At 37.3% G+C, this 1,073,997-nt stretch overlaps 41 protein-coding genes, 4 long non-coding RNA genes and 2 pseudogenes across 84 annotated transcripts; 32 read left to right on the forward strand and 15 right to left on the reverse strand.

The window, feature by feature from the left end:
* Positions 1-1,788: 1,788 nt before the first annotated feature.
* Positions 1,789-6,766, forward strand: LOC105207267 (annotated as a pseudogene).
* Positions 6,767-12,996: 6,230 nt separating this feature from the next.
* LOC105206121 lies at positions 12,997-27,115 on the forward strand (annotated as a pseudogene).
* A 4,338-nt stretch (positions 27,116-31,453) lies between these two features.
* Positions 31,454-33,211, forward strand: LOC105203343 (ER membrane protein complex subunit 8/9 homolog). The gene is made up of 6 exons (XM_011172124.2): positions 31,454-31,480; positions 31,528-31,761; positions 32,041-32,117; positions 32,191-32,260; positions 32,334-32,428; positions 32,869-33,211. Exons 1-6 carry the CDS (start codon positions 31,469-31,471, stop codon positions 33,038-33,040), a joined length of 660 nt encoding a protein of 219 aa, XP_011170426.1. The 5' UTR covers positions 31,454-31,468; the 3' UTR covers positions 33,041-33,211.
* A 358-nt stretch (positions 33,212-33,569) lies between these two features.
* On the forward strand, positions 33,570-35,245 carry LOC105203345 (PITH domain-containing protein 1). Of its 3 annotated transcripts, none has more exons than XM_011172127.3 (6): positions 33,570-33,727; positions 34,105-34,284; positions 34,376-34,419; positions 34,488-34,562; positions 34,656-34,760; positions 34,898-35,245. In XM_011172127.3, exons 2-6 carry the CDS (start codon positions 34,117-34,119, stop codon positions 35,097-35,099), a joined length of 594 nt encoding a protein of 197 aa, XP_011170429.1. In that variant the 5' UTR covers positions 33,570-33,727; positions 34,105-34,116; the 3' UTR covers positions 35,100-35,245. The 3 variants fall into 3 exon arrangements, with proteins under 3 accessions (XP_011170429.1, XP_011170428.1, XP_011170430.1); XM_011172126.3 differs by having other exon boundaries at positions 33,576-33,732; XM_011172128.3 differs by having other exon boundaries at positions 33,586-33,823.
* Positions 35,243-37,797, reverse strand: LOC105203344 (thioredoxin reductase-like selenoprotein T homolog CG3887). The gene is made up of 4 exons (XM_011172125.3): positions 37,280-37,797; positions 36,888-37,017; positions 36,627-36,807; positions 35,243-35,581 (listed from the first exon to the last, which is right to left on the reverse strand). Exons 1-4 carry the CDS (start codon positions 37,405-37,407, stop codon positions 35,451-35,453), a joined length of 570 nt encoding a protein of 189 aa, XP_011170427.1. The 5' UTR covers positions 37,408-37,797; the 3' UTR covers positions 35,243-35,450.
* Positions 37,798-37,928: 131 nt separating this feature from the next.
* LOC105203346 (conserved oligomeric Golgi complex subunit 6) lies at positions 37,929-41,038 on the forward strand. 2 transcript variants are annotated; one of them, XR_003269512.2, is made up of 9 exons: positions 37,929-38,174; positions 38,281-38,555; positions 38,633-38,777; positions 38,862-39,073; positions 39,152-39,375; positions 39,445-39,836; positions 39,914-40,082; positions 40,380-40,541; positions 40,617-41,035. XR_003269512.2 is itself a non-coding variant. In XM_011172129.3 (9 exons), the coding sequence occupies exons 1-9, from the start codon at positions 38,100-38,102 to the stop codon at positions 40,848-40,850; spliced, it is 1,881 nt and encodes a 626-aa protein (XP_011170431.1). In that variant the 5' UTR covers positions 37,929-38,099; the 3' UTR covers positions 40,851-41,038. The 2 variants fall into 2 exon arrangements, 1 of the variants encoding a protein (XP_011170431.1); XM_011172129.3 differs by having other exon boundaries at positions 39,914-40,075; positions 40,617-41,038.
* Positions 41,039-41,516: 478 nt separating this feature from the next.
* Positions 41,517-84,254, forward strand: LOC105203347 (serine/threonine-protein kinase N). 3 transcript variants are annotated; one of them, XM_026141165.2, is made up of 18 exons: positions 41,517-42,165; positions 52,916-53,044; positions 55,826-56,027; positions 69,332-69,435; positions 70,103-70,310; positions 71,436-71,590; positions 76,541-76,792; positions 76,865-77,015; positions 77,085-77,172; positions 77,247-77,602; positions 77,681-77,919; positions 78,863-78,991; positions 79,491-79,808; positions 80,309-80,460; positions 80,536-80,755; positions 80,843-80,950; positions 81,028-81,168; positions 81,325-84,254. In XM_026141165.2, the coding sequence occupies exons 1-18, from the start codon at positions 42,142-42,144 to the stop codon at positions 81,466-81,468; spliced, it is 3,120 nt and encodes a 1,039-aa protein (XP_025996950.1). In that variant the 5' UTR covers positions 41,517-42,141; the 3' UTR covers positions 81,469-84,254. The 3 variants fall into 3 exon arrangements, with proteins under 3 accessions (XP_025996950.1, XP_025996949.1, XP_025996951.1); XM_026141164.2 differs by having other exon boundaries at positions 41,518-42,165; positions 78,824-78,991; XM_026141166.2 differs by lacking the exon at positions 78,863-78,991 and having other exon boundaries at positions 41,521-42,165.
* On the forward strand, positions 71,597-76,431 carry LOC105203348 (uncharacterized protein PB18E9.04c). The gene is made up of 2 exons (XM_011172134.3): positions 71,597-74,670; positions 74,765-76,431. Exons 1-2 carry the CDS (start codon positions 73,741-73,743, stop codon positions 76,061-76,063), a joined length of 2,229 nt encoding a protein of 742 aa, XP_011170436.1. The 5' UTR covers positions 71,597-73,740; the 3' UTR covers positions 76,064-76,431.
* A 1,748-nt stretch (positions 84,255-86,002) lies between the features above and the next one.
* Positions 86,003-87,698, reverse strand: LOC105203349 (tRNA-splicing endonuclease subunit Sen15). Its single transcript, XM_011172135.3, has 4 exons — positions 87,454-87,698; positions 87,071-87,152; positions 86,839-87,010; positions 86,003-86,488 (listed from the first exon to the last, which is right to left on the reverse strand). Exons 1-4 carry the CDS (start codon positions 87,475-87,477, stop codon positions 86,212-86,214), a joined length of 555 nt encoding a protein of 184 aa, XP_011170437.1. The 5' UTR covers positions 87,478-87,698; the 3' UTR covers positions 86,003-86,211.
* A 120,989-nt stretch (positions 87,699-208,687) lies between these two features.
* On the reverse strand, positions 208,688-487,579 carry LOC105196166 (ankyrin repeat domain-containing protein SOWAHB). 2 transcript variants are annotated; one of them, XM_011161939.3, is made up of 18 exons: positions 487,484-487,579; positions 432,019-432,057; positions 349,517-349,703; positions 333,684-333,864; positions 333,469-333,530; positions 329,729-330,112; positions 328,417-328,569; positions 314,462-314,497; positions 314,087-314,191; positions 255,523-255,535; positions 229,741-229,745; positions 226,112-226,210; positions 225,876-225,881; positions 215,915-215,987; positions 214,451-214,543; positions 210,674-210,700; positions 210,174-210,331; positions 208,688-209,262 (listed from the first exon to the last, which is right to left on the reverse strand). In XM_011161939.3, the coding sequence occupies exons 4-18, from the start codon at positions 333,808-333,810 to the stop codon at positions 208,963-208,965; spliced, it is 1,641 nt and encodes a 546-aa protein (XP_011160241.1). In that variant the 5' UTR covers positions 333,811-333,864; positions 349,517-349,703; positions 432,019-432,057; positions 487,484-487,579; the 3' UTR covers positions 208,688-208,962. The 2 variants fall into 2 exon arrangements, 1 of the variants encoding a protein (XP_011160241.1); XR_850740.3 differs by lacking the exons at positions 349,517-349,703; positions 432,019-432,057; positions 487,484-487,579 and adding an exon at positions 212,879-212,903 and having other exon boundaries at positions 209,038-209,262; positions 333,684-333,810.
* LOC105196167 (homeobox protein araucan) lies at positions 347,217-421,306 on the forward strand. Its single transcript, XM_011161942.3, is given in 8 exon segments — positions 347,217-347,327; positions 386,710-387,102; positions 396,014-396,147; positions 403,630-403,988; positions 407,935-408,116; positions 408,119-408,966; positions 409,146-409,232; positions 417,897-421,306. Coding segments are annotated over 7 exon segments (2,067 nt in total). The 3' UTR covers positions 409,186-409,232; positions 417,897-421,306.
* On the forward strand, positions 479,795-505,054 carry LOC105196164 (iroquois-class homeodomain protein IRX-3). Its single transcript, XM_039453807.1, is given in 7 exon segments — positions 479,795-480,286; positions 480,411-480,902; positions 487,529-487,641; positions 502,223-502,527; positions 502,929-503,348; positions 503,351-503,743; positions 503,746-505,054. Coding segments are annotated over 7 exon segments (2,103 nt in total). The 5' UTR covers positions 479,795-480,067; the 3' UTR covers positions 503,907-505,054.
* On the reverse strand, positions 487,525-743,449 carry LOC120358716. 3 transcript variants are annotated; one of them, XM_039453809.1, is made up of 6 exons: positions 742,804-743,449; positions 742,305-742,353; positions 711,033-711,083; positions 645,518-652,596; positions 521,822-521,947; positions 487,525-487,648 (listed from the first exon to the last, which is right to left on the reverse strand). In XM_039453809.1, the coding sequence occupies exon 4, from the start codon at positions 651,653-651,655 to the stop codon at positions 650,279-650,281; it is 1,377 nt and encodes a 458-aa protein (XP_039309743.1). In that variant the 5' UTR covers positions 651,656-652,596; positions 711,033-711,083; positions 742,305-742,353; positions 742,804-743,449; the 3' UTR covers positions 487,525-487,648; positions 521,822-521,947; positions 645,518-650,278. The 3 variants fall into 3 exon arrangements, with proteins under 3 accessions (XP_039309743.1, XP_039309744.1, XP_039309742.1); XM_039453810.1 differs by lacking the exons at positions 742,305-742,353; positions 742,804-743,449 and adding an exon at positions 711,708-712,160; XM_039453808.1 differs by lacking the exons at positions 742,305-742,353; positions 742,804-743,449 and adding an exon at positions 711,258-712,160.
* On the forward strand, positions 665,769-705,361 carry LOC120358717. Its single transcript, XR_005575599.1, has 3 exons — positions 665,769-666,431; positions 696,427-696,561; positions 703,310-705,361. It is a non-coding gene; the product is annotated as an uncharacterized LOC120358717 (long non-coding RNA).
* LOC105196163 (ras-related protein RabJ) lies at positions 708,693-715,500 on the forward strand. Its single transcript, XM_011161937.3, has 3 exons — positions 708,693-708,986; positions 713,504-713,625; positions 713,939-715,500. The coding sequence occupies exons 1-3, from the start codon at positions 708,944-708,946 to the stop codon at positions 714,431-714,433; spliced, it is 660 nt and encodes a 219-aa protein (XP_011160239.1). The 5' UTR covers positions 708,693-708,943; the 3' UTR covers positions 714,434-715,500.
* LOC105196162 lies at positions 716,521-733,121 on the forward strand. Of its 2 annotated transcripts, XM_039453804.1 has the most exons (16): positions 716,521-718,682; positions 718,863-718,976; positions 719,047-719,182; positions 719,360-719,608; positions 719,949-720,685; positions 723,930-724,068; positions 725,227-725,454; positions 726,361-726,752; positions 727,236-727,662; positions 727,785-727,960; positions 728,294-728,432; positions 728,504-728,703; positions 728,798-728,945; positions 729,815-730,227; positions 730,309-730,498; positions 731,061-733,121. In XM_039453804.1, exons 2-16 carry the CDS (start codon positions 718,865-718,867, stop codon positions 731,716-731,718), a joined length of 4,344 nt encoding a protein of 1,447 aa, XP_039309738.1. In that variant the 5' UTR covers positions 716,521-718,682; positions 718,863-718,864; the 3' UTR covers positions 731,719-733,121. The 2 variants fall into 2 exon arrangements, with proteins under 2 accessions (XP_039309738.1, XP_011160238.2); XM_011161936.3 differs by having other exon boundaries at positions 716,521-718,976.
* LOC105193781 (pyridoxine/pyridoxamine 5'-phosphate oxidase) lies at positions 733,320-737,453 on the forward strand. Its single transcript, XM_026137091.2, has 6 exons — positions 733,320-733,461; positions 735,421-735,577; positions 735,839-735,938; positions 736,021-736,074; positions 736,390-736,589; positions 736,956-737,453. Exons 1-6 carry the CDS (start codon positions 733,422-733,424, stop codon positions 737,119-737,121), a joined length of 717 nt encoding a protein of 238 aa, XP_025992876.1. The 5' UTR covers positions 733,320-733,421; the 3' UTR covers positions 737,122-737,453.
* Positions 737,124-738,995, reverse strand: LOC105193780 (histidine protein methyltransferase 1 homolog). 2 transcript variants are annotated; one of them, XM_011158360.3, is made up of 6 exons: positions 738,814-738,995; positions 738,410-738,646; positions 737,963-738,123; positions 737,661-737,896; positions 737,470-737,585; positions 737,124-737,351 (listed from the first exon to the last, which is right to left on the reverse strand). In XM_011158360.3, exons 1-6 carry the CDS (start codon positions 738,857-738,859, stop codon positions 737,281-737,283), a joined length of 867 nt encoding a protein of 288 aa, XP_011156662.1. In that variant the 5' UTR covers positions 738,860-738,995; the 3' UTR covers positions 737,124-737,280. The 2 variants fall into 2 exon arrangements, with proteins under 2 accessions (XP_011156662.1, XP_011156661.1); XM_011158359.3 differs by having other exon boundaries at positions 738,410-738,649; positions 738,814-738,994.
* Positions 743,450-743,817: 368 nt separating the features above from the next.
* On the forward strand, positions 743,818-781,937 carry LOC105196161. 5 transcript variants are annotated; one of them, XM_026137077.2, is made up of 23 exons: positions 743,818-744,222; positions 744,697-744,745; positions 765,173-765,339; positions 765,452-765,661; positions 766,314-766,515; positions 769,392-769,552; positions 769,679-769,810; positions 769,896-770,075; positions 770,180-770,407; positions 770,772-771,164; positions 771,651-771,863; positions 771,959-772,122; positions 772,446-772,593; positions 772,836-772,950; positions 773,972-774,004; positions 779,310-779,366; positions 779,434-779,552; positions 779,658-779,792; positions 780,138-780,342; positions 780,409-780,557; positions 780,648-780,863; positions 781,229-781,330; positions 781,395-781,937. In XM_026137077.2, exons 1-23 carry the CDS (start codon positions 744,148-744,150, stop codon positions 781,476-781,478), a joined length of 3,537 nt encoding a protein of 1,178 aa, XP_025992862.1. In that variant the 5' UTR covers positions 743,818-744,147; the 3' UTR covers positions 781,479-781,937. The 5 variants fall into 5 exon arrangements, with proteins under 5 accessions (XP_025992862.1, XP_039309739.1, XP_039309740.1 ...); XM_039453805.1 differs by lacking the exon at positions 773,972-774,004 and having other exon boundaries at positions 743,821-744,222; XM_039453806.1 differs by lacking the exon at positions 773,972-774,004 and having other exon boundaries at positions 743,834-744,222; positions 770,814-771,164.
* On the forward strand, positions 744,753-749,485 carry LOC120358718. Its single transcript, XR_005575600.1, has 3 exons — positions 744,753-745,984; positions 746,062-746,307; positions 748,693-749,485. It is a non-coding gene; the product is annotated as an uncharacterized LOC120358718 (long non-coding RNA).
* LOC105196159 (peptidoglycan-recognition protein SC2) lies at positions 749,862-757,974 on the forward strand. Of its 5 annotated transcripts, none has more exons than XR_005575596.1 (5): positions 749,883-750,564; positions 751,601-751,830; positions 751,923-752,327; positions 752,663-753,017; positions 756,913-757,051. XR_005575596.1 is itself a non-coding variant. In XM_011161933.3 (4 exons), exons 1-4 carry the CDS (start codon positions 755,689-755,691, stop codon positions 757,725-757,727), a joined length of 585 nt encoding a protein of 194 aa, XP_011160235.1. In that variant the 5' UTR covers positions 755,617-755,688; the 3' UTR covers positions 757,728-757,974. The 5 variants fall into 5 exon arrangements, 1 of the variants encoding a protein (XP_011160235.1); XR_005575597.1 differs by lacking the exon at positions 749,883-750,564 and adding an exon at positions 750,590-751,406; XR_005575595.1 differs by lacking the exon at positions 751,601-751,830 and having other exon boundaries at positions 749,862-750,564; positions 752,001-752,327.
* Positions 757,963-759,642, reverse strand: LOC105196160. The gene is made up of 4 exons (XM_011161934.3): positions 759,489-759,642; positions 758,593-758,735; positions 758,375-758,500; positions 757,963-758,244 (listed from the first exon to the last, which is right to left on the reverse strand). Exons 1-4 carry the CDS (start codon positions 759,535-759,537, stop codon positions 758,116-758,118), a joined length of 447 nt encoding a protein of 148 aa, XP_011160236.1. The 5' UTR covers positions 759,538-759,642; the 3' UTR covers positions 757,963-758,115.
* Positions 775,881-777,914, forward strand: LOC113004255 (arginine kinase Lit v 2.0101). The gene has a single exon (XM_026137080.2). The coding sequence runs from the start codon at positions 775,940-775,942 to the stop codon at positions 777,140-777,142; it is 1,203 nt and encodes a 400-aa protein (XP_025992865.1). The 5' UTR covers positions 775,881-775,939; the 3' UTR covers positions 777,143-777,914.
* A 123-nt stretch (positions 781,938-782,060) lies between the features above and the next one.
* On the reverse strand, positions 782,061-783,871 carry LOC105196157. The gene is made up of 4 exons (XM_011161927.3): positions 783,392-783,871; positions 782,949-783,311; positions 782,568-782,871; positions 782,061-782,428 (listed from the first exon to the last, which is right to left on the reverse strand). The coding sequence occupies exons 1-4, from the start codon at positions 783,524-783,526 to the stop codon at positions 782,172-782,174; spliced, it is 1,059 nt and encodes a 352-aa protein (XP_011160229.1). The 5' UTR covers positions 783,527-783,871; the 3' UTR covers positions 782,061-782,171.
* A 4,028-nt stretch (positions 783,872-787,899) lies between these two features.
* On the forward strand, positions 787,900-789,778 carry LOC105196156 (ejaculatory bulb-specific protein 3). Its single transcript, XM_011161926.3, has 2 exons — positions 787,900-788,154; positions 789,422-789,778. The coding sequence occupies exons 1-2, from the start codon at positions 787,959-787,961 to the stop codon at positions 789,580-789,582; spliced, it is 357 nt and encodes a 118-aa protein (XP_011160228.1). The 5' UTR covers positions 787,900-787,958; the 3' UTR covers positions 789,583-789,778.
* Positions 789,779-796,081: 6,303 nt separating this feature from the next.
* LOC105196153 (putative odorant-binding protein A10) lies at positions 796,082-797,902 on the forward strand. Its single transcript, XM_011161922.3, has 2 exons — positions 796,082-796,337; positions 797,295-797,902. Exons 1-2 carry the CDS (start codon positions 796,139-796,141, stop codon positions 797,456-797,458), a joined length of 363 nt encoding a protein of 120 aa, XP_011160224.1. The 5' UTR covers positions 796,082-796,138; the 3' UTR covers positions 797,459-797,902.
* Positions 797,903-798,024: 122 nt separating this feature from the next.
* Positions 798,025-810,497, reverse strand: LOC113004260. The gene is made up of 4 exons (XR_003268936.2): positions 810,094-810,497; positions 799,123-799,191; positions 798,705-798,874; positions 798,025-798,581 (listed from the first exon to the last, which is right to left on the reverse strand). It is a non-coding gene; the product is annotated as an uncharacterized LOC113004260 (long non-coding RNA).
* On the forward strand, positions 801,992-808,389 carry LOC105196155 (ejaculatory bulb-specific protein 3). Of its 2 annotated transcripts, XR_005575622.1 has the most exons (3): positions 801,992-802,249; positions 802,981-803,207; positions 808,025-808,111. XR_005575622.1 is itself a non-coding variant. In XM_011161924.3 (2 exons), the coding sequence occupies exons 1-2, from the start codon at positions 806,569-806,571 to the stop codon at positions 808,189-808,191; spliced, it is 366 nt and encodes a 121-aa protein (XP_011160226.1). In that variant the 5' UTR covers positions 806,502-806,568; the 3' UTR covers positions 808,192-808,389. The 2 variants fall into 2 exon arrangements, 1 of the variants encoding a protein (XP_011160226.1); XM_011161924.3 differs by lacking the exons at positions 801,992-802,249; positions 802,981-803,207 and adding an exon at positions 806,502-806,767 and having other exon boundaries at positions 808,025-808,389.
* Positions 810,498-811,506: 1,009 nt separating the features above from the next.
* Positions 811,507-815,759, forward strand: LOC105196152 (peroxisomal targeting signal 1 receptor). Of its 2 annotated transcripts, none has more exons than XM_011161919.3 (8): positions 811,507-811,953; positions 812,402-812,762; positions 812,855-813,278; positions 813,367-813,913; positions 813,972-814,140; positions 814,215-814,372; positions 814,464-814,631; positions 814,730-815,759. In XM_011161919.3, exons 2-8 carry the CDS (start codon positions 812,415-812,417, stop codon positions 814,767-814,769), a joined length of 1,854 nt encoding a protein of 617 aa, XP_011160221.1. In that variant the 5' UTR covers positions 811,507-811,953; positions 812,402-812,414; the 3' UTR covers positions 814,770-815,759. The 2 variants fall into 2 exon arrangements, with proteins under 2 accessions (XP_011160221.1, XP_011160222.1); XM_011161920.3 differs by having other exon boundaries at positions 811,952-812,059.
* A 285-nt stretch (positions 815,760-816,044) lies between these two features.
* Positions 816,045-821,674, reverse strand: LOC105196151 (Hermansky-Pudlak syndrome 3 protein homolog). Of its 2 annotated transcripts, XM_039453951.1 has the most exons (5): positions 821,320-821,674; positions 820,673-821,246; positions 817,319-820,574; positions 817,116-817,230; positions 816,045-817,033 (listed from the first exon to the last, which is right to left on the reverse strand). In XM_039453951.1, exons 3-5 carry the CDS (start codon positions 820,541-820,543, stop codon positions 816,852-816,854), a joined length of 3,522 nt encoding a protein of 1,173 aa, XP_039309885.1. In that variant the 5' UTR covers positions 820,544-820,574; positions 820,673-821,246; positions 821,320-821,674; the 3' UTR covers positions 816,045-816,851. The 2 variants fall into 2 exon arrangements, with proteins under 2 accessions (XP_039309885.1, XP_011160220.2); XM_011161918.3 differs by having other exon boundaries at positions 820,673-821,674.
* An 806-nt stretch (positions 821,675-822,480) lies between these two features.
* LOC105196148 (cytosolic non-specific dipeptidase) lies at positions 822,481-825,597 on the forward strand. 3 transcript variants are annotated; one of them, XM_039453952.1, is made up of 6 exons: positions 822,481-822,497; positions 823,296-823,514; positions 823,702-824,152; positions 824,247-824,675; positions 824,763-825,236; positions 825,335-825,597. In XM_039453952.1, exons 2-6 carry the CDS (start codon positions 823,480-823,482, stop codon positions 825,377-825,379), a joined length of 1,434 nt encoding a protein of 477 aa, XP_039309886.1. In that variant the 5' UTR covers positions 822,481-822,497; positions 823,296-823,479; the 3' UTR covers positions 825,380-825,597. The 3 variants fall into 3 exon arrangements, with proteins under 3 accessions (XP_039309886.1, XP_039309888.1, XP_011160217.1); XM_039453954.1 differs by lacking the exon at positions 822,481-822,497 and adding an exon at positions 822,560-822,576; XM_011161915.3 differs by lacking the exon at positions 822,481-822,497 and adding an exon at positions 822,784-822,918.
* LOC105196149 (alpha-L-fucosidase) lies at positions 825,456-828,204 on the reverse strand. Its single transcript, XM_011161917.3, has 6 exons — positions 827,191-828,204; positions 826,846-827,103; positions 826,401-826,763; positions 826,078-826,296; positions 825,755-825,978; positions 825,456-825,682 (listed from the first exon to the last, which is right to left on the reverse strand). Exons 1-6 carry the CDS (start codon positions 827,456-827,458, stop codon positions 825,572-825,574), a joined length of 1,443 nt encoding a protein of 480 aa, XP_011160219.1. The 5' UTR covers positions 827,459-828,204; the 3' UTR covers positions 825,456-825,571.
* Positions 828,205-828,571: 367 nt separating this feature from the next.
* LOC105196147 (alpha-L-fucosidase) lies at positions 828,572-831,500 on the reverse strand. 3 transcript variants are annotated; one of them, XM_011161914.3, is made up of 7 exons: positions 831,344-831,500; positions 830,369-830,722; positions 830,037-830,288; positions 829,586-829,948; positions 829,219-829,437; positions 828,892-829,115; positions 828,572-828,823 (listed from the first exon to the last, which is right to left on the reverse strand). In XM_011161914.3, the coding sequence occupies exons 2-7, from the start codon at positions 830,622-830,624 to the stop codon at positions 828,728-828,730; spliced, it is 1,410 nt and encodes a 469-aa protein (XP_011160216.1). In that variant the 5' UTR covers positions 830,625-830,722; positions 831,344-831,500; the 3' UTR covers positions 828,572-828,727. The 3 variants fall into 3 exon arrangements, with proteins under 3 accessions (XP_011160216.1, XP_039309889.1, XP_039309890.1); XM_039453955.1 differs by having other exon boundaries at positions 831,318-831,500; XM_039453956.1 differs by having other exon boundaries at positions 831,339-831,499.
* Positions 831,501-831,628: 128 nt separating this feature from the next.
* LOC105196146 (ubiquitin carboxyl-terminal hydrolase isozyme L3) lies at positions 831,629-835,169 on the forward strand. Its single transcript, XM_011161913.3, has 7 exons — positions 831,629-831,809; positions 831,885-831,896; positions 832,836-832,964; positions 833,901-834,034; positions 834,103-834,244; positions 834,317-834,392; positions 834,677-835,169. Exons 1-7 carry the CDS (start codon positions 831,777-831,779, stop codon positions 834,823-834,825), a joined length of 675 nt encoding a protein of 224 aa, XP_011160215.1. The 5' UTR covers positions 831,629-831,776; the 3' UTR covers positions 834,826-835,169.
* Positions 835,170-836,293: 1,124 nt separating this feature from the next.
* Positions 836,294-838,071, reverse strand: LOC120358727. The gene is made up of 2 exons (XR_005575623.1): positions 837,536-838,071; positions 836,294-837,292 (listed from the first exon to the last, which is right to left on the reverse strand). It is a non-coding gene; the product is annotated as an uncharacterized LOC120358727 (long non-coding RNA).
* A 2,127-nt stretch (positions 838,072-840,198) lies between these two features.
* LOC105196145 (proton-coupled amino acid transporter 1) lies at positions 840,199-860,217 on the forward strand. 3 transcript variants are annotated; one of them, XM_011161910.3, is made up of 11 exons: positions 840,199-840,567; positions 851,315-851,403; positions 852,502-852,618; positions 854,799-854,949; positions 855,122-855,249; positions 855,496-855,580; positions 855,870-856,142; positions 856,238-856,416; positions 856,530-856,562; positions 856,770-856,942; positions 857,562-860,217. In XM_011161910.3, the coding sequence occupies exons 2-11, from the start codon at positions 851,315-851,317 to the stop codon at positions 857,801-857,803; spliced, it is 1,470 nt and encodes a 489-aa protein (XP_011160212.1). In that variant the 5' UTR covers positions 840,199-840,567; the 3' UTR covers positions 857,804-860,217. The 3 variants fall into 3 exon arrangements, with proteins under 3 accessions (XP_011160212.1, XP_011160214.1, XP_011160213.1); XM_011161911.3 differs by lacking the exon at positions 840,199-840,567 and adding an exon at positions 843,703-844,585; XM_011161912.2 differs by lacking the exon at positions 856,530-856,562 and having other exon boundaries at positions 840,209-840,567.
* Positions 860,218-862,889: 2,672 nt separating this feature from the next.
* LOC105196169 lies at positions 862,890-879,212 on the forward strand. The gene is made up of 18 exons (XM_026137086.2): positions 862,890-862,919; positions 863,028-863,156; positions 864,031-864,244; positions 864,527-865,011; positions 865,297-865,480; positions 865,629-865,853; positions 866,151-866,383; positions 866,459-866,620; positions 871,611-871,693; positions 872,994-873,081; positions 873,474-873,584; positions 873,668-873,787; positions 875,086-875,293; positions 875,538-876,013; positions 876,497-876,674; positions 876,765-876,986; positions 877,432-877,661; positions 878,535-879,212. Exons 1-18 carry the CDS (start codon positions 862,905-862,907, stop codon positions 878,694-878,696), a joined length of 3,525 nt encoding a protein of 1,174 aa, XP_025992871.2. The 5' UTR covers positions 862,890-862,904; the 3' UTR covers positions 878,697-879,212.
* Positions 879,213-880,369: 1,157 nt separating this feature from the next.
* On the forward strand, positions 880,370-886,279 carry LOC113004257 (4-coumarate--CoA ligase-like 7). Of its 2 annotated transcripts, XM_026137083.2 has the most exons (9): positions 880,397-881,350; positions 881,878-881,997; positions 882,664-882,871; positions 883,082-883,557; positions 884,114-884,291; positions 884,383-884,604; positions 885,045-885,274; positions 885,547-885,707; positions 885,993-886,279. In XM_026137083.2, coding segments are annotated over exons 1-9 (1,827 nt in total). In that variant the 5' UTR covers positions 880,397-881,119; the 3' UTR covers positions 885,994-886,279. The 2 variants fall into 2 exon arrangements, with proteins under 2 accessions (XP_039309755.1, XP_025992868.2); XM_039453821.1 differs by lacking the exon at positions 885,993-886,279 and having other exon boundaries at positions 880,370-881,350; positions 884,114-884,285; positions 885,547-885,925.
* A 157-nt stretch (positions 886,280-886,436) lies between these two features.
* On the forward strand, positions 886,437-915,567 carry LOC113004258. The gene is made up of 24 exons (XM_039453264.1): positions 886,437-886,630; positions 889,712-889,799; positions 889,970-890,092; positions 891,221-891,428; positions 891,586-892,061; positions 893,474-893,651; positions 893,738-893,959; positions 894,381-894,610; positions 903,470-903,559; positions 903,726-903,845; positions 904,897-905,104; positions 905,301-905,776; positions 906,061-906,238; positions 906,328-906,549; positions 906,709-906,938; positions 907,448-907,610; positions 910,973-911,004; positions 911,135-911,254; positions 911,670-911,877; positions 912,109-912,584; positions 913,325-913,502; positions 914,004-914,225; positions 914,466-914,695; positions 915,246-915,567. The coding sequence occupies exons 1-24, from the start codon at positions 886,575-886,577 to the stop codon at positions 915,411-915,413; spliced, it is 4,902 nt and encodes a 1,633-aa protein (XP_039309198.1). The 5' UTR covers positions 886,437-886,574; the 3' UTR covers positions 915,414-915,567.
* A 951-nt stretch (positions 915,568-916,518) lies between these two features.
* On the forward strand, positions 916,519-921,787 carry LOC105196142 (4-coumarate--CoA ligase 1). Of its 4 annotated transcripts, none has more exons than XM_039453827.1 (9): positions 916,519-916,661; positions 916,978-917,061; positions 917,201-917,320; positions 917,775-917,982; positions 918,226-918,701; positions 919,443-919,620; positions 920,123-920,344; positions 920,585-920,814; positions 921,363-921,787. In XM_039453827.1, the coding sequence occupies exons 2-9, from the start codon at positions 917,041-917,043 to the stop codon at positions 921,528-921,530; spliced, it is 1,623 nt and encodes a 540-aa protein (XP_039309761.1). In that variant the 5' UTR covers positions 916,519-916,661; positions 916,978-917,040; the 3' UTR covers positions 921,531-921,787. The 4 variants fall into 4 exon arrangements, with proteins under 4 accessions (XP_039309761.1, XP_039309762.1, XP_039309760.1 ...); XM_039453828.1 differs by having other exon boundaries at positions 916,521-916,661; positions 916,975-917,061; XM_039453826.1 differs by having other exon boundaries at positions 916,523-916,661; positions 916,884-917,061.
* A 149-nt stretch (positions 921,788-921,936) lies between these two features.
* Positions 921,937-937,434, forward strand: LOC105196622 (acetyl-coenzyme A synthetase). Its single transcript, XM_039453265.1, has 17 exons — positions 921,937-922,789; positions 923,595-923,679; positions 923,818-923,937; positions 924,361-924,568; positions 924,795-925,270; positions 926,026-926,203; positions 926,412-926,633; positions 926,849-927,078; positions 928,949-929,107; positions 932,743-932,772; positions 932,912-933,031; positions 933,487-933,694; positions 933,923-934,398; positions 935,161-935,338; positions 935,852-936,073; positions 936,288-936,517; positions 937,000-937,434. Exons 2-17 carry the CDS (start codon positions 923,632-923,634, stop codon positions 937,165-937,167), a joined length of 3,273 nt encoding a protein of 1,090 aa, XP_039309199.1. The 5' UTR covers positions 921,937-922,789; positions 923,595-923,631; the 3' UTR covers positions 937,168-937,434.
* LOC105196620 (4-coumarate--CoA ligase 1) lies at positions 937,277-946,006 on the forward strand. Of its 3 annotated transcripts, none has more exons than XM_039453831.1 (9): positions 937,277-937,416; positions 940,787-940,872; positions 941,009-941,128; positions 941,579-941,786; positions 942,014-942,489; positions 943,248-943,425; positions 943,880-944,101; positions 944,360-944,589; positions 945,060-946,006. In XM_039453831.1, the coding sequence occupies exons 2-9, from the start codon at positions 940,852-940,854 to the stop codon at positions 945,213-945,215; spliced, it is 1,611 nt and encodes a 536-aa protein (XP_039309765.1). In that variant the 5' UTR covers positions 937,277-937,416; positions 940,787-940,851; the 3' UTR covers positions 945,216-946,006. The 3 variants fall into 3 exon arrangements, with proteins under 3 accessions (XP_039309765.1, XP_011160940.2, XP_039309764.1); XM_011162638.3 differs by lacking the exon at positions 937,277-937,416 and adding an exon at positions 937,904-938,585; XM_039453830.1 differs by lacking the exon at positions 937,277-937,416 and having other exon boundaries at positions 940,078-940,872.
* Positions 946,007-946,788: 782 nt separating this feature from the next.
* On the forward strand, positions 946,789-954,302 carry LOC105195940 (luciferin 4-monooxygenase). Of its 4 annotated transcripts, none has more exons than XM_039453825.1 (9): positions 946,789-947,145; positions 947,447-947,587; positions 947,719-947,838; positions 948,292-948,499; positions 948,722-949,197; positions 951,931-952,108; positions 952,620-952,841; positions 953,059-953,304; positions 953,770-953,959. In XM_039453825.1, the coding sequence occupies exons 2-9, from the start codon at positions 947,537-947,539 to the stop codon at positions 953,817-953,819; spliced, it is 1,551 nt and encodes a 516-aa protein (XP_039309759.1). In that variant the 5' UTR covers positions 946,789-947,145; positions 947,447-947,536; the 3' UTR covers positions 953,820-953,959. The 4 variants fall into 4 exon arrangements, with proteins under 4 accessions (XP_039309759.1, XP_039309756.1, XP_039309758.1 ...); XM_039453822.1 differs by having other exon boundaries at positions 946,790-947,145; positions 953,059-953,288; positions 953,770-954,302; XM_039453824.1 differs by having other exon boundaries at positions 946,790-947,145; positions 947,486-947,587; positions 953,059-953,288; positions 953,770-954,302.
* Positions 954,303-954,555: 253 nt separating this feature from the next.
* LOC105196619 (4-coumarate--CoA ligase 1) lies at positions 954,556-960,587 on the forward strand. Of its 2 annotated transcripts, none has more exons than XM_039453833.1 (9): positions 954,556-955,097; positions 955,857-956,007; positions 956,115-956,234; positions 956,652-956,859; positions 957,073-957,548; positions 958,268-958,445; positions 958,967-959,188; positions 959,424-959,653; positions 960,122-960,587. In XM_039453833.1, the coding sequence occupies exons 2-9, from the start codon at positions 955,987-955,989 to the stop codon at positions 960,287-960,289; spliced, it is 1,623 nt and encodes a 540-aa protein (XP_039309767.1). In that variant the 5' UTR covers positions 954,556-955,097; positions 955,857-955,986; the 3' UTR covers positions 960,290-960,587. The 2 variants fall into 2 exon arrangements, with proteins under 2 accessions (XP_039309767.1, XP_011160938.2); XM_011162636.3 differs by having other exon boundaries at positions 954,557-955,097; positions 955,945-956,007.
* A 334-nt stretch (positions 960,588-960,921) lies between these two features.
* LOC105196621 (zinc carboxypeptidase) lies at positions 960,922-964,637 on the reverse strand. 3 transcript variants are annotated; one of them, XM_039453836.1, is made up of 7 exons: positions 963,982-964,637; positions 963,635-963,788; positions 962,571-963,086; positions 962,376-962,460; positions 962,022-962,224; positions 961,490-961,574; positions 960,922-961,210 (listed from the first exon to the last, which is right to left on the reverse strand). In XM_039453836.1, exons 2-7 carry the CDS (start codon positions 963,779-963,781, stop codon positions 961,008-961,010), a joined length of 1,239 nt encoding a protein of 412 aa, XP_039309770.1. In that variant the 5' UTR covers positions 963,782-963,788; positions 963,982-964,637; the 3' UTR covers positions 960,922-961,007. The 3 variants fall into 3 exon arrangements, with proteins under 3 accessions (XP_039309770.1, XP_039309768.1, XP_011160941.1); XM_039453834.1 differs by having other exon boundaries at positions 963,935-964,637; XM_011162639.3 differs by lacking the exon at positions 963,982-964,637 and having other exon boundaries at positions 963,635-963,879.
* Positions 964,638-964,902: 265 nt separating this feature from the next.
* LOC105196618 (zinc carboxypeptidase) lies at positions 964,903-969,157 on the reverse strand. Its single transcript, XM_011162635.2, has 7 exons — positions 969,037-969,157; positions 968,638-968,799; positions 967,803-968,318; positions 967,640-967,727; positions 967,152-967,363; positions 966,723-966,807; positions 964,903-965,265 (listed from the first exon to the last, which is right to left on the reverse strand). Exons 2-7 carry the CDS (start codon positions 968,782-968,784, stop codon positions 965,063-965,065), a joined length of 1,251 nt encoding a protein of 416 aa, XP_011160937.1. The 5' UTR covers positions 968,785-968,799; positions 969,037-969,157; the 3' UTR covers positions 964,903-965,062.
* Positions 969,158-969,687: 530 nt separating this feature from the next.
* On the reverse strand, positions 969,688-973,115 carry LOC105196617 (zinc carboxypeptidase). Its single transcript, XM_011162634.3, has 7 exons — positions 973,019-973,115; positions 972,600-972,761; positions 971,752-972,264; positions 971,585-971,672; positions 971,210-971,412; positions 970,727-970,811; positions 969,688-970,387 (listed from the first exon to the last, which is right to left on the reverse strand). The coding sequence occupies exons 2-7, from the start codon at positions 972,744-972,746 to the stop codon at positions 970,188-970,190; spliced, it is 1,236 nt and encodes a 411-aa protein (XP_011160936.1). The 5' UTR covers positions 972,747-972,761; positions 973,019-973,115; the 3' UTR covers positions 969,688-970,187.
* Positions 973,116-1,073,997: the final 100,882 nt, after the last annotated feature.

A 1,073,997-nucleotide genomic window follows, 5' to 3' on the forward strand; every position in this document is an offset into this window, starting at 1 on the left:
AAAAATAAATGTTATCGGTAAAAAACAGTAAGGACTTATTTAATTGCTAATTTGTGCTGTAGTTATAAAATAATTCCCAACTGTTTTTTAAAAGTTGATAACGTTCTTATTTTTAAACTGTAAACAAAAATTCTTGAACTACAAACAAATACAAACGATATCAGATTAAAAATTGATGCCATTTGGGCCGTAGCTATTAAATAATTCTTTACTGTTTTTCAAAAACCAATAACGTATTGATTTTTCAACTGCAAACAAGAATTCTTGAACTACAATCAATTACGAACAAAACTCTTAAACTACAAACAACTACAAACGATTTTTAATGACAATATGATGTAATTTTTTTTTATTATAATTTAATACCTAGCTGTTATTTAAAAGTCAATTATTAACATATTTTTTAACTACAAACATAAATTGTGATACTACAAACAACTACAAACAATTTTATATCGAAGTGTGATGCCATTTGTGCTGTAGTTATAACATAATTACCAACTGTTTGTTAAAAATTGATAACGTTCTTAGTTTTAAACTATAAACAAAAATTCTTGAACTACAAACAACTACAAACGATTTCAGATTCAAATCTGATGCCATTTGAGCTGTAGCTATTAAATAATTTTTTACTGTTCTTTTAAAACCAATAACATATTTATTTTTTAACTACAAACAAAATAATGTGTACTACAATAATCTATAGACAAAATCTTATAAGTAACACACTGCTGGCTGCCGCGGGACAAGCGTTGTCGCCTCTCGGGTAAAACCATAGATTTAAATATAAGAGATGAGACGTTCTTATTTTATGATTGTCTTAGACCTTAAACACAGTAAAGAAATATTAGATAATAAAAAAAAGAGTTATAATTTTAGAATGAGATTTCTCAATAAACACAATAGATGAATAATAAGTTATATTGTGTCTAGCACGATACATATATGTCGTACATCTTATGTTACGTATCCACAATCAGAGATATTAATTACTAAGTGCCTACTAAATTATTTTCTTTACTAAACGCATTCATTAAGACTTAAAAACAACATATACAAAAATATTTTAATAGAAGAAAAAGAACTTGTAGATAAAAAGTGCCTTGTAAAAGTAAAAAAATACATTACCTGAAAATTGTTTTGTTTTTTATTGGATATATTAACCTTTATTCAAATTTACGTTCTCTCAAAGTAACAAATTGTTTTTACAAAATATTTATTTTTTTAAATAAAATATTTATTAATTTATAACTTTGGAAACCTAAATTTAAGCAAATATTTACTAAAACGTTACTCTTAAAATTAAAAAATCTGAATTTAATATTTTAAAAATTTATTTACCAGATTTCAACAGATTGTATCGTAATTTAGTAAATCTGACTTAGATTTAAATAAATATTTCTACAAAAAATCATTTTTCTGTTTCAATGAAACGATTTACTCTAATTAAGAAAAAATTTAAAATCTAAAAATTGTTTTCTTTAATTAAGTAAATTAATACACAAACTAATATATACTGAGAAAACAATTTTTTTAATTTTAGTAAATACATTTACTAAAATTAAAAAGTTTTTTCTCAGTGCATAGTTTTTTCTTCTTAATAGTGAGTTTCCTATTTTATATAAAAATAAGAAAATGTTTATTTGATAATTTTATTTTTTTATACAAGCAACATATTTGCAAATTAAAAACATTTTTAATTAACGTTTCAATATTTAGTTAAAAATTTTAAAAATTCTCTTAGATTTTGTTTTTCATTATAATTAAAATCATTTATGATGAAAACATAAATAATTTTAAATAAAAAAGTATATTTTGAATTAAAAACAAATTTTTCTTCTACTTAAATACATTTTTTGGAGAAAATTTATCCTTAACTAATTGTAAATTATCGAATCTCGACAGAATGTCGCGCGAATGAGAATTCAACATCTCGAATGCTCGAGATTCGAAATCCGTCCCACCGTGCCGATAACGTGAGCCAGTCATTCCACATAAGACAGTAACAACACGCGGCGACGCTAGTAAACAGCATCTTGATTATCCAAGCCGACCGCAAACGCGTTGCAACTGAAGGCATAAGTATGCCAGGATTATTGGAGAACAAAAACGAGTCGCGCTTGACGAACCCTTCTTTGCCGTCCTTGGCACAGTGTTCGCTAGTCTCTTGTTAGTGGCGGCATGGTGGCACTTCAAGAAGACAAAACGGGAGGATTTCACACCAGCGACAAAATCCACCTCTATCCAACCGACGTCATTTGCCGCGATGTCAACATCTGAGAATTCCTTCATTAAGAAATTAAAGGCTTCCGGGCAAAAACTGGTAATATTCTATGGCAGCCAGACGGGTACTGCTGAAAGATTCGCAGGTTGCCTTGCCAAGGAGAGCATCAGATACAAGATGAAGGGCATGGTGGTCGATCCCAAGGAGTGCAACATGAAAGAGCTGGCACGCCTGAAAACTATCCCCGACAGTTTGGCAGTGTTCAGTATGGCTACTTATTGCGAGGTCGATCCCACTAATAATGCGATGGAGTTCATTAATTGGCTCAAGAACGTTGATAGCGATCTCACAGGACTAAATTACGCGGTATTCGGACTGGGTAACAAGACCTACGAGCACTATAATGAGATAAGCATATATGTGGATAATAGATTGAAGCAACTGGATGCTACGCGCGTTATCGAGCTGGGTCTTGGGGATGACAACGCAAACATAGAGTATGATTTTATCTCGTGAAAAGATAAATTTTGGCCGGCCATTTGTGAGTTCTTTGGCATCGAGGGAACTGATAAGGATGTTAGCATTCGACAGTATAAGTTCACAGAGCACGTGGATCTGTCGACCGATTGCATCTACACCGGAGAAATCAAGCGTCTTTATTCCTTTACGAATCAGAAACCGCCGTATGATGCAAGAAACCCATTTTTGGCTCCTATAAAAATAAATCGCGAATTGCACGGTCCGGCGTCCAACAGATTGTGCAGGCATATAGAGTTCGACATTGACGGCTCAAGGATGCGTTACCAGACTGGTGATCACTTGGCCGTCTATCCTATGAACTACCCAGAGCTAGTAAACAAAATTGGCAAACACTGCGGCGTGAATCTGAATACTGTTTTCACCCTTACAAATACAGATGAGGAATCTATGAAGAAGCATCCATTCCCTTGCCCTTGTAGCTACAGGACTGCTTTGACACATTATTTAGACATTACAAGTAATCCGCGCATTCACGTTCCTAAAGAGTTGGCAAAGTACGCGGCTAATCCCGCAGAAAAGGAGAAGCTGAAGCTAATGGCGTTGACCAGAGTGCAGGGCAAAGCGGCCTATCAACAATGGATAATTCAAGAGAATCGCAACATTGTGCATATACTGGAAGATATTTACAGTTTGAAGCCACCATTAGATCATTTGTGCGAATTTTGCCACGGTTACAGTGTCGATACTATTCAATATTCTCGTCTCCAAAGGTTTATCCAACTTCAGTTCATATTACCGCAGTGGTGGTGAAATACGAAACTCTAACCGGCAGAATTAACAACGGTGTGACGACCACCTATTTGAAAGAGAAACATTCGTCCGATCCGCTCTGTCTTATACCAATTTTTGTAAGAAAGTCCCAGTTCCGTTTGCCAACACGCCCGAGTACTCCTATTGTCATGATTGGTCCGGGAACCGGTCTAGCGCCGTTCAAAGGTTTTATACAAGAATGGGATTTTGCGAGAAAGGAAGGTAAAAAGGTGGGCGTCACGATATTGTATTTCTGATGTAGAAAAAGTCAAGAGGACTTTATTTATTGTGATGTATTAGAGGAATATGTGAAGAGTGGCTTATTAACGTTACACTCTGCGTTCAGCCGAGAGCAAGAGCAAAAAGTCTACGTTACACACTTGCTTGAGAACAACAAGAAAGAATTGTGGCGTGTCATCGGCGAGCAAAATGGACAAGTTTACGTTTGCGGAAATGAGAAAAATATGGCTCGCGACGTGCACAATATATTACTCAAAATGGTTGAGGAACATGGCAATATGTCGGAAGTCGATGCCGCAAATTACATCAAGAAGATTGAGTCGCAGAAGCGATACTCTAGTAATTTTTTGAATTGAGCCATATTAATGATATCATAAGGAAAGATATCCCGTGGTAGCGGATAGATACTTCTTGCGAACTCGGCAGAGAATAGATATACCTCAAGATGTAGCGCTCCTGCTCACGTCAGCTCCTGACCTTCCTCCACTCTAAAATCGAACAAAGCAGGTCCTCCAACCTAGATTTTACCCATTCCTAAAATATCCTCTTACATTTCTTTACACAGATGGAGGGCAGCAGTAGCCATTAGTACTGGTCGAGAGCAACAAAGAAGGACTTTGTCAATGGCCTTGAAAGTGGTTTATAAATTAATACTTTCTCTGTGATTTGTAATTGCTGCAATTTATCCCGTTCCTTGCACATGGACGGTATTGAATCAGAGTTTTCTTCCGGTGCGTTCACGTCAGACAACAGATCTTCGATTTCCTCATTGTTTGAAAGGTAAAGTTTAAAATCGTCGTCTTCCTCTTCTTCTTCATCTTTAGACTTTTCTAATATTTTAGAAATGGTTTTCGCACTTTTTGGATTGGCGAGGTTGAAAAATTTATTATGAGTAATGATTTTGCAATCGATTTCCTTCATATTTACGGAGTTTCGAGACAAGGCATATGCGTTTACATTAATTTTTCCTACTTTATATACAACATCGTATTCGTATTCCAATAATTTTAATCTCTAGCAAAGTATTCTCATATTCCCATCCTGGGCGTTTTTAAACCAAAGTAGAGGTTTATGATTGGTATAAATTTTTCGTGCAAATAAGATTCAAGATTTACACAATATACGATAGCTAAAGCCTTTTTATTGTAAATGTAGTACTTAATTTCATTATCTGTTAGGGTTCTCAATGCGCATGCTATTGCTCAGTCTTTGTTTACTTCACTTTGTGATAGACTATCCCCTACTGCTATACCGGATGCGTCGGTAGTTAAAACGAATGATTTAGAGAAGTCGGGGTATTGAGGCACCGGTTCTTCGCACAATTTCTCTTTTAGTGCTTTAAAAGAGTCTTCTTGAACCGATGTCCATTTGAAACAAACATCATTCTTTAAGAGATTTGTTAAAAGTTTAGTCAATTTTTAAAAGTTCTATATGAATCGCCTGTAATATCCTGCCAATTCTAGAAATTACTTAATATTCTTCGGTGTCTTTGATCCGGGAAATTGTCAAACAGCTTCTAATTTCTTGGGATTGTGTCTGATACCATCTTTGTTTTTATATGCCCCAAATAAGTCACCTCTGTTTTTAAAAATTCGCGGGTTGCAATTTTAAATTGGCTCTTTGGAGTCAATCCATCAATAGATTGTATTTTCTTTCATGTTCCTCCAGGGAGGTAGCATAAATAACAATATCATCCACATAGACGAACAATTCCTTGCCTTGTAATCCAGATAATACTAAATCCATCAGACGCTGGAAGGCTGAAACGTTTTTTAATCCAAAGGGCATTTATTCGAATTTATAATGGCCAAAGCGTGTCGTGAAGACAGTCTTGTGGCTATCAGTAGAATCCATTGTTATCTGGTAAAATCCAAAGCTAAATTGCACATCAAAAAGTATTGTGCTCCATTTAATTAATCTATGATGTCGACAATGTTGTATAATGGATAAGCGTCACCAATGATCTTTTCATTTAAGGCTCGGAAATCTAAGACCATTCTCCAACGTTTGTTTCCTTTCGAGTCCTTCTTCTTGAGTACTAACCATATGGGTGTGTTGTATGGTGATTGAGACGGTTTTACTAAGCCTCCTTCCAACAATTCCTCGACTTGTCTATTTATTTCTTCCTTATGAATTTGTGGAAATCGATACTGTCTAATAATTATTTATCGCAGCTCTAATAGAATATTTTGCTTTATCATAAATTATTTTATTTTTCTTATAATAATGTAATAAATTACATTTAATGACATTACTTATATTTACAGTATTAATGTGCTATATTATTACGTAAATATTTTTAATAAAAACTGTCGCTAGAATTAGGATAAATTATAATCAGCGTGATACTATTTATCCGAGTGTCTTACCGTGATTAATATAAAAAGTGTAAAGAAATGGTAATAGTTCAAATTTTTTTCTTGAAATTACACATAATGGTGAGATTCAAATAGTATTAGTTATGATAGTTGTTTAAAGAGGTAATATTTACTGTGTTCTTGTACTTTAGAGAGAAAGAGAGATGTAATGCTATATTCGCCAAGTTACATTATTTATCTTTTGGTTTTTGGCTATAAGAAATGCTATACATATTACAAAAAACAAAATACTTAAGTATTATCGTGATTGCGAGTGTATAGCGTTGACGCGAGCCTCGGCGCATTGCGGTGGCAAGCTATCCTTCCCCTCGCCTCGCGCCACTAACCGTCAGGGAACCGGACCGGACAGGAAACCAAAACCGATAACCGGAACATAACCATTATTTTAGTCACATCGTAATCGATACCGAAACCAAAATAATATGCAGGCTAATGGACCGTAACTGTAACCAGACCGAAAACATTGTTCCGGTTTTTTTGCTCAGATTTTTGGTCAAATTTTTTAAAATGCTGTTAAAGATTATACGGAAGATCAGATAAAAAAGAAAAAGTGCATGCTGTGTAAACTCTTCTCTCTACGAGATAAGAATAAAAGTAAAAAATACAAGGTATCTATATTTCATCTTTTTTTTAATATTTTTAACGCTCCATAAATATGCAGTTGATTTTAAGGTTAATTTTTCCTTCAATTTGTAAACATAAATTAAATGCAAAACAATAAGATCTTTGTAATGTTAAAACTAAATTTTTAAAGATAAAATTATATTTTAATTTTTCCGGCTCTTTTAAAACATCGAAAAAATTTGACGATTTTAATTGAATTTTTAAGACTGTAGATATTTACTTCTAAGTTCTCAATAAATAGCGATATTACAGGGTGTCTACAGAGGGTTACATTTTTATTTCTTTTTTTTTTATTATAGTAATTTGATTAAGATTAATATGTTATTTTATAGAGAAAAACTAACATTAATAACATTAATACCAATAAAAAAATGACCATTAACGCTACAAGTTGCTGAGAATGTTGAAATAAAACAAAAACAAAAAAGAGAGATTTTATATATATATATATATATTTATTGTACCATTCAGCTTTCGCCAAGAAGCGGGACTTGGTTTACATAAAATCCTTAAATCCATTCATCCTTCCACACTTTCCCTACTCTCTCTCTACCCTACTTCATACATTTCTTCCGCCATATTTTTAGAGACATAATCTCTTTATGCGCATGTGTCTACTTTATATAAATTCTCTTATATATATATACGCGCCTCTCTATTCGAATACTGTACACAAAAAAACAAAATAACAGGTAGCATAGAATACATATTGAACTAACAAATAGATAACAAATACATAACATAACAATTACATAAATACATAGAACATGTCACAAACATAACACCCATCCAATATACCTATCGACACCCCTCCCCTTACTTCTCCCTTTCCTCTTCTGCCTTTCTACTTTTATACTTTTCCTTTTCCCTCCAAAATTTAACTAACACCTTCTCTTTCTTTTCATCTAAACTATCGCTTTCTAACTTACTTATCCTTTCCTCTACACTTTCTCCTAACTCCTTAAACCAGTCTTTTGTTATTTCGCATTCTCCCGTAAAATGCGCTAAACTATCTTTCCCTATCTCGCAGAATACGCAATTTCTTTCTTCCTCTTTTAACCAATATTTATTCTCTACCTCCATATTCCCACATCTCAATCTCATCAACGCTCTTATTCCTTCCCCATTTTTCCTTTTTCTCACTTCGCTTTCTTCCAAGTAACAAGGTATCCTGCTCCTATCCATGAATATTTTATATCTCTTATTATATTTAGCCTCTCTAATTCTACGCTCCTCCTCCTGTCGTTGTACATCCCTTTCTCTTTCCCTTAGTTCCTTAATTAAATCCCTCTCTATCCCTGGCATACCATCTATCGCTACAATCCTCCAGCCATTTCTATTATAATATTTTTCCCTCTCTCTTCCATATAAATCTTTCCATCCATCCTTCTTTTTTTCCAACCAGCACACTTTTACCCATCTCTCCTCTCCCATCTCTTCAATCTTTTCTTCATATTTTCTCGCTCTAATACCCCATTCTACTTTTCGCTTGTCCAACCCTAATTCTCGCGTAATCAAATATCTTGGTGTACAGAAATCTATTTTGAACATCCATCTTATATAATCTAGTGAAATCTTCTCTAGTTCCTTTCTTTCCTCCCAACTCTATAATTCTACCCCATAGGACATTACACTCTCTACCAAATACTTAAACAACATCCATCTCCTTATGAAATCCTCCCTACAGATCCTTTCTCCTAATCCTCATACCATATTAGCTGCCAATCTTCCTTTTCTCCTTAATTCCTTTATATGATAATCATAATCTCCTCTCCTATTAAAATTGAAACCAAGATATTTGAATGTTTGCACCTCCTCGATTTCTTTCTTTCCCCATTCCCATTTCCTTTTCTTTTCCCTTCCATCTTTATTGAACACCATCATTTTCGATTTATTTGTATTTAGCTTTAAATTCCTCTCTTTTAAAAACCCTCCTAAAGTTCCCATCATGTCACACATAGCCTCCCTATTTTTCGCTAGTAATACTAAATCGTCCGCATACGCCAACATCCATACTCTATCTTTCCCTAGCTTCAGTCCCCCTATTCCTCTTTTCTCGAAACATTAATCCAAATCCGCAATATACAAATTAAAAAGCGTCGGACTCAGAACACACCCCTGCCATACACCTTTCTTTGTCTTGAACTCCTCCGATAATCCTTCCTTCGTCCTAATTGCTGCTCTTGTGTCTCTATAAATTTCCTTCAACCTCTCTATTAGCCCTCCATTGATGTTTTTCTTCTCCTTTTCTTTCCCATAGTTTCTTTCTGTTCACATTATCAAAAGCCGAGCTCAGATTGGCAAAAAAGGCATACACCTTTTTCCCTTTTTCCCCTGCTTTTCTCTCTCTCTGGATCAGGTGACTGAGAACAAAAATATTGTCCGTGGTCCTTCTACCCTTCCTAAAGCCACCTTGGCTCTCAGGCACTAAGGTCTCACGCTCAATCTCCTCCTCCAGTCTTTTCCTCAGAACTTCCGCGTAAATCTTATACGCCGTACATAGCAACGATATCCTTCTATAATTCTCCATTTTCTCAGTGTCTTCTTTCTTATATATCGTTGCTATGACACTTTTCTTCCAGTTTTGTGGTGACACTTTTCTTCCTCCGGAATTCCGCTGCCTTTCCATATACACGTCAGCAAATCCGCTAACCTTCTCTTCACTTTTCCTCCTCCATATTTCCACGCCTCCATTGGAATTCCGTCGAACCCTGCTTTCCTTTCTTCAATCTCTTTACTGCTCTCTCTATCTCCTCTATCTTCAGTCCCTGTTCTGCTTGTTCCATCTCCTCAAACTTCCTCACCTCGCTTTCCCTCTCCTCTTCTACTTCTTCTCCTCCGAGCAGTTCTTTGAAATGCTCCTTCCAGCTATCCTTACTTATCGTGTTTTCCATCCAGTTGCTCTTCCCTCTCTTCTTATTGATCACCTTCCACACTTCAGCCTCATTTTTCAATTTCTTGAGCTCCTTTTCTTCTCTCTCCTTCCATTTCTTCTTCCTCTCCTCCATATGCTCCTTAAATCTCCTTCTCTCTTCCAAGAATCTTTCTCTACTCGACTTCCCTAATCTCCAGCCTTTGTATAGTCTATGTACTGTCCTTTTCTTCCTCGTGCAGCTCCTATCCCACCATTCCTTGTATCCTAGTTTCCTTTTTCTTCTTCTTCTTCTTACTCTTATCATTGCATTTTTTACCAAATCTTTTAACGCCTTCCATTTTTCTTCTATTGTGTTTTCATTTATCTCCTCTGCGTCTTCTCCTTCTGTCCTTTCCTTATATAAAACTATGTCCTCCTCCTTCCATCTGTAGCTCCATTCCTCTTCTTCTCTCCTCTCTTCTCCTCCTTCATACATCTCTCTTTCTCTGTCTTCCAGTATTTCCAACACCAGAGGCATGTGATCCGAGTCTGGCCGCCCTACAACCTTAAAACTATTTACAATTTCCATACAATAATCGTTCGCAATTACATAATCAATCGTAGAGCTGCCCTTTTCTCCTATATAAGTGTATTCGCCTTCCCTATCTCCTATCATTGTCCCATTCATAATATGCCCACCTATTTCCCCCACTAAATCTACTAGTTCTCTGCCCCTGCTGTTAATTACCTTATCTTTACTTTTCCTTACGACATTCCATCCTTCTTCGTCATTACCTCCTTCTAAACCAATTCTTGCGTTAAAATCCCCTCTTGCCACTATATACTCCTCTTTATTCTCTTCTACCACTTTTTCTATTATCCTTCTTATCGTTTCCCAATTTCTTGTGACATAAACTGCTACTATTATATAACCTTTCTCACCTTCCTCCCCCTTGATTTTTATTACAATTACCCCATCCTTCTCCTCCCATTCTAAATTTAATTTATCTTTTTTCCAGTCTTTCCTTATCCCTACAATAAATCCCCCCATTGCTCTACCTTTCTTTTTTACCCTTTTTGCGTAACTACACATCCACCTGTGCGTCGTCGGTAACTTTCCCTTAATTTTCTCCCACCCCTTTTCTTCTACCCAGGTTTCAATTAAACAGACATACTCCATGTCCCCTACAAATTTCCAAAATTCCATATCTTGCCTCCATATTCCTGCTATGTTCCAAAACATAAAACTTTTGATTTCCCTTTTATTCCTCTCTGCTTTCCCCTCTTCCTCTTCTTGGCTTACTCGAAATTTGTACTATTTTCCCTCTCCCATTCCCCCCTTCCTCTCTCGCTACCCTATCCTTATCTATCTCTTCCTCTATCTCACCCCAGCTTCTCCAAGTATTTCCTATTTTGACTCTCCCCGTTCCTACCTTCACCTCCACCCCCTTCACTCTTTGTTCCCTTTTCCATTTATGTATTCTTTCCTGTATCTTTCTCTCTTCCCACGATAAATCATTTTCTATATATATCTTTCCTCCTCTTAGCTTACTCTTATTTGCCATAATTTCCCACTTTTTATCCTCCCCCTCTACCTTTGCTATTACTACTGCCTTGTTAATTCTACACATCTTTATCTTACACTCTATTCCTAGTTCTTTCTCTATAAACTTTTCCACCCATGTTACCTTGTTCCCCTCCACCTCTTTTATCTTATCTCCTAAACCTTTAATTACGAAGTTATTCCGCCTTTCCTCTCTCTCCTTCTCAGTCACCCATTTCCTTACTTTACTAACCTCTCTTTCGCTTAGCTTACTACATTCGCTTCCCCGCGTCCTCCAGCTTCCTCCGCTCCTAGAATTTTCCTCCTCCCCTTCACCGCTCCTCGAACCGTTCAACTCCCTCTCATTCATCGACTCCTTTATATTTGCCGTCTGTCTCTCTACGCTATCTAATCTTTCCTTCATATTCTTAAACCTTTCTTCCCATTCCCTTTCTCTAACTCTAGCTCTTTCCACCGACTCACGTAATTTCTTCACCTCTTCCTTTAATTCTTTAACCTCTTTTAGCTATACTCCTTTAAATTCTTTTCAATCGCTCTTCGCCTCCTCTGCCCCCGTCATCTTAAAAGTAACCTTCTTACCGCTCGCGTTATCCTCCTAACTTTCTTTGTCTTAAGTCCTTACTTCCTACCTTACCGGCCTCATTTCCAGCTCCCGCCTTTCCCGGTGCCATAACCTCAACTCTGAACCTTCCTACAATTCGCTGTATCTCCTCTAAACTATACTTATCCACTCTCCCTCCAATTTCCCTTCCTCCTTCTATTCACCTCTCCACGTACTCACTCCCCTACCTTTCCCCTCACGCTTATTCTACTAATTGCTCTATGCTAAATCACACGCTCACGCTTCTCCGTCCATTCACTCATGCGCCCTCTAACCAAGTCTAAAAAAAGAGAGATTTTGGAAAACCCAGAACTTCCAATAATATTTAAACATTTTTATATTAAACAAGTGTTGTTTACAATAAACAGAAATTTTTTATAATATATTTATACTTGTATTACTTTTATACATTAACATTATTAAATTTTACAATAGGTAATTGTACATTTGTAACCGTAACCATAACCGAAAAAGATCGAAATCCAAATGGTTACGGTTACCGTTATCAGTAACAAGACCGAAATCAAAATTGAAACCAAAAATTGAATAAAATCTCTGACCGTAATCGTAACTGGACCGAAATTTTATTTTGGCAGGCTTATCGTAACTTACAGTCGAGCCGCGGTGAGCGACCGCTTGTCTCTCTGCGCGCTCTTTTTTGGCTGACTAATATTTTATTACTAAAAAATTATTGCATATGTATGTATATATATATATATATATATAAGTTAAGCAGAAAATCTTTATAAAAATAGGAATAAGATATAACAGATAAATATTACATAATAATTACATTAACATCATTTGTACATTTATAGGTTAAAAATATAACAAAAAAAGTTTTCTTATTAACTGTTTTTGTCAACAACTGTTTCTGTTGATAAATTTTGTTGACATGAAATATATTCTCCGATATACATCCTATCGACTGTATCGCAATTGAAAGTATCTTTGAGCAACATTTCAAAGCAATATTGGAGATAGAGTAACGGCGAAAGCAGTGTAGTGTTTTGATATAATGTTAATATAGTTTTCCTTTATTCTATCTAATTAAATTATTTATTTACTAATTTACTAATAAAATTTATTTATTTACTAACTTAAATTATTTAAAAGTTTACAGGTTCAGTAAAATTATTTTTGATAAATGATACTAGTAGTCATAAAAATATATTATACGTTTTTGTATAAATATCAAATTATATCCCTTTTAATCATTTATAGCATATATTAAGCTGCACCATAAATATTACAAAAGGGTCGCGTTATGATTTGCTTGAATCCTGGTTCGGCAAGGGACTTGTAACGTCTACAGGTGAGTAAATAATGAAATTATATGAATCATTTATTATATACATATTTCTTATAATCTTAGAATTTTATTAAATATTAAAGCTTATTTGCTATGCTCTACTAAGCTATGCTTAAGTAGTCATTCATGAAAATATTTAGATAAGCTGTAAAGAACAAGTTTTATTTTCTGTTCAATACAGATATATGTACATGTATTCATACTCTAACGTAACAACACGTTTTAGTCCTTGTAATTTATTAAACATATTCGTATACTTCTTGAGAATATGAAAAACATTTATTGAATATCATTAAATGACCACATTTGAAAATTCACTGATTGTTTTATAAATGGACTCAAACTATTTTCATGTAGCAATAAGAATTGCGCATTCTGTCATACAAATTTATTAGTAATTGTGAATAATTTAACATTTATTATTCGAATTTCGCAAATTAATTATATTTTATATTCTATTTGACATTTTGATGTAACTTTTTATATGATTAGACACATCTGCTTTATTTATTTATTTGTTTATTTATATTTATTTTAACATATACGTCTAAATTTGTTTATTTTTAACGTTACTTATTAATACTGCTAAGTCCTGGTCCATGACTGGGGGGGCTCCGGGAACGCGTGCAGCATACTTCCGGAGCCCCCCGGACCCGGTCGGCCGTGGGCCGATTCGTCGCGCCGGGAGCGTCCACGTGGGCACTCCCGGCAGGGCTCTTGGGCCTGGCAGCCCTAGGTCGGGGGAGGGGGACACCAGCCCCCCGCCTCTTCCCCTGTTGGTTTGGCGGTAGAGCCCGGGGTATCCGGCCCCCGCCGTAACCCCGGGCCTCTTCGCGCCGCCCTGTGCGGCGGCGCGGCCCTCCTGACTACCCTAGGGGGGAGGGGGAGAATCCTCCCACTCCCCCCTCCCCGGCGAGGCAGGGGGGGTACGGCTCCGCGTTACGTCACGGAGTCGACCCCCCCGGACCGTCAGGTCGGGTCTGCCTCGCCGGGTTCACTAATACGGTGGGGGGCCCTCCTCCCACGGCTGCGCGTCCCAAAAGCTGGGCCGGCAGCCGAAGGGGAGGGGGGTCGCTCCCTTTCATCATCATTTCCGTGGCGGTCGCCGTCGTCCCTCTCCTCCTCGATAGTGGGGAGGGAGGGGGCGACCGCCACGGCTCTTCTGCCCCTCCGCCTCCGTACAGCAGGGCCACTAGGGCCCGGAGGACGGGGGGCAGTTTTTCTTCTTCGCCTAGGCGGCCGGGGCGGGAGCCAAGTTGGGTCATGGCTCTCGTCCCTGCCGCCCCTGCCACTGTTGGCGTTGCCAGGGGGCATTCGTCCCCCCGGCCGCCTCTCTCTCACCTTCTCGGCCTCCTCCTTCTGCAGCATTACTTGCTCGCAGAAGGAGGAGACCGCTTTCCAGGCACTCTCCCTGCCGACCATCTGACCAATGATGGCCGGCAGGGTGAGGTCATCTCCCACTTCGGCCCTCAGGATTCCGCGCAGCCCTTCCCACGCTGGACACTCTTCCAGCGTGTGCTGCGCGGAGTCCCGGGCGGCGCCACAGTGATGGCACCGTGTCGTCGGTTCCTTCCTTATCCTGCACAGGTACTCACCGAAGCAGCCATGCCCGATGAGCACCTGTGTCGTCCTGTAGGACAAACCGCCAAACGGGCGGCCCACCCAATCGTCCAGGTGTGGTAGGACGGCCTCCAAGATCCGAGATCCGGCCGCCGGCGGGTTGTCGATGAGGCTCCTTTTCCATGCCCTCATCACCCGCCGACGGGCCCTCTCCCGTAGCAACGCAGCGGCCCTGGGGGTAACTACCCCCCCCTCGAGGCGGATGGCTTTTGCCCTGGCGTAAGTCCACGCCAGGGCATCGGCCGTATACTCCGCCGGGGGGAGCCCCGCCAGGGCCATGATTGCCGCGTTGGGAGCGGTGCTAAACGCGCGCGTTATCCTTCTCGCCAGCAGCCGCTGCACGTCGTGCAGCACCTTTTTGATGCGGCGGCTGGCCAGCGCCTCGCGGAACCACACCGGGGCGCCATACAGCGCCTCGGACATGACCGCGAGGGCGTACGCGCGTCTAGCACCCATCCTCGGACCCCGGAGGTTGGGCATCAACCCATTGAGGGCGTCTACCCTCCTGCCCAACCGCTGGGCCAGCTGATCAAAATGATCAGTGAAGGCCCAGCGACCGTCCAGGTGCAACCCAAGGTACTTCAGGGTTGCACCCACCTGGACACGGGTGTTGTCCACCAGGACGAAGGCCTGGGGCGGTACCCCGGAGGAGCCATCATGAAAGAAGATGGCCTCTGTCTTCTCCGGGGCCACCCTCAGGCCCAGGCCTTTAATGGCACCGACGACACAGGCCACAGCCCAGTCGCCATTGGCGACTGCTCTTCCCCAGGAGGTCCCCCCCGCTACTATGAACGTGTCGTCGGCGTAGCCGACGACGTAGCAGCGAGGGGGGAGGGCCGTGCGGAGCACTCTGTCATATGCGGCGTTCCATAGCAGGGGGCCCAGCACAGACCCCTGTGGAACGCCGCAGGACACGTCCCTCCGCTGCTGGAGTCCGTCTTTATCGCGGAACTCCAGCTCCCTCTCCCGGAAATAGTCCTGAACGATGGCGACGAGGTAGGGCGGCAAGCGAAAGTGCTCGCTCAGCGCCGCCACTACCTCGCCCCAGGGGAGGCTATTAAAGGCGTTGGCGATATCCAATGATATCGCCAACGCCACCATCCCGTCCCCCGTTAGGGATTCCGAGAGGGACCGAACTTGACGTATCGCGTCGATTGTCGATCGCGCCTCTCGGAACCCGTATTGTTCGGGGGACAGCTCAGGACCGTTCCGGGCCATATGCCGGATGATGCGGTTAGCGATTATTCGCTCGAAAATCTTGCCCGCATCATCCAGCATACAGAGGGGCCTGAACGCGGAGGGACTCTCCGCGGGCTTGCCCTGCTTTTTGAGGAGGACAAGCCGAGCCCTCTTCCACCTCCTGGGGAAGGTACCTTCTCGGAGGCACTTCGTGTACGTGGCACGAAGTGCCTCCCCTACGATGGGCGACGCCCTGGCCCAGACCTTGGCATAAATGCCATCTGGCCCGGGCGCCTTCGCTTTGCCCCTGATGCGGGCGAAGGCCGCGACCATTTCGTGCCTGGACACCTCCAGTTCCTCCGTCCATTCTGGGGGAGGGCCGGACTTTTCCGGGATGTCCCTCCCCCGGGTGGGGAACAGTGTGTCCACCACCCTTTGGAGGAACTGGGGGTCCAGCGTCTCCGAGACTGGAGGCGCCCATGGGCGAAGCCTTTTCGTCACGATGCGGTATGGCCTGCCCCACGGGTCGCGATCCAGCTCGGAGAGCGTGTCCTGCCAGGCCGCGGCCTTCGCCCGAGCTATGGCGGTCCTCAGGGCCTTTCTGGCATCCCTGAGGACCGCCGTGGCGTTTGTCAGCACTTCCTCCATGCCCCGCCGCTTGGCGCGCGTGTGCGCCCGCCTGGCGGCCACGGTGGCTCGTCTGAGTTCAGCGAGCTCCGCGGACCACCAGTAGACGGCGCGGCGCGCCATTGGTCGGCTGCGGGGCATGGAGGCGTCGCATGCGCGCGACATCATGTCGCATAGGCGCTCCGCCTCCTCCTCGGCTCCAAGGTCAGCCTCTCTTCCCGGCCAGGTAGATGCCAGGAGGCTGACCTCGAGGGCTTCCGGGTCGAGCTTCCTCAGAACCCATCGACGTCCATCGCGTTTGCGGCGGCGTGACTCGCGCGTCTCCGCGGGGGGGGAGACGAGCTCCATGGAGATTAGCCTATGATCAGACAGCTCTCCCAAGGAGCCCGTCTCCACGCGCCATCCCTTCACCCTGTTAAGGGCGTTGGGGGAAGCCCACGTCACGTCAACGATTGACTCCCCCCTTGCCCCCACGAAGGTGCTGACCCGGCCCCTGTTCAACAGGACCAGGCCGAGCCCCGCCGCAAACTCCAGGGCGAGGCGGCCCCTAAGGTCTGTGCGAGGGGAGCCCCAAGCCACAGCGTGGGCGTTGAGGTCTCCCCCCACGACGACCGGCCTAGGAGAGCGAGCTATAATCTCGCTCTCCATGGCATCCAGGGCCGCCTCGTATTCCCCCCTGTTAAGGCTAGGGGGGAAGTAACATCCCATAACGTCGATGGGTCCGTACTCGACCATCACGAAGCCCTCTCCGGCCGATATCGGAATCATCGGCGGAGCGCCCGGCACGTGATGGCTGACCATCGCCACCTTCCCCGAGGGATCTCCAACCCAGTTGGGGTTGCCCTCGGGTATCCTGTAAGGATCGGCGACGATGGCCAGCCCGCCACCTCCCTCCGCCAGGCACTGCGCAAGCATGTCCTGCGCAGCCCTGGCGTGGTTGAGGTTGGCCTGGAGGAGCCTAGGGGGCATTTTCGGATGTCCCCTGAGGCTCCTCCACCTCCATCTCTGTTACGCGCGTTTCCGCGCACGCATTTCTCATGCTCCTCTCCCTTTGCGGGAGAGGGGCTTCCTCCTCGACTACCATGGGGGCCGGAGCTGGGGGCGGGGTTGGTGTTAAACTTGTAGATGACCCCGCCTCATTCCGGCCCTCGGCGCTCAGGGGTGCCCGTTGCGGCTTATTCGCCAGGCACCCCTTCGCGCCGATCCTATGCTCGGCGGGCTTGCCCGCGTCGCGACAGACCGGGCAGCCCGCCTTGGCAATGCATGCCTTGGCCAGATGGCCAAGGCCTCCGCACCTGTAGCAGCAGCCGGATCTATCGATCCGGCTGCTGCATTTGGCCTGGACATGGCCTTGGGCCAGGCACTTGTGGCACTGCAGCCCCCGAGGGGGAAGCAGCACCACTCGGCAGCTCGACCAGCCCACCCTGACGCGGGGGGCGGCCAGAGCTGCCTTGCCAGCCTTGGCTGGGATACGTACCCAGCAGGTGCCTAGCCCGTTGGGAGCCGTTCGGATCTCTCCCACTTTGATGTCGTGGGGGGAGCATCCTCCTATGGCTCCCAAGGCATCGGCCACCTCACTCGAGGTGACCGAATCGTCCAGGCCACTCAACCGTAGCTCGACCGTCTTGCACGGTCGAGCTACTTTAACGTCATCTCTGACTCCGAGGGCCTCCCTGATCCCTTCGGCCAGGGCGTCGGCCTTGGTGCCGTTTTCTACGCCCCTGACCTCTAGGATCAGGGCCCCCGTAACGGCTCGTCTCGGGCGCAGGTCCTCAATCCCGAGGGAGGAGAGATCTACCTTCTCCCTCGCGGTCTTGAGGACCTGCGCGTATGCTCCCGGGTCGGCGCAAGTGACCGTTACGGCCGCCGTGGTCGGCGGCCTGATCTTGGTTACCTTGGCCGGACCCTGGGAGCCGGCTCCTCCTGGGGTTTGCCCCCCTGGTCCCCCCTGGCCCCCTCTACGTCCACCCCTCTTCTTCTTCTTCTTCTTCGAAGAAGTAGAAGGTTGTTGGGGGGTGGGTTTCGGGGGCGGGATCGGGAGGACCCTAGTCGGCCTCGCCGCCGGGGGTGGGGCCGTCTTTGTCGCCCTTTCGGCGGCTTTGACGGCCTTTTTCCTGGTCTTTTTGGAGACCACCTCCGTCCATAGCTCTAGTATGGACGGGGTGGCCTCCTTCTGCGTCGTCGGAGCGGGCCTAGCGGCCACTGCGACCGCGTTGTCCGCTCCTTTCTGGGGGGCTATCCCGGACTGCCTGGCGATCTTGCCCGCAGTCGGGGGTGCCTTGGGCCTTTCCGCCCCCCTGGGGGCGGGGAGAAGTCCCATCTCAGCGAGGACGGCCGGGAGGACTCTAGAGAGAGCCTCCTTTAGGCCGTCCTCGGTCAGGGCTTTCGCCCTCTTCCTTTCTTTCTTCCCACTCTCCCCGACCCTGGCCCATCCCGATGTCTCCAAAGAACTGGACGGAGGGGGGAGGGCAGGGAAGGAGGAGCGGGAAGCGGGAGCCGCTATCCGGTCCGCCACTTTAGACAGGGGGTTCAGCTGCTTGCTGACCCCCTTTAGCGGCGGACGGAAGTACGGCTCCTTTAATATCTCCGTGGAGACCACTACCGGCAACTTTCTGTGTCGGGTGGTCTCCACGTGGGCAGAGGGCTCCTCAACGGGGGGCTCCTCCCTGTCCGTCTCTACTGACGGTCCCTGTTGAGTTCCTCCAGTCAGGGCGCCTAGTACCGTGTCATCGAGGTCCAGGTCTGTCTGGACCTCGACATCGGTACCGTACTCCCTGGTAGCTTGCATCGAGGAGGCTTGCTCGAGTAGGGCAATGCGGACCCGCATTTGCCCCAACTCGGCTTCCAGCCTCCTCTTTTCTACCACCCATTTGGCCTTAGCCTTGGCCAGGGCCGCTCTCTCCTCCCTATGCGCTTGTTCAGCGGGGCTCTCCTCTTGCCTTGTTAGGATGGCGGTCAGTCCCGCCGTGAGGTCCGCGTATGCGTTCCAGAGGTCCTTTCTAATAGGACCCTGGATGTTCGTGGACCTCTCGACGGATTTAGCCAGCATCCCGAGGCTCTGCGTCATTACGGCCGCAACGGCCGCAATCGGTTGTTGTTCCAACTCTTCGGCTCGTTCAAGAGCCATCTCCTGCGCTTTGACCGCTCTGGCTGAGGAGGGTTGGACGTCAGGGTTAACGATATCCCTGTGGTCCTTTTTAATCCTCCTCGCCATGTTGGCTTCAGCCTTCTTAGCGAGGGCCTCCGCTGTGAATTGGCCAGCGTGGGAGGGATCCTTGGCTGGCCTTCCTCGTCCCTTCTTTTTCGGTCCCTCGTCCGACTCCGAAGAGGACGATATGTAGTAAGCAGGTGTTGACTTCTTACTATGCGCTCTCTTTTTTCCCCGTCCCACCGACTCTGCGTCCGAGTCCACATCCATATGGATGGGCACTCCGGCAGAGATCGGGGAGGGTGGCAGGGAGGGTCTTTCCTTACTTCCCAGGCCAGATGGCCCGGGAGTACTGCTCGGGTCGAGGCGGGTTTCGTCCGACCCACAGCTATCGGGTTTAACACCCTTGCTGCAGGCCGGGCCCGGCCTCGAGCCAGTGGGACGTGCCTTCCCACCCTTGGGGAGGAAGTCCTCCAACGTGACTTGGAGCCTCCTGGTCTCCTTTTTGGGGGGGTTCCCCGGAGAGCTGGACGGGCTGAAAAGCTCCAGCCCGCCAGCCCCCATGGAGGGTCCCCTCGCGTGTTTGGTCGTATCTCTCCCTTCTGCGGGAGAGATATCCCCTTTCGCTAGGTTGGGAGAGGACAAGGACCTCGTCCCTCCCAATCCGTTGCCCGAGCGGGCGCCCTTAGGCGTGCCGCTTTTCCCTGCCTCATTTTTAATATTTAATATCATTTTGTGATTGATCCCACTCCCCGTGACAGCTGGACCGACCGGCGTATCTCCCACCCCGCCGAAACATGACCGGTACGGGTGCCCCCGGTACTCCGGGGGGGTCGGCTTATGGCGCAGGCCCTGGGGATGTGACATCCAGGGCACGGGCCTCCAGCCCCCTACACACCCATACGGAGGAGCCATCAAGGGCTCGCCCCGTATGGGCTTTCAGGGGTCCCCCGCCTCCGACAGCGGGGGCACCGTCACGGGTGGCGCCACCCGGGGGGCCCCACGGACGGGTTGGGCAACGGAAGCGACGCCCCTTCCGCACCCTAGCCGCCGTGGCGACCAGCACGTCCACCCAGGGGGGTGACAACTCCCCTGGGGGGACAAGACTCCGGCCCGGCACCCGCTTCGGAAGGGACGCCGTCGCGGAATGCCGGGCCAGCCAACACCGCCCCGGGCCCTGCAACGGAATACTTCCGAGCGGCCCCGGAGCCAGTCCAGCCCGCAACCTCGGGGAGGGTTTCCCACGAGGAACGCGCTGGACCGTCCTCCACCGCTCCGACCCTGCCCCGGAATAAGTCCGGGCGGCCCGGAGACGGCCCAGCCCGCTGGGTCCGGTAAACCGGGGTCCCAGCGGCCCGTCTCATCCGATTGGGGGCGGCGAGGAGTTCCGTTCCGGGACAAGTCCCTTCACAGAGACCCTTCGCCGCTGTCCGCACTCGCCCTCGGCCCTGCCTCGGATAGGTCCGAGCGGCCCGAGGGCCGCCCCGACCCGATGCATCGGGGAGAGTTTCCCACGATGCACGCGCCGGGACACCCCCACCGCTCCGACCCTGCCCTGGAATAAGCCCAGGCGGCCCGGAACGGCCCAGCCCGACGGGATTGGCCGCGCCAAACCCGCCGGCTCGTCCTTCCCGGAGGGACTGGCTTTCCCCGTGCCAGGACGCGAGCCGTGAAAACGACACCGTCCCCAGACACAGGGATTACCAGCCCCTCTTCTTCCCGTGCCCGCCGCGCCGGGAGGCGCCTTGGGCAAGGCATTTGCCTTCGATCTGAAGACAAATGCCTTTCACGTGACCTCTTGGCCCCCATCCACGAAGACATTCGGGGATGGAGTTCACCCTCTCACCACGTTGAGGTGGGTCACATCGAGAGGGTACCGATTTAACCCTGCTGATCTGTTTGGGTCTATTTGACCCAAAATGATTTTTGTTTCTCTGTAACATTTTTATGTGACAAGCGAGCGGTTTGACCTTTCATGACTTTGTTTTATATCTTAAAAACTTTACTGTGATTAAGAAAGTTTAAAAAAATTTTTTCTTTTTTTTATAAAATTTTTAGTTGTTATGTACGTTACGTTTGGGTCAATATGACCCCAAAAAAATAAATAATATTTTAATAATGCTAATTAAAATTTAACAGTGTTTTATGACAAAAAGGAATATTAGATTTAGATTTAGTTATTATTATTGTATTATAAACCAATGTTTGGCAACAAATTTATTGTCTTCAGGAATATTATCAAATATTGTGAGAAAAGGGAACAAATTTCATTGCTTTATTATTTATATATATTATTATCCGAAATAGCATAAAACATTTACTAAATATTTATAATATTTATTTTAATATTTTATAAACATATATCATAAACATTTAATAAATATATTTATAAATTTAGATTTGACAAATCATAAATGTTTATCATAAACGTTTCAAAAATATTTACGATAAATGTTATCATAATTATTTTGAAAATGTTTATTAATTGTTATGACAAAAATATATCTGAAAAAGTGCATTGCATCGATACTCGATTTCTCGAAGTTTATTGTCATCACTTTTCCGATATGTTGGTTCTCATTCAGTGCTTACTTCGTGGCGGCTGTTATCGTGGAGATCGCGTATTTTGACTATGTGTATTGAGAGATTAATAGTGTAACATTAAATTTGTAATGTATATAAGAAATTATGTAATATTAAAAGCTTTGTTACACAGTCCTGTTTTGTCTTGTCTTTACAAAATTTATACAAAATTTTTTAGTAAAAAGGAAACAAAGCGTTGCTGGCCATTGATTGTGTTTTACAACATAAATGCAAATTTTTTTAATCAAGCAATGACAACAAAACAAATATTGTATGTAGTAATTGCCAAAAACACATTTATAAGTCACACACAAGTTATTTTTGTCCAAATTGTATCAACTTATAAAATATGTTTTCCTTTATTTTTTGATGTATTATTTATTTTTTTGTTATTTATCTTTGAATTTTTAGTAATAAAGGTTTTTAGCTGTTTGTTTTGTTTTTATATTTTCGCAAATATATAAAATAATGAGTCGGGTTATATTGAGCCGAATAGATCAACTGTATAGTAAATTCGAACAGATCAGCAGGGTTAATGATGAACAATCAGTTTAATGATTATGCGGATATATTTATGTTTATTATGATAAATAAGTACATCTCTTTTTGCTTTCTGATCTTCTATTTTTTCTTTGATTGTTTGAACAAATGTTGTAGTTTTTTATCTTTGCGATATTCTAACAACATGAATATATAACATTTTAATGCTGATTTAGGAAAACAATGGCGCCACGATAGAAACCTCATCCAGATACCATTTAATTCTAATACATTTGCTGTGGTTATGACAGAAAAAGCAAAACTTTTAACCGAGTGTCTCCAAAGAAAAATGGACGAAAATCCAAGAAATGCCATTAATATTTTTCCTTTTCTTATGAATGCGGCTCTTGATATTATCTGCGGTAATGTATTATTTCTTATGATACACAGTACATAATTACAATATTTTTCTCAAAAAAAGCATATTCAACATAATACATTATATTCGTTACAATTAATATTATTAATCATTTTATGAAAAGTAAGAAGAATATATTTAAAGTCGAGATCAAACCGCCGGTGTGTTGAGATCATACATAATGTTATTGTGGTGCCTCGATTCTGTTCAACATTCTTATAATTTTATTGCATTAATAACGTAATCTGACGGCACAATAGACTAAAAAAAATGACCGCTAATAAGATCGAGATACTGCTCAAATTGTGTTTCCTACCTTTGACTGTTTAATCATGTACTCGGGTCATCACCCTACATTTTTATACTGAATCATTATATTTATGTCAACGACACATTTTAAATTATAACATATTAAAGAAGAACTGAAATAAGTCTGAAACATGTTTATGTAGTAAATTTATGTATTAAATTTTGCTTCTTAAATATATCATAAATTTAATTTATTATTGATTAGATCTAATAATTGCTCGACCTGATCTTGTTTACCGTTCAAATCTGCAGATCTTTAAATTTATTAATATTAATTTTATTAAATTTGCAAATTATTTTGCTGTATTAGTAAAGAAATTCACAAATACATAAAAGCACTAAAATCCAACTATGACCGAGAAAAGCCTTCTTGTTTAGATTTGAAAGAAATTCTTATTATATTACTAAAGTAGTAGTAGCAATATAACGTCAGAGATTTATGTTAGACTACTATAATTCGTGTAAATTCTTGTTCTCACGAGCAAATTTTTATTTAGCAAAATTTTCTAATTATGAAAGCAGACCTTATTGTTATAAACGACGTAGCAAAGAAAACAAAAATATCAATTATTATTTTGCAGAAACGGCAATGGGTATGGATTTACATGTTCAAGGAAGATTTCAATCCCCATATATAACCGCAATACAGAAGTCAGTTCCAAAATTTTTATATTGCTATTGTTAATGAAACACTTAGTATTTTAATACTTAATAATGTTAAGAATCAATTTTAGCGGATTTTCCGAAAGTGTGAAAACCCTTTAATATTTCAGAAAATAAGCATTTTTGAAAGAATTGTTTTGAAAGAATTTTAGACAATAGTTGTAGGGTTTAAAAAGATCTATTTACTGATTCTATTATTTTGACTTTAGGTGGTATTGCCATGGTCAAATCAAGGTTACAATGATTACTTTAAACAAAACGTTTTATTTTTTCTATCTAATAGCTGGTGTCAATAACCTTTCGACACACTATAATAAAGTTACTATTCATTAAGTACTTATCAAGTTATGAGACTTATAAGTATATAATGACTTTCAAGCCGCATAACTCGGCAAGTACAAAATAAAAATCAAATTTGTTATAATGTTTTGTAAAGCTCTTGACGTCAGTTAATAGATTCTGGACTCAAAAGTAGAAATATCAATTAAAAAAAATATATGTGATTTTTATTTGAAGTAACACCATACACGATTAGAATGATAGGATCAGTAAATAGATCGTTTTAAATCCTGCAACTTTTATCTAAATCAATTCTTTCGAAATTGCTTATAGCAAATTTGATTGGATGTACTAGTGAGCACTGGTGCACATTAAAACCGACGTACACTAATCGATGAACGATATGTATTAACATAAATATATAAACAGATTAAATTGTGAAATACTTATTCGATATTTTATTATGCTATTTGATAAAATATATATTTTATCATTCAAGATACTTATATTTTATTTTTAAATGAGATTAGATCAGCTTACAGCGGCTTTAATATGCACCAGTGCGCACTAGTGCAGTCCAACTAAATTCGCTATTAGTTTTCGAAATATTTAATGGTTTCTACACTTTTAGAAGATCCTGTATATAATTTCAATTTTTGCAAGCACAACATTGGTATATTACGGTGCTCATAATGTAAAAAGAAAGGTAAACCGTTGCACATAATGGCGGAGATCTATGAATAACAACCGATCAGAAATTGAACTAATTTGTAGAGCGAACTATTGCACTATTATGCTCTGGCGACTATATTGAATTTTGGAAATAATCTTAAAATTTGAATGACTAACGAGATTCCTACTATCTCCAACCCACTGCACATCTATCGGAATAGTTCACCTTTCTTTTTCTGCTATGATGATATTCTTCAAAAACGACGTACTTCTGTTAATTTTTATTTCTAACTCGATAAAATGCCACTCGTATTTTGATACTTTTAGAGTAGCCAAATTAATAACAATTCGAATGTTTCAACCGTGGCTTTGGATTGATTGGCTATATTATTTAACGCCTGCAGGAAGACAATATACATCAACACTTAAAATAGTGCATGAATTTGCGGATGAGGTAAAAGAAATAACAGATTTAAAACAGTATCAGTGTTTAAATTTTTTACATATTGTTTAAGAATTCACACATTTATAATAAACATGGTCAATTCTAGGTGATAAAAAAAAAGAAGCTGGAACAACATTCAAAAACTGACCTAACAGAACTTGAAAATAAGACTAATGACATAGGTATTACTGTAAATTATAATTATGCATATTTTACTTTTTTTTTTCTTTTTCTTTATTTAATAAAATGTGTTGTTTTAGGTAAGAAGAAGAAGACAACGTTTCTAGATGTATTAGTAGAAGAAAATACAAAAGACGACACTCCTATGAGTGATAATGAGTTGAGAGCGCATGTCGATACGATTATGAGTGCGGTAAAATCCAAAATTAAAATTAAAATTTTTCAATTATCTTAATATAAAATTTTCTCTTATATCACTCAATAATGTATTTATACAATTCTAAAATAATATGAAAATAATAACAGGGACACGGCACAACTGCAGTAGCTGTATGTTGGGCACTCTTTCTCTTAGGCAATAATCCCGATCACCAGGAAAAAGTTCACAAAGAACTCGAAGAGGTTTTCAGAGATTCGGAGACACCAGCCACTAAAGAGCAGCTGGATGACTTAAAGTATCTCAGCAGAGTTATAGACGAGACGCTTCGAATATTTCCGAGTGCACCTACAATCTCGAGGAAACTAACAGAAGAAGTAAAATTAGGTAAGACATTTAACTTACCAGCTAAAAAGAAAATTTTAAAGAATTTGTTTTGTAAACGTTTAAATTTGTTTGTAAATCAATTAAATGTAATAATCTTTTCAAAGGTTATCTTTTAAGGTTTGGTACTTATAAAACTTTGTAAATAATGTTCTTATTTTTTTTTTGTTAAAAAAAATTAAAGTAATTTCTCTAAAAATACTTGTAGATAATCTTTCAAATTAACAACTAAACTTGAATTATACTATTGCAAGATTGTTAAATTAACATTATAATCTCACATAATAGTTTAATTTTCAGATCACAAAAGCGATTATATCAATACAAAAAATCAATGTATTTTATTATGTATTTTGTGTATTATTAATCGAGGCAAACGCAATCCGTAGTTAATTTATTTCTTTTATTTTAGATGACCATATTATCCTTCCGAAAGATCATGAGGTCGTAGTGCCAATAGCGCTTGTACATCGAAACCCAGAGGTTTGGCCGGATCCATTAAAGTTTGATCCAGATCGCTTCCTTCCAGAGAACAAGAATAAAAAAGAGTATGCCTACATTCCGTTCAGCTTTGGACCGAGAAACTGTATAGGAAAGAAATTCGCTCTAACCGAACTGAAAATCTTAGTGGTTGCTATTCTCAGAAAATGGAAAGTAAAGAGTGAAAAAACAATGGACACGATCAAATACGGTGAAGTCATCGTTTTGGTACCCTGCGAGAAATTACTTATACATTTCATACCCAAGAAATGATATCAATTTGCCAGCAAATAAGTATATGCTTTTTATAATTTGATTTTTATAACTTCTTTTATTACTCTTTTACGTGTATGTATTTTATACATACATTTTTGCTTTTGTGGTGAATAACTAACTGCTATAATAATTAAATATTAATATAAAAATTTTCTGATTAATTGTGTGATGTCTTGCAATTTAATTATATATAAATTATAAACATTACAATGCCATTATTATACACACACACACATTATGATAATGTCTATGCGTTTGTTTGTTTCGTGTATAAAAAGAAATGTAATTAAGTTCGATAAAACAATAAATGAGACCCAAATTAAAAAAATTTTATTTTGAACTGATTATCATTTTTCGATAAAATAATGTTGGGAAAGTTAACAAAAAATGAGTAATTTGAGTAAAAAACTTAAAATTTTTTCACTTTAACTTAAAGCAAGAACTGGTGAGATTTATTTTAATTGATCTTTTGGACTAATAAAAAAAATAGTTTAATATTAATCATTCCAAGAAATTTAATTATTTGAAGTATCAAAAATTCATATTTTTGGAAAATCGGTAAATTATAATTTTACACTAATGACTAAAATTTTATTATTTGAATAACATAAAAAGATAGATAAAGGGATGTAATAAATAAATATTATTATTGTATATATAATTAATAAGTATGAATCTCGAGAATAGTCTAAAAAGTTTTATAGTGTTTGCGCGCGATCGATGCAAAAGGCAAAAGAATATTATGTACAAATGCACATAATAATGCGTATACACCATATTAAAATAATTTTTTTTAATTTTGTAATTTTACTTATTATTTTTATACTGTTTGAAAATTAATAAACGTATACTTAATCCAAAATAAAGGAGGATTCAGAATGAAAAAATTTACAAGTTATCCACACAAAGATACAATAGTTTCTTCAAACTTTCGTGCATTCTTATACAAAGAATAATAAAAAGAAATATGTTTATCGTATCTATGGATAGTTAAATTTTTTTTTCACCTCAATCCTAATCTTCAAATTGCATTATAAAAAAGTTACAGCAATGTAAAAAATCGCATAGGGTACATCCTATTCATATGTAAAGACTAGAATTAAAATAGTAACTAAAATAAAATTCTATATATGGTATGTTATAGTCTTTTATCTCTGGATTTGTTGGATTGCAAAAGCTAATTGATAGTGGTGGTACTCAGCATTACAATATTGCTTAACTGAAAATAATGTATCTGACAGTAAGTTATTGTATAAAGATTTTTACACAATGTTCGTTTATTCTTATTTTATAAAGTATAGAAAGATATTTTACGTTTACAGGTAACTTTAAATAAGTGTCTTTATAACAAAAAATTTATTACTTAATTCCATTACTTTCTGTTATATACTATTATATATTTAATTTAAAATGTTTTAATAATTTATAAAAGATTTTTATTGAAGATTACTTAAAATCAAAGCTAAATAAAAAATGTTTCTTTATCTTTTAATTATTTTTTTAATTTATATAAACAATTGTAACAATTATTTTAAAAATTTTTATACATAATCACAAAAAACAATATTTAATCCGTAATGAGCATACTTCCAAATAATAACATAACGGTCATATATATGGAGTCCAATGGACCCTCCTGCACAAAATCAGTCGCCATTTGCCAACTTTTTGATATTTCGCAAAAATTTTCCTGGTTATACCTTGAGGTCGGTTCTTTATTATCCATTAATTTTTTTCTAAATTAGAATTTAACATAATGTTTACATAATGAAAAAATTTAAATAAAAAATTGATAAATTTGACTGTTTATAAAAATATTAATAAAATTTTTAATTTTTGAGACAATTCAACAAAAATTTAGAGGTGTATTCTCAAGACAGTATACTTTCAGATAAAAATTTTATAGAAGGTTGTTTGATTTTGAATAGTTTGTGTACTGTTAAAGTTAGAGTAGGGTCCAAAAGATCGCGGATGACCATTACGGGTTAATAAATATATATATATATATAGATAGATAGATAAATAGATAGATGGATAGACCCAGCAAACATAGTAAATAATAGTTATATAACTTGTGTGTGTCACGTTATATAACGAATTTTTACATTCTAGCAATATTGTAGTTATGTAAAATTGAATTGTTGATATTACAACACAATAACTTATAACAGTCATATAACTGCCGTTTATCAGGTTTGTATAACAAACATTTCATTTTAATAATATAACTGTTATAAAACTGAATTATTAATACGACTCCTCCCTGCCAAAAATGTGCGATTAAAACCGATTAAAACGGAATCCTTTTTAATTGATTTTAATCTGTTTTAATCGATTCAATCCACGAGCGGATTAAAAAATAATCGGTTTTAACTATATACGAATCGTAATTGATTTTAATATCGCTTTCGTGAATTATTTAAGTGTAATGCATAATATATAAATTTTTTAAAATTTTAATTCATTTGCATTAAGACTCCTAAATACTCTCAGTGACCACGTTTCAAAATCCTGACATTAGTAGCGAGAAATGATATGCTGAAACGCTAAAAATTCTTGTGTGCTATTTTTTAAATAAAAAGCTATTTTGATAAAATAACATTGTACATTATTTTTACTAATTTGTAAAATTGTTCGGAAACTATTTTTTTCTTGATGGTTGTCAAGAATTATTAATTGCCAAAAAAAAACATAGCTTTCGGACAATTTTACAAATTTGTTAACGTGATTTATAGTATTATCATCAAAATATCTATTTAAAAATGGTACATAAGAATTGTTAGCGTCTCAACGTGTCACATTGCATTAAAATTTGATTTAATTATAATTTATGAAATTCTGTAATTTTGAATTAAAATGGATTTAACAAATGAGTTCTGGCGCCACCACTAGGTGGCCACGCCGTGGGAGATTTTCTCGTGAGTCGAATGGGGGTGCGCACGATTGAACACCGCACGGCAACGTGTTTGCTGGGATATATTATTATACGCGAATATTCTGCTTTGGCTCTTTATTGCCACTACTTTATTAAAAATTTTTGATATTGCAATGTTTCCGAAATATTACTGACATATGCCATGCGATGTTGCAGGCTTATTGTTAATTTATATTTCTGCAATGTCTCCGTAATATTGCATTGCAATCTGCAACATTAAACGTTGCTGCAATGTTGCTGGAATTTTATGTACTGTACGGGAAGCAGAATATTCGCATATAATAATAATATATTAATTTAACTCATCCATAATTATTCATCCGCATTTAGCAAACTTAGGTTGGGCAATGTTACTAAATTTTCTGATGAATCTCTACGTTGATTTATTGGTTTTAAAAGTAAGAGCCAATCACGCGCGATTGCTACAAAGCGAGTTGGTCGATTCGATCAGTCAGTGCGTCATTGTGATTGTTTAAAAATTGTAGTATATTTTTTTTATTATATTATATTAGAGATTAAGGATATAGATTGTATCCAATGTTGAACTTTATATTATTTTAAAGTAATGTAACTTATAACAGTTGCTACTCTTATTTAATAACATCTTTAAAATATAGCGTGCACATTATTTAAGATATAGTACGAACACACACACACACACGAACACACACACACACACAGTAAAGAAGGTTTGGAGGGTTTGGAGTCAGTAAATACTACGGAAATGACAAACCATGAGGTCTTTATCTCTGCTGACACAACACATGCGCGCGCGCACCCGCGCACAAGCAGTCATTAGGCCTGTTCGTGTTGCTGCCCTTTTTGAATTAATTTCTTTGTCGTCTTTCTCTTTCTTACGATCAAATATATATTTATCTCATCTCGAGTGCAAAAATTTTTGGGGATTTCAAGCAACTCGAACAAACCCATTAACTGCTGGAGATTCGTTCATAATTGGAGATTCATACATACCGATATACAGTCGCTAAAAGGTTGCAACACATTTTCTTCGATTGTTTTTGGAATGTAGACTTGCTCATCGAATGGCGAACGTCATTGGTTCTTATCTGTGGATCCAACCAATTAAAAATCGAATCATCTAACCATCAAAGAAAACGTGTTGCAACCTTTTAGCTCACGACTGTACATTTGTGAGCTAAAAGATTACAACACATTTTCTTTGATGTCATCAATCGGCGAACGTAATTGGTTGGATCCATAGATAAGAACCAATTACGTTTGCCGATCGATGAACAAGTCTACATTCCAAAAACCATCAAAGAAATTGTGTTGCAACTTTTTAGCTACGATTGTACAGTCGTGAGCTAAAAGGTTGCAACACATTTTCTTCGATAGTTAGATGGTTCGATGCTTAATTGGTTGGATTCATAGGTAAGAACCAACGACGTTCGCCGTTCGATGAGCAAGTCTACATTCCAAAAACAATCGAAGAAAATGTGTTGCAACCTTTTAGCTCACGACTGTACCAGCATTAGTGGCGCCTCTTGGATCATATTCAAACATAAGTGGGAACTAAATAGTATATATGTCGATAAGAGTGAGTATTTGCTCGCCATGTTCGTATGGTAACATTGTTCTCTCCAGTCTGCTTGCGTTTACAGTGCACCTTTGACGATGACGAATGTTTTCTTTTCGACCCGCGCGTACTGCAAAATCATTTTACACGCTGCCAAGTACCCGCATTGTGCAATAAACGGCCTGCTGCTTGGCAAACAAAAGAATAAGGACGGCAAGGCCGATCTATACATCGAGGATGCGATACCTTTATTCCATATATGCCTACACGTTTCCCCAATGGCGGAAATAGCACTTACTTTGGTAAATATTTGACGGGCGTTTACTGCCGCGATGAAACATTCCGCGAAATTGCGCGTGCTGTCGCATTTCCTCAAGCAAGTACTTTAGCACGTATGAAAATCAGTGCGTTACGTGGTCATCTGCATCTCAACCTAACCTGTATCGCAAGGACAAAATGTCACTAAATTCATCACGAATTCCACTTGTTCTTTATTGCAAAATTTTTTGTCCGCAACGTTAGCGCATAACAGCAATTATGATGTCACAATGTTCTGTTACATTAATTTGACATTACAACAGGTGGACCAGTTAGCTGCAAGCAAAGGCCTTATACTAGCGGGTTACTATCTGGCCAATGAGAACATAAATGACTTAAGGTACCTTGATATTCTTACGTTTCTTTTTTCACGTTTTATTGAGTACTAACTCGTCTCTGTATTCTCTATATAGTACAGATAGACCAGCCCATAGAATAGCAGACAAAATTGCGGACAATTTTAATAATGCGTTGCTGGTAGTGGTAGGTTTGCTAGTTTCTCTATTAAAATATTTTACATCTATTTCGATACTACATTGGCTTTTGCTGTTGTCAGGTGGATAATCGAGAAGTGACTCTAAGTATGGGATCAAGTCCATTGAGAATTTCACAATCTGTAGAGGGAAAATGGAAACCAAAGGACATTGCAAAGTAATTATATTTTTATAATTATATTTTAAGATTTTTTGGAAAAGCCTTTTTGAGCCGTGAAAAAACTTTTTTGAGCTTTGGAAAAGCTTTTTTGAGCCTTGGAAAAGCCTTTTTATCGTTTTATTGTACTGGATTGTACTAAAACTTTCTTCTTTTCTCATTTTTGCCAAATTTGAAATATATATTTATGTTATTTTAAATATAAGTATACATTAATTTTTTTTTACAAAGAACAGGACCTCGATTCTCTAACTTATTCGTAAGAGAAACGTATACGAAAGTGGCAAAATAGCTAATAGGAGAATGTCATCGAATAATTTCATTGGCTATTCTGCCACTTTCGTATACGTTTCTCTTATGAGTGAATTAGATTAATCGCTCAGATCTCTAGACTTAGAATTTTTTTGCTTGGTCATTAAATATAATTCTTTTTGTTGCAGTATAATTTACGAGGACAACATTGCACATACAGATGCAATGTATTCTTTACTGAAGGCAGAGGAGTATAGGAATCTGATCGACTTTGACAACCATCTCGATAACATCGCTCTCGATTGGCAGAATCAGAAATTGAATAAAATAATTGACGAGGCTGTCGACAAACACACATAAAAGATGACAATGCAATACATTCCACACACACATATATATACACACAGATCATACAAAAATTGTTTTATTTATACGTTATGTTGCACTCTATCTATATTTCATTCACTATATGCGAAGTAACAAATGTACATACGCTATAGAATTTATAAATGAATATCACTTGTTTTTAAATCTCAGAGCTTTACTTTGACCTGTTATCCTGCAATCTCTATAAATAAACCTTGTAATACTTTATTTAAGAGGAAGATCTTGCTTGGATATAACTGGTTTTGTAAATTTAATGTATATTTTATAATATTGAATTTAAACATGTGTCTATGACCTTCTATACAAATTCAAAGTATTCTTTATATTATACATATATTTTTTAATTCCTGAAAAAATCCTGACAGCTTTCATGAACCAGATTTTTAAAATCGTATAAACGATAAATTTTATACTGAATTTATAATTGAATAAGAAAATAATAAAAGAAAAGTTACAACGGAATAATTCGAAATCAGAATACATATACATATGTATAGATTCTAAACTCTAAACATTATTTACCGACCGGATGAGTAAACAGGATGATGAAGGAGGGGGAGCTTCAATGTAAATAGATTCTTCGGATAGTTTAAGTCTCATCGTTCCTATATTTCTCCTCGTCTTTATTCGATTTTCAACGGCTGACGAAGATTCCAACACGTGAAGTATTATTTTATTGCAATTATTATGACAATTATTAAGATTATTTGCTGAAAGCTTAACCTTAGCTTGATAACGTCTTACAATAAAATATAGGTATTTTCTTCGCAAACAGCATACAATATTTTAAATATAATATTATGAAATAGGAGGCCGTTATTTATCTATAATTTGTGTACTTTTTGAAAAAATAATACGAATATACGAAGATATATTCTAATTCATATAATTTATATCAATGCAGTAGGCACTATGTTATATGGTAGATTTTGCCACATATATAAATATATTTGAGTAAATATATTTATTTTAATTGTAACGAATTTTTCTTTTAAATGATTTTGTTCATTTAGTTCATGTCCTTTTATCATTAACAGGATCCATAAATAATGGAAGGCTGTGCTTGTGGCGCTTCACATGATACATCAGAATTAGGATTCAATTATAATTTATATGAAAAAATAGATAAAGATAGTGTACAATGTTTAAATGAGCTTGTGGAAGGTACCGGTGCCACAGTCTTCAAACCATGGGAAGAAAGATTAGACAGATCACATGTAAGTCCCATAAAATTTTTGTTTTATAAATATTAACCTCTTAATATATTTCTTATGAAGTTTATAAAATCTTGTTTGTATCTCATTTCAGTTTGTTGAATGTGATACTGATCCTGAACTTCTGTTTAACATTCCGTAAGTATTCCATAAAGATATAATTTTTTATAAAAATGAATCAATGAATTTTTTATGGTATTTTGCAGTTTTACGGGAGATGTGAAGTTAAAGGGCCTTATTGTGGTTAGCGATGAAGATGGTTTTCCCGAGCAAGTAAAACTGTAAGTTACATTTTTTTCAAAAATAAATAATTATATGTTGATATTCCAAATATACAAAAATGATTTAATAAACATATGCATATATACAAATAGGTATAAAAACCGGCCACACATGCTTTTTGATAACAGACCTATGACTGGGGACCAGGAAATAGATTTAGTTATAGATACATTTGGAATACATGAATATCCTCTAAGGTAATTACATTCCTATCTTTTTTGTTTATATTTATGTTTCAAACAATCTTCGTAACACAATTGTAATTACATCTGAACTGTTTATACAAGATATTAAGAACTGAATACAAAAACTGGATGCTATATGAATATTACAGGCCAGTCAAATTTTCGTCAGTGCAGCATTTGAGTCTTTACTTCTCTGGTAATATGCATGATATGAAAATTTATTACATTGGTCTTAAAGGAGAATGGACACCATCTCACAGGCATGGTGTAACTATTTGTACATACGAAGCACGTCCTCTAATTAGCGATCATCCAACAGATATTAACGAAATCAGCAGAATAATTAAATGATGTGTCTGAGCTTGTTTTTTTGTGAAGTTGGTTTGATACAGGAAATGAATATTGAGGATATTGAGTTATAAAATAATGTATATTGTATTATGAAAATTCAATATAACTGCATAATATTTTTGAATAAAGAGCATATAATAATAAATTTTGGTAACAGTTTTATTTCAATTACATTTATATGTTCGTAGTCTTATTGGAATTATGTTCTATGATAAGATGTACATTAAGAACCTTATTTACTTAAGAAATATATTGTACATATTTTCATCACATTACACATTAGCAAACTTCCTGGCATGGTACACACGGTTTGAAATTTATCAATTTCAGAATGTGAAGAAACATTATATTTTACGTTTGAAACTTGATCTTTCCTACATCCATTTCTGAGAATTGCATATCTAAATGAAAGTCAATTATTTGAAACAATTCCAATGGTTGTGGTATCCTACCGGTTTCGAGTTTTGACCAAACAGGAACATCTGAAACATATCAGCATCCGACAATCAACTATCTCGCTTGACATTTGCATTAACAACAAAATGAATGTACAGCAATACTTTAAACTAAAGATGCATTCGGGAAGATGTTATTAACGTTATTAGCATCATTTTCTTCTTCTATATTTAATAAATAATAAACATAGAATGGCACAAATAGTACTAATGCTATCTTCCCAAACACACCTTATATCATTTAAGTATAATAATATGACAAAAGACGCTTTTTTACTTATTTGTGTGATCACTTAAGCAATGTAATTATTTATTACATGGTTGTCTTTCAAAATTTTAGTGCTTAATAATTTTCTAGGTGAACAGTTTCTGAGATAGGGGAGAGGGGGAATTGTACAGATGCTTGTAAGCATCAAAATCATTAAATTGATTAGTAATTTAATTTTTATATTATATTTCTCTTCTGAAAAGTTGTTTTAAGTACTACAAGTATGCAGTGCTCAGTTTAGGGAGTCTTATAAATTATTTTTAAATTCACCTAGAAAATTATTATTGAGCACTTTGAGATTTGCTTCTGACCAATACAGCTATTCTCATTATTTAAATGTATTGATACACTTCCAAATCCTGTTAGGATTTCGTTTATATTATTAACAGTGTTTTAATTTTTTGCAAGCCATGTGGGGTTTTCTGGATCCCAGGTATAATTAAAAATACAAAATCTTTTCACAAAATGCAGTGCTTATTTCGGTGAATAATAAAAAGAGAAAAAATATAGTTATACTGAATATAGAGGGATTTTATTTCAGGGTCTCATGGATCCCACATGTCTAAACTTTTATCCCTGTGTCTTGAAAAAGGTTAGGATACTTGTAGCATCATTACTAAATTGATAATCAATTTGTAACATTTCTAGTTTTAGCTCATACATTTTAACACAGGCTGTGTTCAATGCCCAATTTATAAAAATTGAAAATGTATTTAAAATATAAGATAATATTAAGCACCAGCCTTGATCACAGTCTCGATCAATTGATGCTTCTTTACTCATTTATATGATGAATACACTTACCATTGAAATGTATTTCAAACGCACCCGATGAAATTAATTGACTTTCTATGGCATTGCCAAGCAGAAAAATCAATATACAGGAATAAAAACGATTATTTATACACCACTGCCACACTGATGGTAACAGGCCAAAGTCGACGCCGCTCACAATGAGAATAATTATCAGGATTTTCAACGTTCCCTAAATGCAAATATACAAATAAATTAGATGTGTACATGAGTAGAGACCATAGAAAGATATCAGGCAATGAATTTAATTACCAGCGCCTTTGCGATTAACATATTATAACCCGGTGGGTTGAAGTTCTCGCCCTCAACATGAAGCTCCGGGTACTTCTGTTTGAGAATACTCACGTATTGCTCAAAGGCTTTTCTATAGCCGCACGAGTAACTGCAACAGAGAACGACAAACCTCTATTTAATGGCAATCCTTATTTAATGACAAAGCCTAAAGCTTGATGATAACGATTCAAAAGAGGCGACTATTCAACGTCTTTAGATTTATGTGAGAAGCCTGGCAAATATCGTTTAAAGTGCACCGCCGTATACAATTTAACGATGTGGACGACTGTTGCGCGCGTCCATTATCTTATAGCACGGGGATGCCTCCGGTCATCTTCGCGAAAATCAACAAAAGGATCGTTAAATCTTACCAATAGAAGAACCTCAGGGTTGGCCCGGTTTTTGCGCCGAGTTTGGTTAACGGCGCCTCATCGCTGTTCACCGCTATGCTGTGCACCAGCAGGATTGCAAGGGTACACAGACGTATTAACCAGCGCATACTTGGCTCTTTATCTTTATCAATTCATTGAAGAAGATAGCCCCACACGTTCACGCGACGATCAAATGCAACGAATGCAATGAATTACTGCATGGTGCCAGTATCCAACCTGAGTGCGCTCCCTCTCCCTCTTTCTCTCTCTTTCCCTCTTTAACACTATTGGGGGGTGTGGGGTGCGAACGTACGTGTGTGCGCGCGCGTACATACGTCGTTTAGTTTACCGAGTAACCGAAATTTATCGTAACTCCCACCCGCATCTTTTTCAATTATCCAAGGACGCTGTTATTACGACCGATAGATACTGTCAAGCTTCAACGCGATCACCGTCGACAAGCGGATTTTCATCGTCATTGATGAGAATGCAAATTTAACTCATTCGGACAGGTTACCCATACGCATGCCTCGTTCGCAACGCGACGCCAACGATGAGATGATACGTAGGTCAACTTCCCGCTCTCTACAGCATCAGCGTTCCGAAATTCATCGAAAAACTGCCTCAATTATCCTGGACCTCTCGGATGACGTGTACCATTTGACATACCTTCGTTGACATTCCTGCATAGGTTATGTGCCACTAATAAACTCAGATAAACTTCAAGACTCAAGTCTGCGATGAATTGTAAAGCTTGGTACTGGGACCTTAATTGAATAAGGTCGGAAATCAAAAATTGGAGTAAGAGGAAGAGTTCGTGATGAGTGAGAAAAACATTAATTCTGCTCTGGTGCGGAGGGTCAACAAATTGCTGGAGTCCAGGGTGGAGCATAAGGTACAAATTATGATGAACGAGCCGATCATTCGGTGGAAATCTCATTCTGCGAACGTCCGCGAATCGTTCTTCATTGCTGAATAATTAATCAGATCTTATATTTTAGGACACGCTGGAAGCTTTGAAGGAGTTGTCAACATTTTTTACCGAAAACACGTTGAATTCCCGTCGAAATTTGCGTAGCAAGATAGAGAGAAGGAGCCTGGCGATAAACGAAGAATTTCTGGCAACCTTCAAGGAGGTAAAGGATTCCTTGGACGACGTTTATCAAAATGTTCTAGCAATGAACACAGCTGTACAGTCTATGACTAATCGCTTGCAAGTTACAAAGGCTCAAACATCACAACTGATTGAGCAGACTACAAAGCTTCAAAGTGAAAGGTAAAGATATTTATAAATTTGTTTGATGATAAATAGTTGTAATTTCTAAGAAACTTATCATTTATTTTTATCTCCAGTCAAGTATTATCCATGCAGCAGGAAGTAGCAAGTGCATTTATCAAAAATTTTCAATTGACACCATCTGAATTGACAGTTTTACATGGATCAGCCAGGGAGTCGCCTATAACAGAGGAATTTTTTTTTACAATTAATAAAGTGCAGGTAAGTACATTAAAAGCTTTTTATATTTGCTAATATAATGATACTTCTGCTGTTATATATTATTATAACTTTGTCAAAATATAGGATATTCATGGTAAATGCAGAGTACTGATGCAGTCTGGTTATCAGACGTTGGCTCTGGATATCATGCAAAGAATGACACTTTTGCAAGAATCTGCACTTGAACGGTTATATCGATGGACGCAAACACAATGTAAAAACATAGAAAATGAACGTCTGGCGCCATTGCTCATTAAGGCCATGAATAAACTACAAGATAGGCCAGTGTTATTTAAGTAAGTTGATTAATATACAGGTATTACTTTTTTGAAACTGTTATTTTTATATAATCAACATATACCGAATGTTGCTAGGTATATTCTGGATGAATATTGTGTAGCTAGAAGAACTGCTTTGGTCGGATCCTTCATAGATGCACTGACGTTAGGTGAAAGTTTTGGTGGAACACCTAATCCTATAGAAATGCACGCCAATGATCCCAAGCGATATGTTGGTGATATGCTTGCATGGCTGCATCAAGTGATTCCTGTGGAGAAAGAGAATATTCTTATTTTAGTGAAAGGCTGTGATAAGACAGGTAAAATACATTCTTTTCTTTATCTTGAGTTTTATTTTTATTTAAATACAATCTGAATCTCTATCACAGATGTGTCGGATCAGGTGAAACAGGCGTTAAGTAACATTACGGAAGGATTATGTCATCCTTTAAAATCAAGAATAGAGCATGTTATATCTACAGAGGCACCAGCGACAGTATTATACTCAGTTACAACATTAATCAGATTTTATCGCGCTATTACTGAACAGGTCATACCTGACAGTGTTTTGGATCAGACATTATCAGATTTATTAACTTTGAGCGAAAAGAGTTTTCTAAGCAGGCTGCAGAGAGAAACGAGAATCGCTCTCGGAGAGCGCGCGGAGCCTCCTGGAAATGATTTGGTCCCTGCTCCATCAGTCTCTAGATTATTGTCACTTCTAAATGAAATATTGTCCGTCGCCAGTATAGCTGAAGACAGGGAAAAAGATATGTTACAGGTATATTTAGCAACAAATTATTTCATGTTTGTATTGGAAAAAAATTATTTTATTTTATTTTGTTTTATAATTGACAGATTGTGTCATGTATCATTGATCCATTACTTCAAGAAGTTAATGAAACAGCATCCAGATTGCCAACGGTAGATATGGCCGTTTATCTTCTTAATTGTATGCATCAGATACAATCGACGCTGGCATTGTACGAGTACATGGATCAGAGATTAGAAAGGTTACAGGTGATTGGTTAGTTTATATGCATTAGAGTTGGATGTAATGAACTTTAATTAAACATATATGGAATAATGCTTATATTTGCAAATTAGTATTAAAAAAAGAATTAAGCCAATTAACGAACAAGAATGTAGGTTAAAATAAAATTATTTCTTTAGAAAAATTTGAGGAAAAAGTAAATTTGAAGAAATAAATTTTAAACCTACAATTCTTTGCTTATTAATTGGCTGATTCTCTTTATATTGAAATAAAATTATTTACTGTATCATTTTACTTTTAAATTTTAATATTATAATTGTAATAATCTAGGCACAATCGGACGCACAAATCGACACGCTTACATCGGAGCAGGCTAGTTCTTTGGTAGCGCATTTAAATCTTGGGTCAATTTACACTATTCTGCAAGGACGCGATCAGGGCCCACTCTCATCCATACCCGGCATGGATGCCCTTAGCGTGAAAGAGTTCACTGTAAGTGATTCTGTTGCAAATATAAAATAATATATGATTACTGACCGATGTGACACGCTTATTTTTTTTTTACAGAATAAACTGGAAGCATTTCTAGTGATGCCGGACGTCCTGCTGCTACCGCAAATAAGTTTGTTGCAGAGCAACAATCATCGGGTGATTACCCAAAAACGATCGTTCCAAGTGATCGGGGCTATATATAGGCAGTTGTACGATGCCTGTCACGACCCGAAGAATTTATATCAAAACCCCAGCGGTCTCTTTTCTAGAACACCCGAGGATCTTCTTCAAACACTAATTTCTCAATAATTTTATCTATAGACTTTCAAAGACATCGTATATATATTTATAAATATACATATTATATGTACATATTTAACAGATAATGAAGTATACAAAAATGAGCATACTTGATTCTTTATAAACATAAAATATGTTGAACTTAAATGTTTTCAACTCGTGGAATGTGATTTATTAAACGGTAGATTTATATAGAACATTTTGTGTGAAATTCCAAAAAAAAAAAAAACAGTCGAATTTTATAGAAGTGTTTAATATTAAAATGTTTTGTTTCTCCGCGTTTGTTAAATATCTAAAATATTTCAAATAGTGTTTAGATTTAAAACCTTTAAAATTGTAGTATTTTTAATAACTTTAAACTCTTTAAATTTTTAATTGTTTAAAACTAAAATATTTTCAAGTACTTATAAAATGGAAAAATAAATAGGGCCTGGCGCATAATGGAATTATTAAATATTAGGAATAGAAATTGGAGTTCCAAAACCTCAACTACAGATAAATAATAAATTATGTTGTGTTTCGTATATATTGATATATCTTATTAATATACATTATGCGTTACGTTCAATATTTATTGAGAAAACATTCTAAAATTTTATTTCTTATTCCTAATATCTAATCATTTCTCCATTGTGCGCATAGTCTAAAACATTTTCATATTTCAAAATAAATCATTCTGTTTACAAGTGGCGTCCCGCCAATATTCGTGATTGGCGCGTGATTCTGGAGCGCAGGTAACAACGAGCGGCGATTGGCCGCGCGGGTCGCGTCGGTCGCGAGGACGGTGAGTCGGCGCATGCGCCTCGCGCGGCGATTGGCCCGGCGTTTTCAGTCATTCTCAGTCAGTCGCTGGTCTGGTGCGGTGGAATGTGGTCGCGTCCACATTTTGTGCTCGCGAGCGCCGCGCGTCTCTCATTCATCCATCCGTGTGGTGGTGCGTGACTCGCTGTGTGCGGCGGCGGCGGAGAAGCTTCATCGACTGGATCGTTCGGTCTGGTCCACGCGCGCGGGGTTCGAGATCCGGGATATTCGGTGCGTCCTACGGGTCGTTTACGAGTGGTGTCCGTGTCGTTTCACGGAGCGGCAGGCGAGAGACGTGAGATGCGGCGCCGTACGGCGGCGGACACGGCGCCGACGCGACACGACGCACGCACCGCGATATAATTCCGGCTGCGGGATTAAACGCGTTATGGACATCTCGTCCCAACTCGGCCCAACGACGTGCACAAAGGACGGATGGAAAGCGGCGGTGGTAGTGAGTGAGTGAGAGTGCAACAGCGTTATTGAGTGCGGGAGCAAGATGGCGGAATCGAGCTATTATCAGGTGAGTCTCTCGCCAAGCTGCGAGTCACTCCATCCGAGCGCTCTCCATCTCGGCGCTCTCTCTCTCTCTCTCTCTCTCTCTCTCTCTCTTTTTCTCTCTCTTTGCGAACTTTCTGTACGTGCGCGTGCCCCTATCCGTACGTTACCCGGACGCCATAATCGTACACCTTTCCCGAGGAACACGACTCTCGAGGTCGGGACTCCCGTGTTTCCCACCTCTCTTTCTCTTCGTTCTCGCTCATCCGTGATCGCGATGCACATGCACTTGTACCCTGGGGCACAACGGGCTTTCCCATCAATGTCGGGGGACCGTCGCTCTTTTCGTGTGGATCGCGACGAAACTCTCTCGGTGGTAAACCAGGCGTAACGGGCCGCGCGCATATACACATGCATACACACACACACACACACACACACACACACACACACACACACACACACACACACATCCGATATGCATCTGATATGCATCCGATTTCCTCGTTCGGGCCAGCCCCCTCGCTCCTTCGCCGTTGACCGTCTGGGTTAATTGACTCTGTTCGCTCTGCTCCCTTCGAGATTACTACCTGCGCGAAGGTTACACGTAGACGCGTAAGGAGAAAATCCAATTAACGGAGGATTTACTAACACTCACCACCCAGTCGGGAAGTCGCGGTTTTCGGCTTGGCCAATTCCGCTTGGCGACTATCATTCCGTTATTTCCTGGATCCGCATATATTACTTGTTCTTACCATGATGAAAGGAGATTAAGCGCAACTGACCTAGGTCCATCTAATCGTCACTGAATCGTACGGTCTCGGAGGTGAATTTCACCGTATCGGATTTCACAACAATATTTCGCCGCTCAGCAATACGGCGAGACGAGCTTCAGCTTTCGATTCGCCGAGCACTTTCGCACGTCCGCAGTAGCAGCGGAGGGATTCCGGATCGTGATGGTGCCGGTCTCCGCTCCCGCGATCGTTATCGTTCTACCTGACGAAGACGACGAGACGAAGGTGGTCGGTGTCCGCGCTGAACGTCGGCGTAACCGGTCCCGACTGACTTTTCGCGCCGATCGCTTCCTCCTTTTGCGAGTAACACCTGCTCCTCCTGCGAGGAAGTACTACGAGAGATGCGGGAACGGAACGAGAAGCGCGTTCGGTCGCTCACAAATGGAGCGCCGAGGTTTGCGCACAATCGAGCACGTTTGACGGTGAAGGCTTTTTTTTACGAATCTTAAATTCGCTCGATCCGGTCGTCATCGGGAGATCGTGGAGTCGGCACGCCGATACTCGTTCTGAAAACTTTCACACATAATCGCGAGTTATACTCGTGTCCATTTCTACCAGTATAGATTAATCTTGATTCTTAGAATTCATTTTGTTTTGCCACGTACACTCGGAAAAAAATTTGTAGAAACATGATGTCTGAGCCGAATAAGGTCTACCTAATTTATTTTATTTTTTATAAAGTCTGGAGTATTATAGAATATTTATAAAAACGGCTTATTTATCTATTGTACTTCGTCGGAAGTTTTTGTTGCTTTAAAAACATGTTGCCAGTTTTAATTCCTTAGCTTCTTTTTATCTACTTTCTATAATATACACCTTTTAAGCATTCTAGATATAAAGCTCGTTTTTAAATTATAAATTTAAAAGTGAGAGCTTTTTTTAATGCTGGGTCTTAGTCGGCTTAAATATCTTACTAAAACATTTACAATTAGTTCAATACGTTCAAGTAAACATTAGCTACGTTCAGCAGAAAAAGCAGCTTTGCAACTGGTGTAAGATTCTCTCATATGATTGGTTTATATATTCAGATTCCTCAGAAAAGAGGAAGAAACAATCCGTATTAAAGAATGTTACAACAGTTGCAAAGTTGCTTTTTCTGCAGAATGCAGTTATTAGGTTGATTCAGCAATTATTTAGTTGTACGAATAAATTTTTTTAATAAAAAAAGTAACTAAACCATTTCAATATTTAATTGAACGTATCAGACTATTTTAATTTTTCGACAAATTTTTTTCCAGTGTATACATCTCACCAATACCCAAGCCAACTTTGATTGTTAGAACAATCATAAAAAAGAATATATTTTAACAATTTTTTTTAATCAAAGAGTCAGACAGTAAGGAATATAATAGCATCAAGTAAATGTATGTATCTTAATAAAAAAAGTTATAAGCAATAAAGTAAATAATGGTTTTAAAGAAAACCATTTTTTGTTTAAAAAAGAAATTCTGTTAAACCATCTTCAATGATTTTAAGAGTTTACCTTTCGCAGACTAATCTAGTTATATTCTAGATGATTTTTCATTTTTTGCTCATTTTACTTCAAATTTGAGTATGTACGAAAAAAAAGTAAAAAACGGATCATATTATTGTACAATCATTTACTAAATGTTAAAAGAGTATGTACCAGAAATTTTTCAGAATTTCTAGAGCCCAAAATTTCTTCGAAAAATACAACTGTTTATCAGATAGACTACGGTAAACTGACTAAGCAGTGAAAAACAGAATAGCCTGCGGAGGGTTAATATCGAGATTTAACCTTTTCTTATCTTCTTATAGTTCTAAGAATTAGGAAAAGTAAAGAATAAGTTAAAGGCGATTAGATAAGAAAGGTTCGAATGAACGAAAGATCGATGAATTTTGACTCGTTAATATAGGCATAGGAATGAATTGAATATAAAATCTTTTTGCGACCAATTTATACTAACAAACTAAAAACCTATTTACAAAGTTACAAAAATTATATGAAGCTATTAGATGACTACTAGATATAAAGCTATAGAATTTTTTTTTTTTTTTAAGACTTTTAAAGAGAGTGGAGATCGTGACTCTCTTTAAACTCTGCCAGAGATTTAGGTTCAAAGATCCATTCAGAACATATCAGATTTTTAATTGATCACCATGTCTCGCATGGAAAGCAATGGTAAACCACCGAAGACACTGAAAAAAATGGTGTTGCGAGTGGGAGCATAATTTTTTAGCTGCAAAAAATTAATTAAGATAGATAAATGATAAGCGAATATTGCGATATCACATATAGTAAGTACTTAATCAATCTTAATAAATATAACAAGAGACAGAATTTATATCTGAATTATTTGTGAAACTTAGAAAGAAAATTTTTCTGTAGCGCTTATTCATGTTAAGCCAATCATATTTCATACTTGTTATACAATTTGACTGTATAATTGGCAATGAGATCTAAATTTTCTAATTTAGGTCTCAATGAAATTTGCAAGGAAGGTTGTCTGGAGTGAAAGAAGAAAAATATTTATGACAAACTGTTAAATAATGATGCTCGCAACTGAATACATTGCCATAAGTGTGAATCTAGCTCCGAATAATAGGAGCAATAATTCATGACCTAATCATTATGATCATTTTTTTCTGTCATCCTAGATCGATCTTTTGTACAAATTTCATAAAAATCCATTAAACCGTTCTCTATTTTTCAGCATAATTTTTGGCATTTTTACAATCTAACTATAGTCAACTTATATTGTTATCTATTTTATACCAATAAAAAACACTTTTGATTAAAAAAAAAATTTTTTTTTGTTTTTTTGTATCAATTTTGATCGAATATTTAATTCTAATTCTTATGATGGAAAACTTCTGAAATATAATGCCGTTAAATATGTCAACTATATACTTGCAACTTCTGCAAAGCCACAATTTATATTGCGTAATGAATCAGACTAAAACCGCTTCGTATATTAATGTTTTGTAACTTTAAAAATACAGTTTTTACATAGTTCAAATAGTCCACAAAAGAATTTTGTTCAGTTCATTTTAATGCTTATACTGACTAGTCAAAGTTCATCTAGTTTTTGTGTTTTATTTTGAACCATTCAAACCTTTCTAGTTCCCTTTAAACCGAAATAACCTACATTAGTAGAAATGGGCCGTAAAAATCTCCGATCTCTCTCTCTCTTTCTCTTTCTCTTTCTCTTTTTCTCTCTTTCCTCTTCTCGAAAAAAGTCGTTTCTAGTTTTAAATCATCGTCACTTTCACTTGTCTTGAATTTTGCGAATAGAATGTCAGAATATCGGACGATAATATTTTTAAAAATATCAATTCCATTCTTTTTTCTTAACATTCAATTTTAACGATAAAACGAAAAATATGAAGTTGATGAGGAAAATTCGTCGTTTTTCTTCGTCGAGCTTTGTACTAAATAAAACTTTGGAAATCTAAACAAATAAAATAAAAATAAATCTCAAGTTCTTTGAAAAGGGGATTGGAAAAAGTTCTATCTAGAGGAAAAAAAATGTTCTCTGTGGTAACTCTGAAAAACTCGTAGTGATAAAACGTTGTTTCGTGCTTTTTGCTGAAATTTTGTTTTTTGCTCTGTTTGATAAACCTTTGAAAATCAATCTATTATAATAACGTCTTAATCAGACTGGAAATCGAGATTGAATTGCAGTTTAACTAATCAGAAAAAAGCAAATCAATCTCAGGTTTGGTAAACTTTGCATTAATTAATTATCAAATTCCAATTTAATTTAAACTTTAATCTCTGATCACTTAATAAATTCATTATATATATATATATATATATATATATATCGATTTTACAACTATTTACATTTCAGACTAAAATTACGGTCTCGATCGAAATACGTCGTCAATGGATTAATACCGAAATCATCGGTAATTTAACGCTATTGCGAACGGTAACATTTTCTAAATTTGGCGTTACATGATGATGATTCGCCCGGGAGGTTTGCAGCACCGGTGAAAACGAAGTTCTCGCGCTGCTTTCACAATTTTCCCAATCACCTCGAGCGAAACGTTTGCCCGGTCGAAAAGGCGACGTCTGTTGACCTTCCGAGGGTTATCGTATAGCGACACAAATATTGGCGGAATGAATGAAAATAGATCGTGCGTCAGAATGTCGGCCGTGCACACACGTCGAAAACCAAATTGACAACCAGATGTACTTTCATTATTTTGGAAGGCAGACCCGCGGGAGTCTTCGTCGTCCACTTGGCGACGTCTTAGCGCGAAGAAAATATTTGCGTAACTTGTACGAACAGAATATGAATGGAGATGAAAATAACTGAAAATAACTATTAGAAATTACTTGAATAGATATTTTTTTGATATTTAATATGCTGTATTACTTTTCTAGATTTTAGTTTTTTCATTCATCCAAAAGCAAGCAAGGCTATTAAAGTTTTACTCAGTCCAGTTAAACTCACTCGATTGAAATCGATTTTAATTAAAGAGAAAATTTCAAAACCAAACAAAGGGATTTTAGTTTACTATTCTCTACACAAGAAAAACTTAGTATCAAATTATCAATTTATTGTTTCATATATAAGCAAGAATATAAAATCTTCTTAAAAGAATTTGTAATCTTAAACTCTTCCAAGATTTTATATTCTTGCTTATAGAAAACAATGAATTATGAATTCGATGCTAATTTTTTTTTGTGTATTATAAAATCTAAGAAAACGTAAATATATAGGGTGTTTATTAATGATTGCACCCACTTTTTACCATAGGAGCATGATTTATCCCCCGACGGATATGTATTTCTAGCATATTATTATATTAGAAACAACAAATGCGTGCTCCTATGGTAAAACGTGGGGACAACCCAGGTTCATTAATGAACACCATGTATAATATTATAAATTACAGAGAACAAAAGTTGTTTGTTTATATTAATTATATTTAATATTTTTTAATACAAAAATATGATATTTTGTAACGTTATACATTAATATACATAAAATCAAATTAAAATGATATTGTTCAAAATTTAATTAACAAAATAAAATATTGTCGTACCTGAATTAAACTTAACCCTCCGTCATACGGATGTGATCTCACAGATTCATGGTAAACATACGAGGTGTGTTCAAAAAGTATCGCGAATTTTGAATTTTCGCGGGTTACGTATATTCGAATTTCGATCTTTTTGTGGCGTTATGTTGGTACTCATGTCTCTCACTTATGCCGACAAGCTCGGCCATTTTGAATGTTCACTTAATTGTTGACAGCTGCTTTGCTTGCACGTGTTTTGGATCGTCTTCGATTTTTACCTATTCAAAAAAATGGATCAAAGAACCTGTATCAAATTTTGTGTGAAAAACGAAATTAAGTGCGCGGATGCATTCCGAATGTTGACTGTGGCATACGGAGAAGCTACCTTGGACCGAAGCAACGTTTATCGGTGGTACAAAATGTTCTCAGAAGGCCGAGAAGATGTGAACGACGAAGAGCGTGCCGGACGCCCGAGCACTTCAACAACAGACGAAAAAATTAATGAAGTGGAGAAAATGGTATTGGCCAATCGTCGAATCACCGTTAGAGAAGTTGCTGAGGACCTAAACATATCGATTGGCTCGTGCCATTCGATTTTTATCAATGATTTGGGCATGAGACGGGTCGCCGCGAAATTCGTACCAAAATTGCTCAATTGCGACCAAAAACAGCATCGCATGAACATTGCTAATGAGATGTTGGACTCTGTCCGCGACGACCCAAATTTGCTCCAGAGGGTCATAACTGGTGACGAATCGTGGGTTTATGGTTATGACGTGGAAACCAAAGCTCAATCATCTCAATGGAAGCTGCCGCACGAACCAAGACCGAAAAAAGCGCGCCAAGTTCGGTCGAATGTGAAAGTTTTGCTGACAGTTTTCTTCGATTGCAGGGGCGTGGTGCATCATGAGTTCTTGCCACAGGGTAGAACGGTCAATAAGGAATATTACCTGCAAGTTATGCGCAATTTGCGCGAAGCAATCCGCCAGAAACGCCCGGATTTGTGGAAGAACAAAAATTGGCTTTTGCACCACGATAACGCCCCTGCTCACACATCGTTGCTTGTGCGCGACTTTTTGGCCAAAAACAACACACTAATGATGCCGCAGCCACCGTATTCCCCAGATCTGGCTCCCTGTGACTTTTTCTTGTTCCCTAAACTGAAGAGGCCCATGAAAGGACGACGTTACGCTACGCTTGACGAGATAAAGACGGCATCGAAGGAGGAGCTGAACAAGATAAAAAAAAATGATTTTTTGAAGTGCTTCGAAGATTGGAAAAACCGTTGGCACAAGTGTATAATATCTCATGGGGATTACTTTGAAGGGGACAAAATAGATATTCATGAATAAATAAATAATTTTTGAAAAAACACAAAATTCGCGATACTTTTTGAACACACCTCGTATGTTCAAATATCTAAAGGCCATCATACGTAAAAAAATTTTTGTCGTAATCATAAGGCCGTAAGCAAATCGACCAATCATTATCAAAATTACGATCTTACATTTTAAAATACTCGATTGATCGATATGTTTACAACCTTATGATTACGACTAAAACTTTTTTACCTGTGGCCTAAAGTTTTTAATTCGTCTCGGAGACTGCGTTCTCGTGCATCTTGTCCACTATCTTTAGCTATGTTTATGCCTTTGCAGTGGGTAGTCGTTTTCCATAATAGCGTATTTTATTCTGACTGATTCTTTACGCTGCTTAGTTTCGACATTTTTTTTTGTCCAAAAGATTATTTTGTGCAGTATATTGGAATAATAAAACTTATAGCAATCAGCTGTATTATTTAAAAATAAATCTGTTAGATTTATTGCGCCTGCTCATGCTGTTGCTTTTTTGGTATATTGTTACGCTTAGAAATGGATCAAATAAAACTTTATTTTTAATAAAATACATTCATATAAAAGAGGATTTTCCTTTATTCACAATCAGTTAAAAATGTGTGCGTCATGAATTTGTGAGATAGATGTGCTCGAAAGAATATTAGAATCTAGTATAGATGCATTGCGTCCGACTCGTTATTTTAGGCACCGAGCAGGGTTAAACGCAAGTTATTTTTTGGTATTATGTATAGTATATATTAAAAAAAATAATACTTCAAAATAAAATGTCAACATTCAACACGACACTATCATTAAGATTAAAAAAACTATCTAGAAGCTTACTGATGCATCGTTATGCACATGTATGATCATTTATTAAAAAATATGTATACCGTAAGACAGTCGGATGGCACCGAGTAACGAGTTTGGTTGGTGCTTGACGATTGGCTGCTTTTCTTTTTTAAGGTACCTCGTTCGTATTCGTATAGCATCGTAAGGAAACGATAACGTTCACGTTTTACAGTTGAGTAACGCTCTTATCAGCGCAGCTGAGATAAGAGATAACGGCGTCGACGCTGTCTTCTTCTTGGTCAGTTTTGCTTCTTAAATTCGAGGACAGTGTCGCGCGCGCTCCGGATACGAACGAGTTTTACAGTTACGCCGCTGTCGCCGTGTAACAGCGACAGTGTGCGGAATCGCGGAAATACGGCGTGCGGACGTGATATCGTAGATTTTCGCTGCAACAGGTGGCTGACGTTTACCTGGCCGCGCGATTGCAGTCTTTCCTCCTCCCCCTTGCCATCGAGATTATCTCTCCAGTGACAGTGATTCAGCAGTGATTAATCGCGATGGGAACTCGTTTGTTTCTTGCTCAGCGCGAACCTTAATGACGAGCCATTAAACGTTCGCCGATGTTAAGTCTTGCATGACGGAACAGGAGAAGCACATACGCGACTATATAGAAGACAAAAGTAACTTGGCCGTTTCGGCGCGGGGCTGTTTCTCGACGGAATAAGAAGGATGTCGTTTATCGTAATGGACAAAAAGAAGAAGTGCTCGGTTGCGTGCATCCCATTAATCAGAGTAACCAGCTCTAGGTGCCTTCGGACTTGCGTGGCGCCGTGTACGGTGGTATGTTTCCGCTGACATTGTCGGCTAGATCACGTTCAGCGCAAAGTCGAGTTATACTCGCGTGGCTCCCGATTTACGCTTGCGATTCGCGCGTTGCATGCTACCACGCGCTGCTCGAAGTAGGTCACTAACACATCCGTTAGAAGTTTGATCGAATACCCTTGGATACGTTTCCATGGGCGAAGGCAATTGTATCGCTACGCGAATTGACAACTCAACCGACGTTCCATTCATCACAATGGATGATGCTGTTTCGATGCGAGACTGCGGGAGACCGATACTTTCTCCTTTCTGCGTGCGTTGTGTTTGCCTAGCGTCTATATCCGTATCTCACGGAGTAGACCATGGTGTACGTTTATACGCGTCAGATGATTTCCTGCAAGGGATGTATTCCGCGATGTTTTCTCTCGATGATAGAGGAAGACTCCGGTATATACGCCGCACCTAACGATAATTTAATTTTTCAAGTATTTTTTTTATTATGTTTAAGGAAAATGAATTATACTAATAAAACTTTACACTTTCTACTATAAAAAAATTTGAAATATGAAATATTTCTTTTATATTTCTTTTATATTTGAAAAAAAAAAAACTTTTGTTTCCTATATATATGCGAAGTATCTATTATTAATTTAATAATGCGCGAAAAGCAAGAAAATAATAAAGAATTCTCTAACCAAACTCATAATTATAGAATGAAAGAAAAGAATATATTTTTTTGGACAATGTAAACTAACCAATAACCGTTATATTGGACTGATGAAATTAAAACACAAAACTAGAAGGCGTGTGTCAGTCGTAGCGGTTCTTGGTACCGAATAATAATTTTTTAGTAATTAAAAATTTTAAATAATGATTCGGCACCAAGAACCGCTATAACTGACACAGGTCTTTTAGCTTTGTGTTTTATATATTTTTTGTATATCACACGTACCATCGCTCTTTTTTAACATTTAATACGGATTAAATATTGCAAACACTTGTTATCCGATTAATTCAAAAATTATTTTATTTGTTTTCAATAATCAAAAATTTACTATACAAACCAAAAATATTGTTTTGAAGATATCATCACTTAATGTATCTGAAAAACAGGTTCAGATATTTATCTCTATAGATATGTCTAAATATTCACTACAGTACAATGAAGTTTTCTTATAAATGCTTTAAAAATGCGTTAAAAATATGAAAAAGTTTATTATATTTTATATTCTTATTTTTGATATTTTTTACAAAATTTTCTTTATAATTAACAAAAAATTTCAATACTTTTTTCTTGGTAAAGTGCTTTTTTTAACACTACCTTCGCCACACATAGAATTTTTCCAAAAATAATCTAAAAATCTAGAAAGAAAAATTATCGGATATTTTTTCTGTTTTGTTAACAACCCTAATCTAACCAACGAGTTTTATTAATATTAACGGTAAAAAGGTAACATAACACAATACAATATAACATAAAGAATGGTTTGCGGACTAATTACTCCTACTCTTTCTTATTCTTTCTGACTTCTGCGGCGTAAATACCATAAATTACTCTACCTTCTCCGATCATCGATATTTACGATGCAATTTCCGCCCGGTGTTATCTTAATCCTGGCGAACGTTAAAAACGTGAGAGAGATCGTATTACATTTATTATTATTATTATTATTAGTATGAAGATTAACGCGGGTTCGCGCGTAATACCGAAAAATTATATGCCCTTCGATGCGTAGAAACGAGCACAGTGCGGTACGATATCGATTATTAATTGATACGAATCTTGGCGCAAGGATGAAAAAAAAAGTGATTAAATACAGATATAGACGGGCTTCGCCCGTCTATATAAAAGTGGAAATTACTGCCGGACGTAAAAGGAAGAACTCTCGTTTTAATTAGAAAGAGAGAGTTTAATTAGAGAGTGATTAATCGTCTCCGACGAACTGCCCGTCCTTATTGCGCGCTCTCTGCGCCCCAAGCCCCTCCGATCGCTACGTCGGCCGTCAATAATCAGGATCGAACTTCGTATCTGTTTCAGGGCGATTACATCAGGTACCCGGCTCTTCACGAACTGTCGAGCAAGTATGGAGTGGCTGGCAGTGACCAGGTGCCCTTGCCGGCTCGTCTCGACGAGCTGCGGGAGCACATTCGCCGAGAAATACGCAAGGTATGTCGAGTTTCGCTTATCCTTCGACAACCGCTGAGCTTCGTAGAAGCTCTCTTTTTCTTCTGTCTATGTGTACACACGGTAGCACGGTCAGCACTCTGCGCCTCCTTTGTTATCTCCCCCCGCTGTCCTGTGCCACTCTTTCCTCCTCCTCCTCAGCAATAATCAGCCTAATGCGCCCTTCTTTTATTCTCATAGAAATTAATCTCTCCTTGCTGCCTCGATGTTCTCCGGCTGCCTCTTTTTGTCTCTAGCAATAAATATTCTGCGATAGACGTGGATATTTACCGCAGTAGTGCAAGGATTAAATGTATCCCTGTACGGGGCTGATTTAAACCGAATCCATAATCTCGATGCAGATTTGCAATTGCATCTTTTACGGAGTGTATTTACGGATCGTGTGCGGTTACATTTTTTATCATGTATACCTATATGTACTTTAATTAATATCCGACGTACGTCTCGGTAATAAGCGATCGATGATCTATGGCTTCCGGATGCCGCCGAACGCCGCGTTCTAAATCACGTTGCGAATGGAAACTTGAGGGTGGTCCGTGCATTTCTGCAACTCGCGTAGAAACAAGTTTTGCTATTATGGCAACGCGTCTTCTCTTTCTTCCCTCTCCTTTCCTTTTGTCTTCCTCTTGTTTTATCTTGCTCGGTACTTACTAAGCGCCTTTACAAGACGCTCGTCTAACGTTCCCCGACTGCTGCCTACCGCTAATAGATGCACTGCGAAACAGAGCCGCGTATAATAGTATATAATGCGATAGGTTTCTTAACGCGGCACATTTTCATAAACGCTTGTTACCAGAGCATTTGCTGCAAATGGTGAGTCAACTGCACCGCGGAATAGATGCGTACATAGCGTCACGGAAGCCGAGGCCATTCATTTCAAATCAACTATTATTCCTTAATTCCTCGTTAAAGTAGTTTCTTCTTTTGAAGAGTACCAACATGCTCTAGATCGAAAAGTACAAATTATGTCCAGGGTTAAATAATAACTATTATAGTTAAAAAGTTAAAAGTTAAAAAATAAAATTAAGAAGTTAATAACTTTAACTTAACTTAGTTAATTTTAAATGATTTAGTTTTTAACTTTAACTAGTTATTTTTGAAACACATAAATTTTTATTTTTATTTTCAAGTTAAAAATTTATTTATGTAAAATGTAAAAAAAAATGTTATAAAAGAAAAAGTACATTTTTACAAGCAATGTTTCTTTGTTATTGCATATAAACTTAATTTACAAATAAAATATTAAAAATTTGTTCAATGATCTGTTATTACAATTGTTTTGAGTAATCTAACTTAAAAAAATTACGAATTTCTAATTTAATATAAATAATATTTTTTTAAATCAATTTTTAATTTAAATTAATCTAGTCTTCGTTTTCTTTTAATTAAATTTTTTGTTTATATAATTTTTAGCGTAATTAAATTAATTTTATAAGCCATTAACTTTGACTTAATTAAATAAATTAACTTATCCAATTCTGATTATGTCTGATGACTCATTGCGCAAATTCGCGGCGACTATGCAGTAATGTTCTATAATAGAATACCAAAGTATATGTCGAAAGATATCATTCGGCACGTGCATGATTTTACGTCTCATTTGCCGTATGGAGGAGCGGCCCGATCAAGCGATAAATGTGCTTCAACCCTTTGTTGCATTGTGCTATGTCCTGTGCATTTTTCTCGTTTATTATATATTTTTAGTGTGTATTTTAGTTAATAATTGATTTATATTTGCTATCATTATATTTTTAAAACTTGTGTGCATACATGAATAACAAGAATATGTAATTATTTTGCATTAAGTATAAGTTAGAAATAAGATTAACAAAAATAAGAATAGTCAAAATTAGCAGGATAAAAATGATAATAAGTATACTTTTCTTTCAAAATTTCTATATTAATGTTTTTGAGGTCGCTGATTTTAAATTTACATTAATAACTGGCATATTTTTAAAGGCAGATTCATAATAACGGCCAAAATAATTATTAAGACATGTTGAATTTTTTTCTTTGGTAATTTATTTTATTTTTTTTAATGTTGACTTTAGATTTGTAATCAGTGATCTCTAAAATTCCCGTATGTTAAAATTTAATGAAATACGTTGAATAGGAAAATTTGTGCAGCAAAGCAGTCATTCAGACTTGTAAGAAGAATATACAGAAAAGTACTTAAATGAAAGAAAAAATAGCTTGTAGATAAAATAATGCTCTTTAAAATTAAAAAGAAATGTGTTTCCTACAAATGAAAAATTGTTTTTGTCGGATATGTTATCTTTATTCAAGTTTACGTTTTCTCAAATATAACAAATTGTTTTTTTAAAAGTATTTATTTTTTCCAAGTAAACTATTTATTAATTTTCATAACTTTAAAAAACTACAATTAAACAAGTATTTATTAAAGTGTTAATTTTAAAATTAAAATATCCTTATTTAAAATTTAAAAAATCATTTACTAGATTTCAACAAATACTTTACTGTAGTTTAATAAATCTGATCTAAATTTTAATAAATCTTTCAATAAGAATTTATTTTTTAATTTGAATGAAACCAACAATTTATAAAAATTAAGAAAAAAATTAAATAAATGTATAATTTCAATAAATACATTTGCTAAAATTAAGTATTTTTCTCAGTATATAAATTATATGCATTTAAATTCGTCGGGAATAGAACGCTATATTCGTCAGAAATGGTATAAGAGCTCGGTGGTGATGACCGTTCCAACGCGTGATTATGAATTTAGTGCTTTTTCGTTTGCAGGAGCTGAAGATAAAGGCCGGCGCGGAGAAGCTTAGGGAGGTCGCGACCGATCGCAAGTCGCTTTCGGACGTCGCGACGATCGTGAAGAAGTCAAACAGCAAGCTGAACGAGCTTCAGGCGGAGCTCCAGCAGCTCGAGAGTCAAATTATCCTGACGCAGGGCCAGCCTCCATCGCCGCAGCAGAATCACTCCAACGGTCAAGGTTGGTAAAGCGAAGCCGCATGCGAAGGCGCGGTGCGATACCATCTTCGTGTTCGCCGTATAATTCTCCGCGTAGCATTGACCGAGCGAGAGAATAAAGCGGTCCGCTACGCGCGCCTAAACGGGTTTTATGTAACGAACGTCGCGCGTCAGATGCAATAATCGAGGCAGGCAGGCAGGCAGGCAGTAAAGATCTTCGATACCGGGACACTCGTGGAAAACGGGTTAACATATACGTACAAGCGGGAAGAAATTGACGTATCTCTCATCCGCCGTTGCACGATAGTTTAACAAGCATTATTACGTGAGTCATCGTAGAAGATAGGCGATTACAAGCAATTAAAGCGCGCGGGATATTAATAACCGAAGCCGTGTGCGTCGATGAGCATCGAGCATCGAGAGTCGTTCGAGGAACTTTTTCACGAGAAAGCCTCGCGAAAGCCGTTTCCCGTTAAATTTCACGACAATTTTACGTTCGTTTGCACGCGGCGATTATTGCCGCCCGCTTGTGTTCATTGGTTTTACGTATCGATGCATTGCGATAATGGTTAATGTTCCGGCATGCCAGCTCCCTGCCGCGTTAACGACCGTTCCGTGTCGTTAACGAGGGGGCACTTAATAACTCCACCCGCTAACGAGGCGTCGAGACGATGTCTTCGACTTTATAAAGCTCGTCTCGGCATTCCGGGCTAGCTGCCGCTAGCCTCACGTCGCCATTAGCGCTGACAAATCGAGCGTATCTCTTTAACGCAGTGACGTTTCTGACTCATCGATTGATATACATATCACCGTGCGTTAGATATGTATCCAAACGATCATGTTGAAAAGATAACACTCGGTGAAATAAATAGAGCGAGACATGTATCAATATTGAATCTAAACTATGTAATTTAAAAAGACAGCCTGATAAATGCAGTGTACACCGAGGAAGGAAAGTTACTAAATTGATTAGTTGTTAAATATTTTGACTTGATTTCTTTAGTTCAAATATTTATGTATTTAAAATTTTAATATTTATGTATAACTCAAATACATAAAATATTAGAACTTTAATTAGAGCATTCATATATTTAACTGAAATATATGAATACTTGAATTGAAGAAATTTAATCAAAACAATAATCCGTTATATCGGACTGACGAAAACACGTTCTTTCCAAATAATACAATAATTTTTTTAATTTTTAATTTTTACAATTTTCAACTCAAACTGTGCGCCGCATATTCGTTGGACTTGAAACACAGTCATGAAGCTGGAACATTTAGTAATATCAATGCTATAAAAAGCATATATAATATGCCTTCTTCCCGAAAATTGTAGAAATTAAAAATTAAAAAATTATTATTTGACACCAAGAACCGCTATGACTGACACAGGCCTTCTAGTGTATTTTAAATTTAATCAAGTTGAAGAATTTTGTCAAGTTAACAACTTTTTTCTTTAGTGCACACTTTCTCTATTGCTAATCGATTGATGAGTAATGGAAAACAATATGTTCCAAAATAACGGGCTATTAATATCGCGTTAACACTGCCGTTCTTCCGTGACGTTGGATCTATGTGGCTATAGCTGCACACAAACTTCGTTTCATGTGCGGTTCGATTTAGCATTCTATGAATGCGATGTTTAAAACTGCATTCAATTCACGAGTTACTGCCAGTTTTGACGAGACCACAAAGGGACGGCGATTATCATCTGCCTTTGCATCTTCGTGTCGAAGCTTTTTTTTCTTTTTTTTTCTGTCTCTCGATTCGAAATCTCTTCGTTCATGCCGCGGGATATAAATTAGGAACGATTAACAGAATTTTTTATCAGAGGTCGTGATCTTCTTTTGGTATTGTCAGTATCGCGTTTCATGTTCTCCAAGTTTGCCACTTGAAACTAGACTGTACTAGATTTTACTATCGAGGAAAACCTGGAATTTTTTAATTAATTCTTTATCCCTGAAAATAATAGATGGGATTTTATAAGGGCACTCGGGGAAAATCTTGGAATTTTACTTTTAAATTTAAATCTCTCTCTCTCTCTCTCTCTCTTTCTTTGATAAAACTGCTTCTTTGATCATTTTTTTTGTGATAATGCAAAATTGATTAGCAATAAATATACTATCTACGTACATTATCGTGTGAGTTGCGAGTTGTTATAAATAAAAATCAGTGACAATAAAGAAGAGATTATTTTAAGTTGGCGTTCTGTGTTCGAATTCCGTACTTCCGTTGAGTTAGATCCATATATTATATTATAAATAGATTGTTATATATCATATTTAGTTCACATTATACAGAAAAATTATTTTTCTAAATTTCACAAACAGTTCAAATATTAATTCTGTCTCCATTATTTAGATCGATTAAGTATAAAACTTATATTAAGTATAAAACAATATTTGCTAATCATTTAAGTCCTTTAGTTAATTTTTTATAGCAAAAAAATTTTAGCTGTACTTCAAGATCATTTTTGTAGTGTTTTTAGAAAATCCGGGAATTTTTAGGAAATTCTTTTACAAAATTTAAGTAAACACATTTTGATAACTAAAATTCAATCGTTGCATTGTTTTTTTTTTAACGCTATTGCGTTTGGGAACGAATGCTCGATGTTAACTTTTCTGATTATTCTCAGACGTAGGAATTGCTTCGAAAGAGAAAAATTGTGACGTCAAGTCCGTAACTGGTATGGTGGACTTTTATACGATCGTATAACACGATTATTAGGCTAATCTAGTACGTTACTCCCGGGCAAAACATCGTTTGGCTCTTGAAGAGCGTTTTTTCGCCGTGTTACGAGTGGCCACTTCGTTATGCGCTGCGTGATGCGTTGTACAGAGGAACTACAGTCTTACGCTCGCTCTGAATTGATGGTAAGTGGTAGCGGCTATTTATACCTTGGACCGCGAGACGCTCTCTATCCACTCCAGTTAAGTCAGTCATCATCATACTTGGTCTCGAGTCCAGCAACCTGCCTCGGGGGTGCCTCATTCAGCTTCCCCTGATACGATAGGGACTCGCCATTCAGTGTATGATTCCGACACTTCTACAGCATTTCTAGTTACTATTATTGACGCTAATAAAGCTCAACAATTGTGAAAAACGATGAAGAGAAGATTGTCATCCTACAAGGAATAAAATCCTTCGAGCGCATTATTGTCTGCGAAAAAATAATGATTCTTCGAAGTTTGCTCGAAAAACGACTCTATCCGATCGATTCAGCGCGTGGCGGTATAGTTTCGGAATCGAGGAGAAAGTCCACACGCTCTTCTCTCCTCGCGAGGAGGATGGCGAGCGGTGCGAGGAGGCAAACGCTAACGACGACAACGCTCGTTCACTTTCCAGCTTCACCGAGACACGCGCTCTCCCGCTGCGTGCAACGGCGAAAACGGCGTGTACAGGCACGAACATACTACACGCGCGTACGAGACGCGAGACGATCGAGAGCGCATTACGAGAGAGAAGGCGATCGCGATCGAGGAGTGTACCGTTACACGTGCGTACATAGGTCCCGAAGTCTCTCCCTGGGTCCCCTCAACCATCTCGCCGCTCTCTCTATATATCGAGATCGCGTTACGGCCAAACCGAACCCACGCTTTCGCATTCCATCGTCGGCGCTCTCGGGGGAAGCCCTCTCCGATCCTCCTCTTCCTTCGCCTGTCTGCTTGCCCGCCTGCCTGCCTGCCTGCCTGCCTGCCTGCCTGCCTGCCTACCTGCCCGCCTGCCTGCCTGCCTGCCTGACCGGCCGGTCAGCCGGACCCGATCTTTGTGGACTACCTGTCCAGGTCCCCTTTCCCTCCTCCCCTCCCTCGGGCCCGATTTAAGATCCCGCGACAGCCGAAAAATCGCGACCGCGCGCCAGAGGCATAACATTCTGCGAAATTCCCTGAATAAATGATCCTAACGGAGATTATTTCAAAAGACTGTAGTTGTAAGCTGTGAAGCTTATTCTTATGTAAAAATTGTAACGGGCTGACGAACCGCTAAGAAATGTGTGAAAGTATATATTTTAAGAACGTGTTTTACAATCGCGCAGTAACAATTGGTACATACATATAATATATGGGGTCTGCTCTAATTATCGGTTATCCTCCCGATGGGGAAATCCCCGATGAATCACGATATGCTTGGCGCTGTTCGGTCACGGAAATTCCGCTAGATTTTATGAGGCGAGCCGATTGTGAAGCTTATTGACCGCAGGATATATATCACGCATGAATTTATGAAGTGCACTTTATCGAACGTGCATGTTCGTAACACAGTAACGGTATAGGGGCCAGGCATTTACGAGTTAATAAATTTTAAGTGGCCGCGCGGCCGTTCGTAACTAAATAAGTCACTCAGGTTGCCGTTCGAAGCGCCGGAAATAATGCCCGTAAGACGTATCACGCAACGTTAAAATTTTTACAACTTTTGCAACTGAAATATTTGTAGTTTCCGAGAAGTCGTACTCCCGAGCTGTCCGTCAGTGACGTAACAATAACGCAAGCATCGTTGAACATGTTTTATTTATAAGAATATGTTATACATATGCATGAAGTGTACTCGTACCGTTAAAATTGGACGTTCCGTATGTAGCTACCCAGAGAAAAATTATTGATGTAATCGTTTCTTTAACTAGATTTTTTTTTAACTTGAAGTGAAAATACCTCTGCGAAAAATAAAAATTTATTTGATTTCAAAAAATAACTTATTAGCTCTTGTAAAAGTAAATAAATTATTCAATTTATTCGTTTAATTTAAACAAATAATTATTTAATTCAAAGGAAGTACTGACAAAAATGTAAGAAATAATTTAATTGTTCTGGTTTTAAAAATATATGTATTTTATTTAAAAAAGAATTTGCGTTTCACAACCAAACTCTTTGCTTAATTCTAATAAAAGAAACGACCAAAAAATTTCTTTAAATTACAGAAACTTTTCTTTAACTATACTAATACAAATTTCTTTGAGTCATACAAATGTTTTTTGAGATCTCTCTTTGGGTGTATACACCTACACGGAAAGAACGGTTTTGCTAAAATATCTAAAAATTTAGCTGGACACACAATTGTAATTAAATTTAATATATCGTCTCATGTTCCAAGCAGTCCATTCAAATTTTTGTGTTAATTTAATACAAACTGAATATGTTAAAAAGTATCATAAATATTATGTAAAAAATTAACACAAAAAATATATATTTCTTCAGTAAAATTAGCGTTTATAATTTGTTGACACATACATTTTATTTATGTATCTTAAACTTTATATTTTAAAACCATGTTATTTTTATATGTTATTTATTTATTTTCTCATAAATTGTTTTTTTAACGCTGAGAAATGTTAAATATCAATTTAACACAAAATGTTAAAATAACATAATTGCATTATGTAACATTAAAACTTGGAAATTTGTTAAAAATTTAACACACAAATATTTGACCAAGGACCGGTTTTAACAGAACTACAAAATCTTTTCTCCTGTTTACAGATCTAAAAATACTTTTGTTAGGCTATCAAAATTATGCTAGACTCTCAAACTGATTGCTAGAATGTCAAAATTTTTTACAGCATTACTCACCATGCTTGAACATCCGTCATAATTATTTTAATGGTCCAATAAAATTATTTTTAGATCAGTATCCAGCTAAATGTTTAGATACTTTAGCAAAATCACTCTTTCCGTGTTATATATTTCCCTAACATGACATACCTGTCCCCCCCGGACGCGCGTAATATTGCACGGTATTGCGCTTCCGTATAACTGGAGCGAACGTATCGAGCTCGTTATCAGACTTCATCAGCGCTCGTAAAACTTCTTAATCGAGCCGAGCGGGTGTTCCCTTTTCGCCGAACGGCTCTCTCAGCACACCTTTCGCGATCTTTATTACATGCAAACGTTGCATTTACGATCTCAATGTTTGTTCGACGTGCGAGGACCCCACCCGCGACACGTTCTGTTTAATTATTTCGTATCACCGAGATATATTGGCCTTAGAAAGTTGCAATATCGCGCACTGAAATCTAAAAACATCTCAGAATTTTATTTTCTCCGACTTACGTAATACCGTGATTCCTAGAGAGAGAGAGAGAGAGAGAGAGACGTTATCGCTTCAAATCTGGCGATATATCTACCGCGGGAACTGACGCTCGAGATTATAGGCAAGTCGATAAACCTCGAGAGCAAGATACAAACAATCTTGTAACTCGTCCCATCCGTTGTATAATGCACGCTGTCTAACGCAGGCTCTTCCTCTCATCTGCGCTCGCGTGCGATACGCTCGCCAGGGATGGCAATTGACGCCTACGATCATTCAATGATTGCGGATAACCGATAGGTTCCGGTAGCTCGTGTCAAGGGTTATGATGCACTCGCGACGAGCGGAGACTTGTTCTCGCAAATAATTATCTAATTCATCCTCCGTACAGTCTCTCGCGGAAATTGTGCGTCGCGGGTGTGCGTGTGCGTCGTCGCAGCGCAATGTTACCCGAACTCGATTTTGAGTGATTTTCACTGGCATAACTGCCGCTATATTATTGCTTTTTTAACGCTGCACTTTCTATCGGACCGGTCCTGCGATTTTCTCGATCGGCGCAACCAACCGGTGGCTCTATGCTAATAACTTAACTGCTACTTTGCCGAACGCCCGGGGTTACTCGCCGTAGGTTTTTCGAGGCGTATGCTAATTTCTCGGTACGCTTTTGCCGTTTATGCTAATTCGACGCCTCAAGCGTGTTTATGGAAAAGTTTGCCTGATACGCGATAAAAAATTGCTTGCACCAAAAGTTATCTGGTCATCCAAGTATTTTTTTTTTTTTCAGACATTACAAGGTGTTAAATCCTGCAGTCTGCCTACACCGTACACTATTTTGAAATATGATTGTCAAGGTTCGAGTCTTCAACTCGAAAGTTATTTAGAAAAGAAGAGAAACATTATCAATTTTCGATGAATAATAACAGAGTTTAACACTTTTGATACCTGAATAGATGAAGTATTTTTCGATGGATTTTTGATCACTGAAAATAAATCCGTCAACCAAAGTTGGCTATCACAATTTTGATAAAAATGGTGCTAAAGAGATTAAAAACGATTTTTAAAATTTTTAGAACGTTGTCGCGTACTTGTCGCGTTTTTTCCTAAATTTTATCACTTTACACTGACAATGAGGAAAAATTACTTAAGTTTTACTGAATAACTATTTATTTAGTATCAGAACCACTAATTTAACTATTTTTTTTTATTCAATAAGTATTTATGCATCGTAAGTAAATATTTTATTGCAATTTTATTCAAACAAATATTTATTAAAGTTTATTTTTTTCTTTCAGTATATGACTCATTATCAATTATGAAATTTTTTTCGCTCATATCTACTCATTACCAATGAACTAGTTGTGATATGATAGGCAAATTTAACGGATTTGTGTTTAGTGCAGTAAAAAATATTTCTATTTGCAGAAGAAATTACTATTTGCACTCATTGCAAGAAAATAATGCTGAACGTAATATAATATTATTGAGCTCACATGATCAGTGTCCTTTATTTTAACTGTATCTCAGAAACAAAGAATCAAATCGAAATGGGACAAAAATACATATTAAAGCTAAAGGTTGATACTTTCGCATAACATTAACGAAATTTGAAAAAAAATTGGTGCCGTTGCTACAATATTCTGAAAATTCTAAAAATTATCATTTTTTTTACTTCTTTGATGCCGTTTTCCTCAAAACTGTGGTAGCCATTTTGGCCATCAGATTCGTTTTCAGCGACTAAAAATCCATCGGGAAACACTTTGTTTATGTCTAAAAAAATGTCTATTTTTGTATAATTGCAGCTTGAATCTTAAGAAACAATTTATCATCTCCGAAAAGTCAGCACCTTATCTTAGCAATTTCAATATAATTAACAGAGTTCTAATTAACAGAGTTTTAATTAACTTTCTTCCTGAGAAGTCTTAGAATTCATGATATGTTTTCGAGAAGTTCCAATGAATTAATTTAAGATATAAAAATCCGAAGATACGGAGTATCAATGTCGTTATTGATTTCATTACGCAGAAATTGATAACGGTTCTTTCAATTGAGATCGAATCATGATACTCTTTAACAAAGCTATCGAGACGTTTATCCGGAACTCTCTTGAGAGACTGTCAGATATCCGAGAAAAATGTTGTAGTCCATGGGAACTTGGCGAAGATCGCGTTACGTCCACTTGACGCAAGCGTTTGTTACATGACGAGGCGCTACGAGAGAGCGCATATATGCATACGGCTCGATGACGATGCTGGGATGCTTAGATATATAAATAAAGCGCCTCGCACTCTCGCCTCTCGCCAAGTTACAGTAATTATTTTAATCAGTGCCGTAATAAGGATGTTGCCGGCAACCATCGCACACGAACAATTGCTTCTTACATGCATTAACGAACTGTACAAGACTCTCCCTGCCTAATGCGTTCATGCTTTATGAACGTATCGCTAACTCACGCTCGTGTAGATGGAACAGCTTTGACGCGAGTTAGAGTTATGAATGGAATGGAGGAGACGACGAAACCGGCACGCATCGCGCGATAGCATTACTGCATATTGCGGTTGCGTGTATATAACCGCCGAGGAATTACCGTGCACAATTCCTGTGCCCATTCTCAAAAGATTATTACACGAATTTTCCGTCTGCGGTTTATCCGTATTAAGGTTAAAAGGAAAAGAAAGAAATTTCACCATGCTTTCTAACGTATTTTCGAGTTTCGAAGGATATTAAATGTCTCTTGATCTAAGCAGCAACAAGACCAACTTGATATCACCGTTTTGCATAACCATCTCGCGCGGTCGCTGTCCTTTTCTCCTTTCGCTGCGAGCAAAAGGCAGAGAGCAATTATCCGCTTCTCCGAGAGCGCACGCACTCTCCCTACCGAAAGGGTTGCGTGCGCCGCGCCGCGCCCGCCCGACGAGTTCATTGAACCGGCGAGAGTGGCCGCGAATAACTGCAGCCACCTTGCGCACTTGCACCCTTCCGTTTCTCTTTTTTTTTTCTTCTCTTTTCCTCCGAAACGCTCACGTACGTCAATAATCTCTCGGTTTGTTTCTCGGCATGGGGAAGAAGGCGAAGGAGGCGGTTCGAGGGACAGGATCGAGCACACACAGGCGGAAGGGTGGTGGGTGGGCAGATGCAGTTGGCAGTATCAAAAACAAGGAAAGCCTTTGTCGCCGGGTCTCCATGCTCGTGTCCCGTGGTGCGGCGGGCAAGGGCAGAAGCGCGGAATATAATAGGGCACGTGTTCGGTCGAGCTGCGCTAATGACATGGTTTCGCGAAGCACTCGATGCCGCATTGTTCCCGCAAACTCTTTTATACCGCCTCCGTCGTTTTTCGCCGCATTGTAAAGCCTGGTACGTGTTTGCATTCGCGCGGAGAGACTCGACTCCCTGTTTTCTCTCGATTTTCTCGTTACATTTGCCTGCGCGCGATCCCGAGGAATAATAATAGCCGTCTCGCGATTGTCCGAAGTCTATCGATGGAGTCACCCGGACTCGATAAGATCTACCTCATGCCAGAAAGATTTATCTTATGAGAATTAATTAAATTCTTCACGGTTGAGTATAAAATTAAATTCTATAATTTTTTTTTGTAACAAAGTGTGCTTTATTAAAAAAAATCTGCTAAATAAAGAGTGCCGAAATAGTACACTGAGAAAAAAATCTTACAACGGAAAAATTTTACTTAATACAAAAAAAAATTATTTAGTTGATGGATCCAAATAGCTTATTTACTTGCAGTCACGTTAACAATTTTCTAATTAAAATATGCAAATAAAATGAAATCATTTTTATTTAATAATTTTTTCTTACAGTTCTAGAAAATGTTTACTCTCTGTTAGACTATTATTATATTCAAGGCAATTAGATTTTTTAATCCAAGTTTAATTAAGTTATACAAAATTGTATATTCAAGATAATATGTCTATTTACTTAAAAGTAAATATTTTTACTTAAACAGAATAAAATACTTGCATCAAAATATATGGTTTTAAGAAAATGTATTTTTTTCATTAAAAAAATTTTTTCTCTCAGTGATATATGTATTGGAGATGCATTATATGTGTATATTGGAAACGAATCTCTCGTGCAACCGGTTTCAGTTCTGTCTAATTTAATACATATTTGCAAAACTTCCCGGGATATTTGCGGTCCTTACGTTTCGTGCTGAAGAATCATAAATAACATAGCAAACATTAAACAGATGTTTAGCGTTTTCGTACCGACCGTTCCGGCACTCACTGCGATTTTTGAGCTCTAAGGCGACGATTAGCATACATTTTCGGCGGTACGATGTATTTGAAGTATCGCGTGAAAAATCACGCATCTGCTTGCTCCCTCGCATCGCCTTATTCGGACACGTCGAACATGCTCGACGGTATGCATAGACGGTGTGCGAGCGTGTCCGTCCGCGTTCGCCCATTCGCGTCGAACGGGCACTACGCGTCGTTTATCGCGACGTGAGTGAGTGCGTATGTGCATACGTGTGTATGTGCGTGTCACATGTGTGCATGCACAGGGAAATCGCGGAATCGTGGAACCGTGCACGTGTTTACGGTAGCTTCCCGCGCGCGCCCAGCCACGGATGTATAATGGGCATATTTCGATGGGGGAGAAGGTGCCCCACTTTACGGCACTAACGAGCTGTAATTCATGCACCGGTCAAACACGATGCAACGGTCGAACAACGACCGACGTGAACCGTTTCCTCAAAAATCTCACGATTGGCCTTGAAATAATGTCCAAAGTAAAATATATTTTAGAAAATTGACGTTTCTTTTATGAAATTTACTGAAAGTCTATTAACTCTTCTTGGTTCGACTCGAGATTTGAAGACTCAGGCGAATTTTCAATTATGAATTAGGAGAGAGTTGCTAAATGCGTACGACTTAAGCTATTTTTTTATTATATATTGCATTTGATCTTATTTTGAATGCAAGTCAAAGTTCGAAATTATAGCTTTTTTTAATCATCTATTATTACATGTTAAACTTTTCAGTAGTAACAAATTAGTGTGTTATAACTTTTCTGTAACTGCTGCGAAAGGTATGATTTAGAAAACCGGTCGCTTAAAGTATATCTGTGATTTAAATCGTATCGTCTTCGTAAATATCGAATTTATGAATTAAAGTAATTGAAAGTAACCGTTAACTAATATTTATTTTATTAATAATTTATTGAAACAGCTATCAAATATTTAATAATTAATAAATTATAATAATGAAATAAACACCGAAATAAAAGAATTGACTTGAATTAATTAACGCATTTTTATTTATAGCAATTACTTGCTTTATTATCACTTAAGATTCTGATTCTTATACATTAGTATCATTTTGTTATAGTAAAATTTGTGCTACTATGAATTAGGAACTTGATAGCTTATAAAAATATCAATTTAATTTTTATAATAATTATAAGTATGCATATATAATTTATGTAAAATATTCTACAGCTTTCTTTTATGAAAATATAACAATTTAAAATAAAATTGCATAATTACATTATTATCGGCTATATAAGTTGATGAAAACTGTATTGAAATGTACTTGATCTTCTAAAATGCTAATGGCAAGTACATGACAAAATAGAATTTTGTTTAATTTTTATCTATATTACTTATTTCTTATTTACCTTTTATTTTTGTTACTAAATGTTACTTATATAAAGTAAAAATGTTAAATATTGAATAGATGATACGCTTTAGGAGATTGATACGTATTGAACAACTTTCCCATAAAACTTTCTGTTTTAAATTCGGACAAAAAAGATAAAAAAACGTTTCGAGTGAAATAATTGTGAAATCTTGAAAGAGAAATTTTGTTGAATTTTTAGAACCTAGAAACTTTTCGAAAACACTATCAGACACCAGTTGAACTTAGGAAAGCACGAAAAAAACGTTGGCCCACGGAGGATTTACATCTCAAGCGGATGCATTTGTACATACTTAAACGTTTTGCGTAAGCGATTATTTATATATTCCTGAGGAAATTGGCAATTAGGCAAACGTCAGACCGCGTCAGCGTCATTAAAAAAAATGTACGAAATATGACAAAGAGAATAACGCGATATGGTTACGTAAGGTACATTGATTAATGTAATTGTTGAAAGTTCCGGCGGGCACGGAAATAACGCTCGTAATTATGACTTGCGTTTCCCACACCGTTCCGGTACGAATTACATGTACGCAGTATTTTATTCGTACGAACATCATAATATTGCTACATTGTGTTACATTGCATTATTATATGCGTTATATTATATTATTCGTATAAATTGTGGCCGCGAGTTTATATTCCCGTACGCGTATATATAGCGCCGTTTTGCGCGAAAGAGCGTCTGACGCAATTGTCAGATAATCCCCCGTTTGTATCTCAAAGACGTTTATGATAGACAGGTAGAATGAAACGCGGTGAAAAGGAAGCGATGGGAAATTCATAACGGCGCGTTCTTGAAACAAAGCGGGACATCACCTTTTTTTTCCACACTCCCCCGTATATCCTCGGCTTGAATACGTGGGAGTCTGGGCGTTTTCAGCACTGGGTGATGGAAAGTAGGATCGTGCTATACGATCTCGCTTGTCAAATCATGGAGATTGCCAGACATGAAAAAAACGTTAACGTGTAAGGCGGCGGTTGCTCATGTTACATGGAAAATCTAAACGTGACACGAAGAAAGATACCCGCGAGCTAAAGAAAGCGGTTTCGAATCGCACATCGAACGTTTCAAGAACATTATATATATATATATATATATATATATATACACTATTAAAAATCGACAGCAGAATTTAATGTAGTGTAACGGGAGCAAATTGCAAGCAAGCACATTAAAAGCATGTAATGTAAATTTAATGTTGCTAAAAGTGCTAATTTTCATGCACATACTTTTCAGTTACAGATACATTATATATAATATATTTAATGTGTAAATTAAAAATATATTTAGTTTCATGACATTTTTAACAGTGTACATACACTATTAAAAATGTAAAATTCAATATATTTTTAAGTTACACATTAAATGTTTTTAGTACATTAATTTGCATTTTTAATAACATTAAATGTTGTATATTAAATGTTTTTAATGTACCTGCTTGAAATTATATATTATATATATTGTATATGTAGTACATATAGATATAATTTTTTTTTAACGACACATTTGATCTCGCTCGGTACAGTGCTCCGTTTCATCGAGAGATATCTCGCATTCGCCATTTAACGTTGTCAGTATCGATACCGATACATTATTAGGTCATATCGAATTCTTTCATTTCGTGAACGTCTATTTTTGTTTCAGACACGCCTCTATCACCGATGGGGCCTTCGTCGCCGAGTCAGGAAGGTCTATTCACGGATCTTCGGCTTCTGTCCTTGGAGAAGCAACTCAATATCGAACTGAAGGTAGAATCCGCGTCTGCTGAAGAGACACTATTGAATCACTTGCATTTCAAAATCAAGTAGACAATTGCGATATCCACGAACACAGATGACACCATGTGATATCGAAACTGTCACGTTATCGAGATTTTTGCAAGCAATTGTTGCAACATTGGAAAACACCGATAACGAAATAACGATAATGTCTCCCCTTCGGTAATAATTACATTGCATATCGACACTTTTTGATAATATATTATTCGGAATAATAAATCTCACAGAGTCGTTATGTACAACTCTTTCCGAGTGATTACGCAGAACTTCGTTGGTTCTCTTTCACTTTTCTTGTATCAGCCTCGCGTGAGTCAGCGCGGTGAGTCGCTTGCAGTTTTTCTCCTACTAAAAATAATCTCTCGTTACATCACGCGGGGATTTGAAATAATTAGACTAACGCGCCTGGACTCTTTGCTAGTTATTACTTGCTAATGCAGGAGCATTAATTATCTGCAATTACACTTTCCTCCTTCTTTCTCTTTTTGACAAAATGGTTTTACGCACACCGGATGTGTGAAATTGAAAAAAGAATTTTCATTGCCGATTTTAATGCTCGTGTAATGGAATCTGAATAAAATATATACATGTAAAATGTAAAATGTATACATGTACATCCCATTTGTTTTATGCTCGGCAGGTCAAGCAGGGTGCTGAAAACATGATACAAAGTTTAACGAGTGGCCATCGCGACAAAAAATTGCTACAGGAGGCTCAACAAATGCTAGATGATTCCCGCGCCAAAATCGAGTTCCTACGTATGCGGATTATGAAGGTGCGCCAGGCACGGCAACAGCAACAGCGAGGCGATGCGCCGCCACCGAATGGCGAAACAGCTAGCAACAAAGGTACTTATCAACTATTATTGCCAACAATTTGTGTATACAAAGTCTGAATGAGAGAGCTTCAGAGAAAAAAGATAATTGAAAGAACGTGTTTCAAAAGATTTTTTTGCACTGAAAAATGAATTTGGTAATAGCTACAAAATGTTGAAATAACCAATTAAATATTTCATTAATTTAATCAAAAATAATTTTACTTTTCTAAATATTTAGTAAGTATAATAAAATTTAGTAATATACAAAATATTTAGAAAAGTAAAATTATTTTTGGTTATATTAAATATTTCATCGACATTATTTTATTCAACATTTGATAATCATTTCTAAACTGTTTTCAGTACACACTGAAAGAAATAAAAGAGCGATTTTGTTGAAAATAGAGACATGAAAATAATTATGTTGGAATTACCAAATTTGGTAATGGTTAGCAAATCCTTTTTTCAGCACAATTATTTTAATGATCCAACATAATTATTTTCATATTTGTATTTTCATCAAAATCGTTTTTTTAGTGCAAATAAACATTGTAATAAACTTGAAGATGAGTTACGCCAGCGTAAATTTGCGTTACCGTATAGGTCAGGGCTCTGTGGTTACATGTGAAATGCCATATTTATTTAAATACTGATATACGCTATCAGGAGCTCTGCTAAACTCTGTCGAACATTCATGCGTATCGCCAGTTTTATCGTTCTAATTGTTTGAACGACCACAGTTAAGCTGTGTACATTTCATTGTGAACATATGAAGTTTACGGAATGAAGACAGTAAGCTGACAGTTACTGCGGTAATGAAACTGTTTCAGAACGCGGTATACATTCGTATTTCACTCAGGAATTTCTGCCGTGTATTCAGTATAAAAGTACAATGTTGCGTGGTTCGTTATTGTAGTAAATGGCCATTTCTTGGAAGGAAGCGCTTTGTTCGCCGAAGGATACGTTTGTTACGCGTGTAATGGCTCACTTTTTTCCCCGCTGTAAAGCGTGGGTGGATGTACGTTACGTAAGCAGATAATCGTAATCGCCGTTGATAAATAAAAGTATTTCGTATGAGTAATAACAGGCTGTTGCAAGTACAACTTGCATCTTTTTATCAAATGTAACTTGAGTAATAAGTGTAATGCTTTTATAGACAGGTACGAGCCCAGCTTGGAGCTCGCGTTGGAGGAAAGGGTGGAGGAGCTGCGGCATCGATTACGAATAGAGGCAGCTGTCGTGGAAGGTGCCAAGAACGTGATACGTCTTCTGCAAAGTGCCAAAGTCGCTGATAAGAAGGCTTTAACTGAGGTACGTTGTCATTTTCTTTTTTTTCTATTTTTTTAATTCGCTATCTATCAACGTGGAAAACGGAAGCGAGAGTCTGCGCGTGGCACGCAATCTGCGAGAGCTGTATTTGTATGTAGCATTAAAGGAAGCCATTTACGTCACTTCGTCGACAGAGCTGTTTCGAAATGATAATAACATGGAAATTATGCGACTTCATCTTTCTTTCTCAGTGAAAATGTACAATGCGCGGACAATTTCCGTTTTCTAGCGCAAGAGAGACGAAGTCTGTTTTAATCACAGCAAACGCAATATATGAGAATATTCCAGTGCCTCATTTGCCAGATCAAAGCTATCTCCTTTTTTTTCTTTTCTTTTTTATTTTTTTTTAAATGTGGATCGCATAAAATTATTAGACCGTTATAAATTGATTAGGAAAACGTTTTCTGTAATTCGGTCAATTTATAATAGTTCTCAGGAATTAGCGTTGGGGCAGCTCTCGTGCGAGCGGTGATGTGATTTCAGCGAGGGCGTTTGTCGGTATGCGCCGGTACGAAAACGACTTCTTGTCGACAGCCGGATCGCGCGGGCGACGTCGGCGGCGTAATGCATGTCGACGTGGACCCCGGAGGGCGGCGTATACGCGCTTCTCTCAAAATAGCTCTTCGTATACCCGCGCCACCCCGCCGTTTCTCGTGACGCCTTTTCGGGTCGCGCTTAGTTACCATCTCTCGAGGAGAACTGGCATCACCCAGTATCGTAAGCACCGCGATAAACCGACGACATGTGCACCGGCCGACTGCGAAGGAGGCGCCCGTGGAATGTATACCGTCCGTCAAGTGGACTCCCAAGAGGATATCGACCACGCGTTCGAATAATCGTGGCCGTTTAATTATGATCTGTACCCCGAAGACTGACACGAAGCCGCCCAATGGTCGCGTAGCCCGTTCGGAATCGCCCCCGCCGCTCTCTTCTCGAACGCCGCGCTCCAAAGAAGACTGACGTCCGCTTCAGAATCGATTTAAGCTGTCAGGATACTTGTATACTAACTGGACGCTCAAACGTCTCTGATCGAGCCATAAACAATCCGTTACTTCGCGGAAGTTTGAGTCTTCGTTTGATCCTTGGATGCTTGGATGTGTGTAAAACGTATGCGAGTCACTCAGAGATAATTGATCCGTTGCCTTTTAGATCGTATGTGCTAAATAATTTCACGCTCACGTAAGATACCCCGAATACTCTCGACTGCTGGAGATTACCGAGACTGAATGGCTTATAACTGAAATTTTTGGGCCCCTCGGTACACCGATTTTTGTACCGTGACAATATACCATTTCGCCTGACCGTGCACTATTATTGCGCACAATTATTGCACTGGTGACCGTCGAGCGTATGAAAAATACTATCTTATTCCACAAATAATATTCTTAGTGCGACCGTACGTTGCTCCAAATTTATATCGTGCTAATTTTACACATCGTCGCTCTATATTGCTCACTTTGTTGCCTTACGAGAGATGAAAACCGCGGTGATTGCAACAATCGCACAAGTATTGTGTAACACGCAATGATGCGCTGACACATAGATAATCGTTTCGCACAAGAAAAATATCTAATACGCAGAGAACAATTGAAAAGGAACGTTTACTATGTCACGTCGAAGTTGACGAAGTCTCCTTTAGGTATCGGCGCTAAAATTTTGCGACGTTAAGGCGGAAAGAAATTCACTCGGATAGTTCTCGAACATACGGGAACCCGAAAATAGATCGGTGGCGATGCAATGCCGCAGTATTACCATCCTTCCCGGAAAAACTACGCCACGGACGAGATTGTGAAGCACGAGTGGCTCAACTCTTAAATAGACATCATTATATAAGATTTCTTTTCAATATATTGCGGAATCGAACGGGGCAGGCGGATGAACGGTCACTACGGGTGTTGCACGTAATCGCCGGCATTTTGTGTACGTTCGAGAAGCGAGAGAGACTTGAAATCCATGAACAGAAGAAGGGTACGGACGAAGAGAGAATCATCGCATCATCGTCTCCTTGGTAGGGACGAGGAGAGGGCAGATCGCTCGGACGTGTTCTCCTGGCAGCAGAGCCGATTGGATAACAATAATGTCGTGCGGTGGACGAAGGCACGGCGGAGGCTGAGGGGGCAGAGGGGCGCGAGATGTACGGACGTCAGGATAAAACGGGCGACGGTAGCTCGAGCCAGGTGCCACCGTGGCTCGTGCGCGCCGAAGTCACGATCCGCCACGGCGACGCGGTGACCTCCGAGACCGTGCAAATGCCTCCGGGTACCACCACTACCACTGACGCGGGCGGCATCCGCATGATATGCCGCTGGAACACGAGCGAACCGAGCTCGACGTCAACGCCGACATCAGCCGCCGCCGCCACCAACGCGTCCAACGCGTTTCTGTCATCGGGTAGCAGTACCGCCGGCGGCTTCGGCTTTCAACGGGGCAATATACTCTTTACGTCTACGCCGCCCGAGAGGCCATCTCAGATATCGTCAAGCAGATCTTATACTCTGCCGCGCTCAGGCTCGTCTAATAACGATGACTCTATCTCGTCCAGAGGCCGAGCGAATGTTTCCGACTCCGGCTACAACAGCGAACAGTTCTCGCCGCACACGTACTCGTCCTTGCCCGTGCGACGCCCGTCCCAACAGTACAATCGTCGATGTAAGAGCACGTGCAATATCGTGCTTTCCACCGCGGGTGCAAATAAGCCGAATTTCGAAGAGGGCCTTAAGAAGGCCACGTCCACCGAATCCTCCAAGGCTCCCCCTTCCGTCGACCAGTGGCACCATCGATCCTCGCATCAACACGTTTTTTCGCGTCATCAGTTCAGCACGGTTCCGGAGGTTTGCGAGGACTGTGCGGAGGGAAGCGCGTCGAGTGCCTTCACCACGCACTTTTGTACTCGCGTCGCGGAAAAGACGGCGAACAGCAGCAGAACCACTGCGGTAAGCAAAGACGCTGCATCGCAAACCACCGACATCGAATCGGTGCGCTCGTCGTCGACTGTGAGGAGCAGCAGAACTGGGAGGAAGACTGGCACTGGTGCTTACCAGCTTAGCGAGCAGAAAAAGGAGGTGAGTCATCATTTACGGATTCTGCAATATGCAGTAAACGTGTGCAATAGAGTGTTCACTACGAGTCTCGAATGCGGTCGTCTTCTTTCAACAGGATATACGATCGCCCCCGGCGTCAGTTGGGAATGCCAGTACCGGTCCCCCGGCCGATCCAGACAAATCGGATTCATCTGCGAAAGAGGATAGCAGCAAGCGCAAATCGCGGACGGTACATATCGACGTGTACTGCACAGGATCCGAGGATGACGCCAGCACAGATACGATTAGCGAGGACGAGCGCAGCACGCCCATGACCGTCTTTGAGAATGAGGACGTCAAAGTTACTCATACACAAGCAACGGACGACTTGCCGCGAGGATTTCGAGATACAAACGCGTTTCTGAAGAGCAGCATCGAGCGACGATGCGCGAGTTTCAGAAACGCGCCGATGAGGATGCCCTCGTTGGCCAGCTCGAAGGGCTACGACAGCGACGAGGTTTTGAGTTCCCTTTACCCTTCGCGATTCAGCTCGTACAGCGGGATACGGGACCTTGATTCCGTTCCGTGGTCCACAGTATCGTCCAGTACGGGTCTTTCAGCATGCGATTACGATTCGACGACCATGACATCGTCGAAGGACACATTCTCCGACATCGAATCCCTGATCAATAATAAATCTGGCTTGACGCCTTGTGACAGCTTTGAGTACGCCAATACTGCGGATCGCGATAGAATACAAAAAATGGATATTCTGGCAAAAGCTAGTAAAGAGAAAAACAGAACCTGGCGATCGCCGCAAATTGAACGAAAGCATTTGCTACAGAACCGAAAAATGAGGGAGTATTTTAAGAAACACGAGTTAAATTGGTCGTCTGGAGAAAGTGCCGAGGATTCTGACGAGAGCGGTGCAGTCGGTTGGAGTTTCGTGTCCGGCGATGACAAATCACGATTTGTTAAAAGAGATTCGGTCGGTCGCCGTACGAACAAGGGTCAACTGGAGGAATCTTATGCGACTAATTTAAGCTCGGAGCATAGAAATGCTCAAGAGGAGCGCTCTCAGTTTGCAGCACACAGAGATTACGTTCCGTATACGAATGTTTTACGCGATCGTATCGGTCCTTTTGGATCAAAGAGCCCATCTCCCCTTCCTTCTACCATACCTTCCCGTGTAACGTCTCCCTTCACTACGCCTTATGGAGAAAGAACTGATCATATCATAAAAGCCTCAAGATTTGGAGCGGTAATCAGCGCGTTTCGAAAGCCTGGACATCATATAGGTCCCTCGAAGAATCCGACGTGTTCGTGCGAGCATTGCCGCAGATACTTTGAAGACCAAGCGAGAGAACGGTCCTGTTCGCTGAGCGAACTTGAACGTCATCCGCGTTTCAAATCGCGAAAAAAGAGTGACATCTGATTTCATTAGCTTCTGAGGATTTTTAACATATTGATACTTTAGGTTTTACAAAACGACAAATGCTTTCCACTTGGTTTATTTATGTTGTAAGATTTGTATGCATAAAACAAAATGAACTGCGTTCCATTGCGTTCATGGCGATTGAGGACATTGTAAACTTGTATATTGTGATATTTGTGTGTGCTTAATTTATATTATATTTATACTTATATTAAAGTATTCCATGTACTCTATACATAGCCTTTTTTATCTAAATTATTACAAGGGCTGCTAAAAAACACATTCTGCTGAAAATTGAGCATTTATAAAAAATTAATAAAGATGTATTATATTGATTGCATCGTTAATAAATATTATGTCAGACATCATTTGTGTGTTTTACATGTATATAATTTCCTGTTTACATTAAACTAGTAATACATAAAATATCCTATTTTTTTAATGGTATATTATTATATAAATTATGAATCACTACAGGCTCAAGCAAGCCTCTTGGAATCCAGTAAAAAATTGGACTTACTCAGATTATCCCTCGAGCTCAGAAGACAAGAGCTACCTCCCGACAGTGGTACCGCAGCTCAGTTAAAAAGAGAATTAGCTAGCGTGCAGTCAGCTAGTCCAGTTCCTGTTACATATACATCATTGCAACCATTTCGCGGTCCTTTGGAGGGTAAAGCCACTGTACCAACTTCAGTATCGAGATGTGCAGCTGTTACAGGACAATTAGAGGTATATCGAAGATTATACAATTAAATGACCAACGGTATTGTTTCTTTATATTACACGTCACAATGTGTTTAGGTAAGATTAATGGGATGTCAAGATTTAGCAGAAGAAGTGCCTGGGCGTACGAGAAGGGAACACCCTGCTAGTCCTGATTTACGTAGCTTCGTTAAAGGTGTCACAGGGCGCAGCTCAAGCAAATCATATAGCGTGAAAGACGAAACGAGTAGTAAGTTTTCGATATTTTAAGAATAATCTTAAAATCTTTGAAACCATTACTAATTATTATTGTTTTCAGATGATATCATGGCAGTTATAAAATTGGATAACCAAACCGTAGGGCAAACTAGTTGGCGTCCATGTTCCCAACAAGCTTGGGACCAAAGGTAATAATACTAATTGATTAATTAATGCATAACTTAATTCTTCATATTGTCATATGTCTAATAAAAATTTCTAGGTTTTCTATTGAGCTTGATAAATCAAGAGAACTTGAAATAGGCATTTATTGGAAAGATTGGAGATCTCTTTGTGCACTCAAGTTTTTACGTTTAGAAGAATTCATTGACGACGTTCGACATGGCATGGCTCTACAATTGGAACCGCAAGGCCTCTTGTTTGCAGAAATAAAATTCCTTAATCCAATGATATCGCGAAAGCCTAAATTGCAACGTCAACGCAAGATCTTTAAGCAGCAAGTGAAAAATTTCCCAAGAGCAAATCAAATGAACATAAATGTTGCGACTTGGGGTAGATTGCTTAAGCGTTCGGCGCCTTCATTGCACAATTCCAGAAACTCAGAGAGTCCGCCGTCAGGTAAAGATTCAAATTCGTTTAAAATATCTAAATGTCTAAAATGTCTTGCAAAGATATTTTATTTATTTTGATATACAGGTGTACAACCGGTGCAACTTGTGTTTGATACCTCAGTAGAAGATAAGCCTGAAACTCCCGGTGAAGTGCCCGATCCGGAAAAAGGTGGATTGGGTGGTGCACGTCCTTTAGGTATGTCAACATCGAGTAGTAGTCCAACTCTGCCACGTCCTCCAGAGCATCCTCCTCCTCCGCCACCAACTGTGACAAAGAAACCTTCTACGCCTGCACCTCCACCACCTTCCAAATTGGATCAAGAAGTAAGTTTTCGTATGTGCATGTTTTTTATATATCAATATTTTTTTCATGAAAAAGCTCACGTATTGATATGCGATAATATTATTTATTATAAATGCTGTTTATTGCATTATACGTATTTGTTAATCTTTGTTTTTGATGTAAAGATATAAAATTGCTAATGTCGCAAATCGTTACGTAATCGTTATAAATTTGCTATGCTATTATATATGATATGTACGAAGTGTTTTCATTATGCTACAAATATATATATATATATATATATATATATATATATATATAAAATGTATTATACTTATAATTTATTATATCTACTTTTAACTATTCAAGAAGATTGTAGCATTATAGATTAGAATCACAAGGCTGGGCATTTTGGTTATGGGACAAAATAATTTATAAAATAAATGTATGATATGATAAATAGACACATTTTCTATAAAGTTATAATTTTAATGGATGTATATATATCTTGATGCGGCATGTTATCAGATATCTTAGGTATTTCTGCAATTATAAAAAAAGTAGTTTTAATTTAATTTGCAACACTTGCTTTAAAAAGATATTTTGTAGTCGTTCCACATAATTTTTTTTATTAAGTGGAAATACGTTTCCTGATTTCTTGGCAGCTATGTTAATTATTTTGCAATGAATATAATTTTATTTTCTTGCATAGCTGATTGAAATTATATGTATACCTATATGTTACACTATCCTTTCAATTTTTTAAACGCAACAAGTCCAAACTCCCTGTGATAATAAATCATAAATATTTATAGAATATATACTTCAAAATTCAAATTATATATTAGCTGCATAGCACGAGTTCAATTTAAAAAATTTTAGCGCGCAGTCTAAAATTTACTGCAGCTTCAATCGAGCATTAGAGCTAAAGAGGTAGCAATGTAGTTACAGAGCGCATTAAGGGAGTTTGATTTTCTGCATAAGGAGGAAAAGGGCGGGCCTCAGGGTGCAAATTTGAGACCTCTTGTGACAGAGCCCCGCCCTGTGCTGATTGCACCACCCTCTCCACGCACACCCTCGCCCCAACCTGTCGTCGAGTTTCCTGAGGATGAGGTACATACCCTCCACATACACACAGCATTGCTTTGCTTGCTTTAGCATTGTATGTTGCATGTAAATACTGAAAAAAAAAACAAATTCTTTGTAATGCTTTTATCTTATACTTTAAGCAATTCCATTTTTATCTGTGTGAATTATCTTATATTAATCTTTATTCTCTTTCTTTTCGAATCTTTCATCTTTGTATTGCATGTTATAATGGATGTTACATATACATAAAAGAAAAACCACATTAAAATTTTAATAATTAAAATATTGCAGCACAACTCGCCATTGTCTAAAATCCAGAATAATGTGTTATTTTTAATATACTAATATACTTATTTGATATACTAACAAATAATTCTCTTATACATTTCTTAGGTGTATAATAAAGATGTATAATAATATACTGTGTATATATAAATAAATTTAATATATCTAACTTTATAATAATGCATTAAAACAAGCATTTGTGCACAACTGATTGTAACTCAAACTTTCTGCTTTTTAGGTTGTATACGAAATGCCAATTAGACCTCTCCAATATAGAGATAGTGCCTATGAGTCAAGAAGGCATTCTCAGCTCACTGGTATGACTCTGGAGAATTTTAGACTGCTGTCCGTACTCGGCCGTGGACATTTCGGCAAAGTAATACTGTCGCAATATAGGAATACAGGAGAGTACTTCGCAATTAAGGCTTTAAAGAAGGGAGATATTATAGCTCGAGATGAAGTGGAGTCACTGCTTTCTGAAAAGAGAATATTTGAAGTAGCGAACACGACGCGTCATCCTTTCCTCGTTAATTTATTTGCGTGCTTTCAAACTGAGGTAATCATTTATAATAATTCCAATAACTTTTTTTAAGTATGTTTAATACAATTCGGTTGTAATCGAATTTTTTAAAAATATTTATGTTTGTTTTAATTTATCGAGTAAATAAATTCATTTGTTCAATTCAAAAAAAGAAAAAAATTTTTAATGCCAATCTGACAACGCGTTTTATTGGCCATGATATCATATCTTATATAAGACAGGATAGGGTGCAGTAATATGGTCCTTTGAGTATAATTAGTGTAGGAGTTATAGCAAGTATTCAGATTATTCAACTAATCAGACGAAAAATATAAGCTATGACGTTATAGGGTTTGCGCGCATTATGCAAATAAGAATTAAAATAATATTTTATATTAAATAAAGATTTTGTGCTGATACAAATAATAATTAGATACTATAAGTCATGTAAACTGTTTAATAACTGTTGTTTCAAAATTTATGTTACAACCGAATTTATAGGACAAAAAAGAATAAGAAAGATAAATTCTTTTTAGGCACATGTATGTTTTGTAATGGAATATGCAGCTGGCGGTGATCTTATGATGCATATACATGCTGATGTTTTCGGGGAGCCACGCGCTGTATTCTATTCCGCTTGTGTGGTACTCGGATTACAATATTTGCATGAAAATCGTATTATTTACAGGTATATAATGTGCGCTAAATAATCCAGTAATATATTTATATATTTAATTTATTTAATGGTACGCTTTATTTACAGAGATTTAAAATTAGATAATCTGCTATTAGATACGGAAGGTTATGTAAAAATCGCAGATTTTGGTTTATGTAAAGAAGGTATGGGATTTGGAGACAGAACAGGTACTTTCTGCGGTACTCCTGAATTCTTAGCGCCCGAAGTGCTGACAGAGACTTCTTATACACGAGCTGTAGATTGGTGGGGACTTGGAGTCTTAATATTTGAAATGCTGGTTGGAGAGGTAATTTTATTACTTAGAAATATTATATAATTTGTTTTAAATATATTATTATGAATAGTAAAATTGTAAAAATGTAATGTGTTTTAGTCCCCTTTCCCGGGTGATGACGAAGAAGAAGTGTTTGATTCCATTGTAAACGACGAAGTACGATATCCAAGATTCCTTTCTTTGGAAGCAATTGCAATCATGAGAAGAGTATGTATCTTTTTTCTATTTTTCTATTTTTCTGTTTCTTTAACGTAAAACTTATTCACATGTATTCCCTATAATAGTTACTTAGGAAGAATCCAGACAGGAGACTAGGTAGTAGCGAAAGAGACGCTGAAGATGTTAAGAAACAAGCATTTTTCAGACACATAGCTTGGGATGATTTACTCCTAAGACGCGTAAAACCACCTTTCGTACCAGTAATCGTAAGTATCAGTTTAATTTTTCGCATAAAATTTGTAAGAAAAATAAAGAGATTACATCTGTTAATACGAATAAACTTTAAGTATCAATTAGAGATCCGAATTAGATCTTTTTTAAATGTGATACTTTCTTGCACGGAAATGTTTCTCTGTTATTAGCATTCGGTGGAAGATGTAAGTAATTTCGATGAAGAATTCACATCAGAGAAGCCACAACTAACTCCTCCAAAAGATCCTCGACCTCTCAGCGACCTAGAACAGAGTTTGTTCAAGGATTTTACTTATATGGCTGATTGGTGCTAGCTATAACAATTGATATCTTTCAATGGAAAAATATCAGCATAATTGAAGAAAAAGGTGTTTCATAATATGGAATTTGCGCAACTCTGGTGGTATTTACATGCGCGTTCGTTTATTTGAGCAATATATATCACATGTCATTATACATCATGTATAGATTTTTTATTTTGGATACTATTATGATCACTGTAGGCACATTTATGAGAGAAATTTTTCAACCAAAGTTGTGGAGTGTACGTATATGAACTCCACAGATCGAGAGTTATTTGTTAGTAAGATCAATATCTCGTCTAACTTTTCGAGTATAACCAGATGAGCTGGAATTGTTGGTAGTCGTTGGATAATCATTTATATAATCAATTTTCCCTCAAACATCTTGAAATTAATCTAAGAGTGTGTCTTTGATTAATTTATCTTAATTGACGAGAGACATTTTAAATATCTTCGATTTGGACAATTGATATAACAAGAATAAAATTTATATTTATCTCTATTTAGATATTCTAGAAAAACATCTAGAATTATGCTATTTTTGAATGTTGATTTTTTCGTTTTGTCATGACGACTACTAAGAAGACCACAAACTTAAAACATTTTTGAATTTGATATCATGTTCTCAACTTGTAATGCGAACGAATTTAATCCTGGTGCTCGATTGCTCACTGTCTGGCGAACGGCTTTGCTAAGAACCCCAAGGTATCTTTTCATATAGGTTGTAAGTCTCTATATTAAACGATCTGTAGTATACATCATCAATAAACTCGGTTAGCTGGGAGAGCTAAAAAAGTTGGAAACAGATGCTCTCTTGTCCATGAATTATCCCCAGCACTTTTAGTTGCATGTACAGAATTTAGGAAATAATATAAAATATTTTCCAGCAATAAAAGGTTTTTCTCTTTCTTTTTTTATTATTGCCTGAGTTTGAGGTTCAAAGGTAATCTTAAACCAAAGCGTGACAGTGGAATAATTAATTATAAAACTCAGGAAACGTAGCTTAACAACATCGGATAAAAAATTCACTAAATCCATTCACTTCAATCTTACCGATGATATAAATGTTCAGATACAATAAACATTCCAGTTACAATACTAAATCCTGGATCGTTGTTTTGAAGAACCATCTGATAAATGTAGCTTAATTTGTTCATCATTAAAAACCTGTCTTCTGGTTCTCCAGTTGACCTTTTCGATTTAGTTTTGGCAGTTGTTCTTCAGACATTACAATTGCATCAGGATTTTTATAATTTTCTCAAAAATGCTTTCTTCTGTTTGACTTTTGTAATAAATCGGAATAGTTTGAAAACATAAGATGCTATGAATTGTATGGTATTAGTTATTTATAGGGGAACAATGAAAAATATATAGTAAAGTTTTCAGAGAATAATATTCACCAAAATTCATATACATTCGTTTAGAAATTTCTTTTATCAAATCTCAAGTTTTCCATTAATGTATGAAATGTATATTTTTAGCACATAGTATATAGATATACATGAAGTTACAATCTTTGGTTTGATATAAAATCATATTGTAAATGAAGTCATGATCAACATATTTCTAAAAGTTCTGATCAATTTCTGTCAAGCGAAGGAGAAAGCGATGAAATCTATTGATCTTTGGTCAAAGAATTTTTTTCGCATATAAATGAGAATACTTTTAGATTACATTTTTTTGCAGAAGTGATCTCCAAACACTGTCCTGTTGCTAGTATTATGGATGTTTCTCCTTTTGCGTGAAGATATATTATTTTTAACGTTATCTCTATACTGCTATTTGTACAGTAACACATGCAATTACTCAAAGATTTTATATATCCTTATAGAACTTAAAGGATAATAATAAAAACAATATTAACATTCATTAAGGAAGCATAAAATAAATCAAAATATAGCTATACTTGCTCATGCTCATGTGATAAAGAATTGAAATTGAAATGGCGCTATGTATGTGCAACAATAATGACCATACTAACATTAACATTCAGCGCTTTAATTAAACTATTCATATATCGTCTGTTATAGTAATTGGAAATTTAATCCATTTATATATAGCTAATTTTGCAAGATTATGGTGACGTTTGACCATATGAGCCTTATGACATCGTGTGAAGCAGCACATTAATATCATATATCAAAGTCCTTTAAATTCGTTTAATGTGTATTGCAATTATTTGCTATATTTCATCATTTAACTATGTACATTCATATTCTAGTTTGTAAGATACTTTTACTAGTTCATGTGCTTCTCATATCATGTATATATAAATATATAACCAAATGTGTCGAGAGAATAATAATGAATGATATTTTTCTGTTTAATAGCTGTTGGTGTAATGTTGTACGCGCAATCAATTTTAATTAGCTATTATAAGATGTTTCACCATGAACATACTTGAACATCTTTTAAGATTTGGTTTTAATCTTACAGAGCATGATCTGAAAGCTGCGTAATATTGGAGTTAGCTGTTAATATTGGAGTTAGATTTTACTTTACTTGAAAAGCTTTTAAATTAATTTTTTTTAATTATTGCGGAGCTCTTTACTGATACTATTCTCTACCTATTGTAATCTTAGTATTTAATAATTAATCCTTTAGAGGATTTGGTTCTAGAACTTCCACACATACGCAATCTAAATGTAACTCATGGTACACTTGACTCATTTCAAAAGGTGCCTATGATAATCGAACAACTTTTGATATGTAATACGCAGTAGAACTATAAAATTTTCTGGCTATTAGTAAGAAACGTAATAACCCGATATTGTATATAATCTTTTTGACCTCTCATTTATTTCTCTCTCTCTCTCTCTCTCTCTCTCTCTCTATATATATATATATATATACACATATATATATATATATATATATATATATATATATATATATATATATATATATATATATATGCTTGGAATTCAAATTGAAGTTTAAATTACGGACCTTATAACGATGCAAATGAGGAAAGATTTCAAATAGAATTTGGTAAATTTTATATGAATTAATTATAATATAGTTCATTTAAACTTGTTTCAGATTTTCGTTTAACTTATCGCATTATAAAACATTTAAAATATAGTTAAATAAGATTTTATTAAGTGCAAATATTGATTGCTGAAATTTTATTGTATCAGACATCTATCAAGTTTTATTTATAATATCGCTCTGTCAATATTAATAAGACATAAATATGTAATGATCAGAATTATTTGTGGAACTTTTTAATATAAAGCATTATTGTGAAAAGTTAACTGTGTCATTAGTGATAGATTCGAGTATCTCGAGATCTAGTTGCCTTACTGCAATTATAAATTGATATATGTATATAACCATTTTGGTAATCTATTTTATATATAGTTCTTATACAAGCAGGATGGTTCTTGGATCTGTGGAAAAATATTTTTATTGTTCCTAAAATATTTTCAGATCTTGAATATACAAAACAGTGGAAGATAATTTGATAGATGTGGATAATTTTTAATGTGCCTGTTTTCTATTAATATATATAAATTGTTTAATCTGATCTTTTTATATGATATTATACGACTTCAAAATACAATACAAATTCGTTAAAATTTATGACGCATTTAGTAGTAAACAGGCAGAAGGAAATATAGCGTTGATATGATTTATAAAGCAATATGAAACGGAATCTTGCGCGCGGGGAGAAGACCTAAACTTTTCATTATAATTTAATATTATTTATATTTCATAAAAGAACATTCTAAGTTCTATATACCCATTGACACGTGTATGTTATTTTTATATTTTATATCTTTGCATAGCGAAAAAAAGCTATGCAATATCATTTTTTACGCTACTTTTAACTGCCGATCAAATCTACAATATTTGAAAATTGTATAAATTGTATAAAATAAGACGATTTTGAATGATGATAAAAAATATTGTTACGTCAAACAATACCAGGTTTTGTATTTTGCGTTTTACAATGTACGTATAAATTGATATGCATTATAAGATAGCATCGTGTGTGAACAAATTATTTTTTCACTGATATTAAACGCAGCTCTTTACAGAAAAAATCAAATTGTTTAATGACTTTGGAATATATGTATTGTCCAAAATGCGATAATTTAAAAGTTTTTTGTACATATATACAAATATCTTATATGGTATTTTGTAGATAGACCTTCTCTTGATTCATAAAGATTTTTATTAGATTATCATTTCGTTACACGTATTTTTTATATATAATAACATAATTACACAACTAGATGTAAGTTTGGTTAAAATGTTCGCTATATTTATCATTAGTTTTATAATAAGGAAATTTATGTGCCTCGTATTTTGTAGTGTTTACTAATAATACATGGCTAGAGATGAAGATTTTTAAAAATTAATAATTTATTTAATTCATATATATTTGCAGTGGCAGCTTATCACATATCACTTTAAATAATTACGCAATCCTTAGAAGTATTCCCAAAATCCGCATTATATGTGAATTACTTTAAAAAATAAATATTAAAAATATACATCTCTCTCCATATTTTTTAAATGCACCTCCAATCAACACATCTTATTTATGCCATTAAAAATTATTTTATTACGGTTAACAGAAATTACAATATATTGGTTTACATGTAGTGTATCAGTATTTTTTATATGTTTAACCGTTGTGTGTTTCATACATAAGTTGCAAAGTGTGTAACAAAAACAGATAAATACCGATATACAGACAACAGACATATATTTGATCAAAATTATATATTAAGTACAAGAAAAGTATCATAATATCTCCAAACTGTTATCGATATTCGAAGATTCAATAGTATTTAAATCAGGATTACAATTTTGACTGCTAGATTCGTGAGTAGAATCTAAAGTTTTTGCTAGTTCATATAAGTTTGATGTGTTCCTCCGAATTTCACTTTCCAAGTTAAGTATCTTTTCCGCTTTTTCTTTTCGTTGCTTGCTCACTTCTGGTGCCACTGGTTTTGAGAGGCCTGCACTTACTGTATAGATAACACTGCTACTATCTTCGGATTTAAATACAAATGTCAATCTGTTGGATATAAAATTTGTGACTTATAAATATGTACATTCAATTAATAAAATCATAGAAATATCAAAAGATTTAGACACATTATGAAACTTTTTGGAATAGTTTCTAAAATTAGTCAATTATTTTCTAGATTTCTATTATGTTTTTAGAGAAAAAAGGAATAATTCTGATCAGAAACCAAGAACCTATTCTATAATATGTATACCCTGTTCTTTTCAGCTGAATTTCTTGCACTGTTCATCTTCTCTTTACATTAGAGAGAAAAAGAAAATTGGTCCAAGAAATTAAAAAGAAAACAGACTTAAAGTTATGGATTAGGAATTAAAAATGGAGTAAAACTGTAGAATTACCGTTCATTCTGCAATAATTGTTGCATTTTCTCAATTTTATCGAGGCAAATGCTATACTTGGTTGGCCAAGGTATGTAAATCTCCAACTGAGAATGTTCCCTTTTTTTTACCTCAAAATAGATCACGTCAAGTTCCTCATTATACCTGTATTCGACATCCCAATACCGTCTCACTGAAAACCATAATGAGAGTGGATTGCGCATTTATCGCTTAATTAAACTTGATACAATACCTTCACATAGCTCAATGTAGACATAAAAGGCGGTGCTCGTTTTTACCGGATCATTACAGCCGAGTTTGCACAGATGATAATACTGTAAGCGTACACATTGAAGAAGGATAGCAAAATAATCTCAAGTATCAAATATTCATACATAGAGGAGGAGGCATGCTCATTCTCAGGACAAGCGACTCCTAAAGCACTCAATATTATTGTACAATATTTAAATATTGCGCGATATCATTGATCGTCTGGAGGCTATATTGTGTTTGTTTTGAATTATCTAGAAGAATACTGTTATTGTACCGTATACAACATTATTGAGCGTCTGTCTATAGGAGACGCTTAAGATATCGCACACGTCTTCTTGATTATCGAATAAAACGGTTACTCACACTGGGGTGGCATATATCGTACATCTTTCTCGTGTACGCGAGATACAGGCGTAAAATGCCCTGTTTTTTTGGCGAGAATCTACTCGCCGTAAATTGTCATCACAACTTGGGGAGAAGACATTAGTGGGAACTGGCACATGTGTTCAACTGTTCACTGACAGCTCTAAGCTCCAAGCAGAGAGGAACCTGAGAGCGGCCACGGCGGCCTTTTTCCTATAACGCTTCGAAACTCCCGTACACTAGTGACGCACATCTATTCTGGTCAGAACGGGAACTACGTGTCACATCCATTTTGCAACCCGCCGTTAAAAACAGTGTGGATGTTAGCACGGACAACAACCCACATCCATCTCTCGAGAAATGGATGTAGGTTGTTGTCTGTGCTAACATCCATTTTGCTGCAAATAAAATCTGACGCGTATCGCGTATGTTGCATCCAGAACAGGGGTCGAGAATGTGCACAAATGATTAATTACGTCTACTTTCGCGTAATTTTTTATTTATTATAGTCTGAATTATTTACATTAACATTGATATTAATACATATCAATACGTTTATGCCCATATTTTGCACAATCATATTTTTACTTAAAAAAGATGTTTAAGTAACAGAGAGAATTTGGTTCTTTAATAAAGAAACATTCATTTTACGCAGTACTTAAAAAATAATTGTAATTAACATCGCATCATATGATGAAGAAGAAATAAATGTCTTTCTACGAATAAATATACCATCTTTTTATATTTACATAATTCTTTATTATTTAAATGTCTTCAAATTATGCTTTTGAAAAAATTAGCTTTTTTAATTTTTTTAAATCTTGACGCAACTCTCTCTCTCTCTCTCTTTATCTCTTTCTCTCTTTCTCTTTTAACGTGATTGTTCTTTAATTGTTTAGGCTGATTATGATAAAAGTTAGAACTCTTCGGGGGGCTATCAGAACACAGAGATTATGGAGAAATTTGCAAAAAAAGTTTTACTCAAAAATTTCGAACTTTGACTGATATAATTCTTTCGTTTTAACTTTAGCGATTCGTTCCATTATGATAAAAGTTAGAACTATTCCAGGGGTTATCAGAACACAGAGATATTGGAGAAAGTCGCAAAAAAAATTATATTCAAAAATATCGAACTTTGACTGATATAAGTCTTTCGTTTTTCACTTTAGCGATTCGATCCATTATCATAAAAATTAGAATTCTTCTGGGGACTATCAGAACACAGAGATATTGGAGAAAATCGCAAAAAAAATTTTACTCAAAAATTTGGAACTTTGACTGATATAACTCTTTCGTTTTCACTTTAGCGATTCGATCCATTATCATAAAAGCTAGAACTCTTCGGGGGGCTATCAGAACACAGAGATATTGGAGGAATTCGCAAAAAAAATTTTACTCATAAATTACGAACTTTGACTGATATATCTCTTTCGTTTTTCACTTTAGCGATTCGATCCATTATGATAAAAGTTAGAACTATTCTGGGGGGTATCAGAACACAGAGATATTGGAGAAAGTCGCAAAAAAAATTTTATTCAAAAATATCGAACTTTGAATGATATAACTCTTTTGTTTTTTACTTTAGCAATTCGATCCATTATCATAAAAGTTAGAACTTTTCTGGTGGCTATCAGAACACAGAAATATTGGAGAAATACGCAAAAAAAATTTTACTCAAAAATTTGGAACTTTGAATGATATAACTCTTTCATTTTTCACTTTAGCGATTCGATCCATTATGATAAAAGTTAGAACTATTCTGGGGGCTATCAGAACACAAAGATATTGGAGAAAGTAGCAAAAAAAATTTTACTCAAAAATTTCGAACTTTAACTGATGTGACGAACCAAAATCCGCCACCAACATACGCGCGCGCGCGAGCGCGCAGGCAAAGCCGCGGGCGCCAGCGTGGACGTGAGCGCCGGCGCTAGTTCAGGCGCCGCCGCTAGGCGGCCGCTTTCTCGGGAATCAAATGCATCCACCGAGCGCATATAATACGCGACCGCAACCCGTCAAGCACGCATCCTCCGATCGAGGCTGAGCTCCTTTTGGGCCCTTCGATCTCGAGAATCGTCACCTGAGGTGCGCTCCTTTACGGGCCCTCTCTCTTGGTGTATCCAGAGGTGCGCTCCTTTCCGGGCCCTCTCCCTTGGTATAAACCGAGGTGCGCTCCTGCACGGGCTCTCACTCTTGGTGTAACACGAGGTGCGCTCCCTCCAGGGCCCTCAGTTTTTTGGTCGAAGAGCTTTGTGGCACACCAAACTGCCTCGTTGACGTCTTTGACGGGACCGTCCCGGTCCTTACCCGCACCCGGACTGCCCGCGGTACATCTGTCCTGACGGGTGCCAGGGTGCTCCCATACCCGACCAAGGCGTAGCGTTCCTTCCCTGGAAGCTAGTGGGAGTAGAGCTACCACGGCAAGATGATCCCCGACGCCGGTGCACCGTGACGAGGAATCAAAGGACACAAACGTCTCCACCCGCTTCGACTACGTCCAGTGGTATCCAGACATCCCCTACGCCTGCCACGAGCACTCCGCCGAGGCCCAGAAGCGTCGTCGTCGTCCCGGTCGCTCCATTGCCGCGTTCTCCGCGCCCTAACACGCCAGGGCGATCTCTCCCCGCAGAAAAGCGGAAGAAAAAGAAGAGGAAGAAGGATAAATTAATACGCAATTTATTCGGCAACTGACCGACTTTTTTAGACGCCTCCGGGCGCCGCCTAAGCCACTACCAAAGAGAAAGGTCACACTTACACAAAACACATCTGTAACAAAGAGCTATTCTATTAAAGAACACGTGAACATATAACGTTCATTTATTTGTGGAACCTTCTGATACCATAACCTAACCCACAATTGATGTAACCCTTATGTTTTTCACTCTAGCGATTCGATCCATCATGATAAAAATTAGAACTCTTCTGGGGGCAATCAGAACACAGAAATATTGGAGAAATTCGCCAAAAAAATTTTTCTCAAAAATTTAGATCCTATATAAGTCTTTCGTTTACCACTTTAGCGATTCGATCCATCATGAAAAAAGTCAATACTCTTCTGGGGGCTATCAGAACACAGAAATATTGGAGAAAATCGCAAAAAAAGTTTTTCTCAAAAATTTTGGTCTGATATAAGTCTTTTGTTTTTCACTTTAGCGATTCGATCCATCATGATAAAGGTTAGAACTCTTCTGGGGGCTATCAGAACACCCCAGTTCCTCCAAAGGGTGGTGAACACACTGTTCCCCACCCGGGGGAGGGATATCCCGGAAAAGTCCGGCCCTCCCCCAGGATGGTCGGAGGAACTGGAGGTGTCCAGGCACGAAATGGTCGCGGCCTTCGCCCGAATAACTGGCGAAAAAGCAAAGGCGCACGGGCCGGATGGCATCTATGCCAAAATCTGGGCCCGGGCATCGCCTATCATAGGGGAGGCACTTCGTGCCACGTACACGAAGTGCCTCCGGGAAGGTACCTTCCCCAGGAGGTGGAAGAGGGCCCGGCTTGTCCTCCTTAAAAAGGAGGGCAAGCCCGCGGAGAGTCCCTCCGCGTACAGGCCCCTCTGTATGTTGGATGATGCGGGTAAGATCTTCGAGCAAATAATCGCTAACCGCATCATCCGGCATATGGCCCGGAATGGTCCTGAACTGTCCCCCAAACAATACGGGTTCCGAGAGGCGCGATCGACAATTGACGCGATACGTCAGGTTCGGTCCCTCTCGGAATCCCTAACGGGGGACGGGATGGTGGCGTTGGCGATATCCCTGGATATCGCCAATGCCTTTAATAGTCTCCCCTGGGGCGAGGTGGTGGCGGCGCTGAGCGAGTACTTTCGCCTGCCGCCCTACCTCGTCGCCATCGTTCAGGGCTATTTCCGGGATAGGGAGCTGGAGTTCCGCGACAAAGACGGACTCCAACAGCGGAGGGACGTGTCATGTGGCGTTCCACAGGGGTCCGTGTTGGGCCCCCTGCTATGGAACGCCGCATACGACAAAGTGCTTCGCACGGCCCTCCAACCCCGCTGCTACGTCGTCGGCTACGCTGACGACACGTTCATAGTGGTGGGGGAAACCTCCTGGGGAAGAGCAGTCGCCAAGGGCGACTGGGCAGTGGCCTGTGTCGTCGGTGCCATAAAAGGCCTGGGCCTGAGGGTGGCCCCGGAGAAGACAGAAGCCGTATTCTTTCACGATGGCTCCTCCGGGGTACCGCCCCAGGCCTTCGTCCTGGTGGACAACACTCGTGTTCAGGTGGGTGCAACCCTGAAGTACCTTGGGTTACACCTGGACGGTCGCTGGGCCTTCGCTGATCACTTTGACCAGCTGGCCCAGCGGTTGGGCAGGAGATTGAACGCCCTCAATGGGTTGATGCCCAACCTCCGGGGTCCGAGGGTGGATGCTAGACGCGCGTACGCCCTCGCGATCATGTCCGGGGCCCTGTACGGAGGCATTCAAATAAACCCGGCCAAGTGCACTTTTGGAGCCACAGAGGTCAAGTTTTTGGGATACATGTTGTCCGCAGAGGGCACTCAACCATTGCCAGAGAAAGTCCAAGCAATCAAGGACTACAAAAGACCTGAGAACATCAAACAAATGAGGCAATTCTTAGGCACCTTAAACTTCTACAGAAGGTTTATCCCAGGAGCAGCAAACGAGCAGGCAAAACTGCACGACGTACTGCAAGGACCAAAACAAAAAGGGAAAACTCCGATAGAATGGACTCCTCAGCTGGAACAAGCGTTTCAACTTTGCAAAGATAGTCTAGCAAAGGCAACGCTATTGGCCCATCCGAAGCAGAAGCAACAATCACATTAACCACCGATGCCTCAGACACAGCATTAGGAGCGGTGGTGCACCAGGAAGTCGACGGCAACTGACAACCGTTAGCATTCATGAGCAAGAAACTCAACCAAGCTCAAGTGAAATACAGTCCGTACGACAGGAAACTTTTGGCAATCTACGCAGCGGTGAAGTACTTTCGACACTTGTTGGAAGGCCGGAAGTTCACCATCTTCACGGCTCACAAACCGCTGGTATACGCATTCCAGCAAGATCCATTGCGCAGTTCACACTTGGATTTCATCGGTCAATTTTCAACAGACATCCGACACGTGGCCGGCAAGGACAACGTAGTCGCTGACGCATTGTCTCGAGTAGAGGCTATACAGAAAGCGCGTGACTTCGAAGAAATGGCAAAATCACAGAAAGAAGATCCCGAACTCCAACAGTTGCTAGACGGCAGCATGCAGTCGTCACTCAAACTAACAAAAATTCCGATACCCGGGACTGAAATCAAACTGTATTGCGACACATCAACACAAACAGCGCGTCCCTACGTAACGGAACCATTTAGAAAGCAAGTATTCCAAGCACTGCATGGACTATCGCACCCCGGCATTAGAGCAACGGAGAGATTGGTCAGACAAAAATACATATGGCCTAACATCCAACGGGACTGCCGAGCGTGGGCACGTACATGTCTGCAATGCCAAAAAGCCAAGGTACACAGACACACAGTCACGCCAACGGGGAATTTTCTAGGGCCGACGAAAAGATTCCAGCACATACACATGGACCTGATCGGACCCATGCCAACATCGCTTGGGTACAAGTATTGCTTGAAAATCATAGACCGCTTCACGAGATGGCCGGAAGCAATTCCTGTTCCCGACATTACGGCCGAAACAGTAGCCAGACAGCTTTTCACAAATTGGATAGCAAGATTCGGAACACCAACAAGGATCACTACAGATCAAGAACGACAATTCCAGTCCGAACTATTCAAGAAGCTAACAAAACTAACTGGATCTACTCATCTCCATAGCGTACCACCCAGCAGCCAATGGGATGATAGAGAGGCTCCACCGGCAATTAAAAGCAGCCATAAAGGGTCACCAAACCGAAGCATGTGCAGAAACACTCCCAGTCGTTTTAATGGGCATCAGGGCCGCGTGGAAAGAGGACCTACAAGCAACACCGGCGGAAATAGTCTACGGAGAACCAATTCGGTTAACAGGACAGTTTCTCAACGAAGCCGACAGCGAAACAGACACTTCAGAAGGATTCGTAAAGGACCTGAAGAAAACAATGAAAAGCCTGCAACCAAGAGTAAGAAGGCACGGACAAAAAGCCACGTTTGTATTTAAAGACTTAGCCACGACACAACAAGTTTTCTTACGACATGACGCGCCGACGAAAACGCTACAGCCGCCGTACGACGAACCATACAAGGTCCTAAACAGAGGAAAAAAAACGTTTAAAATCCTCATCAACGGGCGAGCCATCAATGTGAAAATCGATAGACTAAACCAGCTTACATTTTGGAACCAGAAGAAACGGAACAAAATCAGAGCACAACAGAACAGACACCCAAGGTACCCAACGAGCCCCGGTGTGGTTCCGCGAGGCGCTGGCCAGCCGCCGCATCAAGAAGGTGTTGCACGATGTGCAGCGGCGGCTGGCGCGAAGGATAACGCGCGCGTTTCGCACCGCTCCCAACGCGGCAATCATGGCCCTGGCGGGGCTCCCCCCGGCGGAGTACACGGCCGATGCCCTGGCGTGGACCTACGCCAGGACAAAAGCCATCCGCCTTGAGGGGGGGGTAGTCACCCCCAGGGCCGCCGCGTTGCTACGGGAGAGGGCCCGTCGGCGGGTGATGAGGTCATGGAAGAGGAACCTCATCGACAATCCGCCGGCGGCCGGATCTCGGATCTTGGAGGCCGTCCTACCACACCTGGACGAGTGGGTGGGCCGCCCGTTTGGCGGCTTGTCCTACAGGATGACACAGGTGCTCACCGGGCATGGTTGTTTCGGTGAGTACCTGTGCAGGATAAGGAGGGAGCCGACGACACAGTGCCACCACTGTGGCGCCGCCCGGGACTCCGCGCGGCACACGCTGGAAGAGTGTCCAGCGTGGGAAGAGCTGCGCGGAATCTTGAGGGCCGAAGTGGGAGATGACCTCTCCCTGCCGGCCATCATCAGTCAGATGGTCGGCAGGGAGAGCGCCTGGAAGGCGGTCTCCTCCTTCTGCGAGAGAGTCATGCTGCAGAAGGAGGAGGCCGAATAGGTGCGGGAGCGTCAGCCTGGGGATCGTATGCCCCCAGGCGACGCGAGGAACAGAAGGGGCGGCGGAGACAGGGGTCACGCTTCGTCTCGGCACCCGCCCCGTCCGCCCCGACCGAGAAGAAGCGGCCCCCGCCCCCGGAGTTCCACCGGGCGGCGGCGGGGCAGAAGAGCCGTGGCGGTCGCCCCCTCGCTCCCCACTATTGCGGAGGAGAGGGACGACGGCGACCGCCACAGGAATGATGAAATGGAGCGACCCTCCTCCCCTGCGGCTGCCGGCCCAGCTTTCGGGACGCGCAGCCGTGGGAGGAGGGCAGCTCCCCATGTAAGTGAGCCCGGCGAGGCAAACCTGACTTAACGGTCCGGGGGAGCGATCGCGCGTCACAATGCGCCATCGCTCCCCCTTTAGTCGCCTGCCGGGGTGCTGGTGGGGGAGGGGAAGGAATTCCTTCCTACCTCCTCCCCCCAACACGGAGAAGAGTATGCCGCCGCGCCGGGCTAGTCCGGCGCGTAGGGGCCCGGGACATTCGGGCGGGGGGCCGGACTCCCGGGCTTTACCTCCGTAAACATCACAAGGGGAAGAGGCGAGGGAGGGCTGGTGTCCCTCTCCCCCGACCTTAGGCCGGCTTGGCCTCACGGCCCTACCGGAGGACCCGCACCAGGGTGCTCCCCGGCGTGCTGAGACGGCCTCGGCCGACCTGGTCCGGGGGGCTCCGGAAGCATGCTGTACGCGTTCCCGGAGTCCCCCCCAGTCAAGGACCTGAGCTGGACACCCGGAGAGGTTTTAGTGGGTATGTCCTCGCCGACACGATGTCGGCGGGGAAGAGCCCCACATAACCGCCAGGCCTCCCCCGGGGCCTGGGGTATGCGGTAACGCATTTCCTCTCCGTTAACAAAAAAAAAAAAAAAAAAGGCTACCAGAACACAGAGATATTAGAGAAAGTCGAAAAAAAATTTTTTTCAAAAATTTTGGTCTGATATAAGTCTTTCGTTTTTCATTTTAGCGATTCGATCCATCATGAAAAAAGTTAATACTCTTCTGTGGGCTATCAGAACACAGAGATATTGGAGAAATTCGGAAAAAAATCAATTTTACTAAAAAATTCGAACTTTGACTGATATAACACTTTCGTCTGGCACTTTAGCGATTCGATCTATTATGATAAAAGTTAGAACTCTTCTCGGGACTGTCAGAACACAGAGATGTTGGAGAAATTCGCAAAAAAGTTTTACTCAAAAATTTCGTACTTTGATTGATATAACTCTTTCGTTTTTCACTTTAACGATTTGATCCATAATGATAAAAGTTAGAACTCTTCTCGGGGCTATGAAAACACAGAGTAATTAAAGAAATTCGCAAAAAAAATTTTACTCAAAAATTTCGAAATTTGACTGATATAAGTCTTCCCTTTTTCACTTCAACAATTCGATACATCGTGATAAAAGTTACAACTCTTCTATGGGCTATCAGAACACAGAGATATTGGAGAAATTCGGAAAAAAACCAATTTTACTCAAAAATTTCGAACTTTGACTGATATAATGCTTTCGTCTTGCACTTTAGCGATTCGATCTATTATGATAAAAGTTAGAACTCTTTTCGGGGCTATCAGAACACAGAGATGTTTAAGAAATTCGCAAAAAAGTTTTACTCAAAAATTTCGTACTTTGATTGGTATAGCACTTTCGTTTTTCACTTTAACGATTTGATCCATAATGATAAAAGTTAGAACTCTTCTCGGGGCTATCAGAACACATAGATAATAAAGAAATTCGCAAAAAAAATTATACTCAACAATTTCGAAATTTGACTGATATAAGTCTTCCCTTTTTCCTTCAACAATTCGATATATCGTGATAAAAGTTACAACTCTTCTATGGGCTATCAGAACACAGAGATATTGGAGAAATTCGGAAAAAGATCAATTTAACTAAAAAATTCGAACTTTGACTGATATAAATCCTTCGTCTTGCACTTTAGCGATTCGATATATTATGATAAAAGTTAGAACTCTTCTGGGGGCTATAAAAACACAGAGATATTTGAGAAATTCGCAAAAAAGTTTTACTCAAAAATTTCGTACTTTGATTGATATAACTCTTTCGTTTTTAACTTCAACGATTTGATCCATAATGATAAAAGTTAGAACTCTTCTCGGGGCTATCAGAACACAGAGATATTAAAGAAAGTCGCAAAAAAAATTTTACTCAAAAATTTCGAAATTTAACTGATATAAGTCTTCCCTTTTTCACTTCAACAATTCGATATATCGTGATAAAATTTACAACTCTTCTATGGGCTATCAGAACACAGAGATATTGGAGAAATTCGGAAAGAAATCAATTTTACTAAAAAATTCGAACTTTGACTGATATAACTCTTTCGTCTGGCACTTTAGCGATTCGATCTATTATGATAAAAGTTAGAACTCTTCTCGGGACTGTCAGAGCACAGAGATGTTGGAGAAATTCGCAAAAAAGTTTTACTCAAAAATTTCGTACTTTGATTGATATAACTCTTTCGTTTTTCACTTTAACGATATGATCCATAATGACAAAAGTTAGAACTCTTCTCGGGGCTATCAGAACAGAGAGATATTAAAGAAATTGGCAAAAAAAATTTTACTCAACAATTTCGAAATTTGATTGATATAAGTCTTCCCTTTTTCCTTCAACAATTCGATACATCGTGATAAAAGTTACAACTCTTCTATGGGCTATCAGAACACAGATATATTGGAAAAATTCGGAAAAAAATCAATTTTACTAAAAAATTCGAACTTTGACTGATGTAACTCCTTCGTCTTGCATTTTAGCGATTCGATCTGTTATGATAAAAGTTAGAACTCTTCTGGGGGCTATAAAAACACAGAGATATTTGAGAAATTCGCAAAAAAGTTTTACTCAAAAATTTCGTATTTTGATTGATATAACTCTTTCGTTTTTCACTTTAACGATATGATCCATAATGATAAAAGTTAGAACTCTTCTCGGGGCTATCAGAATACAGAGTAATTAAAGAAATTCGCAAAAAAAATTTTACTCAACAATTTCAAAATTTGACTGATATAAGTCTTCCCTTTTTCCTTCAACAATTCGATACATCGAGATAAAAGTTACAACTCTTCTGTGGGCTATCAGAACACAGAGATATTGAAGAAATTCGGAAAAAAATCAATTTTACTAAAAAATTCGAATTTTGACTGATATAACTCTTTCGTCTGGCACTTTAGCGATTCGATCTATTATGATAAAATTTAGAACTCTTCTGGGGGCTATAAAAACACAGAGATATTTGAGAAATTCGCAAAAAAGTTTTACTCAAAAATTTCGTACTTTGATTGATATAACTCTTTCGTTTTTAACTTTAACGATTTGATCCATAATGATAAAAGTTAGAACTCTTTTCGGGGCTATCAGAACACAGAGATATTTGAGAAATAAGCAAAGAAGTTTTACTCAAAAATTTCGTACTTTGATTGATATAACTCTTTCGTTTTTCACTTTAACGATTTGATCCATAATGGTAAAAGTTAGAACTCTTCTCGGGGCTATGAAAACACAGAGTAATTAAAGAAATTCGCAAAAAACGTTTTACTCAAAAATTTCGAAATTTGACTGATATAAGTCTTCCCTTTTTCACTTCAACAATTCGATATATTGTGATAAAAGTTACAACTCTTCTGTGGGCTATCAGAACACAGAGATATTGGAGATATTCGGAAAAAAATCAATTTTATTAAAAAATTCGAACTTTGACTGATATAACTCTTTCGTCTGGCACTTTAGCGATTCGATCTATTATGATAAAAGTTAGAACTCTTCTGGGGGCTATAAAAACACAGAGATATTTGAGAAATTCGCAAAAAAGTTTTACTCAATAATTTCGTACTTTGATTGATATAACTCTTTCGTTTTTCACTTTAACGATATGATCCATAATGATAAAAGTTAGAACTCTTCTCGGGGCTATCAGAACACAGAGATATTAAAGAAATTCGCAAAAAAAATTTTACTCAACAATTACGAAATTTGACTGATATAAGTCTTCCCTTTTTTCCTTCAAAAATTCGATACATCGTGATAAAAGTTACAACTCTTCTGTGGGCTATCAGAACACAGAGATATTGGAAAAATTCGGAAAAAAACCAGTTTTACTCAAAAATTTCGAACTTTGACTGATATAACTCTTTCGTCTTGCACTTTAGCCATTCGATCTATTATGATAAAATTTAGAACTCTTCTGGGGGCTATAAAAACGCAGAGATATTTGAGAATTTCGCAAAAAAGTTTTACTCAAAAATTTCGAACTTTGACTGATATAACTCTTTCGTCTTGCACTTTAGCGATTCGATCTATTATGATAAAATTTACAACTCTTCTGGGGGCTATAAAAACACAGAGATACTTGAGAAATTCGCAAAAAAGTTTTACTCAAAAATTTCGTACTTTGATTGATATAACTCTTTCGTTTTTCACTTTAATGATTTGATCCATAATGATAAAAGTTAGAACTCTTCTCGGGGCTATCAGAACACAGTGATATTAAAGAAATTCCCAAAAAAAATTTTACTCAACAATTTCGAAATTTGACTGATATAAGTCTTCCCTTTTTCCTTCAACAATTCGATACATCGAGATAAAAGTTACAACTCTTCTGTGGGCTATCAGACACAGAGATATTGGAGAAATTCGGAAAAAAACCAATTTTACTAAAAAATTCGAACTTTGACTGATATAACTCTTTCGTCTGGCACTTTAGCGATTCGATCTATTATGATAAAATTTAGAAATCTTCTGGGGGCTATAAAAACACAGAGATATTTGAGAAATTCACAAAAAAGTTTTACTCAAAAATTTCGTACTTTGATTGATATAACTCTTTCGTTTTTCAGTTTAACGATTTGATCCATAATGATAAAAGTTAGAACTCTTCTCCGGGCTATGAAAACACAGAGTAATTAAAGAAATTCGCAAAAAACATTTTACTCAAAAATTTCGAAATTTGACTTATATAAGTCTTCCCTTTTTCACTTCAATAATTCGATATATTGTGATAAAAGTTACAACTCTTCTGTGGGCTATCAGAACACAGAGATATTGGAGAAATTCGGAAAAAAATGAATTTTATTAAAAAATTCGAACTTTGACTGATATAACTCTTTCGTCTGGCACTTTAGCGATTCGATCTATTATGATAAAAGTTAGAACTCTTTTCGGGGCTATCAGAACACATAGATAATAAAGAAATTCGCAAAATAAATTTTACTCAACCATTTCGAAATTTGACTGATATAAGTCTTCCCTTTTTCCTTCAACAATTCGATACATCGTGATAAAAGTTACAACTCTTCTATGGGCTATCAGAACACAGATATATTGGAAAAATTCGGAAAAAAATCAATTTTACTAAAAAATTCGAACTTTGACTGATGTAACTCCTTCGTCTTGCATTTTAGCGATTCGATCTGTTATGATAAAAGTTAGAACTCTTCTGGGGGCTATAAAAACACAGAGATATTTGAGAAATTCGCAAAAAAGTTTTACTCAAAAATTTCGTACTTTGATTGATATAACTCTTTCGTTTTTCACTTTAACGATATGATCCATAATGATAAAAGTTAGAACTCTTCTCGGGGCTATCAGAACACAGAGATATTAAAGAAATTCGCAAAAAAAATTTTACTCAACAATTTCGAAATTTGACTGATATAAGTCTTCCCTTTTTTCCTTCAACAATTCGATACATCGTGATAAAAGTTACAACTCTTCTGTGGGCTATCAGAACACAGAGATATTGGAAAAATTCGGAAAAAAACCATTTTACTCAAAAATTTCGAACTTTGACTGATATAACTCTTTCGTCTTGCACTTTAGCCATTCGATCTATTATGATAAAATTTAGAACTCTTCTGGGGGCTATAAAAACACAGAGATATTTGAGAAATTCGCAAAAAAGTTTTACTCAAAAATTTCGTACTTTGATTGATATAACTCTTTCGTTTTTAACTTTAACGATTTGATCCATAATGATAAAAGTTAGAACTTTTCTCGGGGCTATCAGAACACAGAGATGTTTGAGATCTAAGCAAAAAAGTTTTACTCAAAAGTTTCGTACTTTGATTGATATAACTCTTTCGTTTTTCACTTTAACGATTTGATCCATAATGATAAAATTTAGAACTCTTCTCGGGGCTATCAGAACACATAGATAATAAAGAAATTCGCAAAAAAAATTTTACTCAACAATTTCGAAATTTGACTGATATAAGTCTTCCCTTTTTTCCTTCAAAAATTCGATACATCGTGATAAAAGTTACAACTCTTCTGTGGGCTATCAGAACACAGAGATATTGGAAAAATTCGGAAAAAACCAATTTTACTCAAAAATTTCGAACTTTGACTGATATAACTCTTTCGTCTTGCACTTTAGCGATTCGATCTATTATGATAAAATTTAGAACTCTTCTGGGGTCTATAAAAACACAGAGATACTTGAGAAATTCGCAAAAAAGTTTTACTCAAAAATTTCGTACTTTGATTGATATAACTCTTTCGTTTTTCAATTTAACGATTTGATCCATAATGATAAAAGTTAGAACTCTTCTCGGGGCTATGAAAACACAGAGTAATTAAAGAAATTCGCAAAAAACATTTTACTCAAAGTTTCGAAATTTGACTGATATAAGTCTTCCCTTTTTCACTTCAACAATTCGATATATTGTGATAAAAGTTACAACTCTTCTGTGGGCTATCAGAACACAGAGATATTGGAGAAAATCGGAAAAAATCAATTTTATTAAAAAATTCGAACTTTGACTGATATAACTCTTTCGTCTGGCACTTTAGCGATTCGATCTATTATGATAAAAGTTAGAACTCTTCTCGGGGCTATCAGAACACAGTGATATTAAAGAAATTCCCAAAAAAAATTTTACTCAACAATTTCGAAATTTGACTGATATAAGTCTTCCCTTTTTCCTTCAACAATTCGATACATCGAGATAAAAGTTACAACTCTTCTGTGGGCTATCAGACACAGAGATATTGGAGAAATTCGGAAAAAAATCAATTTTACTAAAAAATTCGAACTTTGACTGATATAACTCTTTCGTCTGGCACTTTAGCGATTCGATCTATTATGATAAAATTTAGAAATCTTCTGGGGGCTATAAAAACACAGAGATATTTGAGAAATTCACAAAAAAGTTTTACTCAAAAATTTCGTACTTTGATTGATATAACTCTTTCGTTTTTCAGTTTAACGATTTGATCCATAATGATAAAAGTTAGAACTCTTCTCCGGGCTATGAAAACACAGAGTAATTAAAGAAATTCGCAAAAAACATTTTACTCAAAAATTTCGAAATTTGACTTATATAAGTCTTCCCTTTTTCACTTCAATAATTCGATATATTGTGATAAAAGTTACAACTCTTCTGTGGGCTATCAGAACACAGAGATATTGGAGAAATTCGGAAAAAAATCAATTTTACTAAAAAATTCGAACTTTGACTGATGTAACTCCTTCGTCTTGCATTTTAGCGATTCGATCTGTTATGATAAAAGTTAGAACTCTTCTGGGGGCTATAAAAACACAGAGATATTTGAGAAATTCGCAAAAAAGTTTTACTCAAAAATTTCGTACTTTGATTGATATAACTCTTTCGTTTTTCACTTTAACGATATGATCCATAATGATAAAAGTTAGAACTCTTCTCGGGGCTATCAGAACACAGAGATATTAAAGAAATTCGCAAAAAAAATTTTACTCAACAATTTCGAAATTTGACTGATATAAGTCTTCCCTTTTTTCCTTCAAAAATTCGATACATCGTGATAAAAGTTACAACTCTTCTGTGGGCTATCAGAACACAGAGATATTGGAAAAATTCGGAAAAAAACCAGTTTTACTCAAAAATTTCGAACTTTGACTGATATAACTCTTTCGTCTTGCACTTTAGCCATTCGATCTATTATGATAAAATTTAGAACTCTTCTGGGGGCTATAAAAACGCAGAGATATTTGAGAAATTCGCAAAAAAGTTTTACTCAAAAATTTCGTACTTTGATTGATATAACTCTTTCGTTTTTAACTTTAACGATTTGATCCATAATGATAAAAGTTAGAACTTTTCTCGGGGCTATCAGAACACAGAGATGTTTGAGATCTAAGCAAAAAAGTTTTACTCAAAAGTTTCGTACTTTGATTGATATAACTCTTTCGTTTTTCACTTTAACGATTTGATCCATAATGATAAAATTTAGAACTCTTCTCGGGGCTATCAGAACACATAGATAATAAAGAAATTCGCAAAAAAAATTTTACTCAACAATTTCGAAATTTGACTGATATAATCTTCCCTTTTTTCCTTCAAAAATTCGATACATCGTGATAAAAGTTACAACTCTTCTGTGGGCTATCAGAACACAGAGATATTGGAAAAATTCGGAAAAAAACCAATTTTACTCAAAAATTTCGAACTTTGACTGATATAACTCTTTCGTCTTGCACTTTAGCGATTCGATCTATTATGATAAAATGTAGAACTCTTCTGGGGTCTATAAAAACACAGAGATACTTGAGAAATTCGCAAAAAAGTTTTACTCAAAAATTTCGTACTTTGATTGATATAACTCTTTCGTTTTTCAATTTAACGATTTGATCCATAATGATAAAAGTTAGAAATCTTCTCGGGGCTATGAAAACACAGAGTAATTAAAGAAATTCGCAAAAAACATTTTACTCAAAGTTTCGAAATTTGACTGATATAAGTCTTCCCTTTTTCACTTCAACAATTCGATATATTGTGATAAAAGTTACAACTCTTCTGTGGGCTATCAGAACACAGAGATATTGGAGAAAATCGGAAAAAATCAATTTTATTAAAAAATTCGAACTTTGACTGATATAACTCTTTCGTCTGGCACTTTAGCGATTCGATCTATTATGATAAAAGTTAGAACTATTTTCGAGGCTATCAGAACACATAGATAATAAAGAAATTCGCAAAAAAAATTTTACTCAACAATTTCGAAATTTGACTGATATAAGTCTTCCCTTTTTTCCTTCAAAAATTCGATACATCGTGATAAAAGTTACAACTCTTCTGTGGGCTATCAGAACACAGAGATATTGGAAAAATTCGGAAAAAAACCAATTTTACTCAAAAATTTCGAACTTTGACTGATATAACCCTTTCGTCTTGCACTTTAGCGATTCGATCTATTATGATAAAATTTAGAACTCTTCTGGGGGCTATAAAAACACAGAGATATTTGAGAGATTCGCAAAAAAGTTTTACTCAAAAATTTCGTAATTTGATTGATATAACTCTTTCGTTTTTCAATTTAACGATTTGATCCATAATGATAAAAGTTAGAACTCTTCTCGGGGCTATGAAAACACAGAGTAATTAAAGAAATTCGCAAAAAACATTTTACTCAAAAATTTCGAAATTTGACTGATATAAGTCTTCCCTTTTTCACTTCAACAATTCGATACATTGTGATAAAAGTTACAACTCTTCTGTGGGCTATCAGAACACAGAGATATTGGAGAAATTCGGAAAAAAATCAATTTTATTAAAAAATTCGAACTTTGACTGATATAACTCTTTCGTCTGGCACTTTAGCGATTCGATCTATTATGATAAAAGTTAGAACTCTTCTGGGGGCTATAAAAACACAGAGATATTTGAGAAATTCGCAAAAAAGTTTTACTCAAAAATTTCGTACTTTGATTGATATAACTCTTTCGTTTTTCACTTTAACGATATGATCCATAATGATAAAAGGTAGAACTCTTCTCGGGGCTATCCGAACACATAGATAATAAAGAAATTCGCAAAAAAAAATTTACTCAACAATTTCGAAATTTGACTGATATAAGTCTTCCCTTTTTTCCTTCAAAAATTCGATACATCGTGATAAAAGTTACAACTCTTCTGTGGGCTATCAGAACACAGAGATATTGGAAAAATTCGGAAAAAAACCAATTTTACTCAAATCTTCGAACTTTGACTGATATAACTCTTTCGTCTTGCACTTTAGCGATTCGATCTATTATGATAAAATTTAGAACTCTTCTGGGGGCTATAAAAACACAGAGATATTTGAGAAATTCGCAAAAAAATTTTACTCAAAAATTTCGTACTTTGATTGATATAACTATTTCGTTTTTCATTTTAACGATTTGATCCATAATGATAAAAGTTAGTACTCTTCTCGGGGCTATGAAAACACAGAGTAATTATAGAAATACGCAACAAAAATTTTACTCAAAAATTTCGAAATTTGACTGATATAAGTCTTCCCTTTATCCTTCAACAATTCGATATATCGTGATAAAAGTTACAACTCTTCTATGGGCTATCAGAACACAGAGATATTGGAGAAATTCGGAAAAAAACCAATTTTACTCAAAGATTTCGAACTTTGACTGATATAATGCTTTCGTCTTGTACTTTAGCGATTCGATCTATTATGATAAAATTTAGAACTCTTCTGGGGGCTATAAAAACGCAGAGATATTTGAGAAATTCGCAAAAAAGTTTTACTCAAAAATTTCGTACTTTGATTGATATAACTCTTTCGTTTTTAACTTTAACGATTTGATCCATAATGATAAAAGTTAAAACTTTTCTCGGGGCTATCAGAACACAGAGATGTTTGAGAAATAAGCAAAAAAGTTTTACTCAAAAATTTCGTACTTTGATTGATATAACACTTTCGTATTTCACTTTAACGATTTGATCCATAATGATAAAATTTAGAACTCTTCTCGGGGCTATCAGAACACATAGATAATAAAGAAATTCGCCAAAAAAAATTTTACTCAACAATTTCGAAATTTGACTGATATAAGTCTTCCCTTTTTTCCTTCAAAAATTCGATACATCGTGATAAAAGTTACAACTCTTCTGTGGGCTATCAGAACACTGAGATATTGGAAAAATTCGGAAAAAAACCAATTTTACTCAAAAATTTCGAACTTTGACTGATATAACTCTTTCGTCTTTCACTTTAGCGATTCGATCTATTATGATAAAATTTAGAACTCTTCTGGGTGCTATAAAAACACAGAGATATTTGAGAAATTCGCAAAAAAGTTTTACTCAAAAATTTCGTACTTTGATTGATATAACTCTTTCGTTTTTCACTTTAAGGATTTGATCCATAATGATAAAAGTTAGAACTCTTCTCGGGGCTATCAGAACACATAGATAATAAAGATATTCGCAAAAAAAATTTTACTCAACCATTTCGAAATTTGACTGATATAAGTCTTCCCTTTTTTCCTTCAAAAATTCGATACATCGTGATAAAAGTTACAACTCTTCTGTGGGCTATCAGAACACAGAGATATTGGAAAAATTCGGAAAAAAACCAATTTTACTCTAAAATTTCGAACTTTGACTGATATAACTCTTTCGTCTTGCACTTTAGCGATTCGATCTATTATGATAAAATTTAGAACTCTTCTGGGGGCTATAAAAACACAGAGATACTTGAGAAATTCGCAAAAAAGTTTTACTCAAAAATTTCGTACTTTGATTGATATAACTCTTTCGTTTTTCAATTTAACGATTTGATCCATAATGATAAAAGTTAGAACTCTTCTCGGGGATATCAGAACACATAGATAATAAAGAAATTCGCAAAAAAAATTTTATTCAACAATTTCGAAGTTTGACTGATATAAGTCTTCCCTTTTTTCCTTGAAAAATTCGATACATCGTGATAAAAGTTACAACTCTTCTGTGGGCTATCAGAACACAGAGATATTGGAAAAATTCGGAAAAAAACCAATTTTACACAAAAATTTTGAACTTTGACTGATATAACTCTTTCGTCTTGCACTTTAGCGATTCGATCTATTATGATAAAATTTAGAACTCTTCTGGGGGCTATAAAAACACAGAGATATTTGAGAAATTCGCAAAAAAGTTTTACTCAAAAATTTCGTACTTTGATTGATATAACTCTTTCGTTTTTAACTTTAACGATTTGATCCATAATGATAAAAGTTAGAACTTTTCTCGGGGCTATCAGAACACAGAGATGTTTGAGAAATAAGCAAAAAAGTTTTACTCAAAAATTTCGTACTTTGATTGATATAACTCTTTCGTTTTTCACTTTAACGATATGATCCATAATGATAAAAGTTAGAACTCTTCTCGGGCCTATCAGAACACAGAGATATTAAAGATATTCGCAAAAAAAATTTTACTCAACAATTTCGAAATTTGACTGATATAAGTCTTCCCTTTTTTCCTTGAAAAATTCGATACATCGTGATAAAAGTTACAACTCTTCTGTGGGCTATCAGAACACAGAGATATTGGAAAAATTCGGAAAAAAACCAATTTTACACAAAAATTTCGAACTTTGACTTATATAACTCTTTCGTCTTGCACTTTAGCGATTCGATCTATTATGATAAAATTTAGAAATCTTCTGGAGGCTATAAAAACACAGAGATATTTGAGAAATTCGCAAAAAAGTTTTACTCAAAAATTTCGTACTTTGATTGATGTAACTCTTTCGTTTTTAACTTTAACGATTTGATCCATAATGATAAAAGTTAGAACTCTTTTCGGGGCTAACAGAACACAGATATGTTTGAGAAATAAGGAAAAAAGTTTTACTCAAAGATTTCGTACTTTGATTGATATAACTCTTTCGTTTTTCACTTTAACGATTTGATCCATAATGATAAAAGTTAGAACTCTTCTCGGGGCTATCCGAACACATAGATAATAAAGAAATTCGCAAAAAAAATTTAACTCAACAATTTCGAAATTTGACTGATATAAGTCTTCCCTTGTTTCCTTCAAAAATTCGATACATCGTGATAAAAGTTACAACTCTTCTGTGGGCTATCAGATCACAGAGATATTGCAAAAATTCGGAAAAAAACCAGTTTTACTCTAAAATTTCGAACTTTGACTGATATAACTCTTTCGTCTTGCACTTTAGCGATTCGATCTATTATGATAAAATTTAGAACTCTTCTGGGGGCTATAAAAACGCAGAGATATTTGAGAAATTCGCAAAAAAGTTTTACTCAAAAATTTCGTACTTTGATTCATATAACTCTTTCGTTTTTCACTTTAACGATTTGATCCATAATGATAAAAGTTAGAACTCTTCTCGGGGCTATGAAAACACAGAGTAATTAAAGAAATTCGCAAAAAAAATTTTACTCAACAATTTCGAAATTTGACTGATATAAGTCTTCCCTTTCTTCCTTCAAAAATTCGATACATCGTGATAAAAGTTACAACTCTTCTGTGGGCTATCAGAACACAGAGATATTGGAAAAATTCGAAAAAAAACCAATTTTACTCAAAAATTTCGAACTTTGACTGATATAACTCTTTCGTCTTGCACTTTAGCGATTCGATCTATTATGATAAAATTTAGAACTCTTCTGGGGGCTATAAAAACACAGAGATACTTGAGAAATTCGCAAAAAAGTTTTACTCAAAAATTTCGTACTTTGATTGATATAACTCTTTCGTTTTTCAATTTAACGATTTGATCCATAATGATAAAAGTTAGAACTCCTCTGGGGGCTATAAAAACACAGAGATATTTGAGAAATTCGCAAAAAAGTTTTACTCAAAAATTTCGTACTTTGATTGATATAACTCTTTCGTTTTTCAATTTAACGATTTGATCCATAATGATAAAAGTTAGAACTCTTCTCGGGGCTATGAAAACACAGAGTAATTAAAGAAATTCGCAAAAAACATTTTACTCAAAAATTTCGAAATTTGACTGATATAAGTCTTCCCTTTTTCACTTCAACAAATCGATATATTGTGATAAAAGTTACAACTCTTCTGTGGGCTATCAGAACACAGAGATATTGGAGAAATTCGGAAAAAAATCAATTTTATTAAAAAATTCGAACTTTGACTGATATAACTCTTTCGTCTGGCACTTTAGCGATTCGATCTATTATGATAAAAGTTAGAACTCTTCTGGGGGCTATAAAAACACAGAGATATTTGAGAAATTCGCAAAAAAATTTTACTCAAAAATTTCGTACTTTGATTGATATAACTCTTTCGTTTTTCACTTTAACGATTTGATCCATAATGATAAAAGTTAGAACTCTTCTCGGGGCTATCAGAACACATAGATAATAAAGAAATTCGCAAAAAAAATTTTACTCAACAATTTCGAAGTTTGACTGATATAAGTCTTCCCTTTTTTCCTAGAAAAATTCGATACATCGTGATAAAAGTTACAACTCTTCTGTGGGCTATCAGAACACAGAGATACTGGAAAAATTCGAAAAAAAACCAGTTTTACTCAAAAATTTCGAACTTTGACTGATATAACTCTTTCGTCTTGCACTTTAGCGATTCGATCTATTATGATAAAATTTAGAACTCTTCTGGGGGCTATAAAAACACAGAGATATTTGAGAAATTCACAAAAAAGTTTTACTCAAAAATTTCGTACTTTGATTGATATAACTCTTTCGTTTTTCACTTTAACGATATGATCCATAATGATAAAAGTTAGAACTCTTCTCGGGGCTATCAGAACACATAGATAATAAAGAAATTCGCAAAAAAAATTTTACTCAACAATTTCGAAGTTTGACTGATATAAGTCTTCCCTTTTTTCCTTGAAAAATTCGATACATCGTGATAAAAGTTACAACTCTTCTGTGGGCTATCAGAACACAGAGATATTGGAAAAATTCGGAAAAAAACCAGTTTTACTCAAAAATTTCGAACTTTGACTGATATAACTCTATCGTCTTGCACTTTAGCGATTCGATCTATTATGATAAAATTTAGAACTCTTCTGGGGGCTATAAAAACGTAGAGATATTTGAGAAATTCGCAAAAAAGTTTTACTCAAAAATTTCGTACTTTGATTGATATAACTCTTTCGTTTTTAACTTTAACGATTTGATCCATAATGATAAAAGTTAGAACTTTTCTCGGGGCTATCAGAACACAGAGATGTTTGAGAAATAAGCAAAAAAGTTTTACTCAAAAATTTCGTACTTTGATTGATATAACTCTTTCGTTTTTCACTTTAACGATATGATCCATAATGATAAAAGTTAGAACTCTTCTCGGGGCTATCAGAATACAGAGATATTAAAGAAATTCGCAACAAAAATTTTACTCAACAATTTCAAAATTTGACTGATATAAGTCTTCCCTTTTTCCTTCAACAAATCGATACATCGAGATAAAAGTTACAACTCTTCTGTGGGCTATCAGAACACAGAGATATTGAAGAAATTCGGAAAAAAATCAATTTTACTAAAAAATTCGAATTTTGACTGATATAACTCTTTCGTCTGGCACTTTAGCGATTCGATCTATTATGATAAAAGTTAGAACTCTTCTGGGGGCTATAAAAACACAGAGATATTTGAGAAATTCGCAAAAAAGTTTTACTCAAAAATTTCGTACTTTGATTGATATAACTCTTTCGTTTTTCACTTTAACGATATGATCCATAATGATAAAAGTTAGAACTCTTCTCGGGGCTATCAGAACACAGAGATATTAAAAAATTCGCAAAAAAAATTTTACTCAACAATTTCGAAATTTGACTGATATAAGTCTTCCCCTTTTCCTTCAACAATTCGATACATCGAGATAAAAGTTACAACTCTTCTGTGGGCTATCAGAACACAGAGATGTTGGAGAAATTCGGAAAAAAATCAATTTTACTAAAAAATTCGAACTTTGACTGATATAACTCTTTCGTCTGGCACTTTAGCGATTCGATCTATTATGATAAAAGTTAGAACTCTTTTCGGGGCTTTCAGAACACATAGATAATAAAGAAATTCGCAAAAAAAATTTTACTCAACAATTTCGAAATTTGACTGATATAAGTCTTCCCTTTTTCCTTCAACAATTCGATACATCGTGATAAAAGTTGCAACTCTTCTATGGGCTATCAGAACACAGAGATATTGGAGAAATTCGGAAAAAAATCAATTTTACTAAAAAATTCGAACTTTGACTGATATAACTCCTTCGTCTTGCATTTTAGCGATTCGATCTATTATGATAAAAGTTAGAACTCATCTGGGGGTTATACAAACACAGAGATATTTGAGAAATTCGCAAAAAAGTTTTACTCAAAAATTTCGTACTTTGATTGATGTAACTCTTTCGTTTTTAACTTTAACGATTTGATCCCTAATGATAAAAGTTAGAACTCTTTTCGGGGCTAACAGAACACAGATATGTTTGAGAAATAAGGAAAAAAGTTTTACTCAAAGATTTCGTACTTTGATTGATATAACTCTTTCGTTTTTCACTTTAACGATTTGATCCATAATGATAAAAGTTAGAACTTTTCTCCGGGCTATCAGAACACATAGATAATAAAGAAATTCGCAAAAATAATTTTACTCAAAAATTTAGAAATTTGACTGATATAAGTCTTCCTTTTTTCACTTCAACAATTCGATATATCGTGATAAAGGTTACAAGTCTTCTATGGGCTATCAGAACACAGAGATATTGGAGAAATTCGGAAAAAAACCAATTTTACTCAAAAATTTCGAACTTTGACTGATATAATGCTTTCGTCTTGCCCTTTAGCGATTCGATCTATTATGATAAAAGTTAGAACTCTTTTCGGGGCTATCAGAATACATAGATAATAAAGAAATTCGCAAAAAAAATTTTACTCAACAATTTCGACATTTGACTGATATAAGTCTTCCCTTTTTTCCTTTAAAAATTTGATACATCGTGGTAAAAGTTACAACTCTTCTGTGGGCTATCAGAACACAGAGATATTGGAAAAATTCGGAAAAAAACCAATTTTACTCAAAAATTTCAAACTTTGACTGATATAACTCTTTCGTCTTGCACTTTAGCGATTCGATCTATTATGATAAAATTTAGAACTCTTCTGGGGGCTATAAAAACACAGAGATATTTGAGAAATTCGCAAAAAGGTTTTACTCAAAGATTTCGTACTTTGATTGATATAACTCTTTCGTTTTTCACTTTAACGATTTGATCCATAATGATAAAAGTTAGAACTCTTCTCGGGGCTATGAAAACACAGAGTAATTAAAGAAATTCGCAAAAAACATTTTACTCAAAAATTTCGAAATTTGACTGATATAAGTCTTCCCTTTTTCACTTCAACAATTCGATATATTGTGATAAAAGTTACAACTCTTCTGTGGGCTATCAGAACACAGAGATATTGGAGAAATTCGGAAAAAAATCAATTTTATTAAAAAATTCGAACTTTGACTGATATAACTCTTTCGTCTGGCACTCTAGCGATTCGATCTTTTATGATAAAAGTTAGAACTCTTCTGGGGGCTATAAAAACACAGAGATATTTGAGAAATTCGCAAAAAAGTTTTACTCAAAAATTACGTACTTTGATTGATATATGTCTTTCGTTTTTAACTTTAACGATTTGATCCATAATGATAAAAGTTAGAAATTTCTCGGGACTATCAGAACACAGAGATGTTTGAGAAATAAGCAAAAAAGTTTTACTCAAAAATTTCGTACTTTGATTGATATAACTCTTTCGTTTTTCACTTTAACGATATGATCCATAATGATAAAAGTTAGAACTCTTCTCGGGGCTATCAGAATACAGAGATATTAAAAAAATTCGCAACAAAAATTTTACTCAACAATTTCAAAATTTGACTGATATAAGTCTTCCCTTTTTCCTTCAACAAATCGATACATCGAGATAAAAGTTACAACTCTTCTGTGGGCTATCAGAACACAGAGATATTGAAGAAATTCGGAAAAAAATCAATTTTACTAAAAAATTCGAATTTTGACTGATATAACTCTTTCGTCTGGCACTTTAGCGATTCGATCTATTATGATAAAATTTAGAACTCTTCTGGGGGCTATAAAAACACAGAGATATTTGAGAAATTCGCAAAAAAATTTTACTCAAAAATTTCGTACTTTGATTGATATAACTCTTTCGTTTTTCACTTTAACGATTTGATCCATAATGATAAAAGTTAGAACTCTTCTCGGGGCTATCAGAACACATAGATAATAAAGAAATTCGCAAAAAAAATTTTACTCAACAATTTCGAAGTTTGACTGATATAAGTCTTCCCTTTTTTCCTTGAAAAATTCGATACATCGTGATAAAAGTTACAACTCTTCTGTGGGCTATCAGAACACAGAGATATTGGAAAAATTCGGAAAAAAACCAGTTTTACTCAAAAATTTCGAACTTTGACTGATATAACTCTTTCGTCTTGCACTTTAGCGATTCGATCTATTATGATAAAATTTAGAACTCTTCTGGGGGCTATAAAAACACAGAGATATTTGAGAAATTCGCAAAAAAGTTTTACTCAAAAATTTCGTACTTTGATTGATATAACTCTTTCGTTTATAACTTTAACTATTTGATCCATAATGATAAAAGTTAGAACTTTTCTCGGGGCTATCAGAACACAGAGATGTTTGAGAAATAAGCAAAAAAGTTTTACTCAAAAATTTCGTACTTTGATTGATATAATTCTTTCGTTTTTCACTTTAACGATTTGATCCATAATGATAAAAGTTAGAACTCTTCTCGGGGCTATGAAAACACAGAGTAATTAAAGAAATTCGCAAAAAACATTTTACTCAAAATTTCGAAATTTGACTGATATAAGTCTTCCCTTTTTCACTTCAACAATTCGATATATTGTGATAAAAGTTACAACTCTTCTGTGGGCTATCAGAACACAGAGATATTGGAGAAATTCGGAAAAAAATCAATTTTACTAAAAAATTCGAAATTTGACTGATATAACTCCTTCGTCTTGCATTTTAGCGATTCGATCTATTATGATAAAAGTTAGAACTCTTCTGGGGGCTATAAAAACACAGAGATATTTGAGAAATTCGCAAAAAAGTTTTACTCAAAAATTTCGTACTTTGATTGATATAACTCTTTCGTTTTTCACTTTAACGATATGATCCATAATGATAAAAGTTAGAACTCTTCTCGGGGCTATCAGAACACAGAGATATTAAAAAATACGCAAAAAAAATTTTACTCAACAATTTCGAAATTTGACTGATATAAGTCTTCCCCTTTTCCTTCAACAATTCGATACATCGAGATAAAAGTTACAACTCTTCTGTGGGCTATCAGAACACAGAGATGTTGGAGAAATTCGGAAAAAAATCAATTTTACTAAAAAATTCGAACTTTGACTGATATAACTCTTTCGTCTGGCACTTTAGCGATTCGATTTATTATGATGGAATTTAGAACTCTTCTGGGGGCTATAAAAACACAGAGATATTTGAGAAATTCGCAAAAAAGTTTTACTCAAAAATTTCGTACTTTGATTGATATAACTCTTTCGTTTTTAACTTTAACGATTTGATCCCTAATGATAAAAGTTAGAACTCTTTTCGGGGCTATCAGAATACATAGATAATAAAGAAATTCGCAACAAAAATTTTACTCAACAATTTCAAAATTTGACTGATATAAGTCTTCCCTTTTTCCTTCAACAAATCGATACATCGAGATAAAAGTTACAACTCTTCTGTGGGCTATCAGAACACAGAGATATTGAAGAAATTCGGAAAAAAACAATTTTACTAAAAAATTCGAATTTTGACTGATATAACTCTTTCGTCTGGCACTTTAGCGATTCGATCTATTATGATAAAATTTAGAACTCTTCTGGGGGCTATAAAAACACAGAGATATTTGAGAAATTCGCAAAAAAATTTTACTCAAAAATTTCGTACTTTGATTGATATAATTCTTTCGTTTTTCACTTTAACGATTTGATCCATAATGATAAATTTAGAACTCTTCTCGGGGCTATCAGAACACATAGATAATAAAGAAATTCGCAAAAAAAATTTTACTCAACAATTTCGAAATTTGACTGATATAAGTCTTCCCTTTTTTTCTTCAAAAATTCGATACATCGTGATAAAAGTTACAACTCTTATGTGGGCTATCAGGACACAGAGGTATTGGAAAAATTCGGAAAAAAACCAGTTTATACTCAAAAATTTCGAACTTTGACTGATATAACTCTATCGTCTTGCACTTTAGCGATTCGATCTATTATGATAAAATTTAGAACTCTTCTGGGGGCTATAAAAACGTAGAGATATTTGAGAAATTCGCAAAAAAGTTTTACTCAAAAATTTCGTACTTTGATTGATATAACTCTTTCGTTTTTAACTTTAACGATTTGATCCATAATGATAAAAGTTAGAACTTTTCTCGGGGCTATCAGAACACAGAGATGTTTGAGAACTAAGCAAAAAAGTTTTACTCAAAAATTTCGTACTTTGATTGATATAACTCTTTCGTTTTTCACTTTAACTATTTGATCCATAATGATAAAATTTGGAACTCTTCTCGGGGCTATCAGAACACATAGATAATAAAGAAATCCGCAAAAAAAATTTTACTCAACAATTTCGAAATTTGACTGATATAAGCCGTCCCTTTTTTCCTTCAAAAATTCGATACATCGTGATAAAAGTTACAACTCTTATGTGGGCTATCAGGACACAGAGGTATTGGAAAAATTCGGAAAAAAACCAGTTTATACTCAAAAATTTCGAACTTTGACTGATATAACTCTATCGTCTTGCACTTTAGCGATTCGATCTATTATGATAAAATATAGAACTCTTCTGGGGGCTATAAAAACGCAGAGATATTTGAGAAATTCGCAAAAAAGTTTTACTCAAAAATTTCGTACTTTGATTGATATAACTCTTTCGTTTTTCACTTTAACGATTTGATCCATAATGATAAAAGTTAGTACTCTTCTCGGGGCTATGAAAACACAGAGTAATTAAAGAAATTCGCAAAAAACATTTTACTCAAAAATTTCGAAATTTGACTGATATAAGTCTTCCCTTTTTCACTTCAACAATTCGATATATTGTGATAAAAGTTACAACTCTTCTGTGGACTATCAGAACACAGAGATATTGGAGAAATTCGGAAAAAAATCCATTTTATTAAAAAATTCGAACTTTGACTGATATAACTCTTTCGTCTGGCACTTTAGCGATTCGATCTATTATGATAAAAGTTAGAACTCTTCTGGGGGCTATAAAAACACAGAGATATTTGAGAAATTCGCAAAAAAGTTTTACTCAAAAATTTCGTACTTTGATTGATATAACTCTTTCGTTTTTCACTTTAACGATATGATCCATAATGATAAAAGTTAGAACTCTTCTCGGGGCTATCAGAACACAGAGATAATAAAGAAATTCGCAAAAAAAATTTTACTCAACAATTTCAAAATTTGACTGATATAAGTCTTCCCTTTTTCCTTCAACAATTCGATACATCGAGATAAAAGTTACAACTCTTCTGTGGGCTATCAGAACACAGAGATATTGGAGAAATTCGGAAAAAAATCAATTTTACTAAAAAATTCGAACTTTGACTGATATAACTCTTTCGTCTGGCACTTTAGCCATTAGATCTATTATGATAAAATTTAGAACTCTTCTGGGGGCTATAAAAACACAGAGATATTTGAGAAATTCGCAAAAAAGTTTTACTCAGAAATTACGTACTTTGATTGATATATGTCTTTCGTTTTTAACTTTAACGATTTGATCCATAATGATAAAAGTTAGAAATTTCTCGGGACTATCAGAACACAGAGATGTTTGAGAAATAAGCAAAAAAGTTTTACTCAAAAATTTCGTACTTTGATTGATATAACTCTTTCGTTTTTCACTTTAACGATATGATCCATAATGATAAAAGTTAGAACTCTTCTCGGGGCTATCAGAATACAGAGATATTAAAGAAATTCGCAACAAAAATTTTACTCAACAATTTCAAAATTTGACTGATATAAGTCTTCCCTTTTTCCTTCAACAAATCGATACATCGAGATAAAAGTTACAACTCTTCTGTGGGCTATCAGAACACAGAGATATTGAAGAAATTCGGAAAAAAATCAATTTTACTAAAAAATTCGAATTTTGACTGATATAACTCTTTCGTCTGGCACTTTAGCGATTCGATCTATTATGATAAAATTTAGAACTCTTCTGGGGGCTATAAAAACACAGAGATATTTGAGAAATTCGCAAAAAAATTTTACTCAAAAATTTCGTACTTTGATTGATATAACTCTTTCGTTTTTCACTTTAACGATTTGATCCATAATGATAAAAGTTAGAACTCTTCTCGGGGCTATCAGAACACATAGATAATAAAGAAATTCGCAAAAAAAATTTTACTCAACAATTTCGAAATTTGACTGATATAAGTCTTCCCTTTTTTCCTTGAAAAATTCGATACATCGTGATAAAAGTTACAACTCTTCTGTGGGCTATCAGAACACAGAGATATTGGAAAAATTCGGAAAAAAACCAATTTTACACAAAAATTTCGAACTTTGACTTATATAACTCTTTCGTCTTGCACTTTAGCGATTCGATCTATTATGATAAAATTTAGAAATCTTCTGGGGGCTATAAAAACACAGAGATATTTGAGAAATTCGCAAAAAAGTTTTACTCAAAAATTTCGTACTTTGATTGATGTAACTCTTTCGTTTTTCACTTTAACGATTTGATCCATAATGATAAAAGTTAGAACTCTTCTCGGGGATATGAAAACACAGAGTAATTAAAGAAATTCGCAAAAAACATTTTACTCAAAAATTTCGAAATTTGACTGATATAAGTCTCCCCTTTTTCACTTCAACAATTCGATATATTGTGATAAAAGTTACAACTCTTCTGTGGGCTATCAGAACACAGAGATATTGGAGAAATTCGGAAAAAAATCAATTTTATTAAAAAATTCGAACTTTGACTGATATAACTCTTTCGTCTGGCACTTTAGCGATTCGATCTATTATGATAAAAGTTAGAACTCTTCTGGGGGCTATAAAAACACAGAGATATTTGAGAAATTCGCAAAAAAGTTTTACTCAAAAATTACGTACTCTGATTGATATATATCTTTCGTTTTTAACTTTAACGATTTGATCCATAATGATAAAAGTTAGAAATTTCTCGGGACTATCAGAACACAGAGATGTTTGAGAAATAAGCAAAAAAGTTTTACTCAAAAATTTCGTACTTTGATTGATATAACTCTTTCGTTTTTCACTTTAACGATATGATCCATAATGATAAAAGTTAGAACTCTTCTCGGGGCTATCAGAATACAGAGATATTAAAGAAATTCGCAACAAAAATTTTACACAACAATTTCAAAATTTGACTGATATAAGTCTTCCCTTTTTCCTTCAACAAATCGATACATCGAGATAAAAGTTACAACTCTTCTGTGGGCTATCAGAACACAGAGATATTGAAGAAATTCGGAAAAAAACAATTTTACTAAAAAATTCGAATTTTGACTGATATAACTCTTTCGTCTGGCACTTTAGCGATTCGATCTATTATGATAAAATTTAGAACTCTTCTGGGGGCTACAAAAACACAGAGATACTTGAGAAATTCGCAAAAAGTTTTACTCAAAAATTTCGCACTTTGATTGATATAACTCTTTCGTTTTTCAATTTAACGATTTGATCCATAATGATAAAAGTTAGAACTCTTCTCGGGGATATCAGAACACATAGATAATAAAGAAATTCGCAAAAAAAATTTTACTCAACAATTTCGAAGTTTGACTGATATAAGTCTTCCCTTTTTTCCTTGAAAAATTCGATACATCGTGATAAAAGTTACAACTCTTCTGTGGGCTAACAGAACACAGAGATATTGGAAAAATTCGGAAAAAAACCAATTTTACACAAAAATTTTGAACTTTGACTGATATAACTCTTTCGTCTTGCACTTTAGCGATTCGATCTATTATGATAAAATTTAGAACTCTTCTGGGGGCTATAAAAACACAGAGATATTTGAGAAATTCGCAAAAAAGTTTTACTCAAAAATTTCGTACTTTGATTGATATAACTCTTTCGTTTTTAACTTTAACGATTTGATCCATAATGATAAAAGTTAGAACTTTTCTCGGGGCTATCAGAACACAGAGATGTTTGAGAAATAAGCAAAAAAGTTTTACTCAAAAATTTCGTACTTTGATTGATATAACTCTTTCGTTTTTCACTTTAACGATATGATCCATAATGATAAAAGTTAGAACTCTTCTCGGGCCTATCAGAACACAGAGATATTAAAGATATTCGCAAAAAAAATTTTACTTAACAATTTCGAAATTTGACTGATATAAGTCTTCCCTTTTTTCCTTGAAAAATTCGATACATCGTGATAAAAGTTACAACTCTTCTGTGGGCTATCAGAACACAGAGATATTGGAAAAATTCGGAAAAAAACCAATTTTACACAAAAATTTCGAACTTTGACTTATATAACTCTTTCGTCTTGCACTTTAGCGATTCGATCTATTATGATAAAATTTAGAAATCTTCTGGGGGCTATAAAAACACAGAGATATTTGAGAAATTCGCAAAAAAGTTTTACTCAAAAATTTCGTACTTTGATTAATGTAACTCTTTCGTTTTTAACTTTAACGATTTGATCCATAATGATAAAAGTTAGAACTCTTTTCGGGGCTAACAGAACACAGATATGTTTGAGAAATAAGGAAAAAAGTTTTACTCAAAGATTTCGTACTTTGATTGATATAACTCTTTCGTTTTTCACTTTAACGATTTGATCCATAATGATAAAAGTTAGAACTCTTCTCGGGGCTATCCGAACACATAGATAATAAAGAAATTCGCAAAAAAAATTTTACTCAACAATTTCGAAATTTGACTGATATAAGTCTTCCCTTGTTTCCTTCAAAAATTCGATACATCGTGATAAAAGTTACAACTCTTCTGTGGGCTATCAGAACACAGAGATATTGCAAAAATTCGGAAAAAAACCAGTTTTACTCAAAAATTTCGAACTTTGACTGATATAACTCTTTCGTCTTGCACTTTAGCGATTCGATCTATTATGATAAAATTTAGAACTCTTCTGGGGGCTATAAAAACGCATTGATATTTGAGAAATTCGCAAAAAAGTTTTACTCAAAAATTTCGTACTTTGATTGATATAACTCTTTCGTTTTTCACTTTAACGATTTGATCCATAATGATAAAAGTTAGAACTCTTCTCGGGGCTATGAAAACACAGAGTAATTAAAGAAATTCCCAAAAAAAATTTTACTCAACAATTTCGCAATTTGACTGATATAAGTCTCCCCTTTTTCCTTCAACAATTCGATACATCGAGATAAAAGTTACAACTCTTCTGTGGGCTATCAGAACACAGAGATATTGGAGAAATTCGGAAAAAAACCAATTTTACTCAAAAATTTCGAACTTTGACTGATATAACTCTTTCGTCTTGCACTTTAGCGATTCGATCTATTATGATAAAATTTAGAACTCTTCTGGGGGCTATAAAAACGTAGAGATATTTGAGAAATTCGCAAAAAAGTTTTACTCAAAAATTTCGTACTTTGATTGATATAACTCTTTCGTTTTTAACTTTAACGATTTGATCCATAATGATAAAAGTTAGAACTTTTCTCGGGGCTATCAGAACACAGAGATGTTTGAGAACTAAGCAAAAAAGTTTTACTCAAAAATTTCGTACTTTGATTGATATAACTCTTTCGTTTTTCACTTTAACTATTTGATCCATAATGATAAAATTTGGAACTCTTCTCGGGGCTATCAGAACACATAGATAATAAAGAAATCCGCAAAAAAAATTTTACTCAACAATTTCGAAATTTGACTGATATAAGTCTTCCCTTTTTTCCTTCAAAAATTCGATACATCGTGATAAAAGTTACAACTCTTCTGTGGGCTATCAGAACACAGAGATGTTGGAAAAATTCGGATAAAAACCAATTTTACTCAAAAATTTCGAACTTTGACTGATATAACTCTTTCGTCTTGCACTTTAGCGATTCGATCTATTATGATAAAATTTAGAACTCTTCTGGGGACTATAAAAACACAGAGATATTTGAGAAATTCGCAAAAAAGTTTTACTCAAAAATTTCGTACTTTGATTGATATAACTCTTTCGTTTTTCACTTTAACGATTTGATCCATAATGATAAAAGTTAGAACTCTTCTCGGGGCTATGAAAACACAGAGTAATTAAAGAAATTCGCAAAAAACATTTTACTCAAAGTTTCGAAATTTGACTGATATAAGTCTTCCCTTTTTCACTTCAACAATTCGATATATTGTGATAAAAGTTACAACTCTTCTGTGGGCTATCAGAACACAGAGATATTGGAGAAATTCGGAAAAAAATCAATTTTATTAAAAAATTCGAACTTTGACTGATATAACTCTTTCGTCTGGCACTTTAGCGATTCGATCTATTATGATAAAAGTTAGAACTCTTCTGGGGGCTATAAAAACACAGAGATATTTGAGAAATTCGCAAAAAAGTTTTACTCAAAAATTACGTACTCTGATTGATATATATCTTTCGTTTTTAACTTTAACGATTTGATCCATAATGATAAAAGTTAGAAATTTCTCGGGACTATCAGAACACAGAGATGTTTGAGAAATAAGCAAAAAAGTTTTACTCAAAAATTTCGTACTTTGATTGATATAACTCTTTCGTTTTTCACTTTAACGATATGATCCATAATGATAAAAGTTAGAACTCTTCTCGGGGCTATCAGAATACAGAGATATTAAAGAAATTCGCAACAAAAATTTTACACAACAATTTCAAAATTTGACTGATATAAGTCTACCCTTTTTCCTTCAACAAATCGATACATCGAGATAAAAGTTACAACTCTTCTGTGGGCTATCAGAACACAGAGATATTGAAGAAATTCGGAAAAAAACAATTTTACTAAAAAATTCGAATTTTGACTGATATAACTCTTTCGTCTGGCACTTTAGCGATTCGATCTATTATGATAAAATTTAGAACTCTTCTGGGGGCTACAAAAACACAGAGATACTTGAGAAATTCGCAAAAAGTTTTACTCAAAAATTTCGTACTTTGATTGATATAACTCTTTCGTTTTTCAATTTAACGATTTGATCCATAATGATAAAAGTTAGAACTCTTCTCGGGGATATCAGAACACATAGATAATAAAGAAATTCGCAAAAAAAATTTTACTCAACAATTTCGAAGTTTGACTGATATAAGTCTTCCCTTTTTTCCTTGAAAAATTCGATACATCGTGATAAAAGTTACAACTCTTCTGTGGGCTATCAGAACACAGAAATATTGCAAAAATTCGGAAAAAAACCAGTTTTACTCAAAAATTTCGAACTTTGACTGATATAACTCTTTCGTCTTGCACTTTAGCGATTCGATCTATTATGATAAAATTTAGAACTCTTCTGGGGGCTATAAAAACGCAGAGATATTTGAGAAATTCGCAAAAAAGTTTTACTCAAAAATTTCGTACTTTGATTGATATAACTCTTTCGTTTTTCACTTTAACGATTTGATCCATAATGATAAAATTTAGAACTCTTCTCGGGGCTATCAGAACACATAGATAATAAAGAAATTCGCAAAAAAAATTTTACTCAACAATTTCGAAATTTGACTGATATAAGTCTTCCCTTTTTTCCTTCAAAAATTCGATACATCGTGATGAAAGTTACAACTCTTCTGTGGGCTATCAGAACACAGAGATATTGGAAAAATTCGGAAAAAAACCAATTTTACTCAAAAATTTCGAACTTTGACTGATATAACTCTTTCGTCTTGCACTTTAGCGATTCGATCTATTATGATAAAATTTAGAACTCTTCTGGGGGCTACAAAAACACAGAGATACTTGAGAAATTCGCAAAAAGTTTTACTCAAAAATTTCGTACTTTGATTGATATAACTCTTTCGTTTTTCACTTTAACGATTTGATCCATAATGATAAAAGTTAGAACTCTTCTCGGGGCTATGAAAACACAGAGTAATTAAAGAAATTCCCAAAAAAAATTTTACTCAACAATTTCGCAATTTGACTGATATAAGTCTCCCCTTTTTCCTTCAACAATTCGATACATCGAGATAAAAGTTACAACTCTTCTGTGGGCTATCAGAACACAGAGATATTGGAGAAATTCGGAAAAAAACCAATTTTACTCAAAAATTTCGAACTTTGACTGATATAACTCTTTCGTCTTGCACTTTAGCGATTCGATCTATTATGATAAAATTTAGAACTCTTCTGGGGGCTATAAAAACGTAGAGATATTTGAGAAATTCGCAAAAAAGTTTTACTCAAAAATTTCGTACTTTGATTGATATAACTCTTTCGTTTTTAACTTTAACGATTTGATCCATAATGATAAAAGTTAGAACTTTTCTCGGGGCTATCAGAACACAGAGATGTTTGAGAACTTAGCAAAAAAGTTTTACTCAAAAATTTCGTACTTTGATTGATATAACTCTTTCGTTTTTCACTTTAACTATTTGATCCATAATGATAAAATTTGGAACTCTTCTCGGGGCTATCAGAACACATAGATAATAAAGAAATCCGCAAAAAAAATTTTACTCAACAATTTCGAAATTTGACTGATATAAGTCTTCCCTTTTTTCCTTCAAAAATTCGATACATCGTGATAAAAGTTACAACTCTTCCGTGGGCTATCAGAACACAGAGATGTTGGAAAAATTCGGATAAAAACCAATTTTACTCAAAAATTTCGAACTTTGACTGATATAACTCTTTCGTCTTGCACTTTAGCGATTCGATCTATTATGATAAAATTTAGAACTCTTCTGGGGACTATAAAAACACAGAGATATTTGAGAAATTCGCAAAAAAGTTTTACTCAAAAATTTCGTACTTTGATTGATATAACTCTTTCGTTTTTCACTTTAACGATTTGATCCATAATGATAAAAGTTAGAACTCTTCTCGGGGCTATGAAAACACAGAGTAATTAAAGAAATTCGCAAAAAACATTTTACTCAAAGTTTCGAAATTTGACTGATATAAGTCTTCCCTTTTTCACTTCAACAATTCGATATATTGTGATAAAAGGTACAACTCTTCTGTGGGCTATCAGAACACAGAGATATTGGAGAAATTCGGAAAAAAATCAATTTTACTAAAAAATTCGAACTTTGACTGATATAACTCTTTCGTCTGGCACTTTAGCGATTCGATTTCTTATGATAAAATTTAGAACTCTTCTGGGGGCTATAAAAACACAGAGATATTTCAGAAATTCGCAAAAAAATTTTACTCAAAAATTTCGTACTTTGATTGATATAACTCTTTCGTTTTTCACTTTAAGGATTTGATCCATAATGATAAAAGTTAGAACTCTTCTCGGGGCTATCAGAACACATAGATAATAAAGAAATTCGCAAAAAAAATTTTACTCAACAATTTCGAAATTTGATTGATATAAGTCTTCCCTTTTTTCCTTCAAAAATTCGATACATCGTGATAAAAGTTACAACTCTTCTGTGGGCTATCAGAACACAGAAATATTGCAAAAATTCGGAAAAAAACCAGTTTTACTCAAAAATTTCGTACTTTGATTGATATAACTCTTTCGTTTTTCACTTTAACGATTTGATCCATAATGATAAAAGTTAGAACTTTTCTCGGGGCTATCAGAACACAGAGATGTTTGATAAATTAGCAAAAAAGTTTTACTAAAAAATTTCGTACTTTGATTGATATAACTCTTTCGTTTTTCACTTTAACGATATGATCCATAATGATAAAAGTTAGAACTCTTCTCGGGCCTATCAGAACACAGAGATATTAAAGATATTCGCAAAAAAAATTTTACTCAACAATTTCGAAATTTGACTGATATAAGTCTTCCCTTTTTTCCTTGAAAAATTCGATACATCGTGATAAAAGTTACAACTCTTCTGTGGGCTATCAGAACACAGAGATATTGGAAAAATTCGGAAAAAAACCAATTTTACACAAAAATTTCGAACTTTGACTTATATAACTCTTTCGTCTTGCACTTTAGCGATTCGATCTATTATGATAAAATTTAGAAATCTTCTGGGGGCTATAAAAACACAGAGATATTTGAGAAATTCGCAAAAAAGTTTTACTCAAAAATTTCGTACTTTGATTGATGTAACTCTTTCGTTTTTAACTTTAACGATTTGATCCATAATGATAAAAGTTAGAACTCTTTTCGGGGCTAACAGAACACAGATATGTTTGAGAAATAAGGAAAAAAGTTTTACTCAAAGATTTCGTACTTTGATTGATATAACTCTTTCGTTTTTCACTTTAACGATTTGATCCATAATGATAAAAGTTAGAACTCTTCTCGGGGCTATCCGAACACATAGATAATAAAGAAATTCGCAAAAAAAATTTTACTCAACAATTTCGAAATTTGACTGATATAAGTCTTCCCTTGTTTCCTTCAAAAATTCGATACATCGTGATAAAAGTTACAACTCTTCTGTGGGCTATCAGAACACAGAGATATTGCAAAAATTCGGAAAAAAACCAGTTTTACTCAAAAATTTCGAACTTTGACTGATATAACTCTTTCGTCTTGCACTTTAGCGATTCGATCTATTATGATAAAATTTAGAACTCTTCTGGGGGCTATAAAAACGCAGAGATATTTGAGAAATTCGCAAAAAAGTTTTACTCAAAAATTTCGTACTTTGATTGATATAACTCTTTCGTTTTTCACTTTAACGATTTGATCCATAATGATAAAAGTTAGAACTCTTCTCGGGGCTATGAAAATACAGAGTAATTAAAGAAATTCGCAAAAAAAATTTTACTCAACAATTTCGAAATTTGACTGATATAAGTCTTCCCTTTTTTCCTTCAAAAATTCGATACATCGTGATAAAAGTTACAACTCTTCTGTGGGCTATCAGAACACAGAGATATTGGAAAAATTCGAAAAAAAACCAATTTTACTCAAAAATGTCGAACTTTGACTGATATAACTCTTTCGTCTTGCACTTTAGCGATTCGATCTATTATGATAAAATTTAGAACTCTTCTGGGGGCTATAAAAACACAGAGATACTTGAGAAATTCGCAAAAAAGTTTTACTCAAAAATTTCGTACTTTGATTGATATAACTGTTTCGTTTTTCAATTTAACGATTTGATCCATAATGATAAAAGTTAGAACTCTTCTGGGGGCTATAAAAACACAGAGATATTTGAGAAATTCGCAAAAAAGTTTTACTCAAATATGTCGTACTTTGATTGATATAACTCTTTCGTTTTTCACTTTAACGATATGATCCATAATGATAAAAGTTAGAACTTCTCTCGGGGCTATCCGAACACATAGATAATAAAGAAATTCGCAAAAATAATTTTACTCAATAATTTCGAAATTTGACTGATATAAGTCTTCCCTTTTTTCCTTCAAAAATTCGATACATCGTGATAAAATTACAACTCTTCTGTGGGCTATCAGAACACAGAGATATTGGAAAAATTCGGAAAAAAACCAATTTTACTCAAAAACTTCGAACTTTGACTGATATAACTCTTTCGTCTTGCACTTTAGCGATTCGATCTATTATGATAAAATTTAGAACTCTTCTCGGGGCTATCAGAACACAGAGATATTAAAGAAATTCGCAAAAAAGTTTTACTCAAAAATTTCGTACTTTGATTGATGTAACTCTTTCGTTTTTAACTTTAACGATTTGATCCATAATGATAAAAGTTAGAACTCTTTTCGGGGCTAACAGAACACAGATATGTTTGAGAAATAAGGAAAAAAGTTTTACTCAAAGATTTCGTACTTTGATTGATATAACACTTTCGTTTTTCACTTTAACGATTTGATCCATAATGATAAAAGTTAGAACTCTTCTCGGGGCTATCCGAACACATAGATAATAAAGAAATTCGCAAAAAAAATTTTACTCAACAATTTCGAAATTTGACTGATATAAGTCTTCCCTTGTTTCCTTCAAAAATTCGATACATCGTGATAAAAGTTACAACTCTTCTGTGGGCTATCAGAACACAGAGATATTGCAAAAATTCGGAAAAAAACCAGTTTTACTCAAAAATTTCGAACTTTGACTGATATAACTCTTTCGTCTTGCACTTTAGCGATTCGATCTATTATGATAAAATTTAGAACTCTTCTGGGGACTATAAAAACACAGAGATATTTGAGAAATTCGCAAAAAAGTTTTACTCAAAAATTTCGTACTTTGATTGATATAACTCTTTCGTTTTTCACTTTAACGATTTGATCCATAATGATAAAAGTTAGAACTTTTCTCGGGGCTATCAGAACACAAGGATGTTTGATAAATTAGCAAAAAAGTTTTACTAAAAAATTTCGTACTTTGATTGATATAACTCTTTCGTTTTTCACTTTAACGATATGATCCATAATGATAAAAGTTAGAACTCTTCTCGGGCCTATCAGAACACAGAGATATTAAAGATATTCGCAAAAAAAATTTTACTCAACAATTTCGAAATTTGACTGATATAAGTCTTCCCTTTTTTCCTTGAAAAATTCGATACATCGTGATAAAAGTTACAACTCTTCTGTGGGCTATCAGAACACAGAGATATTGGAAAAATTCGGAAAAAAACCAATTTTACACAAAAATTTCGAACTTTGACTTATATAACTCTTTCGTCTTGCACTTTAGCGATTCGATCTATTATGATAAAATTTAGAAATCTTCTGGGGGCTATAAAAACACAGAGATATTTGAGAAATTCGCAAAAAAGTTTTACTCAAAAATTTCGTACTTTGATTGATGTAACTCTTTCGTTTTTAACTTTAACGATTTGATCCATAATGATAAAAGTTAGAACTCTTTTCGGGGCTAACAGAACACAGATATGTTTGAGAAATAAGGAAAAAAGTTTTACTCAAAGATTTCGTACTTTGATTGATATAACTCTTTCGTTTTTCACTTTAACGATTTGATCCATAATGATAAAAGTTAGAACTCTTCTCGGGGCTATCCGAACACATAGATAATAAAGAAATTCGCAAAAAAAATTTTACTCAACAATTTCGAAATTTGACTGATATAAGTCTTCCCTTGTTTCCTTCAAAAATTCGATACATCGTGATAAAAGTTACAACTCTTCTGTGGGCTATCAGAACACAGAGATATTGCAAAAATTCGGAAAAAAACCAGTTTTACTCAAAAATTTCGAACTTTGACTGATATAACTCTTTCGTCTTGCACTTTAGCGATTCGATCTATTATGATAAAATTTAGAACTCTTCTGGGGGCTATAAAAACGCAGAGATATTTGAGAAATTCGCAAAAAAGTTTTACTCAAAAATTTCGTACTTTGATTGATATAACTCTTTCGTTTTTCACTTTAACGATTTGATCCATAATGATAAAAGTTAGAACTCTTCTCGGGGCTATGAAAACACAGAGTAATTAAAGAAATTCGCAAAAAAAATTTTACTCAACAATTTCAAAATTTGACTGATATAAGTCTTCCCTTTTTTCCTTCAAAAATTCGATACATCGTGATAAAAGTTACAACTCTTCTGTGGGCTATCAGAACACAGACATATTGGAAAAATTCGAAAAAAAACCAATTTTACTCAAAAATTTCGAACTTTGACTGATATAACTCTTTCGTCTTGCACTTTAGCGATTCGATCTATTATGATAAAATTTAGAACTCTTCTGGGGGCTATAAAAACACAGAGATACTTGAGAAATTCGCAAAAAAGTTTTACTCAAAAATTTCGTACTTTGATTGATGTAACTCTTTCGTTTTTAACTTTAACGATTTGATCCATAATGATAAAAGTTAGAACTCTTTTCGGGGCTAACAGAACACAGATATGTTTGAGAAATAAGGAAAAAAGTTTTACTCAAAGATTTCGTACTTTGATTGATATAACTCTTTCGTTTTTCACTTTAACGATTTGATCCATAATGATAAAAGTTAGAACTCTTCTCGGGGCTATCCGAACACATAGATAATAAAGAAATTCGCAAAAAAAATTTTACTCAACTATTTCGAAATTTGACTGATATAAGTCTTCCCTTGTTTCCTTCAAAAATTCGATACATCGTGATAAAAGTTACAACTCTTCTGTGGGCTATCAGAACACAGAGATATTGCAAAAATTCGGAAAAAAACCAGTATTACTCAAAAATTTCGAACTTTGACTGATATAACTCTTTCGTCTTGCACTTTAGCGATTCGATCTATTATGATAAAATTTAGAACTCTTCTGGGGGCTATAAAAACGCAGAGATATTTGAGAAATTCGCAAAAAAGTTTTACTCAAAAATTTCGTACTTTGATTGATATAACTCTTTCGTTTTTCACTTTAACGATTTGATCCATAATGATAAAAGTTAGAACTCTTCTCGGGGCTATGAAAACACAGAGTAATTAAAGAAATTCGCAAAAAAAATTTTACTCAACAATTTCGAAATTTGACTGATATAAGTCTTCCCTTTTTTCCTTCAAAAATTCGATACATCGTGATAAAAGTTACAACTCTTCTGTGGGCTATCAGAACACAGAGATATTGGAAAAATTCGGAAAAAAACCAATTTTACTCAAAAACTTCGAACTTTGACTGATATAACTCTTTCGTCTTGCACTTTAGCGATTCGATCTATTATGATAAAATTTAGAACTCTTCTGGGGGCTATAAAAACACAGAGATACTTGAGAAATTCGCAAAAAAGTTTTACTCAAAAATTTCGTACTTTGATTGATATAACTGTTTCGTTTTTCAATTTAACGATTTGATCCATAATGATAAAAGTTAGAACTCTTCTGGGGGCTATAAAAACACAGAGATATTTGAGAAATTCGCAAAAAAGTTTTACTCAAAAATTTCGTACTTTGATTGATATAACTCTTTCGTTTTTCACTTTAACGATATGATCAATAATGATAAAAGTTAGAACTTCTCTCGGGGCTATCCGAACACATAGATAATAAAGAAATTCGCAAAAATAATTTTACTCAACAATTTCGAAATTTGACTGATATAAGTCTTCCCTTTTTTCCTTCAAAAATTCGATACATCGTGATAAAAGTTACAACTCTTCTGTGGGCTATCAGAACACAGAGATATTGGAAAAATTCGGAAAAAAACCAATTTTACTCAAAAACTTCGAACTTTGACTGATATAACTCTTTCGTCTTGCACTTTAGCGATTCGATCTATTATGATAAAATTTAGAACTCTTCTGGGGGCTATAAAAACACAGAGATACTTGAGAAATACGCAAAAAAGTTTTACTCAAAAATTTCGTACTTTGATTGATATAAGTCTTTCGTTTTTCACTTTAACGATTTGATCCATAATGATAAAAGTTAGAACTCTTCTCGGGGCTATCAGAACACAGAGATATTAAAGAAATTCCCAAAAAAAATTTTACTCAACAATTTCGCAATTTGACTGATATAAGTCTCCCCTTTTTCCTTCAACAATTCGATACATCGAGATAAAAGTTACAACTCTTCTGTGGGCTATCAGAACACAGAGATATTGGAGAAATTCGGAAAAAAACCAATTTTACTCAAAAATTTCGAACTTTGACTGATATAACTCTTTCGTCTTGCACTTTAGCGATTCGATCTATTATGATAAAATTTAGAACTCTTCTGGGGGCTATAAAAACACAGAGATACTTGAGAAATTCGCAAAAAAGTTTTACTCAAAAATTTCGTACTTTGATTGATATAACTGTTTCGTTTTTCAATTTAACGATTTGATCCATAATGATAAAAGTTAGAACTCTTCTGGGGGCTATAAAAACACAGAGATATTTGAGAAATTCGCAAAAAAGTTTTACTCAAAAATTTCGTACTTTGATTGATATAACTCTTTCGTTTTTCACTTTAACGATATGATCCATAATGATAAAAGTTAGAACTTCTCTCGGGGCTATCCGAACACATAGATAATAAAGAAATTCGCAAAAATAATTTTACTCAACAATTTCGAAATTTGACTGATATAAGTCTTCCCTTTTTTCCTTCAAAAATTCGATACATCGTGATAAAAGTTACAACTCTTCTGTGGGCTATCAGAACACAGAGATATTGGAAAAATTCGGAAAAAAACCAATTTTACTCAAAAACTTCGAACTTTGACTGATATAACTCTTTCGTCTTGCACTTTAGCGATTCGATCTATTATGATAAAATTTAGAACTCTTCTGGGGGCTATAAAAACACAGAGATACTTGAGAAATACGCAAAAAAGTTTTACTCAAAAATTTCGTACTTTGATTGATATAAGTCTTTCGTTTTTCACTTTAACGATTTGATCCATAATGATAAAAGTTAGAACTCTTCTCGGGGCTATCAGAACACAGAGATATTAAAGAAATTCCCAAAAAAAATTTTACTCAACAATTTCGCAATTTGACTGATATAAGTCTCCCCTTTTTCCTTCAACAATTCGATACATCGAGATAAAAGTTACAACTCTTCTGTGGGCTATCAGAACACAGAGATATTGGAGAAATTCGGAAAAAAACCAATTTTACTCAAAAATTTCGAACTTTGACTGATATAACTCTTTCGTCTTGCACTTTAGCGATTCGATCTATTATGATAAAATTTAGAACTCTTCTGGGGGCTATAAAAACACAGAGATATTTGAGAAATTCGCAAAAAAATTTTACTCAAAAATTTCGTACTTTGATTGATATAACTCTTTCGTTTTTCACTTTAACGATTTGATCCATAATGATAAAAGTTAGTACTCTTCTCGGGGCTATGAAAACACAGAGTAATTAAAGAAATTCGCAAAAAACATTTTACTCAAAAATTTCGAAATTTGACTGATATAAGTCTTCCCTTTTTCACTTCAACAATTCGATATATTGTGATAAAAGTTACAACTCTTCTGTGGACTATCAGAACACAGAGATATTGGAGAAATTCGGAAAAAAATCAATTTTATTAAAAAATTCGAACTTTGACTGATATAACTCTTTCGTCTGGCACTTTAGCGATTCGATCTATTATGATAAAAGTTAGAACTCTTCTGGGGGCTATAAAAACACAGAGATATTTGAGAAATTCGCAAAAAAGTTTTACTCAAAAATTTCGTACTTTGATTGATGTAACTCTTTCGTTTTTAACTTTAACGATTTGATCCATGATGATAAAAGTTAGAACTCTTTTCGGGGCTAACAGAACACAGATATGTTTGAGAAATAAGGAAAAAAGTTTTACTCAAAGATTTCGTACTTTGATTGATATAACTCTTTCGTTTTTCACTTTAACGATTTGATCCATAATGATAAAAGTTAGAACTCTTCTCGGGGCTATCCGAACACATAGATAATAAAGAAATTCGCAAAAAAAATTTTACTCAACAATTTCGAAATTTGACTGATATAAGTCTTCCCTTGTTTCCTTCAAAAATTCGATACATCGTGATAAAAGTTACAACTCTTCTGTGGGCTATCAGAACACAGAGATATTGCAAAAATTCGGAAAAAAACCAGTTTTACTCAAAAATTTCGAACTTTGACTGATATAACTCTTTCGTCTTGCACTTTAGCGGTTCGATCTATTATGATAAAATTTAGAACTCTTCTGGGGGCTACAAAAACACAGAGATACTTGAGAAATTCGCAAAAAGTTTTACTCAAAAATTTCGTACTTTGATTGATATAACTCTTTCGTTTTTCAATTTAACGATTTGATCCATAATGATAAAAGTTAGAACTCTTCTCGGGGATATCAGAACACATAGATAATAAAGAAATTCGCAAAAAAAATTTTACTCAACAATTTCGAAGTTTGACTGATATAAGTCTTCCCTTTTTTCCTTGAAAAATTCGATACATCGTGATAAAAGTTACAACTCTTCTGTGGGCTAACAGAACACAGAGATATTGGAAAAATTCGGAAAAAAACCAATTTTACACAAAAATTTTGAACTTTGACTGATATAACTCTTTCGTCTTGCACTTTAGCGATTCGATCTATTATGATAAAATTTAGAACTCTTCTGGGGGCTATAAAAACACAGAGATATTTGAGAAATTCGCAAAAAAGTTTTACTCAAAAATTTCGTACTTTGATTGATATAACTCTTTCGTTTTTAACTTTAACGATTTGATCCATAATGATAAAAGTTAGAACTTTTCTCGGGGCTATCAGAACACAGAGATGTTTGATAAATTAGCAAAAAAGTTTTACTAAAAAATTTCGTACTTTGATTGATATAACTCTTTCGTTTTTCACTTTAACGATATGATCCATAATGATAAAAGTTAGAACTCTTCTCGGGCCTATCAGAACACAGAGATATTAAAGATATTCGCAAAAAAAATTTTACTCAACAATTTCGAAATTTGACTGATATAAGTCTTCCCTTTTTTTCCTTCAAAAATTCGATACATCGTGATAAAAGTTACAACTCTTCTGTGGGCTATCAGAACACAGAGATATTGGAAAAATTCGAAAAAAAACCAATTTTACTCAAAAATTTCGAACTTTGACTGATATAACTCTTTCGTCTTGCACTTTAGCGATTCGATCTATTATGATAAAATTTAGAACTCTTCTGGGGGCTATAAAAACACAGAGATACTTGAGAAATTCGCAAAAAAGTTTTACTCAAAAATTTCGTACTTTGATTGATATAACTGTTTCGTTTTTCAATTTAACGATTTGATCCATAATGATAAAAGTTAGAACTCTTCTGGGGGCTATAAAAACACAGAGATATTTGAGAAATTCGCAAAAAAGTTTTACTCAAAAATTTCGTACTTTGATTGATATAACTCTTTCGTTTTTCACTTTAACGATATGATCCATAATGATAAAAGTTAGAACTTCTCTCGGGGCTATCCGAACACATAGATAATAAAGAAATTCGCAAAAATAATTTTACTCAACAATTTCGAAATTTGACTGATATAAGTCTTCCCTTTTTTCCTTCAAAAATTCGATACATCGTGATAAAAGTTACAACTCTTCTGTGGGCTATCAGAACACAGAGATATTGGAAAAATTCGGAAAAAAACCAATTTTACTCAAAAACTTCGTACTTTGACTGATATAACACTTTCGTCTTGCACTTTAGCGATTCGATCTATTATGATAAAATTTAGAACTCTTCTGGGGGCTATAAAAACACAGAGATACTTGAGAAATACGCAAAAAAGTTTTACTCAAAAATTTCGTACTTTGATTGATATAAGTCTTTCGTTTTTCACTTTAACGATTTGATCCATAATGATAAAAGTTAGAACTCTTCTCGGGGCTATCAGAACACAGAGATATTAAAGAAATTCCCAAAAAAAATTTTACTCAACAATTTCGCAATTTGACTGATATAAGTCTCCCCTTTTTCCTTCAACAATTCGATACATCGAGATAAAAGTTACAACTCTTCTGTGGGCTATCAGAACACAGAGATATTGGAGAAATTCGGAAAAAAACCAATTTTACTCAAAAATTTCGAACTTTGACTGATATAACTCTTTCGTCTTGCACTTTAGCGATTCGATCTATTATGATAAAAGTTAGAACTCTTCTGGGGGCTATAAAAACACAGAGATATTTGAGAAATTCGCAAAAAAGTTTTACTCAAAAATTTCGAACTTTGACTGATATAACTCTTTCGTCTTGCACTTTAGCGATTCGATCTATTATGATAAAATTTAGAACTCTTCTGGGGGCTATAAAAACACAGAGATACTTGAGAAATTCGCAAAAAAGTTTTACTCAAAAATTTCGTACTTTGATTGATATAACTGTTTCGTTTTTCAATTTAACGATTTGATCCATAATGATAAAAGTTAGAACTCTTCTGGGGGCTATAAAAACACAGAGATATTTGAGAAATTCGCAAAAAAGTTTTACTCAAAAATTTCGTACTTTGATTGATATAACTCTTTCGTTTTTCACTTTAACGATTTGATCCATAATGATAAAAGTTAGAACTTCTCTCGGGGCTATCCGAACACATAGATAATAAAGAAATTCGCAAAAAAAATTTTACTCAACAATTTCGAAATTTGACTGATATAAGTCTTCCCTTTTTTCCTTCAAAAATTCGATACATCGTGATAAAAGTTACAACTCTTCTGTGGGCTATCAGAACACAGAGATATTGGAAAAATTCGGAAAAAAACCAATTTTACTCAAAAACTTCGAACTTTGACTGATATAACTCTTTCGTCTTGCACTTTAGCGATTCGATCTATTATGATAAAATTTAGAACTCTTCTGGGGGCTATAAAAACACAGAGATACTTGAGAAATACGCAAAAAAGTTTTACTCAAAAATTTCGTACTTTGATTGATATAACTCTTTCGTCTTTAACTTTAACGATTTGATCCATAATGATAAAAGTTAGAACTTTTCTCGGGGCTATCAGAACACAGAGATGTTTGAGAAATAAGCAAAAAAGTTTTACTCAAAAATTTCGTACTTTGATTGATATAACTCTTTCGTTTTTCACTTTAACGATTTGATCCATAATGATAAAATTTAGAACTCTTCTCGGGGCTATCAGAACACATAGATAATAAAGAAATTCGCAAAAAAAATTTTACTCAACAATTTCGAAATTTGACTGATATAAGTCTTCCCTTTTTTCCTTCAAAAATTCGATACATCGTGTTAAAAGTTACAACTCTTCTGTGGGCTATCAGAACACAGAGATATTGGAAAAATTCGGAAAAAAACCAATTTTACTCAAAAATTTCGAACTTTGACTGATATAACTCTTTCGTCTTGCACTTTAGCGATTCGATCTATTATGATAAAATTTAGAACTCTTCTGGGGGCTATAAAAACACAGAGATACTTGAGAAATACGCAAAAAGTTTTACTCAAAAATTTCGTACTTTGATTGATACAATTCTTTCGTTTTTCACTTTAACGATTTGATCCATAATGATAAAAGTTAGAACTCTTCTCGGGGCTATCAGAACACAGAGATATTAAAGAAATTCCCCAAAAAAATTTTACTCAACTATTTCGCAATTTGACTGATATAAGTCTTCCCCCCTCTCGATGTGACCCACCTCAACGTGGTGAGAGGGTGAACTCCATCCCCGAATGTCTTCGGGGATGGGGGCCAAGAGGTCACGTGGAAGGCATTTGTCTTCAAACCGAAGACAAATGCCTTGCCCAAGGCGTCTCCGGGCGCGGCGGGCACGGGAAGGAGAGGGGCTGGTAATCCCTGTGTCTGGGGACGGTGTCGTTCTCACGGCTCGCGTCCTGGCACGGGGAGAGCCAGTCCCTCCGGGAAGGACGGGCCGGCGGGTTTTGGCGCTGCCAATCCCGTCGGGCTGGGCCGTTCCGGGCCGCCTGGACGTATTCCAGGGCAGGGTCGGAGCGGCGGGGGTGTCCCGGCGCGTGCATCGTGGGAAACTCTCCCCGATGCATCGGGTCGGGGCGGCCCTCGGGCCGCTCGGACTTTTCCGAGGCAGGGCCGAGGGCGCGTGCGGACAGCGGCGAGGAGTCTCTGTGAAGGGACTTGTCCCGGAACGGAACTCCCCGCCGCCACCAATCGGACGAGACGGGCCGCTGGGACCCCGGTTCACCGGACCCAGCGGGCTGGGCCGTCTCCGGGCCGCCCGGATTTATTCCGGGTCAGGGTCGGAGCGGTGGAGGACGGTCCAGCGCGTTCCTCGTGGGAAACCCTCCCCGAGGTTGCGGGCTGGACTGGCTCCGGGGCCGCTCGGAAGTATTCCGAGGCGGGGCCCGGGGCGGTGTTGGCTGGCCCGGCATTCCGCGACGGCGTCCCTTCCGAAGCGTGTGCCGGGCCGGAGTCTTGTCCCCCCAGGGGAGTTGTCACCCCCCTGGGTGGACGTGCTGGTCGCCACGGCGGCTAGGGTGCGGAAGGGGCGTCGCTTCCGTTGCCCGACCCGTCCGTGGGGCCCCCCGGGTGGCGCCACCCGTGACGGTGCCCCCGCTGTCGGAGGCGGGGGACCCCTGAAAGCCCATACGGGGCGAGCCCTTGATGGCTCCTCCGTATGGGTGTGTAGGGGGCTGGAGGCCCGTGCCCTGGATGTCACATCCCCAGGGCCTGCGCCATAAGCCGACCCCCCCGGAGTACCGGGGGCACCCGTACCGGTCATGTTTCGGCGGGGTGGGAGATACGCCGGTCGGTCCAGCCGTAACGGGGAGTGGGATCAAACAAAAATGAATTATGAAATTAAAAACGAGGCAGGAAAAAGCGGTACGCCCAAAGGCGCCCGCTTGTGTGCTGGATCGGGAGGGACGAGATCTTCGTCCTCTCCTGACCTATTGAAAGGAGACATCTCTCCCGCAGAAGGGAGAGATGCCACTAAACACGCGAGGGGACCCTCTATGGGGACTGGAGGGCTGGAGCTTTCAGCCCGTCCAGTTCCCCGGGGAACCCCCCCCCACAAAAAGGAGGAGACCAGGAAGCTCCAAGTTACACTGGAGGACTTCCTCCCCAAGGGGGAGAAGGCACGCCTCACTGGCTCGAGGCCGGGCCCGGCCTGCAGTAAGGGCGCTAAACCCGATAACTGCCGGCCGGATGAAACCCGCCTCGAGCCGAGAAGTACTCCCGGGCCAAGCCAGGGAAACAGGGAAAGACCCTCCCTGCCGCCCTCACCGACACCTGCCGGGGCGCCCATCCATATGGATGTGGACTCCGATGTAGAGTCGGTGGGACGGGGAACTAAGAGGGCACATAAGAAGACGGTTCCCGCATATTACATCTCTTCGTCGACCGAGTCGGATGAAGGTCCGACGAAGAGAGGACGCGGGAGACCCGCCAAAGACCCCTCCCATAAGGGGCAATTTACGGCCCAGGCCCTGGCACAGAAGGCGGAAGCCGAAAAGGCCAAACAATTAAAGAAAGACCACAGGGCAATCACAAACCCTGAGGTCAAGCCCACCTCTGGGCGCGCCACGAGGGCGCAAAATGAAGCCCTCGAGCGCGCAGAGGAACTGGAGGCACAGCCCCTGGCTGCGGTGGCGGCTGTCATGTCCAATAGTTTGGGCATGATAGCCAAGTCCGTGGAGCGGTCCGGCAACATCCAAGGTCCCATCAAGAGGGACCTATGGACCGCTTACACGGAACTGACGGCTGGCCTGACCGCCATCGTGGCCAGGCAAGGGGAGAGTAATGAAGCGCGACTCCAACGGGAGGAAAGTGCGGCCCTAAAGAAAGCCAGGGCCAAATGGGCCAAGGAAAAGGCTAAGCTGGAGGCAGAGCTCGGCCAACTGAGAGTCCGCGTCGAGCGCCTCCAGTGCCCTTCCATGGCCCAAGGTGGTGAATACACCGACGCCGAGGTCCAGACGGACCTCGACGAAGAGGTCCTGGGGGCCCTGGTGGGACCGCCCTCCCACGTGCCAGATCCAAATGAGGATTTGGACACGGGAGCAGAGGAGCTTCCCGCCCCGGAACCCCCTCAGCTGGTGGGCGGCGCGACCATGCGACCCAAAAAAGGGCCGATGGTCGTGTCCGTGGAGAAGTTAAAAGAGCCCCTGGTCATATCAGCCAGGGACTTCAAAAAGCCCTATTACCGTCCGCCGCTGCAGGGGGTCAGCAAACAGCTGAACCCCCTGTCGAAAGCGGCGGACCGGGTAGCGGCTCCCGCCTCCCGCACCTCCTTCCCCTCCCTTCCCCCTCCCTCCAGTTCTCTGGAGACGTCGGGATGGGCCAGGGTGGAGGATGGCGGGAGAAAAGAGAAGAAGAGGGCGAAAGCCCTGACCGAGGACGGCCTCAAGGAGGCTCTTTCCAGAGTTCTCCCGGCCGTCCTCGCTGAGATGGGGCTCCTTCCCGCCCCTAGGGTGCCAGAGAGGCCCAGGGCGCCCCCGACTGCGGGCAAGACTGCCAGGCAGTCCGGGGCTGCCCCCCAGAAGGGAGCGGGCAACGCGGTCGCAACGACCGCGAAGCCCGCCCCGACGCAGAAGACGACCACCCCGTCCATACTGGAGTTATGGACGGAGGTGGTCTCCAAAAAGTCGAGACGGAAGGCCGCTAGAGCCGTCGAGGAGGCGGCAAAGACGGCCCCCACGGTGAAGAGGCCGACAAGGGTCCTTCCGGTCCCGCCCCAAAAAACCCCCCCCAACAATCTTCTTCGAAGAAGAAGAAGAAGAAAAGGGGCGGGCGTGGAGGGGGCCAAGGGGGTCCCGGGGGGCCACCCCCACCGAGCGGTGTCAGCTCCCAGGGCCCGGCTAGGGTGACCAGAATCAAGCCGCCGACTACAGCGGCAGTCACGGTCACCTGTGCCGACCCGGGAGCATATGCGCAGGTCCTCAAGACCGCGAGGGAGAGAGTTGATCTCTCCTCCCTCGGAATCGAGGACCTGCGCCCCCGCAGAGCGGTCACGGGAGCCCTGATTCTCGAGGTTAGGGGCGTCGATAATGGTACAAAAGCCGATGCCCTGGCCGAGGGGATCAGAGCTGCCCTGACGGGACGGGACGACGTCAAGGTAGCTCGACCGTGCAAGACGGTCGAGCTACGCTTGACCGGCCTGGACGATTCGGTCACCTCCAGCGAGGTGGCCGAGGTCCTGGGAGCCATGGGAGGATGCTCCCCCCACGATTTGAAAGTGGGGGATATCCGTATGGCTCCCAATGGGCTGGGCACCTGCTGGGTGCGCTGCCCAGCGAAGGCGGGCAAGGCAGTCTTGGCCGCCCCCCGGGTTAGGGTGGGCTGGTCAAGCTGCCGAGTGGCGCTGCTCCCTTCGCGGGGACTCCAGTGCCACCGGTGCCTGGCCACGGGCCACGTCCAGGCCAAGTGCAGCAGCCGGATCGACAGATCCGGCTGCTGCTACAGATGCGGAGGCATTGGCCATCTGGCCAATGCCTGCAAGGAGAAAGCGGGCTGCCCGGTCTGTAAAGACGCGGGCAAGCCCGCCGAACATCGGATTGGTGCGAAGGGGTGCCTGGCGAACAAGCCTCAAAAGGCACCCCCGAGCGCCGGGGGCCGCAGCGAGGCGGGGTCGACAGCAACGCCAACCCCGCCGCAGATCGCGGCCCCCCCGGAGATAGAAGCTCCTCTCCCGCAAAGGGAGAGGAGAGTCAGAGAGGAGGAAGCAGCAACAGACTGCGTAGAGATGCAGGAGGTGGAGGAGCCTCGGGAGCAAGCCAACGATGCCCCCTAGGCTCCTCCAGGCCAACCTCAACCACGCCAGGGCTGCGCAGGACATGCTTGCGCAGTGCCTGGCGGAGGGAGGTGGCGGGCTGGCCATCGTCGCCGATCCTTATAGGATACCCGAGGGCAACCCCAACTGGGTTGGAGATCCCTCGGGGAAGGTGGCGATGGTCAGCCATCACGTGCCGGGCGCTCCGCCGATGATTCCGATATCGGCTCGGAGAGGGCTTCGTGATGGTCGAGTATGGACCCATCGACGTTATGGGATGTTACTTCCCCCTAGCCTTAACAGGGGGGAATACGAGGCGGCCCTGGATGCCATGGAGAGCGAGATTATAGCTCGCTCTCCTAGGCCGGTCGTCGTGGGGGGAGACCTCAACGCCCACGCTGTGGCTTGGGGCTCCCCTCGCACAGACCTTAGGGGCCGCCTCACCCTGGAGTTTGCGGCGGGGCTCGGCCTGGTCCTGTTGAACAGGGGCCGGGTCAGCACCTTCGTGGGGGCAAGGGGGGAGTCCATCGTTGACGTGACGTGGGCTTCCCCCAACGCCCTTAACAGGGTGAAGGGATGGCGCGTGGAGACGGGCTCCTTGGGAGAGCTGTCTGATCATAGACTAATCTCCATGGAGCTCGTCTCCCCCCCCGCGGAGACGCGCGAGTCACGCCGCCGCAAACGCGATGGACGTCGATGGGTTCTGAGGAAGCTCGACCCGGAAGCCCTCGAGGTCAGCCTCCTGGCATCTACCTGGCCGGGAAGAGAGGCTGACCTCGGAGCCGAGGAGGAGGCGGAGCGCCTATGCGACATGATGTCGCGCGCATGCGACGCCTCCATGCCCCGCAGCCGACCAATGGCGCGCCGCGCCGTCTACTGGTGGTCCGCGGAGCTCGCTGAACTCAGACGAGCCACCGTGGCCGCCAGGCGGGCGCACACGCGCGCCAAGCGGCGGGGCATGGAGGAAGTGCTGACAAACGCCACGGCGGTCCTCAGGGATGCCAGAAAGGCCCTGAGGACCGCCATAGCTCGGGCGAAGGCCACGGCCTGGCAGGACATGCTCTCCGAGCTGGATCGCGACCCGTGGGGCAGGCCATACCGCATCGTGACGAAAAGGCTTCGCCCATGGGCGCCTCCAGTCTCGGAGACGCTGGACCCCCAGTTCCTCCAAAGGGTGGTGGACACACTGTTCCCCACCCGGGGGAGGGACATCCCGGAAAAGTCCGGCCCTCCCCCAGAATGGACGGAGGAACTGGAGGTGTCCAGGCACGAAATGGTCGCGGCCTTCGCCCGCATCAGGGGCAAAGCGAAGGCGCCCGGGCCAGATGGCATTTATGCCAAGGTCTGGGCCAGGGCGTCGCCCATCGTAGGGGAGGCACTTCGTGCCACGTACACGAAGTGCCTCCGAGAAGGTACCTTCCCCAGGAGGTGGAAGAGGGCCCGGCTTGTCCTCTCAAAAAGGAGGGCAAGCCCGCGGAGAGTCCCTCCGCGTTCAGGCCCCTCTGTATGCTGGATGATGCGGGCAAGATTTTCGAGCGAATAATCGCTAACCGCATCATCCGGCATATGGCCCGGAACGGTCCTGAGCTGTCCCCCGAACAATACGGGTTCCGAGAGGCGCGATCGACAATCGACGCGATACGTCAAGTTCGGTCCCTCTCGGAATCCCTAACGGGGGACGGGATGGTGGCGTTGGCGATATCATTGGATATCGCCAACGCCTTTAATAGCCTCCCCTGGGGCGAGGTAGTGGCGGCGCTGAGCGAGCACTTTCGCTTGCCGCCCTACCTCGTCGCCATCGTTCAGGACTATTTCCGGGAGAGGGAGCTGGAGTTCCGCGATAAAGACGGACTCCAGCAGCGGAGGGACGTGTCCTGCGGCGTTCCACAGGGGTCTGTGCTGGGCCCCCTGCTATGGAACGCCGCATATGACAGAGTGCTCCGCACGGCCCTCCCCCCTCGCTGCTACGTCGTCGGCTACGCCGACGACACGTTCATAGTAGCGGGGGGGACCTCCTGGGGAAGAGCAATCGCCAATGGCGACTGGGCTGTGGCCTGTGTCGTCGGTGCCATTAAAGGCCTGGGCCTGAGGGTGGCCCCGGAGAAGACAGAGGCCATCTTCTTTCATGATGGCTCCTCCGGGGTACCGCCCCAGGCCTTCGTCCTGGTGGACAACACCCGTGTCCAGGTGGGTGCAACCCTGAAGTACCTTGGGTTGCACCTGGACGGTCGCTGGGCCTTCGCTGATCATTTTGATCAGCTGGCCCAGCGGTTGGGCAGGAGGGTAGACGCCCTCAATGGGTTGATGCCCAACCTCCGGGGTCCGAGGGTGGGTGCTAGACGCGCGTACGCCCTCGCGGTCATGTCCGGGGCGCTGTATGGCGCCCCGGTGTGGTTCCGCGAGGCGCTGGCCAGCCGCCGCATCAAAAAGGTGCTGCACGACGTGCAGCGGCGGCTGGCGAGAAGGATAACGCGCGCGTTTAGTACCGCTCCCAACGCGGCAATCATGGCCCTGGCGGGGCTCCCCCCGGCGGAGTATACGGCCGATGCCCTGGCGTGGACTTACGCCAGGGCAAAAGCCATCCGCCTCGAGGGGGGGGTAGTTACCCCCAGGGCCGCTGCGTTGCTACGGGAGAGGGCCCGTCGGCGGGTGATGAGGGCATGGAAAAGGAGCCTCATCGACAACCCGCCGGCGGCCGGATCTCGGATCTTGGAGGCCGTCCTACCACACCTGGACGGTTGGGTGGGCCGCCCGTTTGGCGGTTTGTCCTACAGGACGACACAGGTGCTCATCGGGCATGGCTGCTTCGGTGAGTACCTGTGCAGGATAAGGAAGGAACCGACGACACGGTGCCATCACTGTGGCGCCGCCCGGGACTCCGCGCAGCACACGCTGGAAGAGTGTCCAGCGTGGGAAGGGCTGCGCGGAGTCCTGAGGGCCGAAGTGGGAGATGACCTCACCCTGCCGGCCATCATTGGTCAGATGGTCGGCAGGGAGAGTGCCTGGAAAGCGGTCTCCTCCTTCTGCGAGCAAGTAATGCTGCAGAAGGAGGAGGGCGAGAAGGTGAGAGAGAGGCGGCCGGGGAGACGAATGCCCCCTGGCAACGCCAACAGTGAGAGGGGCGGCAGGGACGAGAGCCATGACCCAACTTGGCTCCCGCCCCGGCCGCCTAGGCGAAGAAAAACTGCCCCCCGTCCTCCGGGCCGTAGTGGCCCTGCTGTACGGAGGCGGAGGGGCAGAAGAGCCGTGGCGGTCGCCCCCTCCCTCCCCACTATCGAGGAGGAGAGGGACGACGGCGACCGCCACGGAAATGATGATGAAAGGGAGCGACCCCCCTCCCCTACGGCTGCCGGCCCAGCTTTTGGGACGCGCAGCCGTGGGAGGAGGGCCCCCCACCGTATTAGTGAACCCGGCGAGGTAGACCCGACCTGACGGTCCGGGGGGGTCGACTCCGTGACGTAACGCGGAGCCGTACCCCCCCTGCCACGCCGGGGAGGGGGGAGTGGGAGGATTCTCCCCCTCCCCCCCTAGGGTAGTCAGGAGGGCCGCGCCGCCGCACAGGGCGGCGCGAAGAGGCCCGGGGTTACGGCGGGGGCCGGATACCCCGGGCTCTACCACCAAACCAACAGGGGAAGAGGCGGGGGGGGCTGGTGTCCCCCCTTCCCCCGACCTAGGGCTGCCAGGCCCAAGAGCCCTGCCGGGTGTGCCCAGAGCGCACCCGGCGTGACGAATCGGCCCATGGCCGATCGGGTCCGGGGGGCTCCGGAAGTATGCTGCACGCGTTCCCGGAGCCCCCCAGTCATGGACCAGGGCAGGACACCCGGAGAGGTTTTAGTGGGTATGTCCCCGCCGACACGTCGTCGGCGGGGAAGAGCCCCACATAACCACCAGGCCTCCCCCGAGGCCTGGGGTATGCGGTAACGCATTTCCTCTCCGTTATCAAAAAAAAAAAAAAAAAAAAAATGATATAAGTCTTCCCTTTTTCCTTCAACAATTCGATACATCGAGATAAAAGTTACAACTCTTCTGTGGGCTATCAGAACACAGAGATATTGGAAAAATTCGGAAAAAAACCAGTTTTACTCAAAAATTTCGAACTTTGACTGATATAACTCTTTCGTCTTGCACTTTAGCGATTCGATCTATTATGATAAAATTTAGAACTCTTCTGGGGGCTATAAAAACGCAGAGATATTTGAGAAATTCGCAAAAAAGTTTTACTCAAAACTTTCGTACTTTTATTGATATAACTCTTTCGTTTTTAACTTTAACGATTTGATCCATAATGATAAAAGTTAGAACTTTTCTCGGGGCTATCAGAACACAGAGATGTTTGAGAAATAAGCAAAAAAGTTTTACTCAAAAATTTCGTACTTTGATTGATATAACACTTTCGTATTTCACTTTAACGATTTGATCCATAATGATAAAAGTTAGAACTCTTCTCGGGGCTATGAAAACACAGAGTAATTAAAGAAATTCGCAAAAAACATTTTACTCAAAGTTTCGAAATTTGACTGATATAAGTCTTCCCTTTTTCACTTCAACAATTCGATATATTGTGATAAAAGTTACAACTCTTCTGTGGGCTATCAGAACACAGAGATATTGGAGAAATTCAGAAAAAAATCAATTTTATTAAAAAATTCGAACTTTGACTGATATAACTCTTTCGTCTGGCACTTTAGCGATTCGATCTATTATGATAAAAGTTAGAACTCTTTTCGGGGCTATCAGAACACATAGATAATAAAGAAATTCGCAAAAAAAATTTTACTCAACAATTTCGAAATTTGACTGATATAAGTCTTCCCTTTTTTCCTTGAAAAATTCGATACATCGTGATAAAAGTTACAACTCTTCTGTGGGCTATCAGAACACAGAGATATTGGAAAAATTCGGAAAAAAACCAATTTTACACAAAAATTTCGAACTTTGACTGATATAACTCTTTCGTCTTGCACTTTAGCGATTCGATCTATTATGATAAAATTTAGAACTCTTCTGGGGGCTATAAAAACGCAGAGATATTTGAGAAATTCGCAAAAAAGTTTTACTCAAAAATTTCGTACTTTGATTGAAATAACTCTTTCGTCTTTAACTTTAACGATTTGATCCATAATGATAAAAGTTAGAACTTTTCTCGGGGCTATCAGAACACAGAGATGTTTGAGAAATAAGCAAAAAAGTTTTACTCAAAAATTTCGTACTTTGATTGATATAACTCTTTCGTTTTTCACTTTAACGATTTGATCCATAATGATAAAATTTAGAACTCTTCTCGGGGCTATCAGAACACATAGATAATAAAGAAATTCGCAAAAAAAATTTTACTCAACAATTTCGAAATTTGACTGATATAAGTCTTCCCTTTTTTCCTTCAAAAATTCGATACATCGTGTTAAAAGTTACAACTCTTCTGTGGGCTATCAGAACACAGAGATATTGGAAAAATTCGGAAAAAAACCAATTTTACACAAAAATTTCGAACTTTGACTGATATAACTCTTTCGTCTTGCACTTTAGCGATTCGATCTATTATGATAAAATTTAGAACTCTTCTGGGGGCTATAAAAACACAGAGATATTTGAGAAATTCGCAAAAAAGTTTTACTCAAAAATTTCGTACTCTGATTGATGTAACTCTTTCGTTTTTAACTTTAACGATTTGATCCATAATGATAAAAGTTAGAACTCTTTTCGGGGCTAACAGAACACAGATATGTTTGAGAAATAAGGAAAAAAGTTTTACTCAAAGATTTCGTACTTTGATTGATATAACTCTTTCGTTTTTCACTTTAACGATTTGATCCATAATGATAAAAGTTAGAACTCTTCTCGGGGCTATCCGAACACATAGATAATAAAGAAATTCGCAAAAAAAATTTTACTCAACAATTTCGAAATTTGACTGATATAAGTCTTCCCATGTTTCCTTCAAAAATTCGATACATCGTGATAAAAGTTACAACTCTTCTGTGGGCTATCAGAACACAGAGATATTGCAAAAATTCGGAAAAAAACCAGTTTTACTCAAAAATTTCGAACTTTGACTGATATAACACTTTCGTCTTGCACTTTAGCGATTCGATCTATTATGATAAAATTTAGAACTCTTCTGGGGGCTATAAAAACGCAGAGATATTTGAGAAATTCGCAAAAAAGTTTTACTCAAAAATTTCGTACTTTGATTGATATAACTCTTTCGTTTTTCACTTTAACGATTTGATCCATAATGATAAAAGTTAGAACACTTCTCGGGGCTATGAAAACACAGAGTAATTAAAGAAATTCGCAAAAAAAATTTTACTCAACAATTTCGAAATTTGACTGATATAAGTCTTCCCTTTTTTCCTTCAAAAATTCGATACATCGTGATAAAAGTTACAACTCTTCTGTGGGCTATCAGAACACAGAGATATTGGAAAAATTCGGAAAAAAACCAATTTTACTCAAAAACTTCGAACTTTGACTGATATAACTCTTTCGTCTTGCACTTTAGCGATTCGATCTATTATGATAAAATTTAGAACTCTTCTGGGGGCTATAAAAACACAGAGATACTTGAGAAATACGCAAAAAAGTTTTACTCAAAAATTTTGTACTTTGATTGATATAAGTCTTTCGTTTTTCACTTTAACGATTTGATCCATAATGATAAAAGTTAGAACTCTTCTCGGGGCTATCAGAACACAGAGATATTAAAGAAATTCCCAAAAAAAATTTTACTCAACAATTTCGCAATTTGACTGATATAAGTCTCCCCTTTTTCCTTCAACAATTCGATACATCGAGATAAAAGTTACAACTCTTCTGTGGGCTATCAGAACACAGAGATATTGGAGAAATTCGGAAAAAAACCAATATTACTCAAAAATTTCGAACTTTGACTGATATAACTCTTTCGTCTTGCACTTTAGCGATTCGATCTATTATGATAAAATTTAGAACTCTTCTGGGGGCTATAAAAACACAGAGATATTTGAGAAATTCGCAAAAAAGTTTTACTCAAAAATTACGTACTTTGATTGATATATGTCTTTCGTTTTTAACTTTAACGATTTGATCCATAATGATAAAAGTTAGAAATTTCTCGGGACTATCAGAACACAGAGATGTTTGAGAAATAAGCAAAAAAGTTTTACTCAAAAATTTCGTACTTTGATTGATATAACTCTTTCGTTTTTCACTTTAACGATATGATCCATAATGATAAAAGTTAGAACTCTTCTCGGGGCTATCAGAATACAGAGATATTAAAGAAATTCGCAACAAAAATTTTACTCAACAATTTCAAAATTTGACTGATATAAGTCTTCCCTTTTTCCTTCAACAAATCGATACATCGAGATAAAAGTTACAACTCTTCTGTGGGCTATCAGAACACAGAGATATTGAAGAAATTCGGAAAAAAACAATTTTACTAAAAAATTCGAATTTTGACTGATATAACTCTTTCGTCTGGCACTTTAGCGATTCGATCTATTATGATAAAATTTAGAACTCTTCTGGGGGCTATAAAAACACAGAGATATTTGAGAAATTCGCAAAAAAATTTTACTCAAAAATTTCGTACTTTGATTGATATAACTCTTTCGTTTTTCACTTTAACGATTTGATCCATAATGATAAAAGTTAGAACTCTTCTCGGGGCTATCAGAACACATAGATAATAAAGAAATTCGCAAAAAAAATTTTACTCAACAATTTCGAAATTTGACTGATATAAGTCTTCCCTTTTTTTCTTCAAAAATTCGATACATCGTGATAAAAGTTACAACTCTTATGTGGGCTATCAGGACACAGAGGTATTGGAAAAATTCGGAAAAAAACCAGTTTATACTCAAAAATTTCGAACTTTCACTGATATAACTCTATCGTCTTGCACTTTAGCGATTCGATCTATTATGATAAAATTTAGAACTCTTCTGGGGGCTATAAAAACGTAGAGATATTTGAGAAATTCGCAAAAAAGTTTTACTCAAAAATTTCGTACTTTGATTGATATAACTCTTTCGTTTTTAACTTTAACGATTTGATCCATAATGATAAAAGTTAGAACTTTTCTCGGGGCTATCAGAACACAGAGATGTTTGAGAACTAAGCAAAAAAGTTTTACTCAAAAATTTCGTACTTTGATTGATATAACTCTTTCGTTTTTCACTTTAACTATTTGATCCATAATGATAAAATTTGGAACTCTTCTCGGGGCTATCAGAACACATAGATAATAAAGAAATCCGCAAAAAAAATTTTACTCAACAATTTCGAAATTTGACTGATATAAGTCTTCCCTTTTTTCCTTCAAAAATTCGATACATCGTGATAAAAGTTACAACTCTTCTGTGGGCTATCAGAACACAGAGATATTGGAAAAATTCGGATAAAAACCAATTTTACTCAAAAATTTCGAACTTTGACTGATATAACTCTTTCGTCTTGCACTTTAGCGATTCGATCTATTATGATAAAATTTAGAACACTTCTGGGGGCTATAAAAACACAGAGATACTTGAGAAATACGCAAAAAAGTTTTACTCAAAAATTTCGTACTTTGATTGATATAAGTCTTTCGTTTTTCACTTTAACGATTTGATCCATAATGATAAAAGTTAGAACTCTTCTCGGGGCTATCAGAACACAGAGATATTAAAGAAATTCCCAAAAAAAATTTTACTCAACAATTTCGCAATTTGACTGATATAAGTCTCCCCTTTTTCCTTCAACAATTCGATACATCGAGATAAAAGTTACAACTCTTCTGTGGGCTATCAGAACACAGAGATATTGGAGAAATTCGGAAAAAAACAATTTTACTCAAAAATTTCGAACTTTGACTGATATAACTCTTTCGTCTTGCACTTTAGCGATTCGATCTATTATGATAAAATTTAGAACTCTACTGGGGGCTATAAAAACACAGAGATATTTGAGAAATTCGCAAAAAAGTTTTACTCAAAAATTTCGTACTTTGATTGATATAACTCTTTCGTTTTTCACTTTAACGATATGATCCATAATGATAAAAGTTAGAACTCTTCTCGGGGCTATCAGAACACAGAGATAATAAAGAAATTCGCAAAAAAAATTTTACTCAACAATTTCGAAGTTTGACTGATATAAGTCTTCCCTTTTTTCCTTGAAAAATTCGATACATCGTGATAAAAGTTACAACTCTTCTGTGGGCTATCAGAACACAGAGATATTGGAAAAATTCGGAAAAAACCAGTTTTACTCAAAAATTTCGAACTTTGACTGATATAACTCTTTCGTCTTGCACTTTAGCGATTCGATCTATTATGATAAAATTTAGAACTCTTCTGGGGGCTATAAAAACACAGAGATATTTGAGAAATTCGCAAAAAAGTTTTACTCAAAAATTTCGTACTTTGATTGATATAACTCTTTCGTTTTTAACTTTAACGATTTGATCCATAATGATAAAAGTTAGAACTTTTCTCGGGGCTATCAGAACACAGAGATGTTTGAGAAATAAGCAAAAAAGTTTTACTCAAAAATTTCGTACTTTGATTGATATAACTCTTTCGTTTTTCACTTTAACGATTTGATCCATAATGATAAAAGTTAGAACTCTTCTCGGGGCTATGAAAACACAGAGTAATTAAAGAAATTCGCAAAAAACATTTTACTCAAAATTTCGAAATTTGACTGATATAAGTCTTCCCTTTTTCACTTCAACAATTCGATATATTGTGATAAAAGTTACAACTCTTCTGTGGGCTATCAGAACACAGAGATATTGGAGAAATTCGGAAAAAAATCAATTTTATTAAAAAATTCGAACTTTGACTGATATAACTCTTTCGTCTGGCACTTTAGCGATTCGATCTATTATGATAAAAGTTAGAACTCTTTTCGGGGCTATCAGAACACATAGATAATAAAGAAATTCGCAAAAAAAATTTTACTCAGCAATTTCGAAATTTGACTGATATAAGTCTTCCCTTTTTCCTTCAACAATTCGATACATCGTGATAAAAGTTGCAACTCTTCTATGGGCTATCAGAACACAGAGATATTGGAGAAATTCGGAAAAAAATCAATTTTACTAAAAAATTCGAACTTTGACTGATATAACTCCTTCGTCTTGCATTTTAGCGATTCGATCTATTATGATAAAAGTTAGAACTCTTCTGGGGGCTATAAAAACACAGAGATATTTGAGAAATTCGCAAAAAAGTTATACTCAAAAATTTCGTACTTTGATTGATATAACTCTTTCGTTTTTCACTTTAACGATATGATCCATAATGATAAAAGTTAGAACTCTTCTCGGGGCTATCAGAACACAGAGATAATAAAGAAATTCGCAAAAAAAATTTTACTCAACAATTTCGAAGTTTGACTGATATAAGTCTTCCCTTTTTTCCTTGAAAAATTCGATACATCGTGATAAAAGTTACAACTCTTCTGTGGGCTATCAGAACACAGAGATATTGGAAAAATTCGGAAAAAACCAGTTTTACTCAAAAATTTCGAACTTTGACTGATATAACTCTTTCGTCTTGCACTTTAGCGATTCGATCTATTATGATAAAATTTAGAACTCTTCTGGGGGCTATAAAAACACAGAGATATTTGAGAAATTCGCAAAAAAGTTTTACTCAAAAATTTCGTACTTTGATTGATATAACTCTTTCGTTTTTAACTTTAACGATTTGATCCATAATGATAAAAGTTAGAACTTTTCTCGGGGCTATCAGAACACAGAGATGTTTGAGAAATAAGCAAAAAAGTTTTACTCAAAAATTTCGTACTTTGATTGATATAACTCTTTCGTTTTTCACTTTAACGATTTGATCCATAATGATAAAAGTTAGAACTCTTCTCGGGGCTATGAAAACACAGAGTAATTAAAGAAATTCGCAAAAAACATTTTACTCAAAATTTCGAAATTTGACTGATATAAGTCTTCCCTTTTTCACTTCAACAATTCGATATATTGTGATAAAAGTTACAACTCTTCTGTGGGCTATCAGAACACAGAGATATTGGAGAAATTCGGAAAAAAATCAATTTTATTAAAAAATTCGAACTTTGACTGATATAACTCTTTCGTCTGGCACTTTAGCGATTCGATCTATTATGATAAAAGTTAGAACTCTTTTCGGGGCTATCAGAACACATAGATAATAAAGAAATTCGCAAAAAAAATTTTACTCAGCAATTTCGAAATTTGACTGATATAAGTCTTCCCTTTTTCCTTCAACAATTCGATACATCGTGATAAAAGTTGCAACTCTTCTATGGGCTATCAGAACACAGAGATATTGGAGAAATTCGGAAAAAAATCAATTTTACTAAAAAATTCGAACTTTGACTGATATAACTCCTTCGTCTTGCATTTTAGCGATTCGATCTATTATGATAAAAGTTAGAACTCTTCTGGGGGCTATAAAAACACAGAGATATTTGAGAAATTCGCAAAAAAGTTTTACTCAAAAATTTCGTACTTTGATTGATATAACTCTTTCGTTTTTCACTTTAACGATATGATCCATAATGATAAAAGTTAGAACTCTTCTCGGGGCTATCAGAACACAGAGATATTAAAGAAATTCGCAAAAAAAATTTTACTCAACAATTTCGAAGTTTGACTGATATAAGTCTTCCCTTTTTTCCTTGAAAAATTCGATACATCGTGATAAAAGTTACAACTCTTCTGTGGGCTATCAGAACACAGAGATATTGGAAAAATTCGGAAAAAACCAGTTTTACTCAAAAATTTCGAACTTTGACTGATATAACTCTTTCGTCTTGCACTTTAGCGATTCGATCTATTATGATAAAATTTAGAACTCTTCTGGGGGCTATAAAAACACAGAGATATTTGAGAAATTCGCAAAAAAGTTTTACTCAAAAATTTCGTACTTTGATTGATATAACTCTTTCGTTTTTAACTTTAACGATTTGATCCATAATGATAAAAGTTAGAACTTTTCTCGGGGCTATCAGAACACAGAGATGTTTGAGAAATAAGCAAAAAAGTTTTACTCAAAAATTTCGTACTTTGATTGATATAACTCTTTCGTTTTTCACTTTAACGATTTGATCCATAATGATAAAAGTTAGAACTCTTCTCGGGGCTATGAAAACACAGAGTAATTAAAGAAATTCGCAAAAAACATTTTACTCAAAATTTCGAAATTTGACTGATATAAGTCTTCCCTTTTTCACTTCAACAATTCGATATATTGTGATAAAAGTTACAACTCTTCTGTGGGCTATCAGAACACAGAGATATTGGAGAAATTCGGAAAAAAATCAATTTTATTAAAAAATTCGAACTTTGACTGATATAACTCTTTCGTGTGGCACTTTAGCGATTCGATCTATTATGATAAAAGTTAGAACTCTTTTCGGGGCTATCAGAACACATAGATAATAAAGAAATCCGCAAAAAAAATTTTACTCAGCAATTTCGAAATTTGACTGATATAAGTCTTCCCTTTTTCCTTCAACAATTCGATACATCGTGATAAAAGTTGCAACTCTTCTATGGGCTATCAGAACACAGAGATATTGGAGAAATTCGGAAAAAAATCAATTTTACTAAAAAATTCGAACTTTGACTGATATAACTCCTTCGTCTTGCATTTTAGCGATTCGATCTATTATGATAAAAGTTAGAACTCTTCTGGGGGCTATAAAAACACAGAGATATTTGAGAAATTCGCAAAAAAGTTTTACTCAAAAATTTCGTACTTTGATTGATATAACTCTTTCGTTTTTCACTTTAACGATTTGATCCATAATGATAAAAGTTAGAAATTTCTCGGGACTATCAGAACACAGAGATGTTTGAGAAATAAGCAAAAAAGTTTTACTCAAAAATTTCGTACTTTGATTGATATAACTCTTTCGTTTTTCACTTTAACGATATGATCCATAATGATAAAAGTTAGAACTCTTCTCGGGGCTATCAGAATACAGAGATATTAAAGAAATTCGCAACAAAAATTTTACTCAACAATTTCAAAATTTGACTGATATAAGTCTACCCTTTTTCCTTCAACAAATCGATACATCGAGATAAAAGTTACAACTCTTCTGTGGGCTATCAGAACACAGAGATATTGAAGAAATTCGGAAAAAAATCAATTTTACTAAAAAATTCGAATTTTGACTGATATAACTCTTTCGTCTGGGACTTTAGCGATTCGATCTATTATGATAAAATTTAGAACTCTTCTGGGGGCTATAAAAACACAGAGATATTTGAGAAATTCGCAAAAAAATTTTACTCAAAAATTTCGTACTTTGATTGATATAACTCTTTCGTTTTTCACTTTAACGATTTGATCCATAATGATAAAAGTTAGAACTCTTCTCGGGGCTATCAGAACACATAGATAATAAAGAAATTCGCAAAAAAAATTTTACTCAACAATTTCGAAGTTTGACTGATATAAGTCTTCCCTTTTTTCCTTGAAAAATTCGATACATCGTGATAAAAGTTACAACTCTTCTGTGGGCTATCAGAACACAGAGATATTGGAGAAATTCGGAAAAAAATCAATTTTATTAAAAAATTCGAACTTTGACTGATATAACTCTTTCGTCTGGCACTTTAGCGATTCGATCTATTATGATAAAAGATAGAACTCTTTTCGGGGCTATCAGAACACATAGATAATAAAGAAATTCGCAAAAAAAATTTTACTCAACAATTTCGAAATTTGACTGATATAAGTCTTCCCTTTTTCCTTCAACAATTCGATACATCGTGATAAAAGTTGCAACTCTTCTATGGGCTATCAGAACACAGAGATATTGGAGAAATTCGGAAAAAAATCAATTTTACTAAAAAATTCGAACTTTGACTGATATAACTCCTTCGTCTTGCATTTTAGCGATTCGATCTATTATGATAAAAGTTAAAACTCTTCTGGGCGCTATAAAAACACAGAGATATTTGAGAAATTCGCAAAAAAGTTTTACTCAAAAATTTCGTACTTTGATTGATATAACTCTTTCGTTTTTCACTTTAACGATATGATCCATAATGATAAAAGTTAGAACTCTTCTCGGGGCTATCAGAACACAGAGATATTAAAAAATTCGCAAAAAAAATTTTACTCAACAATTTCGAAATTTGACTGATATAATACTTCCCCTTTTCCTTCAACAATTCGATACATCGAGATAAAAGTTACAACTCTTCTGTGGGCTATCAGAACACAGAGATGTTGGAGAAATTCGGAAAAAAATCAATTTTACTAAAAAATTCGAACTTTGACTGATATAACTCTTTCGTCTTGCACTTTAGCGATTCGATCTATTATGATAAAATTTAGAACTCTTCTGGGGGCTATAAAAACACAGAGATATTTGAGAAATTCGCAAAAAAGTTTTACTCAAAAATTTCGTACTTTGATTGATATAACTCTTTCGTTTTTAACTTTAACGATTTGATCCATAATGATAAAAGTTAGAACTTTTCTCGGGGCTATCAGAACACAGAGATGTTTGAGAAATAAGCAAAAAAGTTTTACTCAAAAATTTCGTACTTTGATTGATATAACTCTTTCGTTTTTCACTTTAACGATATGATCCATAATGATAAAAGTTAGAACTCTTCTCGGGCCTATCAGAACACAGAGATATTAAAGATATTCGCAAAAAAAATTTTACTCAACAATTTCGAAATTTGACTGATATAAGTCTTCCCTTTTTTCCTTGAAAAATTCGATACATCGTGATAAAAGTTACAACTCTTCTGTGGGCTATCAGAACACAGAGATATTGGAAAAATTCGGAAAAAAACCAATTTTACACAAAAATTTCGAACTTTGACTTATATAACTCTTTCGTCTTGCACTTTAGCGATTCGATCTATTATGATAAAATTTAGAAATCTTCTGGGGGCTATAAAAACACAGATATTTGAGAAATTCGCAAAAAAGTATTACTCAAAAATTTCGTACTTTGATTGATGTAACTCTTTCGTTTTTAACTTTAACGATTTGATCCATAATGATAAAAGTTAGAACTCTTTTCGGGGCTAACAGAACACAGATATGTTTGAGAAATAAGGAAAAAAGTTTTACTCAAAGATTTCGTACTTTGATTGATATAACCCTTTCGTTTTTCACTTTAGCGATTTGATCCATAATGATAAAAGTTAGAACTCTTCTCGGGGCTATCCGAACACATAGATAATAAAGAAATTCGCAAAAAAAATTTTACTCAACAATTTCGAAATTTGACTGATATAAGTCTTCCCTTGTTTCCTTCAAAAATTCGATACATCGTGATAAAAGTTACAACTCTTCTGTGGGCTATCAGAACACAGAGATATTGCAAAAATTCGGAAAAAAACCAGTTTTACTCAAAAATTTCGAACTTTGACTGATATAACTCTTTCGTCTTGCACTTTAGCGATTCGATCTATTATGATAAAATTTAGAACTCTTCTGGGGGCTATAAAAACGCAGAGATATTTGAGAAAATCGCAAAAAAGTTTTACTCAAAAATTTCGTACTTTGATTGATATAACTCTTTCGTTTTTCACTTTAACGATTTGATCCATAATGATAAAAGTTAGAACTCTTCTCGGGGCTATGAAAACACAGAGTAATTAAAGAAATTCGCAAAAAAAATTTTACTCAACAATTTCGAAATTTGACTTATATAAGTCTTCCCTTTTTTCCTTCAAAAATTCGATACATCGTGATAAAAGTTACAACTCTTCTGTGGGCTATCAGAACACAGAGATATTGGAAAAATTCGAAAAAAAACCAATTTTACTCAAAAATTTCGAACTTTGACTGATATAACTCTTTCGTCTTGCACTTTAGCGATTCGATCTATTATGATAAAATTTAGAACTCTTCTGGGGGCTATAAAAACACAGAGATACTTGAGAAATTCGCAAAAAAGTTTTACTCAAAAATTTCGTACTTTGATTGATATAACTCTTTCGTTTTTCAATTTAACGATTTGATCCATAATGATAAAAGTTAGAACTCTTCTGGGGGCTATAAAAACACAGAGATATTTGAGAAATTCGCAAAAAGTTTTACTCAAAAATTTCGTACTTTGATTGATATAACTCTTTCGTTTTTCACTTTAACGATATGATCCATAATGATAAAAGTTAGAACTTCTCTCGGGGCTATCCGAACACATAGATAATAAAGAAATTCGCAAAAAAAATTTTACTCAACAATTTCGAAATTTGACTGATATAAGTCTTCCCTTTTTTCCTTCAAAAATTCGATACATCGTGATAAAAGTTACAACTCTTCTGTGGGCTATCAGAACACAGAGATATTGGAAAAATTCGGAAAAAAACCAATTTTACTCAAAAACTTCGAACTTTGACTGATATAACTCTTTCGTCTTGCACTTTAGCGATTCGATCTATTATGATAAAATTTAGAACTCTTCTGGGGGCTAAAAAACACAGAGATACTTGAGAAATACGCAAAAAAGTTTTACTCAAAAATTTCGTACTTTGATTGATATAAGTCTTTCGTTTTTCACTTTAACGATTTGATCCATAATGATAAAAGTTAGAACTCTTCTCGGGGCTATCAGAACACAGAGATATTAAAGAAATTCCACAAAAAAATTTTACTCAACAATTTCGAAATTTGACTGATATAAGTCTTCCCTTTTTTCCTTGAAAAATTCGATACATCGTGATAAAAGTTACAACTCTTCTGTGGGCTATCAGTACACAGAGATATTGGAAAAATTCGGAAAAAACCAGTTTTACTCAAAAATTTCGAACTTTGACTGATATAACTCTTTCGTCTTGCACTTTAGCGATTCGATCTATTATGATAAAATTTAGAACTCTTCTGGGGGCTATAAAAACACAGAGATATTTGAGAAATTCGCAAAAAAGTTTTACTCAAAAATTTCGTACTTTGATTGATATAACTCTTTCGTTTTTAACTTTAACGATTTGATCCATAATGATAAAAGTTAGAACTTTTCTCGGGGCTATCAGAACACAGAGATGTTTGAGAAATAAGCAAAAAAGTTTTACTCAAAAATTTCGTACTTTGATTGATATAACTCTTTCGTTTTTCACTTTAACGATTTGATCCATAATGATAAAAGTTAGAACTCTTCTCGGGGCTATGAAAACACAGAGTAATTAAAGAAATTCGCAAAAAACATTTTACTCAAAATTTCGAAATTTGACTGATATAAGTCTTCCCTTTTTCACTTCAACAATTCGATATATTGTGATAAAAGTTACAACTCTTCTGTGGGCTATCAGAACACAGAGATATTGGAGAAATTCGGAAAAAAATCAATTTTATTAAAAAATTCGAACTTTGACTGATATAACTCTTTCGTCTGGCACTTTAGCGATTCGATCTATTATGATAAAAGTTAGAACTCTTTTCGGGGCTATCAGAACACATAGATAATAAAGAAATTCGCAAAAAAAATTTTACTCAGCAATTTCGAAATTTGACTGATATAAGTCTTCCCTTTTTCCTTCAACAATTCGATACATCGTGATAAAAGTTGCAACTCTTCTATGGGCTATCAGAACACAGAGATATTGGAGAAATTCGGAAAAAAATCAATTTTACTAAAAAATTCGAACTTTGACTGATATAACTCCTTCGTCTTGCATTTTAGCGATTCGATCTATTATGATAAAAGTTAGAACTCTTCTGGGGGCTATAAAAACACAGAGATATTTGAGAAATTCGCAAAAAAGTTTTACTCAAAAATTTCGTACTTTGATTGATATAACTCTTTCGTTTTTCACTTTAACGATATGATCCATAATGATAAAAGTTAGAACTCTTCTCGGGGCTATCAGAACACAGAGATAATAAAGAAATTCGCAAAAAAAATTTTACTCAACAATTTCGAAGTTTGACTGATATAAGTCTTCCCTTTTTTCCTTGAAAAATTCGATACATCGTGATAAAAGTTACAACTCTTCTGTGGGCTATCAGAACACAGAGATATTGGAAAAATTCGGAAAAAAACCAGTTTTACTCAAAAATTTCGAACTTTGACTGATATAACTCTTTCGTCTTGCACTTTAGCGATTCGATCTATTATGATAAAATTTAGAACTCTTCTGGGGGCTATAAAAACACAGAGATATTTGAGAAATTCGCAAAAAAGTTTTACTCAAAAATTTCGTACTTTGATTGATATAACTCTTTCGTTTTTAACTTTAACGATTTGATCCATAATGATAAAAGTTAGAACTTTTCTCGGGGCTATCAGAACACAGAGATGTTTGAGAAATAAGCAAAAAAGTTTTACTCAAAAATTTCGTACTTTGATTGATATAACTCTTTCGTTTTTCACTTTAACGATTTGATCCATAATGATAAAAGTTAGAACTCTTCTCGGGGCTATGAAAACACAGAGTAATTAAAGAAATTCGCAAAAAACATTTTACTCAAAATTTCGAAATTTGACTGATATAAGTCTTCCCTTTTTCACTTCAACAATTCGATATATTGTGATAAAAGTTACAACTCTTCTGTGGGCTATCAGAACACAGAGATATTGGAGAAATTCGGAAAAAAATCAATTTTATTAAAAAATTCGAACTTTGACTGATATAACTCTTTCGTCTGGCACTTTAGCGATTCGATCTATTATGATAAAAGTTAGAACTCTTTTCGGGGCTATCAGAACACATAGATAATAAAGAAATTCGCAAAAAAAATTTTACTCAGCAATTTCGAAATTTGACTGATATAAGTCTTCCCTTTTTCCTTCAACAATTCGATACATCGTGATAAAAGTTGCAACTCTTCTATGGGCTATCAGAACACAGAGATATTGGAGAAATTCGGAAAAAAATCAATTTTACTAAAAAATTCGAACTTTGACTGATATAACTCCTTCGTCTTGCATTTTAGCGATTCGATCTATTATGATAAAAGTTAGAACTCTTCTGGGGGCTATAAAAACACAGAGATATTTGAGAAATTCGCAAAAAAGTTTTACTCAAAAATTTCGTACTTTGATTGATATAACTCTTTCGTTTTTCACTTTAACGATATGATCCATAATGATAAAAGTTAGAACTCTTCTCGGGGCTATCAGAACACAGAGATAATAAAGAAATTCGCAAAAAAAATTTTACTCAACAATTTCGAAGTTTGACTGATATAAGTCTTCCCTTTTTTCCTTGAAAAATTCGATACATCGTGATAAAAGTTACAACTCTTCTGTGGGCTATCAGAACACAGAGATATTGGAAAAATTCGGAAAAAACCAGTTTTACTCAAAAATTTCGAACTTTGACTGATATAACTCTTTCGTCTTGCACTTTAGCGATTCGATCTATTATGATAAAATTTAGAACTCTTCTGGGGGCTATAAAAACACAGAGATATTTGAGAAATTCGCAAAAAAGTTTTACTCAAAAATTTCGTACTTTGATTGATATAACTCTTTCGTTTTTAACTTTAACGATTTGATCCATAATGATAAAAGTTAGAACTTTTCTCGGGGCTATCAGAACACAGAGATGTTTGAGAAATAAGCAAAAAAGTTTTACTCAAAAATTTCGTACTTTGATTGATATAACTCTTTCGTTTTTCACTTTAACGATTTGATCCATAATGATAAAAGTTAGAACTCTTCTCGGGGCTATGAAAACACAGAGTAATTAAAGAAATTCGCAAAAAACATTTTACTCAAAATTTCGAAATTTGACTGATATAAGTCTTCCCTTTTTCACTTCAACAATTCGATATATTGTGATAAAAGTTACAACTCTTCTGTGGGCTATCAGAACACAGAGATATTGGAGAAATTCGGAAAAAAATCAATTTTATTAAAAAATTCGAACTTTGACTGATATAACTCTTTCGTGTGGCACTTTAGCGATTCGATCTATTATGATAAAAGTTAGAACTCTTTTCGGGGCTATCAGAACACATAGATAATAAAGAAATCCGCAAAAAAAATTTTACTCAGCAATTTCGAAATTTGACTGATATAAGTCTTCCCTTTTTCCTTCAACAATTCGATACATCGTGATAAAAGTTGCAACTCTTCTATGGGCTATCAGAACACAGAGATATTGGAGAAATTCGGAAAAAAATCAATTTTACTAAAAAATTCGAACTTTGACTGATATAACTCCTTCGTCTTGCATTTTAGCGATTCGATCTATTATGATAAAAGTTAGAACTCTTCTGGGGGCTATAAAAACACAGAGATATTTGAGAAATTCGCAAAAAAGTTTTACTCAAAAATTTCGTACTTTGATTGATATAACTCTTTCGTTTTTCACTTTAACGATTTGATCCATAATGATAAAAGTTAGAAATTTCTCGGGACTATCAGAACACAGAGATGTTTGAGAAATAAGCAAAAAAGTTTTACTCAAATATTTCGTACTTTGATTGATATAACTCTTTCGTTTTTCACTTTAACGATATGATCCATAATGATAAAAGTTAGAACTCTTCTCGGGGCTATCAGAATACAGAGATATTAAAGAAATTCGCAACAAAAATTTTACTCAACAATTTCAAAATTTGACTGATATAAGTCTACCCTTTTTCCTTCAACAAATCGATACATCGAGATAAAAGTTACAACTCTTCTGTGGGCTATCAGAACACAGAGATATTGAAGAAATTCGGAAAAAAATCAATTTTACTAAAAAATTCGAATTTTGACTCATATAACTCTTTCGTCTGGGACTTTAGCGATTCGATCTATTATGATAAAATTTAGAACTCTTCTGGGGGCTATAAAAACACAGAGATATTTGAGAAATTCGCAAAAAAGTTTTACTCAAAAATTTCGTACTTTGATTGATATAACTCTTTCGTTTTTCACTTTAACGATTTGATCCATAATGATAAAAGTTAGAACTCTTCTCGGGGCTATCAGAACACATAGATAATAAAGAAATTCGCAAAAAAAATTTTACTCAACAATTTCGAAGTTTGACTGATATAAGTCTTCCCTTTTTTCCTTGAAAAATTCGATACATCGTGATAAAAGTTACAACTCTTCTGTGGGCTATCAGAACACAGAGATATTGGAGAAATTCGGAAAAAAATCAATTTTATTAAAAAATTCGAACTTTGACTGATATAACTCTTTCGTCTGGCACTTTAGCGATTCGATCTATTATGATAAAAGATAGAACTCTTTTCGGGGCTATCAGAACACATAGATAATAAAGAAATTCGCAAAAAAAATTTTACTCAACAATTTCGAAATTTGACTGATATAAGTCTTCCCTTTTTCCTTCAACAATTCGATACATCGTGATAAAAGTTGCAACTCTTCTATGGGCTATCAGAACACAGAGATATTGGAGAAATTCGGAAAAAAATCAATTTTACTAAAAAATTCGAACTTTGACTGATATAACTCCTTCGTCTTGCATTTTAGCGATTCGATCTATTATGATAAAAGTTAAAACTCTTCTGGGCGCTATAAAAACACAGAGATATTTGAGAAATTCGCAAAAAAGTTTTACTCAAAAATTTCGTACTTTGATTGATATAACTCTTTCGTTTTTCATTTTAACGATATGATCCATAATGATAAAAGTTAGAACTCTTCTCGGGGCTATCAGAACACAGAGATATTAAAGAAATTCCCCAAAAAAATTTTACTCAACAATTTCGAAATTTGACTGATATAAGTCTTCCCTTTTTTCCTTGAAAAATTCGATACATCGTGATAAAAGTTACAACTCTTCTGTGGGCTATCAGAACACAGAGATATTGGAAAAATTCGGAAAAAACCAGTTTTACTCAAAAATTTCGAACTTTGACTGATATAACTCTTTCGTCTTGCACTTTAGCGATTCGATCTATTATGATAAAATTTAGAACTCTTCTGGGGGCTATAAAAACACAGAGATATTTGAGAAATTCGCAAAAAAGTTTTACTCAAAAATTTCGTACTTTGATTGATATAACTCTTTCGTTTTTAACTTTAACGATTTGATCCATAATGATAAAAGTTAGAACTTTTCTCGGGGCTATCAGAACACAGAGATGTTTGAGAAATAAGCAAAAAAGTTTTACTCAAAAATTTCGTACTTTGATTGATATAACTCTTTCGTTTTTCACTTTAACGATTTGATCCATAATGATAAAAGTTAGAACTCTTCTCGGGGCTATGAAAACACAGAGTAATTAAAGAAATTCGCAAAAAACATTTTACTCAAAATTTCGAAATTTGACTGATATAAGTCTTCCCTTTTTCACTTCAACAATTCGATATATTGTGATAAAAGTTACAACTCTTCTGTGGGCTATCAGAACACAGAGATATTGGAGAAATTCGGAAAAAAATCAATTTTATTAAAAAATTCGAACTTTGACTGATATAACTCTTTCGTCTGGCACTTTAGCGATTCGATCTATTATGATAAAAGTTAGAACTCTTTTCGGGGCTATCAGAACACATAGATAATAAAGAAATTCGCAAAAAAAATTTTACTCAGCAATTTCGAAATTTGACTGATATAAGTCTTCCCTTTTTCCTTCAACAATTCGATACATCGTGATAAAAGTTGCAACTCTTCTATGGGCTATCAGAACACAGAGATATTGGAGAAATTCGGAAAAAAATCAATTTTACTAAAAAATTCGAACTTTGACTGATATAACTCCTTCGTCTTGCATTTTAGCGATTCGATCTATTATGATAAAAGTTAGAACTCTTCTGGGGGCTATAAAAACACAGAGATATTTGAGAAATTCGCAAAAAAGTTTTACTCAAAAATTTCGTACTTTGATTGATATAACTCTTTCGTTTTTCACTTTAACGATTTGATCCATAATGATAAAAGTTAGAAATTTCTCGGGACTATCAGAACACAGAGATGTTTGAGAAATAAGCAAAAAAGTTTTACTCAAAAATTTCGTACTTTGATTGATATAACTCTTTCGTTTTTCACTTTAACGATATGATCCATAATGATAAAAGTTAGAACTCTTCTCGGGGCTATCAGAATACAGAGATATTAAAGAAATTCGCAACAAAAATTTTACTCAACAATTTCAAAATTTGACTGATATAAGTCTACCCTTTTTCCTTCAACAAATCGATACATCGAGATAAAAGTTACAACTCTTCTGTGGGCTATCAGAACACAGAGATATTGAAGAAATTCGGAAAAAAATCAATTTTACTAAAAAATTCGAATTTTGACTGATATAACTCTTTCGTCTGGGACTTTAGCGATTCGATCTATTATGATAAAATTTAGAACTCTTCTGGGGGCTATAAAAACACAGAGATATTTGAGAAATTCGCAAAAAAGTTTTACTCAAAAATTTCGTACTTTGATTGATATAACTCTTTCGTTTTTCACTTTAACGATTTGATCCATAATGATAAAAGTTAGAACTCTTCTCGGGGCTATCAGAACACATAGATAATAAAGAAATTCGCAAAAAAAATTTTACTCAACAATTTCGAAGTTTGACTGATATAAGTCTTCCCTTTTTTCCTTGAAAAATTCGATACATCGTGATAAAAGTTACAACTCTTCTGTGGGCTATCAGAACACAGAGATATTGGAGAAATTCGGAAAAAAATCAATTTTATTAAAAAATTCGAACTTTGACTGATATAACTCTTTCGTCTGGCACTTTAGCGATTCGATCTATTATGATAAAAGATAGAACTCTTTTCGGGGCTATCAGAACACATAGATAATAAAGAAATTCGCAAAAAAAATTTTACTCAACAATTTCGAAATTTGACTGATATAAGTCTTCCCTTTTTCCTTCAACAATTCGATACATCGTGATAAAAGTTGCAACTCTTCTATGGGCTATCAGAACACAGAGATATTGGAGAAATTCGGAAAAAAATCAATTTTACTAAAAAATTCGAACTTTGACTGATATAACTCCTTCGTCTTGCATTTTAGCGATTCGATCTATTATGATAAAAGTTAAAACTCTTCTGGGCGCTATAAAAACACAGAGATATTTGAGAAATTCGCAAAAAAGTTTTACTCAAAAATTTCGTACTTTGATTGATATAACTCTTTCGTTTTTCACTTTAACGATATGATCCATAATGATAAAAGTTAGAACTCTTCTCGGGGCTATCAGAACACAGAGATATTAAAAAATTCGCAAAAAAAATTTTACTCAACAATTTCGAAATTTGACTGATATAATACTTCCCCTTTTCCTTCAACAATTCGATACATCGAGATAAAAGTTACAACTCTTCTGTGGGCTATCAGAACACAGAGATGTTGGAGAAATTCGGAAAAAAATCAATTTTACTAAAAAATTCGAACTTTGACTGATATAACTCTTTCGTCTTGCACTTTAGCGATTCGATCTATTATGATAAAATTTAGAACTCTTCTGGGGGCTATAAAAACACAGAGATATTTGAGAAATTCGCAAAAAAGTTTTACTCAAAAATTTCGTACTTTGATTGATATAACTCTTTCGTTTTTAACTTTAACGATTTGATCCATAATGATAAAAGTTAGAACTTTTCTCGGGGCTATCAGAACACAGAGATGTTTGAGAAATAAGCAAAAAAGTTTTACTCAAAAATTTCGTACTTTGATTGATATAACTCTTTCGTTTTTCACTTTAACGATATGATCCATAATGATAAAAGTTAGAACTCTTCTCGGGCCTATCAGAACACAGAGATATTAAAGATATTCGCAAAAAAAATTTTACTCAACAATTTCGAAATTTGACTGATATAAGTCTTCCCTTTTTTCCTTGAAAAATTCGATACATCGTGATAAAAGTTACAACTCTTCTGTGGGCTATCAGAACACAGAGATATTGGAAAAATTCGGAAAAAAACCAATTTTACACAAAAATTTCGAACTTTGACTTATATAACTCTTTCGTCTTGCACTTTAGCGATTCGATCTATTATGATAAAATTTAGAAATCTTCTGGGGGCTATAAAAACACAGATATTTGAGAAATTCGCAAAAAAGTATTACTCAAAAATTTCGTACTTTGATTGATGTAACTCTTTCGTTTTTAACTTTAACGATTTGATCCATAATGATAAAAGTTAGAACTCTTTTCGGGGCTAACAGAACACAGATATGTTTGAGAAATAAGGAAAAAAGTTTTACTCAAAGATTTCGTACTTTGATTGATATAACCCTTTCGTTTTTCACTTTAGCGATTTGATCCATAATGATAAAAGTTAGAACTCTTCTCGGGGCTATCCGAACACATAGATAATAAAGAAATTCGCAAAAAAAATTTTACTCAACAATTTCGAAATTTGACTGATATAAGTCTTCCCTTGTTTCCTTCAAAAATTCGATACATCGTGATAAAAGTTACAACTCTTCTGTGGGCTATCAGAACACAGAGATATTGCAAAAATTCGGAAAAAAACCAGTTTTACTCAAAAATTTCGAACTTTGACTGATATAACTCTTTCGTCTTGCACTTTAGCGATTCGATCTATTATGATAAAATTTAGAACTCTTCTGGGGGCTATAAAAACGCAGAGATATTTGAGAAAATCGCAAAAAAGTTTTACTCAAAAATTTCGTACTTTGATTGATATAACTCTTTCGTTTTTCACTTTAACGATTTGATCCATAATGATAAAAGTTAGAACTCTTCTCGGGGCTATGAAAACACAGAGTAATTAAAGAAATTCGCAAAAAAAATTTTACTCAACAATTTCGAAATTTGACTTATATAAGTCTTCCCTTTTTTCCTTCAAAAATTCGATACATCGTGATAAAAGTTACAACTCTTCTGTGGGCTATCAGAACACAGAGATATTGGAAAAATTCGAAAAAAAACCAATTTTACTCAAAAATTTCGAACTTTGACTGATATAACTCTTTCGTCTTGCACTTTAGCGATTCGATCTATTATGATAAAATTTAGAACTCTTCTGGGGGCTATAAAAACACAGAGATACTTGAGAAATTCGCAAAAAAGTTTTACTCAAAAATTTCGTACTTTGATTGATATAACTCTTTCGTTTTTCAATTTAACGATTTGATCCATAATGATAAAAGTTAGAACTCTTCTGGGGGCTATAAAAACACAGAGATATTTGAGAAATTCGCAAAAAAGTTTTACTCAAAAATTTCGTACTTTGATTGATATAACTCTTTCGTTTTTCACTTTAACGATATGATCCATAATGATAAAAGTTAGAACTTCTCTCGGGGCTATCCGAACACATAGATAATAAAGAAATTCGCAAAAAAAATTTTACTCAACAATTTCGAAATTTGACTGATATAAGTCTTCCCTTTTTTCCTTGAAAAATTCGATACATCGTGATAAAAGTTACAACTCTTCTGTGGGCTATCAGTACACAGAGATATTGGAAAAATTCGGAAAAAACCAGTTTTACTCAAAAATTTCGAACTTTGACTGATATAACTCTTTCGTCTTGCACTTTAGCGATTCGATCTATTATGATAAAATTTAGAACTCTTCTGGGGGCTATAAAAACACAGAGATATTTGAGAAATTCGCAAAAAAGTTTTACTCAAAAATTTCGTACTTTGATTGATATAACTCTTTCGTTTTTAACTTTAACGATTTGATCCATAATGATAAAAGTTAGAACTTTTCTCGGGGCTATCAGAACACAGAGATGTTTGAGAAATAAGCAAAAAAGTTTTACTCAAAAATTTCGTACTTTGATTGATATAACTCTTTCGTTTTTCACTTTAACGATTTGATCCATAATGATAAAAGTTAGAACTCTACTCGGGGCTATGAAAACACAGAGTAATTAAAGAAATTCGCAAAAAACATTTTACTCAAAATTTCGAAATTTGACTGATATAAGTCTTCCCTTTTTCACTTCAACAATTCGATATATTGTAATAAAAGTTACAACTCTTCTGTGGGCTATCAGAACACAGAGATATTGGAGAAATTCGGAAAAAAATCAATTTTATTAAAAAATTCGAACTTTGACTGATATAACTCTTTCGTCTGGCACTTTAGCGATTCGATCTATTATGATAAAAGTTAGAACTCTTTTCGGGGCTATCAGAACACATAGATAATAAAGAAATTCGCAAAAAAAATTTTACTCAGCAATTTCGAAATTTGACTGATATAAGTCTTCCCTTTTTCCTTCAACAATTCGATACATCGTGATAAAAGTTGCAACTCTTCTATGGGCTATCAGAACACAGAGATATTGGAGAAATTCGGAAAAAAATCAATTTTACTAAAAAATTCGAATTTTGACTGATATAACTCTTTCGTCTGGGACTTTAGCGATTCGATCTATTATGATAAAATTTAGAACTCTTCTGGGGGCTATAAAAACACAGAGATATTTGAGAAATTCGCAAAAAAATTTTACTCAAAAATTTCGTACTTTGATTGATATAACTCTTTCGTTTTTCACTTTAACGATTTGATCCATAATGATAAAAGTTAGAACTCTTCTCGGGGCTATCAGAACACATAGATAATAAAGAAATTCGCAAAAAAAATTTTACTCAACAATTTCGAAGTTTGACTGATATAAGTCTTCCCTTTTTTCCTTGAAAAATTCGATACATCGTGATAAAAGTTACAACTCTTCTGTGGGCTATCAGAACACAGAGATATTGGAGAAATTCGGAAAAAAATAAATTTTATTAAAAAATTCGAACTTTGACTGATATAACTCTTTCGTCTGGCACTTTAGCGATTCGATCTATTATGATAAAAGATAGAACTCTTTTCGGGGCTATCAGAACACATAGATAATAAAGAAATTCGCAAAAAAAATTTTACTCAACAATTTCGAAATTTGACTGATATAAGTCTTCCCTTTTTCCTTCAACAATTCGATACATCGTGATAAAAGTTACAACTCTTCTGTGGGCTATCAGAACACAGAGATATTGGAAAAATTCGGAAAAAAACCAATTTTACTCAAAAACATCGAACTTTGACTGATATAACTCTTTCGTCTTGCACTTTAGCGATTCGATCTATTATGATAAAATTTAGAACTCTTCTGGGGGCTATAAAAACACAGAGATACTTGAGAAATACGCAAAAAAGTTTTACTCAAAAATTTCGTACTTTGATTGATATAAGTCTTTCGTTTTTCACTTTAACGATTTGATCCATAATGATAAAAGTTAGAACTCTTCTCGGGGCTATCAGAACACAGAGATATTAAAGAAATTCCCCAAAAAAATTTTACTCAACAATTTCGCAATTTGACTGATATAAGTCTCCCCTTTTTCCTTCAACAATTCGATACATCGAGATAAAAGTTACAACTCTTCTGTGGGCTATCAGAACACAGAGATATTGGAGAAATTCGGAAAAAAACCAATTTTACTCAAAAATTTCGAACTTTGACTGATATAACTCCTTCGTCTTTCATTTTAGCGATTCGATCTATTATGATAAAAGTTAGAACTCTTCTGGGGGCTATAAAAACGCAGAGATATTTGAGAAATTCGCAAAAAAGTTTTACTCAAAAATTTCGTACTTTGATTGATATAACTCTTTCGTTTTTCACTTTAACGATTTGATCCATAATGATAAAAGTTAGAACTCTTCTCGGGGCTATCAGAACACAGAGATATTAAAGAAATTCCCAAAAAAAATTTTACTCAACAATTTCGAAATTTGACTGATATAAGTCTTCCCTTTTTCCTTCAACAATTCGATACATCGTGATAAAAGTTGCAACTCTTCTATGGGCTATCAGAACACAGAGATATTGGAGAAATTCGGAAAAAAATCAATTTTACTAAAAAATTCGAACTTTGACTGATATAACTCCTTCGTCTTGCATTTTAGCGATTCGATCTATTATGATAAAAGTTAAAACTCTTCTGGGCGCTATAAAAACACAGAGATATTTGAGAAATTCGCAAAAAAGTTTTACTCAAAAATTTCGTACTTTGATTGATATAACTCTTTCGTTTTTCACTTTAACGATATGATCCATAATGATAAAAGTTAGAACTCTTCTCGGGGCTATCAGAACACAGAGATATTAAAAAATTCGCAAAAAAAATTTTACTCAACAATTTCGAAATTTGACTGATATAATACTTCCCCTTTTCCTTCAACAATTCGATACATCGAGATAAAAGTTACAACTCTTCTGTGGGCTATCAGAACACAGAGATGTTGGAGAAATTCGGAAAAAAATCAATTTTACTAAAAAATTCGAACTTTGACTGATATAACTCTTTCGTCTTGCACTTTAGCGATTCGATCTATTATGATAAAATTTAGAACTCTTCTGGGGGCTATAAAAACACAGAGATATTTGAGAAATTCGCAAAAAAGTTTTACTCAAAAATTTCGTACTTTGATTGATATAACTCTTTCGTTTTTAACTTTAACGATTTGATCCATAATGATAAAAGTTAGAACTTTTCTCGGGGCTATCAGAACACAGAGATGTTTGAGAAATAAGCAAAAAAGTTTTACTCAAAAATTTCGTACTTTGATTGATATAACTCTTTCGTTTTTCACTTTAACGATATGATCCATAATGATAAAAGTTAGAACTCTTCTCGGGGCTATCAGAACACAGAGATATTAAAAAATTCGCAAAAAAAATTTTACTCAACAATTTCGAAATTTGACTGATATAATACTTCCCCTTTTCCTTCAACAATTCGATACATCGAGATAAAAGTTACAACTCTTCTGTGGGCTATCAGAACACAGAGATGTTGGAGAAATTCGGAAAAAAATCAATTTTACTAAAAAATTCGAACTTTGACTGATATAACTCTTTCGTCTTGCACTTTAGCGATTCGATCTATTATGATAAAATTTAGAACTCTTCTGGGGGCTATAAAAACACAGAGATATTTGAGAAATTCGCAAAAAAGTTTTACTCAAAAATTTCGTACTTTGATTGATATAACTCTTTCGTTTTTCACTTTAACGATATGATCCATAATGATAAAAGTTAGAACTCTTCTCGGGGCTATCAGAACACAGAGATAATAAAGAAATTCGCAAAAAAAATTTTACTCAACTATTTCGAAGTTTGACTGATATAAGTCTTCCCTTTTTTCCTTGAAAAATTCGATACATCGTGATAAAAGTTACAACTCTTCTGTGGGCTATCAGAACACAGAGATATTGGAAAAATTCGGAAAAAACCAGTTTTACTCAAAAATTTCGAACTTTGACTGATATAACTCTTTCGTCTTGCACTTTAGCGATTCGATCTATTATGATAAAATTTAGAACTCTTCTGGGGGCTATAAAAACACAGAGATATTTGAGAAATTCGCAAAAAAGTTTTACTCAAAAATTTCGTACTTTGATTGATATAACTCTTTCGTTTTTAACTTTAACGATTTGATCCATAATGATAAAAGTTAGAACTTTTCTCGGGGCTATCAGAACACAGAGATGTTTGAGAAATAAGCAAAAAAGTTTTACTCAAAAATTTCGTACTTTGATTGATATAACTCTTTCGTTTTTCACTTTAACGATTTGATCCATAATGATAAAAGTTAGAACTCTTCTCGGGGCTATGAAAACACAGAGTAATTAAAGAAATTCGCAAAAAACATTTTACTCAAAATTTCGAAATTTGACTGATATAAGTCTTCCCTTTTTCACTTCAACAATTCGATATATTGTGATAAAAGTTACAACTCTTCTGTGGGCTATCAGAACACAGAGATATTGGAGAAATTCGGAAAAAAATCAATTTTATTAAAAAATTCGAACTTTGACTGATATAACTCTTTCGTCTGGCACTTTAGCGATTCGATCTATTATGATAAAAGTTAGAACTCTTTTCGGGGCTATCAGAACACATAGATAATAAAGAAATTCGCAAAAAAAATTTTACTCAGCAATTTCGAAATTTGACTGATATAAGTCTTCCCTTTTTCCTTCAACAATTCGATACATCGTGATAAAAGTTGCAACTCTTCTATGGGCTATCAGAACACAGAGATATTGGAGAAATTCGGAAAAAAATCAATTTTACTAAAAAATTCGAACTTTGACTGATATAACTCCTTCGTCTTGCATTTTAGCGATTCGATCTATTATGATAAAAGTTAGAACTCTTCTGGGGGCTATAAAAACACAGAGATATTTGAGAAATTCGCAAAAAAGTTTTACTCAAAAATTTCGTACTTTGATTGATATAACTCTTTCGTTTTTCACTTTAACGATTTGATCCATAATGATAAAAGTTAGAAATTTCTCGGGACTATCAGAACACAGAGATGTTTGAGAAATAAGCAAAAAAGTTTTACTCAAAAATTTCGTACTTTGATTGATATAACTCTTTCGTTTTTCACTTTAACGATATGATCCATAATGATAAAAGTTAGAACTCTTCTCGGGGCTATCAGAATACAGAGATATTAAAGAAATTCGCAACAAAAATTTTACTCAACAATTTCAAAATTTGACTGATATAAGTCTACCCTTTTTCCTTCAACAAATCGATACATCGAGATAAAAGTTACAACTCTTCTGTGGGCTATCAGAACACAGAGATATTGCAAAAATTCGGAAAAAAACCAGTTTTACTCAAAAATTTCGAACTTTGACTGATATAACTCTTTCGTCTTGCACTTTAGCGATTCGATCTATTATGATAAAATTTAGAACTCTTCTGGGGGCTACAAAAACGCAGAGATATTTGAGAAAATCGCAAAAAAGTTTTACTCAAAAATTTCGTACTTTGATTGATATAACTCTTTCGTTTTTCACTTTAACGATTTGATCCATAATGATAAAAGTTAGAACTCTTCTCGGGGCTATGAAAACACAGAGTAATTAAAGAAATTCGCAAAAAAAATTTTACTCAACAATTGCGAAATTTGACTTATATAAGTCTTCCCTTTTTTCCTTCAAAAATTCGATACATCGTGATAAAAGTTACAACTCTTCTGTGGGCTATCAGAACACAGAGATATTGGAAAAATTCGAAAAAAAACCAATTTTACTCAAAAATTTCGAACTTTGACTGATATAACTCTTTCGTCTTGCACTTTAGCGATTCGATCTATTATGATAAAATTTAGAACTCTTCTGGGGGCTATAAAAACACAGAGATACTTGAGAAATTCGCAAAAAGTTTTACTCAAAAATTTCGTACTTTGATTGATATAACTCTTTCGTTTTTCAATTTAACGATTTGATCCATAATGATAAAAGTTAGAACTCTTCTGGGGGCTATAAAAACACAGAGATATTTGAGAAATTCGCAAAAAAGTTTTACTCATAAATTTCGTACTTTGATTGATATAACTCTTTCGTTTTTCACTTTAACGATATGATCCATAATGATAAAAGTTAGAACTTCTCTCGGGGCTATCCGAACACATAGATAATAAAGAAATTCGCAAAAAAAATTTTACTTAACAATTTCGAAATTTGACTGATATAAGTCTTCCCTTTTTTCCTTCAAAAATTCGATACATCGTGATAAAAGTTACAACTCTTCTGTGGGCTATCAGAACACAGAGATATTGGAAAAATTCGGAAAAAAACCAATTTTACTCAAAAACTTCGAACTTTGACTGATATAACTCTTTCGTCTTGCACTTTAGCGATTCGATCTATTATGATAAAATTTAGAACTCTTCTGGGGGCTAAAAAACACAGAGATACTTGAGAAATACGCAAAAAAGTTTTACTCAAAAATTTCGTACTTTGATTGATATAACTCTTTCGTTTTTCACTTTAACGATTTGATCCATAATGATAAAAGTTAGAACTCTTCTCGGGGCTATGAAAACACAGAGTAATTAAAGAAATTCGCAAAAAACATTTTACTCAAAATTTCGAAATTTGACTGATATAAGTCTTCCCTTTTTCACTTCAACAATTCGATATATTGTAATAAAAGTTACAACTCTTCTGTGGGCTATCAGAACACAGAGATATTGGAGAAATTCGGAAAAAAATCAATTTTATTAAAAAATTCGAACTTTGACTGATATAACTCTTTCGTCTGGCACTTTAGCGATTCGATCTATTATGATAAAAGATAGAACTCTTTTCGGGGCTATCAGAACACATAGATAATAAAGAAATTCGCAAAAAAGATTTTACTCAGCAATTTCGAAATTTGACTGATATAAGTCTTCCCTTTTTCCTTCAACAATTCGATACATCGTGATAAAAGTTGCAACTCTTCTATGGGCTATCAGAACACAGAGATATTGGAGAAATTCGGAAAAAAATCAATTTTACTAAAAAATTCGAACTTTGACTGATATAACTCCTTCGTCTTGCATTTTAGCGATTCGATCTATTATGATAAAAGTTAGAACTCTTCTGGGGGCTATAAAAACACAGAGATATTTGAGAAATTCGCAAAAAAGTTTTACTCAAAAATTTCGTACTTTGATTGATATAACTCTTTCGTTTTTCACTTTAACGATTTGATCCATAATGATAAAAGTTAGAAATTTCTCGGGACTATCAGAACACAGAGATGTTTGAGAAATAAGCAAAAAAGTTTTACTCAAAAATTTCGTACTTTGATTGATATAACTCTTTCGTTTTTCACTTTAACGATATGATCCATAATGATAAAAGTTAGAACTCTTCTCGGGGCTATCAGAATACAGAGATATTAAAGAAATTCGCAACAAAAATTTTACTCAACAATTTCAAAATTTGACTGATATAAGTCTACCCTTTTTCCTTCAACAAATCGATACATCGAGATAAAAGTTACAACTCTTCTGTGGGCTATCAGAACACAGAGATATTGAAGAAATTCGGAAAAAAATCAATTTTACTAAAAAATTCGAATTTTGACTGATATAACTCTTTCGTCTGGGACTTTAGCGATTCGATCTATTATGATAAAATTTAGAACTCTTCTGGGGGCTATAAAAACACAGAGATATTTGAGAAATTCGCAAAAAATTTTACTCAAAAATTTCGTACTTTGATTGATATAACTCTTTCGTTTTTCACTTTAACGATTTGATCCATAATGATAAAAGTTAGAACTCTTCTCGGGGCTATCAGAACACATAGATAATAAAGAAATTCGCAAAAAAAATTTTACTCAACAATTTCGAAGTTTGACTGATATAAGTCTTCCCTTTTTTCCTTGAAAAATTCGATACATCGTGATAAAAGTTACAACTCTTCTGTGGGCTATCAGAACACAGAGATATTGGAGAAATTCGGAAAAAAATCAATTTTATTAAAAAATTCGAACTTTGACTGATATAACTCTTTCGTCTGGCACTTTAGCGATTCGATCTATTATGATAAAAGATAGAACTCTTTTCGGGGCTATCAGAACACATAGATAATAAAGAAATTCGCAAAAAAAATTTTACTCAACAATTTCGAAATTTGACTGATATAAGTCTTCCCTTTTTCCTTCAACAATTCGATACATCGTGATAAAAGTTACAACTCTTCTGTGGGCTATCAGAACACAGAGATATTGGAAAAATTCGGAAAAAAACCAATTTTACTCAAAAACTTCGAACTTTGACTGATATAACTCTTTCGTCTTGCACTTTAGCGATTCGATCTATTATGATAAAATTTAGAACTCTTCTGGGGGCTAAAAAACACAGAGATACTTGAGAAATACGCAAAAAAGTTTTACTCAAAAATTTCGTACTTTGATTGATATAAGTCTTTCGTTTTTCACTTTAACGATTTGATCCATAATGATAAAAGTTAGAACTCTTCTCGGGGCTATCAGAACACAGAGATATTAAAGAAATTCCCCAAAAAAATTTTACTCAACAATTTCGCAATTTGACTGATATAAGTCTCCCCTTTTTCCTTCAACAATTCGATACATCGAGATAAAAGTTACAACTCTTCTGTGGGCTATCAGAACACAGAGATATTGGAGAAATTCGGAAAAAAACCAATTTTACTCAAAAATTTCGAACTTTGACTGATATAACTCCTTCGTCTTGCATTTTAGCGATTCGATCTATTATGATAAAAGTTAGAACTCTTCTGGGGGCTATAAAAACGCAGAGATATTTGAGAAATTCGCAAAAAAGTTTTACACAAAAATTTCGTACTTTGATTGATATAACTCTTTCGTTTTTCACTTTAACGATTTGATCCATAATGATAAAAGTTAGAACTCTTCTCGGGGCTATCAGAACACAGAGATATTAAAGAAATTCCCAAAAAAAATTTTACTCAACAATTTCGAAATTTGACTGATATAAGTCTTCCCTTTTTCCTTCAACAATTCGATACATCGTGATAAAAGTTGCAACTCTTCTATGGGCTATCAGAACACAGAGATATTGGAGAAATTCGGAAAAAAATCAATTTTACTAAAAAATTCGAACTTTGACTGATATAACTCCTTCGTCTTGCATTTTAGCGATTCGATCTATTATGATAAAAGTTAAAACTCTTCTGGGCGCTATAAAAACACAGAGATATTTGAGAAATTCGCAAAAAAGTTTTACTCAAAAATTGCGTACTTTGATTGATATAACTCTTTCGTTTTTAACTTTAACGATTTGATCCATAATGATAAAAGTTAGAACTTTTCTCGGGGCTATCAGAACACAGAGATGTTTGAGAAATAAGCAAAAAAGTTTTACTCAAAAATTTCGTACTTTGATTGATATAACTCTTTCGTTTTTCACTTTAACGATTTGATCCATAATGATAAAAGTTAGAACTCTTCTCGGGGCTATGAAAACACAGAGTAATTAAAGAAATTCGCAAAAAACATTTTACTCAAAATTTCGAAATTTGACTGATATAAGTCTTCCCTTTTTCACTTCAACAATTCGATACATCGTGATAAAAGTTACAACTCTTCTGTGGGCTATCAGAACACAGAGATATTGGAAAAATTCGGAAAAAAACCAATTTTACTCAAAAACTTCGAACTTTGACTGATATAACTCTTTCGTCTTGCACTTTAGCGATTCGATCTATTATGATAAAATTTAGAACTCTTCTGGGGGCTAAAAAACACAGAGATACTTGAGAAATACGCAAAAAAGTTTTACTCAAAAATTTCGTACTTTGATTGATATAAGTCTTTCGTTTTTCACTTTAACGATTTGATCCATAATGATAAAAGTTAGAACTCTTCTCGGGGCTATCAGAACACAGAGATATTAAAGAAATTCCCCAAAAAAATTTTACTCAACAATTTCGCAATTTGACTGATATAAGTCTCCCCTTTTTCCTTCAACAATTCGATACATCGAGATAAAAGTTACAACTCTTCTGTGGGCTATCAGAACACAGAGATATTGGAGAAATTCGGAAAAAAACCAATTTTACTCAAAAATTTCGAACTTTGACTGATATAACTCCTTCGTCTTGCATTTTAGCGATTCGATCTATTATGATAAAAGTTAGAACTCTTCTGGGGGCTATAAAAACGCAGAGATATTTGAGAAATTCGCAAAAAAGTTTTACTCAAAAATTTCGTACTTTGATTGATATAACTCTTTCGTTTTTCACTTTAACGATTTGATCCATAATGATAAAAGTTAGAACTCTTCTCGGGGCTATCAGAACACAGAGATATTAAAGAAATTCCCAAAAAAAATTTTACTCAACAATTTCGAAATTTGACTGATATAAGTCTTCCCTTTTTCCTTCAACAATTCGATACATCGTGATAAAAGTTGCAACTCTTCTATGGGCTATCAGAACACAGAGATATTGGAGAAATTCGGAAAAAAATCAATTTTACTAAAAAATTCGAACTTTGACTGATATAACTCCTTCGTCTTGCATTTTAGCGATTCGATCTATTATGATAAAAGTTAAAACTCTTCTGGGCGCTATAAAAACACAGAGATATTTGAGAAATTCGCAAAAAAGTTTTACTCAAAAATTTCGTACTTTGATTGATATAACTCTTTCGTTTTTCACTTTAACGATATGATCCATAATGATAAAAGTTAGAACTCTTCTCGGGGCTATCAGAACACAGAGATATTAAAAAATTCGCAAAAAAAATTTTACTCAACAATTTCGAAATTTGACTGATATAATACTTCCCCTTTTCCTTCAACAATTCGATACATCGAGATAAAAGTTACAACTCTTCTGTGGGCTATCAGAACACAGAGATGTTGGAGAAATTCGGAAAAAAATCAATTTTACTAAAAAATTCGAACTTTGACTGATATAACTCTTTCGTCTTGCACTTTAGCGATTCGATCTATTATGATAAAATTTAGAACTCTTCTGGGGGCTATAAAAACACAGAGATATTTGAGAAATTCGCAAAAAAGTTTTACTCAAAAATTTCGTACTTTGATTGATATAACTCTTTCGTTTTTAACTTTAACGATTTGATCCATAATGATAAAAGTTAGAACTTTTCTCGGGGCTATCAGAACACAGAGATGTTTGAGAAATAAGCAAAAAAGTTTTACTCAAAAATTTCGTACTTTGATTGATATAACTCTTTCGTTTTTCACTTTAACGATATGATCCATAATGATAAAAGTTAGAACTCTTCTCGGGGCTATCAGAACACAGAGATATTAAAAAATTCGCAAAAAAAATTTTACTCAACAATTTCGAAATTTGACTGATATAATACTTCCCCTTTTCCTTCAACAATTCGATACATCGAGATAAAAGTTACAACTCTTCTGTTGGCTATCAGAACACAGAGATGTTGGAGAAATTCGGAAAAAAATCAATTTTACTAAAAAATTCGAACTTTGACTGATATAACTCTTTCGTCTTGCACTTTAGCGATTCGATCTATTATGATAAAATTTAGAACTCTTCTGGGGGCTATAAAAACACAGAGATATTTGAGAAATTCGCAAAAAAGTTTTACTCAAAAATTTCGTACTTTGATTGATATAACTCTTTCGTTTTTCACTTTAACGATATGATCCATAATGATAAAAGTTAGAACTCTTCTCGGGGCTATCAGAACACAGAGATAATAAAGAAATTCGCAAAAAAAATTTTACTCAACAATTTCGAAGTTTGACTGATATAAGTCTTCCCTTTTTTCCTTGAAAAATTCGATACATCGTGATAAAAGTTACAACTCTTCTGTGGGCTATCAGAACACAGAGATATTGGAAAAATTCGGAAAAAACCAGTTTTACTCAAAAATTTCGAACTTTGACTGATATAACTCTTTCGTCTTGCACTTTAGCGATTCGATCTATTATGATAAAATTTAGAACTCTTCTGGGGGCTATAAAAACACAGAGATATTTGAGAAATTCGCAAAAAAGTTTTACTCAAAAATTTCGTACTTTGATTGATATAACTCTTTCGTTTTTAACTTTAACGATTTGATCCATAATGATAAAAGTTAGAACTTTTCTCGGGGCTATCAGAACACAGAGATGTTTGAGAAATAAGCAAAAAAGTTTTACTCAAAAATTTCGTACTTTGATTGATATAACTCTTTCGTTTTTCACTTTAACGATTTGATCCATAATGATAAAAGTTAGAACTCTTCTCGGGGCTATGAAAACACAGAGTAATTAAAGAAATTCGCAAAAAACATTTTACTCAAAATTTCGAAATTTGACTGATATAAGTCTTCCCTTTTTCACTTCAACAATTCGATATATTGTGATAAAAGTTACAACTCTTCTGTGGGCTATCAGAACACAGAGATATTGGAGAAATTCGGAAAAAAATCAATTTTATTAAAAAATTCGAACTTTGACTGATATAACTCTTTCGTCTGGCACTTTAGCGATTCGATCTATTATGATAAAAGATAGAACTCTTTTCGGAGCTATCAGAACACATAGATAATAAAGAAATTCGCAAAAAAAATTTTACTCAACAATTTCGAAATTTGACTGATATAAGTCTTCCCTTTTTCCTTCAACAATTCGATACATCGTGATAAAAGTTACAACTCTTCTGTGGGCTATCAGAACACAGAGATATTGGAAAAATTCGGAAAAAAACCAATTTTACTCAAAAACTTCGAACTTTGACTGATATAACTCTTTCGTCTTGCACTTTAGCGATTCGATCTATTATGATAAAATTTAGAACTCTTCTGGGGGCTAAAAAACACAGAGATACTTGAGAAATACGCAAAAAAGTTTTACTCAAAAATTTCGTACTTTGATTGATATAAGTCTTTCGTTTTTCACTTTAACGATTTGATCCATAATGATAAAAGTTAGAACTCTTCTCGGGGCTATCAGAACACAGAGATATTAAAGAAATTCCCCAAAAAAATTTTACTCAACAATTTCGCAATTTGACTGATATAAGTCTCCCCTTTTTCCTTCAACAATTCGATACATCGAGATAAAAGTTACAACTCTTCTGTGGGCTATCAGAACACAGAGATATTGGAGAAATTCGGAAAAAAACCAATTTTACTCAAAAATTTCGAACTTTGACTGATATAACTCCTTCGTCTTGCATTTTAGCGATTCGATCTATTATGATAAAAGTTAGAACTCTTCTGGGGGCTATAAAAACGCAGAGATATTTGAGAAATTCGCAAAAAAGTTTTACTCAAAAATTTCGTACTTTGATTGATATAACTCTTTCGTTTTCACTTTAACGATTTGATCCATAATGATAAAAGTTAGAACTCTTCTCGGGGCTATCAGAACACAGAGATATTAAAGAAATTCCCAAAAAAAATTTTACTCAACAATTTCGAAATTTGACTGATATAAGTCTTCCCTTTTTCCTTCAACAATTCGATACATCGTGATAAAAGTTGCAACTCTTCTATGGGCTATCAGAACACAGAGATATTGGAGAAATTCGGAAAAAAATCAATTTTACTAAAAAATTCGAACTTTGACTGATATAACTCCTTCGTCTTGCATTTTAGCGATTCGATCTATTATGATAAAAGTTAAAACTCTTCTGGGCGCTATAAAAACACAGAGATATTTGAGAAATTCGCAAAAAAGTTTTACTCAAAAATTTCGTACTTTGATTGATATAACTCTTTCGTTTTTCACTTTAACGATATGATCCATAATGATAAAAGTTAGAACTCTTCTCGGGGCTATCAGAACACAGAGATATTAAAAAATTCGCAAAAAAAATTTTACTCAACAATTTCGAAATTTGACTGATATAATACTTCCCCTTTTCCTTCAACAATTCGATACATCGAGATAAAAGTTACAACTCTTCTGTGGGCTATCAGAACACAGAGATGTTGGAGAAATTCGGAAAAAAATCAATTTTACTAAAAAATTCGAACTTTGACTGATATAACTCTTTCGTCTTGCACTTTAGCGATTCGATCTATTATGATAAAATTTAGAACTCTTCTGGGGGCTATAAAAACACAGAGATATTTGAGAAATTCGCAAAAAAGTTTTACTCAAAAATTTCGTACTTTGATTGATATAACTCTTTCGTTTTTAACTTTAACGATTTGATCCATAATGATAAAAGTTAGAACTTTTCTCGGGGCTATCAGAACACAGAGATGTTTGAGAAATAAGCAAAAAAGTTTTACTCAAAAATTTCGTACTTTGATTGATATAACTCTTTCGTTTTTCACTTTAACGATATGATCCATAATGATAAAAGTTAGAACTCTTCTCGGGCCTATCAGAACACAGAGATATTAAAGATATTCGCAAAAAAAATTTTACTCAACAATTTCGAAATTTGACTGATATAAGTCTTCCCTTTTTTCCTTGAAAAATTCGATACATCGTGATAAAAGTTACAACTCTTCTGTGGGCTATCAGAACACAGAGATATTGGAAAAATTCGGAAAAAAACCAATTTTACACAAAAATTTCGAACTTTGACTTATATAACTCTTTCGTCTTGCACTTTAGCGATTCGATCTATTATGATAAAATTTAGAAATCTTCTGGGGGCTATAAAAACACAGATATTTGAGAAATTCGCAAAAAAGTATTACTCAAAAATTTCGTACTTTGATTGATGTAACTCTTTCGTTTTTAACTTTAACGATTTGATCCATAATGATAAAAGTTAGAACTCTTTTCGGGGCTAACAGAACACAGATATGTTTGAGAAATAAGGAAAAAAGTTTTACTCAAAAATTTCGTACTTTGATTGATATAAGTCTTTCGTTTTTCACTTTAACGATTTGATCCATAATGATAAAAGTTAGAACTCTTCTCGGGGCTATCAGAACACAGAGATATTAAAGAAATTCCCCAAAAAAATTTTACTCAACAATTTCGCAATTTGACTGATATAAGTCTTCCCTTTTTCCTTCAACAATTCGATACATCGAGATAAAAGTTACAACTCTTCTGTGGGCTATCAGAACACAGAGATATTGGAAAAATTCGGAAAAAAACCAGTTTTACTCAAAAATTTCGAACTTTGACTGATATAACTCTTTCGTCTTGCACTTTAGCGATTCGATCTATTATGATAAAATTTAGAACTCTTCTGGGGGCTATAAAAACGCAGAGATATTTGAGAAATTCGCAAAAAAGTTTTACTCAAAAATTTCGTACTTTGATTGATATAACTCTTTCGTTTTTCACTTTAACGATTTGATCCATAATGATAAAAGTTAGAACTCTTCTCGGGGCTATCAGAACACAGAGATATTAAAGAAATTCCCAAAAAAAATTTTACTCAACAATTTCGAAATTTGACTGATATAAGTCTTCCCTTTTTTCCTTCAAAAATTCGATACATCGTGATAAAAGTTACAACTCTTCTGTGGGCTATCAGAACACAGAGATATTGGAAAAATTCGGAAAAAAACCAATTTTACTCAAAAATTTCGAACTTTGACTGATATAACTCTTTCGTCTGGCACTTTAGCGATTCGATCTATTATGATAAAATTTAGAACTCTTCTGGGGGCTATAAAAACACAGAGATATTTGAGAAATTCGCAAAAAAATTTTACTCAAAAATTTCGTACTTTGATTGATATAACTCTTTCGTTTTTCACTTTAACGATTTGATCCATAATGATAAAAGTTAGAACTCTTTTCGGGGCTATCAGAACACAGAGATGTTTGAGAAATAAGCAAAAAAGTTTTACTCAAAAATTTCGTACTTTGATTGATATAACTCTTTCGTTTTTCACTTTAACGATTTGATCCATAATGATAAAAGTTAGAACTCTTCTTGGGGCTATCAGAACACATAGATATTAAAAAAATTCGCAAAAAAAAAAAAAAAAATTTTACTCAACAATTTCGAAATTTGACTGATATAAGTCTTCCCTTTTTTCCTTCAACAATTCGATACATCGAGATAAAAGTTACAACTCTTCTGTGGGCTATCAGAACACAGAGATATTGGAAAAATTCGGAAAAAAACCTATTTTACACAAAAATTTCGAACTTTGACTGATATAACTCTTTCGTCTTGCACTTTAGCGATTCGATCTATTATGATAAAATTTAGAACTCTTCTGGGGGCTATAAAAACACAGAGATATTTGAGAAATTCGCAAAAAAGTTTTACTCAAAAATTTCGTACTTTGATTGATATAACTCTTTCGTTTTTCACTTTAACGATTTGATCCATAATGATAAAAGTTAGAACTCTTTTCGGGGCTATCAGAACACAGAGATGTTTGAGAAATAAGCAAAAAAGTTTTACTCAAAAATTTCGTACTTTGATTGATATAACTCTTTCGTTTTTCACTTTAACGATTTGATCCATAATGATAAAAGTTAGAAATCTCCTTGGGGCTATCAGAACACATAGATAATAAAGAAATTCGCAAAAAAAATTTTACTCAACAATTTCGAAATTTGACTGATATAAGTCTTCCCTTTTTTCCTTCAAAAATTCGATACATCGTGATAAAAGTTACAACTCTTCTGTGGGCTATCAGAACACAGAGATATTGGAAAAATTCGGAAAAAAACCAGTTTTACTCAAAAATTTCGAACTTTGACTGATATAACTCTTTCGTCTTGCACTTTAGCGATTCGATCTATTATGATAAAATTTAGAACTCTTCTGGGGGCTATAAAAACACAGAGATATTTGAGAAATTCGCAAAAAAGTTTTACTCAAAAATTTCGTACTTTGATTGATATAACTCTTTCGTTTTTAACTTTAACGATTTGATCCATAATGATAAAAGTTAGAACTTTTCTCGGGGCTATCAGAACACAGAGATGTTTGAGAAATAAGCAAAAAAGTTTTACTCAAAAATTTCGTACTTTGATTGATATAACTCTTTCGTTTTTAACTTTAACGATTTGATCCATAATGATAAAAGTTAGAACTTTTCTCGGGGCTATCAGAACACAGAGATGTTTGAGAAATAAGCAAAAAAGTTTTACTCAAAAATTTCGTACATTGATTGATATAACTCTTTCGTTTTTCACTTTAACGATTTGATCCATAATGATAAAATTTAGAACTCTTCTCTGGGCTATCAAAACACATAGATAATAAAGAAATTCGCAAAAAAAATTTTACTCAACAATTTCGAAATTTGACTGATATCAGTCTTCCCTTTTTTCCTTCAAAAATTCGATACATCGTGATAAAAGTTACAACTCTTCTGTGGGCTATCAGAATACAGAGATATTGGAAAAATTCGGAAAAAAACCAATTTTACTCAAAAATTTCGAACTTTGACTGATATAACTCCTTCGTCTTGCATTTTAGCGATTCGATCTATTATGATAAAAGTTAGAACTCTTCTGGGGGTTATACAAACACAGAGATATTTGAGAAATTCGCAAAAAAATTTTACTCAAAAATTTCGTATTTTGATTGATATAACTCTTTCGTTTTTCACTTTAACGATTTGATCCATAATGATAAAAGTTAGAACTCTTCTCGGGGCTATCAGAACTCATAGATAATAAAGAAATTCGCAAAAAAAATTTTACTCAACAATTTCGAAATTTGACTGATATAAGTCTTCCCTTTTTTCCTTCAAAAATTCGATACATCGTGATAAAAGTTACAACTCTTCTGTGGGCTATCAGAACACAGAGATATTGGAAAAATTCGAAAAAAACCAGTTTTACTCAAAAATTTCGAACTTTGACTGATATAACTCCTTCGTCTTGCATTTTAGCGATTCGATCTGTTATGATAAAATTTAGAAATCTTCTGGGGGCTATAAAAACACAGATATTTGAGAAATTCGCAAAAAAGTATTACTCAAAAATTTCGTACTTTGATTGATGTAACTCTTTCGTTTTTAACTTTAACGATTTGATCCATAATGATAAAAGTTAGAACTCTTTTCGGGGCTAACAGAACACAGATATGTTTGAGAAATAAGGAAAAAAGTTTTACTCAAAGATTTCGTACTTTGATTGATATAACTCTTTCGTTTTTCACTTTAGCGATTTGATCCATAATGATAAAAGTTAGAACTCTTCTCGGGGCTATCCGAACACATAGATAATAAAGAAATTCGCAAAAAAAATTTTACTCAACAATTTCGAAATTTGACTGATATAAGTCTTCCCTTGTTTCCTTCAAAAATTCGATACATCGTGATAAAAGTTACAACTCTTCTGTGGGGTATCAGAACACAGAGATATTGCAAAAATTCGGAAAAAAACCAGTTTTACTCAAAAATTTCGAACTTTGACTGATATAACTCTTTCGTCTTGCACTTTACCGATTCGATCTATTATGATAAAATTTAGAACTCTTCTGGGGGCTATAAAAACGCAGAGATATTTGAGAAATTCGCAAAAAAGTTTTACTCAAAAATTTCGTACTTTGATTGATATAACTCTTTCGTTTTTAACTTTAACGATTTGATCCATAATGATAAAAGTTAGAACTTTTCTCGGGGCTATCAGAACACAGAGATGTTTGAGAAATAAGCAAAAAAGTTTTACTCAAAAATTTCGTACTTTGATTGATATAACACTTTCGTATTTCACTTTAACGATTTGATCCATAATGATAAAATTTAGAACTCTTCTCGGGGCTATCAGAACACATAGATAATAAAGAAATTCGCCAAAAAAAATTTTACTCAACAATTTCGAAATTTGACTGATATAAGTCTTCCCTTTTTTCCTTCAAAAATTCGATACATCGTGATAAAAGTTACAACTCTTCTGTGGGCTATCAGAACACAGAGATATTGGAAAAATTCGGAAAAAAACCAGTTTTACTCAAAAATTTCGAACTTTGACTGATATAACTCTTTCGTCTTGCACTTTAGCGATTCGATCTATTATGATAAAATTTAGAACTCTTCTGGGGGCTATAAAAACACAGAGATATTTGAGAAATTCGCAAAAAAGTTTTACTCAAAAATTTCGTACTTTGATTGATATAACTCTTTCGTTTTTAACTTTAACGATTTGATCCATAATGATAAAAGTTAGAACTTTTCTCGGGGCTATCAGAACACAGAGATGTTTGAGAAATAAGCAAAAAAGTTTTACTCAAAAATTTCGTACTTTGATTGATATAACTCTTTCGTTTTTAACTTTAACGATTTGATCCATAATGATAAAAGTTAGAACTTTTCTCGGGGCTATCAGAACACAGAGATGTTTGAGAAATAAGCAAAAAAGTTTTACTCAAAAATTTCGTACATTGATTGATATAACTCTTTCGTTTTTCACTTTAACGATTTGATCCATAATGATAAAATTTAGAACTCTTCTCTGGGCTATCAAAACACATAGATAATAAAGAAATTCGCAAAAAAAATTTTACTCAACAATTTCGAAATTTGACTGATATCAGTCTTCCCTTTTTTCCTTCAAAAATTCGATACATCGTGATAAAAGTTACAACTCTTCTGTGGGCTATCAGAACACAGAGATATTGGAAAAATTCGGAAAAAAACCAATTTTACTCAAAAATTTCGAACTTTGACTGATATAACTCCTTCGTCTTGCATTTTAGCGATTCGATCTATTATGATAAAAGTTAGAACTCTTCTGGGGGTTATACAAACACAGAGATATTTGAGAAATTCGCAAAAAAATTTTACTCAAAAATTTCGTATTTTGATTGATATAACTCTTTCGTTTTTCACTTTAACGATTTGATCCATAATGATAAAAGTTAGAACTCTTCTCGGGGCTATCAGAACTCATAGATAATAAAGAAATTCGCAAAAAAAATTTTACTCAACAATTTCGAAATTTGACTGATATAAGTCTTCCCTTTTTTCCTTCAAAAATTCGATACATCGTGATAAAAGTTACAACTCTTCTGTGGGCTATCAGAACACAGAGATATTGGAAAAATTCGAAAAAAACCAGTTTTACTCAAAAATTTCGAACTTTGACTGATATAACTCCTTCGTCTTGCATTTTAGCGATTCGATCTGTTATGATAAAATTTAGAAATCTTCTGGGGGCTATAAAAACACAGATATTTGAGAAATTCGCAAAAAAGTATTACTCAAAAATTTCGTACTTTGATTGATGTAACTCTTTCGTTTTTAACTTTAACGATTTGATCCATAATGATAAAAGTTAGAACTCTTTTCGGGGCTAACAGAACACAGATATGTTTGAGAAATAAGGAAAAAAGTTTTACTCAAAGATTTCGTACTTTGATTGATATAACTCTTTCGTTTTTCACTTTAACGATTTGATCCATAATGATAAAAGTTAGAACTCTTCTCGGGGCTATCCGAACACATAGATAATAAAGAAATTCGCAAAAAAAATTTTACTCAACAATTTCGAAATTTGACTGATATAAGTCTTCCCTTGTTTCCTTCAAAAATTCGATACATCGTGATAAAAGTTACAACTCTTCTGTGGGGTATCAGAACACAGAGATATTGCAAAAATTCGGAAAAAAACCAGTTTTACTCAAAAATTTCGAACTTTGACTGATATAACTCTTTCGTCTTGCACTTTAGCGATTCGATCTATTATGATAAAATTTAGAACTCTTCTGGGGGCTATAAAAACGCAGAGATATTTGAGAAATTCGCAAAAAAGTTTTACTCAAAAATTTCGTACTTTGATTGATATAACTCTTTCGTTTTTAACTTTAACGATTTGATCCATAATGATAAAAGTTAGAACTTTTCTCGGGGCTATCAGAACACAGAGATGTTTGAGAAATAAGCAAAAAAGTTTTACTCAAAAATTTCGTACTTTGATTGATATAACACTTTCGTATTTCACTTTAACGATTTGATCCATAATGATAAAATTTAGAACTCTTCTCGGGGCTATCAGAACACATAGATAATAAAGAAATTCGCCAAAAAAAATTTTACTCAACAATTTCGAAATTTGACTGATATAAGTCTTCCCTTTTTTCCTTCAAAAATTCGATACATCGTGATAAAAGTTACAACTCTTCTGTGGGCTATCAGAACACTGAGATATTGGAAAAATTCGGAAAAAAACCAATTTTACTCAAAAATTTCGAACTTTGACTGATATAACTCTTTCGTCTTTCACTTTAGCGATTCGATCTATTATGATAAAATTTAGAACTCTTCTGGGGGCTATAAAAACACAGAGATATTTGAGAAATTCGCAAAAAAGTTTTACTCAAAAATTTCGTACTTTGATTGATATAACTCTTTCGTTTTTAACTTTAACGATTTGATCCATAATGATAAAAGTTAGAACTTTTCTCGGGGCTATCAGAACACAGAGATGTTTGAGAAATAAGCAAAAAAGTTTTACTCAAAAATTTCGTACTTTTATTGATATAACTCTTTCGTTTTTCATTTTAACGATTTGATCCATAATGATAAAAGTTAGAACTCTTCTCGGGGCTATGAAAACACAGAGTAATTAAAGAAATTCGCAAAAAACATTTTACTCAAAGTTTCGAAATTTTACTGATATAAGTCTTCCCTTTTTCACTTCAACAATTCGATATATTGTGATAAAGGTTACAACTCTTCTGTGGGCTATCAGAACACAGAGATATTGGAGAAATTCAGAAAAAAATCAATTTTATTAAAAAATTCGAACTTTGACTGATATAACTCTTTCGTCTGGCACTTTAGCGATTCGATCTATTATGATAAAAGTTAGAACTATTTCGGGGCTATCAGAACACATAGATAATAAAGAAATTCGCAAAAAAAATTTTACTCAACAATTTCGAAATTTGACTGATATAAGTCTTCCCTTTTTCCTTCAACAATTCGATACATCGTGATAAAAGTTGCAACTCTTCTATGGGCTTTCAGAACACAGAGATATTGGAGAAATTCGGAAAAAAATCAATTTTACTAAAAAATTCGAACTTTGACTGATATAACTCCTTCGTCTTGCATTTTAGCGATTCGATTTATTATGTTAAAATTTAGAACTCTTCTGGGGGCTATAAAAACACAGAGATATTTGAGAAATTCGCAAAAAAATTTTACTCAAAAATTTCGTACTTTGATTGATATAACTCTTTTGTTTTTCACTTTAACGATTTGATCCATAATGATAAAAGTTAGAACTCTTCTCGGGGCTATCAGAACACATAGATAATAAAGAAATTCGCAAAAAAAATTTTACTCAACAATTTCGAAATTTGACTGATATAACTCTTTCGTCTGGCACTTTAGCGATTAGATCTATTATGATAAAATTTAGAACTCTTCTGGGGGCTATAAAAACACAGAGATATTTGAGAAATTCGCAAAAAAGTTTTACTCAAAAATTACGTTCTTTGATTGATATATGTCCTTCGTTTTTAACTTTAACGATTTGATCCATAATGATAAAAGTTAGAAATTTCTCGGGACTATCAGAACACAGAGATGTTTGAGAAATAAGCAAAAAAGTTTTACTCAAAAATTTCGTACTTTGATTGATATAACTCTTTCGTTTTTCACTTTAACGATATGATCCATAATGATAAAAGTTAGAACTCTTCTCGCGGCTATCAGAATACAGAGATATTAAAGAAATTCGCAACAAAAATTTTACTCAACAATTTCAAAATTTGACTGATATAAGTCTTCCCTTTTTCCTTCAACAAATCGATACATCGAGATAAAAGTTACAACTCTTCTGTGGGCTATCAGAACACAGAGATATTGAAGAAATTCGGAAAAAAATCAATTATACTAAAAAATTCGAATTTTGACTGATATAACTCTTTCGTCTGGGACTTTAGCGATTCGATCTATTATGATAAAATTTAGAACTCTTCTGGGGGCTATAAAAACACAGAGATATTTGAGAAATTCGCAAAAAATTTTACTCAAAAATTTCGTACTTTGATTGATATAACTCTTTCGTTTTTCACTTTAACGATTTGATCCATAATGATAAAAGTTAGAACTCTTCTCGGGGCTATCAGAACACATAGATAATAAAGAAATTCGCAAAAAAAATTTTACTCAACAATTTCGAAGTTTGACTGATATAAGTCTTCCCTTTTTTCCTTGAAAAATTCGATACATCGTGATAAAAGTTACAACTCTTCTGTGGGCTATCAGAACACAGAGATATTGGAGAAATTCGGAAAAAAATCAATTTTATTAAAAAATTCGAACTTTGACTGATATAACTCTTTCGTCTGGCACTTTATCGATTCGATCTATTATGATAAAAGATAGAACTCTTTTCGGGGCTATCAGAACACATAGATAATAAAGAAATTCGCAAAAAAAATTTTACTCAACAATTTCGAAATTTGACTGATATAAGTCTTCCCTTTTTCCTTCAACAATTCGATACATCGTGATAAAAGTTGCAACTCTTCTATGGGCTATCAGAACACAGAGATATTGGAGAAATTCGGAAAAAAATCAATTTTACTAAAAAATTCGAACTTTGACTGATATAACTCCTTCGTCTTGCATTTTAGCGATTCGATCTATTATGATAAAAGTTAAAACTCTTCTGGGCGCTATAAAAACACAGAGATATTTGAGAAATTCGCAAAAAAGTTTTACTCAAAAATTTCGTACTTTGATTGATATAACTCTTTCGTTTTTCACTTTAACGATATGATCCATAATGATAAAAGTTAGAACTCTTCTCGGGGCTATCAGAACACAGAGATATTAAAAAATTCGCAAAAAAAATTTTACTCAACAATTTCGAAATTTGACTGATATAATACTTCCCCTTTTCCTTCAACAATTCGATACATCGAGATAAAAGTTACAACTCTTCTGTGGGCTATCAGAACACAGAGATGTTGGAGAAATTCGGAAAAAAATCAATTTTACTAAAAAATTCGAACTTTGACTGATATAACTCTTTCGTCTTGCACTTTAGCGATTCGATCTATTATGATAAAATTTAGAACTCTTCTGGGGGCTATAAAAACACAGAGATATTTGAGAAATTCGCAAAAAAGTTTTACTCAAAAATTTCGTACTTTGATTGATATAACTCTTTCGTTTTTAACTTTAACGATTTGATCCATAATGATAAAAGTTAGAACTTTTCTCGGGGCTATCAGAACACAGAGATGTTTGAGAAATAAGCAAAAAAGTTTTACTCAAAAATTTCGTACTTTGATTGATATAACTCTTTCGTTTTTCACTTTAACGATATGATCCATAATGATAAAAGTTAGAACTCTTCTCGGGCCTATCAGAACACAGAGATATTAAAGATATTCGCAAAAAAAATTTTACTCAACAATTTCGAAATTTGACTGATATAAGTCTTCCCTTTTTTCCTTGAAAAATTCGATACATCGTGATAAAAGTTACAACTCTTCTGTGGGCTATCAGAACACAGAGATATTGGAAAAATTCGGAAAAAAACCAATTTTACACAAAAATTTCGAACTTTGACTTATATAACTCTTTCGTCTTGCACTTTAGCGATTCGATCTATTATGATAAAATTTAGAAATCTTCTGGGGGCTATAAAAACACAGATATTTGAGAAATTCGCAAAAAAGTATTACTCAAAAATTTCGTACTTTGATTGATGTAACTCTTTCGTTTTTAACTTTAACGATTTGATCCATAATGATAAAAGTTAGAACTCTTTTCGGGGCTAACAGAACACAGATATGTTTGAGAAATAAGGAAAAAAGTTTTACTCAAAGATTTCGTACTTTGATTGATATAACTCTTTCGTCTTTCACTTTACCGATTTGATCTATTATGATAAAATTTAGAACTCTTCTGGGGGCTATAAAAACGCAGAGATATTTGAGAAATTCGCAAAAAAGTTTTACTCAAAAATTTCGTACTTTGATTGATATAACTCTTTCGTTTTTCACTTTAACGATTTGATCCATAATGATAAAAGTTAGAACTCTTCTCGGGGCTATCAGAACACAGAGATATTAAAGAAATTCCCCAAAAAAATTTTACTCAACAATTTCGCAATTTGACTGATATAAGTCTCCCCTTTTTCCTTCAACAATTCGATACATCGAGATAAAAGTTACAACTCTTCTGTGGGCTATCAGAACACAGAGATATTGGAGAAATTCGGAAAAAAACCAATTTTACTCAAAAATTTCGAACTTTGACTGATATAACTCCTTCGTCTTGCATTTTAGCGATTCGATCTATTATGATAAAAGTTAGAACTCTTCTGGGGGTTATACAAACACAGAGATATTTGAGAAATTCGCAAAAAAATTTTACTCAAAAATTTCGTATTTTGATTGATATAACTCTTTCGTTTTTCACTTTAACGATTTGATCCATAATGATAAAAGTTAGAACTCTTCTCGGGGCTATCAGAACTCATAGATAATAAAGAAATTCGCAAAAAAAATTTTACTCAACAATTTCGAAATTTGACTGATATAAGTCTTCCCTTTTTTCCTTCAAAAATTCGATACATCGTGATAAAAGTTACAACTCTTCTGTGGGCTATCAGAACACAGAGATATTGGAAAAATTCGAAAAAAACCAGTTTTACTCAAAAATTTCGAACTTTGACTGATATAACTCTTTCGTCTTGCACTTTAGCGATTCGATCTATTATGATAAAATTTAGAACTCTTCTGGGGGCTATAAAAACGCAGAGATATTTGAGAAATTCGCAAAAAAGTTTTACTCAAAAATTTCGTAGTTTGATTGATATAACTCTTTCGTTTTTCACTTTAACGATTTGATCCATAATGATAAAAGTTAGAACTCTTCTCGGGGCTATCAGAACACAGAGATATTAAAGAAATTCCCAAAAAAAATTTTACTCAACAATTTCGAAATTTGACTGATATAAGTCTTCCCTTTTTTCCTTCAAAAATTCGATACATCGTGATAAAAGTTACAACTCTTCTGTGGGCTATCAGAACACAGAGATATTGGAAAAATTCGGAAAAAAACCAATTTTACTCAAAAATTTCGAACTTTGACTGATATAACTCTTTCGTCTGGCACTTTAGCGATTCGATCTATTATGATAAAATTTAGAACTCTTCTGGGGGCTATAAAAACACAGAGATATTTGAGAAATTCGCAAAAAAATTTTACTCAAAAATTTCGTACTTTGATTGATATAACTCTTTCGTTTTTCACTTTAACGATTTGATCCATAATGATAAAAGTTAGAACTCTTTTCGGGGCTATCAGAACACAGAGATGTTTGAGAAATAAGCAAAAAAGTTTTACTCAAAAATTTCGTACTTTGATTGATATAACTCTTTCGTTTTTCACTTTAACGATTTGATCCATAATGATAAAAGTTAGAACTCTTCTTGGGGCTATCAGAACACATAGATATTAAAAAAATTCGCAAAAAAAAAAAAAAAAAAGTTTTACTCAACAATTTCGAAATTTGACTGATATAAGTCTTCCCTTTTTTCCTTCAAAAATTCGATACATCGTGATAAAAGTTACAACTCTTCTGTGGGCTATCAGAACTCAGAGATATTGGAAAAATTCGGAAAAAAACCAGTTTTACTCAAAAATTTCGAACTTTGACTGATATAACTCTTTCGTCTTGCACTTTAGCGATTCGATCTATTATGATAAAATTTAGAACTCTTCTGGGGGCTATAAAAACACAGAGATACTTGAGAAATACGCAAAAAAGTTTTACTCAAAAATTTCGTACTTTGATTGATACAATTCTTTCGTTTTTCACTTTAACGATTTGATCCATAATGATAAAAGTTAGAACTCTTCTCGGGGCTATCAGAACACAGAGATATTAAAGAAATTCCCAAAAAAAATTTTACTCAACAATTTCGCAATTTGACTGATATAAGTCTTCCCTTTTTCCTTCAACAATTCGATACATCGAGATAAAAGTTACAACTCTTCTGTGGGCTATCAGAACACAGAGATATTGGAAAAATTCGGAAAAAAACCAATTTTACACAAAAATTTCGAACTTTGACTGATATAACTCTTTCGTCTTGCACTTTAGCGATTCGATCTATTATGATAAAATTTAGAACTCTTCTGGGGGCTATAAAAACACAGAGATATTTGAGAAATTCGCAAAAAAGTTTTACTCAAAAATTTCGTACTTTGATTGATATAACTCTTTCGTTTTTCACTTTAACGATTTGATCCATAATGATAAAAGTTAGAACTCTTTTCGGGGCTATCAGAACACAGAGATGTTTGAGAAATAAGCAAAAAAGTTTTACTCAAAAATTTCGTACTTTGATTGATATAACTCTTTCGTTTTTCACTTTAACGATTTGATCCATAATGATAAAAGTTAGAAATCTCCTTTGGGCTATCAGAACACATAGATAATAAAGAAATTCGCAAAAAAAATTTTACTCAACAATTTCGAAATTTGACTGATATAAGTCTTCCCTTTTTTCCTTCAAAAATTCGATACATCGTGATAAAAGTTACAACTCTTCTGTGGGCTATCAGAACACAGAGATATTGGAAAAATTCGGAAAAAAACCAGTTTTACTCAAAAATTTCGAACTTTGACTGATATAACTCTTTCGTCTTGCACTTTAGCGATTCGATCTATTATGATAAAATTTAGAACTCTTCTGGGGGCTATAAAAACACAGAGATATTTGAGAAATTCGCAAAAAAGTTTTACTCAAAAATTTCGTACTTTGATTGATATAACTCTTTCGTTTTTAACTTTAACGATTTGATCCATAATGATAAAAGTTAGAACTTTTCTCGGGGCTATCAGAACACAGAGATGTTTGAGAAATAAGCAAAAAAGTTTTACTCAAAAATTTCGTACTTTGATTGATATAACTCTTTCGTTTTTAACTTTAACGATTTGATCCATAATGATAAAAGTTAGAACTTTTCTCGGGGCTATCAGAACACAGAGATGTTTGAGAAATAAGCAAAAAAGTTTTACTCAAAAATTTCGTACTTTGATTGATATAACTCTTTCGTTTTTCACTTTAACGATATGATCCATAATGATAAAAGTTAGAACTCTTCTCGGGCCTATCAGAACACAGAGATATTAAAGATATTCGCAAAAAAAATTTTACTCAACAATTTCGAAATTTGACTGATATAAGTCTTCCCTTTTTTCCTTGAAAAATTCGATACATCGTGATAAAAGTTACAACTCTTCTGTGGGCTATCAGAACACAGAGATATTGGAAAAATTCGGAAAAAAACCAATTTTACACAAAAATTTCGAACTTTGACTTATATAACTCTTTCGTCTTGCACTTTAGCGATTCGATCTATTATGATAAAATTTAGAAATCTTCTGGGGGCTATAAAAACACAGATATTTGAGAAATTCGCAAAAAAGTATTACTCAAAAATTTCGTACTTTGATTGATGTAACTCTTTCGTTTTTAACTTTAACGATTTGATCCATAATGATAAAAGTTAGAACTCTTTTCGGGGCTAACAGAACACAGATATGTTTGAGAAATAAGGAAAAAAGTTTTACTCAAAGATTTCGTACTTTGATTGATATAACTCTTTCGTTTTTCACTTTAGCGATTTGATCCATAATGATAAAAGTTAGAACTCTTCTCGGGGCTATCAGAACACAGAGATATTAAAGAAATTCCCCAAAAAAATTTTACTCAACAATTTCGCAATTTGACTGATATAAGTCTCCCCTTTTTCCTTCAACAATTCGATACATCGAGATAAAAGTTACAACTCTTCTGTGGGCTATCAGAACACAGAGATATTGGAGAAATTCGGAAAAAAACCAATTTTACTCAAAAATTTCGAACTTTGACTGATATAACTCCTTCGTCTTGCATTTTAGCGATTCGATCTATTATGATAAAAGTTAGAACTCTTCTGGGGGTTATACAAACACAGAGATATTTGAGAAATTCGCAAAAAAATTTTACTCAAAAATTTCGTATTTTGATTGATATAACTCTTTCGTTTTTCACTTTAACGATTTGATCCATAATGATAAAAGTTAGAACTCTTCTCGGGGCTATCAGAACTCATAGATAATAAAGAAATTCGCAAAAAAAATTTTACTCAACAATTTCGAAATTTGACTGATATAAGTCTTCCCTTTTTTCCTTCAAAAATTCGATACATCGTGATAAAAGTTACAACTCTTCTGTGGGCTATCAGAACACAGAGATATTGGAAAAATTCGAAAAAAACCAGTTTTACTCAAAAATTTCGAACTTTGACTGATATAACTCTTTCGTCTTGCACTTTAGCGATTCGATCTATTATGATAAAATTTAGAACTCTTCTGGGGGCTATAAAAACGCAGAGATATTTGAGAAATTCGCAAAAAAGTTTTACTCAAAAATTTCGTACTTTGATTGATATAACTCTTTCGTTTTTCACTTTAACGATTTGATCCATAATGATAAAAGTTAGAACTCTTCTCGGGGCTATCAGAACACAGAGATATTAAAGAAATTCCCAAAAAAAATTTTACTCAACAATTTCGAAATTTGACTGATATAAGTCTTCCCTTTTTTCCTTCAAAAATTCGATACATCGTGATAAAAGTTACAACTCTTCTGTGGGCTATCAGAACACAGAGATATTGGAAAAATTCGGAAAAAAACCAATTTTACTCAAAAATTTCGAACTTTGACTGATATAACTCTTTCGTCTGGCACTTTAGCGATTCGATCTATTATGATAAAATTTAGAACTCTTCTGGGGGCTATAAAAACACAGAGATATTTGAGAAATTCGCAAAAAAGTTTTACTCAAAAATTTCGTACTTTGATTGATATAACTCTTTCGTTTTTCACTTTAACGATTTGATCCATAATGATAAAAGTTAGAACTCTTTTCGGGGCTATCAGAACACAGAGATGTTTGAGAAATAAGCAAAAAAGTTTTACTCAAAAATTTCGTACTTTGATTGATATAACTCTTTCGTTTTTCACTTTAACGATTTGATCCATAATGATAAAAGTTAGAAATCTCCTTTGGGCTATCAGAACACATAGATAATAAAGAAATTCGCAAAAAAAATTTTACTCAACAATTTCGAAATTTGACTGATATAAGTCTTCCCTTTTTTCCTTCAAAAATTCGATACATCGTGATAAAAGTTACAACTCTTCTGTGGGCTATCAGAACACAGAGATATTGGAAAAATTCGGAAAAAAACCAGTTTTACTCAAAAATTTCGAACTTTGACTGATATAACTCTTTCGTCTTGCACTTTAGCGATTCGATCTATTATGATAAAATTTAGAACTCTTCTGGGGGCTATAAAAACACAGAGATATTTGAGAAATTCGCAAAAAAGTTTTACTCAAAAATTTCGTACTTTGATTGATATAACTCTTTCGTTTTTAACTTTAACGATTTGATCCATAATGATAAAAGTTAGAACTTTTCTCGGGGCTATCAGAACACAGAGATGTTTGAGAAATAAGCAAAAAAGTTTTACTCAAAAATTTCGTACTTTGATTGATATAACTCTTTCGTTTTTAACTTTAACGATTTGATCCATAATGATAAAAGTTAGAACTTTTCTCGGGGCTATCAGAACACAGAGATGTTTGAGAAATAAGCAAAAAAGTTTTACTCAAAAATTTCGTACATTGATTGATATAACTCTTTCGTTTTTCACTTTAACGATTTGATCCATAATGATAAAATATAGAACTCTTCTCTGGGCTATCAAAACACATAGATAATAAAGAAATTCGGAAAAAAAATTTTACTCAACAATTTCGAAATTTGACTGATATAAGTCTTCCCTTTTTTCCTTCAAAAATTCGATACATCGTGATAAAAGTTACAACTCTTCTGTGGGCTATCAGAACACAGAGATATTGGAAAAATTCGGAAAAAAACCAATTTTACTCAAAAATTTCGAACTTTGACTGATATAACTCTTTCGTCTTGCACTTTAGCGATTCGATCTATTATGATAAAATTTAGAACTCTTCTGGGGGCTATAAAAACACAGAGATACTTGAGAAATACGCAAAAAGTTTTACTCAAAAATTTCGTACTTTGATTGATACAATTCTTTCGTTTTTCACTTTAACGATTTGATCCATAATGATAAAAGTTAGAACTCTTCTCGGGGCTATCAGAACACAGAGATATTAAAGAAATTCCCAAAAAAAATTTTACTCAACAATTTCGCAATTTGACTGATATAAGTCTTCCCTTTTTCCTTCAACAATTCGATACATCGAGATAAAAGTTACAACTCTTCTGTGGGCTATCAGAACACAGAGATATTGGAAAAATTCGGAAAAAAACCAATTTTACACAAAAATTTCGAACTTTGACTGATATAACTCTTTCGTCTTGCACTTTAGCGATTCGATCTATTATGATAAAATTTAGAACTCTTCTGGGGGCTATAAAAACACAGAGATATTTGAGAAATTCGCAAAAAAGTTTTACTCAAAAATTTCGTACTTTGATTGATATAACTCTTTCGTTTTTCACTTTAACGATTTGATCCATAATGATAAAAGTTAGAACTCTTTTCGGGGCTATCAGAACACAGAGATGTTTGAGAAATAAGCAAAAAAGTTTTACTCAAAAATTTCGTACTTTGATTGATATAACTCTTTCGTTTTTCACTTTAACGATTTGATCCATAATGATAAAAGTTAGAACTTTTCTCGGGGCTATCAGAACACAGAGATGTTTGAGAAATAAGCAAAAAAGTTTTACTCAAAAATTTCGTACATTGATTGATATAACTCTTTCGTTTTTCACTTTAACGATTTGATCCATAATGATAAAATTTAGAACTCTTCTCTGGGCTATCAAAACACATAGATAATAAAGAAATTCGCAAAAAAAATTTTACTCAACAATTTCGAAATTTGACTGATATAAGTCTTCCCTTTTTTCCTTCAAAAATTCGATACATCGTGATAAAAGTTACAACTCTTCTGTGGGCTATCAGAACACAGAGATATTGGAAAAATTCGAAAAAAACCAGTTTTACTCAAAAATTTCGAACTTTGACTGATATAACTCTTTCGTCTTGCACTTTAGCGATTCGATCTATTATGATAAAATTTAGAACTCTTCTGGGGGCTATAAAAACACAGAGATATTTGAGAAATTCGCAAAAAAGTTTTACTCAAAAATTTCGTACTTTGATTGATATAACTCTTTCGTTTTTCACTTTAACGATTTGATCCATAATGATAAAAGTTAGAACTCTTCTTGGGGCTATCAGAACACATAGATAATAAAGAAATTCGCAAAAAAAATTTTACTCAACAATTTCGAAATTTGACTGATATAAGTCTTCCCTTTTTTCCTTCAAAAATTCGATACATCGTGATAAAAGTTACAACTCTTCTGTGGGCTATCAGAACACAGAGATATTGGAAAAATTCGGAAAAAAACCAGTTTTACTCAAAAATTTCGAACTTTGACTGATATAACTCTTTCGTCTTGCACTTTAGCGATTCGATCTATTATGATAAAATTTAGAACTCTTCTGGGGGATATAAAAACACAGAGATATTTGAGAAATTCGCAAAAAAGTTTTACTCAAAAATTTCGTACTTTGATTGATATAACTCTTTCGTTTTTAACTTTAACGATTTGATCCATAATGATAAAAGTTAGAACTTTTCTCGGGGCTATCAGAACACAGAGATGTTTGAGAAATAAGCAAAAAAGTTTTACTCAAAAATTTCGTACATTGATTGATATAACTCTTTCGTTTTTCACTTTAACGATTTGATCCATAATGATAAAATTTAGAACTCTTCTCTGGGCTATCAAAACACATAGATAATAAAGAAATTCGCAAAAAAAATTTTACTCAACAATTTCGAAATTTGACTGATATAAGTCTTCCCTTTTTTCCTTCAAAAATTCGATACATCGTGATAAAAGTTACAACTCTTCTGTGGGCTATCAGAACACAGAGATATTGGAAAAATTCGGAAAAAAACCAATTTTACTCAAAAATTTCGAACTTTGACTGATATAACTCTTTCGTCTTGCACTTTAGCGATTCGATCTATTATGATAAAATTTAGAACTCTTCTGGGGGCTATAAAAACACAGAGATACTTGAGAAATACGCAAAAAGTTTTACTCAAAAATTTCGTACTTTGATTGATACAATTCTTTCGTTTTTCACTTTAACGATTTGATCCATAATGATAAAAGTTAGAACTCTTCTCGGGGCTATCAGAACACAGAGATATTAAAGAAATTCCCAAAAAAAATTTTACTCAACAATTTCGCAATTTGACTGATATAAGTCTTCCCTTTTTCCTTCAACAATTCGATACATCGAGATAAAAGTTACAACTCTTCTGTGGGCTATCAGAACACAGAGATATTGGAAAAATTCGGAAAAAAACCAATTTTACACAAAAATTTCGAACTTTGACTGATATAACTCTTTCGTCTTGCACTTTAGCGATTCGATCTATTATGATAAAAGTTAGAACTTTTCTCGGGGCTATCAGAACACAGAGATGTTTGAGAAATAAGCAAAAAAGTTTTACTCAAAAATTTCGTACATTGATTGATATAACTCTTTCGTTTTTCACTTTAACGATTTGATCCATAATGATAAAATTTAGAACTCTTCTCTGGGCTATCAAAACACATAGATAATAAAGAAATTCGCAAAAAAAATTTTACTCAACAATTTCGAAATTTGACTGATATAAGTCTTCCCTTTTTTCCTTCAAAAATTCGATACATCGTGAAAAAAGTTACAACTCTTCTGTGGGCTATCAGAACACAGAGATATTGGAAAAATTCGGAAAAAAACCAATTTTACTCAAAAATTTCGAACTTTGACTGATATAACTCTTTCGTCTGGCACTTTAGCGATTCGATCTATTATGATAAAATTTAGAACTCTTCTGGGGGCTATAAAAACACAGAGATATTTGAGAAATTCGCAAAAAAATTTTACTCAAAAATTTCGTACTTTGATTGATATAACTCTTTCGTTTTTCACTTTAACGATTTGATCCATAATGATAAAAGTTAGTACTCTTCTCGGGGCTATGAAAACACAGAGTAATTATAGAAATACGCAACAAAAATTTTACTCAAAAATTTCGAAATTTGACTGATATAAGTCTTCCCTTTATCCTTCAACAATTCGATATATCGTGATAAAAGTTACAACTCTTCTATGGGCTATCAGAACACAGAGATATTGGAGAAATTCGGAAAAAAACCAATTTTACTCAAAAATTTCGAACTTTGACTGATATAATGCTTTCGTCTTGTACTTTAGCGATTCGATCTATTATGATATAAGTTAGAACTCTTTTCGGGGCTATCAGAACACAGAGATGTTTAAGAAATTCGCAAAAAAGTTTTACTCAAAAATTTCGTACTTTGATTGGTATAGCACTTTTGTTTTTCACTTTAACGATTTGATCCATAATGATAAAAGTTAGAACTTTTCTCGGGGCTATCAGAACACAGAGATGTTTGAGAAATAAGCAAAAAAGTTTTACTCAAAAATTTCGTACTTTGATTGATATAACTCTTTCGTTTTTCACTTTAACGATTTGATCCATAATGATAAAATTTAGAACTCTTCTCGGGGCTATCAGAACACATAGATAATAAAGGAATTCGCAAAAAAAATTTTACTCAACAATTTCGAAATTTGACTGATATAAGTCTTCCCTTTTTTCCTTCAAAAATTCGATACATCGTGTTAAAAGTTACAACTCTTCTGTGGGCTATCAGAACACAGAGATATTGGAAAAATTCGGAAAAAAACCAATTTTACTCAAAAATTTCGAACTTTGACTGATATAACTCTTTCGTCTTGCACTTTAGCGATTCGATCTATTATGATAAAATTTAGAACTCTTCTGGGGGCTATAAAAACACAGAGATACTTGAGAAATACGCAAAAAGTTTTACTCAAAAATTTCGTACTTTGATTGATACAATTCTTTCGTTTTTCACTTTAACGATTTGATCCATAATGATATAAGTTAGAACTCTTCTCGGGGCTATCAGAACACAGAGATATTAAAGAAATTCCCAAAAAAAATTTTACTCAACAATTTCGCAATTTGACTGATATAAGTCTTCCCTTTTTCCTTCAACAATTCGATACATCGAGATAAAAGTTACAACTTTTCTGTGGGCTATCAGAACACAGAGATATTGGAAAAATTCGGAAAAAAACCAGTTTTACTCAAAAATTTCGAACTTTGACTGATATAACTCTTTCGTCTTGCACTTTAGCGATTCGATCTATTATGATAAAATTTAGAACTCTTCTGGGGGCTATAAAAACACAGAGATATTTGAGAAATTCGCAAAAAAGTTTTACTCAAAAATTTCGTACTTTGATTGATATAACTCTTTCGTTTTTAACTTTAACGATTTGATCCATAATGATAAAAGTTAGAACTTTTCTCGGGGCTATCAGAACACAGAGATGTTTGAGAAATAAGCAAAAAAGTTTTACTCAAAAATTTCGTACATTGATTGATATAACTCTTTCGTTTTTCACTTTAACGATTTGATCCATAATGATAAAATTTAGAACTCTTCTCTGGGCTATCAAAACACATAGATAATAAAGAAATTCGCAAAAAAAATTTTACTCAACAATTTCGAAATTTGACTGATATAAGTCTTCCCTTTTTTCCTTCAAAAATTCGATACATCGTGATAAAAGTTACAACTCTTCTGTGGGCTATCAGAACACAGAGATATTGGAAAAATTCGGAAAAAAACCAATTTTACTCAAAAATTTCGAACTTTGACTGATATAACTCTTTCGTCTGGCACTTTAGCGATTCGATCTATTATGATAAAATTTAGAACTCTTCTGGGGGCTATAAAAACACAGAGATATTTGAGAAATTCGCAAAAAAATTTTACTCAAAAATTTCGTACTTTGATTGATATAACTCTTTCGTTTTTCACTTTAACGATTTGATCCATAATGATAAAAGTTAGTACTCTTCTCGGGGCTATGAAAACACAGAGTAATTATAGAAATACGCAACAAAAATTTTACTCAAAAATTTCGAAATTTGACTGATATAAGTCTTTCAACAATTCGATATATCGTGATAAAAGTTACAACTCTTCTATGGGCTATCAGAACACAGAGATATTGGAGAAATTCGGAAAAAAACCAATTTTACTCAAAAATTTCGAACTTTGACTGATATAATGCTTTCGTCTTGTACTTTAGCGATTCGATCTATTATGATATAAGTTAGAACTCTTTTCGGGGCTATCAGAACACAGAGATGTTTAAGAAATTCGCAAAAAAGTTTTACTCAAAAATTTCGTACTTTGATTGGTATAGCACTTTTGTTTTTCACTTTAACGATTTGATCCATAATGATAAAAGTTAGAACTTTTCTCGGGGCTATCAGAACACAGAGATGTTTGAGAAATAAGCAAAAAAGTTTTACTCAAAAATTTCGTACTTTGATTGATATAACTCTTTCGTTTTTCACTTTAACGATTTGATCCATAATGATAAAATTTAGAACTCTTCTCGGGGCTATCAGAACACATAGATAATAAAGGAATTCGCAAAAAAAATTTTACTCAACAATTTCGAAATTTGACTGATATAAGTCTTCCCTTTTTTCCTTCAAAAATTCGATACATCGTGTTAAAAGTTACAACTCTTCTGTGGGCTATCAGAACACAGAGATATTGGAAAAATTCGGAAAAAAACCAATTTTACTCAAAAATTTCGAACTTTGACTGATATAACTCTTTCGTCTTGCACTTTAGCGATTCGATCTATTATGATAAAATTTAGAACTCTTCTGGGGGCTATAAAAACACAGAGATACTTGAGAAATACGCAAAAAGTTTTACTCAAAAATTTCGTACTTTGATTGATACAATTCTTTCGTTTTTCACTTTAACGATTTGATCCATAATGATATAAGTTAGAACTCTTCTCGGGGCTATCAGAACACAGAGATATTAAAGAAATTCCCAAAAAAAATTTTACTCAACAATTTCGCAATTTGACTGATATAAGTCTTCCCTTTTTCCTTCAACAATTCGATACATCGAGATAAAAGTTACAACTTTTCTGTGGGCTATCAGAACACAGAGATATTGGAAAAATTCGGAAAAAAACCAGTTTTACTCAAAAATTTCGAACTTTGACTGATATAACTCTTTCGTCTTGCACTTTAGCGATTCGATCTATTATGATAAAATTTAGAACTCTTCTGGGGGCTATAAAAACACAGAGATATTTGAGAAATTCGCAAAAAAGTTTTACTCAAAAATTTCGTACTTTGATTGATATAACTCTTTCGTTTTTAACTTTAACGATTTGATCCATAATGATAAAAGTTAGAACTTTTCTCGGGGCTATCAGAACACAGAGATGTTTGAGAAATAAGCAAAAAAGTTTTACTCAAAAATTTCGTACATTGATTGATATAACTCTTTCGTTTTTCACTTTAACGATTTGATCCATAATGATAAAATTTAGAACTCTTCTCTGGGCTATCAAAACACATAGATAATAAAGAAATTCGCAAAAAAAATTTTACTCAACAATTTCGAAATTTGACTGATATAAGTCTTCCCTTTTTTCCTTCAAAAATTCGATACATCGTGATAAAAGTTACAACTCTTCTGTGGGCTATCAGAACACAGAGATATTGGAAAAATTCGGAAAAAAACCAATTTTACTCAAAAATTTCGAACTTTGACTGATATAACTCTTTCGTCTGGCACTTTAGCGATTCGATCTATTATGATAAAATTTAGAACTCTTCTGGGGGCTATAAAAACACAGAGATATTTGAGAAATTCGCAAAAAAATTTTACTCAAAAATTTCGTACTTTGATTGATATAACTCTTTCGTTTTTCACTTTAACGATTTGATCCATAATGATAAAAGTTAGTACTCTTCTCGGGGCTATGAAAACACAGAGTAATTATAGAAATACGCAACAAAAATTTTACTCAAAAATTTCGAAATTTGACTGATATAAGTCTTCCCTTTATCCTTCAACAATTCGATATATCGTGATAAAAGTTACAACTCTTCTATGGGCTATCAGAACACAGAGATATTGGAGAAATTCGGAAAAAAACCAATTTTACTCAAAAATTTCGAACTTTGACTGATATAATGCTTTCGTCTTGTACTTTAGCGATTCGATCTATTATGATATAAGTTAGAACTCTTTTCGGGGCTATCAGAACACAGAGATGTTTAAGAAATTCGCAAAAAAGTTTTACTCAAAAATTTCGTACTTTGATTGGTATAGCACTTTTGTTTTTCACTTTAACGATTTGATCCATAATGATAAAAGTTAGAACTCTTCTCGGGGCTATCAGAACACATAGATAATAAAGAAATTCGCAAAAAAAATTTTACTCAACAATTTCGAAATTTGACTGATACTCGTATAAGTCTTCCCTTTTTCCTTCAACAATTCGATACATCGTGATAAAAGTTACAACTCTTCTGTGGGCTATCAGAACACAGAGATATTGGAGAAATTCGGAAAAAAATCAATTTTACTAAAAAATTCGAACTTTGACTGATATAACTCCTTCGTCTTGCACTTTAGCGATTCGATCTATTATGATAAAAGTTAGAACTCTTCTGGGGGCTATAAAAACACAGAGATATTTGAGAAATTCGCAAAAAAGTTTTACTCAAAAATTTCGTACTTCGATTGATATAACTCTTTCGTTTTTAACTTTAACGATTTGATCCATAATGATAAAAGTTAGAACTTTTCTCGGGGCTATCCGAACACAGAGATTTTGGAGAAATTCGCAAAGAAAGTTTTATTCAAAAATTTCGAATTTTGACTGATATAACTCTTTTGTCGATAATGGCAATGATAGCGATAATGATGGCGATGATGGTGGTGATGATGGCGATGATGGCGATTATGGCGGTGATGGCGATGATGGCAATAATGACGATGATGACGATGATGGTGATGATGGCGATGATGGCGATGATGGAGATGATGATGATAATGGCAATGATGGCGATGATGGTGGCGATGATGTCGATGATGGCAATGATGGCGATGATGGCGATGATGGCGATGATGGCGATGATGGCGATGATGGCGATGATGGCGATGATGGCGATGATGATCGGGCAATCGTATTGTCACTATTATGACGGCAATGGAAATGGCAATGATAGAAATGATAACAATAGTGGGAATAATGTCAATTGTGGCGTTAGTGATAGTCCACTGAATTTCTGCAAAATTAAAAAGAACTTGAAAAAGGATTCACTTCTGACATCTATTCTTGTCAAAAAATTGACCAAAGTTGGACTATCTTTCACCGTTTTTCCGCTAGAAATTCATGTCATTATAGTGGCAAAATATCGGTCACGACGTATGCATGACTTACGAGCGTTGAATGGGTATCGGAAAATCTCGAGCAAGCCTACCAAAAACAAGTTATGTATTATAATCAGCGTTGGCGTGGTACAGTTTTTGTAGCGGGAGCTCGTTTTGAAGAGATACCACGTCCTATCGTCCGCGGCTCAAAGCATTACGGCAAAATTGTTACCGAAATTTTATGGACCATTCCGCGTTTTAATAGCCCTTTCGCCTGTCGTATTCGAAATGTCAGAAGTTAATTTTTTCCAAGTTTTTTCTTAATTTTGAAAAAATTCATCATTTTTCGTCAAGTTTTTGTCAAAAAATCGACTAAAGGTGTCTGGTGTCTTATTATTATATAATTCTTAATTAATTTTTTTTTTAAAGTTTTGATTAATCTTTACGTGATATTTCGTAAAAACTGTTGAAAGGTTGTATTAAAATCAGATCAATAATCTTCACGTTTGTAAGTTAGAGAATAAAAATAATACTCAAGTATCCATATATTTCATTGATTTTTATTACATTATTATTATTATTATTATTATTATTATTATTATTATTATTATTTATTGTGCCATATTAATCGCGCGTATTGTCATTTGTAAATCATGCGTATGCATGTATATGCCATTGTAACATATTAAAAAAAGAGTGGGCGCTTTCTAGTCTCTCCACGTCCCTGCGCAGAAATCGTCCGAAATCCTCTTTCTGAATTTTACGGCCTAAACGTAGCACGGAAAACGTGATAGGTCGAGAGTGGAGTGAAGAGGAGGGTATCCATAGAGATAACATCGCCGCTTGCTCCATGTCTATCACCGCGATGCTTTCTCTCTCTAACTGAAGGCTTAAAGCTTAAACTCTTAAAGAACAATCACGTTAAAATAGAAAGAGAGTAAGAGAGAGAGAGAGAGAGAGAGAGAGAAAGAGTTGCGTCAAGATTTAAAAAAATTAAAAAAGCTAATTTTTTCAAAAGCATAATTTGAAGACATTTAAATAATAAAGAATTATGTAAAAATAAAAAGATGGTATATTTATTCGTGGAAAGACATTTATTTCTTCTTCATCATATGATGCGATGTTAATTACAATTATTTTTTACGTACTGCGTAAAATGAATGTTTCTTTATTAAAGAACCAAATTCTCTCTGTTACTATTAAACATCTTTTTTAAGTAAAAATATGATTGTGCAAAATATGGGCATAAACGTATTGATATGTATTAATATCAATGTTAATGTAAATAATTCAGACTATAATAAATAAAAAATTACGCGAAAGTAGACGTAATTAATCATTTGTGCACATTCTCGACCCCTGTTCTGGATGCATCATACGCGATACGCGTCAGATTTTATTTGCAGCAAAATGGATGTTAGCACGGACAACAACCTACATCCATTTCTCGAGAGATGGATGTGGGTTGTTGTTCGTGCTAACATCCATGCTGTTTTTAACGGCGGGTTGAAAAATAGATGTGACACGTAGTTCCTGTTCTGACCAGAATAGATGTGCGTCACTAGTGTACGGGAGTTTCGAAGCGTTATAGGAAAAAGGCTGCCGTGGCCGCTCTCAGGTTCCTCTCTGCTCCAAGTCACCCTAAATAATACGTGCGACCGAGTGACCATGCCGGCCGATGCCTACGATTTTTCGAGACGCCATACGCCATCTCTATAACGTGGACATATACTACGTGCCAATGCATGTTGGCACACCTGGTGTAGAAAACCCCGCGCGCGCGTATACAAATATATCAACTTCAATCGTTCCTAATCGGCAACTATCGTTGCCACTACGCAGCAGTCGGTCGGTTAGGGAGCATGGCGGAAGGTCGTGGCGCGTCGCGGCGCATTTCAACTTGCATCCTCGTTGTAGTTTATGATGCGTACGAGTTTATGATGCGAGTGAGTGTTTCGAGAGTGCCGTGGAGTGTCGAAAGTGAAGTGGTGTCGGACCGTCGGACCGTGAGGCGTTCGTGCCAACATCCATCGTGTCGTGTCGACTTGTGTCGGATATGATGCATCGAGCGAAGTCGTGTCGCGTTTAACCGTGTTTCGTATCTTCTCCGTTGCCTCGTATACCGAGTTTTCGATGCGCGTGAATACCGGGAGTGTTTCGAGAGTGCCGAAAACGAGGGGTCGCGTGTTCGGGCCAAGTGAATCGAGATGAATCATCGTGAGGAGGACTGCGGCCGAGACGGAGCGACCAGTGATGAACGGTGAGTCAATTTATTTGTATCTACTGTTTATTTGCCCCCCATGTTTGTGTTTGCGCCTTGTTCCAATTGCGCTCATATAAATCGCGACAAGACGAATCAATGAATCGCGCAAAAGCCGTTAGAATAGGAAAAATTTAAAGTTTGTGTACGCGCAGTCGGCGCTCCTTTTGTCAGGTGTGCCAATAGTTGGGCCGAATACGTGTGCTTCCATGCCGCGAGACGATCGTCCATCTAGCGTTAGAGACGGAAAGAAGTTAAAATACATGACGAAAACGTTATCCGAGGAGAACACGACTTGCTTACCTTTTGAGGTAAAATAAAGTTTCCCTTGATCGCGCAAGGATGTCGCTACAACATACATCCAAGAAATAAATCAGGATTGGACGTTTAATCGTAAAATATAAATAATCAGGATTGATTTAATTAATATATTTTTAAATTAAAGTTAGTGGTTTATAAAATTAATTTAGTTATGTTAAAAGTTGTAATAATAAACTTTGGAATAAAAGTTTGAATAAAAAACTAACCAGTTAAAAATTACAATTAAAAATTAAAAGCATTTAAAAAGCATTTTATTCATGTTAAATTAGAAATTTGTATGATTTGTATGAAGACAATAATAGACCATAGAAGATTCAGATTTCATGAGAAATAGTATGGTTGTGTGCTATGCATTTCAAGATTATGTCTATAGGGATTATTGAAGTTATATTTACACGGAATTTCTTTTCATATCGACAATGAAAGTAATGTAAATTATAATAAATTAGATAACGCAATGCGAAAAATAAGTAGGTTATAAAATTGACAATATATATGACTTTAATATTAGCAAAGTAAAAATATATAATATTAAAAAATGAAATATAACTTCCTCTGACAGAAATCCTGGAGATTGAAGATAAAATAGTCAGTGTAATCTCAAATATGATATTTATTGTTTAAATTATACAAAGAACAATATAAATAATAATAATAATAATAATTGCAACCCTATATGCTTACTAACGATACAATGATTAACATTTCTTATTATTAAGTATTCATCAAAAAATTCATCCCTTCCTTAATAAAACACTTCTTGATTATCATGTAATGAGCACCGAATTGTCTAAAGATTTTACATAAAATGTGCTAAAATAAAGACAGCGTAATATATACAATATATGAACGTAAAGTTAGAAACTGCGTACATATCCTGAGACATATAAAAAATTTGTTCTACATATGTAAAACCTACTTCGCAATATATATTTTGCAATAGGCAAACGCAATATTACACATTCTTAAATTACGCTTTGCAGTTTCGATATGTAAATATAAGTAAACAAATTATGTATTTAATTTTATATACAAAATATATTGAAAATCAAACTTGCGTATTTCGAAATAAGAAAGAGTGACAATATCACATACAACATCAATATAATTTATTTAAATACCAAAAAATAAAATATATTTAATAAACTTGTTAAAAAAAATTGAGATATGAATCGTATAATAAAATTTTCATGAGGGAACCATGTCTGAAGTATCCGCAATCTTTATTATTCGATTTTTTTGATTATTAACAATTAAATCCTGCCAAATAAAACAATCTGCGAATTCCGTGTATTAAAAAACATTGACGTGGAGACAATTGCTGCGAGCAACATGTACGTATGTCCCCACTTTCGCCATTATTTTTAAAGAATTGCCAAGAGGTACTATCAGTCCCTGAAGCTTTTCGGGATCGAAGCTCTTCATCATGTGCAGTCTTATAAGCGTGATTGGTGTTTAGAGTGATGAAATGGGCTAATTATAGCTGAGCCGATCCTCGCCACGCGGAATCGAAACCGCATGCTGTATCGGAGTCGGAATCGCCATTCTGCTGGACGCTGCCGGATCCGGGTGCGATAGAGTTGGTGCTGACCGATGTCGTGGACGTCGGTCGACGCTGCACAGCTCGATTCGGTCTGATCTTGCTTTGCAGCAACGGCGTAGTCGGCTGACTGGCAACCTGCTGCTGCTCCTGCAACGAATTGAAGTCCTGCGTCCGTCTGCTCCTGCGCTTCTTGATGGGTGCGTACTTCGGCGGTGGCATCAGCTTCTGATCCAGCTTGCGACGAGAAACATCACAGCGAAACACGTGAAAAATTAAAATGGATAGTAATTTCGAATGCTATTATTAATCGATGATTCTATTAATCAGAGTGTGTCCATTGGCGAAAATACGATTTTATTTACATGCAAAGAACAATTTTGCTGAAATACAGATTTATAATAATTATGTTAAACGATTAAAAAAATTGTATCCGATGTTTAACTTGGTTACTAAAATGTCAAAACTTGCAGCAACATTATCAAGCGTTCTATATATTATAATTATTTTGTTGGTCCAATATAAAATTATTTTCTGATTTGTATATCTAACCAAATTTTTAGATGCCGTAATGAAGATGTTCTTTCCATGTATATGATTCCATTAAATTTTGTATAATTTTATTATATCTCTTATTAGATTTGTATAATTATGAATGGGTCAGCGATGCATGCATTCAAGATATTATTGTTATTCTTGTACTTTATACATACTTTATACATACGAATTTTTTTTATTTATTTTTTAGAATTTACCATTCAAATCATGGCAGTTATGGAATAACATAAAGAGAATTTTAATAGAATTTCAATAAAGTTTAATCTCAAATATATATATATATATATAATATAAAACATATATATTAATTGATATATGTTTTATATTATATAACTATAATAAAAATTAAATATTTAACCAAATTTTACTAAAAGTATATAATAAAATTCTTCAAAGTCTATGCTGACTACCTATAACTGCCACATTTTGAAGACAAGTTCCAAGAGAAAATTCTCTCCATGTAGAATGGTAATGTTTAAGAAAGACGTTTAGTCGAGGAAACTGGACGTCTTTGTCGTTATGGAATTCATGCATTATCCTAATGTGCAACGCGTTCGATTCTATTCGAGACGCGCTGAAGAGAATAATACCTGAACATTATCCGCGGATCCCCATGACTTATGAATCTTCTCGTTGTTGTTGTTAGCCGTACTGCTGGTTGCCACACCCAGGAATTGACTGAAGGCTTCCGTCGTACGTTTCACGCGAACGTTCAATGAGCCAATTCGTAGGAAACCAAGATCTTTCTCTGTATATTCAATCAATTGCTCTGTTACGGTGCTCACAGTTCTCTTATTACAATGTAACTTTTACAGCGGAAGAATACAGCCGATTGATAGACTCGCGTATATCTCTGGCTATCCATATTTTGCTACGTTAATTAATTCTACTACAGAAATAAAATACTCTTCAAATATTATAGAATTATTGAAACTGATACTATACGATTGTAAGCGGGGGTTATTGAAACCATAAGTTTAACGAAAAAGGAGACTAATGCTCTCGTGTTAATGTCTATTTAGCTTGTTTCTCATGCGCTAAGTTAGTCTCTACTAAAAAACACTCGGACACCAAAGGAATTATTTCTTACCTGCATGCTTTTTCCTTGCTTTTATTTCTGAAATAAAATAGAAAATCATTTGAAACTGTGTTTCATACAGCGGGAAAATGGGAAGATTGACGAATAACGAAAGAAAAGTCGCAAGTGAGTTAGAACTGAATAGAAAGAAAAAAGATAAATTTGTTTCAAAAATACGATATTATTAGGAAACATATTAATTATTGTTGATGTACTTAATAAAGCCTAAAGAGAAGCAGTTTTATGCTGGGTGTTTTGTTCTGTTAATAACAAATTTGAATCTACAATGAAAAAATAATCTCCTTAATGAAAATGTTATTTCTTATTTTGTTAATCAACAAAAGTATGATTCGTGTCACGGGGAATTAGACAGAAGGAAGAGATTCAAAAAAGAAGTTAATACAGTTAACAAATTAGTACAAAAATTAAGTCTACTTTCCCTTTCGAGAATTACACGTCCTGTCTTTGTTATCAGATATAATAATTATCTAGTGCGAATAAAACGTGATGCTGAGAATCGGTCGACGTGATATACATGTGCTTCTCATGCTTACGTGTACATGCCTTACTCACGTTATAACAACGTATCACACATAGATGCCCACGTAAAAACAATAACAAATAACAGCAGCGGCAATGTGAAACGAAATGTCTTATATAACAGATAAATTAAGGCTCAGGGCTGGAGAGCCTTATTATTTTTTAATTGAAAATGTATCATCAGCGCTTCATCGCTCATGATATAAAAAAAATTGCGTCTCAAGATTCATTCACTTCACATTGCCAGTTGCATAACATAAATTTTCTACCAGTTTGATATACTACTGCCACTTTAATAGTTCATTTCAATAACATTTTAACCGTATGGTCAATGTTTTGTCGATAAAGAGACAATAACGTATAAGTTACGCACGAAAAAAGTTGTTTCATTATCGATTATTGATTATATAGGATAAATTAATAACTAAATTAAAATAATAAGTGTCAAATATTCTAGAGACGTATCGATCAAACATTTAAAAAAGTTAGAACATTGGTTTAGAAACGCTTGGTTTTTGCGATAAAAAGAATTTTACTGCGAAACAATGGAATACTTTAAAAATGAAGTAATAAACAATAAATGTGTCAGACAAAAATTATGTGGTCTAGAGGAAGATAAATAATAAATATGGAAAAAACGATTTTGCAGAAATACAGATCAAAATTATATTTACCGCTTAATTTACTATTTATTACAAAAATATGTTTACCATTTAAAAACCATTTAAAAAATTGTATCGAATATTCAACTTGGTTGCTAGAATATCAAAATTGCAGTAATATTGTTATGCGTAGGCTTTTACATATTTATTAATTATTTTAACGGACCAACATAACATTTTCCGATCTAGCTAAATTTTTAGATGATGCAGTGCAATTATTCTTACCGTGTAAAATCGATTTTCGAAAGAATTAATTTTTCAAGATTATACAAGTTACATTTTTTTTTTAATGAAATTGAGATTTTTAAAATATGATTCGTGTACTTATTTTACATATAAAACCAGTAAAATAAAATTACCAAAAAATCATTAGTTTACTAAATATTTTATACTTTACTCTGGCGTATTTAGATATAAAGTCAACTGATTCGTTTTCAAAATATTCCACTGTTTCTTAATATTTTTCTTATCTCAGAAACTAAGAGTTTCTGATTTTTGAGCGAGTTTCTAGCCCATGTTTATATGATTCTTTTCTAATGTTTAGTCGAAAAAAATATTATACGTCCCCAAAATATTTAACCCTTACTTATTCACATTTTGTATATTAAGTAGGTATTAATTCATAAAGTTCGTATAAATATATCTTATGCAGATCAATTACATAGAGTTATTACTCTCGAAATAAGTACGTCAAAGCTTTAGCACATTTTCGACATTTCAGACGTTTAGCAGAGAGACAATGACGGACGAAACATTTCCTGAATACTCGTAAAGCGCCAGAAGCAATACGGGTTCGTATTCAACGCTCGCTTCTTTCGGCGAACGATATCCTCGGGGGGCGAGGGAATCTCCGGAGCGTACATTCGCGCAGCGAGGCACGTGAAACTTCGAGATACTCACGTCAGAAGTGCAGAAAAGTGACAGTCATACGTTACTCTAAGGTGCGCCTACGTACTTTAATCTGGCGACACACAAGCGCTTTACTACTTTAGCGGAGGTGTGCTTCTGAACTTGCCTGAGTGTAGCGGCAGCAGTAATCCCTACAACAGAAGAATACTTCCAGAGCCCCGGAGTACTCACCGAAGAGCGAGCCCGTAACCCATTCTCCGTTTCCAACTACTTCCGAATATCGTGTCCACGTCATGCCTGACCTACATCTACACACCTTAAACCTAAAGAGGCATCTAAAGCGACAAAGAGGTGTCCTGAAGCTCGAGGATGCATTATTACTTGCGTAGTTACTATTGGTAATCGGTGTGCTGAGAATTAATCAGTAGTGGATTACCATGGGTGCTAATAGACATGCGAAGTTTACTGATACGCAGAAGTACAAGAGCTATTAAGATAACCCGCCGAGACGAAATTTTAATCCCATTTTCAACCTAAATTAGATCTATCGAGCTTCTACATTGAGCCTCAAAATGGTTATCGGAAAATTTCCCACATTGAGATATTTATTTTCGATCTCTTTAAATCTCTTTAAACCCTCCACAAAAATCGCAATAGATTCAATAGGTTTAAAAAAGATCCATTTGAGAGTTTAAAGTATCAAAAGAGGTCTATTTGAGGGTTTAAAGTATCAAAATAGGCGTAAAAGGTCGAATTGAGGTCGAAAATAGGTCCAAAATTTCAACTCGGAAAGATCCAAAAGACGTGAGCATATGTGGGATAACTAGTAATCTTGGAATACTAGCTCGTAAAGTACTGACAAATAGATCGCTGTGCCCGCATGCAATCTTTGGGGATTAGGCGGAATCGGCTGTTAACGGACCGTGCTGGAGCGTGACAGGCAAACGTCACGAAAACGAGCGGGAGAACGGGGAACAATGATCGACACGGGATACACGGCGGGAAGCAACGGAACTTTGACGGGACTCACACTGACAAGCGGTGTAAATTACAGTGTACTACGGAACGTAATTGGTTTTACGGCGGCTACGCGAGAGCGGTGTGGTCGGGGCGCGTTTGGCACGGGATCGGAGAACTCCTTTAAGCAACTTTTCCAGGCGGCGATTATGTCTTTTGTATTCGCGTTATGCAAACCGCTTTCTTTCTACGGCCCGTTTCCATAGCGTGAGACGAACAATGTCTCACTTGATAATAACACGTGGAAAAAAAGAGCAAATATTTTTTTATAATACGTGAAAAAAAGAATTTAATATCCCACGGTCGAACTTTCGCCGCAATTTCGTCGCGAATGCGAGCCGCAGGGAGAAAGGGATATGATATGAATAATTTATAGAACATCTTCGAGAGCTTGTTCATCAACACATTCGGGCTGTGTTTTTTTCTTAAATCGGGAAACAAACGAAAATGGCGCGTGTGTGTGCTACATTCTCGAAGGTGGGCGAGAAGATCGCTTTGTACAGCTTGCCGTTAAAGTTTCCAACATAGGCTTGCGGATCGTATTTACAGAAAAGACGCCACTGATTCGTAATATGCGAGAAATAGAGACGTTAATATTGTACTATTAGACGGAACATCTCGGTACATTCAACTGTAAACTACAATCCTCCGCAGATTATGTACAAAAGTTGCGTTTCGTTTCTCTAAGTGGCGTCTTCCTTCATAGAGAGAATGTACTTACTGTGGAACGTGTCCTGGCTGACTGCCGCCTCTTGCGAGGCCAGGTACTGTCTGGCCTTCCTACCGCTGTAGTCACGTACCTCCTGATTCGCACCTGCAAATATATTTTCGAGAAGTAATTGAGATAAGATCGTGATATGTATAACATAATTAAAATCGAGAAAAAGCCAATGAACGGCCGTAGAATCTTAGTGTTCAATAATATTTTTTATGTGATTTTATGTAGAGGAGAAGATGGTATTATGGGCACCCATTTACATTCAATAACTTTTTTAATAATCAATATTTTATATTAAAACTTAACGATTGTATTCATTAAAATGTTGTTTAATAGTTTCTAAACTGAAAGTTATGAAATATATTACTTGACGTGTGATTTATAAAACTGTGACGACACTGCATGATGGCTCGAAGAGAAACAGATGATGATATGAGCTAACACAAAAATAACAAAACTTTTGTACTCAACATTTTCCTCCAAAACGTATTTTCTTTGTGATATTTTAGGGTCTCAGTGCACATGCTGAAGAGAGTAACTTTTAAGTCTCATAATTTGAAAAGTCCTCAATGAAAAACTTTATTATAATATTTTGAAAAGCTCTCGAAGAATATGCAATAACAAATGAGAATTTTTAAAGTATCTCATATTACAAATTCCTTGCGGTTTCACGATTGCCAAATCTAATCTTTAGAATTAAGTAAATCATCACACCCTATTAATACAATATAGATTTAAGATCGAGACATGTGTACAACAAATTAATTAGAAAATTGGCCAAGACGGTCATAACAAGATCTTGGTGCTAAAATAATATTTCACATGTTCCAATTCATATCGAACGGCGCGCTGTTACTTTCGGTTTCAAACGTAATTTTTGAAAACAAAACATAATTAAATTAAAAATCAATTTAATACCGATGCTAATTTGCTCATAATATTTATACGGCCCCTAATACAATTTTTTCTTCTACATTTTCTTCTCAAATTGAGCGCCTTACTTCCAATCTTGAAACGCAATTTTTAAGTTGAACCGAAAAAGCAATATTACAATATTAAATTGAGTAGTACTACTGCTGCTACCAACTATGTATCATGACAATAATACCAATAAGACCATCCCTTGCCCCGAAATATTGTGAAGAAATATTTTCAATATCCAGGCTCAGAAAAAATTTGTTGAAAAACTAAACTATTGTATTTAATTCGATACATTCAAGTAAGCATTGAGTTGATTCAACAATTGTTTAATTGCACGAAAAAAGGTATAGTTAATGCAAACTTTATTAAAATTTCTTAATGGAAAGTTAAATAAATCAACTCACTAGTTAGTTGAACGTCGTATCGAATTAAATATTTTAATTTTCCGACAATTTTTTTTAGCGCATGAAATTTTCCAGATCCATAAAGATGCGGTCGTTATGGAATTTTTTGCATCGTATAGCTTTCGAGAACGTGCGTACTCACCGTATACTTGAACCAAGAGATTGAATATGTTCTCGTGGCCAAATTGCATGGCGATATGCAGCGGCGTGTAGCCCTAAAATTGCGATAAAAATAAGTTTTGACGTACACGTTTCCGAACAAGTCGTGGCATTTTCGATCATTTAAAGAAGAATAAGTGTATACGTATCTCCAATCTTTCCGCTAAAAGCAGCGGCGTTTAAACGCACTTATATATTAATTACGACCAGGAGTAAGGAGAGCGTATCGATAATTGGGCAAATTAAAAGACGAACGATATTCTCGTTCGGCGAGCGTGTAATATCACGCGAACACAATGTTCACGTGCTTTCACGTTGACGCAAGGTGCGCGCGTTATTAATATACCACTGATGAACGCGTTCGGTCTACAGTTTAATGAATAATGTATCTCTAATTGTACACGCGTATTCCCTCCGCGCTGTTCGTCGTTTCCGTCTTACGGGAAGGATACGCCAATCTCTCTTTCGTTCTTTCTCTTCCTCCCTCTCCCTCTCCCTTTCTCGCTGGAAGGAAATCGTAATAAGGTGGAGGAAAAATACCAGGGGAGGAACCGTATCACACCTCTCTCCGACGCGTTGCATATCTTATTATGATTTGCTCGGATGCGTGACGTGCATTTACGAGCGAGACAGCGACGACGGACGGGTGGGAGATGCGGAAAGAAAAGGGGGATGGTGCCGTCGCAGAGACAATGAGTAATTAATGGCACCGTATTATGAATATCACCTCGAGCGTGCGAATTCGCATTTCCGCGACAACGGCGCGATCCGAAACAATCACGTACGTACACGTGCGTACGTGTGCGCGCGCGTATGTAAGGGAAACCGGCGATGCCGCGAAAACTAGCCTCGCGTGCATCGCCTCTATCGCCTGCACGCATGCATTTTCATCCGGCTCTTATGTATATGCGAATCTTCATATTCCCGCCTCTGTCCGAACACAATGCCTCCCTTCAAATGTCGCGAGCGAAGCGGATAGCGGATTGCCCCGCCGGTTAATCTCGAATGGACCTCGAGACACGTTTTAATCGGCGCCGTAATTAGCGCGATGTTTTACGTTGAGAAGCGAGAGAGAGAGAGAGAGAGAGAGAGAGAGAGAGAGAGAAAGAGAGAGAGGCTCGGTAATCCCGATAAAGTCGAAATTACTACTCGAGTTCGCTGATCAATCTGCGAGTAGCGTAGAACGCTGTGCGTGACTTCAGATAAATTATATATAAATCGATCGCACATGTAAATAAGCGGACGATAAACCTCGACGTGAATTTAATTAAACGAGGCCATTAATTGATACGAGACCCTCGATATGTAACGCGCGAGAGAAAAATAACGGCATGGACAAATATCAATCCGCGGACATGTTTCTCTTCATCGTATTATTTCGTACGAAGGTATCTTTATTAAGCGACACCGTTTCATTAAGTGATAATATCAAACTAATCTACAAACGTGAAATGTTAAGCGGGGCCCTTACATTTTCATCGTGGCGAACGACACGTCAAGGTCCTCGGGGTATCGCGTATGTACGTACCATTTGTTGCGAGGGCAGAAATATAAATATATAAGAAGGCGTTATCTCACAATTAGTATCGTTCGGCTCGGGTAGGCAGGTGAAAAGAGCTTGCTTTTCCAGCTCGCGTGTCAGCCGACAGCTGCCGCCGCGCCGTTCCGATGGCACTCTCTCGCTTTTACAAAGGTAATACAATACGTGCATTCGATCGCGGCCGACGATTCACTTTAATGCGCAGTAACATTACGATAGTTACAAGCGAATCCGATAAGGTCTGTGACTTGGTCGCGGTATGATTTTGATCGTCGAAATAATTTGCGCTGTACAGCTTTGTGCTGGATATCGGCGAAAAAATTGTGCATGGTCCACAGCGCGAAGTGATCGTTTTCTTCTAAGTTTTAAGTCAATTGAATAAAGTATCTCTACACACAGAAAAATATCATTTGCACTGCTAAGAAGAGATTACACGATTTACTTTTTTCTTTAGGTAACAGTTATTTTTATCAAAGAATATTTTCTTGATATAATAGTCTTAAAATGTACTCATCATAAATTAAAAAAAAAAATACTCGTTATCCTGTACTCAAACAAAGAATTTATATCGTTCCAAAAAATTATATTAAATAGAAAATTTGTTAGTCATATCGATTGTTCATATTGCGTTCCAAAAAGTATTATAAAATTTTATGAAGAAGAAATGAAAATAATAAGTAATCAAATTTTTATTCAAATTTAATTTTTTATTAAAGTGCTAAATAACTAGAATTCATAAATATATTTGGAATAAGTTTGACATTTAAACAAAGGATAGTTTTGCAGATATATAAACTTATAAAATAAGCAATATTTATACTTTATTCAAATAATTTATAGTATTTTCCTATTCACAGAAATTTATTTTCAGTAAGTATTACTTGTTTCAAGTAAATGATGAGTGTATTTTAAGACTATTACCAAGAAAATATTCTTTAAAGATAACTGTTACTTACGAGAAGAAAACTAAAATTGAATAATCGTTACCTTAGTACGAGAATGATACGTATTCACATGGAAAAGTACTAATTCTACTGCTAAGAAAAAACAATTACTCAGTTTACGTTTTCTTCTTTTAAGTAATGATTATTTTTATATTTTCTTGATAACAGTCATAAAATATATTCAACACAAATTTTAGAAAAACTCATTATCGTGTACTCTCAACTAAAGAATTTATACTCTTTCGAAGAATATTATAAAATTTTATTAAAAAAAAATCAGAACACACAAAAAGCAAACTGTATTTTTGTTAATACTTAATATTCTTAATTAAAGTATTAAATTACTAGGATTCAAAAATATATTTTGAATAAATTTGATGTTTATGCTAAACTTAGGATAGATTTGCGAATATAAAAACTTATAAAATAAATAATAATTATACTTAATTTAAGTAATTTACAGTGTGTAGTCTCCTAGAATATCGAAATTAAATTTAATTCTCGTGCTATGCGTATACTAGTTATAATGTTCGCCCCGTCGCTGTACCTCTCTTTTACCGAGGGGAAAACAGGTTTAATTTAGATAAAAGTCTTTGAAAGCCGATCAAGAGGAGCACGTAGTGGCGGCCTTGGATTAAGGTATGCAAAACGCAAAGTCGCCGATATACGAAGTATCGGCAAATAGCATCGTCCCTTTCGAATGACAAATCGAAATTCAAGAATTGATCTTCCGAAGGAACACGAGCGGCGCGGTAGCCCTACGAATGACAAAGAAGAGAAATTAAAACTCAGCATGCTGCAGCGTAAGTTTCAACACTCTTGAGCGCAGTTCAAATGATGCGTCATCGATTGTTTCCCATTGAAAGGCTATTCATCGCCGGCAGTCTCGCGAACACGAGGCTTCGCCTCGGCACAATTCGCAGACGGTATCTATACGGTGAAAAGTAACCGCGGTCGGTCAGGGACATCGTGTATTCTTGCCGTGGGCTAGCGTTCGTGAAAGAGCACGTTGTACACGCCGCGGTCACGATGCTCGCGTCGATAAGTACGACAAATTGCGCGTAATTGCGTGCGTGCGCGAATCATTATCCGGCAGAGGCGAAAACGCGAACGAGCCTGCCTTAAACGTATGTTTTATAAGTATAAAATATGCCGGACATTTGAAGGAGGAAGTGCGCGAAGGAGGGTAAAAAATCCAGGTGCGTCTGGAACGTACCAAAATACCGTTGCACCTTACGTCTTGTTTGTATTCACCATATGACATGAATGTAAATTAAAGTATCTCTTAAATAAGTCTGTGATCTTACTTCTGTGCTAAGAAACTTTAAAGAAATTTTAACCCTAAAGGGCTACTCTGAATTTTCACCTAGACGCTGTTTCAAATTTAGTACATTTATTGTATTATTAAAAATTTCTTAAAATAATATTTAAAATAATATTTAATAGGATTTTTTTAATATTAAAACATTGATTCAGTTATTTTAATTTTACCTTCATGCAAAGAATGATTTTGCTGAAACACAGGTCTGAAAATAATTGTGAAAATAATAATAACTATTAAAAAAATTATGTTTTGTACGTTTAACCCTTAATTACATTGGTAGGATACAAACGTCCTCTACTGCACAAAATTATGCAAATATTTCTCACGAAAAAAAAAAATTCTTTACGTCTGTCAAAGATTAGAAGAAAATCTTTATTTTTGTTACTCAAAACACTACAAACTTTATTTTCTGTTATATATCTGTAATAAATATTTGTAACGAGTAATTGTAATAATTATCTTTTAGCCTCAGAATGTTTAATTATTTTAAAAATTCAGCAAATAATTATTTTCTAATTTGTATCTCTAGCTAAATTTTTGGCTACAGTAAAATTCTTTTCGTGTTGCAACCTAAAAAGCAAAAAAATCTAAAAAATTCTTAAAAATTTCAATTAAGTAAGTGAATTTTCATCCAGAGTAATATTAACGTGAGAAAAGTACGCGAGTAGCGTTCTAAAGTTAAATAATAAAAAGAAATTACGAGAAAAGGTTTTTGCAGATTGAATTTACGGAAACAATATGTTTCATTTCGATTGTACTTGCGGCGTGCATAATCGTAACACATTACAGCTGTGTCGTCGACAGTAAAGCCTGTAATGGAAAAATGCGTAACGAAAAGGTCGCTTTGAATCTGTATAATGCTTTTACCCTCAATTAAAATCACCCTCACTTATACGCGGTCGAGCGCGACATTTGGCATCGCGCTACGGAAGTGCGATTAAAAAATCGTCCCCGTGACTGAGTTCATGAACGACTGTATATCGTGGCGTTTAATATCGAACGGCGCAATAAACGATAGTGACAAATGTGTCAAAACCGCGATCGTAGTTATCAAAACGCACGCGGGACGCACCCTCCGCGTTCACGCACCCTCGACGACACGCCGCGTCGCACTGTCGGGCCGAGGGAGAGAAGGGGTTGGCTGCTCGCGCCGTCGAAAGAGGAGCCCCCGCGGCTCACCCCCTCTAAAATTTCTAATTTATTTCACTTTAAAGTCCCCGCGCCTATGGATATACGCGCGAAAAAGTCACGACGTATATACACGGTCGCATATAGAACGGAAAACGGCGCGTATATGGGGTGGACTTGGCGCGTCACCCTTTTGCCAACTCCAATAGCATGCGACACGTGTGTCCTCGCGACAAGTGGCACGACACACCCTTTGCCGGGCTCACGCACGCACCCTCGCGCATCCCTTCGTGATACGGATATACATGTACGTGTCGTTGCAAAAGCAGCGGCTCCTCGCGATAAATTCTGGGAGTCTAATTAAGGAGACCCGATTACTTAACCTAGTCAAAATATCGACAGTTTTTCAACTGGAAACGTGATGGAGAGAATTTTTTATTTTACGCAAACAGATAACTTTATATTCAATTAAACGCCACTTGATATATACTTATATCGCATCGTGACACAGATCAAAAATATTTTCTTCGAAATTTTCTTTTAAGTGACTACTTTAGATTACAATTTGGATCAGGATATTTCAAGAAACGGAACATTTCGACGATTTATAAAACCTGAAAATTTGATTACTGAAATTAATCAAATTTGCCGTTGGATTCACGTTACTGGAAAGAGGGTGACTTCTGAAAGGGCCTGTACGTAGGTGGGTATGTGCACGCGGAGAACTCCCTTTTTATGTTCGCGATGATATTTTAAAGTAGCAATGTCCTGGCACACGGAGTCTCGAGACAATATCGCGCCCGTCCCCCGTTTTCGTCTCCGTCCGTTTCTCCTCTCGAGCGCGCCTACTCGCGCGTAACATGTCCCTTTTTTTTTGCTTTACCTCCTCGTTCTTCTCTTTCTCATCCTCGCAGCAGCCTTCAGGAACAGGACAGCTGCCGGCCACCAATATCACGCACGCGTATATCACCGTTGAGGATTTTCAATTTTAATATTTTCCTACATCGGGCCGCCTTTACGAGCCGCTATATCATAAAGGCGCTCCTCCATCCCTCCCGCCTATTCCGTGAAGGGCGACGGAAACGGGGGGGTGGGGAGCTCGCACGCGTTCCGAGGATATCTCGTTCTTCGACACGAGCCCGCTCCAAAATCGGCAGGAAGGCAATATCGTTTTTCGCGATCTATTGTGTAGACATTTTTTATATATCTCGTATATTTCGCGCGAACCTCGATCGTTCAACTCCACGACTGCGAGCCAATACATAATCCTCCGTCCAACCGGGATCTAGATAAATTTTCAATTTCGAATTAATCTGTCTCTTTCAAATTTGGACACGTAGGAAAAAAAAATAAAAAATGTTTCCGGTCGAAAAAATTGTGAAATTCCGAAATGCGAAATATAATAAATAGCTCAAGTGGTACGGCATTTGGCAACTCTCCCCTACATAATTTCTCTTATTACGGATTGTACCTAATTTTCTATCGATTGCTCCATTTCGAACGGTCAATTCTAATCAGGCATTATATTTCGATTCGTTGCACAAGGTAGATTCCGGTCGCATCTACGAGGCCCTAACCAAGGGTGGAGTGGCCATTGTCGTTGGTCGTCGCGCGCCGGGCAAAGATGCAGGCGCCACACGGTCGGCTTACGGGAGTCCTCGACGGGGACGGAGCACGGGGGACGTGACCACCGTTTTTCTTTTTTTTTGCGGGGATTAAATGCGAGCCGATGCCGCGATAAGCCGTAGAAAAGCACGGTAGAAGCGGTACCGGTGACAGATTATGTCCGTGACTGCGATCCGCTTCGTCGTCCTGGCCCCGGCGCGCCCGTTTTATTTAACGCCGACTGAGGATTAAAAAAAAAGCACTAGTAAGCGACGACAAAATCGCGGCGAATTCTTACGATAAGCGGACCGGAGTTTCTCCGCCGAGACGAAGCCGCGCGTCCGAAAAAGCGGGCCGCTCGCGCTATGATTTTTCACGCTAAAAGCACCATCAGTCAGATCGCTCCGTGCTTGTTGCGCCGAGAAACGTTCCGCTGCGTCGAAAATTCCAAAGCTTGCGTGAGACGAAGCTGCGCAGCGTTAAACTCCATACAGGTGGAGTAACGCTTCAAGCCAGCAGCGTTTCAAGTAGCGCAGGAATTTGAAGAGAGCTGATAAAAATTGAGTAACACGCAAATCGAAGCACGCATATGAGGAAGAAGCGTTTTTTTCTACTTCCTATTATTAATTTCCCATTATTATTATAATATTTCCCATTATCGTGCTCTTTGTAATTTGCTGATTTTTCAGGTTTCCGGCAGTTCTGTCGAGCGAACCGGTATCGACGCCCGCGAGTGGCGGATATTAACCGTGGATGAGATCGGCGCCGTGCCACGGGCGATTCCGCGCTCGCGTTACGTAGCTACCGAGTAATCGCGGGTTCTCTCTCCTTTTTTTTTTACTCGTTTCCTACCGTCCTTTCATTTGCCACGGGATTGGGGGAAAGCCGGTGCCCGGGATAAGCCGTAGGAAAGCGCGGCGCGGGAACGATGCCGGTGACAGATTACGCCGCGCCGCGCGATCCGCAGTCTGGTCCTAAAGCCGCGCCGTGGAAAAAAGCAGAGCGAGGATTCGCCGAGGACAGATCTCCCCCGTCCGGGTGTGGATTACCTACTCTACATCGGTACGTACACGAGCACGACCGTATTCATTATATCCGGCGCTAATCCCCGGCAACATCGAGTCAGCCGGGATTGTCATTGGGAAGGTACGAAAATAGCGACGTCTACGCATAATGTTTCTGTATTAGAGAAATCTCTTGTGCGCGCTCTTGACTTCTGTTTATTAATGATTTTTCTCTGTTTCACATTTTTTGTATATTTACACAAAAAAAGGTTACTGAAAAAGGACTTAGTAACTATTTCTGTTGGTAATAATTAACAAATTTTTCATACACTGAAAAAAAATTTGATAATAGTTACCAAATTCTTTTTTCAGTGTGCAGGCATCCCTCTATTTACGACTACACTGAAAAAAGAGTTTGGTAATAGCTAAATTAAATAATTGGTTAATATAACCAAAAATAATTTCACTTTTCTAAACATTTGGTAAATATTATTAAATTGGATAATTTTTGCTAAGTATTCAGAAAAATAAAATTATTTTTGGTTATATTAATCGAATATTTAATTGGCATTATTTCATTTAGTAGTTATTATCGAATTCTTTTTTCAGTGTACTTTGACTTACGAATTTTCAGATACGCGATTGATATACGTGATAGTTTTCTAATTACTTGTTGAAGTTAATATCTCTATTTAGTTGAATGTTAATTTTATATAATATCAAACATTATGTTCAAAATTATATTCTTAAGAAAAAAAGTCTCCTGTTATTTCTTAAATTGAAGTCTTCAATCATTTTTTAGTAAAACAATTATTTTCCAAGCATAATGTTTTATTTACAGAAAATAATACCACTATGTCAGTTTAAATGATACATACATACAGTGGTAGTTTAGTGCATTTAACATTATATTGTTTTATTTGACTTACAATCCATTCGACACACGACAAGCCTGGGAATCTCGTTGTAAGTAGGATACCTGTATTTATGGAAACTACTTTTCGATTTTATTAAAAACGCATGAAAATAATCGAAGCATTGATAAAGAAGACTGCAGTCAGTTTTTTTTCTTGATAGGATTTCTATAGTTGAGAGAACGGACGACAGCGAACGGAAGAAGAACGTGGATTTAGAGACGGGGAAGAAAAGGTGTGCTGCGGTGTCGACAGGTCAGTTCGGATTACACCGGCGGAAACAAATGAGTCTACCGTACGCGAAGGAGCTACGGTGAAGACCTTACAAGAAGATAAATGAACCGGCTTTCGGAATACACGCGCTTCGAATTCAATTTCCATCTAATGACGGAACGATAAAGGAAAAAATTAAGCGAGTCGAGTGAGCTTCCTCCGATTGCTCAAAATGACAATTTGAAAACATCGGATATTTTTATTTATCGCAAAATCATTTGTATTCCTGTTACATCTAATATGAAAAGAAGTTTTACAAAATTAAGAAACGACACATTGCTCAAAAGCTTTACATGATAGAAGAAGGAAAAGATCGTGGGAAGAACAATTTTGCTAAAGTATTAAATAATTTTGCAAAATGCAAATCTGAAAATAATTTTTATTGAACTCTCTATCAAAATAATTGTGTAAAGGCTGGTTGCTAGAATATCAAAACTTTTTGCAGCATTACTCATTAGGCTTGAGCATCCTATATAAATTATTTTAATGGTACAACGAAATTATTTTCAAATCTGTGCCTAGTAAATTTTTAAATACATCAGTAAAACTTTTTCCGTATAAAAGAATCTAAATGGACTTTAGAACCATAAAAAGTACTGGCAGTCTCGCTCAACGCAATGTCTGACAGAAAATCGAAATAACTTTGTTGGCCAGTATAACGCGAGGATAGGAGCCCGAGACGGAGTTTGTCGCGAACCGCTAACGAGCAAGGACCCCGTTTTCCCTCTTCCCTCCTCTAAGTACTCGCCCTCCCTCGTCGCACGCCGCCTCTCGTCGTGAAGCACTCCCAGCTTATATAAGTCTTATAAAGAGCAAAGAGCGGCGGGACCACACACATCCGATCCTATCTGCGGGCTTTTCTGTGCGCTTCGACCGTCTCTCTTCTTTCCCTTTCCTTCCTGCCTTCCTTCCTTTCTGGTACACTGAACTGACTCTCCGTTTGTTCTACCTCTTACAACACGACTCGCCCCCTAAACCGATCCCGCTCTCCGTACGTCTGGCAAATTATACGCGATCGTGACAAGGACCGCCGCGAATACTCGCTCTTTCTCGATGTTATCCAAATGTATTTGAAGTACGCTTCATCTTAATCTCGATGTAGAAGTCATCAACGTAAGGAAACAAGATTTATCAAAGGAGACGTTATTTCTTTTATATGTACGAATTGCTAATTTGATTACTGTGATATCATTATTTTAATAAGACACTTACCCCGTTCTGCATCGTCCAATAGAGACATCCAGTGGTCGGAAACATGAAAATGTGAAGGATTAAGTTGATCTTACGTTAGTATTTATAAGAATGTAAAGTCAAAAAATAATATAAATCAATAACACAAGATAATAACGTAAGACCAAGTAATTCGTTTCATTTTGATATGTGCACGCGCACCGGTTTGTTCTATGAACAAATGTTTTATCTAAAAATCTCAGAGAAAGGCTACTCACCGTAGTCTCATTGACACTCTTGATGCAGTCTCTGTAGGTGCCCGCTATTAATTTCACGATGTTCTCGTCGCCGTGTTTCGCGCCCCAATGTAAAGCCGTCTGCAACACGCACGAAGAAAGGCGGGGTGATAATTCGTTCGTCGGCTGTTTAAATCGCACGACGGCGGTGCGGGATTACCGCGCGGGTAATGCGAGACCATGAGGAAGCCGCGCGATGGGAACGTGATAAGTAAAAATGTATCAGCGCCGAGATTTATGGCGCAACTGCGGCCTTTTTGGCCGGGGTGTGCCGAAGGTGGCCCCGATTGTAGACACGACGCGAGCAGCTGTAGCGTATTTTCGGGGTGACGCGCCAGTGAAATATTCGCGAATTAAGCGACGGCAACGGCCGGGTGTCAACCGGGACGAGTTGGATGAATGGGAATCGTCGCACACACTCGAGAGAGGAAGATCTCGACTGGCAGTCGATTACAGCCGGAGCGCAGAGGAGTTAGTGCGGCTCGAAGAAACCCGGAAAGAGCAAATAGATCGAGCTTGAGTTACTTCTACTTAGTCGCTTCGGTGAATCGGAGAAAGAGAAAACAAGAAGGAAAGAGACTGGAATTCTTGGCTTGATCACAATGGAAGAAATTGGTAAATATTTTTTGGACCAAATACCACCGGAGCGATGTTCGAATAAAACACTGAAAGTGATAAAAATATACCGTCAGCGAGAAAAATAAGGTTTCATGTCCATACGTGCATTGGCTCTGATAAGACAAAAATTAATTTGTTTCTTCATGTAAGCAAATTATGTCTGTTTAAGATTGTAAATTCTTCCAAGAAGATTTTATATTCTTGCTAATATCTAAAACAATGAATTATTGATTTGATACTAATTTCTTTCCGTGTAGTATAACATGTAAGTACGTGTCAACACGCATCTCTGTGAATTACTCCGATCAAACGTATGCTTTTTACGGGTTATAACTTATAACGCGCGGCAACGCATACATGGAAACAAGGGATAACAAATGAGCAGGAAATTTGGAATGTATCGCGTCATAAATGTGTAGACGAGATTGGAGATATGCACGAACAGAAATTTTCAACGGGTAATAATTAATTGCATACAAGTTATATCTTTGAAACTATTTTCCTGAAAATGCATAATTTTGCTTGTAACGCACTGCCGTTAATAATGCTGCCAAGAATCTCGCGACAGAATCTTGCTCCGATCATTCCAGCGGCGTTTTATCACCCGCATCGTACACATTGAACCGTCGAACGTATACACATACCCGAGGTTGGGTAATTAAAAAGTTCAAAATTAAATAATATAGTTAAAATAATAACGTTCAATCTAATTTAGTTATATAATTTTAAATAATTTTTTAACTTCAACCAGTTACTTTTATATAAAACACGAACTATAACTCATTAACTTTTTTCTCAAGTTAAAAATTTACACGTGTAAACGGAAAAGATTGTAAAAGAAAAAAAATATAATCTCGCATAAAGAACAATATTTCTTTGTTATTTCACTTATAAATTTAATTTATAAAGCAATAAATACAAGTGACATGTATTATTGGCTTAATTCATAAATAAAATATAAAACGTATTTGATAAACCATGCTGTAATATAAATAACGCTTTTCAAAATTAGCCTTTTTAATTCAGTTTAAATTAATCTTAATGCAACTTTTAATGAAGTTAGTTTTTTGTTCATGCAACTTTCAACGCAACTAAATTAATTTGATAAACTATGACTTTATTAAAAATAAACTTACGCAACCTTGCATATATCTGAGCGTGAATGCTTGTACTATATAATCCGGCGGCCAAAATTAACGCCCAAAATTAATCAGTGACGCACGACGTCAACTATTAACACGACATTCTCGCAAGCCCCGATTCGGGGAGGTGGTGCACTAAAAGGGATACACGTTTTTCGCGTAGAGGCGGCAGGGTAAGCAAGCTTTCGTAGTGAGACATGCGTTTTAATTCCATCGAGTCCGCGTCCCGCGGGTAGATTAAAAATAGTGTCTCCGTCTCCCTCTCTCCGGATTTGCGCGGGGGCGTCATAGAAGCTGCCCTCGACCTGAGGCCGGCTGGCACGTACGCCGGGCTACCCTCCGCACGGCAGCGGACTGCAAGTCGCGGACCACCTCATTAGCGGACGACGAAAAAAAAAAAGTTCATTCTAATGAAGCTACCTAATGACGGGAACCACGCGCGAGCCCGCCCGCGCGCAAACCAGTGTATGTATGAGACGGTACACATGGCGGGTGGCAGGTCTCTGTACGAGGGCGTAGGTACTCCTTGTGTATTCGGCTCTTTCGTTTTATAATATATGCGCGGTTTGTGTCTTCGTGCTAAAAATTAAAAACGAACGACATATCGAGACGTGAACGACATTCGCGCGACATTACGTGTCGCGAATAATGATGAAAAGAAATTTATGAAATACTTGTTCAATACTTTTTACACGGTGAACATATACTATAAAAAAAACATCGTGTAAAAACAGTTACGTAAAAATTGATTTGCAACAAGGTATAAAACTTGTGTTGAAGTAATGCAAACTATACAAAAAGTAATTTAAAATATAGAAATACATTCGCTGAAAACATTTAATTTAATAAACATAAAAAAAAGCTAATGTGCGTTGAGAAAAATAAAAAAAAATTTTAACATGTGAAAGAAATTATGTGAGTAAAACGTATAAAAAAAACGTAGATATAAATGTGAATCAAACATGTTACAAAACCGTACAACTGTAAATAAAACGCATTAAAAAAATCATGTAACTGTGAATCATGTAAAAAAAACCAAATGTATTGATCAATTGAATGGCAATTATGCATGTTGAGAAATCACTTGTAACATGAAGAATGGAAAATATTCAAGCTAAGATTTAGATTCTCTGTAGAAACTGAAATCTTTTTGCGTAGTCTATTATACTAGTTTACAAATTTTACATTAATTTTTGTGCAAGAAAAGGAAGCAACTTTTTTAAAACATATTTTGGAACGCTCAATTCGAATATGTCGCCATAAAAATTCTATCGGGTCAAATTTCGAAGATATTGCATGTTAGTAGCATCATTTGAGTGATAATATTACAATAAATCATCGTTTACTTACAAAAATATTGCACAAAGTTATTGCTTTAGTTTAAATTACGGAGAACAAATATTGAGAAGATTGTGTAAGACTATTCCAAAGTATTTCTGCTACGTTGGCATTTATTGGAAAGGCTTAAATTCTCTATTTAAGTTACATTTTCAAAAGAATCAAAAATTAAAAGCTTAATACTTCTGCGATTTGTTTTCTAATTTCAATAAAACTTGATTGTGCTTATATTGAAAAAAAAAATGTCTTTTCTTATATCTCAAAAATCGGGCTTGATGAAAAACATTTCGACGGTAGATTCGGCCTGAGCTTCAAAAATTATCCTAGAAACAGTCTTCATGTACTCTTGCATAAAACCTTGTAAACCAGCATTATTAGTCTTTACCATAAGTAACGTTCTCCATATGTAACGGATTTCGAAGAGCAGAGCGCGGAAAAGAGGAATTTACGCATACGGATAATACGAATAATTAAGGGCGCGCTGTCGCTGTACAATTATTAAACGTACCGCACATAGCGCGACGGCAGGCCGAGCGGAGTCATTAACTGCGAAGTGCGCGGACATGGTCCATCTAATACGCTCCGCTGGTCCGGCTTGGTGAAGATGCAAGAATCCGGCTGAATTACACGGCCGAGGTGCAAAATGAATTTTTACGGTGGTCTCGCGGGACCATCAGCGCTTATGTGGGTATATACTCGTGGCCGGGCACGGACGTCTACTTTCCCCCGGCTTCGTGCTAACGAAGTTTTATGAAGCGCGATAGCGCCATACCTACGCCACGCCGCCGTGGACTTTGGCGCTCCTTAATTTGTGAATGCTGCTGCCGCGCGGTGTCGGCCGCGCGCCACGCCGCAAAAGAATGGTATGTCGGCCGACAACGTGATATATCTTCGGCCCTCTGCCCCGGACCTTCGGTCGGAGTATAGGTGCATACCGCGGACATACGGTAGCCTGCTTCTTTCCCGCGCCGCGGCGTAACTTTCTTCAGAACGATTCCGGGCGTAAAACGCGCGCGTGAGAAAGCACGCGGTCCCAAAGTATCGCCAGGATCGACCGCGCTTTCCACGGCGTAGCTACACGAGGCAGTCCTCTTTGAAAACGTGACGCATTAAACGGTTCGGTGAAAAAGTGGTCCGCGACTCTTACGGTGCATTCAGAATTTTCATTCCACTCCCCCCCCCCCTCTTTGATATCAACCATTGATAAATATATATATATATATATATATATATATATGTATAATTTTCGTACTAATTAAAGTTTTAATTAATGCAGAGCTGTAACCGCGTCGTAGCGCTAACACGATTACAGACGAGATGCGAGATGACCATCAACCATGACGGTTACAGCAGTCGGAGCCGTGCGATGCGTAATGCTCGACAATGTCGCTATATTGTTCGCAACTCGGCGTAATGCAAACAGAGCGACCTTCATGAAAGTTACTAAGGTTCTACGATGTACAATTTTTTATTCAGTGTAATGAAGTTTCGTCATGCACGTTGCGCCTTCCACAGAAATGTGGAAGCCAAGGAAGCTCCCGGAATCATTCGAGACGCTCTCTTCGTAGCCAACAACGAGAGTTCCTTCCCAACTGCTATCGGTCCTCCTTCCGTGGGACCCAATGTCCCCGTGACGACGTGTGCACGCCACATGTGCGCGAAACTACGTATAAGTTACGGCTATATAGTTGTCTTCTCGTGGATACTGATTAAGCCGGCGTAGGGGACCGCGGGCGATTCCGGGGACCGAGGAGTAGCAGGAGAAGCAACTGCAGCAGCAGCAGCAACGGCGGCAGCAACATCAACGGCAGCGAGAGAAGGAGCAGGAACAGCAACGGCAGCGGCAGCAACGGCAGGAGCTACCGCGGACTCCGCTGATGTATGCGAGCGATACAGATATCTCTGGGAAGGAATTTGCGTTGAATTAGCGTATAATCGGCGGGCCGATCTGCTCATACGGAATCCCGCGGTCCCCCGCTTACACGTGTCCCGAGAGCTGTATTCTCTGCGCGAACACAATATTTAGTGGCCGTCGTAGCGCGGCGACGGCGTCGCGGCCTGGGTCTTTTCTCTTCTCATCTCCTCCTCCTCTCTCTCTCTCTCTCTTTTCCCGTGGGACTCTCTCTCGCCGTCGCCGCCGCCTGGTATGCGAAGGAGTCCTCTTTAAGCGCGCTTCCCTGGCCCAAATTTTTCCCTTCCCGCCGCGCCGAGCTGAGCCGCGGGGTCACCCGCTGGGAGCGAGTCGGCGCGATTTTGCTATTAAGATAGGATTTCGAGATGCAGCATCTCACCCGAGATCTGACACCCGTTCCTCATCGCGGTATCCGTGGCGAGTGTTAATAAGGCTGCGGCCTCTGAATCCGAGCTCACGTTAATCGGCTCGATCGTTATTACGTTGATAAAGCATTGCAATTGAATATGAAATTTATTAAATTTATATAATTGCTCGGTATCTAGTACTCTGCTCATTTCTTGATACTTGAAGCAAAATGTGAATGCCGAAGAGACAGCAATTAGGTCCATTTAGAGAGCTGGACACCCCGGCTCATCGACTATCGATCGTTCTATCAGATCGTTTCACAGATAATCGCGCGGACACGGGGATTACGAGCATTAACAGATTTCACCATCTCGGGCCGCGCTTCTTAACTGCATCATCCATCTCGTTGGCATGGTGAATTCGCAGGAGAAAGGAGGAAGGGAGAGAGGGAGGAAGCTGGTTCGCGTCGACCGCGTCCACGAAACTCTCGTGAACGCTCGCGGTGGGTCGTCCGGATTCAATACGCGATTCGATCTCCCGAAGGTCGATTCTGGGAAATCGGGGGAGACGTCGGGCGCGTGTCTTCCGACGGGAAGAGACCACAGGGTGATGGTGGAGGCGGTAGGGTAACCGGAGGTGGAAGGAGCGAGGAGGATGGCCGGGTAACGAGCCTCCGGTCACGTGTATGGCGTCGGGCGTCGAGATGTCAGATCTATCGGCGCGTGCTCGATGGCGCGTGTCTTCGCCTGTTGATCAGTCCTGTTGCTTTTACTCGTGCCCGACGTGCACATCGGCTGGGCTGCCCGATTGTCAGGCATTAGTCATGAATTCGTGATCGCGCGCCTTCGTCGCGCCGCTCCGCGAACGGAAATCTTCGTACGCGATGAATACGCTCGCGATGACAATCGTGCATAAAGACTTTGATGAATATAACGTTGGACAAATAGCTGGGAGACACGCGCGCGAGTCATTGACACGATGCTGAGCGAATGTTGTTGCAGTTAAACTGGAAAGAAAGATTATTTTCCCATTCCGTTATTAATTCGCCGGGTACGAGAGAATATTTTTTCGTCTGAATCAATCTTCGGGATGCCGAATAATCTTATCCAGCCACTTCCGATTCAGCCGACGCAGCAATAAAGATTTGCGCCACGTTGAACGTAGAGAAATGTCGAGGGAGAGTGTTTTATTTCCTGCAATTGCGCCAAGGAGGTGTGTTACTCAGAGTCCCGTAAAAAGAAAAACGACGCCGCGTGGCGTGCCGGCCTGAACTTTCGCGTCTTGCGCGAAGGATACACAGGATGCAGGAGGTGTCATTAGCATAACGTGGAAGAGCTGTGGTTCGTGATTTATTCGCAATCTCCCGTTCTTTTCGCTCGTAATTCCACCTCCACGGCGGGTAAACACGACCCCAGGAGCCAAAGGCGTCCGAGTGGAAGATCTATTAGAAAGTAAATTTACGCGTATATTTCCGAAGCTCGCGTGTTATTTTCGCGAAAGAGAGTCACGGCGCGAAATAATGAAGACGGTCGCGCCACCAAGTTCGAGACGTTCCTAAATTAGCGCCGGCTAATTTCCAGTTTCGTACGATTCAATTAACGATTCGAATTGTATTACGCTGAATATCGTATTTGATTGAGGGGATGTCGTTCCTAAATATCGCATGTTCAGTTGTGAAACACTCATAATTGTACGTAGACTCCTCGCGCAACCAGCTGGCTTGTTATCGCAGCAGATCCTGTGCCGTACCGTGGATTGACGATCGCACAATGTTATCGGTCGCCATCAGGCCCGCAATTGCGATCCATCAGTACGGGCGGTACAATTGAAAAAAAATGCTTCCTCGTTCGAGAGGAAATAATAAGAGCCGCAGCGGTGGATCGCGCAAACGAGGTGTAACTGAAATCACTTGAGGCACTCGCTCAAACGAGCTGTGACTGCACGAAGATCTCTATCCCGGCTACCGAGCCTTTAATTCTCCCGCAGATTACCACCTTGCGATATCCCCTTTGAATATTAATTCCTCTGCAAACGCGATTTTGCGTTACATCTGCGATGTGCAAGCGCAATTAAAGCGCAATAAACACGAAAATGATGGTATTATTCGTCTAATTCCAGACTCATTCTTAACGAGGCCGCAGCGGAGTGTGTCTGCTTAATGAAATTTTCAATAGCGACAATCAATCGTTCATGTCAGAGTTTAGAAGAAAAAAAAAAAGAGTGTAAGCCGTTTCGCCCAAGAAAGCAAGCGGTACACCTTGTATTTCGCTTGAGAAAATTAAAAGCTGGGTACTTAAAGACGTCGATGAGCAGAATTACCACGTAAATCTGCCCCTGCGAGTCTCCCCGCTGTCGCAGGTGGCGTTGACGAGCCGCGACGCGACAAGACATTGCCATCAGCCACGTCCATTACATCGTGAACGTTGATTCGGTCCGATGAGCATCGGTAGTCAACAATTTCGCTAGCCGTTCGCCTAGCGAGCGAACGTCCGTGTCACAATCGCGTCTTACACGTGTGACCGTGAGACCGGACGCCACGAATTTATTCCCTTGGAGGCTGGGGAGGAAGCACGATGTCCCTGAACAAAAGATAATCCGTTTCCACAGCGCCGGGATGTGTCCCAACTTCCGATGAATCAGAATTCTCTTTCTCTCTCTGACATAGAGCCGATATCGTACTACGAGATATCCGCAAAACTGTAGGAAGAGTATTTGAGTATTTATCAATTCGAATTCGCGATCGATCGATTGTTTATCAAAGCGTCGCGATTGTCAGCGCTTGCAGTGTTATACGGAATTTTGCGCTTGCGACGGTAACGATTTCCTAAGCCTCGGGACGCGTTCAGGTTCGTTGTCGACAAAATGCACGTACCGTTTTGGCGTCGGCAATGCCGCACTCTTACGGCGCTGAATATCGATATTCAGCGAACCTCCGGGATCCCCTCGTGGTTTCGTGAATCACGAGATTCAGGGGGTGTCCGCCGCGGGCACGAGCGTTGCATGCATACATCCACCTGCAGCGGAGTTTAAACGATTAACGGGGGCGGTTTCCCGCGAATAATCGATGTCCCCCCCGATGTCCTCGGGCGTACGGCAAAGTTCTCGGTCGTCTCGATCCAACACGGTATTTCACGGGGGATTACGCGGCTTACGCTTTCGTTCGATCGTATCCTATCCTGTTCCCCTCCCCATGCGCCGTCAGGAATTATCGGTCGTGTGTCGATTATATTTCGCATAGGCGCTTACCCCCACGCTCGTCCTCAACTTCTCCGGTAGGAGATACATGGATTTTCTAAAAAATTGTTATAAAGGGCTACAAGGCTTCAATCTATTAAAACTGTTAAAAGTCTAGATTGAAAGTGTGTGCGTAGATATCCTACAACTATCTTCTTGGATGCAAGAGCTGCAAGCTATATTTAGCTATATAAAATAACTGGCACATTTTTGAAAAATAAATTTCCTAGTGGATTCTCTAGCTATATATTCTACCCCGCTCGAGAGCTCGCACGTCGTATAGCGATCGAGAAAATCGATTCTGAATCGATAGCGTGCGAGCTGCCGAGGCTCGCCGACGGATACAGAAGCTCTCGGCTGCACCAGCGAGAGAGAGTGGCGGAAGGGGTGAAAGGGTAAGCCGCTTTGCGAACGAGCGGAATTGCCGAACCGCGTTTGGGACGAAGGGAGTAGGCGATTAGGTAAACCCGGGATTAGTTAGACCGTCGTTGCTCCCTTCGTTCGGAATCCGGAGAGCCCTTCCACCTTCGACTCAGACTCGGCAGCCTCCATCTACGCTCTCCTCCGCTACTACGCTATTGGCCTAACGGAGTTCGATTGCCGCCGCTAATAATGCCATCCTTGATTTACATGATTGGATTGGCGTCTCGAAATTGAAACTGCCGCTTGCCGCCCTCGCGAATCTAACGGAGAAGGGACCCGCCGCTTACGTCCTGTATCAGACCGTGGACATTGAAATTTGCCGTAGGACATCTCTCAATTGCACAATGATGGAACGTCCGGTGGAATTACGTGATCGGATGATTTCACGATGTGTCACTCATGACGATCTTTCTTACACTGTTAACCAACGTGATCAGTCAAGAATGATGAATCTTATTTTCCTCATATTTGCATGTAATTTTTTTACACCTTTCTGCTTTGCAATATTGTTTGCGATCCCTAGGCGATCCAGCAGTACCGCGAGAAATCCTCGTAAATTCTCGTTGCCGTAATCATATTGAATCATTCCTCCGCGTTCCGGATGTGTGGGTAGACACCAATATATTTCATAGATGGATACAACAAAAGAACGCCGTTTCCTCTTCGGAGAGACCTCTCGGAGAGATTAGTATGCTCGTATCTGCATGCCGCAAGATCGTATCTGCCACGAGCGCGGTCCTTTGTGGGGTTTTGTTTGCGTTGCGTACGTATTTATGTGAGCGCCCTTCCTCTTCTTTTCGGTCTCTCCTCCTCCTCCAGCTGTTTCTTCCTTTTCTTCTTTTCCTTCTTCTTCTTTTTCCTCTTCTTCTCTTCCTTCTACTTCTTCTTCTTCTTCCTATACTATAATCGCGGGGGACGCTTCTACTTAGGGACGCTCCAAATGATCCGCTTCGACTCAATCAATCTTTAGAAAGTTACTGTCACGACGCGAATCTCCGGAGAATTTCTTCTGCACGCCAAGTTACATTCAAATGTTCAAGTTTATTTCTGTTTCCCGAAGAGGAAACTTCACCACTTCGTGTTTTGAAGGGGATATACTTCTATTATTTAAATTTTTATATCTATTAATAAACTACTTTTATAGAAAATATTTGAAGAGAGATCGCAATTATTCGCAGTTAAAATAAAGTAGAGATTAAACTGTAATTTATAATTTGAAACTTCACTCATCAGAATTCTTAGACTTTCAGGAGTACATAATCTAATATTCATTAACGTGCATGTTTGGTTAGAATTCTTGCGGGCACTATATCAATATCAATGTCAAGTTAGACGTATATATCCATTGTCTTGGCATGGATCTGTAATCCCTTACTGTGTACCAATTACCTTGTCCATTCTACCTGCGTTGCATGCAAATTGGATTTCGGTCACGGAAGACGCAGAGGAAGACGCCGGCCGTTTCCTCATGACGAGCCAAGATTTCATCATTACCGAAAGTAAATTAGTAAACCAATGCATTTCGAAGGAGCTTTCCGGTCGGTTGACCAGCCAAATATGCGGCGAAAAATGTATAAAATTAATGGCTCGTAGGACATTAGATAATCCAGGGTCCATTCGTGAAGAGATAATGATGGCGCCATGTCACAACTACAATAGAGCATCACACCGGAAAGATGCATAGGATAGCCCTTGATGATCTTTTTAAATGGAGCTCGATTCTTCAACCGTAAATAGAGACCGATTTTACCTGACGAGAGATGAGTCTACCGCGACGAAGTACGACGGGACGAGACTAGACGAGACGATACTTGGTCGTGTGGCGATGCTAATCCTATTGCGCGACTCGCTCGTGCCAGTCCCCTTTGAGATGTAACGACCGGCAAACTTTCCCTCCGTTACGCTTTTGTGGAAATTACAGGATCAGTTCCTTCGACGACCGTTCGAATTGTTCGTGGCGCCGAGCTTCGGAATAGTTCCTTGTCGAACAGTTTACGAAATTTAACCGCGGAGATTTAGTAGATCGTAACATTAAATCCTTTCTCAAAGCAGTCTCCGCCATTTTGTTGTTTTTTTTATAATTGTCCAAGAGCTAAAAGATCGATACAAGCGAATTGTGCGTGGAGTGCCGGAGTTCTTCTTGCGGACGATGTGAGTTACTAATTACGAGCGCGAATCAGTATGCGTCCGCGTAAAGTGTGGGAAGCGTGGACGTTCGCTCTGGTATATCTGGCTGGGAAAGGAAAGGGAGCATTAAAGGAAGAGATGAACTTCTTTTTGCGGCAATTTCAGCGTGCGTCAATTAAATTACCGCGATGCGTCCGGGCCCTCGGGTTCGATCGAGCTATATAGGAAGCGCATCGCGCTTGAATGAGAATCTTTCCCACGCGAAACGTCTTTAGACGTGGGTATCTCGCTCGAGATTGCATATTAACGCCTGCGTAATCCGCGTCTTCTTGCGGAAAGAAATTATTATTTTCGGGGGTGCGCGGAGGCACATTGCGACAGGAGGTTCGAGAATACATTTCAGATAGCCAAAAGTTCGCGAATACATTCCAGAAGACAGCGAAATCAACCATGACGTCAGTTATTAAAATGAGGAGATAGATTGAATAAATCTTGTGCCTATGAAAAACAGTTTATAGAATGCAAAGAATACGAGAAAGCTGCTGAATGCATAATGGTTCCTAAAGCGTACCTGTTCGATACTTAACATTTTTACTTGATGTAAACAATATTTATTAACAAAAGTAAAAAATAAAAAATTCACAAAATATTAGTGATCGCCAAATGATAACAAGCCAAGAGATCAAGTATAGCGAGAGACAGTCTAGAGAAATTTCAGCAAAACCGCGCACTCACGTGACACCCTGATATCTCTCGTTAGCTAACGGAAGACAACAGTCAGGAACCATTAGCATTCACGTACTGCACGCTTGTCGCTTTTTGGAAATACAACCTGGGAGGGCAGAGCCGTTAACGCGATCGACGCGTGAATGCAAAGGAACCGATTTGTAATAAGGGACGTGGGGGAGGCACGAGGGAGAATCGAAAGTCGAATCCCCTGGAAAGCAAAGTTCCCGCCGGAACTCCAGAATTCGTCGCATTAATATGGCGCGCGTGAGTCACGCGAGTGCGTTGTTAGTCGGCGGGCGTTCGCTTTTCTGTCGGCGATCGAGATGACGACAGTGATAACGACGGCGCATCGATGGCGACGTATGGTTGACAACGATGACGCATAATAGAAGGGCTCGGCCACGCCGTTTTCCTTTGTCGTCGTTACCAGGCGCGAGATGCGATGAGAATCCCATTATTTACGCGGCGCGGGGCGTACGAGTTGACACAGAAATAGGCACCAGAAGTCGCATACGCGTCCGCGTCGTTTAACGCAATTACCTCTGCTGCCGTGCAGGCGTGCGTGAAATTCCAATATCGCCCGTTGTTGCAGCCATCCCCATTACCGAGTACTGTGCCTTCGTATACGCGACGGGGCATGGGACTTAATAAAATTTTATACGTAATTTAACGATACCTTCCTTCCTCTTTCGTAGTGACCAAGTATAATTTTACGGATATTTTGTAAAACAGGTTTATGTGAAAAGAGAATTCGCGTAAATGATGAAATGTTTTATGGTTCAAAAATCTCCAGTTGATTTTTCTGATGGTATTAGAACATCATAGTTGCTCAATTTAAAAAAATTTATAAAAAAAGATATTAATCTATTTACTTAAAGTTAATTCTCTCTGCTAAGTGATTTTATTTAAGAAATGCAATTATTATTTGTTTATTTAATTTGGTTTTAATTACTAATTATATTTATTTAAGGAAATTGCACTAATAATTAGAGTGTTGATTCGTATAAGCTTATTTTTTTTAATTATCGGAAATCCAGATTAATTTTCACTTTTTAAAAAATTAATTCCATGAAACAGACAAAGGAGCTGTTATATTTATAAATCACAGAACACTTTCTCTTAAATAACAAATTAATTCACAAAAATTCTTTTTTAATTCTTTTGAGCTAGACAAAATAATGTAAAATTAAATAAAGCACATCATAAATTACATTTCATCAGTATAGCAAAAAACAGGTTTCCATAATAATTAACGCTTTATCTGTCAAAAATGACTTTTTTTACAAATTAAATCTCAATTATATTTTAGAGAACATACATACCACCACCATCACAAACACGACATGCTGATGAAATATAATTTACGACATTGTTTGTAGCAATCAAAGTTTATAACAACACCTTATCTGTTTCAAAATAATTAAAAGAAATTCTTTGTGTAAACTATTTTTCGTATTGCTGAAGAAGACTCCAAAGAGAATAAAAAAAAAAAACGTTCGTTGGTTCTACAGTAAATGAATTGTATTTTTACAATTGGAATTTGCGCCTTTATAATTGCACTGATTAATCTCATTTGTCCTGTTTTATTTGCGTTATTTTTAAACTGTCAGTGTAATCGGGATTTATATGTAATGTATTATTATGAATATTTTAAGTTATTGAAGTATTCTTAGTACAGAAGGTATTAAAAGCTTATACACTAAAAAAAAAAATTTTTAATAAATATTTATTCTAATTGTACTAACGAAATATTTACTTACGGTACATAAATATTTATCGTAGAAGAAAAAATAATATTCAAATAAAATTAGTGGTTCTTGTACTAAATAAATATATATTTACATTTAGTAAATATTTCATTAGTACTATTCAAATAAATATTTATTAAAATTTAATAATTTTTCCCTCGGTAGAATATCTACTTCTTTTACATCCATTCTCGTAACTTTTTAAAGTTAACAAATTAAATTAAAATGGTCTAAATTTCTTAGGCGCCCACATTTACCTAGGACTTTCCATTTACTTTGGAGCGCAGTGGCTTTGGACACTTTGCTCGGCAGCAATTTGGAAACACCCTGTATTAAGTGATGGACCGAGCATGCCGATATAGCCGCGTACAAGAGTAATATCCCGGAGTGCGAGAGGACGCAACACACGGTACGAGGGTGCCGCGCTCCGGGGAAGAGGCAGCGCGCAACAACTCTCCGCGCGCGGGCACAAGGGTCAGCTACAGATTTTTGCGGGCAGGTCGGACCGGCATTGGGCAGCTGGCGTGCGGTCAGCCGCTCTGCCCGCAGCGTTGCGTCGGTCGTGCATCACCGGCCACCGTATTAACCCCAAGCCCCGACGTACTCGGCCAGTACCGCAGGCCGCAGAGTCCGCGGTCCATGGGTGCCCGTGGACCCCGTGCGAGTCCACCACGAGTTCCACTATATACCTGATTACCTTCCCCTCTTGCCTTTCTTCCACCGTGGCTCAAACCACGGTCATATCGTCCATATAGTCAACCGCGACACCTCGCGTTCTAGACAAGAGCTAGATATAATTACACGCTGTAGTAAACGCGTGTCCCCCGAAGGTGACGAATAGAAAAGTGATAGCACGATGCGCTTTTTCTAAGAAAGAGTACAAAAACAATTTCTTTTCCTTTTTCGCAAAAGATTTTTTTTTCACGTTTACTAACACGGAAAGAACGATTTTGCTAAAGTATCTAAAAATTTAGCTAAATACAGATCTGAAAATAATTTTATTAAGTCATCAAAATGACGAGTAATGTTGCAAAGTTTCGACTTTTTAGCCAGCTTGAGCGTCCTACATAATTATTTAATAATAGTTTAACAAATATATTTTCAGATTTACATCCAGCTGAAGTGGAGATATCAATATATATCGAAAGGCAACAACGACAATGAGGAACATCGTATAATTGTTTCGAGTGGAAATTTCACACAGAGATTTTAGACGTATAATAGTTGATTACGCACCGATACAAATGAATACTGGCAGAAAGGTGAAAAGATAGGCGGCCTCGTGAGGGCAAGTGTAAGGGAGCTCTAGCACAGGCTCATATTCCATATAATGAGAGCAGCGCCGACATCAGACAAGCCGACATTGCCGAGTAATCGAAAGCCGTCGTGTTGGCCAGGCTGGCGAGGCTAATAAAGCAGCGCTTTAGATCGATAAAGTAATTTCGATTGACGATAACCGATAATTGAGAGAACGAGTGCTCGTCCAGATTTCTCGGCGCGGCCACGAGATGATTTGCGCGAAAGCTGGTAAAAGGATGAACGCGTACTTTCTCGGAATAATGCCGGCGGCCAATCTCGCCATTTCTTTTTCTTTTTTTTTTACGTAATTCGAGATACGCGCAGAGTTCGGAGAATCTGCTATTGCGTACAATAGCGGGAAATTTTAAATTAGACTCTCTAATTTCCAATGATAAATCGTTGTTCGCTATTCGAACGGCGAGGCTGCCGTTAATCTTTTCTAATTCGGTTGTCCTCCGGATTGACTACCATGCACGTGACTTCCTCGTACATGATAAATGATCGCAACAATATTAATAAAACATCGTACTTACATACTGCGACGTGATCCACGATGAGTATGCACATATCCGTCCATCCAGGATGTATGGCAGGCAGGCACGAGGCGTGAAACAGAAAAGACGATAGTTACACGTATCTGCGCGTCAGCCTCGTTAGTATTAATTAAGACCTTATTTATATAACACAAGCGCGGGCAAGCACGATTTGCATATACGTCGCGTGGGCCCCGAGCAAACAAAGTTCAGCGTCGCGCCGCAGATCCATCATCGTTGTCATTACCGCGCTGCGGCGGACCGGCGATTGTGGAGACGAATTATCGCCGGTATATACGTCGACGATTGTTGACAGGCAGCAATCACGCCGTTGCGTTGGTGCGCGCGGCCGGCGATCGTGTACTGGCGATGGCCAGCGATACGGTATATAATGTCGCGGCGCAGTAAAGGCTTATCCGAACAATGCGCGATTTCTAGCGCGTCGCGCCAACGTGTCAACATCCCAAAAATTGCGTCCCCTCTAACCGCTGACACGACTTGCCGTCGCGCGCAACAATATTTCGCGAGCATATTGTCGCAGCTAATCCCGACTGCTGTTATTTGGTGTACAATTGGCGCTTGAATACCGTATCGTTTGAATAAGGCTTAAGGGCTCAGCTCCGCGTGCAAACCGTCGAAACAAGGATCGCGATATCCGCGCCGATCCGCCGAGACGTTGGCGAGGAAAACTCGACGAGATTTCCAAGGCAAAGTAGCGGTTGGAAGCGTGCAACGACGCGCGCGAGGCTACACGCCGGCGATCCGTCATGATCAAGCGGGAGCTGTGATTTAATTGTCACCGGTAGCTCCGTGACGAGATGGTGGAAAGTGAGCAGGGTCGGCTAAGTCGTGAAGCAAGAACCGCCGTACTACCCTTCTAGTAAGAAAGGCTTACTGCGACGCCTTGTGTGACATACAAGAAATGCGCGCAAAAAGCGTCGATGACTGGTTCCATCAGATAGCTATTTGCAACGCTCTTCCAACTTTTGCCTAATGTAGTTTAATTGCGGAAAAGAGAGACGCCAACAACCTATAGACGGTCCGCCCAAAATTTTCAACCAAAAAACAAAATTTGGAAAAATACTCAAAATATAACTCTTAATACCTATACTGATTCAAAATACATATAAGATGTCAAAGTGGACTCAGATCAAGATCTTCCCACAGAGATTTAGGGATTAAAATAGGCAAAACAAGATCAGATATTGTTCATCAATTTGGCTCAAAATTTTTGGATCCTGACCTGAGTACACTTTGACACCTACATATTTAAAATCAGTGTGTCAGGAGCTTTATTTTGAGTATTCTTTATTGTCTGATTGCAAAATTTGGACGAAACTTGGTGCCTCTCTTTATTTTCGCGAAACACCTCTATGAATATCTCAAGCTTCGGCTAAATACAAAGAGTATCGGAAGTTTACTATTATAGGAAAAGAGATATTCACATTTTATTTAAATCAGTTTCTTCCTTCCCCGTATACATAATTGAACAAAATATAGCACGGTAGAAGAGCTGGAGGAGAGCGCAAAGTGTATCTTTTTCAAAGCAAGCAGCGGCCCTGGCGCAGGAAGGCAATAATTGAGGAGGAAGGGCGGATTGCGGGGTTAAGATCGACTCGATTCCCGTTGGTGGAAACGCAACGGTGTTTCGCGAATCTCGTTCAACGAGCGGGCACGATATCCAACGAGTCGGGCAATTATAAAACTGCTGTAGAGAGTCACCGCCACCGCGAAACACATGTCGCCCTCGTACTACCCCCGGAGCTCCCTCCTTGTCCACCGATGCCGACATGGGAGCGAACGCGCGACACGCACGCACGCGAGCTCGCACGCACGCACGCGGTCGCTCACGAATGTGTGAGTTCCAGGGGTCTGTGTGTGTCGCGGTTCTGTATAATTTGACATGTTGTCGTACACGTTATTATTCAGATAGATCTTAAGATACGCGCGAGTCGAACGGACCTCTTTTCCTCGTTCTCCTTTTCCTTCAGTCAGTCAGTCACTCAGTCAGTGAGACTCCATCGCCCCCTCGTATTTCCATTCCGATTGTCGTCTTATCAGCTGGTCATTGAGATGACTAGCCGATACTCTCGATCAAGAGCGAATTAAATATTATGCAAAAAAAAAACAGTTATTGCGATATCATGTGATCGAACTGATAAGTTTCACGAACTGGTCACACAAAGTTTACGATTTTCAGATATTTCTGGCCAATATTCCGATTCGCCTTTAAAATCAACATTTATGATATTTTAAAAGTATAATTACTAATTCATGATACTTTTACATGATTGACAATTTATCTAGAAATCGTTCAATTATTGATCAATTAAAAAAATATATAATATAATAACAGACACGCAGTGATTAATCAAAAATGTAAAATTATTATAATATATTGCTAACATGAATTATGAAAAAAATACAAACGCGTAATAGTATATTAATACATACATTCTAAATTTAATTTTTAACCAGGTTTTTTTGCGATTTCTAATACTGTGCGCACGGAATGTAGGGAATTCCATGTTCAAATCCTGACTGCGATATTTTTCGAGAATAAAATCTCTATAATATTCGCTCTCTTCGATGCTCTACGATTACCATCAATATTGTTAAACTACTTGTCAATTTAATCTATAATATTACAAACTTTGGCTTGAGCTTTAGAAAGTTTCGAGATCGACAAATAATCGGCGCGCAGTTCTTGTGAGCTAGAAATTGTACAATTCACGCAAAATTATTGTTAAATATCAAAATCTGCTTTGACAAACATTGGCGTCTTTAAATATTAGGCAAAGTCCGGTCTTTAAAAAGTATTGAGCTTAACCGTTACTAAATTAACGGGAAAACGATACTGTCATGTATAAAAAAAAAGACGCGTTCAGAGTGACTGCGTATCGATGAAAGTAGTATCCATTTCCATTATCGGCAGTAGCAGCGTTATGCTCCTGCATTAAATACCTAATCGCACCGGCAACTGATGTTTTCCTGCTTTCGAATGTTTATAATCAGTAGAGCGGATTCCGTCGCGCGATCCGCGAACGCTAATGAGCACCATTAGCGAGTGCGATGTAGCGAATCGTTCTCGAGCGCGTATAAAAAAAGCGACGTGCGCAGACGTGCGTCATCTTTCTTATTAACCACCGGCGATAATAAGGAGAAGCGCGCGCGTCATTAGAACTGTGCTAAATATTCAAAACGCGCATATATATAAAGTCGAGCCCGAGCACCTGCGGCCCCGCCTAATTATTCAAACTTTTTTAAGTCGCGGCGATTTATATCGAGCAATTAGCTCAGCCTGTAAAGCTAATTGGAATGAGACCGCGTACGCCCGCCGCGTACTGTACAACTGATAAACGTGGCCCGTCTCGTTAGTTATCCGCGCACCGTTATCCGCTTTCGGGGAGCGCGCACACATTTCACAAAAAATTCCGGAAATCTCTCTCTCTCTCTTCGTCTCTACCTCATCGCGATCTTCCTATTATTGCGATATTGCGAGCGGCGCGATAAAAACAGGTAGAATATTGGTAATAACGTAGTGCGCGTGGGAAAAGTTGTTCTCCAATCGATGGGGTAATACCCGGCGATTCGATTATGAATTACATGTTTTGTACGGTAGTCTCTCCTGAACTAAAACGAAACGCAAAAGGTGTATGAAACGTGCAATTATTAAATCAACTTGGTAGCACTAAACCCGTGCGCAGTAAGTAAAATGTTTTATAGATATGTATGTTCGGTTAAACACGCTAAAAAGGAGCGCGCGAGGTATGAGAGAAGGAAATCTGCGCAGTCATTATGCACTTCATTAAGAAGTCGCTACATATCGGGCGCTATCTCTTACATTTTTATTCATTAGGAGCGGAAAGATACGTTTATCTCGCGCAATATTTTCGTTATAATTACGGCATTAGTGTCTGGCAGCTCCGAACGAGATGCGTGCCAGCCACCACGGAAAATCCATGTAAGTCGTGTGAAAAACACAAATTAAAATATGTTAGAAATGCCGGTTGTATCAATCAATGTCCGTCTAGTAAAAGGTAGGCGTGAAGGTGCTTCGTCATTAGGGGCCAACCTTTCAGACGTCTCTGAAGTTGAAGAGTGGCGATTCATCCGTCAAGCTTTTTCGAATATCTTTACGATTAATATGCATTTTACACCGCGTGCCATTCTTCATTTTCGCGGATCTCTCGTCTGAAAGAAGTAACGTGCCGATTATGGAATGAAATAGATTTCGCAATCGCTCGATGAGCTGTAAATCTGTAAAACTCTCTGAACACCGTGATCTTTTCGGGTTATAACCGTATAATTGAAATTTCACTGCAAAGAAAATGACGCGTTACGTCTTAACAGAGACACGACAAGCGTTGCGAAGCGGAGGAAATTTGCTTTTTACGATGCCATTATTCAAAGTCGGACGCACGAGCAATTATAGCAACCAGGCGGTGCTATATCGAGATAACGACATTAGATGTGTTGCATGTAAATATGATAGATATCGCCACGCGTCTACCACGATCCCCATTATCGCCGAAATGCATTCTGCAATTTCGAAATGTCGTCTCGTCGCACCTATCTCGCCTCCCGTCTATCCGGATAGCAATCGGGCTCTCACGGGATATCTCCGTTGCACTTCTTACAATAGCGAAACTCGTAAAGATACGACATGACGAGACCTCGTTTGTCGGCTGAGATCGTCGGCGCCTCAGACATCGCGCTTAACTCATCGAGCCTGATGATCACGATCGTCTCTACAGACATATGCGCGATACGCACCCGTGTAACGTGCGTGGAACAATCGATAGAGTGCCTCTCTTGCTTTCTCGCGAATGCACCGCGCGTCTGTACGCGCATAAGCAATGCGCGAGAGGGGAATTTTCTCTCGCGCGCTCTCTCACTCTTTCTCTCTAGTCGCACACCGGAGAGATCTCCCGTGGTAGATATAGCGCCGGCCCTAAACATCCGCCATTATATTAAATTGTGTATATTTCCCTTCATAATTGCTCGAATTATACGCATTATGTAAATCGGTATGTTAATGCCCTCTCGCTCGCTCCCTGCCTGCCTCCTTCTCTTCTCTTCCCCTCTTGCTCTCTGCGTACCACTTCGTTCGCGATTCTTTTCCCTGCTTTTGCCCACCTCGACGCTGTGGATTACAGCAATTTCGTTTAAGCGCGCGCGCGCTAAATGTTACTTTATGCTCCTTTTATATCCGCCCGGTATCTCCTGCCGGGCAGGCAAGCAGGCAGGCAGGCAAGGGCAGGTAGGCAGGAGAGGCGGGCTCTGGATCGCGCGCGTTTTAACGCACGCCTCTATTTACATAATATTTCGCCAGATCCGTATCGTCGCGTCCGAGATCGTGGCATCGTAATCGCGTTTCACGGCGTTCGGCGCCAAAATCGGAGCGCGATCAGGCCCGTTAATTTTATTCGCGTCATTTACGTCGTCGATATATCGCGAGAACGATGATCTAGCTTAACGATCGACGCATAAAATCGACCTCGAAAATCTGAGTGATCTTTGCAATCTGTCGATCGGGGAACGCAGAGGCTAAACCGCTCTGTTAAAAATGTCATGAAATTCAATGTATTTTTCAAGTTTTACACAAGTACATTGAATTTAATGTATTCGTTGCTGAAAGGTAGGTAGACGCATGAAATTTAGTGCACTTTTGACAATGTTAGATATTTTTTTAACGTATCTGCTTGAAAATTGGCTTTCGTTACATGACATTAAATTTTGCTGCGTATTTTTAACAGTGTAACCGGAAAGATGATATTTAAATTTTATCATTTTCTTTTCGGCGCGATAGGAAAATTCATTATCGTTATCTTTATTTTATCAGCGTCTTACGCAATTTTCTTTCGTACTGAAACGCAACACTTCGACTGACATTAATATCGCAATTGAAGTTAATGAGTTTTGACACAAGCCCGCACAGAGAGAAAAAAAATGTGTATTAAAATATTCCATTAAAAGTAAGTATTAACAAAATATTGATTATAATCAGCTCGATTTCCATAATATCGTAACCGATATGACTGTAATAACATCAAAAATGCAAAACGGTGCTTATTTTTCGTCGTCGATGGTATCTTACGAAGTGTTTGATGTATAATATATCGATAAGTCTGGACTTCCTTATTAAGGGTACCGAAGACTTCATCGAATTTGTATCCGTCGACTTCAGCAACGATCGATAAATAATCGCGTGATAATCGATTACACGCCCTGAACATCACTTCGCATTTATCTTCATTTCTAGACAGCTGTACTTCACGTGAATCGAGCACAAATCGAGAGTAAGTGTTTCGCAAACTGTTCGCGCTCAAATAATTTCGGGCAATATCGCTCGTCGTCTTATTCCTTTTGAGAGAAACGGCGCGCCATTCCTTTTACTTATCCTCTTTTTTTCCATCACAAAAATTTGCCTGAACGACCTGAGCAGGTAATCCTGCGTCTCATTACCGGCGCCAATTATCGAATGGACGATTGGATCAGGTGCGGTGGCAAACGATCCTCGACTACTCTCAATCAAGCCGCGGACGAGAAGGATGACGACGATCGAGGGCAATTTCGATGATGATACGGAATTATCCAGCGCGAAGAAAGAGAGACCGCGCGCGCGCGCGCAATATCCCGAAGAGGTTTTCGCCACAAACCTAAAAAATCTCTTTTCTCCGTACACTGCGCCTTTCTATATTTTTTTTGCATGTAATATATAATATTATCGTATATATGTATATTGAAAATAAAACACTAGAGATATTTATAATCGTATTTGTAGCAGATACTGCTGCTCAGTTGCTTGTAACATTTTGGCACACTACCGACGCATATTGTTCAAGAATGAAATATAATAACAGTTTGTTTCTTATGTGATTTTTAAATACGTATTCTAGTTCTTTGAACTGTGCGCCGTTACTTTCGGTTTCAAACAACGCTTTTATTATAAATTGAATCGGAAAAGTAATATCACAAAATTAAATTAACAATCAATTTAATAATACTGATGTTAACATCTATAAGATCATTCTCTTCCCCGGAAAATGTAAAGGATCTAAGGATCTCTTGTGAAAAATATTACCTTAGCCAGAGTTTGAATCTGGATCTCCCTACATTTCGTATGGACGTTTTACTTAAATTAATGAAATCGGTTTTTTAACTTTATATTTTTTTTAAGTAAATATACTTTTAAGGAAATAAAAATTTATTTAATTTCAAGAGATGGCATTATTAGCCTTTTTTAAAGGCTGGTAAATAAATTATTTGTTTAATTCAAACAAATGACTTTAATTCAACTTAATATGCGCATTCAAGTAATATGTGTGTAATTAGTGTCACACTCTCTATAATTCTCGCAAAAATAACAAGAATGGCGCAGACAGACAATTTTGTGAATTTAAAAATTTTTAGTTTTACATTTTTCCCGAAACTATATGACTTATAAGAAATGAGTTAGAAAAACGTTAATTTTTTTTTATATTATTAATTTTTATTTAACCAGAGAAAAATTTCTTTGAATCAAAAAATATTTGTTCGAATCAAAGAAATTTGTGCATTGTTGTACGGTTAAAGAAGAGTTTCTTTAATTTGAAGAAACATTTTGGTTGTTCCTTTTATTAGAATCAGAGAAATAGTTTAGTTTTGCAACGCAAATCTTTTTTAAAAGAAAGAAATGTAATTTTAACCGGGACAACTTAATAATAAATTATTTCTTACATTTCTGTCAGTATCTTTTTTTAATTAAAAAATTGTTTAAATTAAACAAATAATTTGTGCAAAAAAAAAGACAAATTGCATTTCTTGAAATCAAATAAATTTTCATTTCCCTCAAAGATATTTTCACTTCAACTTAAAAAACCAAGTTAACGAAACGATTTCATCAATTTAAACATAACTTCTTTCTGTATTAAAATTATTAGATAATCTAATGTATTTAACATAAAATTTCCGTTTCCATAAAAATCTGTTTTGTCTGCAAGTATCGAAATCGAAAAGTTGATCAACTAGCCCGAGTCTCTGCTATACTACACGATACACATTATATAATATACGAAATATAATACGTATCCACGTACGCCGATAGGACGACTATTACGGATCCGCGGACGAGCTTCGTTACAGGACCTGTGTGATTTTCCATGCAAATTGAGTTGTTCGCCTGTCATTATGCTAATAAAAGTAATGGTGCGTCGCATAGGGATAATGCAGCTGTCGTAAATGAACCGCCGCCGCGATCGGCATCGGGGGCCCCTTGCGGAAGGGTGCATCGCGAATCGCGATGTCTCGAGTCGCGACATTTTTTCGCGACCGACCGCCGCCGCGTCGGCTCGCCGCGACAGGTGGCTGACGAGATCGCGCGCGGTGAAAGTCGCTCCGGGAGCAACGCTCACCGGCTCTTCTTATCGCGCGCGTCCCTTCATTACGCCCGCGGACAATACCGGGGAAGAAGTGGAAAATATATGTTAAATTCATTGCGAGCGAGAGGGAAAGCGGATTTGTCTCACGATTACTTTTCACCACCTGCGAACAACGACGTCAGGCGCGAAAGGGGGATCATAGCGGCGCGAGAAGAAACTTAGGAATTATCGAGACGAATTTTCTCACCGCTGCGGGATATCTCGGAGATAAGGCCACCAGATTTCTCTCCTCCGTGCAAAAGTACAGTTTCAAACATTTCCCAATTTTTTTTTCTTTTACGAGCATTAAATTAAAGATTTACAAGCGTATTTTAAATTCGCGTATACGCGACGCTTTCTATTCGAATATAATGTTCTCGCGAAGAAGTTTCGTATATGAGCGTTGCGTATACGTTTGTTATGTCACGCGTGGAATGGATTTTCGGAGCTAAACGCAACAGCTCGTCGCGCGGTAGCTTCGATACGCGAGTACATCGCGCGAACGTCGAGTTTCGTGATAGTAATTGCATTTATGTAAGATACGCGCGCTAAATTGCGCTGCCGGTGTGCCGTCGAAAATAATGACGCGGCGATGTGTGTAATTAACGCGCCGTCATTGTGCTCGCGCCATTTAACCCAGGTTTTCCCCCGTGGTATTAATAATGTATAGGACTCTCGCGGGAGATCGAGCCTGCGCCTCTTCACCTCGCTTTTTTTTCCGCGTACCGTCGTACCAACGCGAAAACGCATACGGCGCGCACGTCAATGACTCGTTTCTCACAATGCGAGCGAGAGTCGTCGTCCACCGAGCTGAGCGCTGCATCGTGGGACTGACGGCGGAAACGCGTCTGCACTGCCGCTCCGCGCGGCGTTACGTGCGTGCATAATGCATATCGCGTGACTCCGTCACGGATCCGGACAGTTACAACGTGTACACGCGTAACAATATCGCGTATCACGGCGAATCTCTTTCTGCTACCGGCGTCTGGCATTTTAATCGAACCTCGAGAGAGAGATAGAGACAGAGAGAGGGAGAGAAAAAGAGAGAAATGTGGATCGCCGGGAATGCGTGTCTTCGTACGAGTGAACGATAGCGTAACGCGAGCGGCGTGCCTGCTAATAAAAAAAAAATATAATGCTGCGCGCGCTCTGTCGAGACAACTCCGCCATGCGTCTCTCCTTCGCGCGTAGAGTGCAAAGTGCGTAATTCTAAAGCACTCCGTTGTATTACGACTGGCTGACCGGTTACATTGTAGCGCAATTACACTATCCCTATGTTAGATCTATGCTAATAACATTGTTACGTCCGGCACTGAGATCGCGATCGTAAAAGAAACATAACACTTTTATAGTAAAAAAAAGGGAATTTTTTTCTTACAATACAACGAGATAAACATCGCATTAATAAAACGATATATTTCAAGTCCTGCGTGGAAAAACGAATGATCGTGCAACTAATCACGTATGTTCGTAAGACCGAAAGTGATTTTCTTCCTCTTGTTATTCATATCGGCCTGTCAGAACAAATGGAAACATTTTATCTTGACACGGCGTATTAGATCCTAGTTTTTCTTTATCATACATACAAAGACGAGTGAGTAGCTCGTAGAGGGAACAAGGCTGCCGTAATGACGGTTTATCGCAATTAAAATTATACTTGCTGACTACATTGTAGCACAATTACACTATCTGCCGGTGGATCTGTATTAATAACCGCAGCAATAACAAGTCATTTTTCTTTTTTTTAATGTCCAGATGTTCTTGCTTCACGTGGCTTATCTAACCGTGCAGCCCATTATGCGTTTGACGAGAACGTTAAGAACGAGGATCGCCTACGCGCGGTGTTCCGGTGCTGTATACTTGCAAATTTGCTTATGATTAGTTTCCCATTTTCCGGCCGAGTCTCATAATTAACGAACAGTGGAACAGTTATTTTTTAATTACCTCAAAATGAATTTTCGTTCGAATTCGTTCCTTGTTTTTCTACCCGGCATTAAACTTTATGAACCGTGAGCTCGTACGTTCTCACGAAACATTGGTCTCTCTTTTCTTTTCTTTTTTTTTTTCTTATCGAAAAGCGGTCGCCGCCGAGCGCCTACAGAGTCGAACCGTGTTAAGCGATGGATCCAACGAAAAGCGCGATTTGTAAAACGTCACGCTGGAAAAACTGCAGAACAACGACGAGGCGCGCCCGCTGCGCTTTTACGAGCTGCAGGTTCAGCATGCCGGCCAATTACACCTTCCACGGTTAGGTGGTTCCTCGTCTTAACGGGCAGTTAGTGCGAACATAAATGTCCCCGCTGCACGCTTTTAATTGCTCGCTTATAGCACCGCTCGCGATATACCTACGCGACGGCGAAAAAGGCAGTGGCCGATGTGGAAATTTGAGACGCCATGGTATGCGAGACGACGACGAGCGGCGATATACCTGCGTCTTCTCGGTTTATTTCCGAACGACCGGCAAAAATTGTTGGGATGGAATTTTCGTCAAGCTTCGAGAATTCCCCTAATAAATTTCGTGGCGGCGTCTTTCTTCGGGGAAAGACTCTTCAAACGCTTTTATATATATAAATTCCGTTTATAACTATTGAAATCTGTGGGCGTTTAGTAGCGAGCTCGAGATAGATACGACCACGACGCGAGATCGTAAGATTGCGCGCAACTCTTTCTAACATGCTCCAATAACAAATAGCATCGTAAATCTCGGCCGGCCTTATTGTAAGTCACTTAACCGTCGATTTCTCGACGTATGCATCTCGCGTGGGTGTGCGGTGCTCGGATCGCCGCGTCCGCGTCGTGGGCCCATGGCGGAAGCATACGACCGTGTGCCTGTGGCCCGAAGAACACTCGAATTTCGGGTTATTAATTTTGTGAGAGGCGCGACGGGGTGCTACGACCCCCTCGTGCGTGTCAAACCGGGGTTGGCCCTTCGTCGCGAGCTCGCCCTTGAGATTCCCCTGAGACAATGGTCCCCCGCGGCGCTCGATGTCTCCGACGACGTCTGCGGACCCCCTCGGGACGCGAATGCCACAGAGTCTCAGTTTTACTGCTATAGAGACGTCAGTTATGCGCCCTGTCATTTCGGAGGTTTGCAAATTCCCTTTCCCTCCCCCCTTCCGAATTATTGGAGCGACTGTATTGTCGCGTGTTAAACGGCATAAAACATCGACAAGGTCACAATACCAGGTAGCAAACTGATGTCGTTTCTCAACATTTTGACGTTCAAATGTTGCCAAAGACGTTATTGTGATGTTAAAGTAACAACAAATAATATTGTCTAAGTAATGTTCACTATAGAGAGACTTTTTATATCTTAATTCCTCGTTTAATAATAAAAATATAACAATAAAAAAATAATAAACAATAAAAAATATATATATGTTCAAAGAATAAAAATCACCTACATTTCTTTCAAATGTATCTTAATTTTGGAACTTCTTTCATGCAATGAATGCTGCACGATACGAGCAGGTGGAAAGTACTCGACAATTTGCACAATTAGAGCATAATTTGCAATTAATTTGTATTTCGTGTTAAAAATAATGTTATTATTTCGACTAATTAGACTATTTTTCACCGTTTCTCGTTTATTATTGCCGCTAAAAATAGAAAAATATTAATTGGCCTTAAATATAGAGGTAATTTCTCAAATGCAACGTGCTTGTGCGATAATTACGGATAAGTGCTAATCAGTGCAAACTTCAAACGCTTTATGTCAATAAATGTCGAAGATAATCACATTGACTTCAATATATTTACTGAGGACAAACAGGAAAATATCTTTCTAGAAAACAATTATTCGAATTACTTTTACACTTTTAAATAACGATTATCTTTAAGAAAAAATATTTTCTTGATAACAGTTTTAAAATACACTTAACATTTACTTGAAACAAGTGATATTTACCTCAAATTTTTCTATATGCACACACAGAAAAAAATACGTACTGTAAATTATTTGAATTAAATAAATATTATTTATTTCAAATATTTCCCAAGTTTATCATCGGTATCAAATTTATTCAGAATAAATTTCTGAATATTTCTGTAACTTAGTAATTTAAATACTTCAATGAAGAATATTAAGTTCCAATAAAAATTCGATTATGTTAAATTTTTTTTATTTGATAATATTCTTTGATAGAATACAAACTTTTTTTTGTAGTGCAGGATAATGAGATTTTTTAAATTTGTGATGAGTATATTTTAAGATTATTATTAAGAAAATATTCTTTTTTTAACTCTGTGTCACGAATTTTTGTATCAGATCAATTTTTTTAAAACTTTGGACCCAGAGCTTCTCGAATCGTTGATTACAAATCAGAAGGCAAAATTTCAAAATTCAAAATGATCAATCCAAGATGGCGGTTCAATAGTTCAAAACTTTCAATTTTCATAAAAATCAGTACAAGGAGATAATAGAGACATAAGAGATACAAAAGATATGAGATTTATTATTTGTATTTATAGTAGAAAATATGGATTTTTCCATATTCTTCAAAAATTATTAATTTATAATGAAAAATAACATTAAAAAAATTTTTATAATTCTGAAAAATACTTTAAAATATTTTAAATAAGTGCTTAAATTGCCGTTTCAATAATATATCAATAACAGAGTTTACTCGAAAATGTATTTTTTACATACAAAAACACAATTTTTTTTGTTTACTGCAATTATACAAATAGAAATTTACGTGCCTATTTATGTTTATATTCGTTCATGTACTAGGAACTCTACGAAAACAAAACACCTATATTTAAAGTAAAAAAATGTATCAAAATAATTAAATTAAATGGAAAAAAGTGGGAGACCCGCAAAGAATTAAAGACAACTGTTACTTAAAAGAAAAACAAAACTGAGTAATCGCTTTTCTTAGCAGTAGAATTGATATTTTTCTGTGTATATACTCTTGGGAAAAAATAATTTTGCTGAAGTATCTAAAAATGTAGTTGTGAATGCAGATCTAAAAGCACAATGAGCAATAAGTTTTGCCATTTTAACAACTTGAGCGTCTTACATAATTATTTTAATAATCTAATAAAATTATTTCAGATTTGTATCCAACTAAATATTTAGATACTTTAACAAAATTATTCTTTCCGTGTAAGAATTAAAAAAAAAATCAAATCGTAAGATACTTACGCCCTGCACGTGATTCGCAACGATGTCCATATTGGAAGATTGAATGTCGATCCCAACGTGCGTGTATGTAACAAAAATATGTATACCGTTAATAATAACCGAATGAGGCAATTTTGCCGCGCAGTTTTTTTCCGAGTCACGAATTATTGTTACAGTTTAAGATTCCGCCTTGCCCCGGCGCGGCATACTTTTTAACGATTAGCAATGTAAACTACAAGCATGTACCGATACGCGTAAAACTTCTCGCCGCTCGTGAATGCGCCCTGCAAGCTTTCGTGCCTACGAAGGAACCGGCGCTCCGCAATTAATTGCCGACCATCGGTTCGGTTTTTCTCTCCCGGCCCGAACCCATTACTTTGTAGCATTCGGCTGGTAACTTAATGACCCATACTCACGGAAGTCGGATCCTGAAACAGAAAAAGCGTGAAGCCACGGGTTAGACATGCTACTCAAAATTCACAGTGCGCTACGAAACGTTTAATTTTCAATTTTAAGGATCGAGCGTAGCAACGCGGCGGCGGCGGCGGCGGCGGCGGCAACGGCACTGCTCCTCCCGGTAGCCAGTTTCCGCTTTATTGCTCCTTTTTAAATTGCATTCGCTTAGAAATTCCGCTCGCACCAGTCTCGTCGGTCGTATTATACGTAGTTGAGTACGTGCTTACACGCAGGACGGGAGAGGGTGGGAGAGAAAAAGAGAGGACAGTCGACATTATGCAGGCATAATAATCGGATTGTAAATCGGCCGTGCGACGAAATAGCGTCCTGCCCCCGTGCTACGTGCATAACGTCGCACGCAGTTTCTAAGTATAAAGACGTTCGTCAATTTGTTATGCATGCCTCGGTGGGACGAAAATTGCATTTAATTCGCCGTCGCTCTTACCGTTCCACCGGGCGACCGTCCGCGGGGCTGCTGTGGACGCTACGTTGACTACATAAATGTAGATGTTCCATTTAAAAAGCCATTTTCGCATGTTTAGCATAATACGTAATCGCGCGAACCGTCTGCCTGTCCGTCGGATCATCCCCGACGTCCGTCGTTGTCCGCAAAAGGGTTGTCCGCAAAAGGGTTACCGCGTCGTTAACCCGTTCGTAAGGAAAAAAAAAACGGAGACTGTCGCGAGCAAAAATATCCCACTTCGATCGACATTCCCCGAACAATTTATTCTCCGTGCAAATGAGATTCTATCAAAATATGCGAGGAATTTCGAACTTTTGCTTTTTGTCCAGTTATATTCACCAACATTGTCACGGAACAGAAATTAATTTTTTGCACATGTTTAACGTCAACTTTTTGTTCTAAAGGGATTGTCTCATCATAATTTTATTTCTCTTTTTGATAATTATGTTACATCACTGTTTATAACTGAGGATTGAAAAAAATTATGTTCATTAATTTATATATATTATTTATAGGGAAGAGTTGCTGTGTATCAATCCTAAGTCGTGTCCTCTTCAATATTTTATATTTTTACTTAATATAAGCAATATTTCAATATGAAGATAAAATAATGAGAAATGAGTGATTCCGACAAAAATTTAACAGGTTACATCCTGTTTTGTGCGTGCTAACAACACTTAAAAAAATCAAGTACAAGTGATGTTAATTTTTGATCAATTTATGTAGCTGGTAATAATGTAATCATGCAAATTTATACTGAAATTTGATACTTTCATAAAAGAAGGTTTATCGTAGAATATTTTACATTTATTTTATATGCGTATGTATTTGCAGTTATTATAAAGATTAAATCAATATCTCTTTTCATAAAATTTATCAAATTTTATAAATCATACCATCACAAGTTTTAATAAAATGTATAAGTATTAATATAAGGCTAATAAAAATAATAATTAGTAAAACTAATAATTAATATGAACAAAAATATGTCAGTTGCAAGAATAAATTCAAACCAATTTTATTTCAATACCCTTACTTTATATTTTTAATTATTTTAATTCATAAATTCGATACGATTTACAAAACCGGTTGCCTAAATTGCCTTTTTGGCAGCAAAAAAACTTGGATATAATAAACTAATTTGTTATTATAAAAAAATTAAACATTGTTGTAATAAGTACCTAAAACATCAAACGACAATTTCCTACGTTCATTTGTACACAAATTAGTACATGTAAGAAATATAAAAAAAAAAACAATTTTTTTGTTACGTGATACGTATACGCAACTCACCCCTATCATTTATTTAACGCGCACGTTTCGTCCTCTCTTTTAAATTTCTCCTTTCTTCCATTATCCCTTGCACTGATATTTTCTCGTCGATAGAAAATTTTGCTAATGGCTTCGTTTGAAAAAACACAGCGTCGGTGCCGCAAATTTCAATCAATCTGCGAGTAAATGGCAATTCGACGCGACGCGTCGCGTAATTCACACCATGTGCACACACGCCGTTCACGTTCCGCTCCCTTTACTCTTCGGTGGACAGTTTTACCACCTTTCAACAGTATTGTCAAGCGGTCCGGCGAGAAAAACTCATCGAATCGCAAGCGAAGCCGCCGGTATATCGATACACTCGCCGCACATCGCCGACATTCGGTGAAATCCTCGGCAATGAAAGTCCGACGGTAAACGGTAAATTTTGATTTAATTAAAACTCGATGGCCTGTGTAATTCTCTAATCCCCCTTAATTCGAGACAACATGTGCTGTACGTGTCGAATTATGATAAACGTGTGAGAAGAAACGCGCCGGCGCGTTTCCACCGAGACCGCGAGAAAACTTTCGAGAGCGTCGTTCGCGGCTAAAAGGCGGAAGACGAGGGCCGCGTGTTTCGAATCTCGATTCGACGTCCCGAAGCGGCTTACAAGATAGATAGTAATACGATTATCTATGGGGATGATGCGCGCGAACGCAGGATATACATGCAGTTATACGCGATTGCTACCAGCGGCCGTTATGAACACAGAGTATCGCGCCAATAAACGTTTGTGCGAGTTTACAGAAAAAAAAAGAACAGAAGAACGTAAATCGAGCGAGTCGAGAAAAGAGCGAAAGGAGAGAGGAAGAAAGAGTGAAAGAGAGAGAGAGAGAGAGAGAGAGAGAGAGAGAGATAAACAGAGTGAGAGAGATGAGAGAAAAGGACGAGAGAAGGAAGGGAAAACCGAGAGGATGAGGATGCCTGTAGAGAGGCTCGCCGCAAGATCGCTTCGGCTCCCACCGGAATTTTAACTTTTAATAATAAAGCGAGGGAGTCTCGCGTTGTTACGTTATGATAGCGCACGCGAGGAGATGACGGGGGTGAGGGGGGTGGAGATGGAGGCGAATTAAAGGCGGTAGAAGGAAGTTCTCTCCGCTCTTCGTCCTCGGCTCGCCTGCTGCGGTCGGGGGCCGGGGTAAACCGCAGCACAGGGCACCGCCGCCACCGCGTAATTGCCGAGCTCTCACTTACCGGTCGTTCGATTGATTATTATTTTTACGCGCCGCGACCCGACTGACCCCGCCGCGAAGTGTGTGCGAGACGGAGCCGATCGGCGATCGCCGCAATGCGCGCCTTAGATCTCGTCATTATGGCATCGCCACGCTGCACTGCGGCGTGCAACCCTTCGCGGTGGACAGATCCCCGCGGTGGAATGTCATACCATTATTAAAACCGTTTTCTCGATAAAAAAGTTTGCGATTTTTTAACGAACGGTTTTAACTTCTGAAATTTGCTGGGAATATTTCGACTGATCTGTCTTGAGATCTACACGGAAAGAAATGATTTAGAAATATGAGTTAACGTCAGTAGCTTTTTTTCTCGTTGCTAAAAGTTGGTTATTAAAGATTAACATTTGCTGTGAAATACGACCTTATTAACTATAAAATTAAAAACGTGCTTTAACGAGTAGCAAAGACATTAGCAGCTGTTCCTCAATATTTGACGCATAAAACGTGCATTCAAATTTTAATTATTTAGGGGACGCTGCCACATATATTTTTGATTAGTACAAAATTAATTTTCAAAAAAATACAAAATCAGTATAAAAAAGTTAAAAACTTCAAAAAAAGGTAAAAAAAGGCGCAAAGTGTGTATGTGTGTAAACGCGCTTCAAATCTTTATTTGTTCTACAAAATTCAAGTAATATTACACTTTGTACACCGAGAGAAATATTAATCAAACAGTTAAATAGTCACTAAATGAATTTTGTAGTTACTAGTACCAAAAACTTAGTTACATTTGACAAACTTTGGTTATTTATATAAAAACAGTTGTTTAATTAAGACTGCAGATTGTTATACTACTTTTAACAAATAAAATGCAAACGGTAGTAGTATCTATCTTTGTATTTCCATTCAAGAGTTTTTCTATTTCTACCTAAATGACCACAAGACTTTAATTCTTAAAAAAACTAATGGTATTACTTTGATAAAATCCAAATTATAATACCTTTATTTTTTTTTAAATAAAACCCAAGTGTGATGGTATTTTTAATTTTTTTAAAACAAAATCCAAGTGATACTATCTTTGTAATCCCATTGACAAATCTTTCCGTTTTAATCCAAGTGGATGTATTTAATTTAAAAAATTTTAATGGAATATTTAATTTCAAAGAATATTTAACTTTTTAGCAATGACTTCTTTTGTAGTAGCTACTACATTTTAATAACTAAAAAGCTTCGGGACAATAACAGCATTATCCCTATTTTAAGGACACATCATAAATGCCATGACTAGACTTCAACTTCGTTAACCAATCTTTCCCTTGCGTGTAGACAATCCGATAGGCAGTACGTTCAGCCATTAATTTATTAACTGTATAAATTTAATAATTTAGTCAAATGCTCTTTATATTTCCCAATCGAATTAATCGCGCGCCCATTGCAATTTGCAAGCTTTACTTTTCGCCGTCTTACAATCTATCAAAATCTATCGTCGATCGGTCGGTCGGTCGGTCGGTGGCGAGCTATTATCTTTATATACCTCGACCCACCTGACCTTAATGTACCGATCGCTGCCGCTCCTTGAATCATGTTATTAAACCGCTTGATCTTACGGACAAAGGTTGCCAGGTGTGGGGAACGGCGAAATCACGCGCGAGAGCGCTCCGCGCGAGAGCGCTCGAAAAGAGAGAGAGAGAGAGCGCGTCCCTTTTTCCTCCTGTTTTTTTATAATCAAAATGTGAATACACCGGAAGTCGTGATCGTATAATTAAATAACAAAGTAGAAATTCTCTTCTCGAAGGGATTGGGTGGTGGATCGCGCGCGAGCTTTTTACGCGCAACAGAGTGCGGCGGTTACGCGGCTTAGCTCAACGGCGGCGCAAACAAATTAAAACATTCGCCTAGCGCTGTTGCATTTTAAGCGACGCTTTACCTCGCCTGCAAAGTTCGTGAATATGAACGCAAACCGGAAGAAAGAGTGGAGGAGGAGAAGGCAGAGGTGGAAGCGATGCAGCGCAATGCAACGCAAGCAAGAGGGGCGTAAGCCTCCCGATGTCTCCGTCGCGCTCATCCACAAGAAGCACGAAGTAATTGGATTCACGAAAGTGGAAAGAGTCGTAGATGCGGTGGAGAAGAAACCCAGCGAGAAAAGCCGTGTAACATCGTGGAAGAGAGGCACAATGAGCTGTATAAATAAAAAGCACAGCTCGCCGTTGCGTGCAAGCACCGAGAGTTACGAGACCAAGGAAAACCTACCCGCGTTGTACCGAATAATAATTACATTCCGCCGCAGTTTACGTACAGAGTACAGATATTTGTCCAAAGAAGAAAGAGAAAGAGAGAGAGAGAGAAAGGCAGCCGACAAGCTCGGTGAATAAAAATACACTATCCATTTTGTCGTGGAGCTCCAGTTCTAGGCTCTTGAAACTGTTTCGAGTCGCGACAGGTGCTACCAGAGGCAATTAAACGCTCTACTCCTGATGAATGAGTGGCCATGTATCGTAATCGTGAAAAAATAATAAATGTAAATTGAGCATAAATATCGCTAAGTAATAATTGCTCGGCGGATGAATAGAACGATCGATCATATCTCGAATGCAAATCGAATGTCCGGCCGCGATATCGACCGTGAACTTTGGGTGCGCGCACACGCGGACACGCACACGCACATACACACACACACACATACACACACACACACACATGTACTGACGGTTTACTCATTTAAACTAAATTATTCCAAATAAATGAGCGTGTCCTCGGTAGTGCCTACATACCCCGGGACATTCATTCACCCTTAATTAATGATCCGCTCGAAAGTCGGCAGGATTAATCGCGTGCAATCAGATCACTGTAATTAATTACTTCGTGTTGGAAGCACTTTGTTTGCGTCGGCGAGGGCTATCTTGATGAAATGAAATTGCGCGACGTTGTGTCTGAAAATGTGCAAGTCAACGCGCGATACAAATGACTTACTCTTCGTCAAGCTTGTTTTCCCGCTTATTTTAGTACTCGATATAATTATTGATTTCACGAATCACCGCAAAGTATTATTTTTCTCGTAAATTTATTTTATCTTTACACACGATCTTTAATTACATCCTGAATTATTAAAAGAAATCTTTCCTAACTTGGTGCAGAGGCGATTTATTCGCTCTCTCCTTGACAAGCTTGTCGCTGTAAAATAACAACTCGAGGCGATACTCTTATTGGATCGCATTTAAACAAAAAAGTATCTCTCGATTATCTCTTTACTTTCGAGTACGATGACTTGAGAACGAGCGGCAATTTTTACTTTTTTTTTCTTTCAACTTCACGTCTACCAATTTTCCGGGAGAAAAGTGTCTATGGCGTGTATAAAAGGCCATATATTATATAATACAACGGGACGGCGATAATAATATCAGATCGTATTCGAACGCGTAGAAGAGAGACTCGTAGAGGTGTGGTTTATGACGTGCGAGCGAGGGAAGTGGCTCGCAAGAGCGAAGGTGGAAGATCTTTACGACCTTCTCGATGGCGCGAAATCGTCCCTCTTTCGGCGCTTCCGCCTTCATCCTTTGGCAAGACATCGCCGTGGCTAAACCATCCTCGGCTAAATCGTCGGTCGGGCCCCTCCGGCAAGAAGAGATCCCTTTCTCATATATGAAACGGAGTACGAGCCGCGTTCTACCGACAGCCATCGCGCAGGCAAGCAGATGCGTAATATTTCGGTGGAGAATGTATGTCGTCACGACGTAAGATATCGTCGTAAGCGTCACCTTCGCGAGTCTACGATCGCGATTGCGCAGGCGTAGCTGGTATAAATAGAGAAAAGTAACCACCTATAGCCCGGAGGCTATTCCTCGTTTTACAAATGTAAAAAAGTAAAGAATCTGTTAGCTTCAGAAAATATTGGGCAAGAGAGTGAAATTCTTAGAACATGTAGGTACATGGAAGTGTGTTTAGTGTGCCCAAAATGTGTTTAAGTTGCATGTGAGAGAGAAAAGTATATTCATGTTTTCCATAATTTGTACCAGCTATCGTAATGAAAAATTGAGATTTGTTTGCATTGCTTGAAATCTCTCAAAATTTTTGCATTTAGAATAAGATAAATATATAATATATATGTATATTTTTGAACGTTGGAAAGAGCAAATTTTAATTAAATTTTATTAACATCTATAGTATATATTTATTTATGAACGATGAAAAACTGTTTTCTTATAATAACGTAGAACACAATGTATAAATGATATTTTTAAACTTTTATTTCTGTACAACTATATTTAATGTCATGCCTCTATTTTAAAAATGTGTCATGCCTATTATGCTTTCTGAGAAAAGATTTTTAATAACAAGACTAAAAATATTCTTGACGTATTTAATATTATTACAATCTTATGCAGTATAAAAATAAAGCAAAGACAAGGTGTCTATTTATTAGTTTAAATAACTTCTTATGACCCATTTCTTATTTCCAATTTGAAATAGAAAAGAGAAAAATAATATTTAATTCTAAATATTTTAAAGAAGTTTTTACTGCTGAAAATAATAAAGTTCTAATGAATACAAACGCTGCGTAACTAAAATATATACAATACTTTCAAAATATAACTATTCAATGTTTGAATCGCTATCCAACTATAGAGATGTTTATTAAGTTTTACACGCCTTTACCTTTAGTCTACACCGGTGGAAATATTATTTTCCTATGGTCTTATCAGATCAAACCAAAGGAGCATGAAGGACGCCAATTTTGAGAGGCTGGTTTTAATTAAAGCCAATAAAAAATTTTATTGAAGAGCCTCATACATGTATAAGTTACAGCTAAATACGTGAAAATATTTAACACATATTCAAATAAATTCGAATAAAGATTACCTACTGTGTATTTAAAATTCTTATTTAAAATACATACTTTTTATTTTGTATTTTAAATAAGTATCTAAAATCTATTTTATCTTGTCTTGAGACAAGAGTAACACGTATAAATTTCAATTTATGTAATTTTACATAAATAAAAATTTATATCTTACATAAATTTAAAATAAAAATTTGCTCAATGTTATAACAATGATTAATCGCTTCGCTATATGAAATACCACCTTTTGAAACACCATCGGAGGACCGTGCGAACAAGCGTTTATTTCTTATTTTTTATTTACAAAAGCAACTCTCTTGTAGACTTTCGTGATATTTCATTTGAAAAAAATTCTTAAAATTTTCTTTAGATCAATTTAGTGTTAAATCAAAAATATTATGAGATATACCACAAATCGACCAATTCAAATCTGTCTGAAAAAAATAAGGAAATCATATAAAAAATTAAATTTAAAAATTAAAAAAATGAAGTATTCTCCCAACAATAATTATGGTTGTCCCTACACCAATCTTATTTTATGATACATATTTAGAAGAGTAACAGCTTTAAATCTAGAAATCTTTTTTGTGAGTGTGACAGCTGGTACAAACTGTATTTCTATAGTAAGATACAGTCTCTGCGACGTTGACACATGCGCACAGAGGACATATTCGGAACGCGCTTACAAAGATGTTAGCGCTTTTTTATCACTTTATCGTTCATTAGACATAAAACAAGGATAAAAAAGCGCGCTGACATCTTTATAAGCGCGTTCTGTGAATACAGGCCTCCACGTATATCTTTCTCTCTTATACGTAATTTGAACATATTAATGGGCCATAGGAGATGAATATGGTAATGCACACTGTATGTGTTCATACGTACAATATCTAAAATAAAATTAGTTGCGTTTAGCGAACACAACAGTTGAGTAAGCGCTCACTGCTATTGGTACATTCTTTTAGATTTATGATGGATCTAAAAGTCTAGTGTAATCACAAGCAATAATTACTAACAGCTCGCTGACGCAACCATTAATTCAACCTATGCACAATTCGTGTTTAAAGATTCTGATTCTGATAACATTCCCAACAGAGCGATATTCAAGCTACGAACGTTACTATCGCTAAATAACGAACATTAGCGTGAAGTAGATCATCTCGACCGACAATCGCAAACATAAGCAGCCATCGTGATAGGTCTGCTTCTTTCGACGGATCGCCGTCGCATCGCGCGGCTAAGTCAGGTTCGTGGGAGGCCATTAAGATAACCGGTGACGACCATTAATAAAACTAATGTGACGAATCGTTCGCGGAAGTCGAGAAAACGGATTAGAGCCTGGTCTCGGAAATAATAGATCGTTGTTCGCGCCCGAAAGGCAGTGCAATAAAGAAGCGGTTCTGCGTGCCGCGTTGCGAGTCGTTTACAGGATGACGAACGAGCGTTTCGGGTGGCAAATCTTATCAACAGTGCTGGAGATAGCGAGGCGCGAGACAACTCTTTGTACGCGCTTCGCGCCGGTATTCCTTGCGGGTGGCGAAGGGGTTGGGCTGCGAAAGGGGGAAGGGTCAAAGGTCATCGAGGCGAAGTCGGACACCTACACGCTCTTAGAAAGCCGCACCCAGGTAAATTATCGTGCGAAAGTTACAAAGACGCGAAGACGGTCGTTCATCACGACGATTATCAATTGTGGATGTAAACATACAAGGGTATAAATAAAAATTGCTCGTACACTTTTAAAACGAATTTTGATTGGACCGCACTGATGTACGTATATTAAATCCGTTGTACACTGATCTAATCTAGGTATGTGCAAATATCGCGAGTGATAAAATAGATATTTCACCAAACAACACGATAAAGTATATATTGAAGAAGTATATTCGCGGTTTAACGCGTTTATGTATTTATGTTAGACACATACCTTTACGTCGATTGTTACATGTCTTTACGTATACATTAGTGCGTTTAATCAAATTCGCTATGTGACAAAAAAAAATTACACACAAGTCTAGATATGTCGAGTTTTAAACTCTCATAATTTCGTGAAAAAAAATTGTACAACAATTTTCCTAATGTTATGTTAACAGGCGAAATCTCTACTTTCACCTCGCTATTTTCTAAATCTGAATTAGTGAATAATCACTGATTAAATCAATGATTACTTTAACTTAAAGATCAATGAAAAGTTACTGATAATCAATAAAGTTTTTATCAGTGTATTAATAAATACACTCGTAAATACTAATAAATACGCAATAGTCATTAATAAATACACGAAATGATAAATTTATTAAATTTTTAGTTTAGATAATCACTAATTACCAGTTGCATACTTGCCACTAATTAATTTAACCTAAAAACCAATGAAAAGTTACTGCTAATCATTGAAAAGTTCTTATCAGTGTATTAATAAATACATTCGTAAATACTAATAAATGCGCAATAGTCATTAGTAAATACACGAGACGATAAATTCATTGATTTTTCAATTCAGATAATCACCAATTACCAGTTGCATACTTGGCACTGATGATCAGAATTATACACTGATAATCAGTGATTATCCATTGATTCAGATTTAAAGAGTAAGTCAATTTTTCTCAACGATACTTTTATTAGTAAGGGGAAAATTCAAGAGGGTTCGGACCTATGTGTAAGTTTTTTTTTATTTTTTTCATTTTTTAGGAAATATCTTTATAACTATTGTAGATTCGATGCAGGTACTCGCGATTTTTACTCGAAGGTCAGATCTCGCTTTCTCGGAGGAAACGCAATAGTGGAAAACTCCACGTGACTTTCCACGGAATTGCATTAGCCATTGCGGTATGCGAACGCACGTTTCTTTATTATTAGAATTCTATTTTGATTTTATGTGGGTAAAAACGGATGAACAAGTCGCCGGCAGAAGGTGTAATTGCGGCTTCAATTACGCCGATGGTTCGTTACAATGGTGCTCCGATCCCTATCGGCTCTTCACTTTCTAAGCGGACTGGGTTTCTGGTGTAACCGATCCGCCCGAGATCGGTGAGAGACTACTTTTGTTTCCGAATCTCACGCTCTCGTCTGAGATATGGCGTCATACCCTCGCATCTCTCTAATCAACACGTATCACAGTTTCGATAAAACCGTCTGAAATGAGTTTCCCTTAAACGCTGCGTGTTTCTCTTATTTTTCGTTTTCCCACGTTCTCTTGATCTATCGAGAAAAATGTACCGTTAAGCAGGGAAGGAATTAGAATGAACTTTATAGAATAGAATAGGATAGAGAAGTGTATCATAGGTCACCGCGGCATCAGCAAATTACGTCGCCGCACTTTGCTTGTTAATTTACGACACGGTTTGACCCAGAAGCTCAGAATGACAGGCGGCGAAGCGCGGTAGTCAACCCCTGACGGAATAATTTTGCTTTCCTCCAGCGTTCTGCGAACGAACGAGTGGCGCCTGGCCCACCCCCTGACCTATTCCCTCCTTCTATCCTTCCCCACCATTTTATACCCGTGGGCGGATCCCGGATGGACCTAATAAATTGTTTGTTGTAATTAAATGAGTTCGAGGGAATCGTGTAGGGCGTGTGGGGTGGGACGGGGAGACGCGAGAGAGCGAGGGGGGACAGAGGCCGGGGAATAGGGCCTCTATATATAAAGGAATAAAGATGAACGGCCTATGGATGGGCCGCTATCTGCGCCGCTGGAACAGAAACACGCTCGTGGCGCGACAGCCCCTGACAAATGACGGCCCGAGCGGGGCTATTGCCGCCGCCCCCCAGCAACCCCTCCTCGTACACGCCGCACAACGCCGTACCCCTCGCTCTGCGAACGGCCGAGCCACCCCCGACGCCACCGCCGCGCTGCTCGCCGACCGGGGGCCCGGGCCATGATTAAACAGGGGGGGAAAACGAAATTGACCGGCGAATATTCCGCGGTGCGCGCCCGAGTGCGCTTGATAAACTCTCGATTGGCTCTGCCGAGCAACACGACTGGGCTGCGGGCCGCTTTCATGGGAACGAACTCCGGTCTCGTGAAACACCACTGCCGCGGGACGGCTATTTTTTGCCTGCCCGCGAAAACTTCTGCGCGCGGATCTCAATGGCGAGGAAAAAAAAGAGATGAGTGACTGATGAAATTCATCGCGTCGGATGTGATTAGGTCTTGTCAAGTAGCTCGAAAGACGCTGCGGTAGATTATTAGGGGTCGCTTCCTCTAATATTATAAACTTCGATGATCTATCAAGACATTACATAGATACTATAGAGATCAGCCAATACTACACGCAGAAGAAATAGAGACGTACGGGAGATCTGCTTAAGAAGATATTAAATTTGAGAGGCTTCTCTCTCGGTTTTATTACTCGCAGTTGATATATGTCGACGCGTACAATCCCGTTCTTGTTCCTCCTAAGGAGGGATAAAGATTTCTCTCTCTCTCTCGCTCTTTCTTTCTCTCTCTCTCTATCTATCTACGACGAAAGAAAAGGGCGAGAGAGCGAGCGTATATCAGAGCGGAGCGAATATATCCAGCGCGAACGTCGTCCGCGCAATGTAACCGCCGTTGCAGCGGGGCGCATTCTATTTGATTTGCAATTCGAGCGGGTCGTCCGCGCGCGCGAGCGCACACGATGAGACGGGAAACAAGAAGCCCGCGAACGTATATCCGTTACGTGCGTGCGCGCGACGTAGCTGCTGCTAGTGGGACGGCGCGATGCGGAAAGAGACGAATTGAAAATCGCCGACGTTCCTCGTGTCCCGGGGTGAAAACGCAATCTCCGCGTAGCGACGGTTCATCGCGGATACGAACAAATTGATTTTAGTCATCCCCCGTCCCGTCGCACCCCCGCCCCTCCCAGGAGCTTCTCTCCCAACGTTTAAAACCAACGTTGCAAACGCGCGAGAGAAAAATCGCGCGCACGCGTGCTAACGCGTCCCGCGCGTTTATCCTCGAGCTAATTGCCGGTTTGGCTTGTCGGCTTTTCTTCGGTCGCTCGGGAACGGACATTGCGCATGTGGCAATTTCTTTCACGGGCGAGGGCTTGAAATAACAGGATTACCTCGGGAGAAAATTGAGTTATCGAATTGTCGTGAACCTTATTACTTCCATAAAATAATACGTTGTAAAATAATACGCGCCGCAGCTATTATACGTTGTAGCGTGATTGAGCGATTAGCGAAGTTACGAAACATTATTTCTGATCGTACGATCGAGAAGCAATGTATGATAATTATCTTTTTCTCATGAGTGAAAAAGATAATTTGTCTAGAGATGCATTACAAAAAATCTTCATTTGCAGTAAGATTACAATATTTATAATTTTTAATTATGCTAAAAATTAAATTGTTACGTAAGTTGGCGTAAATCTAGAAATCATTAATCTTATCCGGTGATAAATTGAACGATAAAGGTGATAAAGTGACATCGAGCGATTGCTTTGCGCTAGCGGTACGAGAACCAAGAGGGAAAACCGTACCAATGTGAGTGTCGAGACGAAAGAGGGGGAGAAAGAGTACAAGCGCAGATAGATTCGGAATGCCGCCGATGGATTTGACAGAGAGCCTCGCCGAAGCGTTGTCGCGTCATTTTGTATTTTATTTTCGAGAGTCGCGCGCGGATTGGACACGGCGCGTTAACAGCGCTCGTTGTAATGCTTTATAATGCCCTGCGACTGTCCCCCCGTTCCTCCGTGGCTCTTGGCGCCACCGGATAACAACGGGAAAAGGGACAGCTCGCACCAGCCGTCGGATTTTTCGTGATAAAATATGACGGCAAAGCCCCGGAGGGCAAGGCCCGAGCGAGACAGCGATGCCCGTGATTTAATCCACGAATTTTCGCGCTAGAAACGCTCGCAAAAATGATTTTTCGTTAGTCTCTAATTGATAGTTATTTTCATCTCAAATAGAATTTACGAAAGATGCATAAAACTTAATATATTCTATTAAGAATGTCATAAAACAACGACATTTTATATATTGAAAGTGTCTTTGATTTTGCTTCAAGAAATTTCATATTCCTTTATACAATTAAAGTTCACACAAAAATGAAAAAGGCAGAGACATTTCATGTTAACGAAACAAAATTTCTTTTAAATAAAGTTTTTTTTTGTTATTAGCATGAAATAGCTTTTCATTTTTATGCCTATTTTAATTTTGTAAAAAAATTTGGAATTCTATATAAAACTGGTAGAAGATATGTTTTAATAAAAATGTGTCGATAATTTGTTTTAAGAGATACCTCAAGGGAGAATATATTATACATACGGCAACACTGAAAGAAAAAATATTTTATGGATCCCAAAGCTTATTTACTTGTAAGATAAATTTTTTAAATTGAAATATTTACATAAATAAAATAAAAAAACGTAAATAAAATTAAAAAAAATAATTTTTATTCAATATAGTTTTTTCTTGAAGTTCTAAAAATATTTACTGTTAGACTATTTTTATATTCAAGATAATCAGATTTTTTAATCTAAGAAAACAATTTAATTAAGTTCAATAATATTATTAGTTTATTATTTATAAAATCATTATTTAAATGTAAAAAATGTAAAAATACAAAATTATATACTTCATGTAAAACGTTTATTTACTTAAAAATAAATATCTTTACTTAAACAAATAAATGCATGCATTAAAATACAATGGTTTGAAGAGAATTGTTAAAAAAATGTTTCTCTTACAATTAGTGTAAATAGAAACAAAACGAAAGTTTCTGGGAAAAACAGAAAGAGATAGAAGCGTTTCGTTTATTCCATTGTAAAGATCAAAATGTTCTCATTAAAATTAAAATTTAAAAATAATATAAAATGATTCTTTAGAAAAAATTCATTACAAAAGTTACATCTCGTCTTGACCCAAGTCTAAGTGTAAATGTCCGTTTAATTAAATAATTCTCAATCTGCAAAGACGATTTGCAAAGACGTTCGTGTCTCAGATTTGATTAGTCGACAGATTGGCGAATGTTGCGAATCGATCATAATCTGCACAAGAATTCGAGGCAATCCGTCCCGATGGCGTAATTCACCGCGTGCGAGCATAATGGGACACCATTTGCCCGCATACACGCGCATTATTGCGCTTGCGCCCGCTCCGCTCTGCTGCGCTCCATCTTCCTCTCTCGTCGAGCGCAAACGGGCACGAGCGAACGAACGAACGAGCGAGCGAGCGAGCGAGCGGTATGGCGCATCTTTTATTCATCCGACAGAGTGGAGCCTTAATTTGAATTGAATAGGATTTATAAATTATTTCAAATTATAGTTGCAACCGAGCTTGCCCAATGCTCCGCTAGCTACCGGGAGCATCGCCGAACGCAACGGCGACGACAACGACGACGACGGTAGTGGCGACCGGCGATCACGATATCCAGCTCTTTGTCGAGTCCAGATTGCACCGACAGGTGCAGCGTATATATACCTCATTCCGATAAGCGGGATGGCAAGAGAGAGAAAGAGAGAGAGAGAGAGAGAGAGAGAGAGACGGAGAGCGCGAAAGAGAGAAAGAGGAAGGGAGGACACGACGAGCTGGACGCGGTCGAAACCTTTTCTTGCGTCGCTGAGATTCTCTTACGTAAGCACGCGCATCGGCTTCTCGTGATGGAATTCGAAATCCCCCGGGCGTCATTGCGTCGGAAATCCGCGCGGCTCCGATCCGGGGATGAAGAAAGGCATCTCTCTCTCTTAACTCCGGATCTCGCCCTTCTACCGGGGGTCCCTCCTGACCGGTGTTCGCCGATTGACGGAGCGAGCAAGAAGAAAAACTTCCGCGCTGCGGGAGAAAAAGTTGCATCGAGACGATCGCTTAGGTGATGCATCGATGCAGTCGGGAAGAAGCGGGATTGTGCGCCTAGTGGATTTCCAACGAGAGCCAACGTAAAAAGAGCAAAGCTTTATTACTTCCAATAGAAATGTATCGAAATGTCACTAACTTGTCGTCATTCGCAACCTCTGCCGTTGACGATTTCTTTTCGCGCGCTTCTCAATTTTCCAATCGATAGATAATCGCAATTTCGTGAAACGTTCCTTTCCCTGACTCTCACATCGGCAAATTAAATCACATTTGTCCCGAAGAATGCGCGGTGTGTAACGTTAAACTTAATATAATAATTATAAATATAATAATTCCTAAAATGTAAGCGCCGCTCAATGGATCGAGGAACGACCATTATGCGAATGCTCGACGGAAAGGGAATTAAGGAAATCATTTATTAGGCGAGCTGTCCGTCGCAGCTGATGTAATCCTCGAATGCTGGCGCCGGAAAGCATTCCCTCTTCCTCGCACAAAGACGATTTGATCTTAACTTCATCCTACACTATATCGATATTATAATCGATTATATCGATTAAGTTTTGAAATATTTCAAAACTTAATCTGTTCCCCGTTAATTACGTATCCGTCTCACTTAATCGGACAATAATAAAATGGTCCATGAAGTGTTAACCACTGCATTTTAATCTACCAATAATTATAAATCATTAATACGCAAGAGTTTTGCATTAAAAATTTTTCGACATTTATACACGGAAAGAAACAATTTTGCTGAAACACAGATCTGAAAGTAATTATGTTGAACCATTTAAAAAATTGCATCGAATGTTTAATAACTTGATCAATATAATGCCAAAATTATTTACAGTAACATTATCATGCTTGGAAGTCTTATATAATTATTTTAATGGCCAAACATAAAATTATTTTCTGACCTGTATTTCACTTAAATTTTTAGATGCTGCGGTATAATTGTTCTTTCCGTGCACATGCAGAAAAATATTGCTTATGCTAAGAACAGCAATTACTCAATTTGGCATGCAGTAGAATTAATCTTTTTCCGCGTGTATCTGTCTCTCATTTTTCTACAGTGAAAAATTTGTGCCGTGACATTGCACGCATTTAAAGAGAATTGGAAATATTTTCAGGATAATAAGAGATATATGTATATCCGGCTTCGAGGCGCCAACATTGACCAGGTCAGGTTTTATTCCCGCGGAATGATGCGTGATGTCGGGTCCGTCTGTCGTTCCTCTTCGTCTCCGTTCCCTCTTTTCCTTTCTCAGCGTGTGGGCAGCAAGAACTCAAGGAGCGTTCACATTATGAATTACAGATTGGCTTATACGTACGTATCGGTCGGATGCACCGCGGGTAACGCATACCTGCGTCCATTACGAAGAACTCGAGGCTCCGCGTCGAGGACAGAGAAAGAGAGAAGGAGAGAGATCGAGAGGAAACGACGGGCAGGAGATAGACCGTAGGACTGGAAAGAAGGGAAGAGAAACGACCAAGTGAGCAGCAGGTTGCAAGTTCGTTCGAAGGGGTGAAGGAACCGCTGTCGAGCTGCCTATTCTCGTCTGTCGTCCTCGTCCTCGTGGAAGATGGGGAGAAAGAAGATGGGATAGAGGGGATGGATACGGGGAAAGATGGGACACACTCGCTTATACACACGCACGTACATATATCTACGTATGTGTACGTATATACGTATGTGTATATATATATAAGTAGTACTCGCGCCGGGATACGTCACCCGATTAATTTGTTGTTAGCAAACAGGTTGGCAAACTGCGAGCGGATGCTGGCTCGAGCAAATAAAGGAGCCTCCATTTATTAAGCCGGCAATAAAATAGCGCTCTTTCGTTCTTCGTTTCTCCGCAGACCTTCCTTCTTCTTCTCTCTCTCTCTCTCTCTCTCTCTCTCTCTCTCTCTCTCTCTCTCGCTTGAATCCGTGGGTGGAACACCGAGAAAGAAGAAAGGGTTACCGGTGGCGACGGGGCAGGGGCACAGTCGAGGAACCAGGACTGATTTATGCGAAAATCGGGGGACTCTCAGCCAGGATCCATGGACCGGAGGTGCACTGTGTGGAAGTAATGCCTCGCTACAGCGGCGAAGCGAGTTAATCCACCCCAAAGTCTGTCGGGAAGCCGCACGAGGAAGTATCCCGACGAGAGTCGAGTTATCTAGACTTCTGAGAGGGGATTTATAAATAGAACGATTAGCCGTTTGATTTACCGGCACCTCTCTTTTAAATCGTCACTCGCTCGATATTAACATATCACGATCTAAAATCTTCCTTATACTAAAGAGTTCCAAATTCATCGTGCACTAATTTGTAAGCTTGAATTTTGACAGAAATTAATGGATCCAATAAGTGCACGCGTAGAAAAATAAAGACGTTAAAGCCAATTCACTCCAAACTATTAGAGTTAACTGATCACTCTCGAGATAACCACATCGCTTGGACGATTGCGACACAAACACACCATTCAAAAATCTATTTACGAATTATATACTTCTTCCGTGTCCGTCAATTGTGATTAGATTTTATCTGAGTTTATTTTATTAGCGACCGCACGTGTCTTATCATGAATTCGAGCTTGCGACGTCATGCGGATCCAAGACGAACGGCTTCATCCTGAGAAACGAGTGATCCGATGTTATACCGAGTACAGCGGCGGGGAAATAATGAGGGCGAGAGCGAAGAGGAAAGAGGATATCATTTCCAATGGGCGACGGTGGTGGGTATATACGTTCCATCGCTTCGGGCGGGCACGTCCCCGGCTTACACCAACGGGGGCACCATGGAAACGACGTGGCCGGGGTCCCATGCTGCGCTAGGAAGCATATATCCTCCGCTATCTAAATAATTATCGCGGCCATTACCATCACGTGGCGTTGTCCGGTGGAACCAACGACGCGACGTAGCGCCCCGCCGTATTACGGCCAGGAATATTATGTATAGGTCGGTGTACACGTTGTGTGCGCGCGCGCGCGCGCGCGCACGTAATCGTGTACACACATGTACATGAATGTGTGTACAAACGCATATCGAGACGGCCGAGCTACCGTGCACGGACACAAATATGATGCACCTACTCGCTGTTCGTAGTGGTATCTGAAAGAAAGAGAAAAAGAGAGAGAGAGGTCGAGAAGGATAAGGATACGGAGGAACGCCTTCTTCAATAGCGACTCCCTTGACTTCCAGCCGCGTCGCGAGACGAACCTTCTTCTCGCAACTTTATTGATCACGGTACTTATACCGACATGTGTCGCGATACTTATCGTGCATCGTGTATACGCATACCGTGCACCCATGTCCAACTGCCACTGATGTGCGCCCGGGCCACCAGGGCGCCCTGAATGAAGTCCCCGGAATGCGAAGTAGGGCTCATTTTTCCGCGAGACACTTTCGAGATCTGAGATTACTTCGCGACTCTCCTTCGAATCACTTGAATTATTTCTCTCTCGCACGTACACGCGGCGCTCTATTACATGCCTTAAATCAGATTTAACGAAAGCTACAAATTACTATCTGGTTAATATCGTGTCTCTACGTGATAAGATGGCAAATGATATCTATTTGCTGGTAACCGCAAAGAATGCGTTCAAAGACGGCTACAAAGAATGCAAGTTGAAGGGAGTGATCGCACAGAATAATCTCGTTATCGGAGGTACCGACAGAACGATGTCATAGGTTAAAAGAGGAAAAAGAGGAAGACAAGAGGAAGAGGAGGAGGAAGAGGAGGAGGAGGAGGAAGAGAGTAAAAGCCCGAGGCAAGCGCGTTTAAAGACTCGCTTCTGCGAGAGCACCGAAACTCGCTTTCTGCTACCAGAGAGGCTGACTGGCTCCCTCCCGGCTCGAGGGTAAAGGCACCGCCAATTAGCTCAAAATAATGAACGCATTTCGGCGTCTTTTGTTTTGCTTCCGTTCGCCGCCTCCTAGCTAACGGAGCTCGCCCCGAGCGGGAGAGCGTGGCATCACAATGGAGAGGAGAGACTCTGTGTTTCAGAAATTTACCGCGCGCGCACCAACGACGACGACGACGACGACGACGACGACGACGACGACGAACGATGCAGGAACATTACAAGGTACCTGCGTCGACGGCCCCGGGTAGTATAAAACGTGCTCTTCCATTACACCGATTCTTCGGGAGCTAAATTATTCCGCGGTATGGCGAGACGGTTGCGTTACCTCGTGGAAGAAGATTTTTGACTATTCAAGTCTCGCACAATGATGATGAAGAGATGTTTTAATGAAGAAACAAGACCTGCACGGAATTACAGCGAAATATTGAACATGCGATGGAAATGAAAAAATGTTATGGAAACAATGTTAGTCAAGATGTTTTGACTGTAATTATGCTTTTACCATTAGCAAGTTTCGAAAGATGTAGAGTTGAAACTTTATCAGAAAAATACTCGTGTAACATATTCAAGTCAAAAAAATTTCATTTCAGAATAATATTTAATTCTCTTAAAGATGTATCGAACACATAATCTCTGCAAAGAAAATAAAATTTGGAAATATTTTAACATTAATTCTCCAAATAAACTATGTATATATTAAAGTTGTGTGAATAAGATTATATTTTTTATTTAATAACGTATTTTTATAGTCTATTTACTTTTTGGTTACTAAAAATTTAATTATTTTGTTACAACAGTAAGAAAAATCTCAATTTTTTGCGTAAGTACTGTAAGTATTCAAGATGATTTATGATAAAGTTTTATGGTAATTGTATGTTTAGTTATATCGTAAACAAATAAATAAATTTTATTTATTTTCCTAAATTGATCTCTGTAGTAAAACTTTTCATAAATCGTCTTAAATATTTAAAATATTTAAATAAAAAAATTTAGATTTTTTTATTATTAATTATATTTTCGTTAGAGTACACGTTTACTTTTTCTTGAAATAATTTTCTATCCAGATAGAAAATTGCTGCTAAATTTTTTCTACACCTTTCAAATGCAATATAAAACAATCTATAATTTTTTCATAATTTTCTTAATATTTTTAGAAATGTTCTATACATCCTTGAGTTAGATCACTCACAGATTAAAAATAGATTTACGTTTTTTAAAGAGATTTATACAAAATCTTTTAAGAAATGAATCATAAAGACGTGTACGATTTTCATTCGCTGCAACGACTGAGAGCTAATTTCACCAGTTTGGATAACCCGTGCCACAGATATTCCGCATACATTCGCAGCGCCGGGACAGGGAAAGAAAGAGGGACACACGGCGGAGCGCAGGAGAAAGGAGAAAGAGAGAGAAACGGAACGCAGAGAGATCTCGAGAGGGCAAAAAGTAAACGGCGCGATCGAGTGAGAACGATTCAATCAGGAGCCACATAAATCTCCTCCCCGTGGACACCCCGGACCCGGGTCTCCCCCGATACCGACGGGGATCCCTTCTTTCTTTCCACGATCCACCGACCAAGAGAGACCGCGCGTTGTTCGTTCGCCGTTCCTCCCGCCCGCCCCCCTCGCTTCTCCCCGATCTCGCTTCGTGCCACGAATCTCTCCGCCGTGCCCAGGCCACGGTATTAATTATGCGCCGTATGCGCTCGCGGGCATTCTGCAGCCGGTACCAGTATTTGCGCCATTGTTAATCCGCGCTCCTCTCCATCCGCTACAGTTTCGTTTGCTCTCTCTTGTTTTCCCCGTCCCACCTTCACCGTCGTCCCTCCCCCGCCCCCCCTTCGCGTCGTAACGTCCTCTTTTTTTTTTACCTCTATCCCGGCGTGCTTTGACGTAACGGCGGTGTCTTGCGCCGCTACCTAAGATTCGACATCGTCGTCATCATCTTCGTTCGGTCGTTGTTGTCGTCGTTCCCGTTCACGAGTCAATTTCGCCGCCGGCGAAACGCGGACTGGATTCGTCTCTCGTGACGCTGCGATGAAGAGAGCGAAGTGAGACCAATGCAGCGACGCAGGGTCCTCTACTTTCCTCTTGCTCTTAATGATATTGTACATTACGCTAAATGGTAGGCATTTGAAACGCGTTGAAAGTAAAAATAAAGCAACTAATTATATAAAGTGCTTAATTGCGAACTAAGTCGCGCGGCGCGTGACGAATAGACGTTCGATTTGGAACAATGATGTCACCTCGCTCGGAATCAATTCTAAAATAATCGTTGCGGCGGTACGTGTCTTCGCAGAGCAGACACGAAAGCGTTTCCGCTCTCTCTCTCTCTCTCTCTCTCTCTGCGTGATGCACGAGTCTCGGAGGTTTCCCCATATTCCACGCTTCGATAAATTACGGATGTAGCGTCCTCGATCTCGACAGAGGATCACAAATAATAACGCGCTCTTTGAAGATATGTTTTCAGGCGCTCGGGATGACGGGCGACTTCGACTTTAACGGTGGGCTAACGGTTCCGAATTCCGTCTCTCTTCCTATCCTCCACGATCTTTCGTCGTGTTACGAAAGCGCGCCGTTTCACGGCGGAGATATACATGTTCCTGCTTGAATATAATCAACGTCACAAGGGTGCGTCCTTAGTGCATCACTGCCGCGTACAATTATGTCAGCGATGACGCGGCCGGGGAAGAGGAAAAGACGGAGAGCCCGACGAGCGGGCGGGCCGCGAGACGCGAGGCATTAAAGTGTCAGCGGCTGGAGTTCATTTAAATCCTGAGATATCCATGGCCGTTCATATCCCCTCGCAGCACATGCGGCCGCGCGCGCGGGATGGGACAATTTTAAATGCGGGGGAGCTTGGTATCGGAATCAGTTCGCCGCGTAGGTATGCGTCGCATTCTTGAGCGCTTTATTTATCGTCTGCTCGCGCATTTTCCGAGGATTACACGCAGAGCGAAATGAGAGAAACAAATTAAGTGTCTTGAAGATTATAGCTTCAAAGAAGTATAAATTTAATATCTTTTTATGACTCCAAGTTAAAGGAGGACGGTCAATATAGAAATTTTTTACCCTCTCCCGATTTAGACAATTTTTTCACTTTCTGATAGCCTTAATAAACAAAATATATAATAAATATCTGCATGAAGTTGTAAATAGCTTTTAATTAATTGATATGAGCTGCTAAGTAAAAAAATGTTTTTCATAAACTTTTTGAAATAATAATATTAAATGTTTGAAGTGTTTTATGGTTTAGGTCACTATCAATACAATAGTTATTATCCCAATACCTATTATCATCCCTCACGAAATTGTGAACATGTCATTGAGGATGTTGCTCAAAATCAATCTTGCTAGATTAGAAGACGAATTATTAAGTTATTTCTCGAATTATCATGTGTTAAATAGCACAAGTGACTGTTAATAATAGTTTCAATTGCGCTAGAAAAATTGACAAAAATACAAAAAATGTGAAAAAATATATAATAATAAATAAAAGAAATATTTAAAACAAAAGAACATTTATAATGATCATGCACGAGGCGCGTGTCTATTAGCAGCTAATGTGATCAAAAGATATAAACGAAGGATTGCTCACTCACAAAATCAATCGAAAACCCAACATTGAAATCAATTTCAAATCAAGTTAAATCAGAATTCAGGTGAAATCATTTCAATGTCGAATCTTTAAAAAATCAAATTAAAATTACGCAGTTAAACACGAAATCACTTGAAAACATTTGAATCATACGAAATCGTTCGAAATTATTTCAAATAAATAAAAAATTGAAATTACTTTGAAATCACGTTCCAATCGCATGAAATCACAAGAAATCGGAAATCAGTTAAGCACTTTATTCGTGAACGAATACCCCTTGGGTACAAATCTATGAATATTTTATTACAAAATACAGTGAAATAATGTTTTCGACAGTAACTGGCATTTATTAGGCTATAGATGAAATACGAGTATGCCCCTGATATAGTCATTTATATCTTTAGACATTGTCGCGAGCATAACTGAAAAAATTTTAATATTATTTCAAAAAATTGATTAGAAAACTTTTTTCAATCAGCAGCCCATGTATCGAGTCACTAAGAGCTTTTACAGTTAAAAATGGAACTTTGTTCAAATAAGCATTATATTTTTCGTTTATAAAGGCTATTACTAGAAAGTGAAAATTATTTAATGGAAATCGAAAGGAAACATGGGACTTGATCTTCCTCCTTTCTATGAAATTGAATTCCGATCGAGCATGGAGAAAAAAGAGTTTGTTATGCGTGCCTGAGATATAATTTACCTGCAGCCTGTAATTTTTAACGCCTCGTTTTGAAAAACAACCGTTCCTCCTAATTCGCTCTGTAATATCTGTGGTCGATAGGACATCTCGTAATTCCAGGCAATTGCGCATAGAAACATCCGAGGCAACGCGTCGCGCGAGACATCTCCGAACATCTCTCTCTCTCTTTCTCATAATCATCAGCGGCAGCTCTCATAAAAAGCCCGACGCGTCCGTCGCGTCGAAGAGTAGCGTTTTCCCGCTTCATGACGACTATTACCGCTGCAGCGGCACTCGTGTGGCGCCGTTAATTTACAACCGAGTTACCGAGTGGAAAGCATCCAGTGGCACTTTTTCAGGGATGATTGATTCAATTGCATCCGCGTGCCGGGCGCACGGGACGTTACTCTTCTCGTCGAGGGCCCTGCTAACCCCGTTATTATTTCCAACGGCTGCGGTCTGTGTTTTTCGTCCCGCGGCACGGCCCCGTTGTAAACGCCGTTTAAATAAATGGTACTTTTAAACCGATATATTATGCGCGCCGCCGTCGCGCTCTCGCTCGCTCTTTTCACGTCGCATCCGTCCCTTGCCGGTGTACTCGTTGCACACGTTGCTGCATTCGCCCTGGCCCGGGAGTGATGAACTGCCGGGAGTGCACACGGGTGACTGATTCTCGGGGTACATACTCTTCGCGCGTCGGAACCGCGAGGGACGAGGGAAGAGGGAGCCAGGAGAAAAAGGGGAAGGGGGGGAGACACAAAGTTCTCCCCCTCTGTCACGGGTGCAAGTGGATGTTTTGACAGCGAGTCGCGCTAATCGGTCTTTCCACTTTGGCCTGATGTACGGGCTCGGCTGCGCTTCCAAGCGCGCTTCTAATTACCCAGGGAAGCGACATAGCAACGCGTATCACTGTTGGTCTATCCGATGCCTAAGAGGGAACCGCTGATCGCCGCGAACAAATGCGCGTGCCATTCGGATTCAACGCGACGTTAGGATGGATGAAGATCGCAACAATGTAGGCGAGACAATTATAGCTCGGTTCATATATATACGTGTGGTACAGTAAAATGCACTGAACAGCTCGCCGAATACAAATGCGACTGGTTTTCAGGGTATGAAAAGCACCCAAGTGAATTATAACGACTGTGCTATCATAATATTGTACGAAGGAACGTTCCACTGTTTTACGCAAGAGAAAATAAATTCGCTTTTGCGTAAAACCGTTTTACATTTTTCGGAGCACGACGGCCGTGTTGAATAATAACTTATCGCGCGAGAGAATGGACCCGGTCCCCGGGTAAGTACGCGGGATTCATTTACCGCGTCGTAATGTCGTATAAATATTATATTAACATTTATTCGCTTCCCGTGTATCTTTATAATACTGTTTCACTTTACGAACTGTTCATTATGTTATTACGCTGCTATCCTTTCACGATGTTGTTACAGTTGATGCGAGTTTCTGTAAAGTTCTAATTAATTCCATCTCTCAAGATTGACGTGGATTAACGCGCACAACGGTGAGTAACACCTTCGACGTGCTATCCGGAGATTTAAATAAATTGCACGAAGAGCAAACGCATGCCTGCTCTCTAAATCGGAATGACTGTATTCACTGAAAGACAGTGAGTAGTCTGATTTCAGTGATATAACTATATCAATCAGTGATATCCGCACTGCCTTTAAATAACAATAAACTGATTTCGGTCAGTATGATTAGAATCCCTTTTCTTGATTAGAATCAGTAAAAAACAGTAAATAGTCGCTGATAATTGCAGTTTTAAGTACTCTATCAATCTGAATCAATGGACGCTCACTGGATTACCAGTGGCTTATTTGGAATTGATAAATCAATGATTATCTTAACCTAAAAATCAATTAAAAGTTCTTATTGATCAGTATTAATAAATGCATTCGTAAATACTAATAAATAACACAATAGTCATTAATAAATACACATCAAATCATTGATTTTTCAGTTCAGATCACTTATTACCAGTGGCGTACTAGGAACTGACGATCAGAATTATCCACTGATTCAGATTTAGAGAGTTTAGTACTGCTATCAATAAAATTTCACTGATTTAGACTTAGAGAGCGGATTTAACTGTATTTTTCGTCATGCGATCCAAGTGTAGTTCGCGAAAACGGGAGTATTTTGAATTCCAGCTGCGGATGGATGACGGGCGCTGGGTGACGAGAGGATTACGCGTTTGTTTGCAGGCCATCGTGATGATACGTAGGAAAAAAATGAAAAAAAGAAAAAAAAAGGAATCCGGAGAGACGAGATACGAGAAGGGGGCAGGACGGGGCGAGAGACGACTGTGCCACAAGAATGTTGAGCCCGGAACAGCGGCGAGACACGCGGCGACACGTGTAGGTTGGAAGCAAAATATATAGAGATACCCAAAAGCACGCGAATGTTCTCCGCCTCGTCGCGGTCTCTCTCGCGAGACGATCCTCGTCGCCACTCTTCTTCTTCTTCTTCTTCGTCGTCGTCGTCGTAGTCGGCCGCGAAGTGCCCGCCTCGGTTTTCCAGCTGCGCGACTTTCGTCAACGTGACGGCGGTAGCCCACCCTCGGCGCCCGTCGGCATTCCCCCGCAAAAAAGCTCGACTCCCTCGCGCACATAATGGCCCACGTTTGGCCGTTTCTCCTTCGCAGGGAATGTTTTTTGGCAGCGCGCGACGACGCAGAAGAACGGGCCCGGTCGATCCGAGCGAGAGAGCCCTCTTCTTCTTCCGCTGTGAATGGTACCTTCTGGTTTCCGCCTACGGACGAAATTCCTCTCCCGGATCAGCTTTGTCCTCGTATATCGTGCAGGTCAAGAGAAATTGGCTCGCTTCGCCGTGTTTCCGATCCTCCGGACGCGTCGTGCCGCGATCCTATCGGGATCTTCGTAGGCTCGGCAGATCGAAGAGTTGCACGAAAATTTTGTACAAAAGTTGGTAACAACGACAAAGAGTTAAGAGCGTGCGTAGGTGATGTCTGAAAAATCGCTAGTGCAAGCGATTAGGGTGGAGAACACGTCGCTCTGCAATGCGTTCGATGAAACGTCTTAAACAAGAGACGGCGCACTCGATTCATCGTTTCGATTAATTTCGCGCGTGTTTCCGGAGGAAAGTTCTCGCGTTGTTCGATCTGACACTGTCTTTCTGGAACCTTGGGCTAACCGACGAGGTGCGAAAACGATTAAGTAAACGCGACTCTTCAACGGATGTCGAGAGGTATATTGTATATTTCTCGACCGTCGTGAGTTGAGAAATGGCGGGCGAGGAAGAGAGCGGGGACGAGAATTCGAAGGGCGCGTTAGAGCGGCGTCGAGGCGCGGCATCACTAATTGGGTGGTACCCGTCGACGAGAAGAGAGGACTCGGGAGAACACTCTCCACGGTCCTCGACGTTTTTGTCGACGCCACCTCGACGGCGACAGCGGCGGCGGCGGCAGCGGAAAAGAGAGGGTCGCGGTTGGTCGGAGTAGTTCATCACCGGGTGAATTGGCGGTGTAGCGGTCATAGCGTGAATCCCGGTCGTTCCATCACTGCTAAGAGGCCCCGGTGTTCCTCGTCTAAGCGCGCGTCTCGCAACCCCCCTCGCAACTCCCCTCGTCGTCGCCGGGCATTCTCTCTCTTATTTCTCAGGGCGGGTGGGCGCGGGGCAACCCCTTTCGACTTTCCAAAAAAGAAGGCGGCGGGCGCACGACCACCGCGCACCGCTCGCGTATGGACGCGAGAGGACAGGGTGCTTAATGGCCGACGATTACTCAACGGATCGAATGGGCTGCGCCACGACCTCCGCGTAACGAAATACCAAAATAACGTCACCAATAAATATACCGAGCGCGGTGCCACCCTTCTCGAGACCCGCCTAGTCGTTTCTCGTACCGCCGCCGCGCCGATCTGTCTAACGAACGGCTCCAGAATTAATCGTCGCGCGCGACTTCACGGGAAACGCACTTTTGGAAAATCTTCAGGCTGACGGAACGCGACACCCTCAAGTCGGGGTGTGCAATCGCGGTTAACGTGCCGCGTAACTGACGACGCTTCGCATCGAGGAAGGCTTTACGACAATTTCTCAAACACTTCTCACGTAGATGTTACCGAACGTAGATTAATGACCACTCCGCGGTCGGAGTTATAGAAGTAGTTTGATCGCGAGCAATTTGTTCACCAAGAGGGGAGAGAGGGGGGGGGAGCGGCCGAGCGAATGCGAGCGAGAACTATCGCGGCGAACGAGAACGATGGCGTCCCGGCGCAGGCACATAAATTACCGGGACACTCGGCGGCGAGGGGACGTGAGTTATTTGCGTGTGACTGATGGAACGCGCCAGCTGAGGAAAGGCATCGAGGTAAAATAGCCGCGCGCGTGCACGCGCGCGTTCCACAACTACGGCGACGTAGTCGTCGGTTTTCGAGGCATATCCCGCCCAGGGATAATCGCGGGTCCGGACACTCCGGGCCCGGATCCTCCCGATGTACTCCACATTTACGGCGGACAGCTCGCGCGGGGAGAACGGAAGAGCCGCACGCGACTCGCGCGGATTGACAGCTGTGCGCGGGTATCGGGCAGATTCGGCGGCCGATATACCTCGCGGAGCGTACGTTTGTAGATGCCGTTAGGTACGCGATGGGCGGTATAATGACAAGCTTCGCGCAATGCCTCTTTATTGGCGAGGTATTTTTGGCCGGTTTCGAGGCGTATCTTTAGGCAGTCACGGTGTCATTACGCGATATTACATTTCGCATAATGACCTGCATAATGCATACGTCTGCATAAGGAGAGACGTCATGCATTTGCAGAGGGAAAAAAAATTAATGTGGCAAGGACGCGAATTATGACGATTAAGTTGATACTCGTTCTGAACTTGGCCTCTACTTGTTGTGACACAAGATGAGCCTGATAAGAGCATAATTAAATAAGCTGTATAATGTAGATCAGATATACAGGATAAAAGTCTTTTCGCGGGTCCTGCGCCCTGCGAGTCCGGGCGTGGAAATGTATGCTAACCTGTTCGTAAGTTAATGGCGCCATTAATTAGTTTCGTTTCGTTAAAGCGAGGCACGAAATCTTGTCGTTGCGCGGGAGGGAATTAAGTGAAATAATTAGACAAATTAGGACAGGCGGCAAGGGTGGCTGGCTGAAGGAATCATTTATCATTAAGATCCGCTATTAATTCCTCGTTAATTCCTCCTTTCCTCGTCAAGCAAGATAAACGAGTGGCTCGAAGGTCTCGTAACTCCGCTCGCGGGGTCTGCGAGAGGCATCAGGCAGAAGGACCAGAATGGAGGAGCGAAAGAGAGCGAGAGAGAGAGAGAGAGAGGGAGGGGAGGGAGCAAAAAAGGGAGGAGGAAAAAGAGAGGACTCCGTTAGGCGAGATACGAGTCCGATAGAGCGGCGATTGCATATATCGCGCATACAAAGAGAACTGCGACGTCTCACACTGACGAGCGTATAATAAATCAGTTAGAGTCCGTATGAAGTACGATGTAGATCTACAAGAGATCGACGCGATTAGACGCGCGAGGAACGTGTACGAGGAGGAAAGTACTTTGGGTGGTGGAAGGAAATGAGAGAAAAAGAATGCTCAGTCGCGAGAAAGGAGCAAAGAAAAAAGAGGGTGGAGAAGGAGGAGGAGAGGGCGGAAATATATACGCGAGCGATTATTATGCTACCGATGCCACGAGCGAGAGCTGTTTGTCTTGAGCTTTGAGGAGAAAAGCGAACCCCTTCTCAAACACATCCTCGAGTGGCTCTCGACGGGAAGTCCGGTGCTCTCCTCGAATTGCGAGGGCCATCGTAATATCGTTCGTCCCCCGAGGAGTCTCGTGACCGCTCTCTCTCCCTTTCCTGAAAGAGAGAGAGGCCTTGATGTTTTGCCGGCCCCTTCAGAATTCACGAAAAAGAGCAACATTAGCCCTCAGTGTTCTTGTACATTGCATGCATGGCCTTTCAAGGATTTCCATACGAGCCCTCCTTGCGACACTGAAGCGGAGCATCGTTGAGGAAGAAGAGAAGACAAGGCACCGCTTGATTAAGTATTTATAACTACGACGTGTGTACACACAAAGCTTGTCCAAATTAATCTTACGAAACGACTCAGCGTTGCGTGTTAATCGTTTCATTCTTTATTCGTCTAATTGAATGTACATCGAAACTCTTGGCAGCATTGCTAATAACGTAATTGAAGTCAGTGCAATAGTTTCTGGATTCGCGACACGTTTATTCCACGTAGTTCCAATAAAAAAAAGGAAAAACAGTTAAATTACTCGTGCATTACATCGCGATATTGAATTTTCGGTCTCAAAATGGCACACTTGCGCGTTCGTATCGCCTCGAATTATCCGATGAATACAAGAAGCTCCCCCGAATGTCGCGCTACCAGCCAACGCGGTGAAACACGTGCGGATAACGCATACGAAAGCGCGCGATTGAGTCAGAGGAACTCATACGTTAGGGTCTTGATGTAGCGAGACTAACCGATGCACGGCTCGTTGCCGCTGTCACCGCAGCACTATCTCACTCGTTTCGTCCCGCGTAACCCCCGCGTAAACCCCGCGCGACGCACCCACGCACCCACCCAGCCGTATGTTTGGATAGACATATATATCGGCAAGGTTTGCAATGGGATGCCTATATGCGCCGTCCTCATAAGGCGCGGCGACTAAGTATTTATTAAACGTGGTCTCCGTGCCGACAGTTATGATGTGGAGACTCGCGTTTATTTGTTTCCATAGCACTGCAAAGAGAAGCCGTTGATATCTATACTATCGGCCTCTCTCTCTCTCTCTCTCTCTCTCTCTCTCTCTCTCTCTCTCTCTCTCTCTCTCTCTCTCTCTCTCGATAAAGACAGAGTTCATCGCGAGAGGAAAAAGGTGCAGTGATGGTTCACCGTACTCGAAATATCAAGAGATAATTAAAAATTTATTTTGAGGTCTATTCTAAATCTGAATCAATGGATAATCACTGGATTACCAGTGGCATACTTGATATAATGACTGATAAATCAATGATTATCTTAAGCTAAAAATTAATGAAGAATTAATCATTGAAAAGTTCTTATTGATCAGTGTATTAATGCACTCATAAATACTAATGAATACGCAATAGTCATTAATAAATTACAATAAATTGATTGACTTTTTAGTTCAGATCTGATTACCAGTGACATACTTAGAGCTGATGAATTATCCACTGATCAAGATTTATTTTGAACCTTCAAAAAAATGTTTTAACCCATGTTTTGATCTGGAAAAAAAATACTAACGGACTTATATAATCGCCCGGCGTTCGTTTCAGCTTTAGAGATATATCTACAAAAACGACAGTATTACGAGATCGTTACATGTTATCTTAATGATGGCACACGAACCGTCTCGCCACTACGATCCTTCAATTGTACCGATTTTCCGATACGCACGGCGGAGATCGCTCGTCGACCGCAATCGGCCGCTCCGGAAATTAGTTCTCGCCGGATATTTTCTGCGAAGCCGGTGCGTCCGCATCCTGCGATTCTTGCATATCTATCAATCGCCACCGCCGTTGCCACTATCGGCGACAGTTAATCTGTTCCGGAGGCAATGATCGCGTTCATTGCGCGAAACAAACGCAGCGTGTCACTAGTATCGTTCGCCACGACCGACGAGTACGCGTCTGCGAAGAACTGAGTTGAGAAAACCCCTAAAGGTGTAAAACGCACCTATTTTCGTTAGACTTCTCGAAACATTACGTTAAAATCTTTAAGTCCAGCTTACTCAATTTCGATAAAAGCGGTGGATCACGGCAAGAAACAGGTACGCGAATATCTCTACACGAATTCAAAGTGTCTCTGTACGAGTTCACGTATAATTCTAAATACACTCGGATGATTTTCCTAACAGTACGAAATTTCGCTCCTCAGCGAAAGCGGATTTACTCGCACATCCACGATCCACGATCTCTCCCATGTGTATCTTGTACGTACGTATCCGAAAGAGAGAGGCGTAAAATTATAGATTCTTCATAGAGTACGCGCTATCATTTTGCCGTATTTATTTCCCGACCACCTCGGCCACCGTGTGTAACATTATACAAATACATGGAGGCATCGCCCTGTGGCAGAACGGATGGACGAAGAAAGTCGGAGCACAAGTGAGAAGAGCGCGAAAAAGATGCGATAGCGCCACGTCGTGTCGCGTCGCGACGTCCACCCTTGCTCGATCGCTAGTTTGTCATGCGTCAGGAGAGCTACCGAGTTACTATCCAGGATGGGTTGCACCTGCCGTCACGTTGTCACAAGGCTGGCCCGAAAGATAAACGGGTCGCCTTAAGTCGTCGCATTAATTACCAATTCTGAGTCGGAACACCTACTGACGTTTCGTACGGTTGGCCACAGGGTAAGCCACGAGGAAAGCGTTCAGCCTCTCTCTCTCTTCCCTTGCCCCGTCTCGATTTAACTTGATATAAATTTCCTGACATTTCCCCTCGCCGTGGACATCGTGCGACGCGGCGGCTCGCAGGAGTCGCAGCCGCGTGTGAAACGCACGAGCGACCCCACTATGTCGTTTTCTTTCTTTCTTTCTTTCTCTTTGTCTCTCTTTCACCTTAATGTCCGTTGTCCCTATCCTCCTCATTGCTTGGTGTTATTATTAGGGCTGTGGCCGAAGCCACAAATAATGTCGCCGGCCTGATGAGTGACGCCGAGGGCAGGAGAATGCTCGGGATGATCCACGGGCCTCGAGTTTTGCCGGCGTGCTAATTACGGTTTTCCCATCGGTTCAGTCGATAATAAGGATGCAATTACGAGTTAAAAACAGAAAACAGATGTCGTGTAGAAAAAAATAAAAAGAAACACGAGGGAATAAATGTATATAGCTGATTATAATCCTCACCGGCTTAAGATAAAGTTAATTGAAACACATAAAATTTAAACCCTGTAAATTTTTAATGCAAAAGAAAAAATATAAAAATCACGTTGTGAAATCGAAATGTGTAGGACAAATATGTGTCACTAGTCAACAAGAATCGAGTATTGCAAAAACAAATAAAAAATATATAGAATTTAATCAAATATAAATGTAAATAGAAGATAATCAAATATATAGTATCGTATAAAGTAATGAAGAAATATTTCAGGGGCATAAAACATCAATTCTTTCAAATTAAATACCGATCAGTCTTGAAAATTGAAAAAGAAATTAAATATTCACTTAACTAGTCAGCGTGGCTGAAGTGTAATCCGAATCAGTGTCCGCATTCGGTTCGCTTGAAAATTACAAGTATGTAGGTTCATCGGCTCGAGGGCCACCGCTATCTGTGAGAGAAAGTGCACCGCAGGGGTGCGTTCGTTCCCACCGATCGTTGCGGGGCATCTCGGAAGACGGCGTCACGAAATTAATTGGATGGGCGTTAAATCCGACAGTGCGCTCGTCTGACTTTCGCACCGTGCCTTCCTTATCGCGCTCATTTATACGTTTCAATAAGATGACGATGCTTAAAGTGAGAAAATACTGACGTATAATGTCGCGTATGAGGTCGTTTTCGATCGAGCTGTTGTCAAGTGCGCGGTCCAATTAATACCGAACGACGGGAGTAACGGAGGTTCTTTAAATTGGCGACACCGGGAGAGACAATCAATTATAATCGCTCGGCTGTTTTATTATAAACATGACAGCTTCAAACGGCAATAATTATAAAGGATCTCATATTCAGAAAATTTAAATGATTAAAACAAAGTACTCGACGAATCCAATTTAATTGATAATTATATCACTGGCTTATCGGTCACCGCGCTCAGGTGCCCGCCGTAAAATTCTTATTGATCGTGGAACAGAACAGGAACGGGAGGAGGCAAGCGGAGGAGGAAAGGAGTAGAACCAGGTGCCCGCGTGCGTTTGTTAACCGCTCGATCGGCCACACAGAGACGGGGGCCCGGGGGCGCAAAAAGATGCGTGTGGCATCCGCGGTGGCTCATTAACCGAGCTACCTCTAAATTGGCCCCGCGGCAGCTCCGCAGCTACTTCTTAGGCAACCCGTGGAATATTTATACCCGCCGCATGGCGAAAACCGACCGTTCGTCCATCCGTCCGTTTGATTCGTCCGGGCTGCACACTTGACTCAAGAAACGACTTCGGAATTCTTATCGGTGATGATTTACGCAGTCACACCCGCCGAAAATTGCCCGCGCCGTATGGCGCGATTTATTCCACACGGCTGACCCACTTTCGCGCGATATTATCAACTCACTCGGCTGATTTACGGAGATGAAAATGTAATAATCTCTCCGAGAGAAACAGAGAAAGAGAAAAACTTGACCTCAAACGCGATAACCTATTAACAACTCGCTGTATTAAAATACGATTAATGAAATGATACGATTGGTACTCGTACGTTTTATTTTCTTCATTCTTTAAGGCGTTCATGATTCCCTGCTACCTATAAATATGGAGGTTATTTTGTAACGCCGCAATTTTTCCCCGAGTGCGTCTCGAAATTAAAAAGAAAAAGGAAAAGAGAAATTGCAAGGAGAAGGGGGCGTGAGCGCAAAAGCGAGTGCTTTACTGCGCTTCGAGTAAATCGTAAAGATCGGCCTCTCTCTCTCTCTCTCTCTCTCTCTCTCTCTCGCCGTGTGCGCGGGATCGGATAGGCCGCAGCGACGTAAGTTACCACCGCCATGCATCGTCGTAGGTAAACTTATCGGCCACGGCGAGATGGCGAGTGACTTTTTCCGCCGTGGCTCGTGTTCCTGATTTACGGACCACGAGTTCAACGTGGCGCAGGTATATAGGTAGGCAAGACAGTCTTACGTGTGTACACGTACGAGCACGTGGTGGACGCACGCTTACTTAGACGGCGTAACGCTTTACGCGGCTTTTAACGGTATATACACCGCCGTAACGAGGCGATACGTACGTACATAATGACGCCCCTCCCGTAAATTGCTTAAGATCGGTCCTTATAATCTCGATTCGAGTGTAACCAATCTTCGATATCGCCAGACTACGTTAACGGGTCTTCACTCGAATAAGGAGGCACCGGCAAATTGGAATACCGCGATAATACAGCGGAAGATAATCGATAGAATGAAAAACGTAGAGTGATAGACTGCGCAAACATTCACGTATCTGTGTCCTCGATGAGGTTTATCGGGTACCACGGATTGATAAGTATCACAAGGCGACAGCATTACAAAAGGTTGCCAATACTGGAACAATAGTTGGCATGAGGAAGATCCAAAAGCGTGTGAGGAATATGATTTCTTTTTTTTTATATAGAAATCCTTACAAAACGCGTTAATAAAAACGGTCTTAATCTTGCTTGCAATTTGGTGGTAAAATCGCATGTTACTTCGCCGCACGAAAGTGCCTGTCGAGCAACAGGACACGGAATGTTAATATAATCGCCGGGGGAAGGGTCCCGCGATCCTGATGTCCTCAATTGATACCGTTTTAACGATCTACTTATACAAGGTGTTATATCGCCGTATTTTCCACAACTTCTACGTCTCGTATATCTTAACCACTATGAAGGAACCGAAAGGTAATTATAATTCCGCACTGGATTACAATATCCGCAATGTGTGTATGGAATAGCAGCACGGATGTACACGGTTTGTAACACACAATAGGTATAATAAATGCGCTGTAAGCAAACGGCAACACTACGATCGTGCCGTTGAGAGAGGAGGTAAGGGCATACGAGTAGTGCAGCTGCCAGTTATCACTGCGCCAAATGCGGCCTATGGCGAGCAGCATAACAAAGCCATGTTATAATGATACAGATACATGTTTAATGTCGTAATTGCAGTTTGAAAGAATTCACAATACAGAGAAAGAATTAGCCAAACAAAACTGAAATGTATAGCCATGGCGGCTAAGGTGTATGTTTAAAATAGAAATAGTTAATGCCGTTGCTGCCAGAGCTCAATTTATAAAAATGTTCACTAAAATGTAGTAGCTACACGGAAATAACGATTTCCCTGAAGTATCTAAAAATTGAGCTGGATAGATTAGATCTGAAAATAATTTTGTTGGACCACCAAAATAATTAAGATGGATGTTCAAGCGCAATGAGTAATGCTGAGAAAAGTTTCGATGTTCTAGCAACCAGATTGAGCGTCCAACGTAATTATTTTGATGGCCTAACAAAAGTATTTTCAGATTTACATCCAACTAAATTTTTAGATACTTCAGCAACGTTCCATAAACAATAGCGGTTCAAATGTACAGTTACATGGGCACAAGATATTGAAGAACACATCTACCATTTTTTTAACTACTCGTTTTAAAACATGCTTTAAATTTTAGTTAACAAAGTTGTATCCCGCAGCAATATATTGCGTTTTTAAAGAAAAATTTTTTAATAATAACAGAAAAACAATAGTTAAGTTGCTTGTTGAACTAGTTACTGATATTTAGTTGACATTTCTAATTGTAAATCATTTCTTTTCGTGAATAACATATCTGAGCCAATTCTATATTACAATTGCAGATGTATTTTAAGAGAACATTAAAATTAAGTGCAAATGAGAAATTAAGAAGAGAAGCGAACGTCTATAAAATTTTGACATTTCTAGAGATATTTCAACATCGCTTTTCTAGGAGATTTCCACAGGAGTTGTGTTTCTGTTTACTTGTTAGCGTTCCCGTTCCTGGCGCCAGTTTCCCATCGCGGATATATATTTTCTCCAGGCGTGATTAGTTAAACGTCGTTAGGATCGCGCGTGACAGCAGTCCCCATGGTGCGAGCGCCAAAACCTGGAAGCGATTTATAAGCATCCACTACTAGGATGCGGCATTGAGCCGGAGTTCTCGAATTGGTAAAAAGAAACCAGCCCCATTTCAACCATGTCCCTTTTTCCCCTCTGCGTTCCCCGCCCTAGCTAGCGCGTGACCGAAAATATTTCTCGACGAATCACTCGTCGTTCGTGGCCTAATTGGCTGAACCCCATACAAAACTACGGCGCCAAGCAGAAACGTGCCTGCATATGATGCCGCATCCGTAGTACATAACAGAATCTCAAGATTTAAAAAAGTTACATCAAACTCAACAATTTTTAGCTACGTTGCGTTATGAAAATACCATGAAACAAAAATTATATAAAATTATTTAAATTTTAATGTTTCAGATTAAAGTCTAAAAATTTAGCTGGATATGGAGCTACAAATAATTTTGTTAAACTGTAATATCAAAACAATTATGTACGACAGTCAAGCTGCTTGTTAGAATATCAAAAAACTTTTTACATCATTGTTCATGCTTGAACGTCCTTAATAATTATTGCGATCTGACAAAATTATTGGCAGATCTATAAGTAACTGAATTTCTACATACTTCAACAAAATCGTTTTTGCAGTGTGGACTAATTAATATGAATTCTCTCGTAGGGCATACAAAAGTACGACATGAAATACATATGCGCAGAATAAAAACGAGATATATGGAGTAGGTTACTAATATAAAATAGAAATTCCTTTTTTAAACAAAGCACTATATTCAGTCGAAAATCGCTGGAAGTTATTGTAATTGTTGCAAAATATGTTACAATGAGAGCCATTGTGCAACACAACGGCTTTCTTCTACACAACTACTTATTTATTTTTATTGCTCCTAGAGATATCACAGCATTATCTTAATCGTGTTCCCAGAAGTTCAAAGTAAATTCCTTAATGTTATATTTCATAAATGCCATGCTTTCAATAATGCTGTATGAATAGTAATATTATCCTATTCAATTGTAATTTTTAATTAACTTCTTTATTGGGAAAATTTTGTTTGTCATATCAAGATGTGCAAGTAATATGAAGTATAATATAATAATATATATTATAACGTTTATATTTTATAACGCTTTTTATTTTTCATAAGAAGTATAATTATATCTCATAAACTTCCGTATTTTAAATTTATTTCTCATGATTCTTACTTTATATAAACTATCATTTTAAATTACTCAAGCAAGAATATAAACGTTTTTTATCTTATTATATACAGTTTACATGAACCGATCCAAGTTTGCTTTTTATTTCCTATGTTTTTCATTATATTATGTATAATTTCTACAATTTAACCCGTATTTCATATTATATCCCATTTTTTAGACATTCTCATTTTCTAACTTTTCATTTTTTTTTTTTTGTGTTAATACTGAAGTTAAATCCAAATTTTGGAGACTTTTGAATAATTCATTAATTAAACGTTATAGCTAACATTTTTTTAAAGTTTTGCATAAATTGGAAAGCTTAATATATTGATATAAGAGTGATGTATTAATTCAAAAAACAGGTATTCCATATTACCTGTTTTTATTCATACATGTCTTCACTCTACGTATATCTACGTAGAGTGAAGACTCCGCGGAAGTACCAAATTTCCTGTCGCAGGAGACACGGGGTATAGTGAGCCGACGCCAGCTAGTCGTCGAGGCGTTGCTGCCGATCAATCACGAGGAGTCGTCGATCCCGGCCCCTTCGGTCCTATCTCCGGCCCTCCTACGCGGTAGATAAATGACAGGACGTGAAGCTGGCGGCGTCGCGCGTGGTCCTTGCGAGACCGCTCGTGTTCTCACGTATCTTACGGGACGAACGGCCCGTAACGCAACACCAACAGGTCGCGGCTGGGGTGGCTCAACGATTGCGAAGGGTGGTCAATGTTTAGCCTGACAGCAAGTGTTCTCTAGAGTATCATGATCTCTTTTGTTGCGCGCCGATGCAAGCGTCTTGCCTACGTCCTCCAGTGGCTTCGGCCAGCTCGTAAACAGCCGACCGGTGCAACGCGGCTTTGCGGAAACATGCGTGCAGCACGTGTTGCGACGCGTTTTCACATGCCGTCGCGTGACTACTTGAGATTCACCAGATACCAGTTCGCCGATCGAGTTTCTCGAGTGCACTTAGTCCACGCGAAATGGCGGGCCACTTGCGGACACGTCTTTGAACTTGGCCAAGCCAACTTGATTTGGTTTACGTCGCATGTAGGAACACAAACGTTTTTTCACATTTTAATGAGAAAATAGTATTCGAGTATATGCGGAAACAAACTCCTGGGGCTCAAGCTGTCCTTAAGCTGATGAAGCACTCGAGAACTCGAGATGTCTCTCCGTCGCTAACCTACTGGAATTCAGGGCGGCGTCGAGTAAACGTTAACAGAGTCGCCAGATTCTCTAGTCCGGATATAACTGTCACCCGTGACGTCGTTGTACGTTATGCTAATAATTAGGAGACTCACGCCCATGCCATTCTCGCTTCCTGAAACTATTTAGCTGCCGAGTAATCTCCCGACATTCAGATTCTCTTCGCGGACCACGATCAAGTGTATTTTAAAGCGTAAAGAAAAAAAAAGAAAACGAAGAAAATACCGATTTTATACGAAAGAAATATCCCATTCTGGTTTCAAATAGAGAAAATTTGCATAAAACATCACGGATGAGATGCCGTATAAATTTTTCTAAGGTTTCACATTCTATTCCTTATCTGGAATATAAGATTACAATTTACGAGTATAGACATTTAGAGAAGGCAGCAGCTTATCACACGGAGAAAAATCGTGAGCTGTAAACTTTCTTTCTACCCTGCCGCGGTAATTGATAGAAACTGTGCAGTTCCGCTAGGTGTAAATTACGAGGCAGACTCGTGGCTTCATTTCGGGCGACATTTCGAGGAAGGGAGGCGTTACTGTGCCCTGTAGACGGAATCGAGTAACTAATGTAAGAACGGGAAACTCGGGGACGATTCAGGCAACGGAAATGTCTCCAGTAAACTACTAATCACCATAAACCACCGGGCTACACGTGTTACGAATTCTCGGCGCAGAGGAATCACCGCGCCTCTCTCTGTACCTCTCTCGCGTTTGTCGTTCCCTCGGGGAAACCTCAGACGTTTACCTCGACGCTTCTCTCGACTTCTTGGTACTGCCCTCTCGCGTAATATTCCTCTAGCACCCCCGTTACGACGTCTGTGACCGGCGATGATATATCCTGCGACCGTGTGACACGGAAGTCACATGGCCATTCACAGAGAGCGCGACAAATTAAAAATATATAAATTAAGTACCAATGTGAGAGAAAGTGATTTATCCTGATTTATATATCCTCTTCAATCTATAAATATCAAAACGTAAATCTGTCTCGCGATATTTATCAACGCATATCGAGACCCCTGCGTGGGGTCTGCATGCTGTAATAAATAAGCAACGACGAAAAATACATTCTTCACCGAGTGATCTAATACGCCATGCGTCAGTGGTTATATTCCTCTTTCTTCCCGGTATTTCGATATCGGCGTATGCGATCGCCCGATTCGCATGGCGATAATTCTAGCTAATCTATCGCACCGTGTCGATGGGCAATCGATTGCACGCTCAGGCGCGGGAGGGCGCGGGGAAGGGGACGAAGCAGACGAAGCACCGGGTGCAACTGCATAGCCATCCCACTGCGGAGATTTTAGCCGAACAAACACGCCCACGGGGTAACGCATCCTCCTAAGTCGTCGACATAGCGTACCAAGACACAAGATACTATCTGTCTCTCTCTCTCTCTCGCCCTCTCCCTCAAAGGCGAGAGGACATGAAGGGGAAAAGGGAGAGACATTCGTCTCGCATTAGCATATACACGATGAACGAGAGAGAGAAGCAACGCAGGGAGGGACGAGGGGAACATGGAGTGAAGAGGGAGAGACTGTCTTAGTTCAAAGGGTGGAGCTCTTATTTCCTTCCTTTCGGCAAGTTGCCAAATTGTCAAAAATCATTTTTATGAAATATCTGCTGCATTCGTAATATTACTTAGAGTCAATCATTTGTAAAAATTATAAGGGCAACGCATTTCTCTATTTTTCACAAATAAGAGTGTCTTATCTGCTATTGAAGATCTATTTTTTCGTGACTGCCATAAGTCTTCGTGAGCTTTGACAGTAAAATGATAAAAAAAGCTTTAAATATCGTGCACCAAGATCATTTAAACGACGAGACCAGCAGACACGGTTTTTTTTTCTCCCGGATCGGTTCTTCGGAGAGAAGTGTCGCAGAACACATCTGACAGCGTAAAACAGATATAGTGTAATAAAAGTCGACGTTTTTTCTCGGAGTGTTTACGAGCAAAAAACCTCGCGCCGTTATGCTTTCGGTGCCACGTGCGACATAAGCTCAACCAGAGAACGCTGATCCCCGATTCTTCCCTATTTGTAAGGAACTGTCGGAAAGCTCGACTCATTATCGCGTCAATAATGTTTACATCCGGGGGACAGTCGTTGACGAGATAAACGCCTTAAATGACACGATAAGTGCGGGAGAAGGTAGTTTCTTCCCATTTTTTTTCCTCTTTTTTTTTTTAATTAACGTCGTCTGTGTACGTTGAGATAAGGCACAGGTGAAACAGATAAGGTTACATTCCTAAGTTGTGATGCAATTCCACGGACGGGCGAATGCTTTACCGCCACTTCGAGTCAATAATGTGCGAAAATATAATCGTAAAATACACCTTAAGAGGCACGGAAAGAGAAAGAGACCGTATCGTAATCTCTAGGCTGACCGGAATCACCTGCCTCCACTTATAACCTCTCATCCCGACGATTCTCACGACGCCATTAACTTACGCTCGTCGAATAATCAGGTGTCACGGTCGATATTTATTAATTATATCATATTAATCCTCTCGACCGGAGAGGCGAACGATTACGGGACGCGTCTCGATAAAACGAGCCAACCGCGCTCGCGCCTCGTTCGAGGATGGTATCCTTCACGGCGAGTGGATATGATAAACCATCGGATAAGGATCGAGGAGAGTGGCTCTCGGAAAGAGCAGAGAGACTGAGAGAAAGAGAGAGAGGAAGAGAGAGAGAGAGAGAAAAAGAGAGATCGACGGGCAGGAGGCGGGAGGGAGGGGAGGGGAACGAGAACGTGAAACGAGAACGCCGTAGTCGCCCAAATTAAATCCTCGGACGTCGAAGCTGTAGCGGACCGTTTGCTCTGTGGAGAGGATCGAGGGCCAAAAAGATCGAGAAAAAATTTTACGAGGGTCTAACGGGTGGGTTGGGTCGCCCCACGATGTATACGAGGAGGTATATCCCGCCGCATCCGGACCCATGGACCGTTCGTCCGACGATGTACAACGTCCGACGTTCCTGCGGCGTGCACGGGACCCCGGGCCGGAGGTTCTGGCGCCGCAACGTTGGGCACAAAGTCACTGGATCTCGTTCGCCTTATCCGTCCCTCCCGCCCGCACATCGCCAGAACGCACCATGCACCGGCTTCCTCTTCTCTCGCGTTCCATCGCGGGCCGTATAGGGAGAGTTGTTAAAGTTATATTGCCGGGCGTTAAAGCGACGCGAACGTCGCAAAAACAATATGACTTTATTGCCATCGGCCGAGACGAAAGGGAAGCTGAAGTGGTCGCGCTGGTCTCTCGTGATATTTAGGGACGCGAGCGCCTGGTGTTCGTCAAGGAAAGTTGCGACAGTTTCCCGAACTTGGGACACCGTCGCAAAAGAGACGAATCGAGTTATAGAACGAGTGAAGACTGATCTGAAAATCTTATTAATATATTTTTTTCATGTTCCAATAATTAACTGCATTGTTCTCGCCACGAAGACTGAATTATCGCTCACGTGAGCAACGCGGCACGCAAATTATGCGTTCTTTCTCAAGACTAAACGACGAACGGCGGCTGCAGGTAAATTGGTGGTGCATGAGTGTGTCTTTCCATTCGCTCCTCGCGCGCCCACGTGCGCGTTCTTCGCTGTAGCAGGTTTCGAAATATATGACCCACCAGCCGGCGGAATCGTCGAACCGGTACGCGCCGGTGCGAGCCCGCCGTTTTTGACAACAATTTCCACTTAGTGCCTCCGCGCGAGACATTTGAGACTCGGGGATTCTTGGGGAATCGTAAGCTCGAATGTTGTACCGGACGTGATGCGGACAAATCTTGCGTCACTACGAGCAATGACGAATCGTTGATCGCTTCTCTCTATAGAATTTAGTTGAAAAAAAAAGAAGAAAAAGATTTCAGACGTAACACGTTAAACAACATGAGAGGTTTATATTCGCTTTAAAAAATGAGCGTCGAACTATTCTCAAGGCTGTCTTTTTCTCGTGTATTAAACTGGCGCCAATTTTCTTCAACAAATCGTAAACTCGATAACAAAAATTAGAGGAATATAAAATCGACTTTATGATGATGAATCTCTCTAATCCGCTCTAGCCTCTTATCTTCCCCTCAATCATTCACATCGTCCTGGCTCATTGAGAGTGTGAATAGATGCCTCCCCGCGACGAATTATGCAAGGAGCGGCCAAGATGTTTATCATCCGAATGAATTCAGGAGCGCAAAGCCAGGGGGAGGTGTGGCGAAGGGAGAGCCGCGACTCTGACGGTTAGGGTGGTGGTGGTGGTGGTGGTGGTGGGAATGTTCGTCCAAGGTGTTGACACAACGGGAGCGCCGTGAGTGGAGGCGTCGCTACAAGCAAGCCTCATTCACACCTCCGCCTCTCTCGTTTCTTCTCCTCATCACGATCCCTTTAACGTCGCCGAAGGCCCCACGTTGTTCTTCTCGAAAGACGATGATTCCCCGATACTTCCCCTTACGCCGTTCGATCGTGATTAGTTAAAATCGTTCCAAATAAAGCAGGATTTAGAGTCAACATGTACACAGAATTAATGATTCATAAAATAATTTTTCCATGAAAATGTGACGTAATTCTAAATTATTATATGCCGGTTTGATAATATCATCCCGATGATGCTCTTAACTTCTCGTTTATTCTACTTTGTTCGCGTCGCCAGCAAAAAGAACGGACAGGATTAAAGCAACAGTCGCAGATTAGCAAACAAATGTCCGATTGTTCACATAATGCGCTTACTCTCGTGGGCTACATCCGGTCGGAACCCGAAAAGACGGCTCCTCGATGAGCGCTCGTCAGGGAGGGAAGGCGGATTACAAAGTTTAAAGAGCGTTTAAAAAAGAGAAATCTCGTTTGTGTCTCGCGCGATATTCGGGCGGCCCCGAGGCCGGCAGTATCTTTGAGACATCGGCCGATTATTGGTCGTCAAGATCGTTCGGGGGTCTCCGATCGGTGAAATTAGTCGTATTTGTATGCTCGTCCAGGCGGCGAAGGTGTGGACCACGAGAAGGGGCTGAAGGGTGAGTAGGTGGAGCGGAGCGGGACCACCCAGCCCGTGTCAGCGGCGCGAGTGTTAGCATAACGCGTGGGCGCCATTCTTTCCTCTTTATCCTCCTTCTTCACCCTCCTCTTACACCCCTTGTTCCAGATCGGCAAAAGTCGTGAGCCTTGCCGCGACTGTGTGTCCGCGATGCAGATCCTCCTCAAAAATCGCGACCAACAGGAAACTCGACATTGTTTCTCTATTGGTTATTCAGCGATTTGTAAAATCAATATCGAGAAACATGTGTTCTATCGTATTGAAATCGTACCATCAATATTCATTGAACAACATACTCTTCGAATTTTTTGAATTCCGTAAACTATTCAGAGAAATCGGAGAAGTCGATTCTGAGAAAATTAAAATCCAAAAAATCATTAGCGATGAAATATTGGACGAGTGCGAAAGTTTTGATGGGTTTTCAATCAATATTTTTTTTTAACGCCGAAAGACGGTCAATCTGTCAATGTTCAATTTACCAAGAATTTCTATTAAAATTCGTGGCTTTGAATCCATTAAATTGCGCATGCTGTCAGGTATCAAAAGGCCGCCCGGAGTGTGATTTGTCTTTGAGATTGAGATCACCTCGTTTAAATTTAGCGAAGCTTCTTCCGCAGGTTGAAATTGACACAGTATTCTTTCTGAATATATCACAAATACTTTTTATGCTACTTCAAACATTTATTCCTACATCATTATTATACATATACGAGGCCTTTCTTCGCTCATTTATATTTTTGTTTAAAAACGGCCTCACTTACTTAAATTTAACCGAGTCCTTTTCTAAATGACAGCTGATACTGTTGACTTTTTAATGAGATGCAATACGTAACATGTCTGTCAATAGCTCAATATTGAAAAAAAAGCTACAACCTCTATTAAAAACTTTTGCACTCACCTAACATCTTTCGGGGGTGATCATTAATAAACGAACAAATCAAAAACGGAATCAATCTGGCATTGAGTCAACGGATGAATGAATTCCTTCATCGAGCAGGTAAGAGTTTTATAAAGGCAAAACATATTTTGGCGCTATGTAGTAGTGCGACTAGCTCACCGAAGCGAAAGATTCGACGACTGCGCTTTTCATATCTACTATTTCTTCTGCCGGAGAAGAACAGGTGGTACCTTTCAGAGCGCGGAAGATCTCATGAATAATTCCACAAGCCGCGAAGAATAATCGATAACTTTCTGAAGAAATGCGTCGCAGCCGGTGTCAAAGAGTGTAGCATTTCCCGCTACAGAGAGAGTAGTCACTCGCCGGCGCGGCGGAGGAAACTTTGCGATTACATTTCCCGGACAAGATAGATAAACGGATAGCGAGAAAGTTGAATATTCGTGATTTTATTTAATGTAGAAGTTACCGTACGGTAAGCGATTGTAAATGCAATCGAGTCTCACGTCGTCGTAAATCTTCTCGAGCTTGCCTCACAAGTTTCGGCTTAAGTTTACTTTGTGCAAAATTTATTTTACATTAACATCGCCTTCACACCGTCGCGCATCGATGATACGAAATGTTAAATTACCTCAATTACGCGGGACACGCCTACGAAATTAATAACGATGGCCAAGACGCGCTCTGGCGGATATTAAAATCGGGGTTAGAGTAATGCGATGACACGGGGCGATAGCGTTGACGGCGACGCGCGCCAGGTGATATAACCTGGCGTAAACCAGTAATGGGAAACGTCGTGACGGGCGCGATTTCATACGCGAGTCGTCTCGGCCGCCGAAGGGGTTCGTAGGAGGATCATCTTAACGACCATCTAGATAGGTGACGGTGAAATGATCTGTAAGAAAACCGGTGGCGAATGATATCCTCCGGCGGCCATTAATCAAAGGACAGGAGCGCTAATGAACCTGCTGGAAATCACGAGCCGGAGAAACTGTTTGGTTCCAGCTGCGCCCCTCCACCCATCCGCTCTCGCTCTGCTACTCCGCACCGCGCGCGCGTGTCTTCGTCTTTGAATCCGTGAAACCCCCGGAGGGCGAACGAATTAGTGGCCAAACAAATGAACGCGAGGGCTCGCGAACATCGAAGTGATTGAGGAGTTTATGGAAAGTTATATTTGTTTCTGAAGGACGCAGCTGTAACTGCATATCCTGTCAACGACAGAAAAAACAGAGTGAAAGAGAAAGAGAAATCGTAGGTGCAAGCCTGGAATACATATTATAGATTGCGTGTTCCATCAAACTGTCCTGAGAAAATTACGAAAATCCTTCGCAAGCGGACGGAATCGAGAAATGGAAAGCTTTAGTTTAGCTTTTTTTTGGTCTTTTTGCCCTACAATATATTTAATCGCAATTTGCAAAGACCGACAATGTAGCTTTAATAAATAGCGAGCCTTCATTATGCGCGGAGGCAAAATATCGCGGTCGATTCAAAATTGCATAGGAGGCCGTTCGTCCGACAAGCGCACCAATTATCCATACGATAGATACGATAAGTCGCGACTGCAATTTGCTTTGTATTATTTGCAGTATTGTTTTCTCCAAAATCCCTTTCTCCCTCCCTCGCCTTCATCCCAATTACTCCATGCCCCCGGGGCAACCGATCTCCGCCATTATCGGATGACACGGCTCGGCGCTTTTATGTTTAATTGATATTTTTCGTAACTCCCCCAAAATCCAATAAAGAGGCGCCCCGGCAAACAGATATAATTCCAGGCCCCGACATCGCTCTCGTTAAAACATTTCTGATGGAAAATATCGCGTGCAAGATCGATCGATTCAAATTTAAAAGCTCGCCGAGAAACGAAAGCCTTCGATTAATTCGACGCGGAAGTTCCATTACAAATATTTTAGCACGGACCAAGCTCCTGAAACGTTTCCGTTTCGCAATTAAAAATACCTTATTCTCGCGCTAAATGCACGTGGAAATTGTATAATATAATATTGCGGCATTCATTCTTCCATCGTGAAGAAAGAACAGTTGTAAATTGGATGTAATAAAAACTCTCTGCCTTCTATTTCGTTTTCCCTGATTTATATGTATTTTTTTTCTCTGTGCCGTCGCACGTAAAAAAAATTTGGAAAACAGATAACATCTAGACAAAGCATAAAACCGTAGCCCACTTGAAATGAAACTGCTCTCGTCCCTTTTCTGTTTTCATGCCGAATAATGTTTCCCCCGCGAAAGGAAGCTCGAATGTATTTTTTTTTTCTATTCTCCCCTTCCGCTTCATTCTCGATTTATTGGAACGTGCTGTCCGGGGTTACAACCGAGCCCCACCGCGGCGCCGAAAATGTTCAGCAAAATTAAATGAACAATTCGTTACGGGGAGTAACGACCTTGCGCATCGCAATGGCCTCTCCTTCTCCCTCGTGACCACAAACGGTGGAATTCGTAACGCAACTATATTAATTAATCACTATCTATCTATCCCCTGAGAAGTATTTCAGCTTTTCTTAAGCGATATTGGCAAATCTACGCGTGTATATATGAATTATACGAATAATTGCATCAAATATAGAGTATATAAAAAGAAAATTCGCAGCAATGAATAAATCGAATTTTTTTTTCTCGCAAAGTAACCGACATTTTTTCGGAAGAGCTATAATTTCACAAGCTGTCACAAACAGTTGACGTTTTGCGTAAATCGCCGAGAATATTTTGAGAAATCGGAACCCGAGAGGAGGGGACGTGCGGTCAGAAAGGTCCAAAGAAAGATACAATCTCGTCTTAACGATCGTTTAACGATGGCCGTGCGGTTCTTGAGTGGCGCCAGGTCTGCGTTTCGCTGCAGCGAGCGCAATCCGAGGACTGTAGGACAGGAAAGGACCGATAAATTTCCCAAAGTCAGTACAAAGCTATATATTTCAAGTGTTTCAACTCTAATGCGTCCGTGAAGCGAAAAAATATTAGCAGTAAATTTCCCGCAGGAACTGTTGCACGCAGTGCGGAATTTTTGTCGCAGACTTTACCGCGGCATTTTGGAAATTCTCTCTCATTAACGCCGGCATATATATTTTTATATATGTAGCATGATTTACCGGAAAAAAAGAGCGGAAGTGCTCTACGTGTCTACCGCAAATGTGTGCGGTTAGAATGAAAAGTGCCTCAGAAATTGTCGTACTTTGTTTCAACTACTAACTATTACATAAATATGTAATGTGCAACATTTTTTTAAAGAAAAAATGATAAAAAAAGTCCAATAGTCTTCTAGAGATACATATATAGAAATACATCAAAAGTATATTTTAAATATTTCACGCGATTAAATCAAAGATTTTTATCACACTATGCAAGAAGCATAAATCACTATTTTCAAAATAAGTAATATTTAAAATATGCGATATTTTTAGGAAAAAAATTAGTAAAAAAGAGTCCAATAATTTACAAATCTGTACATAAAAAAAAATAATTTTGCTAAAACATTTAAAAATTTTATTAGAAACAGAAAGATTCTGAAAATAATTTTATTGAACCAACAAAATAATTATGTAAAATGCTCAAGCTGGTTGTTAGAACGTTAAAAATTTTTATATTGCATCATATTTAAACACTTTTCATAACTACTTTTAGATATATTGACAAAAATATCTAAAAATAATTATGTTAAATTTTTAGATATATTTTAACAAAATTATTCTTTCCATGTATGAATATAAAAATATATCAAAAATAATATTTTTAATATTTCATACAATAAATAAAAAATTATATTTAAAGCTATATTAATTAAAATATAAATCACTATTTCTTAAATAAGCAACGCGATATTTTTTAGAAAACATTCGATGAAAGGAAGTCCAATAGTTTCTCAGATTCATGTAATACGTATAAATGGAAATACACAGATAAGATTGATGTATTATGCGATAAATTGAAAATCAAATTTTAAGCATTCCATGTGGAAACATAAATCACTTTTTTAAAAAGGTAATTCGCAATTAGTCTCGGAATTATAACTCGTATACTGGATATGATAATTCGCTTTTTCTGGTATTTCTCATGGATACTATGTTGGTGTCACTTACAAATTAACAGCAGACAAGACTCGCCGCAAGATTTACGATGGCGTCGCCACGTTTTCGACCCTTGAGACGTAAATCCGCTCGTAACGGCGCAAAAAAAGAGAGCGGATTCATTATTCATATCTTGCGGTGTATATCGTGAAATACTGTGCGTTCGTACCTGCGCGCGGATGTTTTCCTTCGGAAGCCGGAGAAGCGGAAAAGGGCGAGTCAAGTCGGAGCAAAACGGGAGAAATGGTTCGGGACAGGCTAGGGCTGCGGCCAGCTCGTTAAGGTAAGACAACCGAGCCGATAGCGATCGGCTAATCTTCGTCGAGTTCGCTTAGGTCGCGTTTTTCTGTATTTTTCGAGAAAGAGACAGACGTGAGCGAAGCATTTGTCCTTCTCAACGCAGCGAGGTATACCAGAGCAATTAGGACTCGTCGAAACCTGCTGCGCGACTAATTAATATTTCCAACGAAATAATTTAATACTCTTACAGATCATATTTTATCAATTTACTTTACCCTAAAATGTTTTACGTTATATACGCCATTATCGTGCTTATAAAATAAAATGATGCGCGTGACACGAAACGGTGCATCCTTCCAAATTGTATTAATTTAAAAAGTTGTAAAATATTTCTCAGCTATATTAGAAAATTTGATAGCGCCGTAACTGTCAAGTGCGATGAAATAAAAGTAAAAGGGATGAGAAACATCCTCCACGAGAAACTAAACCAAAATAGATCTGTTTGTATGCGTGACATCGAATCAAGCAGAATATCGGGCGATCAACGCCAATGGCGTCGTTAACGCCGGGTTGAGGAGATAACGCAGGTAGACGAGGAAACAAACGAGAGAGGATTAAGAGGGTGCCGTTTAATTCGAGGGTTCGCTTTCATAACAGCAATCCTGAAGGAAGCGTCCGGTCTGTGTGGGAGGAGTCGGTTCGCGGAGAGCTGTCGACTTGGTGCGAATGCCCAACACGTATATATGCGTGCGCGTATATACGTGAATATAATAGCCGAGGCGACGGACCACGAGCGCGGTCGTTAACGAGCATTCGTAGCCGCATTAAAACGAAACCTGGATCCTTATCTGTGCAGCGTGACACGATACGCGCGGCTCATGCTCTCCCCCACGTACGTATACGGTGTGCCCCGGGGTACACGCACCTTCTCTCTCTCTCTCTCTCTCTCTCGACTCTTAGATTCTCGCGTGAGCTATCCTCTCCACCTCCGTCCTCGAGTCGATTTTTCCATCACCCCTCGCAATTTTTATATATTAGATTAATGCAATCTCTAATTATTAAAATTGCTGCTCGCAACCGAGTCTACTCAAGATCGAGATAAAGACTGAGAAGTTGGTTTATCCATCCACTTGGTTTTTTCCAGGCGGTGTGAACATGCCGCAAGTGTTAATTTCCACTCGCTTGTACTAAGATTCATTCGCTCTGCCGTTGAAATGAACGATGCTCCCCGAATATGACGTCTTAACGTTTCGTACGTGTCTCGGGTCTCGGATATGGAAAGCACGCGATGCGTGGAACACCCAGTATACGACGGACACGAAACGACGCGGTCGTCGTCGTGTAATTAGAGCCTAAACTCGATTTAGCTTAGCGACACACCGGTGTACACAGCGTTCCGAAGCACGCCGCTACAAATGACAAAAACCGCGGAGCCTGACACTGAAATATCAACGACGTCTCACGAATTCATCAGATCGTGCCGCCGCCACTACTCCTCCACACGCCGCCGGCAAAGCGCCGACTCTGCGACCCACCGTCGTCGCGGAAAGAAAAATAAAGAGGCACGATAAAAAGAAGGGAAAAGAAAAAAAAAGTAGCTAAACGCGTAGGAAGATGTAAAGAAGTTCCACAAGCGCTCTCGCGACTTGTAACACAGCTAAGGGCTTGATCCTCGAGAATTCGCGCGGCAAAGCGGGCAGATATCAAAGAGAAGCTAGAGTTAGCTGCGGAGGAGCTAAATTTGCAATGCCAATGGTAAAGTACACTCCGTCTCGGGTTCCCGGCGGAAAGAGAGATTCAGAATCGTTCGCCGCAGCGAGGCGAGGCGAGGCGAGGCGAGGGCGCGATAGAGTCAAACGCAAGTCAACATGTCGGATTGGACGGGATGAGGTCGGAGGTCGACAGATTTCGACAGGGCGCCTCGCATCCCCGATCGGCGTGAACGCCGGTTTACGGCGCGGCCGGTCAGCTCAGACGGGCGTATAGCGTGTACGTACTACAAACAATGGCTTTGTTTCCACGCGCAAAACGTGATACAACTGTAAAGTAACAAATATCTCGGCGTAGATCGACACGCGATCCGTCCGACGCGTTTAGAGCAGGTTCTCATACAGGGAAGCATATGCGTGCGTAGTGTCTGCGTGTGTGTGTATGCGCGCGCGCGCAAGTATATTGCGCGTTTATAGGAACGCCAGGGGCTCCTCTCTTAGCGACTGTCATTATATGCGGGTTGTCTGCCTCTAGCAACACCGTGGCTCTTTACGAATTCAAAGCGAGGAGGAAAAGAGAAAAAGAGAGCGGACGTTTGAGAGAAAGGGACAACGAGACCTGTATTAAGTATTTAGTTACGCGAGGAATCTCCATAATGAGCTCCGCTTACTAATTGCACGACGTTCGAGCGTGTATCTACGCGCGCATATGTGCGTGTGTATGTGTGAGCGCACGGTGTTATTGCTATGATCTCTTCCATCGTGTACAACGCGGTCGATTCGAAAGTGGCGCGGCGCCATTACCAGGGGCCGCCGATTTCATGCAGATTAATTCTAGGCAAGGCTCCAAATTCAATGAGGTGCCAGCAGCGAATCCGACGGCTAATGATTCCGCGTTTTGATCACTTATGCATCGGCGATGATGCATGGGCTCGTAACGAAATCAAAGTCGGAGCGCGTTTATATTCTCGCAATGCACCTGTGATGTATGTAGCGATAAAACGCTTACACGTATAAATGCTGTTTAATTATACGTATATACACTCCTTTAAATATACACTACTCATATATAGCACACCATTAATCATACACGCTGCATTAAACCTGTGTCATTACACCACCGTGTATCAGATAGACATTCTTTGTACTGCAATGCAACTATATATTTAAAGAGTTTACGTTTATTAGATTACACCTGTTCATAGACCCCGCAAAATGATATCAAATATGTAATAATGAAAGTGTCGGAGATAAGCGTATCTATTCTTTTTTTTTCTTCCTCGATATCTACGATCTCGAGGTAATAAAAACATTCCTGACGTAACGAGGCAACATATATTGTAACGTATGAAAGTAAAAAAAGGAATTAATGACCCGATCAGCACTCATCCGGGCTCATCCGCCGAGATAAACAATGTTAATGAAATAAATGAATATTTTTCAGTAATGAAGGTGACCATATAAAACCGAGTGGAAGAAGCGCAGTCGTCAACGGCAAATCGTCGTCGTCGTCGTCTTCGTCGTCACGAATCCGTGGAAGAACTCGAATTCCAAACGGAAAAGGCGTACCGGATGTTTGGGCTCGCCACTTTAAGGACATGTGGCTGGACAGATAGCCATCGGTCTTGAAGCTAATTAGCGACGCGCAGTGCGAACAAGCAGGACAGCCGGGTACTCGGCGGGCACCAAGAAGAGAGAGTGTGCGGATATATAACACGAAAGAAGCGCGGTATCCCCCCGGTGAACGCCCTGCCGTCTTTCTCTCCTCTCACCTCGTCCTCTTTCACTCCTTGGTGGACGCGCCGGGCACCACCGGGCTGTGCGCTGGGCACGATCGACGAGCGCACGTCACGAACGATTTCGCGGGTAGATACCGTCGGCCGACGGTTTCGTCGTTCCTCGTTATTACGCGCATAATTTCTCGGAACCTCGCTCAAGGCGCGGTAAAATTATGCGCGAATGCGGATCACAGCCCTGCCGTGCGTGCCGGGGCCCCGACACGAGTATACGCGTTACAATGTATCGGTACACCTGTACTACGACATTAATCACGTGGTACGGGACATTCCTGTCACGATGTATACCAGACATTATTCGCGCGCGAGCGAGGCGAAACGGAAAGGCGCCGGGATTATTCGAGAAATATTTAAATTAGACTCGCTTATCGCGTGTCGGCTTATATACCTCGCCTTGATTCCCGATTCCCGTTTTGCCCGTTTGCTAGAGCGAACCCTCGAGGAGGATCCTCGTGCGATCGTACCCTTATCGGCGGCACGGCCAATATTAATATTGGCGTATCGGCTCTATCAATCCCTTCATTCATCGGCCGGAACGAGTCGAGCTTGCGACACCTCTTATCGGAACATCGGAGTGACCGGCGATGATGGGAGATGAGTCTTATAATCAGTGACAGCAAAAAACAATTATAGCGACACGCCTCAGCGAGCTATTCTCGCCGATATAAAAGGTGCAAATAAATCGTTTTTATCTTCTTTTGTCGAGATGATAAAATCACGGTCAAGTGTGTACCTGAACAGATACTTTCGTTGCAAATTTACGAAGAGAGAGAGAGAGAGAGAGAGAGAGAGAGAGAGAGGATCAGAAAAAATAACCATTATTTCATCGATAATCTTATAACTCATTGACTTTGGGTATTTTCGTTTTTTTTCCTTCTTTTTTAGACAAGGGAACAAATGGTGGACAATCCCACAAAAACCGATCGAGTCTTTGTAGACTAGCGGACAAACAAAACGGTCGATCTGTACAACAGGGCGAAGAATGAAACTCTAGTGGGGTTCCGCATGCCGAAAGGAGAGCAAGCTCCTCCACCGGAGACTCGTAAAAAAAGGGTACTATGCAAGACGATCCCATGTCGCGATGACGACGGCCTGGCGCCATGATTTCCGACACCTTCGAGCGCGCCCCATAAAATCTAGTCTCAGTTGAAATATCTCGGACGGGCTGCCGCTTGATTTTCTTTCTTTTTTTTTTACCTGCGCGGATCGAAGGGAGACTCGACTCCTGCAGCTGTAACATTGCGCGCAATAACGTGCCGATACGATTCCGGGACTATTACAAACGAGATTCAATTATCGAAATCGTAAATTCGCTTCGATACATCGCGCATCAAAATGTAACACTAATGCAACCTCACAAAGAGAACGTTTCAATATTATGATCTGATAAGTCTAGAAGTGTATTCGCCAGGGGAGATCCCGTCGGAGGTAATGTTTCAGTATCGTCTAATGATTCTTAATCATTCTTAAGCCATCTTTGACACACGCGAGATAAATTTAATAGTAACCATTAAACAAGCGAACGGGCATATATCTCAGGCGTGTATTTTCTACACTTCAAAGCACGCATAGAGAGGCGGGACAGGTCGTTTGGTGAGTCTCGTCGCGAGAATAAATGATCTCCACAGGTCGAATCCGAGTTGCGGATGAAGGCGCAACCGCTATCGTCCCCTCTTCCTGTCCTCGCCGGACTTGACGCGACCGTACCGAGCGTTCGTTCGTGGAGAAATAATCGAATAATAAGAATGTCATTAAAAAATTAAACGAGATCCCTATATAAATACGCCCTGGGAGGACGGCAAGAATGGCGCCGAGGAAAAGAGCAGAGAGAAAGAAAAAAAAAATGATCGTGCGAAACGTGCGGAGCAAAGGGAGGCGGAAGAAGAAACGGTTAATTTGTTGTGCATCAGCAGCACCAGCAGCTACGAAGACAAGCTACAGAGAGAGGTACCGGGGCCATACTAAGAAAATAACTAGAGATAATTACGCGCATAAATCAGAGTGTTAATATTCGGGGGCGTAGGTAGGAGGCGCACAGGTAGATATATTCGCCTATAGGTAGGCAGGACCCGTGGATATATACGGGAGGAAAAGGAGAAAGGGGACGAGAGGTCGGACGAGAGGAGACAGCGAGAGACGGAGAGGATAAGAGCGGAATAATGCCAACTTCGGATCGGTAGATCATTCGTGGCCGTTGGATACGCCTCCTTGTTAGCCTGGGTTTACTTAGTCCTTCGACGCTCCTACGACGTGCGTTACGCCCGCTAATAGCCCACCGGTAACGAACTACCGTCGACCTTTTTTGAGGACCTTTTAAGCGAAAACGCGTTTCTCTCCTCTCGCGCTGCCTCTTATCGATCATGGCCGTCATCGCGAGAAAGGATCGCCCCGTGGAGTCGCCTCTGAAAGCGAATTCCTTCCCACGTTTGCCGCGCTGCCCCGACGAAAGGATATACGCCACTTAAAGAGCAGTCCTCAGGGCGATATTCGTAATTTATCGGTCGCAAATGGAAGGACTCGCGCGCGGGTAATTCGCTCGGGTAGTCCGTACGCGCGAATTATTTCCAGCCGTCGTCATCATCGTCATCATCGTGATTCCCGACGCACCTCGTAATCGCCCGTCCGTCGCTCGACATTCTCGACAAGTTCGTGCGCTATCGAAATTTTTCTCGACCAACAGGAATACGCAACGGTGGCGAAGCGAAACAAAACGGGAAAGAAAAAAAAAGGAGGAAGGGCGCACAGTGGCGTTGAAACACTCATAACAGGTGGACCGATACTCGGCACGAAGATACATCTTCGAGGTGGGCGGTCCCACACTCCTTAAATCAGCCCGCAGCCACCATAACATTAAGCCCACCCCTCTCTCACGGCACGTCTCATCTCCCGCCGTTTATTTGTTTGCTTAGAGCGAGTAATTAGAATCCGATACAAATGGTTATTATTTATCGGCATGAGGAGGCGAGCAGAGCCGACGAGAGCCCGATACGAATGCACGGAACAGACGGACGGGGTATGCCTCCTGATTGCCTGGCGTTATTAAACCGGGAGATATCACGAGATAAATACACGGAGGCCAAACCCGCAAACACCGGCCACTATATAACGTTGCCGATCCTTACTAACAGCTTTCATTCGCGAGCGACGCAGAACTCAATTATAACAGCAATGTCCTCCGTGAACGCACTATTAATAATTCGCGTTACGTTTTATTATAAATGTCTCTAACATCGACCGATAAAAAATCGGAATGCTTCTTCGACTTTATGTAACTCGTTTAAAATTAATACTTGGAAAACTATTTTTGATATTCGAAAAAAGTGAACGATTAAGTAAACGGAGGATAAAAACGATCGAGCGCTATCGGCGATAGTTGCAGCTGTCGAAGCATAGAAGCGGGTTCATGGAAATGAACGTAATGAGGTTCCCGATCGAACAGGGGCCAGCCGCGCGTCACGTCAGACCCGATGCACCCGTCCTGCATTTCCGAGGAACGCACCGCGCGACTCACGGAGGCGAATCTATCGCGATGCCAGACGCGTCCGTTAATAAAGTATAATGGGCACACAACGCCTCTCTCTCTCTCTCTCTCTCCCCCGATGATGACGACGATGTACACCTGACCCACAGAATACAATGGCCGTCTACATCGTTCAGGCACGAATCACGTAAGCCGTATGAACGGGCCTCTCTAATAGGCTTTGTGTAAAAAGGAAAGAGATACATGTCGCGCCTATCGTGATCAGTAGATCACAGACAACAATGAAAGATGCAAGAATAAAAATATTTCATGTCTGTTCGTTTTATTTCAAAACCAAAGAAATTCATAAACCTTCCAGTCTCATTGACTTTTGCAGTTTCAGATTTTCTCTTCGTAATTACAGTTATTTGATGCTATTAATTGTTCGTTAGACAAACAAAATCCTCGCGGATGAAATCGTTAGTCGAATATCGAAATCGTCCGATTTATTTATTCCGACGAAGGCTTCATGGGGGATGGAGATACGCCGGGGGGTAACGTTGATTAGCTCCGCTGTTGATTTAATTACCGGGAGAGTAATTGGCATGCCTACTGACGATCCCCTTCCCTCTCCCTCTCGACACAGACACCCCCTGTCGCTTACTTCACTCGCTCTCCAGCACCCCATCGCCTCACACCCTCTCCAGCCCAAACTGTTGCATATTCATCGATGATAGATTATTATATGTCTACGTGTCAAAGACTCGCAGCCAGGAACAATTGGTCTTGGACAATAGCTACTCCATACACGCAACATAGCGCGGATTAAAATTTACGCGACCAATGTGACCAACAATTTGGCGAACGTTCGCTTTATACTAATCAAAATCGACCATAGATCTCCGCGAAAAATTACCGCCGCTCGAGTCTGTTTTATTTAATTTTTTTTTACCTCTCGCTTTCCAAGTATCGTAAATTGGTTCGTTCACCTGGTTTATCGTGCGTGTTTCGTGGAGGATATGCGCAAATAAAAAAATAAAAAAAAACCGGACAGAAAAACAAACAACGACAGAGCAGTTCGTTGCCAATTTCCGCGAGTTCGAGACACGTCGTAAAAAGGGCACCGCGGACGGTTAGGTTCGTACGGTAGCGGTTATAGGCGAACGTATATCGCGGCGATGTTATCCGCAAACACGCGGGTTCGGCCAATTTATCCCAAGGGATGAGGCCGACGTGGCACGGCGGTGGTGGGTGTGGGGCAACCTTGTCCAGCGGAATGAATTCAGCACGCAGCCCCTGTGCGGTCGAGCCGCCTCTACCCCTTTCGCCAACCATCTCCAACCACCGTGCAACGTCCCCACCTTTTGACCACTTCGCCCTCTCGTCCGTCCCTTCCTCTTTCTCGTTTACCCGATAGCGCGCGCGCACCTGTTAAGGTCGCTTCAAAACGTCTACATAGAGAAACAATAGATAGCGATTTGATAAAAGAAACATGGCTCTGCAAGGTTTTATACAGAATTATTGAAGTAAAACACTAAAATTTAATTCGCGACTTTATGAAAATATTATTCTGCTAATCTCTTCGACGATATATCACAAGATCACGATTAATCATTATTGCGAAATGTACCAGGTACTTTATGTGTTTTTTAACTACTTTAATTTTAGCAGTATCTCCACTGAGAAGAAGCAGCCCCGTGCTGCATCCGTGGCGGTCGAGCCACTTGACAGGCGGCGATTTATAATCGATACAAGTAGTGTGAATAGCCCTTAACCCGCTACCATCCGCCACTCCTGATCCGCTCCACATATCGCTAGCGTGGTATACAACGGCCGCCTGATTGCCACAGGGGCTCTTAGATTTATTGACCTGTCAATGGCGGCGCGCGAAAACGGCGAATTTACAACGCCGCAGGTGTTAAGTTCTGCCGTGCGTGTAATAACGGCCTGATCCCCAGGCCTACGGTAAGCCACACCGTAATTATATTTCCGAACCCCCGCCCGCTACCTTTGTCATTATCACCCGAGGTGGCGTTGCCGTAATTCAATGAGATCCATCGCGCGACCGCGCGTGCATATACGTGAGCGATAAAGGTCCGATAAACAATGCGCGAGTCTAGGAAATTTTAGCCCGCACCGCCGGGGCCCGCCATCGTGTGCCGCGAATCATACATTCTTTATACGCTATGTTCGGAGATTGCCGTGTTTACTTTCTGCCTCGAAACGGAAGTTCCGAACCCGCGAGGCAGGATAAAACTCATATCTGATTACGGGTTACTCTGTTACGATTTCCGGTTACAATTCTGTTTCAGCCAATCACAATGTAGCGAGCCCCATCGTGATTGGTTGAAACGAAATTGTAACCGAGTAACTTGTATATAGTCTGATACGGGCTTAAGCGCAACAAGATAATTCGGAAAGCACATATTCATGCGCAAACAAATGTAGCAAATACGAGTTGCGCAAAACACTCAGGAAATGATTTATAATTTGTAAAACTCGTTGCGTCGTAGAACAAAATGATATAGTTGATCCTACCTTGAGCCTGGTGAGACGAGGTTCCTCGGCTGCGAGCTTCGCCAGCGCCTGGTAGTCCCCCTGCGCCGCCCTGACCAGCCACTCCCGCGATTTTCCATCCAGTTGCTTCGGGAAAGCATCGATCGTGGCGATTATTAGCGATTAATGGGTGAGAGGGATCGCCGGGATCGATCAGCAGCACGCGGAAGATCGAGCGGGCCGTTCGATCGAGAGCGGGCGAATTTTAATTAAGATCCCCAGCCACGATCTGGCGTGCATTTATCAGGGGCCGGCAATGCACGTCCGACCAGGGAAGAGAATTACGGCCCGTGCTGCGTCGCTCTCGTCGGATTGGCGCGCGCAATAATCGCGATCTGCGGTGGGTGATGAACTTACCGAGGCAACGGAAGCGCTGTCATCCTCGTCGGCGCCCTGCGGAGAAAAGAAGAGAGTGGTGAGGAGGGGGAGGGAGTTAGAGTTGATCCCTCGAAAAATCAACATTACGCGCCACGTCACGCGGACGCTGCTCGCGGGGCACGCAGTCGCAAGTCGCAAGCGGCGAAAACCGGTCCGCTGTATATGGCGTTGGCGTTGGTGCGCTCTTCGCAGAGAGAGAGAGAGAGAGAGAGAGAGAGAAAGAGAGAGAGAGAGAGAGAGAGAGAGAGAGTGTGCACTCTCGCCGTATCGCGTACGTGCCACGATGGCGAGCGCACGAAGCAGCATGAGAGACGACAGGGGGGAAGAAAATGCGTGAGCGCAGCGGGAGGCCACCGAGCACGGGACGCGCGCTTCGCCCATCAGATTGATATACGGATCCAATAATTGATTCTCCGGCGCAAGGCCTTGGGAGGCTGGCCGGGCCGCACGCACTTACGCAACCCCTCGGCCGTCGCCTGTCGTCCAAGAACAGACGTCCCATTTCGGAAACTGCCGTTCCCCCGGACGCGCTCGGCAAACGGACGGACGGACGGTCGGTCGGTCGGACGAACGATCCACGATCGCGATTATCGATGGGGCATAAAAGCACACTTAAGATGTTTCCGATAAAATTCTTGTCGCGCGCGGCGCCTCACATCGCTTACAAAATTCTGCTTTTAACAGAGAATCCACACGCGCTATATGATTACGTAATTATTATTTGTGTATGTGTTTTCATATTCATACTCCGCGATAAATCTTATAATAATCTTAATAATAACCTTAACAGATCTTGATAATATCCTTAAATCACATACACAAACACGTGAATAGACGCTTTAACGAGAAACTCGTCGTTTAATCGCGCTCGTATACGGCGCCGATCGCCGTGCAGTGTTCCACGTTATACTTACGACGCGGTGTATGCACGTGGTACGGTAGGATGACGCGACGAAGGAGGTGGCGGTGGAGGAGGGAGGGGGTGAGGGTTCTCTCCTGATCCCAGGAACGCTAAACGACTACTCATCCCTGTTAAACTGTTTGTATTTTCACTCGTCACGGCCACGTCGGTTGTTCGAGGTGCTCATATCGACACTCGACCCCGAATCGATCGTGACTCTTCATAAATTGCTTCCACGGGCCGGCCGGGGCGCGGGAGATGCACGTTTGCACTTTGGCCGAGTCATCATTAGCCGGCCACGATATATCTTTATCCATCGACAACATCGCGCGTGTCCTTAAGTGAAATCACGATTCGAAGGACACGCGTCGATAGAGGCGAGACGAGTACGTCTGACGTTCCAACATTAATCCAATTTCCTCCTAGTCAAAAAGGCGAACACCTCTCCGTGTCCTTCGCGAGAGCTTTTTCATTTCGAAGATCGGAATTCTCTTCCGGAAATTCCGTCTCGGGATGATAACCACTGACCCCCCGTCGCGTCAGGTGGTGCATCGAGGTGCGTTCCCAGCTTTCGTGCGCTCTCTACGTGTGCTCTCGCAAACACGTCTGTACGCGTGCGAATGCACAGATGCATGCTGATAGGACGGACTTTGTTATATGTATGTATCACAGAGGCCATGCCTCATTGGCGATGCAACAATTGTACTTACGACAAAAAGACATTTATTGCTCGGAGACGGTAAACGGATGCGAGCGATTTTCTTTTTAATTTAATTCTCTCGTGACAACTGTCTTATAAATAATAATAAGAATATAAATGAGGTACACTTTCTTTATTTTTCTTGAGCGAAGTGCACAAGAATACCTGATAAGAAAAAATGCATTAATATATAAAGCCTCAATTATTAGAGAAGAGAGTAGATAAGAATATATAATAATCCAATTCTCCCTAAAAAAAGAAAATGCTCCATACATTACGAGATTAATATGCAAATTGTCGCAAAATTATGCAAGCAAAGGAGGACGAGAGGGAACTCATCGGCATATTACCGAGAGACAAAGAGATTTCGAAGAGAGAAACTTGGAAGCGAACTCGAGAAATTGTTCCATCTGGATATTGAGAATCACGAAGAGTACGATGGTATTCCGCTTCAAGTCGCGCGCATTGCTGATTGATTTTTAAGCGATCGCGCGATACGATCCGACCGATTTCCGATAAGATTCGAGGGCAGAGGACACTTGTTCGCTCGTATCTCGTATCCTGGAGTTATGCAAATGTTCTCATCCTTTCATGGCGCGCGAGTCTCCACGAGAGAACGATCAGACAAACGGACCAGTCAGCGACGGCACAGTCACATTGTGCCATGAGCCATAACAGCGTGGTTATCAGATAAGCTTATAAGACCCGAGTAATCATAATAGCATCGCAATGGCGGTTTCTCCGGTTCCACCGTGGCCGATAAACGGAGGTAGGGAAGCAGCGGGTGAACGATGAACGAAGACGAGAGGAGAAACGAGTCGCCAGACCTCTTTCTTTTCCCCATCGGCGAGTCATTGTTCCGTCGTAATTAATATTTTAATTGAGATCAGCGGGAATTAATTAATGCAACAGGCCTGTTAAGGTCGTTCGCCTTAACCGATCAATCGCGATTATGATGCACTTGTCAGGATCAAGATTTAATTCCTCTTCTTATTCGTAATATCTCTATCAGGCGTGTAAGACGTTATAAGCTTGATAAGTATGATTCACGAGAAGAAAATAATCGCGAGTAAATTGATTACCGACATAGCAAATGCTATTCGACAAGAGAAGCGAAAGATCCATTAAATTCGTCCGTTATAAATATTAACAAATCTATATTGAAAACTATCTATAAGTGCATTTCATGATAATTCCGACAGCTGAATAATCTATCGTAATAGCGGATATACGGAGAGATGGACGCTCGTATATCACATTCGTAATCGGATAAAAAGCTAACGACGCGACGCATACAAGCCGCATAATCAGTTAGGATGTGATCCTAGCACGAGCGAGCGGCGAACCGAGTATCATAGAAATGGATACAAAGGGGCCATCAGCAGCCACGGTAACGAGCCAGCCGACCTACCCACCCCATCGTATCCCCCATTGTTATCGCTCTTCGTGGCGCATCAGCGCCGACTCAAAAACACGCTCTCCCGGCAGTTAAGCCGTGCACATTCGCGCGTCTAATTCCGCGAATGTGGCCAGCGGCAGGTACTCAACTACTCAGCAGGCATGCACGTGCTTACTCGTGCCCCTCTGTCTCTCTCTCTCTCTCTCTCTCATACACGTTTCTCGCGTCTCTCCCACATCTCGAACAATAAAAGGAATACGCGGTGTAAAGCAGATAGCGAACGCGCGCTCGCTCTCTTCAGGGTGGAAACGTTTTAATAAGCAGACGTGCGCTGGCCTCTCCGAGGGGGCGTATAAATATATTCGGTTGCTCTAGCGTACTCTCGCACTGCGAAAGAGTGAGAGACGTGATATAGGGAGACTACGAGGGGGGAAAACGGGGTGGTGCACCGGGGGCGGATATATCGGTGAGACGACGAAGGGCAGAGCGGGGGACGGCGGGCGTGGTAGAACGAGAGGCAAAACATGTTGCGGCACGAGCTGCCTCGAGAGCTCCGCGGAATTAGCTTTATTATAACCTGGGGGCCATCCATACATGCCTAACAGCGCACGAACATTCGCCGGCCAATAAGCCAAATGCTAACCAAACATTTTCGCGACTCGGCGCACCCTACAATTCATCCCTTCCTCGCGTCCCTCTGTAGCGCCGAGAGGTCCAGCAAGAAGGATCGATCCTGATTAAAGCGAGATGTATATTTAACGTAACTATCGATCGACGATGCGAGTGTGACGATGATTCGTCACGCCTAATGTTTCGTAATTTAACTTTAAATAAACAAGGCATAATTTTGTAGATGCAATGCATGCGTGGAAAAGAATTCTATTTTTATTTTTACCTCAATAGGGCTTAATGAAAATTAAACGGTTGTTAATAGTGATTCCGCTTTGCGAGATACGTTGAGCTAATGCAAGATGCATTGAAGAATTAAGCGCATCTTTACTGCGGCTGCAGAGAAGTCCTCCTCTATCCAGCCTCGAACAATCCTCTCTCCCTCAGCAGGAACTTTTCTGGCTGCAGCAGCCCCGTGAAACGATTAGGCCCGGATTAGTCGAGCGCGCGAGATCGATTATGCGATCCTGCGGATAACATTGGCCTGATTTATTCCCCTAATGGGCGTTCGCGCATTCATTTCGAGGCCGTGCGAGGCAATTCCACGGGGCTTCGTCGGATGGCGGTGCCCGTCCTGTCGCTGACAGGAAAACTCTCGCTGGGTGATTCAGCGTTCGGTTCGGCGACGCCTCCCAACGACCACCATAATGCCTACCTACCTCGGGTACCCACCTACCTAACGCCATTTCCATCGTCGGGGATCATAATCCAAGGTTCAATCGCGAGCCGAATGAAATCGCGTCGAAATATGACGACGAGATGCTAGGCCTAAACGACGACTCGTGCACTGACCCTCTAATCGCATCGTCGATTCTCTCTCGTTCCTTCAGTCTGTCGAACTGAACGGAAGTCGTCGACTGGTCTCGATCAAATAAATCGATTTAATAATAATAAAAAAAGATGAGTATGCTTTGCAATTCATAAAAAGTATGCACAATAAAATACTTTTCTTCAATAGCGTTCATCGGTGAAAAGAACAACGGTCGACGCGAGTTCTATAAAATTGATGCATTTATAACATGATCAAATTAATAAATGCATTTTTTAAATCAGAATTTAATGTAGGTTCCGGAGTGAAATCGGCTGCGCAGAATTAATTTTGCGACGGGATACAAGCGTCGCGCATATACAAGCGAAATTCGACAAGTCGGGCGCGGAACAATTACACGATGGCGGGGAAATTAGCGATCGCGGATGATTATTATCTCGCGCAACGGCGGCGTGGAGGGTGATTCATAACCTACGGCCTCGTATTTTCGCGGACGGCACACGTCGAATTTGGTGCGGATGGGAAACACGGGCGGCATCGACACCGCACGCTCGCTCAACCGGCCCTCTTCTCCGCCATCCCTCCGCCCTTTCGTTGACAGGATTATATTCGTACGTACCTATCGTGTTCCTCGATGTACTTCGGTCGCGCAATACGCGTCGCGCGATCATATTCCCGTCAGGTAATAAATTTAGCGAGGTGCTCGAGCACACGGCTGTTGCCGCGTGATTATCGTCGCGCGATTGTTCTGCCGGCAATGCCACAGTTTCGAGAGATTCTAACGGCATAATTCCTTTCTGAACGAAAAAGCGCGATTAAGTTTGGCCGTACACTTCGTAGATAGAGTAAGGTAGCACAATTTCAAACTCTTAACGTATATTTTCATTTTTTTTTTTATACAAAATATTTACAATCAAACATTTAAAATCTGGTGCAATTAGAAAATGTGCAATCTGAATTAGTTAACACGTGGCTATAAAAAAGAAATTATTGTCGATACAATCAAAATCGTGATTTATTTTAGAAAGTGTTCGTAAAAGCAAAAACTGCAATAAATACAATTCTGAACGTAGTATGGTATAATTTGTATTTCCCATAAATAAATGTTTTTTTTTAAGCATTTACATTTCAAGATGACAGAAGAGAAATTGACAATTGAAATAATATTATTAAACACTACGTTCAAAAATTATACTTATGTTCAGATTTGTACCTAAACCTTCGAACATCTGCACGTTAGAAATTGTGCACCTTTGAACAAGAAAGAAGAGCTTTCCGTAATAAGATCAACAAGCAAATGATAGTTGATCATACAATGAAATCAAAATTCCGAAACTTGAATTTTGAAAATCTTATTTTGTATAGAATTGTACCATGTTTGAAATATTAGGCAACCCTCGAACTTTACGCTAGGCAACCTTCAAAAAATTAGATCCTGTATCTAATACAAATTATTAATAATGTTGCGAGAAATCGCATAGAATTATAACAAAGTGTTATAACAACGTTGTGAACACGTTATTCACTGATAAATGAAAAGCGCCAGGTCGATAGTGCTGACGTAAAGTACGCTAGGAAGCTGTCGGATGGAAGAAATCTTAATAGCCGATGCGTCGGCGCGATAGAGTCGTTGTAAAATTAACTTCTCGAAAAGAGTACCGTTTCACGAAATGACTGGGCGTGACGAACGCGTGTTATTCTACGCCGGGATTGCGCAATGGTGCCGAGCGCGATTTATATCGAAGATAAATATTCCAATATTCAATATCACGTAACCAGCAAGAAAATTAAAACGTGTACTATATATTCCAATTGGAATACGTTACCGTTCACAAAGACAAGACGTTAAGATGAAACGTTGGTAATTTTTTGCAAACATTGTAGACAATGCCAACGGCTTTAGAAATATCATAGATGTTATAACCAAAATGAAAATATGTAAAAGGATACCTGTCCTGGACTACGCTTATTCATCGAGAATTTTGCGACATTCGATTCAGTGAAGCGAGAAAGAAGCGGTTGGCGTAGCCTCTCGTATAGCCCATGATGTACTGCGATGAAGGTCGAGCTTAGCCGCCCGCGCGGTTTCGTCTCCTAACGAGTTTATCGCATCCTCTTTAACGTTATTAACACGGGCTAACGAACTGGAAGTGCCAAGTCACCCAGGTCCTATACCGAACCACATTGGAGCCACGGTGGTTCCGCCAGGTATACACACCTGTACACGCGTGTCTGATCTCTACGCGGATGTGAGCGTGTGCGCGGGCGTGTGTGCGCGTGCGTGTGTGTACGCGGGCTTGTAAGTACAGGGCGAGAGGCGGGCGTTCGGCGGTGCGAGTTACGTGTATAAGGTGGGATAAAGGTACGTATAGATACACAGCCTGGCCTGTCTGTGCGGCCCTGATACCCGGGTCTCTGGGCTAATTCCGAGGTGTAATCTACGGGTACCATCTCAATGGATTAGCATATAGATAGCGAGGTAGACTGACCGCATATATGCGCACCTAGACCACGCTACGGGGGGAGGACGCGGGCATGTCCGTTTTGGTCCCGTGTCCTACGCACGTAAGGGGGTCAAATGATGTTGCAGCGACATTCTCGCGCGATTGCTAGAAATAAACTCTAGACATATATGTCCGCATTAATGAAGCCAATTAAGATCTGCACAATCAATGAATAACAAGAAAGATTTCTCAACGCCGAAAGAAATTCTCTGCTGTTTTAAGAGTCACCGATGACATGACAAGAGTGAACCAATGAAAGTAACAACTACAGTTTATAGATGCACGCGAACCGCCATTACTATTTCTAAAAATATTCATCGAGTTCGTCGGGTTGTCTGCGAGATTCTTATTCGCGCAATTCGGCCAATGCAATCCCATCTGCCACATCGACGTGGTTACAGAAAGACATGCCATCTTTCTCCGTGAGGACTTCCGTCCCGGAGATCATTGGAGGATAAGAGGCGTCATCGACGCTGATGGCAACAGACTGGATTACGAGAGGGGGCGGACGGACCGCGGACTTGGGGCATTTCGCCCGAGGTGATTCGGTCGCGAGGTAATTTGTGCTCACAGCGGGGCTGAGCAAACACGCGCGGCGGGGGTGCCTCGAAAAATTAAATAACTCGATGACTGGTCACATTCTCAAACGTGCGCGGCACATATAGCTCTCGAGACCGTGCATACATACATATGTACGTCGACGGTCCCGAGATGTCCGCGAAGAAGGGCGCCTCTCAGCTGAATGACGTGGCCCTATGACGTGGCCCTCTATTGTCCCTCTTACCTCTCTCTTTCTCTCTCTCTATCTCTTTCTCTCTTCGTACCTTCTCGCGACGCAAACGGTGCCCTCGGACGAGCGTCCCGGGGGACACCGTGGGCCTTGTGCGGCCTAGAACGATCCCAGGACTGTGCTCAGGGAGCGAGCGCCGGCCTCCCGCGGACTTATGAATACAAATAGCCGCTCACTGCGCGACTCAGATCCCTGATAAGGTACGGTCCTGGCTTACTGTACCGTCGCATAAAGTACAGACTTAGGGCCTCGCAGGGCCCATCCGACGTAGGACCGTTTAACGGCAGATTATTCTCACGGCGAGGAAAAGATTCGGATCAGCATCCAGAAAGATTTCGGAATGTCGCGAGTTGCGCGCGAATAAATTGAAAAACAAGATGATTTACAGAATTTAATTCAAGTAGAAAAACGATACAAGATGCAATCAAGCGTTCATAGCGATAAAATCAACATGAATCAATCTTCCGAAGAAAATCGACGGCTAATTGTTATTTATTTTATTGTAATCAAATTACTCATTTTTAGGATACCGCAACAAAAGATCATTATAGGGAAAAAATAACTAGACGATAACACAAAAATTCTGATCCCACGACCGGACCACCAAGAAGGGCTCCACGATCCGGAAGGGCGGCGCCCCGTCCACCGCTGTCATGACAGTCACAATCAGTCAGTTTTCGGTATAGTCTCCGGACTGTCACTACGGGAGACGAGACTCCCGTGGATGAATACTGGAGTCTGCCATTCACCGGGAACGCCAGGGAACGGGGAAGGCAATCAACGAGACTGATTTAATACACACGCGCGCGTCTCGAGAGGGAAAAAGAAATCTTGTTATCCGTCTTATGATCTTTTTTTTCCAAAAGAAGATGCGGCGGTTGATAGATTAGCGTAAGACCAGAAGCTTAAGTCGGTATGGAAACGTGATAGACGATAGGAATTATGAGAAGACAACAAGCGACCCATTGTAAACCGCTTGCCATTTCCCCGCGTGCGCGCCCTTTGCGTAGGCATCTGCTCTACCTACCATACATATATTACCACATAAAGGCCCAAAGAATTCTCGCGGAAGTGAAACGAGGCGAGGTGAGGCAAGGCGAAGCGAGGCAAAGCGAGGCAAAGCGAGGCGTCGTCGCCGCTGAGCAAACAAATTTAATGCGCGTGCATAACGACACCAATTTAAATGATAATGGGCGGTGTGTGTGCCTTCAAGATTAACTCGTAATAGGCCAGAATAAATGTCGGCGAACCTGTTAGAGGTGTATCTAGTCGCCCGTTACACGGAAACAGTAGGTGCTAACTACTCCTGTAGACAAGCTTGTTTATATTGGTGCGCAGTTGTGTGCAGCACGAAAACTATGCGTAAATCCGCACGCACGCATCTGGCGGTAGTGCCAAGAAAATTGGGTCACCACAGATCGCGGCTGCTAGGCCTCTCAACGTCGTTATTAACGAGAGCGCGCGATGTGAGTTATCATCGGGCATCGCGTATCGCGCTAGCATCCGCAACCCGCAATTATCCGGGCCGGTTATTAAATTTAACCGGCGATATTTAATTATCCCCCGACGAGGTGTTGCCGTGCGTATTAAGCGTTGCGCCATAATTTACTCGATTACGTATCGGAACGTTCGATAACCGATAATCACATTCGGCGCTACAGGAGATACGCGCTACCCAAGCGCATCTTCTCGCGGACGACCACCGGCACTTACGCGATTTTCCCGTGTTACACGAGCGAGCGCGATAGCGTGATGATGGAGAAAAAGAAAAGAATTTACGCGGGAGAGAGAGAGAGAGAGAGAGAGAGAGAGAGAGAGAAAGAAAAAGAGAGAGAGCGTTAGGATATACCTCGCGCGTTCCTCGGCTATATCAATAAATCCCGACAATAATGAGTGGGCTTATCTGAAAGACACTTATCAACTGGCACTCCTGCCCGAGTGAATTTGCCTAATTAAAGGAACAAGATGTAAACGATTTTATTTCCATCACTGCTCGTGCTATCTGCGTATCTGCTGACCACTTGGAATGAATAAATAGTTTCCTCCGTATCCATCGTTCTTTCTTTCTCTGTTTCTCTTCTCACAGAAACGCACTTAAACCACCACGGCCAGGTGCACCTGTCAAGTGCTCTATGCCGTTAGTTTGATTAATGACAGAAATATTTCTTGAATAAACAACGGGGCGCGCTTATGCTCGCTGAACAGATTGACACTTAGATATACTTAGAAACAGCAACAATTTAGATTTAAAAGATAACCAGTGCAATTGCACGCTCAAAGAAACAGTTTCAAGTTAACCTCCGTTGAACTTGCGTTAACATTTCGAATCTAAACTACTTGCAAAGAGAAAAATCTTCGCAAACGTGTTCGCGCTAATGAACATGCGAAAGTGATCTTCTTTCCATCCAAGTTTTTTAGATAGCTGTAATGTTAACATGTGAAGTACGAGGCCTTATTTTCAAACAGTTTACTTGACAAACAAGAATTAGAAATATTGTACAAAAGCTAATTAGACGGAATAATCAACCTCGATCAAGAGTCGGGACAATGCTTCGGAAGTAAGCTGCACGAAGTAAGTTTGCCTGCGGAGGTGTCTTGTCGAGATTGTCGCGGATAGAATCATGTGCAAGCTGTGCCCTCGCTACCTCTCCTCGCCTCGCCTCGCCACGCCGTTGAACCTCTTTGCATATACATTCTGTAAGATTACTTTGTGCGGTTTACACCCAACCTCTCCCCTCCCCATATCCCCTCGGTCGTCCCTCAGTAGCACGCTGCGCTTCACTTCAGCCCCCGCCTGCTTTCGTTGCCGAGAGGCAAACTACCCTCCAAGTTTCACCCAAGGTCCCTAATGTATGCGGAACTATACGGTAGAAATTCCAAGTTCGGCATGGCCGTGTTAGGCGCCTTTACGATGAGTTTCCACCCTCTCGTTCTCTCTTTGCCGCGCTCGCGAGGAAAGGGACGAGGCTCGCTCGACAAGACTCGCCCTCCGCATAAGAGGCGAACACGCGTGATCCTAATTAGAACGCGTCCTCGAGGTGCCGAAGTAAAAGCGAGCTTCTTGTTAGGCGTCCCGGCGAAGGCGTCGTCGGCAGTCGCGCGCGCATATATGCGAGCGTACAAGCGAGATGCACTCACGATGTAAAGAGATTCTCTCTCCTCTTACTTTGCGAACATTTTTAAATAAACACTGTCAATACTTTTATTTCCAATTGGTGATAAATCGCCATGTTACAAAACGAAGGATTGCCAGAAATATAGCGGATCTCAAATTTTGACACGCACGAAGATATAACGACTCTTTATTATTTTTGTAAAGAAACGTTTCGCAAGAAAAAAAAATGAAACAACCGCAAGAGTCTCTCACAAGAGAGTATGACAAGGTAAAGCATTTCGCCACACTCGCTCATATTTACATAAGAAAAGAAACTTTACTTGAGAAAGCATAACGCTTACAAATGGTCGCATTAGTTGTGAATTACATTGATGTAATACATTATGTTTTAATGATTAAAAGCGCAAAAACTTTTTATCGAATACTAAAGATCAAACGTATATAATTACATGAACAAATATTCAATTAAAATAAAATAAATACATTGAGAAAAAAGTTATTAACTTTATTAATTTTTTTCAATTCAACTATGTATTTGACTTAATACATAAAATACTTAAACTTCAATTTGAGCATTTATATATTTAACTTAACTACATATATTTAATTTAAATTGAAGAAATTCAATCAAGTTCAAAAATTTATCCAATTAACTGTTAATCCAATTAAATGTTTTTACAAGTAAATACCATTTTCGGTTATAGCGGATGCTAGTGTTGAATAATATTTATATATCAATATTTTAACATATTTTTTTAGTTTTATAAATTGCACTAAGATACGGAGTATAATTAAATTGCAAATAAAAAATAGAAATAATATCACAAATTAAATTGATCGTGAACTCTAACCAAAATGATATTTTCGCGATAAATTCTTTAAAATGTTTTAAAACGCTTGTAGTATTATTATTCACGATCAATTTAATTCGTGATATTATTTCCAGCTTTAATTTGCGATTATGTTTCAAGTCCGACAACTTATTTCGACGTGTAAAACTGAGAAATGTATTTTAAAAATTGATACAGAAATATATTATTCAAAGTACCAAGATTTGCAGTGACCAGAAATGGCACATCCTTTTCTAATTGTATTATCAGTCTAAATATCACTTAATCATGTTGTAAAATAATTGAAAACTTGTAAATAATCAAAAAATTCTAATTTAAAAAATATCGTTATTACATCAACTATTTCAAATTTTTCGTCCGAACCTTTTCGCATCCCCCTATTTCCGTGCTATCGTGAGCTTTTATTAATGACGAACCTGTCGCACGTTCAATGACTTGCGATCGGCCGTTCGAAGAAATTATGATAAAAAACTACGTAGAACGTGTTGACGCGGCAATTGACCGGCGGACCGGCGCGGCACGCGACACCGCGCTAGACGAAACGGTCATTAGGGATGCAAAGGGCGGAATCGCGCGGCTACGTTGCATGATAATTACTGTAAAGAAAGGCCGGCGAGCTCTACCCACGGGCTTCCCAGGAGATTACAGGATGTCCGGAGGCGAGAGGATTCTCCCCGCATGACCCGAAAACCCTTTCCGCGCTTACAAGCAATAAAAATTAACGGCCGGCCGGGTCAAATTGTATATGAAAGGCGGCCCGCCAGGATCGGGCTTCACCGTCTAAGTAATACATAATTATCACGGGCCATTCAATGTATACACGCGGCAATAAACAGTTTCCTTTTGTAGTGAAACTGTCGTATAGACAGAATGTGTCAAAATCTTTCGGTGCCCGTTAACATTTTATCCAAATTTTCATTCGCGGAAGAAAAATCGATTTTGTAAAGTCAAGACATTATAAATACGTCATTGTAAATACGATACGCTTTGTATAATAATTAATTTCTATAATGATAAAATAATTTTAATGTCATCTAGAAACAAATAGGATTACAGTAGAGCGTTAATAACTTCACATTTCAAATAAAATATATTTTTCAACCAACAATGAGAGTACGAGTATGAGATTTACAATTCATCTCTAAAAGGATCAAATAAATAGTGCCGCAGCCACGCGCAAGACGAGTCGAGAGCACGATCCGGTCGTAATCGGTCGAAGGAAGCGTGAAACGGCCGCTTCTTCCTTCTTTGTGGAGCGTCCTAACCGGTCGGCGCCTTTAATCGTGAGATCCGATAAATATATCGAAATTATGATGGAGAATCGGGGCCGCGTACAGGACGGGCGGCACATCCTGCCTGGTACTTCATCCAACTTTGTTGGTTGCGGCGGAAAGGAGCCTGTTCCCCCCGCGATCTCGAGATCCCTCCTCCTCTACTTTTAATTTTCAGGCGCGGCTAATTATGATTTACGGCAACATCGGCGCAACATCCTGATCGCTACGCGAGATACCGCCCGCAGGATATTCAAATGCGATGAATATTGCTCCGCCGCGATAAACGGCACACGAACGACCAGATAAACTGAGGGAGAGAGACGGGAGATCGCGAAGAGTGGAAGGGAGGGAGGGAGAGAACGCGAGAAAGGGAGAACCGTCGCGAGTGCGCGTGTAAAGGATATGGAGAAAGGATTCCTAGTAGCCTACTCGGTATGCAAGATGAGCAGCCAGCCTTGTACATACCGCATCCTTCCTCCCGCCCTTCGAAGGATGTATAGGCAGCCGCGCGCGTGGATCGTTCCGTGCCGAATCGCTCGTCCGTAGTATTTAAAGCCCCGGCGGGATAATTCAATACGAGACCCCGAACCCTTTGTGTCCCCGCGTGTGTTTGGAAAACATAAGCTGCCTGGCGATGTCACAACACGACGATCGCCATGATTCAACTCTCGCCAAGAAACGGAGGTGTAACAAACATTTTCCCCCGAGAGACGGCACATGATAAACCCCAAAAACGTACACTGCGATCTGTGCGATAGATTCCGATATTTTTTTTCCACGTATAAAAGATTTTCGCGTTTTTCTATAATCTCCTATAATTTTATACTACTGTTTACAAAATTATCTAAAGTCTAGAATTTTTCAAAATTTATTCTTCTTTTTGCCTTTTGCGACTCTATATTATTTGCAGCGGTTCACACGTGCTCATGTACAATTGTAAAATAAAAACAAGCTGGACTTACCTTATCTGCTCGTTTCCTAGCAGGAACAGTTGTATCGTTATGCCGGGCATGAAGATCGGTCTCGCTGGCCATTCGATTGAAGCGTTGCATCCGTTCGCGAACGCTGAGCTGCTCAGCCGAGGAGGGATTCGTCGTCGTTACTACTTCATCCTCCTGTAATTTATCAGTTTATCAATTTTCAGATTTAACATACAAACGCGATCGATAACAGATAACAACCAAGAAGGACAATCAAAGTAAGCCTTTAAGAGATGTAAACAAATGATAGATGGACAATCATGATAGTATTATTAAAATACTAGAAACTATATATAAACTATATTATCTTGAAAAAATTTCTGTATAACATAATACTGTAATTATATATCATGTAAAATTTCTTATTTAAAACATTTAGTTCTTTGAATAGTGTGATTTTTTAAGCTCGGTGAGTTTTTCTAAAAAAAAAAATCATGAAAATAATAATTATAAATTTACACGATAATACACAAATGATTATACAAGTAACAAGTCTTAGTAAGATTAGAAATGTAATATGAAACAACAGAAATAAAAGTACAACAAACGTGCACACTACTTTAGAACAAGAATCATACGAATGTAATAAGTATACGTTTGTATCACTCAAAAAGTTAATAGTTCAATCGTGTTAATAATTATTGCACAAAATCGTGGCTAAAGCGCAATAAGATATTTAACTGTCCTAACCATGTCAAATTGTTGTGACCAAAATTGGGTAGTAACTAATTAAAAAGTTAAAAATAAATAATAACGTAAAACATTTAACTTTCAGCTAACTTAGTTAATTTTAAAAATTATTTAATTTTTAACTTTAACTATTAGTTATTTTTGAAACACATAAAGTACAATTTATTAACTTTCTTCTTAAATTAAAAATTTATTTGTATAAACAAAAGATTGTGAAAGAAAAAATACATTTCCATATAAAAAACAATATTTCTTTGTTATTTGATATAACCTTAATTTAAAAATAAAATATTAAATTTGTTTCATGGTCCACTTTATAATTATTTTGAATAAACTAATTTTAAAAATTTACGAAATTCTAATTTAATATAATAATGCTTGTCAAAATTAACTTTTAATTTAATAAACTTTAAGTTAATAAACTTATCAAATGATTGTAACATCGTATTTGATTACGAATTCACAGAAAGAAATAATCGTTTATCACCAACATGATACATCGTTTCCGCGCGATAATCATGCAAGTATGACGACATCGATAACGGTCATGAGTTTCAAGGAAACACAAGATGCATATTTGTAAGATAGTCAATGAAAAATTTACCTTAATGACGGTTTCCGAGGTGCTGTTCCTATTTTTGTCGACATTCTCCTTGTTCTCCACCTTGAGCTTGTCCTGACTTTTGCGACGCGGAGGAACGGGTGGTGACGACGCCGATGCACCAGGCTCCGCCAAATTGCCATTTTTTACGCGAATAGATATCGACGTAGCACTCTCTTCGAGGCTCACGTGAGAACTACTCGAAGACGGACTGAGGGGTGCAGGGGGTGGCGGCCGATAAGGTGGAGGCTCGCGTAGAGGAGAAAGTGGCGAAAGAGGCGAAGTGGCTAAATCGGGGGTGGCGAGGGGGGATCCCACTTGCTTGGGGGATGAAAGGTCTAAGAAGGGTTGTCGGTATTTCTTCTTGAGGACCAAGTACTTTTCACCCTGTTAAGAAACGTTCACTTTGAGAGCACTCCGCGTAGGTGACTCCACAGGAGCGACAGAGATTTTTTAAACCCCTGCTTCGGTGATTTTACTTTCTTCACATTAATTATCAAAAAAATGACAAATTTTTTAATCCCGGGAATTAATTAAAAATCCTATATTTCTCATTATCACATACTTTTCCAAAAATTTTTTCTCCAAAACAGAATATACGAAATTTTCTCTAATAAAACATAAACATTAATAAAGGTATTAATAAAATATCTTGTAATAGAAATGTAATAAATAATGTAAGAAATAAATAATGTAATAGTAGAGAAAAGTCGTCAATACTGGCTTACTTCCCTTAAAGCGGTAGTCTCGTTTTCTTTCACGAAAACTAAACACTGCACTACATTAATACTGATAAAAACATGATTTTAAATAATTAAAAAATAATTATACATTAATTGCTTTTTTAAATAAAATCTGTTAAAAACAAGTTCTTGAAAAACAAAAATAAATTTTGCACGATTTTCTCTTGCAAATTGCATAGTTAAAACAACAAGGAATATTATATTAATAATATTAGATTATTTTACATATTTATAGCTTTCTCCAACACTATTTTTTTTTTTTTTTTTTAGACTTTCCTCGTAATTTAAACATAAAATCGCTGTGCAGCGTAAAGCGGACCATTTCTCTGTGAGAATAGACAATAACTACGAAATCTACAATGTTGACAAATGTTTCATGAATTTTTCATATTTTCTTTATGATACCGTAAAGAAAAAAAATGGCATCATAACGACAGATCCACTAATAAGATGCCAAAAAACCGTATAAAGTGGAAGGATTCAATTCTGGCTTTTTAATTTTATAAACTTTATTCTTTAATATATAAAAACATATTTTATTATTTGACAATTATTTTAATTTATTTTATAGTTAATTTCTTTCCTACAAGGCTGCATCAAAATTCTGCTATGTAATAACTGCCTAGGGTATTAGTTTTGGAACCCAATCCCCAGACATTTCACATTATGATGCAAAAACATTAATTATAATAAATAAAATACGATGTTAGTGTTATAAAAACTGTTATACCATCTAACAGAAAACACTTTCTAATTTATATTTATGTTTCTCAAAGTTTTATTTTTAACTTGTATTTAAGAAATATTATCCAAAAACAAAACGGTACCAATATTAACGATTTTCCTCTAAAAAATAACAATATATTTTTAAAATTTTTTACATTTCTCTAAAATCACCTTCTTGTTTCCAAAATTATACTGTTTCTAAAATTTACATTGATTTATCTAAATACAAAATAATGTATTATCGTTACTTCAATTCAAGTACAAAATTGATTTTGATAACAGTATTATTAATACGTAACAAACTTAATTGTAAGATTTCTTCAAAACATTACAAATATTAATTAACCAATATTAAAAGCTAAGATTCGCTCAAGAGATTCTTTTTATAATTTTTTCTCCGTTTATTCAAATTATGGATAGTCACTCGGATGTAGACCTGAATCAATACCAGCACTGGAGATTGAGAATTGTGAATTAAAGTTATTATAAAGAAAAATATTAATTCTACTACTAAGAAAAGCAATTACTCAATTTACAATTTTCGTCTAGTAACAATTATCAACAAAAAATATTTTCTTGATAATTGTCTTATAAAATATACTTATCACAAATTTTAGAAAAACTCATTATACTTAAAAAAAGAATTTATACTTTTTTTAAGTACATAAATTATTATGAAAAATATTATAAAATTATATAAAAAAAAAATCAGAATCATAAATCAAATTTTTATTTAACTTAATATTCTTCATTAAAGTATCAAACTAATATTATTAAGATTTAGAATATATTTTAAAATTTAAAGCTTATGATGAACTGACAGATTTATGGCTGACAGATTTATGGCTATATGAACTTGTGAAATAAATAATATTTATACTTAATTCAAATAATTTACTTCACAGAAGTTTATCTTAAGTAAATGTTACTTATTTAAAATAATGTATTGATGTGTGTATTTTAAGACTATTACCAAGAAAATATTTGCAAAGATAACTGTTACAAAAAGAAGATTAAAATAATAATTTTTTAGTATGAGAATAATATTTTTCTAAATGTTCTTGCACAAAAAAAATATTAATACTACTGCTAAGAAAAACGATTACTCAGTTTATTTTTTTCTTTTTTGAAATAACAATTATCTTATTAAGAAACTTTTCTTGATAGTTTTAAAATATACTCATCATAAATTTAATTTAAAAAAAACTCATATACCTAAAAAAAAATTTATACTCTTTTTAAGAATATTATAAAATTGTATAAAAAAAAAATCAGAATTATAAATATATTATAATTTTTAACTTAATATTCTTGATTGAAGTATCAAACTAATATAATAATTGCTAGGACTCTCTCTCTCTCTCTCTCTCTCTCTCTCTCTCTATATATATATATATATATATATAGAGAGAGAGAGAGAGAGAGTCCTAGCAATTATTATATTAGTTTGATACTTCAATCAAGAATATTAAGTTAAAAATTATAATATATTTATAATTCTGATTTTTTTTTATATCCAAATATATATTAATATATTTGGAGGTTATAATAAACTTATGATAAATTTGAGGATGTACAAACTTGTGAAATAATTCAAATAACATTTACTTAAATCGAATAATTTACAGTACATATTTTTCTATATGCACACAATTTATTTTAAATAAATTACTTGTTTCAAGTAAATATGACAAGTTATTTTAAGAGTATTATCAGTAAAACATTCTTTTAAAAACAATTATTACTTTAAAAAGGAAAAATAAAAAAATCGTTTTTCTTAGCACAAAAATATAAATTTTTCTGCGTATAAAATTTTAATTAGAACGCATCAAATTTATCTGATTGAATTCTAATTTTCAATTCGCAATCCTCAATCCTAACGCGTAGTTTAAAAGAAAAAAGGAAATAGTATCCGCGACCGGTGAAATCACGCGGTTTTCTTTCGATCTTTATCCAGCTTTTGTAATAACAGCAACTTTCATTTCGAGAACCGCAATAGCACATATTTACGTGATAACCCTCCGAATGTTCGCTAAGACCGAAGTGAATACAACGCTACAGTGCTCAACTCCAAAGTCTAGAAAGATCAATTCATAATAAACGTGACGACTGATCCGTACCGGGGAGAAATTTTTCAGCTGATCGCACGCCTTCAGCTGATCGGGGCCGAGCGGAGCCGGCAACGCCGCGTCGGGCGCGCAACAAGTCGCTCCTATCGGAACGGAAAGGGAATCGCGGCGGGGACGACGGGGGGACAGAGGACTCGTAACCTACCTCCTCGTTCTTTATGGTGGCCAGGATGTTGACGTACTCCTTGAAACGATTCCTCGCCTCGACTGTAACGTAAAATCGCACGTTGCACACCGCGCTGAACACCACGGCATGAGCCGTCTACGTGTTTACATCGAGTATACGATAGACGCGCGTGAGGTCACGCCTCGCGAGCTGGACAGCCGCGAGCGGAGCTCGGCGACGTAAACGCAACCCACCTCGGGTCTCCGGGTCCGTCAGGAACCGCTTGAAATGCTTCACCAGGTCGTGATTCCGCGTCGTGCCCCCGTTTTCCAGCAGGTAATTGCGAATCTCCTCCAGAGACAGCTCAGTGGGAGTCGCCATCTTGGACGAACTGACTCTGCAGCCGCTGACGGTCGTCCGCGACGTGAGTCCGACCTGTTGGTAACAAAGGTCGCTGTAGTTATCGCCGAGAACGAGCGTCGAATGACATCGATTGATTGAATTTTTTTTTAATCTCTATTCATTCTTTTATATACGCGCATAAGCAAACGTACACACGTAAATGTTGCAGAATAATCACGAAATACTTATAAATAATAATAACGCAGTAGAAAACATTTTGTATTTATATATTAAAACTGATTCTCTTGATTAAAATTTTTAACATAAAGTGAGTGTATTTAAATATTTTATTTCAATTGATGTTCAATATTTTTAGTGAGTTAAAATAATACAATTTATGAATAAATAAAGAAATAACATAAAAATAATGTAGTTTTCAAATGTAAATTGCAAGATAAATCAAAACATATTATAAATCATAATTTTATTGGAGAATGATGTTTCAACAATTTGTTTCCAAATGTATAAGAGATTATAAATAACGTTATACTAATAATTTTTGCTCGTATATACACATACAAGTTAAAAAATAAAATAACAATATACTTATGTATATAACACTGCTGCTTATAAATTCGGGAACACTTGCGAACACTTCTCGTATGTCATAAAAAGTTAAGTGTCTTGTTAAAAAAATATATAGATAAGTTTTTAAAAGTATTTTAAAGAAGAGAGATAGAGACGTAAATGTGTTGTTTCTTTTTAATTTTTTTTCTACGATATTTTATTTCTACATCATTTAAAAATCAAAATTAGAATTTTTTCAACACTTTTATTGCACTTCGAAGGACTGTAGATAAACAGAAACTGTAGATTAACTATAGATTAACTGAAGCATCAGATAAAAATGAACGAGAAAGTTAAACAGGCTATCTAAGTTTTAAAATCGTTTCTTTAATGGTCTAATGATTTGTTGCAATAATCTTACGTAAAAATTATTTTTATAAAATACTTTTTAATTCCAAAATTAAAGAGTTAACAGGAAACAAAAAAAAATTTCTTGTTATAATAAAATGTTCCCGAATAATTTTTTTCAAAATATTTAAAAATTTTTTTTAAATTTAACATTTCTTGAAATAAGAGAAAATTATAAGTGTTTCCGAAAAATAATGTATTATATATACAAGGTGCTTCCTAATATGAGTATTTCCAAGATTATTCAGAAATTAATTCAAAAATTAATTCAGGACACAAAAAATTCATATATATTATTGATCAATTCAGTTCAGTTACTAAATTACAGACAATTTTATTAATATCATACATGCAAAAAATACGAGACATTTATAACTTTTATTGGTGAATTATAATTTTATTATGTGACTATTATTACATTACTAACTGTATTAATTTAAAAAAAATTATTAAATTTAGGCAAATTAATTGGCAGCTTTTTATGGTACAAAGAGCAATAGCACATTTATAAGCAGAAAACATTTAAACATGTTGATCAAATAATATAATTAAAAGAGTTTGCTGTTTTACAATAAAATTATGAAATAATAAAATTCACTAATAATAGTTATAAATGCCTGGTATAATTTTTCGCCTGTTATAATGTAATTAAAAAATCTATATCTCATTAACTGTGTGGAATTGACCTATATTGTATATGAACTTTTTGTCTTACTTTTGTATCCTAAATTTATTTCACATGTTATGTACACATATTATAAAACATACCTGTACACATACACACGCATATTAAAGCATATATTGCTATTTTAGTTTTAAATGGATGTGAACATGCTTTGCTAATTGTGCTTGATAAACGGCTCAGAAATTCGCCAAAACGATCAATAAATATACAGAACGTTATATATATTTAATAGCCGCGAAAGTATCTATCCGTGTTAATGCATTCGTTCGCGATATATTATTCACCTGCGCGCCGAATAGACGATTCTCAAAAGCCTTTTAGCGATCACGTTATTCCACGGATTTCCAACCGCTCGCGCAAACGGCGGTCCCCGTTCCCGTCGACCGGATTAAATACCGTATTTTAAACGCGCCGGCACATATTAATGGAGGCGTCGCAACGTCGGAGTGCATTTAACGCTTTCCCGCCGTAAGCTCTTTACGATCGGATAGGATCAAAACGCACGACACGCGCGCTTCATGCGAAACCTTTTTAACAGACGTTCAGGCGAAATCGTAATCTGTCCCTGCCAGCGTTGGCGCGGAGCACCGTCCGGAACACGCGCCTCTATATTTATTCAACGACCAATTAGTAACCGACGCGATAAATTCTGCCTTAATTTATGATCGACCGTAATTTCCCATGTACTTTCAAAGCTGCCTCATAACAGAGAGAGAGAGAGAATACGAGACACGTATCCCGTGACAGAGAGACGTTAGCCTTTTCATTTAGACGCGTACGATCGTAGATATTGATAAAGAAAAAGAAGAATGAATCGTCAAAATATTTAATCTTAATTTGTACATCGCAACTTGGTGAGTTCTAATATATATGCTGCGTTACGTAAACATATTATAGACATTATTATGTCCCGTTATATTATGCGCATATATTATGTGGCTGGTATAAAATTAAGGAATATGTATTCACTTCCGCTTCTCCCCCGTCTCTCCAAAGGGTTAAAAACTATTACGGTGCACCTTGTGTACACCATCGGAGCTCTCGTTAGCTGTACAATCACGCGCCTGTAATAGCGGCGATTCTTATTAACGATGCCTCGTGATTAAGAAAACGACCTTACTAATCACCCTTGATGTGTAGAAATACACGTAAACCGAGAGAGGAGGGCGGGAGTGCCAGAAGGGCGGGTATATATGCGTGCGGCACGCAGAGCTCTGCGCGTATGTGTATCCGTGGAACGGAAGCGAAGCGGTGCCTTTGTAATTAAACCCCCTTTATCGGCGATATTCTAATGAAACGACGAGTAATGATCGAGCGCGGCCCGCAACAGTCGCACGAACATCCTTCTCTCTGACTTCGGCATAAACATAGTTGTTTTCGCTTCCGAACATCTCGCGAAACTCAACCTCATATTCAAAAAAATTTTTAATTATATTACGCGATTAATCAGAACTGCACACCTTTCATACGTTGCAAAGTGTTCACGAAGCAAAAGGATACACACGTAAAGAACGGTTTTGCTAAAAAAAAATTTAGTTAGATACAGGTCTAAAAATAATTTTGTTGAATTATGAAAATAATTATGTAGAACATTCAAGTATGATAAGCAAGGTATGATTGCAAAATGTTTTGACATTCTAAGCAACTAATTTGACTATACTACACAATTAAAAATAATTTTGATGGCCCAACAAAATTATTTTCAGATCTGTGTTCAGCTAAACTTTTAGACACTTTAGCAAAACTGTTCACAGAAAAAACAATTTTGCTGAAATACAGATCTGAAGATAATTATGTCTTAAAAATTTAATTCCCAAATAGTCCCATTTTTTGCGCGCATGTGATCACTTAGGCTAAAAATTAATAAATTCAAAATAATATTTCTTTATTTTCTAGAAATGTTTATAATAAGCTACTTAATGTGTTTCTCTTCTACTTGTTTAATATTTTCTTTACTGTTTGCAGAAAATATTGATTAAATTTGTATATGCATTGTCTTTAGATATTAATAAATCATTAATAAATCATCAATAAATAATGTCGACAATAACATATAATAAGAATGGCTTTTAACTGGGGTGTAAAAATCACAAACTGAGAATTAAAATAAGATTAACAATAAGTTGCTATCGTATAAATGTATTTATTATACATTGTATCTGTTCTTACAAAATTATTAAAATTGATTTATTTATTATATTTATTTATTACATTATAAATGTTATGTAAAGTACTCTTCAATAAAAATAAACACTTATAAAAGTTTTTTTACATTGTATAATTATGAAGATAGTAATAGCTTATAATACTTTTTAAATCATATCTCATTGGAAAAGACTCGTATTATTATTTCAAATTTAAAAACTTTTACCAAACTTGATTAATTTTATAACGTAAATGATTAATTGGGATGTTTTTTACATCCCAGTTTCAATAGTTCGAGACTATAAATATACAAATCATAACTTGCTTCTATTGCATAAATTGATCCTCGAAGTTTCCAAATAAAAGGTAAATACACGAAAAGAACAATTTTGTTAAAATACCGATCTGACAATAACTACGTTAAACTATGTTAAACTATATTAAAAAATTTATAACACAGATATTTAAGTTGATTGTTAAAATACCAAAATTTTAGCAGCACCATCCCCTTACTTTAACATTTTACGTAATTATATTTTGATAGTTCAACATGAAATTATTTTCTAATCTATATCTAACTAAATTTTTACGCATTTATGTGTGTAACCTTTTTTTATACTTAGACGCGTAATTTAATATTGAGCGCTGTAAGCGTGTAAGAAATAGAAAAATTACACGCATAAGTTTAATTTAATGCATAAAAATTGTACAAGGTGTAAAAAGTGACTACACGTTTTACACACTTGGATTTGCAGTGATACCTTGGCCTCACCGGCGCGGCGGTAGCTCGCACACAATTTTACAAACTCGGGGGGATTGATGCACGAGATTGAGCACAGATAGACTAGATGATATTCCCGCGAAATGCGCGCCGTCGGGGTCGAGGGGAAAGTGACCGCGACAGGAGGGAAACGAGCGGCGGGAACAACGGGGACAAAGGATCGCGACGACGCCCCGCCGGTCCCGAGGTGCATCTACGATATCATCTACCCGTGTTCTCCTCCGCGTTATGCTTATACTCGCGTGCATACGTAAGAACCAGCCGCGTTGTCGCTGCGCTTTATCCGCGCGTCCGGTGCGCAAACTGCGCGAGTCAGAGGGCACTCCTTATGATCTACCGACCCGAGATTCCAAGGAGCTGCGACAATCCACTTACCAGTCGGTAGTCACCCGCGTTGATTTTCTGCCCGTCTCGCCGTTGCCACCGTATTCGCGAGAAGTATAACGGGAGAGAGTGACGCATTCCGTAAAACCGGAGATCGAGGCCGGTAACTAGAGTCCGACCGAAACCATTTCTTTTATTTCTCGGCGAAACCAAAACCGAATATTCGATTGATCTTTAGTCTCGGCCGCAACCGAAACCGAATATTCAGTCGAACTCTAGACGTTTTAATCATCAAGATCACGTCGCACGAATCGAACATAAATATCATTTTCGCATGTCCGGCGAGGTGCCGGAATTCGCACTCGTCAAATGTCCTACCGGTAGAGTCCGACTGAATATTCGGTTTCGATTATGTAATGAGCGATAAAAATAAATACTATTGAGTATATGTGATAAATATATGTTCTTAAAGAAAAAATACATATTATTGTACATATGTATAGGGTAAAGTCACCTATTATGGGATAGGTTCCTAATGTGAAGTAATGAGGTTTCTGCTACATTAATAAACGCATGTAATTGATACTATCATAAACTTATTACTCTTGAGTAAAATCTATTTAGTAGAAAATTCATTATTAGATTATGCGCGGAGTGGTTAAAAAAAAAACTTTTGAAATTGGATGATGTCAAGATTTATTAAGATGAGTTTTTAAACCTTGTTTATTAAAAAATAAATGATAATAGTAATAAAATAAAGTCGTATTAACAAAAAAATACAGGATGTAATGATTTGCTTAATTATAAATATTAGATATGGTGAAATATTTGGTGATCGTGAAATTGCAAAGCATGGGACTCATAATATGAGATATTCAAAAATCCCCATTTATTATTGCATATTCTTCGACTTCGACAGCTTTGCAAAATGCTACAGTAAAGTTTGTCATTGAGGACTTTCGAATTATGAGGCTTGAAAGTTTATGGCTTTCAGCATTAGCACTGAGACTTTAAAATATCTCAAAAAGAATAGATTTTGGAGAAAAATGTTACGCATAAAAATTTTTGAGTATCAAAAGAGCTATTTATACATTTATATCTCTTTCTAAAATTTTTATATTTTTCATAGAAGTTTTGGTTTCCGTTTCAGATTCGAATTCGGCCAAAACTAAAGATCGATCGAATATTCGGTTTTGATTTTGCCGAAAATAAAAAAAGTGGTTTCGGTTGAACTCTAAATACGCCAGATATGCGCTCGCATATACGTTTACGGCGAAACAAAAGTTCAATTATCGAAATTATATGAGCCCTGTTATGATTCGCGGTTACTGTTATATTTGGACTGAAATAGAAACACGATCACTCGCTTGCGGTAGAGGATATGCGATTTTGTGAGATATTAGTACCGTAATTCTTTTCTTGAATCGCGGGGCAATATGCACTTGAATTTTAAATTACGATTTTGCATGTAATTAAAAATTGCAAATACAGCACAAAATCATCTTTAAAATAAAGAATTCATTAAATAAATATAGAAAATAAAAATTACACGAGTACCCAATTTAAATGGCCGTACATATGCTGCATATTTATTTTAAGGTGACTTTTTAAAACTTTATTTCGATCGTTTTTAACTTGCATTGAATTAGATGTAATTTAAAATCTACATCACTGATTTTTAAGAAAAAACGGGACGCACGATTTTGTAAAATGCAGTTCTAGCTCGTGAACACTTCGCGAGAACATGCTCATGTTGCAGTAACAATTGCCATTTCTTCGATTTTGAGAAAAAATGAGACGCGTGGGTAAAAAAAATGTGCGATAAATTGCTTTAAATTTTCATATACTCAGAAAAAAAATTATTAAATAAATTTTTCAACTTGATTAAACTTTTCCAGTTTAAGTATTTATGAATTCATATACTTAGTTAAATATATTTATAAATGCTTAAATTAAAGTTGAAGTATTTTATGTATTTAAATTAGATACATAAGTACGTGAACTAAATAAATTTAATCAAATTAAAAAATTTTATCAATTTAACAACTTTTTTCTTAATGTATCTTTCTTTAGAGAACACTAGGCTAGAAGTAACAATTTTGATAGTAAAATTTAAAATGCAACGACAAGATACGCGCCATCGCGAGTCATTTTATTCTCTGACAAACGTAAATAGAACTTTTTCCGCACAGAAGCCAGTTCTTGTTTTTAAAAACTCGACCTATAAATGCCAATAAAATGCTTCAAGTATTAGAGTTACGGAATTAGATTTGCAAGTATAAAATAACATCAGTAAAAATAATTCAGTTAACGTGATGAAAGTACATTGCTGAACTACTTAAATTGATATAATGCAAACAGATTCGCAGTCTGAATAAGCACGTGTCTCGGGGTCAATGGATGATCTTTCAAAATTGCACCATAAAGAAATCTCGTCGATTCATTTACAGTGAGTAAAGTTAGAGCGAGCAAATACTAAATTCGTGCTGGACCAAACTACGGAGACATATAATGCGCTCTTTCTATCTCCGCTCGCCATATAAAGCGGCGATAGGGTCGCGGGGGCAATATATACGGCAGAAGCGACGTATATATTCGTCCGTAATTGGAGCGCGTCGCTCGGCGAATCGGCCGCGATATAAAACGAACCGTATAAAGACCGTACTTTGGTTGGTTTTTGCGCGCGGTTTTTAGCCGTCGTACCTCCGGTGGTCTCGTTAGATCGGACGATGGGAGGTCCGGAAGAGATCCGCCGCCACGGCTGTATACGCGTCCGCATTTACTCCACGTAGGTATCAGAACACGTCGCGGAATCCTTAGATCGTTTCTTCATCGCGAGACACCACATAAAATTATCGGAAGACAAATATCCGACACATTTAACGAGCTTTATTTAGATCGTCAGATGGCCATTTTTTCACATGTAACATCACGTTTACAAAGTTTACCAAGACAATTACTGTAATTTCATATGTATTCGTACAGTAATAATATGAATTGCGCAAATTGCTGTCTTTCAAAATTCTAATATAATCATTTTACATTATAGGGGAGAGTTATTATTAAATGTGTATCGGGTTGCTTAAATTGTACCTTATCAATATTTTATATTTTCCTTAACATTTAGTGATAAAAATATAAGATAAATAAAAAATAAATAATAGACGAAACCACTAACATTTAACAGGTTATACGTTTTGCTTTTTGCGTGCTAACAAATACTTTAAAAGTGTACAACTATTTTAATTTTTAATCAACTATTTTTACATTAAATCGATATTTTTATAAAATCTATCAGGCTTCCTTTTAAATCAAACCATCACAAATTTTATTACGATAAATGATATTAATGTAGGACTGACAATAGAGAATAATATTCTAATTGATATGAATAAAAATATGATGGTAGTAGCAAACATAAATTCAAGTCATTTTTATTTCGATGTCCTTACTTTTTTATTATTATTTATTAATCATTAAATATTTGTTTTCTTTTTTAATTCACAATAATTCCTAATAAAACAAGTGTTAGTTAATAATCCTGTTTTTAATTATTTTAATTCACAAATTCGATACTTTGATCTAGGATTGATATCAAAGGTGATATGATTAAGAAATTTACTAGATTTAAGCGATTAATCTAATCAATTAAATTGCATTTTCGCAGCTTGTTGCAAAAAGATTTATAATAAATTAAATGATTAAACATTGTAAAAATATGTATTTGAAACATCAAGCTACAATTTGCAACGTTCGTTTGCGTACAAATCAGTACATCAAATGGGAAATATAAAAAAAAACTTACGTGGTACACATTTGTCACAACTCTTCCCTATACATTTATTATGATAAATGTACAAGGGCTGAATGAACTGGGAATACGCGATGGGAAATGGAAATAGCTTCACAAAACTTGTTCATCTGTTGGCAGAAGTTTATTCAGTTATCTAGGGACTATATTGAGACATAAGTACAGGTAATTAAAGGGCACATTCTAAAGTTTATTTCCGTGTTTCTTTTATCAATTTTAACACAAATATAATATACATATTTTTTATCAATTTTAATATAAATATTCCCACCCAGTCCATCCAAAAGAAATTGAGGCATTACTCATTCAACCCACGTATTTTCGAACATATCTTATATTCTGATGGGCGATAATACGAAACATCGCCGAGTGGACACCCAGAAACAGGCATTAATTAATGCTGAACGAGAAGCATTGATGGCAGATGGGACACAGCTGAGGAGACAAATAATATCAGGAACGTAAAGCATTTCGTTGGTTATAGCGCCTAATGAATCGAAAGGGTCTAAAAAAACGCGGGGTCTCTCGCTCGTTGGTGAAGGAAGCGAGCGCGGAAGTTATCGGAGCGCACGATCTAGCCTACCGTTTACCAACCGGGTATTAGAAGTTGTCACAGGTGCTCGCCCGCATACTACGCTCCACGTACGTACGTACGCACGCACGTATGCATGCACGCATGCACGCATGCACGCATGCACGCACGCACGTACGCACGCTAAGAAAACGGGCAAAGATTCCCTCAAGGGGACGTCCGTGTGTATATTTGGCTTTCCCACAGTTTTGCGCGCAATTTTTACTACATATCCGGCCTCGCGCCGGCGTTTGTCGACGGACAGACGGAAGCCATCGCGAACTTCAAAGATTCGCGATCGGGGTGCCTCGAGTGGTATATAGGCAATGCATATTATCGTGGTGCCTACCTAACCGGGGCCGACATGTCCTCGTCGGCCAGCGTCCTCGGCTGCGCGTGCACACAAAGTCGAGGACTCGGCCAACACTCCAACGGCAGCGCGTTTATCGTCGAAGACCGGCGGTCCGAACAAAGTGCACCTTGGCCGGTGCGGCTAATGGCAATCTTGTTTTATGCCTGGCGGCCCGGCGCGCGACAAAAATCGTTTGCACGTGAGCCAGATTACTTATTACCCGGAGACGTGTGTCAATCCTGCGGATCGGTGACGTTCGAGACGATCGACGGGTTGAGACTTCCTCGTCTTTTGTACAGGCTGTACAAAGAACTTGAAATTTTGCGTAGCATCCGTCGCAATAATTCTTTCGACCTCGTGCGCATTTTGCGACCAGCCCGATGGAACGGAAAATTTATGTTGTAAAGACGTTTCATCATTTCAATTATGTATCGGTACATTTGTAATGTTTCTGAGACTATCATTTTTTGGAACATTGCAACTGCAACATTTCTACAATCGTTTGTATTGAAACCTTATGCATTCATGAAATCTTTCTGCAATGTAATATTTTGCAACATTACACAAATGCAAAGTTTCTGAGACTTCTCATCTGATAAATGCATGCGCATAACGTATTGTTGCGAAATGTTCATCGAAACGGTACACATCAGCATGTGCAGAAGTTATTCTTAACTGAATTAATTAAATTTGAAACGGATGAACAGATTTGTCTTAAAAGATACTAGAAAACATTTTTTATGTTATGTTAGTGCATGTATAATATTTATAATTAACATTAAAAAATACACAACACGTTACATGAAGAATCGATAAATGATTTATTATTTCTAATGAAAAAAAGTCACATCAGTCATCACGATAAAAAATACGTAATAGATTATCATGCAACTGATATATAGTTTTTTTTTTATTAGAAATAACATCATTGATACTTTACGTGACTTGTATTCGTATTTTTATACATTAATTATAAATATTGTACGTACCTCTTACGTGAGATAAATATATTGCAAATAAACCCAAAGAGGATATTGCAACAATCTCCGAAACAATTACATAATATTTCAGAAATGTTTCAAAGATATTGCGTAACGTAACTATAACAGTTTCAATTGTTTTTTAAATGTTACATCCCTGGAACGTTGCAGAAACTTTTCCGTGTTATCAGGTTATCGATCGCTTTAAAAAATCTCTTCGCGTACACGCGGACACTCTGGTCGTTAGTATTAATTTTCAACACGATTCCACGATGACATTTATTGACTGACGTTTATTGAGAGCAAATTTCGACGATGCATTTCAGGTGGCGTTTCGTTACGCGGTAATCCAGCGATATATCCAATAATTGGCGCGCAGCGGCCGTTTAAGATTCAATCGGCGAGTAAGGTATCGATACCAGAGCGTTCAAACCGGATTGCTAAATTACAAACATTTATATACGACTCCATCAATCATCGGCCCCGACGCGGGCAAGCCGTGCGTTGCATGGAGCTGCACCACGCGATGATAACGACTGACAAGTGTCGAGTATTAGCAACGTTTTAAGCGTGCGTCAGTCAGCGCCGGAGCAACGGGGGGAATTAAAATGCGAGCGAGAAGTAAAAAAAAAAGAAGGAAAAAGTAGCCGGACACAATCGTCGGGGTAAATCAATGGAAGGGCTCGAACGTGCAAGGGAGGGATCCGAACGAATCGTGTCGCTGTCAGTAACGACGCATTAACGCGTTCATATCGCATTCCAGCCCTTCGTTCGATTACATCGCACTCACATCCTGTACGTACATTCGTTATTTCTTCCTTCTCCCCGTAAACGTAAACTCGATACACTTTTTCTCCGTTACTCGCGTCGCCGAGACACCCGTTGTAAACTCGTGTAAAATATTCGCGATCGGGGCAGATACGGGGGGGAGCAATGTAGTGACCATTAAATTACTTCACGGAAGGATACGCAGTAGAAAACATTTTGTATTTATGCTATAAACGGCGCTTGTTAAAATTTTTGCATTGAACATACTCAAGGGTTAATTTAACGCAACGTGATTACGTTATTTAACAATACAATTGATATCCTTATGTCATTTAAATATTTTGTGTTAAATTGATAATTCACACAACATTTAAATAATAAAAGAATTTAACGTTTCGTAGTGTTAAAATAATACAATTTATAAATACATGAACAAATAATGGAAAAATGATGCAGTTTTGAAACGATAATTCTAGAATGAATATAGACACGAAAAGAACAATTTGGTTGAAATACAGATCTGAAAATAATTATGTTGAATTATTTAAAAAATTGTATCGGATTTTTAACTTGGTAGCTAGACCGTTTACAGCAATATAATCCTGCTTAGGCAAAACATTATTCGTTTGAATAAAAATTTTGTTGTTTCGTCCAAACAACATCTATTATTTGACGAAAATAACTGTTATTAGTACTTATTGATTCAAACATTGGATTCTTGGACCATTCCAAATAAATTTGTTTGAATACAATCAAATTTATTAAGTCCAAAGAAATCATTTCCTCTGTGTATCTTTTTTTTTACATTAATGCGACATTTCCATCCTTTTATCGCGCGTCTGTTGCTGTTCTGCAAAATTGCTCCAATTATTATGTCATTACAGATTGACGAAACGCTGATATCAAAAATTTTCTCTCAACAACGCCTGTATTTGTGAAATAAATAAATCGTGTTTATTACCGCGCATCACGAGGGGCTATCAGAGAAGATAGCCTCGATGCGATTCCAATATTCTCCTTAATCCCGGCACTCCGGCATCTCTCATCGAATTCCCGCGGTCGGCTCAGCGAATACGGGGGTCAGGAAGAGGGACGGGGGGTTCGGAGCAGGCAACGCGGGGTTAAGCGGGTCGGGATATAAGTGAAATCGCAATAATTACCGGCGGCACGGATCACAAATCCCGCAGTACGGTAGTTGGTAGGCGGAATGGTCTACCAACAGACGCATACAGGTATTATACGCAAGCTCTTTGTCGGGGGGGGCCTCAGAGGAGGGGTACGGTTTATATTGGCGCCACCTCCTGCACGGTTAAGCGAGCGACTAGGGCAGACTTACGCCTTACACCTCTCTCTCTCTCTCTCTTCTCTCTTCTCTCTCTACCCCCCACCCGCCGTGGTTTTCACCCTCTCGTTCACTCACTCACTCAGTTAGTCTCTCTCTCTCTCTCTCTCTCTCTTCTCTATCTCCCGCTGCCTCTATTCTCCTCTCCCCCCTCTCTCTTGCCGGCGACGACCCTCTCTCGTCTCTCTCGCCGCGCGCGCTCTGATGCTGCACAACTCCCGCTCGCTGGCTAACCCAACCTAACCCGCGCGCAAACTTCATTCCACGCCGACTGACCACCACCGACGGCCGTCGTCGTGTCCTCGACGCCGCCGTCGTCGTCGCCGCCTCGTTGTCGCTCGTCAGGGAACGCGGTCACGCGACACGTCGACTCCGACGTCGACGAATCGGTGTGTTACGTAGTACGTACGCACGTACATACGTACGAAGGGGTCTCCTCTTCTTCTCTTTCCTCTTTTCGGCGGTGGTGCACCGGCCGCCCGGTGTGTCACGCCGATATCATTGTGACTGGGATACGTGACTTGATTTTTTGAAAGTGACTGGTGCCCGGACCTCCCACTCGATCGTGCCTCGGCTACGCGTACGCGGCTGTGTATCGGGAAAATTAAGAAGACGTGTCATAAACGCAGGGGACAGGAAGTTCGGCTCACCCCGTACTCCACGGGGGAGGACTCATCCAGTGTAGGCGAAGGGCCGGAGGAAGGACCGATCATGGAAATGTCCGAGGACTGTTGGGATCACGTGGGACTGCTCCACGACGTCTCCGCCGCGGAACCACCTCCGCCACAACCCACCAACGACTTCTTAATTCATCATCAGGAGGTAAGTGCTCTCCTCTCCATCTTATAAATGCAGTAAATTGTAGTCTAGCGCGTTTCGCGACTTATCAAATTTTGTAAGAGACGCGAGTCCGTCGAATATGTGCGAGGATAGAAAGCGCGGGAAGAGCGAAGCTCAGTGCATCGCAAAATATCCCGAGTTATCAAAGTTTTACTGCTATTTTTGATTAGATCTTTTATGCCTACGCAGTTGAAGTATTTGTGTTAAATTTAATATAAGGCGCATGTGCCAATCGGACCATTCAAATTATGTTAATTTAATACAAGATGAATATGTCAGTAAGCAACATAAATACTGTAAAAAAATTAATGCAAAAAGTGTATCACTTCAACACAAACCTAATTTATTTACAAAAATACGTACATTTCATTCATTCATCTAAGAATTTACGTTTCAAGACTACATCACTTTTAGGTTATTTGTTCATTTATAATTTAATGCTATTTTTAATACTAAGAAATATTGAGTATCAATTTAATACAAAATATTCAAATAACACAAACGTCTTATGTTAAATTAACATTCGGATATGCCAAAAATTGATGTTAACTTTTTAAACACAAAATATTTTCTACTGTGTATTTTGATACTTCAAACACTCAAATAGATTTCTACTACAGTTAACTTATAATGGCTATAATGGGCTCTGTGGAGAGTTTTAACGGGTTTTACAGAAAACTTCTATTTTTAACCTTGAGGTGAGCAATTTCCAGATATCTCCCACTTTGAGACACAAAGTGGAAGTTAAAAAAAGTCTAATCGGGGTTGAAAGTGGAAGGTAAATTTTGACTCGAAATGATGTTACGGGTCAAACGTGAGATAACTGCATTATGGCAAAATTATCAGATTAATTCTCGTATCATCGCGACGTGAACGAAATTGGAGTAGCATTCGTCGTATTTGAACTGTAAAAAAGGATGAGCTGAAATGTGTTGTAACAACATGCATTAGGGCATGTTAAAGTGTCTCCACTTTTAACACACAAAACTAGCATATTAAATTAACAAAATGCATTTTTTTAACACACATAAGTGTACTTATGGAAATCGACAAACGTTCGTTTTTGATCTCTTATTTAAGAGCACGCTATATTAATTCGTGATATGAGAAATTTACGTTGAGCAAAGAAACCGGGCCGAATCGGCGGGGGGCTGCTGTTCCGTGCGCGAGTACATAATAATCGTATCCTCCTTCACTTAAACACACGAGCCTCTGACAATTTCGATATTTGTATGACCGAGGTCTGTCATCTCACGCGCGAACTCGTCTTATTGGCGCGTACACGCTCGGGAGGAACTTATTTATCCGGCACGGCCGGAGGGCCGACAGCATTTGCGTCAGATAGCTCTTTTAATAAAACGCGCGACCAGGGGATTCCGGTGTGGAAATCATTATCATAATGATACGGCGAGGCGCGCTGATTTCATTCCGTGAAAACGATCGCGGCACGTACGTCACACACGAGGCTCGAGGAACGTATATTTAATTACGCCGCTCTTGGCGATCGCGTCCCCGTAGCTTCCGTAAGACTTCCTTAGCACGCCAATTATAATACATCACTATTATCGGGCGCCATTTTGATTCACTTCGACGAAGGAGCCTTTATCCTTCAATTTTCCGACGACCACCACGGCGATGCCGCGGCGATTGTATATGGTTTAATGATTTAATGACACGGGCACTGTGCTATAAACTTGTATTTTCTTCCGTCAACGTTTTTATCCCTTTTTTCAGGAATGAAAGATAATATATATAATTCAGAAACGGAGACTCTCGAGGCTTTAGTAGGTTTATGAAGGATCTCTCTTTACATATAATCACGCGCTTAGCATCTTTTTGTCCCGTTAGGCAAACGTGAGAAATACACTCTTAAATTCGTAAACTGTGTCTCGGTTACACCCCGTATGTCGGATCGCAATTAAAAGACCCCTGAATTGGGGCTCTCACGAGAGGCCGAGGCGGCCGAACCGCGAGAACGCGTCGGCATTCCAGTAGGCTGCACCGAGGTAGAAGGCACCTGGATAGTCGTGGCAATCTCTCTGTTTGCTTAAGCCTACAGCAAATTAGTAATAATCACGCGGGACCACCTGTCATCGGTCCGATTGGCGCTGAACCAGGGCCAGAGAAATAGGGGGAGGAGGGGGATTTATATGTTATTATATATACGTTACCTGGGCGAAGGGACGAGGCGCAGGGAAAGAATCGTCCTCAAACGATCGACGAACCGAGGGACCCCGGCTCGTTCCGTTTCAATTTCGTCGGGTCCCCTTGCATAACGAGCTCTCTCCCTGCCCTTCTCTCTCTTTCTCTCTCTTTTGGCGGGGCAGCATGAGTCCACGGGGCGTTGGTTACGGTGCCCTGTAATCATACCCGAAATTATAGGCATTTAGTTGGGCATGAATGAGCGGATAGGAAAGTTTAAGAAGAAGATATCGGTGGCATCGGCGCGTCAGAGGCGCGTGCAGGGCCCGGGCCCGTTTGCCTCCGCTTCCTTTACGCCCCTTCCCGTCCCTACCGTTTCGTTCGTTCGTTCGTTCGTTCGTTCGTCGTCGGTTTCTATAGAGGCACCTGCACCTTCGCTGCCCCCCGATCGGTGCTCAGATTCACCTTCGATACAGGTCGCCCTTCCTGGCATCCTTCCTTCCGCCGTCTCGTGTGCGTGTACACGCGTGAATCCCGAGACGCGATCAACTATAATCCATCACGCACACGATGACAATTACTGTCGTAATATATCGCGCGTCGTACCGCCATTCAGTAAAATCAGAACAGAGAATCTTATCGCTCTAGAAAACATTTTTTTTTTATACTGAAATATATTTTAATTAACTTTATCTAGACTTTCGTAAAAGTATCTCGACTGTGTGTGCGTGCTACGTCTTTTTACTTTATAAGATGTCAAACGTTGACAATGTACCGCTCTGTAAAAAATTAATGCAACGTAACGGAAGCAAATTTCAAGCAAACACATCAAAACGTTTAACGTACATTTAATGTAAACTTAACATTATCAAAAGTATACTAAATTTCACGCGCATGCTTTTTATATATACATACGTTAAATTTAATGTGTATTGCATGTAATTTAAAAGTGCATTGAATTTCATGATACCTTTAACAGTGCATGTACAGAAAAAAATTAATATTACACAATTCATTCTTTCGTGTATGAGCAAGAATATAAAATCCTCTTGAAAGAATTTGATAATCTTAAACAGACATAATTTGCTTGCATGAAGAACTTTTGATTCTTTATGTAAGCAAATTATGTATCTGTTTAAGATTATCAAATTCTTTCAAGAGGATTTTATATCCTTGCTCATAGATGAACAATGAATTATTCATTTAATACTAATTTTTTTCTGTTCTGCATTTCCATAAGCTGCATCTAGAAAACGAGTCGTTAGAATAGCACTAACGCGGCCAGCAAAGTTGCACTGCGAGAAAAAAATTGAAATATTAACAAGCAAATGTGACGTTTCTTCTTTGATATTTATCGGTTATAAAAGAAATTAATTGTTATGACAAAATATGCATTTCTGTGAAATATATCTCACTTTTCTTATTAATCAGATTATTCGATGGAATAAAATTTTATTTTGCTGTATTTAATTCAAGATTTGTTTCAGTGAAACAAATTTATGTTTAAATAAATAAACTTTCAAGTATCTTCTTCTCAGTGTAGTGATGAGAAATCAATGATTGCATGATATTTGGATTAAATATTAGTTTCATTCAAACGTACAGACTGAATGCTTTCAGGGGGGAAAATATACACTCGTGGATCGCGTTAATTTTATAATCGAGAGCACTTTCCGTTTGGCAATGTCCATGGCCGTGTCACAACGACACACGATCGCGCAATCGGCGACTGCGGCCGGTGTACCTTGTTAAAACGAGACACGAAAACGCGATGGCGTCTTCGCGCCGAAAAGGATTAAAGTAAGCGATCGGTCCAATTAAAATACGGCGGGGGACCATCCCTCGCGTCGTGTCCAACACGTGACAAATGCGCGCACGGCGCATCCCAGCTGCGGCACTGAAAAATGTCGGCGCGCCGAAATATAGGCTGCTAATCGAATCGCACCTGCGCCGCGAGAGCTTCGGGGGCTTCGTCGTCTCGAAATCTGGTTTCGCGGGGCGGATGATCGTGAGCATCACGCTCGACTCACGTATGAGTTTCCCACGGCGGGCGGGCGGACGGACGGACGGACGGATGGGCCCAGCTTGAGGCCCGTCTGGTCTTATTATCGTGTAAAGAAACGCAGGCGCTCGAGAGCGCCGATCGACCATCGATTTTCGTATTCCTCCGACGTATACGCTCGCCGCTACCTCTCTTCCTCTCGCGCGCGTTTCCTCCCATCTTCTTCTGCACGACGGACGGTTCACACGACACGCACTCATAGATCGACGTAGCTTGAACCCGCGGGCCCCGGACCCGGTGGCACGCGACATTCCATCGTGTTCGGTGGCCCGAACACTCGGGAGCGTCCGTTCACACCAAAAATCGTGAATTCCGAGGTGGCGCGAACACGAGCGGACTCCCGACTCCCGAGGTATATACGCGAGCACGTACGCGCTCCGTGAGAGAACTCGGCCGATTCGACGCCGATAACGGCGTCGCTTGTCCTGCTTCCGAATTGCCCCGTTCTACGGTGAGGAAGAACGCAGACGACCGGGACGAGAGAATCAAAGCTACGGGAGCATGTGGCTTGCCCGGCACGTTCGTGTCGGACGAGCGAAGCGTCGATACGAGGCGCGGTATACGCAGCCATGAACGATTTGCGAAGCATCGTATCCGTACTTTAAAGGAATTTTAATTCGTGTGGCGGAGAGAAAGAGAATAGACGGCATAAGTCTCTTCTCCCCGTTCTCCCTCTACCCCCCCCCTCCTCCTCTCACCCTCTCGATGTAATTGATGTAAGTCGCGTGTTACGACTAAATTCCAACGGCTCGAATGCGCTCGGTGCATGGCGACGATTGTTCGGACACCTTTTTTATGTTCCTGACTACTCGCGCAATCGCTCGGGGACTGCCAATCACGGCCGTGGGAAATAATATTCGGCGGACCGATATGCGGCGCTAAAAACTATTTGCATATAATGACGTGATAATTGTGGCGTTGCGCTCTACCACCTTGTTTTCTTAGGGCGCCCGTTAATTTCGTATTAATGAATATTACCCGCACGCTTGCTAATTATATTCTATTATATTCCGAACACACGCTTTGTATACGTATAGATACGATTACGTCATTAATTTTATTCTAACGACGGCGCGGTAATTTTCACAGCTATACAAAGCGCATTATTAAAATCTAATAATATGGAAAATGTAACATCTGTTTGTTAATTATAACAACCGCGTCATAGGAAGGCGAATCTGTTTTCCGAAATCAGCTGATTTGAATTGCATTTTCGCACTCAATTCAGCAACACAAGACAACACAATCTCGTGCTAAACCTCCCATCAGATTATGCTGCGTATCTGCGATTTAATATCTCACGCGGCGGAGAGAAGGCCTTCGCGCTATTATACGGGGAGAGAAATGTGTCACCCGACTGTGAACGCCTGGGCTGCTCTCTTGAGAACCCAGTTCGATGACATCGCCTTTTCCGAAGCGACGCGTTGCACGGTTCACACGACCGTGCATTCCGCACTTTTGTCGCACTTCGTCGCGCGCGGGATACGCACTTGTTGTGTAAGCACTTGTCGCCACCCTTCCTGCTTCCAGCCAGAACGACGACGTCCTTCCGTCGCCGTCCCCCTTCGCCGTCGCCGCCGCCGTCGTCATCGTCGTCCTCCTCGTTGTCGCTTGATCCCTGCAGTCATTCGCAAGCCCGCCGAATGCGAACCTTCCTCGGAACACACGTGACACGTGCGTCCCGCATCGACCGGACACGTGCAGGGGCGCAATGTCGCCGTCGAGCACGACGAACTCACCGTACCCTAATGGTTACGGTTACAGGCCACGTCGGCGCCCGTATTTTCTCTCCGACCCGTCGCTCATCTCCGATACATCACCGCAACAGCGATACATTAGCCAGGGGTGTGAATAATGATTGTGTTCGAAGGTCGAAAGTTAATACTTTCGAAGGAGGGCTCCCACGATTGCAACCAATTAATACCAAAGAAAAATTCGGGCGAGTAGGAGTCAAAGCGGTCAACGCGAAACTAAATTGATTGGCTTAACTTACGACAAAATCTTTAATTATTTCGAAATTTACACGATCATTTCGCAAGTATAAACCAGACGTTTCGACTTAAGTCATCTTCAGTAGATGACGTAGTGTTGCAATTTGGCGGTTCATACCAACAAGATGAAATAACGTTACCTATCACCTTTGTTCAAAGGCAAAGCTGCAGCACGTTTATGTCTCAACCGGTTCCACAGCCGGAGGATCAATTGAATAATATCCTACCTTTTACGAAATGCATGATTCCGAACGAAATATTTATAAAGCCATATCTTTGTGATTCAAGCGATCAGAAGCTCGAATCTCGCCCCGTTACTCTATCCCGTTATCCTAACGTCAGCACAATAATTCTCCATGTCAGAACGCTGAGAGTGGCTTCGAGTCCTTCGGCAATCTTCTGGGAATTCGAAAACGTCCGAGTCGACGGAAGCCCCCCGAGTGCGCGAGAGAGGGCAAAGGAAACAATCGACCACTTGTTGCTGAAAAGATTGTATCGAGTATTCGCAAGAGGGTCTCGTATAGGCGAGATTAAAAAAACGGTATACTTATAGGCATACCTTTTTTTCCGCGAGCAACCGCCATGCTCCGTCAAGTTCCGCCGCCTATATCGGCGGGGATCCGCCGCGGCCGATGAAACGGCCCGATACGTTTAAAGGCGCTCGCCGTTTCGTAACGGAAGTAATCACGCGGCCAAGAACAAGGATTGCTGGATTATAGACGTGGCGCACGAGAGAAGCTTTTCTTTTGTGTCACCAGTAGACCGCGGCGGCTCCCTCTCACGCGAGAATAAATTCGGCGGACCGTAAAGAACCATCGCTTTCGAATAGCTGCTTTCAACGGCGATACACCGGCCGCAATAAAAATATTTTTTGCGCCCCTATAGAATCATGACTTCACCAGCGATTCTATAGTCGTCCATTCCTCTGGTTAAAATATTTATAAGCACCACGTTGAAACATATTTCTTAACGATTCACACATTTATTATCCGTACACAGAAACAAAATTAGTATTAAATCAACAATCATATTCTTATATACATATATATAAGCAAAATTATAAAATCTTCTCGAGAGAAACAAAATTCTTCATATAAAAAAATGTCTTCATGTAAGCAAGTTGTATCTGTTTAAAAAAAGTATATGTTGCATCGCTCGTTATTCTTGTAATGCAAAATGTAAATAGAAAGCGGCCAATTTACAAGCACAACAACTAGATTAGGTAGTTTTTTATTCTCCTTTAATTTTACATTAGTACGTTTCGACTTAGGGATAGATTCTGTAACCTTAACAATGTTGTTACAGTAACGTTGTGCATATTTCTTGTATCACGTAATAGCAGCGCAACGATACCATAACGACATAGTTAAGATTACAGAATCAACTTTTTAGTCTTCATCAGTTTATGGAAACAATTGACGATTATCTTAAACAATTAATATACATGTCTGTTTAAGATTGTCAAACTCAAGAAGATTGCTTGCTTATAGTATTATGAGAATACGATTGTTGATTTGATAATAATCTTTTTTCTGTGTAGGGACGTGGAAATAATCGTATTGACAATTTCTATACTTATTGAAGATATATATTTAATCAAAACAATTATCCAATGTAACATAACATTAATCTTTTTTGATCAATCAAGACAGTGTCAATTAGAGATTCTCTGATCAGAGACTAGTCATAAGAAGATTATTTTTGATTGGTCCGCCATGTTTTGTCAACTCCAAAGACAAAAAAAGAGAAAAAAAAATATAGAAGAGAATTGATAAAGAGCTAGTGAATATATATCTTTCACTCTCGCAAGATTTTAAAGAATAAATGACGCGCTTTTTTGGCCAATTTCTTAGAAAGTCTCTAATATCAAGAACTGTTACATTCTTAACAATCAAAAGCGCTTTTATCAATCAACGACTGTATTTTCGATCCCAAGTTCATGTAAGATAGGGGACGAAAATCGTACGGCCGCGTTTTCAAAGTACGCACCCTTGCAGACGATGTTCTCGTCGAAAGTTTTCGTCCTCAATGTAAACGGCGAGTTGGCTTTCGCTAGAAAGAGAGAGGACGAATTCGCCCTAATTGAACAACCCTCGACTGAGCGACACGCTTCGCTACAAGGGTGGGTTTATCTCGACGCACGTTAATGCGAGTGCGAGTAGGTGTGCGAGGGTGTATAAAGCACAATCTTCGCTGCCTTTATTCCAGCGATGGCGAAGTACAGCGTATGGCTGTATGTACGTATATATACGTTGCGGATTCTCGTTTCTTTCATCGTCTCGTGTAGGTTACTTTATTAGCCGGGTAACACCGCACAGGTTTCGACGCAACAGTTAGCGGTCCGACCTCTTCACTACTCCAGGGGGGGCTGAGCCATTGTCGAGCGAAGTATCTTCCGGCAGTAACTAATTTTCCTGAAGTTTTCGCGAGGTATCGTACAACCCCGTACGAGTCCCCCGTGTGTGATTAGAGAAACGAGCAATGACAACGCGTTTGCGCGGGTATACGCTTCTCTAAATTGAAACGTGTAAAATGTCTTACGATAATTCTCGTTTTATTTAACAATAAAACATAAACGCACGCGGCGGCGGTCAAAATTTAAAGCAATTTTTCCTCCATGTTTGAATAACTTCAAGGTTCTTAGGTTCTCAATTTGCAGAAGAACAAATTTCCTAAAGTCCGAATTCCGCGTGGGGTGGAGCGAAAAGAATAGACGAAGAAGAGAGCGCGGTTAAAGTGCTTCTGCGATGCTCGAAGGGAGATAGGGAAGAGGAGAGGCGCGTTCGACACGAGGGAAGAGGTGTACCAATGAGTCGGATGGAAAACGACCCTTCGCTACACTCGGGGGTTAGCCGCTCTTCCCGATTTCCTTCCACCCGGCGCAGCCACTTTCCCGCTTATTCAGCAATGATTCAATTCGGATGTGCTTTTTACGCCCGCTACGGTGGCAGTGGCGGTGATGGTGGTGGTGGTGGCGGCGATAGAGAAGCGTCGTCGGTGGGAGGTTACCGAGCCGTGCTCCGTAACCCCGCAATGGGGAATGAAAAAGGGGGATGAAAGGTAGATGTAGGCTGGGGACCGACCAGGGGAAGAGAAGCGAAGAAGGCTGCGGAGTTATCCCGCGCTGAAAACAGATTGCTTCTTCCTTCTCTCTCGTTCTCTTTTTCTCCTCGCTCCTCTCTGCGTTCTCACGGAGGGAGAAAAACTATGAGCCGGAGAGTCAACTAACCGACAAGTCGTTCTTTTAATTCAGCTAACCGCGCTTCTTTTCCGCCCGCTTCCGCGCTTCTCGTTTCCCTTGGTGCGCCCGGCCGCCACCACCTGGCCGGATCCATTGGTCCGATAAGGAAGTCGTGACGCGGCATCTTTGCGGTGTCGTACATGAGTGAGGTCTTCACTAACGGCGGATTTTCCGCTAACGCACACGAGGGATACGTAATTTCCCTGACGTGATTCAACGATATGCGTTTAGGACAAATTGCGCCGGGGGAACGCTGGAAAGCTGATTAACTGCATTAACTGCACGCGTCGCGAAGTAGCGCAACGCGCAGTAAAGAACGATGCTGTTTCAACAACTTGTGTTACTTTAATAACAATCAAATTAAAACAAGCATGCAAGCCAAGCTGGTGTTCGTGCTAATGATATTTATATATATTTCTCTCGATAAAGTATAAATATTCTTTACGTGCATTTCAACAAAGACAAACGTTTCAACCCTCCAGTTTTGGATCATCTTTAGTGTCAAATTTAAAAGTGAGACAAATTTAAAAATAAAATCACACGATATAATGAATTTAACGAATTACAAACCAAAATCTGAGAAGTTACAAAATTGTGAATGTCAATGCGCATTTTCAGCAATATACTTTCCGTTCGAATTCTGCAAGCTTTCTGGCGTCGTCTCCTTTAAATTATTGTGGTATTCAAATTTCAATGTCTAATATATTGTCATGTTCGCATCCGCCGTTCATACAGTTATGTCAGATTGTGTGCACCATTCTGCCTCCCAATACCGCCTCATCTGCGGAACGTTAGGGTGATTATATTAATCGTTCGAGTGTGTTTCCCATGGTGTTTACAATAATGTATTTTATTATTTGCATTTTTACTCCAATATACAAACAAATCATTGTGTCATTTTATTGTATAGGCATTCATTTGATTAGAGTAACTCTGGTATATATGCCGCACCGATCAAAAACTTGATTTATCAAGCATTATTATGTTTAAAAAAAATAAATTATAGCAATAAAAACTTTATATAATATATACTTTTACTACTATAAAAAAAACTAAAAGTACGAAATATTTGTTTTCTTATTTTTGAAAAAAAAAACTTTAAAAAAACTTTGCATTTTTTGTTGTACATCGAAAGTGGTGTGATTCATGGCCGCTTATGAGCGGAACAATCAAATTAAACAAAGAATACAAGAGCTAAGCACTTGTACTTTCCTGTACTCCATCCTTTACTATCTCTCCGCACTTATGTACTATGAAACAATCAATAAACCTTTTACATTTCCTACAGAGAGCAATCATTTTACGCAAATTGTAATACATCGCTGCGCCACTCATAACATTGACAAATTAATTTCAACTCACAATGGTTTCATCAATATTAATAGTAAAAGAATTATAACACAATAAGGGCATTTAACAGAGTGATTGCAGCAAAATATCTCCACTCCTTCTAAATTTTCTGACTTTAGCGGCGTAAATACCGGAGTTACCCTGTTACTTTTGACACGAAGATCTTGGAAAAATGCGGCTGGTGGTATACCGTGTCATCGTAATATCGAGACACAAGTACGAGGGGCATTTCGCTTGGAACGAGGGTCCGATGTTCCGACTATATGCCGCGGGACTAGACAGGGGCCCCGGCTCTCTTCGCCGGCGGGCAGCGCATGAAAATGAAAAAGCACTCATTCTTGAGGAACTCTAATGACGGGAGGGAGGGAACACCGGGCTCTCTCGCACGCTTAATACACCTCTCTTCTCGACAAAGTATATCGGGAGCCTCACGATCGGCGTAAATCAACATATACTCGCCGGCGGGGCCCCTCACGTGACCCGTCGCTCACATGCACGTGAGCACGAGCTAAAGAAACCGAAAAGAAGCGACCGCGGGCCTTCCACGATGATAGTTTAATATTAGTGCGGTAGACGGTAACATGTCAGTCAACCTCCCGACGTTCCATACGCCCGTCGCCGCATGCCGCTTTTCAAAATCCTCGCGTGTAAGACCGATATTCATGAAGCAACGACTCCCGACATAAAATAAATAAAATCGTTTAATTCCTTCCTCCGTCGCGGCGGAGTTTCACGCTACTCGTGCATATAACTCGACTAAAAATAATTATCCGAAAGGGGAGCGCGGTAAATTATAACAGTTCAGACGAGCGACGCGACCGACGTTCATACGACCGTCTCGTCGTCGTCATCTCTCTTTCTCTCTCTTCTTTCACGTCGGGCAGAATGTGCGTAATGTAAACTGTAATTTAACAATTCAGCGATGCGGCAGATTGACGTAGGCGCAGGATGCACGGGAAAAGACGAAAAGATGCGCGAATCGGCAGCGGCAGGGTTGTGTACGGCTGACGTGACGTAATACGACCGGCCCGGCGGTTTACTCTGCAGCAAAAGCATCGGTCCCACTCGGTCAGTCGCATATTAATACCTGGGACCGTGTAGCCAGAAGCGGGCAGCTGCCGGCTCGTTTGCAGCACGCGATACTCGCGCTCTCACCTGTAACGTATATCTCAAACCCCTCTTTCCCTTCCCCCCTCTCTTTCTTTCTCGTTCCTCCGCCCGTCCTCTTTCACTGTTTATCTCTTCGGTTCGTCGCCTCTGTCTTCGTTTAAACGTCCGGGGCCCCCCGATATACGTCCCCCCTCGCCATCTTCGTGTCCGTATCTATCTTCGAGAGGAGCACTCGAAATTATTATTCCCGCTCGCGAGTTGGCTAAAAGGCCTTCGTATATATATCGGCCGGTTAATGTGTGTACAGGATGTGCCGATATTCGACAACGCAACGGGCTGGTCGCCGATCTCTCATCAGAAATGTATATACACCGGCTTGACGCGGGCACACGCGTTCCCGTGAATATACGTACCCCGATGAAAAATGAACGATCGTTAATGACATGCACTTATGGCTGGTTACGTCGCGCATTGATCAGGTGTATCCGTATATCGTTTCCGGAGCACGTATTCTTAGAGATCGTTAAGTTATCGGGCACGCGAGTGATCTCGAGCGAGAGGTATGACTTACTCTCGATAAAGCTGAAGGATTTAACGCTAATCTGTACTATTAGCGATCTGTACTATCTGTCTATTAGCGATTGTATAGATTGTTTATACATTGTAGAGATACGAAAGTAAAGAATAAATGTACAAGATAATATTTCAACTCCAATTTTTTTATAACATATAAATTATTCCACTTTTTTCCATTAATAACATTCGGTTCTTAAGAATGATCGATTTTAACAAAGAGTAACTTATATTATTGAGAATGTAACAACTTTTTAACAAATTTTAGCATATAATGGATTTCATGGAATCACAGTGGTTTTAAGTGCGTAAAATTAAATTAAATTAACGTAATGTTTCTGATAACTGTTAATAAGACTTTTAATGAGATTCTTATTGCATATTCTTAGTTTTAAAAATGTCGGACGTGACTGTACAATTAGACAGCTAACTTGCGTTTCAATATTTATCTACACTTGAAATCTTACAACAGCTTAGTTTTTAAATATTTTTGTAACAATTTTTTATATCCTCTTTTAACAAATATTGCAAATTTAACAAATTTTCAATTTTTTTATATTTTTTTAGTTCATAAAAGGTCATTTTAGTTTATAAGCATTTCAGCTTTTTATTTATACACGAAAGAACTGAGTACCTGATGAATAGAACGAGTAGGTTGAACTTTTGCAAGGACGTGCAAAAAGGTTTGCTTTAATTCATATAATTTTTGTATACATCGAAGCATTTCAAAAACCTAACGTAAGATATATCTTTTATAAAATTCCAATTTAAACTTTTATTTCCTTAGAAACTGTACAGCCAATCGATTTGAAGCTTTAATATAGAATAGTTTCACTTTAAATAATATTCCGTATAACATTTATTAAATAGATTGAAGTATTTTGATTTTTCGGTCGTACCTCCTTAAAATTTCAAAGTGAAATTTTTGCATCATCAAGAAACTCAGCTAAGTATAATACGATATCAGAGATGTTCACGGCCTCATAATTTCCTTCGAGAGATCGCATCGCTTTTAGAGACGCATAATTATCCCCTCCCCCATATTATCGTGCGATTCCACGGCATGAGTCTCGATATTCGCACGTCGGAGTCGTCGCAATTTCGCTCACGCGCGAGGCGCGGCTCCGTCAGTGACGGATGATCATTGCAGAGGTACTCTCTGGGAACATTTCAGGATATCTCATTGACAAACAATATTCGCGCGCGCGTTGCGAAATTGTGAATGCCGACCCGTGCTCGTCGACAATCGAGGCACGATCGCGCTTAAACGACTGATAAAAGCGTTCTGCGGCCATCCATCATGCCGCTCTTCTCTCGTCGATCGGACCACGACTGCAGGCCTATTTGAACGTGACAATTTTCAACCGTTAGCCTGCGAGAGCGGATTGCGTCCGCCATTCTCGTATATGCTCATAACATAGTTTTACAGCTGGATGGAAAAACCTTTCTGATACTCCATATCTAAGCTTGTTAGGAATACCATTTCATTGCAGTTACGCATTAGTGCGTACCCTTGTAGCTGTTTATCTACGCGTAATTTCCATTTCCCGCAAATGTAAAGAAAAAATAAAGCTTCACTTTACATGCCATTTTATAAACATCGTATTTGATATTGCGGCGATAAGTTGAAGACTTAATAAGCTCTTTTTCAAAGTAGTATATATACTTATCTCTAATGCTTCTGAACAATGCTAACAGAGTTCTCTCAGCATTAAATGGCTGCTTTTGTAGAAAAATTGTCTCCCTTGCCGCGCTCCTGTCCGATAATTCGCTCGGTGCAATCCGATATTGTACGCGCGTGTATATTCGGAACGAGCGCATAATGTCCGAACATCGACAAGATAAATCATCGTAAATGTATGTTAACAGTCCGCCTTGGATATTTGTTAACAGATTATAGTAGGCGTGCACTCCTCGTTCGCCATGTTATACATATAGTTTGTAACGCGTATAAAGACACGAGATACCCGACCGCCGCGGCGATTTCTTTTTTGCAAAAGTAACGCCCCGTAACGCTCTTGCGTTTACGCGCGAGCGTGTATCATTTACGATCGCGAGCTACGATCACGACGTCGCGATAAATTGTTACGTTTCCGTTATCGTAAAACAGAGAGAGAAAGAGAGAGAAGAGAAGAGAGGAGATTTGTTAGATAAATCTCTCTCTCTCTCTCTCTCTCTCTCTCTCGTCAACCGGCCATTGCCGGCTGCGTGGCGATAGCCGTAGTCGATCACCCTTTAGAGACTCACATGTAATTGGATCTCGATGTAAATTACACGGAGTGTAACCAAACGAAAGAACATTACCTTAAGATTGGAAGAGAAATTTAAATTCTTACTAAAAAATTCCGACAAACGGTACATGCTTTCAGAAATTATTACTTAAACTTTCTTCGGCGGAAGGGGGGGAGGGGTATTTATTTATAAACGATAACAAATGTCGGCGGATTAGGACGATTCATTAAATTTCTTCGCGGATCTTTTCCTGTTACCATAATCGCTGTTAAGAGTTGGGAAATCGCCGCGGTGCTTGTTAAGCAATCGTCGGTTTTACCGTTGACATTGCGATTTCCTTGCTCTCACCGGTCATTTTAACGCATTCTGAGGTAATGGTCGTTTCTTGTAAAGAAGTTAATTGGTTCCTGTGACAAGCCACTATGCATACGTAAGACGCTGGCGACGTTCCTGCTTGAACGTTTCTACCGTTCGAATTAACGTTTCCTACGTACCGGCTAGAATATAATGAGGCGGAGCTATTCTTAATTAGACTATAATCGAGTATGCTAATTTTTCAAGCAATGCATAAACAAATCTTAACGTAATTCATCCGGTGTATGCACATCTCGTGTGAGTTATGTAAAATAGCTAATTTTATAACATTGCGTGTGTGCGATTAAAATTATTTTCGTTCCTAATCTCTCTAACTTTGGAGTTTTTTTAAAGAATTAAAGCACCTTTTTAATTCATACGCGAATTTAAGACAGTCCGAATTTTAAATATATTTGAACTCTATATACCTCTCTATCTTGTAGCGTCTGTTATATCGCAATACTTTCGCGAAACACATGATATAATCATTTATTAAAAACCAAAAAAAAGATACGTTATAATAAGTAGTTTTGCAAAAGTATTTAAAAATTGAGCTAGATGCATATTCAAAAATAAATTTATTAAGTTATGTACGATTATTATACATAGGATGCTGATTGCTATCAAATTACCTTGTGCAGCATTGCTCATCGTACTTACATCATTAATTTGATGGCGCAAATTCTTTTCAAGATTAAAATATATCTAACAAAATTTTTAGATACTTCAACAAAACTAGATTACACTTCGTTCTTTCCGTGTATGATTGGTTTACATCGTGAAACCATCAAACTCCCTTCGCTGCAGCTTTCTATATCCATCTTCGGGAACAAACGAAGGTACGTCAAGAAATAATCATCATCGCCATCGACCATCGCCCACGCTCGAGCGGCGCGGCATGCATATAGTTGCATTTACGTAGAGTAGGGCCAGGCCGATCCGAGGCCGAGTCGCGAGCACACGATGCACACCAATGGTCTCGTCTCCCTCTCGCACGGCGGCCGGTCGAGTCGGCTAGGTGGTACTTCTCCGGTAATTTTAGCTGGATCTGCATATTTTAGCACGAACACTTCCGTCGATCATTATCCCCATTCGCCGCGACTCGCCCGACCCAGCGCGTCCGATGCAACGCCGCCGCTACCGCCGCGCCGCTTCGACTTTGTTGCATACAATTGCAGGATGGCAGAATCGTGCACGTATGTACACAACACATCGCAACCACGCGAGGCTCCCGGAATCTCGTGCAATCTGCTTTATGGAAAATCGTTGCACTCTGACCTGCACTGCCGCGAGCAAAGCGGCCGAAGTACGAAGGCGGACTCTACGAAAATGTATTACATTTCCACAAAGTGATTGTAAATTTAACGAATGTGACCTGAGGCATTTTCTGTGAAAGAGAAAGAGAGAGACAATTTTTTTTTAATCGTCTTACGCATTTCTTTCAATTTCTTCTATCGTACAATGAAAAAGTGTCTGAATCTAACTTTAATAATAATCAAGCCTAGATAATAATTATTAAGTTTTGAAGAAATAATTTCAATTAAACGTTTGGTTATACAATACCAGTTAAAAGTTACCGAAATTAAAAACTAAAGGCTACTCTATATAGATTTATTCCTTTTTCCTAATCAACAACAAAAAATTTCGGTCGCAAATGCCCGAATTTTGACCCTGAAATTAGAAGCAAGGAAGAATGCAATGAAAGATTTAATTTATAATAGTTTTGCAACAAAAATTACTATATTTTTTCTGCAATTTGAAATAAATAATTTTTAAACAAGTAAATATTTCTAGAGTTTTATTAGTGTATGTAAACATTTCGATTTAATTGGTAATGCCATCTCTCCATTAAATTTGCAAATAAGTAATGCAAAATGATTTTAAGAGTAAATAAATAATTAAATAAACCAAGTAAATTGTCTATAAATTTTACATAGATACTCAAACGTAATACTAAAATATTCTATAAAATTTTTATATTTTTGGCAATGTTTTAACACATGACACATACATTCTAAAACGTTCGGTTAATATTACTAAACCTTTAGTAATATTTAGTAACCCCGTAGTTTAGTAATCGATTGATCATTAAATATCATTAAATACTTGATTATATTAATCAAACATTTAAATCATTTCACCAATTTTGAAGAGTATATAAATGCAAAGTAGCATTTTTAATGCACAACAGTTTACGAGATTGAAAAAAAAACTCATTTTTAATTGTGGAGACTACAATAAACAACACTTAGCAATCGATAAAGATAAATTATCCAACGGTAGCAATTTAGCACTTAGCAATGATCTCTATGTTATCAGAAAACACGGAAAAATCCCATCCGCAATTCGCGGATCATAATTCCGCGATGCTTTACCTACTACGCTACGTTTTCTCCTTTTGCATGCGCTATATCTCCTTAAATTATTACGTTTTAAGTCCATTACTGCGCCGTGCGCACATGGCGGTCAGCCGAGGCGTAATCTTCCTGGCAGCGGTGCCGAGAGATATTGTTACGACTACCGTTTTCGTACGAGGAGTCTTGATCGCTCTCTAATTCTGATCGCTGTAACGCGCAATAAAACGCAATTACAGAATGCGCGTGTTCGCGCGCGTGTATACGCGTCCGTGTTCCTCGCAGTACGTGTACGCGCAGTTCGCCGGCGCGTCGTGCCTCGAATACCTCGCACATCCGTGTGCGCGCAAGCACATAAACGAACTAGAGAGATGCTAAGGTAAAAGGAGGAGCGAAGACGAAAGGCGGTCGCAAATGAATTTCAATGAGTGCCGTGCGATTTGAGTTCTTTTCTCTACCTCTCTGTCTCCCGTTTTCCTCTTTCCCTTTCCCTCATTTCTTCTTCTGCCGTCTGCGATTTACCTTGGAACCGCGAATTCTCTCTTCAGCCGCGTCGCGTCGCGGTCGTCCTTCCGAGAAGAGGCCTCGCGCTCGTCGAAGGTGCGGCCTTGTCCCCCTGCATTATGGATGCGTTATAATTATCTATTCATTTTCCATGGGCACGTAACACATCGCGGCGAGCTGCTCATGCGATGCACCTCTGCTGGGTGCTTTGCACCTGATTGCGGCCGCCCGGGGAAGAGCGCGCGGTCTGCGGCGAGGCGTGCAGGGGAAGGGAGCGAAAACTATCATGCAACGTATGTGCCACGAGGGTGACTGCGTGCTCGTCGGAGCTGTTGATAACGCCATAGGCGCAGGGTTACTTGAGAAGCAACGTCCTTCGGAAGCGTCTTCTCCGGTACGTGTTTCGCGTGAACCCCATGCGATGTTTATAAGGAAAGGTATTAACCTTATGACTCGCGCACTTCCTGATGTAACCGTTAAAGTGCAGATTATTAAATGCAGACGTTCCGGAGGAGTCTAATGCCTCCTGTTACCTGCAACTTCTGCTGTCTCGTTTCCGTTCGTTCGCCTTGCAACGAAAAATGAGAAGCTGAATTGGCATTATAATGTTACACGAAAAGAACGATTTTGTCAAAGTGTGTAAAAATTTAACGACAGATCTGAAAATAATTTCGTTGGACACTAAAAATAATTATGTAGGACGCTCAAGTAAATGCTGCAAAAGGTTGACACTCTTGTAACCAGATTGAGCGTCCTACATAATTATTTTGGGAGTCCAACAAAAATATTTTCAGATCTAGCGAAATTTTTTTTATATTTCTACAAAACCGTTCTTCCCGTGTGTATGTACATTTCATTAAGAAATTGAGTTAGACGTGACAAATTTTGGCGTTATCTTTTATTTTAACATTTTTTGTTGTTGTTGTTGTTGTATTCTGTCACGTTACTCGTTCGACTATTTTGTCTACGAGGCGTATCGCAAAATCTGTCATGCTGCTGATGTTGCAAGGAATACAGAGTGTATCGCGATGCTTGTAACAGGCGTGTGATATGTTTCTGCATTCATAAACAATGGATAATAGCTGTATAATGGCGTCACAATTGCGATACCGCGATAGCGACTAAATGCGTGCTTTGTAGTATTTTCGTGCAATATCGTCACAGCCGTCCTTTCCCGACGCTTTTCCCTTTTTCTCTCTTCCCACGCGCGCCATAATCGCGCCGCTATTGACGCTCTCCCGCGACACTATTCGATGCATCGGACGGCGTGCACGTTGCAGCGCTCGAAAACGCGCGGCCAGAGACAATAAACAGCGCGGTTGCACAGGGAACAAGAATAGAGGGACGATGCACGCGCGCGTACATCCGCGCCAAGGGCCGCCGCGCTTTCAATGAAAACCACTCGACAATTAGGATCGACGAAGCCTAACAATGTCTCCACGGTACTCTGCCCCCGAGCCGAATTCGGTCGATCGCTCTCTGTCGCGTTGTATCGTGCCGCAATGACGCGGAAACCTTCCTTTTCCAAACCTTCGATAGAATATGCATTACGCTACGCTGTAATGTTCAGGTATCGAAATTTTCACAAACGTTGGTCGCAAAATACTAAAATATTATTCATTACCACATAAATAATTTTTATCACGTTTGAATCGTTCTCTGTCATAAATAATTTGCTACTTTATTTCTATACAATTAATTTAAAAACCGTTCTTAACATAACTGTTGATCTCAAGTGTCTTAAGCAATTCGTAAGTGCTCAATAATATTCCTTTCGACAATGCAAAATAAACGCAGCCTCCGGACGATCAAGAATATTGCACAATATCATTGCTTAAGACACTTGAAATCAACAGTTTTATTAAGAGAGATTGACAAATATCGACTAGGCTCGGTCATTTTATACATTCTTTCAATGATCTTTTAAAAATAAAATAGCAACTGGCATAGGCACTTTCGTAGATATCACTGCGTTATGTATAGGGGTGGACGTGTCCCTTTTTCGTGCGGCATAAAATGGAAATGCCTGGCAGCGGGCGGTATAGGGGAAACCCCGCGGATTCGACTGTTTCGAGGCGAGAGTGCGCGAACGAAAGCGAACAAGGGAGTCATCCGGATTTGCCCCTTTGTACTACCGTCCGCACTGAAAGCAATGTTTCCTACTCTTATGCCAAAAAAGCGTCGATTTATTTCTCCGGACAATCACGCATCGGAACGGTATATCGGCGTCGATAAAATCCCGCGGTGACTGATGAAATCTTCCCTCTTTTCGGCTACACGACGTTTCCATCGGTTCCATCGTGATACTCATTATGTGACATACGTGCAATGCATATTCATTAATATTTGTTATTATCATCATTTTGAGCGTGAAATTAGAACATGGAAAAGAAAGTTTGATAATAATAAATCAAACTTTGGTGATATAATTTTAATTAAATGTTTATTTAACATAACCAAGTATTTATTAATATTTAATAATTATTTTAATAGTAACAAAATATAATAACTAATTGTTTACTAAAGTATTACTAAATTTTAATTATATTAACAAATTTGTTCATTTTTTTCATCTATTTAAAATTGTTCAAAAAAATCTCTAAAAATTCATAAACGTGTACTTTCAGCTTTCTAAAACAAATGTTCAAACTTCACTTTAGAAAATAAAATGTAACATATTATATAATTTAATAATCCACCAAACTTGCGAGAAACTTGTGCGAACAAGGATCGATCGAACACGAAATATCCAGGATAGTAGAAAAAAGATTAACCAAACATTCAATTGAAATCATTTTACCAAAGTTTAGTGACTATCATCCAGGCTTGATTATTACACAACTTTTTTTCAGTACACGAAAACTAAACTATTTCGTTTGATTTGTCGTAGATTGCGGTCTTTTATAACAGGACAATTAAGAATTTTAAGCTGCTTCAGTATAATATTTTTTTAAGAATCCACCAAGGGCTGTAGAATCTGTCTGCGCGAACACAAAAGAAGAAGAGGTTCGACGAGCGAGTGAGAGGGGAATGGAGGAGCGCTGTTGAGCGCAGCAGTTTATTTCGGTCGGGTTAATTAGTGTTGCCTCGCGAGGTTTACGGTTGACATTTCGTTGGTCGTTCGTTGGTCGTTCTTCGGGGGGAGAACGGGAACGAAGAAGGTGAGGAGAAGGACGGACAAGAGACCTGAGGAGGGGATCGGCTTTTTTTACGGCAACATTCTGGTCGGCCATACCGTGTGCCGAAGAGGAAGACGAAGTCGGCGCAGAAGTAGTGTGGAAGAGAAAAACGGACAGAGGAACAAGGACGTTCCGACCAATAAAACTGCGGTACCCTTCGAAGGTACCCTGAAGGCGCCGGGGCAGTCTGGACCTCCCCTTATTAGCTTCCTTCTTCCTACCTTAGCGTGCTCGTCTCGGAAACCTACGTAACAATCTTTTGTTTTATTCCACGGTGTAAATCGCGCCATTCTAAGGCATTCGAATTAGACCCGCTTTTATGATTCCGCCGCGGTAGAGAACTAATGATTTGCTTTTGGAGAGCGGTAGAACTGCTTGGCGAGAAAATCTCGTAAAGCAGTCATAAAAGCCTAGCTAAGACGTTATAACAGTATAATGAAATAAGCTCGATGAATGGAGTCGAAAAAAGAAGCACAAATTTGAAAAAAAATGGGTTAAGCGTAACAATAAATTTTCTCTAGTTCCTTTTTTTAAGTAAAACAACCTTGCGAGGTTTGTTCGTGAAGATTAGTAAAACTACAGAGCTTGAGAAAAAATATGAAGCTAGCCTAACTAGGTCGATGTTGAGATAAAAAAAGAGACGTTTCCTTTCGAGAACAAGGGTGAGAAAGAAGGAAGAAAGTTGGACGGGGCGGTTTGGTGCCTTATTAAGAATCCTTATCGTCAGGGACAGGCCGGGTGGACACGGCCGTTTAACTTTTACTCGACCTGCGAACAAGTAATGGGACACACTGACCGGCAAGATAGGACCCCGACACAGTTTCCTCTCTGGTAGAAATCCTTGCCTTATCAGACTCGAAAAACTTGACGGGCTGTAAACATCAAACGATCCTGCGCAGTTTGACTGCAGATATTCTAACCGAGATTTACAACTGTCCAGTTAGGGGCGTGACTTGCACACACAAAAATCTGATATTGCTTTGTGTGCATACAGGTGCTAAATCCACAGAGTTGGAAACTTTGTGTTAAATTTAACATACATCGCGTGTCCCAAACGGCCCACTCAAATTTTTATGTTAATTTAAGATGATTATGATAGAAAGTAACATATATATCGTGCGTTAAAAAATTAACACGAAAAATGTGACACTTCGACAAAGTTTGGAAACGAAATGTGAAAACATATTTCTTCAGTAAAATTAACATTTATAATATGTTGACACATACATTTTGTTCATTTATCTTGGACCTTGTGTTTTAAAACTACATTATTTTTATGTTATTTGTTTATTCGCTTACAAATTGTGTCACTTTAACGCTAAGAAATAATAAATATTAATTTAACACAAAATGTTCAAATAACATAATCACATAATGTTAAATTAGCACTTAGCTGTGTTAAAAATTTAACACAATAATTTTAACGAGGACCGATTTTAACATAAATACATGCAAAATGTTTTCTACTGCGCATGAAGACCTTTTCCTCGCTGTTTTAAAATTGTTTCGAACGCTTTGAAAATAACGTTGCGATGACAGTGCGATTGCGATCCGTAAAAATAATTGCGCAATGTAAAATTCTGCGGCAGATAGCCTTCCGTTGCCATGATATTATTATGACTTTTGTCCGTGAACCGCGCTTGACAGTACCACGGGGCGAGTGTAACAATAAAAACTGACGAACCGCGAGTACTGTTTTACCCCCGTAATCATAAATGTTACGTCCAACGGCGAAACACAAATGGACATTCAACAATCCGAGTGATATTTTCACATCGCGCGCCAGCTGCCGCCACATTTCATTTTGTCACCACCGGCATCCGTCGCGTAATTCTTCTCGTTTAATTATTCGATGTCCGTCACGGCGAACGGCAACGCCGTACACAATATTATCGCATGCTGCACAAAATCCGATATCTTTTATTTCCTGATAAAATATCTTGTTGTGTCTTGTTTTGTAAAAGACAAAATAAAATCCCGTCACGAGACAAATTATCAAACCGACTCTATAAATTTTCAACTCCAATATAAAAGAAAGATTGCAACGTCAATTGATTTGAATCCGTTCATTTCTCATATGTCATACAAATCACCTAATTATATACGTACTCATATAAAAAATTTTTATGCATGTAAATTATAACATCGTCATAACGAGATAATTTACCGTAGCCACGAGCATTTGTCTGACAAATAAAATATTTGGTATATAAATAGGAATTTGGTATGTTAACATGAAATGAGAGGACAAAACCGCATTTTCGGTGTAGAATGTGTGGTGAAGGTGTGTGTGGGGCGGGGGATGTTTTGTGAGTTCTCTCTTGTTTGGTGCACCAACGATGATCCCCAGAGAACGAGACGGATTAAGCGAATTATTGTGTGTGATTTCGACGTGGTACATGACTTCGAAGGAAACTGGCATCAGCTACGTTTCCATGTAACAATCGTGGTGGTTTTAGGACACGATTTTCTCAAATGTTTGCATTATAGCATTGGCCAGCTCGTTATAAGGGCATGATCGGTCAGGTCACCCAGGTTTACGCACAACAATAAATCATTCGAAGGATCCCACGACCGTTTCCACGAGGAACTTCGGGATACAGGTACGAGATCCTCAAAAGGATGTTTATCTCCCGAAGACCTCGTCAACCTGTCGGCTAATCCTATTAGCAGTGGTGGATCTTGTTGCATCGCAACTACTATTTTCTTGTTGTCCTGACAGCCCGTTGACCATTCATCCGTTCACCCTTGTTCTCAAGATATTCGTACTTTCAAGAAACAAAGCTTAGCTCTTGTTTTGTTTACCATAAGCATAATCTTCCGTATATCAATACTTTACACTTTTTCGCTATGTTCTGCTACTAGTGTACATGTGTACGTTTACTCAAACTAAATTACTAAATTACAACTAATAATAACAATTCTCATATCGACAATAAATACTTATTCTTATATGAATAGTAAATAAATTGTAAAAATGATTACCGTTTAAATACTTTTGATTAAAAATAACAATACTCCTTGGATGCAATTTAACGAATCAATAAATTATCTAAAGCTCTTTGGACAATGGTCTTGCTTCATTATGAAGAAAATTCTTGTATATATAAGGCAAATAAAAATTTTTTCGCTCTAATTTGGCAAATAAATATTTTATCCGCAGTTAATGGTTTCAGTCCAGTGGTACGATTTAATAACTCATAAAATTATTTCAAGTAATACAGTAAAGGTAAATCCTACGGATAATCTGCTTGTGAAATTTTCAACGATATGATAATAGATAAAAACAAATTTTTGGTTTAAGCACTGGCTCCAAAAGCATACAATAGTATTTTATTCTACGATAATTTTATTTTACAATTGCACAAAATATTCTTTAGTAGTCATGTTTTATCTGTTAATGTCCCGTTATGAAAATTATCAGTTTGCAAATTTTCTACTTATGAGATAAATTATTCATAATAATTATCTTTCAAAAATTATAATCGAATATTATCAAATATTATTCCTTACAAGATCATGCTCAAATGCCTCATCTCTATCATCCTGGGTATCTCAAATCTGTTCATTTTTTTATTTATTTAAAATAATTCCAAAAATCTCTAAAAATTCACAAAAATACTTTCAGCTTTCTAGTACAAATGTTAAAACTTTACTTTAAAAAATAATAAAATGTATATAAATTAATAACTAAAGTAATCGTATAAGTTGAATAAAAGTGGCATTTGATTTAAAAAATTGCAACTTTTATATTAATAAATAAATATTAAAAAATGAATCTAGAGTTTTTCAGTTTGTACGACTAAGAATCGATCGGACACGAAATAAGGATGATAGAGAAAAAAGTTAAAATTATATTATTAAATATTAAAATATACTCAATTGAAAATTGATTATGCTATATTATAATTATAAATTATTCTATTCAGTGAAACATTTAGAAGAAATGGTTTAGCTTACGCTACAAGATAACTCGCTCCACTTTGAAAATAAAATAAGCCTAATCACTTTAGTATTTTGCAAAGAATTTCACGATCTTTGCTTCGTGAAACTTTGTGATCTTGTGGGCCGGACAATAGGTGCGAAAGTAGTCCGCACTCTTCGGCAACTCATGGGCGGTACGAGTAAGAGGAGGGACAGAGGAATGTGGATTTATTTAAGTCCCTTGCCGTCGGGTTGACAAGAGTAGAGCCGCGTAAACATACTCGTTTCTCCTTGTTCAGTCGTGGCCGTGCAACGTCCCGTAGCGAAGCGAGGCGTCGCGACGCAGCTCGCCAGATCGTTCGTTCGCCGGTGGTTCCCCGGTGGTGAATAGAGGGGACAAAGGCGTCGCGACGTCGATGGGCACGTTCAGAAAATACCACCGCCCGCGCGCCAAGTGTTCGCGACCAATCACCGGTAATCGGACGGCCCGTAAGTCCCGCCCCCAGGCAAGCGAGCCATCTCGCGATTGCTCCGTTTCACTCGAGCCCGCCCACGATACTTGGTGGGGATGGCGTTGCTTTCGGTTTTCCTCGCCAGAGGGGGAGTCGTGACAGAGCGGAGCGGAGAAGCCCGCTGAAGTGGTGTGAGTGGTGCCGAGTCAGTCGCAGACTGGAGTGCCCTGTGAGAGCAGGGGACGGACCGAACGAACGAACGAACTGTGAGCTATACCTAACCGGTCGTGACGCCTTCGTTCGTCTCTCTGTCCGAATGTCCGTCCCGCATCTACGGTGTCGTTATCCTGATACTGCTATCACGTATCGGTGCTGCGGTTCCGCGTCAGCTGTTTTCATGACGAGACGCGTCGCGAGTCGCGAATCGTTCCGTGCCGTAGCAAGGAGAAGAGTCGTCCTCGGTGTCGCGCATCTACGCTGATCTTGTTGTCCGTTGCTCCGCCTTGAGTGGCATCCAAGCAGGAATTCAGGATTGAAGTGCGCGTAAACCCGCTAAAGCGACGCGATGACGCTCCGTTGACGAGTTACGTGGCTGAAGAGGAAAAAAAAAACGTGCGTCATGAGGCCGATCAAGGCCGTCCAGGACTTCGGGGCAGCCTGATGGCACTCCTCAACGCCGGCGAACGTTCGTCGCGCTCCATCGTCCCGTTTTGTTTGCCGTATGTCACTACGATATTACCCCGCGTAAAAACTCAGTGAGAAAGAGGGAGAGAAAGAGAGAGGGAGAGAAAGAGAAAGAGAGAGAGAGAGAGAGTGCAGTGCGTGCCGATGCGTTTGTGTCCTGATCATCTTTGGTTCCTCAATAAATCCGGAGAGAGAAAGACGGAGGACTGCACGTAGACTCAACGCCCGTAGACTCTAGACATGTCAGCCTACGCGCAATTCGGATACTCGGCGTATCCGACGGCGTCTCAGGTAAGTCTGCTAATCATATAGAACGTTTGTTCGAATTATCGTAAGAAAATTGAGAATAATAATAGGCTGTTTCATGGTGAATTGTTCGCGATTTGTCTCGGTATTTACAATTTATTATCTTTCGACTTACACGTGATTCATGGCGTATTCGATCTTTACGTTGAAGGTCTTGGAAGGCCAGAAATCGAACGTTTTTACATCTGTACTTTCTTTGGCCAGAAAGAAACACATGTGGCCAAGGAAATTTGTCTCATTTGTTTAACTGCTTAAAATTCAAGTTTACTGTCACTAGAAATTGTCGCTCGTTTCCTGTTTCCTTCTAAAAACTACTCTACGACACAACTTCTTCATTTGTCACACGTAACGGCATCGCGTAATCGCTCATTTTACGTAAGTGACTTACCTCATGTTGAGATCTTGGAATAAGAACCGATCCGAGCGGGTTCGAAGAAGCGGAATTCCACCAACCGGTCGTTGCCAATAATAGCGCACAATTAACATTCGCGCGAGTTCGCTCGAAAGAAAGCGAGATTGCCTAGAGGCGCACCTGCCTTCTTCGTAAACAGCAGGCTAAAGCGTGAAGCTTACAGAACGAACTTGGAGCTCAGCGACGGCCGTCGCTCAAGTGCGTGACGCGTCACGGAATAGGGCCACATTGTGACGCCCGTTTGACGTAAATTTAATTCCGACTGATATGCCTGACCTCTCTAATCAATGCGGATCAATGTCCTTGATCAATGCGGAACACCTAACAGTTACACCTAGTCTCAAAACAATACTAGAAAATCACATCTAGCATTAAAAGTATGCTAACAAAAAGAATCTAGGAATAACAATCAAACCTAAATGATTAATTACTAAGCTTTGATGAAATAGTTTCAATTAAATAGTCAATTAATAATATAACAAAATATTTAGTAATATTCGATAACTATTTCATAATCGATTGGTTACTATTATTATATATTTGGTTACTATTAACATATATAAGGAATATTACTAAATACTTGATTATATTAATTAGACGTTTAATTGTAATTAATTCAATAAAGCTAAATTATTATTACTAAACCTTTTTTCAGTGTAGCGACGAAAATACCAGAATCTCTTGACATAATACAGGCTCCAATTCATTAACTCCCAGTGTGGATTCGCGTAAAAATATGATCTATGATTAATCGGTTAATTGATATTCAATGAGTAAATATTCTCACACGATTGTTCGTGAGAAAACAGAAAAGAAATAGGTAAACAGATTACAAAGAATGTAGATAAAAACGGATGGAACAAGTTCCGCACAAACAATATCATTTTAAGGGGCCACATATTAACCAATCTTCGTGAAATGGTGCAAGTTAAAAACGATTAATCAATTACCTGAGAAAGTCAATCAATTATCCTATTCTCGCGAAGGAGACCACGCGCAAAAACAAGCTCGTTACGATCATTTATTCGAACGCGATAAATCGAATCTCTTTTTCAACGTAGGCATCCTCAATCTAACAAGAGCACGGGATTCCGAGCTGCCGCTCTTATGCGGATGATCGACGCGCGGCTGTGGACTTTCTGAACGAAGAGTGGTAATTAAAGAGTCGTATACGTCTGCACCGCCGCGTGACGCTTACTTAATCAACGCGCGTTACTTAACGCACACTTTCTTTCTTTGTAATGTACGCGTAAAAATTGGAGGTCAAACAAAGTAAAATAGAAATTTCCTGTTGAGCGAATAATGTTAAAATGTATATTAATACGCGTTTAAACAAAAACAAAAAAAAAAAACATTTTGCATTTCCGTTAGATTACGCGCAATCGCTGACTGAGAAAAACAGAAATTGCAGGAAAACGCTAACTTCTATAAAAAACATATTAAAAAGTGGAAGTAAATGTTTGACTGCACGATGGCAGATTAAAAATAAGTTTTTACGATCTTTAATGCTAAATGACATTAATTCCGTTAATCGGATTTATTCTACTTTTCATTAAAAGAGCAAATATTGTAAATATAATTTTAATACACGTGTTATGTACACTGAAAAAACAGTGTAGTAATAATATTCCAAACCTGGATTTTTGCTTAGTACTAAGCCTTGAGAAAATAGTTTCAATTAAATATTCAGTTAGTATAATCAAATATTTAGTAACCATTTAATAACCGATTGATCACTATTATTATATTTAGTTATTATTAACATAATCATTAAATATTTGATTATATTAATCAAACATTTCATTGAAATTATTTCACTAAAGCTAGATTATCAATACTACATTCTTTTTTTTAGTGTAAAGAGCAGATTATACTGTTGACATAAATGACAAGTGCTATGAACTATCTATAATCTTTATCGTTAACTTTGTCGCTAATATTTTTATATGGAACGATAGAGATGTGAAAGAGTCTGCCAATATGTATTAGCCTATTGCGTATTCCTCATTGTACACGTAGACGTAAATAAAAAAAAGATTGTCAAGTAAGCAATCACAAGTCTCAGCATAAATAATTTTCTAAAAATAAACCAAGAAAATACAACGCATATTTCGAAAGGTCACACGGAAAAAATAACGCAAAATATCGTAGTATTACAACACTCACATAAATTCATGTTTGCCGCAATCGCTTGGGGAACACAATATTAAAATACGCTGTTGGACATGCGGGATGACATTAATGTTAACAAAACGTTGGACGATATGGCATTATAAAGATGTATTATGTGTCAGTTGTCGAGTTAAATTAGATAGGCGGTAATTAAGATTCTAGTGGGCGGTCCGCAATGAATATTCAGCCGTGTGTGTTTTGTTCCATTTTGAGTCCCCCCCCCCGCTCGATTCTGTGCGTTAAATTTTAACCGGAGAATTTATCAGAAATCGCTCGAGCCGATTTTACTAGCGATTGCCATTTAATTACGTAGAATTGAATATGAAACAAAAATAATGTCAAGCCGAGTGCTGTCGTCAGGCGGACCGCAGGAAAATTGCAACAATACCACGTTTAATGAATCGACATTTTAAATACGATAAACATACGTTGGATTCGAGTCAATCTCTCTCATGTAAAAACACGTTACAAAATTTTAAAAAATTGTAATGGAAGCAGCTTAAAAGTCGATGTCCACGAGATTTTCAAACTTGTCGTGATATACGAGAGGAAGCGGGGCGACTTATCGGACATCCTGTTGCGGATTATAATTCCGCCTCCCGTAAACGGGACGACACATGCTCGATGGATACAGAAGATGGTGCGCGGCGCGGCGTACTCCGAAAAGAGGATGGGAGGAGGGAAATAAATAATGCTCGATAAAAGCGGCGGCGGCGGCGGCAGCGGCGCGCGCGTAAAGCGCATCGAGGGTCGCGCAGGTGCGACCTGCGTCCGACTCTTGGCAATAATACGGGTACAGGTCCGCCCGCATCGGTCCGCGGCCGCAGCCGCGGTGGATCCGCGTTGCAACGCGGAGAGTCGCAAATTGCATTGCAACGTCGTCGTTGAAATACGTGCACGCCGAGGCTTACGTATTATTCCGGACGCGCGATGCGCGCCTTCGCCGCTTCCCGAGGAGAAGGAGAGAGAGAGAAAAAAAAAATATCGCACCGAGGCCTCCTATCTGCCGTAACGAGCTGAGAATTTGCATAATCGCGTTGATGAGCGGCGATGCCTTCACTTCATAAACACCGTTCCCGATTGATTCATTGGGACGTGGAGTAATTTGTGGTGAAACCTCGCTCGCTATGATATTTCGATGTAGCTCGCACACCGCGAGCATATTGCATTATATCAAGTACTTTCGATATCCCGTAAGATTACCGAAGTCATGACTTTGCTACAGTTGCGTTGTCGAATGCTAAATCTTGAGCAACGCCTGTCGCTTCGATTTCTCAAGATAATTCGCGGAATAATCGCACGCTGCTCGTTAACTCGTTGATTTTTTTTCCTCACTCTGCAACAAAATATCGCGATATGCACGGGCGTGTATGCTAAGAAATATTTGGGAGAAGTTTCCGCCTATAGAATTAACTTGTTAATATGAAATTAAATGTGAGCCAGAACGTCACGGCGATGAGCCGTTCGTTTAATCGCAGTCTACAACGGAGCAAACGGCGTAAGAGATCCGGCTGAACCGATTGTACCGTTGTAAACCTCAACGAATGATTAACATGTACATTTGAGTAGTAATTATGTATAATTATCTAAATGGCGTTACGAAATTTGTCATGGTTTACGAACGCGCGTTGCAAGTCCGTGCCGCAAGATAATAATTATTTTGTGCCAATGATTTCTAAGCATATGCGATAATTGATGTTTATACTCTACTTATAACACGACTTGCCGTAGATAAAACGGGACGAGTCGTAAAATTTACAATTGTAATTTTAATTGAGAATTAATTCGACAGGTTTGATTAACCTATACTGCTCGCTGCAGCGAGCTCACCTGTCTCCTAAATCATAATCGTATATATTAGATATATATCGGTCAAGCAAATGACTGCATTTTAATTCGTACACTGCAGATATTCATGCAACATTAAAATTTATTATCTCGCACAAACGATATAAGTGATTATTAATTTCATTTTTTTTTTACGGTAATTCAATCGTTACACGGTTATCATAATTGGAACATAAGATTAAAGAAATAAATTACAATTTTCATTCAACTTCGCGTTTTGTTTCTTTTTCCGTTGTGATCAGAGGCTGCGTGTCTTCGTCGCTTTAATGATCGCGCGTACCAAAAGGGTTAAACTTTCGAGCACTGCTCGCTACCGCGTCCCGTCATTCAACACCATCGCTCTATCTACGCTCGAGCATCGTGCTCTCTGTTCGCTAACAATAAGTTACACTACCGTGATGGCAATAATGGGAATCGTGCAACGCGGTATATCGTGCTCCGCGGCATATAATTACGAGCGTCGACACGGAAGCACCTCTGTATCCGCGATATCGATTTTCAGGATCGTGGCTTGCACATTCTCTCTCTCTCTCTCTCTCTCTCTCTCTCTCTCTCTCTCTCTCTCTCTCTCTCTCTCTCTCTCTCTCTCCGTCTCTGTCTCGCTTTCATTCACGCCGCCCACTTTTTGCGCTGTTCGCGGCCATTGTTATCGCGAGGGAATCGACGCGAACCCTTGGCAGAGGAGTGACGCGAGAAATCGACGAGCTGGCTCAACTGCGAATGCGAGCGCTTCGCTAATCCTCGCCACTCCTCTTGTCTTCATGAACCGGTAATTAAACGATATCCGACTATCGAGAAGCCGTTACGCGACGCAATAGCGATAAGTGAGAGAAAGATGTATGAGACCGAAGGGGAATTAAATTAAAGGGACAATTATTTTCTAAAGAGAAACGGTAGAAGTAATTTAAAGAATACGTCACGTTGCGTACTTGGCTTCCCTTCGCGGGCACACGGATTTTTTTCCTCGGTCATTATTTATCGGTTAATTATAATTTATTAAGGATACACCGTCGATTCGTGCGGAATTTTTATTCCCAATAGCGCGAACCTTTAATGATATACAAATTGCCGCGCCCGTGTAATTACAGAGTAAAACTACAACTTTGTTGGCCGGCTCCGCATCGGTTACAATAATGCCCGGCGAGATATTAGCCTTTCATTTTATGCTCTTCTCACGATCGCATGTCTGAAAAGAGAATTTCGAGGCCCCGCTCACTTCGTTAACTCGCATTATTATGCCGTCGTTATCCGGTTATACTTTGTTATTACGCGCTGTTTATCTCGTATCACGCGGGATTTGGCAGCGGCATGAAAACACCGTCGCCCGATGATTGACGGAATCGGCAATTACGCCACAAATTCTCGCACGTACTTGCCGAACGGTCTCGGTTGTGTGTCTCGCCTTTACACGCACGTCGCGCGGAAACCGGTTGCCGGTTTAAAGGTGCACGTGTCTCATCCGCATACGAACGGCCCCGTTTCGCGCGCGCGCGCGCGCGAACGCGAATTCATCACTCTCCTTTTTTCGCGGGTTTCGGAAGAGTCGACAGGACGGAAATCGGCACGATCGAATCGAGAGAAGCGCGGCTCCGCCAGAAAAACGTATCTAAAAAGAAAGACAATTGCGTGCTTTTGTATTATATCGTGGACAGAAAATAAATTTTTGTTTAAAACAGACGATAAAAATAATATAAATAATATTATTTACAGTTGTTAAGAAAGAAGGAGAAAGAGAAAGCGAGGGACTGAAAGCATTTATTATCGTTCTAGGGCGAGCCTTTTAAAAACGTTCGAATAAAAGTACAAAGTGAAAGCTGAATTAAAGTACAAAAATAAATAAAAAAAAAGAAAAAAAGAAAAGATACAATAAAATAGCGAAATTAGGAACACAAAAAAAAATAAAAAAAAAAGAAGAAACTACGCAAGTGAAGTGATGAGATACATAAGAATGATACAAAAAATTGCAATGAGACACAAGATGTAATACGATGGAACAAAAAATTAAATTAAATTAAAATTAAAAACACGAAGCAAAAGATGACATTTTTCTTAGCAACAAGCCTTCAAGAAAAATTCTATTTTCTATAATAAGAAATGATTACAAAATGATTAATAAATGAAAGATAAATATATTACATTAAAATTAAAAGTCTATGGAATATCCTGTTTTAACAAATTTTATAGATAAAGATAATGATTATGCGCTTTGGTGTAAAGAGCCTTGCCGCGGAGAGAGAAAGAGAGAGGAGAACATCTGATTCGTAATTTGCGCAAAGAACATGAGCGACGTTTGACGTTTCTTCGGTCGATTTAATTCCAGCGGACTGGAGCAGCTCGTAAGAATTTCCCCCGGCGTCGATAAACGCTTCAACGAGCCGTATAAAAATACCCCGAGTCGTCCGCGGTACTCGACGTTCGCGCCTTCTTAATGTCGAGTTACCGCCGTCTTAACAGAGTCTTTAACGCTTCAAATAGATCTCGTCGCCCTCCGACAGGCGTCCTCCTCCGCGCGGGCGGTGACGTTTTTAAAGCCGTGCTCGCGGAACTCTCCTCTCCTCTCCGTTGTCTGTCGCGTCTCGCGCAGAGACGGACGTAATTAACGTGAAACTGCCGCGTCCGCGTTCGCGCGCGTTTAATGCCCGCGACTTTTGTGACGACTCGCTGCTCTTCGCGCAGCACGTTGAGTCGACTGATTAACAATTAGTCCGAATTCGTAAATCCCTATATTAATATTCGTCACGTTCCAAAATTCCGATACAATGTATTTATAGATAATCTAGTCATACAATCATATGCATATCTCATTGTACGAGTATGACTAGATTCTCTAGATATATTGTATCAAAATTTTCTTCACACTTTTCTGATTTGCAAATTTATTAGGTTCAAAGTAACTATAGATATAGTTATTATTATTTTTGATAAAAAAAGAGTAATTAATTACGTTATGTCTCTCGAATAGCCAATTTCAAGTCTCTTTTGCGACTCTGCAGGTTTTCCGACAAGAGAGATGACCGAAATCGCGTGAGGTTCTGTTAAATTTTAATTGAAGCTCTCCTCTGTCTGCACGTTATAAAAGTCGCCATGCTGGCTAATTTGTCGAGATAGGAAGGGATCCGTAATGTCGTACAAGAGGTCCAAGGTAGAAAGGACGAAGGGAGAGTCAAGATTCTTGCCTGCTTTCGTGATGGTTGTGATTCCGGTAAAAAGAAAAAGATACATAGCGTGACATGAGAAAGACAGAGAGAAAGAGAGAGAGAGAAGCTGCGGTGTGAGGAAGAAGTGGTCTCTGAGGAAAGGAAGGCGAGCAGAAAAGATAAGTCGCGCAACCTTTTCTGTCGCCATCTTTTCAGTATAAACTGCGTCCACGTAATTGATGGCTGCCAGTCCGTCGTAATAAATTTACGGACGTTCGTCTTTCAAGAACATAACTGAAAATAATATGATTCGAGCGAACATTGTTCGGCGAGACATCGATAGAAGAACGTAAGCCTAAAAAGTCCAATTTTATTTCAAACGAAGAAAGAAGAGTAAATTTTTATTTACCATGATTTTTTGTAAGTCGCAATCCATTAATATTGATCAAGCAAACGATTTAACAGTCGACGTTAGGTGTCGATTACTTTCTCGTGAATGATGACGCATGATTAACCCTAAGTACTATACAGTTTCACTCGGACAGATGTAATCCTATTTATACAGGCCGATTGTAACGATACACATACAAGATCTGTTTCTTGGAGGATTTTGCCCCTCCTCCTGGGGTTCTTTCTGCCCCCTTCGCTCGCACGTGTGAGCGCTCGTGCGTGTTTACACAGTCGCGCACAATGCGAACGCGCAATAATAGAAGTTTTGTATATTGAAGATATACATAGAAAAAATTGATAGTTTAACTTACAATCATATATATAAATTATTTGGAACGTACACCAGTATTAAACGCATGTAAAATTTATGACTAAATTTATTACAGTAAAAAATAATTTTTTTATTTTCGAATATGTTGACTTTAATGTCGTTTTCTTTTTATTAAAAAAATATTTCCCTAGTTTAAAAATGAATTATTCTAATATTTATTTAAATCAAGAAAATGATTTAAACGCAAGAAATTTTTTTCAATGTTTAAAACAATTAAAAAAAAACATTTTGTTGCACAAACTGAACAAAAATATAAAAAATGCTTACAAAGTCTTTTTTTTTGTTAATTTTAATTTTCTTGGTCGCACACATTGAATATAGGAATTTGCCAGATGTTTCACGGAAATTATACGGTTGCTGTGTCCGCGGCATATCATCGTCAAGTTTATAATTTTAAGGTTAAGCACGGAGAAAACATTAAATAATACAATTGTGAAGTTTCAGGATGTAAATTAGTTAACAAAGAAACGATTTGTACGTAATACATACATTTTGTCGCAAAACTTTTCACTGAGCTTTTCTCGGCGTGAGCGTAACGAAATCAAAGCTATTGAAATCTCTGTTCATCAATTGTGTCACTCTGTCGCTACAAAGATCGCTACTTAAGTTGTACATGGTGAAAGTTGCAAGCGAGAATGCTTTCTATCTGGACAAAGTGGCGAATCTTGTCAATTTTGCAAGGTATATTGGTGGACTATCTCTCGATTAATCACAGCGATAGGCGACATTGATCTATTATTTTTTGAAGATGCCGCTTATTTCAATGTATTTCTTTTTCTCTCCTGCGATAATGAATATCATCGATCATGCGATAATAATAATTCAGCGCTCGCGCGCGTCCATGATGGCTGATTTAAACGCGATTTAAATTAAGAGACGTTCCACGCGAAAAGAATTATTGGCACCGTTGTAATCTCACCTCTGTTTCCAAATGTAATATATTTACGACGAGGTTTCTCTGCGGTAGGTCATCAGACGCTAAAGTTTGAGAATAATTGAATTTATCAGCGATTACTCGCTATTAACTATCATTTGTGAACTTCAGGAAACTTGGGCGACATAACTTTCCACACATAAAATTAATGTGAGATTGCGGCCAAGCGGGACGGCGCGGCGCGGCCATACCATAATACCATTCAAGAAATCGTGCCGATAATAGCCGCCATTTTCCGGACAACGTCAAATAAGCGAGCTTTCGCCGCTCGTATCTTTTTTCATGAGGAGTAGAAACCTACTTGAGCAGCGATACCATTACACAAACCACAAATATCAGGCGGCAAAGAAATCTAAGCGTTCTTGCTGTTCTAAGCCTTTTTCGCGATCGTCATTATACCGCAAGCCGCAAATATCAAGGAAAATAAAAGAGTCTAGATATTCTTGCTTTCCCAACGTTCGCTCGCAGACGGATATCTATATAATGAGCAGTGCGCTCACGTATTTACGAAAGCGTGAGCGAACTTTACGAACTTGAAATTATTTCTCTCTGCGTGTCGGCGATTGTTTATAAAAAGTGATACGCCGGCATACGTGGAAAAAATTCCGACGGCGTAGCCTCGTATCGGAATTCTTACAGAATCCGACACGTTCGGTTACTCCGAGGGGTTGGCTGCCTCGCCAACGAGCGCGTCGCGAAACGATCGGCGACAAGGTGGAGAGAGCACGGAGCACGGAGAAGCGGAGGCGGGATAGGACCATATCACGGCGACTCTTCCTGCACCACGAGATCCGAAGGGTTTTCGCGCCGGCGACTGCCGCGGGGGTGAAAGTAGGGTCTTAAAAGGTTCCGGTGGGAAACCCAGCAGGGCGTGAATGGCTCCAGACACGCTGGAGGTGCCCCGGAACGTTTCGTTAGAGGCGAAAAAGAGCGGGACAGAGCGAGGGGGCCGAGGAAGTGTCGGGGGAGAGACTACGGCGGGCGCACATATACGCGCGCGCGCATACACACGTGTCGCGTGTGTTATGCGTGAACGGGGACACACGTGCGCGCGCGCGTAGCATGTCCCCGAAGTCCGCCGCCACCACGCCGCCGTTACACCACCATCACCATCACCATCACCACCACCACCACCACCACCACCACCACCACCACCACTACCACCGTCACCACCACCAGCACCATCAGCACCACCGTCGTCGCACCGTTATACCACCACGACGAAAGTGCGCGGGGTCTTTGTTCCCAAAAGTTGGGTTTACCTCGTTCTTTCGGGTGCGGATCCCGCGATGCGACGACGCGCCGTCGTCCCTTCGCCCTTCTATTTTTGCAACGGCGGCGGCGACGGCGGCCACGGCGACGACCGTGATATTTCTTGTGAAAATACGCTCGCGTATTGACGCACACTCATGGAAAATCGATGAGCACAAGATTGTAAACAGCGTGAGCCGGAAATGGCCCGCAATGTTGCGGAAGCGACTCCTCCAATTTTCTCACGTAGATTGTTATGCAGATGGTTCATTGTAGATCGAGATAATTATGCAAATCATTGAAACCGCGTAATTCGAGGCATAAACAAGGTAAGGAATGCTGTATTGAGCATTTTAAATGTATCGTAAATTCTTCATACATTTCACAAAAAAGAAAAAAAAAAATTAAGAATAACGTCGCATAATAATTGAACTTCCGAGTAAACAGGAGATCGAAATAAATCGTCTCCGCGGTATTGCTTAACGAGCGAGAGACAATTCTGTCGCGCGCGAGAAGCCACGGGGTGGAGCGCTGCTCCCGTCGGCGTATATATGTATATATAAAAACGTCGCCGTATTTTTGTAAACGCTGACTTTGAAATTGATAAGCGGCGTCGCGCACGGGCTTTCAATAATTCACGAGAGAGGTGAAACGCTAAAATACGAAGGAGAATCGTTCGCGGGAATAAAGTTCTCTCTCTCTCTCTCTCCCTCTCGTCGATCCTATTCGTCACGCGCGGCGCCGCAACGCTACGTGGGCGTTTTCGTGGGTGATTTCGACACGGTCTACGAATAGAAAGGTATATACGTACGAAAGGGAGAAAGAGTCGTTTTCCGGGCTCTCTCTTTCTCTTTCCCGCGTGTAACGGAATGCGGGAGAGCTGTCGGAGAGAGGGCTTTATCAACGCAGATATACAACCCGGACTCGTCGCGGCGGCGGCGGCGGCGGTTCTCGAGCCTCCCGTCCTCTCGAAATAACTCCGCGCCCTTGCCATATTAATTACCGGGATTCATTCCGTCCTCATTTACAATGGGCTAATTTAGCGTGAGGCAACCACGGCGCAATCCCCCGCGCTTGAGCACGCACATGAGAGTAACGTCTTTCTGTTTATACGAGCTTTACAAAGCTATTAATCGTGGGAGGAATAATCACTCTCTCCGTTATGCGCCGAGATTGTTTCGATAAAACTAAATACGTCATGAAATCCATACCTTCCTAAATTTAAACCCTTTTTATACCTTTTTCGCATAATATATTCTTGATTATATCCAGTGTCGCGCTTACAGTTATCTAGATAAAGATAAGATAAATCATATGTATCTTAAATAAGATAAAACTAACTTAATTTTAATTTAGATAAATGAAAAATAAAATTATATAAAGTTTCAAGACAAATTCTAGATAAATTTTTAGATAATAACAATATGTTCATATTTTTATTTCAAATATTTATTTATTAAAAATAAAAATTCTTAAAATAATTTAATCTGATGAAAAATATTACTCTTTGGATTTGAATTAATTTGTAAATAAAAATAAAAGGAAAATATGACTCACATTCACAATGACTGACAAAATTTCTCGTAAGTTTTCGAATTGTTAGTTTTGAGACAAATTTTTATAATACATTACTACTATACATTTTCATTACTGACAGTGAATTTCAAAACGCAACCCTGTTATTATCACTTCAAAAATAATTTAAAGAAAGAACACATTTCTTTCATCTAAAATAAAGATAATATACATTATAATAATTTGGATAAAGATAAAATAAAGCTGTTCCTTTATCTCGATAATCATCTAAATAATTTAATACAGACAACGACAAACACTGGTTATATCGAAGAATTGATCATCGTAGATTTCCGCGCAAAGAAAAAAAAATCATAAAAACTCAGGCAGTAAAGGTAAAAAAAAAACCTTTACCTCATCACTTACCATGCCAAAAGAGGGGTTCTATTATCGACATTTGCGAATACCAAATTTTGAGGTCGCCGAGGTGACGTAAGCCAACTGGAAAAATACCGAGACTAGAAAAAAATAAATCCTTTGCGTTTTCTAGTCATATGTACACATGTAGTATATATGCATATCCTTATCATGATACGTCAATATATACGTGTTTGCGAGTAGCCATTTAATACGTTATTTATATGTATCTACGTTGGAAAAAATAAGGAGAATAAGAAATGAATCTGTGCGGGAGGCAAAGCTTCCATGGCGCACAAATATCAAAGTCAGCTCGAAACAAGTTGGAAAAAAACTAATTCCTAATTTTACAAGGGAAATATATGTATGGAGCCTGTTTGTATCGTGCACGTACGCAATTATACAATGCTAATGACGTGTTTTTGTTTTTGTTTTTCAGCTGCTGGTGAGTGGCGGGCAACCGACTACGGCGACGTCGCCGGCGATGTCGGGGGGTGCGTTGAGCCCAGGTGCCCTATCGCCTTCGTCTACGGCGACAACGACGACGGGGGTCGGGCCCGCGGGTACCGGCGGCGCCACGACCCCCGTGGGTGGTGCCGCCACCGGGCCCGGTTGCTGCGAGAATGGTAGACCTATGATGACGGACCCTGTGACGGGGCAAACGGTGTGCAGCTGCCAATACGACAACGCCGCGAGATTTGCGTTGAGCACTTATCCTCGGATACCCACCGCGACCTCCTACTCCTCCTACCCCACGCCGACGCCGTCTACCACCGACCAGGGGCCTTACCCCAGCATCGGCATGGATAGTTCTGCATTCTATTCGCCATTGGTAAGTTCTTTTTCATTCTTGACACGATAACGTAATATTTTTGACATATTCCCTGACGGAAAAAAATTTTACAAAATGCTACATAAATTTAAGAAATAATACAAAAATTTATATGAAAAGGTTAGAATTGGATTACTTCTAAACTTATAAATTTGCATATTTTTCTTGAACAACTTCTACAAATTTCTAAGTAGCTTACTCTAACAAAAAAAAATTTCTATAATTAAAGATATTAAAAATATAATTTTGTAGAAATTATTAGTTTTTTTCGTAGAAATGTATATTTTTTTGTAAAAACATTTATTTTTTCGTAAAAAATGTATTTAGCTTTCAATTTTAGCATTTTGATGTAGAATTTTACAAAATTTTTTCCGTCAAGATTAATAAATTATTAATTAATTTTAGCGGAGTTTTTAATTTATCTTAGATTTATCATGTGAATAAATTTTTATCTAAGTGCTAGTTCAAAATTTAGTAGTTTTTGTCATATTTTTGATAGCTTAAATTAACATTTAATAAAATTTGGTTTATATTAAAATAATTAGTTCAATTATTCTAACATCTTGCAAGCTATAAAGCAAAAAAAAGTATAAAAAAATATTTAATTTTGTGAGTGAACTTTATCCCAGAGTAATGTTAATACAAGAAAAAATATAAACAGCACTCTAAAAATACTATCAATATAACGAGATACGAAACCTACACACATAAACATGATTGATTTCTTACACGAAAAGAACAATTTTATCGTATTAAAGTATCTAAAAATGTAGCTAGATACAGATCAGAAAGCAACTTTATATTGGATTATCAAAATAATTATGTAAGACGTTCAAGCATAATAATATTGTTGCAAAAAGTTTCAACATTCAGCAATCAGCTTCAATATAAATTTTTTAATGGCTTAACATAATTATTTTTAAATTTAGATTTCAGCGAATTGTTCTTTCCGTGAAGAAATAATTTGTTACAAAACAATATCATTCTAAATTTTAAACTTTAATAAATTTTTTCAACGGTTTTTTCACGGAAAAAAGGCGGAAGAAACTCTATATTGGTATTAGAAAACAAATAGAATTTATCATTCCTACTGAAAGTTTAGGGAATTATAACTGTTGCGTTTTTGCTCCAACATCAAAATTCATTTTTATTTTGGAAAGTCCAAGATCTTTCGACTTTTTCCACGGTTTCAAATTTACTGCAACATTAAAATCATATCACAAATTACGCGTCAGAACTACGAAAGATCGTCTCGTGTGCTTTGCAACGTGTGACACGGCCGTTGCCGGATGCAGATTGATCGATTCGTCGTACTAGGAGTGCCGGGCGATTATTGCTTCTCCAGTATTAACTTAAGACGGATTAGCACGTGGTGTTGCCGCGAATTAGCTTGAAATCCCGGCGACGGAACCCTCTCTCGGACGTCGGGATCGTGCGACCCCCTCGGTTGCCCCGCCGCGCTCAAGAATTCGCGCGTCTTCGCAGGCTGGGTGCCGGCTGCGTCGAATTATTCACACGTCCCTTTCTCGAGAAGCAGCCGATAATCTCGTTTAAGTTTCGATTCGCGGAAGGCGAAGTCGCTCGTTACATTCTCAAGGGGCTGTCGGTGACGAATTCGCGCGCATATGTCACCGGGGAAGCCTCCTGTGCGACCGACTGTGTGCATTATCATCTTCAGTGCCTCGTGCCCCAAAGAAGCCAGAAATCTAACGAAATGCGCGTCAAACCAGTTTCGCGCGATCCAAGATTCGCCACAGAATTTTCTCTGCAATTTCCCCGTGGCGTATTCGAAATTATTTTTCGAGTCGCGATTATATGTCTATCAAATTAATGACCGCTCCACTTTCAAACAAAAATCATATTCTGCGAGTATATACGTAGCAAACGTACGCAACAAGATAAACGACGACAGAAGCGCAACTAATTTTCTCCTGTTATCTCTCTAATTTTTCTCTTGTTACTCGTTATTTTGCGACCGGGGAAACGGGATGCATTACATTAACGCTGATAAGCACATTTGATGCCATCCCAGATTGGAAGAAAGTGTAGTAGCCAATTAAATTTGAATTTATCGGACGATTATACTAATTGGCTGCTTTTAGGCGGCGTTGTCGATTAATGTATTCCTCGCGCGCGGCCAACGGCCCGAGATAAAAATAGAGTCGCTATGGAGAAGAAAATCTAGGAAAAAGGAGTCGTTACGATGGCTAATAATGCAGTCGGAAATTGCTCCATTTCACGCCGCGATTCGATGGCGCGAGGATTTATATCAGGCCGCGATTCATCGCGTGTAATACATTTGTAGACGCGGGCTTATCTCGAGTGAAATTCAGCGAATGCATTTACCATTCAGGGAGACACGTCTCATTCTTCATACGTAATTAGCAACATAAATTTGCGGACGCAATTTTCTAGATCGCGTGTGGTAAGCAACGCGATCTCTCATCGGTACAACTCGGCTGGACTAACGTACGTATCGCGCGCGTTTACGAACTGTAGATGGAATCGTCATAATTCGGTAAAAAGGCAAATAAGGAAGGGTATCTGTCAAGGGAAATGCTACTTTCACATGAAAGCGCAATTATCGTTGAAATCAGCTTTTAATAACGGCACTATGTGCGGCGTAATCAATCTGTAACGGCAATTTCTGTAATGGCACGGCGCGGCGTGCCATTGACGTGTGCCGTTAAATGTGTCATTACCTCGTATAATCAGATAATACGTACAGCTATCTCTCTACAGCGCATTTTCATTTTCACGGATCGCGATGTTTGTACGACTGAAAAAGCCATCGGCTTTTTGATGTCGCCGCGTAATCAGTGCACGCTCTTGGACAGATAAAAAACGCTGATACGACACAGGCCCTTATCGGAACAGCGTAAATCGTGCGATATGTTCCGCGATTTTGTATTCTTGTGTATCGAATATCGATTGGGTATATACTCATTTCGCAAATTAACTTGAGCAACGCCGATATCGCAGAATACAAATAAGTCTAACAATCGTAAGATTTAAATGGATATCGGGATCTTTTTACAAGTCCATAAAATTTGCCGTGTCATTTCACAGTCAGCTTCACGAGATAATAATATCACGAGGTTAATATATTTAATTAAGTACGCCGGGCAGATTGCATACACGCGCCAGCTTGATACTCTACAGATCTATCATTAGATCTGAATATTTGTTGAGCGGCATCAGCGCAAAAAACTGCGAGCTGTCGGTTCTAATAATATCAAACAGTGACGTAGTAACGTTATATAGTTACGTCAGAAAATATGAATTAATTAAAATTAAAATAGTAAGTGCATGATTAATATACCTACATCTCCATTTCAAATCACACATTGTATCTCTTTCGATATATCCATGTATCAAACGTGAGTTGTAAAATGACTTCGGAATGCCTCTCTCACGCAAGAGAGACCGTATTTCTCTTTTTTTTTTTATTCACGAATAAAATTTCCTCACAAAAATATATTCCGCATATATGACATTTGCGAATCTCGCTTGGCGTGCGCTAGGCGAGATCGTCTCTGTCAAACGAATCGGCAATGAAGGAAGGGAGGAGGCGGACACCGAAAGAACGGGAAGTAGGGACAGGAGAGTGCTCTCATCGCTCTCGCGAACGAGTTTATAGAATCAATACGCGGGATGCCATGAAACAGAGACCGGAGCCACACCGGGGGAAATACCGCAGCAACGGCGGCGGCGGCGGCGGCGGCACGGCGGGAGAGTGCGCGAACGCGAGAAAGGACGAGAGAGGAGGACGTAACTCTCTGCGCGAGATAGGGGAGCAACGGTAGACGGAAGCCTCTTCTCATCAGCCGACGGATTCGTCTTATTTCGCGCTGGCGACGGTGTCTCGGCGTAACGGATTCCGAGATTCGCTCTGGCGACGTTTTCCTCGGAAATGCCGTCGCCGCACACACGGCGATTCGCGCTTTGAACCCTCTTGATATTTCGCGCTCCATTCGCATTGTCTATCGATACCTGAAACGTTATCTTAGCGGTGAGAGATTTTAATGTATAACATCGTTAATGATGCTTGAGAGTTCCTCCACGTGCCAAAATAGAATACTCTACAAATAATTCTCCAAATGGTGGAAGCTGCGAATAATTGGCAGACTGCACTCCCTTCGTGAGACGCTCTGATAGAGATTTATCATATTGATAATGGACATAACACTAGTACCATGAAAATGAGAACCATGAAAATGAGAGCGGCAAATTGAATTATTTGTCGTTTTCTCTCTTGGGGTCATTTTGGCGGGATATCAAGTCATCTGATTAATAACGAAAATGCTTGCTATTTTGCAATATTAGTAGGACATACCGCGATAGTGTGAAGCCATGCGTATGAAACTTGGATGTTCGTCCAACGGTATCGGTATCAATAGCAACATTCCGCGGTCGTGGAGAAGAGGCACGCGTATCTGCCGCAATACGAAAGTCGTAACGTTTCGATTCGCGATATCGTGCGTTATTTTACGGCCCATTGAAAAGCGTAACACGCATAGCTTTCTTAATCGTAGATTGTTACGCTTTTATAATTGGCACTTAAACGCGACTGGCGTGCATTATTGCCACGCGTAGCGCGCGTTTAGTTGCGCGCGCGCGTTTATCCGCAAGTAATAAAATCGGAAATTGCATAAAATTATTACAGAATTTTCACGTCTGTGAACCTATCAATTTGTACGATTACAATTTCGACAGATGACGATTTCTTCAACAATTAATTTTCGATATTAAAATTCTTTTGTCAATCATCCCCGTCAGGTTTATTTGTTTTTGTGAAAGACCGCATATAACAATGGAAAATTTTTGATAACATTTTCACATTAACGTTAAAAAAATATTGAAATACACTCAAATGTATGTTAGCTGTATAAATTAATTCAATGGTTTTTTCATAAAAGTCAAAGCTTTTTCACAAATAATCAAATAGAGGTTTAATGTTTAAATAATTTCCATTATCTTCTTTGTCCCATCTATCGAGCAGCTGACAAATTTTCGTTAAAAAAGAACTCAATAGTTAAATCGATAAAGTTTTCACTTTTTCGGATCTTTTCCATTATCTTAAATCTATAGCCAGGTGATATTAGGGCAACCGAAACAGATGGTAATTCGACGAGGCTAAGCATGGAGAAAAAGCCATGAAGAAACCACTGAGAAAAAATTTTGTTAATTCAATAAATACCAATACCTGTAACAAATATTTTTCTAAATGTGATTTGTTATTACTATATATCTACAAATATTTTTTACAGGTACTGGTATTTGTTGAATTAACCAAATCTTTTTTTTCAATAAGAATTTTCCAGATCAAAGCATGGATGATATCTTTCATCTTCTTTGGTGTGTGTGATCGAATATGTTGTCAATGCTGCAAAATAAAATCTCCTAAACGTCTGATACCACTTTTTGCACTTTATGTTTGAGTCAGCACGTCCATTTAAAGCACAACAAATCATTTCTTCAACAGTATTACTTTTTCATGAGACGTGAAAAAATGCAGTACTTCAAATTTTGTTGGATCCCATCACGTTTACTGCTGTTTTTCGAGATAGTAGAACCAACTATTATAGTGCTTCTTAAAATTTAAGGGTGGCATTTTCAAATCACCATAAGACAGAAAAAAAATTTTTAATTTAGACCAAAATTACAAAACGTTAAAAGTAAAGCCATCAAATTAATTTATACACCTAATATATATGTATGTGTGTGTGTGTGTGTGTGTGTGTGTGTGTGTGTGTGTGTGTGTGTGTGTAACAACCATAGTTGTCGATTAATTCCGTTGTAATTGAGACTGATGAGCCGAAGGACGAAGGGATCCTCCCTCGCGCGTATTGGTTTAGTCCTGGCCGTACGAAACTTCAAGAATGCCATTTGTCGCGCAAGACGGCGGGACGCGCGGACGTCATAGTTTTGCATCTTTATCGGCATAAATTGCAGTCCGGCCGGTCAATCGTTCGTGGAATTTCAACGCCGTCGCGTAATTTGGCGCACGCGACCATCACTGCCAGTCGGATGACGGACGATACGACAGGCTAAAGCCCGGAATGCTGTAATAAGCGTCAGACTACCGGAATTTTGAATATTTTGACGATGGGTTGCATCGTCCTTTCCGTTCATATCGGTGTGATACCGTTTTTCAAAAAGAAAACTCAAACAAAAAGTTCATTCCTTTGCAAAAAAAAAAATCGTTTTCGTTTCGTGTCGCGAACGTTATAGGCGACAAAACATTCGAATATCGAAAAAAATATTTCTTCAATACATTATTTTATAATCTTTCGAACAAATTGTAAAAAAAGTTTCAACGAACAATAATATGCATGATACTTTTTGCACAGCAATTAGGATAGGTATTCTACCCATCCATTATCTCATTAACACGTACTTACTCTACGTTATTATACAATATTTACGTTATTATACAATTAATTTGTGCTCATCTATTCTAATAGTTATAAAAAAAATATAATGTTGCCACCTTATAAGTAGCAATTAAATAAAAACGAACAATTGTCAAGATTAACATTTTTCTCAGAAAGCCACTTGTAAATTTAAATATGGGAAAATTTAAATATAATGAAGATATTCAAAAAAAACATATACATATTCACTTATATTTTAATAGTATAAACGTGCATTTAATTATGTATTAGTATACTTAACTCACTCAAAGTAAATCAAAATGTTTCCGGTTTTATGTAAATAAAGTTAGAGGTCATGACATATATTTTATTTAATAATTCCCATGTTTTTTCACATACTCATTATAGCTATACGCGTATTTTTTCTTGCGTTTTTGTTTTTTTTTAAATCTTTTCCATCGGACAGTTAAGCAGGAAGCATATACTCTTGACGATTCAAATCGACGAAGCGATTCGACGCATTATAATATAATAAGAATCAGATTAGCATTGAATGGAGTGAGTGGCGCAGTGGATTATCAAAAATACCTATAAGAATCCTATAAGACTCACAATATGCAATGTAACCTTTATTAACAAAAAGAAGCAAGAAACATGAAAAGCGTCATACGAATAAATATATGAATATTACTAAAAATTTTAAGCGATGTCGTTTTAAATTATATCTAAAAATTGTACCAATTATTGTTTATGAGACAACTGGCAAAGTCGACGCATAATTTTAACTCAAAAATAAGTCATTTAATTTTTTCGCGTAAACAAATATCTCTGTTCTATAATTTATTTGAGATTATTATATAATCTCAAATAAATTCTCTCTCACATAAATTTATACTTAATATTTTTTTTAATAAAAAGAAATGAAAAAAAATATATACGGATTCTCGATCAGTAACAAAAATTATTAAGCTTCATTTTCTCTTCTTTTCGCGGCCGGAATATAAAAACACAAGTGACTACTGCCGAGTTAAACGAATCACGTACATGTTTTTGTATTGAATAGAATGTTGGATGAAGAATAAGAGTATTTTGTCATAGAATATATATGGATCTATGCTTTTCGAGCACCCTGTATAAGAGACAATTATAGGCGCTATTGCATTAACTTGATGGACTGTGTCGAGCCCACAACGACACAGGGTATCAAGTTAGAGCCACCTCGCTGTCGCGCCCCCTAATGCGTCGCATACGTCGCGAGATTTGGAGCGTAACACAACGATTATTGCTACCTTAATACAGGCGTGCTCGTATAATCGGTTAAACCGACGACCGGTGACCCTGTGTGATTGTGCACAGTCGTATAACAATAGTCCAAAGCGTCGACGTCGGACCACCCGCAGTTCGCTATTAAAGCCGCTTCTGAAAAGAAGAGAAATAAAGACGAAGATACACACATACATATACATACACTTATACACACTTACACATACATATATGCCGGACTCCCCGAAGAGGGAGACCCACGGTTAGGTGGGACTAAGGTCCGAAAGCAAGGCGAAAGAAATGCGAGAGGGAGAACCAAGGACACCCGTTAGGGCCTTCGAAAATCGAAATGAAGTGTAGGAACGAGCAAGGAATTAAGAAAGTGGACGCTGCCGACGATGAAGACACAGCGACGACGACGGCGGCAACTACGATGACGACGACGAAACAACAACGACGACGACGACGACGACGACGACTAGATGTAACACGAAACTTCGTGGCGCCAAAGAGACCACTCCTAAGCCGCTGCACTAATAATATCCTCCATTGTGCTACCATTAGCCGCGTAACGTGCCGCCACGTTCCTTTTCTCACCTGCACTCCTCTTTTTCTCTATTTTTCTCACTTTCTTTTCCACTCTTTCCTCTCGCCTCCTTTCTTCCACCTCATCGCTCGTCTTTTATAGTGTACCTTTATAACGCAGCTTGTGACGACATTATACACCAACTGATTGTCTGTCCGTGATAATGTCGCAGGGATGCCTGGTTAAATCCGCGTCCTCCTTTCATTTGCCTCTTAATCCGCAGAATGATCAAGACGAGAGTAAGAGATGATTGAAAGATTTCTTTCGGGGACATTTATCCCTCTCGTATAAATCTTTGTAAGACTACAAACCGCACACTGTGTGCTCAGATCAAATGTACTATATTTATACAATCGGTTACGACTTCTTGTGGCCTTCCAGTCTATCAGCGAAAATTGAGATGGATTGAACTGAACCTCTAAAGGGTTTCTGGACTTGCGATAATCTCTCTCGGCATGCAGAACATAATCTGTAGCATTAACTATAATGGATCTATATAATATCCTGAATCGCTTGTGTCACGCGAGGATCGATATCGATCAATAGTCATTTTTTTTTTAATTTTAACGTCGCGATAGAAAGATAGCACGTCGATAGCATGTTTACATTGTAGGGGAATTTAGATGCACGATGCAGCGACATACTCTAAATAAATTAGCGCTTATCATGCACTCTGCTCTTGCAGGGTAATCCGTACGGGCTGAAGGACGCGACGGGGATGGGCATGACGGCGGACATGGGTGCTGCCTGGGGCACGGCCGCCCTTCAACCTGCCGCCACGGGTTACTACCCTTACGATCCAACCCTGGCCGCCTACGGGTAAGTTTATCGCCAGGTTTCATGGTCTCTCGGCTCCATTAGATTAAACTACCACCGAAAGAGTGAGAGGGAGAGAGAAAGCGCTGAGCTACCTCCCCTCTTACCCCTGACCCGTTACCATCGCGCGCCGCCATTAAAACAAGAGTCACGATTCCGTCGTACTCGCCACGTATACTCCGCTAGAAACGTTTCCGCACGACGACGGTTATCGTTATCGCGAATCCGTAATATCTCCCCCTTGGTCGTGCACCTGGAGAAGCACACCGTTTGCGGTGTATGGACCGTTAAAATCGCGCTTGGTCGTAGCAGCGAGATGAGAGACGCAGCGCTGTTTATCGTCGATAAAGACCGTAGTCAAAGTAACTTTTATGTTAATATGATGATGTACGATAAATCGGATATTCATCCGAGTCAAACGTCCATTTTTAATCTCCTTTCGAGGATAAACAGATATAGCTCGTTTGCGCAAACTGCGATCGCGCGTAACTACATTAATGCGATAGCGTCTGATATAACCGTCGTCATCGATCGGCTTGACATTCGGCCGAAGTAGTTGCCGCGATTTCCGAATTCTGTCGAACTCGAAGGGGTTGAAGGTACCGGCGCTTGAGTTAGGCCAAACACGACGGACGGCTACAAAATGGCTGTAGGCAGCCGAGTGGGCGTATATAATGGAGGCTTCCAGGTTGGACGTGTGTACATACGTACACTGGCGTACACGCATACACACATACACAGCCGCACATATCGCCACATCGCGAGCGTAGGGAGAGCAGTAGGTCTCTCTCCGTAGGAGAGCGAGTGAGTGAGTGAGTTTATTGATTGGCTTCCTCCCCGGGGTTGGCTCGCCCGTTCGCCAGGCCTCTCTCTGCTCTACTCACCACTCTACTCTCGGCTCCGTGTGCTCTCTCGCTCTATCCCCTATCTTTAACTCTATCTCTCTCCAACTCTAAATCCCTCTCTATCTCTACCTCTCTCCTTCCCGTCCATCTCTTCCTCCCGCACTCCGTCGCGTACGTCTACTCCCTTTCGACTACTTCCTCGGCCACCTCCGTATCCTCCGAACGAGTCGGCTCCCACAGGTGCTTTACTTGCTTCGCTTAGCAACCCTCGTGTCCGCCTAGCAAACACACACAAACACACACACACACACATATACACACACACACACACACACACACACACACACACACAAACACGCGCGCACGCACGCACGCACGCACGCACGCACGCACGCACGCACGCACGCACGCACGCACGCACGCACGCATACACATATACACACGTTCATGCTCAATGTTCAGGAATAGGCAAGCGCGCTGTGACTCACGTAACGGGAGGTTTCTCCCTCTCCCTCTTCCAGAGCCACCCCTTCGGGTAGTTGTATAGTCTGCATGTGCTCGGCGACGGTGGCGGCGGCGGTGGCGGCGCCTACCAGAGAAACTCCGACGGTAGGCATTGTTTATCGTGGAATTCAGCGCCCTTACTGCCTCGCTCTCTCACCACCTTTCCTGGACAAGCCTCTATTAATTTACTTGCTTAATAATACGACGGTCGCTCTCTCGCTCGCTTCTCCCTCATCTCCGCCCCGGTAGCTCTCTTCTCTTACTGCGTCACTTTTGACGCCGTCGGACCGCTATTGTTTTACCGGCAGCGTTGAAAGTTGCGGACTGTGTTATATGACAACGCAAGGAGGGGAAGCCCCGCGCGAGGGTGTAAATTGAAGCCGTTCGATTGGGACGCTCCGATTACAGGAAATGAGAAATACGTCGTTGCTGGCCTCTGCAAAAGGGTTTCTTTGGAGATACTTCGAACAGGCAGAAATATCTCTTTTTTTTCTCGTTGTCTTTACGTGAACTGATTGATTTCTCTGTTTTCCTTCGTTCGCGCTGTTGCACACTCCCACAAATCTTACCGTTATTGTATTTATTACCGGATGATAGATGAGTGTATGTCTCCATACTCTTTGTGCAATAAGACAATATAGCAAACATTATAAATTATAAATTATTTAAATATCAATTTAAATATCAAAAATAATCGTGTAGCTTTCAATAATACGAAACGGTACTCCAATTTAGAGAGCATCCAAAATATACATGAAATCAAATTGGTCTTCTTTCGTCCTTAAATCGGTAATTACACGATCAAAACATATTTGATAATACTATAATTGCGCTATCGCTCTTTTCGTCCATTAAAAGCTAGGACAGTGTGTCAGCGAATGCTACAGTGATACTATCTTAATTTCAACCCAATCGGGAAATACTGCTTTTTATTATCAACGAGCGCTTATAGACATTCACTGCGTTGGAATCATAGAGAAACGCGCGGCCTTTTTCTCTTTGATGATCACCTTTGATTTCCCGTAACCGGTTACTTATCCGTGTCTTTTCTATCTATCGTCTGGAGATGCCTGAAACGGCATCTAATACTGGAAAAATCACCTGACATATCGACGTATAGAATACGTACGAGAGAATATGCGCATTTTACTGTGACCGACAAGGTAAAAAAATTTCCGCTGAGATTCTCTTCGCGCCGTCATACAATTCGCTTAAAATAAAAATCAAGCATCGAGGCTACTCGAGCGTAGTGCAGTTTCACACAATTTTACTGATTATCGAAGTAGCTGATATGTCCTCCGCGATTACTCCGCCTTGAAATAATGTAAAAGGCTGCGATGTTGATGATTAAAGACAGAAAGTATATCAGTTTATCGTAGAACGCAGCGATTGCGCGAGTACAGGGGGCGGATCTTGTCGATGGCAGTACGGAGCAAACGCAGCCGTAAGCTATACGCGATTGCACAGAAGAGAGGGCGCACGTATGTGTGAAAGAGATAGATAGAGAGGGAAAGGGGGACAGAGAGAGAGAGAGAGAGAGAGAGAGAGAGAGAGAGATGCAATAGGTTGGCTGGTTGGTCGGTAGGAAACGTTTGCACATCCGAACCCGAGCGTAACTATTGAAGCTACCTATATATATATATATATATATATATATATATATATATATACACGACTATACCAGGCTGGAGGACGTAATTACGCGCGTTCTGCCAATATTGGTTAACCTTTCGAGGTTGACGCCACCATATGCAAAGCCTCTAATGAGTCGCTCGAGTGCTGCCAGTGTCTAGCATTACGCGCTCCTCTATGCACCCTTTCGCATCGTTATTATCCCCCTTAGTGGAGAAATTCCTACCGCTTCGATCCTACCGTTTCCGACCTCCCTCGGAGTCTACCGACAATTCCGTTTCACGTATATGATACGCCTCTCTCCGTCCTTTCACTCCCACGAACGGTACCGCGCTTCTAAATTGACGTTAATCTCCAATCTACGCAGGAATACGCGCAGCGATGCGATAACTGCAAGTTCATTTCTTGTTATTGCGCGAAATCCATTTGCCGAATCCCATATCGCACAACGTTAACATTTGATTATCGGTCTTTTGACAGGCGATTGACTGACAATAAGAAAGCTATTCGTTCCTATTTGCTTATCGTTTATGTTGGATTAAAGATATTTTTAAATCGCGGAGGATATTTTTAAATAAGTCACTCAAGGTGCCAGCTCGGATTAAGAATTGAAATTCAAACGTACATCGAGGTACTTTTGATATTTGCACGTTTATTAGCAAATCACGTGTTAAAAATCCGTATTCTGCTCTTCAAGGACGCTCGTCGCACGATTTCGCTTCAACATCGACAAAGATACGATAAGAGCGTGTCAGAGAATTTTATGATAGCGCCATTCACTCGCAGTCTACTAGTTCGTGAGCTCTCGCACTATGAGCACAACGCTTGTAGATCTTTATGTTATCTAGCTTCGTTTACAATCCTTTGGGAATATATTAGCTCGTATTTATAAAAATTCAAAAATATTTATTACTTGCCATTTCGATTTCAAGTAATGCGTGCCTTGAAACGATCGTATGATGCTTGTCAAGAGCAACGTAATATCTTCTTTCTTTTCTTTATTATATTTATTTGGACATTTATTTGTACGACTTTAAAGTATTCTCGATATTACACATTTAAAATTTCTTCAAATTAGCTTCAGAAAATTGAAAATTCTTTTATAAAAATTCAAGTACACACAAGAATAAATTTCGGGAGACTTAAATTTAAAAGTAAAAGAAATTAAATATTATACATAATAAAATCAATAACTTTTTAATTTTTTTGTTTGTAAGTTAAATCTCTCAGAATTTATTCTTATGTGTACCTTAACATGTAAAAGTTTTAGTAAAGCCAATATGAAGGAAATTTGAATCCGTATCGGTAATTCCGTCAGTCCAGCATCACTTTAATTCACGGTAAAACTTGACGTTTTCGTATTTGAGAACATCGTGCCTCGGGTGTGAATAACAGCAAGATTTTTCGCAAACCAACCGCGTTGAGATATGTTACAAGGAGGAAGGAAAATTGGACTGGTCGTCGCACATTGGCCAAGTTTTTACTTCGCTCCCATTCGTCGTTGCATCTGCATCGCATATACAAGACGCGATCACATCCGAGCGATTCTCTCCGGCACGCAACGGTACACTTAGTATGTAAATGACGATACGGATTCGTTGTGTATGTAGATAATTGCGCAGCGCAGCGCCGGCGCAGCCCGTGTGGGAGGCAGTTGAAATTGCGCATATTAACGAAGGGGGGCGAACTTTGATTATATCTGCAAGCTTGTATCGTCGTCTGCTGTCGATACCTGACGAGTCTTCGAAATGCGGACTATTACTTTCTTCCGCATATTATTATTCATTAACTTTCTCACTTGTAATATTGTCAAATAGGTATGTGCTCGAAAAGCCTGCAGCAAAAGAACGATTTTGCTAAAGTAAAAAATCTAAAAATTTAATTGGATCTGAAAATAATTTTATTAAACTATCAAAATAATTATATTCTAACTGCTGCTAGAATGTCAAAATTGTTTCTAGTATATATATATGTACATACACATACACGGAAAGAACGTTTAGAACTTTTGTTCAAGTATCTAAAAATTTAGCTACAGACTTAAGAATAACTGTTTAGACTATTAAAATAAATATGAAAAATGCTCTAATATGATAATCAATGTTATAAAAAATTTTGACATTCTAGCAATCAAGTGTATCTTACATAATTATTTTGATGCTCTAATAAAATTATTTGCAGATTTATATAGTTATATATTTAAATTTTTAATAGAATAATGTTTTCCATGTAAACTTTTTATGTCCATGTTACTTGACAATGTTAAAAAATAAGAAAGATTCCGAATACGTGGAGGAAGGTAACAGTCTACGGAACAAATATAATTTTTCCGAAGTATCTGTAATATATATATATATATATATATATGTATATATATATGTATATATTCGTGTGTGTGTGTGTGTGTGTGTGTGTGTGTGTTTTTGCAGCATCGATACTCCAGAAAATTAGAGAGCCTTCCCTATCCTGTTTCACGAAAGGACATATCCGTAATAGAATTAACAGTTTTCCGCCCTAATACGGTGCATTTTATTGTTTCGTCTTTCGCGAATGCCACCATGTGGTCGCAACTGCTTCAACGGACGCGGAAGCCTATCGAAATCGATAGGACTCCTTCGAGGACATGGCCGCTTTCTTACGATAGCAGCAGGCGAGAGGAGGAACGTGGTCGGAGGAGGGCAAGAAAAAAAAAGAAAGAAAAAAAAGAAACGTGGAAGTCGAGGAGAGGCTCGTTTTACTGGCGATGTATCCCGGCGGCCGCCTTTCCCTTGTACGAGGGAGTTTAATAGAGGGTGAAACGTCCTCCACCTTCTTCGAGTCAGCCTCCTGCGGATTGCCGCTTTCATCCCCATCGACGCGGTCATCTCGGCAATCTCGGATGCGGATCGCAGTGGTAATCGGAGGGTGGTACGTAGGGGGTTGCGCAGCCTTGTGCTCGTTGAGTGAAAGCGGGAACCTAATAATTCGCCATTCGATTTACCTCGATTTCCGCTTTTCTCTTTCTCGCTCTTCGGCTTCTTCCCCGCGTGTGTCGAGCGATTTCTCCAATCCGACCGCCGTCCGACATGCACTCGTCTAATTCGATTACATAAAGTGGAAATGGAGACCTGACAACGGGTTTATTTTTAACGGCGCCACAACGAAAATAAAGATCCTGCGATTGACGATTATTTCGGAATACATTTCGACAGAACTCGCCGCATTGTAAATCAAGCAATACGGATTGATCGATGACGATAATCCGGTTCGTCAAGAATATTTGTTGAAATTATTCAAAATTTTTAATTAGTCACCCATATTATTTCTCACAAAATTTGTAAAATTTTCATAAATTGTTGAAAATTTTACTGCAAAAATTGTTTCGATTATCAGTATCGATCTTTCGATTATCGTCGACCACTCGGTGTCGATACTACGAGATTTTCATTTATCTCTAGCCACCGACGAGCAACAGCAGCAGGTATCTCGCCAGGATGTGTTCCGCTCGAGGCGAAACATTGTTACTAACCACCACCATCGCCGCTATCGCGAACCACTATGCCTCTTCCATCGTTTCACAGCCGATGGATCGTCGATAGGTATTTTAGCCTGTAGTATATAACAGTATCCACCTATAACATACTCGCGCACTGGGTTCTTCGTAAGGGGAGGAATGGAAGAGAGACGAGAGAGGAGTAGACGAGACTGAGCGAGAGAGCGAGCGAGCGAGCGAGAGGGGATGGGCGAGAGGGGATCGATCGAATCGCCATTACGGCGAGTGAGTGCCGGGGGTGCACGATGGAATCACGCCGCCGCTGGGGGTTTATTCCCCGTATATATTTGCCGGAGTATCACCCTCGACCCAGTAGGATGCCGCCCCCCTCCTCTCTATCCCAGAGGGGTTTGATGTTCAGCAAGGCGGAGAGAAAGAGAAAGGGAGAGGTGGGGAAAGAGAGAAAGAAAGAGAAACAAAGAGAGAGAGAGAGAGGCACGGGTCTAGGAAAGCCGAGGGCTCGTGCAGAGCACTTTGGACTTGCCAAAATCTGCGGGGAATTCGCACCCTCGACACGATACCACTTCTCGAATGGAGTGGCCCGTTTCGACAAATATGGAACAATAGTTACCTTCTGGCAGGCAAACGACGAGCTTTGTTTAACAACGATTATTCAATCGTTAATAATGCATTTGGTGTTTGTTAGTGAAATACGATTAATAAGTTAATAAATTAATTTCGATGTGATACCTAAATTCCTTCACAAAAAAAAAGATAAATATGCGTTAAATTGTAATCAACCCGTGTACGTATGTACATCGATTATGTATCGAATATTTAGTGGCCAGCTGGTTTAATGTATGAAGAGATGCGCAAATATTATATACAGCTTACTGAACTCTTTACGTCTCGGTTTTTCTCGTATTGCGCTTCCTGTTTACAAGCTGCTGCTTGTTCGAGCGTAACGGAATTTTTAAAGAATTTCAGGGGACGTCTCATTGTAAGCTGTTTTTTTTTCGTTGTGTTTTTCAGGTACGGCGCTGGATACGACCTAGCCGCGCGGCGGAAGAATGCCACGAGGGAGTCGACGGCAACCTTGAAGGCTTGGCTGAACGAACACAAGAAGAATCCGTATCCGACGAAAGGCGAGAAGATTATGCTGGCTATCATCACAAAGATGACGTTGACCCAAGTCTCCACTTGGTTCGCGAACGCGCGGAGACGTCTCAAAAAGGAGAACAAGATGACTTGGGAACCGAAGAACAAGACGGACGACGATGACGACGCGGTGCTCACCGATTCCGAGGATAATAAGGAAAAGGACGATCTCGCGTCGGACAACAGAGGCGACCGGGTTGGCGAAGAGGCGAGGCGAGGCCTCGACGATACCGGTAAGCCTTTTTTCCTTTCCACGCATGACAACATCCGTTGCCCGACAGCGAGTCAGAATTCATTATTCAATAAGACGTTGCCTCCAGATACGACCCGTCACGTTTTCACGTCGCTATCTGCGAGAGCGATTTAGAAAATTGCTCGTAGACGCGGGGCGTGCTGACGTTAACACGCGAAATCTTAGTTTACGTCGCCAACAGGACTACAAACTGTGAAACGAAATGAAACGAGGGGCGTGTCCGCTAACGTCGCCGCAGAAAAAAAATGCTCGGAGAATAATAATAATAATAATATTCGAAACGACTAGCCCGCAGCGTATGCTTTGAGAGGGTCTGAGAAAGAGAGAAATTGCACCGTCGCACATAATATTCGCGATAACTCGTCGCTATCAGGAAATTTCTATCGTTGGAAACGTCCGATTAACAATATTGCGAGAAGTATCCTCGGCCAAAGCTAAAATCATTTCTCGAAGGTAGGTCCAGCGTGAGCAAAGCGAGCCGATCTCTTTGACTCCGGAATGTCGATGGCGTGTTTCCGTCGCGTGACTAGTTTCCCCGATATCGAATATCCATCAGCTGGCGTTTCTCGTATTGCGCAAGTATGCATTTCGCTCACAATGAATCGGACTTACGACTTCACTCCGGACGGTCGGCAGTTGTTCCTAAAAGATTACCTGAATCTTTTCGAGAGTATTTCGTGTACCGTTTCTAAATAATGCAAATATATCTTCGCTCTGTGTTTCGACCGAAAGATCGATGATAGGGCTTTTAGCCTTGTCGCTCGCGTACCTGTCGTTCCTCGAGAGCTTCTGTAAGTCGCCCATCAACCGTGAATTTTTACGGTCGACGATTCCGAAGTACGCGGCTGCAAATTTCGGTTCGTTTCAGCGCCCGCTGCACCGCAAAGCACGTCACACATGCTCATTAAGGGACCCGAATGCCACGACTCGTTTCCCAAATAATGGTTCGGATATCGGAGATATTTGCATCCCGAGGGCGATTTGCTCGAACCGCATTTCTTCGCGCGACGACCGGAAACGAGGAGTTGGAAATTCGCGGCGAAACGGAGCGCGCGCGCTCGGTGCGGAGCGGAGCGGACTCTACATCGCGGGGGCGGACATAATGGTTCACATGTGGGTAAACACAGTGACGGGTTGCGGGTTGCCGCGCGAAGAGATTAATGGCTCTCGGTTTGGTCCCCTGGTGAATCGGGCCGACGCCGTTGGTATTGGTATTGGGCACCCCGGGCTGGACCGGGCTGCTTGCCCGTGAGCTTGCCGCGGGCGTGTAGGTGTATGTACGAGGTGAGCGAGAAGCACGTAATTGTATGCGTGCGCGCGTGCAAGAGGGAGAGGGTGCGCTCGGGCTGAGTAGCCATCCGTAGAACCATATCCACTCCGCGCTACGGAGTCCATATATATACATACATATATAATATGTATACGTGTACATACATATGTACGTACACATATACATGTATATATATATGTATATATTATATACATTGTGAATGTATATAGATACACACGGGAGAACGCTGGTTCGAGGTACGGTGATGTATCGGCGCCCGCGGCGAGACGAATGGTACGGACCCTCCTATGGCCACCATTACCCCACCGCACATTGGCCAATATCGGATATTTCTCTCTCTCTCTCTCTCTCTCTCTCTCTCTCTCTCACTCACTCTCCTTCTCCTTCGTACTCTCGTCGTCTCAGTCTCTCTCTCCCGATCCAGGACACCTAGATCCTGCTACGTCACGCGTCCTGCAATGGCTCGTAATTTCAAAGGACTGGCTCGAACGGAGTAGAGCACTCCGGCGATGCGCCGGGAAAGGCTGACGAGAACCGATGGGAAATTGATTCGTCGCGCCAGTTCTCCCGCACGAGGTCGCGTGAAAGCACAGACGTTGGCGTCTCTTACGTTAAAATTTTCGTGGTTCTCTTCTTCCTATATAAATAACGGGATCGTGTATCGACACTTTGGTATGTGGACGGATATACACGTATACGCCTTCAGTCGCTCTGTGCCGGTGACCTTTAGAAATTCAAAGGGGAGCTTTTGGCGCGCTCATGAATTTCTACACCGAGCCGCTGAGGAAGATAGGTCACACGAACTGTCAGCTACCTATGCGGCGAGGGTTGAAATATTCGTATTCAAGTAGAATATATATATTCACACTCCCGGGCTTTTGGAGCTCGACTATTGCTACATAAAGTTAGGCACCGGCAAGTTCGGTCTGTCTTGTAAATCATCGAAATGTAATATTGGAATACAAAAATTATTATGTGTCTATAACTTATGGGCGAGTAACGGTCTGACCGAGTAAAGTCAAGCCCAATACAATTTAGTTATTCAATTTAAATACAGAATCTGCCCGCACGGCATGAAGATTACGAGATTAACGTCTGATAAAAGAGGGTCAAAAGTTAAAGAGCCACTTGTGGACTCGACGGTAGTATCTATTTAGTTGGCCCATAAGAGAGAAGTTCTCTTTATAAGGGGGTGCGTGCGCCCTAAACTGAAACTCTCTTTTTCTCACCCTCTCTCTCTCTCTCTCTCTATTTCTCTCTTTCTCTAACTCTTTCTCTCTACGTCTCACTTACACTCAAGAGTGTAGCAGCACGCCCTTCGTGCTTGGGAATTATCGCTTGACGACCCATCAAGTAAACCCTCTGCCGACACATTCGAACCTCTTAATGAAATTCTCACCCCTGACTGACTGCCTGGCTTGGCTCGGTGGCTGCCTGGCTGGCTGGCAGACGGTCGGGACGATCCGTGGAGTGCCCCGAGAGACGACGGGACAGGGAGATCGGAGCAAAAGGAGACGGATACGGTTCACTTTCTCTCTTTCTATCTCTCGCTTATCCAGTCGCTCGCGCATCCTCCCCACTCATTGCCCCGAAGGGAAACTGAAATCTCTCGCGCCCCAAAGTGGTTGAAGGCTCCGCTCCCTTTTTTCACAGCATCCCTTACAGCTTAACTGTATAGGGGTGTAAGAGAAATATCCGCACTCTCCTGCCGCTCGACGACCCTCCATGACGGTGGAATCCCGTTACGATGACTCGCGCTCTACGTCTCACTTTTGCGTATCGAATATTATAAACCATTAATGTCTCAATTTTTTTCGTATATATCCACTTTCATGAATCATCCTCGATAAGCGAATGATAAGCAATTTTATACATAATATCTTTTATCTATTTTATCTTTTATCTGATATTTTAAACGATTTACATAAATAAAACGATCATTTGGCAAATACAAATCAAGACAACAGAAGTTAAAAAATCTCACTTTTGAAAAATTCAAAAATTGTTCGGTTTTTATAATTACAATACATTAAAAATAATTAAAACTATAACAAAAATGCTCATTATTATCTCATGCATTACGTGAGTGAAACAAATCAAATGTATCTGTTAAAATTTATTTTGAGAAAGAAAACTAATTTCTAAAATTTTTAATGATTTAAATTAATCGTCAATGAAATGATATTTTCATACATATAACATGTTTTTAATTAAGAAATTCTGTAATGACCAACTCTTCTAAGAATGTTATAAAATAACAGAGAGTATCCTAAGAAAAATATTTATTATTGAAATTTTATTATTGAAAAATTCACAATTCTATTCTTACTAAAGTAGTTCATTATTAAATGTATTTTTAGATAGTGTAATGTAAACAAAACATATGTCAGTTATTGATTTATGCTTTTTAAGAATAAAGTTTTTTAAACCTAGTATCTAATTGTAAGAAAGAAACAAAGAATGCTTGATTAATATGATGAAAATTGTGTATTTATCTGTCCCGAGTCTGAATTTTTCATTAACTGAATTTTAATAGAAATTGATTTGTTTTTTTCTTTTTTTTTTTCAAATGAACTGAATCTTTTTTCAATTCTTTTTTCAATAATCTGTATGTAATCTCCTCGACTGTTTGTAGAACCAATGAGGCATGTGAAAGCGGAACTTTTGCAGCATGAAAAGGATCTTGACGATGAGGACGAGTTAGATCTCGAGGACGACCGCCGACGGAGTGAGCATCCCTTTCATCACACGATGCAGCACCACCATCACCACCACCAAGGTTATGGCGGTGAGGACCATCTGAAGGAAGAGGGTATCAAGTCGGACTGTACAAGTCGGACTGTAGCGCGGGCGGTGTACCGATCCCCGCGACGAAACCCAAAATCTGGTCCCTAGCGGACACAGCGGCGTGTAAAACGCCGCCGCCACCGTCGCATCCTCACCATCAGCAATATCACCATCTGCATCATCAGCAACATTACCCTCAGCAGCAGCAGCAACATCACGTGCCCAATCAAGGACATCATCATCACTCGCAACAACCATGGCTCGGTCCAGGAGGCGCGGGAGGTGGCGCTGGCGGCGATAGTGGTGGCGGCGGGGGTGGAGGAAACTTGGGAAGTTCGTTCGCTCTGCCCTCCTCGGCGGGAATGAGCCCGTCGGCGGCGGCGACAGCGCCATATTCAGGCGCTGCCGCGAGATACGGTGGCTTCCTCTCGTCTTCGTCCGGCGGCCAGCTCCATTACAATCCAAACTCATCGTCGGGCTCGAGTTCGAGCGCATCCTCCTCGGCAGCGGCAGCGGCGGGGTTTCCAGAAGTTGGTACGGACACTCCACCCCAAACACCTCCCAACATGAAGGTGGCCACGCCGAACGGAGTGATCCAGGCACCGCCGGGGGGTTACTGTCCTGGTGGCAACGCCGCTAGTGCCACCACTAATGGCAATCCTAATATCCCCTATGGCGCAAATCATCCCGGTGGAGGTGGTTACCTGTCGACGAGCTCGGGCTCGGCTAGCAGTGCCTCGTCTTTCAATTCTCGGCTACAGAGCTCACCGCATAAGGACTTTTCGCCAGTCGGTCAAAATTCCATTCTCCACCAGCATCAAACCACTGCCAGCTTACCACCTACGGAAGCTACCACCGCATTTAAACCGTTTTACAAAGGGTGAGTGAAAGATACGGTCCGAGAGACGTCACTTAATTCTGTCGTTTAATCTTGACTGGCGTTGTTAAGTTAAAACCCATTTAAAATATATAAATTTTTATTTGATGCACGTAACATTTCGTTAAAAAAATTTCGTTAAAAAAATATGAGGAAGGATAAAGAAAAATGTTTTGTTTCAGCTCGCAATCGATGAGTAGTGGCTTCGTCTCGCCGGTTTAAGAGCCAGTGCCCGAGGTCGAGAAAACACGATAGTCGTCTTTCCCAAAGTAAGTGACAATATTATATTAATTTGACACTTGCGTCCATCCCTTTCGCAATCTTCGCTCCCTGCCTTATAAATGCGAACGACACGCGCATATATGCCGAATATATGCCGAAAGATTACCGCTACAGAAAAATCAACTTAAAGTTCTTCATCGGTATACTACGGTCGCATTAATATCACGGCGAGCGATGTTTGTAATTTACTTTCGACTATAAAAGAAAGAAGAAGAGCTGACGAGATGAGTAGCGGGGAAGAGAACGGGAGGGGTGGGGGGGGAGCAGAAAAGGTAAGTTGTCCGAAGCAACGGTACATGACCAGCTTATCGACACGAAAATCGATACAACGATTCTCGCTTGCGCGAACGGCACGAAAGGCGCGCCGGTCGAACTGGTGTTGCGCCAAACTCGCGCACGGCCGAGACACCACGGGAACAATCGATAAGAAATTAATATCCGGCGTGTCGATTGGTCGTTAAGCCGAGCGACCCGAGTTGAAATAATAATGGTATCGGACACACATTGAGTAGCGTGTGGGTAGTCCTCGGTGGTAGAGGCAACGAGAGAAGAGAAGAGAGAGAGAGAGAGAGAGAGAGAGAGATAGAGAAATAGGGAGAAAGAGGCTATCGCCACCTCCTTGACAGTGACAAATGGACGGAGATTTCAATCAGTGAATGGAATCACCACTGGCTAACCGCGTCTTTTTCTTACCACACCAGTCGACCGTAGGTTTTTACGTGTGTACGCGCGCGCGCACGCGTCTGTATGTACCGTGCACGTTCACATGTATTGAAACACTACACTCGGACACACCTCAACCTGTCGCGTTGGTGACTGAACGGACGACTCCGGCCCAGTCTCGCGTTTGGGTCTCACGAGCGAGATCTCCTTACTAGCGAGCTTGACCCTAAGATGGATACCTTAAAGCGTCGTGAGAGGAGCTAACGTTGGCCGTAGTAGTGCTGTCATAAATTTTCCGTAAATTACGCGTGTCGCGTCAAATAAACGATTCACATATAAATTTATCGCGCGTATAAACTGTATACAAATCATTGGGTCGTTTAAAAAGGTCTGTGAATAAAAAGCTACGCCGTCGCTCCTCGGACGTTTTATCTAATTTCATTTCGAGTCGCGCGTCGTGTAAACGATCGTAGGACGAACACGTTAAACGCACAACTTGTGTGCGAGACGATAAGTCGGGAAAGAGATAGAAAAGCGGTTGTCCGCGATAGTCGGCGAGCGATCGTTAAAGCGTCTTGGGGAAAGCCGGAGTCTTCGTCTTCTCATTCGCGGCATTCATAGATAAAAAGTGAGGGGAGAGGGGAGAGAAGGGAGAGTCGAAACGGCTGTTCTCCCGTCTCCTTACAAACGATACGCGGGATTCATCTCCAGGGCTTACCCTCGCCTCATTCTCTGCCTTCATTCTTCTCGGCGAATCCTCCGGTGGTATCCGTAACGTCGCGGTGCGAGTACGAGTCTTTGAACGTTATCTGATTCGACGGAATCGTAAAGGAGCCGAATCGCTCTCCTCGCGAAAATACATTTCCCGGTTTTCCTTCCCTTCGCACCGATTCGAAAGCAATTCCAGTAAAGCGGCTCTCTCTCTCTCTCTCTCTCTCTCTCTCTCTCTCTCTCTCTCTCTGCCACCTGTACCCGATGGCGACGGGAATCTGCTCGCCAAGATCGATATTATTGCGTGGAAAGTGCACGTCAGCCTCTAACCGTGAATAGCGTATAGTCGAGAAACAGAATCTCCCGGATCCTTTTTGTTTCAGTGTAAGAAGTACGTCTAAATATAGCAATGTTATTGATACGTATTCAGAACCGTTAATTATTTCCACAGCGGAAAGAAAAATAAAAGTAACGCGAGACACACGGAGTTTTTAGAACGTCCGATAAAACGCGAGAGACGAACTACAAGAAAAATTATCTCGGCATATCACTCGTCGCCTCGTTTCACAACAAGGCGATGAAGACTCGAGAGAATCGCCAGCCAGGGCGACGCTGCCACGTATCGGCTGCGGAGAACGTCCGTCGTCGTCGTTTTGTAGGATGCCACGACGTGAACGCGAGTAGAAAGGAGGACGGCAAACGGGGAACGAGGGTGGCGGATAAAAGGGGAAAGAAGGAGGGAGGAGGAGGGGGAGGGAGGTCGTCTTTTCGGATGGAACCGGGTGTTAGCCGGTGCTCTCTTATCTCGCGGCGATCTGATCCTAATTTATAGCCGCGTTCCAAATAAACTAGTTTTCGCTGTCGTCACCTCGCTTCCTCCCTATCCCCGTTACCGCGTGTGTGTATATATACCGAATGCGCTGGTGCGTTCACAGCTCGGACGCGCTTATAATGCTGCTACCCTCTCCTCTTTCGGTCCTCTCTCGAACCGGCACCCGCTCCGGTCCGGACCATCCTTGATCTCTGCCTCCTCCCTCTTCACCTTTCCTGTCGCGCAAAGACAGACAGGTATACGAGAAAGAGAGAGAGAGAGAGAGAGAGAGAGAGAAAACTTGCGTATGTGTATGTGTACGAGAGTCGCTCAGGTTGCGCCAGGCAGCGCCTTTTGTAGCACCTACCACCAAGTAGAGGCGATCTCCTCCTTCGTTCTCTTTCCGATCGCGCCCGAAAAGAGGCGATCGGAGAGAGAAGCAGGGACCACGAAGGGACAGCCTCCGTGCAGAAGTAAAGTCCTCTCGTGATGCCTGTGCCCTATAATTGCCAATTAGTGAGAGGATGTTTAATCGCCATTAGGACGATGGTAACCGGACGATCGAGGATCGGCCAGGGCCCTTCCTTCCTCCCTGGGTGGACCCGCTTCGAACTATCGTCGCCTTTTAGCTAGCGATATTTACACGATCTCACGGTATCTGCATAAAATTCGCGACCACCATGCACCCGTGATTCGCCTCGGAGGCGCGAGAGGATAGGCGATCTTTTTAACGGCTTTGAGATTCCGAACGGGGGATTCAGGTGTCTCCTTAATAAATCCTCGAACACGTCGTCGCGGTTTCCCGCGTGTCCCCCTTGTCTCTCTCTTTCTCCATCTTCCTCTTTCTTTCTCTCTCTTTTTCTCTCGGAGATAGGTCTACCGTTGCCGGTGCCTCTTTGAGAAACATGCGCGTTTCTGGAATTCCCGTACGACCTTCGGAGGTTTCATCGGAGGCGACACGCTCGTCGCAGTATACCGCGTCCTTCTTTGTCCTCGACCTCCATTTTGCGAGACGCAACACTCGTTTCGAGCGTTTATCGCGCGTACGGTCGTCTGATCTAGCGTGGATCGTGAGATCTTCAGAGCCGAGGCGGAGACGGTAGCGAAAAACGGATTTACGTTTCTAGATGCGCGCTAGATGGCAGCGTTGCTACCTGGGAAAGAGATCGGGTGCGAGATCGCCAGAAGCACACACGCACCTCCTCCACCTTTTCGACCCTGACGTGGCGAGGCGTCGCTATCATTCACATGATTTCGTGACTCGACCGCTCGCTCCGGCCGACGCGGATGCAAATGTTATTGATTGGGAATAAAAACGCAGTCGCATGGCGCGCTCCTACATGCTTTCCCTCCCTTTCCCCTCCCCTGCCCAACCCCTCTGAATATAAATCGACACGTTAATTCTAAAACCGGACAGATACAGCGAGAGAGATCCTATCTCGGCTTATTAAAAAAAATGACGCTCAACATTGCCGCTCGCTCCGGTACGATGATCGCACTCGTATGCGCGTAAAAGATCTGCGAACGAGACGGCTCGTTATCCTTACGCCCTTACGCATTACCGCGTAAACACTCCGTGTTCGTGTAGGAACTCCAGCGAGATTATTAATAAAGTTATAAAATAAACAGACTCTCCCGCTTATCTCGGGCACGTTATAATTAAATCATTATAGAGGCGCATACACGCTCCTGAATTTCCAAGGAAATAATTCGTGTCGATACGCGAGCGGAATGTTAACTCCTTTTTTTTTTTTTATAAAAATACGCAACCTAAGGCGAGCTATCAGCGTGAGTTATTATTAAAATTCCCCGTAACCGGTGCTTTCATTGAATTAATGATTGTTTGATGTTTATAATTTCATGCGCCGGGCTGTCTTCTACATTATGCAAGCTACCCGCGACCGGCCACACGAGACCAGCGCAATAATTACACGATGGCGCATTGCTATTAGCGGAGCGCGTTCCCGCGCCGTTCCCGCGATATCCGGTAACATAGAATTCGAGCAATGAAATTCGCGTTATCGCGCTCGCCTGCGCGACGTTCAATTTCGCCGTTCGATCCCTCCTCGGGGTATCGTTCTAAGCGCGCGCCGTACATACGTATCGCGGCCGCCGATCGACACGAGATCTCCGCGCTATCTCTCCCGCGACCACGACGGCTAAATTACGATGTCACATTAACGTGTCACGATCCTTTCGAGAGAATTTTTCGTAATCGGTGATCCTATAAGGCCGCGATTGTATAAATAAATTATAATACGATCATCGCCGTCCATGCAAATGGACGCGCGTAAAAGGAAATAACGCTGTCGTAAGATTTTAATCCGGCAGTATCGATGATCGTTGAAACGCGAATTTATCGCAGAGATACGTAAAGATATTATTATTTGAAGAAACGCACAGCTCCGCAGTTAATTCGCCATGTTTATAAATTACAGATGAATAGCTCGAAATATTCAGCGCTTATATAGTTGCGATTTAAATACTTGACAGATTTATCGCGAAATAAAACGTTTCACTTTTAGCCCGATGAAAATAATGGGGAATGAATAAACAGGTTTTCTATAGAGCGTCAATCATCGGGAAATCAATGGTTATGCGAAAGCAGCTTTGCGTTCGCAAAAAGAAAAGGCACTTCGATTGCGGCATTGGCTCACCTCGAATTAATGACATATGAATGAAGTTGTACTATCTTTCTTTCGTTTGAGATTCAGTCCTCCTCTCGCGAGAGGACGCGGACGGTTCTTGTCTTATCTTAATGTCAATTCAACCACACCGAGGTGAAAATAATCTTTTCAATAAATACGTTATCGATTGCGGATCCTGAATTTCGTATACGCAATCGCGCACTTTTCTCTTCCCCCTTGCGCTTTGATCAAATCAAAAATCGGCAAGGTCACCTGACAACGATAGCGATAAACGTCGGGAAACATTTTTATCGCCCACATAGATCGCTCGAAGTTTCGTAACACAATGAGAAACGGAAGTGGCGGGGGAGGAGGAACGCGCGGTGCGGTCTCTCTCGCGGCGCATAAATGATAATCGCGAATGTTTATTGCCCCAGCGCGGAGAGAGACAGCGACGGAGGCCGCACCGCCTCGTCGGTGGTAACCGGCATGCATGTAACATCCAGATGTCACTGCGGAAACTTTCGAAACGACTTGCCGCATAATCGCGCGACATTTGTCATCCGGGGCGACGCGCGCGTCATTTCGTTTCGCGACGAACCCGGCGAAGCGGACGACGAGGCGAACGAACGTGAAGCGGGCGAGCGAGGAGAAACGAGAATGGGAAAAGGGGGCACGACAGACAGGATAGACGGCCCGTATAGCCGTTTTGAAATATTCGCCGGGCGTCGTCGCTGCGGCGCGGCGCGGCGGCGGTGCCGAGAGCGAAATGTCGGCCGAAATGGATATTGGCGTCCCGTTTATAATCGTGCACCACGGAAATTTCCCCGGCGGCGTTCCACCGCGCGTATCATCGCGTGTCGCCGTGTCCGCATAATTGTTCGGCGAAACACGATTAATTCGTACGTGTCGCCGTATCGCCGTGAGCACCGATCAACGTCGCTCAGGAAACGTGACCCTCTTAGGGCCGAATCGATTGTAGAAAGTACCGTAGTATTTCTACTTTTGTTAATTTTAAGATCGTTGGACAACGCAAAAGAGACACACGCTCCTACTTTTTCCTTTAATATTTGCCCTCGTATTTCATAGTACAATAGTTCCAGAAATAATTCTAGAAACCTTTTTTTTTTTTTATTGACGCGGGAAAACTCTTTCGCATAACGTGTTCAAGGCAAGCGAAGTGAGAACGCTGTTTCGAAAATATTCTTACAAGATATATGTTAGTGTTTTTAATTTCCTGGAATAAAGTCGAGAAAAAAAACTTCGTTTTTTCGAAAAAAAAAAAAAAAAAAAAATGACTGATAATAAATTACAAAATGTCATACCGGGTTTTTTTTACAAATTCTATTACAAATCATTTTATATGTTACAAATAAAATATTGTATTGTCCTTGCACTATAAATTCTGTGTGCTTGTAAATTTTCCTATCCTATCCTTCCTCTATGACACATGCAATTTATTAACACAATTTTGAAATGTGTTTACGTACGAAACAATCATCTCCATTTCGTAAAGTTCTCAGTATAAATGTCATGGCATTGGACTATGTTAATGAATTACCTCTCAAAGCTTAAACGTGAAAGAAATTTTAAAGTCATTGAAGTAGAAGACCATAAAAGTAAAATCATCTTGAAAGAACAAACGCGGTAAAACCATTTCGAAAGAGAAATACGACAAAGAAAAAAACAAAAAAAAATCGTTTTTTTTTTTTAAGAGATTCTTAACCTGAGAATATTTCCGGGTAAGAAATACTTTCGGTTCGTAGGAAGAGTTGCTGAATGCGAATGCTGAATGCCGGTTGCCTAAAAAGTAACTCATCAGTATTTTATGTTTTTACTTTATTTTATGTTTGTATTAACCCTAGCTCACCTATAAATATAACGTACCGACTTTCTTACATCGCTACAATTTTTTATAATATAATTTAAAAACTTGAACTGAGGTTAAAAAAAATGTTAACTATCCATAGACGATAAGCCTGCAGGACACATTCTTTTTTGCATTATTCAACATGAAAGTGCATAAAAGATTAAAAAGTGTACCCACAGGTGGCTAACCCATAAATTTTCGGCATTCTGAATATCCTTTTATTTTTTATTAAAGATACGTTAACTGGATTTTAGATAGTATAAAGTAAGTGCATGAAACTGTAGCATTAAAAAAAGTTATTTTAGTGTAATGTATACGCATTATTACGTGCACTGTAATATTCTTTTGCTTTTTACATACTAACAGGTGTAAATGCATTACACAACACAGACCTCCTAGGAATAACTACGGAATGTTCAAAGAACGTTTTTAGAATATTCTTTGGATAAAATCTTCTGTTCTCTTTAATTATATATACAATAATAACATGCACGTTGTAAAAAGACTTATAATAAATTAATAAGAAACGATTTGCTCTCAGTGAAAGATTAAATACATTGTCGAAATAAGTATCAGAAATATCAAGCTACAATTTCCAACATTTATTTCGTAAATGGAAACTATAATAAAAAATAAGTGATATGCATTTGGCAACTTTCCTCTCATATAACAAAATTTTAATAAAGTTTCTATTATATTCAATTAAAATTTTAAAATCATAACAAATATTTCTCGTGCGAGTTTTACATCACGATATAATAAATACGATAAAAACTATGTCAATTATATGGATTGTGCCAGTACATCAAACTTGTCCACGAAAAAGAGTATAGTAATCGATTATTGATTCATTCGTAGGTATATTGCTCCATCACTGTTTCTATAAATAAAATTTCGTTATGGACCGTACAATCCCCACGAATAATTCTTCATCACATTAATCTTACCAGTTTGAACAGTGACAATCGCTGGTCTGCAATTGTTAGCTTAATTTCACATAAACCGTCACGATTAGGGAAAAATTGTATGCCCAGGAATGTTTTAATCCACCCGAGAAAGTTGGGATTTGCGATGTATCGTCGACTATTAAAGTCCTCGTTACTCGCGTGTCGTCCCAAATACGTCACGCGAAAATAGTCAACAATTGCGGCAAACAGTTACGGGCGTATAAACGTCCGTTTAGCGCCGAACGATATCGGCGGTAATAGCCGGGTGAGTAGCGTGTTTTGCATAACGATCACATTTTATCTCGCGGCACGTGTGGTTCGTCGTTTATTAACACTGACAATCGCTGTCACGGTATCGCGGAGCGAACCGATTATCCGTTAGAGTCGCAAAAATGGCCTTGCGATATATAATGAGCAGGTTTCCGACGGGCGTCGTTTCACCTTCCCGGACCTGACGTGGAATCTATATCTCTCCAGCGTGCCGATCGCGCGCGGCAAGGCGCGGTGTGGGACGGGCACCGTCCACCGACGTGAGATACGGTAATCGAGTATCGATAGGCGCAAACAAGCGCGCGTACGCAACGTCGGGGTTCCACGGACGTAAAGCGTTCTGGTAAAATAGTTCGTTTACGAGTTTACAAAGGTATCGACATTTTCATGAGTATTTGCGGCTATTTAAATGGATTGCCTGCTCGTCGGTTTGTAACGAGGGACCATGATTGTCGCGAGGCTTATCAACGACCAAATGCTAGGCCTTGAAAAAAACTTTTTTTTTCTTTTCTTTTTAAACGAACTGCAATTGCGCGTTTGACAATTCCTAGCTATGTGCCAATTTTTGGTGACTCGTGTAAAATACGATGATCACTCTTACATATTTCGAGCATTTGTCTCGAAATAATATGCTGATACGTATTTTTACGCTAGCGTGTACATCGGCAATCCTTCTTCCTGCTACGCAGGGAAGGAAAAAAAGAGAAACACGGCGGCGCCGATCTAAGACCATTTTCATTTCTCTGTTGCAGAATAAAGCGGCGCTGTTGAGGGAGAGGTCATGCGAGGAAGTCCTGCGGCCGGACTGTAAATACGCGCTCCTGAGTGGTCTCGGGATTTATTAGCGTTATCTCGACTTCGCGTCAGGGGCGGAGAAAGAGAGACAGAGGGAGAAGAAGAGAGCGAGAGAGAGAGAGAGAGAAAAGAAGGAAGGAAGTAAGTAAGGGAAGAGAGGAAGGTGGCCGACTCTTCGAGATACATAAATCGTTCCCCGACTTCTGGAAGGCGCGACTTGGAAAAGACGTATGAGGGGGTAGAAGAGCGACTGTGCGCGAAGCGAGAGTACGCGAGAGAGGAGGCGGCTTAGAGGAGATTTAGGAATTAGGAGAATTACGTCAAAGTGCCTGCTTACGCACGGCTACGTACGGCGAAGCGACACCGAGGGCCGGGTAAGAAGAAAGTATGGGGGCCGAGCGCGCTCGGGATTTATGTCCGACGCGTTCTTCCTCGGCGACGGCGGCGGCGGCGGCGGCGTGCCTGCTGCAAGCAAGAGCTGTGAGCCGCCATATTTTCGATCGGTACCATCGACCGCTGGCTGACGGCAAGAAGATGGGTTTACGGGACACGGAGCAACCAACGTGTTGCGTCATCCCGTCATCGAAGCTGCTGAAGCAGGCTCGAGTAAGAGAGGGAGGTTTTCAAGTTACCCAGGCTCGAGTGGCCGAACACGAACTTTCCGCGATCGTCTTCGATGTTCGGATGTACCGCCGGTACATCGCACCTCACACGTACACTCACTCACACACACACGCATCTCATACACACACAAACACACACGTAATCGTGAGTCCTTTTCTTTTTTTTTTTTAGTCAATACGTTTCATTGCCGATCGTTCATTGCGACGCGACGTCTCGGGATTTCCGGAATGGCACTGCGCGTCGTCGAATTTGTAAATAAAGGACGAGCAAATGCCGATCACTTCGAGAATCCGCATTAATGGCACTGAAGATCGCGTATACGTGTACATGTACAGTACCTCCGACGACGGAAGGGGCGAATCGTTTGCGATATTCCGCGTGTCGGCGGACGAGAATGATGCGCCACTTCCGATCGCGAATTAACACATGGGCAACGTGCAAGGTAGCACTACTTCTTCGTTACGAGGTAACGGGGTCTTTCTTAACGGTCGTCGCTCGAAATCGGTCATTTAACTCGGCACAGACAGAGAGTTTCGGTGAAGAGGAGGAGGACGTTCGAGCGAATATAATACTTCGACCAAGTCGCGCGCGGCACGAATATCGAGAGAGAGAGAGAGAGAGAGAGAGAAAAAGGAGAGAAGAGAAACACTCGATCTACCTGTTGTAGGGTTAAGATGAAAATAGGGGAAAGACAGATCGCGTAGCGCATTACAAAGCTACTATCGTTAAACTTACCACTAACTCCTTTAATTATCCGAATGAAATATTAACGTATACCCGAATACCCGCATATAGAGATGGAATGATAAATAGTACACCTACGCATTACACATACACACACGGTGACACGCAAGTAACTCTAGGCCGTAGATCTTAAGGCTGTACGTACTACATCACGAAATTTTATCGGGGTGACGCGTCTTGAGAATTTTCCAGAGAAAAAGGAAGAGAGATCCTCGCCGCAGAGTATACATCCCTGTATTATAAGTATAAACAAATATATGTGGATGGAGTAGGCGCAATGCTTAACGCGCCGAACGATAATACTAACAGCGACGAGAGCGGAGATACGATGAGGAAAATAATAATCGTTAAGGATCAAATTCGTCCCTTTTCGCGCGACAACCGTGCACTCGCGCATCTCAGGTCAAGTCCGGGACATCGGAGAGACGCAAATTCGTCGTATACATTTGTAGTACATGTTACATTTGATTGTTGCCTGATGCTGTATTTTGTTGTATTTCTTGCAATTATCAATTTCTTTTATGAACATTTTTAAGTTGTTGATATTCGCGTTGGTATACTCTTGTTGATCAGTGTTTTATTCTTTAAGGGAAAGAATATTATGGTTTTGCTCACACAATTCCTAGGCGAGAGATACGAGGACATCGTGAATGCGTGGCATAAAAAGTGAAGGAAATGCGGCGTGCACGGTGTTCGAAACAAAAAAAAAATTGTTGATATTTTTTTATATTATATGTATATCGCGGGTCGTCCCTCTTTTCGCGGAGTCAGTCACGTTGGTGATAAGAACCGAGAGACGCACGACACTAGTGTTTTGCGCAAATTGCGAAATGACTGTCTAGCTGCGTCTTAAAGGAAAAAAAAGGAGGGAAGTCGACTATTATTTTGTACTTTGGCGTAAATGTAAAACGGAAGCGCACGCGAGTCATCGTCGACGGTGTTGAAGGGGGAGCGTGTCGAATGGAACTTGTACATTGTTTTGTAAAGAATACCTTTATTTATATCTGTGATAACGGGAGAGTTCAACGGAGGAAGAAAAAAAAGAGAGGGAAGCGATAACGTAAGGCGTTCGCGGTATCGGTATACTCTGACGAAGACGGTCGGTGCTCGTGCATTCGTTGACACGTATATCATAGTATAATTATATAGATACGGTAACGTTTTTTTGTAAATAATCAGAGAAGTATAGAGAGATAGGAAAAAAAGAGGAAACAGAAAGGGAAACAAGGGTAGAGTGTACCGCTTTTTTTTGCGGACGATTCTAATTAAACGAAGGCTAGAGAAAGGGGTAAATAAAAAAATTATATAAATATATAAATATAACGCACGTTTTGTGTACATTGTCGCACCTTCGTGAGAGAATCTATTTGTTGTGAATAGTACACGTAATATGATACAGATATATGCTATTACTATTAGGTTTTATTCGCTTGTTCGTACGGATTCGACTGTAAAATAATTAAATTGTACATAGTCCTGAATGTGAATATAAACAGAAAAAAAATATATATACATGTGTATGTATACAAGCATGTATATATATTATTGCTATTATCACTATAATTTTTAACATCGACATATTATTTTTTTTTTTTATTATTTTAATATTGTCTGGTCGAGCATTATAGAAATTCATGTTATACAATAAAAAAATAGCAATAGTAATAATATGTCGATGTTTATAATAATAATAACAATAGCAATATATATGTACATACGTATGCATATATATATGTATTATTGCTATTATCATTGATTATTATTAACGTCGATATATTATTATTATTTTATTATTATTATTGTCTACTCTATCATTATGAATTCATATTATATTAAAAGGAAGACTATATTATGTTGTACATGCACGCTTTACACTTTTTTTCTCCGTCTACCTCAATACCGCATTATGAAACATTATTCAGCGTTACTTTCCTCCGGTATCGGCGTTATTTGCAACGGCGACGAAGATTTATGAATAAAAGACCACTTTAACGTCGTAGCACGTTCATTGTCGTTCAAAGAAACCCAAGTTTCACCATCCTTGACTCGATAATCGTCCTCATTCAAGATTCTCCAGATCGATAGATAGGTATATCCCGCGGTCGTTCCGAAAATCGATATTATTTGGCCGCCGCCGCGGCCAAAGTCGCATCGAAGGTTGTACGCACACCTGTTTGAGAATCCCCTCCCATCCCCTCCCCCCTCCCTGACTTTATTTTCGGTGTTCTGCAGATTTTAAAAAAGTCACGGGCAAGTTGGAAGTCGCAGCACGCGCGCGCCGCAACATAGGAACCACATTGTGCCCATTCTAACGTACCACAATGGACGTCTCCGTTTTGAATATTCGAACAATGGTACTTTCGCGGTGGGTGGAGTTTCAATGAAAATACATGGCTCTCGTGGAGAGAGGGAGAGAAAGAAGGTACGGGAGAAGGACAATGGAATCGCGCGCCATCCCTCTCCTTCTTCGAGAGAGGGAAGAAAATAAACTCCATTCGGTAGTTTGCGAACACAAGTTTGCAGCCAGTTAAAGTTTTGGAGATACGGCGGCGAACGATAAATATTAGAATAAGTCGCGATATAGGTACACACCCCATTACGAAACGTTCGCCCGGTGAATTTTTAGCGACAGATGTGCGCCGCTGCACATGGTTCCGATCTTCGATTAACATTAAACCTCAGAAATATCGGTTCTGAAATAAGAAACGTCTGGAATATTCCGCTATTAATAAAAGCCCTCTATTAATAAGAATCTCTGAACTTTTAAACGAGACCACCCTGACGGCTGCTCGCCGAGGGGGACGGACGCTCACCTGACCCGCGTCCTTCCGGTCTGCTGGCAACAAACACGCACTCGCAGCACGCACGACCGTCGAAGATAAACTCGAGCAACGAGAGCAAAGAAACCCAAGTTTCACCCCAACAGCGTGTGAGGCTGCTCCGTTCCCCCTCGGGGATGTATATACATTCTTACGAGTGTAAAAAAAAAAATATTTAACACGTTCGTATTTAAGAAAATGAATGTCGCCGCGGTTCCTCAATCGTAATTCAAGAAGTATTCGAACGAGAGAAAAGGCGTGTAATTACGTTGCCGGCGCAAAGGTATTACAGTAAGTTAATTTCCGCGCATAGATAATTACGCCGGCCTATTATTCATTAGGTTGCGTGCCATCTTTCGTGGATGATCGCGCGATGATAATACATCCCCCGGCCGACGCGCGCGCGCGCGCGTGACTACATTGCCGTATGTTAAAATTCCAACAACCATAAATTGGACAACAAAAAATCTCGCAGGCGGCCGCAGCAGTCAGCTAAGACAAAGGATTAGGACCTGCAATTCCGCAGCAGGATATAACGCTATAAAGTCATAACGTGTCGTGACTTTTTTTATTCGCTCTCGGTCTCCTTCTCTCTTTCCGCCTCTCCATCACTCTTCCTCTTCCTCCTTCCACCGCTTTCCTCTCTCACACGAGGACCATCGGGGTATTCCACTTGAGTCGTATTGCCGGGCAGATGCAGGCGAGTGAAGTTTACATGAATCGGCCATATAACAACGGTCCTGTGTCATTTGGCAAGAAATATGGGATCTCGCGGCCGGCCGTGTACGTATACGTACGTTTAACGCGATGAGCACTGCGAGCAAATCTTCCGTGTTAACGTCGCGTCGTCCGAATCGCTTCGAAAGGTATGTATATGCGCGCGCGGCACGACGAATGCGCGTACATCGATACAAATATTTTGAGAGGATGCATCATTCAACAGTAATTCGGTGGACGTCGCGCGCTCCCGGTCCCCATAAATCTCCCCGGCGCGCACATATATAATTGTATCGCAACTTGTTTTCGTCGTCGCGGTACACGTGTCTCAAATAAATGCCACCCATAAGTACGGGATCGTGACACATATAATTTGTATAATCACCCGCCGAGAATACTTTGCTGATAGATTAATGATTGTAGCGCTACGAATATACTCTCGTGAATTAATATTCATGAATCCCCGTCCCCGTCCCGCGCCCTCCCTCCCGTAAACGTACGCGAAATCTCGCTCGATCGCGATTCGCGACTCCTACGACTATACGAAAATAACAATAACAGGAGTAATATTAATAACGGCGGTAACAGCGAGCAAGAGAGACGAGATCGATAACCCCGCGCCGAGCGGCCGGGCATTACCATAAATTTGAATGTCCTCGCGCTTTCTGTCCCCTTCTCCCCCCCCCCCTCCCCCCTCAAACCCTTTTCCCACTGCGGTCCACTCACGATTCTTCTCGTGCGCTCTCTCCCTCTGCCTCCCGCGCACGAGCGAGCGTTTCCCCATGACCGCCACCCTTTTTACGGCTTACTTTATGGCAAAGACTCAATTTGGCCACGGCGGTTGGTGCGCGTTCTCCGGTGACTAATATACCGGGATGCGCCGCGTGGGGTGCAGCGGTGATGCATCGTCCGCGGTGCCCCACGTATGCCGCCTTCTCCCTCGGGGAGATAGGGGCCTCGACGGGACACCTCCGTTTCTCCAACGCAACGCGCGCATACGCGTTTTTACGAATGGCTCCTTACGAGCGGAGCTCGTCCCTCCTCTTAACGCTGCTCCACGAGATCGTTTAATATCCCCGACTCCCTTAACGGCCGCGAGAGCGTATATGGTGCAACGTTTTAACGCCGCGCAGCATATATTACCATTATTTTCCAATATCAGTCGCAGCAAATTGAAAATCGTAAACGCGTACATTTTTTTTTCTTTTAATTTTCATTCTCTTCGCGAAAACAAAGATAATTTCTAACCGGGAAATAAATTATATCTCAGCTGGGAAAAATATTTGCCGCGCGACGACCACCTGTTTTCGATAATCGCACAAACATACTGTTACTTCCACTTATTTTATTATCTCTCCCATATTGTAGAACACTCGATTCGTAACCTCGAGGAAACGGCGTTATTTGCGAGCGTCGTAAGGCGCACTTACGAATGGGCCCTTCACAAGTACACGCGTTCGCGGGGGCATTCATGGGCAGCGCCACGTTGAGCCTCGTCTTCCTCACCGTGGGGCATCGGGCCGCGCTAACTTACGCCGGATTACGGACACTATTTCATCGGAACGCGGGGACCTCTCGGTGGGCCACAATACGGCCTCGCCGTCTTCGACCGTCGAGCGGATATCGCCGTATTCAAAACCGCGTCGTTGCCTATAATATACAACGAGATGTGAAAACAGCAGTTTATCGATAAAGTTTATTCGATAAAATTATATATATGACACGATAGATATTATAAATTGCTCCAGGCAATAAGTCACGCGATTTTAAGAATATTTTAATACAAAACTAATGCGGCAGGAATAAATTCTTTCTAATTAATAATTCACATCCAGTTTGCTATCTAAAAAGTCTCTGTTTTACCGTGATTATAGTTAATATATTGTATTTAACTGATACATGCATATCTATTTCACATATCTTCGCGCGCAATCTTTGACACGAGAATCTTACTCTATTTTAATAGCCGCATGTAGATCATAAATATAAAGTTCCTGCGAAAGATAGTATCGACGAATTAAGTACAAACACACACGGGCTGCATCCGTGTAACCTTAACTTGCTGCATTAGCGTAATTATGATAGCTTCCGGCTGTTGCCGCCGGTTCGCCGCAAACCACGAAGAAGTCCGTGGTTGAACGGAGAGCGCGGAGTTAATGACAAACTACTGCCGCGCGATGAAACCGGTTGGACGAACTCTCAACGAAAATGTCCATCAGGGTGGAGCCGGATGGGATCGTTGAGGAAAACGAGAATCGACGTCGTGACCGTGCGCCATTGTCTAGGAGTTCTTCTGGCTCTCTCACGGGAGAAGATGAGCGAGGAAGCTACCTGCGGATACGCGAGCAAGTACGAGGCAAGCGTAAGCTTCCAGCTGTGCTGGAATGTCGAATTCCTTTTAGGTGCCTTACCTCCGCTGCGACACTGTCGCCAATGCTCGCTCAACGGGAAGCAACGATCGTGTAGCTCTTAATGTCTCAAAGACGCGGCACGAATGTTTCTTTTACGAACTTAATTACAACACAACGGACTCGCTGAATATGTCTTAAACAAGTTTGAAGGGAAAACAAATCTATTTGTCGTCGCGATTCTTTCAACAGACACAGAGAAAGAGAGAGAATTGCGTAAATAAATTTTTAATAATTTAATTTGGTATTTCACTTCTTTCTCTTTTTTTCCAAAATAATTATTCAAATAAATCCTTTGCAACAAATGTAAACATCAAAAAATTGTTGTAATCGGTAAAATTTCGTTAAAAAATTGTATTGTTCAATCCTTTTTACAATTCGACTGACTCATATTTTTTCTTGGTAGAGCTGAAATCCTTAGATATATATTCCTTGGCGAAAACAAAGTTTGAAAAAGTGTAGTTATTACTAAGAAATCTCTATAGACAAACGAACAAACGGATGACCAAATTAACATTAAAATCATAAAATAGTTTACCGTGCTACATTACTTAATAATCGAAAATTCTCCAGTATTGAAGTTTACTAAAATTGTGACGCAAAATCCACGTTTGAAATAAATAGCCGCAGGTTCCTGACACGCGAGGTCGTTTCATATCAATACACTTATTATTATCGCGACTAATCATACAACAGTTGACAGTTGAATTATACATCGCGCGAAATCCGATATTTGTATTCCACGACATTATACATATAGCGATTGGCTCGTGTCGTTTCGACGGTCGAGCCGCAATCGAGACGACCGACGGCGTCGTGTGGCAAAAGTAATAATCCAATGAGCGAAATAATCGAGAGTACAAAATAATGGGTCGATAAGGGAGGGAAAAGAGAGGGCAGGCCACGAACGGCCGCGCAACGTTCGCCAATGCCTTGGAACGCGTTCGCGCACTTATCTGGCACTAAAGATGTTTACAGCACGCTCTGCACCGCCGCTATCACTATCACCCCGAAAGAACGGGGCGCCCTAATTGATTTGTGGCTCCGGCGCTATCGGCGCTCGTAACTTAAATTAAATTACACGAGCAATCGCCCGGCGACTCGTCGAAAAGTTATGCCCGAGACCTGACGCGACTCGGCGCTTGCCCTCTCCGGAGCCATTTCGCCTTCAACGATGGTGATTACATTTTACCTGGGGGGGACAATGCTCACCTTGTGTTACCGCTCGAATATTCGGATATTCGTATATCATTTGGCTACTGAGACATAAACGATAATGTTTTTTAATCCGAAACTTCCGATTATCCCCGTGCTTTCGGGGAACCACACGATGTCTCGAAACGTGCTCGACGATAAAGATGATTTGATACCGAAGAGAAACCTGTGGGTGCCGCATAAAACTCATTCAACGAATGTAGAGGCAGTCGTAGCAACGAGGTGAAAATGTCAAGGATAACGATATCTAAACGATTTCAATATATCACGAAGACGTGACTCGAAAAAGCTGGCAGAAGCTTTATCCATTATTTCCGCTTAGCTTCAAGGATATATTACGTGGAAGGTATATTTTATGCAAGCAATCGACAATGAAACATGTAAATAGATATACAGTAGAAACTGACAGGGAATCATTGGAAAATTACCGTAATCGCACGTAATAAAATTTCGACAGGTATAGAAATTGCAAATAAATTGATATCATTTCTTCTCGCAAATTGAGTGCACTTCCAATGTATCGACTATTTAATTCGCTTTCCAATAAATTTACTTTCTTAAGAGCCAATCTCGGAATGTCACTCTTATGAATGCTCGAGTAAGCTCATTTACGACGATTCTCGCATTCTGGAACTTTATAACGAGTCAGTATTGTCAATGGGTCGATTTAACGATGTTTACCATATTGCTTAAACTCTGCCAATTCGCGATTTATTGCAAATACTTCGATTTGATGGAATCGATTAACCGAATCGGCTCGAGCGGTTAATATCGTCGTAAACACGGCCGACTAAGCGAGACGAGTTAAAGAATGTAAGTTCATTAGCAATCACAGAATTTCATCATTTACACTTACTTTATCTGCAGTTTCGTGACTTTGATGAAAGGTTCGAACATCGTCAAGTATCACTCGAGCTTCCGCAAACGAGATACGACGAGAAACGATCGCTTGTAGGCGATTTCGACCAGTTTAATTCAAAGAGAGACCACCCGGGACCCCAAGAATTCGGCCTTCTCTCTCTCTCTCTCTCTCTCTCTTGCTCCGTCTGCTTCGCGGAGTATCTGTTGCCATACGAGTAGGTACAAAACTGTCAGATGCGGCCCCAAAGTAGGCACCGGATATTCCTTGTTGCCGCGGACCCTATCTTATCGCATTCGCCGAGGAGAAAAGCAACCCTCGTGGATTCTTGAGACATACGACGCGTTCCCGCCGTCTCTTTCTCGCACGCCGCCTCTTCAGTGATTTAAGGTCAACGAGTCACGGAAATATAAGTAAAAATAGCATCTGATGACACTTTCTAGTTTGTTTTTAAATTTCTATTTTTAGTTTTATTCAAGAAATAATATAATTCAAAGATAAAGCGATAAGTTGCTATTCGTGACCTTCAAGCTTCTTTTATTGTCGCGGATCCGTGTCGCCACGCCAAATGATCGTCTGCGGTCTGTGGGGACATTTTTATTCTGAAAGTGAAATTTTGGCACTGGGCAAAATAAAAGAACATTTTTCTATCGGGATTTTTGAGGATATATCAATCGAGATAGTTTACGGATTGTTACGGGCGCAAGGGTCTTCTCTCGTTCTACTCATTCTTTCTTCCTCGTTAACCGAAATTATGTGACACATACGTCGTCCTCAATTCGACGAATGTCGACGCTCATTAATGTCTGAACTTAACGAAGCAATTACCCACGGACGTCGTCGTCGCTTCGATAAGCTAGCTGCCCTGAGAAACGTCGATAAATCCAACAATATTGCGGAGCAATAAAAGATTTTTAACTAATGACACATCATAAAGATTTAAAACCCTTTTTTTATTATCCAAAAAAGTTTTTCAAGATTTTTCCCCCACTTGAGATTAAATCAGCGTTCCTTTTGTTCCTGTATCGAAACATTTTTCACAAATATTCTTCATGTCTCTAATTCTTTCCTGAATCTTTACGATTCGACGGCACCGTGAGAGTGGTATTCCCGGTTCGGTTAGGCGTACGCGTCTACACGCTACCGGCATCGTTCATTCACGCTCCTTCCCATTGATGCTGCTGCTCGACGCGGGCTCGAGCGAAGAAGCGCGGCTCTCCCAAAGAAGAAACTATGCGATCTGGATAACGAGGGAGGACCGCGCATAAATACTTCTGCGGCGGCTCCCGTGAGACCGTGCAGAGCTCTCAAAAACCCGGCGCGGTGCGAACGGTCCTAGGAGTGTGTAAAATCGACAGGTAAGAAAAAAAAGATTAATTGCCAAGCATATCTATGACATTTCCGGAGATTTGCCGAAGTCACACCTGGGTAGCAACCACGTAACTTCTTTTCTAGGGTAAAACATCAAAAGTGAAAAATTTCTCTATTAACTTTTAAAATGTTCACTTTTCACATCTTCGCCCTAGGAAAAGTTATATGATCGTTATTTCTAGCGAAACACAATCGGATCGTCTTTTCTTTATTCAAGTGCAAAATCAATGCGAGTAAAATTTTACGCGGCCACCTAATTAAGATTATTTTTGCAGGATTTATTAAGAGTCAAATTTTATTCATTAATCGAAGAGATGTGTCTTTCTATAAATCTTAGAAGTTGAGAGAGAGAGAGAGAGAGAGAGAGAAAGAGAAAGAGAGAGGTGTTTTTAGAAGAGTCAGGAAATTAATCTCATGATACTGTCTCGGACGGACGGATGGAGAACGGGTGGCAGTCATCCGAAATATTTCGAGGACGCGTCGCGGTGGCCGCAGGACGTTCCAAGGATGTCGTCGCGACACCTGGGGAGCCTCCTTTTGTCTCTGTCGTTGCATCCGGCGACGCGAGATGCGTTACGTCACCAACCACTGGCCACGATACGTGGCGTACACGATTTATCACCGTCGCCACGTTAGCTGCCCGATTCATCCGTTCGCTAGCCATCCGCCGCCGTTAGAAAGCCGTCATTATTTCAGAATAATCTAAAACCGATGGTGATTAGTGGAGGAGATCGCCGCGCCGGCGGCGTCACCTGCGCGATCAGCTTCTCGTTTATATCGAGGCTGTAACGGCATGACTAAAGCCCCCTTCTCTCCCTGTCCCCCAGCCAGCAATTCCAGGGCATGGACAGACGCGGTCGATTTTAACTATCCATCATCGCTCGTCTCGTACTAAATGACTCCTCGCCTGGTATCGTCGGGTGCTGACTTCTGTTTCGACATCCCGCGGCCGTTAATCCCGCCGTCAAATCAAATATAATGGCAAAAGTGAATTTGCATTTAATTCACGAAGATGCGTGTGGAAATTTATTGCGGAATATTCATCGTTATTAATTAACGTAAACGCTTAATAATGCTTGTAAATGTTCGTGCGAGTTTCACGTGAAAAGAGATGAGACACCAACAACCAATCCATAAATCTCTATAAGTTGAAAGATTGTAATGTCCTCGTTCTTTCTTCCTACAATCGACCAAACCTTCCTTTATAATTCCTATTATGAATAATACGCGTAACATATGATGAAATATATATACGTATGCCACAAAAAATAAATGCTACTGAAGAGATTTACAAACGTTTCTTTTGGCGATTCGTTGAAAAATATCTATTTCATTGTCTCGAGGATTGGTTTATAGAGACATCCTAAAAATGCTGTCATCTATTGTGAGTCATTATTTCGCACGTCGGTTCTTCTATGAAATTTTGGGTCGAGAAATGGTCAGAGGCAGGTAAAAAATGAATCACAAAAAAATTACCGTTAAAGGCAAGGACAGAGATTATTCTTCGTTTTATACGTTTGTATTTCGGTATGTTATATTTGTTATTCATCAAAGCGTGAGCTTTTTTATTAAATGATGACATTTTTTTTCAAGAAACTTTCTGAGTCATTTTCGAGATTTATGTATTTTATTATAATAGATTTAACCATAACTAAAATATAACGTAATTCTGTACATTTACCTTACTCGGAATTATTTTAATTCTGTTTACTTTGAACAAGGTTTCTTCTTTCTTTTAAATAATATTCTTTTAAAAAGCGCTATACGCGCTTTTATTAAATAATATTTATTATTCCTTAAAAATATAAAGAAAGTAACTAATATTATCACAAATAATTATATTACTTCTACTAGATATGTAACAATTTTTATAGCACTGTTTCAAATTTTGCAATAAATAACTTTTTCATAAGATAAAGATGAACGAGTATTTAACAAAATAAATCTCAAAACCAACATAGTAGGTAATGATGCTATTATACATTTTCCTTTTCTTTTTCTTTTATAGGAATTTGTATAAAATACCTGTCAGTTAATGTATATGAGAATTTTTCGAATCCTTTTATTTCGATGAAAAAAAACTGTTTTTTGTCCAATTACATATAAAGCTTGTCCCACCCACAGAAGTTGTTGTAACTAAACAGTTCCTTCTCAACTTAGGTAGTTGTTCTATTGTTCATAAGCTTGTACCTCGAACTTCGTAGTTTTATTCTAACCATTTTTCAAGCAAAAAGTGCAATAAAAAATGACTTCATGAGAGAAGGAAAGATTTAGCTTCTTTTCTAGAGAAAGTGTATGCTAATATGTATAGAGCATTTTATGCAATATATGATATATTTCACGTCTATTAAGTTGGCATAGCCATTTTAGCATAATCAAACGCGACTCATACAGAAATTATTTACTATTTCTTTTTTGCTAATTTTTTTTCTATATTTACGATTTTTTTATCACAGCTGTTAAACATGCAGTCATCCAGCGCAGCCATTAAGAAAAAAAAAGAAAATTAAAAAACCAATACGTATTTTTGTAGTACTATCTTTTACTAATTTTTTGCTTTATATAGAATCTTTTATTGCAGCCGTTTTGCTATAGATAATAACTGTGCTAATTTTAATCTTAAGCTAGCTCAGCCATTGTTTTTAGCGAAGCAGCTGGAACAAAAAATCATAAATAGAGCAAAAAATTACCAAAAATAGCAAATAGTTCCTGTGTAAATCGCATTTGATTGTACGGAAATGACTGTGCCGAATTAATACATGTACATTCTTACTGCATTTTATTTCACTACTTTGTAAGTAAATAATAAACTCCAAAATTTAATTTAATTTAAACTCAAAAATTATAATGTAAATACTTGAAAAATGCATATTATTTTATATAAATATTTTATATATTTTATATATTATTTTATATAATAAATTTTGTAATGAAAAATATTTCATAATATTCTTAATTTTCTAAAAATCTTGCGGGTGTAAGCGCTTGGCAAAAAGTATATAAGAATATTTTTTTACACGTTTGTATGTTTATTCTATAAATTTCAGACGAGTAAAATATGGTTTGTGAACTCTACGTTCTCCCATAACGTTCACCAAAATACGCGTTAACAGATTAATAACAAGTTTCATTTTACGTACTGAAGTGTACATTTACGTGCAATAAATTGTTGGATGAAATACTTTCCATTAAATATTGATATTACTCTAGTACAGTGCATCCATTTTAAATGGATCTCTATCGATATCTGGAGAAATGGATCTCTCAATCAATATATTTAACAGAGATTCATTACTAGATTAAAATATAATTTGTCACTCACCGACACACGATGCGCAGCAGCGGAGTTTTCAACGTCGACCTGTAAAACACAAATAAATATAATTCACATTGTAGTAACGTCAGCAGTAATTAATATTGCAAAAACTTACGTTACATTATGTTTTTATTCATATTCTACTTGTTTACCTTGTGGTTGCTCCGCCGTTGCCTGATGCCTCCCAGGTCCCCTTTCTCTTCTAGTTCCTGCTCGTTGTTTTTTTTATGGCACTCACTTACAAAAACACTACTACTTAGCAATAATCACCTCGACGATCGCGCGACAACCCGGACGACATTCCCATTGACAATGCACGACGATCGCGTGACATTCTAGACAGCACTCCGCGGTAGACGACGAATCTCAAGCACAGGCACCTTCACGCCGCGGCCGCGACGTGTAACCTAACCTTTCAACCGGTGGGAGCAGTCGTTGCTAACATATACAACATACGCACATTTTCGGACGATTATTATTATGTGCGTTCTCACGCACACTGATAAACGTACGAAATGAGATCGAAAACAAACACTCACGATTCGAAAAATGTAATCGACCGACGAATCGCTGATACCGTCGCTCGCGCGACGAGCTTCGGTACACTTGTACGACGGTAATCACTTTTGGTATGAAGATCGCGCGGCATCTTGCACTTGGTCGACACGTCCGATATGCGCGATGCGCAATTTATTATATCGCGACAACGGGAAATTAACGCGAACGACAAGAGCTACCCGCGAGTTGCGATTAGCTTCACTCGGCACTCGACGACAATGACGTTAGCCGACGGACGACTTTCGAACCCGCGGCTACCTTCACGCGATACACAACACAACTGTGAGCCGGTTGACCGCAACCGTTGCTAATGCATAACACAAGCGCGACTCCGGACGATTATTATGTCTGCGTTCTCACGTACGCAGATAAACATACGAATCGAGACCGTAAACAAACACTCTCGGATCGTAGAATGCAATCGACCGACGGGCGACGGATCACTGATGTCGCTCGCACGACGAGCTTCCGTCGAACGGACTCTCACGAAACTCGCGGTCTAACAACAGATTGCTGGTACTGGTGAGAACAACGGTAATTACCTTTGATATGAAGATCGCACCTTCGATGTCGACCGACGCGCAGTTTATTAGCGCCATTAGCAATCAGTGTGGTCATCTCCACGCGACTAGCGCGACCCCCTAGTAACTAGACACCTACTTATTGTTAGTGGGAGGTCGCGCTAGTCGCGTGAAGATGACCGCACTGATTGCTAATGGCGCTAATAAACTGCGCGTCGGAAACATCTTGCAAGGTGCCGTGTGATTTTTGTATCAATTAGCGTCGTACTCACCAGTACCGGCAATCTGTTGTTGGACCGCGAGATTCGTGAGAATCCGTTCGACCAAAGCTCGGCGTGCGAGCGACGGCGTCAGTGATCCGTCGGTCGTCGGTCGATCGCATTTTTCGTGTGTTTGTTTACAGTCGCAATTTGTACGTTTATCAGCGTACGTGAGAACGCGGACATAATAATCGTCCAGAAACGCGTGTGTGTCGTCAACAACGGGCGTAGTCAAAAGGTTATGTTACGCTGCGCGGCGCGGCGTGAAGGTGGTCGCGCGTACCCCACGGTTCGAGATTCATCGTCTACCGCGTTAACTTCCCCGGCGGCAACGTCGACGTCGCGGGTGACGGGTGATGCGTATAACGCTTGTCATTTCGCGTTAACTTCCCGTTGTCGCAATGTAATGAACTGTGCGTTGTGTACCGTCAATAGGGGGGTGTCCAGGATGTCGCGCGACTGTCGTACATCGTCAACGGGAATACCGTCCACAGGATGTCGCGCGATCGTCGTATCGAGATGATTATTGCTGTCTATATTATAAGTAGTAGTGTTTTCATAAGTGAGTGCCGGTGGTGCCATAAAAAAGCTACAAGCAGGAACAAGAGAGGAGGAGGAAGACGAGGAGAAAAACCTGAGAAGCAACGGCGGAGCAACCATGTGGTAAACTAGTACACGATTTAAAAATTAAATTACTAATTGAAAAAGAACTCGTTTGCCGAATTTTTGAAAAGTCTATATAGATAATAAAGATTTTTGTAAAAATACCGAGGGGAAATTCACAGCCGGCATTGGTGTACAAAATTTCGGCAGTGGACTGCCGAAAAAAGTAAGCAGTGACCTATAATATTGACGGCATTGTCGTCAGTGGTTGGGGAGTGGTGAGCTCACTTCAGAGTCGATCATGGGGTTGAGCACAAAAATTTTTGAATACTTCGGGAAAGCTTTAGAATTCTTGTGCAGGCATTGGCGTATGATAATGGGCACGCGGTAGTGTTCATAATTGCATGGCATTGCCTTAATTTTAATATAGGATTGACGGCATTGTAGGCATTGACTAACAATAAGCATTGTCGGCAGTGTACAAAAATGTCGGCAGTGTTTTACAGCAATGCCAAAAATCGGCATTGGTGTACAAAATTTTGGGTTGTGAATTCCCCCTCGAAAAATACATATAATTATTTCATTAATAATTTGTGCTTAAAACAGATAAATAAAAACTCAATGTAACATAATCAGTTTTTGCAATACTAATTACTGCGGACGCTACTAGAATGTAAATTATATTTATTTGTGTTTTACAGGTCGACGTTGAAAACTCCGCTGCTGCGCATCGTGTGTCGGTGAGTGACAAATTATATTTTAATCTAGTAATGAATCTCTGTTAAATATATTGATAGAGATCCATTTTAAATGGCTGCAATATGCTAGATTAATATTAATATTTAATTCTGGAAAGTATTTCCATCCAACAATTTATTGCACGTAAATATACATTTTAGTACGTAAAATGAAACTTGTTATGTTAATAACGCGTATTTTGATGAACGTTATGGGAAAACGTAGAGTTCACAAATCATACTTTACTCGTCTGAAATTTGTCGTAGAATGAATGTATAAGCGCGTAAAAAAAATATACACTTTTTGACAAGCGCTTATACCTGCAAGATTTTCAGAAAATTGAAAATATGAGATATTTTTCATTATATAAAATAATATATAAAATATATAAACTAATTATATAAAATAATTTACACTTTTCAAGTAATTACATTATTTTGAATTAAAATAAAATGAAATTAAAATTTTGAATTTATTACTTATTTACAAAATAATAAAATAAAATTCAGTTAAATGTACGTCTATTAATTTGGCACAGTCATTTACGCACAATCAAATGCGACTCCTATAGGAATTATTTGTTATTTTTCGCTAATTTTTTGTTCTATTTATGATTTTTTGTTCCAGCTGTTTTGCTAAAAACAGTAACTGCGCTAGCTTAAGATTAAAGTTAGCACAACCATTATTTTTAGCAAAACGACTGCAGCAAATATTCTAAATAAACCAAAAAATTAGCAAAAAAATAGCAAATAATCTATACGCATTTGATTGTGCTGAAATGGCTGTGGCAACCTAAAATACGTGTATTATTCAAGATCGTAGACCTGATTTATTGACACAATAGTGACACGAAGAATTATTTAAAAAAAAACCCAAATTTTTCCATTAAAAAAAACATCTTAAACACACTAGAAATCTCTAAGTTTTTTACTGCAAATTCTACGACATTTTTTTGAAATATTCCTACCAAATAATAAATTAGTTGGTAATAAAATGAATTACGGAGCAACGTTTTAAAATATAATTTACATTATAGTACCGTCCGCAATAATTAATATTGCAAAAACTGATTACGTTACATTGAGTTTTTATTCACCTTTTTCAAAAAAATTCTATAAGACGATGATTTAGTTGTTTGAAAGCAAGGAAAGTAATGAAAATCAAATTATATTTTTCGATGAGGTATGTACATTTTTTTATGCACTAAAGATAAAGAGATACGTAAAGATAAGGGGACACAGATAACTGTTAAAGACAACTATTACTTTGAAAATTCATAAATAAAAAAGAAAGTGATTAGAACCATTAAAAAAGTGATTAATAGTATAACGAATGATTATTTAGAAAGTTTATACAATTTTCATAAAAGAATTAATTTTTAAAAAATAATAACTGTGCACATTTCGAAAATATATATCATTATAATATTTGATATATTTTTGCTATTTCTTATAAAATCTAATAAAACAGTCTAATAACAATTTTTCATTGTACAGAATATAATAAAATAACCGTCAAATCTTTTCTTAAACGTACTTCTATTTTTTTTATATAAATTACTTAGAATTAAAGGTAATTAATTTCAACAATTTTCCGTGGATCACTATACTTTATGCTGTTTTGCAAAATATAAATATGTAGAACGACAGTAAAAGTTAAGTTACCATGGCTTATATCTTACCGATTGACGAGTCAAATTACGTTGCAATTTACGCTGTAATAATTCCAACAAAACATTGTATATATAACATTTAATATTTTGCATTGCAGCAAGTTTTTTTATGTCTATTAGATTTTCAGTAATTTAATATGAAGTTTGTATGGCAACTTGTACAGTGATATGTGCCGATTTACCCATCATGGTAAGCTGGCTACAATGCAATACAGATTCGCGTTTCACTTACTACAAAGGAATGATACCATATACATATATAATTTCCAGAGCGTGAAAATGTAGAGAAATGTTCTCATTATTATATTATATTACAGTTTATAATAATTAGTTGTTTAAAAAATCAAAATGCCAAAATTATGAAAATTCTGCTAATGAGCCCTGGTCTGCCCTAATGTATAAATATGTAAGAGACTCATTTCCTCGTTTAAACCTTTTCGAACGTCATGTATATGTAGATAGCCTACTTACAGCGCGAGCGAACGTCTGGTATAGTTAATCCGATCGATCAGCAATTCGAAAGGTGACACCATTCTCGTTCGAGCGCGCGAGCAAGTGCCTTCTTCGGATGAAACTCCGTATGACAAAAGTGTGGCGCGGTTCTCGAGTCCACCGCACAAAACAGCGAGCGGCGGCGAAACGACGGTGGTCCGGAGAACCGTGCGATTTAGTCGAACAATTTATTAGCCATTATCTGAGACAATGCGGCTACCTGGGCGCCAAAGGACGCGTACACAGTTTAAAGTGTGCGACTTTGTTGCCGCGCGAAGAAAAGGGGAGAGGGTTGGCTGTGCTAGAGGGAATGCGTGGATTCACCACTGGTGCGAGAAGAAGTTAACCGAGGATGGCATAGGTGGACCACGCATATACGTTGTACGCACTTTCGCCGCTCCTCTTCTTCGACGTGACCGAAGAGAAGCGAGTAAAGCGGACGCGGAGGAAGAAAGCAGGAAAGAGAGAGAAAGAGAGAAAGTGAGAGTACGAGAGAGAGAAAGAGAGAGAGAGAGAGAGAATGAGTGAGCGAAGGTAAAGGAGGCGAAGGAGAAGTGGAAGAAAAAGTCGCCTAATTGATGCTTCGTCTTTGTTTTGGTTAATTCCAACATGGTTCGGCCATTAAAACGTCCCGCTGTATCGGCGGGCCCGATCTCCGGTGCGAGATAAATGATGACACCCGCTCCGGGGGTACCATACTTACCACCACCACCATCACCATCACCACTACCATCACCCACTACTACTATCATCGTCGCCATATCCCCGTCACCACTACCATTCCTTGGATCAACGGTGGTACGCGATGCGTTTCCTACGGTCACCATAAATGCGCTCTCAAGGCCCAAGTGCTGGGCCCGCCAACTCCCGAGGGAACCTCCCCGAGAATCGTCACTCAGGGCGAGTGGCGATCTTGAAATCGTGCTCGACTCTCCACGCTTCTCGGACCTGACGAAAGCGTGCCCATCTAAGAAAAGGAAAGCGTGAGAGTACCAGCGAATCGCAACGTTGAAAATGGAAGCTTATATATATATCTTCGAACCAATAATGTTTTCGAAATGCGTTTCATATCGGAGAAAGCGATGACTCGTATGAATATACTCGTGAAGTATGAGATGACTTCGTTGGATTAAGTCGTAAGGAAGCCGTAAGGGTCACACTGGACAGATCAGAAAAGGAGACCTCGGAAGTGCGAGCGCGACGTAAGGCCCGTCGCCGGCGAGAGATCGGTAACTGGCGGCCAAAGTAGCAGGAATAAGGTCAAACGACTCGGCACGACTTCGAACGTAGATATCATATCGGGTAGAGGACGTTCGGCGCTGAGAGTGTATAAATTTGTAAAGCCGGGAGCCGGACCACTCAACGCGGAGTGGCATTAACGGCCCGGCAATCGCCACTAAAACACTAAAGTATTAATGTAAAACACATTCTGATAGAGATACCTCTCGCCCTGTTTGCTCACAGCGCGCACACCGGGCACCGATCGGCGCCGATTTCTGCGGCTTTCTATCTCGTATCGCGACACTCTCGACGCGTCCTGCCGTTTCGGATCTCGATTTCGGCAGAGAGCGAAGAAAAACGTTCCCATGTAAGCAGCGGAACGTACTTTGTTTCTATTGTCACGCATTTGAACCGTGCGCTTTCACGTACGCTGAGTGAAAAGGGAATCTCCGCGTAGCGATAAGCTTAATGGATACTTGCGTAATATTACAAGCGCCGAGAAAACGTTAATTAATGTTAAGCGAAATTCCTAGTTGTTTCGACTAAATACAATTTGTATTAACGGTTTAGATTTTTTCATTTCCGTTTCGTCTCTATCTCTTTCATCACTAAAAAAAAGTTTGATAAAAGCTACCAAATGTTGAGTGAAATAATACTAATTAAATATTTCATTAATGTAACTAAAAATAACTTTACTTTTCTAAATATTTAGTTATATATTATAAAATTATTTTTGGTTACATTAATTAAATATTTAATTGGCATTATTTCACTCAACATTTGAATACGTCTGATTATGCGCTGAAAAAAAGTTTTCATGATAATAATCAAGCCTAGATAATAGTTATCAAACTTTAAATAGTTTAATTAAATTCAATTAATATGACCAAATATTTAGTAATATTTAGTCACCGTTTAGTAAGTGATAAGTTACTATTTATTTATTATTAATATAATTAATAAATATTTCTAAATATTTGATTATATTAATCAAACATTTAATTGAAATTATTTCAGCAAAGCTCAATTATTGTCAAAATTTTTTTTTAGTGTGAGACGAGCAAATTTTTCATGTTTGACAAATTCTCATCTCGAGTTCCTTGCGTTTTATTCTCGCGAGTGTAGATGTTACATCAAAGCCATGTCTTAGAGTCATTATCTTGTCACTTTGTATGGAACGAAAGATCTTTCGTAAGTGATAAACTGAATAGCCGTTTGCGAAATATACGACTCGCCAAGGAAACTTGGATTTCAAGATTTAAAATAATAATGGGTTAAAAATCATTGTCATCTCGGCTAAAGCGAATACTAGAATTAACGAATTCACTTTTAAACTATCGAAAAAAGTACATCAATTATCTCGTAATCTTTGCACTGTTCACACAGAAAAAAATAATATTAAATCAACAATTCATTGTTTCATGTATAAGCATCAAGAATAAAAAATCTTCTTGAAAAAATTTGATAATCTTTAATAGATATAATTTGCTTAACATGAAGAAACTAAAATGTCTTCATGTTAGCAAATTATGACTGTTTAAAATTATCAAATTCTTTCAAAAAGATTTTATATTCTTTTTATATATGAAACAATGAATTGTTGATTTGACACTAATTTTTTTTCCTGTGCGAAGTCTGCGTGTTTTTCCGCGACGAAGAGCGAATGGTTAGATTGAATACATCACGATCATTAATTATCGTCACTGGCGTTATCTGCTGTCGACGATGGAACTGCCAGCGGAGGACAAAGGAGGACAGGAAGAGCAGGGCGCGGTAAATAGAAGAAATCGCGTGGTCGCGACGACGAACGGCGGCGCAGCGGCGGTTTAATTAAATTAACGCTTAGCGCGAGATTAACAAAGGTGCGAGGGGAGATTCGAGATGCATAATGAATAGCTGAAGAGTGACCTCTCCTCGGGGGCTATTCGAGATTCTTTGGGTGGTCCGTCGCCTCCGTCTCTTCGTTCGAGGCTTGGGCGATCCTCGTTACCGGGCTTGGCGACACATTTTATTGCCAGTTTTTGTCCGGATGATTATTTAGCGCTTTACGAGGGCCATAGACGGCGATCTGAGAGCACCGAGGCATCCGGTCGTACGAATTCTCGATTCCCCCGTCGACAATCGCAGCGCTCGCCGACGAGCTTGAAAATCGAGATGTTTATCGAGTCGAATTATGGCAAGATTTATCTCACACGAATTCTTGCGTTCGCCAGAACTTGGCGAATCGCGATGGGAAAGTCGCGATTATTAATTAACAATTACTACCGCTAAACTGTTTTCACGTAGCACTCTTATTGTCGTGCTCGTCGCGCTCATTGCGGATTCTCCGCAAATGCTTTGTTATTTCGACGGCGTTCGCGGTTACAAATTTAATAAATCCCGGGGTGGTTTAACGGCGGGCCCTGCGAAGAGGGACGCGCAGCGTGTCCGATGATAAAGGGACTAGATCCTCGAAAAGATAACGGACGCGTAATTAAATTCAACTTGATTTTATTGCCTCGGACAGGACCTTCGTTTATGTGTGGCTTTTATACCTTACGAGCAAATTCTGAAACTACGCCTTGATAGCGCCCGGAGGTGAACATTATACGTCAGTCACACAGCGTTCTTCGACACTTTATCGCCGTAATTTCGACGTGCGGCTACAAATCCCTTAGTCAAAAAGATACCGGCCGCTATCCACATTTCATCGGATGTCCTCCACAAGAACGATGGTCGTTTTGATTGGTACGGGAAATACGCTCTAAATAATTAACTCGATGTTAACCGAAGCTTCCATCTACCTTGCTATTTATTTATACCATGTAGGAAATTCGTTAAAATATTAATTCTTCGTCCTATATCGCTCTGTTATCGCGCACGAAATATGAATTCTATCTAATTTGAAATGGATTAAGTGACGTCAATCATTTAATATTTAAATGAAATTTTCCATTTGTAAAATAAAGATAATCAATCGAACACTAAAAGAGAGAGCCGGGGCTCGATGCTTAATATCTCCTTTTTTTTTTTTAATTCGTGATAGCGATCACAATCATTAGCAATATTTAGAGGTAAGCGCTTGATGAATTAGACTTTAACTCCGCTGCTTGTACTCGGCACGTGACGGAATAACAATGTGCCACACGCGTGACCATTATTCCTATCGCTAAGAGTTTTTTTCCGACAAACACACACACAATCGATCAATATGGGATATTCAAGAACACGTGCGTGGAACACGCAGGAAACCGCCGAAAGACAGCGTGTCCTACGATCGCATATTATTTCGTGGTGTCTGGGTGGTTAAATCTTGATTAATTTGGTATTCAGTTCGACCGGCGTTATAATGACTCATGGCCTCTACAGACGAATCTCTAGTCCAAGTCTGAGGCCCCGCGTCAACGCAATCATTAAAAGGTGTTGCACGTGCAATGTATCGCATGGATCAGTGACATGGCACAAGAATAACTTACATAAAAGGCACATGGAACTAATCGCAATTTAAGAAATTTTAAATTCTTGCATAAAATTTAACGTAGATACTCGTTCTGAGAATATTTAGCATGTTCAAATTACAGAAACTTTGCACAGCACTCTTTTGTATGAAATAAAATAACCGAAATTGGAAGACAAATGGAAATAGAGTAAGAAAAGTCAGTTTTTGCACATATAAAAAAATTTGCATATTTTTTATAATGACGCAGATGAATCTCTGGTCTAAGATGTACTATCTTATTATCATATACATTTAGCGTAATCACATTTCATGTGCAAATATCGCGTGGACCATTAAAATAACACAAAAATAACTTACATTAAAAAAAGGCACATGGAAAGAGAATTTTAATAGCAATTTAAAAAATTTGAAATTTTCACGTAAAAGCTTACGCATGAAATCTACTCGTTCTCTGAAAATATTTAATATATTCCAGTTACAGAAATCTCACGGCATTTCTGTATGGAATAAAATAACAAAATTTCAAAGAGAACGGGAAAGAGAGGAAGAAAAGTCAATTTTTATTCATATAAAAAAAAATTTTGCATAAGGTGTTAAAAAGTTACGCCATTGGCTTTAGTCCGAACGACGACATTTGCAGTGGGCACGTGGCTGCTCATCCTGTCACGTATAGAAGGGTACATCATTTTATTTTTTCTTTCACCTCGTCTTTGTGCGCCGGGAGACCATTGTCGCTCGAAGCGTGTATTCCGATCAAATCGTTACACAGTCGGCATTGTTATTGCCGCGCCATGTCTGACACGTCGATTTTTCTATATACGATAATCCCACGAAAATGATTCACTCGGATCACAGTGAATAACAAAGCCGATCGCTTCTCGGGTCACGTAGCCCCTTCATCACTGTTAACTTCGATTATTCGACTCGTCTTTCTAGGGCAACTTAATCCATAGTCGTCGGAGAGAAACATTAGAGTCACAGGCGACGCCGAGGATGATTCGACTTCCGGCTGTGAAATCGTATCTTCGCGTACAAGTCAAAGGCGACATTCTTCGCATCCGCAGATCTAATCGTACGAAGATGGCGACATCTCGGCGACATCTAGTCACAGAACACGAGATAGGACGTACTCGCGTACGGAAAGGATACGCGCACAAAATAAGGGACAGAGGAGAAATCAGGAGTCGCGCGCTCGACTGTCCTTGATTCATTCAGACCCTTTTTATCTCGAGAATTCGTCCCGGAAAGGACGCTCGATTTCTTGGAAGGCGAGAAGGGGCAGAGGGGGAACTTTCCCCCTGCCGGACATTCAGGAAGATATTTAGACTGGACCGTGAATCCTGATAGCGAGGAGAAGACGCTCTTGGGCGCGGACGCATCAATGGGCTCCATTCAGCTTCGTTTCTTCGATGCTATCATCGGAGTGGTTTTCGGGACCGGGACATCGATCTTGGTCCCCCTAATTATTTCCAAGATGGAGATTCGTGCGGTCTAGGTCCCGGTTCGTGCTGGGCTATTTTCGACTCTAAAGTCCGTACCTGCTGCTTCGCGAGAGTGTCTCGTTCGAAAAGATAACTGCGTAATGTCGTCGCGCTCTAACGATGGGTACCAAGGTGATCTCTCGTAGACCAAGGTGGTTATATTTTTCGAAAACGTACGACACGTTGTAGATTCAGGTATAATACAGCTATATATTAATAAAACGTCCAGTTTTGTCGTTGTTTAATATCTAGCTTTAAAAAAAATATGTTTATATTTAATGTACGATAAATTACACGCGTAAACACGCAAGAGGAATGTTAGGGGAGCGATGCGAGCTGCTAAACGCGTCATCTCGTCAGGATTAAGAGATTATCGAGAAAAGTGCCGTACAAAAAGTCAGCAATGACGAGAGGCTGAAAGAGAGATAAGACTCTCAGCGGAGACCGTCAGGGAAGGGGGCAAAGAGGGGGGCGGGGGAGACTCCATGAAACGATGTGAGGGCCCTCCCGATGGTACCCCGCGATGATGGAACGTGGCGGAGAACGCGGCGGAGGAACGCGATGCCGTAGGCATGCTGGCCGTAGTTTCGAGGGGGGCCCTTGGCGGGGGGTGGTGACAGCGGAGCCCACGGACCGCGGGGGGCCTCCTCGGAAGAACCAGGAATTTAACCACGAATGGCCACGCAACCAGCGGAGAGCCGTCACTTCCAGCGAGCCCGGGCATCCATTACCTCCTGGTGCCCTGCCAACCACCGCACCGCCACTCGTATCTTATATTAATATATTATTTACCTCGCTCCATGCCGCTATAACTCGTTGCGCCTCGTTGTACTATCTCGCCGAGTAGAGGAGAAGGAGGAAGAGAGATGGCGAAAAAGAGATGGAGCGAGAAGACGAGATAGAGAGAAGTCCGAATAAGAATGGCCGCGGTGTCACGTGCCTCGCATTGTTCTCATTACTCGACGACGAACGCGAAGCGGGAGATCGACGATGATCTAGAACCCAAAGTATTCTGTAGGGCTCTTCGACGAAGACGAAGTCGGATCGGATTCTAGAACGTGAGTCGCGCGAGGCGGATCTGCATCGCGTGCTGTGATGCTACTATATAGTCTTCTTTCTTCCGCTTATGCACGCGTTGTGTAAAAAAATATCTTTAATGTTATTCGGAACTCGGAAGTATTCGAACGTAATTATCGGTGGGCTAACAAGAGAGAAGTCATCTTAAAAAGTTAGGTGCTCGGGCAAATATGGTACTAAAAGATTCTTTCGATGGTCTGACAAAGATTATTTTTAGACGTGTATCTAGCTAAATTTATTTTAACAAAATCGTTCTTTCCGCGTGCTCTTCTGCAATTTTTATCAAGATGTACTAAAAATAATAATAACTTCAGCTTCGTTATTTTCTATACGCTCATCGCCGCCCCGTGCTTTCTCGAGAGGGGTACCGAAGCCGCCAACCATCGACCACCGGGGTGATCGAAGTGTCATGAAAGTCATGACTCCGCATTAAATTCAGATTAATGTCCCCGTGTTGCACTTCGGCGCGACGCGACGGCAACGGCAGCGCGCGTGCGATTCGCGTGACCGAATCCACGCGTATCGCGGGTACGGCGCGCGTGTACGTGTCCGTGGTCATACGCGCGCCGTTACGGTGATACGACGGGCTTTATGGTATCGCGTACAGGGAGGTGGGTATGGGCGACTATACGCAAGCATGGCGTGGCGTATTCATTTCCATGCCGGCCTCGTAAAGCCGACTTAATTTAATGTACCGTTCCACCTTCCTCTCGCTCTTTGCCCTTCTGCCGTTTTCCCCATCCACCCACGTCCTCGGTTCTCTTTCTCTATCACTCAATCTCTCCTTCTCTCTCTCTCTCTCTCTCTCTCTCCCTCTTTCTCTCTAGTAGTAGTAAAATCATAACGCTCCTCCGCGGATTATCCGCAAATGCGGCAGCACCAACTTCTTCTTTTCGCTTCATCCAGACGTGATTGGACGAATTTTTGAGGGCACGAATCAAAAGAAAAGATGGTTATCTCTCCTTCTTATGAATTATAAAACAAACGATTAATATCGCGCGCACGAATGAACGCGTGAGTTATTTCAATTGGGGGCAATTCGTGTTTCTCGAGCACTCGCGAATTAATAGCATATAGTATCTCCTTATTACAGCTGTCTCTCGTGCTATATGCCGACAGCGGATTCGCAATATTTCATTAAAACGTGTTCGTAATCGCGACGCGATAAATCACGTATCCTACACGGATACTCTATACTATTTCCCTCTTTTTTTTTTTTTAACAAAGTCGCGGGACTAGAGCATCGAATTGTCACTGTGGACGGAAACGCAGCAGGTAGAAGAGCCGTCGGAGCTATCGGTATCAATAACCCCTTCACCCCGACCACGCGCCTCGACCAAATCGCGGCATTTTGTTTCGTGCCACAAGGAGTCCCCTATACTTGGACATATATGTATATACATACATACACACACACACACACACACACACACACACATATATATATATATATATATATATATATATATATATAAATGCACGGTTATATGCAGATACGCGTGCCAACTCGCGAACGTATGTGCGCGCCGTGAGCAGCGGGCATCGCCGCCGCGCGGAGTCCCGCAGGGAGAGTAGAGGGTATCCTTTTTCCCGACTCCTACGCGCCCGCGAGACTGTCCCTAATGTCTAATGAATGGCCCCCAATAAATTCATAAGAGCCGGCCGAAACATGCCCGCGAGATGCAGTACACGCCGCCGATCCGCTCGCGCCGCTCTTCCGAACGCATTAAAGTCGGCCCGGAAAGTGCGTTTTATATGCGGCCCGCGGTCAGCAGTGCCGAATGCAACAATGTACGGCGGGGAGCTGCGGTACGCTTTGCAAGCACGAGAAACGGCGACTTGTGTAAGTACCGCAAGAACAACTCGGTTTCTTTTCACGGTTATCGTGAAGGAATCTCAAAACACGTCCAAGAAGTACCAATTCATGTGCAAGACAAATAAAATAAAAGAAATAGTATGAGAAAGATAGATTGAATGCAATTAATCAGACCGATTCCTGTGTCTCGTTTCATGCTATAAAAATATTATTAATTATGTATATTCTCTCGAGACGTTATCTGTAATGACTGTAATATAAGTAGTAACAAAATATTTAATTTTCAACTCGATTGTGACTTTTTATATAATAAAATATTTGTTATACAGCGTGAAGTCGACGCTGAATTTTATTTATGATATTACGCTTTACTATTAAGATCATATTCAAAGATGAGAGTGCGGAGAGTTTCAGCTGCGAGCGCAGGGGAGCATCGCTCGTTACTCCAGCTTCTTCGCCGTCGCTCTTTTACGGTGAAACTTTTGCACTCTCCGCGCATTAAGACAACGCGTCGCAGGGGAAGACTCGGCTATATAAGTAATACACGTCCCTTGACGCCCTCGTTGTTGAAATTTTCGGCCGAACAGCGTGAGCAAGATTATTTGAGACGGTCTCTCTATACAGACGAAAGCATTATTATTCCAAGTTTTCGTCACAAACTCATTCCCACCTACGATATTTGCTGGCGAGTAAAACTGAAATGAAAACGAAAGCGGAATAACAATATTGTCTTGAATTTTTATTGAAATTCGCAGAAATTATAATAATACGGAAATAATGGTTTTGCGAAACCTAAAATAAGAATTAGATTTGAAAATAATTTTATTCAGTGTCGATAAATGTTAACGCTTGTTAAAATATTTACATATTATTTTTTAAATGTTGCAATGTTATGATTTGTTTGCGAAAAGAGTTGTAAAAAAAAACAATTTTGCAAAAGTATCTAAAAGTATAGTTAGATATGCAGATCTGAAAATAATTTTGTTGAACCATCAAAATATGAAGAATTTTCTTATGAACGATAATGCTATAAAACGTTTCGACATTTTAGGAACCAGCTTAAATGTCCTACATAATTATTTTAATGGTCCAACAAAATAATTTTTAGTTTGTATCAAATCAAATTTTTAGATACCTTATACTAATAAAACCACTTTATCATGTATGTTTTGATAATTTAATCTGGACACATATGCAGAATATAAATGCCTTAGGTATTTTCATTTAGTACAGCATTAATAAATGTAATTACCTTAACGTTTGTTAAAGTAATTATATTATTTTTGAAATGTTAAAAATTTTAATTTGTTCTCGAAGTCGCCCACGAAAACACCGATTTTGGTAAAATATTAGCAAAAGAAAAATTTAGTTCGGTTGGATTTGAAAATAATTTTATTGGACTATCAAAATAATTATGTTAGGATACTCCAGCTGATTACTGAAGAATATCACATTTTTTGCTGCGTGATGCTTGAGCTTTCGTCATAATTATATTGACATCCAATAAAATTATTTTTAGATTTGTATTTAGTTAAATTTTCGGATTCTTCAGCAAAATCATTATTTTCGTGCAAACTGACGCTTATTTGACAGCACTAGCCTGAAACGCGTCTCCCGATGCATCTTGCGTGTACGCGACGTGCGAGATGTATCGCTGCAAAACTTCAAGTACTCGTACAAACTGTACAATACGTTTCGACAGCGAGACAGCCAAGAACGTACATGTATACATATACATTGTACATGCAGATATGTCGTAACGCAGCAAAACTTGCCTGAACTTTGCTCGGGGGAAAAGAGACGAGGCTGCTAGTGCCGGCTGCCGCTGCGCGGATATACGAGCCGGAAACTCCACTTCGACGGAAACATAACGTCACTCGCGAGCACGGAAACGGGGCGCAAGGCAGTTGGTAAGAAGAAATCGGAGTGTCGCGCTCGCGAGCGCGGGGGTGGGAACTGGGGTGTGCTGTCGAGTTGGCGCTCGACTTCGGTCGAATCTCCATACGTAAAAAAAGCTGGTCTACAGCTCCAGTGTTTTTCAACTTTTTCTCAGATCTCAACGAAATGCTTTTCAGCAGTACATACAAAAGGGACATCTATAAATCGGTTTTTTGTTTCTTTATCGTTTACAGCAATTGCAAATTATTCGCAATCTCAATTCTACCATTTATTGTTTATTAATTTTAGAGTACACAGAAAAAACAATTTTACTGCGGGATCTCAAAATTTAGCTAAATACAGATCAGAAAATAATTTTATACCGAACTATTAAAATAATTATATAGGACGCCCAAACATGATAATGTTAAAGTAAGCCTAATATAGATTTGAGATCGTGATTTGTATACAACGAATTAAATAGAAAATGGACCAAGGCAATCGTAGCAAAATTTTGGTGCTGAAATAATATTTTATGTCTGATTTTTATATACAGTTTCCAATTCATTCAAACTGCGCGCCGTTACTTTCGATTTCAAACACAGCTCTTGAAAATGAACTAAAACAGTATTATTACATAATTAAAATTAAAGATCAGTTTCAGTAATACCGATGCTAAATAGCATCTTTAAAATTCACCCATCTCGAAGAAAATAAAAAATTTGTTGCAAAAAGTTTTGACATTCAAGCAATCAAGTTAAATGTTTGATGTAATATTTTAAATGGTTAAACATAACATAATTATTTGAAGATCTGTTTCAGCAAAATTGTTCTTTTTGTTAGCTTAGAATTAGTTAATCGATTAAGAACTTGTATTATTTTGATACTATGTAATGTTGATTATCAATTCAACATAAAATATTTAAATAACATGAATAACATCCGCTCTTCATAAAGCAGTATGTAAAAATTATTGCAAGTTTATTGAAATATAAATTTGATAATAAATTAAATATATAATAATAAATTAAGTAAAAGTAATTAAATATAAGACTAATAAATTCAATAATAAATTAAAGTATTTAAAAATAATTTAAATTAAAATTATTAAAATTGTAATGACTCATAAAATCTTGTAATTTGAGGCTAATAATTAAACCTTTGCGTCTATTAGAGAGTCCAATCGAGCCTTTTGATCTATCCTCACGTTTCGACGCACTTCTCGCTACTTGAGCATTAACGCTCGAGTTACTCGCGCCTATCTACATCGGAATAATTATTGCGGTACGAAGAGCCCGAGTGATCCTTACCGATGGTGATCTATGAAGCTTCGTTGCCAGAGACGGTGGGAAGACAGATATATGTATATACTTGAAGTCCATCGGGATCTACATCTGATTTGTGATCGTGGTGAATGTGGATAGCGAACGCGACCGACGACGCGAGTAATTCCGCTGTAATAACGCACGGTTAATGCTACACGAGTCGTACCGTACCGCCGATTCCTTGCGTTCTGTTTGTCGTACTCGTATGAGGCAAGATAAGTGTTGAGTTACGACGCTTACGCGGCCGCGGTTGCCCACGAAGCTCAACTTGCGATGTTCTGCCAAGTTGCGTGCGCGAGATTTATCTTAATGCGAGCGCGTAATGTATTTGCCCGTAGGACTTTTCTTTCTTTTTTTTTCTTTTAATCCGACGCGAAAGAAAATCACACGTAGGCCGTAATTCTCGGAAAGCGCAGGTGGTCGCGCTCGAAACCGTCGATCGCCCGTTTCGCGAAAAAATGTCCCATTTGGCACCATGGACGTGATGAAAAAAGATTTGACGATTCCGTGTCTCGAGCACTCTTGACACGAACGCCCATAATCGCAAGCGCAAATGACCGCTTTAGGCCCGCTACAATGTTGAGATCGCATCGCCGCATTAAGCGGTAATGACCTAATGACACTTTGCACCTTTCGGCGGCTCCTCCGTTCGCTATAATTATTTGCGGCAGCATAGTAGTTTTCTGCACGTAATGTTACGATTTGTCGACCAACATTACTGTTCTCGTGTGCGCAATCTGAGAAAAGGCGGAATATCGTCATATACATTCATACCAATAAATCTTTAAATTAATTTCCGAGAGCTGGTATTGCCATTTTCCTCTTACTTTCTCTTGAAACGCGGTGCATCCGGAGAAAAATTATGCTTAAATTGATGAAATTGTTTCTTTAACTTGGTTTTTTTTTTAAATAATATGAAAATACCTTTGAAAAAAATAAAAATTTACTTAATTTTAAAAAATGACATTATTAGCCTTTTTGAAGTAAATAAATTGTTTGTTCAAATCAATGTTCAATATTAGTTCAATTTAAATGAATAATTCGGTTGGTCTGATTTTAAAAATATATTTCTTTTATTTTAAGAAAAAAATTTGTTGCATATTCTATTTCTTTAATTCTAATAAAAGGAACGACCAAAAATTTTTTTCGAATCAAAGAAACTTTTCTCTGGGTGTGATAAGAGTGATGCTTCGCCTGTATTATTATCGCGAAGAGCCTGATTAATATCTCCGTCGCCGATGACAAATGAGTAACAAGCTAGAAGTATTACGTTTTGTCGCATTTCGCAGTATGTCGCGTGTGTACGTTCGCTCGACAATGCTCGCTATCAATGACAGAACCGCGGAATTCTGACGTTAATTCGGCGCGATTATTTAAATCTCATTTAATGCGCGCGATTACGCTCAGCCTCTCCTTTACCCTCGCGTTATCCGCGCGACACAATGTTATACGTAGGAAGCAGAGGCGTGTGTCGACGCCGCGAAAGTCATTGCTCATTAACGTGGCGATATCGTCGGATCTCAGTTGCAGTAATCTCAACTGTGTACTCATAGTAATTTATTGCTGATAAGGCGTCGGGAAAGGTGGCATTTATCGCTAAAAGCATAATGGCCGCTTTGGCATTTATTATCAGTGAAATGGCAGACCACGGTGAGTCTGATTTATGATTGAATTCTATGATATATTTTTATATGCACGTACGCGCGCGAACATGGATTGTCTAGCGCAGAACTATTTCGCAATTATCGCACCTCATCGTTCTGCGGTATATAAGTTGGCAATTAAACTTGATAAAATCGTGCGAAAAGAAAAGGATAGAAGGTAAATTTATAAACCAAATTTGTTTTGCTTTAACATTTACTGCGCGGCATGATGTATTGTGAAGATAAGCAGAATATGCAATCTTAAAACAAGCTATTTAAATCGTGTTTCCGTCTGTCGTAATTTATTGTAATTACATTCGTTCAAAAATTGTCGCGCAACTCGTAAATGTGCATCGCTAATGATTGCGTCGGTCTTTCCAAAGTTCTTTATTTGCATGTTATTAATGTTAAACGTGTAACATCAATTCACGATTGATCAGATGATTGTTGGCGAAGTGAAATCGTAGCCCGATACGCACAAATTCGTTACAACCGGTGCTTATGCCGCGGCGCGCTCATACCGCCGGCATTCATATTCCCAGAGTTCCTGGTTGCAATCGCAGCGGTCATAAAGTCACAATCACCACTCGGTGCAAGTGTTGCATCGTATAAAAACGCATAGTTCCCGTAAGTAGCAGATGGCAGCACCGCACTGCATCCGTGTGGAATTAAAAAGAGCGACTGAGAGAGGATGGTGGTCGCGCGAGGCGGACGGAAGAGAGAAAGAATCGCGGATGGGCGAAGGGGTTGAGGGGGTGGAAGAAGAAGCGCGCGAGAGAGGAGGTGACACTGGGACAGAGAGAGATGGAAGTGAAAGAGAACATGAGAGGGGAGGGAGAGAGGGAGAGATAGAATGAAAGAGAGAGAGGAGAGGAACGCATTGAGGATCTGGTAGGGGAAATCAGTGAATCGAAAAAAGGTCAACAATGAGGACGGAATAAACAAACGAGAGACGCGCGGAATAAGGATGGAGGATGTTAATGCGTGCGTGCGCTATGGTGGTGTGCGTTTAATCTCCTCTGCGACACGGAGGTGGGCCGATGGGAGTCCAGTCCGCGCCTCTTAGGAGGGAGATGACTCGACTGCCTTAATGATTCCGGGGGAAAATAATGAAACATGACCAGGTATCAGAAAGGGGCGTTACTTCGGCGCACAGGACGATGGAGGAAGAAGAGGAGGAGGAGGAGGATGAGGACGAAGAAGAGGAGGAAGAGAGAGAGAGAGGTTCTCTCCCTTTTCTTACGCGTCGTTGATATAAGGACCAGGATACAGCGTCTCGGGGAGTAAGGAAGGTAGGAGGCACTAATGAGGTACGCGCGAGAGTGCACGAGAGAGAGAGAGAGAGAGAGAGAGAGAGAGAGAGAGAGAGGAAGACATGGAGAATCTCGTCCAAGAAGAAAGATAAAGAGAGATGGAGGGGGAGACAAAGGGGAATGCGAGAATAGGCGAGAGGAAGAGAGAACGAAAACGAGATACGGAGAAGGCTGTGGCTCTGGACCACTGATCATCAGCGGGGATTGGCCTACGGGCCCGACCACCGCCGCGACCTGGTTGGACGAACGGACCCTTCGCTGCACCAGGTGAGAAAAACTCACTTGAGAGAAACCATGCCTCCGCGGCGGCTGGGAGTGGTGAAGTTATCATGAGGTAGCGCAATCATGGGGGTACCAATGGTTCACCACTGGATGGAAACACTTACTCTCGATTCTCTAGACGCTTTTGCCGTACCATGACTTTGCTGCAATGGTGATCGTGCAAATTCTGATAAGCTTACAATCGCTGATTTATTCAAATGCGTTTTGCAACGAGGCATCGAATAGTAGGGATTTTTTACATAAAGAGAGCAAGGAAAAATTTAGAGCCGAGTCTTTTTTTGCATTAGTACGGCCGAAGAAAAATCTCCCTACGCGATTCAGAATTAACCGCGCGAGATTTAACGCGTCGAAGTTGTTAAAATATATGCACCGAAGGTGTTGAAATTTACTAGCGAAAAAGAGAGAGATAAGCCTAGAGTGGCGGCTTCCCTGTATAATTACAGGGTGAGCGTACAATATCGTGCCCATTTAATTAACGATGAGCATATTAGGCGATACCAGGAAAACAGTATTGCCATAGTGGAGGATTCGAAAATCGCTTCATAAATATGTATATCTATTTAAAAGCGCAAGGAGATTACTGCGATTTCGAGATATATCGCGCCTCGAACTTTGTTATAAAATCTTTCTCAAGATCGCGGCCGATAGAATCGGTCTTTCAACATCGTCGAGTATGAATATAAAATAAGTCTTTCGCCGTCTTCTAACTCGCTCCGGTTTGCAACAGGAAACGATAGTTACTTTGTTATCAGACGGATGCAAAGTCGCGCAATTATCTGTAATTACCGTTTAATAGCGGGAACGATAGGGGCACCCGCCTGTCAGAACCTGTACGCCACCTGATGCATCGATAAACCGCACAATGAACGCGTTTAATTGCTTCGGATATTTGGTAAGATCGCGGAGATACCGCCGGCATGTTGTGGAAGTAGTTTCACCGCGTATTCATCACCTTCCATGAAGTATACTTTGCATACTATGTAAATCGCGCTTTAATCATCCGTTCATTCAAAGGACGAGTGTAATTTCTTTCGTCCTTGTTCGAGCGATATAATAGAAGAAGAAAACGTCAAATTATATCTGTATTCTTTATGCCATTAAATAAAATATATAATATGAAAGAGAAAAAAAAGTAAGATATGTAATGCTTCGTGCAGTTGACTAAAGTTTGTTTACAACTTGTTAAGAAAGTTGTTAAAATAACAATTATTCGAGAATAATTGCGTGCTGCTTCACGGAGGTAAAAAGGCGAAAGAAAGAACTCTGGACACCGCAAGTCCATTAGCGCGCGCTAACATATTTAGGACGTAAAAAGTTGAGACACGTGTATCGTTTTGCCGTAATAGAAATTCACGCGACATTTGCCGAATTAAGAACAATGTTTTTACTACAACAATTGCGGGAAAATTACGATTTTGTCAGTGTCAACTCCATGAACGAAGGAGCAAAAAGCACTTACACCCGGGTAATGTTAATTCTCGTACATGATAGTAGACATGTTCCTGGATAAGAGTTTATGTCCAATAATTAGTGTATACATAAGCCGTGTTGAAGGAGGCTTATCACTCCCTTAACCACCGGCTGCGGTAGTCGACTCGCCGATTATACAATCGTCCTACAACAACGCACGAAGACGTGCTACGCATTTTCGAGAGTATCTCGATGACGTAGTTAGCACAAACGATATGAATTTCGTTTAAACTTTGTCGTAGATGTAAGTGCTCGATGAGCTGAACAAGCGACATTTTTGCACCAAGCAGATCGGTACGTCAAACGCTTCACTTGATAACGAGACGACAATCATTAACTCACGACTAGCTCTGCTTGATAATACGCGTAAAACGATCACCATTGTGATTGACGTGCCCGCGTAAATTCATTGATCGGTCTTTCAATCACAATCCATCAGCTGCATCGCTCGAACAAATTCGAAAGAAAATCGTACCTGTCCATGGCGAATGATGAATTGTTATTTTGATCCTGTCGCACACGTATCCCGTTCATTTGAAAAAACTTACCACAATCAATATCGTTATAGCAAAGTTTTGTCTATTATAATGCAACAAAATTAGAATACAGTAAAAAGATGCGGAACGGCGAAAGACAATGATTATTTAAAAATTAATTTTAAAAAATTATTTTTTAAAATATCAGAATTATATACAGAAATAAGAAAATAAGAAAATAATTTGTATGAAGCTGCGAATAAATATTGATAAGTTAGAAACGCGCAAGTTTCTATAAAACCGTCGTCTCTTTCTCCGTTCCGCGTCTTTTATCTTTCTCGATTGACGAGAGTCGACACTTTGACGGCTTTACGAATCGATTGATCGACTTTCTAACGAACGATCGTTCCAGCGGCTCCTTCAGATCATCCGCAGGATTGGCCGGCTTGCACAAAGACAAGTTGGGAAACGAGGGGATCGCCGGGAGAGGGTTGGAAATCTCGCGCTTCGTTTAATTAATGAATGGCGGCAGCGTTCTTCCCTTCTTTTTACAGGAGAACCGCCGCTCTCATCTAAACGCAGTTCTCTTTAGGGTTCTCACACAGTTACGAGGGCGCGTCACGTATTCATCAAGGGGCTCTAACTATGGCGCTTTTTATGGGCCTCTCACCAACACACGTACGCACACGTAACGGGCAAACATACACGGTTGAATGCGGACACATGGGTGGATCTAACTATCCACGTCTACCGCGGCAAATCTTTCATGTTGCCGCGCGACAAGGTGCATCCAGAACCCTTCTCGAAGATCGGCCATGATGGCGCCGGCCATGGATATCTTGCAACATCGACCATTAATGTCGAAGATCTCCCGGTTGCTATCCCCTCACCTTGCTGCCTTTTCGACTCGCAGGATGTATTTACATATTAAAGGTGCTAAATCAAAATTGTCTCGAGAGATCAAAGAAAATTTGCATTTAATACATTTATATAAGAATTAAACTGTGGATAATTTTATCGTTCTTGTAAATTTTTCATATTAAATTGTTCTGTATTTTAACATTTAAAATCGGCCGAGCGTCTCGCGCCTTTTCGATCCTCGCATGTAATCTGATATACTACATAATGTAATTAGTGGTTCCCAGTATTTTTTTGGGATGTTCCTCCGACATATTTGCCCGTGCCAGATTTCACGATTATCGCGGATACGTCGACAAAGTGTCGGCCAAAATCCTTTGAAGATATCGCGTATCTGTCTACTCGATGTTTGATCTGCTTCGAAACATGGACGAGCACTCCGTCCGCTGGTGATAACGGCCGATGATACTTCGGACGATTATAATGCCTGTCATTCGTTCTGTGGGTAGATTGATCTTATCGAAGGTTTATACACATATGTGTGCACATACGTGAAATAAATATCGATAATAATATCATGCTCCTACAAGCATAATATTCTTATACAATAATTTCACGTAATAAATTATCTTTATACATGTCCATGATATTATTGTTTCACAGAATAGCGCTTTAGAATTAGCAAATTAGATATGCTTTTAAGCACACCTTAAGATCCTATCTAAGTGAGCGACTGATTAGGATATATGGAACGGAATCTTAATGCGGACATCGTGCATTGTTTGTAATGTATAGGTATCGTACAATAGCCCAGAAGTATCGGCGGTTCACCCTGTCGCGATGACTTATGCGTGAGTGGCGTATTAATTATAGCGCGCAGGACTCCTTATAATGTAATTTATGGGGGCGCGAGAGAGTACGGGGGCGCGAGGGCGAAGGGAGCGTTATCAATTCCGCGAGATTAATCACTTAAGTTTATACTGGCCTCTCCTATCCACTTTACTCTGTAAGTAGTACTCCTCGCCTTGCTTCTACGGCTTCTCCCGTGTCTCAACACCATCAGCACCGCTCTTGATTTATGAGGTGGAGCGCGTGCTGGGTCTGCTCTCAGTGTGCTATTACACTAGACGAGCGGTCTTAATAAAAGTTTATCCGGAGAGTCATTGTCGGTCGGGAAAACCTTGTGTTAACCACCGTTTCATTACAACGAAACAGTCCCGTGTCATGAAAAGCAACATTAATCTTTGCTCGAGCAGAGCTTCGTGCCGTATCGCGCGCGATCGTACTGTTATTTATATAAATATATTTCTGCAAAAAAGTAAACATGCGCACAACGTAATTTGACGCAATTATCTCGATGAGATCAGCATTAACACCGTTCTCGTCTGTATTCTGCTTCTCGAAAAACAGGCAATCAAACTAATGTTATAGAATGTACAACGTGTTTATTAATTCCACAACTCGTAACACTCTCAGCTTGTTAACAGAAACGACATGACGAGGATTCGAAGATTCTCGATCGCATGATCGAATTTGCTTTAACGAGAAGCGATACGCGTTTGGAGTATAGTTTCTAACTGGCGTGAGAGTTCTCGTTCTATTTTTTTTTATTTTTTATTTTTTTATCAGAAAGAGTTAACGCAAAAATATAACGCTCGCGCACTCTGCCGAGAACGGAACGAACCCGTCCGTGATTCTTTCCTCGTTGCACCGGGGACTCGGGCATTAGAATCGTCTCGCTCGTAGGATCCGTCGAAGTGCGGGTAATTCAACACGGTGACAACCGTTGCTGCACACACCTTTGAAGATGTGTCGCCGTCTCCTTTCGCCCTTCCCTTTGCCCCTTGATCGCCCCTCCGGACGGGACGGAGGGGTGGCCGTCGAATAGCCACAACGGAAGGGGCACCCCCTTCTACCGGATCCCCTAGTAACACTAGCTCCCCACTTTTCTTACACCCGCCACGGTGCCAACGAGGAGGGTCTATAACCGTCCTTTGTCGAGTCGTGCTGCCACCTGCCCAACAGCTTCGACGACCTTGCCCATGACTGGTCGCCGAGCACTCCAGACTGTTGTCCTAGCTCGGACCGTGGAATGACGTCTATATGAGAAAATATATCGAACGGTCCCTATCGGAATCACGATCGGTTCTCATCGGTTCTCATCGAACCTTGTGATCTACCTCCGGATAAACATCGACCATTTTAGAAAATTAAGTACAAAGTAGTAATTATACATATATAATAATGCGAAAGGCATTTTATTAGTAAAAGCATCTGTTCAGTATCTATTTGGTATCCAAACATATGTAGAGATATTTATTGTACAAGCAAAGGATTAATGACAGAAAAACATAGAAGAATATTTGCGTTTATCTTAGATGATCAATTGCGGATTTATATGTCGGACGTATAGTAACTGAATTAAATTGATGTAATTTGTTTTTCTTTATTCCAAATTTCGTAGCCGTTAGTTACCAACGTCGCAGGATTAAAAGGACAGGTTAGGGATGAAGGAAATCGATGCGATATACATAAATTCATTGCGTGTACTAAAATTGTATGAGACACCTGTTCTCCTTCTCGGGACAGAATCGCGTTCGCGATGTCGACAAAGCATTAATATACACATGATATGTTCCGTGCGAATAATTGCCAAGTTGTCGGTGAACATGCGACATGATGAGCCGCAGTTTGCCCGCACGATGTCGAACGACGAGTTTCCTTATGCTTTGCGGTATTACGTGCACTTTACTTATCGCGCGCGATCTATAATTGCGGGTTATCGTTAAGAAACTGACAGCTTTTATACTGATCTTGGCGGATCAATTCATGTGCAAGAGGACACGTCTATTTTACACGTGTGTATCGTGTCATCACGATGTGTCCGCGGTTTGTGTTTTATACATTTGCGTGCATCACTGATACGCATCGCTGATCCACATCGCATCTAACATTCTGTATGTCTACCTTGTCAAATTGTCAAACGCACCACTTAACGTCTACATCGTTTCTGTGCCGGTTATGCATTCGTGAATGTTTCGCCGTTATATTTAAGAGCTGTACGTGTGACCTAACAATTATAAAATTATTTCCGTTAAATCTGTACTTGTAATTAAAAATTTTTTTAATTTTAAAGATTTTATTTCGTATTATGCAATAGAGATGAGTTAAGCAACTAATTGTTACTGTCCTTTATGAATCTTATAACGTTGGAATCTTAGTGAAGATTTAACTATCCAGAGCTGACGTCAAAATCTGTAACACAGTTACTGATGCTGTATCTGTGGGATTCGTTTAATTTACGTTGATAAAAAGATTAATTAATTTCAAGAAAGCACAAAGATAATTCGTAAACTAAAGAATGAATGTATATACTAAATTTATTTTAATAACAATAATTCAAGATTTTATAATTAACGACAGGTCCAACAGACTCTGCGTCAACTCCAGAAAATTAAGTACACAAAACACATAGATATTACGCTAAACTATTTATCCGCACAAAACTCTACGATATATCTAAGCAATGCAAGTTATGATAGACAATGATAGAATTAGGCTAACTATCGATAATGTTGCATTACGACACACGCGACACTATAAGTACGTAACGAAACCTTAAGAATCTAAATCTAAATGCGATCAGACGAAGGAAACCCAACAAGCTTACAAGCTAGCTAACGCTTGATTACACTTTTCCATTAGATGAAGGTAGAACATATTTATATCTATCGAAACGATTGGCATCTCGATGACAGAATTTCTTGATGCACGTCGACGAGGTACATAGAAAAAAGTCACACATACGAATGAAACTTTTGCGAACGCGAATCACTCATTGTCAGTCAATAATTCGATAACAGTCTGTCACAAAAACAAAAAAGATGTACTACGATGCACACGTTGGAGCTGCTATATCAGTCCAGCTCGATCTTCGTTGTGGTCAGGAGCAGCAGCAGTTCCCATGAGGTCTATATCGTTATCTCGATTTATTGCCGATAGTCTGGTGACGATATCGCGATAAAAGACGATCACCCTCTATATCTCTCTATCGTCACCACAAACTATCGTTCGAAGAATCGAAACCAAAGTGAATTCTTCAAACACACGCACGCACAGGAAATTCAATATCGATCAGTACGACATCGGTCAACAGCTTAGTTCTTGTAGTTGCAGTTTAAAAGCGGATACGTCGATGTTCTCTGTACGCGACAAATTCGGCATTCGCGAAAAGTCGACACCGTAAGGACGAACGGACGAAGAGTAAGATGGTGGTGAGATGAAGTTAAAAAAGAGGTAGAAACAAAGAGAGGAGAAAAGCATTGCGAGAAGAAGAAAGAGTACGATTTGGGGGAAAAAGAGAGAGAAAGAAAGAGAGATACTTTCTACGTGCCAGCATTCCGCGATGAACTCACGAAGAAGGAAGGCGCGCTCACACGCGCGCTTGTCCTTGCCAGCACGTACCAGCAGCAACGCCCTCTTAAAGAAAGCGAAGGGCGACGCGAGGGGGCAATGGGGCCGGGCGCGGAGAGGACGAGGAGAGGGAGAGTTTGCGCGCGATTGTGTGTAGACCGCGGTGTTAACAAACGGTACACTAATGTTTCACATCTCGGTGTGTACCCCTCCTCCTTCCGCTGGCCAGCGTCTCTTCTTCGTCCCGCTTCCGTCACGATCGCGTCGGCGGTCTCGCTTCCACGACGTGAGCTCCTCCGTCGCTTCGACGACGAGGCAAGAGCGCGAAGCGGTAGCTCGGCCGGCTCGGTGTGCCGTGCAAGTCCGTCGCGGGGTGACGGCGAGAGAGAGGCGACGGCGAGTCACGAGTTTCAGCGGTAGTCACTCTCGTCGCCGCGCTACAACACCATCCGCGAAGGGTGGAGGGGAACGCGAGAACGAAGGAGACGAAGGCGGGGCGAGGTTAGTCCGCGCCCACGGAGGGGAAAAAAGCCGAGCTCCGCACCCACCGTGGCACGTTAGAGGGGGAGCGAAAGAAGTGTGGAAGGGGAACGATTTATCCCGCACCTCTCTGTCTCTGTCTTTCTCTCTCTCTTTCCGCGCTTCTCTCCCCTGCGTCCACCACCGGAGCACAAACACACGTGGAGCGCACTCTGTGTCCTTGCATTGTATATGTGCATGTGCATATATGTCTGTCTGTGTATGTGTGTGTGTTTTGTTTGTGTGTGTGTGTGTGTGTGTGTGTGTGTGTGCGCGCGCGCGCGCGCGTGTGTGTGCGTGTGTATGTGTGTGCTGCAAAAATATCGCCGGCAGGCGTACGCGCGTGTGCGCGCGTCGTCGATCAGTGAGCGAAAAATATTGGCGAGTTCTTTTTTTCTCTCCCCGCACGCGAGAGACCCCACCAGCGTGGACGACAGGATATATTTTCGCGCGCCCGCGACCATACTACCTTCAATCGCTTCTATCCGCCCTTTTCGTGGTCGGTGGTCGCGTCGGGAGAGCGAACAAGTACGTGCGAGAGGGCGAGTTTCCTTCTGAAAGAATTGCGCAAAGCGTCCTCGCGAAGCTCCAGCCGAGGTCGTTCTGCTCATCATCGTCGGTCGCGATTATAACTCATTTGTGTTCGTTCAGATATCGTAGGTCTACGTTTACTTCAATCGGATTGATTCAAATTAACTTATATAGCCAAACGGAGCATCGTTAAAGAAAAACATGTCATCCGTTAACTTTAGTTCAATTAGTCCTAGTTCCGTGGAAAAAAGTGAAACAAAATTGCAAAAAATCTTAGTGTAACAATCTGACGAGATGATTGACGATCGGGTCGCACGGTGGAACATTCATGCGACATCGTCGCGTTAAACTGTCAGAACAAGCATAGTACTCCGCGTAAACGCCGTCCGTGTAATACGCTCGCCGGAGTGACGATCGTGCATTCCGCGATGTAAACGCATGTGCGAGAGAGAGAGAGAGAGAGAGAGAGAGAGAGAGAGAGGGACGATGCCGCAGGTGGGAGCGGGGATCATGAACGAGATACGGGTAGAAGCGAGAAGAGCGAGAAGAAACAAGAGAAGAGGCGAGAGAAAGAGATAGAATATAGAGACACAAAGACGGAAGAGAGAGAGACGGAAGTTTGTGTAGTCAAGTGTCGCGTAGTGCGTGGAATAAAGAGGAGTGGCAGGTAGTGCGGCATCAGAGCTAACTCCGGGCATATAGGAAGGGGTACGCGAAGTAGTCGGCGATCTTGTCCTCGCGCGCGGAGGAAGGGGTGAAAGAAAGAAAGAGAAAGAAGGAAGACGGTGGAGTTCGATGGTGGGAGACCATCGCAGGTCGGAGTGTGCGGTCGTGTCCGAAGAGGAGGAGGAAGAGGGAGGGGAAGAGACAGCCGACAGCAACGGGAGAGAGAGGGCAACGAACAAACTACCGGGAAGAAGTCAGCGGCAAGTAAAGCAGCGCCGCCGAGGCTAAACTTCGGGATCTATCGAACTAAAATTGTCGTGTAGTTTCTGCCTCCGTGCCCCCCCCCATCCCAGCCCTGTCGTCCGCCAACCTTCCGTTCACCTCCCCCTCCGAGCTACCGACCGCTCACACTCTTCTCGCCCCACCATACGGGAGCGTGGCAGCATCTCGGCCGGTCGCGCGTCCCCCCCCTTTCGCTTCGTCTCATACAACCTATCCCCTCCACGAGAACGAAAGCCGAGAACGAAGAGGGAAGAAAGCGCCTCGCGGTGGGGCATCGCGAGGAGGAAGGAGGGAGTGAGAGCGAGCTATCGGAGTATCGCGCGAAAGAGCGAGAAACAAAAAACGGAAAGAGGAAAGGTGGGAAAAGGACGGGGGAGAAAGAGAGAGAGAGAGAGAGAGAGAGAGAGAGAAAGAGAGCGTGAGCGACGAGGGACGACGGAAGGGAGGGAAACGCAGGGAGCTGCGTTAGCCGAGCCCCACAGGCGACTCACCATATTTTATTGTCGCGTTTGCCGACGCTAACCGCCGGCTCCGTGCCTGCCCGATCGACGGCGAAACGGGATGCTGACTCGTACGGCAAGAGAAGAAGAGAACCACGCACGACACCCGGCGTGCTAATACGCGAGAGCTACCCGCGGAACGAATTCGCGCGCGCGGTGGTACGAGGTGGCGGCGAAAGCGTGGCATCGTGGCAGCAGAGGTGGTGCCCGTATCCCCACCATACCGTGCGTCGCACCGACCTGGACCCTCCCACCCGTCTCGCCGAGGGCAAACCATCTCGCAAAAATCGTCCCCCTTTCCGTGGAAGGAAAAGAACCACGGCGACGACTCTGCAACTGCCACCACCACCACCACCAGCAGCACCATCACCGCGTCACCACCACTAGACTCAGCGGCGAGTTTCGAGCGTTTCTCTCGTCATCGGGCCACCACCACTAGCGCGATACTATCGTTACCGTCAGCGCCACCGGCACTGTACCCGCCGTCGCTCGCCTCCTCCTACGACACCGCGATCAACCGTCATCTCGCGGAACGTGAGGTACAACGGCAACTTACAGACCACCGCGCGGACCACGCGGAATCGGGTGACGCGTGATAGGGACCGCTGACCGGCCGCCAACTAGTAATAGTGTTTTATCGCGTTCGGTGAAATTCGTCTCCCCGCGTTGACAATCACGTGGAAGTGAACACCAAGATAGGACGAACAAACGCACAGTTGAACTCTCATGTCTTGGTCATTGGAAAGGGAAAAGGAGGAGCCTTACGGAGACAAAGTGAGAGAGAAAAGACAGAAAGAGGGGGAGAAAGAGAAAGAGAGAAACATTAAGACGGAGCAAGAAGAACAGTAACCAGTGTCTGGTCCCTGTCGCTGTTTGTTACGTCGTTGTCGGCGGCGGCGAGCGGGCGTGCAACACGCGGTGGAAACACGCGCCTCGTCGTCAGTTCGTACTTGGCGCTTTCGCGGTGCGCGTGCGATCGGTAGCGCCACGATCGGAGGAGGAGGAGGTACGCCACGATCGGCACGAGGAAGAGAGAAAGAGGAGGAATAAGAAGACGGACATTCGCGCGGCCTCTGTTTCGCTGCGAGTTCGGAGCGAGTGGATTGCGCAGGCCACCAGGCGACCGGCTGCGTGGAAGGACCGCGAAGGATAAAAAGAGACGGCCGGTGTGCGCGATTCACATCGTCCTCGCCGTTCTACCTCGCGCAGTTACTCGCTCACTCTCTCTCGCTTTCCCTCGGTCCTCCTCCGTCATTCCTCTCCTTTTTCAGCGGCGGTGTCCCTCCGACACCCTCGCTCAACCTACCACTCTACCTCTCTCTCTCTCTCCCTCTCAGCCCCCCTTCCCCTCACCCAGCCTGCCGTCCCGCGTCCCTCTCGCTCCCTCCTCCCTCTCATCCCGTTCACCCTTCTCGCTCTCTCCCTCTCACCGTGGCCGTCTCGCTCGCGCTCGCGATCCGTGTACCTCCGCCTTCCTATCCGCCGAGCGGAGGACTGGATTCCGTCGAAAAGAAACGACGATTCGGAGGATAGTCGCGACCGATCATAGCTGGCGCGTCGATCGGATCAACGGAGTGAACTAGCCGTCCGCGACTAACCGCATCGCGCGCGTTACTCGCGCGACAAGTGCCACGCATCACGTCGCGCGCTCTGTGTACCCTTCGATCCATTTTTTATTTTTCTCTCGTTTGCTCCGCGACATCGGTATTGCGACTCGCGACACTGCGGGGCACTGCCGGCAGAGCTGTTGCTCGCGCTCCTTCTTCTTCGGGAGAGGAACTGTGTGATCACGCGTCGTTCCCTTTTCTTCTTCTTCGTCTTCAACCAGCAGCAGCGCGAAAGTGATCGGAGTGCGTGCGGACCGCGAAACTACGACCATCACATCGCCGTCGTCCGTGGCACTTTCTTTTGCAATCTGCTTCGCGAGTGTTTCCGCGACAACGACGACGAAACGCAGCAGTTCCAACGGCAAGAGGACCGCTCCTCCGGTCGTCCTCGCGCCTCGACTTGTTTCCGCGTGTGACAGTGCGAGTGCATATGCCGGCAGCGAACCGCCACCGATTTCGACCACCGGTTCGAGTGCAGCTGGGCGGGAGTGCCGCCGTTGTCTACGACGCGAGTAGCAGCACCCCCGCCGGGGTGGCTGAACGACACGCGACAGACAGGGTTCTCGCGCGCCTCCCCGCGTGAGCGTACGCCTCCAGGCGCCAGCCTTCGCTGGTGGCGAAAGAGGAGAAAGCGAGAAGGAACGAAAGTGCGATCCGCGGATCCGCCGCGGAGTGCACCGCGTCGCGGAAGCGCAACGAGCGACGCACGGCGAATGCCGCGGACTTCTAGATCACGATGATCGCATAGCGGTGCCCGACCATCACGGCCCTGAGCGGCCGACACATCATGTCACAGTTCTCTTTCCGAGGATCGCCAAATCTACAGGTGAGCGCTCACGATCCTGCGTACTCTCTCTTTCCGGCACATTCAGCATAGCTCCCACAGTCGAATCCGTTTGCGTGTAAAAATCGTACCTCGTGGCCAACTCCGTATGTTCAGAATTATACCTAACTCTTCGGCCGATTGATATTCACTTCGACGTATTGTGTGTGCGCGTGTGTTAAATTCGTTGAGAATAAAAGTATGAGGATTTATAGAATGATACACAGAGGAAAGATTTTCTTTTAGATCCTAACAGCAAATGACATCGAACGAGTATCGTGATATAAATATACGTACGATATCATTGTATAAATATTTGTGCTACATCTAGACTGTTTTAAAATATTTATATCTTGTTTATCTTCAAATTATTTTAGTAGTGTGTAGGAAACTGTGGACTTTAAAGAATTCTACTACCTATATTTTAAGTAAAGTTTAATCAAACTGTTTACTAAGTTTTTTACTGTACTGAAATTGTAATAAAATTCTTCGAGGTTCATGTCGTCATCTCACGACTACTATGATTTTAAAAGTAAATTCTAAGAGAAAATTGTCTCGCAAATTGATTAAATCCGCTCGGGGATTTAAAACTATAATCTCGCGATTCGGTAGCTCGTAGCTTTGCCGGAAAGGAGTCTCGATCGGCGCGAGTGATTAGATAAGATTGATGCAGCAAAGTCAATGATCACAGACGTAAGCAGATAGATAAATAGCGGTTATCCGTGATCGCGCGCTCCGTTAATATCAATCATTCCCACTTGCGCGGTACGAGTTGGCTCATTACGGTATATCAGAAACCATTGTAAAAAAAGAATCACTTAACTTGTGCCAAGCAAAAAGTCGGTAATTATCCGATAAATGAGCGAAGTGGAAAAAGTAACCTCGTTGATAAATAAGTAAGTCGCGAAACGGACATCTCGCGGAATGTCATGAGTGCTGTTCTTTTTACATTCAACATGTTTTTTTAGTAAAAAAAAACGCGAGAAACTGATCTTTTCAATCGCAGTCGGAATTATTTATTGCGTGTTTGTATCGTTTATCGTTGTATATCGTGTCAATTGTGAAACAAAGTAATCGAATCAGCCAAGAACCGCATATTTAAACAATTCGATCCCCGTGCTTGTTAACATCACGTTTCATCCCTTCCTGACTTATGTAAAACTAATATCACATCGCATAATAAGGAATGGCGCGTAACGCTCAATTTTCGTGAATCATTTCTATTGGGAGGGAGGTCTCTGTTCAGTGTACTGGATATTTTTGCTCCATTTTACGAATACAAGCAGAAAACCAGAAATATCAGACCCGAAAAACACTTGACACTCTTTTTTGCACAAGTTACGCGGTCGACACGACCGCGATATTATTTATATTCAGCTTGCAATAGATCCGTCTGTTAACTGCTAAATTATTGTTGCTAACGGTTGCGCGTTTTTAATTTGATAACAAATATGAGTTCTTTTTATACATACATATGTAGTGCATGTACATATTTTTTTATATATATACACACACGCGCATTATATGTATACATATAGTATGTATATATACACACACACAGAAGATGGACAAGATAATGTGAAGACATCTAAAAAATATATTCCCTTTTTTATTAATATGAGATTAATCTACCATTTTAATGCAAATTCTATTTTTGCCGGAATAGTCATAAAATGATAATTTCAATACTCACAAATAAAATGTTGTTCTATTATTTTAACAAAACATCTTTCAATTGATTACGTAAGTATTGCTTTAGAAAAAAATTTTTTCTCGCACTAATTTTCAAAATTGCTCTCTACTCTTCAAAACTTTAACATTTTTTCCTGGCTAGCATAACTGCCTGTCTTAAATATCATCGAATTATTGTGAACAATTTTAAAGGGCAGAGTAAAAAAGAAATTTTTTTTCCAAAATTCGTTTAAGTATCTTCCAATATCTCTTGTAAGGTACTACTAAAAAAATTGTATAACATTGCACTGGTAACTAATTAAACATTGCATTTATCTAAGTTTTATTCCAAACAAGAACAAAATGTGTATTAAAAATAACTGATTAATAGATCTCTTATTAATAAAACAATAGCTAGCCTATTTCCCAGTGTACACGTGTTTATATTATTTTGCTTATCTTTTGTATGTGTATATATATACATATTTTTTTTTAAATTATGTATGTATGTGTGCAAAAATTTATTCTCAATATCTAATTTAGCATTTTCCCATCTTTATATGTTAACAACGGTTTGATCTGCGTATTTTTCTTAATGCAATCTTAACTCGAAGCGTTAATTCGTCAGAGATATTTGAAAGTAAAATATAGTTAATGATCGAACGTTCAGATATGTATTATTTCTCGCTCGTAGCCTCGCGCGCACACGCACATACACGCATAATACTTGACAAATGTATTCCTTATTACTGACTATGTAACGATCGCGCGAGGCGAAACATTGTCGGCGCGATTACAAAGCAACTTCTCGCGCCGGCAAACCGCGACAGAGTGTCATCGTTTGCAGAAATTACGTTCGGCTAATTTTCGCACCGTGTGGAGCTGCATTAAAGGCGCGTCTCTCCCTTAGTAAATAATTTTCGCCATTAAAATCACGATGCGTGCGACGCGTCGTCGTTAGGCGTCGTTAACTCGTTTTGGCCTCACGAGGCGTATCGAATAATTTGTGTAGGGAGGAATCCCTCCCTCACGGCGGCGGAGGTGAGGGTTGCGAAAATGAATAGCCGTTGGCAAGCCGGAGAGGTTCCCGTACCCACGTGTCCTGACACGCTGTATATAGGTATACCCCGCATATACGCCGCGCATAGCGCTGAACTGAGAACATGTGTTGCCACGCCTAAATGATCGAAGAGCCGAGCTCGCCGGAATAATTATCTTGTCTTACTAACAACGAAGGTTTTTGTCATAATAGCAGCATCGCATGCCGCTGCATTTCAACCGTATCTCGAAGGTGGTAATTGGTGCGTGCTCCACGCGCGCCTTTCCCATACCACGTTCCCTGTCGCTCTTCCCGACCTTTTCGCGTTTTACATTAACGCAGTTATTAAAATGCGAATAAATTTCTTTTTACATCGATTTTATTTTCGCACGGAATTACGGGACGTTACTGCTCGAGAAAAACTCTAGATCGTGAACACATTGGCACTGGTAAGTGCCAGGTAAAACGGATATTGAAGACATGAAGGAATGTCGATGCAAACGCGAGAGTATATTACAACCACTTTACATGTAGCACGTTGTTAAAGCGCTGATAAAAAAATTGAATGGCCTCTTATCAGTGTTATATTCCACTTGTAGTGCGATTAAAAAAAAAAAGTAATAATTGTATTAGCCCGGTGTATTTATCGTTCACTATCATTGATTCATAACACATATATATATATATATACACAATAATCTGTTATTTGATTAAATGATTTTTTCGTCTGTGCTATCCGTCATATTCCGCGCGTATTATTTTGCAACGTGAAACACATTGACAAGAGAACGCGTGAATTATTTTGCCGAGCTGATTACGAAAAAATCTCTTTATTATTTGTCTATTTATGAAAGGTACAGTTTTAATTGCTTCCTGATCGAATAATGACACGTATGAAATCACAATTTATCGAAATTATTACCCACTACCATCCTCATCTGCATAATCGTACTAGATTATCTTAAGACCGTTAGCAATTAGAGCGATCAATTACGCTACATCAATATTAGTAATCGCCATATATCTAGTGACCAGATTTGTCCTTTCTTTTCCTTGAAAAAATAAAAGACACACACGTCTGCAATTTTTAATTTTCTTTTTACATCATTGTAAACTATGTTTAAAACAATTAAATTTATCAATAGTTTCATAAACGACAAAATCGGATTTTACGAACAGAAATAAATCTAAAAGTTATCCGAAATAAAGGACTGTCCTTGAAATAAAAGACGTACTCGTATATATCGTAACATGTCATCGCTGCGGTCGAGAAAATAAAGCATCATAGACAAATAGCGCTACATCGAAAAAAGAAGTTTAGTAATAATAATCAAGCTTGAATAATTTTAATTAAATGCTTGATTAATATTTAACAATTATGTTAATAATAATCAAGCATAATAACTAATCAGTTACCAAACAATTACTAAATATGACTAAACATTTGGTTGGATTACTAAATATTTAATTGAAACTATTTCACGAAGGCTAATTATCATCTAGATTTGATTATTATTACAAGACATTTTTCAGTGTAGGTGAATACATTTATCATCAAAGATACCTATAAATATTTTCTGATATTTAAGCGAGTCCAGCGTCGACAAGTCGAATGAAATGGAAAAGAATTTGTCATTTTATTTGTTATCATTTAAAGTCCCATCCGTTTGTCGCACTCTTCAATTTCCATATCGCATAGATTTACCGTATCCACGATGTAAAAATGATCGAGGCAATATTAACACTGACCGCTGTCCAAATTAATCTGCCGTACGTTGATCCGATACGTCTCGGTGAATGCAACGGTCGACGACGTTGCATTCGTGATATGTATTTCTCGCCGTTTAATTCCGGCTTGAAAAATTGTCGCACCCATAAATACGCGACTGTCCTTTCTTTTTTTTTGTTGTTGACGGAGCCCGTAAACCGCGCTCTCTGCAGCGCGGCGACCGCGCGCGACCAGGCGGTGACATTAAATTTAGAACGCGGTAAAATTCATATCGCTAATCTGCGTCGGTCAATTTAATTGAGATAACGACCTCTTCGCTCTCGCGCCTCTCTCTCTCTCTGTCTCTCTCTTTCTCGTGTTTTCGCGCACTGTCATCTTTTCTGACTCGGCCGCGTTATTTTCGTCCATGTCACGTTGTAAGACCGGAGCGTCGACATTGCTGATGTATCGAGGAACCGCCTAGACGAATGTCGCGGCTAAGCCTACAATTTGTTATGCCACTAGAGGCATTTCCTCTCGACAAAATGTCACAACAAATGCCTGAACTTGAAATTATCGTATAACCGCATAAACGTCACGAGATGAGCCGGATAGCTTACGTTTGAATTATGCTGCGTACAGACGTATGTGTATTTTTTTTTCTTCATCAAAAAGTTACGCTTAAAATAAAATAGCGATGTGGGAAACACGGGTCGGTGTACACTGCAGTTTCTCGTGTCGTGTTGCCTTGACATGCGATCGGTTTACATTAGTTATGACGACCGCAAGATTAGACGCGACACTGGTTGATAACGGTGCAACGAATTAACTTGATTACGGACGAAGATGAATCGAAGATTCGCGCTTCGAGCTCCGATTCGCTTCCGCGCTTCGATCCACACTGAGAGAAATATTTGGCGAGATAGACCAAACGTTAAGTTAAATAATAATCAAATGAATTTTATAGATATAATTATCAAATATGTAGTTTTGACCAAACGATCTGCAGCCTTAATCAAACAATTGTTTTTATACAGTTCATAAGCAAATTCAAAAATTATTGAGCACGAAGATATGCCTTCGATCATGTGCAGCCTTCTCGTTATTCAAATATCATATGTTGATACACTTTCCGGTCATGTTAGGATATCTTACATTATAACCAAATGGTTCGTTAAATGTAACTAAGTTTTTAATACCAGTAACTACAAAATTCATTTCATCACTATTTAACTAAATGTTTGATTAATATTTCTCTCATTGCACCGTAAAATATCTCAATTTAGATTTCCGATTGTATTTGGTTGAATCACAACGTGCATCCTAGAACTGGTAAGCGAATATCGTATTCTCGTGTCGATTACTACTATGCGCTTGCTATGTGCAGCCGCGTTAATACGTTTTGCAACATCCGCGCGAATTCCTTTGCACGTCCCTTGCGTCAGAAATCCGTACGTGGGACATCCGTCGATGGACTTTACTGGGCCTCAAGTAATTACCTGCCTCCCGTTATCGTCGTGTATACGCATGTCGAAACGCCGATACGAATCGACGCTGTTACGGGGAAATTCGTGTGATACGGCTGACGTAACGATTTAATCAGGATATCGATATAATAGATAGCCAGCGCGACGAGGACGATACGTAAATGACTTTTACATAATACTAGATTATATCCAATCACATCTGAGTATATATAGTGATACGATCGGTGTGTCACATGTATTTATAATATCTGTTTGGAAGTGGTTCTACTTGAGTCGAAAAGTTTTAAGAAATGTAAACAGGACCAGATACACACCCAGAGAAGAGGTGTTTAAATTGATGAAATCGTTAACTTGGCTTTTTAAGTTGAAGTGAACATATCTTTGAGGAAAATAAAAATTTATTTAATTTCAAGAAATGACGTTATTAATCTTTTTTTTTTTTAAGTAAATAATTTGTTCAATTTAAATAAACAAATTTTTTAATTCAAAGAAAGTACTGACAGAAATGTAAGAAATAATTTCGTCGTTCTGGTTTTAAAAATATATTTCTTTCATTTAATAAAAGATTCGCGCAACCAGTTCCTTTAATTCTCATAAAAAGAACAACAAAAAAATTTCTTTAAATCAAAAAAAACTTTTTAATCGCATAGCAATGCAAAGAGGTTTTTTATTTAAATTTTGTTTACTCAAAGAAATTCTTCTCTGGTGTATATGCATGCATAATATTATTTATCTTCAAGTATTTTTTTCCTTTTTCAAATTATAATTTTGTAAACAAATACGATTACAATATTATACGTGCGATACAACACTGTAATAATGAATATATAAATATATCTCGAGAATTAAATCGTTATATAATTTATATAATATAATAAGATAATATAATATATAATAATATATTATAATATTACATTTTATAAAAAAAGAAATAATCAATAGACCATGGAGAATAAATTATTAGAGAAAAACACCTGGTTTGGAAAGGCAGAGATTTAGTCAAAGACAATTGTGTGTCTGAAACGTTCAATGATGGCGATGCGGACGGAAGGGAAGGGAGGAAGAGGAGCTCCCCATTGACGGCGGCAACATAAAAATTATGAATGGCCATATTATTGCAAGTTGGCAGAGTGGCAACGTGTCGCGCGGCGCGTTATATATATAGATGTATACACATATATGTAGATACGATCGCCGGTAGTAGTTCGCGCCCAGCGGTTAGCGCTGTTTCACTCGCTGACTTAGCGCTACTCGAGCCGGTATCTAGAGCTGACTCAGATCCGCCCTCGGTCTCTCGCTCGTTCCCTCAACTGTCCTCCTCGCTCTTTCGGCTGTGACACGTTCACATCGCAGGTTACGACGGCCATCACGCAAGCGACATTCGGAAAATTCGTATCGAATCGCAATCGACTGTGACCCGTTTTCGATCGGCAGACAAATAATCGCTCGAAAATTTCCATTCCTTCGCGAAAGAATGATTTTGCTGAACTATCGAAACATTTACCTGGATATATATAGACTTAAAAATAATTTTATTAAACCGTCAAAGTAATTATGACTTATGACAAATGTTCAAGCATGACGAGCAATGCTGCAAACATTTTGACATTCTAGCAAGCAGTTTGATAGTCCAACAATAATTATTTTGATGGCTTAACAAAATTATTTTCAGATCTGTACCCGGCTTAATTTTTAGATACTTTAGCAAAACCGTCTTTTCAATCCGTGTTGACTTCATAGCTCGGGAGTAATCACGATGAGTGACGCGATGCTACACGGAAAGAATTTTATTGAAACACAGATCTGAAAATAATTCTGTTGAACTATTTAAAAAACTGTATCGGATGTTTAACTCGGTTGCTAAAATGTCAAAACTGTTTGCAACAACATTATCATGTTTGGGCATCCTACATTATTATTTTGGTAGCCCAACATAAAATTATTTTTTGTTCTGTATTTAGCTATAAATTTTCCGATGCTGCAGTAAAATTGTTCTTTCCGTATAATAGCGTTCTAGCATTATACGTCAAATTATAATACAACAGGTCGGATGTGTTAATCGAAACCTCAGCTGTGTCTCTTGTTTCTTTATCGTCGAGATAAGTCTCAGCTTCAATGGCAGCTACACGCGTAATAATTCTCCCACACGATAAGTCATCGGTAACACAGTAACCGCACAGCCGTAACATAGTAACGCTCTTCCGTAAGCATCGCCAACGAGAATGCGATTACGCCGACGCGAGCGAAAGTAGTATCGTCCTGCTCGGTAGTGCATAGTCGTGGTATCGTTCGTCACATTGTTAAACTGAGAAACGTACGTATGTACGCTATTGTATCATCACAGGTTCTCCTCTTCTGATAACGCGTCGTCGTCGTAATTGTCGTCGTCGTCGTCGTCGTCGTCGTGGTCGTTGGTAATCGCTTTACGGCGAAACTTCGGTGTCGGATGACGACTTCGTAGTCTCGCTGCTCTGCTTTTGTCGAAAATACGCGGGCGGAGGGCTCGCTGCCGTCGCGGACCCCCGGGAATCGTGAACGATACGATTGTATGTACATCCCGGGTATGTCCCCCTCCGCGGCGATCACGCCAACGATAACGCCACATTTTGCTCCCCTCGCAGGCACGGGAGTATGACCATAAGCGATTAGCAGGGAGAAATTAATTAATTTAGCTGCATATCGCGCTGCGATCAAATTATCGATGATACTTCGTGAGAGGCGCGATTTCACAGACCGCCCGGGTCGTTTCCCGCAATCGCAGTTGTGGTCGGCGAGAGAGCATAAATCTCATCTCCTTCGTCAATATTTTTTACGAATTTCTTTTTTCTAAAAAAAGAAAATATTGAAGAGCGAATTAAATTAATAATAGATAGATAACAATTTACGCGGATAACAATTTAGAACTCTATGATTGGAGAGAGTATTGATTCCTTGTCACAGCAGAAATTGAATTTGCAGGAATAACAGATCCCCGGAAATAGAGAATCATTGCATTTTTAAGTTATTGTTAGTTAAAATTTGACTCGCGCAGATATTTTCGAACGTACGATTAGCTTACGCGACTCGCTCAAATTACATCCACGAAGAATATTAAACCTGTTTTCCAATCGACGTATATTCCAAATTAAATTTATTTTATACACTTGGAATTATTCGGACGCTTTAATGCCTAATTCTTTTTTTATTTTTATCGTCTCTGGATATATTTATTATATATCAGACATTTTTGTTCGTTCATGAATTTTTATATGTATGACTATACGCGGAAAGAACGATTTTATTCAAGTATCTAAAAATTTAACTAAAATCTAATTCTTAAAATAATTTTTTATTGGAACATCAAAATAATATTATGTAGAACACTTAAGCATGGATGAGTAGTGCTGTAAAAAATTTTTAAATGTTAGCAACCAGCTTGAGCATTTTATATAAAGATGATTTTACATATATAGATGTATAATAGTCCAAAAACTTTTCTTTTCCACATTTAGCTTAATTTTTTTAATATTAGCAAATCCGTGTACATATATATTTAGTAAGTATTATCAGACGGTTAATTATGTTTGATAATACTTACTAAATATTCAGAAAATTGTCGTTTATATTAATCGAATAATTGGCATTATTTCACTTAACATTCGATAGCTATTATCAAACTCTTTTTTTTTACGGCAATCTTCGAGGTCATGCTAATTATAAGCTGGCCAAGTTCTCAACCAGTTCAAAAGATTTTATTCCATCGGACGAAGTCGATCTTGAGCTTGAGAAAATAATCACATTCGTATTGTCCGACTGCAGGGAATTAGCGAAGATTTTCACGTTTTTCCGAATGTAACATTTAGCAAATATAGACAGCGCGGGAAGATAGAGAAAGAAAAAAGAAGGGGAGCAAAGAGAAATATGGATAGGCGAGTCGCGCGGGGTGGGAACATAAGTGAGTGCTGCGAGGCCTAAACACACACGCGAGGAAGGTCCATCAATCTGGCCTGGAGTCAATATTGACTTGGCTGGGCCTCGTTGCAAAGAGGGCATCATCGGCACGCATAAAGAGGATCGGATCGGCCGCCGCGCCGGTCCCTTTTCGCTCGCAGGACACGCGTGACAAATGCTCCGCGCGCAAACACCGGCGCATCTGTGTCCACAGGATAACCGATTCTCTTCCGAATGGCCTATAAATCCTGGAAGTGCAGTCGCGCTGCGGAGGTCCGCCGTTCGTTTCCGATTCGACGTACCTCCTATTCGCGTTCTTTACAAGCTTCTCTATCTGACACCCCGTATCGCCCGGAGCACCGTCGTCGTCAACCCGGGTTTTTACGTTTATCGAGCTCTTCGCTGGAGAGACGCCCGTGGCTCGGATTTTGCTTGAATAAATTTCCCCCGTGGATTGTCCAAGATTCGTCAATTGAAACTAGCTCACGTATCGCGGTATCGCGCGCGATAAAAAAAAGAGTTTGCTATTAGCTGATATATTCAGTGAAATATTCAGTGCCAAATATTGAGTGAAATAATATCAGTATTTTGTTAATATTGACAAAAAATAATTATATTAACCGAATATTTAATTGACATTTCATTCAATATTTGGTGGCTATTATCAAACTCCTTTTTTGAGGATTATGACAATTTAATCCGTCGATTGAAGCAATTTAAGCACATGTCTAGATATTACGACTCTTGATTTTACATCTGTGTAAATTATTTATCGTTTAATCTACGCTGAAAAAGAATTAATTTTGTAATACCTGCTGAAATATTCAGAAAAGTAAAATTATTTTTGGTCATATTAACCAAATATTTAATTGGCATTATTTCACTCAACATTTGATAGCTGCCAAACTCTTTTTTTTTCTGTGCATCTTGAGACAATATGAATTATTCTCGTGTTTATCACTATGTTAATATCTCGATACCTCACATATTTTCAAATAAACATTTAAATAAAAATATTCCAACCACCTTTTGAAAGCGTCAACTTGTTATTCCTCCACATTGAGATAAATATTTAGTGAGATAAGCCAAACATTTATTTTAAATAGCAATTATAACTTTTATAGTTATAATTACTAAATACGTAATTGTTTTGACCAAACAATCTGTAGCCTTAACTAAATAATTGCTTTTATACAACTATAACCAAATAGTTTGTTAAACGTAACTAACAATAAGTTTTTGGTATCAGTAACTACGAAATTCATTTGATTATTATTTAACTAAACGTTTAGTTGTTATTTCTCTTAGTGCAGTAATGTTTTCACTCGTATCCTCAGCTACACTCAAAGAAGAGTTTAGAAATAGCTATCAAATGTTGAGTGAAACAATGTCAATTAAATATTTGCTTAATATAATTATTTTACCAAAAATAATTTTGCTTTTCTAAATATTTTGTAAATATTACTAAATTTAATAATATTTCCTAATATTCAGAAAAGTAAAATTATTTTTGGTTGTATTACACAGCAAAATATTTAATTGGCAACATTTCACTCAACATTTAGTAATTTATTAAACTTTTTCGTTGTAATAAACATCCTTCTGCAATGTTTCCGCGACGGAATTTTTTTACCGCAACCAAGGAACATTGCTGATCGCGCTATTACGTGTTCCTGCGTCGATATATTCGTTGTACCGCGCATACAAATCGGGTCGTAAGTAAGATGCGTGCGCCAGGTGCTGCTGTCGGTGTGTACCGAGCATGCACTGATCCTTAGTCGCTCGTCAGGTATTCGTTCACGACCGCTTTAATCCGAGGACATACACTTTCCTTTTTTTTTTCCCCTCCGAAGCCCGGACGACGATCCATCGATCATCGACTCGCGGCGCGATGCGTGCGATATCGGTTTTTCGCGACGCGTGAGCGATGAGTGTACACGTCGCGATTCAGGTATCCGAGTACCTGAACGAGACGACCGGTGTGCGAGTCGAGAGATCCCGGTGTAACTTTCCGCAAACTCCTCGAAGATGTCAGGTCGACACTAAGCGGCGCGATGCTTCTCCGCAGTGTTCAAATACCCACGTTATATATTCTCCGATCCGACGAGACGAATTTTCGCTCGTCTCATCCGCTCGCGGCGCAGGTAGATCGCGACGACGATCGCTCGTCCGCTTTATCGTCAACCGGTTTTTATAGTATGTATCGTGTAACGGATGCTCGCGCGAAACTTTACACCGAACCGGGTGTAAGTAACATATAATTACGCGAATGTCGCGAAAAGGGAGTACGCGAGGAAGAGTGTCTTTCCGCTCGCGTGTCGAGGCATTAACGCATTCGAGAAAAATCGAGCCGATTATTCTTCTACAGTTGACGTTTGATATCTGCCTCTCCTCTAAAATATTCATAAATATAAATCCGAATGATACGCGAAATGATACGATTCTAGTTTTAACGAATGGCTGGCGTGCGTCGGATGATAACAGTCGCCCTAAACGGCACGCGAAATTTCGTATCAGGCATTAAGAAAAAAAGTTTTGTATACGCTTAGCACGAGCAAAGTGGCAAAATTTCAGCCTTTTCCTTAATCCGTAATATATTATTCGATCTTGATGTCCGCGTTTCAATTATGTAACTTAATAATTGTGGAACAGTCGTAACGAATGTAATTTAATAATAACAAGATTAGGACCGATGAAAATGTCAAACATAAAGATGAGAAGGCCAATGTCAATAACAATTTTTGTGTGAATTTTTACAACTTCCAGCTTATCATGTGAACTGCGCACAGTTCTTAATCGAAACCAGAATACGTAACATTACAAATTAAAATGACGAGCAATTTAATAATACTGATGCTCATGAGCATCTTGAAAAAACTGTAAAGAATTTATTGCGAAAAATAACACTTTCACCCAGGACATGAACTGTCTACATTCCCTATCGGCATCTTCCAATTCGACTACTGAAACAACTGAGATTAAGGATGTATGGGTTATATCTTAAAATATTACCAAAAATATAAAAATTTCATAGAAATATTTAATAGACTAGTACGTTTGACTAGTATCTGTGTAAAATTTGAGCATTACATTCACTTATTGGTTTAAAAATTATTTAATTTTTTGTTTAATCTTCATTCTTATTTAAAATCGGGTTTTGTAATACTTATTTGCAAATTTTATGGGGAATTAGCATTACCAATTAAATCAAAATGTTTACGTATGCTAATGAAACTCTAATAAATATTTAGAAATTCTTTTAGATCCACTTACTCGTTTGAAAGTTATTTGTTTAAAACTGCAGCAAAATATAGTAATTTTCACTGTAAAAATCATTATAAATCAAATTTTTCATTGTTTTCTTCTTTGTAGCTAATTTTAAGGTCAAAATTCGAGCATTTGTGGTCAAAATTTTTGGTTGTTGATTAAAAAAAAAAGAATAAATCTAGAAAAACCTTCAATTTTTAAATTTCGATAACTTTTAGCTCATATTGTATAGCCAAAAGATCTTTAAGGATTATGTTTCGCGATCGATAAAAATTTGCGGCGCAATTCACGTGAGCTGGGGATTGTAAAAATTCACATAAAGATTATTAGAAACAATTCGCCGCAGACCACTGCGAGACCGAAATTAGCCGTCTCATCTTTATGTTTGAAATGTAATTTACTCCAATAATTCGGAAACGTAAGGGATGGAAAAATTGATATTGCATCATCGCAATGTGATTACTAATTCGCAATGTGACTCTCCGAAGCGTGTTTCTTTGCCGGGGCATCTACAAGAGAAATCATGGTGATAGCAATTAGCGCGCTCGTGACACAAACGAGGGAACGAAGGGCTAATGCGTCGATATATCGGCACGTATACGGCGTACGAATAATTATTGCTTTCGTCGCTTGCTACCGGCACGCTGCGTGCCATATAATACTATCTCGAAAGCACCTCGCTACTTTAAAGGAGACAGCGGTAACTACGAAACCAGTGGTGCTTAAGCTTAACATAGTATTTAAACTTTTCGACATTTTTCTTTAAGGTCTGTATGCACTTATCTATAATTTTTTTTAAATTATTAAAAGATTACGATAAGTTTATGATCTTTAGCAAATTAAAAAGTTCTAAACACGCTTTACATATGTTTAAATATGTAAAGCATGTTTATGCAATTTTTTGAATTTGCTGAGAGAAACGTACAATATTTATGATTATAATTGAATATTAAAATAATTACAATTAAGAGCTCCATTTTTGTAATTATTAATACTGTAATGTACTGTAATTTACTTCTAATGCTATAATTAATGCGATGCTAGTTATAATAACATATGTGATACACTGTGATAATAGAATTACAATTATAAATTTAAGTATAATTGGCATCAAACGTAATTTTAATTTATAATCATTTTTAATACTAATTATGAATCATGATAATTGCAACCATTTTTTGTCAGTGTAATGCATTGTATACACATATTATTATTACTGATATTATTGTAGAAGAAACATATGAAGCTTTTAATCATAATTCTTTTAATTCATTTAATGATAATCATACATACTACTTTCAATATAGAAATTATAATGCTAATTATAGTTTTCGATTAATGATTAATACAAATAGTATTTGAAGGAAATTAATAAAAAGTAAGGGATGAAAATTCGATTTTACAACAAAATTTTTAAAATGGTATATCAATTTCGTTACTTATTAAAAAATATGATAAAATGAGCATGTAAGATTTCGTTTGGAGAGAAATGGCGTTAGGCACCACTGCGCGACACCTCACAGAGGTGATATAGTTGCCGCTGCGGTTTGCACGGTTGCGACTGGCAAGCAGCAGCTTCGATGCGATCGCATCGGGTAACTCAGCCGCCTGGCTTCCTCTCTCGGGGAGTAGGACTGAATTATGGCCCGTGGTCGCGGACACTCGCCAACACGCTTCGTCGTTTAACCCTTTGCCCGATCCAGAGTCCCGAAGCGCATTCTTGCCATCGTCGGCTTTTCCCTCGAACTCCTTGGAATCTTACGATTTCTGGGAGAGAATGGTCGGATGTATGATTATGCATCGACCACGAGAGACCGGTTTCTTCACCTTTTAAACGCGACGCGAATGTCGAGCATATTTTTAAATCGAAAGAATTTCCCCCCTTTTTCTTCTTTTGTGAAATTGCGGATCTACGATACTTTATCGACGATATTTTCATATTTAAACCGATGCAATAACGGAAATTGTACTCTAAGGCGCGCATTCCTCTTTGACCCGGATATAATGGAGAACTGCTTTATATTAGCTTTATCGTCGTCGATCGCAAGGCGCGTTGCGCCTCGCTCGAAACGTAACGGAGATGCGGTATTTACCGTACACACGCACACGCGTATTGGGCCATCGTGCGACAGTTGGCCCTCGAAACATCGGCGACGCATCGAGGACACGCATTAACGCGACTCTCTCTCTCTCTCTCTCTCTCTCTCTCTCTCTCTCTCTCTCTCTCTCTCGACGCCATAATGCGCATCGCGCATAGGTTTTTCGCCCCGGCACAATGCGTACGGGGGTTTCGACAATATGTTTGGGGCCACCGAAACGAGGCAATGGATGGATGGATGGATGGCTGCCTGGCTGGCTAGCTGGAACAATCGCGGGGAGCGCCTCTCTCTCTCTCTCTCCCGGGGTAGGGGTGTTTCACAGGGGTTTGTTTAGGTTCCCGGGCGCGAAAGGCACTCAACCCGCTAATCTATTTAGCCGTAGTGTTTGATATGGAATTAATGAGGCCCGCTGGCATTATGGCCCAGAGCCCGCAGATTTTCGGTTTAGTCGTGGAAATAAAAGAGGGGGGGCCCGATGGTTGCGCACACAGTTACGTTCACCTTTTCATAACGGGGATCGCCTCTTACCATCCGCCAGCTGCAACACGTCGTAACATGTCGTTGATACTTGGAGATTTCATTGCGACGATATATCTAATCCTTAACGAGGTGAGCTTAGTGTCTCGCGAGAAATTTAGCTTGAAAAACAGGAAAAAACCTTGTGTACGAAATCAATTAATCGAATCAGTTTAACTTGTATACTGATCGAAGCTCTGCGATCTGTTGGTTACAGTGTCCTGTGACAGTGACCTCGTCGTTGGCGCCGTCCTCGGTCTCGCCTGCAACCGGTGCGATCCTGAGTGCGGGCAGCTCATCCCTGGTCAGCAGCGTAACCGCCAGTACGACGACGAATCATCCCCTGGACGTAGCCGGTCTGTCGCAAGCGAGGATGGCGGTGACGAGCGCAATCGTGAGACCGCCCGGCAGTCCCACTACTTCGGTTAGCCCGTCCCAGGGTCATCCGCCATCGGCCGGCGGTCCCACCGCGGCCAGGTGCTGCGATACCGGTCGGCCGATTTTCACGGATCCGCTGACAGGCCAGACCGTCTGCTCCTGCCAGTACGAACTACTGGGTGGCTATCAGCGACTAGGTGGCCTACCCACGGCCGCGCTCTCCATGTATAGCGCGCCTTACGCGGCCGCCGCCGCGGCTGCCGCGTCCGAGGGCATGGCCGCGTACTTCCCCAGCTTGGGCGCCGAGCAAGCACCTTTCTACACGCCCACGGTAAGTCGAGTAACGCTACTGAGTACCGAGTATGCGATAAAACAAAAAGACCCGAGGTGAAAGTTCATGAAATCAAAATTCGACGGCTCGAGTTTTTCGTTTCAATAACCGCGAAGAATTCCTTTTTTTCTTTTTCGTTCTGCGAACTTTGCGCATTATTCTCACTGAAATATACATGACTTACCAACCTTTTTTTTTGCACGATACAACTGCACCGCGATAAGCTTGACGTTAGCCTTTGAATCGGCTGTAGCAGTATTTCGCAACGGGATATGCTGCGCGCTCGGTTTCCAGAATTTCCTCGCGGTGCGGAGAGCGGCGTATCGACATGCTTGAGGGAGAGATAATATCGATGCACGACTGAAGCAATTCGTGAAACAAAGGCTATCGCAGATTTTACGATACCATCGTTGATAACATAGCCCGGAAATTCTGGATTTTGCATAGCTGTATTCCGTACAGCTAGTTATATTTATTTATTTTTCTAAAGACGAAACAAGCAAATGTATTTCATGATACTGTGTACTTCGCCTCGATGTAATTCGCCTCGATATAAAATAGATAACAGATATTCGTAAGCGAAAATTCTGATATGGAATTCACTAGGCGATGCGAACAACCGAGATATTTATGCAATCGGTAATTTTCCATTGCCTGACTGATTGTGAGTTCCTTGTAGACAGCAAGGCAACAAATTAATTTCTCTTGCGCATATCCAGTTGAATAATTAATTTTGCTTACACATATCCAATTGAATAATTAATATCGCAACGCTATTGGCAAAGTATCTTTAGTTAGTGTCTATAATTTTTAAAATGAAACTAAATAAATATGTATAACATGGCAATTATTTATCACATGAAAGTAGAATAATTGTTTTATCGACACGCAACATTACAGCACTACTCGTAATCAAATAACATTATCGCATAAATTCTGTACAAGAAGGACATTAGTATCAAGTTAACATTAATACAGGTATCGCTCTACTTACGGCGGAGTTATGCTTCGAGATTTTGGTCATATTTTAAATCGAATTGATTCAAGTTGCAGCATTTATATTTCATATTAATGAAACATTCTTATTGCAAAATAATTATTTTACTAAGAACAATTAGACTTCTATTTAACAAATGATAAAATAAATTTTTTTAAACATTATAATTTTTAATACAATATTTTTCTATTATAAATTTATATATTGTACTTAGCTCGAACCCAAATTAACTTCAACAAGTGATTAAAAAAACAATACTATTTTTTCTTAAAAATATAACTATTAATGTAACAATTAATATTTAATTTGGATCATTGGTTAACAAGTGCTTAATAAGCTTTATAATTTACTAGATAATTTTTAACCATTAGCATTCCAGTCTCAGTAAGTCCCCTAAATTCGTAAGAAGAAGGATACTTGTGTATTCTATTTAATAATTAACGTTTCATGTAAGCAAACAATTATATTTTTATCTATACATGAAGCAATAATAATCTTGCTCATATATTATTTAACTTTCTTAAAGAATGAGAACAATCTTAATTTCAGTAATATATTTTTATACAATATAATAATCATCATCTAAAGAATACAATAATAATAACATATAATAATCATCTAAAGAATACAATATGATTATTTTGATAACAGTATTAAAATAATAGTTTTCAAAATTTTAATTCCTGGTTTGAAGCTATTGCTATTTTTTATCTAATATTTTTTTCTCAATTCAATGAAAATTATTATCGAATAATGAAAATTATGTTTTTTGTTGATGAAATGATGAGAAATTCTTAATGTAGACAAGTTATGTTTATTCAACGGTATCATTTCATTTCAGTATTTAACGTTTCAAAACTAAAGCCACATTTTCTTTTTTTTCTGTGTGATATAGTTTAAAGGTAAACGAATCGCCGAGTGACAATTGTTTATAACCATTGACATACAGAACGTCGTGTACAAGAAGATTCCTTTACACTCCGAGTAGGAATTACAACAATTCTGTCGATGTTTTTTGGATTCTACTTGCATTCTTTCGAATGCTTCTCGCACTCGGCATAAAAGTGTTAAAGGTTAATATCAGAACGAAGTCGAGTCCATTCGAAGCTCAGGATGTGAAATTTTTCTTCGCTGCACTTCCGCGTTCCCGCGCACTACCGTCGATCTCAGATCGTCGAAACGTTCAATGCGACTCTCCAATATCGATAAATGCTTTGCGCGAGCCGGCAATAGTAGTAACGTTATATTCCCTCGTAAAATTTTTATCACGCGGATTAAATCCCAATACGGGCGGACTTCTATATTTCTGTATCATCGAGCGCAGATTAAATTCTGATACCAATTTTTATATTCACGACTCGACCGAACGCTCCGAAATTACGTGTTTATTTAGGATATTTGGGAATGGTTTATTTAAGAATTAACGATCCGAAGTTTAGCGATCCGATTTTTTTCACGTATAGGCGCGTCCATTTTTTTTCCGACGTGAAAAATGCAATTCGCACCTTTTGCGTCCACCATAAAAAAGGCGTTCTTTCCGTTCCACATCTCCGCTACTCCTCTTTCCCGTGAAGCGATTCGCCAAGTCGAGATGTCATCACAACTGGGTGGCAGGACGACGCGTTATTAATGCATAATCTAGAAAGAAGCGCTTTGGTGTGTTCGCCCGTGCGTCGGACGAGCGTTATCGGACCACACGCGAAGCGTGTGCATGAAGAATATAGCGACGAATAAATTTATGAATCCGTTCTACCGTAACAGTGGGACACTGTCGCACGTTGCCGAGCCGTTGTCATCACTAAGAGCTGTTATCGTCGCTCTTTATGATCGAGCTTAAGGGGCGCGGGTATATAACATGGCCTGCTCGTAACGAGGCAGCAGATTGTACAGGTCGCGCAACGACTACGCAACGTTTGTGATATCCCCCGGTGTATTAAGCCATTAAGTATTGCTTTTTAACGAAAATGTTTATTTTCTGTCCCCGCTCTGCCGCATTCGTGCTGTTCATGGTAGTTACCTGGGGTTTCGTAGATTTACGCCGCGTAATTTCTGCCGCCGACATCGTTTTTCGGAAAGCTCCAAACGTTATCGCGCAAAGGCACGTTGTCTTTTTAATAATGATTGTCGCTCGCGTTTACAAAGTAACGAATCAAAAAAAGTCCAGACCAAATTTAAAACAAGCGTAATATTTTGGATCTCAATTTAATAGCAATTGGTTTATACAATATGGCAGGACGTTTTGAACTAACATGTTCCTCTTCAGCCATCTATTACATAAATAATGAACCCTACTTTAATTAAAAATTTCTAATTGATACGGCACTAACAATGAAACATTCACAAACTAATACGTTCGCATTCTTTGATTGCAATGTAGATTTAAATTACCATCTGGTGTAATTATAAAATGTTGAGTTAGTCAACTAGGATATGGTGATTCTCTGCAATCAAATAAAGAACAACTAACCGAAACTTGAATAACTCAATATTTTGTAATTTTACGAGATGGTATTTCAAATCTACAGTGTAATAAAAAATGCGAACTTATTATTTTGCGAACGTCTTAGTGCCGCATTAATTAAAAATTTTTCACTGAAGATAGAGTTCATTATTTATGTAATGTTAGGCAGCTGATGAGGACCAAGTTAAGTCGAAATGTCCTGTCATATTGTATAAACAAATTATTATTAAATTGAGATCCAAAATATTATGCTCGTTCAGTCTAGACTTCTTTGATTTATCGTCTATTTATTTTACTTGTTATATCGCGCGTGCGTATTTTGATTACCTAATCCGACATTAATAACATATCGCATTAAAATATTATTACGTACGATGTATGCACATAATTATGATATCACACATAGGAAAAAATTTATCAAATCAATGATTGTTGTCTTACATATAAAAATACAAAATTTTCGTAAAAAAGGATTTTTAATAATCTTAAACAAACGTAACTTGCCTACATGAAGAAATTTGTATATATAGTTTCATTAAGAAAAATATATTCATCTTTGATCAATAATAATTTTTATGAGTTAAGAAGAAAACGAATATCGAAAAGGAAATAACAATATCGTCAAACAAAGAATTTTTTAATAGAAGGAAGTTGCCAATACCGACTTCTCTTAAAGCGACACCCTCTTTCCCAGAAAGTAAACATTACACTTTATTATTACTGATAAAATCATGATTTGTTTAGATAATTAAAGAAATAAAAACTATAATTCGTATATCCGTGACATTTTTCTATGTAAAATGTACTAAAAACGAATTCGTCCAAAGCGAGAATTATATTTGCATTTTTTTAACACATTGCATATAAAAGTGAGCACACAATAATAAGCATATTATTGTTAAGATGACAAGATTGATAAGATTAATTATTAGATTATTTTACGTGTTTGTAGCATCCTAAAACTTTCATTTATATTTTGTCTTTTTTATTTTTCTTTTAACGCAATTCTAAACATAAAATCGGAGTATAACGAAGCACTTCTATCCATAAATTAAAAGATGGTAAAAACCACATAGGACAAAGAATATAGCATTATGAGAGTTATCTAACTAGAACACAAGATATTTGTATAAGTCGACAAATACCTATCTTTTTACACTGAAGTGAAAGAACTTCTAAGAATTCTCATGTACATCAACTTGTAAATATTTTGTACAGATGACTCATATTAAAGAAAGAGAAAAGAAAAATGTAGTATTGCTATTTAATATGTTAGTTTTGGAGCTCATTTTGTCATACGTTTATTTCTGCTTATCTTACGAAACACTTGATTATTGAAAAATACGAAACGATATTATAAAAACCGTTATAATTTGATAGAAAATACTTTATGTTTCCAACATTTTCCAATTTTTATTTAAAAAATATAATTGAAAACCAAGTGATATATTGGTGATCTTTCTCTGCTTTATTATTAAAACGATAATATTGTGTTCTTTAAATGATTAATATAATATTGTAATAAAAATATAAAAAATATTTTGCTGAAATTTAAGGTTTATTAAACTCCTTAAAAAAAGATTTTATATTTGATTTTTCGAGACAGCAGAGAATTGTAGAAATGATAGTAGGCATCAAACATTATTAAATCGATTAGCAATTTAGTTTGGTGATATTACATTTCTGGTTCTACTTATCAGCTTCGTTTTAAAGTCCGGCAAACATCCGGTGCGCAGTTTGGAGGACCTTGTAAATGTATATAAATTCACTTAGGAAATTATTGACGAATACAAAGATCCGCTTTCGGTCAACCATATTTTTAATTTAAATATGTCCATGCACTTCCCGGTCATAATAGGTTATTCTTTATATTTTATATTTTAAGGGGGAAAGGGTTTTCTTATTGGCATTATTACCACATTAAATATTTTTTGTCATTTATTATTGATTATCAATTTAATATCGTGATCTTACTATTCTTGTTCAACTTATAACTGTGTTTCAAGGCCGAAGATTTATTCAGCATACTATTTCGTAAACTTGAAAATGTACATAAAAGCATAAGAAATATCAACTGTAATCATTAAGGCTCTTGAATTATTTGTATTTATATTTCTATTTACATTGAAAAAATTTTTCATTAAGTGAATACATCGTTTATTTCAGTATCGTTCCTTTTAAATAAAAATTATATCAAACAGTATAAAATAAATAAATGATATAAAATAGTTTCTTTATAAACTGATGAAATATTTCTCTTTAAATCGGAAATAGTGCTAAAATAAATTTATTTAGTATTTACTTAATAACAAAAAAATGTTCAGGGTATATTTGAGAGAATAATTGTTGATTTGATACTAATCTTGTTCTGTATATGAGAAAGGGAGAGAAAAGAACCGGAGTCTGTGTGTGAGCCTATTATGCCCGCTAAATAAAATACGGCAGAAATTTAATCGCGACCATCCTGTCGTATAAGCGAGGTCGTGGGTTAGAGAAGCAAACAAGAGAGCCACACACATCGATCCTAATTATTATTATCAGCGCTCCGCCAGCTATTCTTTCATCATCGTTGATGCATCGGAGATCGGACCGAGCCGTGCGACCGATAGGGACTAATTGCGACGTTCGTTCCTAAAAATGAATCTCTTTCGAGTAATTAACCGCATTCTGCGCGATTTTATTTCATACCGTGTGATAACGAGTGACCGGGTTCGGCAATTGCATACATACGCGGCGCTAATAATCGGAATAAATCCGTGGCGCGTGCAGATCCGCTTCTGCGCTGCATCGCACGCACTTGAAACGACTTGTGAAAATTATCGGCGCGACCGCTAATGGTTTCACTCGTGTACGGATATTAATAGCCCCGTCAGAAAACTGGACGGCATAAAACTGCTCAAACTTTCTCGGCGTAAAGCACTTTCATACAATAATTGTTCTTATCGAAGTCGTTAATTTGCCGATCTTTTATTTCGTTCCTTGTCATCACTCTTTTTTTATACATATTATGATATACGTATGTTATATAATACGATTATATTATGTATTATATTATATGATTATACATATTATATTATTAAATTATGCAGTAATATAATATAACGTTATAATATCGATACTTACAGAACTGAGGCGTCGAGATATTTATTGGTTTGTGCGCTGTTACAGGCCGCCGGTTTAGATCTCAAGGAAAATCTGGGCGCCGGAGCTGCAGCAGCGTGGCCTTATCCCTCGGTGTATCACCCTTACGATGCTGCTTTTGCGAGTTATCCCTTCAACGGGTAAGTCCTGTAAATATTTTCCAAATTATTCACACCGTATGAATTACATGCGTCAGACATTTGCGTGTGACGTCGATATCTACTATGCATACAGATTCGTGTGCTATAGCAAAAACAGCGGCCGTTTACACAACAAACCGCATCTCGATGCAAACAAGTCAGACGATTTCTGATTATTGTTTTAAGCGGCGAGTGCCGAAAAACTGACCCCATTGACTTATAGATAGTGTCCGCGGTATCAGAAAAGTCTTGTTCGCGTAAAGAGCGAAGGCGATCCGAAATAAAAAAACGTCACGTGCCATATGTCAGCTTGCACGGCAAGATAAAAAAAACTCCCCGAAAGATCCTCGCGAGTGATAGCACATGCCAAGCTATAATTTTATTTATCTCCTCGGCCGTTGAAAGTTGAAACCTTGCTAGCAGACGTGATAACTGTTTTAATGCCACCGAAACAATGTTGTACAGAAAGAGTGAGTACTCCCTCGCTCTGTAGCAAACGCGTAGCGTTCTTTCGCAAACCTACGAGATGCGGACGAATCTTAATTACCCCGTAATCTCCGCGATGCGCTACGTATTTTCAACGTCGACGCGCTTTAATGCCTTTTCCGTCGCGAGAAGGAGAGAGAGAGATCAGGTTGTTACGCGCTCCTTTTCCTTTCTACGATACGCTGGTGCACGGACGGAGATAAGACGGCGAGAGAAACACATAAACATTCCAATAAATTAGCGCTCAACTGACCCGGGACTGTCGCCACAGCGCTTTTTTTCTCTCGCACTCTCGGAATCGGTCGCGGCGTGTCGTGACGCGATCGGTGAAAGGTCTCGTTTGATAAATTCAAATCGGATCACCGGACACCAGGACAATGAAGATTAAAATTCGGAGAAAGCGTCCCGTCCGGCGGTGGGTCGCGGCCGACGCGACGCGACGCGACGCGACGCGACGCGACGCGATGCATCGCGGCATCGCGGACGTACCGTTGACACGAGGTCGTCCGAAATACATCGATAATTAGCCGCGTTTTCTTTCCGGTATCTCGCACGTTAACGAATGTCACGGGTGATCGTGTGACCGACTCGAGAAATTCCGAGCCTCGTCGTCGTCGTTGTCGTCGTCGTCGTCGTCATCGTCGTAACGCCGCCGCGCAGAACTCTGGTACTGCGCGTACGTATACGATGACTGTAGGTCGTATCTATGTAAATATGACCGATAACTATGCAAATTACTGTTGGATATTAGCCGGTCCACGCTTGAAATACCTCTGCGTGAATATCACGGTTGGTTCTTATTTTCGATCATAGGCCCCGCTCGCTAATGAGACTTTATTTTTAAGGAGAGAACGTTTTTCGAGTTGCGCATAACCCCGGTGCAGTCTGTAAAATTTTACTCCAAGCATTGCGGTCGGAGCTTTTATCTCTGTGTCTCTCTCTCTCTCTCTCTTTATACATATATAATAAATCTAGTTGTGATGTGTGTCAACAAATTAGATAAAGATTCAATTCCTAGTGCTCTTTTACGTCATACATTGCCGTTGATCAAGGCGCTCGATATTCCGCTACTCCCGGGGAAAATCGATATATACATAATTGACAGTCACGTATTTCGTCACGATGGGCGCGAGGGGCGGCCGAGAGAGGCGGACTCCTCCTCGCTCCTCTAAAGGCGAAGCGGCGAGCGCTGCTGGTTGACAACAGCGGTCAACCAGCGTGGAATCTATACTGCCGCGCATGACGCACTTCCGGCGGCGATGGCTGCTTCGTATGCAAGGAAGCGATCGGGTAATACAGCTTGCTTAGCATCCATTCGCTCTAGTCGCCGGCCGAGGTCCTCCGCCTTTGCGGGTCCGCGGGCCCCGCGCCGCACCGGAACTACACGCGCGGAGTTCCACGGACTGTCAAAGACAGCGATTGTGGCTGGCTGCACCTGCGAGTCGCCAGCGAGCTCGCGGATACGCGAAGGCACGGCACGGAATGGCAATCGAGCTCTCGTGCCCCTTTCAAAATAAAAATCTTACACCTATCAGGTTCTCTTATCGGATTCCTCGGGGAGGAGACGCGGAGGAAGTCGAATTGTCGAAATAATAAATCGATTCTTTTTTTTCCTTTCTCGTGGAATCAAGCTTATTTAGTTAATGCGCGTCTCTGCTCGCGGCACAAGTTTTCGTGCGCGTCGTCGGCGACACGCCCCGTTCTCGCGTTTCCTTCGTGATTCGAGACAAACAAATTTGCGAGACCACGGACGCGAACGCGTTCCTTGACTCGCGTATGAAGCGCGTTATATTTAGCCCTTTATCGCATTGCGCGCGGTATCTTTTAATTCGTAATCGCGCCGTACAAATAGAGTTTAAAAAAAATGCTTACACGATGATGTTCAATCAAGAAGTAGTACGCGAGTCTTAAGACACTTGTTATTGACATTGCTTGTGATTAAAATGGAATGTTACTTGCATTCTGACACGGAAAGAACAATTTTACTGTAAAAACACAATATAAACGAAGTGTCTTAATGGTCATAACTAGATGTTAGTGCTGATATACATTTATTGTGTGATTTTATATTGTATCTTTTCAAATTCACTAAATTGTGCGCCGAATAGATTTTTTGGTTATAACACAGTTTCAAGTTGAATTAGTAATATCATGTTATTAAATTGAAAATTAATTTAATAATAAATGATGCTAACCCTCATCTGAATCTGAAAACACTTTTTTCCCTAAGAAACTACGAAGAATTTTACTGTAGAGGAGAGTTGTCAAATGCGTACATTACTTAAACTATCTCTTATTATATTTCGCATTTGGTGCCGTTTTGGATGCAAATTAAAGTTCGAAATTGTACCTCAATGTTTCAGTCATCTATTATTACATGTTAAATCTCTCAGCAATGACAAATTAATTTAATACTTTTTTAAAGCTTTTTTGTAACATGCTGCAAAAGACATGATTTAGAAAATCGATCGTCTAAAGCGTATCGATTTTCTGAAAATATCGAGTTTATAAATTAAAGTAATTAAAAATAAAAGAAACCATTAGCTAATATTTATTTTATTAATTTATTGAGAAAGCGATCAAATATTCAATAATTAATAAGTAACAATAATGAAAAGTTAAGAACGCTGAAATAAAACTGACTTGAATTTACTTTTCTAATTGACGTATACTTTTAATCATACCAATTACTAGTTTCATTATTATCACTTATCCATCTTACATTAGTATCATTTTTTCACAGTAAAATTTGTGAATTAAATATGAATTAGAAAACTTGAAAGAGTTTATAGAAATATCGATTTAATTTTTATAATTATTGTAAATATGTACGTACAATGAATGTAAAATATTTGACAAGCTTTCTTTTACGAAAATATAACAATTCAAAATGAAATTGCATAATTACGTTATTATCGGCTACATAAGTTAATGAAAAATTTACTTCAAATGTACCTGATTTTCTAAAATGAAACTTGTTCCATGTTTGTCTACATTACTTATTTCTTATTTTACTTTTTATTTTTGTCACTAAATGTTGACTATACGAAGTAAAAATATAAAATACTAAATAGGTACGCTTCAGGAGGCCGGTACACATTCAGCACTTTCTCCTATCTAAAAATTTAGCTAGATCAGAAAATAATTTTACATTGAATTATTATGTAAGGGATTCAAGCATGACGATACTGCCACAAAAAATTTTGACATTTCAGCAACCAGTTTAAACATCCAATATAAATTTTTTAATAGTTCAACAGAATTATTTTCAGGTCTGTATTTCAAATCTGTATTCAAAATTATTCTTTCCGTGTGTACTTGTAATAACCGAGTTCGAAAAAAGCTGCAAAAATTTAACCACTCACTTTTATATTTAATTATGATTCTTCTGCATGCGCTGCCAACTTGTAACCACATGGTATACATGATCTTCTTGTATAACTTCTTAGCATGCAACTTTCTCTTCGTATCTTACATCGCGTCTAAAGCGGAAGGAATTATACTGCATCTTGCAATATAATTTGTTATTAAATGAAAAGCATATCTCTTACGCAGATCTTTCATGTGCGTATACTTTGCAGTTAATTACACATATTCTCTCCACTGTTAGTAATTGAAACCTACCACAATGTTACTTTTATTGATGTGACGCGTGATAGCTTTATTATTAATTCTCTTCCGTATTTTTATCGCGAAATGATTATCATTATCCTCGCGAGCGACGCGAGCGACGCGAGCGACGGCGAGAGAGTATCGTGCGAAACGTGGCGAAGAATTTCGGTGATGCCCGGGCCCGGAACTGTCGCTTAAATCGGAACCGGGAGGTGCGAAGGATCTGGCGCATTATGCGCGAGCGTGCGCGACGACCACTTAACATGAGCATACAAAAAGCCAATAATGCAGCGTTGGCATGCACGGCCGCAAGGTCTCGGGATCGTGTGGGTTAACGGTCTCGTCTTTCCGGCGGATTGGCCCTGCTTCCGGAGACATATAGGGTAGACAATAAGAAAGTAAGCGATCAGGCCCCTCTGTGTCGCGCGACGTGGGCCTCGCTTACGTCGTCGTCTCTACGCCCGGCATATCGTCGAGTGCGATCGCCGATACGTAGTATTATTAAGCGTGTCCGTACAACGACACCGATGTGTCGGCACGCGCTTCGAGTCGAGAACGAGTATCTCGAGGTGACGGCACGTGAATCCTAATGCACGTACGAAGTCGTGAAATATGATCGAGCGCGTGATTATCGATGGAGAAAAGAGGACTCCTCCTCGAAGAGCGATATTTATTCGTGTGAAATCGAGTACGTGCTTCTCGAAAAGAAGCAGCTTTCTAATTGCAAGTCTGATGCATGAAATTTCGTCAGCGACGGAATTGCCCGAGGAGCGTAGAGGAGATGAATTCGCGATTCCGTCTTCCTCCGACGATCTCGGAAGGAAAGCTGTCGCTTCGCGACCGAAGGATTCTCCTGCACGTGAGGGCCGGGTTTAACGTTATCGTTTAGAAATTAGAGCCTCAACGACGGCAGTGTCCTCCGCTCGGCGCCGATAGGACTCGAAATATTTCGCGGCTAATGAGACGAGGCGGGGCTGGTCCGTCCCGCACCCTTCGGGTGCCCCGCCCGTGAGATACGTCTCGCGTGGATGATGTACGGCCGTTTAATGACCCGGTTTCGGTCCCAGGGGACGGTTTTTGCCTGGTCGGTAAGGGTTGAGGGGGACGTGCGCGACGGAAAAGTCAGCGACACTCGTTTTTCGTTACGATCCGCCGAGGGGTCGCGCGGGGCCCGCGCGCGCGCAACTTCGTTCCTTCTCCTTCAGCAACATGCGGATGACAGCGATTCGTCGAACCGCGTGACAGGCAGCCCGCGGAATGCACGCCGCTCTTTCCCCATTAGGCTTAATGGACGTAGATTAGTCCTGCCCGGCTATGTATGCGCGTCAGGATTTAATGACTCGGCCGCACCCCTCTTACTCGATACCACTGACTTCTCTCGATGGTCGAACAGACGTTGCCGAGAAATAGCGCGTGCCGCTGCACTGATTGCAAACGGATCGAAGGAATTACCACGTTCTTGATTGAACGACTACCAATTTTGGAAAAATGTCAAAGATGAAATTCGACGCGAGAGCGCCAATACGGCGAAGCAAAGAGCCGTTTCGGCTTGAACGAAGTGAATAATTCATAAGAATATATATCTCGATTAAGAGCTACAGGAATATCAAGTAGGAAAGTGATCAACATAAAGTGGTAAATCATAAGTTTAGCGCGTGTAATAAATTATTTCGTTCTATGGAACATTTTGTCAGTCTGCCAAGATAACAATCTTTTCTCTACGATTTTATTTTACACTTGTTAGTTCGAGAATAGTCACCCGGAATATTTATTACACTCCAGGCCTGCGTTCGGAAACATTGTCCGGGTGCACCCAGATATCATTTTATCCTTGTTTAACATTCGATAAACAAGAAGGATAAAATGATATCTCTGATGTTTCTGAACGCAGCCCTGCGTCAGAAAAATGAAGCTCACGTCACAGCAAATGTTTCACCGATCCAAAATCGATATATTTACCTTTCATCGAAACATTCTGAAATCTAATTTGTATAACAGAAACAAGAGTTATGACTTGTGAATTCATAGCGTACCAGCGGTCATGAATGCCTTTCCGGTTCATTCCATATGCGCATGCGTTTCATATAATGCACGTAACGTATCCTATATGAACGCATGCGCATATGAAAAACACCGGAAAGGTTTATGATCGCTAGTATACCGATTTGTTAAAATTAGCTGGAATGTAGAAGACACAGGTAATCGTTTATGTTATAAAATCAATCGAATATGATAAAAATTTATGTTATAAATTCTAAATAATATGCATTTGAATAAGATTCAAGTTAAAACATTTTACAAGCTATTACACTAAAAAAAAATCTTATTGCCTTTATTGGAAATTTTGTAAATTCAACCAATATGTCTATTCAAACGGATGAATCAGAAATCTGTAGGAAATATCAGACGATAGTAAAATCCTTCAAACGTTATAGTTATAATAGAACTTGAGTTAATCTCAAAAATATTTCATAACATTTTTATATATATTTATGTAAAAAAAATCTAATAAGCAAATATAAAAATTAATCATTATCAATAATTCTGCAAGAGCAATATCAATAATTTTATTTTTAGCGACTTAGCCTTATTTTAAATTGTTATAAAATAGAAATTACATAATTCGTTTGTTTTCTAATTATTATTATAAAAACTATTTTTCACAAACTTTTAAATACATAATCTCAACAACCTTAAATTCGTAAAAAAAAGCGTTTTATTAATTAATTTTTTATTTCTTCTAAATAAAAATAATGTCATAATAAGTTAGTTAATGTTTCTTTCATTTGTTTAATATTATCTTATTTTCTCTTACATTTTTCAGTGAATATATTTATTAAATCTGTACATAATATATTTAGATATTAATAAATTATAAAACAATAATATAAAACTATAAATAAAACAATATAAAAGTGTAATTGAAAATAATATAATTAAAACTAGCTCATTCTTAAAGAATGAAAAATTACTGTATGTAATCGTTTGCGTCAAGAAAAAAAAAATGAGACAATTATTTTTGAACTAAACGGTGCGCGTCGTCAATCAGCAGTCTAGTAAACAGGAAAACGAATATCCGGGAGTACGGGCTAATTAGTAATTAAGCAATTGCCGATTCGTTACTTTCGGCCGCCTGTATCTTTCAGCAAAGCACAGGAAGCGTATTTCCATAAATTTCGTAAGTTCAACGACAACGGTCGAAAAGCGCGGTGCAATAATCTCGACTCGCGATAATTCAACGTGACTTTAATCACGGACGACGGAGTTAAAGTGCGTTTCGCCGACGGATTTAAGCGATCGTGTGACAAAGTAGCGCACCGTGTATCATTTTGTATAAACTCGGTGATATTTGCCAGGACAGCCGCGGAGGATGAGTGAGAGGAAAAGAGAGAGAGAGAGAGAGAGAGAGAGAGAGAGAGAGAGAGAGAGAGAGAGAGAGAGAGAGAGAGAGAGAGAGAGCAAGATTGTGTAATCTCCGTACGTAGCGGGATGCATCGCGACACGTGTACACACACACGCCGACACGCTGTCGGAGAGGGGGAGGGAGAGGGAGGATACCCTTCGCCGCCGGTCTGGCGAGACGCATACACATATCCGGCGAAGTTTACGATCGATCTGTCACATCGCGACCAACTGGTAATAAAGTTGGATGCGGAACAACCGACTGTCACACCGCGGTGACAAAACTTCCTCCTCCCGAGTGAGGCGAGGCGAAACGGAGCGAGGGGCGGCGAGGCGAGGCGTGGCGACGCGAGGACGCGCTTCTAAGCGCTTCTAAGAGCTTAACGTGACGACATCGGGTACCACACACTAGACGCTCGTGTCGTGTAAACTGCGGGAGTGAAAACCGTGGCCAATGTGCCGTCTCCTCCCGCCGGCCGACTGTAACTCGACACTAATAATCGGCCGACTCTCTCTCTCTCTTTCTCTCTTGTTCCGCACGTCGCCGTTTCTGCTTGCCCGCCGCGCGCTTTCGCATCTCGTATATCGTCCTCTCTAGTCAACGCAAATATTTATACGCTCCAAGTATCAAGAGCACGTTGCCGAGTCGTCGAATTAGAATTCCATTCCAGAGGACAGTTCGCGTTCCCTCTCATCCACGGAATCTCGTCTTTCTCAGTCTTTCTTTTTTCTACTCCGGTTGATTTTACAAGTATCCGTCAAAATGAATGTCGTCGAAACCGTGGAACTGCACTCGAAAGCTTTTTAGTGGAGTGTGATGAAATTCGCACATATTAATCTTCGATAATCAGCTGGAATTTCGCGCAACTTAAATCGATCTAGAAAGCCCACGAAAGAATTCGGTCCAATATATTAAGTTAACAAAAAAGTAATGGTCGTTTTGTATTCCATGTAAATGAGAGTTCTTGCTTTGTACGAAAAAAAATGCCTTTCATTTACATACAAAACGACATGACTTTTTTTCCAATCTAATAGATTACTGAAATAATGCACGAATCATAAACCTCTAATAAATAAAAACTTTTTCGCGACGAGATGATTGTGTCGAGTTTATTAATAAATTTATGTTTTATACATTTCAAAAACTTTTTTTTACTCGTCTCATTGGCCTTACTTATTAATTTGTAAAAACTTTTTGTTTCAAAAGCATTTCGCATCTAATGAACTATGCAACTTATTAAGGCTCGGCTCTCTCGCGATGCGTTAAATATCGTTTATATGACGTCAGAAATGGGAAATGGCACGCGATAAATTATTTGCTACGTGCAGCTTTATTTTTTTAGTTCTCTCTTAAAAATATAATAAGTTTGTAATTCTGAAATCTGTAAAATGTCTGTCACGGCGATTTTGACAGCTGAGAAATGTATCATTATTTCAAGAATTATTTTACACTTCTACGTGACATATCGGACAGATGTCTCAGTTTACCGTATATTTTACAGATTTCTGGATTACGAAATTATTATATTTTTAAGAGAAAATTTAAAATTAAAGCTGTAGCAAATAATTTATTGAACGTCCTTTTTCGCCTCTGGCATCACATAAACAATATCGTACCGCAGAGTCTTATTCGCAACAAACATTTTGCAATTTTTTTTTTTTAATAAAAAAGATCTTTAATGATACAATTTAACATTTGCAATATAACGGGCGATTTTTTGAACCCCCGAGTAAATCTTCCAATCTACTTTCGTATTTTCAACCTGTCTCACGAAGACTCGCAAGGTCACCGTCACGGAGAGCGGGTGGATCAAAGGGGCCGCAAACCAGTCTAGCCGCGGAGCCGCGGCTGATTAAACTCAAGCGCGACCACAAACGACAGGGAGAGTGGTGGTGCGCAGGCGAGCGGGCGGACGGGCGGTCTTTGGGACAAACTGGATGGAAAGATGCGCGCGAATGCGCAACCCTCGTGCGTGCTCACGGTCGTGCCGCGGAAAGATGGCGTCTACCACTGAAATGGCCGCAGTAACGCGCTGATAAAACATAAGGCACGACGACCGTATCTGAAAAGGAGCGTCGGGCGCGGAGGGCCCAGGGGAGAGAGGGAGCAGGACGGAGGACGAAGTTAGATATCATCCCTAGTTACGGCCGGTGACGAGGGGCGGAGTCATGCCAACCGCACACCTGCCCCGAGGTGAACTGCCCTTGGTCACCCCCGGGGGCTCCCCCCTCCCCATTTCCACCCTCTCCGGAGGCTACATCTTGATGGACGCGTTTACGCTAACCGGTTGACGGGAAAAGGGCGAAAGAAATGGCCGTTCGGCTGGCTTTTAATGGTCGACTCGGTTCTCGTAGTCGTTGTCTCTTGAAAACGCGCTAGTTGGACCTTGCGGAACTCGAAGCTTCATCATGGAAGCGCGCGGAGAACCGGTTGTTATCTACGAGAAATATATATTCACGATAGCGGTCCATCCCTCGGAGGATGTCATGATGCGCGCGATGCGCGGTCATTCGGTTTGATGGATAAGTCGTCTGCTGCGAAAAATATATCGGCCTCCGCGACGACGACGGACGTACGTGGCCGAAGTATGCGAGATATGCAAATCGCGGCTCTCCACAAATTTGTAGTCCGATCGAAAGCAATAGTGATGTTTCATACATCTAGGCAATGTCGCGGTAATCGATACGTGTGTTAATTCGCGAGACGATGGTTATAATTATCTCGGTTAGAGGTCCGTGCTGACGGAGCGTAACGCAGTTTACGTCAATGGAAAATGTGTTGTGCATATCGGCGATAATACTTTTACGACTTGCATTAATCAAAGTGCTTCATAGGATTAAATCAACATCTCGTATACACATTGGGTTAGCATGCTTGATACATTGTACGGCGGCCGCTTAATGATAATATATACGCATCGTTACGCGTTTGTATTTAAATTTATTTTACATTTGCTCGATCAATACATCCGTATTTCTTCGTACCGCTCACTAACAACGATTTTATGCGACTACTTTTCGTTAACGTTTCTGTTAACTAAATTTTACTCATTCGCGTACTTATTAACAAGTATCATTTATCTTCGACATTTCGATTTCCTTGTTTTCAAAATTTAATAATGTAACTAACATTAAAACGATCAGTCTCCTCGATTTGTTTTCCAGGATCTACATTTGGCATTTCTATAAGGATAAAAAATTAAATGTTAATGCTCATGATATATTTACACGATGTTCCTGCTAACTGAACTTTACTCATTTACGATACTTAATAATAAGTATCGTTTGTCGCTGACACTTCTATTCGATTTCCCTATGTTCAAAAATTAATAATATAACTAATATTGAAACAATCAAACTCCTCAATTTGTTCTCTAATATCTATAGTCGGAATTCCTGTATAAGGATCAAAAATTAAATGTTTATGATCACGATTATATTTACACGACATGTTAATGTTTCTGCTAATTCAGTTTACTCGCTTACGTACTTATTAATAAATATCGTTTGTCTTTGACATTTCTATTTCCTCCGTCTTTAAAAATTAATAGTATAAAAGATATTAAAGCAGTTCTCTCAATTTGTTCCTTAACATTTGTAGCCGGCATTTCCCGGGATCAAAAATTGAATCTTTCTAGTCACGATGTACTGTTAAATCGGAAAGAAAGTTACGTCACCTACATCGGGAATGCCTCCGGGATGCGGCCCGCAAAGAGATCGGGAGTGACATTGTTGAAAGTACTTTTCCTGATAAAGATTTCTTCTCGAGTTGTAACGGGAGCGCACTCTCTAAATCGGAATCAGTGCATTAGTCACTGAAAGACAGTGAATTCAGTCTGATTTCAGTGCTGTACTTGTAACTGTATAAATTATGATAATATGCGCTATTTTTCAATGATAATGCACTGAGTCAATGAGAGACCCCCTTCTTAAAGGGAATCACTACAAGACTGTGATTAATCGGTGATGATCACAGTTGTATTATAACACAACAAATCAATAAGACTTTACTGATTTAGATTTAGAGAGTAGATTTTTCTGAAACGCAGCGAAAGATTGCGTCGAGGATAGGCATCTTCCGTAAGGATCAAAAATGCTAAATTTTTATAATCACACTGTAGTGCAATCGATAATGAGTTTTTCGCGAAACAGCGAACGGTATTACAAGATGGAAATGGCGTATAGGATAGAACACGAGGCGCGGCCCGATTAGCAATCACCATGGAAACAAGCACTTGATGCGATCAGTTGTGGAGAGCGCGAGAGGAGAGGAGGATGCGCGCGGTGCCGCGCATACGTATGCGTATCAAACGCACACCTATGCGTATTTGCATATATATTTATATATTTCCGGCAAGTGCACAAAGCCTGTCTATATATTCTACCGGTTCGTCACATATATATATACACATATAGCTGTCGTATATTTAAAGCGGTTGACGATGGCGATAGCGATGGTTGGTGGCGGTGATGATACCGGAGGTAGCGGCTGCACGGGAGATAGATTGGGAGAATCGCTCGGCATACGGAGCGAGGAGGGAGGGGCGGGGGGAGGATGGTGGAAAGGGGGAGGAGGAACGTAGGAGAAAGAGTAACGGGGAGTGGAACCGTTGATGCTGTGCGAGCCAAGAAAAGAGACGGAAAACAGGCTCGGTACATGGATGGAGGAAACAGAGAGATAGAGACGAAGCGGAGGAGTGGCAGGCAGGGAGGCGGAATCGGGAGAAAGCAGCGGCACCAGCAGTTGCCGCTCTCGGGGCGGCTGGCTGTTATCATGAGAAACAAGCTTCCACTCTGATTTTTTAATCCGATCCGCGCCCCCTGCCACCGGCTGAATTTTAAAATAACTGCAGAACGCCATTTGCTCCTCGCAAACAGACCGGGGTTAAGCCATCCTCCCCCGCCGTCGCCGTCACCGCCGCCGCCACCACCGTCCTACCGCCTCCTCTTGATGCTCTTGGCTCTTTTCTGTCTTCCTCGCACTTTTCCTGTCCCCGTTCTATCGATGTCGGTCCATCTCGTGCCTCGTGCGTCCTCCGTCTCCCTTCGCGGCTCGCTACTCGTCCAAACCAACCTCCGTTCTCTCTGGCGACGAGCGGAGGCAGGACGCGCGCCTCCGACCCTCCGCGTCTGCGACCTGGCGTCGAGCGGATAGGACGAGGAATACACAGCGGAAGGATAGGATAGGTCGAAGGACGAGGAGAGATGTATATCGAGGCGTGCGCGGGCGCGTGGCATGAAAGCGCCTGATGCCAAATTGAAATGTTTAGCGCTTCGTTTCAGCTGCTTCAAATCCCGCATGCGGGGCGCCCCGGAATCGGAGCGAGACAAGTAGAAGCAGGAAAAGTGCGATGGGTAGATAGCGGGAGAAATGGTGGAGGGAGACGGCGAACGAGGGGGTAGGGGGGTAGGTGGAGGGTGACAACGAAGATAGAGGAGCGAGAAATGCCGTGTGTAGGCCTGCCTCCGGGAGAAGGGTAGATAAGTGACAGTTTTATTAATTTCCCATCTCCCGCCGCCACTTCCACGCTCACCAACCTTATATCTAACCCAACGCCATGCCACGCAACACCAGGGACGTCAGTCGCGCGTCCATATACGCCTTCCCACTGTCGCCCCGTCGTCGTCGTCGTCGTCGTCGGCGGATATGTCTCAGGGTGTGCGAAGGCGAAAATAAAGCTCAATAATGGCGACGCGCCGTGACGGGGCCATCGCTGGAGCACAGAAGGTGGCGGAGGTACCGGTTGGGGATTTAAATCAACGATATCTCGTCGTTCAGCGGTATTTTTACGAGGGTGGTTTCTTTCTCACGCTTAGAATCCGTGTGGGATTTTCGTTTGTTTTGCAACTATTTGCTGAAAACATTTTCATACGACGCTAGACTGATTAACACGAACTGTAATTCTCGATGAAACTATGTCAACTCATTCACATTAGCGACAGAGTTCAGTAACGGCTGTAATCGTTAATGTCGAATACGATTGAGAAAACTATTTTCGATTATAGATCGGCGATTTCGTATAAATCTCTCGGGACGTCCGAAGCTTTGGATCGCGACATCTTGGCCAGATCGTACACGCGAAGAAAAAAAAAACTGCAAAAGGAAACGAGGAACGAATAGAAAAAAAATGAAATAAAATTCCAGAAGCAGAGAAAGAGACAGAGGGAACGAAAAGAAAAAAAAACAGCGGAAAGTATCCTGTGAGTCCTAGCCGGTCGCCCTGGTGGTGGAAAATTTAATTTCGATCCCGTCGATTCAGCAGTTATACTGAAGTTTAATCTTTGATAAGGGTTAGTCTTTTAGTAATGGGATCCCAGAGGGTCGGTCGCTCAGGTCCGACAGAGTGAGGCGGAGGGCAAGAAGGAGGAGGTTGCTTGCTCTCCTCGTCTTTCCCTCCCTCCTTCGGCTCTCTGCTCTCTTTCCTCTGACCAGGATGGAAGGAAAGAGCTTAAACCGTTAGATAGAGATCTGCTTTCGGGATGAAAGTAGTACCTACCTCTACTCGCTTATATCGCTCTTCAAACCGAGCAGGACTCGGACTTTTATACCGACGTTTGGGAAGGCATAACGAGCCTCGCGATGGGATAAGTTTTTCGACGCGAGCTTCCGCGAAGGGTCTACGAGACCTCTCTCCCTCCACCCATGGCGCTGGCTTACTTCGGCGTCTCGTTTATTTTCGCTCACTTCGTTCACGTATAAAGTATAATATCATCTATGCGTCTATCCTGGTCACGTGTCTCCCTCGAACGAAACGCGTCCGCGATGTAGAACTTAATCCTCGACTGGTCTGGTGAGGCTCAGGGACCGTTTCAAAGCCTACCAGACCAGTTACGGGATAATAAACGCATGACTTAGCCCGCAAGTTCTGCATCTGCGTTCCGATTGCAAGACGCAACTTGTTATTGAGAATATAAACAAGCAATGACCTTTCATACACTCGCCATTGAATTCCCATTGTTGCTTTGTTCGGACTCTCTGCTATGTATTGCCTACAAAAACATTTTCTACAGGATAAAAGAGATTCGACGATTATTGTGAAATTACTATGCATATAATTTTTCTCACTTTAATCTGTTATAGTTATGGCATGGATCTAAATGGCGCGAGGCGAAAAAATGCGACACGGGAGACAACGAGCACGCTAAAAGCGTGGCTAAACGACCACAAGAAGAATCCATATCCTACGAAAGGCGAAAAGATCATGCTGGCTATTATTACCAAGATGACACTGACACAAGTGTCGACGTGGTTCGCGAACGCGCGGAGGCGCTTGAAAAAGGAAAATAAAATGACGTGGGAGCCAAGAAATCGTGTCGAAGACGAAGATAACAATAACGAAGACGACGATAGCGGGAGAAAGAGCGTCGATGAGAAAGATCGGCTAGGTGAGTTCTAGTCTCTTGAATAATTCATTATTTTCGCATTGCTTATCAATTGTTGTAACAATCATGCTGATTAATAATATGGTTATTACACTGGAAAAATTATATAAAATGCATTCTGATCATACAAATCAGAATTTTTAGTTCTCGTGAGTTTCTCGATATTTTACAGCTACAATATTTAATAGATTTAACGATAAGTAGCTCATTTGTATCTTTCTGGTCGAATCTATCAAATTTCCAATTTATGCAATCAGATTTTTTCCCATGTATAATTATTATATTGCTAAAGATTCTTCTTAAATAAATTGTCAAAGTTTCTTTAAAAAAAAAATTGAGAGGTCGAACTGCGTGGAGCCACATTATTCCAAATTACGACGTACGAATTTTTCTTCTCGGTTCAGATTCGAAAGACTCAGGTACAGGTTCTAGCGAGGATGGGGAACGACCGGCGCACCGTCTAGACCTATTGCACGGCGGCAGTGGTGGATCGGCGGGCGTCCAAGGTAGAACCGAGAGCGAGTGGAGCGAGTCGCGAGCGGACAGCGGCCCGGACAGTCCGGAATGTTTGTACGATCAGAGGGAGCCGAGGCATCCGCTGCAGCTGCAACATCCGGCATATCTCACCCCGAATCACGGTCGGTTGTTACGTCATCCCTCGCCGGAGAGCACGTCGCCGGGTAGCCATCATCTGCCACCAAGCACGAGCGCGCCGTCCACGGGCAGCGCGGTGACGACGAAGCCGCGGATCTGGTCCCTGGCGGACATGGCGAGCAAGGACGGCGATCAGCAGAATACGAATCCAGCCACGATGACTGGTCTCACGCACCTTACAGCGGAACGGGCGGAGGCGGAGGTGGCATCGGCGGTGGCGGTGGCGGCGGCGGCGGCGGTGACGGCGGAGGTGGCGGCGGCGCTACAGGGGGCAAACTCGTGAGCCCCTTGGCTAGTCGATTGCCGCCTCATCATCCTCTCCATCCGATACATCCGGGCACGCAGTTCGTAAGACCGCATCCGGACTTCTACAGAAACTTGTACGGCGCGTCCCATCTCGGCTCCGGCGACATATCCCTGCTGGAGACGTACTCGAGAACTCTGGGTGGACTGGGCAGCGTGATACCGCCATCAACGGCCCCGAGCATACTCACGTCCTCGTCCTCGTCGATCTCCGCCGCCGGTAACGTGAAACCTTTCTCGATCAACGGCGGTAGCGGCGCGACTGCACCACCGCCGGATCGGCCGTTTTACTGACCACCGCGTCCTCCGGCCTGTCGTCGTCGTCGTCGTCGACGGCGTCGTCGGGCGGGTCCGATCAGTCGCCCCATCCGGCGGGCGGCGGTCTCCCCGCGACTCAGGAACTCAAATCTCCCGGGCGGGTGTGACTCGACGTAGCGACCGATCGCTAAAGAAACGTTTATCGCGGGCGCGCGCTGTGCACCAGCGGGCGTTTTGTGTGGTGTGGCTGACAATAATCAGAGACTACAACCTTGTAATTAGTGTACAGTAAAACGGGAGATGATGAGATATACTGCCCCAACCCGCTCCTCGTTCCTAGTCTTTTCTTTTTTTTTTGTTCTTCTTTTTCAATGTTATCGTCGCTATTTCTTCTCTCGTTCCCTTCCCTCCTTTCTCCGTCGATTTTTCATCCAAGTTTTTCTTTTCCGTATGCAATTACTCTCGATAAAAAGGAAAACTCGTAGTACCGACTACCCATAGTGACTCTATCGCGGTATAACCGTACAACAACTAGCGCGTCAACTCGACAGTACTATTACACACATATAAATATTATAAATATCTAAAGATATACGATAATATAATTAATATTATTTATGCGTTTGTAAATAGTAGAGAGAGGCCCAGTAGAGAAATCGTCCGGCCAGTGTATGTATTGTATGTAGAGTAGACACTATATTACTAGACTACCTGAGATCATAATTCATATTAATGACGATTATTATTATTATGATTATTATGATTATTATTATGATTGTTATTGCAATGTTTATAATATTATCGATTCACGTCGACTTGATCGAGCATGACACGAGGTATGGGTCGTTAATCGCGGCGACAGATTGCGAGGGATCGTCGAAGTGTACAGAGATTACTCGGTGGTCAGTCCTTGGTTCCACTTCTTGTAAGTATCTCCTTTCTTATTTATTTTGCTAAAAATTATTGGCTCGTGATAATTTTTCGCAAGAACGCGGATGAAGGCTGCCCCCTGATCGCGAATCGATGTGCTTTCTATCGTACTCGCAAACTAACGACGCCACTCGCAATCTGCTGCGCACACAACTCCGTCGCGGTCCCGTCGTCGTTGCGTAGAAAAGGAACGTTCTAAGTTACACGAAGGTGAAGCCACGGGCACCAACGGCTGTCAACATATCATGTCATGTCGAGAGTGAACGATCGCCATCACCTTTTAGTCATTCGTGTCCAAAATTTCACGCGAACTCGCTGATGTCGCACTGACATGTGACATCAACGCAGACTGTGTCCTTTCGCAATAAACAAATCATTACGGAAAGCGAACGAGTTATCATTTCTCACCTCTCCGCCAACTATTTTATATGCAAGTGTTTATTATTCCTCCTTAATATATAAGTCTCTAAAATAATTTATTTAGAACTATTTCGTCTTTTCGATTATATCGTCAATTCGGAGTACACCGCGTATCGATTTATCGAACGATTTTATAATCAGATACAATTCAGTATTCTTGGGCATATGCCGCTTTTCCGAGTCGAGTAACATGTTGATTATTATGCCATTCGAGTCGAAGGGCTAATCGTGCATCGTTGTGCAATTCAGTTAAGACAATACATACATGGAGGAGGCTCCTAGTCGACGTAGGGGGACCATCCTTTCAGAACGGTGAATGAATATGAAACGTTCTCATTCTCGGAACCGGGACGGCCGGGATGTACTTATAAAAATGCAAAGCGACCGACTTCTGGGTGGTTGCTGGACAAGCCTGGTTATTAGTAAACATTTAAATCGACAATTCCTATAGCTATGCGGACAGCAGGGAACGTCGCTTTCGTCCCGTCTCTACCCTTCCTCCTCTCTTTCTCCACCTTTCTCCGGCGCTCTTCTTCCCTCTCGCTTTTTCCACGGAGCTAGAGGAAAGAAGGACGAGAGAGCTACCACGTTCGCGGTTTGCGGTAGAGGAAACAAGAAATCAACTTGCGAGACCACCCGCTACGGCCTGGGGTGCACCAAGCCGTAGATCCCAAGGAGGTCCGTGCCGTCTTCATGAATCAACTCGTTTCTGAATCGGCATAAACCTTCAAAGACTTACGGAACGCTTCTCCCCGGCGCGGCCGCCAGATTCAGAGTTATGTGAGTATCGATGTCTCTTCGTATTCTCGGACTTCAACCAGAGGTCCGTATATGAACGCACGGTGCCCTCGAAAGTGCACCGAAGATTGAGAGTGAAGAAAAATTGTTACAAACGATATAGAAACGCACGACAAGGTGTTGAGAAAATATTTGTTATTGAATTACGATAGACATTTAATTAGGAATTAATACTGCGACTCTTCAATTTAATATTTACATGAAATAGTAAATTAATGAAATCGCAAAAATAAAAGTACAGTTTCTAAGATCAGTAGATGAGAGGATGGAAATCACTTACATAATTAGTTAACGGCGCGTACTGTCTCGATAACGAAAAGTTTTACGTTTCAGAATTGTCGAGCTGTGTCGTGGTGCGCCGTGAATGTCCTAATGGCGTTTAAATCGCGTGATAAACTCGTTTTATGTTACTATAAAGATATCGATGAGCAAAAATGTCGATGCGTGAGGAACGAAGGTAACATTATATAGGTAGCTAGTACCCGTCGCAGATAAACCGAGCCATTATTACCCAGTACAACGGTCCAATTCTGAGATGATCATGCTGCTAAGGAGACAAGGCTATCCGCTGTCTGGATGATGTATCTTATAATGGCGCGCAGACGAACGATTATCGACTACTTTATTCCACAAATGCATATGGATGTTATATGGTTACTTTTAGTGTTATAGCGTTTCTACAGTGCAATAACGATGAATTGACGACCTTTTTCATTCGTCCGTCCGTTCTCCCCTTAGCAGTAACGTGAGAGCCTTCAATGCCCAAGAAATACTGGAATATCGCCCATCATATGTGAGCTGTGATGTACCGCACTCGCTAGATTTTATTTATATTTTATCAATCCACGTAGAAATTTATCGTTACTGTAAAACCGAAGGAACGAGCGAGAGATAAAAATTACGAGAGAAACATTTCGACGCGTATGCGCGGTTGTATATTAATAAATAAAATAAGTAGCTCGCAATCGCGGCATAAATCAACGGTTATACGTTAATCGCAGCACGGATAATCCACAATCTATCCGTGTTCTTTCGGGCACCGCTTCCCCCATTTGCCATTCGCACGTGTAATTTCGCGAACGAAGCTTTATGGCACTTACAACTTTTCATTCGTGTAACCAGCGTTGCGCCGTCACGGTTAATAAAAATTAACAGTAGTTTGCCGTGCATACAGCCGGCTTACTCGGACGGCCGCGCGCGATTTTTCGTTTCCGGAAATCGTCGTTATATACGACGACGACGTCCCCGGCCGCAATGTGAATTCTCGCGAAGGACGCGATAAATTGCGCCACTGCGCTAACTCTTCTTTTCGCAGCAGGATACGCATACGTCTTATTCGAGAAAGAGAGAAAGACCATCGTAAATGGATACAGGTGCTCGCCGCGTTACTCGGACGCTTCGCGAGGACTTCCAGGAGGGGGCAGACGATAAACACGACTAAACTGCGTTCTGCGGCGATGCTTTATTGGCTTTTATCGAGTTTTAAGCAGCAAATTCCTTTATGGAAACGCCATTAATTTTACGATGCGGGCATATTTAGCCCACGGCTTCTCATAAAATCATACTTTGGTCGCGATAAAATTAAAACATTGGTAGGGGCCCTGCTAGAGCAAAGTTGGCATCGTAAAAATGCGATAGAGGGGAAAGATTAAGTAGTTATGTGACGTTATATACACATAACTACTTAATCTTACATACATACATATACAAATATAATATACGTTATAAAAATTAAACATAGAAAAATTGTTAATAAAAATAGTCATAAAAAATTTTTTCAAAAAAGAATGTGTGTGTGTGTGTGTGTGTGTGTGTGTGTGTGTGTGTGTGTGATAAAGTTGAAGTTATTTATAACATCGTTATTTTTATCGTTATTTTTCTTTGTTTATAATGGTAATGATAACGTCATAACATTTTTACAATAACTAATGCAGTTACTTTTATCGTTCCTATTATCCTTTGGTACTATTATCTTTATACCTATTCAACAAATTCGCGAACCTCTTCAATGTTCCAATGCATATGGTAATCGATATGCAGATCAAAGGTAACTTGTAATAAATGCAATTATAATATATATATATATATATATATATATATATATATATTATTTTAAATATTGAAAAATATTTAGTTTATATTTTACCCTACATTCCGACAATTATTTTTCCAGAACTCTCTTAGAAAGTCTATAATACTTCAGTACTAATAACCAATACTGAAATACATTCTTAATAACGATATTAATGCTTAAAAACAAAGAAAGATTTCATTATATATTATTTCATTAAATTAAATATATTCTTTGTATATAATTTCTGAATACTTATCATATATTGTATTAATTTTAATTGCTCCTTTGTGCAATTTTCATTTAGTCTTTCATGAAAAAAAAACAAGATATTTATTTTAGTGTTTAGATCAATAAATAAATTATAATCACAAAAAGCTCAATAAATAAGTTCAAAAGAAAATAAGAATATAAAAATCGTTTAATTGTATTTATTTACAAGTTTGATGAAGAGGTAGCATTACAAATTAAATCAACGTTTTTACTTACACTAATAAAACTCTAATACATATTTATACAGAAATTCATTTTGATCTCTTACTCGTTTAAAAGTTATATATTTAAAACTGAGGCAACATATGGTCATTTCGCTGCAAAATCCATTACAAATCAAATTTTTTATTATTTTTTCTTTGTAGCTAGTTTCAGGACCAAAATTCAGGGCATTTAGGATCAAAAATATTGTTTGTCGATTAAAAAAAAAAAAGAATAAACTTAGCCTTTAATTTTCATATTTTGATAACCTTTCGTATTATACAACGAACTAAAATAACTTTCAGTCTGATCTACCTATTTTAATTTCAAAGCAATTAGCTTTATGGAAATTTCAAGTCTCATATCTTAATACTATCTGATGACGCATTCCTACATTTTATAAATAAAACTTCACTACATAAGATATTATATAAAATTTATACGTGTTACACGCAATCGCAATATCATTATATAAATTCATTTTATTAATGAAATCTTAATAACCATCGCACGCATGCGAATAATCCGCAACATATCGTAAATGAAATTTTGCTTGCTGCAAAATAATATTCTTTGCGATGCCGCGAGCTTTTTATATTGAATAACACGATAATAAATAAAGAGGGCTGCATTTTAACCAGACAATCTGTAAAACAGATACTTAACACGTTCTTTTTCTGGCGCACCGCCACGCAAGTGCGTCCCGCGTTGTCGAAAGGTAGCGTATCAGTGTAGGTGGTGAATAATGAATGGTAACGTCGAGACAACTTGCTGGACCAGCGTCGACGACGTGGATCAGGTCGGCGGTGTATATACGGCCAGGGAGGCGCAGTTACAGCACGAGTTCCGGGTGAAACGACATGAAAAATTAACGGGTCCGCGTTTTGACATTGCGTCAAACTTTCGTTGTACAGCGTGATAGATTGTTCTATGGATGGTAGATTATTCCGTACGGCCGCCTGCAGTAAGAGGAGGGGAAAAAGCGAGAAAGAGAGAGAAAGCGAGGTTGAGAGCTCGGGCGGGCGAAAGACGGTTTTGAATTTCTCGGCTAACGACCGGCGGACAAATTCGAATTTTACGAGGGACACCTCGCGGCGGTATTGTCAGCTGCCCGTCGAGCGCGTTCAGCGAACGAATCGTGGCCCAGGTCCTCCGTTGGACAAGTATTTTTTCGTGAGATTTATCACTGCGTCAGAAAGAATGTATAAAAGTGATCTCGGTCAATGGGCGAATTGAAATACCACAATATTTTATCTTTCAATATTATTCAATGTACCTTTAGAAGGATACAAATGACACGTTATAATCGTAGTAATAGCAATTTAATACTGCCATCAATCAAGCTGTTCGTGTCTCTCGAAATTCTACGTTTTCAATGAGGGCACAATGAGGTATCCGAAATACGTAAACGCAGCTACTACGATCTGGTCGCTACGAGAAGTGGCAAATAATCTTCCTGGAAGCGCGCGAGGTTTTTCTGTCTGCCGTGGAAAAAGAAATACGCCTGCTGTAAATGTTTCTCGCAAGAAGGGCGGGCCATAATTTCTCGCCTCTGCGGTAGAATCACCCGCACAGTTCGTAATCCTTTTCCACTTTAACGCGTATACGACGCATCGCGCAACCGTGTTGCAATGCGCGGTGCGGTGCCAAGCCGAGGGTAGAGATCGAGAGGAGGGAACGGAGAGGACGGCACGTGGATGGGCACATCGCGATATTTCATTCGGCGTACGATCCCGCGAATTCGCGTTCTCAAAGACTTCAAAGGGAACCTCTGCGAGGTACCGGATGTCCGGCTGCTTGCGACACCGTACCCGCTTTGTGTACCGGCCCATCGGGAAGAGAAGAGAAGAGAAGAGAAGGAGGAGAACGGGACCAGACGAGAGAAGAACGAGGGAATTTGAGAGAGAGAAAGAGAGAGAAAGAGAGAGAGAGGACAGAAACCGGAGATAGACGAGGAGAAGAGCGCTCGGCGTGGTACTCGAATTCGTCCGTGGCTTGTCGGCTGGCAAGTACGACGTAAGTCACCTACTAAACTGGCGGCTAAGTAAAGGGGGAGGGCATAATTCACCGCTGGTTAATTGGCGAGCGTTTTCACGCCAGCCGCCGCTCTGTCAAAGCAGCTACAGTCTAGAACACAGGGAGAGGAGTGGCGACGACACGGGGCGCTGCTTTTCTCTTGAGAACGAAAGAAACGGAGAAAAGACGAGGCTGAAGCGCGCGTATCATCACCAACACACCATTGAGAACGCGTGCTGCGAAATCCTCGGTCTTCTTTATCTTTCTCTCTCTCTCTCTCTCTTTTCGTCTCTCTTCCTATCTCGGCCGCGTCGGTCGTCCCTGCTTATAAATACTGCATCTCTCGCAAGGAAAGGAATAAAAGAACGAATCGGAGGAGGGCCGGGGGAGGGGATTGGGGAAGAAGGTAAAAAGAAGTTGCTTCTGGCAGTCGACAACTGCGACAGACGACGACGACACCGACGCTGCGCGGCACGAATACGGAGGATGCTTCGCGGCGCTTCGTTAAGAGAGACGCGGCAATATGACTTATTTAATCGCCCGAGATGAACGTTAATGTTCTTCCACGAGGCGCCCTCGCGAATGTTTGGAGGATTACGCGCGTCGCGTCGACGGGGCGTTGGCCGCGCGATTTACGACAGTCGTAAGTAACGCGCGATACGTTCTCGCAGCGGCGGCGAAGCGTGGCGCGATCGGAGCAAAACGCAAAAATGTATGAAGTCGGATCGTACTAAGTGTTTCTTCATTCGTCCTTATCAAAGATGAAGAAACGTATTTGCAATGTCAAGCGAATAATGTTAATAGCTTTCTATCTCAAACGCTGTTAACCCTCCGTCTGGGTATGTTTTTGTTCAATTTTTTTTTTGTCCAAGTTCTTACTATTTTAGCTTTCAAAAGATCTGGAAAATTTCAGGGTTATTATTAAACATTTTTATTACATTATTAAATAACTTTTTTTTAAATTTAAATATTAAAACCTTTACTTAGTAAAAATTTCCTTTATTTTAAAGAAATTAGAATAAAATTTTGCCTGTGCTAAAAAAGACTCAGATTGCAGACGGAGGATTAAATATTGAAAAGTTCAAATTTAAACCAATTTCTTAAGTTAAATAACGTTTTGTTATTTTTAACTTCTATATGCATATTGAAATTAATTATTTTATAAACGTGTGATTAAAAAAACAATTACATTTAATCAATCAATTTGGGCGATTAAATTACTTACAATTAGCTATGCTATAAATGAATGTATACAGTGTTTATATTAACATATGTATATTAACGTATCGAACAAATAATAAACAAAATTTTATTCAAATTTAATATATTTCTTGAATTAAATTATTTAACTTCAGTGTTTTAGTAAAATAATAACATATTGAGTAGAAGCAGAACAATACAGGAATAATTGAAAACTTAAGTCGGATATAGTTCAATATTACAAATTTAAGAATATATCGGACATACAGTCTCTGTAAAGTAATAAAATTTTGAAATGTTTAATACTATCACTTCACATCAACTATACATACATACATACATACATACATACATACATACATATATATATATATATATATATATATATATATATATATACATATAATGTGTGTGTGTGTGTGTGTGTATGTGTGTAAAAGTTGTGTAAATAAGATTACATTTTTATTTAATAACTTACTTTTATAGTCTGCTCTATTTACTGTATTTATGAAAAATTAAATTATTTTTATTGTGATTGTTTAGTTATTTTGTAAATAAATAAATAAATTTTGTTTATTTTACAGAACTGATCTCTGTATCGGGCAATGAAACTATTGTACATAAATCATCTTGAATATTTAAAGTACTTAAATAAAAAAATTCAAATTTTTTTCATTATTTCTTACTTCATTATTAATTATACTTTCATTAAAACATATGTCTCTATTTCTTATTGAAATAATTTTTTATCCAGATAGAAAATGGCCGCCAAATTTTTTCTTACTTTCAAAAGCAATATAAAACAACGATTTTTTCATAATTTTATAAATATTTTGAGAAATGTCCTATTCATCCTTAAGAGAAAATATTACCATTTATCAATTGTTAATATCACTACTTAAACTATCGATTAGTGGATATGGACAGTACGGCTATTTTTCTTCGAAAGCCAGTCACTAACCGCCTCTGAGGCACGAGTGGTCCTTTGGTTCACGTAACAGAAACGCAACTTATAGCTAGCGAGAGTTTCGGCAGCATGGACACGCGCGCCTAATTATATCGACGATTTGTGTTTGCCTTCCGAGAAGGCGACGTGCTCGTAGGAACAACGTGAATAGTGATCGTGATCGCCCCTCTTTCTCCCTCAATCAGAAAATGGATTCATAATAAAATCACTTAAACCTCGAATTTGATCTGGCACAAGTAAAAATTTTTACTCAAATTTCTTTAAGATGAAGAAAATCTTTCTTAAATAAAGGTTTCAATATTTAAATAAAAAAAAACTATTTAATAATGCAAGAGAGATATCGAAAAATAAAATAAATTTTTTCAGACTTTTTTAAATCTGAGACAGTAAAATTTTGAACAAAACTACTGAACAATTATCAAGAATAATATTTTATCAACATTTTAAAACTCCGTATACAAGGCAAGGAAATGGACTCTTTCTTCTTCCCTCGATTGTATTTCGAAGCGTACCTTTCAGAAATTATTAATTTTAAATTTCGGAACATCCGTCTTACTTTTGATTTATTTGTCAAACCACGATCAATTCGCACAGCGGGACGTCGATCCGCATCCGGGCCCCGCGAACGAAAAACTGTATTTAATTAGTGGGTCCGTCGAAAGCAGTCAATGGCGACGACGATGACGGCGCTCCAGAGGAGCCGCGATCAGGAATACGACATGCAGAATGGCGATCACGATCCGCACTAGTTCAGGGATCGCGCGCAAAAACCGAGTCCTCCGTCCGTTCGCGCATGTCGACGGACGCAACATCGATGGATGACGAGTCAATCGAGAACCGGTGTGCACCGTCCGGAGATGGACGCGTCGGCGTTCCGTCTGCCATTCCAGTGTCCGCCGATGACGGACTTTTTGGAGGGCGAACGCGGGGGGCAAAAACGCGAACGCGGTCGCGGGGGTTATGATTGATACCGGTGCGAGAATGCTTATAAAATTGCCGAGCGAGATGCGGCCGACGCTTTTTCCTCCAGGCGCGAATGTACGATTGATGCGAGAGAAATCGTCGCTGTGGAATCTTGGAGACTTTATTACAACTCGCGGGAAGCGGGAGACAAATTAAAGTTAAAGGAAGAAAGAGCGTAACGCGTAGACTACATTACTCTCGAATTACTAATTTTAATTATACATGGTTTTATTTATATAAATTTTTAGATATTATCTCTACTTTATTTCTTTACTCTAGCTTTATCTAGATTATCATAATGTATACTATTTAAAAATTTATACAGATAAAATCACATTTTATCTTTTATCTATATAAATTAAAATTACATCGTCACCTAATTTGAGATACATTTACACGTAATTTATTTTACTCTTATTTAGATGAACGGCAAACACTGCTTATAACTATGTCAATTACAGATACATGAACTGCCTTTTCAGTGATAATACACTGATTCCGATCAGTGAAAGTACCTTCTTTAAATTACTGAAGGACAGTAAATAATCAATGATGATCACAGTTATAAGTACAGCACTGTAAATCAGTAAGATTTCACTGATTTAAGTTTAGAGAGAACAATAAAAAAAAAATGTTTAAAAAAAGAGAGAATCATTTTACGAACAACACTTTCCCCGAGGTAAATTAAATTTTAAACAGCACGCTTTTGCTTTCAAGTCTTTACATACTGGGCGACGCTTTGATTTCCATTAACATCAAAGTTGCGTGTGCAAAGGGATATTGGCCCCGCGCAATCGTTTCCAGCAGTGTCGTCGACCCCAGACAGGACATTGCATCCTCGCGAGGATATACACGAGCAGCTAGAACCACGCGCGGTTTCGATGTTTGTCGGCGTGTCACGCCGCGGTCACGTCTTAATCAGTGTCTGGCCAGGACTTCCAGCGGGCCCGCTGGGGCAAGAAGCTCGTCGGGGGCCCCGGCTAAACGTGCCGAATGTTAATTACGCCAGCGGGGATCCGCGCGCGCGCGCAGGGGGCACTATCAGACCCCCGAGTGAAAAAGTTCTCGTTCGAATCTCGCCGATCTTCATCTCGTGCTGCCTCGCGTCAGCTGTATATACTATTTCATTACCGAGAAATTATAAAATCGACGTCGTTTTTTTTCTTTACACGCCGCGACTTCGGCGGTGGTGCACGGGAATTAATTTTATCAACTTCTCGCACAACCGAGATTAAAATTTCAATTAGCTGCAAATATCCAATTCAGCTCCACGTTCTCCTTCTGCGAATGCAGGAGATTTTACGCTCCAAGTTTTATGCGATCCTCCGCGACTCTCCCCGCGTTTGTTTCGAAGTTTGTTGTGACACAGACCCAGTCCCTACATCGTAATGTAATTAGTAGCGCCGTGCGCGCGTGCGCGCGCGCGCAAAGCGGAGGGTGTCCTCTCGCCGCTTCTGGACGAGCGCGGGGGTGGTGACTAACGGTCGTTCTATTAATGTTTGTTTTCCACGTGCGTCGTACACGCGCGCGATGTATTTCGGAGCCCGCCGCGATTTACGGCCGTATCACATTTTTCCACGTGTAACCGTCGATCTTCCTTCCGTCCCATCCGCTCGCTCGGCTCCCGCGTGTGTTCTCGCCCGCGCGACGTTTCTAATCGCGCGTCGAGCAGTTGGCCGAATCGGTGTAAAAATAAGTGACGTTTATTATGCGAGAATATCGAGAGAGAAAGAGGGGGAGGGAGGAGAGGAAGAACGGAGAAAGATAGAGAGAGAGAGCGGGAGAGAGAACGACGGTGCGTGTCACAACAGCGTCGAGGCGCGAAGCGTCAAAGTGGATTTATGATATTTTCCCAGCGTCACCTCTCGCGCGATACTCCGCGCGGCCTAAAAACGACAAGAGCGCGCGCAAAGGCGGCGCGCGCTCTTTGATGTCGCGCTTCTTACGCGCCCTGCGCATGATGCATCGCCGCGCTTGACGCGCGCGCCTTGCTTAGGACCTTTAAACAAATCGTCGACTTCTTTGTCGCGCGCGACTCGTGCGCAGATTAATTGAGGAAGCCGGCTTCCTAGATCCCCTGATTTATCGCGATCAACGAAGTTATCTGTGGCCAGTGACAATCCGCGATAATCCGCGCGATAAGTATCTCGACGAGACACTTTGGAGCCCCCTTCAAGCGATTCTTATAATTGGATCTATTTTTATGCAAGCAGTTCGTGAATTTTCGAAGCGCGCATAAATCACAATCACGGCGGACACCTCTCGGGATATAAATCATAAACGCGTGTGCGAGTTTACACGAAGGCCCCCTCGCACGTGGAAGTGACTAATATTACAAATTAGCAAGACAAATACAGTCTCTCGCGTCGGGCGGGGCGAACGACTTCTTCGGAATTTTGAATAATCGACGAGACGGGCTCGCGTATACCGCGAGACTTTCGTCGAGTGACAATTAATAATAAATAATTAGACGCGATTCGTTTAGAATATTCAGGATAATTGCGCGCGACGGACGCTCGGGCGTGCGGGCTCGATCCGTTACTCCTCCGTTTAGCCGTCACGCGGGAAAAGGAAGCGTCGCGTCACCAAGGTCGTTACGTTGACGGATCCGTGCCTTCCGCGGGCCGCCGGAAGTAACGCGCGGTGGCGCCTCGCACACAAATCCCGATGGATGTTGCCACGCGGTTCCTCCCGACGATGTTCTTCTCCACGTGCGCGAACGCGAGCGCAAGGTGGAGCACAGAATGGAGCGAGAGTGTAAAAATAAATGTCGCGAGACACTCTCTTTTGGGGATTGTCGAAAATAAGATGTCTCAAGAAAAACTTGGGATCTTTCCCTCCCGTCGCGAATAACTTGGATACTATCCTATAATTGGATACACGCGGTTATTGAATTACGCCGCTTGACCGCGGCATTTTCGTATAGTCACGTTTGTGTCTATAGAAATTTCATATTGCGTACCTGTTAATACAGATGTATGTACGCGCGGCAGTGACGTGGCGCAGTGCGCCTCGAGATGTTTAGTCCTAAGCTAATAAACGGCCTCTCTTTCTCATGCCCTCTGTTATATAACATTAAATTTCTCGCCGTTGAAAGCTCCGTGCCAGCATGCTTGTGCAAATAGCGCGACACAAATCGTCGAGGTGTACCTCTGCCTCTTTCGTTGTTCGCGCACCAAGCTCGAGTTGTTCCTCTCGGTCCCGCGTCTCGCGCGCCCCGGCTTTCCGGGGCCAAAGAGGCCGGCGGAGAAGGGCGAGGAGTTCTCTCATCAATCACCGCGCAGTCCGCGGGCCCGTTTATTTTAAGTCGGCCGCGTTTTTAATACACGCGTCATTAACGCGTGCTGGCACCTAAGCGGCGACGGCGGCGAGGACGACGCCGACGTGCCGTTCAATTAAGCATGCGGTGCTCATAACGACGTAGAGGAAGCGTACGTATGTATGTACATCTCATCTCGCAGGCAGTCTCCAAGGTGGCGACCTTCGTTGCGCAAATTGTTTCCCGATCGCGGACAACGATCACACGGAAAGAATAAATTTGTTAAAATACAGAAAATAATTATGTTGAACTATTTGAAAAATTTTATCGGATGTTTGACTTGGTTGCTAGAATGTCAAAATTATTTTTCGATCGAAAAATCAAAATGCTTTAATCTATTTAAAAATTATGTACAGCTTATTTTAAGCGGAGCTAATATTATATTACAAACCTCAAATCGATCGATCTGGCAGTTTTTACATGGAAAGAATGATTTTGCTGAAATATCAAAAAAAATTTAGCAAGATACAGATCTAAAAATAATTTTGTTGGCTCATCAAAATAATTATGTAGATAGAACGTTCAAATGACGAGCAAAATTACAAAATGTTTTGACGTTCCAGCAACTAATTTGACTGTCATACATAATTATTTTGATGGCCCAACAAAATTATTTCCAGATCTGTATCCATTTTAATTTTTAGACACTTCAGTGAAGTTCTTTTTGTATAAAAAAAAATACATGTTTAAGTTAGAGTTTTATACATGGCATCTTACGATTATTTATTTTTTACACGAAGAAATAAAATTCTTCATGTAAAAAATAGATTTTTTTCACGAACAAGTTATGTCTGTTCAAGATCATCAAATTCTTTCAAGCTTTTATACTCTTGCTTATATATGAAACTATGAAAATATTGTTAATTTGATAATAATTTTTGTTCTATGAGATTGCATCGATCTCTAACACGAGATATGTAAAAAACAGTACAAAAGAAAACATCTTTATCATCTTAATAGATACCGCGAGATGAAACCTGATGATTTATTACATACTCCTTTTCCTTCTCCGTAGGTGAAAGGCGTTTATCTCCGAGGAACTTGTATCACGCAACAGGAGACTCTCGGATCATAGTAATAATTAGAAAGAAAAACTTTCAACCGTTTGTCGCAATTGATACCAAGTTGCAAACATTATAGCTATTCACATCTGGAAATGTCATCGATTAATAGACTACAAAATGTACCATTGAGTCTCGCTAAAGCAGCGACGTTCCGGCCAAACTCGCACATAATTTCCATTTTAATACCGTCGCCGTGTAGCGCTGGTCCGATATACTCGCCGCGAAGTTTCACGCGGGTATTTATCAAACCGCTGTTAAGCTCCGCGCGCGTCGATACGCATATACGCGCTCTCGCCGGTCTACGTATTTATTCGATGAGCCGCCGAATACGTAACGGCATTAACGCCCGAACTTACGGAGCGAAAGTTTTATCGCCACGGCACTCTGCTCCGTACAGCTGCGCATATACGTTCCGCGTAACATACGGGCGAACTATTTGGCCGGAAAGTCGTTAACTATTAGCGCCGACTTGACTTATGCGCGCGGAAAGACTTACGATCCGCTACGATCGTGCTCAATGCATTTATTTCCACCACTTGCTTGCGTAATACGTCAGATTGTCGTTACGTTCTTCCCACTTCTGCGTATGTTTACGGTAATCTATCGATAAACAAAAATTAAATGGCACTCCTAATGTTCATTTTTATACGAAAAGAATGATTTTGCTAAAGTGTCTACAAATTTGAATAGCTGGATGCAGATTTGATAATACCAATTTACAAAAAAATATATATTTTTTTAATTATTTTGAATCAAATAAGGTGCTTTTTACAGATTCTTGGATGCTAAAAATAATGCTGTAAGCCAATTTTCAACGGCACGTTGAATTTCAAAAATAATTTAATATTCAAAAAATAGCTTTTGCCAATATTTGAAATTTTTTTGTAAAAAAGTTTAATGTAGTCTTGATCAAAAATCATGAATGTATATTGTTCGTCCCTTATAAAATGTATTTTTTTTATTTCACTACTTTTAACCGTGATATTACCATTTAAATGTAGAGTTTTGTTGAGATAGTAAATATTTCACTTATGATTATGAAGTCATACTTTTGCAATATTCGTAGTTTGGTATTAGTTCACGTACACAGTAATTTATCCTAAGATAATAAATACCACTAAATATATTTATATATAGCGTGTCTTATTTTAACTGACCACTTAGAATTTTTCGAAACAAATGCATTTTCGAGAAAATGTTTCAGACTAGAATTGTATGATCTAAAGGAGGACAAATAATGATAAAATTATTTCTTTCTCACTGCTCGACGACTGAACCGCCGATCGAGCGTGCGCACTTACCTCAGAAGTAATTGCCAGATTTAATCTTTCATAGCGTGGCTAGAAAATAAGATATCGAAATAAGAAATTACATTTTATAGAGAATGAACAATACATTCATGACATTTGATCAGAATTTCAAGATAATGTTAAGCTTTTCTACATAAAAACTTCAAAAATCGCAAAAAGGCCATTAAATCTGAATTATTTTAAAAGCCTGACGTACTGCTAAAATTTAGTTTACGGTATCGTTTTATACATCCAAAAATCTATAAAAAACCTTGTCTGATTTAAAATAATTTTTGGATGTAAACTGGTGTAATTTTGCTAGACCATCAAATTAATTGTTCAAATGTCATGACTTTGCAGCATTGCTCATTATATTTGAGTGTTCCTTATGATTATTTTGATAATTCAGCAAAATTATTTTCAGATCTGTATCCAAGTAAATTTTTAGATTACTTCAGTAAAACTGTTCTTTCCCTGTACCAATGTAGTTGAGTTTTAATCCCAATTTAATTTATTTTCTCAAGAATTAAATTCTTAAAAATAAAAAGAAAAAAGAGAGAAACTTTTTAAAGTTCTATATTGGCAGAAATGGTCATATGAATGATACGCCGCAGTTTAATAATTATCGGTAATTTAAAAGCGACTTTGCGACTTGCGTTGCAAGGAGCACGCCAATCGAAAGATATCTGGCGTCGAGTGACATCTGCTCGGCGCGGCACGGTATGCGCTCCGCATTTCCGTCCTCTTTATGCCTTGTCACGACGTTGCGCGACATTTACGATGTCGCGTATACCCATCGCGTACGCCCACATAATTACTTGGCGCGCCAAAAGAGAGAAAGAGAAAGAGAAAGAGCGAGAGATCCCAATTAACACGCCCGGGTTTCTCTCTCCGGATGAATCGTGATCGTCCTGCACCGGGCGCATCCCCGATCGTCTGACGGAACGGGCTGTGCTCGCTTTCGATTAAAATTCATTAAAGCCGCTGAGATTAGTGCGGTTCTGGAAATGGACTTGGAAGGCCGCGCGACGCATATCAATCGGTCGAGGCGACGAGGAGCGGAGAAGGATGCATCAGAAAGAGAGAATAAGTGAAGGAAGAGAAGAAGGCCGAAGAAAGAGAGGCGAGAGGGCGGAACAAAAGGGAAGGAGAGAGAAAGAGTAAGTGAAAGAGAGAGAGAGAGAGAGAGAGAGAGAGAGAGAGAGAGAGAGAGAGAGAAAGACGGCCGGAGAGACCCGAGAAAGAAAGCCAGGGCGAGTCGCTAATGAGAGCGACAATTCAGTGTGTCGAGCGCAGGCAGCGCGCGGAATGCAGTCGGCTTCCAGCATTCAGAAATTTATTCCCGCCGCCTTCTGCCAGCTTCGTTTTATCGCCTGACAATATGCCGCTCCGAGAGGAAGAGAGAGAGTGGGAGAGAGAGAGAGAGAGAGAGAGAGAGAGAGAGAGAGAGAGAGAGAGAGAGAGAGAGACCAGTTCGCCGGAGAGCCCGTGTGTACTCGCGAAGTTACAAAATCGACGCCCGCCGCCGTTCTCCCGATGTGCGTCGAGCGGTACCCTGTGCGAGATCACCCGGGAGATTGATTTTTCTATCGGCGGAATCTGCATGCGGAATTATTGTCGACCGGTTTGCATTTCTACTCTCTCTCTCTCTTTCTCTTTCTCTCTCTGTCTCTATCGCACGATCGAGCCTTTTAATGCCGACCGCTGTTACACACGCTATATGTCACAACCTGCTAAAGCGATATTTATGGCGTAAAGTGTTAACTAGCCTAGTTGTGTTCTTGAGAACATTTTTGCCGTCGTACACCTTGCATGTTCGCATATACAGGTCGGGAAAGCACAATCAAATGAAATATAAAAATGAAAACGAACGATAAACGAAAGATGTATAGTCCAACCTTAAGACAAATGGCAGAAAAAAGTTGGTGAAATCATTCTTGGATCATGAGTACAACGATTAATTGTAAGAATTTATATATTGCGTGTGAAAGGGGAAACAAACAAAATGTATGAGCAGACGTGTTTATCCCCAAGTAATTAGTCTTTTCTACCACGAGAGCGCAGCGCGGGAAAGAGCATCCCCCAAGGAGACGCTTCACCCTTAGCGACGTCGAAATCTGGTAACCATTCGCCGACTTAACCGGAGTTTTACGAACGGCTTTGAGCGAGACAATGGCGGGGCTCCGGGTTTACATTATTTAATGCCTCGCAGTCGGTGGTCGGGGCGTTAATTAGGCGGCGCTCATATGCTAATACGGGGGACTAAGCTCCGCTTACTCTCGTAGTGGCTGCCATGAGCCAAGTACAAGCATACTGCGCTCATTCGGTTACTCGGTTACAGTACGCCAAGGTTCGTACTAGCCCTACGGTGTCGCACCTATTCGAGCACCCACACGCACGCACGCACGCGCACACACATACATACACACACGCACGCACACACACCCGCGTTGAAACTCTGCGCTCACACCGAGCCCGTCGAGCTATTTGTCTCGCTAATATCTCCTCTCGTTCCCTCCGCGCAATCGTCTTCCTTCTACGCTTCTAACAAGGTAACAAAAGCCAGCCTACCTCCCTCCGTTTCTCCCTCGTCCTCACCTTGAATTCGCCAATTCTCGCGATTCGACGTGTAAGCATCTACGTGAACAAGCTGCAGCGCTATTCTGACTCTTCGGAATATAATCGTCACAAAAGCACCTGAAAAGATTAAAGTGTCTGTTGTGAGATTGGCGACAGAATATGTAATACAATTTTACTATAATTTTTAGCCATTAAAGTATTATGTGATGAAAAAGGTACTTTCTTGATACAATCATGAGTCGCTCGATTCCAACCACTTTTTTATCTATTCAAAGTACTCTTCAGAAAATTTCTAAAGACTCATAAAACACTTTGAAAGAGAAATAAAATATATAATTTAATTATCCTTGAAATTTCGAGAAACTTCCATTGATAGAAATCGGTCGGACACGGAACACCCATGATGATATCTCAAGAGTTAATTGCAGCCTTGAAGAAAGTGTAGAAAACACATAATCTGATTCTCAACAAAGAGACAGTAATAATTGTTTATAAAACTAAAAGCTATCATAAGATTAGGAAAGTAAGGCCGGTTTTTATTCAAATGTGGGGACCGCAGACCAAGGGGGCAGTTCGCATTTCGCGTCGCGGGATTTTCGGCAAGCGGTCCGCCATCGATTGAACGTCAATTGTATTGCTATCGAGCCGCGCTGTATCATTATCAAACTGTATTGCGCTTCTATCAAACCGATATTGAATCGCTAACAGACGCGAAACTCCCCCCCCCCTCCCTTCCTCACACATTTGGATTAAAACTCAGCTTTACTTTGCTACTCATGAGCAATCATATAAAAATCATGAAACTAATGTCACCATCACGCTCTGTGTCATCTGATCAAAGTTACAGCGCATTATAGAAGGTTAGATCGGCGCATTACAGAAAGGAGCTACGATCTCTAATTTTTTACGCGTGAATGATGCCCAACGCCTCGGAGGCGTTTGGAGACCATATCGAGGGTCCGCGCCGTCTAAGATTTCCCCGATAGGACTGAATCCGTGACCTCCATCTAGATTGGTATCTAAATAGCCGATCCTCCGAAGGGATTCGTCATTCTAACACACATCTCGAAGGCAGAAGACACGAGAGAAGAACCGCGCTTCTCTTTCGCCTGATTTAATTTATTCGTCCTGAGATCGAAGAGGGACGTGATCGAGTCGTTTGAACACGGTCGATTGCGGATTTTGACATTTCTTATTTTCCGTTAGAAATATAATTTAGTTGAAATTATTTAAGCAACGTTCTTAACGTGTATTTTTTTTCTCAATACATTTCTACTAGTTAGAGAAATAATTCGAATTACTAAAAGTTTCGTCATTTTTCTTCGTCTGTCATCGCGTTTGTAGGAAATCAAAGGTCGAGCGGCGTACATAAAAGCGTTTCAAGACGGTCGTCACTTTGATAAAAATCTCTTATCGCCGCATCGGGATACTTCGCCGCACCTGTTCGACTAGATGTATACGCTAAAAATAGTTCGAGGGTAGAATCTGCGTGTAGGGAGCCCACGAAGCAACAAGCTGGAGGGGATTACATCCTATCCTAATATATATAAACTATTAGAGGATATAACGTGGCCTATGGCGGAATCGGTAACTCTATATCGTGGCGTCGGCTTCTTTTGATGCGACGCGCATCCAGCCAAGTCTTGGCCGGCTCGTCCACCACCGCCGCGGTACGGTACCACACAGTCCAACCAAGTAGAACCGGCTACAAGAGTTTCGAATACCTCCTCAGGTACCCCGGTGTCCGATCATCGCGAATGCCTAAGAAGATAAGAGTACGTGCCCGTTCCGTGAGAGTATTTTATTCTTGCGCTGCCACATGCTCGTGACCAAGACAAAGTTAATTCTCCTTCTTTACACCTATTTAATTGCCTTTATCTTCGTACCAGGCCGTCAAGTTTTTAGGCCCATTCACGTAGTAACTCCGGCATACAGCTACGAGAGACGAAATAAGTGGCCATGTAACGAGCCAAGCAAACACATACCCAAGCAGAACAAAAAGCCATGATTGATAGTGTCAAAGTAGCTTCGACTGATTAAATGTTACTTTTTAATCAGTCGCGATTCATTTTAATGTTATCGTGACCTGTTGTTCTGTTTGGGTATGCTTAAAAGAATGATTTAGTAAACTCCAGTAAGACCCGACGATAAAATTATCTCATTGTCATTTAAACTTAATTGCAAGATAAGCTCCAACGGACGTTATATCGGTCATGAGTGGTTGTAAGGGACGTATCACGGGTACGGAGAACGATCTGACGATACATATCGTCACTACTTATAACAAATGTAAGCGGTATTATAACTTGGGTCGCACAGCATTCACAGCGTCCGGTTGCGATCCGATTACGTTACGACGAACTAGACGCATGTATAAAGGAGAGTTTATCCTCGGAGGAAAAGGCAAGCGGGGTCAAAGTCGATATAAAGCGCGGCCGAAATAAACGAGGCCTCTCGCTTCGCGAGAAGGCGAACTGAGACGTGTCAGCAACGGCACGCATTTGTTGTTTGATAAGAGCGGCGTATTATAACAAGCGAGCGTGATATAAATACATTTACAATCATGGCCGGGCGACGCGATCGAATCGACAGCGCGACGTGGATGGCATCGATGTCTGCTCTGGACGTTGCAAACGCAATCCCGATGCACGCAACGTAAGCAATGCGATAACGAGAACCGCTGTGCATCTCTCCTTCACACCGGATCTGACGATTATCCGTCGCGATACACTGAGCCGATCATTAAGGAGATGTCCACCCGGACGTTCGTGGAAGGTACCGAAGTTGCCTTCCACGTCGAGGATGCATGTGTGCACGTGCAACATGCGCATCGTGTCTCTCTCCGGTGTCGTGGCTGTGTTATCTCGGTCGCCGATTATAACGAACGAAGATACGGGCTGCACGTAATCGGGTTGTGCGCGATATTATCCGCATTGCAGATTTCGCTGCACCAAACATTGGCTACCGTACACGTGTACGTCTATTAATTGCGTTAAGTAACAGTTATTTCTCTCGCTCTCTCCTGAGACGAACACAAAATCCAAATCACAAGCAAAATGAATGATCTATTTTCTTTCCCTTTTTCCTCTCCGTATCAGCATCATTCACTCGTAATGATCGTGCCGCTGGAGCCCAATCGAAATTTAAAGAGAGTTTCGGCGACGTAGTCGAAACCGATCAAGTTTTAAATTACAACTTTTTGGACAGATTTTTTACAGACAGATATAGTAACTTGTTGGGCACAAATGTAGAAACACTATTATTTTTGTCTTACAACATTCGATTGTTTAATTATAATTATTAGTTTTAAGATTGTAAATCTGTAGTACAAAACATTTATTAACATGAGATGCTTATTCTTAATTTTTCAAAAACTAAAAATACTTTTATTTTCTGAAAGAGATGTTTTTATTTTATTTATTAAAATTTCATTATTAAGATAATAGATTTGTAATACGATAGGATATGACGCTAGATTGCGATAGTAAAATTGCACTACTAATACAGTGATAATATGTGCGTAATCATTACTTCTAGTGTCAATAATTCTAGTGTTTATAAAAAAATAATAAATAATACATTTTTGCGAGCGTGCCTACACACATTCCCATGAAAGTCTCGGTTTTGGTTTTAGCCGAAACTAAAAAAAAAAAGATAATTTTGGTCGGACTCTCTGCGGGCAGCGAACGGAAACATTGGAATCGCGTCTCCTTTCGACGCGAATCTTTTCCGCAGTTTTCTTGTCCCTCCTCACCGTTGTTCGTCATCGTCGGCAAATAGCAAACCGTCGAGAGAATTTTAGACAGAGCGTGAGAATCTGTAGGCTCGTCATTATTTATAATTTTCCGCTCTATGTCGGTCGTTCGTTGCGCTTTCGTGCTTCCGCGCCTTAAAAGAATGATCGAGGTAGGAGAGAGAGCCCTTTTTCTTCGCTGTCTGAGGTACGACGACGACGACGACGACGACGACGACGACGACGACGACGACGATGGTGACTACGGCAACGACGACGAGATGAGAAGACGGAAGACACGGGGAACAAGAGAAAGAAGGGCTTGACCGCCCCCGCAACTCGAAGAGGCGTCGAGATGCCCGCCTCGATAATACCTGAGACAATGACCGACCGCCATCGTTACCCGCCTGGAAATGCGTATTCGCGTGGCGGGAACCTTCTCTCACACCTGGAATCAATTTATCAAGGCCCGAAGGAGGCACGGTACGGCTGTGTGCGTCATCGGAACAGAATATTGAGAACTCCTCGCGCGGATTAACTTATTGCGACAATGAGTTACTAAAATATAGAATATTTCTTTGATAAACGTTATTGTTCATCTGAAAGGCAATCCTTCTGATTTATCGCAATCGAGATGCAATTAACCGCACGCGGAAAAGTACTGATGACGTATTTACTGAAAGCCCCCCCCCCCCTCCTTCGCGATGGGATTACAGAGTTACAGCACCTCGTACAGTCGACGTGTGTTGCGTCACGTTAAAATCCCCCTAATGACACGTCTTCGCCGCATGATCTTCGAAGCCTGTCAGACAGCGCGAGATGCAATTAGCAGGGTCCTTAAGCGCGGCAATCTCAGATGAGAATCAGCGGAACACAGTTTGGCGGACGGGCCGTGCGCGCACGCACGTACCTTAATAGCAGATTTTTGCCCGATCTCGAGATGCGACGGAGTGATTAAGTCACCCTTTAACAGTCACGTCGAGCGTGTGTACGCGTATGTGTCGCGTGTGTCCACGTCGCACGGATACATACGCGCGCGCAAGGCATCGGATAACGAGAGCAGAGTGAGGAACGTCGTCCGCATCTCGGAGGAGCTCGTTAGACGGCCTACGCCACCGCTCGCCCGACTTATCGTCCGCGCTCGCTTCCGTTCGTTTCTCCTCTTCCTCGTTTCCACCGCCTCCTCCTCGCGTGTCTCTCGTCCGAGAGAGACTGTCCGTCCGTTTGTCCGTCAGCGAGGGAGACGAAAAGGCGCGGAGGAGCTCGACTTCGCGGAGCGGCAATTCACCATTTGCACAAAGCAGAGAAAGAGAGAAAGAGAGAGGCGAGAGAAGGAGACGATCTTCAAAGCGACGTTAACGACGATCATCTGGCGGTTTCTGAATTCCAAATGATACGGCGCTCCGCGCTCTTTGAGAGTCGCGTATTTTTAGGCAGCTAATTATACGACGCGTCCAATCGTCACCGCGTGATTAAGCCAGCCGATATTTTGCTCTCGTTCTCTTTGCGCAAGACACTATGGACCCGTATAGCGCACAGCACTGCAGAGACATCGCGAAACATTGCTGCGACAGTAAAATGTTCGCTTTAGAAATACTGACGCGTAATGTTGCAACAACATATACAATATTGTATTAGCATCGCTGCAACATTACGTATCAATATTTCTGAAGCAAAAATTTTACCATTTCAGCAATATTTTATCGTTGCTGCAACATTGCTGAAATATTGCAGCAATATTTTGCAATGTTTTCACTGTGCTATGCTGTATGGGGAATTATATGTTTCTTCTCCTCCTTGTAAACAGTAGAATCGCAAAATATTGCAGAACGCGTTTCAGTGTACCGATCGTTTTTAAATTTACGGTGGGGATTCCAAGTGCTTGTTCCCATGTACTACTTGTGCCAATTCGCAATATGTTATCGCGTGAGATTATTTCAGCATGATACGTACACGTAACGAAATCGTACCACGGTCATTCCATGTACGTTTTAAATGAACGGCGTCGATACAAATTCCTCGCACGAGCTCGATGGTAAATAATAAAGCGCCGTTTACCGGACAACTTTGTCGATCGCTATCAGCCATAATAGATATTGTAGCCACGCCGCTAATGCGCGTAACACGTCGTCTTATCGATTCGTTTTATTAATTAACAAGTACCCACGATATACTCGCCGAGGCGAACGGTCGCGGTTTCCAGATCGTGACGATGACGACGGCCACGATCGGGAAACTGCGACGGCAACGATACTGGTTTTCTAATCGCGTTACGATCGCGAAACTTTATTATCGCTTTCTGCAGGCTTCTAAGCGATATCTTTTTCCCCGCTTTTTGCAGCTTCGAGACGAACGACACGCGAGAATCGCGGCCTGATTACGTAGGGGCGGAAATCTAGAACGGGAGGCCAGGTGTCGCGGCTGTGACGGAAACTTTATTTAAATAAAACTGACGTAAACCTCGATATTGCCGTTCGGGTTTATGTATTCAGGTATAACACGAGCTATTCCGCTTTTAATGATCGCGCGTAAAACATTCGGTCTTGATTAAACGCGACGTCAACTGAAAAAGCGCGACGACGCGAATCGCTGCTGTTTCTCTCGGTACCAGCACAAAGAAACAGCCCGATTTATCCTTTCTCTTTCACTGCACACCTATGTCGCAGAATTTACGTTCTATCGAAATCGCTTTTTTAACCCCAATTTACTCGCATAAATTTAGGATACCCCAGCCTTACAAATTCGTTACGTTCACCAAAATTATTTTATCAATCAAATGCTCTCATCTATCTTTCAATCGATTGTTGCGCTAATTCGTCAAGTCTAGTTTGTTGTTTAAAATTTAAGCAACAATAAATGTGGTGAAGAATGTGATATATAATAAATTAAAAATCTGTCAACTTTAGTTTATTTTTTGAAGTTTAAGTAATGATAATAAATGAAACGAGATGTAGTATGTATAACATTTTAAAGTTTAAGTACTATTTAAACAAATTAAATAAAATAAATAAGAATTAAATAACGCTTGAGTCTAATTTGCATTTTTGCAAACTATCCTTATTTCAATATGTTACATCAAATAAGTGTAATTCATAAAATTTATTTTTTTTAATATCAAAAATATTTTATAAAACTTCTACTTTTATATACTTATCCAAAAAAAATTTAATTGAGATACATTTACTTAAATCTTTAATAACATTTAAAATTATCTTACATATTATGCTGTCTATATTATTATATTCTCGTCTCGTTATTATATTTAACGCAAATTGTTTCACAGTTAAAAAAAAACTTTTTACATCTCTATCTAAAGATTGTATAGAATTGTATTAATTTAATTGTAAATCATGAAAAAAAAAACAACAAATACATATGTAAAACGTTGGAATGTTAAAAACGCGAGTAATTACAAGAAAAATCACGCGAATAAAATAGGGTTAATCATTTCTTGCTTCCTTTCTTCGAGGCAATTATTTGAAATTTCCGACAATTGTACATAAAACTGATCGGGTAATAAATTCCGTTGATTAATAGACTTGGCCGGATCGCGTCTCGATCTGATATTCTAATGTGCATGTCACGTTGCATTTCGGGACACGAGAAATCACCTGCTTTCCGTCCGTGCGTTAGTGGTGTCGTTCGGGTGGTTCTTAAACGGCCGAGCAAAACGACCGAACACGCGTATAAATTGAAATTTACGAAGTAGTCGGCGGAATCGCGTGATAGAAGCGACCTCATCGTCGTTTTCTCGCCAGGAGCTCGGCTGATCGTGGGCAAGGATCTCTCTCCGCTTCTTTCATTCACACTTTCGTGCATCGGGCGCCATGATCTCGCCTGAAATTTTAACTCAGATTGTCAGAGGCCACGTCGGCATTAACAATTTTCATTCACATTCGTTTTACATCCTGCCCCACTCTTGCCTTTCGTGAAAGTTAATCGCAGTGAAAATTATTTTCTTACAACGACAGACGTGAAATAAAAATTTGTTGATAAAAGTGCACGATAATAAATTTAGGTGCTTCTTCATTTAAAAAATTCACGCGGATTACAGCACGCATTACGTCGAGATTTTATACCAGTTTGTTAACCGATACGAACTCAGAGAAGTAATAAATTGCGGCTATTGACAGGCAACATGAGACTGCCACGGCGGAGGCATCGTCGCACACCGGGGTCCGTTCGTCCCGAATTTTTCTTCCTTTTTTTTCTTTTCTTTCGCGTTCCGCCTGGGGTCGCCGCGCCGCGACAGAACGGAAACCGTTTTGCCAAGAGACAAAGACCGAAATTCCGTAGAGGCGCGAGGCACAAGGAGCCTGGTAGTAGTAGTCGGCGTAGCGGCGAGGAATGGTGGCTCGTCGTCCCCGAGAGCTAAGCGTGGGCGGCCCCGCATCCGGCCTAAACTCCCGAGATAATATAGCGCCGGTTCGTCCGAGACATTTGCACCATCATTAAAATTCGCGATAGCGGATCGAACAGGCACGGTGACATCACCCTCGTTCGCGCGGACCAACTAAGAGCCGCGCGGTGAGGAAGGGCGAGCCGTGTTAAAACCCGCCCTCCCTGTTCTTCGTCGACGACGACGACGACGACGGCCTTCCTGTCTTTCTTCACCTTCGGGATCTACCTCGGGCAGAAAGGCGATAAACCGGCGGGCATCACCTAAGCGGCGCACAGGCCGTAACGCATCGATACACGCGTACGGTATGCGCATAATGAGATTGACGACGATTTGATAATTAACACGCGGAGAGCACTTACCGAAGGGAGAGTCGGCCTTCAGTTCATCGAAATAACTTTCAACGCACCGCAACATTTCCGTCAGTAAAATCAGTCTCTGTTTTCGCAAAGTATATAGCGATCATAAAATCGCTATTAGTCGGGGATAATAAAATCGCGCTGTAAATTATCTCGACTAGACGGTAATGAGATGCGCGAAAGGCGCCATTTTCGCGATGACTCCTTCACCGCATACATTTATTTAATATAATAAAGAAATAAAATCATCAAGAGTCCTATCGAGCAATCTTGATGCGTAAACAAGTGCTTTCTTTATTGCAAATCTCGTAAATCAAGTTAACGATGTTATCTGCGATCACTCTATCGTCGCTTTATGAAATCTCTCGATCTTCAAAAGACTTATTTCGGTGTCCTCGAAAATTTGTCGTCGTAAAATATATTTTTGTTTCCCGGGCTATTTATAACGTCGCGCGATTTAAAAAGCCATCGCGGTTATCTAAGTGGATCAAAGGAGAACTGTCGAGCTGATTTTCCTAGAAATCAGGGGAGATTGGCGAAATCTAAACGGTATGATATTTCCGGCCGTTTTATTCCCGTCCGCTCGGCGCTAATCAGTGCTTAGTCATATCGACACCTGCATATCGGAGTCCGTGACGCCACTCGGTCGGGGGAAGCTCTTAATGCCTCGTCGAGAAGATCGTTCCGACAAGTGGAGAGATCGGAGCACTGCCTTCCGAGAATCCGCATACGCGGTACGTCCATTAAAAACGCCGTTCGGCACAGCGTTGTACGTATTTAATAAAAATTAAGCCGCCCGGAGGCTGCCCGATTTCCTCCTCCCCGCCCCCTCCAGCGAGCGATCCGAGAGGCTCCTCTTCCACCTCCGCGAATATTTATGCAGATGCGATGATTCGCGTCGGAGAATGCGTAACGGTAGCGGTGAATGCAAATGCGTTACGCTTATAAGCGTCTCGCCGTCGAAAACCGATGCACGCGTGCATTTCCAGTTCGACGTACGTACCGGCGGCGGCGGCGACGACGGCGGCGGCGGCGGCGCGTGCGTGTGCGAAAATTACGCGGCGGACTGGCTGCGCGAGATACGATTGTATTCCGTAATACCGGCTTTTGGTACTCGCGCGAACCGCGCGCCGGATTTTACGCGGTACATAAGGCGTGACGGGAGGTAACGAGCTGTATCGAAGTCACGCGCGATAAGGGCCGCGGCTATACACGCCGATGCGGCTAACAGCCCGGCGACGCTCGTTTATACTTTCGGTCGATGACAAGTGATATTTGTATAAATATGTATTAGTGAGTGGAAGAAATGTCGACTCGTGTCGCGCAATATTGATAGAGGATCTTAATGTGAGACGAAACGTAAGAGGAGTAAAACGGCGTAAATGGAGCATGTCGGAGAGTAAGTTCGATGTACTTAACGCGAAACGTCGAGTATTGACGACATTCCGTCGCTATCGCGCAATGCTCGCCGAAATGGAGCTGAAATTGCGTCGTTACACCGGGAACAGTAAGAGCTCAGCGTCAAAATTATGTACAAATCTTCCATCGACGACTCATCGTCTCGTCAATTTATCAAAGTCGTTTTAATTGACCGCGATTACGCGCGATCGGAAATAAATCATAATAATCAAACACACAACCACGAACGCGTCGCCTCGGGTTTCCTTACGCGTCGCTCGCCTTTTCTGCTAACATTCGAGAGAACGGCGCGCGGTCTCGCTACAAATCCGGCAAAACTCTCGCGGACGACACCTGCTGAATTATTCAGCGAGAGCAGCCGCGGTGTCGTACGAGAGCGGCTCTTGATTGCTTCTCTCTCTCTCTCTCTCTCTCTCTCTCTCTCTCGCTCGCTCTTTCTCTCGAGGACAGACCCAAGAGGTGCGAGACGATAGAAGGGATGAAAGAAAATTTCTTCTGTCGGCCGGACAGGTAAGCGAGAAGCCGCTTGTGCAGTTCCGAGGGTCGCGGCGGAAGCTGCCGCGCATCTTTCTCCGTACCTGTCCGGCACAATCGCATTTCCATCGACGCCGATCTGTTTATACACGATGCCGGACACGCCCGACAAATATTTTCACGGTAGAAATTCTTCCTCGCAGGATCGAACGGCGATAATGCGCTTCTACCGGGATTGACAGGCGCGCGAGAACAAAAATGCGAAGCGTTTTAAACAATCAAACCAGACGGTGGAGAAGGTTGGTAGAGAAAGTCTAGATCGATGTACAACATCGATCGCTGTTACACACTCATCCGGATCTCCTCTCTTCTATCCTTGACGTAGATAACGCGCGTCCAAGGTGAAACAGCTCCTTGCCTCTTATCCTTTCTCCCGCTTTTCGCAATGTGTGTTTAAACGCATCGCTTTCTCACCGGGCTTGCGATGAAATGGCTTATTTGAAAACATAGTTGTACGTCTCACTATTTCCCATAAAAAGGACAAACTCGCATCGCATCCCGTTTATGTATTTATGGCGAGAGAAACGATTGAAAGATTATCGCAAAGTATTTCTTTTACAACACAAATATTATTCTCAGTTTTATTTTATTTAAATCAAATAAGTGTTACAATAAAAAAAAGGAGGAAAAATCTGATTCAAGAGGAGGCTTAGTCTGTATCTTCAGATTAAAAAAGTCAATCTAAATAATTAATTAAAAGAAATACGTCTCTTATCTCTGTTATTTTGAATAAATTGATAACGCAAAACGTTTATTGATAAGTTAAAGAAAAATGTAATATCAAAGTAGTATAAGATTATTATATAATAATGAACTTTTTTGTTCATAAGAATACATTTTTAACTTTACTTGATATGTCCTAAACAAATCTAAATTTGGAAAAAATTCTAGTTGATAATTTTTACAGTTTCTAATTTTCACTGACAATAAACAAGGCTTTAGTGAATCTGAAAAAAAAATAGATTGTTATTTTTACGTTATCACAGAAATTAGAAAAAATAGACACACTTTAAGATCGTTATCTTACCCTCCTGTCCCCTACAAAATACATTCCCGGCATAAAAATATACAGAAAGATTCTCTCTTTTTATTGTATCACAGCGCAGTTTAATTATAATAATTAGCTGTTTAGAATAGCGAATGCCGAAACTGTAAAAACTGTGCCAACAAGAGCCGCGGTCTCTGCTAGAGATTAAACATCTTTATCTAAAGTAATTATCAGTCCGCAGGATTAATAAAGCACGGGAAGTGATGTATCATCGGTCTAGAGGTACGTTTTTTTTTTGTACGAATGAAAGTGTTGATTGGCTTGATCGCGTTTGCAAATCGTGATTAACGCGCGTCTTCCGGGCTCGGCGGGCATCTTCCTCATCACTCGCGGCCGGGCATCTTCCGGCGTGATTTCGCGCGTTCCTTCTTTCCGCCGCCGCCGCCGCCGCTCTCGTCGCGTCAGCGGGGTTGGTCAGACGCTCGTTAATCTTTTTTACGACGCGCCTCGCGCGGAAGAGCTCCGTTTCCCTCGGGGGTGACGAAGGAGGTGTCCCGCGCTAATAAATAATTTCTCGCGTAGTCCCTGTAGATCTGGCGATGATAACCCGGCTGAAATACGCCGGACACGGGTCTTCGGGGAGGCACGCGAGGACGCGCACACGCGTGCACGGTGGTTACGCGCGACGAACACGAATGCGAGCGGGCGGCAGTGGAGAAAGAAAGGGACGTACACGTACACCACGCTCGGCCGGGATGAAAGATGGTTGCTTCATAAGAGATATGAGAACGTATAGCAGGATGAACGTATCAGGGGAGCAATTATATAAAAATGTTGTGTCTTGCGGTAGCGCGCTAGTTTAACCTACTCAATATATACGCAGTTTGTCATCGTTAGTTGCCCGCAGCCCTCTGTAACTCGTTTCTTATTACTGAAATATGTTTCTCGCCTTGGGCTTACAGATCTTGCCTAGTGACTTATAGAAAATGATTGACACAAATCATGTTATCTTCAGATAATTCCTTCCAGCAAAATTTCCAACGAAATCAACTCATACAGCATAGCATAGAAAAAAAAACATTGGCAAAGTATTGCTACAATGTTTCAGCAACATTGCAGCAATGGTAAAACGTCCGCTTCAGAAAGATTGATACGTAGGATTGCAGCAACATTGTAACAACATATAGAATATTGTATTAACGTTGCTGCAATATTGCTGAAACATTGTAGCAATATTTTGCAACGTTTTTCCTGTTCCGTGCTGTACGGGAAGTAAGCCCACAAGAAACAGAATGGTAATCGGGGCATCATCATGACAATGAGAAAGACTGAAAGACACTTCGAAATACGCGATAACACACTTATGATGCTCGAGGTTCCAGGGATGCTCGCGAAACAAACCGGGACGGGGGGAGAGGGTGGATGGGAACCTCGGGGAAGCATCGCAGCGACCCTGGAGGGCCCGGTGGTGGTATAAGAGCACAATTAAAATGCCGCGCTAGCGCCACTCAGCAGCAACCGCCGATAAATAAACGCGACTACCGCTGCACAACGAGGAGAATAAGTGTGCAGGAGGACTGTTCCGTAACCAGCCAGCCAGTCAGAAGGTGGTGGTTGCGAGAGCCTCCTCCGCAGAATTCTCTTCTCTCGCTCTCCCATCTCTCTTCCTCCTTGTCTCCCTTTCGCCCGTTCTACCCTCGCGTTTCTCCCGTTCCGTCTCTCTCTCTCTCTTATTCTTTCTCAGTTCGCGCGCATACACATATACATGCACACGTACGCATACGCGCACGCGCGCGCAATGGACAGACATCCTGCCTTCTGCCTCTGGCGCTCACAATAAAAAGGTGGAGACGCTTAGCCCGTGCGGCCATGTTCCTCATCCCCCTGTCGGTATCACCGGCTAACCCCCCCCCCTCTACTTTCCTCCTGGCCATCCTTGCCGCGGAAAAAGCACGTAACGTATAGCTGCGATCTAATTGTTGGAATTATCGTCTGACGCGGCGCCGTAAGAAAATGATAGTGGAGAATGCCGCGGAAGGGGCTGCTAAGACGTCGGGGGTCTGAGCCGATTCATTGAGATATGACTCGTATGCGAGCTTATATGTGAGCTTTCAATTTTTTTTCTTGATCTTTTAATTGCATTTCACATGATCGCTATGCCAACTGTTGACTGATATAATTTCTTGAAATGTTTGAGATTGTTAGAATCTATGTAAAGATCTAAGATCTAAGATCTTATGTAATTAAAAAATTCTTTACAATTTTCGGAATAGGAGAGGATCGTAGAGATGCTTGTTGGTACCAAAAATTATTAAACTGATTGTCAATTTAATTTAGTGATATTGCATTTCTAGTTCTATGTAGTTCTAGTTCAGTTGCGTTTTAAAGACATACAGTCTTTGAGAAGTAAATAAAATGTGGAAATGTGTTTAATATGAAGATTTCAAATAAACTTTATATACATAAAGATTGTGTGAATACAATTGCATTTTTATTTAATATTTTTATAATTTATTTACTCTATTTGCTATTAATAATTAAATTATTTTTTATAAAAATAAAAAAAAATCTCAGTTCCTTTGTGTAAGTATTTTAAGTGTTCAAGATGATTTATACAGTTTTATTGATTGTCTGTTTAGTTATTTTATAAATAAATAAATTTTGTTTATTTTACAGAACTGATTTCTGCATTGTAATAAAATTTTACATAAGTCATCTTGAATATTTAAAGTACTTAAAATATTTAAAATATTTAAAATAAAAAAAAGCTTTAGATTTTTTTCATTATTTCTTATTTTATTATTTTATTATATCTTTATTAAAGCACATATTTACTTTTAATTGAAATTATTTTTTTGTTCAGATAGAAAATTGTCGCCAAATTTTTTCTACCACTTCCAAATACAATATAAAACAATCTATAGTTTTCTTCATAACTTTCTTAATGTTTTGAGAAATATCCTATACAGCCTTAGTTCAGAAAACACGCGGTAATTTGGGGAAACTCGTAAATATCTAAATAAATAGATATATAATAAATATTATAATATATATTATATACATGTACATAAATTCATTTGAAAAATTATTATTAAGCAGTAAGATCTGCTTTCGACCAGTTAACCATTTTCTCAATTAAAAAAATGTCTGATTCATTCACTCGTCTAAAATGTGATAGCCATCTACGTGATTTTTGTTTCTCGATTAAGAAATGCATCTGCTCCTGGGAAAGAGTGAAACCATTAATCTAATAAGATGAGACGTCGAGACGTAAATTCTACTCGTCAGGAATAAGCGGAAGAGGCGTCCGCTTGTCTTCGAGAACGGAGGTAAGGTGTATAATTGTTCGAGTTATCACATTTCGCCGCGGTAAGAAAATGTCCGATCACAGGAGACTCGGCTACGTGCCAGAGACGGAGAATTATCTCAATAGCAAGTGCAAGCTCGAAGCACGGCCCATTGTTCTGCCAAGACGCCTGGCTTTCTCTGGCGTCTCTCGCTATCGTTCTATGAAAAAAGTGCGGTAATTGCCGCGCTCGTTACCGTTCCTGCCGATGCGGCGTAATCGGGGACCCTCCTGACAGAAAGATAATAAATGGTTTTCCTTTCAGAGCCTACCCGTGTGCTCGCCGCGTGAATTGCCGAGCGGATTTTTAATATTACTCCGCTCGGCCGTGGCGCATATAGTTGGTAGTCGCATATAGTAAGTACGTGACGCATATTGGCGAATATTTAACCTTCGGAGTCGTTAAGTTCGATTATTTGTTAAAATGGCGTACTCGCCGAAGGGGGAGGAGGGGAGGAAAGTCACGTTAGTTTGTACACGATACCGGCTGATACGGTCGGAGATCAAGATCGACCTGCGACATGCGTGAGCGGAGAAGAGAAATGTCGGCGGGAATACAATTGGGGACCTTTGCACCCTCGTCGTATAGATAGAAACGGAAACGGGATCCGCGACGAGGGCGCGCGGATATTTACGAGGCAATAATTTAACCGCCACTTAGCCGGCTATTAATTTCGGAAATTGCTGAGAAAGCAGGAAATTATGAGAAAGAGAGGAGAGAGAGAGAAGCTGACTTTGGAATATCTATGATTCGTTCGGAAGAGACGAACATTACGTTCCATACAGAAAAGGAATCTCTCTCTCTGTCTCTCCGACCGAGAACATGTGTGACTCGTTGCGCATACGCTCTAATTCTTTCCGCGAAATCTTTCGCTCGCTGGAATGTCTGCGTACGCACATGGTCACCATGATCCCCGCGAGGACGCTCATTTAGCTCAGTGATTGATCGTCACTCGTATATGCGAGCCCGACGTATTGCTTTCTTTTAAGCGTTTTCATAATTTATTTTATGTTACGGCACATGCCGGACTCATGTCGCGCGCGATTGTAATTAAGAGAGACTGAACTTAAACGAGGACATACCTTTTTTCACGTCTCCGCCTTTTTTTGTAGAGGTGTACGAATCAAACACGTTCGAAATTGAATCGAATGTCTGATTCGCGAATACAATTCGAATTCGAATCAAATTTTCCCGGATTTAAATTACATGCTAATTTAAACATAATAAAGTATTTAAATTGATGTTGCAGATCTTTTTTTTACAGACAAAAAAATTAATAACAAAAATTTTAGGAAATGATTACAAAAAAATAATGTGTTAAAAATTTATAATAAATGCTGCAGACAATAAATGTATCAATATTATATTGATAAATAAATATTGAATAGCTATTACAATGCTAGTCAAAGTGATAGTATTTTAATGCAATTCATTGAAAAACATAACATAACAATTTTAAATTTTGTCCTAAATTCTACAAAATCATGATAAAAATCTTAAAAAAACTTTGAAACAAATTTACGTAAACAATTGTCTATCAATTTCTTAATAATTTATAAAATTTAGGAAGAGTAAAGAAGTTTTGATAAACAATCAAGTATGAGAATTATTACGCGCTGTTACAAGATTGGGAGATATGAAACAATAAAAATAGAAATGAAACAATAAAAATAAAATTCGAAATCGAGTCATTGATTATTCGAAATTCTTGATTTATCCGAATGCGAATCTTTCAGAAACTTTTTTGAAAAAATTTGAATCGAATCAAGTCCATTGTAATTCGATTAGAATTCGAACTATTTGCGCGCCTCTACAGCCTTTCCGACAGCAGCTGCATGCTCCGAAACTACCGATGACGCCACCGATAAAAGAAAGCGTCGCGATTGATTGGAGTGCGCCCACGTTGTTTGCCGGATGGATTCCAATTATGCCCTACTATTTGCGAAGCACTCCCACGCTTGACGCGATGATTTCATATCGGCCTGGTGGACGGCCCCAATGGGTCTACCATGGCTGTCCGATATGTGATATTAATACGACTGACCTCCGACCCTTATTTTCATCTTTTTTCTCTCTCTCTCTTTTTCTCTTTCTCTTTTGCTTTTCCTTCGTCCCTGCGGTCTCATTGTGTACCTGCAGTTCTCATTGTATAAGCTTGCGCGTATATCCTCGTATGATTAAAAGGACAATGGAAAAAGGATAGAAAAAACGAATACTTCTATAGATGCGGCCAGTGGCAGTTAAATTCGATATCTCGTCAGAGCCTGAATAAAAATAACGATTGCACCGTGAATAATATCTGTTTTAAATCAGAATCAAATTCTTATTTTGGTATGCTATTTCTATTACTGTCATATTTCTTATTCAAAATAAATTTATATTTCCCATAATCAATAATATTTCATTAAACTATTTATGGATATTCTTGGATCTGCGATAATCCCGCTGGATTATATATACTATACCGCGTACCGTGTGTAATGTACTGTGTAACTTTGTTGTGCTTGGCAAATTCTTAGTTATTTTGTTACCGTGCTTATAATGCGTAACGATGCCGTTTAAGATATACGAGCTTATGTATCGGGTAGCATTAATACTAAACGAAAGCTTGCTAAATTCTCCGAAGACGGAGCACGATAGCGTATCAAGAAATATCGATGTAGAAAATTAATATGAGCCTGCCCCGTTCTCATGTTCTCCGTGAAAATATTACCTACTAATAGAGGTATCGTTGAAACTATGCGCGTCTCGTTAAAGATAAATTCGCAGTCGTTTAACTTCGTGAGCAAATAACTGCGAATTATATGGCAGGTAGGACTTCACACGGCATTTTCCTTACGACTTGTTACGGTACAGCCGACTTTTCGCTAAGATGTAAAAACGGTTTAATCGACAAGGCATCTCCAGAACGTGCTTCGAGAGCTCGACAAGAAGCATGGATTACCGCGGTATTGATGGACGTCGTCGAGCAGAGAAACGAAAGGCTACATCTACATCGCTGTTTCCAGATGAACCCACGCTGAGAGACGTATGTTCTTACGACAACGACGAAATTTATCTCATGCTGTCGGTAACAGAGATCGAAGACTTTCACGGTTGTAGCTTCGAAGACCTGCGGCGAAGTTCAACGGCGCGCCACGTCGTTAGGAAACTTTTGGTTGATTGCCAAACGAGGACGAAGATGAAGAGACAGAGAGAGAGAGAAAGAGAGAGACAGAGTAAGAGAAAGAGAGAGCGGCGTGATATTTTGTACTTGTCGGCAAATAATAAATGTAACACTCGCAACTACATGGATCCCCTTATGATTTTGTATCCTGTCAAATATTTAAAAAACGCGGAAAAGAAAGTACCAGTGCGAGCTAGATAATTATAGATGATCGATTTGTCGTGATATTTCGTGACGTGACTCGTCGTAGGTGAAATAATTAATGGTACAAGAGTAACGTTGTGCATATACCGGACATGTTGGTTATCTGTCTAATATTATATTCAACACTTGTAAAAAATTCAAGTACTGATAGCAGATAGGTCACTTATTCTTTTAATAGTGGTGTGTTGAGAATTTTTAATAATCATGTAATATCCTGTTACCAGATAAATAATAAAAAATTGTACAAGTAAATCCTCTATTTTATATAAAAATAATTAGCAATAAATCTCTCTTAACACCGTCTTTAATAACGGATGGTATATTTATGGATCCAATAGATGGAATTCGCAGAAAAATCTCACGATGGAGTATCCCTAGTGAGAAGAACCGCAGGAATTCATCATGAAACAAGAGGCTCGCCTTACGTGGGGAAAGCTACGTGGTATGTCACGGAGTTCCATGAGGTATGGCGGCAATAGACGTTAACCGACTTATGTGGATAATCGGACTCCCGGAGATATCTCATATCGATGGCCGGATACTATAGATATGCGACGAATGAGTTCAGGTATGCCGGACTCGCGAGTTTGATATGATCGGCCTCCCGTATTTATTGCTTGTACCTGCTATATGATACCAATATTCCTGCTGATGCTGCCAAATTGGAAGCATGAGCTTTTGAACAATCGAGAGTCAGATATAGCTGATGTATTTATGCGATATCAAAGTTGATTTCCCCCGACGCTAAAAAAAAGCCAATTAAAATTTGTTATCGCACATCAGTTATTTTAAACATTCTGAAAAAATTTCGAGCCTTAAGTAACACAGAGAGAAAAAAATTGGTTGCAATTATCATAATTTAATTATAACATATTTATAACCATTTATGATTACTAAGCAAATGTTATGAAAATAATTACATCATTCTGATTGCACTTAATATATAAAAATGATTATTTTATTTTTGGCAACCACATCTTAATGTCTTCTATATTAATATTTAAAATTATTATAATTTATAATAAACTTTCTCCATAGTTGATAGAATAATAAACACATGATTATTATTGTAATATTATAGCGCAACCATAATGGAGTTCTTAACCATAATTATTTTAGTATGCAATTATAGTGTCAAATACCAAACACTTTTTTCTCATCGGTAACTGTGATATGATAAAAAGAGATAGAGGAAGAGATTCGATTACATCTTAACTATTTTAAGAAAGCGCTTAATTCTGCATTTTATGCCGAGCTGCTTCAAGTATAAAATAGAAAGAGGTGTGCACCTTATACCATTCGCGGATGCCAAAACATTATATTGATGAAATTCGAGTTACGCGTATTATACGACCTAGGTGCCAACATCGCGCTTAATGCGAGACGAGCCGCGGCGTGTCACGTAAGGCGGTCATCACGCATGATGCGTGCAACGCGTCTGAAACCAGTGTGCGCCGGTAATAAAACACAGTAACCCCGTGAATAATCATAACGTAATGTCAAACCCATAAAGTGCACAAAGGGCGGACGAGTCACCCTAGCGGTATCAATGGTCGTCAACGCGGACGCGCGCGCCGTCCCCTGATCCCTCACGATCTGTTCACGAATTGCGATATGCGCGTGTCTCCCTCATTACGCCGCATTCGCGACGCTACGGTGCGTGACATTGTTTAATGATCATTCTTCGCACGTCGCCAGAACGTGCCAAGACTTTGTCTCGATTAATGTAATTATACCGTTTGCATGATTCAGAATAGACTTCAATTCCTTTTATCGTAGCGCAACAATTTCAAGTCGAGTTAATTAAATTACCTCCCGCCCAACACTTTTGTAACAATCTGAAAAATTTATATTAAAACATCTGCTTATCGCTTCGTGTCAATGGGAGAGACGCGAGAGTTTCTGACTACTGCTTACTACATCGAAATGCAAATACTGACAACGTTTCGCAACGCCGCTTCCTGTTTCCTGAGTCTGGCCCCGTGTACTAATGCAGAAACTTGTACTTCCTGTGTAACGCAACTTGATCGTTTTCAAGAACGTCAGCGGATTTCTTGGAACGTGCCACCTCGTCGACGCTCCATCAATGAACCGTGTTTCACAATTCGTCGAAATTTACGCGTTATCGCGACCGCTCGTCAGAAATCGTAACTTCCGAGAAACGAATTCAATGAATTGTCGAAATGTTAAAGAAAATTGCTTATCTTGCATACAACATTTTAACGTACATACCGCTACACATATCAGTACCTTTTCACGAGCCTGGTATTACAAAACGTGGGTTTCTAGCAGCAATTTAACTTTATATCGCGGAAAATTGTGACATCGCGTACAATAACTGTATGACGTGAAACGATGCGATTTCATGGCTCCGCGATACTCGGCGCGTCGTACGCGAAGCGAAGTACTTAATGCAGAATAGCGCGGCGCTGACCCCGCCGTAGAGAGAGAGAGCGTCGTACCTTTTAATGCTCGGCCAAGGGTCGAATTTATGTGCCGTCCCGTGCAGTTTAATTCGGATTAAACTTATACTGCAAGGAACGAATTAAAGGGATTTGCGATTGGACACGTTGTATATGGACGGTCGCCGTTCTGTCGGGGCAAATGTAGAGGTTCGGAGAAAGAGAGACAGAGAGAGAGAGAGAGGGAGGGAGAGAGGAAAGGCTCGGACTCTGGCTGCGCTCGACGTCGCACCAGTCAATTTGATTTATCGGCACGACGCCTCCGCTTCGCCTCGCTTCGTCCGCGTCGCGACGCCCTCCTCTCGCTCTGTCTCTCGCCGCTGTTCGCTCCTCTCGCGCACCCCCTCCCGCGCCCGTAGTCGGATACAAATATCCAGAGGAAAACGCACACCCGTGCGAAACCATCTGCCATTCGACATCGTCCGTCGACGCACGACTGGTTTATCTTTTAAGACCGATAGATATTATAAGTTTTCGCGTAACTTCCATCTTTCGTGCGGTACCATTTCGCTTCACCTTTCGCAGGTAATACTCTATCATTAGCAATCAACATCACAAGTCTCTATTTTTTTTTTTTTTTTTTTTTTAGAACGACGTCATTTTACGTTTACAATCTAATCAATCTTCACGCGCGTTCAGAGACTCGGTGGCTTTTCGTGCGGATGTAACGAGGTTCTTCGGAAGACTTCTGCTATCGCGATCAACCCTTCGCGAGCGCAAAGATACGGCCCACGCTCGCTCGCTATTTCAGAAGACTCGCTGCAAAACGCGTACAAACGCATTTCAGTGATGACCCAGAAGTGTGAAGGCGGGCATCTCACAGTTGAGCGCGGATGAGCCGGATTAGCCTCTTACCTCCGCGTCCGTGGATGCCTATAACTGCTGATGAATACGGATTAAGGGAGCACTGGCTGTGCACGAAGCGCGAAGCTGGTCTTGCGCGACCGAAGGAATCCGATGATTTGCCGTGCCGCGCGCGCGAGGGGGAGAGAGAGAGAAAGAAAGAGAGAGAGAGAGAGAGAGAGAGAGAGAGAGAGGGAGGGAGAGAGATAAAAACCATCCATCCGTCGCGACGGGAGTACGTTAATCTCGTTTGCAGGACCAAACACTCCTTACCTCGGGATTAACGTTGCCCGAACGGGTTCGAGTGTCTCGCACGTTCGGTTTCTCGGCTCTCTTTAGAGAGCCACTGATACATCTAATTACTAGAAGAAATATTACTAATAAGATTGAAACACGGAACGCGTGTAAATTAGTATTGAATATTGAAAATCGTTATCAAATAAATTCCTCGAATATTGAACACATATTTAATATTAATTTAATAGTGATTTTTCTTACATCATACTACTCTGGGTGAAAATTCATTCACAAAATTAAGAAATTTTCTCACTCTTTTCTTCTTTATAGATTGTAATGTATTAAGACAATGAAATTAACATTATTTTAATGTAAACAAAAAATTTTATTAAATATTACTTTAAGCTAACAAAATTTTAATAATGAAAATTATTTAAGCTTGAGTAAAAATCCATTCACAGTAGTATTCCAAAGTTAATATATTTGCGATTCCGTCTGTGTCCCTGCGTTAATAAATTTCTCGTGAAGAAAGTTCCTTTCTATTTGTATTTCCTTCTTTCAGTCAAAATCCGCAACATAGCCGAGACAAGGAATAAAGTTACGGGGATGATGCCATGCATCCAGCGTAGCACGGTACTTCTCCGGACCAGCTTGAAACCCCCGATCCGAGAATCATGCCTCTCCCCGCTCCCCCCAACGCTTTCTTCGAGCTACTACCCTCTGCCTGCCCACCACCACTTCTGGGCTCTTGCCATCGTAGGGACGAAATGAAACCCTCAATATCGGTGATTGCTGCCACAAGACGCTTCCTCGCCACCCCTTCTCGAAGCTCCCACGTTTCGAGCGGAAAAAGGAGCGATTCTACTCCTACTCCCGACGGCTTCTCGTTTCTCCTTGGTCACCTCTCTCTCTCTTTCTCCCTTCTCCACTCTCTCTCTCTCTCTCTCTCTTTCTTATGCGAGGGGATGTTGACTCGCTGCTCGGCTCCAACTTTTATGGAGATGCATCCTCTAATATATCCGGGCTCCGCTTGCTCGCGCTTGTGTTTGACGAGCGTACTTCGTGAAGTATATTATCTGACGGGCGAGAGATCTCCTCGCCCCTTCTTCTTTCCCTCACCGTTCGTTCGATTCCTTCCCATTCCAGCGACTTCGCCACTTGCCTTTACCTTTTCGACCATTTCCTCCGACCTCTGCCCCGCTATCGATACCGCGCGGCGACTCCACCTTCAACGCGTCTCACTCGAAAATCATTCGAATACGATTTCCGGATCCGTTTAGGGTAGGGCAACGTCGAGGAGGTCCGATTATGATCCAGCGGGGGATGAAAGGAAAGGGGAGACGTATATTTCAGAAATGCATGGCACGAGTTTCATCGCAGACTAGATAGACGAGCGAGAAATCTTTACGGTCCCTGCGCTTGCAATCAGGATAATAATATAAATTAATATCGCATACGCAAATACCTAAACAAAAATGTGTTATCACGTTAAAAACCAAGAGAGAGTATTTTTGAGACAAATACAAAATATTTTAAAAAAACGTCCCAGTTACAATCGATACAAAATACAATTTTCGTAAACTTCACGGGGAAATCAAATATCGATATCAACGGTGCAAATCTCTAGCGATTCCATTCGGCGTAAGCCACAGAAAACTGAAAGCACTCTTCGCAGATAGATCCAGCCAACGTAAGGTATAAGTTTTTTTTTCGTTCTCTTTTTTTTCATAAAGGTTTTAGTAAGTGCGGAGCTGCTGTGCTCCTTTTCTATCCCTGTGAGGATGTCAGCACGAACGAGAGCTTCGCGAGCTCTAGTTTCCATAGTAACACGCGGTGGTACCTCGCGGCCTGTGAATTTTTATAAGATAATCGCGAACGAAGCGCGACCGTAGACTTTCATCCACCGTGCGCTGCCTCTCCCCTTCTCGCTCTGCCGCGCGTGAAAACCGGGAGATAATCTCTTGCTTTTTTTGTCGGACCCTCTTCCGCTCGCCCGCCCGCCCGCCCGCACCAATATGGCAACTTTCCAGTTTCCGCCCTTAGGCAGTTGCGCGGCGGTGAGGAATAGAGCGGTTGCGGCGGTACGCGGATGGAGGAAGAGGAGGAGGAGGAGGAGGAGAAGGAGGAGGGTCGGACTATTCGTTTCCCCCATTTTACCGATATAAATAGCCTTAATTAGCGGACATTCATCGGTTACGGTTAATGGATCGTCAAGCTGCTATACATTTAATCGTGGTGCTATAGCGCCCGTCCTTAAATTGAGTATCCGTCTATCATGAACGTTACGTTGCTACGCTATAGATTACCTACCCGTCCAAAAGATCAATTCTCTCAAAACGAGAGACGTATAATCACTTTTATTTGTTCATATAGATAACTTGATCTCTCATCAAGCTGACAAAAAACATATATATATATATTTTTTTTTTTTTTCCAAGGGATCGCAAGAGACGCGTTTACGTCATGTTTTCGTAATACCTTTTCTATCGAAATGATATAACGAACAGAAAAAAGATCGCTTTACTAGAAAATAAATTATTGTTTTCTTAAAGTATCTTTTTCATTCCTAGAACAGCTAACAATCAAGTGTCCACTATTGCGAGACTTAACATACGAGAACGCGGGAAGGACAAGACTCTAGTTGGGGCCCGGCGAGTCTCGTACGATCGCAACTCTTGACACGATTTATGCGACTTGGGGACCAAGCTGGCCGCCGGCGCCAGCGGCGGGCGGCCGCTGCTCGTTCGAACCCGCGGATGCTGCACAATAACTCGCATTGTATACGCGAGGGCACCGCACAGGAATCTAACCCGGCGGGCTCGTGGGTCAAACCGGGAGGAGACAACGAATGTCGCAGGAGAAGATACTGCCTCGGAGAAATCGGAACATTATACCGGATTTGGTTCTCTGCAGGATTGCCAGTTCCCCTCGTGTTTTATAATTGAATTATGTGTATATAATTCCTCTTTGTTCACACAAATTACTTAATTACGTGTCAAGATATAACGCAAATATATTTTTTAGCATACAAATTTTTCTTTGAAAGATTAAAAGACAGAAAATTTTCTCTCTTGGAATTTACTCTTAAAATCATGGTAAGTTGTAGTTGTAGAGCAACATAAGCTGAAGAATCTTATTATAATTGTAGTAAATTATACTAAAATTTAATTAATTCTTCATAGACATACTTTTGATTACTTGGTAGGCATAGAGTTTTTTTGGTTCAGCTCAACTTTTTTTACTGTCCTAGGCTTTCAAAAAATCTAAAAAAATTCAAAATTACTTTTCAGTATCTGCTCTACATTACTAAATAATTATTTAACACAAATATTAAAACCATTATATTTTATAAGAAATTTAAGAGTGAAAGTGTGGGTCAAAAAAGATTAAGTGTGCATGCCTACAGAAGGTTAAATTTCACTAAAAGTATAGTAAAATTTTTCAAAGTACATATTGTTCGACTATCATAACTTTGAGAGTAAATTTAAAAAAATTTAATGTAATATAGAATTTGACTTTTACTTTCTTACTCAGAAACAAAGATTACATTAAGAAATCAATAAAATTATCACATGATATTAGTTATAATTTACAAAATATTAAGAACATATATATTAAAATATATTAAAAAAATATATGTTTAATAAATTTATAATAAATAATTGCAGATGTCTGTCGCAACGCCGCCGTCGCTCGGTCTTGCAAAAAAATTGAGTTTTGTACAAAAGCGTCCCGCTGCAGGCAAATTTAAAAAATGATATCATTCTGAAAGAATCCCTCGATCCTTCCTAATCGCATCAGGGCGTACAAAATCCTTCTCGTTCGCGAATGGGCCGGCTCGGTGGAATACCGGGAACACACCTGCGAGGAATGATATCGTATTCGCGCGTGGCTGCCGTGGGTCGCAACTGTGAATGGGGCACGATACGGCGATCTAATTCAGTCGGCATCAGCATCGGGCTCTTCCCATTTTGCCGTGCGCGCAGCGGCATGGTAGCGCTTTATTGTCCGTCCGACGAAAAAGGATTTATCCATCCGGCATCTCATCCTTTCCTGCCGCATTCCTTCTTCCACGCTCCCTCGAATTTTCTCTCTCGTTTCACCGCCGTCGCTGCTGCTGCTTCTGCCGCCGCCGCTGCTGCTGCTGCTGTTCTGCTGCTGCATAATGTAACAACGGTTCTTCGCCCGGGCTAAACGTCAAAGCCAGTGTGTTTCGCAAAGATTTAGGGGGGGTGGGGTTTCTCAGCTTATGAGTTATGAGCCCGACACATCCCACCCTCGTTTCGCTCGTCCTACACTCGTTCCACCCCTTCGCGCTGTCCGCCTCTCTGTCTGTTTCTTTTTCTGCCCTTTTCCTCCTTCCTCTCTCTCTTTTTTCTCTCTCTTTTGCTCGCGGTTTTTGAGATCCGTCATGATACGGTACTCATTCTATTGCTGGTTGCTTTCTTGGTCGACGTCGAGTCGTACAACAACAGCAATGTAAATCTGCGCCGTCGCAACTTTCTTTCGCTCGTTCTACGAGTTCTTACTGGCACATATCGACTGTCTTTCTCTCTCTCTCTCTCATTCTGCATCTAAATCATTCTCGCGGCAAGATCGCTGTGGTTGATGAAGAGGCAAGCGGACGGGAATGGAGGGATTTCGCCCATTGTGCGGCGATAATTCCAGTTACACGCGATACCCTGGGAGGACTCTCGGATGAAATCCTAGAGGAGGTTCTCTCTTTCTCTCTCTCGTCAGAGAGGCAGTGGGTCCTATTCTCTTCGCTTGCGACCCTTGGGGTGGTCCCTCGATCCGTTGCGCGAGAAAAGACGCAGCACGGTAGCCCCGTTGGTTCCTGAACTAAGCCTAAGAACGGTCTTATCTGACGCGTCATCTGCCTACCGTCTTGACTCTATCTCTCCCGGGTTCTCTCGCCGGGTGCGCATACAAAATCAAACGTTGACTAAGAGCACGAGGAAGCCCGGGCAATGGCCTACCGCGGCTTTACGTTCCTCCTAATATCGACTTCGGTTTCGCGAGATATTCGTCAGATACGAGAAGAACTGAATGGAGGATCTCACTTTATAAACGACGTATCCAAAGCGTGCATTAATACTGACGTCATCCGACGCGACTCCATTCGTGTTTACTTCAATCTTTTACAGCAAAATTTTTCAATTCCACAAAATTAATAATAGATCCAGCGAGGCAGAATAATTATCATAATGAAAATTGCACAATCTATCGTAAGCATATATTTCGTAAGATTTCGTGGAACGACGCCATAAATCCGGAGCAACGGCAGCTAATGTCGGTACATACCAAGCAGCCTTGAAGTTGTTATCCGGTTGCTCGGAAGTCCAGAAGGTTTGATCTTGATTTAGATTTCACCGGTAATCTGCCCTTTCCTGCGTTAGTCTCCAAGCGGATATCTAGGAATATACATGTTCCTCGGGGTTATATGCACCGGAGTTCACACGCCGTTCCCCATTGGCTCCGCGTATCCTCCGCGCAGTCCCCTAGCAACTTACTATTCCATATAATACGTGCTCATATCTCAGGATTATAAGCCAACCTGAGAGACAGGAATCCTGGGAGAGGGCAAACACGTCGGATAGGGAGAGATAGAGAGAGAGAGAGAGAGAGAGAGAGAGAGAGAGAAGAGGGGGGAGACTAAAAGGAGCGGACAGCGCAGAGTAAAAAGAGGATATACCTCTACGTCTGGAAGAGACTGGGCCGTTTCAGCGTGACTCCTGGATGAGAAAGGGCTAGCATGACGTGGCGTTACTTTACAAGATTCGTGCGCGGCAAGTGCCGGGCGACGATACGCTTTAAATCCGACGACACGTGACGCGACGAGTGACGTGATAAGTCAAAAGATTTTTGACTCTCGATATGTGCAACGCGATCATGTGTAATACGGCACGACGGCATGAAGAATTCGCTTGGCATCGACGTCGTTTATAGCATTCCGCTTATTCATTATTATTCTTAAAAAAAGAAAAACGTTTATTTTCGCAGCTTAACGTATTTGCGGTAGAATATTTAAAATCGATTATACGGGTAGAAAATTTTCTTACCTCTTACTCTATCATAAATTAATACTGAGATTAACTATTTATCTGATCGATCGAAGATGACAACGACGACGAGAATTAATCGGCCAAAGGCTCGGCGATGTACGGCGAAAGTACAGTGTGGACACAGCGTTGAAAGACACAATTTCGGGTTAGAAACACGTACCACTGGGGAAACTCGTGCTGTTTGTCCACTTCGTTCGGTCGTCGTGATCCACGCACACACAATCAGGAAATTACTACTCGAAGTGTATGCCGGCCGGCGCGACGAAGGTACCCGGGCAACACAGCTCGGCGAGTTTAATTAACTTCGGACGGCTGTTTTCTGTCAATATTTTCACTGGCTCCCAAGCAGCAAGCTCTTCCTTACCACCGCAACGAACATGCGATTTGTGGTACACTGAAACGGTCGAATCTAATACCGTTCGCGATTGCGACATCTTAGATATTGGATATGTAGTTTTAAGACCGAATGTGTCCTTCGCACACATTAAGGCAAGATTATTGTTATATTATTCACGTAAGAGATGTTTGTGTATTAGATGATTTAACGTAATATATCAGACGTTAGTGAAAATAGATCTTTATTTTCGTTAGAACCTTTTATTTTCGGTTGACGGAGATTATTCGCTAATGTTTAACGTCTGGTTTAAAATTATACGGAGGTATAATCGAATCGGAGAGTGATGAAAGACACGGATAAAAATTCCTTTTCTCAATATTCCGTGTACTACAAAGTCTTGTATCATCGGAAAAATATATGTATATATCAGCCGGGCAAGCAAGCCCTATTACCTCTTATTGTACACGTGTGTAGATCGCTACAAAGGTGGCCTACGTGCCCCACGACGTGTTTCGTCCCCGAAACCGTATCGTGGTAAATACACATTGTGAAACACGCGTCACTTTGAATAATAAATCAATTTCGAGGGACAAAGACGGTCCATGATTATGTATGGACATCGCCGGTAGTACGGAGCTAGGCGAGTAGTCCATATAACCAGGGCCGCTGGGTATAAGGTCTTTGATGTATTGAGTTGGCCCCGTGTCGATTTGGTAAGTACCACTCCACTCCACGAACGGCCACCCTCAACCCCCAAAACTTCCATTCGAAGGGCAAACAGTCAAACCCCCGCTCTGACCCCCCTCGCCGCATCCTATGTAGTCTCTACGTGTATCCTAGGCCGCGAAACTAGTTTCGTATCAACTGCCTTCGTAGTTGGTAGTTTCCTTAACTCTCTCTCTACCCGGCCCTCAACCTCCTCCCTCCCTCCCGCCGCCGCCGTCGGTATGTTCTTGTGCGCCATAAGTACGTGGGAGTATAATAAGCTCCCGGAGTATTAAAGGTCCAAGCTCTTAAAATGATGAGCTACTTATTTCGTACTCGCGTATACCCTACACGTAAGATTGGCGCGCAAGCCTCAATAAATTAGCATGCAAATTTTCAGAACGGCAGATTTCGCGAAGCGAAGTATCCCTCTCTTCCGTCGTAGACGCGCCTCGGATATAAACTCCACAGACCGTTTCACAATGCATACGGCGTATTTTTCGCAAAGTTGGCGTGTGGATTGAATGTTTGTCCAAACTTTATCTGCGAAAGACATATTCCGATACAATAAAAGCGAGCGCCAACATTGACGTGTCTCTTAATACGCGCGAAAGCGCGAAGCGGCTTACTTGGCTCGCGGCGCTCGCCGTGGAAACGTGGTCATTTGCATTTAGAAATAATTTCTACGAGAGCGGGCGTCCTCGTCTGCAGAGGAGAAATAAAATGAAAATGTAACGAACAAGCGAGCTGTACCAAACGGGGAAGTTACAATCACCGGGCGCTTTTGCGTGATAGCATGCACGGGAGAGAGACGACGAGATTGATATTGGTTCCTGAGCGAATCGAGGAAAACGGTATGGGCTTCGAGGGCGGTTCGCTGATATTGGGCATTCAATCCTAGGCAACCCCGATTCTCTCACGCGCCCCTAACAACGCATTAACATGCATGAGCCCTGCGTGATTGTTTTACCCTAACCCACCGCCATCGGCGGCCTCCACCCACACCCCTTCTCCCCCTCCCGCTCCGCTACCCTTTACTCTCCCTTTAGCCTCAAATCTGAGTAGGCAGCGATCCGCCTATCGCTGTCGAAAATTCGTGAGCTCGCGGTGCGTGCGACCGATGCAAATTTAATATTCAATATCAGTGTTGTTGCTCGATGTTATCAGTCCGAAAAAAAAAAACGGACGCATGCATTCGTCGTGCGATTACAGAAATCGTCATCTAAAATGAGATGGAGGTACATTCGCGGTGAAGGTACATTCATATCGGCAATCTCTACCTATATTTCCTTTTTAAATTAAAAAATATGAGAATTTCCCTTCGTGGACGGTTAAATTGGCAGATAAGGGAGCAATTTAAGCTTTCATCTAGTTTTATTTGGTTTACGCTATCCGTTCTCGAATGGCGACAATGTCATCGCTGTAAAATTATGGCCGCCACCGTCTCACGCGGGATATGGTGTATAGGGGTGCCATTTTACCTCGTCCGCGCGAAGATCGAACCCTCTCGTTTTCGTTTTATAGGCGGTTCCACCTGCGAGCCTATGAATACTAAGCAGTTTATAAAAATGTTGATTTAACGTCTTTGCCAACGATATACACCCTCTGTCGTCACTTTCCTCCGCATTTTCCTCCGTCGTTGTGCATCGCTGTCATGTATATAGGTACTTTTACCAGGTGATGGACACACAAGAGGGGAGGGGAAGGGAGAGAAAGAGGACGTATTACTTTGCCCGCCGTCAAAAAAATCTTTCACGTCAAAGAAGAAGAAGAAGAAAGCACTTTCTTTTATTTTCGTGTTAGATCTTAATCGATATAATTGGGGGAGATGCTCGCGCAATCGAATAAAATGGAGGAAACGACGGAAGTCAGAGTGACGTTTTGCATTTCCCCGCGGTTTTCGTACAATGAAATCTGATAAGACGCCATGTTGGAGCACTTTCGTGTCATCCCGAGCGTCCAATCAGCAGCCAGACGGGGAAGCCCCTTTCGCGCGCCGCTTAAAAGGGGGAATGAGTTTTAAACTCGCCCAGGCTGATCCGCTGTAATTAGCGTCGGTGATCCCTGGTGCGGCTAACCCGTTCGTAAGGATACCCCTCAAATCAGAAACAAAGGCGAGTTCCGCTCCACTATTCGTCCTTTTCCGATCCTCTCCTCTCGTTCGCCACCGCTCGCTCGCCTTCGTCTCCGTTGTTCCAACGGAGGCCTTCTTCGGGCTCGATTATAGGCCGGCGGAATCGATATCCCGCAGGATTTAATCTCTTTAATCGGTAATTATCCCCACCCGGTTGAATTTGTTCGCTCGTAGCGGGAATCGGAGGGACATAAAATTGGGTTATAGCCGACTGAGTGAAACTCCCCCGCATCACCCGGGATATCCGTTTCAAGATCAACCTCGATTAAAAACACAGCACGAACGAGCTCTCAAACAACGATTGTTGTACAGACGGCATTGTCGTGTGCAGTTCGTCGCAAATGTGTACGTGCGCGCGCGTAACGTTTCGCAGATCAGTAGCGACGAAAGAAAAATAAATATCTCGTTCCAATTGTTCGCTACCTAATTCTTTTTACTGAAATATTGTGCAAACTCCCCATCTAGTGTTCACACGTCGGTGTTCCGCGATATTATAATTTCCATCCATAGGAACACGCGTGAAATTGTCACCGTAAAATCGGATTTACGCCGTGGAAGTGCGTGTGACGGTGGGCCCCGATTTGTCGAGGTACAATGCAACCCGGGTATTTCTCGGTCAACTTTTCCGGCGCATCCAGCGCCAAGTTCGTAACACATCATCCTGTACCATTGTGTCGCGGTATATTGACGCGCGCGAATCAAACCCGGTACAAGCGACTCTGTCACGCTAGTTCCACATCCGTGAGCTCCCAATTCTCCCCCTCCCTCTGCCTTTCTCTTGGATGAGATGAAGGGCATCGAGACATGAACAGAAATCAGTAGGACATCACGGGATACAGATGTTCTACAAAACAGGCGAGCCAGGTCGGGTCTTATAATAGCCGACACCGGGTATATACGAGAACGCTAAGTAGCAATCCCGCAGAATCCACGGCACAATGGCGGACCCTTCGTATATTTTGACTTTTTGACAGATGGCTGGTCCTACCCGCGTAGAAATAGTCCACCGGCTTTTCGTTCCGTGTGATACTAGCAAGAGAGAGAATGAGCCGGGACAGAAGACGTGTGTTGAACTCGACACAAACGTGGAAGCGTTTCAGATGCAGGTGAGAAGAAAAAACGCATAAACGCTTTTGTTTGTAAATAATTTATGCAGCAAAAATAATACGCCGCACGAGGAAAGAAAAGCTTATTAACATATGTACGTAAAGATTAATATAATGCACGTTCAAATATGTATGTGCGTTATTCTGCAACAGATCGCTATAGATCATCGTATTGCATCGTCGCAACAGTTTTCCCACTTTGTTACACGGAGAATACGAGTGGCAGTAAAATCGAATTTTCCACTTTCAAAATCACGGCGAGGCAAGCAGGTAGCAGCAATGTTCTCAGCACGAGTGCGTCCCTCCGCGTCTCGCGTTTGTGGCAACGTCACTGCTTACGGCTACGATAGATTCGAGTCACGGCACCACCGGCATTGCCGCGGGAAGAAATAATTGCCCGTAAAAGCCACGTTTCTCTACCGGCTTCGTGACGAAACTGAATGCGATGTGACACAGCGGGGGACGATCTGTTGTGACCGTTACCACAATGAGATCTTTTGTTGCCGTGAACAGGACACGGCGTAAACGTTTCCGAGCGGGAGGCCAGAGAACGATGATGATGACTCCTTCTGCCACGGGATTCTCCCATAATGTCAAGGAAGCACTTTGAATTATACGTGTAAGAGAGAACTGAATCCTTCTTTGTTGAGGCGCCTCGACGAAGTGGAAAAAAAGATCCCTCTTTCAACAAAACGTTTTTCACAACGTTTTCGTACGGGAGCTCTCGCGACGCAATCACGCTTTTATTTTAATCGAGTCCTGCGACAGTCGATCCAGGGATCTCTGCGATACACGTGAACCGAAGGCGTCCACAATACACAAAACTTTTCGTATAGAAAATCAATATTTTAAAATTACATTTAAACTGTCAGAGTTCTTAAATGGTCCACAAAATGCTAAAAGCTTCTTGGGAAATGACCGTTTCAGTCCCTTGCTTTCATTGAATATCGCTCGCGGTACTGCGAGGTGTTCTCGATGTAATTCAACCAGTCCCATTCTCGTAAAGTTAAATTGTTCCCGCGGCCGTTCCACCGGAAATGGCCTTTACGACGATCAGAGATCGATGTATATAATCCAGGTAGATCCAATGTTGTAATCACAACCCGCAGAGCAACAAGAGATTAATTAAGATTTTCATTGTTATGCATATGCGTATTGAATTCAAATTCCCCATACGCAAAAATATTGAAAGACGCGGATAGTCTTTCGGGTTTCCTGTCCGAAATACTATCGCGCTACGCAAGCTATTACTGAGTCGCTTTCCGGTATTCGTATTACGATTAAGAGTGGGAGCAGCATTTTGCACGAACACGATTGGACGAACTAAGTGACAAATTTGTGAATAAATAGAGCGACAAAAGCAGAAAGCGACGGAGAGTCAATCGAACAGCTGACCGGAACGGTACTCGCCGTGCGTGTTTTACACGTCGAGCCGGTAACATAATCCAGAGATAACGCGAAGAGATCTATATATCGTCCAAAGAAGCTAAGTATAATCTCATCATAAGACAAGTGTAAAAGGGTAATTGAAAGATGTACGAATATATATATATATATATATATATATATATATATATATATAAACGTTGAAAAAGCGTCTACCATGACCCGTCAACGCGGCCCTTCCTCGAGTCCTAACTCCTTGGGCGCAACAACGATCTCGAAATACCCTAGTGACGTGCCAGGACTGCCACCGGGTACTAAAATTAGTAGCAGCAGTGGGATCACGCTCAGATTCCGCTCAGAAGAAGACGGAACTTAATCCTGCGAGTCGCAAGAACTACAACCGACCTGGAGTGCCAGGAAGCGGCACATCTTGCAAAAAGAGAAGACACTTGCAAAACCATTGTGAGAAGAAAGCGAATCAACAAAAGCAGAGGACCTAGGACTACGAAAACGTCAGTCGGAACAGGACATCAGAATCGACACCGACCTACTTCAACAGCCAGCGCACCGACAAGCCGAGCCAGCTGGAGAGAAGCAGATAAGAAGTGCAACTCGATATCAACATGCGAGCAATCACTGTGATTCTACTGTAAGTAAAAAAATTTTTGTAAATGTCCAGAAGGAGACGCACGCCTGAAGGTGCACATAGCGGCAGATTTACGAACGACGTTAAGTCAGACTCTTCATCGTCTTCAATAGAAATCGCGGCAATCGCGCTAGAGACAAATTTTTCTCAATCACAGTTACAACGTAACAGTCAGAAGAAGACTGAGAAGAAATGAAGAACAGAAGCCGTAGAGAGAAAAGATAATCAAAAACTGAACCAGCAAAATAAAAAAATTGTCAGAAGAAAGTGACACCAGGTAAGAAAACCTGATAGTCAAACAAAGAGTACTTCAGAAGAAAACTTACCAGCATTTCTCCAAGATACGGCAGGTAAAGCACCTCCGAAATCGAAATCATCTAATAACACTATCTCTGCAGAATGCAGGGACCAATTATCGTCAGATGACCGATCGTCATCCGAAAAATCTTCCGGCTCTGGTTCCGGAAGTACGCCAGGTACGCCTTCTCGGATTCCAAAGGTTCCTCGACATATTCATTGGGAAGAGTGAATCTATCCCAAATATTGATTGGAAGATCCTCCTCAACCTCTACAATTGCTTCAATATACGGCAAACGAAAAGACATTTTTCACAAATATTCGATAACAGCGACGAAAAGACTGACAAACTGAGTAAAACATAAAAACGACAGAGCCAAAACCAAGAAAAGAATTCGCTGAATAAAATACGATAATGTGTAACCGGATGATTATATCATATAGACCAATATAGAGAGAGCGAAACTAAAATCCCATACTATTAGAAGAAACGGGAGATCCAGCAAGTAACAACCCATACGAAGCAGAAGAATTCGCCCACCATCCGGGAATATATTACTAAAAAATAAGAGAATTACATGCGTTGGAATTAGCATGGAAGATAGTTATACAGATGGACTTTATGTCACTGACAAAATGATTGAAGCAATTAGAAAATTTCATACAAAAAACAAAAAGCATGTGTCAACTCCTTGCATTCGCACATAAAGAAACATGCGATAACCTCTATCAAATAGCAAAAAGAGGTTACGAAGAAATAGATACAGAAATGGAAAAAATAAATTTAATGTGTCAACCATCAAGAATAAAAAAATGAGACATCATTGACGGAATAAGAACCATCGCAAAATTCCTATTTGGCACGATAGATGCGAATGACGAAAAATTAATCAATGAGCAGCTAACTCTATTACAGAACGAATAACAGACGATACAACACGTTACAAAAAATCAAATCAAGTACTACAAGAAACAATAACTCATATAGATAAAATCAAGGAAATAATACAAAAGAATGAATACCTCCTCGCAAACGTGACAAAAAATTCAAGGCAACAGTTAGTATTCAATGACCGACAAAATAACATACACAAACACTTCTTAGTAATCAATGCAATATTAGCCGATTTAAAGCGCGACACAAAAGATATAGCAGATTATTTAGTATTAATAAAACAAGGGATACTACACCCACGATTAGCGCCAATGACAAGTATAATAGATAGTTTAAAATAAATGAACTTGCAATTACCGAAAGGACTTTCTTTCCATTTCGAATTAACGCAAACAAATGTTTCGAAATCGAAAAAATAACCACAATAAACGCATATTATAATACCGAAAAAACATTCACGATATTAGAATTTCCTTTAATTTCACATACGGAATACAACATATTAAATGTAATCGCGTTGCCTGTACCAAGAAAAGCGCTCGTATATCACACTCTCTCGTGAGACAACTTGCGTACATGTAAAAAGATAGATAGAAAATACTTATGCGAAGAAAACTTTTCAATACAACGCATAAGCACTAACCCAATCTGCGAGATAGAGATATAAGTAGAAAATAAAATACAAAGCGATAATTGCGAAATAAAATACATAATGTCAAATAACACGATTTGGATACCAATGAGCAATCCACACTCGTAGTTATACTCGATAATAATAAAACAAAATGTATTCAATGTAAAGACCACGGGAGAATAAAGAAAATGATTGAAAATACCAGTAGAATTACGTTATAAAATAATTGCAAATTAATAACACTGATATAACATTAAAGTCAGTATAATATTTCACTACCAAAAGATACAATACATCAAAAATTTAATATATCTCAACAAATAAATATAGAAAAAAATCGTTCAAGACCATCCAAAACTAAAAAATTTAGAAACAAAGTTACAAAAATGAAATGAGAATCTTGACAGTCCGTCATTTTCAATCAAAAACTTTTATTTATCTTGTGGCAACCAGTGGCGTTACAATGTTAATATTCACAACAATTGCAATAGGGATAATATTTTATGTAGTAAAAAGAAAACGGAGCAAAAGAAAAGAAACATTAGAATACGACGATAGCAAGCACTATAATACATTACCGAGATCAATTATGAAACGCACATAAAGTACGCGCGTCTAGCAAATTCTTATATATACTTGTCGATTTTAAATATTAAACCATTCTAATATATTTTTTACATATTATAAATGATTATAAAAAACTACATGCCTCTGTTTTCTTTCCCGACGAGGGAGGGGTGTTATAATACAAAAAACAACTTTCTCTCATTTTTCTTTCCCAGCGGGGAAAGAGTGTTGTAACCACAACCCGCAGAGCAACAGGAAATCAATTAAGATTTCCATTGTTATGCATATGTGTATCGGATTCAAATTCCCCATACGCAAAAGTATCGAAAGACGCGGATAGTCTTTCGAGCTTCCTGCTCGAAATACTATTGCGCTACGCAAGCTATTGCTGAGTCGCTTTCTGGTATTTGTATTACGATTAAGCGTGGCAGCATTTTGCACGAACACGATTGGACGAACTAAGCGACAAATGTGTGAATAAATATAATAACAAAAGCGGAAAGCGACGGAGAGTCAATCGAACAGCTGATCAGAACGTTACTCACCGTGCGTGCCTTACACGTCAAGAAGGTAACGTAATCCGGAGATAACGCGAAGACACCTATATACCGGGTCGTCCAAAGAAGCCAAGTATACGAATGGCACGTATAATCATAAGACAAATGTAAAAAGGCAATTGAAAGATATACAAATATATATATAAACGTTGAAATCAAGAGTGTCTACCATCTCTAACCCGTCAACGCGACTCTTTCTCGAGTCCTAACTCCTTGAGCGCAGCAACGATCCCGAAATACCCTAGTGACTGCCACCGGGCACAATACTAACAACAAACTTGTATTTTCATCTCTCGTAAAACGTGTCTCGTGAAGTTTATCATTCCTTCAGGAGAGCGATATAAATATCTTTACTGTCAGCTTATTTTTAATTAAGTCGTCAATTAATCGTTAGCGCTGATGATTTTCAATGTCGACGTATATAATTTAATAAAGTTCATATCTTAAAAAAGATGCGTTTCGCAATGCGATAGCGAGTCACCGAGCGAGCTCGGAACCGGCCGTGCAACCTGACCACCCTGAGCGCCATGATTTATGGGAGCCCATCGTAATAGCGCGCGATTCAGCGCTCACAGAAAATATTTGTGTCGGAGTCTCCGATTGTGCGCGCCCGGAGATCTGGCCGAACATTTTCATTTGTGGACGGAGAGGAAGAAGAAAGAGGAGAAAGAGGAAGGAGAGACGCGATGGGAGAGAATGCGGGGAGGGCGCAATGGAGCGCACATAATAATGGATCCAGCGATTGAGAAAAGTGAAACGTCACGACGTGAAGTGCACGAAAGACGGCGAGAGGTACGGTACGTACGTATCTACGAATACATACATACGTGTATGCGAGCGAGTGTGGCGGGCCACCTGCTCGTGATGTCTTATTTCGTTCCGCGACGAACGGCCCACGGCGATTACCGTTTAACGATTACAAGTGTGTCCGGGATACCTGTATCACCTTCATTCATTACCACCTACCGTTCCCCAACAGACTACGCGTAGCGTCGTACAATTAATTAATCCTACGTTCTCGCCCGAGTGTTAACGAGAGTCCAACCACGGGCGGTCAAGTTGCAGGAGAGAAAGATATTTTGTGAGTGTGTGTGATATGTTGTATTAAAAGATTGATATTTTACTTTTAATAAGATGTTTCATAACAATAAGTAAATTCTTTAAGCTTACAAGTAAAATTCAATACGCACAATTATGTAACTATATAATTTATATATTCAAAAAAGCATTTGAGATCGAATTTTCAGCATTTAGGACGCTGTCAGTAACTTATTAACACTGATGAATATTTAAATAATGTTCTATCAATAGCAGGATATATAAATATATGATATATGCAATTTTATTTTTAAGAATAGTGTGCCGGAAGAAATTACCGCAGTTAAACTCGTACGAGAGAATCCGGAAATTCTGTCGCATGCCATCGCCGTTCTAAGAAACGTCTCTATTCATCGAACGGTGGGATGAGTTTCCAAGGGTGGCGGCGGTGTGGGTGGCATTTTCTCGCTGTGAATATTTCCCTCCCCGGTCGTTGAAACTCGGCCGACCTTGTGAATAGATCTCTCTATTTCTACTGCCTCCCTCCGTTCTCCTCAAATCGCATTTATTCGCGAGTTACGAGCGGCCCTCTTGTGCTCATTCCACTTTAGTATACCTTTATAGTAGCCCCATAGAGATGTCAATCAAATGGCACTGCCTTCTTTTCAGAATAATTCTAAAGTCCGTCTCTCCTCGTCACTGGTCCCAACCTCAACAACCTTTTCTTATTCTCGTCATCTCATACGACCTGCATTTCTTTTCTCACTCTCCCTCTCCCCCTCCCTCTCTCTCTCTCTTTCTCTTTCTCTCTTTCGTTTACTCGCAGTCTCCCGTCACTCCGGAATCCGCAACACGGAAAATGGAAACATCCGCATCTGCATGGATGCGGCGAAAAGCAGAGTGAATCAGTCCTCTCTTGCAATACGCACATCTGCGAGATCCGCTCTCGATGCTGCCAAGAATAACGGCCGTTGCATGTCCGGTCCGGCGTGATTTCATCGCCGGAAGATATTCTCGCGCATATTCGATCGCACGGCGCATAGAGAGGTAAACTTTTACCGAGCCCTCGTATATCAAAATGATCTATCATCGTAATTTCAAAGTACGGACTGCGTGCTCTCGCGTCCGAGTGTATCTCGCGGCAACCGCGAGGGAAAGGAAATACGATGAGATAAAACGGGATGGGAGTGAAAATAAGCGATTATCCTGACAATCGGGATACATTTATATATTTTCTCGACATTTATTGAGGTATCGAAATACTCCGTATTTATAATGCATCACACGTGTGTTTCCCCTTAAAAGGTCGAACGGAGTCGAGCTTTCGCGATGGACGGCGGGCAGCGGCGGCCGTCTGGCATTTTGCGGGAGTAAAGTTTCGTACTTCGTAAAAATAGAAACGCTTTTGCATCCGCGCCGGCCGTGCGCGCTAGTTTATTTTACTTGCGCTGCCCCGTTTTCACGGAATAGCGCGCGCACAGTTTTTGTTTTTCCTCTCTCTCTCTCTCTCTCACTTTTTTTTTATTACGCCCCCCGCAGGATCTGTCCCTTTTCGTTTATCGTTATTTCCATAGCAGTCGATGGTGTTTCGATAGTGTTCGGTAGTATTTCAATATCAAGCCGGCTCAGAAGTATTCCGGCCGGCCCCGAATATACCTTTGAAGCCGGCTTGTACCCCGGGGAATCGATACTCCGCTGCTCTGCCGCGCGAACTGCTGGGCGAACGAAAAAATGCAGCAGCCCCGGGTGCACCGTGCGAGAGCGATTATCGGAGACGAGAGACGAGAGACGTACGGACGGACGTGCGGACGGATGGACGAGAGTGGACGGGCGGACGGTTTGACTTTGCATGAATGCGCAGATGCGGGTGCAACAGCTTGCGTAACGCGGCCGACAAAGAGCAAAAGGGAGCCTTCGCACAGCCATATTGCCTCCTGTCAATCACAACGGCGCGCGCGGCACACCTCGTCCTCCTCTCGCCTCGCCGCCTGCTGCCCGCCGCCCACCGCGCATCGCGTCGCATCGCGTCGGCGTTTTCGCACTCACTCCCCCCCGCCCCCCGCGAACCACCCTGCCGCGAAAGTTGCGGAAGAGAGGCGTACGTACAGGCGAAACAGAGGCGCGCGATCATCTCGCCGATCGTTTTCCCACCGCGAGTGTCGTTTCACTACCGCGCTTAATATTGAGCCTCCAAATGTTTAATTTTACTCCAATTTGCGACACGTTTGTCTTTCTACATCGATTGTTACGGTCGTATCGATATCATTGGAGGCAGTTTGATTTTATTATGCACGCCCCAACGCAATGTGCTCGGCGCAATTCTCGCCTAAAGTACTCTCGTGTAGCACGCATTGAGAAAACCGAGAGGGAGAAAGAAAGAGAGAGAGAGAGAGAGAGAGAGAGAGAGAGAGAGAGAGAGATCTTAGATATACATATATCTCCAGCGGAATCGTTTGTTTCGGCGGACCGTTTAGCCAATTGCCGCAACAAAAGGCCCTCCTCGCTTCGCGGAGGGGTTGTTTGTAGCTGGAGTAATGGCCGCCGAGGTAACTCTCCCTTACCCTCCTATGGGCCTTCTCCATCGACTGCCTCGTACACTACCCTCCCAACCCTCCGTTCCTCCTCTTCCACGGTGAGACAGAGAAACCAGAAGCGAACGCAGGAAGGACAGTCGATCGCTAGTCGTAGGGAAAGAGAGAAATGGAGATAATGTAAATGGCAGATAAAGAGAGAGACCAAGCGGGGGGAGACCGGAGAACTCGATCTACCCTATGCCTGGGCATTCCGCGCGCGCGGGTGCAGGATTGTAGGTAGATAGGGGGGCGGGTAAATCCGAGCAGGAAAGCAGCGCGGCGCGTTCGAGAATCGGGGATTTATTCGGAAACTATTGCACGAGGGGGTGGTGGGTAGGTAGGTGGTGGTCGTGATAGGTGTAGCGTAGAAATAGGTGGAGGCGAGTTTCGGTAGGGTGGCGTAGGGGCGAGAACGAGGATGACGCGGTGGCGGAGGAGGGGCGGAGGTGGTGGCGGCGGCGGCGGCGGCGGTGGCTGCCTGCTCGGAGCTAAATGCTTCCGCCTCCTGTCTCCTCTCTTTGCCGCTGGCACCGTCGTTCGGCACCGTAGATTCCCTCTAAACAGCTCGAAAACGCTCAAACGTAATATATTATCGGACGTATATCGGACCGCCGCCGTATTTATCTGGGCGCACGGGGTAGCCCGGGTGGCATGGCGGCGCCGGTTGAGAGAGGGAGCCGCCGTAAAGCTGCCAGCGCAAAGTATTGCATAAATAAGTGCGCTGGCGAAATATTCATGGCCGTGCCAAACCATCCTTCCACCGTACCCGTAGGTCCTCCCGTCCCCGGCCCGTCTCCTGGCCCGCGCTCTGGGTACGTCGACCACCGCAGACCTAGTGTAGTCTCCTTCGACCGTTCCCCATCTCCGCGAGCATCAACCTCATCCCGAATATCCCACATCGTCGTTCCTATATAACCAACCCCCGAAAAGCGCGGATCTATTCATGAGCGTCTCTATCAGTACCCGGTGCGCCGATAAATTTACCTTCCTCCTCGGCTTGTACCGCCGTGGATACCATCGTGGAAAAGAAGGGCGTATTTACGTACAATCGACCTAGCCTGACCTAACTCGCACCGCGCGCCCGCAGAAACGACGTACATTTTGGTCGACGATCGTGCGCGGACGCGCCATAAATTTCAAGGAGAATATCGTCGAACTTTAGCACACGACCCAATGATTTCGTTTGATCGTCCACAGCGCACGAGAAACCGTCGAAGAACGGTTCACTGCATTTCGTTCTTAGACATTGCTCGATTCGAAGAAGTATGGTGAGAACAATTTTGACTTTTAGGTAGAAGAGAAATTGCAGTCTTGTTATTATCGAAGAATCGATATTCGTCGTTGCACAGAATTACTCTTGTTAATTATATCTCATCGGTTTGAGCGAAGGGAATATTTTTCGCAGCATAAACTAGCCAAAGAAGAAAAAGAAAACGTCATTAAAGTTGACGATTGAGGTTCACGTCGTCAACTATATTAATGAACGTACGAGCGGATTCGATCGCTTCCTCTTCGGACAAGGCACGAAAAACGTCGGCGCGCGATTCGAATGGCTCTCTTGTTTCGAAAACAGCAATGTCGCCTCAACTAGAGACCATTACACACTCGAGTAAGAATGCGGAGCGACGGATGGAGCGAGAGAATGCACGAACATTGCGGGTTAACAGCGGCAGCGAGAGAGGCAGAAGGAAGGATAGAGAAAGAGAGAGAGAGAGGGGGAAAGGAGAGAGGAAGAGAGAGGTAACAAAAGGCACGATAAGTCTCATGAGTCGCGACTATGTTCGTTTGAAGAGGGGCATAGAGAGAGGAGAGACGAAGAGAAGGAGAGGCGCTCCTCCCGATTGTCGTGCGTACGGATATAAACGTAGGCAAGAAAGCGAGAGAAGAAGGGTGATTAATCTTGCGGTCTTCCACGTCTCAAGGCGCGGACGTGCGTTATTGATGGAGACTTCTTTCGACCTCCATCCTCGCTGTTCCTCTCCGAGAAGCGCGTTTGCCCCCCTTCGTCGTCGTCGTCGTCGTCGTCGTCGCTGCCGCCACCAGCCTTTTTCTCGTTCCACCCTTCCTGCCCGATTCTCTTCGGGCGACCGCAACAAGCGCGTGGCATGTACACCCAAGTACTCCGCGTGATGGTATTGACCCTGAGATCCGTAGCGGGACCACCCCAAACGAGGAGGCATTCGTTCGAGGACGAAACTCGTCCGGCTTCTCCGCGACGCGGCTATTTTCGCTGTACGAACGATCGCGTTCTGATGGCGGCTATTCGGGCCGCTTTATCGCTTCTAAGTCTACTACGGAAATAGTAACCGTCTCACTCGCAAAGATAAATAAAGTAACGTAATACGTGCAATATTCGCGAAACACGTCAATAGCCATAACACACACGGCCGCATCTTACTGTATAAACACTTCGCGAATACATATCGCGTATACGTATCGAGTACGGACTCGTGCTACTATTTCGCGAGTCCCGCTTTATGCGCGTCGCTATTATTGATATCTAACGAGAGACTAGTCGGTAGCGAGACTTCCAAGAATTCTTTCTGTATACTTCTCTCTGCCGACACGAACGAATAAGTTGACTTTCAGGAAGGGGTTGACGACCGCATCGTTTCTCTTCATCCGCAGCTGTAAGCCCCAAGGAGAAGAGAGGGCGGCGTGGGTTACGCGCTTTTTCTACCGCGCGTCATTAATATCCGTTGCTACGACGCCTCCTCGCAATTTGTCAACATCTGATATTTAATTTCACGCCCCTTTACTTTAGCCGTATGTACGATACGTGCGTGTCGCAGGTGTAAACCGCCGGCCTGCAAAACGCCTGCACTTGCGCCGCGAAATGTCGCGCGCCACATATTCCCGTTATGTCCCTCTAATGCATATAGATATTCATCATGGCCGGCACTTAGAGATCGCAATAAATAAAAGTGTCGCGTGGAGTGACGATCAACGGAAACGTCATCCGAGAAACGGCGGAAATAGTCGCATATTCCCAAAGACAAACAACCAATGTCGTACACTCGACTCCCGATATCCTCTAGTAATGCGCAACATGTGTTTAACTTGAGCCCTACTTGCACCCCGGGGAGAAGTTAGCTGTCGAAGTCGATACCACGAATGTTCATTCATGGATTTAACTACTGCACCATAGATGCCTCAGAGGCGAAGCAATTTACGTAAAATTCGATGCTCATTTGTACGTGTAGTTTTCAGGCTAATCACGAAAATTGCGCACTTGCCTCTAAATCTAATTTTTTGCCTTGGAATCTGTCCCAAGAATAATGTTCTCCGCAAATATAACTTAAACGGAACATTTGAAATATTTTTCAATCTATCATTTTGGTTCACTGTTAAATAAAAAAAATTCTACTCTTGATCAATCCGAGTTAAATCTCGTTAATATTGGTTTCGTGATATTTTTTTCGAATTAATAAAACCTCACGGTGCAAGCGTGAAGTAACCCAGCTGCACTGTTTGAACATAATGTTGATCCTGTGGAACACGAGCGATTTCTTCAGCGAGACGTTTTTCGTTTTTCACAGCGTCTTCTCTCGCTTTTTGCTCGTCGCTGATATACCGGCGCTACTAGTAGCAGCAAGTAGGTATAAACGTACTAGCAACCAGAAGATAATAGACGACCGACCGTTCTCCCGGGTGCCGTTAATCATCGGGGATGAGGCCTGTACGTGGTGAGGGGCTCGATGCGAAACCGCAGGGATACGACGATGGTGTGACGTGAGATGAGACGTGGGAGGCGTTATGGCGTTAGATGGTCAGCTCCTAGCTGAAACGGAAGTGACCGCACGCCAGAGCAATGGCTATCCCATGGGGTCCGTTGACGGACATTGCCGGTCTCGTAGTCGAAGATGGGGAAAGCTCTAAAAGCTCACCGAAAGGATTCGTCATTGCGCTAAGGATTTTATGAAGCTCTCAGCGGGAGCAAGAAAAAAACGATAGTTGGATATTAATTGCGCTTTTAAAGAGACATTATCGACGGCGAGGAGTAGAGCTATCATCGCACCGCGCATTTCATTAGAAAAATGTACGTTTCGCCGTTTCGCAAATGGCCGCGATGTATATCATCGCGCGACGGAGTAACCGTAACGCGAAATGCGCGAATAATTTACGTTTATTACGCGAACAACGGCGTTATGGCGTATCGTATATCAGATAAAGATCTCTCTCTTTTTTTTATGCTGGTTTATATAAAATATATTTATGAGATTTCGTTTTTGAAGTTTCGAAAGCGATGCAGTCTCTCATTGCTGTGCGCGAAGCGTCGGTTGATCGGTAACGTCCTTCCCAAAAATTCGCTATCGCAAGGAAAAAGAAAGAAGAAATAGCAAATCAGATCGAGTATCTATCGAGAAAGCGCCTACTTTCGGGCGTGTAAAATTGCCTCGCGGGCGAGGACGAGTCCAGTGATTCGTAGTGGAGTATCAGCACGTGTCAGGCAGGATCGCCGTGTGAAACACAATTGGTATTAATGCGGGACGCGCGCGCGCGCGTACGAGCGCGGGCGCGAGCGGGCGCGGGCGGGCGCGCAAGGACGAGATAAATGATGACTCGCTTTCAGCCTTTTGCTCCTTTTCCATTCGAATGGAAAATGGATATTAATGGGCCCCAACTAGCCGGCGCGTCGGCGATGGTCAGATGCGCGTAGGTACACCCGCGCGGCGGACTTGGGATCCGGGTTTAATGCGCATAAACGTATATACACGACCGTGTCTCAGCAGTTAGCCCGCAGTCGGGCTCGAAGCGTCGCGGATAGACTCATCAGCCTGGACATGCCCCGCTGATTATACGACCTAGCGGCTCATTATTGCGGGCTCTAAAAGCATCTGCCGTTTACTCGCCACGTTGAATCGACCGGATTTCATCCAGCATGATTAGCGTTTATGCGAGACAATCCGTGCCGCATTATCCAATTTGTATTACATCTTGCTTCCTTCGCATCAAGATCGTGCGTGAGATCATTATTTCAAAGAACTGATCGTATCAAACTTTTTCTTCTTGTGTACTAATTAATTAGTATAGCTCCTGTGAAATGATCTGTAATGCATAACGTTCTCTCTCTCTCTCTCTCTCTCTCTCTCTCTCTCTCTCTGTCATCTCCTTTAAATTATATTTGTTTTATTGTAATCGTTTTTGTAAATAACACTAGTTTACATCCAAAAATTATTTTAAATTAAATAAGATGTTTCTTATAGATTCTGAATGCTGAAAACGATGCCGCAAAACAAATTGCAGGTTTCCAAAAGAATCAAGGTTTTCGACTTTTTTTTGCAATATTTGAATTTTTTTGTAGAAAACGTTATCTGGAATTTCCAATCAAGTGTCATGAATATACCTTTCATTCCATATAAAATGCAATTATTTTATTTCGATGTTTTACTTTTTAACTGTGCTATGAAAGATAAAAGCTGGGAACTATTTCTGAGGTAGCGTCGCACGTACGCACGATCGGCGGTTCTATCGAGCGGCAGTAAGAAGGAAATGATTGTATCATTATTTGTTTTCCTTCAGATCATACAACTTTAGTCTGAAACATTTTTTTTTCCAGAATGCATCTGTTTAAAAAAATTCGAAGTAAGCAATTAAAATAGATTTCATGTATACTATATATATATATATATATATATATATATATATATATATATATATATATATATATATACGAGTATATATATATATATATATATGTATATTTAGTAGAATCTATCAAGATAAATTACGTTGTGTATATGTATCAATAATCTTAAACTATTATAAGTATATATGACTTTCATCATAAGCAAAATATTTATTATCTCGGCAAAACTTTATCGTTAAATTCTTCATATCATAATAGTTAAAAATACCGAAATAAGAAACATGCATTTTTATAGGGAATGCACATTTATGATTTCTGATCAGAATTTCAAGATACGTTAACCTTTTTTATAAAAGAAATTTCAAATATCGCAAAAAAGCTTTTGTATATTATTTTTTGTATATTAAACTTGAATTATTTCTGAAATTTGACGTGCTGGTGAAAATTGCAACTTGTTTTCAGTTTTCAAAAGTCTATAAGAAATACCTTTTCTTATTTCAAATAATTAATAAAAATATTTTTTTTGTAAACTAATGTAATATAAACAGAATATATAGTTTTAATCAATTATTTATTACTTTTTTTAGTAATATAATCGCAATCATTTTTTATAATGATTTACTTATTTATCCATTTTTTAATTCCTTTCTCGAAGAAGCCAACTGGCTTTGATTTTGTAACATGACAATGTTTGCATATAGTGTAACAATAAACAATTAGGATAAAAAGAACTCCCCCCTTCATCGTATTTGCTCCATTTAACTGTCATCTTTCCTGGACATTAAAGTTCTTCTCATAAAGATAAAAGCTTTGTAAAAGCAAGTGATATTCAAATCGCTTTATCCATATTTTTCAAATCAAAGTCGGTTAATTTCTTCAAGAAAAAAATTTTTTTAAATTAATGAATAAGTGGATGCTATCAAAAATGACAATTTTTTATAAACATTACTCAATAAATAATGAATTATATTAATAAAACTACACGTATTGTTTATATATTATTTATAAAAACAACATTATTTTTCGATTAACTTAATACATTCTTCCGCGATTACGAGGCAATATGTGTGACTAAGCGAAAGTACGTCTCATCTTTAATTACCATCATTGATACATTTTTTCCCGCTGGACGGCAATTAAGACAACTGTCGGCTTTGTGCGTCCTAATAAAGAACAGTGCGGAAATCAGTCAAGCGTGTCTCGCAGAGCAGGAAAAACATCGAAAGCTGTTGACAGTCTTATTCGTATTAGAACTTCGCGGAGATTACTTAATTATTTTTAGACAAAGTCGACAATTTGTGTATAGATATTCGTATAGAAATATTTAATTAGCAATGCAAGACAATCGTGATAATTTACAAAACTAATTAAATATTTATCACATGTTTATAAAAATAATTAAATCATTTAAAGTTTATGAAAAACATAAAAAGACTAAAAGAAAAAGATAAAATGTATGTTCAATAGTAGTAAATATATTTAAATCAAGATAATATTTCAAAATGTTAAATGTACTTGCATGGAACCGCGTGTACCGCGTGTAAATCGAAGGGACAGCGGGACGGGAAATTTTTAGGCGTATATCGGATGGCTACTGGTAAAGTAGGCATCCGGGCAATCACGTCGTGATAAGCTAATGGATTTCGTGGGTTTTAATGAGGTTGATTGGCGGCTGTACGAGACACCGTCGGTTTCTCGTATCGCCCGGTCGAGTGTGTTCACCTCTGTTCGAGCTCGCTCGGACAGATTATTACTTACTTAAAAAAACTGTCAGCGCCCAAATTGTCCTTGCCCCCCCCCCATCCCCCACTTCTCGGGCTCGGGCAAGGCTTCAATATTACATTCTCGCGCACACGTTGGAAAGATGCACGCGAGAGATCGAATATGCATCTATCTGCAAGCGATATATCATAATCGGTAGCTGGCACTAATCAGACCACGATTACTCAGCGGTTCATCGAGTTTCAAAACCAGCAGCGCTCTATTTCGAGGTAGTTAATAATATCTTCTCCGTGTAGAGATAATGTCGACGAAAATAGATCTGATTGCGACCGACCGAGCGAGGAATTAAGACGAGAAGTAAGAAATTGAGAAAGAAACGCGAGACGTTTCTATCGACGTATGCCTTCGCACGTAATCGCGCGCTAACACGGCGACAATTTATTATAACTGATTTACGACGACGACAACGCGGACGTCGTTTCTGATTCTACACCACCGCAGTATTTTTATAATTGAGAGCACGTGGAGAACAGAGGGAGCGAGGAAGGAGGGGGCGATTTACGATTATAGCCGGACGCTAGCCCTCTCGCACACGAATTAGTGTAGTAAACAGTTATCAGGGTCATTCGTCACGCTCGCGCGACGAACGGCGTATTTCTATTTCGCGTGGGCGAGTTCGACTCGGAAAGAAATGAGCGAACGATACCGCGACGGAGAAAAATGAAATGCCGTTTTGCAATCCGCGCAGCGCGAGACTGTGTCCCGGTAGTCCGTCGATTGCGTGTTTCACGGACGTGTTTCATGCCGATGCACAATGATCGAGGTGCCTGCCTGCCGGTCGTGCTGCCTTATATCACCGGTCATCGACGGTGGCCCTAACAAGCGTATACCGCGAACGTTCGTTTAAGAGGGAGCAGCCACGGCTGCTCCCACGAAACAATGAACGCGGGCATAATTAACCGATGGCTGCGAGCGAGCGCGCGCACGCGTTCGTAATCGCATCGGCTCTTTGTCGTTGACAGTGTCGACTTTCACCTCGCGCCGATGACGTCCGCCGGCACGGGAGAAATAATCGAGCGCGATAAAAGGGGTAATCGCCATTCCGTTCGGCGACGCTCGCATATTTGACGTAACGTACGCTTTACGCAAGCGGATATACCAAAAATACCACTGACCCGCGCAATATCCGGCGACCAAGAAAAAAAACATACATATATGTATAAGTGTATAATTAAAATCGCAAATCATGTATTACACGAGAATTTCTTGTACACGGTAATAACAGTAGTACGCTGATTTCGATCGCGCGCATATAATTTACTTAATTAATTAAATACAAAAAGAAACATTTGCGATTATGAGATACACTTACAAGTATAAACTCGTAAATTATAGAGGAAAGTTGCTAAATGTATATCGATCTCCTAAATCTACTTCAAAATTTTACATGTTTACTTCATATAAGTGACAGTTATTGACAAAAATAAAAAAAAGTACAAAAAGTAAACAAGAAATAAGTAATACAGAGAACAATTTAACATGTTTTATGCATGCTATCATTTATCTTAAAAAATCTGGTACATTTAATATAAACTTTTCGTCAACTTAAATATAGCTGATAATAATATAATTATACAATTTTATTTTGAATTTTTAGCCGTACGTAGATACTTAGAAAATTCTAATGAATTGATTAAGATCTTATTGGAATGTTCCTCTTATTAAGATAACTATTTCAAGATATCTTAATTAATTCTTTAATTCTTGATTATGTATGATAAATTAAAAAAAAGAGATAACTGTTCTGGCTAGACAACCGGAAGAAAACAAATGTATAAAGATGTGAGGAACGAATTGCTAAACTTTTCGACATAACAACCAAGGTTTTACCATTTTATGACTCGATTATGAATTCACATAATCTCCAATAAGACGTAATTTTACATGATTATTTTGATGTCGTCGGGCGGTACTATAGCTGTAATTCTCTTCTTTTATTATGTTTTGTATTTATAATATGGTTACTTTGCAATATTAATTTTCTTTGGGTTAAAAACATACTGAAGGCACAAACGTAAGCCCAAAACGTACAAGTTCAAAAAAATTACAATGTTAAATCTCACAATGTTAAATTGAGTTTCAATATATATCATTGTTCATTTATCTCTAATTTATAACACACTCGTTTATTGACCTTTGCTTACTCGTTTAATTGCTTATGCATTGATCGAATTTTGATAGTAGTTTATTTATATTTTATCAATTTTAAATTGTTATGTTTTCATAAAAAAAAGGCTTATTGTAGAATATTTTACATTCGTTGTACATTTATATTGACAAATATTATAAAAATTAAATTAATATTTTTATAAACTCTATCAAGTTTCTTAATTCGTATCACCACAAATTTTACTATTAAGAAATGATACTAATGAAAAATTGATAAGTTATAATAGTAAAACTAGTAATTGCTATAAATAAAAATATGTCAATTACAAAAATTAATTCAACCCAGTTTTATTTCGGTGTTCTAAACCTTTCATTATTATTTTTCATTAATTATTGAATATTTAATCGCTCTACCAATAAATTATTAATAAAATATATATTAGTTAATTTTCTTTATATTTGTAATTGCTTTAATTAAGAAATTCAATATTTTTGAAGACAATGCGATTTAAGAGGCCATGAATACGCTTTATAATCAATTTTCTAATTCACGTTTTTCGCAGCATGTTAGAGAAAAGCTTATAACGAATTAATTCGTTATTATTGAAAGGTTTAATATGTAATAATAGAAGATTGAAACATCGAGATACAACTTCAAACTTGGATTTGCATCCAAACAACATTAAATGTGAAATATAATAAAAAATTAACTAAAATGGTACTAATTTGGCAACTCTCTCCTACATTTATTAATGCTAAATTATTTTAATAATTATCGCATACTCGTGAGAACGCTGTCGTCGCGTTTTGCTTTCTCACTAACTTTCATTAGGTACGCCTGGATAATCTCGCGAGCGATCGTTATATCATTATTTAACGTCTGTCGCAATGTTTTAACGGTCTTTGACTCATCTAGTTCCTGATCCCGCTGTAGCGTGATCCCCTGTCAGAGTATAATTAACTTGGATAAGAATTCCTTTATGCTTCGGTGTACATATGGCCGAGCCTGCACGGCCAGTGGTGAGATCAAGCCGCGTTGGACGTGTTTATATCAGATCTGTTTTATCGCCAACTGCTCTTTGTCATAGCCACAATTGCCCTCAAGTCGTTAATTCATAGCCATTACCCAATAGCCTCTTCGGCTATCGAATTTATTCCTGCAATTTGTTAAATGCGCTAGGGGCACTATCGTGTGAGACGACAGATTCATCTAATCTAACTAATTGGAAATTACCCCAAGTCGCGTGAATGATTAAATTTAACAAATTAATCAAATTGGCAATACAAAATTATATAAAAAAGATATCAGGCAAATACAAAATTTTACATCCTTTCTTGATTCATCTTCTTCGGTGTTACCTTTTCAAGGAAAACTGTTCCCTTTTCAAGGAGATTTCAATCTAATTAATTATTCAACAACGCGACATTGCCTGCTTTTAAACGACGCGTTTTTCCTCGATCGTAACCGCCACGTTCGCCATCTATTCGACCAGCAATTCCGATTTCAATGAATTAGCATTCGCGTGCGCGCGCGTGCACGGTGGAAGGGGGCGAAACGGAGGTGGATATAAACACAGAAGGACGGGAGAAAAATCTGGAGAGACCGAGGGCGAAGTCCGTTACGGGGGTGGGAGGAGGAACGGCCGGTCCCAAGCCAGTCACAGATGGCCAATTACTCCCGACAATAAACACAATTTAATTTTATATTCATTCCACTTAGCGCTTAGGCGCGGTAATCCATCACCGGGGATTATTTCGGCTATCTCCTGGCCAACCAACAACACACCTATGACCCGTGCTCACATACAGACGCCCGCGCGGTACGCTGCACCGACGTTCGATGCACACTCACACACGCACCCATGTGGCATTGCAGCGCCTACGTGCTTCTGCGAGCTCGCGCGATATATGCAGCCGGCTAATGCGTTCGTGCGCTACATATTTATGCCTGAGATGGCTGATACCAGCCGCTACTTGACGTGATTGCTTCTCTGGTGCCCCCCCCTCCCACCCCCACTCTGTATTTGCGTCCTGATACTGCCGCTAATCGTTTTCCCAGCGTAACATTCCGCTGTCTTTACTCCACTCGCGTAGAGGAAAATTAATTAGAAGTGCAGAAACGCGCGGTGCAAATTATCCTCCGCGTACACGGCATAATTAATCAGCTGGTTACGATATAATTATCGTTGCGTATCTCGAAGCGTCGAGTCTGGTTCCTTATCTCGATGGTTCCTTAGGTTGTCTTAAATTGTAACGTAAAGCGACTGTTCGAGCGTCTCCCTTTATGTCGTGAAAGTACGGTACGCGCAGGTGGGAAGGCGCGAGGCTGATTCGTGCAATTTGAATGGCGCATGGCTCCGAGATCCAGTTAATTTCGCGCCGTCTCCCGCGAGAGTGGAAACGTAGAAATACATAAACACCGTACACGCCTTCGTACATGCCTGTGTATATAGGTACCGCGTAATACATAAGATCCTCGTCGCCGTCGTCGTCATCGCCGTCGTCGTTGGTCGTCGCCATCGCCGTTCGTTCGCTTCTTATGCAAATCAGGCGGAAAAACTCGCGTGTTTCCGGCGTGTTTTAATTATTCAAGCGACAACTTTCTGCAATGAAATTAGAACTCGCGCAGTCGTGACTGTCGGCGACAAGTGTTTTGCTTATGGCCGCCGCCGCCGACGTCGCCCATCCCGCCATCCCGAAGAAGGAGAGCCGTGGGTATAAACTGCTGGGGTATATCTAAATCCGCGAGCGAGACGGAAAAGTCTGGGAAGAGGGAGGAAAAAAGGAGAGCCAAGAAATTGAGAGAAACATTGTCACAGTACGCTCTATGTGGCGCTAACTTTTTAAAGGCTCCCGAAAGGATCCAGAGACTCTTGAAAGAATCTGAATGATGGCGGAAAATTTTAAATGCAAATGGGCATTAATATCGCATTGTATTATAGCTGTTCCCCAGTTGTCAACGTCTTTCGAGTGCAACGTGTGTACCTCATCTTCATAGCAGGGTCGGATTTGGACAATGCGCCCGCTGAAATTTCTTCAGTCCCTCTACGCCACGCTACGTGGCAACAGAGCGTTAGTCGCAAATATAGCAAACTCGTGCGAGAAGGGTGTACCGGGCTGGTAGTTATTCGGTAGTAACAATAGCAGTCGTGCCACCCGGGGCATACAGAGCGTGTTTGGCGCCGCGTTTGTATGAATGAAATTATTCGCTTCTAGGAATATATAGCCAAACGTTACTGTGTTGCGGAGGACGTGAGAGGGGGATGGAGGATGCTTTTCTCCTCCTTACATGCTGGTATATAGGTGTTGATTGCACCGCGGCAGCTGTGTTTTATGCTTTCTCGCCTCTTGCGCAAGACCCGCCTTTTCTTATATTATATTATAGCGACGTGTTGAACGGCGTCTCGTACCAGTTTCGACAATTCCTGAATATTATATGCACCGCTACGCAAAACAATGGCGATTGCGACACAGCCGCGTTTTACAAACATGGTAATAGGAGATGATGTCGAAAATTCCCTTATTTCTAGGAGGAATACTTCTCACGTTCCTTCGAAAGAGCGGCACGTGGATAAATCAACTGACGAATGTACGTTTTATTTTTTTTTTTTTTTCACATTGCGCAAAACGTATTCGTAGACGAGAATTTATTCATTTGATCCGCGAGCGGAGAATGGATCCAGAAGTGAGGAAGCAGAGATTCAATTCGGTTCACGAGAGAGGCGAGGCATTCTATATTCCAGAGGAGTCTTTTCAGAAGTCGAAGAGACATCGGGAAGCGGATTCATCGGTAGTGCCTGAATGTTCATTGTGCCGCTCGTCACGCGGATCCGCCGCCGCGCCGTGGGCAGAAGGAGACGGAAGCAGACGGAGTGGAGAGTCAGCTCTCTTATTTATGGCTATATTAATCCTTAAATGGTATCTAATGTCACACCGGCACCAAGGCAGATCTATCTGATGGGAGGGCGCGGAGCCCCGTCGGTCGTCCCAACACCGCCGTGTGGAACTTGCCATTGTCGTACGTATTCATACGTGTGTTCTTGTACGGCCGTGCTGCCGCTGCCAGGCACTCCTACCACAAACGGAGTACAAACGACGGTGTCGAGTTACCGGATGGTACACCACGGGGTGTCCGTGACTTATACCCTGTTTGGTTACCCTGGTTCTTCAGCCCCTCCCTGCGAAGCCCCTTTCTCACCTACTACTCCCTTTCGTCTCCCTCATTCCGCGGGCCCAAACCCTCTCTCTCTCTCTTTCTCATTCTCTTTTGTGGTTCGTGCCGTACCGCTGCTCCCGCGACCAAGATGTTTTGCAAAACAAACGTTTGTATCTGCACGCTCGGCCGAGCGAGAAACCCCCAACGTCGGGGACGACGTTAATAGACGAAGAGAGCTCGCCAGCTTTCGCCCTAGTGCGCCTCGTGCTACTGCGAAATAGAATTTATTCTCGTACGAAAAGATAGATATAAACGATCTAATTTAAGTGACAACAAATCCAAATAGTAAAGTTTATATAAAAAATGATAAATCCAGAAATTAACTTTGAAAAAGTTCTTCTCGAAATTTTTACTCTAAATTTTTAATAATCGCTTAATTATTTATCTAACAAATATCACGAAATCGATCGCGAGGAAAACGATCAACGGTGTAAGAAAGAAAGCAATTCTCATGAATGGAGGGAAAAAAAATAAAAAAAGTAAGAAAAACAGGAGGGGGAAGAAAAGAACGTGCAATAGCGCGTCACGTTGCGGAATAATGCACGGCGGGGTGCATGGTGCTGCATTTAATCCAGCAATAACAGAAATATCAGTATAGGAGCACAATGGCCGGTGCGCAGATATATCTGTTATATACGGGGATACGCGGCGCGCGGGATAACCGTGTATAGGACGTCCATGTAGACAACGTATACCCGATGCGTACCATCGCCACCGTCGGCGGTGCAGCAGGCTGGTTGGTCGGTTATTGAGGTGTCACAGGCAACAGCACCAACAACGTGCGAACCAACCGAGCCGGGGCTAATGAATGGCATCCTCCCTTTTCTTTTCTGCCTATGAAAAATTATTGCCGCTACCTCTTCTCTCTCTCGCGCGCGCAGGGATCCCCCACCGGATCTTCGTCTCACGGTGTCGACCTACCACCGCGCTCCGGGGCGCTCCGGGGCGCTCCGGCGCGACGCGACGTGGCGCGGCCCCGACGATGGCCGCGATACTCTTCACGACGATGTCGGTGACGGTTGTGCCGTTGGCTTGTTGGTGTGCTCGTTGGCGCCCCGCGGCGAAACCAGCTGGCCCCCGGTCACGGCCCCGGTCTCCCGATGCACCCATCGCGAGCATTGTCGTTGCACACGCGGAGGATGTATGTGCATCGCTAGCTGCGCTCGCGCGCTCGACTTAAGCGGTCTTACCTTGCGAAACTCGCATGGGTGTACTACGTATGCGCGTGTACCAATGGCCGGAATATGTGTTGGAGGAGAGCTCGACGCGCCTTTGTGTACGTGGGCCGTCGTGCTCGCCGCGCACATTTGTCTTGATAAAAGGGACGAGCAAATTAAAAGTAATGATTTGTAGAAATATTTTGGTCCTGGCCCTTCTTTCGCGCTGCCCCACGAGGGAAATGGAGCCATTACGGTGCCTAATGCCTCATCTGTTAGCCGTGCGAAATCCTGCTTGCTCCTGTGGGGCATGCTTACAATGCTCCATTTATATAAAACGAAAAGATATTCTGTCCTCTTTGGCTTACAACAGCAAACAGAGCGGTGGTATGAGTTGGATGAATGTGAAAAAAGAGAGATAGATAAATAGATAGATAGAGATAGAGAGAGAGAGAGAGAGAGAGAGAGAGAGAGAGAGAGAGAGATAGAATCAAAACTATCGTAACAAAAACGCGTTCGATCAGATTAATCATCTTCTTGTAAGTAACACATAGACTTCCCGTCAGAGACATTAACTACAACTTGATTAGCATAGCGATCTATCTGGCGTCCGCGGGAATTCGTGGCGGAGGGATCAAGATAACTGGCGTGCGTGTTTTCCGCGAACGACCGGATAGCCGAATAAAGGCTCGCACCACGATCAGTGGCAGGCGTGTAATGCGGATCAATGGTACGGAAAGAAGAATCCACGCTGCGGAATCGTGTATACGAATGCCCTGTAATCAAATAAAGGGGAACAATGTTGGCGAACGATGCGAGTCAGCCAGCTCAGCAGTGCGATTTCGAACCCGCCCGTTCCTTGTCCTGGACACACCCCCACCGTAACCGAGCGAGCGCTGTTATCCGCGTATCCTACGACTCACTTCGTGGTTCCCTTAACCCGATCCCTCTCTCACTCCCTCTCTCTCTTAATCTCTTTCTCTCTTTCTTCCTCCGTTCTATGTCCCTGTGTATATATATATGCCGCCATTCACCTCGCATTTCTCTCGCAACTTGCGATCGTACCTCATAGTCTATTCGATATGAGACAGAGGGAGAATTCGAAACCACGCCGTTCTATACGCAGTGCGAAGTGTGTTTTACGGTGGGAAACATCCAACGCGCAACTGGCCGCCGCCTTACTTACGGATGGAGAATTTATGACCGTGTCGCGACAAGGCGATACAACTGGAAACTTATACCTCTAAACGATTCTCCGATATCGAGTGTCACCATTAATTTGACGACGATAGCTGCCGCGGTTCTTCGCGAAAGGCGCTATTTACGAGTATCGCGCACGTTCCGCAGATGGCAATTATCAGAATCCGATAATTTTTATAAGGCAATTTGGGTGAACCCACACACTCAGACTCGTCGCGATGTGTAAAAAGAAATGTTTATTCTCCAAGAGAGAGAGAGAGAGAGAGAGAGAGAGAGAGAGAGAGAGAGAGAGAGACCCCGTTCGAAATCCGTCGCGTCGTCCTCGACTTCGAGTCGCTCGTCTATTCTCGTCCTGATGAATATACCCTTGAGACTACGGGGCTACCGGGGAGGACGGCAAAGGGGAGAAGCGAGAGAGTGGGTCGGAAAGCCCCCGATGGTAGATAACGTCGGTCCGTTTGTCTTCGTAATAATATTGGCCCGCGGTCCGTCATCCCGTTTAAACGGGTCTACAAACGCAAACACAGTGGCCGAGCCAGTTAATTAATGTACGAGTTGTAACGTTGTTAACCTACAATCACAGTTACATAGCAGCGACGTGGTGATAATTCACTCCGGGCGTCGTCGTGGCATTCACGCATACGTGGGGCGTACGCTACTCGACACTCGAGTACATTCATTAGCATGGTAAAGACGGAATAATTCTGATAGTCTAAGAAAATGATTAAGAAAGATTATCTCTTGCGCGCAAAATTGGGAAGACGCGTCCTGGTTGGGGGATGAAGATCAATCTTGGCGAACGTGATCCTGCTTGATCGTGCGTTTCAGTTCGTGCGCATTATTCCGCGAGCGAGCGGACACGAGGAGGTCGTTCGCAAGAGAAGAAAAATGTTCGAGAGGTCACTCCTTTGATCAGACGCCGAAGACGTATGCGGTTTAATATCGCTTGACCCGAGAAAGAAAGTACGAGAAAGAAAGACAAAGAGAAAGAGAGAGAGAAGAAGAAAGGTCACCTCTTCTCTCTCTCTGCGTGGCGGTCTCGGCGGGATACACGTACGGTCCGTGGTACGAGTGGAGATCCGGTCCACTCACCGCTCGTCGTCTCGTTGACAAATGTCTTGAGCATCCCCTGGGTATCTCCACCTCCTCTTGGCTTAGGTTCGCTATCATCCCTTAACTCGCACTATCGAGCCACTCTCGGGCGAGCCTTGCGGAACGTTAATCCGAAGGAACGGGTCACCCCTCGTGCGCGCGACACACGGAGACCATTCAATTACCCGATGACGAACATCGTCGCCTGTCAGTTTGTAAATTACTTGCATCACTTCGAGACAGTTGAATACTACTTTACACAGGGAAAAAGCAAAATCTTTATGTTATACAAATAAAAAAATTTCCTGTATTCGCTATAGATAGATTCTTGCATATCTTTTTATACGTATATATTTGTACGCATAATTAAAAAGATTAATTTTATTATCTTATTTATTTTATGTAAATTATTGTTCGCGATGACATTTATCAGCAACTAAAGCGTAACGCGACACTTATTATTATTATTATTATTATTATTCGCGAGCATCTCAGATATTCTTCGTTTTTCTTACCTGTCACGTATCACATGTCTCCGATTAATCCGTCACTTTGCAAAATACGTGTGCAAAGCGATTGGCTATCCAATTAATTTTCGACGACTCCATTTCTGGTATCGTAATTCTATTTTGCGACACCGGCGTGATATTTCCGTGTATTATTGCCGGGAGCGTCGTCAAAAATACGTGTCAGATAATTAATTTTTATCCAACCGTGATTGTAAGTGAAGTGATTTAATTACGTTATTAAACGTATGTCAGTTAAACGACTGTAAGTAGGAAAATTGCGGCAAAAATATCGACGCGGATAAATTGGCAAGCGGAGATAATATGGATAAGATATAAGTAAATAGTCGACATTCCCAATAAAAGTATTTCTATTCTTGATATACCCGCGATCAAACGATAATAAAATATAATTTCGTAATGACATATCCATTTCTTTTTTAAAGATCATCCAATTACTTAGTAATAACATCGCCTTCCGCGAGAATTTCGCGATAAAAGAATTAAATTCTTAAGTGATCTTATTTCGGTTTAAATCTCAATTCTTTAAATATAATTAGTTCAAAGGTATTTCATCAAGTTTCTTCCAGGTCTAATCAATTACGTCACTCGTGCGCGGAGACATTTCCTACTTCAATACTCAAATAGAACCTTCTGCCTGTGTCTCTCACTTTTCATGAACCCAAACCGGGGTTTACGTATTCATGCCCACGCGACATGTCGGGGAAAACGACGGTAGAAAGTGTGCGAGCGAGGGAAAAAGGGACATGGACCGCCGTGGTGGAGTCGAAAGAGGGGTAGGAGAAGGAGGAGGGAAGGCGAAAAGGAGAACCTCTTGTAGGGTAAAGGGAAAGAAAAGTTTACAGCCCGTGTCCGAGAGATTCGTGCCGGGGCAGTCGATAAAAAATGTTTCTCGCGCCGAGATAATAAAAGTGCGAATAAGCGGCAGGCAGCAGGGAGGCGATGAGAGACGAGGAAAGGAGATGTATGATGCAAGAAAGACCAGTGTGAGGGTGGCGATCGAGAGTGGGTGGGGTGCAGGAGAAGGGTCGACGCGGCGGATGTTTGAAATATTCCCCCGTCCGACTCGAGGCTCGCGATGGGAAATCTTTATTGATTCGTACCCGTCGGCCGTGGCGCGTATATGGCTCCGGGTCAATATGATTTCTCTGCTTGGCTCCTCGCGTTGGCTGCTCGCGTGTTTTGTATATCTCCGTGAGCACGTATACACGTACACAAACGTGTATAGACTCTCACGCTGTTGCGGTTGTGCATGACCGCATGCTTGATATTATTTGTCAAAATCAAGAAGAGAAAATCGCGGAGTCCTTTTCACGGAACAAAAGCCCATTGTTGTAGCAATATTAAGGATGTATTACTATGTATCTGTTTTTAAAATAATAAAAAAATTGCAGATTGCATAAAAAATTTGATTGGAAATTATCTGTCTCGATTAATAATTATTTTAATACATAAAAATTGCTCTAATTAAGAAAAAGAAGAAATGTAATTGAGAAATAATGACAAAAATTTGTTTTTTTTTAAATATAAATACCTTAATTATTAAAAATAATTTATATAAAATTTCATTATGCAATACAGAATTGTTCTGTAAATAAATAAAATGTATTTATTTATTTATGAACAAAACAATTAATCTCAGAATGACAATAGAAATTTGCATTTTGCATCTAAATTATCTTGGATACTTAAAGTATTTATATAAAAAATCAAAATTTTGTCAATATTATTAAAATAATTTAATTTTTAATTATAAATGAAGTAAAAAAATTATAAAAACGTATTACATAAAAGTATAAGATTATTTACATAATTGTTGTACATATATAATATTTAAAATATAAATATTAACACATTCCAATTTCAATTCATTTCACAAGAATCGTACATACACCCTTAATAAATATTAATAGACACTAACAATAAGATCCGCTTTAACCGAAAATGGCTTATTTCCCTCCTGCTTTTTGTTATTCACATATCAATCTAATTTGATTTATTATCATTATAATTTTTGTTGATCTATATATACTAGATATCGCAAACGTTTTTTATATCTTATGCGACAATTATTCAGTCCGTCATATTTTCTATGCAAGAATCTCCTTTGACTGTATTTTATTTGCAATTTGCAGATTTTTGTTAAACGAAACAGACAATTTGCCAGTATTACTATTAGCCGAGAATACTCAACACGAGGTACTTGCGTATAATCAGTCCTGGATGTTACATGTCTCTTTACGCGGCACTAGAGACAGCAAATGAGCCAAGTGGATCAATCAACCGGTTTGCCAAATGGTAGCATCAAAGCTCGTTACGGCACCCTCTCGTGTACGTATATGTATATGTACATCATCAACGAGCGAAATCTTGGTTCAGGTTTACCAGACGGCGGCTAAGGAAACTGCTCAAATGTTTGCACCCGCCAACGTGCGTCGTCAACGCGTTACGTTTACGTAGCACCGCAGTGTCGGCCGCTTAGATGTATGTACATCCATCGGTGGTTGGCTAAGCACAGGTGAAGACAAGGGAGCTAGGGGTATATTGCCTGGAGCTGGTTATACGACAGCGTTAAGTCGCTTGATAGGGGACGTAATGATGGAAAATGCACGTGGCAACTGCGGCAACTTCACCCGTCCCCTGTCCCCTCGTTAAAAGTGTCAACGGAAGAATCGGTCATCCATCTCAATCTTTTTCGCGATCTTCGTGAATACATATGCCTCGCTTCGACGTCTCCGTTCGGAATTCCGTTAATGTATTCCTTGTCTTTCTTATTCTAATCCTGAATTAATGATTCGCGGCCATGCTTACAGTATTAAGCTCCTCGCTTGCCTGATTACTTTCTTAGAGACATTAGATAATTATAAAACTGCCGTCTCTCTCGCGCGTTAATGCAAAATTATTTCTGTGCTGCGTTATCCCATTTGACGGACTCGGCCATAATGGCGAGGCGACAACTGGATAAAGTTCGACAATCTGGCAGAGTCGCAAGCGGGGTGGCGGGCATTTAAGGATAACGCGTACAAATCTCGCCGGCTCGGTGTGCGGAAGGTGGATTCTGGGCGTGTCTCCATCTGGCGACTCGGCGTCTATTAATTAATCGACGCGCAGCCGAGACTAACTGCAAGTTAATAAGCAAATTGCCACGCAATAAAGTTAGTGCCAAGTAGTGGAGTAAAAGGAATATATAGGGATGGGAAGTGGAAGCGGGCACAAGTCAGCGCGAATCGGCGCCCTCGCCCCGTTATAACAGTTACACCCTCAGCGGGGCCACAGATGCGGCTTGCTATTCGCGCGAGAACCTCCCCTCGTCTCGGCGCCTTACAGCACCCCATATAATTTAACGTCATTCATCCGACTCGCTTATTGAGGCACTCGTATTAAAATCTGGTAAAAATGCCGCTTGCACCAGCCAAAGGCCGCGCGCGTGCGAAATTACGTTTCTAAAGTTTAATTACACGACGATGATTGCGAGGAGGGATCGGCTGAAGAAAAGCTGCCTGTCACCTCGGAGGAAATCGGTGATTTTTATGATCTTGGAACGCGTCGTTAAGTGGGATCGATTCGTGTAAACGTTCGTGGAAAACCAATCGCAAGTGTCTAAGGGTTGTCGTTTCTAGTTACGCTTACAATGGCGCGTAAGTATGTCGGCCGGATGGGGAACACAAATAAATCCATCTGACGACCAATGAGAATATTCTATCAATCAGGCGGCTCTCTCTCGCAGCCGCGTTTAATTAACACGGAATCGCACTCTCGTCGCCGGCAACGAGACTGACAACGTGTTTGAGCCGAACGAGTGTCGAATAAAATTATCGCCCCGACTCGACATCCACACTCTTTGCTCGTCTCGTTGGGGGTATGGCTGGCAATAACGATAATAATACTTCATGCAAATCCTTTAATATCCGTTGATGAAGCTACCCCGGCGTCCCCCCCATTCCGGGGGCTTCACGACACCCTCGGGGATGTTAGACGTGGCATCGCTCTTCCCTGGACATGCCCACCCGTCCTTCGATTCAGTGCAGTTGACACTCTGAGAAATGACATGCTTCATTATTATAATATCGTCGCTGCGGCGCGAGAGAACGTATTGGTGCGCGTCACGAGCGTCTCTCGATACGATTTCATTATATTCATGCACACGCACCGGCGCCATTTGTCCCCGGCCACGAAATGCAAAGTGTCTGAAACAAACTGTGAGGGATCGAATAAAGAGGCCTCGAGCATATGCGCGTATATCGAAGCGTAATTTATCCGGAATGTCACACCGCTCGTCCTTATCATCCATCATTGTGTTACAGTTCAGACACCGTATTACGAACTTGAAGATCATTTAACTATCACACAAGTGGTGAAGAAACATCGTATGCTCAAATATTATAAATACATTATAAAAATCGCGGAGATAAATTCGTAATTATATAAATCTGTTAACGTCACGCTAAAAAGATTATATAAAAACACTAGAAAATGCCGTTGTAAAAGTACCGCGGGGACAAGCTAAAGTTTTTCTCTCCGGCCGCTCGGTATACTTTTGCTTATAGCATACCAACAAGGGAATATGAGATCGAAAGAGTGAGGCGAAGCGAGAGGGACGGATAGAGCCTCCCACGAAGCTCCCCCGATTCGCCGGCGTAGACTCTCGTAAAGCTTAAATAAAGATAACCGAGGCTTAGGGTTGATATCATGCTGAGGGGGCGTTACGGCTGGTTGAGTCAACGAAATCAATTTATTCTCCCCTCCCCACCCCGCGAGCACCACCCTCCTTGGCCCTCCTTCGGAGTCTCCTGCCTCTGGAGGCAAGGCGGCAGACAGGGAAAAAGAGGGTGTATATCGTCGTATACGCACACGTACAGCCACGTCGCACCAAGCCATACGCACCGGGAGCCACCTTCGCCGCTATGCACACGGACATTTGTGGAAACGTGGAACGGGGTTGAATCGTGCGATCGTGCGGAGAGACTCATCTGGTTTAATGGTGAGTTTATTTGGGTCGATTCCCCACCTTTTAATCAACAGGATTGCCGCTCAGACCGCCTACCGACACGGCCACGGACGACTACCGTGTAGGCCCACATTCTCTGCTTCACCACGTAAAATCATCCCCGTGAAGCTACCCCCTTTCCGCGGTCTCGCTCACTGCCTTTCCCTCTCTCTCTCTCTCTCTCTCTCTCTCGTGTACGTCTGCCTCTTTCTCGCACGCTCCTGTTTCACTCACCCGCGCGCTGGAAAAGACGAGCTTGTGGCTGTTGGTTGGCAAGCTTTCGAAACCGCGGGGACGGTTATTACCACCGGCTAATCCCGGAGCTCGTTGCCTTCGTCCATTCTCTCTCGCATCTTCTTCGTTCCTTCTACCCCCTCCCACGACGTTTCTCTACCGAATGAATGTCCGTAGTTAAATAAAATAACTCCGTCGTCGTTCAACTAGACGGTCCAATCGGTACTTAAGACAAAGTTGGCTGAGAGAGAAATTATCTAAAGGGGGGGAGGGTAACAATAATACGTAGAATATATATACTCGCTATACGAAAGCTATACATATGCATTTATTGAGAATGCGTGAAATTCTGAATATTTATCAGCAACGCAATGATATGAAAAGCTCTGAAAACGCTTCCGGCTCTAAACTCAATCTGTCGGTAGCACGGGAAATAAAATGAGAGATCCATGTTTTTCCACGAACGATCGAAGGTAGTCTGTTCACCGCGGTAATCCCCAGCCATGAAGGGTCAGTGTAAAGAAAGAAGGTAGCCAGCGCGTTACAGGAGAAAGAATCCAATATGGACGTTGGTCAATCCGATTTCACGGACCCTCCGCCATCCGTCAAATATGTTATTGGATCCCCTCGTGCGCGATATCAGCGACTACCGAAATCCCGGTTAATGTCCGCAGGTCTGTGATCCAGACACGGTGCTCGAGCCAAACGGAAAATCCTTGAAGGAAAAAGAAGGCGATCGTCGCCGAGACGTGGTCCTGCCGACAAGGGGTCAGCAGACTTTGTCAGTCTTGCCAATGTTTATATTTTCATTATGTCTTACATATGAGAGACGTGCTCCATTATTTAAAGCACGAAGTGGAAACCGTGGTAAGGCGTATCGCCGAGGACAAATGTTGGTGTTGACGTGGACCTTCCCGGACTGTCTCGTGGCCGTCACTTATTTCATCTACTGCACTTTCCTTTTGTCATGTTGAATCGATGGTCAACGAGCACGAAAATTTCAAATTACCAAGAAGCATGTTTGAAAATTGAGAAATGGCAAATGTGAGTATAAGATTCATATTAAATTTACTATCGCCAAAACGACGGCTCAATGGAATCGAAGAAAAACGGCGACTGACAATCACATTGCGGTTGCGGATTCGCAACTCTTCTTTCGTCTCTCGTGCTAACTCGATCCTATAAATCGTACGTTCAGCGAGTAGTAACGCCCAACTCGTTTCGGTCCGGTCACAATCGGAACAATGACGCGGAGAGTGTACCCTACCGGCAAGGCAGAAATATGGCGGTCCTCCTGCTCGATTCGGTTCGTCGGCTAGTCGAGAGATAGGATGAGAGTAAGAGGAAACGTGGAGGATGATCGTACGTAGAGAGAGAGAGAGAGAGAGAGAGAGAGAGAGAGAGAGAGAGAGAGAAAGAGAACAGTGTCGTACAGCATACGGTGAAAAAGAGAGAAACAGTTAGACACGGTGGGCGAGAAGAAGGAGGAGGAGGAGAAGGAGGAAAAGGAGGGGAAGTGGAGGAGGAAGTCGCGGACTCCACCTTCTTAATTCAGGGAGAGGCGATAAAAATGACAGAGCCACTGCTCGCCTGCGCTGACTTATATCCATTTACTACACAACGGGTGCCTGACAAAAAATAAGAATGGAATAAATAATAGCTTGCTCCTCATTCAAAGGATAACAAATGCGTCTCTGAAAAGGTTCCGGCTGACAATGGGGTGGAGAGTCGCTTACACACGGTCGCGCCCTGTCTCGCGTGTCGACTCCTCTCGCTCTCTCGTGTCTTCCTTCTAGAGCCGTAAAGAACGCTCGCGGTTGTGTAACGAGAGTGTCCGCGACGTAGAGTTCCCGCCTTGCTTAATGTTCGGCCCCTGTGCCGGACAAAATGACAAATTATATCACGGAACGTGTTACTTGAAAAGTGGACAGAGTTTCGAAAATAACGTTGAAATCGGCATACCATGCCGATTTCAACGTATCGCTTTGTCTATAGTCATGTAAAGGAAAATACGACAAATTGAAAACCGCTTAGAAGAAATTCCGGGTGTCCCCGTTCTTTCCCCGTTCAATAGCAACGTGAAGAAAATGATTTGTCGTCGTTCGTTTCGGCTGTCATCGAGGCCCGTGACACGTTCCCATCATATACACACAGGAAACGCGCGGAATGTCGGAATACGGGTACACGAGGGAAAAGCAGTTAAGCCAATAGGGGTAACAATGCAGATCCTGACGCGATCCGCGTGCATCGCTGGTCTGCATTGCCCTAGTCATCGTTGCCTACGAAAGGAACATCGGGACGAACGACAGGAGCGACGTGTCGACTTATATCTCGCTGTGTATAGAGTAGACGTAAAGCGACTAAATCCGCGTCACCGGTCAGGAATAGCGACGTGAATAATGAAAGGGGAACGAGGGCGGGCAACGGAGGGGGGGATCACGGTGGCACGATTCGGCGTGTATAGCGAAATGCACAAGGGCAGAGAAAGGACCCCTTTTCCCATTCTAGAGGGGGGTAAGGTGGGCTCGCGCGGCACAATACAAGCAGCCGCGGCCCGTTGTTGCGCGCCGGGCCTAATCCGATTAGAGCATGCACCAAAAAGAGCAAACGCCCAAATCGCATTTATATTAGCTTCGTGAATGAGTCGTAAATATTTATGTTGCAGAGGCCCGTGGAAGTGCGGGCACCGCTAATCGGTTCAAGGATGTCGTCAACGATTGAATTGAATTTTTTCGGGTGAGCTTTCGCGAAGGCCCGAGTCGCGGGAAGTACGTCGCGCTGAAACTCGGTCCCTAAAATATAGATCGACACAAAACGTTTTTCCCTTTCGTTAAATTAAATCTTATAGATTTACATTGTCCATGAATTCACGTTTCATAGATTTCGTAATCTCCGATGAACCTCGCGCGTCAACCTTCGATTTCACGACTTTCTGTAAAGTTAACTGGAAAATTTTCGACGGTGATTAAACTCGCACGGATGGGGACGAAAAGCTTATCAACGCAAAAGAAAAAAAAATGCCAACACCTCCGGCAAAGTGTCGAAGAGCCCCCCCCCCTCTCTAATTATTCGGCATCGGTGAGTCTTTAGTTCGTGGGGCGCATCAATCACCATCGCCTTGTCAGACGAGCGCGCAATTCCTGTCCGAATCGCGCGGGCCGCCGCGCTTGAGCGGCGGACAAAATTTCTTCTTTCGCTCCTCGGGTCGCGGCTGCAAATGAGTTTATAAAGGCAATATCTCCGTTCGCGGTGTAGTTCGTCGAACCGCCGTCGTTGCTATCGCCATCGTCGTCGTCGTCGTCGTCGTCGTCGTCGTCGTCGTCGTCGTCGACGTCTACGTTGCCAACTTCTCTTTACCGCGCGCGCGCGCGCGCGGCGCTAATAATAAAGTTTCCTTGGGTGGTTCGACAACGCGTAGACAGATTTTTAAATTTCCCGTCACAAGGAAGAACCGCCTCCTACCCGCTTGCTCTGTCTCTTTTTTTCCTTCGCCCCTTCCTCCTCCTTTCGTCACTTCTTCTTTCCTCTTCTTCTCGCTTACTACCCTCGGCGGCTAGATTCTCGATATAACCGCTGGGGGCGACGAAGTAGCGGGGGCGGGCTCTCCCCCAAGACCGAGGGAAAAATTAATAAAGTTGAGGAACAAAGTAAGTTGGATGGCGTAATGCTGCTGCTGCTGCCAGGAGAAAAGTGGGAGAGGGCAGGCGCAAAGAGAGGGCGGAAGGCTTCCAAGGGTGGACTTTATTATAACGGAGTGTCGACTCTTTTATGCTTCCTCCGCCACCTCTCGCTTCTTCCTCTGCTCCTCCTCTTCTTCCTCTGCTCTTTCCTTTTTACTTCTCGCCTTAGCTGTTACCTCGTTGCGTTGCAAGACTTGCAAGTACTGATATACACGTGGTAGTCTTACTTAGCTTCGGCAAACCAACACTGTATGCTCCCCATCGTAGTTTTCCTTCCTTACTTTCGTCGTTATCTTGTATTCTATGGTTTCATGCTTGCTCGTTCAATACTCGGTAGAAAAATTAAAACGCGGTCGTGAGATAATTTTTTGCACGTTTTACTTTTTTTATCTTGAGAATCTTATTAATTGCCAGTGAGATGTTTATACTGCGATATTAATATTAATGTAATGGATTTGATTTATATTTGTTTTAAAAATAAATCAAAGCACGAAATGAATGCGAGAAGAGAGGAAAAATCAGTCGCGTTCACAACTCGCAATGAACCATCGTCTACTCAAAGGTTGCATCAACGCTTCGATGTCCAATGGGCAATGTTCAATGCAATTGAGAGAGAAAAAGAGAGAGAGAGAAAGACCGAAAAAGACGGTAGAAAAAGAAAGAAATAATAAAAATGTAAGAGAGAAGAAAACAATTCGAGGGAGAGAACGCGCGAAGGGGATGAAGGTAGAAAATAGCAGATGGAGAGGGATGGACACGAGTAGAGCGAGAAAGAGAGGACGATCACTCGCGCAATGGTTGATGGACAGCGGCGCCAATTTGACGGTCGGAGGCTTCGGCCACGTGGGGCTCTTTTTTTGGTGGCGATGGCCGACCCTCCCCCACAAACGACTGCCAAGAGCCGCTGAATATTGCATCGGCTGTTTGAAAGGGCTGCTGCAACGCCGAGAGAGCATACTGCAGAGAGAAAAAGAGAGAGGTAGATATGAGAGGCGGTGGCTACAGGGCAAGAGGGAGGATGGGGTGGGAAACTAGGGGGGAACGAGTAGTTCGAGAGAGAGAGAGAGAAAGAGAGAGAGAGAGAGAGAGAGAGAGAGAGAGAGAGTGCGGGATGAGTGAATCGGGCGACGGCTAGGGGGTCAGGGTGTAGCGTTGGGTGGCGTCACACGCTCTACCTACACCACCTTGCACCACCTGCTCACCTCCACGGGCTTTCGTTTCCATCACGGCTCGTCGCTGCATATCACACGTCGGTCAAACGCCACTCTGTGCTAGCAATGAAATCGCTATACGTTCGCGCACGTACGCGTTAAGTGTGTGTGTGTGTGTACGTGCACGCGCGCGCGCGTGTACGCGTTCATGCGCGTGTATTACGTATATGTGCGCGAATGTACGCGAGGCACCGGGGAGCCTCTATATCCACGGCGTGCATACGAATTATTTATTCCGCCAGGGCGTCGCTTACCGCTCCGACGGTTACTGGCCGATCATCCGGCCGATTTTCGGCACGGATGACCGTATATGGACCTTTGTTTTGTGCCAATTTTTCTTTTTCTCTTTTTTTTCCATTTTCAGTTTCCCTCTGCTTCTGTCTTTCTCACCTACACCACAGAGAGTTGCTACGCACGTATTCTGTTGCTCGCAAACATTTCCATTAGAGGTATCGGTATTTCAGACACCGCATAAAATAAAACAAGATCGTTGATCGAGACATAAACGGATTCATTTCAGACTTTCGGAGCAAATATTTACGCTTATGTTAAATCTTTGTCCTTTCATCCCTCCACGGAGACCTGCGAAGCAATTTTGAGAGCAACGTGAAGACGGGAACCTTAAGAATCGAGGGGCACTCGTAGCCATGAAAAGAAGATGAGGCGCGAAAAAATTAAACGTCAAACCCCGAGAGGGTCCGCGTCCCTTCAAAAGGCATCACCGGCGAAATGGCATAATCGCAGTTAGGCTCAATTCATTAAGGAATTTAAAGGGTGGCGGAAAACGACAGCGTGAACCCTTAATGGTTTTCCTAATTACGAGCCGGAGTCGGTGGATGGTGCAGCTCTCAAAGCTGGCCTAGTCATCCGTAATAAAATAAATTAGGAGAAGAGCGGGACGGAATAGTGCAATTATTGGCTTGCCACTCCGACAAACTAGATATAATGCTTCATCGCCCCTGCCATCGAGGTCGTACCGATCGCCCTCGACCACAACGACTTCGTTCACAATAGCTGAATTGGCCAATTTGTAATAACGTTTACTATATATTCGTCTTTCATTTCTCGTATTTCTTAATCCCCTCACTTTAACAGTTCATTGTCAGGCATGATACGCAAAAAGTAGCAATTTAAAATTAATCATGATTGATTTTACCCTCTGAATAAATTACTAACTGGAGAAAATAAGGTAATAGCAAAATTACTTAAGAGACAAGATTAACGTTCGAAAGCGTTCAACCACGTAATACCTATATTGCAGCATATCTGTAACTACCTTTCCCATCACGAGTCTTATTTCGGACGGCAATTCTCCTCTCATCTCGCTTAAACGGTCGATCATTGAATTACGCGGACTCGCGTTCTCATCGATAGCCGGCGAACGCACTAAGCAATCCGGTCGCGTACAACTTGAACCAATCTCGCGAGGATAGCGACGACGGATGAGAGGCGCTAGAAGCCATTACCGGTGGAAAAGTAAGATCAGGATGCGGGTGGCGTCGTGACGCCTAATGAACCCATCAGCTTGGCGCGTGCCCTCCGCACAGAGTTGTGATTAGACTGGGCATTTCGAGACCGTGCCGCGTACGAAACTTATCCCGACTGCGCGACCAGTTCGAGAACCCCGCTCGGGTTTCAATTATACCGAAGATTCTCCCGACAGTGTCGTTACTCCGCAAGGATAATAATCGTACATAAGGTCCGAATGGCAGAGGGAAGCGACTGAGAGAAAATTAAACGTATGTAGATTGAATCGTAATACGTAGGCGCTTAACTTGACGTCGGGTCACGTCGTTTGCAAAAATGCAATCTGCACTTCGTGTATCTCCATAAGGATCGTTATTTGCTCGTAATCGATCCCCGAGCGATTTCATTAACGCGTGTCGGTCGTCATTCAAGTTGTTTCCAAATATTGACGACTCGAACAACTTTCTTACTATTTTGTCGAATAGCAAACGATACGTCCAACGTGTGAATGCGTAACACAACCGTCTTTACCTCAGGGAGCGGGATCGTGGGGAGCAACAAGAGTCATTCGAAACGTGTTTTCACGAATGACCGTGTAATAACGAATAATAGGACCCTCCTGGACGGCCGGCTTGACATTTCTACGCCGCGTGATGCACGAGAAAAGCGATGTGGAATGACTGATGATCGTCTTAAGGTTTCTCGAGGCGGCTACGAAAAAGAGAGACAGAGCGATCCGCGTAGGAACAGGTAGCCTCAGCAAGCTAGCCTGCGGGAGTCACATACTGAGTAACTGAATGGAGAGAGTCCTCGTATTCCCGGGACGTGGACGCGCTTCGTCCTTTTTTTTCGTCCGTCTCGTTCGTTCCGCCGTTCTTCTCCCTCGCCCTTCTCGCCATAGATTGGACAGAAAGACAGTGCGGCCAAGAAAAATGCTCGCTCGCCCCTGGTGGCCCGTCCGAGATTCGTGCCTGTATTATGCGTGAGTTCTCTCTCTCTTGCCTTTCTTCTCTGTCTTCCTCTTTCGAGCTTGTAAATACACACATATGAGGATTATGAATGCTCGCGAGCGACTCGCGCCGGTGTCGCTGAATGGCCTTCCAAGCGGCGAGGTTGAGGGAGAAAGAGAGAGAGAGAGAGAGAGAGAGAGAGAGAGAGAGAGAGAAGAAGAAGAGGAGTGAGAGGGCAAAGGAGGTAATAGGCTTAAGAACGACCGGAAAGGAAGGACTCTCTCCGATTCATCTTGAATCAGCTCCTCTCAGTCACCCTAAAGAACTCGCGCGCGATAAAGACCGGTCACGTTACTAATGCGTGTTTACCCACGCACTGGCTTTTCGTATGTACATGCCGTATCTTAGATACTCTTCCTCTCCTTCCCCTCCTCTCCATAGGCTTTTTGACACTCGCGCGTTGCTTCCGGTTATAACCAAGACCTACAACTGGCAAACGCATTTTACGAGATAATCGAGGCTTAGAGGTGTGCCCCCTCGTTGGATTTTTGAAGGTGTAATAAAACAGAAAAGTACGTGTTCGTGTACACATTAATATATAGAGAAGTTGGTCTATAATAAATCAAACGTGACTAATAACATTCTTCACTCATCTCTTTAATTTATTTTACGGATGTTTATAGAACGTCAAGTCACTACAACACGGCTGGCTCATTGCAGCCAATAAATGAACGTTTACCCTTATTTAACTTTCATTACTAGCGCGTAAACTGAGCTTTATTGATATTTGCTGAGAAGAAGCAAAGCCACGGATAAGATGCTTCGGTCACGCGTAGACTATCAGGTTTTATTCGATCTTAAGCCCGTGTCAAAATGTTACGTTCGCAGATTTATATTCCCCACATCATTATTTGCTTATGTCAAAAACATTCTGCGTCTTTCTCCATAATTTTCTAACGAAGAGAGAGAATTCTCGTAATTTTTAACTGAATATGCGCGATTAAACATAGGTACAATAAAATAAGGTCGTTGACACACATTAAAATGTCATTGCCAACATTAAAAAGAACGAGGTTTATCTTAATGGCAAGAAAAAATAATAGACTTGTAATGCAATTAACTTTTCCCTCCTGGCCAGCTGCAGAATTCCTCGAGAGCGCTTTAAGCATCGATCCCGAAGGAGAGTTCTCATTCCCCGAACGATTCGACTTTTATAGCTGTAACGATCACCGCGTTAAAAAGGAGTAGTCACTGAAACGAAGAGCAGTTTTATAAGGGTTCTCTCAGCTCCGAAGTCTATTACGACGGTTGAATAGCGAGATATCGACGTTAGCTGGACGAAAACGGATCTTTCCACGCTTTTTACGATTTGTTTACAGCAATCTCACTCCCTTCTGCAAACGTTATCCGTTTAGAAAATCGCGTCAACTATTCGAATCCATTCGAATCATTAGATAAGAAACTCGTAAGATGAGTAGTGGAGTTGTTGGCTTTTGCTTGCAAACATCTTTTTATTAGAATCCCTCAGACAGTACTTTAATAAAACTTTTGTGATACTGCAAATTAACTTTAAATTGTAAGTTAGATAAAAAAAGCTGAGGAGAAGAACTTTTTTCCCATTGTTTCAAAGCAATGTAGCAGATGAACGTGGGATGCAAGTACGAACGCGCTTATCTTATCCCAGAAACTGTTAGTGCTCAGCAAGGGATGTTCATACTTAATTCCTTATCTTGTAAAAGCACACGCTCTTGAGATTGCACTCCATCCTTCCTTTAGGATCGTCGAACTGACTTCCATTAAATTTCAGTACGGTATGTGTTCTAGTCAACGTGATATATACCGATGCACAGCGGCCTGAACAGGTCACGTGGGCGAACTAGACGATCGTTGGTCAAGACGATGGCAGCACCGATCGAAGATCGGTTTACAAAGATTGGTTTTTCTAAGAGCTTTATCTTAAAATGCGATATGATTTGAAAATAGAAAAATATTATTAATATTGATAATATAAATAATATATATAATAACAAATTAAAACAATAAAAAATATCATTTGTTATAAATATACGGAAAAAAAAAATGTTTCCAAAATGCTGAAGGTATCACAAGAAATGTACGGTATCTAATCTAACAGTAAGTGTGTAATTTTATTATACAGGTAGATTTATTTAACACTGACATCAGTGTTAAATAAAAGTTACGTGAAATGAAAATCGTTTGTCGATACAATTGCGAAGAAGTAGCGTATCGATTGTACAATGCAAATAGGGTCCAGACTGCCTATCCTAGTTCGGAATCGCCCCCCCGCAGACAGAACCTTTTCTTCTACGGCGCAGGATATTTGTTATTCGATCGACTAAAAATGTGTTACAATCCATGCAAAAAGGGAATTCCGGAAAATGTCCAATAGCGACGACCAACAAATTAGCAGGCTCTTTCTGTTATGTATTACCGTTGTTCACAGTTAGGGGTAGAACCGTTTCGTCTGCCTGAAAGAGAAAAGTCGTGTTTTCCCCGACGCACCGTATCTAAAGAGCTGTCGTCTCCGCTTCTTTAAAAGTCACTACGTCTACATTTACTTCGTGAGGCATTAACATGATATTCTCTTCTTCGTCAAGAGAATCATCCTTGTAAAAAAAAAAAAACGTTGAAATGGACATGATATCTAGTTTATTGAAGATAAAATTGTCGATAGATTAATTTATCAATGCTTTAATATATATTATCCCAAATCGTAAAAGTTTTTGCATGTTCCATTAATATATGAAACTTTTGTAAATTACAAATTAATTTCCAAATTATGAATAATTTATAAATTAAATAAAGTTGCAAAAACGGAGATCTCTCTTTCATCATTTCAATAGCGAGCAAACCGATGCAAGCTTGTAATACGATGCGGAATAAATTACTCCTATTGTTCGCCATCGTAAATATGCCGAATTTTCAAAAGAACAAAATTATGTTTCGACAAAGGAGCCCTACACGCCCGGCGACAGACGATGATTGTTTCTCCCGGCTCAGACTACCGTATACCGATTCGTCGCGACAAATGAAATATCGTTTCACGGAACGTTCGACAGACAGACCAGACGGACGAACATTTCGGACCAGGCACAATCGACAGGACGACGTGGCGACTTCGTCTCCGACAACGTAGAAACCAGAGACAGTCGCGGCATACGGACTAAGGCGGCTCGTTAGGTTCAAAATAGTTGGACCACTACTAATTCAAGCTGACATAATTGGGGGTGTTTGTTACCTGCACACCCTCGTACGAGCGCTCCTCGTACAAGATCGTATAACGAAGAAGAACATGGAAAACCTCTTCGGGCGATCCTAGGGGTCGATAGGCGATGCTATCGTCGCCCGACAGCTTGTAGCCCAACGTGCCCTCATCCTCCACCTTCTCTCTCGCCGTCCTCCCTCCTCTCTCTTATTCTACCTTACGCCGATCTTCTTTCTTTCGATATACTTCCCGTCTTTCTCCTAACGCTATCCTGACCTCCCTACGTAGCCTTCGGTATACATCGCTCTCGCCGTGCAGGAACCAGCATCCTCTTCTTTTCCTGCTAACTTTTCCTCGTACACTTCTGTCTCGTTTCGACGCCTTTGTCGCTCAATATACGCAGATATATCTATACCTAGCCGATGACCCTCCGATAGCTGAGAGATAGCCGCCAGATATTCGCGAACTGGAGACAGCGCTCTCCACTCGCTCCACCGTGAAATTCATGCGTGTCTACAGGCTTCGCTAAAAAACTTGGCTTTCGATGCTCTCGATATCCAGCCTGCGTCTTCGTATTACGTATTTATAGTATCTTAGACACGATCGAATAACTTTTTTGTCTATCTGATATTATCAATGCTGTTTTAAAGTAAAGCTTCGTCAGAATATTTATGAAGGAAGTATTTGCTTCTTATAATCGGAGTAATATTTGAATCGTCTTATAAAAATCGAATATACGTGCATGTGTCCGTAAAGTCACGTTCTCCGCGATTACGAGCGGTCCGCATCAAAATACATGCGCTTTATGTTCCTATATCGTCGATCGCAGCCACTCGCTTAGTAACCGTTGCCCGATTTACCGGATTTACAGTATGACTCGACAGTAGAGAGACCTCGTCTGCTATTTTACGTATTGTAGAAAATTCATCCAACGATATTTGCTTTCGAATCGCGCGCACACGTCACTCCGCAGACAATTGATTTCGATAAAATTTCGTGTGTCGTACGAAGGAAAAGTAAAACGCTCGGGGCCATCGCATAAAATCGGTCCGCTCGTTAAACTAGTCTCCGAATAGAACAGCACGCTCTTATTTTTGTGCAACTCTCTTCTTCTCCAAATTCCATGACGGCGGATATAAAGTCGGATCGTAAAGTCAAGGTTTGACGTGTTTGCACAGCGATAGGATGACACGCGAGAGAAAGGAGATAGTAGCGAACCCGATGTGCAAATATCCCGATCCATCGACAAACAGGCGGTAACACGTATACGCCCGAAAGGAAGGCCGCCGAAAGTGACTCGAAAAATCCGCGGGCTGTTGTCTCGGAGGCTTAAGGAAGGTGCGTGTTTTATTTGCGTGGGATGCGAGCCGCGTGCTCGTTCGTTTTGCCGCTGCGTCGTCGAGGGCGAAAACTGACGGATTTAAACTCGAGTCAAGTGTGTGTTGGCCGATAAAACTGGAAACATCACACGCTCGTCGGAACTATGTTTCGTCCTCTTGGACTCCCTCCCTCGAGTGGTAACAACTTCGTTTTACAAACGTTCTGCGCCGACAAAACGTCGAAGTTTCGGAGACGAAAGTTTCGCACAAAAGACTGTTTAAGACGAATGCAATTTTGCCTGATCGAGTTAATCCTCCGCCACAAAGTTTCCTCTCGCAGCAACGTGTGTTCAACATAATCGTTTTATTTGTCGAAAAAAATAACGATTCAATTGCAATTGCAATAATAGTTAAGAACTCTCTTGGTCATTTTATCGGTAACAACGATATTTTCAAGGATATATCTCTGTCACGAAATTTGGCGACACGCCAGTCTCGTAGGTCGTGGTGAACGTTGTGTTTACAAATATGATAATACGACAAAGTCCAACAAAATGCGTTTCACGGTATCACATGTGTAGACATTTCAGAGGAAACTTGATCTATTTTCTAAAATATATCGTTTGTTGAATGGGCGATAAGACCACCCACGAAACTACACGTGCTCAGCAAGTTTTCCGGAGGAACGAATCACTGCCGGGATCGGGGAGCGAGTTCCTCGCGGAGTTTCAAAAATAGGAAAAAAGAAAAGAGATCTCAAGTCACGGATCGATCATTCTATGCTGAAATCCTTCTTTTTATCTCGTGACGGAAACGGTTCAGATGACATCGCGTTCGTAACTTGCTCTAAATCCGACCAATCCGAAGGCAAATAAACAAACAGCTCGCTGTTCTTCCCGTCTCGCAGAGAATCCCTTAAGAAATGCACTCGCGAACGGAAGAGCGTGCCGACGACGGATTATAAGAGAGCCGTATAATATGACTCCGTAGAGTCCCTCTGACCGGGCCTTCTCGGTCGTGTCGTGTTTACGGGTCTTCGAGACGAGCGTGTTTCTCTTGGCGGTGCTTAATGGCCATATTTTCGGGACCCGGAGGCCGTAAAAGTGACAAAAAGCGGCGACACTCGTGAGCGCATGTTCAACGTCTGTCAGCGCTCGTAGGTCCTCACACTCTCTTGGTAGTTTTCACGAGGTGTGCGCCGGCGACACACACTCGCGTGTGCTCGCATGTTCTCGGGTGACCGCGCGATAAGACGAGAGAAACGACATTTTCTTTTATGAACGGGAGAAGAAAAAAAAAGAAGAAGCATATATCGTAGTGAAACTCGTACACTTCCCTTTGTCTTCCGTCGATGGAGAAGTTCGTTTCCGTTTTATACCCTCTCGCGAAGAAAGCTCTGACCCTTCCTCCGGATAGAGTATATCCAAAAAGCTGTTAAATATTCCGCACGTATTGTAACTCGAGTGCTAAGGCAGAGAGCCTTGCGAATATTTTAGATCAATGTTATAATGAAATTATAATCTTCGATAGGGATCTATTCGGAGAAGATAAGAGATTATCCCTTACGCCGCGTTCGCGACGCGAAGACTGAATTATTTCGTTCGCTACATTGGATTAGCTGATAATTTTATATCGCATTTAAAATTTAGCGACGTGCTAATTGAATTAAGCAACCGGATTTAAAACGCTCGGCCGGATGGCACAGACACGCGAGAGTTTCGCCGATGAGATCTCTCGCGATGAGAGCGCGCGCGCCCGCCGGCTCATACAGAAAAAGAACGGAGGACATTAGCTCGTCCATCTATTTATGAATCTATTCGGGGACATTGGCACGAAAGAAACTCCACGGAAAGCGTCGCGAAAACCGGGAATAAACCTACGGTCCGCTGGTATTTATAAGCAACAAATGACAAAGATGACAAGGAGCGAGAAAATTTGCGCTACGTCTCGAATTTATGTTTCGCCGTCAAACGAATAGCCCCGCGCGCACTTCTTGCGACCGTCAGGAGACGCGTCTCAAAATACTTGCTCCATTAGTATGCACGTACGTATACACTGATACGCGCGCATGCCGCCTCTAAGGTTTATCTCGTCTCATCCTTTTTCTCTCCCTAGAGCCGAAGAGGAGGATGGAACCGCTCGTCGCGGCTTACCAGGATTATTGACGTTTTATTCCTAGACAATCTTACGACATTATTTACGCCGCGCCGCCAGTCGAAAACGCATGTATTTTTCACTAAATTATACACATTTAGAAATGTCACAAGGAAGAAGCCAAGGGTTATTTATTGTCATCGATACGTGGCATAATACAGACTTTTCTTAATAATATGTCGAAAGTTAAAATAAAAGTTCATCGACGACATCGGAAAAATATACGTTGGACAGAATAGACTCGCGTTACGTCCTGGTAAAACATTTTGGACAGAGAGAGGCTCTAATAGCGACACGATCCTTTCGGGATCGTTCGCTCGCGAACAATAACGACTCGAGAGGAGCAAGCCTATCACTCGGCAAGGAGAACACGAGTGTCTCGTGGTCTCTCACTCTGGAGGTTATTTATCGGCGAGATAAACCGTCGCGGCTGTTAAACGTGCCGGTTTTAACATAAACACCGATAAGTTGACCGCGAGAGGTCCGACGACACTAACCAGACGCGAAAACCAGAACCTCAGAAGAAGGCGAACACATCTCGGGGAAAGGACTCACGTCCCCATCTCTCTCTTTCTCTCTCATCTTTTCTGACACCTAGCTCCGTCTATCATTCTCTTTTAGCAAGGACCGTTGCGTTAACATGCTCGCGCATGAGTACACTACCTACATATGCTTCGCTCGTTCGCCCCATGAACGGTTTGAGTATACACACACACATACACGCACACACATACATGTACAAACACATACACACTCCCTTGGTGTTTATGCATGAGACAACTGTACGTGTGCACCTAATATGCCACGTGAACACGCGTGTAGCTGTACCTGAATTGCTTGACACATGCCGGCTTAACACTGTCGACGAGACTCAATGACACCCGACCAAAGGGTATATCTAGTTCAATCCTCTAACTGAGAGACGGACTTACACCTGCGATTTGTTCCGGATTGTTTGATGTGAAAGCATCTCAAGGACTGATTTAATAAAAAAAACTGTATTCCGCATCTCCATATTATTTTGTTGTCTGACTACTCAGAGACATAGATAAACTCTCTTTATAGTCGATATTAATATCATATCATCAAAGAAGTGCGTGATAAATAAGAATAAACTTCCATAAATTTCGATTAATATATCTATCATTTCATTCATACCTATGTCTTAACCCTCTGTCTATAATCCGGATCTTTTTCGTACAAATAAAAAATTTTACTTAATTTCTTCGAAGTAGCGGGATTTTTATTAACTGAAGGTTTTATTGAGTTCAAAAATTAAAAATTCGGTAAGCTAGTAGTTGAAGAGTAGCTCTAAATTTTTTAGTTTTTTTGGAAGCTTAAAACAAAAAAAATTTTAATTGAACAAAAATGACCCACATTACTAACGCAGGGAGTAAAAATAGGATTGCAAACAGAAGGTTAAATTTCGATGGAAAATGTTACTTAATAATTAATTTACAAATGTATCTATAAAAGTTATATCAATGAAGAAGCGACATAACTTCCAAAAAATGAAAAAGTGCTAAACATCATGTTGCGATATTGCCTAATCATGACTCAATAGAAAGAAATATCCGGTATCGTTTAGATGCACAGTCTCGTGAATTTTAATACACATGCTCGTGAATTTTCATTACACGTGCGTGCATGCATGTCGCATACTTAATCACGTAGAAGATACGTTATAGACGCGAAAAAATACGCATATACTTCAGCTGATATAATATAATTTACCAGAAGACATATGTGAAAAATATATTCTACTATTGATATAATCACAGGAATGATTACCGGTAGTTTGCCGCTGACAAGAACATAACTTTTTCACATCACTAGAGACTCTCTGCGAGGATGATCTGTTAATTTGCCTTTTTCAGACTTTTGCCTTTTTCAGAAACAAATTGACTTATAAAGAAATAGCTGCGAGTGTGTGACTTACCATTTCGGGCGCATACTTTCGATTTATTTTCAAATTCTCGTTTGTTAACTTGCTTAAGATTGCATAATAAAAGATAACAAATTATTACATTTTATAATTAACAATATTTTTAGTATTTATCCAACTTTGTTGATAAAGCAAAACAAGCTTAAGAATTATTGTGATTTTAATAAATAGAGAAGATGGTAGTTATTGTGGCTCTTGTATTATAACCACTCGTCCCTATGTTATTAGGCGACAAATTTTAGTAATTATTTGTGAAATCATTTGTTTAGTAGCCTGTCGTTATGCAATGGCGCTAATATTCCAATACACAATAGACGGCAAAAGTAAAAATGTTATAAGACATTTTTACTTTTGAACATTTCAAAATTTTTTCAAAGCACATTTTAATATTTAATTAATTTCTTATTCTTTTCAATTTTGAGCGTATTATTACATAATGCACATAATTATCACATATTAGCACATAAATGTACGTACATTTGAGTGCGTTTCTTATTATTTAACATTTTAATCGATTGATAACATTTAACATTTAATTTGACTGTACATAGTGTACATATTTCGAGTTATGCAAAGTTAAGCGATAGCATGGGATTTTGTTAATGTAGCGTACTGACAACTCAACAGAAAATTGAATATAGAGATAGCCTAATACGGGCTTTTTCGAACTTTTCATATCAAAGTAGTTATTCGATAAGTTGTAATCGAACTGCTAATCTTTACTTTACATTACATGTATATATTTTTAATACTGCAATCTATATGCGGAAAGGTTATATGTACGTACATACATTTGCATATATTCTACATTATTTTCTCCTTGTTCTGAATAAATGTATAATTTTGAAATAAATTACTATATTTTTTTAAATAAAGCTAATTTTATCAATTTATTTTTATGACGGCGCTACATTATCACCCCTGTTTCTTTACAATCCATTATGCAGTGTAGTCACATTTTTATAAATAACATTCTAATAATATTTCATCAACTTTAAATTTAGAATAAATTGAATAATACATTAACTGATGTAATCATTAAATTGTCAATTTAAAATATTGATCATTAACAAAGTTATTGTACAAAAAGCCATTTTACCTTTTAATAACATGAAAGACTATTTAGACATAAAAGATTATTTACTATTAAACTCTTAAAAAATTGAATAAAAGAAATTATAATTATATTATATTATTAATAAATAAAAATCATGTCGTGACATAATAATAATTAATCAAAGATTTTATGGATTATAATATACAAAATGCATAGCATAAGACTTCTATAAAAAGAATGCCAATAAGAACGGCACTAAATCCCCGTATGAAATATAAATGTCTTCTAATTGATTAAAAAGTAATTGTTCAGGTAAAATTGTGAATTAGAATATAGTAAATAATCTGTTATCAGACTTTTTAACTAACTAGGAAAATTTATACAGCAATTTTATCGACATTTCAATTCAGCAAACAACTTTCTAATTTCTTACAAATTAATCTTTTATAGTGTTGAAGAGGACTCGAAATGTGAATTGTTTGCGATTATGTTTGTTACATGTGTTCTTGCATTTTATTAATTTTATATATGCTCTGTCAATTAGTTAATTTAATACAATTATTTATCTTGCATATGGAAACCTTAAGGCTCTTATTGGCATATTCTTTTCTTATTTATTTAAAAATAATAATAATAAAATAAAATTATGTCTAAACACCAAAATAACTCTATATTTTTATTACGTCTTAATATAATTTTAACTCATAGAATTACTATTATATCTCAACCCAATTTTAATTCATTAATAAGAATCGTAATTCTTTTTAAACAATTATTTTTTAAGAGTTTTACATTATACAAAATTTCTTTTATGCTATCATAAAATAAAATCATTTGCCGTACTAATGCAAATATTGTTACGATAATGTACATAAAACTTGTGACATCTTTTCCTGTTGTTCCTGAATTTGACTTGCTAAGAATATGACATTCAGAAACAATGTAGTTCAAATCAGTAGTCAGCACGATTGTGCAATGTAATCGATTAAGACTATATAATTAAGCAATAGCGGAAATTAGATTTGAATAACGGTGCGTTACTTTTTATACAATTTATTGTGCTCTTGTAAGTGTCTATGTAATATCTCTTTTACGTATTACTACATATGCAAAAACAGGTAATACATTAAAAATTATTTAAATTCACAAATTTAGAAAAAAATGTAATCTATTTTCGCGAATATATTTTTAAGCACAAAATTTTTCAATATTAAGTTCAAAAAAAGTTTTTTTATCTTTTTTACAAGTTCTAACAGTTGTTTATTTTTCCTAATTTGTTTTATGCAATTCAATATATATATCTTAATGTATATTATACTAAACGCGTCAATACATATTTCTTTGTTGCAATAACGCGCAATCAGTATCGAAAACAAAATGTTCAATCTATAGACTTTAATAACATTTTGTGCATCAGAATACACAAGATAATGACACTTAAAATAAGGCGTGATAATGAAGAGCGAGAAAAGGAGGAGCACTACTAGCCTGTATAAAATAAATTCTCGGCGATCTATTTATTTATAAAATACAATGTGACAAGCGCGCATAGACGACGCTTAAGCGGCCGCGATTGAGCGTGCGTTAGTCACGTCGTAATATATTACAGCCGAAGTGGCGGTCGTTGATGCTCTTTTGGGTTTGTTTGCCCGCAGCTTAATGGATACACCTCAAGGACTTTTCTCGTGCTTTATAGCCCGTGCGGAGCCGCTTGGATTCCGTCCAATGTCCGTAGCACTCGCCACTTTTGCTTCTAGCACCCCTTTTACCTATCCAACACCCTTTTCCACCTGGATCTTGCGTAATCTATCTTTCGTGCTTTTCGTATATTTAACATGAGATGAGACACGGTAATCCGAATAATTATGATCTCGCGGTGATGACCGCGCGAATATATTAACTGTATCAACTTTGTTTAGAAAGCGGTGGACAAGATGATAATATTAATTATACCGCTTACCGTGCATATATATATATGTGTGTGTGTGTGTGTGTGTGTGTGTATATGTGGAATCTTACATCGTGCAGATTCCTTTACGGCGTACGCTATCATCTCGAAGAAGGTTCACTTTCCTCATAATGTCTCTGTTTCGCGGATGGAATCATAAAGTAAATCATGCGTATGGGGAACGAATATCCCGGCACTCTCGGACGTGTTATCTCCCCGGATCCATTACTTCGCATCTCGACCGCGATGATACACGCGATTCCACCTTGTTTCGCTTTATTTAATTTTCGCATCCAACCGCGAGCGCAAAGGAACGTTCGCGTTCCGCTATCAACTTATCGGGCGACATAGCCATAGCGGTTGTGTCCCCGCGTGACATTAATACGCATGCAGTAACATAATTCGCGAAGCACTTATCTACTATGAGCGGAGAAACGTCGTATCGGCTACTCACTGCTAATTACGCTACTTGTCAAGATTCCTCCAGATCCTCAATTCTCCATTTTCCCCACTCTCACGCGCGCATCCCATAAGATTATAAAATACACTCGCGCGTCGCAGTAGGTGCGGTGAGACGCGCCTTCTCGCTCTTTATCTGCGTGCGTCCACTCTCGCTTCTCGTCTTTACCTGCGATAACGCGGCGTTTCTCTCTCTCGGCGAGCTTTTTACGTGCAATTTTCACGCGCGATTGAATACGTTGAAATATGTATCTACCGCGCGTAAATCTCGTCTCGACGTGACGCGTAAATGCATGCTCAAATGGTAGATCGCCTAATGTACTTCCATTTTATTCTGCGTAACATTGAGAAAATATTGCTTGTATCATTCCTAGTCGTGTTTGCGGCTACCGTTGCTAACATCGCGCTCATGTCGCTAACATTCTTGCGAAATGGTGCAGCAAGCGCTAAAAGGCATTTGCACACAAAAGACATTCATGTCTCATATTAATATACAATTCATTCATTTGTATTTCGTGTATTGGTAACGAAGACGAGAAGTGTTACACAACAACGCGCGTTACTCCCCCGCGATCTTCATACGTGACAAAGTCCCGACAGTTTCGTTCTTTTTATCTCTTTTCTAAGATTCAGCTTTGCATAAATCATGTCTTCGTGACACGACGATGATGCACGCGATTCCGACGACCGGTCATCCCCTTTCATCCTCAGCTCCGAGTGGCTGTTGAGGCTTAAGAGAGTTCCCGGATACCCGCGAGTTCCGTGCCAGTTGCTGTCGCTGTTCAACGAGCATGTACGTCGACACGGGGACAATAACCATAAAGTTCCATGATAACGAGAGAGTGACTCTGAGGTGGAAGCGAGGGAAGACATACAGAGGGAGAAGGCAGAGTAGGAGTGGATGAAAGACGAAGCGATTAGAGATTGTCGCGGCTGCTGAATGAAGCATATATGAGTTAGAACGCCGAATGAATGGACGCTCTTCTCTCGCAGATTTCCTCTTCCCCTTTTATCAGCCTCGAAAGACGTCCATTAAGTCACCGCAGGGTCGCGGCACGGCTAAGCGATTCACGTATATCGAGTGAGATATGAGAGCGTGCATTACGGGCTGGTCGCTCAATGCCTGCTCTTGTTTTACGTAATGGCTATGAAATTGAAATTTATGGCGCAGGTTCCGCGGTATCGCCAATCAACGATAGAGTTGTATATTCGGAAGGAACAGTGGAGCTTTTTATCCTGGAGACGCGCGCGTATAAGAGGGGGAGGTACGTTGATAAACTTGATAGCTTGACAAAATTATGAAAGAACGAGGAAAGATGTGAAGCAGCATCGCCAGAACGGAAGCACGACAATTGTCTAATGTTTAACATTATTCAGTCTAATTATATTTTATCGTTCTTTATAAAGAGTTTCTCCTCTAATTACATTATTATAAGCATATATGTGTATGTATAAAAATATGCATTTTAGACCGTCAAAAAATTAGTATCAAATCAATAATTATTATTTCTCATATATAGGTAAGTATATTGTATTTATATATAAATATAATGTATAATATATAAAAATAGATCTTTATGTTATATATATATATATATATATATATATATATATATATATATATGGGTGTGTGTGTGTGTGTGTGTATAAATTATCGATTCTTTAAAGAATTTAATAATCATAAACTTCAGCAAATATTTCAATATTACAATAAAGTCATTTAAGGAACAATATAATTGCTCTGGAATAATAGCATTAATATTTCTAATTTTTAATTTAAAAATATTGTTATTTTATATTCATTTTATTAACTCATAATTATCATTGTATTTTTCTTGATAAAATTTCTTCATGTAAGCAAGTTGATCTGTTGGGATTATTAAATCTTGCTTATAGATGAGAGAATAATTGTTGATATTAATTTTTTTTCTGCGAATATAATGCTAATGCATAATTTTCCAATCGAGAAGACGTATACTTATATGTCTGCGTCGAACTGTAGAACTTTCATATACTATCGCGACGGCAGGCGTTAATTAAGTTCGAGTTAAGAGTTTGTACGGAACGGCGTCCCATCACCCTCCTTCGCGTTCTACCACGGGATTTTCCCTTTCTCCCTTTCCCTTTTTCTCAGGACCATTGCTTTCGAGGCGATCCGCAGAACCCCGCTCGCGGTACGAAGGATTGTTACGAAAGGATTTGCGGTAATCCTCGATCTAATTTGCATGCTGATGATAATGGATGTGTATCCTCTCTTATTCCCCCGGTTTTGTCGCCGCCTGCTATTCCTTCAAATCGTGTTTGCGCGACAGTTCGCTCGCTCGGAAGAAATGCAGGTGGCCGCTAATGTTTTAGTCAGGTCGCGCTGCGTCTGCACCTGTCTCTTAGGGCCGTCGGTACGGAAACAAAGTTACACTTCTATTGATAAGAATTTAATAGAGGCTCTTCGATATATCAAAACAGATGTCTGCGGAAATTGCGTAATTAGTGCGAAAACAGGGCCCAAGTGCAATTACGCGAGATGATATAAGCCTTTCAATATGAGAAATTCGCGCAAGCCATTAGAATCTTCCGGGGTACATTTAAATTTCTCTTGACGTTGCGTAACGTGACGTTGCAAGGAATACTGAAAGCGATGCGAAGATAGAAATCGATACTCCTCTTACGCGAACGGAACAAAGAATGCTTATAAGACGAAATCTCAATATTAAAAGATTGTATTACACACGTTAAGCGCCACGAATGTCTGGTCGCTGGTTAAGCGGTCGAGGAGATGTGACCATGCGAAATCTACAGGTCGGACTTCACCTACCTGTAGATTCGTCGGAGAGACATATAAAGGGGGACCGATACCCCATCTCCCCCTCCCCCCCTGTGCACGACGTATACCCGCGGCGATCACATGCACTTGGGGAACCAAGAGAGCATCGCTCGAGGCGGAGCAAGTACGAGCGGATAAAATAGGAAGACGAGGAAGAACGCCCACCGTGGTCCCGCAGGCCTATCGGAGCCGACGCCGATGGGAAAAGAACTCGGCTGTTAACAAGATGGTGCTCACTCTCGACACCGCGTCGTGGTCGCATAGCGATCGCTTTCACGGCCTCTCTCGTGCGGTCGAAGACGCGACCGTGCGGCGCCTTCTCTCCTAGCCACCTCTCGCCTCCATCCCACCCCTTCAACATGGCCGACTTCCCTCACCCTTCGCCGATCTCACGCAGCCCTCCTCTCCGCGTTTCCTCTCTCACCGGCCCTTCCACCCCGCTCCTGCCCCGCTCCCAGTCCTCCGGCTAAGACTTTTCGAGTATTCGTGTAATCTACTCACCGGCGACAGCACTTTGTTCGGGCATTATCGAGTACACGCCGCGTATAGATAGGTAGCCCTCACGAAACGGCTCCCGTGCCGAAGATAGCGCTTCTCGGAATCAGCGGAGGCATGAATTATAAGACGATGTAGTAAAGAAAAAAAAATACAAATATAAAATGTAATCTTCTCATATAAATTTTGATCGTGAATAATGTACAACTTTAAATACGTACGATAGTCCACGTAGCACACATTTAGATTTCTTCCGATTTCGCGTCAGTCGACAAAAATTCTCGATATACACTACTGTGCTTCGGAATGATTACAAGTGGCTTTTTAAAGATCCAAAAACACGCTAACTGGGCATTTGCAAAAGTAGGTCAACAAAGTGAAATCAGTAGACGTCACTAATAGCTGATAACGAAGGAAATAAGCGACCCACGCAATCAGTTCTTTATCACGGATCCGTTAACTTCACGAAAGACATGGCTCTATATTTTTAAAATGCTAAATCAGTCTTGTACGATCTGCGAGACACAGGTCAGTCGTTATATTACGCAATAACAATTGAGGGACAGAGGAACTTGAAATATCTTTCGCAAAAACGATTTTTCGATTGTGAACTATTTTTCTGTCGAAACTTCCGACATTCGTTCCGCTCGATCTCGCGTTATATGATCGCGTCGCTAAATTCAGGATATTTGTAACTATTCCGTATTCTCTAGTCGCACGGCATTTCCTTCACGCGAGCGGCCGTTGGAAGTCCGACCAAGACCTCCATGTGTGTCGGACGATCCTGGATGCTCGCTACGGTGCGAGGGTGGAAGCACGCGCGCGTCGACCCTCATGTAAATTGCTTCATACCACGAAGACTCCACTCCGCACGACGAATACGGGAAGGAACGCTCTTACAACTCACGGGGGCGAGGCGAGGCGAGGCGAGGCGAGGAGAGGTGGAAACTGGAGAGCCTTCTGGTTTACGAGCGCGATATGACCGCGGCTCCCAGACTTTATATTACTTCGCGCCATTCGGAGCCGACTCTGCACACCCCCGCCGATCAATGCGCGCTCTCAGTTCAGAGACGTTCGTTTCCATCGGGAGGAACATCTTACGGACCAAGTCAAGCTCGACGATTTGCTCGGCCCCTCGTACCGCGTGTTAAATCAAAAGGTAGCAAGATGGATTTTCGATGTACTCGGTAAGCTCCCGAAAAATATATACTCGCGCGCTAAGGACCCTTTCATAATTTGTAAGCTAATCTAACTCGTTTAGTCGTTCGATTTATGCGAAAGGACTGATGATGACCGTAATCTCTAATATTGGTTTATCGGAGACATAAGGAGTAACTTGTGTTTTTTTCAATGCAAATAAAAATAGGGAAGTGCAATTTTTTTTTACGAGCAGGTTTCACGGTCGAATACATTTGCGTGGCGATGCGTCCGGCAATCGATGCAAAATGCATATAGGCGACACGCCCAACGCGTAACATCGATATCGCGAACCAAAGAAGCGGCGCCTAAGTTAATATTTCTGCGGGCGAGATATTGCATAAACGGAAAAAAAGGATCGACCGCCAATAAAACGAGGCGTTACCCGCCTATCGAAGGTATGTTCCGATGTGACGTCCACACGGGGCGGCGGTTCGTCCGCTTTGAAGGTCGTCGTCAACGAGAGCCACCACCCACCCTCCACACGCAACAATATACGGTGGCGCTAAAGGCCCTCTCCCGGCGAATGCCGTAGAATTTATTGGCACACCAGCTGCGGCCAGCCCTCCCCCTCTCGCCTCCGCCCCTCAGGACTTATAAATGTAAACGAAAATCTGTAACGTCCGTGGCATAGTTGGTGAGGCGTGCACGGGGACGCAGGCAGTCGAGTCCACCTCTAAAAGCGGCGCCTATCCTACCGATGCCGAAGAAGCTGAGGTAGACGGGGAAGGGGTGAGGTGACTGGCGATCGGATTTAAAGGGAGCCGTTGATCGACCAACAAGTGGTGGCGGCTGCTTCAAAGGATCTTTCTACCGTACTCTCTCCCGTTTCTGTTAACCTCGACTCTCCTTCTCTCTCTCTCTCTCTCTATCTCTATTATTTCCGTCTTGCTCTCCCGCCTAGTTTCTCTCTCTTTCTCTCTCGATTGACAATCGGTCCGGCCGATGTGGTATTTTCTCCTAAATGCCCACACACCTCTATCCGCCGTGTCTCATCCATTAGATTAGGTGTCCAGGTCCGACGCGGGATGCCGCGCCGCACGAAAAAGAGGTTTCCGAGGCAGTCTGGTGCAGGAGACGAATCAAGGGGGAGGGAGAGAAAAAAGGATAAAGTCGATAGCGCGACACGACCACTCTCCGGCTTAATGATGTGCCGTGCTAGCGATCCACTTCTGCACTCCGCACCCGAGGATGCAACCGTCGAGAATGCGCGGGGCTTCGTTTCCACATCGAACTGTACTCGAACCGGTCGATTTCCTCTTTTCAGGCTTCGCGAGTACCCTCTAAGCTCGTGTAGACACCCTGACATGTACGACGATCAAAGACCGACACCGACAATCCAATATGCATCGCTGTAATAATTCCGAAGGACGATAACGCGAATTATAAAGACCATCAAGTTTTCATGTTATTTTAAGTGAATCGCGCTATCTAACTCCCTCGAGTTATCCTATTTTACGTTCCTACTTACAAATCTGATAAAACCATTTTTGTCAAGGTACGACGAACTCGCGCCTGCTTGAAAAATTAAAATACGCGTTGATTCCGCGGAGTTAAACGCCGATCGCGCGGCAGTTCGCATAAGGGGCGCACTCGGGACAATTCACAGGTATCCATAAATTATATGGCCTTGCCATTACCAGGGCGTTTTGTGATAACGCAAGCGTACGCAGGGCAGCGAAGGGGGGAAGGCGGGAGGGAGGGCAAGCGGGATAGGAGGGCGTAAAAGGGTACAACGCCAATCGCGGACTGCGCGGGGTCGCAGGTCCGCCTACATCTGTTGGGTCCATATAATCGTTTATACGGGCGAGCCAGCTGATGCCGGCCCCCCCGCGCCATATAACCAACTTGTATGCAAATTATATTCATGCAATGGGATCTCGTACGATTACGTTGCCGGTACCCGGGCGCGAGTTTACAGCGGCAACACGCGTATAAACCTCCACCGGATAGATAGCCGTGTTTCCGTATAGAAGTGTAAGTGTGGCGCGGCGCCGCACGCGCAATGTGCGAGAGATCGTCGTCGTGCGTGTGCGTATGCGTGTGTACGATGTGCACACGAAAGGACGGTCTATGCTGCCTTCAACTGCGCCGTTATGCACGCACACGCGTTTCGCGCGAGTGCGAGCGAACGAACGAGCGGGCGAACGAGAGAGCACGGGGGAGTAGTATCTGGCCGGCGTTCAATTATGTACCGGGGCCTGCCGCTTACCAGTAATTTCCCGAATACAGCGATAATCGCTGTTATTATCATGGCGCGCTCCTTCTAGTTCTCTCTACCGCCCCTGTCTGTATTGTTGCGAGGCCGTATACACACCATACCCTTCTCGCATCCCGCTTCCTCGCCACGTTTCACCGCTACATTGAAGCCGAGGATCGTCATCTTGTGCCGCGACGCGGACGAGAGCGCGTTCCAGTTTAATTGTTAAGTTGTACTGCGCTTAATTTGTAATTTGCGATGCCATTTTCATAGCTGTTTGAAGATTTCTAGATCATTGTTCACGTACAACGGTTTCATGTAGGCGCCTTAGGATTTCAATTGGCGCCTGATTATCGTGAGATGAGAAGATAAGACGTGATGATATTTTGCGAAAATATAAATGCGATAATATAAATAAGGTACCTGAAATACCACAGGAATAAAACCTACTTGATTAATTTTATTTTTTAAAGTTTTATTTATGATATATTGAAATAAACTAAGTAAAAATAAAATCTTTATTTCAATCGCTCACAAAAATAAAACATATCTTTCATATAGAATATCTGTATAAATAAACAAAATAACTTTTTTTAATTCTTAAATCTTATTAAATATATGCTTATGAATATAATAAAATTAAAATCAAAAATAAATAAAAAAGAACTAAAAATTATCTTTAAAATCCTAAATTCAATTTTAAAGAATAGTAAATCTTAAATATCACAATTATCTTTAATTTCACCTACACTACTGTGTGAATCTTTTCATTTTTGTTTAAATATCTTTAGCCATTTAAGTTCAATTTTACATAGAAAGAACGGTTTTGATAAAGTATCTAAAAATCAAACTAGATACAGATTTGAAAATAATTTTGTAATAAGCCATCAGAATAATTATGTAGCAATCTCAAGCATGATGAACAAGACTAAAGAGTTTTGACGATCTAGCAACCAATTTGCAATTGTTTTACACAATTATTTTAAAGAACGAACAAAATTATTTTAAGATTTGTAATCGGCTAAATTTTTAGATATTTCAACAAACTTCTTTTCGTATAGCTTTCCAAAAGTTACAGCATTAAAAATTGTCATCTTTTACACTAATAAAAACATTCAGCAAAATTTAATGTAATGTAACGGAAACAAAGTTTAAACAGATACATTAGAAACATTTAATGTTGTCAAAAATGCACTAAATTTTATGCTCATACTGTTCAGTTATAGATACATTAAATTTAATCTATTTGTGTAACTGTAAGATACATTGAATTTCATGATATTTTTAACAAATATAGTGTAAACCTCACATATAACAGATAAATAACAATAGCCATAAAATTGATCATATATAATAGGCTTTATTTGATAAATGGCTTTACTTTTAAAAATTTTATCCTTTTTCAAAAAATCGATTATATATTTTTAAATACTGTTACTTCCTGCAGTTAGAAAACTATAATATGTTATAACAAATTATAAAATAATGTATATTTAATAAACTTTGTAGAAGATTTTTATAAAAACGGCTCATATATTCACTTCGCCACAAAGTTTTTGTTGCACTAAACAGACGCGTTTTAATTCCTTCTTTACCTACTTTCTATGACATATGTCATGTTAAGCATGCACTGTAGATGTAAAATGCGTTTTTAAATTCAAAAGTATATTGTCAAAAATGTCGTGTATAAAATTCAATATATTTTCAAGTTACACAAGTACATTAAATTTAATGTATTTACAACTGAAAAATATGTGCATAGAATTAAGTGCATTTTTGACAATATTAAAATTTGCTTCCGTTAGATTGCATTAAATTTTGCTGCCTATTTTTAACAATGTAGAAGTACCTTATTTAGTGCTGAGTCTATTCGGTATTATTCGGTTCAAGTATCTTATATACGTTTTGCCTACAATTCAGTTTACTCAGAAGCAATAACCACATTAGCTCATCCCATGTATTATACAAAATATTTTTGTTCAATATTATTTTTTTAGACTAAATCGAACAAAGTAAAAGAGTTCGAATTAAGTGGACGGTCTGGTGCCCAACGAAATCATCAAGGAAGCACTAATTATGCGCTGCAACAGTGTTTATTTGAAGTTGCATCTTCGTCGTTTGAGCGCGCCGGTCACGCGAACGCGTTATCTTAATTCACGGAAATAATTTTTTTTCCTCAAACGAGAGACTCCACCTGGCCCGGTGGAAGCGCTTATCGCGCGATGCATTAGGGCGCATAAACTAGTGCGGCAAATTAAACCCGCTACTTATCGCGCAAGAAACATCGTATCCTTTCCACGCACATGCACACGCTCCGACGAGATATACACGCGTGTAATTCGCGTCGCATATTACACTGTAATACTACTACGACGACGATGGATTCCCGTCGCTGCAATTTCTACGATTACAGCCGCACTTAACCGCGGGTACAAGCCGGTCGCTGATACGCGTCTACCGGTGGAAACGCCGGCAGTCTTGTTAGATCGACGGATCCGCCGTATTATTGCGAGACTATGTCGAGCACGTATACCTTCCCCGTGCGGATTAATACCCGACGTTTCGAAGTGATAACACACCTATGGAACCTCCATTGTAGGCCATCGTAATTGTAACATCTCTACGAGCTAAATACGATCCTCACTTGTAATCCATTGTACGTGTGACGTCGTCGGAACTCACTTTCCAACCTAGCGACGGATCTGTACCTCGATATGCGTATTAATTCGCTGTTATGTATCGATATCGCGCACTTGCTTATAAATTAATTAATTAAATTAAATTTGTAGCTATTGTTATTTGCAGCGTGCTTACTCCTCGGGAAAGAGCGATCGGTAAAACCTGTCACAGTCAACGAAATGTAAGGAACTCCGATGAGATCTCTCGATGGTGTTGAGCGACGAATTAAGCCGATTTTTGTCGTATCCGTTCTGCGGGAGACGCCACGCTAATGCGTCTTTGTTTCCGCAGGTATCCGTGGAACTAATTGGATAGAGGTCGCCAACGTAGGAGATAATGGATATTAATTACCACGCCTTACTTTCCGCAGCATTAAACATTTTCTTAAAGGAGAGGGAGAGGGGGCAGGGGACGGGCCGCGTCGTGGAGGTCGACAGGGATCCACCATCCCTCATTGTTAGCCCCTTTAAAAAGACGCCGTCCCCCGTTAAGTATAATAAGTATGAAATCTGCAGGCAGCTCGGCACGCCGTAGTCCTCCTCGTCTTCGTCGTCGTTGTCGTCGTTGTCGCCGTCGTCGTCGGAGTCGTCGTTGTCGTCGTTGTCGTCGTCGTCGTCGTCGTCCGTCTCGTTGTCCTCTTCGCTTGCACACCTAGACTATTTTCATCCCTGTGTGTGCGTTCTCCTTATAATCCATCTAAATTTTAAGAGCGGATCAGCGAATCCCCCGGAAAACTTTGCCACGGAGTTGCCGCGGTAATCCATTTAAATAATTCCCGTCGAGCCAACAGCGCGAAAGGGGTTTTCTTCCGCGTTGAGAAAGTCGATCGTCTCTTTCCTTCGTCGCGTCACTTCAAGGGTGGCGCGGCGGAGTCTCCTCACGGAGTTGGTACATTGAAAAGTTACGGGGGCTAAGAGCTTTGATGCGGATGCGCTCAAGAATTCGGAGCACTATCAAAGGAAACGTGTTCGAAAGAATTCGAATATATAGATTATAAACTAATCAGAAGTTTTTTTTTGTATTTTCATACGGTGTGGCCGTCATATTCTGTATATTTAAAATTCAATGTTGCAATTGTAATGTTGCAATAATTATTTACTCTTTATTATGTATAATATGTCGGGGTAATTAGGCGTTTAGATTGCTGCAACAAGCAATAATGGCAACAAAGAAACTCTGTAATACAATTAAAATCGAGATCGGCTCATAAACAGTCATAGCAAAGTCCTGGTATTGAAATAATGTTTTTTGTATGAAAATATTATAGGACTTAATTGATATATCATAGGACAATCAATTTAGTATTACTGACGCTAACTTGCATCTCTAAAACCTTGCATCCACGGTGCTAGACAGAAAGATAATTGACCATTAATCAGTTGGCCAAATTGTTCAAATTGGTCAATTCTCTCTCTGTCCGAGATCTTGTACCGATTTCTAGCATCGTGGACACAAGAATTAAGAAACTTTAAAATCACTCCTATACTGAGAAATAATATATCCGACAGCCGCAGAGATATACGTGTGCCGTTCCGCGTTCTCCGCACTCTAATAGAGCGCATTCTCGCACGGTGGACGAAGCTGTTAGTAGCGAGGTGCTGACGCGAGAAAACGTTGGTTCAAAGCGAAGACTAGTCTTCTCCACGAGGATGCCCTCGTGCTGCTCTCAGTTCCGCAAACGACCGAGCACCGATAATTCACCGAGACCTCTGGCCTTACAACGTGACACAGGCGTGAGGGGCATCCAAGCGTACTCGAATGATTAATGAAGAGATGCAAAATGCACTCGGACCAGCTCGTCTGTTGGCGTGCCAAGCTTGCTCGCGTACGAGTTGCAACAAAGGTTCCTTCATCGGTCGTCAGGATATTCATACCCCATATAATGTGTTGAACTTAGAGCGAAAAAATTTCCATACATGTATCAAGATTTACATTATAATACTTAGAACAAATTATTCCATGTTGTCAAATGTGTTTTACACTGCATTTTTTTAATACTCTCCAAAATTATTATTATTCGAACTTAAATTTTTTTGATATTTTAATGTGAGAAAGGAAAAACTCGCTCTTAAAAAATTGCTCTTTCATCCTCAATGCATAACTGCGTTTCCAAACTTCTTAACTGCCCGAACTTCAGACATAACTAACAGGCATTACAGATCGATATTTAAGTTCGAACTGTCCGAAGTATTCGAACTGGAAGCTCCATTTTTTACTTCGAACTGTTAGAACAGATCGAACATACGGTATGTTCGAATCATTTATTTGAGCACTGATTCAAACTTGATATTTCTCCCAGAAGTCCGCCTATTCTTCGATGGTCACGTTTCTTCCTCAAACTTAGTTTATAAATAATTTTGTTAGCATTTTTAACGGGCTGACACGATTGAGTTAAAAATCGAAAAGTCTGACGACAAATGGAAGATATATGTGCATTCGCAGTCAAAGGGCACGAAGCGAGAACACCGGCGACGCGCGTTTACGCGCGCACGCGAGAAAATAAGTGTCGTCGCGGGTTAACAGCCGGGGCAGCCGCATTCCGCGTCTGCGACGGAGGGAAAGAAGCTCGCCCGGGGAGGCGTTGTCGTCAACGAAAGCGGCGACGTCGACGAAACTATTCCCGTCCGTCCGCGCCATGAATCTCTTCGGCGTCTTCCTCCTCGGCCTGCCGGACCTCTCTTGGACTCTGTCGATCTTTCCTCCCGAGCGGTTTCTCGCTGTCACTCGCTGGATACGTTACGCTCACAGCTTCTGAGACGACCGGCGCGGCGTCGATGATTTGTTGGCTAGGCGTTCCTCGCGAGGCGTAAAAGTGCGTCGCGTTATTTCGACGCGAGCTGCGTGCACATGGTACTGTTCACCTCGTTGACCGAGCCTCGCGTCTGGCACAAAGTGCAAACCAGCCACTATGTTGACGACGCGAGACACGTGTTTCGTACTTTCAAAGCAGCGCGCCAGTATGAGGGAGCGAGGGGAAAAATCGTACGACATTTTTGAAGAAATGGTACACGGTCTCCGCGCTTGTCTTCGCTCGCCATTTGGCGATGAGAGAAAGAAGGGGAGAGAAAACAGAAACGCGCCTCGTGCGACTAGAAAACTCGAATGGAAGCAGAGAACTTACCTATAGCTGGAATACTAACGTAATGTTAGTTCTACGATGAAATAAATTACAATTTTTTTCTAATGTAATATTTGAAAGATTATCGATTCGAGCTAGATAAATATAACGTTCCGAAGTCTGAATCGTCTAGCTCGCCGCAGAGACGTATTTGACGGTAAGCCACGACGGTGACCCGTGTCGTCCGAGGATTTGGTAGGGCATCCCTTCTCGGTTTCCGTAGGTGATCACTCACCGATGTCAACGGTACCGACCGAGAGACAAACAAACCTGTTACCTTGTCTTGACCGTAGGGCGAAGGTGGTGTCACCATAAACGAGCTGTCGGAGCTTTGACGAATTCGAAGGGGAAGTATCGCATCGTTTGGAAAAGAGATCGCGTTCCACAAACTACGTCGTGTAAGGTGAGACGCGAATGGAACTGAACGCACGTCGTGGGACGTCGCGATAATTCTTAATTGTACGAAAACTCGGCGTTTCCTACTTCTGGAAGACGAAGAAAACTAGAGAGAGAGAAAGAGAGAACTTGGAATGGGGATAGCCGAGAACAGCAGCAGCAAAGGAACAGGCGGTCTCTCGAGCGTCGAGAGGACGTCGAGACGTTGTGGGAGGGTTTCCGATACCGCCACTTAATGCCGTGGCTCGAAATTAATTAAACTTTTGCGTTCTTCCTGGAGCGCGATGGCGCGGGAGTCGCGCGCCGTGAAAATAAAACGTTGACGACACGGCAACCCGGGTTCCGCAAAGCCCACCCCACTGTCGTCACATCGGCGGAAGGCGCATCCTTAATAGGAAAAAGGTAAACGAATTCTCACGCTGTTTCGTCGCTCTGATAAAACAAAACAGCCCGCCTTCCCCATTTCGCGTTCGCTCGGTGCGAACGATGCGAGAGAAAGGGAGAGTAAGACCGAACAGAGGGGGAAAGGGAGGAACGTATGATAACGGAGAAAAGGGAAGAGTGAGCGAGCAAGAAAGGAGAACGAAAGTAATACACATCCTTTTCAACGTAATCGGGTTTCTTGCAAAAAAAAATTCGCCACGGCATTAAAACTAAGCCCCCACTGTTGAATCCCGCGATTAATGTATATTCAAACTGACGTCCACCGCTCATTATCGCCTTGTATACCTCTATAATTACCGGACAAACGCTGTTTAAGTATAAACGATCGGCATCGTGCCTTCGGTATTTCCGGTTATTCAATCGCGACGTGCGAGTCACACGGGAGTTCAAAGTGATGTATATTTATAGGTTCGTTAGTCGGAAAAAGGAAGTAAAAGAAACAGCAAAAAAAAAACTGGCGAATTCGCGCTCCTTTCGTGCCCGTCTCTCGATTTTTTGCCTGTATTTGCATTGCTCGATTGCGATACGGTCGGAGTATGCGAAGATGGATGAACGTTCGATTTATGTCTACTTCCATCAAAGTAGATTAATTTTGATCTCGGTTTAACTTACTCTTTATCTTTTTTTAGTTCTTAGAGTTAATCCACATTGATGGAAATGGACGTTATTGCGATGATAAAATTTAGAAAATTACTTAAAACCTGCAAATTTTCAATCATTTTGTTCGCTTTTAAAGATTTAGATTATATTATTATTATTACATTATTCTATATTTTATACATGTGTGTATTCATTAGTGTATTCTACACAGTGTGAGTTTATTTAAATTATATACTATATACTATTAAGATAAAAAATAAATCAAATAAGGGTGCAATAAAATTGTAAAAATATAGCTTTCTTTTAATTGCTACATAAACGTCAGCATTCTTGGCTCTAAAATTCGATGCTTGGTTTACTTTACGGTTTCCATTAGCATCAAATCTAACCCGTTCATAAATATGCGCAAAAATAAAGTTTCGATCGAGTATTTCCCGCAGAATAAAATAACAGAATTACTCCCGTCTGATTTGTAATGTTTCGCAATCGATATAGTGGTTTGCACAATTGCAGGCGCAAAATTTCTCCTCCCTTCGACCGACTCCTCTTTTTCCCCTAAACACAGCTTTCGCGCCGGCACATCCTTATCCTCCAAATTGTTCCCATTCGAGGATGAACTGCTAGCGCGTCCCTGAAAGACTCGTTCGCGCTTATAAATCTCAGTCTACAGCGGTAGCGGCGTGCAAGCAAAGAGGAATGGAGAGAAAACGGAAGATGCAAAAGGAAACAGTGAGTGCAGGTGAGAGAGGGGGGGGGGAAGAAAGAAAGGATAGAGAGAAGTGAGAAGCGTCTCTCACAAAACGCCTCGCCCGCCTCTTTGCGGCCACAAACAACCTCTTTATGGAGTCAGCTCTGAAACCGCTTCGCGAAAGACAGAAAGAAAGGGGAAGTCTGAAGGGCGGAAAGAAGGGAGGGGGAAGGGGGGAGGAGGACAGAACCTGTCCTCGGAATTCCTAATTCTTCGAAACCGTCGGAGAATTCCCGAAAGGTTCCATTCAGGACCAGCGATCTCGGGCATATCATTAGCACCGTTTCCAGGTACTCCAAGGGCTCGCGGGGGCTCGCGTGAATGGTTTGTTCGGGTTTACTGACTCTCGTTCGCCTCTTCTTCCCTTCTACCCCTCGTTTCGACGTCTCCCGAGCTCGCTTTCTCGCGACTCGAGATCTCTCGATCGTTCCATCCTCGTCGCTACTGTACTCTCGTTCACTCTCTTGCGGTTCCCTTCTGTCCCACCGCCACCACCTTGATGTCTACCTACTCCTTTTCTTCGAGCTTGTACCGCGCTACGATCTTACGTAGACCGCCTTTTACTATTTGGCGGACGAGGAAGAATGGGAAAGTGTAGCACGGTGGTCGTTTGGTTTTGTTAAGACGGTGAAATGTGCAACACGGATGTACAAGCGGGTCCTCATGTGGCCTGAGAACATGCGGTTCTCAGGCGAGTCCGCAGGTATATACATGTCGAATCGGCAACGACGACAAAAGAGACCAGCTGAATGGCCAGACGAAATCCTCGTTAACTGCGACCTTGGCGCCACCCGAGATGCCCGCCTTGATATCACGCTTGACGATTGCACCTTGACTGTTGGTTGTCCTTTAACCTTTTTTGTTACTCTGAACTTTGATCTACGGTTGCATTTCACATTATCATAAAATGAAACGGAGAATAGTTTGCAAATAGTGCTGGCAAGACAATTGACTGATTATCATTATTTTAACATCCTTTTGTAATAATTATATTAGAATGTTGCGCAGTGTCGAACAATGTTGGGAAAAATTATATTTATAAAGTTCAACAATTAACTTTTGTTTCGAGTATTTTCTAGATACGTTTAAATGCCTCAAATATATTATAATTTCGCTAATGTTGTCTAATAACCGGAAGTCTCAATTAAAATTCAGTGGTTGTGTAAACGTGTTTACGTTCGATTTCGCTATATAGCCGGCTCGATGCGTTTCGAAATCGTTGTCCAATTCTCTGATACAGATAGCCTGAACATCCGACCGATCGATGTCGTGGGTGGTCAATAACGAGGACAGCTGTGAATGAGTCCAGTGTTCGATGACTCGTTTATGCACGTCGTTATCCGCTTACACGCGAATATCCCAATGACCCAAGGCCGCGCTCGAACAAAAACCGTTTATTGTTCTTCGTGACTGCTGGTTTCGCAATGAGTAGTGATATCGATGATAGAAAATGGACGCATTACAAACAGGAGCGTATTTGTATTTTAATGAAAGTAAAAATACTTTAATCAAGCAAATAATATGCAAATTTATTATGCCGAGTCCGCTTTTAAAAGCAGCGAGCGAAACATTTAGGAAGCGTTTAACCAATAGTTAGCGAAACTATTGGCAAGCGTTACTTGAATGTTGTTCAAAATCGTGTCGAAAGCGCGGGCGATTAAAGAAGTAACCAATAGCCTATTAAAGTTACAAGGCTATCGGGTGTTAATGGTACGAAACAGAGCTCGCGACATATAGACGAGCGTGCTAATTTTACAGATTGAATTTACAATACGTATTGACAACACAACACTCCGTCGCGATAATCCTTTTTTCACGATTGTAACAATAATCAATTTCATTTGCGAGAACATTATTCTTTTAATACGACATTCGTTCGATGGATTGGCTTGAACTCGTGGGTATCGCGCTGCGCGTCACGACTTGCCTTGTTATAGCGGATGAAAACATTGACGGGGTGACAGGGTGAAAAGTAGAGGGAGTGGGACAACGTGCATGCAGGTTAATAATAATTCGCGACCGGACCGGCGGTGTCCGGATAAGATAACAGGAAAGGCTGCTCGTAATAGGCGGTAGGTACGGTATGTATTTTGCCCTACGAGAGAGACGGCTGTAGCGAGAGGGACGGAAACGGATACGGGACAGAAGATGAAGTGAAGGGAGGAAGAGAATGAGAGCGGGGGAACGGGAGAGAGAGAGAGAAAGAGAGAGGGAGGAAGAGAGAAAGCTAGGCGTGTGCGCGGCGTAGAACATACGCTTCATTAACGGATCATCTCGTGTTAATATCTACTTTATCCCGGGGCTGACCGTATCAGCTCTGGCCAGGCGCGCGGATACCAACGGATACCGACGCGGGTACCAACGGGACACGCGGCGCGGGCCTGCAATCTACCCTATCTCGTTGGCGCATCATCGTTCGCCGCTACGTACCCAGTGCCGTACCAAACCGCCGCGCGTCTCTTTTCACCTCGGCGAACTTTCCTCGATCACCGGTGTTGTCTGTCCTCTTTCGTTGCCGCGCCCTTTCCGCCACCGCGCACTCTTCGTTAACGAACGGACGTATCGTGACACCCAACCGACCCGCTATTTTTTTTTTTTTTTTTTTTTTGTAAAAACGTAGATTATGAGTTTCATGGGTTTTTTAAACCATGGTAAAAGCGTCTCGGAACTCTGACAGGTTTGGCGGAATATAACGTGCAATGGTCGCTCGTTTATATAACTTTCTCTTCGCACGCGATGAGTTGTCGATTAGCGAGCATAACTTTGTCGCTTTTCACACTGATAAGGCTCGGTATGTATGCTATATCTTTAACCCTTGAATTGCGACACGCAGTACCGGTTTTTATCGACAATTTTCTCCGTATCTATTTCTCTCGTTTCTCGTCTCGCGAGTACGACATTCGTAATCGTGGAGGCTAACGCAGGTGAATTACAGATGATACGTGCGCAGGGAGAGCGACCGTACCGAGGTGAAGCACCGAGGAGGGGGGGAGGGGGTAAGGATAAGTGAGGGAAAAGGTGTTCGGGCGATGGTAGCTCGAGGGTTACGAGCATCGCGGGGCCACGCGCGCCCTGCGACTCGTATAACATCGTAATCGCAATGACGGTAATAACGTCTCGTAAAGTCTTTTTACATAATCAACATTATTCACAATTTAGGGGCGAATGGGCCACCGGGAACGCGCGCCCGAGAAGACAGAGATGCTGAATGGTGGTGGTGGCGGTGGTAGTGGTAGTAGTGGTGGTAGTGGTGGTGGTGATGGTGGCGACGATAGCGGGGGTAGTATGCGGCGATGGTAGGTAGCGTAGAGGAATGGCTTGTGTGGTCTCTCGAAGCACAGCGCAGAATACACCCCCCCTCCCCTCTCTCCCTCCCTTTCCACCCTTCTATTCGTGCGTTTCCTGCTCGATGACGAAGTGGGCATAACCACGTGCTCGTGGAACGCTGCCACGGAGGGTGGGAGGGGTGCTTAGACAAACGAGCCCCTTGTGGGGTGTTCCAAAGGATATTCTACCAACCGACCGTATCGCGGCTGCCCGGGCATTGCTGGCAGGATATGTAATAGTATGTACGTACTCGCGTAATATTAGAGCTCCCTCGTAGTTTGTCTGCTAACGGGGTAGGTAGGGGAATGACGAGCGAGAATTACCTCCATTTACACGTTTGGTTTAGACGAGACTGTCAGTATTCAATCGCCACCTTGCATTAAGATCGAGCGATAAATTTACCAATTCAAAATGTTGAAGAGTTCCGCAAGACTGATATCAATGTTATGCCGAGGAATTTTAAAAAAATGTCTATATAATAAATAACAGTACAATATTTTATTTCCCTTTCTCTCTCTCTCTCTCTCTCTTTCTCTCTGTTTTACTATGACTATCAATTAACAAAATGTAATAAATTTTTCATTCAATCTGTATCTCCTTCGATTGTTGTTAAATAATCATGTTAAAATAACTTTTATCTTACAGTTATACGAGCTTCAATTTTTTATTCTGTCCCTCAATAAATAATGATACTATCTTTCAATACCTAGTACGACAAAAGTTAGTAACCGAGAGGACGAGGGATACGTGCATGCCATAAAAGATACAGACGTACTACCGGAATGTTTGTCTTAGGACCAAGGGCTCTAAGCTGGTCAAGAGTGAGGTCCAGGAAGTGAAACTGGACGATACGGGAGAGAGTATCTAAAGGTTGTAGATGGAGTAGGTTGGCCGAACTGGTAGTCAGCTGCTGTCAGTCCAGTCCATCCGTCCGTCCGTTCGGGGTCCGTTCCAGCCAGACACGAACCCCACCGCCTTTCGAGGTCGGAGGTGGATACACGCTTTTCTACTTAGCGAAGGGGCACCCCCAAGGGGGTTGAAGGCCGAGACCCACCCTAATTGCGTCCGAGAGACCGGACAAAGCGCGACTCGTGTATGTGTGCGCGCGAGCGCCTGGTCGAAGGAGCACGGAGGTGGAGGTGAAGGAGAAGGAGGTCGGAGGCGACGGAGGGAGATGAGGGGACGGTTATGTCCGGAGCCAGGCGTTCAGTTCCGGTTCCCACCTCTTGTCCATCGGGCTACTGCCCTCTGGCAGTCGACACGGTGTACTACAAAGTTTGGCGGACTGAATAAACTTGGCGGCCGACCCTCGGACAACTTGGAAAAAGCAGACAACACGATGTGAAAAGGCACGGACCGGAAATAAAGGAGCAGACGGACAAGGCGGTGCGCTCGTAGTCATTCTGACGTTTGCAACGCCCTTATATAGAAAAGACATTATTATATCTATTTTCACGTATTACTATAAGACACGTATTAAACGCGTACTTTGAAAAAATGACGAAAATAATTTTCTTAAATTTTTTTAAAATACGACGTTCACGTATTTGTGAAAGAAAGAGAAAAGTTACGGAGATCTCGGAAGTTTTGTTTCATTTTTTGACTGTGAATCTTTTATTAACTTGATTTCTCTCTTAATAAAAAAAATAAATTATACAAGCTATTGAGAAAGGTAGCACAGATAAATCTAAAAAAGAAATTTTATCAACAGTTTTTAAATGATTATAATCAATAGTGAATTTAAAAATCTTATTATCAAATTATATTTATTGTATTCATCAGTGTTTCTAGACAAAAGAATAGAAAGATAAATGATAATCTCGCAATATATGTATAGCGAAGGGAGATCTACATTTCTTTTCTTGCACAAGCTACTCGAAGCATTGTTTCGGCGCTTGAGCCGTATCAAATCCGGAAGACATCAAGGTATGAAGGCAACATCCACGCGTGTCCGTGGCAGCCGCTCGTGCCTCGACGAAACTTTGCGGATAGTGCCGTGGTGAGCACAGCAGCGCCTCCTGCAGAAAGACAAGAACTCGGATGGAGGCGGAGTTCGAGGTACGGCCTTCTCGCGTACGCTCCTCCCATAAGCTCGCAAGCTGCCGGGGCAGGCAACACAGTTGAACGGCACCTATATGGATCTTGGAAGCTTGGACCCGGGCCAACCTAGCGCAACCTGACGGCAAGTGCCGTGAACGTGCCACGGCACCTATTCTGTTGCCTGGAGTCGAGGCCTGTGGACCTATCCTGTCGTTCGGATTGTCTGACACTCTGTTATTCGCTCCCTCACGTGCCCTCACGCCACGAAATCAAGGAAAGTATTACGTGAATTCGCACCTGCACGCACCATGCTTCACGCCTAATTATGTCTCTGACGACGTACGTGACGTCTCTCAACAAAGATGACTGCGGACACGATTGTGGTGTTACGAGGCTCATGCAATAGACTCGAATAGTAACGATACATTCCAATTAGTACATTGTAGACCTTTGATGTATAAATTCCACATGATACTATTATTTCTATAGTACAATTAGTAAAATGATTCACATTTTTAAAAAATATCAAATAATAAAATCATAATATTTTACACGTGAATCAATCGAGAATATTAATATATATTCCATTTAATACATATGTAAATGTATTAAATTGGGTGATAAGTAGAGTCTTTGAGAATTTAAGAACTTTCTGATTTAAATCACATCACAGATTGATACTAATATCAAATAATCTTTTTTATTTTCACGATTTATATTAAAACAATATGTATCGATATCAGATCAATGGAAAAAGGTGCGCGAAAAGAACAAATTTCTCGGTGCATCGGTCCTACCGATGATGAGAAATAGGCTATCTTTTAAATCGTTTTAGAGCCCTGTAGCAGGAGGAAGTGAAGATCAATAAAACAGTGAGAGAAAAAGAACAATTTGAGGGTGGCTCCGGTTTCACAGCGACGGTGCACGTTTGATGGGCAAGGGAAGCACGGAGGGTGCGAGAGGGTAGCGAAAGAAGGGTGGCTGAATGGTGTGGCGCGTAAGGTGGGTGGAGATGGCGCGACATTTCATTCAATTTAAATGAAACTCGTATTAACGATGTGAAATCAGTGAATTCAATTAGGCGAGCTTTATTAATACAACATGATTAATTAAACAATAGAGCGTGATAGGGGAGAGGGACGAAATAAGAACCGGGGAACGAGCAAAGGGTTACCCCGAGAGAGCGCGGCAGATGTTCGTGGCGTCAACCAAATTATTAAATATCGTAAGTTTGCACGTCTGTCGTAAACAAGCTTCTTCAGTAGATACAGATCTTTCTACACTATCACCGGTCGATTTGCCATGGACTTCCGCGCGTATTATATCGAATTGGCTGAACGTACACGGTGTAAAAGAAAATTTCCTATTTTGTTCTTGACGTACACGTTTGACGAGAGAGAGCAGATGTAAGGATCGTTATTACACGTCAAACAGTTCAAGGAAGAATATACATCTATTTACTTGGGATTGTAAGAGGTGTTTATAAGTGGAACGGCGTTCCCCTTTGTTCTTTGCCGACGGTAGAGACAGGTATATACCTCAGTTGCCTGAACTAAAACGACACGAGTGAATTTAACCGAAAAATCACCATCTGAAAAATGAGCCTCTCCAAACTCGACTCGTGTGACCATGGACCTAAGAGAATAACTCACGGATTCTATTTCATGCTACGAAAGCAGAACTCGGAGGAGTTAAGGACGGTGGTTTGCTTACGACGAGATATTGAGTCGGATTAAACGCGCGAGGAAAGAAGGACAAATAGAAAATAAAAAAAAAAGATCTCGCTCTACTAATTTCCCTTTAACTAACTAGAAGGCTTAAGTCACTTTAATTGCGGCTGACTCGTTGGCGCGTTATCGCGACTTTTGGCTAAAATATCTCATTCCCTGTAGCTCTTCATATCGAGTCGGGCATACAAGCCGCGGCGTTCTAAGGTTTAGACGAACTTTTTCAATGAAGATTATTCCGAAGTCCGCTAACTACTCAGCGCTCTCTTGAGGGTTTGCGCCAACTTTTTTCATTCGCCTAACTTTCCCGAGAGTCTGCGCCGACGAAGGAGAAAGAGTAGATTGGCGAGCACGGAAACAAGAACATGGAGACGGCTACATGTTCCGTTTACTGCTACCTTAAACCTGTTACGACTACGTCACCTCGGAGTCCGCAATGCTCATAAAAAGAGATGTTTTAATAACGATATTTACGCATAGGTGAAACATCTACGTGCGCGCGCTTGTGATCTATTTACTTCAAAAAAGCTTTTTACAATTCGAATCACATTGCTATAGTATTATATTAAATATCGGCGAGTATTTTTTTAACTCATTGATTGATCAATCGCAATATGCGCAAATGCAGCTTCACAGAGCAAACTGCGCATAATGCGACTGATCAATCGACGAATTGAAAAACTTTCTTCACACTGGATTATGTTATAAATTCAAATATTAAATAATATTACAGAATACACGATCTTGAGCTGAATAAATAATACGCTGCGTTAAACGCTAAAATTCTCGCGCTTCTAAATTAATCTTCATTTACGTTATTATATTACGGTAGCAGCAATGTGCTTTTCATGTCGCTACAGCTCGGTCGTCTCTCTATCGAGTAGTCGACGACACGGCTTCATCCCAAGAAGGGCCCACGCGATTTATCGCTCGTTAGCCTTCAGAGCGAGAGACCAGAGTCGACCGGTCTCTCACCACCACTGCTCGATTCGAGCATAATAACTGTAAGAGGTATGCGGCGTATTCAGGCGTCAAAATCCGCGGCCTTACGTTGCCTCGTAATTGGTCCGTCATTCTTCGACCCGTCAAAATACACAGTGGGCATAAAGGAAGAGGGAGCTGCTGCTGTCGATGCTCGGCGAAGGACCTGATTAGCGACCCATGGATCCCTCGGACATCCACGTAAGTCCCCAGTCATGGAGGCGCGTCCTTGGTGGGGGTAAAGAAGAAGAGAGAAAGGGGAGAGGAAGAGAGAAAGAGAGAATGGAAAGGAGGCGAGGAGAGACTCGCCGATGCGAGCACCTGACATTCATGACTCGAAACATCGTTTGACGTTCATTCAGGGCAACTTTTCGAGGCAGCCTGTTTTCAGCGCGCGGATCGAATAAGGCCCCCACAATGGCCCGTGATGCAGGCAGCGTAGATAATTGAACGTTTCAGTGGCTGCCTGCCACGAGTAATAACGGTATAGGGTACGTGCATACATCTGATTGCGAGAGATCGACCGCTTGTGGTTGTGTAGTGTAAGGAGGGAAAACGTGGCTGGCATTAAGGACGCGCTGACTTAAACCTCCGCACGCAAGTCCTCTCATCGAGGAAGTGTCTTCATTATCCGTTGACAAGCTCGTCGACTATGAATAGAAGCGTGGAACACGGGACTTTGTCCATGAACGAGGTACGACAAAGCGCGAAAACGCGATTGTACCAATATTGTTATGCACTCGTCTGTCGGTGTGATGTGAGCCGCGCATAATACGTCTTTGAAAAATATTTTTCCGCTTGCGCGCGAACGTTGTAAGAGCGCTGTAAAGAATCGGTCGCGTAAAAAATATACGCTTCGAGCGTATTCCGTCCCCCCCCCCTCCATCCCGTATATACGATGATTAATTACGATACCGCGATATCAACCGTCGCATCCGCAGCGGTGCAGTACCATCGATCGGCGCACTCGTGCAGCTGGATTTCCGACAGCGACTGGCTCCAGAGTCAGCAAAGGCGCACGCTAACGCGTAACGCATTTCGTATATTGGCAATCAGTCGAAACGTCGCATTTAATTTTGGAACCCTCTCGCCACAAGAAGCGACAAACGTTTTGATCAAACATTTGGCAAACACTCGTCGCACGGGCTCGAGCTCGGCTCTCCCGCGCTCGTCTGAACCGAAACAACTCTGTCGCTTCCACAAACAACCGCCGAAGCAGAACGAGCCGGTGATGGAGGGAGATGAACGATCAGTTGTTTTGCTACTGTCTGCGCAGTGAAGTTCGCTGGGCTGCATATCTCGGGGCGTTTGCTTCGTCAACCTCTTCAACGTACTTTCCTTCAGTTTCAGCTCTCTCTTCCCAGGCATAATGTATCTTCTTAATATTCGCTAATATACATATCAACATTAATCTCGCGATTATAATTATACTTTTCTCTCGCCCGCTTGTAACCGAACGTGATACAAAAAAACTAATCGATTTAACAAAATCTGTAATTACTATGAGCTCTTGTTTTGCTTTATTTTTTTTTTCTTTTCCCTATCAATGTTGCGATCGTAATACGAAAAAATATTCTCTACGAGCAATTACGTTGTTCTTGGGCAGTTGCCAATATATATGCGAGTATAACGCACGTTTCAGACGCGATGATGTTAAGAAGAATACACGCTGCCATGACTTGATACGGGCTGGCAATAAAGCGACATGCCGTTGTTACCGTAACTATTAATTAGCAGCCAGCTACAACGCCGTCGTGCCGTCGCTCACGGGATCCGTTTCAACGTATATAAAGGTCGGAACATATCGCGCAGCCTAAATGGAAACGTCACGATGATCGTGTAAGTGGCTTGTCTAACATTTTGATTAACACGTCGGTTGCCGGCAAAACGAAGGCAGAAAGCTGCAAAACGCGAAAGGGGCCCTCCCCTCGCCTTCCTCGTTCTTTATGGTGCGCGTACAGACGTAGGTTGGTATTAGCTTGTCGAGGAGAAGGCGGCTGTCACTCAGCCGGGCCAGGTATCCCGAAAGACCGTCTGGCTGTGTCAGAAGGTAGATATACGTGAGGCTAGGGCATGTGAATCGATCTGTTAAGAACATGTTTACACGCTACCGCCTCTCACTTCTATCCAGCTTTCGGTTCATCCCCCCCCCCCCCCGCACTCTCATCTCGCGCGAATTCTAATAATTTATCTATTGCCAAATTGGATCAGTTACATTGTTCATGATTTTATCTCTCTCTCTCTCTCTTTCTAGTATTATTTAGTCTTGCACATTACAATCTTTTTCTCAAACGTTATTCCGTAATGTCTATTCCGCACCGTCTCGGTCGTGCGCTTCTCACGCATTCTTGAAGATGATAGACAATTTTCTCTTCTAGAGTCCACATTACGGGATAGAGTGACGCACGCTCGACAAATGGTCGTTTGCCTATATCTAAGGCGGGCTCTTATTGCCGGGCCAAATAAGCACAGTTTACAGTCGAGGGTCGTAGGGTTCATGACGTTACTTATGCAATGTAACTCAACTCGGCTCGACTCGACTCGACGCGGAGCGGGAGAAGCCGTGAGGCAGGCGGGAGACGATGGAGTATGCCCGTCGAATTCATGCCCTCTTAGAATACAACCCTTGTGCGGAAGGGTCGCGGGGAACCCTTATATTACTTACGTAGACCCGGATCAGGACCACTCGGCCCCTTTTATGTATGAAACCCCTGTGTATAATACTCTCCTCTCGCTAGCGAGAGGCATCGCGCTCGTCGGGGGTGGATTCGAGTTGGATCATGGTCACCGACAGTCTTCTCAAATTACCCATCGTTTAGAACTCGTTTCTCGCCGGTGAGTGCAAATGCATACAAATATATATGCTGATCGCGCGATCGTACTCGGGTAGGGACGCCTGTATAAAAGACTCCGCTCGTTTGACTGCATCGAATGATGTTTATTGGATTATATCGAACGCCAATCTGGAAAGATCCGCTTCGTGGTTAATCCCGTTCGCGAACTCGTCTCACGTGTCGAAAACTACCTCTAATGAAAGGCCATGTTATTCTGCATGACCAGCTAAAATTATTGTAAGAAGATCTATCGATCGATATTAACTTTTTAAGTCGAGAAAATTTCTTATATTTTTCTTGATTTATCCAATCATGTATGCGCAAACATAGATTTAAAAATATGTAAGTAGAGGAGAGTCGCCAATATTGGCACCCTATTTTGTTTTTAAATAACATTTCTAAAAATAAAACTTTAACAATATAAATACATTAGAAAGCGTCTTCTATCAGATGATATAACAGTTTTTATAATATTCTTTCGTATTTTGTAATAATTAAATAATTCGTTTTTGCAATATAATCCAAAAGGAACGTCTGAAAAATTGTGCCTCAAAACTGACCTTAGACAACAATAATAAAATTCAGACACGGCCACATAGAGAAAGAATTATATATATAAGTGTAAAATAAATTGATAAACTAAATAATAAAATGTATTTTTATCTGTTAAACAAAATTTATAAAATTAAATAACTAGAATTTAAGCCTTCCACTTTGTACACTTTTTTTACTTTATTAAAGAAAATATAAACAAATTCATTAAAACATTTGTCAATATTGTAGTTGAAGATTTTATAGTTAATGTCTATTCTCACGAAGAGAAGTAATTCATTTTACGTTGTACAATTTTCTGTTTCGCATAACAATGAAAATATTAAAGACAAAAATATAAATAAAAGTTTTAGAAAGTTATAAATATATAAAATGATTTAATATTACTAATAATATACTCACTATTGTTTCAACTATGCAATTTGCAAGAATAGTGCAAATTATTTTTATTTCTCAAAAAACCGTTTTAAAATTTTATATAAAAAATGTTATAAATGTATGAATATACTATAGGTTTTTATTTCTTTTTTTATTTAAACAGATCATATTTTTATCAATATTAATGCGTTGCAATGTTTAGTTTCCGAGAAATACAAAGATGCTTTAGGAGTGGGTCAATATTGGCGATTTTCCTATATTCTGATTAGATATCTTTTTATCGATTGTATATTATACTGTCAAAAATTACTTTTAAATTAATTATTTACAAGACGTCATAACTGTGATATCACTTGTTTCCATTTCGGAAAAAAATCAACAAAATTTGACGAATCAGGCAACGTCGTGTCGACAGCTGCCTTATTCTTCGGGCTCATCTCCCGTGTGACAGAAGAGAGCAACTGGGACAAAGCGTTGACGCGAGAGAAAAGAGAGTGGCGGCGACGCGGGCCACGAAGAAGTAGCGGTGGAAAACGGCTTCTTTGACAAATTCGATTCGCGTGTCACGGCACGCGGAACACGGCGAGAGCCGGAAAACCGGGAGGGTGTTCCACTCTCGCAGCCGCTAAATCAGCTAAATGGCTGGCAGAACCAGCGGGGATCGGGAACCTGTGTAACGCGAGGTGTGACAGGCGTGGCTGACGCCATCGGTAAAATCTTGAATATTTGATGCCGCGCGTCTCGCGACGCTGTGCCGCACTGACGACTACGACGACGCCGACGAGATATTGAGAGCCGCGAGAATTTCAAGCGTCGTGCAGAAAATCAAGTCTCATCGCCCTTCCTCTAAGAGGAATCGAGTGTAGGAATACCGGATTGTCTGGCCCGTCACCTCTTATCTTCGTTACCCGTCATCGCTCTTCGTTCCGCGAGAATTATTCAACGACTTTAATGCTGCGCATACACTGCGAGCGCGGCTGAATTGGTATTCCTTGCGCCATTCATTCGCCTCTAGGTATTAATTATTTCCATTACGTGCGCGGGCGTATGTAGCAATTTAATTATAGGAATTGTGTATATCGTGGAAGATCGTCGTTAACTAAAAAAAAAAAAGAAAAGAGAAATGTACATCCGTACCTTCGGGTATATCTCTTTTAATCGATTTACACTATTTGGTCGATGAAGCTATATCTTCTGCGAGTGTACAAACAATTTGTGAAATCGTCCTCGAGCTTATTCCGCCCTTAATAAAGTATGAAATAACATTCGCACACTGACAGATCGAACGTTGCTCACGCGCGCGAGGTAATTCCCATTGTACTCCGGACTCGATATTATATGAGTCATCTTAGACGCGAAACGACCAAGGGTGATAACAATCGCGTTAACGTTTTTACGACGTGTGTTCAGGCGGATCCCGGCGGGTACGCGCGCTGTCGGCGAGAAAATGATGATTGAATTAAGTGTCTTAAAACCAGAGACGTCCATTGACGAGCGCGCGACGACTGGTGGTCGTTTCCGCCGACCGCGGCGAAACGGCGCAAACAGCCTTTAGTGCCTCGCGGCAAACAGAACCTACATCCCGGAACGGACTCATTCCAGGACTCATCCAATTAATCATTTTACGAGCCATCGACTCGCTCTTCCCTCGTTTTCGCTGTACAGTTCCACGGTCGCGTATCGTTGTTGTCCGTTCTGTTGCAAAAAAGAGGAACGCGGAGCGCGAACAGTAAAAAAAAAACAAAGAGAAAATAAAAAATACAACGCGGCGTAATTTTTATCGTTGAATGTTCCGACGCTGGCCGTGACACGTCGAGCGAATTAACAAGCTCGGCTCGCGATTTCCGACGGTACATCAACAACGCCGCTCCACCCTTCCCCGCGCCGTTCCGATGTTAATGCGTATTAATGTCGAGCGTGTAGATATTCGCTTTACGTGAGTCCGCTGTGTGTAGGTAACAAGCGCATTTATTTATGGATAGCTGGAACGCCCGATGAAACATCAATGTGTCCGCGTTGAGAGCAGGGACGTGGGAGCGACGCGAGTGCAAGGGAGAGACGTTCATAGATGAACTAGCGTGGTGGTCGGAGAAAGAGGATACTAGAAAAAGAGAGAGGAGAGGAGCAGGAGAAGAGAGAGAGAGAATGCATGCGGGGACGAAAGAGAAAAAGGGACGACGATAGAGAAAGAGGATGAATAGGCGCGGAACGAACGTGTTTGTGAAAAGTACGAAATCGTTGGTTGATAATGGGTGCAGTTTATCAGGCCACCCCCCTCGCCCGCCCCCTTCCACCTTTCCGTGTCCACAGCCCCTGTACCGCTCTTCCATACCAGCGGCGGCAATAGCGGGTGCTTTCATTGTACACGCGGCCTGCAAACAATAATCATGACACGCGGGATTGCCCGGCAATGACAATGGAATTGATGAAATATCGATTGCGCGCCCGACGACACCGTATAATTGTTTTACAACGACTGGTGCGCGCCATTCGGCGTCGCGCCGATAGGACTCCGCGGTCGCTACGTAAAATCGCTCCCGTACGTTTTCCGCCCGGAATATATGTGCGCCTTCATACCCCTTTCAGCGCGTGAACGTTCTCTGCTGTCGTGAAAAAAAAAAAGAGAGAGAGACAGAGGGACGTGTTCGAACGCGGCGCGAATAATTGAAGAGGCTATTTCCAAAACGAGCTGCGTCCACTTTTAGCCCAAAACGAACTCGACACGCGGCTGGATACGTCGTGTATATATTTTTAGAGGCTGCCATATATTTCTGCTCAGAATTAGTTATCATCTTGCACAGCAAGAAACAACGAATAAATATAAGCCCGATGTCGCTTTCCATACAGCACGAAAGCCTGCAGAAATATTTTGTAGCAATATTGCTGCAACGTTGCAACAATGTTGCTGCAAGCTCTGTACGGATTCACATCAGGTAATTGAGAATAGACGTTGCGAATAGGGCACTTAATTTCGGGTGTTAAAGTGTCACAGAACACTGTACAATGTTTAATCCCCCTCCTCCCCTCGTCTCTAAGATCCCAATGTAAATTTGACGTGAACATTAATCGCACGCAATTACTCGACGTGTCACATCGAGGAAACGCTTTCCGTGGTATCAGCGTGTCAACGGACTGACACACGATGCAATAATCTTGAATCTCATAAGCAACCCGTGTGTCACACACAAGCGCGTGTTGCGGGAGCGGGCGGTGTCGGCCCTCTAAGAACAGGTGGTGCCTAAAGGGCGAGGAGATTTGTAGTTTCATTAGGCAGCGGCTGCTGCTTATGACGCCTGGGCCCGGGTTGTCTACAACCACTTACATCGCTACTTACCTGCGTCGCGTCGTAAGTAACCTCTCCTACCCCAATTCGACGCGGCGTTGAGCCACTTGCAAGCCCGGCGAGGAAAACGAGCAAGAACTGTGCGTTCAGTTGAGTAAGTGCCATCAAGAGCGAGTTATACGTAACTTAAGCAAATATGCGGAAATAAAGCGTTCTCCGCGCTACGTGTATAGCGGAGGGTGATTTTGTGCGACGCGGAGAAGCACGAAGAAAACGGTTACGATCATGATACTACTACTGTCGGGCGTAGCAATCTTTCCGACCCTTAACTCTTCCGACCTATTCGCATAAAATCAATACGCGAAATTAATATAGAGATCCTGACGAAACGGCTCGATAAAGGTAAGGGGACGACTTCTTGGAAGTTTATATTACAAGTAAGACGGATAGAGAACGGAGTCTAGGATCTTGAAAAAGTAGCAGTTTGGAAGTCGACGGTACCCCAAAGCCGCAAGATTGGCTTTCGAAAGCATCCGCATCAAAAAGTTCGCGCAATTGCCTCTCGGAGCCGTGCGGGCGCGAGAGGGGAGAGGTGGAGATTCTAAAGAAGTTTCCCAAATTGCGCGACGATCTCGTTGAAACGACGTTCACCGGGCGTGTTCGAATCCACGAGCGGCTCCGTCGAAAACTTTTGACGCCGATGTCACAGTAGGTACGTGTGATGTGTATCCGGCATTCATACATTCGTACGAAAAAGATGCAGATGGTGTTCGCATAATACAAACTCCGAGAGGCAGCTGCGCGGATATATATACGACGGATTCTCGCGGCTCTCACCGAATAAGCTCGTCGTTCTATTCTAACAAACGGAAAAGAGAAAGATATATATATCATTATGCGTTATAGATACATTTGTAGAATAAAATCAACTTTTATTAAGAAAATATAAATGACACTAATGTCCTCTTTTAAAAATTCACGTCGTATTTTATTTACGCGTTGCACGCCAGTCATGTCGATTTTCCGTGGCCTGATAAATATCAGAATCGAGGATTATATATGCTGATGGATACACGACTCGTTTCAACAAATATATTTGACCACACAGGACCGAAAACATTTCGCTCGGCTTACATGACGTTCAGACAGATGCTGGAGTAATTTCGACCACGTCACGAGTTTTTCAAAACGGATTATTATGTCCGCCTTTCTCCGTCTCTTCTCCTTTTTTTTTTATTCCCCACCACGAACGTGCCCGAGACTCTGATCCGCGGATCTCATCCGAGTAACGTAACCGCGACTCTACGGAGATCGGTGGCAAAACAGCCGCCAGCTACCCTCGATGCACCCCGCAACCCCGAGGCAACGAGGCGTCTCGTTGTGACGTATCGACTTCGCAGAAGTGCCGGACGTGTTCCTGCTCGAAAGCGCCGTAATTACGGGTATCTTTTATAGGCAGGAAGAAGATATTTATACAGCCGACGTGCTGGATGATCGAGGAGGCTCTCTCGTTCCCCCCCGACAACGATGACGCGACCTTTTCCCTATCAGCCGAGGTGGGATGATCCACGGCCGATCCAGCCGGACCACGATTCTAACTTAACAGTATTTTTCATGTACGGTATGCTCGGTAAATTAAGCGTCCATTCAACGCCATTCGACACCGAGAATGCTCCTTGCGTTCATGACGTTGTTTGCTTAAAGGCACAATGCTGCTGTTGCGCGATGATAAAGCATCGTTAAAAATAACTGACGCGATCGGAACATATAGTGAAATAACGAAAGCATACATACACCTGTATAGATTGGGTATTCAAGTGCAAGGTGTGTAAATCGAGTTTATAACGAGCATATCTTAAAATGTGAAAATTATTAATTGAATGATTATAAATCATCTCTCTACTTCCGACGAGATTACATTCCAAGACTTTAGTCGCATGTCGAATGACAATATTATATCAAATGCGCTAAACTGAAGTATTAATAGTATTATTTTGTATAAATTAAACATTAGTAATAAAAAACAATTATTTTATTATTACAAATCTATTTAGATTCTTCAATTTAAATGATAGAACATTCTGTTTTTTTAAGAATACATTTTTTAATATATTATATTTAGTATTATTATAAAATTAATAAATATCAATAAAGAAAATATTAAATAATATATGAAAATACAACTAATTAAAGATGAATCATTAAATCACAGCTAGATCTTGCAATTAAAGCTCATATGTCTTGTGTGATTTAAATATACATTTTTAAACTCACATTGCGTGAATAAATATTTCGGTTTTGAAACACAATCTAAAGTTAAACGAGAATAGTAATATTACAATATTAAATTGACATTCACACTGAAAGAAAAAAAATAGTTGCAGTTTCCATAATTTCATTTATAATCGTTTTCAGTGTCAACTGTATTATTTATACTTATACATTCAAATATATTTATATTTATAGCTATACATTTATACATTCGAATAAAGTAAAACGTAGGTTCCGAAAAGTGTAAAGAAATCTATAGTAGATTCGATTTTTGAAAGTATGTTATAACAAAAATTCTTTACATTTGGGCGAAACGGTTCTTATTGTCATCATTGCCATAATAGTTGCTTGTTAACATCATTGTTATTAAATTGATTATCAATTTAATATTATGATATTACTATTCTTGTTCGACTTAGAACTGTGTTTCAAAATTTAAAAAAAATGTATTCGGTGCACAGTTTGATAAACTTAAAAATGTACATAAAATCACACAAGAAATATCAGCACTAAAAGCCAACTTCAACTAAAAAAATTTTAATAAAATTATTATTTAAACATGAATTAACAAGTAATTAAAAATTAAAACTACGCAATCGCGCATGCGTTCGTAAGTCAAAGTAACCATAAGTAGGGGGATATCGAGGCGCACATTTGGAAGTATATTAAAAATTCCGATCTTTCAAATTGAACAAATTAAACACTGTCATAAGCGATTACGCAATTATTTGATCGCAATGGTAGCACGACAGAATTTTTGGCGGTTATTTTATAGACGAGAGAGAGGCAAAGAGTCAGGAAGTGATAGAGAGACAGAGCGCGTGGGGGCGAGCAAGTTAATTTCATAGCTGATCACCCCGGGTAATCCAACCGGGGGCGGTGCCGCTGATGCGGAAAACAAAGCTGCAGGGTGCGACGAGTCACCCTACCAAGCTTTTCCGAGTCGTACGTCATAAGTGCTTCCGCGCTAGATTCATCATCTTAGCCGACCGGCTTCCAGCAGGGTTATCCACTTTTTCCACCCTTGTCGACGATGGTAGACGGCACGGTGACGGGGATTATTCTGCTTGAACCGTCCTAAAATCTTCTCTTCTCCAAGAAAAGGATATTTCTCGCGTAGGGAAAAGCTCTACAGAATTTTTCTCTTGAAACGGGAAAACTTCCCTGCGACTCTTGCGTTAATCGCCCCGGCATCTAATAACAGCCCTTGCAGCCCCTGTTACTGCACGAAATCCCATGACCCATGACCTCTAACGATAAAAACGTGCGAGAACCGGGCGTTTATTTCCATAGCTTTAATGTAAAACCTGATCGAATCATATTCGCACAGATAGAACCCGTGATACCACATTTTATTGCGCACATCGGTTATATAATGCCTTGACATTGTTTCGCGTGTACCAACGCTATCTGTTACGTCGCGTCGACGCGATTCGATGCGCGTGTACAACGGCACGAACGCCGCGTAAAAACGCGTGCGGCCGTTTGTTTTTACGAGCACGTAAACGAATAACGTTAAGCCGTGGCGTGCGAAAGTTACGAGGAGAAGCTCGACTCCCGCGAGAGATATTCAAAACGGACCTGAAGATATAGTGCGGAGGATAGATGCCAAGCAGGAAGTGTATGTACTGCAAGCGGGGTGTGAGTATTGCGTACACACCGCAGAGCCCTAATGGTGGCTGCTTACGAGTTGATTTATTTATCGGAGTGGCAATACCACGGCGAATCCACCCTAAGAGCACGCCAGATTAGCCCGACGCCCTCGTGTGTATCTTTCTCGCGGCTCTATGGGCGCATAATAGACACGCGTGATAGAACGGGAGACACGCCGAATAAAGTATACTCGGGAATATGGAAAAACGGGAGATCGTATCCGAGTGAATCGTGTGCTAAATCTGGCACTGGTAAAAATATCCAACTATAAAAGTCAAACAAGATTCGATTAAAATTTCGTCAAAGCTGTATGATTTCTTAATTGAGAAGATGGTGAACCACCGGAGCATTGGAAATAAGAAAAAGTTGCCGAATTCGTACCGATCGATCTCCTAAAGCGTACATTTTTAACATTTCACATTTTTACTTCATATGAGCAATAGTTAATAACAAAAATAATAAAAAAAATAAAAAATAAGTAATATAGAAAGAAATTTAAAAAATCAGGTACATCTGATATAAATTTTTTATCAACTTATTTAACTGATAATAACATAATTATACAATTTTAATTTTAATTGTTATGTTTTCATAAAAAAAACTTATTATAAAATATTTTATACTCATTGTACATACACATATAAAATTATTATAAAAATTAAATCAACATTTTTATAAATTCCATCAAGTTCCTAATTCGTATTCACTACAAATTTTACTATAAAGAAATGATACTAATGTAAAATTGATAAGTAATAATAAAAAAATTAGTAATTGCTATGACTAAAAGTACATGCCAATTACAAAATTAAATTCAAGCCAGTTTTATTTTTTATCTTTTCATTATTGTTATTTATTAATTATTGAAAATTTGATCGCTTTTTCAAGAAATTATTAATAAAATTAATATTAGTTAATAATGATTCTTTATACTTTAATTAATTTAATTCATAAATTCAATACTTTCGAAGACAATACGATTTAAAAGAACACAAGTACGTTTTAGGACCGATTTTCTAAATCACATTTTTCATAGTAGAAAAACTGGTAGTAAATTAATTTGTTATTATTAAAAAATTTAACATGTAATAATAGATGACTGAAATACCGAGCTACAATTTCAAACTTTACATTCAAAACAGCATCAAATGAGGAATATTCTAAAAAATGCATTAAGTGGTATGCATATGGCGACCCTCTCTTACGTGTACGCGCGACGCAGTAATCGGTCTTGGAAACGAGCCGCTTGATATCAGGACCACCTTTCCATAATCTCCGGTAATCTCATAAATAATGCGCGCAACGTGCGCTTCACTCGTTCGCCATGTTATGAAAAACAAACTCGTTTACGTGCCCGCGCATCAAGTCGTCGGACGTCGTCGTCAGCGAGGTTCTCGAGTCCCGCGTATGTATTTCGAGTCCATGAAAATGCGTGTACCGGCTTTATCAGCGTTATAACGCGTATCACTCCCCCGAGAAGCCGATTCTACAATACGCGACGGCAATGAGCGATCGTAATCGAAATTCCATTTCCTGTCTGGCATTGTGAGTTAGAGCCCAGGTGAATCCCGATATGCGTTCGAATAAAGTCTAACAATGACCGGCCGGCCCATCTCTTTTTTTGTTCTCTTCGAAAGGAAAAAAAATGAATTTTTTTTTCGCCGATCCGAGCGTGTACACAAAAGCACGTGTACAATCGTACGCGCGAGATGCAGAGACGCCGCCGGCGCGAATGACCGCGTCATCCATATATATTCCCGGCTAGACCTCGATTTTCATCCCCTTCGTCGACGGGACCGCTGAAGAGCGAGCCGGACGACGACGCGGAGATGCGCGCGTGTGCGTGTGTGTGTGTGTACGAGGAGGAGGGTAGTGGGTGCCAGATTCGCAATGCGAGCGAATTGACCTCGCGATTTGACGCTACGCAAACGCTCCGGCCAATTATCCGCAGTCTCCCCCCGTTTTTCGGATTTCATGCCCATTGTGCGTTCGACCCCTGTGCGGCAGAGAATGCACATCGTGTATTCACCCGGCTAAGCGTTCTTGCCCGGTTCGCCGTGGTGCACTCTTGATGTTGCCAGCGCGTGTCGTAACAGGCGTTATACAATCAAACGCCGTCGGTGTTGTCCGAATCGCTGATTGTCCTTTACGCTTTCAACTCTCTCCCACGATATCTTACTGAAATTACGATATCACATGTGCCTCGTGATAGACGGTAACGGCGGAGTGAATGGGATCGCCGGATGAATTGAATTAAAATTGGAGGTTTCCGCGTGTCAAAAGAGACAGAGGAACGACAAAAGATTAAATGCGAGAACAGCTACGAACGCATTGGTTAAACTGTAAATTTAAATATGAACATTGAAATTCTCTTTAGAACGCGTTTCGCCATCCGGGATTGAATCTGTCGCGTATCACGTTGCGATAAGGGCAGAGGTTCGAACCGACGACAACGCGGCGTTCTAAATTCGAAGACACGTCATGCTTGGCGACTCCGAAGGTGTCAGTCTACTTTCTCGTTCTGCCATTCAGGACCCAGACGTTCGTTCCCCTTTTGCTTGAAAGGACACGCGAGTTCTTGTCCAAATCCTTTCAATACATACATATGTATTATGTACACAAACGAACACGCGGGAGCACCTAAGGGGCGTGCAGGATTTCCTTGTCACAAAAGTTATACGTACTCGCGGGAGAGCAGCGGAGAAAGAAAGGGAGTGAGAGATAGACGACACAAAGGAGCTATTTTATTACGGAATGGAGCAACACTTAGGCTTACACGAATCTCCTTCGTCTTTTGTACTGTAATAATATTTTCCCTCTCCTCGTTGTATCGCTAATTTCCGTTGCCCCGCGCACTCTCGATAGAACGCCAAGAATAATTCCTCTTAAAATAGAATTTATATGTTAACAAAAAAAAAATGTAGCTCTTGGAATTATACAAATGGCTATCGCGTCGTGTTTTAATACGATAGTTTTTACGATGCTGTTCGTTAATTATTCGAAACATTTAACGGCAGCAAAGTTATAACTAGACGCTTGCTCGCGGCAAAAGTGTGCAGGTGGAAAAAAAAATGAAAATTTACTGCGGCTCTGCTATAACCGCGAGTGTTATAGAAACAAAAATTCCGCCACAACCTCCCGGTGTGTTCAACATAGTCGGTATTACGGCTGTTTTATTCGGCTAATGCCTCGTGCTGTATCTACCATACTCGCGCTTTTATTCATGAACACGCAAGATGTATATGCGCGGCAGTACGCATTCTGCATTCGAGGCCAAAACATCGATGATAACGAATAGCGTGTGACGAGCAAAGATAAATCTCTATCTACATGTATGAATTATGTTTACTATCGCTCGCGATAAATAAACCGTTAAACCTTGTTATCTTTGAAATATTTTCTTCTTAGGATAAACGAAAACTTGGAGATTGAAGTTATAAAGATAATACTTCGTTCTCGTTATTGTTCACATTATCTCAGATAATTCGAAAAAAAAAAAAAAAAAAAAACATTTCTTTTATCCAAAATAAAGATGCAGATAATATACATTATAATAATCTAGACACAGATAAGATAAAACTATTTCTTTATCTAGGTAATTTTATATAGATAACGACAACACTCTCGCCGAATAGCAACACGCGGATTTCTTGCCTAAAATCATGTTTTCCTGCGCAAACTGAGCGATTTCCGCATTCGGCCGAAATCGAAGCGAGCGGATGTGGAAATCGCGAGAGGTGAGAGCTGAAAAAAAGGCCACTTGGCAGGTCCGCTTTTGACAACGCGGATCTCTTCGGGGACCGCTACGCGAACCGGCCGCGTCGCTGTTCGAAGAGCCCGAGCGGAGACAGGTCTGGACGGCGGGGAAGCGGAAAAAACGGGCAAAACATGTACGTGTCGACGTGTCCTGTCGCATATTTTCTCGCCGCGCGCGGGTAATCATAAAACTCAAACCGCGCGCGTTATATATGTATAAAACTGAAGCGGCGCACTTTTCCAACCGGTGTACATTCGAGTCCTCGCTTTGAATACAGCGCCCGGAGGACGGCAATAAAGAGTTTTGACAAACGGGCTAGACGCGCGAGCGAGCGAGCGAGCGCGACGCCGGGCGTCGCGTCGCCACCCACCACGGTACACAAACTCGGGCGTCGCGTCGGGGGTGTGCGCTGCAGATCGCGCGGCTATGTGCACCGCCTGGCTTTTTCATTCGGCCGGAAAAACGAATGAACGTCGGCCGTGACGACAAACGGCGGGTACACGTCGAGTACATGAATACACGAGCGGCCGTTTATACATTTCGCGCTCCGACTATATTGCAGTTGGCATATTCCCGGGTGCTTTTGCGAGATCGTTTTCGTTTTCGTGAGGAAAATCGGATATAGATCGCTGAAGATCGACGATGCACATACGTTGATCGAAACAATTTGTAAAGAGTTTTTGCGAGTTCATCGCGTTGCCTTCTTTTTTATAATCGTTTTTTAAAGTCAAAGAATTTTATCAAAAATAATTATCAGAAATCAAACAAACTTCAATGAGATCGAAAGAATGATGTATTAAAAATTGGCCCCAAGCAGAAACCTGAAAAACTAATTCCATGATGTTTCTTGATGTATATAAAAAAAAAAATATTTTATTATAACGCTGAGAAGTGCAGAGAAAATCGCTGAAGATAAGAATAAAATATCATACAAAATAGCGTAATACATAAGAGACATTATGTTTCAATTTTCTTCATTTATTTTGCATATAATCAGACTTGTATATTTTAAAATATATATTTACGCTCATTTGCTGATGCATTTTGCATACATAACAGCAATTTTTAATAAAAAATATTCAATGTTTTAAAAATCATTCTTCTGATCCAGGATGTATATCTTTTATTTTATTTCTTATTGTTAAAGTATATAAAAATCAAATTTTTTAAATAACTATTTTAATGATGCTTCTAAGAGATCTTCTGAGACTAATGAATATTAATTTTCATATATTTTAATGAATAAAACAAAAATATAATGTATTATATAATGTGTACTATAATCTTATAATACTTTAATAATATTATATGTTACAAATTAAAAAATGTTTGATACTAAAGATTAAACAAAAATGCATACAAAATAAAACATAATTTTAAAAAACATAAAATAAAAAAAAACAAAAAAAAATGAGATCAGTATCACCGTATCCTCCCTCAGTTGGATTAAACAAAAAGTAATTAAAAAAAATTTCTTTAGAAAAAATTTCTTTAGAAAAAAAATTGAAACATAATGTCACGTATACATTAAATATTATAATTTATATGACATTTTATTGTTAACAGCAATTTTTCCCACACTTTCCGCCATTTAAAATATTATTTTTCTCTTTCATATACATCAAGAAACTCTGTAGAATGTTTTTTTTAGATTTCTGTTCAGTTTCTGCCAATTTTGGCTATTTTTTTATATGCCCTCCTTTATAAAATAAACACCATTCCATACACAAGCACGGTTCGCTTTTGTTGTATACTCTAAAATTCGCTCCGTTAAATAATTTTTTTGAGAGAGAGAAAAAAATCGCGCTGCTGACTTTTGTAATTGTTTCCATTCATCGTCGGCACGAGTCACGCCAATGCACCCTCCGTATGCTCTTTTTTCATATTGTTCGGAAAAACAAATGAACGTCGGCGACAAAACGGCGGGTGCGCGTCGTCTACATGGATACACGCACGCGAAACGTTTATAGAACTCTCGCTTCCATTTCGTTCTCCAACTGACACGAATTATGAGTACAGTCGAGATAGAACAAATTTTTTTTTTTTAATCGCACCGGTAAATTACGAGTGAACTCCTCTCGTCTGATTTTGCGTACTTTGCGCACGACTCGAATCCAGGTTCGCAAATCAATCGGTCGGCGTCGCGCCGCGTCCGTCGTCGTGTCGGAAAAATCATCAGCGCGTATTCGCGTTTTTAATGCCCGTCGAATTTCCATCAGCGGGACAATTACCGCATCTGCGACGAAATTTTTGCCATCGCCCGGCATCAATATACAGGTTTAGCCGAATGACGACACGTTGTATCACACGAGTGGGCACACGCGCGCATATCCGTATATACGTGCATGCGCCCACACACTCGACCCGCCCGCTCTCATCATCCGGCGTGGCCGGTGGCACTTTACCCCGCGCGCCGGAATCATCCAACGATGAAGCACTCGATTACTGCATTAACAATGCTACTAATTCAGCAGTGTCCTGCCAAAGCCCCTCTCGCGCGCGCTTACTCTGCCTTCCCCCCTTTCTATCTTTCTCTCTCGCTCGCTCGCTCGCTCGATTCAATTGGCACGAATTGGAATCGATATCATATCGTTGCTGCATCCGTCCGGCCTCGGTCACGAGTGTGTGTACACGGCTTTCGGCGTGGCTGCCGACACTCGTTTTCCGCCGGGCCGTTAAAACGGTTAAAACGACCGCACGACCGATACGTCATTCCGCGATGTTCACGACCGGCCGTTGGGCGCGCCGAACATGATCGTCGGCCAATCGTAATCGCTGACTCCCGATTTCCACCCGTGGTAATGAAATCGTATTGCTACCGCACGTTCAATCATCGCATTTATTCGATATATCTATACGCCGTGCGATTTCGCGCTTCGTTCGCTCTTGTATATTACGCGATATGTACGTGTCTTTCATCCTACGAGATGTATCGCTCAATCCTGACCTTACGCGTTTTGTCGCGTAGCTAAACATTCAACTGAGCGCTTTGACAAATGGTAAAATTGTTTTTCACTTAATTTCCAGTTCTAAATGCTTGGAAATTCATCTTTCGCTTAATAAAAAACTTGGCAAAAAACTGATATTAAATTCACGATCAATTTAATTCCGATAAAACCGAGAATATTCTGTTTCTCTGCCACATTTGATTAGTAATAATTGAGAATAAAAAATTGGAATCCGTCTTGACATTTTAAACATAGAATACAAGCAAACTAATACTTTGTGTAAATTGGAAGACTTACCAAGCACTGTAGCACAGGCTGCTCCTTACGTATCGGATCTGTGACAACTTGGCATGACATTCTCTAGTATGAAAAAAATACATAGAGTTCCAATGGCACTTTTCATGGTTCCAAAGTTCCTTATAAAAATAACAAAATCTACATTTTTTATCCCCAAAAAACAAAAATTAAAAAACGTCTTGACTTCGCGATCTAACGCATTTCCTTCTCTAAGTACACGGAAACAATAAATATTAGTACATTTGACAAGAGTTCCAGTTAGTATTATCAGAATTCTATCGATAATTATAATTTAAAAAATTCACACATTTCTTTGTAGTAAAATATTAAACATACGACACTTGGGCAAAAAGGTCGTGCTGCTTATTTATCGCAATTCCAGCGAAAGTTTTCGCCAGTTATGGAAGAGTTCCATGCTTTAAAATTATTTTTAAAAATAATCCCGGCGATTGTATTTCTTAAAATAATTTTTTAATATGTACGAACTAAGCCAACACGACAATTGGACAAAAAGTGTCGTGCTGCCTATTATGAGAACATTTAATATTATAATACAATATTAAAATATTGCACGGCATATTCCAATGGAATCCAATAAAGTCCGGCGTAGTCAGATGATAGTCCGCGAGATCCACGATGAAATCCGATGAAGTACGATGAAGTCCGACGTAGTTCAATAAACTCCATAACTCCGTAAAGGTCGAATGAAGTTCAGCGTAGTCCATGAAGTCTAGTAAAATCCAATGAAGACCAACATAGTTCGATAAAATCCATGACAATCTGTGTAATCTAGCGACAGTTCGTAAAGTCCGATAAATTCCGGTGAAATCCGATAAAATACAGTCTAGTCTGCAAAGTTTGGTAAAATCCAATAAAGTCCCACGAAGTCTACTGAAATCCAGTAAAGTCCGATAAAGTCCAGCGTATAAGTCAATGAAGTATGTAAAATTTGATGAAGCCTGGCGAAATTCAATGAAGTTCGATAAAGTTCGATGAAATCCATGACAGTCGCGGTAGTCCGGTGAAGTCTTGAAGTCAGAAGTCCGATGTAAACCTATTTTCTGGGTTTTTATTACCTTGCATTAAATGCTAAAATGTATCTTAAAAACAAAATGTTGAAAAATAAAAATGCTGGAAAGTAAAAATGCTGAAAAGTAAAAATGCTGAAAAGTAAAAATGCTGAAAAATAAAAATGCTGTAAAGTTCAATGTAAGTTATCGGTAATCATACAATACAACACATTTTAATTTAACAAATTTTTAAAGTTAAATTACTAATAAAAAATTCGATTCTTTATATTAAAATTACTTATAAGATTATTTCGAATCTTGTAGGTACTTGTTTGTAAGATTCGAAACTAACTAGGAAAGATAGATTACTTCGCACAAAGTTCGATAAAGTCCAGTAAAATCCGATGATGTCCGATGATGTTCTTTTCTGTGAAGCCTGGTGCAATCCAATGAAGTTTCATGAACGCCGATAAAATCCGATAAAATCCAATGAAATTCCACAAACTCTGATAAAGTCCGGTAAAATCCAATAAAGTCCGACGAAGTCCAATGGAATCCGATGTAGTATAATAAAGTATACGATAGTTTGACAAAGTCCAATAAAGTCTAGTAAAATCCAGTAGAGTCCCACAAAGTTCGATGAAATCCGGCAAAATCCTACAAAGTTCGATAAAGTCCAGTGAAATCCGATGAAGTCTAGTCCTATTCGTGAGGTTTGGTGAAATTTAATGAAATCCCATAAACGCCAATGAAATCTGGTAAAATCCCACAAAGTCTGATAAAGACTGATGAAATCTAATAAAGTCCAGCGTAGTCTACAAAGTCCGGTAAAATCCAGAGAAGTCCGACGAAGTCCACTGGAATTCAATGTAGTCTGATGAAGTCCATGATAGTCCGACAAAGTCTGATAAAGTTCAATAAATTCCAGAAAAATCCCACGAAGTCTGATGAAATCCGGTAAAATCCCACGAAGTTCGATAAAGTCCAGTAAAATCCGATGAAGTCCAGTCCTATTTGTAAAGCCTGGTGAAATCCAATGAAGTTTCATGAACGCCGATAAAATTCGATGAATTCCAATGAAATCCCACAAAGTCTTATAAAGTTCGGTGAAATCCAATAAAGTCCAGCGTAGTCTACAAAGTCCGGTAAAATCCAGAGAAGTCCGACGAAGTCCACTGGAATTCAATGTGGTCTGATGAAGTCCATGATAGTCCGACAAAGTCTGATAAAGTTCAATAAATTCCAGAAAAATCCCACGAAGTCTGATGAAATCCGGTAAAATCCCACGAAGTTCGATAAAGTCCAGTAAAATCCGATGAAGTCCAGTCCTATCTGTAAAGCCTGGTGAAATCCAATGAAGTTTCATGAACGCCGATAAAATCCGATGAATTCCAATGAAATCCCACAAAGTCTTATAAAGTTCGGTGAAATCCAATAAAGTCCAGCGTAGTCTACAAAGTCCGGTAAAATCCAGAGAAGTCCGACGAAGTCCACTGGAATTCAATGTGATCTGATGAAGTCCATGATAGTCCGATAAAGTCTGATAAGGTTCAATAAATTCCAGAAAAATCCCACGAAGTCTGATGAAATCCGGTAAAATCCCACGAAGTTCGATAAAGTCCAGTAAAATCCGATGAAGTCTAGTCCTATCCGTAAAACCTGGTGTAATCCAATAAAGTTTCATGAACGCCGATAAAATCCGATGAATTCCAATGAAATCCCACAAAGTCTTATAAAGTTCGGTGAAATCCAATAAAGTCTAGCGTAGTCTACAAAGTCCGGTAAAATCCAGAGAAGTCCGACGAAGTCCACTGGTATTCAATGTAGTCTGATGAAGTCCATGATAGTCCGACAAAGTCTGATAAAGTTCAATAAATTCCAGAAAAATCCCACGAAGTCTGATGAAATCCGGTAAAATCCCACGAAGTTCGATAAAGTCCAGTAAAATTCGATAAAGTCCAGTCTTATCTGTAAAGCCTGGTGAAATCCAATGAAGTTTCATAAACACCGATAAAATCCAATAAAATCCAATAAAATCCCACAAAGTCTGATAAAGTCCGATGAAATCCAATAAAGTCCGACGAAGTCCAATAGAATCCAATGTAGTATAATGAAATCTACGATAGTTTGACGAAGTCCAATAAGTCTAGTAAAATCCACTAAAGTCCCACAAAGTTCGATGAAATCCGGCAAAATCCTACAAAGTTCGATAAAGTACAGTAAAATCCGATGAAGTCCAGTCTTATCCGTGAGGCCTGGTGAAATTTAATGAAATCCCATAAACGCCGATAAAATCTGGTAAAATCCCACGAAGTCTGATAAAGTCCGATGAAATCTAATAAATTCCAACGTTGTCTACAAAGTCCGGTAAAATCCGATAAAGTCCAACGTAATCTACAAAGTTCAATATAATCCAAAGAAGTCCGACGAAGTCCAATAAAGTCCAGTAAAATCCAGTAAAGTCTCTCAAAGTTCGATGAAATCCGGTAAAATCCTACAAGGTTCGATAATGTCCAGTAAAATTCGGTGAAATCCAGTCCTATCCGTGAAGCTTGGTAAAATCCAATAAAGTCCCATGAACGCCGATGAAATCCGGTGAAATTCCACAAAGTCTGATAAAGTCTGGTGAAATCCAATAAAGTCCAGCGAAGTCCATGAAGTTCGGTAAAATCCAATAAAGTCCGACCAAGTCCAATGGAATCCGATGTAGTCCGATAAAATCCAGGAAAGTCCCACGAAGTCCGATAAAATCCAATAAAATTTGAAGTTCAATAAAATTCGGTGAATTCTAATAAAGTCCCAGAAAGTCCAGTAAAGTCAAGTGAAATCCGATGAAGTCCAGCCCTCTCGTAAAGTCTGGTGAAATCCAACAAAGCCCCACAAAATCCACTGAAATCCGGTAAAGTCCAATAAAGTCCAGCACATAAGTCAATGAAGTATGTGAGATTTAATAAAGTCTGGCGAAATTCAATGAAGTTCGACAAAGTTCGATGAAATCCATGATAATCTGTGTAGTCTGGTCCAAAGTCTTGAAGTCAGAAATCCGATCTAAACCTATTTTCTGAGTAGTTATCTCCTTGCATTAAATGCTAAAATGTATCTTAAAAACAAATTGCTGAAAATTAAAAATGCTGAAAAGTAAAAATGCTAAATATAAAAATGCTGAAAAATAAAAATGCTGTGAAGTTCAGCATAAGTTATCGGTAATCATACAGTACAACATATTTTAATTTAATAAATTAATTTTTACAGTTGGTTTACTAGTAAAAAATTCGATACTTTATATTAAAATTACTTATAAGTTTATTACGAATCTTGCAGGTACTTGTTTGTAAGATTCAAATCTAACTAGACAAGATGGATTACTTCGCAAGTATACTTTATAAAACATTAATTTTTTATAAGTCCAATTAAATCCAACGTAGGTCATAAAATCTGGTAAAATCCAATGATGTTCTACAAAGGCCGATAAAAACCGATATAGTCCGTGGAAGTCCGATGAAGTCCAGCGTAGTCTATAAAGTCCGTGAAGCCCATGACAGTCCACGAAGTCTTATAAGTCCGGTAAAATCTTATAAAATCCAAAAAAGTTCAGTATAGTTCATGAAGCCCGGTAAAGTCCAGTAAAATCCAATAAAGTACCACGAAGTTCGATAAAGTAAAGTAAAAATTCAATCAAGTCCAGCCCTATCCGTGAAGTCTGGTAAAATCCAATGATGTTCCACAAAGTTTGATGAAATCCAATAAAATCCTACAAAGTCTGAAAAAGTCCGGTGAAACCTGATAAAGTCCAGCGTAGTCTACAAAGTCCGGTAAAATCCAGAGAAGTCCGACGAAGTCCAATGGAATTCAATGTAGTCTGATGAAGTCCATGATAGTCCGACGAAGTCTGATAAAGTTCAATAAATTCCAGAAAAATCCCACGAAGTCTGATGAAATCCGGTAGAATCCCACGAAGTTCGATAAAGTCCAGTAAAATCCAATGAAGTCCACTCCTATCTGTAAAGCCTGGTGAAATCCGATGAAGTTTCATGAACGCCGATAAAATCCGATGAATTCCAATGAAATCCCACAAAGTCTTATAAAGTTCGGTGAAATCCAATAAAGTCCAGCGTAGTCTACAAAGTCCGGTAAAATCCAGAGAAGTCCGACGAAGTCCACTGGAATTCAATGTAGTCTGATGAAGTCCATGATAGTCCGACAAAGTCTGATAAAGTTCAATAAATTCCAGAAAAATCCCACGAAGTCTGATGAAATCCGGTAAAATCCCACGAAGTTCGATAAAGTCCAGTAAAATCCGATGAAGTCCAGTCCTATCCGTAAAACCTGGTGTAATCCAATAAAGTTTCATGAACGCCGATAAAATCCGATGAATTCCAATGAAATCCCACAAAGTCTTATAAAGTTCGGTGAAATCCAATAAAGTCCAGCGTAGTCTACAAAGTCCGGTAAAATCCAGAGAAGTCCGACGAAGTCCACTGGAATTCAATGTGGTCTGATGAAGTCCATGATAGTCCGACAAAGTCTGATAAAGTTCAATAAATTCCAGAAAAATCCCACGAAGTCTGATGAAATCCGGTAAAATCCCACGAAGTTCGATAAAGTCCAGTAAAATCCGATGAAGTCTAGTCCTATCCGTAAAACCTGGTGTAATCCAATAAAGTTTCATGAACGCCGATAAAATCCGATGAATTCCAAGGAAATCCCACAAAGTCTTATAAAGTTCGGTGAAATCCAATAAAGTCCAGCATAGTCTACAAAGTCCGATAAAATCCAGAGAAGTCCGACGAAGTCCACTGGAATTCAATGTGGTCTGATGAAGTCCATGATAGTCCGACAAAGTCTGATAAAGTTCAATAAATTCCAGAAAAATCCCACGAAGTCTGATGAAATCCGGTAAAATCCCACGAAGTTCGATAAAGTCCAGTAAAATCCGATGAAGTCCAGTCCTATCCGTAAAACCTGGTGTAATCCAATAAAGTTTCATGAACGCCGATAAAATCCGATGAGTTCCAATGAAATCCCACAAAGTCTGATAAAGTTCGGTGAAATCCAATAAAGTCCAGCATAGTCTACAATGTCCGGTAAAATCCAGCGAAGTCCGACAAACTCCAATGGAATCCAACATAGTCTGATGAAGTCTATGATAGTTCAACAAAGTCCAATAAAGTCTGGTGAAATCCAATAAAGTCCCATAAAGTCCAATGAAATTCAGTGAAATTCATTGAAATCCCACGAAGTTTAATAGAATCCGACGTAATTTGATAAAGTTCGATGTAGTCCGACAAAGTTCATAACAGTCCGTGTAGTCTGGTAAAATCCGGTGATGTCTTCAAGTCTTAATCAGACGTCTTAAAGTTTTGTAGTCCGATGTACACCTATTTTCCTAGAGGTACACTTGAGAAAAAAGTGTTGTGCTGCTTATTTATTGCAGTGTTCAAGTGTTATGGTACGCGTATATTAAAAAAAGTATTTCAAAAAATGCAATCGGCAGAACTGGCGAAGAAACTGTCCCTGAACTGCGATAAATAGGCAGCACGACACTTTTTGCCCAAGTGCCGTACTGGTTCGTATATTCAAAAATTATTTTTAAAAATGCAATCATTGGAACTATTTTCAAAAATGATTGTATAGCATGGAACTGATGAAAACTGTCGTTAGAATTGCGATAAATAAGTAGCGCGAACTTTTTGTCAAAATGTCGTGGTATGTTTAATATTTTAATGCAAAAAATATGTTAATTATGTAAAGTTTTTTTTAAATTATAATTATCGGTAGCACTCTAGTAGTACTAATTGGAACTCTAGTTAAATGTACTAATATTTATTGTACTTTATTTTCTCATACTTTAGAGAAGGAGGTGTCGTGCTAGATTCACAAAGTTAGTGCATCTTTTCATTTTTGTTTTTTTTTTGAAGGGGAAAATAAAAAATCCAGAAATCTTCACTATTTTTATAAGAAACTTCGGAACTGTGAAAAGTGCCACTGGAACTTTGTTCTTTTTTTTTCATAACAGAATATCGCCAATTTTACAGGTCCTTACGTATCCCGCTTCAAAATTCTCTGTCCCTGAAAAAATTAACTTCTTTTAATCATCATAATAAAGGATATTTTGACTATACAAGTTAAAAATTGTCAAAATTTAAGAATCGAGGCTTCTCAGGTTTATCTTTTTTTCTTAATTAATGACAAAAAATTTTGTCGTTAATTAGAAAAAAAGGGAATACTTCAGAGATTCCTTTTTTTCCTAATCAATGACAAAATTTCGTTCTAAAACCAGCTGCAAAAAAGAAAACAATAAAAAGTTTGGTTTGTAATGGTTTCTGCAGCAAAAATGACTACTTTGCTGCAGTTTTAGATAAATAAACAAAAAAATAAATAAATGATCTAAACAAACCTTTGCACAAATATTTATTAGAGTTTTATTAATATACAGAAAAAATTTGAATTGATATTTATTGAATTAAGTAAATATTTATTTATTTAATTCAATAAATATTATTTGTTTTAAATGCTGAGTATATTTTAAGACTATTATTAAGAAAATATTCTTTCTTAAAAGTAACCATTACTTACAAGAAGAAAAGTAAATTAACTGTGCAATAGGTTTTCTTAAAACTAAAATATTTTTCTGTACGTACTCTGTAAAATTATTTTTGCAAGCACTAATATGTATTCTTTAATACTAATCTCATATTAAACAAAATATTACATTAAACTCTATTTTTAAAAAATACACTGCCGAATCCTTGTTCTCTTGTTGACTCTTTGGCACCTCTTGTGCGAATAAATGCGGGAATACAATTGCAGTAAAAAGAAAGTTAACGCGTCTTTTTCAGTCACGTCGTAAACCTGCGTACGCTTGTGTCATATACATGTTATGGCCGCGCGGTCAAATCGGAGTTACATCAATTTCCGCAGGTATCTCTTTTGGGCGCAACGACGCGCGTAACGCACGCGTGGCGCAAAACTTTACGTCGATATAAACACGGCCCCGATGGTAGCCGACAAGAGAAACGCGATCGTATGGCTGCTGTGGGTCGAGCGACTTGGCTTGGCTGGGCTTGGCATGGTGCGGCGCGGCGCGTTCCCCACCGTCGAGGCAATGAATACGAATAGGTTTCGAGATACGATCTCTCTCGGGATACGCGCGGCACGCGGGAGGGGTTAAATTAAATGATTTGCATAAGTAGGTGGGTGTCGACACCGGCAAACATTGACAAACGCGTGTGCCACAGCACATGCTTTCTCGCTTCCTCGCGCTCGCTACGTACCCGCTCGTGGGTCTCGCTTTATCCGCCGTCAGAGAAAGGGGGAGATCTCTCTCTCTCTCTCTCTCTCTCTCTCTCTCTCTCTCTCTGTACGAAGTTATAAGAATATATTATTACGAGTAATGGAAGCATACCCCGAGCCTCGAGCCCCGACGCTGTAAAGCAGTCGCCAGATAAGAGCGTCAAGAACGCACGGGGCGACACGTGTCGAACGGAGAGTGTGGGTCACTGATACAGCCGTTCGCAATTACCCTACACACGTCGTCATTGCGAAAGCCGCTCTCAATTGGGACGTTACTCTTTTGGATTTTCGTTGCGAAAGGGGTCTTTCTTCTACACCCTTAAAAACAGACCTCGAATCAATTCGTTCGAGTTTCTCCCCTCCCCTTCGCATCAATTTCCGCTGCCGAAATCGTAAACGATCTGCGATCGATCCGCGACGAGGTGACAGAAAAGACGTATCTTTCAAATCCCCAAACGAATCTCTCGAAGCGTAACCTACGCCTCCCTCAATCACTCCTCGAGCGTGGTATGTTTGCCGTTGTTGCGACAACGGCGTCACGTGTCAATTCGCATTATTACTATTTGTCGAAGAGAGTATCGCGAAACACGGCGCGGCGCGGCGGGTCGGCTCGACCCTTCGTGGGAAAAGCCAACGCAAACAAAATAAAATAGAGATAGATAAAGAATGGCGCGCGCGAGTGTCTCGTAGGAGAAACCCCTCCGCAACGTACTTCCCTTGTATCTAATCCCGGATTGACTCGTGTCACTTATTAATATTTTATGCAAACACCATGATTTACGGCCGCGCGCGGAGGCATCACCCCGCGACCGCCGCCCTCTTTCCTCTTAGAAAACCGATAACCGCAGACTCGACAATGGCCTTATCTCCCTGTATCGTCGTGACGAATGACATTTGCGTCTTGATTACGGAGCGCACAGGGTATTCAGCATTTATGAGTTTGTTCGCACGAACGGAATTATTAATTTCAGTCGCTCGGATGTTTCGCTCTTTGCAGCCTAGTCCCGTCGTATTCGACTGCGATACTAACGAATAATTTTCCCAACGCAAGAGATCGAAATTTTCTCAGAAACCCGATGATTTTAAATTCCTTCTTTAACGCGGCGGGAAGTGGCCTCGTTCCACGGCACGCTACATTTGCGCCTTGAGATCGAAGAATTTTATTCGCTGTTATCGCAATACCGGCAACCATTTTCTGTACGCCTTCCCTCTCGTCTCCCCGTTTCTCGAGATTCCCACCCCCCGCGTAGCGAAATCACCGGTAGGACGCTGATGGGCACGGGGCGGTTGGAAAAGGCGAAATCTGCAAGCCAAAACGAATCAGAGTAATCCTCCGCGCGTTCTCGAAAAGCACCCTGCCTCCCTCCCTTCCTCACTCTCACTCGCTTCGGTGGTTCGACTACAGTGAGGGGCGGAATACACCCTACATCCGGAAAAAAGCCCACGACGGTCGATGAGCATTTCGTAAATGGATCTCTCTCTCTCTCTTTTTTCACGTCATCCGCTTGTCGCAGTAGCGGATGATAACTTCTAAGAACCTAAAGTTAACAATTTTCAAAATATTCAGCAAAAACGCGACAAAAGGAAACGAAAACAAGGTGGCTTTATTTGCTTTTTACAAACATATGATATAAATAACGTTTGAAAGTTTATAAATATTTCCCCGATGATCATTTAAGGTAGACGGATCACAGAGCAACTCGAATCGTTACAAGTTTTGAGATAGTTATCATTAGATTTTTTTTATTTCATACGATCTGTTTTATCGTGATAGTTACTTCCGTTCGCTCCTTTTGCAGCGGAAACAATAGACAACAATTCCGTATTGCGTGTGATTCAGTATCACATTCATATTCAGTATCATACTTATTTTTAATTCTTTTAAACCGATTCTCTTCGTCTCCAATATTAAGACAAAGCAAACAATTTTCTTTTCTTGACTTTTTCAGTGTGCAATAAAAAATACCATGTTTATATATTATTTTATTATATAAAACTCAAACCAAGGATGCAAAGATTAAAAATTTATAATAAAACTTAATAAGACAATTAATTTTTTTATTATTTTTTTACTAATACAATAAAAAAAATTGATGCGATTCGCCTTGTTCTATCCTAGTTTCATAAAATTATACGCAAATCAAAAGCGTGAAGTCTTTACTTTTGCACAAAGCCACGCACGATGAATTAATCGTATTGAGAAAGTTCCGATGTTTCACATTACAACTGAAACAACATTAAGTTTCGTCGGACTACACGCAAAACCGCCCCTGGCTACTCGTTCTCTTTTCTTTTACCCTCCAATCTATTCCTGGCCGCGTGAAGGCAGACGCGTCGCCACGGTGGTAGAGGCGGTTCACCACCGACCGCCCCTTCCGTTCCTTCCGAAGGAGCCACGCGAAAGTCTCTTCTCCTCGTCGTTCTTCTCTGACTACCCCATTGACTACGCTATCCTCCCAGCTCGTCCCGCCCAACCCCCGTCGCCGTTGTCCTTCGAGAAGCCCTCGTCGCTTTAAATTGCTGATGAGCATTTTTAGATTGGTTACGTTAAGTGAATTGGTACATAGACGCTCCTGTGTTCTCCCGATAAAAGTCTTTAATGAATCCGAGAGGAAGATGGCCTCGCCGCGACGACGATAGTATTGCTACTATCGTATTGTCGCCGTGTGCGCTGACTATAAGCAATACACACAGACACACATATACACATACATACAGTGATCCTTTCGTATTCGAGTCTTACAAACTTACAATCTTACAAACTTATCGAAACATCCTCTTGTAAGTTTCGCGAGAAGTTGAATAATATACATATATATATGTAAAAATTAATTACCCGAAACGCGCACGCGAGGATGCGTAGCGGACCACGAATAAATGAGATACGCGTAAATTAATTAATAACCTCTGTTGTTTGCAAGTTTAGCTTTGCGAGTCGCAATTCATTATACTTCTCACAGCTCGTACGCACTCTGTATAATTACAGAAATATTAATAAAAAGCTTCTGGCAGGAAACATGGTGATCGCGCAATCTCAGTCATGTTATCGTAACGAGAGGCGTATAATCTAAAACATGTGGACGAGAACAGGTCGCAATCAGGTCAGACACATCGATATCCTTGGGAAAATCGTTGACCGTCGACGAGCACGACTTTTCCTGAGAACATCGAAACGAGGGAACGCAGGCCCCGGTTAAAGCCACCGAGCACACGTAAATAAATACCAACACGGACCAGGAAAAAGATAGCGGCGAGTTAATTAAAGCCCCTCCCTGGCATTAGAGTCAAATCGAGAGAGATTCGTCGCCTCTGTCCCTTTCCACTCCTCCTCCTTCTCCGCTTTCCCTTCGTCGTACCCACGGTTTTTCTTCCCGTACGAACGAGCGAAAGGGCGCAGACAGAGAGAAAATCGCCGCAGGATGAGAGAGGGTGGGGGAGGGGCAGGGAGAGGACAAACGGGCGAGGTCTGCCTTCTGGCTTCATCCGATAAAGGGAACGGGTAGTCGGCCGAATCCGTCCGGGTCCCGGCAACAACAATAATGTCGTCGTCAGTTCGTTAAGCGCTTCTTTCAGGCGACCTGCTCTCGCCTCACCTCCGCGAGTCCAAAGAGATAACTAACGTCCTCCCAACTACGAGGACGACGTCGACGACGACGACAACGACGATGATGATCACCTACACTCGTCGCGTTACGATACTCTGGCAGTTACGACATGTATGAACCAACCGAACGCTGGCCTGCGTGCGTGACTTTGTCACTTAAGATAATATCGAGCCGCAGAACCATTTATCACCTTTCAATTCCCACAAGAACTTCCAGCAGAGGTACGCAACGGCGATCACCGTGACGCATCTCGTTCTCTTCGATGACTTTAAATATATCGATAGCTCAAACACTTCTAATAGATTAAGAGGATGCTAAAGTCGCGAGTTTTACCAACTGAACAACGTCCTTACACAAATACGATACGTACAATACATGCGTACGATTTACGAAACGTCAATATGTTACTACATACTACTACATCAATATTGCACGTATATACAAATTTTCACAAGCACACTAATCTTTCATATTAAGTACTTAAACGTAATTTTAAGAACTCAATATTATATTTTTGTGTAACCCGCATTTCCGAACCATTTTTATTTTGTATACATACATTGAAGAATTTTTGTATGAAGCAAATATTGGCATAACGTTGATACCTGTAAACGCTATATTCGATTAAGAGTAGGTGAAACAGATCTAATTTTTTAAATTTCTTTCGTTTTCGATATAAAATCGATGAATTTGGACTGTATTAGTGTTTATAAATTAATTGTAAAATAGTTTTTTTTAATCTGTAAAGGCAATTAGAAAAAGTGTGCTGGAAAAATATTCTGTCAAAAAACAGGATGACTTTAGAATGCCTTCGAGCGTCACGTGGAACGAAATAATTTAAGAGACAAAATTTTTATAAAACTATTAATGTAAATAATATATCGAACATTTTGTAAAGGTAATAAGATATGAAACATATTAATATTCATGTTGCTTAATCGTGCATCAGCGTGTTTGTCATTCTGCCAGTAGCTGCGGTACCAAGACTGGCGAGGAGATCTTCGACGTAATCGATAGCGATATCAGATCTCGGGATAATACTTTAACATGACCATGCTAATTCATCAATTTATTAAAGTCCATAATTAATAATATTTCATTTATGATTCATGGCGGGGCAGTCTCGTTCAGCTGTCGATAAGACCTCTAATAAATGCACCGGATAAGTATCGTTATTGGAAATCTGCGGCCGTCGTTGTCGTGAATGGCACGTGTGCGGTTTTACTCCGTCAATCTCACGACCGATCGAGCTTAGTTGATTGATTGCTGACGTATGATGAGTCACCGCGATTACCGTACAACGCCGCGAGCCAAGCAAGGCGTCGCCTGGCGACGACGATAAGGCATATTGCTCGTCGTACCGGATGACTTTCGCTCAAAACCGACGCACCATCCTCCGACGTCTCTCTTACCGTTGCCTTCATTTTACGCGTTAACAAGCGTTTACGTGACAATCTACATCGCCGCGACATTTGCCACGACGTATACTTGCTTGTGGCGCTTTACTGGTACATATATATATATATATATATATATATATATATATATATATATATATATATATAGAGAGAGAGAGAGAGAGAGAGAGATCTTCACGTTTCGGCGACGACAACATTCGAGAGATCGCTGTTCCGGCGGTTCAAACTCGAATAATCGTGTCGGCGGCGTTATACAGGCGACGTATTATTCGGTAACACGGTAAAGCGCAACGCGCGTGTCTCGTTAACAAAGCCGGGCTCTCGATAGGTTCCCGCAACAGATGCGAGACGATGTCAAACGGAGCGTGCACGCGCCGGGGGTCCAGGCCCCGGAGTATGATTGACATATTTTCCACGGCGGAATCCATTCGTATTCGCCGTTGCATCGTCGCGACGCAAATATGTACGTACATACGACTCGTGTCGTACGTGTAGCGTACTCCTGTAAATCTCGATTCTCGATGCGACGGCAATGCCCTATGTACGCGCGCAGAAAAGCAGCCAGCTACTCGCTGACTGATTCCGTTGTGATTTCATTCTTGCCCGGGCCAAATTGGAAAGGCGTCCCTCCACTTGGACGTAATCCCTGCGATCTGACGGGATCACGGCTGATCCGCATAACAGTATTTTACGTCTCGCTCGCTGGCAAAACGCCGGGCGAGGTGTACATACCGATTTGATTCGGCTGCACTCCCCTCGGCCGATTCACGTGTTGCCGTGAATTTTTGTTCTTTCGACGAGATTACCCGTACATATCCCCTTTATACGCGCGCACAATGCAATCTCTTAGAAATCGACTGCCATAATAAATTTATACGAGTCAGCAGAGTCAGCTTTAAGAAGATAACATACAACCGGGGATAGGGCTCAGGGCTCAGCACGGCTCGCTCGCTCGCTCGCGCTATGACTCGCGAATTCAAACTCACGTCCCTGGACGGATGGCTTTCAGCCTCAGTCAGAGAGGTATTGCCAGGACGTCCCGGGAGGATGGTAGTTGATCATAAATGACAGATGGACTGAGCTGGTTGGTATATGCGTACGTGTACGTGCAAAGCTATAGACGAAACCTCACATCACGAAAATAAAAACTGTCATGTAACAAGTTAGCGCTCGGCTATGACAAAGAGCAACAAGAGAGAAAAGGGGGGGAGAGAGAGAGAGAAAGAGAAAGAGAGAGAAATGAAAAGTGGAAAGAAGGAGAGAAAGAGACGGCCGTGGAGATATGTAGTTAGACCGAAGGAGTGAGATCGTGTCGTGCGAGTAACAGAGATGATAACGACGTGATGGGCAGTGTCGAGTTTTGTGACATGACAGCAAATATACAACGCTTGGCAGCTGTATACGCGCGCGCTTAAGCGGATCTCTCTGTTGAGATTTGAAACGTAACACCCGTTACGGAACACAACGTTTCGCAGTGTAGTGCGGTGCCGATTCCACTCGCCCCTTTCACCTACCCTCTTCGCGCGCCGCGAATAGTCAGGTTCCAAACTTAGCACGAGCCCCTCCACCCTCTTCCCTCCACGTCCCCCCTTGTCCTTAAATTCTCCTCGGCCCTCGCGACTATCGCGCTCCCTTGTACATCTCGGTCTACGAAGCGGGGCGACACGTTTAATTGGTAATCCGTTTAAAGGATTAGTAACTCACGATGGGTATTAGGACGTGTCGCTGGTCCGTCTGCAGCTTGTCCGTTTCGCACGGACAAGCCGAAGGACACGTAACCCAAGCGCGCCAGTGGACGCTCCTCAGCGTTCGATAGCTTTCGTAATCAAGGTCGATGGCCTTATCAGGTGTCTCTTCTCGGGGCCAGTCAAACGCTAAGAGAAAAAGAAACGAGAGATAAGAGTCGACGCTTGCCGAATGTAATCGCTTGCCACAAGTGGATTGCACCTTTCCTTTCGTTAAAAATCATGCAACTTCTTTTTAAATATCCCTCTGTAGTCCCACCACGAGAATTTGAAGACTCAGACAAATTTTCAATTTGCAATTTACTTGACCACATTTGACAATTTATTGACATTTTTTATCAGCGGATTCGAACTATTCTCGTGAGGCAAAAATCAGTCATGCATCCCGTTTTGTACATTAACAATTCAGCATTTATCACTCGAATTCCGCAGACTATTAACTTATAATTTTTCCGATTGACATATTAAATTTTGATGTGTAAAACCCTTTTTATGATTTTGACACAACCGTTATATCTATTTATATGTTATATTTATTTGAATGTATGTGTCTTAGTTTATTTATTCGCAAGAAGTTATTAATGATTAAATTTAATGATTAATTGGAAATGTATAAATTTTAATTAACAGCGAGTACTTTCTTTTTACTCGTTATCAGCCTCTCACTCTTTCTATTGTTTCAAAGATACGTGTGATTGTCTTATTAACTTTTAATTTTCAATTATTTTGTTTCAAATTCGAATTCGTACAAAAAAAATGAAAAACGTTTCGGATTAAACAATTGTGAAATCGTATTTTGGAATGTTAGGAGAGTGTATCAGAAATTTTTCAGATCTTTTAGAATCCAGAAACCTTTTCAAAAACACTATTAGACAGCAGTGATCCTGCAGTTGGACTAGGAAAGCATCGAAAAAAAACATTGAATTATGGAAAGATATTATAAGAGATTAAGAAATTATTGTTATCGTTCACTGAAAGATCCGGATGTGTTATGATAGTCCAAGTAAAAAAAAAAAAACAGAAAAAAAACCAAGTCTCCTCGATCTGATTGCCGTAAAGATGGATTAATGAGAAAACAAATGCGAGAATTCGCCGAGATTGAATTTTCACTCGACACAAAAGATCGATTTAACCTTAGTCGTATTCTACTAAAAAGTGAGACCCGAGGGTATCTTCTCCCTCCCTCCTCACGCCCCCCTTTCGTTGTCGCACGCACACACGCTCGCCTTTTCTCTCCTCTCCAGTGTTCGACACGACCCCGCGGGGTATGCTCACTTTTCAAACGAGCTTACTCTTTGCCACGCAAAAGCACATAGCCGGGAGGGGTAGAACGGGTTTGAAATCCGGCCTGATCTAATAGGGATTAACAGAGTGACAAATGTAAGAGTTAGCGACGGCGGGGTTGATGCTCTGTTTCCGCCCTAAGCCTTCGAGAGCACTGATCTTGTCGAAAAAAAGAGAGAGAAAGAGAGAGATTCAATAAACAACTTCATTCTTGAATCAGTACGAGGAAAACATTTATACTTTTCCCTATGTCTCAAAGAACAAATATTAATCTGATCATGTGACCATAAATAATTTTCCCTCGATAAATATGCGTAAAGAATTGAATTATTATTTCATTTTTTGCGCGCTAAATTATAATATGTAACATTAATATGACTGTTATGGAGTTGCTCACCTCGTTAAAATGCGTTTACGACTGCGGCGCCGGACGTTTGATGCAGACATATAGTTTGATCGAAGCGCGATAATAAACAACGACGCATAATAAATTATATAAGGAACGTTTGGCAACCCGACTCACGTTTACCAGGAAATCGATCCTCTGACCGCTGGCAACGTCCCGAACAGTTCGGCGCACGGCTACATTTATATTCTTATGTAAGATCCAGGGTAGATACAGAACACAAGGGAAGTACTTAAATTGGAGGGAGAAACGCGCAGCGGACGTTGCAAGCTGCCTTTTGCTGGAAGAAAATCGACCATCGCGCTCAGATAACGGCGCGCGATATTATTATGCGAGAGAGAAAGAAAGAGAAAGAGAAAGAGAGAAACCGTGCGAACATATTGTCTCCGCAAAATGCAATTATTGCGTGATGTTTGTATAAAAACATTTATGTCGCTTGTGCTTAAGGTTGAAGTCGCCTGCCAGCGATTAATCGACACGGTTTTTGGGTGGCCGTTAAGTATATTGATCGAACAGCTCTTCACATTAAAAAGAAGAATATCAGATCGTTCCGTAATAACGAGGACAGCACCCAGGCTGAAATTATCGGCACTTCCGACGCGCTAAACTCTCCGCATGGATCATCAATCAGCGACGGCGGTCAAGGGATCCACCTGGCCTAATTTTATCGATAATCTCCGCGGGACCAATCTCGATCGGAAATTCCTCGTAATAATAGACAAACGTAACCGCAACGGTATATCCTCGGGCGAAATATATTGTTACGACGCTTAAAAGAATAGCACAACAATGATAGAATGTTGACGCGACGCGGTGCAATTTCTTCATACAATTTATGAGTTATGTAAATCTTTCGTTTCTTTTATTACATTAAAAAATTAGTAACGCTTTCTTGGAAATAAATAATTAATAAATACTTGTAATTTTTTATCACATTATTGTAATCACACATACGGAGTATTTTACGAGGAGAAATTTAAATTAATAAAATAATAAAATTCATCTAATAAAAGTTATAAATGTGTAGTACCTTTCGCCTGTTACAATATTAATAAAATTATCCATAATTCTCGAACTAATAATGAGTTGATTCGACCCATAATGTATAGAAATTTTTTTGCTTAAAAAAAGATTTGGTAATAATAATCAGGCTTTATAAATAATTTTAATTAAATATTTTATTAATATAATTAATACTTCAAATTAAATACAGTCAATTATTACACAGTTACTAAATATCTAATTAAAATTATTTCATCAAAGCTAGCAATGATCATTTAGCCTGATTACTATTACCAAACTGTTTCTTTAATGGAGAACACATTTCACAATGTTTGTCAATCCCCTCGCGGAATATCCTGTGTATGCATTCTCGAGTACTGTAATTATTATTTCAAGGATAATGTAATAAATTGTTTTGACAAAGCAGGGTTAATCGCTCAGCTGAATGCTTTAGAGCTACCCCGAAGATACATATGTCGTGTAAAGTACCCAGACAAGATCTACGCATTGCGGAGTGTCTCGTACACTTGTCCGGGGCATACTTTGCGTTTAAAAAGCAGAAAGGGCGAACGCGCACGACATCGCGCGACGTCGGCTATGCGACTCGTAATAAATCAAATCGTGTTTTTCAAGGGTGCCGGCCGCGATCCACGGGCCTTCCGTGCACGAATGGTAATGAAAACCGTTGCACGATACAGCCAGATAACATTCCCTGCAGCCAAAGAGACGGGGGACACACGCGTGTCTCGCTTACGAAGACAAAGACGAGGACAACGACGACAACGACGACAACGACGACGACGAATCGTTCTCGCAAAACCCATTGCTCTCGAGTATACGAGTCTCATCTCTCGTATTCTCTCATTGCCCGTGCGCTGCGCATACCTGCATACGTGCATCATTCGGAGTCGTGAAAAAGAAATGGTCAAAGTCTTTTCTTCAAATGTGCAGGAGCGCAATACGCTCAGCAGCGTATTTTAAAGATGATTTAAAAATATTAATATTAAACGATTAATATTAAACTAATAGGCCAAAGCTAGATCTTGAACTAATATTTATTGTGTGATTTTACATTTTTAAGTTCACGAAACTGCGCGCCGAATAACTTTTCGGTCTCAAATATCCAAGTTGAACAAAAAATAATATCACTATATTAAATTGAAAATCAATTTAATAATACTTGATGCTAACAAGCATCTAATTGTGAGAACCCTTTCTCTCGTTAAGACTGCAAAGAATTTGTTGCGAAAAATAACATCTTAATCAAGGTTCAAAAATATTAGTTATTTACGAAATAAAGTAACATTTTTTATTTTCGGTCTTTCTGATATAAATATCAGAATAAATAATAATATATATTATGATACTTTGAAGTGTTATACGGTAGTCTTAGACCATTGACAGTTCACTAACACCATTAAGAGTTTCATTTTCATTCAAAACTGTAAAGATGCTCATACCTTATTTTATGAACGACCTACTATGTTGTGAATATAAATTGAACAAAAAAACTTTACGTCCGCTATTGTTATTCGAGTTCCGTTATACCGTTAACAATGCGCTCTCTCAATAAAGCTATATTATTGCTATTTATAATTATTTTATATCACATCCTTTTGCGTTACGTGCGTGTCATCTGTTAATAAACTATGTATGAGGTAGCTAATTCGCTTCGTTCACGATATCCTCCTTCTCGCAGTCCATTTAAGCGCTGTCCGCAAGTCCATTTCGCTGCCGCGATCTTTGTCTCTGTCATGCTCCGGGACAACCGCGATGTAATTAATGCGCGGTACAGCGGGCAGAAGAAAAGCCCGATCCTGGTACGTCTGTCATGGAGGACTCGTCCGACATGGTGGACGGGCGAACGAACGCGACCGCGCGATGCTCGAAATGCATGTCCTCGCGTGAGAACCGACTTGTTCTTACGGTCCGCCGCCGGCTTCCGACCGACGTATGAATATTTGCCTGGCAGAATAATCGATCGATATATTACGGCGAATTAAAGCTTCAAGCGCGAGCTATTATCGCGAATTTCTGCACGACACCGCGCACGTTGAATAATATATTAGTTTATTCCGATATTTCCTTGAGATAATTGATTTGACGAGCACGCCGCCGTTGCCGCTTCGTGTTAAATTGTATTAATATGGGATTAATATTTGAAAAGGATAGCAAGATACGAAGACGATGATTTGTGGAAGAGATATTGCATATCGGACATCTTATATCCGTTTGCTTCGCAAATACAATGATGTGTTTAATTTACATTTAATTAATTCACCTAAGATAATCGTTTCTCGTCTTCGTGCAAATAGATGCTAAATTCATACGAATTAATTGTCTGCTATGATAACCTCTCGTCATCTTCTTGACGTATATTAAATTACTGTGAATAATAGAGACGCTTAAAAGAACGAATATAGCGATTATTACATCGCCCAACTTCTCTCTCTCTCGCCGGTATTTTGATACCGATCCGGTGACATAATTTCAGAATCGTGACAAGTCCGATAAGGACCTAATAACGACAGCCATCAAAGTTTTCAAAAAATCACGCTCTGTCGATATATCCATCGCGTACCTAGAGTCCATTATCGTATCTAATTCCAAATGAGGAGTCTATGTTTGAACGCATAATTGATATCCAAAAATTGCCGATTATTTTGAGACTAGAAGATTCGTAGAGATCTGATCTGGTATACGATTCGAACATCTCATCGCAGTTAAAGGCGCATAATTCGATTCGAAACTGCTCGCCGGTGCTGAATACGTCGACGGCTCATTAACATTCCGGCTTATTTATTCGGGCCGGGAGAAGAAATCGCTGCTCGAGAGTGAAGACGGGATCCTCTCGGAAGGATTACGTGGCTCGCGCATCTCTCGCGAAAGGAACCACTCTCGCTTGCCTTCCTGCTCGCTCGTCTCTACCGTATAACTCGTTCTACCTTCGACCAACCTGCCGCGCTTTCAGTGCCCGGATACAACCTGCCGTAGTCGACACGCGCGCGATTTGCTCGCGCCGAGTTCGAATTTTTGCGCGTCCCGCTTGTTTTGTCCACGTCACTTTTCGTTTGCTCAAATCCGGAAAACGAGAAACGAGTTAAGAAGCCAACGGGGATCTCTCAAGGCAATGTGAGGCATAACATGGCAGGTAAGCGAAGCATACGCGTGATATTGTGTGATATCAATCTGATCAATTATTGTGTTTTCTCGATTTCTAAATCCACCATCGATGTCCATTTTACGGACTTTATCGAAATGCGTATAATAAGAAGAAATAGACTAAAATCACGAATTGCTTGTAAATTATGACACGAAAAAAGTAGACTGGGTGATTCAACAAAACTATAGATTGCTGTGCAAATTCAACACTTATAACTAAGAAGATTTGATAATGTAATAAAAAAATTATGTCTGAAAACAATGAACAAATTGTTAGAGCAATTAGTTCTTTGCTGCAATGAAAATTGCTAACGTGACAAGTTTTCTTCATTACAGCAGCGAAAGTGTACGCCATCTTAGTTAGCAATTTGTTAAAAATTTGATATTCGATTTGATTTTCGCAAAAAATTGTTTCGCTGTATTAACAAACTTGCTGTGCTATATTAACAAATGTGATTAATTATAATCGCTGATCTTATTCAACTAAACAACTAGTTTTCTATGTTACACTAGAAGAAACGAAAAGAACAATTCTATTGAAAATACAGATATGAAAATAATTACGTTAGATCATTAAAATAATTACTTGCACTGAAAAAAGAATTTGGTGACTATTATCAAATTTAGTAATACCAAATCCTTTTTACAATACAATAATATGATTATATTAACACAATTATTTTCATATCTATATTTTCAACAAAATCGTTCTTTCAGTGTATGGATCTGAATCAGTGAAGTTTTCGGTTGTTTTAATAAATCTTTTTCTTTTTCTGTGTAACGTTCCTGAACTCTTAGAGGATGCTTCGTCCATTCCCGCTATCGGAAAATCGCAGACGAGATTTTTTCCTCTCGTCTCGCGAGGGATGAAATCTCAAACGCATTATTCAATCGGTGCGTCGTCGTGAACGGAATGCGTAAATCGTGTTTAATAATGCGACGAGGACAAAAAGCGTAGAGTGCGTACCGTACGAGACCACACTCGGCGGGTCGGCGGCGTTTAGCCGCCACAAATTAATATAAGCGACTGGGACCCCCGTCTCGAATCGCTTCATCGAGTATGCGTATACCGTGCGAGCGCGATCCGATTGCCGTCTCGTCTCGTCTTCGTGAAATTCCTCCGACGGCACATCGCGCCGCATCCTGATGACTAGATTTTCGAACTCACTACATTTCACGAATTATTCTGTATTTCCAATCTACGAGGGCATTTTACAAAGAACGAATTAGTGAAAACGCGTACGATACATGCAAAAAACTGCACGGAAAGAATAATTTTACTGTATACATTTGAAAATTGTTATGTTCAACTATTTAAAAAATTATGTTGAATGCTTAATTTAGTTGAATGTAATCTAGAATGTAAGCTAGAATGTAATCTGTAATCTAATTAAATTTTTAGATACTGCTGTAAAATTTCTTTGTTTGGAAAAAATAATTCTACATCCTCGTTATTTTATCTTTAAATCGCATGTGAATAATAATGGCCCCGCGATGAAACGATAACATTTCACTGCGATATATCTGCACGCGTGCTTTCAGTCCAGGATGTTTCGTCTAGGAAAGCGAAGTGCGCGAGACGAAAGCACGGAAGTTCGAGACGCGATCGTACTCTCGACACTTTCTCCGGGAGTGCTTTGTAGCCCGTAAACTTTCTTCGTTCGACAACCCTCGGTCTCGGCCCGGAAAACGGAGCGGAATCAAGAAAACGTGGCGGCGGCGGTGGCGGCAGCGGCGCCGATGATTCGCGTACCAAACCGAAAGTTTTTTCGCGGCGGTAGCAGCGCAATCATTTGTTGAACACACCGCCAACAAATCCAATACCTCCAGCGATCGGCGCGCGAACACGCGAATTTTCTTTTCACCTCCTTTTCGCTCCTACGCCACCCTCGGCTCGAAGGAAAATGTATGTGCGCAGGCAACATGCGAATGAAGACGCACACAAATGGGATCGTGTTCACACTTGCACATGGAGCTTACGTATGCATGTACAAACGACAGTTCATCCATCTTGTGTGTGTGCACACGTCAAAGTACGAGAAGCACTTTGAGCCTCGCGCTATCGCTCGCAGCACGTACTCCTCGGATGTAATCGTCTTCATCTTAATGATGTTAACGTCAATTGTGACAGGATAGATCGCTAAAAGTGTCATTATCAATGCCATCGCTGCACTTCTCTGAGTGTGATATAACAAAATAAAAATAATTCTGTCGCGCATGAATTTCTACTGTGAGAAAACATCAGTAAGTGTGTATCAGTACGTGCCTGCGTACTGAAGAATATAATAATAACATACTTGTGTAATTTTTTAAATATACATGAAAACGGAACAGTTTTGTTAAATTATCTAAAAATTTTGCTAAATACAGATCGATCTGACAATAATTTTATTGGACCTTCAAAATAATTATATAGAACGCTCGAGTACGATAAGTTTTGAAAAAGTTTTGACATTCTAGCAACTCTAAGTTCTAAGTTAATTATGTCCTACATAATTATTTTGATGGTCTAAAAAAATACATTTTTAGTTTTAGCTAAATTTTTAAATATTTTAGCAAAATTATTCTTTCCGTATATGAGAAGATGTATGATTTAGATTATACATTGAAAGCAAAAATATCTTACAACAAAAAATTTTGCTTGACACAAAGAATTATTTACTCGATGAGTCCCAATAGCTTATTTATAATACTTGCGGTCAAGTTAACAATTTGTAAAATCATTATTTAATTGTAAAAAATGTAAAAATACAAAATTATATTCTTGACAGAATATTTTTACATAAACAGAATAAACAAGTACTTGCATCAAAATATATGGTTTTAATAAAATGCATTCTCTTTTTCTTCATTAAAAATTTTTTCCCTCAGTGCATGCGTAATATAAACGCAATTTTCGTAATAATCGAAATTCATATACGCGAGATTTTTCACGATGCCGTGGTTTTGATGTCGAGAGCACTTGTCGCAGATTGATTTCATGGCGACACGAAATTTGTTTGTATCAGGAGAAAACGCAAAAGAAACGCGTTCTTCCCTCGACGATTGAACCGCGGATCCCGGAGCATCCAGAAGAGGGAAACGTGAGAGGACTCTGGATTTATTCGGATACGCCTTGCCATTGGAAATACCGCGTATGCGTACGGTGTAACGGCTGCCGCGCGATATCCGAAGGGCGTGGAAAAGGGCCGATTCCTTAATATCCCCCCGGGGCTCGAGGATCAGATAGATATCGGTTAGGTTCGGCTATCTATTCAATATGCCTCCATTATTTGGTAGGTGATAAGGTGGAACGGCAGTCCACCCTTCTCTCGGTTTCAGTCCCGTCCCTCGCGTGCAGGGATAACCTGGCTCGCACGACCTACAACTACATCTTCGCTTCCCTGGGGAGCTCCGCGATGAACGATAGTCCTCTCACCCACCTCTCCTTTTTCTTTTTGCTCATCTCGTAATACAGCCTTCGTGTTTCCGATAAATTCCGTTGTTTACATTCGCGGATTAGACAGATCGAAACTATCGCAGTTGAACGAATACTCGCACATGTTAATTTCATTAAAATCATTTTACGAACAAGTCGACAATAATGGATCGAGATATAACTTCAAAATTGTACAGAATTCAAGCTAAAGTTGTGTTTACAGTGATGTTTCTACGAGAAAATAAAGGACATATCTGAAAATTTTTTAGAATTTTCTTTTTACATGTTTCCGAACTAGTTTAAATAACTAAATTTATCAATTGTCTTATAAACGACAAAATTGAGTTTTACGAAAATAAATCCAAAGGACAGTTACCTAAAATAAAGGACTGTCCTTTAGAATAAAAGACGTACGGTCACTGTAATTATGTTAAAAAAGAATGATTTTGCTGAAGTACTTAAAAATTTAGCAGGTCTGAAAATAATTATGCTGAACCATCAAAATAATTATAGGATCGGTTCAAAAGTCTTAGCTCTTTTTGGCACTGCTCTCATTGCAATGTATCAACAGATATTACAAAAAATTATATGTTGGAAAAGACGCCAAAAACTGTCTATAACAAAATGTTAATTTCATCCGAGTTATTTACAGTGCTACCTTGTGTCAACGAAAATGAGTCTAAAACAAGAATACTTACATGTGATTATAATGTGTGAGTTTTGGAAAGAAACAAACATAATAGATGTATAAAACACTTGTGCGATAAATTTGAAAATGTTCCAATGTTTTTTATTGCATGCACCAGTTTTGTTCCTTTCCGAAACTCGTATAATATAATCGCGTGCAAATATTCTTATCGTAGACTCAGCTTGGCTTATGCAAAATAGTACTGTAAAGAACTCAAATAACGTAATTTTTCTTATAGACACGCATAGCTCTTGACGTCACTTTTTCAACATGTATGATTCGCTATATCTGACAGTGTTGACATAAGAATAACATTATCTCTTCAAAAAGAATCAAGACTTTCGCGCTCATCTAATATACAATAAAACACTCAAGTATAATGAGTGTCTTACATAATATCAAAAAAGTTTTGACATACTAGTAATCAACTTGAGCGTTCAACGTAGTTGTTATCAGATTAATATCTAACCAAATTTCTAGATACTTCTATAAAATTGTTCTTTGTGTAGAGATAAAAAAAGAGAAAAGAATGTATATATATATATATAAGTTGTATGCGTTTAGTTAATATTACATTGAAAAAATATATAAATAAAATTACGTAATTTTTAAGTAATATTCAATAGATATTCGTTTAGTATTTTTGCTTTTACGCAAAGGAACACCACGTCTAACAGCAAACCACGAGATTTTCCAAGAGAAAATCGACGTTTTCTTGGGCGTACTTTAGTGCTTCCGGGTCCCGGAGTTCATTTGTGCAAATCTATTTTGTCGCGGCTTCCGCGAGACGTCAACATACAGCGGCGTTGTCGAATATACACGCGCGCGTTCGCGTCGTGCGCTGAATTGCGACTCGACGGGTTTCCAGGTTACCTCGTGCGCACCTTTTCACAGAGAAGAAACATGGTGTAGGGTCCATAAAGGCAGGCGTATCTCGCCTCGTATCTCGACGGCGGCGGTAAAACCACCGCACGCCGCGCCCGGGGGTGTGAGCCCCTAAGGGTACACAATGGGCCCCATATGTTTGCGGGGGTGTATAACGTACCGCGCTCCATCGGGACCTCGATCGACCTCCCGTTCCTCTCCCCCAACCCTGTATCCTCTCGTCCTCTTCCCTCGAGTTTCCTCGATGTACGCCGTGGTTTCTCTACCTTCGCGGAATCGTTTCGCGCGAATGCACACTTGGCTCAGTGGCCTCGTAGGATACCGAGTCGATGTTATGTGAAACTAATAGAATCATTGTAATTGATTTATTAACAACATAGTATAACTATGGGACACCATTACAATTAAAAAAACATTGATCAACTGGGTCAAATACGACTTTACATATTAAATTTAAAAAAAAAAAAAAAAAAAAAAAACACTTGCTGACTGACCATAAGCGTTGAAAAATGAGAGAAAAAAAGGTTTTTCTAATTTAGAAAAACCCAAATTAAATAGGTCAAAACGTTTGTCAATTTGAAGAAAGTTTTAATCTATTAGTACAGCTGTTACTTGTATTATCAATTGTAAATTGCTACGTATAACTGTCAGCAATAAAAACCTGCTAGGCTTTTGAGCCCTTAATAATTATGAATTAATTGACTTAATAACAGCCTGAATAATAAATAATTGTTCTTTAATTTCTCATCGAATCAGCCGAACGAAACAATGATACAAGTCAATAACAGTAATTCACACTTTTTAACTCAAATAGTCAGTTTACTACGATAAAGAGCTTTCCACCTTTCCGTTTCCTAATCCGTTTTTCTCGATACCACCATCTCGTAGGACAAAACACTCGCTGCGTCGCGATTGCACGAACGCGAATGAGCACGCGACGGTTCGGTAATACGTACATACAATACATGTAACGAGATCTCGCGCGCCCTTACTGGAAGATTATCTCGAAAATGGCTGGCAGAGAGAGCCTCGTTTAATACGGCACGCAAAAACTTACGATTAACCCGGAGGTATGCACGATCGTTAACGATGTAGACCTTTTCAAGTGTCGTGTACCTGCGTTGCAATCGCGCGTGTAAACGGCGCTCCGGGAGATCTACGTTGCCATAAAGACCCGTATCGTTAGCAAGGAGCACATGCCAATATTGCAAAAACATCGGCCTTAATTACGTTTTACGGCGAACCGTGAGATCGTAAGTATTAACATTCAGCTTTTCCGAACTTTTCGTGAGGCATGCGAATTACGGGGCGCGATGCACGAGAATGGGCGGTTGAAATTTTTACAGGAGAGGAGATCAGCGATGCTATAAATAACGCATTGCGTGCTCTACGATTGTTTTTCCGTGAATCCGCGAGCATAGTTCTGCTACATGCGAGATATCGTATAACATATCGATGTGCATCTCGTGTATAAAAATTTCATTATTTCAGAGTTAATCGTGAGTTTCACGAATTACGTCTTCCAGATAAAGAAACTATTAGACCTGACGGACCGAAAATCCGGCGTGAAAGCTCAGCGTCGCCTAATTATGGTGTGCGTATATGGACACTAACGAGTTTTAATGGACTCGAATCGAATGCACTCGAAAGCACCGAGCGCCACATTGGCAGGTCGCGTCAATCAGATAGCATCGTCGAAACGTAGTAGAGAGAGGGTCGCTGAAGTGCCGATAACCACGATCCGGCTTCCTGCTTTAATTTAATTGGACGATCGCCAGTCACGCGTGCCGCCTGATAAATAATTAACGCGTCTAGTCTAGATCGATTATCGAGGCGTCGCGTCGCGTCGCGAATGGGGGATGAAACGAAGGGTAAACGCGAGGATGCGGGGGGGGGAGGGAGAGGAAAGAGAGAAAGAGAGAGAGAGAGAACTGGACCCGTGGCATATTCTCCGCTGAGAATTATTTCACCCTCATCTACTTATTGTCAGCGCCGCCTTATCGCGACTGGCGAATCAAATCGGCGATAAAAAACGCGGGATGAAAATGTTACCTGTCACGCAAGAGCGTCGCAGCGAAAGATGTGTTCTCCGGAAGTTACGGCATCTACAGACGTCGCACGTACAAAGTAACCCTCGCACGCCCTATCCGCGCGATCGGTTGTTTGCCACAATGTAACGAGGCACGCGGCAATACTGCTAAAAATCTTAGACTGTATTTACGTGAAATCAATAAAGGCGTGCGTCGTGCATAAGCAGCCTGGGAGGGAAATTACCCGTATTCCGAGTGCATTATAATTAATGAACTCGATTATACATCTTGAAACTTCATTATAGTTTATCCGCTTTATCAAGTATAGTCATTAGGGCAAATGCTTCTTATTAGTAGTAAAATATCCTTTCATTTCGCCGTGCTCGCGATCCGGCAATTTAGGTCAAAGCATGTCGCTAATAACGCTTAATGCACCCTTCACAATTGTTTCAATATGACGTACCATTTCCTCACAATCCAGAAATTGCTGCTTCGAATATAGATTAATGTTTTAACGTCGGACAAATAATTAATCTTTCGCGTACATTCGACTCTCTTGTCAACGAAAAAACGGTTGCAAAACTAATAAAAAAAACAACTGCGGTAAATTGGGACACCCAGAATCATCAGTAAACCCTCTGTACATACACAGGCTCTAATGACTGCGATTATTATGCTGCCGTATAAACGTGCTGGCGTATAATGTAGCTCAAGCGCGAAGGAGATTCGTAGACAAATGAGCTGGTCCATCTCAATGATGGGGGAGAATATTAAATGTAGCGTACCGCTGTAATACACGCTTAAGCCGCTTCGTGTATTGGCAGGTCCGCTTTCGAAATGCTTAACGATATCGATTAACGATATCTGACCGTAAGATACTCGTACATATCGTAAACGTATAGATTAGTAATAAGCTCTTATCGTAAATAAAGTGACATTTATAATTATAATTATATGCCAGCGTAGTAAAGTATGCAATACTTAATGACAACAACATCGTTGTTAAGATACCGATTTAAGGAGTCGTTGAACGATGTGACCGACGTGTGCTAATTTCTTGCATCACATTATTGCATTATTTACGAGCTTGTTTGCTCTTCAGACGATATCCCATATGATAGTTGAATATAGGAAAGAGCTGACAAATGCGCATCACTTAAGATATTTTTTATTATATTTTCCATTTGGTACTGATTTGTATGCAAATGAACGTTGGAAATTGTAGCTTGATATCACTATTACAATATTTAACTTTTCAATAACAGATTAATTTAAACCTTTTAGCAACATGCTGCAAAAGTCTAAATCGCATCTCCTAAATCACCTTTAGTATTGAATTTATAAACTATAATAATTAAAAATCAAATCATATTTTATTAATAATTTAATAAAGATCAAATATTTAATAATTAGTAAGCAACATTAATAAAATATACAACTTTGAATTAATTTTTGAAATTGGTATATTTTTATTCACATCAATTATTTTAGTTTTATTATCGTCTATTATCAATCTTACATACTTATTTATCAATTTATGGTGAGATTTAGAAGATTTGATATATTTTATATAAATATATGGATTTAATATTTATAATAGTTGTAAATATAGTATATACAATGTATTCAATAAATGTAAAGTATTCTACAATAAACTTTTCTATAAAAATATGAAAACTCAATATAAAATCGCATTATTGTATCACGATCAGTTATAATAAATCGATCAAAAATAATCAGTCACACCTGACTTTTTAAAGAGTTGTCAGAACACACAAAACGAGATGTTATCTCGTTAGACAAAAATCTGTTAAATTTTTGTCTATGTTATTCATTTCTCATGTACTTTTCATATTTTTGCCTCTAAGGCCAGCATTTACGACCGTAAATAATTTTCAATCTCTTTGATTAAAAGCGTAATTAATTAAAAATTTATTCATTTTTTTTCTTTCAATCAAAGATCGAAAGTTATTTATGACTCTGAATACCGGCTTAAACGTTGCTCTCGTGTTAAGTAAAAATATAAAATATTGATGAGATACGATTTAACCGATACGCATTTAGCAACTCACCGCTATAAATTCCAACGTATGAAAAACCTAATGAAAGTAAGCAATTCTTTTGCCCAATACGGACATTTAATCATCGCGATTAAAAATCAAGTTTGTGCGTACAGGTGCAACTTAACGCGAGTGTTCAGCTGTCCCTCGCGTACAATGTTTGCCTATCGCAGGATACGTCAATCTCTTAATTTCGCGAAACATATTCCAACGTTATCGTCGGTATTAGCTTTATCTTTACGGCTCTTCCCATCGCGCCGAAGCTTTCGCGAAGTGAAACCGATAACAAGCTTATCGTCTTATTTACGCAACCATCTTGGCGACTTTGTCCAAACGCCATGAGTTTGAGACAAATCAGATCGCGATAGGAAAAAAAATGTTCCTCATAATTTCTTTCCGTGAAACGTATTCGCTCGTCCTGAATAAAATGTAACGAAAAAGGGGAACACGTACCATGGAACGCTGACCGCCCCTCCTTCGCACGGCAGAAGATAAATATCATCGCGAGTGCACTGCACCGGAACTCTGGAGCTGGCGCGTTCATTATAGCCGCTTAATGGCGCGATTTACCATTGAAAAAAGCCGGCGACACCGTCTGAATGAGCCATTACGGGTCCCGCGCTCTACAGAAATAATTATCGCAGTATTGACACAAAAGGGCGCGTTGGCTGGCGCGGACGCGGCGAATGCCTCATTGGCGGTACACCGAGATGATGCGAATGAGAAAAGGATCCCTCGTCTTTTCCCCGCGCATCATTCTCCCTGTTTTCGCGCCTCTTTGTCATCCCTTTTTCTCTATTTATGCCGCGAAAAAGAAACGCGTGTGAGTGAGCAAGTAAATGACAGAGTGACAGAGAGAAAGAAAGAGGGAAAGAGGGAGAGAGAGAGAAAGATATGAAGGGTAATTCCGAAAACATATGCGGAAGAGGAACGAAGGATATAGGAGCAGAGGGAAAAGGAAAGGAGAGAGACAAATCTGTGGCAGAATGGAGATGGAGCGGCTCTTGAAAGGGCAGATTGTTTGTTTGTCGGGAGCTCTCGTGCGCACAAACAAGTGGAAACAAATAATATCCTGGCCGCATTACGAGAAGGAGTCGACGACGGGCGAGCCGGGAGGACTCGGTGTGTGCAGTTAGGGTGGCTACGTCTTTCTCTCTCTTTCTCTCTCTCTCCCTCTCTTCCTCTCGGCTTGCCACGATTGCCCCAGGGCGACAGTAACGAGGCGAACGAGTGCCGCACGTCCCGTCATTAATGCCGGCCTCAGGCCCACGCGTCGTTTTTCCCCGCTTGTGCATTCGCTTTCACGATTTAGCGCACACATATCATCGATCCAATATAACGGTCCCACAACCGAACACACTGATCGTCGCATCCCGAAAATTGACTCGTTTAGAGACTAATGAACGAAACGCATCAATATCTTCGTTTGCATTCAGTCGCACTTTTGCTAAGAGATAAGCATTTGTGTTAAGGATATGATAAATGTTACTTCAATTTCTGAAGTACATTTCGTTACGCCACATTGCATTATATTATTTAAGGATGTATAATATATTTTTCAAAACATTAACAAAATTATGAAAAATTACAAATTGTTTTACATTGCCTTTGAAAGTATAGCAAGAAAAAATTTGGCGGCGATTTTCTATCTAGATAAAAAATTATCTCAATAAGAAGTAGACATGTGCTCTAATAAAAATATAATTATTATAAAATAATGAAATAAGAAATAATAGAAAAATCTGAATATTCTTATTTAAATAGTTTGAATATTCAAAATGATTTAAGTTTCTTCTAAAGTTTCATCTAAAGATTTATTGCGATGCAGAGATCAATTCTGTAAAATAAATAAAATTTATTTATTTATTTACAAAATAACTAAACAAGCAATCACACTAAAACTTTCCATAAATTCTCTTGAATACTTAAAGTACTTACGCAAAAAATTGAGATTTTTCTTATTGTAAAAAATAATTTAAATTTTAATATAATAAATAGATTAAATAAACTATAGAAATATATTATTAAATAAATATATAATCTTATTCATACAACTTTCATATGTATGTAGTTTATTTAATGTTAATATTAAACACATTTCCAAATTTTACTTACTTTATGGGAAATGTCCGATATATTCTTAAAACATTGAACCACCGTAAAAATTGAACATTTTTGAAACTTTATATATTTTCATATATAATTTTTCTATTACACACTGTTATATTAGCAATTGCAATTAAAAAGTTGATTAAATTAAGAAATACTTGTGAGAGCTACATTTTTAAAATAGTAGTCCTGATAAAACAATTTTTTATTTAATTATTTCAAAGTAAATATGCATTTTTTGATTACGTAATACTTTATAACTATAAATATAAAAAATAAGATAAGTAATGATTTTTTTTAATTACAACTTCAAGCTAAATTACAAACTACTACTATCTAATCCTAATCTTTTTACAAACGTTACTTTCAAAAGCAAAATAATTTTAATATTTTTTAAATCTGTTGAAATATGTTAAAATAATGCATCAAAATTGTTAATAACAAATTTCCAATATTTAAATAAGAAAATATATTTCCTTGCAATATCCCAAAAATGTACGTATTAAAACTTTTTAAATTGTTATAATGGTCTAGCATCTTACACAGCATTATATTGTTATTAATTATTGTTAGATTGTTTTTAATTATTTCTATTATAATGGCTTCATCAAACGATTTTAATAACTAATTCAGCCTATCTCGCTTTTATACCGCATAAATAATTTTAATATGGTAATTAATTTGTATGGGCGAGAGCATCGAGAACAGGAATGGCTCGGTATATTAAACGGGCATATGTATTTATGAGCGAAGCACGGCGTAATCGGTGGACAAAGCAGTTATTCCGCGGTGAAACGCGCTGTGGACGAGGTCGCTTCGAAATTGGCCGAGGATAGTCATAAAGGAATAAACCGCCGGCGCCATAAAAGCGACCGACGTGGATCAGTCAGGAAATTGTCGGCGCGATGGCACGACGAGGAGATGTTAGAGAACCCGTGCTTTTGGATGAGCGTACGTTCACGAGGGGGACGTTCATTGATTACCCGACTCGATTCTCGTGGTATCGTAAACTCGCGGAAACTCCGGAAATCTAGTAATTGAGCCACATCTCTCGCTTGTTAGAAAATAATATTACCCTCGGGCAAGTTTGCTCGATCGATGTAAATGATCGCGCAATTTGTAATTGCGCAGAAACTGGATTATACGCACATCATACGTTTAATGGTTACAAGCAACATTATATAATGTTTTTTCGAAAAAGAAACTTTAAAAATTACTTTTTTCATGCTTCGCAATATGTTGAATAATTGTTACTGATTGCTTTACGAACGAGCAATCGCCGTATAGTTGATAAATGTGCAATGTAAAATTACACAGCGTCATTATAAAGTATTTACATGGCTTAATTCAGATGCTTGTCTCGTTTGCGCGATCGCGAATACGATAACATCGGGGGGTCATTAATGGCTACCTCGCTATTAATGAATTTTGTAGAAAACGTGCAAGAAAGCCGGTTCCTTGGCCGCCGTATTCTCGCACACGACGATTTGCTGTATATCCGTTATTTATCCTCTGTTCGACCGCGGACCAGCTTAATTGCTCAGCCAACATCGGTAGCGCTACCTCCATTAGCCTACAAGCCGCTTCATTTACACTCAGTGTGCCGCGTATGTGCGCAAACGTACATACAGAATGTTTCGGCGTCTTTTGCATTGTTACTCGCGGCCCCTCGTTTGAGGATCGGTAAATTGTTGGAGGTAAAAGTAAAGGTTCCGTACGAGCAACGCACGCTTTAAATGTTTTTCGTAATCAACTTTAATTTTATCAACTTTAATTAGTTGCATGAGCGAATGACTTTACTCACATTGATTGCAATGTGTATATGAAAAATTATATGCTATATCTTTTATTTTTACTTGGGATTAAATCAAAAGTTATACGGAAAGAACGATTTTGCTAAAGTATTTAAAAATTTTGCTTGATAGAATAATTTAATCTGATCATCAAAAGAATCATGTATAGGATGCTCAAGCTGATTGCTTGAATATCAAAACTTCAACTGCAGTATTACTCGTCATACTTCTACATAATTATTTTAATAAATAAATGTCTTCGTAAAAACGGCAATAAAATTTTTTCAACTTCCATAGAAACTTGTTATTTGTTGCGATTTGAATGCTTGAAAATACAGATGAAAAGCTGTATTAATCATGTTCGTTTCATGTAACATAAATAATCATAGGTTTAGTTATGATAATTAATTATAATTAAAAAAGGGCGCTATTTAAGGGCGATAATTAATTATAATCAAAAGTTAAATGACAACGCGTTATTAATAAATAATAACTAAACACATAAATAATTATTTATGTTGCACGAATAATTAATAATGTGTTTATAGTTATTACAATTAATTTCAATTAAAAGTAATTCAAGGGTTATTATTATGTAACTCTTGATTACTTTTAATTATAATTAATTACAATAATTGAACACACATGATTAATGCAGCCCCTGATTTGATACTCTCGGTCTCGAGCATTGAAATCGCAAGAAACAAGTATTTGAAAGAATTTCATTGTCACTCTCGCAAAAACATTCGTTTATGCGGATGCGTACGCGCGCAGATATGCACGTGTATTTTCCACCGGCGAATGCTACCCGAGTACAAGTCCGCTCGAGTACACTGCATACACGGCAGCTAATGGTTCGCATTGCACAGGTAATCCTGCCGCATGATCGTCTCTCCCAGTTGCACCTGCTCGACACTCACCATCTCCGCGGGACACGTGTAAATTTATCGTATCTATTCGCTCGTGCTCGCTGACGGACACGCTTACGCATTCATGTCTTAGAAAGGCAGATCGATAATACATTTTCGATTTAAAATAATTGTCGCAAGTCGGGATTTAAACGTGAAACGAAACGAAAATATCTCGTTTGGAAGGTAGACTAATTTTGTGCGCGCTAATTATTAAATGCTTTTCTTTTAGCAGCAAACCGGACAGTCAACCTTCGAAACCGAGAATATATTATGAGGATTCGTTTTTATAAAAAAAAAATTACAAAATTAATTTGTTTACAGTACAGTTTGTTTCGCAAAAATTACTTGCTCACACTCGAGATAAGCCGTTTTCAGGTTCAGCAGGTGCTCGGGCAAGATTCTGTTGTATAATAAGCAGAGCTCGTTAATCGCGTAATCGATCGTTCGGTAGTTTTTACGGTTTTATGTTTACAAATTATTATGTTCCTACCTCTTTCCCTGTCCTTATTTCTTTCCCCCTCTGACAAAAAGAAGCTGGCAATTATTCGTACGTATATGTACGAAAGAATGCAGCAATAATAGTATACAAGTAGTAGCAGTTATCGCCGAAGCTGCCACAACAGATTTTCGCGGTTGTCCCGGGCGTGTTTCATTCTGTTCTCGAAAGTAAATTCTCTTTCTCGAACGGATATACAAGTGCAGCTGAGCTGTTCGGTTCCATCGTCGAGGTAGGGATGCGCGATTTCAGTTGGATATATGCTAGTCGAGTTCCTTTGAGGCGTATTCTTCGAGGGTACCATTTCTGTCGCTCCCCTCCCCTCCCACAACCGAGAGCTTTCACAGGCAGACAAAGCCAGCCCTTTCCACGATAGTCTTCGCACCCTCCGAATATCTCTGCCTCGCGTTTCTCGATTCTTCGTCCTCGATCTTCTCCCTCGATCCTCCCGCATTCTCTATCTCTCCCTTTCTCTCGCATGCGCCCTCTTTCCTCACGGCACGACGACGACAGAGCATTGATTGCAGGTTCACGGTCTGGAACCTCAATTGTCGCATCTAAGGCACGCTTCCACGCCTCGAACAATCGCCTCACTGCCGCTTTCGCGTCTCGTCCTCATAATCCGTCGCTTCCATCTCCACCTCCACCTTCCTTCTTCACAAGCATCATCCGCCTCCTCTTCTCCTTCACCGCTGCTGTCGATGAGAAGCGCCTCTCGTTTCTGAAAACGAGACTCTCCTCCGTCGTCGTCGTACTTTCGTTATCAACCGTCGCGTCGTTTCGCTCCGACAAAGTATTCATTCAAATTATGATCGTTCAAATCACGTGTCCTCACGCTCGCTCTACCGCAGTCTCTGCGAAATCAGGAATGTCAGGGAGCAGGAGGGACACTCGAAAAATTGTCTTGGTATTATAATAACATTATAATGAAATTTCTTCTCGATACAAAAACGTGATTACACATTCGATGTAGAGATCGTTAGATACATTCGTATGTAACGCCATCGTAAAAGCTCTAAAGGTATACTGTCGTATTCGGAAATTAACGATAATATCTGCGGAGCGCTTTACATAATCAACAATCTCGAACGTCAACGTTAATAGAACCAAAACGGGTTACGGCGTGCCCGCTTTCTTTCGCGAGGTGGTTATAGCATCCCCGTTGTTGCCGTAACCCCTCATTATACTCCCATCGTAGCCTGTTATTAAAGCTGTTTCTCACTTTTATGAAACAAAGAAGCGCGAATTAAGCAATAAATACGTCGCTGCCTCCTGTGCAGGCCGACCGGTTCGGCAACGACCGTGACACGGCCAGGTGCAGATATATCTCACAGGATCGTGCTCAGGATCGTTTGATCTAATTGCGATCGGCAATGTATCCAAACCCGCGATCGTATCAAACGCCATCTTGTCATTAATATTACAGGCTCTTCAATAGCCGTAATAATTACAAATTTCGAATGTTATCACTCATCAGAATTATGCCTTCTTTACGGAAAGAAGGCATCTTATTAAACTATAAATTCGGTCATGCCCTTTGCAATCGATCCGTCATAACTGCGACGGAGTTGTATGCCAGCAAGTTCCAGATGTGGAATCTCGCTGAAACTAGGCGCGTGCGACTAGTATAACGTGCAATTCTAACGGAGGAACGTGGAGAAACTGCTTCTACATTTGCGGCGGTATACAGGCGCAAGTACGTTAACACGACGCGAGTACAATGGACACGCGTTTCGCAAGGGAGCGCGGGGCACGGAGAAGGTCGAGCTGGCTGGGTGGGTGGTTTGTTGCGACAATGGCGCGGTTACTTTGTCCAGGAAGTATAGCACCACCGCCGAGCCACCCTTCTGGCTTCAGCCACGAAACGCTAATGCAAGTTCCGGCGACTGCCGCGGGTGAAGAAGGACAGCGACGGATAGATGTAGCGACAGAACGAAGAGAGAGAGAAAGAGAGAGAGAGAGGAAGCGGGGGATGAAGGACGACGAAGGAGAGAGGAGGAGAAGGAGGGTCGGCGGCAAAATAAAAATTGTCCCGGTGCCCAGTAAAAATGAAAGTTTACTCCTGCGACCTTTTATTATCGCTTTGCTCGACGGCGCCGGTACACGCGTACCGAGCTAATTCCATTCTATCTATCTCACGCTACGGAGAGAAAAAATTGCTCGGGCCGGGAGAAGAGAGAGACTGCGAAGCGGTGCACAATAGGTTACGACAAGTTAAACATAAATTGCACCGGCGATATACGCGATCGCCCGGCGCTTATTCGTGTAGTTCTTCGGGCGCGTTTTGCGAGATGGCCCGATTATAAAAGAGCCGGCGATTTATGAAATACGGTATATCTTTAAAAATCGCATCAAGGATTACTGGTATTACGACGATACATTCCTTGTTCGCTTTAGGAAAGGATAATGATTCTTTTGAAACCCTGGTCTGAATAAACGGCCTATCAACGTGGCGTGCTGCAATGATTTTCTTTTTTCACGTTTGAAATACAAAGCTTTTTTATTGCATAACCCTTCGATACTTCGTGCGGATATCATTAATTACATTAATTTCACTTGATGATGGACCGATAGAGTATTGATAAAAAGTGTAAACGATCGGAGTCGAAGGAAAGGATGCTAACCACGGACTGTAATCATCGTGCGTGAATTAGCTACTCGAGAAACGGAAAAAAGTTGCGCGTAAGACAGGATGAGTGACGACGAAGAGACTGAGAGTAGGAAAACGAGGATCGAGGGAAATAATTCCGCGCCTCTGTGTCGGTCCTGTTCCAACGAGACTTCACGATTACATTGCCGATATGTTAAGACGGAAGCGATGACAAATATCAATGCGTATATCGTCGGTCGCGCGTATCAGCCGTTATAACGGATGTTTTCCTGATGGTGAGAAGCACCTAAAGTATGACCGGTTTGCGGGGTACGCGGGGATGCGGCAGGGAAAAGCGGAGGGGGAGAGGGCCTGGGACGAGCTGGAGGGTGTAAGGATGCAGCCGCGCCTAATGCGCGTTTCGTGTCAACGAGGGCGACGTTCGTATAGCGGCGGAAAAGGAGTCGTACTATCACCGACAAGAGGAGTCCCTCTCCTTCGGCAAGCTACGCTCCTAGGGGGCCGCCAGCTACCTACTACCCTCGGAAAGGGACGGGGGGAGGGAAGGGAGGGAGGGGGGTGTTGCGGAGGAGATGTGGGACACGTGTTTCCAGGGTCCCGATTACCCACCGTCGCCTTCTTACACGCGTACATCGCTATGCTCGCGTAATGTCCCTGTCGATAAAACCCCCGAGGCGCGACGTCCTGATTTATACCTGGTATGAATATAGCGCGCACGTATAAGCGCCGCGTATCCTCGTCTTCGGATTATGCTCATGCAAATGCCGCGGAGCGATATACCGGAAATCCCGCCGCGATCGCGTAGGAAAGTTCGTCGTATCGCGGATTATTCTTACGAACGAAAATCCTCCAGGCACGACACTTTCTCGCTCAACTCGCATCCTTTCTCAGAAGAAATTTCTTTCTATTTCAATATAAATTAAATTCTATCAAATATAATTGCCTTTATCTCAATTCATTCTTTTTCAAGTCTCTTTAACCAAAACGTCGGACGGCTCTTGAGTCGTTTAAATATAAATCGCTTTCTTTTCGTCTTTATAAAACAAAAAGTATATAATACGCGATATAGACGAAGCAGGATTATTTATTTCAAATTTCGATTCCGTTGTAAAACGCAAGGGTGATCCGATTTCGGGCACTCTCGGGTAAGCGTATAAATGCGGCACCGCGCGGGGGAGGAGGGAGAGAAGCCTGGGACGAGGAAAAGCACGCTCAAGAAGAAGGTAGGAGAGGGTGCTCCGTGGAAGAGCAGAGAACGTGAGTTGTATCGCCAACCACGGCTTTAATAAACCCCCTTGGATTCCCGGTGACGCACTATTGTGACGAAGTCACTCTGATCCTTAAGGTGGTAGTCCGCCTATCCTTCGCGCCCTTCCTTCCCCCTCCTCCCTCCGTCACTCTCACCATCCTCTCTACCCTATCTCTTCTCTCTAGGTCTCTCAATATCCCTTTGTTTAGGGTGCTCACGAGTAGTCGGAGCAAGGATGTCATGCGCCAGCGAAAAGGCTCTCGCGCCATCCCTCGGTCCCCGACTTTACCGGGATTCTCGCTTACAAGACTGCATTCGGATGCTGGGAGATGGATGTTTCTTGTGGTCACCCATAGTACGGATCCAGAGAGAGGCTTTAGTCCATGAAAATATTAAATTTTAAGGTAACTAAAAGGGAGCTAAGTACCCACTTAAAATAGCCATCGCCTTAGGTGAAAGAAATTTGCGACAGTTTAAAATATCCGCCAATCGTTGCGATCGTACATTATTTAATGTCAAAACGCAGTTATAAGTTTCCTGGTTTGAAATGCTTGGGGGAGCGGAGGTATCAATCATGTCGGCACGTACGAAAGCAAAAAGGAAACTGTGTTAACGCGAACTAGGGTCGATAGCTCGGCGAGATCGTTGATGTATTTTCTTCGGCACGTGACTATATCCGCCCATGTAATTTAAAGAGCCGTCTAAGTTGCGCGTGTACACCCCCAGCGATATAGCTCGTTTTATTTCACCGCATTCATTAGAAAACGGCCTGTAGGCAAAACATCGAGTGTGCCTATTGCACGTTTCCTGAATAGATGGGCGGACACACGTCGCGAGATCCCGAACTTCGATGATAGATTCTCTCCTTTATGCTCGGAAAGTAAGTGGCACGCGCATGTCTCGACAACGAGCGGCAACGCTCGGACATGCTCAAGAAACAATGAGAGCATTAAGCTCGAACGAGGACGCGTGACATTCCAATCCACTTATATCCAAGTAATAACACGGATACGTTTCGGATATAACATCGCTTAAAAGCTAACGGCATGTCGAGACGCGTGTGCGCGCGCGCGGGTACGTTTCGAAATATTTTTAGAGAACACAAACGAAGCGCGAAGGAAGCATTTCGTGCGCTGTCGAGTAAAATTAGCGCCGACAACTCGTAAACAAAACTATCGGAGAGACAGCGACGTGGCAAAAATGATATTTCAAACGCGAAGATCCGTCGCTGATTCGATAGCTCGCAGCGCGCGCGCGCACACGTAATTCCGGGTTTATCCTCTCCCGCCTGGCGAAATGAAAGACAGCCGCGAGTTGGTTAATGTATCTATCAATAAATTCTGCTCGTACACATATTGACATTCCGCATTTAAGCGGCTATAAGCGCCGCGAGTTTTAGTGCTCGGCGGAGAATTGTCAAGCCTTCTCGTTATATCGACAAAACGTGTCTGCTCATTACGTTGACAGACAACGCCGACAGAAACGAATGCGACGGCCAACGCATATTCCGTGTGATCTGTCAGCTCAGACCCGGGACGGTAACACGAGGACTGAATATATATATATGTATATATATATGTGTGTGTATATATAAAATATATATATACATAAATAAAATCGACTAGCGTTTTCCACCAGAGAGATCCAATGCGTTCGGGAGGCAGGATATCGCGTTACCGCGACGATTGCAGGTGAAAACGACTCGCATTCCCCTCTCTCGATTTATTCATAAAGGGGGTGGAGAAGCGTCGAGATACGGCGGGAAAAACAGCCGGGAACTCGCGAAGTGGAGAGGAGGAAGAGGAGGAGGAGGAGGAGGAGGAGGAGGACCGGCGTTGACAACAAGTCGGGTTCGACGGTATACGCGCGCCACGTTTGTATTAAAAGCTTGCAAATTCGCGAAGCGCCGCGCCGGGGAGAACTGTCCGGGAGAATGCAAAAGAGAACGATGACGAGATAAACGCCGAAGGGGCGCGCGCGGGCTGGTTAAGGGATGGAAAAGCGATGGAAATGCACGGATGTCCAGCCGCCGCCGGGGCTGATATTAACGCGAGCCGGAACCGCGCGAACGAGTATTTTTAATTATTACTTACGAGAGTACGCGGCGGCGCTCCGAGATGGACCAACGGCGGATGAATATAAAATGACGCCGTAGCAGTTTTTTTTAAATTGAATCCCGCTGAACAAAGTGCCGCGGCGCGCTCCCGACTGAATTTTAATTTTGATTACCCGCCGCATTACCGCGTGCCAATTCCATTCTCGTATTCTCGTATTCGCGGCTCGCTACGCGGGCATACCGTATATGCGCAACGATATCTAGTTACGTGTAATATTAATTATACGCTTACGGTTTTCTCATAATGGAATTTCTATGGAATATATTCGTGACGGCGGCTGCCGCTTTAATTCGCCGCTTTTCAATCGCGCTATCGCGCACACGGGTCTGGCCTCTCGCGAAGTGACATTGGCGTCCACGTAAATGGAATAAATTAACTGTCCGCGAGCCTTAATGTGACCATCGGAGTAATATATATTTGTTTAGCTAATTTTTAACATATTTGTACTCTCGGCGGTACTACCGTTGACCTCGATTTATTATATTCCTTTTTAAGCGGATCGTGTGCACGGCAGAACAAATGTGCTCACGGTAAACATTTTACGAGCTTCCTGGAAACCTGAACGCGGCTACCAACTTGCAAAATATGCGTTCGTAAATATTATTTATTGTTTGTCATCTTTAAATCTGCCTTTAGTTTCGGCCGGTACTGAGGAGAAACGTCGAATGTTCCGTTACTTAAAAAAAAAAAGAAAAAAGAAAAAAAGAGATGTCAGATTTCGCAATTGTTACGCCACATTCGAGCAATTTTGTGGAGCGTAAACCGATAACCACTCCTGTCCTGCGTGCAATGACCGTCTTGACAAACTGCCCATGAATAGCGGAGAGTATACGGTAGCAATACAAGAAACATGGCTGCCGGTAATGGAGTTTACCTGGAACACTTATGCACGTAGGCCACGCACATGAACGAATAGCATAGCGAATTGCTGACGTAGAGAGCCACCGCGAGAAGTACCGCCCTCCGGAAGTACACTCCTGTTGCATCCTCGCTTCCCCTCTTTACCGTACGTGTATGGTACGGTACGCGTGCTCTATCGCACCAAGATGGTCGTATATACGTTACAGTTATATGCGGTGCGAGAGACGATGCGTATTCCTCACCGAAAATATTTAATAGTTATACAAGTGCGGCTCTCTTGAAACAACTTCCGTCGAATCCCGCGTTACAGCCGGTGCTTATACAGAGAATAAGCCTACGACTCCTTACATCAGTAATTGCAGGATGCTCGGTAATTTACCAGTAAACCTTCGGGCGTTTCTTTAGTCAGCCGAGGGTCTGATCATTATTATCCGAGCAATAAAGGAATCCCTCGATCGCGACGATGCCTCCGGCGCTACTCGTAACTCCTGATGTAGCCATATACCGACGAGGGGGAAAGCTGGCTTTCACGAATTTTGGCGAAACGCCCGCCGTATTTGAAAGAAAGCGGCCGCCGCCGCTCCGTCGTATCTTCTATTTGACGTAGACGGATTTTAGACTACTTATCCTTTAAGAATCTTAATTTCGAAATGGATTGCTGGGACTGCACGCTTCGCTTGCCGCTTAAAATTTGGTTAAGTACTTGGTCTTTCGTTCTTTATTTGTTTCGAGCGCGGTATCATGTTTCACGACAAAATCAGAACGACTTAAAGTCAGGCTTAAAACGGTCCACATTGTCTGGCAGGTCTCGGGGGACACGCGACACTTTGGGTGGCCGGTCCCTCATCCGCCGCCGGATAATGGATTCCGGGACTACACCTTGGCATCAGTTATTTTAATCCGACGATTAAAAATGTCAGACACATGTTCGTGAAAGGCGCGATTTTGCGCTGTACGAAGCTGTGCAAGTTCGGAGGATTAGTCTCTCCACGACGCGTCGGGTATACGAGACACGATCCAAAGTGGATCTCGGATCGTATATAGCGCGCGTATAGGTCACATGATGCCGCTCGATTTCGAGGATCGAGAATCGAGGACCTACCGACTCATCCGTATACACGAGAGATCGAGACTCGTTCGGTACGGTACTGATTTTATCAGGGCTTCATCTGCAGAGAGTTCTACCTCGAATAATCGGATAAACTTCGTATTTGAAGCGTCAACAAGATCGCATGAAATATTTCAAAAGAAATACCTGAATGTAACATTCCTCACGGCGCAGCGTTGCAAAAACATTGCAAAATATTGCTGCAATGTTTCAGCAACATTGCAGCAATGGTAAAATGTCAGCTTCAGAAATATTGATACGTAAATGTTACAGCAACATTGCAGCCACATATATAATATTGTATTAACATTGTTGCAACATTTCGTATCAATATTTCTGAAACGGACATTTTATCGTTGCAGCAATATTGCCGAAACATTGTAGCAATATTTTGCAATGTATTTGCTATTGCCATACGGGATCCGAGAGAGCATTAAACATTGCAGCAATATCGCAACAACGTTGCAACGTTGCTGCAACACTTATTGCTGCAATGTTCCATGCTGCCTGGAATTATAACGCCGCGTTAAAGATCGTTACGCAGATCCGGGTCTGCCTTTGCGCACGCTACAAATTCGCGCTGTGGTAACGACACATCCCACCCAGTAATTTCGCTTCTCAGGAATTATAGATTCACGTCGTTTTCAAAATGACCGAACTCGTCGGGCAGTCGAGTCACGTTCTTGTCGAGGAGACACGACCGCACAGGTGTACCGTCCCGTGACGCAACGGATCGCATAATTTCTAAGGGGCGTTTGCGGGGGCGGAGTCGTGGCCGCGAAGGAAATGCACAACTGGTGGCCACGCGTGTGTATACAAAGCAGCTTGCAAAACGCGAAACGTGCCGCCATCGAAGTCGAAACGATATCGCGCGCTGATGAAGTGCGGCCGATAACTGCGTGTCATACGATACCATTGACAAGTGCTCGTGCAACACGGCGCATTCGACAAAGTAGACAGCTATCCGATAGATAACGTGAACGACCTGGTTGCTCCGATAAAGCGGAAAATGCATGCGTTTTCGCGTTCTCTTTCTCTCTCTCTCTCTCTCTCTCTGTCTTTCCCCTCTCTCTCTCTTTTTTAGCACATGATTGTAACATCGAACATGACCCGCGTACGCGTGTAAGCGCAGATAGCGGATATAAATACAAGGACAGAGCGGCTGCAAAGCTCTCTCATTCGTGTTCAACGTTTAAAGCTATTCGCGTGCGTTAGCTCTTGCAAGGAGACAATTTCTGGTTGGCGAAGGCAGGTAGGAAGAACGGGTCCATGGAAGCCTGAACCGCGCCGCGCCGCGCCGCGGCGAGAAATGATTTGATATCCCGCTGAGCCCGCCGGATTCGCACGTGTGTTAACACGACCGTTTCACGCGTACGCACGCACATATATATACACGATTATACTCGTCTCACACCTGTTTGCCACTTTAGATCCCAAAGATGCGACGCTACGAACCCTAATTGGCTTGTCCTCTCAAAATTTCTTACATCTATATTCGCTACTACTGTCGGCGCAAAGTGCACAGTTAATAAGGACGACGGCTACCCATTGTTTTCACGATTAATAACGATAGCTGTGAAAGATAATCGTGTACTGCACTTTTGGATGTGAATTACACGATTCATTATACAAAATACCGTCGCCCGATATCGGGCTCCTATCGAGCGACTTGCCGACAAAACCGGCAACTTGCCACTCTCGGAGCCTCAAGAGACAGGAAGGGGTGGGACACGGTGTTTTTTCTCGCCGTTTCAGACGCCAGGTTACTAATTAACGCGGCCGGACTATAAATCTGAAATTGATCGGCCCTTTTTGCTGGAAGGCGATTTGGGGACCCGGCTGGCGGACACATCGAACGCTTCGAAATATTCTACAATGCCAATGTATATATTTCCCGAGGCCATTATGAATATCGAACATATTTATTTCGCACGCCGTCCGGTGTAAAAATTAATTGAATAAATTTTCAATCGATTCGTTGAGAAATTAATGTTACGGCTTTATCATCTCATCATCGTTTTCATAAGTTATATACTTGAATTGAAATTAAGGAGTTACGCCAGTGTAAAATTTTCAAAAAATCGAAAAAGATTTTTTGTTTTAAATAATGCCATAGAGTTTTAAAAATAAGATGCAATTAGTCTTATACGTGAGTGATAACATTTTTTAAAGTAGTTTTACAGCTAATTTTAAAAACTTTGAACGCGTTTTTCTCAAAATCACATTTTTAATTGACTACAGCGTAACTTTAACAAATTTTTACAGTAGCTGTTAAATTAAATTCTCTAAAAAAATACAAATGATTTTTACGATCGGTTAAAAGTTTTTTGTTATAAATATTTTTTTACTAAATTTTTTAACTAAAAATGAAACTGTTTTCAAATGTTAATTTGTTTAAAAAATCAATATTTTAACATATATTTGTGTCTCTGGCAAATTTAATGTAAATTATAAAAAAAAATCGTTTTTCGTCCTTAGTGAAAGTATACAACACTTGCTGCAAGCCGCTCAAAAAGTTGTATGTTTTCGGAATGTTACAAACGTTCGAGGAATGTTTTATTAAAAGTGTTCTATATTTGCAACATTCTGAAAACACAACACTCGTCGGACGTCTATCAAACAATTAAAATTCCAATTAAACATCTACTCAACATTTACACAAACATCTTATAAAAATACTATTTTTACCAAAGATTTGTAAAGCTCCAGCGCAGCCATTTTTGCACAAAGAAAAAAATAAAACAAAAATTGTTTGTGCAGTTTAAACCATGCACATTAAAGGCCTGTTAAACTGAATTTTTACTTATTTTATTATTTAACTAAAAAAATTCCTAAAGTTTCTCCATGTTTACAAGCGTTAACATTGGTGTAGCCCCTTAAAAAAATGCATCCTCTCACGTTACCGCTGTACATATCTCGCTCAAGCGTGAACCAGATGGCGATGACCCGGGCAATAATCGCGCAATAATTTTTACGCGTATGCCCGCGCGCACACCTTGCGCCGCGCGACCACGACAAAATGATCCCGTGCGCGAAACATAATTTTTCTGTCCGTTAAGCATCCCGGTGAGAAATCATCCCCGACGAGTCGGCTTCGCCGCCGCTTACCAGGTGCGAGAACGCGCGCCCGCGCAACAACCGACCATAATTTATAATTCGCTGGGTTGGTGTGAGTTATGGCAAGTGGGTTGTGTATTTACCAATCTACTCCTCGTCATAATGCACCAGCTCTATCCCCTTCTCCTTCTCTCTCTCTCTATCCCCTCTCCCTTTCTCTATCTATCTACCTAATAACGCACACACACCCTGGTAATACTCCGCTCGGTAGCGCTTATGCGTGGCATTATATCATGCGAACGTGCCCACGTGAGCGCTTATCCCGCAACGATGCAACTGTGCTGCGACTACGTGCGTGGCTTTATACGCGTTGAATCGTCGTCGTTCCTGAACACGCGTAGAAATGAAGGTCACGCTCGTTTCACGAGCAATTGAATGTACATGCTGACTGTGCACGGTGTCCACGCAAATTGAGTGCTTTTGACGCAAGGAACGGTTTCCCTGCAGGATGGGATGTATTTAATATTAACACTCTCGGACGGTCGATTATATTCACTGACTAATCGGAACTTAACTCCCGCTAAAGCCATGGATTATCACGACGCGTTTGCCGGGCTCGAGTACGAAATTTCGGCTGGCGCGCACAGCAATTTCGATCGCTATCTACAGACCTGCGGCATTCCCGAAACCGTGCGGGAGCTCGGCGTAAAGGAATCCCTCTCAGCGTGGAGGATCGTGCGGGGAGGATATCTGACTGTAGGATATTTACTACGCGACAATCCAGAAATCGCTGCGGGAGTATAATGGCGCTGCCGACGGCGCGACCTGGGAGAACATCGGCCCGCTTATCGGCGAATCGCGAGGTGAATTTTTGCGCGAAACACGTGTTAAAACATGCGACCATGCTGCGTATATACGTGCATCGGAGACGGGAAGAGAAAAAGAAAAAGAAAGTACGAGGGAGAGAAAAGAAGAGAGAAGGAAAGAATAGAGTGGGACGAGTCAGGAGGTAGAAAGGTAGAAGGACTAAAACGGAAAAAGGTGGCGAGGGAAGAAGATGAAGGAGGCAAGCGATACGCGAGCTAACCGGTAATGTGCTGCTCTCACGCTAAAGCCGTCCACGTGTAGACTACGGACGTCGATCGTAAGTAAAACAAAGAAGGGCGAAAGTAGGATAAAGAAATACGAGGAAGATGTGTAGGGAGGGCAGGACGGAAAACTGCACGGCGGCACGGTACCAGATAGAAACATGAAAGCTCGACTACCATCGCGTAAGTAGCGTGGCTGCTACCGAGAAAAGAGCGGTAACGCGCGCGCTATCGGCGGGTCCCGGTCGCCCGATATAAATATCTCGACTCCTGGCGGAAAGAACGAACGAAAGGAAGACAGAGAGAGAGAGCGGAGTAGGAGCCGGTCGCGCCGGTCGCGGTTACCGGCATCGAGTCATCGTCTCATAGCCAGCCAGCCAACCCAGCCAGTCAACCAACCAACCAACCAACCAGCCAGTCAGCCAGCCAGCCGGCCGGCCGGCCGGCCGGCCGACCGACCGACCGACCGGCCGGTCGCGCGCTTACCGCGGGATTCACAATGCTATCTCATCGGCGGGATCAAATTGTCGAAGGAGGAACGAGCATATTTCGCGTGACCCCGCGGCAAGAGTGCCCCGGCGAGCGAGCGAGCGAGCGCGCGAGCTGCGGTTCAATTCCTCGGGAATACCTCGATACATTTGTCGTTGTTCTCGCCGCGCGCACGGCCGGTATATATCCAGAGAGATAACTCCCCCTCACCCTCTGCCCCACACCCATCCCCTTGCTGAGCGCAGGATTCTGATGCACCGTTCTTAGGTACTCACGGAGGACGCTCTTTCCCGACGGGATTCCACGAGTTATAAATCTCGATGCTCCGCGCGATCTACCTGCGCGACGAAGACTCGATCTCTTTCGTTGCACGTCTATTCGAACCGTTGCTCGTAATATTGGTATAAATTGTACCGAGATTCCGTAAACAGCAATATTCTGTTACGCCAGCATTCCTCGTGCGCAAAAATTGCAAAATATTTTTACTCGCTTTTATGTCCCCTGGAAAAAGAGACCTGATAAAGCGTTTCAATAAACTGATTGTTATATCAGTAACTGATGAAATACAGTAATCAATGTATCGAAACGCTTATTAGTGTTTCTTTTCCAAGAGGTGAACCTCGCATTAAAAAAAAAATTATACGTTGTTCTGGGAAGAATCGAAATCACAGTTGTCGAAATTGTCTTAAATTTCTACCCTATCTCGTAGTTGTATTCTTCTCCACCTCATCTGAAACGACGTCGATCGTCGACGTATCTGAATACGTAATCGAGGACTGTCTCGCGGAAACGACGGCGGCGGTGGTATTCGGCCATCCGCTGGCACCTTTATTACTCCGGAACGCACTTCCCCGAGTAAAACACAATATATACATCGCGATATGCATCTGCCGTAAACCCATACTTAACAGCGTGTCGGCCCGCTCGTTCCTACAAGACGATGTCTTCTCCCTCCCCCTCGCGCTTCCTGATTTCCTTTATTTCGTTAATTTCTCTCTCTCTCTCTCTCTTCCGATTCTATCGTTGCCCATCTCCCTTCCTTCCCTTCGACCTTCCTATACTGACTATCTTAAATACTTGGCGCTGCGTATAAGAGCATTAAAATACAGGCAACCGCTTGTCTCGCGCGTTCCGCCGTTCGCGCGTCTTCCTTCCCCTAGACGCAGTCGGAATTTCAATTCCGCGATCCGCAGCCGCTAAACGGCCGCCTATTTGCATGATAATTGTTGCATAGCCTATGAGATTCGCTACCAGTGTTGCGCCAGATATCTCGTATAATGGACTACTAGCGAAGTCGGTAACTCGGATTTTTTTTTCCCGAAATTGTATCTATCGACAGACAGTCTTACATATTCATTCAATCTGCTGTTTATACCGATAAGTCATCAGCTTGTTAACAAAGGCTGACGCATTTTACATATTTAACGTGTTTAACATATTTTACATTATAAAAGATGTATGCAGTATAAGTACACATGTATATTTTAATGAAGTACCTGGGCCGAATAAAACCTACCTACCTAACTTATTTTATTTTTTATAAATCCTATTTATGAAGATATTGCAATAAATCAAGTAAAAATAAAATATTTATTTTAATCACTCACAAAAATAAAATTATCTTCCATATAGAACACATTTTTAAATAAACAGTAAAAATTTTTTTAACTCTGACATTGAGCCTTATGAAGTGCGTGTGCTTTTGATAAGGCTCGAATAAAAAAATAAATTAAAAATAAAAGAAACTAAACATTATCTTTCTAATCTCTTTTAAAAGAATTATTAATCACAAAAACAAAATTCCTTAGAAATCTATTATTAAATATCACAATTATGTTTAATTTAGCATGTAATTTTTTAATTTTTAAACAACTCTTGGCCATTTGAGTGCAATTTTAATTTCTCGAATGTTAGCGGATTTAAAAATCGTTTTTCTCGGTTGCACACACATAACAAATATTTAATAAAGGCCATAACAATAAACGTAGAAATAGACATAAGTACATTATTTATAAAAAATATACTTATTTAAAAAATCCGATATAAGTATATTTGTTTTTTCTATAGTTAGGAAGTTGAATAATATTACATGTATAGTAAACCATAAAATAATTTAGAACTTAATAAACATTGCAACAAATGTTTTTATAAAAACGGCTTGTTTACTTCGTTATAAGCTTCTGTCACATTAAATAAATGTGTTGCCATCGGTTTAATTTCCCAGCTCCTCTTTACCTTCCTATGACACTCCATTTAAACATATATTCTAGGCATAAAGCACGTTTTTAAGTGACAAATTTAGAAGTGAGCCTTGTTTAGTGCTGTATTCATAACGCAAGTATTTAAAAGGCATTATAACACTTACTAGTAATAGTAATAAGGAAACGTAATAAGAAATGATAATGTTTCAAATGTCCGCTGACTCGCGCAATCATAAATTAGTAATCTTGTATAATAAATTGTAACCAAATATGGAACAATCGACATGCTGCGGACACACGGAAAGATAGTGCAACACCTGCATCATGCCCTCAGCATAGCCGCATCAGCAAAAGAACGCATTATGCCACGATGCTCGTTAAGTGCATCGCTTATCCTCGGCCCGAAATGCTTTGCGAAATGCCAATAATTGGCCCAAAAATTCGACCGCTTATCTGCGGTCGCACCTGTCGCCGGGGAAGCGTCCTGTGCATGCAAATGCTGCGGACTGCTTCACATACCAAAGATTGATATCTGTAATAAATTGCCGCGGTAAACGAGGGAGTAACCTGTTCTACGAGTAATGAGCTCTATTGGTGCGAAGTTTTCATACAAGCTTGCAAATATTATAAAAAGTTATGCCACATTATCCAATATAAAATATTCAATATATTAAATACGTTCATAATATTGAATGTACAATACTTGATTTTATTTCACTTAATATTGAGCACGCAATTGTTACGATTGTTTTAATGTACAAATACACTATGTCGCGTTTTAGAGCAACATCTTACTTTTTTTTCCCCTTTCAGGCTGTTGATAAAATCGTCGATAGGGCGGACATCAATTTTGATAACGGTTTACCAAGAAGCACGGACAAAGATACGCACCGGATGTTGGGAAAGCGAGGCAATTTTCGAAAGAGTCGTCGTGCTGAGAGACGTCGGGTAAGCAATTTTCTTATCGGGGCGTCATTTCCGGCCGTTTATCTCATGGCTTGTAGTTAAGAAGGGACATTGATTAAAGGCCCATTTTAACTCCCGGTAAAATACCTTCGCTGTCGTCGTCGCCTCGGGCACCACCCCCTCCGAAGTCGTCTCCTCATTTCGCTCCTTTTGATTCAATTTACGAGTAGGATGGCGTCGATAAAGGTACCCCGATCTCATACTTAGCCCTTCACCCCCATTTTCTTGCCATCTTGCATCGTGGTATCTGTCTCCCTTGCCCGATCTCGAGTACCTGAATTCACCTCCATTTCCTACTGCGAGTTGGCCATGTTTCGCCTTCGTTCCTCCCTCTCTCTTTCTCGCTCTACTCTCTCTCGTCTTTCCTCTCGCCTCAGTTTTATCTCGCCAAGATCAAATCATTCGATTCCCTTTCGCGAGTCGAATGGCCATAATCGTCTTGCTGTTACTTCCAAAGAAAAAGAGGGTCGTTTCAACTGCTATTTTCCCTTTCTAGATGGCATTAAATGACCGAACGGTCATTTTACTTCACACTGATACGACTGGTCAGTAATAGTCTAGCTTTTGACAATGTACGAGGTGAGAAAAAAGCTCTACGCGATTTTATCTTCGACAAAGAGATAGTGTGAGATAAACGACGTGATAAATGCAAAAGATTATATCGCGAGTTCACTTTGTTCAGTTCCAGATAATTTAGTTTACAGCTAATGCTGGGAGAAAATGTTTAATCCGTGACGTTTTTAAACGTTCTAATAAAAGTATAAATTGTAATATTCATCGCGAATAATTTCTATAAAGAAAAGAATATTAATTAAATTATAACATAATTATGTCTGTTGAATACCCACTCAATCTTGCTCTTGACTTTACACGTACATTCGCTGAACAATACGATCTTACAGTAATAAGGACAAATTCCAGATATATCGTCGCTGGAGACAAATCTCCGGAGAAATTTACATTTTAATAATAACGGCCAACTGTGTCATCGGTGAGCGGAGTTGTGCCAAGGCGGGACGAGGAGCGAGGCGGGAGGAGAGAGACTGGCGTCGACAAGACGCGACCGAAGTTTGATATTTCGCCGAAAAGTCCTCGCATTGTCTAAAAGTTGATGGTGTCACCCCAAGGAGGAAGATAACATCTGGTGCTGCCTCCATCAACAGCCTACTCCCCCGCGCCCATTCGTGCAACCACCCCTATCCGCGAAGTGAAGGAAACTCGTCTTCAATTATTCTTGTACCCACCATCCATCCCACCTCTCTTCGTCTCTCGTTCTTTCTTACACGGCTTTCCACGTTGCCACCATCCGGTTCATCCGTTTCCCACCCTCGCGCCTCAGAATCTCCCTAGAACTCAACCTCTTTCTCCGCCATTCCATCTGTCACGCAATCCTGATGAACGACGAGTTTACGAAATTACGAGACGCAAAGCGGAATTCATTTGCATTCCTGAAAAATGTATATACACGTACAAATACGACGTTTGACACGAATGTTACACAGAGATTGTCTCCAACAACGTTTCCCAACGTTTCGTGTAGATGATACTCTTCCTGGCTCCTTCCTTATTTTTTTGACCCAACTAAGAATCCCGTCCGTGCCATGAATCGAGGAAGTGCTAATCCTATCAATCAAAATATATTAAAGCTCGGCCCGCTTTTAGATCCCGGCGCTGTGCTTACCCTTCTTTTCTTCGACTTCACCCTTTTAATAAATTCTCTCGCCGGGAGCGAAAGGAGCGATTTAAAGAGTTTTCGCGGGAAAGGAGCAGGTTGCGAGGGAGGGCTGCGAGAGCCGAGATTCCGAGTCCGAGCAGCTGGCCTTTGAGGGTGTCGTAACTATTTAATTCTAAAAGACATCGCTGTCTCCTGCTCGCACCGACGCCGCTGTTTCCCGACCTCTTCTCTTTGCATCACAAAAGAACCGCAGGAAATTCCAATTCCCGTCGAACGTCACCTCGGGATCGTTCGGGCGAGCTGCCGGCGGCCCTTTGTTCGGCGTTATTATTTTCCTATTAGCAAGAATCTGTACAATAAACGCGATGAACGATCCCGGAACTCTTGTATTTGTCGATAAGCCGGATGAAAATTTTATTTGTATTTGTGTGAGGCAACAGCGACGCGACATTTTTCCAGGTAATAAACAAAATTTTTTCCAAAAATATACAACGCGTATGTACGTTCTCTTTGCTAGTTTTACGCTTTATGATTACATGTATTAACTGTTAACCGCCTTTTGTCGACACGGACGCGAATGAAAATGTCAATAAATCTGTAACAGCAGACTGTAATCTGGTGGCAGAAGCGCCATTGGTGGCGTTCACACGTGTAACGATCAGTAGGAGTCATATAAAGCACACAAATGACATAGATTTTTCATAATTACACATTGAACGAATCCGAAACGGATGCCGCGCGGCTTGGTGTCAGTGTACGGACACGCGCGAGAGCGCGTTATCACGCCGTTAAATATCATTTGCTAATTAGCTTCATCGCTCGACGTGTAACCATAAATTATTCTGTCTATTTCGATGTATGGAAGCTCCCCGGCTGCGAGTTCGGTGAGAATTAACCATAACATCGCGTCGACTGTTCGGAATTGTGATTATCCCCCGTGCATTTTAAAATAATTAATATTTATTCTGGTTCCGCGCGCCGTGTATGTGAAATATAGGAAATTTCAATTCTTCAAAGCGTATAAATTATTATGTTCTAAATGGAAGCGCTCTGCTGTGTAATATTTCTCTTTGTCTCTCCGATATTCTCCGCGAGATACGCGCGCGCGCGACCGGGTTATTTCACGTATAACATTCTACGTACGAGGGTATAAAATATTTAGCTCGTCCTATTTTATTATATTACAACCTATTTCGCGAAGAGAACGCTTGTTGCGAAACAGCGAATAACACGGAGGAAGAAAGATAGGAATTTTTCAGGTGTAACGCTCTGCTAAAGTGTCTTCCTGGTCTCTGTCAGGAAAAAAATAGCTTCGCATGTTTCCACACGACACTCACACATTCAAGTATTATCCGACTTTGCATCCTAATATTCCGGAAAAACACAAGCGGAATATTTATCGTTTGCAATATTACTGATATCACCGTGTGTCGTAAAAGGATTGCATTGTTATAGTGACGTTGATCGATAAGGTGCAAGGTAATCGTATTGTTCTTACTTTTGCGTATCTGTTATAAAGATTTAATAAAAAGGCAATGCTACATATTATTCCTACAAAGTGAAGGACTACCAAGTTGAAAATAAAATTTCGCAAACGACAAGGCATGAAATCGTAGAAAGCCGAGACGACGATGACGACGACGACGACGACGACGACGATGACGACGACGGCGGCGGCGACGCGACGCGACGTTTCAAAGTGTTCGCCGCTGGAAACATCTCTCGTCCACCTCACCATTTCTCCGTCTCTCTTCGGCTTTGAGGATTGCCCTCCGAAAACTGGTAAGGTGCAAGGTACAATGCTTGGTGGGTACAGTGTGTCCGACGTTCCTCCGGGGAGCGATCAATGATAGGCCGGGGGTACGAGTCACGTGACCTCGCCGCGGGGAGTTCGCGCAATGCATCACCAACCAACCACCCAGACTACCCTCCTCCACCCCCTTTCTGCCTCGGCTCTCCACCCGATCCCCTGTATCCTCCGACTGCCTCCGTCATCCTCTTGCGCGCCCCTCGACACCCCGCAACACCATCCTAGCCAGCCGTCTCGTATCCTGGTACCCCACTCTTCACTTTTCATCCACCCTTCGTGCACACCCTCCCCTTGGCACCGCCGCAGAGCTCGTTCGCTTGCCGCCGCCACTACCACGTTTCTGTACTCTCCACCGCGCAGACACGCTGGGAGTACTAAACGGGATTGTTGCTACGTTGCTCTTGGCGACCAGCAAGTGTCGCCGTCGTCGTCTTCGTCTTCGTCGAAGACGAAGGCGACGTTCCGTCGCTCGCTCGCTCTCACACCACTTCCTCACCTCTCGTACCTCGTTGCTCGAAGCCCCGCTTCGTTTTCGAATCAACCGACGTTTCGGTAAATGGGAACGCTGTGCACTTTTCTCCCGCATTTCTTTACATTTAAATAATACTCGATAATTAGATTCGAATTGGAATAATACTTGCGAATTGATGGTTAAATCGATGCTTCCGCTTTCTACGTTGACAAATGAGAAGCATTATATCAACGCGTTTTACTGTAAAATTTCTTTCCTTTCGAAGACGGAGGAAAATAGGATCGATATCGCTTCAAACGCTGCGTTTATTTAATGATCGTGTGATTTTGGTTGAACTGCGGATTGCAGGCGCCGCATCACTGCGAGTTTTCTTCATCGGTCGCGTCGCATAGCTCTTTGCTTTCAAGAAAATTAAATTTCTACCCTGATAAATTATCCGGCCTTCCCAACACTTTTCTATCATCTCCCGCTGCTCGACGTTTCGCGTCGCGCTCCGCTTTCGTGCATTTTCAGATACCAATTACGTTATTGCTTCATATTATTTTATCACTCCGCATTTTGCAAGCCGCGAGTTTGTATACCTATATATTTCCCATTTTCATTATTCCATTATACATTAGCCATTAAAATAAAACCAATTTTCCCACTCATTGTTATTTTTATGCGTGTTATATACGTAATATTATACGTGTAATTCCAAAGCGAATGAATGAATATTTTCACAATAATTCACTTTATCGCGAATGCTTTATCGCGAATAATCTAAAAGCGCATCCGCCGTTCTCACATAATTGACTCCCCCAAATTGAATTGAAACTATCGCTTCGCGATACCGACGTTAAAGGTCTCGAAATGGTTTCGCCATTAACCTACTTGCCACAGCAAAACCGATACAAGCGAATCGAGTGTAGCATGTAATCCAATGACCTGCTCCAACGAGAACATAAATATTTCCAAACTCTGCGGGTCATTAATAGATGCATTATAACATTGAAATATTTATCACGATTTCATAATTATTCTATTAATACCAATTGTGTTACGATAATATTATAATTTCAAGCGCAATATTTTCAGGTACAATATTACATAAGAGAAAGATAGATGGTCACACGCATTCGTATAAAAATGTAATAACATTTGATATGTGTGAAAGAGAAAAAAAGAGAAAGAGAGACTCTTGGGAAATCATAGCATCTATTACTCACACGACAGATCGTCTCAAAAGACAAAAAAAAATATTTTATGTATCTGTCAACGAGCGTATAGTGCGTATCGTGCTCACAACGTTATCTTTAACGGGATTTCGTTAACAACAAAACAGAAAGAAAAATGTTCCTTGATTTTTTGCGATTTACATTTTGAAAAAATTTCCTGTTTGAAACCAAAAAAAAGCAATTGATAAAAACAAAGAAAAAATTTTTTATTAATTTATAAAGTTAATTACTTAATAATTCAAAACTAATATATTTAAGATTAACATTTTTTATTAAGTATAAATAAAATTTTTTAAAATATATAAAAAATAATACAAAATAAAATTTTAATTATATTTTTAACGCATTTATAAGACTTTATTGCATTTTTGAGAGAAACATTTATCTTGTTTATTTGCATACAAAACAAGGATAAAACAATGTCTCTCGCAATAAATCCGTTCGCGTTCAAAAAACACATAATTATTGAAGCATTTTCACTACAAAATTTAAAAATTATAAAAAAATATTTACAAGGTTTCCTTAAACAATTTATAAAATTATATTCAATAATTAAAACAAAATAAAATTAAAAAATTTAGAATTGGTATTTACAGTAATTTAATTTTATCTTGGGTTAATAATATTTTTCTTCTCTGATTTCTCGGTTTTCTCTGACTGCCAACAATCCCATTTTAATTTAAAATTTTCAGCTTATTTCGAACGAATATTCTCTCTATAAAAATTGTTCTTCTATTTCTCGCTCGAGTTTGATATTAAGTAGGTGACAAACGGAACTTTAATAATCTCGCTTAGTAGCAATAGCTGACAGCAGGTACAATGTAACGGATTGACGAGTTTACGGTGACACTGTCGCCTGACGTACGATCGCGTGTGCGTTACAACGTCAGGGTAAACAACCCTTATTGGCCATAATACCGTGGCAGAATGTCAACCTTCGACCGGTAACCTGCGTTCTACGCTTGGTATGCTCGTTACGACCCTGTTCGCCGCACGATAACTTCGAGGTTACTGCCATCACTTACATTTCGCCATCAACGACACTGCCACTTGGGGCTACTACCACTGATTTGCGAACGAAACACGCTCGAGTTAGCGAGGAATAAAAGAAAATGTAGAGTAGATTTATTTCGCTTGCCTTACCCGCGCGATAAGGTGAAATTATTTCTACAAACTGCTTTCGGTTAATTACTTGCATATATAGCTCGAGTAATCTAGATTCTAGCACCTGCAAAGGCGAAATTGTGATAACGGCTGTGTGAAATAATGTTAACGCGATACCATTATTATAGCGCCCCTACGTCGTTGCTCTACAGCGTAATTAATATCAAGAGTTACATAAATCGTGGTTAAAAAGAGAAGGGTGAAAGGGGTCTTAAAAATACGCGTTTGTATAAATTTCCCTTCTGTCAAGAGAAAAAAAAAAATTAAAATAATTTCTTCTATAAACACAGCATATATTTTCTGTCAGCTGCATATTAAATTTTTGGATATTTTGTTTCTTTTCAAATCAGTAAGAATTAATAACAGTAATCCCTATGTTTATTTGTCCACAGGCACTTTCTCACGGCGTTCCGAGCGGATAACTATATGGTATGACGGATGAAGTTTCTGGAATATCCAATGAAGTCAGCGTGCAAACTAAGGCAGAGGTATGAACACGCGGACGGATTATGGACGGTTGCGATGCATGGTCCGCGTGCGGACCCCCCCACGAGCGAGCGAGGTTTAGGCGCGTGCGAGCTGGATTTATGACCCCCATTATGACGTTGACGTATCGCCTTCGTGAGGGTGGCCTAAAGCAAACCCAAGGCGAATCTAAGCCCCGTGTATCTAAGCCAACGGCTAGCCACAGGTCACCGCGACCGGTACGAGAATACTTTGGGCTAATCCTGCGGCTCGCCATATCTACGACAACTTTAATTAACAAATGTTTTATTTTGCAACACACGATGCGCATGACACCTTTATCTCGTTCTGCGGAGCAGAGTATTTTTTTTAATATTCATTAAAATGATTGGTATTAAATAATATGAAATTGTTCCTCATATTAACAACGATGTTTCAAATAAAGTAACTGTATCTTATGTGACCTATCTAAACTTTGTAATTTTTTTATAATTTTTTGCCGAATCTAGAAATAAAAATTGATGATCCAATTCAAAGTAGAAAACATTTCTAAACATTAATATAAAATACTGAACAATTTCAAATATTTATCTAGATAAAAATTTTGTTTAGAAAAAGTGCTATTTAATAAAAGTACCGAAGAAATTACGATCGATGTGTGTATATTCATTATATAACTAGACCATATCGGTCTTACCTGGCAAAAAATTTCTTTCTTTTTTTTTTTATGAGGATGTTACGATAAAAATGTAAATTAAATATAAGGTTGTAAACTACAAATTTCTAGAGCTATATGTACAATAATATGAACTGCGGAAATTACAACCATCACTCTCTCTTAACAGTTAGAAAGCAGTAAAAGCTTTCCCACGAAATATTAGATCATGAGAAACATAATCGAGAAAACTCTACCTTTGACTTCACTGTCAATAACAGAATACACAAACTGAGCAGCTGTTGCAAACAAGTCACGTTGACAGTCTGTATAACATACTCGGATTATTTGTTCAATTCACCAAGTAACTACTTGAAAACAAGTCTGCCATGTTGGGTACAGTTACCTTACATTTGATTATTACATTAAGAAAAGAATATCTTATTCCATGTTAATATTACGTTAGAGATGAGGGGAGGAGTCATTCAAACAAAAGAGCAGACACATCCGAAAGTCAAGAACATCGAATTAACGGACACCGAACTGTCGCCGAGTTGGACAAGCGACGTAATCGCGGCGCGGCACGAAAATTATTGGCATCTTCCGTTCCATAATGGTTGTCTAGCGCCGCAATAAAGCAGACGAGGAAAGGGGAAGAGAAACGGGGGAGACAGTGGCGCATTGACGATTTAAAGGGCGTGCGAACTCGCTTTTACGCGTCGGATGCGAAACCCCGCGATTCAATTTATATCCTCTGACCGCGCGCTTCCTGTCTACGGCGCGCACAATCTTTCGGGATTGCACCACTTCGTCCACTTCCGGGGGATTCCACTTCCCCTGTGCCCCCTCCCCCTCACCCTCTATGAAATACGACAATGATTCTATCGGCAGCGAGCGTCGCGACGATTCTCGGGAGGGTGGAAGGGTGACGCAAATAAATCGCGCTGCAAAATGGATCGGGCGGCATGTTATAGTGGTCGACGTTACGCATCGGCGAGTGTCAAAACACCGTGGAGGAGCCGCAACTACGATGCATTAAAGGAAACCGAGTTAATGGACAAACGTAGAGATGTAAAATTACCGGATTCAATATGACAGTTACTTACGATAAAATTACGGTAAGATAATAATTTATTGATAATTTTGGTAAAATTCGTTGTGCTTGATAATTTTATGCGCAAATGAGCTGTGATAATTTTCCAAATTAATCCATGAGATAAAGCAACATTTTTTTTATTAATTATATCTCTAATTGATCCAAATTAATACACTTTTCCTATAAATTTATAAATATTTTCTATATTCTCTGTCTCTGATGATGAGAATGCGCGACCATCATTGTTATGAATAGCAATTTTGTTTCTAATGATGAGTCATATAATGAACAAGAATTAGAGAACAATGTGAACCGACAATTTTTTACATAATTCTTAATTTTTATTAACATTTATAAATTTGTCTTTTTGTTTTGTTGCTTATTCTAGATTTTTGTTAAATATTTCTGCAATATATAGTAATTACAAAGAAAGTTGATTTTATTTTCTATATGCAATTATAAATTTAAGTGTTACCTTTTTGTTCCACGTGTAAAATATGGTGATATGAAAAATATAAATTAAATTATATTGCAACTTCACATCTCTTGTTTTGAAAATTTTAATAAAAATTTTATTTTAAGCTTCACTAATTACTATGTATTAACTAGTTTCTAATTACTACATGTTACATGTAGCATATAATAAATATATAGTATTAAAATATTCTACGGAGAATACGAGTTAAATAAAATATTTTACTCGTGTTATAGACTAAAAGCCCCTTTTAAACTCCATATTAAAATTTTTTATTTCTGAAATTTCTAAATTACCATTTGACCAGTTTTTCAAAATTATCAAATAATTTACTGTAATTTATCGAGTATGACCGTCAGATTGGGTCATTTTCTCTAAGCAAACGAGATCGCGTAAAATGAAGATCGGTTCAAAGGCGGTCATTCGCAAAGAAATTGTCAAAATACATGGCGAAAAGTAAATCGAATATTGTAAGCGAAATAAATCCCCAGGAGACAGATAAAAGAACATATCTCATCGATATCACAAACACCTCGTTTCTTAAATCGTTTCTCGAGAAATAAATTCGACAAAACTCCATTCTCTCCGGCACCGCGTAATGTATCTCTATTGTAACTTCACTCGATATCGCAAGTCAATTCCTTCCCAAGCGAGAGATCGAGGTCTTGAATGCACGGTCAGGGGACCGTACAGAGCTTTACATCGCCGCGTATATGTAACTATAAGAGTCGAGAGACAAACGGCGGCGGCGGCGGCGGCGGCAGCAGCGGTTATCTGCCGAGGTTGGAAAAAGTAGAAAAGAGAAAGAGAGAGAAACAAAGGATAAAAGGAAATATATAGGTAAATTCCGATAACGGAGACTAGGCGAAAGAGAGGAGCGACGGCGCCGGTGGAGAAGAGAGGCGGAAAGAAGAGGAGAAGACCGTAAGAACGTGGCCGGAGTAAGAAAGATGGGACGAAAACATCGATTGCAGGGGCTTGTAACACCGCGGTACGAACAGAGGGATCAAGCCGAGCGATAAACCAAGCGGCCTGGAAAATGCCGGATCAACGGTACGATGTTTCAGCAAAAACTGCCTGGAATCGGAACAGACTCGGCTCAAAGAGAGTAGACGGACGGGAAGGGAGGGAAAAAGCGCCTTCGCCGGGGCGAAGGATCGAAAACGAGCGTTGGAATCGTGGAAGTCTCCCTCCCACTCTCTCTTTCTCTCTCTCTCTCTCTCTCTCTCTCTCTCTCTCTCTCTCTCTCTCTCTCGTGGTTTTGCTGTTGTTCTGCGATTCCACCCTCCTCCTAGCAGGTCCTTCGGCGAGCGTTTACCGCGATATATATACACGCGAGTACATATATGAATTTTACGTTATGCACCGCGTTATACTGTCGCCCTGCAGACGCGCACGTAGTCCCGACGGATTTATGAGGGAAGTAATACGAATTAAACTAACGTCTCTGCGCGCGCCCCGGCGATGCGACGCACCGTAAAACGCCGATCCCTGCATGAAATCGAAAATGAGGGTAATTCCCCGTGATAAAATATAACAAAGTCCCACACGAACGTGTAACGGTCGCCGCTGGTACACGCGTTTTGATATCAAGATAAATTCAACGTTAACTAATTACCCGCACGTATACCGTATTTAATATTAATTAAGTCGCGCTGTTGTTAAATGAGAGACAAGTTTCATCGTACAAAAACAGATGCCCGATATTGTGCCTTGTAGAAATAAACTGCTGGAAACTATAAAAATATATTCGTCCGAAAAATAGCGTATAAATATAATAATTATCGACTTTTTTTCAATCAAGAAATGTAAATAAAAAATTAATGGTTTGTTGACGTGCTTCATCTTATTTCTCCTGGAATGTCATCGTACCGTCTTTATAAAAAATGTCTATTATATGTGATACTTAAAGGAAATGAGACTCAGCTCTAAATAAGGCACACTTTTCAATTTACCATCTAAAAATGCGCTTTGTGCCAAGAATATATGCTTAAAAGGTGTGTCGTAGAAAGTGGATAAAGGGGAACTGAAGAATTAAAATCATCCGCAATATATTTATTTAATGCAACAAAAACTTGTGACGAAGTGAGTAAATGAGCCGTTTTATAAAAATTTATTACAAAGTTTATTAAGTATACATTATTTTATGGTTTATTATAACATTATTCAACTTCATAACTATAGAAAATATATATCGATTTTTTAAGATAAATATACTTTTGTTATAAATAATGATTTTATTAAATAAGGCTCTCTTATACTTTATTGTCAAGAATTTTATCGCCAAAAATTTCCAAAAGTTAAAAAATTAATTACAAATAAAAATAAAGATAATTGTAATGTTTAATGGTAGAATAGACTTTAAAAGATTTCATTTTTGTAATTAATAATTATTTTAAAAATGACTTGAAAGATAAAGTTTAATTTTTTGTTATTTTCAATTTATTTTTTATTCGGACTTCATTAAAAAGTAAAAACAAACATTTAATAAGGTCCAATGTAAGAGTTAAAAAATTTTTTTTTATTTATTTACAAATAAAAGACAATTTTATTTTTGTGAGTAATTGAAATAAATATTTTATTCTCACTTAGTTTATTTCACTATCTCTATAAATTGAGTTTATAAATAAAATAAGTTAGATGGACCTTATTCGACTCAGGTATAATGTGTAAAAAATATATGCAAAAATCGGTAACATGTTGAATTTGAGAGAATTTATAGAACATTCACTAAATCTAGATGACTATGCGAATCTTATTTGGAGGAGGGGGGTCATTAAAATGAGAAATGAATATAGAAGACGGCCATCTGTAAGAGTATACGTGAAACTTATCACACGCACGAGACTGGAAAGATTAACACAATGACCATCAAGCGTTAGAACTCCGTAGATAACTTATCGAACGATGGTTGCTTGTTTGATTAACGTGATATCCATCAGTTTAATCATTAATTTAATCTAGTGCTGATCCAATCAGACTCGGTTTTGCGCGATCTTACGTAATAAATTAGATTTAAAAAATCCAACGCCGTTTGATTCTCCTTATCAACTGAAGGAAGAGGCGGCAGAAGTCATCGTATACCGTTGGAAGATGGCAACGGCTTCAGAGAGTAGCTAGAGTAACTTCGGAAAGTGGCTTCAGAAAGAGAGAGAAAGAGAGTGGCGACTTGGCGAGGCCAGGTTACCGATCAGAAACAATAATAAGCGCGCGGTACCCGCTAGAAGCGTGGGAAACGTCAAACGGCCGTGTTATTGTTCGCCTAATTGTGCAGCGCGCGAGAGTTCCGGTTCGACGACGCGGGGTACCCAGTCCGATTATGTAGTGCATCGAACATGAAGACGATAGAGGGAAAAGTAGTGATGCTAGGTTCGCAAGGTAAGCCAAAGGTTCATCGGTAAAACGATAACGAGCTGCCCAATTATCGTTATGTAATGCCAACGAGGGGACACCTGACGTCGCGAATCGCGGACAGCGAGGACGCGTGACGCGATCGCATACCTCGGTCATCGCGTCATTGTTCCTGGTGCATCCTTTGTTGTGTCGAGGAGAGGTTAGGTCTGTACGCGGTGGTTACCCACGAACTAGACTCGCACATGAAATATGAATCTGTATCTCACACGCTGCTTATGCGCGAGACTGAAAATGTGTCGTAACGTCTGGCACGTACGCGATCGCGTTGCGTGATAATAAAATCTATATGAAATCGAAGAAAAAAATTTTTTTTTAAACAAATTAATACGCTCGTTTATCTAAATAAGAATAAAAAAAGAAAACATATGTCAAAGACGAGTTTTTTTTTTTATGACAAGAATATATTTAATGAGAAATACTTAATATAGGAACGTTTCGTCTTAACTTATAACTCATCAGTCTGTTAGATCAGATCATAATTAATACAAATAGCACAAATATAATGGTGCAAATATAATAAAAAATCACGAAAATTAAAACATATGTCAGTATGTTTCACACGTACGTTGATATTGTCGTCATTCTATAAATCCGTCCAATATTGATCCGAGTCCAAAAAAATTATCGTTTAAAAGCGAGAAAACGAAATCTTTATCATATAAAATCCCTTTTAAAAAATTCAATCCTTAACTATAGTAAAATTAATTTTTTATGCATATAAACATTTGGGCCATAACGATCGTAAAAAATTGCAAACATTTCGATCCGCTTTCTGGATTCTCCTCGGAGCGTTTGGTAGTTGGTTGCGATCGTTATCTCCAAGACTGTTACCGAAACAATTTCACGTTTGATATATGAGAATAGATAAATAATTACGTGCTGACAAACGCATTCCGCAGTTCCGGTTTTTTTATCGTTTCCCTACTATCGAGATTTTATCGTCAGAGATTTTATCGTCTTTAAAACATTTTTTTTTCTTTCTAAGCTAAATATGATCATTTGACGTGGCCTTAGTATTTATGTTCGCATTATGATACATTCTCGATTCTGGAGGTCAAAATCCGCGCCTGACACAGTTTTCGATACAACGCACGAAGAGATTATAGGGAAAAAAAACCGGCAATCAATCTACGTATAATATTTATCTTCCTTACCCTCATTTTATAAATGTATCGCATTCAGTCAACAACGTATTGACCGCATTGATAAAAAGTATAATTACGAAACTCTAACTGTGCGTTCAGATGAATTACATAAGTGAATTTTTTACTCTTGGGAAAAAGACCGGAAAAATTCGCGAAGAAGAACCAATTTCTTTCCGAGCCTTCGAAATTATATTCTTGAGAGAGGGAGAGAAGACGGGGAAAAGTTTTTTGTTATTTATCAAATATATAATATAAACACATGTTAAATAGCGTATTACAAGTGGATTAGAATTATAATACACTTTAGAAATGTACTGATAAAATTGCATTGAAAGAACAGATCGAAGATTAAAAGTGATCGAAGTCGAAAATCCTAATATGAAGGAATCGAGATGATAATTATTTTTTAAGTAATCTTAAAGTTGGTCAATGGTATCGTAGAGTTCATGGGTTGAAGCTCATTTAATTGCGATTCAGTACACGCGTACCGTACTTGTCATCTGTCGATTAATTTTCGCAGCGCGGTAATCTTCAATCGACTTTTAGCACTTGATTAAATTTGTTTTTTAATTTTTACCACGCAAATATGTATGTACGTATAACCGGAATTATTAAATTAGTTGATACTAATGAGTTAATTACGAACAAAAATTTTTACTATCTTCAAAGCAAATACTCTGCTCGTATTTAATATTAATTAATTGCATATCATAATTATGAAAATTTTTATTTATCAGTATATACTTTGTAATACTTATCTATAGTAATCTTAATTTAAATTTTGACTTATACGTACATTTTACGTGATTATTATAATTTTCGCAGATTCATTGCTTCAATCAAAATAAAAGATAACATGACTCACCGATACGATGCGCAGCAGCAGTAGTTATGACTGGATTGTAGCTACGTTGATCTGCAAACAAAATAAAAATATTATATATCTAAGTTACAACAGCATCCACGGAACTAATTATACTTCGAAATATAATTATCGCAATAAATTTGCTTTAAATTTTTTATACGTTTTTTCTCCAAACGGAGATATTTCAATAGTTATATTTCCGATTAATTTCGTAAATAATAATACATGGTTTTGCTTCTGGTGTCTCTTTGGCCTTCTCCTCCTCCTTTTTCGTACATCGTTTAATCATTCGTCACACTCACACAACATTCCATCAGGGAAATAAAATTAAATCCGACCACGCGGCAGTTTGCAAAACACTCCTATTACTTCGTCGCGCATTTTATTAAATTGACGAGAAAGAGTGAGAAAAAAACAACGCGAAAAAAACGTGATTATGCAAAATTATGATTCGTACGACGAGTTGATTACGACTGTCGTCGATTCGACTCTCTGTTCTGTTAATGACCGACACTTTTAAAAATGACTTCGGTAACTTTATCCCAGTAACTACGTAGCCGATATAATATGATTAACAAAGTCTAGCGGATAGTTAATGACGTGCTAATGGAACGTTCAAAAATACACAAATCCAGAAATATATACATTTAGGAATATTCAAATTTAAAGGATTACCCGTAATACACATTTGAATTGTTCATAAATTATCGCGTAATCATTCGTATCTCCTTTGTTCCTGACAGTATCCGTCTCTGAGAATCAATTGCATGAAATGTTCACTTCGGCAAATAGTCGTTGCCTCGTTTACGAATCGTTAATCGTAAGGATTAAGTAATAATAGTACGGACGACGGGTCATTAATAATTTAAAAGACTCAATCACATGTCTTCTGACACTTGTCGCGATTACGTTTCAGAGGATAATAGTAGTCTTCTCGCTTCGCGAATAGCATGACCTTGCGTATACATACACGCTTTGCCGTACAGCGCAAAAAACAGACGAACACCGAGCGTTATGTGCCAAACAATTTGTCGTTAACAATTATCAAAATATCTAATACGATGTAAAATAAATCGGATCTTTTATTTCTTTCGTATACATTAAGAGTATCTTGATACAAAAAAAAATTTACTTAAAATTTATTAAAAATAAAATATTCAATAAACAATGTTTATCAAAATAACTAGGAAATCTTTAATTACACTGGCAATATAAGCGTACCACACAGTAATTACGCAAATATTTTTCGCGCGATGGAAATATAATTTAAGATTATTGTTATTTAGAAAAAAAAATATCTTAAAGTTAATTGTCGAAAACGAGAAAAAAATTATTTTTGTCACTTAAAGCTGTACAAAATTCATATTCTGTTATATTTGTGATAAATGCTTTCAGCGTCTGGATATTTAATTATTACAGTCCCAAAAATGCCAACTTTTTAAATTTCATTTCAGTTAAAATTTTTATCAAACTTTGGGGTACAAAATAATTCCGCAGATGTAATTAAGGGTAATAGATGTTTCATGAAAAATTTTTCCGATTTCATGTGTATAATGGAAAGGTATAAAAAAACATACGTAATCAGATAATTACGTTTAGACACGTGGATAGATATTCTTAAAAAATAATCACGGAGAACAATCGTATTTTCTTTTAGAAATCGTCGCGAGGTTTGTGTCTCGGGAGTGTTTAATGCGGCGATACGCGGAATATCTTGCGTCGCTTCCTGTCTACTCGAACTTCGCTTCACGAATGACAGAAAGGCAACCGCGTGTAAACGGCGCGCTCTTTGCCACATAAGAACAAATTGCTGAAGCTTGTGCTAATCCATCATGTGCAAAGTGGCCTATTTTGGACGATCTACATGTGTCATAATTTGGAATAGAATTCTATACTGATAACTTTATGCTGTACAGTACGAAATTAAAGAAGAAAAGAAAATATACAAATATATAAAACACACATTAAAATATATAGGTACATACATATGTATATGAAGTTCACAATAAAAGAAATAAATCAATATGAACGTATAAAATAATTAATACGACGTATAAAATTATAAATAGAACTTTATCTTGAAATCTAACACTAATTATAAATCATCTAAAATAATTATATTATTTTATAAATGAAATGCACCTTAAATTCTCACTATTACATTTTACATTAGTTTCGATGACTAAATTATCGTGCGTTTATTTGAAGAAACGTGATTATTTAATTGAAAATAAACAGTAATTAAATATAATTGTATAGATGCAATTGACTGTGCGAAAATTCATTTATTTATAATATCGAATGAAGGTACGATTCTTATACGTAGCCTGAAATACTCGCGCTATCAGATAAGAGAATCGATTTTTTTTGTATGTAGAACGATGTTCGATGAATGTTATCAAGTATCAACGCTAACATTAAAGAATCGTTCATAAATGTTATTAGCACACGAATCATGATGCCGTTTTCAGGTGTTGGTAAAACGAGCTTGATCGGGCGATACTTGGGAAATTTTGAACATGCAAGTCCTACGATAGGGGCATCTTTCTTCAACTGCAAGATCAATTTGGACGATATGAAGATAAAATTGCAAGTAGGCTTTAAAAAAGTCATTTCTCTCTACACTTTTATATATTGATATTCAATTAATGTAGCAATTAATGTAGATTTAATAGATTTAGTATACCGCTTCGACAATGACTTTTAACAGACACGAGATATCAATATTTCTCGTTCGCGTTATTTTTTTAATTAATCCTCCAACCTGTTGATTCACTCACTCTTCGATTGTTTAATATTATTATCGCACCTTTGATGACGTAAAAAGTTTACGTTTTATCTAATAACAGTGTTGAGTTTAACAATGTTTAAAAAAAATTGATATGACAAATAAATCTCTTATGTAGGTATGGGACACGGCTGGCCAGGAGAGATTTCGCTCTATGGCGCCGATGTACTACAGAAACTCCAACGCGGCTATGCTAGTGTTCGATCTTACGCAGTACAACACCTTCGCCGCGATCAAGAGTTGGGTGAAGGAGCTACAACAGAATGTGGAGGAGACGATGGTGCTAGCCTTGATCGGCAACAAGTCCGATCTGGTACAACAGCGCCAAGTTGACGGTGAAGAGGGTCAGAGATATGCCACAACAATTGGTGCTACATATCACGAGATTTCGGTGCTACATAACGAGGGAGTAGAGAGCGTTTTCTTAGCGATCGCCATGAGCCTACGAAGAATGGCGTCGGACAATAACGATTTGAACACTACTCTTAAGATTTCTGATTCTAACAACTTTCTTAGGAGCGACGATATGTTGCCCTCGCCCTCCGTCGAGGAGAGCCCGCAGAATACCAGTATTGCGCATGGCATACACGAAAAACCATTTACCTGCTGCTAGTTTCTAGTTTTTCTTTTTTAAAAAATGAGCGGCAATAATTAGACGATAGATCGCGCCTTATTTAGGAACTTGCATAACTACCAAAGAGTTTACTACTAAAATGTTACTTGTCGGGTCGTCTTGCGGTTTTTGTCAATAAACTATAAATTTTTATTTTATGCCGCGCTTCCGTTTACGAAATGCATACAAAATATGTATGTATGAAACGTAGAGCAAACGAACATCCGCTCTTCCAAGCAGCTTTGATGTTAGTTCGATTAGTCGAATCAAATTTATCACAACGTTTGCGTTAATTTATCAAAAGAATTAAGTCGACGATGGAAATCATATATGTATCAAATTTTCCAAGTGTATGATAAAAATTAACTAGATAGGCAAAAGAAGACTATATTTTTTGCATATTTATATGTGTAGATCTTGTAGGAAACAAATAACGCAGTATGTCAATTTAAATTCAAGTGATTAGAGTTATAATGACAAGTCAGCAATTATAGTATTCTTCAAGAAAGTTAACTGCAAACTATATTCAACATCTTCTAATTTGATTAAAGTTCGATGTATTCTGTGCATTCTATTTCATAACATTCTATTTCATAACGTAGAATAACGCATACTGGAAATGCGTTATATGTTGTGCAAAAATTGATTAATACGTATATAGCGATCATGTAGATCTTGCCATTAGAAAATTAATTTTCGCGGATAGCGAGATATATTTCAATACAGCTAATTATTTTATGATTAACATTGTTTTTACTATTATTCAATTTTGATAATTTTATATAAAAAAAAAAAACAACAGTATTTTACGTTAGTGCGTGAATTATTTATGAACGAGATAGAATAGACTTAGATGTTATTAATATTTCTTTCGAAGAGACTGCTAAACTTTAAGTTCAAACATTTTCTCTTACGCGAGTGACAAATTATTTTCGATACCTCTGGGAAAAAAAAAATCCCAACTTAATTTTTTGCATATATTGTGATACGCACGTTCACGCGCTCCTCTTGTCGAATTTCTGAAAGATTTTACATCCAACAAAAATAAATATATTTGTAATAAAAAAGTGCAATGCATTTATAAATAATATTCCTTAGCTCCTATTAATTGCATGGTCAGTAACAGATCTCAATGCGTAAAATCTTCACTCTGATGCTTATTTTATATTTTATTATTAAATGTTTAAGATTGAAAATTGGAACTAATTTTTAGTATATATATATATATATATATATATATATATATCTGTGTATGTGTGTGTGCGTGCGCGCGCGCGCGTGTGTGTGTGTGTGTATGGAATTTTAATATAGCTGAGAGACGCTTGTTCGAGATCCAAAAAGCTGCGCCTTCTCGGGAAATCTGCTCGTCTCGCTACGACAGAGAGTGATAATCACACAATGACTCATTCTCACTCCAGGCCGAGCCTCACGGAGCGTGACGTCCCAGCTTTGTCTACGTGTAACTCATCCCATTTTCGTTATGTAAGCGTCCGTTTACTATGCATCTAGGCTCATTAGGACTACGCGGCGGCGTCTTCGAAACTTACGCGCAATGGCAAGACGCGCTCTATGCTCAGGGTCGCCCACGCGTGCGGGAGTCAAGGAACCCGAAACTCGTGTTTTCACACTGGCGTAATTCAAACATACCGCGACTTCGACGTGTGTGTAAGAAAAAAAGAGAGAGACCTTAAGCTCACGCAATGTGAAGGATTTGGAGGAAAAAATACACGAGCTCCGATATGAAGAGCAAGAAATTGTAGAAAATGTAGAGTTGTGAGATCAACATAAAAACAATTGAAATTAATGTAAGATTATCAAATTGCATTATTGCAAATAATGAAGAAAGAGTTACTAACTTGACTAAATTTTTCAACTCGATTACATCTTGTCAGTTTAACTATTTATATATTTGACTTAAATACATAAAATACTTGAATTTTAGTTTAAGCATTTGTATATTTAACATAATTGTATATATGCTTAAGTACATAAATGCTTGAACTGAAGAAATCTAATCGAATTGAAAAATTTAGTCAAATTTATTAACAACTTTTTTCTTTAGTGTAGCTATACTTACGATAACTATATTTTTCTTTGAGAAAACAAAAGATAAATTTGAAAATGTTAAGATTTTCTTACATGTTTTCAAATCAGTTGATACTAAACTAAATTTATTAACTGTTTTCGTAAAAATTTACTGATCAGTACGATATTAAAATGCTAATTAGAATTTCCTGTAAAATAAAGGACAAAATAAAATAAAGAACAAAATTGAATTTGAGAAAGTATAAATAAATGTAAAAGATAACTATCTAAGATAAAGGACAGTCTTTTAGAATAAAAGATGTATGGTCGCCGTAGCTGTACTAGTTTCTGAACGGTAAATTTGGCTGATCAATTATACTCTTTTCGAATAGATAGATATTCATCATGCTGAATAGAGAACCGGAAAGATACGAGAGAATACGTGTACCGTTAGACTATAATTAGTTATCCGTTTGTTTCTGAAATGTAGTGTAACTCCGAGATAGACATAATAATCGTGAAAGAGTGATTACGCGGGGTTCTCGTACGAGTAAAAGTACTCGCAATTAGTCGAAAGCAACGCGATGAGCAAGCGATGTTTTCTAATAGCCAGGGGATCGATTAGCATACCGCGCGAGCATAATCGAGTTTTATCGCCGTTTAGGGACAATAGGCTATAAAGCAGTAAGTGCGAGATTGACTAACAGCAATCGCGCCGCGTCGTAACTGTAGCTCGATTTTACGCAAAGGGAACCGCAAAAAGCGCACTGACGACTTTACACGCCCTTCTCGACACGCCTGCGAGGCAAGAAAATTATCCCCTTTGAGTTCTTGACACGTGCGCGTTCGAGACAACTTGAGTTCCGAGGTTTGCCAAACAGGAAGAATTTCATCTCGTTATGCCGTTGCAACAGGTGCATTTTCACTTTCTTTCTGTTAACAATCGCGTTTCTTCGAGTGAAGTAATCGGAACCCTTCGGTAAATGAGATAGACCGCAAAAGATTTCTTACAAGTAAGATTAGCTATTATTATGAAATCAGTAAGGAAAAAAAGATAAAAAAAAACTTCATGCGATATTTAAAATAATTTTTGTATTAAATAACGTGGCAATTTTCATGTATAATTTGTTTCTTATCCAATCTTCAGAAATGATAAATATTCGTAATACTCACCAGATAAAAATATAAAGCCGCAAATACATATATCAATCAGTTTTCACATTGACAAAGATGCATAATATGTCTCGATAAATATAGTGAAGAATCGTAGCGCTGAAACTTGTAAATTTGAACGCGTAAGATATTATAGAAATTTTCGCGCTGGAAGCACACAATTCGATTTCGCAGTACTACAAACATCGTTATCTGCTCCGTTCGGCGGCTTACATTAATTAAATGCAAGCGCGAAATCGCAGGAGCGAAGGTAAAGAGAAAAGAGAGAGAGAGAGAGAGATTCGCATGCGCGCGGATCCTCAAAGAAGCGAGTACGAGCTCCTTTGAGCGTGCAAGCGTCACGCAAAGGAGCGAGTAGGAGAAGACGAAGAGGAAGAGAAGAAGCGGCGTAAGCGGAGGAAGCAGAAGAGACGATCATAATGCCGGCTCTGCTGTATAAGACAATGATACAGTTACACGATGCTCTCAGTTGTGAGTCAATCGTAAGAGGCACGACACAAGGGGGTCCATAAAACGCGAAAGTATAATGAACCGCGGCAAGGACGACACGCTAATTAGACGCCCGGCCCGGTTAATTAGAGGAACGAACGCTCGTTAATATTGCCGGAAGAAAAAAGACCTCAGAAGATAGACCGGAGCGATCTTCACTTCGTCGCGGGATGTCGATCAAGTCAGTGATCCAGTGAACACGAATCTCTCGTAGTGATCTGATACAAATCGATCTTCGCGTAAAAAGGCAGAAAAGTTTTATGCCTCTGTGACGAGGATTATTTTCGCGTTCGTATGACGTGTACACCGCGCACACCGTATCGCGATTTTTCTTGAAATACCACTTGTAATGCCGTTGGGAAGGTTTTGTTGACAATTACATTCCTCTAATCGCGACGATCGCTCATCACGTATGCGTATCTTCCCTCGAATGGACACTCTTTCAGGGACGTCTCGTGTGAATGAACCGTGATTCATAAATCGCGGATAGAATAGAACGTCAGATAACGGCTAGAAAGCAATAACTAAAGCGTTCACGTGTGTACTAATGAGGCCTGGACGGGTAAGCCAGAATTAATTGAAACGCAAATATACTTCCTCTCATGTTTTTATTGGGAATAAAGTAGGCGATCATGTCATAATAATGAGAATCATTTCTATGAAAACTGTGAAAACAGAAAGTCGCATATACCATGTGAAAGTGAAGTGAGGAGCCTTTAAAACATGAAGACTTTATTAACAGCAATGGAACGTCGGCAGGGATTTCTCGTTTTTATCATCTATCTCTTGCGATCCTGTCAAGTATCGCACTCGATTGGCCTCACGATTGATAATCAGCTTGTAATCGTCGCGAATGGTAAGTAACAATGACCGGTCGCCAGACAATACTGAATACGACAATTAAATCTAATAATTACATCACGCAGACTGTTACACGAGAGTAGCCATCGGATCCAAACTACCGGACACGGATATCTTTTCCAACGTCGCGGTCGCTAGCATTTCGGAATGCGAGGACGAGTGCTCGAAAAGGAGAAATTCCTGCAATGCTTTCGCTTTCGGGTACATAATGTCACACAAGTGCAATAGAAAATTCTAATCACGCTATATTACATAAGGAAAAAAAAAGAATTATAAGAAGCAAAATATGAAAAGTCTCAAGATTATATTACATAATTCTGGTTTCTACATGAGATTGCATATGTAACTCTTTAAAATCGTCTTTGGGTATTGATTTAGGATTGGCATGAAGGGTAACGGAACATGTGCGTTGAGTGCGAACATGCCCAAGCCTGAAGAACTACAAAGTCACGCTGATTACGATGTCTACGTGAGGAGTCAACGTTCGCCACTCTGCGAGCCAGATCGACTTTACAAGATGGGAACCGGTGGTATAAGGCAAGAAAGAAGAAACGAGACGGTGCCGACCACGATGTTCGGAAGCGGCCTTTTGGGCTCGACAGTGCCAAGTATCCTGTCATCACCGAGGTATGCGATTATCCGATTATTAATTTCAAACTGGGAACAATCCCGTCATTAGCACCTCCTTTGTTTATTCTTATCTCAGCCCCCTCGTGAGATAGATACATTTGTAATCAAGAATTCTTATATTCCGTAAAGATACGCGTATCAATTCAATGTTTCATTTTTATTAACGTATGCTGTCAAAATGCAAATCGACATTTTAAAAAAAGATTCTTTAAAATAAATGGCCCAATCGTATATTATCTTTAATCTCTATGTTTCTTTATATTTATTTATTTCATATAAAATATAATTTGGAACATTTTCTTAATGCAAAACTTACATTTTTTTTTCAAACTTGAAGACCCGTGGGTAATGTGATGCCTAACGTCAATGGCCCTTCGTATCAACAAGGATACATGCCTTCTTTCGACGACGAGCGCCGGATCAACGATATCGTTAGAAACAAAAATCCGATGTCACCCACCAGCAATCCTTTCGGGATTAACTACGCGAAAGTCGACTACAACGATCTATCATTATACTCAAACCGAAAGTCGAACTTCGGTCAAAGAACGCATTCGGACCCGAAGTACAGTCGTCCTAATTTTGACGGACCGTCCTTTCAAAATCCTTTCACCGGAATCAATCACTTGAGCTTTGAATCGAATTTAGACAACGATCTTCATTCATACAAGGCCCTCACCGTTCATAACGGACTTTTCGATGTTTTCTCGAGACCCATTTTCGTCTACGACGGAGCCTCCAAAAACAAATCCCCGACTGATTTCGGATTTTGGGACGATCACGATTCAACGAAACATCGCAATACGAATCACCTCGATAAGCATCGGCATCAAGAGTTTCTTAATAACGTGTACAAAACTTCAGGAATTATCGCGAGACCGAAACAGAACGAGTTAATCGCTGGAAATTACGATTTCCACAAAATCTCTCGTCCCACCATCAATTCTTATGGCTTCGAGACCAACGCGGCAAGAACCTCGAACGGAGGATTCAAGGATACTTCCGACTTTTGGAATCCAGGACTGTTGACGATGTTTCACAGTTTCGGGACAAGGATCCATGAAAAATCGAAACGTGAGTACTTGAATGCAATTTCGCTCGTGACCTGTCACCCGTCTTTCTCTGCCAACGCAGTTTTCCTTGCACGCAATCCGCACGCGTAATGCGTGAGCTTTCCTCAGCGCAATTCTAGCACCTCGAGAAACGGAAACGCGAATCTCTGTCTTTAACGAGGCGTACACGAAAGACCGGAGACACAAATCTTCGGACACGTGTTGCTGCAGCTACGTCGCATATGCGAGGTGCAACCTCAATTTTTCCATGCAGCAATCACACGATTGCATTATATGCTCGCGCCGCGTTCCACAAGTTGATTATCACTCTCTTACGTAAAACGACATTGTTCCGTTACATTAATTTTTCAGACATGGAATTAATTAATTTCGTATTAAATTATAAATCATGTCAAAATCATTTGACAACATCATGTACAAATTAACGAACATAATGTTTTTAGTAACTTTTGCTACTTTATAAATATGAAAAGAAAACATACATATTTTTTAAAAATAAAGTTATAATAAATATATTTTGTCACGATTTTTTTTTTTAAGAATTTGGGCGCATTTAGAAAGTGCTGCCGCACAGTGTTGTGTATCGTTAATTCATCCTAGGCTATCAACTGGTTCAACTCGACAGCTGCAGCCAACTGCCAACATATATTTATCGAATCACGTTCATCTGCAAACTACCGATTGACAAATGGCAACGGCATTGACACGGATTTTAAACTGTACGCGAATTAGCTCGTTACATTCCGTTGACTTCCGCCGTTAGCCGCTCTTATCGCACAGTTCACGCGCATCTTCTTGCTTATTGAGTTACTCAGCATAACCAGTGTTGCACTTAGATAACTTAAAATTATCTAGATAAAATTAAGATAAATTATATATACATGTCTTAGAAGAATAGATAAGGATGATTTAATTTTAATTTACATATAATAGATAACAAATAAAATTATAAATGATTTTTTCTATGTAAGTTTTTAGATAACATTGTTATTGAACAAAACAATCTATGATATAAAATCAATATATTCATATTTTTATTTCTAAATATTTATTTTAAAAAAAATTAAAGGTCTTCAAATAATTTAATCTGACAAAAAATATTTCTCTTTGCATTTGAATCAATACGCAAATAAAAATCGAAGTTAAAATATAGAAGGAATATATAACTCATATTATATGACTGACAAAATTCCTTTCCAAAGTTTTCGAATTTATAGTTTTGGAACGATTTTTACATTGCACTACTGATCTGTGCAATCTGGTCTGCGTTCCGATATATTGTGAGTACTAAAAATCTATAGTTCATTTTTTGAAAAATATTCTTATTAGAATATAAATGGTAACGTGAAAATTGAAGCTAAGGATAATACTTCATTTTCATTTCATATTATCTTAAATAATTTGAAAAAGATAACATTTTTTAAATTTAAGATAAAGATGAAATATGTTATAATAATCCATAGAAAGATAAAATAAATTATCTCTTTATATAAATGATTATCTAGCTAATTTTATATATAATAGATAACGGCAAACACTGAACATAACTAAATAATTCGATATGTTTTCCGGATTTATAAATAATAAAAGCAAAAATATAATATGTATTTAGCTAACATAATAATTACAAGTATGCGTCTTCAGGAGCGTCTAGAAATCAACAATTTTCTTACGTGAAGTTTGTCGTCCGAGCAACGACCGGCTAAAGGAAACTCGATGACTTTTCGCGATTGTGCCACCACAATACATGGCAAGTTGCACAAGGGAGAGATATAAACGCCGAGACACTACAGGACGCTCGGCTTCCGGTTCGCGTGATCTACGAGCATAAAACGCTTTTACTTTCGACAGCTAATCCCTTATTCCTGCCTGCGCTTCAAATTAAATTGCGCGTAGCCTGTCCACCCTTTTGATCAGGAATTGTTGCAATCGAATGGGCACGCCGGTTGCGACACGATTTATAAAATTTCGTCACGAATTTCTCGAGCAACCTCGAAATTCAAATTTTAACAGTCGCCGCACGAAAGTCGTAATAATTAAGCCTACCTGATTCTAGTTCAAATCGCGGAAGTACGACTTTATTAAAGTTATGGTGCTACATTAAGAGGCAGGCTGGCTGAAATAATTGAGGTAATTGTGACCCTGACGAATATCTCGAAGGACACGCGATGGCATATCCCTTCTAAAATGATGTCACTCCTCTCTGCTGTTCCTTGGCACAAAAGTTCTTTTTAACGACGGAAAAATGCAAATGGTTCCGGCAGTTGGTTTCTAGGTAGAGATCTTACGGCGAATAAGTAATAATCTCTTATATATCTCGATCGAAAATATAAAACGTTAGTAGAAAAGAATTATTAAACGAGCTGAATGAAAGATGTAACAATTTCTTTGCCAAAATATTGCACATATTGATTAAAATTGGAAAAAAATAACGCTAATCTCGAGTAAGTAAGTCAAATAAATTATAAAGATCAACTTGCAAAGTCACGTCTCTCAATTAAAAGTATATAATACATCCTGCAATTACTCAAAGCGACTCGTAAATCAATTCTACATAATTGCATAAAATACCAAATGACGATGCTCGGAAAAAGAATGAAACGCTCGCGTGTCCGTGAGCAAAGAAAAATAATAGTAAGTGGAATCATTAATGATCATGTAACGCTGACGACCCCTCCCCCGACGTGTGAGCAGTTCCTCCCACTATCCTCGCCGAAACGTTCACTTTTCTATAAAACGGCGCGAGCCCGTAATTTCTCCGTTACTTTTTGCGTGATTTTCAATTCGCGCCATTTTTCGCGCGAAGGTGCCGAAGTGTGCGACGAGTTGGGATGATTTGAACGTGAAAAATCTCTCGAGGAGAGACGCACACACCAAAATGGCTACGTCTCTCTGCGGTTCGCGGTATATCGCGAGAACAAATCGCGGCCCGAAAGAAAACTCAGTACGCTGAGGCAAGAATCGTCTTGCATACATTTGCGTCGTCGTCTCTCTTTCTATCGCGATCTCGATTCGAATGGTACGTTCACTTCGGTAAACTGAATCGTCGATCGAACGTGGGAATCATGTTGATACATCGACGATGGCTATGGACCTTTGTATTAGTCGTGATTACTCGACGGGCCACTTCGAGCTCTATAGTTATAGTGGAGGATGAGTGTTCGCGTAAGTCGGCGCGAAAAAAAGCAATTAAAAATGACTGTAAAAAGTGAAAAGTTGAAATCTCTTTTGTTTTCTTGCTACAGCGTGCTACAGAAGACTGCTGTCTGGCAAGAAGAGCTTGGATCTGCACGTCAGACGTGCCATCGAATGCGAAAGGGTCGAGGACTGCCATCGCGCTTGCGACTACGAAAAGCTTTTCACGTGTGAGGGCTTCAATTATAGGTAATCTCTTACGTATTTAATTTAACGAAATATTTAGAAAGTCAGATTCATATAGCTTATTTCTTACCCAGCAAACAAAATTAAATTCGATTGAAGTGAAAATTGCAATTTATTTCACTTTATCCGAGTTCGCGCTTTAGAATGCCGGAATATGTTTAGATTCAAATGCTTTGAAATAAATTAAAATGCGAAATGAGCTATCTATCGCTTGCTCGAGCTTGAATTCGAATGTATTCGTATCTATATTATATCATTTTTGGATTCAAAAAATCTGAAGCGCGAATTCGAAAATATCGAAATGAATTCATTTCTAGCCATTTCAATTTATTTTTGTTTGCTGCATATCACAATAACATAATTAACATATACAATTTTCCAGTATGTATATTTTGAATCATTAAATTTGAATCATTAAAGTATCATTTTTAAATGTGATTTTGATATAACGATTTGTTGTATTAGTGAAATAAAACGATCATTAGCTCTTTATTCGGTGTATTAAATTCTCAGCAGAATTCTCCTTTTTTGTGGACAATTCGGAAATGACAATTTTTTAGTTAAGTTATATTGTTGTAGCAAATGAGCGATATAATTGTTAAACTGTTTAAAAAAAAATCCATTGTATTGAAATTTATTCCTTGATGCAAACACAGTTTTGCTTCGATGACAAAACTTCTTGGATGAATTCATTGGTTCTAGATGTCTCTTTTAATCAGATATTTATAAATTTTAACTTTTGATCGGATATTTACGTAATTCAGCAAAGTCCTCGCAAAATAACCGAAAACTAATTCGCGTAACAGTTAAATGCGATTATTCACGCTTGGAATCATTTCAATGATTTTACGCGTTTCTATACACGTGCGTATATATGTAGGGTACCTATTATCAGATGCACACGCAAAATACAGTATGTACATATGCATGACCCACCGTGCGATTGCATCACGGACAATTTGATCGCACCACAATCTGTGACACGCTTCTCCGCCGAGGAGAACTATCACGCACGCGCGTCGAGAAAGTTACCGTTGTTTTTCAACATTCAATTAATATAAATCTCCGAAAGAAAAATCGCTAAAGTTGTTAATAACAAATAATTCACACGGATGACTAATTTGCTCATCACTGAGTAATTGCGCTTTTTTGTCCAAAAAGACGCAATGGCCATGGAGCGAGAGGAATGTGCGAAATGACGTCGGTGCCTTATTCTCGTATGGATTTCCATCGGGACTTTGTATCGGATCCTCAATGCGATTATTACGAGAAGGATCCGAATTGTGTGATAAATACGCCTGCGACGAGACCAACTTGGTGGAATCAACAGTCCAGACCTGGTCAATCCTATGGTCCACCTTACTCTCCTCATGCAAGACCAGATACAAGGTACAATGAATAATACCAATAAATTTACCTACGAATGATACTTAAAAAAAAAAACACTATACGTATTAGCACTATATATTAAAATTAAGTTAATATTTTTTAACTAAATTAGGTACAAGTTACGTGAAGATTCACTTAGGTAAAATTAAAAATTAACTTTAAAAAACATTATTTATATTAATTAGAAACATCGTAATTTTTAAAATTAGTTATTCTAAATAACAAAGTAATTAAAATATGAATCATCAAATTTTATATTTATTTACATATAAATTAAATTTATATGAAATAAAAATATTATTTTTATGTGGAATTGTATTTTTTCTTTTACATAGATAAAATTTTAATTTAGGACAAAAAGTTAAAATTTAAGTCATCCAATCTTGTATATTATATTATCGATCGGTACAAGAATAGAACACTTTTGCAGAAGTATAAAAATTTAGCTGTATAAATGTGAAAATAATTTTATTGAACCATTAAAATAATTATGAAGGACGATATTACGATGAGCAATGATGCAAAAAGTTTTGACATTGTAGCAAACAATTCGAGCGTCCTATATAATTATTTTAATGGCCTAACAAAATTATTTTTAGATCTGTACACAGCTAATTTTTTAGTACTTTAGCAAAAAAAAATTCTTTCCGTGTATAATCCTTGAGAAAAGCAATTATTGCTAATTATTTTATCTTTATTGTAATTATTGATATTCATAAATTCATTTTTACAAAAGAACGATAATTCACAACAAAAATGAAGGACGCTCGTTTCTCGGAAACAATTCAGCAAATTGCTTTCGTTTATCCAATTGCTCAAGCGTGAATTTAATGAGTTCCCTTCTTTTTTAACTCATCGTTATGACCAAATAGGTTTCGTTTCTAATCTATATAAATTTGACGCAAGACCCTACGTTCCGGATCGACGACCCTTGACTGGAACGCCACGGCCTTTGGATTACGATCGACGGCCCTTGAAAGATATTCCGCGACCATTCGATTTCGATCGGCGTCCTTCAAACGAAATCCCGCGGCCCGTGGATTACGCTCCTAGACCCGCGGAACATGATCGACGACCACCAGGTGTTTATGGATATCCTCAGAGCGGATTGTATGACGATACGTTTGATCGAAAGGATTATCCTCCTGATTCAATGCGGGGTGGATATCCGGCGACGAGACCAGAAGATCGTTTCGGCTATGGCGCCCGATTTCCGCCTAGACGACCCATGGATGATGATTTTTATAACAGAAACTCATGGGCGCGGTATCCAAATAGACGGATCGATTATGACATAGGTAATATTTTAAACATTTAAACCTGCTGTTCTGTTTGAATTTCGTATACTATTATTATCGTTTGAGTTAAGAAAATGAACGAAAAGCTTTAAAAAATAAAAAATTGCATAAAAAAATAACACAAATCTTAAATTAACAAATAGGGTATCGTCAAATATCAGAGAAAAAGTTTCAAAATTAAAATATTTGTAGAAATAAAATATTATACATTAGCAAGAAAATAATAAAATACTTTGGGTCAAATAGTTCCGAAAACAAAACAGCAGAGTTAAACGTGAACGATGCCTCACTTTCTTTAGAAAGAATTCTTGATGTAAAGCCAGATTCAGACCACATAAACAAACACGAACAAATACGAATGAATCACTTTGACAAATACTCGCGAAGCATGCGTTGAAATAAATTATTCAATATTTGTTCGCATTCGCTTATTTAAATCAAATTCTGATTTATTATTTATCTATACGTATACGTTTTTCGCAGGCACAAACGAAATTGGCTCCTACTTGCCGGACCATCGAAAAGATCCAACTCGCGACTGGGGTTCTTATAGCACCGTTTACGGCGGTTCTTACGGCTACGACACGAATTATGTAGGGAAGTTTGACGTACCGAAGTACTACCCGAAATCGAATACTAAACAGCTGCGTCCTTACGAAAATGATCAATTCTACGGCGAGTTTTATAATTACGGCGGCGCATTTGGATACGGCGACAATTATATACCGGCTAATCAAGATTCGCTTTACGGCGGAACCGGAAGAACCGAGGAGTGCTCCGTTCGAGCCGGTGCGGGATTCAGACTCAGCAGAGGGGTCGTTCGGAAGACATACCTGACGCCAAATCTGGATCAATGCGAGAGCCTGTGCATTAACGAGAAAAGCTACGCCTGCATGAGTTTTAGCTACAGGTACATTTTAATAATCCGTATAAGTAGAAAAATTGCAATACAATTGTCTTCAGTAATATGATGAAATTTGACATGGATTTAATTTGGTGCGACATTTAATTGTTGATTATACAATTGGACAGATACAACGTAGCACCCACAGATCCTACGGACAATTGTCTTCTTAGCGATGTTTCGTACAAAGATCTCAACTTCTACATTGACCTCGAGCCAGATCGTGATTACGATATTTACGCCATGGTGACCAATTCGAGAACATGCGGCACGAAGAGAGAACCGAGCTCGCATCCTCCAGACGGTATAATTTCATTGAAATAACTTTATCGTGAATTACTCTTTTAATATAAATGCATTTAATCAAAATCATTTTTGATGTATTATTCCGTATTTTCTAAACTTTACTTAGAGGTTAAATAAAACTGTCTTTCAAATAATGCAACTTATTGTCTCGAGCGTTGCATTACTGACCCGATTGCGTTACCATACGTTATGCGTTCCGCTTTGTGTTTGCGGTAACAACTAAAACCGACAAACTACAATGAATTTGCTTGTCTCTTTCTCTCTCTTTCTCTCCCAGTTTTATAGAATTCGCAAGAATAATGAAAACATTTTCTTTATGAAACTTTTTTAGAGTGTTTTTGGAGAGTCAGAAGCGGATTCGGCATGCCCACGGACGTCGTTAGAAAATCGCTAATAGCCGACAATCTAGGCGGGTGTCAAGCAGAATGCATGACAACGCAAGACTTTATGTGTAGAAGTTTCGCGTTCAAGTAAGTCAAAGTCGACAGTAAACTAAGTTTTTAAATAAAGTATCGGCTTACATATTACAAAAATATTTTAGATACGGCTTGGAACAAGAACGATCAGATTTAACTAACTGTTATCTAAGCGATTGGCCGTCGCAAGATATCAATCCTACCCATATGCCGGACATGGACGGCGCAGAGTTATACGAAAGAGGCAGCTTTGGCAGAGGATGCGAACCTTACGCTGTACCGTTTTTCAATATGGGACGGTTTAATGGCAAACAAGGAAACGAAGGTAAGACATATCGATCATATGCATGTTGAATACGTCAAATATTTCTTGTCATTCTATAATTGTAGTCAAATGTTATGAATAAATCTTGTTGCAGTATGCTATTCTGGATATACTAAGCCGTGTAAGTTAACACCCTATGCTGTTCTCTCGGCAACGTATGTAAATTCGGAACAGGACTGTCGGCATAAGTGCTCGAGAATGAGAGAAGCCGGTTCAAATCCTTGCATGTCCTATAGTTACAAGTAAGCCAACGCTAAGAAAATTTTTGAATTTTTTAAAATTTAATATTATATAATTAAAACGTGCATGTTTATAATATACAATTATAAATCGAAATTTATTTTTAAACGTGATTTAAGCAAAATCAATAACAAAATAAAATTAAATATTGTTTATTATTGTAAACAAAATAAATTGACTATAAAATGAGTCAAAAACGAACATAAAATTACAACATGTTAGTTAATCAAATTAAATATATCAACTCGAAATAACATGTGTAGCGAAATAAGTTTCGACTTTATACTTGGTCTTTTTCTGTCGCAGTTGTATAAATATACATATAACGCAGAAACAAATATAATAAAAGATATAAGAACGAAGTTAATTTGGGATTAGCAAACAATAATATAGTCAAATGAAATTAATGGAGTCTCACTTGATGTGTGACTTATTTATGAATTATATCAAAGTAGTCTACTATAAATTAATTTAGTTAGTGATTGTTCTTTTATTTTTAATAGTTTATTTATAATAATTATATTTGATAATCATTCATACTATAAACCATTAATTAGTATATTATGTTTGTTAGTCCGGTAATAAATTAACTTCGTTCTTATTTTATCATATTTGTTTCTGCGTTAAATATTTGTACAATTGTAATTGAAGAAGACTAAGCAAAGCCGAAACTTGTCTCGCTACACGTATGTTATTTCAAATTGACATTAAATTTGATTAACTGTCATCTTGTAATTTTGTGCTTGTTTTTTGCCCACCTTACAGCTGCCAAATAATAAAACGATTGCTTTATTCCTTTATATTAAAAATAATTTATTGCCTTTAATTCTTATTAATGCATTAATAAGTTAATATCACTTTTTATCTCCAGGCTCACTACGCATGGCACAGAAGAAAATTGTTTACTCAGTGACGTACCTATAAGGGACTTGCGACCGGGTCTGGATTATACATATGATGACAATCATGTTCTTTATTCATGGAAAGACCTGGATCCTTATTGCATGACCCCAGGTTATTTACACGATGATGATCACGTGTTTGGCGGACCAAACCCGTTAAAGCCACAACTTCCGGATCATTTGCGGCCCGATTTTCCCGGCAGGTATCCCGGTACGAGACCCGATGATATTTATATCGATCCAAGACCTTTCTTTACCAAACCGGGTGGATATGGCATGAGACCGTTTGATCCTGATAGACCTGATCCTAGCAAACCATATCCTCCTGGTAGTTATGGATATGGCAGTTACGGCGGAGACGGTGGATTCGGATCTCTTTACCGTAAGTGGACTTGGCAATTACGAACTTTTTATTCGTAAAATTTCATCAAAGTTGGATCTAATTAATTTTTTTCTATATCAGCGGATGAATACTCGACCTTCAGTTACTACACGGTAAATGGTTATCCGTGCAAGAAAGGTACAAAGTGCGAAAAAAATAAAATCGCTGGATTTTGGGGTTGTGAGACCGAAGGAGATGGATTCGACAGCTGGGACTATTGTTGCGCGCCGACTCATCATTGCGGCTTTTCGGAAGGATATCATTATCCATGGTATATTATTACAATGCGATATAACGATACATCACAGCGCTAGAAATGTGCAAACTATTTAAATGCGAATCGAATTGAATCAAGTAATTTGAATTTGAATCCAAATTATTCGAAAATTTCGAATCGAAGAGATTCAAGTATGAATCATATATATTAACAATTTTAAAATTATATCATATAATCAATATTACTTTTTGTACAATATAGAAATCTTTTGTTACACTTATGTATTAATATTTAACTTAAAACACACACAATAATTATGTTAATTAAAAGTTATGCTTCAACGATTCGATTCGATTAAATTCGAATTCGAACAAAGAAATGAAATTCGATTCGATGCCAAAAAGTTCTGATTTATTTTTACATCTCGAGCGCAACATGCTTTTGTTTTTCTCTTAATTCTAATTTCACTCTAACTTTTACCACCAGCCTCATTTCACGTGTTAACACTACTTATGTTAGATACGTGATCAAAAAAAAAATTATTTAAAAAATTTTTTAAATTTTTAATAGAAAACTGTAAATCGAAAAGATAGCGTTAAAAATAAATCCATTGCAGGTGCTACGTTGGAATGTCGGAGGATCAATGGCGTCCTTGCAGCGAAAAGTACCATCCCTATCTCCCGAGTCCACGACCGATTCGGCCGATGATTGGTAGTGAAGATCGCTACGATCAACCCAGTCGTCCGTACGATCCCGGTAGACACTGGCCGATCACGTACTTGCATCGAGAGCCACCACCGAATTGCACGGACTCGCTCGCGTCCGCCGACAACAGCGGAAATCGTCGTTCGAACGAAACAACAATCTCGACCACGATCGAAACACCGAGGAGCACCACCGTGATCGTCAAGAGCGATGAAAACAGCACCACGGTCGCGAGCAAAACGCGCCGGCGACGGTTACGAGTGCGCACAGCCAACGACACGCGGAACGATCGTAATGCGATCTTCTCGCGAAATATCGGCGCACAGATCGTGACGAATGACGCTATACGGACTCGCGAGAAACAGACGAACCGGGATCGCGCCGGGAAAATCCAGCGAGTTTCAAGACCGACGACGAACATCGAGCCGTCGTCTGCCACAAAAACCGTTGCGTTCGTGACGACGAATTACGTCGACGATGCGCAATTCGAAGAAACGAAAAATAACGACGGAATGATCAGAGTGCCTCTAATCGCGCCAAATAAATCACTGCCAGCAACGGGAGCTTGACTATCCATGGCGAAGCCATGGTCCCGCCATCAGAAAAGCGATTCAAATCGGGACGATATCGCTTGAAAGTCAAAATTTGAACAAGATAAGTCGCGAGAGACAGTTCAGGATAACTAAAATATAATGCTAACGATACGTTTATTTGAGAGATATGAAAGTTATATTTATAATCGAGTTAATTAATGATAATTAGTCTTGTAATGTACAGTTATATGCGTAGCTCCTAAATATACAAATATAAAATTGATTTTTGCTAATAACTCAAAAACGTCAATGTCCGTATTATCGCGCTTAAAATTTGGGATTAGATCGTTACATAATATGGGGCAATCAAACCCGGATTATACCTACGGTTCGGTGATAGCACAACGTACAGTTTAAATTACTTCTGGGAATGAATGTCGTAAGCCTTTGAATGTCAGGTTGTCTTGCGGCGTTGAGTTTTGTATCATACTTGTTACCCACGATCTTACCGTTGTCTTAATTCTTAATACTATGCTATGATTCAAAAATGGAGCAAAAAATGTTAATTCGTTAGCGTTAGCAAACATTTAATTTTATTTTCTTTCATTTTCGAATCGCAGTGCGACACTAACACAACATTAATAGGATCGCGTATAGCAAATGTTTTAATGTACAAAACTCCATGCTATGTGGCAGCCTGACAAAGATCTAAGGCATTAATTTCCGTCATTTGTATATTGTACTGTTACTAAATCGCGAGTACAATCCGGTTTCTTTTTAATTGCCGTTGCAAAATGCGGAACTGCATCTAACTCCTCGCAAATTAAAATGATGATAAAAATTGAAATACTTCCTTATTCTTACATTTACAAACTATTCTAGATTTTCAACCGCGAAACTGTTCGAATAATAAGTTCCCTAAAGAAAGAGATCTAGTGAGATGTTTCATCAATAACTGATGATATTTCATCAGTTAACTGATGAAATATTAGTTACTGATATAGTAATCAATTTATTGAAACACTATTAGTTCTTTTTCATAAGGGTTGTCCTATCGTGATTCGTAATTGTACTTAATTTAAGTACTTAATCGTTTAAAAATTAATTGTAAAAAAAATTTATACAATAAAGAATTATTATCATATCTCTGTATATTGACTTTTTACTATAATCAGAGATATTTTTAGAGTTAAAACGTTCATAAGGGATTGTCACTGCAATAACATTGTAATTGCAAATATCACCGATATGCTAATTACAAGCTTGTATTTTGTTTGCGCGATCTAGTGACAAAGATAATTTCTAATTCCTGCATAGATTCTTAAAACATTTTTTTGAGACTCTATGCTTCTCGTCTATTGTCTCCAATCGTAAACATTTGTATCCTTTAAAAAAATTTTACGAAATATTACAAATAATGACACATGATTTTTCAAGTATTTTCTTTGACTTTTAATTTTTATCAGCTTGAATAGGAAATGTAAAGATTGTATTTAGCCTACGAGATATTTCAAAACAGTGTTTTTATTTGTTGTTAAGTAATCCTACTACAAGATAGTAGGGATTTCCGACATTATCAGACAACACAGCTCACGACGTCAAGATAACGTTCCCGCTCCTTTTTATCCGTATTGACTCAGTACCTTTGGAGGCATGCGCGTTTTGTCCCAGTCGCTCTCCGTTCGTGCCGTAAGTCGGTCAGTTGGTCCGTATAGTCGGGCGCACGATCGTGCAACGCCATGTCACTTCGGAATGAGAATTACACCGTTGACATAGGAGGTAAATCAATAGTCATTGTGCAGAACTATCAGTTTTGTATAATATTATGCAATCATCTTGCCTCTGTCTTGTGTAACAAACAATACGTAATTGTTGGCGGTTAAATAATTCCAATCATGTTTACACAATTGTGTAATTATATTCAATAACGAATTTTTGAAATCGATTTTTTCGAAAGTGAAATTTCGTGCATAAAAAAATATTGTGTAAATTTTTTATTTAGTTTTAGACCATCCTCTAAGTATCAGAGATTAATCGTATTTAAAATAACATTATTTGAAATAAAAAAAATTTATAAAATAGTTATTTAGTATTTATTATTTTAAATAATTCTTATTATAAAATATAAAATATTATAAATATAAAATATTTCTTATGATCTATTTCTCATATTCTACTTTAAATAAAAAAAAAAAATTATTTAAATTTAAATAAGTATTTTAAATAAGTTTTTTTCTGGTTAATTTCGATTGGATTTGGTTTACTGAAATCAGAAAACAAAAATCTGTATAGTAAAAACAAATGATTTAATGATTTTATAAATTTTTACAAAACCCAAAGCTAAAAATGCTAAATTAACAGCTATTTTTCACCTCTATTTTGAATTACGATGTCACTTCGAATACCAAAAGAGAAAACAAATTACGTACTGGATCTATTTTTCTTAGAATCGGAAAAACATAACGATAAGGTCGATTTATCTGCTATTGCTCAGGATGACTTTGTGTCAGAAAGATTTTTTCCTTGGAAGGTGAAGACAATAGGAGGATTCTAACGAATTGAATATAAATGCTACGCAACTAGAACGCGTATACAACACGTTCAAGATGAAAATGTAACTGTGCAATGTTTGGACCAATTATAAGACGGATGTTTATCAAGTTTAACACGTCTTTACCGTTGTCTGCACCGGAAAGATTATTTTCTTGTAGCAACTTTATCATGAAACCGAATTGAAGGAGCATAAAAGATGCTAATTTTGAGATGCATGTTTTAATTAAAGCTAATAAAAAATTCTATTAAAGAGATATTCATACATACTATTGTACAGTTATAGCTAAATATGTGAAAATACTTAATGTTCAAATTTAAATAAACAAAATCATAAAAAACTATTTGAAATGTATTTGAAATTGTTATTTAAAATACATATTTCTTATTTTATATTTTAAATAAATCGTATCAGTTATTTTATCGATCTCTGTTAAACACATACATATATCTTATTTTAATGTTTTCTTTTTGTTATAAAGAAAAATAAAATTGTTCACATACATTGATATAAATATCTATTTATCAATATCTAAATATTTGAAGCTTATTAGCCCTACTCTTGCTATACAAATTTTTTGTATGTAAAATTCGAGGGGAAATTCACAGCCGGCATTGGTGTACAAAATTTCGGCAGTGGACTGCCGAAAAAAGTAAACAGTGACTTATAATATTGACGGCATTGTCGTCAGTGGTTGGGGAGTGGTGAGCTCACTTCAGAGTCGGTTTTTCGATCATGGGGTTGAGCACAAAAATTTTTGAATACTTCGGGAAAGCTTTAGAATTCTTGTGCAGGCATTGGCGTATGATAATGGGCACGCGGTAGTGTTCATAATTGCCTTAATTTTAATATAGGATTGACGGCATTGTAGGCATTGACTAACAATAAGCAGTGTACAAAAATGTCGGCAGTGTTTTACAGCAATGCCAAAAATCGGCATTGGTGTACAAAATTTTGGGTTGTGAATTCCCCCTCGGTAAAATTACTTTTTTTTCATTATATCATTATTTATTGGAATGCTCTAATTAATAATTAACATACGTCAATGACTAATACAATAGCTAATAAAAAATAATATACAATCAAAAAGTTATTTGAAAATAAAATCAGAAATTAAAAAATATTTTCTCTTGCTCTGAAAATATATTGCTTTACAATCTCTAATTTTCATATCACTTTCCTTACAGATATGCGAATAAAATATAAAGATAAAAACGAAACCTTCACGGAGGACCGCCTAACTAGCAAAGAGCCTATCGGGCAATTCAAAGCATGGTTCGAGGAGGCCTGCAATGCTCCGCAAATTATGGAGCCCAACGCGATGTTTCTCGCAACAGCAACGAGGTAAAATTTCCTTTTGACTTTTCAATTTTTAAATACATGGTTTCGTAATAAAATCAGTTGTAAACACGTATTGTTATGTGTATTATAATTATGTAGAAAGACAAAACGTTCGGAACTGGCATTGTTCTATAATTCACTATTTAATGGAAGTACTTGTCGCTAAAAAAAAAAATAAGAATTTAACTCGTATGCTAATAGGGTGCAAGAAAATCGCGCAACTAATTGCTAATACACTCATGTTTCATGCGAAAATGATTTCAGAGACGGCGTACCGTCCGTGCGCGCAGTGTTGCTGAAAGGCTTCGGCACGGAAGGTTTCAAGTTTTACACGAATTACGATAGCAGGAAAGCCCACGAACTAGTGAGTTTATATCGTGTTTAATTTATATTCATATGATACCAAACAGACGAAGAAATTCTGTACCATTTGATTTTATTTACAGGCAGAAAATCCACACGTAGCCCTGACTTTTTACTGGGAATCTCTTAGACGAAGTGTACGCCGTTTCTTTACATTTGATTTTATCTATATTCTAAACTTTCTGCAATAGAATTATTTCTTACAATAGCGCTTTAACATTAGAATCACCGATGTCATTTTGGTTCCGTTGGTAACTTTATTTTTTCAATGTTTTTGTATTAACTGCTATAATACAGAATAGTTTGAAAATGTGTGAGAATACAAATAACATCTCAATACAAAAACATTTTCTTTTTTATTGAAATTATCATCGAAACCACAGCGCCGGTGACTCAAGTGTTAATCAATTCTTCCGTCATAATCATTTTATTAACTTCTACGATTATTTTAGATACGTATCGAAGGCATCGCGAAGAAAACATCGGCGGAAGACTCGGATCGTTATTTCCAAAGTCGACCGTATGCGAATCAGATTGGGTCTATGGCCAGCAAGCAAAGCAGTGTAATAGCTAGCAGACAGACTCTAATTGTGAAAGAAAGGGAGCTGTTGGCGAAATTCCCAGAAAATCAGGTTGAGAGACCCGCCTGTTGGTAGGTAACATTATAATAATAAAATAATCAACAGTAAATAAAAAAACTAATTATCAGTGAATTGTGAAATTAAATGCGCGCGCGTAAAGCGCTGACGTTAAAGTTTTTCTCAAATAATAATTTTGAATATAAAGTTTCGTACACAAGAAACATCCATGTATAAAAGCAAAGAAGACTAACACTCTTGTGCGATGGGCATACTGCCATTTAGTTTGACAAATAGCACACTGTCGCTTCGTTTCGCAAAGCTATAATATATTTATTATCTCCGACAGGCCGTGGATTAATAGCTCTACCACGTGTATAATTTCCAAATTGAAATCATCGTTTATTTATAAAGATTATATATACAATACACTATTTCAGGGGCGGTTATCTCGTTATACCACATTCCGTGGAATTCTGGCAAGGTCAGAGCGATCGTCTGCACGATAGAATTCGTTTCAGACGTCCAAAAACGAATGAAAAAATAGACAATATTCTCATACACAAAGGAGAGGCTGGATGGGTATACGAGAGACTCTCGCCATAAAAAAAAATTACAAATATTTTATTGACGCAAAGAAGAGCAAGAGAATTAACAATTTTTGTGTATAAGAAGAGAATCACACCGCAGAAGCGGTCACTCTTCTGCAGGTGATTGCTGCAACATTCCAAGTCGATACCTCATAGTATTACGAAGACAATAATGTTATACATCAGATTTGTGACGTTCTCGAACATCGATTTTCCTCGTGAGTTTCAGAATTTCTCTGTTAACTCCTAAAATGTGTATAGTTATTATTGTTAAGCCGGTGATAAGGAAATATATTTAAAAGTTAAAATATATTAGAAGTTTTAATAAAAGCTTTAAAAACTTTAAAATTAAATCATTAATGACCATCTTGACTTCTCCACACCGACTCAACGTCGAAGTACCCGTCCTTCAAGACGATATTCTCAAATTGTCTCATTCCACCACCCACGCCAAAATAGTAGGTTTTTCCAGCGACAAATCTAACAGAAATCACTCATTTCTAAATTGAAGTTTTGATATATAAATAAGATATCAGAGCGATCTAATGTACTCACACAGCGCCATCGGCTTTTAGCTTTGTCTTGAAAATTTCGTACAATTTTTTATGATTGTCCGGATTATAGATTGTTTCGCTCGTGAAGATGTAATCATATTTTTTACTTTCATCGAGTAACGTCGCGAGAGAAGCCCAATCCCCGGCATAAAATTCGCATCTCGTCGTTATAATCGTACGATCGTCAAAATTTGACGTCACGTTCGGAATGGTCGCGAATTTTAGCACTTCTGCGTTCTACAAAAATTATTTTGTTAATCGCGGCTCACTTTTCAATGCGACAATCATACGAATTATACGAACATAATCTTGGAAATGGACTATGGCATTTTTGCGAAGAGACAAAAGACCAATTAATCCAGCGCCGCATCCTAAATCCATGATAAGTTTATCTTTCAATTCGATTTCTTTCTCCAGTATGTACTTGCCCAAATCAAATGTACATTCCCAAATTTTTAAGCCGCCTTAATTGTACAATTAAATTTTAATATATAACAGTTATTATTTATTATATTAATTATTAATATAATTAAATTAATTATTTATATAATTATGCAATCTAATTATTGATATAATTAATATTTAATAGAGTTACGTATCATTTATTATTTTATAATTATTCAATTATTTAATATGCAATTCATAATTTAATTTTTACGCGTGAATTAATGAAATTTCGAGAATTCGAATAAAATTTAAGTTATCAGCGATTCCTAAAGAAACATTAAACAAATTTTATCCAAAAATCACCTTCGTATTTTGCTGGAATGAGATCGGAATGTTTCGACTCAGCCTCAACTATTATCTTACAATTTTGATCAGTTAAATCCTGAGTTATTTTATCAGAGCGGATCAATTTTAAATTACAATCAGGAAATACTTCGGTCTCTGTATAATAATCAGCCTCATATTTCGCTTCAATTTGTTCGGATGTTATTTCAAGTTTGAAGGCGGGAATCCATTTTAATCTGTCCTTCTGCTCGCTGTCTTCTAAAATTATTTTAATATATTCATTCGCGGTTATATATTGATTTTATGAAAACTAAAAAAATGCGAATTGAATGTTCGCGGGAAATAATTTTATATTGGTCTAACCTCAAATTACGAACAGGCACGTGTCTCTAAACTTATCACAAAAATATGATTAGTCATACCTTCAAGAGTATCAGCTGTATCTTCCGCAAATCTAAATTTAAACATTTTTTGCTAAGTTTGAATCAGACTCAAAGTTCGAGGACTCTCTGGTTTGAATTGTAAAAATAGAAAGCTACGCGTGTGGTAAACAAAGAGATCATATACCCTTGATGGTAACGTTAAAGTGTAATTTGAAATATGTATACACCAGAGCGAAAACTGAGTCCGTTCGCTAGCGCCTATATGTGCACAGAACGTGCACTTTTAGAACTACGTAGCCACGGATCCTGTAGATAACGTCCACGATTTTTTGGATTTCTCCCGTACTATATCCACGATTTTGTGATTTTGTTTTGTGCTACGTACACGATCTCATAGTTAGAGAGAAGGATTCTCTGCTCATAATAAAGGAGGGAGCACAGACTCTTGCATAACACATAATACATAACGCATAAGAGAATTAGCCAGAGTCCTTCATTTTGATGCTAAAAAGGAAAGGCCCAAGCATAGCTGCATAACCGTGCGCAGAAAGAAAGTGATTAGTCCATTTACTGATGCATGTATTAATGAACCAATTTCCATATGCATGTGGTTATGCAGCTATGCAAGAGTCTATGCTCCGGCTTAAAGAAATCTGATTAATTTTCTTACGCATAATATATTAAGTGTTATATATATAAATCTGTGTCTAATAAAACTAGAAAAATTACGTCTTACAAGTTAGCAGCAGAATAAAGTGAGAAGAAATAATAAAAACTAATTTTTTTATATGTTGCTTATTTGTTATAAAGTTACCACACAAAAAAAAGTTGATACTAAAACTAGCAGACGGACTTAGACAACCGCCACGCGACATAATCGACGAAACAGTTCTCAACAAGGTTTTCGCTCAGTCTGTTGCGCTAAAAAATTATTCTAAGCAGATAATTTCAGAAAAAACATATATTATTTGAGAATAATCGTACAAAATGACATTTCAGGTTTAACAAAAAAAAAACATGCTAAAAACAGAATACATGTTATTATGAGATGATTAACAAACTGTATTCGGAAATACATTTCCCGGAAATTTGTTTATAATTTTTTTCTAAGACGGATTATTTCTTAAAACTTTGCATACATCGCCTGAATAATATTAGGAAGTTACCTGAAAAGTTGAAAAAAATAACCCCTTTTGGAAAAAAAATTATGAAAAGATTAATTTCGAAAATAGACGAAAAGTCTTTTTCTTCGAAATTAATTTGTTTATAACTTCTTTCTTTTTCTAAGAAGGATCATTTCTTAAAACTTTGCACACATCTTCTGGGTAGTATTAAGAAGTTACATGTAAAGTTTGAAAAAGTGATTTCTCTTAGAAAAAAATAATAAACTTTCAAAAAGAGAAATCTTTCGTCTATTTTCAAAATTAATTTTTTCATAACTTTTTTCCACGAAGAGTAATTTTTTAAATTTCACAGATGCAAAGTTTTAAAAAATGATCCTACTTAGAACAAATGTTGTAAACAAATTTCCGTGAAATATATTTCCAAATACAACTTGTTAATCTCATAACATCATATGTACTGTTTTTAATATGTTCTTTTTGTTAAACCTGAAATATCACTTTGTACAATTATTCTCAAGTAGTATATAACGTTTTTTTTTTTTAATTATTTGCTTAGAACAATTTTTTATAGCAACAGATCTTTAAGCAAAAATTTTGTTAAGAACCACTGCGTTGATTATGTCGCACGGCGTCTAAGTCCGTCTGCTAGCTTCTTCATAAAGTTACTTTGTTAGTTTTGTTTTAAAATAATGTTTAAATAAGTTAACTTAATCTTCCTTTAACAGAACATTATTTAAAAAAAACTAACAAAACAACAAATTTTTTTCTTTGGTAACAAATAAGAAACAAATAAAAAAATTAGTTTTAATTAATTACTTTGTTCCGCTAATATATAAGACGTAAAAAAATTGAATAATAGGTTTTCCTAGCACGAGATATTTTTCTGCGTGCACTATCTAGAAGCAGAAACAAACATGACGGCTACGATCGCGACTTATTGTTAGCTAACAATAAGACTTTAATTTTAAACGCCACTATATTTATAAAATATGGACTATGTGGCTAATACCCATAAATCTCATAGGTAATATCCACGACTTTATGATTCTCTTTCGTATTATACAAAAATAAAGTTACATAAGCAAAGATAAACAATTAATTTATCAGATGTTTTTTTTTATTTGAGAATATATGAGTTATATCTCAAAACATTACCAAAAATATAAAAATTTCATAGAATATTATGTTTAAGTACATATGTAAAATTTGAACACAATTCACTCACCTGGTTACGTATTATCTAATTAACATATGATAAAATTTAACTCAAAGTTTTAGCCAATAAGCTATATTTATAACATCATAGATGAAACCAGTTGGTTAAAACATCAAAATCTAATCACAAGTTGACCAGATAATGAAAAATCGAACCTTATTGGTTTAAAAGTTATTTAATTTTTTGTTTTCTTTAATTCTTATATAAAATCGCGTTTTGCTAATTTGCAAATTTTATGAGGCAGTAGTGTTACCAATTAAAGCAAAAAGTTTTTACGCAAACTAATGAAATTCTAATAAATATTTGTGCAAAAATTCATTCAGATCCACTTACTCATTTAAAAGTTCATTTATTTCCAACTACAATATAATATAGTAATTTTCGCTGCAAAAACTATTATAAATTAAATAAATTTATAAATTGAATAAATCAAATAAACATAAGTTAATTCAAACCCAGTGAGAAATTGTCAATGTCAAAGAAATTTTTATATTTGCAGAAAATAAATGTAACTACTAAAAAACGAGAGATTGCTTGCAAATCTAAGATATGAGCAAAAACTATTATAAATTAAATAAATTTATAAATTGAATAAATCAAATAAACATAAGTTAATTCAAACCCAGTGAGAAATTGTCAATGTCAAAGAAATTTTTATATTTGCAGAAAATAAATGTAACTACTAAAAAACGAAAACTTATCCAATCAATTTGCAATGTCGCAAATTAAAAAGTAATTGTCATCGCTTTGAAAACTATTTAAAATGTTGAAAATAACAAAAAAAGGCGATGAAATTACTATGAATCATTATTTAATCAGCCTTTTGTTTCAAAGCAGTTTTTATTTTATTATATTTATATAAAAAGAGAAACTTTGAATTTATTAAATTACAATTAATTTGAGTAATATTCAGAAAGATGCAAAGTATTCCTGAGACGTTTAAAAAATATTAGGAATCGCAAAAAGTAACAAAAATCTTGTAAGTAAAACTGCTGACATTTTTCAAGATAATTCTGATAAAATTGATAAAGATATAAGATTATGTCTTTCTTAAAATTAGCAGACTTTTATAAGATTCTATTATACCCCAAACTGGAAACAGATATTTATTTTAAATGGACAGTTTCGCTTTTTGAAGAAATATCTTCGTATTTCAGTTAATAATACTTGAACAAATTAATTTACTCAACGATTATTGTTATTGCTGCTGCTGCTGCTACAGTGCCTTTCCAGTTGATTCTGAAAATATAATAAATACTTAGAATATACTGTTTATTAAGCTACTATATTAATTTAAAAATGTATGAAATTGGTTGAAAATATTTTTATATAATATAGATATATTCTCATAATTTTTGAAAGAAATAAAATATATTCAACAGGTGGCAAAAAACATGTTACACGATGAGGGTTAATTAAACAGTATTTTAATTATTTTTTAAATTTAGAACATATTAAGAAAATTACTACAATAAAATAAACATGTCTAATGAGATAAACGTCAAATTTCACATGATAATTCCATAATCGTAATTTTTAGTATAATTCCTGGTATTATTTAAAATTCCTTTTACCCATAAATATTAATATTTTATAAATCTTCAAAAGTATTTTTATTTTTACATTTAAATTGCGAAATTACGAAACACGCAAAGATATATGTCTCAATTAATAAAATAATATATTTACCGAGTTGTCCCGACGAATGCTGTCTTCTGCTAAACTCACGTTCCACTGCTTTTCTCGAAAACGTTTCATTAAACGATCGGCATTTTCGATATCACTCACGAACGCGAAGAACGTAAAACGCGCACAAAATGGCGGAGCAAGTAAAATGGAGTAACCGACACACATACGCACGTACATACACACACGTCGCGGAATGCCTGAACTACGCAAAAAGCTTTTCGAATAAATGCACGCGTAGAGAAAGAACCGACTCGCTCCCGTAACGTTAGATTCCCGCACGACGATTAACGAGCCATTCGACATTTACGATTCGCGATCTACGTAAACGAGGCATTCAATTCGAACGCGAATACACGTACGCGAAAACTTTCAAAGCGACGCCGCCATATATAAGCTGCCGCGCATCACGAATGAAAATGAGCATCTCACGGCACTCAACCAAGTCCGCAGTCACATTCGGCACTCTGTCCAATTGCGTATTCGAACACGAAGCAATTGAGAAGCACGTAAACGATACGTCGTAATATCGAACACCCGATGGAGCAACAATAAATATGGCAAAAACAAACAACGAGCATTGGCAACAGCAAACAAGGTCAGCCAGCCGGAGCAAGAGGAAAGGACCGTGACGCAGGTGACGCAGCGGCAGCGAGCGAGCGAGCGACGACGATGGCCGAGCGGCGGCGGAGACGGCCGAACGGCGATGGTACCCGAGCAGTGGCGGGGCAGCCGAGCGGCGATCGGCCAGCCAGCGGTACAGCGGCGCTATGGCGCAGTAGCTGTAGAATGCCGTGGAAGCTTGTGAAATGTGCGATCGTGTGCGGTTAACGATCCGTCCCGTAGACTTATATAATAGCATGCGTCTCAGCTATTGTTAGAAAGATCCGCTTACATCGTACCGCACTCCGAGTTCCCGTAACATTTGTTAAATCTGTACGCGTGCCGAATGAATATCGGTGATTGATACTATGTAGGTTATGTTACTTTTCGAAATCGAGATTTATTCACGATATCTATATTGTATTTAACATTATTCGGTAAATCTGTTGCACGATGTACTTTGATGTGACTGAGAGTTCGGAGTGACAGACGAATCGACGAATAAAATGTGAAAATGCTAACTAAAATTGTTCTCGACAATATTATTACGTGTTCTCGCGCGTTGCATATCACGCGATCTTCTAACAATAAAATCTTTTATTTTGGAAAATAAAATGTCTCATGGTAATCGTAAATAAATCGGAACGATGATCTTGGTGTGGCGGCCGTTACACAAGTATCGCGCGATCATTATTACCCTCGTATTTGCAAGTGTTGTGTTGTGAAAATATTGTACCTACAACGATGACAACTCAGGACAATCTGAGAGGAGGAGGAGGTCTAGGAGAGAGGCATCAGGCATCGGTGGAGCAACATGCGGTAAATATATTTTATTTATGCGTATCCTACGCGCGGAAGTGTATTAAAAAATTAAATATTAAATATTAAAAAATAAAAATTAGAAAAAATTTAATGTGACTACGAACTTGTATTTAATAGAAAGTGTTCTCAGGCATTACGTTAGAATTAAATTATTTTAATAATTGAATGTACATTTACTTAATAAACACATACCCAGAGTCATCAATTCTATCTTTAAGAAAATTTTCCAAACTGAGAAGTTACCATTTTTCTACTTATTCAGTTTATAATTAACGTAACGACCTCCAATATCCGTAATAAGCTCCAGCAGTTACATTCATGAAGAGCTGTAAGAATTGATGACACTGGGTGTACATAATAATTATTAAACTTTAATTAATGAACACAACTGCACGCAGTAATTATTATTTAAAATACTACTTGCCTTTTCTATCGTTACTTCGATTTATATTTTACATTTGTTTGTTACAGAATCATCGTAGCAACGTTACAGAAAAACTCCACTGCTGCACATTGGTTGGTGAGTGATGAGCAAACTTTAATAATTAAGGTAATAGATTTGTGACATACTTAAAATATAAAAAGGCGATTATAATCTATGATAAATCATTACATATATTACATATCGTAAATCTATTGTCTTAAATGGATAGACTAAAGTAAATTAGGATTTTATATTTAATCTTGAATAAATTACATACATTGATTTTTGTGTATTTATTTATTATGCTTAAGCAGAATTTTACTCTTTTTATTTCTTTATTTTTTCAATTTATTTTTTTTTTAACTTATGTTTATAATTGAAGATTTTGTATTTATAATCTATTTTTACAGAGAGGTGATTTGCTTTACACTGTATAGCAATTTTATGTTTCAACTCACATTACAAAGAAAATATGAAAGAGAAAAATATTAGCAAAAGAATTTTAGAAAGTTACTAACATAAAAAATGATCTAATATTATCAGTAATAGGCTCACTATTGTTTCAACTAATTTGCACAAGAAAATCAAAATTTATTTTTGTTTTTAGCAAATTTCACACAGAGAAAAGCTATATATAATTTGCTTAAGTAATTAAAGAAATAAAAATTTATTATTTGTATGGGTTTTTATTTCTTTAATTATTTAAGTAAATCATGTTTTTATTAGTATTAATATAGTGCAATGTATAGTTTCCAAGAAATACAAGGCTTTTTAGGATATTCTAAGAAGCACAGGTCTTTTGTAGACGCCCATGGGATGCTCAAAGGATGTCCCTGGGGCATCCCCTGAATGACGTGTGCTGTTAGGGAAGGGATGGGCTAGTTTTGGCAACTCTATATTAAACATACTTTATGTCCTGAAGTATGTTTCTTCTATTTCATTAGATCATTTATCTAGATAATTTAGAAAATAAAAATCAAAGAAATATTTTTTTTCCTTTTTATGGAATAGAAACTTAGCATATATAAAGTTTAAAATATACAACTTTTTTTGAAAATTTATAAAATTATATGATTATTTTCGAGAAAACTTTATATATGTGCTCAGTAATTATTTCTTGCTGCCTAGCTTTAATTTGAATTTTATATTTGTTACAAAATCATTGTAGCAACATAAATATAACTAACTTCCAGCTGCTGGGCATTAATATTGACGAGTAATAAATACATTTTTTTATTGAGATCACGAATTTAAAACAATTATTTTAAATATGTAGCAAATGTTTTATACACATGTACGTGTGTCTACGATAAATCATTCTAACAAGTTATTATGGTGAGTTATTATCTATATTATATATAAATATAAATTATCATGATAATTTATCATAATATAAATGTTATACATTTCAGATCCGTTGCCTTAAATGGATAGACCTTAACAGATTAAGGTTTGAGATATTTAACCCTGGGAATATATATATGTATGTTGGAATTAATTTATCTTTAGTTACGATGGTAAGCCAGAAAACTGCTGAGTTATTTCTTGAACTCAAACACGTGGAGAATCACGACACCTGGAATATAGTTGTGCAGTTTCTAGAATCTACAACTCCAAGAAAAATATTATGTAATACGTTGAAGTTTAAAAGACTAATTGTAAGTATATTATTTACTGAGAATTATCTTAAGTAGTGCACAACCGTATAATGCAATACTCAAACAAATTGGACCTGAAATTACATGTGTAGATGTATTGAGCAAAATTTTATATCACAATTCTAGTTAAAATTATGAAGATACAATAATTGCTGATTTATTTGTCTATTGTTAATCAGAAAAAAATCTATTTTGTTACAATAATGAATGTATGAGGATGAATTAACGCAATACATTGACCGTATTATTTTACAAATGTGTAAAATAATACGGTCAATGTATTACGTTAATTTATTTAACGGGAAAGAGAGAGTTGCGTTTCCTTGTTTTCCTACAACAGTATAGTACGTAATAAAATTCTTTAGTAACGCTTAATGCTTATCGTGCGATAATCCGATAATTTTCCGAATAAACAGCCATTGATCACATCAGCATTGTTTCTTTATTATTAATCTAATCGATATTGCAACAATAACATTGACATTTCTCAGTATTTTTATCATTCGTAATTTCATAAGAAACAAGAATAAGAAATTTTCAAAAACAAGAGTAAAGAATTTTTTTAATTGTTTATTTATTTTAAAATTATTATAAGCTTACTTTTATTATAGGATCACTTACTTTAATTTACTTTTAAATTACAAAAAAGTATTTATGATTTTTACTGTTTTTCACTTTTAAATTACAAAGAAGTATGTATGATTTTTACTTTGATATTTTAATTATAATCTATTTTGCATGACGCACGACTCATCTTATGTTACATTAATAGGTAAGAGTTACTGAATGCGTATAGGTTTGTTAATTTTTTATTAATTTATGTAGCTGATATATATAATAATGCAATTTTATAATTTTTATTTTAATTTTCATAAAAGAAGACATGATATTTTACATTTATACATGTGTATACATATTTACATTTATTATAAACATGAAATCGACATTTTTATAAAATCTGTCAAGTGTCCTAAATTGTTTCACTACAAATTTGATCACAATAAATATTATTAATGTAAGATTGATAATTAATAATAGCAAAACCAAAATAATGGATGAGAGTTTATTTCGGTATCTGACTTTTTAGCCATGATATGAAGGATATAAAGGATTCAAATATATAGTTTTACTTTTCGCTTATGATGACAAAGTCATTATTCGTAGTTTAAGGTTATTGACACAGTGTAATTTATTCTAATAGATGACACTAAATGTATGTATATAGGGTGTTTTGTTTTAATTGTCCACTTTAAATTTTTCAAAATAATGCATTTTCAAAGAAAATGTTTTAAACAAAATTTGTATAATTTAAAGGAGAACAAATAATAAAATTATTCTCTTCATTCTACCGCTTAACGATTGAACCACCGATTGGGCCTGCAACGCTACCTCAGAAGTTCTCAGCTTTAATTTTACATAGCATGGCTAAAAAATAAGATATTGAAATAAAACAAATGCAATTTATAAGAAATGAAGAATACATTCAGAATATCTGATAAGAATTTCTAGATAACATTAATCTTTTTTATAAAAAAAATCTCAAACATTGCAAAAAAGGCATTTTTTACATATTAAATCTTAATTATTTTGGAAACCTGATATTCTGGTGAAATTTGATTTATGGCATTTAATTTTCAACACCTAAAAATGTATAAGAAACACCTTGTCTGATTTAAAATAATTTTTGACTATAATGTTATTAATAAAATAAGTACTAGTTTGTCATTCCTTAGATTTTTAATTATTTTGTTTCATAAATTTGATTTCAAAGGCGATATGATTTAGAAAATTTACAGATACGATTTTGGCAATTCGTCAAGCCTAAATCGTACTTTCTGCAGCATGTTGCAGAAAGGTTTATAAGAAATTTATTTGTTATTGATGAAAGATTAAAGACTTGTAGTAATGTATATCTGAAATGGATATTTTGGATTAAACTACAATTTCTAACGTTTATTTAATAAGGCGATATGCATTTGGTAACTTTCTCCTGTTTTCTATTTTACTATTTAAGTAATTGTCACAATTAATCACGGTGCTTTTGTATAATTATATTTCATGAATGAACCAGTGACAATTGTTTCCTAAGTTTTTGAAATCATTCGTTTTTTACTGTTCTGATAAGAATATTTTACCGTCATTGTTTGCAACTATGTCAATGGCTAGTGACTTGTTCACAATTATCTAAAACAGTAATAGTAACTTTACCGTTTTTTTTTTACTTTTTTTCTTTAGCAATCGCGCTGCATCATCTTTATTTCCGGTACAATTATGAGTATTGTTTGGTGCATTCATGAATGATCTCAATGTGAATTTTGTAAATTGTGTTAAATTTAACGAGAATGTGGTTGACAAGTTTTAATATATTCTTATTTATCGATACAGGAAGCAGAATCTTTCGTTCTTTACAGAAACCTGTGTCGCAAGAATTATACCAATGACAAATGATCGCAGAAAACAATTAGTCGACAGTTATGATAGTGCACTATGACGAGTAACAAAAGTCATTCGACGCCTTTTATGAAGCGTTATCTCAAAATCACGTATTCACAAACATGGATGATGATGTATCCCCGCATTATACGTTGATGATTATTATTTCAAGCAGAAACAGAAGAAAAATTTACACGCCACAGTCAACACGTTTTTATGTACTATAATTTCGATGAAACAGCTGTCATGACAAATGCAAAATAACATATTTGCCTATTTTAATTTTTACATTATTGCAGCGTTAATTTTAATTCTGTTAAATTATAAAGAATATTATCTATATATTGTGTATGAAATTGTCGCTCTACAATAATGCGAAAGTAATTAGAATAGATAACAATATTTTTTGCATTTGTTATGACAGTTGTTTCATCGAAAATACAGTAGACAAAATACTTGTCGACTGGCAGCAAATGTATTTGAATGGTAAATCATACATCAGATTTGATAGAATCAACTTGAAATGGCGTACTTTTGTTTATATGAATTGAATCTTTCAATACATTCTTATTAGAAGACAAATATGTTATTATCTATTAGATAATATGGATCAGATATCCACATTAGCACATAAAAATAGAAAGTTTTTATATTTTATTTGCAAGTAGAAATGTATAAATTTCACACATTGCTTGTCGAAAACTCTTAATCGCTGATCGAAGTAATCAAAATGAAAAAAAAATAATTGAAAAGTTGATTCACTAATTGTAAGTAGAATTTTTTATGTGTTCTGTATAACCGTCGCAATATTGATTATTTTACGTAACTTCTAGATTAGAAGACTTATCGGAAATTTACGATGCAGTTTGATAAGACGATGCGAATCAAGTTTGTCGCAACGTAATTGCTAACTTGTGTAAGGAAAAAAATAATAAATTGTATTAATAAGAAAAGATATATAATTAAAATTCTAAAAACAAGATCAATTATGTCGAAACTTTTCCGTAATTTCTTTTCTTCGAGTAATCGTAAACTTGACATTAATGCATTTAACCAGCACTTAAGAAATTATATTATAAACGTCGTCGCACTTAAATTAAACAAAAAGATGAATTTTTTCCTAGACAACGAGTTATTTGTATTTGTACTTTACATATTTTTTGATTATTCATTTTATGAACTTTCTGAGTTATTTTCTTCCTTCAAGTTCCTAAGGCGTTAACTCACGAACGATAATAGTATGGTTATTTATTTTATATTGCTTTCTCAGTCTCTCATTCCTCTTTTATGTGTGATTATTTTCTCAGCATTTCTCGTCTCACACCATCGTAACTCAAGCACTTTGTCAATCTTGTCAATTTCAACCTATCACATTCGATTTCTTATCATGCAAACCGCGCAATTGCGCGTCCTTTTGCCTCCAATCGTAATTGATGTAGATATTGAGCGAATTTTCGAACATTTAACGAGGTACTCGAACAAATGTCGCTTCTCCTCGAAGTCACCGTTATTTCGTCGATGTGTAATCATTGTGACAGACACGACGAAGAGAGGACGGGGTTAAGGGATAGCCAGATTCTCAATGAGTTACTCCTCCGAGGGACTTCCCGGCGACCATTCGGTTTTTCGTTTAAAAGCGGACGCGGCATCACGACAGTTATCCAGTTTCACTTTTGATACGCGCTGTAACGGTGTCAACCACCATGAGGTCGTCCTCCTGCTTCATTCGTTTGTACGCGCTGTGCACTTTCGCACTTCTCAGCCTCCTCGAGCATTCGGTGCTCGCCGTTCCCATTGATAACATAAATTGCACCAATGCAACTGGTAAGCAAGCCATTTGAGAATCAAAGATTTCGGTACAAAAAATATATCGCGTTCACATAATTAATTCTTCGCTCAAGAAAACCGTGTGACATCGCTAGTAATATATATTATAGAAAATCGCGTAGTAGATATTTATAAAAACATTTATAGTATATGATAAAACAGTAATTTCTCTTTTGCTATTCATAATAAATATTATCTACAGCAGAGTAGCTTTTCGTAATATTATTATTTTTGGCTGTTACGGTTCTTTTAATATCAAGATTGATCTTCATTGGTCTAGATTCTTTTTCGATCGTTCTTGTACACGTAAATCGATATCTCTTGAAACAGGTGTTTCATACTTCTTTCAATCTATCCGATAATGAGCATTCTGCATTTAAATTTTCTGCATTACTTCTTACGTATGCAAATGTATAATAAAAAAAAAAGTATTTACAAATTCATATCAGTGCCAAATTAATTTTTATTTAACTTTTATTATTATATTATACACGATCTGTGATTTTTTTGAAGTCTTATTGGCGTATACTTAAACTATCGTGAATCATCTGTATGCAAACTAAAATGTTTAATCGTCATAATAAAGTCAACATTTAGATATAAGTATAATAAATGCGCAACTCACAACTACGCAACTTTTGCTAAAAGTATCTACACTTGCGACGAAGTCGTAATCGTCAGTGGCATAGTGTACACATGATAATGTTAAGACGCTCGAAATAAAATAAAATATAAAACGAATCAGTTAAAAAGTGTACGCTTATGTGATACAGCATCGACTCCGAAGTTCGAAAACTTTTTATAGTGCCCCAATGAGAGAAAACGGTCTTCTTTTTAAAGTGCGTTATAAATTTACATTCTCCATTAATTTGCTTATTGTTAATCAAATCATGTATCATATCGATGATTCATTTGTGATATGTGTATCAAAAGAAAGTATAAAAGAGTCGTGATAAAACGTGCGACACAGTATAGTGCAAGGAACAATTCTGCGCTCCGCGTGACACGCGATAATTAGTCAGTATTTTTCCAGAGTTTTCTGCCACATCTACGAGACTCTCGTCTCCTTCTGAGCCAAAATTATTTTACGACTCGGGCAATCTATCACCGTATCTCAAGGACGAAATAATTTCTGCGCGATAGAAGTATATTTGCAATTGCGCAACTAATTGTTGAAAACGTGTTTGCTAACTCGTTAGCTGGCTCCAATTTATACCTGTTAAGTTCTGTGTTGCCTGTCCTGCACGACGATGGAGGAAAGCCGTAATTCTTTATCATTATTATTATTATTAAGAATTCATGAAATATTAAATAGCAATTACGCACGCTAGTTAATTTTTTTTGTCGCTTTTTAGGCCATCCAACTTTCAAAGAGTTAATTTAATTCAAGAGTAATTTATTACGAATGAGAACAGATGGATTTTTGATAACAGAGTGCCCGAGAATTGTCAGCCGAAAGGAATGGAAAGCCAGGAAGCGCCTCAATTTCGAGATAATGCCGATTACACCAACACCGTACGTGGTGATCCATCACGGCGGCATACGTAAATACTGTCGGGATCAGGAGACGTGCTCTTCGATAGTTAGATCCTATCAGAACTTACATATGGACGAAAATGGCTGGTGGGACATTGGCTATAATTTCCTCATTGGCGAGGACGGCAACGTCTATGAGGGTCGCGGCTGGGACTACACGGGTGCGCATGCACCTGGATACAACACCCAGAGTATTGGCATTTGCTTCATGGGAGACTTTAGCGGTAATTAAGACATTGCAAATATAATTCATATATTACTGGATATCTACGGATCAAGTTCCATTTGAGAAAAGATTAATAATAATTGTCACGTTTACCTTGTTGGGAAAATCCTAGTTTCTGCTTTTTCTGTATTACAATTAAAAGATTAAATTGCATACAACAAGAATAAATCATTACTTAAAATTTCAAGAATGCTATCTCAAAATGAATTTACTGGAAAAAGTTCGTTATTTGCGTAAACATGTGCGAGACATGTTTTTTTGAGATATCGCTTTGGAGAAAGTCTCCTGCGTCAGAAGACATTGTGTGACGCACGTAAATGTGTGATTTCGCAGACTTTCTTCCCAACGCGGCTGCCCTGAAGACGTTGAACGAGCTGATAGCTTGCGGGGTTTCACTTGGCAAGATAAAGAACAGCTACAATGTGATCGGTCATCGACAAACACGGATCACGGAATGCCCTGGCGAGAGATTTTATAAGTATGTGGTTACCCTACCCGGTTGGACCGCGGATCCAATACCTCACAATCGTTCGACCACGACCACGATGATGCCAAGTGTACAGGGCATCGCAGAGGGGACTAGCCAATCGAACATTCGATCATGATAATATTTCTAGCTCGTTGTCACGTAAACCACAATTCTAGTGAATTCTAAGTATAGAACAGACATTTGACGTAACAAAGAACTGTAAGTACAGCAAAATTTTTATTTTTTATTAAAAAGGATACTTACAGTTATATTTTACATTGATCTACGTTGATCTACAATTCTTTTTCTTTTCTTTTTTTATAAAACGAGTCTGATCGTCATTGTGTTAGTAACAAAAATTCCGCTTATACGTTATTTAATAAGCGGAGTTTAGTTTTGTATTGTATATATATAATAGTTTTTTTTGGTACGCTAGATACCACATATAACCGCTACTACCTCTGCTATTATTACGAAACATTTTCGCTACCATGAACGGTCATTTAAATACAAGAAAAACGACTTTCCTCATTTAGCGACGGTGATTCCCCCGACGTACACCCGGGGACAATTATGCCTATTCACTTGAATTTAGCAGCGTTTCGATTTCCATATAGGATGTGTAAAAAATCCAGAATGTAGCTAACTTCAAATGGATAGACATTATTGTTCTCGTGTTCACAAAGTGACTCATATACTAGAAGTAACTCCCCGCGTAAAGTTATACACAGGGTTGGGTAGTAACTAGTTGGCAAGTTAAAAGTTTAATTATAAAACTGAAAAGTTCATAACTTTTAATTTAGCTTGATTTTAATTTTTCAAAAATAACTTTAACTAGTTATTACACATAAACTTAATTTATTAAATTTCTCCTAAGTTAAAAATTTATCTATGTAAAAAAAATTATAAAAAAGTACGTTCCTGTATATAAAAAAAACAGTATTTCTTTGTTATTTCATATAAACTTAATTTACAAATAAAATATTAAACTTGTTTGATAATCTACATTATAATTGTTTTGAGTAATCTAACTTTGAAAACGTACTTACGAATTTCTAATATAATATACTAATAATGCGTTTTAAAATTAACCTTTAATTTAACTTAATCTTATTACCTCTAATCTAACGTAATTTTAATTAATTAATTTTTTGTTTTTATAACTTAACGTAACTAAATTAATTTTATAACTTTAGTTAAAAGAATATATTAACTTACCCAACCCTACTTATACGTAATAACAATTAAGACGCTATCAAGAAAATTGTCATTAGTTAAAATACCAAGTACACAACTTTATATACATGCAGCTTATGTGCATAACGTTTTGGACAGATCGTAAAAAAAAGCAAACAAATTATAAAGCATATGATGTAGATATCTCTCACGCAAGTTCGACAAACGAGATCAATGTCACTCCCGTCTTGGTTCGCGTGCCAGTCGTACTTTTTACATGGTTATGCTCGTTACAACGATATACGTGCTCTAAGGTCACGGTCTTTGGATTTAATTAGAGACAATGGTAATCGGAATATCACGGTGCTGCACACGATTGTCTTTGGCATAATTTCGCATGAATTACTTCGATAATATTTTCTTAGATATTCTGTTTTATAATGTATGTACATACATAGTGCAAATTACAACGACAAATTTCACGGACCTTGAATGTACGATTGAATTAGAAAATATACTGGCAATTCAAATGAGAGAATCGCACATACATTATGGTTTTTAGAAAATTATTTCTAAGTCGACAAAATTATTTTTTAAAAACTGAAAAAATTACATTCGTCTGATAAACGCTGATCTGCTTACTGCATTCCTTAATCTCGCACTGCAGACAGCGACGAGCTATTTTCATACCTCAGGATAATAAACTGAAAAAAAGACAACAATTTGTTAATCAATCACGAAAATTATGTATGAATCTTCCGGGGATTTCCATAAAAGTATCGTTGTTTTACCAGACAGATGAAATCGGTAAGATAATCGGAATCGCATAATGTAACACAATCGCAACTTCATTACCATAATACCATATGCTGTTTTTCGAGCAAAGTTCAGGGAGATCAGATAAGAACTCAAGTTGAGATTTAGCATTTCTGCTTGTGTTAATCAAAGTTTCGATCAGCGCAATCAAATCGAAACATTGGTACGTGTTTGTCAATATTGCAGCATATAATGGATAAATCAGCATGTGAAAGCTTATTAATGTTCCTTAAAAGAGCCTGTTCCTTTTAAGTTATACGAATGATTAATGAATATATCTTGTTTTTATCATTTTCCATTTACTTAAAATATATGTGATCATCGCGTTATTTTGCATCTTTCATCAGCTAATAATAGATGTCTCTGTATATATTAGTATTTATGTAAAATAATAAAATAAATATGTATTATAAAATCCTTCTTATTTATAATAAATTTAAATGTAAACATTAGACCTACACAATTTGTGTCAAATAATTAAATTTACCATTATCAACTATTTCAAGATTGAGTGTTGATAAAAATTTATCTTGAATTATTTAATTATTTAATAAGTTATTTTAATGATAAACTTCTGAATTATACCAATTTTATCATAAAAAATATAAATATACGTATACAAATCAACATTTCAATCAAATAATTTGAACTATTATCGGTACTAAAATTTCTGTTAGTTTGTTCCCTCTTCCTCCTTATCCATAAGTCAATAGCTTATCTAGAAACTCACAAAGAAGTCCGGAATTACGTCAGTATGTGTGTATATGGACACATAAAGAATATATCACTTATAGGCCATATGGTCAGAGATCGTGGCCCGAGAGCAATCTTAAATTAAGAGTGTTCATATAATGCATATCAAGTCGCATGCGACATCAGTATCGTTTTACAAGTCAAAATGTACATTGCAACGACGACAACATTAATCTTCGTGACGACCTACGTGTCACTCGTCGTCCAGGAGACTACTGCCAGTAATTCATTAAATATATTTATATTACGAGTTAAATCATGAACTTTGTCTGGTGTCTTTGTGCATATTTCTCACAATTACGATAACTGTAAAAAATTATTTTAGAAGAATATTTTGGATAGTATAATTTTTCTTAATTTTTCAAAGATAGATTGACATAAATTATTTTATGGTATTTATAGTATTTTTACAATATTCTATGTTATATATAGATACACTCTCTAAATCTTGTAGAATGAAATGTCCCACTAAAAGAACAAATGGAGTCTATGTAATTTTTCGAGTAATTTTTTACTCTACGAGATTTAGTAGAGAAGGTATAAAATAATTGTAATTTTGCGAACGTATAAAGTTATTGTAAAATTAAGCGCTATTAATAAATAAGTTTTCTATTTCTACATTAGACGTTTCAACATTACGTTTTCTTGATCAATTAAAACTCATTATACTACAATTTATAAAAAAGCACTAATTAGCGATTGCTTAATTAATGTTCCGTGATAAGTGTTGTAATTAAATCTATGTGCATAAAATATATTTATCGACATGATAAATTATTGTGAAAAATTATTTCAAGATTTTCAAGGTAACAGCCGTTATGTTAATGCAATAACATATTTATTGGTCATTACAAATATTTGCATTTTGAATAATTTTTCTCTCAAGCTAAAATACGATAATCAATGAAAGGAATTTTGACATTTGCAGAAATGTTGTCTTTGCTATGCTTAAGAATATTTTTTTATGTATATTTGTATATTTTTGTTGCAAGGAAAAATTAGAGAAATGCACATAATTGTTCTGTAATAACATCCAATTTTTAATATCCAAGTATATATTCAACAGTATATAAAAACTGTTTCCCGCTAAGCAATATAAAATATTCTGTTCACGTGAAATAAAATATAAATAAAAAAGACATATAAAAAGCATGTGCTCGTAAACTTCTGTGTTTGCCATCTGGAAAAAAGCAATTGTGTGAAATACGTAATATTTTACATTTAAAGATCTATTGGTAGTAGCTTTTTTAAGTTTAATTAAATAAATATTATAATTAAAATTTATTTGATTAATTTAATTTTAATTTGTTGTTATTTTTACATAAAGCACATACAATAATTTATTTCTAATTTTAATTGTTTTTTTTAGACTTGAATATCATTTCTAGAGCGCAATGGGGCGCTAGAGCACCAAAAACAGAAGCTTCTCCTCTCACGTTAAAACCAGCACCTTTCGTAATCATTCATCATTCGGATACCTCCGGTTGTGAAGTTCAAGCTATATGTCAGTTAAAAGCAAGACAGTTCCAGGTAATTAATATCATAAAACTTTTTGAACATCAAATCTTGTAACTATAGATTGTAAGTTATAGTTCATACAACTATTTATGATTTGATGAAGCAATAGATTAGAATAATATATCCTAATGTATTTTTTAAGATCATTTTTATTTTGATTATTATCTTGCCTTTTAATAAATAATAAATTTAATGATACTTATATGTGTAGTGATTATCAAATTTTATTTCAAGACTTATCACATGAATACTAAAGGATGGGATGATATTGGCTATAATTTCCTAGTCGGCGAAGACGGAAATATTTACGAGGGTCGCGGATGGGGCAAGAAAGGCGCTCATTCTAAACCTTACAATAGTAAGAGTATTGGAATTTGCATCATTGGAAATTACACAAGTAAGGAATATCGGAGATAATATGGATTTGTTATTAGTATTGTTTGTACATAACATGTTTCTTTAAAATACTTTTTTTTATTAGACCGAACACCAAATGCAGCGGCGGTACGAGCAGTGACTAATTTGATTACTCATGGTGTAGAAAACAACGAAATAAAGAGTGATTATAAGCTTTTAGGACACCGACAAACCTGGGCAACCAATTGCCCCGGAGATAGTCTTTATACAATGATGAAATCGTGGCCTAAATGGACAGAAAATGTATAAACGAAATGCATTTAATATAACGTAAAAATTTTTTTTAACAGTGTTTTTGTCACGATCAGAACGATCGAGATTTTGTAATCGATTAACGATTATACAAACATTTATGAGCCTTGCAGCATCTTTAACTCCGTAAACTCAAAATTCGCATTATTGCTAATTTTATATTTACTAATGTAGGCCGTATCAGTGAACTAATTAATACGTAAGTTTATTGGGAAAAATAAATCAAACAGTTTTTGTTTATGCATATGTGCATATAAATATAATTTTATTTTATTTTTTATATACTAGCACATATAAAATAGGAATTTAACATTATTATTGGCGATTAAGCATTAGTGTGTGTGTGAAGTTGATAAGAATTAAGTACATAATTTTTATATGGTTATTACACATAGACAGTGACAAGACCATTAAAATAGGTGTCATAAGTATCCTCCTCGGACCTAACACAAATCTCTAATCTCGAGAAATCGAGTGTGGCGTCATTGTTTTCGTAATCAATCTGGTCTCTTATCTAAGATGAAATAAATTATTTTATACATTTCATACTCTTAATATGTTGTAGAAAAATGTTACATTTTATTATTGAGCCTAAGATCTTGAAAATATAATAGCAAACGTAATGTGATTACACAAAAACATACCTGCAAGTGAAGTTGCCTTCTGAATTGCTCATTCAACTTTTCTATGCATATTTTCGTTCCATATGGAATGCCAGATCTCAAATTTCCAGCGACAGTGACGTAACGAGCACGACCATCAAGGTAATCCTTGGAAAAAAACACACAAAAAATGTCAGAGAAAATAATTTGCGTCTGTCGTTTTTATCGGATGCCACATTGCATTTGTCACGGTTACGAACCTGGAGAGTATTCAACATTTTTCCTTGGTCGTCTAGGTGATTACGTTTATCATCCGTCCCAAATACAGGATAATATGCGGAAAGGGACACGTTATAGAAAGCATGTCCCACGCATTTCAAGTCCGTCTTGTTTAAGCTCCCATCTAAAGTTAATTACTAACGATAAATATTAAGTATTCAAGCGAAATTAAACAAACTTGAAAAATAATTATATCTAGTTATTTAATCATTAAAAATACGATTTTTTAGTGGTATGCTAAATTATTACAAAAATAAAAAGAACACTTTTATGTGCTAATGTATTTAAAAATTTAGATACAGATCTGAAAAAAAATAATTTTGTTGGACTACCAAAATAATTACATAATTTCCTTTCCTTGGTTATAAGCAGGACATGGAAATATAAATTAAATATAGCGTTGTAAAGTATAAATATAAAATTACAATAATGTAAACTGCGGAGATTAATAACTGTCACATGATAGTTATAAAAAACAAAAAACTTTCCCACGAAATATTAGATCATGAAAAATGTAATAAAAAAATTCTACTCTTGATTTCCACTGTCAACAATAGAATACACAAAATGAGCAGTCAACTATTGCAAACAAGTCACATTGACAAGCTGTGCGATATACTAACGTTATTTGTTCAATTCATCATGTAACTACTTAAAAATAGCAAGTAGGCCATATTGGATATTAGGCTATATACACTCACTTTAGGACGTTCAATCATGATGAGTAATACTTCAAAAAGTTTTGATATTCTGACAACTTCGGCGTCCTACATAATTATTTTGATATTTCAATATAATTATTTTCAGATCTGTATCTAGCTAAACTTTTAGACATTTTAGCAAAACCATTTTATTCGTGTAAGAGTAAATCACTTACCATTAGCGAGAACCGTAGAAAAGAGGAAAAATGCGAAAATCGTGAACATTTTCGTATCTGAATAACACAATTCGTAACGATCCCACGGCAATGATCGTTCTGATCGTCGAATGACCAATCGTCCTCATTTAAGCTGACCTACCTATATAGAATGACGATCGGAATTTGCTAACGCTTGACAATTTACTCAATCACTTTTGAATGCATTCTAATAAATAAAAGGAATCGAAATTACAGCACTCATCATATATATTGTTTTCCTATGCAAACTGTCCATCACATAATGAATCATGTCACACACAATGGCTAGTAATACGAAACACTTTTTTACGCAACACATAATTATGTGCATCTGTTCTCAATAGGAACGATTATTCTGAACAGAACTGATTACTTGGCAATATTATTGATTATTTGTGTCACATTATAGAAGTAGATAAAATTACTTATATATATTATATTAGATAATATACTTATATATATTATATATTATTGTTATTTTATCAACATCTAATGGCTTTTTTATTTCTTGAATATTTGATATAAATATATTTACGCGTGTGCAATGCTTTTTTCGCGAGTTTTCGAATACGGAACAATAAATGTTCGGCTCTTTAGCTTGATTAGGAAGTTTGATTGTTGCTTCTATGGCGACATTATAGCACCGAAGCTACTTTCTAGCTATACCATTCATAAATAATATAGTACATTGGGTGAATAGGACACGTGGAAAACGATGCATCGTCAGTCTTGTAAAGTGGCTCGTAGCTTTCAAACGCGTTTTGTTCGTTTCAAGAAAAAAGTTCTTTACGTAATACAATGAATCAGGGAGACATTTTCGACACAGTGGCGAATTAAGCAGAGTCATCCGTTAAGAAACGAAAATGGGGTTTTACATTAGATAGTTCACGGACGATACATTTATCCGCGATATTGTAAAGGCGACTTCGATTATCTTATATCTTGCTGGAGTTACGAAAAAGGTAATTTCAGTTTATAGAATTATATAAACAATACCTACATTTGTAGTAGAAAATGTTGTAGAATGAGTGACAGATGCAAGGCTTTTATATACAAACAGATCTGTAGCTGTAGCACACTTATAGCGCAAGAAAAGAAAAAAAATCACGAACATCTAGTATGATCGCAGTAGCAAGAACGATAGAGTTCAAATTATTTAGTGCATGGCGGTCGTATGTGACAGACTTGCGTTCCTCGTTTCAAATAAATAGTTTCTAAAAATACTTTGTCTTCTCTGTAGATTTCTTACTTTTGGCTACATTGTAACTGTATGATACACTATTGTATGATATATTTCTGCTTTTTTTTATCTAATCACTACAAATTTAATCTAAAAATATTAATTAAGTTTACCCTTCGATTTTAATTATATTTTAACTTTCTCTATCTGCAATCTTAGTCTTTTTTGCTTTGAGTTTGCTCTTACTGTTATAAAATCTGAAAAAATTTAGGAATACTTTTCAACATTTTCATTACATTATCAAATAGATTTCTTAACAGTAAATAACATTGAAACTGCACTGAGAAAAGTTAACTTGACTACATTATTCAACTCGATTAAATTTTTTAAATTTAACTTAAATACATAAAATGTTTGAATTTTAGTTTAAGTTATATATTTAATTTGACTACATATATATTTAACTGACATATATAAATATTTGAACTAAAGAAGATCAATCAAGTTGAAAAATTTAGTCAAATTGGCAACTTTTTTTCTCAGTGTAAGAGAAAATACGCGAAACGAATCAGAATTCATTAGATACTATTTTTCCTTTGATGCACTGCCGAATAAAGCACTGTAAATTAAGTTTGACAGTTTTATTTTAATTATATTATAGGTTTTTTAATTCAAATGTTAAATGAATTTGATAAAAAGTTTCCTTATTTCGAGAGTTAAAATATTAGTACCACAAATTTTTTTTATTTTTAAATTAGCTTTTGCTGAAATGTATTATATATTTTAACAAAAGCAAAAGAATTCAACAAAAAGAGTCAGTTAAAGAATTTACCCGACACTAAGGCATTCGTAAGTCGTAGCATGATCGATGTGTCATTGCACCGTACCTACTAACATCGATTGCAACACTGTGATATAAGAACAAATATGTAAGAATGAACGTAAGAACGGAAAAACGAAGAAACTAGGAAATATATCGCATTAGAGTGCAACGAAATACAATAGTTGGATAATCATTAGCCGCTTCCTTAGTCGACCACTCTGTCAGGGTTACTGCGACAACGCCGATGAATGAGTGATAAAAGTCATCCCTGAAAGTTTTCTTTCACGAAGATATTGACTAAAGTTATTTTCGTATCTAACAAAAGTTGCTCGTTTAACAGAAAACACACATTTCGTGATGAATTCGTTCCTGCATCATTCCATCACATTAGATATGCACATTAGATATGCACATTAGATACTGCAATATCAATTACTGTTGTACTGTTAAATATCGCAAGATTAGCCTTGTGTAACGGCAATATATATATATATATATATATATATATATATATATATATATTGCCGTTATATAATTACACACACACACACACACACACACACATATATTATCGCGTATTTCTGCGGAAAAGTATCTTGTTTACCAGGAGAATATTCGTAATGAAATTCCTCTATTTTGTTAACAGTTTATTACGTGATAGATAAATTTGATGAATTGTAAAACACGCCTGTGATACCGCGTTATGATATTAGAAATTATTTACCTTTCTCTGAATCCATTGTTTACTTTTACTATTTATTAGCTTAAAAGTTGTAATATCGATTGTTAGAAAGTAGTACTCGAAAACATTAAATGATTTAATTGTTTGGACAATTCGAGCTTCAAGTCAAGATCGAACGTCAGTTCGAACTTTTCGAACTAAAGGCATGTTCGAAGTGATCAAACTCACTTTAGATCTGAAAATTCGAAATTCTTATAGTTCGAACCTTAATTTTATGATATGCTAATAATATTGTATAGATGCATTTAAAATTACTGTACAATTGGGATAAAAATAATTTATAATTAAAATAAATAACATAAAAATAAACATATTGTAATGAAATACATAAAATGTATTAAAAAATGGGGAAATTAATACCTGACATATACTTTTAAAAAAAATTTTTTAATTTATATAAATCTTGAATTTATAATTCATATAAAGCACAAACCAATGTAATGTAATGTTTCTTAATTTTATTTTGAAAAAATTTATTTTATGTTTAGTGTCTTATTTGTCTCAGCTCTACTGGGAAGATATAGCAAGATGGAAACTTTTGTAAGAACTTATCTTATAAAATTCTCATAAGTTTCTTACGACCGTACTTCCAGGATTAGAATAAAATTTACCGTTACTGTAACACGCGGTTATTGACGCAGCCGTGGAAAATAAACATGCTGCGCATCGCTTATTCCATTTTACGATACGATCGAATGTATTACAAGAATGCAATTCTGCCGGAAGAATTCAACAACTGTCAAAGTAGTTTCCGCATGAATTCTTGATCGATCTTTATTCCCTATTCATTTGCCCGAATTGAACATGAGGATGAATATAAGGGATTCTCCTTCTAAAAAAAGCCCTGCAAGAACAAGACTTTCCGTCCGTGAAAAACGTAGGTTTGCACAGGTGGCGTCGCGACGCCGAGCGTCGGCTTCATTCGACGCGTGACGCTTCCTCGTGTCGCAGCGTCGCGACGCCTGTTTGTATCAGATCATTTTAGAACTCACTGCGACGCACATTGTTCGACCCATACGATCCGTTTGATTGATATAAAAATGCTGATCGCAGAGATGAAACGAATCAGAGCTTATCAGGTACTACTTTTCCTTTGATGCACTGTCGAATAAAGCACTGCGGATTAGATTTGACAAATCTATTTTTCAATTCGTATATTGCTTAATAATTCTTTCAAACGAAAAACATCTGATTTACATGTGCTTTAGTATAAATATCCAAAAGTTTTAATATTATCCATTGAAAATTTAATATATCGAATCTATTTTGTTAACCTGTTTCAATCTCTGAATTTACATACATATGAAGAAAGCATGTTAATTTTTTTTTATTAGTGAAAGTTTGCAAATATATTTTTATTTTCATTTAGTATTAGATTTCATGTAAAAAATATTTGATGTAAGTAATTGCAAAATTGTGTCATACATTAATTGCCTTTGTAATATTTGCAATTAAAGTTTGAAAAATATAATTTAATTTTTCTTTATCTATTTATTGTACTTTGATTAAAAAATATATGCACGAATATATTTTGTATTGCAAGAATATAAAATAACATTATATGCCGATTAATAATTGAGTCTTTTTTTTATAAAGATACGTGGAATTCGTTTCAAAAGCTCACGCATAAAATTGCTTATAAAAAGCTTTTATTCATTACCCTACAAATGCAAATAGCCAGCTACATTTCATGAAATAATAAATTTAAATTATAATTTAGTCCAAAAATGTATTAAATCTAATTTTTATAATTGTGTAACATGCTTGAAATAATATCGTACGCAACCATGTGAAATATGATATGGAACGCTAAACCTATTCACTCATGTTTAAAAATACATCGTATTTGTCGAAAGAAATAGAAATTGTTTACTAGCTTAAAATATTGATAACGAGTTTAATTAAAAAATATTTAATAGATAAATGTGTTTGTAAATAAAAATACAAATGGAAACGCGTAAATCACGACAGTACAATCTACGATATGTTTACATTCTATTGCATTAACATTAATAGATAACAGAAACAGGGAATTCACCGACTGCTTTCGCAAGCGGAAAAATCCAAATGTGTCGTTCCGAATTAATTACGTTGTTTATAATATTCAGTAAACAAGTCGGAAAGATCCAGAACGATATTATATAAGGAAATCGTTACCGCAATATAATTGCCAAAACCGCATCGTAGTATAATGCGATCTTTTGCGGTACGGTGAGAATAGTTCGCATAATTATGCTTGAATAATTGAAAAAAGTTTGTCGAAACGTAACTCTCGACAAATTACATTTATTGGAGCTTTCTGACTACATAGTGTAATCTTTATGCGCGCCTTCGCCTAATATCATGTCTCGCGTGTCATGAATATCCCTATTACAGCCTGACCCGCCAATCATCCATAAAGCACTATGAATATGCAAGCAAAAATACGTTTGAATGCCGTAGAACATGCAAATCAATAATGACGAATAGCCGGTAATGACGAAATGTCAGCAAAATCTATTTGCTATAAATTATAAAACGCATTGAAAAGCTCTAATGTTCATTTCTATTATCAAAGGCAATAACAGGAAAAGTAGGATAGAAAGCTTAAAAGAATTATTCATGGAGAAAAATAATTTTGCTATTGTAGCAAAATTGTCTTTGTAGTGACAGCGACAAAATGATATATTATTAGCAAAAGTATTTGGTAGGAATATTATATTATTTTGCTCTTTAAGCAATTTAACCTAATTGTAAAGATAAATATACTCGGCAAAGATGAAATTTTTTTCTGTTTTAGCAACAAAATAGATTCTGCTCTAAAATAGAAAAAAATTTGTTTATTTGTCTTCGTGTTATGGTACTTTTGTATTAACCATGTCATTATTTTATACTCATACATTCATCTTCTAAATTTTGGGATTGTCATTCTATTACAGAAGCACAAATGCATTCAACACATTCGGCCGTAAGAAATTGGCTGCACCGAGGCGAACTCGAGAAGCTCGAAAATGTCGTGCTAGAGGGCAAAGGAGCGCGCCTGCTAGGCGAACATTCCCAGGATCTTAGAACTCGTGTCTTCCTGAAGGGACTCCCGAACTACTTGGTGAGTAGACAAGATTTTACCAACTTTGAAAAGCTGCTTTCTCGCTAGGAAAGTTTTATTAAAATGGAGAAGACGTATCAATAAAAATTAAACTGTTTGATTTGTTATTTAGACGAAGATTTCTCAAGTGCACGATGCTGTTGCGCGCGGCTCATTAGCTGAAACGCAGAAGATAATATCCGAGGAGTCGAAGAAGAAGCTCGCGATCGCGAAGGATTCATGTGGGGTGCCTTTGCTACACAAAGCGGTCTACTACGATCATCCCGAGATCGTTGCCTGGCTCCTAGAAAATTATCCCATTACGCCACAACAGAAAGATAGGGTACGTCGCTTTCCTCCAACATTGCTATCCGTAAGCCGTAAAAACAAATTACGTATCGTAAGAAATTTTACTGTGCCCTCGGTTGGTTTCAGTCAAAGCGCCTTAAAGAAAATCGATAACAATAAAGAACTTGCTTAATGATAGCCATTTCCGTTACCTATAAACCTAATCCTGTGAATCGCTCTTTTTAAATGGCTCTATTCCACATTCGTAATTTACGCAGGCCTTAACGAGTTAACTTCGATCGGCTACCTTCTACAATTCACAAAGTTCTCGAGGCCGATTTTCATCACGTGTCGAATCGTGTCGCAGCGTAAACGTTTGTCAACTTATTCGGGAAGAAGCCCCTGAATAATCGAACACCTTCTTCCTAGCAACGTTTGTCGTGGTCCCGCATCGCGTGACGATGATAATAACGAAGTGCAAACCACCTGTTCTTCCGTCGGCTGCAGCTATCAGCTTATACTTACAGAATACATTTGCACACACTCACGAACGTACGAAAGCGAACAAGACAATTCTGATTTCTGAGCGCATATTAACACTGGCGTATATTTTCGCTCGAACATTCTTGCCTCTCGTCGAAATCTCGAAAACTCGAAATTCATTTAGGTATTATTAGACGATCATACGTGTCCTTCGTTGCGTTTAGGAGGGACGTACGGCTTTGCATTACTGCTCTGCGTGCAAAGATCCTGATTCGATCTGGGATCTTCTCATAGAAGGTGGATGTGACGCTAGTATCTGCGATAAAAAAGGAAACCCGGCCTCTTATTACTTGGAACACTCTACGGAAGTTGAATTGCCAGAAGTGGAGATGACGACTCGACGAAGGAAAAGTACCGGAAAAGATAGTGAGTATCGTTATTTTAGTTTCAGGAGATAAACATGTTAGCGATGCGCGTAATATAAAGATAATTATATGTTCGATATAAAAAATTTATTATGTTTTCTTTTTCTCCATACGTTACGCAAGGTATACATGCACGTATGTATAATAATAATCTCTTTTTCCAGGAATCAAGTAGATAAGCAAAGCTATTGCTTTTACGAAGTGTCTTGTATTGTTGAATTATATACATAGCACATCCTTACTTCTTGTAGTCAGTACCATGAATAAGCACGTTTACATATTGCATTAATCTCGCTAGTTCACCGTTAGCGAGTCATTAAAACAATTTCGAGGAAACATCGCGAGGAACGATTCTAAGGGCAGCCTTGTGACGGGCGAAATGCTATAGCGTTTTTCGCCTCTTTCCTACATTTGCGGATATAGATTCTTTGTCTTATACCCCACATATCCGTTTCTAATGACCGTGAAGAATCGATAGTACATAAATTCGTAAAGCAAGGCTAACTGCGGCGCTCGATACAGACACACGGTTGAAACGAAGAATTATTGTGCTCATTTCGTGCAAATTATAAAATCTAAATGAAAGAGCAAAAAACGAGTTTGCCTTAGTCGTAAATAAGCGATTTGATGACACGTGCAAATTTTTTTGCTCCTCTTAACGTGTCTCTTAAATATTCATCGCACTGACGCGAATAGAATAAATTGTAATAAATTGCTATGTAAGGTAATTACATGGAAACGACTTTTCCGCTTGTTAAACGACTTCGTATACGTAAATAGGTCGTAGATCGACCTATCGTCGTAACAACGACCGAGTTCTAATTTCACCAATGATAAGAACTCATCTTCCATTCTTCGATCGTACCGCCATGCCAGCAATAACGCCTGAGAATTGAAGCCAAAGTAATTTTCTGTAAACGTACATTTCGACAATCTTTTCTTCTTACGCGATTGTACATAGAAAATTTTGTTAAATTGTTTGCACGATACGAACAAATAACTTAAAATTCTTGCACTATATAATAAATAAATTGAAAAATAATCTTTTGTTAATTAACGCTATATTCTCGTGTAAAAATAATTTAGTAAGTAAGTATTCTTTTCTTTGTTTTAAAGATTTATTGCCTTAAAAAAATAATGTAGGATGCTCAAACTGTTGAAATGACAAAATTTTTTGTAGCATTGCGCATCACGTTCTTTACAATTATTTTCATGTTCCAACAAAATTATTTCCAGATCTGTATCTCTATAACCGCTACAATATTTCTAAAATATGCGAATATTATTAACAATTAAAATAATATTAAAATATTCCGAGAATATATTTTCTAATATTATAGGAATATTGCATTGTTTTATGTCCACTTTATATAATATTCGTGATACTATATATTATTTTAATATCCATAAAATTATGAAAATGTTTTACGAATATTATTTTTGTTTAAACATCAATGTGAATTATTGTGCATAAACTTTATAATTATTACATTTAAAAAGTACTGAAGTAAATAATATTTATTTACTTCTTATAATATTCTTGTAATATTCATATAATGTTATCAGGAGATAACATACCACTTTTTATTAATATTATAGCGCTTATAGAGATCTAGCTAAATTTTTAGATGTTTCAGCAAAATTCTTTTCGTGTATATTTTGTCACAAAGTTCCGACTTTATTATCGTGTTTATATTTGCTCGTTCAATCCTTAAGAAATCTCGCGTGATATTATGATTCTACTAACTGGCAATCATAATTTATTAGAAACACTAAAGCGTGACGGGTGAAGAGTTGTACATCGATAACTAATGTACAACTTCTTCCCTTTAACGCAATGCCTATATGTTCAACTCGAAACATGTCAGCAATATGACAAACTCCGTACACACTACTCCACCTCTTAGAAAATTTATTAACCGGTAATTGCGATCCGCGTATTCAAGACGGATATAAAATATTAAATGTAGCGTGCATGCAACTATTATCGAAGGCGCGCATTGATAGATCGAATCGAATCACGTCGAATTTATTTTTAATAACAAGGATTCTTGCAGACTGAACTATTTTGGATGCGTTTGTGGAAAATGCCAACTATCGACTTTCACCTTTAAATTATACAAGCAATCCTTGATATGAGTATGACATAACTATTTTTAAGAAACTATGACTACCGCATAACTAAAATTAAAGTCTTAAAATTAAATAAATCTATTGAGAATACTATCATAAATCTTTAAAATCTTTAGTTTCATATTTCTAATATTTTTAATATTTTTCAGAGATAAATAATGTACATGTAATACTCTGACAGAATGCAGGATTTTCCAGTCGTAACAAACATATTATATATATGACACTAATGGAATTTTGTCGGCATTTAGTATTTATCATATTATAAACTTGTCTCGAGAATTTCAAATATTTAATATCTTTGCAATAGTACGCAACTCGAAAGGTCATATCGTACATGCACACTAAAAACATCATTACTTAAATGCAATAGTGGTCATATTATCTTATATCGTAATGCTTTTGCAACGATTATACATGGAAAGTTTTTATTTTATTTTCTGTTTGCTTAATCATCCAAATACAAATCGATTTAATATAGCTACATCTAATAAAAACAAAGCAATTTTTACAATTTGTTAAGAGTTAATAACTGCCTTACATTTATACTTTGTAATTGATTTAATTGTGTATCAAATTGCCATCGATAAAACCTTTTTATATTTTTATCGATTTCATTAACAATAAAATACAAAGACAATCACTTCAGATTTTTCGAGACGAACAAAGTTATGAACAACGATATTACGAACAAAGTTACGAATAACGATATTATCTAAGTCGTAACTTTCACTTTATGCTCAGGTATGGATTTCAAGCCATCTAATATCAGGATATGGATACACAACAAAGACATCGGAAAATTGCAGCAGGTGCTTTGGGAGGGACATGGATCTAAACTTCGATGCGAGACCAGCAACAATCCGCGAATAAGAAGATTTCTAGAGGCCGTGCCGTTTATTATGGTACGTCAGTAAAGAGAAGATTAATGATTACGTATATTTTTAATTGTTTAATTATTTATAAAACTGATGATATTAATATCGCGATAGCTAACACATTGTTAAGCGAAATTATTATGATTTCGACAGGGCACAATAAAAGATATTCACGCGACAGTCATTAATAACGATTTGGAGGGTCTCAAGGAGAAATTGGACGGACCTATTGCGCCCATTGTTTTGTGCGGCAAGGACAGCAATGGTTTGAATGCTCTACACAAGGTAAGCTCTCTCAATAAAAGTTTAATGAATTTTCTCAACTGTTAAAAGTTGAAGTGAGAAAAGTCCTTATCTTTCTCATTGTAAGGCTGCTGGTTTGGGATACTCGGACATCGCGCGTGAAATCCTTGAAAGATGTCCCGCAACGGTAGCGGCTCAGGATAACGAAGGAAAGACGCCGCTGCATTATGCAGCTGCACTTAAGGACGACGGCGTCATGTACGATCTTCTGACGGAAAATGGTGCCGATGAAAGTAAACTGGATAACGTGAGTGCTAATTCTTAACTATTTGCAACTAAAAGAAAATAATTAGTCGATAAAATGCATGCTGATATAATTATATAAATCCTGTAAATCTTGCTGCTTATCAGAGACAAAAGGCGCCCGCGTTTTACAAGAACCGCCCATCGGACGTAGACCTGTCGAATTTGTCGATGATACCGGAGGCGCCCCGAGTCTCCTATACTTATCCAAAAAATTGGGACTGGAAAATCTTAGAGGGTTTAGGAAAAGTCGTTTTGCGAGGTCTGAAGAAAGTTAGCAGTGACGACAGCGCCTTTGGTAGCGCCGACTCCACGATGAAGGATTCGGATGAGAAGGTACACTTGTCATCGTTATCTAAGTTATACGCATGATATTCTGTCTGTCTAAGTTTGGATTCGATATATTTATTATTGTATAATACACGTTTGTATTGATTAATAATTATTTATTTGTACAAATTGAACAAGGATGCCTTTTACGGTCGCAGCTAGGTCTTCGTGCTTGTATTGTTTGTGTGATTTTATATATTTTCTTTATTTGTATTTTAATAATGGTTTGATGCACCATCAATCACACTTATAGTCGGACATAGAATGGCATCCCGGTCAGAAGTAGTGTCGTAGTCGGAATGAGTAGAATTCCTTTTTTTTTTCTTCTCCTTCGATACGAGGGGGAAGTGCTTCCGGTTCGTAATTTCAGGTCAATATTATGGTCGATTATATGGGAGATTTCGTGGAACAGAGAGCTGATGATGAGCAGCAAGAAACTGAAGAACCTGAAACTCCGAATGGAGACGAGGAGGAAGCACAGAACGGAGATGAAGATGAGGCAAATGACGGAGAAGACGAACACGAAGAAGCCGAAGAAAATCACGAAGAAAAAGAGGCGATTGATCATGAAGGGGAGATGGCATCATCGGATGATGACGTGGTAACTGGGCTTATCGAGGCGGTCGAGGAGGATGGACCAGAGGCCGCCGTTAATGAGGACGGCATCTATGAGGAATGCCCGAAAGTCGACGAACAGGAAGAAAGAAACGAGCCTAGCACCGGTGATTCTGGCGTCGACGATCCTACACAAGACGAGGAGCAGGTATTGTCTTAATCAAATTGTCATGATCACTGCACTGCGCCTTGTATAATACAAAGAAGAAGCCGGGATATTTCAATCTATGTCCGTCCTTGGGATTACGACGTTATATAACAACTATGTATGACATGTAATGTAACTGTTACGTAATTACGTTCAATAATAATACTTTTTAAATTGAGAAAAAGTTTGCAGTTCACTTCCTTCAACAAAATGAAAAAAAGAACTTGCGGTTCCTTAGATAAAAGTCTGTAAGACTCGAGTTACCAGCAAGAGTTACCAGCAGACGTTGTTTTTTTTTACGGACCTTGAGTGCTATATACACACACACACACACACACACACACATATATAGAGAGAATATGCGTAGGCGCGGTAATAGACACGCGATCGATTCGCATGTGGGATTCCCACGTGCGATTAATATCTCCTATCGATCGTCTAAGTGTCCCCTAGCTGCGCGCATGATTTTGTACCTGAATATGACAGCAGGTCATTGTCGGTGAGCATAAGGAGCCCGCGGAGGTAGAGTTGACCGAGGGTAGCATGGGTCGTGATCCAGAAGTGGAAAGCTTACTGGATGACGGCAATATGGAACAATTAGCAGCTCTCGTTCTTAATGGCGAAGGTCGACGATTGATCAAACGGCAGTCCGGAAATCCTGAACTCCAGGCTTTCATTGACAACGTTCCGGCCTATATGGTACGTCATTGTCACTCAATAACTGAACGCAAGAGTGAAACGTAGACATGTACGTATATAATACGTTTATGTATAAAACCATTCTGTAATATTAGGCAAAAATTCGTGCTGTGCACATGGCAGCGCGAGAGGGAAATCTTCGAAATTTGCAAAGTGCATTGGATCGGCGCAAATTCGCGGTGGCGCGAGATGAATCGTCGCCCAACGGCGCAACGCCATTGCACGTAGCCGTCATCTTCGGAAATACCGCTATCATCAGGTATTAACATATTTTTAGATTTAATTATATAACTTGTGTGTGCGCGTCGAGTTCTGATAACAAAATTTCATAATTTTTTTTCTATTTATGTCCATATTTGCAACTTTTAAGAGTCTTGTTGTTCTAGTAAAAAAGATGCAGGAGCATTATTCGCAATATCACATATACATATAACTGTTAGGGCAATTAGATCAATTGATCACTACTATTGATTGGCTCATGATTTATTGACCCTAACACGATAAACTTTTGTTCGAATGATAGGCTGTAAACCAACAGTATGAACTCATGCCATTCGATTGAATATTTTATACCTGATTTAGGTATCTGGCAGGAAGGTTTCCAGAAACCGCCAACGCGATCGATCTCGACGGACGCACTCCGTTGCATTACGCCGCTACGCTCGCGGATAACGGTCATTACTATAATCTTTTATTACATCTGGGTGCCAACCCTTTAGTACTGGATAATGTGAGTGCTAATGTTTTATTGCGACCTTTATTATTATTATTATTATACTTTTGGAATCATGGAGAGTCAAGTGGAATTTTGCGACCCTTCCCTCTACTAAATAATGAATTAAAAAAAAAATCTTGTATACTGTAATACAGAAATAGAGAATTTAATACTAAAAGTACATGCAACATTCTCACGAATCAACTTTTCTATTGCAAGCGAAGAATGTGCATAAAATCTTCTCTTTTGTCACGTAGTTCGAACATAAGGCAGATTATTACAAGCAAAATCGGAGCGATCTGTCGCACAAAAAGCTTCTTCGCAATTTCGGAGCCAGCGAGAAATTCGCCGACGAAATGTTGACGGATAAAGGTATTTTTTGGATTTGAGATATTTTAATGCACCATCGGCAATATACATATAAAAAAAAGTCGCGACATAAATCGTCCGGGCACTTCTTCTCGGGACATCACTCTTCACGTTTTGTGTTTAAAGAAATGATCCAAGTTGAAATCTAGTAAAGACCTTCGACAATGTCGCACTTGGCACAAGTATTCTATGTATCGCGATTTTGTAAAATATCTATTAACTGTTTCTCGGTCGCACATAAAAATTTAGTTAATTGAATTGAAAGTATTTTCAAAGAACAAAAAGGAATAAGAGCTCATTCTTTTATAAATTTGGGTTATGGCGCCAAATCGTTCTCTATCAGTAAAGCTGTGTTCAAAAACTTTACCCGGGTGCACCCCACGAAACTCAAACCGTTCCACAATTTGTGTAATAGCGATGGAATTGTTCGGGAATACTGTTGAATACACTCTTAGGAGTAATATTTTCCACCTTGAAATTTCAGGATGGATTCGGGTAATTATGTAACGGCTTGAGTTTTGTCGGGTGCATTTGGGTAAAGTTTTCGAACACAGCTTATAGCGTCATATCATAAATTTTGTTCTGGCAATAAAATAGAAACGGGAAATATAAGAATTTAACATTTGCTATTTTACGAGAATAAAACTAGTTCATCACCTTTCCGACAAGAATAAAACAAGTATTATAATATTTCCTTCTACATCTTTACATTATTAATGTTAAAAAAATGAACATGAAATATAAGCTAAATAGGTAATGAGCATAAAATTTTCTCAAAAATCAAACTAGTTCAGAGAATTTTTATTTTTTTAAATAAATTCTTAAAATAGTAATGAAAGCCTAAAACTTCATTTTTATACATATTATATGTTTGAAAAATTTATTATATTTATACAATAAATGGTTTGAAGATGAGAAGTTTTTTTGTTTTGTGAAAATTTAACTTTTTGAACTTGGTTGATTTTTGTGAAAAATTAATTATTTTATAATATTCGTTTCGTACACTATCAATATATTTTTTTAGACAAGCGCAATCAGGTCATCCCTCAAATACCGCGTAAGAATCTCAGTCGAATATAATATTTGCTGAAAGCACAAGTGTTTTCTCTTTAGTGACAGTTTCTGATTTTGCGGATTGATTTGGCGCTTTGCTCAATTATTTTTATAACAGCATGTAGTCAATACATAACATTTCAGCGTGTTGATCGAGCTAAGGCGTGAAATATAAATTCATCACATATTCAATAATTTATCCAAATTCAATCATTTATGTTAGAACGTTCTATAATTATTGTAATATCAAGAAAAAAAAAGAATTCTAATTGTAAAGCGATTTATTTGCTTCACAATCGACCGGTGTGAAGTTAACGTCCAACTTTATAAAAAACAAAAATGCTTAATACATATTGATTGTACTTTGTACTTGTTTGTACTATTTTTTTTGTACCTCAACGAGTCAAAAGTTATAATAAAGTGAAAAAATGGTCAGCGCCTAACTAACAGATTTTTAAATTTTGTTTATGCCATTTGAAAGAGCATCGTTTGTACCTCTTTTGTTTTCATTTGTACCTGAAGGGTTGCGGAGATACAGCGTTTTTCAGTTTTACTCCCTATCTCACCGAGAACTTAGCCATTTCACAAGATATCGAAAAACGACCCACGGCATTTGAAAGAGAATTGTTTGTACCCGTTTGTATCACTTTTGTTTTCGTTTGTACCTGAAAGGGTTCGAAGATACAGCGCTTTTCAGTTTTACGCTTTTTAATTTTTTTATATTTGAATTCCTTGAGGTACAAACGAAAATAAGGTGATACAAATGGGTACAATCGACGCTCTTTCTAATTCCGTTGGCCGTTTTTCGATATCTGTTAAAATGAGTAAATTCTCGGTGGTAGGATTGGTGAAACTGAAAAGTGCTGTATCTCTGAACCCTTTGAGGTACAAACGAAAACAAAAGAGGTGTAAACGGATACAAACGATGCTCACAAACGACGTCGAATGGCATAAACAAAATTTAATAATCTGTTAGTTGAGCGCTGGCCATTCTTTCATCCCCTAATATTTCTTTATTCCTTGAGGTACGAACGAAAAGTGATACAAACGGGTAAAAATGAAGTACAATCGATCTGTATTAAGCATTTTTATTTCTTATAAAGTTGGGCGCTAACTTCACACCGGTTCACAATCGCACTAAAAAAAGCATGAAATAATTGGTCTTTCAATAATTATTCTTTACAAAATTACCCCGTAAAAAATTTTGTATAGTTATATATAATTATGTAACACATATGTCCATATATATTAAAATATATATAATTTTGCAAGATTTTATATATAATTATATACAATTATATATAGTCGCATATAATTGTGTATAATTATATATAATGATTGAATTGAAATTATGTGCAATGATTATATGTAATTATACATAATTATATATATTTTAATATATATGGATATATTTGATGTATAATTATGTCTAACTATATAATATAATTATATATGAAAAATTTTTTACCGGGTGTAAATTTTGCAACATTCCAAATGTGCAAAACATCATTATTTTAAATTGTAAAAGACAAACTAATTTCATCTTCTCATACGCTGCTTCAAGTAGAGTATTCCATTTGAAGCTAATTTTCCAACATACGCTCTTTAACAATTGTCACTAACGTTACCGCGAAATTTGCTTATTCGCTTTTTCTCATCAACTTACACTTCTCAACGCCGATGGTTGTTAACCCGGCTGTTCTTTCAACCGTCATTGCTGCTGACTCGGCTGAGATCTACAGTGCCCGGAGGTGATATCTACTCAGCACGGCGTGACGTGAACGAGCCTGAGATCCTAGCTACCCTGGAACGATGTTTTCGATTGTTGGCGGGCAACCGACGATTGTCGATACCGAAGACTGCATCGAACGCCGGTACACTTGTCACTCGTTGCCTGAAACGGCCCATATTCGATTTGCTAAAGCACCGTGTGACTCGCATGGATCACAATCTTTTTGACGTGATCTGGCCTTCTGTGAAAAAGTACGGTAGCATCACGGCCAACGGTGACAAGACCAGCGGCAGCGCTTACTCGAACATCAGCAGCGTCGTGGACGAAGATCACGGTTACGGGGTGGTCGCGCCCGATTTTGAAAGTTATGTCGTCTTTTCGGAGTTTTTCGATCCCTTTGTTCGGGAGCTGCATTGCGTAACCATGAGCGGCGACCTACCCGATCACCCGTCACCACATTTCTTCAACATCAACGTAGATACCGAGGAGGATGAAGAAGCCCAGCCGGATGAATCGATCGTCTCCGCGATCGAACAGTACGATCTAGATCCGACCAATAAATTTGTCCAAGCTGGTATTTTAGAGTGTACGCGGAATCTAGCCAATTACACCTTACCATTGACTTTGACGGTCAATCAACTGGAAGAAGTCGAGAGGGAAATCACCAATCAACTAATGAGTCCAGAGATAAGTGTCCTGATGGCTGAAGGTAGCAGCGAAGACGAGGCCGGCACGTATTTCACACTCAACGAAATTCTCGAACAACCCAGTCGAATACGGGCGCAACTGGCGGCAGCTGGGTTACTATTGCCGATCACAGAGGTCGAAGTGAACGACGACCGGCGTCTTCACGGCAAGCACTGGCCTTACGGACGCGGTGTGTACGTCACCACCGCTGGCGATCTCGCCGCATGGGTGAACGTCCAGGATCACTTGAGGATCATTTGTCGCACCAACGAGAACCGGCCAGGCCTGTTGGGTCGCGCCTATGTCAGAGTGGCTAAACTCATGCTGATATTCGATCAGAGGCTGAAGTTTAAACGGGATGAGAAGCTGGGTTTCTTGACCGCGCGTCCGCACACTCTCGGCAACACCATCAGATTCTGCCTGATCTTGCGATTCCCTGAACTTTCGAAAACGCCTGAAAATTTGAAGCACCTATGCGTGACGCGCGGCCTGAACGTACGCGACACCGTGAAGAGCGACATGGTGAGGGTCGGTAATCAGCAATCGCTAAGCATTACCGAACTACAAACCCTTCAGGACTTTTCCAAAGCGGTGCACAATATCATTACGCTGGAGAAGGAATTGTCTGTGAACAATTCGATGAAGATCGCCAATCTCATCACCGGCATATTTCGCAAGCGGACGACCGTATCGAGGAGCCTCAGGACGGAGCTAAATTCCTAGACGAATCGATGGTCACGATTACGAGGGACAATAACGTTAGATTCTAAGTTTTTAAGGATGATCTGTAATTCAATCATCTTCTGCCTGCTAGATCAAACTGATAAATAACAGCTTGCCAAAAACAAACTCGCCATGATTACCAAACGAGAATTATTGGAAATAACCGCAATTTTTATGGATAATTTTAAATAACTGATCAAAAAACACCATCAATCTATTCTGGAGAATTTTGTGTGGCAAAAGCTCTACTCAGAAATATTTAGACATTAAGAAGCGAAACGACTGATTCATCGTGTACTAGATATTCTTGTTCGACGTAAAATGAATCATGATCTCCATTTTCAATTGCGGTACTAAATGTTTGACACATGCGGTACTAAATAAATGACTTATCGACATTAATTGCGATACTAAATGAATAACTTAGTGACATTCTAGGTGATAACTTAATTTTTTATTCAACAACATTAGTGATCATCGATCGTCTTGGAAAATCTCGTTCTTTATCTTCACTTAAGTCTTTGTATAAGAAACACTTACGCTTATTCATGGAAATCTTCTGTGATAATTATCAGCCAATGTTTGAGCGTCAATTATTCTTCACAGACTGAGCTTTTTAAATAACATTTATAACTATAATGAGCGAGAGGGAGAAAGAGAGAGATAGAGAGAAGGAAATGCGTTGGAAAGATGTGTGAACGTTATTTTGTTTTCTCTCGTGCACCCAGCATCTCTCTTACGAAATTACGCTAAATAATAATAGTAGTCGCTCTATTTTAATCGGATTAACCGGCGACGAGAACACAGGATAGCTGATTAGGTTAGTAAATGATCAGCATTATGTACACGACACTATTGTCGCACAATGTCTCACAACCGTGCCTTGTAAATATCTGTGTTCTTTCGAGGTAATTTTGCAAAATGTAAAAGTTATTTTTGTATATAATGTAACATTACTCGCATGAGCAACGATTTTACATGAATTCTCGACAAAAAATGTAACTAAAAAAAAATTAATAAGCGTTTAAACAATCAAAAATTTGTAACTGTTTTACAACTGTGAGAATTATAGGAAATGTTTTATTTTTTATGTATTTATAGGTTCTCATATTTATAATTCTTTCATAAGCATGACACTATTTTCTCACGTAAGATTGAATAAGTCAAAATTCTGGACGCGATATTATTGTGGCACAACAAGCTTAAAAAATTGTTAAAGTCTGTTCAACAGCTTCCTTTATGTAATGCACGAGTCGATGTTCACATAAAATAAAAAATGGCGAAGCACACGTCTTTCCAACTCAATGTTATTATTCGTCCTGATATGGACCCATGTATCCTTATTCTAAGCATCGCAATGTGAACTTGTTAATTAAAAAATAAACCAATAGGCGTCTGAGTGTCAAATTGTATTTATAAATGTATGTGTACTTTGTACATTTTTACTATCAATCTATCGCAATTATCATGCAATATAAAATATATATTATAATAGAAGAAAACAATAAATAGAAATTGAAAATCTGTTCAACAGTAGGAGAAAGTTATCAACGAGACGATAAAAAAAATTGACATTTATACGTCTGTTCATTGAAAATTGCGCGCGATTGTAATTATTCATCATATTATACAGATAATCACCAATTTCACTTTTTTCAAGCACAAATCAAACCGTGTTTGTTATGCAATTGTTTGTCTACGCTTTTGCACATAGGCCTCAGCTTGTATTGTATTATAAAAACGTATTGCAAAATATTAATCACGTGTTGCTGTCAAGTTTTGCCGAATTGTCTGAACTACACTGCGTTTCAAAATACAGCTTTGGTAGAATTGAAAATTATTATTGCATCAATATAAAAAATTTTTAAATCATAGAGATACCTGAAATGAAACAAACAAAGGATTACTTTACCTGGGGTTTCATTAAAACTTTATGAAGTTTGCACATGTGCTACGTAGAATGTTATATAGCAATGCAGTAATCATTTTCAGTAAAGAATAGATTGAAAATATTAAAATTAAGAACTACATGCATGCTAGTTAAAAATAAAATTTCATTTTATGACTTAATTGCTACTTTAACATAATTTTTTAATTAAAATAACACGTGCTCAATTATATATTTTGTTATTTATTTATCTGACAATCTAATGGATTTATATTACAGATGACATCAATGACATCCCGATATTTCGTACAGAGGAAGGACATTACTTAGCAGCATGTAAGGATCGTATTGTACAATTGTATATCTTTATAGAAATTAATATAACAAATTATTTATTCTTTAGCTCTGGGTGATCCCTTAATTAAAGGGTTAACGGAAGTTGCTAACGCACGTCCAACGGATCCGGTCACATATCTCGCGACATATTTATACAACTTTGCTAGCAAGAACAAAGCCAATGAGGTATGTGTTTGACTTGAACGAACAAAAAATTGAACGCCGCAGAATATTAATGCTTTCGCATTAATATTCGACTGCTTTACGCTGTTTTCTTTACTTGGGTTTTAGGAATCTGATGTTCTCATTATACCTGATCGCGAAGAAGAAAATTTGGATAATATCGAAAACGACACGTTTGATGATGGCTATCCACGAAGCCCAGATTCAGACATACCTGAATCCACATTTAGCAATCCTAATAGGGTACGTGAATAAAAATATAGTCCAAATTTCTCTCTCGTATTCATACTAAGAAAAAAAATGTTGACTAAAATTTTCAACTCGATTAAACTTCTTCAATTCCATTATTTATATATATAATTATTTATGTTTAAAATTCAAGTATGTTGTGTATTTTAATTAAATATGTAAATACTTGAATTGAAAAAATTTAATTAAGTTGAAAATCTTAGTCAAATTAACAATTTTTTTCTCAATGTACAATAAATTTATTTAGAATCAATGCTATAATTTATTTGTGAATCGAAAGATCCTTTACAATATAAATAAAAATGACAATGAATAAGAATGAAAACGATGTTTTTTCAGGATGAACATGGACAAAGTATGATTCATTTTGCGGCGGTTCGTTCCTATTCGAAGGACGGCTTGTATCACCTGCTGCTGGAGACGCAGGTCAATGTCGGTTTCAGGGATGAATTATATCGGACAGCCAGAGATGTTGCAGAACAGGCGAATATTCGAGAAAATGTCGAGGAGATCGACCGTTTCGTTGTTTATCTTGCGGCAAGAGGTAAGAAAAGAAAAAATCTCATCATAAAAACGACGAGAAGTCATACGATCTCAATCTGATACACAGGCGAGACTGAAAAGTTGGTCGAGCTTTTGCTTGAGGGCTACGATCATATTCTGGACACCGAAGATGACGGAGTAAACATTATCGATGTGGCCGCGCAAAGAGAACACGAAGCTACCGTGCAATTTCTACAATCAATTCCTAATTATGTGGTAAGTTGGCAATCAACAGCGAGAAATGTGTCGTTATTTTTTGAGTTATCGTTTTTATACGTTTTAATACGATTATTTGATATATTCCAGAATCAACGTGAAGAAGTACACGCAGCCATTCGGACTGGCGACGAGGAGCGAGTCAAGGAACTCTTGAATAAAAATAATGGGGGTGGAAAATTGCTCGCGGTTGGAAAGAACTCGATCGGCCGATGCGCTTTGCACATCGCTGTACTTCGGGAGGATGAAGAGCTCGTTAAATTTATCGCTAAAACATATCCGGAAACATTACGCATCGGTGATAATGTATGAATCATTAAAAAAGTATACTTGTAAAGCGCGCAAATAATGGAAAAAAGATTTTATCTGTGTCTGTTTCTTTTATCTTTTCCGACAGCACTGCAGCAATAATAAAAAATGTCTGCTTTAAAAATATTGATACGTGATGTTGCAACAACATTGTAACAATATAATATAATATTGTATTAACATTACGTATATCAATATTTTTAAAACGGATATTTTATCTGTACTGTACTATTGCTAAATCATTGTAGGAATATTTTGCAATGTTTTTGCTATTCTGTGCTGTATGGTTGTCATTAAGATCATAACAAAAAAAAAAATATCGTGCAATACATTCATAAAAACGTTAAACTTTTTTGCTTTAGTTGGATAGAACCGCTCTTCATTACGCAATGGGCGTGCCGTCCGTGGAGGTCTTGAGTCACATTTTGATCAAGGCGGGCGCGAAACGCATCGTCAAAGATCTGGTAATTACATATTTTTATCGAGTAACCGACAAAAAAATACACAGTTAATTTTCTTGGTTTTCAGAAATCTCGGCAACCCTCATATTATTTCATGAACAAGTCTGATATCGAGCGACTTCAGGAAGAGGAGAAATCTATGATCGCGTAAACATATTATGCTAAAGATTTCCACCGACCTCATACTAACACGGTCATATTTTAACATGTTTATACGATCCATTGAAATGTGTATTGCGGAACTATGAGTAAGAGAGAAGCTGATAAATATAGATCGCGCAGATAATCTCCATATTAAATAGTGATTATTCATGATGTCGAATGTGTAGAATAATTGTATTTTAAAGAATCTTAAAGCTCTTTATATTATTTAAAAATATATGTATTTAATGTTGTTTTATTTGTACATATACTAGGTAAAGAATATGTATTTTGTGAAAAAATTTCGTCGCCAGGGCCTGAATTAGCTCTCGTCGTCTCCTTAAAAGAAGTATAAGTGTTACTGTAATGTTCTCGAAAACATAGATTCATGAATTGTATGAACTATGCGTGTCAAATGTCGGGAGTTTAGTGCCTTATAAATAAATGTAATGAGACTGCAACACAAAAATGTAGTATCATTATTTTACTCAATTATCGCTGTAACGAAATTAAGGAATGGAAGAAAAGAATAGAAAAAACAGGAATAGATTCAGGATTTAAAGTAATTTGCGTTGAAATATAACTTCAAAAGTTTGTTGGTCATTCTGCTATTTATTATAATTTAATGCAATGCTTAACAATCTTAAATTAAGTTGTGCTTATCCGACGTTTTTACCTAAGGTAAATTGAGATCAAAAAAGATTTAGCGCTCCTGAATAAAGTTCTTAACATTGGTCTCGGTGGCGTTGTTTTGCCGTGTGATCATAAGGTACTCCTCGGTGATCTCCTCGGGCTGAATCTTGTTAAAATACGTCTCCCGCTCCTTGTATACATAGTATGTATCATCAAAGTTAAAATGCAATCCCAAAACTATGTTTAATGCGGAGGTGTCATATGCGTGACAACCAGAATATCGATATTGTGGCTTTTTGTTGAATCTACAGCCCGCCGATTGTGCGCCTACAAATATTCCATTAAAAACTCAATATAAGTGATTGAAAAATTCCTAAACATTTTTTCAGCAAAACAAAAAATTACAGAAAGATACAGGAGTATAAAAATTGGAAATTATATGTAAAATTACAAAGAAAGTACCTACCAATGGGGGAGATACAATCCCTCGTTAATGCACACTGGACCCAAGGCAGCATTACTTTTTCCCTAATGTCTTTGAAGTTGCTAATTATTAAGTGTGATGCTCTAATCAGTGGCAGAAAAAAGAAGCTCTCAGCAGAGGCATGAAAGTACTCGTACATCTTTGGATGCGTCAGTGAACTAATGGCGTGCCTTGTAGGCCAAGTCAAAATTCCAGATTTTGGACAGAGATATTTTGCGATGTCTGACGAATTCAGACGCACATTGGAATCCATATAGATTATACTACCTAGTGTATTTAAAGCTGTCTGCAGCATAAAAGCATTATTTAATTAGTATGGTACTTTCCCACAACAAAAAATAAACATTCTAAAGGATTACTCACTTGAATAACTAAAGGTCTATAAACATGAAGCGTGTCATCTTCAACGTGAGCAGGGAATGGATTTAAATCAAAGTGAGTCACATTACATCTCGAAGAATTACAGGCGAGCCTAACATTTTGCAAAGAATCTTCGTTTAAACCGACGCTATAAATTACAATACTATTATTTGGCAAAAAATGGCTGACGTTTCTAACGAAGCCATAAATATATTGCTCGTTTCCAGGCCTTACGAGCGACACAACCGTTACATTATGAGGTTTGGAACTGATCGGTGTGGTGGTTGTTTGTCCATCCAGACCAAGCAATGCAAGGTACTTGGAATCAGTTACCAGACGTTTCTCCTCAACGTCTTTTAAATTTTCCTAAAAGCAAAATCCTGCGTGTAAGATTCGTGAGAAGAATAAACGGCAAAGTAAAGCTTATTGAATAATTATGTATTTACCTGGAAGCTCCGCAACTGTTTGTGAGTCTCCGTCACCAGAGTCTGTATGGAAGGTCGTTGATTGCTGAAGGCGATGAAAACGATGCTGCTCCCTGCTATGCAGATAAGCAACAATAGCAGGCCCTTGATACGCATCGCTCATCGTTTAATAAGATTTTGTGGGCAATCAGAGACGATAATACCGACTATGTTGCGTCCAAAACGTTCCCTTTAGGTTAGTTTCTTGTTGCAGCCTCATAATACGTTACGTTGCAAAAGATTGAACACTGTATAAACTCATATCCGGATGCACGAGTAATCAACGCGGTTTATCTGATTAATGTTTACAAATTTACAAACAATTAGATCAAGGCCTCCGATAACAAACTATTCCCGCGACAACCCGACGAACGTTTTCATTCCTAGGGGATTTCATTCTGCATAAAACACGACGTGAAGTTGTTAAAGCAGTGATGTCAGAACGAAGCTCCCCATGACAGATAGAGGGAATATACAAACACATATGTTGTATATACGTGTATGTTACGAGCGAGTCAGGAGTGTACATCTTCGAATACTAGAAGGCCCTGCGCACAATGGAGGAATATTAAGACATTAGGAAGAGGAATTAAAATTTTAGAATCAGTTTTTTAAATAAATACTGAATGTAACGCGCAATGAATATTAATAAGCCCTACTGAAAAAAATCACGTGACAAAATCACATGATAAAATCACGTCACGTAATGAAATGTTCCAAATCAATATGTAATTTTTGAAAATTATAAGGTTTAAAAATCAAGTACTATTAAAAAAATCATATTATTTTTAAAAAATTAGATAAATGTACATTTAATTAATTAAAAAAAAGTTGTGTGATTTCTTAATATTACGTAATTTTCAAAACCTGATTTTCAAAAATCACGTACTGATTTGGAACATTTCATTACGTGATTTATGTCATTAATTACGTGACTTGTTACGTGATTTTATTATGTGATTTTGTCACGTGATTTTTTTCAATAGGGAGATATGACACATAAATGAGTCATAACACAATTAACTTATTATTATTTATCTATAGTGTTTTTTTTTAGGAAATTGATTCTAAAACTTTAATTCCTATTTCTAAGCTATATTTCAAAATATTCTCTCCAAGGAAAATTTTACTCGATGTAATTGCAGTATACATTACGTGTACTATGTACTTCGAGTAAAGTTAAATTCGGAAAGGACGTTTTGAAATTTAACTTAAGTCAATACAATTTATATTTAAAAAAGTAGAAAAAATGGAAACCTATAGTTTCAGTCGTAATAAATTTCGTATAAAAATTTATAAGAGAGAAAGAGATTTACTGTAAAAATTTCAAATGATTTTTATGAAATATGCATATGGTACGTTATTATAACGAACACGAATACGTTCGCTGTTGAGTTTGCTTGGTAAAAAACGATAATGTACAAAATGATAATGTAACGATACTGTTATTAATGTCCATTTCTGCCATTGTATATTTGTTTGTAATCTCGGTTAAACTAGTTCATATATTTTTTTAACTATGAATTCAGAAAAGATAAAAAGTGAATTAAACCAATCAAAGTTAATTCACCTTGATGGACATTAAGATTACAAGTTTTCATTATAGATAGATGGAGCATTGAGAACGATTAATATTCAACAACGTAACACGCAATGCGGAAAACCAAAGCATAAAAACTACGATCAAAATACATATATATATATATATATATATATATATGCGCGAGGGGGAATTCACAACCCAAAATTTTGTACACCAATGCCGATTTTTGGCATTGCTGTAAAACACTGCCGACATTTTTGTACACTGCCGACAATGCTTATTGTTAGTCAATGCCTACAATGCCGTCAATCCTATATTAAAATTAAGGCAATGCCATGCAATTATGAACACTACCGCGTGCCCATACGCCAATGCCTGCACAAGAATTCTAAAGCTTTCCCGAAGTATTCTACACAATAATATAAAAAACTTCCAAAAATTTTATTTACGAACTGTATCTATACATTTTAATGTAATTGCACATTATTATGTGCTGTCTTATGCATATAACTTCAAACAATGGAACACTAAAAATAATAATAAAAATAATCAAAATAATGACCTTGATATTGTATTTGTTTGTAATCAAAATAAATTTTAAACATTCTTCTTTAAAAATTCTATACATTTTACTGTAATTGCACATTATTATGTGATGTCTTATGCATAGGTATACCTAACTTCAAACAATAGAATACTAAAAATAACAATGTCTGTTAAGTTAGCACCCCCACCACAAAAAATCGAAACGCCACTTATGCCAAAATTAAGTGCTTTTTATGTGCTAATTATGTACCCTATTTGAAATTTTTGTGCCCGAGCGGTTTAGCAGGAAAATGAGATTGAAGGTGAGGGTGCCAGCTTAACGTTAAGCCAGCACTAACTCATATAAATAATTAATAAAATAAAAAAATAACTACACTAGAATTAAGTGCTTTTTATGTGCTTTCCAACGATATATAAATAAATGTTCGTACTCAATCTCTTCGACCAGAAAATCGTCCCGAAAGTACGAATACACATTAACGGTACAAGAGTAAAGTACCAGAAAGAAAACAATTCTGAAACTGATTATAGGCTTAAAATATTCTCCTATTTATGTGCTTTCGAAATATGCAAGACCAGATTTTTGTGCTCAACCACGTGATCGAAAAACCGATCCTGAAGTGAGCACCCCACCGTTCAGGTACAAGAGTAAACTACCAGAAAGAAAGCAATTATGAAATTGATTATAGGCTTAAAATATTCTTTTATTTATGTACTTTCGGAATATGCAAGAAAAAATTTGTGTGCTCAACCCCATGATCGAAAAACCGACTCTGAAGTGAGCTCACCACTCCCCAACCACTGACGACAATGCCGTCAATATTATAGGTCACTGCTTACTTTTTTCGGCAGTCGACTGCTGAAATTTTGTACACCAATGCCGGCTGTGAATTTCCCCTCGTATATGCGGAATGCAAAACGTGGAAATATGCGACATGTAAGATAAACGTAACTCAAATATCTTGTGTATTTCTCTGCTTTATCTTAGAATAATTTCTAGAACGTGAGCAAAAAATTATGCAAATAAAAAGGTAATAACGTCTATTAAGCTAACATAGCATATCTGAATATAATTTATGTAAAATTATTTGATATTTTTTGCTCATAAATTGCTCTGTTTTTTTTTATTTTTTGCTTCAGCCGATTCGCAAAAAACATGGCTCTTGTAATTTTAACTCGTGCCTAATATAGCCGCCTCATTAAGGATTTTCTACGTCTGTGTTCATACTACACACTCATATTTAAGTGTGTAATATGAACACAGATATGGAATAACCTTATTGAGGCGGCCATAGTTAAAATCCCAATATTAGATCAAAATTAAACCACAAAAGAAAAAAGTAGAAAATTAGAAACAAATATGCACTTTTTTCTAAAATAAAAATATTGAGAATAAAATAATTAATTAGTAAAAAAATAGTAATTTATACTGTTGTTAATATCCATCTCTATTTCTAATTTAGATTAACTTTGTCTTTAATGTCGGTTTAACTTTCCACTTTTTTAATACTAAGAATTTGAAAAAGATAAAGAGACACTATTTTTTCTAATTAATTATTCTATTCTCAAGTTTTTTAATCTTATAAAATCCTAGCGAATCGAAAAATAGTATATTTTTTAACATCTTATTGATAAAACAGTTTTGTTTATATACATATATGTGTGAGTGTATGTTTCTGTTTTGGAAATATACATGTATGTTTGTTAAAAAAAAATTATTCAAAATTACATTGAAAACGTTATTAAATTTTGAATGCTTTCTTTTATAAAACATTTTTAAAAGTAATAGCCGTGATAAATCAAACATGACTTATTGAACCGAATGGAAATTTTAAAGTAATATTTGTAATAATATTTGTTATCAAATTACAATAGCTTTTTTCAATTAAAAATTTTTTTCTTAAATTACAACAAAAAGAAGAAAGAATTTTATCGGAAAAATGTAATTTTTAAATTCAAATATGTACAGTTTTATAAAAAATAAAATTTAAGAAAATTTCTTTCAGGATCTGAAAATGTCAAGTGTAAAAAAAATTGTTTCCTAATTTCAGATAATTGATCGATTTTTAATTGTGGCTAAAATGCAGAACTACTTTATAAGTTCAAGTTTCAAAACTATCAGAAATTATTATGTTTATAAAAAATTTATTCATGAGAGTTGTTAATACCTGCACATTTTTCAGGGAACTGTAAGTTGTATTTGCATAATTATAGAGGTTTTAATAATTATTCAAATGTAAAACATTATTACATGCGGAAATGATTTAAGTAAAATAATCACAATTGTTTTTTTTTCACTTGCAATCAGGTAAGCGAAATATTATGCATGATATGTTAATATCTAGATTAGTTATTATCTTAAACATCGCCATTTTTTTCTTTATGCTAACTATATAAAAGACACGCAAATTTGATCACTTATTTAGTATCTCACGTGTTACTGTGAAAATAGAAGAAACGATGGCTCGGTTAAGCTGCATCGTAACAGTCATCGGTATTGCACTGATGTGTGTTGCGGCACAAGATCTCTATTCAGATAAGTTCGACCACATTGACGTTGCGAGTATCGTTACGAACGATAAATTGCGTAATGAATATTATAGTTGTATTATGGATACTTCGCCATGCAAAACAGCCGATGCGAAGTTCCTTAAAGGTATTTCTATTCAGAGTATTGCAACAAATAGAATTTTATGACAGATTCTTTAATTAATTAGGAAGCAACTATTTTTCAATACATTAATCAATTATTTTTTATGTATCAGTAGTTTTGTAATAATTAAATTTGAATTGTACATAAGTAAGAAACTTCTGACAAAAGCAATAAAGAAAACGACTAAATAAATAATAATTTTCAGCTAATTTTGAGAAAATAATTTTTCATTCTAGAAACTTAAGTTTTCCTTATTTTATTGTGCTAACATTTTAGAACTTTTAGGGGGAAAATGATTAAATATTTTTAAAATAAATTATTCGTATTTTTATTTAAAAATGGAAAATCAATTTTTAAACAATAATAAAGGACAAAGAAAAATTTTTTTAAAAGTATTTATCACTTTTCTAAAAAATTCTTGAAAATTTTATAAAAGAATTAGCGTGATAAATTAGAAAACCTATTTAATTAGAAAGATATAATACACAGTTAAAAATATTTGAAAATTTTAAACGTTATAATATTAACAGCATATTTTGAATTTTTTCTAAGGAAAAACTGACATTAAAAGGACCCCGCAGAACTATTTTTTTATGGAAAATGGCTTTCGGTTAATATTTTTAAAAATTTGATATGTTGTAGTTTTCAACACGTAGAACAAAAGTGTCCAAGGCCTCAAGGTCCGATTACAAGTAGTTTTCGAGAGCACTCCAAAGTTGGACTTTTCGCTGCAATAAGGTACGAAAAGTCCAACTTTGGAGTTCTGTATCTAGAAAACTACCCGTGATCAGACCTTGGGGCCATAACTTTTGTTTTACGTGTTGAAAACTACAACATATCAAATTTTTTCAAAAATTAGCCGAAAGCCATTTCGTATAAGGATTCTGCGGGATCCTTTAATTAAAGATTATGTCATTCAAATCTTACACAATTAATATTAATAGACATCCTAAATGTGCACAAGAAATATTATATATTTTATTTAGAATAATTAATCAGAAATTTTTATGTCATTAACTTTTGAAGAAATTTTCTAATTTCTGAAAATTATAACGAAAAAGAAGTGTGTTCTTATTCTTTGTAAAAACCGCACATATATATCGGTAAGATATTTTTACTGTTTCAAACTTACTTTCCTAACATTTTATCTATATTTATTAATTATATGAATGCACAAAAAGAGAGAGACAGATAAAAATAAAAGACAGAATATAAAATTTTAAGCTTTCTTAAATACAACATATTTCAAGTTATCTTGTTTTAATTTCAGAGATTTTTGCCGAAGCTCTAAATAATGACTGTAAAAAATGTACTGAGAAACAAAAGGAACATATGAAGACTATACAGGATTGGTATACAACAAATAAACCTGATGAATGGCAAGCTGCCGTTGCAAAAGCTGAGGATTTAAAAAAGAACGCTCGTAAATAACGCTGCTAAAACAAACGGACAAGAAAAACATGAAAACAACAGGAAATATTAATTATCTATAAAGTTATTGAATCTTTTATTCAACAACATCTCTTGGAGAAATAGAGGAAAATTTTGAGTTGTTATAATTATTAGCTTAATTAATTCTTGTATTGTAATAACGTGTTGTTGAAATATATTATACAGAAATACAATAGGATTTGACTTTATTTCATAAAAATGTTAGCATTAATTTAACCATTAATTTCTCCAGTACAAATTATGCTACTTATTTGAAATATAATTATTCGATAAATACGTGTAAAAAAAATTAACAAAACAATAATCTCATAGTCTAACTTATATCTTTATAAAAAATCGAAAATTTTATTCAGAAACAAAAATCTATCGTTAAAAACTGTTGGAATCTAACTTACTCATAGTTGGGGGCGATTGTGAAGTGGCCTCTCCAAAATTATTTTTTAAGTAACTTTTTTATTAGAAATATGCAAACGAAAATATAAAGTGTGTATAAATATGCAAACAATGAGCAACCAAATGAGTTAAAAAAAATTAACTTTTTTTTAATGTTGGGGGGCTTACTTCACACGGGTTCATGTTGACCTTCTTTGCACGATACATTCAGGACTTTTAATTTTCGCTTGTGTAAACCTAAAAAAAAGATATGATTAATATATCACCAAGTGATCCACACATGATAGAATGGTATAATTCCTAATGACAGTGGACTTTGTTAAGGAATACACAACAATCCAATCATGTAATTATGATTAGCAGCCACTGAATGGATTTGTCCAACTCCAGTCTAAATCTTTGATTTAATGTGAAAGCAAAATTAAAATTATGTATAGTTTGACAATAAGGACATTACATAATTAAAAAAATTAAGTTGCGTTACTCGTATTTTTTTTTTTCAATTGCTCTCCGAAGACAATTTGACAACAGCTAGCTATAAATATCACAGTTTGTTTACATGCCTTTTATATGTATTTACGTGTTTAATTATATTTATATTTACGTAAGTAATATATATTGCAAGTAAATTTTTAATTTAACAATAATTAACAACAGATAATATTTATTTGTTATTTATATATTTTGTTTTATCTTATTTCTTGTTTCTTTTAGAAATAGCAATTTTTTAGTTATATCGTTATTTAACAAATGGGCGATATATGATTTTCTTTTTCTTTTCTTTATGCTAATTTTTTTATATTCTGAACTGGCTCGATACATATAGATTTATATCAAGCATACTTTACTACGTGCAGCATTCATATATCTATATGTTTGTAATATTTAAAATAAATAACAAAATATTTAAAGATACTAAAAAATACTTAAAGCAAGACGAATTTTTTAATTTAATATAATAAGTAAATAAATTTTAAATAACTTTATTAATTTAAATTTTCTAAAACATAACGATTTATTTTCTGTGTGCATAGCTTCTGTACTTTTACAAAATTCTGAAAGAAATTAAGTTCTAATTTAATTAATTAAATAATCGATTTTTAGTAAATTTAGTGAACTTAAAAAAAGGTTAATTTATTAATAAACGTGCATTTATATAAAATTAAAACAAAAATGTTTAATTTTATATATGTATTTTATATCACAATCCATAACATTTATTATTTTCATTAATAATTAAAAATAATTATTTATTACAATTAAGAAAGCTCGTAAAAAAATTTATATGTAAACCATATTATATGAATTAGTTTTGATTTCTCTAAAATTTCACAATAGCAGGATTCTATAACTCTAACGAGTAATATCGATACAGTTGTTAAGAATTACATAATCTCGTTATTGTCCCTACATCATTGTATTGCCGTTGTACAAATATTACATATGGTACACTTTAAAATCTTTGGAGTGAAATCCCACTCTAAAAGTGTGAAAATCCTGCCAGTCTTGATAAAGAGTGGCAGGATTTTCACACTTTTAGAGTGGAATTCCACACTTTTAGATGAAATTCCACTCCACAAAATTTAGAGAGTAAAAACATTACAAAATGATAATGTAACGATACTGTTATTAATATCCATTTCTACCATTGTATATTTGTTTGTAATCTCGGTTTAACTAGTTTATATATATTTTTTTAACACTAAGAATTCGGAAAAGATAAAGAGTGAATTAAACCAAACAAAGCTAATCTACGCCTTGACGGACATTAAGATTACAGACTTCTGCTATAGATAGATGGAGCATTGAGAAAAATTAATATTCAACAACGTAACACGCAATGCGGAAAACCAAAGCATAAAGATCATGATCAGAATACATACATACATACGTACATGCATACACACATACATATATATATATATATATATATATATATATATATATATATATATATATATAATATGAAAAATGTAAAACGCAAAAACATACGGTATGTAAGAGAAATATAACTTGTGCGTCAAATATCTCGTGTATTTTTCTGCTTCATCTTAGAATTATGTCTAGAACGTAAGCAAAAAATTATGCATATCAAAAGGTAATAACGTCTATTGAGCTAGCATAGTATGTCCGAATGTAATTTATGTAAAATTTATTTTTATTTTTTGCTTATTAATTGCCTTGTTTTTCTATTTTTTGTTTCAGCCAATTCACAAACAACATGGCTATATTAGCTCGAAATTAAAGCACAAAAGAAAAAAGTAGAGAATTAGATACAAATATGCATTTTTGCCTAGGGGGAAACTGAAAATAAAATAATTAATTAGCAGAAAAATATTAACTAATACTGTCGTTAATATCCATTTCTATTTCTAATGTAGATTAACTTTAACTATGATATTGGTTTAACTTATTTATACTTTTTTAATGCTAAGAATTTGTAAAAGATAAAGAGACATTATTTTCTCTAATTAATTATTCTATTTTCAATTTTTTTGATCTTATAAAATTCTAGCAAATTAAAAAATAAGATATTTTTCAAGACCATGTTGAAGAAACAGTTTGTTTATATTCATGTACGTAGGAGTGTATGTTTCTGTTTTGAAAATATACATGTATGTTTGTTAAAAAAAATTATTCAAAATTACATTGAAAACGTTACTAAATTTTGAATGTGTTCTTTTATAAAACTTTTTTAAAAGCAATAGCCATGATAAATCAAACATGACTTATTGAACCGAATTGAAATTTTAAAGCAATGTTTGTAATAATGTTTGGCATCAAATTACGATAGCTTTTTTTAATTCAAAACTTTTTTCTTAAATTACAACAAAAAGAAAAAAGAATTTTTTCAGAAAAATGTAATTTTCAAATTCAAATATGTACAGTTTTGTATAAAATAAAATTTAAGAAAATTTTCTTTAAGATCTACAAATGACAAGTGAAAAAAAAAATTATTTTTTAAGTGGTAACACACCACTGTAGAATTTTCAAAAAAATTGATTTTCTTTTTCTTTTGCTTAAATGATGCTTTAAGGTCTTAGAAATAAGGTACAAAAGGTCTAAAAGCAAAGAAGGATCTCTAAGTGTCATTTTTGGAAGTTTAAAGGATTGTACTTTAAAGCATCGTACTTCTTTATTAAACAATTTTCTGCAAAATTTTTGCCAAAATATAAATATTTTTTTTCAAACTTGTGTCATTATATATAAAAAAATTCTTTTTTAATTTCCGTACGTAGTTCGCTAACTAATGACATAAAGAATTTTAAAAAAATTGGTGTTTTGTTTTAAAGCAAAAATTAGAGCAGATTTTGGTGCGGCAGTAAGGCACCTTCCGAAACGAGTAGTTATTTTTGCCAAGTTTGTTACCGCCATTTTGTAATAAAAAAATGCAAAAAAAATTTTTTTAATACTTTAAAGTAAGTAGAATAGGGTGCTTAAAACGGATTGTGCGTTACCGTTTTTGTTTTCCCATAAAAATGATCAAAAATGAGTTTTTTTGGAGGCTTTACAGTGGTGTTACCTCTTAATTTCAGATAATTTATCGATTCTCAATTGTGGCTGATATGCTACTACTTTATAAGTTAAAGTTTCAAAATTATCAGAAATTATTATATTTATATAATATGTATTTATGAGAGTTATTAATGTTTGAGTACATTTTTCTGAGAACTACAAGTTGCAAGTGAATAATTATAAAGATTTTAATAAATTATTTAAATGCAAATTTGCATTATTGTCTGCAGAAATGCTTTAAGTACAATCATTACAACTGTTTTTTTTTCACTTACAATCAGGTAAGTAATTATACAAAACCCACGTGGTACTATCTTTGTATTGTTATTGAAAAATCTTCGTATTTTAAAAATTCAAGTGATAGCATCTTTAATTCTCATTGAAAAATTTTATTCTAACCCAAGTAGTATTTCCTTAAATATTGTGTAATTTAATTCAACCTAAATGCATTTTTCCAAAAAATCTTTTAAACAATCAAAGTACTATTTTTGTATTTTTATTAAAAAATCTTTCAATTTTAACCCAAGTGGTTGTATTTAATTTTAATAAGTTTCAATGGAATATTTAACATTTAATTTAAAAGATTAAAGAGGAAACGGTACAAAATGAGAAAATTTTATTAAAATAAAAAATTTTTTATGTACCAAAACATGGCGCTGCTAGATAGGAAAAGCAGAAAAGACATAAGAAATTCCACTTGGTTTGGAAGATTTTCAATGACAATACAGAGATAGTAGCAATTAGGTTTTGTACAGAAATTATTCAATTCTTCTCATTGCTTTTCCTATCTAGCAGCGCCATGTTTTTGTACATAAAAAATTTTTTATTTTAATAAAATTTTCTCATTTTGTACCGTTTCCTCTTTAATCTTTTAAATTAAATGTTAAATATTCCATTGAAACTTATTAAAATTAAATACAACCACTTGGGTTAAAATTGAAAGATTTTTTAATAAAAATACAAAAATAGTACTTTGATTGTTTAAAAGATTTTTTGGAAAAATGCATTTAGGTTGAATTAAATTACACAATATTTAAGGAAATACTACTTGGGTTAGAATAAAATTTTTCAATGAGAATTAAAGATGTTATCACTTGAATTTTTAAAATACGAAGATTTTTCAATAACAATACAAAGATAGTACCACGTGGGTTTTGTATAAAAATTGAAGATACTACCAGTTGGGTTAGAATAGGAATGTTTTTCAAAGAAATTACAAATACAAAATTACAAACGACTACTTTAATTTTGTAGAAAAAGTATATTCTCTTTATAATAGGTGCATTTTAAAAGATTTCACACATTTTCTTTTTAATAAACGTATATCATTTTTATTAAATTACACAATTTCAAAATAAGTTGCGCGCAACACACATAGGCGCTTTTTTTACCTTTTTTTTTGAAAAGGTAATTTTGTACTGATATCACGCGTTTTGTAGTATTAAGCAATATGTAATTTCTTTTTTTTTTTTCTGTAATAAGACACGATTTACACTGTTACTTAGGTTTTAGCGAATCAAATACATACCAATTGGGTTAGAATAGGAAAATTTTTCAATGAAAATATAAAGTACGAAGTAGTACTACTTGGATTTTATAAAATTAAATTAGCATAAAAAATTTTTTCTGTTAAAATACAAAAATAATATCATTTGGGTTTAGAAAAAAAATAAAGATAAAGTGCACGCACACGCATACTTGGTGCTTTTCTTTACCTTTTTTTTGAAAAGGTAATTTTATACTGATATCATGCGTTTTGCAGTGTCAAGCAATTTGTATTTTTTTTGTAATAAAAGTCATGATTTCAACTTGACAAAATTGTAAGAAAAAAAATGGAATAAAATGTAATATTGTAATTCACAAAGGTATATTAAAGTTCAAGATATTACGACATGGGCTGGCATAGTAAGTTTTTCAATTAACACAGAGTTAGTACCAGTTGCAGAAAAAAAAAAATGTTTTTAGGTGCGCGCACATACACATGATGCCTTTTCTTACCTTTTTTTTTGAAACGGTAATTTTGTACTGATTATTCTTAACCGGGCGGAAAACGGATTGAAGGATTGTTCGCACCGGAATTGCCGTGACGGAATGGTCAGTTGCGTTAGGTGACAACTACTATTCAGGTTAAATGAAGGTGCATGACATGATTGATTGAATATAGCTAATATAATATAATAGCGAACGCCTCTTTGTGTCGAAAATATGTACTGGACAAGAAAATCTTGGCGACGATGACGTTTCTTAAAAATTGAGATTTCGACTTTGCGTTGCGATATCTCCGTTCGTAGGGCACGGGGAGGAAAAATAAAAACCCTTTTATTATACAAGTCGGGGCCAAGCTATCGTTTGAGACTGCTCAGAACTTGATCGGTTCAGCCATTAGTGAGATCTGATAATCTCGCATGCTTGGAACTCGCTGACTCGCGTAAAAGAGGGTCGGTCTGCGACTCGCTTCTCCTACACAGGCGCGAGTCGCGACCGCGCCTCTAGATGTTATGTATGATATGTAAATATCTCGATTATCTTAGATGCCTTTTTTTTCCTCATGTTAACTATATAAAAGACATGCAAATTTGATTGCTTATTCAGTATCTCACGAGTTATTGTGAAAATAGAAGAAACGATGGCTCGGTTAAGCTGCATCGTAACAATCATCGGTATTGCACTAATGTGCGTTGTCGCGCAAGAAGACCTCTACTCCGATAAGTTCGACGGCATTGACGTTAAGAGTATCATTACGAACAATAGATTGCGTAATGAATATTATGATTGTTTTATGGGAATATCGCCATGCGTAACAGCCGATGCAAAGTTCTTTAAAGGTATTTCTATATAGAGTATTGCAACAAATAGAATTTTATGACAGATTCTTTAATTAATTAGGAAGCAAGTATTCTTCAATACATTAATCAATTATGTTTTATGTATAATATTAGTAGTTTTGTAATAAATAAATTTAAATTATACATAAATAAAAAATTTCTGACGAAAACAATAAAGCAAACGACTAAATAAATAATAATTTTTAGCTAATTTTGAGAAAATGAATTTTCATTCAAGAGATTTAAGTGTTTTATATTTTATTGTGCTAATATTTTAGAAATTTTTGGGTAGAAAATAATTAAATATTTTTAAAAATAAATGTTTTTGAAAGAAGTTATTATTCATATTTCTATTTAAAAATGGCAAATCAATTTTCAAACTATAATAAGTAAAGGACAAAAATAAATTTTTTGAAAAGTATTTATCACTTTCTTAAAAAAATTTCTGAAAATCTCATAGAAAAATTAACGTAATAAATTTAGAAAACCTACTTAATTAGAAAGATATACAATTTTAAAAAGTTGAAAATTGCAAAAATTAATATTAACATATTTCGAATTTTTTCTTAGGAAAAACTGACATTAAAATTTAATTAAAAATTATGTTACTCAAATATATCTTACACAATTAATATTAATAAACATTCTAAATGTGCAGAAGAAGTATTATATATTTTATTTGGAACCATTAATTTTTATGTCATTAACTTTTGAATAAATTTTTTTATTTCTGAAAATTACAACGAAAAAGATTTGAATTCTTATTCTTTGTAAAAGTTGTATATATCGGTAAGATATTTTTACTGTTTCAAACTTACTTTCTCAACATTTTATCTATATTTATTAATTATATAAATACACAAAAAAAGAGAAACAGTTAAAAATAAAAAGATAGTATATAAAATTTTAAGCTTCCTTAAATACAATGTATTTCAAGTTTTCTTGTTTTAATTTCAGATATTTTTTTCGATGCTCTCGGTAATAAATGTAAAAGATGTACTGAGAAACAAAAGGAATATATGAAGATTATACAGGATTGGTATACAACAAATAATCCTGATAAATGGCAAGCTGCCGTTGCAAAATCTGAGGATTTAAAAAAGAAGAACGCTCGTAAATAACGCTGCTACAAACGGACAAGAAAAACATGAAAATTACAGGATATATTAATTATTTATGTAGTTATTGAATCTTTTATATTCAACAACATCTCTTGGAGAAATAGAGGAAAATTTCGAATTGTTACATTTATTAGCTTAATTAATTCTTGTATTGTAATAATGTGTTGTTGAAATATATTATACAGAAATACAATAGGATTTGACTTTATTTTATAATAAAAATTTTAATCATTAATTTCTCCAGTACAAATTATGCTACTTATTTGAAATATAATTATTCGATAAATACGTATAAAAAAATTAACAAAACAATAATCTCATATTCTAACTTATATCTTTACGAAAATTCTATTCAGAAACAGATAAAGTAAGTAAACTGCAATTTTAATTTTATATTCTCATTCAAATTAAATATTGCAAACTTAATAAAAAAATTATGAAAAATGTTTATTTATAATTAATATCTCTAATAATAATATTTTTAACTTTACTTAAAAAATATAATAAGAGATTAAAAATGTAAATGAAAAATTTTTCCAAAGTTTAATATACCATCTTCTGAGATCTTGATATGCGATAGTTAGATTTAATTTTTTTTCAATAACAATAATTCTACAAAATAGTTATTTTCTATAACGTCTCTTTCCCGAAAATGTGAACAATAAGTACAATAATTAAGATGTAGTTATTAAATCTACTTGATTATGTGTTATTAAAGTATCGTCAATATAAAAATAAAATGTATAACATAATTATAAATATCTTAAAAGATTAGATTGATATCTACATTTTTTACATGCGGATTCTGCAGATCCTTTAAATCACGCTTACTGTCGCTTTCTAAGTGGCTCTGAATGCTCAACGCTACATCGTAGGACTCTATTCTTGGATTGTTCGTTTGACTGAATTTATCACTATTGGCTGCACTATTTGTTACAAATTTGTAGGACTCTTTGTAGAACCAAAAGTGGTGATCTCATAAATATCAGACGATTCACTTGCGGCGAACAATCTTGCTTAGATTTAGAATCCTTATTTTTGACCATTTCTAACGGCAGCACAATCTCCTCACCTGGTGACTTTTTTGCTTCATTCAAATCTGCGTTCGCGATGTAACATTCTTCTGTGTCAAAAAGTTTTAATTATCAATGCATGAAAGAGACAAATGAGACAACTTAAATAAGGTCAGTTTGAGAAAGAATTTGACAAAAACCACGCTCGAATGTACTTAAGTAATTTTCAACACCTCTTACTGTTACGCAGAGTTCAGTCTGACAGATTTTGCGTCCATGCTCCTCCTACAGCAGGCACATTCGGCACTTGGTATGGCCACAACTGTCATTCACGAGCCTCGAAAAGGATGCGTTTACAAGCTGTTCGCAACTTGAACACTTTTCGTCTGTCGCGGTACGTCTCCTCCAAATTCCATGAAAATTATGTTTTGTTGAAATGGGCAAACAAAAATCTATCATTAAAGACTATTGGAATCTAACTTGCTCATAGTTGGGGACGATTGTGAAGTTGGCCCCTCAAAAATTATTTTTTAAGTAACTTTTTTACTAGAAGTATGCAAACGAAAATATAAAGTGTGCATAAATGTGCAAACAATGAGCAATCGAATAAGTTAAAAAAAATTTATTTCTTTTTAATGTTGGGGGACTTACTTCACACGGGTTCATGTTTCCCTTCTTTGCACAATATATTTAGGACTTTTAATTCTCGCTTGTGTATACCTAAAAAAAAGATATGATTAATATATCACCAAGTGAGCCACACATGATAGAATAGTATAATTCCTAATGACAATGGACTTTGTTAATGAATACACAACAATCCAATCATGTAATTATGATTAACAGCCACTGAATGGATTTGTCCAACTCCAGTCTAAATCTTTGATTTGATGTGAAAGCAAAATTAAAATTACGTATAGTTTGACAATAAGGACATTACACTAATAATTAAAAAAAATAAGTTGCGTTACTCGTATTTTTTTTTCAATTGCTCTCCGAAGATAATTTGACAACAGCTAGCTATAAATATCACAGTTTGTTTACATGCCTTTTATATGTCATTTACGTGTTTAATTACATTTCACATACGTAATATATATTGCGAGTACATTTTTAACTTAACAGTAATTAACAACAGATAATACTTATTTGTTATTTATATATTTTGTTTTATCTTATTTCTTGTTTCTTTTAGAAATAGCAATTTTTTAGTTATATCGTTATTTAACAAATGAGCGATATATGATTTTTTTTTTCTTTTGGTTGCTAATTTTTTTATGTTCTGAACTAGTTCGATACATACAGCTTTATATCAAGCATACTTTACTATGTGTTTGTAGCATTTATATATTATATGTTTGTAATATTTAAAATAAGCAACAAAATATTTAAAGATGAATAAAAGTGCTTAAAGCAAGATGAACTTTTTAATTTAATAGAGATAGTAATTAACTTTTAAATAACTTTACTAATTTAACTTTTCTAAAACATAACGATTTATTTTCTGTGTGCATAGCTTCTGTACTTTTACAAAATTCTGAAAGAAATTAAGTTCTAATTTAATTAATTAAATAATCGATTTTTAGTAAATTTAGTAAACTTAAAAAGTTAATTTATTAATAAACGTGCATTTATATAAAATTAAAACAAAAAAGTTTAATTTTATATATGTATTTTATATCACAATTTATAACATTTATTATTTCCATTAATAATTAAAAAATAATTATTTATTACAATTAAGAAAGCTCGTAGGAAAATTTATATATAAACCATATTATATGAATTAGTTTTCGATTTCTCTAAAATTTCACAATAACAGGATTCTATAACTCTAACGAGTAGTATCGATACAGTTGTTAAGAATTACATAATCTCGTTATTGTCCCTACATCATTGTACTGCCGTTGTACAAATATTACATATGGTAAAAACGTTACAAAATGATAATGTAACGATACTGTTATTAATATCCATTTCTACCATTGTATATTTGTTTGTAATCTTGGTTTAACTAGTTTATATATTTTTTTTAACACTAAGAATTCGGAAAAGATAAAGAATGAATTAAACCAATCAAAGCTCATCTACCTTGACGGACACTAAGATTACAGACTTCCGCTATAGATAGATGGAACATTGAGAAGAATTAATATTCAACAACGTAACACGCAATGCGGAAAACCAAAGCATAAAGATCACGATCAGAATACCTACATACATACATACATACATACATACATACATACATACATACATACATACATACATACATACATACATACATACATACATACATACATACATACATACATACATACATACATACATACATACATACATACATACATACATACATACATACATACATACATACATACATACATACATACATATATATATATATATATATATATATATATATATGTACGTATGTATAATATGAAGAATGTAAAACGCAAAAGCATACGATATAAAATAAATATAACTCGTGCGTCAAATATCTCGTATATTTCTCTGCTGTCTTAGAATTATGTCTAGACCGTGAGCAAAAAATTATGCATATAAAAAGGTAATAATGTCTATTGAGCTAGCATAGTATGTCCGAATGTAATTTATGTAAAATTCGTTTTTATTTTTTGCTTGTTAATTGCTTTGTCGTTTTATTTTTTGCTTCAGCCAATTCACAAACAACATGGCTATATTAGTTCAAAATTAAAGCACACAAGAAAAAAGTAGAAAATTAGATACAAATATACATTTTTGCCTAGGGTAAAACTGTCGAAAATAAAATAATTAATTAGCAAAAAAATAAATTTTTTTTTTCAAACTTGTGTCATTATATATAAAAAAAATTATTTTTTAATTTCCGTACGTAGTTCGCTAACTAATGACATAAAGAATTTTTAAAAAATTGGTGTTTTGTTCTAAAGCAAAAATTGGTACAGATTTTGATGCGGCAGTAAGGCATCTTCCGAAACGAGTAGTTATTTTTACCAAGCTTTGTCGCCGCCGTTTTGTAATAAAAAAATGCAAAAAAAATTTTTTTAATACTTTAAAGTAAGTAGAATAGGGTGCTTAAAACGGATGTGCGTTACCGTTTTTGTTTTCCCATAAAAATGATCAAAAATGAGTTTTTTTGGAGGCTTTACAGTGGTGTTACCTCTTAATTTCAGATAATTTATCGATTCTCAATTGTGGCTGATATGCTACTACTTTATAAGTTAAAGTTTCAAAATTATCAGAAATTATTATATTTATATAATATGTATTTATGAGAGTTATTAATGTTTGAGTACATTTTTCTGAGAACTACAAGTTGCAAGTGAATAATTATAAAGATTTTAATAAATTATTCAAATGCAAATTTGCATTATTGCCTGCAGAAATGATTTAAGTACATTAACTACAACTGTTTGTTTTTTCACTTACACTCAGGTAAGTAAATGTTATGTATGATATGTAAATATCTAAATGATCTTAGATGCCATTTTTTTCTTCATGTTAACTATATAAAAGACATGCAAATTTGATTGCTCATTCAGTATCTCACGAGTTACTGTAAAAATAGAAGAAACGATGGCTCGGTTAAGCTGCATCATAACAATCATCGGTATTGCACTAATGTGCGTTGCCACGCAAGAAGACCTCTACTCCGATAAGTTCGACGGCGTTGACGTTCCGGGTATCATTACGAACGATAGATTGCGTCGTGAATATTACAATTGTTTTATGGGAACATCGTCGTGCGTAACAGCCGATGCAAAGTTCTTTAAAGGTATTTTTATACAGAGTGTTGCAACAAATAGAATTTTATGACACATTCTTTAATTAATTAGGAAGCAAGTTCATTTTTCAGTATATACATTAGTCAATTATTTTTTATGTATAATATTAGCAGTTTTGTAATAATTAAATTTAAATTATGCATAAATAAAAAATTTTTGACGAAAACAATAAAGAAAAGGACTAAATAAATAATAATTTTTAGCTAATTTTGAGAAAATAAATTTTTATTTAACTTAATTTTGATTAAACCTACTTAATTAGAAAGATATACAATTTTAAAAATTTAAAAATTGCAAAAGTTGTAGTATTAACATATTTCAAATTTTTTCCAAAGAAAAACTGGCATTAAAATTTAATTAAAGATTATGTTACTCAAATATATCTTACACAATTAATATTAATAAACATTCTAAATGTGTAGAAGAAATATTATATATTTTATTTGGAACCATTAATTTTTATGTTATTAACTTTTGAATAAATTTTCTAATTTCTGAAAATTATAACGAAAAAGATTTGTATTCTTATTCTTTGTAAAAATCGCATATATCGGTAAGATATTTTTACTGTTTCAAACTTACTTTCCCAACATTTCATCTATATTTATTAATTATATGAATGCACAAAAAGAGAGAGACGGATAAAAATAAAAAGACAGAACATAAAATTTTAAACTTTCTTAAATACAATGTATTTCAAGTTTTCTTGTTTTAATTTCAGAGATTTTTTTCGATGCTCTCGGTAGTAAATGTAAAAGATGTACTGAGAAACAAAAGGAGAATATGAATTTTATAGTGGATTGGTATACAACAAATAAACCTGATGAATGGCAAACTCTTGTCGCAAAATCTATTGAGGATTTAAAAAAGAAGAACGCTCGTAAATAACTCTGCTACAAACCCGGACAAGAAAAACATGAAAACAACAGGAAATATTAATTATCTAATGTAATTATTGAATCTTTTATATTCAACAACATCTCTTTGAGAAATAGAGGAATATTTCGAGATGTGATAATTGTTAGCTTAATCAATTTTTGTATTGCAATATTGTGGTGTTGAAATACATTATACAGAAGTATAATACAATTTGACTTTAATTCGTAAAAATTTTAACCATTAATTTCTCCAGTACAAATTATGCTACTTATTTGAAATATTTTTATTTAATAAATACATATAAAATAATTAACAAAACAACAGTCTCATATTCTAACTTATATCTTTACGAAAATTTTATTCAGAAACAAAAAAAGTAAGTAAACTACAATTTTAATTTTATACTCTCAATCAAATTAAATTTTGCAAATTTAATAAGAAACTTATGAAAAATGTTTATTTATAATTAATATCTATAATAACAATATTTATAATTTTACTTAAAAAATTTAATAAGTAATTAACAAAAAGAGGTGAGAAATTTTTTCAATGTTTAATACACCATCTTCTGAGATCTTTATATGCAATAATTAGAATTCATATTTTGTCAATAATAATAATTCTACAAAATAATTATTTTCTATAACGTCTGTTTCCTGAAAATGTAAGTACAATAATTAATATGTACAGTCGTTTAAGTTATCTCGTGTCTGCGATATTTACTGATTGGGAAAGAATTGCTTATTTTTTTCAGAGATTGTAAATAGCATTAATGTCGTTAGTGTTTTATTATAATACTCAGCTGTTTCTCAAAATTTGCAATATTTTGGCACGTATAACGCAATTTCTTAAGGGGTGAATTTTTAAAATTTGAAGAAAGTGATTTAATTGATTTTACATATAATAAGATTGGTATTACCTAATATATAGCTCAATACATACAAGTTTTTATCAAGCATACTTTACTATGTGTTTGCAGCATTTATATATTATATGTTTGTAATATTTAAAGTAAGCAACAAAATATTTAAAGATAAATAAAAGTGCTCAAAGCAAGACAAATTTTTAATTTAATAGAGATAGTAATTGACTTTTAAATAACTTTACTAATTTAACTTTTCTAAAACATAACAATTTACTTTCTGTGTGCATAACTTCTGTATTTTTACAAAATTCTGAAAAAAAATTAAATTCTAATTTAAATAAATAAATATCGATTAAAAAAAATTTAGTTAATTTAAAAAATATGTTTAATGTATTAATAAACGTGCATTTATATAAAATTAAAACAAAAGGTTTAATTTTATATATGTATTTTATATCACAATCCGTAATATTTATTATTTCCATTAATAATTAAAAAAATAAATTACTTATCATTTATTACAAATATTAAGAAAACTCGAAAGAAAAATTATACGTAAACCATATTATATGAATTAGTTTTTGATTTTGCTAAAATTTCACAATAGCAGGATTCTGTAACTCTAACGAGTAGTGTATCGATACAGTTGTTAAGAATTACATAATTCCGTTACTGTCGCTATATCATTGTACCGCCGTTGTACAAATACTACATATGGTAAAAAACGATACGATATGATAATGTAACGATACTGTTATTAATGTCCATTTCTATAATTGTATATTTGTTTGTAATCTCGGTTTAATTAGGTCATACATATTTTTTCAACATTAAGAACTCGAAAAAGATAAAGAGTGAATTAAACCAAAGCTAATCTTGACGGACATTAAGATTACAGACTTTCGTTATAGATAGATGGAGCATTGAGAAGAATTAATATTCAACAACGTAACACGCAATGCGAAAAACCAAAGCATAATAATTACGATCAGAATACATATATAAGGTGATTATTAATAGTTGTACCCACTTTTTACCAGAGAAGTATAATTTGCTGTCGCATATATATTTTTAATATATTATTATTAGAAATTACAAATGCGTCGGTAAATCACGCTCCTAGGCTTAAAAGTGGATACACCCAATAATAATTATCCCGGATGTGCAGAATGCAAAACGCAAAAACATGCGACATATAAGACAAACATAACTCACACATCGAATATCTTGTGTATTTCTCAGCTTTATCTTAAAATTATTTCTAGAACGTGAGCAAAAAATTATACAAATAAAAAGGTAATAACGTCTATTAGTCTCATATAGTATGACCAAATCTAATTTATATAAAATTAATTGATACTTTTTGCTCCTTAATTGTTCTGTTTTTTTATTTTTTTTCTTCAGCTGATTTGCAAAGAAACATTGCTGTATCAGCTTAAAATTAAAGCACAGAAAAAATAAGTAGAAAATTAAAAAATATGCATTTTTTCCTAGATTAAAAACATCGAGAATAAAATAATTAACTAGCAAAAAAATAGTTACTCATACAGTCGTTAGAATCTATTTTTATTTCTAATTTAGATTAACTTTGTCTATGATGTCGGTTTAACTTTACACTTTTTAATACTAAGAATTTGAAAAAGATAAAGAGACATTATTTTCTCTAATTAATTATTCTATTCCCAATTTTTTAAATCTTATAAAATCTTAGCAAATTGAAAAATAGGGTATTTTTCAACATCATGTTAAAGAAACAGTTTTATTTATATACATATATGTGTGAGTGTTTCTGTTTTAAAAATATATATGTATGTTTGTTAAAAAAAGAATCATTCAAAATTACATTAAAAACATTATTAAATTTTGAATGCATTCTTTTATAAAACATTTTTAAAAGCGATAGCCATGATAAATCAAACGTGACTTATTGAACCAAATCAAAATTTTAAAGCAATATTTGTAATAATATTTGGCATCAAATTACAACAGCTTTTTCAATTAAAAATTTTTTTCTTAAATTACAACATAATAAAGAAAAAATTTTTTGGGAAAAATACAATTTTTAAATTCAAATATGAGCAGCTTCGTAAAAAATAAAATTTATGAAAATTTTATTTAGGATCTGAAAATGACAAGTGTAAAAAGAAATTGTTTCTTAATTCAAATAATTTATCGATTTTCAATTGTGGCTAAAATGCTAAACTACTTTATAAGTTCATGTTTTGAAATAATCAGATATTATTATGTTTATATAATATGTATTTATGAGAGGAATTAATACCTGAACATTTTTCTGGGAACTGCAAGTTGTAATTGCATAATTATAAGAATTTTAATAATTGCAAAACATTATTTCCTGTAAAAATGATTTAAGTACAATAATCACAACTGTTTTGTTTTTTTATTTGCAATTAAGTTAGCGAAATGTTATGTATGATACGTTAATGTCTAGATTAGTCATTACCTTAGACATTGCCATTTTTTTCTTTATGCCAACTATATAAAAGACACACACAAATTTGATCATTTAGTATCTCACGAGTTACTGTGAAAATAAGAGAAACGATGGCTCGGTTAAGCTGCATCGTAACAATCATCGGTATTACACTGATGTGCGTTATCGCACAAGAAGACCTCTACACCGATAAGTTCGACAACGTTGACGTTCCGGGTATCATTGCGAACGATAAATTGCGTAATGAATATTATGGTTGTTTTATGGGATCGTCGCCATGCATAACAGCCGATGCGAAGTTCCTTAAAGGTATTTCTATATAGAGCATTGTAACAAATATAATTTTATGACAGATTCTTTAATTAATTAGGAAGCAAGTATTCTTCAATAAATTAATCAATTTTTTTTATGTATCAGTAGTTTTGTAATAATTAAATTTGAATTATACATAAATAAGAAACTTCTGACAAAAACAATAAAGAAAACGACTAAATAAATAATAATTCTTAGCTAATTTTGAGAAAATAAATTTTCATTCAAAAAACACATGTTTTCTGTATTTTATTGTGTTAACAATTTAAAAATTTGAGGGGAGGAAATGATTAAATACTTTTGAACTTAAATATTTTTTAAATAAATTATTATTCATATTTCTATTTAAAAATGGGAAATCACTTTTCAAACAATAATAAATAAAAGACAAAAAGAAATTTTTTGAAAAGTATTTATCACTTTCCCAAAAAATTCCTGAAAATCTCGTAAAAAAATTAGTGCGATAAATTAAAAAACCTATTTAATTAGAAAGATATAATATACAGTTAACAAAATTTGAAAATTTTAAACGTTGTAATATTAACATATTTTAAATTTTTTTTAAAGAAAAACTGACATTTAAATTTAATTAAAGATTATGTCACTCAAATGTATCTTACACAATTACTATTAATAGACATTCTAAATGTGCAAGAAATATTATATATTTTATTTGGAACAATCAGAAATTTTTATGTCATTGAATTTTGAATAAATTTTTAAATTTCTGAAAATTTTAACAAAAAAAGATTTTTATTCTTATTTTTTGTAAAAATCGCATATATATCGGTAAGATATTTTTACTTACTTTCCCAACATTTTATCTATATTTATTAATTATGCACAAAAAAAGAGAAAGAGAGAGAGAGAAAGAGAGATAAAAATATAAAGAAAGAATATAAAATTTTAAATTACAAATATGTTATTGGACCGATAGTGTAACAACACAGTAATAGTAAGAAAGCCTTCATCAGTCGTAGCTAGGTCTTAGTGCTTTTTATTTTTATTTATGTGATTTTATATACTTCTCCGAACTCAACCAGAATGTGCGCCGAATTAATTTTCGGTCATAACACAGCATGTCGAGTAAGAATTAGTAATATCACTATTTATATTAAATTAATTAATTAAATATAATACTTGACGCTGATTTGCATGTATATACTCATTCCCCCCTGAAAAAACTGTAAGAAATTAAAAATTTTAAGTTTCTTTAAATACAATATATTTCAAATTTTCTTGTTTTAATTTCAGAGGTTTTTAGCGATGCTCTAAATAATAACTGTAAAAGATGTACTGAGAAACAGAAGGAACATATGGATTATATAGTGGATTGGTATACAAAAAATAAACCTGATGAATGGCAAGCTATCGTCGTAAAATCTATTGAGGATTTAAAAAAGAAGAACGCTCGTAAATAACGTTACTACAAACGGACAAGAAAAATATGAAAACAACAGGAAATATTAATTATCTATGAAATTATTGAATCTTTTATATTCAACAACATCTCTTGGAGAAATAGAAGAAAATTTCGAGATGTTATAATTATTAGCTTAATTAATTCTTGTATTGTAATAATGTGCTGTTGAAATACATTATATAGAAATATAATAGAATTTGACTTTATTTCGTAAAAATTTTAACCATGAATTTCTCCAGTACAAATTATACTACTTATTTGAAATATTCTTATTCAATAAATACATATAAAAAAAATTAACAAAACAATATGCTCATATTCTAACTTATATCTTTATGAAAATTCTATGTAGAAACAAAAAAGTAAGTAAATTGCAATTTTAATTTTATACTCTCAATCAAATTAAATATTGCAAATTTAATGAGAAAATTGTGAAAAATGTTTATTTAAAATTAATATCTATAATAATAATATTTATAACTTTACTTAAAAAATATAATAAGTGATAAAAAAAGCAAATATGAAAATTTTCCTATGTTTAATATACCATCTTCTGAGACTTTGATACGCAATAATTAGATTTAATTTTTTTCTATAATAATAATTCTACAAAATAGTTATTTTCTATAATATCTGTTTTGTGGCAATGTACTAAGTACAATAATTGAGATATAGTAATTAAATCTGCTTGATTATATGTTATTAAAGTATCGTACAATGCACGCATACATTTGTGTAACACTTTATTATAATTATATAACAGTATGTAATAAGAAGTTTATTACATTAATTACATATTTGCATTTTTTATTTACTTCATTTTTTATTTAATTTATGTTCTTAAGTAGGTGTGCGTATATTGCTAAGTTTCGTATTTAAAAAAAATCAATTAATTCTTAGAAACTAAATTCCATTAGAAATGGTCCAAAAATAACTAATTAACAAATAGTTCATTGCGTAATATTATTATTTGTATGAAATATTCTATTTCAATTACATTAATTTAGTATGATATACATTTTATAAATGATTTAAAGCAAAATTTCCTAAATTTACGTGGATTGCAATCTATTTTTTAATTTGGCAAATATTCATCTCGTTTATGAATTATAAAAAAGTCGATGAAGGAGAATTGATTGATTATTTAATCATATCGTTTTAATCCTCCTACTTTTTTATTTTTTATTGAATATAATTTTATAAATCTATTTCTCAAAAAAATAAATGTTTGAAAATTGTGTTAATTTTTTATTTTTATTGATAATATCATACTCTTGCTATCGCAACATTTTCATATATTAAGAGTTTAATAATTGTTTATTTTAATTCAAAATATGATTTCAATCCCTATAGCTGACAAAATTTTCACGATTCTATAAAAAATCAGTTCGCAATCCACTGATAGCTCCGCGATCTATACTTTGGAAATCACTAATTTAAAATTTTTTTATATTTTTTTATTTATGTTTAATATCTACGAAATTATGATTTTTTTATTTACTGTAAATATTAATAAACACATGCAATTAACAATATTAGTGATGATAATGCTAAAACCAATGTACCTTGAGAACAAAATTATCTCAAAACAAAAAAATTTTAATATAAAAAATATCCTACTTGATGAATAATAGCTTACTTTCTTGCCATTATGTTCAAAATTTTTTAATTAAAATATTTATATAAATAAAATAAAATTATTTTTATTTAAGTAATTTTTCCTTGCAGTTCTAGAAAATACTACTGTTAAATTATTTTTATATTTAAGATAATCAAATTTTTTAATTTAAGAAAAAATTTAATTTAGTTTACAATAAAATTTACGATCTCTCTGGCGGAATGAGAGACATAAATCACACTTCATAGCGATATATTATGTAATGCTGTATTTTTTACTTACTTCTTATGGTTTCACCAACGTTGTTTTTTCCGCACATTTTTTATAGTTTTCTTTTGTTTAGTTATGTTGCACTCAGAAACTGCATTTGAGTGTCGGTTTTTATGTCTATATAGCGATTGCGCGAAGCCATTGCTTGGCGCAATTCTGCGAAGTTTTCGGAATATGTTTAGGTATTCTGGTTTTCTAGTTTGCCTTGTGTTGCAATTGTTGAAAAAATACTTTGCATTCAATTTTGTTTCCGGGGCATGATAACCTGATTCCAGTACACTATGTGATCGCTAGGCTGTAACAGTAATATCTCCTTTTAATTATATGTATATAATTGAACAATTGTCATATGTATATTTATATATAATTGTCATTTTTTAATCCCATTTTCTATGAAATATTACTTTTTTTATTATTCTTATTTAATCAATCAAAATTTCTTCTGAAACGAAAAACAAAAATAAATTAAAAAATATATGAAGTGTGTAATAATACACATATTCACATAATATAATACATAGCATATAAAATGTCTTAAATATGTTATAGAGTATATAACAGTTTTTTTTTTTAAATAAAACAAATTAAATGAGTTTTAGTGAAAGTAAAATTTAAAATCGTGTAAAAAAGAAAATTTTTTTATGATAAATTTGCTGATATCAGTATATTTTTCATATCAGAGCCTAAAGTATAGTGTCATGCACACGCGTAATCTCTGATTTAATATATAAAAAATATACTGCTACCGTATTTTCCGGAAAAAATTTTAAACAATTTTCTTTTCTACATAATTTTTAAATAATTAAACTATTTTTAAATTTTCTATTATTTATGCTCTATAATAATATAATTAAAATAATAATATATAATAATTAAAATTTAAGCAATTTTAGTTATTAAAAATTAGATATAGAATTTGGTTTTATTAGTACCTACTTCAAATTAGATATTAATTTGTATCCGAAAGGTGATGTGAAAAACTATGGTCTAAATTTCAATTAGTGTCAATTATATTATTGCAGAACATAAGTAACAGAAAATTTAGTTTAATTACTTATAAAAATAAAAATTATGTAATTTTTTGTAAACGAAAAGCAGAAAGGTCACAATATCGCAGTTTAAAATTTCGAGAATCGCAGGTATCGACCTGAGGCGGCGAACCAATCGGCATTCAGCCTCCAGCCGCGATCCTATCGCCATTTTATCACACCCGCATTCGCACCACTGGGGTGCGTTTAGAATGAACGTCCGGGTGCGCCCAGATGTCGTTTTATCTTTGTTGTTTACCGAATGTTAAACAAAGATAGAATAACCGTCTGGGCGCACCTTTCATTCTGAACGCAGCCTTGCCGTGAACTGCACCTTTCACGTTGAGATGCAGAGGGCGCACGTTGCAACTTGCATTGCAATTTATGAGGCAAGATGTGGAGTTCTAACGAGAGAGAGATGCGGCCAGAATGATCGCGTTTCATTCCTGGGTTCTTTATTAAAAAAAGCTCTAATTAATGAATCTTTCTTTCTCTTCTGTCCCTTTTCTTTTAATCAGAGTCGTCAATTTGGAAAAGGAAATTTATCTGCGCTCGCTTGCGCCCACTCGAGAAGATCCACAAGCGAGTTTCTCATCCGACAGCTTTGCATCTCTTTCTCTCGCTCCCTCTCTCTTTCTCTCTCGCTTCTACTCGCCGATCTATTGCGCGCGTTCGATCAGCAAAGGTCCAGTCCTCCTTCCGCCCCTCCTTCCTTCAGCTGCTGCGGTACAAAGTCTGGATCGTCAAAATTTCATTGCTCGGTTTGCATGAAGCGCACGTCACGATAGCGCAAGGTGCATCACAACAAGGACGAGCCAACCGCGAACGGCGAAGAAGTACCAAGGTAATCCTATTGATCATTGTTTTTACGTGATCGCAAGAGAGAACAACTGCAACAAAATTGGCTGAGTAACGCCAAACTTCACATTCGAGTGTTCCTTTTTACAATCGTGCGTTTACTTCGAGTAGTTCGATTGCTGAATCGTAACCATCTTCATACTGAACGATTCATTCTGCATAAATGCAAGGCCGAAATCTTCGCGATTATCTATTTAGGCTTTATGCGTATAATACATTGAACTCACTTTTGTACACAGCTTTCTAAAACTTTTTTCGTTACATTTTGTACACATAAAATGCTTATGCACCAGATAAAAAATATAACTTTTTATATTTCTACTTTCTCTAAATGTTTCTTAAGTGTCAACTCGATATATGCTCAACATTTAATGTTGATAATGTGACGTCTCCAGAGAGTATATAAGATAGTAAACTATTCTCCTTTTACTCAGGAATCCAATAGATATGGCATTTCGTGAATTAGTGGAAGGGGACTGTGGAGGTTCCAACTCTCTGATACGTCTCACGTCGCATTACGTGCAAGATCATGGCCTCAAAGATGAAGGAATTCGTCGACCGTTTACTTCGTCAGAATCTTTCCAAACACCGGACGCAGATCAGTTGGCCCAACAGTTCTTGGAGGAACCTGCTTGTCCACAGACATTTCGAATGGACAATTTATTGCAGGAGATGAGGGAAATTGATCAGAGTATTCACATCCCAAAAACTGGACCTGAATTTCTAAAGGAATTGCAGAATGACTTGGACAAAGCATGGAAGAGTCCTTATGTAACACATACCGAACCTTTAAATGTAATTTCACAATCATTATTTTATAATTATACTGTATAATTACACTTGTTTCTAGCCTTACAAAGTATTTAATTGTTGCAAATGAGTTGTAGGACCATCAAGTGAACGAGATATGGAATGCATGTGTACCTACTCAAGAGGAAGGTGTGCATTTAGACAGGAATCATGAACTTGGGTTGGATCCAAAATGGGCAGAAGATTTTCTAGAATGTAATACCGATTCCATACAGAACAATGCTAAAAGTAATATTGCTCAATCCGTAGAAGATGAAGATCCAAATTTTACATATTCAAAGTTTATGAAATTTATGGAACGAGAAGGTGACATTCCAATAGAAAGTAACCAAACGACGATCAACTTAAATAGTGATGAGGAATGGATAGAACAATTTATAGAAAATAATGATAATCTCTTGAACAGTAACAATAAAGAAGAAGTCTTGAATAAAGTAGAAGAGGAATTGGAAGCTGCGGGTTCATGGATAAGAGAATTTGAAAAGGAAAATCCTCCTGCAGGTAATGTTTCTAATTTTTTTTTTAAATAACTACATTTATCTTTAAATACAATATATGATTATTAACTGGAGAATGACTGGCATTTTAGAAGGCAATATGGAGTCATTGTGGAAGCGATTTCAAGACGAATGGGATAAGATTTCTGCAAATGAAGTTTCCTCTGCACACCCGTGGGTATCAGAATTCGATACATATTATGATCCATTTAATAAGGAATATGATTTTTCTGAGACAAATCCTATGAAAGATTTGCCAAATGCCTTGGAAGAAGGCAAGAGACGATTAGAAGCAGGAGATTTACCAAGTGCTGTACTCTGTTTTGAAGCTGCCGCCCAACAGGATGAAAATAACATCGAAGCCTGGTTACTCCTTGGCAAAACACAAGCTGAAAATGAGCAAGACCCTTCGGCCATTTCTGCTTTAAATCGTTGTCTATGCTTGGATCCGTCAAATAGCGTTGCTCTCATGGCGTTAGCAGCTTCTTATGCAAATGAATCTTATCAAAAGCAAGCCTGCCTAACATTAAAGGAATGGTTACTAAAGAATGAAAAATATAAACATCTTGCACAAGGTCCAGAATCTAATCTGAAAAAAGATGAACATCCAAATTTCAGCGTATCTACTTTATTATATGAGTAAGTAAAGATAATTTTTGATAGTAGACAATTTTTTATACATGTCGTTTCGTTGTAGCAAGGTATACGATGAAGTTAAAGATCTGTATATTCAAGCCGCGAGGATGAATCCTCATGATGAAATTGATGCAGATGTACAGTGTGGATTAGGTATATTATTTAATTTATCGAACGATTATAACAAAGCTGTGGATTGTTTCCAAGCAGCATTGCAAGTGCGTCCTGATGTAAGTGTACTCTATTTCTGTTGTAATTAAACCAATACACATTTAACTAATATGTGGAAACATCTTCTCGAAAGGATTCCAGATTGTGGAATAGATTGGGTGCCACTTTAGCTAATGGTCAGCGATCGGCGGAAGCTGTAAACGCGTATCATCGTGCCTTAGAATTATCGCCTGGATTTATTAGAGCACGTTACAATCTAGGCATTTCTTGTGTTAATCTTGCAGCGTATAAGTAAGTATAGCCTTCTTTCGAGTATATAATTCTCGAGTAACAAGAAAAATAATAGTAATAAAACTTATGTTAAAACTATTACATTATACAGAGAGGCAGGCGAGCATCTTTTAACAGCGTTGAATCAACAAGCTGCAGGAAGAGGCCCACAGGCTAGCAGTGTACCGCCTAAAGCAATGTCGAATACAATATGGTCTACGTTAAGATTAGTTATATCATTGATGCATAAATATGAGTTAATGGAAGCCATAGAAAACAGGTAATATTTAATGCGATATTTTATAGCTAATACAAATTAATCTACAAATATTTTATAATAGTTATTCACATATTTAAAACATTCATAATGTATTTTAGAGATTTGCCAAGGTTAAACAAGGAATTTGAAATAATGTAAACGGGCGCAAGTGCATTCAAGGTTCATACAATGGTTCATTTTTACATGGATTGTTCAGGAATATATTTGGGATTACATAGGTAATCAACAAAAAAATATTAGAATGTTTTTTTTCGATATATTCTATTTAAGCTATTTAAGCATTTAAGGTCATCATATGCACAAAAATTTTAGTTGTAAATGTTAGGCTATAAATATATAAATATATTAATTAATTATAATTCAGCATTTTAAAATGTAATACCGCAATTTTTATTATGATTAGTCGATTTGTTTACAATCTTACGGTTATAAAATATGAAATATAAAATATAAAATTATTCTTTTTGCAATAAGTTTTTTACAATTTTTTGTGATGCTTGTAGTATCATTGTTAAATCTGACGATCAAATTAAATTTATATATTATAGATATATTATTTCTAGCTTCAGTTTATGATTGCATTTAAGTCCGACATGTCGATATGCAAAACTGAAAATTGTATTTAACAATTGATATAAAAATATTGTTGAGCATCAAGATCAATTTCAATAAAAAAATAGCATTTCTTGTTATTTCTTTTTCTTTAAAAAGTTTACTAAAATTTTTTTATGTGTGATGGCCTTTTCAAAATTAAATTCTAGAATATTTTAGAACAGGGTTTCTCCCAAATCTGTATGGATCACGATCTATTATTGGGAATCCCTATTTTAGACAAATGCGGAAAATGTATATACTGAGAGATAACGTTTAAGATATTGTTGAATTATTGCATTTTATTGTATTGATTCTTCAATTTTGATATCCTGTATATAAGAATATATATAAGAAATATAAAACTGGGACGAATAGCTCATTTATTATTAACACTACAAATAATTATGAATAATAATTGAATAGTATTTTAAGGCAATTTATTATACTGCTATAAAAATTGTCAAAATATCTTACATTCTTAATATCTATTTTTGTTTTTATACAAAGTAAATATAAATAAATATTTTAAATATATTGCGCGCGAAACTTTTAAAATATTGTATCATATTTATCTCTTTTAAAAATATTTTAATTACTCAAATTTGAATCTTACTATACTATTTTTAGAATTTGTACTTATTACAAATTTTATTGTCATATTGATATTATTGTAACATTGCACATTAATACAAATTTAAAAATTTATAATTAGAACTTAAAATTAGAAATTAATTTTTTATTAATAGTTTTAATTGTAATTATTGATTACTATGTCAGGGATAACAATCAAAGATAACATATGGGATAAAAAAACAATTGTTAGGTTATTATGTATTTATTTTTTATGATGAATTATAAATATTATTAATCATTCTAACATAATTAGATTTACAATAAAGAGAAATCATTGCTAAAGGCACATCAAAGTTACATGTTTGTAACACTCAAAAAACGGTTACGTAAAGCTACTTATTAGGATCAACAGATTTGATAAAAACTATTTAGTAAAATTCATTTCACTAAAGACATACCTTCTGTTCCAGAGCAGAACAAATTCGATAGACAATTATCTGAAAAAATTCTTGATACAATTTGTATAGAATATTCAAGCATTTTTATGTTTTATTATTTTTAAAGGCAATCAATAAATAATTATAAACATTTTCTCGTATAGATATACTGTTCTATATTTCTAATTTTTGTATACGTTATTTTATCAACTTTCTTGTGTTTAAGTTATTACATCATTTTTGCTCTGGGACAGATTTTACATTTTTAGTCATAATATAATATATCTATATAGAACGATTCAACAGTTAATTATAGACGAATTCTATTTATATAATATCTCCTTTCGAATTTTTTTTAATAATTGATGAAAGTTATCTATCGTTAAAAATGCGTGCATCAGCACAATTATTAATTAACATCAGCTTATGTGACTGTATAATGAGGAACATATGTTGGTAGAAATGGTTAATCTGCGAGTATAAGTGCACACAAAGTAGTCTTTTTCAATATCATTGTTAAAACGTGATATCGGAATTTATATTCGTAATTCCTTGGTATTATCACTTTCTTGTCTAGAAATTAGCTAACAAATGATATTTAATGGAAACCCTATGTTCACAACTTTAGAGTTGTCAAAAGTTGTTGTCCGGTTTCCATTATTAATGATTTCACGTGATCCGCATGCATAATTTGATTACACATTTCGGTACATCTTTGAAATGCTGCCATGTCATCTCTTGGTAAGATGCGATGTAGACTTTTCATAGGTAATGCATGCGGCAAATGATTCAGGATCTCTGTAAATTCAGAGAAAAAAAATTATTTTATTATTATATATCTCGTTTCACAATTCTTTTTATATTATTTTGTTCAACTCACCTTTCATGATTTGTGTATACAAAAGTTGTAACTCCTGATGCGTCGTTGAAGTAGCAATTTTGTCCTGCGTTAATTCAATAAGATTCTTCCACTCGGTATCCTTTGTATATTTATCCTGAAACATAGTAAAGAAACAGTAAAGTATCTCTTAGTAAAATATAAATATCCGATATCACATACTACTGCATATGTATTAAAAATACCTTTGCATACTGTACTACAGCTTGTGGACAAGTATCCATTAGAATTGTCGTCACTTCTTCTGTATTCTGAATGCATAATGTCTTAAGAGATAAATTTCCATCGATATTTTGTGTTTCAAGAAATTGTTTGACCTCATGTAGACATTCGACCGGTAAAAATTCGCACGACAGTACGGATTGCAGCTTGAATAATTCCTTAGGTATAATCTTCTCGGTTTCGGATGCGTTATTAAAATTCCCTAAATCCTTAAAATCATTCATACTTAAAATTCTTTGGTAATCTTTGGCATATGGTGGCATTTTGTTCAAATAACTCGGCCGATACTTGGCGAACATGAAATATTCCTTGTCATTTTCTCCCTGATCCTCCTTGAGATCGATTTTATACACTCTCGTCTGAGTTAATTTGCCTAAGTACGATCGCACTAATAGTTTAAACGCCTCAACGAGAGCGAAGTCCGAACGTATCTGATTTTTATTCACAGTTGGCGGCCACTCCATGACGAATTTCGAAGTGAAATAATTATGTAGATATTTCTCAAGGAAAACTTGCAAGGTCGCGGCTGCGTTATGCCCGTCTCTTCCAACTCGCGACGGCAAGTACTCTAGGAACACCTGTATGATTTGATGCAGTGACAATGCACCTTCGTCTTCTATTATTTGTATCAGGATATCAGCGAAGGTGGTATTCTTTACGAGCATCAAGATACCAGCGAAGTCTGAGAAAGTAGCAATCATGGGACTCCTCTTTTTCATCGCGGTCATATCGAACAGCAGTTCCCAGCGCTCCATGACAATCTGCTTGATACATCGCACAGAAACTGGTTCTAACGCCTTTTCCGCTTGTTCCTGTTTGTCAGCCTGAATGTATAAAAGCGCCAAGGCGAGTTTGACAGTATCATCGCTTTCGTGCGTCAGCAGAAGATTTATCAGTTTCTCAGTGGCATATTCCCTCAACACAGGACTGCCGAAGATCAATTTTAATAGATCCTCCTTCTCCAGCTTACAGATGATCTCTATGATATTAAATCCTTGGAAAAGCGCGTCCGCTTCGGATCCGCTTTTCATCGTGAGAAGCGCATCCGTCAGGAACGTCAGAAGTCCCGGTGCGTCCTGACTACATTTCCTAGATAATACTTCCGAAGGTTTCAGCCCAGACATCTTGTAGTAAGGAATACACAAATCCCAATCCGATTCAATCTCCGATCGTATATAGTAATCCGCGAGCAACGCGCATGATTGATTGTAGAGATTTTTCAACTTGAGATCATTCTTGTGCGTTGCATCGTCAAATTTCTCGTTATCTGCATTATTGTAGGAAACATCCTTCGCTAAGCGTATCAAAGCATGTGCTTCTCCCAGTAAGTGTCGATAAGTACTCGGACTGGAAGATTTGTGACTCCTCGCTGCATTTAATATATCAAAATACACATTCTCAAATTTAGGTAGATTCAAAGAGTACATGGTCCAAGAACTGTCGGCCTTAGCCAGTAGAATTATATAGCTCCTCGTATGCAACAATTTCTGTATTCCCAGGAATGGCCTTAAACCGATTAGGCTTACCGGTTCGATGACACTAGGACAAATTACTCTAATGCCATCGGTGCTGTTCGACAATTTTGCAATATGGTGAGAAAGACGTAATGTGTAAGACTCAAGACCAGCTTCAGTCAATGCGTGAAGTACCGTGTGCTCCAGCGCTACATGATGAACAGGTGCGGTAAATGGATAAGTGGTTAAACACGTAGCATCGAGAGAACTGCTGCTCGCTGTCGAGAAGTGATACAGGTATCCCTCTTGCGTAGTACAAATGAAGCAACTTACACCTTGCAAGTATCTGTATTTATCAGATCGCAACATAGATTTTTTCACACTAGTAGTGTTACATTCCTTCTTCATGTATAAAGGTTTTAACACCAGGTCTCTGAAACTCTCTAGAATTCCATCCACCTTGGCATTATTATTTCCAGCGTTGATTTTTAAACATATTAAATTTTTTATCATGTAATTTTCAGACCAGCCTATGTCTGGTGAAGTTGTCTTGATGAAAATTCTTGTGTCTGCTGAATTTAGTATAAAAGGACTGACAGCGTGACCTGGACCGGCCCTTTCTAAGCTTATCAATGGCAGATTTACCGTCAACGATTGCGAAGCGGGATCAATAATTCCTTGTGTAATTAGCCTTTGCATCTCTTCTTTTTCGTTGCATATTAGATGTTCCCAGTCTATGTAATTCTTATTATTACTTGCCATTTCTCTGTTGCAATCGCCTCCTTCTGGCTTATACCACGTATTTCCTTTTGTGCTCTTGTGCTTTTTATCCTTAGATTTTACACCCATTATCACTGTTTCGCTGTTTTCAGATGTCGCGTTTTGACAATCTTGATCTATAGATTTGTGCTTTACATTTATTCCCTGCAGCGACGTATCGTCATTTCCAAGGCTATTCTCGACGAGAGATGAATCTGTGGATATGGACGTCTTGTCGACGGAAGAAGAAGTGGAAGTTAAAGAACTAAGTTGGTCAATATCCTCGTACATTGAGTTTGTGAGACGAAAAACGGATAAATTCGTATTATCCATGATTGCTATAAAATCCTCTATGATCTCTATACGCGTAGGTGTAAATGTGAATCCTAATGACCACGGTCTAGGCTCAAAATCTATAAACTTTATCTTTGATACTTGCTGCGTTTCAACCTTGAATTCGTGCAGAATGGCACTGTTTCCCGAGGCTACCAATAAGTTTCCAGTGCACTGGCAGCAAGCGATCATTGTAGGTTGCACGCTCAGGGGTAACTCTATCATCTCTAAACTGTTCAAAGGTCGATTTAAACTCGGTGTGACCCGTCCGGCGATCCTGGCTCGCATCGGTTGACTCTGATCCTTTGCTGTAGCCCAATTTACATAAATCCTTACAAAATTAGAAGTGACTCTATTTGCATGATTATTGCTCGCGGTGTCTCTGAGATATTTTGATTCCAGCGTCACGACGTAGTTTCCCTTGGTGCAGTGTACCATTTGATTGATCATGTCCACCGTGGGGAAAACAGTGCGCAGCTTGACGTCCGAATTCATCAGCTCCCATACTTCGACGCAGTGTGTGGGCAACGCCAGCAGAAGCATCTCCTGTCCCTGGCTGATGGCCGTGCACGTCGCCGTGGACTCCTCGATCTGGACAACATTCTGCCCCAGGAAATTGTGCACCGTTATCACGCGTACCATCTCTGCACTCCGTTCTTCTTATGTCGTCTATCTAGATGTTAAAATAGTATATTCTTAATGTAAATTAAGATTCAAATTAAGACATGGGTACTGGAGTATGCCAGGTACTATTCATCTCTTTTTACATACCTAATTTACCGAGAATTCAACAATTTTAAGAATTGTGATGGCGCGATAACATTATTATAGCTACACTTCTGCCGTCGTTGGAGGTATCGCTTTCCCTTTGACAACTGATGTATGAGCGTCTTAACTGAGCATTCGAATCGATGTTTGCTTGGTGTACGCCAATGGAACGCGACTCAGCGCACGGAGTCGCGGTTTGTGGAGGAGTATCTTGTTATGGAGTAGCAGGCCGGCGAAGCCGCGGATGCGTTTACTGGCATTCCGTCGAATATGCGTCAAGCTTACGAAAATTGCGACGCACATACGGCGGAGGACTCACAAAAAGAGGACAGACGTGGCGAAGTTCGTCAACAAGCGCGATCGCACGGTGCATTCTCCGCGGCCGGCGTCATACTCGAGATGCGTTTCCCTCGACGAGAGTGATTATCTAACGCACGATGGGAGAAAGAGAGAAGGAAAAGAGTCGGCCTGTTTGACATTGCCCGGCATGTCGCGCTTGCGCGCGAAGAGCTTGATGGCGCGATGCATTGCGATGCGTGCATCCTTGTGCATTCCCTGCATGCGTCATGCTTTCATTCTACACTTAGAAAGAAACAGATGTATAGAATTAGACATTAGAGCGAAAGAAAGAAGAGGTGAAAAGTACAAACTGCAAGAGATGTACTATGACGGAGGCAAGCTCGGTCGACATGACGACCGCCCTTTTGATAAACGCGTGACATGCGTGTTACAGGGGTAGTTTTCCGGGTGAATGCACTCGATCAAACGCTCGATACATGATAATGTCGCGAATAGTGTGTAACGTAAAAATTAATAGCGTACTATTTAAACGTCAGAATTAAGGACGAAATGAAGAAAGTACTATAGACTTGCTCAGAGCTATAGGACGGATATTTATAACGCGATTTATGTATTCAAGATTGTCTTAAGTCTGATTTGTCTCAAGTGTGGTTTTAAGAATCCATTCAGCCAATGAAATGGCGATATTTCGAGATCATAGAAACACAAGATAATATTTATCACTCAATCAGTAGGCAGCAGTATTATCGGTTTTAAAGATTATTTTGTGTGTTTTTAGATAATTACATCTTGAGATTTCATCTGATCAATGAAATGATCATATAATGTCTTAAAATCATACTTAAGATGACATTGAATATACACATGCTTAATTTATACTGAAATGCTAAATTTTGTTGAATAAATTTTAATTTAGTTAAATATGAATAAACTTTGTTAGTCAAGCTTTTTTTTAATTTTTAAGGTTGACAATGACAAATCTGCAGCAAAAATTTTAATATTAAAAGTAATTGGATTGATTCAATATAGCGGACCAAAAATGTTAAATGTTATATAAATTTTGTAATTTACATATTTATAATTAAATATTTTACTTAAGTATGTACACATTTAAATACGTCTTCATATACAGGTAATTACTGAAACAATGCGTTTTTTTGTTTTTCTAATTTTTTATCTTATTGGAGAGGAAACTAAAGGTGCATTTTCAAATACTCATATCACATTTTAGCATGATTTCGACTAAATACCGATTAAACATCGTTTAATGTACGATTTACTTTTCAAAATGTCACAAGAAGAACAACGTAAATATAAAATATCTCAAGCAGACTACAAAGAGAAAGAAAAAAAAATGTTATCACAAGAAGAGTAAAATTAAAAACTGAATTCTACGCCAATGTTCTGTTTCTTACAGTGATCATGTGACTAGAGATAATGTATGTTTTTTAATATATATATATAGGCTTTTGACAGTTACTGTGATAATCACTCCGATAATCGGTGCTACCGGAAAGTTTAAGCATACGTAATGCACTTTAGCTTTTTGCATTATTCTACCTTTATCGTTTAATACAAGGAGCGACGTAGTAGCTCTGTAACTAATTGTAAGAAAATATTGAAATGCAAGCATATACATAGTGTTCCAAAATTCTCGAATTAAAATGCTTTAGCCAAAGTTTTGGAAAAAATTAAATAAACTAGTTTGTAAATTATTATTTCAAAGAGTATAGTTTTTGAGATATAAGAGTTTAAAGTCATGGCCAATCACAACGTATGTTTAGACAGTCTTGTGTCAATGAGTCGCACATGCGATAGTATTTAGTGATCGCATGATAGGTGATCTTCTAAAACGTATTCTGTAGATTATAGGTTCCATTTCACATATGGTGCACATGATGCATCATTTATCCTTGTTTAATCTTTTTAGTGAACAACAAAAATAAGAGGTGCGTCATACGCATTGGCGTGAGTCGAAAAGTCTCTGATTGATTAATTTTAAGCCCTCAAAAACTACTGCTTGAAATAAAAATTTAGAAATAATCGTTTTTTTATTTTTTGAGAATTTTTTTGCTATAGTATTTTGAATCTTTAATTTCGGAGCACTCTGTACATACACGTATAATCAGAGATAAGACTCTTTGGTGTAACGACAGTGGGTAGATAATGTTCATACATAATTTATTATTAATATTTATAAATATTTATATATATTAATATTTATAATTACTAATTAACTAATTTATAAACATGAAAATGCGAAACACGCTGCGACATTGCGTTTGCATGAGTTTCTATGTGAAATATAATTTGATTGGTTCTCCAGAACGATTACATTGCTGCTGTGCTGCTTGCTGTGCTGAAGTGGTTTTCGCAATATCTCCGGTATCTGTACACACCTCCTTACACAGCTTACGATAAAAAGCAGATTTGATGCTTGAATTGCATCAGTTCCAATAAGTTTCAGCTAGTGTGCTTAGTTTGAGCGAAATTATTATCAACGCATTATTATGGCATTACCACCGACATTAAAGACCTTATTTAAGTATGTATAAAGAAATTTAAAACGCAGTATTTTATATTTAGTTAATTACATGTTGTCAAAAGTATTAACAGTATTTTATGCTTTTAGTATTTAAAATAAGTAATTACCTCAATATTATATTTTTTTTTAATGCATATTTTTTACTTGTTATTTTTATCCATCTTTATTTCTTTTTGCTCTTTTATAGATATATAGACGAACATAAACAGGATTACATAGATAACTTGAAAGAGGCAGTTGCTATTAAGTCTGTATCAGCATGGCCAGATCACAGAGACGAGGTGATCAAAATGATGAAATGGGCAGAAGTGAGACTAAAGAATCTTGGTGCAACTACAGAATTGGCTGATGTAGGCAAACAGGATCTTCCCGATGGTAGTAAAATTCCACTGCCTCCTGTGTTACTTGGAAATCTTGGTTCAGACCCAGCAAAGAAAACGGTGCTTTTATATGGACATTTGGATGTACAGCCTGCATTAATGAAGGATGGATGGGACACCGAGCCTTTTGTCCTTACTGAAAAAGATGGAAAACTTTTTGGCCGAGGCAGTACAGATGACAAAGGGCCAGTTCTTTGTTGGATACACGCATTGCAAGCTTACAAAGCAATGGGGATCGATATCCCTGTTAATCTTAAGGTATTTTATAACAAGATAAAGGACGCTTCACTCATTAATTATTATTAACTTAAAAGTTTTGTATTTATTTTAACAATCTGAAATCTTTGCACAGTTTGTCTTCGAAGGAATGGAAGAAAGTGGCAGTGAAGGCTTGGATGAACTTCTTTGGGCAAGGAAAGACAGCTTTCTAAAAGGCGTAGACTATGTTTGCATATCAGACAATTATTGGCTGGGCACCACAAAACCATGTATTACTTATGGTCTACGAGGTATCGCCTATTTTCTAATAGAAGTTGCTTGCGCTGCTAAGGATTTGCATAGTGGTACCTTTGGTGGATGTGTACATGAAGGCATGGCAGATCTGATTTACTTAATGAATACGCTGGTCGACGTTAACGGTCGTATTCTGATAGATGGCATTTATGACAATGTAGCAGAATTAACAGAAGCTGAAATAGCTACATACAAGGATATAGAATTTGATGTGGATGAATTTAGAGTATCAGTTGGAACTGCAAAACTAGCGCATAAGGAAGACAAAGTATGCGCAAATATTTTTTTTCTTTTTTATAAATTTTGAAATATGCATTAAATATACATCTTAATTTATGTTTATCAATTCTTTCAGATTAAACTGTTGATGCATCGTTGGAGGCAACCCAGCTTGTCTATTCATGGAATAGAAGGTGCTTTCAGTGAGTCAGGAGCAAAGACAGTGATTCCGAGTAAAGTTATTGGTAAATTTTCGATTAGACTAGTGCCTGACATGAATCCAGACGAGACAACTAAGAAGGTTATTGCGTATATAAATAAGAAATGGCAGGAGAGAGGTAGCCCAAATATCATGAAAGTGTCGATGTTCCATGGTGGCAAGCCATGGTCCGAGAATCCCGACCATCCGAATTACATAGCTGGTCGGAAAGCTACTCAACACGTTTACAATGTAGAGCCTGATCTCTCTCGCGAAGGCGGATCGATACCAGTTACGCTGACTTTCCAGGAAGTTACTGGTAAAAATGTATTGCTTTTACCAGTTGGTCAGGGTGACGATGGTGCACATTCTCAGAATGAAAAGTTAAATGTACATAACTACATCCAAGGGGTAAGCATAACTACTGAAATTAGCAATTGTCCAAAAATATTCCAACTTTTTTCATTGTAATCAATATGTTAAACAATTTATTTTTTCATTATTTCCAGACGAAACTACTTGGAGCTTATCTTTATGAAGTAGCTCATGTGTAGTACTTCGCTGTTGGCATTTCTTATCTTGGGATTAAGGTGTTTGGTATTGTTAATCAACTTTGAAGCATTGAACAAATTTGGTATAATCGGATTTTGACGTATTTTTTATTATAGAAAAATTGTATGGAAACATTTTACAAGATTTATGTACATGTCTAAAAATAATATAGAATATAAAATATGTTCTTATTTCTAAAATACATGCAAGTTTTTAAAAATCTCGATCTTTAATACCCAAGCGGGTTGTCCTTTATGTGCGTTAGCAGGTAAACTTATTTCCAGCTTATTATCAGATTGTTTCCACTAAAATGAATGTATAGAATGTTATTTTACCGTTATTTTTATAATATATTGTGAAAGCAATAACACACTTACAGAAATTACTGACGAATAACCAAGTAGATGTATCTGAGAATCCTTCGAAAGTTTAAGCGAGCCTAATAACAAGATATTATCATCTGGCCATTCTAGAATTAAGGCATACAACTGTTTTTCGTTTTTACTTAATGTGTACCAGACACTTTCTGTTAAGGTATCATTTTGTACTGTCCAAGGTTTAGTATCGTAAATAGCTTCGCCATTAACTGCTAGCCAAGCGCCTAAAATAACAAATTTATAAGTTATATCATTAAAAAAATCGATATCTAAATCTTTAATTACTAATGAAAAATATGATAAGATATAAAGAAGATGTTTACCCATTCCACGCAATCTCTCTTCATATATTGGAGTAATAATGCCATCTTTTGTTGGTCCAACGTTCATTAGTAAATTTCCACCGCAACTAACAGTAATTACCAATTCTTTCACTAATCCTGCTAATGTGTAGTACTCTGATAAAACAGCGTTTCTGCGATATCCCCAGGATTTTTTATCAATAGTCATACAGTTTTCCCACTTATGTGGAAGAAGTACACCTAGTAGACAAAATCTTATTTATAAATCTACCTATGTATATTGCAGATCTTCATTTAATAATGTTATAGTTTAAATTGATATATTATAGATTCACATAACTTACCAGGATTAAAGCGATCAGTACATGTAAAGTAACCACCATGATGGCATGACATATTAATGCCCCATCTATCATTCACCACCACTGTATCTTTTACAGGGCTTTCATTGTATAACCAGGCTAAAAATTCTTTTGATTTCCAATAAGAATCTGTCGCTTCCCAATCTCCATCCGACCAAACTACTTCTGGCTTGTATGTTTCTACCAGTTCTTGTAATTCTGGTATTATTTTATGAGTCACAAATCTATTTGTTGTGAAATTGTTTTTTTTATCTGTCACATAAAGAGGATTATACCATTCGTACAGGGAATGATATAAGCCAAACTTGATGTCTGTTTTGTTACGAATCGCTTGTGCTAGTTCACCTGTTTCATAAAAGAAAAAATACATATAAGCATCTTTAAACTTAATATAAAATCTTATTGTTTAGATATGTATTTTTATTACCAACGAGATCTTTTTGAGGTCCCACATCCATAGAATTCCAACTGAATGAATACTTTGACGGCCACAACGTATATCCTTCATGATGCTTGCTTGTCAATACGATATATTTTGCACCTGACGCTTTAAATAATTCGGCCCATTCGGCAGCATTGAAGAATTCGGCGGTGAAGTCACGTCCAAAGTCTTGATAGGTAAAGTTTGGAGGATATCTTTGTTTCATGAAGTCGAAATATTTCGTAGATTTAGTAATATTTTCGTCTGCAATGTCATGTAACTTTGCATAAATATTATATCTATTCATGTGGCATGTTTATGAATATAAAAAAGTACATAATGACACTTCACCTTTCCAATTATTCCAAAACCATTCAGAGCCAAAGCTGGGCACGCTGAATACACCCCAATGAATAAAGATTCCAAACTTTGCCTCATCATACCAGGCTGGTAGTGGTCGACTGTCTAAACTAGACCAAGTTGGATCATACTTTGGTGCTTTTGTTAAAATTGACATAAACTTCTCTTCTTCATCTGTTCTCACTATTACATTATAATGTGCGTGCACTGACACGCAAAAGATCAACACTGCACACAAAATATGTACAAGCAACATCATTCTGATCCAGCGAGACTTGACGTAATGGAAGCAGTAGACGTCAAACGAGTCTTTTATTCCTATCCATTGTATAAATTTCAGCGAAGATTTTATTTTTGTATGCTTGTTTTGTATCGTATTTCAAGATTAGATTAGATGGTCTCACCGCGTATTTTTTAATCGATGCTAGTAACTTGTATGTAAATTTATAAGCAGACACTCTTTACAAAACACTATAATTTCCCAAAAAACTTAAACGATATTTTTTATTACATTTAGTCACCTTAAAATATATATTAATGCAAATTAGTTTGTAATAATTGAATCACATTCATAATTGTAATAGAAAAGTCAAATATATATTTTAAAAACAATTACTGTAATCAATAAGATTGTCATAACCATACAATTACTACTGTATTAACAATTTCCATTTATAATCATTTGATCAGTATAAATGTTATCTATGCATCAGTTATATTTTTGATAATTAATCATAATCATGTTTGCGTTTTAATCATGTTTACAGTACAATTAAAGTATCATCCGAGATATAATTTAGAAGAGAAGTGGACAGAGAAGGAAGGAGGGAAGGGATGTAGATAAGAAATTGCTCGTGGAAAAAATATGCTACGATTGTACAGAATTTTCTCCTTTTGACATGAATATCTATATAGCAATACGGTATTGTGTTAAGTTTACAAAATGATTGCTATGTGCTAACGGCCAGTTAATGCTGGTTAATGCAGCCATATACATTTAATACATTTCACTAGCAATCGTATCGTACGATTATTTTACGAGCATTATCGCAATTCGAGAGCGAGATCGATTTTGTCTCTCATGAAAACAAGATCGCATGAACTTAAATTAAGAGGAAAAAAAGGGAGAAAAAAGAGATTCGCTGTGATAAATTTATATTTGTATTCGTTTATTCGGGATTTAAAGTTTATTTTTGTTATATTTTCATGCGTTCTACGAATTTAACTATGTGCATAATACTGCATTTCTACACTATTTTTTATTAGAAAAAAATGTCATATTAAAAAATTATTTTTTTACTATGAAATTTTTCTCTAATAAAAAATAGCGTAGAATACATTGAAATGCAGTATTATACACATGTCATAACTTATGTTTTAAATCTCTTTTAGTATATTTTTGAACTTTTCTTGTTTAAAAATGAATACATTCTTAGTACACATTTACACTAAATATGTATATATTGCTAGAAATCTATATTTATATATAAAATAGTATCTTATCAATTTTCTTTAATCAATATCCCTTTCAATTTTTTTTACCCATTTTTAATACCCAAGCTGGTTGACCTTTGTGTGCATTAGCAGGTAAACTTATTTCCAGCACATTATCAGATTGTTTCCACTAAAATATACAAATTTATTTTTTACTATTTTCATAACATATCTAGGTAAAAGTAGCAGCACACTCACAGGAATTTCTGATGAATAACCAAGTAGATGTATCTGAGAATTCTTCAAAAGTTTAGGCGAGCCTAACAACAATGTATTATCGTCTGGCCATTCTAGAATTGAGGCATATAGTTGTTTTTGATTATTACTTAATGTATACCAGACATTTTCTGTTAAAGTATCGTTTTGTACTGTCCATGGTTTAGTATTGTAAATAGCTTCGCCGTTAACTGCTAGCCAAGCACCTAAAATAACAAGTTTATAAGTTATATCATTCAAAAAATCGATATTTAAATCAATCTTTAATTACTAATGAAAAATATGATAAGATATAAAAGAGATGTTTACCCATTCCACGCAATCTCTCTTCATAAATTGGTGTAATGATGCCATCTTTTGTTGGTCCAATATTCATTAGTAAATTTCCACCACAGCTTACAGTAATTACTAACTCTTTCACTAATCCCGCCAATGTATAGTAATCTGATAAAACGGCGTTTCGACGATATCCCCAGGATTTTTTGTCTATAGTCATACAGTTTTCCCACTTGTGTGGGAGAAGTACACCTAGAAAGTAAATTCTTGTTAATATAACAGTTCGGCCTGCTATTGTTTAAATAATATCTAAAGTATATCTTAATATTCATACTTTGATACAATTAATATTCATACTTTGATTACAATCATAATATAAGCATAAATTAAAAATAATTACCAGGATTAAAACGATCATTACACGTGAAAAAACCACCATGATGACATGATATATTAATGCCCCATCTATCATTCACCACCACTACGTCTTTCACAGGACTTTCGTTGTAGAGCCAGGCTAAAAATTCCTTTGATTTCCAATAAGTATCCGTTGCTTCTCCATCTCCGTCCGACCAAACTATATCTGGTTTGTATGTTTCTATCAACTCGCGTAATTCCGGCATTGCCTTTTGAAGCACAAACCTATCTGTTTTAAAATTGTTCTCTTTGTCTGATACATAGAGAGGATTATACCATTCAAACAGGGAATGATACAAGCCAAACTTTATATCTGTTTTGTTTCGAATAGCTTTTTCCAGCTCACCTATTTGATGAAAAAAAAAAAACTTTTAGAAATCTATTATACTTAATGCAAAATTTTAATGTGTTAAATATACATGTATCATTATTACCGACAAGATTCTTTTGAGGTCCCACATCCATAGAATTCCAACTGAATGAAAATGTTGATGGCCACAATGTATATCCCTCATGATGCTTGCTTGTTAATACAATATACTTTGCACCTGATGCTTGGAATAACTCTGCCCAGTCCGTGGCATTAAAGAATTCAGCAGTGAAGTCTCGTGCAAAGTCTTGATAAGTGAAATTTGGAGGATATCTTTGTTTCATAAAATCGCGAAATTTTGTGCTTATAATTTCGTCTATAACATCATTATAAAATTATATATCATATGTTAAACTGTATAACATTTTTTAAATATAAAAGCATTATATATCTTACTTTTCCAATGATTCCAAAACCATTCAGAGCCAAAGCTGGGCACGCTGAATACACCCCAATGAATAAAGATTCCAAACTTTGCCTCATCGTACCAGGATGGAAGTGGTCGGCTGTCTAGGCTAGGCCAAGTTGGAACATATTTTGGTTCTTTGGTTGAAAATGGCACAAAGTTATCCTCATCTTTTTGCACATTATTATATGCCTCTATCGACACACAGAGTATCAGTATGATGCACAAGCTATGTACTAACAACATTGTTCTGCTGTAGAAAACTTTGTAATGAAAACGATGGTTGTTTTGGACGAGTCTTTTATTCCTGTCAACTGCATTGAATCTCAGCGAAGATTTTATTTCTGTATGTTGTTTTGTATTATACTTTGAGATTAGATTAGATTGATACTGAATACTTTTTTAAACAAAGATCACAATTATTGATCAATACTGCTATAATTCATGCAAACAATTTAAGATTTTTATAGAATGCTAAAACTATATGTGACAGCACAGATCCTATACATAAAGTTTATTATTATATTTAATATAAATTAAATAATATACGAGTTATTCTTTTCTAAACCTTTAATAATTGGATGACACTCTAATCAGAACTTTGCAATTGCATTAAAAATCTTCAAAACTTAGAGAAATATGTACAATATTTAAATAATGTATAACACATTTAAAAAATTGATAAGTGTTGGTTTTTTTATTAATATGTAATAAACTTTATTGATACGTAATTACAAATGCTGGATTAACAATTTCGTGTTTACATTAATTCATCAGTGTAAATGTTATCTCCTCACTGGGGCTACATTATCTTTGACCAATAATATGTTCATTTCGATCATGTGTATCTTCATCCCACCATTGTGTTTATAGATGCAGTATAATTAAAGTATCATCCGAGATGCAATCTATAAAGTAAATGTAGATAAGAAGTTCTACCGTTTATACAAAAAGTAATACATTACAACGTGTGTTCCAGAAGTGTTCTTTCTACAAGGATATCTATTTTCTATCGACATTCAACATTTCGCGTTTCAGCTCCACAAAACATTCGCATTCAAATGAATTCAGTCATTCGGTACTGCGCCAGAGAGTCTTGTTTTCTGTCAAGCCTCTCTTTTTGTTTGTGCCTTGAACAGCCTTGAAGCCACACGTGGCCTTGGGGTATTTTATTTTTGCGCGCGCAAGCGATATATCGCGCTTCTTCGATTCGAGAATGAGATGCAGCGTGAGTCAGCGTGACTCAACACTCAACGTTTCACGCGTCATGAAAACGAGACCGCAGGAATTTGAATCATCGTGACGTGAGGGGGATTGGCTCGGCGAAAGATAAGCGCATTAAACGTTTACCGGCGTTTTGGAAAGAATCTCTACGAGAAAAAGATATTGCGGAACAACATGGCTTGGGTGCCGTTGGAATCAAATCCGGAGGTAAGCGAGCTTTCTGTCGAGTCGCGATACGTCGTTGCTCGAGCGGCGCTTGAACGATCATGCCTTCTGTTTTAGGTTATGACAAAGGTAAGCAGTTGCTCAACGTTCGGTCGATCAATCTCGTTGTTTCCCTCAGTGATTGTGACCTTGGACACGAGCCTCATTGATGATCGGCAATATATTTCTCGTGAAAGGAAAACGACAACAATGATTGGGATCGATTTATGTAACACGGTTGAAATCGAGAAAGACCGACGATCTTGGCAGAATCTTGACCAATATTTTTTATGTGATTTTGATAAATGTGTAGTACAACGTTCTCCTCCGATTTTCCATTAATTTTGTAAATTTATGTATTTCTGAGTATAGAGTATATTTTGAAGAGAAAAATTATTGCTTAAGTCCAGTTTTTTAATTTTAATGTTTTTTGATTCTTATAATTTGGAAAATGATAATTTATAGTTGTAAGAATCTGTATCACATACAGACATTCCCAGAATGAAAATGTGAAGAGATTTTGTCACATTACATATAGTTAAATTATAATAATTGTTTAAAATGTTGAATACCAAATTTACAAAAATTCTTGAGTTCTGGTCTTTCCTATAATTGATTATCAATTGATTGTGACAAGACCAATTCTTTTTAGCTGAACTGGCTGCACTAATTCACAGTTTATCTTTTTTCTTTCATATTGGAAGAAGAAATGAATTCTGAATTAGTGCAGTTAGTTCAGTTAAAAAGAACAAATCTTAGAACATAACAGTGTATACTACATGCACGTCTTCTTTTTTCCATAGTGATTCTTTTATAAATTTAATAAAGTAAATAACTAATAATAGAGTAAATAACTGCCCAGAAGAATCAGAAAAAAAAATATATAAAATTGCACAAGAAATATCAAAGCATTAAGATCATGTTACAATCGTTAATCTTTCTCAAGTTTAAAAGAGAAAACTGTCGAATAAATTTCTTTGATATAATCATTGAGTGCATAAAAATTTAATGTACAATATGTTTTTACAGTTTCTCCACAAGTTGGGTGTCCCAAAGAAATGGTCGGTTTTGGATGTGTACAGTTTAGAGCCAGAGATGCTGGCTATTGTCTCTAGGCCTGTACTTGCGGTCATTCTACTTTATCCCGTTCCTTCAAAGGTATGGTGTGTGTGTGTGTGTGTGTGTATATATATATATATATATATATATATATATATATATGTCGCAGGCAAATAGCAATTTTAGGAAAATAGTATCTGACTAGGCAAATAGCATTTGCCAGGTTAGGTTAAGTTAGAATAAATTACATAATTTTTGTGTTTTTAAAGCAGGCATTTTGTGTTTTTAATTCTCTAAATTCTTTAAATACACAACATGCCTGCTTGAAAAACACAAAAATTCTATAATTATTGGGTTTTTAAAGCAAGCATTTTGTGTTTTAATTTTAAGCTATTTGACCAGGCAAATGCTATTTGCTTAGTCAGATACTATTTTCCTAAAATTGCTATTTGCCTGCGACAGATATATATATATATATATATATATATATATATATAATACATATAGTTCTTTCAAAGATATGTTTACAGTACATATTTATATGTAAGGTAGATTCTGCATGTTCTATATATTTTTTAGTACTTTGGATTTGGCAGAACAGAGAAAGAGGCAATAAATGGGGAGTTTGTCTTTTTTTTTATTGTTCTTTATTGTCTCAATTATGATTGTTGACAAACCTTTGCGAATTTTATATATCTACTACATAATGAAATTACATCTTTGATTATAGAAACATGAACTGCTAGTTATCTTTTACTTATTCATCCAATGCTATATCTGTCATATCTGTTAGACATTGTGGAGGATTTATCTTTCTAATCCAAACATGATTAAGATACATGGTTAAACATCCTATTGTTTTAATTCGTTGCTTGAAATAATCATTGTTTACGTTTGGATCTAGAAGGCAGAAGTACCTATGATATTGGATACAATATGAAATTGCGACTATAAAACTACAAATCAGTATTTTTGTAGTAAAAAAAAATTAGGAATTTATCTCTACAAACAAGATTTGTTTTATTGTTTCCTTAGACTGAGAAGACTGAAGAAGACAAAGAAGAAGAAAAAGATAGCACCCCTGATTCTGTTTACCACATGAAGCAAAGTATTTCAAATGCTTGTGGGACCATTGCGTTGATTCACAGCGTGGCGAATAACTTAGACACGTAAGCATAATTATATATCATCTAATTTATTGTATTAATAATAAAAATAATTTTTTTCCTTGTTACAGCATACAGCTGGAGGATGGATTTCTCAAAAAGTTTTTAGATGAAACCAAAGGACTCTCGTATCTTGAGCGTGGCGAGCGTTTGATGAAAACTCAAGATATTATTGATACTCACATGGAATCTGCCCAGGAAGGACAGACCGAGGTACTTTACTGCCTCATAATTGAGAACATAATGTTGTTAAAAAAATTATAAATATATTTTCTGTTCTTTTAGGCGCCTACTGAAGATGTAGAAGTATATCATCATTTTGTGGCATTCATACATAAGGATGGATCCTTATACGAGCTAGGTACGTGTTCGATTTACATTAGCTTTGATTGGTGACATTAAAATGCTGTAATAACCTCCCCTAGATTGTCAGTCCCAGCTCAATGTTACCGGGTTCAATGTTATCTTATAAGATTTAGAATGAGAAAAATCTTTTTTTCTTTAGGCTTAGCATAGATCCTTAAATTTAATGAAAAATATATGAGGGGTAACGGTTAAGATCGAATTCAGGACACCGATGCACTGATTGCGAATCGACTGTTTTCATATAAAATTACCTAAAGTATAATAACATTTGTTTTTCAGACGGTCGAAAGCCTGCCCCTATCAATCACGGCTCAACTACGCCAGAGACTCTCCTTGACGATGCAGCTCGCGTGTGCAAGGAAACGTACATCGATCGCGATCCTAACGAAGTGCGTTTCACGGTGGTCGCACTTGCTGCCAACGAGTAAACTGCGTCCACATCCTCAAGTGCATTCGCCTTTAAGCTAATTTAAGCTCAAATAATTTATTTTTTACGTTGTACAATGTTGCATATATTTCGCTTCGGCAATGACATATCTTGTCAATTTTTTTTTTAATTGCCAGCTTTTTTAACACTGTGTAGCATGTTAATGAAAAAAATTTATATACACAGTTGTATATTGCACTGTTTTGCTTTTATTGAAAAAGAAAAAGAAAAAAAATCCTTACCACAGATCACTGAATTTTCATACAGTTATGCACACGGAGATTGTAGCAGGTTAATAATACTGAAAGTGATGTATGTAACTATTTTTAACTGTCAAAAAAAAAAGATGATAAAAATGTGCGACGCGTGATGCTATAGAAAGAACATTTTAAAACAGATACTCTCCAGATACTCTGCGTCGGTCAAGGTCTTCTGGCTTTACGCAACAAGGCGGATGATTGCCAGAGCAAGTGTCGGTCTTCGAGTCGGAGTTGACGATAAATTAGGACCGATACATCCTCCCGTTTGGCACAGATTTAACGCATTGATTTGATGACGTTCGCTTTCGACGACCAACTTTATATATCTTCCGCCCGTTACTTAAGTATTGACCATTTTTAGGGTTGGGAATGTTGTTACTTTATAAAAGTAACACGTTATTCTTTACTAATTTTAAAAAGTAATATGTTACTATTAAAAAATAATGATTTATTATTTTTTTAATGATAAACATGATATTTTGATGACTTTTTTTTAGAGCATTTAATTGTCTATTCGACTAATTTATTAATCTATAGTCATTTTGGTTAATTGCAATGGTCCATAAATATACATTATACATATATTTATAAAATAATAATAAGGGTAATGAAATTCATTATCGTTACTGTAAAAATGTACTGTAAATAACGTTATCATTATTATTACAGATAAAAGTAACGATTGTTACCAAAAAAAGTAATGGTAACGGTGTTACACGTAATGTGTTATTTTTCAACTCCAAATATTTCATAATATTTAAATATTCTTATCATTTAGTAATTATTGTACAGAACAAGATAAACGTTAATATTGCCACAAGAGATGATGACGAAATTTTTTGGAAATTGGTTGCCAATTTGTCACAAAAATAAGTTACTGTTTTGATAAAATTGAATTAGCATTGTTATAATTGCCTTATTTTGTATAAAAAAATGCAATGATTCAGAGTTTACTGATTGCAAAAATGGTGATAACCTTACAGATACTTTGATTAATTACAACAGATAATTTGATTAATTTTTAATTGACAGCAATATATACTATACTTCGAATAAAATAATTAATTTTTAAAATCCAACATTTTTACATTTTTTTAAGAAAATGTAAATTTAAAAGAATGATGTTAAATTGTGTTTATCTTATCACAAGGTTACTATAAGTGATTAGATAGTCAAAAGAATGGGAAACATTTAAACTTATTCAGCATACATTTTATAAATTTTATATTTTCTTATAGGATATAAGTCGATTTTCAAAAGATTTTATTGTTTTTTAAAAATATATTTATGAGCATTTGTATTTACATGTAGAGGCGTACTTTGTTTCGTACGTCGTTATCAGAAATTGCAAAACGCGCGTCGGTCACTGACCAGCCGCTGAAAGCGTTAGCTATTTTGGATTCTCTTCCGAGAGACCACGCATCTTGGCACCGATTCTCTAAATAGTGGCTGCAAAATACAAAATAAACTTAAATTCCAGTAACGCGATCTGTCTATATTATATAACATCGCTTTTCAAATCGCGATTTAAAAACTTTCCTGTACGAAATTACAATCTTAATTGCAAAACACTTAAAGCTCATAACAATGGCAGGATGTCGTTTGCGTTTTTAAATTTTCCATTTGGACATTATTTACAAATAGAGACGTAGATAGTGGAAGACGGTCTCTTTAAGTCTTGTCAATTGAATGCTTGTATTTTTCCATGGGTACATTTCCATAGTCAACGTAGGCCAACTTGGTTATCTCGGTGGTTACCGATAAAATGAACGCATACTAATTCTTTTAATATTTATTTTGTCTTGAGGACATTTTTATAATCAAAATTCTACATTTCTTGGTATGCTGCGTCATCTTAATTTTATATCTTGCGGTCTGCGGTGCGTACTGGACCGGTTAGCATCGGTTATCGTGGTAGACCGGTTATATTCTAATAAATGAGTTATGTGATAAATTTCCGCCGCGTACCATAGCTTTTACGCTGTCAACGCAGGGGAGAGGCGTTGTTATCTAGTGCAGTTTCTTCGTGGCTTGCGAAAAATATCAGTTAAAAAACGCAACCGACCAGCAAAGTTCCATTGCGTTATAATCTAATCATATTTGTTCAGAAAATTATTATATTCGATATAATCATCGTTAATTGAAGATTCTTTAATTCTTATCGCTACATTTCAATGTGATTGGTCGATAAGATCAATATTTTATCATCTGCGAAATTATTTTATGTATTATATAGTGCGATAAATGATTCCAGTCAGCAATTTTTTCAATATACATATATATATATATATATATATATATTGAATTTTAAATATTTATAAGATGTGTGAAGAATGAATATTTAAAACACATTTAAAGAAATATCGTCTGCTGATTGGGATCTTGAGAATTTGAATTGAAAAAAAAAAAACGTATATCTTTCGAAGCTCAAGGTGTTGGTTGGAGACTTACCTGTTCTTAACGTCTTATTTATCAAGTAGCTCGAACAAAATTCGCGTATCAGCCCTTCAAGGTGAAATTTATGATTGCGAGGAGAGGTTTTCGCGATATTTTGCGCGGCTCTTTTCAATAGAGAAACTGCTAGCGGACTGATAAGCGGCCGTAGTGCAAACTTACTAATTGCACGACAACGACAGATATTACTTTAATTGATGAAATCGTTTATGATGGCAATTCTGCAAAGCTTCACGATTAACTGATCGCGATATCTGTGTTTCGCCCAAGGATTCACGGATTTCGCAACACAGGAGATAGCGCTATGCAATTACGTATGAGAGAATGAGTCGCCTAGAAGAGAGCCATTCATTCTCGATTAATTTCAAATGCGGCACGATTCTCACGTGTATTTCTATGCAGACAGAGCAAAAAATTACGTTAAAATGCGAAAAAAGAATGTTTCCTATAAGCGCTACAATATTATTTAAGATTAAATATAATATTTCTGAAATATTATTTAATATTAATAGAAAGTAGTTATATGTTCACTCCTGATAATATTATATGAATCTCATATAAGAAGTAAATAATATTTACTTCAATATGTTTAATTATTTGGAATATTATAATTCTTTTAAATGTAACAACTACAAAGTTCATGAATATTTTATGCATAATAATTCACATTAATTTTTTACCAAAATAACATTTGTAGAACATTTGTATAATATTTCATGGATATTGAAATAATATCACGAATATTATATAAAAACGGACATATAACATTATTACAATATTCCCATAATATTAAAATAGTAAATAATATAAAATAGTAAAAAATAGTAAATAATATTCTCGGAATATTATTTTAATATTATTTTAATTTTTAATAATATTTGTATACTATTCTAGGAATGTTGCAGCATTTATAGGGCTTGTATTTCCTGTTTTACTCGAGCGCAGCTGTTGCGGCTTGCGTAAAAAAATAACAAAGTATCTTCAAAGAAGAAACAAAATCTGTTCTTTTTTTTTTTGTTTCGGGGTCAAGACATCATGTTTGCATACAGATACATGTTACGTGCTTGTTCATGGCTACACACTGGTGTAAGGTCAACCCACGCTTATAAAATCGCGTGTACAGGGTGTTGCGTTCACATACATGTCGGTCTAACTGGTTGCCTATTCATACAGGCGCGCATGGTGGTACACAACTGCGTACGCTTTGTCACGTCGGCAATATCTTACCGACATGTCGAAGCGTACGCAGTTGTGTACCACCATGCGCGCCTGTACGAATAGGCAACCAGTTAGACCGACATGTATGTGAACGCAACACCCTGTACGTACGACCTCGTTTCTGTTTCTGGTTCCTGTTTCTGGTTCGCGCGCTGCGCGTGTCGTCCGTTTTCGTTACAGCCGCCGAGCCGCTCTACCGGCTTCACAGATTTGATACGCGTGAATTTTTCAATTCACCGCATACATCAGCGTGTGCACTCCTTATCTCGCTTCTTACTACGCCTGCTTATATCGCTTTTCCGATCGCGCTCGGTTTTAGTTGCGGTTTGTGCATATGCATGCGCGCGGAGGCCTTGGGCGTCTCGCGAATGCACTCTTACTTTTAAATAAGGAACCAAAAAGAAACCTTCGCGCCGAATTCGAGGTCGCGCGTCAATAGCGAGGTCGGATTTCCATCGACGTGACTCTAAACTATGTCGCAACATATCCTCTCGTCATTAAGCATGGAGTTTACATTTGGATTATCAAGCACGTTGCCATATGATGATCGTACCGCCGCGTCGCTCCGGGTTTAATGTTCCGAGAAAAATTCCGTTCCCGAATGCGAATATTACTTGTGAAGTTTCGGTTGAGAAAAGATTTCGCTCCTTTCCCGACTTTTATTGGCTCGTTACAGCGTCTGCGAAGTTCAATCATTGATGGTGCGAAAGCGAGCGAGTGCATTGACCGGTGATACATCAATCTTTGTACGTTGCAGCCGCGCCATTGAAGTCTTTTTATGCCAACAAAATGAATGACAATATTCACGCAAGTTATTTCGACTTGTTAATCTTTAATTGCAGTCACGAGAAAGTGTAGGACTGTCAATCAGGCGCGGCAAGGGTCCCTTTGACGCGACGATTAATTCGCCCGATTGTGATCTCTCTTCGGCCACTAAGGCACATTTTTAACTCCTTCGACCTTCGACTTATTAAAAATATTAGATTTGTGAATTCTTTTCTTAGCACCCTCCACACGAAATTATCTCGATGAGCAATCTGAGCTATATTTAATTTTCTTTATATAAATTCCTCTATTAGCACAAAATGTCGTACGAATGTTCGTACAATATCGTAATATTGTTCATTGTATCTTAAGGTATGCTGCTTACACAATAAATTAAATTAAATTAAATTAAAATTAAATTAAAATATTCGTGTGATATTACGCGCTGTTAGATCCTCTACATAATTAAATCGCTCACTGTTCTCTTAAGTGAAATACTTTGACGATTTTTCGTAAGTTTTATCTATGTTATGGCAAATTTTTTCTTATCACTCTCTTTTTTTTTTCCTTCGTAAACTCCATGACCTCGATAAAGACCTCGCTGTTATCGATAAAATCCACAGCTGGTAGATGAAGGTTTACGTACAAAATCCAGGACTTTTTTAAGTGAAGTTACGTCCTCTCTCGGGATTGAGGTCGATTTTCGGTTCGTGCACTCGATGACGAAACCAACACGGTCTCTGCCCCGGGCTGCAACAAGCCCGGTGCCAAGAATAAAGGGACACGACATTTCGGCACCAGTAGCAGCGGCAGCAAGCGAATAGTCCGAAGGAAGTAGACAGCCTTCGAGTGGTTGTTGCGCCGAGTATTCCTCGACGGTTTCAGATCGACACCGTTTCAGTCTCGTGTAAGCAGCCGACCGTTGAACGTGCGAACGCAGGAACGGCGGCGACTATCGACGGCACCATCCATGGGTTATCAGCATTCGCGTCCTCTTATTATTTGGATATAATCAAGCCGAGCAGCCGAATCGACCGCAAAGGAAGGTACGCACGCGTGTTATCAGCAACTAGATTTTAACGCGTTTTCCCAACTCGACTTACCGGTCAGTTGTTGACCTTTCCCGGAGTGTCTCAGACTTCGTTTATTGCCGCGTGATTTTGAATAATAAATGATCTCTCCTCGCGCTCTTTCTCTCTTGAATCCGACGAGAATAACTTATTTTCGAGGTTTTAGTAATGCCAGTGGATTAACATAAAGTCTTATGAAACACACTGACACTTATCTCTTACGGATAAAGTAAACAAAATTCTTGATTAAAGAGACAAACTAGGATGAAAATGCGCTTATATCCTATTGCTATCTGTGACAATTGGAGCAATACGATCTAACATAAGTTTTGCACGAGGCATATCGCTAATTGGAGCAGTAAATAAATGACGTTTGCATCTGCAAATATGATTGCATTAGTTTCCGTTAGTGCATCCGTTTGCAGAAACCTTTTCTGTTTGTTTTTTTCTTTTAATTTTAGATCATTGTAGTATGTGAAAGCTAACACGTATTTTGTGCAAAAGTTTACGTCATACAAAACTTTGTCTACAACGTAAATGTTACGCCGTATTGAAGTAAATAAAGTAAATTGTAGCGATAACTTATAAATAGAGACCTTAATAGAGATAGAAGCACAATTCTTTTTCTAAAGTAAAAAATTCAGGATTTTTTAAAGGTACACATAATTTACTGCAACAGGAGGATTAACTTTACACAAACAATCAAAATAAAAATCCAATTAAAAATAAATATTAAAATAAATACTGATTTGGAATAATTTACAATTCTATATTGACTAAATACTTTTTGTCAATTATTAAGATTATCTGTAAGCTTTTAAAACTTTTAGTCTTTCTACTAGATCTATACTCAGATCCCGGGAAAAAATTTTTCAATAATTAAAAAAATGTCCATACATAAATATATATAAAATATAATGAAATATAAGTATTTAATACATATCATGCAAATTATATATATTTTATTGTATGTATCATATGGAGATATATTTGATATTTAATTGCATATAATTATATATGAAAACATTCTTTCCGTGATATTGCATAAAGAAGATTAAAGATTTTAAGCAGTAATATTTGATAAATTAAAATAATTTTGTCGCTTCATTATCTATTGCACGTGCATCTGTATATCAGGCGGCAAAAGATTATATTTGAATTACACACGTTATCTTGACAACTGAGATTATGTGAGATTATGAGTGTTATAATAGTAGTTACTCTGTTTGAGCATTGAGAATCTTTATTTTGTGTTTGTAAACTTTGCCAGAAATATAAATTTTATTATAAATAGTCACATGTGTTTACTTACTTTTGTTACTTTCTGATGAACGATTTTGTGCTCGATTTTTATTATTATACTTCGTCTTATACTCGAGTCTTCTTCTTAAACGATTACGTAGTAAAATTTATTTCGATGATGGATATCGTTGTTTTGACCGTCACGTGAAAACGCACATAATTTGTTTGAACAAATTTACACTCGTGTCGACATTGTTTTTTGCGACAATATTTACCACGCCGTTCTCATATAGATAAGTTTTGTTCAGGTAGAGTTGAATTTAACTGCAAGTACGTTCGTTTATCTTCGAAGCTTTTTCCGCCAAGATCGCGCATTGCTTTTAGCTGCGTCAACCGCTCGATACGATTTTCTGGCAAGTGCCTAAATTGCATATAATGACGCAGGCTAGGCTTAGCACCAAAATATCATTATTTACGAATACGATTCGATCGGTATAAAGCGCAACGTGATTTTGCCATTTGCGATTTTACTTACATTACGGTATAGATGTATAAAAGATACGAATCTCTTTGAAACCAATCTCATAAATTGCACTTGTGAATTTATTAATTTCAATACCACAGCACACGCGCGCGCGTATATAACTTTATCAATTTCCTCTACCTTTTGTTTCACGAAGTCGAACAGTCTGGTTATGACAGACTCATCATATATCATCGTAGCGAAACTAGCACGCGCGCGCGCGAGAATTCGCGGGATAGCAATTTGTCTACAAATGTTCTTTAAACATTGCACCTGCGGTATTGAGGCTATCATGTGCACATCACATGATACAATTATGCATTGCATCACATAATATGCTTCAATGCCTTCGTAAATGTTAATGCCGAGAGAGAAAAAAGACATTTTTCCCGGTAGCGCATTTCAAGGATAGCGGGTGCAATAATTTCAATTAGCGATTGAAGTGAATTGCGATTGTGCATAAAAGTTGTAGGAAGTAAATGAAAATCGTGGACCAATTAGGAATTTTTATTGACTGGAAAAAAACCTGTTTTTTTTTACGATTTATGATTTCGCTGTATTGGATTGGATGGACGATACCTTCTCCTACTTCAGCGATATCTTCAACTGTTAGCGAAGTGAAAGTGAGCTTCATCACTTGTGTCGCGCGGTTGAATTTTTTTTTATAAGGAATAGGCAAAGAATGCTCGTGCATAAGTTATCGCGAAATGATGTCGGCTTATCGTATGATGACATTCTGTCGTGATCGCGGTTTCATATTGTTGACTTGCGCGTGAATTGCCTTCTCTCCGAGCGATATCTATACATATATTCGCATACATGTACCGCGTGTCCTGGAACTCGCATTATCTCTGAAATATTAGACAGAAACAAAACAGAGACGAACGCTCGTCATTCCATGTGTCTTCTGAGAGATATTCAAATTATTACTTCCTGTTAGATCTTCGTCTTAAGTCATCATCATTCTTCCGCAGTAACGCGTTTACCTTACTGGCTTTTAGAAGGCGCCTGAGGCGCCGAAATGTCAAGGACGTGTTTTTTTTTTTTTTATTGTTTTACTATTTAATCATTTGTTTTAATTTTTTTTTATTTTAATAAATATTAAAAATGTTACTTAATGATTGATTGTTCATTCATTACCCAGACAGCATACAATATTTATAATAAATATTTATAAATATTTGTCATAAATATTATGATAGATATTGTATAAAATATTTAGTCTATATTTTTATAATATTTTATTATAATATTTATGAACTATTTAATCTAAGATTACAAAAATATTTATAAAATATTTTGGCATATTTTTAAAAGATTCTAATAACTATTATAAATATATTATAAATTAAATTGCGTGCTATCTGGGTAGGGATGGAATAAGAAAGAGAGACGAGAAGGGAATCGGGGAAAGTGTTCAAAGATCACAAGCTCATGAATGGAAATTTTATAAACATGACCTTGATCTTTCGAATTATCGGAATGCTTCAATTTTATTTTTAAGATGTTTATCTTGCGAAAAGTGTTTTATTCTCAAAGATTCTCCGAAATTAAGAGACGTGCTCACTTTCTCGCGCAATATATTTTTATCAGCCTTTTTAAATGATTTAATCACAGATGATAGTCCAAACAGAAGTACGATCACGTCTCAATCACTCGACTGAAGTGTCAGTGACATTCGATAAATTCTCGTTTGTAAAGTATCAGGAATTTTCCTCGAGCCTCTCTCTCTCTCTTTCTTTCTCTCTCTTTCTCTCTGAAATTCCCTCCCTCCTTTTCGAAATGTTCGAACGCCTATTGGCACTTTGACGCAAACGCGACTCGCGTTCGATAAAGGTGCACGTGATCGGCGACTAAAGAGTGCTGGTGAACGCTTCTATTTTGGTGATATCGTCGCCGGCAGCGGTAACATTGCCAAAAAGTGAATTTGCATCGGTCAGAGAAGACGCTGCAGTTTCTTCGAGCGAAACACGTGTCTAGTGATTTAGGTCGTCCGGCTGCTCGCATCGTCTGTTTAATCGTTTTGTAGGCTCGCGGAATCACGAATACACCTACATGACGTGAATCTAGTAACACCGCGAGAAATGCCAAACGTAATTAGCTCTCGTCTGTGTGGCTTAAGATTCGATTAATTGAATGACATTACTTTACTCTCCTTTCCGATTGAAACAATCATACATGGTCGGTACGTTGAGAAAAACCCTCTGACGAATTACGACAGCAATTACGGTAATTACATTAAATTGACTAACTAGATAAGTAGGTTGTCAGTGTATTTACCTTAGCATTATGCGATTAACTCATAATAAAAAAGTAGAATACAAATTTTCGACGAAATGTTTTCGACATATCAGCGCATTCACACCTACTGACGATTTAATCATTTTGTTTCCTTGACACACAATGTCTTGTGATAAATTTTAACTATTTAATTTATTTAACACGTAAATGGTGATCGGAGCACAGAGAGTTGCGCGTCTGCATTCTGTACCAGAGATCCAGGTTCAAATCCAGAACATGTTAGATTTTTAATTGATCACTAACTTCTTCCACTTTTCCTACTCACACATGCATAAACAAGAAGGTAAACCACCTAAAGTACCTTTACCAAGACAATTCTACATATATTCTTCGAAGGTTACACAAAGAAAATCTGGAACTGTATCAGGTCTAAAGGATTAAGGCTATATCAAGGCCTAAAGAACTGGAGCTGCATAAACCTAAAATCTATACCAAGCCTGAAAGAAATCTGGCGGTTGTGTTAGCATTTTTTTATTTATTTAAATAGTTTCGAGCTAATTATAAGATAGCTGAAAGATGTGATGTAATAGAATTGTTTAATTTGCAGATTTATTTTTAACGATAACAAATCTTCAAGAATCACCTATTTTATTAGCTGTTTTACATATAAAAAGCGGGAAATGGCTATTCGTAGTCGCATTGCAAAATTGTGTTGGACAGTGTAATTATTCAAATTGCGTAGGCAGACTATTAGCATCTTCCTTTTTTTTATTTTATCTGCATCTATAACACTTGTCAAACACAAGGTTATCAGGTCCAAGTCAGCCACAAAAGTTTTTAATGCTGAATAATAATTTTTACAATCTCCAGCTTATTCGAACTGCGCGCCGCATGTTTGTCAAACTCGAAACAGAGTCATTGTATGAAGCCGGAATACATAATATTAATGATAAGAAGCATTTGTATAGATATAGCTTTATATGAATTTTAATATAAATATAGCTTTTTATAAACGTAATAAACGCTTCTTAGAATTAATATTACGTATTCTAGTTTCATATGATGACTTGTGTTTTAAGTACGACGAATATGTAATGCGTAGTTCGAATAAGCCGGAAATTATGAAAATTAATATTCAGCACTAAAAACCATTGTGACTGACATAGGTCTGTTAATATTAAGTTTTACATTTTTGTTAATCCGAATTTTACTTATTATTGTTTATAACTTTTGCACAAAATAATCAACACAATTAAAGATTTTTAGATAATTTTTGCTGAAAACAAATCTGCAAATAAAATTACTCTGTAGCGTTACATTTTGTAAATATTTTAATTTCAAGCTATTTAGAGGATTTAAAAATGTCACTTTCAATTTTTGAAGTCCAATTTTTTCAAAAATGTGACGGAGCAATTTTATTTGCGGATTCATTTTCAGTGACAAAAAATCTATAAAATGTGTTATTTACACCTGAAGTTTTTAAGTATCTAGTAAAATTTTAATTAATAAGGAAGAAGATTAATAAGAAGAGAAAAAGAAATATATATGATGGCCCAAACATGAAGTTATCACGTAATTTAATATTTAAAGTACTACATTCATTATAAACATAATCATAAATTTCAATGTGCACAATTTAGCAATGCTCGCGTTTAATTTGAAATTTCACATCAACGCCGAATTAAATGAGATGCTTAGAAAAGCGAAATTAACCGGAAGTAATAACTAGTTCAAGTACGTAATACACACTTTGGATACGCTACTGTAATTTTGAGAGGAATTTTAAACGCACTATTAACTTTAAGAGAAATCGTATTGTCACGCCTGTTGCTTTCATTCCGAAATCGTCAAGTCCTTTTGTCTGCGTGCTGCAATCGTTCAGTGATAAATTATATTGCTCGAATGAATCATGTATGAGTACGCAAAGTAGTATCGATGATTCAATATAGTACGTTGGACTTCGATGAAATACATAAAATGTGTATTTATTAAATATTATAATATTAAATATAAAGAAATAAATTAACAAACATAAAAGGCAAGAGCTAATGAGAGTCAAGCACAATCTAAGTCATAAATTAATTTAAAAACAAAAAAAGTTAACATAGATGTAACTAAAATATGTACATTTTTTTAAATTTAATTTATAATACGCATTGAGATTTGCGTCTGAATCTGGTCAGCCCTGTCTCTTCACAATTATTTTTTAATTTGAGATTGAGCCTATTTTTTTTGTTTAAAATAAATATATACATAATTAAATGAAATAATATAACGAGACTTGACTTTGCACACACAGTTGTATCTTTATCTTTGTCGCATTCAATTAGCTACTTATTACTATACTGGCATAACTTCGACTCTGCATCCATTTCGCATCGTCTTTTATTTGTATTGTCTCCCCCTGGAATTTTAATTACTTTCTGATTATATTCCAAGTGTTGGAGTAGTGGAAAACATCGTTTATAACACAATTATCTGCTTAATGAACAAAACTGTCTATTCTACAGTCTGTTAAGGAAAGCGTGTCTAACTTTTATTTGAAGAACGTTAAGTGGAAAATTTTAGCAGTGCAAGCAGTAAGATTCCATCTCTAATGCGTTTTAAATAAAAGCTCACTTATTGTCCGACCTTTGTGAGAACAAGAAATATAATGAGTTCAAAACCATGTTTCACACAAATTCAAAAGTACTGAAAATGTACTTTCGAATTTGTGCAGAGAAACTGTCGTACTTTCACATGAAACGAATGAAAAATATATATAAAACGATGGCACATACAAAGCTGAAGCTTCTTAAAAAAAATATATATATAAAAGTTGAAACAGCTAATTTGATAGATACGTATTTTACATAGAGATTTTCATCACAACAATATTATCAATTTAATAGAAAATGTCTTGGAGGTGCTAGTAACGGTGACGAGTGAACGAGTTACTGTAAAAGCATAATATTAATCTAGTGCTTATACGTACATTTTTTTTTCTTTTTTTTTCTGATAATGATTTCAAAATTATGCCATATGCGTTCCTCTTTGTTAGACTGTACTTTTGTACGAGGCGCTTGGATCCGGTTAAGGGTCACGTTTCGTGATCTATTAGCATAAGAAGCGATAGTGGACTACACATTGCACAGTATTATCTAGCAGATAGTCATATCTCCTCTAAAGTTTAAACAACATAAGACATTTCATATAACTTAACATAACTCATGTAACATTTTACAAACTGCTTTTATGTGCTCAATCGTGACTAAGCACCGTTCTTGTTGTGCAAATTGCAGACAGCATTGACGGTATTTGCAATTCTTTACACGCATTATTTATGAGTGTTATCTAGTCCTCGCATCGGCATATTGTTGATGCAGAAGAATAGATAATCGGAATAAGTAACCAGAAGCTATGTCAAAGGAATCTCGCGATTGCTATAATTATACTGAGAAAAAAAAGTCGGAGAAGGATATGACTGAATTTTCAACTCGATTAAATTTTTTTAGTTCAAGCATTTATCTATTGGCTTAAATACATAAAATACTTTAAAGAATTATATATTTAACTTAAATGCATAAATACTTGAATTGAAGAAATTCAATCAAGCGGAAAAATTTAATCAAGTTAACAACTTTTTTTTCTCAGTGTATCTATCCACATTCTCGTTCATCCATATTATCGTTGACTGTATTTCTGTACAGTTATGAATTTGGGTATCATATGCGTATAAAAATCGATTAGGTAGCAGTTCATTCTTACGCCAGCAACGTGCTGTAAATATCTTGTGTTGTTCCACTTGCGCCCGGTGGCAATCAAGCTTTTCCTCGTAGCGTTGGACGCACATGTTGAGTTTACATCAAGTATGTAATAGCTTCTCGGGTTTTAATCTGGAGGATATGCTGATTAAGATATCGTTTACGCTATTAAAGGTAAGTGGCAAAGGAAATGATTACGGGCGTGTTTTACATGACGCTTAATATAATATAAGGTCGACCCTTTTTATTTTGCTTGAAGAAACGCCGCCTGATGACGATTGTACTCTTCCGCGTTACGAAGTTGTCCTCTTCGTCAGAGAGACACCATTAGCTGTTCGCTTTTATTACGTAATCTAGATAACCTTTCAGAGTTGGAAGCGTTACTTTAAAAAGGTAACGGTTTGTTACTTTTTTGTTACGTTCTTGTAATGCTACAGATTTTAAAATTGTCAGATTTTAAAATTGTATTATTTGATAATCAATGTTAAGTGTAATAATAAATATTAAAACTCTCTAAGCTATTTTGTATATAGAATCAGTTCTTCTTTATATTAAACTTTATATTAAATTAATCTAAAAATGTCTTTAATTGTTTACTTTTTAATATACTTATTTTTACAATAATTTAGATTAAACATCTTTTTAAACATATTAATGTCATTATTAAGAAAATGTATTCCAATAAATAAAAATAAAATAAATAAAATAATTACTGCTACTACTGAAAATTTATAGTACATGTAATATGATTTGTTGAATAACAACAGAGGCTTATCGGAGTCCAAGATATAAAGTACTATAGCGGAATATTTCTATCTAATCACGCGATTAGCGCGCGATATCATGAATAGGTATAAATAACGGAAAATTAAAGCAACGATAAAAATAACGACGAAATTCGTTATCGTTACTGTAAAAATGTTATCGGTGACGTCACCGTTATCAATACAAACAGAAAAAAAGTAACGATAGTTACTTACAAATACTGATAAATTCTTTTTTTTTTTCAATTTTTAATTTTATTTTTACTTTCATTATATTCTTTGTGTAAGAAAAGAAACTAATATCGAATTACAGATTGATGATTCATTACAGCGGTTTAGTAATTCATACAAAGCGTTTACAATTATTAAATCGGAGACAATTCAATCAAAGAATTCATTACGAATAAATGATACTTTGTTAATTATAATTATGATCAAAACATTGTGATTAACGAGCAATACTCAAAGTAAGTACTCTGATTACGAGATTGATCGATTTGTTTGTGTCTGATGTATCGATTATTTCATCAAGCGATTAATCGAAGAAAAAAATTAACTATTGTACCGATCTATATTTATATACAGTATAACTATTCGCACTAGATTCGTCACGTTTCTTATGTCTCACACGTGTTCGCAAGTGCACGTTTTTCCTCTTTCCTTTTCTACTCGTTCAATATTTTATTAACACTGTTTTGATCTTCGTCCTCGGATTAAATGCTCTGTGCACGCTACGAATTAATTAAGAAGCCAATCAATACCAAGTTGTGCAAGGCGCGTTCCATCAACAAACGACAATACATTACTAATAAGGGAATAATACCAAGGAAATGGCCTTTGGAAAATCTATCTCCATTCAATCGTCGCAGCCAATTTTACAGCGAAAAAAAGAATGCACGGCAAAAGAGCGCAACTCGGTGTAAAAATACAAACTCGAGCCGACACCTTGCACTGATGACAGTCCGCGTACTTGGCGCCGGACTGATCGTACATATACATACACATATATATATGCGTTTCATTCATCATGTGTCGTAATCGTCTAACGGCGTCTAGACGGTTGAACAAAGGACTTTTGACGCGTTCCTGACGTACGTGTCGTTACGAAAAGCGCAAGCTTGTAGTTTTGGATACAGACACACGAGAATAGAGTCTCGAGATACACACCATGCTATACATATTTTAGTATTCCTTTAGGTATATATTACTGTATATGGATATGTGTGTGTATAATAATAATAATAATAATAATAATAATAATAATAATAATAATAATAATAATAATAATAATAATACCCATACAGCACAGAAGGCTGCAGAAATATTGTTGCAACATTGCTGCAACGTTGTAACATTGCAAGTGTTGTGCTGTGTGGGTAATAATAATAATAATAATTATTATTATTATTATAATTTCTTTATTAAAGTATAAGATATGAGAAACATTTCATATACAAAGTAGCACTTTAAATGGCGAGAAATCTATGCTGTTTATAAGTCTACGCCCTTAATTTGCTTATTATAAAATTAAAATAATAATAAACTAGAGAACTAGATATTCTAAGAAAAAGTTGCAAATTAAATTATACACATGTGATAGGGAAGTATGTGCACGAAGGCAAAATTAAGGCCGGTATTCATAGTCGTAAATAATTTTCAATCTTTGATTGAAAGAAATAAATCTGTAATTAATTACGCTTTCAATAAAAAATAAAAAACTATTTACGACTATAATATAAATACTGGTCTAAGAGTATTAAAATATATTGTTGGTGTTTGATATATTATATTTTTTATTTAATATATTTAATAATTAAATGTACATTCATACAAAAATTTTTGTATTATTAAAATTAACAAAAATGTTCTAGCATTTTTAAAATAGATTTCTGTTCTATTTTTAAATTTGTGTAGCTAAAACTTTATAGAATTTTTTCCGCTAACAGAATTATAGAAACAACGTCAATAGAAATGACGATTAGTGAGTAGTATAATTAGAAATATAACTTCACATAAAATAAGATAAGAAGGTCATGTACTTTAGCTTATACAGATTATATAACTCATAAAGTTATAAAAATATATAATGCTAATATATGTATGCTAATATATGTACGTATACATTCTACAAAACATACATATTTTGAGTATGATCTATCGCGTTAGAAAATATATTTTCGTTGTCTTATCCATATCTAATTATTTTACAGATGGAAATGAACAATACTTCGATTTCTGTGATCACGCCAAAGAAGAACTCTATTCACGGCGACGAAACAACTTTTAAGCAGCCACTTGGGTGAGTTTGTCTTAACGTAAACGATCAGGAATCTCTCTCTTTCTTTGTCCTTATTAATAAATAATCCATTAATATTGTTTTCAATATCCGATAATCAGTACATCATATGAGTTCTACTGAACATGTTTTGCTACATTTGATCAATGAGCTCCGTTCGAGGAGAAGCATTCATTACGTAATAATGAATCAATAAAGTAAAAAGTTGATGACGAGACGCTTTGTCGGATAATAATTGTATGATTAGTGCAGTCGCAAGTGTGCGACACTGCTATGCCTGATTGAACGTGCCACACAAGAAATGTGATTTAATTACTTTGTTGGAGTTAACGTAATCGCTCGTTGAGATGCGTAATTACGTGGACGTTCGTTAAACCGCGATGTCATGCGACTTGCGATAAGAAGGTTTAAAAATTTTCCAATTTTCGTTATAATTAATGCACGTGGAAGGCCAATTGTTATCAGTATTTATTAATTATCACTAATTATTCTTATCTAATCCTCTTTTATTTATAAATATTTGTGCAATTATGAACAGCGATAAAACGTATCGTTTTCGAGTCCGAGTCGCAACAATTTGTAACGCGTCGAAATATGATGTCAATGCAACATAGAAATAATCGATAAACGTCGAGTCAAATCTTTGCCTTAAATTTATAGGCACGCTATTTTAAGTGTTCAAGAATCGTTGCCAAGAATGTCATATTGTTCCAATGATGTGATCGTCACACGTCCATCGGTCAGACTCGTTAGAGAAATACCTCGCTATGCTTTTATCTATCTGCGTCGGTCTCGTATCGTCGTTACTTAAAATTCGATCCTCTCCCTTGAAAATTGCAGCGTGCGCGTACATATCCGGCGATTAGTTGTACCATTGTACGTACACATACGTGTAAAGTCCCGCGAAGTACCAGGGTCGTCGTTAGTTGTATACAGCAACAATTAGTTTAACCGCGACTACTTCCTCAATCTTGAATAATTAAAATAGAATGTTTTTAGAACGTCAAAATAGCTCTGGTGACTTTGAAATGACAAACAATTTATTTGTTTCGTAACACGTACCAACCTCCGGTGTTACATCAATTCTGTTTTTGATTACAGAAATAGTGGGACGTATGGAGCATTCCAATCGAAGGATCCCATTCTGGCGACTGAAAAGGGTTGCGATGTCAAAGGTGGAAGCAACGAGCACGGTATCTCCGTGCATCATCCCACGTCGTAAGTATGATCATTAAATGAACGAAAAAACTTTACTCCGGAAACACAGATAGATGAACAGATTGATAGCAAAGCGCATTGATAAAGATAATCGCGTTAACACAAACAGAAGAATGTAGCGTCATACATGATGAAATATGAAAATGATGTTACACACCTTAACAGTAAACACGTCTATCGAAACAAATATTGCAACACGATAAGAGCGATACGGCAAGAAAATTGGCACGTGATCGTGAGACGTATAGTTTTAAAAGACGGAAGCATTTTATTACTCGTTTGCGATAGCCCGATAAAACACCTAATTGACCGTATTTCCGTCGTCGTAACTACCTTTTTCCGGAAAGGATCACGTTTTGTCGGAACGCAAAGTTAGTTTGACATTGGTAATTCGTTACAATTTTCTAACATTCTCAACTATGCAAAAATACGTTTGCACGTAAAAATACATTGATATCAGCCGCAAGACAGCCGCAAGAGTCGCAAGAAAACAAATTTGTCTTTTGACTGTACTGCAAAAAATTGAAAGCATAAACATTTCTGAAATACACATAAACGTGTATCAATATGCAATATGCATCAATAATCACATTTTGCCGGTATTTATAGTCATAAATAATTTTAAATTCTTGATTAAAGAAAAAAATGAATAAATGAATCTATAATTAATTACGCTTTTGATCAAAGATTAAAAATTATTTACAAGTACAAATATCCGCCTTAGCTTATTATTTGTCGCGTCATTGTTATTAATCGCAAATTGCATAAAGCGTAGCTAAGCGGTTTTACAGAATGTGATTTCTTAAATTTACATCAATATAATTTATTTTAATCTCATCTTAAAAATATAGTTTTGCTTATAAAAAAATTTATAACAAAAGTCATATAAGAAAAAAAACGGGTTTGCTAAAATATCTAAACATTTAGCTGGAATATAGATCTAAAAATAATTTTGTTATACTATCAAAGTAACTATAATGTTTCAAAATGTTTTGCGGCATTGCTCATCATGTTTGAACATTCATCATAATTATTTTAATGATTCAACAAAATTATCTTTAGATCTGTAGCCAGTTAAACTTTTAGTTACATCAGCAAATTCTTTCGATAGAATTTTTTTTAAAGCACGTTTATTTAGCAAAATAAGTCATATTTATTATATGTGTAAGGTAATTTAATACAATTTCTTGTTTAAAATAATTTCCATTATTTTCTATGATTTTATTCCATTTATCGAGCAGTTGGCGGAACTCTTGTGAAAAAAAATTAACGATTTGGAGTTGATAAAGTTTACAAGACTTTTCGGACTTCTTCCTCTGTTTTAAAATGTATCATCCCATGAAAAAAAAAAGTTGATAAACTTGTTTCAATAAACTGATTACTGATCAGTAACTGATTATATTTCATCCGTTAACTGATAAAATATTATCAGTTACTGATTATATTTCATCCGTTAACTGATAAAATATTATCAGTTACTGATTATATTTCATCCGTTAACTGATAAAATATTATCAGTAATCAGTTTATTGAAACAAGTTCATCAACTTTTTTTTCTCAATGCAGTCAAGAAATATTGGATCAATATTTATAATGATAATCCGAAGAAACTAGGTCTAGAGAAAAATCCGCGTAAAGAAGAATTTCCTAACCCAAAGCATAAATGACATCTTTTGTCTTCTTTGCGGCCGAATCTTGCCATGTTGCAAAATAAAATCTCCACTTCGAAACCTCTGATGCCACGTTTTACACATTATTATGAGTCACTAGCACCTTCATCTAGAGTAGAACAAATCATTTTCGTGGTTTCATAATTTTTTAATAAAGTGTGAAAAAAATGGAGTGCAATTATATGTCGACATATAAAACTAAATAATAAAAAGACACAAATTTAATAAATCTAAGAGTGAACAAAATCGACGACAAAGTTGATGACTGGCAGGGTCCCAAAAATTTCCTTAAATCACGCTGGCCTTATAGGATTTCTTCTTGGTATATTTGGAATGCATACCAAATATTCATATTCACTTTTTGATTCATAGCCATAATCCCTATAATGAGTAGAATTCCGCTTATATCCGATGATTCGTTGTCTTGACTCACACTGTTTCGTCGAATTACATCGTATCGAGTTGAAAATAAATCGAACGCACTAACGAACTGGAATTGGACAACTGCAGGTACCTGGAAACCATGATGCATCTGTTCAAGGGTAACGTCGGTTCAGGGATCTTTGCGTTGGGAGATGCTTTCAAGAACGCCGGATTGCTGCTGGCACCCCCGCTGACGATCTTCCTTGGTATCATCTGCGTGCACGCTCAACACATTCTCGTACGTGCAATTAATTAGTAATAGTCAATTGTATGTATAAAAAAGGAAAATGATACGTGGCTCTCTCATCTGATAAATCTTAATCATTAACAAATTAATAATATCTTTTTTGATAAAATGTAACTCCGATGAAACTACAGAGGCGAACTTTTGATACCGATATCTCTTGCAGATTAAATGCAACGAAGAAGTAACGCGTCGCGTTGGCGATGGCACCAACACGAGTGGATTTGCCGGAACCGTGGAGATGTGCTTTGCCACTGGTCCCATTGGATTTCGTAAATATTCGACTCTCATGAGGTGCGTGATAGACGAAGTAGTGAGGCCAAAAGAGCGGAATAACAAGGAACATACTTGCTCACGCAAACAATCGTTTTGGTTCCCACTTACACACACTTTTCAATCCATAGTCGCTACTCGTGCCTATTTTTTTATTTACCTTCTTATACAAGTCTGTAAATTATTTTCTATAATTTTTTTTTTTTATATTAGCGCGTCGCCAAACGTGCATGTTATTTATGTTGCTCTCTCGTGATTTTGTTGCAGAAAATTGGTTAATGTGTTTTTGTGTATCACGCAACTCGGATTCTGCAGCGTATATTTCGTTTTCATTTCCACGAACATGAAGCAGGTAAGGCATCTTTCATCGACTCCATCTTAGCTTTTCGGGCTTTAACGCTTCGCGTGCCGTGCGCCCGTTTTCTCTCAATCGCAAGATGTATGAAGTTCCCCCAAGAATTGCTTGCGCAAATAACATTGTTTTTATTGTAATATAATTAATAATGATTTATCAGGAAGTACAAGAACTATACACTTTAATCTTTATACTTCCTGTAACACTTTAATCTAATTTTCATAAATAGCAACAAATAAGGATTTTTAATGAATGTTACAGTCTGGTTTTATTTTGCGCGCGGTAGGTACTGGACGCCCACGGGATCGAGATGGACGTTCACGAACACATGGCCGTGGTGTTGATTCCTATAATGCTCAGCACCTGGATCAGAAATCTCAAGTATTTGGTACCAGTGTCCTCGATAGCGAATTTTCTAATGATCGCTGGTTACATCGCCACCATGTACATCATGAGCCACGACGTGCCGTCCATATACGAGAGGAGATATGTCGCGGATTGGAACAATCTACCTCTGTTCTTCGGTACTGTGATATATTCCTTCGAGGGTATTACTCTAGTGAGTGCGAATACTTCTTTCAGTTTGTGGATAAAAGTAAGATTCAATGTTATAACGTTTCTTCTAATTATATGTATGCCCTTGACAATGTACAGGTACTGCCACTAAAGAATGAAATGAGGAAACCTAGCAACTTTAACAAGTCGCTAGGTGTTCTCAATGTCGGTATGGTGATAGTCGGTTCTATGTTCGTCGCAATGGGTTTTCTGTCTTATCTAAAGTACGGTGACGACGTTGCTGGTTCGGTCACGCTCAATCTTGCACAAAAGGAGATGTGAGTATCGAAGCTAATCACACTTCGTGAGAATACTGTTTATAACTTATCTCATCGTGTTAGCTTGACCGCCGAGGGATTATCTTTTAACGTTTTCTTTTCTGTATTCCAAGGGTGGACGGGATTGTCATCTACAATCAATTAAGGTTTTTACCTAAACGGTTTGCCGTGCCTTGTGACAAATACATTAGCCAAGATAGCTTCGCGAGAACCTAACATAAATAACGCGTGCGCTTCGTGCATGTTTTAATTATTAATCATATAAACGACTGAATCGCATTTCCTTTCTTTTTGTTGCAACAAAGATGTAACGAGAGATCTTTCTTCCACTAACAAACTGAATTTCTCTTCAGCTTACCGCAATGCATCAAGACCGCCATCTCTTTGAGCATATTGCTTACCTACGCCTTGCAGTTTTACGTCCCGATCGCCATAATATGGCCCGGCATCGTTGACAAATTCGGTCCATTTAAATGGCCAGTGTTGTCGGAGATTATTTTCCGTTCCGTCATGTGCTTTATCACATGTAAGTACAACTGACCAAAAGAGTTCTATCAAATTATATTATTTACATCGTGAATTTATAACTTCCATTATATTTCTTCATCAAACTTATTTGTTACAATTATAAATTTTGACGATATTGTTTTATATCTCCAAAACGAATATCATTAAAGCTCTAATATTTATCCAGTTACACTGTTAAATATTAAAGGATTAATTTTAAACCAATTCCTCGAATTAAATAACATTTCTTTTTAACTTTAATGTATGTGTGTTGAGATTTATTTTTTTAACACAAATTACATGGTTGAAAAAATAATCTCGTCTAATCAATCTATTTCTGTGATTGAATCGCTTAATTTCAAAATAAGCAGCGTCCATATTAATGTGTGTACCTAGTGAACAATAAATTAAAGTCAAATTTAATACATTTCTCAAATTAAATTAAATTTTAGCTAAGTTACTGATATAAGAGCAACAGCAATCTACAGCAATGATTAAAATACAATTTGGGTATAATTCGACATTGTAAATTTAACAATGTATGCCTAAAGTTATAAATTTCTCGATGTTTTATCTCGGATACAGAATAGCTTGCTTCTATACATTATGATCTAAAAATAATCCGACTTTCTCTTCAGTTATTCTGGCGGAGGCGATACCAAAATTGGGTCTCTTCATATCCCTGGTCGGCGCGGTCAGTAGCACCGCCCTCGCGCTCGTGTTTCCGCCGATCATCGAGATGATTGTCTGCTGGCACAACACTAATCTTGGTTTTTGCACAATCGCAAAGGACGTTATGATAGTGCTGATCGGCGTGTTGGGCTTCGCCACCGGGACGTATGAGAGCATGACGGCGATCATTAATTCGTTCAGCAACTGAATTGAACGCGCTTCGGACGCTCTGTACAAATTATTCTTAATTTCTCTCTCGTGAACGCGCGCGCGCGCGAGTTTAATGGACCATGACACCTACGGTATTTCCGCGCGCGGATCGTGAAACTCGCGCACACTTCCAAATTTTGCATGCTAGTAGATGTTGGCCGCGCCACACTCGCTGTCGACATTAACCATTTTAACCTGACGATAATAATTTATGTGTGATATATCGATAGATATAGCTGATAAGATAGAGTCAACGTAGGTTGTGGACACCAGTGATTGTTAATAATCCTTAGAGAAATTTAATACTGGCAATATTTATTTGCTTAGTGGTTATTTATACAGATATTCCACTACACTAACATTTACCTCGTCTTACGAATTTTTGAATTTATGACCAGCGTGTTATTGACTAAAGATAAATTTATGAATTATAAGGAAGTTGTTTAAGTACTCGATCTGGGGTGTAATTCAAATTAAATAAAAATTTTATTTGCTTTAATAGCAAATGTTGAGAGTTATACTTTAAAAAAATTTGTTTTTTAATCACTTGTCAAAATTAATCTGTTTGAATTAAATATTAACTTTATAGTAACAAATGTTATATTAAGGATTATAATCTTACAAAGTTTCTGTTTTGTTATTTTCTCAGTAGAATTTTATAATTGTTTGCAATAATGAAATAAATATTTTGCGTAAATAATGTTTTATTTATGTGAAATATAAATGCTATTCGATTTAAGATTAATTCAGTTAAAATCTCAGAACGTAATCCCGTCGATACCTGTACTTTCTTTGAGTATTAAAAGCATTAACACTGGTGTTTTTAATATTTTATAATAAGTAATTAAACATTCTCCAAATATTGACAGTATTAAATTTCTTCAAGGGAATAATTGTTCAGACAATGCAAGTCCTTTGAAAGCGTTGTTTGTATCGTGCTTTATTTGTTCAATGAATTTACACGAGTTAATTTAGGCTTTCATTTGTAATAATGAATTGAAGTACAACGCAGTAATCTATATGACGTAAAACGTAAGAAAAGTAAATAAAAATAGACCCTTTAGCGATTATGCACACAGATCTTGCAGCAGTGATGCAGATAGATAAATACTCGATATTTTCGACTGGTACTCATTCTTTTAAATCCAAGGATTTGACTTAGCAAATTGTTCTTGCTTTAATTCCCTAGAAATAGAACACGGATTGTTAACTAATCAAACTAGTCGATCGTAATATCTAGTACTACGATAGACTACTAATTGAAATAGTAATTATGGATAAGGAAAAAACATCCATGTGCTAATTACCGTTAAATTTTTCATAAAAATAGAAATCTGGTTTTAGAAAACTACTTGACATTTTTAGCACATTAATTAATTCTAAGAACAGCAAAATAGTAAAAAGTAATCGATATTGCATGTTACTGCAAAAAAATTCCACGTCTCGAATATCAAAAAATTGTACTGTCTGTTATGCGACAGATAAAAACTATTCGTGACGAAGACATAGTTTGTCTAAATGGTTTTGTTTGTAGTTGCAATTGAGCGTTGTAATAGCGGCGTTAACTGTACGTTATATTTATTTATATGCCTTAGAGTTAGTTTTACCAACATCAATTACTTTAAAACCTCTTTTCTTTGTTATAAATTTAAAGAGAAAGAGAATAAAAGAGAGTAGATCGGTTAAACTAATATAGGTGAAGCTAACTCTTGACATGAATGATATTTCTAAGGGACAGCATGTGAACAAAAAAAGCCGAACAATCTTTAATTGTATATTGTATATCGTAATCTTACTTTATTGTTAAACTTTTTATATACTCGTAGCGGCGCTTATGATACGAAACATAATGAACAGCAAACACAATATTTAAAAAAAAAAATGAATCATCGACTACGTACAATTTCGATACCCTATATCAACTGATGTAATTAATTCCCCCATACTGATATCGAAGATTCGGCGAGGATCCTTCGTAAATTTCCAAATCCCGTCAACGTGTTAAACATACAGTTAATTTATTGTAAATTAACTGTGCTGATAAAGAAAACACACGTCAACTGCTGACGTCGCGAAACGTTTCTCATAGGAAAATCCAGATCTCTCAATCGGAATTGAAACGGTTTTCCATCTCTACGTAAGTAGCGTCTATTGCAGTATTAAAGTTGGAACGAAGAAAATACTCATTAACGATAAGACGCTGTGAATATTAATTCACAATATGAGCGGTACAACGTTACTGTGCCCCGTATTACCGAAGTACAAAACCCACTCAGGGAAAACTTATATTAACGTACGTATATATCTTCTTTCTTTAATATATTTAACAGCAGCGTGTAAGACGATTATCTCAGCGAGATGCTGAGGCTGATGGAGGACAAAGAGATATCAATAAACATGTGGCACAACGAATTGTCTGTTCATGTACCATATGTTTCCACATCGAAAAATCTCGCAGATCTCTCTCGTTGTTTTTGTGTAAAAATTGATACAATTTTCTTTAATGTAAATGCGCTTCAAAATAATACGGAGTAACAGAAACAATTGTGCAATGTTTGAGGAGAGAGTTTTGTAAAACAATATTGAGCCGTTTTTGACAACAAGACCGTTTGATAAATATAATTAATAAAAAGATCGTAACATTGTATCCAAAATTTTGCAATTTGAAATAATGTTAATTTCTACGAAGTTGAATTATAACGTCAAAAGAACGTTACAATTTTATCAATCGCGAATTCTATTGTGTTTTGTACAAAGTATACAAATTCTCATGATTTATGGTTTCTAAATCAAGAAGCGATATGAAAAATTAGAAAAATGTATCTTCAAAATTCTTCGTACTCCTAGGGGAGGACTGGACTATTTATAAAATTATGTTTAAAGTTCTGCAAACTGATGTGGTAGAAAGACTTGGTTGCCTACCAAGTGATTGATAAATTGTAAATTGCAAATTCAGTAATTATCATCGACGAAACTTGGAGCTTCTCGCGTAGTCCCAAAAATCCAGAAAGTCATTGCCCGTCGTCGAAGTGCGTGCTTTTAATTCGACGTAATGCGACTATCACGTGACGCCGATTAATCATTCCATCGTATTTCTTCTTAGCCGATGGAAGTCAGGCACACGTTCTCATCTGTTCCAAGAGAATGCGCGCGAGTCACGAATGACAGATGTCATAATGCATTTTCACATTTGTCGTTAGTTTATCCCAATATAACGTTATTATGCACACATTACACATGTACACTACTTACATGGAAAAAACGATTTTGTTGAAACATTTAAATATTCAGCTAAATACAGATCTGAAAATAATTTTGTTACATCATTAAAATAATTATGTAGGACGTTCAAGTTGGTTGCCAAAACGTTAAAACTTTTTATAAAATTATTTATCATGCTTGAGCGTCTTGCATAATTATTTTGACAATTCAACAAAATTATTTTTAGATCCGTATCTAGCTAAATTTTTATACAGAGAAACGGTTTTCTTTTCGTGTAATATCAAGTTTATAATATTAAAACTATTTACATTTTTGGAACATTAGAGTACAGCAGTTAACGGAGGGTGAAAATGATTCTATCGACGATATCGAAGCTCATTAATTAGAAAACATGAGGAATAGATGCAAGAGATAAGGAAGATACGAGAGAAGCATTTGAATGCTTTATTGTCACGAGAAGATGCTATTCTTACTAATAACAAGCAATTATCTTACTAAGTAATGTCAAGTTGTAGGCGGAAAGAATGCAAAAAGAGGTGACATTGCACTCTGCATGCAAATTTTTGAATCAGATGTTATTTACAATAAAGTCTATATTAACGAAGAAAGGAGGATAGTGGTAAATGTTGCAGCGTGTTTTGCACTGACGTTCGTGCTGCACGTAACATCAATCGCCATAATCATATCGTCGACGTCCGCTCACGTCACTTACATAGTTTTCAATTTTCTTACATACCAATTATTCGTTTATATAGCACATACAATCGTTATGTAACGTATCGTTTTTTTTACACATGTCTACATAAATCACGACGTGAATTTTTATACGTATGCTTATATAATATTATTGATTTACATTTGTGCAGGAAAATAAATTAAAACTGAGATAATAATTGCTGTTTTGCTATAAAGAAGAAGGAATTGTATAAATAATTGTATAAAAACTCAAGGCGGAATCGGAATAAGAAGCGAAGGTAATCGAGAAATGTCACGCGACGGAACAAACTACTTGCGAAGCTCTCAAATCGATAGTAGACGAAAAACAGAAAATAAGAATCAATAGCGGTGACTTTTAAATAGCAATGCATGTAAGACAGATATCCGAAATAGACAAATAATTAAATTTATGAAAGCTGCCGAGAGTAATGAAGAATTCGACCAATTAAAATTAATGCTATTTAATCAGAGGGACAAAGACGCTCAAAAAAAAAAAAAAATTGTTTGAGCGTCTTTGTCCCTCTGTCAAAAAAGTTAAAACAACTTAAACATTGTGATCAAAATAAACGAATAAAAGGTTACGATTGGAATTGAGTGATCTATGTAAAAATGTTCTTAACTGAGATCCATTTGATGATCAATTTACCATATATGTATACTGAGGGATGCATGCAATTTAATTTTTATTTGATAATATGCAAAACCCATATCAATATGTATTATTTTATAAAAATTTTATAATAAATATCTCTAGTGAGTTTTTATCTATGTTCATATATAACGTTTTCTACAAAACTCGCAATCTGTAAAAGTAATTAATAATATAAATAATTAATCATTATGCGAGCTAAATAAAGATTTACAAATTCATGTAGTGTTATTGATTAACTAAAATAAATAGAGACGAAGAGCGGTTTCGTTCAAAACCATAATAAGTCAATAACGTTTCCGACCAAAATATTTTCAGTTTCAAAGTTAAATTCTTAACTAGAAAGTATTTCATATTCTCAGCAGTATTATGAAAGTAAAAGGATAGGTAGGCAGTGTTAACTGTGATCAACGTATTTCGTTTCAATATATGTATAAATTAAAATATTATAAATAAGATATTGTGTAAGTTAAATATATTATATAGAAATATATATTGGATATTTAGCGACATGAATGCCAATCAGGTAAGAAGTACATCAGCATATAGAAATATTATACATAAAAGACAAACTCCATAAAACTTTTGAAAGAATGCGTGCATTATTTTAATAACATTGTTGCATACTTTTAAGAATTTACTACCATTTGAGATAAGAGACGGAGAATTAATAGGCGAGGAGAAATCGAATCATACGGTATATTTTAGCATTGGACAATTAATTTCGGATAAACTTACAGTTGAACCGGATTTTATCGGTCAGGTAAGACAATGATTTAAGTAAAATCTTATTCTGCAAGATAAAGAGAGCGTTTTGTCAATTAATAACGAAATAACATGATTTTAAATAAAATATGAATTATTCAAGACATAGATTATAACGAATTTGATTGATCTTGTGTGACACAAGTGTGCATTATCACACAAGCAGCTGCAATGTACACTAATTTAACCTAATTGTAAGTGTAAAAGTAACATCATATATCACTTTACGTTGATTTGTACGATAGCTATAATGCGTGTACTGATGCGTCTAATCGAATTCGCTATTAGATTACTTGATAGGAATGAAATTGACATGTTAACACAATAATTGGAATAAGACTAAAATTTATGTAACACAATTAAAATCGAGAAAGGCCAACGATGATCATAGCAAGATCTTAGTGCTCAAATAACATATTTTATAATTTTGTGTACATTTTCCAATTCTTCGAACTGCGTTACTTTTGATCTTGAAGACACAGCTCTTAAATTAAATCAGAAGAGTAATATCATAAATATTATAACTTAATAATTAATTTAATAATATTGATGTTTACAAGTATCTGTATAAGATTCCTCCATCCACGAAAAAAATGATAAATAACACTGTATAAGACAAATTAAGACAAGCTAATTTTTGTAGATTTTTTGACATTGAAAATAAATGAAATTGCCCTATTACGCCTTATTTTCGAGCTGTTTTAGCTCAAAAGTACGCAAAAATACCATTTTAAGTCTAATTTTTGCAAATATGTGACGTGATACAGCAACTTCGTTTGCAAATTTGTTTTTAGTGGTAAAAAATATATAAGAATCATCTTCTTGTCTAATTTTTTGCTATAAGAAAAAGTTTAAACTTGTTGATTTTGCAGATTGATACGGCGACAAATAGAAGAATTACATTTTTGGAAATGAAAAGAAAAAGCATCATTTGTGCATTATGGATGCGACAGAATGGTGTTAAATCTGGCGACATAATAACTGTGTGCATGCGTAATCAATTAGACTTCTACGTACCGTATTTGGCGGCATTGTATATCGGCGCAATTATAAATCCATGGCCTAACCGACCAAAATTAATAAAATGTAAGTTAATCTGTCTTCTGAATTTCTACATTTGTTGTTCCTCTTCTGATTAAATACAATATATATGTCATTTGCTGCATTTGGCATTGTTAATCTGAGATGCAAGCTGGTACAGCGAGTTTGATTCGCATGATCTTTGATCAATTCAAGTTCTGAAATTAATTCTGAGATGAGAATTGTCGAATAATTTTTAACGTAAATGGGATACTTACCTCCGATTTGCAAAATCGAATGTAGTTTGTATACGCCGCCCAATTTATTAATAAACATAATTATTTGTAGCGACTGTGGAACACTTTCTGACGCGGGTTAATCCAAAGATAATCTTTGCCGATTATGATAATATTAAACAGATTAAGAACGTTGTGAAAAGAATGGAACTTCCTATAAATATCCAGGTGTTTGATACGGTGTTTTTAGACAATGACCGCACACAAGTTTTGGACATACTATTTAATTCATTCATCATCGATACTGACAGTCGATTCTTCTGCGCGAAGCATGTCAGAGATACCGCAATAATACTTTTATCTTGCGGTACTACCGGCTTTCTCAGAGACGTAGAGGTTCCTTATACAATTTTCTTAGATTCGAATCAGCACGTTCCCGTTATGCGTTGGGGCGACGTCGGCTTGTGGTTCGAATCCTTGTCTTGGATTTTCAACTTGATTTTGACTGTTCGTGCTATATTTATGAATGTAACAGTGATCGTATCCTCGGGATTTAAAGACGAACACCACTTATGCCAAATAATAAAGAACTATAAGGTATCATAGGAATACACTGTAAATCCGAGCGTGTAACTTTTACGCACCTAAATGTACGAAACGTGTAGTCACTTTTTACACATTTCTTCGCTTAAGCGTGTATCAATGTTAAATTACGCGTCTAAATGTTTAAAAAGCATAAAAATTACACGCATAGAAAGTTGTAAAATTATTTACATGTAAAAATTACGCGCTTGAATTTAGAGTATATTATTAGAAAAATATTTCTCTAAGAGAAATATTATAAGTACTACGTTATAAAATAAAAAAATATATCTGTTTTAGGTGACGTGGCTGTTTCTTGAAAATAATTCGGACTATCAATTGTCAAAATTTGAAATCTTTAATCGTAATTGTCATGACATGCCTTTTTTGAGAACAATCATCTTCAGCGGAACGATGGTCAAACGCAATGTTCATACGAGCCTTCTCAAGCGTCTGCAAGGTGTTTCCATTATTCAAGTATACTGTGCGTACAAAATTGCGACTAACTATTAACGTAAATTTATTCTCGCGTATTCAGAACGAAATTTAAAGGAAATTTTAGCGCGCTAATATAGTGACAAGCGCGTTTCTGAATACGTTTATGTAAAGCCAACGTTTTTAAATTTTTTCAGATTTGCCTGAAACAGGTGTGATTGCTTATCAGCGAGAGAAAACAACCTTTCCGATCGGATCTAGCGGTTATGTGAGTGAAAATGCTCGTTTGCTGATCGCCGATTTCGTGACGAAGAAACCGTTGGGCCCGAATACCCTTGGCGTGATTTGGTGTCAGACTTCGACAATGATGAACCGTTATTATAAAGATTCCAGAAGTACAAACAATATTATTGACGACAATGGTTAATTACTTTCTCAAATTGATCTTATATCTGCTATGCGTAGGATATGGTTTTCAAACATTAATAAAAGAAAACATAACAATAGATTTAAAGTAAACTATATATGTCTTTTACAAAAAAACTCAATTTTCCTTTTTTTAATATTAATTATAATATTACAAATACAATAGTATGCACAATTTCAATATACATATTTTTCCATGCATCTTTTTAATTTGTACTACAGAATCGCATATGGCATGCCAAATCTGTTTCTTTAGGCGTATATTAAAAAATACATAATTATATGTCTTTCAGGATGGTTCCACAGCGAAGATGTTGGCTATTATGATGAAGAAGGAAATATCTTTGTCATCGATCGAGTCAAGGAGCTTATTAGATATAGAAGTCTTCACTATATCTCGCCAAGAGAAGTTGAACTTGAAATACTAGAACATCCGGCTGTGTCTAAGACCGTAGTAGTGCCAAAGCCGCATGATTTTGATGATTTTCGTGCCTTAGCAATCGTAGAGTTGGCACCAGTATCAAAGGTATTTTAAAACTGATCGTTTATCGCGTGAAATAAATATATTTTCAGAACATGTATACATGTAGCTGTGTTTTAGAGAAAAATATGTTTCAAGAAACAGGAGATAACAGATTATATTATGAATAACTTTGAGAGTCTGAAAATTCACGAAGTAAAATTCAAGGACCAATTGCCATGCTTGGCCGATGGAACAGTCGATCGTATGGCAGTTTTTCGAATGCTCAATTTATTTTTTGAATAAATTTAATATGTATTTAATTCTTGTATTAACAAGGTGCCCGCACCACCTCTCGTGAGTAGGTAGATTAAGTTAAACTAAAGAATAAAGCCCTCTGCCATTTTGCGAATTTGGAAATCATTAATGAGATATTAATGATCGTTAATAATTAAAAATTGCCAAATGAGTATGTATCTATTCGGCCTACTGGCAAATATAAACTTGCAACTTTAACGTTTTGGTTTTAAGACTAATTGTAAGTACATAAAGGCTATTCTATAATAGTAACCAACTCTGCGTAGTAACACACTTTCAAATATCTTTTCATGTGCCTAGCAATGATAAACGCGCACCATAATGAACTGTTTTTTCTCGCTTAATGAGACTTTTATTAATTAATACTTCATTAATATCTCATTATTTTGAAACTCTATCTGTCCACAAGAGATGATGTTATTATCGGACATGTATATATAAGTACTAGTACATACTGAGAATGCAATCAAGTTGATGCTATAAATGCTTTGAAACATTTTTTATTGATTAATTAATAAAATTCTTTGTTCTGATTAGTCAAAGCCATGTAATCACAGCCATGTATTCAAAATAAGACAAATTGAACAATGACATAATAAACTAAATCATTATATCAGCGGAAGGCATTTTTAAATAAATAAGTTTATTAAATAAAATCTGGAAATTATTCAATTAATTTTTCTGTCGATTCTTGTGTTTTAATTGTAAAGTCTCAAATATGTAAATAAAACGTATCATATGAGTTTCCTCTTATAAGTTCCTTGCAAATTATTTTTTGCTAATTCTTTCTCATGCAGTATGTTTCAAAAGGCCAAAGACTCAGCTTATTTAACTTTTGATTGTTTTTGCAAGTTTTATTAGTTAGTCTTTACTTACAATTTTTAAATATTCCGTACTTTTTATTAATTTTATAAATAAAAATCATGTATAATAAGATATTTATTCTTATTGCGTGTATACTTTTTCATGAAATAACGGCCATTTAAATTTTATCAAGTCATTGGATTATGTAAACCATATAGCTCGCGTGACCAAATTATGGCAGTAATTGTCTGAAAAACACAGTTTTTCTAAATTACGTAAGTGATATTGATAGAGGGATAAGATATTTGCTATCGACATATGCAGACATTATAGTTCATTGAATTTTTAGAAGATATACTTTTGCATCATCTCAATTGTCTATAGACAGTGAAGACTATGAAAACTTAAATCATTACTAAGTCCAAGTTCACGTATAGCTTCGTTTACTTTATACCTAACATAAATGCTAGATATAACTAGCAATCTACTATAATATCGGCCTTTATGACATTGACCTAGCAATGCATTCTTGGAAATCACGTAGATAGTGAACGAATATTGTGATATCGTATATATATAAATATATGTACGATCGCATAATATTGTACGAATATTCTTACGATATTATGACAATAGGTTACACAATATTCTTTATAGAGTTTTACGTAGGATTTTACACTACAAAATTAAAACTACATAAATTCATTTAATATTGCAAAAAAAATTGCTTCTTTTTATTATGTGTTCTGTTAGTTGATTTATAATGTACATACGCTTCAAATAAATTACTTGTAACTAATGGATTATTACATTTAATAATTTTTTATATAATTAAATATAATAAATAAAATATTAAGAAAAACTTAATCTTAATATTTTAAGTATAATTAAACAAATTTGTTTTATGGACTAATTATTTTATGAAATATTCACACTATTGGAATGCTATCCCTGGTCGAAGTTTTATTTTTTTTAGTAATTATTAAATAGTTTATATTAACTTATATCTAACTGAGAAATTATTATTAATTGTTGTCAATCTATGTAATGCTTTATCTGAAATTACTGCCCATAAAAGCATAAAATCTGAATTTATTAAACAATTTATTAAACAACAACAGGACAACAACTTGACAGATATTTACACAAATTGTATATAATTTTATTAGACAAACTGCTTCAGCCACTAAAGACAATTCTATTAACTTTTTATTCATTTACTACTACTTCTGGTACATTTCCGCAGTATTTTTGCAATTGATATTAATACAATAATTCAAACAGTAACTAGATAACGAAAAAGGATTTATGAAAACTACATACATTTTTATCAAACATATTTTATTCATAATTGTATAGCTGTTTACAGTGCTAGTATCTGATTATGTAGTTTCCCTCTTTGGTCAATCTTTCGTAACTGAAAACAATGGTCAACTTTTGATCTTACAATTATGTGATAAATTAAATGTGATGTCTTCATCACTCTCTATTTGACAGTAGTACATCTTCCTTGCTGATTATCTTGGCAAATGTATTCTTGGTGGTTTGCCATTGCCTTTTAAAAGATGGTAATTAATTAAAGCTTAATAAGTTCTGGATGGATTTCAAACCGGATCTTTGGCACAGGGAGCAAACGCACAACTTTTATGATACACAATATGTAATTTAATTGTATTTATAGATACAAATCTGAAAAGGAAAAGATTATTTTCTCTATTTTAGAAAATACGATAATGTTATCTTAATTACATTCTGTATTCTATTTTACAGTCACTACAAAATTACAAAATTAACAAGTCAGCGACTTCTAATTTCTTATCTTTATATTTAGTTTATAGATTTTTTCACGTTAGAACTTGACATTTTAAGTTATAAAAATTAGGCTATATGTAAATCTTTATTGAGATTTTCAGGAATCAGTTTTAAAAGTATAAATAACTTGATTTTTATATATTTTTGATAAATGTAAAAAAAAACAAATTTTATTTCACAATATTTGTTAAAAAAATTATATAAATTAAATACTACAACAATTTATTAATAAAAAAAAATTGCATATGTAATCAGGTTTTATTAAGTTTTGTTAAATTTTGAAATGGAAAGTATATAAAATATAGATAGAAATAACTATAAAAGGTACATAGAATTAAAAGAAGACATATTCCACTATCGATTTCAGCAATTTACTTTATGTCATAAGATAATATCAGGAAATGCCTACTAACTGTGATTATGTTATATTAGGAACAATGGCTCCAGAAAGTTTATGATTTGCACAGTTCGTACAGTTCACATGTCACAATTACAAAGTGTAGAGGGAGGGATATATGTGAGACAAGGTGGTCAGTAAATGATGACAGTCGACTTTGATCCATGTTCGTATGTGCATCGTTCTGCACTTACCTACATATTCCTCAGAAAGAAGAATCTTCATGTAGTGGAAAAACTTCTTTGTCTTTTACACAAAATCTTCCCTTTTACAACCAATCTTATTCAAGTTCAAGCATACTTTCTCGGATACACTGGTTACTTTTATTTAGTTGCAGTTAAAGGTATTGCGCAGTTTACTTATTTCAAAATTTTCTTTTGCAAACATGTTACTTTATCATGCATTGCTATTTGTATTACTTTTGTGTTGTTGTTTAAAATAATTTATTTCTGATAGACACGTGTAGCGATTGTTTTTTTATCACTTGCATTTTAATGACAACTGAGTATGTAAAATATCAGTATTTTTCTTTTTAAGAACTGATGTATAGAAATAAATGTCCCAGTGATCGAATATGCCCCTATACTTAAAAACTTATACAGAAATGTATTATTATTAAATGTGTTTCTCAAATGTAAAAAAGTATTAAATGTGTTTTTTTTATTTTAAAATTTTATTTGTAATTTTTAAATACTTTAAGATATTTATAAGGTAGAGTAAATATTATAACATTTAAAGTTAAAAAAACAAATTTTTTTTACACAATTATAATTTATATTTTTATAATGTTCTTAAAATTTTTTAAGAACATTATGTATTTGTCAAGATAATACTTTTCTGTTTTATTTAATAAACAATAAAAAATCAAACGTTTTAAACATTAAAGACAAGTGTTTTGGATTGTTCGGATATTGGTTCATTCAAATGTTTTACAAGTTTAAATTATTTTTAAAATAATTAAAAACTTTTTTTTATTTTTGTATGTTAATAACAACATTTTACGTGTCATATTTTAGTTAATTAGATTATTTTATGATCTTTAATTCTTAAAAATTTAATTTGTCTGTGTATTGTTATCATGGTTTCCAGATTTTGATGTCTTATTGTTGTCCAACAATTTCCTCTGGGTAATTAAAAAAAGATAATAGTAAAAGAAAATTTCATCAAAATTTTAAAGAGATTATTCAGTGATATTTTTGTCTATTAGAAAATTGTTCGAAAAGATGGAGTCTCCGGTTGTAATTAATAGAGACAAAGTAAATCTTTGTAAATAAAAATATTAAAATGTTTTCTCTCTATTGTTTTAAGAGAAAAGATAACAAAATTTTAGCTGCTATTTTTTTTCTTTATATTAAATTCTTGTTTGTTGCTTCGAAGGTTAACTACTTTAAGTAACAGCTTTCTTTACTGTGAAATAGAGTTTAGTAGGACAAGCTCAAGGAAAAAGTCAAGAAGAAAGTGACCTTGATTTTTCTTTAGGACGATAATAATATGGTGGTCTGTGTGGATCCGTCTTATGATGGAATCAACGCGATATAATTAAGACATCCGCTTAAATAAAGATAAAAATATTATGGAGTAAAATTACAATCGCTACACGTTCGATATCATAGCAAACAAACTTTACTGACTATTGAATACTATGCTACTAATGCTAAATTTGTTATATTACATAATATTAATTACTTTAAAAATAAAAAATATTAATTTTTAATTGTTGAACAAATAATTTACGTCAAATAAATTTGCTACTACATCAAAACTATCGTTGCAGAGAAGACCAGAGCTCGTTGGTACAGTTTTTACAATTTCCACATTCAACATTTTAAACAACTAATTATAATTAAACTGCACTAATATGTAATAGAAAGAATCTTTCTCTACACGCCAGAAATAATTCAGTACATAGTCTTTTTGTAAAAGTAAAATATAAAAATATTGCATTGTAACTTGCTTCAATAGCGGAATAAATTAGTACATATTATAATGTACCTTTCCTTCAAAACGTATCCGGATAATAATATGATTAGACTTACTGCATCAAGGTAAAAAACATTAATTTGCTCGAAAATTTATTTGCTTTTTCTTAAATACGATTATTCTTTTTTTTTGTAATACATGTGTAGGGTGTTTGACTAAATTATTAGTTAGAGAGATAGAGCGAGAGAAAGAGAGAGAAAAAACGTGTCGCCAAGTAGAGAAATCAGCTTGACGAAAAAGTCGGCGTTGATTTATGAAGGGATTAGCATTGTTTTGACAAAAGTATTATTTTATGGTGGCATCACAATAAATGCAATCAATTGTGCTCGAAACGTGGAAATGTAACGTCTAAGAGTGGACGTACGTTTATATTAGAAAAAAGGATAAAGGGCTCAGTGAGAAATGATAATGGAGTTGATGTCGATTCAACATTGATTTAACGTCAAAATTATCAAACTGATATCGTTTTGACATCGATTCGATAAGTCATTTCTCACTGAGGGACGGCAAGTAGGCAAGACGGCGAGTTGCATTGCGAGCAGAGAGTAAAGAGCTAAGAGAGAATATTGAAAACATTCAGAGAGTTTTGCGTCGTGAGAGAGTTAAGAGAGTGTGTTGCGAGCATTGAAAGAATTGATGTGGAGAGAGAATTGTGAATTAAGAGAAAAGCGTTGTGAACGATCGAAGAGAGTCGATCGTGAGCGACCAAAGAGGAAATTGTGAGAGTGAATTCATCTTATCTATTTAAACTTGTTTTTTCCATACTTCTGGTCTTCATTTACCATCCATCTTACACATGTTTAATTTAAATGAAATTTTAGTAATAGTACTCATGTCGTAAAGAAATATTTTGTGATAATTTTTTTACTGCTTTTTTCGCCATAAATTCGTAAACGGAACGTAACCAATGTAACTTGTTAATAATGTCAACGAGTTTCGGCCTTATTAATTGAAAAATAAAAATAAATGTAAATTGAACAAGAATGCTTTTTACGACCGCAGCTGGGTCTTCGTGCTTGTATTGTTCGTGTGATTTTATATACTTTCCTCAAGTTCAATGAGCGTAAAAGTCATTCTTGTTCAATTTGTATTGATACAGCAAGAGTCAAAATATCTCTCTCTATTACTTTAAAAATAAATGTATTGCACTAGTAAAGTAATCCGCAGGTGTTATCAGAGTTTTCTAATTAGAAAATTTTGTTATTAAAGTATAAACAAACAAAATTAATATTTTTAAAGTTTTATTGCTATATACATAATAATGGAAAAGGATGTGTTGTAATTAATGTATTTCTTTGTTTCTTTTTGGTTTCAATTCATTTCGTGCGTGGTCACGATGCGCTGATATCTTTTTGAATCTAACAGCAGTAACGTTGATCGACTACATTCAGGATCTCATATCTACAATTTAGGAAATCCAATTATTTTTGGCAAAATGGTTGGAAACGAGAAGGTAAATACAATATCATTCGCACATAATTTATGTATATTTAAACAGTCAAGAACATGTTCTTTCAGTATAGAAACTCAGACAAAAGATTCGAAAATATTGTATGTTTGCTCTGTTCAAGTAATTCAAATAGTGAACTAAAAAAATGAGTATCTAGTTCAAATATTTCGGACAGTTTTAATTTAAAAAATGATCAATCTGTGATGTCAATTTGTTATTTTTGAAGTTCAGAGTTTAGACAGTTTGGACAGTAAAGAAGAAAAAGCAGTACACATTGAAAACAAAAAAAAAACCAGTTTTTCACAATCGAGTCTTTTTTCTATATTAATTATATATTAAATATATATTAATTAAATATATATTAATAATACATATTTTATCTAAAATTATATTAGTATTCTTCTATCACAACGGCATTATGCCGTTGTCGGTGGATCAGAACGTTAAAATTCGTACGACGACACTGCGTACGCGATGGATCGCAAAGTGTTAAAATAAAAATCAATGTGAGATTAATGTGATAACATATTGCTTAAAATTACAGGAGCACGACGACAAACAAACAATCTGACTTATATTTTATTTACAGAATTTCACCGTGGAAAATGGCGTTTACATAGGACCACAGACGCATCAATCGGTTAAGTACAAAAGCCTTGGAGAATTAATGTGGATTAGTATTAAAAGCCATGGGGACAATATCGCACATGTAAGTCAATGTTTACACGCCCTTTTAATATAAATTTTTCAGAAAAAGATGTAAACTTTAAAACTTATAATGCTTAACTACATAAAAAAAGTTAATAAAAGTATGTCCTTAGAATTTAAAAAACTCCACGTTAGGCAATTGTGAAAATATTGTAATAATTATATCACTTATTGAAATGAAGAAAAATTTACAATAATTGTGATAAGATAATTTGCTATAATAAAGTAACTTTACTTTATCAAAATTGTTAAATAATATTTATGAACATTTAAAGAAATGTTTGTTTATGATAAACATTTTATTATTAATTTAAAAAAAAAACCGTTTAATTTTTTGTTTAACGTATTGCCATATATATAATTTTATTTTGCAATATTTTGAAATTATAATTTAGAAATACCTGTGCATAAGCATTATGAATCAATTTGATTCCATCATATGCAATTTTATCTCTAAATGTTTTAAACATAAAGCAACCAATATTTTTCTTAATGATTAAATTTTCTTTTCTTATTTAATTTTGCAAATATATTGATAAAATAATTTACTGTATTACTTTGTAAAAATAATATTTTGAAATTAATTGCGAAAACAGTTAGAAATATTTTATAAAAACAATATTTTTATTTATTAATATTTTTTATTCTCTTTTTTTTTCAAAAATACTCATATAATTACAGATTTTAAGAAAGGCTTTATGAACATGGGTCTCCTTAAAAATTCAAAATAACCAATATTTAAATAATATTCTTTAACTTTTCTTTGGAAAATTAAAAATAAACTTTTTTTTAAATTAAAATAAAACGTAAAGCATAATGGCGAATGCTATTTAATGTATTAATTACTATGCTCTCTAATCCATTATAATAATTATCATCTTTCTATAGTGAAATTATACAAAGTTTATGTTTTAACTTTACCAATATTTAATATTATTACGAGCTATACCCAAATAAAACAATAAGTTGCATTAATAACATCAAAAAGACATAAAAAAAATTGTCATTAATTTTGAAAGAAAAGTGATTTTTTAATTATCATTTTAAAATCATTTTGACGTCATTTTGATATTGTGATGACTTTTCATTCTGCTTGAGTATGTTTTTAAATTTACTGAGAGTGATAAATCTTAGAAACATTTTGTATGACATTTTGTAGAATACTTCTTAAATTTGTTACATATAATGTGAAACTTTTCTAAAAATTTTTCAACAATTGGTGCTAATGAGATAGAATAACATTAATTGCTAACTCTTTATTTTAGAATTGTATTTAATATATTTTGTATGTATGTACAGTTAGATGCATGTACTGATAAAATGTATACATACGCGGAATTGCAAGACAAAACCGTGAGATGTGCCGTGTGGATGCAAAAACAAGGAATCAAATCTGGCGACGTTATCAGTGTGTGCACACATAATCATCCTGATTCCATCGTACCCTGTCTTTCAGCGACTTATGTCAACGCAATTTTTAATCCATGGAATGAGAACATGGACTTGCGTAAGATGTTTCAAAATAATCATTATCAAATGTTACAATTCCCTGTCATATTAGGATTTGTTCGTATTATTAAATGTCTCTATTGTATTATATTCTACTAGATTAATAAATTAAATATAACGCATTTTTTATAACAACAAGAACAATTTTACTTATTTTGCAAAAATTAGACACAACTTTTTAATTGTGTAATAATATTTAGCATAGAATTAATTTTTATTAATCATGAGATATCCGCCATTAGCAACTGCGCTGCACGTTTTGCAACTGGCCGCGCCGAAGATAATTTTCTGCAACGAGAAATCCGTGGATATCGTCTTAAGCGCTATGAAAGCAAAGAATTGCAATCCCAAAGTGGTGGTTTTCGGTAAACATGCTAGTGCAATTTCGTTCTCCGACATCCTGAAAGATTGTACCGATGCGGAAGCAGGAAATTTCCGTTATGCTGAGCTCAACAATATAAAACAGACATCGTGCATTTTGCACTCATCGGGCACAACGGGGATGCCGAAGGGCGTCGAACTTTCTAATCACACTATGATACTTGTCAGCGAGGATAGAAATTTTGATATGTCCGATCGAACAACTCTTTGGTTCTCTTCTCTTTATTGGATCAGCGGAGTAATGTTTAATTTGAAAGCAATCGCGCAGGGAGCTAAAGTAATACTTTATCCGGAATTCGACGAAGAAATGACTTGCAAATTGATTGAGAAATATAAGGTAATATTACTTGGCAAAATTTAATTTTTTTCTGTCATATTTATGAAACATTTTATTTATTGGATAATTATAATAGGCTGTTCTTATTATAAATTTTCAAGATTTCCTGATCTAACAAACAATGACGACTGACGTATATTATTTCGCGATACAGACTTTTGTCATGAATAAATTTTATAAGTAATATTAGTGATTTATTTAAAATGATGAAATTTAATCAACTTTTTACAAGAAAATTGAAATATTTTTAATCAATAATTTTTTTCTTTTATAACATAATGTTATTAATTTTTGATCAAACTTCAGCTTTCAATAATTTCGACGCGTGAGGAATGGCATGTATCTTGTCATTGTCAATGCAAATTGCTAGTTTGGAAGAATATGTTATAGCCGCTATCTTAACACTTATTTGTCATTCAAATGGTGCAATTATATTGAAATGCGTATAATGTATCGAAATGTAAATTAATTTTTTTTACCTAGGTAGCAGTTATGTTCCTTAGCACAAGTATGATAAATCGGTTTGTCAGAGCAGGTTTCGCAGAGAAATATTCATTACCATCTTTGCAAGCTATACTAGGCGGTGGTGCGATAATTAAGCCAAAAGTGCAGGAAGAATTGAGACGTACTTTACCGCATGTCCAGATATTGCAAGGTTACGGTAAATATCGGTATAATACGATAAAATATTAGTATCTATTAATATGTGTTACGTGTTATAAAAATTCGTTTATATTTCTTGTATTTCTAGGAATGACAGAACTCGGTGGTCTCATAACAATTCAATTACCGCATCATAAGAACGGATCTTGTGGGACAATAACTAAAAATGTGCAAATGAAAGTTGTGGATCCAGAAAGTGGAAAAGTACTTGGCCCGAATGAGTCGGGAGAAATATGGGTAAAATCTGCAATCATGATGAATGGTTATTATAGAAATCCCGAAGCGACCAAAAGTACAATCGATGAAGATGGTAAATTGATTGCATCTTTTATAATAAATATTAATAATAATAAATATTATCAATAGCAAAACTTAACAAGATTAATTATGAGTTGATTAATTGAATAATATGCAAATTAAATTGCACGGAAGGAATGATTTTATTGAAGTACATATCATTATGACATTAAATATATCAGACATTTAAGTTACTTGTTAAAATGTCAAAAATTTTGCAACAAAATTATCATGTTAAGCTTTTTACATAATTTTAATAATAAAGACTTAAAATTATTTTTATATCTGTATGTAGTTAAATCTTTAGACTACAGTAAAATAATCCTTTTTGATTATTCTATTAAATCCAAAGAACGTAACTAAAGTCATAAAGTCAAAAACTATTAGTAGTAATATCGTAAAAGAATTTATTATTGTAAAAATTAAATCTTATAAAAATAAACTTACAATTCTTTTAGGATGGCTACACTCGGGTGATATCGGTTACGTTGACGACGATGGAGAATTATATATTATTGACAGAATAAAAGAGCTTATAAAGTATAGAGGATATCAAATCTCACCGGGAGAAATTGAGGGTGTCTTATTGACACATCCTGCAGTAATGGAAGTTGCAGTGATATCGATTCCTCATGCAATAGACGATGAACATCCTTTTGCTTATGTCACCAAAAAACCTGGCGCCAAGGTACATTTATTAAAATGTATAATTAAAAAGTTATAGAAATATTTCTGTTGTAATGAGAGTTTATAAAATAAACTTTAAAATCTTTATTAACAACAGAATCATAATTGCAAAACAATTATGTATTTTCCGAGGAAATTTGTTTTAAAATTCTAGTGAGAGATAATTGTGTCGTAAACAGCGATATCATTATAACGCAATTACAACAATTAAAAAAACAAAGAAAGAATTTTTCAAGTTAAAATCAGAGCGTGACGTCTGTATCAGTTCAAATAAGTGTGGATTTTATAAGACAAACGAGATCACGAAGAAAAAAAAACAATTTTAAGATAGCAGTTTGTAAGCAAACATTATTTTTGATAGCCTTTTTAGTTCTGATTGTACAATACATAACAATGTTTGACATACAGATAACCCAAAGTAATAAATGATCTATTGAGTCGACATCAAAACGATATTAACAGTTGATGATTTCAACGTCGACTCGAAGTCGATTCGACACCGATTCTGTTATCATTTCTCACTGTAAATGTTAATGATTACTAATAATATAATATTTCTTGAAATTTCAATATCAAATACTTTATCAAGATTTTTTGATAATTTAATCATAGAACACCGACCATGTTTTTGTTCTTTTATTTTATATTATATAAATTTTATTTTATATAAATGTTAATTTTGTATTTCAAAAAAGTATTATCACTTACATACACACACACACACACACACACACACACACACACACACACACACACACACACACACACACACACACACAATTTTTTTGGGGGGGGAAGTACAAAACAAAGAACATTTACTTTTTAAAATATATTAAAATTTTTTTGTTGCAATAATTAAATTTTATTTTTGCAGGAAACGGAGCAAGAATTAATAGATTTTGTGGCAAAAAATATGATGGATCACTATAAACTTCGTGCTGGAGTGATATTTCTGGATTCCTTTCCGTATACGGGTTCGGGAAAAATTGCGAGGAAAGATTTGAAAGAAATGGCTAAAAAAAAGTTTAAGTACTAGTTAGTCAAATATTTTTTACAACGTAAAATTTATAAATATATATGTATTATATAGATTTATAAATTTTGCTTAAATATACAATCACATACTTTCTCCGAATAGTATTATAACTATAGTATTATAAATATTATGAACAATGTAAGTTGCTACTTCTTTTTCTCTTTATAAAAGAATGATCAGATTGATAAACAATTTTCTTAGAATTAGAATGAATCTAGTCTTAAAGATAAGTTCTAAATAAAAAATAATAGCAACATACTTATACTTTTAATTGGACAAATTTTAGTTGTAGAGATGTAGTATTATTATAGATAATAAAAACGTGTTTGACGATGTTTGATTAACGTTTTAATTTTAGCAGAATTACATAACTATAATTTATTTAGTGAATATTGCATGTAGAGAAAATTTGAAGATTATTTGAGATCATGAAAAATTTTACATTGTTAACATTTGTTAAAAATGGTTGTACAATAAAACTACAAATTGTTGAATAAAACAGACCAGAAAAATATATTTTAACAAAATTAAATACATTCTTACCCTCCAAGTTGAATCGATACTTATTTGAAGCGAGCTTAGATCTGTATCGTAAACGAGGTCACATAACGATTCTTCGGATACTGGGCTGATTTTGTTTAATAGCAGCCATTCTGATTTCGGAGTCGTGCTGTCAATCCGAACAGACGAGCTCTGACTCGTTCTTTGTTTTTTTTCGCGCTTATAACAGTTTGTAGAAAAAAGAAGGGGATTGTACTGCCCATAAAAAATATGCAAAATTTGATCTGATGATTATATGTATATTAAGAACAACGAATAATAACCGGAATAATAACCGGACAGATATTTACTAAATTGTATATAATTTTATTAAAAAAATTGCTTCAGAAGAAAACTCTATTAACTTTTTATTCATTTACTATTACTTCTTTTAAATTTTTACAGTATTTTTGCAACTGATAAAAATACGTGCAGTAATCCAGATAAACTGGATAAGTGTTCACGAAAACTACATACATTTTTATTAGAGATATTTTATTCATGAATGCACACTTGTTTGTCCAAGCATTTGGTTATCTAGTTTTTCTTTCTATTTAGTCTTTCATAACTGAAAATTGTGATCAAGTTTTGATTTTACGATTGTGTGATAAATTGGATACAAAGTCGTCATCACTCTCTATTTGATGAATAATCGTACATCTTTAATGCTGACTGTCTTGACAAATGTGTTTTTGATGGTTTGCCATTGTCGTTTAAAAGATGGCAATTAATTAAAAATCTAATATATTTTAAATAAATTTAAACACGGATTTTTGGTACATAGAGCAGACGCGCAACTTTTACGCCACTATCATCACAGTTATGAAAAGAGCAAAAGAATATTTTCTTTATTCTAATAAATACGATAATGTTATCTTAATTTCATTCTGCATTCTAATTTGTACATTACTACAAGATTACAAAATTAACAAGTCAACGTCTTCTAATTTTTATCTTTATATTTGGTTTATAAATTTTTTACGTTAGAACTTAACATTTTAAGTTGTAAACATTAATCTATGTAAATCTTTATTGAGATTTTTAGAAATTATGTTTTAGAAGCACATTTAAATAATTTAATTTTTATTACATTTTATTAATCAAGAAATTTTTTATCTTATAATATTTGTTACAGAAAAATATAAATTAAATATTATATTTATGAAACAAAAACCGGCATATGTAATCAGAGTTTGTTAAATTCTGAAATGAAAGATATAAATAAGATGAATAAATAACTATATATAGTATATATAAGGTACATAGAATTAAAAGAAAGTATATTCCGTAATCTATTTCAGCAATTTATTTTATGTCATAAAATAATATCAGAAAATACCGATGTTTAAGGAAAATAATATTTTTGTTATAGCTTCCATTTTTGTTATATCTTCCTGGAAAGTTGATATCATATAATTTTTTAAGATATGGTTGAGATAAGTTTATTTTCCAAACTTTGATCCAAAGTTGGTTTTATTATTGCATTTGTGAACTGATCATTGTCTCGATGTTAGACAACATTAAAAAAATTTTTTTTATCAGCGTTATGAAGTACTCTTCAAGCCATTCAACTTTTATTCGGTACATTTTTTTGTATTTTTTATAGTTTTAATAGAAAAAAAGCGATTTTCTTCAGAGGGATGTTTCACTTCCTAAACATGAAAATAGACACGTATAAAGAAATTTGGTCTTTTATTTTGATTAGTACATACATTGAAGGCTCATCAAAATCGATCACTTCTGTCTGTTTCCTTATTAGTTGCAGTTAAAGGTATTGTAAAATATTTTTTAAAATTTTTTGGTGCAAACATGTTACTTAATTATGCGTTACTACCTGTATTACATTGTGTTGTTGTTTAAAACATTTTACTTTTTCTAACAGCATGTGCAGCAGTGTTTTATTATCAACTGCTTTTTGGCGATTGAATATGCAAAATATTTCAGTATTTTTCTTTATAAATAGGTGTATAGAAGTAACTGTCCCACTGATCGAATATATCCTACTTAAAAACTTATACGGAAATTTATCAGTATTAAATGTGTTTCTTAAATGTGCTTTTTTTTACAATCCACAAAATTTAAGTATTTTTGGCAAAATGTTTGCGAACAACAAGGTAAATAACAACCACACATGGTTTTTTAATATATATTTAAACGTCAAAAATTTGTTCTTTCAGTATCGAGACTCAGACAAAAGATTCCAACATGTATATTTGTTTAAATGATTCAAATAATGAATTAAAAAAAAATGAATATCTAGTTCGTACATTTTGGATAATTTGAATTTGAAAAATGATCATTCTGTAACATCAATTTATTATGTCTAAAGACAGTCTATAGACAGTTTGGACAGTAAAGAAGATTGAAAACACAGTATGCATTGGAATTAAAAAAACAGTTTTTTACTATTGAGGTTTTTTTTTACATTAATTTTATTAAAAATTATTTAATATTTTTGTGTTGTAACGGCAACGGCACTATACCGTCGTCAGTAGATTATAACGTTACAATTCACGACACTGCACATCAACGGATTCCAAAATATTAAAATAAAAATCAATGCGACTAATGTAAAATATATTGCTTCAAATTACAGGAGCACGACGACAAACAAACAATCTGACTTATATTTTATTTACAGAATTTTACCGTGGAAAATGGCGTTTACATAGGACCACAGACACATCAATCGGTTAAGTACAGAAGCCTTGGAGAATTAATGTGGTTTAATATTAAAAGCCATGGGGACAAAATCGCACACGTAAGTCAATGTTTATACGTGCTGTTAATATATATATATATACACGGAAGATTTTTTAGAAACAAATAAACTTATAAAACTTATAATATAGCTTAAGCAAATAAAAACGCATGTTGAAAAATATATTTGCAACATTGAGGTTTTGAAAAAGCAAAATATCTGCGATTATTGCACTTAAAAATTTTTTGAAAAATCAATGAGAGATTATTAGTCTGCGACCTTTTTAAAATATTATGAAAAAAATAGACCAAAAACGGTTCCAAAATGATGATTAACAATCATTTTTCTCTTGCGATCAATCATAACTCTTTTTTATGTCATTTTGATGTTATTGACGTAACATATTGTTCTGTTTGGGTATACCTGGTAATGACACAAGAAACTAATACAATTAGATGTATTTTGTACGTATAAAATATAAAGTCATGATAATTTTATATTCTGCTTAGATGTTTTTAAATTTATCGCAACCGATGAAAAACTTTTGAAAAACTTTATCTGATATTATATAGAATCGTTTCTGAATTGTTGCATATGAAATGTAAAAGGTTGAAACCTTTCTAAAAATGTTCAATCAACAATCGAGACTATATGAGATGGAATAACATTAATTATAAAGCTAAATTTTTATTTTGCAATTGTATATAATATTTTATATATGTGTAGTTAGACGTATGTACTGACGAAACGTTTACATACGCGGAGCTGCAAGATAAAATTGTGAGATGTGCCAACTGGATGCAAAGAGAAGGAATCAAATCTGGCGATGTTATCAGTGTATGCACACATAATCATCCCAATTCCATCGTACCTTGTCTTTCAGCGGCTTACGTCAACGCAATCTTTAATCCGTGGAATGAAAACATGAACTTACGTAAGACCTTTCAAAATAATCATTATCAAAATCATTATCAAATGTTCCTATACGTATTATATTCTATTAGATTAATAAATTAGATATATTTTCCATTACAATGCCAACAATTTTATTTATCTTGCTAAAATTAAACATTTATTTTTAATTGTGTAATAATATTTAGCATGATATTAGTTTATTTATTAATTATAAAATGTCCGCCATTAGAAACTACGCTGTACATTTTGCAATTGACCACGCCGAAGATGATTTTCTGCAACGAGAAAACCGTGGATGTTATCTTGAGCGCTATAAAAGCAAAGAATTACAGTCTTAAAGTGGTGGTTTTCGGCAAACACGCCAGTGCGATTTCGTTCAACGATATCCTAAAAAATTGTATCGATGCGGAAATAGCGAATTTCCGTTATGCTGAACTCAATGACATCAAGCAGACGTCGTGCATCATGCACTCATCGGGTACAACGGGGATGCCGAAGGGCGTCGAACTTTCTAATTACACTATGATGCTTATCAGCGAGGATAAAAATTTCGAAACAACCAACATACCAATACTTTCGTTCTCTTCTCTTTGTTGGATCAGCGGAACAATGCTGAATATGAAAGCAATCGCGCAGGGTGCTAAAATGATCATTTATCCGGAATTTGATGAGGAAATAACTTGCAAATTGATTGAGAAATATAAAGTAATATTATTTAGCATTTAATTTTTTTTGTTATATTTATGAAAAATTTTATTTATTGGCAAATTATAATAGATAATTCCTCATATTCTTCTTGTTATATAAGTCTACCTTTTAAAAAAAATGACAGTGTTGTAATTTTTTTTTAAGTATACCTCTTTAGAACGCCGTATTATAGAGTATTTGAAAATTTTTTGTTGCAAAAATTTGATTTAATAAGAAATGGATTTTTGAATCATTTTTTATTTTCTCTTAATGATTTTTTATTTATAACGTTACAATAAATCATTTTTCGGTAACGCCGATTGTGCAGTCACATTTCTGAGATTCTGATCTTTATTTTGGAAAAACAATTATTGAAAAAAATTGATTGGAACCAAAATTATAGCTTTTTCTCAAAGTTGAGTGGATCTTCCAGCCCATTCAACTTTGAGAAAACGTTATAAAAATGTTAACGTAATTTCCGGACCCAGTGTGTTTAAGGATTAATTCTTAGTTGTTATTCAAATGGCACAATTATATTGAAGTGTATTACAATGTAAATTAATATTTTATCTAGGTAGTATTCATGTACCTTACCACGAGTATGATGAATCGATTTTACAGAGCAGGTTACGCAAAACAATATTCATTATTATCTTTAAAAACTATAGTAATCGGTGGTGCGATATTTAAACCAAAAGTGCAGGAAGAATTGAGACGTACTTTACCGCATGTTCAGATAATGCAAGGTTACGGTAAATATATTGTTATAACGAGACAAAATATTAGTATCTTTTAATTTATGTTATGTATTACATAATTTCGATTACATTTCATGTATTTTAGGAATGACAGAAGCTAGTGGTCTTGTAACATTCCCATTACCGCATCATAAGAACGGATCATGCGGAGTAATAGGTGAAAATATGCAAATAAAAGTTGTGGATTCAAAAAGTGGAAAAGTACTTGGCCCGAATCAGTCGGGAGAAATATGGATAAAATCTGCACTGATGATGAACGGTTATTATAGGAATCCTGAGGCGACAAAAAGTACAATCGATGAAGAAGGTAAATTGATTATATTTTTTATAATAAATATTATTATTAGCAAAATTAAAAAAAAGTAATTATAAATTGATTAATTAAATAATATGCAAATTAAATTACACGGAAAGAACAATTTTGTTGGAATCAAGATCTGACATTATATTATATTAGATGTTTTAGCAAATTGTTTGAATGTTAAAACAACAAAATTATCATTCTTGAGCTTTCTACATAATTATATTTTAATGATAAAAATCTAAAATTATTTTTAGATCTGTATATAGTGTCTACATTTTTAGACATTACAGTAAAACAGTTCGTTCCGTTTAATTTATTAATTAAAAAAAACGTAACTAAAGTAATAAAGTCAAAAACTGTAAGTACTAATATTTTACAAGAATGTAATGTAAATATTATTGCAAAAATCTAATAATATAAAAATAAATTTACAATTCTTTTAGGATGGCTTCGCTCGGGTGATATCGGTTATGTTGATGAAGATGGAGAAATATTTATTATTGACAGGATAAAAGATATAATAAGATACAGAGAATATGACGTCTCACCGGGAGAAATTGAGGGTGTCTTATTATTACATCCAGCAGTAATGGAAGCTGCAGTGCTATCGATTCCTCATGAAATAGACATCAACCACCCTTTTGCTTATGTGACGATAAAGCCTGAAGCCAAGGTGCACTTATATTTTGATATAATGCAGTCATGAAAATATTTCTATTGTAACAAGAGTTTATAAAATAAAATTTGTTTATTAGTAACAAAATAATAATTGTAAAACAATGTTGAATTTTCTGAGGAAGATTGTTTTAAAACTTTAATTAAACTCATTTAAAAGACAAAAAAACTATTTTGCAAACTATTGAAGATAAAAGTAGAGTGTAATATTTATATTAGTTGAAACAAGTAAGGATTCCATTAGGTTATAATTAAATTTTATTTCCATAGGTGACGGAGCAAGAATTAATAGATTTTGTGGCAAAAAATATGATGGATCACTGTAAACTTCGTGCTGGAGTGATATTTCTGGATGCTTTTCCGTATACGGGTTCAGGAAAAATTGCGAGAAAAGATTTGGAAGAAATGGCTAAAAAATTATTTAAATACTAGTTAGTTACATATTTTTAAGAAAAAGTTTTTGTAAAATTTTTATAAAATTTAATGTAAAATTTATAAACATATATGTGTATTATATGGATTTATAAATTTTGCTTAAACATACAATCACACACTTTCTCCAAATAGTAAATATTATAAACAGAGTAAGGTGCTACTTCTTTTTCTCTTTATAAAAGAGTAATCAAATTAATAAACAATTTTCTTAGAATTAGAATGAATTTAATCTTAAAGATAAGTCCTAAATAAAAATAATATTGTTATATTTCTAATTTTAGAAGATTGAGTTGTAGAGATTTAGTGTAGATGGCTATTTCAAGAACTCTTTTCCTTGGCTTTGTATTTATAAATAATATTTCACATTTTTTGAATAGCGTTATAAAGCGCACTTGATTATTAAAAATTAATAACGACGACTAAGAGTTTGTATGCATACCGAAGGTAATCATATATTTTAATCATCTTTTATGAAACAATTACACGTTATTGGAGCACTAAAATAACTATAATTCTAAAAGAAAATTAGATAAGACACATTTTTAAATAAACTTTTTTATTGATTTAATGTTCCTTATCTAATATTGAAAAGGCCCATTTCTAAGAAACACCCTATATATTTGAACCACAATTGTATTAAAAGTATTAAAAGTATTAAAAGTATTAAAAGTAGACACATCATTAACTATTTTGGTAAGAATCTTTCACAAAGAAAATATTAGAAAATTTAGAATAAGAAATATTAAAAAGAGTATAAATGATGTATCATTTACGACTTGTGTAACAGTTTAGACTTTACGTCAGTTGAGAGGGGAATCATGACACGACTGAAGCTGAAGATACTTAAGCTAAGAAGTCAGTAAATGTTTGCAGTTTGCAGTTTGTCTTGGCCAACAAACGTAACTATTATACATCACTTGTGAGTCAATTGACAATTGTCTGTTAAATATTCACTGAAAAGAATGAACTTCTCATAGTGATTAAATTCCGTCTACTACAATTGTTTAGTGTCATCACATTTTTTGTAGCACATTACCAATTTTTTAAATTTCTGTATTTTTTTTCATTATTACCCACCGAATATTGGATATCGGACATTACAATTGAAGGTATTGTACATTTTATATAAGTTTAAATCTTCTTTACATTTTTAAATCTTTTCACACTTTAGTCTGTCGTGCCTTTATTTGTATTATTTATATATTGTTGTTAACAATGTTGTTTACTGAATAATTTGACAATCTCATGTAATAATGACTTTCTAGCAGTAACTATTTTTAGAGATTATTTTTATTCACATATGTAAATATTTCTAAACATGTTAATACTCCATTTCTTATAGATTAGAAATGTATTATACATAGGTGTTAGATAAAATAAACAATAATATTAAAAAATTATTTCTTAAATTGTTTTTAAGATTCTCTTCACTCACCTCTGTTATTAAAGAATTGACGTTTAAAGAGAGAAAATACACAATAAAAATTTTTGAAAAATATAATATGGAAATGTTTCAACGATTTTCGGTGATCTTTTTGATATCATTGCTATAACAAATGCTTGTTAGCATCTAATTATTAAATTATTTATCAATTTAAAATTGTAATATTACTATTCTAGTTCAATTTAAGAATTGCCTTTCAAGACCAAAAGTAGACTGACATGTAGTTTGAAGAACTCTATTAGAAAGTGCTTATAAAATCATACGAGAAATACTATTGAGCACTAAGATCTTACTGTGATTCGTTGGCCTTCTTCTGATTTTGTAATGTCATAGTTTTATCTCAGTTATTGGAATAAGTGTAATTTAATTCCTCCTTGGAAGAAAAATATAGTTTCCAATAAATTTTCAAAGTTTAATCGATTACAAATGTTGTTATATCGGAAATTATTTCTACTTCAATATACTTTGCAAAAGTTTTTATTGTGTATTTTTTTCTCTTTTGATGCCATAATCTGAGTTAGTAGTGAGATAATAGTGAGAAGCCTTAAAAGGAGAGAGAAATCGTAATTTTATTTTATTACTGTTGAGTTTTTACTTTTAAATTACTGGCAGCTATTTTATGGTTTGATATAATGATTATAATGATTGTCCTATTATGTGTTTCTCTAATTTGTTAAACGATTATATTACAATAAATTCTAATGACAAAATTAGCATCTAAAAATAAGTGTATTCAATAAAGATAGAAAATAGCAAAACTGTTAGTAGAATGAGTTAAAAAAAATCTGATCAAAATTTAATTTTCTAATTCCTTGTTACAAAATTCAGATTAATTTGTTAAAATTAAATATAAAAATTTATAATTGTCATTACCTATTTAAAATTTATTTTCTGCTTAACATATATTGTTAAGTATAATGATCAATTTCATAAACATTTATAAGTATTATAATAAAATTGTATAGTAATAAGGAAATGAATATTATGAAACTTTCGCAGAAAAGTTTGTAACAGAAACTTTATCATAAATTTTTCATAAAAGATATAGCCGCAAAAATGTATATTTACAAGAGATATTTTAAATAGCTTTATAATATCTGTGTTATTAAATAATTTATTAAGATGATAATTTGGTTCTATGAGTGATTGAGTAATAGTACTTAGACAGTCATAAATATAAGATTTAAATATGAATAGAGAAATAAAAACTAATAAACTATTGAATAAACAAAAACCTGTTATATCTACATATTTTAACTTCTTGTAACGCGTGATCAGTTAATAAATTGTTTTTAAATGTTTTTTTTAACAATCAATTTTTCAATTTTCTAGTTGTGTCATTTATTCATAGGATTATAATGGCAGTGTCACATTAATTTGTTTTGCGCTTATATGCGTTTATAAACTACAACTAAAGTGTTTTTAATATGTGATGTCACATAAGAATTTTTTTTTCGGAGCTGTATTATGGTAGATCGACAAAAACAAATTGCTAAAATCATTATTATTCATTATTTTTTATATAAAATTTATAATTTTAACTTATTATCAAGTTTCCATTAAAATTTTACAAAATTCATAATTTTCAAAATTGAATAAAATAATAATTTGTATAAAGAATAAATAAACAAAGTAGATGTTAATTTAAGTAGTCAAGTAAAGTATCTCTGTTTACGCATAATTATTTACGGCATTTACGAAATAATAATTTATTTCTACGGAATTTAAATAGATTATATACATAACGATGTAAAACCTTTTTTCAAGTAATTAGATTGAACCAAGGACAATGATGAAGCATATTTATGAAAAGAAGTTCTGTTTCAAGTTATATATTACGTAAAAGTCATAAAAAACAAATAAATTGTGATACATAAAACATTCTAATCCATTTATTTTTTTCTGTTTGCGAATCAAGCCTGGATGTTATCAAAAAATATACACATACATAAATCTTACGAGTCATGATAGTCAGTGTTATATTTAGAACATATAAAACGTTCTATTTATGACGAAGTATTGTGGTTGAGATTGAAATTGAGATTGAGAATGAGAATTCTTACTGGCTACATAATCATGCATCAGGACATATCTTTGTAACTTTAGACGCTGAATAAAAAGACTGTAAATTTTGCGGTAACGACGACACATTTTATATCGTTATTCTGTACTTGCTTATAAAGATACAGATCCTGGAGTTACATGTTTCTTGAGCCTAAAGATATAATGGAAAGAAAAACAAGCAACCTCATAAGTATGAAAGTACCATGAACAGTTAACTTGGAAAACTAACGGAAAGTCACAGAAAAACTTTTTAGGTCTAGGTGATTTTAAGAACTGATACTAGTCCCGCTCGCTTATTGTTACGATTATTAATAAATATATTCACATCAACTACAGTGCCTTTATAAATTGATTTATCTTCACGTTTTCATTCATTTATCTTCACGTTTTTGTTATTTTACATGAATACATATATCTTACACACTTTGATAATTAAGATTAGTTTGTTAATTTAGAACAAGTATAAAATATTTTATTTAAAATATGTTGCAGAGTGAAATTAGTGGATCGCATTCAGAATCTCATATTTACGACAAAAGCTCTGAATATTTCTGGCAAAATGATTGGCCATGAGTTGGAGGTAAGGGTAAAAACAATTATGTAGTGATCTATTGATATATAATAATTGATTTTTTCACGTATACTTAAAGCTGTAAACGATTGAAGTTAAATGTACAGTTTAAAGAAACATAGTGTAAAGATATATTATAATAAACAATGAAAATAATTTGACTTATGTATTGTTTATAGAATTTTATAGTGGAAAATAATGTTTATAAGGGACCAGTAAAGCACATTAATATTAGTAATTACAAAAGTGTCGGAGAATTGGTATGGAATAGCATTAGAAGAAATGGGGATAAAATCGCACATGTAAGTTAACGTTTAAAATGAATCATTGATACATATTTTTTTCCGAAAAATACATATAAACTTATAAAACTATTATATTTATTTAAATAAAAATTAAATGATTTAATAAAAACATTGTAGAATTTTAGAAACTAATATTATTACTAGTGATAAAGATAGAATTTATTGCTATTGCTTTATGAATCTGTTTATGTAATACGTGTTTGACTAAAAATTTTGTTACAAAAATTTTATTACAAAATGTTTCTGAGACTAACAAGTAATACTTTGGTACTAAATGCAGAATAGAATACAATGGAAATTATTCTTAAGAAAATCATTAAAATTTGGCATTGACATTTATTGGGAAAAAAGATAATTTTTAAAGCGGTAATAATATTCGGTTTTTTTTCTACGTTATGACATTAGAAAATTCAAAATGTTTTGTGCAGTATTACGTATTGATTATGTAATGTGTTTTTATTGACAAACAGGCAATAAAATATTTATTATAAGTAAAAAATATAGAAAGAAAGGAAGAAAAGGAAAAAATGAGTTTTAACATTAACATTGTGAAAAATAATACATATTATTACTATAAATTTTATCACAAAAGATAATTATTAAACAAAAGTACTAAGTATCTTGAAACTATTATTTCAATGTGATATAATATAATAGGTATTATATATAACTTAACAGTATTCAACTCAAAGAAATAAAATTAAATGTATAACGGTAATGCTAACATAGAACAATTGTTCATGTGCAATATATAATTGCTTTATTATTTAATAAAATAAAATTAACAATGTAAACTCTTCGGTCTTATGATTAGGAGTATCTTTAGTGCAAGAGTTATGTACAATTAATCGTCTCTATATTGGCATTATTTTTATACGTACAAATTAATAGACATTTCTAAAAAATTAATCTTAACAAAAAAGAAAAATGAATATAATTACAATTAAAAATTGATTGAAAATCATTGCAATTATGCAAAACTCTTGTTAAATTTAATTTTGTAGTTTAATATGAGTAAAAAGATATTCTAGAATTATATAGATTATTTTTTACGAGTTAATTACACTGCGATATAATTAATTTCTAATTTGATTATGGAATAATTTTAATAATAATCACATGCAGTTGGATGCGCGTACTGAAGAAACTGTCACATACAATGAGCTTCAAGATAAAACTGTGCGATGCGCATTGTGGCTTCAAAAACAAAAAATTAAATCTGACGATGTCGTTACTGTGTGCTCGGGTAATCATGTTAATTCTATCGTACCCTGTCTTTCAGCAGCTTATATTAATGTAATCTGCAATCCGTGGGACGAGGGCATGGACTTGCGTAAGTTTTTTCGCGATTATTTGTTATCAATAATTTCCTGTTTGTGTGTAATAATATTTATTTGACCTTTTATAACTTATTTGTTATCAATAATTTCCTGTTTGTGTGTAATAATATTTATTTGACCTTTTATAACTTATAAACTATTTGTTATTAGCAACTGCTCTGCATCTAATGCAACTGACCATGCCAAAGATCATTTTCTGCAGCGAGAAATCTATAGATGTTATCTTGAGGGCGATGAAAGAGAAAAATTACAATCCCACTCTGGTAGTTTTCGGCAAGCATATCGATGCGATTTCATTCTCCGATATTTTGAAAAATTGTAATGATGCTGAAATAGCAAATTTTCATTACATTGAGCTCGATGACGTCAAGAAGACATTTTGCATTTTGTACTCGTCGGGTACTACGGGGATGCCAAAGGGCGTCGAATTGTCCAATTATTCTTTATTAAATATTACCCAGGACACAGTCATAAATATGAATAACGTGTCATCACTTTGGTTTTCTTCTCTTTATTGGTTGAGTGGGATAATACTGAACTTCTTAGCCATCGCGCAAAGCGCCAAAGTGATCCTTTATCCAGAATTTGAAGAAGAGATGACTTGTAGTCTCATCGAGAAATTTAAAGTAATATTACGTTATGTATACAGAAAGAATCTTTTACAAACCATTTAAAACAATTAAAACACTACATGTAATAATTAACGTTATATATGTATAAGATAATTTTAATTTTTAAGATTTACACATAAAATCTATGTCAAAGAAGGTTAATAAGAGTAAGACGCGATTAGTGGAGCGTAAAATTATTACATGAGCCGTCCGCAGAAGTACATTCACCATAAAGTGATTAAATATAAAAAGTTTGTAGCTGAAGATGACTCGAATGGAAACGTTCCACTATGTGAAGAGGAATAAACTTCATGTAATAATTTTTACGCTCTACTAACCGCGTCTTACTCTCATTAGGCTTTTTTATTTGATTTGATGTGATAGTCTCGAGTGTACCATACTTATGTTTTTTATATTTAATTTTAAGGTCCTTAGTAATATGTTTCCGTCAAGGTTTTGTTTTAAAAATAATGACAATTAAAATGTTTTACAGTGATATAGACATAATACACACAGTATAATAAATAACACTTTTTATTATACAAGTAATATCACAGTAAAATAGCCTTCACTCTTTTGCAAATTTCATAATTAAACAAATAGTGAAATGGAAAGTAAATTAAACTTTCTTTGAGACTATGTTTTTAATTTATGTTAATAACTGTTATAATGCAATAATTTATTACTACTAGCATAAAATTATTAACTTCCTATTAAAACTTGTCCAACCAAGTACATAACAAGTAGATAACAAATTGCATTTTAATGCATTAATAACGAGTTAAATGAGCAATTAAGATAAGAGCAAATTGTAGCTATATGCATAAAAATATATTATAATCGTGTTTTATAGTTATTTTTATACTTACATTATAATTGCTTACATTATAATTAATTTTTTATTTACAGTATATCTAGTAAGATTGTGATTGACATAATTTTTAAACCACTATAATAAAAAGCAAAAAAATATATACATTGTTTTAGTATTACGCTTTAATATTTATAAGTCCATTCAAAACTGTTGCCGTTTGAGATATATTTTCCACTACATAATGAATTGATAATATTGTTGAGATAAAGATATTTATATAGCATCTGTTTTAATTTCATATTTTTTTCTACAGTGGAAGCTTTAGTTTTATATGGGATTTATTTTATACAATGTTTTAAGAAACACAATTCCAAATCGTTTTATATGCGCAGCATTCAATGAATATGTCTTTTTTTATGAAAATTTGATCATATATGATTTTTTATTTAAAACACGTAGAGGGGGTCTATCTATTTATTCTGCCACCAGAATCTTCAATGTTTCCTACAATAATTATGTCAGTCAGACTCTTATTAGATAAATTGTACATGTATTAATTATTTGAGTATAATATATGATTGATTTAAAAAATGTTAATTACTTTATTATCTAGGTAGAAGTTATTTTCCTTAGCACGAGCATGGCAAATCGGTTTCTCAGAGCAGATTGTATAAAGAAATATTCGTTATTATCTTTGAAAGTTATTTTGATCGGTGGTGCAATACTCAAGTCAAAAGCGCAGGAACAACTGAGACGTATTTTACCGCATGTTGAAATAGTGCAAGGTTACGGTAAATATTGTTATAACATGGTTAAAATATTAGCACATATAAATGTGTATGATATAAAATTTTAATTATATTTCTTGTGTTTTTAGGAATGACGGAAATCAGTGGTATAGCAACGATGCAAAAATTACATCACAAAAGTGGATCTTGCGGGGTAGTACACAGTAATGTACAAATGAAGATCGTGGATCCGGAGAGCGGGAAAACACTTGGTCCAAATCAACCGGGAGAAATATGGATAAAATCTAATATCATGATGAACGGTTACTATAAAAATCCTAAGGCGACAAGAAATACGCTTGATGAGGAAGGTAATGAGATCGAGCCCGGAAAAAATGGTTCTGTTAAAGTATCTAACAATTTAGTTGTAGATCTAAAAATAATTTTGTTGGACCATCAAAATAATAATGTAAACTGTTCTGGCATGATGAGCAAGGCTGCAAAATGTTTTGACATTCTGGCAACTATAATAATTTGATTGTCCTACATTATTATTTTGATGGCCCAACACAATTATTATTAAATTTTGTATCCAATTAAATTGTTAAACACTTTAGCCAATACTGTAATTAATGTAATTATAAATAGTAATGTAATTATATCTTTGAAAAATTAGTTACACGTAACTAACGTATAAAACTAAATAAATTATAATCAATTATACACAAAAAAATATATCTGATAATATTATGAAGATCTAATAGTATAAAAGTAAATCCACAAAACTTACAGGATGGTTGCACTCGGGTGATATCGGTTATGTAGACGAAGACGGGGAATTATTCATTATTGATAGAATAAAAGAACTGATAAAGTACAAAGGTTATCAAGTATCTCCCGCAGAAATCGAGAATATCTTATTAATGCATCCAGCAGTGCTAGAAGCTGGAATAGTAGGAGTGCCTCATCCAGTAGACGATGAACATCCTCTTGCTTATATCACCAAAAAACCTGGCGCAAAGGTATAATTTTTTGTCGTAATTTGAAAGTGTAAGACTGCATAAAGGCTAAACTATAATATTCTCTTTGTTCTGATTTTTTTTTACTTATTGCTTTTTTGACTTGTTGAACACTATTTTTTCGACAATCGCCTGTTTTGAAGTTCTTATTTTTTTGGAATTTATTATTTTGCCAATTTTGATAAAACAGTGTGCGAAGAGGCAAGAAGGTAATGGACAAAAAGCAAGAAGCAAAGATCACATTGTAGATTAGCCTTCAACTCTGTATGATGAAATGTCATTTGATTTTAGTGAGGTCTAAAATTTCATAAGTAATAGGAGCGGGATCTATCTGTACGTCATTTAAACCTAAAAAGTTTCTCTGTGATTTCCACTAAAGATTACCTCTGTATAAGGGATGTGTAAATTCAAACTCGTGATTTGTCACACCATGCTCTTACCACATCCGTGCAGAACCACATCCTTAAAATTTTATAAAGTTTTTAATAAAATATTGTTGTCAAGATTTTTATTGGTTTCAATTAGAATTTAAAAATAAAACTAACGTAAATTTTTTCCTTATTTTAGAAAAAATTAAAATAAACATTATTGGGTATGTTGAAGTAATATTGTTATGTTTACATTATTTTTTAATACAGAATAGGAAATATTTCATATGTAATAGAATGATTTGTTTCTGTAATGGTTGAATTTTTTGTACAGGTGACAGAACAGGAATTGAAAGACTTTGTAGCCAACAATTTGAGAGATGACTGCAATTTACGTGCAGGAGTGATATTTCTGGACAGTTTTCCATACACGGCTTCAGGGAAAATTTCGAGGAAAGATTTAAAAGAAATGACTAAAAAATTGATAAAGCCTCTTGATTAATTATATCTTTCGATAAAACAGTATAAAATTTATAAATATGTACATATAATCTTCCAAAAATCTTTTTCAAAAAGAAAAAAGTATATATTCCAAGTACGTTTAAAAGTTTAAGCAATATTAAGTTAAAAATTAATTGCTTGAAATAGATTTAAAATAAATCGAATTTGCCAAGTATTATAGAAAACTTAAATCTTTAAAAAATAACACTTTTGGAGGCATTTAAAGGCATTACGTTTAATTAATAGATTTTTTACTTTATTAACTTACCTTTTTGATTTACGTAGATATATTTTCAAAATATACAAAAATTATATAAAACGTATTATACTTAAAATCAACATAAAACACAAACTTAGGATGTTATTTAATCAAATCAATTGTATACATTATGTGCTATAAATAGACAAGAAAGAAATTGTGATAGAGGAAAAGATGGTATTATGACCATTTATTTACATTTTATTTAATAACTTTAAACGTTAATAATCAATTTTTTATATTAAAACTTAACAATTATATTTTTCAAAGTGTTATTTAATAGATTCATATTTTATAACAAAGTTATGAAATATTTATTACTTAGAACGTAATTTATAAAAATGTGACATTGCATAATGAATCGAAGAGGAACAGGGATGGTAATATAATCTTGTTGCGGAAAAAATAAATTTAAATAATTGGTTTTATTTAAAAAATAAACAGTATTAAAAAAATGTATAATTTTTAAAAATAAATTGTTAGAAAGAGCTACAATACAACCGCAAAATTTTAAGATATAGATAGAGGTAAATGCTGATTTCAATTAGAAAATATATCACATGCAAACTGCTAATAGTTTTTACAAAACAATACTTTTAAACTTTTATTGAAAAAAATAAAATTGTAAATTTTTACATAAATTTCCTACAGTCGACACTATAAATCTATCCCGAGCAGAACAAAAAGTCATCATGACTTATTAAAATGACTGCAAAATGATTATTAAATCTTTTGATCAATCACTTTAATGCCATTTTAACATCATGTGACTAGTTGCTTCGCTTAAGTATAATCAGCAGCTGCATCCGAGTACATTTTATCCACGTTTAACAACTGTAAATAATGAAGATAAAATGATATCTCTAATGTTTTTGAATGTAGCACTGTAGAGTAACAATTAATTTATCGAAAAATATTTTGATATGAAAATATCTCAATAGAAACTGTATTACAAACACGCTTCGGTGGCCACATTAACAAAACGCTATTGAAAAACTTTACATATCTCAAAATGTGGATATCTGAAAAAGAAGTTAAATAACAAAAAGGCTTCCGTATACACATATTTGTGTGATAATACGTTCAAGTTTAAAAATAATGAGAAAGTATGTGAAATTAAGTGCTAAAATGTATAGAAGTGCTGAAAAGTAAAAAAACTTACGTAACATTTTTATTGTGTACAATTATATAGAGGAGAAGACGATATAATGGCCTTTGTTCATATGACATAAGAGAATTCCGAATAAGCTATTTGTAGCGCCACTTGCGACATTTGTGCAGTGACATAATCATATGGCTCTCATCTCTTTTTATATACTTGGCGTCACGATGCTACTGCAATTCTTTATTATGTTTAAAATAATGGATATTGTAATTGTAAGTTATTAATTTTTGTTAACTTTTTTTATAGTGCAATTATAGATTTTTGTTATTTTTTTTTTATTATATTCTAAGTATTATTATACTCTAATTAATCTTAAATAAATAAATTTAAAAGTTATTGTGCCCTAATTATTAGAGAAAAAAAGAGAGAAAAAGAAAGAAAAAGAGAAATGTATATAATTTTTAGATATCTTTTTTAAAAAATGAATTCTCTAACAATAAGGTATGCGACAGCAAAATTATTTTCTTAAATATTTGTTTTATTTAAAAAAATATGAAAAAAGGATAAGTAAAATAAAATTTTATACATCTAATAAATCTAATAATTATTATAAAAACAGGATTTTTTGATAATTTATTTAGTGAATATTGCATAATATTGTATTTATATATTAGTAAAATGTACAGAAGCGTATATAATAAAAATGTATATTTTATCTCAATATTATCATTTTTCTGAAAATTATTATTTAATGAAGTTGTAAATTGTTAAATGTTAAAGCTCAATATTACAAAACAATACTATTTCTTTATTGATATAAATTAAAAAACAAATAATTAAGAGGTAAACAAGAATATTGGTTATTATCAACATGCAATAAAGCTATAAATACAATAAGTACATAATAAATATTACTGAATATGACGCGCTTATCACGATGTTAACGCTCTATTGCGTTATTATCTTGTTTTACGTTTAATGTATGTACATACATACACGTGGGAACAAAAATGTCTACTCATCTGAAGATAATGTTTTATATTCCTTATATTTTTGAGAGAGAAATTGTTTAAAATAAATTAGTTTTCTGTTGTATAAATTTCAATATATTTTTTTACACAAACTAAAATTGATAAACTAATAATTATAAGCATTTACATAATTTTAAAAAAAAGTGTTTTCATAAACTGAGTAGCTCTATATTAATAATATTTCATCAGTAACTGAAAATATCATTAATAACTGATGTAGAGCTAATCAATTTATTGGAATGCTTCTTTTTGAAAGCATTTTGTACACTTTAATATTTTATAGATTTTATAATTACGAAGATTTGCTTTACGTACTATTTGTTCTTATCAGCTATAATGCATGTTTTAAAATTTTTATGTTTTATTCATAAAACAAGATTAATTCTGCACGCATTCAATTCTATATGCTTTTATAAATCTTGTAATAAATGTATCAATGTTATTTTTTTATTTTTATGTATGATTTTCATATGATTACATATATATATTTTTCTTTAGAACTTAATTTCTTAAATTATAAAAGATTAAAAGTGTATCAAGATTTTTAAAAGTCAAGCTTTAGAAGTATAAAGTATTTTCATCAATGTTATATTTTTCAAGAACACCCATATGTATTTATGTTACAAATAAATATTGCGAAAACTTATAAAATAAAAGATATAATTAAATTTTTTGAATTTTGAAACATAAAATACGTAAAATGATATTACGTTAACACATTTCGTTATTAATGTTAGGATGTGGTCTTTTATTTTTCTAAGATAATGTTATTAAAATGAAGAAACACGGTTGATATAGAAAAACAGTGACACAGCAAAATTTATGATTTATGTAATTAATGCAGGCTGTAAAGTGTTAGAGGAATATCAGATATCTTCTAAAAATACGCGATAAAGTAATTGCTTGCAATTTACTTTCAACAACATAATGAATCACTTGCTTGTTTCAACATCAGTTGGACAGATGTTCTTCGCACAGTGTTAAATCGTCTTTCGTCTATGAAACACAGAACGGAAATCTTTTCTTCATTTCGCTCGATATTGGTTCTTCTTTAAGTTGTTTTATTTTTTCTTGTTACACACCAAATATTTTAAAATTTATAACTGAAGGTGTTGTGTATCTCCTATAACTTTACATCTCTTTTATACGTACACGGAAAGAATAATTTTGCTGAAATACAAATCTGAAAATATTTACGTTAAATAATTAAAAAAATTATATTGTTTAAGCTTGTTGCTAGAATGTCAAAACTTTTTACAGTAGTATCATTATGCTTGAACGTCTTACTTATTTGATAGATTATTTTGATAAACAAACAATATAAAATTATTTTCTGATCTGTATCTAGCTAAATTTTTAGATAGTACAGTAAAATTGTTCTTTTCGTATAAATACACTGCAATCACATAATAAAATATTTCAAAATACGAAAAATCTCCTTCATATGTACTCGATGCATGTGAATAGCATGAGTGGGGATAGTGATCGTATATATAGCAACACTAATTTAGCAATTTATTTGATTAAGAAATTGATATCACTAAAATTCTCTAAAAGTTATTTTTTATAATATAAATAAAAAAATATTTATTATTATATAATATTGTTTTTATTTTAAAAAATGTACTCAGATGTAAACAAAATAATGTGTGAATAATACAATACCACTACAGCACTGAATTTTACTGTTCGTGAGAAAGTGAAGTGGGGGTAACCACGTTATTAGACACATACGTCACTTGATCAGAGCTCAGAGTTCTGAGCTGTGCTCTGTCACGAGGTTCTAGTGTATATAACAGTGTCATGACTGTGACAATATTTATACTTTATAACAATTTACTAAATCTGGCCGTTGCATAACAGTGATTTATTGGTAAATAATTTTTTTTCTATTTTTGTTTATATTATTTAGCATTTTTGAATATTTTAATATTATTAATTATTTAATAATATACTATTTAATAATTAATAATATTTATTTGACAATTGTGTAGAATATTTTTACATGTAATTTCTTACATGTAAAAATATTAGACACAACTGTCAAATAAAATTAATAAAAATGTTGGTTTTTAAATTATTTTTAAAGATCCTATTCATTCACAATTACTAACCACTATACTCAGATTATGATGTCAAAAAATTACGTAATAAAAATTCTTGTAAAGTATATTAAAGTGGAAATATGTTTAAAGAAATAACTTACAATTGAAAGTAAAATATACCAAAACTCTTCTTTCATTTTGTTATTAATAAATAACCATCTGAAAATATATGGAAATAAATTATATATAATCAAACATCAAATAATTATGTTTACATCTAGAACAACTGTTAAATAAAAAATATATGTATAAGAATAAACATTATTAAATTCTTCATAGAAAAAAACTTAGTATTTTTGGAATATTTTATAAGTTTATTCTATCAATTTCCTTAAAAAAAAATTTGATAAAGTATTTCAATAAATTGATCATTAGTTATTGATATAACATGTTGTTTTACTGAAAAATATTTCTATTTGAATAAATGTAAATGTTGAATGTGTAAGTAAATGCTGTAAACCTGAAGGAATCCAAAATAAATAATTTATTTCTGTTTGAATAAATTTTGCAAGAATTCTTATTTGTATTTTTTTTCTTTCGACGTTACAATCTGAGTGAGTAGTAATGAGTAAACAGAAGCCTTCGGAAAAGAGAGATCAAAATTTAACTCTGTTTTATTTCATCATAATTTAGTTTTTGCTTTAAAGTGACTAGCAGTCGTTTCATGGTCAACAACTACTGTTATAACTCCAATTATGCGTGTATTTGTGTGTGCGTATTCTGTGTTTTCTCAAAAGATTAAACGATAAATTCTTATGCAAAATAAATATCTACATGTACAATTCAAAGAAAATAAAAAAATTGCAAAACCGTCATTGTTTTAACAGCATAATAAAATTAAAAAATAAAGTAATTTGAAGTAATCTAAAGTTGTAATTATTATCATTAAAAAACTGATATTAAAACAAAATGTTATATTATCCATGTAATAACTAATAAGATATACTACATTAGTAACAATTTATTTCTTATATGCTAAAATAAAAAATTAATACATAATGAAAATAACAAAATTAAGCGGTATATTAGTCTAACTTCAATTAGAATTGATTTTGTGGAAAAGGGAACTTATTTACATTTTTAAAACAAATTTTAAAAACATCACTCAAAACAGTCTTAAGTATAAAAACCGAAACCGGTTACAGATAAAGCTATAACAAAACCTGTTACACCTGTTATACCTATACATCTTAGTTTCCTGTGCTGAGTGATTACTTAAAGTTCTTATCTTTTAATGTTTCTTTAACGATCGATTTTTAACTTCTTTTAATTTTGTATTATTTATTTATAGCATAACAATAGCAGTGCCACATTAATCTGTTTTACATCGATGGGTTAAAATATTTAAAGTGCTTTTTTATAAAATGTTAATGACCCGGATATAATATTTACATTAGATTATGGATTCATGTAAGGTCAACTTATAATCAACAGATTTCGAGTTCGGAGTTCGATCCCGATTATCACTTTAAGCAGGGTATACAATTAGTGAGCGAACATCGAACAAACAGCAAATTCGAACGTTTGTTGTTATCATTTAGTAGATATATCTGCTAAAGTGAATGCTAATAAAACGTTTGATTCGCATTCGACTCGATTCGCTCATGAGGCGGTACATCAAAAAGAATTCGTGCGCGATATAAACATTTATAAGTGCGTTTGCAACTGTTCGGTGTTAGTTCGCAAGTGTATACCCAGGTTTAAATGTGCTGTTTCATTTTTTTATGAGATTGAGTCAAAGTTTAAAGAAGCTACACACATTCTAAGCGACTAAAGCTATGTTAAGGCCAAAGGAGCTAGGGTTGTATAAGTCTAAGAACTTAGGACTGTACCAAAACAAATTTACGGACTGTAAGGCTTAGAACTCTTATTAAGGCTTATATTAAGCTAAAGGATGTAGAAACTCAATGTTATATACATTTTATATAATCTAAATATATTCTTATAAAATGCAGTCCATTACAATTTTACAAAATTTATAATTTAAAAAGTTGATTTTCCCGAGATCTTATTTTAAAAAGTTCTTCATTTATCAAATTTAATATCTTTTAGATATAAAATTTTATTTAACGTTTTTGTTCAACTTTTAAATATTTTTTATTTCTCAACTAAAAATTTTCTTGAAAAATTTACCGCTCTTAAAAATTTGCAACCCTGGATTATTCCATTCAGTTTATATCATACGGCGTTGAATATTTAATCATATCACTCGGTTTTGCAATTGTGGTTTGTTTCTTCTTTACGGAGAAGATGGATTATTTGCTTGGTTTGAAATCTCTTGAAACTGGAGTTTAATCGGTCAACAAACGGTATTCTTGCAATCATAATAAGTGACATACATTTTGTATCTGTATACCTGTGTAATAACTTTAATCCTCATCATTGGAACTTTTACGAGATTATTTTTCGTTACAATTATTTGTTAAAAATAATTCAAAATTAAAAGAGTTAAAAAATATTTAAATATTACATGCTGAACACGAATCCGTTGCTCAAATTTAGCTATCGCGGCACGATTTTAAGGGGCCACATAGAGAAATATAGTCTACAAAGAAAAAATTGAAAATAGAATAAATTTAAGAAACAAAATCACCAAAGCATTACATTTTAAAGTTGATACTTTTATGTTTCCTTTTTTATGTACATACTTTTTTATAAGCCAACTTCACATAAAGACTTTTATAAACCAATAAACAATAATAATTGTCATTTTAACAATTTTGATATTTAACACATCAATATCGACATAATTATTAAACTATTACGTGCAAATATTATTTACTTGATTTTATATTAAATTTATTAAAAATAAATAGAATTAGTTTCTTAATAAAACTCTCATTACATATTTTTACAATAATTTTATTATTTTATTAAAGGCATTTGATTAGAAGAGCATTGCCATTCTTGAGTGCGCGAAATTCTAGTCCCGTCATTCGTAATCTCTAAACTAAACAATTTTTATTTAAAAATTATTAATTATCTCGATATTTTGGTATTAAAATTTTTGTCTTAAAATCTTTCAAAGAATTAAAATATTTATCGTCAGTTTGGGTACACCCTGTATAATTTATTTTAACAAACATATTTTGATTCTTTTAATATATTAAAAATTTAACTGCTTAATAACTGCAGTGTTTAACTCTCATTTATCATTATTTGATATTTTGTATAAATACATATATCTCATACACACACACATACACACACACACACACACACACACACACACACACACACACACACACACACACACACACACACGCACGCACGCACGCACGCACGCACGCACCCACGCACGCACGCACGCACCCACGCACGCACGCACGCACGCACGCACGCACGCACGCACGCACGCACACGCACACGCACACGCACACGCACACGCACACGCACACGCACACGCACACGCACACGCACACATTGATAGTTAATGTCAATTTAACCATTTAAAACAAATATAAAACGCTCTATTTATGGCGGAATGTTGTAGAGTAACATTGTTGGATCTCATTCAGAATCTCATATTTATGACGGAAGACTTATAAATATTTCTGGCAAGATGGTTGGCAATCACTTAGACGTAAGCGAAAAAACAATGTAATGATCTATTATTATAACTGATTTTTTGTGTTAAATTAAAAAAAACTGTGAATATATTTATAATTGACATAAAATAGATTAAAGACGTATAGTACAAATACATTGTAATAAATAATGAAAACAATCTGAATTGTATTTGTTTACAGGATTTTACAGTGGAAAATGGTGTTTACAAGGGGCCAGTGATAGATCATGTTGGTAACTATAAGAGCATCGGAAAATTGATGTGGGATAGCTTTAGAAGCCATGGCGATAAAATAGCACTTGTAAGTTAATTACAACATTAATGACATTAATTTGTAACATTAATACATAGACCAGAAAAATAGACATAAATTTATAAAATTCATCATTGTTGTTTATTATTTATCATTGTTTCTCTTCTATTAATTTTTATATATTTTAAACTTTTGTAAAGTTTAAATATAGTTCAAAATTTATCTTATTACAAAGTCATACAAGTTTCTGAAATAAATAGTGTTAAGAAAGAATACATGTACAATATAAAACATTTGTTAGTTTAATTTGTTGTTACATTAGTATTGTGATATTAAATGTACAATAAAACAATAAAAAACATTAACACAAAAATTAAGAAAATTATCAAAATTTAGCGTTAATTTTATTTCATTGATGTTTTATAATAATAAGAATATTTACGTTTATATTATATGTTATAGCATTAATCTATAGTAAAAAAACAGTTTTACACAAAAACAGAATTTTATGTAATCTTTTGAAATGCGTTTTTATTAGCAAACAGGCAATAAAAAAATGATTAAATATAGAAACATAAAGACAATAAAAAAAGAAAATTTAAGGAATTCTAAAACCAGCATTTGTAAAAAATAACACTTTAAATCTTTTAAACTTGTTATAAAAAATAATTTTATGTATATGTACACACACACACACACACACACACACACACACACACACCACCACACACACACACACACACACATACATATATGTGTGTATATATATATATATATATATATATATATATATATATATATATATATATATATATATACATAAGTAAGATGTAACAAAAAATCTTAAAACTTTATTATTTCGATATGATATAATTTAATGAACGTTTAAAAAAAAAATTTAAGGAATCTGAAGAAGACTAGAATTTAGTTACAATTAAAAATTGATTGAGATTTATTGCAATTATGCGGAATTCTTGTTAAATTTAAATTTGTGTTCTAGTATCACTAAAAAATAGATATTTCAGAATTACAAATCTTTTTTAACGAGCAAATAACGCTGCAATATTATTAATTTTTGTAAAATAATAATCTTGTACAGTTGGATGCACAAACTGAGGAAACCGTCACATACGCGGAACTTCAAGATAAAATTGTGAGATGTGCTTTGTGGTTGCAAAAACAAGGAATCAAATCTGATGACGTCATCACTGTGTGCTCGGGTAATCATCTTAATTCTATCGTGCCCTGTCTGTCAGTAACTTATGTCAACGCAATCTTCAATACATGGAACGAGGCTATGAACTTGCGTAAGTTCTTTCGCAATTATTTAATATTCTCGCGTGTATTGTAAATCAAATGAATGGATTAAAAATAGTGTATTATCGCTAATGCGTGTGAAAGTACAATTTTATCTCTCTTATGTTAATAATTTTATATTGTTAGCTTGTAAATAATATTTATTTTACCTTTTTATTACTTATGATTCGAACTATTTGTCATTAGCAACTGCGCTGCACCTAATGCAAGTGACTATGCCGAAGATCATCTTCTGCAGCGAGAAATCTATGGATGTTATGTTGAGCGCGACGAGAGAGAAAAATTACAATCCCACTCTGGTAGTTTTCGGCAAGCATGTTGATGCGATTTCATTCTCCGATATTTTGAAAAACTGTAGCGATGCGGAAGTAGCAGATTTCCGTTATGTTGAGCTCAATGATATCAAGAAAGCAGCTTGCATTTTGCACTCATCGGGCACTACAGGGATGCCGAAAGGTGTTGAAGTGTCTAACTATTCTAAATTATATGTCAACCTGGACACCTATTTAGATATGAATAATGTGCCGTCACTTTGGTATTCTTCTCTTTATTGGTTGACTGGAATAATAATGAATTTCACAGGAATCGTGCAAGGCTCCAAAATGATTATTTATCCTGAATTTGACGAGGAGATGACTTGTCGTCTGATCGAAAAATATAAAGTAATGTTACATTTAATTAGAAAAAACTTTTTTATCGAATAATAAAAACGTTTTGCAATAATTAACGTTATGTATATAATAACTTTTATTGTTAATATATTGAAAGGTTGACATCTTTTCGACTTTTTTGCAATAATCAGTGCTTTATATGAGTCGTTATAATTGCGTCTTATGATAATATTTATATTGATTTATGTTATAAATTAATCATAATTTAAAATTTACGTATAATTGGTTATTTGCTCATAATATAATTAAAAAGTATAAATTATTTTATTGTCTAGGTAGCAACTCTTTTTCTTAGCACGAGCATGATAAGTCGAATTCTCAGAGCAAATTGTATAAAAAAATATTCTTTATCATCTATGAAAATGATAATGAGCGCTGGTACAATGTTAAAACCAGAAGTTCAAGAAGAACTGAGACGTATTTTACCGCATGTTAAAATAGTGCAAGGTTATGGTAAATATAATTGTTGTGCCGCAATAAAATAGTAACATATAAGTACAACGTGCGTTATAAAATTTTGATTATATTTCTTGTGCTCTTAGGAATGACCGAAGTTTATGGTCTCATAACGATGCAACTACCTCATCACAAAAGCGGATCTTGCGGAGTAGTAAGGAAAAATGTACAAATAAAAATTGTGGACATAGAAAGCGGAAAAGTACTTGGTCCTAATCAGTCTGGAGAAATATGGATAAAATCTGTAACCATAATGAACGGTTATTACAGAAATCCTGAGGCGACACGAAATACGATTGATGAAGAAGGTAAAAAAATTGTAATAATAATAATGTAATTATATTTGAAAGATAAATTAATTTATGTATTTAAACTAAATAAATTATATGCCGCGTTATATTCAAAAGAACGATATCTTATAATGTCGTGAAAATCGAGTAACATAAATGTAAATTTTCAAAATACAGGATGGTTGCACACGGGTGATATCGGTCATGTAGATGAAGATGGGGAATTATTCATTACTAATAGACTAAAGGAACTCATAAAGTACAGAGGATATCAAATTTCTCCCGGAGAAATTGAAAATGTTTTATTGACGCATCCAGCAGTGTCAGAAGCAGGAATCGTAGGAGTACCTCATCCAGTGGACGATGAACATCCTCTTGCTTATGTCATGAAAAAACCGGGAGCTAAGGTATCATATTTGTTACAATATGATATAAAGTCAGAAAAAGAGTTTATAGATGACACGCATAAATAAAAACAATGACGTTGATGCGATCAAATAATTAAAAGAAAATATAAAAAAATTTGTACGTTAGTTCAATCAAAGTCAGAGGACAATGGCTAAATTATGTTAAGCAAGTAAGAATTAAATAAAAGCATGAAAAAATTGTAAGATAAAAATATATCTTAATCGACTCGTTTTTAATTGTAACTATGTATAATTACACGTAGTTTTGATATTATTAGTGAGTTCTAAAATTCTATAATAAAATTTATTATAAATTGTTACTGACAAGATTTTTTAGATATAGAACCAGCATAAAACTTTTTTTATTTTATAATGAATTAAAATTAAACGTTATTGAGTATGTTGAAAAAAAATTGTTTGTACATGACTTTAATACAAAATAGATAATATCTTTTTATATATTAAATTATTCTTTTTTACAATAAAATAATATAATTTTCTTTGTACAGGTGACAGAACAGGAATTGATAGACTTTGTGGCAGAGAATATGATGGATCATTGCAAATTACGCGCAGGAGTGATATTTTTGGACAGTTTCCCGTATACTGGTTCAGGAAAAGTTTCGAAACAAGAGTTGAAAGAAATGACTAAAAAATTGATTAAACACGATTAATTATATTATATTCCCATACAAAATAATATCAAATTCATAAATATGTAATAGTATATTAAACAGAATAACAGATATTGTAAATATAGGTTATTTTTTGTTAAATTATAAAAAATTTTATTTTAATTAATAGAGATATATAAACTTTAGATATATATATTTTTTACAAAAAATTAATTCTAAAAATTACAAAAACAAAATTATATTTTTACATGTTTATATGGTTTTTATAATATTTAAAAAAATACAACGTAACAATATAGAAGGATAAATAAGATATTTCCTAATAAATTTAATAAATGTCATAAAAACAGCATTCTTTATTAATTTGTTTAACAAATTTTGTTTATACAGGGTGATTATTAATGAATCTCCATTTTTTACCATAGGTGCACGCATTTGTAATTTCTAATATAATAATATATTAGAAATACGTATCCGTTGGTAAATCATGTTTCTATGGTAAAAAATGAGGACATTCATTAATAATCACCTTATATGTACAAGATGTTCGGTAAGGGAAAATAGGTAAATTGTACGCACTTAAGGGAAATTTATCTCAGTGAAGTGATTTTTGAAGTTGAAATGGATACAAGTACAGAAATACAGACTTTAAACATTTTTCTATCATTATATATTGTCACATTGAACAATTTTTTATTTGGTAATATTGTATTCAGCAAAAAGAGGCAAGTGAATAAATAAAAAAATTTTTCGCGTCTTAGATAATTGTACGCGCGGTCCATTGCGGACTTGATTTGATAAAAAAACAAATTACTCAAAGACTATGTAATTAAATTTAATAAACAATAGCTCAAAAACGCACAAAATTACGTACTTTTGTTAGGTATAACAATATTAAATAAATAAATTAAAAATACGGACTTATTGCCTTATTTTCTGAACTTCAAAATTGCAACAAAAATTATGATTTTACTTTTTCTTATTTTTTCAATTAACTACGTTTTTTAAATGATATAATCTATGGTTATATAAAAAAAAACTACCTTCAACTTACAAATTTCGTCGTGATATAATCCCTATTCATCGGGAAGATACCAAACCAGGAAGCGTACAATTACTCAATAACCCTAATACTTTCCCCTAATGGTTACAGCCACGTTTTACCATAAGAGATGATTTACTTCTTCACTCCATATAAATTACATTATCGAACACCCTGTATGTGTATGTGTATATACAAATATACACACACACACACACACACACACACACACACACACATTACTAATGCAACGAATAAACCTTATTGTGGATACTAATAAAAAGGATGTTGGTGTATTTCAGATAATTCAAAATAATCTTCAATTGCCATGACAAATTATTATACATTAATCTTTATTATATAAATATAAAATATAAAATAAAAAAAATAAAAAAAATATAAAAACTAATAATTAATACACCAACATCTTTTTTATTGGTATCCACAATAAGGCTTATTCGTTGTATTAGTAACCAGTATTATCGCCATCTATCACAATTGAGAGTACTAAAACTTGAATATATCCTCTTGGTCGTGCCTCACAGGCATTTCGAAATATTTTAATACAGTCTTGGCATCGGTTCGTAAGCGTCAACATCGCGAGTACCTAGTTAGAAATTTTCTTTTTAAGATTAAACTAAAGACTAACGAGTGCTAAATTAATTGTTTTAACCAATACCTTTTTGCATAGTAGGAACAATATATCGGAGCATTATTGAATGCCAGAATTGATTCGTTAATTGATTCACAAGTTTTCCTTCCACAAGTAATCTAAAGGTGAGTACTGATATGCCGGAATTTGATTTCGTGATTTTTAGACATCTATGTAATTTATTCATACCTATATTATAATATAATAAAATTGCAAATTAATGGATTAATGAACAAACAAATATTTTTAAATTAAACTCTCGAAAATTAATAAACAATGGTGCCAGAAAGCTAATAAGAGTCAAGGCTCACCATTAGTTAAACTTATCTTCTTTTATTAGATAAACAATCGCGAACGTTTTAACTCTCTTTGGAATCATATTCAGCCTACAATATTACAGAATTCTATAAAATTACATTGTCTTTTTTTAGAATTTTATATACGTATATAAAATTAAACAGTATACATATATATGTGACTTATTTTTAAATTTCATTTCTTAAATTATAAAAAAATTGAAATCTAACAAAATTTTTTAGAGTTAAGCTTTAAAGATGTAAGCAAGTGTTTTGATTAATATTATATTTTTAATGAAAACCAGTATTTGTGTTAGACAAATATATAAATTAAATATTGCGACAATTTATAAAACAAAAGTGTAACATCAAGTTTTAAATTCTGAAATGAAAAGAAAACACATATACACACACGAGCGCGCGTGCATCAAATGACGTTAACAGCAAACGGGTTATAGATTGCTTAATTTTGTTTTTATTTTGATAAGATAAATGGCATAAAACGTTGAATAAGGAAAACTAATATTTTTCATGAAAGACAATGACGCAGCAAAATTTGTTATTCTCACATTACATAACAGGCTTTATATGGTTTGTAAAAAAGATAATATTAATAAATAAAACTACGCAATAGATAGTGAGTAATTGCTAGCAATTCATATTCTAGCAACGGATCATAGTACATCCATTATTCAGTTGTATCTACTAAATACCAGTCAAGGATAATATTCGCATAGAGGAAAACTCTTTTAATTTTTAAACATGATATCTTCTTGTATGTTATAACCGATGTTACTTATTCTTCTTCAAATTTCTTTTTTCTTTTTATTACACCGGATATTTTAACGTTTATAACCGAAGGTACTGTACATCTTTCATAACATAAAATTTCTTTTTAATAAACATAAATTAGTCGAGTCTACCGTGATTTTATCTATATTATTCATACATAAAAATATATTTTATGCAGCATTTATCTAGATATTTAGTTAAGAAAAATAAAAAAAAATTTATATTAAACAAACAAAATGATGATTATGTAGGTCATTCAAATAACTTAAAAGTCTAATGTAACTTTTTAATGGTATAGCAAAATTATTTTCAGATTTATATTTCAACAAGATCATTAGATCAATATATCATTTATAATTTGCTAAATTTGATAGTTAAGTGAATAGTGTCTTTAGTAAATATTTTTACCTACTTTTTTTACAGACGATAATTTTCTGAGTATTTTAATATCTCTTTTAAAATGTAAATATGTTAATGTGCATATTCGACAAAACTAGTAAATGACAGATATAACTAAGTTGCTTAATAGACAGGTATCTAGGATAATACTTTATTTATGAAACATAGTGACATTGGATGTATTCAGAATTCTACATTGACGATTTAAAATCTAAATACTTCTGGCAAAATGGTTGAAAATATTCCGAAGGTAACTATTAAAGCAATTGATGATCTAAAAAAAAACTGTAAATGTATGTTTGGAGTAAAATATGCAAATTAAATCAAAATTCACAGGCATTGTAATAACAAAATTAAATCTGCTCATTTATTATTTCCAGAATTTTACCATAGAAAATGGCATCTACAAAGGACTAGAGAAACATAATTTAGATAATTATGGGAGTTTTGGAGAACTAATGTGGACTAGTATTAGAAATAATGGGGATAAAATTGCACAGGTGAGTAAAAAATTTTAATTTAAAATAACGAAAAATTTGAATAATTTTGACTACTTTTTATATTTGACTTTACTGTTAAATAATATGTTTCATTTTCATATCACGTAAAAAAGATTATTAGATAAATACAATAAATATTTTATGAGTGGTACATCAGTAAATTTCTCAGAACGTGATTTAATAAGCAACACAAAAAGTAATTAATCTGAAAGATATAATAAAACAAATGTAAACCAAATGTTTATAAACTGATTGTTAGTAATTACAGTTATACAATGCTTATATTTTATTCAATTCTTGTCATAGCAAAAATTTGTATAAAATAAATTTTACGGAATTATAAAATATTTTATTAATCAATTGATAACTATGTATACAATAAACTTCTTGCAATTTTGAAACATTTTTTATACAGTTAGACGCATGTACTGAAGAAACAGTAACGTACTCGGAGCTGCAAAATAAAGTCGTGAGATGCGCTTTGTGGTTACAAAAACAAGGAATCAAATCTGGTGACGTCATCACTGTATGCACAGGCAATCATACTAATTCTATTGTGCCCTGTCTTTCAGCAGCTTATATCAACGCAATCTTTAATCCATGGTACGAAAACATGGACTCGAGTAAGTTTTATTGCGATACTTAATATCAAATTGTTATCACATGTTATTATACATTAAATTTTGTTAGAAAATTAGAAATAAAGCAATGCGATAACAATACGCGCGAGTACAATTTTGCTTTATGCGTATTAATACTTATTATCTTTATAAACATATCTTTTTATTGTTTAATTGTACAATAATTTGGCATAACTTTTGTTTTTCTATTATTTATGAATTGTTTGTCATTAGAAACTACATTGTACTATTTGCAAATGACGACGCCAAAGATAATCTTCTGCAGCGAGAAATCCGTACACGCCGTCTTAAGCGCGGTAAAAAAGCAGAATTATAGTTGCAAGGTGGTGGTTTTCGGCAAGCACGCTGGTGCGACTTCGTTCTTTGATATCCTGAAAAATTGCAATGATGCAGAAATGGCAAATTTCCGTTATGTTAAACTCGACGACATCAAGCAGACAGCGTGTATTTTGCATTCATCGGGTACCACGGGGATGCCAAAGGGCATCGAGCTGTCCAACTACTCTATGATAGCTCTCGTTCAAACAAACAATATGAACTTGACCAGCAAACCAACACTTTGGTACTCTAGTCTATATTGGTTGACTGGGATAGTAATGAACTTCTGTGGGATTGCACAAAGTTTCACAGCAATCATCTATCCGGAATTTGACGAGGAGATGACCTGCCGATTGATTGAGAAATACAAAGTAATATCATTTTACAGAGAAATTATTTTTAATTGAATAAATGATATAAAAAGATTTTAACATTTAAAGTTTTTTTTTTCCAAAGTAACAACTAAAATATTTACGCATTAATGTAGATTTACTCATTCCATAAGTCTTATCTATAAGTAATCTCATCAACTTGGTTTTTACTTTTTCTCAAATATTCTGGAGTAGATTAAATTTCTTAACAATAAGTTATAAATTTCCATTTTTAGTTTAAAGTAATAATGTACAGAAATAACTTGCTGCTATGATAATAGTAATAATTGTAATCAAGAATTGCAATTAATTTCTTATCACAATTGTTATTTATGCATTATAATACAATAAATTGCATTTTAATAAATTAATGGAAAATTAACTGGTTATCAATGAAAATAAACGCAAATTGTAATTAAATATACCGTAATCGGACACATGTATTTATTAATATTGTAACTTACACAATTAATTTTACACTTGGAGTTTATCCAATAATTGCGTCATTTCTTGTATAATTAGATAGAATAGGTTAAACAAAATAAAACATTCTTTTAACTTTTTGCGAGATTTTTAATAATTAATCTTAATAATCTGTTTATAAAAACATTTTTCAATTTAACTTGTTTTACCTGGTTACAAGACATGACGTGATTATGAGAATCAGCATGTAATTGGTATTTATATGTCTGTTTATAATGTGAAAGTATTTAAAATAATAATTTTATTTTATTGTCTAGATACAAGATATGTTCCTTAGCACAAGCATGATCAATCGGTTACTTAAATCCGGTTGCGTAAAGAAATATTCATTATCATCTTTAAAATCCATAAAATGTGGTGGTACATCAGTTAAGGCGATAGTACAAGAAGAATTGAAACGTATTTTGCCACATGTTCAAATATTGCAAGGTTTCGGTAAATACAGATAAAAAAATATTTACAGATATTTAAGTATGCCTGACAAATAAAATCATGCAAATCTCCGATATCTTATGATGCTGGCAATTTGTCATATATTTGTCTTCAACGAATTTCTAATACGAGATTAAAGGCAATACGTAGGCGACAATGTATGTATATAATGCTAGCAATTTTATGGCAACATAGCGAATTTGCCTCACATTGTTGGTAGTATGACAGTATCGTGTAATTTTATGAATTATTATGATATAGCAATAATTTTGAATCAGATGATATTAAACTACAATATAAATTGACGAGAAGTTGCTGCCAAATTGTTAATCCAATATATTACAATAATTTGCCAACAAATGCGAACTCAGTTGCTACAATTTCCTATAGACACAGATGTTATGATTGCAAGCAACATGTCTGCATTAATACACATTGCTAACTGGACTAGAATATTTTAATGTCCATGTTGTAATATTTTGTTTGTATTTTTCATATTTTTAGGAATGACAGAGCTTGGTGATGTCGCACTACTGCAACTACCAAATAGCAAGAACGGATCTTGTGGAGTGCTAGTCAAGAATGTACAAATGAAGATCGTGGATCCAGAAAGCGGGAAAATACTTGGTCCAAATCAACCAGGAGAAATATATTTTAAACACCAAAGCATAATGACTGGTTATTATAAAAATCCTGAGGCGACGAAAAACGCAGTGGATGAGGAAGGTAAAAAGATTCTTTATCTTATAATAATCATAAAAATATAATTATGTTAAAGAAGGTTAAATACGACTATTTCATAACGCATGCCAACTAAATAAATTAAACAATTCTAACATAATTGAGGAGTGTTAAACAAACAAATAAATAAATCATATTCCATTATTTATCTAAATAATTTATATTCAAATAATTCCAAAAGAACATATCCAATTGCATAAATGTAAATTTTTGGAATATTTATAGGATGGGTACATTCTGGTGATATTGGTTACGTAGACAAAGACGGAGAAGTATTTATTGTTGGTAGAATAAAAGAATTGATAAAGTACAGAAATTATCAAGTATCTCCTGGAGAAATCGAAAATGTTTTACATTCACATCCAGCAGTGTTGGAAGTTGCAGTAATAGGAGTGCCTCACGAAATAGATGACGAACATCCTCTTGCCTTCGTCAGTAAGAAGCCTGAGGCTAAGGTACGAATTTTTAAGCACAATATGACGACAATTTTAAACATAATGTCTTTCGATAATTAAATATTAAAATGTACCCGACAAATAAGAGTTATGCGCAGTTTTAATCTTTCTTAATGTTAATAGTGCATTGAGTTTTTGAACGTTTTGACTCTTTTTCGAGTTATCATCGATATAATACAGATTTCAATAAAAAATGTATAATAGTTATTGACTTTTGGTATTGACACGGATGCCGATGAAGCGGAGATCGATACGTTTGCTAAATTTTATGGAAATACATTAATAACATTTGGCACAAAAAACTGGCGTTTTGTTCTGCTTAGTATCCGTTTATTGACATATATATATATAATTTTATTTATATAATTTTACAGTAAATTAAATTAAACGTTGCGTATTAATAAAATATAATATTTATACAATAACGTTTAATTAATTTCTTAAAATATTTGTACAATAATGTTTACTTTTAAAAATAATGTTTACTTTAAAAAACATTTTTTTATGTATTAAATAAGACTTTTGCAATAGTTTAATATTTTTTGTACAGGTGACAGAACAGGAATTGATAGACTTTGTAGCAAAGAATATGACTGATATCTATAAACTACGTGCCGGAGTGATATTTTTGGACCGCTTTCCATATACGGCTACAGGGAAAATGTCGAAAAAAGATTTGAAAGGAATGGCAAAAGAACTGTTAAAATATAATGACTAATTAATTACAATTTTTTCAAAAATAAAAAATTTGTAAATGTGCATTTCTCTAACGGGACATGATATTGAACAAATTTCAGAAAATAATTTAATAAAATGTATAAATGTGAATTATATATTATACTGTTATTAAAATCTAGTTCTGAAAATAGTAATCCTTCTAATTTCTAGAAAATTTTGATATATAATAAGAGAACATAGACCAATATATGTATGAAGACAAAAATAATTTAAGATAAAATTTATTCAGTTACAATTTGGTATTTATACTGATATTTCTTATGTGGTGTTTTATATATTTTTAAATTCATCAAACTAACCGCAAGACATACGTGTGTATATATATGTATATATATATATATATATATATATATATATATATATATATATATATATATATATGTATATATGAGTGTGTGTGTGTGTGTGTGTGTGTATAAAATATGTTTTTTACTTGTTTTAGTTTGTCTTTTATTTGTTTACAAGTTTATTATATCCTACATATCCTAATTTTCAAGTTATGGATAATTAAAGAAAATGTTTGAAGTATTCCCCTCGTGCATCAACACACGCTATTGTACACCTTAATGAGTTTTTAATAAATTTGACCTCGTCAAAAAATAAAGTGAAACATAGGAAAGCAGAATTCTCAGCATGTTGTTTCAGTAACCATTCACAAAATGTTTTTCTTAAAATATTATCTGCCTGTTGAATGCTTGCTAAAGATGATACGGATAAAAATGTGTGTTTAGCACTTGCCCCACTGGAATAAGAAACATTATGATTCGCGGTTACATTTTTTGTGCTTATCAATGGAGATACAGCAACTTCAGCAAGAATTTCTTCGACTTGAGGTGTACGTACTCTTTTTAGTCGCCAGCGATTGCATGCTCGCAACTTAAATGTATCACCACTTTCACGAGGCCATCTATCAATGGAAAATCGATGATTCGGAATATTGTATTGCGGTAAGTGTTCTTGGTAAAATACGACCTTCATATTCACGTTATCACAGCCATACAGCAAATGTATAACGGCTATTTCAGCATAAATGTATATTATAATATTATTTTACCACTTTTACAAAACAGCATTTAGAACAGTAACTTGCAAGCATAAGATATTGACTGCCTGAAATTCTGTGCGATTTGTAACGCTGGATGTTACTTGGAAACATTAGACAAGGTCGAGACGTACGTTTCGAACATTTCGAATATTATCTTCAAGCACCTATAACTTGGAAACAAAAGTACGTAGATAAATTTAAAAACTAAATAAGTAAAAAAAAATATATATATATATGTATATTAAACACACATCTTTGCATCGATTTGTGTACGATAGCTTTAATGTACACCAGAGCGTATTATTGTATCTAATCAAATTCGCTATTAGAATTCGTGAATTTTTACACCCATATTCATAGTCTTTCCTCGAACTGTACGCATTTAGTTGTTATACACTTTAACAGTTTCTTACATCACAAGTGCGCGAACGCACATAAAACTTATCAGTTTGCAATTATCTGGGATATATAAATATCGAATAATTTTCTTACGAAGCAGCTTCTAAAGTGACGCATTCAGAATTTAACATTGACAGTTTGAACTTCAAACATTTTTGACAAAATGGTTGAAAATAATCCAAAGGTAAGTACTAAAGAAATCGATTATCTATAAAAAAAATTGTAAATGATTGGAGTGAAATATGTAAATTGAAAACACATTACGCAAAGGCATGTGATATGTGATAACAATTAAATCTATCATGCTCATCCGTTATTTCCAGAATTTTACCATAGAAAATGGCATCTATAAAGGCCTAATAAAATATAACTTGGGTAATTATGGAAGTCTTGGAGAACTTATGTGGATTAATATTAGCAATAATGGAGATAAAATTGCACAGGTGAGTAAAAAATTTCAGTTGGAAATAAGAAATAATTTGAATAATTTTAATACCTTGTTATACTTGACAACACCGTTTAATAATAGGTCTCATTTTTGTATTGCGGAATAAAATTATAATATAAATAAAATATTTTGAGACTTCGGCAAAATTTTTGAAACGTTTTAATAGGCATCTCAAGCAGTTATTCATTTGAAAGAATAAAATATATATAATAGATTTATTATTAAATAATATTAAATGTATATTTTAAAAAAATGTAAAATAAATGTTAAAAACTGATTGTTACTAGTTGCAGTTATATAATGGTTATATTTTATTTAATTTTTGTTATAGTAAAAATTTGCATAAATTAATTCTTACGGAATTATAAAATATTTTTTTAATTACTCGATACCTGTGTAATACAATCAACTTTTTGTGTAATTTCAAAACATTTTTTATAATCATACAGATAGACGCACGTACTGAAGAAACAGTGACGTACACGGAGTTGCAAAATAAAATCGTGAAATGCGCTTTGTGGTTACAAAAACAAGAAATAAAATCTGGTGATGTTATCACTGTATGCACTGATAATCATATCAACTCTATCGTGCCCTGTCTTTCAGCAGCTTATATTAACGCAATCCTCAACCCATGGTACGAAAACATGGATTCACGTAAGTTTCTTTGTGATAAATATTATCGAATTGTTTTCATATGTTATTATACATTAAATTATGTTAGAGAATTAGAAATGCGAGAATTAGAAATGCAATGCGATAACAATGCGCGGGAGTACAATTTTGCTTTATGCGTATTAATACTTATTATCTTTATAAATATATCTCTTTATTGTTTGATTGTACAATAATTTGGCATAACTTTTGTTTTTCTATTATTTATGAATTGTTTGTCATTAGAAACTACATTGTACTATTTGCAAATGACGACGCCAAAGATAATCTTCTGCAGCGAGAAATCCGTACACGCCGTCTTAAGCGCGGTAAAAAAACAGAATTATAGTTGCAAGGTGGTGGTTTTCGGCAAGCACGTTGGTGCGACTTCGTTCTCCGATATCCTTGAAGAATGCAATAATACGGAAGCGGCAAATTTCCGTTATGTTAAACTCGACGATATCAAGCAGACAGCGTGTATTATGCATTCCTCGGGTACCACGGGGATGCCAAAGGGCATCGAGCTGTCCAACTACTCTATGATAGCTCTCGTTCAAACAAACAATATGAACTTGACCAGCAAACCAACACTTTGGTACTCTAGTCTATATTGGTTGACTGGGATAGTAATGAACTTCTGTGGGATTGCACAAAGTTTCACAGCAATCATCTATCCGGAATTTGACGAGGAGATGACCTGCCGATTGATTGAGAAATACAAAGTAATATCATTTTACAGAGAAATTATTTTTAATTGAATAAATGATATAAAAAGATTTTAACATTTAAAGTTTTTTTTTTCCAAAGTAACAACTAAAATATTTACGCATTAATGTAGATTTACTCATTCCATAAGTCTTATCTATAAGTAATCTCATCAACTTGGTTTTTACTTTTTCTCAAATATTCTGGAGTTGATTAAATTTCTTAACAATAAGTTATAAATTTCCATTTTTAGTTTAAAGTAATAATGTACAGAAATAACTTGCTGCTATGATAATAGTAATAATTATAATCAAGAATTGCAATTAATTTCTTATCACAATTGTTATTTATGCATTATAATACAACAAATTGCATTTTAATAAATTAATGGAAAATTAACTGGTTACCAATCAAAATAAACGCAAATTATAATTAAATATACCGTAATCGGACACATGTATTTATTATATATTGTAACTTACACAATTAATTTTACACTTGGGGTTTATCCAATAATTGCGTCATTTCTTGTATAATTAGATAGAATAGGTTAAACAAAATAAAACATTCTTTTAACTTTTTGCGAGATTTTTAATAATTAACCTTAATAATCTGTTTATAAAAACATTTTTCAATTTAACTTGTTTTACCTGGTTACAAGACATGACGTGATTATGAGATTCAGCATGTAATTGGTGTTTATATGTCTGATTATAATGTGACAGTACTTAAAATAATAATTTTATTTTATTGTCTAGATACAAGATATGTTCCTTAGCACAAACATGATCAATCGGTTACTTAAATCCGGTTGCGTAAAGAAATATTCATTATCATCTTTAAAATCCATAAAATGTGGTGGTACATCAGTTAAGGCGATAGTACAAGAAGAATTGAAACGTATTTTGCCACATGTTCAAATATTGCAAGGTCTCGGTAAATACAGATAAAAAAATATTCACAGATATTTAAGTATGCGTGACAAACAAAATCATGCAAATCTCCGATATCTTATGATGCTGGCAATTTGCCATATATTTGTTTTCAACGAATTTCGAATACGAGATTAAAGGCAACACGTAGGCGACAATGTATGTATATAATGCTAGCAATTTTATGGCAACATAGCGAAATTTGCCTCACATTGTTGGTAGTATGACAGTATCGTGTAATTTTATGAATTATTATGATATAGCAATAATTTTGAATCAGATGATATTAAACTACAATATAAATTGACGAGAAGTTGCTGCCAAATTATTATTCCAATATATTACAATAATTTGCCAACAAATGCGAACTCAGTTGCTACAATTTCCTATAGACACAGATGTTATGATTGCAAGCAACATATCTGCATTAATACACATTGCTGACTGGACTAGAATATTTTAATGTCCATGTTGTAATATTTTGTTTGTCTTTTTCTTATTGTTAGGAATGACAGAGCTTGGTGATGTCGCACTAATGCAACTACCAAATAGCAAGAACGGATCTTGTGGAGTGCTAGTCAAGAATGTACAAATGAAGATCGTGGATCCAGAAAGCGGGAAAATACTTGGTCCAAATCAACCAGGAGAAATATATTTTAAACACCAAAGCATAATGACTGGTTATTATAAAAATCCTGAGGCGACGAAAAACGCAGTGGATGAGGAAGGTAAAAAGATTCTTTATCTTATAATAATCATAAAAATATAATTATGTTAAAGAAGGTTAAATACGACTATTTCATAACGCATGCCAACTAAATAAATTAAACAATTCTAACATAATTGAGGAGTGTTAAACAAACAAATAAATAAATCATATTCCATTATTTATCTAAATAATTTATATTCAAATAATTCCAAAAGAACATATCCAATTGCATAAATGTAAATTTTTGGAATATTTATAGGATGGGTACATTCTGGTGATATTGGTTACGTAGACAAAGACGGAGAAGTATTTATTGTTGGTAGAATAAAAGAATTGATAAAGTACAGAAATTATCAAGTATCTCCTGGAGAAATCGAAAATGTTTTACATTCACATCCAGCAGTGTTGGAAGTTGCAGTAATAGGAGTGCCTCACGAAATAGATGACGAACATCCTCTTGCCTTCGTCAGTAAGAAGCCTGAGGCTAAGGTACGAATTTTTAAGCACAATATGACGACAATTTTAAACATAATGTCTTTCGATAATTAAATATTAAAATGTACCCGACAAATAAGAGTTATGCGCAGTTTTAATCTTTCTTAATGTTAATAGTGCATTGAGTTTTTGAACGTTTTGACTCTTTTTCGAGTTATCATCGATATAATACAGATTTCAATAAAAAATGTATAATAGTTATTGACTTTTGATATTGACACGGATGCCGATGAAGCGGAGATCGATACGTTTGCTAAATTTTATGGAAATACATTAATAACATTTGGCACAAAAAACTGGCGTTTTGTTCTGCTTAGTATCCGTTTATTGACATATATATATAATTTTATTTATATAATTTTACAGTAAATTAAATTAAACGTTGCGTATTAATAAAATATAATATTTATACAATAACGTTTAATTAATTTCTTAAAATATTTGTACAATAATGTTTACTTTTAAAAATAATGTTTACTTTAAAAAACATTTTTTTATGTATTAAATAAGACTTTTGCAATAGTTTAATATTTTTTGTACAGGTGACAGAACAGGAATTGATAGACTTTGTAGCAAAGAATATGACTGATATCTATAAACTACGTGCCGGAGTGATATTTTTGGACCGCTTTCCATATACGGCTACAGGGAAAATGTCGAAAAAAGATTTGAAAGGAATGGCAAAAGAACTGTTAAAATATAATGACTAATTAATTACAATTTTTTCAAAAATAAAAAATTTGTAAATGTGCATTTCTCTAACGGGATATGATATTGAACAAATATTCAGAAAATAGTTAATTTAATAAAATGTATAAATGTGAATTATATATTATACTGTTATTAAAATCTAGTTCTGAAAATAGTAATCCTTCTAATTTCTAGAAAATTTTGATATATAATAAGAGAACATAGACCAATATATGTATGAAGACAAAAATAATTTAAAATAAAATTTATTCAGTTACAATTTGGTATTTATACTGATATTTCTTATGTGGTGTTTTATATATTTTTAAATTCATCAAACTAACCGCAAGACATACGTGTGTATATATATGTATATATATGAGTGTGTGTGTGTGTGTGTGTGTGTGTATAAAATATGTTTTTTACTTGTTTTAGTTTGTCTTTTATTTGTTTACAAGTTTATTATATCCTACATACCCTAATTTTCAAGTTATGGATACTTAAAGAAAATGTTTGAAGTATTTGCCTCGTGCATCAACATACGTTACTGCGCGCCTTAATAAAGTTTTAATAAATTTGGCTTCGTCAATAAATAAGGTGAAACATAGAAAAGCAGAATTCTCAGCATGTTGTCTCAGTAATCATTTGCAAAATATTTTTTTAAAAATATTATCTGCCTGTTGAATGCTTTGCACACATTGAAGATGATATAGATAAAAATGTGTGTTCAGCATTCGCCCCACTATGGAATAAGAAACATTAAAAGTCGCGGTAATATTTCTTGTTCTTATCAATGGAGGTACAACAACTTCACCAAGGATTTCTTCAACTTAAAGTGTACGTACTCTTCTTAGTCGCCAGCGATCGCATGCTCGCAACTTAAATGTATCACCACTTTCACAAGGCCATCTATCAATGAAAAATCGATGATTCGGAATTTTATATATCGAAAAGTGTTGTTGGTAAAATTCAATTTTCATATTCATTTATGTTATCACGGTCATATAATATATCAGTATATGACGGCTATTCCAGCATAAATGTATATTATAATATTATTTTACCGCTTTTACAAAACAGCATTTAGACTCAGTAACTCGCAAGCATAAGATATTGACTGCCTGAAATTCTATGCAATTTGTATTGAATATTATTGCTGGATATTATTTGGAAACATTAAATAAAATCGAGACGTACGTTGGCGAGCATTTCGAATATTATCTTCAATTATCTATAACTTGGAAACAAAAGTATATAGATAAATCTATAGACTAAACAAGTAAGAAATATATATATATATATATATATTTACATATATATGTATACTAAACACACATCTTTGCGTCGATTCGTGTACGATGGCTTTAATGTGCACTATAGCACATTATTTCATCCAATTCAAATTCGCTATTAGAATTCGCAAACCTACACTTCTATTTATAGTCTTTCCTGGAGAAACGAGAATTCCCTGTTAAAATCTGTCTTTATTTTACACAATACGTTTTGTCATACAGAAAACAAAGCCGGATGCGAACAAAAAATCCTCATTTCTTACTATAATGAATATAGATATTAGACTGTACATGTAATGAAGATATAGTACTCTTGTACATTGACTCACTTTCGAAATAAAGACTTCGCAGTATTAATTGTGCATAAAATGATAAAGAGATTACTTTCATACTTTGTCTTGTTCATCTATAAGTATTTAATTTGACTTATAAAAATTAATGACAGCCTAATATTATGGAATATCGAGGCATACATAAATTGAATTATCAAAACTATCAAATAAAACCATATGAAAAATGCTATAAAAATATAAAAATGTTATTGGTATATTATTTAAAAATTACAATATTATTAATAATAGTATTAGTAACAAGTACTAGTAATATTGTTGTATTTTTATAAAATTTTTGTAAAGTATATGAAAAAATTATTTGTTTACTGATGCTACACTTTAACAATTTCTTATATCACCAGCGCGCGCACACACACACACACACACACACACACACACACAAAACTTATCAATTTTCCGTTATCTAAGATAATTATAAAACGCTTTATTTATGAAGCAGCTTTGTAGAGTGACGCATTTAGAATTCTATATTGACAATGGAAAATTCAAAAATTTTTGACAAAATGGTTGAAAATAATCCAAAGGTAAGTACTAAAGAAATCGATTATTTAAAAAAAATTGTAAATGATTGAAGTAAAATATGTAAATTGAAAACACATTACGCAAAGGCATTGTGATAAGTGATAACAATTAAATCTATTCTGCTCATTTATTATTTTCAGAATGTTACCATAGAAAATGGCATCTACAAGGGACTAGTGAAACATAACTTGGGTAATTATGGAAGTCTTGGAGAACTTTTGTGGATTAATATTAACAATAATGGAGATAAAATTGCACACGTGAGTAAAAAATTTTAGTTTAAAATAACAAAAAATTTGACTAATTTTGATAACTTGTTATATTAGACTTTACCGTTAAATAAAACATTTTATTTTCATATCACGTAAAAAAATTATTAAATGAATACAATAAATATTTTATGACTAATACATCAGTAAATTTTTCAAAACGTAATTTAATAGGCATCACAAAAGATAATTAATCTGAAAGATATAATAAAATCAATGTAAACAAAATGTTTATAAACTGAATGATAGTAATTGCAGTTATATAATGGATACATTTTATTTAATTCTTGTTATAGTAAAAATATGTAAAGATTAAATCTTACAGAATTATGAAATATTCTTTCAATTAATTGATACTTATGTAAGACAATTAACTTTTTGTATAATTTTGAAACATTTTTTATAATAATATAGTTAGACGCACGTACTGAAGAAACAGTGACGTACACGGAGCTACAAAATAAAGTCGTGAAATGCGCTTTGTGGTTACAAAAACAAGGAATAAAATCAGGTGATGTTATCACTGTGTGCACTGATAATCATATCAACTCCATTGTGCCCTGTTTTTCTACGGCTTATATCAACGCAATCTTCAATCCATGGTACGAAAACATGGACTCGAGTAAGTTTTATTGCGATACTTATTATCAAATTGTTATCACATGTTATTACACATTAAATTTTGTTAGAGAATTAGAAACAATGCAATGCGATAACAATGCGCGCAAGTACTATTTTGCTTTATGCATATTAATACTCATTACTCTTAGACACATCTTTTTATTGTTTGATTGTACAATAATTTAGCATAACTTTTGTTTTTCTATTTATGAATTATTTGTCATTAGAAACTACATTGTACTACTTGCAAATGACGATGCCAAAGATAATCTTCTGCAGCGAGAAATCGGTGCATGCCATCTTGAGCGCAATTAAAGAAAAGAATTATAGTTGCAAAGTGGTGGTTTTCGGCAAGCACGTTGGTGCAACTTCGTTCTCCGATATCCTGGAAGAATGCAATAATACAGAAGCGGCAAATTTCCGTTATGTTAAACTCGACGATATCAAGCAGACAGCGTGTATTATGCATTCCTCAGGTACCACGGGGATGCCGAAAGGTATCGAGCTGTCCAACTGCTCTATGATAGCTCTCGTTCAAACAAACAATACGAACTCGATCAATGGGCCATCACTTTGGTACTCCAGTCTCTATTGGATGACTGGGATAATGATGAACTTCTGTGGGATTGCACAAAGCTTCACAGCAATCATCTATCCGGAATTTGACGAGGAAATGACCTGCCGATTGATAGAAAAATACAAAGTAATATTATTTTACCGAAAAATTATTTTTTATCGAATAAATAAAATAAATAAAATTTTGATATGTAAAGTTTTCTACTTTATAGTAACAACTGAAGTATTATCGCATTAATATAGTCCTACTCGCTACATAAATTTTATAAGTAATTTCAGTAATTTAGTCTTTACTTTCTCTTAAACACTATAATAAAGTTAATTAAATTTTTTTACAATAAATTTTAAATTTCCATTTTTAGTTTAAAGTAATAATGTACAGAAATAGCTTTTTCTATGGTAACAATAATTATAATAAGCCATTGCTATCAATTTTCCATCATTACTTGTTATATGATGTGCATTTAAGTATACAGAATTTTATTTTAATAAATTAATAGAGAATTAACGTCTTATTAATCAAGATAAATGCAAATTGTAATTAAATGTATCTTGATTGCACATGTATTTATTGATATTGTAAATTATACAATTGATTTTACATTTGGAGAATGTCCAATGTTATTTGCGTCATTTCTTGTATAATTGGACAGTATAATCTAAACAAAAAAAAAATTTTGTAACATTTTGCGAGGTTTTTAATAACTAATCTTCATTAATCAAAGTCATAATTTGCTTATAAAAAACTTTTTTACTTAATTTAATCTGTTCTATTTGTCTACAATACATGGCGTAATTATGAAAATCTGTATGCAATTTATGTTTATATATCTGATTATAATGTGATAGTATTTCATAGAATAATTTTATTTTATTGTCTAGATACAAGATGTATTTCTTAACACAAGCATGGCCACTCGGTTACTTAAATCCGGTTGTGTGAAGAAATACCAATTATCATCTTTGAAATTTATGAAAATTAGTGGTACATCAGTTAAGCTGATAGTCCTGGAAGAATTGAGACGCATTTTGTCACATGTTCAAATATTGCAATGTTACGGTAAATATCCATAAAAAAATATTTCCAGATACCTAAACGTGTCTGATAAACGAAATTGTGCAAATCTCTAATTCCATACAATGCTAGCAATTTACAATATATTTATTTTCAACGAATTTCGAATACAAAGAAACACGTAGATGACAATTTACATATGTAACACTATGTTACTGTTGTAAAATTTTATTTGTATTTTTCATATTTTTAGGAATGACAGAACTTGGTGATCACGCAACAATGCAACTACCAAATAGTAAGAACGCATCTTGCGGGGTACCCGTCAAGAATGTACAAATAAAGATCGTGGATCCAGAAAATGGGACAATACTTGGTTTAAGTCAATCAGGAGAAATATGTATAAAACATCAAAGTTTAATGACTGGTTATTATAAAAATCCCGAGGCAACAAAAAATGTGGTGGATGAGGAAGGTAAGGAGATTTTTTATCTTATAATAATCATAAAAATATAATTTTGTTAAAGAAGGTTAAATAAGTCGGTTTATTAACGCATGCAGACTAAATAAATTAAACAATTCTAAAATAAATGGGAAGTGTACTAAATAAACAAATAAATAAATTATATTACATAAAATCCGAAAGAACATAATTAATAGCATAAATGTGAATTTTTGGAATATTTATAGGATGGATGCATTCTGGTGATATAGGTTATATGGATAAAAACGGAGAATTATTTATTATTGGTAGAATAAAAGAATTGATAAAGTACAGAGGTTATCAAGTATCCCCTGGAGAAATCGAAAATGTTTTACATTCGCATCCATCAGTGTTGGAAGTTGCAGTAATAGGAGTGCTTCACGCAATAGATGACGAACATCCTCTTGCCTTCGTCAGTAAGAAGCCTGAGGCTAAGGTATGAATTTTTAAACATAATGTGATGATGATTTTAAACTTAATGCCTTTCGATAATTAAATATTTAAAAAGTACCTGACAAATAAAAATCATGCGCAGTTAATGATGAGCAAGTTTTAATCTTTCTTAAGGCTCCTGAGTACTCGCCGCGGCCATATTGAAGTCGTGACGTCAGAAGCGAGAAATTGCGTGAAATGACACGTAATTTTGTCCGACATGCCATTTGTAAATAAAGCCAATTTGGATAAAACAAACTAAGCAGATGACTTTAAAACACTTCTAAATATCGGTCACGACTATCCTTTTTCCGCCTAACAATCAGTAAATAGTTGTAAAAAGCATGTAAAGTGAAGCAATTGAAACAGGAAAACACATGGGCACATAATTTTGTCCGACGTGCCATTTCTAAATAATGCCAATTTGGATAAAACAGACTAATCAGATGGCTTTAAAACATTTCTAAATATCGGTCACGACTATCCTTTTTTCGCCTAGCAGTCAGTAAATAGTCGTAAAAAGCACGTAAAGTGACGTCTATTCAGACAGGAAAACACACGGATAGCTATTAAAAGGAGTGAAAAATGTACTTTTATGTATAAAATTCAAAGAAACTTTACTCGCGGTCCATTTTTACGAATTTGGTAAATACGAGACAAGTCATGTTTTTACAATGAAACACATAATAACAAAATGACATGCACGATAACATTTCATCGTCAATCTGTCACGTTTCACGTGTATTAGTTCTAATTTTGTCCCCGACGAAATGTCGCTACCATCAACGCGGAGTTCTCGGCTGAGGAGTCAAGAGCCTTAACGTTAATAGTGCATTGAGTTTTTAAACGTTTTGGCTCTACTTTAAGTTATCATTGGTACGTAAAACAGATTATGATAAAAAATGAATAATAGTCGTTAACTTGTGATGTTGACACTGATGATGACAAAGCGAGGATCGAAACGTTTGCTAAATTTTATAAAAGTGCATTAGCGACAAATTGTACAAAAAATTGGCGTTTAGTTCTGCTTGTCTCTTAGCCCCTGTTTATTGATATATATATATATATATATATATTGATATATATTGATATATATATATTGATAATGGTAACATATCGATAATTTATTTACATTTTTAACTATTAAAAATGTAAATCGGTAATTTAATTGATATAAACGCGATAATGTCAAATAGACATAATTTGATATGTCTGAATTCTACTTTATCAACATATTCAATCTTTTTCATATTATCACATAAATTATCGATATTATCGATATGTTACCATAAAAGTTCTTATCATATGAACATGAACTTATTTTGACAGCTGACCCAACGGTTATCGTAATATCTTGTTATTAAATTGATATTTTGTTGAAAACATTAATTGTGCATATGTAATGTACAAATATGTTTCCTATAGTAGTAATTTCTTAATATAAATATCATTGCGTAATTATATGACAACCTTAATGTCAAGAGGTACCCTTGTGGTACCTTCGTTATGTCACCATGCCTGAGCGCGCGAAATGTCAGCTCAGTGATTCGTAAATTTTAATCGCGAATAATTTGAAAACCATTATACCCTCGACATTTTCGTATTAGGATTTTGTTCTTAGAATTTTCCAAAGAATCCGCTCTTAAAATGGGATGCGAGCTTTCTGGGACACCCATATATATATATATAAATTTTAATTTATTTTTCTTTACAGTAAATTAAATTAAATGCTGCTTGTATTGATAAAATATAATGTTTATAGAAAAACGCTAAATTTTTTAAAATATTTATACAACAATGTTTACTTTTTAAAATAGAAACTTTTTTTATCTATTAAATAAGGCTTTTACAATAGTTTCATATTTTTTGTACAGGTGACAGAACAGGAATTGATAGACTTTGTAGCGAAGAATATGATGGATATCTATAAACTACGTGCAGGAGTAATATTTATAGATCGCTTTCCGTATACGGCTACAGGAAAAATGTCAAAAAAAGATTTGAAAGCAATGGCCAAAGAATTGTTAAAATATAATAACTAATTAATTACAATTTTTTCAAAAATAAAGAAATTTGTAAATGTGCATTCCTTTAATAGGACATGATATTGAACAAATATTTAGAAAATAGCTATTTTAATAAAATGTATAAATATAAGTTATACATTATACTGTTATCAAAATATAGTTTTAAAAATATTTATCCTACTAATTTCTAAAAAAATTTGATATATATTAATATATAATAAGAGAACATAGACAGATATACGTATGAAAACACAAACAATTAAAGATAAAGTTTATTTAGTTACAATTTGATTTTCATACTGATATTTCTTGTGTGATTTCATATACATTTTCAAATTTATCAAATTAACCACGTATATGTCTTGCGGTTAGTTTGATAAATTTGAAAATGTATATGAAATCACACAAGAAATATCAGTATAAAAACCAAATTGTAACTAAATAAACTTTATTTTTAATTATTTGTATATATATATATACAGGGTGATTATTAATGACTATATATATATATATACAGGGTGATTATTAATGACTGTTCTTACTTTTTACCACAGGAGCACGCATTTGTAATTTCTAATATAATAATATGTTAGAAATACGTATCCGTCGGTAAATCATGTTCTTATGGTAAAACGTGGAAACAATTATTAATAATCACCCTGTATATATATATATATATATATATATATATATATATATGTATGTATGTATGTATGTATGTATGTATGTATGTATATATGTATATATATATATATATATATATATATATATATATATATATATATATATATATATATATATATATATATTTATGTAATTGTTAAGCTAAAGATGTATAAATTTTTTAATGAACAAGACACTTTTAACGAATCAGTATTTGTGTTAGACAAATATATATTGTAAGTTAAATATTGCGAAAATTTATGTAACGAAAATGTAACATCAAGTTTTAAATTCTAAAGTGGAAAAGACACATACATATACGCGCGCCCGAGCGCACATCAAATGACGTTAACACAAACTTGTTATCAATTTCATTGCTTTTTTCTATTTTGCTAAGATAAATGGCATAAAATGTCGAATGAGGAATACTAAGATAGGTGATGAAAGACAGCATTTGACTCGCGCATTTAATGTAAACAGGCTTTATATGGTCTGCGATAAAGATGTTATAGATACATAGAAATACTCACGTGATGGACAGTGAGTAATTGCTGGTAGTTTATTTCTAGCAACGTATCATAGTACATCCATTATTTAGTTGTCTACTGAATACCAGTCAAGGATGATATTCGCGTAGTGGAAAACTTTTCAAACACAGCATCTTCTTTTATATTATAATCGACGTTACTTGTTGCTCTTTAAATTTCTTTTTTTTTTTTCATTCACAGCGGATATCTTGAGGTTTATAACCAAAGGTAGGTTAAGCTTTTTTATAATTTGAAATTTCCTTACTACATGTATAAACATAAATCAGTCAAGTTTGCCGTGATTTTATTTATATTATTTATAGTGAAAAATATATTTTATGCAACAGTTTTCTTGATATATGTATTTTTGACACAAATGAGGAAATAATTTTATATTGGTCAATTAAAATGATTATGTAAGACTCTCATGATAATATTATTGTAGTATGAAATATTTTGACATTCAAATAACTTAAACGTCTAATGCAATTTTTTTAATGGTACATATAACAAAATTATTTTCAAATTTATATTATAACAAAATCATATTTTCCATCTGTCATTTATGATTTATGATATGCTAAATTTAATAATTCAGGGAATAGTGTCTTTAGTAAAGACATTTACCTACCTTTTTTACAAACGACTAGTTTCCAAGTATTTTAATATCGCTTTTAAAATGTAATAATGTCAATATGTATATTTGATAAATCCTATAAGTAACAAATGTAAATGAGATGTTGTCTTTTTCAAAGAATTTAAATATAAAGTTATATTTTATCTTTATAATTTAGTTTTTGTTTGCAAATGATTAGTAGTTGTTCTAAAGATCAACTGCTACTACTGTAAGTATTCTTTTTTTAAATAAATGTATCATACAGTCTAATCATAAGATAAAATCAACATTTGTACGACCGAATGGAAATAAATGATTTTGCGGCTAGAGTGTTATTGCTTTAATAACGTAATAATATTTAATGTAATAATAATTATATAAGAATGCAGCTAGTTATACAATTAATTTTTAAATTTCTCACGTTTATGTTTGCAATAATGCATGTTGCTGATCGGGAATAGAAACGTAGGAAATTCAAAAATTAATGTTACAGCTAGTTGCATTCTTACAATTAATTTAATATTATTTATAAATTTAACTTCTATTGACAAGTGAAACTAATACCATTAACACTATAAGTGAAACTAATATTATATAACACTTTTATTGCCGTTTAAAACTGATAAAACATATTGCGAATGTAATAAAATTATAAATAAATAAAAAACAAACTAAAATAAGTAAAAAACATCATATGGACATATGTCTTGCATACCTTAATTTTCAAGTTATGGATGATTAAAAAAAATGTTTGAAGTATTTGCCTCGTACATCAACACACGCTATTGTACACCTTAATGAGTTTTTAATAAATTTGACCTCGTCAAAAAATAAAGTGACACTTAGGAAAGCAGAATTCTCAGCATGTTGTTTCAGTAACCATTCACAAAATGTTTTTCTTAAAATATTATCTGCCTGTTGAATGCTTGCTAAAGATGATACGGATAAAAATGTGTGTTTAGCACTTGCCCCACTGGAATAAGAAACATTATGATTCGCGGTTACATTTTTTGTGCTTATCAATGGAGATACAGCAACTTCAGCAAGAATTTCTTTGACTTGAGGTGTAGGTACTCTTTTTAGTCGCCAGCGATTGCATGCTCGCAACTTAAATGTATCACTACTTTCACGAGGCCATCTATCAATGGAAAATCGATGATTCGGAATATTGCGGTAAGTGTTCTTGATAAAATACGACCTTCATATTCACGTTATCACAGCCATACAGCAAATGTATAACGGCTATTTCAGCATAAATGTATATTATAATATTATTTTATCACTTTTACAAAACAGCATTTAGAACAGAAACTTGCAAGCATAAGATATCGACTGCCTGAAATTCTGTGCGATTTGTAACGCTGGATGTTACTTGGAAACATTAGACAAGGTCGAGACGTACGTTTCGAACATTTCGAATATTATCTTCAAGCACCTATAACTTGGAAACAAAAGTACGTAGATAAATTTAAAAACTAAATAAGTAAAAAAAAATATATATATATATGTATATTAAACACACATCTTTGCATCGATTTGTGTACGATAGCTTTAATGTACACCAGAGCGTATTATTGTATCTAATCAAATTCGCTATTAGAATTCGTGAATTTTTACACCCATATTCGTAGTCTTTCCTCGAACTATACGAGAAAGTAATTCATTTTGTTGTTATACACTTTAACAGTTTCTTACATCATAAGTGCGCGAACGCACATAAAACTTATTAGTTTGCAATTATCTGGGATATATAAATATAAAATGATTTTTTTACGAAGCAGCTTCTAAAGTGACGCATTCAGAATTTAACATTGACAGTTTGAACTTCAAATATTTCTGACAAAATGGTTGAAAATAATCTAAAGGTAAGTACTAAAGAAATCGATTATCTATAAAAAAAATTGTAAATGATTGGAGTGAAATATGTAAATTGAAAACACATTACGCAAAGGCATGTGATATGTGATAACAATTAAATCTATCATGCTCATCCGTTATTTCCAGAATTTTACCATAGAAAATGGCATCTATAAAGGCCTAATAAAATATAACTTGGGTAATTATGGAAGTCTTGGAGAACTTATGTGGATTAATATTAGCAGTAATGGAAATAAAATTGCACAGGTGAGTAAAAAATTTCAGTTGGAAATAAGAAATAATTTGAATAATTTTAATACCTTGTTATACTTGACAACACCGTTTAATAATAGGTCTCATTTTTGTATTGCGGAAGAAAATTATAATATAAATAAAATATTTTGAGACTTCGGCAAAATTTTTGAAACGTTTTAATAGGCATCTCAAGCAGTTATTCATTTGAAAGAATAAAATATATATAATAGATTTATTATTAAATAATATTAAATGTATATTTTAAAAAAATGTAAAATAAATGTTTATAAACTGATTGTTACTAGTTGCAGTTATATAATGGTTATATTTTATTTAATTTTTGTTATAGTAAAAATTTGCATAAATTAAATCTTACGGAATTATGAAATATTTTTTTAATTACTCGATACCTGTGTAATACAATCAACTTTTTGTGTAATTTCAAAACATTTTTTATAATCATACAGATAGACGCACGTACTGAAGAAACAGTGACGTACACGGAGTTGCAAAATAAAATCGTGAAATGCGCTTTGTGGTTACAAAAACAAGGAATAAAATCTGGTGATGTTATCACTGTATGCACTGGTAATCATATCAACTCTATCGTGCCCTGTCTTTCAGCAGCTTATATTAACGCAATCTTCAACCCATGGTACGAAAACATGGACTCACGTAAGTTTCTTTGTGATAAATATTATCGAATTGTTTTCATATGTTATTATACATTAAATTATGTTAGAGAATTAGAAATGCAATGCGATAACAATGCGCGGGAGTACAATTTTGCTTTATGCGTATTAATACTTATTATCTTTATAAATATATCTCTTTATTGTTTGATTATACAATAATTTGGCATAACTTTTGTTTTTCTATTATTTATGAATTATTTGTCATTAGAAACTACATTGTACTATTTGCAAATGATGACGCCAAAGATAATCTTCTGCAGCGAGAAATCCGTACACGCCGTCTTAAGCGCGGTAAAAAAGCAGAATTATAGTTGCAAGGTGGTGGTTTTCGGCAAGCACGCTGGTGCGACTTCGTTCTTTGATATCCTGAAAAATTGCAATGATGCAGAAACGGCAAATTTCCGTTATGTTAAACTCGACGACATCAAGCAGACAGCGTGTATTTTGCATTCATCGGGTACCACGGGGATGCCAAAGGGCATCGAGCTGTCCAACTACTCTATGATAGCTCTCATTCAAACAAACAATATGAACGTGACCAATATGCCATCACTTTGGTACTCTAGTCTTTATTGGATGACTGGTATAATAATGAACTTCTGTGGGATTGCGCAAAGCTTCACAGCAATTATCTATCCGGAATTTGACGAGGAAATGACTTGCCGATTGATTGAGAAATACAAAGTAATATTATTTTACGGAAAAATTATTTTTTATCGAATAAATAAAATAAATAAAATTTTAATATGTAAAGTTTTTTACTTTATAGCAACAATCAAAATATTATCGCATGTAGTCTTACTCGATATATACGTTTTATAAGTAATCTCAGTAATTTAGTTTTTACTTTCTCTCAAATACTATAATGAAGTTTTTTAAACTTTATTACAATAAATTCTAAATTTCTATTTTTAGTTAAAGTAATAATGTACAAAAATAGCTTTTGCTATGGTAATAATAATTATAATAAGGCATTGCTATCAATTTTCTATCATTACTTGTTATCTCATGTATATTTGAGTATAATAAATTTTATTTTAATGAATTAATAAAGAATTAATTTCTTATTAATCAAGTTAAATGCAAATTGTAATTAAATATATCTTAATCGCATATGTATTTATTAATATTGTAAATTATACAATGAATTTTACATTTGTAAATTACACAATTAATTTTAGAGAATATTCAATATTAATCGCGTCATTTCTTGGACAGTGTAACCTAAACAAAAAAAATTTTTGTAACATTTTACGAAATTTTTGATAACTAATCTTTATTAATTTAATTAATAATTTTTTTATAATAAACTTTTTTACTCAATTTAATCTGTTTTATTTGTTTACGAAACATGGATTGATTACAACAATTTATACGTAATTGGTGTTTATACATCTTATTATAATTTAATACTATTTGATAGAATAATGTTATTTTATTGTCTAGATACAAGATGTGTTCCTCAGCACAAACATGGCCAATCGGTTACTTAAAACCGGTTATGTAAAAAAATACCAATTATCATCTTTAAAATTCATGAAATGTAGTGGTACCTCAATTAAGCCTATAGTGCAAGAAGAATTGAGACGTATTTTGTCACATGTTCAAATATTGCAATGTTACGGTAAATATACATAAAAATATATTTTTAGATACCTAAGCGTGTCTGATAAACAAAATCATGTAAATCTCTAATTCCATATTATGCTGACAATTTACAATATATTTATTTTCAATAAATTTTGAATACAAAAAAACACGTAGTGACAATTTACATATGTAACGCTATCAATTTTACAGCAATATAGCAGCATGAAAGTTATTTCATGTTGTTCGTATAAAACACCATTGTGGAATTCTATAAATTATTATGGCAACAATTATTAAGCATAACAATAACATTAATTTTGAATCGGATAATATAAAATAACAATATAAGTTGACAAAAATTTGCTGCCAAATTGTTATTCCAATACATTAATTTGACAATAAATTTGAACTCAATTGCTACACTTTCCTAGAGTCATAGATGTTGTGATTGCAAGCAACATGTATGCATTAATACACATTGCTGACTAAGTTAGAATATTTTAATGTCTATGTTGTGTAATTTTATTTGTATTTTTCATATTTTTAGGAATGACAGAACTTGGTGATATCGCAACAATTCAACTACCAAATAGTAAAAATGGATCTTGCGGGGTAGTAGTTAACAATGTACAAATGAAGATCGTAGATCCAGAAAGTGGAAAAATACTTGGTCCAAAACAACCAGGAGAAGTATGTATAAAACATCCAAGCTTAATGACTGGTTATTACAAAAATCCTGAGGCGACGAAAAATGCGGTGGATGAGGAAGGTAAGGAGATTCTTTATCTAATAATAATCATAAAAATATAATTTTGTTAAAGAAGATTAAATAAGACTGTTTATTAACGCATACAGATTAAATAAATTAAAGAATTTTAACATGAATGGGAAGTGTATCAAATAAACAAATAAATAAATTATATTTTATTAAAGCCAAAAAACACATTTAATAGCATAAATGTAAATTTTTGGAATATTTATAGGATGGATGCATTCTGGTGATATAGGTTATATAGATGAAAACGGAGAATTATTTATTATTGATAGAATAAAAGAATTGATAAAGTACAGAGGTTATCAAGTATCCCCTGGAGAAATCGAAAATGTTTTACATTTGCATCCAGCTGTGTTGGAAGTTGCAGTAATAGGAGTGCCTCACGCAATAGATGACGAACATCCTCTTGCTTTCGTCAGTAAGCAGCTAGACGCTAAGGTACAAATTTTTAAACATAATGTGACCAGGATTTTAAACATAATGTCACTCGATATTTCAAAATTAAAAAGATCCGACAAATGAGTCATATACAATTAATGATGTGCAAGTTTCAATCTTTCCTAATGTTAATAATGCATTGACTTTTAACTTTTCTTCGAGTTATCTTCAGTATATAACACACATTCCGATAAAAAATATATAATGGCTGACGTTTGGTGTTGATACTGATGACGATAAAGCAAATATCGAAACGACTGGCGTTTGGTTCTGCTTAGCTCATGATTATTGATATACACACACACACACACACACACACACACACATCTTTGATTTATTTTATTTTTCAGTAAATTAAATTGATGTTGTGTGTATTGACAAAATATAATATTTATATAGTAATGTTTACTTTTTAAGAAAGAAAAAATTTGTTTATGTGTTAAAGTAACTTTTTTTGCAGTAGTTTAATGTTTTTTGTACAGGTGACGGAACAGGAATTGATAGATTTTGTAGCGAAGAATATGACGGATATCTATAAACTACGTGCCGGAGTGATATTTTTGGACCGCTTTCCATATACGGCTACAGGGAAAATGTCGAAAAAAGATTTGAAAGCAATTGCAAAAGAACTGTTAAAATATAATGACTAATTAATTACATTTTTTTCAAAAATAAAAAAAATTACAAGATTTTATTCTCTAACAGAACATGATATTGAACGAATATTCCAAAATTAGTTATGTTAATAATGTATGAGTTATATAATAATACTGACTTGTTATCAAAATATAGTTTGAGTTATAGTTATAAAAATATTTATCCTATTAATTTCTAAAAAATGTTAATATATAATAACAAAACATAAATCGATGTATGTATGAAGACACAAATAATTAATGGTAAAATTTATTCACTTACAATTTTATTTTTATTCTGATATTTCTTGTGTGATTTTATATATATTTTCAAGTTTATCACACTAATCGCAAGACAAAGATACATACATACATACATACATACGTACGTACATTCATACATACGTACGTACATACATACATATATACATACATACATACATACACACACACACACACACACACACACACACACGCGCGCGCACGCGCGCACGCACACACGCACACGCACACGCACACGCACACGCACACGCACACGCACACGCACACGCACACGCACACGCACACGCACACGCACACGCACACGCACACGCACACGCACACGCACACGCACACGCACACGCACACGCACACGCACACGCACACGCACACGCACACGCACACGCACACGCACACGCACACGCACACGCACACGCACACGCACACGCACACGCACACGCACACACACACACACACGCACACACACACACACACACACACACACACACACACACACACACACACACACACACATACACATATATAATTGTTAAGTTTTAAAGATGTATAAGTATTTTAATCAACATAACACTTTCAACAATCCAGTATTTGTGTTAAATAAATATATAAATAAAATATTTATGAAACAATGGAGCAAAAATTTATATCACGGAAATGTAACGGCAATTTTTAAATTCTGAAATGGAAATAACACATACGTGCTCGCACGCTGCCCGTGCGTGCGAGAGTATATCAAATGACGTGAACAACAGGCATGCTATCAATTGCATCATCTTATCTATTTTTTTAAGATAAATAGCATAAAACGTTAAGTGAGAAGTATTAACGAAGAAAGACAGTGACATAGCAAAATTTTTGATTTGCACAGACAATTCAGACTTTATATCGTTTGCGAAATACATATTACAAAATTAAAAGTACTCACGTCAATAGCCAATCGACTATTGCTAGCAGTTTATTGCTAGCAACGGATCACAGTACATCGTTACTCCGTTATTTACTAAATACCAGTTAAAGACGGTATTTGCGTAGTGGAAAACACGTTTAGTTTTCAAACACGGCATCTTCTTCTATATTGTAATCGTTATTGATTCTTCTTCAAATTTCTTCTTTTTTTCTTGTTACATTGAATATCTTGACGTTTATAACCAAAGGTATTGTGCATCTTATATTATATAACATTTCTTTTATACAGGGTGTTTTGCAATCACCGAGCAATATTTTAACAGCGTATTCTGGATGTAAAGTGGAGCAGAAAAATCTTAATACAAAAATGTCGAAGCTATAGTAGTTTTTGAATTATAACCGATTAGAAATAACCAGTAATGTCGCGTAGAATTCGCGCGCTTAGGACCGTAGTTGGACCCTCATCGGTATATCATTTGTCACTGATTTTACATAATATTAATTTTTACTATACATCTGATTCCTAAGAACGTCACTAATTATTACTGTTATAATTATTAAATTTTATAGTTTTACAATTGCGAAACAAGAATTGATTAGCTTCAGCATATGTGATTAACATATCAAAATATTCTTGTAATCCATTTTTATTTTATCACACTGTTTACACACTGTAATTATATTTTGATATTATACTTTAAAAAACTTTGTCACGTATTTTTTATGCAATATTGACTCGTTATTTACTTAGCAAGCATAATATAAATTGACATCTGTTTCCTATACATTTAGTAGTTACATTCAGTTTGTATGAACTTGTGAAATCAGTAACAAATGATAAACTGATAAGCGTGCAATCCAACTACTGAACGCACAAATTCTACGCGACATTACTGGTTATCTTTGATCGGATATAATTCAAAAAGTACTATAGCCTTGACATTTTTGTATTAAGATTTTTTGCTCCACTTTACATCTAGAATACGCTGTTAAAATATTGCTCGGTGATTGCAACACACTCTGTATAAACATAAATCAATTGAGAATGTTGTGACTTTATCAATATTATTTTTACGGAAAAATAAATTTTACTGCAGCATTTATATAGATATTAGATTTAGACAAATGAGAAAATAATTTTATATTGGACAATCAAAATGATTATATAGCTAGGACACTCAAGCATTATACTGCTATTGTTTAAAAGTTTTGACATTCAAATAACTTAAATGTAATTTTCTAAATAATATAACAAAATTATTTTTAGATTTATATTTCAACAAAATTATTTGTTCCAAAATCATATTTTCCATATATCATTTAAGATTTATGATTTGCTAAATTTAATAGTTCAGTAAATAATGTATTTAGTAAATACTTTTACTTATTTTTTTTACAAACAATTATTTTCTAAATATTTTAATATTCCTTTTAAAATGTAAAAATGTTAACATGTATATTTGACAAATTTAGTAAATAACACAAATGCTGTTTGTTTTTAAGATGATTAAAATATAAAATTATATTTTGTTTTCATAATTCATTTTTTGTACTCAAATGACTAGCAGTTGTTCTCAAGATCAATTATTATCATTTTATGCAAAATTAATACTTAGAACTCTTTATTTAGAAAGTGAGTCAATGTATAAGGACATTCCCACTATTCCTAAGTGCATGTATTTATACGTAATCTTAACATTTGAGATATTGGGATTTTATTTGTACATTTATTGTTATTACTACCATATAAATGTTTTTTGATACAAAAATTTTTAATGTCAAGGATATAATACTTTTTAAATTGTTAACAATTAAAATTGATCAATTGTTACGCGAATTCAATTAGATTGCTTTAGTGAATAATACTGGTACACATTAAAGCCATTGATTTAATCTAACTGATTTAATCTAACAATAAATGTACAAATAAAATCCCAATATCTCAAATGTTAAGATTACGTATAAATACATGCACTTAGGAATAGTGGGAATGTCCTTATACATTGACTCACTTTCTAAATAAAGAGTTCTAAGTATTAATTTTGCATAAAATGATAATAAAATTGCTTTTAAATTTTGTTTTGTTTATCTGTAAAAATTATAAGTATTAATATCAATGTTATAAAATATCGAGTCATACATAAATCAAATTGTCAAAACCATACGGAAAATAAAATCATACGAAAAAAAAAAAAAATAAAAATATGGCCAAGTTATAGATTATTATTGAAATAGTGCAATAATAATTTTTTCATATTCTTGTAATTTTTTTTGCAAGAAGAATTATTTTTATGCTCATGATACACTTTAACAATTCTTACAATATTCATGTCACACATACAACAAACACACATACATATCCACGTAAACATTTTTCAGTTATCCACGTAACAGTTTTCAGTTATCTAAGATAATTATAGAATGTTTTATTTATGATGCATTTTTGTAGAGTTGATATTGGATTGCATTCAGTGTCCTATATTTACAACCTGAAACACAAATATTTCTGACACTATGGTTGAAAATAATTTGAAAGTAAGTTCTAAAGCAATCAATGATTTAAAAAAAAATTGTAAATGTATAATTAAAGTAAAATATGCGACTTGAAAACATATAACGCACAGGCATTGTGATAACAGCTAAATCCGTCATGCTTATCTATTATTTCCAGAATTTTATCATAGAAAATGGTATCTACAAAGGGCCAGTGAAAAACAATTTGGGTAATTATGGGAGTCTTGGAGAATTGATGTGGATTAGTATTAAAAACAATGGGGATAAAACTGCATATGTGAGTAAAAAATTATAATTAAAAATAACGAAACGTTTAAGATAACAATTTAAAACAATAAAACATTTGAATAACTACGACAACTTGTTTTATCGTCATCGTTCAGTAACATATTTAATTTTTAATTTTGTTACGTAAGATGGTTATCAGATGAATGCAATAAATACCTTGAAACTGCCATTTTGGCAAACTTCCAAAAGATGATTTAATAGGTATCTCAAGAAATAGTTAATCTAAAATATATATTGAAACAAATATAGACTAAGTTTAATAACTAAATGCAAGTAATTTTAATTATCTAATGATTACCTTTTATTTAATTTTTATTATAATAAAAATTTGTATGAATTAAATGTAATGAAATTATAAAATATTATTTTAATTAATTAATAAGTATGTAATACCATTAATTTTTTCTGTAATTTTTATACATTTTTTATAATAATGCAGTTAGACGCAAGTAGTGAAGAAACAGTAACGTATACGGAGCTGCAAAATAAAGTTGTGAGATGCGCTTTGTGGCTACAAAAACAAGAAATCAAATCTGGTGATGTTATTACTGTATGCACTGGTAATCATATTAATTCTATTGTGCCCTGTCTTTCAGCAGCTTATATCAACGCAATCTTCAATCCATGGAACGAAAACATGGATTCGCGTAAGTTTCTCTGCAATAATTATTATCAAATCTTTTTCATATATTACTATACGTGCGATTATATTAGTAGATTAGAAGTATTTCTGCTAACAATGCGCTTAAGTACATTTTTATCTTATACCGTGTCTTAATACTTAATAGACTCAGACATAACTTTTATTGTTTGATTGTATAATAATTTGGCATAACATTGATTTTTCTATTATTTATGAATTATTTGTTACTAGAAACTATATTGCACCATTTGCAAATGACGACACCAAAAATAATCTTCTGTAGTGAGAAATCCGTACACGCCGTCTTAAGCGCGATAAAAGAGAAGAAGTATAGTTGCAAGGTGGTGGTTTTCGGCAAGCACGTTGATGCGACTTCGTTCTCCGATATCCTGAAAAATCACAATAATGAGAAAATAGCAAATTTCTGTTATGTCAAACTCGACAACATCAAGCAGACAGCGTGTATTATGCATTCCTCGGGTACCACGGGGATGCCAAAGGGCATCGAACTGTCCAACTACTCTATGATGGTTCTCGTTCAAGCAAACAATATGAATGTGACAAACATGCCATCACTTTGGTACTCTAGTATTTATTGGCTGTCTGGGATAATAATGAACTTTTGTGGGATTGCACAAGGTTTCAAAGGAATTCTCTATCCGGAATTTGACGAGGAGATGACCTGCCGATTGATTGAGAAATATAAAGTATTATCATTTTACCTGAAATGTATTTTTATCGAATAACTAAAGTAAAAGAATTTTTATATTTAGAATTTCCTATCTCAGAGTGATAACTAAAAGATTATATCATCAATATAGACCTACCTGCTATATTAGTCTTACAAGTAATCACAATAATTTAGTTTTCAGAGTTTCGTAAATGCTATGATGAAATGGAGTTAACTTCATTACAATAAACTGTAAATTTTTATTTTTAGTTAGTAATTTACGGTATTAACTTGCTAATGTTAATAATTATTATGTTAATAATTATAATAATAGCATTGTTATTAACTCTTCATTAGTGCTTGTTATCTGAAGTGCGTTTGAGTATAACAAATTGCATTTTAACAAATTAATAAAGTATTAACATCTTATTAATCATAAATATAATTGTTATTAAACAAGCATACCATATTTGTTAATCACATATATATTTATTAATATTAAAAATTACACAAATGATTTTGAATTTGTACGAGGTATCCAGAAATAATGCGTCATTTCTCTTTAATCAGTTAAAGTAGATTAAAGTAAATAAAAAAGTGTTTTAACATTTTGCGAGATTTTTAAGAATTAATCTTATTAATTTTTATAATAGAGTTTTTTTTTTAAATTTAATCTGCTCTATTTCTTCTCGACACATGACGTGATTATTACCTGACACCCTGTATTTAATTGATTTCTATATCAAATTATAATATGACAGAAACTAAAAAAATAAATTATTTTATTGTTTATAGATACATGATATGTTTCTTTGTACAAGCATGGTCAATCGGTTACTTAAATCTGATTATGTAAAGAAATATCCATTATCATCTTTGAAATTTATAAAATGTGGTGGTACATCAGTTAAGCCGGTAGTGCAAAAAGAATTGAGGCATGCTTTGCCACATGTTCAGATGTTGCAATGTTACGGTAAATATGAATAAAAAAATATTCCCAGATAACTAAATGTGTCAAATAAGCAAAATCGAGAAAATCTCTGATTTCTTATGATGCTGGCAATTTGCTATACATTTGTCTTCTACGAATTTCATAGAAATCAGCAATATGACAGCACAGTGTGATTCTATAAATTATTATATGGCAACAGTTATTATAGCATAACAACAATAGCATTAATTTTAAATCAAATGATTTTGAATTACAACATAGACTGACGAGATATTGCCGTGAAATTGTTTCCCTAACTTATCAATTTGCCAATAAATGCGTATTTAGCTGCTACAATTCTGATAATCAGTACATGTTATGATTGTAAGCAATATATCAACATTAATACAAGCACGTTACTATCTGGGCTAAAATATATTAATGTATGTTTATACATGTACGTTGTAAAATTTTGTTTGATTTTTTGTATTTTTAGGAATGACAGAACTTGGTGGTATTACAACGATGCAACTACCAAATAGTAAGAACGGATCTTGCGGGGTACCCGTTAAGAATGTACAAATGAAGATCGTTGATACAGAAAGCGGAAAAATACTTGGTCCCAATCAGCCAGGAGAAGTATGTACAAAAATTCCAAGCATAATGACTGGTTATTATAAAAATCCTGAGGCGACGAAAAACACGGTGGATAAGGAAGGTAAAGAGATTCTTTATCTTATAATAATCATAAAAAATATAATTATGTTAAAGAAGATTAAATTGGACTATTTATTAACGCATTTAAATTAATTAACAAATAAATTAAACGGTCTCTATAAATTAAACGGACATAACCGGAAGTGTATCAAATAAATAAATAATATTTTATTATTTTTATCTAAATAAATTATATTATATGAAATACAAAAAAAAACATATTTAATAGGATAAATGTAAATTTTTGAAATATTTATAGGATGGGTACATTCTGGTGATATCGGTTATGTAGATGAAGACGGGGAATTATTTATTGTGGATAGAATAAAAGAACTCATAAAATATAGAGGTTATCAAGTATCTCCTGGAGAAATCGAAAATGTTTTACATTCGCATCCAGCAGTGTTAGAAGTTGCAGTAATAGGAGTGCCTCACGCAATAGATGACGAACATCCTCTTGCCTTCGTCAGTAAGCAGCCTCATGCTAAGGTAAAATTTTTGAAGCACAATGTCGTAAGAACTTTCAATAATTAAAAATTGAAGAAGTATCGGGCAAATGAGAGTCATGCAAAATTAATAAGGTAGAAGTTTGACTTTTCTTCAAGTTATCATCAGTATGTAATCAGTGGATTTGGACGATAAATAATAATATCGTTGACTTAATATCAGCACTAGTTATGATTTGATGCGGTAATCGAAACGTTTACTAAACTTTATAGAAATACATTACTGATAAATAGCACGATGTTCTGGCATTTGTCTCTCCTTATTGTTAGTTCCTTAATATATTTATTGATACATATATAAAGTTTTATTTATTTTATTTTATAGTAAATTAAATTAAATCTTCTGCGTATTGATAAAATATTATATTTTTATTATATTATATTATTTTTTAAATAGAAAATCTTTTCATGTATTTAAATATTTTTTTTTGTAATAGTTTATTTTTTGTACAGGTGACAGAACAGGAATTGATAGACTTTGTAGCAAAGAATATGATGGATATCTATAAACTACGAGCAGGAGTAATATTTTTGGACCGTTTTCCATATACGGGTACAGGGAAAATTTCGAAAAAAGATTTAAAAGCAATAGCAAAAGAAAACTGTTAAAATATGATGACTAATTTATTACAATTTTTTCAAAAATTAAAAAAACTATAAACGTGTGTTTTCTAACAAGATATAATGTTGAATAAATTTTCAGAAATTAATTATTTTAATTGATATCATAAATGGTTAATTTATTATTTACTTTTATCATTAAAATTATCTGCCAATGCATTACAAATGCACAATATTTCAAATTTGTGCACTTTTTGCATGCTTATGTGGCAACGAAGCATACTCATGTCGCTACATTTTATTGGTATGACAAGTTTCTTAACTTGAATAGTCGTCATTTTTAACGATTAATATCTTGCTTCTCAAAGCAAAGCAATGCTTTTTGTTTGCCAAATTCTTTTATTTTGTGCCAAAACACATTGATTGAGTCTAAATTCATCAAAATCGGAAGTGAGGGCCCTAAACTGAAGAATTATCCAAAATTATTGCCTATTTTCCTAAAAACTGTTCAGGCAGATGCTATTTGCCTAGAAAAATAGCATTTAAACACAAATAAATGAATAAAAGCTATTTGAATCAGGCAGATAACATTTGTCTAGTTAGATACTAGTTTTCTAAAATAACTACTTATTTGCCTACGACATATACATTTTCAAGTTTATTAATCTATGCGCAAAAAAATTTTTTGAAACACAGGTTTAACAATAAGTTGATATGCGTTCTTTCAAATACCAAAATACGCATACAGAAACACTTTTTATAATTGAAAATTAAATTATCAATATTTCTTAGTGTCGATTTTATATTTGATATATAAATGTTTTATATCCTATTAAAATCAGACATACAAACGAGAGCGTGCACGCGCAAAAATACACGCGCACGCACACAAATAGATATTTTAATGTGAATCCATTAAGATAGTTAGATAAGCATTAATGACGCCGTTTATGCGTACAGTGCGTACAATAAAAGCCTTTCAACATGATGACTCCACATCCACTAATAAATTTATCTTGTCGGTCATTTTCACATTTATGGACGATCATTTACGGCTGGTCCGGTTTGTCTGACTATGGTCATGATCGTAAAAATGACTCAGAAGATAACACGCAATGCCAAAACAGGATTGCAAGGCATTTATTGCGCGACGTGTACATGCAAAAGCCATAAATGCCTTAACTCACAAAGTTGAGCAAATATCAAAACATACTCGAAACGCATGCTTTGTCTCTATTCATATCAGTATATTATTATTCTTAATTATCTTAGTAACATCAAAATATATTTTAAAAATATTTTATAATAATATATATTAAAATATATATTAAATATATATTCCTAGTTTTAATTAAAATATATATATTAAAAAATATATATTAAAAAAAAAAATTAAATAAATAATTATATATATATATATATATATATATATATCCAAATAAGACACAATATAAATTTACGAAGAATTACATTATAATAACTATTATAATATTTTAAAATATTTATACATTGTTAATGATATAATAATTTAAGATAATTATAATTTGTAATAATTGTTTGAATATTTTATAAATATATATCACAATATTTTATAAATATTTTTGTAATCTTAAATTACACGGATCATAAAATTTATCATAGATATTTTAAAAATACTTATTAAATATTGTCAAAAATATTAATTTTTACTTATTGTAACTATTATATAATAATCTACATTTTATTCAAATTTCTTCCATTAGTAGAGGAACTCGAACAAGTTCTTTAATCTTCCCTCTCTTTAGCTTCTGCTGAGAAACCTGAACAGGTTCCTCGATTCTCGTTCTCTCAATTTTCTTAGCACTCGCTTTCAGTCTCACCAAGCTACTCCATCCTTAAGTTAGTGCGCGATTTTAAATCTAAAAGCGCTTTTACTGTACCAAACCGAGCAACTAACAGAGTTAACAGACCTCAAGTAAACTTGGAAGTTTTCCATCAAGTAAGTTACATAACCACATTTTTTTATTATGTGATTTCCCTTATTCTTTTGAAAATTGTTTAAATCAAGTTGCTCTAGTACTTTAAAATCTATCTGAATAATTATATATCCGAATATTCAGATATCTTGTAATAAATGCGTGAATGTTATATAATTCTCTTATCAACACACTAGTAAAATTGTCGGATATACTCGTCATTCTAATTGCATTTGTGCACGCGCGCGTAGACACACAAACATTTTGATAATTTTCAGTTAGCTAGGATAATTATGAAATATTTTCTTTATAATTATTCTTCAGGATTATTTATATGGTTTCCTTTATGATGCAATCTTGTAGAGTGTTGCAAGCTTGTAGACATTATTGGACTGTATTCAGAACCCTACAGTTATGACCTTAAACCCAAATATTTGTGGCCAAATGGTTGAAAATAATCCGAAGGTAATTAAATCAATCGATAATAAAAAAATACGATAAATGTATGATTAAAATAAAATATAAAAATTAAAAACACATAATATAAAAGCATTGTAATAGCAATTATATCTGTTGTGCTTATCTATTATTTCTAGAATTTTATCATAGAAAATGGTATCTACAAAGGATTAGTAAAACATAATTTAGGTAATTATGGCAGTCTTGGAGAATTGATGTGGACTAGTATTAGAAACAATGGAGATAAAATTGTATATGTGAGTAAAAATTTACAATTTGAAATAATAAAACATTACAATAAGTAACAACTTGTTTTATTTCTCTTCATCGTTATGTCGTAAATAATGTTTTATTTTTAATTGTATTGTCAAAGATAATTATTACATAAATACAATAAATACTTTCAGAGACAGTTATTTCAGAAAATTTTCCAAAACATGATTTAATAAGCATCTCAAACAGGAATTAATCAAGATAATATATTTTAAAAAATGTAGACTAATTGTTTAAAAACTAATTGCAAACAATCGCAATTATATAATGCTTATATTTTATGATACTAACATTTTATTTATTATAATTTTTGTTATAGTAAAAGTTTAGTATAAATTAATTGTTTCAAATTACAAAATATTTTTTTAATTAATTGATAACTATGTAACACAATTAATTTCTTATCTAATTTTAAAACATTTTTTATAATAATTCAGTTAGACGCACGTACTGAAGAAACAGTGACATACACGGAGTTGCAAAATAAAATTGTGAGATGCGCTTTATGGCTACAAAAACAAGAAATCAAGTCTGATGATGTTATCACTATATGCACTGGTAATCATCTCAACTCCATCGTGCCCTGTCTTTCTGCAGCTTATGTCAACGCAATCTTCAACCCATGGAACGAAAATATGGACTCGCGTAAGTTTCTTTGTGATAATTATTATTAAATTATTTTTACATATATTATACATTTATTTATGTTAGTGGATTAGAAATAAGACAGTTTCGATAACAAAACGCTCAAAAACACTTAGGTATATTAATACTTACTACTTATAAACATAACTTGTTATTATTAGATTATACAATAATTTGGTATAACTTTTGGTTCTCTATTATTTATGATTTATGTGTCATTAGAAACTACATTATACTATTTGCAAATGACGACGCCAAAGATAATCTTCTGCAGCGAGAAATCTGTACACGCCGTCTTAAGCGCGGTAAAAGAGAAGAATTATAGTTGCAAGGTGGTAGTTTTTGGCAAGCACGTTGGTGCGATCTCGTTCTCTGATATCCTGAAAAATTGCAATGATGCAGAAGCGGCAAATTTCCGTTATGTCAAACTCGACAATATCAAGCAGACAGCGTGTATTTTGCATTCCTCGGGAACCACGGGGATGCCGAAAGGTATCGAGTTGTCCAACTACGCTATGATAGCTCTCGTTCAAATAAACAATATGGACGTGACCAGCATGCCAACACTTTGGTACTCCACTCTTTATTGGCTGACTGGGATATTAATGAACTTCTGTGGGATTATACAAAATTTTAAAGCGATCATCTATCCGGAATTTGACGAAGAAATGACCTGCCGATTGATTGAAAAATACAAAGTAAGTTCATTATATCTGAAAAAATTTTTTATGGAATAAATAAAGTAAAAAAATTGTAATATATAAAGTTTTCTATTTTAGAATGACAACTGAAATATTATAGCATTAATGTAGACCTACTCGCTACATAAGTCTTATAACCCACATAGCACGTAATATTTCTGTGATATCACAGAATCATTGCAATATCACAGAAATATTACATATTACTGTGAAATATCACAGAAATATTACTGTGATATTACACAGTGATAATGACATTGAAATATTCCACTGATATCACAGAAATATCACAGAAATATTATTGTGATATTACACAGTGATAATAACATTAAAATATTCCAATGATATTATTGCAATATATTGTTGCAATATTTAATTTCAAAGAACAAGGTAATGTCAAATGACGTTTTTATTATGTCTTATTAATGCAACGTCAGTATCTCTTTGATTAATTTCGATATTTTTAGTATCCTTAATATTCTTGGTAATTTCGGTATTCTATAGAAGAAATCAACTTACAAATAAAATAATTATGTCTTTACCCATTCGTGGAATAAAAGTAAATGTTAAGAAAAAAAATTAATTAACTTTATTATTAGTTTAGATATTTACTTAGTTTATTCCTTAAACTGTATATATGTATAAACTATAATGTACGCTCTTCTATGTAATCTATCAATTTAATTATTGCTTTACAACTCGACAATACTGATTTTATTAAAAAATTACAAAAAAACCTTTGTATTTGTCTTATTGCCATTTATAATTTTTACAGGAGCACAAAATTGATTTTAATTTTTAAAAATTTTTATCATGAGGAATTTAAAAAAGAAATGTTTACAAAAAGTTTTGTTAATACACATTTATTATTCACTTGGCAATAAATATTTCAAAGTATATTTAGAAGTTTTTAAAAAAATATACATTTTTACGTCATTTAATATTTACTGATCGGTACATTATTTTGTGAAATAGTTTATTCATTAATATTGATTAGACTATTATACACCACAGTAAAAGGTTTTTCAAGTTAATTAAAATATTAAATTTCCAACAAATTTTTCTTTAGATTTCACTTTTTTTTCAACTTTATTAAAAAATATGATTATATATATTCTATCATTAATTAGGTATTTTACAATGTTCATTAATTATATGTATGTATATAATGTTGCGGTTCGGTCACCAACCGTCACAACATACGACGAAAGCGAGCACGTGCACAGCCGCTATGCGGTCCCGCCGTGTGTATAAGACTCCACGCAAACAAGTGAGTGCTGGCACCACCGCTAGGTGGCCGCGCCGCTGGAGACCTTCTCGTGAGTCAAGTGCAGCCACAGGTGTTATATCTAGACGCCACTGCGGCCGACCGGGCCGGCTCACCACGACTCACTAGCTCACACTTCAGTGAGATTTTAAAGAAAATTGTTGCTTGTTGTAATTTGGAAACGAATACTTGTTCTAATTTTTTTCCTAATGTAACGTCCCCTGAAAAAAAAGTTGATAAACTTGTTTCAATAAACTGATTACTGATTAGTAACTGATTATATTTTGTCAGTTACTGATCAGTAATCAGTTTAATGAACCAAGTTTATTAATTTTTTTTTAAGGGGTACGTGTGGAACGCTGTTCCATATAAAATTTTATATTTTTACATGTAAATAATATTTTTTATTGTTATTTAATCTTGAACATAAATTAAAATTATAATTTAAATTGAATCTTTTTTAACAAAAATGAAAAAGGATACAAGAGATTTTTTTTTGTAAATTAAACATTTATTACGTTTACATTATTGTATTCTGTTTTAATAAATATAATTATTTTTTTTATGTTTAATATATATTACATGTAACAATATGAAAATAATATTAAGAATAAAAATAAAATAAATTGAAATAATTTATTTATTTAATTTCTTGCAATATTATTTAAATATCACATAAACATCACAGAAATATTGTGAAATATCACAATGTGTAATATTACTATGAAATATCACAGTAATATTACTGTGATGCGTTTTCGCGGACATTTTGATATTACTGTGATATCACAGTAATATTTCGTGATATTTCTGCAATATTTCATTTGTAATATTGCAATGTAAAAGTGATATTGCTATGATATCACTGCAATATTACGTGCTATGTGGGAAATAATCTCAATAATTTAGTTTCTACTTTCTAACAAATAGTATGATAAAGTTAATTAAACTTTTTTACAATAAATTATAAATTTTCAATTATGGTTTAAAGTAATAGTGTACCATAATAATTTATTGCTATGACAACAATAATTATAATAAAACATTGCTATTAGTTTTTCACCAATACTTTTTATTTGTGCATTTGAATACAATGAATTGCATTTTAATAAATTAATAAAGAATTAACTTCTTATTAATCAAGATAAAGGAAAATTGTAATAAAAATGCATCTTAATCGTATATATTTTATTAATATTGTGAATTACACAATTGATTTTGTACAAGATATCCAATAATAATCATGTCATTTCTCTTAATCAAATTTAGCGAGTTAAATTAAATAAACAAGTTTTTTAACGTTTTGTGACATTCATAATAATTTTTTATCATAGACTTAATTTAACTTTTTCTATCTGTTCACGAGACATTAGATGATTATTACCTGACTATCTACTTGTATACAATTTTTATATCTTATTATAATATGACAGAATTTAAAAGAATAAAACTTTACTATCTAGATACAAGATGTATTCCTTAGCACAAGCATGGTTAATCGGTTGCTCAAATCCGATTATTTAAAGAAATATCGACTACCATCCTTGAAATCTATAAAATGTGGTGGTACATCAGTTAAGCCAAAAGTGCAAGAAGATTTGAGACGTATTTTGCCACATGTTCAAATATTGCAATGTTACGGTAAATATCGACAAAAAAGTCTCCCCCTAACTAATTGTGTCTAATAAGAATCATCTAATCCCTTCTGATGCTGGAAACTTGCTACAAATACATCTTCAACAAATTTTGGATATATGACATTAAAGAAAAATGTGGACAACAATGTATCTGTACAATGTCAAAAATTTACAGCATAATAGCATTATTAAAGTTACTTTGAATTGTTGGCAGCATTGCGTAATTCTTTAAATTATTATGGCAACAGTTATTATGACATAACGGCAAAAGCATTGCTTTTGAATCAGATGATATTACACTACACATATGTAGACGAAAAGTTGCCAAATTGTTATCCCAACATATCAAGCTACTAACAAATTTAGACACAGTCTATAATTCTTATAGTAATATATGTTATGATTGCAAGCAACATACCAGCATTAATGTAGACAAATTGCTATCTGCTGTTACATAATGTAACAAGGTATGTTTATATGTTGTAAAATTTTATTTGTATTGTTTATATTTTTAGGAATGACAGAAGCCGGTGACTTTGCAACGAAACAATTACCAAATAGTAAGAATGGATCTTGCGGAGTAGTAGTCAAGAATGGGCAAATTAAAATCGTGGATCCAGAAAGCGGAAAAATACTTGATCGCAATCAACCAGGAGAAGTATGCATAAAACTTCCAACTGTAATGACTGGTTATTGTAAAAATCACGAAGCGACAAGAAACATTATGGATAAGGAAGGTAAACAGATTCTGTATCTGATATAATAAACATAATAATTTAATTATGTTAAAAAAGTTTAAATAAGACTATTTGTTAATGCATGCAGTGTAAATAAATTATACAATTTTAATATGAATGGAAAGTGTATCAAACAAACAAATAAATAAATTATATTTTATTAAATCCAAAAGAACATACTTAATAGAGTAAATGTAAATTTTTGGAATATTTATAGGATGGTTACATTCCGGTGATATCGGTTATATGGATAAGGACGGGGAGTTATTTATTGTGGATAGAATGAAAGAACTTATAAAGTATAGAGGTTATCAAGTATCTCCAGGAGAAATTGAAAATGTTTTACTATTGCATCCAGCAGTGCTAGAAGTTGCAGTAATAGGAGTGCCTCATGCAATAGATGACGAACATCCTCTTGCCTTCGTCAGTAAGCAACCTGACGTTAAGGTACAATTTTTTAAACGTAATGTCGTAAGAACTTTCAATAAATAAAAATTTTAAAAGTATTGGGCAAATAAGAATCATGCACACTTAATGAGGTGCAAATTTCAATCTTTCTTAACGCTAATAATGTATTGAGGTTTTAATGTATTGTTGATTTTGCGTTATTAACAATGTATAATACAGTGATTTTTAATGATAAATATTTAATAATATTGTTGCCTTAATGTCATGATGATGATCCAATAAGAGGATCAAAACGTTTGCTAAACTGTATAAAAGTACATTAATGTGAATTAGGCGATGATTTGGCGTTTGGCTCCTTAATATATTTATACATATATAAAATTGTATTTACGTTATTTTATAGTACAGTGTAAAATTAACTATTGCGTATATTGATAAAATATTATTATATTTTTGTATAATTTTTTAAAATAGAAAACTTTTTATGTATCAAAATTGCAATAGATTATTTTTTGTATAGGTGACGGAACAGGAATTGATAGATTTTGTGGCGAAGAACATGATGGATAATTACAAACTACGTGCAGGAGTAATATTTTTAGACCGTTTTCCATACACTGGTTCCGGGAAAATTGCGAGAAAAGATTTAAAAATAATGGCAAAAAAACTGTTAAAATATGATGATTAATTAACTACAATTTTTTCAAAAATAAAAAACTTTATGTATAAGCATGCATTCTTTAATTGAATATAATATTAAACAAATATTTAGATATTTTAATAGATAGTATAAATGTGATTTAATGTATATGTAATGCTGTGGTTAAGAAAATATTTTTCCTATTTATTTTTAAAAAATTTTGTTATATTCATATAATAGGAAAATATTGACCAATTTATAAAGATGAAAATAATTATAAATGAACTTTATTTGATTACAACTGGATTTTTTATATTAATATTTTTTGTGTAATTTTATATACATATTCGTATTCATCAAACTGAGAATCGAAAAAATTTTTGTCTTAAAATACAGTTCTAATTGTAAGTTAATGTGCATTTTTTTTATTTTTGAATATTACGAGACTACATATTTCGAAACATCTATAATTAAAAATAATCAATATTTTTTTGTCAGCGCTTTATATAAAAATGTTTTACATTTTGTTAAAATCGTGCACACACACTTACAATCAGTACACGCACGCATGCACACACGCGCGCACACACACACGTATACAACACACACACACACACACACACACACACACACACACACACACACACACACACACACACACACACACACACACACACACACACACACACACACACACACACACACACGTATATATACCCAATGACTCGTAATAATTGCTTACAAATAAGCACACATATGCGTGGACACACATATTAGATGATATGACATTATCGGACATGTTATCGATTGTAGGATTTTTTTCTATTTTCTTAAGATAAATGTCATTAATCTTTGAATGAAAAATGTTAAGACTGATGCTAAAAGACAGTGACACAGCAACATTTATGAATTGCGCAATCAATGCAGGATTTATATCGTTTACGAAGAAATATTACAGATAAAACTAAAAATACTCTCATGCGATGAGCAGTCAGTAATTGAGCGTGCAGTTTATATTCAGCAACGTATTATGTTGCATCATTTATTATTCGCTTATCTACTGAATATCAGTCAAGGTGATATTCGCGTAGTGGAAAACTCTTTCGACTCTCAAATACGGCATCTTCTTCATTATAATTGACATACTAATTTTTTTTCAAATTTCTTTTTTGTTATTACACTGGATATCTTGACAGTTATAACCAAAGGTATTGTGCATTTTTTATAATTTTACATTTTTTTTTATATATATAAACATGAATATAAGTCAAGTAAATCATGTTTTTATCTATATTATTCATACGAAAAAATAAATTGTGTTGCAGCAGTTACATATCTAGATATTTAATTATTGTTACAAATTACGAATGAGAAAATAATTTTATATTGGACAGTAAAATGATTATATAAGACACTCAAGCATAATAATATTTATAAAATTGACCAATTGTAACTCTTATAACAAATTTGATTAGAGTGCACTGATCCGCACTGATGCACATTAAAGATGCTGTACAATGATCTAATTGACTCGCTTTCTAAATATAACTTTATAAGTATTAATTTTGTAGATGAGAATAATGAGACTGTTTTTAAACTCTGTTTTGTTCATAATTATATTTATTATATCTATAATTATATCTATAATTATTTAATTTAAAATATACAGATTAATAGCAGGCTAATATTATAAAATATCCAGTCATACGTAAATTAAACTGTCAAAATTGTCAACTAAATCTTTACGAAAGAAAACTATTGCACAACAATACGAAAAAATTACTGGTGTACTATTGAAAAACTGTAATAATATATCAGTAATTTTTTAATATGTTGTAGTTTTTTTTTTGTAAGTGAAGTATATGAGAAAAATTACTTGACTGCTAGTGAAATACTTTAATAGATTTTACATCATGTATATTACACGCGCTTGAACAAACACACGGATACTTCTTGTATATTTTCAGTTATTTAGAATAATTCTATTGCGTCATAAATAAAAATCTTTTATTTATGACGCAATTTTGTAAAGTGACATTATTGGATTGCATTCAGAATTCTACATTTACCATCTAAAGACCAAATATTTCTGACACAATGGTTGAAAATAATCCGAAGGTAAGTACTAAAGCATGATTACGTAAGATTGAAGTAAGGTATACAATTGAAGACACATAAGGCATTGTAACAGAAATTAAATTTTTCACATTTTATATTATTTTTAGAAATTTATCATGGAAAATGACATCTACAAAGGACCAGTAAAAAATGATTTTGGTAATTATGGGAGTCTTGGAGAACTGATGTGGATTAGTATTAAAAATAAAGGGGATAAAATTGCATTTGTGAGTAACAAAACTACAATTTGAAATAATGAAACATATGAATCAGTGACAACATGTTTTATTTGTCTACATTATTAAATAATATGCCTCATTTTTAATCTTATTATGGAAAATAATTATTAAATGAATACAATAAATATTTTCATTTTGACAAACTTTTAAATTTAATAAAATGTGATTTAATAGACATTTTAGAAAAAAATTAACTAAAGATTATACTAAAATAAATGTAGATTAATTGTTTAAAAATTGATTGCAAATAATTGCAGTTGCATATGATGCTAATACTTCAATTCTTGTTATAATAAAAAATTAGAAAAAATTAAACGTTTTGGAATTATAAACTCCTTATTTAATTAATTGATAACTTTGTAATACAACTTAAGTAATTTTGGATCATTTTTTATAACAATACAGATAAACGCACATACTGAAGAAACAGTAACATACACGGAACTGCAAAATAAAGCTGTGAAATGCGCTTTGTGGCTACAAAAACAAGGAATAAAATCTGGTGATGTTATTACTGTGTGTTCCGGTAATCATATTAACTCCGTCGTGCCTTGTCTTTCAGCAGCTTATATTAACGCAATCTTCAATCCATGGAACGACAACATGGACTCACGTAAGTTTCTTTGTGATAATTATTATCAAATTGTTTTCACATGTTATTATAAACATTAAATTATGCCAGTGAATTAAAAATAATGCAATGCGCGCGAGTACAATTTTGCTTTTTGCGTATTAATACTTATTACCCTTAAACATATTTTTTGATTATATAATAATTTGGAATTACTTTTGTTTCTTCCATTATTTATGAATTATTTGTCATTAGAAACTACATTGCACTATTTGCAAATGACGACACCAAAGATAATCTTCTGCAGCGAGAAATCCGTAAATGCCGTCTTGAATGCGATAAAAGAGAAGAATTATAGTTGCATAGTGGTGGTTTTCGGCAAGCACGTTGGTGCGATTTCGTTCTTCGATATCCTGAAAAATTGCAATGATGCAGAAGCGGTAAATTTCTGTTATACCAAACTCGACGACATCAAGCAGACAGCGTGTATTATGCATTCCTCAGGTACCACGGGGATGCCGAAGGGCATTGAACTGTCCAACTACACTATAGTAGTACTCATTCAAACAAACAATATGAGCGTAACCAACAAGCCAACTCTTTGGTATTCCACTCTTTATTGGCTGACTGGGATAGCAATGTACTTCAACGGGATTGTGCAAGGCTTCAAAGGAATTCTCTATCCGGAATTTGACGAAGAAATAACTTGCCAATTGATTGAAAGATACAAAGTAATGTCATTTTATCTGAACAATTTTTTTATTAAATAAGTAAAGTAAAAAAATTATGATATTTAAAATTTTCTATTTCAAAGTGATAACTAAAATATTATCGCATTAATATAGATTTACTCGATACATAAATCTTATAAGTAATCTCAATAATTTAATTTTTACTTTATTCTTGCAAGTACTATGATGAAGTTGATTAAACTACTTTACAATAAGTTAAACATTTTCAAAGTAATAATGTACAGTAATAATTTGTGCTATGATAATAATATTCTAATAATTGCTATTAATTTTCTACCAATTGTTATCTGATGTAAATTTGAGTACAGTAAATTGCATTTTAATAAATGAATACAAAATTGACTAGTTATTAATCAATATAAACGTAAATTGTAATTAAATCTTAATTGCATATATTTTATTAGTATTATAAATTACATAATTGATTTTGTACAGGAAGTTCAAAAATAATTACGTTATTTCTCTTAATCAGATTGAGTAAGTTAAACTAAATAAAAAATTTTTTTAACGTTTTGCAAAATTTTTAAAAATTAATCTTAATAATTTTTTATAATGGATTTTTTAAATTTAATTTTACCTGTACTATCTGTTCACGAGACATGACGTTCTTACAACAATCTGTATGCAATTGATGTTTATATGTATATCTGATTGTACTGTAATAGTATTTGAAAGAATAATTTTATTGTATTCTCTAGGTTCAAGATGTATTCCTTAGTACAAGCATGGTCAATCGGTTGCTCAAATCTGATTATTTAAAGAAATATCCGTTATCATCTTTGAAATTCATAAAATGTAGCGGTACATCACTTAAGCCAAAAGTGCAAGAAGAATTAAAACGTATTTTGCCACATGTTCAAATATTGCAATGTTACGGTAAATATCGACAAAGAAGTTTTTCCAGTTAACGAATTGTGTCTAATAAGCAAAATGATATAAATCTCTGATTTTGAATGATGCTAGCAATTTGCTACATATACATCTTCTACGAATTTTGAATATATATTTAACATTAAAGGAAAACGTGAGCAACAGTGTGTTTGTATAATGTCAGAAATTTACACCATAATAGCACCATTAAAGTTAATTTAAATTGTCCGCAGTATATCAGCATCGTGTAATTTTTTAAATTATTGTGACAACAGTTATGGCGGCAATAGCATTAGTTTTAAACCAGATGATATTACACGTGTGTTAATAAGAAATTGCCAAATTATTATCTCAACATATTAAATTGCTAACAAATGCAGGCACAGTCTACAATTCTTATAGTAATACATGTTATGATTGCAACCAACATATCAGCATTAATGTAGACAACCTGAAATCCACTGTTAAAATATAATAAGGTATATTTATATATTATAAAATTTTATTTGTATTTTTTATATTTTTAGGATTGACAGAGGTTGGAGACTTTGCAGCGACACAACTACCAAATAGTAAGAACGGATCTTGCGGGGTAGTAGTCAAGAATGGGCAAATTAAAATCGTGGATCCTGAAAGCGGAAAAATACTTAGTCCCAATAAACCAGGAGAAATATGCATAAAACTTCCAACTATAATGACTGGTTACTATAAAAATCCCGAAGCGACAAAAAATATTATGGATAAGGGAGGTAAAGAGATCTTTTATCTCACATAATAAACATAATGATTTAATTATGTTAATGGAGATTAAATAAGACTATTTGTTAACGCATGCAGCTTAAATAAATTAAACGAATTTAACATAAGCGGAAAGTGCATCAAATAAATAAATAATATTCTATTATTTATCTAAATAAATTATATTATATAAAATACAAAAAAACATATTTACTAGGATAAATGTAATTCTTGTAATATGTATAGGATGGATACATTCCGGTGATATTGGATATATGGATAAAGACGGGGAGTTATTCATTGTGGATAGAATGAAAGAACTTATAAAGTATAGAGGCTATCAAGTATCTCCCGGAGAAATCGAAAATGTTTTACTATTGCATCCAGCAGTGCTGGAAGTTGCAGTAATAGGAGTGCCTCATCCAATAGATGACGAACATCCTCTTGCCTTCGTCAGTAAGCAGCCTGATGCTAAGGTACAATTTTTTAAACATAATGTCGTAAGAACTCTCAATAAATAAAAATTTTAAAAATATTGGGCAAATGAGAATTATGCACACTTAATAAGGTGCAAATTTTAATTTCTCTTAATAATATATTGAAATTTTAAACGTGTTGACTTTTTGTTGAGTTATCAACAATGTATAGTACAATGGATTCCGATGATTATTAGTTTAATATCGACAGTAATGATGATCCAATGAGGGAATCGAAACGTTTGATAAATTATATAGAAGTGGACATTAGTGATAATTTGCACTATAATCGACGTTTATACATATATAAATTTTTATTTACTTGATTTTATAGTAAATATTAAATGTTGCATATATGTATGTATATCGATAATGTATTATTATATTTATTGTATATTACTTTTTAAAATAGAAAATATTTTATGTACTAAAAATAGCTTTTTTCTTAACAGATTATTTTTTGTACAGGTGACGCAGCAGGAATTGATAGACTTTGTAGCGAGGAACATGATGGATAATTACAAACTACGTGCAGGAGTAATATTTTTGGATCATTTTCCATATACGGGTTCAGGGAAAATTTCGAGAAAAGATTTGAAAACAATGGCGAAAAAATTGTTAAAGTATAATGATTGATTAGCTACAATTTTTTAAACATAAAAAAATTACGGAATGTATAAACATACATAATAAACCTAAATAGCACAAAATCTAAAATCGTATTTTACGAATCAATTTGAGACTTTCTGTTGTTTGGAAAATATACCTACAACTTTCTTATACATATTGTAAATCTTAGCTGAAGGATAAGTTTTAAAATGAGGTCAATGAGATCAATAAGATCAATGAGATAAAGTTATTTTTTATTTGTATGTTTTGTTATTTTATTATTTTAAAAATATACAAAGAAAAAAGGAATAAAAAATGTCCATATATTAAAATGTATACAATTATATACAGCTATTATATAATTTTTATATATATTTATGTATTTATAATTATACATAATTATATATAAAATATGATCATATTTATTAAAATATATATAAGTATATAAAAAAAATTTTTTATGAGAAAATAATGCGTCATATTTATATTTCTTAATAATTATTAACTGCTTTATTGAAAATTTATTACAACAATAAAGGTACAAAACCTGTTACATCATAAAATAATTATAAATGCTGTACCACGCACAAAAATATATCAATTACTATAAAATATAAAAAAATTGTTCACACCATGTATAATTAACAATTAAATTGTCAATATTTCTTATTGTCAATATTTTATATAAAAAATGTTTTATCAAAGTCACATACACTCACACACACACACAAAGTTTATATTAATACTAATTTTCTGTGAGATATCCGCGCGCCTTTACTTCCTTAAACATAGCTACGAGAGAATCCAGAGTCTCTTCTCCAGATGGAATAATTTGATCAGGAGGCAGTAAGAAACCGTAAGAGCCGGTATCACGCAACTCATAAGTGTACACGATAGGTGTATGATAAATGCCTTTAATGTAGTCCACACTAATTCCGGTGCACTTATCTAGAAATTAATTTATTAATTACTGATTAGTCTGATTACTATTTGCTAAATAATCTGTTTAAAAAGCAATAAATGTCAAAAATTTTTATTATTTTAATGCTCCGAGAAATGCAATAAACAAGTAAATTAAACTATAAAAAAATAAAAAAATATTAATTTTATTTGTAATTCAGTTCCTTAAATATATGTATGTACCTAAACATAATTTATATCAAAAGATAATATTTAAAATACATAATTTTGATAATTAAAATAAATAAAATATTCAAACAAACTTACAAATCGTATCAGCAACATTTCCGACTCGATATAAAGTTCCATACTTTTGTTTAAGAGCTGCAGCTGACTTCAAACCTATAGCGTCCTAAAATTATAAATATTATGTAAAAAATTTTATAATTATTAGAAGTTTGTAACATTTTTTTGTAACATGTATAAATAATAAGATAATTTACTAAAATTAATGAAATTAAAATAGAATTTAATATAAAAAACATTTAAATTCATGTATACACATAATTATGTATAATGTATTAATAATTGTTTTAAATTACATATAAATATATATGTATTATATATAATTAAGTATATTCTAAAATAGTATCAACAATGTAGTAATAATTAAATTATTGCATTGTATGTACCTAAACATAATTTATATCAAAAGATAATATTTATATTTTATTAATATATGTATAGAAATGAAAAAAATGTGAAATTATTACACTTATTACATTATTTAAAAAAATTTTTTTCTTGCCATTATCGTTTTTTTTTCAAAATTACGTCTTTTATTAAAATTATGTCTTACCAAATCTTTGTAATTTTCAAGTTGCTCTTTCGTGTAACCGTAAGGATACATCAAAAGTTGCGAAAAACTGTGAAACGATATATATGAATAGAATTTGTCGGAAACAGATTTAATATACTCGGACATGCTTTTTGTCTCTATTTCGGAAAACGGTTCACTTCCTGCGTGAATTGGAGAACATGCATGTCTGGTAAGGATGTTAGCTAAAAAATGACAAATTTTGATTAATTAAATCGAATTAGATCAAAATATTCATTCGGTTATATTATTCGGTTATATTATTCGCAAACATTCGGTTATATTATTATGACAATTCATTGATTTTTATAATTATCTGCTCGGACTAATACTTACACTCCCAATGGTAGTCCCAGTTTCTATTTGCATCAGCTCCGACGCAAATTCCGTATGGTTTGCGCGTTTTTCTCCATAATCGATTCTGGAAGAAATTAAAAGAATTTAGTTAAATTGAAAGAATTTAATTTAAGTGTATAATTTTAATACATAATTTAGCAGACGATGATACGTAATAACGCCAAAAAAATTTACCGTTGTGTGCGTGTATGCATATCCATCGGGATTATACACCGGGAAGATGTACCAATCGTGGCTCTCGGCCAGGTCTCTAACGTCCGGGTCATTGCTGGTTAATAATTGATGAAGGATGTACATGACAGTTGCCGGCGAAATCCATTCTCTAGCATGAATGCCACCCTCGATAAAGATTCCAGGATTGTTGGCCTTAAAAGAAACCTTGACGCCTTTGATCTGACGGTTTTCATATGATCTGCCGCCCACAATGACTTCCACTTTATCGGGATATTGTTTAGCCAAGTCATCGAGATTTTTATAGATTACTTCAAGAGTATGATAATTTTTGAAATCGAATGACGTAGCCAGTTGTTTAGGCGTCGTTTGGTCAATCAACTTTTGAACATCCTCGATATAAACTTGATATGGCATATCGATCCGAGTCATCAATTCGTAAAATTCGGGCAATTTATGCGGAGCCACCATGAGATCCACATTTGCACCTACAAAACTAGGTTCTGTCCAGAACGAGAACTGAAAATGATATTTAATTTTTTATTCCTGTCATAATTTTTATTCATAATTTTAATTCTTCTATTTCATAAAATTATTGAAAATCTTGCAGATTTTCCCAATTATTCCGTAATTGTATAAACTTCAATTAATTAATGATTATAAAAATTTTTGAAATAAATTTTTATATATATTAATTAAATTTGAAAAATACTTTAGTAAAAGTTTGTAATAATCAAATATGTTTGAATAATACTAATTACTTAGAAACTTAATGAAATTCTATACACAAAAACAACGGTTTTGCTAAAGTATTTAAACATTTAAGTACATACAGTTATGAAAATAATATTGTTGGACCGGGAAGATAATTATAAAGGATGTTGAAACTGCAATGCAAAATGTTTCTGACAACTAGTTAATTAAGCGATCTACATAATCATTTTGATAGCTTAAATTTTTAAATATGTTCCTAAATAAATTTTAGGTACTTTAGACAAAAATCATTTTTTCCGTATACAGATATTTTCGTTTTGTACTTATATTTGTATTTGACAAGATCTACTCACTCCATCATAAATCGCTTGCAGCTGTTGTAAATTATTGACTTGTTCTTCTGTAGTAGGAATAATTCTAAAGACCTTGTAGTTGTTGAAAGTAGCTTTTTGGGCAGCTGCTAGGCACACAATCGTGCACAACACTATTATCTTCCACATGATGCTTCTACATATTTTAACACAAAAATTAATTATAAACCTATTGTAAGCACAATTGTAAATATATCATCAAAAAGTACGTTTTTTAGTGAATAAATTTTTACGTATTTTAAATATTGTTATTGATTAATTAATAGAATACGTAATTCTTACCATTTAATTTAGAAAGTTTCTAAAATGTGCACGTATGCACGTCTTACCCTTTAAGAGATGAAGCGTTTGTGATTATTGACACTTCTCGTTTATTATATTTAAAGGTTGTATGCACACGACACCAACAAATATCAAACAATTATTTGAAAAAGAGACACATTGATATATCTATCAAAGAGAGATCGCGTATCGGGTTTTACCTGATGTACTAATTTGATAAAACATGGAAAGATCCGATCTAATCTCTTTTCCGAACTTTGTGCGAAAGAATTCCGTTGCTCTATCATCGTTTTCAGATATATTATTTACAAATGGTTGTTGAAAACATGATTTTTTCTATTTATATAAATAATGTAAATAATGTAATAAAAATCTTATCTAAAAGCCAAATGTAGTTTTACACAGTTATTGTTACGTAGTAATTGTATATTTTTATTTTTATTAGGATACTTATTGTGTTTATAATAACATTCACATAAATATTAATTATTTAAATTTGTAACAGCTTATGCAATTTATGACAAAAAAGAACCAAGACACAAACAAAGAAATGAAATCAAGTAAAAGCAAGCATTGTTGAGTATAAAACTTGCAAAACTTTATGAGACGTATTTAACCCTTAAACACATAAATGGGTCTAAGAGACCTTCCAAAAAATGGTTTATCCAATTAATGGTTATTATAAATTAATATTCATTTCTATAATATATGTAAATTTATAATCATTTAATATTGATATATGTACATTTCATATGTATATTACAATTAATTATATCACAACATTCTTTTAATCACAAAACAAATAAGTACAAAAGGTTTCGAATATGTCAAATAATTAAAAAGCAAAATATCGATGTTTATTGTTGTCAATTGATAACAAAATAATACAACAGATTAGTTTAATTGTCCAGTTTAACATTAATAATAAAATTATGTTAAATACAGAAAGAATCCAAAATTCAGTCAACTTGCTGCAGTCAAAATGCGTTTATTTATAAGATAAATCCAAACGTTTCGATCTTAGAATTAGATCCTTTTCAAGTGAGTTGGTTGCAATATAAACATTAAAATAAATGAAAGAACATCCATAGATATTCTATTATTTAATTGTTGACATTTGCAATAAAGTTAGTTTGTTTTAGGATATCCACGTGCCTTTGCCTCTTTAAACATAGTTACGAGAGAATCCAGGGTTTCTTCTCCAGTCGGAATGATCTGCTCACGTGGCAACAAGAAACCATAACGACCTGCATCACGTAACTCGTAAACGAAAACAATAGGTTTATTATAAACGCCTTTGATATAATCCACAGTACTTCCAGAAGCCATATCTAAAAATAATTTTACAAAATAAATTTAAAAAGTAATATTTTTATAAAGATTGTTTTAATATTTCAATACAACAATTAGTCTCCAACAGGCCTATTCTGTAATTTTTATCGACAATTTCGTTGTTGTTATAATGTCGTTGCGCAGCTCTTTTACTACGTATTATATCTGCGCAACGACGTTATGTTATAACAATAACGAAACTGTCATTAAGAGTTATGATATAGAATAAGCCTGTAGATTAGCACTATATTTTTATAATAATAAAAAAAAACTCGGTAACAAGCTGTTGACATTATTATATTTCGACGTTATTATTCGTTAATTATTTTAGCTAATTGATGTTGTGTTATCTATTTAAAATTTAATAATATGTCATTTTTCAATCGATTGATGTTCTCTATTGAGCTTTTATGATGTATTACTTCATATTACTTATTAATGTCAGAGAATTGGCCACTAAACGTTGACGTTACTTTACCGTTACATTTGCGTTGTTTATTCTATTTATTCAGTTTTAAATAAATAGAAATTAATTTAGTTTTGAAAAAAACTGACTAATTTTGATTTTATTAAAACGTTAAAACAAAAATATTGTTTTTATAAAAATAAAAAACTTTATGATTAATTATAATTTGTAAAAATTAGTAAGAAGTACAGTCTATATTCATTTATGAAATAAATATTTTAACTGTATATATTCTACTTTTTAATATCTATTAAATTGAAATCAATGTCATGTATTTCCATTGAAATTTAGCGAACATATTTAAATTACTTGAAGTTTTAATTATCGTGCAATCAAGTAACGTTGACGATGATTTTAACTTGGATGGATCATTGATGTAGAAAAGATAAATCAAGCGTAAAGTGTAAAATTGGAAGATCGCGTAGAAAAAGAAGACAGTAAAAGAGAGAACAGGTAATTGTGTGAAACAGATAAAGAAAGAAATATGGCAACTGTTTTCTGTTTTTCTTCTGCCTGATCTTTATTATCTTAAATATGCTCGATCTACTTATATCTATGGATAATAACGTTTAGGAAAAACTCAGCAAAGAGTGTCCGTCTATTTGATGACATAATACTTTTTTTTCGGGTTATTAACGATATAATTTTATGTTTTGATTTTATGTTCTCAAGACGTAAAAATGACGGTAGTGTCATATATTTTTGACGTAGATATATGACGTTACGTAAATTGTGATAAATCTACGTCTTTTTACGATGCTTGAATCATTTTAAAAAGATTCATCATAGAAGTGACTATTTATGACATCAAATAGACGACGCCTTGTTATCTGGGAAGTAAATTCTTAACTATAGTAAGTGCAGTAACATAATTAAAATAGTTAAAAAATTCTAGAAAATATTAGATATTAGGTAAAAGAAGAATAAAAGAGAAAAAGAAAGAGAAAGGAGAAAGAATAATATAAACTAATTAAAAATTTCTCTACTTACAAATCGTCTCGGCAATACTTCCAACTTTGTATTCAGTTCCATATCTCTTTTTTAGTGCTCCAGCCGATTTCAAGCCAATGGCATACTAAAATCATAAAAAATTATATAATTTTTGTTAATGTTACTAAGAAAATAAGAATAAATTTAATTGCTCTAAATGTGTAGATCACAAAAAAATCGTGTTAATTGTGCTAATAAGTATGTAAAGAGACTAAATGTTTCCTTATTGATATTTAATTAATGGCTTGCATTAACTCGTTATTTAAGTAATAAATTACACGATCTCAATCTCTAATAGAAATAATAATAATTAATAATACTATTATAAAGAAAGCAATAATTGTTTTATTTATTTAACACCATTTTAAATCCATTTCATTATTCTAAAATTATATAAAAGAACTATGTCATAGAATTAAAATTACTCACCAAATCGTCGTAATTGTCAAGATGTGTCTTTGTATATCCATATGGAAACATCAAAAGCTGTGAATAACTGTGAAACGAAATGTATGCGTAGAATTTGTCAGAAATAGATCTGATATATTCAGACATGGACTTTGTTTCTATATCGGAGAATGGTGCACTTCCGGAATAAGTTTCGGAACATGGGAAACTGCTGGCCCATCTGAAGCCCTCACCTACAATTATACTATATTATCAAAATACGATAATATTTATAAACATCAAATTAATTGTAATTTCATCAATTCTCTACAATTTTTAAAATAATCTGAGTTTATCTATATTTATAATTATAACTATTTATTTATTATTATTGACCCATTCAGTAGACAATATTTTTTAAAATATTTATTCTTCATTATAACGTTTTTTAAATATTTAAAAAACATTTAAAAAATATTGTTTCCTGATTGGCGAGTGTCATTATCTTCTAAACAGAAACACATCCTTACTTCTCCATTTATAGCTCCAATTTCTATTGGGATCAGTGCCTCTGCAGATTAAACCGTGTACTTCACGTGTTTTTCTCCACATCCGATTCTGGAAATAATAGAAAAAATTTTGTACAGATAATTATAATTTATAAATTTTTTGGTAATATAAAATAAGACTTACAGTAGTATGCGTATACACGTATCCGTCAGGATTAAATACGGGGAAGATGTACCAATCATGGCTCTCAGCCAAAGCTCTGACATCCGGATTCTTGCTGGTCAACAACTGATGAAGAATATACATGACAGTCGCCGGCGAAATCCACTCCCTAGCATGATTACCTCCTTCGATAAAGATTCCGGGATTGTTAGCTTTGAAAGAAACCTTGACGCCTTTGATCTGACGTTTCTCAAATGTACTGCCACCCACAACGACTTCTACTTTGCCGGGATACTGCTTGGCCAAGTTATCCAGGTGGTCATAGATTTCCCAGAGAGTGCGATAGTTTTCATCGAACGACATCGATTGATTATTTGCGGTTGTCGTTTCATCGATTAATGTCTGAACATTATCGACATGAACTTGATGGGGTGCTTTGATCTTATCCATTATATCGTGGAACACGGGCAACTTGTGCGGAGCTACCATAAGATCCACGTGCGCATTTACGGTAGTTGGTTCTTTCCAGAAGGAGAACTATAAATAATATATTTTGTATGCTTAAAAGTTATTTAATTTTTATTTTATAAATTTGTTGCACATTTGTGAGATTATTTTCAATTACTGAATATCTAAAATAAAACAAACTGACTTTGTGAATATTCAAATTATTTTATGCAAATTATGTAAAAGTAATTTTGTGCTATCAATGTAAACAACTCAGTAGAAATTTATTTCTTTAAAAAAAAAACAGACTTTTAATGAAATACGATACATTAATTTTGTGTTTTCTATTTTATTTTTATAAATTGTTTTATATAATTTTCATTATTTATACTTTTAAATATTTACTTACCTCATCAGCAATCTCAGGTAATTCGCGCAGTAATTCAACATGCTCGTTTGTAGTCGGAGTAATTCTAAAGACCTTGTAGTTGTGAAAAGTAGCCTTCTCGGCGGCTATCAAGCCGATGACTGCACATAGTATTATTGTTCTCCACATGATGATTACGTTTCCCTTTAATTTTAATACGCCATGTCATATATTTTACTTTAATCAATGATTATCACAATTATCGCAAATTTTTTTATTACATTACACTCGTACTTTTTACAAAATTTCTTAGTAGCAATCAACTAGATTTACTAACTAATAAATAAATTATTAGATAAATAAGTTAATATTAAATTAATTAATAAGATACTTAATTCTTGTGATATTTTAATCCCTTTTTTTATAGCAATATCGACTTACCTTTTCGTAAAACAAAAACACCTCCTCTTACCAATTCTGTAACGTTCATTGTATTTAAATACGAAGTTACACACGGCACTAAAACTGTATTATCGCAATAATTTGTCAACCTGTTATCAAAGTGTCAAAACAGATTTTTGTACTTCTTGTTTTTTTACTTAGTTGCAAAGTAGTTTTTCCGCTTACATATAAAATTATGTGTTATACAATATGAATATGTATCTTTTATAATTCTCTCTCAAATTTTACTTATTTATGAAGAAATTCTTATAATAATTATTTTCTCGCTTTTAAAATAAATAAAATCATAAAATATTTAAGAATTGATTTAAATAACGGAATAATCTATTTGCAACAGTAGTAATAGTGCTACTAGTAAAAATAATGAAAATAGTAGAGCTATTTTCATGGCTTCAAAAAGATTGTCAATAAATATTCATAAAGTCTATGCTTATTTCTGTTATGTAAAGTTTCATTCTACAAAACATTTTTAAAAATTGTTTTCACGGCATATACAATTTTTATAGAGGTAAGAGGCAGAGAGAAACATATTCATTCATTATTTCACAGATAGCTTATCAGTATGTTGACGTCACAGAAAATTGTGGACATAAAATTTTCTTATCTTAAATTAGCGATTGTACTTCGTACTTTTAGACAATCGTGTAATTATCTATGTATTTAGTTTGTACATTATCTACTACGCATAGCAATAAAGGAAGTCAAGCACGATTTCGTTGTTATGCACACTCGCACTTCGTGAATCGCTGATGTGCAAAAATAGCGGAAACCGCGGATAGTATTTCAAACTAGTAGTTCGATAAATTAACGCATAATAAACAAAAGTCACACCACTACTCGATTTATATTGCGACAGATAGTGTGATTTGTAAGCTTGCATGAGACGATTGATCGAGCTGTACGAACGGATTTGGTCATAAGTAGAGCCACCGAGTCGGGAAGCGAGAGTTATTCGCTGTTATGTATGCCGCCACCGCGCGTTTAACAATATCATACATAATATTAAAAACAGAAAACCAAAAATTATTAATATATTATATATTACACAATATTGAAAGAAAAATTAACAAATTATTAAATGAAGATATATCATCAATAATAATATTTATACAAAATTTAGTCAACTTTAATTATTTTGAAGGATATCCACGTGCTTTTGCTTCTTTAAACATAGCTACGAGAGAATCCAAAGTTTCTTCTCCAGTCGGGATAATCTGATTAGGAGGCAATAAAAAGCCATGACGACCCGTATCACGCAATTCATAAGTGTAAGTGATAGGTGTACCATAAGTGCCTTTGACCCAATCCATAGAACCTCCAGAAGCCACATCTATAAATAAAAAAGGTAGTAATTAGTGATCGAATAAAATCAAACGTTTCTCATCAGTAAGATATAAAGTGATTGATAATAAATGATTAATTATTAAATTTGTTAGGAAAAAAATTTTTCGTTTTCTTAATCGAGTGCGTAAATGGACCGAGTGTAAGATCAGTGATTGGAGTTTATTAAAAGAAACACTTTTTTGGAACTCTATTGTGACTTTCATCGGAAAGTTCATTTATCTTTAGCAAGGAATGACAGCACGAGATCATTACAAGGTAACAATTTAATGAATAAATAATAGAGAGAGAAAGAGAAAGATAAAATAAATAAAATTTTTTTACGTACAGATTGCCTCAGCAATGTTTCCGACCTTAAATTGAGTTCCATATCTCCTGCTGAGAGCAGTTTTTGTCTTCATGCCAATTTGATACTGAAAAAATAACATAAAGAAGTCTTGGAATAATATAACAAATGTTCTTAATTATTATTATTATATAAAAGTAATTAAGTTTTAAGGACAGTTGCTAACGGTGTAGCTAGTTTTTCTGGTTTCATTGTACATAGAATTGGCTCAATTACTATTAATCCGAATTATTGAGAAGTTTATAGAAACGATATTTATTAATATTTCTTTTACAATATACAAACATATGTTTCTAATAACTCATAATTTATATAATTATTTGTATTATTTCACTGACAGTATATAATATATACTGTCATTAGAATAGTATTATAGGGAAAATAATTGTTTACTTAAATTACTATTTTTACACACAATTAGTTCATGATGAGTTTTTCAAAGCTATGTTAATGAAAATTACTTACCAAGTCATTATAATTATCAAGATGAGCCGTGGTGTGACCATAAGGAATCAGCAATAGCTGCGAGAAGCTATGGAATGCAATATATGCGTAGATTCGGTCAGAAATAGAGTCAATATATTCAGACATGCTTTTTGTCTCAACTTCGGAGAATGCCGCCGATCCACCGTAGGTTTCGGAACATGGGAAATTACTAGAGCCTCCAGCTGAAAATATCAGATAACATATAAAAATATAAATAAATAATATGAACAAAAAAATATCAATTTTAACCGTATAATCTTTCCAGCCTATAAAATAATTTTAATAATTTATTAATTATTATTTAACTTTAACTACACATTATAGTTTTCTATTAATATAATATAAATTCTTAACTATTCCATTTATATCCCCAGTTTCTGTTGGGATCGCTGCCATAACAGGCGAAACCGTACGGTTTACGTGTTTTCCTCCATAATCGGTTCTGAAATAAATTAAAATTATCTATGTAATTAAACTTGATTTCTAAATTAGTGGACAATATTTTATGAGGTCAAGTTTACCGTAGTGTGCGTGTACACGTATCCATCGGGATTAAATACGGGGAAGATATACCAATCGTGGCTCTCAGCTAGAGCTCTGACCTCCGGATCGCTGCTAGTCAATAATTGATGCAAAATGTACATAGCAGTCGCTGGTGCGATCCATTCTCTGGCGTGAATACCACCCTCAAGGAAGATTCCGGGATTGTTGGCTTTAAAGGAAACCTTGACGCCTTTGATTTGACGTCCCTCGTACGTCTTGCCACCTACGATAGTTTGTACCTTGTCGGGATATTGCTTCGCCAAGTCGTCTAGATTTTGATAAATTACGTCGAGATTATGATAGTTGTTGAAATTAAACGTCGACGATGCCGCCGCGGGCGCCGTTATACTGATTAATTCCTGAACATCCTCAATATAAGGTTTATAAGGTACTTGGATTTGTGCCATTATTTCATAGAATTCGGGCAGTTTATGCGGGGCCACCATAAGCTGCGCCTCTCTGTTCACAGCTGGTTCCAACCAGAAAGAGAACTATAAATAATATTTTGTTTATTTAATAACAAATTTATTAAGTATAATTTTAATTAAAAAAATTAGAAGGTATATATTTATATCACTTTTTATACCATCTAAATGTAATTTAATAAATAAATATTCTAATTAGATGAATAGTTACTATATAAGTGATGTTATAAATTTATGTATATTAGGCTATTTTTATGTAACTGATCTTTTTTACATTTTAGGTAACATAGTCAATTTAAACAAAAATCACGAATCTTTCATAAAAAAGATTGATTTTTTGTACAAAATGTATTAATTTATTTCTACTTGTCTTTATTACCTGGCTTGAAGAATTTACTTACTCCATCAGAAAAGTCTGTTAATTGGTTGAGGGATTCAGCCTGAGCCTGTGTAGTCGCAATAACTTTGAAGACCTTGTAGTTTTCATAAGTAGCTTGTTCGGCAGCCACTAAGCCCACGACCGTACATAATATTATTATCTTCCACATGATGATCACAGTTTCCTTTAATTTTAACGTGCGAACAACAATTATTAATTTTTGGCACAATTGTAACAAATATTTTTTTGTTATATCAAAATATGCGATTTTTACATAATGCAGCTAAAACCAACTAATAACACTAATTTTGATTTAATCAATAAAACAACTGGTTTTATCATATGTAAGACAATTAATAATACCAATTATGATTTGATTAATAAAACAATTTTTATAATATAATTTAAGAATAATTCTTTTTTTTAAGAAAATTGATTTACCCTTTTGTAAAACGGGAGCACTGACAATTACCGATATTATGATGTTCGATGATTTAAATACGTAATTGCACACGGCACCAAAGTAGCATCTTTGTACTAATTTGCGCTATCGATATATTGATAAAGTTTATATTTAAGCATTCATGTGTAGCTTTTACAAGTAAACCGCTTATTTCGCCACTTGTACGTGCCATCTGTGTACATATTTAAAATTTATACACGTCAATCTTATGACGACAATTTTCTCGCGACATTGCTAAATATATAAAATATTTAACTTATCACCTGGGCATCTACATAATTTTGTGTTTTTATATACTAGGTGTTCGGAAAATGTCTTACATATTTTGAGACCAGTAATCATCAAAATAAGAAAAATAGATCTAGTAAACATAGATCGTAAAACAAATATCTTGTTGAGGCAGTCTCTCGTCACTATGAGCCCAGATAGCACACAGCATTCAAAAAGAATTCAGGTCTATGTTACCAATACTGAGTTTATTTTGAAATGCAAAAAGAATTCTTTTCCTGACTTTTTCTTTTTTTTCAGAAAAAAAATTCTTTTTGCGTTTCAAAATGAACTCAGTATTGGTGACATAAACCTGAATTCTTTTTTTAATCTTTTTGAATTCTCTGTGCTCTCTGGGTGGTCATTCTCCTTAAATTAACAATATTTATTATAGAAATAAATTATAGTAATATAATACCTGCCGAAATAAAATACTGCGTTTTGTTAGAAATGCCTGAATATTTCGGAAGCAATGCCAGTGGCGATTTTCGGGCTGATGCCCCTGTCAAAGGCCAAGTCTAGAACACCCATGGGGTTTTTAGTAAATCCAAGGCTCATACCTAGTCCCATATAACCACCGGTCCCTCTCCAGGAATTGGGGTATGCGTAATGCATTTTCCCCATGTAAAGTCGGCAACACTGATCTCTTTTGCTCGTACAACATTTAGGACAGCCAGGTATAATTTCAAAGAATGTGCCAATCGTTCTTTTAGAGCTGTTTCTCGTGCAAATCTGTTGTGCTTCGACAGAATACTTGCCATCTTCTTCAGTTCTTCGGCCTCCTGTTGTTCAATTCGTTCGTTGTACTTTATCACATAATTCCTAATCAGGATTGCAATCTTTTTAAAAAGATCGTTTAACTAATTATGAAACAAGAGCATTTCTGTTTAACATTATATATCTTGTTCTCGTCTAAGCGCGAAAAGAACAAAAGATACGATTGCTCGATTATATTTTTAATTCGAGGATAATGATCCAAACAACACCGATCATGCTCTCTTCATGCCTAACGCATCCTTCTTTCTTTTCTTTCTTGTTGTAATATACAATTTGTCGTTACTCAACTGCAGAACATTATAATTTTTTTATTAGTTGGTAATATATTTTCGCTCTTTGATTATTAATCTCAAATTCGTTAAAAAAATTACTTGAAAATATTAAATAATTGATCTGGAGCGTATTTAAAATGTAACATTTAAACATTTTATTACATGCAAATTATATAATACAAAATAATTAGTGTGTACATACGATTGTGGATCTACTACATCAGATAACCCTCTATCTTCATTTTATAAATCAAAGATGCAAAATCTTTATATTCTATTTTATTTAAGATTTTTTAAATCTTTTTCCGTTGAACTAACGGCGAGAGCGAGAGATCATCGACTTCCACAGCGTGGCAAATCTTCCCGCGTCCTGAGTGCAGGAGCCATTGCTAGACCGATAGCGAATTTCATTGGTTGAGATTACTGTATAATTTTTACACTCGAGAGTAGGAATGAACAGTACTGGCTACAGACTCTCTAATACCAGAGAGGAACCTGAGAGCGGCCACGGCGGCCTTTTTCCTATAACGCTTCGAAACTCCCGTACACTAGTGACGCACATCTATTCTGGTCAGAACGGGAACTACGTGTCACATCCATTTTGCAACCCGCCGTTAAAAACAGTGTGGATGTTAGAACGGACAACAACCCACATCCATCTCTCGAGAAATGGATGTAGGTTGTTGTCCGTGCTAACATCCATTTTGCTGCAAATAAAATCTGACGCGTATCGCGTATGTTGCATCCAGAACAGGGGTCGAGAATGTGCACAAATGATTAATTACGTCTACTTTCGCGTAATTTTTTATTTATTATAGTCTGAATTATTTACATTAACATTGATATTAATACATATCAATACGTTTATGACCATATTTTGCACAATCATATTTTTACTTAAAAAAGATGTTTAAGTAACAGAGAGAATTTGGTTCTTTAATAAAGAAACATTCATTTTACGCAGTACTTAAAAAATAATTGTAATTAACATCGCATCATATGATGAAGAAGAAATAAATGTCTTTCTACGAATAAATATACCATCTTTTTATTTTTACATAATTCTTTATTATTTAAATGTCTTCAAATTATGCTTTTGAAAAAATTAGCTTTTTTAATTTTTTTAAATCTTGACGCAACTCTCTCTCTCTCTCTCTCCCTTTATCTCTTTCTCTCTTTCTCTTTTAACGTGATTGTTCTTTAATTGTTTAGGCTGATTATGATAAAAGTTAGAACTCTTCGGGGGGCTATCAGAACACAGAGATTATGGAGAAATTTGCAAAAAAAGTTTTACTCAAAAATTTCGAACTTTGACTGATATAACTCTTTCGTTTTAACTTTAGCGATTCGTTCCATTATGATAAAAGTTAGAACTCTTCGGTGGGCTATCAAAACACAGAGATAATAGAGAAATTCGCAAAAATAGTTTTATTCAAAAATTTCGTACTTTGACTGATATTACTCTTTCGTTTTTCACTTTAGCGATTTGATCCATCATGATAAGAGTTAGAATTCTTATGGGGCTATCAGAACTCGCGAAATATTGGCAAAACTCGCAAAAAAAAGTTTATTTAGAAATTTCGAATTTTGACTCATATAACTCTTTCGTTTTTGACTTTAGCGATTCGAACCATTATGATAAAAGTTAGAACTATTCCAGGGGTTATCAGAACACAGAGATATTGGAGAAAGTCGCAAAAAAAATTTTACTCATAAATTACGAACTTTGACTGATATATCTCTTTCGTTTTTCACTTTAGCGATTCGATCCATTATCATAAAAGCTAGAACTCTTCGGGGGGCTATCAGAACACAGAGATATTGGAGGAATTCGCAAAAAAAATTTTACTCATAAATTACGAACTTTGACTGATATATCTCTTTCGTTTTTCACTTTAGCGATTCGATCCATTATGATAAAAGTTAGAACTATTCTGGGGGGTATCAGAACACAGAGATATTGGAGAAAGTCGCAAAAAAAATTTTATTCAAAAATATCGAACTTTGACTGATATAAGTCTTTCGTTTTTCACTTTAGCGATTCGATCCATTATCATAAAAGTTAGAATTCTTCTGGGGGCTATAAGAACACAGAGATATTGCAGAAAGTCGCAAAAAAAATTTTACTAAAAAATTTGGAACTTTGAATGATATAACTCTTTTGTTTTTCACTTTAGCAATTCGATCCATTATCATAAAAGTTAGAACTTTTCTGGTGGCTATCAGAACACAGAGATATTGGAGAAAGTCGCAAAAAAAGTTTTACTCAAAAATTTCGAACTTTGACTGATATAACTCTTTCGTTTTTCACTTTAGCGATTCGATCCATTATCATAAAAGTTTGAACTCTTCTGGTGGCTATCAGAACACAGAGATATTGGAGAAAGTCGCAAAAAAAGTTTTACTCAAAAATTTCGAACTTTAACTGATGTGGCGAACCAAAATCCGCCACCAACATACGCGCGCGCGCGAGCGCGCAGGCAAGCCGCGGGCGCCAGCGTGGACGTGAGCGCCGGCGCTAGTTCAGGCGCCGCCGCTAAGCGGCCGCTTTCTCGGGAATCAAATGCATCCACCGAGCGCATATAATACGCGACCGCAACCCGTCAAGCACGCATCCTCCGATCGAGGCTGAGCTCCTTTTGGGCCCTTCGATCTCGAGAATCGTCACCTGAGGTGCGCTCCTTTACGGGCCCTCTCTCTTGGTGTACCCAGAGGTGCGCTCCTTTCCGGGCCCTCTCCCTTGGTATAAACCGAGGTGCGCTCCTGCACGGGCTCTCACTCTTGGTGTAACACGAGGTGCGCTCCCTCCAGGGCCCTCAGTTTTTTGGTCGAAGAGCTTTGTGGCACGCCAAACTGCCTCGTCGACGTCTTTGACGGAACCGTCCCGGTCCTTACCCGCACCCGGACTGCCCGCGGTACATCTGTCCTGACGGGTGCCAGGGTGCTCCCATACCCGACCAAGGCGTAGCGTTCATTCCCTGGAAGCTAGTGGGAGTAGAGCTACCACGGCAAGACGATCCCCGACGCCGGTGCACCGTGACGAGGAATCAAAGGACACAAACGTCTCCACCCGCTTCGACTACGTCCAGTGGTATCCAGACGTCCCCTACGCCTGCCACGAGCACTCCGCCGAGGCCCATAAGCGTCGTCGTCGTCCCAGTCGCTCCATCGCCGCGTTCTCCGCGTCCTATCACGCCAGAGCGATCTCTCCCCGCAGAAAAGCGGGAGAAAAAGAAGAGGAAGAAGGATAAATTAATACGCAATTTATTCGGCAACTGACAGACTTTTTTAGGCGCCTCCGGGCGCCGCCTAAGCCACTATCAAAGAGAAAAGTCACACTTACACAAAACACATCTGTAACAAAGAGCTATTCTATTAAAGAACACGTGAACATCTAACGTTCATTTATTTGTGGAACCTTCTGATACCATAAGCTAACCCACAAATTGGTGACCCCGACGTAATCTGAAATCAGCACCATGACAGAGGCACATGGTAGTGGCACCAACGCAACAGAGGAACGTCCGCACATCCACCGAGTAGCCCTCAAAATACCTCCTTTTTGGGCCGACGAGCCCGAACTATGATTTGCTCAGCTGGAAGGCCAGTTTATGCTAGGAGGCATAACGCAAGACAGTACGAAATACGCTTATGTATTGTCACACATCGAAACGAAGCACGCCAAGGAAATCAAGGATCTAATTACGAAGCCTCCTGCGGAGAACAAGTATGAAAATTTAAAAAAGGCCCTCATACAAAGACTATCGATTTCGCAAGAGCAACAGATCCGACAGCTACTAGAACACGAAGAGATCGGGGATCGTAGGCCGTCACAATTTCTACGACACCTACAAGCCCTCGCAAACTCCGCCATCCCAGACCAGCTACTACGAACCCTGTGGATGGGCAGATTGCCGTCACAACTGCAAGCCATTTTAGCCACCCGAACGGCAGATGATCTCGAGGCAGTAGCCGAGCAGGCTGACCGCATTCACGAGGTCGCCAACAGAGCTACAGGAGTCGCTAGCCTACAATCTGCAACTCCAACGCTCCAACAACAAATCAAAGAACTCGCTAAACAAGTAGCAAGTCTAAGCAGGCGATTATCACGGTCAACGGGAAAAAGCCAGAAACGTGACCGTTCCCAGAGCCGCAGCAAAAAGAAAACGGAAGAGAGCAACGTGTGCTTCTACCACAGGCGATTCAAAGACAAAGCTAAGAAGTGCACACAACCGTGCGGGTTCAAGAAAAATGAGGAAAACTAGATGGGCAGTCGTTGGTAGCGGCAAACGGCTCCAGCCCGAAACCTTGCCGCTTATTTGTCACAGATGGCAGCACCAAGACAAGATACTTGATCGACACCGGGTCATACGTCTGCGTTTTCCCTCGAACTCTGGTTCACGGCCGACAGCTAGTTAGCGCGGGAGAACTATTTGCAGCAAACGGTTCAGCTATACGAACCTACGGCGACCTGACGATAAGACCCGACCTTGTTTTACGTCGAGACTTCCTGTGGCGATTCATCGTGGCAGATGTAACTACACCAATAATCGGTTCCGATGTCCTAGCATATTTTCACCTCTTGCCAGACGTACGAAGAGGCCAACTAGTGGACGTAAAAACGGGACTACGAACAAACGGAGCGACAAGAGGGACAAACCTACCCTCGGTCTAGTCCATAATTGGAAGCACTACGTATCACCTACTTTTGTCACAGTTCCCGAAGATCACGCAGAGCTCGGGTACTTACCAAAAGAAGCAGCCACACTCTACCGTGCATTACATCAAAACCACGGCTGGACCACCAGAAGCAAGCCGGCCACGAAGGTTTGCGCCTGAAAAACTAAAGGCAGCAAAAGCGGAATTTAATCTCCTTCTAGAAAAAGGGATTATACAACCTTCTAAAAGCCCATGGACCGCACCACTTCACATGGCTCCGAAGAAAGGAAACACTTGGAGACCATGCGGAGACTACAGGAAACTGAACGCAAGAACGGTACCAGATCAATACCCGATTCCTCACATAGAGGATTTCACGCAAGGCCTCGAAAGAAAAACACTGTTCTCCACGCTAGACTTGGTCCGAGCGTACAATCAAATTCCAGTGCACCCGGAGGACATACCCAAGATGGCGATCACGACGCCTTTCGGGTTATTCGAGTTTCGGTACATGCCTTTCGGGTTATTCAACGCCGCACAGACATTCCAGAGGTTCATCAATGAGGTACTACACAGCCTAGATTTCTGTTACGCCTACATCGACGACATCCTCGTCGCCTCCAGCAACGAGGAGGAGCACAGAAAACATTTAGAGGAGCTATTTTGTCGCCTCGATGCATACGGCATTGAAATAAACCCGGCCAAGTACACTTTTGGAGCCACAGAGGTCAAGGTTTGGGATACATGGTGTCCGCAGAGGGCACTCAACCATTGCCAGAGAAAGTCCAAGCAATCAAGGACTACAAAAGACCTGAGAACATCAAACAGATGAGGCAATTCTTAGGCACCTTAAACTTCTATAGAAGGTTTATCCCAGGAGCAGCAAACGACCAGGCAAAACTGCACGACGTACTGCAAGAACCAAAACAAAAAGGGAAAACTCCGATAGAATGGACTCCTCAGCTGGAACAAGTTTCAACTTTGCAAAGATAGTCTAGCAAAGGCAACGCTATTGGCCCATCCGAAAGCAGAAGCAACAATCACATTAACCACCGATGCCTCAGACACAGCATTAGGAGCGGTGGTGCACCAGGAAGTCGACGGCAACTGACAACCGTTAGCATTCATGAACAAGAAACTCAACCAAGCTCAAGTGAAATACAATCCATACGACAGGGAACTTTTGGCAATCTACGCAGCGGTAAAGTACTTTCGGCACTTGTTGGAAGGCCGGAAGTTCACCGTCTTCACGGATCACAAACCGCTGGTATACGCATTCCAGCAAGATCCATTGCGCATTTCCCCACGGCAGGCGCGACACTTGGATTTCATCGGTCAATTTTCAACAGACATCCGACACGTGGCCGGCAAGGACAACGTAGTCGCTGACGCATTGTCTCGAGTAGAGGCTATACAGAAAGCGCCTGACTTCGAGGAAATGGCAAAATCACAGAAAGAAGATCCCGAACTCCAACAGTTGCTAGACGGCAGCATACAGTCGTCACTCAAACTAACAAAAATTCCGATACCCGGGACTGAAATCAAACTGTATTGCGACACATCAACACAAACAACGCGTCCCTACGTAACGGAACCATTTAGAAAGCAAGTATTCCAAGCACTGCATGGACTATCGCACCCCGGCATTAGAGCAACGGAGAGATTGGTCAGACAAAAATACATATGGCCTAACATCCAACGGGACTGCCGAAAGTGGGCACGTACATGTCTGCAATGCCAAAAAGCTAAGGTACACAGACACACAGTCACGTCAACGGGGAATTTTCTAGGGCCGACGAAAAGATTCCAGCACATACACATGGACCTGATCGGACCCATGCCAACATCGCTTGGGTACAAGTATTGCTTGAAAATCATAGACCGCTTCACGAGATGGCCGGAAGCAATTCCTGTTCCCAACATTACGGCCGAAACAGTAGCCAGACAGCTTTTCACAAATTGGATAGCAAGATTCGGAACACCAACAAGGATCACTACAGATCAAGGACGACAATTTGAGTCCGAACTATTCAAGAAGCTAATAAAACTAACTGGATCCACTCATCTCCATAACGTACCACCCAGCAGCCAATGGGATGGTAAAGAGGCTCCACCGGCAATTAAAAGCAGCCATAAAGAGTCACCAAACCGAAGCATGGGCAGAGATACTCCCAGTCGTTTTAATGGGCATCAGGACGGCGTGGAAAGAGGACCTACAAGCAACACCGGAGGAAATAGTCTACGGAGAACCAATTCGGTTACCAGGACAGTTTCTCAACGAAGCCGACAGCGAAACAGACACTTCAGAAGGATTCGTAAAGGACCTGAAGAAAACAATGAAAAGCCTGCAACCAAGAGTAAGAAGGCACGGACAAAAAGCCACGTTTGTATTTAAAGCCTTAGCCACGACACAACAAGTTTTCTTACGACATGACGCGCAGACGAAAACGCTACAGCCGCCGTACGACGAACCATACAAGGTCCTAAACAGAGGAGAAAAAAAGTTTAAAATCCTCATCAACGGGCAAGCCATCAATGTGTCAATCGATAGACTAAAACCCGCTTACATTTTGGAACCAGAAGAAACGGAACAAAATCAGAGCAACAGAACAACAGAACAGACACCCAAGGTACCCAACGAAAAACGGACGAGAAGCGGACGAATATCACGTCCACCAGTCCGTTTCAAAGGACTTTAAGACAACCAAGGGGGTCATGTGGCGAACCAAAATTCGCCACCAACAAACGCGCGCGCGTGAGCGCGCAGGCAAGCCGCGGGCGCCAGCGTGGGCGTGAGCGCCGGCGCTAGTTCAGGCGCCGCCGTTAAGCGGCCGCTTTCTCGGGAGTCAAATGCATCCACTGAGCGCATATAATACGCGACCGCAACCCGTCAAGCAAGCATCCTCCGATCGAGGCTGAGCTCCATTTGGGCCCTTCGATCTCGAGAATCGTCACCTGAGGTGCGCCCCTTTACGGGCCCTTTCTCTTGGTGTACCCAGAGGTGCACTCCTTTCCGGGCCCTCTCCCTTGGTATAACCCGAGGTGCGCTCCTGCAAGGGCCCTCAATCTTGGTGTAACACGAGGTGCGCTCCCTCCAGGGCCCTCAGTTTTTTGGTCGAAGAGCTTCGTGGCACGCCAAACTGCCTCGTCGACGTCTTCGACGGGACAGTCCCGGTCCTTATCCGCACCCGGACTGCCAGCGGTGCATCTGTCCTGACGGGTGCCAGGGTGCTCCCATACCCGACCAAGGCGTAGCGTTCATTCCCTGGAAGCTAGTGGGAGTAGAGCTACCACGGCAAGACGATCCCCGACGCCGGTGCACCGTGACGAGGAATCAAAGGACATAAACGTCTCCACCCGCTTCGACTACGTCCAATGGTATCCAGACGTCCGCTACGCCTGCCACGAGCACTCCGCCGAGGACCAGAAGCGTCGTCGTCATCCCGGTCGCTCCATCGCCGCGTTCTCCGCGTCCTATCACGCCAGGGTGATCTCTCCCCGCAGAAAAACGGGAGAAAAAGAAGAGGAAGAAGGATAAATTAATACGCAATTTATTCGGTAACTGACCAACTTTTTAGGCGCTTCCGGGCGCCGCCTAAGCCACTATCAAAGAGAAAGGTCACACTTACACAAAACACATCTGTAACAAAAAGCTATTCTATTAAAGAACACGTAAAAATATAACGTTCATTTATTTGTAGAACCTTCTGATATCATAACCTAACCCACAATTGATGTAACCCTTTCGATTTTCACTTTAGCGATTCGGTCCGTTATCATAAAAGTTAGAACTCTTCTGGTGGCTATCAGAACACAGAAATATTGGAGAAACACGCAAAAAAAAATTTACTCAAAAATTTCGAACTTTGACAGATATAACGCTTTCGTTTTTCACTTTAGCGATTCGATCCATTATGATAAAAGTTAGAACAATTCTGGGGGCTATCAGAACACAGAGATATTGGAGAAAGTCGCAAAAAAAATTTTACTCAAAAATTTCGAACTTTGACTGATATATCTCTATCGTTCTTCACGTTAGCGATTCGATCCATTATGATAAAAGTTAGAACTCTTCGGGGGGCTTTCAGGACACAGGTATTAAAGAAATTCGCAAAAAAAATTTTACTCAAACATTTCGTACATTGATATATCTCTTTCGTTTTTCACTTTAGCGATTCGATCAAATATGATAAATGTTAAAACTCTTCGGGGGGCTTTCAGAACACAGAGATAACAGAGAAATTCGCAAAAAAAATTTTAATCAAATATTTCGAACTTTGACTGATATAACAATATCGTCTTTCACTTTAGCGATTCGATCCATCATGATATAAGTTGGAACTCTTCTGGGGGCGATCAGAACACAGAGATATTGGAGAAATTAGCAAAAAAAATTTTTCTCAAAAATTTCGATCGCATATAAGTCTTTCGTTTTTCACTTTAGCGATTCGATTCATCATGAAAAAAGTTAAAAGACTTCTGGGTGATGTCAGAACCCAAAATATTGGAGAAATTCGCAAAAAAAATTTTTCTCAAAAATTTTGGTCTGATATAAGTCTTTCGTTTTTCACTTTAGCAATTCGATCCATCATGATAAAAGTTTGAACTCTTCTGGGGGCTATCAGAACACAGAGATATTGGAGAATTCGCAAAAAAAATTATTCTCAAAAATTTTGGTCGGATATAAGTCTTTCGTTTTTCACTTTAGCGATTCGATCCATCATGAAAAAAGTTAAAACTCTTCTGGGGGCTATCAGAACACAGAGATATTGGAGGAATTCGCAAAAAAAATTTTTCTGAAAAATTTCGATCGCATATAAGTCTTTCGTTTTTCACTTTAGCGATTCGATCCATCATGATAAAAGTTAGTAGTCTTCTGGGGGCTATTAGAACACAGAGATATTGGAGAAATTCACAAAAAAAGTTTTACTCAAATATTTCGAACTTTGACAGATATAACGCTTTCGTTTTTCACTTTAGCGATTCGATCCATCATGATAAAAGTTTGAACTCTTCTGGGGGCTATCAGAACACAGAAATATTGGAGAAATTGTCAAAAAAAATTTTACTCAAAAATTTCGAACTTTGACTGATATAAGTCTTTCGTTTTTCACTTTAGCGATTCGATCCATCATGAAAAAAGTTAAAACTCTTCTGGGGGCTATCAGAACACAGAGATATTGGAGAAATTCGCAAAAAAAGTTTTACTCAAATATTTCGAACTTTGACTGATATAAGTCTTTCGTTTTTCACTTTAGCGATTCGATCCATCATGATAAAAGTTTGAAGTCTTCTGGGAGCTATCAGAACACAGATATATTGGTGAAATTCGCAAAAAAAATTTTTCTCAAAATTTTGGTGGAATAAAAGACTTTCGTTTTTCACTTTAGCAATTCGATCCATCATGAAAAAAGTTAAAAGACTTCTGGGGGATGTCAGAACACAAAAATATTGGAGAAATACTCAAAAAAAATTATTTTCAAAAACTTTTGTCGGATATAAGTCTTTCGTTTTTCACTTTAGCGATTCGATCCATCATGATAAAAGTTTGAAGTCTTCTGGGGGCTATCAGAACACAGAGATATTGGAGAAATTCGCAAAAAAAATTTTTCTCAAAAATTTTGGTCGGATATAAGTCTTTCGTTTTTCACTTTAGCGATTCGATCCATCATGATAAAAGTTTGAAGTCTTCTGGGGGCTATCAGAACACAGAAATATTGGAGAAATTGTGAAAAAAAGTTTTACTCAAAAATTTCGAACTTTGACTGATATAAGTCTTTCGTTTTTCACTTTAGCGATTCGATTCATCATGAAAAAAGTTAAAAGACTTCTGGGTGATGTCAGAACACAAAAATATTGGAGAAATTCGCAAAAAAAATTTTTCTCAAAAATTTTGGTCGGATATAAGTCTTTCGTTTTTCACTTTAGCGATTCGATCCATCATGATAAAAGTTTGAACTCTTCTGGGGGTTATCAGAACACAGAGATATTGGAGAAATTCGCAAAAAAGATTTTACTCAAATATTTCGAACTTTGACTGATATAACTCTTTCGTTTTTCACTTTAGCGATTCGATTCATCATGATAAAAGTTTGAACTCTTCTGGGGGCTATCAGAACACAGAAATATTGGAGAAATTGTCAAAAAAAGTTTTACTCAAAAATTTCGAACTTTGACTGATATAAGTCTTTCGTTTTTCACTTTAGCGATTCGATCCATCATGATAAAAGTTTGAACTTTTCTGGGGGCTATCAGAACACTGAGATATTGGAGAAATTCGCAAAAAAAATTTTTCTCAAAAATTTTTGTCGGATATAAGTCTTTCGTTTTTCACTTTAGCGATTCGATCCATCATGATAAAAGTTTGAACTCTTCAGGGGGCTATCAGAACACAGAGATATTGGAGAAATTCGCAAAAAAAATTTTTCTCAAATATTTCGATCGCATATAAGACTTTCGTTTTTCACTTTAGCGATTCGATCCATCATGATAAAAGTTAGTAGTCTTCTGGGGGCTATCAGAACACAGAGATATTGGAGAAATTCGCAAAAAAATTTTACTAAAATATTTCGAACTTTGACAGATATAACTCTTTCGTTTTTCACTTTAGCGATTCGATCCATCATGATAAAAGTTTGAACTCTTCTGGGGGCTATCAGAACACAGAAATATTGGAGAAATTGTCAAAAAAAATTTTACTCAAAAATTTCGAACTTTGACTGATATAAGTCTTTCGTTTTTCACTTTAGCGATTCGATTCATCATGAAAAAAGTTAAAAGACTTCTGGGTGATGTCAGAACACAAAAATATTGGAGAAATTCGCAAAAAAAATTTTTCTCAAAAATTTTGGTCGGATATAAGTCTTTCGTTTTTCACTTTAGCGATTCGATCCATCATGATAAAAGTTTGAACTCTTCTGGGGGTTATCAGAACACAGAGATATTGGAGAAATTCGCAAAAAAAATTTTTCTCAAAAATTTTGGTCGGATATATGTCTTTCGTTTTTCACTTTAGCGATTCGATACATCATGATGAAAGTTTGAAGTCTTCTGGGGGCTATCAGAACACAGAGATATTGGAGAAATTGTCAAAAAAAGTTTTACTCAAAAATTTCGAACTTTGACTGATATAAGTCTTTCGTTTTTCACTTTAGCGATTCGATTCATCATGAAAAAAGTTAAAATACTTCTGGGTGATGTCAGAACACAAAAATATTGGAGAAATTCGCAAAAAAAATTTTTCTCAAAAATTTTGGTCTGATATAAGTCTTTCGTTTTTCACTTTAGCAATTCGATCCATCATGAAAAAAGTTAAAAGACTTCTGGGAGATGTCAGAACACAAAAATATTAGAGAAATACTCAAAAAAAATTATTTTCAAAAACTTTTGTCGGATATAAGTCTTTCGTTTTTCACTTTAGCGATTCGATCCATCATGAAAAAAGTTAAAAGTCTTCTGGGGGATGTCAGAACACAAAAATATTGGAGAAATTCGCAAAAAAAATTTTTCTCAAAAATTGTGGTCTGATATAAGTCTTTCGTTTTTCACTTTAGCGATTCGGTCCATCATGATAAAAGTTTGAACTCTTCTGGGGGCTATCAGAACACAGAGATATTGAAGAAATTCGCAAAAAAAATTTTTCTCAAAAATTTTGGTCGGATATATGCCTTTCGTTTTTCACTTTAGCGATTCGATCCATCATGATAAAAGTTTGAAGTCTTCTGGGGGCTATCAGAACACAGAGTTATTGGAGAAATTGTCAAAAAAAGTTTTACTCAAAAATTTCGAACTTTGACTGATATAAGTCTTTCGTTTTTCACTTTAGCGATTCGATTCATCACGAAAAAAGTTAAAAGACTTCTGGGTGATGTCAGAACACAAAAATATTGGAGAAATTCGCAAAAAAAATTTTTCTCAAAAATTTTGGTCGGATAAAAGTCTTTCGTTTTTCACTTTAGCGATTCGATCCATCATGATAAAAGTTTGAACTCTTCTGGGGGTTATCAGAACACAGAGATATTGAAGAAATTCGCAAAAAAAATTTTTCTCAAAAATTTTGGTCGGATATATGTCTTTCGTTTTTCACTTTAGCGATTCGATCCATCATGATGAAAGTTTGAAGTCTTCTGGGGGCTATCAGAACACAGAGATATTGGAGAAATTGTCAAAAAAAGTTTTACTCAAAAATTTCGAACTTTGACTGATATAAGTCTTTCGTTTTTCACTTTAGCGATTCGATTCATCATGAAAAAAGTTAAAAGACTTCTGGGTGATGTCAGAACACAAAAATATTGGAGAAATTCGCATAAAAAATTTTATTCAAAAATTTTGGTCTGATATAAGTCTTTCGTTTTTCACTTTAGCAATTCGATCCATCATGAAAAAAGTTAAAAGACTTCTGGGTGATGTCAGAACACACAAATATTGGAGAAATACTCAAAAAAAATTATTTTCAAAAACTTTTGTCGGATATATGTCTTTCGTTTTTCACTTTAGCGATTCGATCCATCATGATAAAAGTTTGAACTCTTCTGGGGGTTATCAGAACACAGAGATATTGGAGAAATTCGCAAAAAAAATTTTACAAAAATATTTCGAACTTTGACAGATATAACTCTTTCGTTTTTCACTTTAGCGTTTCGATCCATCATGATAAAAGTTTGAAGTATTCTGGGGGCTATCAGAACACAGAGATAGTGGAGAAATTCGCAAAAAAAATTTTTCACAAAAATTGTGGTCTGATATAAGTCTTTCGTTTTTCGCTTTAGCGATTCGATCCATCATGAAAAAGGTTAAAAGACTTCTGGGGGATGTCAGAACACAAAAAGATTGGAGAAATTCGCAAAAAAAATTTTTCTCAAAAATTGTGGTCTGATATAAGTCTTTCGTTTTTCACTTTAGCGATTCGGTCCATCATGGTAAAAGTTTGAACTGTTCTGGGGGCTATCAGAACACAGAGATATTGAAGAAATTCGCAAAAAAAATTTTTCTCAAAAATTGTGGTCTGATTTAAGTCTTTCGTTTTTCACTTTAGCGATTCGATCCAGATGAAAAAAGTTAAAAAACTCCTTGGGGATATCAGAACACAAAAATATTGGAGAAATTCTTAAAAAAAATTTTTCTCAAAAATTTTTGTCGGATATAAGACTTTCGTTTTTCACTTTAGCGATTCGATCCAACATGATAAAAGTTTGAACTGTTCTGGGGGTTATCAGAACACAGAGATATTGGAGAAATTCGCAAAAAAAATTTTACAAAAATATTTCGAACTTTGACAGATATAACTCTTTCGTTTTTCACTTTAGCGTTTCGATCCATCATGATAAAAGTTTGAACTCTTCTGGGGGCTATCAGAACACAGAGATATTGAAGAAATTCGCAAAAAAAGTTTTTCTCAAAAATTTTGGTCGGATATATGTCTTTCGTTTTTCACTTTAGCGATTCGATCCATCATGATAAAAGTTTGAAGTCTTCTGGGGGCTATCAGAACACAAAGATATTGGAGAAATTGTCAAAAAAAGTTTTACTCAAAAATTTCGAACTTTGACTGATATAAGTCTTTCGTTTTTCACTTTAGCGATTCGATTCATCATGAAAAAAGTTAAAAGACTTCTGGGTGATGTCAGAACACAAAAATATTGGAGAAATTCGCAAAAAAAATTTTACAAAGATATTTCGAACTTTGACAGATATAACTCTTTCGTTTTTCACTTTAGCGATTCGATCCATCATGATAAAAGTTTGAAGTATTCTGGGGGCTATCAGAACACAGAGATAGTGGAGAAATTCGCAAAAAAAATTTTTCACAAAAATTGTGGTCTGATATAAGTCTTTCGTTTTTCACTTTAGCGATTCGATCCATCATGAAAAAAGTTAAAAGACTTCTGGGGGATGTCAGAACACAAAAATATTGGAGAAATTCGCAAAAAAAATTTTTCTCAAAAATTTTGGTCTGATATAAGTCTTTCGTTTTTCACTTTAGCGATTCGATCCATCATGATAAAAGTTTGAACTCTTCTGGGGGTTATCAGAACACAGAGATATTGGAGAAATTCGCAAAAAAAGTTTTACTCAAATATTTCGAACTTTGACTGATATAAGTCTTTCGTTTTTCACTTTAGCGATTCGATCCATCATGATAAAAGTTTGAACTCTTCTGGGGGCTATCAGAACACGGAGATATTGGAGAATTCGCAAAAAAAATTTTTCTCAAAAATTTTGGTCGGATATAAGTCTTTCGTTTTTCACTTTAGCGATTCGATCCATCATGAAAAAAGTTAAAAGACTTCTGGGTGATGTCAGAACACAAAAATATTGGAGAAATTCGCAAAAAAAATTTTTCTCAAAAATTTTGGTCGGATATAAGTCTTTCGTTTTTCACTTTAGCGATTCGATCCATCATGATAAAAGTTTGAAGTCTTCTGGGGGCTATCAGAACACAGAGATATTGGAGAAATTCGCAAAAAAAATTTTACTCAAATATTTCGAACTTTGACTGATATAACTCTTTCGTTTTTCACTTTAGAGATGCGATTCATCATGATAAAAGTTTGAACTCTTCTGGGGGCTATCAGAACACAGAAATATTGGAGAAATTGTCAAAAAAAGTTTTACTCAAAACTTTCGAACTTTGACTAAGTCTTTCGTTTTTCACTTTAGCGATTCGATCCATCATGATAAAAGTTTGAAGTCTTCTGGGGGCTATCAGAACACAGAGATATTGAAGAAATATGCAAAAAAAATTTTACTCAAATACTTCGAACTTTGACTGATATAACTCTTTCGTTTTCACTTTAGCGATTCGATTCATCATGATAAAAGTTTGAACTCTTCTGGGGGCTATTAGAACACAGAAATATTGGAGAAATAGTCAAAAAAAGTTTTACTCAAAAATTTCAAACTTTGACTAATATAAGTCTATCTTTTTTCACTTTAGCGATTCGATCCATCATGATAAAAGTTTGAACTTTTCTGGGGGCTATCAGAACACTGAGATATTGGAGAAATTCGCAAAAAAAATTTTACAAAAATATTTCGAACTTTGACAGATATAACTCTTTCGTTTTTCACTTTAGCGATTCGATCCATTATGATAAAAGTTTGAAGTATTCTGGGGGCTATCAGAACACAGAGATAGTGGAGAAATTCGCAAAAAAATTTTTCACAAAAATTGTGGTCTGATATAAGTCTTTCGTTTTTCACTTTAGCGATTCGATCCATCATGAAAAAAGTTAAAAGACTTCTGGGTGATGTCAGAACACAAAAATATTGGAGAAATTCGCAAAAAAAATTATTCTCAAAAATTTTGGTCGGATAAAAGTCTTTCGTTTTTCACTTTAGCGATTCGATCCATCATGATAAAAGTTTGAACTCTTCTGGGGGTTATCAGAACACAGGGATATTGGAGAAATTCGCAAAAAAGTTTTACTCAAATATTTCGAACTTTGACTGATATAAGTCTTTCGTTTTTCACTTTAGCGATTCGATCCGTCATGATAAAAGTTTGAACTTTTCTGGGGGCTATCAGAACACAGAGATGATGGAGAAATTCGCAAAAAAAATTTTTCTCAAAAATTTTGGTCGGATATAAGTCTTTCGTTTTTCACTTTAGCGATTCGATCCATCATGAAAAAAGTTAAAAGACTTCTGGGTGATGTCAGAACACAAAAATATTGGAGAAATTCGCAAAAAAAATTTTTCTCAAAAATTTTGGTCGGATATAAGTCTTTCGTTTTTCACTTTAGCAAATCGATCCATCATGATAAAAGTTAAAAGACTTCTGGGTGATGTCAGAACACAAAAATATTGGAGAAATACGCAAAAAAAATTTTTCTCAAAAATTTTCGTCGGATATAAGACTTTCGTTTTTTACTTTAGCGATTCGATCCATCATGATAAAAGTTTGAAGTCTTCTGGGGGCTATCAGAACACAGAGATATTGGAGAAATTCGGAAAAAAATTTTTCTCATAAATTGTGGTCTGATATAAGTCTTTCGTTTTTCACTTTAGCGATTCGGTCCATCATGATAAAAGTTTGAACTCTTCTGGGGGCTATCAGAACACAGAGATATTGGAGAAATTGTCAAAAAAAGTTTTACTCAAAAATTTCGAACTTTGACTGATATAAGTCTTTCGTTTTTCACTTTAGCGATTCGATCCGTCATGATAAAAGTTTGAACTCTTCTGGGGGTTATCAGAACACAGAGATATTGGATAAATTCGCAAAAAAAATGTTTCTCAAAAATTGTGGTCTGATATAAGTCTTTCGTTTTTCACTTTGGCGATTCGATCCATCATGATAAAAGTTTGAACTCTTCTGGGGGTTATCAGAACACAGAGATATTGGAGAAATTCGCAAAAAAGATTTTACAAAAATATTTCGAACTTTGACAGATATAACTCTTTCGTTTTTCACTTTAGCGATTCGATCCATCATGATAAAAGTTTGAAGTATTCTGGGGGCTATCAGAACACAGAGATAGTGGAGAAATTCGCAAAAAAAATTTTTCACAAATATTGTGGTCTGATATAAGTCTTTCGTTTTTCACTTTAGCGATTCGATCCATCATGAAAAAAGTTAAAAGACTTCTGGGGGATGTCAGAACACAAAAATATTGGAGAAATTCGCAAAAAAAATTTTTCTCAAAAATTGTGGTCTGATATATGTCTTTCGTTTTTCACTTTAGCGATTCGGCCCATCATGATAAAGGTTTGAACTCTTCTGGGGGCTATCAGAACACAGAGATATTGAAGAAATTCGCAAAAAAAATTTTTCTCAAAAATTTTGGTCGGATATATGTCTTTCGTTTTTCACTTTAGCGATTCGATCCATCATGATAAAAGTTTGAACTCTTCTGGGGGTTATCAGAACACAGGGATATTGGAGAAATTCGCAAAAAAGTTTTACTCAAATATTTCGAACTTTGACTGATATAAGTCTTTCGTTTTTCACTTTAGCGATTCGATCCATCATGATAAAAGTTTGAACTCTTCTGGGGGCTATCAGAACACGGAGATATTGGAGAATTCGCAAAAAAAATTTTTCTCAAAAATTTTGGTCGGATATAAGTCTTTCGTTTTTCACTTTGGCGATTCGATCCATCATGAAAAAAGTTAAAAGACTTCTGGGTGATGTCAGAACACAAAAATATTGGAGAAATTCGCAAAAAAAATTTTTCTCAAAGTTTTGGGCGGATATAAGTCTTTCGTTTTTCACTTTAGCGATTCGATCCATCATGATAAAAGTTTGAAGTCTTCTGGGGGCTATCAGAACACAGAGATATTGGAGAAATTGTCAAAAAAAGTTTTACTCAAAAATTTCGAACTTTGACTGATATAAGTCTTTCGTTTTTCACTTTAGCGATTCGATTCATCATGAAAAAAGTTAAAAGACTTCTGGGTGATGTCAGAACACAAAAATATTGGAGAAATTCGCAAAAAAAATTTTTCTCAAAAATTTTGGTCGGATAAAAGTCTTTCGTTTTTCACTTTAGCGATTCGATCCATCATGATAAAAGTTTGAACTCTTCTGGGGGTTATCAGAACACAGGGATATTGGAGAAATTCGCAAAAAAGTTTTACTCAAATATTTCGAACTTTGACTGATATAAGTCTTTCGTTTTTCACTTTAGCGATTCGATCCATCATGATAAAAGTTTGAACTCTTCTGGGGGCTATCAGAACACAGAGATATTGGAGAAATTCGCAAAAAAAATTTTTCTCATAAATTGTGGTCTGATATAAGTCTTTCGTTTTTCACTTTAGCGATTCGATCCATCATGAAAAAAGTTAAAAGACTTCTGGGGGATGTCAGAACACAAAAATATTGGAGAAATTCGCAAAAAAAATTTTTCTCAAAAACTGTGGTCTGATATAAGTCTTTCGTTTTTCACTTTAGCGATTCGGTCCATCATGATAAAAGTTTGAACTCTTCTGGGGGCTATCAGAACACAGAGATATTGAAGAAATTCGCAAAAAAAATTTTTCTCAAAAATTTTGGTCGGATATAAGTCTTTCGTTTTTCACTTTAGCGATTCGATCCATCATGATAAAAGTTTGAAGTCTTCTGGGGGCTATCAGAACACAGAGATATTGGAGAAATTGTCAAAAAAAGTTTTACTCAAAAATTTCGAACTTTGACTGATATAAGTCTTTCGTTTTTCACTTTAGCGATTCGATTCATCATGAAAAAAGTTAAAAGACTTCTGGGGGATGTCAGAACACAAAAATATTGGAGAAATTCGCAAAAAAAATTTTTCTCAAAAATTGTGGTCTGATATAAGACTTTCGTTTTTCACTTTAGCGATTCGGTCCATCATGATAAAAGTTTGAACTCTTCTGGAGGCTATCAGAACACAGAGATATTGAAGAAATTCGCAAAAAAAATTTTTCTCAAAAATTTTGGTCGGATATATGTCTTTCGTTTTTCACTTTAGCGATTCGATCCATCATGATAAAAGTTTGAACTCTTCTGGGGGCTATTAGAACACAGAAATATTGGAGAAATAGTCAAAAAAAGTTTTACTCAAAAATTTCAAACTTTGACTAATATAAGTCTATCTTTTTTCACTTTAGCGATTCGATCCATCATGATAAAAGTTTGAACTTTTCTGGGGGCTATCAGAACACTGAGATATTGGAGAAATTCGCAAAAAAAATTTTACAAAAATATTTCGAACTTTGACAGATATAACTCTTTCGTTTTTCACTTTAGCGATTCGATCCATCATGATAAAAGTTTGAAGTATTCTGGGGGCTATCAGAACACAGAGATAGTGGAGAAATTCGCAAAAAAATTTTTCACAAAAATTGTGGTCTGATATAAGTCTTTCGTTTTTCACTTTAGCGATTCGATCCATCATGAAAAAAGTTAAAAGACTTCTGGGGGATGTCAGAACACAAAAATATTGGAGAAATTCGCAAAAAAAATTTTTCTCAAAAATTTTGGTCGGATAAAAGTCTTTCGTTTTTCACTTTAGCGATTCGATCCATCATGATAAAAGTTTGAACTCTTCTGGGGGTTATCAGAACACAGGGATATTGGAGAAATTCGCAAAAAATTTTACTCAAATATTTCGAACTTTGACTGATATAAGTCTTTCGTTTTTCACTTTAGCGATTCGATCCGTCATGATAAAAGTTTGAACTCTTCTGGGGGCTATCAGAACACGGAGATATTGGAGAATTCGCAAAAAAAATTTTTCTCAAAAATTTTGGTCGGATATAAGTCTTTCGTTTTTCACTTTAGCGATTCGATCCATCATGAAAAAAGTTAAAAGACTTCTGGGTGATGTCAGAACACAAAAATATTGGAGAAATTCGCAAAAAAAATTTTTCTCAAAAATTTTGGTCGGATATAAGTCTTTCGTTTTTCACTTTAGCAAATCGATCCATCATGATAAAAGTTAAAAGACTTCTGGGTGATGTCAGAACACAAAAATATTGGAGAAATACGCAAAAAAAATTTTTCTCAAAAATTTTCGTCGGATATAAGACTTTCGTTTTTTACTTTAGCGATTCGATCCATCGTGATAAAAGTTTGAAGTCTTCTGGGGGCTATCAGAACACAGAGATATTGGAGAAATTCGGAAAAAAATTTTTCTCATAAATTGTGGTCTGATATAAGTCTTTCGTTTTTCACTTTAGCGATTCGGTCCATCATGATAAAAGTTTGAACTCTTCTGGGGGCTATCAGAACACAGAGATATTGGAGAAATTCGTCAAAAAAAGTTTTACTCAAAAATTTCGAACTTTGACTGATATAAGTCTTTCGTTTTTCACTTTAGCGATTCGATCCGTCATGATAAAAGTTTGAACTCTTCTGGGGGTTATCAGAACACAGAGATATTGGATAAATTCGCAAAAAAAATGTTTCTCAAAAATTGTGGTCTGATATAAGTCTTTCGTTTTTCACTTTGGCGATTCGATCCATCATGATAAAAGTTTGAACTCTTCTGGGGGTTATCAGAACACAGAGATATTGGAGAAATTCGCAAAAAAGATTTTACAAAAATATTTCGAACTTTGACAGATATAACTCTTTCGTTTTTCACTTTAGCGATTCGATCCATCATGATAAAAGTTTGAAGTATTCTGGGGGCTATCAGAACACAGAGATAGTGGAGAAATTCGCAAAAAAAATTTTTCACAAATATTGTGGTCTGATATAAGTCTTTCGTTTTTCACTTTAGCGATTCGATCCATCATGAAAAAAGTTAAAAGACTTCTGGGGGATGTCAGAACACAAAAATATTGGAGAAATTCAAAAAAAAAATTTTTCTCAAAAATTGTGGTCTGATATATGTCTTTCGTTTTTCACTTTAGCGATTCGGCCCATCATGATAAAGGTTTGAACTCTTCTGGGGGCTATCAGAACACAGAGATATTGAAGAAATTCGCAAAAAAAATTTTTCTCAAAAATTTTGGTCGGATATATGTCTTTCGTTTTTCACTTTAGCGATTCGATCCATCATGATAAAAGTTTGAACTCTTCTGGGGGTTATCAGAACACAGGGATATTGGAGAAATTCGCAAAAAAGTTTTACTCAAATATTTCGAACTTTGACTGATATAAGTCTTTCGTTTTTCACTTTAGCGATTCGATCCATCATGATAAAAGTTTGAACTCTTCTGGGGGCTATCAGAACACGGAGATATTGGAGAATTCGCAAAAAAAATTTTTCTCAAAAATTTTGGTCGGATATAAGTCTTTCGTTTTTCACTTTGGCGATTCGATCCATCATGAAAAAAGTTAAAAGACTTCTGGGTGATGTCAGAACACAAAAATATTGGAGAAATTCGCAAAAAAAATTTTTCTCAAAGTTTTGGGCGGATATAAGTCTTTCGTTTTTCACTTTAGCGATTCGATCCATCATGATAAAAGTTTGAAGTCTTCTGGGGGCTATCAGAACACAGAGATATTGGAGAAATTGTCAAAAAAAGTTTTACTCAAAAATTTCGAACTTTGACTGATATAAGTCTTTCGTTTTTCACTTTAGCGATTCGATTCATCATGAAAAAAGTTAAAAGACTTCTGGGTGATGTCAGAACACAAAAATATTGGAGAAATTCGCAAAAAAAATTTTTCTCAAAAATTTTGGTCGGATAAAAGTCTTTCGTTTTTCACTTTAGCGATTCGATCCATCATGATAAAAGTTTGAACTCTTCTGGGGGTTATCAGAACACAGGGATATTGGAGAAATTCGCAAAAAAGTTTTACTCAAATATTTCGAACTTTGACTGATATAAGTCTTTCGTTTTTCACTTTAGCGATTCGATCCATCATGATAAAAGTTTGAACTCTTCTGGGGGCTATCAGAACACAGAGATATTGGAGAAATTCGCAAAAAAAATTTTTCTCATAAATTGTGGTCTGATATAAGTCTTTCGTTTTTCACTTTAGCGATTCGATCCATCATGAAAAAAGTTAAAAGACTTCTGGTGGATGTCAGAACACAAAAATATTGGAGAAATTCGCAAAAAAAATTTTTCTCAAAAACTGTGGTCTGATATAAGTCTTTCGTTTTTCACTTTAGCGATTCGGTCCATCATGATAAAAGTTTGAAGTCTTCTGGGGGCTATCAGAACACAGAGATATTGGAGAAATTGTCAAAAAAAGTTTTACTCAAAAATTTCGAACTTTGACTGATATAAGTCTTTCGTTTTTCACTTTAGCGATTCGATTCATCATGAAAAAAGTTAAAAGACTTCTGGGGGATGTCAGAACACAAAAATATTGGAGAAATTCGCAAAAAAAATTTTTCTCAAAAATTGTGGTCTGATATAAGACTTTCGTTTTTCACTTTAGCGATTCGGTCCATCATGATAAAAGTTTGAACTCTTCTGGGGGCTATCAGAACACAGAGATATTGAAGAAATTCGCAAAAAAAATTTTTCTCAAAATTTTGGTCGGATATATGTCTTTCGTTTTTCACTTTAGCGATTCGATCCATCATGATAAAAGTTTGAAGTCTTCTGGGGGCTATCAGAACACAGAGATATTGGAGAAATTGTCAAAAAAAGTTTTACTCAAAAATTTCGAACTTTGACTGATATAAGTCTTTCGTTTTTCACTTTAGCGATTCGATTAATCATGAAAAAAGTTAAAAGACTTCTGGGTGATGTCAGAACACAAAAATATTGGAGAAATTCGCAAAAAAAATTTTACAAAGATATTTCGAACTTTGACAGATATAACTCTTTCGTTTTTCACTTTAGGGATTCGATTCATCATGATAAAAGTTTGAACTCTTCTGAGGGCTATCAGAACACAGAGATATTGAAGAAATATGCAAAAAAAATTTTACTCAAATACTTCGAACTTTGACTGATATAACTCTTTCGTTTTCACTTTAGCGATTCGATTCATCATGATAAAAGTTTGAACTCTTCTGGGGGCTATTAGAACACAGAAATATTGGAGAAATAGTCAAAAAAAGTTTTACTCAAAAATTTCATACTTTGACTGATATAAGTCTATCTTTTTTCACTTTAGCGATTCGATCCATCATGATAAAAGTTTGAACTTTTCTGGGGGCTATCAGAACACTGAGATATTGGAGAAATTCGCAAAAAAAATTTTTCTCAAAAATTTTGGTCTGATATAAGTCTTTCGTTTTTCACTTTAGCAAATCGATCCATCATGATAAAAGTTAAAAGACTTCTGGGTGATGTCAGAACACAAAAATATTGGAGAAATACGCAAAAAAAATTTTTCTCAAAAATTTTCGTCGGATATAAGACTTTCGTTTTTTACTTTAGCGATTCGATCCATCGTGATAAAAGTTTGAAGTCTTCTGGGGGCTATCAGAACACAGAGATATTGGAGAAATTCGGAAAAATAATTTTTCTCATAAATTGTGGTCTGATATAAGTCTTTCGTTTTTCACTTTAGCGATTCGATCCATCATGAAAAAAGTTAAAAGACTTCTGGGGGATGTCAGAACACAAAAATATTGGAGAAATTCGCAAAAAAAATTTTTCTCAAAAATTGTGGTCTGATATATGTCTTTCGTTTTTCACTTTAGCGATTCGATTCATCATGAAAAAAGTTAAAAGACTTCTGGGTGATGTCAGAACACAAAAATATTGGAGAAATTCGCAAAAAAAATTTTTCTCAAAAATTTTGATCGGATAAAAGTCTTTCGTTTTTCACTTTAGCGATTCGATCCAGATGAAAAAAGTTAAAAAACTCCTGGGGGATATCAGAACACAAAAATATTGGAGAAATTCTTAAAAAAAATTTTTCTCAAAAATTTTTGTCGGATATAAGTCTTTCGTTTTTCACTTTAGCGATTCGATCCATCATGATAAAAGTTTGAACTCTTCTGGGGGTTATCAGAACACAGAGATATTGGAAAAATTCGCAAAAAAAATTATACAAAAATATTTCGAACTTTGACAGATATAACTCTTTCGTTTTTCACTTTAGCGTTTCGATCCATCATGATAAAAATTTGAAGTATTCTGGGGGCTATCAGAACACAGAGATAGTGGAGAAATTCGCAAAAAAAATTTTTCACAAAAATTTTGGTCTGATATAAATCTTTCGTTTTTCACTTTAGCGATTCGATCCATCATGAAAAAAGTTAAAAGACTTCTGGGGGATTTCAGAACACAAAAAGGTTGGAGAAATTCGCAAAAAAAATTTTTCTCAAAAATTGTGGTCTGATATAATTCTTTCGTTTTTCACTTTAGCGATTCGGTCCATCATGATAAAAGTTTGAACTCTTCTGGGGGCTATCAGAACACAGAGATATTGAAGAAATTCGCAAAAAAAATTTTTCTCAAAAATTTTGGTCGGATATATGTCTTTCGTTTTTCACTTTAGCGATTCGATCCATCATGATAAAAGTTTGAAGTCTTCTGGGTGATGTCAGAACACAAAAATATTGGAGAAATTCGCAAAAAAAGTTTTACAAAGATATTTCGAACTTTGACAGATATAACTCTTTCGTTTTTCACTTTAGCGATTCGATCCATCATGATAAAAGTTTGAAGTATTCTGGGGGCTATCAGAACACAGAGATAGTGGAGAAATTCGCAAAAAAAATTTTTCACAAAAATTGTGGTCTTATATAGGTCTTTCGTTTTTCACTTTAGCGATTCGATCCATCATGAAAAAAGTTAAAAGACTTCTGGGGGATGTCAGAACACAAAAATATTGGAGAAATTCGCAAAAAAAATTTTTCTCAAAAATTTTGGTCGGATAAAATTCTTTCGTTTTTCACTTTAGCGATTCGATCCATCATGATAAAAGTTTGAACTCTTCTGGGGGTTATCAGAACACAGGGATATTGGAGAAATTCGCAAAAAAGTTTTACTCAAATTTTCGAACTTTGACTGATATAAGTCTTTCGTTTTTCACTTTAGCGATTCGATCCATCATGATAAAAGTTTGAACTCTTCTGGGGGCTATCAGAACACGGAGATATTGGAGAATTCGCAAAAAAAATTTTTCTCAAAAATTTTGGTCGGATATAAGTCTTTCGTTTTTCACTTTAGCGATTCGATCCATCATGAAAAAAGTTAAAAGACTTCTGGGTGATGTCAGAACACAAAAATATTGGAGAAATTCGCAAAAAAAATTTTTCTCAAAGTTTTGGGCCGATATAAGTCTTTCGTTTTTCACTTTAGCGATTCGATCCATCATGATAAAAGTTTGAACTTTTCTGGGGGCTATCAGAACACTGAGATATTGGAGAAATTCGCAAAAAAAATTTTTCTCAAAAATTTTGGTCTGATATAAGACTTTCGTTTTTCACTTTAGCAAATCGATCCATCATGATAAAAGTTAAAAGACTTCTGGGTGATGTCAGAACACAAAAATATTGGAGAAATACGCAAAAAAAATTTTTCTCAAAAATTTTCGTCGGATATAAGACTTTCGTTTTTTACTTTAGCGATTCGGTCCATCGTGATAAAAGTTTGAAGTCTTCTGGGGGCTATCAGAACACAGAGATATTGGAGAAATTCGGAAAAAAAATTTTTCTCATAAATTGTGGTCTGATATAAGTCTTTCGTTTTTCACTTTAGCGATTCGATCCATCATGAAAAAAGTTAAAAGACTTCTGGGGGATGTCAGAACACAAAAAGGTTGGAGAAATTCGCAAAAAAAATTTTTCTCAAAAATTGTGATCTGATATAAGTCTTTCGTTTTTCACTTTAGCGGTTCGGTCCATCATGATAAAAGTTTGAACTCTTCTGGGGGCTATCAGAACACAGAGATATTGAAGAAATTCGCAAAAAAAATTTTTCTCAAAAATTTTGGTCGGATATATGACTTTCGTTTTTCACTTTAGCGATTCGATCCATCATGATAAAAGTTTGAAGTCTTCTGGGGGCTATCAGAACACAGAGATATTGGAGAAATTGTCAAAAAAAGTTTTACTCAAAAATTTCGAACTTTGACTGATATAAGTCTTTCGTTTTTCACTTTAGCGATTCGATCCATCATGATAAAAGTTTGAATTCTTCTGGGGGTTATCAGAACACAGAGATATTGGATAAATTCGCAAAAAAAATGTTTCTCAAAAATTGTGGTCTGATATAAGTCTTTCGTTTTTCACTTTGGCGATTCGATCCATCATGATAAAAGTTTGAACTCTTCTGGGGGTTATCAGAACACAGAGATATTGGAGAAATTCGCAAAAAAAATTTTACAAAAATATTTCGAACTTTGACAGATATAACTCTTTCGTTTTTCACTTTAGCGATTCGATCCATCATGATAAAAGTTTGAAGTATTCTGGGGTCTATCAGAACACAGAGATAGTGGAGAAATTCGCAAAAAAAATTTTTCACAAAAATTGTGGTCTGATATAAGTCTTTCGTTTTTCACTTTAGCGATTCGATCCATCATGAAAAAAGTTAAAAGTCTTCTGGGGGATGTCAGAACACAAAAATATTGGAGAAATTCGCAAAAAAAATTTTTCTCAAAAATTGTGGTCTGATATAAGCCTTTCGTTTTTCACTTTAGCGATTCGGCCCATCATGATAAAAGTTTGAACTCTTCTGGGGGCTATCAGAACACAGAGATATTGAAGAAATTCGCAAAAAAAATTTTTCTCAAAAATTTTGGTCGGATATATGTCTTTCGTTTTTCACTTTAGCGATTCGATCCATCATGATAAAAGTTTGAAGTCTTCTGGGTGATGTCAGAACACAAAAATATTGGACAAATTCGCAAAAAAAATTTTACAAAGATATTTCGGACTTTGACAGATATAACTCTTTCGTTTTTCACTTTAGCGATTCGATCCATCATGATAAAAGTTTGAAGTATTCTGGGGGCTATCAGAACACAGAGATAGTGGAGAAATTCGCAAAAAAAATTTTTCACAAAAATTGTGGTCTGATATAGGTCTTTCGTTTTTCACTTTAGCGATTCGATCCATCATGAAAAAAGTTAAAAGACTTCTGGGGGATGTCAGAACACAAAAGTATTGGAGAAATTCGCAAAAAAAATTTTTCTCAAAAATTTTGGTCGGATAAAAGTCTTTCGTTTTTCACTTTAGCGATTCGATCCATCATGATAAAAGTTTGAACTCTTCTGGGGGTTATCAGAACACAGGGATATTGGAGAAATTCGCAAAAAAGTTTTACTCAAATATTTCGAACTTTGACTGATATAAGTCTTTCGTTTTTCACTTTAGCGATTCGATCCATCATGATAAAAGTTTGAACTCTTCTGGGGGCTATCAGAACACGGAGATATTGGAGAATTCGCAAAAAAAATTTTTCTCAAAAATTTTGGTCGGATATAAGTCTTTCGTTTTTCACTTTAGCGATTCGATCCATCATGAAAAAAGTTAAAAGACTTCTGGGTGATGTCAGAACACAAAAATATTGGAGAAATTCGCAAAAAAAATTTTTCTCAAAGTTTTGGGCGGATATAAGTCTTTCGTTTTTCACTTTAGCGATTCGATCCATCATGATAAAAGTTTGAAGTCTTCTGGGGGCTATCAGAACACAGAGATATTGGAGAAATTCGCAAAAAAAATTTTTCTCATAAATTGTTGTCTGATATAAGTCTTTCGTTTTTCACTTTAGCGATTCGATCCATCATGAAAAAAGTTAAAAGACTTCTGGGGGATGTCAGAACACAAAAAGGTTGGAGAAATTCGCAAAAAAAATTTTTCTCAGAAATTGTGGTCTGATATAAGTCTTTCGTTTTTCACTTTAGCGGTTCGGTCCATCATGATAAAAGTTTGAACTCTTCTGGTGGCTATCAGAACACAGAGATATTGAAGAAATTCGCAAAAAAAATTTTTCTCAAAAATTTTGGTCGGATATATGTCTTTCGTTTTTCACTTTAGCGATTCGATCCATCATGATAAAAGTTTGAAGTCTTCTGGGGGCTATCAGAACACAGAGATATTGGAGAAATTGTCAAAAAAAGTTTTACTCAAAAATTTCGAACTTTGACTGATATAAGTCTTTCGTTTTTCACTTTAGCGATTCGATCCATCATGATAAAAGTTTGAATTCTTCTGGGGGTTATCAGAACACAGAGATATTGGATAAATTCGCAAAAAAAATGTTTCTCAAATATTGTGGTCTGATATAAGTCTTTCGTTTTTCACTTTGGCGATTCGATCCATCATGATAAAAGTTTGAACTCTTCTGGGGGTTATCAGAACACAGAGATATTGGAGAAATTCGCAAAAAAAATTTTACAAAAATATTTCGAACTTTGACAGATATAACTCTTTCGTTTTTCACTTTAGCGATTCGATCCATCATGATAAAAGTTTGAAGTATTCTGGGGTCTATCAGAACACAGAGATAGTGGAGAAATTCGCAAAAAAAATTTTTCACAAAAATTGTGGTCTGATATAAGTCTTTCGTTTTTCACTTTAGCGATTCGATCCATCATGAAAAAAGTTAAAAGTCTTCTGGGGGATGTCAGAACACAAAAATATTGGAGAAATTCGCAAAAAAAATTTTTCTCAAAAATTGTGGTCTGATATAAGCCTTTCGTTTTTCACTTTAGCGATTCGGCCCATCATGATAAAAGTTTGAACTCTTCTGGGGGCTATCAGAACACAGAGATATTGAAGAAATTCGCAAAAAAAATTTTTCTCAAAAATTTTGGTCGGATATATGTCTTTCGTTTTTCACTTTAGCGATTCGATCCATCATGATAAAAGTTTGAAGTCTTCTGGGTGATGTCAGAACACAAAAATATTGGAGAAATTCGCAAAAAAAATTTTACAAAGATATTTCGAACTTTGACAGATATAACTCTTTCGTTTTTCACTTTAGCGATTCGATCCATCATGATAAAAGTTTGAAGTATTCTGGGGGCTATCAGAACACAGAGATAGTGGAGAAATTCGCAAAAAAAATTTTTCACAAAAATTGTGGTCTGATATAGGTCTTTCGTTTTTCACTTTAGCGATTCGATCCATCATGAAAAAAGTTAAAAGACTTCTGGGGGATGTCAGAACACAAAAGTATTGGAGAAATTCGCAAAAAAAATTTTTCTCAAAAATTTTGGTCGGATAAAAGTCTTTCGTTTTTCACTTTAGCGATTCGATCCATCATGATAAAAGTTTGAACTCTTCTGGGGGTTATCAGAACACAGGGATATTGGAGAAATTCGCAAAAAAGTTTTACTCAAATATTTCGAACTTTGACTGATATAAGTCTTTCGTTTTTCACTTTAGCGATTCGATCCATCATGATAAAAGTTTGAACTCTTCTGGGGGCTATCAGAACACGGAGATATTGGAGAATTCGCAAAAAAAATTTTTCTCAAAAATTTTGGTCGGATATAAGTCTTTCGTTTTTCACTTTAGCGATTCGATCCATCATGAAAAAAGTTAAAAGACTTCTGGGTGATGTCAGAACACAAAAATATTGGAGAAATTCGCAAAAAAAATTTTTCTCAAAGTTTTGGGCGGATATAAGTCTTTCGTTTTTCACTTTAGCGATTCGATCCATCATGATAAAAGTTTGAAGTCTTCTGGGGGCTATCAGAACACAGAGATATTGGAGAAATTCGCAAAAAAAATTTTTCTCATAAATTGTGGTCTGATATAAGTCTTTCGTTTTTCACTTTAGCGATTCGATCCATCATGAAAAAAGTTAAAAGACTTCTGGGGGATGTCAGAACACAAAAATATTGGAGAAATTCGCAAAAAAAATTTTTCTCAAAAACTGTGGTCTGATATAAGTCTTTCGTTTTTCACTTTAGCGATTCGGTCCATCATGATAAAAGTTTGAACTCTTCTGGGGGCTATCAGAACACAGAGATATTGAAGAAATTCGCAAAAAAAATTTTTCTCAAAAATTTTGGTCGGTTATATGCCTTTCGTTTTTCACTTTAGCGATTCGATCCATCATGATAAAAGTTTGAAGTCTTCTGGGGGCTATCAGAACACAGAGATATTGGAGAAATTCTCAAAAAAAGTTTTACTCAAAAATTTCGAACTTTGACTGATATAAGTCTTTCGTTTTTCACTTTAGCGATTCGATTCATCATGAAAAAAGTTAAAAGACTTCTGGGTGATGTCAGAACACAAAAATATTGGAGAAATTCGCAAAAAAAATTTTACAAAGATATTTCGAACTTTGACAGATATAACTCTTTCGTTTTTCACTTTAAGGATTCGATTCATCATGATAAAAGTTTGAACTCTTCTGAGGGCTATCAGAACACAGAGATATTGAAGAAATATGCAAAAAAAATTTTACTCAAATACTTCGAACTTTGACTGATATAACTCTTTCGTTTTCACTTTAGCGATTCGATTCATCATGATAAAAGTTTGAACTCTTCTGGGGGCTATTAGAACACAGAAATATTGGAGAAATAGTCAAAAAAAGTTTTACTCAAAAATTTCAAACTTTGACTGATATAAGTCTATCTTTTTTCACTTTAGCGATTCGATCCATCATGATAAAAGTTTGAACTTTTCTGGGGGCTATCAGAACACTGAGATATTGGAGAAATTCGCAAAAAAAATTTTTCTCAAAAATTTTGGTCTGATATAAGTCTTTCGTTTTTCACTTTAGCAAATCGATCCATCATGATAAAAGTTAAAAGACTTCTGGGTGATGTCAGAACACAAAAATATTGGAGAAATACGCAAAAAAAATTTTTCTCAAAAAGTTTCGTCGGATATAAGACTTTCGTTTTTTACTTTAGCGATTCGATCCATCGTGATAAAAGTTTGAAGTCTTCTGGGGGCTATCAGAACACAGACATATTGGAAAAATTCGGAAAAAAAATTTTTCTCATAAATTGTGGTCTGATATAAGTCTTTCGTTTTTCACTTTAGCGATTCGATCCATCATAAAAAAGTTAAAAGACTTCTGGGGGATGTCAGAACACAAAAATATTGGAGAAATTCGCAAAAAAAATTTTTCTCAAAAATTGTGGTCTGATATAAGTCTTTCGTTTTTCACTTTAGCGATTCGGTACATCATGATAAAAGTTTGAACTCTTCTGGGGGCTATCAGAACACAGAGATATTGGAGAAATTGTCAAAAAAAGTTTTACTCAAAAATTTCGAACTTTGACTGATATAAGTCTTCCGTTTTTCACTTTAGCGATTCGATACATCATGATAAAAGTTTGAAGTCTTCTGGGGGCTATCAGAACACAGAGATATTGGAGAAATTGTCAAAAAAAGTTTTACTCAAAAATTTCGAACTTTGACTGATATAAATCTTTCGTTTTTCACTTTAGCGATTCGATCCATCATGATAAAAGTTTGAACTCTTCTGGGGGTTATCAGAACACAGAGATATTGGATAAATTCGCAAAAAAAATGTTTCTCAAAAATTGTGGTCTGATATAAGTCTTTCGTTTTCACTTTGGCGATTCGATCCATCATGATAAAAGTTTGAACTCTTCTGGGGGTTATCAGAACACAGAGATATTGGAGAAATTCGCAAAAAAAATTTTACAAAAATATTTCGAACTTTGACAGATATAACTCTTTCGTTTTTCACTTTAGCGATTCGATCCATCATGATAAAAGTTTGAAGTATTCTGGGGGCTATCAGAACACAGAGATAGTGGAGAAATTCGCAAAAAAAATTTTTCACAAAAATTGTGGTCTGATATAAGTCTTTCGTTTTTCACTTTAGCGATTCGATCCATCATGAAAAAAGTTAAAAGACTTCTGGGGGATGTCAGAACACAAAAATATTGGAGAAATTCGCAAAAAAAATTTTTCTCAAAAATTGTGGTCTGATATAAGTCTTTCGTTTTTCACTTTAGCGATTCGGTCCATCATGATAAAAGTTTGAACACTTCTGGGGGCTATCAGAACACAGAGATATTGGAGAAATTGTCAAAAAAAGTTTTACTCAAAAATTTCGAACTTTGACTGATATAAGTCTTTCGTTTTTCACTTTAGCGATTCGATTCATCATGAAAAAAGTTAAAAGACTTCTGGGTGATGTCAGAACACAAAAATATTGGAGAAATTCGCAAAAAAAATTTTTCTCAAAAATTTTGATCGGATAAAAGTCTTTCGTTTTTCACTTTAGCGATTCGATCCATCATAATAAAAGTTTGAACTCTTCTGGGGGTTATCAGAACACAGAGATATTGGATAAATTCGCAAAAAAAATTTTTCTCAAAAATTGTGGTCTGATATAAGTCTTCCGTTTTTCACTTTAGCGATTCGATCCAGATGAAAAAAGTTAAAAAACTTCTGGGGGATGTCAGAACACAAAAATATTGGAGAAATTCGCAAAAAAAATTTTTCTCAAAAATTGTGGTCTGATATAAGTCTTTCGTTTTTCACTTTAGCGATTCGGTACATCATGATAAAAGTTTGAACTCTTCTGGGGGCTATCAGAACACAGAGATATTGGAGAAATTGTCAAAAAAAGTTTTACTCAAAAATTTCGAACTTTGACTGATATAAGTCTTCCGTTTTTCACTTTAGCGATTCGATACATCATGATAAAAGTTTGAAGTCTTCTGGGGGCTATCAGAACACAGAGATATTGGAGAAATTGTCAAAAAAAGTTTTACTCAAAAATTTCGAACTTTGACTGATATAAATCTTTCGTTTTTCACTTTAGCGATTCGATCCATCATGATAAAAGTTTGAACTCTTCTGGGGGTTATCAGAACACAGAGATATTGGATAAATTCGCAAAAAAAATGTTTCTCAAAAATTGTGGTCTGATATAAGTCTTTCGTTTTCACTTTGGCGATTCGATCCATCATGATAAAAGTTTGAACTCTTCTGGGGGTTATCAGAACACAGAGATATTGGAGAAATTCGCAAAAAAAATTTTACAAAAATATTTCGAACTTTGACAGATATAACTCTTTCGTTTTTCACTTTAGCGATTCGATCCATCATGATAAAAGTTTGAAGTATTCTGGGGGCTATCAGAACACAGAGATAGTGGAGAAATTCGCAAAAAAAATTTTTCACAAAAATTGTGGTCTGATATAAGTCTTTCTTTTTTCACTTTAGCGATTCGATCCATCATGAAAAAAGTTAAAAGACTTCTGGGGGATGTCAGAACACAAAAATATTGGAGAAATTCGCAAAAAAAATTTTTCTCAAAAATTGTGGTCTGATATAAGTCTTTCGTTTTTCACTTTAGCGATTCGGTCCATCATGATAAAAGTTTGAACACTTCTGGGGGCTATCAGAACACAGAGATATTGGAGAAATTGTCAAAAAAAGTTTTACTCAAAAATTTCGAACTTTGACTGATATAAGTCTTTCGTTTTTCACTTTAGCGATTCGATTCATCATGAAAAAAGTTAAAAGACTTCTGGGTGATGTCAGAACACAAAAATATTGGAGAAATTCGCAAAAAAAATTTTTCTCAAAAATTTTGATCGGATAAAAGTCTTTCGTTTTTCACTTTAGCGATTCGATCCATCATAATAAAAGTTTGAACTCTTCTGGGGGTTATCAGAACACAGAGATATTGGATAAATTCGCAAAAAAAATTTTTCTCAAAAATTGTGGTCTGATATAAGTCTTCCGTTTTTCACTTTAGCGATTCGATCCAGATGAAAAAAGTTAAAAAACTCCTGGGGGATATCAGAACACAAAAATATTGGAGAAATTCTTAAAAAAAATTTTTCTCAAAAATTTTTGTCGGATATAAGTCTTTCGTTTTTCACTTTAGCGATTCGATCCATCATGATAAAAGTTTGAACTCTTCTGGGGGTTATCAGAACACAGAGATATTGGAAAAATTCGCAAAAAAAATTTTACAAAAATATTTCGAACTTTGACAGATATAACTCTTTCGTTTTTCACTTTAGCGTTTCGATCCATCATGATAAAAATTTGAAGTATTCTGGGGGCTATCAGAACACAGAGATAGTGGAGAAATTCGCAAAAAAAATTTTTCACAAAAATTGTGGTCTGATATAAATCTTTCGTTTTTCACTTTAGCGATTCGATCCATCATGAAAAAAGTTAAAAGACTTCTGGGGGATTTCAGAACACAAAAAGGTTGGAGAAATTCGCAAAAAAAATTTTTCTCAAAAATTGTGGTCTGATATAAGTCTTTCGTTTTTCACTTTAGCGATTCGGCCCATCATGATAAAAGTTTGAACTCTTCTGGGGGCTATCAGAACACAGAGATATTGAAGAAATTCGCAAAAAAAATTTTTCTCAAAAATTTTGGTCGGATATAAGTCTTTCGTTTTTCACTTTAGCGATTCGATCCATCATGATAAAAGTTTGAAGTCTTCTGGGGGCTATCAGAACACAGAAATATTGGAGAAATTGTCAAAAAAAGTTTTACTCAAAAATTTCGAACTTTGACTGATATAAGTCTTTCGTTTTTCACTTTAGCGATTCGATTCATCATGAAAAAAGTTAAAAGACTTCTGGGTGATGTCAGAACACAAAAATATTGGAGAAATTCGCAAAAAAAATTTTTCTCAAAAATTTTGGTCGGATATAAGTCTTTCGTTTTTCACTTTAGCGATTCGATCCATCATGATAAAAGTTTGAACTCTTCTGGGGGCTATCAGAACACAGGGATATTGGAGAAATTCGCAAAAAAGTTTTACTCAAATATTTCGAACTTTGACTGATATAAGTCTTTCGTTTTTCACTTTAGCGATTCGATCCATCATGATAAAAGTTTGAACTCTTCTGGGGGCTATCAGAACACGGAGATATTGGAGAATTCGCAAAAAAAATTTTTCTCAAAAATTTTGGTCGGATATAAGTCTTTCGTTTTTCACTTTAGCGATTCGATCCATCATGAAAAAAGTTAAAAGACTTCTGGGTGATGTCAGAACACAAAAATATTGGAGAAATTCGCAAAAAAAATTTTTCTCAAAGTTTTGGGCGGATATAAGTCTTTCGTTTTTCACTTTAGCGATTCGATCCATCATGATAAAATTTGAAGTCTTCTGGGGGCTATCAGAACACAGAGATATTGGAGAAATTGTCAAAAAAAGTTTTACTCAAAAATTTCGAACTTTGACTGATATAAGTCTTTCGTTTTTCACTTTAGCGATTCGATTCATCATGAAAAAAGTTTAAAGACTTCTGGGTGATGTCAGAACACAAAAATATTGGAGAAATTCGCAAAAAAAATTTTACAAAGATATTTCGAACTTTGACAGATATAACTCTTTCGTTTTTCACTTTAGGGATTCGATTCATCATGATAAAAGTTTGAACTCTTCTGAGGGCTATCAGAACACAGAGATATTGAAGAAATATGCAAAAAAAATTTTACTCAATTACTTCGAACTTTGACTGATATAACTCTTTCGTTTTCACTTTAGCGATTCGATTCATCATGATAAAAGTTTGAACTCTTCTGGGGGCTATTAGAACACAGAAATATTGGAGAAATAGTCAAAAAAAGTTTTACTCAAAAATTTCATACTTTGACTGATATAAGTCTATCTTTTTTCACTTTAGCGATTCGATCCATCATGATAAAAGTTTGAACTTTTCTGGGGGCTATCAGAACACTGAGATATTGGAGAAATTCGCAAAAAAAATTTTTCTCAAAAATTTTGGTCTGATATAAGTCTTTCGTTTTTCACTTTAGCAAATCGATCCATCATGATAAAAGTTAAAAGACTTCTGGGTGATGTCAGAACACAAAAATATTGGAGAAATACGCAAAAAAAATTTTTCTCAAAAATTTTCGTCGGATATAAGACTTTCGTTTTTTACTTTAGCGATTCGATCCATCGTGATAAAAGTTTGAAGTCTTCTGGGGGCTATCAGAACACAGAGATATTGGAGAAATTCGGAAAAAAAATTTTTCTCATAAATTGTGGTCTGATATAAATCTTTCGTTTTTCACTTTAGCGATTCGATCCATCATGAAAAAAGTTAAAAGACTTCTGGGGGATGTCAGAACACAAAAATATTGGAGAAATTCGCAAAAAAAATTTTTCTCAAAAATTGTGGTCTGATATATGTCTTTCGTTTTTCACTTTAGCGATTCGGTCCATCATGATAAAAGTTTGAACACTTCTGGGGGCTATCAGAACACAGAGATATTGGAGAAATTGTCAAAAAAAGTTTTACTCAAAAATTTCGAACTTTGACTGATATAAGTCTTTCGTTTTTCACTTTAGCGATTCGATTCATCATGAAAAAAGTTAAAAGACTTCTGGGTGATGTCAGAACACAAAAATATTGGAGAAATTCGCAAAAAAAATTTTTCTCAAAAATTTTGATCGGATAAAAGTCTTTCGTTTTTCACTTTAGCGATTCGATCCATCATAATAAAAGTTTGAACTCTTCTGGGGGTTATCAGAACACAGAGATATTGGATAAATTCGCAAAAAAAATTTTTCTCAAAAATTGTGGTCTGATATAAGTCTTCCGTTTTTCACTTTAGCGATTCGATCCAGATGAAAAAAGTTAAAAAACTCCTGGGGGATATCAGAACACAAAAATATTGGAGAAATTCTTAAAAAAAATTTTTCTCAAAAATTTTTGTCGGATATAAGTCTTTCGTTTTTCACTTTAGCGATTCGATCCATCATGATAAAAGTTTGAACTCTTCTGGGGGTTATCAGAACACAGAGATATTGGAAAAATTCGCAAAAAAAATTTTACAAAAATATTTCGAACTTTGACAGATATAACTCTTTCGTTTTTCACTTTAGCGTTTCGATCCATCATGATAAAAATTTGAAGTATTCTGGGGGCTATCAGAACACAGAGATAGTGGAGAAATTCGCAAAAAAAATTTTTCACAAAAATTGTGGTCTGATATAAATCTTTCGTTTTTCACTTTAGCGATTCGATCCATCATGAAAAAAGTTAAAAGACTTCTGGGGGATTTCAGAACACAAAAAGGTTGGAGAAATTCGCAAAAAAAATTTTTCTCAAAAATTGTGGTCTGATATAAGTCTTTCGTTTTTCACTTTAGCGATTCGGCCCATCATGATAAAAGTTTGAACTCTTCTGGGGGCTATCAGAACACAGAGATATTGAAGAAATTCGCAAAAAAAATTTTTCTCAAAAATTTTGGTCGGATATATGTCTTTCGTTTTTCACTTTAGCGATTCGATCCATCATGATAAAAGTTTGAAGTCTTCTGGGGGCTATCAGAACACAGAGATATTGGAGAAATTGTCAAAAAAAGTTTTACTCAAAAATTTCGAACTTTGACTGATATAAGTCTTTCGTTTTTCACTTTAGCGATTCGATTCATCATGAAAAAAGTTAAAAGACTTCTGGGTGATGTCAGAACACAAAAATATTGGAGAAATTCGCAAAAAAAATTTTTCTCCAAAATTTTGGTCGGATAAAAGACTTTCGTTTTTCACTTTAGCGATTCGATCCATCATGATAAAAGTTTGAACTCTTCTGGGGGTTATCAGAACACAGGGATATTGGAGAAATTCGCAAAAAAGTTTTACTCAAATATTTCGAACTTTGACTGATATAAGTCTTTCGTTTTTCACTTTAGCGATTCGATCCATCATGATAAAAGTTTGAACTCTTCTGGGGGCTATCAGAACACGGAGATATTGGAGAATTCGCAAAAAAAATTTTTCTCAAAAATTTTGGTCGGATATAACTCTTTCGTTTTTCACTTTAGCGATTCGATCCAACATGAAAATGTTAAAAGACTTCTGGGTGATGTCAGAACACAAAAATATTGGAGATATTCGCAAAAAAAATTTTTCTCAAAAGTTTTGGTCGGATATAAGTCTTTCGTTTTTCACTTTAGCGATTCGATCCATCATGAAAAAAGTTAAAAGACTTCTGGGTGATGTCAGAACACAAAAATATTGGAGAAATTCGCAAAAAAAATTTTACAAAGATATTTCGAACTTTGACAGATATAACTCTTTCGTTTTTCACTTTAGGGATTCGATTCATCATGATAAAAGTTTGAACTCTTCTGAGGGCTACCAGAACACAGAGATATTGAAGAAATATGCAAAAAAAATTTTACTCAATTACTTCGAACTTTGACTGATATAACTCTTTCGTTTTCACTTTAGCGATTCGATTCATCATGATAAAAGTTTGAACTCTTCTGGGGGCTATTAGAACACAGAAATATTGGAGAAATAGTCAAAAAAAGTTTTACTCAAAAATTTCATACTTTGACTGATATAAGTCTATCTTTTTTCACTTTAGCGATTCGATCCATCATGATAAAAGTTTGAACTTTTCTGGGGGCTATCAGAACACTGAGATATTGGAGAAATTCGCAAAAAAAATTTTTCTCAAAAATTTTGGTCTGATATAAGTCTTTCGTTTTTCACTTTAGCAAATCGATCCATCATGATAAAAGTTAAAAGACTTCTGGGTGATGTCAGAACACAAAAATATTGGAGAAATACGCAAAAAAAATTTTTCTCAAAAATTTTCGTCGGATATAAGACTTTCGTTTTTTACTTTAGCGATTCGATCCATCGTGATAAAAGTTTGAAGTCTTCTGGGGGCTATCAGAACACAGAGATATTGGAGAAATTCGGAAAAAAAATTTTTCTCATAAATTGTGGTCTGATATAAATCTTTCGTTTTTCACTTTAGCGATTCGATCCATCATGAAAAAAGTTAAAAGACTTCTGGGGGATGTCAGAACACAAAAATATTGGAGAAATTCGCAAAAAAAATTTTTCTCAAAAATTGTGGTCTGATATATGTCTTTCGTTTTTCACTTTAGCGATTCGGTCCATCATGATAAAAGTTTGAACACTTCTGGGGGCTATCAGAACACAGAGATATTGGAGAAATTGTCAAAAAAAGTTTTACTCAAAAATTTCGAACTTTGACTGATATAAGTCTTTCGTTTTTCACTTTAGCGATTCGATTCATCATGAAAAAAGTTAAAAGACTTCTGGGTGATGTCAGAACACAAAAATATTGGAGAAATTCGCAAAAAAAATTTTACAAAGATTTTTCGAACTTTGACAGATATAACTCTTTCGTTTTTCACTTTAGGGATTCGATTCATCATGATAAAAGTTTGAACTCTTCTGAGGGCTATCAGAACACAGAGATATTGAAGAAATATGCAAAAAAAATTTTACTCAATTACTTCGAACTTTGACTGATATAACTCTTTCGTTTTCACTTTAGCGATTCGATTCATCATGATAAAAGTTTGAACTCTTCTGGGGGCTATTAGAACACAGAAATATTGGAGAAATAGTCAGAAAAAGTTTTACTCAAAAATTTCATACTTTGACTGATATAAGTCTATCTTTTTTCACTTTAGCGATTCGATCCATCATGATAAAAGTTTGAACTTTTCTGGGGGCTATCAGAACACTGAGATATTGGAGAAATTCGCAAAAAAAATTTTTCTCAAAAATTTTGGTCTGATATAAGTCTTTCGTTTTTCACTTTAGCAAATCGATCCATCATGATAAAAGTTAAAAGACTTCTGGGTGATGTCAGAACACAAAAATATTGGAGAAATACGCAAAAAAAATTTTTCTCAAAAATTTTCGTCGGATATAAGACTTTCGTTTTTTACTTTAGCGATTCGATCCATCGTGATAAAAGTTTGAAGTCTTCTGGGGGCTATCAGAACACAGACATATTGGAAAAATTCGGAAAAAAAATTTTTCTCATAAATTGTGGTCTGATATAAGTCTTTCGTTTTTCACTTTAGCGATTCGATCCATCATGAAAAAAGTTAAAAGACTTCTGGGGGATGTCAGAACACAAAAATATTGGAGAAATTCGCAAAAAAAATTTTTCTCAAAAATTGTGGTCTGATATAAGTCTTTCGTTTTTCACTTTAGCGATTCGGTACATCATGATAAAAGTTTGAACTCTTCTGGGGGCTATCAGAACACAGAGATATTGGAGAAATTCGTCAAAAAAAGTTTTACTCAAAAATTTCGAACTTTGACTGATATAAGTCTTTCGTTTTTCACTTTAGCGATTCGATCCATCATGATAAAAGTTTGAAGTCTTCTGGGGGCTATCAGAACACAGAGATATTGGAGAAATTGTCAAAAAAAGTTTTACTCAAAAATTTCGAACTTTGACTGATATAAGTCTTTCGTTTTTCACTTTAGCGATTCGATCCATCATGATAAAAGTTTGAACTCTTCTGGGGGTTATCAGAACACAGAGATATTGGATAAATTCGCAAAAAAAATGTTTCTCAAAAATTTTGGTCTGATATAAGTCTTTCGTTTTCACTTTGGCGATTCGATCCATCATGATAAAAGTTTGAACTCTTCTGGGGGTTATCAGAACACAGAGATATTGGAGAAATTCGCAAAAAAAATTTTACAAAAATATTTCGAACTTTGACAGATATAACTCTTTCGTTTTTCACTTTAGCGATTCGATCCATCATGATAAAAGTTTGAAGTATTCTGGGGGCTATCAGAACACAGAGATAGTGGAGAAATTCGCAAAAAAATTTTTCACAAAAATTGTGGTCTGATATAAGTCTTTCTTTTTTCACTTTAGCGATTCGATCCATCATGAAAAAAGTTAAAAGACTTCTGGGGGATGTCAGAACACAAAAATATTGGAGAAATTCGCAAAAAAAATTTTTCTCAAAAATTGTGGTCTGATATAAGTCTTTCGTTTTTCACTTTAGCGATTCGGCCCATCATGATAAAAGTTTGAACTCTTCTGGGGGCTATCAGAACACAGAGATATTGAAGAAATTCGCAAAAAAAATTTTTCTCAAAAATTTTGGTCGGATATATGTCTTTCGTTTTTCACTTTAGCGATTCGATACATCATGATAAAAGTTTGAAGTCTTCTGGGGGCTATCAGAACACAGAGATATTGGAGAAATTGTCAAAAAAAGTTTTACTCAAAAATTTCGAACTTTGACTGATATAAGTCTTTCGTTTTTCACTTTAGCGATTCGATTCATCATGAAAAAAGTTAAAAGACTTCTGGGTGATGTCAGAACACAAAAATATTGGACAAATTCGCAAAAAAAATTTTTCTCAAAAATTTTGGTCGGATAAAAGTCTTTCGTTTTTCACTTTAGCGATTCGATCCATCATGATAAAAGTTTGAACTCTTCTGGGGGTTATCAGAACACAGGGATATTGGAGAAATTCGCAAAAAAGTTTTACTCAAATATTTCGAACTTTGACTGATATAAGTCTTTCGTTTTTCACTTTAGCGATTCGATCCATCATGATAAAAGTTTGAACTCTTCTGGGGGCTATCAGAACACGGTGATATTGGAGAATTCGCAAAAAAAATTTTTCTCAAAAATTTTGGTCGGATATAAGAGTTTCGTTTTTCACTTTAGCGATTCGATCCATCATGAAAAAAGTTAAAAGACTTCTGGGTGATGTCAGAACACAAAAATATTGGAGAAATTCGCAAAAAAAATTTTTCTCAAAGTTTTGGGCGGATATAAGTCTTTCGTTTTTCACTTTAGCGATTCGATCCATCATGATAAAAGTTTGAAGTCTTCTGGGGGCTATCAGAACACAGAGATATTGGAGAAATTCGCAAAAAAAATTTTTCTCATAAATTGTGGTCTGATATAAGTCTTTCGTTTTTCACTTTAGCGATTCGATCCATCATAAAAAAAGTTAAAAGACTTCTGGGGGATGTCAGAACACAAAAATATTGGAGAAATTCGCAAAAAAAATTTTTCTCAAAAACTGTGGTCTGATATAAGTCTTTCGTTTTTCACTTTAGCGATTCGGTCCATCATGATAAAAGTTTGAACTCTTCTGGGGGCTATCAGAACACAGAGATATTGAAGAAATTCGCAAAAAAAATTTTTCTCAAAATTTTGGTCGGATATATGTCTTTCGTTTTTCACTTTAGCGATTCGATCCATCATGATAAAAGTTTGAAGTCTTCTGGGGGCTATCAGAACACAGAGATATTGGAGAAATTGTCAAAAAAAGTTTTACTCAAAAATTTCGAACTTTGACTGATATAAGTCTTTCGTTTTTCACTTTAGCGATTCGATTCATCATGAAAAAAGTTAAAAGACTTCTGGGTGATGTCAGAACACAAAAATATTGGAGAAATTCGCAAAAAAAATTTTACAAAGATGTTTCGAACTTTGACAGATATAACTCTTTCGTTTTTCACTTTAGGGATTCGATTCATCATGATAAAAGTTTGAACTCTTCTGAGGGCTATCAGAACACAGAGATATTGAAGAAATATGCAAAAAAAATTTTACTCAAATACTTCGAACTTTGACTGATATAACTCTTTCGTTTTCACTTTAGCGATTCGATTCATCATGATAAAAGTTTGAACTCTTCTGGGGGCTATTAGAACACAGAAATATTGGAGAAATAGTCAAAAAAAGTTTTACTCAAAAATTTCATACTTTGACTGATATAAGTCTATCTTTTTTCACTTTAGCGATTCGATCCATCATGATAAAAGTTTGAACTTTTCTGGGGGCTATCAGAACACTGAGATATTGGAGAAATTCGCAAAAAAAATTTTTCTCAAAAATTTTGGTCTGATATAAGTCTTTCGTTTTTCACTTTAGCAAATCGATCCATCATGATAAAAGTTAAAAGACTTCTGGGTGATGTCAGAACACAAAAATATTGGAGAAATACGCAAAAAAAATTTTTCTCAAAAATTTTCGTCGGATATAAGACTTTCGTTTTTTACTTTAGCGATTCGATCCATCGTGATAAAAGTTTGAAGTCTTCTGGGGGCTATCAGAACACAGAGATATTGGAGAAATTCGGAAAAAAAATTTTTCTCATAAATTGTGGTCTGATATAAGTCTTTCGTTTTTCACTTTAGCGATTCGATCCATCATGAAAAAAGTTAAAAGACTTCTGGGGGATGTCAGAACACAAAAATATTGGAGAAATTTGCAAAAAAAATTTTTCTCAAAAATTGTGGTCTGATATATGTCTTTCGTATTTCACTTTAGCGATTCGGTCCATCATGATAAAAGTTTGAACACTTCTGGGGGCTATCAGAACACAGAGATATTGGAGAAATTGTCAAAAAAAGTTTTACTCAAAAATTTCGAACTTTGACTGATATAAGTCTTTCGTTTTTCACTTTAGCGATTCGATTCATCATGAAAAAAGTTAAAAGACTTCTGGGTGATGTCAGAACACAAAAATATTGGAGAAATTCGCAAAAAAAATTTTTCTCAAAAATTTTGATCGGATAAAAGTCTTTCGTTTTTCACTTTAGCGATTCGATCCATCATAATAAAAGTTTGAACTCTTCTGGGGGTTATCAGAACACAGAGATATTGGATAAATTCGCAAAAAAAATTTTTCTCAAAAATTGTGGTCTGATATAAGTCTTCCGTTTTTCACTTTAGCGATTCGATCCAGATGAAAAAAGTTAAAAAACTCCTGGGGGATATCAGAACACAAAAATATTGGAGAAATTCTTAAAAAAAATTTTTCTCAAAAATTTTTGTCGGATATAAGTCTTTCGTTTTTCACTTTAGCGATTCGATCCATCATGATAAAAGTTTGATCACTTCTGGGGGTTATCAGAACACAGAGATATTGGAAAAATTCGCAAAAAAAATTTTACAAAAATATTTCGAACTTTGACAGATATAACTCTTTCGTTTTTCACTTTAGCGTTTCGATCCATCATGATAAAAATTTGAAGTATTCTGGGGGCTATCAGAACACAGAGATAGTGGAGAAATTCGCAAAAAAAATTTTTCACAAAAATTGTGGTCTGATATAAATCTTTCGTTTTTCACTTTAGCGATTCGATCCATCATGAAAAAAGTTAAAAGACTTCTGGGGGATTTCAGAACACAAAAAGGTTGGAGAAATTCGCAAAAAAAATTTTTCTCAAAAATTGTGGTCTGATATAAGTCTTTCGTTTTTCACTTTAGCGATTCGGTCCATCATGATAAAAGTTTGAACTCTTCTGGGGGCTATCAGAACACAGAGATATTGAAGAAATTCGCAAAAAAAATTTTTCTCAAAAATTTTGGTCGGATATATGTCTTTCGTTTTTCACTTTAGCGATTCGATCCATCATGATAAAAGTTTGAAGTCTTCTGGGGGCTATCAGAACACAGAGATATTGGAGAAATTGTCAAAAAAAGTTTTACTCAAAAATTTCGCACTTTGACTGATATAAGTCTTTCGTTTTTCACTTTAGCGATTCGATCCATCATGATAAAAGTTTGATGTCTTCTGGGGGCTATCAGAACACAGAGATATTGGAGAAATTCGCAAAAAAAGTTTTACTCAAATATTTCGAACTTTGACAGATATAAGTCTTTCGTTTTTCACTTTAGCGATTCGGTCCATCATGATAAAAGTTTGAACTCTTCTGGGGGTTATCAGAACACAGAGATATTGGAGAAATTCGCAAAAAAAATTTTACTGAAATATTTCGAACTTTGACTGATATAACTCTTTCGTTTTTCATTTTAGCGATTCGATCCATCATGATAAAAGTTTGAACTCTTCTGGGGGTTATCAGAACACAGAGATATTGGAGTAATTCGCAAAAAAAATTTTACACAAATATTTCGAACTTTGACTGATATAACTTTTTCGTTTTTCACTTTAGGGATTCGATTCATCATGATAAAAGTTTGAACTCTTCTGAGGGCTATCAGAACACAGAGATATTGAAGAAATATGCAAAAAAAATTTTACTCAAATACTTCGAACTTTGACTGATATAACTCTTTCGTTTTCGCTTTAGCGATTCGATTCATCATGATAAAAGTTTGAACTCTTCTGGGGGCTATTAGAACACAGAAATATTGGAGAAATAGTAAAAAAAAGTTTTACTCAAAAATTTCAGACTTTGACTGATATAAGTCTATCTCTTTTCACTTTAGCGATTCGATCCATCATGATAAAAGTTTGAACTTTTCTGGGGGCTATCAGAACACTGAGATATTGGACAAATTCGCAAAAAAAATTTTTCTCAAAAATTTTGGTCTGATATAAGCCTTTCGTTTTTCACTTTAGCAAATCGATCCATCATGATAAAAGTTAAAAGACTTCTGGGTGATGTCAGAACACAAAAATATTGGAGAAATACGCAAAAAAAATTTTTCTCAAAAATTTTCGTCGGATATAAGACTTTCGTTTTTTACTTTAGCGATTCGATCCATCGTGATAAAAGTTTGAAGTCTTCTGGGGGCTATCAGAACACAGAGATATTGGAGAAATTCGGAAAAAAATTTTTCTCATAAATTGTGGTCTGATATAAGTCTTTCGTTTTTCACTTTAGCGATTCGATCCATCATGAAAAAAGTTAAAAGACTTCTGGGGGATGTCAGAACACAAAAAGGTTGGAGAAATTCGCAAAAAAAATTTTTCTCAAAAATTGTGGTCTGATATAAGTCTTTCGTTTTTCACTTTAGCGGTTCGGTCCATCATGATAAAAGTTTGAACTCTTCTGGGGGCTATCAGAACACAGAGATATTGAAGAAATTCGCAAAAAAAATTTTTCTCAAAAATTTTGGTCGGATATATCTCTTTCGTTTTTCACTTTAGCGATTCGATCCATCATGATAAAAGTTTGAAGTCTTCTGGGGGCTATCAGAACACAGAGATATTGGAGAAATTGTCAAAAAAAGTTTTACTCAAAAATTTCGCACTTTGACTGATATAAGTCTTTCGTTTTTCACTTTAGCGATTCGATCCATCATGATAAAAGTTTGATGTCTTCTGGGGGCTATCAGAACACAGAGATATTGGAGAAATTCGCAAAAAAAGTTTTACTCAAATATTTCGAACTTTGACAGATATAAGTCTTTCGTTTTTCACTTTAGCGATTCGGTCCATCATGATAAAAGTTTGAACTCTTCTGGGGGTTATCAGAACACAGAGATATTGGAGAAATTCGCAAAAAAATTTTACTGAAATATTTCGAACTTTGACTGATATAACTCTTTCGTTTTTCATTTTAGCGATTCGATCCATCATGATAAAAGTTTGAACTCTTCTGGGGGTTATCAGAACACAGAGATATTGGAGTAATTCGCAAAAAAAATTTTACACAAATATTTCGAACTTTGACTGATATAACTTTTTCGTTTTTCACTTTAGGGATTCGATTCATCATGATAAAAGTTTGAACTCTTCTGAGGGCTATCAGAACACAGAGATATTGAAGAAATATGCAAAAAAAATTTTACTCAAATACTTCGAACTTTGACTGATATAACTCTTTCGTTTTCACTTTAGCGATTCGATTCATCATGATAAAAGTTTGAACTCTTCTGGGGGCTATTAGAACACAGAAATATTGGAGAAATAGTAAAAAAAAGTTTTACTCAAAAATTTCAGACTTTGACTGATATAAGTCTATCTCTTTTCACTTTAGCGATTCGATCCATCATGATAAAAGTTTGAACTTTTCTGGGGGCTATCAGAACACTGAGATATTGGAGAAATTCGCAAAAAAAATTTTTCTCAAAAATTTTGGTCTGATATAAGTCTTTCGTTTTTCACTTTAGCAAATCGATCCATCATGATAAAAGTTAAAAGACTTCTGGGTGATGTCAGAACACAAAAATATTGGAGAAATACGCAAAAAAAATTTTTCTCAAAAATTTTCGTCGGATATAAGACTTTCGTTTTTTACTTTAGCGATTCGATCCATCGTGATAAAAGTTTGAAGTCTTCTGGGGGCTATCAGAACACAGAGATATTGGAGAAATTCGGAAAAAAAATTTTTCTCATAAATTGTGGTCTGATATAAGTCTTTCGTTTTTCACTTTAGCGATTCGATCCATCATGAAAAAAGTTAAAAGACTTCTGGGGGATTTCAGAACGCAAAAAGGTTGGAGAAATTCGCAAAAAAAATTTTTCTCAAAAATTGTGGTCTGATATAAGTCTTTCGTTTTTCACTTTAGCGGTTCGGTCCATCATGATAAAAGTTTGAACTCTTCTGGGGGCTATCAGAACACAGAGATATTGAAGAAATTCGCAAAAAAAATTTTTCTCAAAAATTTTGGTCGGATATATGTCTTTCGTTTTTCACTTTAGCGATTCGATCCATCATGATAAAAGTGTGAAGTCTTCTGGGGGCTATCAGAACACAGAGATATTGGAGAAATTGTCAAAAAAAGTTTTACTCAAAAATTTCGAACTTTGACTGATATAAGTCTTTCGTTTTTCACTTTAGCGATTCGATCCATCATGATAAAAGTTTGAACTCTTCTGGGGGTTATCAGAACACAGAGATATTGGATAAATTCGCAAAAAAAATGTTTCTCAAAAATTGTGGTCTGATATAAGTCTTTCGTTTTTCACTTTGGCGATTCGATCCATCATGATAAAAGTTTGAACTCTTCTGGGGGTTATCAGAACACAGAGATATTGGAGAAATTCGCAAAAAAAATTTTACAAAAATATTTCGAACTTTGACAGATATAACTCTTTCGTTTTTCACTTTAGCGATTCGATCCATCATGATAAAAGTTTGAAGTATTCTGGGGGCTATCAGAACACAGAGATAGTGGAGAAATTCGCAAAAAAATTTTTCACAAAAATTGTGGTCTGATATAAGTCTTTCGTTTTTCACTTTAGCGATTCGATCCATCATGAAAAAAGTTAAAAGACTTCTGGGGGATGTCAGAACACAAAAATATTGGAGAAATTCGCAAAAAAAATTTTTCTCAAAAATTGTGGTCTGATATAAGCCTTTCGTTTTTCACTTTAGCGATTCGGCCCATCATGATAAAAGTTTGAACTCTTCTGGGGGCTATCAGAACACAGAGATATTGAAAAAATTCGCAAAAAAAATTTTTCTCAAAAATTTGGTCGGATATAAGTCTTTCGTTTTTCACTTTAGCGATTCGATCCATCATGATAAAAGTTTGAAGTCTTCTGGGTGATGTCAGAACACAAAAATATTGGAGAAATTCGCAAAAAAAATTTTACAAAGATATTTCGAACTTTGACAGATATAACTCTTTCGTTTTTCACTTTAGCGATTCGATCCATCATGATAAAAGTTTGAAGTATTCTGGGGGCTATCAGAACACAGAGATAGTGGAGAAATTCGCAAAAAAAATTTTTCACAAAAATTGTGGTCTGATATAGGTCTTTCGTTTTTCACTTTAGCGATTCGATCCATCATGAAAAAAGTTAAAAGACTTCTGGGGGATGTCAGAACACAAAAATATTGGAGAAATTCGCAAAAAAAATTTTTCTCAAAAATTTTGGTCGGATATAAGTCTTTCGTTTTTCACTTTAGCGATTCGATCCATCATGATAAAAGTTTGAACTCTTCTGGGGGCTATCAGAACACAGGGATATTGGAGAAATTCGCAAAAAAGTTTTACTCAAATATTTCGAACTTTGACTGATATAAGTCTTTCGTTTTTCACTTTAGCGATTCGATCCATCATGATAAAAGTTTGAACTCTTCTGGGGGCTATCAGAACACAGAGATATTGGAGAATTCGCAAAAAAAATTTTTCTCAAAAATTTTGGTCGGATATAAGTCTTTCGTTTTTCACTTTAGCGATTCGATCCATCATGAAAAAAGTTAAAAGACTTCTGGGGGATGTCAGAACACAAAAATATTGGAGAAATTCGCAAAAAAAATTTTTCTCAAAAACTGTGGTCTGATATAAGTCTTTCGTTTTTCACTTTAGCGATTCGATTCATCATGATAAAAGTTTGAACTCTTCTGAGGGCTATCAGAACACAGAGATATTGAAGAAATATGCAAAAAAAATTTTACTCAAATACTTCGAACTTTGACTGATATAACTCTTTCGTTTTCACTTTAGCGATTCGATTCATCATGATAAAAGTTTGAACTCTTCTGGGGGCTATTAGAACACAGAAATATTGGAGAAATAGTCAAAAAAAGTTTTACTCAAAAATTTCAGACTTTGACTGATATAAGTCTATCTCTTTTCACTTTAGCGATTCGATCCATCATGATAAAAGTTTGAACTTTTCTGGGGGCTATCAGAACACTGAGATATTGGAGAAATTCGCAAAAAAAATTTTTCTCAAAAATTTTGGTCTGATATAAGTCTTTCGTTTTTCACTTTAGCAAATCGATCCATCATGATAAAAGTTAAAAGACTTCTGGGTGATGTCAGAACACAAAAATATTGGAGAAATACGCAAAAAAAATTTTTCTCAAAAATTTTCGTCGGATATAAGACTTTCGTTTTTTACTTTAGCGATTCGATCCATCGTGATAAAAGTTTGAAGTCTTCTGGGGGCTATCAGAACACAGAGATATTGGAGAAATTCGGAAAAAAATTTTTCTCATAAATTGTGGTCTGATATAAGTCTTTCGTTTTTCACTTTAGCGATTCGATCCATCATGAAAAAAGTTAAAAGACTTCTGGGGGATGTCAGAACACAAAAAGGTTGGAGAAATTCGCAAAAAAAATTTTTCTCAAAGTTTTGGGCGGATATAAGTCTTTCGTTTTTCACTTTAGCGATTCGATCCATCATGATAAAAGTTTGAAGTCTTCTGGGGGCTATCAGAACACAGAGATATTGGAGAAATTCGCAAAAAAAATTTTTCTCATAAATTGTGGTCTGATATAAGTCTTTCGTTTTTCACTTTAGCGATTCGATCCATCATGAAAAAAGTTAAAAGACTTCTGGGGGATGTCAGAACACAAAAATATTGGAGAAATTCGCAAAAAAAATTTTTCTCAAAAACTGTGGTCTGATATAAGTCTTTCGTTTTTCACTTTAGCGATTCGATTCATCATGATAAAAGTTTGAACTCTTCTGAGGGCTATCAGAACACAGAGATATTGAAGAAATATGCAAAAAAAATTTTACTCAAATACTTCGAACTTTGACTGATATAACTCTTTCGTTTTCACTTTAGCGATTCGATTCATCATGATAAAAGTTTGAACTCTTCTGGTGGCTATTAGAACACAGAAATATTGGAGAAATAGTCAAAAAAAGTTTTACTCAAAAATTTCAGACTTTGACTGATATAAGTCTATCTCTTTTCACTTTAGCGATTCGATCCATCATGATAAAAGTTTGAACTTTTCTGGGGGCTATCAGAACACTGAGATATTGGAGAAATTCGCAAAAAAAATTTTTCTCAAAAATTTTGGTCTGATATAAGTCTTTCGTTTTTCACTTTAGCAAATCGATCCATCATGATAAAAGTTAAAAGACTTCTGGGTGATGTCAGAACACAAAAATATTGGAGAAATACGCAAAAAAAATTTTTCTCAAAAATTTTCGTCGGATATAAGACTTTCGTTTTTTACTTTAGCGATTCGATCCATCGTGATAAAAGTTTGAAGTCTTCTGGGGGCTATCAGAACACAGAGATATTGGAGAAATTCGGAAAAAAAATTTTTCTCATAAATTGTGGTCTGATATAAGTCTTTCGTTTTTCACTTTAGCGATTCGATCCATCATGAAAAAAGTTAAAAGACTTCTGGGGGATGTCAGAACACAAAAAGGTTGGAGAAATTCGCAAAAAAAATTTTTCTCAAAAATTGTGGTCTGATATAAGTCTTTCGTTTTTCACTTTAGCGGTTCGGTCCATCATGATAAAAGTTTGAACTCTTCTGAGGACTATCAGAACACAGAGATATTGAAGAAATTCGCAAAAAAAGTTTTTCTCAAAAATTTTGGTCGGATATATGTCTTTCGTTTTTCACTTTAGCGATTCGATCCATCATGATAAAAGTTTGAAGTCTTCTGGGGGCTATCAGAACACAGAGATATTGGAGAAATTGTCAAAAAAAGTTTTACTCAAAAATTTCGAACTTTGACTGATATAAGTCTTTCGTTTTTCACTTTAGCGATTCGATCCATCATGATAAAAGTTTGAACTCTTCTGGGGGTTATCAGAACACAGAGATATTGGATAAATTCGCAAAAAAAATGTTTCTCAAAAATTGTGGTCTGATATAAGGCTTTCGTTTTTCACTTTGGCGATTCGATCCATCATGATAAAAGTTTGAACTCTTCTGGGGGTTATCAGAACACAGAGATATTGGAGAAATTCGCAAAAAAAATTTTACAAAAATATTTCGAACTTTGACAGATATAACTCTTTCGTTTTTCACTTTAGCGATTCGATCCATCATGATAAAAGTTTGAAGTATTCTGGGGGCTATCAGAACACAGAGATAGTGGAGAAATTCGCAAAAAAAATTTTTCACAAAAATTGTGGTCTGATATAGGTCTTTCGTTTTTCACTTTAGCGATTCGATCCATCATGAAAAAAGTTAAAAGACTTCTGGGGGATGTCAGAACACAAAAGTATTGGAGAAATTCGCAAAAAAAATTTTTCTCAAAAATTTTGGTCGGATAAAAGTCTTTCGTTTTTCACTTTAGCGATTCGATCCATCATGATAAAAGTTTGAACTCTTCTGGGGGTTATCAGAACACAGAGATATTGGATAAATTCGCAAAAAAAATGTTTCTCAAAAATTGTGGTCTGATATAAGTCTTTCGTTTTTCACTTTGGCGATTCGATCCATCATGATAAAAGTTTGAACTCTTCTGGGGGTTATCAGAACACAGAGATATTGGAGAAATTCGCAAAAAAAATTTTACAAAAATATTTCGAACTTTGACAGATATAACTCTTTCGTTTTTCACTTTAGCGATTCGATCCATCATGATAAAAGTTTGAAGTATTCTGGGGGCTATCAGAACACAGAGATAGTGGAGAAATTCGCAAAAAAATTTTTCACAAAAATTGTGGTCTGATATAAGTCTTTCGTTTTTCACTTTAGCGATTCGATCCATCATGAAAAAAGTTAAAAGACTTCTGGGGGATGTCAGAACACAAAAATATTGGAGAAATTCGCAAAAAAAATTTTTCTCAAAAATTGTGGTCTGATATAAGCCTTTCGTTTTTCACTTTAGCGATTCGGCCCATCATGATAAAAGTTTGAACTCTTCTGGGGGCTATCAGAACACAGAGATATTGAAGAAATTCGCAAAAAAAATTTTTCTCAAAAATTTTGGTCGGATATATGTCTTTCGTTTTTCACTTTAGCGATTCGATCCATCATGATAAAAGTTTGAAGTCTTCTGGGTGATGTCAGAACACAAAAATATTGGAGAAATTCGCAAAAAAAATTTTACAAAGATATTTCGAACTTTGACAGATATAACTCTTTCGTTTTTCACTTTAGCGATTCGATCCATCATGATAAAAGTTTGAAGTATTCTGGGGGCTATCAGAACACAGAGATAGTGGAGAAATTCGCAAAAAAAATTTTTCACAAAAATTGTGGTCTGATATAGGTCTTTCGTTTTTCACTTTAGCGATTCGATCCATCATGAAAAAAGTTAAAAGACTTCTGGGGGATGTCAGAACACAAAAATATTGGAGAAATTCGCAAAAAAAATTTTTCTCAAAAATTTTGGTCGGATAAAAGTCTTTCGTTTTTCACTTTAGCGATTCGATCCATCATGATAAAAGTTTGAACTCTTCTGGGGGTTATCAGAACACAGGGATATTGGAGAAATTCGCAAAAAAGTTTTACTCAAATATTTCGAACTTTGACTGATATAAGTCTTTCGTTTTTCACTTTAGCGATTCGATCCATCATGATAAAAGTTTGAACTCTTCTGGGGGCTATCAGAACACGGAGATATTGGAGAATTCGCAAAAAAAATTTTTCTCAAAAATTTTGGTCGGATATAAGTCTTTCGTTTTTCACTTTAGCGATTCGATCCATCATGAAAAAAGTTAAAAGACTTCTGGGGGATGTCAGAACACAAAAATATTGGAGAAATTCGCAAAAAAAATTTTTCTCAAAAACTGTGGTCTGATATAAGTCTTTCGTTTTTCACTTTAGCGATTCGATTCATCATGATAAAAGTTTGAACTCTTCTGAGGGCTATCAGAACACAGAGATATTGAAGAAATATGCAAAAAAAATTTTACTCAAATACTTCGAACTTTGACTGATATAACTCTTTCGTTTTCACTTTAGCGATTCGATTCATCATGATAAAAGTTTGAACTCTTCTGGGGGCTATTAGAACACAGAAATATTGGAGAAATAGTCAAAAAAAGTTTTACTCAAAAATTTCAGACTTTGACTGATATAAGTCTATCTCTTTTCACTTTAGCGATTCGATCCATCATGATAAAAGTTTGAACTTTTCTGGGGGCTATCAGAACACTGAGATATTGGAGAAATTCGCAAAAAAAATTTTTCTCAAAAATTTTGGTCTGATATAAGTCTTTCGTTTTTCACTTTAGCAAATCGATCCATCATGATAAAAGTTAAAAGACTTCTGGGTGATGTCAGAACACAAAAATATTGGAGAAATACGCAAAAAAAATTTTTCTCAAAAATTTTCGTCGGATATAAGACTTTCGTTTTTTACTTTAGCGATTCGATCCATCGTGATAAAAGTTTGAAGTCTTCTGGGGGCTATCAGAACACAGAGATATTGGAGAAATTCGGAAAAAAATTTTTCTCATAAATTGTGGTCTGATATAAGTCTTTCGTTTTTCACTTTAGCGATTCGATCCATCATGAAAAAAGTTAAAAGACTTCTGGGGGATGTCAGAACACAAAAAGGTTGGAGAAATTCGCAAAAAAAATTTTTCTCAAAGTTTTGGGCGGATATAAGTCTTTCGTTTTTCACTTTAGCGATTCGATCCATCATGATAAAAGTTTGAAGTCTTCTGGGGGCTATCAGAACACAGAGATATTGGAGAAATTCGCAAAAAAAATTTTTCTCATAAATTGTGGTCTGATATAAGTCTTTCGTTTTTCACTTTAGCGATTCGATCCATCATGAAAAAAGTTAAAAGACTTCTGGGGGATGTCAGAACACAAAAATATTGGAGAAATTCGCAAAAAAAATTTTTCTCAAAAACTGTGGTCTGATATAAGTCTTTCGTTTTTCACTTTAGCGATTCGATTCATCATGATAAAAGTTTGAACTCTTCTGAGGGCTATCAGAACACAGAGATATTGAAGAAATATGCAAAAAAAATTTTACTCAAATACTTCGAACTTTGACTGATATAACTCTTTCGTTTTCACTTTAGCGATTCGATTCATCATGATAAAAGTTTGAACTCTTCTGGTGGCTATTAGAACACAGAAATATTGGAGAAATAGTCAAAAAAAGTTTTACTCAAAAATTTCAGACTTTGACTGATATAAGTCTATCTCTTTTCACTTTAGCGATTCGATCCATCATGATAAAAGTTTGAACTTTTCTGGGGGCTATCAGAACACTGAGATATTGGAGAAATTCGCAAAAAAAATTTTTCTCAAAAATTTTGGTCTGATATAAGTCTTTCGTTTTTCACTTTAGCAAATCGATCCATCATGATAAAAGTTAAAAGACTTCTGGGTGATGTCAGAACACAAAAATATTGGAGAAATACGCAAAAAAAATTTTTCTCAAAAATTTTCGTCGGATATAAGACTTTCGTTTTTTACTTTAGCGATTCGATCCATCGTGATAAAAGTTTGAAGTCTTCTGGGGGCTATCAGAACACAGAGATATTGGAGAAATTCGGAAAAAAAATTTTTCTCATAAATTGTGGTCTGATATAAGTCTTTCGTTTTTCACTTTAGCGATTCGATCCATCATGAAAAAAGTTAAAAGACTTCTGGGGGATGTCAGAACACAAAAAGGTTGGAGAAATTCGCAAAAAAAATTTTTCTCAAAAATTGTGGTCTGATATAAGTCTTTCGTTTTTCACTTTAGCGGTTCGGTCCATCATGATAAAAGTTTGAACTCTTCTGAGGACTATCAGAACACAGAGATATTGAAGAAATTCGCAAAAAAAGTTTTTCTCAAAAATTTTGGTCGGATATATGTCTTTCGTTTTTCACTTTAGCGATTCGATCCATCATGATAAAAGTTTGAAGTCTTCTGGGGGCTATCAGAACACAGAGATATTGGAGAAATTGTCAAAAAAAGTTTTACTCAAAAATTTCGAACTTTGACTGATATAAGTCTTTCGTTTTTCACTTTAGCGATTCGATCCATCATGATAAAAGTTTGAACTCTTCTGGGGGTTATCAGAACACAGAGATATTGGATAAATTCGCAAAAAAAATGTTTCTCAAAAATTGTGGTCTGATATAAGGCTTTCGTTTTTCACTTTGGCGATTCGATCCATCATGATAAAAGTTTGAACTCTTCTGGGGGTTATCAGAACACAGAGATATTGGAGAAATTCGCAAAAAAAATTTTACAAAAATATTTCGAACTTTGACAGATATAACTCTTTCGTTTTTCACTTTAGCGATTCGATCCATCATGATAAAAGTTTGAAGTATTCTGGGGGCTATCAGAACACAGAGATAGTGGAGAAATTCGCAAAAAAAATTTTTCACAAAAATTGTGGTCTGATATAGGTCTTTCGTTTTTCACTTTAGCGATTCGATCCATCATGAAAAAAGTTAAAAGACTTCTGGGGGATGTCAGAACACAAAAGTATTGGAGAAATTCGCAAAAAAAATTTTTCTCAAAAATTTTGGTCGGATAAAAGTCTTTCGTTTTTCACTTTAGCGATTCGATCCATCATGATAAAAGTTTGAACTCTTCTGGGGGTTATCAGAACACAGGGATATTGGAGAAATTCGCAAAAAAGTTTTACTCAAATATTTCGAACTTTGACTGATATAAGTCTTTCGTTTTTCACTTTAGCGATTCGATCCATCATGAAAAAAGTTAAAAGACTTCTGGGTGATGTCAGAACACAAAAATATTGGAGAAATTCGCAAAAAAAATTTTTCTCAAAGTTTTGGTGGGATATAAGACTTTCGTTTTTCACTTTAGCGATTCGATCCATCATGAAAAAAGTTAAAAGACTTCTGGGGGATGTCAGAACACAAAAGTATTGGAGAAATTCGCAAAAAAAATTTTTCTCAAAAACTGTGGTCTGATATAAGTCTTTCGTTTTTCACTTTAGCGATTCGGTCCATCATGATAAAAGTTTGAACTCTTCTGGGGGCTATCAGAACACAGAGATATTGGAGAAATTCGCAAAAAAAATTTTTCTCATAAATTGTGGTCTGATATAAGTCTTTCGTTTTTCACTTTAGCGATTCGATCCATCATGATAAAAGTTTGAACTCTTCTGGGGGCTATCAGAACACAGAGATATTGGAGAAATTCGCAAAAAAAATTTTTCTCAAAAATTTTGGTCGGATATAAGTCTTTCGTTTTTCACTTTAGCGATTCGATCCATCATGATAAAAGTTTGAACTCTTCTGGGGGTTATCAGAACACAGAGATATTGGAGAAATTCGCAAAAAAGTTTTACTCAAATATTTCGAACTTTGACTGATATAAGTCTTTCGTTTTTCACTTTAGCGATTCGATCCATCATGATAAAAGTTTGAAGTCTTCTGGGTGATGTCAGAACACAAAAATATTGGAGAAATTCGCAAAAAAAATTTTACAAAGATATTTCGAACTTTGACAGATATAACTCTTTCGTTTTTCACTTTAGCGATTCGATCCATCATGATAAAAGTTTGAAGTATTCTGGGGGCTATCAGAACACAGAGATAGTGGAGAAATTCGCAAAAAAAATTTTTCACAAAAATTGTGGTCTGATATAAGTCTTTCGTTTTTCACTTTAGCAATTCGATCCATCATGAAAAAAGTTAAAAGACTTCTGGGGGATGTCAGAACACAAAAATATTGGAGAAATACTCAAAAAAAATTTTACAAAGATATTTCGAACTTTGACAGATATAACTCTTTCGTTTTTCACTTTAGCGATTCGATCCATCATGATAAAAGTTTGAAGTATTCTGGGGGCTATCAGAACACAGAGATAGTGGAGAAATTCGCAAAAAAAATTTTTCACAAAAATTGTGGTCTGATATAAGTCTTTCGTTTTTCACTTTAGCGATTCGATTCATCATGAAAAAAGTTAAAAGACTTCTGGGTGATGTCAGAACACAAAAATATTGGAGAAATTCGCAAAAAAAATTTTACAAAGATATTTCGAACTTTGACAGATATAACTCTTTCGTTTTTCACTTTAGCGATTCGATCCATCATGATAAAAGTTTGAAGTCTTCTGGGGGCTATCAGAACACAGAGATATTGGAGAAATTCGCAAAAAAAGTTTTACTCAAATATTTCGAACTTTGACAGATATAAGTCTTTCGTTTTTCACTTTAGCGATTCGGTCCATCATGATAAAAGTTTGAACTCTTCTGGGGGTTATCAGAACACAGAGATATTGGAGAAATTCGCAAAAAAAATTTTACTGAAATATTTCGAACTTTGACTGATATAACTCTTTCGTTTTTCATTTTAGCGATTCGATCCATCATGATAAAAGTTTGAACTCTTCTGGGGGTTATCAGAACACAGAGATATTGGAGTAATTCGCAAAAAAAATTTTACACAAATATTTCGAACTTTGACTGATATAACTTTTTCGTTTTTCACTTTAGGGATTCGATTCATCATGATAAAAGTTTGAACTCTTCTGAGGGCTATCAGAACACAGAGATATTGAAGAAATATGCAAAAAAAATTTTACTCAAATACTTCGAACTTTGACTGATATAACTCTTTCGTTTTCGCTTTAGCGATTCGATTCATCATGATAAAAGTTTGAACTCTTCTGGGGGCTATTAGAACACAGAAATATTGGAGAAATAGTAAAAAAAAGTTTTACTCAAAAATTTCAGACTTTGACTGATATAAGTCTATCTCTTTTCACTTTAGCGATTCGATCCATCATGATAAAAGTTTGAACTTTTCTGGGGGCTATCAGAACACTGAGATATTGGACAAATTCGCAAAAAAAATTTTTCTCAAAAATTTTGGTCTGATATAAGCCTTTCGTTTTTCACTTTAGCAAATCGATCCATCATGATAAAAGTTAAAAGACTTCTGGGTGATGTCAGAACACAAAAATATTGGAGAAATACGCAAAAAAAATTTTTCTCAAAAATTTTCGTCGGATATAAGACTTTCGTTTTTTACTTTAGCGATTCGATCCATCGTGATAAAAGTTTGAAGTCTTCTGGGGGCTATCAGAACACAGAGATATTGGAGAAATTCGGAAAAAAATTTTTCTCATAAATTGTGGTCTGATATAAGTCTTTCGTTTTTCACTTTAGCGATTCGATCCATCATGAAAAAAGTTAAAAGACTTCTGGGGGATGTCAGAACACAAAAAGGTTGGAGAAATTCGCAAAAAAAATTTTTCTCAAAAATTGTGGTCTGATATAAGTCTTTCGTTTTTCACTTTAGCGGTTCGGTCCATCATGATAAAAGTTTGAACTCTTCTGGGGGCTATCAGAACACAGAGATATTGAAGAAATTCGCAAAAAAAATTTTTCTCAAAAATTTTGGTCGGATATATCTCTTTCGTTTTTCACTTTAGCGATTCGATCCATCATGATAAAAGTTTGAAGTCTTCTGGGGGCTATCAGAACACAGAGATATTGGAGAAATTGTCAAAAAAAGTTTTACTCAAAAATTTCGCACTTTGACTGATATAAGTCTTTCGTTTTTCACTTTAGCGATTCGATCCATCATGATAAAAGTTTGATGTCTTCTGGGGGCTATCAGAACACAGAGATATTGGAGAAATTCGCAAAAAAAGTTTTACTCAAATATTTCGAACTTTGACAGATATAAGTCTTTCGTTTTTCACTTTAGCGATTCGGTCCATCATGATAAAAGTTTGAACTCTTCTGGGGGTTATCAGAACACAGAGATATTGGAGAAATTCGCAAAAAAAATTTTACTGAAATATTTCGAACTTTGACTGATATAACTCTTTCGTTTTTCATTTTAGCGATTCGATCCATCATGATAAAAGTTTGAACTCTTCTGGGGGTTATCAGAACACAGAGATATTGGAGTAATTCGCAAAAAAAATTTTACACAAATATTTCGAACTTTGACTGATATAACTTTTTCGTTTTTCACTTTAGGGATTCGATTCATCATGATAAAAGTTTGAACTCTTCTGAGGGCTATCAGAACACAGAGATATTGAAGAAATATGCAAAAAAAATTTTACTCAAATACTTCGAACTTTGACTGATATAACTCTTTCGTTTTCACTTTAGCGATTCGATTCATCATGATAAAAGTTTGAACTCTTCTGGGGGCTATTAGAACACAGAAATATTGGAGAAATAGTAAAAAAAAGTTTTACTCAAAAATTTCAGACTTTGACTGATATAAGTCTATCTCTTTTCACTTTAGCGATTCGATCCATCATGATAAAAGTTTGAACTTTTCTGGGGGCTATCAGAACACTGAGATATTGGAGAAATTCGCAAAAAAAATTTTTCTCAAAAATTTTGGTCTGATATAAGTCTTTCGTTTTTCACTTTAGCAAATCGATCCATCATGATAAAAGTTAAAAGACTTCTGGGTGATGTCAGAACACAAAAATATTGGAGAAATACGCAAAAAAAATTTTTCTCAAAAATTTTCGTCGGATATAAGACTTTCGTTTTTTACTTTAGCGATTCGATCCATCGTGATAAAAGTTTGAAGTCTTCTGGGGGCTATCAGAACACAGAGATATTGGAGAAATTCGGAAAAAAAATTTTTCTCATAAATTGTGGTCTGATATAAGTCTTTCGTTTTTCACTTTAGCGATTCGATCCATCATGAAAAAAGTTAAAAGACTTCTGGGGGATTTCAGAACGCAAAAAGGTTGGAGAAATTCGCAAAAAAAATTTTTCTCAAAAATTGTGGTCTGATATAAGTCTTTCGTTTTTCACTTTAGCGGTTCGGTCCATCATGATAAAAGTTTGAACTCTTCTGGGGGCTATCAGAACACAGAGATATTGAAGAAATTCGCAAAAAAAATTTTTCTCAAAAATTTTGGTCGGATATATGTCTTTCGTTTTTCACTTTAGCGATTCGATCCATCATGATAAAAGTGTGAAGTCTTCTGGGGGCTATCAGAACACAGAGATATTGGAGAAATTGTCAAAAAAAGTTTTACTCAAAAATTTCGAACTTTGACTGATATAAGTCTTTCGTTTTTCACTTTAGCGATTCGATCCATCATGATAAAAGTTTGAACTCTTCTGGGGGTTATCAGAACACAGAGATATTGGATAAATTCGCAAAAAAAATGTTTCTCAAAAATTGTGGTCTGATATAAGTCTTTCGTTTTTCACTTTGGCGATTCGATCCATCATGATAAAAGTTTGAACTCTTCTGGGGGTTATCAGAACACAGAGATATTGGAGAAATTCGCAAAAAAAATTTTACAAAAATATTTCGAACTTTGACAGATATAACTCTTTCGTTTTTCACTTTAGCGATTCGATCCATCATGATAAAAGTTTGAAGTATTCTGGGGGCTATCAGAACACAGAGATAGTGGAGAAATTCGCAAAAAAATTTTTCACAAAAATTGTGGTCTGATATAAGTCTTTCGTTTTTCACTTTAGCGATTCGATCCATCATGAAAAAAGTTAAAAGACTTCTGGGGGATGTCAGAACACAAAAATATTGGAGAAATTCGCAAAAAAAATTTTTCTCAAAAATTGTGGTCTGATATAAGCCTTTCGTTTTTCACTTTAGCGATTCGGCCCATCATGATAAAAGTTTGAACTCTTCTGGGGGCTATCAGAACACAGAGATATTGAAGAAATTCGCAAAAAAAATTTTTCTCAAAAATTTTGGTCGGATATATGTCTTTCGTTTTTCACTTTAGCGATTCGATCCATCATGATAAAAGTTTGAAGTCTTCTGGGTGATGTCAGAACACAAAAATATTGGAGAAATTCGCAAAAAAAATTTTACAAAGATATTTCGAACTTTGACAGATATAACTCTTTCGTTTTTCACTTTAGCGATTCGATCCATCATGATAAAAGTTTGAAGTATTCTGGGGGCTATCAGAACACAGAGATAGTGGAGAAATTCGCAAAAAAAATTTTTCACAAAAATTGTGGTCTGATATAGGTCTTTCGTTTTTCACTTTAGCGATTCGATCCATCATGAAAAAAGTTAAAAGACTTCTGGGGGATGTCAGAACACAAAAATATTGGAGAAATTCGCAAAAAAAATTTTTCTCAAAAATTTTGGTCGGATAAAAGTCTTTCGTTTTTCACTTTAGCGATTCGATCCATCATGATAAAAGTTTGAACTCTTCTGGGGGTTATCAGAACACAGGGATATTGGAGAAATTCGCAAAAAAGTTTTACTCAAATATTTCGAACTTTGACTGATATAAGTCTTTCGTTTTTCACTTTAGCGATTCGATCCATCATGATAAAAGTTTGAACTCTTCTGGGGGCTATCAGAACACGGAGATATTGGAGAATTCGCAAAAAAAATTTTTCTCAAAAATTTTGGTCGGATATAAGTCTTTCGTTTTTCACTTTAGCGATTCGATCCATCATGAAAAAAGTTAAAAGACTTCTGGGGGATGTCAGAACACAAAAATATTGGAGAAATTCGCAAAAAAAATTTTTCTCAAAAACTGTGGTCTGATATAAGTCTTTCGTTTTTCACTTTAGCGATTCGATTCATCATGATAAAAGTTTGAACTCTTCTGAGGGCTATCAGAACACAGAGATATTGAAGAAATATGCAAAAAAAATTTTACTCAAATACTTCGAACTTTGACTGATATAACTCTTTCGTTTTCACTTTAGCGATTCGATTCATCATGATAAAAGTTTGAACTCTTCTGGGGGCTATTAGAACACAGAAATATTGGAGAAATAGTCAAAAAAAGTTTTACTCAAAAATTTCAGACTTTGACTGATATAAGTCTATCTCTTTTCACTTTAGCGATTCGATCCATCATGATAAAAGTTTGAACTTTTCTGGGGGCTATCAGAACACTGAGATATTGGAGAAATTCGCAAAAAAAATTTTTCTCAAAAATTTTGGTCTGATATAAGTCTTTCGTTTTTCACTTTAGCAAATCGATCCATCATGATAAAAGTTAAAAGACTTCTGGGTGATGTCAGAACACAAAAATATTGGAGAAATACGCAAAAAAAATTTTTCTCAAAAATTTTCGTCGGATATAAGACTTTCGTTTTTTACTTTAGCGATTCGATCCATCGTGATAAAAGTTTGAAGTCTTCTGGGGGCTATCAGAACACAGAGATATTGGAGAAATTCGGAAAAAAATTTTTCTCATAAATTGTGGTCTGATATAAGTCTTTCGTTTTTCACTTTAGCGATTCGATCCATCATGAAAAAAGTTAAAAGACTTCTGGGGGATGTCAGAACACAAAAAGGTTGGAGAAATTCGCAAAAAAAATTTTTCTCAAAGTTTTGGGCGGATATAAGTCTTTCGTTTTTCACTTTAGCGATTCGATCCATCATGATAAAAGTTTGAAGTCTTCTGGGGGCTATCAGAACACAGAGATATTGGAGAAATTCGCAAAAAAAATTTTTCTCAAAAATTTTGGTCTGATATAAGTCTTTCGTTTTTCACTTTAGCGATTCGATCCATCATGAAAAAAGTTAAAAGACTTCTGGGGGATGTCAGAACACAAAAATATTGGAGAAATTCGCAAAAAAAATTTTTCTCAAAAACTGTGGTCTGATATAAGTCTTTCGTTTTTCACTTTAGCGATTCGATTCATCATGATAAAAGTTTGACCTCTTCTGAGGGCTATCAGAACACAGAGATATTGAAGAAATATGCAAAAAAAATTTTACTCAAATACTTCGAACTTTGACTGATATAACTCTTTCGTTTTCACTTTAGCGATTCGATTCATCATGATAAAAGTTTGAACTCTTCTGGTGGCTATTAGAACACAGAAATATTGGAGAAATAGTCAAAAAAAGTTTTACTCAAAAATTTCAGACTTTGACTGATATAAGTCTATCTCTTTTCACTTTAGCGATTCGATCCATCATGATAAAAGTTTGAACTTTTCTGGGGGCTATCAGAACACTGAGATATTGGAGAAATTCGCAAAAAAAATTTTTCTCAAAAATTTTGGTCTGATATAAGTCTTTCGTTTTTCACTTTAGCAAATCGATCCATCATGATAAAAGTTAAAAGACTTCTGGGTGATGTCAGAACACAAAAATATTGGAGAAATACGCAAAAAAAATTTTTCTCAAAAATTTTCGTCGGATATAAGACTTTCGTTTTTTACTTTAGCGATTCGATCCATCGTGATAAAAGTTTGAAGTCTTCTGGGGGCTATCAGAACACAGAGATATTGGAGAAATTCGGAAAAAAAATTTTTCTCATAAATTGTGGTCTGATATAAGTCTTTCGTTTTTCACTTTAGCGATTCGATCCATCATGAAAAAAGTTAAAAGACTTCTGGGGGATGTCAGAACACAAAAAGGTTGGAGAAATTCGCAAAAAAAATTTTTCTCAAAAATTGTGGTCTGATATAAGTCTTTCGTTTTTCACTTTAGCGGTTCGGTCCATCATGATAAAAGTTTGAACTCTTCTGAGGACTATCAGAACACAGAGATATTGAAGAAATTCGCAAAAAAAGTTTTTCTCAAAAATTTTGGTCGGATATATGTCTTTCGTTTTTCACTTTAGCGATTCGATCCATCATGATAAAAGTTTGAAGTCTTCTGGGGGCTATCAGAACACAGAGATATTGGAGAAATTGTCAAAAAAAGTTTTACTCAAAAATTTCGAACTTTGACTGATATAAGTCTTTCGTTTTTCACTTTAGCGATTCGATCCATCATGATAAAAGTTTGAACTCTTCTGGGGGTTATCAGAACACAGAGATATTGGATAAATTCGCAAAAAAAATGTTTCTCAAAAATTGTGGTCTGATATAAGGCTTTCGTTTTTCACTTTGGCGATTCGATCCATCATGATAAAAGTTTGAACTCTTCTGGGGGTTATCAGAACACAGAGATATTGGAGAAATTCGCAAAAAAAATTTTACAAAAATATTTCGAACTTTGACAGATATAACTCTTTCGTTTTTCACTTTAGCGATTCGATCCATCATGATAAAAGTTTGAAGTATTCTGGGGGCTATCAGAACACAGAGATAGTGGAGAAATTCGCAAAAAAAATTTTTCACAAAAATTGTGGTCTGATATAGGTCTTTCGTTTTTCACTTTAGCGATTCGATCCATCATGAAAAAAGTTAAAAGACTTCTGGGGGATGTCAGAACACAAAAGTATTGGAGAAATTCGCAAAAAAAATTTTTCTCAAAAATTTTGGTCGGATAAAAGTCTTTCGTTTTTCACTTTAGCGATTCGATCCATCATGATAAAAGTTTGAACTCTTCTGGGGGTTATCAGAACACAGAGATATTGGATAAATTCGCAAAAAAAATGTTTCTCAAAAATTGTGGTCTGATATAAGTCTTTCGTTTTTCACTTTGGCGATTCGATCCATCATGATAAAAGTTTGAACTCTTCTGGGGGTTATCAGAACACAGAGATATTGGAGAAATTCGCAAAAAAAATTTTACAAAAATATTTCGAACTTTGACAGATATAACTCTTTCGTTTTTCACTTTAGCGATTCGATCCATCATGATAAAAGTTTGAAGTATTCTGGGGGCTATCAGAACACAGAGATAGTGGAGAAATTCGCAAAAAAATTTTTCACAAAAATTGTGGTCTGATATAAGTCTTTCGTTTTTCACTTTAGCGATTCGATCCATCATGAAAAAAGTTAAAAGACTTCTGGGGGATGTCAGAACACAAAAATATTGGAGAAATTCGCAAAAAAAATTTTTCTCAAAAATTGTGGTCTGATATAAGCCTTTCGTTTTTCACTTTAGCGATTCGGCCCATCATGATAAAAGTTTGAACTCTTCTGGGGGCTATCAGAACACAGAGATATTGAAGAAATTCGCAAAAAAAATTTTTCTCAAAAATTTTGGTCGGATATATGTCTTTCGTTTTTCACTTTAGCGATTCGATCCATCATGATAAAAGTTTGAAGTCTTCTGGGTGATGTCAGAACACAAAAATATTGGAGAAATTCGCAAAAAAAATTTTACAAAGATATTTCGAACTTTGACAGATATAACTCTTTCGTTTTTCACTTTAGCGATTCGATCCATCATGATAAAAGTTTGAAGTATTCTGGGGGCTATCAGAACACAGAGATAGTGGAGAAATTCGCAAAAAAAATTTTTCACAAAAATTGTGGTCTGATATAGGTCTTTCGTTTTTCACTTTAGCGATTCGATCCATCATGAAAAAAGTTAAAAGACTTCTGGGGGATGTCAGAACACAAAAATATTGGAGAAATTCGCAAAAAAAATTTTTCTCAAAAATTTTGGTCGGATAAAAGTCTTTCGTTTTTCACTTTAGCGATTCGATCCATCATGATAAAAGTTTGAACTCTTCTGGGGGTTATCAGAACACAGGGATATTGGAGAAATTCGCAAAAAAGTTTTACTCAAATATTTCGAACTTTGACTGATATAAGTCTTTCGTTTTTCACTTTAGCGATTCGATCCATCATGATAAAAGTTTGAACTCTTCTGGGGGCTATCAGAACACGGAGATATTGGAGAATTCGCAAAAAAAATTTTTCTCAAAAATTTTGGTCGGATATAAGTCTTTCGTTTTTCACTTTAGCGATTCGATCCATCATGAAAAAAGTTAAAAGACTTCTGGGGGATGTCAGAACACAAAAATATTGGAGAAATTCGCAAAAAAAATTTTTCTCAAAAACTGTGGTCTGATATAAGTCTTTCGTTTTTCACTTTAGCGATTCGATTCATCATGATAAAAGTTTGAACTCTTCTGAGGGCTATCAGAACACAGAGATATTGAAGAAATATGCAAAAAAAATTTTACTCAAATACTTCGAACTTTGACTGATATAACTCTTTCGTTTTCACTTTAGCGATTCGATTCATCATGATAAAAGTTTGAACTCTTCTGGGGGCTATTAGAACACAGAAATATTGGAGAAATAGTCAAAAAAAGTTTTACTCAAAAATTTCAGACTTTGACTGATATAAGTCTATCTCTTTTCACTTTAGCGATTCGATCCATCATGATAAAAGTTTGAACTTTTCTGGGGGCTATCAGAACACTGAGATATTGGAGAAATTCGCAAAAAAAATTTTTCTCAAAAATTTTGGTCTGATATAAGTCTTTCGTTTTTCACTTTAGCAAATCGATCCATCATGATAAAAGTTAAAAGACTTCTGGGTGATGTCAGAACACAAAAATATTGGAGAAATACGCAAAAAAAATTTTTCTCAAAAATTTTCGTCGGATATAAGACTTTCGTTTTTTACTTTAGCGATTCGATCCATCGTGATAAAAGTTTGAAGTCTTCTGGGGGCTATCAGAACACAGAGATATTGGAGAAATTCGGAAAAAAATTTTTCTCATAAATTGTGGTCTGATATAAGTCTTTCGTTTTTCACTTTAGCGATTCGATCCATCATGAAAAAAGTTAAAAGACTTCTGGGGGATGTCAGAACACAAAAAGGTTGGAGAAATTCGCAAAAAAAATTTTTCTCAAAGTTTTGGTCGGATATAAGTCTTTCGTTTTTCACTTTAGCGATTCGATCCATCATGATAAAAGTTTGAAGTCTTCTGGGGGCTATCAGAACACAGAGATATTGGAGAAATTCGCAAAAAAAATTTTTCTCATAAATTGTGGTCTGATATAAGTCTTTCGTTTTTCACTTTAGCGATTCGATCCATCATGAAAAAAGTTAAAAGACTTCTGGGGGATGTCAGAACACAAAAATATTGGAGAAATTCGCAAAAAAAATTTTTCTCAAAAACTGTGGTCTGATATAAGTCTTTCGTTTTTCACTTTAGCGATTCGATTCATCATGATAAAAGTTTGAACTCTTCTGAGGGCTATCAGAACACAGAGATATTGAAGAAATATGCAAAAAAAATTTTACTCAAATACTTCGAACTTTGACTGATATAACTCTTTCGTTTTCACTTTAGCGATTCGATTCATCATGATAAAAGTTTGAACTCTTCTGGTGGCTATTAGAACACAGAAATATTGGAGAAATAGTCAAAAAAAGTTTTACTCAAAAATTTCAGACTTTGACTGATATAAGTCTATCTCTTTTCACTTTAGCGATTCGATCCATCATGATAAAAGTTTGAACTTTTCTGGGGGCTATCAGAACACTGAGATATTGGAGAAATTCGCAAAAAAAATTTTTCTCAAAAATTTTGGTCTGATATAAGTCTTTCGTTTTTCACTTTAGCAAATCGATCCATCATGATAAAAGTTAAAAGACTTCTGGGTGATGTCAGAACACAAAAATATTGGAGAAATACGCAAAAAAAATTTTTCTCAAAAATTTTCGTCGGATATAAGACTTTCGTTTTTTACTTTAGCGATTCGATCCATCGTGATAAAAGTTTGAAGTCTTCTGGGGGCTATCAGAACACAGAGATATTGGAGAAATTCGGAAAAAAAATTTTTCTCATAAATTGTGGTCTGATATAAGTCTTTCGTTTTTCACTTTAGCGATTCGATCCATCATGAAAAAAGTTAAAAGACTTCTGGGGGATGTCAGAACACAAAAAGGTTGGAGAAATTCGCAAAAAAAATTTTTCTCAAAAATTGTGGTCTGATATAAGTCTTTCGTTTTTCACTTTAGCGGTTCGGTCCATCATGATAAAAGTTTGAACTCTTCTGAGGACTATCAGAACACAGAGATATTGAAGAAATTCGCAAAAAAAGTTTTTCTCAAAAATTTTGGTCGGATATATGTCTTTCGTTTTTCACTTTAGCGATTCGATCCATCATGATAAAAGTTTGAAGTCTTCTGGGGGCTATCAGAACACAGAGATATTGGAGAAATTGTCAAAAAAAGTTTTACTCAAAAATTTCGAACTTTGACTGATATAAGTCTTTCGTTTTTCACTTTAGCGATTCGATCCATCATGATAAAAGTTTGAACTCTTCTGGGGGTTATCAGAACACAGAGATATTGGATAAATTCGCAAAAAAAATGTTTCTCAAAAATTGTGGTCTGATATAAGGCTTTCGTTTTTCACTTTGGCGATTCGATCCATCATGATAAAAGTTTGAACTCTTCTGGGGGTTATCAGAACACAGAGATATTGGAGAAATTCGCAAAAAAAATTTTACAAAAATATTTCGAACTTTGACAGATATAACTCTTTCGTTTTTCACTTTAGCGATTCGATCCATCATGATAAAAGTTTGAAGTATTCTGGGGGCTATCAGAACACAGAGATAGTGGAGAAATTCGCAAAAAAAATTTTTCACAAAAATTGTGGTCTGATATAGGTCTTTCGTTTTTCACTTTAGCGATTCGATCCATCATGAAAAAAGTTAAAAGACTTCTGGGGGATGTCAGAACACAAAAGTATTGGAGAAATTCGCAAAAAAAATTTTTCTCAAAAATTTTGGTCGGATATAAGTCTTTCGTTTTTCACTTTAGCGATTCGATCCATCATGATAAAAGTTTGAACTTTTCTGGGGGCTATCAGAACACAGAGATATTGGAGAAATTCGCAAAAAAAGTTTTACTCAAATATTTCGAACTTTGACTGATATAAGTCTTTCGTTTTTCACTTTAGCGATTCGATCCATCATGAAAAAAGTTAAAAGACTTCTGGGTGATGTCAGAACACAAAAATATTGGAGAAATTCGCAAAAAAAATTTTTCTCAAAGTTTTGGTGGGATATAAGACTTTCGTTTTTCACTTTAGCGATTCGATCCATCATGAAAAAAGTTAAAAGACTTCTGGGGGATGTCAGAACACAAAAGTATTGGAGAAATTCGCAAAAAAAATTTTTCTCAAAAACTGTGGTCTGATATAAGTCTTTCGTTTTTCACTTTAGCGATTCGGTCCATCATGATAAAAGTTTGAACTCTTCTGGGGGCTATCAGAACACAGAGATATTGAAGAAATTCGGAAAAAAAATTTTTCTCATAAATTGTGGTCTGATATAAGTCTTTCGTTTTTCACTTTAGCGATTCGATCCATCATGATAAAAGTTTGAACTCTTCTGGGGGTTATCAGAACACAGAGATATTGGAGAAATTCGCAAAAAAAATTTTTCTCAAAAATTTTGGTCTGATATAAGTCTTTCGTTTTTCACTTTAGCGATTCGATCCATCATGATAAAAGTTTGAACTCTTCTGGGGGTTATCAGAACACAGGGATATTGGAGAAATTCGCAAAAAAGTTTTACTCAAATATTTCGAACTTTGACTGATATAAGTCTTTCGTTTTTCACTTTAGCGATTCGATCCATCATGATAAAAGTTTGAAGTCTTCTGGGTGATGTCAGAACACAAAAATATTGGAGAAATTCGCAAAAAAAATTTTACAAAGATATTTCGAACTTTGACAGATATAACTCTTTCGTTTTTCACTTTAGCGATTCGATCCATCATGATAAAAGTTTGAAGTATTCTGGGGGCTATCAGAACACAGAGATAGTGGAGAAATTCGCAAAAAAAATTTTTCACAAAAATTGTGGTCTGATATAAGTCTTTCGTTTTCACTTTAGCGATTCGATCCATCATGAAAAAAGTTAAAAGACTTCTGGGGGATGTCAGAACACAAAAATATTGGAGAAATTCGCAATAAAAATTTTACAAAGATATTTCGAACTTTGACAGATATAACTCTTTCGTTTTTCACTTTAGCGATTCGATCCATCATGATAAAAGTTTGAAGTATTCTGGGGGCTATCAGAACACAGAGATAGTGGAGAAATTCGCAAAAAAAATTTTTCACAAAAATTGTGGTCTGATATAAGTCTTTCGTTTTCACTTTAGCGATTCGATTCATCATGAAAAAAGTTAAAAGACTTCTGGGTGATGTCAGAACACAAAAATATTGGAGAAATTCGCAAAAAAAATTTTACAAAGATATTTCGAACTTTGACAGATATAACTCTTTCGTTTTTCACTTTAGCGATTCGATCCATCATGATAAAAGTTTGAAGTATTCTGGGGGCTATCAGAACACAGAGATAGTGGAGAAATTCGCAAAAAAATTTTTCACAAAAATTGTGGTCTGATATAAGTCTTTCGTTTTTCACTTTAGCGATTCGATCCATCATGAAAAAAGTTAAAAGTCTTCTGGGGGATGTCAGAACACAAAAATATTGGAGAAATTCGCAAAAAAAATTTTTCTCAAAAATTTTGGTCGGATATAAGTCTTTCGTTTTTCACTTTAGCGATTCGATCCATCATGATAAAAGTTTGAACTCTTCTGGGGGTTATCAGAACACAGAGGATATTGGAGAAATTCGCAAAAAAGTTTTACTCAAATATTTCGAACTTTGACTGATATAGTCTTTCGTTTTTCACTTTAGCGATTCGATCCATCATGATAAAAGTTTGAACTCTTCTGGGGGCTATCAGAACACAGAGATATTGGAGAAATTCGCAAAAAAAATTTTTCTCAAAAATTTTGGTCTGATATAAGTCTTTCGTTTTTCACTTTAGCGATTCGATCCATCATGAAAAAAGTTAAAAGACTTCTGGGTAATGTCAGAACACAAAAATATTGGAGAAATTCGCAAAAAAAATTTTTCTCAAAAATTTTGGTCGGATATAAGTCTTTCGTTTTTCACTTTAGCGATTCGATCCATCATGATAAAAGTTTGAAGTCTTCTGGGGGCTATCAGAACACAGAGATATTGGAGAAATTCGCAAAAAAAATTTTTCTCAAAAATTTTGGTCTGATATAAGTCTTTCGTTTTTCACTTTAGCGATTCGATCCATCATGAAAAAAGTTAAAAGACTTCTGGGGGATGTCAGAACACAAAAATATTGGAGAAATTCGCAAAAAAAATTTTTCTCAAAAATTTTGGTCGGATATAAGTCTTTCGTTTTTCACTTTAGCGATTCGATCCATCATGATAAAAGTTTGAACTCTTCTGGGGGCTATCAGAACACAGAGATATTGAAGAAATTCGCAAAAAAAATTTTTCTCAAAAATTTTGGTCGGATATATGTCTTTCGTTTTTCACTTTAGCGATTCGATACATCATGATAAAAGTTTGAAGTCTTCTGGGGGCTATCAGAACACAGAGATATTGGAGAAATTGTCAAAAAAAGTTTTACTCAAAAATTTCGAACTTTGACTGATATAAGTCTTTCGTTTTTCACTTTAGCGATTCGATTCATCATGATAAAAGTTAGAACTCTTCTGGGGGCTATCAGAACACAAAAATATTGGAGAAATTCGCAAAAAAAATTTTTCTCAAAAATTGTGGTCTGATATAAGTCTTTCGTTTTTCACTTTAGCGATTCGATCCATCATGATAAAAGTTTGAAGTCTTCTGGGGGCTATCAGAACACAGAGATATTGGAGAAATTGTCAAAAAAAGTTTTACTCAAAAATTTCGCACTTTGACTGATATAAGTCTTTCGTTTTTCACTTTAGCGATTCGATCCATCATGATAAAAGTTTGAAGTCTTCTGGGGGCTATCAGAACACAGAGATATTGGAGAAATTCGCAAAAAAAGTTTTACTCAAATATTTCGAACTTTGACTGATATAAGTCTTTCGTTTTTCACTTTAGCGATTCGGTCCATCATGATAAAAGTTTGAACTCTTCTGGGGGTTATCAGAACACAGAGATATTGGAGAAATTCGCAAAAAAAATTTTACTGAAATATTTCGAACTTTGACTGATATAACTCTTTCGTTTTTCATTTTAGCGATTCGATCCATCATGATAAAAGTTTGAACTCTTCTGGGGGTTATCAGAACACAGAGATATTGGAGTAATTCGCAAAAAAAATTTTACACAAATATTTCGAACTTTGACTGATATAACTTTTTCGTTTTTCACTTTAGGGATTCGATTCATCATGATAAAAGTTTGAACTCTTCTGAGGGCTATCAGAACACAGAGATATTGAAGAAATATGCAAAAAAAATTTTACTCAAATACTTCGAACTTTGACTGATATAACTCTTTCGTTTTCACTTTAGCGATTCGATTCATCATGATAAAAGTTTGAACTCTTCTGGGGGCTATTAGAACACAGAAATATTGGAGAAATAGTAAAAAAAAGTTTTACTCAAAAATTTCAGACTTTGACTGATATAAGTCTATCTCTTTTCACTTTAGCGATTCGATCCATCATGATAAAAGTTTGAACTTTTCTGGGGGCTATCAGAACACTGAGATATTGGAGAAATTCGCAAAAAAAATTTTTCTCAAAAATTTTGGTCTGATATAAGTCTTTCGTTTTTCACTTTAGCGGTTCGGTCCATCATGATAAAAGTTTGAACTCTTCTGGGGGCTATCAGAACACAGAGATATTGAAGAAATTCGCAAAAAAAATTTTTCTCAAAAATTTTGGTCGGATATATGTCTTTCGTTTTTCACTTTAGCGATTCGATCCATCATGATAAAAGTGTGAAGTCTTCTGGGGGCTATCAGAACACAGAGATATTGGAGAAATTGTCAAAAAAAGTTTTACTCAATAATTTCGAACTTTGACTGATATAAGTCTTTCGTTTTTCACTTTAGCGATTCGATCCATCATGATAAAAGTTTGAACTCTTCTGGGGGTTATCAGAACACAGAGATATTGGATAAATTCGCAAAAAAAATGTTTCTCAAAAATTGTGGTCTGATATAAGTCTTTCGTTTTTCACTTTGGCGATTCGATCCATCATGATAAAAGTTTGAACTCTTCTGGGGGTTATCAGAACACAGAGATATTGGAGAAATTCGCAAAAAAAATTTTACAAAAATATTTCGAACTTTGACAGATATAACTCTTTCGTTTTTCACTTTAGCGATTCGATCCATCATGATAAAAGTTTGAAGTATTCTGGGGGCTATCAGAACACAGAGATAGTGGAGAAATTCGCAAAAAAATTTTTCACAAAAATTGTGGTCTGATATAAGTCTTTCGTTTTTCACTTTAGCGATTCGATCCATCATGAAAAAAGTTAAAAGACTTCTGGGGGATGTCAGAACACAAAAATATTGGAGAAATTCGCAAAAAAAATTTTTCTCAAAAATTGTGGTCTGATATAAGCCTTTCGTTTTTCACTTTAGCGATTCGGCCCATCATGATAAAAGTTTGAACTCTTCTGGGGGCTATCAGAACACAGAGATATTGAAGAAATTCGCAAAAAAAATTTTTCTCAAAAATTTTGGTCGGATATATGTCTTTCGTTTTTCACTTTAGCGATTCGATCCATCATGATAAAAGTTTGAAGTCTTCTGGGTGATGTCAGAACACAAAAATATTGGAGAAATTCGCAAAAAAAATTTTACAAAGATATTTCGAACTTTGACAGATATAACTCTTTCGTTTTTCACTTTAGCGATTCGATCCATCATGATAAAAGTTTGAAGTATTCTGGGGGCTATCAGAACACAGAGATAGTGGAGAAATTCGCAAAAAAAATTTTTCACAAAAATTGTGGTCTGATATAGGTCTTTCGTTTTTCACTTTAGCGATTCGATCCATCATGAAAAAAGTTAAAAGACTTCTGGGGGATGTCAGAACACAAAAATATTGGAGAAATTCGCAAAAAAAATTTTTCTCAAAAATTTTGGTCGGATAAAAGTCTTTCGTTTTTCACTTTAGCGATTCGATCCATCATGATAAAAGTTTGAACTCTTCTGGGGGTTATCAGAACACAGGGATATTGGAGAAATTCGCAAAAAAGTTTTACTCAAATATTTCGAACTTTGACTGATATAAGTCTTTCGTTTTTCACTTTAGCGATTCGATCCATCATGATAAAAGTTTGAACTCTTCTGGGGGCTATCAGAACACAGAGATATTGGAGAATTCGCAAAAAAAATTTTTCTCAAAAATTTTGGTCGGATATAAGTCTTTCGTTTTTCACTTTAGCGATTCGATCCATCATGAAAAAAGTTAAAAGACTTCTGGGGGATGTCAGAACACAAAAATATTGGAGAAATTCGCAAAAAAAATTTTTCTCAAAAACTGTGGTCTGATATAAGTCTTTCGTTTTTCACTTTAGCGATTCGATTCATCATGATAAAAGTTTGAACTCTTCTGAGGGCTATCAGAACACAGAGATATTGAAGAAATATGCAAAAAAAATTTTACTCAAATACTTCGAACTTTGACTGATATAACTCTTTCGTTTTCACTTTAGCGATTCGATTCATCATGATAAAAGTTTGAACTCTTCTGGGGGCTATTAGAACACAGAAATATTGGAGAAATAGTAAAAAAAAGTTTTACTCAAAAATTTCAGACTTTGACTGATATAAGTCTATCTCTTTTCACTTTAGCGATTCGATCCATCATGATAAAAGTTTGAACTTTTCTGGGGGCTATCAGAACACTGAGATATTGGAGAAATTCGCAAAAAAAATTTTTCTCAAAAATTTTGGTCTGATATAAGTCTTTCGTTTTTCACTTTAGCAAATCGATCCATCATGATAAAAGTTAAAAGACTTCTGGGTGATGTCAGAACACAAAAATATTGGAGAAATACGCAAAAAAAATTTTTCTCAAAAATTTTCGTCGGATATAAGACTTTCGTTTTTTACTTTAGCGATTCGATCCATCGTGATAAAAGTTTGAAGTCTTCTGGGGGCTATCAGAACACAGAGATATTGGAGAAATTCGGAAAAAAAATTTTTCTCATAAATTGTGGTCTGATATAAGTCTTTCGTTTTTCACTTTAGCGATTCGATCCATCATGAAAAAAGTTAAAAGACTTCTGGGGGATGTCAGAACACAAAAAGGTTGGAGAAATTCGCAAAAAAAATTTTTCTCAAAGTTTTGGGCGGATATAAGTCTTTCGTTTTTCACTTTAGCGATTCGATCCATCATGATAAAAGTTTGAAGTCTTCTGGGGGCTATCAGAACACAGAGATATTGGAGAAATTGTCAAAAAAAGTTTTACTCAAAAATTTCGAACTTTGACTGATATAAGTCTTTCGTTTTTCACTTTAGCGATTCGATCCATCATGATAAAAGTTTGAACTCTTCTGGGGGTTATCAGAACACAGAGATATTGGATAAATTCGCAAAAAAAATGTTTCTCAAAAATTGTGGTCTGATATAAGGCTTTCGTTTTTCACTTTGGCGATTCGATCCATCATGATAAAAGTTTGAACTCTTCTGGGGGTTATCAGAACACAGAGATATTGGAGAAATTCGCAAAAAAAATTTTACAAAAATATTTCGAACTTTGACAGATATAACTCTTTCGTTTTTCACTTTAGCGATTCGATCCATCATGATAAAAGTTTGAAGTATTCTGGGGGCTATCAGAACACAGAGATAGTGGAGAAATTCGCAAAAAAAATTTTTCACAAAAATTGTGGTCTGATATAGGTCTTTCGTTTTTCACTTTAGCGATTCGATCCATCATGAAAAAAGTTAAAAGACTTCTGGGGGATGTCAGAACACAAAAGTATTGGAGAAATTCGCAAAAAAAATTTTCTCAAAAATTTTGGTCGGATAAAAGTCTTTCGTTTTTCACTTTAGCGATTCGATCCATCATGATAAAAGTTTGAACTCTTCTGGGGGTTATCAGAACACAGGGATATTGGAGAAATTCGCAAAAAAGTTTTAATCAAATATTTCGAACTTTGACTGATATAAGTCTTTCGTTTTTCACTTTAGCGATTCGATCCATCATGATAAAAGTTTGAACTCTTCTGGGGGCTATCAGAACACGGAGATATTGGAGAATTCGCAAAAAAAATTTTTCTCAAAAACTTTGGTCGGATATAAGTCTTTCGTTTTTCACTTTAGCGATTCGATCCATCATGAAAAAAGTTAAAAGACTTCTGGGTGATGTCAGAACACAAAAATATTGGAGAAATTCGCAAAAAAAATTTTTCTCAAAGTTTTGGGAGGATATAAGTCTTTCGTTTTTCACTTTAGCGATTCGATCCATCATGAAAAAAGTTAAAAGACTTCTGGGGGATGTCAGAACACAAAAGTATTGGAGAAATTCGCAAAAAAAATTTTTCTCAAAAACTGTGGTCTGATATAAGTCTTTCGTTTTTCACTTTAGCGATTCGGTCCATCATGATAAAAGTTTGAACTCTTCTGGGGGCTATCAGAACACAGAGATATTGAAGAAATTCGGAAAAAAAATTTTTCTCATAAATTGTGGTCTGATATAAGTCTTTCGTTTTTCACTTTAGCGATTCGATCCATCATGATAAAAGTTTGAACTCTTCTGGGGGCTATCAGAACACGGAGATATTGGAGAATTCGCAAAAAAAATTTTTCTCAAAAATTTTGGTCGGATATAAGTCTTTCGTTTTTCACTTTAGCGATTCGATCCATCATGATAAAAGTTTGAACTCTTCTGGGGGTTATCAGAACACAGGGATATTGGAGAAATTCGCAAAAAAGTTTTACTCAAATATTTCGAACTTTGACTGATATAAGTCTTTCGTTTTTCACTTTAGCGATTCGATCCATCATGATAAAAGTTTGAAGTCTTCTGGGGGCTATCAGAACACAGAGATATTGGAGAAATTGTCAAAAAAAGTTTAACTCAAAAATTTCGAACTTTGACTGATAAAAGTCTTTCGTTTTTCACTTTAGCGATTCGATTCATCATGAAAAAAGTTAAAAGACTTCTGGGTGATGTCAGAACACAAAAATATTGGAGAAATTCGCAAAAAAAATTTTACAAAGATATTTCGAACTTTGACAGATATAACTCTTTCGTTTTTCACTTTAGCGATTCGATCCATCATGATAAAAGTTTGAAGTATTCTGGGGGCTATCAGAACACAGAGATAGTGGAGAAATTCGCAAAAAAAATTTTTCACAAAAATTGTGGTCTGATATAAGTCTTTCGTTTTCACTTTAGTGATTCGATCCATCATGAAAAAAGTTAAAAGACTTCTGGGGGATGTCAGAACACAAAAATATTGGAGAAATTCGCAATAAAAATTTTTCTCAAAAATTTTGGTCGGATAAAAGTCTTTCGTTTTTCACTTTAGCGATTCGATCCATCATGATAAAAGTTTGAACTCTTCTGGGGGTTATCAGAACACAAGGATATTGGAGAAATTCGCAAAAAAGTTTTACTCAAATATTTCGAACTTTGACTGATATGTCTTTCGTTTTTCACTTTAGCGATTCGATCCATCATGATAAAAGTTTGAACTCTTCTGGGGGCTATCAGAACACAGAGATATTGGAGAAATTCGCAAAAAAAATTTTTCTCAAAAATTTTGGTCGGATATAAGTCTTTCGTTTTTCACTTTAGCGATTCGATCCATCATGAAAAAAGTTAAAAGACTTCTGGATGATGTCAGAACACAAAAATATTGAAGAAATTCGCAAAAAAAATTTTTCTCAAAGTTTTGGGCGGATATAAGTCTTTCGTTTTTCACTTTAGCGATTCGATCCATCATGATAAAAGTTTGAAGTCTTCTGGGGGCTATCAGAACACAGAGATATTGGAGAAATTGTCAAAAAAAGTTTTACTCAAAAATTTCGAACTTTGACTGATATAAGTCTTTCGTTTTTCACTTTAGCGATTCGATTCATCATGAAAAAAGTTAAGAGACTTCTGGGGGATGTCAGAACACAAAAATATTGGAGAAATTCGCAAAAAAAATTTTTCTCAAAAATTGTGGTCTGATATAAGTCTTTCGTTTTTCACTTTAGCGATTCGATCCATCATGATAAAAGTTTGAAGTCTTCTGGGGGCTATCAGAACACAGAGATATTGGAGAAATTGTCAAAACAAGTTTTACTCAAAAATTTCGAACTTTGACTGATATAAGTCTTTCGTTTTTCACTTTAGCGATTCGATTCATCATGAAAAAAGTTAAAAGACTTCTGGGTGATGTCAGAACACAAAAATATTGGAGAAATTCGCAAAAAAAATTTTTCTCAAAAATTGTGGTCTGATATAAGTCTTTCGTTTTTCACTTTAGCGATTCGATCCATCATGATAAAAGTTTGAACTCTTCTGGGGGTTATCAGAACACAGAGATATTGGAGAAATTCGCAAAAAAAATTTTACAAAAATATTTCGAACTTTGACAGATATAACTCTTTCGTTTTTCACTTTAGCGATTCGATCCATCATGATAAAAGTTTGAAGTATTCTGGGGGCTATCAGAACACAGAGATAGTGGAGAAATTCGCAAAAAAATTTTTCACAAAAATTGTGGTCTGATATAAGTCTTTCGTTTTTCACTTTAGCGATTCGATCCATCATGAAAAAAGTTAAAAGACTTCTGGGGGATGTCAGAACACAAAAATATTGGAGAAATTCGCAAAAAAAATTTTTCTCAAAAATTGTGGTCTGATATAAGTCTTTCGTTTTTCACTTTAGCGACTCGGCCCATCATGATAAAAGTTTGAACTCTTCTGGGGGCTATCAGAACACAGAGATATTGAAGAAATTCGCTAAAAAAATTTTTCTCAAAAATTTTGGTCGGATATATGTCTTTCGTTTTTCACTTTAGCGATTCGATCCATCATGATAAAAGTTTGAAGTCTTCTGGGGGCTATCAGAACACAGAGATATTGGAGAAATTCGCAAAAAAAATTTTTCTCAAAAATTTTGGTTGGATATAAGACTTTCGTTTTTCACTTTAGCGATACGATCCATCATGATAAAAGTTAGTAGTCTTCTGGTTGCTATTAGAACACAGAGATATTGGAGAAATTCGCAAAAAAAGTTTTACTCAAATATTTCGAACTTTGACAGATATAACTCTTTCGTTTTTCACTTTAGCGATTCGATCAATCATGATAAAAGTTTGAACTCTTCTGGGGACTATCAGAACACAGAGATATTGGAGAAATTAGCAAAAAAAATTTTTCTCAAATATTTCTATCGCATATAAGTCTTTCGTTTTTAACTTTAGCGATTCGATCCATCAAGAAAAAGTTAAAACTCTTCTGGGGGCTATCAGAACACAGAGATATTGGAGAAATTCGCAAAAAAAATTTTTCTCAAAAATTTTGGTCGGATATAAGTCTTTCCTTTTTCACTTTAGAGATTCGATCCATCATGATAAAAGTTTGAAGTCTTCTGGGGGCTATCAGAACACAGAGATATTGGAGAAATTCGCAAAAAAAATTTTACAAAAATATTTCGAACTTTGACTGATATAACTCTTTCGTTTTTCACTTTAGCGATTCGATCCATCATGATAAAAGTTTGAAGTATTCTGGGGGCTATCAGAACACAGAGATAGAGGAGAAATTCGCAAAAAAAATTTTTCACAAAAATTGTGGTCTGATATAAGTCTTTCGTTTTTCACTTTAGCGATTCGATCCATCATGAAAAAAGTTAAAAGACTTCTGGGTGATGTCAGAACACAAAAATATTGGAGAAATTCGCAAAAAAAATTTTTCTCAAAAATTTTGGTCGGATATAAGTCTTTCGTTTTTCACTTTAGCGATTCGATCCATCATGATAAAAGTTTGAAGTCTTCTGGGGGCTATCAGAACACAGAGATATTGGAGAAATTCGCAAAAAAAATTTTACTCAAATATTTCGAACTTTGACTGATATAACTCTTTCGTTTTTCACTTTAGCGATGCGATTCATCATGATAAAAGTTTGAACTCTTCTGGGGGCTATCAGAACACAGAAATATTGGATAAATTGTCAAAAAAAGTTTTACTCAAAACTTTCGAACTTTGACTGATATAAGTCTTTCGTTTTTCACTTTAGCGATTCGATCCATCATGATAAAAGTTTGAAGTCTTCTGGGGGCTATCAGAACACAGAGATATTGGAGAAATTCGCAAAAAAAGTTTTACTCAAAAATTTCAGACTTTGACTGATATAAGTCTATCTCTTTTCACTTTAGCGATTCGATCCATCATGATAAAAGTTTGAACTTTTCTGGGGGCTATCAGAACACTGAGATATTGGAGAAATTCGCAAAAAAAATTTTTCTCAAAAATTGTGGTCTGATATAAGTCTTTCGTTTTTCACTTTAGCGATTCGGTCCATCATGATAAAAGTTTGAACTCTTCTGGGGGCTATCAGAACACAGAGATATTGGAGAAATTGTCAAAAAAAGTTTTACTCAAAAATTTCGAACTTTGACTGATATAAGTCTTTCGTTTTTCACTTTAGCGATTCGATTCATCATGAAAAAAGTTAAAAGACTTCTGGGTGATGTCAGAACACAAAAATATTGGAGAAATTCGCAAAAAAAATTTTTCTCAAAAATTGTGGTCTGATATAAGTCTTTCGTTTTTCACTTTAGCGATTCGATCCATCATGATAAAAGTTTGAACTCTTCTGGGGGTTATCAGAACACAGAGATATTGGAGAAATTCGCAAAAAAAATTTTACAAAAATATTTCGAACTTTGACAGATATAACTCTTTCGTTTTTCACTTTAGCGATTCGATCCATCATGATAAAAGTTTGAAGTATTCTGGGGGCTATCAGAACACAGAGATAGTGGAGAAATTCGCAAAAAAAATTTTTCACAAAAATTGTGGTCTGATATAAGTCTTTCGTTTTTCACTTTAGCGATTCGATCCATCATGAAAAAAGTTAAAAGACTTCTGGGGGATGTCAGAACACAAAAATATTGGAGAAATTCGCAAAAAAAATTTTTCTCAAAAATTGTGGTCTGATATAAGTCTTTCGTTTTTCACTTTAGCGACTCGGCCCATCATGATAAAAGTTTGAACTCTTCTGGGGGCTATCAGAACACAGAGATATTGAAGAAATTCGCAAAAAAAATTTTTCTCAAAAATTTTGGTCGGATATAAGTCTTTCGTTTTTCACTTTAGCAATTCGATCCATCATGATAAAAGTTTGAAGTCTTCTGGGGGCTATCAGAACACAGAGATATTGGAGAAATTCGCAAAAAAAATTTTTCTCAAAAATTTTGGTTGGATATAAGACTTTCGTTTTTCACTTTAGCGATTCGGTCCATCATGATAAAAGTTTGAACTCTTCTGGGGGCTATCAGAACACAGAGATATTGGAGAAATTGTCAAAAAAAGTTTTACTCAAAAATTTCGAACTTTGACTGATATAAGACTTTCGTTTTTCACTTTAGCGATTCGATCCGTCATGATAAAAGTTTGAACTCTTCTGGGGGTTATCAGAACACAGAGATATTGGATAAATTCGCAAAAAAAATGTTTCTCAAAAATTGTGGTCTGATATAAGTCTTTCGTTTTTCACTTTGGCGATTCGATCCATCATGATAAAAGTTTGAACTCTTCTGGGGGTTATCAGAACACAGAGATATTGGAGAAATTCGCAAAAAAAATTTTACAAAAATAATTCGAACTTTGACAGATATAACTCATTCGTTTTTCACTTTAGCGATTCGATCCATCATGATAAAAGTTTGAAGTATTCTGGGGGCTCTCAGAACACAGAGATAGTGGAGAAATTCGCAAAAAAAATTTTTCACAAAAATTGTGCTCTGATATGTCTTTCGTTTTTCACTTTAGCGATTCGATCCATCATGAAAAAAGTTAAAAGACTTCTGGGGGATGTCAGAACACAAAAATATTGGAGAAATTCGCAAAAAAAATTTTTCTCAAAAATTGTGGTCTGATATAAGTCTTTCGTTTTTCACTTTAGCGATTCGGCCCATCATGATAAAAGTTTGAACTCTTCTGGGGGCTATCAGAACACAGAGATATTGAAGAAATTCGCAAAAAAAATTTTTCTCAAAAATTTTGGTCGGATATATGTCTTTCGTTTTCACTTTAGCGATTCGATCCATCATGATAAAAGTTTGAAGTCTTCTGGGGGCTATCAGAACACAGAGATATTGGAGAAATTGTCAAAAAAAGTTTTACTCAAAAATTTCGAACTTTGACTGATATAAGTCTTTCGTTTTTCACTTTAGCGATTCGATCCATCATGAAAAAAGTTAAAAGACTTCTGGGTGATGTCAGAACACAAAAATATTGGAGAAATTCGCAAAAAAAATTTTACAAAGATATTTCGAACTTTGACAGATATAACTCTTTCGTTTTTCACTTTAGCGATTCGATCCATCATGATAAAAGTTTGAAGTATTCTGGGGGCTATCAGAACACAGAGATAGTGGAGAAATTCGCAAAAAAAATTTTTCACAAAAATTGTGGTCTGATATAAGTCTTTCGTTTTTCACTTTAGCGATTCGATCCATCATGAAAAAAGTTAAAAGACTTCTGGGTGATGTCAGAACACAAAAATATTGGAGAAATTCGCAAAAAAAATTATTCTCAAAAATTTTGGTCGGATATAAGTCTTTCGTTTTTCACTTTAGCGATTCGATCCATCATGATAAAAGTTTGAAGTCTTCTGGGGGTTATCAGAACACAGGGATATTGGAGAAATTCGCAAAAAAGTTTTACTCAAATATTTCGAACTTTGACTGATATAAGTCTTTCGTTTTTCACTTAAGCGATTCGATCCATCATGATAAAAGTTTGAACTCTTCTGGGGGCTATCAGAACACGGAGATGTTGGAGAATTCGCAAAAAAAATTTTTCTCAAAAATTTTGGTCGGATATAAGTCTTTCGTTTTTCACTTTAGCGATTCGATCCATCATGAAAAAAGTTAAAAGACTTCTGGGTGATGTCAGAACACAAAAATATTGGAGAAATTCGCAAAAAAAATTATTCTCAAAAATTTTGGTCGGATATAAGTCTTTCGTTTTTCACTTTAGCGATTCGAACAATCATGATAAAAGTTTGAAGTCTTCTGGGGGCTATCAGAACACAGAGATATTGGAGAAATTCGCAAAAAAAATTTTACTCAAATATTTCGAACTTTGACTGATATAACTCTTTCGTTTTTCACTTTAGCGATGCGATTCATCATGATAAAAGTTTGAACTCTTCTGGGGGCTATCAGAACACAGAAATATTGGAGAAATTGTCAAAAAAAGTTTTACTCAAAACTTTCGAACTTTGACTGATATAAGTCTTTCGTTTTTCACTTTAGCGATTCGATCCATCATGATAAAAGTTTGAAGTCTTCTGGGGGCTATCAGAACACAGAGATATTGGAGAAATTCGCAAAAAAAGTTTTACTCAAATATTTCGAACTTTGACAGATATAAGTCTTTCGTTTTTCACTTTAGCGATTCGGTCCATCATGATAAAAGTTTGAACTCTTCTGGGGGTTATCAGAACACAGAGATATTGGAGAAATTCGCAAAAAAAATTTTACTGAAATATTTCGAACTTTGACTGATATAACTCTTTCGTTTTTCATTTTAGCGATTCGATCCATCATGATAAAAGTTTGAACTCTTCTGGGGGTTATCAGAACACAGAGATATTGGAGTAATTCGCAAAAAAAATTTTACACAAATATTTCGAACTTTGACTGATATAACTCTTTCGTTTTTCACTTTAGGGATTCGATTCATCATGATAAAAGTTTGAACTCTTCTGAGGGCTATCAGAACACAGAGATAGTGGAGAAATTCGCAAAAAAAATTTTTCACAAAAATTGTGGTCTGATATAAGTCTTTCGTTTTTCACTTTAGCGATTCGATCCATCATGAAAAAAGTTAAAAGACTTCTGGGGGATGTCAGAACACAAAAATATTGGAGAAATTCGCAAAAAAAATTTTTCTCAAAAATTGTGGTTTGATATAAGTCTTTCGTTTTTCACTTTAGCGACTCGGCCCATCATGATAAAAGTTTGAACTCTTCTGGGGGCTATCAGAACACAGAGATATTGAAGAAATTCGCAAAAAAAATTTTTCTCAAAAATTTTGGTCGGATATATGTCTTTCGTTTTTCACTTTAGCAATTCGATCCATCATGATAAAAGTTTGAAGTCTTCTGGGGGCTATCAGAACACAGAGATATTGGAGAAATTCGCATAAAAAATTTTTCTCAAAAATTTTGGTTGGATATAAGACTTTCGTTTTTCACTTTAGCGATTCGGTCCATCATGATAAAAGTTTGAACTCTTCTGGGGGCTATCAGAACACAGAGATATTGGAGAAATTGTCAAAAAAAGTTTTACTCAAAAATTTCGAACTTTGACTGATATAAGACTTTCGTTTTTCACTTTAGCGATTCGATCCGTCATGATAAAAGTTTGAACTCTTCTGGGGGTTATCAGAACACAGAGATATTGGATAAATTCACAAAAAAAATGTTTCTCAAAAATTGTGGTCTGATATAAGTCTTTCGTTTTTCACTTTGGCGATTCGATCCATCATGATAAAAGTTTGAACTCTTCTGGGGGTTATCAGAACACAGAGATATTGGAGAAATTCGCAAAAAAAATTTTACAAAAATAATTCGAACTTTGACAGATATAACTCATTCGTTTTTCACTTTAGCGATTCGATCCATCATGATAAAAGTTTGAAGTATTCTGGGGGCTATCAGAACACAGAGATAGTGGAGAAATTCGCAAAAAAAATTTTTCACAAAAATTGTGGTCTGATATAAGTCTTTCGTTTTTCACTTTAGCGATTCGATCCATCATGAAAAAAGTTAAAAGACTTCTGGGGGATGTCAGAACACAAAAATATTGGAGAAATTCGCAAAAAAAATTTTTCTCAAAAATTGTGGTCTGATATAAGTCTTTCGTTTTTCACTTTAGCGATTCGGCCCATCATGATAAAAGTTTGAACTCTTCTGGGGGCTATCAGAACACAGAGATATTGAAGAAATTCGCAAAAAAAATTTTTCTCAAAAATTTTGGTCGGATATATGTCTTTCGTTTTTCACTTTAGCAATTCGATCCATCATGATAAAAGTTTGAAGTCTTCTGGGGGCTATCAGAACACAGAGATATTGGAGAAATTCGCAAAAAAAGTTTTTCTCAAAGTTTTGGTGGGATATAAGACTTTCGTTTTTCACTTTAGCGATTCGGTCCATCATGATAAAAGTTTGAACTCTTCTGGGGGCTATCAGAACACAGAGATATTGGAGAAATTGTCAAAAAAAGTTTTACTCAAAAATTTCGAACTTTGACTGATATAAGACTTTCGTTTTTCACTTTAGCGATTCGATCCGTCATGATAAAAGTTTGAACTCTTCTGGGGGTTATCAGAACACAGAGATATTGGATAAATTCGCAAAAAAAATGTTTCTCAAAAATTGTGGTCTGATATAAGTCTTTCGTTTTTCACTTTGGCGATTCGATCCATCATGATAAAAGTTTGAACTCTTCTGGGGGTTATCAGAACACAGAGATATTGGAGAAATTCGCAAAAAAAATTTTACAAAAATAATTCGAACTTTGACAGATATAAATCATTCGTTTTTCACTTTAGCGATTCGATCCATCATGATAAAAGTTTGAAGTATTCTGGGGGCTATCAGAACACAGAGATAGTGGAGAAATTCGCAAAAAAATTTTTCACAAAAATTGTGGTCTGATATAAGTCTTTCGTTTTTCACTTTAGCGATTCGATCCATCATGAAAAAAGTTAAAAGACTTCTGGGGGATGTCAGAACACAAAAATATTGGAGAAATTCGCAAAAAAAATTTTTCTCAAAAATTGTGGTCTGATATAAGTCTTTCGTTTTTCACTTTAGCGATTCGGCCCATCATGATAAAAGTTTGAACTCTTCTGGGGGCTATCAGAACACAGAGATATTGAAGAAATTCGCAAAAAAAATTTTTCTCAAAAATTTTGGTCGGATATATGTCTTTCGTTTTTCACTTTAGCGATTCGATCCATCATGATAAAAGTTTGAAGTCTTCTGGGGGCTATCAGAACACAGAGATATTGGAGAAATTGTCAAAAAAGTTTTACTCAAAAATTTCGAACTTTGACTGATATAAGTCTTTCGTTTTTCACTTTAGCGATTCGATTCATCATGAAAAAAGTTAAAAGACTTCTGGGTGATGTCAGAACACAAAAATATTGGAGAAATTCGCAAAAAAAATTTTACAAAGATATTTCGAACTTTGACAGATATAACTCTTTCGTTTTTCACTTTAGCGATTCGATCCATCATGATAAAAGTTTGAAGTATTCTGGGGGCTATCAGAACACAGAGATAGTGGAGAAATTCGCAAAAAAATTTTTCACAAAAATTGTGGTCTGATATAAGTCTTTCGTTTTTCACTTTAGCGATTCGATCCATCATGAAAAAAGTTAAAAGACTTCTGGTGGATGTCAGAACACAAAAATATTGGAGAAATTCGCAAAAAAAATTATTCTCAAAAATTTTGGTCGGATAAAAGTCTTTCGTTTTTCACTTTAGCGATTCGATCCATCATGATAAAAGTTTGAACTCTTCTGGGGGTTATCAGAACACAGAGATATTGGAGAAATTCGCAAAAAAGTTTTACTCAAATATTTCGAACTTTGACTGATATAAGTCTTTCGTTTTTCACTTAAGCGATTCGATCCATCATGATAAAAGTTTGAACTCTTCTGGGGGCTATCAGAACACGGAGATATTGGAGAATTCGCAAAAAAAATTTTTCTCAAAAATTTTGGTCGGATATAAGTCTTTCGTTTTTCACTTTAGCGATTCGATCCATCATGAAAAAAGTTAAAAGACTTCTGGGTGATGTCAGAACACAAAAATATTGGAGAAATTCGCAAAAAAAATTTTTCTCAAAAATTTTGGTCGGATATAAGTCTTTCGTTTTTCACTTTAGCGATTCGAACAATCATGATAAAAGTTTGAAGTCTTCTGGGGGCTATCAGAACACAGAGATATTGGAGAAATTCGCAAAAAAATTTTACTCAAATATTTCGAACTTTGACTAATATAACTCTTTCGCTTTTCACTTTAGCGATTCGATTCATCATGATAAAAGTTTGAACTCTTCTGGGGGCTATCAGAACACAGAAATATTGGAGAAATTGTCAAAAAAAGTTTTACTCAAAAATTTCGAACTTTGACTGATATAAGTCTTTCGTTTTTCACTTTAGCGATTCGATCCATCATGATAAAAGTTTGAAGTCTTCTGGGGGCTATCAGAACACAGAGATATTGGAGAAATTCGCAAAAAAAGTTTTACTCAAATATTTCGAACTTTGACTGATATAAGTCTTTCGTTTTTCACTTTAGCGATTCGATCCATCATGATAAAAGTTTGAACTCTTCTGGGGGTTATCAGAACACAGAGATATTGGAGAAATTCGCAAAAAAATTTTACTGAAATATTTCGAACTTTGACTGATATAACTCTTTCGTTTTTCATTTTAGCGATTCGATCCATCATGATAAAAGTTTGAACTCTTCTGGGGGTTATCAGAACACAGAGATATTGGAGTAATTCGCAAAAAAAATTTTACACAAATATTTCGAACTTTGACTGATATAACTCTTTCGTTTTTCACTTTAGGGATTCGATTCATCATGATAAAAGTTTGAACTCTTCTGAGGGCTATCAGAACACAGAGATAGTGGAGAAATTCGCAAAAAAAATTTTTCACAAAAATTGTGGTCTGATATAAGTCTTTCGTTTTTCACTTTAGCGATTCGATCCATCATGAAAAAAGTTAAAAGACTTCTGGGGGATGTCAGAACACAAAAATATTGGAGAAATTCGCAAAAAAAATTTTTCTCAAAAATTGTGGTTTGATATAAGTCTTTCGTTTTTCACTTTAGCGACTCGGCCCATCATGATAAAAGTTTGAACTCTTCTGGGGGCTATCAGAACACAGAGATATTGAAGAAATTCGCAAAAAAAATTTTTCACAAAAATTTTGGTCGGATATATGTCTTTCGTTTTTCACTTTAGCAATTCGATCCATCATGATAAAAGTTTGAAGTCTTCTGGGGGCTATCAGAACACAGAGATATTGGAGAAATTCGCATAAAAAATTTTTCTCAAAAATTTTGGTTGGATATAAGACTTTCGTTTTTCACTTTAGCGATTCGGTCCATCATGATAAAAGTTTGAACTCTTCTGGGGGCTATCAGAACACAGAGATATTGGAGAAATTGTCAAAAAAAGTTTTACTCAAAAATTTCGAACTTTGACTGATATAAGACTTTCGTTTTTCACTTTAGCGATTCGATCCGTCATGATAAAAGTTTGAACTCTTCTGGGGGTTATCAGAACACAGAGATATTGGATAAATTCACAAAAAAAATGTTTCTCAAAAATTGTGGTCTGATATAAGTCTTTCGTTTTTCACTTTGGCGATTCGATCCATCATGATAAAAGTTTGAACTCTTCTGGGGGTTATCAGAACACAGAGATATTGGAGAAATTCGCAAAAAAAATTTTACAAAAATAATTCGAACTTTGACAGATATAACTCATTCGTTTTTCACTTTAGCGATTCGATCCATCATGATAAAAGTTTGAAGTATTCTGGGGGCTATCAGAACACAGAGATAGTGGAGAAATTCGCAAAAAAAATTTTTCACAAAAATTGTGGTCTGATATAAGTCTTTCGTTTTTCACTTTAGCGATTCGATCCATCATGAAAAAAGTTAAAAGACTTCTGGGGGATGTCAGAACACCCCTCTCGATGTGACCCACCTCATCGTGGTGAGAGGGTGAACTCCGTCCCCGAATGTCTTCGGGGATGGGGGCCAAGAGGTCACTTGAAAGGCATTTGTCTTCAAATCGAAGGCAAATGCCTTGCCCAAGGCGCCTCCCGGCGTGGCGGGCACGGGAAGAAGAGGGGCTGGTAATCCCTGTGTCTGGGGACGGTGTCGTTTTCACGGCTCGCGTCCTGGCACGGGGAGAACCAGTCCCTCCGGGAAGGACGGGCCGGCGGGTTTTGGCGTGGCCATTCCCGTCGGGCTGGGCCGTTTCCGGGCCGCCTGGACTTATTCCAGGGCAGGGTCGGAGCGGCGGGGTTGTCCCGGCGCGTGCATCGTGGGAAACTCTCCCCGATGCATCGGGCCGGGGCGGCCCTCGGGCCGCTCGGACTTTTCCGAGGCAGGGCCGAGGGCGCGTGCGGACAGCGGCGAGGGGTCTCTGTGAAGGGACTTGTCCCGGAACGGAACTCCCCGCCGCCCCCAATCGGACGAGACGGGCCGCTGGGACCCCGGTTCACCGGACCCAGCGGGCTGGGCCGTCTCCGGGCCGCCCGGACTTATTCCGGGTCAGGGTCGGAGCGGTGGAGGACGGTCCAGCGCGTTCCTCGTGGGAAACCCTCCCCGAGGTTACGGGCTGGACTGGCTCCGGGGCCGCTCGGAAGTATTCCGAGGCGGGGCCCGCGGCGGTGTTGGCTGGCCCGGCATTCCGCGACGGCGTCCCTTCCGAAGCGGGTGCCGGGCCGGAGTCTTGTCCCCCCAGGGGAGTTGTCACCCCCCTGGGTGGACGTGCTGGTCGCCACGGCGGCTAGGGTGCGGAAGGGGCGTCGCTTCCGTTGCCCGACCCGTCCGTGGGGCCCCCCGGGTGGCGCCACCCGTGACGGTGCCCCCGCTGTCGGAGGCGGGGGACCCCTGAAAGCCCATACGGGGCGAGCCCTTGATGGTTCCTCCGTATGGGTGTGTAGGGGGCTGGAGGCCCGTGCCCTGGATGTCACATCCCCAGGGCCTGCGCCATAAGCCGACCCCCCGGAGTACCGGGGGCACCCGTACCGGTCATGTTTCGGCGGGGTGGGAGATACGCCGGTCGGTCCAGCCGTCACGGGGAGTGGGATACATTTCAAAATGAGTATTAGTAACCAACAAGAGGCAGGAAGAAGCGGCACGACCAAGGGTGTCCGCTCAAGCGGCGGTCTGGGAGGGACGAGATCTTCGTCCTCTCCCGATTTAAAAACAGGGGACATCTCTCCCGCAGAAGGGAGAGATGCCTCGAAATATGTGAGGGGACCCTCCACCGGAGCTGGCGGGCCAGAACTTTTCAGCCCGTCCAGCTCTCAGGAGAACCCCCCAAACAAGTTGGAGACCAGAAGGCTCCAGATCACTCTGGAGGACTTCCTGCCGAAAGGTGGGAAGGCACGTCCCACCGGCTCGAGGCCGGGCCCGTCCTGCAGCAAGGGGCCGAAACCCGACAGCTGCGGACCGGATACCACCCGCCTCGAGAAGGTTAGTACTCCCGGGCCATCCGGCCTGAAAACGAAGAAGACGGCGTCTCTGCCGTCGTCCCCGTCCCTAGTCACGGACCCCATATACATGGACGTTGACACGGATAGGGATTCGACGGGGCGAGGGACAAAGCGGGCCTATGTAAAAAAGAAGCCCGCATATTACATCTCGTCCTCCTCCGAGTCGGACGAAGGTCCGACCAAGAGGGGGCGAGGCAGGCCGGCGAAAGACCCCTCTCATGAGGGGCAATTCACGGCGGAGGCCCTCGCAAAGAAGGCCGATGCAGCAAGGGCGAGGAAGGTGAAAAAGGACCACATGGCCATTAACGACCCGGAGGTCCACCCCTCCTCTGCTCGAGCCGCCAAGGCCCAAGAGAAGGCCCTAGAACGCGCCGAAGAACTGGAGCAACAGCCAATCGCGGCTGTTGCTGCAGTTATGTCGCAGAGCCTTGGGATGCTGGCCAAGTCGGTAGAAAGGTCCACAAACATCCAGGGTCCCATCAAGAGGGACTTATGGAGTGTGTACACGGACCTTACGGCCGGCTTGTCCACCATTGTAACAAGGCAAGCGGAGAGCCCTGAGGCTCGTGCGCAGCGAGACGAAAGCGCGGCACTGGCCAAGGCCAAGGCCAAGTGGGCCTTGGAGAAGAAGCGCCTGGAGGCCGAGATGGGGCAATTGCGAATTCGCATTGCCCTTCTCGAAAAGGGCCTCTCGGCACGAGCCGCCGGCGAGGGCGGAACGGACGTCGAGGTCCAGACGGATCTGGACCTCGACGACGAAGTCCTAGGCGCCCTGACCGGGGGGACCCATATAAACACGGAAACAGCCGTGGAGGGACCCCCTGTCGAGGAAACCTCCGCCAAAGCAGAGACCACCCGGCACAGAAAGTTGCCGGTAGTGGTCTCCACGGAGATATTAAAGGAGCCGTACTTCCGTCCGCCGCTAAAGGGGGTCAGCAAGCAGCTGAACCCCCTGTCTAAAGCGGCGGACCGGATAGCGGCTCCCGTTTCCCGCTCCTCCTTCCCTGCCCTCCCTCCTCCCTCCAGTACTCTGGAGACATCGGGATGGGCCAGGGTTGGGGAGAGCGGGAAGAAAGAAAGGAAGAGGGCGAAAGCCCTGACCGAGGACGGCCTAAAGGAGGCTCTCTCTAGAGTCCTCCCGGCCGTCCTCGCTGAGATGGGACTTCTCCCCGCCCCCAGGGGGGCGGAAAGGCCCAAGGCACCCCCGACTGCGGGCAAGATCGCCAGGCAGTCCGGGGCTGCCCCCCAGAAAGGAGCGGACAACGCTGTCGCAGTGGCCGCTAGGCCCGCTCCGACGACGCAGAGGGAGGCCACCCCGTCCATACTAGAGCTATGGACGGAGGTGGTCTCCAAAAAGACCAAGAAAAAGGCCGTCAAAGCCGCCGAAAGGGCGACAAAGACGGCCCCACCCCCGGCGGCGAGGCCGACTAGGGTCCTCCCGATCCCGCCCCCAAAACCCACCCACCAACAACCTTCTACTTCTTCGAAGAAGAAGAAGAAGAGGGGTGGACGTGGAGGGGGCCAGGGGGGACCAGGGGGGCAAACCCCAGGAGGAGCCGGCTCCCAGGGTCCGGCCAAGGTGACCAAGATCAGGCCGCCGACCACGGCGGCCGTAACGGTCACTTGCGCCGACCCGGGAGCATACGCGCAGGTCCTCAAGACCGCGAGGGAGAAGGTAGATCTCTCCTCCCTCGGGATTGAGGACCTGCGCCCGAGACGAGCCGTTACGGGGGCCCTGATCCTAGAGGTCAGGGGCGTAGAAAACGGCATCAAGGCCGACGCCCTGGCCGAAGGGATCAGGGAGGCCCTCGGAGTCAGAGATGACGTTAAAGTAGCTCGACCGTGCAAGACGGTCGAGCTACGGTTGAGTGGCCTGGACGATTCGGTCACCTCGAGTGAGGTGGCCGATGCCTTGGGAGCCATAGGAGGATGCTCCCCCCACGACATCAAAGTGGGGGAGATCCGAACGGCTCCCAACGGGCTAGGCACCTGCTGGGTACGTATCCCAGCCAAGGCTGGCAAGGCAGCTCTGGCCGCCCCCCGCGTCAGGGTGGGCTGGTCGAGTTGCCGAGTGGTGCTGCTTCCCCCTCGGGGGCTGCAGTGCCACAAGTGCCTGGCCCAAGGACACGTCCAGGCCAAATGTAGCAGCCGGATCGATAGATCCGGCTGCTGCTACAGGTGCGGAGGCCTTGGCCATCTGGCCAAGGCATGCACTGCCAAGGCGGGCTGCCCGGTCTGTCGCGACGCGGGCAAGCCTGCCGAGCACAGAATCGGTGCAAAGGGGTGCCTGGTTAACAAGCCGCAACGGGCGCCCCTGAGCACTGAGGACCGGAGGGAGGCGGGGCCATCTACAATCTCAGACTCAACCCCGCCCCCTGCTCCGGTCCCCATGGTGGTAGTTGAGGAGGAAGCCCCTCTCCCGCAAAGGGAGAGGACCATAAGAACCGAGAACGCGGAAACCCGCGAAACCGAGATGGAGGTGGAGGAGCCTCAGGGGACATCCGAAAATGCCCCCTAGGCTCCTCCAGGCCAACCTCAATCACGCCAGGGCTGCGCAAGACATGCTTGCGCAGTGCCTGGCGGAGGGGGGTGGCGGGCTGGCCATCGTCGCCGATCCTTATAGGATCCCCGAGGGCAACCCCAACTGGGTTGGAGATCCCTCGGGGAAGGTGGCGATGGTCAGCCATCATGTGCCGGGCGCTCCGCCGATGATTCCTCTATCGGCTGGCGAGGGCTTCGTCATGGTCGAGTACGGACCCATCGATGTCCTGGGATGCTATCTCCCCCCTAGCCTAACCAGGGGGGAGTACGAGGCGGCCTTAGACGGCATGGAGAGCGACATACTCAGTCGCTCTCCAAGGCCTGTCATCGTGGGGGGAGACCTCAATGCCCATGCTGTGGCCTGGGGCTCTCCCCGCACTGACGCGAGGGGCCGCCTCGCTTTAGAGTTTGCGGCGGGGCTCGGCCTGGTCCTTTTGAACCGGGGCCGGGTCAGCACCTACGTGGGGACCGGGGGAGAGTCCATTGTCGACGTGACATGGGCCTCCCCCGAGGCCCTAAACAGGGTCCAGGGATGGACGGTGGAGACCGGCTCCCTCGGAGAGACGTCTGATCATAGACTTATCTCCATGGAGCTGGTCTCCCCCCCCACGGAGGTGCGAGAGCAACACCGCCGCACCCGGGATAGGAATCGATGGGTTCTGAGGAAACTCGACCTAGAAGCCCTCGAGGTCAGTCTCCTCGCCTCCACTTGGCCGGAGGGAGGAGCTGACCTCGGAGCCGAGGAGGAGGCGGAGCGCCTCTGTGAGATTATGTCGCGTGCCTGCGACGCCTCCATGACCCGCAGCAGACCTATGGCGCGCCGCGCCGCCTACTGGTGGTCCGCGGAGCTCGCCGAACTAAGGCGAGCTACCGTGGCTGCCAGGCGGGCGCACACGCGCGCCAAGCGACGGGGCATGGAGGAAGCGTTGACAAACGCCACGGCGGTCCTCAGGGATGCCAGAAAGGCCCTGAGGACCGCCATAGCTCGGGCCAAGGCCGCGGCCTGGGAGGATATGATCTCCGAGCTGGATCGCGACCCATGGGGCAGGCCATACTGTATAGTGATGAAAAGGCTTCGCTCATGGGCGCCTCCAGTCTCGGAGACGCTGGACCCACAGTTCCTCCAAAGGGTGGTGAACACACTGTTCCCCACCCGGGGGAGGGATATCCCGGAAAAGTCCGACCCTCCCCCAGGATGGTCGGAGGAACTGGAGGTGTCCAGACACGAAATGGTCGCGGCCTTCGCCCGAATAACTGGCAAAAAAGCGAAGGCGCCCGGGCCGGATGGCATCTATGCAAAAATCTGGGCCCGGGCATCGCCTATCGTAGGGGAGGCACTTCGTGCCACGTACACGAAGTGCCTCCGGGAAGGTACCTTCCCCAGGAGGTGGAAGAGGGCCCGGCTTGTCCTCCTCAAAAAGGAGGGCAAGCCCGCGGAGAGTCCCTCCGCGTACAGGCCCCTCTGTATGCTGGATGATGCGGGTAAGATCTTTGAGCGAATAATCGCTAACCGCATCATCCGGCATATGGCCCGGAATGGTCCTGAACTGTCTCCCAAACAATACGGGTTCCGAGAGGCGCGATCGACAATCGACGCGATACGTCAGGTTCGGTCCCTCTCGGAATCCCTAACGGGGGACGGGATGGTGGTGTTGGCGATATCCCTGGATATCGCCAACGCCTTTAATAGTCTCCCCTGGGGCGAGGTGGTGGCGGCGCTGAGCGAGTACTTTCGCCTGCCGCCCTACCTCGTCGCCATCGTTCAGGACTATTTCCGGGATAGGGAGCTGGAGTTCCGCGACAAAGACGGACTCCAGCAGCGGAGGGACGTGTCATGTGGCGTTCCACAGGGGTCTGTGTTGGGCCCCCTGCTATGGAACGCCGCATACGACAAAGTTCTCCGCACGGCCCTCCCGCCCCGCTGCTACGTCGTCGGCTACGCTGACGACACGTTCATAGTGGCGGGGGGGACCTCCTGGGGAGGAGCAGTCGCCAATGGCGACTGGGCAGTGGCCTGTGTCGTCGGTGCCATAAAAGGCCTGGGCCTGAGGGTAGCCCCGGAGAAGACGGAAGCCATATTCTTTCACGATGGCTCCTCCGGGGTACCGCCCCAGGCCTTCGTCCTGGTGGACAACACCCGTGTTCAGGTGGGTGCAACCCTGAAGTACCTTGGGTTGCACCTGGACGGTCGCTGGGCCTTCGCTGATCACTTTGACCAGCTGGCCCAGCGGTTGGGCAGGAGATTGAACGCCCTCAATGGGTTGATGCCCAACCTCCGGGGTCCGAGGGTGGGTGCTAGACGCGCGTACGCCCTCGCGATCATGTCCGGGGCTCTGTACGGAGCCCCGGTGTGGTTCCGCGAGGCGCTGGCCAGCCGCCGCATCATGAAGGTGTTGCACGATGTGCAGCGGCGGCTGGCGCGAAGGATAACGCGCGCGTTTCGCACCGCTCCCAACGCGGCAATCATGGCCCTGGCGGGGCTCCCCCCGGCGGAGTACACGGCCGATGCCCTGGCGTGGACCTACGCCAGGGCAAAAGCCATCCGCCTTGAGGGGGGGTAGTCACCCCCAGGGCCGCCGCGTTGCTACGGGAGAGGGCCCGTCGGCGGGTGATGAGGTCATGGAAGAGGAACCTCATCGACAACCCGCCGACGGCCGGATCTCGGATCTTGGAGGCCGTCCTACCACACCTGGACGAGTGGGTGGGCCGCCCGTTTGGCGGCTTGTCCTACAGGACGACACAGGTGCTCACCGGGCATGGCTGCTTCGGTGAGTACCTGTGCAGGATAAGGAAGGAGCCGACGACACAGTGCCACCACTGTGGCGCCGCCCGGGACTCCGCGCGGCACACGCTGGAAGAGTGTCCAGCGTGGGAAGAGCTGCGCGGAGTCCTGAGGGCTGAAGTTGGAAACGACCTCTCCCTGCCGGCCATCATCAGTCAGATGGTTGGCAGGGAGAGCGCTTGGAAGGCGGTCTCCTCCTTCTGCGAGCGAGTCATGCTGCAGAAGGAGGAGGCCGAAAAGGTGAGGGAGCGTCAGCCTGGGGGCCGTATGCCCCCAGGCGACGCGAGGAACAGAAGGGGCGGCGGAGACGGGGGTCACGCTTCGTCTCGGCCCCCGCCCCGTCCACCCCGACCGAGAAGAAGCGGCCCCCGCCCCCGGAGTTCCACCGGGCGGCGGCGGGGCAGAAGAGCCGTGGCGGTCGCCCCCTCCCTCACCACTATCGTGGAGGAGAGGGACAACGGCGACCGCCACGGGAATGAAGAAAGGGAGCGACCCTCCTCCCCTTCGGCTGCCGGCCCAGTTTTTGGGACGCACAGCCGCGGGAGAAGGGTCCCCCGCGCTAGTGAGCCCGGCGAGGCAGATCTGACCTAACGGTCCGGGGGAGCGATCGCGCGCGCTACTACGCGCCATCGCTCCCCCTTCTAGCGCCTCGCCGGGGTGCTGGTGGGGGAGTGGAAGGAATTTCTTCCTACCTCCTCCCCCCCAACACTGAGAAGGAGAAGCCGCCGCGCCGGACTAGTCCGGCGCGTAGGGGCCCGGGACATCCGGCCGGGGGGCCGGACTCCCGGGCTTTACCCCCGTAAACAACTCAAGGGGAAGAGGCGGGGGAGGGCTGGTGTCCCTCTCCACCGACCTGAGGCCGGCTTGGCCTCACGGCTCTGCCGGGGGACCTATACCAGGGTCCTCCCGGCGTGCTGAGTCGGCCTCGGCCGACCGGTCCGGGGGGCTCCGGAAGCATGCTGCACGCGTTCCCGGAGTCCCCCAGCCAAGGACCAGAGCCGGACACCCGGAGGGGTTTTAGTGGGTATGCCCCTGTCGTCACGTCGACGGCGGGGGAGAGTCCCACATAACCGCCAGGCCTCCCCCGAGGCCTGGGGTATGCGGTAACGCATTTCCCCTCCGATCAACAAAAAAAAAGTTAAAAGACTTCTGGAGGATGTCAGAACACAAAAATATTGGAGAAATTCGCAAAAAAAATTTTTCTCAAAAATTGTGGTCTGATATAAGTCTTTCGTTTTTCACTTTAGCGATTTGGCCCATCATGATAAAAGTTTGAACTCTTCTGGGGGCTATCAGAACACAGAGATATTGAAGAAATTCGCAAAAAAAATTTTTCTCAAAAATTTTGGTCGGATATATGTCTTTCGTTTTTCACTTTAGCAATTCGATCCATCATGATAAAAGTTTGAAGTCTTCTGGGGGCTATCAGAACACAGAGATATTGGAGAAATTCGCAAAAAAAATTTTTCTCAAAAATTTTGGTTGGATATAAGACTTTCGTTTTTCACTTTAGCGATTCGGTCCATCATGATAAAAGTTTGAACTCTTCTGGGGGCTATCAGAACACAGAGATATTGGAGAAATTGTCAAAAAAAGTTTTACTCAAAAATTTCGAACTTTGACTGATATAAGACTTTCGTTTTTCACTTTAGCGATTCGATCCGTCATGATAAAAGTTTGAACTCTTCTGGGGGTTATCAGAACACAGAGATATTGGATAAATTCGCAAAAAAAATGTTTCTCAAAAATTGTGGTCTGATATAAGTCTTTCGTTTTTCACTTTGGCGATTCGATCCATCATGATAAAAGTTTGAACTCTTCTGGGGGTTATCAGAACACAGAGATATTGGAGAAATTCGCAAAAAAAATTTTACAAAAATAATTCGAACTTTGACAGATATAAATCATTCGTTTTTCACTTTAGCGATTCGATCCATCATGATAAAAGTTTGAAGTATTCTGGGGGCTATCAGAACACAGAGATAGTGGAGAAATTCGCAAAAAAAATTTTTCACAAAAATTGTGGTCTGATATAAGTCTTTCGTTTTTCACTTTAGCGATTCGATCCATCATGAAAAAAGTTAAAAGACTTCTGGGGGATGTCAGAACACAAAAATATTGGAGAAATTCGCAAAAAAAATTTTTCTCAAAAATTGTGGTCTGATATAAGTCTTTCGTTTTTCACTTTAGCGATTCGGCCCATCATGATAAAAGTTTGAACTCTTCTGGGGGCTATCAGAACACAGAGATATTGAAGAAATTCGCAAAAAAAATTTTTCTCAAAAATTTTGGTCGGATATATGTCTTTCGTTTTCACTTTAGCGATTCGATCCATCATGATAAAAGTTTGAAGTCTTCTGGGGGCTATCAGAACACAGAGATATTGGAGAAATTGTCAAAAAAAGTTTTACTCAAAAATTTCGAACTTTGACTGATATAAGTCTTTCGTTTTTCACTTTAGCGATTCGATTCATCATGAAAAAAGTTAAAAGACTTCTGGGTGATGTCAGAACACAAAAATATTGGAGAAATTCGCAAAAAAAATTTTACAAAGATATTTCGAACTTTGACAGATATAACTCTTTCGTTTTTCACTTTAGCGATTCGATCCATCATGATAAAAGTTTGAAGTATTCTGGGGGCTATCAGAACACAGAGATAGTGGAGAAATTCGCAAAAAAAATTTTTCACAAAAATTGTGGTCTGATATAAGTCTTTCGTTTTTCACTTTAGCGATTCGATCCATCATGAAAAAAGTTAAAAGACTTCTGGTGGATGTCAGAACACAAAAATATTGGAGAAATTCGCAAAAAAAATTATTCTCAAAAATTTTGGTCGGATAAAAGTCTTTCGTTTTTCACTTTAGCGATTCGATCCATCATGATAAAAGTTTGAACTCTTCTGGGGGTTATCAGAACACAGGGATATTGGAGAAATTCGCAAAAAAGTTTTACTCAAATATTTCGAACTTTGACTGATATAAGTCTTTCGTTTTTCACTTTAGCGATTCGATCCATCATGATAAAAGTTTGAACTCTTCTGGGGGCTATCAGAACACAGAGATATTGGAGAATTCGCAAAAAAAATTTTTCTCAAAAATTTTGGTCGGATATAAGTCTTTCGTTTTTCACTTTAGCGATTCGATCCATCATGAAAAAAGTTAAAAGACTTCTGGGTGATGTCAGAACACAAAAATATTGGAGAAATTCGCAAAAAAAATTTTTCTCAAAAATTTTGGTCGGATATAAGTCTTTCGTTTTTCACTTTAGCGATTCGAACAATCATGATAAATGTTTGAAGTCTTCTGGGGGCTATCAGAACACAGAGATATTGGAGAAATTCGCAAAAAAAATTTTACTCAAATATTTCGAACTTTGACTGATATAACTCTTTCGTTTTTCACTTTAGCGATTCGATTCATCATGATAAAAGTTTGAACTCTTCTGGGGGCTATCAGAACACAGAAATATTGGAGAAATTGTCAAAAAAAGTTTTACTCAAAACTTTCGAACTTTGACTGATATAAGTCTTTCGTTTTTCACTTTAGCGATTCGATCCATCATGATAAAAGTTTGAAGTCTTCTGGGGGCTATCAGAACACAGAGATATTGGAGAAATTCGCAAAAAAAGTTTTACTCAAATATTTCGAACTTTGACAGATATAAGTCTTTCGTTTTTCACTTTAGCGATTCGGTCCATCATGATAAAAGTTTGAACTCTTCTGGGGGTTATCAGAACACAGAGATATTGGAGAAATTCGCAAAAAAATTTTACTGAAATATTTCGAACTTTGACTGATATAACTCTTTCGTTTTTCATTTTAGCGATTCGATCCATCATGATAAAAGTTTGAACTCTTCTGGGGGTTATCAGAACACAGAGATATTGGAGTAATTCGCAAAAAAAAATTTTACACAAATATTTCGAACTTTGACTGATATAACTCTTTCGTTTTTCACTTTAGGGATTCGATTCATCATGATAAAAGTTTGAACTCTTCTGAGGGCTATCAGAACACAGAGATATTGAAGAAATATGCAAAAAAAATTTTACTCAAATACTTCGAACTTTGACTGATATAACTCTTTCGTTTTCACTTTAGCGATTCGATTCATCATGATAAAAGTTTGAACTCTTCTGGGGGCTATTAGAACACAGAAATATTGGAGAAATAGTCAAAAAAAGTTTTACTCAAAAATTTCAGACTTTGACTGATATAAGTCTATCTCTTTTCACTTTAGCGATTCGATCCATCATGATAAAAGTTTGAACTTTTCTGGGGGCTATCAGAACACTGAGATATTGGAGAAATTCGCAAAAAAAATTTTTCTCAAAAATTTTGGTCTGATATAAGTCTTTCGTTTTTCACTTTAGCAAATCGATCCATCATGATAAAAGTTAAAAGACTTCTGGGTGATGTCAGAACACAAAAATATTGGAGAAATACGCAAAAAAAATTTTTCTCAAAAATTTTCGTCTGATATAAGACTTTCGTTTTTTACTTTAGCG

This window comes from Solenopsis invicta, chromosome 9 (assembly GCF_016802725.1).
Source record: "Solenopsis invicta isolate M01_SB chromosome 9, UNIL_Sinv_3.0, whole genome shotgun sequence".
Taxonomy (NCBI): Eukaryota; Metazoa; Arthropoda; class Insecta; order Hymenoptera; family Formicidae; genus Solenopsis; species Solenopsis invicta.

What these genes read in the sequence shown, in the direction of transcription:
- LOC105203343 (XM_011172124.2), top strand. An exon ending in CGGAAATAGCACTTACTTTG is followed by an intron (nt 31,762 to 32,040) that starts GTAAATATTTGA and finishes ACATTACAACAG; the next exon opens with GTGGACCAGTTAGCTGCAAG. An exon ending in AAACCAAAGGACATTGCAAA is followed by an intron (nt 32,429 to 32,868) that starts GTAATTATATTT and finishes TTTTTGTTGCAG; the next exon opens with TATAATTTACGAGGACAACA.
- LOC105203345 (XM_011172127.3), top strand. Translation starts at nt 34,117, where the DNA reads ATGGAAGGCTGTGCTTGTGGCGCTTCACATGATACATCAGAATTAGGA. An exon ending in GAACTTCTGTTTAACATTCC is followed by an intron (nt 34,420 to 34,487) that starts GTAAGTATTCCA and finishes GGTATTTTGCAG; the next exon opens with TTTTACGGGAGATGTGAAGT. An exon ending in TTTCCCGAGCAAGTAAAACT is followed by an intron (nt 34,563 to 34,655) that starts GTAAGTTACATT and finishes ATATACAAATAG; the next exon opens with GTATAAAAACCGGCCACACA.
- LOC105203344 (XM_011172125.3), bottom strand. Translation starts at nt 37,407, where the DNA reads ATGCGCTGGTTAATACGTCTGTGTACCCTTGCAATCCTGCTGGTGCAC. An exon ending in TGTTAATCGCAAAGGCGCTG is followed by an intron (nt 36,808 to 36,887) that starts GTAATTAAATTC and finishes ATTTGCATTTAG; the next exon opens with GGAACGTTGAAAATCCTGAT. An exon ending in GTTTGAAATACATTTCAATG is followed by an intron (nt 35,582 to 36,626) that starts GTAAGTGTATTC and finishes GATATGTTTCAG; the next exon opens with ATGTTCCTGTTTGGTCAAAA.
- LOC105203346 (XM_011172129.3), top strand. Translation starts at nt 38,100, where the DNA reads ATGAGTGAGAAAAACATTAATTCTGCTCTGGTGCGGAGGGTCAACAAA. An exon ending in GGGAAAAAGATATGTTACAG is followed by an intron (nt 39,837 to 39,913) that starts GTATATTTAGCA and finishes TATAATTGACAG; the next exon opens with ATTGTGTCATGTATCATTGA. An exon ending in AGAGATTAGAAAGGTTACAG is followed by an intron (nt 40,076 to 40,379) that starts GTGATTGGTTAG and finishes GTAATAATCTAG; the next exon opens with GCACAATCGGACGCACAAAT.
- LOC105203347 (XM_026141164.2), top strand. Translation starts at nt 42,142, where the DNA reads ATGGCGGAATCGAGCTATTATCAG. An exon ending in AACTCAATATCGAACTGAAG is followed by an intron (nt 69,436 to 70,102) that starts GTAGAATCCGCG and finishes TATGCTCGGCAG; the next exon opens with GTCAAGCAGGGTGCTGAAAA. An exon ending in CGTGAAAGACGAAACGAGTA is followed by an intron (nt 77,016 to 77,084) that starts GTAAGTTTTCGA and finishes TATTGTTTTCAG; the next exon opens with ATGATATCATGGCAGTTATA.
- LOC105203348 (XM_011172134.3), top strand. Translation starts at nt 73,741, where the DNA reads ATGTACGGACGTCAGGATAAAACGGGCGACGGTAGCTCGAGCCAGGTG. An exon ending in TTAGCGAGCAGAAAAAGGAG is followed by an intron (nt 74,671 to 74,764) that starts GTGAGTCATCAT and finishes TTCTTTCAACAG; the next exon opens with GATATACGATCGCCCCCGGC.
- LOC105203349 (XM_011172135.3), bottom strand. Translation starts at nt 87,477, where the DNA reads ATGTACGATATATGCCACCCCAGT. An exon ending in ACGATATATGCCACCCCAGT is followed by an intron (nt 87,153 to 87,453) that starts GTGAGTAACCGT and finishes GTACGCTTACAG; the next exon opens with TATTATCATCTGTGCAAACT. An exon ending in CAATTATTGCAGAATGAACG is followed by an intron (nt 86,489 to 86,838) that starts GTAATTCTACAG and finishes TATATCCAACAG; the next exon opens with ATTGACATTTGTATTTAAAT.
- LOC105196166 (XM_011161939.3), bottom strand. Translation starts at nt 333,810, where the DNA reads ATGGCGACTCCCACTGAGCTGTCTCTGGAGGAGATTCGCAATTACCTG. An exon ending in GACGGACCCGGAGACCCGAG is followed by an intron (nt 333,531 to 333,683) that starts GTGGGTTGCGTT and finishes TTTACGTTACAG; the next exon opens with TCGAGGCGAGGAATCGTTTC. An exon ending in GATCCGCGGATAATGTTCAG is followed by an intron (nt 209,263 to 210,173) that starts GTATTATTCTCT and finishes TCTCGTCGCAAG; the next exon opens with CTGGATCAGAAGCTGATGCC.
- LOC120358716 (XM_039453809.1), bottom strand. Translation starts at nt 651,655, where the DNA reads ATGTTGGATTCCATTGGAGTTTGTCGGACTTCGCTGGATTTTACCGGA.
- LOC105196163 (XM_011161937.3), top strand. Translation starts at nt 708,944, where the DNA reads ATGAAGACGATAGAGGGAAAAGTAGTGATGCTAGGTTCGCAAG. An exon ending in AGTGATGCTAGGTTCGCAAG is followed by an intron (nt 708,987 to 713,503) that starts GTAAGCCAAAGG and finishes TGCCGTTTTCAG; the next exon opens with GTGTTGGTAAAACGAGCTTG. An exon ending in ATATGAAGATAAAATTGCAA is followed by an intron (nt 713,626 to 713,938) that starts GTAGGCTTTAAA and finishes TCTCTTATGTAG; the next exon opens with GTATGGGACACGGCTGGCCA.
- LOC105196162 (XM_011161936.3), top strand. Translation starts at nt 718,844, where the DNA reads ATGAAGACTTTATTAACAGCAATGGAACGTCGGCAGGGATTTCTCGTT. An exon ending in TGGCAAACAAGGAAACGAAG is followed by an intron (nt 728,704 to 728,797) that starts GTAAGACATATC and finishes ATCTTGTTGCAG; the next exon opens with TATGCTATTCTGGATATACT. An exon ending in TGGATTCGGATCTCTTTACC is followed by an intron (nt 730,228 to 730,308) that starts GTAAGTGGACTT and finishes TTTCTATATCAG; the next exon opens with CGGATGAATACTCGACCTTC.
- LOC105193781 (XM_026137091.2), top strand. Translation starts at nt 733,422, where the DNA reads ATGTCACTTCGGAATGAGAATTACACCGTTGACATAGGAG. An exon ending in TTACACCGTTGACATAGGAG is followed by an intron (nt 733,462 to 735,420) that starts GTAAATCAATAG and finishes CTTTCCTTACAG; the next exon opens with ATATGCGAATAAAATATAAA. An exon ending in GTTGAGAGACCCGCCTGTTG is followed by an intron (nt 736,590 to 736,955) that starts GTAGGTAACATT and finishes ACACTATTTCAG; the next exon opens with GGGCGGTTATCTCGTTATAC.
- LOC105193780 (XM_011158359.3), bottom strand. Translation starts at nt 738,859, where the DNA reads ATGTTTAAATTTAGATTTGCGGAAGATACAGCTGATACTCTTGAAG. An exon ending in TACAGCTGATACTCTTGAAG is followed by an intron (nt 738,650 to 738,813) that starts GTATGACTAATC and finishes AAATAATTTTAG; the next exon opens with AAGACAGCGAGCAGAAGGAC. An exon ending in TAGTCCATTTCCAAGATTAT is followed by an intron (nt 737,897 to 737,962) that starts GTTCGTATAATT and finishes TAATTTTTGTAG; the next exon opens with AACGCAGAAGTGCTAAAATT.
- LOC105196161 (XM_026137077.2), top strand. Translation starts at nt 744,148, where the DNA reads ATGACAACTCAGGACAATCTGAGAGGAGGAGGAGGTCTAGGAGAGAGG. An exon ending in AGGCCGTGCCGTTTATTATG is followed by an intron (nt 769,553 to 769,678) that starts GTACGTCAGTAA and finishes TGATTTCGACAG; the next exon opens with GGCACAATAAAAGATATTCA. An exon ending in AGGACATTACTTAGCAGCAT is followed by an intron (nt 779,367 to 779,433) that starts GTAAGGATCGTA and finishes TTTATTCTTTAG; the next exon opens with CTCTGGGTGATCCCTTAATT.
- LOC105196159 (XM_011161933.3), top strand. Translation starts at nt 755,689, where the DNA reads ATGTACATTGCAACGACGACAACATTAATCTTCGTGACGACCTACGTG. An exon ending in CGTCCAGGAGACTACTGCCA is followed by an intron (nt 755,765 to 756,912) that starts GTAATTCATTAA and finishes TGTTTTTTTTAG; the next exon opens with ACTTGAATATCATTTCTAGA. An exon ending in CATCATTGGAAATTACACAA is followed by an intron (nt 757,459 to 757,542) that starts GTAAGGAATATC and finishes TTTTTTTATTAG; the next exon opens with ACCGAACACCAAATGCAGCG.
- LOC105196160 (XM_011161934.3), bottom strand. Translation starts at nt 759,537, where the DNA reads ATGTTCACGATTTTCGCATTTTTCCTCTTTTCTACGGTTCTCGCTAAT. An exon ending in TTCTACGGTTCTCGCTAATG is followed by an intron (nt 758,736 to 759,488) that starts GTAAGTGATTTA and finishes AATTAACTTTAG; the next exon opens with ATGGGAGCTTAAACAAGACG. An exon ending in GAAGGCAACTTCACTTGCAG is followed by an intron (nt 758,245 to 758,374) that starts GTATGTTTTTGT and finishes ATTTCATCTTAG; the next exon opens with ATAAGAGACCAGATTGATTA.
- LOC113004255 (XM_026137080.2), top strand. Translation starts at nt 775,940, where the DNA reads ATGGATCACAATCTTTTTGACGTGATCTGGCCTTCTGTGAAAAAGTAC.
- LOC105196157 (XM_011161927.3), bottom strand. Translation starts at nt 783,526, where the DNA reads ATGCGTATCAAGGGCCTGCTATTGTTGCTTATCTGCATAGCAGGGAGC. An exon ending in AACAGTTGCGGAGCTTCCAG is followed by an intron (nt 783,312 to 783,391) that starts GTAAATACATAA and finishes TTTTGCTTTTAG; the next exon opens with GAAAATTTAAAAGACGTTGA. An exon ending in ATAGACCTTTAGTTATTCAA is followed by an intron (nt 782,872 to 782,948) that starts GTGAGTAATCCT and finishes TTTATGCTGCAG; the next exon opens with ACAGCTTTAAATACACTAGG.
- LOC105196156 (XM_011161926.3), top strand. Translation starts at nt 787,959, where the DNA reads ATGGCTCGGTTAAGCTGCATCGTAACAGTCATCGGTATTGCACTGATG. An exon ending in CGATGCGAAGTTCCTTAAAG is followed by an intron (nt 788,155 to 789,421) that starts GTATTTCTATTC and finishes TTTTAATTTCAG; the next exon opens with AGATTTTTGCCGAAGCTCTA.
- LOC105196153 (XM_011161922.3), top strand. Translation starts at nt 796,139, where the DNA reads ATGGCTCGGTTAAGCTGCATCGTAACAATCATCGGTATTGCACTAATG. An exon ending in CGATGCAAAGTTCTTTAAAG is followed by an intron (nt 796,338 to 797,294) that starts GTATTTCTATAT and finishes TTTTAATTTCAG; the next exon opens with ATATTTTTTTCGATGCTCTC.
- LOC105196155 (XM_011161924.3), top strand. Translation starts at nt 806,569, where the DNA reads ATGGCTCGGTTAAGCTGCATCGTAACAATCATCGGTATTACACTGATG. An exon ending in CGATGCGAAGTTCCTTAAAG is followed by an intron (nt 806,768 to 808,024) that starts GTATTTCTATAT and finishes TTTTAATTTCAG; the next exon opens with AGGTTTTTAGCGATGCTCTA.
- LOC105196152 (XM_011161919.3), top strand. Translation starts at nt 812,415, where the DNA reads ATGGCATTTCGTGAATTAGTGGAAGGGGACTGTGGAGGTTCCAACTCT. An exon ending in CATTGCAAGTGCGTCCTGAT is followed by an intron (nt 814,141 to 814,214) that starts GTAAGTGTACTC and finishes TCTTCTCGAAAG; the next exon opens with GATTCCAGATTGTGGAATAG. An exon ending in GTTAATCTTGCAGCGTATAA is followed by an intron (nt 814,373 to 814,463) that starts GTAAGTATAGCC and finishes TACATTATACAG; the next exon opens with AGAGGCAGGCGAGCATCTTT.
- LOC105196151 (XM_039453951.1), bottom strand. Translation starts at nt 820,543, where the DNA reads ATGGTACGCGTGATAACGGTGCACAATTTCCTGGGGCAGAATGTTGTC. An exon ending in CTGTAGTACAGTATGCAAAG is followed by an intron (nt 817,231 to 817,318) that starts GTATTTTTAATA and finishes ACTATGTTTCAG; the next exon opens with GATAAATATACAAAGGATAC. An exon ending in GTATACACAAATCATGAAAG is followed by an intron (nt 817,034 to 817,115) that starts GTGAGTTGAACA and finishes CTGAATTTACAG; the next exon opens with AGATCCTGAATCATTTGCCG.
- LOC105196148 (XM_039453952.1), top strand. Translation starts at nt 823,480, where the DNA reads ATGGCATTACCACCGACATTAAAGACCTTATTTAA. An exon ending in ATATCCCTGTTAATCTTAAG is followed by an intron (nt 824,153 to 824,246) that starts GTATTTTATAAC and finishes ATCTTTGCACAG; the next exon opens with TTTGTCTTCGAAGGAATGGA. An exon ending in TACATAACTACATCCAAGGG is followed by an intron (nt 825,237 to 825,334) that starts GTAAGCATAACT and finishes CATTATTTCCAG; the next exon opens with ACGAAACTACTTGGAGCTTA.
- LOC105196149 (XM_011161917.3), bottom strand. Translation starts at nt 827,458, where the DNA reads ATGATGTTGCTTGTACATATTTTGTGTGCAGTGTTGATCTTTTGCGTG. An exon ending in GTTTTGGAATAATTGGAAAG is followed by an intron (nt 827,104 to 827,190) that starts GTGAAGTGTCAT and finishes ATGACATTGCAG; the next exon opens with ACGAAAATATTACTAAATCT. An exon ending in AGAGAGATTGCGTGGAATGG is followed by an intron (nt 825,979 to 826,077) that starts GTAAACATCTTC and finishes TTGTTATTTTAG; the next exon opens with GCGCTTGGCTAGCAGTTAAT.
- LOC105196147 (XM_011161914.3), bottom strand. Translation starts at nt 830,624, where the DNA reads ATGTTGTTAGTACATAGCTTGTGCATCATACTGATACTCTGTGTGTCG. An exon ending in GTTTTGGAATCATTGGAAAA is followed by an intron (nt 830,289 to 830,368) that starts GTAAGATATATA and finishes ATGATGTTATAG; the next exon opens with ACGAAATTATAAGCACAAAA. An exon ending in ACCTCAAAAGAATCTTGTCG is followed by an intron (nt 829,949 to 830,036) that starts GTAATAATGATA and finishes TTCATCAAATAG; the next exon opens with GTGAGCTGGAAAAAGCTATT.
- LOC105196146 (XM_011161913.3), top strand. Translation starts at nt 831,777, where the DNA reads ATGGCTTGGGTGCCGTTGGAATCAAATCCGGAG. An exon ending in TTTATCCCGTTCCTTCAAAG is followed by an intron (nt 832,965 to 833,900) that starts GTATGGTGTGTG and finishes TTGTTTCCTTAG; the next exon opens with ACTGAGAAGACTGAAGAAGA. An exon ending in CCCAGGAAGGACAGACCGAG is followed by an intron (nt 834,245 to 834,316) that starts GTACTTTACTGC and finishes CTGTTCTTTTAG; the next exon opens with GCGCCTACTGAAGATGTAGA.
- LOC105196145 (XM_011161910.3), top strand. Translation starts at nt 851,315, where the DNA reads ATGGAAATGAACAATACTTCGATTTCTGTGATCACGCCAAAGAAGAAC. An exon ending in TGCACGCTCAACACATTCTC is followed by an intron (nt 854,950 to 855,121) that starts GTACGTGCAATT and finishes TATCTCTTGCAG; the next exon opens with ATTAAATGCAACGAAGAAGT. An exon ending in GTCATCTACAATCAATTAAG is followed by an intron (nt 856,563 to 856,769) that starts GTTTTTACCTAA and finishes ATTTCTCTTCAG; the next exon opens with CTTACCGCAATGCATCAAGA.
- LOC105196169 (XM_026137086.2), top strand. An exon ending in AACCGGATTTTATCGGTCAG is followed by an intron (nt 863,157 to 864,030) that starts GTAAGACAATGA and finishes TTGATTTTGCAG; the next exon opens with ATTGATACGGCGACAAATAG. An exon ending in AAATGGTTGGAAACGAGAAG is followed by an intron (nt 873,082 to 873,473) that starts GTAAATACAATA and finishes AAATTATATTAG; the next exon opens with TATTCTTCTATCACAACGGC.
- LOC113004257 (XM_026137083.2), top strand. Translation starts at nt 881,120, where the DNA reads ATGTGCAGCAGTGTTTTATTATCAACTGCTTTTTGGCGATTGAATATG. An exon ending in AATTGATTGAGAAATATAAA is followed by an intron (nt 883,558 to 884,113) that starts GTAATATTATTT and finishes TATTTTATCTAG; the next exon opens with GTAGTATTCATGTACCTTAC. An exon ending in TCAGATAATGCAAGGTTACG is followed by an intron (nt 884,292 to 884,382) that starts GTAAATATATTG and finishes CATGTATTTTAG; the next exon opens with GAATGACAGAAGCTAGTGGT.
- LOC113004258 (XM_039453264.1), top strand. Translation starts at nt 886,575, where the DNA reads ATGTTTGCAGTTTGCAGTTTGTCTTGGCCAACAAACGTAACTATTATA. An exon ending in AAAATTGATTAAACACGATT is followed by an intron (nt 907,611 to 910,972) that starts AATTATATTATA and finishes AAAATCTAAATA; the next exon opens with CTTCTGGCAAAATGGTTGAA. An exon ending in GTACGAAAACATGGACTCGA is followed by an intron (nt 911,878 to 912,108) that starts GTAAGTTTTATT and finishes GTTTGTCATTAG; the next exon opens with AAACTACATTGTACTATTTG.
- LOC105196142 (XM_039453827.1), top strand. Translation starts at nt 917,041, where the DNA reads ATGGTTGAAAATAATCCAAAG. An exon ending in TGGTTGAAAATAATCCAAAG is followed by an intron (nt 917,062 to 917,200) that starts GTAAGTACTAAA and finishes CGTTATTTCCAG; the next exon opens with AATTTTACCATAGAAAATGG. An exon ending in GTAAGAAGCCTGAGGCTAAG is followed by an intron (nt 920,815 to 921,362) that starts GTACGAATTTTT and finishes TTTTTTGTACAG; the next exon opens with GTGACAGAACAGGAATTGAT.
- LOC105196622 (XM_039453265.1), top strand. Translation starts at nt 923,632, where the DNA reads ATGGAAAATTCAAAAATTTTTGACAAAATGGTTGAAAATAATCCAAAG. An exon ending in GTACGAAAACATGGACTCGA is followed by an intron (nt 924,569 to 924,794) that starts GTAAGTTTTATT and finishes ATTTGTCATTAG; the next exon opens with AAACTACATTGTACTACTTG. An exon ending in GTAAGCAGCTAGACGCTAAG is followed by an intron (nt 936,518 to 936,999) that starts GTACAAATTTTT and finishes TTTTTTGTACAG; the next exon opens with GTGACGGAACAGGAATTGAT.
- LOC105196620 (XM_039453831.1), top strand. Translation starts at nt 940,852, where the DNA reads ATGGTTGAAAATAATTTGAAA. An exon ending in TGGTTGAAAATAATTTGAAA is followed by an intron (nt 940,873 to 941,008) that starts GTAAGTTCTAAA and finishes TATTATTTCCAG; the next exon opens with AATTTTATCATAGAAAATGG. An exon ending in GATTGATTGAGAAATATAAA is followed by an intron (nt 942,490 to 943,247) that starts GTATTATCATTT and finishes TATTGTTTATAG; the next exon opens with ATACATGATATGTTTCTTTG.
- LOC105195940 (XM_039453823.1), top strand. Translation starts at nt 947,537, where the DNA reads ATGACCTTAAACCCAAATATTTGTGGCCAAATGGTTGAAAATAATCCG. An exon ending in ATGGAGATAAAATTGTATAT is followed by an intron (nt 947,839 to 948,291) that starts GTGAGTAAAAAT and finishes ATAATAATTCAG; the next exon opens with TTAGACGCACGTACTGAAGA. An exon ending in AAACATTATGGATAAGGAAG is followed by an intron (nt 952,842 to 953,058) that starts GTAAACAGATTC and finishes GAATATTTATAG; the next exon opens with GATGGTTACATTCCGGTGAT.
- LOC105196619 (XM_039453833.1), top strand. Translation starts at nt 955,987, where the DNA reads ATGGTTGAAAATAATCCGAAG. An exon ending in TCAAATATTGCAATGTTACG is followed by an intron (nt 958,446 to 958,966) that starts GTAAATATCGAC and finishes TTATATTTTTAG; the next exon opens with GATTGACAGAGGTTGGAGAC. An exon ending in AAATATTATGGATAAGGGAG is followed by an intron (nt 959,189 to 959,423) that starts GTAAAGAGATCT and finishes TAATATGTATAG; the next exon opens with GATGGATACATTCCGGTGAT.
- LOC105196621 (XM_039453836.1), bottom strand. Translation starts at nt 963,781, where the DNA reads ATGTGGAAGATAATAGTGTTGTGCACGATTGTGTGCCTAGCAGCTGCC. An exon ending in TGCAAGCGATTTATGATGGA is followed by an intron (nt 963,087 to 963,634) that starts GTGAGTAGATCT and finishes TATCATTTTCAG; the next exon opens with TTCTCGTTCTGGACAGAACC. An exon ending in AAATGTTGCTGATACGATTT is followed by an intron (nt 961,211 to 961,489) that starts GTAAGTTTGTTT and finishes ATTAATTTCTAG; the next exon opens with ATAAGTGCACCGGAATTAGT.
- LOC105196618 (XM_011162635.2), bottom strand. Translation starts at nt 968,784, where the DNA reads ATGTGGAGAACAATAATACTATGTGCAGTCATCGGCTTGATAGCCGCC. An exon ending in TTGGAGCTATAAATGGAGAA is followed by an intron (nt 967,364 to 967,639) that starts GTAAGGATGTGT and finishes GTATAATTGTAG; the next exon opens with GTGAGGGCTTCAGATGGGCC. An exon ending in TTGACAATTACGACGATTTG is followed by an intron (nt 966,808 to 967,151) that starts GTGAGTAATTTT and finishes TTATGATTTTAG; the next exon opens with TATGCCATTGGCTTGAAATC.
- LOC105196617 (XM_011162634.3), bottom strand. Translation starts at nt 972,746, where the DNA reads ATGTGGAAGATAATAATATTATGTACGGTCGTGGGCTTAGTGGCTGCC. An exon ending in TTGATAATTATAATGACTTG is followed by an intron (nt 970,812 to 971,209) that starts GTAAGTAATTTT and finishes TTATTTTTTCAG; the next exon opens with TATCAAATTGGCATGAAGAC. An exon ending in AAACATTGCTGAGGCAATCT is followed by an intron (nt 970,388 to 970,726) that starts GTACGTAAAAAA and finishes TTTTATTTATAG; the next exon opens with ATGTGGCTTCTGGAGGTTCT.